The 1,045,448-nt window shown below is 42.5% G+C and overlaps 8 protein-coding genes across 16 annotated transcripts in view; 4 read left to right on the top strand and 4 right to left on the bottom strand.

Annotated features, from left to right (window-relative positions):
• The first annotated feature begins 11,528 nt into the window (after positions 1–11,528).
• CEP55 (centrosomal protein 55) lies at positions 11,529–91,920 on the top strand. Of its 3 annotated transcripts, XM_033943867.1 has the most exons (10): positions 11,530–11,801; positions 24,342–24,535; positions 25,842–26,105; positions 49,638–49,700; positions 58,896–59,046; positions 63,144–63,460; positions 81,613–81,684; positions 84,846–84,971; positions 89,376–89,483; positions 89,579–89,720. In XM_033943867.1, the coding sequence occupies exons 2-9, from the start codon at positions 24,353–24,355 to the stop codon at positions 89,466–89,468; spliced, it is 1,269 nt and encodes a 422-aa protein (XP_033799758.1). In that variant the 5' UTR covers positions 11,530–11,801; positions 24,342–24,352; the 3' UTR covers positions 89,469–89,483; positions 89,579–89,720. The 3 variants fall into 3 exon arrangements, with proteins under 3 accessions (XP_033799757.1, XP_033799758.1, XP_033799756.1); XM_033943865.1 differs by lacking the exon at positions 89,376–89,483 and having other exon boundaries at positions 11,533–11,801; positions 89,579–91,920; XM_033943866.1 differs by lacking the exons at positions 49,638–49,700; positions 89,376–89,483 and having other exon boundaries at positions 11,529–11,801; positions 89,579–91,920.
• A 6,087-nt stretch (positions 91,921–98,007) lies between these two features.
• LOC117360103 (cone cGMP-specific 3',5'-cyclic phosphodiesterase subunit alpha'-like) lies at positions 98,008–219,984 on the top strand. The gene is given in 24 exon segments (XM_033943772.1): positions 98,008–99,238; positions 108,978–109,106; positions 154,744–154,896; positions 154,997–155,086; positions 158,715–158,855; positions 164,156–164,230; positions 164,320–164,384; positions 164,489–164,555; positions 166,303–166,350; positions 166,539–166,688; positions 173,133–173,281; positions 173,484–173,550; positions 177,339–177,401; positions 177,404–177,487; positions 182,489–182,596; positions 182,705–182,814; positions 190,047–190,134; positions 192,511–192,611; positions 201,586–201,690; positions 201,772–201,835; positions 203,555–203,629; positions 206,006–206,089; positions 210,758–210,911; positions 218,570–219,984. Coding segments are annotated over 24 exon segments (2,781 nt in total). The 5' UTR covers positions 98,008–98,695; the 3' UTR covers positions 218,638–219,984.
• RBP4 (retinol binding protein 4) lies at positions 124,858–141,222 on the bottom strand. The gene is made up of 5 exons (XM_033943771.1): positions 140,408–141,222; positions 140,161–140,297; positions 139,524–139,630; positions 139,046–139,258; positions 124,858–129,459 (listed from the first exon to the last, which is right to left on the bottom strand). Exons 1-5 carry the CDS (start codon positions 140,522–140,524, stop codon positions 129,434–129,436), a joined length of 600 nt encoding a protein of 199 aa, XP_033799662.1. The 5' UTR covers positions 140,525–141,222; the 3' UTR covers positions 124,858–129,433.
• Positions 219,985–229,167: 9,183 nt separating the features above from the next.
• LOC117360004 (protein FRA10AC1) lies at positions 229,168–303,415 on the bottom strand. Of its 4 annotated transcripts, none has more exons than XM_033943534.1 (14): positions 303,331–303,415; positions 298,165–298,244; positions 293,479–293,574; positions 293,354–293,399; positions 289,440–289,516; positions 275,395–275,478; positions 274,714–274,798; positions 266,228–266,273; positions 253,931–254,044; positions 245,181–245,223; positions 243,440–243,558; positions 238,360–238,407; positions 232,100–232,184; positions 229,168–229,639 (listed from the first exon to the last, which is right to left on the bottom strand). In XM_033943534.1, exons 1-14 carry the CDS (start codon positions 303,340–303,342, stop codon positions 229,597–229,599), a joined length of 978 nt encoding a protein of 325 aa, XP_033799425.1. In that variant the 5' UTR covers positions 303,343–303,415; the 3' UTR covers positions 229,168–229,596. The 4 variants fall into 4 exon arrangements, with proteins under 4 accessions (XP_033799425.1, XP_033799423.1, XP_033799424.1 ...); XM_033943532.1 differs by lacking the exon at positions 303,331–303,415 and adding an exon at positions 303,170–303,289; XM_033943533.1 differs by lacking the exon at positions 303,331–303,415 and adding an exon at positions 303,170–303,289 and having other exon boundaries at positions 243,461–243,558.
• Positions 303,416–328,004: 24,589 nt separating this feature from the next.
• Positions 328,005–382,875, top strand: LGI1 (leucine rich glioma inactivated 1). The gene is made up of 8 exons (XM_033943530.1): positions 328,005–328,467; positions 328,807–328,878; positions 342,271–342,342; positions 342,436–342,507; positions 364,812–364,883; positions 373,858–374,027; positions 380,484–380,648; positions 380,737–382,875. The coding sequence occupies exons 1-8, from the start codon at positions 328,277–328,279 to the stop codon at positions 381,552–381,554; spliced, it is 1,632 nt and encodes a 543-aa protein (XP_033799421.1). The 5' UTR covers positions 328,005–328,276; the 3' UTR covers positions 381,555–382,875.
• Positions 382,876–422,178: 39,303 nt separating this feature from the next.
• SLC35G1 (solute carrier family 35 member G1) lies at positions 422,179–439,238 on the bottom strand. The gene is made up of 3 exons (XM_033940298.1): positions 438,858–439,238; positions 427,374–427,554; positions 422,179–423,076 (listed from the first exon to the last, which is right to left on the bottom strand). The coding sequence occupies exons 1-3, from the start codon at positions 438,985–438,987 to the stop codon at positions 422,317–422,319; spliced, it is 1,071 nt and encodes a 356-aa protein (XP_033796189.1). The 5' UTR covers positions 438,988–439,238; the 3' UTR covers positions 422,179–422,316.
• A 78,296-nt stretch (positions 439,239–517,534) lies between these two features.
• Positions 517,535–1,013,962, top strand: PLCE1 (phospholipase C epsilon 1). Of its 3 annotated transcripts, none has more exons than XM_033942327.1 (34): positions 517,535–517,702; positions 585,114–586,634; positions 719,027–719,315; positions 799,228–799,544; positions 859,489–859,634; positions 860,332–860,590; positions 866,881–867,089; positions 904,368–904,409; positions 906,327–907,008; positions 910,188–910,370; positions 919,628–919,745; positions 924,220–924,382; positions 930,808–930,930; positions 931,028–931,164; positions 934,072–934,310; positions 935,674–935,735; positions 936,731–936,896; positions 946,330–946,437; positions 951,735–951,851; positions 951,941–952,099; positions 954,744–954,873; positions 967,603–967,724; positions 968,785–968,902; positions 972,371–972,502; positions 975,534–975,824; positions 979,629–979,792; positions 982,101–982,362; positions 985,269–985,387; positions 990,629–990,757; positions 1,000,264–1,000,473; positions 1,002,712–1,002,867; positions 1,004,878–1,005,096; positions 1,007,414–1,007,626; positions 1,011,460–1,013,962. In XM_033942327.1, the coding sequence occupies exons 2-33, from the start codon at positions 585,468–585,470 to the stop codon at positions 1,007,591–1,007,593; spliced, it is 6,918 nt and encodes a 2,305-aa protein (XP_033798218.1). In that variant the 5' UTR covers positions 517,535–517,702; positions 585,114–585,467; the 3' UTR covers positions 1,007,594–1,007,626; positions 1,011,460–1,013,962. The 3 variants fall into 3 exon arrangements, with proteins under 3 accessions (XP_033798218.1, XP_033798217.1, XP_033798219.1); XM_033942326.1 differs by lacking the exon at positions 517,535–517,702 and adding an exon at positions 517,711–518,299; XM_033942328.1 differs by lacking the exons at positions 517,535–517,702; positions 904,368–904,409 and adding an exon at positions 517,711–518,299.
• An 11,942-nt stretch (positions 1,013,963–1,025,904) lies between these two features.
• NOC3L (NOC3 like DNA replication regulator) overlaps positions 1,025,905–1,045,448 on the bottom strand; it is a 103,555-nt gene continuing 84,011 nt past the window's right edge. For both annotated transcript variants that reach the window (XM_033943480.1, XM_033943479.1), the window contains exons 19-21: positions 1,042,738–1,042,835; positions 1,041,557–1,041,641; positions 1,025,905–1,026,339 (exon numbers count right to left, since the gene is read on the bottom strand). In XM_033943480.1, the coding sequence (XP_033799371.1) occupies positions 1,026,178–1,026,339; positions 1,041,557–1,041,641; positions 1,042,738–1,042,835 (345 nt within the window). In that variant the 3' untranslated portion in view covers positions 1,025,905–1,026,177. The remainder of the gene's footprint in view (positions 1,026,340–1,041,556; positions 1,041,642–1,042,737; positions 1,042,836–1,045,448) is intronic.

Below are 1,045,448 nucleotides of genomic sequence, written 5' to 3'. Positions count from 1 at the left end.
TCACATCTTTGATTTTTTGGCTGCTGTCACACATTGGGCAGAAAGTTTCAGTGTATTGTCTACAGCAGGGCTGCCCAAGTCCAGTCCTCGAGATATACTGGCAGGCCAGGTTTTCAGGATATCCACAATGAATATGCATGAGAGAGATTTGCCTGCACTGCCTTCATGGTATGCAAATCTCTCTCATGCATGTTCATTGTGAATATCCTGAAAACCTGGTCTGCTAGTAGATCTCGAGGACTGGACTTGGGCAGCCCTGGTCTACAGTGATATCCAGATCTTTTTATTGGATGCTGACCCCCTTAGGTGGACCCTAGCATCTGGTAACTATGATTTGGGTGGGGTTCTGGCCCAAGGCACCAAACACCAGAACCTGTGATATTGGCCCATAGGTTAAGCTGGGCCAGATGCAGAAGCTGGAAAGAAGTTGACTTTGAATTTCTCCAAGCTCCATTGCAGTGAAGCCAATGCCCCTCCCTCCTCCCTGAGGCTGTTTTAGGCCTCCCCCTCCAGGGCAGCTGATTCTGGTAGGTACACAGGCCTTGGAACTACCCCCCCACCACACCCGTCCTAGACTGGTTAAGTTTAAAAAAATTATTGAAAATGCAATGGTTTGTTACAGCATTTTTGTGAAATGTCCAAGGTTTTCAGTGGCACAGTGGGTTATTTTAAGAGTGGTTTTAAGATTTTGCTTTGTGATGTTTATTCCTAGGATTTTATGTTCATACTCCATAAACTGCCTAGTTGTAGATGGTATATACATATTTTAAATAAAATAAATAAATACATAAGACAGGCTAGTTGGGCATCCAATCCCAGTGTTCCTTGTAGGGAGGACTAGGAGGATGCTGAAACATTTAAACTGTTTCAGCATCTATCACATTATTTTTGGGCCTGCTGCTGCCTGGACCTGAGGGTGCATTTTGTCAGATTTTCAGCGAGTCAGGTAAGGGTCCTGATCTGAGCCTTAGAGGGAGGTGGGGGTGGGGTAGAATAATTGTGTGAAAATTGCTGTGGCAGGCAGGTGAGCCTAATATCAGTAGGAGCCGGAGCATCCTGCCTATGTGGGAACAGGAAGTGCTGCATAGTGAAGGCTTCCAGGGCAGGTCGATGGCAGCAGGATCATGTTGCTAACACTGCTGGCTGCCTGGAGTTTTCAAATTGCAGCACCGGAGTTACTGGGAGCAGGGGCTGTTACATTACATTACATTAGTGACTTCTATTCCGCCTGTACTTTGCAGTTCTAGGCGGATTACAAAAGAGCTAACTGGACATTTCCAGGATAGTTACAATTTTTTGTTACAAGTGAGATAAGAAAGCTGGATATTTCCAGGAGAGATTGCGAATTAGATAACAAATAAGATAAGTGGACATTTCTAGGCAATATTACAAATAGGATAGCAATTGGGAAAGCTGGACATTTCCAGGAGCTTTACATTTTAGGGGACTGTAATCTTGGTTGATATTTAGCAGAGGAAAAGATTACCAGAGAAGTGGAGGCTTTGAGAGGGGATTTTACCAGGGAGGAGAGGAATGAGGGTGGGAGTTAAGGTGTCTGGACAAATTTATTGAATAGCAGGGTTTTGATCTCTCTTTGAAATGTTTTGAGGTCGTTCATTGTTGTCAGCAGGTTGGAAATGGAGTGGTCAAGTTTTGCTGCTTGCGTCGCAAGTAGGTTGTCAAACATCTTCTTGCACTGTGTACCTTTGAGTGGAGGATAGGTAAATGGGGTCAGAGTTCTTCTTTGTCTTGTAGTGAGGGTCTGATTTAGGCGGTTGTTAAGGTAGGGGGGGGGGCAGAGCCATTTAATGGTTTGAATAATAGGCAGTAAAGTTTGAATTGAATTCGTGCCTGTATTGGTAACCAATGTGAGTCTAGGTAAGCAGTGGTGATGTGGTCATATTTTCTCAATGAGTAGATCAATCTGAGAGCGGTGTTTTGTATAGTCTGCAGTTATTTTAGCATGTTGGGTGGGCATGGCAGATAGAGGGAATTGCAATAGTCCAGTAGACCTAAGACTAGGGATTGGACAATGAGCCTATATTGCTCTATGTCGAAGAATTTTCTTATTTTATGTAGAGTTCTCATGGTTAAAAAAGCTTTCTATGTTGTCTTATTGATTTGGGCCTGCATTGTGCAGCATCTGTCTATCATTACTCCTAGAAGTTTGAGTTCAGGTTGTATTGGGTATTTGGTGGCCTTAATTTCTAATTATGTGATGGTGGGGGTTTTGGCCTTTTCGAGCAGAAGGAATTTTGTTTTGTCTGTGTTTAGTTTCAGTTTGTGGGCTACCATCCATTTTTCTACTACATCTAGTGTTTTTTCCAGTTTTATTGTTGAGGTGGGATCTGGTGAGTCAAAGGGGAGGAATATGAAGATGTCGTCTGCGTAGCTGAAAGATGTTACATTTAAGTTGTCTAATGTGGTTCCGAGGGAGGAGATAAAGAGGTTGAAGAGCGTAGGTGATACTGGAGATCCTTGTGGAACTCCGCAGGGGTTGGACCATGGGTCTGATTTGTGATCGTTGGACTTTACTCTATAGGTTCTTGATTTTGGGAATCCTTGGAACCAGTTGTATACCCTGCCTGAGATCCCTATGGCTTCAAGTATCTGTAGTAGTATGGAGTGGTCGACCAGGTCAAATGCTGCAGAGAGATCTAGTTGAATTATCAGCATCTTTTTGCCTTTGCTAAGATGCTGTCGAGCTGTGTCTAGTAGGGTTACTAGTAGTGTCTCTGTGCTGTGGTTGGTTTAGAATCCTGATTGAGGGGTGAAGTAGGTTGTGGTCTTCCAGGTAGCTAGTGAGGAATTGTGCGACTAGACCTTCTATTATTTTAACGTATATTGGTTTTGAAGCGATGGGTCTGTAGTTGGAGGGGATGTCTATTGGGCCTTTGTGATCTTTCACAATTGGGGTGATTATGATCTCTCCTAGGTCCTGTGGGAATTGTCCTTCCGTTAGTGTGGTTTGTATCCATTGCATGAGGCTAGCTCTGAATTTGGTGGAGGTGTTTACTATCAGATATGTGGGGCAATTGTTTAGGTCGCATGATGCTTGGCTGTATTTTTTATAGAGTCAATTCATGTCAGACCAGTGTACTACTGGGAAGTTGGTCCAGCTTCTGTCAGTGGCGATGGCTTCTCCTATTGTGGGGTTTGTAGTTATTTCTTCGAGGTGGGTGTGTGTGTTGTTGAAGGTGGTTCTGATCTTGGTGTAAGGGAGAAAAGATGCTGGATCCACAGTGGTGGTGGGGGATTGATTGGCTGAGGCTTGTGGGAAGGGAAGGGAAGATAGTGATGGTGCTGGCCACGTGGGGTGGGGTGGGCTGGAGGGAAGGGAGGAGAGAGAGGATGTTGCCCACTTTGGGGGTGGGGGCTGGAGGGAAGGGAAGAGAGGCCCTCCTATGTGCTGGCCACATAGGAGGAAGGGGGCTGGAAGGGGAGAGGATGCTGGCCACATGGGGTAGACCAGTAGAGGAATGGAGAAAAGAGAGAGGGTGTTGGCCATATGGGGCAGGGGGTGGTAGGTTGGAGGGGAGAGAGAAGAGAGAGGGTGCTAGCCACATGGGGTGGAGGGAAGAGAGATACTGGATTGGGAGCTGGGAGAAAGGATGCTGGACCTGCAGTGAGGAGGAAAAAGGAGGGAAAGGAAGGTACAGATGGAAGATGGGTGGGTTGTGAGCACAAAGAAAGAAAATGTCAAATGGGCAGGAGACCCTGGCGAGTGAGTTCACAGAAGCCAAGCAGAAACCAGAGCCTGGGACTAAACATGATTTGAATAATAAAATAACCAGACAACAAAAGGTAGAAAAATTTTTATTTTCTATTTTGTGATTACAATGTCAGATTTGACATGTATCTTGTCAGAGCTGGTGTTAAGACAGTGAGCGTGAGCTAGGACCTAACAGAGGAAGGAAAAGCTTTTTGGTTTATTTTGTTTATACCACTGGTGTGGGGTTGGAGAGGGCAAAAGGGGGTGGGGGTGGGTGAAGAGGCTGCAAAATGAACCTGCCAGGATGGGAAAAGCACGCAGATGATGAAGGGTAGCTGGGGGCAGAGGACATGAAATAATTTTTTCTAGCTTATTTTAAAGCTATGTCACAGAAAGCAAATTGAATCATATCAAATAAAAAAAATCGATTCAATTGGCAAAATAGAATTGAATCAATTTTTTTTTTCTGAATCGGACAGCTCTATTCCAGACCAACTAGTATCCTTGGGACAATGACTCATTCTGGATATCTATAGTGAGTTCACATGAAAGATCTGCAAGCAATGCCTTTATCAAATGCAAACCTCTCATATTCTGAAAATCAGAACGCCAAAGTATATCTGAAGGTACCTTTTAGGATAAGGCTCTCCGTCAGTAGTGCAGAGACTTGAGCCAGAGACTGAAGAGATGTAAAAAGGCTTTTATTAAACAAGCATATATGCTGGACTTCTGGGCAGAACTGGCTGCATAAACAGAAGACCCTGAGGATCTCGGACACAAAAGTTATATAGGGTCCTAACCAGTCCAAACCGGTATAACCAGCTCTGACCAAAAGAGAGAAAAACAAAACCATAAATCCATCCTATAATCTATACATCAAGGCTAACTAACAGGCTAACATCCTGTTGCCTCCTTGCCGTGCCTGGCACTTAAGACAGATACATAGAACAGGCCTGTATGTATACGTGATTTCTCAGAGCAATAAAATGGAGTCACAGGTTGTTCTTTGTACTAATTATGACCCACTGATCTAAAATGGAATTTTCTTCATCTACACCGTGACCCAGCTATGTCAGCTAGCTAGGGATCCTTCATTCCCAACTTTTCTTCTGTAGGCTAGCTGACTAGCTGGGTTATGGGAGGTCAGGGCCATCTGTATCAGAAGTGGGGACTGGGTGATAGGAGGAAAGGGCCAGGACTAGGGCGGTGGTACTTTTGTCAATCGTAGTCCTAATAGTACGGTTAAGGGTTTTCAATAAACATGGTAACAGGCAAGGAAGAACACAAAATATGACAGAGAATACCAGGAAAATTATGGTGAGGGCTTTAAAGAGTCCCGGTTTGGAGGCCCAATCAGTCAGTGAGTTGAGTCCAAACATATCAGCAGAAAAACCCTTCCAAGTCTGGACAGGAACGTGAGCTAATCTGGTAATCTTGTCTATGACCTCTTCAACCACAAATCCTTCATCATCCAGTTGTAGACAGCAGTTGGAAAAATTGAATTTTCCACATACCCCTCCTTCAGCGGCCAATAGATAGTCTAAGGCCAGTCGGTTCTGATAGATGGCGGTACGCATCATAGTGTTCGCTTTGGCCAGGGCTCCCAGGGCCCTAGCTGTTTCATTGGTGATAACTTCTAAAACCGCCTGCAGTCGTATGAGGTGGTTAAGCATGTAGATTGGAGTCCGGTACCCAAACATACCATCATCAGCCCATGTAGCAGGACCGTAGACAGCAATGATGCGCTCCGGGGGCCAAGTGTCTTCCCATTTACCAATTTCCAGGCTTCTTTCAGAACGGGCCCGTTGATCGAATACTGGGACAGCCAGATGTTCTCCTTCGGATAACGGGAGGAGGAAGAAGGCTGGTTTGATAGTGCCCAGAACACAAGTGCCAGTCCAATTTGAGGGTAGAGTGGGGTATGCCGTTTTCCCACAGATCCAGTAGTATCCTTCTGGTGCAGCCCAAGGGGCAGAAGCAGGCAGGTTGAGGTAGACATTTAATGTGGTAGCATTGCCAGTAGTATTCCATCGTCTGGGTATTTTTAACTTAGGATCTCCGGTCCAATAAGTCCAACCGGGCTGAGAGGTGCTGTTTTAGTCCATAAGGATTGGCACTGCAGGTGTCCAACACGAGTGGTAAAGGATGGTCCGAGACGCTGTATGCAGTGTTTTGCCAGAATGGAGTTTTTCAGGGGCCAGCTGGGTGCCCCCGCAGACATAACAGTTTGTCAGATTTAAGGTGGCTCCTATGGCTTCAGCGAACTGTATGAAAAGGTTGCGGGTGGTGGCAGAGGGCACAAAGTCTTGTTGGTCAAGTTTCATATGTTCATAAAAGTCTGGAAACACAATGCTGTGTTGTTCAGGGATTCGGTGTCTCTCAACGAGTTTGATGTGCAAGACAGTACCAGGGTCCGTGCCTTTACCATATATCTGTAGGCCCACAAGATAGCGAGCTTTCCGGAGGCTATCATCGAGGTTCCATTTAAACGGCTGTAGGATAGTGAAGTTAAGTGGATTACAGTTCTGGAGGCCACAGTCAGAGGTAGTCACCACTTTGGATAATATGGCTCGGGTGGTGGGCAGTCGGGTCATACCCCAAGTAGCCCAGGATACACATTTCCAGTAGTTACAGTAGTAGTGTTCGGAAGACCCTTCACAGTGGGACGGCTTCTGTCCCGCCAGGCACATGTATTTATCATTGTGCATATATTCCCTCCTCCATGCTAGGGCACCACAACGTCCAAGGAAGGTGGGGTTCTGGTCCATGGCATGGCAAGCATCAAAGAGGACTGAGGCCGGGACATGGGGATTAGTGACCAGGGTTTGTTGAATCAGGGGGCCCTGATCCCAGACTGACCTGACCTCTATCCAAGTATCCCTATTAGTTGCTCTGGGGTCGAAACAGATCTGTGAATCTCCATTATTACATATAGAATATTCAACCTTGTTATATATACATACAGGGGTCACTAGTTGATCCTTACACTCATAATTAGTTTGAAATCTAATAACATTTTCCGTTTTGCCCCCATTGTCCACTAGTGCCACACAAGGGGCACACCCAGGCGTGGGAGGGGTAGGGGACATGGACAATGTTGGCAAGACGTAAATCACAAGCAGTATATATACAACAGAGTTCATATTAAATATCTTGTCAGATCTCTGGATCAGACGTGCGTGATTACTCTTCCAGAGTGTGGGGCAGCCGCGTGATTTTCAGTTGAAGGTCAGTAGGCCCTTTTTCACAAATATACTCAGCAGCGGGCTTCACACGGCTGTAGTGAATCCAAGACTCATGGCGGGACAATTTGACAGCTGTGGGGGAAGCAAGTAAGACAGTGAAAGGCCCTGTCCAAAGGGGTTTCAGCGGTTCTTTCTTCCATACTTTCAGCCACACTTGATCCCCAGGTTTGTAGAGGTGGACAGGGGTTGTAATTGGCAGCGGGGCTCTAGAAATGACCCAGTTCTGTAATTTCATAATGGTCTTTCCTAGCTGCTTTATCTCTGCGTCTGTGATAGCGTTCCCTATCTGTTCAAGAGACTCAGGGTCTGGGCTGACTATCGGCGGGGGTCGGCCATACATGAGCTCAAATGGGGACAACCGATTGCGTTTACCTGGGGTACAGTGGATGCGAAATAGAACAGAAGGAATCAGTTTGGGCCATGGCAGGCGGCTTTCCTCTGCCGCTTTTCCGAGGAGGGTTTTAATAGTTCTGTTAATGCGTTCAACTTGGCCAGAGCTCTGGGGGTGATAGGCCGCATGTAATTTCCAGGTGATTTGCAGAGCCCGAGAGACAGCTTGTGTGACTTGTGATATGTAGGCGGGGCCATTATCGCTGCCAATCACTAGGGGCAGGCCATAGCGAGGGATGATGTCATGGAGTAAAGCCTTTACTATTTCCCTACTTTTCTCTGTGCGCACTGGGTAGGCCTCTGGCCACCCAGTGTGGGAATCAATGAAAACCAGGAGGCAACGGAACCCATGGGAGGGGGGCAAGTAGGCAAAATCAGTAGAGAGGACTTGCATGGGGTGTGAACCGATAGGCTGGTGACCAGGAACGGGGGATCTGACAGAAGAGGGGTGTGTCGGAGGCAAATGACACAGCGGAGCAGAACATGGGAGATGAGTTGAGAGAGATTCGGGATATAGAAATTCTGTCGGAGAAGAGTGCGGAGAGCTGGGTTACCGGCATGAGAAAAATCGTGTGCACGTTGGACAACAGTGAGGGCCAGGAGTTGTGGAACATACAGGAGGGGGGTGGATGTGTGGGAGGAGGGTATAGTAATCCATCCGGATGGGAGGGTGCAATGGCCAGGTTGCTGCGTGGCCCACTTGCGCTCGGGGTCAGTGTACTGGGGGGAAAGGGAATGAAGGAAAGGTTGAGGGGAGGAAAGGGATAACAGAAGAGGGGGTGTGGGCGGACCTTGGAGGGCCGCCTGGCGAGCCAAGCGGTCAGCCAAGGCATTACCGCGGCTGATGAAATCATGGAGGCGACGGTGGGCCCGGCAGTGCATGATAGAAACTTTGGAGGGTAGCAAGATAGCATCCAAAAGGTCCAGGATGAGTTGGTGGTGTTGGATAGGGGATCCAGAGGAGGTGAGGAAGGAACGCTGGCGCCAGAGGGCAGCGTGGGCGTGAACAGCTAGAAAGGCAATTTAGATAGGAAAAAAACAAAAATGCAAAAAGGGAGAGAAAAATCTCCAAAAATGGCCAATGGTATGGTTGGTTTCCCTGGGGTACCCCACAAACCAAACAGATAGACAACACAAAGATTACAGGGCATAAACAAACATAGAAAACAGAAAAGGCATGAAACTTTTCTTCCAGCTGGCAAGGATTCAGAACTGAACTTAGATCTGCAGAGAAATGCACAGTTATACAAAAACAAACGTCCATCATAGCACGAATCATAATTGGGTGCACACAGTGGCAAAGTAAAGTGCGATATAACACATGGCATAATAATCACATAATCATAAAAGGCATCTAAATGGTTACTGGAACGTCCGAAAGAGAAAACGTAAGAATGTTATCACTCTGGCTTGGTGCCCTGCCAATTACATTCATAAGGCAGACAGGGACGCAACTGCTAGGGTGTGCTTCAATCCTGAAAGATAAGCAAAACTTACTAGGTAAAGTAAGATACAGTGTACAATGTTAAATATAGAGGTATTCTGAAGTATGGCAATGTCAATTCAAAGGGAAAAAAAAGAAACATGTTAAATGTTAAGTGCAAGGTCATTTCAAGGTTACTGAAAGCAGAACATTGTCCTCCTTCTCTGGGTAGAAAAAGGCTCATTGTAACAGGTCCAGAACAGCTCTGTATGTATGACTGCGAAGACAAAGAAGAGACATTTTAACGTGACACCACCCCTGAGGTCACTTAGCCATGTTCCCTGCAGGCAGACCTGGAACCCTTGTCTGCCACCTGGGTCCCGCTACACTCTGAGGAGTGGGCACTGCTGCAGACTAGATGTAGCTACTTTACTCTGCACTGTCCTTACATAATAACTACCCCCTTCCTCTGGAGTTTGAGCTACCAAGTTTATTTGAAAGGTATTTCTGTTTCCAATTGTATTTAGAATCTGATTGATAATAACACTTTATACAAACATGCATGGGAAGAAAGAATTCATAAAGAACACCAGGATAAAGACACAATACGGGAAAGCAAGGGAGACTGTTAGCACAAAAGAAGTAATCTCAATCCATCCGTTATCAATAAAACTCATTCATAAAGGGAAAAAAAAAAAAAAGTTGACCACATTACACCGCTATTGATTAAGTCCCACTGGCTACCTATTAGCCACCGAATTACTTTTAAGATATTATTCTTGGTTTTTAAAGTTCTAGCTTTCAATGAGCCTCAATTCATGTCTAGAATGATCATTCCTTATTATGCCCCTCGTTCTCTACGATCATCATCACAAGACTTATTAACTGTCCCTTCCTTAAAAATTGTGGGTACAAGAAGAAATGACATGTTTTCTGTTACAGCGCCACAAACGTGGAATGCACTGCTACTGTACATCAGAAAAGAAAAAGATCTTATCTCTTTTATAAAACTCTTAAAAACTTTGTTATTTAACTTTGTACTTGTGTCTTAAAATTGTTTGTCCTCTAAAATATTGGTTTTTTTTTTTTGGTTTTTTTTGTTCAGCGCTTAGAATGTTTGTATAGGCGATTCATCAAATAATAATAAAACTTGAAACTTGAACTTGAATTATCAAGCCCATGTTTAGCAAATATTTCAATTTTCAGAAAAATATGGATACTTAACCTCTATCATTGTTAGTCTTGTACTTTAAATCCCCCAACACTGGGATACAAAGGCAGGGATGTGCCCAACACAAACCCCACATGTCTGACAAACGGTTGCTTTTTTTTTTTTTTCTTTCTTTTTTTATTACCAGCAGACACACTTTGACAACTGCGAGAACACGTAAACTATCTGGCTCAACTTTCTTGAAATTACTCACTGTCTGTAACAAATCCACTGCACGCAACATATATCTAAAATCACAGTCTTTATTCTCGTTCATCAGTGCGAACTCACATTCTTAATTCTGTCTTGATCCACATGCATTTTACCCTGTTAAGCAACTTACACTATCCTGTCTGCAACTTTCGGCAAAACAATCATGCTGGCTTGCTTTACCAACTTTTCCCAGGTTTCCAACCTAAATGCTATTTCCATCTCCCCGGGTAATTTCTCAACATCACCAATTTCTTGTTCTCTGTGTCTTGTCAGGTGTCCCCAGAGCTTTTGTTTTATTAATTTGACAAGTATGACAAAAAGTTGATTAAATTCCAAATACTAAGCCTTTGACAACAATAAAAATAAGGATGAAGAAAACAATAAAAAATCTTAGGGTCGCTATAATCGCCAGAAAAGGCAGTTGTAAAATATTTAAGCATGATCTGAAGGGGGTCGGTGGTGCTCTGACCCATATTATACAATCTATATATGCACCCAACAAAAGTTCCAATTTCCAGAAACCAGAATCCTCTCTGTGCTTCACAACGGATTAAGAAGTTACTAGACAGAAGAGGTAGAGACAGGATAGAGAAGGAATCAACTTCTCACTTACCAAGACAGGTCCGGTACCGGCACAACAAAACCAGGAGCCAGAAATCTCCACCGATTCGTTCCTTCTCGAGGTGCAATCCGTTGTCTTCGACGAGAAACCGTTCCTGGTCAACCACCAGGTTAATGCCGGCTATTACGGGTCTCGTAGGAGGCAAGGTTTGAAATCCTCCGAGGGAGACGATCGTGCCAAACAGGCTCAAGTAAATAATTTTTTCTAGCTTATTTTAAAGCTATGTCACAGAAAGCAAATTGAATCATATCAAATAAAAAAAATCGATTCAATTGGCAAAATAGAATTGAATCAATTTTTTTTTTCTGAATCGGACAGCTCTATTCCAGACCAACTAGTATCCTTGGGACAATGACTCATTCTGGATATCTATAGTGAGTTCACATGAAAGATCTGCAAGCAATGCCTTTATCAAATGCAAACCTCTCATATTCTGAAAATCAGAACGCCAAAGTATATCCTGGGGACTGGGTTGAGAATTACGTTTAAATTATTGAATAGTATTTGTCTCAGCTCCTGTTTTTACATATTTTATTGTGGATTTGTATTTTATATTTACATTTATTTGAGATGTCTGATTTTATTTAATATATAGTTTATATATGCAGCTCACATCCCCAAATTGGTGCGGAGGGGGGGGGGGGCATAAAAACAAACGTTGGCCCAGGGAGGGTGCCATAACTTCTTGAGTGGGGCCCGACTTATTCAAAGTGATATACAGCAATCGAACGCTAAAGTAGCACAACACCAGCTCCAGTTCCCTGTCCAGCAGGAAACATCAACCAGCGGATAAGGCGCAACAGAACCTGAGCAAAAATCACGTCCCTCCCTAGTAGTCTTTGACTGACGCACTTCTTCCGTCTACGATCTGACGTCAGAGAAAAACGGAAATGACGTATCTTTGCTGCCGATTTCAAACTACAGGAAGCCGAAGAGAGTTTTCAAATGAAAACGCCGTGCTGGGCGCGAAGTAGCCGTGGAGTTTGGTGAGTAGCGCCGGTACTAGCCTACTATTCCGAGTCTGCAGATTTCAGGGGCGCACGGATCTCTGCTTAGTTCCTCGCTTGTTTCACATGGCAGCACGTGTACTGTTTCTCGACATCAGCGTTTAGCTGGGACAGGGCTGCGTGTATTTAAACACACACATACTTACTGGTAAAATGCGGTAATGGCTAGTGTGCCAGCCGTCCGACTCCACGCCCTCCCATCTCCTTATGCTAGTGATTATAGTTCCCACAATGCTCATTCTTGCCATATGTTGCAAATATTTTTTGGACCTTTAAGTAATTTCTTAATGTTTGTTTTACAGAAAGCAAAAAAAAAAAAAAAAAAAGGTTCTTTAGTAAACAGGTTGGTTCTGCATTTTTGTGACAGTTGGGGATCGATTTTGCTTAGATTGCAGCTGCTGTATGCCTGTCCTCTCCCAGATATATTGCTCTAGGTGACAGCCTAGTTCAGGGGTGTCAAAGTCCCTCCTCGAGGGCTGCAATCCAGTCGGGTTTTCAGGATTTCCCCAATGAATATGCATGAGATCGATTAGCATACAATGAAAGCAGTGCATGCAAACAGATCTCATGCATATTTATTGGGGAAATCCTGAAAACCCGACTGGATTGTGGCCCCGGAGGAGGGACTTTGACACCCATGGCATAGTTTGTCTAATTGTTAAGTTGGTTCTTTGTTTCTTATTTGAGTATGTCTTGTTTATTGTTTCAGGTTTTTTTTACTGCTTGAAATTCTAGTTACTTTATTTCTTTAATAACTTAGATTTTTTTTTTTCAATCCTGTGGACAAATTTAATGATTTAATTAGATTCCCCTTTAGGCAAGCTCCAAAATGGCCTTTTTTCATTAACAAGATAGTTCACAAACTTCACTCCTTTCTGTTTTCCAGTGGTGTGTTCAGAACTTCTCCCTTCTGTAGCTGGGCGCTTAACGAAGTCAGCCTTAAGTACTTTATACTCATGTCTTTGCTTTCAAAACACAAAGATTATTAGTCTTATTTTCATAGGCAATCAGGATATGTTGGCAACAAAAATTGATGAAATCTATGGTTTGAATGTATTTCTCCAAGCTATAAAATTGGTTTTGGGTGTAAAAAGGCTGAATATGCAGCACTGTAATGCTGGCATTGTTTTGTTGATGCTCTTAGTGGAAAGAAGGGTAGCTTTACCCACTTCCAAGTGGCTTCATCTGGAAGTAAGCTTAGTCTTTGCAGGAGTCTGAACCAAATCCATTAGTAGAGCTTTGTTGTTTATTCAGGACAAACCCTTACTTGCCTATTTTCTTCAGCAATGTTTGAGCAAGTTCTGTGCAGTGGACGAACAGCTTAATGCAGGGGTAACCACACTTTTTTGGCTTTCGACCTACTTTTAAAATGACCAAGTCAAAATGATCTACCAACAATAAAATTTTAGAAAACACAAAGTTCACTGTATGCAGGGAAAATGTTAATTATAATTTGTATTCGGTTTTTTTTCAAAGAGGTAAAGGCAGATGACTTTAAAATATGCAATCACCTGAGTAACAACTATAAAAAAATAGACAAAATATACCCCCTACCCTTTTACTAAACCATGATAGCCAGGGAGCTGCACTGAATGCCACTTGCTGCTCCTGATGCTCAAACCACTATTGCGGTTTAGTAAAAGGGGGCCATAGTGCAAAATATAGACAGCAGATATAAATTCTCAAAATGGACACATTTTGATCACTAAATTGAAAATAAAATAATTTTTTCTACCTTTGTTGTCTGGTGATTTCACGAGTCTCTGGTTGCACTTTTTCTGACTGTGCATCCAGTATTTCTTCCCTTCTTTCTGCCTCCTCTTCTCTAGACCTCATTCAATTCCCCAACCAACATCTCTCTCTGTTACTCCATGAATCCAACTTTTTCTTCCTCTCTCCCTGCCTGCTCCCGCCACCCAACACACTCCATTCCCTCCCTCAACTTTTTCTTCCTCTCTTCTGCTCCCTCCCCTTTCTTTCTTTTTCTCTCTCTCTCCCTGCCCCCTTTACTTTTTTCTTTCTGTCTTTTTCTCTCTCCCTGCCCCCCAAGCCACCTCCACCATTGCCAAATGCCCCCAGCAAACACTTCTTCCTGTCTACTCTTACTCTTATTTCCTAAATTATGTATTTTTCTCAGTTCCCTTCCCCCATTATAGCGCATGCTCCCTCTCTGAATTCCTGTCACCCTCACAGCCTATTTCTTCTCCACTGCCAAAGTTCTACTCCAATTTTCTATCTCTATCAGTCTGTCACTCTTCCTTTTAGAGCTTTCAGACACTTCTGGCTCTTCATAGCAACATTCTGTGTCCCAGCTATTAACCCTTTCAATTCACTTCATCCCTTCATAGTCCCCTCTATTCCTTCTCATGACTTCACTCCCAACCTGTGCTTCACTCCCAACCGTGCGCCGGGCCCACACGCCTTCCCCTCCCCCCAATGTTAATTCTTACGTCGGAAAGGAAGTTCCGGACCAGCCAGGCAGCGATTGGCTGTCCCGGAACTTCCTCTCCGACGTCAGAATTGACGTGGGGGTGGGATGGGGTGGAAATGCTTGTGGGTCTGGCACTTGTGCAGTAGCTGCACTTGCCTGGCTTTTGCGGCATCGAGGAAAAGGGAGAAGGCAAAGGGCAACGCGAGTCTATCGCATTGCTCTTGTGATTTACTGGTCGATTGCGATCGATCTTTTGGGTACTCCTGGCTTAATGGTTATAACACTGGACTGAGAATCAGGGAAGCCATGATTCAGATTCTACTGATGCCCTTGTTAATTTGGGCAATCTACTTAATCTTGCACTGAATTTGGATCGGTGGCATGGAATGCTGCTACTATTTGGGTTTTTGCCAGGTACTTGTGACTTGGATTGGCCTCTGTGAAGATGGGATACTGGCAGTGGCTTACCGCGGGGGGGAGGGGGGGAGGTCTGCCCCGGGTGCAGCCATAGGGGGGGTGCACAGCTGGCCCGGTCCCTATTGTGCTCCCTCCCTCCCTTGCTGCCGAGTCCCTCCCTGCCCCTTACCTACGTGGTGCTTTCACACACACACATGTCCTGGCGGAACCATTAACCATGCTCTTCAATCTCTCCCTAAGTACAGGGAGAGTCCCCCTGGACTGGAAAACAGCTAACGTCGTTCCTCTGCACAAAAAGGGTTGCAGAGCGGAGGCTGCAAATTACAGACCAGTGAGTCTCACATCAATAGTGTGTAAACTCATGGAAACATTACTTAAATGTAAATTAGACACGATTTTGGATGAGGGGAATCTAAGGGATCCTAGTCAACATGGATTCACTAGGGGTAGGTCATGCCAATCCAATCTTATCGGCTTCTTTGATTGGGTAACAGGAAAGCTGGACTCGGGAGAGTCTCTGGACATAGTGTACTTAGATTTCAGTAAAGCTTTCGACAGCGTCCCACACCGTAGACTATTAAACAAGATGAAATCTATGGGGTTAGGTGAGACACTAATTGCATGGGTCAAAGATTGGCTGAGTGGAAGACGTCAGAGGGTGGTGGTCAACGGCACCCTCTCTGAGACATCGGAGGTGACCAGCGGAGTGCCACAAGGCTCGGTCCTGGGTCCACTCCTTTTTAACATATTCATAAGAGACTTGACCCAAGGGCTTCAGGGTAAAGTAACTCTATTCGCTGATGACGCCAAACTATGTAATATAGTAAGTGAAAGCAATCTGCAGGATAGTATGACGCAGGATCTGCTTATGTTGGAAAACTGGTCCTCGACATGGCAGCTGGGCTTCAACGCTAAGAAATGTAAGGTTATGCATCTCGGTAGCAGAAATCCATGCAAACCTTACACCTTAAATGGAGAAACACTAGCTAGGACTTCAGAAGAAAGAGACTTGGGAGTAATCATCAGTGCAGACATGAAGGCCGCCAAACAAGTAGAGAAGGCCTCATTCAAAGCAAGGCAACTTATGGGATGTATCAATAGAAGCTTCGTTAGCCGCAAATCTGAAGTCATAATGCCACTGTACAGAACCATGGTGAGACCTCATCTGGAGTACTGTGTGCAATTCTGGAGGCCACATTACCGTAAAGACGTGCTTAGAGTTGAGTCGGTTCAGCGGATGGCCACTAGGATGATCTCGGGGCTCAAGGGTCTCTCGTACGAAGAAAGACTAAACAAATTGCAGCTCTACACTCTAGAGGAGCGCAGGGAGAGGGGGGACATGATTGAGACATTTAAATACATCACGGGACGTGTCGAGGTGGAAGAAGACATCTTCTTTCTCAGGGGACCCTCGGTCACAAGGGGGCATCCATTCAAACTCAGAGGAGGGAAATTCGATAGTGACATAAGGAAGTATTTCTTCACAGAAAGGGTTGTAGATCACTGGAACAAGCTTCCAGAGCAGGTGATCAAGGCCACCAGCGTTATTGACTTTAAGAATAAATGGGATGCCCTAGTAGGATCCTTACGAGGGTCGAGTTAAGGAACTAGGTCATTAGTACTCAGACTTAATGGGGTGGGTCAGTAGAGTGGGCAGACTTGATGGGCTATAGCCCTTTTCTGCCGTCATCTTTCTATGTTTCTATGTTTCTATACACACCCAACCAGAAGTTGCATCAGAGACGACCTTTACGGCAGCCATATGCAACTACAACGCTATGGCTGCTGAAGAAGCGCCGGCCACAGGGCAGGGAGGTTTGTCGGACCGGGCCTGTTGTGGGGGGGGGGGGGGGATGAAAGCGCCACGAAGGTAAGAAGCAGGGAGGGAGAAAGGGAGGAAAGGTGGGGTGGAGAGGAAAAGACGCTGAAGGGAAATGGGGAAGACAGAGTGGGGAGAAGGACGCTGAAAGCACATGGGGAAGACAGAGTGGGGAGAAGGACGCTGAAAGCACATGGGGAAGACAGAGTGGGGAGAAGGACGCTGAAAGCACATGGGGAAGACAGAGTGGGGAGAAGGACGCTGAAAGCACATGGGGAAGCCAGAGTGGGGAGAAGGACGCTGAAAGCACATGGGGAAGACAGAGTGGGGAGAAGGACACTGAAAGCACATGGGGAAGACAGAGTGGGGAGAAGGACGCTGAAAGCACATGGGGAAGACAGAGTGGGGAGAAGGACGCTGAAAGGACATGGGGAAGACAGAGGGGGAGAAGGACGCTGATAGGACATGGGGAAGACAGAGGGGGGAAAAGGACGCTGAAAGGAAATGGGGAAGAGAGAGTGGGGAGAAGACGCTGAAGGGAAATGGGGATGACAGAGTGGGGAGAAGACGCTGAAGAGAAATGGGGAACAGAGAGGGGGAGAAGATGCTAGAAGGGAAGAAGACAGAGATGCCAGACTATGGGGGGGAGAGGAGGGAAGAAGATGGGTGCCAGACCAATTTGGAAGGGGGGGGGGAGAAAGGGAGAGGCACAGTAACAGCAAATGGAAGACACAGAGAGAAGAGAGTCAGTGGATGGAAGGAATTGAATGAGAAGATGAGGAAAGCAGAAACCAGAGACAACAAAAGATAGAAAAAAATCATTTTATTTCTATTTTGTTATTAGAATATATCAGATTTAAAATATATATCCTGCTAGAGACATAACTGGGGACTGCAAAGCCCAGGCAGTGCTTCTTTAGCTTCTAGCTGGCTTGGTGCTTTTTCGGACCAGGGAGCAGTTGCCCTAGTTGCACTCCCCTAACACTATTCCTGTCATGTGTGACTGCAGTATTCTGTTAGCATGATATTTCTGTGTAGCATTCTATAATAATTTGACTTGTTCAGTTTTCTTGATAGTAGAGGGGATACATGTGAAGGGGAGGGGAGACAGGGGTTTTGTTGGTCTTTGCTCTGTATATTTATATTTATAAAATGACAATTGTACAGTATTGTTTCTTTTTATACTTTAATAAAATATGTTCAATATAAAATCATAACTGACACTTGTGCAGATGGGATCAGATGGTTTGCGGACACTGAGCTTGCGGAGACGGGGCGGAAATGTGTTTTTTTTAAATTTCAGTCTTATTAGTTTGCCGGTCCACAAAATAATTATTTTATTTCTGCCGGTCCACGGGTGTAAAAAGGTTGAAAAATACTGCTCTAGGGCAGAGTCGGCAGCTGTGCTGAGGTGCAGGAAGGTCCCCCGATGACTCGTCTGCCGGCTTTGCTCCAGAAGAATTAAGTTATGTCGGAGAGCATGGACCCGGCAGACGCAGTCATCGCGGGTCCTTGCCGCAACTCCCTGCGTCTGCCGGGTCAACCCCCTCCGACGTAACTTACTTCTTCCGGAGCAAAGCCTGGAGTCATTGCAGGACCTTCCAGCATGTGGCTGCCGACTATGCTCCAGAGCTAGTACAGCCACAGCTCCAGAGCTCCAGAGCTACAGTCATCGCGACAAAGGGCAGGACTGCTGGAATGAAAGAGTGGTGCAGGGAGAGAAAGGGGGCAGGGTGGTATGGAAGGGTGGTGCTAATGGAATTGATGTACAGGGAAAGGGGAGAGAGACATAAGGGGAAAGGATACTGGATGGAATTGGATCGTAGGGAAAGAAAGGGGGCAGATGCTGATTGAAGAGGGGTGGATGGAGAGAGAAAGGGCAGACATTGGATGGTAGTGTGGCGGGTAGAGGGGGAGCCTATGCTGGATGGAAGTTCAGATGGGAGAGATAAGGGAGCAAATGCAGGAAGGAAATGGGAGGAGAGAAAGAGGGGAGCAGACGATGGAAGTGGACAGAGAGAGGAGAAGGTACTAGATGGAAGGGGTAGAGAAAGAGGGCACATGATGGAAGGAGGGAATAAATAAAAGGAGGGCTCATGATGGGGAAAAAGGATTGAGTTAGGAAAATACTGGAGGGTGTGAGGGAAAGAGGTGGCGAGCTGTAGGTAGACAGTAAAAAAGGAAATTGATGAAAGGGTAGTAAGAACTTAATCTAGATGGATGCAGAAAATGAGGGAAGAAAGGGATTGCAGAAGAGAGGTATGGGAGAGGGAAGGAGAGGAAAGAGATGCCAGACCAATGGGGGTGAAAAGAGAGATGGAAAGGGGAGGCATACAGTTTCTGGAAGGGGCATAGAAGGAGAGAAGATGCCATATAGGGGCAGAGAGATGGCAGCCAGTGGATGGAAGGAAGAGAGTAACAAGAAAATGAGGAAAGCAGAAACCAGAGAAGACAAAGGTAGAACAAAAAATTTCTATTTATTTATTGCTTTAGGAGACATGTGTCACTGTTTGTGGTGTTGCATTGTATGCAGAGTCCAGCTTCTTGCTGGTTTAATTTAACCTTTGTCTATGTATTTCTATTTTATCCCCCCTTTTACAAAACTGTGGAGCGTTTTTTAGTTCTAGCCGTGGTGGTAGCAGCTCTGATGCTCAGAATTCTATGTGTCAGAGCTGTTACCACCGTGGCTAAAATCACACTACAGTTTTGTAAAAGGGGGAAGGGGTTAGTTTGTGATGACATTCCATACTAGGCGAAGGTGTTTTCTGTATTCTGTGTGTTCAAAAGACATGGTTTTCTGTTAGGATTGACGGTGTAGGATTGATCTGTACTAGTCTGGCTTGTTTAGTTTTACAATGGGTGTATTGCTGTTGTACTTCTCACTACAGTATGTAAGATGCTGCCTTTTCCTAGGTACTCATGTGTGGCTTGTTACTAAAAATCATGTTTTTCGTACAGATGGGGGGTGCCAAAAAATGATGGGCCCCGGGCGTCACATTTGCTAGGTACGCCACTGGAAACTGGACTAGATTTTTGGAGAAAACAAATTGATTCACTGAAGTGATTCAGAGAATCGAATCGGGCAGTACTACTGCTCACCTCCAAATGATCCCCTCACTTAGCTTCTGGACTGTACCTTCAGTTCTGCTGACTGTACAGGCAAAAGGAGAAGAAGAGCAGTGATGCTTTGAACCATGTCCTTCCTTTCTCTTATTTACCAGGATCTGACTAGCTATTTAATGAGGGAGTTTTTGCTGGTCTTAAAATAGTTAATTCCATCTGAGTGTTACAGATGTTGAAGATTTGCAGCTACCTCTTGGGATCTGCCCCAAAGCTAAGGTGACCATATGTCCCGTTTTGAACGGGACAGTCCCGTTTTCGGATCCCCTGCCCCATTGTCCCCACACACAGCTTCGGGACGCCCAAAATGTCCCGTTTTCAGAGACAGCGTCCGGAAGCTGTGCGCAGGGACAACGGGACAGGCGATCGCTTCCTGTCCCTCCCCTGCCACACCAAAAAAAAAAAAAAGCCTCTCTCCAGGCCCGATTTAGGTCCACCGCCGCTGCTCCTCTGCTGCCACTACTCGAACCCAGAAGCCTTCTTCCCGACGTCAATTCTGACATCGGAGAGGACGTTCTGGGCCAGCCAATCGCTGCCTGGCTGGCCTGGAATGTCCTCTCCGACGTCAGAATTGACGTCGGAAAGGCTTCCGGGTTCAAGTAGTTTGCAGCAGAGGAGCAGCGGCGGTGGACCTAAATCGGGCCTGGAGGGAGGCTTTTGTTTTCCGCGGTAGGGGGGAGGGGAGGAAGTAGTCAGGCAGGCTGGCTGGCTGGCTCTGGGTGAGGGAGGTAGGTAGGCAGGTTTTTGGGGGGAGGTAGGCAGGCAGGCTGGCTGGCTCCGGTGGAGGGAGGGAGGTAGGCAGGCTTTGGGGGAGGTAGGCAGGCAGGCTGACTAGCTCTGGGGGAGGGAGGTAGGTAGGCAGGCTTTGGGGGAGGTAGGCAGGCAAGCAGGCTTTGGGGGAGGTAGGCAGGCAAGCAGGCTCTGGGGGAGGCAGGTAGGCTGGCTGGCTCTGGGGGAGGTAGGCAGGCAGACTGGCTGACTTTGGGGGAGACAGGCAGGCTGGCTGGCTCTGGGGGAGGCAGGAAGGCTGGCTCAGGGGGGGTAGGTCGGCAGGCTTTTTGGGAGGGGGGTGGGATAAAGGTTGGAAGTAGTGAGGGGACATAGGAAGGAGGGATGAAGGAAGGAGAGAAAATGGCAGAGAAGGGGGGGTTGTAAGTAGAAAAAAGACTAGAGAGATAAAGGCCTGGACCAAAGGGGAAAGACAGGAGGCAGAAGCAGGACTTTGGGAAGTGCAGACAGAGGGGGAGAGCCCCTGAGGAAGAGCAGAGAGAGACAAGATCATAATAGAGGAGGGAGAGAGAGAAAGGGAGACCTGGAACAAAGGTACAAAGGAGAACTGACATTGGATCTGGGGGCACTAAGGACATAGGAAGGAGGCACTGGGGGCACTAAGGACATAGGAAGGAAGGAGAGAGGGAATAGAAAGGGACAATTGTTGGGCCTGAGTGCAGAAAGAAATGAAAGATAGGATGCACAGTCGGAGGGAAACGCAACCAGAGATTCATGAAATCACCAGACAGCAAAGGTAGGAAAAATGATTTTATTTTCAATTTAGTGATAAAAATGTGTCAGTTTTGATAATTTATATCTGCTGTCTATATTTTGCACTATATTTGTATATTTTTCTATAGTTACTAAGGTGACATCGTTGAAAACCCCCAAATATAAATAATTAACATTTTTTCTGCGTATAGGGTGCTTTGTGGTTTTTAAAAAATTTTATGGTTACCATTATGAAATAAGATATTATGTGTACATGAAAAATGAATGGAAGAAATTGGGGGCGGGGCTAGGGTGGGATTGGGGTGAGGCTAGGGCGGGATTGGGGGCGGGACTGAATATTAATAGATGTCCCGTTTTGATTAAAAAAATAAATGGTCACGTTACCCAAAGCTCTCTTGTTGACTAATGGTGTGTTAAGCAAAATACTATTCTGGCAATCCCCTGTGGACCATCCCATTCTGCTGTCATATAAATAAAATGTTTGCTCCCTACATATTCTCCTGCCCCCCAAGTTTTATCCCATCCACCTCTCCTACAAGTCAGCCTCTACTATATTTTTTTCACACCAGAGATGTCTTCGGCGCTATCCCCTCTAAGCTAGCTTACCTCCACCAGTTTGCTAATCCTCCTCACCTTTTCTGGAGGTTTGCTGCAGATACAGCATCTGGAATAGCTGTTCTGATTTCTTGTGGCACTATGCATTGCCTAAACGTCTACATTATTATTCTCACAGTTAAGTGACAATGGTGTAGTTTAGACACTGCATTGTTCAAACTTGCAAAGTTCCAGAAGAAAACAGAGCAGCCTTCACAGAGGAAGCCTCAGTTATAAACCTCTAGACAAGATGAGAGGGTGGACTGGGAGAAGAAAGGAGCCATACTTGGGATGGTTGGGAGCCTCCATTGGCTGATAAGCATTAACATTTTAAAGAGCACTCCTCCATATCCTTCCTCAAGATTTTATTAGATTGCTTTTCATGGTTTCCATATATCGACCATGTGGTAGATTTTGATATTATCCTCATAAAGACATATCTTTCCTGCTAGCTTTTCTGCAATATTGCTTACAAAAATGTTGAAAAACTGGGTCATGAATCAATTTCTGCAGCCTACCACTGGTAATACCCTTTTCTTCAGAATGAGCTCCACTTACTACTACACTTTATTTGAGCCAAATTTTCAAAATGTGCATCCATAGGCACTGAAGAAGGAGTAGGATCTTCTCTCATACAGAAGATCAGGGTGAATGACCCTTCCCCTCACTTTGTCCAAATCTTCATTAGGTGTCTGCAGAAGTAGCACTTCGAGGAAATATATCTTGGGACCTGGGATCTATTGTACAAGTACCCAGGAACTTTACACAATGCCACACGAGCTTCCTGGTACCTGGGAAATAGTTTGCCTGTGACTTAATCCTGCCCTTTTTGCAACCTGGTATGCGTTTACAGACCCTGTGTGCCTGCCTTTGCACCTAAATGCATGACTAGGTCTCAAGGTTTAGGATGGGCCTCCTCCAATATGCTCTCAAACCAAACCTTTGCCCCAGTATGTCAGGTGCTGCAAAAAGATGAGTGGAATCTGGCAAGTATTTGGCTTGGTGGTGCTGCTCTAGGTACCAGCCTAGTAATCTATGCTTAAATCTAAGCCAGAGAAGCCTCCAGGTCAGGAGAGGAATAGATTTTCTATGTAAGGAATTTAAACTTCCAGCCTTGGTTTAGAAAGGGTTAGAATTCAGAAATAGGGGCATCCAGGTTGCCTTTTCATGGCTTCTCAGGAATTAGTGGCAGTACCTGTCCACCATCTTCTGAAAGATGTGTGGAAAGAGTTGTATCTCTGCCTATCCTTCAGAGACTCATATTTCCTCCCTTTGACAAGTGCTTTAATACAATCCTCATTTTAGTTTATGTTTGTGCTGTTGCACATTAGGAGGTGCTGATTAAATTTGCTATTCCTGTTTACTTGGAGCACTGAACATACCAACTGTTTCTCCTATTCTCTCATTCAAACCCCCAAATCTCTCTGCAATCTCTCCATCCCATTTGCTTCCCTCTTATTGCCCTGGGGTTTAGGATTACAGTATACCAGTTCCTCATATTTATGCCAGATCTAAACTGATTGTGTGCTAATAAGGCTAATGAAACTTATATAACATGTTCTCAATCTCGGCCAATAGGTAACTTAGATCTTGGCCAAAGAGTCTGAGAATGCATTGAGTTATAGTTTAATGATGGGTCTGAAGTAGAATTCCAGGGGAGAGTGTGGCGCAGTGGTTAAAGCTACAGCCTCAGCACCCTGAGGTTGTGGGTTCAAACCCATGCTGCTCCTTGTGACCCTGGGCAAATCACTTACCCTCTTTTTTTACAAAACCATAGTTTGGTTTTTAGCGCCGGTTGTGGCAGTAGTAGCTCTTATGCTCAAAGGAATTCTGTGAACGTTGGAGCTGTTACCACTGTGACCGTGCTAAAATCCAACACTACGGTTTTGTAAAGGGCGATTAACCCCCACCCCCAATCCAATAGCCCCAGGTACATTAGATAGATTGTGAGCCCGCCAAGACAGACAGGGAAAAATGCTTGAGTACCTGAATAAATTAATGTAAACTATTCTGAGCTACCCTGGGAGAACAGTATAAAAAACTGAATAAATAAATAGACAACACAGGAAGTAACAAATACATTTTAATCTCTTTTGCATGTTGCCCTCTGTTTCACTCCTATTAAGGCTTAGTACAAGAATGTGCACAGAGTGGTGACGATCTGCAGGGATTAGGGACAGCAAGGAAATAGCAACTGGTTTCTAGTAAGCATTGTAGCTTTCAAATTGTAGAAAAAAGTAATTTAAAAATGTTGCTTTCAAAAGCTGTGGAACACTTCAAATGCTGCTTTGCGGTGTTAAGAAACTGGTAATCTTAAATACAAATTAGTCTTCTCTGTCCCTGAGCATACTGCCAGCTGTTTGCTATAGCATTGTTAATATACAAATAAATCTTATTTTTCACTGGTGAGAGATATGAGAACATATGTGCAAAGTGGAAGGCAAGTTATGCTTAAATTTGTAAAAAGTAATCATAAGTGACATTAAGAAGTTTCCTCTCTTCTTTCATCTCACCTTGTACGCAAGAGGAAACATTAAAATATTTAGCTATTCCTTTTCATAACAGATTGATTTGGGAAATTGTCATTTCCTGCTTTACATAATGTTACCTAATGCATTTGTGTTTATACTCCTAGACACTCAAAAAATGACATCAAAAGCTGCCAAGGATATAATTTGCAATCAACTGAGAATAAAAACTGGAGCCTCCAAATCAGATACGGACTTAGGAAAACTTCGAAAAGAAAATGCAGCTCTGAAAAAGACTATGGACGAAGTTACCAAAGGAAAAGGCAAAATCACAGATTCTGAAAGAAACAGGTTTTTGGAGGTATGATATGTTTGAAGGCTTTAAAAGTTTTGCCAGTTCATTTCAGGCTTTATTTAGGGTGTCTTCTAACTATGGTACGAGTGTTATCACCATTGGTGCCCAACAGTCAATTATAGAAATGAATTTTATATTTGGACTTAAATCTGAAACTATGAAAATTTAAAAATTAAAGATCTTGACCAGTCTTGTGACTTGATGCACAGTCATGCAGAGAGACATGGGTTTAATCTATGGTGTATGTTTTCCACATCTCAGGCTGGCTGAGGGTGCTGTGGAGGCAATGTTCACATCATCTTTATGCATGGGCCATCCCTGATGACGGTTTGTGGTCAGTGATTGTAAGGTTTCAGTAGGAATCCTGATTGTATGGACTGGCCAAGGGTTTTACTGCAGTGACTAAATTGGGAAGGCTGGGAAACTGTCTTCCAGGTAGACTCATGGTACCTGATGCCATCCCTGTTTCTAATTAACCTGGTAACATGTAGCTTTCATCTAGCTGCCCCCTAATCCTGGAATAAATTACCTGAGTTTGTCCACCAAGTCCCTTCCCTTGTTTAAAAGCAGACTGAAAACCCATCTTTTTGATATAGCCTTCAATCCATAACCCTACTGTCCACCAACGAAGCCAGCAGATTAACCATTCCCCTTAACTGTATCAAGTTTATTAAAAGATTTTTTAAACCGCTTAATCAGGTTTCTAAGTGGTGTACAATATAAAATTTACATAAAAACATTAAAACTGGGGATACTGGATAAAATCTAAGTGACATAATAAAGCACTGATAAGACGTATAGACCTACTTCAAACAAAAGGGAAAAGGGGAAGAACTACAATCATTTGTCTTAGCTGTTTAGATTGTAAGCTCTTTTGAGCAGGGACTGTCTTTGTGACTCTGTAGTAGTAGTAATGGTAGCACAAAAGGAGCAAGTGGAAATTGTCAGGACATTAATTTAAAAAAAAAAAAAAATTCCTGGAGTTCTATATGGTGGTTGCGTTTATTACCCACAGAATGAAAAAAGAAATTCATCAGTAGCCTGGACATTTGACTTCTAGTGGGGTTTCCTAAATCCTAGTAACGGGAACACCAGAAATCAGGTAATTCAGCAGTAGTTGGGTATGACTGGAACCTTTCCCACAATTTCTCCATTTTGGTTTTCACTACTAAGAAATAGAAAGTCCAAGTGGATATTATCAAATGCATCTCCTAGTTTCTACCTTGGTTTTCAGCCTGACTGATTTATGTTTCTAGACTAAGTTGTATTAATACTGTACTTCTGCACTTTCTCCTATCCCCACCCCATGTAGAAAATCCTGGAACTGGAAACATTGAATGAAAAGAATAGCCAGCAGCTTGCAGAGAAGAACAAGGAAATCCAGAGGCTGAAATCCCAGCCAAATGTAGAAACACTGCACTGCCAGCTGGAGGAGAAAACACAAGAGGCTGAGAAGAGAGAGCAACTGTACAAGTCTTTGTCCAAAGAGACAGAAAGCTTGAAGAAACAATTATTTGAAATTACTGCCAAATGTAAAGAGTTTGAAAATAGAGACTCTGCATGTCAGACATCACAGGTAATTGTGTATAGGAAATAATGATTTAAATTATTTGTCATTAACCTTTCTAGAGCTACCGTGTTTCCCTGAAAATAAGACAGTGTCTTGTATTCATTTGGGGCCCCAAAAAGGCACTAGGTCTTATTTTCAAGTAGGGCTTATTTTTTCATGTACATGATCATCTCTCCCTTCCTCTCCTTCACCCCAATTCTCCTCTTTCCTTTCCCCCACATGTGCAACATCTATCTTCCCCTCTCACCCATCCCCTTGTGCCTTCCCTCTGTAGCATCTTTCTATCCCTCCATCCCCCTGTGCAGCAGAACCCTTGCCCAGCTTCCATCCTTCCCTCCCATCCCTCGGGCAGCAGAACCCTTGAACAACCGCCCCCGCCGCACAGCTGAACCCCCGCTGACCCTCCATCCTTCCCTCCCAGCCGATCCCCGCCGACTGACCATAAATACCTTCCAGCAGAGGAGCGTTGGGCCAGCAGCACTCACAGGCTGCTTCGCGGCCTTCTCGCTGGGGCCTTCTGTGTACACGGCACACATTAGTAACGCTGCACACAGAAGGCCCCAGCGAGAAGGCCGCTGGCCCTACGCTCCTCTGCCGGAAGGTATTTATGGTTGCGGTCGGCAGGGATTGGTTGGGAGGGAAGGATGGAGGGTCAGCAGGGGTTTGGCGATTCGGCTGTGCGGGGGCGGATCGGGAGGAAGCGTGGCTGACTAGGGCTTATTTTCAGGGTTAGGGCTTATATTAAGACCTATCCTGAAAATCATGCTAGGGCTTATTTTCGGGGTAGGTCTTATTTACAGGGAAACATGGTATTGTGTGAAGAGCTACTTAGAAATTAGAATGAATGACCACTAGGCAATTTCTCATCTTGACCAGTATGCTGGGCTTGGAAGGTGGAGAAGTTTGCTGTCTGCATGTAATTAGCATGACAGCAGCTTACATTGGAGGCTTATGTGCTGTGCTGTTCATTGTAGCTTCTTAAACTACTTGGATTTTTTTGTAACTTTCATGTTTTTATATTTAAGACAGCCAAGGACCCTATAAGACTCCTGAGGAAGGCATTTCTTTTTGCTGAAACACGGCCCATGGTGGGTCAATTTTATTTTATACTTCCTTAAAAGCAGCAGATGAATCCAGAGACTAGTGGGATAGCACCCATCTACCAGCAGGTAGTGGTGGTTGCAGCCTTTCTGCGCAGAGAGGGGATTCGGGTTCATCCTTACTTGGATGACTGGTTAATTCGGGCATCCTCCAGGCAAGAAAGTTTACAGGTGACTAAGTGATTTCTCTTCTTCAATCCTTAGGATGGGTCATCAATTTTCCGAAAAGTTCTCTCATGTCCCTCGTTGGAACATCTGGGAGGGTGATTCAACAGGGCCTTGGTGAAGGTGTTTCTGCCTAGGGACAGGGGCAACCCGTACCTGTAACCCGTACTGTGGTCCGACCGGGACTCTACAGCACCCCCAGTGGTTACAAGAAATAATAGCACTCGCGTGTGACCCGGACTGGAGTCACCCTGCAGGCCTGAACTGACACCAATAAATACACAAAATCAAAATTTTCCCAAGTAGGTTGGAATGAAAAATGCTTCGTTTTTATTCCTGGTAAAGCATAAAAGTCAGGTATTGTATGCCAAAACAAAGCAGGTAAGTAGCAAACAAAACTTCCATAAGTTCAAATTCAAAAGGAAAATGCAACAAACAGTTCCAAAGAATAAAGTTCCAACTGCTTTCTTCTTATTACTTTTTCTCAGCTTATCCTTCCCTGAGGTTAGGCTCACCTCAGAGCTCAATGTGGCCTGCTCCCAAACAGGTTGCACAGTTCATCAGCAAAATAGAGTTCAAGGCCACTGGGTTCCCTGTACACAGTGCTCAAAATAAAGCCTCTGGCAGCCATTCATTATACTGCCAGGCAAAGGAGAGTGCCTCAGGTTTGCTTTAATTTTATAGCTATTACATAGCCTACAAAAATTCCCTCCCAGGTAACAGCAAACCTCTCCCTACTGAAAGACACTTACAGCTTTGGAATAAACAAAAACACTGAGCTTAAAGCAACTAGCTCCAAAATCAAAACAGTTCAAAAGCAAACAGTCTCTTCAAACCAACAGAGCTCAAAAACACACTCACAGTGTCAGGATTAGTGCTTGCAGTTGGTGCAAAAACCAACCTCCATGGCTTCTTCACAAGGGCTCATTTCTTCTGGCAGGTTGTCCAATTCCATCGGGAGTTCATGCTCTGATACTGCTTCATCCAGAATGTCTCCAGCCTCCTGCACCTCCATAGGTGAGGCTGGTTCGCTCCTGTTTGGCCCAGGGAGGTTCTCAGGGAGAAAAGGTTGGAACCTTCTCCCTAGCCTGCCTGTCTGTTTGCTCCCTGCTGCTGGTTTATGTATCCTAGGGGCATGCCCTACCCTAGCTGACTCAGCAGGCAACAAGTTAGCTCTTGGGCTCCTCTTGTGGTGACCTGAATACTGCTGGTTTAGTAAGTTCTTGGGGATTTCAGGCTCCCCCTGGTGGTCAGCCTGAAAATCATCCAGATCCACACTGGGACAGCCTTTACACCCTCCCTACTGGGTTTTACTAGGTGTCTTAGCAGGAGCTTTAGCTGGAACCAGGGCAGGCACGATACCTGTCTGGTTACAGGTCTCAGGTTCGTCTTCTTCTCCGGGTCCTGAGGCTGAAAGTGTGGAACTATGTTCAAGTTCTCGGCTCGATGGTGGCAGCACTGGAGATGGTGCCTTGGACTCACTTTCACATGAGGCCTCTGTAGCAGTCTCTTCTGTCCCTGTGGACCCTGGTGTCTCAGGATTACAATCGTCATCTGAGGTGGACTCCACAGGCCTCTCTTAGCGTTGATTGGTGGCTAAGCGATTTCAGTCTGTTCAGGGGTATGCCATTGGCATCCCTGGAATGGATAGTGGTCACCACAGATGCTAGCCTGTCAGGCTGGGGAACGGAGACTTCAGTCCTCGGCACAGGGCATCCTCCTGGAATTGTGAGTGATCCAGCTTGCTCTTTTGGCATTTTGGACACTGATCCAGAGCAGGCCAACCTGGATTCTTTCCGACAGTGTCACGGCGGTGGCGTATATCAACAGGCAGGGGAGCACAAGAAGTCCTCAGTTGGCATGGGAAGCGAAGATTCTTCTTCTTTGGGTGGAGATTCATCTCCCACTTCTGTCGACGGCTCACTTTGCGGGAAAGTCAAACGTTCAAGCAGACTTCCTCAGCAGAAACCTGCTCAATCCCAGGGAATGGGAGCTGTCCCAGGAGGCGTTTGAGCGCATTGTTCAGAGATGAGAGTTCTCGGAGATGGATCTCATGGCCTCGGCTCTCAATGCCAAACTTCCTCAGTTCTTCAGCAGACAGAGGGAACAGATTTCAGAGAAGGTGGAAGCCCTGGCTCTTGTATGGCCTCCGCAATAGCTTCTATATGGTTTTTCCTCCCTGGCCGATGATAGAACAGGAATTGCATCGCTTGCTTCTAGGGGAGAGTAATCCTGTTAGCTCTGGATTGTCCACGCCGTCCTTGGTATGCGGATCTGATGGGGCTATTGATGGGCGATCAGTTATGGTTTCCGGTGATGCTGGACTTGCTCACCCAGGGTCTGATACGGATGGAAGATCCCTCCCCCGTTGATCTTATGGCCTGGCTATTGAAAGGTCGCAGCTGAGGCGTAAGGGTATTCCAAACAGGTTATATCTACTCTTCTCCAGGCGAAGAAGAGGTCTACGTCCACAGCTTATGCTAGAGTGTAGAGAGTTTTTGATTCCTGGTGTGGTGAACCAGGGTATTTCTCCCTTTCAGGCTTCTTTGTCTCATATTCTTTCTTTTTTGCAGGAGGGCGTAGTCAAAGGGTTGGCATATAAATCCCTTAAGGTTCAAGTGGCGGCCATTGCTTGTTACAGGGGCGAATCTGTCTCGCTCTTCCCTTGCATCTCAGCCGGATGTGGTTCGTTTCCTGAAGGGAGTACAACGCATGCACATGCCTTTAAAGAAGCCCTGTCCAGATTTGAGTTTCAAGTTAGTCCTTGGAGGTTTGTAGAGGACTCCATTTGAACCTTTTGACTGGCACAACGCTGAAGGATGCGATGTTAAAAATGGTGTTTCTAGTGGCCATGGCTTTGGCCCGTCGAGTTTCCAAATTGTAGGCGTTGTCTTGCAGAGAACTATTTTTGCGCTTCATGGAATATGGGGTCTCAGTTCAGATGGTGCCTTCCTTTCTTCTAACGTATTGGCATTTCATATTAACTAAACTCTCTTCCGGGAGGAAGAGTGTGGTTCGCGTTTCTATTCTTTGCGTTTACTTGATGTGCGTAGGATGCTTCTGCAGTATCTTCAGGTTATGAATGATTTTCGTCGTTCGGATCACCTCTTTGTCATGTTCGCCGGACATATCAAGGTGGCATCCAAGGCTTCAATTGCTCGCTGGGTCAGAGAGGCTATTGCTTCTGCCTACTTCGTGGCAGGGAAGCAGTTGCCGGTGGATCTACATGCTCATTCGACCCGGGCGGTGGCTACTTCATGGGCTGAGTCCAGGGGATTTTCCTTGGAGTAGATTTATAGGGCTGCGACATGGTCATCCTTGAACACATTTTCCAAACATTACAGGTTGGATGTGGTGATGTGGGCGGAAGCTTATTTTGGCACTACGGTCATTGCAGAGACAGTGTTCGCCTCCCATCCAATGTAAGAATTTTCTTTGCTACATCCCACTAATCTCTGGATTCATCTGCTACTGTTGCTAAGGAAGGAAAAATTATGTTCGTACCTGCTAATTTTCTTTCCTTTAGACTGGGGTGTCTCAAAATTTTTAGCTCTGGCACACTAAACGGAGCAAATGTTTTTCGTGGCACAAATTATAAAATTGCAAAGCCAGCAAAAAATTACATTTGAAAGTTATTTATTTAAAGTTCTTTAAGCTATGTATGGGTAACTGTAACAATGGTGAGACTAAAGTAGATAGAATAGAATTGCAAATCAATGCGATGGATGTGCTTGTTTTTTTAGTGCAAATGAACTAAAAACGCGGCTTGATAGTCTACAATCAAACACGCATTTTGTCATCCATCACCTGCAGTCATTCTCTCTTTTTTTTTTTTTTTCAATTTTCAGAGCTGAAAATCCAAGTTCGTAAAGATATGAAGATCCAAAGGGTAACAAAGCCTTGATTGCTTTATTGCTCAAGTTAGGATAACTACTGCTTAAAACATACAATTAAAACTAAAATTACTTTGTTAGTTTTCAAGGACCAATCATATCAGACTGATGCTTGTCTGGGTGGTTGTATCCTTACGTACACAGACGCACATAACATTGACAGATTCTTGTGTTCGCAAGATACATGTCATCTTTCCTAATGTACACTTATGAAGAGAATTTTTTTAAATAAAGTAAAATTCTGGAATCTCTTGTGGCACACCCAGAATCTCTTTGAGGCACACCACTATGCCTTGGCACACAATTGGAGAGATACTGCTTTAGACAGAGCAGATTAATCCAGAGCCCCACCCTTTCTGGATATCTGCTGTTGGTTGCCTCTGTGGGGGCTCAGGTTTCTTGTTATGGTTGGTAGTTGTATTAGGTGTTTTGTCCATTTGGATGTTGTTTATGGGGAAAGAAGTTTTTTCTTACTGGTCGTGATTCCTGGTTCTGGATGTTTGGGCAAGGAGCGATACTAATTGTACAGGAGCAGTTCCATTCAAGAGGAGCACCTGAAAATCCGTTCTCTATCTCCACCTGCTGGTAAATGTGTGCTATCCCACTAGTCTCTGGATTCATCTGCTGCGTCTAAAGCAGGGGTGTCAAACTCAATTACATTAAGAGGCCGAAATCCAAAACACAGGCTAAGTCGTGGGCCAGACCCCGCCCAATGTATGCCCCAGACCCCCTCCCCATAATAATACTAATTATAACACCATTTTTTCCATTCACTTTTCATATATACAGACACAATATAATCTTATTAACACATAATGGTAATGGTTATCCGCAAAATTAAACTACACAAAACACACTATGCTTCTCAACATTCATTCCTACCAGAACACAGATAACTCCTAAGCAAAAACTAAAAGTACTAATATATTAAAAAACAAAACAAAACCCATCCCAAGATTCTGCATGCAGTACAACCCCCAGAGAAAAAGAAACAAATGTATTTCTTCCTGAGCAGTGCAAAAGATAGACAGTAGATTAAAATGCTCAAAATTGACACAATTCAAACAATAACTTGAAAATAAAATCATTCCCCCTACCTTTGTTGTCTCCCTCCCTCCATGCTGTGCCTCCCTCTGGCGGATGTCTAACCTTCTGGTCAGCTCCAATCTAGCCGTTTTATGCGGCCTGCGGTCCGATGCCACCAGTGTTACCTTGTGGCCGGCTCCCTCCTCCTCACAGCCGTAGTGTGCACAGAGCCCCATGCAGTGGCTCCTTGTGCGTCCTGAACTGGAAGCCTTCTCTCTGACATTGCAACATCAGAGGGAATGCTTCTGGATGAGTTGTGGGACGCACGATGAGCCGCTGGCCTTGAGTTTGACACCTGTGGTCTAAAGGAAAGAAAATTAGCAGGTAAGAACATAATTTTCCCATTATTTGGTTTTTATCTTGCGAGTCCTTTGTGGATTGTTTTTAAGTTATTTGGATGCTTATTAAGCTACAGACTGTTTATTAAGCTACATCTATTCTGCAATCTTTTTGTTGTTTTGCCGAATGTAATTAGCAACATAGATACCTCTTACCAATGACCTCCTTTGGCGAGGGTAATTAGCATACATAAGCCCATGTATCACATAGATAACATCTTAGTTACCTTAGCAATTGCTGATTTTAAGTCTTGGTAAGAAGATTCTCCATATCCACTTTTTACTAGAACAAAAATTGAGTGCTTATAGTCAGCAGAATGGCTTAACAGTGGACATAATTTAATAAAAAAGTTGCTTTTCAGGATGAGGAAAACAAAAACATTTACAACTGCTAGAACAGGAATCTTGCCAACAACCACAGGAATATACTTTATTTGTTTTCCTTGTGCTACAGCAGTGTTCTTCAACCGCCGGTCCGTGGACCGATGCTGGTCCACAGAAATTTCCTGCCGGTCCACAGGGCCGGCATATGCATCGGGCCCCAGACAGTGCTCTTCTGCCGCTGGTCCATGGTGTGATCGATGAAGCGTTGTCTTCGGGCCGGCTTCCTCTTCCTCAGTGCTGCAGTGCACAAAGCCGTGGGCAGAGGCTCCTACACGCGTCCTGCACCTGAACTGGAAGCATTCTCTCTGACGTCGCAACATCAGTGGGAAGGCTTCCAGATGAGGCGTGAGGAGCCACTACTCAAGGCTTTGTGCAATGCAGCACTGAGGAAGAGGGAGCCGGCTTGAAGATAACACCGGGCGGGAGGGAGCAGGCCAGAAGGCAAGGCACAGCATGGAAGGAGGGAGACAACAACGGTAGGGGGAATGCTTTTATTTTTTAATTTAGTGATTGATTTACATCTGCTGTCTGTTCAGGAAGAAATGCATTTGTTTCTTTTCCTATGGGGTTGTACTGCTTTAGTTTCTTTTCCTCTGGGGATGTACTGCTTGCAGAGTCTTGCACCTTACGCTTTGTTTATACATATTAGTACTTTTAGTTTTTGGTCCCCTATATACATGGGGTTATCTATGTTCTGGTAGGAATGAATATTGAGAAGCATACAGTGTGCTTTGTGTAGTTTAATTTTGTGGTTAACCATTATGTGATGTTAATACGATTATATTGTGTGTGTGTGTGTATATATATGAAAAATGAATGGAAAAAATGGTATTACAATTAGTATTATTATGGGGTGTGGTCTGGGGGTGGAGATTGACGGGGTCTGTCCCACGACTTAGCCCAGTGTTCTTCAACTGCTGGTACGCGGACCAGTGCCGGTCCATAGTTTGCTACAGCATACCTTTTTTTTCCCCATGTAAGCACATTCTTCCCATGAATTCATAAGTTGGTGGTGGTTCAATCTAGAGTTTGCCAACATACTTATAAAAAGCTATTTTGTGTGTAACTGGAACTGGTGATTAAGTAGAGCTTATCTCCAGACCAGAGAAGCTAAACATTTGCCAAACCTTGCAAACTCCTTGGGCTATCATTAGTTGCACTTCATACTTTTGATCACAAGGTGGCTCTCTGGGCACAGTTGTGTGATAGCCCAGTATATACAACATGGAGACTGAGAATGGAATGTCAGTTTTATTTCCATTTTAATTAAGAAATTACACAATATTCATTTTGTGAATAAGTACTTTATTATCTCCACCCCATAAAACTGTCATCAAATGACTTAATTTTTGCATGTACCATACCAGGCATGAACTTCACTTGTAAAACAGGGCATTCTGGGTATGTCAGTTTGGTCAAATTTACTATCTGTGCTAGTCTTTTAGTATTTGCATTATATCAAAAAGAGCTTTATACAGGAAGTTCTTTTTAATTTGGTTGGTGGAACCCAGTATAATTGGACCATTTCTGTATCTTTCTGCCACCATTGTCTTGGTCACTGATACAGATTTTGGTATTTTAAGATCATTTGTCTCTTTCAAAAATTAGTTATTTGACTGTCACTTTTATTCATTGTCTCTCAAACTGTGTGCCACGGCACAGTGGTGTGCCCCGAAGAGATTCCGGGTGTGCCATGAGAGATTCCAGAATTTTATCTTATTTAAAAAAATTCCTTTCATAAGTATACCCTAGAATAGATAACATGTTTTTCGTGTACACAAGTCTGTCAATGCTATGAGCATCTATGTGTATAAGGATACAACTGCCCAGTCAAGCATCACTCTGTGACATGATTGGTCCTTGAAAACTAACTGCAAGTAATTTTAGTTTTTATTTTATTATTTTATGCAGTAGTTATCCTAACTTAAGTAACAAAGCAATCAAGGCTTTGTTACTGTTTGGATCTTCTTATCTTTGTGAACTTGGATTTTCAGCTTTGACAGAAATCAAAAAACAAAGAGAACAACTGCAGATGGTGGATGATGAGATGCGTGTTTGCTGGTCGACTATTGAGCTGCATTTTGAATTAATTTGCACTCAAAAACAAGCAGGGACAGTTTTTTTCTTTGTGACTGTACAAAGCTGCGTACGTTTGGTAACGCTCTAGAAATAAGTAGTAGTAGTAAAAAATGATATGATGAAGTCCTGGTGATTTGCCTCTCCCAATCATTATACAATGGTGACGCAGTAGCTGGATTCAGGGCCTCATGTTATAGGTTTCCAGAGGAAGCCCTGTGAGGCCCCTACTCAAAATGACTAACCATGACAGGGAGGAGATAAGAAATGGATATAAAGTAGAAGAAATGGGTTGTTGTTTTTTGGGGGGGAGGAGGGATATCAAGATTACGTGTATATATGTCTTAGTTTTATTGACTTTGTTTCTTTCTTACCCTCAGCCATTTCGCCATACTTTGCCTTCTCTGTAAGCCAGTTATGGCCCTGCCTGTTTCCTGATCCCCCTTTTTTGTTTTCAAGGATAGTGCAGGGAAACTGTTTTTGTACTTACTCCTTTTCTGCTACAGTGCACATAATCCTCTTCCAAATATTTTTTACTTTAGGTTTTTTAAAGTACATACTGTACCTCTTGTGAAACCACAGATTGTTAGTTTTAAATCTGGAGTGAGTGAGGCACCATGAGAATGTTTGTTTTAGCCAGTGCCGGAACTGGTGACATTTAGCAGAGTCAATTAGAATATGTAATTTATTGAAAATCATTGCCTTAATCTGGGATATCCTTGATAGACACATTAGTGCAATGACTGAAGCATAAGCTCCTTCCCCTTCATTTCTGACACTATTGCTTATTTGCCTTGCATTCTATTTTTGGTTTCAGAAGAGCAATAATTCTTAAATTGCTGTTTTAACATTTATGGTCCCTCTTTCTCGTCCCTTTCTGTACTCTTTTATAGACGTTCTAGGGTAGTGATTTTCCTACTTATTCCCTTCATTAGCTAAATGGGCCCCTGTTGTCAACTGGATTGCACTCATTATCCTAGTTTTGAGACCTATATCTTATCCCTGATTCCCCAAAGTCTTATTTGTCTCTCTTTTTTTTTTTCTTGGCTGGATTGTAAGCTTTGTAGAACAGGATCCAAGTTTGCCAGCTGTCTACAAATACTCTTGGCAGAATTGATGTCTTGGTTTTAAGTCCTTGAATGCAATAAGGAAATTGCTTGTATAGCACTGCCATGTGTCCACAGTGCTTTAAAGCTACTTGTGAAACAGTCCTTGCTGCTTGAAGCACAAATTTTAATAAGATAGATAGATTGCAAGGTGTGAACTTGGTGATATCCTATTAGGTGAAGGAAAGGAGTGTGTTTTTCATTATGAATAAATTTGTACTTTTAAAAGTGTCCTCAGAAAGAAAGTCAAGTGATGTATTTAATTTCAAATGTTTAATTATTTTTACAGTTGTTGTAAGATGGAAAAATGAATAAAGAATTAAAAAAAAAAAGTGTCCTCAGAAGTGCATTGTACTGATTAGCCACAAGTTTTCAGCAGGGCTGTAGAGTCAGTTGAGGAGTCGGAGACAATTTTGGGTACTGGAGTCGGAGTCGTGGGTACCAGAAACTGAACAGTTGGAGTCTGAGTCGAAGGATTTATCTACCAACTCTATAGTCCTGCCAGGGCTGTGGGGTCTGAGACAATTTTGGGTAGTTGGAGTCGTGGCTACCAGGAGTCGTGGAATCTGAGACAATTTTGGGTACCTGTAGTTGGTGACGTGGCTACCAGGAGTCGCTGAATCGGAGCCGAAGGATTTATCTACCAACTCCATAGCCCTGGTTTTCAGTGATGGCAGATAGAGCTAAATAGATGAATCCTAATATGTCAAAAGCACTCATTTTCTCTAGGAAACGAAAGATTACTCCACTGCAGTATATGTGGCAGATTAACTAGTTCCAATCAAAATCTTGGGAGTTTCTTTAGATGAAGTATATTTTCAACTGCATCTTTTAAGATATGGTCAAGAAATGCTTCTTTATCCTAAAGATAATTATCCCAAGACAAGCAGGCAGCATATTTTCAACATGTGGGTGATGTCATCCACGGAGCCCTGTCACGGACAGCTTTTCAAGCAAACTTGATTGAAGATCTTAAAGTTTGCTAGTGCTGCACCACACATGCGCGTGTGCCTTCCCGCTCAGCTAGGGGGCGCGTCTCCTCAGCGTGGCCCTCAGTTCTTAGTTTTCTGTGGAGCCAGAAAGCCCTGTCTCTCTTCTCTGTGTTTGAATCTAAGTGCCTTCCTGCACCGCGGCTTCTTTTGTTGTTTTTCTTCGATCGGAGTCGCTGTGCAACGCGTCTACGAACTTTTGTTCTTTTTCCTTCAAACGATTTTGACTGGGGGACCCCGGTCTTCGTCTGGCCGCTTGGCTTCGTGCGGCCGCGGCTATATCTTCTCCCTATGTCCTGGCCTGTTACCGGGTTTAAAAAGTGCACCCAGTGCGGTTGGGTGATTTCAATTACCGACCCGCACTGTTGATGTATCCTGTGCCTGGGTTCCGACCACCCTACCGACTTTTGCCCACGTTGTGCCACTCTTCAGCCTCGGGTTCTTCGGCGACAGTGGGCCAAGATCACTGAGCTCTTCGGCGCCATGGATCAACCAGCTGACAAGGCCTCGACCTCAGTCTTGACCTCGGCCTTGAAAGCCTCAGCCCCGAGCAACCTCAAACCTCTCCCTCAACCTCAAAGGTCCCGACTGCTCCGACTATTAAGGCCTCGGCCTTGGATAAGTCTCCTCTTCTTCAGGTTCAGTTCTGCTACTGAAGAAGCCTTCCACAGAGTCTCTGGCATCCCAGGCAGTGAGTGCAGTCCTGTCAGCCTCAATGAGACCTCCTCCAAAGCGTGCCTCCATGTTATAGGAATACTCTACCTTGAGGGCACCCTCGTTGGAGCGCACTGCTGCACCAGTCCGACCAGATCCAATGGTCTCGGTGCCGATGTTTGAGGACATGCTTAAGGCTATTCTGACCATGCAGATCTCCTCTGTCCTGATCCAACTTGCCCTGGCCTTGACACTGCTCCCTGTCCACCAGCCTGAGCATCGTGACGAGGTTTCCCGAGGCAAGCACTGATGGTCCCGCCAGTTGTCCTCGAGTGACTCTTCCCCTAATCCCTTGAGACAAGCGTTTTCAGCCGCCCGGCTTCGATCAAAGCACCATTCCAAGCGTGCCTCGTCGTTGCAGCAGCTGCCAGTGAAACAGCAGAAGGACTCCTCTCCTCGGCAGGGTAGGTCTCCGGTGCCTCGAGGCCTCGGCACGCTGGGAGTCTGTCGGTCAGCCTCGACGGTCTTCCATGCCTCCTCGGTCTCCGAGTCAAGATCGTGAACTCCCTCCTCACAGCTGTGTCGGGGGATCTCTTCCCCACCGGGCTCTCCGAGGCTTGCTTCCCGAGATTTCGTTCCTCAGACCCCGAGGTCCTTGCATTCCAGGCAGGTTAAGCGCAAGTATTCTTCGATGCCTCCATTGTCTCTTAGTAGAGCTTCGGCGTCTATGCTTTTGGACATTGACGTCCCGGCGCAGTACTCGAGGGAAGCTTCTCCCTCCTTTTCGGCTGCCCTGGGGTCCGGATCCTCAACGCCTCCGGAGGGGCGCTACTCGGCCAAGACGTCCTCCTTCACCAGGTTCGTGGTGGACATGGGTAAGGCTCTTCAGCTGGACTTCCAGTCTGAATCCAAGTATACCCAGGAGTATTTGGAGATGGAACTTCCTTATCCGCCGAGGGAATCTCTGCGTCTCCCATTGAACCCAGTCTTACAGCAGACTTTCTTCCATAATTTGGAAACACCTTATGCTATTCCCGCCATACCATCCAAGATGGAGTCCCGCTATCGGATGATCCCGTGCAAGGGGTTTGAAAAGGCTCAACTCTCCCACCAGTCCTTGGTTGTGGAGTCTTCTTTGAAGAAATCTAACCTCTCCAGAGTCTACGCTGCTGTGCCCCCGGACAGAGAGGAGCATACTATGGACAAGTTCAGCCGGCGCCTATATCGGAACTCGATGATGGCGAACCGGGTCCTGAATTACAATTTCAAATTCACTTTCTATCTCAAGCACAGCGTCAAATTCATGCCGTCTTTCCAGGCTGATTTGCCTCCCCCTCCGCTTGGAGTTCCGCCAGCTTCAGGATAATCTGTTGCAGATTCGCCTGTATATGCTCCAGGCCACATATGATGCCTTCGAACTGTCCTCGAGGGTCATGGCCTTTGCGGTCGCTATGTGTCGCCTGGCCTGGCTGCGAATAGTGGATATGGACCCGAACCTGCAGGACCGTTTGGCGAATCTCCCCTGCTTGGGCAATGAGCTCTTCGATGACTCCATCGAGGCAGCTACCAAGCGCCTCTCGGAACATGAGCGCTCCTTCGCCTCCCTGGTGAGACCGAAGCCGAATGCTCCTCCTCCTAAATCATACAAATTGCCACCCCGGCGCTATCCGCAGAAGTCTACACCAGCGTTTTCACGCCTGCTGCCCCGGCATCAGCAGCAGCAGAGGGCCCCCCAAAAACCTCAGGCCCCTGCGATGGCTAAACCAGCGCCGTCTTTTTGACTCTCCTGGTTTGAGCACGCCGCTCCCGTTCGTCCACGAGCCTTCTCCTCTACCCATCGGAGGTCGTCTCGGCCTGTTCTGTCACCAGTGGGAACTGATTACATCGGACCTTTGGATTCTCTCCATCATCCGAGAAGGTTACTCCCTTCAGTTCCTGAGGGTTCCTCCAGACCTGTCTCCAAGAGTCTTTCCAACAGGTCGCAACTTCCCCTTCTTCAAGAGGCTTAAGCCCTCCTTTGCCTCCTGGCGGTGGAAGAGGTCCGTTTGTGTCAACAGGGCACCAGGTTCTACTCTCGGTACTTTCTAGTCCCCAAAAAGACCGGGGACCTACGCCCTATCCTGGATCTCAGAGCGTTGAACAAATTTCTGGTCAAGGAGAAGTTCCGCATGCTCTCTCTTCCTACATTGTATCCCCTGATGGACGAAGGGGATTGGTTATGTTCGCTGGATCTCAAAGAGGCCTACACTCACATTCCAATTCATCCAGCCTTTCGCAGATTTCTAAGATTTCAGGTGGGGAATCTCCATCTACAGTATCGAGTTCTCCCATTTGGACTTGCATCCTCCCCGAGGGTCTTCACAAAGTGCCTCGTGTTGGTGGCAGCGGCCCTGCAGACGCAGGGTCTTCAAGTGTTCCTGTACCTTGACGACTGGCTCATCAAAGCGCCGTCCAGGCCGGAGGTTATTGCAGTGACCCAACGGACTATTATATTCCTTCAGTGTCTGGGTTTCGAGGTCAACTTCCCCAAGTCCCAGTTGTGTTCCTCTCAGTCTCTGCAGTTCATCAGAGCAGTGCTGGACACAGTTCGCCTCCGCCTCGACAGGATGCCCTCGTTCACCTATGCCAGAAGATCTCCCTTCTGTCGACGGTTTTGGCCAAGCATATGATGATCCTGCTGGGTCACATGGCCTCCATCGTTCATGTGACTCCTTTCGCCAGACTTCACCTCCGAGTTCCTCAGTGGACCCTGGCATCCCAGTGGAGACAGGACCGGGATCCCGCTTCTCAACACATTGCGGTGACTCCTTTGTTGAAACAATCTCTCCGCTGGTGGATGCTTTCTTCCAATCTTTCCAGAGGTTTTCTCTTTCACATGCCTCCCGCGCAAAAGGTCCTTACAACGGACTCATCCGCGTACGCCTGGATGGCTCACCTCGACAGTCTACGTACTCAAGGTCTCTGGTCCAGCGCCAATTGTCGCTGTCGCATCAATCTGCTGGAGCTTCGGGCCATTTTCAATGCTCTGAAGGCCTTTCGTCATTTGCTTCAAGATCGCGTAGTTCTGGTTCGGACAGACAACCAGGTGGTGATGTATTATGTTAACAAACAGGGGGGTACAGGATCCCTGTCCCTTTGCCAAGAAACTCTACAGATTTGGGATTGGGCGATACATCGCAACATCTTCCTCCGAGCGGTCTACATCCAGGGCCAGCAGAACTGCCTGGCAGACAAATTGAGCCTCCTTCTCCAGCCACACGAATGGATGCTTCATTCCTCCACTCTGCATCGGGTGTTTGCTCGATGTGGGGACTCCGCAGATAGATCTGTTCGCCTCCCCCCTCAACCACAAGTTGCCTCGTTTCTGCTCCAGGATTTACTCCCCGGACCGTCTCGAGGCGGTTACTTTCCTTCTCCTCAAGGCAGATGCTATTCCTCTATGCGTTCCCTCCATTCCCTCTGATTCTGAAGACTCTAGTCCAGCTCAAGTCTGTCCGCGCCACCATGATTTTGATAGCTCCTCGGTGGCCCAGACAACCGTGGTTCTCTCTTCTGCTTCGACTCAGTGTCAGGGAGCCTCTGCTTCTGCCTGTGTTTCCTTCTCTGCTGTCTTAGAGTCAAGGTTCCCTGCTGCATCCCAATCTGCAGTCTCTACACTTAACAGCTTGGTTCCTCTCGACGTGATTCCCTCCTTCCGTTTCTCTCAGTCTGTTCAGGATGTTCTCGAGGCCTCTTGAAAGAGTTCCACTCACCAGTGCTACACCCAGAAATGGACTAGATTTGCTGCATGGTATGCTATGCATCACATGGAGCCACTATCTACCTTTTTTCTTCAGTACTGGATTATCTGCTGCACTTACATTACATTACATTACGGATTTCTATTCCGCCTATACCTTGCAGTTCAAGGCGGATTACAAAAGATTTGTCTGGACATTTTCCAGTGAAGATACAATTTTTATTTTTTTTTAAACAGAGGGGAGATAGCTGGATAGAATCCTAGGGGAACTTACAGGATGGATATTAAACTGACAGTGCAGAACTGTGTGATAAAGACAAATGGAATACAGTTAGAGTGGGTAAGATTACAATCTATTTTAGGGGTTTGTTTACTTGGAAGGTGTTTAGGTGGGTAATTTGGGGGAGAATTATCTGGAGGTAGGTGAATCTTCTGGAGGTAAGTGAAGAGGGGTTAAGATATTTGGATGAATTTTTTGAAAAGCAGGGTTTTGATTTCTTTTCGGAATGTTTTGAAGTTGTCTGATATTGTCAGCAGATTGGAGATGGAATGGTTGAGTTTTGCTGCTTGTGTTGCCAGAAGGTTGTCAAACATTTTCTTGCGTTGTGTGCCTTTGACTGGGGTTTGAGGTTCTTCTGTGTCTTGAGGTGGAGATCTGGTTTAAGTGGTTGTTTAGATAGGAGGGGGAAGAGCCGTGTAACGCTTTGAATACTAGGCAGTGGAATTTGAATTGAATTTGTGCTTGTATGGGTAGCCAGTGAGAGTCTAAGAAGGCAGTTGTTAAGTGATCATATTTTCTAAGTGAGTAGATCAGTCTGAGGGCGGTGTTTTGTATGGTCTGAAGTTGTTTTATCATAGTGGCTGGACAAGGAAGATATAGGGAGTTGCAATAATCCAGCAGACCTAAGACTAGGGATTGGACGATTAGTCTGAATTGTGCTTGGTTGAAGAATTTTCTGATTTTACGTAGATTTCTCATGGTTAGAAAAGCTTTCTGGGTCGTCTTGTTGATTTGGGACTGCATTGTGCAGCATCTGTCTATCGTAACTCCTAGGAGTTTTAGTTCGGGTTGTATTGGGTATTTGGTATTTTTGATTTTCAGTTCAGTGATGGTACGAGTTTTGGCCTTTTCGAGCAAAAGGAATTTTGTTTTTTTCTGAGTTTAGTTTTAGTTTGTGATCCATCATCCATTTTTCTACTGTATCTAAGGTTGTTTCCAGCTTTGTTGTGGTGGTGGTCTCTGATGGGTCGAAGGGGAGGAGTATGGTGATGTCGTCTGCATAGCTGAAGGATGTGACATCTAGGTTATCTAAGGTGGCTCCTAGGGAGGAGATAAAGAGGTTGAAGAGCGTAGGTGAGAGAGGTGATCCTTGTGGAACTCCGCAGGGATTTGCCCATGGCTCTGATTTGATATCATTGTCTCGGTCTGGTCTCAAATAGACATCTATTTGAGTCCACCTCATTGCAATTGCTGTTTTTCATCAGCCGCTTGATGGGAAACCGCTCTCACTCCATCCGGTGGTTTCCTGGTTTATGAAAGGTCTTTTTAATGTCCATCCTCCACTCAAGCCTCCCTGGTGGTTTGGGATCTGAATGTGGTTTTGGCTCAGTTGATGAAACCTTCCTTTGAGCCCATCGATAAAGTCTCTTTTGAAGTATCTCACTTGGAAAGTGGTGTTCCTGATTGCCCTCACGTCTGCTCGCAGAGTCAGTGAGCTGTAAGCTCTGGTTGCAGACCTGCCTTTTACTGTTTTTCATCATGACAAGTCCTTCGTACTCATGACAAGTCCTTCGTACTCATCCTAAGTTCTTGCCTAAAGTGGTTTGGATTTCCACCTCAACCAATCCATTGTTCTTCCTGTGTTTTTTCCTAAGCCTTATTCTCATCCTGGAGAAGTGGTGCTACACACTCTTGACTGTAAGAGGGCGTTGGCTTTCTACCTGCAACGCACTCAAGCTCATTGGACATCTCCTCAACTCTTCATAATGTTTGATCTGAATCGGTTGGAGTGTCGTGTATCCAAGCGCACCTTGTCCAACTGGTTAGCTGCTTGTATTTCCTTCTGCTACGCTCAGGCTGGTCTCCCGCTGCAGGGTCGGGTCACGGGGCATAAAGTCAGAGCGATGGCGGCATCTGTCGCTTTCCTCAGGTCCACGCCTATTGAGGAGATCTGCAAGGCTGCCACTTGGTCCTCGATTCATACCTTCACCTCTCACTACTGTCTGGGCACTTTTTCCAGACGCGACGGCCAGTTTGGCCAGTCAGTTTTGCGTAATTTGTTCTCCTGAATTGCCAACTCTCTCTCCGTCCCATTCTGGTTAGCTTGGAGGTCACCCATATGTTGAGAATATGCTGCCTGCTTGTGCTGGGATAAAGCACAGTTACTTACCGTAACAGGTGTAATCCAGGGGACTGCAGGCAGATATTCTCGCAACCCACCCACCTCCCCTAGTTGGCTTCTTTGCTAGCTATCTGAACTGAGGCCACGCTGAGGAGACGTGCCCCCTAGCTGAGCGGGGAAGGTGCATGTGCGGTGCAGCACTAGCAAACTTTAAGATCTTCAATCAAGTTTGCTTGAAAAGCTGTCCGCGACGGGGCTCCATGGATGATGTCACCCACATGTTGAGAATATCTGCCTGCTGTCTCTGGATAACACCTGTTACGGTAAGTAACTGTGCTTTCATTCAGTTCAGGCTCTTGTCAGTAATAAATCAATCACCGCCCTTTTTATACAGTTTGGTATTGAGTCGTTTAGACTACTTTAATAACTTTATTCTAAGGATTGTGATCTACTGATATTGGGCACATTCAAATCATCAAAATTTAGCAATTAAACTTTTTAATGTTTTATTGAAAGAATTCAAACAGACACATACCTACTGATCAAAAACAATTCTTCGCATTATAACACGGGGAACCGTAAAATTGCAGCATAACTTGTCGTAACAGTTTGAGCCCAGCACCCTTCTTCTCCCTTTATCCTTCCTGCCAGCAAGCTTTCTATGAGGCTAACTGAAATATGAATATAAATATGATATATTGTACTTAAAGTATTCATGAAGGAAAATCAAGTGTGTGTTTATAAGATTATATGTATTTTTCAGATACACTTGTTGTAATATGAAAAAATGATTAAAGAAATTAAAAAAAAAAGAAATTATTTCTTAAATTCTTAATATTTCTTAATTCCAAGAGAATGTATAGAAAGTAAGCTGCTAGAAGTTAGACACTGCAGCCTAGGATTCTCTAAAAGTCACGTTTAAAAACTGACGGGCTGATGTCACAGCTGTTATAGTAGCGATTTTAAAAGTGATCTTGGTAGCCCCAAACTTGCTTTGGTATGCGGATCTTGGCATGTTCTCCCCCATTTTACTAAAGTCTGCAAGTTTGAAATCCAGGACTTGGAGTTTTGTGTGGCTTCCCTCCACTTTAGCTGTTATATCAAACCAACCTGTTTGATCTCTACTTCTCAGGTGAGCACCCACTCAGACATTTGAGACACTTTCCCCATTTGTGAGCACCAGATCCAGTATTGCTTTTTCTCTCATGGTTCTGTAGTTCTGTCCAAAACAAACCAAAAGAACACTGTGGTATGGCGATGATCCTGAGATGGACTTTAATGAAAGAATCAAAGTTCCAAGTGAACAATAAAAATCCAAGTTCCAAATATACAGTAAAATAATTAACATAAAAAATAAATAATCTACATGAGAAGTAAAAATCCACTTACAAATCATAAGAACCTAGTCCACTAATGGTGCTAGACTCAACACGGTCCGCGTTTCGACAAGATGTCTTCTTCAGGGGTCCATAATAGTCCTCTAATGATGAATACATGGAAAAAACTGGAATGTGGAGAGATGACCGCTGCTGGAATCATTTGTCTCAGCATACACATGCCTATACCAGCTCTGCTCTCAAAATGGCTGCTGTGACTGAAATGTTGCTTCTACCCTGACTATACTGCTAAACCATCAGGGATTGTAAGGTAGCCCTTGTGGGGTGGGGGGAAGGTTACTTGTACTTTTTTTTTTTTTTGGAACTGCAATTCATGCAATGCAGTTATGATCCTCCATAATAGTTTATATAATGGAAACATGACGACAGATAAAGACGTCGACTAGCCCGCCTACTTCGAAGGGCTTTAAACTAGGTAAGTTGGGGGAGGGTATCCGTTCATTCTCTGGAGCAGTAAGTAACTATCCTGAGGAGGTGAGTCGCCACTCTGAGTCTGAGGTAAGTGCACACACTGTAAACAATACATCAGGGGTCACACTAACTCAGGCGGGAAACTCTGTACAGGGACTTAGCAAACATAAGGTATGGAGAGCTATGTACGTCAATGCACACAGTTTGGGCAATAAAATTCTAGATTTAGAGACGGAAATAATGAACGCCGACCTAGACGTGGTGGCGATATCCGAAACTTGGTTCACGGACTCACACGGGTGGGATATGGTTATACCGGGTTACAACTTACTCCGTCGAGACAGGGAGGGCAAGTTAGGAGGAGGGGTAGCTCTATACACTAGAGAAGACATCAAAACTACCATAATCACAGATGTCAAGTATACCGGGGAATCCCTCTGGGTGAACCTGGCTAGAGGAAATGAAAAATGCCTGTATCTTGGTGTGATTTACAGACCTCCGAGACAACAGGTAGACAAGGATATGGAATTAATCGAAGACATTGAAAACATCACCTTGCGTGGGGACACAGTACTGTTAGGGGATTTTAATATGCCCGATACAGATTGGAATGCACTTACCGCACAAACTAGCGGCAGTAGAAGGTTGTTAACCTCCATAAAGGGTGCACAGCTCAAACAATTGGTATTGGAGCCCACTAGGGACCAGTCGTTACTAGACCTGGTACTCACCAACGGAGACAGCGTATCAGAAGTTTCGGTAGGTGATACGCTGGCCTCCAGCGACCATAACATGGTTTGGTTCAACCTTCGGAAGGGTTTCTCCAGATCGACCACAACAACAAAGGTCCTAAATTTTCGTGGCACTGACTTCAAATGCATGGGAGACTTCGTCCATCGGGCACTGCAAGACCATGCCGAAACCAATAATGTAGAGGCTATGTGGGCAAACCTGAAATCTACCCTACATGAAGCAATAAATCGCTATATAAAAACAACAAACAAACGACGGAGGAATAACAGACCCCAGTGGTTCACTACAGAAATCTCGGACCTCGTTAAGAAAAAGAAAAAAGCATTTGTTTCCTACAAACATTCAGGAAGAGGAGCAGTAAAAGAAGACTATCTGGCCAAGTCCAAAGCTGTCAAAACGGCAGTCAGAGAGGCCAAGCTTCAGATAGAAGAGAATCTAGCAAAGGACATTAAGAAAAGGGATAAATCCTTCTTCAGGTACATCAGTGATAGGAAAAGAAACACAAATGGGATAGTACGCCTTAGGAAAGCAGACGGGACTTATGCAGAATCAGATTCCGATAAAGTCGAACTACTAAACGAATACTTCTGCTCAGTCTTTACCTGCGAGGCGCCAGGGTCCGGTCCACAGTTGCAAGCAAGGCATAGCTCAGATGACCCGTTCTGGAATTTCGAGTTTACACCCAGCAGCGTCTACTGCGAGCTATCAAGACTCAAAGTGAACAAAGCCATGGGACCGGACAATCTACACCCCAGGGTGCTTAGAGAGCTGTGTGATGTCCTGGCAGAGCCATTGTCTGTGCTCTTCAATCTTTCCTTGAAGGCGGGAAAAGTCCCCTTGGACTGGAAAACAGCCAATGTAATCCCACTCCACAAAAAGGGCTGCAGGACAGAGGCTGAGAATTACAGACCGGTGAGTCTCACATCCATAGTGAGTAAAACTCATGGAAACACTAATTAAGCATAAATTAGATACAATCCTAGACGAGAAGAATCTACGGGATCCCCGCCAACATGGATTTACCAGAGGCAGGTCCTGCCAATCCAATCTGATTAGTTTCTTTGACTGGATAACAAGAAAACTGGATGTGGGTGAGTCCCTGGACGTCGTTTACTTGGACTTTAGTAAAGCTTTTGATAGCGTTCCGCACCGCAGACTATTGAACAAGATGAAATCAATGGGACTGGGAGAGACGTTAACTACATGGGTCGGTGATTGGCTAAACAGTAGACTTCAGAGAGTGGTGGTAAATGGTGCCCCTTCAAAAACGTGGAGGTGATCAGTGGAGTGCCTCAGGGCTCGGTCTTGGTCCCGATCCTCTTCAACATATTTGTGGGAGATCTGACTCAGGGGCTTCAGGGTAAAATCACATTATTCGCCGATGACGCCAAACTATGCAACATAGTAAGTGAGAACACTTTACCAGACAGTATGACGCAGGACCTACTTCTATTGGAACATTGGTCCTCGACTTGGCAGCTAAACTTCAATGCTAGAAAATGTAAGGTCATGCACCTCGGCAGCAGGAATCCATGCAAAACTTACACACTAAATGGTGAAACCTTAGTTAGGACCAAGGCGGAACGTGATTTGGGGGTGATCATTAGCGAAGACATGAGACTGCCAATCAAGTGGAGAAGGCTTCATCAAAGGCAAGACAAATGATGGGTTGCATCCGAAGAAGTTTTATCAGCCGGAAGCCCGAAGTTATAATGCCATTGTACAGATCCATGGTGAGGCCTCATCTGGAGTATTGTGTACAATTCTGGAGGCCACATTACCAAAAGGATGTGCTGAGAGTTGAGTCAGTTCAAAGAATGGCCACCAAAATGGTCTCAGGACTCAAAAGACCTCCCGTATGAAGAAAGGCTGAATAAATTGTAGCTATATTCACTTGAAGAACGTAGAGAGAGAGGAGACATGATAGAGACGTTTAAATATATCACCGGCCGTATTGAGGTGGAAGATGATATCTTCTTTTTTAAAGGCCCCTCTGCCACAAGAGGCCATCCGCTGAAAATCAGGGGTGGGAAATTTCATGGCGACACCAGGAAGTTCTTCTTCACCGAAAGGGTGGTCGATCGTTGGAATGAACTTCCACCTCAGGTGATTCAGGCCAGCAGCGTGAAGGATTTTAAAAGGAAATGGGATACACATGTGGGATCTCTAGGGGGGTAAATTCAAGGGGGTAGGGTTGTTGGAGTGGGCAGACTTGATGGGCTGTGGCCTTTTTCTGCCGTCATCTTCTATGTTTCTATGTTTCTAAATGGCCCATCCAGTCTGCCCATCCACAGTAACCATTACTGCTCCAAATAAATGCTTTTGATGATAAAAATTTTAGATGGTAATTTATCTGTAAATTTGGGATAAGCTTCTTAGGAATTAGCTTCTTTGAGTTATGATGTCAGCTGTCATTCCAGACATGGGACAAATTCAGCCACTGTAAAAGCACTGTGGCTTTTAGTTTTGAGTTGCTTGGTGACAGAAATTTCACCTATTTCCACAATTAATCTCCTCCACATCCACCTGTACCTGCTGGAGTCGATACTATTTAGTTGCTTGCAGTCTTCTGTTTCCTCCCATCCCCAACAGCCTCCTGTGGGTTTTCACATGGTATTCACTATTCAACCAATGAGTGTTCCAAGTCTGTCTAGTGTTCCTGCTGTCTCTCAGGGCATTCAAAGCATCATTCTGGCACTCAAGTGCCTCTCTTCATATTTTCCAAGCTTCTTTCTGGTGCTTCAGTTGCTCTACTCAGTGCATTCAAGCCTTTTTTTTTCATGTATAATTATCTCTCCCTTCCTCTCCTCCACCCCAATTCTTCCTCTTTCCTTTCTCTCCCCCCCCTCCATGTGCAGCATCTTTCCTCCCCTCTCACCCATCCCCTTGTGCCTCCATCGCTTGTGCAGCAGAACCCTTACACAGCTTCAATCCCTCCCTTCTTCCCATCCCCCCCGTGCAGCATCTTTCTATCTCCCTTTGCGCCGCCGAACCCCCGCTGACACTTCCATCTCTCCCTCCCATTAGAACGCCACCAACCGCGAGACCGATATACCTGGCAAACCGCAGAAAACAGCTAACCAATATATTTTCATTTATTTGCAGGGAACTTCTCCAAGTACAGAATCATCTAAGGATCTGAATGCACTTGGAGAGCAACTGAAAGATGTGAGTAAGTGAATTCATTTTTGAAAGATTTAATTTTCTTTTTCAACAGCTCTCAGGGGTTGCTATGGGTGTATCTTTTGCTCCTTTGATTGCAAACCTTTTTATGGCTCGTTTTGAAGAACGTTGGATTTATTTGAGTACCAGATATACTCAACGTCCATCTTTGATGCAGGTTTATTGATATTTTTTTTTATTGTGGGATGACATTTAAGATACGGTAAGACAGTTTGTGCAATATTTAAATGACTATAAATTATGCAGTAACACAATCTATATTACTCCACAAGGGTTTCAATCAATACTGTAACTCAAATGGTAGCACAGATTTCACCACCATTAGAATACCCTTATGCACTAGAAACTTATCACCAGTTTCAAGGATCCTCAGCGGCACCACTTGGAGCTCAATACCATTTCATTGCTCCAAGCTTTACGTGTCTACTCGTCATCGGGTCCAATTATATTATTTGATATTCAGTCATATTCTTAACTCTTGCATTTTTAGAATTTTTCATTTTAGTTTAAACTTAAATAGTATTTAAAAGCTGTTACTTAGCTTTTTCATGTGGTCTCTGGCAAAGAGATTGTCATACCGACATGTTTCGCTGTGAAAGCTTTATCAAGGATAACCCCCAAATAATAAACTGCCAGCACATAAGTCCACTAAGTGCTGGCGGTTTATTATTTGGGGGTTATCCTTGATAAAGCTTTCACAACGAAACATGTCGGTATGACAATCCCTTTGCCAGAGACCACATGAAAAAGCTAAGTAACAGCTTTTAAATACTATTTAAGTTTAAACTAAAATGAAAAATTCTAAAAATGCAAGAGTTAAGAATATGACTGAATATCAAATAATATAATTGGACCCGATGATGAGTAGACACGTAAAGCTTGGAGCAATGAAATGGTATTGAGCTCCAAGTGGTGCCGCTGAGGATCCTTGAAACTGGTGATAAGTTTCTAGTGCATAAGGGTATTCTAATGGTGGTGAAATCTGTGCTACCATTTGAGTTACAATATTTAAATGACTGTCATCTTACTATTCAATTTGAAATGACTTGTTGATGGGAGATCCTTTTTGAATATTAAAATTGCATGGAAAACTGGACAGTTTTGTTACTCCAGTATACAGTACAGTATACTAAAAAGACTGACTGGAATTCTTTGCTTCACTATTCCAGTTTGCATCCTACTGCTTTAAAGAATAGCCTTCCAGTGTCACAATTTTTTTGTTATCAACGAATTTGTGAATCTACAGAAGAATTTTTGGATCAGGCTAAGATCCTCACAAAGAGAATTGAAGAACATGGTTATCTTGTTGCTGTACTTAAATTATCAAGTGAAGAAACCAAATAAATGATTCAGTGTGTTATGAAATTTTCTCCACTATCATATCAACTAGGTAATAGTATCAAACATTATTGGAAGCTGGTGCAACCTCATCAATGTTTTCAGAACTTTTTGATTGCATTTTATCTTTTTCAAGGAATGGGAACGTGAAAATGTTTTTATGTTCATCTGATATATGGACAGTTAGAGAAACTACTAGTCCAGGGCATCACTGTTGTGGACAATGTGACATAATGTTGGAAGGGAATAAGGTGAAAAATCCCTTTGAAGCATAGTTTCTACTAGGTGGTACTTCTACTAATGTTGTCCATTTATTGTATTGTCCTTGAAAGCTTTGCTATATTGGCCATACTTCTAGACAATTGAAAACAAGATTATTTGACCATCATTATAATAGTAAGAATCGATGAGAAATGGATCCCCTTACCCATCATTGCTCGGAGAAAAATTTCTTTTTTTGTAGTTTAAATGTGCTGTTTTGGAACATATAGCTTTAACACAGCGGCGAGGTAACATTAAGGGCTCTTTTTACACAGGTGCACACTATAGTCGCACTACCCGAAAAACTACCACCTGCTCAAAACTAGCGCGCGCTCTAAAACCGTTAGTGTGTTATTTTAAAAGGAGCCCTAAAAGACAACTTTATCAAAGGGATCAGTAGTGGATCTAAATTCTAAATACTTTGTGGCTGGGGGGGAGGGATGTTAGAGTATCATGTGTTGTGTTTTTTTTTTTTTTTTTTTAAATTTATGTCACTCCAGAAATGATTTCAGCACCAGTAGGACGTGACGGGGGGCCATTTATTCCAGCTTTTTAGCCTGAACATTTATGCACGTTGGTTGTTTTTGCAATTATCCCCTGAAGCAGCTGGCTATGGACAGCAAAAGGGGGAAACTTGTTTGGTTAGTTCTAGTAGTGGCCTGACTTTTTGGACAGGCATGTGGGATCTCTTAGGGGGAAGAATAGAGCAGGTGATGTGAATGGGCCATATGGCCTTTTATCGGCTCTCATCTTCTATGTTTGCATTGGAGATCTTCTGCCTCTCTTGTGTTCCATGAAAGGCACACCTCCATTAGGTGGGCAAGGACATTTTTGCTTGGTTAGTCATTGATTTTCTTAATTTGATATTTGCAAGCCAGTCTGGGCTGAGATTATGGAACACTGACACTTGTTTAAAAGCAAACTTGAACCACTTTTCTGTAATTGCTGTTTGTAAGCTTTCTGAAACAAATTATTTTCTTTTTTTTAAATGATAAAATTGCAAGAGTAATCAAGAAATCAAAACATTTTAAAGGCAAAGAAAATTAAGTGGTCATAAAATAGCCCTCATTATGGAGCAAATCTCCCCCCACCCCCCAGCGCGCAGCTATACTAATTCTAGCAACCAGCAGCAGAGAATTCAGGTTTATTTAACCAAGAACATAGAAATAGATAAATGAAGGCAGTTAAAAACCAATCTAGTCTGCCTATCCATGCCATCTACTATCCCTTCCTCTCCCTTAGAGATCCAATGTACGTGTCCCAAGCTTTCTTGAATTCAAATAGTTTTTGTTTCCACCAGGGGGCTATTCCACGAATTCACCACCATTTCTGTGAAAAAGGTGAGGTTACTTTTTAGTCTATTCCCTTTCACCCTCATTCCAGAGTTTCCTTTTAACTGAAAGAGATTCCTTTCATGCATTTATGCCACATATGTATTTATACATCTCTATCGTATCACCTATCTATCTCTTGCCTTTCTTCCAAAGTATACATATTGAGATCTTTGTCTGTGCCCATACACTTTATGACAAAGCATTACTGTTTTAGTAGCAGTCCTCTGGACCAACTCCATCTTGTTTCTTTTTCAAGGTATGGTCTCGGTTAGGGCACTGGTCTTTGACCTGGGGGCCGCCGCGTGAGTGGACTGCTGAGCGCAATGGACCACTGGTCTGACCCAGCAGCGGCAATTGTTATGTTCTTATGTCCAGAATTGTACATGGTATTCTAAATGCGGTCTCACCAGAGTCATATGCAGGAGCATCATTACCTCCTTTTGTCCTACTGGCCATTGCTCTCCCTATCTACCCAAGCATCCTTCTAGCTTTCATTGTCACTTTTTCCACCTGTTGGCCACCTTAAGATAATCACATACAGTATAATCACCCCCCTAAGTCTCACTTTTCTCTCAAGTACAGAAGTACTTGCTTATTATCATACCCAAGTCATGCTCTTCTCTTGTTCACAGAAGTTCTTCACCTCCTAAATTGTACTATATCCTTGGGTTTTTGCAACCTAAATGCATGACCCTGTATTTCTTAGCATTAAATCTTTGCCAAATTCTGGACCATTCTTCAAGCTCTGCTTTCTCATGGTATCATCTGCAAAGAGGCAAACCTTATCAGACATCCCTTCAGCAATATCACTTAACAAAAATCTTTAAAAGAATGAAGCCAAGAACTGAACCATGCAGCACACCACTGGTTACATCCCTTTCCTCAGAGTGATCCCTATTTATCAGTATCCTCTGTTGCTTTCCACTCAACCCTTTTAGGCTTGAGCTGGTAATAAAGGATTTGGTATTGGGACCATTTTGTTTCTAATGTATGATTTTGCTGCTCTTGATGGGAGGGAGGGATTCCAAGGTCTTGTCACTATTCTTTTGGTATTATCTTCTAATTCAACAGAAAGATTGCTGTGCACATGGCAGTGTTCATATTTTAAATTTGTAAGCCATCATTTTGTTCCTGGTATATGTGGTATTTAAATATGCATTCAAATAAGAACCAAACTAACCACTTTTTTGCACTCATGATGTAGATGATGAGATCATTTACTTACACAATTGGCTAAAACACAAGGCAAAATATCCAAACTGGATGTAATAGAGAAATACTTTAAGGATCTCAATCGCTCACAGCTAAAAGCCTGATATGTTTTTCAAGCTAATAACCATAGGGTGAGCTATCATCGGTCCTGTAAATTCTCCTATTTTCTCAATTTTTTTTATCAAAACACTCTTTTTTTCTTTTTTATTATTTTAAATATTTTAGATGTGTGATTGCTTCATAAAAATACTTTGCAAATCTTTTTTTTGATTCATATACTGGCCCTCATTTAATAAACAATACTCTCCCGTTCAAAAATATAGATTATGGAGTACTTAGCTTCATGACTTCATGACTTAGCTTGTCATGAAGCTAAGTACTTCGTAATCTATATTTTTGAACGGGAGAGTATTGTTTATTAAATGAGGGCCAGTATATGAATCAAAAAAAAAGATTTGCAAAGTATTTTTATGAAGCAATCACACATCTAAAATATTTAAAATAATAAGAAAAAAAGAGTGTTTTGATAAAAAAATTGAGAAAATAGGAGAACTTACAGGACCGATGATAGCTCACCCTATGGTTATTAGCTTGAAAAACATATCAGGCTTTTAGCTGTGAGCGCTTGAGATCCTTAAAGTATTTCTCCATTACATCCAGTTTGGATATTTTGCCTTGTGTTTTAGCCAATTGTGTAAGTATTTAGTGTGTTTCACAAGATTTTTTGAGGATTATTAGGATGATGAGATCATGCCAACTGTACTTCCTCCCGTGCATTAGAAAGTTATAAAATGACCTTTGATTCAAATGAAGAGCTGAAATGGCTGCAGCATTCTTTATTCGTCAAGAGTTGTTGCTGTTTCTTATGTGAATGATGTAGGAATTTCCTTGGCATGACTTAATAAAGCATGATCCAACACTAACCCCCTCTTTTACTAAGGTACGCTAGCCAATTTAGCACGCACTTAACGCTAATGCATCCATAGAATATAATGGACACGCTAAATCGGCTAGCGCACCTTAGTAAAAGGACCCCGAAGCTCTTCATATTTATCATCTTAGCTTGGCAATATTCAAGGTATATTTCATTCTGTATACATGGAAATGCATACACAAGCAGTGATCGTATCTCAGCTTGGAATGTATTTTAGTAGCAATCCATAACTGTACAAGAATGGCATGTTAATGCCATAGACCAGCGAATGCTTAAAAGTGACACGAAAGTCCATTTTGTAAGTATTCTCTGTGCTTCAAATATTTACAAGTACATCTGTTTTTGAAAGTGGCTTTGTTAATTTTTTTGCAAGATCAGAAGTTAGAGGCATTAGCAGATGGTAGATGTTCCATATTTTTATGAGACTTCCTTGATATTTAACTTAACCACAATAAATTTAAATCTCAAAGGTTCACACCTCTATTTGTGCATTCCTTCAGCTTTCTGGTTGCCATGATTCCAGAATTGTGTTCTTCTCCTTTGTACTAAAGAGCCACAAGCATGATGTTTGTACTTTTTAAAAAAGTAATAATAAACTTTTATTGATTATGACAGGAGTCGCCATACAACATATCACCAGGAATTGGAGAAATTATAGTAGACTTAACTATACTTTCTGGTGGAACTCATTGTGCCACATTTACAAAATGGAAAGAATAATTGCCATACAAAAAGGAAATTATAATAATTTTAAAAAGATCTGGGGGCCATTAACAACTTATTGCAATGAATAGACGCCATTTTCCATTAAAAGTACATTTATAATATTGGGGAGGAGTGGGGGTGGTATAAAGTTCTATTTAAGGTTTAATCATTAGATAAGAATGTAACATTTCTATGAAATGTATGATTATAATATTTGTGGGAAGGGTGGGTGGGAGGGAGGGAATAAATTTATGTATTTAAGATAATAGAAAGAAATTCAAGTGATGTGTATAAATTTATTATGATGTAATATTGTGCACTTGTTATAAGATGAAAAATGAATAAAGATTTTAGAAAAAAAAATTATTATGCATTTCAAAATAACTTCACAAGACAATCTCTTGTTACAAGAAACCCAGAGACCAACAATATTATACGGGAAATTATAATCAAAAAGACAATAATTTTTACTCTTCCTTAGACCTCAATTAGTAGGGAGTGGACAAAAGTAATAATGAGTTTAAGGTCAAATCTTAAGGAAAAGGCATAATGTGACCCCTTTTGTATTTTCTAATCTCAAAATTAATATTGTATAACTTTCTTCAAATCAAGGAAGTCCTTCACTTGTTCTGGGGAATAAAAAACATATTTAGATCCCGCATAGCGAACCAGGCACTTACATGGATAAGCTAACAAAAAAGTCACTCCTATTTTAATAGTCTCTTGTCTTAAAGATAGAAACATTTTTCTCCTTTCCTGTAACATTTACAGTCTTTGCAACATCTTGGTAAACCAAAATTTTTGACCTTCAAAAGGAAGATGAGAACTTCTAAAGTAAAGTCTTGAAACCATATTCATGTCTTGTTCAAAAACAAACGATACAAGCAACGTTGCTCTCTCAGGAATTTTGTTCCAAAATCTCGGATATATTGTCAAGATCAATTTATATTTCCTCTATTTTCCTTTTCCCCAACTCCTTGAGGGCCTTATTTTGTAGGTAAATAATTTTATTTATCGGAGAATAGAGTCCAAAGGAATCTTTAAGTTTTCCATTAGAGGTCAATAGGCCTTAGCCTTGGAGTTTTGGGGAAATTCAGCAAATGGAGATTTAACCATCTATTGTAATTTTCCGTTCAAGTTTCTTTATCTACTTTATTTGCAATTATTGTTACCTCCTACACCGATTTAGAGACTGTAGATTCCAGTCGCTGAAGGGCTTGCCATATGTTGATCAAAGATATCTCTGTGGTAGTAGTAGAAACCTTTATTTCCTTGCCCTTGTTCCTCAGTGTTACTGGTGCTGACACAGTACCCACGCTGGGAGGCTCTTCTGCATTACTTCCGGGTGTGGATGTTGTCTCCACCAGTGGCCCTGATAGTCGCTGGACATGGAGGGCTCTTGGGATCCAGAGGAGATAAAGAAATCTCATGCAGCTGGGTTGCTTCAGGAACATTTAGCTGTTTCCTTTCAGACCTCTACTACTTCAGTGGCTATTCACAGTTGGTCCTGTACTCCTCTCCACTTTCTCTGTTTAGGCTAAGATGACCCCAGGGTCCTTCTCTTAATGCTTAGCTGATTATGCTGAGCAGCAGTTCTTTGCTGCTCCCCAGCAGCTCTGAACCAGGGCTCAGACAGCACTAGCCAGGGTAAGACCCTGAACCAGGGCTCTTGGCTAGCACTAGCAAAGGATCCCAATCAAAAATCCAAAATTTTCCATAGAACAGGATAGCCTATTCTCCATTACATCACCTTAGGAACAGAGACTTAAGAAACCTCCCCATTAACAGAGGAAGCCTATTAGTAATTTGATTTCTTCTAGCTTGGAGAATCAAATGATGGCTTCTGGTACTTTTGGGTAAATCTTTCATATGTCGCACATATTTATTCGTGATTTTATAAGGTGATAATGTGCTTAAATACATCATGGCATTTATATGTACTGCCTACAAAAGGGAGAGACTGGGTTGGGATTGGAAAGTATGTCCAGAGGATTGCTACTAAAACAGTAATGCTTTGTCATAAAGTGTATGGGCACAGACAAAGATCTCAATATGTATACTTTGGAAGAAAGGCAAGAGATAGATAGGTGATACGATAGAGATGTATAAATACATATGTGGCATAAATGTTATATATGCCTGCATTTAAGGAATATGTATCTTACCAAATGTACACAACCACATTTATACCTGCTATATAGTGGCTAGAATGGAGAGATGTTTGGTAGTGCTTATCTGTCACATAAAGATGGACTTCATAAGAAACGGTGTAATGGGCCTACTTTATGGAATAATCTGCCTTTTCAAAATTTAAAAGTGGACTGAAGATGCATTAATTTACAAAGTCTTGAATGCATTGTTGGAGGAGGTGGCAGGTCTGGTACTAGCAGCAGTATACCTTACCTTTTAATGCTTACTGTTAAAAAATATAATCTTTTCTTTCTTGTACTTTTTGCTTATTTTTAGTTATTACTTAAAATTGTAAACTGTTCTGATGTTCTTACTGATAAGTGGCATATGACATTTTTAAACTTGAGGGAGGGTGGTTATATATTTTATTAAATGTTTAGATCAGTAGAAAAGAATACTTATATTTATATGATATATTTGATTGTATTATTTAAGGGATGGATGGGAGGGAAGGGAGTAACTTTAAAGATTTATATAAAAAAAAATACATATTCATTTTTAATCTTTCAACAAGTGTACAAATTAATATCATACATATTTTTGAAAACATCACTTGTAAATCTATCAAGAAAAACAACAATTGTATATATATAAACCCATAACCCACCCTCCCTTCCCTTTATTATTAATAGTAAACACAATAAATAAGCACCCTTCCCCCTCTCTATTATTCATGGTGTATATTTCAATCAAATAACTGGTGTTTAATCATTGCAAAAAGATGTCAGTGGCCCCCATATTTTAGAAAAGGTCTTATAGTTTCCATTTTATATAGCTATTGATCTTTCCATTTTGAACATATGACATAATGAGTTCCACTAAAAGGTGAAATTAAGTTTACTACAATCCTTCCAGGAGTATCTTTATGTATTGAATGTTATAATAGAAAGAAATTCAAGCGATGTATTCAATTTCAAATGTTTTATTATTTATACACTTGATGTAAGATGAAAAAGTGAATAAAGAATTAAAAAGAAAATAGCTTAGCTAAGAATAGTTAAATACCTAAGATAAATGGTTATGTTTTTTTAGGTGTGAATGTGTGCAAACACGGGTCATTTTAAAATAATTTAGAAAAATATTTCCTTGTGTCAGAAGGGAGCTGCAATTGTGTCTGCAACAGTGTGCAGCCCTCACCTACATTAGTCCATTCTTCTCTTAATTGGCATCTGGTGGTAAAAATAATGCATTTCTTCTCTTATGAAGGCTCTGGAGAAAAACCAGCAGTGGCTAGTCTATGATCAGCAGCGTGAAGTCTTTGTCAAGGGGCTGATGGCGAGAATCTTTGAATTTGAGCAGGAGTCACGAAATACTAAGCAAACCCACCAAGAGCAATTGAAGAAGGCCAACTCGGGAGGTATTTTAGTTGAAAGGAATTTACATAAAACTAAAACAGAATATGAAAATTGTCATTGAAATTTAGATACTATTCATTTATGAACTTTGTTTTATGAGGGGCTGCTGAAAAGTTCTCAGCCCAACCAACAAAGTTAGGGCAGTCTCCATCAAGGGCTATACACTTAGGGCTCCTTTTACAAAGCTGCGCTAGCGGTTTAACGCGCGTAATAGTGCATGCTAAACTGCCGGCCGCGCTAGCCGCTACTGCCTCCTCTTGAGGAGGCGGTAGTTTTTCGGCCAGCGCAGGGGTTAGCGTGTGATTAAAAGGTCATGCACGCTAAAGCTGCTAGTGCGGCTTTGTAAAAGGAGCCTTTTGTCCAGCGATTTTTCCACTTTTTTCACTCCGTATTTTTCTGATGGAACGAAAAAAGTGGAAATTCACTGGACTAAGTGTGTAGCCCTCAGTGGAGACTGCACCTGCTTTGTTGGTTGGGCTGAGGATGTTTCTCTTGTATATGAACCTATGCAAGAAGATTCGTGATCAAAATCATATCTAGTCCAGATTTTTGAAGGGAGCTACATCTGTGCAACGGCCATTCCCGTCTTGGAACCTTAATATTATGCTGCATGCGCTCTACAAGGCCCCATACAAGCCCTTGCAAGAGGCACCAGTGATAGATCTTACTGTTAAGATGATTTATCTGATAGCTATTGCCTCTAATAAGAGGCACATCTTTCTTAAGCTAAGTACTTTTTTGGATATGGAATGTTCTGAAAGATTGTTTTACAAAAAGGTTATGAAAATTTAGGTGAATCACGGGCAGAGTGGCTTGTGTGAAACTAGTCACCTCTGAAGCTTCTGAAGATCAAACTTTGAAGACTGTAGCTGTGCTGTTTATAGGTGTGTTTTGAGCATATGTAAAAATTTTCTATAGCGATTGACAGTACATTTCTGATTTTGTACTTAAACCTTAATGTGTAGACCCATTCTCCCACATACTATAGAGGTAGCTAACATCTTTAAATATGAGTCCTTTTCATCATCTAATTCCACTTATGCTGACAGACTGTAGGAGAATAAAATTCTAGATGGTATCTTTTATGCAAGGGGGAAATGCTTTTTTGTAGACATAAGCTTCATAGAGGCTTATTTGTTTCTATGGAGTCTCTATTCAAGCAAGCTGCTCATTTTTACCAACCACAGATGGATGTTGCCATACTGAGCAAATAACTCTGGACTGGGTGTTTCAAGATAAATTCTCATCAGTCTTGAGTGTAGTCCCAGTCTCTTTGCAACATGTCCTGAATGATAATGAGATCTAACTACTTGGCTTACAAAGAAATCCCTGACAAAATCACAAGTATTGATATATTATGCTCTTTATCCATAGTCATGGGTTCTGTTTTGCTGTATTTTGTACCATTGGCTTAAGGCATATTGAAATTTTAAAATCAAACAGCTATTATGAAGGAAAAATGAGTGTTCATATTTCTTCCAGCTACCTGGTCAACTGACGCTATGTACATGTGTGTTTATGTCAACTTCGCAAAATGATTGGAGATGCTGAATTAGCACAAGTTACTCATTCCTGGATACACTGAGAATTGACTCCTTACTGGGTGTGCTAAAACACCTATTGCACCCACCCTATATACAGTATATGTATGTATGGTCTCCTTATCTTATGACATCATTTATTCCCTGTGGATGAATTCCTTTGGACCTCAAACTAGCTCACACTATATCTTATACAGCAACAGTAGGAACATCTCTGCTGTCATAACTGAGTCCTTTATCTGCCTATGTTTGTTTATTAAGAATTTGATATACAGCTCCTGCATTTTACTGACCTAAGCGGTTTACAGTGTAACAATTGAATACAGAAAGGAACTCCATAGAACATATTCAAATAGGAAACTTCCTTGAACATATTCAGATAGGAAAGGAAGATAGAGATAAGTACAAGATATACATCTTAAGTATTCATTACAGGTGAAAACAAAAATTACTTTAAAAATAAAGTAAATTTAAGAGAGATTTAAAAATAGATAAAATAAAAGTGAAATAAGGTCCAATTGGATTCAATTCAGTGTAAGGCAACAGCAGGACGCGATGGCTGAGTCAATCCATCATAGGCCAAAGAAGATCTCAGGATCCTCATCGCAGGAGGGAGCCAACAGCTGAAGATTGTAAGTAGCAAAGCAATCAAAGGCAGTGGACAACCAGAGCAAACATCAGCTCCATCGAAGGCGAGGCAGAAGAGGCAGGATGGTCCCAACAGCTGAAGGTATGCCGAGGAGGGCTGGAGGACCAAACAGCTTATAGGAGGTCCCCCCGATGTCCGGCCACAAAGGCCCCAGCAACTGGCTTCTGATGACGGGGGCAGGCACACTCCAAATGGCACCACCGAGACTTTTCTGCCAGCAGAGCCCCACCCGGTCAAAACAGGAGCAGCGGATCTCCAAAGTTAAAGTCCAACAAGAAAGAAGAATATCCTGGAGGCAGGAGCAGGTCAGCGATCCGCTGTAACTCCTGTCCCCAGCCCATCATCCACAGTCAACGGCCAATCGTCCTCCCTAATCACCGCAGCAACTTAGGAAGGCTGCGCCCCCACAGCACGCAAGACGTCCTCACAGGACAACCCCTACAATCTGAAGTTTTGCTTTCATCTCGGCGGGCAAACCTCCATCTCCTTATCACCTCGGCAAACTCCTCACTCTACTTCAAAGGTGAGAAGAATGTTTACTGCCATCAAGGTCGTTAAGGCCGTTAGCCCGATATGAAGAGAATTAGATGAATAAAATTGCATTACATTAGTGATTTTTATTCCTCCATTACCTTGCGGTTCAAGGCGGATTACAGAAGAGGATTTCTGGACATGTCCAGAGGTGTTACAGAGTAGAGCGGGTTGCTTCAGAGGATTGAAATGTTTCATACGATGTGTGTTAATCTTCATGGATTTCTTGAATAGCAGGGTTTTTATTTCTTTTCTGAAAGTTTTGTAGACTGGGGTCGCGATTAGTAGATTGGAGAGTTGGTGGTCTAGTTTTGCTGCCTGTGTGGCTAGAAGGCCATCATACAGTTTTTTTCCCATTTGATGTCTCTGATTGGAGGGTATGTGAATGGTGTCTGAGTTCTCCTGTGTCTGGTTGAGGTAGTTTGGATTAGGCGGTTGTTCAAGTAGGCTGGGCTGTCACCATTTATGGATTTAAATAATATTAAATAAATGAACATGAACTGAAGGGCCAAAAATTCAAATCAGATCAAAAACGAAGGACAAATTAAAAGATGATGAAAAATAAAGTAAAGATGTAGGGGGAACTTAGAAAAAAATCAAATCAAATAGAAACAAGGAAGGGAGATGGCACACCAGGTGACTTAACTGGCCGCCATCTTGGTAGAAGAATACCTTTACTATTGCTGAATGTTCCAATTGTGTGGTCCTGAATCTTCTTGCTCTGCTTTGGAATATCCTAACAGAACTGTTGCACCTCTGTCTTTTTGGGATTTGTTTCTATCTGTCTGTACAGCAAGGATGTGTATCATTGTATATGCATACCCTGCTGTACTCACTTTCCTACATGTTCCACTACTCTTGTCTTGCTTAATAAGAGAAGAAGAGAGAAGCAGTGTAAGAGTGTGGTGATGTCTTTAGTTGTGTGTCACAAACCAGGACATGAAGGTGGGATTGTACCACTGCTGGAGTCTTATACCTAGAAATATGAGGTTTATTGGCTTTTGTAGCTGCTATGGGATATCCCTGCACGAAAGCTGTGAAGAGCAGGATTAGTGGCCATGCATACACCCAGACGAGCATTCGGAGGGATAGTGAGGATTATCAGGGAATCTCTTGCTGCCTGAGGGATGGCAACCTAGAGTTTGTTGTTTTTTTTGAAGTGTGGGGTTAGGTCATAGCAAAGGAGTGGTACTGTAACATTGACTGTTTCATTAGGTATTTTAGGAGTACCTCCATCCTTTCTGGATTTCAGGTTTATCCATACTCAAGATATGTGCTTGCTGGATGCTGAGATAAGCTATTAGCAAAGATTTTGTGAAGTATATTTGCTGAGCTATGAATGTCTGTTTTCTGTTTCACCTTTTCTCTCTCATAACAGGTCGATCGGAAGAAGAGAAACAAAAATACTATGATAAGCTTTTAATGATTGCAAAACAAGATTTGGAAGCAGAAAGAAAAAATGCAGCCCAGCTGGATTCTGAGCTCACAGAATGGATAAAGAGGTATGAGGAGAAGAAAAAGGAAGTAATGGATCTAAACATTCAATTACAATCACACAGGGATAGCAGCAAGCAGCACAGAGAAGAAGAGAGGAAACATCTAATAGATAAAGTGCAAAAGCTGAAGATGGAGCTTGAAATATCAAGGGAGCAACTGCAAGAAGAAAAGAAGCGAGCTTCAGATCTTTCTTGTCAGGTAGATCTTGGATTTGTTACCCAAAAATTTTTGTACAAGTGTATTTAAGGAACTATGGAAGCACAGATTCAAATCCTGCTTCTGTCACTACTTGTGATGATGGGCAAGTCACTTTGGAGCTCATTTTCAAAAGAGAAAAACTTCCCAAAAGGGGCAGATGGACATTTTCTCCTCAAGCCCTCCCAATTCAGTATTTTTGAAACCTATCGTCACTCTAGATCAGGCGTAGGCAATTCCGGTCCTCGAGAGCCACAGGCAGGTCAGGTTTTCAGGATATCCACGATAAATATGATGAGATAGGTTTGCATCTCAAGGAGGCAGTGCATGCAAATCCATCTCATGCAGTGTGCCAAGGGCGTGTTAAAGAGGTGTGGTGTGGGTGGGACTAGGACTGGCTTATGATCTAGATCAGGGGTGCCCAACGCGTCGATCGCTCAGGCGACCCCAGTCGATCGCACAGCAGGTTCCCTTCTTCCCTTCTCTTTTTTTCCCCTCCTGACTGGCCCGCCTCTTAAAGAACGCTGGCCAATCAGAGTGCTGGAAGGGCGGGGTGAAGGTCAGTGGGGGACGGAGCTCAGTGCATCACAAGAAATAGAAGCGCCTGTAATGATTGAGGTAAGAGCGAGGCCTAATGCTGCCCGATATACAATTTAAAAACCCCCAAAATCGGCCTCCCAATCAGTGGCGTACCGAGGTGGGGCGGTCCGCCCCCGCCCCGGGTGCACGGCTTGGAGGGATGCACAGCCGTCCGGGTCCTCCTGCCCTTCCTTTCCATCGGTCTGCGCACGGGGCTCGCACCCGCCGCCCAAATGGTGCTGTTGGTTATCGCGAGACTCGCGGGAGTTGACGGCACCATTCGAGTGTCGGCGCGGGACCAGGCAGGCGCAAGCCCCGAGCGCGGACCGGGGGAAAAGAAAGGCAGGATGACCCGGACCTGGCCGGCTGTGCACCCCTCCAAGCCGTGCACCCGGGCGGATCGGACCCTTTCTAAATCCATTGTACTTGTCTTTTATTCAGTTCCACTAATGAGCATTGTGACAGGCAGTTCTTATGGGGCAGTTCTTGGAAGTATTTCTTTGTTTTTCTGTGCCTAAGTATTCTATTAATTTAACTTCCTTATTCCTGTGGGGATCTCCAAAGGGGACGAATGGGAGACGGCCGGTGGCAGGTGGTACTTTAGCAATTCTTACAGGTTGCCATAGGCCTCAGGAGCTGTCTTCCCTCTGCCGTGGTCCTGCCCCTCCTCTAAGTCAGAGACAGGCTTGGGGCAGAGGGAAGACAGCTCCTGAGGCCTATGGCAACCTGCAAGGATCGCTAAAGTACCAGCGATCCTCTCTGCAGACTGCTCCCTGCTGGAATTAGATAAATGGATGTGGGGAGGGTAGGCCTTGGGGGGGGGGGGGGGAGTGCAGTCCTTCAAGGGGTAGTGCAGGCCTTCAGGGGGGAGTCAACCTTTGAGGGGGAATGTGCAGACCTTCAAGGGGGGTCAGGCCTTTGGGGGAGGGAGGCTGTATAATAAAAAAATATTTGAACATAAATACAAAGTACACTTGGTGTGTATATATATATATATATATATATATATATATATAAAAATATAAAAATAAATAAATATATATATGTTTAGCATTTTTATTGTTGGTAGATCATTTTGACTTGGTCATTTTAAAAGTAGCTCACAAGCCCAAAAAGTGTGGGCACCCCTGATCTAGATGGTTTTTCTGCCATAATCAAACATTTAAAAATATGTCCAGGGCACAATTTGGAAATCCAAAAAGGTGGCCAAACTGATCAGATGAAACCCCCACTCCCCCTGTGATCACTGACTCGCCACCCACCCCCCAATAGATGTGCATGAAAAAGTACATACCTGCTTGTATGACAGCTTCACATGTTATATGACCAGTCCTAGTAGAGCAGCAAGCAGATTCCCGGAGTAGCCTAGTGGTCAGTGCAGTGAACTGCAGAGGAGCTAGGTCTATATCCCACTTATGGTGGGAAGTGTGAGCCCTCAAAAATCACCCGTATCCTACTGTGTATCTATATATAGATGATACCTGCAGGCATAAAGGCTATTGGAGTGATGTACAATTGGGTCCAGTGGGTTTTGGGGGACTCACCATACATTATTATCAGGGGGGTTATGTGTATCTGCTCTGCTGGGATGTCTGTGCAGCCAATCTACTAAAAATGCTGGCTCTTCATACATACCAATGTGTTGCTTTGTGCATTTTTCTTTTAGATGTGTATGTGGGGGAGGGGGGTTCCCCAAAAATGGTCAAAAAAGATACATGGTCATTTTTGAAAAAATAATAATAGATGTTTTGCTGTTTGAAAATGGTCGTTACTTGATTTTTGGATGCATTTCCAAAAACATCTAAACTCTGATTTAAACATATCAAAAATGGCCCTACACATCACTCATTGCTCCAGGTGACTACTTAGTTTGTTAAGCTCTTTAGGAAAGGGACATACTGGTTCCCTGATTGGAAAAATCTTAATAATTATCATAGCCTGGAATTCTTATGTTTTCAGATAGATTCTATGGGTCACCAGGCCGCAATGTGGTATAAATTAATATCTGGATTTGTAAATAAAAAACCAAAACATGGTCTTAGAGACATTTGGAGCATTGAGATTAAGCATCAGATTACTGCATCTCAATGGCCACGACTGTGGTCTTGGAGGTTAAGATGTACAGTCTCAGCATCTATGAGACAAACATGGTTTTTTCTTTTACATAGAGCTTTTTGGACCCTTGTTCGTTTACAAAAACTTGATAGCTCTAAGTCTAATAGATGCTGGCACTGTCATTTTGAGGCGGGGACATTAGATCATCTTTTATTTTATTGTCCATTCATATTATTATTTTGGAAATCAATTTGGCCTCAAATAAATAGGATGTTTGAGAATCCAGTAGCCTTGACATATGATACGATTTTATTTGGCACAGCAATGAGAGCAAAGAGTCAAATTTCTTCAAATAACAACAAACTTTTAATTATATTAACTGGAGTAGCAGTTCAACAAATAACACACAATTGGAAAAACTATGATAGATTAAATTATAACTTTTGGTGGAATTCAGTATGCCATATATATAAAATGGAGCGTACAATTGCAACACAAAAAGGGTATATAGATAAGTTTAAGAAGATTTGGGGACCATTAACAGACTTTTGCAATGAATGATATAATTTTCCCATAATAAGATATGTGATAAGGGGGGTGGTGGGTGGGTTTATTTTATTCATCATAAAATATAAATAATTTAACATTATATTTTGTTTTATTGTATGCATTTCCCAAAGTAAGGGGAGGGAGGGGGGTTATAATTGAGTAATAGTTGACATACTTATTACTTATTAAGTATTATATGCTGTTTAAAAATTATAGTAAAAGAGTATATAATGAAATGTTATATTTACAGTAAGGTATGAAAGAATGTCAAGTGTATACTTAATGAATTTGTATGAATTTAGATTGTACACTTGTTGTTATATGAAAAATTAATAAAAAACTTAAAACAGGAAAGGGACATACTGTACCTGAACACTTATCACCTCTGTAATCCAGTAGTGCTATATATATTTACTGGTTTAGCACATACTAAAAACTTCATAGCAAACAAATTTTCCTTTTGAGTGATGTATTCCTAAATATGCATAGCATTCTGCATTTGCTCTTTTTCTAATCCCTGTCCTATGATATATGTGGAACACCTCTGCCTGAGAAGTGATGCAGCCTGGATCTTGTCAGTATTTTTCTACCTCTATCACTGTTTTATAGGTCATGATTTTTATAGCCTATTTATTATATTTCCTTTCAGCCATCGTTGCTCTTTGGTTTTCCTGTAAAGAAAAATTATTCTGTTTTCTTTCATTTTTTTGCATATTTATTTATTTATTTATTTATTTAGATTTATATCCGTTCTCCCAGTAGCTCAGAACAGTCTACAAGTAAACATACACAGTAGAAGTAATTAGACAAATAAGATGTACAATAGGTTTAGATGCTTGGACATACAAGATTGTGCAGTATTTATCAGAGTACAAACAATTTTTCAGAGTACAGACAATTTATCAGAGTACAGACTAAGAGAGGACTATACTGAAATTTAGGGAGAAGTTAAATAGGGGAGAGAAGAGAGAGGTGGGGTTTAAGGGGGGGTATAGACTGAGGGAGATCTTTAGTTGAAGAGGAGGGTCTTTACCATTTTACGGAATGTCAATAAAGAGTTCTGTTGCCTGAGTTGGGGGGGGGAGTTTATTCCAGAGATGTGGGATGAAGTGGCTGTAGGATCGTTTGCAGGCAGTTTCTGAGAGGAGGGACCTTCCAGGGGGAATGCATAGGCGTATTTCCGATTTTGAGCGGAGGGTGCGAGTGGGGGTGTAGATGGGAAGCTTGGATTTTATGTAGGAGGGGGTGGTGGCATAAACTCTCTTGTGGGCTACTGCTAGGGCCTTGAAAGCACAGCGCTGGCTAATTGGGAGCCAGTGTTCAGCGCGGAGTGCTGGGGAGACGGGATCATGGTAGTTGAGGTTGTGTAGGAGGCGGATAGCTGCATTTTGGACACGTTGGAGGTGTTTGAGATTATTTTTGGTTAGTCCATTAAATAGGGAGTTACAGTAATCCATTCTGGAGAGGACATATGCGTAGAGGAGTTGGGCGAGGTCAGGTGTGGAGATGTAGGGTTTGATCCTTTTCAGTTGGCGGAGGTAGTAGAAGGAGGTGGAGATTACTTGGGATATGTGGGCAGATAGGGATAGGTGTCCATCTAAGGTTACTCCTAGGCTGCGTACCTGATCTGTTGCCATTAGTAGAGCGGAGTCCCATGCTAGGGTAGGACGTGTGAATTTGGTGCTTTTTTTCCTGATCCATAAGAGTTCTGTTTTAGAGGCGTTTAGTTGAAGTTTGTTGTTTGACATCCAAGTTTTCATATCAGAGAAGCAATGTTGGAGGTTAGTAATTTGGGACGATCGGTTCTCGCCTAGTGGGAGGAGCAGCTGGATGTCATCTGCATAAGAGTGGATTTTAATGCTATATTTCTGCGCTATATCAATGACAGGCCTGATGTAGAGGTTGAATAGGAGGGGGGATAGAAGGGCGCCTTGAGGAACACCATATTTGATAGGCTTGGGGCGAGATTTGTGTGTTCCTAGTAGGACAGTCTGGGTCCTTTGATGGAGGAAGGAGGTGATCCATTGGAGGGCTGTGTCCTTGATTCTGAGGTCATAGAGTCTGGATGTGAGGAGGTGGTGGTCGACTGTGTCAAAGGCAGCGCTGAGGTCAAGTAGGACTAGTAGGGCATCACTGCCTTTGTCGAGTATTGCCCAGCTGTCATCAATGATATCAAGGAGTACTGACTCTGTGCTGTGGCCTTTTCGGAAGCCGGACTGGACAGGGGATAGAGCAGCTTGTTCTTCAATGAAAGGGTGAAGTCGGTGGAGCACATAGTGGATATAAATGTGCTAAATATACCACATTGAGCAATCAAGCATCTCTTTCCATTCTATTGCACCAAATAGATTTTTCAAAACACTCCATTACTCCATCTCTGGATGATAATGATTTTAGGTTTTCCAGTTTATTACATAAATATTTGTACTAAATAAATCTTAGTGGTTACATATTCTCTGTTCATTTCTCCTACCTACTACAGTATTACAGAAAAGATTATTCTTATGATTGTGTTTAGTCAGGAAACTCTTCTTTATTCTGTGGTGTGTCTGAACATTTAATAACCTAAAATGAATAGGGCTGATGGACTTTTCACAATTAAGAACAAATGAATAGCTTACTGGGTCAGAGCAGTGGTCCATCTATCCCTGTATTGTGTCTTCTTGGTGGCTAATACAGGCCACAAGTACCTGGCAAAAACCCAAATAGTAGCAACATTCCATGCTACCGATCCAGGGCAAGTCAAAAAAGATATACAGGGGTAACTCTTTCAAATCAAGGTTACTGTTGAGTGACTAAAAAGATTAATAGAACAAAATAAAGTCACCGCACTCATCAATACACTCAGTAAACTTATTTTTTGTTTAGAACTCTGCTCAGAGACATGAAGGCTGATTACTCGGCCTCACCTACCAATCATTGCAGTGTTCAGAAAAATTTTTAATTTGAAGGCTTTCTGGCTAGCGCATTATTAATAGGAACCAGTGGCGTACCTAGGGTATGTGGCACCCGGGGCCCATCATTTTTTGACACCCCCCACTATGTAAAAAAATATTTTTTGTAATGACCATGAAACAGAATAAATGGTCAGAATAAAAACAGGCAGTGAAAATTTTCTTATATTCCAAACATAACATAACATAAATTATGTCTGAATTGTCATGACATCAGAAGTACATATGGAGTAGTTGCAGGTGATGCTTGGGACAGTTCTGATTGTGTTAGTTCGGTTTTATGTGTTTTTTGAATAGAAGGGTTTTTATTTATTTTTGAAGGTTTTGCAGTATGTGGTCGATGTCAATTGGTTGTAGGGTTGGGGGTCGAGTGTTGCAGCTCGAATGGCTAGGAGGTTGTCGAACAGTTTTTTTCTTTTGACGTTTTTGGTTGGAGGGTGTGTGAATGGTGCGTGAGTTCTCCTATGTCTGTTTGAAGTGGATTGAATTATTTAGCTGAAGAAATTAGTTACCCTCTCATCCCACACACATTAATTCTCTTCCATTTTTGTTTCCATTATAAAAAACACTGATAAGTTCCCAGAAAAAAAATGCATTAAAATAAGAAGTGAAAACAAAGGCCCCAACAGATGAGAACATAACATAAGAATAGCCTAACTGGGTCAGACCAATGGTCCATCATGCCCAGTAGCCCATTCTCATGGTAGCAATCCAGGACACTAATACCTGGTCAAAACCCAAAGAGTAGCAACATTCCATGCTACCGATCCAGGGCAAGCAGACACTTCCCCCATGTCTTAATAACAGATTATGGACTTTTCCTCCAGGAATTTGTCCAAATCTTTCTTAAAACCAGCTACACTATCTGCTTTTACCATAACTTCTGGCCACTTCATTTTTAAGTTTAGATCTTTCCTTTCAAACAGAGACCTTGCTAGATGTCAAATACAGCACAAGGTAACTTCACATGGACTTAGCTGTGCAGGAAATGTGAATCTCCTCATACACCCACCATATAGTGCAAAAATGTGCAAAGGTCTGTTTTTTTCTTTCGATCACTACATAGCCTAATGCCACACAAGCAGCGCTGTTACAAACATATTCTGTAGGTCAATGCTAAGGATAACAAAGTTTCCTTCCTTGGACCAGAAGGAGATAAACCACTGGAAGAGATCCCAAAACAACACCCAAAGACCCACTCAGTGTGTGAACCAGTTGAGTGGAGTGGATTAACTGGGGGGTGGAAATGGGCCCGGAGTTTGCTCAGCAGAATTTCCCAGACCACCTCTTCCTCTCAACACATTGACACGCTGCCACCATCACCACTAGGAACACCTCACTGGGTAGGCCAGCTATGCTATAAACTTTATAAAACACATTATTATATTTTCTTATAAAGCACATATTTTAACTGAACTCTCTGACATCCTCAGCCTTTCCATTCACAAAAATAGAAGGAAGAAAAGTTCCCATTTCCTGCTGTCTCATGTCCCCGGCCTATACAATATTTTTTTTCTGCAGACCCTTCAAAAGTCTGACCAAATCCTCGTTTCACTTGCATTATAAAGTACTGAGGATGCCATCTCTCCCCAATCCCAGGTCCTAAAGTCTAAGACAGTAGCGCAAACTAATGCTGCCAGATACAGGAAAAAAAATTTTGATTCGATTCAGCCCTATTGAATTGGTTTTTCAATTCGATTTTCCTGCCCAGTTGGGTGATTTTTTTCAAAACTCCTGGTGGGTTTTATAGCTTTTTCACCCCCTTTGGCTTCTCCTAACCACACTGGCGCTGTGGTGTAAATAAAATAAAGAAACAAAAAGGACTTTTCCTCTCTCTGTTAAATCCTAGCTCACGTTTGCAGTACAACACCAGCTCTGTCAGGATACACATTTCAAATCTGACATATTATAATCACAAAACAGAAAATAAAATTAATTTTTCTACCTTTTGTTGTCTGGTTATATTTCAAATCTTGTTGGTCCAAGGCTCTGGTTTTCTTCTGATAACTTGCTTGCCAGGGTCTCCTTCTTTCTGCATGCTAACCATCCATCTGCCAACTCTGTCCTCCCTTTCCATTTCCCTTCCCTTCCCAGGAAGTCTGGTATCTTTCCTTTTTTTCATCTCCCTCCACAGATCCACCTTTTCTTAAATACCCTTTCATCCGGCATCTCTCCCTCCTTCCCCACCATCCCAGAGTCCACCATCTCTCCTTTTCTTTTCCTAATTACCCTCCTATCCAGTATCTCTATCCCTCCTCCACACAATCCCTTGTGTCCAATTTCTCTCCCTTTCTGTTCCTTCCCTCCCTAAATCCCATGGTCCATCATCTCTCTCCCTCTCCTCTATTTTCAGACCCATTATTTCTTCCCCCCACCAAAGTTTGGCATATGCACGTCTCTTTGAACACCCCCTTCCCTCCGTGTACTTCTAAATCATGGTCCCCCCCAAAGGCCTGTCCCCCCTTAAAGGTCTGCCTGTCCCCCCTTGAAGGCCTGCACCCCCCTTGAAGGCCTGTCCCCCCCTTGAAGGCCTGCCTGCCTGTCCCCCCCTTGAAGGTCTGCACCCCCCGAAGGCCTGCACCCCCCCGAAGGCCTGTCCCCCACTTGAAGGCCTGTCCCACCCCCTTGTAGCTTCTCCGCCCCCTTGTAGGCCTGTCCCCCCTTGAAGGCCTGCCTGCCTTTCCCCCCCTTGAAGGCCTGTCCCCCCTTGAAGGCCTGCACCCCCTTGAAGGCCTGCACCCCCCTCAAAGGCCTGCACTCCCTTGAAGGTCTGCACCCCCCCCCCCGAAGGCCTGTCCCCCCCTTGAAGGCCTGCCTGCCTGCCTTTCCCCCCCTTGAAGGCCTGCACCCCCTTGAAGGCCTGCACCCCCTTGAAGGCCTGCACCCCCCAAAGGCCTGCACTCCCTTGAAGGTCTGCACCCCCCCCGAAGGCCTGTCCCCCCCCCTTGTAGGCCTGTCCCCCCTTTAAGGCCTGCCTGCCTGCCTTCCCCCCCCTTGAAGGCCTGTCTCCCCCTTGAAGGCCTGCACCCCCCCTTGAAGGCCTGCCCCACCCCCTTGTAGGCTTGTCCCCCCCTTGTAGGACTGCCTGCCTTTCCCCCCTTGAAGGCCTGTTCCCCTCCTTGAAGGCCTGCACCCCCCCCAAAGGCCTACACCCCCCCCCGAAGGCCTGCACCCCCCCTGAAGGCCTGCCTGCCCCCCTTGAAGGCCTGCACCCCTTGAAGGTCTGCACCCCCCCCGAAGGCCTGTCCCCCCTTGAAGGCCTGCCTGCCTGCCTGCCTATCACCCCCTCCCCCTTGAAAGCCTGCTTGCCTGTCCGCCCGCCCCACCCTGAAGGCCTGATGCCCCGACCCACCCCGAAGGACCGCTCGCCCCCCTGGCCTCCCCGCACCACCTATGAAGCAGCCGCAGCAGGATCGCGAAGTCAGCGTCAGCGATCCCTGCGCTGCTTCTTGCGCCACGGTCCCGCCCCTCCTCTGACGTCAGAGGAGGGGCGGGATCGCGGCGCAGGAAGCAGCGCAGGGATCGCTGACGCTGATTTCGCGATCCTGCTGCGGGCTGCTTCACAGGTGGTGCAGGAAGGTCAGTGGGGCGAGCGTTCCTTCGGGGGTGGCGGGGGACTGAACGGCAAGGCCGGGAACACCCCCTTAGGGCTGGCACCCGGGTCGCACCGCCCCCCCCCCGCCCCCCTCTTGGTACGCCACTGATAGGAACTTCAAATTAAAAATTTTTCTGAAAACTGCAATGATTGGTAGGTGAGGCCGAGTAATCAGCCTTCATGTCTCTGAGCAGAGTTCTAAACAAAAAATAAGTTTACTGAGTGTATTGATGAGTGCGGTGACTTTATTTTGTTCTACCAATCCAGGGCAAGCAGTGGCTTCCCCCAAGTCTGTCTCGGTAGCAGATTATGGACTTTTCCTCCAAACCTTTTTTTTAAACCAGCTATGTTAACCACTCTTACCACAGTGAATTGTTTGCAAGAGACTTTATGCTGTCAGTTCTTCATTATTTGGATTTGGTTCACAGTTTTTCATTGGTAGGTCAGAACATAACATACGAGGGCTGTTCAAAAAGTATCAGACCTTAATTTTTCTTGCGTAAACAAATAAAGCTAGGGAAGTATGGTTTGGTGCATGTATGTAGGCGACCCGAATGCACATGTTTGAATTTTTTCCCACCTACAGAAGCTGTCAGTCGCCGGCAGATCACCAATGAGCGAGGAAGTGTAAGTGAGCGCCGTCAGATTTTTGTTTTTTGACAAAATGACAGAAAAAGTTGAGCAACACTGCTGCATTAAATTTTGTGTAAAGCTTGGTGATTTCCCAAGTGGAAATGATCCGCAAGATTCAACAGGCCTTCGGGGATGAAGCAATGGGAACCACACAGATAAAGGAGTGGTACCAACCACTTCAGAGATGGCCGCACATCAGTGGAGAGTGAAGCATGTTCTGGTAGGCCCTCAACATCCAGAAATGAGATTGTCATTGACCAAGTGAGGACCCTGATGATGCAGGATCATCAAATCACAATCAGAGAACTTGCAGACGAGGCGAGTATCAGCATTGGATCCGTTCCATTTTGACTGAGGATTTGGGCTTCAGGAGAATTTCAGCAAAGTTCATGCCAAAGCTGCTAACAATTGAGCAGAAGCAACTCCGTTTAGAGATCGCACAGGGCATGCTGGAGACTGTGAACAGTGATCCCAACTTCCTCAGCATAGTGATCACTGAGATGTCCTGGGTTTATGGGTACGACCCAGAAACCAAGTTGATGTCATCACAATGAAAGCATTCAACATCCCCGAGGCCAAAAAAAGCAAGGCAGGTCCACAGCAATGTCAAAGTCATGCTGACCGTCTTCTTTGATTCCAGTGGCATAGTTCATCACGAGTACACACCACACGGCACAACCATCACCAAGGGGTACGACCAAGAGGATCTGTGTTGCCTTCGTAATGCTGTGAGACGCAAATAGCCGGACCTGTGAATAGCGAGAAATTGGCAGCTCCATCACAATAATGCACCTGCCCATTCTTCACATTTGATATGGGTTTCCTGGCCAAACACAGCACACCTGTGATTCTCCCAACGTGGCTCCGTGTGACTTCTGACTTTTTCCCATGCTGAAAATGCCCCTGAAAAGGACCAGATTTCAGTCAAGAGAAGACATCATGCAAAATGCGATGGACCTGTTGCGAGCAGTCTCAAAAGAGGCATTCCAGCGCTGCTTCCGACAGTGGCAGAACCGTTGGAGGAAGTGTGTGGCAGCCCAAGAGGACTACTTTGAAGGAGATTAGTATAAGATTGTTGTATCTGAATACAAGTATTTTTTATGAATAAAGGTCTGATACTTTTTGAACGGCCTTCGTATTTAGATACAGTAAGTGTATCCCTATCTCAGAAGATTTAGTCTGTACCTGAATTAAAGGAGCATTACGGTCAAAAAGGAGTGCCAACAAGAATTTGAACCTTACCTTTCCCAGTTCTTAGTGTGATTCTCTAAGCACAGGGTGGCTACTCCCCATTGATCATGGATCTTTTATAACTTGTTGAAGCCCAAAGACAAATTAATTTTCATCTTACTGGATCAGTCCAGACCAGCGGGTTCTTTTCTACCACCAGATGGAAGCAAAGAATGAGACTTTCCAGTGATGACGCAAGCATGAGAAGTGATGCAACCTGGATCTTGTCAGTATTTCTCTACCTCTAGCAGATAGTGTAGGTTGGACTGGTGCAGGTAGATTCTTTAACTTAAGCCTGACTCAGTATATGGCATGTGGCCCAGTGGTAGAGTCCTTTGACCTGGATTGTCTTAAGCTTGTTCTGTAGACCCATGTCATCCATGGAGAAGTTTTTGATCCTTTGTTGCCCTGAGCTTTAGCTTCCAGACCACCCTATGAGCAAAAGCCTATCATAGGTCTTCTGCCAGCAGGGATGTGCATGCCCCTAGTTGGGTCCTTCCTTCCTCCCCCCAAACCTCTTAGCAGAACCTCTGTGCTGTAGCCCCTCGGGCACAGAGTTTATGATCTGCCTCTTTCATCTTCCTGTGGAGGATTTAGACAGGCTCTTACAGATGCTCAAGGTAGATACCTTTGTCACAGCGGTGACCAAGAAGATAATACTCACAGTGAAGGGCAGGTTATTTCTCAAGGACCTCCATGATTAGAAAGTGAAGATGCTTCTCAAGCAGGCATTTGAGGCTTTACCTCTGTGTGAAGGTGAATTTGTGGTAAGATTTGGTCCTGTGCTCAGCAGCTGTTTGTTGACCCAGAGACATCCCATCTGGAATCAAGGGAAGCCTTTTTGGTGAATGTTCTGTATGATCTGATCCTTATTTGTTTATGATTGATAGCCTCAGTAATCATTGCTTGTTAGTGACTTTGCTTCTGGCACTGGACAGTGGGTTCAGCTTTCAAAGCTGACTTAGCCACTGAACAGGTGCTTGCTCACTTGCTGTTTGGCAAGGTTCTGAAGGAAGCCTGGCCCCATTGGCTGCTGGAAGACAAGTTGTGGAGTTCCTCTAAAGCTTCAGGGAGCATAATCACAAAATTGTATTTATATACCACTATACACCTGGTAGTTTGATGTGGTTGACAGTTATCTAAAGGCTGAACTTAACCAGCACCTACTACAAGTACTGTGATCTAAAGGCTGAGTAGAGTAGGCGAAATATACGGGTACATAGGTCAATGTTGTATCAAAACTTGTACAAATGGGTTTTCAAGTTATGTCTGAAGTGCATGTACAAAGAGGAGGCCAGTATAATGTGAAGCATCTCCCAGCTTAAATAGGTTGCCTGAAAGGATAACAGGTTTATCACATATGATTTTCACAATTTTCCTTGTAGGGAGGGAAAGGAAAAGATAAAAGTTGTTGTGCAAAGAGTGGGTGGGAGTAGCAAGTCCAAACACTTTCATCATATAGTTTGGCAGAAGGCCGTGGAGGGCCTTGTACATGAAGCAGCTGAATTTGAACTGCAGGTAGGCCTCGATGGGGAGCCAATAAAGCTGTTTATAATAGGGTGTAAGGTGTTTGGATTTCTTCAGTTCAAAGAGCAGGAGCTGTCCCAAAGACTGGGGCCACTAGGAAGCCTTCAGGTGGTGTCTTGGTACCATGTATGGTCAGAGAAGACAACCTTTTGAGCGGTAAAGTGGACTAGAGATGGTGGATTGTCTTCTGCTGGTGTCAAGGGATCTCAATGAGGATCAGCAGCTTCTCTCAGCCATGTGCAGGTGGAAGAGAAACTCAAGATTCAGTCTCTTCACCCAGAAGTAGGCACCGATTACTTTGATTAGTGGGCCTTAAAGATCAACCAGTGAGGCTATGTGGTATAATTTGTGGAACAGATTTCCAATGTCTTTAAAGTTTTTCCCCTACACCTCCCTCTCGAGTGTTTGGGCAGTCAAAGAGATAGTTTTGTTTTTTGCAGTTAGGTAGAGGGGTGGGCATGGAGCCTCTTCCAGCTTGGGAGCAGAACCAGAATGTTATTCCATTTACTTTGTGGTCCCAAAGAAATGAGGTGCCATCAAGCCCATTTTAGATCTGAAGAGTTGATGCCTCTCTCAGTATCCCACTTTTGCAAGAAGACACTGTGATCTCACTGCACAACAAAGTTTTTGCTTCCTGAACACTGCTGGGTGTTTCTTATAGAATTTTGGGTGCTGATCATGAATATTACATCAAAAATTACCCATCACGTACCATTTCAGAGAAATCTTCAATTTTGTCGTGATTTTTTCTTATATTTGGATGCAAACAATTTTTTCTCCCATAAGTGTCTTATCAACAACGGTTTGTGCCGCCTGGGTATGTCCATGCATAAAATCTAGCCAGGTTGGAAGCTGTTTTATGGAAGATGACATCCTGGGCATGTCTGGGCAGGTCTGAACGAGCTTGCGCTGTCTCACCATGCTATAATGGTGGCTTCCATACACCGATCCTGCTCATTTGGTTAATATAGATAGTCCGTGTGTGTATATAGTATCAGTATAGTAAAGTATAGTAGTATAGTAGCTGTAGCAATATAACAGTAAGTAAGCTTGATGCTATAGACGTTTTGGTGTCGGGCAATATGTCTCGTCGGTGTCGTAACAGCCGCGACACATTCTGCTATATCTGTGGGGAATATACACTTACGCCTCAGAGACGTTCGATGACTGCCCTTGTAAAGAAAGCCTATCATCTGTATTTTGGCTGCAAAATAGGTGATCAAGACAAGCAATGGGCGCCTCACATTTGCTGTGCGACATGTGCTGTTAGTCTGAGAGCCTGGCTCAGAGGTACTCGAAAGACGATGCCATTTGCTGTTCCGATGATATGGCGAGAACAGAAAGACCATGTGACGGACTGTTATTTCTGTTTGACTAATGTGTCTGGTTTCTCTGCCAAAAACAAGAAGTCAATTGAATATCCTAATCTGCCTTCAGCAATGAGACCCATGCCACATGATGACAGTCTTCCAGTTCCGAAACCACCAGAGGATTGGACCTTAGACGAACCAGATGAAGAAACTGCAGTGCAGGGTTCTAACAGTGACATTGACCCGGATTTTGAACCATCCTCATCAGGCGATCCACATCTGATAACACAGTCCGAATTGAACGATTTGGTCAGAGATTTGGGTCTGTCAAAAGCAAAAGCTGAGCTGCTAGGTTCGAGACTGCAGGAATGGTGTTTGCTATCACCAGGTACGAAAATTTCTGTGTTTCGAGACCGGCATCATGATATAACCAAATTTTTTGCACAAGTCGACACTCTCTGTTTCTGTTGTGACATTGAAGGATTGTTCTCGGTCTTTGGTTGTGATCACAACCCGGAAGAGTGGCGTCTTTTCATTGATTCGTCAATGTTAAGCCTGAAAGCTGTTCTGTTGCACAATGGCAACGTTTATCCTTCAGTACCTGTTGGCTATGCAGCACATATGAAAGAAACATATGAGAATATGGAAATGTTACTAAAGTATGTCCAGTATACCAGGTATAACTGGAATATCTGTGGAGACCTCAAAGTCGTTGCTCTGTTACTAGGACTGCAGCTTGGCTATACAAAGTACTGCTGTTTCATCTGCGAATGGGACAGCCGAGACAGAGAGTCGCACTATTCTAGAAAGAACTGGCCACTCCGTAAAAAGTTAGTTCCAGGACAGAAAAATGTAGCACATGAATCGCTTGTTGACCCGACAAAGATATTTTTGCCTCCTCTTCACATTAAACTGGGACTCATGAAGAATTTTGTGAAAGCAATGAACAAGGAAGGGGAAGGTTTTCGTTATTTAAGACAGATGTTCCCAAGAATAACTGATGCCAAGATCAAAGAGGGTATTTTTGTTGGCCCCCAGATCAGACATGTTATGAGTGACAAGCGATTTGAAGATCTGTTAGTTGGGCCGGAAAAAATTGGCTGGAAAGCCTTGAAAGACGTTGTTGACAATTTTCTGGGCAATTACAGAGCCCCAAACTACATTCAGCTGGTAGACAAACTTCTCAAAGCATACAAGAGAATGAAGTGCAATATGTCACTCAAGATTCATTTCCTCCATTCACACTTGGACTTCTTCCCCGCAAATCTCGGTGCTGTGAGTGACGAGCACGGTGAAAGGTTTCATCAAGACATAGCTACGATGGAGAAACGATACCAGGGCAATTGGAATCCGTCAATGCTTGCCGACTATTGTTGGATGCTACAACGTGATGCACCAGACACTGAATATAAAAGAAACTCGGGAGCAAAACACTTTTAATTCTGTTTCATTTAGTCGCTTGTGCGAAACGTAAACTTGACTATATATTTTATTGTCAGTAAACATAAAAATGTCTATTTCTCATAGTTCTTACGTGATGCAGTAAAACCAAAACCATATTTGAGCATACCAAGTTGGTACCTGTCATAATCACCAAAAACTTTTCAGGAATCAAGACTTAACCAAAAAATTGTTGTGCAGTGGATCTTCAGTACTTCTGTTAATTCCAGAGAGTTTGTTTGTTTATTGCTATCTTCTATACCGCTACTAATGACTGGGATGTCAGTTCAGAGCAGTTTGCATGAGCTTTTGTAAAATGTGTTACAATACTTGAGCTTCTGTGGAGGTGTTATAATGCAGAGAGTTCCTGACCTCTAGATCTTGTGGAGGCATGCTTTTTTATTCTAGTCAGGGGCACTCTTTGTTTTTGTATTGGGCAAGCATTTCTATTTAGGGCTTCCCATTCTGGTTGGCCATTGCACCATGCATAAGAAAACGACAGAAAGGACCCCCCTTGGTAGTGACATGTAATCCAGAATTGGAAAAACTAAGACAAATTATAAGACATCTACAACCACTACTCCAGGAAGAAGAAATACTAAAAAAAATATTTCCAGCTGACCTTCCATCAGCCACCTAATCTAAAACAGAAACTGGTGAGAAGAAAACTCCCTACATAAACAAAGAGAATGGCACACATCCTTGCTGTATGGTAAGATGCAAACTGTGTGAGCACAATCTCAAGGATCCCATGGTCACTCATATGGGAAAAATATTCAATATAAGGGGATCTTTCACATGCTCATTTTTCAATATGGAATATATCATTCAATACAAAAAGAACAAAGAAGGGTTCTACATTGGTCAGATGCTAAAGACTAGGGTTAGCTTACACAGATATCATATTAAAAATTACAGTGTGAACCAGAAGGTCACCTCTGTGAACAGCACTTTGGAAAAACTGACCATTGCCCCAGTGATTTTATGGTGAGAATACTAAAAAGAAATTTTAAGACAATCCAAGAACTTAAGACTTTTGAAATCAAAATGATAAAATATTTTGATAACCCCCAGACAGGATTCAACACAATTTCCTACTACAAAGAAATTCAAACAGCTTTGTCAACTCTTTGTCTGTAACTACCACTGAAATGCTTTCATGTTTTCCTTATATATACTGATTTTGCCAACATTTGCTTATTTCTGATCTGAGGAAGAAGGGGTTACCTTCAAAAGCTAATCAAAAACTACATTAAGTTAGTCCAATAAAAAAGGTATTATTTTTCCTTTGTCTTTGTTTTATTTCCACATATTATTTGAGGTTTAGAATCCAAATCTAACTCCTTTTTATTTAATTCATCAAGGTCTTTTATTAAATAGAAGCAGAGCAATACAAAGAATAAACAAAATACAGTGGAACCTTGGTTTATGAGCATAATTCGTTCCAGAAGCATGCTCGTAAACCAAAATACTCGGATATCAAAGCAAGTTTCCCCATGGAAACTCACTTTGATACGTTCCCCCCCCCCCCCCCCCGAGGCCAGAGGCACTGCTCCCCCCCCCCCCCCCACGCGAACCGGCACCCCCCTCCCGAACAACTTGAACTTACCAGCACGCAGCCCACAGGACGTGCCGGTGCCGCTTGAAGATCTTCCAGCTTCTGCCAGGCCTTGAGCATGCATCTGCACATGCTCAAGGCCTTCTAATTCTCCCTCTCGCCTTTAGCTATGGAGACCCATACGTGAGGATTCAGCTATCCTGCATGTCTTTAGAGAAAAGTTATCTATAGCAGGTATTCTTCAAACACCACAGGATAGGAATCCTCACAAACCAGCCTAAGGAGTTATAGTTATATTCTAATAGCTTGCAATGAACTGAGGAGTTGGGTGGTAACAGACATATATGCATAATGAGGCACTCTTGAAAAAGTGCTGGATAAAACTTCCTTCAAGGGCTTAATCAGATAATCATTCATATATGAGAATTTGAATTCTGTTGTCCTTGGAGAACACCTCTACAGATAAATAACTGTTTTGCTCCCCTCGCCCTCATCCCTCATCCTATTTTCCAGATTAGTCACTGAGTTGCCCTTTTTTTCCAGTGCCACCTCATACTAATTCAGAGAAAATCTAATTCTTTTCCTCCAAGTAGTGTCAGCTGTATGCTGCCTTTTACTTTGATACACTCACTGTTTTATGATATATTTGCAACACATTTACATTTTTGCCTGGAGGTAAAAAGACTTTGCTTCCATAGTAAATTCCCATTTAATTTCTGTTATAGGTTCAGATTCTTCAAAAATCCTTACTAAAACAGCAAGAAGAGCAAAAAAAGATTTCTGTGCTGGAGAAGCAGGTACTTTTTAAAGGAAATTTATTTTTATCATGCTTATTTTAAGCATGATAATTTTCTTGAAATGCCTACTTTGTCAATTTAGAATGTAGGGTATTGATCAGATTTTTAGATGACTGGCTTCCTTTCTAGTATCTGGATATGGTGCTGCAAACGAGAATGATCCTGTTGCCGGATGGTGAGGTGTACCTATACAGTCTGGCACAAACATTGTTCCCTTCACGGTATTTTCACTGTAAATGGATGCAGTAGGGAAATTCTTTCCTTGCAGCAAGTGGGCTTTAAGGAGAAACACACCTGATTGAAGAGGAAAAAGTGAATACTGGTCACGGATAGCAAATTTGACAAAATAAGGTGGCACATTAAAGACTAACCAATTTAATGAGGCCTGAGCTATAAAGGACCAGAATCCCTTTCATCAGATTCATGAAATGAAGTACCCATGTTCTGAACGTCACCTCATAAATCTGTCAAATGAACTTTGGTCCTCAGAAACTCAGGCCTCAATAAATTGCTTAGCCTACAATGGAAGGGCAACCTTTATACACAGAGGGCCACATGAATGTCCATACTACCCATAGTGGGCTGCAAAGGTACATAATGTTGGAACCGGAAATGCATAAAGCTCAATAGACCACCTGTAATGAGTAAAAATTTAACTAAAAGCGATAGACACAAACTGATGGTGAATTTTCTGAAATATATGCAAAATATAGTATTTAAAATTTCCAAAACTCTCATTAATGGTGCTTTCTGTGTATATTTACTGTGGCCTGAGAGGACCACACAAAATTCAGTGGCAGGTTGCAGAAATGCCAGGTTATCCCGTTCAAGGCTGGAGACTCTGTCCGGTCCTGATTTGGATCTTAAATTCCAAAGCAGTGTAGGATTTGTATTCCTTAATCCTGTCCCATGACATTGGTGCTGCAAAACCCATATGCAGCTGGATGGGGTTGTCAGAAATCCAGTAGTGTCCCACAGTCTCCAATCTGGAACTGGATAACTTGGCATCTCTGAAGTTACCAACTCCTTGTATATAAGGTACCACCTACCTCTGCCAATCTGGTCAAAGGGTAGATGAGGAATAAGAGTGCATAGTATTACAAGGAGCAGAAGGATTGACCGTAATCAAGGAACATTTCACAGGGCTTCTGTATTTGTAGTATGACTTTATTTCAATAATTTAAAAAAAAAAATCTGGTCTACATTTCAGGCTTCTGTCACAGCCCTATAGGGGCCACTTAAGCTCACCCAAGGCCACTTCCGAGCAAAACCACTCCCGGCCTTGGGCGAGCTTAAGTGTCCCGATGCATCTCCTTGCACCCGTGACAGAAGCATACAGTATAGGCAATCTGCCTCTTTTTTTTTTTTTTAAAACGTGTGTCCTTATTGGCTGGTTAGACAGCAGTAGGATACCTACCACTGCCTACAATTGGGATGCTGTTTATAGAATTTTCCCCAAAGTGTTTAATAAGGAACTTTATGAAACAGGTCCTTAACCATTTTGTACTCGGTCCTAATTTTAGACAATGAATCTCTGCCTTGTAATCATCTCCTAAGGCAAGAATTCTAGTAAATGGGGGCTACTCTAATACATTTAGCCTCTACAGAGTAGTGGTCTGCTTTTTTTACTTTTACAAATTGGAAACACAAAGATAAGTTGAATAAGTCTTGCACATCAGAACTTGTACAAAGTGTTTCAGCCTTCCACAAACTACAAGGCCTGACAATTAAATTCATGAAAAAATACTACATACCTCATTACTGAATATCACTATGGTCACCTTTCAAGTGTTCCCCTTGGGAAGCTATGCACCGACGTCAGTGCCTATTCTACCCTTCAAAGCCATTTTGGAACTCTTTTTCTGGAATGGCTATCAGAGCTGTCGTCGTATTTTGCTTGATGTCCTGAATGTCATCAAAATGTATTCCTTTCAATATTTCCCTTATCTTCGGGTAAAGAAAAAAGTCATTGGGGCCAGATCAGATGAGTAGTAAAGTAGTTGTTCCAATACAGTTATTTCTTTGCTGGCTAAAAACTCCCTCAGACAGTGCCATGTAAGCTGATGCACTGTCACGATGCAAGAACCTTGAGTTCTTGGCAAGAAGTTCAGGTTGTTTTCTTCTAACTTTTTCATGCAGCCTTTTCAGCACTTCCAAATAGCAAACTTGGTTAACTGTTTGTCCAGTTGGTACAAATTCATAATGAATAATCCCCCTGATGTCAAAAAAGGTTAGCAACATCGTTTTGACTCTTGATTTGGACTGACGGAACTGTTTTGGTCGTGAAGAATTGGCTGACTTCCATTGTGCACTTAGATGCTTTGTTTCAGGGTCGTATTGGCACACCCATGTTTCATCACCAATGATAACGGCCCAAAACATCATCTTGCCTCTCCAAAAAGTCTTGGCAAACTTCATCTCCCCTTTGCTTTTGTTCATTGGTGAACTCCTTCGGGACCATTTTTGTACACACCTTTCTCATGCCAAGATTTTCAGTCTATTGTTTCTCTTTTGATATTTACTTGGTCTGCTATGCTTCCCACAGTCAGCCAATGAATTTTTGCAATGTTTTCGTCAGTTCTGCTCGTTACTGGCCATCCTGACCACTCCATCAGTGACTAATTCTCTCCCCTCAGAAAAACATTTAATCCATTTGTTCACTGCCATTTTCTTCATGGCATTATCCCCATAAACATGGACTAATATGTCCTTGATTTCACTTCCACTCTTGCCAAGTTTAACAAGAAATTTAATGTATGTATATTTGCTCTAATTCAAGCTTTGATGTTCTCGCAACGGCACACAAAAACTTGCAACAACAATGAACGCCACTCAACAAGACACCGCCACATGTCGACACGAGCACAGCTGTGAGACACTGATATACCAAGGTTATGAAACCTTACCAAGTTGTTTGTACAGTGCTGCCAACGTAAGCGCACAGTGGCAAGTTCATGAACTTAATTGTCGGACCTTATATCTATGTGAATTTGAAATGTCATGTTTCTCTTAAATCCCATCCAACTCTACCAGTAGAGCTGATAAAATGCCACAAATTAAATTTTTGTGATAATTTTGCAATAGTGTTGGGTTTCTTTATGCCAGTAATGTGAGTGTTTTTTTGAAGATCTTGAGTTAAATTCTCTCTTTGGAATGATCAGATCAAGATGTGTGCTTCTGATTTTGAGAACGAGAAGCTTGATCGCCAAAATGTACAACATCAGTTATACAAAGTCTTAAAAGAGCTACGTAAAGCAAGGGAACAAATATCACGGCTGGAGTCGATGGTAAGTTCATTGAGATGCTTGGACTTTTTAAGGCTAGATGTAATTATTACCTAGTGAGATATCTGTGAACCTCTAGGTGTAGAGTGTAGCAAAACAAAGCAATATACTATAATTCTACATTTCTCACCAAATGTAAATCAGGATTTTTTTGTTGTCTTATTGTCCCTAGAAATATGGTTGACTGCAGTGTTAATCATATGACCTCACAAACAAGGCCACTTAAGTCATACTTGATTTTTGTTTCAAAAGTTTATTAGAAGATCAGTTTATATCATTCATAAACCTGAGGATATCAGAGTTCCCATACCTTTCTTAAATAATCTGATGATTTGCTCAATATACTAAAAAAAAAAAGACCAAATAATTTGAAAAACCATGATGCTTCCAAGAATACATGGGCTTAAGCTTTGCACTTTTGACTGCCCAATAAAACACATGCATACTAGGATCTCACATATGTATTTCTGACAATGGATGGTGTTTTTTTATACTGCTAGCCTTGGTAATAAACTGAATCTTCCTTAGCATCCAGCTGTTCCATCCTGTACAATTGGGTTGTATCCCTTTCCTACCAGTAGATGGAGGTAGAGAAATTAACTTTTCCTAGTAACATCACCAGTATAAGGTGCTCTGTAGAAAATTCCATGTTTTTTTTTTTACCTCTAGTAGATTTGTGTGGGCTGAAGCCGCAGCACTTGGAAAAGCCTAATGGCCTTGATCTCAGTTCATGGACCAGACCTAGTAGAGCATGGAGCTCAGCTCCACAGGCCCCAGTTGTCATCCACAGAGGCAGTGTGGCATTCATCTCAGTCCCCTCAGGACCCTTGCTGTAGGGAGACTGGAAAATAGTACACCATACTTTTTCTGGTACTTCTGGTGACTTTTGCTTGGCCCCCCAAGTCTGGTATACTGATCTTATTTGGCTCCTGGTAGGGTCTGTTCTTCTTTTCCCAGGGACTGTAGCATGTTCAGATAAAGTCCAGTAGAATTGGAAGTTCTCCGAGGACAGGCTGGACTTAGTTTCTCACATACGGGCAATGTCCCCGATGAAGCACTGATGTGAATGCTACCCAGTGTACTTGTCACTGGGTAGCTTTTAGTAGGCCCACACTGTATATAAGAAAGTGCCTTCCCACCCACTGGAGTTGTGCAGAACAGTGGGACTTTTTTTTTTTCCTCTGCAGAGTGAAGACGTGTCTTCACAGACCAATTATTTCAAAGGTTTGTTCTGATTTTTTTTTTCTTATTTCTGTGCCTTGTAGTTAGCTTGCTGCTTTTCCCTAACCCTTCTGTAGACTTTTCTCAACTTTTGATTTTATTTGTTTTTCCATGGCCCTCGACTGTTTTAGGCTTGGGCGCTCAGCAAGATGCTCTTTCATTTTCAGTATCAAGTGTTTGTTTTTATTTTTCTTCTCTGCACCTATTGAGGGATTTGATTTTGCTGAAGCTAACTACCCCTTAGAAACATGATGGCAGATAAAAGCCAAATGGCCCATCTAGTCTGCCCATCCGCAGTAACCATTATCTCTTTCTCTCTTTGAGAGATCCCACGTGCCTATCTCAGGCCCTCTTGATAGTAATATAGTAACATAACATAGTAGATGATGGCAGATAAAGACCTGTGTGGCTCATTCAGTCTGCCCAACATTAAACCAACAATCCAGTAATTATTCATTTTACTTGCTAAATTCCACTATAAGATGTTTTTCCCCTCTCCCCTGAAATAAGCAAGACCTGTACTCAGACTATATGAATATGATTTAAAAAAAAAAAAAAAATGCTTTCTTGCTCCTGATCCATATTACCGCACATAGTATACAGGCCATAGAAGTCCGCTTAGCTTTGGCCACAGTGCCCCACTGCTGGAGTCATCATCCAAGCTCACTCCAGCCTATCTCGATCTGTCTTGCTACATACCGTAGAAGTCCATCCAGCATCAGCTTCACTACTAGGGGTGCCATTTAAGCACCACTCCTGCTCATCATAATGAAGTCATAGCTCTAGTGCTGTAGAGATTTTTGTGTCGTTACTATCTTCATTTTTTATTCAGGGATCCTATGCGTCTGTCTCATGCATTTTTGATATCCACAACCCCCATGACAAATGTATAAAGTGCCTGGGGAGGGACCAAGGCTCTAACTTGTCCTCTTTGTGCCCAAATGCAGAAGAGTCATTGAAATCCAAAGAGAGGATACGTGAGGAGCTTTTTGCCCTCCATAGGTCAGATTTCTCCATATCAGCATTAAGAGCATTAAGGGCTCTGGAACTGCACTGGACAGTGGTGACGATCCGGTATCAAGCAGATCGCCTTCCTCAATGTCTAGCACTGGTAGAGTGCCTATGGATTGAGTTTACTAGGACCTGGTACCAAGGAAGCACTTGGACTCGGATGCATCCTCTTTACCGAAGGACCCTAATTCACTGAGAGAAGGCAAAGAAACATCGACATTGATCCTTCTCAACATACAGTGCCAGGATCTCTAGGGTATTGGGATTGTCTTGGCCAGAGAAGCATCGGCACCATGAGGATGACTCCACCCCTGTGGTAGGGATGCCAACCTGCCAGTCTTCCCAAGGCCAGGACCTCACTCTCTCTATTTGACACCAACACAGATGTCTTTAATGGTGGTGGCTATACCAGTGCTGTCTGCACCTTTACCTGTTCCAGCCCCTGAAAAACAGATACAGGCCCTGCTCCAGAATTTGTGGCATCTCTTGGGATCTTATGGTGCCGAGGTATTACGGGCACCTGGTCATCTCTGAACGCATTTAAGCCTGTTCTAGGGGCTTATGCTTTGCCTGTCAGGTGGTCATCAACTCTGGTGTCTCGATGGGTATGAAGCTGGTGCTGTCCAATGCAATTACCTCCAGCCCATCAGGAGAGGCTGCACCTCTGTGTCCCCATGTGGGACATGGCCCTGCCAGTAGATAAGGCAGATAAGAACGCAATAGACTCATGATTACTTTGCTGAGTCTGAGTCTGACTCTGTTCCTGGGTTTTTGAGGGGCTTCTTAGAGATGAGGTCCTTGGATCTATCTTCAGAGCCCTCCAGAGATATAAATCACTCTTCAGAGGATCTCTGCTTTGTTAGTTTTCTGTGAGAAGTGGCAGCCACCACCCCATTTAAGTTATTACCAGAGGACAATCCCACAGCTAAGTTGATGGGGCTTCTGGACTAGGGACACTGTGAAGGTTCCTGTTCACAATGTTCTTAAGACCCCTTTCTGTACAGGTCATTTCTAAGAAGGTGTGCCTTGACTTCCCTCTCATAGTGTGTTTCTATTTGGATACATCTCATTCATACAGGATGATGCAACAGGATGCTAAGGAAGCTGAAATGTAGTCATGCCTGTTAATTTTTTCTCTTTAGTCCCACTGCACCATTTTGTGACCCTCCCTTGGAATACTTTGGTTCAAGGAACTTCTTGAGTTCTTTGCTTCTCTCTCGTGGTGGTCTAAAAATACATACAAAAATGTTATTGTTTATGGAGTTTATGGCTGCATGGTTTACGGAGCATGGGTATGGTATTTGAGACCACCTGCTGCATTGGCAGAGGCAATACTGGAGTTTTCCACAGAATGCCAGCCCTTATACTGGTGATATCACTGAGAAAAGTCAGTTTTCTTTACCTCCATCTGCTGGTAGGAAAGGGGATACCACACAATCATTCAGAATGGTGCAGCAGGACTAAAAGAAAGGAAGTTAACAGGTATGACTACATTTTGTCTTAAACCACAGTACTGGAGTCTTCAATATATTCACTCACCTGTTTTGATCCATTGCTTTCTACTTAGTTTATTGATCTGTTTTCATTATTTTTGTTCCAATGCATTCTCTTTTATATTTTCTTTTACCTTTCACAAGGCCATATCTCCAAGCTGACAACCCATCTCTTTGGTCTCTTCTGTTCAGTTCATGCTGTCTCTGTTCTTAACCTAGATAAGCAGTGTGAAGATTGCTGATAAGGATCAGCACAATCTTCCTTTTGCTTATATATATTCATAGAGAGAGACAGAACCTTGTACTGATATCTGTTAAGCAAAGAAACAAAAACCAAAAGGATACTGATGATTTTCTGTGGTTGTCTGAGCTGCCCTAGCATTATGTTTTGCTGATGTTTTAAAACAAACTTTAACTGAACAAGAGATCAGGGCTGAATTTGGGCAACAGCTCATACATAGTATGTGGCTTAAATAGATCATTGCATTTCTGCCAACTTCCTCACAGCCCCAAATATCATGTACTAGATATTTCTACATGACAGTTTAGGTTAAAAGCTGTTATTCACCACATCATTCCCTGATATTTAAAAAATTATTTTATACAATGGTGTGTTCAAGTGTTTTTGTTTATACACTTGGGTATTAAATTAGCCTCCTCATCTATTCCTTTTCTTTCCAAGAATTCACCAAATGCAACAATAGAAACATTTGGATATCTTCTACAAATGACAAGGCAGATTCAGAAAAAGTATTTATTGTACATTTCGCATTAAAATGCTTCTCGTTCTGTAAGTGTGCTCTAGTACCCTTTTTCAATTTGATTGTAAACCATTCTTCAATACCTGTATCAGACAATGCAAGATATGCTGTTTCTTTTTTGCAGAAACATCCCCATTACATAGAACCATCAAAAAAACTTCAGGTTGATCTGGAAGAGAAGTTGACGTTGCATGATCAAGCTTCATCCCCCAAATGCACCAATCTGTTGGATGAGAGCTTCTTGGAGTGTCCCCGCTGCAAAGCACAGTATCGTACAAGCCAGCATAGAGAGTTATTGGCTCACCTTGATTACTGTACAGATTAAAACTTTGTAAAAACAGGGCCGAGTTAGCCAGGATACTCTAGTCTTCAGCTCTGTAGGCTAGTACATTTCCACCAACATACTTTTGACTCAATTCTTAACCTTTTTTTTAATATGTGACATCCATATTGTGCATGTTATAATTCTCATGCAGTTGTGCCATGAATATCACCTAATATTACCCCCTGTAGTTTAAGTATCACTAAAGCACCAACTGTCGCTGAGTTGCTCAAAATATGAAACTGCTTGACATTTGACTCTTGCTTTGTCTTATACTCAAGTTGGTTGGTTGTTGTCCTGATGTATTCTAAATCTTAAACATTTACAATAGTTGGAACTTGAAGCTTTTAAAAAAATATTTCAGTACCTTTCATAGCAACCAAAGCAAGGGTCAAAGGAACTCTTAGCATGGCATTGAAGAAACTGCAGAATTATGTGATGCTGTTGATGTGTCATAAATTAATTTCCAATAGGGTCTGAAAGTTCCATAAATGCTTTTAAAATGCTGCCATTCTCCAAAACCCTGCACTAACCACAGATACTGCTAGCATAGGAAGGTGGCCATCATAACCTTTGCTCAATGAGGCACACCACACAAAGGCACCAGCACTGCAGCCAAGTCAAAAAGTACAACATATGCACTTACATTCCCACACGTTTCTATAGATCTTGCTCTAAGCACAGCACTGGCATGTGTGTGAATGTAAATATACTCGCTCAGATTTTGAATCTGCTTTTGTTTTATTTTTTGAGATATATTTAGAAAGGGAAGCATCGTGAACTGTTCTTTTTAATGAGGAAGTTCCAAGTGCTTTCAAGATAACATTTCTGCATCCTGCTTACTTGAGTTTTGAAGGTGCATCCCTCTAGATTTGGGGCTTGTTTAAGATTTTCAGTTCTCCTGAGTCACACAGCAGTGTTTCTCATTTTCAACATAGCCATACAATGACTATGCAGGAGAGAATTTCCCTGCAAGCCTATTTTGTGCATCTTTGTTTTGGATAGCTTGAAAACTAGCCTACCTAGGAAGTACTCTTGGACAACTTGAGCAGCATTGACAGAGTACATGGAGGAAGGGGGAGAGCAAAAGAGACTAAAGGGACAAAAGCCTCATCACCTGGTACTGCTGTATTTATGTATCGCATACAGTATATCTGGGTGATACCTTTTTAAAGAGTTTTCATAAGTCAGCACAGTGACCTGTCAATCTACTTAGATTCAGAGTGGTGGATGTGGCCGGAGAGGAGATCCTGAAGATTTTGAACATGTTGCTCTTCAAAGTAAAATATCAGATTTTCATAAATATATATATATATTGCTTACAAGTAAATTATAACAAGTCCTCATCACTCTGTGCAATTTTTGGAAGCACCACTGTTATAAATCTAAGTAAATCAAGGGCTTATTTCATAATTCATACATAAACCATACCTGCAGCACAGAAAGATCTCAGGAGAGGCAGCATGTCCTTCAGCCCATATATTGAAGGGAGTGGGAAATAGGTTGTAGGGATCTGACTTGTAGCAGTGTTAAAACTGATTTATTAAGAGAGAACTTCCATTCCTTGTTTATTTCTTTGTTTTTGTTCCTGAAGATATTTGCCCATTTATAATCCCGCACCAACTTAACCGATGAGAGCTCTTCATTGTGAAACTACTGAATTGACCTGTTGCACTATAATTAGGTTATCAGAGATATAAAAGGGAAATTCCTGACTTAGGAGGAGATGAATTTTTAACTTGCCATACTTAATTTATTTGGTCTCACGGAGGTGCCAATATCCGAATGTTTCTGTGATTGTATGTATCTTAAAGTGTGCATTATTGCTGACTGGATCATTTGCAAGAAGCACCTTGATCCATTTTAAACATAGTGAGGGTTTTTTTTTTTTTTAAACACACTCCAGGTTTGTTTGCACTTCTGTGTTCCATAACTTTAGATGGTCTCAGACAGTGACTGGGGCCATCTTACCTTTAGATGTGTGTACAGGGCCTCCCCTTTTAAAATCTAGTTTTATTGATTTTATTATTTTTTTTGTAAACTGAAGAGTTTTTTTTATTTGTATATTGGAAATGTTTTGTTGCTGACTGAAAGTTCTCTGCTTTTGAACAGATGTACAATATTAATAAATTCTTTAAATTATATCTGTGGATTTTATAATTGCAGTAATTTAAGTTTTATAATTCTTGCTCATTCATTTATCTTACTGGTGACTTGCTAATGAAATGTTTCTTTTCCTATGGGCATTTTTAGTAAGAGGCTGCAAAAGCCCAGTGAGAATCCTGCTTCCTCTTGTGACGCTGTTGTCTACAAGCTTGGTGCTGGACGTTTGGGTTGATCTCACAGTTTTAAGTCTGGCAAGAGTTGAAATCACACAACCAACCCAAGCATCTCAAGCTGAACTTTATAGGGCCAGGTAAAAGCTCTTGGAGGGCTGGGTTTTTGGCCCATGGGACTTAGGTTGGACAAGCCTGATCTACATGAAGCAAGGTGCCATGATGCTGATTTTCATCAAAAACCTTTAAGAGGACTGTCCTTAGCTAAAACAAATCCCTGAAGTACAAAACGCTTTAAAAACTGTAATCATCATAAAAATGTTTCTAAAAATGTAATAAAAGGTGACAGAATTGACAAATCTAATGTTCTCTGGCGTATGTTAGGGCAAGGCTGTTTAAATAAACTATAAAGAGTTGAGTGCTATAGGCCTTTTTTTTTATCATGCATTTATCAATTAGAAAGTATATGATGTTCTTTGCTCTTTTCCTTGTGTGTTTCCTCAAAGTGCACCTTGAAGCATACGCCCATGTTCTGTTTCAGTGGGTGCAACTTATAAAACAGTCTGTTTGTCCAGTGGACTGATATTGCCTAAGTCTTAGCAAACAGTAGAAGAATTCTTTGGGCTGCTCAGTCTTTTGTGTTGCTGACAAGTGCGTAAGAATGTATTTACCAGCTTGACTGAATTTCTAAGCCACATAGACCAATTTAGCTAGAGAAAACACCCACCTGTATTTTGTTTCCTTTGGATCTTCACAGAAAAATTATTACGGGTTAGAGAAGTCAATATATTAATTTCTGTAAATGGTGAGTATTAGTTTGATGAATTCATAGTATACGCCAAGACAAGTACAATGCTTGCTTATGGAAGGGAATGGGGACATGTATACTGCTTTTTTGTGGCTTTAGCAATAGCATTTCAAAGCTGCCATTCAAAGTGATGGATAGTGGAGGATTTAAGTGACTTGCCACGGTCACAAGGAGCAGCACTGGGATTTGATCTCATAACTCCTGGGAGCAAAGGCAGCAGCTCTACTAGTGAGCCACACCTTGGGAGATTATACATTTAAATAGGTGAGGTATAGAGAGTTAAAGCAACTCAGCCAAGGTCCTGAGTGTCTTGACACGGGGCTTACATTTGGGTTCTTTTTCTACTAGTAACTGATGGGATAAGGGACAACTGTCTAAATGGAAAAGGTGAATAAAAATGGAGTGCCATACCACCCCTTTACAAAGTTGCTCTAGACTATTTAGCCCTGGCCACTGCAGTAGCAGCTTTGACGCTCATGGAATTCCTATGAGCATCTAAGCTGTTACTGCCACAGCCAGCATGGTTTTGTAATGGAGGGGGATAGTTATCTGTTCTGGGACAGGTGTCTCTTAAAAATCATATTTGTGAATGATCTGGAAATTGGATCAACCAGTGAGCTGATTACATTTGGAGATGACACAAACTATTCAAAGTTAAATTGCAGGCGGACCTTAAGACTGGCTATCTGAATGGCAGATGAATTTTAATGTAGGCATGTGCCAGGTGCTATTCACAGGGGAAAAGAATCCAAATTATAACTACATGATTCTAAGTTCAACATTAGCACTTACCCCCTCCTTCCCCTCCCCCACACACAAAAGATCTAGGTGTCATCATGTGCAATATGTTCAAAACTGTTTAGTGTGTTGCAGCAGTGGCAGTAACCACAAAAGCAAATAGAACCTTACGACTTAATAGAAAATAAAACAAAATAACCTAATGTTCCTGTATTGCTTTTTGGTGTGACTGCACCTTGCGTATTGTGTGCAATTCTGGTTGCTACATCTATATATTTAAAAAAAGGGTACAGAGAAGGGTAGCCAAAATGATTAAAGAGTGGAATTCTTCTCATATTAGGAAAGGCTAAGGAGGGTAGGGCTCGTTAGCTTGGAAAAGAAACAGCAGGGGGAGGGGGGCACAAATTATAGAGGTCTACAAAACCCCGAGTGGAATGGGTAATAATGAATTGGTTATTTACTGTTTCAAAAAGTAGCGAGACTAGGGGATACTCCGTGAAGTTACCTAGCAATGCCTGGAGGAAATGTCTCTACAACGTGTTAGGAGCCAGGGCAAGCCACTGCTTATCCCCATAGAAACATAGAAATAGACGGCAGATAAGGGCCAAGGCCCATCCAGTCTGCCCACCCTAATGTCCCTCCCCTACCATTGCCCTGTGAATAGATCCCTCCTCTTCCTTTGCCCTGTGAATAGATCCCACGTGACGATCCCATCTGGCCTTAAAATCAGGCACGCTGCTGGCCTCGATCACATGTAGTGGAAGACTATGATCAGTATGCATGGAATCTTGCTAGCTCTTGGGATTCTGCCAGGTACTTGTGACCTGCTTTGGCCACTACTGGAAGCAGGATACAGAGCTATAGGGATCTTTTGTCTTACTGAGCATGGCAAGTCTTGCTTTTTATACCCTAATTGCTAGTTACTAAACATGCTGGGGTTCTTATGTCCAAAAGGTGCCTATATTATAAAGACAGTAACCACCCCCCCCCCCCTTTACAAAGCTGTGTTAGGCTCTTTTTTTATCACCAGCCAGAGCAGTATTAGCTTCTACGCTTATAGAATTCCTTTGAATGTTGGAGCTAATACCGCCATAGCTGGCAATAGAAAAGTCTAATATGGCTTCGTAAAAGGGGGTAATAGACATGTACTTTTATGAAATAGTCTCAGAACTATCATGACTAATGCACCTGTTCACACTTTATTTGAAAAAGGAGTAAATATGTGTATTATAAACATTTATTTATTTACCTTATAGCCTAAGTACTCAAACAGGACGGTGTCCAAATTTGGGTGTTGGAAAAAATTGATGCAGAGTGCTATTTTCTAAAACTGGAACCTTGGCAATTTGGGTACAGGAATGGCAGTATTTTATAACACTGCCTGTAAATTTTTGGAATGCCCCTGGCAATGCTCCCTTTTGAGTTGCACTCTAAGGGATGTGGGCATTTGCGGTTATAGTAAGTACAGCACACAGGCAGATGCAAGTTTAGAATTAATTGCTGCCAATTAACTGCAATGATTGATTGCTAACATCCAACATAATGGCTTGTTAGCTACTTAGTTTGCATGTGCTTCTTTGATAGTGTGCAAATTTATGTGGAATCTGGAGGCATATGTGTCTGGGAAGGACTGCAGCCATTATTCAAAAATAGGTGCAATCTCCTGGTTTGCCTACTTTTCATGTGTATATACTGTATACCTATGCATAATTTTAAAAGAGCTTTCAAAAAAAAAAAAAGCCTGTCTTACACTTGGAACGTGCTTTATAAAACTACCCTTACAGCAGTCTGTTACATACCATTGTCATTGAAAGCCAGGAGATGGCTAGAAATATTGGTCATAATTAGCAGATAAAATAGGTCTATGCTTACTTTTGGCTTCAGAGGCTTATTTTTCTTACCTGAATTTAGGATTGGGAGATTTTAGTTTCTAGTCCTTGGCCTCTGATTACCTGTTTGATTGAATTTGTTGATTTCAGGCATTTGGTGTCATGGCTGTGGCTTTCTACCTTTAAGAGTTGTGAGTGAGGTAGAGTATAAAGGGTCACCTTTATATTTTAACTTTTGTTGTTCATAGGCTAGTGTTAAAGAGGGCTGGAGTGAGTCACCAGGTTAAGGTAGCTAGATATGGTTCTGCAACCAGCTCAGCATTAGCAGTTCTCATTTGGAACTAGAGTTATGGGTCTATATTTTTAGCATCTCAATTGATGGAAGAGGCTATACTTCTATTAACTTGGACTCCTGGTCCTGACATAGCAAAAATAAATTCAAATGATGTTCAAAGTATCTACTGTTCAGGTCTGTTATAGAGGTCTGCACGGGAACGGGGATCGTGGGAATCCCCCCTAACCCATGGGACTCCCACAGGGACCCCCCTCTAGCCAACGGGACTCCCACGGGGATGGAAGGCTTTGGAAGCAGGGTTCGTCCATATAATATAACGGACACGTCAGCCTTAGTAAAAGAGGGGGGTTTATAAGTTAATTACCTGAACAGAAAACAAAAAAAGGGTGTCTCACCAAAGAGATTCCACAAGGAAAACAGCAGCGCAAGCACAAAAGAAACTGCTTTTTATGGGGAAGGGTGAGGATGGAGGTAATTCCTTGCGGAGATGGATGGGGACAGAGGATCCTGGCGGGGATGGGTGGGATTTCTGTCCCTGTGCAACTCTCTAGTCTGTTATGCATTCTTTACTATTGACTTAGTAGGTCATAGTCCTGTCTTCCATATACAAAATCACAATATACTGCAATTGAGGAGCTTTGGATGATGATAAGAAAATCTGTTTGGAACTTGTTCTGGCCAAGTGATTAGAGGGGCAGGATGAGAAGCAGGTTGCCTAGATTCAGATTCACTACTGTTTTTGTGACTTCAGGTAACTCATTTAATCCTTCATTGCATCAGATACAAAATTAGATTGTAAGCCCTCCATGACAGGGACAGATTGTAAACCCTCCGGGACAGGGACATACCTACTTAGTGTAACTTTAACAGCAGAACTGTGTTTAATAGTGCTGCCCGATTCACGATTCGAATCGATTTACTCTACCAAAAAAATCGGCCTCCCGATTCATTGACTGACCCTCCCTCCCCCTCGCCCCTAAAGCAGGAACGGCAACGCTGCCTCTTGCTGGCCTGCCGCTCCTGCTTTAGAGGGCGAGTGAGGAGGGTCAGTCGGGAAGTGGCTTACCCGCTAGTGTCCGGCTTCCTGCAGCAATTTACCGAAATTCAGCAGCCTGTCCTGCAGAAGATCGCTGGCTCTAGCGATCTTTGTAAGCTGTCGTAGGTTGTCCGAGTTGTCTTCTCTCTGCTGCGGTCCCGCCCCTTCTCTAATGTCAGAGAAGGGGCGGGACCGCGGCAGAGAGAAGACAACTCGGACAACCTATGACAGTTTACAAAGATCGCTAGAGCCAACGATCTTCTGCAGGGCAGGCTGCTGAATTTTGATAAAAAACACGCAGGGGGAGGGGGGTGCAGGCCTTCCGGGAGGAGGGGGTGTAGTCCTTTGTGGGGATGTAGTCCTTTGGGGGGGGGATGCAGGCCTTTGGGGGGTACAGGTCTTCAGAAGGGACAGGCAGGCCTTCCAAGGGAGGGGGGTGGTACATGCCTTCCGGGGGGACAGGCTGATCTTCAAGGGTGGGGTGAAGGCCTTCAGGGGGGACATGCACACCTTCAGGGGAGGGGGCCCTGGTGTAGAAGTACACGAAAGGGGGGTGGTGGTCAAAGAGATGTGCATATGCAGGACCTTGGGGAGAAGAAATAATGGGTCTAAAACAGAGGAGAGGGAGAGAGATGGTGGACAATAGGATTTAGGGATGAAAGGGTGAGATTGTGGACCCTGGGGTGGTGGGGAAGGAGGGAGCGATGCTGGATGAAAGGGTAGTTGAGAGAAGGTGGATCTGTGGGTGGAGACAAAAAAAAGGAAAGATGCCAGACCTCTGAGAGAGGGAAGGGGAGGACAGAGATGGAAGATTGATGGTTAGCATGGAGAAAGAAGAAGATCCTGGCGAGCAAGTTATCAGAAGACAACCAGAGCCTGGGACCAACAAGATTTGAATAATGACCGGACAACAAAAGGTAGAAAAACTAATTTTATTTTCTGTTTTGTGATTACAATATGTCAGATTTGAAACGGGTATCCTGCCAGAGTTGGTGTTAGACTGGGTATGTGAGTTAGGATTTAACAGAGAGAGGAAAAGTCTTTTTTGTTTGTTTATTTTGTTTATACACCACAGCGCCAGTGTGGTTAGGAGAAGGCAAAGGGGGTGAAGAGGCTATAAAATAAAACCACCAGGATGTTTTACAAAAACACCCAATTGGGCAGAAAAATTGAATCGAATTGAAAATCGATTCAATAGGCTAAATCGAATTGAATTTTTTTTTCCTGAATCGAGCACTGGTGTTTAAAGCTATTCTCCTCAAGTCCAAACTGATGTGGGAAAAACTGAATTACCAAGTCGAGGTATATCCCGAAAAGATAACTGACAGGATCCTCTCGGCCCCTTGCCCTATCCAGAAAATTTTGATGCTCACTCATCCAGGTGTGCGTAATATCATATTTAATAAGCTTCCATCAATTTGCAAAGTAGCCTGAAAAAGTATAAAAAGTAGGCGATTTAAAATAGAGAAATCAAAAATGAATGTTCCGGACCTAGTTGCTGAGAACTCCTTTCTTATCAGAAATGTGAGTGGGGAAAGTATAGTTAAACTTTGTATTTACATACTTAAATGTTTCAAAGCAAACTGAAGCGCCCCATCCCTTCAGCAGATTGTTAAAACACACAGCCTCGATCTTTGTTTGAGATGGGTGGATATAGTCACTTCCTTGTTTAACAGAAGAGCGCTATAATCGAAAGGGGAAGATGAAACAAGGAAGACCCTCAGTCAGATTTCGCCAGGGCTGTTCCCTTACCAGATCTGAAGATTTCACGGGCTACTTTTTCCACCTATACTCTTTCTTTGCTCGATTCTTTCCCTAAAGACAGCCCCTGGTGAACCTTACGCGTTCAGTCTATGCGGGTAGCGTTTGCGCGCAGGCAGGGTTTCTTGCCTCCGGCGCGTTAGTGGCCATGGTCGCCTCGCGCGTCTAGAAACGAGATGGGCGCTGCTTTGGCTAACTCCTCTCAGGCCGCGGCTAGTGCGAACTGGACCCCCTTCGCCTATTTCTCGGACTTCAAAGGCGAGGGCGGCGTGCCTTTCACGGTGCTGGAGACGGCGACGCTGTCCGCGGTCTTCCTCTTCTCCCTGCTGGCCAACGCGTTGGCGCTCTTGCTCCTGAGCCGGAAGAAGCGCCTGCTGAACGCGCACTGCTTCGTGCTCAACCTCTTCTGCGCCGACCTGCTCTTCATCAGCATGATCCCCTTCATCCTCGCCACCCGCTGGACGCAGGCCTGGGTCCTGGGGGACTTCCTGTGCCACCTGCTCTTCTATGTCATGTGGCTGAGCGGCAGCGCCTCCATCATCTCGCTGGCCGCGGTCAGCCTGGAGCGGATGGTCTCCATCATGAAGCTGCACCAGGCTGCCAGCTGGAACGCCAAGGTGGTGCTGGGCGGGCTGGTGGCCATCTGGGGCTATTCGGCCCTCACGGCGTTGCCTCTGGCCTTGTTTTTCAAGGTGCTACCCCATTCAGTGAATGGGCAGGTGAGAGTGGATTTCATGTAGTTTGGTTTGGTTTTGGGGTGGGGGTGGATTTGGTGATAATATTCGATAGTTTTGGCTACTAGTTTTTGAACTTATTGGTTGTGTAGACCCTGTGCCCCACAGCCCCAGTAGAAACCAGGATCCCGTCTCCACATAAACGTGAAAAGCATCCTAACCAAGAAGACTGAAGAGCTCCATCCAAAATCTACACAGTACAATGGCAGAGGCTCAAACTGAGATAGCACTAGAGGGGAGCCAGGATCGGTTTTTATGCAATGAAGCCCTGTGGTAAAATAACCTGTCTTAACCACAGCCTTCCTTGATAACTCACTTCTTATCTTTTAAGCATATCTGACAAAAATAAATGAACTTCCCCCCCAAAATTTTTTTATTAAGTTTTCAAGACTAATACAAAGTGCAGGAAATTATACAAACATTAATAATCAAAAGAAGCACATATATTCAATCAATAACAATGCAGAAAAAAATACCCCCCCCCCTTCCTTCCAATACATTCAATCAAGGAATAAACAAAAGAGATATCCCCTCCCACCCTGTCTTGGATGTGCATGGAAATAAACAAAAATTAAAGACAACTATAATGAAGTAATAAAAGACGTCAACGGGCCCCAAACCAGTTTAAATAAATTGCTATGCCCCAACCTATCAGCATTCATTTTCTCATACCTATAGCTTGAGCATAAACTCACCCACCAAAAAGGCGATCGTAATTTTTCCCAATTGCAAGTTACCATTTTTATACCTTTTTATGCAATGAAGTCCTGTGGTAAAATAAGAATATCTGAGAAAAATAAATGATCTTTATTCTGATCATTACATGTAGTGTATTTTCCAGCCATTATCAACATTGACCGTGGGAATGACCATGTCTAACGCCCATTATAGTCCCCATTATATTTTGAGAGCATGTCTAACGCCTGCCAGTAAACGAGCTTTTCAGGCTTTAGAGGTACTAGAGTACATTTTTCAAACATGGTATTGCTTTTATTTCTCATTTTAAACCAAGAATGTATTTATATATTGAATAACCATGTGTAGCCCCTATTTTATGATCATTCTTTTGCATTACAGAGCAAAGTCATTATAGCCTGGAATTAGAAGAAAATATGGTTTTCTTTTTAAGGCAGGGTTTCCCAAACCTATCCTTGCATGAAGTAAATTTGCACATACTGGAGACTCAGAATATGCAGATTTGTCTCATGAATATTTATTGTGAATATCCTGAAAGCCCATATGGCGTGAGTCCCCTACGAGCCCTGTTTCAAACACTCATAACTGGGAACCAAACCCTTTCTTGCCACTATCCAGTCTGTCCTGGAGCTGAGCACATTTTTCCCCTCCACTGATTATTTTGGGCGTCTTTCATTAAAATTCAGGTCTAGGCTTCTAATCGGTCCATGTGTTGTGGACGAGCGAGTTGTTTTCCAGCAGTGAAGCATAAGAAATATAAAAAGAGCATAACAAGGCTATGAGGTCGACTGCTGAAACGTTCTCTGTTCAGCCAACAAAGTTGGGGCAGTCTCCTTCGAGGGCAAGCGATTTTCCGCTTTTTTCATTCCATATTTTTCAAACGGAACCAAAAAAAGTGGGAAATCACTGGACTAAGGGCTCCTTTTACAAAGGCACGCTAGGGCCTTAACGTGCTAAATTGCCATGTGCGCTAGCCGCTACCGCCTCCGTTTGAGCAGGCGTTAGATTTTCGGCTAGCGCGCGCTAATCCGGTGCGTGCGTTAAAAACGCTAGCACACCTTTGTAAAAGGAGCCCTAAGTGTATAACCCTCGATGGAGACTGCTCCAACTTTGTTGGGTGGGCTGAGAACTTTTCAGCAGCCCCTCACATTCTCACATCAGGCTGCCTTTTGGTGGAATCAGTTACCACAGGAAATTAGATTTTCAGCTTCTTAGAGGATATTTACAAAATTGTTAAAGACTTATCTATGCCAGAAATACTGTATGTAGTTAATGATATTTGCTAATGAAGAGTTCATGATATGGTATTCATTGTACTTTACAGGGTAATGTCCTGTTTCTTTGTTACGTGAGCCACGCTGAACTTTTGAGTCTAGCTTGGGTTATAAATAAATAACGAACGTAATGTTTTTTGTACATTTTAAAATAAATTAATCCAAAAGATTTGGGGGCCATTGATTGCATATTCTAATGATTAGACACCTTGGACACCTTTTTATTTCATAGGACTATATTTAATGTGGTGATGGGGAGGTATGTTATGTGATTTAATGGGTTTATTCCTGATGAATGGGATGGGTGGGGGAGGGGTCTTTTTATATGCATTTGACAATAATTGTTAGAATGTCAAGTGATTTGTACGAATTATCTGATTGAATTTTGTACACTTGTTGCAAGAGTTAAAACTGAATAAAGAATTTTTTTAAAAAAATTAATTAATTAATCCCATCAAAAGAGGCATTAACATACCATATTAAAGAACAAGCAAACATAGGCTTCCTTTTATCAAGTAATGTTAGGGTTTTTATTGTCAGCCGCTGACAATAGAATTCCTAAGAGCATCGGAGATTTTACCACAGCGGCCCACGATTTAAAAAAACCCCTAACGTGACTTGATATAAAGGGGCCATAATGTATTGCTAGCTGCTTTAACAACCTGCATTAATGCATACACATAAGCAATTGTTTTAATGCACCCATTGAAACAAAAGTGAATGCCTTTTCCCTTCTAAGTAGGCAATTTCAGTTTCAAATTTTCATTAAGAGCTTAGAAAGAAGATAATGGAACACATCTACTAACACATTTCACGGGATCCCAGAGTCACTCACAAGGGAAAAACATTCAGTGCAAGGAGATCCTTCATATGCATCTTCTTATGTGATGTATATCATTCAGTGCAAAAAGTGTAAAGAGGGAGCTGCATTGGAGAAACAAGCCAGATGCTAAAGACTAGGCTTAATCTGCACAAATATCACATGAAACATTGCAATGCAACCAGGATATCACCTCCGTTGGACAACACTTCAAAAGGACCTGACTTCATAAATGATTTTATAGTGAGAATGTTAAAAGACCTTTGAAATCGAAATAATCAGATATTTTGATACCCACCAGACAGGACTTAGCAAAGAGCTTGGTTTTCATTTGAATTACGAGCCATAAAATTATACTGCTTTGTCGCCTTCTTATCATCTGTCACTATCTCCCTGTCTCATCCACCCAGCTCTCCCTGTTTTCTCACCTTACCCATCCCCTCCCTCTTCCTGTGAAACTGTCATTGGAATGCTTTTATATTTGACTTATAAAGTATATTCCAATATTTGTCAATATTTGCTTATTTCTGATCTGAAGGGTTATCTTTTCAAAGCTAATCAAAAAATGCATTCTTGGTCCAATAAAAAAAGCTTATTTAATTTATATTTTGTTTTATTTCTATATGTTACCATTGGGAGCTGCAAACTCCCAGTGAAAACTTGAAACAGCAGTTGCCTGCTTCAGTGTAATATGAGGGTAGAAGAGGACAGAAGCAGTGCAGGGTTTGGGGGATTATGGAAGACCAGCAGCAGATATTAGAAACATAGAGACATGACGGCAGATAAAGGCCAAATGGCCCATCTAGTCTGCCCATCCACAGTAACCATTATCTCTTTCTCTCTCTGAGAGATCCCAGGTGCCTATCCCAGGCCCTCTTGAATTCAGACTGTCTTGAATTCAGGCCCTCTTGAATTCAGACAGTCTGTGTTTCCACCACCTCTTCTGGGAGACTGTTTCACGCATCTACCACACTTTCCGTAAAAATAGAAACATGACGGCAGATAATGGCATTATTATAACCCAGGAGGGAGATATGAAATCTAGTTGATAACATGCTAAATGCCAGTGAGGAGGTAGGATGTGATACTGATGGGGCCAAGAGCACCCCCATTGTTAGATTAAGTAGTAGACAGTATGAGGAAAATCTTAACCAATTAATACATCAGCTGAGTTGGAGAGATTTCTTTAAGAGGAGAGGACCAACAGCTACAACTCCAAGTGAAAATGTGAAAGATTAGTGATATGTTTCCATCTGCACAGAATGGAAAAGAAGGAAAAAAAATATAGTGTGTTGGGGGGAGGAAGGAGGAGACCAGCAGCAGATAAAGGGCTAGATTCACTAAGCCCACCAATCAACTTCCGACCACTTAGCGACCCCTTTACGACCTGATTTCCCTCTGACCTGATTCACTAACCTCTGTCCCGATCATCCTCTGATCCGCGCATGCAAATGAGGAGGAACGGCATTCAAAATGTAGTAAGGAAGCGATTCACTAAAATAAAAAAGCAACACTGACTGGGCTGGCCGATCCAAAAATAAGCGACTGCTGAGGACCAGTCGCTGAGGTCCTTTTCGACTACCCTGCCTTCTGCCGCCCTGCTCTCTGCCCTGCTTCTCTGCTCTCAGCCCTCCTGCCTGCCCCAATCTCCTGCTATACATACCCTTGCTCCCTCAAGGTACAGAGAGTGCTCTTTTCCCTGCTTTTGTTCTAATCTGTTGGAGATCAGAATCTAGACCAGGAAGTGCTTTAAGTCCACCCGGCTTGTGCTCCGCCAGGAAGACCTTTTTTCCCTTGCCCTCTTTTTTTTTTTTTTCATGTGAACGTCTCCGAGGTAAATTCGTGATTATTAGTAACAATCCAGAATATGATCCCTGGGCAAACGAGCGGCTGTGCTTTTTGGCTTGGTCTGCGCATGCGTTGGAATCGCTATAGAGCGATCCAAGCAGGCGGTTGGGGGCATGATTCCGATCGCCCTCATTTGCATGAGGGTGATTCGTGAATCAGCCCCCCCGGACACAGATCGGATCCGATCCCTCACGGATCGGATCTGATCCGTGCCCTTAGTGAATCTAGCCCAAAGCCATTGCCAACAGAGTGCAGGCTATCCTCTTTCCCACTGTGCTGTGATAAATGTTTGTCGTTGGTTTGGGCTGACACAGTATCTGATGAATTGTCATGTGAGAGATTTGCAGAATTGTCAGCTATCAGATGTTTTGTAGCTGAGGAACGGCTGAAAAATCTATTTAACATGCTGAGCATCGGTGAGGTCGTTCGACAGAGATTACGGAGACTTATTGCATATTTGGAGTAAGTTGTTCCTTTGCATCAGTTGGCTTTTAGTCCTTGTGGAATCTATTTCTGATCCCAGTAAGGTAAATGCCCCTGAAGCAGCCTTTGGCGAAACGCGTCGGGCACTGTTGCCAGGAGCACCTTGAATAAATCTGATATTATTTCCAGATTGTCTGCCGATTGTTTTGTTCCACATCACTTGCCTTGTTTCTTTCTCACACTTTTATCTTCTGGTCCACCCTCACATTAGCAGATGAGCCATCTTTTTGACAGTGACATGTTGCAGCATTTGCAGATCCAACACTCTGTGAACCTAAATTCAAGAGCGGTCACTGATCCTAGGCTGGGGATGCCATTTTGCACTGCAAGTAATAGTAGCGGGAAAAGTATACAAAAGAGCAAATCTGTTTCCCAACCTGACACCCTAACCTCTTACCCCAGTGAGAGGGCAGCCAAATGACACTGACACCCATGCAAGCAAATCACCACGGAGGAGAAGAGATGGTTTTCAGTCCCAGGGCAAGCAGCAAGTGGCACTGAAGGTGATGACAGAGCAGCAGACAAATGACTGACCTGTTGACCAATCTCTGTAGGTAGTTGAAAATATGAGGATCAATAATCAAAGTGATTTAATTACTGAGAAATGGCTTCTGGCCAGTTAAATCAGTTGTTCGGAGCTAACCGCAAAGTTTTGGCAGCACTTAACCAGTGAGTGCCATTCAGACTGGTTACTTTGGGGGTATTCCAGGGGCAGAGTTGGCACTTAATTTTAGAACTTAACTGACCAGATTAACTGCCTAAGTAGGACCACGTAAAAGTCAGTCTTATCTTTATGCGGAAACCCATAGCCAATTAAGGGCTCCTTTTACAAAGCCACAGTAGAGGTTTCTACCGCGGGATGGTGAGGTAAATGCTCTGACATTCATAGGAATTCACTGAGCATCGGAGAATTTACCTCACCGGCCCAAAGTAGAAACCTCTGCTTTGTAAAAACCAGCATAAATGCTAAATATCACACTTAACCTATTACGCAAACCTGGAAATTCAATGCTGAAGCCTGAACATTGCCCAGCATTGAATTTCCAGGCATAACGTTGGTAGCCATCAGGAAAATGCTGACCACCACTGGCTGAATATTGGGCCCATGGGGTTTAAGAAGGTCTACTACCCTCTTAAACAGAAACCCAGCATGTTTAATCAAAACAATCCTCTATAATAAAACCCTAAACGTGCATGCGCACTTACAATGGCGTGATCCCTGCCTCCGTGATTTGTGCCTCTGAGGCCATGTTCAAATTGCGGTGCGTGCAGCAGCTTGCGGCGGTTTGGACAGCGGTGGTGATAGGTGGCGGCGAGAGCAACTGCAGGAGGGTTCACCGCCAAAAGCAACGGCAGGAGAGTATCCTTCGGCCTGGACGAGGCGGACAGGGTGCGGGTGCTGCGAGACATCCAGCTGCTACTGCTGTACAGGGAAGTGGAAGGAGAGAGGGAAAGGGGGCTTCTTTGGGGGGAGGAGTGTGCTGGGGGGCAGGCAGCAATCTTGGTTTGCTCTGGGAGGGGAGACAGAAGAGGGGCCATGGAGAGACAGGCAGGCATGGCGCAACAGAGAGAGACAGGCAGGCAGGGGATCAGGGAGACAGACAGACAGCCAGCGGCCAAGGAGAGAGAGACAAAGAAAAAAAGACAGACAAAGAAAGAAAGACAGACTTCCCTGTATCCCAAGTCATCATGCATTATGGCAAATGCAGATCCATAGCTGATATTCAAATTTGCAGCCAATTGAGACACTGTTATCCGTCGGTCTTCTCTAATCAAGGCATCTGCCCTGTCAATGTGCTCTTGTGTGCGCGATGTTGATGGCCAATTTTTCATTTCATGGATCCATAAGCAGTCTGAGAAAGTTACATATTTGAACTCCTGTAATTTTTGTATTTTTTTTTTCCCATATAAAAGGATGGGGATTGGACTATTGTATTACAAATTATTTACTCTAACAGAATTCATTAAAACCTAAGTAATAATACTAAAAACTCGCTCCTGCCTGTGTTGGTTCAAGTTTTATTATTTTTTTTTTTGATAAGATGCAAATCAAGACTTCTAAGCTTTTTTACAATTTGTATTAAAAAGGGGGATACAATAAACAAATAAATAACCACTAAACAATATTTGACTAACGTAAAACAATAGAAAAGTAGGGAGAACTACAAATTAAAAGTAAAGAATATATAAAAGGTAAACCACAATAGGTAAGCTAGGGAATAAGGATTATTGAACAACTCTGGCTGTATCCAAGTCTGTTTAACAGTCATATACGTCTTGGAAGAGGTAACACTTTAGATTTCCCTTACATTTGTCTAAATTTTTTTCTGCCCTGATATAAAGTGGTAAGGAATTCCATATTGTAGGGGCCATAATTGCGAATGAGGTGGCCCAACGTGTGCTAATGATTTTCAAGGATGGTGTATGAAGAAGATGTTGAGAGGAGGATCTTAGGACTCTTGTAGGTGGAATAAGAAGTTTGTGGATAAAGGTTACCGTATTTTCACGCATATAACGCGCGCATTATACACGATTTTACGCGTGAGCGCGTTCTACAACTTTTTTTTTTACATAGTTCCCCCCCGACGTCCGATTCACCTCCCCCCCCCCCGCAGGACCGCTTGCACCCCCACCCCGAAGGACCGCTCTGATGTCAGAGAAAGGGCGGGACCGCCGGAAGAGGAAGCAGCACAGACGCAGGGCTCAGAGAAGGAGCGGGACTGCCGGCAGAGGAAGCAGCAGGACAACGGTAGGCAGCTTCTTCATGATGGGGGGAGTGGGGAGGCTGTGGGGGTGCGAGCGGTCCATCGGGGTGGGGGTGTGGGTGCAAGTGCGAGTGCGAGCGGTCCTTCGGGGTGGGGGTGCAAGTGCGAGTGCGAGCGGTCCTTCGGGGTGGGGGTGCGAGCGGTCCTGTGGGGGGGGGTGAATAGGACATTGGGGGGGCATCAGGCTTTCAGGGTGGGGACAGGACTTCAAGGGGGAGAGGAGAGTCGGGGCGGGCGAAAGGAGAGTCGGGGCGGCCAGAGGAGAGTCGGGGCGGGCGAAAGGAGAGTCGGGGCGAGCGAAAGGAGAGTCGGGCGGCGACGGGAGAGTCGGGGCGGCATGCGCGGTATACGGGTGTGCGCGGTATATAAAAATTTCTTTACATAAATTACAGTTTCCCGTGCGCTATACCCGTGTGCGCGTTTTACACGGTATATGAGTGAAAATACGGTAGTTCTTTAGTGTTTTGAGACTTGAAAGAGAGGCTATGATACGGTATAGAATTGGTAGCCAGCCTAGCTGTTGGAACCTCCTACGGCAGTTTCGTGATGCTGCCGTGGGAAGTCTCGGCAGCCATTGCAGTGGAGCAGTGGCACAGAGTAGGAATGAGAGGGGTTCATTCCTACCCCCCAAAGAGACTACTAGACTACCGGGGCTCCTAATGTAGGCTCAGGATGTCTCTATGAGTGGTTGGATGGGATGGAGGGGTGGCAGAGAGTGTGGGAGGTTTCACCTGAAACCTGGATTTTGGGCTGGTTTCAGTGCCAAATCTGAAGCCAATGCTGAAATTCGTTTGGCCTCTATGCCACTTACACATACCCTTACAAAACAGCACTTAGTTGGCTTGCTGCCCTCCTGCCATAGGAGTGGAGGGTTGGTCTAGTGGTAAGAGCTGAGGCTGTGACCTGCTCCTTGAGACTCTGGGCAAGTCACTTAACCCTCCACTGCCCCCAGGTACCACAGTTAGATTGTAAGTCTGCCGGGACAGATAGGAAATATATTTGATTACTGTTCGTATTGTAAACCACGTTGGGTCAACATCTTCATGAAAAATGCAATTAATAAATCCCAATAGATAAATAATTGTGATGCATACGTGCAGGTGCTTCCTTATGGAATTGTCCTGCACACCCTCATTGCCAATATTCAGCGAGACCTATCTGGGTAGAAGTGGCATCTACCTTGATAAGTCTAGCTGACCAGGTCATACCAGAATTTTCAGCAGCGTTTACCCAAATAATGGTGCTGAAAATCCAGGCAGACCACCTTGGCTTTGTCTGAGTAGAGCAGGGGTAATCTAGGGGGCAGAATTTGGAGGAGCCAGGAGTTCTCCGGTTAGCAAGAATATTAAATCAGCTAAGCAGGTAACTAGCCATATAAAAATGAGGATAGCAAAAATGCTGAATTTCTCTGGTAACTGGATAAGTGCCAGCAGCCATGATACTACTTGAATAATCAGCACCGGTGTCCAGATATGATCCAGCATGGAGAATCCAGATACAGGAAGCCCGCAGTGGTTGACATTTCAAAAAAATGTCCCCTTATTTACAAGCCTTCTGTGGACAGGGAAATACCTACTGTCTTGATGTAACCTGCCTTGAGCTACTCCTGAAAAGGTGTGAATTAAAAGTAAATTGTCTTCCTCGGAACTAAGCAATGTTATATAGCTTTTTTTTTTTTTTTTTTTTACATAGGCAGGCTTGAATTTCATAATAATGCATTTTCAATACTTCAGGAGTCTGATTGTCGTTCCTGTTTCAGATCAAATGGTTGAATAATTTACCCTGCTGGTTGGAACGGCATTAAATGATCTGATCTCCTCTTTTTGCTTTGTCAACAGGACGTTCAGATTTGCACATTAATTTGGCCCACTGCAACAGAAGAAATCATTTGGAATGCATCTTTTGTCCTTCTTGATTTTGTAATTCCGGGGTTAAGTATTGTGATCAGCTATTCCAAAATTTTACAGGTATGTTTTATTTTTAAATATGTAAGACTCAGAGTAGATGAATAATACTGTGATTTCTCTTAGAGGATAAAGGGCTAGATTCACAAAGCAAACCGATTGTGTACTGATAGGTTTGCGAGCCCTTTGCGATCCGATTTCCCTCCAACCCGATTCACTAACCTGTGTAGCAATCCCATCCCGATTCGTGCATGCAAATGAGGGGAATCGACATGCAAAGCAGGAAGGACATGATTTACTAGATATCCTTTTTTCCTGACGCAGCGACTGGCTGGCTGATCAAGAACATGCGACTGCTCTATCTTTGGTGAGGCTCCACTCGGAGTACTGCCTGTCCCGACTCTTCTCTCTCTGCCTCCCCCGACTCTCCTGCTCTCTGCCGTGACCTGCTCTCTGCCTGCCCCAACTCTCTCTTGTTTCCCCGTCTCTCCTGCTCTCTGCCGTGACCTGCTCTCTGCCTGCCCCAACTCTCTCTTGTTCCCCCGACTCTCCTGCTCCCTGCCGCCCTTCCTCGCAGTGCGAGCTCATGGTTTTAAAGCGGGGCTGCACTGCGGGGAAGGGTGGCAGAGAGCAGGAGAGACAAAAATTGCCCACTCCTGGCCTGGCCCGACCCGACCCGACACCCCCCCACCCCCGTACCTAAAAGTTGGGAGCAGGAGGGGTGCTCAATCCCTCCTGCTCCGTAGGCCTCCAGCGGTGGGAACAGGAGGAACTGCAAGCAGAACTTTAACAAGTGAGCTCAATTAAATGATCTTTTTAAGGACATAAGGACATAAGCAGTGCCTTTGCTGGGTCAGACCAGAGGTCCATCCCGCCCAGCAGTCCACTCGCGCGGTGGCCCATCAGGTCAAGGACCTACATAGTAATTCTCTATCAGTACCCCTCAATCCCCTTTTCCTTCAGGGATTCATCCAAACCCTTCTTGAAACCCTGTAGCGTACTCTGTTGTATCACACCCTCTGGAAGCACATTCCAGGTGTCCACCACCCTCTGGGTGAAGAAGAACTTCCTAGTATTGGTTCTGAATCTGTCCCCTCTTAACTTTTCTGAATGCCCCCTCGTTCTTGTATTTTTTGAAATTTTGAAAAATCTGTCCCTCTCCACTTTCTCCATGCCCTTCATGATCTTGTGAGTCTCTATCATGTCCCCTCTAAGCCTCCGCTTCTCCAAGGAAAAGAGGCCCAGTTTCTCCAATCTTTCGGCATATGTTAGGTTTTCCATACCCTATATCAGTCGCGTTGCTCTCCTCTGAACCCTCTCGAGTATCGCCATATCCTTAAGGTACGGCGACCAGAATTGGACGCAGTACTCCAGGTGCGGGCGCACCATTGCCCAATATAGCGGATGGATAACTTCTACCGTTCTAGTTATGATACCCTTCTTGATTATACCTAGCATTCTGTTCGCCTTTTTTGAGGCCGCTGCACACTGCGCCGACGGCTTCATTGATCTGTCTACCATTATTCTTAAGTCTTTCTCAAGGCTACTCTCACCCATTACCAGCCCCTCCCCCAAATCAGGTTTCTGTGTCCTACATACAAGACTTTGCATTTCTCTACATTAAACTTCATCTGCCATTTATTCGCCCACTCTCCCAGTTTGCTTTGTAAATCTTCACAGTCCTCTTTGCTCCTAACCCCACTAAAAAGTTTTGTTGTCGTCTGCGAATTTTATAACTTCGCACTTCAGCCCTGTTTCTATGTCTTTTATGAAAATATTGAACAGCAGTGGTCCGAGTACCGATCCCTGCGGGACACCACTCGTGACCCCTCTCTAATCTGAGTAGTGGCCCTTCACTCCTCCCTTTGCTTCCTACCCGCCAACCAGTTTTTGATCCATCTATGTACATCCCTTTCCACCCCATGGCTCTTTAGTTTCCTTAGCAGGCGTTCATGTGGTACTGGTGAAACAAACACATTAGCACTTCAACAATAGCACATGGAAAAAATGCAATGTCTTTCAATAAATCACTTTGAAAAAGTGTTTTATTAGACAATAATTGAATATCTTCTTGAAATTAACCCCCCTTTTTACTAAGCCACAGTAGAGGTTTCTACTGCAGCCCAGAACGCTAAATGCTCCAACATTCATTGGAATTCTATGAGTGTTGGAGTATTTAGCGCTCTGGGCTGCGGTAGGAACTAGAGAATGACAAGGGGACAAATTTTTCCCCGTCCCATCCCCGTGAGTTTTGTCGCTGTCCCTGCCCCATTCCTGCGAGCTCTGCCTTAACTGCACAAGTCTTGAACACTTATGATTTTAAAGTGTTTGATGCTTGTGCAGATGAGGACGGAGCTTGCAGGAATGGGGCAGGGACAGGAAAAGAACTCATAGGGACGGGAAAATGAGTTCCCGCAGGGATGGTGAAAAATTTTTCCTATGTCATTGTCTAGTAGGAACCTCTACTGTGGCTTAGTAAAAGAGGGCCTAAAGTTAATCAAACAGAAACAAATAAATATGACTAGCATTTGTTGACTTGCTTTGGGAGTACACAGTCCCTTCTTCAAGTGAGAACCGGAAAAAAAAAACCTGCCAGTAATAGTCTGAAGGAGAAATATGATATGTTTGAGTAATAATACTGAAGAAATCCCTATTTTATGACACTTTTAACCTAGAACTCTTCATTTTCTTATGCCGTCTCTCTCTTTCATTGCTTTCTGGGAGATATCTTGTGTGATATGTTTGCCAGTCTGGTCTCAAATGATTACTGTAACTTTTCCTGTCTTTTTATTTTTTTTTTTCAGTTCAAAAGTTTTATTGGGTTTTACAATAAAGCAAAAAAGCATACAACAAGATCAAAGGATGCATAATACAACTGTAGTTGATAGACACATTGTAACTCAAATACATTCAAAGATCAAAGAACAAGAAAAATATAAGGGAAAGGGAAAAAAGGGAAGAAATCGTACAGAGAAAGAAACATGGATCATCAATCATCTGTAATCACTAGAAAAAAATAGCGAAGAGCCATGAGAGTAACAATAATTCTGGTAGTCCAAACTGGATGTCAATAGAAAAGAACAGACAGCAAGTAGCAGTAGGAAAAGCAGCTGAAAAAGGGTAAGGTAGCAGTGACACAAATAGTTGATCGTAGTCCGAGGTTAATTAACCAGTAGTTTGATATGGCAATATAGAGTACTCCAACAGCGGGGACCACATTTTGTTAAATCGGTCAAGTGCATGAGAGCGTTCTGCAGCTACTCGTTCAAATTTAGCTATCAAACATAAGCACATAAGCATTGCCTCTGCCGAGTCAGACCATAGGTCCACATCATGCCCAACAGTCTGCTCCTGCGGCGGCCCCCCAGGTCAATGACCTGTAGTGATCTATTACTCAAGAGCATTTTGTCTTGTATAGTAACCCTCTAATTGTACCCCTGGATTCCCTTACCCTTCAGGAATTCGTCCAATCCCTTTTTGAAACCCAAAACCATACTCTGCTCAACCACCCCCTCTGGAAGCGCATTTCAGGTGTCCACCACCCTCTGGGTGAAGAAGAACTTCATAGCATTTGTTCGAACCTATCTCCCTATATCCCTTCCGCTTTAGCTAGATTTTTCCAATTAGATAGGATAATTTTGATAGCTATCAATAGCAACAAATGGAGTAAGTTATTGCATCATCAGAGAGCCCTAAATGGCCAAGTTCATCCCCGAGTATCAGTATGGAAATATCGAGCAGATGTCAAGCCAAACTGTCCTCCAATAGTTATGCAATAGCGGGCATTCTAGTAGCATATGACGTAGAGAACCAGTATCTTGACTACAGGACCAACATTTGAAGATTATGATTTTTACTTCCTTTGCTTTATTGGAATTATTATTTTAGTTTGATGTGTGTAAGCTGCTTAGAAGGGTATCCATTGCATAGTAAAATTAAATGTTTATTAAACTGTTTACAGCACAATGGTAATAAGTGTTTAGTTATAACATGTTCCTTTCCCCAAAGAACTTCCAAATTAAGTGGACACCTGAGGAACTATTCAAGGCTAATAGTAGATGTGGAAATTGAACTCTGTTTCCATGGTCCTTAGTCCATTCCTCTAACTCCTATACCATTTTCACTTGTCCTGAAGAGATGTTAAGGACAAGAAGGACCAAAATTTAAAATCCGCAAAGTTGCTGGATCTGTGACCACTAGGAGGTATAAGGTAGTGGTGGTTAGTGATTCCCTTCTGAGGGGTCCATCTACAGACCGGACGTGATGTTCCGGGAGGTATGCTGTCTGCCTGGTGCCAAAATCTAAGATGTTTCTGAGAGCTTACCGAAACTCATCAAGCCTAATGACTATTATCCAATGCTGCTCATCCATGTTGGTACTAATGTTGGCACTAACAATATCGGACTTCCTAGAAAACTTATCAAAGCTAGACCAGGCCAAATCGGGGTTCAGAAGACATAGAAACATGATGGTACGTAAGGAGCTTCCTTTCAAATGGGAGACTCAACTCATGTGCATTTACGCCACGTAAGTATTTAAATGTCTCTATCATATCTACCCTCTCCCACATTTCCTCTAAAGTATATTGAGATCTTTAAGTCTGTCCCCATACGCCTTATGTCAAAGACCACACAGCATTTTAGTAGCCTTCCTCTGGACCGACTTCATATTCTTTTTATATCTTTTTGATGGTGAAACCATGCTAGTAGCAGTACAGGACTCAGTGCTCAAACACCATGCAAAAGGAGAAGACGCATGGCAAGCGTTTCTAGACCTTTCAGCAGCCTTCGACCTAATCCAATACGCACTGCTAAAATCAAGATGCATAGAATTGGGCCTAAAAGGAAAAGTCATGGCATCCAAAAGACTAATGAGGATAGAATGGCGGGGGAACACAAGCAACTGGAAAGAAACAAACATAAGGGTACCACAGGGATCTGCTATTTCACCCATGCTGCTCAACATCTTCCTCCAACCGCTAGGGAAATCATCAGAAAACTGGGATGGGAATGCTACATCTACGCAAATGATGTCCAACTGATCATCCCGCTAAAGAAATAGGATGTGGATCAAGACAGATCTAGAGAAAATCTTCGGATGGTTCCAAACAAATGGATTAGTACCTAACAAGGATAAAATAGAACTACTTCTGATTAACAAATGTGGAGGAAATAGTCCAAGATACCAACTAACTCTGAATGGCAATACAATAAAATCATCCATGGAAGGTATAAGGAACCTAGAAGAATGGCTGAACCCAAACCTACAGTTATAAAAATTAATGTGCAAAAATCATGCTGGGCAAAATTATGCTGATAATATATTATAAGTATAATTTTGCACAGCATGATTTTTGCACATTAATTGGGGGTGGTGGAGGAAGGCCAGTGGTTGAAACTGTTGTCCATACTGGCTGTACGGCCATTGGGCTGGTATGTGAAAACGGACATATGGTCTGAGGCCTTTCCTCTTTGCCACCATTATCTAACCTTTTATGGAACATGCCTGATAATTGTATTTATTCAGTCTTACATTTTGAATAATATTTTTGTTTTGATTTTTGTAACTGTTGGTTGTGAATTTTTGAATTTTTTTTTTTGGGTTTGTTGTTGAACCCAAACCTAGACATGACGCTTCGTGAAAAATGCTTATGTCAAACTCTACTTCACCCATCAAGCAATGTCCAACGTAATAATAACCCTGGTATTCTCAATCCTTGACTACTGCAATTCAAACCCTCTGGGCGTTCCAAAGTACTTCATCAGGCAGATTCAAATGGTACAAAATGCAGCAGCAAGATTTCTGCTGGGAAAATCAAGGCAGACGCGTGTCACCCCACTACTGAAAGAGTTACACTGGCTCCCGATTTAAAGCAGGGTAAAATTCAAGATCTTGTTGCCGACACACAAAATCATTTATCTCGCGGAACCACAGTATCTAGCTGCCAGATGACATACACCAGCATACGTCCTGCACTCAAGCCAAGAATACCTGTTGGAAATACCCTCCTTCAGAGACATCAAATACAAAAGCGTTAGGACAAGAATGTTCTCAGTGATGGCTCCAAAGTGGTGGAACTCCCAAAGGAATTAAAACTAGAAAAGACACAGGAATGTTCAAGAAAGGGATTAAAAACATCCTCTTCACAGACTGCTTTAACTAATAATGCAACATAGAGGAGATAGCTGGCTAGTCCCCACTAGGAATATGATAGGGTGAAAACAGTAGAGATACCCAGAATTGCTGAGGATAAGATAAACAAAGTACAGATAACTAGGATTATCAGGATGTATGAAAATCTAAGATGAACGTAATACAAGTATTATGTGTGCAAATAAGTAGGATTTAGTATGAACATAGTACACGATACTAGTATTATATTGACACGATACTAGTATTATATTGACTATGTTGCAAATGTGTCTGTATTGAAAACCTTCTCAGAAAACGCTAGCTCAGTATTGTGACACCATTACAGAAGCTCATGTAAACTACTCTGAACTGAACAGAAGCTTTCAATAAACACCCCTCCAAACGTATCAAAACTTTGTGGCTGTGGGAGAGAAGATGAAGCAGTCAGGTGCAGGGCAGGATTAATTCGTCGAGGGCCCTTAGGCACACAAGTACACTGGGCCCCCTGCCCCGCCCCACCCCACCATGTGCCCAGGCGGAAACAGGAAGCTGCGTCAGAGGGAAGCTTTGGCAAGCAGCACCACTTGCAAAATTACAGTTCCCATTGCCTTTCTTACCCACGTTGCTTGCTTGTCTTACTTTCCGTCGATGGGGGGGCCCACGTTGCCGATCAATGCTGGAGGAGCCCATCGCTGTTTGGAAAAAAACAATGTTGATGCCCTCCTTCATCGAGCCCCCCCTGACCATTTCAGGCCCTAGGCACATGCCTACTGGGCCTATTGGTTAATCCTTCCCTGGTCAGGTGCGCAGGTGGTATTCTTGTCAAATCTCCCTGTCGAGGGTAAAAGCTAAGGCAGAAAAAGCTCGCTCCTGGAGTTGAAAGTATAGCTGCATGGATTGAGAGCGTTTCGGTTTCCTAGGTAATGGGATGATTTCCCAAGGGCTGCTGAACATTCAACCATTTCTACATTAGAATGAAGTTTGGAACGTTGATAGGGTGAGACCGAACCTCAGTATAAAATCTGCACTGCTAGTTGTCCAACATTTGCTCGGAATCCATAGAAATTCCTCCTCCTGCCCTCTAAAACACAACGCATAGGGCAAAGCTTTGGTTGCCTGACACTGAACTATAATAACCCAACAGAAGTAAACAACATTATGTAAAGCTAGTAACCGCTGCACAATGAGCTGCCCCATTCAGTCCTGCATGCCTCAGTTACAGAATCACCTGGATTAAACAGTACTTGAGCCTTGGAAACAACCTGGAGTTAAGGGGATAAAGGTAACAAGATGATTTAGAAATGCTGAAACATCAGTACTGGTTGGCCAAAAGTGATGTAAAGCAATGGAAAGACTAACATTAGCATAACAAATGCAATTCCTAGTTGAAGATGATTGGTTGATTACCTAGGATTAAAAATTAGCATATCTAGTAATAGAGAAGACAAAGTAAATTTATTTATTTAAAACATTTTAAATCTGCCTTTATCCAAGGCAGCTCACAGTATTACATACATATTTCAGGGTTTGCACAACAAAGCTCTCATACATTGGCAAAAATCATAAGATTATACCGTCTCAACCTATAAATTTTACCATTTCAACCTATAAATTACATCTCAACCACTCATTTATTACATTATTTCAATCAGAAAACTTAAATGCATTCTTGTTATTTACTGGGGATAGTTGTTGAGTGGTTCATAAAGTAATCATTTCTCTTGAACTGGCACTGGATCAGCTGGGAATTGGGTCTTTGAGCATCTATATTTGCTTTTGCACAGGATACAGGCAGTCCCTGAGTTACAAACGCCCAACTTAAGTGCGACTCATACTTAAGAACGTGGTTGCGGCTTCATTTGATTTCACTGAGCAGTATTTCCAGTGGCATAGACTCCTACACTTTTCCCATAGCAGATTCAGGAATGATGAATGGCCACATTAAGAACAGTGTGTGGTTGTGCATGCTGTACCTTAGAGGGAACACTGGCTAGGGACAGTTGGCCCTTTTGTTAGCCAGGAGCAGAGATAAGGAGCAAGAATCTTAAAATCTACAAGTTCTGAGTTACATACAAACCCAACATCACAAAATCTCTTAGCGGTCCCTTCACTGAAAATTATAGGTATTAGAAGACAGGATATGTTCTCAGTAATGGCCCCCCAGCTGTGGAACTCACTTCCCAAGTATATTAGAGAGGAAAAAGATCTTAACCATTTTAAAAAACTTCTTAAAAGTTATCTTTTCAAAGACGCATTTAATATCTAATTTTAGACGAAGATTTTTTGCTCAGTTTTTTTTCCCATCCTATTGTTTTTTCCTAGCTTTAATCTTTTTTCTTAAACCATGAACATGTAACTTTGCCCCTCTTTCCCACTTGTTTCATGTCTGTCTTTGATTTGTAAGTCTGAAGTTACCTAGTTTAACGTATATAATATTATTTTATGTAATTGTAAATCGCTTAGCAACCCGAATAAGCGATTCATCAAATACTAATAAAAACTTGAAACTTGACTTAAGAACAGCTTTAAAAACGTAACTCGTTCTTAACCCGGGGATTGCCTGTATATCAATGGATAGCATGTACACTGAGCAGGGCTATTCACTTACAAAATATTGCCATTGTGCCATGGTTCACTTCAAGAGAGGTCTGATGAACTTTTCCTGGTAATTAAAGTGCATATAGTTCCAGGAAGGGGAATGATGATGATACTGAAACACCACTAACCTTCCTTTTATAAAGAAGTCAAGGATTTGTGTGAACAAGACATGATGTCTGGTTTTCTTCTTTGGTACAAAAATTTGTTCCTGGTTATGACATCAGAGACAACTTTTTACTATATGGAACTAACTAAACACGAAATGGAATTAGCTGGTTTCCACAGGCATTAACCAATGTCACAATAGCTTTAAAAATACAGAGTGACATCACAATGTTCTCTGACCTCCCTAAGATTTCTACTGAAATGGCCTGTTTCCCTATGTGAAATAAAAAAAGGAAAGTAGGAATCAGTATTGTATTTAAAATGAGTTATAAATTTAGAGGCAGCTGGAAAACATATGTATATAAATTATCGACTTGCAAAAGCACTATACAGATAGTTCCTGTGAAAATTGCTCTAACCATTTTGCATTAACCGCTCTGAACTGTTTTGTGGTATTGCGGTATACAAAAATAAAGTTATTATTATTATTATCCATATAGTAGACAATTCTATAACTGGTCAACTTCATTTAGGTGCCCCTAGGCCACATGGGAGAAGCTTATTCAATGTTTAATATTTTTATTGAACATACCAACACAAATGCACATGAACCAATTACAACAAAGTGTTCAATTTTGTTTACATCACAAAGTCTCCCACTTATAATCCCTCCTCCCCCAATCGTATCATTACTATAGTGTATCGCAAGCTGTGTGCCGCGGCACACTAGTGTGCCTTTTGAGATTTTAAGTGTGCCGCGGCTCACTGGGCACGAAGAGAGGCTCCGGCGCCTGTGTCACCTGACTTCTCCTACCGTTGCGTTAGTCGCGTATCTGCCGGGACTCCTGCCTTCCTCGTCTCCGCACCCCCGGACCAGCAGCTCTGTGTGCTTACCTTCGGCACACAGCTGCTGCCAGCAGTAGTTGAGCCCCGGTTTCATCAGGCAGCCTCGGGGCCTTTGCTAGGCCGGCCCACCTCGCATCATCTCTGTATCTCAAGAAAGATATAGCGGCACTAGAAAAGGTTCAAAGAAGAGCGACCAAGATGATAAGGGGATGGAACTCCTCTCGTATGAGAAAAGACTAAAAAGGTTAGGGCTCTTCAGCCCTAACAGAAGGCAGAGGGGAGATATGATTGAAGTCTACAAAATCCTGAGTGGAGTAGAACGGGTACAAGTGGATCGATTTTTCACTCCGTCAAAAAATACAAAGACTAGGGGACACTCAATAAAGACTCAATAAAGACTCAAAGACTAGGGGACACTCAATAAAGTGATAGGGAAAAACCAATAGCAGGAAATATTTTTTCACTCAGAGAATAGTTAAGCTCTGGAACGCATTGCCAGAGGTTGTGGTAAGATCGGATAGCGTAGCTGGTTTTAAGAAAGGTTTGGACAATTTCCTGGAGGAAAAGTCCATAGTCTGTTATTGATAAAGACATGAAGGAAGCCACTGCTTACCCTAGATCAGTAGCATGCAATGTTGTTACTCCTTGCGTTTTGGCCAACAGTGCCAAGTAACAGGCATTTGGAGAAGCAGGTCTTCCATAAGAGCCATAGAAAACACATGTTGCTTCTGAGCAACAATGCCAAATAAAGGGTTACTTAACAAGCTCATAATTGGGAAAAAAAAAAGTTAATAGGGAGATAGGTGCCATTCCTCTTAGGTGCGATTCTACTAAAGATAGTTACTTATCACATGGCGCCTACGAGTGCCTAACACCAAAGTAGGCATGTTTAAGGGTGGAGAAATGCTTAGGAGCTGCTCGGCGCAATTCCCTAAAGGACTTAGGCGCCTAAAATGTAGGCCTTTAAAACCCTGGCCTATATTACAAATGCCTAAGTTTTAGTTAGGCGCAGCTAAGTTTGATTGACATGCAATGGGCACCTAACTTTAGCTACCTATCTTTTTTAGGTACCCATTACAGACTCCAGCCCAAAGAGTAAGAGCTAGGGGTCACTAGCTGCTGTACTGATTGTGGCGTAGAGTTGGATGAAATTGCGTGATTCAAAGGCAAATAGGACAAACATGATGATCTTATAAGCAGAGTAAGAGACTAGAGTAAAATAAGAGGTTAAGTACAAACACTTGGCATGTACATTCAGGCTGATGCTATTTTAAGGCATCCAACCTGAGAACTTCTGAACATAATAATAATAACAACAGCTTATATACCGCAGGACCGTGAAGTTCTATGCGGTTTACAAAGATTAAAAGATTGAACTTAAATAGATTGAACTTAACAGGGTGGAAGTTAGAGATTAACAGCTTAAGGGATCAGTTATTGAGGAGAAAGAGTTGTACGGGTCAACTGCCTAGATATTTCAGGAACAGATATGTTTTTAGGCGTTTCCTGAATTCCTCATAAGTAGTAGGCGTAAGCAATTGTTCTAGATCTTTACCCCATAATGCTGCCTGATGTGAGAAAAGGTGTTGGTGGTGTCTTTTGAGTTTACATCTAGAGAATGACACGGTGACAAAATTCATCACTGTTCCCGTCCCCGCGGATAACCGTGGGAAATAATCCCATGTCATTTTTTAGTGTCTATTTCAACCTCGGTCCTTCTACACCAGCATTCTTCAAAGCAAAGCTTGTGGGTCAGTGGTTGTGGCCATTCATACTCTGATTCTTATGTGAGCCAAGGATAATGAAGCCATTGTGACATCACTGATGTGATTGGCTCTTAGGCACTGGTGGAATGAGGCATTATGACATCACAATATCTGCTTTGGATACCAGAGACTGTCATTCTGTAGTGTCTATCTCAACTTCAATCCTTCTACACCAGCATTCTTCAAAGCAAAGCTTGCGGGGCAGTGGTTGTGGCCATTCATACTCTGATTCTTCCCTCTCTCCTTAAAGAATGACATGAAGATGATTTACCGCGGTTATCCGCGGGGACGGGGACGGTGATGAATTTTGTCACCGTGTCATTCTCTATTTACATCCTCTAACTGGAGGGGGAACGAAAATCGAATGTGAACTTCTCTTATGTCTGTTGGCTGAGAAGGAGAAAAGGTCAGATATGTATTTTGGGGCTAGTCCATATAGTACTTTAAAGCAGAAACAGACGAACTTAAACTTTACGCATGCCCCCATGTTTCTCTAGCACAGCATGTCACAAACCTTTTAAGCTGCTGGCACACTAATCTTGGGTCTGCGGCTGGAGGGCACCCAGAATTACACGGACGTCAGCACAATGACATCACACACATACGAGACATCATCACATCGATGTCCACGCTTGCGCAGATGTCTTCCAGCCTCCTGTTACTGGGGGGGGAGGGAGTGCCGCAGGAGAGGTGAGGAGAAGGAGCAAAGTTGCCGGTGAAAACGAGAGGCGCAGGTGCTGGCTGGCTGAATACAGGCTGTGCCTCTCGCCTCGAGAGGCACATCCTGTAAGCAATCTGTGGTGCTGGCACCTCTCCTTTTCGCCAACATCTCGGGGCACACCTGGAATCGTCCGAGGCACACTAGTGTGCCGTGGCACATAGTTTGCAATACACTGCGCTCTGGCATTTTACCCTCAGAATAATAGATGCCCGGAGAATATTATGGAATAGCAACTGCCCTGTTTGTCCAATGTACTCCTTGCTTGATACTCCTCCAGTATTACAATAGAAACTGCTTTGTTTTTATACAGATTACAAAGGCAACAAGAAAAAATTTAAGTGAGAGTGCAGCATATTCTGAGAATCATCAGCTTCGAGTCTCTCAACAAGATTTTAAACTGTTTCGAACTCTGCTTGCATTGATGATTTCCTTCTTTGTCATGTGGAGTCCGATCGCCATCACCGTGCTCCTGATCATGGTTCAGAACATTAAGAAGAATTTCGATATTCCATCCTCGTTCTTCTTTTGGATTGTGACGTTTACATTTTCTAATTCTGCCTTAAATCCAGTGTTGTATGATGCCCATCAGTTCAAGGATGAATGGAAGAACGTCCTTTTCTGCTTCTCATCGAAAAGGACAGACAGTACTGAAACGATTGAGAAGCGAAATTGCAACGAGCAACCAAATTCATCTGGCACGGGAAAATAGTTGTTTGGCTGGTTTTTGTTTTTTTTAAACACTTCACTTTTAGTGTTTTTCAACAAATGCAGTGTTGGAAAGAATTATGTAAAAAGGGATCAAAGTCTGTCTGTCTACCTGTTCATCTGACTGTAGTCACAATAATTTTCCAAAACAGGGACACACATTCACCAAATTTGCCATGCAGAGAATGCTAATATCTTGGATGAGCTTGAAACCAGAAATCAAAATTTTCAAATGAAAAATCTGCTTTGCTTTCTGTGTGAATCTGTTAGATGGTGTGAACTTGGAAAGTAATAATAATAATAATAATAATTTATTTCTTATATACCGCTATACCATGAAGTTCGAAGCGGTTTACAATAAAGATACATTTGACAGTACATGGGATAGAAACGGTTTACAATAAAGATACGTTTAGTCAGTACATGGGATGTAAGTGGGTTACAGTAAAGATATATTTTGTCAGTTACAATACAAGTGGTTTACTATAAGGTGCATTTTGTCAGTGTAAGGGATACAGGTGGGTTACCATAAAGATACATTTAGTCAGTACATGGGTTACAATAAAGATATGTTTTGTCAGTACATGGGGTGCAGGTGGGTTACAATAAAGATACATTATGTCAGTACATGAGATTCAAGGTGGAAAGTATAATTAGTTTTGGGCCTTGGAATTAGGGGGCGAGGTGGAAGGGTCATGGCGAGGAAGAGTTGGGCATGGGAATTTAGAATTTCTCAGCTACTTTCCAAAAGCACCACCATTCACAAGAACAGAGAGACACAAGGACACATAACTGATGCAACTGGTGAAGGATGGCAACAAAAGATGCTTTCAGAGTCACTTCCCACACACTTCCAAAAATACACACTCACTCCCCCACATACCTCAAATCCCCAAACATGCATCCCTATACAAACCTAATGCACCGAGCCACTCACATAACCCACACACCAAAACATCCCACTCTAAAGCTTCCATGCCCACACACACACACTCATAAACCCGTCACACATGTAAGCATCCCACTCTCTGCATATAGGTACACACCCACATCCTTTCACAAACACACTCTCCAAACCTCTTAACGGGCATCACCCACACCATGCAGCTGCTCACACATGCACACATCTACACCTTCCCCAGACAAACCCAACCCACACATACATACATCCCAGGCCATCTCCGCACCTTAACAACCCCCATACATATTCCTGCATCCTACACACACTCATTATTGAGATACACATATATCTCCATCATATTCACACAAACGCTTTTCGTTGTTCCCATACAGACACAAACACACACACACACATCTAATCTAATAAAATGCTAGGCCGCGCATGCGCACTTCCTATGTGTGCGCCGGTTTTCCGTGAGCTGTAGCGACACATAAGAAGTGCGCATGTGCGGCTTACGCTCTGTCCTGCTCCCTGTTGAAAGATGCAACGTCTCCCTTACACTAACTTTGCCATCGCCGCCTCTCCGCTCTCTCTCTTCCTCCCCCCCCCCCCCGAGGCGGATGGCCAGTGGCTTACGCGCATGCGCTGGCTTGGCGCACCAGAGGGCAAGATGAAGGGGGTGTGGAGCAGCGCTGGCGGGGGCAGTTTCCGGTAGGGAACACGTCCACGAGTCCCCCTTCCCGCACCAACTGCTGCTGCTCCTGTTTGAAGCGGCCTGCTGAGGTTTGCGGCCGGCTGTAGCGAACCTCGCAGGCCGCTCTCCACATGGAGCACGTTCCCTCTGACGCAATCGCGTCAGAGGGAACATGCTATCATATGGAGAGCGGCCTGCGAGGTTCACTACAGCCGTTCGTGAACCTAAGCAGGCCGCTTTGAACAGGAGCAGCAGCGGCGGCAGCAACCATGGGTGGATGGAGGGAGGGGAAGAACGGGAGGGGAAGCGAAAAAGAAGGGCTATGGAGCAGGCAGGAAAGAGGGCTGCTTTGGAGGGAGGGGTGTGCTGGGGCCAGACAGTAATCCGGGGGAGGAACAGATGGGGGGCCATGAAGCAGGCAGGCATTGAACAACAGGGGGGAAGGGGGCTGCTTTGGGGGGAGAGTTGTGCTGGGGGCAGATAACAATTGGGGGGAGGGAGGAACAGAAGGGGGGCCACGAAGCAGGCAGGCATTGCACAACAGGGGGAGAGGTGAAAGGGGGCTGCTTTGGCAAGCAGGGGGGGGGGGCCAGGGAGACAGACAGAAAGAAAGATGCACAGACAGGGGACCTGGGAGAGACACAGACACAAAGAATGACAGACAGACAGCGTCCAGGGAGAGAGACAAATAAAAAAAACAACAACACACCATACATACAGACATCTACTCTAGCACCTGTTAATGTAATGGGCTTAAAGACTAGTATATATATATATATATACACATATTCACACACAACTTTCCCTACCCTATGCATTCCCCACTAGAGAATGATACGGGGACAAATTTGTCTCAGTCCCTGCATGAACTCAATTTCCCCATCCTGTCCCTGTGAGTTTTGTCACTGTCACTGTCCCTGCCCCGTTCCTGTAAGCTCTGCCTTAATTCCACAAGCCTTGAACACTTATGATTTTAAAGTGTTTAAGGCTTGTGCAGATGAAAATGGAGCTTGCAGGGACAGGAAAAGAACTCACGGGGAATGGGATGGGAAAATGAGTTCCTACGGGGAAAAATTTGTCCCTGTGTTATTCTCTATTTCTCACCACTCCCACTTTACATGCACTCACGCCAGAGGTATTCACAAACACTATTCTTCCTAAAAGGATTTCTATCACAAACCACCTCGTACACTTTCTACAAATCTGTTAGAAAGCATTCTCAAAACCGTGTCTCTGCATGCTTTCCAATATGTTTTCTGGGAGACAATCTGGCTGTGCATTCTTTTGGGACAAATGTATGGTATAGTTCAGATCTTTAAAGTTTTATACTATTTTTCCCTGTAGAGGATTTTATAATAGCCTTCCAAGCCATGCAGCTTAGGTGATAATTATTTTTAATGCAGCACTACTAGACAAACCGAATATTTTAGATGAATAAAGGTATTAGTTTTAAAGAAAAGGAGACTGGGAGACTGTTAATGATTTTATCTATTTAATTCCCAAGTAGATTCTTTTTCTTCTTTTTTTTTCAATTATTTAATTATTGATTTTTAACTTAAATACCAAGAATAACAACTTGTACAGAAAGCAGTTTAGCCCGAACACTTTACATTACAACATATATATGTAGCTTTAACAGCAATTAAACAAGAAAATAATATTGGATAATTATGCTCAAGTCCTCTATATGGATCCAAGATATTCAAATAGCGAGAAACTAAGAAAATACAAGTGTAATAAAGACATGCTAAAGCAGTGGTCTCAAACTTACGGCCCGCCAGGTACTATTTTGAGGCCCTCGGTATGTTTATCATAATCACAAAGGTAAAATAAAAGTTTCTTGATCATATGTCTCTTTAGCTATAAATTACAATATTATTATTAAGACTTAGCCAAAAAGAAAGATTTATAAACTATAAAGAGTTTTACCTCATGCAAAATTGTCATTTCTTTAATAAGACATTAACTATTTTTTTTTCTGAGGCCCTCCAAGTGCCTACAAATCCAAAATGTGGCCCTGCAAAGGGTCTGAGTTTGAGACCACTGTGCTAAAGGCTATAGAGCTGAGAAGAGTGTGTCATGCTTAAATCCAAAGAGCTCAAGGTTTTTCTCCCTCCAGACGCCAAAAAGGTAGTCAATTGTTGGGGTTCAAAGAAAACATTTAATTGTACGGTAGCACACAATACACTTAAAAGGATTCCTTAAATTAGATTTGGCCCCCAAAGATATGACCCCAGGTTTCAGAAGAAGAAATTCACGCCGATGCTTTTGCTTCTCTCTTGAACCATCAGGAAACATCTGAATTTTAAATCCTAGAAATTCTTTCTGTCTATTTTTAAAGAAACGTCTCAGAATCCAGGCTTTATCTATTGACAGAGCTACAGTTAGTATTTATCTGACGTCCACAAGTAGATTCTGATGTGCAAAGGTTTTGAAAACACCTCATATTTGGTCATTCCTACCTCACTGAACCAAAGTAATTTGGGTGTTGAAACGCTCACCTTCAAGATCACCCACATGCAGTTTACTGACACCTGTGAGGTATTCAGAAAGATTAGCTATTTGTTAGGAAGATTTACAGACAAAACATTTTTGGTTCCTTTTTGTTTTGTTTTTAGAATTTACCTATTTTATTGTTTTTATTTCAGTTCATTTCAGACATATGTTTTAATATAATATTTTTACATACACTAGAACCTTTTAATGCATACTAATCCATGATAAACAGAGACGTTTCAAAGGAAAGAAAGCTGTAGAACTAGGGAACACGATATATACTGCAAGTGGAACAATCCAAGAGCACCATCATCTTTTCCTGGAGAGGATAGTGAAGACCAAACCAGTGATGGAATTCAATGTTATGGGGCAAGCACAGTGGGTCCCTGCATGGCAATAGGATGGACAATAACTATTAGATGCTTTGGCTCTAAACAGATGTGAAAGGATGCTCTGTACTTCTAAGAAGGCCTGGGGGGAAGGGCAGAATCACCTGCATGGAAGTTGGAGCAGCAGATTCCTCTCAGCAAAAGAATGGGGGGGTCACCTACAATGAGCAGCAGTTACTACCCTAACTATCTTACTAAACATCAGATGGGCTATTTTGATCTTTATGTGCTATCATCTCTTGTATCATTGTGTTATTTTAATTGCACCCATCAACATGTGACTGTGATTACATCACAAAGTTCCATTGCATTAATCAGGTGATGTGCATATACTTAATATGGGGCTTGCACAAAAGTGATACCTTCAACTTAAATTTTGAATGAAACTACCCTTACATAAGAATAGGCCAAAACTGAATGACCAGAACTGAACCTTGCCACATCATCTTGCAAAGAAAACTGAAAAGCCATCTGTTCGACGCTTAATCTCTTGCATCCTCTCCTCTTCTTCTCCCCGGGGAAGAGACCTAAAATTCCGGTTGGCCCAGGTGCCTTAGGCCCCTCCCCGGTGCATCCCATGATGCACTAGGAAGGGGAAGGTCTTCCATTTAGTGGAGACAGACCTGCCGGCCAGAGGGTATAAGCATTTCTCTAGCTGGCCAACTAAAAAAGGTACTTATGGGGGCTGGGTGGGGAGGAATGGGTGCTAGGGGATGTCTCAGGGAGTGGGGTTTTTCCATCAGGAGGGATGGGGCATCACTCTTACCAGGGGATGTCTAGGGGGGTGGGGTTCTGGCAGGAGAAACTGGGCATCCCTCCTGTCGGTGGATGTCTTGGAGGGTGGCTGCAGGAGAAATTAGGCACTCCTCCTGCTGTGGACATTTGGGGATTGGGGGGCTGCTTCAGGGGCTCTGGCAGGAGGGACTGGGCATCCCTCCTGCCAACAGTCTTTTCGGGAGGGACGGGTTCTCTGCCACGACTGCTAAATTGATCGCAGCAGGGAGATTCCCTTGCCGCAATCAGTTCAACGGCCACATCTATTTCAGGCACCTATCATGGCCCTAGGGAGACACCTAGGGCCGCCTAAGCTTGCCTAAGGCCACTTCTGGGTGAAACCACTCTTAAGCCTAGCCTTGGGCAAGCTTAGTTGGCCCTATGCGCCTCCCTAGGCTCGTGAAGATGCCTTCAATGTAGGCAGCCTGACTTGGGGGGTGTTTTTGTTGTTTTTTTTAAAGTGCCTCCTGATTGGCTGGTTACGCTTACTGCCACCTACAATCAGGACACCATTTATAGATTTTGCCCCTAAGTGCCTAAAAGGTACCCGAACTGACTAAATGATCACTGGAGAGATAAAGGCATGACCCCCCCACCCTCCCACACACACACACACAGGCTCTATGACAGCTGTAGATAAAATGACAATTCCTCTTAGAGCAGTAAGCAGGTTCCTTTAGTAGCTTGGTGGTTGGTTTAGTGGATTATAGAAGGAGCCCAGGCCCATATCCTACTCTAACTGGTACACTTACTGAACTCACACATAAGTGATACGTGCAGGCATATGGGCTATTGTAGTGATATACAGTTGGGTTATAATGTAATGTGTATCTGGAATCTTTAATGTGTAATTCACTGCAGTGCCCCTAGGGTGCCCCACTGCTCTGCTGGGATGTCTTAATGGCTGGTCTAGTAAGACTGCTGGCCTCTAAATATCCCTTTAGATTGTTTTGTGCATTTGTACTTTGGATGTTTCTTGTTTGAAAATGGACTTTAAAGAAAGATGTATTGAGCACAAAAATGTCTAAAATAGGACAAATTTTGAACTGAAAAGAGCTTTTTTTCTCGTTCACATATGTTTTTTTTTACAGAATGTCCAAAATCAAATTTGGATATTATATTGAAAATGCCCCTCTAGGCATTGCAAAAATGGGTACTAACCTGCAAACCTCTTTGCAAGTCAGTAAATAGGTCTTAAATTGTAGAAACCGATAAATGATGTACAGTAACTATATGCATAAAATTACAGACCATTCAGAATGTTGCTTCTAGGCCTATATTCTCAGCAACAAGATATGATAAGGTGATGCTTTTATATAGTATCTCAGATTACATTGACTTTCTTTCTTTCAGAGCAAGGGGTATTTTTAAATTATGTACATAGGTTTTCTTGATCTTCCATGGAGAAATCCGGGACTTTATGATGAATTTAGTAGAATTGCCTTCTTTTAAGAACTATAGCTTGATTTGCAATAATCTAAGGTTAAGATTTCCTAATCCTAGAGGTATTAAATATAAACAATACATGTTATATCTTTTCCATATTTGGTGGCAAAATGGTGGAACTCTCTTCCAGTACAATTAAGAGCGATCCCCTCTTATGAGAGTTTCCATAAAGGCCTGAAGACCTATTTGTTTGCAAGATATCTCATTCATATTAACAGATAAGCAGATCTTCTATATGTTTGTGCTTAATTTTAATGTAAAATTGTAATTCCCGATGATGGCTAGCTTCTTATTAACTTGGAAATCACATTAAACTCCTATTTAGGTATATTAGCAATTCATAAATATTTATGTTATCATCTGAAATTAATTAAATTATTATTCAATTATCACCTTAGCTTCTTGCTTCTCTGAAGACTTTTAAAGAGTAAGATGTAGAAGTCATCAGTGTGTGCATGATGAATATTTGTTGAAAAATATCCACAGAGTTGGGTGAGAAGATGCTAGAGGGAGGTTATGTGTTTTTTTTTACTAGACCATTAGATATCATATGAGGAAGGCAGGATACCAGTATACAGATAGGCATCTCAAAGACTGCCTAGTTTAAAATAAGGTAGCAATAATATTTTTAACACTGTAAAAATATGTACAATTATGGTCCAATTGGTTCCTTCTTCTCCTTTTTCTAATCCCGTTTCATTCAAAATTCATTGGCTTACTAATATAAATATACTCCAATGTTTCATGACACTAGCTTAAAGATTTATAACGTACTTCGTCAAGTAATACAAATTTTGGATACACCTTTATACTACTTCTAGTTGTTGCTTTCGTCACAGAAGCCTGAAATATACAAAATGTGTAAGAAATGTTATTACATTTGGAAAATATATATAAAACCACATCTTAAAAATCTCTCTAAAATAATTGCATTATTATTTTAACCACTCAAATAAAGGGTAGCTCACAAAATATCACTATAAGCCTGTATGCAGATTTAACTCTTATTACTTTCACAAAGCTTCCTAGTCATTAATCATGCAAAATATGTGTATTATTAAAAAGTGCTCAGACCACCAACCATGCAAAGCACTTTTTAATAATACACATATTTTGCATGATTAATGACTAGGAAGCTTTGTGAAAGTAATAAGAATTATTATTTAACACTATAGGCTCCTTTTGCTAAGGTGCGCTAGCGGTTTTAGCACACGCGCTAGACCTAACGCTTCCATAGAGCTTGCGTTAGTATTTTCCATTTAGCGCGGGGTTTGCACGCGCTAATCTTCCGCGCATGTTAAAAACGCTTGCACACTTTAGTAAAAGGAGCCCTATATCTTGCAGATCCTAGAGGTTCCAAATTCAAAACTTTTGAAAAAATAAAAGGCCGCTTTTACAAAGCCGTTCAGTGCATTTGCCGCAGGAGAATCATTACCGCGACTTGGTAAATGGGACCCCAAATTTCTTAAAAATCCAAAAGCTAGGGATCTAAGAATACTCAACCAGTTGTGCACTAACTTGGATGAATCTTTTCATAAAGGTAGTTAATAAATCCCAATCAATAAACACTGTAAATAAACTTAGTGGGGTAGTTGCTAACGTGTGTTAAGAAAAAAATGTTAAGTTTTGCTATTTAACATTTCTTAAATAGCAAAAGAGCTTAGTTATCAATGTGGGCTACCACTAAGACCTACCCCTCCCCCTTTTACAAAACTGCAAAAGTGGTTTTTAGCACAGGCCGGCACGCTGAATGCTCCTATGAGCGTCAGGAGCAGAGCAGAGCAGAGCATTCAGCGTGCCAGCCTGCGCTACAAACCACTTTTGTGGTTTTGTAAAAGGAGGGGCTAGTTTCTAATAACTGGGGTCAACAGTAGAATAACACATCGTCATGGTAGCCCTTGTTGATAACATTTCCCCCCAAATGTGAGTTCTTTGCCCTTAACCCATGTTTTGGCAGCAGAATATGATCAAATGGTGAGATGCATAACATGCAAAGCACCTCATTATTATGCAAATTGAGTAATATAGCTTGTGTTATTTTTCCAGAAAATACAGCTCGTAAAGTTAACACCTGCTTTTTGCTGGTGTTATTTTACCTCCCTGGGGGCACCAGACTAGTAACATGGAGCCTAAAGCTCCCTTAAAGCCATCTTAAAGTGGCAGTAGACTATTAAACATTTACCCACCCTCAGATCCCCTCAACAAATCTGCCCATCAAATACTGTTCATAGCTGAAATACTCCCCATGAGACACTCCTCAATTGGAGTACCCCCTGAACCCTAGTCTCCCCATCAGACATCCCTCTAATTGATCTTCTGAAATCCACACTCCTTCTGAATCAGAACCCTCATTTGCCACCCCTATTGCTCCCCCAGCACCTACCATTGTCTCCCTTGTATCTAGTGGTGGGGCAGTGGTCACTCCTGCCCCTTCAGTTCCCAGAATCAAAATGGCATCTCTTGATCCCCAGCAGTAATCTTGCTATACTACCACTGAGGGTCAAGCGGCCAAAGAGAGCCACAAGGATCAATAGATGCCATTTTGACTCTGGGAGAAGAAGGTCAGAAGCAAATGTGGATTGCACCTGCCCCTATCTCGAAACACCAGGAAGATATCTAGTAGGTGCTGGGAGGAACAATGAAAGGTGGGGGGACCTGATTGGAGGAGGAGTTTGATTAGGGTGTCTGATGGGGAACCCTGAAACAGAGTAGGAAGTATTCCAGTTTAGGGGGTTGCTTGATGGTGAATCTGAAACTGGGGCTTTAGAGAGGATTGGGGTGGGCAAGAACATTAATAGACCATCAACCCTTTTAAAACTAAGGGTCTACTTTCTTTACATTACAGTAGAAAGGAACATCCAAATTTCCAGCTGCAGCAATGCAAAAACAAAAGGTACTAGATATATGAGGGCTGTTCACAAAGTTCCAGGACAGCTTTTATTGAGCGCCAATGGGAAGTTCTTTTGAAATGCTCTAGGCGGCATTGAGTAGCTTGAAACCTCATAAGTAACTTCCTTGTTTCCGTTTGTTGATATCTGTTTTCGTCTCTGAGCTACAGCAGTTTTTGTGAAAGTGTGTTTTATGATCAGCTATTTTTCATCCTCTTCAATGAGCGTGAAGTTCTGTTTTAAATTGAATAAGACCGCTACAGAAACATATAAAATATTGAAAGCGGCTTATAGGAAACATGTCATGAGTCGTGGAAAGTGTTTTGAATGCATCAAAATTTGTGAATTTTGTGCAAAAATACAATAACAGTTCTTCCCTAGCCACCTTACTCTCCTGGCAGGGCCCGTGCTGACTTCTTGTTTCCTAAACTTAAATCAAAGCTGAAAGGAACGTGAAGACACCATTGAAGACATAAAGCAAAATCCAACACATCAACTTTTGGCGATTCTTGAAGATGTGTGTAATGATTGTTTCCAGAAGTGGAAATTATATTGGGAAAAGTGTATATGTAGGGACGGGGGGTACTTTGAAGGGGAATCAATGGAATAAGTTGTAAGATTGTTTAATAAATTTTTATAAAATCAGTCCTGGAACTTTTTGAACAGACCTCGTATTCATTACAAACCTGTAGTAAAGAAGTGTGAATATTCAAGGAGGGTAGTGGTCTCTGTGATAGATTTAGATTTACACGGAGGCTTGAAAATCATTTAGATCATCTAGTGACATCCTCAGTATATTTTGCTGTGGTAACATGTTGTGTTTCCGCAGCTTAGCAAATAACCTTTTTAGATATCAAGTAAAATCTGTGCACACTAGATAATTTTTAAAAATAAACTGTTCAGGGAGTTTCCCTTTTGATATAAGACATTGCAAAGTGTCTTTGTACACAAGACACATTTATTTTGCACTTGCAATTTGTGGAAGTGCCCAATCGGAGCTGAGAAAGTGGTAATGACATCTGAAAATGCAGATTATACCTGTACTCTGTACTTCCCCTTACTAAGCACCCCCCTACCCTACCACCCTTCTCCTTCCCCAAAGAAAGCCTGTTTGTAACCTAGCTAAATATGAGTAAGTGTCATGTTAGCCCTTTTGGACTTTGAAGCAGATAGAGAAGTATAGTTTTCAGCCAGGACATTTTACCCAAGTAGTACCTATTAACCAAGGTAAATGGCTTTGAAAATTGCCCTCTTATTGAATATGGAAATAACATCTCATGAATCAGATCCTAGGAGAAAAATATTTGTATATCTAGCCCTAAATGTCTGTAATTCTATCATTTTATAAAGAACAGAGAGTCTATAAAACAGTCATGTAAACCATTAAGCTCCTCATTCAAACAACTGAAGCCATCATGGGCAAATGGTTCTTCTTTCCTTTGTGGCTCACATTTGCCAGTACAGTCCATTCTGTTGTTTGTATGCTCAATTACTTAGCAATGGCAGAAAACCACAGAAGATGAGTTGGGCTAATTGGTCTTTATCCGCCATCATTTACTACGTTGCTTGGCTACTAAGTTACTCTATTATAATATGACTTCCTGTGAAAAAGAGAGGCAGATGTGCCCATCAAAGCTGAAATAATCAATCATACTGGTAAATTTAGCTGCTTTTTTTTTAAGTTGTCATATAGCAGCTCATCTTCAATTGGGAGTTCTGTACTAATCATAAATATTTACTAGGACCCATGCCTATGATGCTCTGTGTCTGGAAAATCTTGGCTCATCCTTAAGAATGAGGTCATTTCATGGTAGCTGAGCTTAACAGAGATCACTTGTGACCCAGCTGGAAACTTTTAAAGAAACAGGCTGAGACTGCCAGAGCAGTAGAAATAAAAATGCTCTATCGTCAAGCATTCCACTTAAATCTAGATTTATCATATAGACAACTATCCTTTACCATGTTGATAATTTACAATAATAAGATGTGCCTGACAGAAGTAGAATTTTGATGTATCCTGATGAACAACTAGATATGACATACTTAGATTATTAGCTTAATTATTAGCATATCATAATTATAATAAATAGTGTAATTAATGAAAAAAATATCAGATGAAATTGGAGTCACAGAAGAAATATCAAGAAATATTTATTTTCTGATAAAATGACTCTCAGAACTGTGGGACAGATACAGAGAAGGTGGGAATGAGGTAAGGTGTAGAGAATGACATGGGGACATTCCTGTCCCTGCCCCGTTCCCGCAGGCTCCATCTCCATTTCCACAAGCTCTGTCCCCATCCCTGCCCTGTCCCTGCCCTATCCCCAAGGACTCTGTCCTCATTTGCATAAGCCTTGAACACTTATGATTTTATATTTAAATGTTTTTATTAAAGTATTAAAAGGGGCAATATTTTGTAAACTGATATTTATAAATCACATATAGAGCCATTCATTTCGATCTGGTTTTGGTACAACCTTCCCAAAGATTCAGTTGCCTATGATTTTACATTATCTGGGAAGGTACTTGGATTGTGTAGTGGAGGAACAGGAAAATAAGTGCCTATTAAATGTTAGAAATGCTTCTTGATGCCTCCAATGGTGGATGGATCTGTTGTAGTAACAGTAAGATGCTTGAGCAGCTGGGCACATGATGGAAGGATGTTGCAGATGGTAGGAGTCTGATCCACAGACAAGATTCTTGTTGCCACGTTATAGGCAGACAAGACACAAATGATGTCATTTAACAGTAGTTCATTTAAATCCAAAAGCAGCTTCTGCAGTTTTTTAATCATTGAATTCATTATGCCATTTTTAAAAAAGGGTTCCATGAGAGATCTGGAGAAATTACAGACTAGTAAGCATGACTTCAGTGCCGGGCAAAATGGTGGAAACAATTATAAAAAATAAAATTGTGGAACACATAGACAAACATGATTTAATGAGACAGAGTCAGCATGAGTTCAGCCAAGGAAGATCTTGCCTTACCAATTTAAAATGCTTGACTTCTTTGAAGGTGTGAATAAACATGTGGATAAAGGTGAACCAGTTGATGTAGAGTGTCTAGATTTTCAGAAAGCTTTTGACAAAGTTCCTCATGAGAGGCTTCTTAAAAAATTAAAGAGTCATGGGAGAGGTGGCAAAGTTCAGTTGTGGATTAGGAATTGGTTATCAGATAGAAAACAGAGAGTAGGGTTAAATGGTCATTTTTCTCAATGGAGGAGAGTAAACAGTGGAGTGCTGCAGGGGTCTGTACTGGGACTTGTGTTATAAATGATCTGGAAACTGGAACGACAAGTGAGGTGATTAAATTTGCAAATGACACTAAACTGTTCAAAGTTGTTAAAACGCATGCAGATTGTGAAAAATTGTAGGCAGCCCATAGGAAATTGGAAGACTGGGCGTCCAAGTGGCAGATGAAATTTGACAAGGACAAATGCAAAGTAATGCACATTGGGAAGAATAACCCAAATCACAGTTACCAGATGCTAGGGTCCACCTTGGGGGTTAGCGCCCAAGAAAAGGATCTGGGTGTCATTGTAGACAATATGATGAAACCTTTTGCCCAATGTGCGGTGGCAGCCAAAAAAGCAAACAAGATACTAGGAATTATTAGATAAGGGATGGTTAACAAGACTAAGAATGTTATAATGCCTCTGTGTCGCGCAATGGTATGACCTCACCTTGAGTATTGCGTTCAGTTCTGGTCTCCTTATCTCAAGAAAGACATAATGGCACTAGAAAAGGTTCAAAGAAAAGCGACCAAAATGATAAAGGGATGGAACTCCTCTCATATGAAGAAAGACTAAAAAGGTTGGGACTCTTCAGCTTGGTAAAGAGACGGCTAAGGGGAGATATGATTGAAGTCTACAAAATCCTGAGTGGAGTAGAATGGGTACAAGTGGATCGATTTTTCACTCCATCAAAAATTATAAAGACTAGGGGACAAGCGATGAAGTTACAGGGAAATACTTTTAAAACTAATAAGAGGAAATATTTTTTCACTCAAGAGAATAGTTAAGCTCTGGAATGCATTGCCAAAAGTTGTGGTAAGAGCGGATAGCGTAGCTGGTTTTAAAAAAGGTTTGTAGAATTTCCTGGAGGAAAAGTCCATAGTCTGTTATTGAGACAGACATGGAGGAAGCCACTGCTTGCACTGGATCAGTAGCATGGAATGTTGCCACTCTTTTGGTTTTTGCCAGGTACTAGGGACCTAAACATGCATGTTTACCTAAACCCTAAATCCTAAACCCTGAACATGCATAAGAGAGATTTGCATATCATGGAGGTGGCAGGCATGCAAATCTGTCCCATGCAAATTCATTAGGGCTATCCTGAAAACCTGACTGGGTGGTAGTCCTCCAGGACAGGGTTGGGAACCACTGGTTTAAATTATTCTATCCCCATCAGAGAGAAACGCAGAAATGTACACACAAGATTTCCTGTGTATATTATACCTTATGAATTTTCCTTGGTACAATGGAAGTAGTTAGATGATTGCAATCTCTTAGATTCACTGCTAATGCTCATCGCATAGGAGTGAGGTTCATTCTTGTCATGATATTTGTAAAACTAACCCATTTGGAGACCAATGCACACACTCACTTTTCAAACACATATACCCATGCATTTTGACTGTAGACACACACACACTATGTACTATATACCAGGGGTCTCCAACCTTTTTCATCTTAAGGGCCACAAGATGATAACAAGAGAGCTCTGAGTTTAATGACAATGTTTTTGGTATTTGCAAGAAGGCAATAGCTTTTGCTTTCTTTCTTACTGAGATTGAAATACATCATATTTTTTTTTTGCTGTTATTGAGTGCAGATATTTCTCACTAGATGCATTTATTAAATATGTTTATATGTGGACCAACTAGGCCAGGGAGGTATCCATTGAGATTGGTTTAACAATAGATATATATGCCAATGTGGCAGTGCTTTTAGAGAAAAAAATGATGTTAATTTTCAGCAGTGATTACATTTTTCTCCTCCCCTACCTCCTCAGCTCCCAATGGATTCCACGCATTGACTATAGAATAGAGTATGACAAATTTTTCCACATCCCTGCAGGAACTCATTTTCCCGTCCCGTCCTCGCGAGTTCTTTTCCTGTCCCTACCCTATTCCTGCGAGCTCTATCCTCGTCTGTACAAGCCTCAAACACTTTAAAATCATAAGTGCTTCAGGCTTGTGCAGTTAAGGCAGAGCTTACAGGAATGGGGCAGGGACAGCGACAAAACTCACGGGGATAGGGAAATTGAGTTCCTGCGGGAATGGGGAAAAATTTGTCCCCCATGTCATTCTCTACTATGGAACATCCCCACTTATCAACTGCAGAAATGCTTTCTCTGGGTTCATCCAGCTTTCCCTCCAGTTCCCCGTCCACCTTATCCTTCCAAACCTTCTGCAAGTGCTGCTGCTCCACTGGCAAAAGCATGCTACTTCTTCCACAGCCTGGAGTCTCTTTCCATATCATCCTGCCCAGAAACATGAAGTTCTGTCACAGTAGGCAGGACACTATGAAGAGAGGCTAAGGGCAGTAGGAAAGGCAGCATGCGTTTGGCAGAGGCATAGCAGTACTTTCGGAAGGTTTGGAGGGCCGAGGTGGGTGGGGAAATGGAGGAGAAACTGGATGAAAAGAAGTAAGAGGGGAAGGATGCCAACCGTGGGAGAAAGGGTATTTGTGTTTGAGGTCCACAATGAAGGGCTACTGGGGCTGCATTTTGGAGATCGCTGTACTGCACTGTCTTGCTCTTCAGACACATACATATATACATACAAACTGGCATTTCAGCTACACAAAAACTCTCAAACGCACACACTCTCACTTTTCAGACACACTCTTGCTCTTCATTTCATATCATTGAAACAAAAAGTGTAGAATAATGTAAGTTTCATTCTCTTCAGCGGCCCCTTGTGCATACACACACTCTATCATTCTTCACACACACACACACATAAGAACATAAGAATTGCCATCCTGGGACAGACCAAAGGTCCACAAACCCAGTATGTTGTTTCCAACAAATGGCAATCCATGTCATAAGTACCTGATGAAATCCCAAAAGAGTTAAACAGATTTTATGCTGCTTATCCTAGAAATAAGCAGTTGGTTTTTCCTAAATATATACATCAAAATAATAGCTCATAGGCTGTTCTTTTAAGAAATTATTCAAACTTTTTTTTTAAAACTCTGCTAAGCTAACTGCTTTCACCACATTCTCTGGCAATGAATTCCATGCGCTCTCACATTTCAGGCACACACACACATTTGTGTTTTGCTGCTGCCTGCTGCTCATATGTTTATTTAGTGAAAGCCTTTCCCAACTTTGCCTATCATCATAGGCTATTGTAGTTGCTGCCAGATCTTTTCCCTTAACCTGCAGCAGCCCCCTTCTGTCTCTTGCCCATTCCTATCTCTTCTCTGCAACGCCCTATAGGACACTCGCTGGCTTTCAAAATCATTCCAGGTCCTCTTGATGATCTTAGACCCTCCTCATATACACAAGCTTCACTTTCACAACACAGGATCTTCCTCCTAGTTCACTCCCTTCCTTTCTATGACTAGAGATGCCTTCCAGTTCTCCCATCACCAGCATCTTCCCAGTAGCTGAATCCTACTCACAGTCTCTGCCACTGGTTATGCTGGGAGCATGTAGGACAGGCTCACTAAAGTAGGGGGAAGAACTGAAGAAAAAACAGAGATCTAATCTCTGAAGATTGCCCAGATACTTGGTAGTTATTTTTTTTTAAATTAGATAAAGTGAACCCTCCCCCCCATACAGTTATCAACCTTAGCTTCCTGGGTCCTGAGCACATCTGACAAGGCCCCCTAAACATTTGAGCCTTAGACATCTGCCTAGTTTGCCTTTGTCTTAATCTGACTTTCAGATATCAGATATAATTGAGAGAAAGAATATGTTTTAGCATGGGTAGCAAAGGACCTCACGGATCTTAACTGTACGTCCTTAAAAATCAAAGGTCCGTGCCACTTTTAGTCTCAGCATAGGTTATGATAGACCTCTATGACAATTTAACTGACGGATCCTAATGCTTTTCCCCCCTATGCTAAGATTAAAAGTAGCAAAACCTTTGCCCTGAGGTCTGTACCACTTTTAGTCTCAGCATAGGGAAGGGAAAGCATTAGGATCTGTCAGAGCTAAAGTGTCATAGAGGTCTGTCAGAGCCATAACCTATGCCAAGACTAAAAGTGACACCGACCTCCGATTTTCAAGGATGTGCATATAAGATCCGTGAGGTCCGCATTTTACCCCTTCCCAGCAGCAAGCTAAGTAGTTATTCTTCACAGCTAAGGAAAAAAGAAGCATTAGCAATCTTCTGTACACTTAAGCATGTATAACTGACTTCTGAAAGATGGCCGTAGAATTAAGCAGTGTAGGCAGGGGCAATTGAACAGACCGAATGGGCCAAATGGCCTTTAACTATTGGCATCTACTATATTGCTAATCAGTGTTCCTTTTTTCAAGTCTTGACACTGAATCCAAAAATGTTGTAGAGAAACTGAGAGCCCTTACCATTATGGACTACAAGTCTATATTTTCTTTCCAAGCACAGCTCTTCCTGTTTCTTCCTGACAATTTTTTGTGTTTCTGGAGTCAAACCACTTGGATCCCGGGAGAACACAAAAGAATAACCGTCTTTACACGTCCCATCAGCATTGAGTTTACGACAGCTGTAGTGAACTGCGTAAGTGTCGTAATCAGTATCTACCACCCAGTGATTATCCTCTGGAAAGCAAAAGGAAAATGCAATAAGCTGAACAGTTAAAAGCGGAAATTCACTTTTGGTGGAAATTTGTGCAATGGGATCATGTTTTGGCTAGATGAAAACTTCACCTAACTAATTTGAAAACACCTAAATTGTATTAAGACATCTTACTTGGGGCTTGATTCTTGGTTCTGGGGATCTGGGGGAAAATGCTTTATACGAAATCAGACCCTTTGTCTGAAAAGTCCTCGGTCTCTTAAAGTATCTATTAGAGATCTTTCTTACCTCCACTCTCAAAAAAGGATAAAACACCAAAATACTCCATCTTGAACTTAGCAGGGTCTTCAGTGTCTCGAAATCTGCCCACCATGTTAGCACAAAGCTCCCAATTGCTGTGTTAGAAAAAATATTGTCACAAAATCAACAAAACTCCCAGCGACTTTGTTTCCAATTAAGTCCCCTACAAGAAACTGAAGTATTAAACTAAGAAAGCAGTGGTGAAATTGATAGAAATATGACAGCAGATAAAGAACATATGGCCTATCTAGTCTGTCCATCCATATTATCTACTTACTATCCCTTCCTCTCCCTTAGAGATCCTCTGTGCTTGTCCCAAGCTTGGTTAAAATCAAATACAGTTCTCGTTTCCACCACCTCCACTGGGAGGCTGTTCCATACATCCACCATCCTTTCCATAAAGAATTTTTTTTTTTCTGATTACTCATGACTCTGTTCCTTTTGACCTTTGTCCTGTGCCCTTTAGTTCCAGAGCTTCCTATCAACTGAAAAAAGATTACCTCCATGCATTTTTATATGCCACAGAGGAATTTAAATATATATAATATATATATAATATCTTCCCACTCCTACCTTTCTTCTGATGGATGACACAGTACAGTAAATGCAAAGGCATATCACTAACTTGAAAATAATGACTCTCCCTTTCGCTGTTGCACCCATCGAGCCATCTGGTTTCACGTCAAACTGGGCAACAATATTATCCAAGAGGAAAATTCCCTCAGGGTCTTTCTTGGCCACCGCATACCATGTCCCCGCATACTGGAAAATATGACAGAAATCAGAGATTAATGCTGGTCAAAGAGTTGCATCAGTTACTGTACTAGAATAAAGCATCCCCCATGCCCTGTAAGCAGGTTTTAGACACTCACACGGTAGCGGTCAAAATTTTGCATGACTTTGAAGCTGCTCACGCGACAGTCTCTCTCTGCAAGGCAGCTGCCCAGGAAGCCTAGGGCAAGCAGCAGCCCCAAAGATTTTACATCCATCTTGCACGCCACAGAATCCAGTCCTCAGAGGATCTGCCAAAAGTAAATGAACAATGCCACAAAAAAAACCCTCTAATAAATAAAAAATGACCAATCAACAGAAACAGTACAGCATCTGAAAAAGAAGCCGAGGTAAGTGAGAAGATGTAAAAAGTTTCTGCTTTAGTCTGGCTTTTCTCTAAATTCTCCCTCTCCTCAGAGGTCAGCTAGCTAACAGAGAGGCAGTGTTTTAACTTTTTCAGACAGGTCTGCTAACAGATAAAAAGAGCCCCAGCAATTCCCCCGTCTCCGACTGCTTCCAAATACAAACAGCACTGCAGGGCAAGGTCTGAGAGCTTTATAAAGAGCCGTAAATGGTTATTCTTTCGTAACCCTCTGCAAGGTAAAAGACCTAAGTTTTAAGACTGGAATGTGAGTGGATCCAGCTGGCAGAAGCTCATTCTGGGAACCTTGAAATAACAGCAGATTCGCCCTTTAACCCAGACTCCCATCTGTCATAAAAGCCAGGCACAGCAGCCTAAAGGAACCACTGTTTCTGCAGAATGTGAAAAGCTGATGAAAACAGTGAGGCATATGTATCTGCACTGAGCCAAAATATATATTCAACACTGCTGGAAGGGCAGAGAGGGCTGGGAAGGTGACTGTCTGCACACAGTGTGGTCTGGATACAGACCACAGGCTGGCACATGCCTGGGTATAAAGAGTGATTTGAGGCCAGTTAATTCTAAAGAAGCATGGTGCTTTTAAGAAAACCATGCCAAGAACTTAGGCTGTAAGCAGGTCAGCAATGTAATCAGCATTTGAATATGTATAGAGATCCAGGGCTATGCTCTAACGAGTTCCCGATCAAGTAATACTTATTAACTCTAATACTTATTAACTCCAGTCCAGTAGTCCAAAGAGATGCAGTGTGGGAGCTACTCTGAAGAAGGCTTGTGAATGGATGTTAGAGTGATTTTCTTTGGAGAGTGTGTGGTAGGGATTGTCCTTGGAAGGACCTTAGTGACCTTGGAGGTACTTAGAGAGAGAGAGAGATCTTGTTCAAATACTCTGGGCCATTTACTTTAAGTGCCCTGAAGATCAGACATCTGGGCCATAGAGTTTTAAATTTAGCCCTCTATTGAATTAATAACCAGTGAACATTTTGCAAAAATGATGTGATTTGATCACATCACTTTCTGTCAGTTATGCTGTGGTATTCTGAATTAGTTGGAACTAGTGCAAAAATAAGCCTGAAACAATTAGCCAGTCGATAATCAGTTCACAGTCATATTGCCAGAGTGGTTGTTTAAAAGTCTTGCAATGCTGTGGGATCTGTGAAGTTTACTGTTCTGTTTTGAAAAGTCACTCGCATAACAGCAAGGTAAAATAGCCCATATTGAGCTCCCAATTGCTTAAGTTGAGAATGCATAGCCAGAAACTACTTCCTCACCCAAGCAGTATGCTCTGCAAGGTCCGGAATCATTGAGATCTTGGCCCCTTGACATTTGATATTCCTTTGCAGCTGTTAAGATCTCCAGGCCTTATTGGAATCTTAGAATCGGCAGCCCAGACTCTTGATTCACAGCCGTGCTTGGTATTCTTGAGCCCTTTTGATCTCTAGAAGAAATTTAAACTGCAGATTTAATAGGCAGGGAATAAATTCCTCTAGAAATCCTATAGCGTTAGAGCCTTCTGCTCTTTCCAGGAGGCCCAGAATCCGTACATTATTACGGCGGCTTCTGTTACTAGCCCCCTCCAGGTCTTTTTTTTTCATCTAAGCAATTGTTTTGCGGTCTGCTTGGAAGCCTTGTAATCTGTCCTCAATAGCAGAAACCCGCTGCTCAAGATGCTCAGTCCTCTTATTACATGTATCCATTTGCTGCAACAGACTTGCAACTTCTGCTTGTAACGCAGAGATTTTATACGTGCTTTCCTTTATCAATGTTTTAATGTCTTTCAGTTCAGACATTAGAGGTTCCAGGATATCTGAAATATCCCGTTCTTTTGACGCTTTCAGTGGCATCGGCAGGTCAGACTTAGGCCTCTTGGCACTGCCCACTGCAAAAGCAGCCTCCAACTTACTTTGCTTTCCAGATGCCATCCTAAAACTTATATATTATACTCACTATATATGCGTATAATGAATACTCCTACATCGCCCATGTTTTGTACACGTGTAACCTGCTAGTTAGGCAAAAAAGATGGAGAAGGGAGAAAGCCATTGATTCAAGCGTCCGTTCCTCTTCAGCGCCAAGCCACACCCCTGAACTGGAAGGATTTCACACTGTTGAATTTTCATTTTTGGTGGGAAACTGTGTGCCTGTTTTATAAATATGAAGCTAATTTAGCTGAAAAATCGGGGAATATGGCATCATTTAAGGATGTTTGAAGCCCTTTAGAGGATTTCGTTAAGCAATGTGTGTGATGGAATGATTGACCTGCCAGACATATGGGAGGAAGGTAGGGTGGGGGTTTGGGTTAGGGAGGGACGGAGGGAGTAATGGGTAGATAATAACATGTTTTTTGTTAAGAATTTTCTAATGTATGTTTACATATGTTTATAATATATTTGTGTGTTGCATTTTTCTGTAAGATGTTAAAACTTAATAAAGATAGAACTAAAAAAAAAAAAAAAAAAAGGAACTAGTGGAAATCCTTTGTAGTCACACCAGTGCAGAATGTATTACAGTAATATAGTCTTGATGGTATTGTGGTGAGAAGAACCACTGTCACTTCTTACCTTCTTGATGTACAGAGAGAGAAACAGCATAGTTGTTAGAGGCAGTTGAGGGTTGCTTAGATTTGGGGGATCTGCACAAGTGTTGAGTGTAGCTGTACTCCAAGGTTTCTGGCCTGTGATTTAAAGAGGAGTCGTAGCACCCAAAAGGGATTCGGAAGTTAGTAGCAGAAAGTGGGCTGAGCCAGAATTCTGGCGGAGAGGCTGGTTTGTTGCGGATTTTTAAAGAAGAGCTAATAGACCATGGAACATGTCATTTGGTTCACACCACAAGCTTTTCAACCAGTTCCAAGAATTGTTTTTTGGCAAATGCTTTTTACATAAAAGACTTTGTTTTTTGTACTTTCCAATCATTTTGTGGTGCCTCTAAGTCAATATTTATTCATTAGTTTCAACATCTGTAGAAGTGGTACAGCAACTCCTGTTAAACATTTTCTAGAAATTTATGTACCAAAATGAAAGCAGGGAATAAATAACATCGCCAATCACACAAAGAACTTGATTTTAAAAGCAGCATTCTCAACTAAGATACGGCCATGTTAAAGAAAACAACCATTTACATTATTTTTTCTGAAAACTGTTTTGTTTTTGAAACCAAACCAAATTTGGTATACATATGACTTACTATCTGGGAAAAAATACTGTGGGGTGGGAAGGGGGTGACGTAAAAATAATCGATAAAGACAGGTATTAGTGTCTAATCCATAGTTTTCGGGCTCGCTGAGGTGAATACTGACACTCCTGATGCATTCTTGCTGCTAAAAATGAAGATGTGCACGATTCCTTTTCCTGTCTAATAGAATATTGGGATAAATAAATATCCAGGCAATTCTGGGTGATCAGCTAGTATATATATATATATATATATATATATATATATATAGCGTTTAGGTACAATATTCGGTAAGTTATGTGCATAAGTGGGAGCCCTGTCCATGTTCAACCCCTGTGTATGCCACCTTGCAAATATATGCCAAGTAAGTTAAGCACATGTTTGTACATAGAATAGCCTTAGGTGGCATATATGTACATATATGCTAGGATTCTAAACCTTGAAATGTAAACCGAGGCACTAATATAACCAGTTAGAATGAAGAATATTCTAATACATCAGTCAGCACCTGCAAGATGTTATCTCACAGTTTTGCCAAACTTCATTCTGTATTGTTAATCAATTTTTACAGGTCCTCAGCGGGCCACCACGCGCTCAAACCATCTCATTGTGCGGGGCTTTATGCTCCCACTCGTCATCGGACTCAGTATAAGTCTTACTACATGTATTTTATAAATATTTTTAAGAGATTTTTTAAATATATGCTAAAAGTACTTAGCTTGTATACTCGACGCTATTCGGGAGGGTGGAATCACCATTCACCAACATGTTTCGCCCGTATAATTCAAAGGGCTTTATCAAGGCTCCCTCTCCCATTCAAACCACTATCTCCAACCATTGCGTCAGAAACGGTTTCTGACGCAATGGTTGGAGATAGTGGTTTGAATGGGAGAGGGAGCCTTGATAAAGCCCTTTGAATTATACGGGCGAAACATGTTGGTGAATGGTGATTCCACCCTCCCGAATAACGTCAAGTATACAAGCTAAGTACTTTTAGCATATATTTAAAAAATCTCTTAAAAATATTTATAAAATACATGTAGTAAGACTTATACTGGGTCCGATGACGAGTGGGAGCATAAAGCCCCGCACAATGAGATGGTTTGAGTGTGTGGTGGCCCGCTGAGGACCTGTAAAAATTGATTAACAATACAGAATGAAGTTTGGCAAAACTATGAGATAACATCTTGGAGGATTCTAAACCTTTACACATGTAATGCTCATGTAAATACACTACATTACTTTACATAAAATTGCTTTTATTCTGCAGATACCTATAAAGGTCACTGCAGATAACATTAGAAGAAATTTGGACATAACCTAAGAATTACCACATTTTACATTTTTGATACAATTTGACCATCTGAATTACTCTTAAGAGAAGCTTCCTACAAAGATAAGTCTTCAGACCCATCCTAATTGCAATAGGCTGAGAATTCCAAAATAAAAGAGAGGAAAACCATTGCATAAATACTCCAAAATTCTTCACATTAAGAAAATGAAGTCAGAACTGCTTTTAAAAAGAATACTCAAAAAATAAACAAAAAGTACGCTTATATGAATATCTATAACAACTTCAATAAATTATTTCTGACAGCAAAGTCTATATCATATTTTCATTTGTGGATAGGTTGCGCTCAGAGACATGGAGCAAAAAGGGGACAAAGTCCCCCAAAACACCTCCCCACCCAATCAATGCAGACCTTCCACTTTGCTGAAGTTTAACACTGTGCATTAGCATCAAAATGTATTACCCAGAGACCCAGTGTTGTAATATTACAACATCACATTTAAGGCTACAAAATAAACCCTCCCCCATTTTTTTTCTTTTTAAAACTTCATGTACATTACTAATAGAACCTATTGTTCAGTTCTGCAACACCATTGGATGGTTGAATGTGTAAATAGGTCTGTTTATCTGGCCATGAAGTCATACAACCCTGTTGCCTGCTTTGGAGTATATCATCTTGTTGTTTTGGACGGGATACATCAGGACTAAAGTAAGTAAAAAGCTTGAAATATTTTTTTATGTGATCATTAATATGTGTAGATCATGCAGATTTTATGACATCATTGAATATACTGATTTTAAGAGATTTAGAGCTGGTTATTTCTATGTTGTAATTTTACAACAGTGGGTCAAAGTGATAGCAAGGTTTTGTCTGCACTCCCCTGAGACCCAGTGTTGTAATATTACAACATCACATTTAAGGCTACAAAATAAACCCTCCCCCATTTTTTTTCTTTTTAAAACTTCATGTACATTACTAATAGAACCTATTGTTCAGTTCTGCAACACCATTGGATGGTTGAATGTGTAAATAGGTCTGTTTATCTGGCCATGAAGTCATACAACCCTGTTGCCTGCTTTGGAGTATATCATCTTGTTGTTTTGGACGGGATACATCAGGACTAAAGTAAGTAAAAAGCTTGAAATATTTTTTTATGTGATCATTAATATGTGTAGATCATGCAGATTTTATGACATCATTGAATATACTGATTTTAAGAGATTTAGAGCTGGTTATTTCTATGTTGTAATTTTACAACAGTGGGTCAAAGTGATAGCAAGGTTTTGTCTGCACTTTAAACTTGAGAAGGTGATAAATCTCCAGGAGGTGAGGAAGTGTTTGCATGTCTAATTGAACAATAGGTCTACTTGATAGAAGTTGTGGAATGTAAAGTATGAATCTTTGCAGTAGCATAATTAGTTAATTTGCTTTGTAGTTACTTAGCTTTTCTTTCAACTTTCAGAATGTCTGAAACCAAGAAAAACCAAACCATGTATAGTGTGCAGGATGTAATTGAGGCCATCCAGAATGGGGACAGTGACTTGGAAATGCCCTTTGACACAGATTCAAGTGACGAAGAGGAATATGGAGTTATCGGTGAAGTGGACAAGGAAAATAAATTACCCGATGACCACCTAACTTCTGATGTTCAAATCATCCCAACAGAGGCAGAACATCCTGATGCCAAGACTGGGCCCCGTGACAGATATCGATGGCTGAAAAAGAATTTCATCTCTCCCAGTACTGATTTTTCTGGTCAGGATGTCAGTAATGATGTCCATTCCCTCTGCACACCACTGGAGTACTTTCAGAAGTTTGTGACAGAAGATATGATCAACGCTCTGGCAGATAACACAAATCTGTACAGTTTTCAGAAGAAAGGATCATCTATAAACACAAACACAAAGGAAATAGAGCAGATGATTGGCATGTATCTGAAGATGGGTCTTGTCCAAATGCCTGGAGTCCGTATGTACTGGGAAGCAGACACAAGATACAGTCCTGTCGCTGATGTAATGTCACGAAACAGATTCCAGTCTCTGTTGACATCATTACATTTTGTGAACAATCTAACCGTGTCTGAGATGGAACAAAAAAGTGACAAACTCTGGAAACTCAGACCATGGCTTGATGCTTTCAGAGAGAAATGCCTAAAAGTGGTCCCTGAAGAACATAACTCTGTTGATGAAATGATGATCCCTTTCAGGGGGAAATTCAGCAGCATCAAACAGTACATGCGTGGCAAGCCAAACCCATGGGGGTTCAAGCTGTGGGTAAGGACTGGAATCTCTGGTATACTTTGTGATTTTGATGTGTACCAAGGCAGTGTGAATGGAATATGGGCAAGATCTGAACTTGGACTATCAGGGGATGTTGTGATGAAACTTGCTTCCACACTTCCACATAGTCACAACTACAAGATCTATGCAGACAACTTTTTCACCAGCATCCCATTGATAGTTAGGCTGCTGGATTGTGGAATTCATTACACAGGAACAGCCAGACAAGTGCGCCTTCCAAACTGTAATCTTGAGGATGAGAAAAGCTTGAAGAAAAAGGGAAGAGGAAGCTTTGATGTCAGAGTGGAGTCAAATCACAACATTTGTGCTGTGAAATGGTTTGACAACAGACAGGTTACACTTGTGTCTTCCTTTGCTGGCCCACAACCAGTGGAGAAGATTCAACGCTGGGACAAAACTGCCAAAAGATTTGTTGAAGTTGAGAGGCCTTATATCGTGGCTGCCTATAACAAATTCATGGGCGGAGTGGATTTGTTAGACTCATTTGCAGCAAAATACAAGTTTCCACTGAAGTCCTACCGCTGGTACCTTTACATCTTCTGGCACACCATTAACCTAGCTGTGATCAATGCTTGGCTCCTGTACAAAAGGGACTGCAAAGCTTTGGATATCCCAAAGAAACAGATGCTAAACAGGAGAATGTTTCAGGCCCAGTTGGCATCTTCTCTTATCCTGATCGGAACGGCTGGGTCAGTGTCAAAGCGAGGGCGACCATCTGCAAGCCCAGTTTCATCAAGAGGGGGCACCTTGACTTCCCAAAAGAGGCAGTTTACAGATGATGGAGGTTCTTCAGCTGCCATGACAGCCAAAAAGTCAAATGCACACCCTCCAAAGGAAGTTTGCAAGGACATGATTGGACATTTTCCCATCAAAGCCGATAGAGGACGGTGCCGACACTGTGCAAAAGGCTATACCAACACACTTTGCAGGAAGTGCAATGTTCGCCTGTGCTTTTCAGAGCAAAATAACTGTTTTTGGAACTACCATAACTGAATAAATGAACAAATAAAACATGCACATATAGGGCTCGATTCACAAAACCGTGCTATGAAGATAGCACAAGTGCTATTTCATAGCGTGGCCGTTTTTACCTGTATTTGCGCTAACATGAAATTTTTTGTGTAAAAACACGAAATTTCTTGATTACCGCTGATAGAAGTCAATGGGCGCTTCACAGGGAAAAATTTGCGTTTTTATATGATACTCATTTTTTGTATTAAATTGATAATAAAAATTACTTTTTTCTTTATTATACTATTGTTGTTGTGTATATACATAAACTTAGGTGGGTCTTTATAAGCTGTAAAGTACAAATAAACTTTTAATTATTCCTTACATGTGTTCAGAGAGAGAGTGACACTATTGAAATTCTGCTACCTTACAGGCCCAGCGTTGCAATTTTACAACATCCTCCCCAAAAGTTACTAAAATGTCAAAATAAAAAAAAAACACTGATTTAGGGATCACAAGCCTCCTATAACAACATGTGAACGTTCAAAAACATTTTTTTACGTTTTTTTCTATATTTGGGTCTCTGGGGGTTAAGCAGCACTTATCTTTTTAGGTGAAGTTCTTTGGCCTGTGTGAATTATTTGGGTCTGTTCTGGGGGCGCGAGAAGAATGACACAGTATCCAGCCTCTTAAATTTAATTTTTAGGAGTATTTTAAGAGGCTGTTTGTTCCATGTTTATGAGAAGAGACACCCACAAAGGGCCAAAAATTTAACCTCTAGGGGTTTTAAGGTCTTTTGGGTCATTGTTTGCAGGCTAACAGTGCAACATATCAACAGCCTCCCTCTAGATATTGGGGGAAAGTTTAAAACACAAAGAGAGCAATATTATCAGCTCAGTACTACAGCTACTGAAGTTGCTGCACCATTTTTAAAAATCAGCTCTGTGTCTTAATCTAATCAGAATGAAGATATTTACCAGAATGCACTGTTGTATATTAACTTAGTAAATATAAACTACTGTAGTTACTGTACTTAATAAAGTTTTGTTACTTTTACTTGTAAAGAAGTACAGGATAACATTTGCTAGTACTGCTACTATTAATCGCATATATAGTGCTGAAAGGCGTACGCAGCCAGTGGCATAGGTAGGGTGAGAGGATAGGTATGTTCATATTTCCTATATCTTTGCAAATGGCAGCCCACCCCCCTGAATTATCATTATCCAAAATATGCAGATTGTGCCATTCTACTGTAACCAGTTTATTTATTCACATTACGATGTCCTCCTTCTATTTGTAAACATGCTGGTCGCCAGCAAAATGTTAACGTTATAGAGAAAGATATCCCGCCTCCTCTGCACTATCACACAGTCGTACAATCAGGGCCTTAGAACAGATTGATCAGTCTAAATTTTGCCCTCAGGATTTATGAGCTCAGAGCATTCGGGGATTTAACATCATTTACATCCTTTTAATTAGCAGTCTGCAAAACCGGAGACAAAGCCAACACTGAACCAGTCCTGCTGTCAGATCTCAAGGTGCTGGAGAAGTTTGGAAGTGGCTGTGCAAATGTACAATGTGCGTGAAAGATTTAGGCCAGTATGTACCACTTACAATTTACTCATTAGCAGCAAATTAAGGGTTCCTGTGTCTATTGTTTTTCTTCTGAATTAATGCTATTTTGACAAAGAAGAAGAGAAAATGGGTGAAATTACAGAAGAAGATGTAGAGAAGTACTTGGAAAGCAACCCTCAATTTGCCAAGGATTATTTTGACAGAAAGCAGCGAGCGGAGGTGGTTGGAGCCCTTTTTAAAAACGAACTAGCTGACATAAAGGATGGAATTTCCGTCAGAGAGATGTCCAGGCTGGAAGAACTGGGTATCATTTTGGAACTGGCACAGGACATACAAGACCTTGAGCTGATGGAGAAGACCGTGCACAAAGTGCTGCGGAGGGTGGCTTTTCTCCTGCAAGCGCATTATTGTAGCATGTTCACCTACAGGGCTCGCAATGGCATCCCTGAGCTGGCCACCAGGCTCTTCAATGTCACTAAGAGCTCCAGCTTTGAGGAGAACCTGGTGGCCCCACAAAGCGAAATTGTATTTCCCCTTGATATTGGCATCGTGGGATGGGTTGCTCATACAAAAAAGACTTTAAATGTACCCGACGTGAGAAAGGTAAGCTGCTCCCTTGAAAGGCACTGGTGCCTGATGTTAAACATGAAATTAACACTATCCAAAAACCCTTTGAAAATGAATGCTGTTCTCTAATCTGGAAAGACCACAAACAATTATTGGTTTTATTTACAATAACTATTTGTTGAGGAGGAGGAAAAAGCCTCTGCCTCTGACCTGCCGCATATGCTTTGTGATACGGACAGTTAGAAACTTTGAAGATACCTGCCTGGCATTAAAAAAAAAAACAAACCTCTTCCCAAATTGCATTCATTTGTCAAATCTCTCATCAAGTTTCATTCAATTATCTCAAAATTCACTTAAAGTTCATTCATCTCAAATGTTAGGTACATGCTCAAAACCCCACCATTTCTCTCCTTCTTCAAACATGAGTATTAATGTGCATTGTTGCAGATGACATACAGTAGGTGCAATTATGCTGGTCACAAGTATTCTTATTTATGAGTACCCTATGGGCGGAATTCATCAAGGGGCACTGATTTAGGGCACGCTAATGATTAGTGTAGGCTAAATGTTAAGATGCCCATTATGTTCCTATGGGTGTCTTAACATTCAGCGGCTGCCAATTCGGTTAGTACCCCCTTGATGAATTCCCCCCTAATTCATCTGAACAATCATTTTAAATGGAAAGATGCAAATGAACTAAGATTGCAAAAGAAATAGCAGCTATTGTTTTTTTTTAAGCATATTCGACTTGTTGTCTTAATGCTTCCTTGGTCTGCTGCCTTTCTGACAAAGAGCATCTGACTTGTGGTTCCTTATCGTCAAAAGGAGGGCTTGGGGCTAATCTTTCTAAACTAATAAGGCTGCTTACATGCCAGAGGGTTAGGAGGATTAAGAAAGATATGGACGGCATGTGCTCAAGTTTCATTTAGAACTGATTTCTAGGAGGATTAGGAAGGAGCTGTTTACACACAAGAATGGCAGTGGCACATTTATAAATCACGTATAAGGAATAATTTTGGAAAGGTGCCCCTTATACAAAGAACTGCCCTGATGCTGACTTTCAGAAATTCTTGGAGGTGGTATGTTTGGCAAATATTTGGAGCATTTCTTACCATGGTTAATGTATGCATTTTGTAAAGGCCGTACACATTTGAGGTGCTAAAATTAAATGTCAGCAGGTATGCCTGTTGTATATCATGCAAAAATCCCCACAAACTTGCCTTATAGGTCTTGCTTGCTGAGGTGTTTGTTGAAGGAGAATTACATGCAGTCAGTGCTCCCTGTTATTCCCTATCCTATTTCTCCATCAGGGCCAGTGAGACAATGGAGGACTGAATGATTTGCTGAAGGTCACAAGAGGCAGTGTGGGACTTGAACCCATAGCCTCATGGTGCTGAGGCTGTAGTTCTAACCACTAAGCCACTCCTTCCCTCCTACCAGGGCAAGGGTAGAAACTTAGAAAGGGGTTTAAAGCTCACTGTTAGATTGTGCCTTCTTCAACTTTGGGTAGACTTGGAGGCCCCTGTGGCATGGAGATCTAGGCAGCTGTCCTGGATGCCACCCCCTCCCCCCATGCCATCCCTGCTCTCCATTTACCTTTGTCAGTCTTTATAATTCCTTAAACCCCTCTCTTTTCTTCTACCGGCTCCCGATATATCTTTGTCTGCTTAATTATCATCTTGACTAGAACTTGAGGGAAAGTTGCTCAGGAGTCATGGTTCAGTGAGGTTTCTTGGAAGGATACTATCAAAACAGGGAAGTTAGGGCATCCTGATAGAAAGCTTACAGCAAAGGCAAAAGTAAGTTGGGAGCCTTTAAGGGAAGAACAGAGTAAAGATTTTCCTATTATCTCTGTTAACTGCTGAGTATAATTTGAAATGTCTGTATACAAAAGCAGAAAGCCTAAATAGTAAAACAGAAGAGTTAGAGTTAGCACTGAATGAAGAGATAAATATAATAGGCGTCTTAGAGACCTGGGTGAAAGGATAACCAATGAGACATGGCATTACTAGAGTACAAATTACGAGGGCGAATCAAAAATTAAATGCAATTGTTAAATGATAACCAGAATAGAGCTAGCAAATTTCAACATATGTACTCATATATTGCCTGTTGGATAGTTCGTGCAGTGCTCGGCCTTTAGTTGTGTGGCAGCAACAAGGTCAGAAACATGGATGCTCCATTGCAAGACTGCACCATCAAAGTAGTGCGCTTTCTTTGGGCAGAGTTTGTGAAACCTGTGGAAATGCACCATCTGATATTGACCCAGTATGGACATAGCACCATGAATCAACGAAAGGTTTATGAGTGGGTTAAAAGGTTTAAAGCATGAAGATTAGGTGTAACTGATGAAGGTCATTCTGGTTGCACATCAACATCGCGCACACAAGAGCACATTGACAGGGCGAATGCCTAGATTAGAGAAGACCAACAGATAATGGTGTCTCAACTGGCTGCAAATTTGGATATCAGCTATAGATCTGCATTTGCCATAATGCATGATGACGTGGGATACAGGAAAGTCTGCGCATGATGGGTTCCCAAACAGTTTACTGGTCTCCACAAGTAAAAGCATGTGAAGTTCTTGAGATGGTATGAAGAAGATCCAAGTATTCTGGAGAGAACCATCACCGGTGCATCAATGTGACCCGGAGAGCAAAATACAAAGCCTAATGAAGTAAAGGCAGCGGTGCTTACCTGGCTTCAGGAGCAGCTGTAAATCTTCTCTGCAGGAATGCAGAAGATAGTTGAACAATACAACAAATGTGTCATCTTGCCGGGGGACTATGTGGAAAAGTGATACGTTCAATTGCTCACAGTTACTTCTATTTAGAAATAAGAAAAGAATGACAATTCTAGCACTGGAAAGACTAGAGAGGAAAGACAAAGGATGTATCATTCAACAGACAAACAGAGACAAATCTATAGCACACATTCATTTCATTTTGTTACTGTAAGACCGAAGGATCCATCTCATTGCTATGAATCTTCTGGGAAAGCTTGGAAAAAAGGATAGGTTTTCAGAAGTCTAGGGTACAAGAGTTCACAATGGATTTCACTAGAATGGGAATTCCATAGTGTCAGGACAAATGCAAAAAAAAGACTGAATGCCGGGTAGATACAAGTTTCACCACATGAACCAAAGGTAGAGTTAGTTGGTGAGCTGTTACTTGCTTCATATCATGTACGAAGGAGTGCTGAAAAGTTCTCAGCCCGACCAACCAACTTCCTAAATTCTGAGTGTTATTTTGCCACTGTAGCTGAAAAGAGTGCTGCCTTACTTCCTGAAGTGCCAAACTGCAGAAATGAAATTCTGTGTTTTGACATTGTTTCAGATCATTGATTTATTTATATTCTGCATATCCTACAATTCTATGCTGATTACAAATTATTCAGGTACTAGAGTTTTTTCCCCCCTATCTGTCCTTGCACTCTGTCTAATGTACATGGGGCACTGGGGGATTAAGTGACTTGCCCAGGATCACAAGGGTGCTGGGGCTGTAGTTCTAACCACTGCATCACACACTCCCACATCCCATATGATTGAACCATATCCATATCATTCTCTTCTTGGTTGGGCTGAGATCTTTTCAGCAACCCCTCCTACACTGCCTTGTACAGCAGGAATTTTAAAACAGCACTTATTTACTTTTCAGTACAATATTGAATTTGTGGTTTTTGAAGATTTTGTTGGCTTTTTTTAACCTGGTTTTTTTTTTTTAAATGATGATTTTGCAGTAATGTTTAGCAGCCAGAGGGGAGCGCACATGTTGCATGTGATCAGTTCCAGAAGCAACATCGGAAATTTTACAAGATCAAACTGTAAAGTATTTGTTAAATGAATTTCAATTTTCAGGAACCGCATCCCTTCAGTAATGGTATTAGCTTAGAATCGGTAACCGTTTTCTGGTACCAATTGTTAATAATGTTATAATGACCATATAGAAGTATGCTTTAGGTCAGGGGTAGGGAACTCTGGTCCTCGAGAGCCGTATTCCAGTCGGGTTTTCAGGATTTCCCCAATGAATATGCATTGAAAGCAGTGCATGCAAATAGATGTCATGTATATTCATTGGGGAAATCCTGAAAACCCGAATGGAATACGGCTCTCGAGGACTGGAGTTCCCTACCCCTGCTTTAGGTGAATCTCATCATGAAAAGGCAATTCTTAAATCCAAATAAATATATTTTCTTTGATTCAGCATAGTCATTTTTCTGAATTTGTGGACAAGCAGACTGGTTATGAAACCAAGAATATGCTAGCAACCCCGATTATGCAGGGCGACGAAGTGCTTGCTGTTGTAATGGCTGTGAATAAGTTTGATGCACCTGAATTCACTGAGGAGGATGAGGAGGTAATGCTATTCAAACATGGCAGCAATAACCTTCCTAAATAGATATTGTATTTAGGTCCAGTCCTGATTACCCTACTTGTCTGTCTTGTTGCATTTGTAGGTTTTTATCAGATACCTCAGTTTTATTTCCATGGTCCTAAAATACCATCAGATTACGTATCTTCACAACATTGAATCCAGAAAGAGCCAGGTAATACATTTAGATTATCAGTCCATCCTGCTGAGCTTTTAAAAAGATCCTCTGTTTTCGTGTTTAATTTGGTTTGTTAGTAGTTAAATCTAGTTTTTGTTCTGCAGTCTGGTGGTGGAAATCATCAGTACTTTTTCAGTGAAGGTAGTAGTACATTAAATAGATATGATGAACAAACCATTCTCATTTGGGGGGGGGCTAGACACCACAGAATTGATTGTGGGCCAATCTACAATCTCCCCAAGTGGACTCTGCTACTCTAAAGATCATGGCTTAATAAATTGGTCATTTAGCGCCACCTACCTCTATGAATTCTTTTAAGGGAAAAGCAATGACAAAGGTTGTGCCATATTGAACAACACCCTGATTCCTTCAAGTTTCTGACATAGTCCATCTTTGCGCTGTCCAGTATAAAATTCAAATGAAATGATATATGTGATGAATGGGGATGATTTTCTCCAGGTGAGGGATGTTAATTAGCTAACCTTGCTAATTATGTCAGATCTGTCAGCAGCATTTGACAGCTCGCTCTGCATTACACTGTGTCTTTCTGTTTCTGGAAAAGACCTAAAAGGCCATTTTAATCATCTGTGGTAAAACAGTTCCAGTGGGATTTACTAAACTGCCATACATGTTGGAAATTTCCTTGCAGTGTCACAGCCAAGAAAACCGTGCCCCCAGATGTGTCAATGAGTGTGATCTAGTTCAGTAAATTTAAAGGGGTTAAAGCTCTGTAAATAATCTCCTGAGCCCACCCCCACCCCCCTGGCATAATCTCCATCCCAAGCAATTTCCCAACACAGTACAAATTAAACCCTCCCTCTTAACAATCTCACTTTCGCTGCTGCCACTGTCACTACTTCTCCCTCTCTTAGCTAAAGGGAGGACTGCATGCTTTCAGGGGCAGGAGTGATGCCCAATTGCTCTTGCTGTACTGTCATGAAAGCCTAAAATGGTGCAGGCTGGTCCTCTCCTCACTTTTGCCCCATCACTCCTTTTCCTGAAAAACTGCAATCCTAAGTTTAGGTAGGCAAGAGGGAATGGTGCTAGGGTGACCAATGAGACATACAAGGAGGCAGGACATAGAAAAATAAAGACTGATTAAGACCATATGGCTTATCTAGTCTACCTAACCATACCATCTACAATCCCTTCCTCTGCCTTAGAGATCCAAAATACTTGTTCCAAGCTGTCCTGAATTCAGATACACTTTTATCTCCATCACCTCCAACAGGAGGCCGTTCCAAGCATTCACCACCCTTTTCATGAAAAGGTATTTTCTGAGGTTCCTTCTGAATCTATTCCCTTTCACCTTCATCCTATGCCATCTCATTCCAGAGTTTTCTTTCAATTGAAAAATACACACCTCATGCATATTTGTCACATAAGTATTTAAAAGTGTCTATCATATCTCCCCTCTCCCACCTTTCCTCCAAAGAATACATATTTAGATCTTTAAGTCTGTCCTCATACATCTTTTGATGTAGACCACCAACCATTTTAGTTACTTTCCTCTGGATTAACTCCATCCTATTTATATCTATTTGAAAGTGTGGTCTCCATAATTGTACACAATATTCTAAATGAGGCCTCACCAGAGTCTTAAAAAGTGGCATCAATACTTCCCTTTTCCTACTGGCCATTCCTCTCTCAAAATACCCAAGCATCCTTCTAGCTTTTGCTGTCACCTTTTCAAACCTGTTTGGCCTCCTTAAGATCATCATATACTATCACACCCAAGTTCTGCTTCTCTTTTGCGCACAAATGTTTTTCATCTCTTAAACTGTACTGTTACCTCAAGTTTTTGCATGACCTTGCATTTCTTAGCAATAAATCTTAGATGCCAAATTCCGGATTTTTCCTCAAGCTTCACTAGGTCCTTCCTCATATTATCCATACCATCACAAGTGTCTACTCTACTGAAAATTTTGGTATCATCTGCAAAGAGGTAAATCTTACCACACAGCTCCTCTGCCTTATCACTTACATAAATGTTAAAAAGAACAGACCCAAGAACCATACCTTGCAGTACACCACTTATAACATCCCTTTCCTTAGAGCAATATCCATTGACCACTACTCTCTGTCGCCTTCCACTCAATCAGTTCCTGATCCAGCCTATCACTTTGGAACCCATATCAAGGGCAGTCAGTTTACTAATTAGATGCCTGTGTGGAACAGTGTCAAAGGCTTTGCTAAAATCTAAATACACCATATCTAGTGCTTTTCCTCTATCCAATTTTCTGGTCACCCAGTGAAAGGAACAGATCAGATTTGTCTGACAAGACCTGCCTCTAGTTAATCCATGTTAGCTTGGCCTAGGAAATAATATGAAATTTGATGCCTAGTCAATCCTGCCTCGTGACTTCCAGGTCTCAAAAATGGCCACCAAGATCACTAGCAGTTATATTGCAGTATTACCTCTGATGGCCAGGCATTTGTTGGAGTGACAGAGGTTTCTTTCATGCAGTGTTTATTTCTGTGCTATGACAGTCTCTTGGATCATTGAAAATGTGTTGGTGGCTGTTAATGTTGGAAAACCTCATCACTCCCTGGTAGCAGGAGGATGGAAGGCCACAGAAATGTTGTGGACAGGTGATATTATAATAATAATAATTTATTTTGTATACCGCCATACCCAGCGAGTTCTAGGCTCCAGAAGTTATATGTTCCAGAAGTGTTCATTTATTCCAGTTTTTTATGTTAACCATAACTTTGATCTCACTCAAAGCATTGGTTGGCAGAGGTGAGGAGGGAAGTATAGGGCATCCCCAAACACCCCTGACTGTGAACACCTTAGCCCTTACACTGCCCTCCTTAGCATGTCCTGCACAATTATTATTTTTTTATTTCAAAAATTTTTATTTTAACAAATTTGCATACAAAGGAAAAGATATAACAGTTGGAATACATACACAACATATACAAAACTAAAGATAAGATAGTCATCTGCGGGATTTATAGCATGGAGACTAAAGAACTCAACGAAACAAGTCAAGAACCATCCCCCACCCCAATCCCACCCCACTGCACAATTATTAAACAGCTGCATCCCTCGATTTGCGAAGGTAATGTGAAGACATGGTTGCGACAACTTGAATAGAGACTTATATTTCATCTGGGCACTGTGGAACCTCATAGCTTGAATAACGCAATTGAATGGAAAGTTTTTTTTAAAAAATGATCTTATGGTATATGTGGGAGTGGGGAATGTTACTTTAAGAACTGCTATTTTTGGTCATGTAATTTGAGTGATTTCACTATTGGCATCTTTTTGAACATGGGGCCATTGTATGGATAGAGCTTCGTGAATTTGCTGTCCTTTTCCTGACTCAGCAATTTGCAAAACAAGGACCCCTGTTGAGAAGAGAAAAGAAGATATTGTGAATCTGATACTGATTTAATATTGGAAAAGCATAGTGTATGAAGTTTGAATATTATGACTCCATTGTGGATTACAGTCCTCTGTTGATGCATAGGGAATTGAACAGTATAAGAAGACAGCTTGATGACTGCATATACATAGATAAGTGGGACTGTATTTTTTTTTTTCGCAATTTTGTTATGAATAGGTTTTTATTTCATGCTCAGTGACATTTATACAGCCTTTTTTTTTTTTTTTACATAGATCCTTTTGTGGTCTGCCAGCAAAATATTTGAAGAACTTACAGATATTGAGCGACAGTTCCACAAAGCACTATATACTGTTCGAGTATATTTGAACTGTGAAAGATACTCTGTGGGTTTGCTGGACATGACAAAAGAAAAGGTTTCAACCATTGCAACTGATATTCTCATTAAGAAATGACTGTTTTGCATTCATAATAATATTCTTTCTCTCAAGTCCCAAGACATCTTTATTTTTATATTTGCCTTAGCAACAATTTACTATCATTTCTTTTGGGCCTCAGCGACACCTCTCACCGCTCAAGTGCTTTCATAGTGGTAAAGTTTCATGTGTCATATTGTCATTAGCCCATTAAATTAGGGATAATATTTTCCTCTTTATTTTAATCTTTATCTTGTTTCATAAATATACAAATATCCTTTTAGACTAAATCATGCACAATTTTTTTTACATATCTTATAAACTGTGTGACTGCACAATCTGGGAAGGCTGAATCCAACATGTTTCGCTGAAAAGTTTTTTCAAGGATTCTCCCCAGAGCCAGCCTTTGCCATCCGACCTCACCAATCTTATTCAGTCAAGATCTGAAAAAGATCCTGGGAGAAAGAATATTATTATTTGTCTAAGATTGGTCACAAGTACAATAAGCGAAAAAGTTTTTTTCTATCACGAGTAGAACATATATTTTGCATTCATGTTCTCCATTGCATTCATAAAAACTTAATTGATACCAATTGCTTTATATGCAGTCCAGTTAATACACTTTTGCTTATTATTTTATGAAGGGCAGTCTTCTCATATATCCTCCTCATACATCATCATAGGAATTCTATGAGCATCAGAGCTTTTACTGCCACGGAAGACGATAAAAACGCTAATGTGGCTTCATAAAAGGGGGGGGGGGTGTAACACTTACATAAGAATTAAACACATAAATGAATAGAATACAGACATGTGGAGGGGCATAATCAAAAGAAACTTCCAAGTCCACTTTTGGCGTAAGTAGGCAGCAGGGAATGTCCATTCTAAAAAAAAAGTCCAAAATGAATTTTTTTTTTTTGAGAATGGCCTAACCCTACGTTCAGCAGTTTAATCGCCCAGACCACCACTACTTATATCCTTACAACACATTCCCAACCCAAAAAATCAGCCAAGTCCCAAACGGCCAAAACAAGACCTTTTAGGTGAAGGAGGGGCCAGTCCTTCGCCTAAAAACAGGATTCTCTAACCAGTGTCTGTCATAAACAGTGCCAGTTACAGAATCCTGGAACTTGTCCCCCAGCAATGATTGCAGCAGGAGAGATGCCCAGTCCCTCCTTCCACGATCCCACGCAATCTCCCCCTAATTTGCTGTGATCCCCCTGAACTTTCCCCGGCAGGAAAGTGCCCAATCCCTCCTGCTGGACACCCCCGAACTCCCTTTTGGCCTGCCCATACACCCACCCCCTGGATACCCCTCTACATACCCCCAGACCCCCCAACCTCCCTGACCCACCCTGACACCTGTGCAATTACCAGCAGGAGGGTGCCCAATTCCTCCTGCTGGACACCCCCCTGAAACCCCTTTGGCCTGCCCATGCACCCACCCCCTAGATACCCTTCTACATACCCCCTAACCCCCCCAACCTCCCTGACCCACCCGGACATCCCCTCTAAGTCGGCCTGCCTTCCTCTGAATGGAGGGCCTGCCCCTTCTTGGTGCGTGTGGGATGCACCGGGGAGGGGCCTAGGGCCTGATTGTCCCATGTGCCTAATGCCCCGCCCATAGGAGAGGCCTTAGGCACCTGAGCCAACTGGAATTGGCCCAGTTGCCTAATGCCCCTCCTATGGGTGGGGCCTTAAGTCCATAAATCACCCAACATCCAACAGGCATCCAGGGACTCCACACCATTCAATCCAATGACCCATCTTAATGGTGGCCCATATTGATAACTTTCCCTCTAAGTGTAGATGCTTGCATGTAAAACAGCCAAGTGATGCTACTCTGTTTTTGAATGCATATCAATATTTCTTCTAACCTGCGTGGAAGTGCTCCAGCCACATTGCTGCCAGTGAGGGGTGATGCTTCAATATTGTTCAATTTCTAGGAAATGGCAGGTCTTCTGAAGTCCTGTAGAACTTTCTTGTCCCTTGTTACTGATGTGTGATTCTTACAAAACACTTGTTCCAGCTGCATGTTTAAGTAAATACATATGTATTTCCTGTAGAGCTATGCATATTTTACATTGTGTAAATTGTGTATGTTCTAACTTGGATTTCCCATTTCTGCCATAGATACCCTATGCCTAAGGTGACCATACGTTCCATTTTGAATGGGATAGTCCCTTTTTCAGATCCTCTGTCCCATTGGCCCCACTCACAGCTTCGGATCGCCAAAATGTCCCTTTGTCAGAGAGGGCATCCCGAAGCTGTGAGAGGGGACAACGGGACACTGGATCACAGCCTGGATTCGGCAGCAGCAGCATCATCGCTCGAGCCCCACTAACCCTCCTATCTCTCCCTTCCAAGCGAACCCTGTCGACCATCCGAGCGAGATGACCGAGCAGCAAACCTTCCTCCAGTAACGTCGGCAGCCGCAGCACGCTAAACAGGCTGCTTCGCGGCTTTCTCCTGCTGGTGAAGCGTCACTGATGACATCATCAGTGATACGGCAGAGGGACTCACCAGCAGGAAAAAGCCGCGAAGCAGCCTGTTTAGCATGCTGTGGCTGCCGACGCTACTGGAGGAAGGTTTGCTGCTCGGTCATCTCGCTCGGATGGTCGACAGGGTTCGCTTGGAAGGGAGAGATAGGAGGGTTAGTGGGGGTTCGGCTGGGAGGGGGGAGAAGTGGTCTGCCTCGGTGCTCCAAGACCTGGTGCCATTACCTTCTTCGGGCAGCAGCAGCATTTACAATTCGCTGCTGTTGCCAGCTTCAGGCCTTCCTCTCTGTTTTCATGAAGACAGGACTCGACAGAGAGGAAGGCCTGAAGCCAGCAACAGCAGTGAATTGTGAATGCTGCTGCTGCCCGATGAAGTTCAGGACACCAGGCCATGGGTGACAGAAGGAGGAAAGGGAGCAGAGGGGGAGAGAATTTGGGAGAGTGTTGCTGTACCCAACTGGAGGGAAAAGGAAGATGAGGGAAGGAATGAAAGGAGATGCCAGGGCTTGGAGGGAAGAAGAGACGCCAGGGCATGGAGGGAAAGAGGAAGGTATGCTAGACCAAGGGGAAAGGAAGGAGAAGATGTCAGAGCATGGAGAGGGAGGGAGAGATGAAAGAAAAGGAAAGGAGAGAGAATGCCAGGAATCAGGAAAGGGATGATGTCAGGATTGAGGGAAGAGGATAGAGTTAGTTACTGGAAGGGGTGAGGGAAAGAGGTGGCAAGCTATAGGTAGACACAGTGAAAGAGGGAAATTGAGGACTGAATAGTAAAAAAGAATTTAGGCAGAGGCAGAAAATAAATTGAGAAGGAAGACCAGGGAAGAACAGGAGGAAGGGTGCGGAAAGAGAGATGCCAGAGCCGGGGGAAAGGAGAGGAGACAGATACCAGACCTGGGAGGAGGAAAAGAGGAAGGAGACAGATACATTACATTACATTAGTGACTATTCCGCCTGTACCTTGCAGTTTTAGGTGGATTACATCAGAAGATAACTGGACATTTCTAGGAAAAATCGCTGCCTGGCTGGCCCGGAACTTCCTCTCTGACGTTAGAACTGATGTCGGGTTTTGAGAATTGGTCGGCCCCACGCTGGGGAAGATAAACAGGGAGAGCTAAGACTTCGGCGCTGGCCTGTTCCCCAATGGTGGTGGCTTGGGGGAGGGCAGGGAGAAAGAAAGAAAGAAAGGGGGGGGGAACAGGGAGACAGAAAGAAAGAAGGGAGACGGAACACAGACAGAAAGGGGCATGGAGAGAGAAAGACAGAAAGAAAGGGGCATGGAGAAAGAAAAAATAAAGAAAGGGGGCACGGAGAGAGAGAAAGGCAGACATATAGAAAGAGAGGGGGCATGGAGAGAGAGAGAAAGAAAGAAGGGGGCAGGGTGAAAGAAATAAAAAGTTGGGGGAGGGAAGGAGACAGATGCCAGACCAGGGGAAAGGAAGGAGGGAGGGAAAGGAAGGAAAGAAAGAGATGTCAGACCATGGAAATAGGGACGGAAGAAGAGAGAGATAGAAGGGAAGGTAAGACATGGAAACATAGATTTTGAAAAGAAAGCAGAAAAATTTAATATTAAGTTAATGCCAAAGATGGATGCAAGGCAGAAAGTGAAGACGGAGAGAAAAACAGTCAAAGGACAAGAAAGCCCTGGAAACATAGTTAAAAGCACAGAAAAATAAAGTCACCAGCCAACAAAGGTAGGGAAAATTATTTTATTTTCAATATAGTGATTGAAATGTGTCAGTTTTGAGAAAGGAAAGATATTAAACTTTAAATGTGAGGGCTACAGAAAAAATAGGGTATTTGGAGAGCCGTAGATAAAATAGTTAATGAGAATTTTGCATAAGTTAAAGGAAAGATTTAAAAACTATAAAGAGTTTTACCTCATGCAAAGTTGTCATTTCTTTAATAAGACATTAACTATTTTTTTCTGCGGCCCTCCATGTACCTACAAATCCAAAATGTGGCCCCACTAAGGGTTTGAGTTTGAGACCACTGGTGTATACTATATGTACTCGTATTGCAAAACTTTGCTCCTTTAGAACAGTCACTACACTCTTGCAGCATCAGAAAGAGAGAAGAACCATCGGCTCAGTTGTGATGTGTGTATACTGTATGTACTTTATTGCAAGACATTGCTTGTATATCAAGTTAAAATTTACTAAAATGTTTTGCTTGTCTTGCAAAACACTTGCAAGCCAAGTTACTTGCAATCCAAGGTTTTACTGTAAGTGCAAACTTTCAGTTTGAAAATGAAAGTCCTTGAGTAAAAGATGCCAGCAAACACAACTTTAGGAAGTTACAAAATTACCTTCTTATTGCTTAGAATAATGCCATTTTTCAGAAGCCTGAAATGCCAAGGAACTTATTTTATATCTATATTTCATATCTGGGTTTATATCTATATTTTATATATGGGTTTCTTAGCAGTTAGCGCTTGCTAAGCTTTAATAAAAGGGCCCCTCTGTGCTTTCATCATATTTACCCCCTCTTTTATGAAGCCTCGTTAAGATTTTTTATCGCCGGCCACGGCATTATTAGCTCCAATGCTCATAGAATTCCTATGAGTGTCAGAGTTAACACCATCATGGCCGGTGATAAAAAAGCTTAACATGGCTTTATAAAAGGGGGGAGAGGATGTTAAAGCCTGAATTGACTTTTAATTGAAAAAATATTGTTCAACTAATTTTACTATGAGTTGAAGACCTGTAGAAATGTTGAGCCAAAGCATAAAATCACAGCTGAAAGGTTTTCATACATGTATAATTGTAAAATATTTTGTCTTTGAACACATTTAACGATGTTTAGGAATTCTTTGATGAATGGCCTATCAAGTTGGGAGAAGTACAGCCCTACAAAGGTCCAAAAACATCAGATGGAAGAGTAAGAATAAACACATTCTCATTTCAACATATTAGGCGGGAGACAAAATTGGATAGAGGAATGACTATGTATTTTATTCTTTAATTCAGGAAGTCAACTTTTATAAAATTATTGATTACATTTTGCATGGCAAAGAAGAAATCAAAGTTATCCCGTAAGTCTCCTTATAGACGCTTTTAAAGAAATTCTACTTTAGTAAAAAATAAACATATTCTTTCAATTTCTCACATTTCTTTTTTAAATTTTTTAAATTTGAAGTTCACCACCTGCTGATCATTGGTCCTTGGTCAGTGGCTTGCCAACATATGTTGCTGAAAATGGATATGTAAGTTGAAAAGTGTTGTTTCTTTAGAATTCCTAACTTTGATGCATACAGATTACAGTCTAGGCCAGCATGACAGCTATTATAATTCAGGCCCACAGCTTTCCCTAGCTTGCGAGTCTCCCAGCAATTTCTCCCAGGTTCCAGTATCATTCTCGAACTTCAGTATAAGTCTAATTACATGCCTAGTGCTGAAAATTAGCGCTAAGCTGTAAATATTTTTTACCTCCCCTACATCCACCCTTGTTGCTACACATTTTTTTAAGCTCCTAGGAAGTTAGTGAAATTTTTGAGCATACATTTAGGCCCTCATCCCTGAATAATGTTCCTGGAAGTTGAGAGATAAGAACTGATGGATACAATGATGGTAATGTCATCTGCATAAGCTGAATATTTTCAAGCTAATTGAGGATAGTCTCTGAGCTAAAGAGGCAAGGTAAATTCCCCATTTGGAAAATGTCCACCAAAAGTAACAGTATGATCATATACGGTACATTAGTTTGAAACAAACAGAAATGGAGAAACACTCTAGAGCTGTTTTCTGTGCTCATATTTGTGTGAGGGTCTAACCTGAGCCAGAACATGGCTCAGGGCAAGGTCAAGCAAGACTGAACCCAGGGAGGATCAGGAACCAAAGGAGCAGAACTCAGGTGTGGAACGGGAATCACAGGTAGAGCGGGAACCAAATGTGGAGCAGGAATCAAGTGTAAGACAGGAATCGCAGGTAGAACAGGAGCCAAATATAAAGTATGTAGAGAAGAACTTGTGCTGAAGCAGCACAAGGAACTGGGATAGCAGTAAATGCAGGACAGGCCCACCAAAAACTGCTGAACCATCAAATGCATGTCTGGCTGGGCTTCCGTATGTACTGTCATTGATAAAGCAAATCTCTTGCTAGTCCCAATGGGATCCTTCAAGGGGTGGGTCTTCTCCTTCTGTTGCACATGATCATATTTCTTGGAATTCTAGCTGCAGCTAAACAGCCTCTGTGGCTCAGCTGCAAATTTCCACTGATTGACCTGCAAGGCTGCAGATTTAATTTCCAAGAAACCCTTACAATTTACATCTTTCTCACTCACATTTCTAGCCCTTCTCCCAGCATATTACCTTCTCCAAATCTTTTGCTTCAACATCTCTGTATGCTTTATAAGCTACTGTTAAGAACATAAGAATAGCTTTACTGGGTCAGACTAATGGTCCATCAAGCCCAGTAGCCCATTCTCATGGTGGCCAATCCAGGTCACTAGTACCCTGGCCAAAACCCAAGGACAGCAATATTCCATGCTACTGATCCAGGACAAGCAGTGACTTCCCTCATGTCTTTCTCAATAACAGACTATGAACTTTTCCTCCAGGAACTTGTCCAAACCTACAGATTGTGTCTTCTAGTACTCTCATCCTTTGCTCATTTGCATAACATATGGATTTGGTTGTAACTCCAGAGAGCTGGCCACAATCTATTAAAATAGTCCAATAAGAAGGCACCATATGCAATGTATTTGGTCACATTTATGGCTAGCAGACTAACATAACAATAAGTTTGTTGGATTTTATAATTTTGTGGCACATCACAGAACCAAACAGAACTAATATATAATATTTGGGGTTGGAACAAAGACACATGATTTTTTTTTTTTTTTGTGTGTGTGTGTGCGTGTGCACATGTTGCATTGAGGAGCACAGTTTCCTATAGTAGTGTGTCCCTCTTCCAGGTATTCTGCCATTGTATGATTGGCTTCTCTTATTTCAGATTTGCAATATGATGAATGCTCCGGCAGATGAGTATTTCTCATTTCAGGTATGTGACAAACTCACTTTTTACTCAATCAGGCAAGTGTACACATTAGCCTAAATTATGTTGTACACAGTCATGATGTAAATGTTTGATTATGATGGTTGGAGACCAGCTTCTGCATTTAACACTGACAGCCTGTAGAAATGTCTTTCCATTCATTCTTGTAGCATGTTCTGTTTCCTTGTTCACAGAAAGGACCTGTGGACGAGACGGGCTGGGTTATCAAAAACGTCCTGTGCTTACCCATTGTGAACAGAAAAGAAGAGATTGTGGGAGTAGCTACATTTTACAATAGGAAAGACGCAAAGCCTTTTGATGAGTATGATGAGCAGATCCTCGAAGTAAGCTCAAAGCCTTTTATTTTTATAGATGCAGTGGCGTACCAAGGGAGGGGGCGGGGGGGGGGGGGGAAATCCGCCCCGGGTGCACGGCTTGGGGGGGTGCACAGCCGGCCAGGTCTGGGTTCTCCTGCCCTTCCTATCCCCCGGCCCACACCGCTGCAATCTTACCTCCCCCCCCCGAAAAGAAGTCTTTCTGACGTCAATTCTGACATCGGACAGGATGTTCCGGGCCAGCCAGGCAGTGATTGGCTGGCCAGGAACATCCTCTCCGATGTCAGAATTGATGTCGGAAAGACTTCTTGTCGGCAGGGGGAGGTAAGATTGCAGGCGCGGACCGGGGGGGAAAGGAAGGGGAGAGGCACTTTTTTTTTTCTTTTTTCCGCGGCAGGGAGGGCAGAATGTAGGCAGGCAAGCTGGCTGGCTTTAGCGCAGCAGGGAGGGAGGGAGATAGGTAGGCAGACAGGCAGGCTGGCTTTGGGGGTGGACAAAATCTGGAAGGCAGTGGGGGAGACATAAGGAGGCACTAGGGACACTAATGACATGGGAAGAAGGCACTGGGGGCACCATGGACACAGGAAGGAGGCACTGGGGGCACTAAAGACACGGGAAGGAGGCACTGGGGGCACCAAGGATACAGGAAGGAGGCACTGGGGGCACTAAGGACATGGGAAGGAAGAAGGGAGGGAATAGAAAGGGACAATTGTTGGGCCTGAGTGCAGAAAGAAAGAAAGGATACACAGTCAATTAATAGATGTCCCCTTTTGATGAAAAAAATAAATGGTCATGTTACCTCTGACTTACTTTCTCTGCAGCAGAGTCAGCAGCCGCATGCTGGAAGGTCCCACGATGACTCGTCTGCCGGCTCTGCTCCGGAAGAAATAAGTTACGTCAGAGGGGGTGGACCCGGCAGACGCAGTCATTGCGAGACTTTGACATAACTCCCTGCGTCTGCCGGAGCAGAGCCAGCAGACGAGTCATCGCGGGACCTTCCAGCGGCTGCTGAGTCCACTCCAGAGCAAGCACGTTGGAGTGGGGTGGACTGGCAGCCAGCAGCTACAGTCATCGTGGGACCTTGCTGCATGAAGGGAGAGAAAGGAGCAGGATTACTGAATTGGAAGAATGGTGGAGGGAAAGAAAGGGGGCAGGGTGATATGGAAGGGTGGTGCTGATAGAACTGATGTACAGAGAAAGGGGAGAGACATAAGGGGGAAGGATATTGGAGGGAAAGAAAGGGTGCAGATGCTGATTGAAGAGAGATGGATGGCGAGAGAAAGGGCAGACATTGGATGGTAGTGGGGAGCCTATGCTGGATGGAAGTGCAGATGGGAGAGATAAGGGAGCAAATGCAAGAAAGAAATGGGAGGAGAGAAAGAGAGGAGCAGACGCTGGATGGAAGTGGACAGAGAGAGGAGAAGGTACTAGATGGAAGGGTACATGACGGAGAAAAAGGGTACATGACGGAAGGAGGGGATAAATAAAAGGAGGGCACATGATGGGGAGAAAAGGATTGAGTTAGGAAAACACTGGAGGGGTGAGGGAAAGAGGTGGCAAACTTTAGGTAGACAGTAAAAAAGGACATTGATGAAAGGGTAGTAAGAACGTAATCTAGACAGATGCAGAAAATAAAATGAAAAGGAAAATGAGGGAAAAAAGGGAAAGGGATTGCAGAGGAAAGGTGTGGAAGAGGGAAGGAGAGGAGAGAGATGCCAGACCAATGGGGGTGAAAGGAAAGATGGAAGGGGGAGGCATACAGTTTCTGGAAGTGGCATAGAAGGAGAGAAGATGCCATATAGGGGAAGAGAGACGGCAGACAGTGGATGGAAGGAAAAGAGTTACAAGAAGATGAGGAAAGCAGAAACCACAGAGGACAAAGGTAGAAAAAAATTTTCTATTTATTTATTGCTTTAGGAGACGTGTCACTGTTTCTGTGGTGCACTGTATGCAAAGTCCAGCTTCTTACTGGTTCAATCTAACCTTTGTCTATGTATTTCTATTTTATCCCCCCTTTTACAAAACTGTGAAGCGTCAGAGCTGTTACCACCATGGCAAAAATCCACACTACAGTTTTGTAAAAAAGGGAGGGGTTAGTTTGCGATTACATATTCCATACTAGGCGAAGGTGTTTTCTGTGTTCTGTGTGTTCAAAAGACATTGTTTTTTGTTAGGCTTGACTGCAGGATTAATCTGTACTAGTCTGGCTTGTTTAGTTTTACAATGGGTGTATTGATGTTGTACTGCTCACTGCAGTATGTAAGATGCTGCCTTTTCCTAGGTACTCATGTGTGACATGTGGCTTGTTACTAAAAATCATGTTTTTCGTACAGATGGGGGGGGGGGGTTTTGTCAAAAATTGATGGGCCACAGGTGTCACATATGCTAGGTACGCCACTGCATAGATGTTGCTTAATCCTGGGATATCATTGTTACCAACTAGCAATGATGCCGTTCATGGACTATTGTAATGCTTTGTTGTGTGGCTTACTTTTATCTTCATTGATGGCACTTCAAGTTGCACAAAATGCTGCTGTCCATCATGTCTCTTCTTTGCTTTTGAAATTGCACTGGTTACCTGTTGAGTGGCATGCTTAAAATGTTAGACTTATTTATTTATTTATTTATTTTATTTATTGCTTTTAAATTTTTCCAAGAAACCTCTTGTACAGAATATTGACAAAATCACAATTAGGCATTACCATTCTTAATCAATACTATTAATCTCATAATATGGATCCAAAAATTCCAGTGAGTGCTAATGAAATTAAATCATATTATTAACAAGAAAAGCAAAACATCTGACTGCGGTAGTAGGAGTATTCCTAATTACTTTACTATATTGCTGTTGTTTCGTTAACCCCTTCCATGCGTTTCATAGAGAGGAACCCTGTTAATTGAGAAGGGTCAAAGAATACATATGTATTGTATCTATATTTAACAATACATTTTCGGGGATATCATAATAAAAAAAGACCTCTCATCATTGTTACCCCTGGTTTAAGGAGCAAGAATTGTCGTCTACGGTTTTGGGTATCTTTAGTCACGTCCGGGAACATCTGTATCTTTAGTCCCCAAAATTCTTTATGTCTATTTTTGAAGAACATTTTTAATAACCAGTCTCTATCCGGCAATAAAGCCACTGTTAGTATTAACGTAGCAGGTTTTCCTATATCCTTCAATGATGTTTCCAGGATTGCAGTAGCGTCCATTTGTAAATCCTGTTTTGGAAGAGGAGGGTCTTCTTGTTCTTTCGCTGGTAAATAGAATACTTGTACAAAAGGAGGAAGCATTTCTTCCGAAATATTCAAATTTTCCATAAGGTATTTTTTCAACATTTCTTTTGCGGAAATCATTTGAGTTTTTGGAAAATTTAATAATCTGAGATTACTGGAGCGAGAATTATTTTCCAAATTTTCAATTTTCCTTCTCAAATTAGTATTATCCCTAATAAGGGTAGTCTGTAATTGCTTCACTCCTAACAAATCTTTTTCAATATTTTCCACCTTATTTTTCATTATAACAGTCTCCTGTTTAAAGTTTTTAAATTCTTCTTTTTATTCCAATACTATTTTTTCCAATTCCTTTATCTGTGGGAACAATGACTGCCCCAAACTAACGACTAAGTCCCATAAGGAATCCAAGGTAACATTGGTAAAACCTGAAAAAGTACCTGAATGTACCTGAAAAAGTACCTGAATGTATTGGGTGGATTATCTCAACCTCCAGATTCCTCTCTACTCCACCTTGTCTTTCCATCTGCTCCGAAGCTGTTCCTGCCGTAGGCTTGATGAACTCTGTAGCCTGGCTCAACGAAGCCTCCTGGGAGATCAAGTCTGCCTCCTTGGCTAGACTGTCTTCTCTAGGTGAGCTGGCTCCCTGCGGCTGTGGAGGCGGGGTCCTTGCGTCGGGGCTCAGAATCGCGTCTAGCCCAGGGAGGTTCACAACGGCTTCACTCATTGTCGGGACCTCCAGCGGGCGATTCCCCGACGTTACCGTCTCCTGCTGCAGGCGCCTCAGTATTTCATCTATTGTGAGCAGAGGAGAGGTTTCCAGGCGCCGTGAGGCTCCACCAGCGCTCTTCCCTCTCCTCTTCGGCATTCCAACGATATAGGTAAAAATTTTTTGAAAGAATTACTGAAAGCATCTCCCCACAGTCAGATCATCGCAGCCATCTTGGATCCTGTGCTTAGACTTATTTTTTAAAGTACTATATGGTAGGTCTAGTAATGTCTTTACACAATTACCACCCTACTAGATCTTTGTGGTTGCAGGATAAATGCTTGCTTGAAGTCCCTTCATCAGACAAACCAACCTGTAGTTCCCAACTTCTTCCTTATTTCTGCTTTTGTAGAGAGGAACCACATCAGTCCTTTTCTAGTTCTTCAGGACCTCTCTAGACTCTAAAAAAGCATTGAAAAGGTCAGAGAGTACAGCTGCTAGAATTTCACACAGTACTCTTGGATGTATCCCATCCATCTCCATTGCTTTGTCTACCTTTAGTTTAACAAGCACCTCACAAGCAATTATTTTAAAAATCATTCAGGGTCTAACCACACTTCCAATTCTATTTGTGTTTGTCTTCTGTGGTCCCGTTACCAGCCCTTCTTCTTTGAATAGATATATTTGATAAACAAATTCTGCTTTATCCTTTTCAGTTTCTACATAATGCTCCCATTCACCCTTGAGCCACACAATGCATTATGCACTTCTCCTATCAATGTAGTGAGCTGCTTCATAGGCAGTAAGAATTGTAAGCCAATAGTTGATATCCTGAATTGCAGGCAGCTGCCTAGTGGCTTGCTTCACTAACGTATCTAAAAAAAAAGTCTTATTCCCCATTTTATCATATTGGTTATTTTAATTCTAGTTGCATCTTTGCTTTCCTGACTACTTTTCCAGCTTCTCTTAGCTATTCCAGATTTTGTTTCCTGTGTTCTTTTTTCTGCAGCCTCATGCAGTTTATGAAGGATAATCTCTTTTTCCTTACCTTTTCAACTATTACTTTGAGAACCAAAGCAGCCACATTTTCCTCTTATTTTTATTTATTTTTATAACAGACGAGAATTTTTTGTCTTTAAAAGCTCCTCTTTCAGTTTTACCCACTGCTTTTTTTACTTCCCCCAACTGTTCCCATTCAGCTAAAAATTCCTTGAGATATTGCCTCCTCTTGATAATGTTAGTCAAGAAGCAGAAAGTGGTGGTCAAAATTGAATGGATACTATTTTAAGGTCAACAAATCTTTTTGTTAAGAAAGGTTGGAGGGATATCGCATGGCAGGTAAATAATTGCTGTGCCCCTCTGCCTGTCCCTTGGAATTCTTCTAGTTCTCTACAACCCCTCCCCACCCCCCCAAGATCCCACATGTTTATGCAACCAATCTACATATGTCCTTCCTTATTCAAACATTTTACCCATGCCACTTCTTCCCATCCCATGCCCTATCCCAACTCATTCCAGGTTATTTGCTTCATGGGTTCAGAACCGTGCCAAGCCTGGCTCTACGTTACACATGTTTTGTTCTAAGCTGCCTGCCTAGATATACAAGCATCAGTCACCTAAACATAATCATAATCACAGAGTTTATAGGCCACCTAATCCAAATATCTGGTTCAATGCAGTTAGCAATAATAAACAACCCATAAAATCCAAGTTTTGCATTCAATAGGATAAAAACTAAAACCTATTGAAAAATATTTCTGAAAAAAGAAAAGATTTCAAATATTTACAGAACAGAGCATAAATAGATGATTGTTTAACACAAGTTAGATTGTAAGCTCTTCTAAGAAGGGACCGTCTAAAACTGTCATAATGTACAGCGCTGCATATGACTTTCAGCACTATATAAGTGATAAGTAATAGTAGTAACACATATTGGAATTGTGTTCCAGCACTGAGCTGCTTGAAATGAAAAAGCAGCTGTCCAATGATCTCAAAGTCCCTCCTTGAGGGCCCCAATCCAGTCGGGTTTTCAGGATTTCCCCCAAAGAATATGCATGAGATCTATGTGCATAGCACTGCTTTCAATGCATATTCATTGTGGAAATCCTAAAAAACCCGACTGGATTGCGGCCCTCAAGGAGGGACTTTGAGATCCCTGCTTTAAATGGACTCCTTTACATGAAAGAAAGCTTAATATAAAGGCGGTCGTTAGACTGATAAAATTTCTGAAAAGATGAAATAGATATCAACTCTGTCAATTGCATAGGAAATTCTCTATTAATTATTTTAAATGCTGGCCAATAAAAGTGACTTGTATGGATATATTATCACACCTTATTATAAGTTAAAAATGAATAATAGATTAAAAAAAAAAAAAAAAAAAGTGACCGCCCAATGATATTTAATTGATTTTCTTTACGTTGTGGGATTTTCTGGTTCTTGGTATCATGTAAATATAAACTTTAGATACCCTGCCCTAATGATTTCTGCACATCTGATGCTTAATTCCAGACTCTCACCCAGATTCTGGGCTGGTCTATCTTGAATACGGACACCTATCACAGAATGGATAAACTGGAAAACAGGAAAGACATTGCTCAGGAAATTCTAACGTACCAAACAAAGGCCACTGACTCTGAAATTACAGACTATCTTTGTGAGTATATTACTCTAGAATTTATATTCAGTAAAGGGTTTCTAGCATTTTTTGTTATTTTAGTTTTTATTATTTTTTCAAAATTCATACATATCACAGGAACATACTTGGCCTAAGGGTTTCTAGCACCTTTTTTTGTGGCAAAGCTCCTTTATCAGTAGGTTCCATGTTCCACTTTATCTGTACTTTACTTTCCATGTTTCTAGAAAAACCGAGGAGAAGCTAAATAAAGAAATTGCAAGTGTGAGGAAAAAAGAGCTTGTTCAGATTTTGGTAAGTAATTTTGCTCCTGGTAAGTTGTGTTTTTTTTTATAGCTTTGGTTAAATTTCCAAGATCTACTGTAACTGGCAGTACTGCCCAGTACTGCCAGTACTGGTGCATACTTGCAAACAATATGGGGCTCATAATCGAAAGAGAAAAATGTCCAAAAAACGCGTCTAAGTCGGCACTTGATGAACATTTCCCAAATACGTCCAAGTGCCGATAATAAAAACGTATTTCTAAACGACCTAGGTCTTCATAGTGCTGCTGAACGATCAAAGCTAAATGGGGCATTTCGGAGGAATGTCGAGGGTGGGAGTTGGGCCAGCTTAGATCTTAGTCATACAGCATGTATAACCGAAAGTTATACAGACCCACGATCGACGGAATTTAAGACGGTTGTGACTTAGACCATGTAAAACATGGGTCTAAGCACAAAAACTCACCTAAAGTCACCAGATAAGCACTGAAACACATAACACCGACCCCCACACATTACCCCAGTGAGCACTGACCCCCCCCATCCCCATAAAAATATTAATCACACCTTTTAAAATTCAGTCTTCAGACCATCATCACCCTGGCCGCCTGGTCATCCAGCACAGAGGCAGCTTAAGTCATCTTGGGGGTGGGTTAGGGACCAATAGAGAGGAGGACCCATGCCCATAAGCCCCTGTAATCACTGCATTGATATTGAAACATGTGCATGCCCTATACTCCCCACAACCCTTTTTTACTGGCATATAAGTGGCTCCTGCAGCCATAAGGACTATTGGGGTGGTAAATAAGTGGTCTAGGGGATTCTGGAGGTGGTTTGGGGGCTCACCGTGACCTATAGGGAGCTGTAGTGAGGAGAAGCCATGGCACCCTTTTTGGGAAGTTCAAAGCATTTATTTAGGTGGCATGTCTGGATGTTCAGTCCTTCACTTTGAAGACCCCTCCCACGTCCAACAGGGCTTGTTCTAGGTGTTTTTGACTTGGACGAAAAGTTGGACGAAAATGTGATATAAAGATAGACGATTTAGCGGCTTGGACGTATTTTTTGAAAATGTGTCCATAGGCTGTTTTTTTACTTTGGATGACTTGAGGCTTAGACGCAAATGGACTTAGACGTCCCTTTCTATTATGTCCCTCTATGTGTCTGTATATGGCCTTTTGATTGAGGATGGGCTGGGGAGGGCTTCAATGGCTGGGAGGGTGTAGATGGGCTGGAGTGAGCTTTGACGGAGACTTCAGCGGTTTACCGGGTAGAGCTTTGGATTCGTGCCCAGAAATTAAAAAAATGTAAATTGAATCAGGTTGTGCAGACTGGATGGACCATTTGGGTCTTTATCTGCCGTCATCTACTATGTTACTATGTTATTGTACATGAGTACAAACAGAGGCTACATGATTAGAATGGCTGAATCTCTCAATGTGGATTTTCAGTAGCTCAAAACTATATCTATACTTTTAACTGCCATAACGAGAAGTACAATACTCCCCTGAAATTCGCAGGGGGTTCCATTCCATTCCATTTCAGGAACCCCCGCCAATTTTGAAAAACCGTGAATATGGTTTTTCATCTGTCAAAAGGCAGGAGAGGGCAGCTGGCGTGCAGAAAATAACTCATGGTATGCTCCCGACCGCCTCATCCTGTTACTAGTCAGGCTACACCAATCAGGAGCTTCTTTGTACAACGCCAGAAAGTGTGTCAAAGCAACTCCTGATTGGTGTAACCAATGACTTTAGTACAAAGAAGTGGGGGTCAGAAATATGCTGTGAATTACTGAGTCTGCGATTCGCGAACTGCGAACTCACAGGGGTTTACTGTATACCAAGAAAAGTGAAGGGAGAGTGATATAGCATGATCCAAAAAAGGTTGTGCTCCTATAATTCATTAGCAAAGTTAGGTGCCCTTAATGTTGGGTCCCTTTTCAAGATAATATATAGAATTAAACAGAAATAAAGCACAACATGAAGAATAAAGGTAATACCTTTTCTTTTTATTTGACTAATTGATTAGCGTTTGAAGGTAACCCCTTCTTCTTCAGATCAGAAAGGGACTGCATCCCATTTGCTGCATGGGAATCACTACCACGGCTTTGTAAAAGGGGCCCTGTTTTCTGTCAAACTTAGGTGCATAAGATATGCTTCTAAATTTAGGAACTGCCATTCAGTTTCCTAGATTCAGGAGCCTAATTTAAGTGCTTGGCTCGTAAATCATTACCCCATCTTAAATCCCTCCCCATTGCCACCCACATTCTGGGCCCAGTAAATTTTCAAAAAGCCTGTTTCAAAAGTAAAAGTCTACCTCTTTGTCCCCCATTTGTTACACAAAAGTTTCAAAAGTGTGTGCATGTACTTTATACAACTTAAATTGCATACGTGACAAATTCCTAATAACTCAGCCTTAATAGAGAAAGTTGTGCTATTTTTATTTCTTTCTTTCATTTTCTATCCCATTCTCTCCTACGAGCTCAGAACAGGTTACTGATTTTGAGCACAGTGGTTTCCTCCAGATTTTCCCATACTAATATAAACCTCCACTACAGTTAAGAAATTTTAGCTTGGGAAAATCAATAGTAAATTCATTGGGCTGAACGGTAGCACAGCATGTATGCAAAATGATGAATAACTAATTGTTTCTAATGTAAAAAAAACACACTAAAGCTAGCACACGTTTTTTTCAGAGCCGGAGTAAAGATGCAGTGTGGGAGCAAAAAGGGTGACATGAGGTGAAGTGCGGTACTGCACTTCAGATCACCACAGGTGGCTCAAATGGGTCCCTAGACTCATACCCTCCAATCCCCAGTCTCACAAATAAAGTCCCTGATGATCTAAATGATGGTTTTAGTTCCCCAGTCCCCAGACTCCCCTAGCTCTTTGAACCCCACCTCCACCCGCCCACATTCTAAAGGTCTGGGGCAGGAGAGAACGCCGATGCCGACGCGGGCAGCAACCTCATACCAGGGAAGGTAAAAAAAAGGTATGGAGGAAGGCAAGGGGTGCGCAGCAAAGGGGGGGGGAAGCAGAGAGGAGGAGGGGTTCCGCATTCTTAGCAAAACGCACCCACGGTGGACTGCCTCCTCCCCTCCCTCCCCCTGAGCATAGGTGTGTCAGAGATGTTCTGAAAATATGATAGGGTTTGTGGGTGCCAGTACAGTATTCCCCTGCGAATTTGCAGTCTGAGGTTTGTGGACTCAATCAATTTGCGGTCTGCTCTGACCGCTCCTGTAGTAAAGTCAGGCTACACCAATCAGGAACTGCGTGTCAAAACAGTTCCTGATTGGTGTAGCCCAACTTTACTACAGGAAGAAGCGGTCGGAGCGGACCATGAGTGATTTTCTTCATCTGCTGGCACTCCCAGCTGCCCTCTCCTGCCTCCCCTGCCTTTTGACAGGCGAAAAACAGCATTCATGGTTTTTTGAAATTTGCGGGGGTTCCTGGAACGAAACCCCTGTGAATTTCGGGGGAATAATATATTTACACCAGTTCCAGCAGACTTAAATCTGATGCCCATAGTTGGGTATGAGATCCGTGCTTAAGCACTATTTGCACAGACAGAATAACTCTTAGCAACAATTTTTTTGGCATCTAATTTGGAGGGTCATTTATAGAATCTGGCCCATAAATGGATCCTAATTTCTTTTAGGGTTTCTTTTCCCTCTCTTTGTGTCTATTTTAAGCAAGTGTGGCAGTAGCAGAGGGTATTATTACAAATGAGTTACCTGCTTTAATAGTAGACCTAGGTTAAAGAAAATAATTGAAAAAGCTAAGGAAGATTGCTTGTCTTTTATTTATTATTATTTTTTAACAGAACGAGGAGTTACCTGATCCAAAAACATTTGATCTCTATGAATATCATTTCAACGATTTTCCTCCTTTACTGAGCATGAGTTGATTGAGTGTGGAATAAGATTATTCTTTGAAATCAATGCTGTTCAGAAGTTTAAAGTGCCGGCAGAAGTAAGATTTATTTTATTTGTAGATTGACAAAATGCATTGATTTTAGAATCATTTATGTTACTCTGCCATCTTAGCATGGCAGCAGTGATGTTGGTATATTTTCATTAGCAAAACCAAAAAGCACACAAAAACGGAAGGATTTTTCCCTTGCCACTCATTTACAAAATGTATTAAAAGCAATTTAGGTGGACAGGAGGAGGCTCTTTGCCCACCTAAAGTTGCTCAATGGGCTGGCCACTGATATTCAATGACATTTAATATTGGCACTAACTGGCCAAGTCAAAACCTGGGCAAGACAGAGATGGAGAGGATGCTTGAAGTTATGTGGGTGCCAGTGCCCGCATAACTAACCAAGCATGTAGGGACTTACCTGGGTGCCAGTCGATATTCAGCCAGGACTTGTAATAAAAGGTGTCTCTAATGTTCCCATCTCCTGACTCAAATTCCCCTAACAGAAATAGCTGCCCTAACCTCTCTCCATCCCAAAGAGGCAACAGCCCCCATCCTTCTTGGACACTCCCCAAAGAGCAATACATACCTTCCTACCTGGGCTCCCTTCCAGGAGACATAGGTGTCCTCCTAAAGCCCCCTCCCCCCCAATCCAATGAACCCCCAATACCTTAAACATTTCCTGGTGATCCAGTGGGGTATTTGGGGCAGGATTCAATAATAGTATCGCAAGACTGCTGCTAGAGGCTACTGCCAGCACAGATATGAGCAACTGAGGTTCATTCCTGTCCCAGTGATCCTGCTGGAACACCAGGGAAGTTATGGTAGACCCAGGTAGACCTACAGGGGTTTGGGAGGCTTTAGAAGGTCACATTTTGCGTCTGGGAGGGGGGGTTAAAGGAGGGGGCTTTTTAAGGGAGTATTAAGGGAGTAATAATCAGCCTATTGCTCTTTTGGAATTGAAGATGGGGATTGGAATCAGGAGAGTGGGGAAAGTGAGACACACATGTAGGTTCTGACTGAATACTGACCGGCATCTGTAAAGTCCCAGCAGCTAGGAGCAGTCCTGTAAGATATGGGATATTTGATGCTAATGCCTGAATCATGGCTTGTCACTGAATATCTAAGTCTAATTTAGTTAGCCATTAAAAGTGCTGACTTTTTGCCATCTGAAGTATTGACTGTTTCCTTTTTGCACACATAGAATATGATCTCACAAAGTATACAACAAAACATAACCTGCTGTATTTCATGAAAGTGTGAACAAGGGACTCAGGAGAGGTTCATCTGATCTGCAAGATATAGAAAAGGAGCAGATCACTAATGGACAATCTCAAACCGGACTTTTTTTTTAATTAACAGAACATCAAATCAAGTTCTTGATTTAAACTTCCGGGTGTCACAGTGTCAAACTGGGAAAACAAATCTTTGTTCTATCCTCTCTAAAATGTTGTCGACATCCCCATCTCTCCACGGAATGATTGCATTTATGTACGGTAGTACAAAAAATCTATACTTGTGGTTGAACTGAATTGAATGTTCCACCAAAAGCTTATCCAATACGTTTCTCTTAATAGCACTATGGAGTTCTGTCAGTCTTGTGTTTAATGTACACCTGGTTTGTCCATAATCAATCAAACCACATGGGCAAATGCCTCCATATATGACCTTTTTGGTGTCTTAACACAAATTGTTTAAATGTCACTGGATGAGTAAGAGTTTTTGTCACATTATTTTTTCATTATTTATTATTATTATTAGGATTTATTTACCATCATTCACTCAAGGCAATATACTCTTCTATCACAGTTTCAAGAATAAGTCAAATATAAGCAATAGACAATTACAGCAGTAAATATATTCAGTACAAGTATTGCGTCGGGGAGCAGCGCAGAGCATTCAGCATTCCGGCATGCGCTAAAAAACTGCTATTGCGGCTTTGTAAAAAGGGAGGAATATGCGATAAAACATTTTAACAGACAGCATAGGGTTGTAAGCAAAGATAGAATATATAGATAGAGTAATAGAAGTATTTTTTTTAATTTAAAATATTTATCTGCCTAAAACTTAGGCAGCTTACAATAAAACATTCGTAATCAGTTGAACAAAGAAACATTAAACACACACCATATCATTTTCATCAACCATAAGTTAGAAAATAAGGGGACTAATTTACGGAAAGGTTGCACATGAGGTCAACGCGGTGTTTGAAAATTATCTTGGGCAGGAGTGAAATAAACACCACAAGCAGAGCATCTGCCACATGGAGAGTGCAGGCGCTTGGCCACTGTTGGAAATAGGATAATGGCCCGGAATGGACCATTGGTCTGACCCAGTAGGGCTACTCTTATGTTCTTAAGTAGGGTTTACCAGATTTTCGAAAACAAAAAATCCAGACTCATGGCCCCGCCCCCAGGACCGCCCTATTCCAATCGGCCTGGCCACGTTATGCTCCCCAGCCCTGCCTCCTCGACCTGTTTGCGTGTTAGGATGGCATCTGCGCATGCACTGGCTTGATGTGATGATGTCACACCCACTGCATTGCATCCGCGCATGCGCAGATGCCGTCCCAACGTTGCTCATTGCTAGAAGCCTTTCAAAACAACCCGGACAAAGTGCTGGGTTTATGAAAAGCTGTCCGGATGCCCAGACATGTCCTTGAAAAGGAGGACATATACAGGGAAATCCAAACATCTGGTAACCCTATTCTTAAGTCCTATTTCCTGGGTGTACTCTTGTATCACAGTTTCAACCTTATCAGTACTCACTGACTCTCCTTTGTTGATGGCTGACAAATTAACCTTTGGCAAAGGTCAGAAAGTGGAGGAAGGGACAGATCTGCCTAACAGAGTTTCAGCTGGCAATTTTTTATAATCGTTATTGGTTCCAGCAAAATGAATAATCCAGCAAATTCATCGCATCAGTCTACATGGCCTTCTGCCCTTCCCAGAGTAACTCTACTTTGCTGGACCTCTCACCGTCCACCGTATTTGCTGCCAGAAACAGATTCAATAAACAAGGATTTGGTTCATTCTGTTCCCTCGGTCTTTTAGTTCATGCAAAGGTAGCCAAACTACAAATGCCTTCATTCATCACATTTTACTGTTCACTCCAAAGCAAATGCATATCCTTACTGTGTTATAAAGGCAATATGTGCACTTTTGTGCCTTTCTAAAATTGCCTACTGACAAGCTCTTTCATATAAGTTGTGCCTGCTCACAGCTAGGAGAAACTTTGTGCATTTATGTAACTCTAGAAATGTAACTCTAGAAATCTAGAAACTTGTGTAAAATCTGGACCCATAGATCTGCCCCCAGACACACTCCGTTACACCACATCACGCCCCAGCCTCAACCCCAGCCCCGCCCCTTCAGCCTGTTCTCGTCGGTCTGGAGGGCATTCGCGCATGCGCCCCCCCTCCTGACGCGATCTGAAGAGGAAGCTTTTCAAAACCAGGACTTAGTGCAGGGCTTTGAAAGCCGTCTAAAAAGCCCAGTCTAAAAAGAGGACATGTCCAGATAAATCCGGACGTCTAGTAACCCTAAGAAATCATCTCTGGGAATACCTATGTATAGAATGCATAAAGAAAGTCCTAGGTTTTGAGCGCCTACTTAAGGAGTCCTTTTACTAAGCTGCTGTGTAAAGTGTCTTTAGCTTGCCCTTACGCAGGTTTTTCTTACATGTTAAAGTCATTTTTACTGCAGCAGTTAAATAGCCAATTTCCTGTTTATGCATTAATGGCTATATGCTAATATCGCCATCAATAGGTGGCCATTACTTGATGTCTTCTTATATCGCACTTTCTTGTACTTAATGCCACCTGTCATATAGATGATAAGGGGTCATGTGACAATCCTGCACTAATCAGTTAGCATGTGATAATGTAGTTGTGTAGCTGGTTAGTGCTGAAATGTCCACACTCCACCCCTAGTCATGGTCTCTCCATGCAAAATAAAAAAATATTTATTAGTGCATGGGAAGCACACACAGATTAGGAATTTGCCACGGGATGCCTGAGCGGTAAACCATTTTAAGCTGCAGTAAGCACATGCTAGCACTTACCTGAGGTTAGTAAAAGGACCCCTTAAGGGGGAATTCATCAAGAGGTGTTAGAGCTTTAAGTTGTGGTAATTGGTTCTAGCTAGGGGCACCATTTTGAGGTCAGTGCTGAGGTATCCAGGAGGTATTGGACTCCTCATGGATGCCCCCTGGCCCACCACTGACCTGAGAAATAGGGGGGTTGGGTCAGAGGGAGGAACTCAAGCCGCAGAGCAGGAGCATCAGGCTATGGATGTAGACTGATACTCTTGGGCCCCAGGAATAATGTTGCTTGTAAGCAGTGTTATTTCTATAAGATGGGATTCAGCAACCTGCAGTACTAGAATACCTTAGGTTAATAAGAACATAAGAATTGCCACTGTTGTGTCAGACCAGTGGTCCATCGTGCCCAGCAGTCCGCTCACACGGCGGCCCTCTGGTCAAAGACCAGTGCCTTAACTGAGACTAGCCTTACCTGCGTACATTCCGGGTCAGCAGGAACTTGTCTAACTTTGTCTTGAATCCCTGGAGGGTGTTTTCCCCTATGACAGACTCCGGAAGAGCGTTCCAGTTTTCTACTGCTCTCTGGGAGAAGAACTTCCTTATGTTCATACGGAACATATCCTCTTTCAACTTTAGAGAGTGCCCTCTCGTTCTCCCTTGCTGAATCCCATGGGGCAGCAAGGTGCAGTAAAGGGTGAATCTTTACTGCACCTTGATGGCACACCCCCCCCCCCCATCCCTTAGTGTTTTGTACTCTTGGGCAACTTATAACTGCCCATTTGAATGTATGAAATGCTGCTCTATACTCTCAAGTTGCTTATAAAATTACCCCTTAACGCCTGGGTTAGATCCTGACATCTTTAGAGTCCATGAAGGAGGAAAGAAAGATCCAACAGTGTTTAATAATAGATTTCCTAAAATACTATTACAAGGATAAAACATAAACTGCATCCACCCCCAGAGCTCCTAGGAATGTATTAGCGAATGTCATAGATCTTCCATTTACAACAGGTACTTACGAGATGGATGTATACCGTCAGGAAAGGATACCGGGATATCACCTACCACAACTGGCGGCATGGATTCAATGTGGGACAGACGATGTTTACATTACTTATGGTATGCCTTAATACCCTAAGAACCCTATCTCGGGACCACCTTTTTGGATAAATAATATTCCTTGATGGACTTAGGGCTTGCAACATTGAGCATCTCTTTATTGTCCAGACAGGTAAACTGAAAAAATATTACACAGACCTAGAAGCCTTTGCCATGGTGGCTGCAGCTTTCTGTCATGATATTGATCACAGAGGCACCAATAATTTGTACCAGATGAAGTAAGTAGAACATATACTCTTTTCATTTATTCTCTCTTTCACACACACACACACACACTGAACTGAAAAAAAACACACCAAAATGTTTTTTTTTGTCTTATCTTCCACATAACTTGGCCGATTCTCATGAAATTTAGGGCTTTAACGCGCAGAATAGCACGCGCTAAATTGCCGCCCGCGCTAGACCTTAACACCAGCATTGAGCTGGCGTTAGTTCTAGCCACGTAGCGCGAGTTTAGCGCACGCTAAAAATGCTAAAGCAGCTTAGTAAAAGGAGCCCTTAGTGTGTGATGTTCTGAATGAAGTTCATTTATAATGTAAATATTTCTCACTGCTCCACAATACTACCTTGTGAAAGTGAATTGTTACTATGGGTCTGGGATACATGCAGAAACACTACCTTGTGGTGTGTATTTTTTTCAGTTCACAGTATGTGTACTGTGTATATATACACACACACACACATATATATATATCTTCTCCCTAAAAGGTTTTCTTGTTTGATGTTCCTGTGCATTTAAAATGTTCCAGTAAATGCAACCAAACTTGACAGGGAAGTTACAAAGATTGGCTACTTTCCAACATGAAAAGTCCACTCTTCTGGATGTATATTGGGCAGGACTAAGATGCTCCTAGAACATAGACGAACCAGGAGAAAATCTCCACAGTCCAAACAGAAACAAACAAACCACAGTGGAGATATGCAGTAATATTGGTGTGTAATTTATTCAGCAATTATGAAAATCTGTGCGATGGCTCGACATGCACGTGTTTCAGCCAGTGTGGCCTGCCTCAGGAGCCTTATTAAAAGTGTTCAGATACTTGCGTGGTGTAGCCTACAATGAATGACACTTTCAATTGGCGACTGCTGTAAAAATAGGACATAAGAAAATATCGTTTTGCTAGAACATAGTGAAGCAAGTATCACCTCACATTTCACTCAAAAAGAAGGAAAAAAGCCTCAGAAAAGGCCCTCCCACCGCCACAAAAGTGGATAACAAGGTGGAAGGAGATGTACATAGATGGATCAGAAACTGGTTGGAAGATAGAAAGCAAAGGGTAGGAGTGAAAGGCCACTACTCTGACTGGAGGAGGGTCACGAGTGGTGTACCGCAGGGCTCGGTGCTCGGGCCACTGCTATTTAATATATTCATAAATGATCTAGAAACAGGGACAAAGTGTGAGATAATAAAATTTGCAGACGACACCAAACTTTTTAGTGGTGCTCGGACTATAGAAGACTGCGAAGAATTGCAAAGGGACTTGAACGAGCTAGGGGAATGGGCGACGAGGTGGCAGATGAAGTTCAACGTTGAGAAATGTAAAGTATTACATATGGGAAGCAGAAACTTGAGGTACAACTATACGATGGGAGGGATATTATTGAAGGAGAGTATACAGGAAAGGGACTTGGGGGTAATGGTGGACACAACAATGAAGCCGATGGCACAGTGTGCAGCGGCCGCTAAGAAAGCGAATAGAATGCTTGGTATAATCAAGAAGGGTATTGCGACCAGAACGAAAGAAGTTATTCTGCCGTTGTATCGGGCGATGGTGCACCCGCATCTGGAGTACTGCGTCCAATTTTGGTCACCATACCTTAAGAAGGATATGGCGTTACTCGAGAGGGTCCAGAGGAGAGCGACACGTCTGATAAAAGGTATGGAAAACCTTTCATACGCTGAGAGATTGGAGAAATTGGGTCTCTTTTCTCTGGAGAAGAGGAGACTTAGAGGGGATTTGATAGAAACTTACAAGATCATAAAGGGCATAGAGAAAGTAGAGAGAGACAGATTCTTCAAACTTTCAAAAAATAAAAGAACAAGAGGGCACTCGGAAAAGATAGAAGGGGACAGATTCAAAACGAATGCTAGGAAGTTCTTCTTTACCCAACGTGTGGTGGACACCTGGAATGCGCTTCCAGAGGACGTGATTAGGGCAGAGTACAGTAATGGGGTTTAAGAAAGGATTAGACAATTACCTACTGGAAAAGGGGATAGAGGGGTATAGATAGAGGATTACTGCACAGGTACTGGACCTGTTGGGCCGCCGCGAGAGCGGACTGCTGGGCACGATGGACCTCTGGTCTGACCCAGCAGAGGCACTGCTTATGTTCTTATGTTATGTTAGACGGTAACCTCACAGGCAAAACCTTCAAAAATGAGTTAATACGAGCAAAAGAACTTATGCTTCACATGTATGTAATTATAGATAGAGGAATAAAGCCACTTATCTTCAACTGATCGGCACACCATCTAACCACCTTGTTATCCACTTTTGTGGCGGTGGGAGGGCCTTTTCTGAGGCTTTTTTCCTTCTTTTTGAGTGAAATGTGAGGTGATACTTGCTTCACTATGTTCTAGCAAAACGATATTTTCTTATGTCCTATTTTTACAGCAGTCGCCAATTGAAAGTGTTGGTCTATATACATTGGTTTTTCAATACATCTGTGTTTTCAAAGCCTACAATGAATGAGACACCTCATCCAAGTGTTATGAATGCTAACTAATGAAGATACCGTACAGATCTCTACACACATTGTAGGCAATACCATGCAAGTATCTGAACACTTTTAATAAGGCTCCTGAGGCAGGCCACATTGGCTGAAACACGTGCATGTCGAGCCATCGCACAGATTTTCATAATTGCTGAATAAATTACACACCAACATTACCGCCTATCTCCACTGTGGTTTGTTTGTTTCTATTTGGACTGTGGAGATTTTTCTCCTGGTTTGTCTATGTTCTAGGGCACAGGTGTCAAACTCAAGGCCCGATGGGCAAATCCGGCCCACCTGGTCGTTTTATGCGACCCGCGGTCCAATGCCCCCAGTGTTACTTTGTGACCGGCTCCCTTGTCCTCACAGCCGTAGCGTGCAGCGGCTCCTTGCGCGTCCCGCACCTCATCCAGAAGCTTTTGACGTCAGAGAGAAGACTTCCGGTTCAGGTGCAGGACAACACGAGGAGCCGTTGCACACGTCTCCGTGCACACTACAGCTGTGAGGAGGAGGGAGCTGGCCACAAGATGACACTGGGAGGCATCGGACCACGGGTTGCATAAAACGGCCAGGTTAGAGCCAGCCAGAAGGTTAGACACCCGCTGAAGGGAGGCACAGCATGGAGGGAGGAAGACAACAAAGGTAGGAGGAATGATTTTATTTTCAAGTTAGTGTTTGAATTGTGTCAATTTTGAGCATTTTAATCTGCTGTCTATCTTTTGCACTGCACAGGAAGAAATACATTCGTTTCTTTTTCTCTGGGGGGTTGTACTGCATGCAGAATCTTGATTCTTAGGGTTGTTTTTAAAAAAATATATTAGTACTTTTAGTTTTTGGTCCCGTATTTGCATAGGGGTTATCTGTGTTCTTGTAGGAATGAATGTTGAGAAGCATACAGTGTGTTTTGTGTAGTTTAAATTTGTGGTTAACCATTATGTGTTGTCAATACACTTCCCCCTCCCCATTCGCGGTTTCGCAATCGTGATTTCACATATTCGCGATTTTTTGGTGAGGGGGAAAAAAGAAAACCCCCCCCCACAGTTTAGCCTTCCCCCCGGCGTCCCGGCCTTACCTGGTAGTCTAGCGGGCTTTCGGGGCAGGAGCGATCTTCCTATATTCCTGCCCCATGTAGATCTCCAATAGGAAATGGCTGTGGGGAATTCCCGTCGTAGTCTCGAGAGACTACGGGAACTCACGGCAGCTATTTCCTATTGGTGATCTGCACGGGGCAGGAGTGTAGGAAAATCGCTCCTGCCCCGAAAGCCTGCTTGACCACCAGGTAAGGCCGGGATGCCGGGGGGAAGGCAGGAGGGAGGCGGGGGTGGGTCACAGCCAGCCCAGAAGATATTCGCGGTATTTCACCATTCTCGGTCCGGCTTTGTCCCTATCCCTCGCGAATCCGGAGGGAGAAGTGTAAGATTATATTGTGTGTGTGTATATATGAAAAATGAATGGAAAAAATGGTGTTATAATTAGTATTATTATGGGAGTGGGGGCTGGGGCGGAGACTGGGCGAGGTCTGACCCACGACTTAGCTTGTGTTTTGGATTTTGGCCTCTTAATGTGATTGAGTTTGATACACCTATTCTAGGAGCACCTTAGTTCTGCCCAATATACACCCAGAATATGTCACCTTGCCATTTACAAGCATTTGGAATTCTGGCAACCATTGCCAGTGATCTGTTTAGTTGCATAGATTTCTTGCAGGTTGAGTTGGTAACCCACTGCAGCACAATTGACTGTAATGGTACAGAACCTAGATTATTTCACCAGCTCCTAGTATGAATATAGGATAATGTAATTTTTCTGTCATTAATCATCTGAGTCATAAAAGCGGATTTATTTTCAAGAGGGTTTTTCCTATGCTGTGCACACAGCCCATCTTTTAGGCATTTGGCGCAGTGGTTAAAGCTACAGCCTCAGCACCCTGGGGTTGTGGGTTCAAACCCACACTGCTTCTTGTGACCCTGGGCCAGTGGCGTACCTAGCATATGTGACACCAGGGGCCCATCATTTTTTGACACCCCCTATCTATTACATTACATTACATTACATTAGTGATTTCTATTCCGCCTTTACCTTGCGGTTCAAGGCGGATTACATCTATATGAAAAATATGATTTTTAGTAACAATCCACATATCGCACAACAAGAGTGTACCTAGGAAAAGGCAGCATCTTAAACACTGCAGTGAGCACTAGAACACCAACACATACATTGTAAAACTAAACAAGCCAGATCCCACACAGTCAATTGATCCTGCAGTCAAAGCCAACTGAAAACTATGTTCTTTTCATACACACAGAACAGAGATATACCCTCGCCCAATATGGAATAATCACAAACTAAAAATAGAAATATGTAGACAAAAATTAAACTGAACCGCCAAGAAACCAGACTCTGCATACAATGCAATACCACAACACCACAAAAACAGTAACACATGTCCTCTAATACTGTGCAAAATATAAAGACAGTAGATGTAAATTTGAAAAAACTGATACATAACAATCACCACTTTACAAATTAACAAATAAAAATAAAACAAATAATGAGAAATAAGAAAATATCATTTTATTGGACTAATCCCCGTAAGCTTGGTCCCCATCCCTGCAAACCACCTGATTCCATCCACACAAGCCTTGAATTGTTTTATATTGAACTTATTATATTAAAGTATAAAAAGAAACAATATTCTGTACAATTGTCAATTTATAAATCAGCATCTTCTCCCCACTCTCTCTTCCCCATTTCCCTTCAGTGTCCTCAGCCCACTCTCTCTCCACTTTCCTTCAGCACACGCACATAAAAACAAGCAAGTAATTTTATATCATTTTCATTCTATTCATTCATAGAAATTAAAGTCTAAATAATGCCAGTCGCATAACAAACATGATTTTACAAAAATAATTCCCTGCATAGTCAAGCCTGCAAGAATTACTAGATGTCTTTCAGCAGCTTCCCTCCTTCCCTCCCCTTATCTTTGTGGCCAAGTCAAAATGATCTACCAACAATAAAATTTTAAAAACACAAAGTACACTGTACGCAGAGAAAATGTTAATTATAATTTATATTCCGCAGGTTTTCAAAGAGGTCAAGGCAGATGACTTTATGCAATGTCACCTCAGTAACAACTATACAAAAATAGACAAATATACCCTCTCCCTTTTTACTAAACCGTGATAGTGGTTTTTAGCGCAGGGAGCTGCGCTGAATGCCCCAGACTGCTCTCGATGCTCATAGGCTCCCTGCACCAAAAACCGCTATTGTGGTTTAATAAAAGGGGGCCATAGTGCAAAATGTAGACGGCATATATAAATTCTCAAAACGGACACATTTTGATCACTAAATTGAAAATAAAATCATTTTTCCTACCTTTGTTTGGTAATTTCATCAGTCTCTAGTTGCACTTTATTCTTCTGAATGTGCATCCAATATTTCTTCCCTTCTTTCAGCCTCCTGTATGCTTCCTCCTGTATGTTTCCTCTCCTCCAGACCTCATTCCCTCCCCCAACTTTTTCTTTGTTTCATCCTGCCCCCTTCTTTCTTTCTCTCTCCATGCCCTCTTTCTTTCTGTATGTCTGTCTTTCTCTCTCCGTGCCCCATTTCTTTCTTTCTTTCACCCTGCCCCCTTCTTTCTCTCTCCATGCCCCCTTTCTTTCTCTATGTCTGTCTTTCTCTCTCTCCATTCCCCATTTCTTTCTTTCACCCTGCCTCCTTCTTTCTTTCTCCATGCCCCCTTTTTTTCTGTATGTCTGTCTTTCTCTCTCTCTCCGTGCCCCATTTCTTTCTTTCTTTCACCCTGCCCCCTTCTTTCTTTCTCTCTCCATGCCCCCTTTCTTTCTCTGTCTGGCTTTCTCTCTCTCTGTGCCCCATTTTTTTTTTTTCTTTCTTTGTTTCACCCTGCCCCGTTTCTTTCTTTCTTTCTTTTTCCCTGCCCTCCCCAATGCCACCGCCATTGGGAAACATGCTGCTGCCACCGCCGCCGCAGGGGAAAGGCTGCCACTGCCGCCATTGGGAACAGGCCGGCACCGAGTTCTCCCTCCCTGCTTTTCTTCACCATGGGGCCGACCAACTCTCGCTGCCCGACATCAATTCTAACGTCGGAGAGGACGTTCCGGGCCAGCCAGGCAGTGATTGGCTGGCCCAGAACATCCTCTCCGATGTCAGAATTGACATCGGGCGGCGAGAGTTGGTCGGCCCCGCAAGGAAGAAAAGCAAGGAAGGAAAACTCGGCGCCGGCTTGTTCCCGATGGCGGCAGTGGCAGCGGCAGCCTATTCCCTGGCGGCAGCCTATTCCTCAGTGGGTGGCCAGTTGTGCACCCCCTTGGGGCGTGCACCAGGGGCAGATCGCCCCTCCCCCCTAGGTACGCCACTACCCTGGGCAAGTCACTTAATCCCCCCATTGCCCCAGGTACATTAGATAGATTGTGAGCCCGTTGGGACAGACAGGGAAAATTGCTTGAGTACCTGAATAAATGCATATAACCATTCTGAGCTCCCCTGGGAGAATGGTATAGAAAATTGAATATATAAATAAATTGCAGTTTTGTAAATGGAATGTTTTGCCCCAGAATGTTAGTGAACTCGCAGATCAGATTAACTGTGTACTTAGGCATGTATAGCTGAAAATTATCAGGAATGATTTTTAAAATCTAATGTCTAACATGCGTTTATAATCTCAATAAATGTAACATATGGAGGTCAAGTTTCTTAGCTATTTCTCCATCAATAGGTCACAGTCGGCACTAGCAAAACTTCATGGATCTTCCATTCTAGAAAGGCATCACTTAGAGTACAGTAAAACTCTGCTGCGAGATGAGGTCTGTCACTGTTGTATTTTTTTTTTATATATATTTCTGCAGTTTTACAAATAACTTGTTTTGACAAGAGTCAAAAACAACACTTAAAAATAAAGGAAAATCCTTACAATTAGTAATGATTCTGAAAGTATTATAACATACATTTGTATTTATATATCACATAAACCTTTCAGTACTATGCGGTTTACATAAGAAGCAAAACTGACCAAAGACAATGAGCTACAACATGACTTGGTAAGAAGATTATCAGAGGAAGTACAAAGGTGGTTGGCAGTAAATATTTACAAAGAGGTAGAGATGACTATTGCTTTTTTCCCCTACTTGTCTTATTTACTATCGACAACTTGTATTTCTTTCCCCATTTCTTCCTTTTGTTTAATATGTTTTGTCAGATTAGTCTTATTCATTTGTTTTGTTTCCCCCAGAAATTTGTAATTTTACTGTTTTGTACATCGCATAGAATTTTGAATAAGTGATTAATCAAATTTATAATAAACTTGAACTTGAAACTTGTAGTGAATGTATCCAATTCACAATTCCAAAGAAACATTCATCAGAGAACATATACAAACAGAGCTATGGGATATACCTACAGCAAATTACTCATCTCCTAGGATGGAGATGGAAAACTAGGGGCTCCTTTTACTAAGCTGCGATAACGGTTTTAGCGCATACAGAACTGCTGTGCACGTTAGACGCTAACGCCAGCATTGAGCTGGCATTAGTTCTAGCTGCATAGCGCGAGTTTAGCGCGTGCAAAAATTCTGTGTGCGCTATAAAATAGACGAAGAATTGCTTCTTTATCTTGTCTTTCTTCAAGATAAAGAAGCAATTCTTTGTCTATTTTATAGGACTGATAATGTGGAATTTCATGGATTCCAAATTTTAATTTTTCCTGATGTATCGAAGTGGATACAAGGCAAACCGTAAGAAATTCCTGGCATACCATCAATCTGTTTTGAGTTTAGGAGCAACTTTTCAGTTATGTTTTCCTTGTAAATGTTGCATATATTTTTTATGAACCCAATCAATTGCAATTTTTCCTTGAGGGTAAAGCAACTACAAGAATTCCAGAGACTTTCATGGAAATTTCCAATCAGGCCATTAATTGACTCCAACTGCACTCTGTAATTTGATCTAATTTGGAATTATTTTCTGAAATCCAACTTCCCTTGGAAGTGATTGATTCTCTCTCCTTATAATGTGGACTTTAGTTATAGTTATCAGTGTGGAATTATTCTATTATTTGTTTCTTCTTTAAATTGTTATATTTCCTTTCAAGTATTGTTTATTCAACTTATAAAAGAACATAAATTTTTTAAAAAAATTCTGCCTGCGCTAAAAACACTATTGCAGCTTAGTAAAAGGAGCCCTAGGTCCGTTACAAGCAACGACACGAGGGAGAAGATGGTAGTTCAGCCAGCTTAGCATTGAGAAACACTGATAATTGCTGAGTCAAAGAAGATATCATTGAACACCTTGAGATTTAGGGCTCCTTTTATCAAGCCGCGCTAGCGGGGTTAGCGCGTGTGACTTTTAATCACACGCTAACCCCCGCGCTGGCCAAAAAACTACCACCTGCTCAAGGCAGGCGTTAGCGGCTAGCGCGGCCAGCTATTACGCTCGTTAAACCACTAGCGCGGCTTGATAAAAAGAGCCCTTAAGCAAACATTTGCAAGGAACACACAAAGAATAGCCATTCCTGGTCTGAGCACAAGAAATTGGTTCCATCTCTTCTATGTGGATTTAAATACATTTGAATAGATCTGGACTCAGCTACCCATAAAAAGGGACTCTTTCACTCTAAAAAATATCATTAGCCACATATATATATGATGAGAGGACAGCACACAGACAGTTTGATTGTTATTCACCTTGATCTCTAGTGATTTTGGAGGAAATACATCCCTATCTGGATCCAGAGGCCCCCCCACCCCCCCTGTTATTAAATAGTAAACATCATAAAATACGTAGACAAAAACAAAATCCACAATCCCATATTAAACACCTTGAAAATTTCAGATTAACCACCATGGGCTCCTTTTACAAAGGTGCGTTATGGCCTTAATGCACGGAATAGCGTGCGCTAAAATGCCAAGTGCGCTAGCCGTTAACGCCTCCTCTTGAGCAAGCGGTAGTTTTTCAGATAGCGCTCACTAATCCGGTGCATGCACTAAAAATGCTAACACACCTTTGTAAAAGGAGCCCCATGTGCCTCAAATAAAAATGCCTTAAATTTCTTTCAAAATATAAGACACGAATACCACATATTAATTGACTACTTGCACCGTATTTTTTCTTGACAGATTAAATATGATATTTGACAAATAAGACAGTCCCTTAACTGTCCTAATTTGTAAGTTTTATGTCTTGCAGAGCTTAAACATTTTCCAGAATTTAAACAAACGCCAATATGAAAATGTTCTACATTTATTTGAAGTTGCAATTATAGCAACTGACTTGGCTTTGTATTTCAAGTAAGTAAACATTGTTTAACATCCTAATTCCAAAACTGCAGTACATAGTTTAACCTTCAGAATCTTAGCTGGTCTACGTAAAACTCTTAAAAGAGAAAAAAATTACCTTGGTTATACAGAAAAATCCTTTCAGTGGAATTAATTAAAAGGAATGAGAAAGAAACTATCTGCTTCCTGTCTCTTTTCCAAGCTGAACAGCCCTAACCTTTTTAGTCATTCCTCATACGAGAGGAGTTCCATCTCCTTTATCATCATGATCACTCTTCTTTGAACCTTTTCTAATTCCGCTATATCTTTTTTGAGATAAGGTGACCAGAACTGGACGTAATACTCAAGGTGAGGTCACACCATGGAGAATACAGAGGCATAACATTCTTAGTCATGTTAAACATCCCTTTTTAAATAATTCCTAGCATCTTGTTTGCATTTTTGTTGCTGCCGCACATTGGACAAAAGATTTCAGCATATTATATCCAATGACAGCCAGATCTTTTTCTTAAGTGCTGATACCCAAGGTGGACCCTAGCATCTGGTAACTAAGGTCTGGTGCTACATTCTTGTGGCTCTCCATGCCAGTCCTCTGCTCAGAAATCATCACCATCAACCTCCTTCCACTTACCCCCTCTTCTCTTGTATAAGCCATTAAGGGAGACTTACTGATAGAAGCATAGAGTATGACGGCAGAAAAGGGCCGTCGGCCCACTCGAAGAACCCTCCCTCAACAAGAACCCTCCCTCTAAGAATTTCCCAGAGCGAACCCACTCCAAGAACCCTTCCTCAATAAGAATCCTCTTTTTAAGCATTTCCCCAGAGCGAACCTACATGTTTATCCCATCATCCCTTGAAGTCAAGTGCATTACTGGCCTCAACTACCTGACGTGGAAGACCATTCCATCGATCAACCACTCTTTTGGTGAAGAAGTATTTCCTGATGTCACCATGAAATCTCCCACCCTTGAGTTTGAGCGGATGCCCTCTGGTTGCCGTGGGACCCATAAGGAAGAAAATATTTTCCTCCACCTTAATAAGGCCCGTAAGATATTTGAATGTCTCTACCATGTCACCCCTTTCTCTGCGTTCTTCGAGAGAATATAACTGCAGCCTGCTTAGACGTTCTTCATATGGGAGATCCTTAAGTCCTGAGACTATCTTACGCTGAACCGACTCCATTCTCTTCACATCCTTTTGATAATGTGGCCTCCAAAACTAAACACAGTACTTCAGATGAGGTCTCACCATCGACCTGTACAACGACATTATGACTTCAGGCTTATGGCTGATAAAACTTATCCAGATGCAACCTAGCATTTGTCTAGCCTTGGCTGAAGCTTTCTCCACCTGATTGGCAGTTTTCACATCTTCATTAATGATTACACCCAGGTCTCGTTCTGCGATGGTTCTTGTTAAGTTTTCACCATTCAGGGTGTATGTTCTGCAGGGGTTATTGCTACCAAGGTGCATCACCTTACACTTTTTGGCATTAAAACTCAGTTGCCAAGTATTAGACCATTGTTCCAGTAAAAGTAGGTCCTGCCTCATAGTGTCTGGCACGGTTGCGCTGTTGGGCTTGGTTGCGCAGCCCACAATGTTGCATAGTTTAGCGTCATCCGCAAATAACGCAATTTTACCTTGAAGTCCCTGAGGTAGATCTCTTACAAAGATATTAAATAGTATCGGACCCAAAACCGAGCCCTGTGGCACTCCATTGGTCATTTCCAATATTTCCGAGGGAGAACCATTTACTACCACCCTCTGAAGTCTGCCACTAAGCCAGTCTTTAACCCATGCAGTCAATGTATCTCCCAGACCCATTGTATTCATCTTGTTTAATAACCTACAGTGTGGGACACTATCAAAAGCCTTACTGAAGTCTAAATACATGATATCCAGGGATTGTCCCCCATCCAGTTGTTTCGTTACCCAGTCAAAGAAGCTTATCAGATTGGTTTGACAAGACCTTCCCTTTGTAAATCCATGCTGGTGGGGATCCCTCAGTCTCTCGTTGTTCAGAAACATATCCAATCTGTTTTTAATCAATGTTTCCATAAGTTTACACACTATTGATGTGTCTGTAATTTTCAGCCTCCAACCTGCTTCCCTTTTTGTGAAGCGGAATGACGTTAGCAGTTTTCCAGTCCAAGGGGACTTTTCCCTTGCTTAGGGAAAGATTGAAAAGCGCGGCTAACGGTTTTGCTAGGATATCTCTTAATTCCTGAAGTACTCTGGGGTGTAGATTATCTGGCCCCATGGCTTTGTTTACTTTTAGCTTTGATAGTTCATGATAGACGTTGCTCTCGGTGAATTCAAAATCTTGGAATGGGTCCTCCGAGCACCCTCTTGTCTGTAGCTGCAGTTTGAATCCCGGCGCCTCACAGGTAAAGACCGAGCAGAAGTAGCTGTTAAGTAGTTTGGCTTTGAGTCTACAAAGTTACTTTCAGGTTTCCTTAGGCGCACAATCCCGTCTGTGTTCTTTCTTCTGTTGCTAACATATTTGAAAAAGGATTTATCCCCTTTTTTAACCTGCATAGCTATATTTTCTTCCATCCGGAGTTTGGCATCCCTGACTGCTGTTTTAACAGTTCTGGATTTTACCAGATAGGTTTCTTTAGCTTCCGGTCGTTGTGATTGTTTGTAGGATAAAAATGCTTTTTTCTTTTGCTTTACTAGTTCAGAGATCTCCGTGGAGAACCATTGGGGGTCTATTATTTCTCCTTCGTTTACTCACGGTTTTTATGTAGAGTTTGGTTGCTTTTTGCAGGGTGGATTTCAGGGTTGACCATAGTACCTCCACACTGTCCGTCATGCCCTGATTTTGCAATGCCTCATAGACAAAATCTCCCATGCTCTGGAAGTTAGTTCGCTTAAAATTTAGAACCTTTGTCGATGTATTTGACCTAGTAACTCCCTTCCTGAGGTGAAAGCACACCATGTTGTGGTCACTGGAGGCCAAAGCATCTCCTATTGAAACTTCTGTGACACTGTCTCCATTAGTGAGTATTAGGTCCAGAATCACCTGATCCCTGGTGGGTTCTAATGCCATCTGTTTGAGGCTTGCTCCCCGCATGGAGGCCAATAGCCTCTTACTGCCGCTGGTCTTAGCGGAAAGTTTGTTCCAGTTTACATCAGGCATATTGAAGACCCCCAACAGCACTGTGTCTCCACGCAGAGTGATGGTTTCGATGTCTGCAATTTATTCTTTGTCTATGTTGTCCGGTTGCTTTGGGGGTCTGTAAACAACACCAAGATATAGGCATTTGTCGTTGCCTCTGGCAAGATTTACCCAGAGGGATTCTTCCGTATACTTGACATCCGTGATCCTAGTAACTTTGATATCCTCTCTAATGTATGGACGGAACAAGTTATATCCTGGTATAGCCATATCCCATCCATGGGACTCTGAGAACCAGGTTTCTGTTATCACCACCACATCTAGGTCGGCATTTCTCATTTCTGTTTCCAGCTCTATAATTTTATTGCCCAAACTACGTGCATTAACATACATGGCCGTCCAATCTTTATGCTTGTCCAGAGATTTTCCCGTTCGAGTTAGTTTGTCCCCCTTAGTATTGTTTTTGACGCAAATACTTACCTCAGTATTGTATTTGACGCAATTATTTACCTCAGTATTGTATTTGGAGTAAGTACTTACCACAGACTCAAAGATGGAGTTATTTACCCTATTAGGATGAGAGTGGGTCCCCTACCCCAGCTCACCTAGTTTAAAGTCTTCCGGAGTAGGTGAGCCAGACGTCGTCCAAAGACGTTCTTCCCTCTTCTGGTCAGGTGTAGCCCGTCTGATCCCTGTAGTCTATTTGCACCATCCGCTTAGCCACTTGTTAGTCCTCTGAATACATTCTTCCCTAGCTCTCCCCTTGTCTCTCACTGGAAGGATGGAGGAGAAGACCACCTGTGCTTTAATCTGCTTTAGCTTCTTACCCAGGGCACTGAAGTCTTCAGGTATCTTCTCTGGGGAGTTCCTGGCAGTGTCGTTTGTCCCAACGTGGATAAGAAGCATCGGGTAGTAGTCTTGGGGATTGATTAGTCTTCCTAAACAGGTGGTCACATCCCGGATCCTGGCTCCTGGCAGACAGCAAACTTCTCTTGATTGTGGATCTGGTCTACAAACTGGTCTCTTGGTACCCCGCAGCAGGAAGTCCCCAATGACAACCACTCTGAGCTTCTTCGGGGGGTGCTGATCTGTATTTTCTGGAGCTGGGGGTCTGTGCTGCTATTAGAGCTGGGGTATTCCGCTGGGCCTCAAAATCACACTCCTGGAAATCCTCCTGAGTTCTGCTGGCAGGTATTTCCTGTAGCATCTGAAATCTGTTCCTCAAGGTGATCTGTGGGGTCGATGTAAGGCTGCTGTGCTTGCTTGAAGAAGAAGGGGACTGCCTTCTGTGTTTGCTTGCAGAGGTGACTAGCTGCCAGGTGTCAACCCCTAACCACTAACTATGAACACTCTATTCAATTTACGGAACATTTCTACTTCTGTGCAAATAGCTGGGCACTTCCTAGCCTTGCAACACACAAACTGTTGCCAACATTATTAATATTATCAAATGTATACTACCATACTCTTTAATCCATTGCATGAGATGTATACCGCTATACTCTTTAATCCAATGTACGTAAAGTTTCCCTTTATTGTATTGAGATATACACTGCTATATTCTTTAATTCATTGTACGTAAAGTTTCTCTTTATTGTATTTACATTTTCTTTCATTGTATTCACAGATTCTTTATTGTAAACCGCCTAGAAGTCACAAGATAGCTGGCGGTATATAAAAATAAAGTTATTATTATTATTATTCTCTTCTTGTACCCCAACTGTTACTTCCAATGTTGTATGTCTGGTCGGTTTGGACATCTCGAAGATTTTCCTGTCTTCATGCTCTTGCTCAGAGACTTGGGACACTTAGGACAGCTCTTGGAGGACTTCATCGATGAACGCCTCATCTTCCCGGATACTTCTCAGGCGCATCACTTCTTCAATCAAACTCATCAGCTCCTGTAGGATATCTCCATCAGGTTTTTGCCATTTTGTGGTATAACTGCCAGGCAACTGCCTGAGCATCATTCAACTTTCTTCCCCTGTATGGGGAGATATGACTGAAGTCTACAAAATCCTGAGTGGAGTAGAACAGGTACAAGTGGATTGATTTTTCACTCCGTCAAAAATTACAAAGACTAGGGGGAGACATGATGAAGTTACAAGAAAATACTTTTAAAACCAATAGGAGTAAATTTTTTTTCACTCAGAGAATAGTTAAGCTTTGGAATGAATTGCCAGAGATTGTAGTATGAGCGCTTAATGTAACTGGTTTTAAGAAAGGTTTGGCCAATTTCCTGGAGGAAAAGTCCATAGTCTGTTATTGCCCTGGATTGGTAGCATGGAATGTTGCTACTATTTGGGGTTTTTGTCAGGTACTAGTAACTTGGATTGGCCACTGTGAAGATGGGCTACTAGGTTAGATGGACCATTTGTCTGACACAGTAAGGCTATTCTTAGGACCACAAGAGTTCAAAAGGTAACGTTTATTAATAAGGGACCACTCTTACTGCAGGAAAAACCTGACGTGGCCATGTTTTGCCAGAGCAGGCTGCATCAGGCGTCATAATCTGTTAGAAATTTGTCTCAATTGAATAAAAACTCATGTTGTTTCTAAAAGTCAATGCCTCAAACAGTCACGCAATCAATATTGATAGTGACAGCAAGAATCTTTCCCTGAGTAAAATTTTGATTGTATAACTAATGCATCAGCTTTTAGAACCACCAAGAAATTCACTGGCATAAACATTTCTCATATTCAATGTGGATATCCTGAAACCCTGGCTGGCAAGATGTTCCCCAAGAACTAGAAACATGATGGCAGATAAAGGCCAAATGACCCATCCGCAGTAACTCTTATTTCTTTCTCTCTCCAAGAGATCCCTCGTGACTATCTCAGGCCCTTTTGAATTCAGATACAGTCTCTGTCTCCACCACCTCTTCTGGGAGACTGTTCCATACATCTATCACCCTTTCTGTAATAAAGTATTTCCTTAGATTACTCTGGAGCCTATCACCTCTTAACTTCATCCTATGCCCTCTCATTGCAGAGTTTCCTTTCAAATGAAAGAGACTTGACTCATGCACCTTTACATTACATAAGTATTTAAACATCTCTATCATATCTCCCCTCTCCATCTTTCCTCCAAAGTATACAGATTGAGATCTTTAAGTCTGTCCCCATACGCCTTATGATGAAGACCACATACCATTCTAGTAGCCTTCCTCTGGACCGACTCCGTCCTTTTTATATCTTTTTCAAGGTGTGGCCTCCAGAATTGTACACAATATTCTAAATGAAGTCTCACCAAAGTCTTATACAGAGGCATCAATACCTCCTTTTTCCTACTGCCCATACCTCTCCCTATGCAACCTAGCATCTTTCTAGCTTTCTCGCCATCACCTTTTCAGCCTGTTTGGCCACCTTAAGATCATCACATACAATCACACCCAAGTCTCGCCCTTCTGTCATGCACATAAGTTCTTCACTCCCCTAAACTATAACCGTTCTGTTGTATTTTTGTAGTCCAAATGCATGACCTTGCATTCTTAGCATTAAATTTTTAGCTGCCAAATTTCAGACCATTCTTCAAGCTTCACCAGGTTTTTCTTTGTTATTACACGTCATCCGGCGTGTCTACTCAACCCTTCAGCAATATAGTTTATAAAAATGTTAAAAAGAACAGGTCCAAGACAGAACCTTGAGGCACATCCCTTTCCTCAGAGCAATCTCCATTGATCATTACCCTTTGTCGCCTTCCACTCAACCAGTTCTTGACCCAGCCCGTCACTTTGGGACCCATCCCAAGGGCACTCAGTTTATTTATTAAACATCCTGTGTGGAACACTGTCAAAGGCTTTGCTAAAATCTAAATACACCACATCTAGCACATTCCCTTTACCCAATTCTCTGATCACCCAGTCAAAGAAATTGATCAGATTAGTCTGACAAGACCTACCTCTAGTGAATCCATGTTGCCTCCGGTCCTGTAATCTACAGGATTCCAGAAACTTGACCATTCTCTTTTTTTTAAGTGTTTCCCATTAATTTGCTTATCACAGAAGTCAGACATACCGGCCTGTAATTCCCTACTTCTGCCTTACTTCCACTTTTGTGGAGAGGGACCACATCCGCCTTCTCCAGTCCTCCGATACCACTCCCAAATCTAGAGACTCGTTGAAAAGGTCAGTCAGTGGAGCTACCAGAACTTCCCTAAGTTCCTTCAGCTCCCTCAGATGTACACCATCTGGCCCCATCGCTTTATCTACCTTTTATTTTAGCTAGCTCTTCAAGAATCCCAGGCTTAAAATCAGTTTTGCTCTGAGGTATTTACAAAACTGAAACACAAATTTATAACATAAGAATGTGTGCCACAGGATCGGTGCTGGGGCCGTTACTCTTCAACATATTTATCAATGACCTGGAAAAGGAGGCAAAGTGCGAGGTTATAAAATTTGCAGATGATACCAAACTGTGCGGCAGAGTTAGGTCCAGGGAGGGAGTGTGAGGACCTGCAAAGGGACCTGGACAAACTGGAAGACTGGGCAAACAAATGGCAATGCGCTTTAACGTGGAAAAATGCAAGGTCATGCATATAGGGAAAAAGAACCCGTTGTTCAACTACAATTGGGGGGGGGCATTGTTGGAGACAGCAGTCTTGAGAGAGACTTGGGTGTGCTGGTGGATGCATCACTGAAGCCATCTGCACAGTGCGCAGCAGCCTCGAAAAAAGCCAACAGGATGCTGGGCATCATAAAGAGGGGCATAACAACCAGGACGCGGGAAGTCATCATGCCATTGTATCGAGCGATTGGTGCGTCCCACATCTGGAATACTGCGTTCATATATTGGTCGCCGTACCTCAAAAAGGGACATGGCGGTACATTGAGAGAGTCCAAAGGAGAGCAACGAAACTGGTAAGAGGGCTGGAACACTGCCCATACGCCGAGAGGTTGGATTAGGCTGGGGCTCTTCTCTCTGGAAAAAAGGAGGCTCAGGGGAGACATGATAGAGACCTTCAAGATCATGAGGGGCATAGAGAAGGTGGAAAGGGACAGATTCTTCAGATTGAAGGGGTCAACAGGCACGAGGGGGCATTCGGAAGAAACTGAAGGGAGATAGGTTCAGAACAAATGCAAGGAAGTTTTTTTTTCACACAAAGGGTTGTGGACACTTGGAATGCGCTACCGGAGGAAGTGATCAGGCAGAGTACGGTACAAGGATTCAAACAGGGATTGGGACGGATTCCTGAGGGATAGGGGGATCGTGGGAAACTGAGAGAGGTGCTGGGATGTAACACAGGTATAGAAAGCTAACCAGATAATAAGTATAGAAATCCAACCAGGTCGTGCATGTGCAAGATCGGAGGGTTAGGACTTCGATGGGATGATAGGACTCAATGGGAAACCAAGGTGGCAAGGGGGCCCCTTCTGGTGACTCAGACAGGCCGTGACCTGTTCGGGCCGCCGCGGGAGCGGACTGCTGGGCGGGATGGACCTATGGTCTGACCCGGCGGAGGCACTGCTTATGTTCTTATGTTCTTAATGTATATAGAAAATTAAAAATGGAATAGATGCTGCATTATGAATTTGGGGTTTCTTTAATAGAATAAGTAAAAAGTCCTTTTTGAGTAAGGACCAATGTGTTTGTGTTGGTTATCAATGCAACATTCAATTTTCCTTTCACAAACTGAAAAAATGGAATTGTCCGAGTGTTAATGCTCAGAACATTTAGCTGAGAGCAGTTTCTTTGAATCTGTTCACAATATCACTGCAACCCAAAACTGGCAGTGCCATTTAGCTGGTGCCACTGGCCTCCAATTAATTTCTGTAAAAGATACCCGATTGTGGAAGTTCTAAAGTCTTTTAAAATAATCTCCTTCGCTCAATCTGCATAAAAATAGTTGAGTATGTCTTTTAACAGGAAAAGAACTATGTTTCAAAAAATTGTTGATGCAACAGAGCAGATGACTGAAGAAGATGCAGTAGAGTATATAACCTCTGACCCCACCAAAAAAGAAATTATCATGTAAGTAGTGTGGAATACTTTTCCTAGATTGCCACTTAAGTCCTTTGAATGACCCATGATGAGATGTTTTCTTTTCTAAAGGGCGATGATGATGACAGGATGTGACTTATCTGCTATAACTAAACCATGGGAGCTACAAAGTAAAGTAAGTGTGAAGTATTTTTTCAGAGAAACTGTATTTCAGACATTCAAGGAAGTATATGTTCCATCTCCAGCCTTGTAATTGATTTCTTTCTCAGTCGAATGCTAGTAATTTCTTGCATCTTTCTGAAATGGCAGTAATGGATTTCATATCAATTTATAGCTGTCTGTTCTAACTCACAGGTTGTGACATGATTTTTTTTTTTGTCAAGATGTGCATCAGACTCTTGAGGTCTGATAGTGATAAGGAAGAACAGAATAAAGAAATACTGCTTGCTATTCTTGGGCCAGTTGTAAGACTAGAAGCTGTTGTACTGACCTAATAAATGTACTGATTTATAATGTCTCCACATTTTATTTCTCTTTTCTGAAAAGTTAAGAAAATGAGAACATGCACATTGCCACACTAGGAAAGTCTGATATTCTATTTCTAGGAGTGGCTAATTCAGGCTACAAGAATCTGGCAGGATCCCAAAAAGTTGCAAGATTCCAGGTTGCTTATCCAAAGATAAGCAGTGGCTTGTCCCACAGTCCACCTTTATAATTGCATATGAACTTTTCCTCCAAGATTGTTAATAACTAGAGAGATGTAAATGTCTTCATAATTGGTTGGTTGAAAACTTCAACGAATCTAGAAAATTTTCAGTGGCTGTGTCAAATCGCTTGTCCTACTTGTTTTAGTTAGAACTGCCTTGTGACAGGTTGTGGTATATAAATCCTAGACACAAATAAACAGTTGTGATGGAAAGTCTGATCAAACTAGAGCTCAATGTTACTTTCAACCCTAATGAATGGGTCAGGTAGCAACTAGAAACCAGGGACACCTATGAGGACCTCATTGCACCAACTGACCTAGAAGTGGGAGCAGTGGATCTGGTGTGGGAGGGAGAGCCCTTGGGCTTTCCCCAGCTAAGCAGGTCATTGCAAAGTAACTCTTCAGCCCTGTTATATAGGGGTCCTGCTGATGATAACAGGTTGTAGTTTTGAATTCAGCTGGATACAGAATTCTCCAGGCATTTGCATCTGCTTTTCTTGTTCCTGTTTCACTTTGAGCAAGGACCCCCCTGAGGATGGCTATAGTTAGCCGAAACATAGACCATGTTCAGTCCACCATCAACTGTTGTGTCAGTCGCTCTGTAAAGTGGATATTTTATCAAATTGTTTTTCCTTTATTGCATCCTAATAAACATTAAGTCAAGAACATTGGACACAGTTTTTGCCCCATTGATAGAGATCATGCCAAGATGTTTATGGCTAGGCACCAAGAGGTGCTGTGTACTGGCACTTCCTTTTTGATACAATTTTCTTGTACATGTATGTGGTTAAATTTGTCTTCTTTGAAACATTACAGCTTAGAGCTTTTTATGGACTCGCATAAATTTAGAATCTAGATGATGAGGTGGATTAGATTAAGATCTGTTTGAGAAGCTTATTGATCTGCTGTAAATACAGTAGCTGTAGAGCTAACTCTTTTGTATTTAGTTTTCATTATATATTTATTTGTTACTGACTCCCAGATAATGATTCTTGGCCCTCCTTGTATTTTGATGTATTTCCTTTCCACTGATATATAACATTGCTCTTATCTTTTTTTTCTTTTCTTAACTTTTTTTCTTCATTTTCTGTCAATTTGTTCACTTGGTTATAAATTTGATAAATTAAAAAAAAAAAAATAAAATCTCTATTTGGGTGTTAATTAGCACATTTGTTTTTCATTTTGAAGGTTGCCCTTATGGTTGCAAATGAATTTTGGGAGCAAGGTGATTTGGAGCGAACAGTATTAGAGCAACAACCAATTGTAAGGAAGACGGAACAATCTGAAATTCATAAATTCATGCTGTTAGAAGCCAAAAATCATTATAAAATGTATATCTTAAAAAATATGGCTGACAAAAATTTTCATAAAGCTGATAAAGTCTGAGGGCTCCTTTTACTAAGCCGCGTCAGGGCGTTAATGTGAGCTAAATTGCCATGTGCACTAGACGCTATCGCCAGCATTGAGCTTGCGTTAGTTCTAGCTGCGTAGCGTGGGTTTAGCACACGCTAAAATGTTGCGTGCATTAAAAACGCTAACGCAGCTTAGTAAAAGGAGCCCTGAAAGATGGTTAAGTGGAACTACAGTATGTCAATTATGTCAAATCAAATTTATTTTGATAAAATAATCTTTGATTAACACTTATTGAAGAACTGTGGATATATCATAATGATTTCCTCAGCTATGAAGATTTTTATGATAACCAAGGTAATCAAGAGGTGATTATTCATACAGAATCTGCTTTTGGAAGGGACATTAGTACATGAAAAGAATACAATATTATAATACTTTATTACATATCTTTTGAAAGAAACTCACCCAAGATAATGTATAGCCTATACATGATAATAACATAGTGAAACAGCAATTACACTTTTCCCTCCCCATTTGTGGTTTCGGCAATCGCGATTTCACATATTTGTGATTTTTTGGGGAGGGGGAAAAAAAGAAAAAACCCCACAGTTTAGCCTTCTCCGGCCTTACCTGGTGGTCTAGCGGGCTTTCGGGGCAGGAGCGATCTTCCTACACTCCTGCCCCATGTAGATCGCCAATAGGAAATGGCTGTGGGGAGTTCCTGTCGTAGTCTCGAGAGACTACGGGAACTCACGGCAGCTATTTCCTATTGGCGATCTGCACGGGGCAGGAGAGCAGGAAGATCGCTCCTGCCCCGAAAGCTCGCTAGACCACCAGGTAAGGCCGGGATGCTGGGGGGAAGGCAGGAGGAGGCGGGGGTGGGTCAAAGCCGGACCAGAAGATATTCACGGTATTTCACCATTCGCTGTCCGGCTCTGCCCCTATCCCCTGCGAATCCGGAGGGAGAAGTGTAAGTTAAGAAAATATTTAAATAATAAGGAGTAGACCTTACTACTACTATTATTCTATAGCGCTACCAGACATACACAGTGCTGTACAGAGTCACAAAGAAGACAGTCCCCGCTCAAAAGAGCTTTCTGTTACAGCTCCTCAAATGAATTTGCTCCCGAATCAATATAAGAGAAGAAAAATTGCTTAGTAAATTTAAAAGTCTTCTGAAAAGCTGGCTTTTTAAGGACGCTTTTAACTGAATCATTTAAATTCTATTATCTTAGGATACTTTACAATCTAGTAGTGCTGGTAAGCAAAAATTAAGTGGGTAACCTTCCCCAACCTCTTGTTTTATTACCTATCCCTTTTTATTTGTTTACGAATTGTATTTAATCCTTCACTATTTTTTTTCACTCCTTTTTTTCACATGTATTGTTTTGTTAAAATAGTTCCAATTGTCTTGGTTTGTTTGTTTTTTTAACCTAATTTTTAGCTAAATGTAAATCGCATTGGATTTGGATTTTGCGATGAAATCAAATATTTTAATAAACTTGAAACTTACAATCTAAATAGGCAAGACAGACAAACAAGATACAGTTAAGGGGTTGGGTTGGTGAGCAGTGGGGAGTAGGGTTATAGAAACAATAGTAAAGATACATCGATCCAAAATACAGTGACAAAATGAAAATTGGCATATACCCTGTGGATGTGTAGTGCCTGGGGAAAAGTATGAGGGGGTGCTGGAAAGTTCTCAGCCCAACCAACCAACTTCCTAAATTCTGAGCATTATTTTGCCACTGTATCTAAAACTAGTGTTATCTTTTCTCAAGTGCCAATTTGCAGAAACGAAATTCTGTGTTTCAGATCATTGAATGAACCATGTCCACATCATTCTCATGGCTGGGCTGAGAACTTTTCAGCATCCTCTCATATGAGGCAGAGTTAGTAAACCTAAATATAGCAGCCCATAACACAGGGACAGATATATTTCTTCCAGTTTTATTCTGGTAACCCAGTAGGGCAGCTAGTCTGGCTGATAAGGATATATCTGAGTCAAGCTGATCAGAGGTATAGTTGATTGAAAAGTCTAGTGGAAGGACCAGGTTTTCACCTTCTTCTGGGAAAGAAGCAGAGAAGTCCAGAGGATAGAGGCTGACACTTTCGTAATTGCATTGTTTGTTTTTCCAGCTTATAGAAAAAATATATATATATGATGGCAGGTAAATGCTTCATACCCCAATCTAATTAATTTGCTTCCTTTTGCAATGTCATTGACTCAATTGATTTCTACTTTAAAATGTTTTATTTTCAAATATTTTTTAATATTTTATTTAGCCCATGATGGACAGGAATAAATCAGATGAGCTTCCTAAACTGCAAGTTGGCTTCATTGATTTTGTGTGTACTTTTGTCTATAAGGTAAACATATTTCACTTGTAATTCTTTTTTTTTTATGTTAGAACACAGTAATAGTATCGAGGTGATGGACTTTGGATATGGTGGAAATGACAACAAGCATTTTAGAAAGAAAGTTTTACAGAATACGTTTGTCATTTATCACTTGAACAAATGTGTTTATTAGTGCACCAACTCACGGAAAGTCAATGATTCGTAGAACAGATTTCTGAACCAAATGTTCACTGAGTTGGAACGTCTGCCATTGCAGCTTGTTCGTATTCCTTCCCTGTGCACCAATCTTTCTCTTACTAAACCTACTGTATATACTGGTTTAAATGTAATAGAGCTCAATATGCACGTTGCTTGATTATATTACATCTTCAGTAGCTGTTTTAGGAGTTTTAGTGAAATCAGAAAACCTTGTTTTTGAAGCATGCAGGGATATTTTACCCAAACTGGATTTCCTAAGGCAGAGATTAAGCTCTTCTGTACAAGATTCCAAATTCACTTTATTCCACATAAAGGAAAAAAATTATGAGTGTGATAATATAATGTTGTCTTGCCGATAAGACCATAATTTGTCAATATACTCAATTTCTACCAGTCACCATAAAGGGTGTTGGAGCCTTGATTAATAATACACAGGATCAACAGAGATATTGGTGACCCAAATTAAGTCCTTGTTCATGACTGTCTGGCATCTGAAGTATCAGGGTTCCTCTAGCACAGTGCAACTCAACTATCTCCCGAAGGCACATTGACCTAATTTATAGTTGAGATAAATTTGTATACAATGATTCTGCAAAATGTGCAAATTTATTTCATGCGTATTTGTGTGTGGTAATCCTTAAACCCAGATGGCTAGGTGTGCCCTCCCAAGAGTAGAGATGAGAAGCATTGCCCTAGCACAGGAGTGATGTGAGAATTCTGTAGCATTCCCCTATGCACAGGAGGACAATTCTATCAGGGGGGCACCTATTTCTGGACACCAAGAATGCCTATTTTTAGAGCCTAGTCTATTAGGAAAAATTAGGCATCTACAGTGGTACCTCGGTTTGCGAGTGCACCAGTTTGCGAGTGTTTTGCAAGACGAGCAAAACATTTGCAAAATCGGCGCCTCGGACACCGAGCGTGCCTCGATTTATGAGCGCCCCCCCCCCCCTCCGTGATCCGGCACCCTCTCCCCCGCAATCCGGCACCCTCTGCTCACATCGCACCCCCTCCCCGCCGCGATCCGGCATCAAAAAGGCACCCACCCACCCACACAATCACATTTCTTACCCCACAGATCTTCGGGCACCGGCAATGGCACCAACGCACAAGACATGCCGGTGCCCAAAGATCTGCCTCCTTTGCGCTGGGCCTTGAGCATCTGCGCATGCTTAAGGCCTTCGTGTTCCCGTTCTCTCCTTCATGAGCGGGGGGAGCAATGCCGTTTCTTGGGGGGGGGGGGTAGAGCAGCGCCGCTGGCCTCGGGGGATGGGGTGGGTGGGAACGAATCAAGCGAGTTTCCCTTAGTTCCTATAGGGAAACTCGCTTTGATATACGAGTATTTTGGTTTACGAGCATGCTTCTGGAACAAATTATGCTCGTAAACCAAGGTACCACTGTACTTTTCTTTGTAGAATATTAATGGGACCAATCAAATACATTACACTTAGGTTTATATACCACTAACACCATAAAGTTCAAAGAGGTTTACAATAAAAGAACCCCCCCAAGACATTCACATATACACATACATAATTAATATAGCTCTAGTTAAATATGTAAATGTTAACACTTGGCAATCTTATGAATAACCAAACATTTTCTAAAAATGTACATATACTGTACATAGTTAAAATAATTAATTAAAATCTGAATGTTAACATGAGACAGTTTTTAAATAATACAGTCTTTAAGTTCTTCTTAAAGAGTGAATATTTTTGTAAGTTCAAATAGTTTTATTAAGTTTTTCAAGAAGTAAACAATATTTATATACATGATGAAAACATAAGGCAAACTCTTTACCAAATTCAAATCTTAAACAATTATAAACTCTACAGAATACATCAATCAGATTATTAGGACATGCTGAGAAATTTGTTCATATTACCTCGCTGTATATACACTTTCATTGGTTACCTATCCAATATAGGATAAAATTTATAATTCTTTCTATAGCATTGCGTGAACAAAACCCATTCCATATACACCATCGAAATTGTTTAGATCCTTAATACCATAGAATGGCTCTACTCCATCTGTCAAGAGATCATCAATAAAAAGCCTTCTTTTGGATAGAACCAACATTGTGGAATAGCCCATTTTTAAAAACAGGCTTTTAGGGGCTGATTCTATAAAGGGCGCCTAACTTAATTGGCAAAATACCCTTAACAGCCTTAATAATTAGTTTAAAAATGTAATTGGCCTATCGCAATGCACTTAGTGGCGCCTAATGCCTAAGTGGGCATTCCTATGGGTGGAGCGTGAGTTAGGCGCCGCTAAGTGTGATTCTCCAAAAGCTTAAGACATCTGAAATGTAGGCCTTTAAAATCCTTGCCTACATTTCAGGTGCCTAAGTTTTTACATAGGTGCTGCTAGCCGCAATTCTGTAAATGGCACCTAAGCGTGATTAACATGTGGCTAGTGCCTTTTTTTTAGGCACCAGCTGATTTAGGTCCCGTTTATAGAATCAGCCCCTTAATATCCACCTAGGAGGGAGAAGACTGCACTAGTGTTCCTGGAAATACCAAAGTTAGGGCTCCTTTTAGAAAGCTGCACTACTAATTAGCGGCACGCTGAATGGAAATGGAATGGACTTCTTCGCATTCAGCGCTCTGCTAATCATAGCATAGCTTTCTAAAAGAAGCCCTTAATATAATTAATTTGTTTTGTGTGGCTATACAGTATATATCTTGTATGATTGAATTAGGTTGATTCTTTCATATATTTATTAATTTGAAAGTGTAAAACCACTTTAGTCTCACAAGATAAAGCATTATAAGAAATTTGTTAATACACTTCTCCCTCCGTATTCGCTGTGATAGGGGATTAAGAGAACCGCAAATACAGAAAAACTGCAAATAACTTTTTCATATGTTATTATTCACTGGTTTCTATTAAAAACCATCGTGAATATGGTGAAACCGCGAATAACATGGTGGGAGACCTGTTCCTGAAGGAGAGGCAAAACACAGTGAAGAAAGTGCTGGGAATTGGCGATTTTCGCTGTAAATGCTTGGAATCAGCAATTTCTCTATGCAAGCTGATATAATTTGGGGGGAGGAGCCAGAAAGCTAAAAACCGTGAATAATCGAAACCGTGAATGCTGAAACCGCGAATACGGAGGGAGAAGTGTAAATATAAACATAATCCATCTCCGCTAAAGGCAGGAATTATTAATAGTCCTTTCTGTGACGATCGCAGGGGCCTAGACAGAGAACAGGAAGCAAATGCCAATGAACGCAGACTCAAGTACAAATGTTGTACAGTCGACTCCACCTAAGTGCACATTGGTTAAGCGCAAGCTTCAGTTATCCGCAGCCTACCACCACGGCCCCGTTTTTTTACATTAAAGTCAATGGACGTAAACTCTGGATATTTGCAATTCAGATAAGCATACAATCCGCTTATGCACACTGATGTCATAGGTCCAACCTCTATTCTTTCACATTACGTTCACTACGGTTACATGCAATCATGTTCTGACTGGGAAATGGATAGGCTTCACACAGCAGCTTAAGTGCTGGGACAGCTGGGAAATGAGTGCTCTGCTTCCACTCAAGCTGTAGGGCATAGCTTTCTGTACTTTAGGCTCCAACAGCCCATGCACCATATTTAAACTGAGCAGGCTTAACTACAGCCTCCTCTTCCCCCACTCCTATTAAGCGCGCACCATCCGTTTAAAGCGCACATGGAGACCCAGTCTGAAGGACATGCACTTAAGTGGAGTCGACTGTATTCCCAACCATTTTGTAAACAGGAAGTTTAGGCTTCAGGGTCCAGGTTCTCCCCCCTCCCCCTCCCCTTACCCCCCCCCCCCCAACGGTCTTTATTCATACAGGAAGCATATCTCACCTCTTAAACACAACTTAGATGTTCCCTTCTTCTTCTATGCTTGACACGCAGGTCTCTCTGACTCTCGCAAGAGGCACTGTGGCTGTTCTCATTGACACAGTGCTACTGGATCAGGTGGCCTCATGTATTCGAGTAGTGACACCAGGGGCTCTGGTTGTTGTTCCTTCCATGAAAGAGCCCCTATGCAACAAATGAATCTCAGACAGATGAGGCTTTAAAAAAGCTTTTTCATTACAAAATGCCTCCCCCAAAATGAATAGATAATGCAGGATCATCACCTTACCCCAGTTCTCTTAATCATTGCATCTGGCTCCACAGTTTTTGAAGGGAAAGGTGGGGGCAGAGGGAGGGATTGGGACTTGTACACAGTATTGCCGCTAGTAGTTATACAACTACACTCAAAGCAGTTTACATATGGGTACTTCAAACATTTTTCTCTATCTATCCAGGTGGGCAGAAGAGGATTAAGTGACTTGCCCAGGGTCACAGGGAGCAGCATGGGGTTTGAGGCTGTGGCTCTAACCACTATGCCACACTCTCCTGAGGTTTTGTGTATTTTTCCCCTATCAATTTTTATACTTAAGTCTGAGAGTAAAACAATTAACGCAGTTTCTCTTTTTTTTGTAGGAATTCTCAAGGTTTCATAAGGAAATTACACCTATGTTTGATGGTCTTCAAAACAACAGAGTTCAGTGGAAAACACAAGCTGACGAGTATGATGAAAAGATGCGGGTTATTGAGGAAGAAAAGAAAAAGCACCAGGAAGCTGAAGCAAAAAGAGGTTAAGAGTAGATAAAATTAGATGTTTGTAAATTTGTTTTTCTGATTTATATACAAAAGGACTAATTGGTATAGTGATCAATCGATGTAGTGTGCTGGGTATGTCTAGTACCACTATAGAAATGAGCAGTGTTTATACTAATCAGGCCCCATTCATGTGATTCCACTGTCATAGGGCTGCAGAACTGTCCATTTACAACAGAACTACCGCAGGACACCAGGGTTCCAGGGAGGTGGCAGTTTTCCTGCAGTGTTCTCCAAGTCTTTCCGCTTTCCTCCAGTTGATTTCCCACCTCCTATGTGCTTAGAACAGCATTAGGAGAGTGGAAGCATGTTGGACCATGTCAACCTCCTTTGGCATCCACTGCTGATTGAACCACAACGCTCACGGCAATAGTCAAACCCCACCACTCTTCGTCTCTTCTTACTGGTGAATCAGTGTGGGATGAAGGCGTGCAGGGGGAGAATTATATGACACAGGGGTTGGGGAGTGGGTTGAGAATGTAGGCACCGAAGATATGTGAAAGATGGGCTAATGTACTGGGACTGTATGAAATAGGTGAAAGAGTGGCTGATGGGTGGACATTGTTTAAAATAGAGGATGGAGACTCTGTGAAAGAGTGAATGGTTTGTGCATGAAAAAGGAACTGGGAAGGTAGATGTATGTATGAGCACCTAGGATGGGGACAGGAATGGAGAGAAAAAAGGTTGGAGAAAGGGAGGGGAAAAGGATAGGGCTGAGGAGAGAGGGAGGGGAGCTGGGCTGGATCCAGGGAAGAGACATTTCCTTTTCTTCTCTCTGGATGTGCTCGCCCCTGCAACATCCCAGAAGATCTTTTCCCATTCATACCACTCCCAAGAGTCTAGAACAGGGGTCTCCAAAGTCCCTCCTTGAGGGCCGAATCTAGTCGGGTTTTCAGGATTTCCCCAATGAATATGCATTGAAAGCAGTGCATGCACATAGATCTCATGCATATTCATTGGGGAAATCTTGAAAACCCGACTAGATTCGGCCCTCAAGGAGGGACTTTGGAGACCCCTGGTCTAGAATCTTGTTCTTTCACAACCTATTTGCTGCCCATCCTCAAACTTTCCTCTTCTTTCTCCACCCATCCTAAGGTTGCCATCTAACTCCATGCCATAAGGAATCAGCTAATCTAGCTCTTGGTTTACCTATTGCATGTATGGACCTGTAGCTTTGATTGTTCAACTGAGTTTCCCAAGAAAACCTAAACTACATGTCTTTGCGAGCAAAAGGGAAAAACCAGGCCTGGATTAGCCTATTACTTATGACACTGAGTCAGATGACAAGCGTACTCCATTCCTACTCTTTCCTTCTTGACCTCCATTCTCATCCTCAATCTTCATTCTTCCTGCCTTCAGACCGAAGATCCTTTCTCTCCTCCCTAATCATCTCAAATTCCCCATCCATAAAACACCAAAAAGAACAAAATAAAACATTCAAACACTAAGCAAACTTGTAATACTATTTTGTTTTAATATGTACAATTATTCAAATTTATGCAAATCTGCCACAAAAGAGCTGAAAATTTCCAGACATTTTGCTTCAGAATTAACCCTTAAGCTATCACAAGGAATTATTACCATTAGTAGTAATGCAGCTTATGCAGAGCAAGTTGAAGGCTGAGCCCTCCCCATGTGACTTTGAAGAGAGACAATAGAACCAGTAAATCGTGTCCATAGCTCATAGTACATTTAGAAATCATGCCCTGGTTTTCTGGTCTATTGGTGAAACAGTTTGTTTTGGTCCTAAAGCAGGTGAATTTTCTTGCCAAAACATGGTGTTGTGTAAGATGTTTTGTATGTGAGAATTAATAAACTGTGATCCTGGTCATCTGTGGTATCCTCCTGTCTTTGGAAGTCAAGTTTCAAGTTTCAAGTTTATTGTATTTTGATTAAACGCTTAATCCAAATTCTAAGCAATTTACAAATTACTAAAATTACAAATTTGAGGGAAAAATACATTAAAAGACAGACAATACATTAAAAAACAAGATACGTGAGGAAAAATATGGGGAAAAGTTACAATATGTTTAAAGAGTAAGGAACAAATAAGGGAAGCACAAAAGGGGAAAGGGAAAGAATTAAAGCTTCGATGAAGCTTATGAGTAAATAATATACTGTGATAAAAAATTAGATGGTTAATTAGCAAAAACATCGTTAAAGAGAAAACTCTTCAGTTTACCTTTGAATTTTTCTATATTGGATTCTTCCCTTAAATAGATAGGGAGAGAATTCCAAAGTTGGGGAGCTGATACAGAGAAAATTACCTGCCGACGGGTGCTTATGATTTTTAGAGATGGGATTGATAATAAATGTTGTTCTGTGGATCTTAATGTTCGGTTGGTGGAGTATGGAATCAAATATTTATAGATAAATGCAGGAGTTTTGAAGAAAAGAGTCTTAAATGTAAGCAAACAAATTTTATAAATTACCCGATGTGTAACTGGTAGCCAATGAGCATCCCTAAGTAGTGGTGTAACATGGTCGAACTTCTTTGCTTTAGAAATTAATTTAATAGATGTATTCTGTATAATCTGAAGTCGTTTGATTTCCTTTTGAGCAATACCATTATACAGAGCGTTACAATAGTCTATCTTAGATATAACAAGAGAGTGAATGAGGATTTTAAGAGACTTAGCGCAGAGAAATTGGGAAATAGAACGAATTTGTCTGAGCCTAAAAAAAGAGAATTTAACGATACTGCTGATATGATCATGAAATGTAAGCTTATGATCAAATATGATTCCTAAGATTTTTATGTTTTTAACTTCTTGCAGTGAGTGACCTTTGATAGACATTGGAAAGTTAAGATTGAAGTTGTCTTTCCAGGGGAAGAGTAATATGTTTGATTTGTTAATATTCAATGCTAAGCAATTGTTATTTAGCCATTGAGATATTTTTTCAAGTTTCGTGTTAATTGTTAAGAAATCCGCAGGATTAGTGGGATCAATAGGATGTAATAATTGAATGTCATCGGCGTAGGCGAAAACATTAAAGCCGATGGATTGACATAGAGTAAGGAGTGGAGCAAGAAAAATGTTAAAAAGAAGTGGAGACAAAATAGAACCTTGCGGAACACCGAATGTAGAAGAAAAATTATTAGAGGTTTCATTATTGAATAACACATGTGATGTACGATCGGATAGATAGGATTGGAACCAAGAAAGTACCTGGTCTGTGACTCCAATAGACTGAAGCCTGTTTAGTAAGAGCTCATGATCGATCGTATCAAAAGCAGCTGAAAGATCTAATGAAATTAATAGAACTGATTGGTGGTGATCTAAGAAGTATTGTATGGAAGTGGTCATTCCTATCAATGAGTGTTCTGTAGAGTGGTGTTGCCTAAAACCTGTCTGGTTTGGATGTAAGACGTTAGTATTTTCAATGAAGTCTGATAATTGATTAAAAACTACTTTCTCAGTTATTTTAGACAGAAATGAAATATTGGATATTGGTCTGTAATTTGACATGTCATTAATACTAACTTTTTGATCTTTAATGATAGGACGGATAGTTGAATTTTTCCAGAGTGTTGGCATGTAGCTTTGTTTTAAACTTTCACTGACAAGTGTGAGAATTGCTGGACCGAATATTTTAAAATAGCGCTTAAGAAGAAATGGTGGTATAGAGTCAGCTAAGGAGCCTTTTATGTTAATAGACTTAATGAGGATTTCAATCTCTGTCAGATTAGGTATTTTAAAGTATGAACATTTTGAAGAAAGTGAACTGGGTTCAATTTGTTCTTTAACAGATTTAAATAATTGATTTGTGGTGAAAGTTGATCTAATTTTATTAATTTTATTGATAAAATATGTTGAGAGATCTTGGGCAGTAAGATTAGATTCCTTTTCATGATTTTTCGACTTGTTAGAGTATGTGATTGAGTTTAAAATACGATATAGTACTGAAGAATTAGTAGCTTTCAGAATTTGGGCCGAGTAATATTTAGTTTTAGCAAGAGTAATTTTTGATTTGTAAAATTTAGAATGTTCTTTAAACAATTCGGTATTAACTGGTGATTTGTTTTTCCTCCATTTGCGTTCAAGTGATCTCAATTGTTTTTTAATAAGAGAAAGTTCTGGAGTAAACCAGGGATTGGTTGATTTCCTTGCTGTGATATTTTTAATTTGTAATGGGGCTAAAGAGTCTAATAATAAAAGAGTATTGGTAGTCCAAAGTTTTAGAGAATCATCTAGTGAGATGTTATTAAGCTCAAAGAAGTTTGATGGAAGATTTGCTGTAATAGATTCGAAATTGAGATTGTTAAAATCTCTAAATTTAACTGTCTTTGTGAAATTTTGAGAATTAATAGGTGTTGTTTTATAAGATAGAGAGATCAAGAAGTGATCTGACCAAGTTGAAGAGGTTGGGATGAAGGCCATATCAATAATATGACCTGCCTGATGTGTTGGTTCGGAGAATAAAGGTTGAATATCTAATTGTTTGGTAAAGGAAAGAATATTTTTAGTGGAAAAATTGTCCGGATTATCAAAATGGATATTAAAATCTCCCAATATGATTGGGTTCAGAGAAGAGGAACCAAAGTCGAAAAGGAGTGATTGAAGTTGGGTTAAATTCTCACTGGTGATAGGAGGAGGTAAATAAAGAAGAAGAGCATCTAATTTAGGTTTAGACTGAGAAGAAAATTGTAAGAATTCAATAGGGGAGTTAGGGGGGGAATAATCAATGTCTATTAGTAGTGAATTACGAGATATAACAGCTAGTCCACCACCGCGTTTTAGGCGACGGTGATTAAAGAAATATGAAAAACCAGGTGGACAAATGTAGGATAGATAGGCTTCCTCCCCGTCAGTCCATTGTTCATCCCCACTTTTGGTTTTTCCTGGTCTCTGCTTGGGGTTTCTGTTGCTTATTCAGTTTTCTCATGCTTATTCATATCCTAGGTGCCCCACAGCCAGTCAGATTTTCAGGATCTCCAAATAAATATCCATGCTATAAATCTATATAAGCTTGTTTCCTAGAGGAAGGGAAGGGGCTTCTTGGAGAACTGAACAGATCAGAAAAAGATTAGATGTTATTGCTGCATCAAGATTCTTCAAAAGGGATTAGCATGAGTAGTATGGCTCAATGGCATTATAAGACGGGCCACTGAAAAGTTCTCAGCCCAACCAAGAAAAGAATGAAGCCAAGTTATTCCACACTTTTCTTCACACTTTTTGTTTCATTTCATATCATTGAGAAAAGAAAAGGAAAACTTACAGCAGGAATGCTGCTTCTTCATGACTATGCGCCAATGCACATGTCACAACAATCACAAGCTGCCATCCGAGAATGTGGGTTTCAACAGCTGAACCATCGATGTAGTGTCCTCTTCTGGCTCCCTTGGATTATTTCTTGTTCTAAATTTTGAAGAAATCACTCCGCGGGCAAGCGGTTTTCAAGTGATGAAGATGTCAAGGAAGCTGTGATGTCCTGGTTTTAAGGTCAAACAGAAGAACTCTTTTCAAAGGGGTTAAAGTCGAGAAGCGCCCAAGCAAGTGGTACCCCTCCCCCACCCATCCTTTCCCCGCTCCCTTGCCTCTTCCCTTTCCCCAGACCTCTTTACGTTCCCGGCACAAGAAGCAATCCTAACCCGCTGCTCGCACCAGCGTTGGCTCTTCCTTGGACATCACTTCTTAGGCAAGGGTCCAGGAAGTGACACCAGAGGAAGAACCGATGCTGGTGCGAGCAGCGGGTTGGAGTTGCTGTTTGTGGCACAAATGTTAAAAGAGGTACGGGGGAAGGGGTGTGCACACACTTTGGTAGTTGGGGGGGCGAGGGAACAGAGAGGAAGATGGGTGCCGGCGTCCCTACCAAGGTGGCGCTCGGGACAGACAGTCCTCCCTCCACCCTCCTTACTACACCACTGCAGCCACTGATGCCAAACAGCTGTCCAGCTTCTTACAGCTCTAAGTGAGTTTGAACCACGTGGTGCCTGATCTTAACAAAATTTGAATGCATCTGAAAACTTGGCTATTCTCAAAAATGAAAATCTCGCTATCATCTTTATAATCACTAATTCTTATTATGTTTTTCCTTCCTTATCTTAAAGTTCCTGTAAACCAGGGATCTCAAAGTCCCTCCTTGAGGGCTGCAATCCGCAATCCAGGATTTCCCCAATGAATATGCATTGAAAGCAGTGCATGCACATAGATCTCATGCATATTCATTGGGGAAATCCTAAAAACCCGACTGGATTGTGGCCCTCAAGGAGGGACTTTGAGACCCCTGCTGTAAACCATCTTTATGGAGAGGATGAGATATATAAACTTAAAGTTTAGTTTAGTTTAGCTGATCACCATGGGAATTCAGCACTTCATGGCTCAAATTCACTGAGTGGTGTGCAGGACCAGCTGAAGGAAAAGTTCTTTGGTGCCGGCAACTGCAAACAGGACAGAAACTCGGGACAGGAAAATCATGGTCACCATGGCAACTTGGTACTCAAGATATGTCAAGATCTAGGTTGTACTATCTTTAACTTAGCAAGAAATTCTTTAAAATAGTGATGTGTTGGATGGGGCAACTGGGTATTCCTTTAAAATTAATTGGATGGTCTTATAGGCAAGTGGGCTAACCCATTTTTCACTCCTGAGGTGGCTGGCCCAGTTGTCCATGTGACCAGTGATAACCTGTTCAAGCACTTGCAAAGGTCTGCAAAATTCTTTGGCTTTTTGCTTAGTCCACTTACTCATAGGTAGATATTGATATCTCAATGCACTAGATCAGGGGTCTCAAAGTCCCTCCTTGAGGGCCGCAATCCAGTCGGGTTTTTAGGATTTCCCCAATGAATATGCATGAGATCTATGTGCATGCACTGCTTTCAATGCATATTCATTGGGGAAATCCTGAAAACCCGACTGGATTGCGGCCCTCAAGGAGGGACTTTGAGATCCCTGCACTAGATCCAAAAAGCCAAAATGGGCAAAATTGAGGCTTTGCCCACTTGGCCATAAAATCATACAATTTTGACATCACCCAATGAAGTAGACAAGCAAGAAACTACTAGTACATCACTGCCATACAATGTGGTCATGCTAATCCGGTCATAAAAGTTCAATTGCTTTCCATCTGACTTAAGAAAACCATGGTACACATATCTTCTGAGCCACTACAGTGGAACGTTCAATACAGAAATATTTAAACTACTACAGTTTTAAGACTTTAAAAATAAAAAAATGGTGTTACTTACATCCAAATACTGGTGATGCCAAGAGACAGATTATGTGACATGTTTTAATGCAGATGAAAAGGGTCGCAAATAACTTAGTAAATTTTTAGTCTAATTTTGGTATGCTGCATTATATTGATTTAAGAATTTTTTTCATAATTCATGTCTTTCATGAAGATAAGACAGCTGGAAAAATAAACTTCTGAAATTTTACATTATGATTGTTTCAATGTATGGTTATCCTTCAAGAAATGCAAGTGCCAACTGTTGCACCTCATTAGGAATGCTTTGGGTTCCTCAACATCTTGCCAAACTAATAACATGGTACTATAAAGCTAGTCTAATTTTCTAGTAGGCAAAAACAGTTTTTCAGATCACAAAAATAACCTTCACAAATCCACTGGCAGTTTTGAAAATACATAACTTAGAACATTTGAATGCTACTAACCTTTCTGTTCTGTTTTCAGGTCAACTTGCATCAAGCGGAGGAGGAGATGATAACCAAAGAACATCTAAAACATGCATAATTTTGTAGATAATAAAATATATTGGGAGTAAGTCATTGAGACTTTCCACCTGAAAGAAATACTAGAAGGAACTTCAGCTCAAAACAGAAGAGCAATTGATCAAAATAATCCTCAAAATGTCTGCCATCTAGTAAATACCAATAAAATGAAATATACGCAGAAGCAGTTAGCATTACCACTAAGATAAACCTTAATAAAAACATGAGAGGAAGCCATTGTGTAAAATAAATGTATTTCTAAGATTTGTCACTAAGGTTATACATTTTTCAATAATGTTAGAGTTGAATAGAACAAAACACTCGCATAAGTCACTCATCTATAATTGTGTCCTGCACATTTCTATAGGCCCAAATTGATGGGAGCCCAAGGCTTATACAGTGCCTCAAAGAAACACATCCACCTTCACATACCCCATGTCATTGAAGAAGAAATTAAAATCTCTCAAAATGAGAGCACACTTCATATTCACTGTGGAAGTTGTAAATAAATCAGTCAAATCCAAGGCAGTCTATCCCTGAAGTGCCTGGGTTTGATAAATTTATAGTAATGCCCACTAGCCCTAAACTCAACCCCATCCCCTCATAGCTTTGATCCATATAGCTGCCTAAGTGCATATCTAGTCAAGTTAGCTCAGATAATGATTACGACACCACTCCAACACTTACCTATTCTAGTTTGGTGCAAGTATTTTTATAACCCTTGATTAACACTAAGGGGGAATTCATCAAGGGGTGCTGATTTAGCGCACACTAAGGGTTCCTTTTACAAAGGTGCGTTAGGGTCTTAATGCGCGGAATAGCGTGCGCTAAAATGCCATGCGCGATAGCTGCCACCGCCTCCTCTTGAGCAGGCAGTTTTTCGGCTTGCGTGCGCTAATCCGGTAGATGCGCTAAAAACGCTAGCGCACCTTTATAAAAGGAGCCCTAAACGCTAAGATGCCGATTATAGCGTTTAGCGGTTAGCTACCCTTGATAAATCCCCCCACTTAAACTGTCAGAATTTGAGTGCCATGTTTTGATTACACAGGAAAACCAGAAAGCCTGCAGTCCAAATATAAATATAAAAAATCAATAAAAAATTGTAAAAGCTATTTTCATATCAAATCATTCAACCAAATGTAAGAACATAACAACATAAGACTTGTCATACTGGAACAGACCGAAGATCCATTAAGCCCAGTATCCTGTTTCCAACAGTGGCCAACCCGGATCCCAAGTCCCTAGCAAGATGCCAAATAGTAGGGGGATGGGAGGGTATATCTTTTGTATTGGTATTATTCCTGATGATAATGATGCATGGGGGAGGGAATTTTTATCTTTTGTATAGATACTGATTGATTATAAGTGCTTGGTTAATTATCATTATCTATATATATAAAATCGGAGGTATGTATGTGTGTGTGTATGTGCTGCGATCACGCAAAAACGGCTTGACCGATTTGAACAAAACTTGGTATGCAGATCCCTCACTACCTGGGGTGATATGTTCTGGGGGTCTCGCGGCCCACAACTCTATGTTGCTTGCTCAAGGGTGGGTTCACCCAAGAATTTATATGTTCTTGCTCCAGGAGGTGAAACTAAAATTGTTGTTTATAATCACGTTTTGCGTTAGTTGTATTGTATTCATTTTGTCAAATATTTCACATTATAATTTGATTATTGTACTTTTTATTAAGCTGTAAAAAAATAATTTCATTCACCACTATAAAGTATCTTTATTTGAATCCATTTACAGTGTTATTGCTATAATTAAATACCCGTGCAACGCCGGGGCATCAGCTAGTTTGTATATAAATTGTATTGCACTTTTTGTTGACATTAATAACTAAAAGTTAAAAAAGAAAAGATTTTCTGCTGCTTAACCTAGGAATAAGCAGTGGATTTCCCCAAGGCATCTCAATAATGGCCCATGAATGGCTCTTTAAGGAAATTATCCAAACCTTTTTTAAACCCTGCTAAGCTGATTTCACCACATCCTCTGCAATGAATTCCAGAGTTTAAATACACATTGTTTGAAAAAATATTTTCTCCAGTTTGTTTCAAATCTACTAATCTGCTAAACTGGAACGTACGCAGGTGAGGCTGGACTCATTTAGAGCACTGGTCTTTGACGTGGGGGGCCGCCACGTGCGCGGACTGCTGGGCACGATGGACCACTAGTCTGACCCAGCAGTGTCAATTCTTATGTTCTTACTACTTAGTAGGGTCATTGCATGCCCCCTAGTCCTAGTATTTTTGGAAAGAGTGAATGAGTGATTCACATCTACCCTTTCTACTCCACTCAGTATTTTATAGACCTCTATCATATCACCACTAATCCATCTCTTCTCCAAGCTGAACAGCCCTATCTACTTTAGCCTTTCCTCATAGGGAAGTCTTACCCTACCTTTTATCATTTTTGTTGCCCTTCTCTTTACCTTTTCTCATTCCACTCCATCTTTTTATCCCTGAGCCATCCCTTCGCCAAGTTGAATAGCCCTAGCCTCTTTAGCTTTTCCTCAAAGGAAAGTCATCCCATCCCTTTTATCATTTTTGTCGCCCTTCTCTGTACCTTTTCTGAGATACGGCGACCAGAATTGCATACAATGTTCGAGCTGCCGCTGTACAACAGAGTGATACAAGGGTATTATAACACTTTCATCTTTATTTTCCATTTCTTTCCTGATAATTCCTAACATTTTATTTGCTTTCTTAGCTGATGCCGCAATTGAGCTGAGGGTTTCAACATATCATTAACAATGACACCTAGAACCTTTTCCTGGGCAGTGACTCCTAATGTGGAACCCTGCATCTATAGTTCAGGTTCCTCTTTCCCACATGTATCACTTTGCACTTGCTTACATTAAACGTCATCTGCCATTCTGATGCCCAGTCTCCCAAGATCCTCTTGTGATTTTTCACTATCCTCTTGTGATTTAACAACTTTGTATCATCAGCAAATTTAAATAGCTCATTAGTTATTCCCATCTCTAGATCTTGATAAATATGTTAAAAAGCAGCGGTTGCAGCACTGACCCCTGGAGAACCCCACTATTTACCCCTCTTCACTGAGAATATTGACTATTTAAAGCTACTCTCTGTTTTCTGTCTTTCAACCAGTTCTTAATCCGTAATAGGACATTACCTCCTATTCCATGACTTTCTAATTTCCTCAGAAGTCTTTCATGAAGTACTTTGTCAAATGCCTTTTTAAAATCCAAACACACAATTTCAGCCAGCTCACCTTTATCCACATGTTCATTCACCCCTTCAAAGAAATTGCAGTAGATTGTTAAGGCAAGATTTCCCTCGACTAAATCCATGTTGGCTTTCCCTCATTAACCCATGCTTATATATATGTTCTGTCATTTTGTTCTTTATAATAGTCTCTACCATTTTGCCCAGCACCGATGTCAGACTCACTGGTCTATAATTTCTGAGATCACCCTGGAATCCTTCTTAAAAATCAGCATCATGTTGGTCACCCTCCAGCACTATGGTAGATTTTAAAGAAAAATTATAAATTATTAATAATAGCTCTGCAAGTTCATTTTTCAATTCTATCAGCACTCTGGGATATATACTCTCCGGTCCAGGTGATTTGCTACTGTTCAATTTGTCAAACTGACCCATTATATCTTCCAGTGTTACATAGATTTGTTTGCATTTATCTGGTTCATCAAAATTGAATACAATTTCTGGCACCTCCCCCACATCATCCTCTGTGAAGACCAAAGCAAAGAATTCATTTAATCTCTCCACTATAACCTTGTCTTCCCTGACAGCTCCTTTTATCCCTTGGTTGTCTAGCAATCCAATTGATTCTCTTCCCGGCTTGTTGCTTTTAATATACCTCAAAAAGTTTTTACTGTATGTTTTTTTGCTTCCAGTGCAATCTTCTTTTCAAAGTTTCTCGTTGTCTTCCTTATTAGCGCCTTGCATTTGTCTTGCCATTAATTGAGCTGTTTACAATTATTTTCAGTCACATCCTTCTTCCACTTTCTGAAGGATTCTCCTTTAGCTCCTCACCTCACTTGTTAACCTTGCCAACTGCTGTTTGGACTTCCTTCCTCCTTTTTAAATACATGGAGTATATCTAGTCTGGGCTTCCAGGATGGTATTGTTTTTTAAATACAACTTTATCTAACAAATGTCAATGCCAAAGGTCAATGTCTCAGTCTCCACCTGCTGGCAGAGGAGCATAAACCCATACATTCTGTGACTTACAATAGAAGGAATAACAGAATGTATATGCTACATTATAGAAGTTTAAGGAGGACAGAGTTATGAATGGTGTAATGGGGGAGGATTAAGGTTCCATGACTGTATTGGTATAATGCTTGAATTGAGTATAGGATTTTGTCACATTAGGGACTCCTTTTACTAAGCTGTGTTAGGGCTTTAACACGCGGAATAGCGCGCGCTACATTGCTGCGTGCACTAGACCTTAACGCCAGCATTGAGCTGGCATTAATTCTAGTCACGTAGTGTGTGGTAATTTTCTGCGTGTGCTAAAAACATTAATGCACCTTAGTAAAAGGAGCCCTAGGTATTTCAAGTTAGTTGTCTATAGTGTGTATGCTTACAAAGAAGAGAGTTGTTATTTTTTTTCAGAATCTGTTATAGAATGTTTTCATGCTGTTAGTTGGGAGGTTGTTCCGGATCTTAGTGCCAAGATAAGTGAAGAGTGAGTGGACAGTTTTTTCAGAAGAGTAGTAGCAGTTGTTTGGGATAAAGGCAAGAATGCGTTGCAAAAATTAGATTAAGTGCGATATTATTTTAAATAAATAAATAAAAGGTATATATTTCCATGTGGAAAACAGTGTTACACAAAGAAAAACTTTTATAAAATTTCTCCCTTTGAGTACAGACTGTTTTCCCAGTTGATGTAAAACAGGTCATCGATGGTGCAGTCTACCTGACTTGGTATATGGTCCACTTGAGATTTTTAGCAAAACACATTTTTACCTAATTAGCCATCACATTGGTTTTGAAGTATTGCAAAGCTATTTGATAAGATATGAAGTCACATTTTTAGAAAAGATTCATAAAGTTTAATGCATATACTCGTACATCATTCTGTAACAGGCTAAAATATGTATATGGCCTATACATACAGATTTCTGATCATTTGGCCCATCGCTGAATAAAATCTAAGGGCTCCTTTTATGAAGGTGCGCTAAGGGTTTTACCTCATGCACTGGATTAGCACGCGCTAGCCAAATATCTAACGCCTACTCAAAAGGAGACGGTAGCAGCTAGCGCACGCGGCATTTTAGAACACGCTATTCCATGCGTTAAGGCCCTAGTGCGCCTTTGTAAAAGGAGCCCTAAATGCCCCTGCTATAATAATGATGCTCAATCCGTATTGTCAAATAAAAAAAACTGATAGAAAACATGGATGTTTTAGAATAGAATAATTTTATTTAAAACCATGTTTCAGTTTTTGAGCATTTTTTCCATAACCCCTCAACTGTGTTGGAGGGTGAGAAGGGCTCATCATATATAATTCAAAATTATACTCTGAGGCTGGATCAGAAACCACAGATACACTTAAGTACAGGAAAAAAATTACAGTAGTTTATAAAATAACTGCATTTCAAATGAGTCACTTAAAAATCCTCACATACACTAAAACAAATCAACATGCTTTAAGTGTATATAAAGATTTTCTCTCAGAGACATTCAACACAATGTTTACTAATTAAACAGCAATTCATAATTGGCACAGATAACTGTTCCTTATCTGAAAAAATCTGCTGTCAACATTAGAAGCAGAAGAGTGCCTTTGCTGTTTTTCTCCTCAATATCCTGATTCAAGCTAGAGGTCTGCACGGGAATGGGGATCGCGGGAATCCCGCGGGGTTTCCGTGGAAATCCCCCCCTAACCCACGGGGACCCCCCTCTGGCCCACGGGACTCCCACGGGGACCCCCCTCTAGCCAACGGGACTCCCACGGGGATGGAAGGCTTTGGAAGCAGAGTTTATCCATATAATATAATGGACACGTCAGCCTTAGTAAAAGAGGGGGTTTATAAGTTAATTACCAGAACAGAAAACAAAAAAAGGGTTCCACCAAAGAGATTCAACAAGGAAAACAGCAAAAGAAACTGTGGAATTGATGATCCTGTCAGAAGTAATTGCTGCTTTTTATGGGGACGGGCGGGGATGGAGGTAATTCCTTGCGGGGATGGGTGGGGACAGAGAGGATCCTGATGGGGACGGTGAGGATCCTGGCGGGGACGGGCGGGGAGGTGGGATTTCTGTCCCCGTGCAACTCTTTAATTCAAGCGTCATACTAACTGTATTTTCCAAACGTTCCTATAAAATTAAAGGTGCATTTTTACTGAGTGTACTGTTCCCAAGGTACAAACTACTGGTGTACAACTGGGGATGCTCAGGAGATTGCTGCTATCAGCGCTGCTCATCTATATTTGGAGATGAAAAAAATCTGGGTGTTCTACCATCTTCAGCCTTGCCGCCCCCCCCATTAGCTTTCAGGCGCTTGAACTGAGTTTCTCACCGCCTAAAGATATTATGCTTTTAAATAAATGGGTAAATGAGCTATCTGAAAATTGTTCACTTTTCCTGCAGGGAAACAGTATGCACGCATGGTAATGAGTTTCTGTGGCTTTCAGGATCCATATTGTTTTGTCCTCCAAAAGATGCTCTCCTAGATGATTGCCTAGTCTTGCTACAGGCTGGGCAAGCTTTGCTCCTTCCCTCACGGGGAAGAAAATTAAAGCGGGGCTCAGAAAAACCTAGAAATTTTTTTCTGTGCGCAAAACCTTCCCTCACAGCTGCTACCTCACAAGTCCCTTCAGTTTAATGCCGAGTTTAGGAGTCCATTCCTGGGAAGGTGGGCGAGCATACGTCCAAATTGCCCTGCTGTCCATGGAAAACATCTGCTACAGGTAAGCAACTTTGTTTTCGCTGTTGACAAGCAGGATGAATCAGCCACACAAGTATGGAATCACATAGTTGAAGTTGGCATATTTTCATTTAGCTTTTGGATTTTCACAGCAACCCTGAGAAAATTGATTATTAGAAAAGATCTTGTAGAATTGCTTGTTCAAATACAGTTTCTTTGAGACATAATATAGACAACATATTGCTTCAATGGAAAGTGAACACACACTACATAATTATGAAAGGAAGTGGCCTAGTAGTTAAAAGGCCTAAACCAGTGGTTCCCAACCCTGTCCTAGAGGACCACCAGGCCAATCGGGTTTTCAGGCTAGCCCTAATGAATATGCATGGAGCAGATTTGCATGCCTGACACTTCCTTTACATGCAAATCTCTCTCGTGCATATTTATTAGGGCTGGCTTGAAAACCCAATTGGCCTGGTGGTCCTCCAGGACAGGGTTGGGAACCACTGCCCTAAGTGACTTGCTCAGGGGCACAAAGAACAGCACTGGGATTTGATCTCACAATCTGTGGGTGCAGAGGCAGCAGCTCTCTACCAGTGAGCCACATCTTCCCAGATAATATAAGCCCAGAGGCAACTGAATCTTCGGGAAGGTTGTACTAAACCAGGGGTCTCACAGTCCCTCCTTGAGGGCCGCAATCCAGTCGGGTTTTCAGGATTTCCCCAATGAATACGTATGAGATCTATGTGCATGCACTGCTTTCAATGCATATTCATTGGGGAAATCCTGAAAACCTGACTGGATTGCGGCCCTCAAGGAGGGACTTTGAGATCCCTGCTAATGGGTGTTCATAGATGCCTGGCCATTGTGCTGTGAAGTGGAAGCGTAGCCTAGTGGTTACAGCACAGAGCGCGATATTCAGGCGATCCTGGTTCAAATCATATTGCTGCTCCTTGAGATCTAAGCAAGCTATCTTTCATACCTTCATAAAGTGTCCTAGTTTTTGTTCCCTTGCATACACCATCTGGAACCTTCCTCTATACCAGTGATTCCCAACCCTGTCCTGGAGGAACACCAGGCCAATCGGGTTTTCAGGCTAGCCCTAATGAATATGCATGAGAGAGATTTGCATATGATGGAAGTGATAGGCATGCAAATTTGCTTCATGCATATTCATTAGGGCTAGCCTGAAAACCCAATTGGCCTGGTGTTCCTCCAGGACAGGGTTGGGAACCACTGCTCTATACCACGGTTGTCCAATGTCAGTCCTCGAGGGCCACAATCCAGTCGGGTTTTCAGGATGTCCCTAATGAATTTGCATGAGATCTTTTTGCATGCAATGCTTCCATTGTATTGCAAAAAGATCTCATGCATACTCGTTTGAGAAATCTTAACAACCCAACCTGCCGAGGTTGGACACCCCTGCTCTATACTGTGGAGACCCCTCTAGCGACACTTCTCTAGGGAAGAATGCTTTTTCATTATATATTTTGTACAACCTCTACCATGCTCTCCAGTATCCCAGGTAGCTCCCCTTGTGGCCTGAGGTTTTAAAAAGCCTTTTTAGTCATTGCCTCATGAGTTTTATTTTTTTTATTGGGATATATTAGCTGTCTTTATGAAGAGATTCAAGGAAAGAGCAAGTTGTCTTCTGGAGAGAAGTTATGCTGCCGACTTGTCAAAGCCATGTTTTGCATTGTTCCTGTATGCATGACTTTATCATGCACAATGTATCCAAATCAGCACACACATGTGTTTGGGTGTGGAAACTAGGCACAGCTCTGCAGTTAGGCCCTGATATTTAGACATGCATTCTATAAAAGGATGCTCAACATTAGGTGCATGCCCACCTCCCTGAATGCCCTTTCTTGAATCTGGCCCATTGTGGCCAGATGCTCTTGCTACTGAAGAGAAACTTCTGGACATCCTTGTGTAGACAGCATTCTCCTTTTTTTTAACAATTTATTCAAATGAACAATTCAAGCACACAGAGACTGATACAAAGGTTTACAATAACAGTGACCCAAATCCCAAAAAATACAAAACTGGCAAAACAACTTGAATCCAGGTGTAGGTTCTTACAACCCAGACTTGGCTTACAGAATTACCACACAGCTTGCCCACCCATTCCCAGCATTCTCCTTTTTAAGTAACTTGAAGAACTTGACCTAGTAAATTTCCTGAGGGGATGGAGAATTGCCCAACTGCACCTTTGCAAGAAATGACTTTTGGTATATTCACAAAGAAAGTCTTTACAAATTCTCAAAAAAAGCATTTTCTTATGTTTTCATCAAGGAGAACTGATCTGGAGAGAAAATTCCTGTCATCTGTCTCTGGGATGAGAACTAGTGACCTCAGTACTGAGCAAGATACCTCATTTCCTGGCTTTGCTGATACTTCTGCACTGAGCACATTTCCTTTCCTTAAGCAACAATAATGCTCTTTCCAGCAAGATGCATTTTCCTCAGAGAATTACTGCTGCAGGGTTTTGCCAGTGCCAAGATTTTCTGAGTTACAGGCTGCTGAGAATTCTGTTGTACTTTGGCTGCCTTTTTTGTGCCAAAGATGCTTATATCAAAACTTAGGGCTCCTTTTACTAAGGTGCGCTAGCGTGATTAGCGCGCGCTAAACGAAAAATACTAACACAAGTATCTATGGAGGCGTTAGCGTGTGCGGTATTGTAGCGTGCGCTAAAACCGCTAGCGTACCTTGGTAAAAGGAGCCCTTAGTCATTTCAGGCTCATCCTTTGAAGGTTGCTTCCTGCAATTTGCCTCATTCGCAGTGTCCTTAAGGAGGTACCACTTCCTCCAGCCAAGTGATTTTTTTTCTCTCTTGGAAATGGAAATGCTCGGGAATCTTTTTTCGTTTGGTGTAGGATGGGCTGGGGTGGGCATCAATGGGAACTCCACTAATATGGAACATGAGGATGTTACTGGCCAGACTTTATGGTAAGATATCCTGCAAACAATGGGATGGTTGGATAGGCTGGAGTGAGCTTGGGCAGCAACTTCAGCATTTGGAACCTAGGACAATACCAGAGCAGTCTACGTCCCAGAAATATCAAAGAAGAGACGAGTTAATCTAATCATGTATTTTTTAAAATGGGTATAACTTATGAGCAGACTGGATGGACCGGTCAGCTCTTTAGCTGTTGTCATTTACTATGTTCATCTTTTTTGTCCTCTTTGGGTCAACATCCTTGTGCAGCTGGGGAAGTTAGAGACATCATTGTTCAGCTCTGGGCAGCAGTAGCATTTTTAGTAGGTGTCAGTGACAGATACCTTCTACCCACAGAAGCACCTCTTGAATACTGCTGGCATAGTGAACCAGTACTCTTTGGAAGAAAAAATAGTTTGAGGGGGAGGAGGAATGGTTGGTGCAGGAGATTGATAAAAGATAAACAGAAGAGAGTGGGAGAAAAATAAAACAATAATTTCTATTCAATTTAGCAGCAATTAGAAAAAATATAAGAGAAAGCGCCACTCATGCCTCAGCAATGGCATGGATGAGGTAGCAATGGCATGGATGAGGTAGCAAAAGCAGGCAAGAACTCCCATGCATTCTCAGCAAAACCTTCTATGTTTTTCAGAGCTGAGAGAATTATCTGTGTGGCTGATTCCTCTTGCTTGACAACGGAGAACTTTCCATCTGCCTAAACCAGCAGGGCAAATTATTTATAACAATACTACTGACAAAAACCCCAGTTCCTATGCCAAGAAAATGTGCTCTTAATGTTAAATTAAAGACACATATTTTTTTAAACTGAGCTGTGCACACAAAACTGAAGAACTAAATTCAAACAACAAACATTAGTTCTCAAGAAAAGCAAATTTCAGAAGAGACTGTGCATATATTGAAGAAATCAATATCTTACCACTTTACCCACTAGTGAGGACATATGCCCCTTACACACCAGGACACATTAATACACAGGAAGGCATCAAGTCAGTATTTGTGAGCCATCTTTCATAAATAGATTAAAAACGCTACCTTTTACCAAACAATGAGAATGTATAAACACAACAAAACACAAATTATAGCAGGTAGTAACAGCTTAAATTTGAAGACAGTTCGCATACATTTCTAGGGCAAATATAAAAGATTTCTTGTGGAACCTTCAAAGAAACATATCTTGAAAATATTCATCAAATTCTTCTTCCCTGTAATAATAATAAAAAAAAAGAACATTGTACTTACAAGTACTGTCTTAGGGAAAATTAATAATTAAGTCTTCCCTAAAGGACAATACTTATACATTAAAACCATGCATGCTTTTAAAATGTGAGCACATAACGTACAGTATACACAAGGCTCAAATGGATATGCTGAACACAAGAATAGAGTTTGATTTCAAAACTTAGGTCTCAGGTTTCATGGCAGGTGGGTAGAGTTGTCCAGAAAAACCTAAACTTGGAAAAACTGAGCGAATTGAAATGTTTCCCATTTGATTGTGTCTGATTAGAAAATAATCTTTAATTCTTTTATAGCCCATCCAGGGGTTCCTCAAAGCCATTGATTACAAAAAGCTCTGGTTTTCTTTAAATTTGCTATTGTTTTTGCTTAATAGAGTACATTTCTTGGTTATTATAACTATAACTTTTCACTCAGCAATGATACATTGATAAAAAGACATTTTATGCAAAAAATCTAGCAGTATTTTATTAAATGAACCTTCAATATCTGCACTTTATTGTGTAAAATAACAGAAATGTAACATTCTTTGCTAATAACTAAACATGTGCACTTTGGTGTAGTCATCTACCAAAGATGGCATTCCAAACACTCAAGCATTCAATGTCTTCTTGAGATAGTCAGGATAATGCCTGCAATGCTGTTCAACTCCTTCCAACAAGGCCTCATTAAACGATCGTCGCTTTGACTAGTTTAGTGACCAATTGTATTTGCCAATCCGTTTCACAAAACAGCTCACTGCATGTTTTTCCATGCGATCGCTCATGCTCTGATCTGGCCATGCAAATAGGTCATTAATATTAAAATGCCATGCAAACTAGCCAACCAATCGATGCTCTAAAATTGTTTCGCCATTCACAGAAAATAGCGATCACTTCAACTGACCTGAAAAAAACCCAACCAAACAAAAAAAACCCGACAGGTCTACCTATTTTTTTTTTAATGGCACAGATGTGTCTTTGTGTTACAGACGCACAACATTTGCCCCATTAAACCATGGACCGAGCCCCCCCCCTGCCCGACAACAACCACAAGTGCTCAATACTCTCAGACTATGATGGCCACCCTCACGACAGCAACACACTCAGAAAGATGGGAGGGATGCCCACTCCCTCCAGCCTCAGCAACCCAATTGTGCACCCGGGCCACCTGGACCCTCCCCACCCTACATGAAGATCCTCCCCTCCCACCACCCCACTAACAAGACCCCAAAAGACAGCCTGGTGAGCTGGTGGGGGAGGGGGGTCAGCTCAGAACCCCTGCAGCTCAAGCACCCCCACTCCTTCCTCCATACCTCCTTGTAGAAGTCAGCAAGAGGAATGCACACTCCCTCTTGCCAGCAGGCCCACCTCTTTAAAATGGTGGGCCTTCCCCTTCCCAGTGCATCCCAGGATGCACTAGGGAGGGGCCTAAGGCCCTGACTGGCTTGGATACCTAAAGCCCCTCCGATGGGAGAGGCCTTAGGTACCCAGGCCAATCGGAGTCTTTGGGCCCTAGGTCAATCAGGGTATTGGGGCCCTCCCGGTGCATCCTGGGATGCACCAGGAAGGGGAAGGCCTGCCAATGTGAAGAGGCAAGCCTGCTGGCAAGATGGAGTGGGCATCCCTCTTGCCAGCTTCTACAACGAGGTACGGGGGATGGATGGGGGTTGCTTGAGCTGGGGGGATTCTGAGATGACCCCACAAGGCTGTCTTTTGTGGTCTTATTGGTGGGGTGGTGGGAGGATGGTGTCAGGGGGAGTGTGGAGGAGTGCCGCGGGGGAGGGTTGGGGGAAGTGTGGAGGAGTGCCATGGGGGAGTGTTAGGGGGAGTTTCAGGTGGCCTGGATGCACAACTGGATTGTTGAGGCAGGAGGGAGTGGGAATATATAGCCACACAGCAGAAGATCCACAGTCAAGCTTTGTTATATCTGTAGCTGGATAGTTTGTTTGCCTTTTTTGGTAAGACCAGCAAACTACCAGATCAAAATAAATATTTAAAAAAACTAGGCTGATGGCACAATGTGGGCATTAAGATATGTTATCTCACTATTGACTCCTGCTATTTTAGTACAGGTCCCACTTTATGCAATGAGACCTACAGTAGCTACTAATAAATGGAGTTAAACGTAAAATAACGTGATAGCCCACATTGATAATTTCCCCTCTTTGTCTTAACAGGCACAAATCAATAAATACAAACACAGAAGCAGATACAAACTCAGGAAATGACTCAATTACAGTATTTTTAACACACATTAAGGACTTAAGAACATAAGAAGTGCCTCCGCTGGGTCAGACCAGGGGTCCATCGCGCCCAGCAATCCGCTCCCGTGGTAGCTCATCAGGTCCATGACCTGTAAGTGATCCTTTATCTAAAACCTTTCAATCCCCATTTTCCTTCTATCTATACCCTTTCATAATCCTTGAATGATAACTGGTGATAACTCACCGAGTTTTCTCATCTTTTTCTTGTAGGGGGCCTTTCCAGTAGTCAGCATCTGAAGGACCTTCTGTATCCTCAGAGTCTTCTGTATCTGTCCAAATGAAATTTAAAAGCACACTGATGATTTTTCAAAGCAACCTGGTCATATGAATGGTACAGAATACTCCTTTGAAAGTTTTTTTCAGCCTTCTGCATTTCTTATTCCAAAATAATCAGCTTTATTCCTCTCTCATACTTCCTTCAAAATTACTTCCCACTCTTGAAAAATATGCAGAACTCTGATACTTCTTCCCCTATTCCCCCAAGGAACTAAACCCACATAAAGTTTGGTGGAGCTAGGTCTAATCATTTCAAAGTTATGAAAGTGGTGAACACACGCAGACATCCCGAACAATCTGATAAACACCAAGGCTAGAAACAAAATGTTCTACCAGAGAAATAATAATTGAGGGCAGCAAGCTGAAAAACATAGCAGGTCTTTATTTCTTCAGCAGAGGTTATGATTTTAAGTCTGTCATTCCACAGGGCTGAGAAATGAGCATTTCTTCATACTTAAACAAACAGTAAAAAGCTTAAAAATAATTGTTGAATGTTAGTCACCTCTGTATCAACTTAGGGCCAGATTCTCTAATATCGCTGGTAAAATCCAACAGGCCACTGTAGCGGCCATAAATCTAACAATTCAAAAAAAGGCGAGCCATTCTCAAGGAACCATGTATGCAAATGAGGTTTGTGGAAGTTCGCCAAATTTACACGAGTTCAGTTGCTGGTGATAGTGATCGACACCTGCGCAGAATAGTCCACAGAAAGAGGCATAGGTGGATAGGAGGGGCACAGAACTACTAGCAGATGCTACATTCTTATGTCTATCATAGGCGTGCCTGTGCTATTGAATGGAAGGGAGGGTAGGCACAATCATCGGCTTTCAACAAGTGTGTATACGACACGTCTTTAATACACATGTTTGAGACGTGCTTGAGACAGGTGCTAATCTAATCTAATCTAATCTAAACCTTAAGTTTATATACCGCATCATCTCCATGAGAATGGAGCTCGACACGGTTTACAAGAACTTAAAATAGTGGGTAGAGAAGAAGAAAAAGGATTACATGAACTTATGTGTAGAAGGGGGGAGAGAAAGGGGGGAAGGATAGAGCTACAATTTGCTGAAAAGCCAGGTTTTCAGTTGTTTGCGGAATAACTGAAGGGAGCTCAGGTTCCGCAGCGGGGTGGTGAGGTCGTTCCAAAGACCTGTGATTTTGAAGAGAAGGGATTTTCCCAGTTTGCCTGAATAGTGGATGCCGCGTGGAGAGGGGAAGGCTAGTTTAAGCCTTTGGGCAGTTCTGGAGGAGTCGGGACTGGAGGAGTTGAAAGACAGTGGGATAAGAGATTTTTTTTCCCATGACTATATTGCTATAATTTAAGTGAAGAGTGTGGTTTTAAATTTTTTTTATTATGAGCTACAGCCAGAAACATGCGCCCGAGACACACTTTTCACAGTACTGGCACCTCCGGACCAGCTGATAATTTTTGGTCGCCAAAAGCCAGTGCTTCATTTAGAGAATCATCCAACGATGATGGAGAATCACCAGGAGTGCTCGTTTAAATATTAAGGAGCTCATTTTACTACCATTTTAATAGTTAATGACTTCGTTGGACTATCCTTGCATGGCAGAGTCAGAGGCTGCTAGGAAGCTCAGAAAAGACCACAGTGAGCCATTCTGATAAATGGGTGGTAAAAAACCAAGAGGCTAAACCGACTGGAACCAGTTTAGCGATCATAGTAAAAGGCACGGTAAGCTTTGAGAATGTGGCCCTTACTGTTTTTTTCAAGTATCACTTAGAGCTATTTGATAAGCTTTTATTTTTCTGCTTCCCATGTGAATAATGATCAGTCTGATATGTTGCAAGGATTGAGGCCATGCACTTTGCTTCAAATTTGTTGGAAATGTTGCTGAATAATCTCCAGAAAACACTGATATGCAAGGAGGTCCATCAGAGAACTGTAGTTCATTCTCAGGAGTTTTGACATGCAAGAGGCCAAAGTTTGATGTTAATGCCGCTTTGCAATTGGCTTTTCCAGGTTAAGGACAATGTGACTTTGATCAAAACTATGGGTGATATGGATGCTGGATAACTTTGTTCCTTAAATAAATGATGTAATAATTTAAAAACTGTTAAGTAATTACTCTGTCTAATATTTAATTTTGTTTAAAGCTCAGAAACCATCCAATGCAACATATATACAAGAATGAGGGGAAAAACATTTTCACATCACTGTATATGATATTTAAGACCAATGATTATGAAAGTATTGGCACACAATTTAACATATATCTACAATCTTATGCTTTACTGGTGTATAGCAAAGCGGTTTACTAGAGGTTATAGTCTGGAATCCATTTTTTTCTGTTGTGTGAAAATAGGTGAACTAAAGGAGGTATTCTTAACATACAATCTTAGGTTTCTACAAGCAAGTCTACAGTGAAAGATGGTATAGTTTACTTAGAGGCCTAGCCACTAAAGGATAGTTTGCATGCTAATCCCGTTTAGCTTGCACACAGAATAGTATGCTTAGAGAATGACACGAGGACACATTTTTCCCCATTTCCGTGGGAACTCATTTTCCCGTTCTGTCCCCATGAGCCTTGTCGTTGCCCCTGCCCCATTCCTGCAAGCTCCGTCCTCATCTGCACAAGCCTCAAACACTTTAAAATCATAACTGTTAAAGGCTTGTGGGGTTAAGGCAGAGCTTACTGAAATGGGGCAGGGACAGTGGCAAAACTCATGGGGACGGAACAGAGAAATTTAGTTCCTGCGGGGACGGGGACAATATTGTCCCTGTGTCATTCTCTTACTGGGATGTACACGCTCAACAGCCATCAGTTGGGCAGAAGATTTATAACAGGTTTCAACAAGGATAAATCCTCACACCCAAAGCTGGACAAGGAAATCTGCTCTAAGCACTAGGGTGCTTAGTGCTAAGCGACCTTCATAGAATTAGCACTTTACACGGATGTTAATGGCATCTAACTATGGATATACATACTAAATCTTACAGTCTAACAGGTAAGAGCTTAAATAAAGGTACATTGTGGGAGTACTTTATGCAACTGTATTGTGTGAGGAATCAAGAGCTGACTGAAGCCTAAAAGTTAACCCAGCCTCAGACCAAGTGTGAGATTTTAGCATGCACTTGATGTCTTAAAATCCACCATGCCACCAGCTTTTCACTTTGGGCTGGTTATCATATGGATTTCATCCTTTTTAACCTCTTATCAGATATGCACACTCATCACCACTCCTACAATACAGAAATAAATGGCTGCATGGTCCAATACCCCTCCCAGACACAAGTGAAATGAATTCAGACAAGCAGGTGGACCGGCCAGCTGCTATGACCATTCATATTTATTGATAAATACAAGTACTTCCAAATAGCTAATGCTCAACAATCATAACATGATGTACTCTTGAATAAATACCTGCCATATACATCTGCATTATCATAAGAATCAAAATCATTTTCCTGTGTATCAATTTATGCTCATAAAAATGCAGTATGAAAAGTGCCTACTCTTCAATGGACCAATACACCGGCTTTTATTGATAGGCTCCTGATCCCATATAGTTCATCGAGAGTTCTTAGATCATCCTCTCAGTCTACCCTTAACGTTCCCTCCTTGAAAATTATCAGAACACGCCGTGCCTCAATTTTTTCAGTAACAGCACCAACGATTTGGAATTCTCTCCCTTTGTTCATGAGACTTGAACAAGATTTGCAGAAATTCAAGAGTAGTTTAAAGTGTCTTCTTTTCAAAGAAGCCTTCAATTGAATTTACTAAGTATATCACGAGACAACATCTTATGATTTTTCTCATTCATGAAACCAGTTCACCAGTATTTCTCTCTTTCGATCTCTCATAACCACTTTCTACTTTCTCTTACCCTCCCAATGTACTTCCCTTTTATGTACTTTTCTTGAAAAATTATATTTCTGCCCTCCATTCCTATTGTTTCTCAAGTTTAATTACCCCTGTTGGTCTAGTTATAAATATTATGTATCAGTGATTTCTTTAAAATCACATTTTTATTTTTGTAAAACGCTTTGTAATTTGAAAAGCGTTTCATCAAATAATTTGAATAAACTTGAAACTTAACCCTGCTAAAAGTAAGCATGGGATTCCGCAAAATGCACATTTCTACCACTAGGAAGAGGCATCCCTGGGGGGTGTTTAGGTCAAGGAAGGTAAATAATGTCCATAAATTGTCTTTTCAGGTATATGTGTATTATTTGCCACGGAAAAACACTCACAGAAAAAGCAGGTGCAAATGTTAATGTAGCAATGGTAATTTTCAAACAAAAATTGTGCATTTATTTTTAATTTTAAATTCAGTGCATAGATTCCTGATAAAATGTACCCACGGACTTTAAAGCAATAGGGGCAGTTTAAAAATTGCCCTGCTAATGAACATTCTTTTACTTCAAAGACTTTGGCTTCTTTCCAAGAAAAGCGCCACTTATTATTTTTGCTAGTAATTCCATGCCTCCATGTGTTTGTTTTATTTTTATTACAATGACTAAGGGCTCCTTTTATCAAGTCGCGTTAAACCACCGTCCGCGCTAGCCGCTACCGCCTCCTCTTGAGCAGGCGGTAGTTTTTAGCCAGCGCGGGGGTTAGCGCGTGATGAAAAGTCGCGCACGTTAATCCCGCTAGCGCGGCTTGATAAAAGGAGCTCTAAATATAACACCAATTGCACCATCGGTGCTTCTAAGTAGTTTACAAAATTTAAGAGGCAAAGAAGAGGAAAGGCAGCAAAGTTCAAAATTATAGAAGAAAAGAAAGGAGAGAGAGGACTGGATAAAAAAAAAGAACAGAAGAAATAATGAGTGAACAGAGAGGGGTAGAACAGAGGCTAGATAGGGGGTAGTTATTGGTTAACCGTATTACATTAAAAAAAATCCAGGATTTCGTTTTTATCTTGAATTTAACAATTACGTTAGAGATTTCCAAAGATATGGGCCAAGGTATAAAAAGCTATAGTTATAAGAAAGTTCAAGGTGCAATCCTGAAGATTTTTTTTGGGGGGGAGGGGAGAAAAGAAGTGCTTGTTTGAAGAACATAAATTATGGGACGTTATATAGGGGAATGAGTAGATTGGCCAGATAAGCACTGGAGCCAAATCCTTGCAAACAAGCTTAAAGATTCTGTATTTAAGCTGTATTCCAATTGTTAACTAATGTTCTGAAATACAGAGTGAAGTAACAAGATCAAAGCGTCTGGCACAGTGGAGCAGTCTTATTGCAGAGGATTGTACGAGTTCAAGATGTCTCAATGATGACATTTCATATTTTAAACATTATTTTTCCAAATAGTAATAAGCATGCACCACAAAAGCAAAAACAGATTAACGTGATCAAGCGGCTGAGAATAGCACTTTAATTTACATATAAGGAAATAACATAAAACATCAAGTCATACTTTTTCTACTGCACTAATAGGAAGTTCAGCATTTTGCCTCTTTAACTAACGCCCCTCCCCCCTGTTTTACTTTTAACACTTTCGGGCTTGATTTTATATGTTGGAAGTACAAAAAAGCACTTCCCAGATCAGCACACAAATGTTGATGCAGATATTTACCCTTATTCCAAGGAAGGTGTAAAAGTGTGCAAACATGCACATTTTGTAACATATGTGTGTGCATTGCAACTTCATTGTCACTCTATTCAAACTGCTCCTGGGAACACCAACAGACAGGTTGCTTAAAAGCAGGCACATGTTTTCCTTATGAGCGGTTCTGCAATTTCATAAAAAGCCCTTGTCTGCATGTAAAACAGGTTTTATATGTGGAAAAATCATTATAAAATGGTCTCCATGGAAATTAACTATGTTCTGTATTTTCAAACCTTCTGAAAGACACTGAAATGTTGCTCTTTTTGCCTTCGTCAGGATTGTGGTCTAGCTAGGATTAGGCTCAGACCTTTTATTGAGGCAGCAACCTGACTAACCTGAAGATAGGTTTTTCTTTCAGGTTGTAACCAGGTTCTTTTTAAAGCTATGGTTCTTTCTCCATTAACACTGAAGGGGATCATAATGACCCCTATGGAAAGTACAGTAGAACAAATAACTTTTTTGTTCAGGTATCTTTTTTTTTTTTTCTTGACCATTCATCAAGCATATAAATTTACCAACACTTATGAAGATAAGCAAAACTAAAAGTAAAGAGATATACAGTATATAGAAAGCAATAACTATGGAACTCACCTTTATCGGATTCATCCATTTTCTCTGCTATATCTGACGACATGCCATCTGCAAAGAAAGAGCTTGTGAAACACAGTACATATAAATTATAATGCATCACAGCAACACCAACAGAACGATATGGACAAGTTTCAAGTTTATTAAGGCTTGATAGACCGCTTTTCATTTCCAAAGTGGTTTACAACATTACATATCTTTAAAAATGAAATGCAACAAAATTGTAGACATTATAAACATAAATACATAGGTATATACATCTCATGAACAAGAGGGAAAAGGGATGTTTACATTGCTAAAAGGAAAAGGTGGTAGAAACATAGAAATAGACGGCAGATAAGGGCCACGGCTCATCTAGTCTGCCCAATTGCCCTCCCCTACCTTTCTCTGTGAATAGATCCCACGTGTCTATCCCATTTGGCCTTAAAATCAGGCACGCTGCTGGCCTCAATAACCTGAAGTGGAAGACTATTCCAGCGATCAACCATCCTTTCAGTGAAAAAGAATTTCCTGGTGTCCCCGTGCAGTTTCCCGCCCCTGATTTTCCACGGATGCCCCCTTGTTGCCGCGGGACCCTTGAAAAAGAAGATATCTTCTTCCACCTCGATGCGGCCCGTGAGATACTTGAATGTCTCGATCATGTCACCCCTCTCTCTGCGTTCCTCGAGTGAGTACAGCTGCAACTTATCCAGCCGTTCCTCGTATGGGAGATCCTTGAGTCCCGAGACCATCCAGGTGGCCATTCTCTGGACCGACTCCAGTCTCAGCACATCCTTACGGTAATGCGGCCTCCAGAATTGCACACAGTATTCCAGGTGGGGGTCTCACCATGGATCTATACAATGGCATAATGACTTCAGGCTTACGGCTGACGAAACTCCTGCGTATGCAACCTATGATTTGCCTTGCCTTGGATGAAGCTTGCTTCACTTGATTGGCAGTCTTCATGTTCTCACTGACGATCACCCCTAAGTCTCGTTCTGCTTCAGTTCTTATTAGGATCTCGCCATTAAGGGTGTAAGTCTTGCATGGATTTTGGCTGCCCAGGTGCATGACTTTGCATTTTTTGGCATTGAAGCTGAGTTGCCAGGATCTAGACCAGCGCTCCAGTAGGAGTAGGTCGTGCATCATGTTGTCGGACATTGAATTTATGTCTGTTGTGCTTTTGCCCACTACATTGCTTAGTTTGGCGTCATCGGCGAATAATGTTATTTTACCTCGCAGCCCCTCTGCCAAGTCTCTTATAAAGATGTTGAATAGGATCGGGCCCATGACCGAGCCCCGCGGCACTCCACTGATTACCTCCATCATTTCGGAGGGGTGCCGTTCACAAAAGGACAAGCTGCAATGTATAGGATAAGTTCAAGGTCTAGGTCTCGTATGCTTCTTTAAAGAGAAAGGTTTTGAGCATTGATTTAAATTTGGAAAGGTTGGATTTGTGCCTAAGAACAAATGGCTGTGCATTCCACAACGTTTAAAATACTTTTTCTAACTTTTAAGGTACTTTCTAATCATTCGCCTGCTTTCATAGAGACTTTTAATTCCACATACAACATCAAGACCACTTTGATCCACCTAACAATCTCTTCTTGCAATACCCTCTATTAGGCAATTATTTCTTGACTCCACTTGTAAAACAATTTTGACAGTGGTAGCCCCAACGTTGTGGAATGCACTGTCATTTGTTCTTAGGCACAACAGAACAGAAGTAGCTCTGTACCAAAAGCCCAAGGAGCTCAGACTTATGGACCTGCCTGTGTACATCCAGAGGAAAGATATGACAGAGATAGTCACATACTTTAGCAATATAAATAACACACAATACAGTTCTAGAACAAAAGACTGACATTAGTGTGAACTTAAGACTTCTAGGCGGTTCACAATGAAGAAAAGCTGTACAGACAGCTAATTACAGAGTATAGGTTGATTAGAGAACATTGAACATCTAGTGATAGTACAAGGTGAGTTACAGGGTCAGTGAATTACAAGGTTCACAATAAGTAACATTATACAATCGGCGGAATTCAGAGCATAAGTAGGTAAAAGAAAATTGCGCGGTCAATGAATTACAAGGTGCAAGACTGAATAGATGAAAAAGATAACATAGGATGTTGATGAGAAATAATTTTGGTGTTTAGTAAGTGCCGCTGAATAACCTACTTTATGTAGATGTGGAGATTATACATATAAGAAATAATAATCAGCCACAAAACAGATGATATATTTCACTAAACTACCCAAAAAGCAGGTGAAATTCAGGCAGCATGGTTAACCTTATATCTGTTGTATATGTGTAGCTATGCCCATTCACACCTACAGTGAGCCATGAATCAATTTTCTCTGTTCGAGCTTAGGGTGATGACGCTAAGGGGTCCTTTTATCAAGCTGCGGTAGGGGTTTAACCCGTGTAATACCATGCGTTAAACCGCCTGCCGTGCTAGCCGCTAACGCCTGCATTGAGCAGGCGTTAGTTTTTTAGCCGGCTGCGGGGGTTAGCACGTGATGAAATGTCCGACGTGCTAATCCCGCTAGCGCGGCTTGATAAAAAGACCCCTAAGTTTTTTTTATTAGTTCCAGTTCAGAACTTTCACAGTACATCAGTGGTCTCAAACTCAAACCCTTTGCAGGGCCACATTTTGGATTTGTAGGTATTTGGAGGGCCTCAGAAACAATAGTTAATGTCTTATTAAAGAAATGACAATTTTCCATGAGGTAAAACTCTTTATACTTTATAAATCTTTCCTTTTGGCTAAGTCTTAATAATAATATTGAAATTTATAGCTAAAGAGACAGATAATCAAGAAACTGTTTTATTTTACTTTTGTGATTATGATAAACATCGAGGGCCTCAAAATAGTACCGCGAGTTTGAGACCACTGCATACAGCGTCCCTCATTCTTTTTCTTAGGGATTGGCCTGTCTGCATACACAGCAGAGGGACACTAATGGCAGAAGTGGCATATATTACACTGGAAGCAGAGCAGGTGAATCAGCCCCAGAGGCTGCAGCTGATGTAGGGTGCCACACATCACTAACTAAACCAGTGTTCAGAACAGTGGATGCTAAATAGGAGACTATATTGGAGAAAGAGACAAAAGAAGTGGAATATTATAAATGCAAATTAAAGTCAGGACTAGTTTGAGAATCCATGGAAAGTAAAATTTAGGCATGGGGTCAATGTTCGCATAGTGTGGCTGTTGATGACTATCCATTTGAGGTTAGGAGGCTATCAGTACACCAGAAGGTCTGAAAGAGGAAGGCATCACTGTCTAGAATGATACCTTTTAATGATTTGAGCTTGGCAGTGACATCAACTTATCATGGACACAGCCCATTCTGGACAATGGATGCCACCCTCTCACAGACTTTGGGTGGCAACCTAAAGTATCCTCCTAGCTAATCTGATTTTCAGAATAACTATAGTGAAGGTGTCAGGTCAAAAGCGTGCCGGTACAAAGGTGCGCGCAGACAATTGAGCGCAGCACAGAGGTGCGCGCTGCAGAAAATGACTGTTTTTAGGGCTCCGACGGGGGTGTGTGTGGGGGAACCCCCCCACTTTACTTAATAGAGATCGCGCCGCATTGTGGGGGCGTTGTGGGGTTGTAACCCCCCACATTTCACTGAAAACTTCACTTTTTCCCTGTTTTTAGGGAAAAAGTTAAGTTTACAGTAAAATGTGGAGGGTTACAACCCCGCAAACCCCCCCATAACGCCGGCGCGATCTCTATTAAGTAAACTGGGGGGGCTCCCCAACAAAACCCCCCGTCGGAGCCCCTAAAAACTGTAATTTTCTTTGGCGCGCGCCTCCATCTTGCGCTCAATTGTCAGCGCGCGCCTTTGTCTTTCGCGGGGTTGTCTATGAACCATAATGAATATGCATGAGAAAAATATGATTGCATTGCCTTCACTGCATGCAAATCTATCTTATGCCTCTATTCGTTGTTGTTATCCTGAAAACCTGACTGGCCCGAGAAGCATTGTTTTAACCATTTCCCAATTCATCATAAGTCATTGCCACCTGTGAGTTTTAAGAAATAATATGTGCAATGTATTGATTGATAAAATATTCTGTATGTTTTGTATGGAAACCACTTAGGTTTAAGCGGTCTAGAAATTTTAAAAACAAATAAATAAAATAATCAATCACCTCAGCACCGATGTTCCTTCTAAGTTGTGCAGGAGTCCTCCATCTATATTTCTGACAGTGGGGCATGCTGTTTCTGTATCACATTTTCAATGGCAAGGGACACAAGCTCTGCAGTACTCTAGAAAACCAGCCTATTTTTAGTGACTAGCAGGAACATAGTAACATAGTAAATGATGGCAGATAAAGACCTGAACGGTCCATCCAGTCTGTTCAAGTTGCCATCTAAGCTCACTACAGCCTATCCAAACATCCCGTTGTTTGCAGGATATCTACTGTAAAGTCTGGCCAGTAACATCCTCGTGTTCCAAGTTAGTGGAGTTCCCATTGATGCCCTCCCCAGCTCATCCTATACAGAATCACCATATATGGGACATAAACCGTACAAGTCTATCCAATACCGGCCTTAGTTCTTTAATTCATACCATTTGTTTTCTAATTAGAGAGGTGGAGGACTTCTGCACAGCTTAGAGCAGTGGTTCTCAACTCAGTCCTCAGCAATATTTCCTCCAAGCTTTAGAGGAACATTGCTCAGGGCGCACACATATATAGGGTTACCAGATGTCTAGATTTCACTGGACATGTCTTCCTTTTGAGGACATGTCCGGGGGTCCTGACGGCTTTTCAAAACCCAGCGTGACGTCATTGCGTCATGTCCACAGATGCCGTCTAGGGGTGGGGCTGGGGGGCAGAACAGGGCGGGAAAGAGATGGAACTGGGCACCAACTTCCTCACTAAACAAAATTGTGACAAGAGATATGTTGAACTTTACAGTCTGTTTCAATGACAAAATTTCTGTCTTCTTCACAGTTGGAGAAACATGAATTTTGCCACTACCAGAGTCTGTCATACAATTATTTGCCAATAATCTGTGATACAATTATTTGCCAATCTATGTTTTTCAGTCTTCCCTTAAAGATCAAAACAGTGTCCCATTACCTTGACCCTTCCTTTTCTTACTATGTTCTGAATGTGATAATCTGGACTTCTTTTGTGATGGCTCTTCATGCTTTTTATCACTTTTTGGTCTTTTCTTATTTGGTTTGACTTCTCTCTTCCTGTTGTAAGAAAAGAAAAATTTTTGAACTAACTGCGGGCTGCAGAAATGTTCAGCCACAGTTTCTATTAAGCAGCTATATTACCATGCTCTACAGTATATGCCTTTATCTAAGCCCAGTAAATTTACATTTTGTACGTATCATATCTGCATTACGAGCATTTGCTCACATATTCAGTGAGCAATTTTATAAAAGCACATTTCAGTGCGTATAGCATTGTTTTACCCATGGAAATGCTTATGCATAACTACCACTCTTAACTCCCATATAAATATTATACTACATAAAGACCCCCCTAGAATTTCTTTCACAACAGTTTCAGATGAATTTTAGCCTTTAAAGGTCCAATCTTGCTGTTTTAAATTTTTCTCTAACTCAAGGCTTCTTCTGTCTATAGGCCTAATTACTGTTCCTTCTTGTCTGAATTCTCTGCAGGTCTTCAAATAAAATGTAAGGCTTCAACCTTGAAGATCTTTCAAAATACCAACAGTTCAGCATGAGCACTCAACATAACTCACTAAAGCAAGTTTCAGAGTTAAGTCATCATCCCACTGAGCTACACATAAGTATCATACAATAGGTCTTGAGTTGTCAAGAAGACAGCCTGAAACATCAGCAAGTTATCTGTGTTATGTGGTTATGGTTGTGAGGCTTCTCAAACGTTAATACCTCTCTGGTAAGAGAAGGGCTTCTCTCTGCTCTAGATCTATCATCCACCGGTATCAGTTGGATTGAAGAAGCCACATCAAAAAGCTTTTTCAACATAATGTCCACTTGTTCTGGAACGGGTTCTATTGCTCTAATGTCTAAGAGATGCTGAAGGGTAGTGCAGACCTTGGACTCCTCCAGCCAACCTTCCAGAGAGTCGATAAACAAATCCGGAGGCAGGCAAATAAAGTCTATCTTTAGCCCCTCCCGAATGATGTCCAGCACCCATTGACCCGAGTGCTAAAAATCAGGAGCCAGCAGATAAAGCTTAAGTCATAGCTTTAGAGCCGGAAACAGCTTTCTGGGGTATTATTCTGCTGCCCCTCAATATCTCTCCTCTCTTCTCTCTCCGTTCCTCAGATAAGCTGCCCTTAGCTGTATCCTTCTCTTCTACTGCCAATTCCAGACTTTGTTCCTTTCATCTGGCTGCCCCCTATGCCTGGAATAAATTACTCGTTTGTTCGCCATGCCCCTTTGATATAGCCTTCAATCCATAACCCTACTCCCCACTGCCCTCCAACCCAACCAGCAGATTAACTGTTCCCCTTAACTGTATCCATGACATCCTGTTTGTCTGTCTTGTCTGTTTAGATTGTAAGCTCTTTCGAGCAGGGACTGTCTTCTTTGTGACTCTGTACAGCACTGGGTACGTCTGGTAGTGCCACAGAAATAATTAATAGTAGTAGTAGTACTATTAAAGAATGTCAACAATAAATGCCATTAACACTATCACTGAGATTCCAAAAGGTTCTATTCTAAAACTAATAAAGATATAATCCAATGCTAAAACAGAAATCAATTAAATGAAATTTTCCAAGTATTCTCCTATTAGTTTGCTTCCTTGAAACAAATTTCAAATCCTGGAATTCATACAGTAGAATACTTTATGCTATAATGTCATAAGGCTGCATTACCTGTGATGAAAATTTAACTTATAGGAACACTCTGGACACAGCCCTGAAATTAACAAAAAAAACCAACAATCTCAATTAGAGAGACTTTTAAAATTTTCATTACTCCTTATACAGCATCAATAGCATACTCAACTCTATGTATAACATCATTGTAAGCTGTACCTCGACGATCCTACCTTCGAATTTGAGCAGAAGTGGGACCGACACACACAATTTGCTCAAAATCATATGCGTGATAAATTGAAGAACTGAAGCAGAATACCCATTATAGTTTTTAGCCCATCCGAACACGTAACATTACGAACTCTGAGATAATTTTTCCAATGTTTATTTTGTTTGATTCAATTCCCTCTTTAACATATAGCACAATCCCCCCACCTCCAATTTGATCTATTCTATCATTGCGATAAATTAGTAGTGCCATAAAATGCAGAAAGCAAAAGAAATTGAGCACTAAAAGAAAGAAGAAAAGAAACAGAGTGAAGGTGAGAATTTCCCCACCCTTTGTGCAACTGCTGGCCCCAAAGGCACACATGAGAAAGCTGCAAACATGGTAAAATTTTCTGAAGAAAGGCCTAACTTACCTCATAAGATAAATCAGTACTTCAAGTAACCGGCAAACAGTATGTCACACACATAAGGCAGAATGAAAAGCCCTTTAGCCTGTTCAACACCTTAAACTGAGGTTCAGAGGAGTGAGGAGGAGGGACTTGGCACTACCGAGTGTCACTAGGGCTTCAGACAAGCCTTCATAGCAAAGAAAAAAGATCTCCGCAGAATATGCAAAAGAAACCAAACAGCAGAAGTGGGCAAAAAATTGTATTTCAGCTTATTTTATGTTTGTCTTTTTATTTATTTTTTTAATCAATATTTATGTGTTATTATTTTATTTAATAGCACCCCTTGATTACTGCAACCTGCTTCTTACAGGTCTTCCACTAAACTATCTTTCTCCCTTTCAGTCTGCTCAAAATTCTGCTGCACGACTTATATTCCGCCGGTATCACTATGGATGTTTCTGCTTTAAGGTACTTTTCGGCCCAGCCCCCAAATATATAACTGACCTTTTCAACCAATCAACTTACGAGAAGCTCAAACTTGAATTTTATTTCTCCACCAGTTAAAGGATGTAAATTTAAAAGACACCATCAACATCTCTTCTCTTATCAGACAGCATTATGGGGTAAAGACCTGAAACAATTACTCATGGGGAATTTAGGAAACACCTAAAAACATATTTGTTCCTAAAGTACTTAGGCAGCTACACTGAATAATCTCTCCCCACAATTACTGACCACTAAATCTTAACTCTGTTAGTACTACTCAATCTGTAACTTTTTTAATCATTGTAAGCCGCATAGAACGTCACGGTCCTGTGGTATATAAACTGTTCCATAGCAAAGCAGCAGATGAATCCAGACTAGTGGGTATAGCTCACATCGACCAGCAGGTGGAGATAGAGAACTGATTAACAGTTGGCCTTAAAGCCTGGTGTTCCGTCTGTTGATTCAGTTTTGCTCTATCTCCCAGCAGGGACTGAGCTAGCCCTCTAGCTCTTGGATTCTGGATGCTGACGGAGATATTGGTGTTCGGTGGACTTCCTCTGTTGAGACTCTGTCTCTTCAGTAGGATAGGGGTGCCTGGCTGAGTGGTGCCGGCTTTAGGAGTTACACCTGGGCCCCCCCAGGTCCCTACTCCACCCTCCCCTCCGGGTGATTGAGGGTTTGTTTGTCCTGCAGGAGTCTTCTTTCTTTCTTCATTCCAGTAAAAAAAAAAAAAAATAAAAAAAAAAAAAAGAATCGACTTCTTGTTTCTGGCTGAGCTTGGCAATCTGTGCTTTGCTTGCAGTACACTTACCAGCTGTGTCCTGGCGTCTGGGGTCGCGGGAGCAGAGGGGTGAGTGTATTCCCTGCCTCGGGGCTTGGGTGTCGCGTTCCCGACTGTAGGGGCGGTTAGGGGCGGAGTCGGGAGTCGGCGGCGTTTGCCGCGTGTAAGAAAAAAAAAAAAAAAAGACGCGGCATGGCAACGGAGGCCGGTCAGCGGTGTTCGCGCTGTGGAGCGCGTAGAACACCGTCGGGCCTTTGCTCGGCCGAGTGTGAGCTTGCACTGGCTGAAGGTGCCTTGTTGCAGGCCTGTGAGATAGCGATTACCCGGGTCACAGAGGCACGGGACATGTCCCCGGCACGCAAGGGTGAGTCAGAGCTGCGAAGCTCTTCCTTAGCAGAGGGGAGTTCAGCGGCAGTGGGGGAGGCGGGAGCAATTGCGGAAGTCGCGGCCCCGCTCCCCGGCCCGGAGCAGGGTGGTTCAGCGGCCCTTCAGTGGGGTTCATTTTCGCCGGAATTTGTGATGCTGCTGCACCGGGCGTTTTTGTTACAGGGTGCGCAGCCCGCCCCGCCGGTACCGGTGGTCGATGTGTCCCTTCCGGTGCCCTCGATGTCGGCGGTGGTGCCTGGGGAGACAGGCAAACCGGCTGAGGGCACGGTGGGGTCGCCAGCGGGGGCGCTGGGTGTAAAGAAGCGCAGGCTGGCGACCGTGGAAGCTGAGGATATTCTGGCGAGATCCCCTTTTTCTCTTCCAGAATCGTTGGAGGAGGGGGAGGTCGGGGATTGGGATGCAGGGGATCCCCCGGGTCAGGAAGTCGATCACGTCAGATCAGTGGGTGTTGGACATTGTTCAAGAAGGGTACAAGTTAGAGTTCGCCTCTCCCGTCGTAGATTCTTTCTTGGTGTCCCCGTGCAATGGGGCGGCCAAGGGAGACGCGGTCCGGTTGACTCTGCAGGGGCTGCTCGAGCTAGGGGCAGTGGTACCGGTGCCCCCGGAAGAGGTAGGCACCGGTATATATTCCCTTTACTTCATTGTGCCAAAGAAGGGGGGGTCCTTCAGGCCGGTGCTGGATCTCAAAAGAGTCAACAGATTTCTCAGTGTTCGCCATTTCCGGATGGAGACGGTGCGCTCGGTTATTGCGGCTGTACGACCGGGAGAGTTCCTCACATCCCTAGATCTCAAGGAGGCATACCTCCATATTCCGATCTGGCCTCCGCATCAGCGGTATCTGCGGTTTGCGATTCTGGGCCAGCATTATCAGTTTCGGGCAATGCCCTTTGGCTTGGCAACGGCCCCCCGCACCTTTTCCAAGGTCATGGTGGTGGTAGCCGCCTTCCTCCGCAAGGAAGGGATTCGGGTACACCCTTACCTAGACGACTGGTTAATCCGCGCCTCGTCCAGACAGGAGAGTGTGGCGGTTACTCAGCGAGTGATTTCTCTCCTACAGTCGTTGGGGTGGATTGTCAACTTTCCCAAAAGTTTTCTGTCCCCATCGCAGTCGTTGGTGCATCTGGGGGTGCGGTTCGACACGGCTCTGGGGAAGGTGTTTCTACCCCGAGACCGGGGGGAGAAATTACAGGCTCAAATTCGCCTACTTCTCGGTACGGCCAGACCACGAGCTTGGGATTATGTACAGGTGCTGGGTTCCATGGTGGCGACTCTGGAGGTGGTCCCCTGGGCGCGGAGCCACATGAGGCCCTTGCAACAGTCTCTGCTCTCTCGTTGGTCCCCAGCTTCTCTGAACTACAATGTGCGTCTCCCATGGAGTCGTCGAGCAGCTCACAGCATGCAGTGGTGGCTCCACGAGTTGCATCTGTGGAAGGGCATGCCGTTGGCCACGCCGGACTGGATAGTGGTCACCACGGATGCCAGTCTGCAGGGTTGGGGGGCCCAGTGCCTGCAGGCGTCAGTGCAGGGGAGGTGGTCCGTCCAGGAGGCCCAGTGGCCCATCAATTTGTTGGAATTAAAGGCGGTCAGGCTGGCGCTGCTGGCTTTTCAGTCACTGATTCAGGACAAGCCAACCAGAGTCTTTTCGGACAGTGTCACAGCGGTCGCCTATGTCAATCGGCAGGGGGGCACCCGGAGTCCGCAGTTAGCAGAAGAGGCAAGAAATTTGTTTCGATGGGCGGAGAGGCATGTGCCGCTTCTGTCGGCGGCTTACATTGCAGGTCACGAAAACGTGCAAGCGGATTTTCTCAGCAGAAATCTTCTGGATCCGGGAGAGTGGGAGTTGTCTCCTCGAGCGTTCAGCCGGCTAGTCCGTCGGTGGGGCTTGCCGGAGATGGATCTCATGGCCTCGTCCCGCAATGCGAAGTTGCCTCGGTTCTTCAGCAGACGCAAGACAGAGGGTTCGGAGGGGGTGGACGCGTTAGCTCTCCCATGGCCTCCGAATTCCCTTCTGTATGTGTTCCCGCCGTGGCCCATGATAGGGCGAGTGTTGCAGCGCATCTCTCGCTTTCGCGGCAGAGTCATCCTGGTGGCTCCGGATTGGCCGCGTCGGCCGTGGTACGCAGATCTGATTCAGCTGTCGGTAGGCGAGCGGGTGGCGTTCCAGGTAACGCCTGACTTACTGACTCAGGGGCCCATATGGATAGAAGATCCGGCCCGCTTTGGTCTTACGGCCTGGCTATTGAGCGGTCAAGGCTAAAAAAGAAGGGCTATTCAGAGAGGGTGATCGCCACTCTGCTTAAAGCCAAGAAACTTTCGACGTCAGCCTCCTATGCGAGAGTCTGGAAGATTTTTGAGGCATGGTGCGGTCGCCAGGGAGTGGCGCCCTTCAAGGCTTCTCTGCCGGCTATTCTTGCTTTCCTGCAGGAGGGCGTGGAGAAAGGGTTAGCCTACAACTCTTTAAAGGTTCAGGTGGCGGCCATTGCCTGTTACAGGGGCCGGGTGGATCGCTCGGCTCTAGCGTCGCAGCCGGACGTGGTCCGTTTCCTCAAGGGGGTGAACCATATCCGCCCGCCGGTAAAGCGTATTTGTCCAACGTGGGATCTGAAACTCGTCCTTGGGAAGTTGCAGGGGGCACCTTTTGAGCCCCTGTCAGCGGCCACGTTGAAAGATGTCACACTGAAAAGTTTTTTTGGTGGCGATGGCTTCAGCAAGGCGAGTATCGGAGCTGCAGGCGCTTTCTTGCAGAGAACCCTTTTTGCGTTTTTCGGAGACGGGGGTGTCGGTGCGTACGGTGCCGTCCTTCCTGCCGAAGGTTATTTCTTCCTTTCATGTGAACCAGAGTTTGTTCCTGCCTTCCTTTTGGAGGGAGGATTGGGGGAAACGTTTTGTGTCTTTACGGCTGCTAGATGTCCGCCGTATGCTTCTCCATTATTTGGAAGTGACGAATGATTTTCGTCGGTCGGACCATCTCTTTGTCGCTTTCGCGGGTAAAAACAAAGGGGTGGCGGCGTCTAAAGCGTCCATTGCGCGTTGGGTCAAGGACACTATTGCTTCGGCGTATGTGTTGTCAGGGAAGAAGGTACCGGAGCACCTTCATGCTCATTCCACTCGGGCTTTGGCGGCCTCTTGGGCGGAGTCCGGGGGGATGTCTTTAGAGAAAATTTGCCGAGCGGCCACTTGGTCGTCGACAAATACTTTTTCACAGCATTATCGTTTAGATGTGGCGGCCCATGCAGAGGCGAGTTTTGGCGCGGCAGTGCTGACAGAGGCGGCATTGGCGTCCCACCCAGTTTGAGTTTGCTTTGCTACATCCCACTAGTCTGGATTCATCTGCTGCTTTGCTATGGAAGGTAAAATTATGGTCTTACCTGTTAATTTTCTTTCCTTTAGAAGCAGCAGATGAATCCAGAGCCCCTCCCCAAAGGCACTGGTTGTGTGTAGGGTGTTTAGTTGATTGGGTTGGTTGGGGCTATGGTTGGTAAGTGTATTATTTCATTACTGAAAAAAAAAAAAAAAAAAAGGTACAAGAGAGAGACAGATGATCATATTAAGAAGAGAAAGGCACATTTTCTACTGGAATGGAGTTTGTTGCGGCTCATTCTCCTTTCGGGGTGCTTGGGCAGAGTGCATAACTGAATCAACAGACGGAACACCAGGCTTTAAGGCCAACTGTTAATCAGTTCTCTATCTCCACCTGCTGGTCGATGTGAGCTATACCCACTAGTCTGGATTCATCTGCTGCTTCTAAAGGAAAGAAAATTAACAGGTAAGACCATAATTTTACCTTATCATTATGCTTACAATACCCCTTTTCCTCAAGTCGCTTCATTGGCTCCCTATCCATTTCCTCAAACTCCTCTTATTGACTTACAAGTGCATTCACTCAGCAGCTCTTCAGTATCTCTCCTCTCTTATCTCTCTGCATACTCCTCCCCAGGAACTCTGTTCATCAGGTAAGTGTCTCTCATCTGTACCCTTCTCCTCTACTGCCAACTCCAGACTCCCAGATTCTCGAACTGGCGCCAATTTTTTTAGGCGCCCAAACTCAGTTAAAAACACCGTTCAAATGGTGTTTTTAACTGAGTTTTAAGGTATCTACTGGTACCTAAAAATTTGATGCCAGAATCACGCCTACATCTTATTACTTTATTTGTGCATCATCTTATATTACATTACATTAGTGATTTCTATTCCGCCTTTACCTTGAGGTGCAAGGCAAATTACATGTATGTCATGTCAGGACATTAGAAGTACATACGGTCATTAGAAGTACAGAGGTACATTAGAAGTCTAGGTATAGGGACTTTGGATCATCTGTTGTGTTTTTGTCCATTTATATTAATATATTGGAAGTCAATTTGGGGACAAATAAATTTAGTACTAGATTCAAATGCTCCAATGTCATATGAGGCTATAATTTGTGGAACAATTTTACATGTGAAACCCACTCTAGATAAATATAAGAGTCGTGTATTTATGATCCTAACAGGTATAGTCATTCAATTGATTACAAGTAATTGGAAAAACCATGATAGAATTAATTATACATTTTGGTGGGTGAATGTGTACTACATACAGATACGATCGAATTAACGCAGAATGTAGAGGTTTTAGTGAGGTATTTAATAAAATTTGGAGCCCATTGACTAAATTTGTAAAAACATAATAATGTATTTTCATCATATCTCTTCTTTTCTTTGGTTTATTTATTTTTACACATCCAAGGGGGTTGGAGGGAGAGGAACAAATATTGATAGTGATATTTGGGTAACTTTATTCTTTATTTGTATTGTATATTAGAATATATTATGATATTATTATACGCAGGAAAATGAAATTATTGAATAATATTTATATTACCTGTATAGATAATAGTGTAATATGTGGAATATCTTTTGTTCTTTCATTTGTATGACACTGTTTTTGATTAAAAACCAATAAAGAATTTAAAAAATAAAGAAAGAAGTACATCAGGACATTAGATGCACATAAGGAGTGTATATTTTTTAAGTTGCTAAGGATTAGAGAGTGTAGCAGGTGATCTTTGTGACAGTTCTGACTGTGTTAGATCGGTTTTATGCGGTTTTTGAATAGAAGGGTTTTTATTTCTTTTTTGAAGGTTTTGTAGTCTGTGGTCAATAGATTGTAGATTTGGTGGTCTACTGTTGCAGCTCGAGTGGCTAGGAGGTATTCGTATAGTTTATTTCGTTTGACGTTTTTGGTTGGAGGGTGTGTGAATGGTGTGTGAGTTCTCCCGTGTCTGGTTGAGGTGGATTAAATTAGTCGATTGTTCCAATAGACTGGACTGTCTCCATTTATGGCTATAAATAGTAGGCAGTAGAATTTGAAGAGTACTCTCGCTTGTATTGGGAGCCAGTGTGAGTCGTGGTATACTTCTGTGATGTGGTCGAATTTCTTCAGCGATATGTTGACTTCGTTAGTTATAATTCCCATGAGTCTCCTACTGAACTAGTTTGTTCTTATGGCTTCATATAATTGTTCTTGTTTACTCATTGTAAATGGGTGCTTGTTGCTCCTGGTTGCATCTCAGTTTCTGATTGCACCTTATTTTCAGTATTATGTACTTATCTCTATAATTGTTAATCTCTTAATATAGAGATTTGAAACAGAAACAGAATCATGCCTACAGAGGCACTTTAGGCCACTGAATGCTGGCTAATGCCGGAAGTGGCATTAGGCCACCTAAAGCACCTCCCTAGGCATGATTCACTGGGACCCAAAGTCAGAAATAGCCTACCTCTATACTTCTGTACGTCAGGTCTCCTCCTATCACAGCTTCAGGAGAATGTTAAAGATTTATCTTTTCTCCTTATAATGACTGATTGCTATCCAATATGCTATTTAGAATCTATTTGTTAATATAATAACGGATCCCAAATCTTATTGTAAGCCGCAATGCTGAAAATTGCAGGATATAAGAAATTATATGGTATGGTATATAAACAGAATGAAGTCGGTCCAGAGGGCGATTACTAAAATGGTCAATGATCTTCATCATAAAGTGTATAGGGACAGACTTAAAGGATCTCTAAGGGAGTGAAAGAGAGCAGATGGCATGCATCAGCAGAAACTAGATAGGCCATATGGTCTTTATCTGTCTTCATTTTTCTCTGTTTCTCTGTAATATATTTTTGCTGATCTCATATGTTAGCGATAAACTTGACCAAAATGAATGAAACTAAACTAGGTACTTCCATCCTCATTCTTGCTTCCTCCTCTTCACCCCCCAAAAAAGGAAAACATTTGATTTCCTTAAGTTCACTCATATAAATCTTGGATCACAGTATAGAGGACTTGAGATTGTTTGATTAGAATTTTTCAATATTATATAAATGATTTCTTGTTATTTTGTGTCTGATCTGACAATCTTTCTGTACAAAATGTTTTGATTTTGTTAAACATTTTAAAATGATAAATAAAGAATTAAAAAAAAAAAAAAGGAAAACATTACATTAGTGTATTTACTGATGATGACTACCAATTTTCTAAAGAGTGTTAACTTTACAAAAACTTACTCAGTTTAACAAGAGCATTCCTTTTCTCACCATGTTCAGTATAACCAAAATTCACCTCCCAGCTTTTCAGTCCTTCCTTCTCATCACAATGCTTGCTCCCACAGAAAAACTGACCTACACAAAATTAAAGAAAGCAGTAAATTTCATAGTTAACAATGTTGCAATCCGCTGACTGTATGAGATTATGTGCTGGCTTCTTGTATATGTTGGGATCTCTCTTTAAAAACTAACTCCATACCTCCCTCACTCAACCCAAAACTCATGATACTATGGGAAAGTGCAGGGAGCTAATCAGCGGCCTACATTCAAGGATGATGATTGTCAAAACTCTGCGTGTGTAAAAAGTCTTTCCTCCATGTTAAGGTTTTTTGTTATCCACACCTGTATAAATGCCTTTGCTCTATTTTCTCCATTAACGACTGTGTACTAATTTAGCAAGAAAATCACAAGAACTACCGTATTTTCACGCATATAACGCGTGCGTTATACGCGTTTTTACCTACCGCGCATACCCCTCGCGCGTTATATGCGTGAGCGCGGTATACAAAAGTTTTAAAACATAGTTCCCACCCCGCCCGACGCCCGATTCACCCCCCCCAGCAGGACCGCTCGCACCCCCACCCCGAACGACCGCTCGCACGCGCTCCCACCCGCACCCGCATCCACGATCGGAGCAAGAGGGAGCCCAAGCCCTCTTGCACGGCCGACTCCCCGACGTCCGATACATCCCCCCCCCCCCCGGCAGGACCACTCGCACCCCACCCCGAAGGACCGCCGACTTCCCGACAATATCGGGCCAGAAGGGAGCCCAAACCCTCCTGGCCACGGCGACCCCCTAACCCCACCCCGCACTACATTACGGGCAGGAGGGATCCCAGGCCCTCCTGCCCTCGACGCAAACCCCCCTCGCCCCCAACGACCGCCCCCCCCAAGAACCTCCGACCGCTCCCCCAGCCGACCCGCGACCCCCCTGGCGACCCCCACGACCCCCACGACCCCCCCACCCCCCTTCCCCGTACCTTTGGTAGTTGGCCGGACAGACGGGAGCCAAACCCGCCTGTCCGGCAGGCAGCCAACGAAGGAATGAGGCCGGATTGGCCCATCCATCCTAAAGCTCCGCCTACTGGTGGGGCCTAAGGCGCGTGGGCCAATCAGAATAGGCCCTGGAGCCTTAGGTCCCACCTGGGGGCGCGGCCTGAGGCACATGGGCCCAACCCGACCATGTGCCTCAGGCCGCGCCCCCAGGTGGGACCTAAGGCTCCAGGGCCTATTCTGATTGGCCCACGCGCCTTAGGCCCCACCAGTAGGCGGAGCTTTAGGATGGATGGGCCAATCCGGACTCATTCCTTCGTTGGCTGCCTGCCGGACAGGCGGGTTTGGCTCCCGTCTGTCCGGCCAACTACCAAAGGTACGGGGAAGGGGGGTGGGGGGGTCGTGGGGGTCGCCAGGGGGGTCGCGGGTCGGCTGGGGGAGCGGTCGGAGGTTCTTGGGGGGGGCGGTCGTTGGGGGCGAGGGGGGTTTGCGTCGAGGGCAGGAGGGCCTGGGATCCCTCCTGCCCGTAATGTAGTGCGGGGTGGGGTTAGGGGGTCGCCGTGGCCAGGAGGGTTTGGGCTCCCTTCTGGCCCAACTACCAAAGGTACGGGGAAGGGGGGTGGGGGGGTCGTGGGGGTCGCCAGGGGGGTCGCGGGTCGGCTGGGGGGGTGGTCGGAGGTTCTTGGGGGGGGCGGTCGTTGGGGGGAGGGGGGTTTGCGTCGAGGGCAGGAGGGCCTGGGATCCCTCCTGCCTGTAATGTAGTGCGGGGTGGGGTTAGGGGGTCGCCGTGGCCAGGAGGATTTGGGCTCCCTCCTGGCCCGATATTGTTGGGGAGTCGGCGGTCCTTCGGGGGGAGGGATGTATCGGACGTCGGGGGGGGGGCATCAGGCTTTCAGGATGGGGACAGACCTTCAAGGGGGGACAGTGCACGGAAGTCAGGGGGGGGTGAACGGAGAGTCGGAAAGTCAGGGCGGGCGAAAGGAGCGTCGGGCAGCATGCGCGGTATACCCGTGAGCGCGGTATACCAAAGTTTTTGTACATATCATCGTGATTTCTGCGCGCTATACCCGTGTGCGCGTTTTATACGGGTGCGCGTTATTTGCGTGAAAATACGGTATACTATATATAAATAACAAAATCTAAGAAAATATTTAAACAGTAAGGACCCCTATGATAATACAGCTGCAACATCACAAAAAAAAGTGGAGAAAAAAGAGACCTCAGAATAAGTATACCCACTTATTTTAGCACAACAAAGTCATGCAAAAGTAGGGCTAAGCACAGTCACTGGCCTCTCAAAAAACTCCACAAAATACAACTGTTCATAACAACAATCAAAGGCGCAGTATGATTTTCTTAAACGCAGGAGTACTTCAGGACTAAAGTAAGCCACAATAAGTGAAGTTGGTTCAGATAACAGGAGAAAAAAGCAGTCGTTCACAAATAAACTGTCATCAGTCAGATTCGACAGAGGCCCTGTTTCACACAAAGCTATCTCGATGCTCCTCCATTTTCTTCAGAACAGCCAACTCACAAAATTATAAACAAATTTTCTTTTCATTTTATAATTTTGTGAGTTGGCTGTGCTGAGGAAAATGAATGGGATTTTTGCCAGTAACTTGAGGTTGTGTGTAACCTGGTCTGTGCTATCTGATACAATAATAGTTACTCCATACTAATTGTAAGATAAAGTCCCTGCTAAGCAGTTAGGCTCAGATTCTATAAACGGCACCTGGAGTTAGCAAATCTAGGCACCTATTCAATTTGGCTTAATCATCACCATTAATTGAAAAGTGCCATTAAAAAAAAATAATTAGCTGGTAGGCCCCTAACTCAGTAGGCATCTACTCTGAGATAGATGCCTAGCAGAAAATAGATGTGGTTAAGGACCGAGTTTGGGCGTGGTTCATGTGGGTGTGGTTCATAGGCAGTGGAACGCTTTTTGTTTGGGAGGGCCCAAATACTCCACCCTAGACCACACCCAAGCCCTGCCCCAGACCCCACCCCATAATAATAGTACTAATTGTAATGCCCTTCCATTCATTTTTCATACACACACAATATAATCTTATTATCAACTAGTCTTTTAGCCTGTTACATTAACGGGTGCTAGAATAGATGTGCAGACTTAGGCATTTCTTTCTCTTTCATTTTTTTTCTTTCTGTCTCTCTCCCCCTGTCTGTCTTCCCTTTTCCCTTCCTTTTCCCTCCCCCTGTCCAACAACACCCCTTCCCTGCTCCCCCTGTCCAGCAGTAGCCTTTCTCCCTTCCTTTTACATCCCCCCTGTCCAGCAGCAGCACCCCTTCCCTGCTCCCCGTCCAGCAGTAGCCCTTTTCCCTTCCTTTTCCCTTCCCCCTGTCCAGCAGCACCCCTACCCTGCTCCCTGTCCAGCAGTAGCCCTTCTCCCTTCCTTTTACCTCCCCCCTGTCCAGCAGCACCACTTTCCTGCTCCCCCTGTCCAGCAGTAGCCCTTCTCTCTTCCTTTTACTTCCATCCTGTCCAGCAGCACTCCTTCCCTGCTCCCCCTGTCCAGCTGTAGACCTTCTCCCTTACCTGCTCACTGTCCAGCATCCGCTAGGCCGGGCAGCCTTGGGGCTTTTGCTAGGCCGGCCTGGCTTGCATTATCAAAGTGGGCCAGCCTAGCAAATGCCCCGTGGCTGCTGCTGCTGCTGGTCTGGGGGTGAGAAGAAGAGGCGTCAGAAGTCAGCCAGCGTCGGAGATCAGGGCATGAACGTTACTGGGGAAACCACCGCACGTGTTGGAAACTGCCGGAGGCTCCTACTACGCATGTAGTAGCACGGAGCCATGGATCACTGATCACGGCCGCATGGAGATTGAAGTGCGCATGCATGCTAAGGCTTTTCTTATAGCAGATACATAATGGTAACCACATAATTAAACTACACAAAGCATGCTTAGTTTAATTAACTATCATTTATATTTTGCTTTTTCTCAGAGAGGTCAAGACAGATGCAAAATCACCTCAGTAACTGCTACAGAAAACTCCCCTTCAGTGCCAAAGTACATCAAGGAATAATACAAAACCCTGCAAAGAGCATAAGAATAGCAATACTGGGTCAGGCCAATGGGTCATCTAGCACAGCATCCTATTTCTTTTTTTTGTAATTATTTAATTTTAATAAACAACATACATTGCACTAACTGTAAAGTCCTACGAGTTCTTCAATGCCCACTCTCAACACAAATCACTGCAAAAATACAGTAGGTGGTAGGACAGTGATCACTAATTTTTAAGTTAGGGCTATTTTGAGTCCAAAAAAGCTGAAGGAGAGCTGAAAAACATCTTCCTACTTGGAGCCATGATACCAACCAAAGTCTCACATGCAGAAAAAACCTTTTCAAATGCAAACCTACAAACTAAAACTACTATTGTTCACAAACAAAACCTTAACATGCCAGACTCTGCACACAGTACACCACAAACGAAATAGAAAGAAATGCATTTCTTCCTGATCAGTTCAAAATATAAAAACAGGTGTAAATTTTCAAAATTGACATATTCTGTTTCCAAGGCCTCCTGTTTTCCTCTCCTTCTTCACCGTTTACACTACATCCATCTTTGACTCTGATTTTCATATTCCGTTTTCTGCCTCCATCTCAAATCTATTTACCTCTCCATGTCTTCCCCTCTCCTTCATCCATATGCCTCTGTCCCTCCATCCATTTACACCATTTTGCACCATCTCTTCCCTCCTCTTCCACTTCCCTCCATCCATGTGCACCACCTCCTTTCCCTCCCTTCTTGCTTTCTCCTCCATCCATGTGCAACCATCTCTTTCCGCTCCCCTCCATGCATGTTCCTCTTTTCAGCCCCTCCCATTCAGCATCTCTCCTTTCTTCCTCCCTCCCGCCCCACCCCCGCATTCCACCAAATGACCTCCCCACCTAGTTACAAGCCCCCCTTCACCTCAAAAAGTACAAGGAGATCGCTGGCACAGGAGCAATTTTCTGGTGCCGCCCACAGGCCTCTGCACAGTTCCTTTGTCACAGTCCATCCAAATGGAAACAGGAAGTTGCTTCACAGTGGGAATGGACTGTGGCAGAAGAACTGTGCAGAGAAGGACCCTGGCAGCGCTGGAGAATCGGTGCTGTGCCAGTGTTCTCCTTGCAGTTTTTGAGGTGAGCGGAGAATTGGAATGCGGCAGGGAGCTGTGAGCCGCACAAGAGGTCCTATTGCCAATTTTTTGACTTAAGTGTCATTTCCCCCTTTTAGCTCATAACAACAAATAATAAAAAAATTACACTAAATATTTCAGAAGTAGTCTTAAACAATGGTCAGAAGGAGGTGATTTCTGAAGAGGGTTTTCACAAAAACTTCCTACAAGCACAGTATTACTAAATATTTTATACAACTTTGTATGACTATAATTACAACTTCTTCTGTGAAGAACCCAGTTTACTAAGGGCTACCTTTACAAAGATGCGCTACCGATTAGTGACGCTCTCAATGCGAAGAAGCCCATGGGGAACAGAATGAGCTTCTTTGCATTCAGCTCAGCGTTAATCAATAGCACAGCTTTGTCAAAGGAGCCCTAAGGAGTTTCTCCTACATTATCTAAAAAGAAAAATAAAATTTTCCCAAATGAAATCCAAAGTTCAGATTGCAAATATGTTCAATACGATAATAAATATGCAAAGTTAGCACAAAGATATCCGACTGCAATAAAAGATACACAGTACCATTAAACTGGTATGTAGAAAATAGATTAACATTCTACAACATTTATGGATACTTTAAAACAGTGTATCACAAACTGTGTGCTGCGGCACACCAGTGTGCCTCCTGAGATTTCAGGTGTGCCGCAACACACTGGCGAGGAGGAGAGTCATTCATGCCGGCTGACTGCCTACAGGACGTGACTCTCCTCCTCTCCCCGCACCTCCCGGATCCCGCCACTGAAGCGAATTGTGGTCATATGGGCCTCCACGCATATATGGACGTCGACATGATGACATCACACATGCACACGACATCATCGTGTCGACATCCGCGTACATCCAGGTGCCTTCCAGCCGGGGCACTGGATTTAGTGTGCCGCCAGTCGGAAAGTTTGCGAGACACTGCTTTAAAAAATGAAAATTCTAATTTGAAAAATCTATCCACTTTGATTTTAACTATTCACGCCCCCTAGTGGTTAATAAGGTACAAGAATTTCTTTTTAGTACACTTCTCCCTCCGTTTATGTGATTTCAGCATTCGCGGTTTTGATTATTTGCGGTTTTTAGTTTGCTGGCTCTTCCCCCCCCCCCCATTACATCAGTTTGCATAGAGAAATCGCTGATTCCAAGCGTTTACAGAGAAAATCGCTGATTCCCACGTTGTTTTGCCTCTCCTTCAGGAACAGGCCAGGTCTCCCGCCATGTTATTCACGGTTTCACCATATTCACAATGTTTTTTAATAGAAAACAGCGAACATATGAAAAAGTTATTCACTGTTTTTCTGTATTCGCGGGTCTGTTAATCCCCTATCACAGCAAATACGAAGGGAGAAGTGTAAGCTGCAGATTAGAAAATGCAGTAATATTACTTAAATAGAAGTCCTTAATTTTAAATATAAAAGAGCCATTGGAGCCACACATAACACACAGATGAAAAAAAAACCAGCCCTAAATACTTAATGGCCCTTTTGCTTGAATATGTCCTGAAACTATGCACATTAAAGGGGGATGTCATGAAAGTGGGCTACCTTTAACAGCTGCTATTTTACTGGTACTACCAGTTGTTAGTAACTAGGTCTCATTACATAAAACTGGACCTGTGCTGAAAATAGCAAGAGTCAGTAGTAAAATAACATCTTAAACAGTGGTCTCAAACTCACAGCCCGGGGGCCACATGCGGCCCGCCAGGTACTATTTAGAGGCCCTCAGTATGTTTATCATAATCACAAAAGTAAAATAAAACAGTTTCTTGATCATATGTCTCTTTAGCTATAAATTACAATATTATTATTAAGACTTAGCCAAAAGGAAAGATTTATAAACTATAAAGAGTTTTACCTCATGCAAAATTGTCATTTCTTTAATAAGACATTAACTATTTTTTTCTGAGGCCCTCCAAGTACCTGCAAAGGGTTTGAGTTTGAGACCACTGATCTTAAGGGTAGCCCACATTGACAACTACATCCCTAAGTGCCCCTCCCCATCTCCACCACATGTCATATGATTTGCACATGCCATATGTTGCACAACATTGTCATGTCTGTCCCATGGATACTAAGCCTCCGGTGTTATCACTACACGGCTTGCTCCCTTCAGCTTCTGAGACATAGTAATTTTGCCATTCAAGACTGAACATACCCAAGTGCTGCAAAACAGAAGTGTTTTGGGAGCCATTGCCAGCAAAACAGCACAGTGAGAAAGAACATTAATAACAGAACAATAAAGTATGGTGAGGTTTGTTCCATGTCAGGAATTTTTTAGGTCTGGTATATGTCAATGCATACCCAGTGGCGTGAGAAGTGAGAGGTTTCCAAAGCACCGCTATTGACATCCAGTGTGTAGGATCCAAGAGAGCAAACGAAACAATATAAACACTCTTATATTCAGTTTCAATTAAAGTATGTGAAAAAAGAACTTTTGGTTTTGGGAATGCTTGTTTAAGGAACTCTTTCACTAAAGGGCGTTATGTTTTGGATTTAATGCGCAGCAAGCCCAAAACTAATGAGGCACGCAAGAAGGGTCACTGCCTGCATGCTCATATTCAGCCAAGCGCTGAATTTATTTCATAGCTAGACTTCCTCCCCCCCTCCCTTTCAAAGTTACCGCTCACTAGAGAATGACACGGTGGCGGTTTACCCGTGGCTACTGCGTTTAGCTGCGGGTAACCCGCCAAAAACGGGGAATGAAAATTAGCAGCCTCTGCGGGGACGGGGACAAGGCCATCACCGCCCCGTGGAGCGGTGAATGGTCTTGTCACCGCAGTGAGGCATAAAGGATCGTGCGGTCCCCGCACCCCCATCCGCCCACCCGCACGCCGGCTCGATCGTTTAACCAGCTTCCTCTCTCCACCTCACCTTAGTTTGCCGGCTTTCTTTTTCGGCGACCGGAACGCTTTCAAAAGAGCCGCGCACGCACGGCTGCTCAGTATTCAATCTTCTGCTCTGACCCAACCGGAAAGAGGAAGTTGCAGCAGAGCAGAAGATTGAACTTTGAGCTGCCGCGCGTGCGCGGCTCTTTGAAAGCGTGCCGGTCGCCGAAAAAGAAAACCGGCAAACTAAGGAGAGCTGGAGAGCAGTAGCGTACAAAGGGGGGGCGGGAGGGGCGAAAAAGGTAATGGCGCCAGGCCTTGGAGCACCGAGGCAGACCGCTTCTCCCCCCTCCCAGCCGAACCCCCGCTGACCCTCCTATCTCCCCCCCCCAAGTGAACCTTTCCGACCCTCCCAGCGAAAGCAGCAAACCTCCCTCCAGTAGCGTCGACTTTCTCCTCCCTCTGCTGCATCACTGATGACGTCATCAGTGACGCGGCAGAGGGAGGAGAAAGCCGCGAAGGAGGTTTGCTGCTCTCGCTGAGAGGGTCGGAAAGGTTCACGGGGGAGGGGGAGATAGGAGGGTCAGCGGGGATTCGGCTGGGAGGGAGGAGAAGCGGTCTGCCTCGGTGCTCCATTACCTTCTTCGGGCAGCAGCAGCGTTTACAATTTGCTGCTGTTGCCGGCTTCAGGCCTTGTTCTCTGCCGGGTCCTGCCTACTTCCTGTTTTCATGAAGACAGGACCCGACAGAGAGGAAGGCCTGAAGCGGGCAACATCAGTGAATTGTGAATGCTGCTGCTGCCCGATGAAGTTCAAGACATCAGGACATCGAGGAAGGAGCAGGGTGAAATCGGCTGCTGGCTTGGGGATGAGGGTAGGGAAAGAATCGTGGAAGTGGAGAAATTGGCACGATGGCTTTGTGGGGGCTAGGGGGAGAGAGAAAGAAAGGCAGAAATAAAGAGGGGTCAGGGGGAGAGAGAAAGAAAGGCAGAAAGAAAGAAAGAGGGGGACCAAGGGGAGAGAGAAAGAAAGGCAGAAATAAAGAGGGGGTCAAGAGGGAGAGAAAGAAAGAGGGGAGCCAGGGGGAGAGAGAAAGAAAGGGGGGGGCAGGAGAAGAAAGAAGAAGGATCAGAAGAAGGACCAGAGACTCATGAAATCACCAGACAAAAAGGTAGGAAAAATGATTTTATTTTCAACTTAGTGATCAAAATGTGTCCGTTTTGAGAATTTATATCTGCTGTCTATATTTTGCACTATGGCCCCCTTTTACTAAAACGCAATAGCGGTTTTTAGCGCAGGGAGCCTAAGAGCGTCGAGAGCAGCGTGGGGCATTCAGCGCAGCTCCCTGCGCTAAAAACCGCTATCGCAGTTTAGTAAAAAGGGAGGGGGAATATTTGTCTATTTTTGTATAGTTGTTACTGAGGTGACATTGCATAAAGTCATCTGCCTTGACCTCTTTGAAAACCCGCGGAATATAAATGATAATTAACATTTTCTCTGCGTACAGCGTGCTTTGTGTTTTTAAAATTTTATTGTTGGTAGATCATTTTGACTTGGCCACAAAGGTAAGGGGGAGGGAGGGAGGGGAGCTGCTGAAAGACATCTAGTAATCCTTGCAGGCTTGACTGTGCAGGGAATTATTTTTGTAAAATCATGTTTTGTTATGTGACTGGCATTATCTAGACTTTAATTTCTATGAATGAATAGAATGAAAATGATTTAAAATTACTTGCTTGCGGGGACCGCGTGTTCCGGCTCACACAAGGAAGGAGGGGGTGAAAGGGAAAAAGTTTCTCTTCCTTGGAAATAGATTCTGAAGTGACCTCATCAAAGAAGACCAGCACTAAATGTACAAGAAATCCCTTAAACAATGTCAAAAGAGCCCAAAATAGAAAACTGCTACTGCCTTGAGACTCCATTATTGAAGGAATCAACTTGAAATCACAGAAGAGACAGGAAAAGGTTAAATGCCTCATGGAATCCTCAGGTACAAAACACAAACCAAATTGTGAATGAAATCAGAGCAGACAGTAAGAATTATAAAATTGATGTCATTATCCATCTGGAAAAAAAGGCGTACTAGAAATAATGCCTCAGCAATACAATTTTCAGAATTTCTATTTGCTCATGGTAAGGGAGAAGAGAGACTGCTAGTGATGGTGGGGGGACTGATAGAAGATATGAAAGAAGGGTGGTAGAAAGGAACAGATGGTAAAGGAGGGAGGGAAGGGTGGTGGTGGAAAGGAATAGAACAGACATTGAAAGAGGGTAGAGAGGAACAGACCCTGAAAAGAAATGTGGAAGGCAGAGTGGGGAGAAGACGCTGGAAGGGAAGAAGACAGATGCCAGACTATGGGGGAGCGGAGGGAAGAAAATGGGTGCTAGACGGGGACGGTGACGGGGCGGTGAATGGGATGGCAGTGGCGGTGACGGGGCGGTGAAAGGGATGGCGGTGACGGTGACGGGGCGGTGAAAGGAACGGCGGTGACGGGGCGGTGCAAAGGATGGTGGGCCGGGGACAGTGCAGTGACGGGGACAGATTTTTTCCCCGTGTCATTCTCTACCGCTCACCATACTGAATCCACTTTTCCCCCATTAACGGTACTTTGTATTCCGTATTCTCCAACTCTTCAATGTCTTCTTCACTATTTGTATTCTGTTATTCGCTGGCTTTCCAACCATATCAATGTAATATGTAAAAATTATATTGTAATCTAAATATATAATTCTTCTTGCCAATATGCACCATTGTAATCTCTGATCGCTCTGTGACCTCTTCTCTATCTGTATGTTGTAATTCGCTGAATGCACAGCTATTCTTCTCTGTGAACCGCCTAGAAGTCGTAAGATTAAGATGGTATAGAAAAATAAAGTTATTATTATTATTATTTAAATTGCTGGTAGAGTGCCGGACCAATGCAGTGACCACAGATGCACTTAGCCCCTCCTATTTAGGGGGTGGTAAGGGCCAGTTGTCAATCAATGGCTAGGTGTCCTTTATAGAATTCTGCCTAGCAGCACCTGGGCTTGCTTAGGCGTCAGTTTATAACATAACATAACATAGTTAGTAAAGATGAGAGAGTAAATGAAGAAATGCAATCATATCGATGTTTGAAAAATATAAACAATACAGTACTACATTACAATTTGTTTGAATGAATGTGATATAAAAATACTTGATCACTCTCTTTTGCATTTCTGGGACACAGACCGAAAGTACCATTTTAGATTCCTCAAAGAGGCACTGTTATAACACTACCCCCATACTGTTCAAAAGGTAAGCTACAGTCTCTGTGTTAAAGGTTTTAAAATATTGTTTAAATAAGTAACTGATTGGCCTGAATATAAAATGGGTTTCCTTTTTTTTTTTTTAAGTTAGTTTTTCAAATTTCTCTCATCTTAAATTAAAAACTTAACAAGAAAAAAGGTAGTGGTATCCTACTGCAGTTCGCAAAGGAAAGGAAGGAGCGATGCCCAGCAGGGAGTGCGTAAAAGAATACAATAGCATCCCACTTAGAGAAAAGAGGCAGTGATACCCCCTCCAGACTTGCAGTGTTTCACCAGAGATAACAAGGACAAAGAAAGAGTGCAATCCTACAGGGCCCAGCAAGAGAAAGGATGCAGTGCCACCCTGTCCCATTCTGCCAAGACAGTAAAGGAAGAGGCTTAATGGGAAGGAGGCAGTGGAATCTCAATAGGGAAAAGTTGGCAGCAGTATTCAAGTTTCAAGTTTATTCAAGTTTATTAGGTTTTTTTATATACCGCCTATCAAGGTTGTCTAAGCGGTTTTACAATCAGGTACTCAAGTATTTTTCCCTCTCTGTCCCGGTGGGCTCACAATCTATCTAACGTACCTGGGGCTATGGAGGACTGAGTGACTTGCCCAGAGTCACAAGGAGCAGCACGGGGTTTGAACCCAAAACCCCAGGGTGCTGAGGCTGTAGCTCCAACCACTGCGCCACACACTCCTCCTAGACTCCTACTAGACATAAATTAAGTTAGGGCCAACAAGCTACCTTTAACAGCACTTGAAACAGGCAATAAAGGCAGACATCGCCTTGGGTGAATTTCTTCTAAAAGGCAATAAATAAATCATAATACGTTGATAAAACAGATATATCTAAGGAACTCCTTGCAAAATGTTCATCATATTGCATGGAATGTACTTGAAGCTTTCTATTTAGCTTATAATGCTTTACACATAACTATCTGGAAATAAAATAGCACAAGTAAAAATAAATAGCTTTAACAAAACATTGCTTTTCAGTAAATGTCACCTTTTCCTGAAATAACTTCTTGCTCTGTTCGCCATCGAAATCCAAACTGTTGTAAGGAAAAACAAACATTAAATCAGAACTCCCAGCATAACACGTAAGTCCTGACCACACATAAAAAGGATGTTTTCTTAAGCTTCCATGGCTGGTGTCATGACTGTTGCAGATGTCCAGGTGTCAACACATCTGGGTAGGATCAAAGTTTCAGACATCTTGCTGTGACTTTCTTTAGGGTGTGCATATCTGGCAGGAGGGTGTCAGGTCAAAAGCGCGCTGGGACAAAGGCGCGAGCAGACAACTTAGCGCAGTGCGGAGGCGCGCGCCGAAGAAAATTACTGTTTTTAGGGCTCTGACGGGGGGGAGTGTGGGGTGGAACCCCCACTTTACTTAATACAGATCGTGCCGCGTTGGGGGGGGTTAGGGGGTTGTAACCCCCCACATTTTACTGAAAACTTCACTTTTTCCCTGTTTTTAGGGAAAAAGTTAAGTTTACAGTAAAATGTGGGGGGTTACAACCCCCCCAAACCCCCCACAACACTGGCACGATTTGTATTAAGTAAACTGGGGGTGCTCCCCAACAAAAACCCCCGTCGGAGCCCCTAAAAACAGTAATTTTCTTCGGCACACGCCTCCATCTTGCGCTCAGTTGTCGGCGCGCGCCTTTGTCTTCCGCGTTGTTGTCTATAAACCCGGCAGGAGGCAAGAGGGAGTGGGCATCCCACCTGCCATTTTTTTTTTTCAGGAGGTTAGAGGATGGTTTGGGGGCTCAGTTGGCAGGAGGAAATGGGCATCCTCCTGCCAACTTTCTCTCATGGGGGGAGGGGGATTCCCGGTGCCGCGTTTTTCGTGGGTCATTAGGGAGGGCCGTCATTGGCGATGGAGGACTTTTTTTTTATTTTAGGGACAGATATTTTGCGTAACACATGCTACGCTAAATATCTGTGCCATTTTTAAAAAAATGTAAAAACCAGGCAGACCTGTCGATAGTTAAAACCCGGGGTTTTTTTTTTTTTTTTGCATAACCAAGTGATGTTAGTGCATCAATCGCTTGGCTACTTTGCATGGGGTTTAAGCTAATTTGCATGTCCGGATCTGAAAATGGGTGACTGAAGGGAAAAACACGTGGTGAGCCATTTTGTGCATTGGGTCGGTAAAAGCGATCATCACTAAAGCTGTGAAAACAGGTTTAGCGACGATCGCTGACTTTAGAGCAACTGGCCCCCAGACAACTTGCAACAATCGACACACAAAGGGAGTACAGTACACATGTATGGCATTGACAGATCTCACTGCTAGCCTTACAATAGCTAGATTAAAAAGTATTTACAAGGCAGTAAATAAGAGGTGGGGGGGGAACAAACCTGTGACTTGCACAATTCTGCTTCATGTTTTGGGGGGATTTCTGGTCACTAATTTTGAGTTCAGAGCACCTTATTTTCAGAATTTAACACTCCTAGCAGATCCAGATGACTCATTCCATGTTTTTTCCAGTGCTGAATTTGAATTACTTGGTTAATACAGAACATTCTTATAGACTTTCTGTTGCTGGTCTTTTAAGCTTCATGTTCCATTTGAAAAGCCTGGCGGCAGTCTTTTCAGTTAGCACAGTCAAATCAATTGCACATAATGAAAACATTATCCAGGCAATGTAGTTGCTAAGATATTTTTGCAGAAAAGCAGGTTTTAACAATTTGTTCATTTTCAGCTCATTACAGTCCCAGGGGGCAAACGCGCCTCAGGCTTTGCTCCACAAAAAAACAGTACAGGACTGGGTTCTACAAGTAGCCTCTAGTCTAGTGCAGTCAGTGCCGTGACTAGATTCCATAGGACATAAGAACTGCCGCTGCTGGGTCAGACCAGTGGTCCATCGTGCCCAGCAGTCCGCTCACACGGCGGCCCTCTGGTCAAAGACCAGCACCCTAACTAGCAGGAACTTCTCTAACTTTGTCTTGAATCCCTTGAGGGTGTTTTCCCCTATGACAGACTCCGGAAGACCATTCCAGTTTTCCACCACTCTCTGGGTGAAGAAGAACTTCCTTTTGTTTGTACGGAATCTATCCCCTTTCAATTTTAGAGAGTGCTCTCTCATTCTCCCTACCTTGGAGAGAGTGAACAACCTGTCCTTTTCTACTAAGTCTATTCCCTTCAGTACCTTGAATGTTTCGATCATATCTCCTCTCAATCTTCTCTATTCGAGGGAGAAAAGGTCCAGTTTCTCTAATCTTTCAACTCCTCCAGCCCCTTAACCATCTTGGTCGTCCTTCTCTGGACCCTTTTGAGCAGTACCATGAGAAGGTGTTAAGAAGGGTAGACTTCCTTTAGTTGCAAATTAAGGATCACGGAAAAAGTTGTTTTAATTTACCTAGAAGCCCCAAAAAGTAGATGGAAGCTGCTAGGCACAATCAGCTTTTCCAAGGTATTTATTTTACTCTAAAGTAAAATAAATAAATACCGGTACAAAATCTTGGATTTGGATTCAGTTTGGATTTTAGTTGCCATCTTTTTAGGGATATGGTAGGGACTATTTTTAAACTGTTAATGATTTATTACCTTTCAATTTATCTTGTTTTTACAGATACATACTACAATATTAATTCCAACAAAAGGTATAATCAGCATTTGCACTTTAAACTTTTTTCTTACTAATTTATATTTGATTATAAATCAAGACAGCTGGAACTACAATAAACACTCTGGAAACAAACATAAAGCTTCTTTGACGCAACCAGAAGGTAAGGGGGAAGGAGGGAGGGAGGGAGATAGATTTGGCTGTAGGGAGGGAGGGGGCAGCACGCAATCAGTGACCACACACCTTCCCTCCCTTAACTGCGGGAACAAGGCCATTCACCACTCCACGGGGCAGTGGATGGTCTTGTCCCTTTGCCCGCAGTGAGCACTCCCTCCCTCCACTGTTTCGGCGGGTTACCCATGGGTAACTGCCACTGTGTCATTCTCTAATTACACCAGCCATAGACCTGATGTAAGTGCAGTCGTATAAATGAAGCAAGAGCATGTTACTTACAATTTTCTGTGAGTTTTCTAATGGTTTTCTAAGTGGCAGACACACCTATGTTCTCCCCATACTCTGCCAAATGAATAGCCACCTTATGTTTATACACTATGGGGCTCATAATCGAAATGGAAATACGTCTAAAAACCGGCCTAAATCGGCACTTAAACGATCAGTGAGACAAATAGTCCAAGTGTTGATAATCAAACCGGGTTTTAGACATATCTAAAAATGACTTAGGCCTTCACAGTGCTGCAGTAAGCCCAGAGCTAAAAGGAGGAGTGTTTTAGGAGGAGTGGTGAGGGCGGGATTTGGGCAGGACATGGGCCGTCCTTGACTTAGTCATACTGCATGTATAACCAAAAGTTTAACAACACTGCCTAGACAGAACTTGGATGTTGTGACTTAGGCCATCTAAAACCAGGTCTAAGTCACAAGAAGGTATCCAAAGTGACCAGATAACCACTGCAGGGACAAAGTACAGACCCTACACACTCCCCCAGTGATCACTGACACCCCCCTGCCACAAAATTTGTAATAAAAACGTCACATATCTGCCTCCAGAACATCAGAACCTGGCAGTCTGGCATAGGAAAGCCTAATAGAGCTTTACAGAGGTCTTAAGTGGTCTGGGGGGGGTGGCTAGTGAACCATGGAGAGGAGGACCCAGGCCCATAAGTCACTCTAACCACTACATGCATGGTCAAACATGTGCACCCCCAAAACCCTTACGTACTGCCATATAAGTAGCACCTGCAGCCATAAGGGCTATTGGGGTGGGTCTGGGGAGTGTTTTGGGATACCTTGGTTATGACCTATAAGGTTATTGTGGTGAGATATGTATGTGGCACCTTTTTTGTCAAGTTCAAAGCAGTGCCTTGTAAGGTATCCCACCACTCTGGTGCAATGTTTGGGTGTCCAGTCCATCACTTTGCTGACTCCTCCCACGTCCAAAAGGTCTTTTTCTAGGCGTTTTTGACTTGGATGAATTTTTGGATGAAAATGGGGTATATAGATAGACGACTTAGCGGTTTGGAAGATCTGACGGCTGGACGTACAGTTGTATGATTTTCGAAAAAAAAAAATTAAAAATTTTGGATATATTTTTCGAAAATTGACTTTTTCCATGTTCGGCTTTGGGCAACAAGCGACTTAGGTCCAAAACAGACTTAAATGTATCTTTTAATTATGCCCCTCCACACCATTAAGGTATGCTGTTACAGAATAGCATTTAGTCACTTTGCTAGCACTTTTACGCACAAGTGTATACTTACTCATGAAAGTGCTAGTATTCTGTAAATTTACATATACAAGGGCCATATAGAAACATGACGACATATTCCAAGATGGCCACGGTTTGACTTGTCTGAGCTGCACGCTCAGAAGCCCGCTCGGGATATTTGCTTTTTACTTACTTATTCTCTTCTTTAAGCATGATGCCTAAGCGGAGAGGGAAGAGCTCTGCTGGGGCCTCACGTAGCCCTTCCTTGGCTGGCTATGACGATATAGAGGGGCTTTTGTGGCGTCTGTAGGTCATCTCTTCAACTTCATTGGAGACGCTCCCGCTGTAGACGCCCCGGGAAAGTGGAACGGCAGCGGTCTCCTTGGGACCCGATACCACCATGAGTCCCAATGTCAGGGCTCCACCCCCCATGCCCTCAGAGCGCCAGCTCCCCGCGGATGGAGCAGCGCCAAGGAACACAGACGCTGCGAGTCCGTGAGGCTGTGGAAATCTTTAACGGAGGAGCTGTGCCGGATATGTCTCTTGTCGAGGGAAGTCCGAATTTGGATTCTGAAGTAACGTGCTATCGTGGAGACGGTTCTTCTCAGGAGGATGTACAGCGTGGGACAGAAAAAAAAAAAAAAAAAAGCACTCTTTGGGAACATTTGCTTTTCCTCAAGTCCAGAAACCCCAAGAGGTAACTTTAGATTTCATTTGGGACCTTGTAGCAAATCTGCCTGCATTAATTAATCCTCAATTTCAACTTATGGATAATCAATTAAAGGCTCAAGCAAATGATATTAAAAATTTACAATCTTGAATCTAAAAATCTAATGCTTGAATCTAAAAATTCAGTGGATAAAGTGAATCAGGAATTGACTTCGGCTAAAAAGATTCAAGAAACCTTGATAAAAGATAATTTGAATCTTGGAAGGAAATTGGAATCCTTGGAAAATCTGTCACGCTCCAATAACATTAGATTAATTAACTTCCCTAGAAGTGCTGTTTATTCTCCTAGGGAATTGTTAAAAATATTTATGATGGAGGTTTTGGAGATTACCTCCTTTATCCCAGGTTTATTACCTACCAGCAAAACTTCAAGATCAGCAGCAAGGAATTGCTCCTGAATTAAATGAATTGCTTGAACTTTCTGACAGTGAAACTGTTACACCTGCTACATTGTTACTCACAGTAGCAATGGCACCAGATAAAAAATTGGCTTATGAAGTGTTTCTTTAAGTGTAAGCAGAAGTCCTTTTTAGGTTTAAAAGTACAAATGTATCCGGATTTGACCAGTGACACCCAAAAACGTAGGAAAGAATTTTGGTTCTGGCCTTAGGGGCAACTTTTTACCTACCCTTGTAAATGTGTAGTGCAGGGGTGTCCAACCTTTTGGCTTCCCTGGGCCGCATTGGCCAAAAATAATGTTTCTGGGGGCCACACAAATGCGCAAACGCTGCAGCAAGACAGAGGAGGGAGCCGTCAAGACGGTAAGCACCCGGGGGCAGCAGAGGAAAACACTGCATCGCCCTTGACCGGGGCCGCACAAAATACTTCACGGGGCCGCAGGTTGGCCACCCCTGATGCAGTGTGATATCTTTCACAAAAGTATGTATTTTTTGAGCCTGCTCAGTTGACATCTTTCCTATCGCTGTCACGACTGGAGAAGGAAAACAAGATCTAAAGATAATTTAAAGCCCAATATAGAGAAATTAATGAGGTGATTATTTCAACTTGATTTCAGCCAAGTCAACCATTTGAGTTCTTCATTAAATATTTCTTGATTCCATTAAGTTTAATCTTTGAAACTGCTAATTGAGGACTAATTGGGACTAATTGAGGACTAATTGGGGGAGTGTGTGGTGCAGTGGTTGGATCTACAGCCTCAGCACCCTGGGGTTGTGGGTTCAAATCCCGCGCTGCTCCTTGTGACCCTGGGCAAGTCACTTAATCCTCCATAGCCCCAGGTACGTTAGATAGATTGTGAGCCCACCGGGACAGAGAGGGAAAAATGCTTAAGTACCTGATTGTAAAAACCGCTTAGATAACCTTGATAGGCGGTATATAAAATCCTAATAAACTTGAAACTTGAAACATTAAGCACTTATATGTTGTTTTATGTATTATTTTGCTTTAAAAATTACTCTCCGTTTAAAGCTTTCTGTACAAATTTATGCTTGATTGTTTTATTATGAAAATGATAAATAAATTAAAAAAAAAAAAAAAAGAAACATGATGGCAGATAAAAGGCCAAATGGCCCATCTAGTCTGCCCATCTGCAGTAACCATATGTAGATTCAGACACCCGGTTACAGAATTGCTCTTTAGGTGTCACAGTAAATAGCAACAATTAAGATATTTATACTAAATAGCTTTTACAGTAGAATTTACGATAAAGAAAATGAAATATACATCTGAAAGATTAAGAGCAAGCCTAGTAAGGATAGGGATGTTTCAGCACCTGCAGCATAGAAAAATCGACATATTGAAATACAGTGGTACCTTGGATTACGAGCATAATCCGTTCCGGGAGCATGCTCATAATCCAAAAAGCTCATTTATCAAAACAAAGTTCCCCATAGAAAATAGTGGGAAAAGCAATGATTCGTTCTAGAACCCGGGGTCTATTCTTGTTGGGTGCCGGGTGCTGCAGCGCTGTCTCCTCCGTCTGCCTCCTCAGTCGGTCATCTGAAGAAGAACCCCACAATGCCGCTTTTGGGGGGGGGATGCCAGCCGCCAGAGAACCCCACAGTGCCGCTTCGGGGGGGGATGCCAGCCGCCGGAGAACTCTGCAGTGCCGCTTCAGAGGGATGCCTCCTCCATCCGCCGGCCAGCCCTCCACGTCGGATGCCCCCCACATGCTGGAGAGCCCCCACCCGAGCCCACGCAGCTGAGCGCCGCCATGCACGACAAGCACAATGCCGATGATTGACGCTGTGTGCATCACACGCAACACGCAGGCGGAACAGCACTCGGCCGCACAGGACCAGACAGAGGTCCTCCAACCTGCGGAAGGCACCCGATGTAGAAGGCTGGCCGGAAGACGGAAGAGGAATCCCCCGAAGCGGCGCTTCCTGGACTGTAAGTGCTCGTCGATCGGGGCAGTGCTCGGTTTGCGAGTCAAAACTTTGCCGAGTGTTTTGCTCGTCTTGCAAAACACTCGCAAACCGGGTTACTCGCAAACCGAGGTACCACTGTATATTAGTTAGGGAACTGTCCTGTCTCGCATCTATTCTCTTTCAGTCACAGGCACGCACAGAACCAGCACAGCTAAACCACACACGCGTGATTACAGACTAGCCAACAAGGATAGATGTGTGGCAGCAAGAATGGAAGTGGAGCACAGAGGCATAGTGGGGAAAGCATATACACACTGACTGGTATGTCAGTGTGTGTGCTATCTCTGTGTGTTTCTGGTGAGCGGAAGGACAATTAGAAAGGAGCAATTCCCTAACCAGTATGTATTAATGTTTCTATGCTGCAGGTGCAAGAACGCCCTCTCTCATAGAACTGTAATGGGCCATTTCTGAGGAACTTATTCTCTAGAACCCACAGTATGAGTCTGCCAATTTTTGAATTTGATGTCTTTCCCCCTCCCCAAGGTTTTCTCCCATTTTGTTAAATTCACCCAGGATAGACATTTAAGATTCCTTATACATAATTTCTTTCAAGCATTTTGTTGGGTTATGTTGCATAACTTACATTAGGATTTTACCAGAACAATGCTTCCATCTAACTACAAAATTACTTGTCAGCAAATGGGTGGCTAAGAGCAAATGACAAATGAAACATTTAGATGTCTTTTTACTTAAGATCAAAAAAGAAAAAAGTTCCAGCTATGCTCATAAAAGTCAATAATATACTAATATTGTACTGCATGAAACAGCATCTCCCAAATCTTTTCAATGGAGGCCCTGGTGTTAACACCCAGGTGGTGGCTCAGTTTATGACAAGCCACTGGAGAGACCGTATCTTGCAGGCAAACATCTTTGTGAAACCCAGTCATTTAACTGGAGTTCCAATTTTAGCTTTACCAATTTATTTTTAAAAAGCCAGCAAATGTTTTCAATTGACTTTCCTTGTCAGCCTCCTACTGGCTGGAGACGTTCATTGATGTCCTAACTAGTTAGTTCTACAGTTTAACATGTCAAGCCTTGTTAGAAGTGCCACAGGGTAAACACATCGTTTTACACAGGGGACTGATTCAAGAGCATGCTACTTCATGAGCCACCATCCATACAATTTAGGACAACAAACCTGATTTTTCTTGAACCTGCTCAGATCTGCTACACAGTATTCTTTGAATAATTTATCATAGTATTTCTTGGCAAGTTTCTGCTCCCTGTAGGGGGAGAAAAAAAAAAAAGTTAAGAATTTGGATTCATTTAAGGCACCAATTTGACATTTTGCAGTAGTCATGAACTTATTCAAATTTCATCTTAAATTTTCACCCTTAACACAATTCAGTACATTCTCTCATTTCTACAGACAGATGTAAAACAATTTCAAATGAAATGATACATTTAATTCTCATAATAACAAATTAAGGAAAATATATAAAACCTCTATAGAAACTGATCATTTGAGAGGACTTGTTGCTTAACCAATGTAAAGAACATTTAAATCAAGATATGAATAGAAACAGATCTCTGGTCTCCCTGGCTCCGATTTAAAAGTGTACCAGATTTTAAATGAAAAAAAAAACCCTTTATGGGTCATTCCTTCATTATTCTTTTAAAAGTTAACACAAAATGGTGTATAAAATACACAACCTAAATATTTTTAAACAAACAAGTAAAATTCCTCACATTTGTGTCCGCAGAACAAGTAATGTTCTGGACCATTTGGCTTTAATTGGATGGGCGTGGCCAAAACACAACACAAATAATGCAAAGTGCTATATAATATGTATATGATCCTAACTGTTGCACAACTTACCAAGTCATGTCCACTTCATCTTCCTCCTGCCAGAGAAACCTATGATTTTCTCTTATAACATCCAGGTCATTCCTATCATTTGCCCTGCAAAAAGGAAAAGGGCCAACCAAAGCAAATCATGAGACATTTTATACTCTATTTCCACAAATGTTTGGGGTAATTTTGGTTTTTTTGCATTTAAATATTTATTAGGTTTCTTTGAAAAAGAAAATACATTAAGGGCCTCTTTTACAAAGCCATGAGATGTGCTTCAGTGCATTTTACCAAGGCAGAGATACTGCAGCTTTGTAAAAGGGGCCCTAAGATATCTGAAAACAATACGCCTTAACATAAGAAACACCCTTCTCACCAATGATACAACTGAAACATATACATAAACGTCAATTAACAGAAATATAAAGGTTGTCTGCTCCCCCAACAGCCATCCCAACTTCAGTCAACTATTCAGCTCCTACCATATCACATCCCTTATAGGGCATCAGTGTGAAGAATTGTTCAACTCTTGTTCAGAATTACTGAGATATTATGTTAAGAGACCCCAACATCTCTTATATTTATTTGTCTGACCAGACCTAATTGCAGTATCTGAGCTCCTTGTGTCAGGTGTCCATAGATGGAAGATTAGCAGATTGCTGCAGTGAAGCGATTAGTTAGAACTTCTAGAACTAAAATATTTTATTGAGAAAGTCCACTATCAAGCATAGCCCTGGAGTTAGCAGTAGTGGAGCGGAGCACCAGTAATTATAGAAAGATCATTAAAGGTCAGACCCCTAGGCATGACCACTACTTATGCAAACATGATCCTTGCTCACCACGACCTCTCCAACAGCTGTCTAATGCTGAAGATGTGGAGGGGCATAATCAAAAAAAACGTCAAAGTCCCCTTTTGGCCTAAGGCCTTAAATGTTGAAAGTAGAAGCAGGGAAAATGTCCATTATAAAAAAAAACGTCCAAAAGGAGGTTTTTTTATAATAGCCTGCCTCTACGTTCAGCTGTTTAAACTCCAAGACCACCACGTCTAAACTTATACCCTATAATCAACCTAAAACAAGCCTAAGCCCCAAACGTCCAAAACAAGGGCTTTTAGGCGAAGAAGGAGCCAGTTCTTTGCCTAAAAGCTGGATTCTATAACCGGTGTCTGTCAAAAACAACACCGGTTACAAAATCCACCCCCCACCCCTACAACGATCGGGTCAGGAGAGAGCCCAAGCCCTTCTGGCCCCGCCGACAATGATCGGGGCAAGAGGGAGCCCAAGCCCTCTTGCCCCGCAGCACCCCGAACCTTTCCAACTCGATCGGGGCAAGAGGGAGCCCAAGCCCTCTTGCCCCAGCGGCACCACAATTACGTTCGGGGCAGGAGGGAGCCCAAGCCCTCCTGCTCCGCAATCCCCTATTCCCCCCCTAAGTCCGATAGGTCCAGGAGGGAGCCCAAGCCCTCCTGGCCCTGCGCTTTCCAACCCCCCTCCCCCCCCACGATCTGGCCAGGAGGGAGCCCAAGTTCTCCTGGCCACGTGACCCCCACCCCCTACAAGATCGGGCAGGAGGGAGCCCAACCCCTCCTGCCCAGGTGGATCCCCTACCCCCCACCCCCACTAAAATACAGGCAGGAGGGATCCCAGGCACTCCTGCCCTCAAAATCGACCCCCCCCACGACCACCCCCGCGAACTCCCGATCAGCCCCCCCCCCCCGCTGACCCGCGACCCCCCCGGCCGACCCCACAACCCCGCCACCCCAATCCCACCCCCCATACCTTGAAAACATTGGCTGGACAGACGGGTGCCAAGCCCGCCCGTCCGGCAGGCCAGCTGGCTCCGGAATGGGGCCGGATTGGTCCAGGTGGCTCAAACCCCACCCACAGGTGGGGCCTGAGGCGCCTGGGCCAACCAGAATAGGCCTGGGAGCCTTAGGCTCCTCCTGTGGGCATGGCCTTTAGCACATGGGCCCAACCCGGGGGGGTGCAGGCCTTCAAGGGGGGAACAGGCCAGGGATGGTGGCACAGGCCTTTAAGGGGGGAACAAGCCTTCAAAGGGGAGACAGGCCAGGGATACTGGCATAGACCTTCAGGGGGGACAGGCCTTCAGGGGTGGGGTGCAGGCCTTCAGGGAAAGGGAGAGATGATGGACCCTGGGGTGGTGGGGAAGGAGGGAGAGATGCTGGATGAAAGGGTAGTTAAGAAAAGGTGGATCTGTGGATGTAGACAAAAAAAAGAAAGATGCCAGACCTCTGGGGGAGGGAAGAGAAATGGAAGGGGAGGACAGAGATGGCAGATGGATGGTTAGCAAGAAGAAAGAAGGAGACCCTGGCAAGCAAGTTATCAGAAGACAACCAGAGCCTGGGACCGACAAGCTTTGAATAATGACCAGACAACAAAAGGTAGAAAAACTAATTTTATTTTCTGTTTTGTAATTACAATATGTCAGATTTGAAACGTGTATCCTGCCAGAGCTGGTGTTAGACCGCAAACGTGAGTTAGGATTTAACAGAGAGAGGAAAAGTCTTTTTTGTTTGTTTATTTTGTTTACACCACAGCGCCAATGTGGTTAGGAGAAGGCAAAGGGGTTGAAGAGGCTATAAAATAAACCCACCAGGATGTTTGAAATAAACACCCAATTGGGCAAGAAAATCGAATCGAATCGAAAAACCAATTCAATAGGCTGAATCGAATCAAAATTTTTTTTCCTGAAACGGGCAGCACTATAAGACACCCATAGAATATAATGGGCACCTTAACACTTAGCGCATGCTAATCGTTAGCGCATGCTAAATTGGTTACCGTGCACTAAATCAGTTAGCGCACCTTAGTACAAGGACCCCTAAGTTAGGTTGCTTTTGTTTTAGGCACTTCACGGTTTGCTGCATGGTTATTTATTAGATCACTTTAACAATTCTCTTCGCTCTTCGTGAAATCTGTCATTCTTTGCCTTTCCCCCAGCCAGTAAATGCATGTTTATGAAATTTCAGGGTAGATTGCTTTCTTTCCAAGCTGCAAGCTGGGAATCAGAAATTCATGCTTTTTTAAATTTAATTTTATTAAATTCTATATCTTATCTCCAGTTTAGAACACTGCTTAAAACCTACTTCTTCACGAAAATTTTAGATGTATAGCATTTAATGCAATTTACGAAAGTAGGATGTAATATGATCTCATCTTTTTAAATTGAAAATCAGATGAACTGCTGTGTTTTGCATGGTAAGAAAGCAATCTACCCTGAAATTTCTTAAACATGCATCCTCTGACCGGAGAAAATACAAAGAATGCCAGATTTCACGAAAAGCAAAGAGAAAAGTGATCCAGTAAATAACCAGGCAGCAAACCATGAGGTGCCTTATAACAAAAGCAACTTAACTTAAACATAATATGTGCCTCCACAGGTAACCAAATATTCATTTATGATTGTTGAATTATTAATTGTATGTTATACTTGCAATTCGCTGTATATCAGCGGTCTCAAACATGCGGCCTGCAGGCCACACGCGATCTTGCACACTGAGCAGGAAGAGAGGCGCCGGCGTCAGCTAACTTGAAGCTTCCTGCTGCCGTCGCGTATGCCGGGACTCCTGCCTTCGCATATCTGCTGGGACTCATTACCTCCTTTCTCTTAGCCTCAGAAAGTGTTGGACTCATGGAGAGGGCAAGATGGATGGGGAGGATAGAAAGGAGGAAAGGAGAAATGTTACACTGCGGAAGGGGGAGAGTGCAGAGAGTGAAAAGTTGGACTCACGGAGGGAGAGCGAGATGTTGTTTGGTTGAGGGAAGGAGGACCAGAGGAGAAGCATGCAGGAGGAAGAGAAATAAATGTTGGACTGGTGGAAAGGAGGGAGAAATGTTGGACTGAAAGGGGGGCCAGAAAGGAGGAAGGGAGATGGACTGCAGGGGGCAGAAAGGAAGAAGGGAAAGAGAAATGTTACACTGGGGGGAAGGAGAGAAATGTCAGACCATGGAAATAGGGAGGGAAGGAGAGAGAGAGAGAGAGAGAGAGAGTTAGGAGGGGAAGGCAAGACATGGAAAAGTAGATTTTGAGAAGAAAGCAGAAAAATGGAATGTTAAGTTAATGCCAAAGATGGATGCAAGGTTGATCCAAACAGACCGGGAATTTTGAATTACAGTCCACTCGAGGGGGCAATACATTCAAAATAGAACAAAACACAAAAGACCCCCTCTCATCAATACTGGGCAAGTTTCTCAAATAATATCATCATGTAACATTTGAAGGCTTTTAAATATTTAAATGTGCTCATAAGCTCTTCAGCAAGGTGCCACAACAGCGGTACAATGTCGCTGGAAAGGTGCTTGAATTTTAATCATAACACATTGCATGGAGCAAGGAATCTTGCTTCTACTGGAGTGGCAAATGTTATGGCTCTACAAAAGCTGTTTAACAGTAGACCACTTATCTGAAAAGGTCAGTTCATGACTCCAACACAGTCTGTGTTTCGCTAAACTACATCAGGAAGCTGGAAGGATAAGCTTTTTATATTGATTTTATTTGCAGTGTGCGTGCCTAAGTCCTTTGATCTACACACTTGATGTCTTTTTTTCCAACATCAAGTGTGTAGATCAAAGGACTCAGGCATTGAGGTAAAACTCTTTATAGTTTATAAATCTTTCCTTTAACAGTTAAAGGAAAGATTTATAAACTACGAGTATAAAGAGTTTTACCTTATGCAAAATTGACATTTCTTTAATAAGACATTAACTATTTTTTCTGCGGCCCTCCAAGTACCTACAAATCCAAAATGTAGCCCTGCAAAGGGTTTGAGTTTTAGACCACTGCTGTATATGAACAGTTTCTCTTATTGTTTGTTACCCACATTGAACTACAAGGTATTGCAGGATAGAAATAAAATTTTATGATATGTTTATGTTAACTTTACTTTTAGTAATTTGCCAATTATTATTGTTTATACTCTAATACAAGTAAGTACTTGTAAATGATATGATATAACTTATAAAGAATTAAAAAATAAATCCTCTTCGGTGTCAGAGACAGACAGTGAAATTTTGGATGTTCTGCAAACAATGCTTGAAGTTTTACTGCCCAATTTTGAGGCGCCCCAGACTCACTCGCATTGCTATGCTTTCAAAAGGGCACCGATTGTCCCCATACTGAAATATCAAATTGTGCATCAGATTACTGGAAGCTTACTTTATCACATGAGCAGAGTCTTAACTCAAGGCTGCCATCCCCAGATCTGATGTCATTTCCTCCAAATTATGTCTGTTTTATAATTGAGTCTCAGTTAACCAGTTCACTCACACAACAGGCAAAAAAAAAAAAAAAATTGCCGATATAAAAAAAAATCCCCCAAAGAACCAGCGGTAGCGTCCTGAGCTCCACATCCTCCCTCCCTCCCTCAAGCACCTACGAAACCCCCTCCCTCTTGCCTCGAGGCAACAGCGCAGCAGCGGTCTAAGCCCTCCTCCCTCCCTCAAGCCCCAAAGTGGCAGAAGCAGGCTGCAGTCCTGAGTCACAAACCCCCTCGCTCTTCCTTACTAGAGAGTTGGGCGGGGACAGAAATCCCATCTGTCCCCACCCATCCCCGCCAAAGTCTCACCCGTCCCCACCCGTCCCCGTGAGGAATCCCACCCGTCCCCATGAGGAATCCCTCCGTCCCCACCCGTCCCCGCGAGGAATCCCCTCCGTCCCCGCCCGTCCCTATAAACTTCAGAAATAGTTATTTCATTTAATTATGCTACTGAATTAAAGGCTCTGGTAGAAACCCATTTACAAATAAGCAAAAAGACTTTATTAATTTGGAAATATTAATTGGGAAGAATACATACTTTGTAAATGGGTTTCTACCAGAGCCTCTAATGTTTATAAATTTTTATCGACACAACTAATATACTACTTTATCTACTATACTACAGCTGCTGTAAGAAGGTAATTTAGATTCGCGGCTACAGGGCAGGGAGGTTTGTCGGACCGGGGCTGTTGTCGGTCAGGGAAGCGCCACAAACGTAAGGGGACCTGGCCGGCTGTGTTGCACCTGGGGCGGACCGCCCCCCTCTCTTGCTACGCCACTCGAGCCACGAGGCTACTCTTCTTCTCCTTTCCTGCCCTGCCTGCAGCACAGATCCGAACAGAAGTCTTTCCGCGTCAGCGCTGACGTCGGAGGGAGGGAGGGAGGGCTTTGTTTAAGCCCTCCCTCCCCTCCGACGTTAGCGCTGACGTGGGAAGACTTCCGTTCGACTCTGTGCTGCAAGCAGAGCAGGTAGGGAGAAGAACTGCGCGACTGAGTACATCCAGTCCCGCAGGAACCCCGCGACACTCGGAGGCGTCCCCACGGGTTCCCCGCGACCCTAGGGGAAGTCCCCACGGGATTTCCGCGACCCTAGGGGGCGTCCCCACGGGATCCCCGTGACCCGAAGGGGGAACCTGCGGGATGCCCGCGGGTCCCGCGGGATTCCCGTCGTCCCCGTTCCCGTGCAGCTCTCTATTCCTTACCCGAAGCACAGCGGCTCGCAGCCATCCTGGCTGGGCTTTTTACATAACAACATAACATAACTTTATTCTTCTATACCGCCACAATCAGACGATTTCTGGGCAGTTTACACTGAAGAGAGCTGCAAAGTACAAAATACAAATAGCAAGAGTACAACAATTTCCTAAGAGTAGTCAGAGTAGAAAGCACAGTTACTTACCGTAACAGGTGTTATCCAGGGACAGCAGGCAGATATCCTTAACGCATGGGTGACGTCACCGACGGAGCCCCGGTACGGACATTTTTCACTAGAAAGTTCTAGTTGGCCGCACCGCGCATGCGCGAGTGCCTTCCCGCCCGACGGAGGAGTGCGTGGTCCCCAGTTAAGATAAGCCAGCTAAGAAGCCAACCCGGGGAGGAGGGTGGGTCGTAAGAATATCTGCCTGCTGTCCCTGGATAACACCTGTTACGGTAAGTAACTGTGCTTTATCCCAGGACAAGCAGGCAGCATATTCTTAACGCATGGGTGACCTCCAAGCTAACAGAGAGGGAGGAGGGATGGTTGGCCATTAGGAAAATAAATTGTGTAACACAGATTGGCCGAAGTGCCCATCCCGTCTGGAGAAGGTATCCAGACAGTAGTGAGTAGTGAATGTGTGAACTGAGGACCAAGTGGCCGCCTTGCAGATTTCCTCGATGGGCGTGGAACGGAGGAAAGCCACAGAAGCAGCCATAGCTCTGACCCTGTGGGCCGTGACAGCACCTTCCAATGAGAGACCGGCCCGAGCATAACAGAATGCAATGCAGGCAGCAAGCCAGTTGGAAAGCGTCCGTTTGGAGACAGGACGACCTAGACGGTTAGGGTCGAAGGACAAAAGGAGCTGAGGAGATGAGCGGTGAGCCCTGGTACGGTCAAGGTAGTAAGCAAGTCCAGCGTGTGCAATGCCTGTTCCCCAGGATGAGAATGGGGCTTAGGGAAAAAGACAGACAACACAATGGACTGGTTGAGATGAAAGTCCGAGACCACCTTGGGAAGGAATTTAGGATGGGTACGCAGAACCACCTTGTCATGGTGAAAAACAGTGAAAGGTGGGTCGGCAACCAGTGCATGCAGCTCACTAACCCTCCTGGCAGAGATGATGGCAATGAGGAAAAGCACCTTCCTTGTAAGAAATTTGAGTGAAGTTGTGGCAAGAGGCTCAAACGGAGGTTTCATGAGTGCTGATAAAACCACATTCAGGTCCCAGACGACTGGAGGAGGCTTCAGAGGTGGTTTGACATTGAAGAGGCCTCTCATGAACCGGGAAACCAGGGGATGAGCCGTAAGAGGTTTTCCGAGGATAGGCTCATGGAACGCAGTGATGGCACTGAGGTGGACTCTGATTGAGGTCGACTTGAGGCCAGCATCGGAGAGAGAGAGCAAATAGTCCAGTACGGTTTCCACCGCCAATGAGGTGGGATCGTGATGATGAAGCAGACACCAAGAGGAGAACCGGGTCCACTTCTGATGGTAACATTGGAGGGTGGCCGGTTTCCTGGAGGCATCCAGAATACGACGGACAGGCTGAGATAGATTCTCTGGAGAGGTCAGCCCGAGAGAAACCAAGCTGTCAGGTGGAGCGAGGACAGATTGGGATGTAGTAGAGACTGATGCTGCTGTGTAAGTAGAGCAGGAAATACAGGAAGAGGAATGGGCTCCCTGGAGCTGAGCTGGAGCAGGAGGGAGAACCAGTGTTGGCGAGGCCACCGAGGGGCGATGAGAATCATGGTGGCTTTGTCCCTGCGGAGTTTGAATAACGTCCGCAACATCAGAGGCAGTGGAGGAAAGGCATAGAGGAACCGATCCGTCCAGTCGAGCAGGAATGCATCCGGGGCCAGACGATGAGGAGAGAAGAGTCTGGAACAGAACTGGGGTAGCTGATGGTTGTGAGGAGCTGCAAAGAGGTCCACCTGAGGAGTGCCCCAGCGAGCAAAGATGGAGCGGAGTGTGGGAGGATCCAGGGTCCACTCGTGAGGTTGAAGGATGCGGCTGAGATTGTCGGCCAGGGAGTTCTGTTCGCCCTGTATATAGACAGCCTTGAGGAAGAGACTGCGGGCCGTGGCCCAGGTCCAGATGCGGATGGCCTCCTGACAGAGGAGGGGAGATCCGGTGCCGCCTTGCTTGTTTATGTAGTACATGGCGACTTGGTTGTCTGTGCACAGGAGAAGAACCTGAGGGTAGAGAAGGTGCTGGAAGGCCTTGAGGGCATAGAACATGGCCCTGAGTTCCAGGAAATTGATGTGATGTTGACGCTCCTGAGGGGTCCAGAGTCCCTGAGTGCGAAGTTCTCCCAGGTGAACTCCCCATGCATAGGGGGAGGCATCTGTGGTTATGATCATGGAGTGAGGGGGTAGATGAAAGAGTAGACCCCTGGAAAGATTGGATGAGTTCAACCACCATTGAAGAGAGTGCTGAAGAGACGATGTCACAGAGATGGGATGAGAAAGAGGATCGGTGGTCTGTGACCATTGGTTGGCTAGAGTCCATTGAGGTGTCCTGAGGTGGAGTCGCGCCAGAGGAAGCACATGGACCGTCGAGGCCATGTGGCCCAGGAGGACCATCATCTGCCGAGCTGGAATGGAGTGATGAAGGAGCACCTGGCGGCAGAGGTGGAGCAGGGTCCGTTGGCGGTCGGAGGGGAGAAACGCCCTCATGAGAGTGGTGTCGAGAACGGCTCCAATGAACTGAAGTCGCTGTGTGGGAAGCAGATGCGACTTGGGGTAGTTGATCTTGAACCCCAGGAGATGGAGGAAGGAGATGGTGTACTGAGTGGCTTGTAGCACAAGTGGAGATGTAGGTGCTTTTACCAACCAATCGTCCAAGTAGGGGAACACCTGGAGGTTGTGAGACCTGAGAAAGGCCGCCACCACAATAAGGCACTTGGTGAACACCCTGGGCGATGATGCGAGGCCAAAGGGTAGCACCTTGTACTGATAGTGGCGGTGCTGTATCTGAAATCGGAGGTAGCGACGTGAATTCAGATGGATTGGAATATGAGTGTAGGCCTCTTTGAGGTCCAGGGAACATAGCCAGTCGTGTTGAGAGAGAAGAGGATAAAGCGTGGCCAGGGAGAGCATTCTGAACTTTTCCTTGACCAGACACTTGTTGAGGTCCCGGAGATCGAGGATGGGACGAAGGTCTCCTGTCTTCTTGGGAACCAGGAAGTAGCGGGAGTAGAATCCCTGACCCCTTTGGTCTGTGGGAACCTTTTCGATGGCATTGAGGAGAAGGAGGGATTGGACCTCCCTTAGGAGGAGAAGGGACTGGGAGGAGTGGGACGCAGACTCTATAGGAGGGTTGTCTGGTGGAAGAGTCTGGAAGTTGAGAGAGTAGCCGTGGCGGATGATGTTGAGGACCCACAGTTCTGATGTGATGACCTCCCAACGGTTGAGGAAGAGTTGGAGACGTCCTCCGATTGGCTGAGGAAGAGGTAATGATGGTGGAAGACTGGCTATGCCCTGGAGAAAGGAGTCAAAAGGGCTGAGATGGTTTTGACGGAGGAAGAGGCTTGGCAGGTTGGTGAGATTGAGAGCGAGCCTGAGTGTGTTGTTGTTGATGAGGTCTGCGAGGCTGCTGTTGGGGCAGGTTGAGAGGCCTGGCCGAGAACCTGCGCTGGTAAGAGGACTGTGGTCTATAAGGACGAGCAGGTGGAGCCTTCTTTTTAGGTTTTACCAGAGTGTCCCATCTGGTCTCATGTGCTGAGAGCTTCTGGGTGGTTGAATCCAGGGACTCCCCAAAAAGTTCGTCCCCAAGACAGGGTGCGTTAGCTAGGCGGTCTTGGTGGTTGATGTCAAGATCAGATACCCTCAACCAGGCCAGACGTCGCATGGCAACAGCTATGGCAGACGCTCGGGAGGTCAGCTCAAATGAATCATAAATAGAGCGCACCATGAATTTCCGCAGTTGAAGGAGGCTGGAAATTTGTTGTTGAAAGAGTGGAACTTTGCGTTCAGGGATGTATTTTTGTAGGGCGGATAGTTGTTGTACGAGATACTTCATATAAAATGAGAAGTGAAATGTGTAATTATTCGCCCTGTTGGCTAGCATGGCATTTTGATAAAGGCGTTTGCCAAACTTATCCATCGTTTTGCCTTCTCTGCCAGGAGGGGTGGAGGCATAAACATTGGAGCCCTGAGTTTTCTTTAATGTAGACTCAACTAGGAGAGACTCATGGGGCAATTGAGGTTTGTCAAAACCCAGAATTGGGATCACCCTGTATAGGCTGTCAAGCTTACGAGGAGCTCTGGGGACAGTGAGTGGATTTTCCCAATTTTTATAAAAAGTTTCCCGCAGTATGTCATGGACGGGTAACTTGAGGAACTCTTTGGGAGGTTGTTCAAAGTCTAAGGCATCCAGAAAGGCCTGGGACTTTTTGGAGTCGGACTCTAAAGGAATAGAAAGAGCTGCCGACATCTCCCTGAGGAATTTGGTGAAAGAGGATTGCTCAGGCTTGGAAGTGGTATCGGTCACTGAGGGTTCCTCGTCTGTGGATGATGCGTCCTCCTCGGTACCGGGTGGGGATTCTTCCCATAAGTCCGGGTCCCTGATATCAGTGTGCGCACGCCGAGATGTCGGGGTGGAAGGCTCGGTGTGGCGGGTCTTAGAAAGAGACTTGCCAGAGCGCATGGAGACGGTACCGGGAGAGGAAGACCGGTGCTGATCCCGGTCCCGGGAAGAGCGGTGCCATTCTGGGTCCCGGGGAGACCGGTGCCCTTCCTGGTCCCGAGGAGGATCGACCTCAGAGCGGGTTTGTACCACAGGATGAGAGCGGGGTGGTTCAGCCGAGAGGACTGGCATGGAAGTGTTGAGTGGCACCGAAGGGGTGGACACCGGTGGGATGGTGCGAGGCTCGGGCCGGTCTGGTACCGAAAGAAGTGGTGCCAAGAGGGTCAGTAACAGGTGCTGGAGTTGTTGCTGCAGCTATTCCTGCAATTTGTCATGGAGTATGGCCGCGACGCGGTCATCCAGGGGTGGCACCGGGACCGCTTTTTTCTTTTTCGGTTCCATAGGTGCTGCTCCACGCCCCGGCGATGAGGAGGCCGATGACGAGGCACTCACCGAGATCGGGGCGGAGCGTTTGCGGGGTTGGCTTGAGGCCGGGAGGACCGGCGTCGCCACTGTGGCAGGCGGGCGCTCAAGGGAGGTGGAAGGCTTCTTAGCCGGCTTACCTGGTGCCAGCGACCCCGAGGAAGGATCGGGCATCGTCGAAGTGGTCGGTGCCGTCTTTTGCGGTACCGTCGACGTCGCTGCAGGTTCCATAGCAGATCCGGTACCGAAAAGGATGTTCTGCTGGATCTGCCGATTTTTTAAGGTGCGTTTCTTAAGAGTGGCACAGCGGGTGCAGGTGTCAGCCCGATGCTCTGGACCCAAACACTCTAGGCACCAATTGTGTGGGTCAGTGAGGGAGATCGGGCGTGCACACCGCTGGCACTTCTTAAAGCCTGGTTGAGGGGGCATGAAGGGAAACACGGCCTCCGCAAAATCAAAACCGGAGGCCTGTATGGTGACAACAGGCCCCGCTGGGGCCGGTTTCAAAAAATAGAGAAAATCGAGAGATTTTTTTTTTTTTTTTTTTTTCGAATCGAATAAAAAAGAGAACCCGAAGTGGGGAAAAGAGAAAAAAGCGCGAGTGGGAAGGCAAAAAGGATGTTTTCAACGGCCGTTGAAACCACATGCGTCTTCTTCGCTCCGCGGAAACGAAGAAACTGGGGACCACGCACTCCTCCGTCGGGCGGGAAGGCACTCGCGCATGCGCGGTGCGGCCAACTAGAACTTTCTAGTGAAAAATGTCCGTAACGGGGCTCCGTCGGTGACGTCACCCATGCGTTAAGAATATGCTGCCTGCTTGTCCTGGGATAATTATTGTTATTAATATAACTTCTAATTTAGGAAATGAATTTATCAAACAGTACAGTCTTAATTTCTTTCCGAAATGCGCCATAAGACAGCCTGGCTCCACTGATGTAATTACCTAACCAGGACTGCTGCTTGCTTGTTTGAAACAAAAAAGTCCTATCCAGAAAAGACTTGTATCTACAACCAGTAATTTTTGGATAGGCAAATAAATTACAATTTCTGGTTATCCTCGTAGGGCTGTATAGCACGAAATGAGACAAAAGATAGGTAGGGGCCAATCTCCAAATCAGCTTAAACATATACAAGAGAACTTAAATATTACTTGTGCCTCCACCAACCAGTACAACAGTCTATAGTAGGGACTAATTATCCATACTCTTGACACCTCCCACTTACATTACTGAAACTTGCTCCTCACAGGTCTCCCACTAAATTATCTCTGTCCCCTTCAATTCATTCAAATTTCTGCTGCATAACTTATCTTTCACCATTGTCGCTAAACTCACACAAAACCTCTCTAAGTCACTTCATTGGCTCCCTACCTTTTCCATATTCAATTCAAACTCTCTGCAAGCGCATTTATTCTGCAGCTCCTCAGTATCTTCCTCTTTTCTCTCTCCCTACACCCCTCTGCAGGAACTCCATCCATCAAGTAAGGCGAACTTTAGTCATACCTATTAATTTCCTTCCCTTAGTTGGGCTGTACCATTCTGGTCAAGTGGTTGTTATTCTTTCCTGTCAACAGATGGAGTTATAGAAACTGATTTTTTTCCAGTGATATCACTGGTATAACCTGCTGATGCTCAGTGGAAAACTCCACTATTTCTCTGCCTCTAGCAGATGGAAGGTTGTTCAGGCTGGTGCTCCTGGTCCCTGACTTAGCTCGCAGCAGTTCAGGCTTCTGCCTTACAGCTTGTTGAACCAAACAACTGGCTCCCAGGTTTCCAGATCCTTGGAGACCTGGTCAAGGCAGAGCCTGACTCCACTACTCCAAGTCATCACCTGCAGGGCAGGGTGCAGATCCCTATTTTCCCTCTCACTGCTTCTTCACCCTAAGTAGAGCTGCCAGCTCCTGGTGTCCCTCCTATAATGGTCCTGGGGACAGCATAAAGACATCCCATGAATTCACACTGCTCCTTCCGTGGTCCCTCAGATTAGGATAGGTGCATGGACTGGAAAGACAGAAACAACTGAGGACTGCATTAAGAAGAAGGATGGGAAGAAGTATGGAATAGAGCAGCAATAGTGGGGAGGGGGGTATAGATGGGTACCACACAAAGTGGCAGCTTTTAGACAAACAGCAGGCAGTGGTGGAGTCAAGTGTCAACATTAACGAGGGACACAAAAAGGGTGAGCATCATTATTAGGAGATATTGCATGGAAGTATGGGGTTTAGTAGTGGGACTGGGCAAGAGAGTGGGTGGACAACAGAATAATATTGGGAGGAGTATAGTTTTAAGATGTATGTCGGTTGAATGCCTTACAATTTATGAGGTTTTCTTGTAACCTGCTTAGATTTTATAGATAATGTGGGATAGAAATTTAAAAAAAAAAAATAGTTGGCAGCAATAAAACTCAGGATTTGTCCAGCTCTGGGAATAATTAAGATCTTCCTGTAAAAAGCACTCTGCTACAGTGACACTGCCAAAAGGTTTTAGGCAGATGAACAATAAGTTTTCTTTATTTAAATTAAAAGGAGATGCACTCATTCTTTGTACTTACACTGAACGCTTGAAATCTTCCTTCTTGCCACCATAGTATAAAATGTAATCATTCACAAACTTCTTATGTCTAGCATACTGGAAAAAAACAGGTTAAGGAATTTTAAGATGTCATTCTTTATCCAATAATTGATTTTCATTTGACTTCCACAGTCGAATAGAAATCCCAGCTATGATACATGTCACTTTCAAAAGAACATGCACTATTTCCCTGGAATGCTTTCTCCCCCTCAAATCCATTGGATCATTTCTTTGTGGAGCTTTATTTCTTTGACACGTCCAGTCCAAAATGGCCCATTTTTCAACTTGATGTGTCTTTCCCCTGGTTTTTCCCCATGCCGAATTTGGTCCTGTTCCGTTAAGTTTTCAGACAGTTTTCCTGTGACAGGCAGGTATTTTCAACCTCTTATGTACAATTTATTTCCAACAATCCATTGGGTTGGAAAGAATAATAAAAATTATCACCCATACGCTTTGCTTTAGACAAAGAGTTCTGAACCCACACAATCAGTCAGTCAAGTTTTCAGGATCCACCATAGGCAAATCTCTCACGCATACCCATTATGGATAGCTCGGAAACCTGGCTGGCTACATTCCAAGGACCAAGTCGAGAACCTCTGCTTTAGTTCTAACAGATATTTAGCTTGCAGTACGCTAACTCCCAAATTCTATAAATAGTGCTCACAGTTAGGTGTGCAATTGGGCACACAGTTATAGACTAAGTCCAGCTACGAACATAACACAATTACTTACCATAACAGGTATTATCTGGGGCGACGTCATCCACAGAGCTTGGTATGGACAGTGCTAAAGTATACTGCCACTTTAAGCTTTAGAAAGCTTTGAGATTGCCTGCATCGTGCATGTGCGAATACCTTCCCGCCTGACACCAGCTCGCAAGGTCATCAGTTCTATGCCCAAGTGAAGAAGCCAATTAAGGAAGGTGAGCAGGATGTGAGAATATCTTCCTGCTACCTCCGGATAATACCTATTACGGTAAGTAATTGTGCTTTATTCTTGGACAAGCAGGCAGCATATTCTTACAGATGGGACTCCCAAGCTTAACTAAAGAGGATGAAGGGAGAGTTGGCCTCCAAAGAAAACAAATGGTTAGCGCCATGCAAAAAAATTCAGATATATTGTCCGATACGAGTTGGCAGAGAGCAAGGGAAAGAAATGAAGAGAGGACTAATATGCGGTATACAACCGTCCTCAGCAAGAGTGAAAGGGAAGAAACCAACAAAGCAACGTATAAGGAGGCTCTGAATTAAAGATGAAATGCCTCTTCTAGCTGACTCATAGTGGCAGGGGAATCTGAGCAGAGGAGAGGGATATGCTGGAAAGATGTAGGAAGAAACAGTAGAATGGATATTGGCAAGAGGCATGTTTAAGGGTGACCAGATCAAAAGACTAGTCTCCATTCTTGTCCTAAGTCATCACAAATGGGAAACAAAAGGGAATCTGCAAAAGCAAAATGGAAGCGTGGTTCCCATTAGATAGAGTAATAGCTTTCCTTATTCAAAAAACTCAGACATCAGGCCTTACATTAAAGATTCCCTTTACTACTTTTGTATTTTGCCTCCCATTTCTTTTATTTTAAGCAATGTAACCTCCCCATCTGCCCATATGTATCAAGTTATGTCTGTGAACTGTGAATTTGTTCCCTCTATTTTAAATTTTTTTATACTTTGCATAAATTGGAAACCGCTTTGTTTATAAAAGCGGTATATCAAGCCCTAAATAAACTTGAAATAAACATGAAACTAATGTTTTAGGCAAAACGGGAAAGAAAAGATAGTGAGGAGAGAAAACTCCATGACTATTGATGGGAGAATGTAGAGAAGTTGGCTGACTGAGGGTGAGGCCATATGTCAGCAGTAGTACCCCTGAGGCTGGTTGAGAGCTTTGTTATGTCTTGTAAAGAGAAGAGAACCAGTGCTCAAGGATTACTGAGCAGAAGTAGCACTTCTCAAAATATCTGCTGGAAAATGGGAGACTAGCAAAAGCAGAAACAGTGAGAGATTAGAAATTACTGATGAAAAGTGAACAGAGGATGGAAGTCCTGGAATGCTCCCATTAAAGAAATAAGTGAAGAAAGCTCAGAGAGAGAAATATGGTGAATGTATGCTAATCATCCAGCCTCAGGTTCTACTGAGATATTGAGTTGGAGAACTGGGTTCACAATCCTGAGGACTAAGCAAGAGAAATTGGACTATGTCCTAGTTAAGCAAATATGGTAGGAAAGGCGCCAAGAAGAGAGTAACCATGGACCTGGGTGCGATTGGTGGAGGATTATATAAAGAAGAAACTGTACACCGAAGGAAGCTAATTTTGGAATGACCAAATGGCTTCTAGAAGTAGGTATGAAAGAAGAAATGGAAAAGGGGTCAGACAGTAAAGTCAAAGTCCTTGTGGATGAAAAGAAAATATTAAATGTACTTACTAGGAGTACCAAATATCAGAGCCAAGTTTTCTCAAGTGAAGATGATATGAAACTGAAAATCAGAGGCTCAGGATAACTAGAATGGAAACAGGCATATTGTCCTGTGAGTTAGAGTTGTTTCTTAGGACTTTGTTTAGAAGCAAGAAATAAAGTTAGGGCCACCAGCTGAAGAATGATGGTAGCTAAGTAGCAAAAGAATGTGAGAAACAATTGTGCAACCAGAGGTTGAAAATTGTGGTTAATAAAGAGACAATTTAGGTTATTTGAATTGGAGGAAACATGACAGAATGAGGAATATCACAAAAGTAGAAGATAAAAAGATTGGTCGTGGAACAGAAAGTCCACTAGGCAAGTAGGAAAAGAAGAGGAAACTTGGTAAGAAAAGCATTTTGTGTGTCTTGTAGAAATACAGGTAGAATAAGCAAGGGGATTGTGCATACTGCTTGAGGTATGTGATTGGATGATTCAGTGGTGCGCTAGCATTTTTAGCATGCGCTAGCTGAAAAACTACCGCCTGCTTACAAGGAGGCGGTAGCGGCTAGCATGTGCGCTATTCCACACGTTAAGGCCCTAACGCACCTTTGTAAAAGGAGCCCTATGTAGTGTGGTAAGAAAACATAGTACTACATAATATGGAATCCAAGAGTAGTCGCTGGAACTTTGAGTAAGGAGAGTATAGTATTTATTATGCATATGGTAGGTCCTAATGTATGAAGGAGGTTGTACAGATATCATATGTCTTTCTGTCAAGGAAAAAAGAGCCATTTGTAGCTGCTCACAGATCTGCTGAGGGAGATCCCACCACCCCACTCAGGGAGCCCTTAATTTAAATTTATGCAGCTGCCTATACAGCAATTGCTTGAAAGTATTCTGCTTTGTAATTTTCAGTGTTTCATTCTGAGGTTCTATGAAAGTCTAATATTTAAACAGATAATTTGTTTTGCTTAGTCACAGGAAATTGTATCAAACGTATAATTCATTAAATAACTGTGATCAAAAACCACATGAACCACAATGCTTAGAAGTAAACATGCTCTGCAGTGAAAATGTAATAAATTACAGCAAAAGAAAACTGTGCATATTCATGTAGAAGCATATAAATGACCACAGGATTATAAAAAAGAAAGGCTGGGTACTAAGAATACATATTTTCCTTTAAATCATGTTGGCAAACAAATCATGTACACAGAACATATTTAAGGTTCTGAATCACTATTTACATTCATGGAAACTTTTAATTAAAAACAATCGTAAAAAGCATTCTGGGTCGTTGCAGGGCTTCCATTACCCAGGCCTGAATTCCACACAGGGCAGCAAGCAGCATAAGAGAGGAAGCTACAGCTAACCAAGGTCAATCAGATCTACAAAGTAGGCAATAAGAAACAGGAACATAAAACATTTTAACTGGAAACAATATTCTGAAGCTAGGATCACTAAACAGTAATCTTATGCGAAACCTGTGTAAAGGATACGGCATCCATAGATATCAAATGAAATCTCATATTCCTTGCTTCTTCCCTGTTAACAGCAATATTGAATTAGTTTCCACTCAACGGTTCCTTATAAATTAAACAAATATCTCCAATCTATACCGTACCGATCCCATTCAGCAGCTGCAACTTGTTTATGTGCCACTTTTCCATATTTTTCCTTCTGGAATGGCTTTTTAAGCAACACTTCATCATCTTTTTTTCTGCAAAAAACAGAGAGAACAGCATATGGTTACTTGAAGCACGACTTCTAATCCCAGCAATGGGGAATACATTGCCATCTTTGCTAATAATGAGCCATGTGCTATTTACTTAAAATGAAATGCATATAAAAGAAAAGCAGGTGATTTTTATCAGTACAGAGATCTATCAACTAACCTCGTTTTGTTTGTTTGTTTTAATGTCTATCTTCTGGAATCTGTAGGTTTGTATTTTCTACCAACACAAGAACATTGCACTACTCAACAATGGGTTCAGTTATGGTTTTAAGAAATAAAAAGGTGCATGAAATCCTTGATTTTACTATCAAGTTTAAGTAGAGTTATCTACCTATAAAATATCGTAGTATACTTATAAAACTATCATAATGTGTAATATTAAATAAGTGGGGAAAGTGTGCAGAGCATAGCTTGTGGAATTATTTCCAATTCTTCTAAAAACATAAGAGCATAAAAGTTGCCATAGACTGAAGGTCCATGAAACCCAGTATTCTGTTTCCAACGGTGGCCAATTCAGGCCACAAGTACAGTCGACTCCACCTAAGTACACGTTAGTTAAGTGCACGCTTCAGTTATCCACACCTGACCAGCACAGTCCCGTTTTTTTTTTTTTACATTAAAATCAATAGATGTAAACTCAGGATAATTGCAATTCTGATAAGCACACAATCCATTTATGCGCACAGATGTTCTAGGTCCAACCTCTATTCTCTCCCGTTACGTTCACTCTGGTTAAATGCAATCACGTTCTGACATGGATGAGCCACGTGTTTCGGAACTGCAGACTAGGCCTGGCCAGGTGTTCGAACTTTCAGAACTGCACCATGGCGTCGCATGGACAAAAATCATTGTCTTTGGCTAAACATGTCCACCATGCTGGACAAAAATCATTGTCTTTAACTGAATGTGTCGATGTGTTAAAGAGACTTGACCAAAGGGAGAGTCAGGTATCTAATACAGCGTTCTTCCTAGCCAGATTTCTTGGATTTACAAAAAAAAAAAAAAAAAAAGCAAGTGATATTGAAAAACTGGCAAAACAACAGCAATCCTACCAGAATATGGAAAAGAATTGGGAAGGCTGGAGACGTTGCACAGACATTGTTGTGATGGTTTGCTGAAGCTAGAAATTGACAACTGCCAATCAGTGGACCTCTGCTGATGGAGAAAGCAGCACAGTTATCTGAAGAACTGGGCTTAGAAGACTTCAAAGCAACAAATTGATGGTTAGAGAGGTGGAAAGTTCGTAATGGCATAAAATTTAAGAAGCAGCATGGAGAAAAACAAGATGCAGATGAGTTTGATGCAAAAAGATGGGTCATGAAAGTGTTGGCATCAGTCACTGGTGGATATGAACCATGTCACGTTTTCAATGCCGATGAGACAGCCTCTACTGGCCTTCAAACACAGCAAAGCTGTTGGCTTCAAGATGCCAAAGGAACGATTGACATTGCTGCTCAGTTGCAATATGGATGGTAGTGAAAAGCTTGAGCCACTGGTGATTGGGAAGAATCAAAATCCTCGGTGCTTCAAAAACATTAAATGCCTACCTGTTGAATATTAAAGCAACAAAAACACATGGATGACAGCGACATTGTGGATTGAATGGTTACAGAAGCTTAACAATCTGATGAGAAAACATAGGAGGCAGATTGTCATGCTGTTTGATAACTGTGCAGCACACAGCAATGACATAAGACTAACCAACATCAAACTTATGTTTCTGCCACCAAACATGATCTCTTTGATCCAGCTGATGGACCAAGGGATAATCGCAAACTTCAAACGTCATTACAGGTCACTCGTCCTACGATACGTGATGGCAGTGATTGATGCAAGCATGGAATCCAGCCCCCAAGCTGCTGAGCTGGCGAGAAAAATGACAGTGCTCAACTCTCTTCATATGGTACGGGAGGCATGGAGTCGAGTCTCATCATCAATGAATTCAAATTGCTATCGATGGGCGAGCGTCATTCATGCATCTGATGAGACAACTGAAGCAGACACTTCATCCACTGAACTCCCAGTTGGACCCTCGTCACAAGAGTTTGAGCTGTAAGTCGCTGTTGATAACGATCTGGCCACATCATCTGACAGCACTAATTCCTTCTCAGACGCAATGAAGTCCCTACACACGCTGCATCAGTAGTCAGTAGTTAAGAAAAGACAGAAGGAAACAGAAACCGGAACTTGAAATCAATATGATTTGAAAAATAAAATGACCAGACAACAAAAGGTAGAAAAAAACTTTTACTTTCTATTTTGTGATTAGAATATATCAGATTTGAAATGTGTATCCTGCCAGAGTTGGTATTAGATATAGATGGGGACCACAAAGCCCACTAACAGGCTGTGCCTTCTTCAGCTTCCAGGGGGCAGTTGCCCTAGTTGCATTACCCTAACACTATTCCTACCATGTGTGACTGTGGTATTTTGTTAGTATGATTTTTGTATGTAGCATTCTGTAGTAATTATCTTCTTCAGTTTTCGTGATAGTGGAGGGGATATTTGTGAGAGGGAAGGGAGACAGGGGTTTTGCTGATTCTTGTTCTGTATTATATGTGATTTATAAAATAACATATAATACAGAACAAGAATCAGCAAAACCCTTGTCTCCCTTCCCTCTCACAAATATCCCCTCCACTATCACGAAAACTGAAGAAACCAAATTACTACAGAATGCTACATACAAAAAATCATACTAACAGAATACCACAGTCACACATGGTAGGAATAGTGTTAGGGTAATGCAACTAGGGCAACTGCCCCCTGGAAGCTGAAGAAGGCACAGCCTGTTAGTGGGCTTTGTGGTCCCCATCTATATCAATTGTACAAAATATTATTTTTATCCTCTATAATAAAACCCTAAGCACGCATGCGCACTTAGGATGGCGTGTTCCCTGACAGTGTGATGTGACCATCCGTGCCGAATTCCATTTTCTAACATGGAGGCAGGGAACACGCCGGCGACTCCCCCCCCTCCCTCACCCAGATAACAAACCGCTGCCACCGCTGCCGCTCCTCTTCAAAGCAGCCTGCTGAGGATCGTTGGCCAGCTTTAGCGAACTTCGCAGGCTGCTCTCCACCTCGGTAGCACGTTCCCTCTGACGCGATCCCGTGCGTCAGAGGGAACGTGCTACCGAGTTGGAGAGTGGCCTGTGAGGTTCGCTACAGCTGGCCAGCGATCCTCAGCAGGCTGCTTTGAAGAGGAGCAGCAGCGGCGGTTCGTGCCGGTGGGCCAGAATAGGGAGCAATACAGGCAGGCGAGAGGGAAAGGGGGTTGCTTTGGGGGGAGGGGTGTGCTGGGGGGCCAGAAAGCAATCATGCTTTGTTCTGGGAGGGGGAAACAGAAGGGGGACACAAAGCAGGCAGGCATAGCATAAGAGGGGGCAAGGGGCGAGAGGGAAAGGGGGCTGCTTTGGAGAGAGGGGTGTGCTGGGGGGCCAGAATGCAATCATGCTTTGCTCTGGGAGGGGAGGAACAGAAAGGAGCCACGGAGCAGGCAGGCATGGCACAAAAGGGGGCAGGGGGAGAGGGAAAGGGGGCTGCTTTGAGGGGAGGGGTGTGCTGGGGGGCAGACAGCAATCATGCTTTGCTCTGGGAAAGGAAAGGAAGACAGACAGACAGCGGCCAAGGAGAGAGAGAAAAAGAAAGAAAGACACGCACACACATCAATTCTAGCACCCGTTAATGTAACGGGCTTAAAGACTAGTACTTTAATAAAATAAGTTCAATATAAAATCAAAACTATTTGAGGCTTCTGTGGATGGGATCAGATGGTTTGCAGGGACTGAACTTGCGGGGGTGGACAGAGATGGGACTGAATTTGCCAGGACAGGGACAAATTTTTCCACCGCGTCATTCTCTAGTCCTGACAGAACAGCGCCTGCAGTTCTGGCACCCTCCTAGCCAACAACAAAATCGCCACCAGTAAAACTGTTTCAGGGTGAAATCTTTAATCAAAACTGACCTCAGAGGCTCAAAGAGAGCTCCCAAAAGGACATTCAGAACTAGATCCAAATTCCGAGAGGGTCTGACAGTAAGCTGCAAGTGAGTGATCCCCTTCAAAAACCATACAACATCTCCAGGAGTGGGCTAGAGGAAGCCCTTGAATCTTACCCCAGAATCAGGAAAAGGCCTCCAACTGCACATTAGAAGATCTCAGCACAAGTCCCAGATTGAAAAACTCTGCTGTAGAAACCTACTTTTGGAATTTGCACCTTCCAAGAAGAAAGGGCATGCTGTCTGCACCAGTTCTCAAAATAACTTCCAAACCTGAATAAAAACCAGGGAAGTAGATGGCCTTGAGTAAAGAAGAAATTACCACATGCGCTAAGTTAAAAGGCCCCTAAATTCATTAAAAGAAAGATTCAAATAACTGAAACACAAAGCCTTGATAATAAAATGTACAAACTTTTCACTTTCACCATCAGATAGCAAATATGAACAACATGGATCATTAGGCCTAAATGACAAGAAAAGATGATATTATATAACAGTTAACTCATTTGTTGCATCATTACTTTATAAATTTATATTCAAGTGCTCCAGGACATATTGATAAAGAGATAAAATTACCTTTTTTTCTTGAAGTTAGATTTCTCTCCATCACCTTCGTCATCACTGAAGTCAGAATCATAACCACCAAGGTCCCTTACCTGTAAGAAATTATAAAATGAGTCAGCTAGCGTCTCTGAGGCACAAAGGTACAGAAGAGGAAAAAGCTGTGAAATTAGGCAACTTTGGACTATCCAAAATGAAGTTTATTACAGAATTATTCTATACTAGTCTTTAAGCCCGTTACATTAACAGGTGCTAGAGTAGATGTCTGTCTGTCTGGTGTTTTTTTTTCTCTTTGTCTCTCTCTCCTTTCACGCTGCCTGCCTGCCTGTCTGTCATTTTTTCTGTCCGTGTCTCTCCCTATGTCCTTAGTGCCCTCAGTGCCTCCTTCCCATGTCCTTAGTACCCCTTCCTACGTCCTTAGTGCCCCCAGTACCTCCTTCCTGTGTCCATAATGCCCCAGTGCCTCCTTCCCATGTCCTTAGTGCCCCCAGTGCCTCCTTCCTATGTCCCCATCATTATCTTCCAGACTTTGTTCCACTCCCACCCCCGATGCCAGCCTGCCTGGCTCCCATCCCCCTGAGCAGCATATTTCCATTTAACCCCCCCCCACCCCCGATGCCAGCCTGCCTGCCTCCCATCCCCCTGAGCAGCATGTTTCCATTTAATCCCCCCCCCACCCCCAATGCCAGCCTGCCTGCCTCCCATCCCCCTGAGCAGCATGTTTCCATTAAACCCCCCACCCCTCCGATGCCAGCCTGCCTGCCTCCCATCCCCCTGAGCAGCCGACCCTCCCACCGCTAGACAGCCGACAAACCTCACAGCTCCAGCAGCGTCCCAGGCACAGTAAACACGCTGCTTCGCGGTCTTCTACTGGCCTAGTTTCCTCTGCTGCGTCCCTGAAGACATCATCAGAGACACGTCAGAGGAAATTAGGCCAGTAGAAGACCACAAAGCAGTGTGTTTACTGTGCCTGGGACGCTGCTGGAGCTACGAGGTTTGTCAGCCGTCTAGTGGTGGGAGGGTCGGCTGGGAGGGTCAATGGGGGTTTCTGGTGTGCCGGGTAGGGTCGGCGGGGGAGGGGGGGGGGGTTGCGGCATGTTAGTGGTATGCCGGGTAGGGTCGGCGGCGGGGGGGGAGTCGCAGCGTGTTACCTGCCGCCGGGCCTTAGACACGCGCATGCGTACTCTTACCTGCCACAGCCTGACAGATCAGGGATCAGGGAACACGTGGTAAGAGTGCGTCATTAGCTTAGCATTTTATTATATAGGATAATCTGAGAAAACGATGTGGATATAGGGCTGTGGAGTTGGTGCACCAAACCTTTGACCCCCCAACTCCTCTATTTTTCCACTGTCTAATGCTGACATTAAGTTTTTTATTTAGTTTTTTGTTCTGGATTTGAAGTACTGGTAAATATAATAAGTTTTTATTTTGAAGCTGGAGTCAGAGTCAATACATTTTTACCAACTCACTCCGACTCCAACACCCACAGCCTTGAGTGGATAATATCTAACTCTTTATCTAAGAGCAAACCTGTTACTGCCGCCCTTTTCCACTAGAGGTAGGTAGATCTTATCAGACAAATCTGATCAATTTCTTTGACTGGGTGACCAGAGAATTGGATAGAGGATGGGCACTAGATGTGGCGTATTTAGATTTTAGCAAAGCCTTTGACAGTGTTCCACCCAGACATCTAATAAACTGAGTGCCCTTGGGATGGGTCCCAAAGTGATGGTCTGGGTCACGAACTGGTTGAGTGGAAGGCGACAGAGGGTAGTGATCAGTGGAGATTGCTCTGAGGAAAAGTATGTTACCAGTGGTGTGCCTCAAGGTTCTGTTCTTGGGCCTGTTCTTTTTAACATTTTTATAAACGATATTGCTGAAAGGTTGTCGGGTAAGATTTGCTTCATTGCGGATAATACCAAAATCTGTAATAGAGTAGACACTCCGGATGGTATGAATAACATGAATAAAGACCTGGCAAAGCTTGAAGAATGGTCTGAAATTTGGCAGTTAAAATTTAATGCTAAGAAATGCAAGGTCATGGATTTGGGCTGCAAAACCCCAAGGAAACGATACAGTTTAGGGGGTGAAGAACCTATGTGCACAACGGAAGAGTGAGACTTGGGTGTGATTTATGTGATGATCTGAAGGTTGAAAAGGTGACGATGAAAGCTAGAAGGATGCTAGGTCACATAGGGAGAGGTATAGCCACTAGGAAAAAGAAGGTATTGATGCCCTGTATAAGACTTTGGTGAGACCTCATTTAGAATATTGTGTACAATTCTGGATGCCGCACCTTCAAAAAGATATAAAAAGGATTAAGTCGGTCCAGAGGAAGGCTACTAAAATGGTGTGTGGTCTTCATCATGAGACATATGGGGACAAACTTTAAGATCTCAATCTGTATACTTTGGAGGAAAGAAGGGAGATATGATAGAGACGTTTAAATACCTACGTAATGTAAATGTGCACGAGTCGAGTCTCTTTCATTTAAAAGGAAACTCTGCAATGAGAGGGCATAGGATGAAGTTAAGGGGTGATAGGCTCCATAGTAATCTAAGGAAATACTTTTTTACAGTTTCTCGGAAGAGGTGGTGGACACAAAGACTCAGAGAGAAAATGAGATAATGGTTACTGTAGATGGGCCATTTGACCTTTATCTGCCATCATATTGCTATGTAACTACAGAACAATCGCATTAATTCCACGACAGCAAAATATTACTGAAAATAATATAACAAAGGCTCCAATCATATGTTGAGCAAGAACTACCTGAAGTTCAGGCTGGTTTTTGAAAAGATCAAGGAACAAGAGACATTATTGCCAATGTTAGATGGATATTGGTGAAGAGCAAAGAAAACCAAAAACCCCTATACCTTTGCTTCATCAACTACAGCAAAGCTTTTGACTGTGTGGATCACAATAAACTATAGAGAACTCTAGTACAAATGGGAATACCCAAACACATAACTCAGCTGAGAGAGAGCCTATATGAAAATTAAGAAGCTGCAGTGAGAACTGAATACAGCTGGTTTCCAATAAACACTGACTGGTTTCCAATAAAACGTGGTGTCAAGCAAGGATGCATCTTGTCACCTTACCTATTCAACCTGTTCAGTGAAACCATCTTCAGAAAAGCAAATTTGGAAGAAGAGTGTCAGTTCTGCGCTATGCAGATGATAAAATGTTCATCACTAGCAGCAAAGAAGACATGCTGCATCTACTGAAAAAGTCAAAGCCGAAAGTTATAACATGGGATTAGAATGTAAACAAGACAAAGATCATGAACATGAAAAATGATGAAGATTTTGAGCTTGAAGGGGATAGAACAGAAGGATTTCAATCTCCTGGCCTCTTTTGTAAACAAAGAAGCAACTAGCAGGGAGGAAATACTCCTCAGACTAGCACTTGGTTTCTCTACAATGAAGGCTCTCAACAAAGTATTCAAAGGCATGGAGGTAACATTCCAAACAAATATCAGACTTGTCATCGCACTCATTTTCTCAATGGTCAGTTACAGATGTGAAAGCTGGATACTAAGGAAACAAACAGCTTTGGTGCTGGAGAAGGATTTTATGTGTGCCGTGGACTGCCAAGAACTAACAAATCGATTTTGGAAGAGATCAAACCAACTATATCATTCAAAACCCAAATGATGAACGACTGTCTTATTTTGGTAACTCCATCAGAAGAGAGAGATCACTGGAGGAAAACATCATGCTTGGGAAGATCGAAAGAACCAAGCGAATAGTGCTATCTGCAGTCAGACGGCTGGACATGTTGAAAAAAACCATTGGGATGATGCTGGAGGACCTTTCCAGACTAGCACAAAACCAATTTCTTTTTAGATCCGCAATTCATCAAGTCGTACCACTCGAGCACGAGTCAATGGCACCGAACAACAACAATTTTATTTTTTTTAAATTTCCTTGTAACTTCATCGAGTGTCCCCTAGTCTTTGTAATTTTTGATGGGAGTAAAAAAAAAAAAAAAAAAAATCGATCCACTTGTACCCATTCTACACCACTCAGGATTTTGTAGACTTCAATCATATCTCCCCTCAGCCGTCTCTTTTCCAAGCTGAAGAGCCTAACCTCTTTAGTCTTTCCTCATATGAGAGGAGTTCCATCCCCTTCATCATCTTGGTCGCTTTTCTTTGAACCTTTCTTAGTTTTGCTATATTTTTCTTGAGATAAGGCATCCAGAACTGAACGCATTAGTCCAGGTGAGGTCGCACCATGGAGCGATACAGAGGCATTATAACATTCTTAGTCTTATTAACCATCCCTTTTCTAATTCCTAGAAACTTGTTTGCTTTTTTGACCACCACCACACATTGAGCAGGCTTCAGCGTATTGTCTACAATGACACACAGATCTTTTTCTTGGGCGCTAACCCCCAAGGTGGATTCTTGCATCTGGTAACTATGATTTGGGCTATTCTTCCCAATGTGCATCACTGCATGTGTCCACATTAAATGTCAGCTGCCATTTGGATGCCCAGTCTTCCAATTTCCTAAGGTCTGCCTGCAATTTTTCACAGTCTGCATGTGTTCTAACAACTCTGAAGAGTTCAGAGTCACCTGCAAATTTAATCACCTCACTTGTCATTCCAATTTCCAGATCATTTATAAATAAGTTAAATAACACCAGTCCCAGTATGGATCCCTACTGCAATATTTACTACTCTCCTCCACTGAGAAAAACGGCCATTTAACCCTATCCTCCGTTTTCTGTGCGATATACAACTCCTAGTCCACAACTAAACATTGCCTCCTATCTCATGACTCTTTAATTTACTCTGGAGCCTTTCATGAAGAACTTTGTCAAAAGCTTTCTGGAAATCTAGATACACTACATCAACAGGCTCACCTTTAACCACGTTTATTCACACCTTCAAAGAAGTCAAGCAAATTGGTGAGACAATCCCCCACGTGAAATGTTTGCTTATTCTATACTGATTGAATTTTATAATGCATGCAACTTTTATAAATTTGGGGCTGATCTCTGACATGCACCTGCAATTCCCATAGTGCACAAATGGGATAGTCCAGAAATGCCAAACACCCCTCTTCGCACCCACTCCTCCTCTCCCCAGGGTCTGTCTTCTGCAGCATGATCCCCTTTGTCCGCGGACTGCCACCTCCTCCCTCAATCTGAGACTCCTTACCAAACCTACCTTCAAACTCATGCCCGATGTCACCCACCAATTTCCTTCGCCAGGGTCCCGCCCCCTCCAACGCAACTTCTCTCCCTCAGCCGCGCTCCGCCCCGTCAGAAATCGGAAGTTGCGTTGGAGAAGGAGAGGGGGAGGGGACAACGATGGCGAGACGTAGGAGAAGGAAGGAAGTTACGTCAGTGGAGGGCGGAAAGCTTGAACGTGGGAAATGCTGTATCGGGGAGGGGGGATTTGAAAGTTTGAGACGTACCGAACAGGGCTTTCATTGCGTATTGATGCCTCGGGTTGGTTTTCGACCATTAGTTCGTATTACATTGGATATACAGCTCAAATGGCCTAAAAGGCTTCAAGGCAGTGTATTTAAAAAAGCGAATAAGTAAACGCTACACTAAAATCGCAACAACTTAAGTGGCTGTGTTGTGGTTGTCTGGGAGCAACCTGGAGGAAGGATGCAGGACGCAGGGCCTGTCCTTATCTGTAAGGAGGGAGCTCTCGTCCTGAGCCGCAGTTGGTCTTGCGTGTGTCCAATAACTCCTGCATTGCATTCAAGTTTATGCATGATGCATAGGTGTACGTATAGATTTGCATACCTGAACTGTATGTCTCCACATTTGCTGCCTTGATGTATGTAAATTCAAAACTTTTCTATGCCCTGTTACTGTTGTAGTTTTGAAAAAGTGTTTTCCCTTTTAAACATTTTGAATATAATTATTAAGAGATTTTCTGTGTGTGAGGCACCTGTGGACATGGTTTTTTATGAAACTGTGTGGATGTACATGAATGTGTAAATATACATGCCAACAGGAGTGTGAATACATTTAACAATTTTGCCTGTAGATATTCTAGAGGTTTGCATTTGGTGGAGCTGTTGTATAGGTGTGTATCTTATTTTATAAAATAGGTACTGTATGCTCCTGCATGAAAGCTCATACCCATACTTGCACTTTCCTTGAATCAAGTGTAACTTTATGTGAGAACATTTGTGTACTGCTGAGGAGCCTCTTGAATAAGGCAGCTAAATGTGTAACTTGTCTTTCTAGTGCAATGTGTCTAGTATTCCCAAATGCTAGGGTTATGCATGCATCTGAACCCTCAAGTTGCTTAAAAAGTGATATTGCTCCTCTTTTAACTCCTCCTCCTTCCCAGTAAGCTTGCTTCTGCCCCCTCAGTTTTTCTTCTGTAAGTTGTTCAGATGTATTTATGATCTGCTCTATGGCTTTATTATTTGAGCGTTTTTCTTGTTGATTTAAGTTTGAGGCTTGGTGGCCAGTGGTTTCCTCATGTTAGGACCTCTGCCTGGGAGAAGACACGGACTTATGCGGCAGAAGTCTGCTGTTAGCAGGAATAGTCCTCAGGGACACCAATTTAGCTAGCCTGCTATAATAGTTTTGGAGATCAGGAGCCTTCTCCTGCATAGCTGCTTGCATCCCTGATTTTATAAGGAGCTTGAGCACAGGCTGTTTGGCTCCTTCCTGGCTTGGCCAGGATTAATAGCGGGCTGACTGCATGGTCGTCCTCCTGTCGCAAAAAGAGAATTCCCGGGGTTGAGGCTCATTCCGACATCGGTCTGACTAGCAGCTCGAAGACTAAGTTCATAGAGTGAACCTGTGAGACAGGGTTCTCCATTTTTTCCAGCTGAGCTGGAGCAAGCAGGCACCACATTGCACAGTGAGTAAGACTATAGCCTATGGGGAAAATCAGGAGATGGAGGTCTGAAAGTGATTTTTGACGACTTCTGGAGCCAGAGCTAGGGTAACCCTCCTCCAAAACCTTTTAGCACCGACTCACTGGTGGAATTCATCTTGGATTTTAAACTATGGTGGAATGAAGAAAACAAATGGGACACAGTACTACAGGGATACAAACTATATAGAAGGGATCGAGAAGGGCAGAAAGGTGGAGGTATTGCCCTATATGTTAAGGAAGAAATAGATTCTGTTGGAATGATTACAACAGACAGGAAAGAGAAGCTGGAGTCCCTCTGGATCAAAATTCCTGGTCAAAATGGCGCAGATACAAAAATTGGCCTTTACTATCGTCCCCCAGGACAGGCGGTAGACACTGACTCAGAAATGATGGAGGAAATCAAACAAGTATGCAAGACAGGCAATGTAGTTATATTGGGAGACTTCAATCTCCCAGGAATAGACTGGAAACTAGGAGCCTCCAATTGCGGCAAGGAGGCCAAGTTCCTGGAGGTGCTAGGGGATTGCTTCCTGGAGCAAATGGTAAAAGAGCCGACAAGAGGCGACGCCATCTTGGACTTAGTCTTAAATGGTCTCAAGGGACCGATAACAGAAGTAGAAGTCAGGGCTCCATTGGGAACGAGTGATCACAATGTAATCAACTTTAAACTGGACATCGGGAAAAGGAAACATGCCAAAACCTTAACCACCACCTTAAACTTTAAAAAGGGTAAATACGATTGCATGAGAGCCATGGTAACAAAACGACTCGAGAAGATGGTGGACAAACTTGAAACAGTAGATCAGGCATGGTGCCTATTGAAAAATACTATTGCAGAAGCACAAGATCTCTACATTCCGAGGATTTCTAAAGATCGGAGAACTAAAGGCAAAGGAGAACCGGCATGGCTTACCATACAGGTGAAGGAAGCCATAAAAGAAAAGAAGGACTCTTTCAAAATATGGAAATGCACGAAGACAACCGAAGCCTGGAACAAACATAAAGATGAGCAGAAGAAATGTCACAAAGCGGTGAGGGATGCAAAACAGGACTATGAGGAAAAAATAGCCCGGGAGGCCAAAAACTTCAAGCCCTTTTTTAGATACGTGAAGGGGAAAAAACCTGCAAAAGAGGCAGTGGGACCCCTGGACGACAAGGGAATAAAAGGGTACATCAAGGAAGATAAACAAATCGCAGACACACTAAATTCCTTCTTTGCCTCCGTCTTTACGAAGGAGGACACCTCAACAATACCTGAAGCGGAGAAACTGTTTACAGGAGAAATAGAGGACAGCCTCACCACAGTTGAAGTGAACTTGGATCAGATATACTACCAGATCGACAAACTTAAAAGTGACAAATCCCCTGGACCGGATGAAATTCACCCGAGAGTCTTGAAGGAATTGAAGGTTGAAATCGGAGAGTTATTGCAAAAACTTGCAAACCTGTCAATCAGAACTGGACAGATACCAGACGACTGGAAGAAAGCAAACGTCACACCAATTTTCAAAAAAGGATCGAGAGGAGAACCGGGCAACTATAGACCTGTGAGTCTTACGTCTGTCCCCGGCAAGATGATTGAATCACTGATCAAGGATAGCATAGTTCAGCACTTGGACACACACGACTTGATGAAACCCAGTCAACATGGATTCAGGAAAGGGAAATCGTGTTTGACGAATTTACTCCAATTCTTTGAGACCGTGAACGAGCAAATTGATAGTGGAAAGCCGGTGGACATAATATACTTGGATTTCCAGAAAGCGTTCGACAAAGTTCCACACGAAAGACTTCTCAGGAAACTACAAAGCCATGGCATAGAGGGAGATATACAAAGATGGATAGGCAAATGGCTGGAAAACCGAAAGCAGAGAGTGGGCATAAATGGGAAGTTCTCTGACTGGGAGAAAGTGACTAGTGGTGTACCCCAGGGCTCGGTACTTGGGCCGATCCTTTTTAATATTTATATCAATGACTTGGAAAACGGAACATCCAGTGAGATCATCAAGTTTGCAGACGACACAAAACTCTGCCGGGCAATCAGATCGCAGGAGGATAGTGAGGAACTCCAGAGCGATTTGTGTCGGTTAGAAAAATGGGCGGAGAAATGGCAAATGAGGTTCAACGTGGAGAAATGCAAGGTAATGCATTTAGGCAGTAAGAATAAGGAATACGAGTACAAAATGACAGGTGCAACTCTGGGAAAAAGTGAACAAGAAAGAGACCTGGGTGTACTGATAGATAGGACCCTGAAGCCGTCGGCACAATGCGCGGCAGCGGCAAAGAAGGCAAATAGAATGTTGGGCATGATAAAGAAAGGAATCTCGAGTAGATCGGAGAAAGTAATAATGCCGCTTTATAGGGCAATGGTCAGACCTCACTTGGAATACTGCGTCCAACATTGGTCTCCCTACCTAAAGAAGGATATAAAACTGCTGGAGAGGGTGCAGAGACGAGCAACTAAACTAGTGAAGGGTATGGAGAAACTGGTATATGAGGATCGACTTAAAACACTGGGATTGTTCTCCCTTGAGAAAAGGAGACTGCGGGGGGATATGATCGAGACTTTCAAAATACTGAAAGGAATCGACAAAATAGAGCAGAGAAGATTATTTACATTGTCCAATTTGACATGGACAAGAGGACATGAAATGAAGCTAAGGGGGGACAAGTTCAGGACTAATGTCAGGAAGTTCTGCTTCACACAGAGAGTGGTGGACATCTGGAATACTCTCCCAGGGGAGATTATTGCGGAATCGACAGTCCCAGGCTTCAAAAGCAAACTAGATGCATATCTCCTTGAGAAAGGCATATAAAGATATGGTGGCTATAAAATAAACCAGGTGTATACCTGGCGGGGCCTCCGCGTGTGCGGATCGCCGGACTTGATGGACCGAAGGTCTGATCCGGAGATGGCGCTTCTTATGTTCTTATGTTCTAAAGCCTCCATCTGCCTCAAAAACCCCTTGATTTTGCTTAAAATCGATAAGGATGGACTCCTCAGGCCTTTCTACTCCTGTATCGTGCCAGGTTTCTGGCTGGATAGTCAGCCGAGGAGTGTCGTGTGATGCAGGGGAGGGGGGGAGCCTTGGGCTTAGCCTCCTCTGAGTCCTCCAGGACTGGGGATCCGCAAGAGGCTCAATCCCAGGGGAAGAGGCCCTTGTCAGAGCCTTCAGAAGGAGATTTATTAAAGCACAGACATGTGAATGCCGCGGAGCCCAGGAAGACCTTCATGGAGTCCCTGCCATTGAGACCCCCTTTGGAAGGCTTTACCCCAGATTTTGTGAGCTTAATGTAGAATGCTTATTTAAACTGCTGTTGTCCTCCAGCATCTGCTGAAGGTGCATCAATTGTGGTGGCAGCAGAAATTGATTCTTACCCATGCCATGTACAGACAAGGACCCAAAGCTGGACCTGGGGTAGAGTCTGACATGGACTGCGAGGATGGAAGGTTCAATTCCTATGCCCTTATTGTCCCAGGATGCAATTTCCCTAGCAGAGTCTGGTTCTCTGCATGAGACTAGCGGACAAGAATCAATGATGGCCCTGGACCAGGTGAAAGACCCAACGGTGTGGTGAGTGTTAAAGATATCAGCGCTTCCAGTCATAATAGTTAATTCGCTGTGTGAATTGAAGTTGGAATTTCTGCCAGCCTCCGCGTTATAGTGCTCAATTATGAGTGGCTCATTGACTCCGACCATGTTCTTTCCCTCACATCTTGACACCATGAAGCTAGTCGCTGACCACTGGGAGTCTCCAGAGGAGTCCCTGTGAGTGGCCAATACTATGGCCAAGCTTTACCCCATGATTCCAAATTTTCAACAGCTGTTCAGCCGAAGGTGGATTCACTGGTAGCACAGGTCACCAAGCAGACTTCTTTGCCCAATGAAGGTGGTATGATGCTGAAGAATGCTCAGGACGCAAGATAGACGTGATTCTCAACAGGCAATTTGAAGGAATTAAAGTGGCAGCCAGGGCTGTGGAGTCGATAGATAAATGTTCCGACTCCTCAGTTTTTTGTACTTCAGACTCCGACTCCAGGTACCCGAAATTTCCTCCGACTCATCGACTCCGACTCTGACTCCGACTCCACAGCACTGGTTAATGTTCAGATCGTTAAAATGGAATGTCAAGTTGAGAGAAATGAGCATTTTTGACACCACCTTCTTTTTGCTTTTAATCAAGGTTCTAAGGCCGCAGAAGCTGCTCGCAACATTTGTGCTGTGTATATAGTGGGTGCTATAGCTGAAAGAATCGCTCGTGATTGGTATGCCAAGTTCAAAAATGGAGTCGGTAGATAAATGTTCCGACTCTGACTCCTCAGTTTTTTGTACTTCTGACTCCGACTCCAGGTACCCGAAATTTCCTCGACTCCGACTTAGACTCTACAGCCCTGGTGGCAGCTGTGGCTTCCTTTGTAGCATGTGCTTGCCACACTCGGCTAGCTCAGGTCCCCGCCTCAGAGGAAGATGACCCTCAGTTGATCCTTTCTGGGGTGAATTATGTAGCAGATGGTCTGTATGACATCATAAGAGTCATGAGCAAGGTGTCAGCATATTTTATCTCCATCCAACGGATGCTCTGGATGTTGTTTCAACTAATTCTTCTACACAGACTGTAATGCATTTATTTATCTGAGAAGTGTTACCATAAATCTCCCAATTTACATTGGACTTTGGGGGGGAGGGGAATGAAAGATCTACCATGTTTCCCTGAAAATAAGCCCTAGCATGATTTTCGGGGTAGGTCTTAATATAAGCATTGTCACCTCCGTGTCTACCTTCTCCAAAATCTCAAACATTCAAGGCTTGTTCAGTGGATTCTACCTGTTGTTGTTGGTATGGAATCTTACTAGGAAGGTAATACACCTGGGAAAATGGCAGAAGATTTTCCTCTGCAACTTCCAAGATTTCTATTAAATATCTCCTGAGCTTATGCCTAGATGTAACCATTATTACTCTTGGAAAGTTTATCAGTCTCAGATTATTACGCGCTTGATTCTCTAATGACTCTACTTTTGTTCTAAGATTCATGTTATCTTTAATTAGAATTTCCTGCATTTGTTTAACTGATTTCATATCCTGTTCAGTTTTTTGTGCTGAAGTTTTAGAGACAGTCATATCCACTTTATTTTTTCCATCTCTTCTGTATGCTGAACCAATTTTTTTTTTTTTCAATTTTCTGGAAATTGGGACTAATTGCCTTTCCAAAATTTGCTACCAGATCCCATAGGGATTCTAGAGTCACCTCAGCAGGCCTGTCCCAAAAGGAAACTTGTATTTGAGTGCATAGACGCTCACCTTCATTAAGATTTCCTTAGCTTTGTCCCCTCTGGGTCAAACCATATCCCTAGAGTCCCTAGAGTAATTGCCCTAGAGTCCTCTTCAGAGATTCCTTGAACCGAGATCTCCAACTCCGAACTCCTCGATGTTATGCTGCCTGCCTCTGGAGAGAGGATTACCACTCACTTTGGGGTTTCCTCACCCCTGGGAGAACTGGTAGTCTGGGGGGGTGGAGGTGGTGCTCTAACCTCCGGACTAAGAGTGGTCTCAGGCCCTAGAGGAATCTCTCCAGTCTCGCCGATATCCTCAGTGGGCTCGTTACCAGCATTGTCGCTGCTACTCCCTGCATCTGCCTGAGCAACTCCTCAATATTGCAAAATGTTGGCACTCCAGAGTGCCGCGAGCAGTGCTCCAGCCTCTCCTTTTTGGCATCCCGTCAAAGACACGATAATTTGCTGGCAGTACCAAGTCGCCAGCTAAAAAAGTAAGTAACAGGAGAGCGTGATTCAGATGCGTGTCACCAGCTCATGTAAACAGCGGTCATCTTGGATCCCCTGTTTCCGGGGAGACACCTTTTAAGGTAGACTGGGGGATGCTGAAAGGGAAGAAGAGAATGGGAAGCACTGGGCCTCCTGCTTCAGTTCACCCTTGAGGATGGGCGTGCAGCAAATGAAAAAAAAATGGTGAGTTTGAAGGGTCTGCTGACTAGTGCTGCCTGATTCAGGGGAAAAATTTTGATTCGATTCAGCTTTTCTAGCCCAATCGGGCATTTATTTATTTTTTTTTTCAAACGTCCTGGCAGGTTTATTTTGTAGTTCCCCCCATCCCCCCCACACACACACCTTTGCCCTCTCCAACCCCATGCCAGCGCTGTGGTGTAAACAAAATAAACAAAAATACTATTCCTCTCTCTGTTAGGTCCTACTCCTAGCTCACGCTCGCTATCTAACACAAGCTCTGGCAAGACACACATTTCAAATCTGACATATTGTAATGCCAAAATAGAAAATAAATTTATTTTCTATCATCCACTGCCATAGCACATGTGTACTGATCCTGTAGTATGTGTGTTATTGATCCTTAACAAATACATTTGTTTCTTTCCCATTGTCTTATCATCTCTCGCTCTCTTTCTGTTCCCCCCCTGCCTTCTGCCCTGGGTCAGACCTCTCTATTCCCCTCCATGCATTTCTCCTCCCCCTCCATTATCATACGCAACATTTTTCTCTCTCCCCATGCACTATCTTTCCCTGCCCTCCACCCTTGTCCAACGTTTCTCCCTCTTCTCCAAGCATGTCTTCCTCTCCTCCACCATATTCAGGATTTCACCCTCACCTCTTTCTGCTTCTTCTCTTCCTTCCTCTCCTCTACCCCAACAATTTTTACTCTTTCTCCCAATGTGCAGCATCTTTCCTCCCCTCCCACCCATTTCCCTGTGCAATAGCTTTCTATCCCCCCATCCCCCTGTGCAACAGCACCCTACCGACCCTCTCACCATGAGATCTGACATACCTCCGAGGCCTCCTAAAGCAGCAGCAGTGGCAGCACTCAACGCTGCGGTGGGAGGGAGGGGGGAGTGTTGGTCGCTGAATCGGTGAGTCCGATTTTCTCGGACAGTGAATCGATTCATCAAAGTGAATTGGTGAATCATGCAAATTGGGCAGCACTACTGCTGACAGCTGGCCTAGCCTTTCAAAAAATGGGCAGTTGGCAACCCTACCCCTCTCCTGACTTTGGATCTGTTGATGCTTTCCCCAGGGCTCCTCTTTAACTTCAGGCAAACAAATTGGACTGAGTTTACCTTGTTCAGCTTTCTCCTGTATAGGGAGATAAGCTACTTAAAAAAAAGTAGAACAGACACAGTGCACCTGGAGGAACAAGCAGGGGTTAGTGGGAATTCAATCAATCATGAATAAACTTGCACCGATACAAACTAAAGTCATTTCTGCTCGTAAAATTCATAACCCATGGTTCACCACTGAACTTTCACTCATCAAAAAACAGCTAAGATCACTTGAGCGTAAGTGGAGGAAAGATAAAACTCAATCTAACCTACAAACATTCAATGAACAATCTAAATTTTATAAAGCAAAAATAAACTAAAATGAAATTCTATTCCGATAAAATATTGAAAGCTAAAAATCCATCAGTTCTTTATGCTATTTTAAATAAAATAACAACTTCAAATAATAAACAACAATCAGAACCAACTGGCACCATCCCTACTGCTCAAGAACTTGCTGATCACTTCGTCGAAAAAATCAATAAAATTAGGAAAACTTTTACAATTAATCAACATATCATAAAGGATCCTGAGCAAATTAACCCAGAATCACTAATTTCTAAATGTTCAAGGTTTAAAATACCAAGTCAAAAAGAAATTGAATCCACTCTTAAAACTCTTAATATCAAAGGCTCTAAAGCTGATCTAATTCCACCGTTCATTCTTAAGCATTATTTTGACATTTTTGGACCTTTTATTCATACACTAGTTACGGAAAGCTTAAGTCAACATACTGTACCCATGGTCTGGAAAAAATCATTCATTTGTCCTATTACCAAAGATAAAAACATTGGCGCTGAAGATCCATCTAACTATAGACCTATAGCAAACATTCCATTTCTGGCAAAACTGACAGAAAAAGTAGTTTTCAATCAAATTTCAGAGTTCGTAGAAAAAACCAACGTGTTACACCCTAACCAAACTGGTTTTAGACAGCACCATAGCACTGAACACTCATTGATTGGCATGACAACTTCTATCCAATATTTCTTAGATCATCATCAATCGATGCTGTTAATTTCTATTGACCTTTCAGCAGCATTCGATACGATTGATCATCAACTTCTTCTTGGCAGACTTCAATCTATCGGTATTACAGATCAAGTTCTCTCTTGGTTTACATCATATCTCACTGATCGTACTTCTATTGTTCTTTTCAACGAATCAACTTCTAAATCCTCACAGACCACACATGGGGTCCCCCAAGGATCTATTCTTTCCCCCTTACTATTCAATATCTTTTTTGCTCCTCTAATGACTTTATGCCAATCTGTAGGTTTCCAAGTTTTTGCCTATGCTGATGATATCCAGCTATTACATCCATTAAACATTAATGATACCTCTGAAATCTTAGCGATTAATGGAAAACTTGACCAAATTTATCACTGGCTGGATACAAACAGATTGGCGCTTAACATTAAAAAAACTAATGTTATGCTTTTTCCATGGAAAGATAGTTTTCCTCTTGTTACTCCAATTTCTATAAAAAACGTCCCCCTGCAATTAGTTAATAATCTAAAAATTTTAGGGGTGATTTTTGATAATAAACTGAATTTTCATGATCATATCAGTAATTTTATTAAAACTACCTTTTACAGATTACGTAAAATTCGATCTATTTCCAAATTTCTATGTTCAAAATCACTTAATATTCTTATTCACTCTTTGGTGTTCTCTAAAATCGACTATTGCAATTCTCTCTTCAAAGGAATTGCGTTGAACGAAATAAAGCGCCTTCAAATCATTCAAAATGCCTCAATTAAGTTTATAACCAAATCCGGAAAGTTTGACCACGTAACACCACTTCTTAAAAATGCACACTGGCTTCCAGTTATCGAATTACGTATAAGCTTTGTATACTGACTTTCAAAACTCTTTGTAATAAGACTCCAGCATTTCTATTTAAATTATTAATTCCATACTCCTCAAATAGAGTTTTGAGATCTAATGAACAGAACTTATTGACTATTCCTTCATTGAAAGTTATTACCATGGAAGTTATTACCATGGAAGACGGCAATTTATTTTTTCGGTTTCTGCACCACAGACTTGGAATGCCCTTCCAATGTTTTTAAGGGAAGAACAGGAATTTGGAAAATTTAAAAGTAATTTAAAAACATTTCTTTTCAAGGATGCCTTTGAAAACTAATTTTAATATCCTATAACCCTAATACATTTTATCTTATTATATTTTATTGTTATTTTGTTTACCTTCTGTATTTTTCCCTTAATGTTTCTTCTTTACTTTATTGATTTGTATTTCACTCCCCCTTACCCAATGTTATGAGTATGTTAAAAATTTAATTTCAATCCCGTGTTGTTTTTTAAATTTTGTCTTTTATTGTATTGTTACCCATCAAATGTAATTTTTAAACTGTTCATCGCTTAGAAGTATGATTAAGCGATTAATCAAAAAAACTTTTAAACTTGAAACTTCTGGAGTCCTGGGCTTACAATTGATCCATGCAGACAAGCAAGTCACAGTGCTCCAATCATGTGACTAGGCATACCCGCTAGGCAGCACTGAGTGACCTGTGGGAGTTGGTAGCTCAGTGTAGCCGTCAGTTTCCTGTGGCCCCCTCCTGTGATGAACTACTGTATTTCCAGCATTGGTAAAGGTCCAGCTAGAGGGGGGAGCACCTGCATGTCTCTCGACACTACTTCAGCGACAGTGGAGCTGCAATCCTTTGAGTGCAAGCAGTGTTTCTCATACTGCAGCTCCATAGGGGCCTCCCAGTAGCACACAGGCTCTCTCCCTCCCCCCATAGCACACAGACGTCTGGCTTTTACCCCCTAGCACACAGGCAGATGGCTCTTCACCCTCCTCCCCCCCCCAGCAGGTATCTGGCTTTCTCCTCACCCCCCCCCCCTCAACAACACACAGGCACCTGGCTTGCTCTCTTCCCCCCCTCTATAGGAGTGCACAGGTGTCTGGCTCTCCCTTTCTCCTTGCCCCTCATGGCATCAGGTGTCTGGCTCTCTCTCCGCACCCCCTATAGCACAAATGCATCTGGTTCTCCATCCCCCCCTTTGCACACTAGTGTCTAGCTCTCCCTTCTTCCCTCCCCTACCCACACAGGCATCCAGATATCACTCTCTCACCCCCCCCCCCCCCATGGCATAAAGATAAACCCAGCTTTCACTCCCTCACCCTTCTTGTGCTAGACAAACATCCAACTCTATCTGACCCCTACCCTATTCCCCTGTGGCACAGACAGCCAATGCTCTCTCCATCTTCTTCCCTTCTCCCCCACAGCCCTGGCACAGTGAGGATCACAAGCAGAAAGAAATGAGAGCCACTGTGCATCAGGCTGCATCATTCTCTGCCACTTCAGTGCTAAATGCAACATTTGAACAATGCAGTTCAAATGTTATATTCAGCACTAGGCAACTGACGAGGAGGTTGTTGCCTGACATAGCTGCTCTCCTTTGCTTGCAATCTGCTGTAAGGTGAGAAGAGAGCCTACTGCATGATGATGCTAACTTTCTGCAGCTCCAACTGAGCTGCCCACTGGCCTGTGTTGCATCAGGTCCAATTTCTTTTTTGTTGCTATGGTGACCTGGCACCTGGGTTTTGTTGAGCCCTGGTCTATGACAATATAATTTTCATAAAATGAGAGTCATATGTAAGCTTCTAAGGCGTGTATATCTTACTGTTAGATTAGTAAGTTGGGTTGTTGTTTTTTTTTGCTGAAAATTACCTTTCTTCCAGTCTTCCTGTGGTGCTTGCAGGCGTTTTGGTACTTTGCAGGTGCAGAGTATGTGCAGTACAGAGGTGATGAAAATGAAATCTCTACCTACTGTTCACCCAGTCTGCCTTGTCCCTGGCATATACAATTCCTCTCTACTGAATGAAGAATAACTGGTATCTTAGAGATCTGGTGGTAAGAAGAATAAACAAAAGAACACCATGATATCAGACGACAAATTATATTAGGGTGGATGAGTAGCACCATTTGGTAAAGATAGAATAGAGTTAAAACACATAAAAGGCCTGCAGGAAATGTAGAATCTTTACAGTTCACAGTAGATTTATTTCATAAACTACACATCATAACAGTTTACGAAGCTATAAAGAGTGAAAAGTTGAGGAAGGGAATATAAGAGAAGGGAAGGCCTAGATTACGAATAATCAAATAAAAAACTATATCAAATAGAAGAAAGGGAAAGGGAGGGTTAAAATCAAAACTTTAATGTCTAAAACACAATGGAGGAGGTACCAGAAAGAAGACACAGATTATGTGATGACATTGCTACCTAAGGGTTTGCAGACATACTGTACAGTCTGCTTAAATCTGGAAGGTCTTCATAAACATGTTTTTAATAATGGATTTAAATTTTAAGAGACAATTTGGGACTAAGTTCAAGAGTTAATTTATTCCAAAAAATGGAGCAACTTTAAAAAAGCATGGTATGCAAGCTAGATGAGATTTAATTTGCAGGTGAGAAGGGATGATAAGATTCTGTTGTGAAGAATGTAAAATACATGTGGGAAAGTAAGGTATAAAGGTACACCCCCATGAGAGATTTGAAAAGGGTGCACAAGAATTTTGTACATTATTTGAAAAGAAATAGCCAATGTTCAGTAATTAGTAGAGGAGGAATGTTTTTTGCCACCATAAAAAGTTTTACTGCAGTATTTTATGTTAACTGTAAGTGACACATGTGGTAGATGTATATGGCATTGTAGTAATCCAAATGAAAGACAATTAGAGAATGCGTAGATGAAGAAATGATGCATAAAAAAAGAAATGATGCATAAAAAAAGGAACGTTCAAGTTGAAAGTGGTTCATCACAAAAAATGATGTTTTCACAACAGAAAAACATGTTTAGAGAAACTCAAGTGGGACTCGAGGATCACTCCCAAAATCTTAATGGAAAGCTTAAGTGGAATTTGAATATCATTTATCATGGGAGAGGAGCCAGTTGGGGGGAAATAGAGCAATATTTTTAGATTAATTCAACTTTAGTTTACTACAGGCCAACCAATCAGAACTCTCCCCCTTTTACAAAACCACGCTAGCGTTTTTAGCACTGGTTGTGGTAGTAACAGCTCTGACACTCATAAAATTCCTATGAGCGTTGGGCGTTGTTAACACCGTGGCAGGTGCTAAAAACCGTGCTACGGTTTTGTAAAAGGCGGTAAATTTGTTTGAGATTGTCTCAATTATGTCAGTGAAATGATCAGGAAAAAGAAGCTGGACATCAGCATAAATAATGAAAGTCACTTCCAAAGTTTGTAAAAGGAGTGCAACAGGGAACACCACATGTAAGGTCATAAAGTTTAGAAAAAAGAGGCAGAGCAACAACTTGAAAATATCTTTGAAGATAATCCTGAAATCCAGTGGGATCCCACTAATGCTCACGTGTTCTAGGCACTTTAAAGGAAAAGCATGATCCACTAAATCTAAAGCAGTGCTAAGGTCAAGAGAAACCAGTAATACTTCTTTTCTATCATGCATGCTGTGCACAAGCTTGTCGCAAGTGCACATGCTCGGAGGCCCTTCAGACGTGACCCCGAACTCAGGGCCTTTCCAAACCCGGACAAACTTGATGGGTTTTGAAAATCCATCTGGGCACCCTGGTAGTCCTCTAAAGAGAGGACATGTCCTGATTTTCCTGGATGTCTGGTAACCTTACTCAGAACTTTCTACTGAGCTCTGGGGGAGCAATTCTGCTCTGGTGCTGTCAGATGACATCACCCATGTATACCTGATTGTTGACCGAAAACAAATTTTCTGGTACTGCCCTACGTTGACATTGATTTTTTTTACAGGGCCCGTTCTCAATTCCTTCTGTCTGTAGAGAGCAACAAATAAATCATGCTTGAGTTCCATTATTTACAAAGCACCACACAGCAAAGAAAGTAGCAGTCATATGGTGACACCAATAAAAGATCAAAGGTTATAACAGTAGGAGGTGTAGCCAGATAGCAGGGGAAAGAACTACTGGTGCTACAATTAAATCTTCAGGCAGCTGTCAGTTGCAATGAGGTTAGTATGCTGCTGTCAGCCTGTCCTAGAAGCTGCCTCTCTGCAGGTTCCACCTATGTGGGAACAGGAAGTCGCTGCAGAGAGGCAGCTTCTAGAGCAGGCTTTCCTCATTCCAGGACAGTTTGAATTGTGTATCAATGGGAAGTTCTTTTGAGATGTGCTAAATGGTGTTGAGTGATTTGAAACCTCACGAGTAACCTCCTTTTATCTGTTTTTAACCTCCTGATATCTGTTTTTAACTCTGAGCTACAGCAGTTTTTGTGAAAGTGTGTTTTCATGATCAGCTATTTTTCATCAAGTGCGACGTCAATGAGCAGCGCTAAGGCATAAAGTTCTGTTTTAAATTGGGTAAGACCGCTACAGAAACTATGAAATGTTAAAAGTGGCTTATGGGGAATATGTCATGAGTTGTGGAAGGTATTTTGAATGGTATTCACACTTCTAAAGTGGTCACGAACTGGAAGACCATCAACGTCAACTGATGATGATCATGTTGATCAAGTGAGGGTTCTTGTGCATGCTAATCGGCGATTTAACTGTTAGAGAATTGGCAGAGGAATACATCTCCATTGGTTCATGCCACAACATTCAGAGAAGTTGGGGATGTCTTGCATTGCAGCAAAGTTTGTTCCACGGTTGATGACTGATGATCAGATCAACCACCGTGAATTTTGACCCAAAATTGTGATAACAGTTCTTCCCCAACTTCCTCACTCCTCTGACTTGGCCCCTGCTGACTTCTTGTTTCCTAAACTTAAATCCATGCTGAAAGGAAAGCAATTCGACACCAATGAAGACATAAAGCAAAATTTGACACAGCAACTTTTGTTGATTCCTGAAGATTTATTTATTTAAAAATTTATATAGAAACATAGAAGATGACGGCAGATAAGGGCCATAGCCCATCAGGTCTGTCCACTCTACTGATCCACTCCCAAGTCTACTATCCTAGGGATCGCATATTCACCATGCAGTTTACAAAATTACATACAAAACAACTTAAGCTCCATCACCAAACGATTGGAGAACAGGTTTAAACAAAATTAACAAACAGTTGTATTTTCAACATTTTCTTGAAATTCATCCTCCCAGCACAATATTGCAAAATTCCAGGCAGCGCATTCCAAAGCTTAGCACTTGCCACAGACAGCATTGTTGTCCCAATCCTAACATGAGAAATTGACATCCTACCCTCTAAACTCAATTTCATGCTATTTTCTGATCTCAAACATCTTCTAGGCTGGTAAATTTTTATTTTTTTAAACCCTGTTAGAACCATTGGAGAAGCGAAATACAAATCTGGTGTTTGACTGAAAGAATCTTAAAATGGGTAACCAATGCAATTGTTTAACATTGGAGTTGTGTGTCATTCTTAAAACCTCAGTAATCAATCTTGCAACAGAGTTAATTAACATCTGCAGTGCCCTCATCTTCACTTTAGCAACTCCCAGATATAGAGAATTACAATAATCCGCCCTACTCAGGATTAATGTGTGCACCACACTACAGATGTCAAATGCTGGCAACAGCGGTTTTAATCTATATAGCAATTGCAATTGCATAAACCATCCGAATTGTTTTCAATATTATTTGTTTTTCCATAGTAAAACAACTATCCAAACATACTCCCAGTACAGTCATCTCTCTCTTTTTTTTTTTTTTTTACCAACAATCTCTCCCCATCACAACAACACTTTCTATCTCAGTTATCTCTTTGGATTTTCACAATCATCACTTCCGTTTTGTTGACATTTAATTTCAAATCATGTTCGTCCATCTATCTCACAACCATTTCCATATATCATTGCAAACATTGCTCAGCGTTAAGGGCATCACATACTGGAAAAACAAACAAAATATCATTGTTATATATTCAAAGAAGACGTATAAATATTAAACAAAATTGCAGAAAGAGCCGAACCCTGAGGTACTCCCCTTTTAACTTAAACAATTCTGGAAACAGTTTGCCCAGTCCTAACTCGCAAAGGTCATTCTTTTAAATAAGATGTAAACCACTGAAAAACATCTCCCGTTCATCCTAAATGTTTCAATTTCAACAGCAAAGTATCCAGATTTACTGTGTCAAATGCACCCGATACGTTGAGCAATGATGTAAGATATTTCGTCCATTTATCAATCCCTTCCCTTAGAACCTCAATCACTGAAAGCAATAACAATGTCACACTATGTGCATGGTGAAACCCAAATTGAAACAAATCAAGGCAACTATTTTGTTTAAGGACTGTTTCCAGAAGTGGAAGTGACGGGAAAAGTATATACATAGGGGAGTACTTTGAGGGGACCAAATGGAATAAGTTATAAGATTGTTTAATAAATTTTTATAAAATCAGTCCTGGAAGTTTTTGAATAGACCTTGTACACCAGAGAAGCTTCTACAGTACACTTATTTTGATTTTTGAGCTTTCAGTATACTATGAGAAATTGATCGTATTAGGGGATTTTAACATACAGGAGAGGTTCTTGAAGATAGGAAGTGAGGTAAAATGAACAACTCAAACAGTGTGCAATCCTCACTCAGCAGGATAAACCATTCAAAACAGAACAGACCAACTTGTGACGTTCTTCAATTTTCTTTATTCAAAAGCTTTTCTTTTTTCTTATCATTCTTGCTCAAATGCCCTTTGGCATTTGAGCATTGGAGCAAGAATGATAAGAAAAAAGAAAAGCTTTTGAATAAAGAAAATTGAAGAACGTCACAAGTTGGTCTGTTCTGTTTTGAATGGTTTATCCTGCTGAGTGAGGATTGCACACTGTTTGGGATTTTAACATACCTATTGATCAGAAAGTGAGAGGAATTTATAAGGTTTTTATTGAATCAATGGAAGACATTAGGGGGGGGGTTCAAAAAATTGTTGAAAAAACACATATTCAAGGTAACATGTTAGATTTAATTTTTTTATCTGATTCTTTCCATAAGATGTGGAAAGAGATTATACCAGTTGTATGATCTGATCATCATCTTATTCATTGTAATTTCCAAGTGGACCAAGCTTTAAAAATTGAAAAGGAAAATATTTTTAAAACGTTGGTTTGAAAAAAAGAGATGATCAAGTGACTGAGATAGAAAATAAAGTTTCTACATTAATACCAGTCTATCAGGAATTAGAAATAGAATAGAAAGTAAATGCTAGGTTTGAATATTAGGATTACATGGTGGAAACAGAATTGCTTGAAGAATATTGGATGGATAATTAGCAAGAAATAAATAATTCCATCAGGGACTTTTTGAAGTAAGATGCCAGCTACGCCAATTACAAGGACAAAATCATTTTGTATAATACATCAGGATTTGATATATGATCATTCATGGAATGACCAATAAGAATATTCAGATGATTTTCATGGACATAATTAGAGAGTGATATTGAAAATTCAAGTGAAAATGTCAAGAATTATTAGCAACTGGGTTGTATATTTGAGTGTGTGGGTGGTGGTTTTTTTGGGCTCATGTCAATGTAAAGGCACTAGATTGATGTGTTTTAATGAATCTGATTTTGCTTGGTTTTATTATGTTTGTAGGAATCCAATTCAATATATATTTTTAAAAAGGGGAATAAATTGAGTGTATAGCTTCTTTAGATAATAGAGCGGGTCTCAACAAAGTACAAACATAGTTACAGTAACATACATGACAACCATCATAAAACATCAATGAAGCACCTACGGTAATAGGCATGTATTAGAATGCTCAAATATTATGCTAGATATTATGCTAATGCTGTTCTTACAATGAAATATCTTATGGGACAGGCACATGGGATCCCTTAAGGAGAAGAGGTGATAGTGGATGTTGCGGATGGACAGACTGCTCCATTTGGCCTTTATCTGCTATCATGTTTCTATGTAGCTGAGGAGCCAAATGCAGCTGAAATATATAGAGAAGAAAAGATGAGTAGTACAGAGTGGATAGCTAAACTGAAGGCAAACTATATTGTACAGGTGAGGACTCTCCCATGGGGACTACCACTTCTCCCATGCACCACGCCCTACTGGTCAAGGCAGAGGTGTTTGGGTTCTCTCTCCTTCCAGATTTCAACCTCTTCTCCCACCCCAATCACACCACCCTTCCTCATTTGAAGTCCACTCCGGCTATTCATTCATCTACCTCTCCAGATAGCAGTCATTTATCATCCTCCAAGTCCCCTTCCTCTTGTCACATTGAGTTTTACTTCTGGCTTTCTGTTTTCCTTGATCCATCTTCTCCCTCCCTCCTTCCTGGGGATTTTAACATTCATGCTGACGATCCCTCTGACACTTATGCCTCTAAGTTTCTTGCCTTAAACTCCTCATTTGTCCACTACCCTACTTACCAACATGGCCACTGCCTCGATCTTTTCTTCTCTAACTGCTCCCTAACTTCTCTACCTCACTGTTCCCCATATCTGCTCATCATCTGATAAGCTTCACTATTACTCATCCTCCTCAGTCCTGCCCAGTCATCACCAACAGGTTTTGAAATCTTCAAGCCCTCGATTCTTCCATGCTCACCATGACTGTCACCTCCACGATATTATCCAAGTCTGTCAATGAGACTGTCTTGTTGTACAACTCTATTCTCTCATCTTCACTAGACACCCTTGCTCCCCACTCTGTCAGGCATACCAAACCTCAGCTTTGGCTCACTCCCAGTATTTACTACTTACATTCCTGTACCTGCTCTGTCTATCTCCTTTAGCTTAAATCTCTCACACATGCTAACTTCCTTCACTTTAAATTCATGCTGACCTCCTTTAATTCTGCTCTCATGCTGGCCAAGCAAGATTACTACATCCAGTTAACTAACTCCTTTTCTTCCAACCCCTGCCATCTCTTTGCCGCACTGAACTCCCTCCTCAAAGTATCCCCTCCTCCGACCCCTCCTTTACTTCCTCCCTAGATGATGGCTAAATACATCGATGACAAGGTTCACAGGATCATCTTTGAATTTGTGACAAAGTCACATCCTTTTCCCCTTTCCTCCAGCCATTCTCCTGACCTTCCAGTTCCCATCATCCCTTCTTTCTTCATCCAAACAACTCAGGAGGAACCTGCACATCCTCCCCTTGCTCGGTCCCACCCTCTCAACCCTCCTTCAATTCCCGCCAACTTTTCTTCCTTCTCTGAAATCATGGAGGAAGAAACCACACAACCTCTGTCCACCGCCAAGCCTACTACATGCCCCTCTAACCCTATTCCCACCCCTCTACTTGACCCCATCTTACATAGTGTTATCCCTGCTATCTGTTATATCCTCAACCTATCCATTTCCACTGCAACTGTTCCTGATGCCTTCAAACAGAAGGAGGTTAAGCTGCTTCTCAAAAAACCCTCACTGGACCCTACCTGCCCCTTCAACTATAGCCCCATCTCCCTTCTTGCATTCCTATCCAAACTACTCAAGCCTGCTGTCCACCGTTGCTGCCTTAGCTTTCTTTCTTGACACTCTTGATCCTCTACAATTTTGCTTTTGCCCCATACACGCCACAGAGACTGCCCTTACCAAAGTCTGCAGTGACTTGTCCTGGCCAGCTCTATGTGCCTTTACTCAATATGTATCCTTCTTGACCTGTCTGCTGCTTTTGATACTGTTAATTACTACTTGATAACTATCTTTGCTTGGATTCCACAAATTTGTCCTCCTGGTTTGCCTTCTACCTCTCCCATCACACCTTTACTGTATGTGCTGGTGGATCCTCCTCTGCTGCAATCCCGCTAGTGGTTGGCACACCCCAGGGCTCTGTCTTAGGCCCTCTTCTCTTTCTACATCTTTTCATTTGGTGCCCTGATCTCCTCCCATGGCTTCCAGTATCACCTATATGCTGATAACCTATCTACACCTGAGATTTCATCTAAGATCCAAGAAAAAGTCTCAGCCTGTTTGGCTGACATTGCTGCCTGGATAGCCTGCTGCCACCTGAAACTAAACATGTCCAATACTGAACTGCTCTTCTTTCCTCCTAAACTCCTCTCCCACCATTCTCTGTCTCTATAAATAATACTGTTGTTGTTCCTCTCTCCTCTACTTGTAACCTTGAAGTCCGAACTCCGACTTCTCATTTTCTACACACATCCAACAGACTTCTAAAACCTGTCACTTATATCTCTACAACATTGCCAAAATTAACCCCTTCCTCTCTGAGCACACTCCCTAGACCCTTGTCCACACCCTCATAACCTCATGTTTAGACTACTGTACTGCAATTTACTTCTAACAGGTCTTCCACTGAACTGCCTCTCTCCCCTGCAACATGTACAAAACTCTGCTGTACGACTCTGCCAACCTCGTTACACTCACTTTACTCCTTTCCTTAAATCACTTCACTGGCCCCCTATATGCCTCTGTATACAGTTCAAACTCCTATTACTAACCTACAAGTGTGTTCATTGTGCAGGCCCTCAGCATCTCTTGTCTCTCCTTATACACCTCCCCAAGAGCTCTGTTCCTCAAATGTTGCTTTTATCTGTACCCTTCTCCTCCACTTCGAATTCCAGACTTAATTCCTTTCATCTCACTGCACTATATGCCTGGAATAAACTACCCGAGTACATCCACCACATCCCTTTTCTTTCCTTAATCAAAAGAAGGCAGAAAGCCTTCGACTCATAACCCTACTCTCCACTACCCTTTGTTCACTATCCTAGCCAGCAATTTAACCCATCCCCTCTAACTGTAACCCCTATCCTGTTTGTCTCGATTGTTTAGATCAATGTTCTTCAACCTTTTGACACCTATGGACCGGTGGAAATAAAATAATTATTTTGTGGACCTGTAGTTGAAGAACACTAGGGTAAGTCATAGGGCAGACCTCGCCACCATAATATTACTAATTGTAACACCATTTTTTCCATTCATATTTCATCTATCTCTACACACAAAATAATCTTATTAACAACACATTATGGTTAACCACAAAATTAAACTACACAAAGCACACTGTATGCTTCTCAACATTCATTCCTACCAGAACACAAATAACTTCTATGCAAATATGGGACTAAAAACTAAAAGTACTAATATATACAAACAAACCCTAAGATGCAAGACTCTGCAAGCAGTACAACCCCAGAGAAAAAGAAACAAATGCATTTCTTCTTGAACAGTGCAAAATACAGACAGCAGATGTAAATTCTCAAAATTGACACAATTCAATCACTAAATTTAAAAGTAAAATCATTCACCCTACCTTTGTTGTCTCTCTCCCTCCATTCTGTGCTTTACCTTCTGGCCTGCTCCCACCTGGCCATTTTATGCTGTTCCCGGTGTTATCTTCGGGTCGGCTCCCTCTTCCTCACTGACGCAGTGCACAAAGCCATGCGCATCCCACGCCTCATCTGGAAGCCTTCCATCTGACGTGACGTCAGAGAGAAGGCTTCCGGTTCAGGTGCAGGATGCGCGTAGGAGCACTGCAGCACTGAGGAAGAGGAAGCCGGCCCGAAGATTACGCCACATCGATCGCAGCGCGGACCGGCGACTGACGAACACTGTCACAGGCCCAATGCATGTGCCGGCCCTGCGGACCAGCATCAGTCCGCAGACCAGTGGTTGAAGAACACTGGTTTAGATTGTAAGCTCATTCAAGCAGGGACTGTCTGCTTTGTGACTCTTTACAGCACAGTGTACATCTGGTAGCACTCCAGAAATAATTAATAGTATTAGTGAATAGGATATGAGGAATCGGTCTTAGTTACAGGGAGTACACCAAGCTAATCCAGGTGGGGGTGAGTAGATAGTCATTTTATTTCTCTGCTTGAGCCACTTGAGTTTTCCCCATCTTACAGGATCTTGCTGGTCTTTTAGCTTAGCTTTACATTTACATTAATTACCACTGATATTTCAGTGGTTTATTCAATTATGGGGCTCATTTTTAAAACCGAAAAACATCCCACAAATAGCACAGAGCAGATAATGGACATTTTCTTCACAAGAATGTCCACATCACTATTTTCAAAACTCATTTTTAAGATGTTTTTCTCCATAGTTTGTCAATCTCAAAGGGGCTTGTTGGGGCCATATTTTGGGTGGGACTAGGGTGGGCTTATGGTTTGGATGTTTTTCTGCAGTAATGGAATATTGTAAAAATGTTTAGGGCAAAAAATAGGACTTTTTTTTTAGGTTAGAGTTTTTTCAATAATGACTAAATGCCAAAAAAGGACCCAAACTGACCAGATGATCATTAATCCCCCAGTGGTCATTGAGCTTCCCCTTCTCCAAGAGATGAACATGACGGTAAATAACAGGATCTATGACAACTACAGATATATAATGGCCATAAGAATATAAGCAATGCCTCTGCTGGGTCAGACCTGAGGTCCATCGTGCCCAGCAGTCCGCTCACGCGGTGGCCCAACAGGTCCAGGACCTGTGCAGTAATTCTCTCTCTATCCCCTTTCCAGCAGGAAATTGTCCAATCCTTTCTTGAACCCCAGTACCGTACTCTGCCCTATTATGTCCTCTGGAAGCGCATTCCAGGTGTCCACCACACGTTGGGTAAAGAAGAACTTCCTAGCATTCGTTTTGAATCTGTCCCCTTTCAACTTTTCTGAATGCCCTCTTGTTCTTTTATTATTCAAAAGTTTGAAGAATCTGTCCCTCTCTATGCCCTTCATGATCTTATAAGTCTATCATATCCCTTCTAAGTCTCCTCTTCTCCAGGGAAAAGAGACCCAATTTCTTCAATCTCTCAGCGTATGAAAGGTTTTCCATCCCTTTTATCAGACGCGTCGCTCTCCTCTGAACCCTCTCGTGTAACGCCTCTTAGAACAGCAAGCAGGTCTCTGAAGTATCACAATCTAACTAGTACACTTGTGGTAGAAAGTGTGAGGACCCCAAACCACAAAATATCTACTGAACCCATATGTAGGTGACAGCTGTAGGCATAATAGCTATTGTAGTGGTGGTGTTGGGTAGAACAAATTTTTTGCTATTCCTGAAAGGGTTCACCTGCTGGTCTCCAGACAGCCCAATGGCTTGTTTTTGTGTGTGTTTTCCCTTGGTCATTTTTTGTTTGAAAATGACATTTAAAGAAAGATGCACTGAAAATGAAAACATCTAAAACAGAATAATTTTCAAACCAAAAAGATATACATTTTCTGGTTCAAAAATGACCATTTTGGCACTGGAATTTTTGACGTTTTTGCAAAATTTAGACATCATATTGAGAAAATGCCCCTCCACATCTATTATCGTTATTTATACACAATTGAGGAGACATCTATACAAGACATCGTATTCAGATAACTGAAGCTTCATAATTGTGATTTTGGAATCTTAGGGCTCCTTTTACAAAGGTGCTTTAAGGCGTGGAATAGCGCACGCTAAAATGCGTGCGCTAGCTGCTACCACCTCCTTTTAAGCAGGTGGTAATTTTTCAGCTAGCGCGCAGTAATCTTATGTGTGCGCTAAAAACGCTAAAGCACCTTAGTAAAAGGAGCCCTTAGTATATATTGCTCAACAGATAGATATATTTTATGAGTGTTTGTGCTTTCTTATATTATTGTCAATAAGTATTGCTACTGTCTTTAAGAGTTTAATGATCGATGGAAATAAATGAAAATAAGAAATAATGGTCTGAAGGCTTTTGCAGGAATTCTTGTGATGGTTTCAATTGACTGGATTTTTTTTTTTTTTTAGTGAATTCTGCTTGCTTTTCCTCTCTTGTAATATATAAAGCAGGTTCCCAGGAGATTTTAGGTTAAAGGAATCCAATAAAATGTGACAAATACCATTCTGTCTTCTATTCTCCCTCCTGTCACTCACAGACTGGCAAAGCATACGGGTGAACTATTTTTGGTTCTCTAGGAAAGCAGCAAGCTGTGTATTCTCTCAATTAATCCACTTTGCAGTCTAGTGCTGTCTGCCTGGTGTTTACATGGTGATGCAAGACTTCTTTTACCCCATCGTTTTTATTTCTACAAACCAGTTACGTTCTCCCCCACCTTACAACCTCTCAATGATCCCTTAGCTTAGCTGCACTCTGCATGAGTGAGTAGCAGTACACAGATTAGCAGCAGGTTTCCATTATCTAACCAGAGATTGAGGAGGAAAAAAAAGAGAGCGAGAGAGAGCGAAAAGAAGAGAAAGAGGTGACAAGGGATTGACAGCGCTGCCCTGACCTCCAAAGAAAAAATGTATTAGCTGGATAAAGAAACTCCGTTCATGATTTGGGATATTCTTCTGACTGGAAGCAAAAGGACCTAAAGGATGGGGAATATCAGCCGACTGTCTAGAAGATTTGCTTATTTCCTTTGCCTTTCATCTATGCTTCTACTGACTGAAGGGAAGAAGCCAGCTAAGTCAAAATGCCCTGCCTACTGTACTTGTACCAAAGATACTGCTTTATGTGAAAACGCCAGAGATATTCCTCACAGCTTTCTACCTGAAGTTATTTCTCTGTAAGGGTTGTAAGCATTTGCTTCATCTAATTTATGATATAGGGAAAACAGCTCCTGTGTTAGGTGTTTTCAGTGTGGCTGTACCGATGCTTTCCAGAGCAGATTTCTCTGGCTGCTAAGTCAATTTGATTTAATGCTCTTTTTAATGTTTTATTCCTCTGTTTCACAGTAGCTTATTCCAGGTATGTTGTGGCACGTTTTCCCAAACTTGCATAGTACATTTACATTTTATTTCAATTCTAGGCATTTGTTGCAAAGGAATGACAGTGTAATATATAAAATAATATAACTGAATTAATGTGCCCGTTACAAGACTATTTTCTCTGTTTTTCTTTTCAGATCCTTTGTGAGATCTGGTTTTACTGAAATCCCAGAAGGGAGTTTTTTACATGTTCCATCTCTGCAGCTCCTGTAAGACAATTTATCCTGCAATGACTTCAAAGCCTTAATATTTACAGCATGCTTTGGGATATAATAGATAATAAATGGAGATTTGGGATGCATAATAGAAAACATGTCGGTGTTTTATTGGTGAGGTACCATTGAATGGAAGATGAAATCATGGATTAGCTGATTTGTTTCAGTGATTAGTCACACATTTTTTAATTTGTTTGCTGGGAATGATTATTTGCTGAGGCTGGTAGAGGTAAATGCTACAGCTTTTCCCCTGTGATGGAGGATGTGTTGCTCAAAAGTGGGATGTGCAAAAACAGTAAAGGCTGTTACTGGAGGTGCCTGAGCATTGCAGCAACCATTGCTATAATGCTGCAGTAAAGCCGTCTGGATGTAGTATCTTTATTATTCTGCACTGATCTGCGATGGATTTTTTTATTTGACAAGTGTCTGTAGAATGCTGTTATGAATTCTCAGAAAATACTCGTATAAACAGTTCAGCTGACTTAATATTTTAAGGAATGAACCACTCTAGTTCAGTTGCTGACCAGAGAGATAATATTTGTAGTCATATATGAAGCTCTGCAAGTTCTGTAGGACTACAGTTTTCAAGTACAGCTAGAAGATGTTTTCCGCCAGTTGGGCAGAAGAGAGAAATGATTGCAGATGAAAAGACTTCACTTTGTGCTACTTTGTTTGGGATATATGATTAGAATTGCAAGTTCCAATTTTCCTAAGGACTAACAGTATTTAAAAAGCATTTAAAATAAAGGGGTTGATAGTGTGTGATTTAACTGGGTAGGAGTGCCTAAGTCTGAGGCAAAATCTTCAGCACTGCATAGCTGAAGAGTGCCACTGAATAGCTGCACAAACCACCGCGGTACTATCCAAATAATGCCGGGGATCCAGGGTCAGAGCAAAGGCACAGCTTGAAGTTATCCGGATATCGCTGGTATTCAGCGTCAGTGCCTGGATACTATCTGACAATACGGACCACATAGGTGGCAGTCTTAACCTGTCCAGATAGCTAAATATCATCATCTAGATAATGGAGTGGGGAAGTAGTCTAGTGGTTGGGGCAGCAGCCTGAGCACCCTGAAGTTGCAAGTTCAAGCCCTGTTCTCCTCCCTGTGACCCTGGGCAAGCCACTTAACACTCCACTGCCCCAGGTACATTCATCAGATTGTAAGACCACCAGGAAAGATAGGGAGAAATACTTGAGTACCTGAATTTTTATTTATCTACCACTTATAGTCTAAGTGGTTTACATTCAGGTACTTAAGCATTTTTCCCTATCTGTCCCGGTGGGCTCACACTCTACCTAATGTACCTGGGGCAATGGGGGGATTAAGTGACGTGCCCAGGGTCACAAGGAACAGAATGGGATTTAAATCCACAACCTCAGGGTGCTGAGGCTTTAGCTCTAACCACTGTGCCGTACACTCTCACTTAGGCTATAAGCAGTGTATACATACTGAAATAAAAATAACTTGTGGCAGCCACTGAAGACTTGGATATTCATCTGAAGAAGAGAGGTGTGGCCTGACACTGAATATCCAGTCAAAGTCATCCAGCAGAGGCCAACATTTACAAAAACAAATGATGCAGGCATGGCAAATCCACTATGAGAGGCACTTATAATACACTGGAACCCTATAGGCATTGAATCAAAGATTAGGTGTATATATTCAGTTTCTGGTTTTGGTTTGGAAATTGTAATGAACTGAAAATATACTCTATGGCCATCCGTATCAAAGATAATATTTGGTTCTTTTATTTATGTCCATAACTCATCCCCTTTTTTCCCACACAACATACATCACCTGATAGCAGTTATGAATGACAGCTTTCCTGAATCTTGCCACAAGGCCCATGTGGTATAGTATATTAAACAGAACAGTCATATGAATATATATAAGGCTATATAATCCTTTGGACAGAGTTCTGTTACAAAGTTATATGTCATCAGATTGTAGTATCAGTAACTGAATGAAGTCCCATTTGCGGTGGAATGAAGGCATTGCCAAGTAGAACCTGGAGGTTATTTTAGAATGCTTGTGTGGCAGATTTATGGATGTGGATGGCCCTGTTCATGTAGGTAGTGATTACACTGTGCAACAGAGGTTTGGGGGCATGAATTGAAGTGGGTGTTCTATAGTGATTTGGGGGGGTCGCTGAATTCAAAATTGACCTTAATTTTTCAGTATAACCCTCTGATTTTTGGCAAAAGAGCATTATAATGCAAAAATTAACATTTTCGCTATATTTTCTAACACTTGGAGTAAATGTTATAACAATCTGTGACGTATTAAAACAGTTTGCCTCAAATTAGATTTCCCCCCCCTGCCCCCCTCCCGATTAATCTTGGAGAAATGATATCAGGGCAGATGGAATTCATCGATGCTGGCTGACTATTGTTGGACATTAATTAGAGATGCTCCTAATCTCGTTTATAAATGTACTTCAACAGCAAAATGATTCTAGGAAATAATATTTATAGGAACTCTTAAATTGGCACAATGCATTACATTATGACTTCACATGCTAAAAATATTTGTGATTTGCTCAAAAACTATATGTGACAGGAGAAAACTAAGGCTATTTTCATACACAGGAGGTCATATTCTATAAAGTAAACCTCCATTTTCTTCTTGCTCCAGAAAAAGTTAGTTTATTGTGCAGTGTTATAGATCAACCACTACTTAGATATGTGTACCCACCGCATGCACAGTTTTGAAGGGGGTATGTTTCTGGAAGTGCTTTGTATGTGTCGGAAAAATATACATGTATTTCCTATTTTGTAATGGCAATACATGTATTCTTAGGGAGAAGAGGAGATAGTGGATGCTGCGGATGGACAGACGCTCAAAAACAATGCTTTCAATTGAAACCACACAGGGGCAGACACACTAAACTATAAATCCTCAAAATAAAATAAAGTATATTGTGGTAATGTGAATGAAAATGAAATCGTGCATGGTCCTCAGTATTCACAACTCAGCGGCACCTGCTGAGTATTAGAGTTGTCAACTGATTAGCCCAAAAGGGTCTACTGAGCATGATGCATCCTTGGACCTAATGTGCTAATTAAAGTTCAAAAAATGCAAAAAAATCAATACAACATTATCACAATAGTGGAATGATCCCTGTGAGGTGAATTGCAAAATCAATATATTCATTTGTCAGAAGGGAAGTCCCCCTAATCCAACGCCCAATTCAGGGTAGTTCATAAGAAATAGGTACTTATCTCCGGTGGTGTTTTAAGTCCCAAATAGATGGTAAATTGAAAAGTCCATGCTAAATCAAAGCTCTACAGAGCTCTGTTACGGAGGAAAACCTCCTCCTTCAGGAGCAGCGCACTGGATACATAGGGTTGATGCCGGAGGAAGACTGGACTTTAAATGACTGAATGGTAATGGAGCTTCACTTTAATTAGCACATTAGGTCCAAGGATGTATCATGCTCAGAAGACCTTTTTGGGCTAATCAGCTGACAACTCTAATACTCGGCAGGTGCCAAGCATCACCTGCAACTACTTCATATGTACTTCTCATGCAGTGGCGTACCAAGGGGGGGGGCGGGAGGGGCGGTCTGCCCTGGGTGCCAGCCCTGAGGGGGTGCTACCGGCCTTGCCGTTCAGTCCCCCCCACCCCCGAAGGACCGCTCGCCCCACTGACCTTCCTGCACCACCTGTGAAGCAGCCCGCAGCAGGATCGCGACGTCAGCGATACCTGAGCTGCTTGGGCGCTGCTTCCTGCGCCGCGTTCCTGCCCCTCCTCTGACGTCAGAGGAGGGGCGGGACTGTGGTGCAGAAAGCAGCGCCTAAGCAGCGCAGGGATCACTGACGTCGCGATCCTGCTGCGGCTGCTTCATAGGTAGTGCAGGAAGGTCAGTGGGGCGAGCGGTCCTTGAGGGGGGGAGACTGAACGCCAAGGCCGGGAGCATAGGTAGTGCTGCTTCATAGGTGGGCGGGGAGGCCAGGGGGCGAGCGGTCCTTCGGGGTGGGGCAGGCAGGCAGGCAGGCTTTCAAGGGGGAGGGGGGTGACAGGCAGGTAGGCAGGCCTTCAAGGGGGGAGGCAGGCAGGCCTTCAAGGGGGGAGGCAGGCCTTCGGGGGGTGTGCAGACCTTCAAGGGGGAGGGACAGGCCTTCAAGGGGGGCAGGCAGGCCTTCAAGGGGGGGACAGGTCTACAAGGGGGTGGGACAGGCCTACAAGGGGGTGGGACAGGCCTTCAAGGGGGGGACAGGCCTTCGTGGGGGGGTGCAGGCCTTTAGGGGGGGTGCAGGCCTTCAGGGGGGAGCAGGACTTCTGGGGGGGTACAGATCTTCAAGGGGGTGCAGGCCTTCAAGGGGGGGACAGGCCTTCAAGGGGGGGACAGGCCTTCAAGGGGGGACAGGCCTACAAGAGGGTGGGACAGGCCTTCAGGGGGGGTGCAGGCCTTCGGGGGGGTGCTGGACTTCTGGGGGGGTACAGACCTTCAAGGGGGTGCAGGCCTTCAAGGGGGGGGGACAGGCCTTCAAGGGGGGGACAGGCAGGCAGGCCTTCAAGGGAGGACAGGCCTACAAGAGGGTGGGACAGGCCTTCAAGGGGGGTGCAGGCCTTCGGGGGGGGGTGCAGACCTTCAAGGGGGTGCAGGCCTTCAAGGGGGGGACAGGCTTTTCGGGGGGTGCAGGCCTTTGGGGGGTGCAGGCCTTCAAGGGGGGGACAGGCAGGCAGGCCTACAAGGGGGGGACAGGCCTACAAGGGGGAGACAGGCCTACAAGGTGGTGGAGCAGGCCTTCAAGGGGGGGACAGGCCTTCGGTGGGTGCAGGTCTTCGGGGGGGTGCAGATCTTCAAGGGGGGACAGGCCTTCAAGGGGGGGACAGGCAGGCAGGCCTTCAAGGGGGGGGGACAAGCCTACAAGGGGGGGACAGGCCTTCAAGGGGGGACAGGCCTACAAGGGGGTGGGACAGGCCTTCAAGGGGGGTGCAGGCCTTCAAGGGGGGACAGGCAGACCTTTAAGGGGGGGGACAAGCCTTGGGGGGGACCCTGGTTTAGAAGTACATGGAGGGAAGGGGGTGTTCAAAGAGACGTGCATATGCCAAACTTTGGGGGGGGGAGGAAGAAATAATGGGTCTGAAAATAGAGGAGAGGGAGAGAGATGATGGACCATGGGATTTAGGGAGGGAAGGAACAGAAAGGGAGAGAAATTGGACACAAGGGATGGTGTGGAGGAGGGATAGAGATACTGGATAGGAGGTTAATTGGGAAAAGGGAGAGATGGTGGACTCTGGGGTGGTGGGGAAGGAGGGAGAGATGCCTGATGAAAGGGTAGTTAAGAAAAGGTGGATCTGTGGAGGGAGATGAAAAAAAGGAAAGATACCAGACTTCTTGGGGAGGGAAGGGAAATGGAAAGGGAGGACAGAGTTGGCAGATGGATGGTTAGCATGAAGAAAGAAGGAGACCCTGGCAAGCAAGTTATCAGAAGAAAACCAGAGCCTTGGACCAACAAGATTTGAAATATAACCAGACAACAAAAGGTAGAAAAATTAATTTTATTTTCTGTTTTGTGATTATAATATGTCAGATTTGAAATGTGTATCCTGCCAGAGCTGGTGTTGGACTGCAAACGTTAGCTAGGATTTAACAGAGAGAGGAAAAGTCCTTTTTGTTTCTTTATTTTATTTACACCACAGCGCCAGTGTGGTTAGGAGAAGCCAAAGGGGGTGAAAAAGCTATAAAACCCACCAGGAGTTTTGAAAAAAATCACCCAACTGGGCAGGAAAATCGAATTGAAAAACCAATTCAATAGGCTGAATCGAATCGAATTTTTTTTCCTGAATCTGGCAGCATTAGTTTGCGCTACTGTCTTAGACTTTAGGACCTGGGATTGGGGAGAGATGGCATCCTCAGTACTTTATAATGCAAGTGAAACGAGGATTTGGTCAGACTTTTGAAGGGTCTGCAGAAAAAAAATATTGTATAGGCCGGGGACATGAGACAGCAGGAAATGGGAACTTTTCTTCCTTCTATTTTTGTGAATGGAAAGGCTGAGGATGTCAGAGAGTTCAGTTAAAATATGTGCTTTATAAAAAAAATATAATAATGTGTTTTATAAAGTTTATAGCATAGCTGGCCTACCCAGTGAGGTGTTCCTAGTGGTGGTGGTGGCAGCGTGTCAATGTGTTGAGAGGAAGAGGTGGTCTGGGAAATTCTGCTGAGCAAACTCTGGGCCCATTTCCACCCCCCAGTTAGTCCACTAAACTCAACTGGTTCACACACTGAGTGGGTCTTTGGGTGTTGTTTTGGGATCTCTTCCAGTGGTTTATCAGTATCTCCTTCTGGTCCAAGGAAGGAAACTTGACCTACAGAATATGTTTGTAACAGCGCTGCTTGTGTGGCATTAGGCTATGTAGTGATCGAAAGAAAAAAACAGACCTTTGCACATTTTTGCACTATATGGTGGGTGTATGAAGAGATTCACATTTCCTGCACAGCTAAGTCCATGTGAAGTTACCTTGTGCTGTATTTGACATCTAGCAAGGTCTCTGTTTGAAAGGAAAGATCTAAGCTTAAAAATGAAGTGGCCAGAAGTTATGGTAAAAGCAGATAGTGTAGCTGGTTTTAAGAAAGATTTGGACAAATTCCTGGAGGAAAAGTCCATAATCTGTTATTAAGACATGGGGGAAGTGTCTGCTTGCCCTGGATCGGTAGCATGGAATGTTGCTACTCTTTGGGTTTTGACCAGGTATTAGTGTCCTGGATTGGCTACCATGAGAATGGGCTACTGGGCATGATGGACCATTGGTCTGACCCAGTTAGGCTATTCTTATGTTATGTTCTCATCTGTAGGGGCCTTTGTTTTCACTTCTTATTTTAATGTATTTTTTTTCTGGGAACTTATCAGTGTTTTTTATAATGGAAACAAAAATGGAAGAGAATTAATGTGTGTGGGATGAGGGGGTAACTAATTTCTTCAGCTAAATAATTCAATCCACTTCAAACAGACATAGGAGAACTCACGCACCATTCACACACCCTCCAACCAAAAACGTCAAAAGAAAAAAACTGTTCGACAACCTCCTAGCCATTCGAGCTGCAACACTCGACCCCCAACTCTACAACCAATTGACATCGACCACATACTGCAAAACCTTCAAAAAGAAATAAAAACCCTTCTATTCAAAAAACACATAAAACCAAACTAACACAATCAGAACTGTCCCAAGCATCACCTGCAACTACTCCATATGTACTTCTGATATCATGACAATTCAGACATAATTTATGTTATGTTATGTTTGGAATAATGGTTACATATATGAGGTTCAATAAAAGAATATTTTCACTCCCTGTTTCTATTCTGACCATTTATTCCGTTTCATGGTCATTACAAAAAATATTTTTTTACATGGGGGGGTGTCAAAAAATGATGGGCCCCGGGTGCCACATACCCTAGGTACGCCACTGTTCTCATGTCATGACAATTCAGACATAATTTATGTTATGTTATGTTTGGAATAATGGTTACATATATGAGGTTCAATAAAAGAATATTTTCACTCCCTGTTTCTATTCTGACCATTTATACCGTTTCATGGTTATTACAAAAAATATTTTTTACATGGGGGTGGGTGGGGGGTATCAAAAAATGATGGGCCCCGGGTGCCACATACCCTAAGTACGCCACTGTCAGCAGTCACTTCTTTTTGGATCGTCAAATCCAATCGGTGTTTCTTCTGCTTAGTGAATCGATCGCTTCCTACTTTTGCATGCCATTTCCCCTCATTTGCATGGGTGGATCAGATCGGAAATTGATCAGGAACTATTTAGTGAATCAGGTCGGGGAACTATCACAAAACCAGTAAAACTAGTTTTGCGATCGTTACAGGATTGGTAAGTTTAGTGAATTTAGCCCTTAGTCTATTTGAATATAACCCACCTTGAACTTTACTGAAAAATGAGTGAGTTAAATCCAAATAAAAAAATATCAACATGTATATTACCTGGCACCCAAAACAGCTACATTTGCTAAACAGATCTATCCTCTAGTACTTGGGTAAAGTACTGGAGTGCAGTCCAGCCTCTATGAGATGCGCTGGCCACCTAGGCAGAAAAAGATGGTGGCCAACGTGATGCCAATTTTTAAAAAGAGTTCCAGAGATAATCTGGGAAATGATAGACTGGTGAGTCTGACATCGGTACCAGGCAAAATGGTAGAGACTATTATAAAGAACAAAATGACAGAACATATACATAACCATGGATTAATGAGAGAAAGACAACATGGATTTAGTGAAGGGAAATCTTGCCTCAGCAATCTACTGCATTTCTTTGAAGGGGTAAATGAGCATGTAGATAAAGGTGAACCGATTGATATTGTGTATTTGGATTTTCAAAAGGCATTTATCAAAGTACCTCATGAAAGACTTCTGAGGAATTTAGAAACTCATGGGATAGGAGGTAATGTCCTATTATGGATTAAGAACTGGTTGAAAGATAGAAAACATAGAATAGGTCTAAATGGTCAATATTCTCAATGGAAAAGGATAAATAGTGGGATTCCCCAGGGGTCTGGGCTGGGCCCGCTGCTTTTTAACATATTTATCAATGATCTAGAGATGGGAATAACGAGTGAGAACTAAATTTGCTGATGACACAAAGTTGTTCAAAGTTGTTAAATCACAAGAGGATTGTGAAAAATTGCAAGAGGACCTTGTAAGACTGGGAGACTGTCAAAATAGCAGATTACATTTAATGTGAGCAAGTGCAAAGTGATGCACGTGGGAAAGAAGAACCCAAACTATAGCTATGTGATGCAGGGTTCCACATTAGGAGTCATTGTCCAGGAAAAGGATCTAGGTGTCATCATTGAGGATACGTTTAAACCCTCGGTTCAATGTGCTTCGGTAGCTATAAAAGCAAATAGAATGTTAGGAATTATCATGAAAGGAATGGAAAACAAAGATGAAAGTGTTATAATGCCCTTTTATCGCTCTATGGTATGGCTGTACCTCAAATACCGTTTGCAATTCTGGTTGCCGTATCTCAAAAAAGATGGAGTGGAATTAGAAAAGGTAAAGAGAATGGCAACAAAAATGATAAAAGGTATGGGGCGACTTCCCTATGAGGAAAGGCAAAAGTAGATAGGGCTCTTCAGCTTGGAGAAAAGATGGATTAGGGGTGATATGATAGAGGTCTATAAAATACTGAGTGGAGTGGAAAGGGTAGATATGAATCACTTGTTTACTCTTTCCAAAAATACTAGGACTAGGGAGCAAGCGATGAAGCTATTAAGTAGCAGATTTAAAACAAACCGGAGAAAATATTTCTTCACACAATGTGTAGTTAAACTCTAGAATTTGTTGCCAGAGAATGTGTGAAATCAGTTAGCAGGGTTTTAAAAAAGGTTTGGATAATTTTCTAAAACAGAAGTCCATAAGCTATTATTGAGATAGCTTGGGGAAATCTGTTTTACTATTTGGGATCTAACTAGGTACTTGGGACCTGGGTTGGCCTCATTTGGAAAGAGGATGCCTGGCTTGATGGTTCTTCGGTCTGTCTCAGTTTGGCAATTCATATATTCTTAAATCTAGGCATTCACAATTTACAAGTTTTTAACAAAAGGCTCTCTGAATGTAATGTAATGTAATGTAATTTATTTCTTATATACCGCTACATCCGTTAGGTTCTAAGCGGTTTACAGAAAATATACATTAAGATTAGAAATAAGAAAGGTACTTGAAAAATTCCCTTACTGTCCCGAAGGCTCACAATCTAACTAAAGTACCTGGAGGGTAATAGAGAAGTGAAAATTAGAGTTAGAGGAAAAATAAAAATAAAATAAACATTTTAATAAGACAGCATTGATCTAAATACTTTGGAAGGTAGACGAGAGGAGAGAAAGGAATAGAAGCAGAAGGGGGAGCCGTTGAACAGTAGAATTCTGGAGAAATTTAAATGATAGAAATAGAACAAAATAAAGACAAAAGGCAAAACAATAGATAAGATTAAAGATAAATCATAAGCTGGAAAGAAAAATAAAATAAAACTTTGTCTTCAATCCACGGTTTCAGCGTCACATTCCTGGCAGGTTCGGGTCTGTGGGTTCTTGGTGGTTGCGGATGGACCCGCTGCTGCTTAGGTGTAAAAGCAGTTGTTTTCCCAATGCTGCTGATATTTAAAAGCAGGCAGATTGATCTCTCCAACAAATTGTATGGTGAAGAGCATATACGTCTGGCTGGATTGGGACAAAAGCTCTCGATAAAATACCCATAAGACCATGGGAAATACACATGAAGCTGGTAGCATGTATAGTGGGAATGAGATTAAACACATTTTTTTTAAAGAGTGCATGACTAGGGGCTCTGAATGTTTTAAGTAAAAGCACTTACATATATAGGCAGCTGATTTTGCGACCTACGCATAAATGCTGTCATTTACACACATAAGTTCCATACTGCTACCTTTGTTGTTTTGATTTTACTACTTGGCTTCCTACTTGCTTTTTGATTGAAAAGGCAGAATGCAATTTAATGTACAAAACTGGATGTCCAAGGGGAGCCAATTACGGAGCCAAGTTACACATTTCTAATTATTTCTGTTTCTAGGTGGTTTTAAACACTAGAGACATGAGCACAATTCCCTCCTCAATCAGTTCTCCAAAATCTAGTTCCAGACAAGCACTTTTTAACACTTATGTGCATCTGGGATCAAGTCAATGGGGAAATGAGAAAAAATTCTGAGGTATAACTGTCTTTCTGTTATAAAATAGGAAATATCCATTTGAGCTGGAACAGGCTCCTTTCAAAACTGTGCATGGTGTGATTATATATGTGTACATACAGTAGCGGCTTTTCTCAAATGGCTGCTACTTGTATGTGCAGGGCTGGCCTTAGCAATTGTGGGGCCCCCGACTTAAGAATTCAAATGAACCACCACTTCAACCACAGAATGGCATCTGCCTCTCTCTGTGAACTTCTTTCCCCGCCCCATGTTTCAGCATCTCCCCATTCTGACACCCCCTCCCCACGTTGTACCTTAAAAAGTGTCTCTCCCTGAGTCCATGGCTCATGGTTGGCAGCAGCGATTAACCCGCACTGCCAGGGCTGGTCCTAAAACCTTCCTTCTGCAGCATCTTGCCCTCACGGAAACAGGAACTCACTTCAGAAGGGGCAGGACGCCACAGAGTGAAGGTTCCAGGACCAGACACTGGCAGTGCAAGTGAATCACTGCTGTTGCCAGTGAGCCATAGACTCAGGGAGGAATACCATTTAAGGCACAGCTTGTGTATGGTAGGTGTCAGAGAGAGGGGGAGATTATAGAATGTTGGGGGGCAGAAGTTCCAAGAGAGAGTCAGATGCTAGACCACAGGTGGGATGGGTTGAGAGAGGGGTGTGAGATGCCCAACACGAGGACAGGGAAGAGAGAAATAGAGGTGCTGATTCTGCTAAGCACGAGGCCCCTAGGAGCGTGGTGTCCTATGCATCGCCCTTATCGTGCCTACTTAAGGCCAGACCTGTGTGTTTACAAATGTAAATCAGCTTTTTGCATATCTAAATGGCATCTAACCTTTCTAAAATGGCTTTCTTAGCTTCCTCTTTTGCTGTCGGCAGATCTCACACTTCAGCCTTTTCAAGCTCCTTCTCCAGTTCATGTAGGGTGAAACAGATGCACATTGTAGAGTGTGTAGCATTTCAAAAACAATTTGCAAAAGTCAAGCATGGTCCAAAGCAGCATTATGGGGTAAACCTTTTCCTACCCTTTCTCATTTTTAACTTCTTGTAAACCGTGCCGAGCTCTACTTCCGTGGAGATGATGCGGTATATAAACTTAAGGTTTAGTTTAGTTTAGTAACACCTGCTTATGCATACTACTTATGGGGAATTTAGGAAACACCTAAAAACATATCTGTTCTTGAAGTATTTAGGTAACTGACCTATACAATCTTAGGGCTCCATTTATGAAGCCGGCTTTATCCCACGCAACTTTTTAGCTAGCTCAAGAGGAGGCAGTAGCGTCTGGCAAATTAGCGCACGCTCAAACTCAGGGGCGGAAAATTTCATGGCGACACCAGAAAGTATTTCTTCACAGAGAGAGTGGTTGATCATTGGAACAAGCTTCCAGTGCAGGTGATCGAGGCAGACAGCGTGCCAGACTTTAAGAATAAATGGGATACCCATATGGGATCCCTACGAGGGTCAAGATAAGGAAATTGGGTCATTAGGGCATAGACAGGGGGTGGGTAAGCAGAGTGGGCAGACTTGATGGGCTGTAGCCCTTTTCTGCAGTCATCTTCTATGTTTCTATGTTTCTATTACACGTGTTAAACCGCTAACGCGGCTTTGTAAAAGGAGTCCATAGTCCACAACAACAATAATAATAATAACAGTTTATATACCGCAGGACCGTGAAGTTCTATGCAGTTTATAATGATTAAAAAAATGCTACAAATTGAGTGGAGTTAACAAAGTTAAAAGCTAGTGATTAATATCTCTAGGGATCAGTTATTGTGGAATAAGATTGTGCAGGTTAGTTGCCTAAGTACTTCAGGAAGAGACATGTTTTTAGGCGTTTCCTAAATTCCCCATAAGTAGTAGGCGTAAGCAATTGTTCCAGATCTTTACCCCATAATACTGCCTGACGTGAGAAAAGATGTTGATGATGTCTTTTAAATTTACATCCTCTAACCGGTGGAAAAACAAACTTCAAGTGTCAGCTTCTCTTATGTCTTTTGGCTGAGAAAGAGAAAAGGTCAGTTATATATTTAGGGGCTAAACCGAATAGTACCTTAAAACAAAAACAACCAAACTTAAACTTCACACGTGCCTCCATCGGCAGCCAATGCAGATGTCGGTAGGAAGGTGTTACATGATTGAACTTTTTCAACCCGAAAATCAGTTTGACCGCTGCATTTTGCACCAGTTGTAATAGCCGCATGTTCTTCTGGGAAATTGCCAAGAAGGTGATATTACAGTAGTCAAGTTGACTCAGTATGAGGGATTGTACCAGAATCCTGAATGATGACACATCAAAATGATAACTGATCTCCAGAACTGTTAATAACTAACCCTTAACTTTGTTAATTCTACTCAATCTGTAACATCTTTTAATCATTGTAAACCGCATCGAACTTCACGGTCCTGCGGTATATAAACTGTTATTATTATTATTCAATGACATTATGTTCTAAGGAAGGCATATATGCTCTTAATAACAGACCCAATTGTCAGAGTCATTTTGAAGGTACAAGAATGGCGTTAAATGTCTTAGCAAAAATATAGCTATTATTATTTATAAATTTTGGCAACAAAAACATCACTTACTGCTGTCCATGCACTTAGTCTTGTTAGATTGTAGATGAAATAAATTTAATAATTTTCATTTCAGCATAACAAATTCTTATATCTTGTCCTGTATTTACATATTCAGATTGTTCACATCAAGCTCTTTTGATGTCATTGGTGATGCTGTATTTACTGGGCTTCCTCACCTAGAATATCTGTAAGTTAGTAAATTATATCTGATATAACAATAAAGCAGAATGGTTTTTCAAACCTTAGTATGGGTAAAAAGAAATGTTATTATTTTTAACAGGTTTATAGAGAACAACAAAATCAAATCTATTTCAAGAAATGCTTTTCGAGGATTGAAGTCATTGACTCATCTGTGAGTATATTAATTATATATTATCTCTTTTTTTCACATCATGGTATTATTCCATTAACCATTCTTTATTGTTTTGGTTACCTTTTGTACAAACTTCTTGAAGGAGGGTTATGATGACCATTGTATGCATGGGTGTAACTCATTGATCAATCAAAAAGGAGCTTTGAAAAAATTTCCTAAAACATGACCTCCTTTGTATAGTATACATTCTCAGCTAGTTTTAATTATTTATTGGAATGTATTTAAACTGTCTTTTCATGAAGAAATTCACCCATAGTGGTTTACAATACACTGAATAGTAATTGGGTAGAGAATGACATGGTGATAAAATCAGCACCATTCCCGTCCCCACAGATAACCGCGGGAAACCATCTGGTGTCATTCTTTAGTGTCTATCTCAACCTCAGTCCTTCTACACCAGCATTCTTCAATGCAAGGCTTGAGGGTTAGTGGCTGTGCCCATTCATACTCCTGATTCTTATGTGAGCCAAGTATAGGATAATGAAGCCATTGTGGCATCACTGATGTGATTGGCTCTTAGGAATTGGTGAAATGAGGCATTATGACATCACAATATCTGCTCTGGATACCAGAGACTGTCATTCTTTAGTGTCTATCTCAACCTCAGTTTTTCTACACCAGCATTCTTCAATGCAAGGCTTTGAGGGTCAGTAGTTGATTCTTCCCTCTCTCCTTAAAGAATGGCATGGGGATGGTTTTGTGCGTTTATCCATGAAGAAGGGAATGGTGATAAATTCTGTCACCGTGTCATTCTCTATAATCAGGTACTCTTAAGCCTTAAGTATTTTCTCTATCTGTCCTGGGAGGCTCACAATCTAACTGTGGTACCTGGGGCAACGGAGAGTTAAATGACTTACCCAGAATCACTGGGGGCAGGCTAGGATTGAACTCATGATTAGAGCTTTAGCCCACATCCCTGAACATTTTAATTCACTCCCTTGTTAATTCATGCATAGATTACTGCGACGCCCTCCTCAAAGGCATAACAAAAAAGGAAATAAGACTCCAAATAGTACAAAACATGGCAGTAAAAATTATATTTAATGCAAAAAAATATGACCACGTTACCCCTCTTTTACACAAAGCTCATTGGTTACCAATAGAACTTAGGATTATCTATAAAATTCTCCTACTAACTTTTAAAACCAGAGAAAATAACCAGCCAGAATTCATTAATAACCTACTTATCCCCTATAATCAAACAAGGACTTTAAGATCTACAGCTCACAACCTTCTTACCATCCCCTCATTGAAACATATAAGCACAACGAGGACTACAATTTTCTCTGTTAGCGCCCCATGTCTCTGGAACAGTATTCCAAATTACTTACATGAAAAATCAGCTCTTGCCAACTTTAAGGTGAAGTTAAAGACATTTCTATTTCTTTTTTTCCTTAAATTTACAAGTTCAATTATGGGGTGGGAGGGAGGGTATTTTTATTGTTACATGTTGTATAAGTATTGATTATATGATAGATAAGGGTGGGGAGGGGGGAGATAAGAGAATATTATATGTATCATTGTTGATTATTAAGTGATATATTTATGGTTATTTGTATGGATATGTTATCACACTTATTATAAGTTTAAAAATGAATAAAGATTTTTAAAAAAAGGTGAAGTTAAAGACATTTCTCTTTCTCGATGCTTTTGTAATTTAAAATGTCCTTTTAAGGGTGACTTAGATCCAAGAAAGGTTTTTACCTTCAGCTCTCCCCCCCTTCCTTTGTTATTCTTCCCCTTGCTTGTTCCCTTTCTCTCTATCAATTGTAGTTCTAACTCTTCCTTCCCTTTTGTTCCCGTTTGTAAACGTCTTTAAAAATTGTCATCACCCCTGGTCTGTTTTTGTTTAAAATGTATTTTATTTAGCACATTGTTTTAGCGTTTTTGTACACTGCCTAGAAGGCTTGATTGGGCGGTATAAGAAATTTTAAATAAACTTGAGAGTGCTGAAGCAGCCACTGTAACCACTAGGCCACTCCTTCCCTGTAGGTAAAGCAAGACAAGACAGAAAAGCAGAAAACAAGAGGAAATAAAGTTCAGCAGGCCATTTTCTGGTTCTCAGTAATCAAAAGCTGTAGGTAATGCTACATTCCAAAAGAAAAAAAGAGACGGGGAAATAGTTATTTGTGTGCGACCCTAATAATTTTTTTCATATGGTATCTGATTCACCAGATTTTCAGGACATGTGCAAGGGGTCACTGAAAAGTTCTCAGCCCAGCCAACAAAGTCAGGGCTGCCCTCATCAAGGGCTATATACTTTGATTTTCCTCTTTTTTTTTTTTTTTTTTTTGTTCCGTCAGAAAAATATGGAATGAAAAACGTGGAAAATTGCTGGACTAAGTGTATAGCCCTCAATGGAGACTGCCCCAACTTTGTTGGTTGGGCTGAGAACTTTTCAGCAGCCCCTCATAAGGGGGGATGTGAAGACTCTTAACAGGGTATTTTTTTTTCAGATCCGGGTATATATACAAACTGTGGACACATACATGTGCATCCCAAAAAAATGGACTCCTTTAGTATTCCATGAAGTGGAACTGTTTTGGAAACAGCTCTTCTGAAAATTCTTCTTTTTATTGTATCCTGATTAACTTCACACGTTTCCCTATGCACCTCACAGCTTAACAAATTACAATTAGAAATAGTTCAACATAAGACAAGTCAAGATTTATCCTATTTGTTGCAAAAGTTAATCATCTTCTGAGTAAAAAGCAGACTGGATGTGCCATATCTTTTTTTTCTTCCATCATTGTCTCTGTGTGTTTTATCCTGCCTTCTTCACCACAAAACACTGTTGTAGTACTTCATGAAATGTAGTGGGATAAGAGCAGGAAAATGATGCTGACCATGTCTTTTATCTGGTTCATGAGGGCCACAGGGGAAGAAATTAATAGAGAGTACTGGCAGGAGATGATAAACAAGCAGTTTCAGAAGGTAATTAAGAAACCAGCAGCCAATATATCCTCCTCCTCCATCTCTTCCCCCCCCCCCCACACATACATAAGCACACAATATTTTTATTCTGGCTGCCCTTTTCGCCTTCCTTTATTTTCCAAGCTAATCCTAGCCTGTTCCAACCCTGCACATTGCTGCAGACTTGTTCGAAAGCAAAGGTGCTAGGAGTCATCATCTAATGTTTTACCTAATTGGGGTCAATATTCAAAAGGGTTTAACTGGGCAGGCGAGGCTTCTGCCGAGGTAAATTCCACTAAGCAAGCCAGTACCTGATATTCAGCGGCACTTAACTAGTTAGTGCCACTGAATTTGTCTGCTAACCAGCTAGGTTAAGGGTGGGCCAGGGACGGAGTTAAGGCAGACCTTCAGCTTTGCTGGTTAGCAGTGATTTCCAGTTCGCGAACCATAGGTTTACCAGATTTCCTCTTTAAAAAAAAAAAAAAGAGGACACCTGGCTCTGCTCTGCTCCACTCCAGCTCCACATGAACCTCGTGTCCCCTAATCGTGGGGCTGCAACTGGAGGGCCTCTGCGCATGTGCAGACATCGGTGAGATGATGTCACATACATGCATGTGACGTTTATCATGTTGACGTCTGCGCATGTGCAGAGGCCTTCCAGGTGCTGTTCTGACTCTGAGTTCAGGGCCTTCCAAAATCTGGACAAACTGCTGGGTTTGGAAGAAGACATATCCAGGTTTTTCCAGAGATCTGGTAACCCTAGCAAACCAGCTAAGTAACCACATAAAGTTAGGACAGCAAAACAGCTATCTTAACTGTATGCAGTGAGTTAACCTGGTCTGAATATTGGCCAGTACACAGTTAACATTTGGGTCGGCAGATGTACCCAGATATTTGATGTTGGGAGTCGGGCATTCTGTAGCTTTGAATATCCAGAGTTAGTTCAGGCCACAGCTGGAAGCAACGTACTAGATCAGGGGTCTCAAAGTCCCTCCTTGAGGGCCGCAATCCAGTCGGGTTTTCAGGATTTCCCCAATGAATATGCATGAGATCTATGTGCATGCACTGCTTTCAATGCATATTCATTGGGGAAATCCTGAAAACCCGACTGGATTGCAGCCCTCAAGGAGGGACTTTGAGATCCCTGTACTAGATGATTGCTTACCACTGCATGCTGAATGTTGACCCCCCCCCCATCAATTTCCAGATCATGCTCACTTAAAAATCACAGTGATGTTGCTCTGGCTAGTAAGGGGCATGAGCCATGACTCACTCTTATCCTTGAATTAGCCAGTAGAGGCTGCTCTTAGACAATGCCTGAATGATTATATCCTGGAGGCTACAAGCACTTTCTCTATTGTACTAATCTAATCTAATCTTTTGCATTTCTTATCCATCTAATTCCTAAGGGTTTGAAGCAGAGCAGAGTAAAATAATTAATACAATCAATTGGAAGTATACAAAAAAGGCTAGTTAAACAATCTTTGGAAACAAATGAGGGCGATCGGAATAACATCCCCAACCGACCGCACAGATCAATCTCCAGTGATCCCGATGCATGCGCAGACCCTCCGTGCCCAGCAGAGCTGAAAAGAAAACTTTTTTTGTTTGTTTTTTACTTTTTCACAAGCCCGTGGTGTTAACCCACTTTAAAACTGCGGGTTACCACCCCTTCCAGCTTGCTTCATATGTTCTGGTCTTGTGACCGCCTCCAAACATTTTGGTCTTTTGTAGCCATGTATCTGCAATCTACTCCGCGCAAGCAGATCCCTTTGAGTGCGGATGTTTTGCTTTTCTCACAGGTGGTTCATTTGGGATTATCTAGAGGGGGTAACATGCTATTGCAAAAGGCCTCCTTATTGGCCCGGAAATGTATCCTGTTGTTGTGGCGTCAGGCTAAAGCGCCCACCCTTACTTTGTGGAGAAATGAAATGTTCACTTTGTTAAAATTTGAATATCTGGATGTTTGGAGGGGGGGTCCAGGGCTATGGAGGAAATTCAGGAGAATATGGGCTCCTGTTTGGGAGGGATTGTTCCATAGGGCTAGAAGTTCCCTATTGAACTTTTGACACTGGAGTGCGGGGGGTGGATTCAGGGGGGAGGGGTCCTTTAGTGCAGGGTTTGGTTTCTGCAGGTCTTCGCGAAGGAACAGCGTGGAAGGCCTGACTGTTTCTGCTATGTTCTCCTTGTTTGCTGTTGTTGTGTTGTATGTATTTCTCAAAACTTAATCAAAATTTGTTTTTTAAAAACCAAAAACTGAGGGTTAAAACCACGGGCTTGTACTGCGGGGAAGGGCAGTCGGGGCAGAGGGCAGGAGTTATCAGGGTGGTAGAGAAAGAAGAATTGAGGCAAAGAGCAGAAGTTAGGGCAGTAGAGAGTGGAGAATCAGGGCAGAGAGCAGAAGTTATCAGGGTGGTAGAGAGAGGAGAATTGGGGCAGAGAATAGAAGTTAGGGCAGCAGAGAGTGGAGAATAGGGACAAAAAGCAAAAGTTATCAGGGCAGCAGAGGGTGGAGAATCAGGTCAGAGAGCAGCAGTTATCAGGGCAGCAGAGAGCGGAGAATTGGAGTAGAAAGCAGGATTTTATTGAGTAGGGCGGCAGAGAGCAGGAGAGGGCAGTCGGAAAGGACATGAACAACTGCAGTCGCTTCTTTGTTGATCGGCCAGCCCAGTCGGTGTTCCAGATTTTGTTTAGTGAATTGCTGCCTGCCTACTTTGCATGCCGTTTCCCCTCATATGCATGCACGGATTGGATAGGAGGATGATTGGCCACGAGGTTAGTGAATTGGGCTGGAGGGAAATCAGGTCACTAAGTGGTCGGGACTTGATCAGTGGCCTTAGTGAATCTAGCCCAAAGTAATGTTAAACAGATGTTTCTTTAAATGCTTACAAAACTGTAGACTGTTGTTTTTATATTTAGAGGCAAAGCTGTTCCAGATAGAAGAGGCTTGATAGGTAAAGGACCTCCCTAAATTCCACTTGGAACATAAATCCTTAACTACCAGAAAATGTAACAGTCTGCTATCTTGAGAACAAGCTGTGTTGATAGTTTACATTACATTACATAGAGACATTTATACTCTCTTGTCAGCCTCCAGAATTCAGTATGACTCACGTCAAAGAAACCAGGCATTCCCAGAAATTTACAAAACACTGCTATTAACCTATATTAGGGCCAGATTCACAAAACTCCCCGATCCGATCCAGGACCGGGGGGGGGGGGGGGGCGGGGGGCTGATTCCAGACGCGTCCACTTGCAAATGAGGATGATCGGAATCACGCCCCCAATCGACTGCACAGATCTCTCTCCAGTGATTCTGACGCATGTGCAGACCATCTGTAGATGGTCTGTGCATGCGCGGGCTCTCCGTGTCCGGAGCTAGAAACAAAACTTTTTACTTTTACCTTTATGAGCCTTTTTATTTATCTTTGCAAGCCTGTGGTTTTAACCCGCTTTAAACCCACGGGTTAAAATCACGGGCTTGCACTGTGGGGAAGGGCAGGAGAGTCAGGGCAGAGATCACACAGAGGGTGGTGGATACATGGAACGCGCTACCAGAGGATGTGATAAACAGGAGTACGCTACAGGGGTTCAAAGAAGCTTTGGATAGGTACTTGGAAGACAAAGGGATTGAGGGGTACAGATAAGAGTTAAGGTAGATTATAGGGATGGGATTAGAGGTAAGTTACAAAATTAATCAGGGACCACTGTTCAGGCACTAGGCCTGATGGGCCGCCGCGGGAGCGGACCGCTGAGCAAGATGGACCTCTGGTCTGACTCAGCGGGGGCAACTTCTTATGTTCTTATGTTCTTCTTATCACAGAAGCAGGAGAAGCAGGGCAGCTAGAGCAGGAGAATCGCAGCAGAGAGCAGGGTTTTTACACAAGTGACTCGTCCTCAGCAGTAGCTTGTTTTTGGATCGGTCAGCCGAGTCGGTGTGCCTGCATTTGTTTAGTGAATCGTATCCTTCCTACTTTGCATGCCGTTTCCCCTCATTTGCATGCGCGGATCAGATCTGATCGGAGGATGATCGGCCATGAAGTTAGTGAATCGTGTCAGAGGACAATCAGGTCGCAAAGTGGTTGGGAACGATCGGTGTCCTTAATGAATCTAGCACTTAGAAATAACTAATTTCCTAAGTAAAAAAGTTTTCAGAACATTACAAAATATTCCTTAATTAGTTGGATATCTTATGTCTCCTGGTAATGAATTCCACCATCTGGCTGCTTGATAAGGGAATAAAAATGAGAATATTTTCTTATAAATAACCTTACTGGGATTGGGATAATGTAGAGATACTCTCTTGATTCGGGGTTTGAGTTTTTAACAGATAGATTGATCAAATTTGGCATATAACCCAGCACATGCTCTTGCAAAATTAGAAATATTAAGGAACATAATTTAGGTCTTCTTTTACTAAGCTGTGGTAGAGGTTTCTACTGTGGCCAGGGGTGCTAAATGCTCCGATTCTGCTCCGACACTCATAGAATTTTACCATCGCCTATCTTCTGGTGCCACTTCCAGAATCAGGGCCTTAGTCTTTTCTCTGTTAAGCTTTAATTTGAATGTTTAAGCAATGACCCTGTTTTTTTTCTAAAAAGAGCAAAAATCTAAGTACTTTAAGTTTGGAGAAATTATTGAATCAAAGTATTATAGCATATAAGCACTTTTTATAAGGCACTTTGAAGCACCAGTGCACTTTATAGAAAATTATAGTAGAGCTGTTTACCAGTTTTGAGTGTTGAAATGAATTGCAGTTTTCTACTGATAAAATCCCTTACCATGAAAGAGTAATGAATTAAAGAGGATTTTTAGAATTTTCTAAATGAATTAATTAAGATTAGGTATTAACTTATGAAATAAATATCAATTTAATAAATAATTATATTTAGTCTTAGTAGGGAGGGAGGTTCAAGCTAATGATGTGATTAGGAGTAAGAGAAAAAAAAGTCTTCTTTCTCTTGTAAGAAATTCCAGAATGGGAAAATTTACTCCAGGGGTGTCCAACCTTTTGGCTTCCCTGGGCCGCATTGGCTGAAAAAAATGTTTCTGGGGCCGCACAAACATGTAAATGCTGCAGCAAGACAGAGGAGGGAGCGGGCAAGATGGTAAACACCCGGCGGCAGCAGAGGAAAACACTGCATCGCCCTCGACCGGGGCCGCACAAAATACTTCACAGGGCCGCAGGTTGGACACCCCTGAGGCTTGTTCCTGTTTATCTAAATAACAATAAAGTTAAAAATTCTCTGCAGTTCTTTTTTGACTTCAGCCTATGGTTTTTTGATATTTTTATTTAATTAATAGATAATCATTTAGTCTTTTTTAGTTCCATGTTCTAAAACAGCACGTCCCCATTTTATTTCTGGAGTGATATTTTGAATATTATTGTTAAATGGAAGATACATTGTAATATCATCACATTGCAATATCATCAGCATGGGTGAAAGCCCAGTCTATCTAATTTTAGCTATAAAGGTGTCATCAGTACATTAAACAATATTGGAGAGACTGGTGAGCCCTGAGCCCATATACTGCATTCCACATCGATGGCGTTGCCTGCCACATCTTCACTTGATAAGATCTTGTAGTCAAAAATCCTTTAAACCATGTACCACACCAAAATAAAACAGTAGGTTCACTAGAATAATTGCACTTGACATATCAAACTGCATTGACAAGACTTCCTACACTAATCTCTTTTCTAACTCCAGCAAATTAATGACGTACCTAGGAGCTAGGCCATGTTGTGCTTCAAAAATCAAACGGACAGTTTTGAAGATGATGCGAGCTAATGAAGAGTTAGCAGTGGTTAGATTCTTTCATATATTTTATAACTGTATACCATTCCGGCAGCTGTATTTTATAAATACCAAAAAGTCCAACAGGACAGAGAACCCACGGGTATAAAACAGTACAAAAGGAAGTGGGAACGGACAATGAGCACTCCACTGAAGAACACTGATGTAAAACCAAGTTGTTTATTTCATAAAAGGACACAAGCAGAAGCTGCTTGTGTCCTTTTATGAAATAAACAAGTTGGTTCTTCAGTGGAGTGCTCATTGTCCGTTCCACTTCCTTTTGTACAGCTGTATTTCATAAACATTGAATGTTTTCAGTAACTTGTAAGTTAATCTGGAATAGAGTGAATTTCAGTAGTCCAGCTGAGAAATAATCTGTGAATGGATAAATAAGGCAAAGTGATCTCATAAGCAAGAGTGAATTAAACAATGTAATTTGAGCTTAAAAAATACTTTCCTAAATAAATTGTTAATCTGAGTTTCATATGAAAGCGAAGAGTCTAATAATACTCTCCAAACTCTAGGCAGAGTTGCCAGAGGCTAATGGGACTACAGGTGGAATTCTCAAAGTAGAATTATTGAACCACAAAGTTTTAATTAAGCTTCAACAAATAAGCAGAGGCCCAATTTATGCTGTACTAGAACTAATATCAAAATATCTGCATTGACGTAAAGAAGTATGCTACTGTTCAACACAGCAGAACCCAATGAACTCATAAATATACTATAGAGCAGGGGTCCTCAAATTCATGCAATGGGAGCAGCGAATGCAAATAGATATCATACATATTCTTTGTGGAAATCCTGAAAACCAGGCTGTGTTGTGGCCTTTGAGGACTGGGTATGAGAACCCTTGCTGTAGAGTACTGCCAAATTTCAGACCATTCCTCAAGCTTCACTAGGTCCCTCCTCATGTTATCCACACCATCGGAGGTGTCTACTTTATTGCATATTTTGGTATCATCTGTAAAGAGGCAAATTTTACCAGACAGCACTTCAGCAATATTGCTTACAAAAATGTTAAATAGAACAGATTCAAGAACCAAACCTTGAGGCATACCACTGGTAACATTCCTTTCCTCAGAGAGATCTCCATTGACCATTACCCTCTGTCACCTTCCACTAAACCAGTTCCTGATGCAGTCTGTCACTTTAGGGCCCATCCCAAGGGCACTCCGTTTATTTATTAGACACCCGTGTGGAACACTGTCAAAGGCTTTGCTTAATCTACACCACATCTAGCCCACTCCCTCTATCTAATTCTCTGGTCACCCAGTCAAAGAAATTGATTGACAAAACTGCCTCTAGTGAATATTTGTTGCCTGTAATCCACTTGATTTTTGCCAGTTGTGCCAGGTCACATGCTGTGCTTCAACCCCCAATACACTGCTACTCTAGATTGGCACTTAGTTCAGCTCGTAGTAGAGCCAGCCCCAGAGAGAAGAAAATCCTTTTGCTCTTTGAAAGATGGCATGTGTACGTGGCTCAACATAAAGCTGTTGAGGTAAAATTTTTGTAGTTAACATAACTCCCTGAAATACTTTCTTCTCCATATGATCCAGCAATTTGGAAATTTTTCCAGGTTGCATATTAGAAAATTCCCTTCAACTTTTTTTCTTTTTTCATTGTTGATTCAACTACTATAGAAGAATGAAACGGCTGAACTTTATGGAAGTTTGATGTATTCTATAGTTTAAGGGCCACTTACAGAGCTGTTGCTTATATAACAAATCAGGAATGGGAATGGCCACTATGGTGTATCCATGAACTTAAGAGTTATAAAATATCTGGCCCACATTCCGTCTCCTGTTGTGGAAGGAAAAGCAATCTCTCTGGACATGAGCTAGACAAATCTTGGGTAGGAAATGTGGGATGTGTTATGAAGAGGAGGAGATAGTGGATGCTGCAGATGAGCAGACTAGATGGGCCATTTGGCCTTTATCTGCCATCATGTTTCTATGTTTAAATGAGAAGGCTTAGCTTGCATTTTATTCAGACATACACTCCTCTCAACATTTTGTGTTCAACAGCAGGAGGTAATTGCATGCAGAATAACTGACAATCTACATATTTTAATGTCCTTAAAAGAAAATTTATTTGGTACAATCTTGTGAGAAACTTCTGAAATTACATAGTTTAACATAAATCTACCCTTCTGTAGTGTAAATTATGTGGGCTTCAAATGTCATGCTATTGTAATGATTCATATGGGAGCCCAACTGTTATTACTTCTTTAGCTCACTTAGACTTTTTTCCTTGCCAGCAGCCTCTCCATTTCAGAATTCTCATGAATTTGTCTGTGTTAGTGCCAATACTCACTCCTCTAGTGGTGACACTCTGCAATTAAGACACAAGAAAATATCTTCAATTTAGATTTTTCCTAGGCTAAAGTTTTCCAACTTCGCCCTGGAGGCACTCCTAACTAATCCAGTTTTCTAGGCAGCCACAATAAGCATGCATAAGATGTATTCATAAGATGTAAACATGCATAAGAAGCATTTCAATCTTCCCCAGATCCTAGAACCTTCTAACCAAATTATCAAGCTTGTAATGACCCCGATACAATGTCTAGATCTCCCCCGAAGCAACCTGCTCTGCGTTGTAACTCTCCTGGAAATGTTCAGATAACCTCTTATGTAATCCGCCTTGAAACCGCAAAGTAATGGCGGAATAAAAGTCACTAATGTAATGTATTCCTGTATTCACTGATGACCCAATGATTTTTGAGTTTTGTTGAGTTTTGTGTCAATACTATCCTCTTTCTATTTAGGAATCTTTTGTGTCTATCCCACACATTTTTGAACTCCAGCACTGCTTTTGCCTCTACTACCTCTACAGGGAGGGCATTCCAGCATCTATCACCCTATCCATGAAGAAGTATTTCCTGATGTTACTCCTAAGTCTACCACCCTGCAACCTCATATTATGTCTCTAGTTTTGCCACTTTTCCATCTCTGAAACAGATTTGTTTTAGATTAATACCCTTCAAGTATTTAAACATCTGTTTCATATCTCCTCTATCCCTTCTTTCTCTCAGGGTATACATATTCAGGAATTCAAGCCTCTTCTCATATGTATCTCGGTGCAATCCTTATATTTTCATCGCCTTTCTCTGGATCACTTCAAGTCTTCTTACATCCTTAGCAAGGTATGGCCTCCAGAACTGAACACAATATTCTAAGTGGGGCCTCACCAATAACTTGTACAAGGGCATCAATATTCCTCTTTTCTGCTAGTGATTCCTCTAACTATGCAGCCCAGCATCCTTCTGGTTACAGCCACTATTTTGTCACATTGTTTTGCAGCCTTGAGATCCTCAGGCATTACCATAGAAACATGATGGCAGATAAAGGCCAACTGGCCCAACCAGGCTGTTCATCAGATATCGTCTATATTACCTCAGATAGAGCAATGGACTATCAATTTCAGGCTGAAACTTAACACAGAAAAGACTAAAAAATTTTAGCCAGCCCTAATGATAAAATAAAAGAAACATCGCTTTATCTTAATGGGCATGGCTATCCAATAACCAACTGACTTGGATCAATCATACAAATTTAGTGGTACAAAAATGTTTTTATATACAGTCAAATCTCGGTTTATGAGTAACCCGGTTTGTGAGTGTTTTGCAAGACGAGCAAAACACTCAGCAAACTTTTGACTCGTAAACCGAGCATTGACTCGATTTGCGAGCCCCCACCCAACCCGACCCGACCGCAGGAACCAACAGTATTGCTCCCCCCGAGGCCACCGGTGCTGCTATCGCCTCTTCCCCCCCCCCTCCCCGACTGGCCCTGTCCTTACTCCTGCACCGCCGGTGATAGAAGATGTAATGTAATGTAATGTAATTTATTTCTTATATACCGCTACATCCGTTAGGTTCTAAGCGGTTTAAAGATGCCTGCCGCCGGTCTGCTGCTGAGGCTTGAGCATCTGCGCATGCTCAAGGCCTTCTGGATCTCATCCTCACCGAGATTCGAGATCTCATGAGAATCTCGGAGAGGGTGAGATCTAGAAGGCCTGAGTATGCGCAGATGCTCAAGGCTCAGCAACAGACCAGCAGCAGGCACTTTCTATCACCGGCGGTGCAGGGGTAAGGACAGGGCCAGTCAGGGAGGGGGGGTAGAGGCGATAGCAGCACCGGTGGCCTCGGGTGGAGCATGGGAGTCGGGGTGCGTCCGGCAGGAGTGAGCCAGCACCTGAGAATCCCAGCAGAAGGGGTAGTGGCATCCAGGGGGAGGCAACGTCCGGGAGCGGCAGAGCCAACAGTGTCCAGTCGGGCTCTGTGGCGGCGGCAGCGTTTGCTTAGCCAGCACCACCCGCAGTGAGAGGCAGCGAACAGCAGCAGAGGAGGAGAATTGGAGGAGCCGCGTGGATGGGTATGTGGCAGAGGCAGCGGTGAAGGTGTCCCTAATGGTAATTAAGTTTTTGGGGATGTGGAACGAATTGTTCAAGTTTACACTAACTCTTATGGGAAAAGTTGCTTTGATATACGAGTGTTTTGGTTTAAGAGCATGCTTCTGGAAAGAATTATGCTCGTAAACCAAAGTACCACTGTATTATGGAAATTACAGGCCATTAAAAAATACTTTGATCTAGCGTCTTTTGGGCTATTGGTACAATCATTGATCTTACCCATTCTGGATTATTGTAACATCATTTATTTGGGATCCTCCCAAAAAAATTTAAGAAGATTGAGAATAATTCAGAACACCGCAGTTCGACTGATTTTTGGTCTGAAGAATGACCACATTAGCCCATATTATCGTTTATTGCATTGGTTAGCGCTAGAAGCAAGAGTGCTATTTAAATTTTCTTGCATTTGTTTTAAGTTGATATCAGGAGAGTCTCCAATTTACCGATCTCCTCATTTCGAGTTATATAGATCATCAAGGAATACAAGAAGTTCTCACTTATTTGCCTATCCTAAGCCAAATGGTGTCAGATATAAGACCTTCTTTGATAGGACCTTAGCATTTCAGGCAGGTAAACTACAATTCTGGCTTGGTGAATGTATTCATCAAGCCATGTCTTACTGTTCTTTTCGAAAATTAATCAAGTCTTCTCTGTTTGACAAATGTATTACTTAGTTGGGTATTTTTAAGATTGTAATCATATTTTTAACTTTTTGTAAGATTTTATTTTCATAGTATGAATGTATTTCGCTGATTGTTCAGTTTCTTATGGTGTAAACTGCCTAGAACTCTTGGTAATAGCGGTATAAAAGAATAAATGTATTATTATTATTAATCATTATCTTTTCCTCTCTCTAAGAGATCCCACATGCCTATCCCACAATTTCTTGAATTCAGACACGGTCTCTGTCTCTACCACCTCTTCCATGAGACTGTTCCATGCATCTACCACACTTACTGTCAAAATGTATTTCCTTAGATTACTCTGGAGCCTATCACCTCTTAACTTCATCCTATGCCCTCTCATTCCAGAGCTTCCTTTCAAATGAAAAAGACTCGATTCATGCACATTTCCTCCATGTAGGTATTTAAACGTCTTTATCATATCTCCCCTCTCCCGCATTTCCTCCAAAGTATACAGATTGAGATCTTTAAGTCTGTCTCCCATACGCCTTATGACGAAGACCACATACCATTTTAGTAGCCTTCCTCTAGACCGACTCCATCCTTTTTATATCTTATAGAAGTTGCGGCCTCCAGAATTGCACACAATATTCTAAATGAGGTCTCACCAGAGTCTTATACAGGCGCATCAGTACTTCCTTTTTCCTACTGGCCATACCTCTCCCTATACACCTTAGCATCCTTTTAGCTTTTGCCGTCACCTTTTCAACCTGTTTGACACTCAAGTTATGCTCTTCTATCATGTACATAAGTTCTTCACCCCTAAACTGTACCGTTCCCTTGAGTTTTTGCAACCCAAATGCCAAGGTCCCTTTCTCTGTGCATATCAGCTTCTCACTTCCAAGCATATATAACTCCTTTGGATTTTTACTCCCCAAGTGCATCACTCTGCACTTCTTCACATTAAATTTTAACTGCCAGACATTAGCCCAATCTTCTAACATTCACTAGTTAGCACATGTAAAGTTTTTCTTATATTTTAGAACAGAATCTGCCAATATCAAGCCTGTTCTAAAATACATTGAGTAATGAATGTTTATGCATTGGTGATGTGTAGCAGGAGCTTCTGTTTTGTAACCATAAGTGTCTGACATATCTATAGGGTCAACATGGCTATGTAAATATGTATGTGCTAGAACATGCCTGTGTATGTTTTGAAGTAGCAGCACATACATATATGTGCTGGCCAAAGTAGTTCCTTGTTGAAATATATCTGACCTGATGTTGAGCCAGTGGTGATCAGTGTTTTCCTGATTAACCCAAAGAGCCATGTTAAATCTACCTGTTCAAATTGGCCGACTGAATTAAGGCAAAATTTTCAGCTGCTTAGGTTTAACTGAAAATTAGTTTAAAAATAGTTTTCTTTTTTTTCTGCAGGTTTTGGAAAACTGACTCTGAACTATTAGATATATCATTCTGAGGGGTCAATTTACTGAGGCTATGTGGGGAAAATTATCTTACTAAATCAGGTCATAAATAATAATGTGCAATTTTTGATTAATGTTTACCCTGTCAACAAGGAGGACAAAATCAGAATCACATGATGACCCAGTGGTGAGTGAACTCACCTCAATGGAGCTCCTCTTCTGTTCCCAATTAATCTTGTAATACTCTCTCTAACTCAGCAAACTGGCAGCTTAAGCTGGTTTTAGAGCTGTTTGTCTCAGTGAATGTAAACAAAGAAGATTCTCTCTTGAGCATGTCACATAAGTTAAAGAAAACTGCAGTGGAGAAGTCAGAGAGCTACTGACAAAATGGCATCTCAGCCAGAGCAGCCTGAACTTATCATGTCTGAAGAGTTGATCCATCATGTTACCCAATGTGTGGTGGCAGTACTCAATGATATGTCACAGCCTCATACAATATTACATTAGTGATATGAAATGTTAGTGAATCAGGTAGTGCATCTGATGGAGGCAGAACATTAGGTGATGGCACAGGAAATAACTATAGAGGGCTTCGGAGAACGAGTTGTGCAGTTACGCAAGCAAAATGAAGGGATCCTGGAACACTGTGAGGGCCAGGAAAATAAGATTTGCTGAAACAATATTTGAATTATTGGACTACCGGAAGTGGTCTTGTACAAAGAGCTGAACTGAGTATGTGAGTGGGAACTCTTGATAGCCTGGATTTGGATGGTGCAACTTGTAAACTTCAAATCAAGCAAGAACACAAGATTGGCACCAAGTTGGGGGCTGCAATGGAACTGGCTATTGCTTATATTCTCAGTTATACAGATAAGGTCGCTCTATGAGAATATACAAGAAAGCTGGAACTCTTGAATTCAGAGGTGGAAAACTTCTCTTTGAAGACTTCTTGGACAAAGTGATGGTGGAGAGCATTCACTCTTTATTGCTCCCGGCTCTTTAATCCAGGCATCCGCTTTGTGCTGCAATATCCAGCCAAAGTGAAGATTTATCATCATGGGAGCATTCAAATGCACATGCAGCCTGATGAGTTGGAGAGGTTCCTGCACTCCTTAGAGAGTGCTTGCATTGACAACTGCCTGGCAATTATATGATAATTTTTTTGTGTACCAGGTCATCAGAGGAGGCAAATAAACTTCTGATATACAGGAGTTCAAGGCAATCCACAAGGAATGGTGATCATTCATCATTGTCTACAGTTCATCAGTGAGCTAATTTCACAGTTATGTTTAATGATTTTACATTGCAAGAGTATACGGGTCATTGAAAGCACCATGCATCAAAACAAAGTGTGTGGAGTAGTTTCCCTTTTGGGATCTGCCAGGCTACATGTGCATACTATGACAGGTTCAGATTACAACATGTGTATGTGGTGGTGAATGACAGTGCAGTACTGTGTATAATGTACTGAGTGCTTTGATGTTTTTCCAGGCTGGGTTGGCAGCTCCAGTGTTGCTAAGGAGCCAGTATATCTGCATGCCATTGTTTTCTTTTCCATCCACCAAGGGTTGTAAATTTAAAAGATTTCAACAGCGTCTGCTGTCCTTCCAAGCGGCATTATGGGCTAAGGGCTTGAATTACCTAATTATGTTGGCTGATTCTTATCAACAATTTCAACGTGCTTTAAAAACGTATATGTTCATAGAATTTTTTGGAAATTTGGTATGCTTTGTTATTCTTATCCATCTTTTGTATTTACAATCTTTTGTGAACCGCATAGAACTCAGCGTTAATTTTGGCATAGAAGTGAGTTTTTATGTTATGTTATGTTATTTTGGCATTATTAGCTGTGGAAATTGGAATGACAGCATGTAATATGAGGACTTTAGATATGGAGAGTTATCCTATATTTTGTCTGGTGCAAAATGCCTGGGAGGTCTGGGGTTTCGCAGAAGGGAACCTGAAAGCTATCTGTATACTGTGTTTATAGTGAAGACTACTAGGATCACACATTGCTATGTTGGGAGAGTTATAAATTGGGAGGTTGGGTCTGAGGGGAGGGAGCAGCCGGGACTTTTATGATGATCTTGGAATGAAGAGGTGGGTGGCAGCAGATGGGACTGGGGATAGTAAGGGGGGGATTGTGGGTTGCTGATTGCAGAGGATGAGAATGGGGAGGTGAGGAATGTATGAGCTTGTCCTTGTTAAGGAAGTGGGTAGTGGTGGTGTGAACTGGTGCTCAGTTTTTCAGAATGTGAAGGGGAGACTGCATATTCTTTTTGAACAATAGATATGCAACGCTGCAGGATACAAGGACACAATTATGGTGGAAGAAAGGCTGGTGCAAGGGCTGGGGTGCTGCAAAAAGGATAGCATTGGTTGTCTATAAAACATTGATGAACCTTAATGGTAGACATTTAATGGTGGTGGGGGAATTTTATGGGAAACGACTGATCAAAAGTAATATTTATGTACCCGATGCTTTTAATCATGGATATTTTGTAAGCTTGTGGCTTTGGTGGAACAATATAAAGATTTTCAATGGATTCTGGATGATGATTTTAACAGTACAGCGGACCAGTTGTCTTAGTATGTCACCAAGAAAGATGCATGAACTTTCTTGCAGCTCATTTGCATTTATGATGAGTATTGTACCCCCTTGGAGTTAGATTATACTTTTTATTTTAATGTCTATTGGATATATACTCTTCTAGATTATCTCCCCTTTTATGAAGCCGCATTGGCATTTTTTATCGCTGGCTGAGGCGGTAAAACTTCTGATGCTCATAGGAATTCTATGAGCATTGGAGCTTTTACTGCCAATAAAAAAACACTAACACAGCTTCATAAAAGGGAGGGGGATATATTTGGTATGAGGGAACCTATTAACAGATCTTGATTTGTTGCCATACAGCCCCATCCTGTTTCAGACCACTCTGCAGTAAAAAATAGTTTAAAGATTATTTCCTTTTCTGAAGTCACGGAAGAGGAAACTGCTCACCTTCTCTCCTCCTCCTAACCCACCACCTGTTCCTCTTATCCGATTCCTACTGGCCTACTCGGATCCATCGCTCCCACTGTAATCGCTCCCATCTGTCACATCCTCAACCTTTTGCTCTCCACTGCTACAGTTCCTGATGTATTCAAACATGCTGTAGTTATGCCCCTCCTTAAAAAGCCCTCGCTAGATCCTACATCCCCCTCCAACTACCGACCTATCTCCCTTCCTATCCAAACAACTTGAATGTGCTGTTCACCACTGTTGCCTGAACTTCCTTTCTTCTCAAGATATTCTTGACCCGCTTCAATCGGGCTTTTGCCCTCTCCACTCTAACGAAAACTGTCCTTGCTAAAGTCTCTAACGACCTGTTCCTGGCCAAATCCAATGGACTCTACTCTATCCTCATTCTTCTTGATTTGTCTGCTGCTTTCGACACTGTTGATCACCACCTCCTTCTCGACACATTGTCCTCGCTGGGATTCCAGGGTTTTGCTTTCTCCTGGTTTTCTTCCTATTTCTCTCGTCGTACCTTCAACATATGTTACGGTGGATCCTCCTCTGCTGCCACCCTGCTGTCTATTGGCATACCCCAAGGCTCTGTCCTGGGCCCTCTCCTCTTTTCCCTATATACCTGCTCTCTTGGTACACTGATCTCCTCTCATGTTGATTGACTCCCAGATCTGCTTTTCCACGCCAGATATCTCGGCAGGAGTTCAGGCCCGAATTTCAGCCTGCCTCTCCAACGTTGCAGCTTGGATGTCTCACCGCCATCTCAAACTGAATATGGCTAAAACTGAACTTCTTATCGTTCCGCCTAAACCCGCCTCCCCCCTCTCACCATTCTTTATTTCTGTAGATAACACTATCCTCCTCCCTGTCTTTTCAGCTTGCAACCTTGTAGTGATCTTTGACTCCTCTCTCTCCTTCTCTGCTCAGATCCAACAAACTGCCAAATCCTGTTGCTTCCTCCTCTATAATATTGCCAAAATATGTCCTCTTCTCTCTGAAAACACTACCAAAACCCTTGTCCATGCTCTCATCACCTCGCGCTTAGACTACTGCAATGTACTTATCTTGGGCCTCACGCACACCCATCTCTCGCCTCTTCAATCCATTCAAAATTCTACTGCACGACTCATATCCATGAGAGCCGCTATTCTCACATTACCCCCTCCTCAAGTCACTCCATTGGCTCCCCGTCCATTTCCGAATACAGTTTAAATTCCTCTTGCTGACTTACAAGTGCGTTCACTCTGAAGCCCCCCGATATCTCTCCTCACTTATCTCCCCCAGTGATATCCGCTCATCAGGCAAGACTCTCTTTATCTGTACCCTCCTCTTCCACTGCCAACTCCAGACTCCATCCCTTCTTTCTTGTGGCACCTTATGCCTGGAACAGGCTGCCTAAATTAATACGTCATGTTCCATCCCTGGCAGTGTTCAAATTCAAGCTAAAGACCCACTTTTTTGAAACTGCTTTCAACTCTTAACTCCCACTCACTGCTGTCAGATACCTCTACCCAACTGTATCATTTCCTCTATCATAATCTCCCAACCCTGTAATGTCCTGTCTAAATTAGATTGTAAGCTCTTCTGAGCAGGGACTGTCTATTGTATGTTAAAATGTACAGCGCTGCGTATGCCTTTTCAGCGCTATAGAAATAATAAATAGTAGTAGTAGAAGGGCAGCAGGATTGGATCTGGAGGCCAAATCCTGTTTTATGCCGGAATGTAGATTTCCAAAACTTTATCAAGAAGGCATGGTTGGTAATTATGACAAATAACGGGAAGGGGAGGAGAAAAAAGAGGACCCACACACAAGTAAGTGTGATTATTTATTTATTCAATTTTCTATACCGTTTTCCCAAGGGAGCTCAGAACTGTTTACATTAATTTATTCAGGTACTCAAGCATTTTTCCCTATCTGTCCCGGCAGGCTCACAATCTATCTAATGTACCTGGGGCAATGGGGGGGGGGGGAATTAAGTGACTTGTCCAGGGTCACAAGGAGCAGCATAGGTTTGAACCCCCAACCTCAGGGTGCTGAGGCTGTAGCTTTAACCACTTTGCCACTGTGCCACACACTCCAAAGTAGTCCCTTGTGGAAAAATTATAGCTGGCTCAATATTCAGTCAGTAACAATCAGTATTTTGCTGACTGTTTCTGGTGTTAAACCCAGAAATCCAATGCTAGGCCATGTCTGGACACCGGCATTAAATTTCTAGATGTGCAGAGCCGGCTAATGCACATCTGGTTAAGTGCAACATTCAGCCCTTGCTATGGTTTACCCTCTAAGCTGAGTGGGAGTTCTCCACCTGTATTGCTGCCACTAGGGGGGAGGGGGGCTTCAATATAGTGCTTTTGATTGCTAGAGACAAGTAGACTCCCTGGAGTCCTGCAGACCCTGCCTGTCCCTATTGAAAATGTGTTAGTGAAACAGCACCACCCACTGGCAGGACTATTGGAAAAGGACTCCACTCAGCTTAGAGGGAACAGCGGATAGGACTGATTTTTGTGTGTTCCTTTTTATGTAAGAGCTGAATATCGGCAAGTTACTAGCCAAGTGCTGACTCTGCCCCCTAGAATGCCCCCAAATAACCAGTTTTCAGTTCAGCACTAACCAGTGGCATAGCGAGAGTAAGAGGCACCCGAGGCAGTGGCGCCCTTCCTCTTCTCTGCCCCCCACCTCTACATGGTCCTTCCCCGGCCCCCTCCTGCCGCACGTGCACCACTTCCCTTTCCCCATACCTCTGTAACGTTCCTGGTGCAAGCAGCAATCTCCATTGATCACTACCCTCTATTACCTTCCACTCAACCAGTTCCTGACCTAGCCCATCACTATGGGACCCATCCCAAGGGCACTCAGTTTATTTATTAAACGTCTGTGTGGAACACTGTCAAAGGCTTTGCTAAAATCTAAATATATCATATCTAGCGCACATCCTCTATCCAATTCTCTGGTCACCCAGTCAAAGAAATTGATCGGATTTGTCTGACAAGACCTACCTCTGGTGAATCCATGTTGCCTCTGGTCCAATAATCGACAGGATTCCAGAAACTTGACCATTCTCTGTTTTAAAAGCTTTTCCATTAATTTGCTTACCACAGAAGTCACTTACTGGCCTGTAATTCCCTACTTCTTCCTTACACCTAATTCTCTGTTGTTGTATTGTACTGCATGCATCTTAGGGTTGTGTACAGAAGACTCTCAATTAACCAGCACCCATAGGGATTGATGAAGTTTCTGGTTGCTTGAGAGTTACTTTTACAAATAGGCCTAATACTATACCCCATACTATGCCATTCCATAAGCTGTTCCATACAAACTACTGAACATGTGGTAGGCAAAGCGTGTGCGTGCTAAGGGGTGGCATGCCAAGTTTACACTTAAATTTCTGCCAGAAATTGATTTTATTTTCATTTTTATTTTATTACAGTATTTCATAGATTTTTTTTCTCTTTGCTTGAGAATTCTGGTTAATGGAATTCCAGTTAATAGAGAGTGTACTGTATTAGTACTTTTAGTTTGTGGTCCTGTATTTACATAGGGTTTATCTGTGTTCTTCATGTGTGATCAAGGCCAGGTGTTCTGGTAGGAATGAATGTCGAGAAGCATTATTGGTGTCATGACCCAAAGTAGGAACATATTTGTTGGTTCTCCTTCACCCATTTGGACCCAAAATGGCCCGCGCTTAAAAATTAGTGATGACCACTTAGTGCATGCTCAGTTGTGGCGCATGCTAGACCTTAACGCCAGCATTGAGCTGGCATTGGTTCTAGCTGTGTAGCGCAGGTTTAGCGCACGCTAAAATCCTGCGTGTGCTAAAAATGCTATCGCAGCTTAGTAAAAGGAGCCCTTTATGCCTCGAGCCTGGAATTTTGCAACTCTTTTTTTCTCGAGTATGGAATTTTGCAACTCTGTCTCTAGCCTGGAATTTTGCAGGCTCTGCAATTATTGCAAAAAGAAAGGTGCTCCTAAGAGATATGCATGCAATTGCAATACCTTCTGTTTTCAAAAGAAACTATTGTGTTCTTATAAAACTGAGCAGTATTTCTTTTGCAGAGATTTATGATCATTCTAATGCAAATCATTCTTTTTTTTTAGGAGCTTGGCACACAACAATCTTCAAACACTCCCCAAAGATATTTTCAAAGGCTTGGATTCTTTAACAAACGTGTAAGAAATCAATGTACAAAACAACGTTACCAAAATTAGCTGCCACAAAGGCATAATGTAATTGGTTTTTCTTGATTTTAGGTTTTGTTTTACCTTGGATAGGAAGAGAATGGAGGTTCGGGGGGGGGGGGGGGTCTTAAATGTTTCTTCCTGATTTGTTGTCTGGTCTTGGCACTTTTCTTCTGCCCCTTTAAGCTTCCAGGTCAATCAGAACTGGCCTCTGTTAAGCAAAGGTATCTCAAACCTCCATTTACAAATATCCATAGTTTATGCCATTATTTTGTACTCCACAGGCACCAACTTAACCAGCCATCACAGCAATAGTCTTCAGCTGGGGACTACACACTTCGACTTTCTCTAGAATCTAGCAAGTCTGGCCAGTAGGTGAAGCATTGCAAAATGACTGGGACTCTTTCCCCTCCAGGGGCTTACATAAGGTTGCCTCTACAATAAACCCAGCCCAGGCAGCAGAAGACTTTGCCTGTGCATCAAACACAGGTTTTCCACATAACACTGTTCAATACTGCCACAGAGCCAGTCCTCCCAAATTTATTTAACTTTTTTGATGCCTTATCAACAATACATAGAGGGGCATTTTAGATAGGAACTCTAAGTCTGAGTTTGAACGTTTTGCGAAAGACGTCCAGAAATCCAGTAGAAAAAATCTCCATTCTCAAAACAGCAAGATGTCTATCGTTCTATTTTTTTTTTTAATGACCTATGTAGACATTTTGGTCCTTAGTACCTCATCTTTTTTGGTCATTCTCAAATATAAAGATGTCCATGTGAAAAATGCACAAAAACAATCTTTTTGGACGTTCAAATAGCCAGCATTCTTAGCAAACTGTTCACAGACAGCAGAACATTCCTGAGCATTGCAGAGGGGCACTCTAAGGATTACTGCAGAGAATATCATATTAAAAGTCCCAGGTACAGATGTCCCTATAACTTGTTTATATTGTATGGTGAGCCCTCCAAAACCCACCCAAAACTTACTGTACCCACCTATACACCACAATAGTCCTTTCGCCTGCAGATGTCACCTTAATGTAGGTATAGTAGGTTTTGGAGGGCTCATCATATAATATAAGAAAGTTACACAAACATCTGATGTTGAAGGGGGTGATCATCTGGCATCCAGTGATCATTGCATGGTATGGTTTAATATTAAATGGGTATAGAGAGGGTTCATTCAAAAATAAAGGTTCTAGACTTTTTTTTAAAACTGTTTGGATTGGGGATTACGTCAAGGAATTGTCTGGATGGAAACGTCTGGAAGGAGTAGAAATGCAGTGGTCAAAACCGAAAGGAGTTATTGTAAGGGTGACAAACCATTTTGTGAGGCAAGTAAGTAAAAATAAGGAAAAGAAAGCCGCTTTGGTTCTCAAAAGTAGTAGCTGAGAAGATTAGGAATAAGTGATTAGCTTTCATAAACTACAAAAGATTGCAGAAAAAGGAAGACAGGTAAAAATATCTGGAAAAGTTAAGAGAGGCTGGTCAAGTAGTCAGGAAAGCAAAGACACAAATTGAAGAAAAAATAGTTGACACGGTAAAATGGGCAGACAAGACATTTTTTAGATATATCAGTAATAGGAAGAAGTGAAAATGTGGCATTGTGAGACTCAAAAGTGAAGGGGAGAAATATGAAGAAGCTGATAAAGAAAAGGCTGGATTGTGTTCACAGTTGAATAGAGATGGAGTAGTGGTAGACCCTGATTGATTTTCAGAGGGTTGAGTTAGTGAGGAGCTAGCTAAATTAAAGGTAGACAAATTGATGGGGCCGGATGGTATACATCAGAGGGTGTAGAAGGGACTTAGGGAAGTTCTGGTGGCTCTGCTGACTGACCTTTTTAGTGCTTCTCTAGAGTTGGGAGTGATATCGGAGGATTGGAGAAGGGCAGATTTGGTCCCTCTACACAAAAGTGGAAGTAAGGAAGAAGTAGGGAATTACAGGCCAGTAAGTCTGACTTCTTGGTAAGCATAGAAACACTTTTAAAACAGAGAATGATAAAGTTTCTGGAATCCGGTGGATTACAGGACCGGTGGCAAAATGTATTCACCAGAGGTAGGTCTTGTCAGACAAATCTGATCAATTTCTTTGATTGGGTGACCAGAGAATTGGATAAAGGGAGTGCACTAGATGTGGTATATTTAGATTTTAGCAAAGCCTTTGACAGTGTTCCACACAGATATCTAATAAATAAACCGAGTGCTCTCGGAATGGGCCCCAAAGGGCTAGGTCAGGAACTGATTGTGTGGAAGATGACAGTGGGTAGTGATCAATGGAGATTCCTCTGAGAAAAGGGATGTTACCAGTAATGTGCCTCAATGTTCTGTTCTTGGGCCTGTTTTTTTAATACATCTTTATAAATGATATTGCTGAAGGGCTAATAGGTAAGATTTGCCTCTTTGCGGATGATACCAAAATCTCCAGTACAGTAGACACCTCAGATGGTGTGAATAACATGAAGAAAGATCTAGCGAAGCTTGAAGAATGGTCTGAAATTTGGCAGCTAAAATTTAATGCTAAGAAATTCAAGGTCATGCATTTGGGCTGCAAAAACCCAAAGGAACGGTACAGTTTAGGGGATGAAGAACTTATGTGCATGACAGAAGAGCAAGACTTGGGGGTGATTGTATGTAATAATCTTAAAGTGACCAAACAGGTTGAAAAGGTGACGGCAAAAGCTAGAAGAATGCTAGAAAGAGGTATGGCCAGTAGGAAAAAACATGGGATAGGCATGTGGGATCTCTTAGAGGAAGAGATAATAGTTACTACAGATGGGCAGAGTGGATGGGCCATTTGGTCTTTATCTGCCTCATGTTTCTATGTTTCTATCTGTACCTGGAATTTTTAATGTGAAATTCACTTCAGTAACTCTTAGTGCCCCTCTGCTCTCTGGACTCAGAATGATACCTGTGTGACCATCTGAAGCTGTAGGAGGGGTGCTGAAAAGTTCTCAGCCCAACCAAGAAGAGAATGACATGGATATGGTTCAATCAATGATCTGAAACAATGTCAAAACATAGAATTTTGTTTCTGCAAATTGGCACTTAATGAAATAAGATAACACTCTGAAGCTACAGTGGGAAAATAACGCTCAGAATTTAGGAAGTCGGTTGCTTGAGCTGAGAACTTTTCTGCACCCCCTTGTAATACAGAATAGAATGTACTGAGGGGGAGGGGGATTCGCATCTTTGGATAGAGGGAGGCGGTTGTTGACCACTGGGGGAGTAAGGGGAAGTCATGCCTTAATCCCTCCAGTGGGCATTTGGTCAGTTTGGGCACCTTTTTAAAACAGATCTAGCTCCAAACTTCTTGTTATAGATTTTAATGCCTGCCAAGCAATCCAAGTCCTAAGCCTGCCTAAAACATGCCCCCTTAAGATTTGGATGTATAGGATGCAAAATGACCAGAAAGTCTGTTTTGACAAACAAGTCATCCAAGAACTGGTTTATGCTGTCTTTTGGACGTCTTATCTTTCTTGAAAATGAGTCCCATAAGAGATAATGAATGATACTTCTATAAAAGAAATCTAGCCTGAGATTAATAGAACCCTTAACCAGGACTCACATAGAAGCAAAATGAGGAGAGATATTCCTAAGCCCCAGTGGTGTTATAAGAATGAGTGGTTCCCGTCCCCCCCCCCCCCCCGCTGCCATTGTGTGTACCCCCTTCCCTTTCCCCAAACCTTTTAAACTTCTCCGGTGTGAGCAGTATGCTCACATTTGTGTCGGCGCGCCCTTTGACTACTTCCTAGGTGTGGGTCCCGGAAGTGAAATCGGAGAGAGCGCTGATGCCGATGTGGGCAGCAACCTCGCACTGGGGATGTAAAATAGATATGGGGAAGGTAAGGAGAGGATCGGGAGCGAAGAGGAGGAGACTGTGCCTGGGGCGGACCGGACCCCCCCCACCACCCCCCTTTCTTGTATATTATTTTATGTTCCGCCGAAAAGCTGGCCAAAAGCTAGAGAGGACTTCTGCAAATTTGTCCTACATAACTCAATCACTTCATCATATAATCTAATTGCAGGAGACATAAACTTACATCTAGATGAAATAGACAATCCAGAAGCGAAAGACTTTAAAAACTTTCTTTCTTTACTCAATTACAATCTCCCTTCACCCACTCAAACACATGAAAAAGGCCATCATTTAGATGTGGTAGCAATGTCCATTAGGAGATCATAAACCCTCCCATCTCTCTTTTGGACGGTACTTGGTGTCATGATATCTGGTCTGACAATTTCACTTATTTCAATATATTCTGGACTCGGCTAAATTCTAAGACACACCCACGGACAAAAAGAGAACACCTCACAAGGGGCCATATCAACCCAGAGGAATATTGGTCACAATATGATTTACAAGCGAAGATAGAAGAAGGAGTTGATTTCTATGGTCACTGGATGAAAACTAGCACATCCATTTTAGATAAAATTGCCCCTAACCGAATTAGTAAAAGCTGCTTAAACAAATACAACAAATAGTTTGACATCGAACTCCTAACAATGAAACAATCAGTAAGACGATTAGAAAGAATCTGGAAAAAAACGGGGAAAACTGTCAGACAGAAACAACTGGAGATCCAACATAAAACTCTACAAACAACAGATAAAAGAAAAACGTAAAACTTTTTACTCATCCAAAATTAACTCATCTAATACTAATTCAAAAGGAGCCAATACAAAAGAACTGTTCAACATAGTTACAAATTTATTTGACACCACACGCTACACACGCTACACTCAACCAATGCATAATACCAAGCTACCCTCAGCAAATGATCTAGCACATTTCGACTCAAAAATCAAAAACCTAAGAAATAACTACTTGACAATTGTTGCATATGAACATCAATCAATTGATATACAAAGAAATGAAATACCAGCGGGCATGATCTGGAGTTCCTTCCACAATTTAGAATGGAATAACTACATCAAGTTATATAACAAATACTCTAAATCACATTGTGTCCTGGACTCATGTCCCCCAGGAATTATGAAAGCAGCCCCATTAGACTTTAAACTATCTCTATTGAATTATCTAACCAATAACCTAAAAAATGGAAAATTTCTCACTAATAATGGTCATATTATAATAACCCCAATCCCCAAAAATCATAAAGAATCATCAACATCAGTAACCAACTATAGACCAGTAGCATCTATTCCATTTATGGTAAAAATCATGGAAGGATTGGTACACACCCATCTAATGGAATATCTCAACCAATTCTCTCTTCTGCATGAAACTCAATCTGGTTTTAGGCCTCTGTTTAGCACTGAGACAGTAATTGCGGCTATCCTGGACAATTTGCGTTACCTGTTTAGTAAGGGCCTCAATGCCCTAATCATGTAATTTGACATGAGCTCTGCCTTTGACTTGGTGGACCATGGAAAACTGTTACAATGCCTAGACGCAATTGGAATCAGAGGAAAGTACTGAACTGGTTTCGAGGTTTCCTTATATCACGCACCTACCAAGTCCGTTTTAATCACAATCTCTCTGACACACGGAGCAATCTATCTGGCATGCCACAGGGATCACCACTATCCCCTTTGCTCTTCAATGTTTACATGTCCTCATTGGGTGCGCAATTGTCCCAGCTGGGGATAAAACTATTTAGCTACACTGACGACTTCACGATAATTATCCCATTCACTAACTCTGTCTCAGAAGTCACCCCCAAAGCAACAGAAGTACTAAATCGGATGGAGCAATGGATGACTGAATTCAGACTAAAACTAAACTCAGAGAAAACAAAATTTTTCATAGCATCACCACACCCACTTGACATTAAAGCATCAATGTGCATCAATAACCTTAGTTATTCCATTCAACCCACTATGAAGGTATTGGGAGTAACACTGGACCAGAGCCTGACCATGAAAGACAAAGGTAGACTCCTTGATTAGAAAAATCTTTCTCACCCTCTGGAAGCTTCAGTCCATCAGAGCTTACTTCGATGCCTCATCATTTCGAATACTGATACAATCCCTTATACTAAGTCAACTCGATTATTGTAACATCGCCTACTTGGCACTCTCCCAGAAGAATATGCGGTGATTGCAACTGGTACAAAATGCAGCGATTAGACTACTTTGTGGACTGAAGAAGTTTGATCACGTAACATCTTCTTATCGACTTCTACACTAGCTGCCGATGGAGGCACGTGTAAAATTCAAGTTTGATTGTTTTTGCTTCAAGGTACTTTATGGCTTAGCCCCTAAATATATAACAAACCTTTTCTCTTTCACAACCAACAAACATAGGCGAAGCTCACACCCGAACTTTGTTTCTCCACCGGTTAGAGGTTGTAAATTTAAAAGTCATCACCAACATCTTTTCTCACATCAAGCAGCACAATGGGGTAAAGATCTAGAACAATTACTTGTGCCTACTACTTATAGGGAATTCAGGAAATGCCTAAAAACACATCTGTTCCTGAAATACTTAGGAAACCAACCTATACAATCTTAGTCCTCAACAAACGAACTCTAGAACTGTTAATCACTAAGTCTGTACTTTGTTTATTCCATTCAATCTGTAACATCTTTAATCATTGTAAACCGCATAGAACTTTACAGTCCTGCGGTATATAAATTGTTATTATTATTATTATTATTACTATACCACTGCTAAGCCCATAGCCAAATTAAGGAGTGTTTCACTTAGCTCTGGGAGAGAAAAGACAAAAAAGCTTAAGTGGAAATGTAGAGAGTTAACTAGGCTCCCATGATGCATTTTTGGATTTAGTCCCCTTGGCACAGATTTAATGCACATTATGCAGATTGCAAGAAGGAACAGCAAAATGAAATGACCTTGTAGATAGGCAAGAAAAAGAAAACTTTGAAACTTTCTGACATATCTAGCCATACCACACAATGGGCCATGAAAAGGATATGAAATGTTTCTCATCAGAGTCAGCACATTTCTTCCATTGTAAACTGTCAATTACACTCCACAAATACTTTCTGACTAACAATAAGCTTTTAAGATAGTGCACGGACAATATTTTTTATGTACATAATGAAAATTAAGTATAATTCCCTTTTATATAGGAGCCTAAAATAAAAACTCACACTAAATATATTTTAGTATGGGTTGTAAAAACTTATAATAATATTTATAAAAGTCTTTGGGGACAAACTTATAAGCAACTTGAACTTATACAACAACATTATGCACCATCAGTTAGGAACTTATAAATTTACCTGGATACTCTGATGCCTATTTTATGCAAAAAAAAATATGGTAATTTTATAAAGCATTTTCCAGGGCAAGATTAAGGCATAGGCAAACTAGGGGCTCTTTTTACAAAGGTGTGTTAGGGCCTTAACGCGGGGAATAGCATGTGCTAAATTGCTGCGTGCACTAGTTGCTACCGCCTCCTTTTACGCAGGCGGCAATTTTTTGGCTAGCATGCGCTATAGCATGTGCTAATCTTATGCGTGCACTAAAAACACTAGCGCACCTTAGTTAAAGGAGTCCTAGATGTATGTCAAGGGTTTAAATATTCATGGGGACCTTGTCAGATCTCCTGAGCAGCCAGGAATGCGAGGGTTGCTAAATGTCCTGATTGTTGCTGTGATGGCATCAGTATTGTGAAGAAGAGCAAGGAACTCTGGAGCCTCATACTCAAGCATGTAGAAAGTAAGGATGGGAAGAAAGATGCTTTTTGGACCATTTGGGGGCGGTGGAAGGAAAAAAAGATAGTAGATGCTTGATAAAAGAAAGGAGACAAAGGGAGAGATGATAAATGAGGAGGCGAGACAGAGGCGGAGATGGTAGACCATGTTGGTGGGGGGTAGGGAGAGAGCAGAAGATGTCAGACAATTGGTGGGGGGGATGCTGGACAAGAAGTGAATAGAGAGATAGAGGGTAGATTGGGAAGGGAGGAAAATAAGATATAGGGATTTATAAGATAAAGGAAATGGGAAATAGGATGAGTAGGAAGACAGAAGGGAGATGCTGGACATAGAGGGAAGTAAGAATACAAAGGGAAAGTGCTAGGCATTAGAGAAGGATAGGAACACAGAGAGTGAATTCTGGATATGGGGGGAATAGAAATAGCTGCAAGGCAGAAAAATCCAGTAAAGATAATGAAAAAAGAACTTGGAAATCAAAGAGAGAGAGGAAACATAAATAAGAAGAGGCTAGAGAAATGAAAACTGGAAACAAAACATAAAAGAAACCTCAAGAAAGAAAAATACAATAGAATACAACATGCTTTTATATCCCACAATTACCCAGTAGAGTTCAATGCAGTTACGAATAAAGAAACTGGTCTGGACATTGCTCCAAGAATGTTAGATAAGTAAAAACTTTTGACAGAGCTTTAGCAAAAAAGATTAACAGTTTTATATCTGACATTTTTGAAGCTAAGATATTGACAAAGTAATGGAAGTTGATCTAAATAATCTCCATTTCTATGAGTAAGATTAATTAAAATAGACAAATATTCAGGTGATCCATATAATATTAAATAAACCATTGTACATAGTTTGAAAACCAGTGGAAGTATTCAGTGTTAATATCCAGGGGCAATGTGATGCCTCTCCCCAAACAGTAGAGGTCTGCACCCATAGAACGATGGCACATGGGCATGCCCCTCCCTATCACCCTGCCTTAGTTCTGGCCCTATCTGGAAGTACAAAGGAGCAGAAGAAAACTGCTTGGTCACAAACAAAGAAAGAAAAGAGCATGTAATGGAGTCCTGATGAGACATCACCCAGCAAGACCAAACCCTTTTCTACATAGCCGCGCAGTAACAGCCCCAAATCCCATAGAGATTTAAAGGGCTTCGGGGCTGTTGCCACAAGGCAACCGCTAGCGTGGCTTTGTAGAAGAGGGGGTAAGTCTGTGGGTAGTATTTGAAAATAATTTCAAATATGTACAGTCAAGATTTTAGTAATTGCTTTGTGCATTTTTTTATATGTTTGCATGGAAGATGAAATTTTGTATTTTTAGAGACCTGAGAGGGAACTTATTTCATTGTGACTGTAAACTGAAATGGTTAGTGGAATGGCTGGATAGCACAAATGCAACTGTTGAACAGATCTACTGTGAAAGCCCTTCTGAATATAAGGGACGTAAAATCAACAGCCTCTCACGAAAGGATTTTGACTGCATTACAACAGGTAATTTGCTATTAATACTTGCAGCTCAACATAATCAAGTGAAAATGTGCTTAATCTGAAATAGTAGGAATATATTTGAAATGACACGATGCAAACAGGAATTGTACATTTTTATCATAATTGTGTTTAGGTCTCTTTTTCATATGAAAATGGTATTCTGCTTGCATATTGGGTAATATATACACAGCAAAATATTTCACAAAATGTTTCCCATGCTTTTCCAGCACTGGCTGTGAGACTGACTGTTTTTCTTGCCTTTCTCTTTAGTACACTCTAGGTCAAGGCAGACTCTGCTTTTTGACATCTATTGACATATCACATCTGACAAAGTATATTTGACCTCTGAAACAGGCAATTATCTGCCGAAACATAGCCCTATGTTGGGTCTTTTTATTTATTAATGCTTTGCCAATAAAAGAGTACAGTCAAACTGGTTTACAAGCATAATTCATTCCAGAAGCCTGCTTGTAATCCAAAGCACTCATACATCAAAGTGAATTTCCCCATAAGAAATAATGGAAACTCAGATGATTTGTTCCACAACCCCAGAACTTTAATACTAAATACTATACGTACTTGTATTGCAAGACCTCGCTTATTTAGAACAGTCACTACACTCTTGCAGCATCAGGGAGAGAAGAACCATCGGCTCAGGTGTGATGATGTGACACGTGAATACTGTATGTACTCGTATTGCAAGACTTTGCTTGTTTAGAACAGTCACTATACTCTTGCAGTGTCAGAGAGAGAAGAACCATCAGCTCAGTTGTGTTTATACTGTATGTACTTGTATTGCAAGACAATGCTTGTATATCAAGTTAAAATTTAATAAAATGTTTTGCTTGTCTTGCAAAACACTTGCAAACCAAGTTACTTGCAATCCAAGGTTTTACTACATTTGTATGCAGGAAAGTTCTTGGCCCACCCCTAGTCCTGTGTGTTCTTTGGCATATATTTCTCTAACAAACCACAGGAAAGTTTCCTGCATGTGTCCTGCACATACTACACAGGGTGCACAGTTAAACTTTCACCATCTTACTTGCCAAGGCTGATAGATGAGGTGGCTGTGCATTAACCCACCTTAATACAGCTACTCACAGCAGCACTCCCAATTCCATCCCAGATGTTGCAAACCCATCTGACAAACCCTCACCCCGCCGTTCTAGCTGTCTGATCCCCCTCAGACAAAACCATACCTGCTGCCAAATAATCCATGCCCCTATCCTATAAATCCTGCACCTTGCTCTACTTTCTATAACCCTGAGCCTCCCTGGGACCTACCCAGGGGTCAGCAGCTGAAGAGTAATGGGTCAGCACTGAAATCAAATAGGGTTCCAAATACCCCTAGCGGTAGTCTAAACCAGAGGTTCCCAACATGTGGTACATGTACCCCAAGGGATAAGTGACACATAAGCAAGGGATTGTTAATGGTGGGAAAGCCTGCCAATATAAATGCCTGTTTTTTGCTGCTGTAGCTTTGTGTTCTTCTCACTGATAATTTATCAACAGAAGTTTTGCTTTAAATGCTAACTGGTCATTCTCAGAATTACTAACCAGTTAAGTGCTGTCAAAAATGACTGGTTAGCGCAAAATAGGCAATTTAATCGGCCAGGAAGCATTTCTGGCCAGTTAAAACACTTTGAATATCGAACCTTTTATCTTCTATTTCATGGTTAGAATATGTCAGTTTTTGGAATGTATGTCTGCCTGAGCTGATTGAAGCTCAGGGGTACTCGATTATTATTATTTTTAACTTAGTAGGTACTTGGCTTGAAGAAATTGGGAAGCACTGGTCTAAACATTCTCTACAAAGATGTGGAAATTTGCAATATAGAAAATTATATTTGAGACTTCTTGTGTGAAAACTTTCAAAATGTATAAGTCTGTTTTTGTCAGTAAGGTACATAGTTAACGTGTTTTAACGGCAGCTCATGTTGATATTTTACCACTGTGGAGAATTGATGTTCCTGAGATGGACTTTATTAATATTAAAACTTGGCAAACCACATAAAATCCTCTAGGACCCATTTCGGGTTGAGGGTCCAAAGCTTTTCAGCGGACTGCATCCTAGAGGTTTTTATGTGGTTTGCCAAGTTTTAATATTAATAAAGTCCATCTCAGGAACATCATTTCTCTACATTGCTTTTTGCTTCTTCTTGGATTTGTCTGTGGAGATCATTGGGTCAATTCTCTTGTTTTCAATATTTTACCACTAACTTCTGCTATTATAGTACAGGTTAGCTAGTCACTATCTAGGGTTAACAGAAAAATAGCACATCTTAATGGCAACCCAAATTAATAATTTTCCACCTAAGTTTGGTATAAATAGTTTGATTTAACACAATCTGTTATATTGTGATTAAAATATCTAAAGATAAGAGTACTGAAAATCATGCGGGTCAATATTCAAAGTGATTTAAACATCCAGGAGAGGCTCCTGACTGTTTAAATCACTTGTGAGCAGTTTGCAAACCAGAAATTGCAATCTATTCGCATATCCAAGCATTACCGGCTGTAAATACAAAACCTTCCTGGATAGAACTTTTATGTACCAAGCAAACAAACAACAACATTGGCTGGACAACTACATAAATGGAGCTAGACTGACCTACGTCGCCTTTAGAAAAACCATAAAAACTGCCTTATTCGACAAATATATCACCTAAACTTCAACTACACCAATCACTATTTCCTTTTCTTTTTCCTAATATGTCCCCCCTGAAAAAATTCTAAACAAACTGTACTATGTATTTCGCCACTTTATCTAAAAGGATCCCTCTGAATTTCTAAACAAACTGTATATTGTAATTGCTGCTTTTCCATGATTCTGTATACTGTAATTTCATTAATTCTGCATATTGTAATTCGCTGATTGTCCAGCTCTCTTCAGTTTTAAACCGCCTAGAAGTTGCACGATTGTGGCGGTATAGAAGAATAAAATTATTATTATTATTATTATACAGTAGCAGTTAACTGATTAGTGTCACAACATCTGCACTAACTGTTATAGCTCATAGCTGGCTATTATATAGACGGTCTGGGGGTGGAGTCAGCATATATGCAGTTAAGTGCCGCTATTCAGCACTTAACTTCCTAAATTAAGCAGCCAAATTGGATCGCATAAAACTCAATCCTGTCTTTGTCCAGTTTCATTTAGGCAGTTAAGAGGGAATTCATCGACGAGTGTTACCACATTAGTGTACAATAACTGTGTTAGTGAGCGCTAACAATTAGAGTGCACTAAATACTAAAGCTGCTCTTAGGAATATAATAGGTGTCTTTAGCATTTAGCGCATGCTAACATGATTAGCGCCCAATGATGAATTCTCCCCTATGTGCTGAATATTGTGCATGACCGCGTAAGATAGCTAGCTGGCTCTGGAAACTTGAATATTCAATGCTGGTATCCAGACAAGGCCCAGCATCGAATATCAGGAAATAAAACCAGTGGTGACTGAAAAAAAAAAAAAAAACCCTCACTGGTATTTAAAATTTTTAAATGTGAATCTTTAGAATTTAACCATCTTTAAAATTCATTCATTCTAAGCTACCATTCCATAATATCAAAAAGTCATGAACTGAAAAGATATCAAAAAGTTATGAACTGGATATAAATAAAGCTATTATTATTATATATCTACCAGAATCTGAGCTCTTTCTGATATAGATGAACAGTTAGAAATGCAGTAACTCTTCAAAATTGACAAGATAGAGATTTGCAATGCCAGCTGCCAGTTGTAACACACATTGTTAAAATCTGCTGGAAAAATTGTTCTTGGAACCATTTATGTCGCAGCAATAGAAGCAAGCTCAACAAAATCAGTTGGTACGCTCAGATTTGAAGATCTTCCATGCGAAGGATCTTTGATGATAGAGAGAGCCTCTGTTTGGAATGCATTACCATACAGCGTTTCCATGTCAAAATCACTAAAATTAGAGTGGAAATATCTCTATCATATTCATCAAGTAAATTGATGGTATGACCGGAGTCTGTAATATAAGATTCTATTTCTAATAAGAAAGGTCTGATGAAAACATCTACAAAAAAAAATATCAAAGGTTCCAAGACTGACCCTGTTTCGATACTACAGAATTAGGTACTCATGGATTTTGGGAAGGACATATATGGTAGGAAAACACAGACTGATCAGATCAGTTGTCAAAACTGTTGAAATTTGGACAGATGTATCAATTTCCTTATTCAGATCATTTGTAAGATCCTTTTAAAGAAGCAAATAAATTTCTCAGGGGTCCTTTTATTTAGCTGTGGTAAGCACCAATATGGTTAGTGAAGCTTAAAACAGCTTACTGTAGGACACGCTCAGGTGTCCTGAGGTAATTTTTGTTCCACTCACATAAACCATGCACTGAGGGGTGGGAGCAGCACGGAGCATTCAGTGCAGCTCCCTGCACTAATAACCACTATCGCAGTTTAGTAATATTTTTAATGGCTGTGCCCTAATAGCAAAATTAGCACATGGACATTCATTTTTTTAAAATGGAAAATCAGCCTTTTTCCAGCTGCTGTGAAAATGGCCTTAGCACTTCCTAACATGGGCCTTTCCCATGCACTAAGCCCACGTTTTACTGCAGCTTAGTAAAATAACTCCTGTTATGTAATTGTCTCATAATTTCTTTTATGTACCATATTGCTATAATAGTCTACCTCTTATAATGGCCCATCCCCATTCTTCAGGACTGAAAAACCCAGTAAATTTAGTCTAAAATCTAAATCTAGATTCCTCTGATAATTCACCCATTCTCCCCTGGAGTTTGTGGCAACATAACATAGCACAAACATTTATTTATATACCGCTATATACCTGGTAGATCAATGCGGTTAACAGAATTATCTGAGGGTGAACAAACCAGCACATAGTACAAGAACAGTGATCTAAAGGCTGAGCAGAGTCAGAGAAGTATATGGATACCTAGATCAGTGTTCTATCAAGAACGTGGTGTACAAATGGGTTTTTAGATAATGTCTGAAATGCATGTACGAGGAGGAGGACAATAACATAATGGGAAGCCACTCCCAGCTCAGATGGGCTGCCTAGGATAACAGTTTTACACACGCTTTCCATGACCTTCCTCGCAAGGACGGGAAGAAAAAAGTGGCGTTATTGCGCGGAGAGCAGGTGGGGATACCAAATTCAAACGCCTCCATTGTGTAGCTTGGTAGAAGGCTGTGGAGGGCCTTGAACATGAAGCAGCCAAATTTGAAGAGAGAGAGCAAGCCTCAAAGTTATTTATAATAGGGCGTAACCTGGTCTGATTTCTTCAGGCCGAAGATGAGACATACAGCTGAGTGCTGAATCATGTAGAGTCTGTTGTAATGCTTTTGAGAGCATGAGAGATATGCAGTGTTATAGTAATCCAGGAATGCTAAGGATGGTAACTAGCATTGTTCCCCTTCTTTCCCCAAAGTTGACTGGATCTCTCTTCTTACTTGAGCATGCACTCAAGGCCCCACACCGGCCCAGCCATAACCTTAAGAAGCGGTAAGAGAGATCTGATCATTGGGGGAGAGGAGGAGGGTGGATGAGAGCAATGCCAGTTACTGCTGGGAGCAGGGTGGAGGAGGAAAATTGTTTCTACTAATAAATAGTCCAGGCATTTATTAGAAACAATATTGTAATTTTCTCTTTTTTAAGATGATTGTTTTAGCTGTGGGTTTGATGACTATGTGTTTCCTTCCTGATAAAAATCTGATGGTTTTGTTTTCATGCTTTAATAAATTGAAATAGGTTTTAGATCAATTTCTCTCTAAAATCTGTGTTTTTGAAAAAACACATTATATTAAAAGTTTGTATGAATGGGTCAACTGAGCCTGGAAGGACCTATTTTGAATTATATTTACTAATGAAGGATCACGTCTAGCTGTACTTTTTTATATAGGAAAAAAATTGAATAATATGTTACTTTCCACTAATTTAAAAAGGTCAAAACATGTTTGAAAAAGCATTATAAGATTTAGGGGAGTAGTTACAATATGGGTTATTTTAACACTAGTTTGTGATATATTAGCACAGCTCCCATTTATGCAATGAGACCTAATGAGGAAGTTATCAATATTGGCTGCTGTTCAGACATATTATATTACTGTTAATCTTGGTAATTAGAAACTAGGTCTTATTGCATAAAATGAGTGTTGTAGGTTAGTGGTAAAATAACGTCTTAATGGTAGCGCACATTAATAACTATGCTCAGATTTTGTCTTTCAAACTAGGATAAATTACCATCGTAATCAAGGGACTTGTGTATACCCTGATTTTGTCAGATAATATTTGTCTAGTCATAGACTGTGAGCAGTGTAACCCAGCTAAGTAATTTTCAGGGTCACTTCATGCTCATATATGGGATGCTGCATAATTGCTTGTAATAAATAAAATATCATGACGCATTTTGCAAAATAACAATATTTGCATTTGTCAACTCTTGTTTGTTCTTTTGTAGAGTTTGCAGTGTTTCAGTCCTTGCCGTATCAGTCTTTGTCAGTGGATACATTTTCATACAAGAATGACGAGTATGTGGTTCTTGCTCAGCCTTACATTGGAAAGTGCATCTTTCTTGAATGGGACCACGTAGAAATGCATTTCAGAATCTATGACAACATAACAGGTATGAATTATGGACAGCATTTGATACTTTGCTCTTTTCTTCTTCATGGGAAAGCCCTATCCTTCTATTCTTTTGCAATTTTTTGCAGGCTCTTCCACTGTTGTCTGCAAGCCTATTGTTATCGAGAAGCAGCTTTATGTTATTGTTGCTCAGCTGTTTGGAGGTTCTCATATTTACAAGAGAGACAGTTTGGCAAATAAGTTTATAAAAATTCAGGATATTGAAGTTCTCAAAATCCGAAAGCCCAATGACATTGAAACATTCAGGATCGATGGAGAGTGGTACTTTGTTGTTGCCGACAGTTCCAAAGCTGGTTTTACCACAGTTTATAAGTGGAATGGAAATGGATTCTACTCCCATCAGTCCCTTCATCCTTGGTACAGAGATACTGATGTGGAGTACTTTGAAATAGTAAACAAGCCTCACCTTATCCTGTCAAGTAGCTCCCAACGTCCTGTAATATATCAGTGGAACAAAGCTGCAAATGAATTTGTTAAGCGCATGGATATTCCAGAGATGGAGGATGTATATGCAGTGAAACATTTCATGGTCAAAGATGATGTCTACGTTTGCTTAACAAGATTTATTGGTGATTCCAGGGTTATGAAATGGGAAGGGTCAGCTTTTATGGATGTCCAGAGGATGCCATCACGAGGATCTATGGTATTCCAGCCAGTTGAAATCAATAATCATAAATATGCAGTTCTTGGAAGTGATTACTCCTTCACCCAAGTGTACAACTGGGATGTTGATAAAGGAAAATTTGTGAAATTCCAAGAGCTAAACATCCAGGCCCCAAGATCTTTCATACATGTTTCTATAGAGAAGCGTGATTTTCTCTTCGCCTCAAGTTTTAAAGGAACTACTCAGATTTATAAACACGTCATAATTGACTTAAGTGCATGAGCTATAACACACTAAGCTTACCACAGAAGACATGCTACAGTAGAAAAGACATAATGAAGTAAATGCATGACAAATCTCCTTCTAATTGTACTTCCAGATGAATGCCTCCAAAAGTTGGGAACAAAGCATAAGTAGCATCTTCATTTTTAATTGTCAAGTCTAGTGGTTATAGAGGCTTGACTGAAACAAACACCACTGTTAATTGGTCTTTGCATCTGCAATCTATAAATATTACATCTCATAATATGAAGAATATAAAAATCTACTTTTCCATTTGTCTATTCAGATGTTTGAGAAAAACTGCCAAATAAAATGTTTACATTTTCTGTGATAATTTAATTGTATAGTTCTGGTGACATGTACCTTGTTTGTGTACAATAATTGGTGAATTGGAGATTTAGGGGGAAGTTATCAAACTGCATTATGGCTTTAAGTCATGTTATTTGCCTCTAAATGCAACTTGAAGGGCCCTAACACAGCTTGACAAAACTTACTAAGTGTTAGTACAAAATGCAAATATGCACATGCATGTTTTGCATCTAATTAGTATGTAAATAAAATAATGTGATTTGTGGTGATATACTGTAAGTCATATTAGGGCCAAAAAAAAACCCATGGTGCAATAACCCCATCTTTTAGCTGGGGTTATTTTGCTGCCCAGGAAAACTGGGCCACAAAGCTGCAGTCCAATGCTCCCAAGCAAAGAGATCCACCTGGCTTGCCACACATCCCCTGGCTCCAGACCCTCCCCATAGGCTCCAATTCTGTCCACTTCCCAGCCCCAAAAAGTCCAAGCCCCTCCCCATTCCTCCACCCTAGAATACCATTTAAGGCACCATTATACAAACAGTACCAGACTGGACAGAAACGACTGGGCATCGCTGCAGTCTTCCATGAGGACCATCAATATTTAAGATGGTAGAGCCTTTGGGACCTTTGGGAGGTGAGGTAGGGGGCTTGGACATTTTGGGGACAGGATGGCAGGATTTGAACCTGGGGGTGCTCTGGAGCCAGAGGAGAGGTAAGTAAGGCTTTTTAGGGAGTGGGTGGTAAACTAGGGGAGCCTACTTTGCTGGCTTGGGGAGCATTGGGCCATGGCTTTGTGGCTCAATGTACCTGAGCCATTGAAATAACTCTGCTTGGGAGGTGACTGACAAGCAGCATTATTCTTTTACCACAGGATTCAGCAAACTGGGACTGAGAAACTGCAAGTTGCTGAATCCATGGTATATCAAAGTGTGGAAAACTTTGATAACTTCCCTTCTTAGTATTAATGGTACTAATGATGCAAAGAAAATCACTTGGCAAGAACTTTAGTAATTTAATTAATAAAAAATACAAGATAAAATAAAAAATATTATTTATGTACTTAAAATCTTTATATATTGTACCCTCTTCTTTGGCAAACCCATTCAAGATGATGGACATGAAAACAAAGAGAAAAACAATCTTTACAACTCTAATTTAGAGGTTCACAACCCAGTCCTTAGGACACACCTATATAGTCAGTCAGATTTTCAAGATACCCTTAATGAATATGCATGGGATTAATTTGAATACAATGAAGGCAATGCATGCAGATTATCTCATGCATATTCTTTGTGGATATCTTGAAAACCAGATTGGCTTAGTGTGTCCCAAGAACTGGGTTAAGAACCCCTGATTTAATTGCTTCTATTTTAGCTTTTGTTTTTTCTGCCTGGTTTTTTATTATTATTGTTTATATGTACAGCAAAAATACCAGTGGAGGTGACCAAAGAACCTGTGTGCAGACAGAGATATCTTGAAAAAGGCCCATTATTAACAACTGCTCACATAACATACATGGGAAAGCACGTTATCCCAGGACAAGCAGGCAGCATATTCTCTACATGTGGGTGACGTCATACTGCCTACATCAGGAGTCAAAATTGTAATCCAAATGTGCATATATCAAATGTAAAGAGTTATGCATACATCACAGTTTGCAGTAGAGAACTACGCAGAGGTTGAGACATTTTTGGTGGGATTACTGATGGTTGATAACTATACCCCTAAATGAAGGAAGATACTCCTGAGGGTTGATAACTGTACCCCTAAATAGAAACAGAGAAAAAGAGGAGACCCCTGAGGGACCACCCAATTTAACAATTTCTCCCTGGACCAGTTATTAGCGTATCACACTTTAATTCTTCTGTTTTACATAAATGATCTAATCCACTGGTTTACAAGACCAACTCTACCAAACTGTTACATTTCTCCAACAAAATAACATATTAAAGGCTACACTAAGATCAACAGAAATTAGGAAAAATTTTTTTATCTCTCCTGTAGTAAATTTCATCTAATAATGCAGCCAATAAAGGTTCTGTACCAAACCCCCTCCTAAATCCAGATCATTACCATCCAGAAAAGAGCTAATCGGAGTCACCACTTGCTTCTCCAAAAATGTTGAGGCGCATTTTCAACAGGACATCTTAAGTCTGAGTTTGGACATTTTAAGAAAAATGTCCAGAAATCCAGTAGAGAAAATGCTTATTTTCAAAACTGCATGATGTCGGGGGGGGGGGTTGTTTTTTTTTTTTTTTAAATGACTTATGTAGACATTTTGGTCCTTAGTATGTTTACCTTTTTTGGCCATTCTCAAATATAAAGACGTCCACATGAAAATGCACAAAAGCAAGCTTTTCAGACATTCAAGCAGCCAGCATTCTTAGCAAACTGTTCATAGGCAGCTGAGCACAGTAGAGTGGACTCTAAATGGTACTATAGTGAATGTCACATAAAAAGTCCAAGGTACACATGTCACTATAATCAGCTTATATTATATGGTGAGCCCTGCAAAATCCAGCCAAAACTTACTGTACCATAACAATAGCCCTTATGCCTGCAGGTGTCATCTTTATGTAGGTACAGTAGGTTTTTGGAGGGCTCACCATACAATATAAGCAAGTTATAGTGACATCTGACCTGGGACTTTTAATGTGACATTCACTGCAGTAGCCCTTAGAGTGCCCCTCTGCTCTGCTGTAGAGATGTATAAGAACCATAGAGCATGTTGATGACAACTGGGTGAGTAAGAAGGGGGGGAGGGTCATGCCTTAATCCCTCCAGTGATCATCTGGTCAATTTGGGTACCTTTTTAATCCTTATTTGTTTTTAAAACAGGTCTAGCCCCAAATGTCTAAATGGTGCCCCAGATGTTTTGTTAAGTTTAATTAACCCTGCAGAACATCCAAGTCTTAATCCCACCCTAAGCCTACCCAAAACACGCCTCTAACACACCCCCTTAAAATTTAGACACACTGGAGAGAAAGTGATCAGAAAGACGTCTAGAAAGTCTGTTCTGAGAATTCTCACTTGGTTTATGCTGCCTTTTGGACATCTATCTTTTTTGAAAATGAGCCCCTTAACCAATGTCAGTAAGTTAGAAACAGGTCTAAAATTTTCACATAAGCCTGAATTCAAACCTTGTTGTTTCAAAATCAGTTTAAACATCACTTCCTTTAAAGAGCTTGGAGCACAACCTTGAGAAAAAGATGCATTCATGAAATTTCTAGACAGTTCAACATCATTTCAGAACAATCTTTGAATAAAACTACTGGGATAGGTCTAGTCACACTATTCACACACCCACCTACCAAAAATGTCAAACGAAGAACAATGTACGACAACCTACTAGCCACCAGAGCAGCAAAACTGGACAGACAATTCACAAATCTACTATCCTCAACCACAGACTACAAAACCTTCAAAAAAGAAACAAAAACCCTACTCTTCAAAAAGTACATTAAACTTCACCCAAAACACCATCTACATAGCAAATCAAAAATATTCAAAGCACTCATTAGACATTTACTAGTATCTTGACAATTCTCTTGTAATCCACAGAATGTATTTCGTAACAGCATGACAATTCTTATGTAATCCGCCTTGAACCGTAAGGTAACGGCAGAATAGAAATCACTAATGTAATGTAATGTAATTTAGGAAGTCTTAAGTGCACCTAGTAATTCATTGACTCTATTTTTATTAATCATAGAAAACAAATCCAACTTAACTTTCCAGACATAGGATTCCTGAGTTAAGCTACTACTAGCCACTGGGAGAGCCAATTTAAAAATTATAATTTTCTGTTAGAGAACATGATAAAAGCCCTAAAGATCCTGTATCTTACGACCCTTTCTTCCTTTTCTGAAGTTACGGAAGAAGATACTGCTCACCTTCTCTCCTCCTCCAATTCTACCTCCTGTTCCTCTGATCCAATTCCTACCTGCCTACTCGCGTCCATCGCTCCCGCTGTAATCCCTCCCATCTGTCACATCCTCAACCTTTCGCTCTCCACTGCAGTTCCTGATGTCTTCAAACATGCTGTAGTGACACCCCTCCTTAAAAAGCCCTCGCTAGACCCTACATCCCCCCTCCAACTACCGCCCTATTTCCCTCCTCCCCTTCCTATCCAAATTACTTGAACATGCTGTTCACTGCCACTGCCTGGACTTCCTTTCATCTCATAATATTCTTGACCCGCTTCAATCGGGCTTTCGCCCTCTCCACTCTACAGAAACTGCCCTAGCTAAAGTCTCTACGCTAACACGTGCATGCTAGTCTATGGACGAGTTAGCGTGCATTAAAACGCATAGCACACCTTAGTAAAACAGGGGGTTAGTTGTTTCTTACTCATTGGGCAGTGTCATACCTTCCTTTTCAATCAAAGCCCAAATGTTGTGCCATACCACAGAAACATATGGAGTAATTGTATGAGTACGCTGAAATGAAAAATTAACTGTTGGCAGAAAACAGGAGAAAGCATATAGCAATGGGCAGCATGACAGCAACAACTGCTGCACTGAAAATTAGTATTTGAGAAAAAAAAAAAAGAAACAAGCTCTGCATTTTCCGAAAGTCACAAAAATAAAACATTTCTTGTAGAAGTTCTAGAAATAATACAGAGAAAAGTCTTGTATTGTATTGTATATAAAACAGTATAGATGATTTATAAGTTATTTATTACTTTCCTATTCCGCTCTATCAGTCTGTTTCTAGGCAGATTACAAAATAAATGTACAAAGTCTAAAAATAATAAAACACAACATAAGACAATTTAAAACATTTCAGCTTTATTGCACTTGCATTATTTCTACCTACATCTGCTTAGATTCAGCTTCTCTATTACTACCCTTCAGCATTAAGCATTAAACACATACTCCAATAGGGAGGAGACTATTACGAGCGGGGGCTGAAAGGTTCCCTAAATTCTCAGCATTATTTTGCCACTTTAGTGTTATTTTATTTTGCAATTTGAGGAATCATAATGTTATGTTTTTGACATTGTTTTAGATCATTGATTGAACCATGTCAACGAAAAGTGTGGAATTCTGAGCTGTTATGAAGTTCCTATTCCTGCAGAAGAAAACTCCAAAAGGAAATCCATGAATGTATGATGCAAACATTGAGGACTCCTTTTACAAAGGTGCGCTAGGGCCTTAACGCACGGTATAGCGTGCGCTAAATTGCCACGTGCGCTAGCCACTACCGCCTCCTTTTGAGCAGGCGGTAGATTTTTGGCTAGCGCACATTAATCCGGTGCGTGCGTTACAAATGCTAACGCTCCTTTATAAAAGGAGCCCTGGGTGACTAATGCCCATCATATTTCACAGTGAAGTGGTATGCAAACTTTCAACGTGAAGGTTTCAACACCAAAAATGCAGCAAGGTCTAAGAGGCCTCAAAAGGTGTCAACTCCTAAAATTGTTGACCATGTCCATTTCCTGATTTTGGCAGATTTGGCAAATATTGACTAAAACAATTCTTGATATGCTACAGATATCCAGGGAACGTGTTGGGTATATAATCCACGAGCAGCTGGATATGCAGAAGCTGTTGGTCAAATGGTTACCCAAATGTTTGAATGCTGATGAGAAACAAGATTGAGTAGACACTTCTAAGCTGTTTTTGCAGTATTTTCAGCAAGCTGGTGCCAACTTTTTAGAACAACTAGTTACTGTTGATGAAACATGGCTACCAATATGATCCTGAGACACAACAGTCCATGCAATGGCGGCACTCAGTTAATGTAGAATACTACTGTAACCTGCTGTGCCAATTAAAGGAGGCATTGAAAGAAAAAATGAGAGCAGAGTTGCGGAAAGACAATGGATGTTTTGATGCAGTTGGGGTTTCAGTGCATAGACCATCCACCCTACTCACCAGATCTTGCTCCATCTCACTATTTTCTGTTTCCCAAACTTAAAAAACCTTTTGAAAGGGTGACAGCTTTCGAGTGCTTTGGAGGTGATTGCAGCAGCGTAGCAGTATTTCAGTGACCGGACATCAGAGTATATTTTGGGAAGGGTTACAGAAACTTCAGCTACAATGTGGCTAGTGTATTGAACTTAAGAGGTGAATATGTGGAATAGCTTGTAAGTTTCATGGCTCCACGTCCCTTCTTGGGCTGAAAACCTTTCAATACACTCTCATAATGAACTAATAAAGACTTTCTTGCATTTGGTGACAAATGTTTTAGGCTTGCTTAGTTCTCTAAAGATCTCCCATTAATAACAGTGTATCATAACAAAGAAAAAAAAAAAACCACACCTGAAAATAGATGGAAAATAAAGTTTTAGCCAATGGCTCCCATCTCTGGCCTAGAAACCTATCTAATTGATCAGGATTTCAGATTATTCCTACTACAATTAAAACCAGCAGTATATATACTTTTTATTTGTCAATATCTCTCCTCCTGTAAAGCAAACTGTAGCCTCAATGGTACTAATGGTAGAAGAAGAGGTGGTGCCAATGGATTTGTGAGTACAGCTAATGGCAATGTCAAGCTCTGCTAATCAAACAACAGAAGGCATAGCTGACTGTGAGTAGTTCACTGATCTGCATAGCAGGGAGAATGGAGGTCCTACTAGCCATACAAAACACAATGGAATTGACAACTAGCAGTGTGGAGGGCAGCGAACCATGATCCTGCTATATTCAGCAGAGGCACCTATGTGATGGTGCTGGTAGAAAGCATAATATAAAAGAAGCACCTCATAGATGGGCTTGGGATGTCAATGCGGGCCTAGAGGACAAGAAAAACAGGGGAGGGATTGAGGAATGGGGAAAATAAAGGCTTCACAAAGGAGACGGATGTGGATAGTGAAAGATTGGACTATAAACATTCCATTCACTCACACAACTTAACCCCCCCTCCCTTTTTATGGACCCAATGCATTCACACATTCATTCATGCACACTCCACCCAAGAATGCAGAGCCTGTGAGCTCAACCACACACTCTTCCTTTGACTCGCTCCCTCACTGGGGGCTTTTGCTAGAGGTCACAGCATTTTTAAGAGTAGCCAGGCAAGAGAAAATGGGCATCGTTCCTATCTGATTCGACCTAGACCACTAGGGACCATCAAAAAGAGGCCTGGGGGCCTACAAGGGTGGTCAAGCTGAGGCTTCATGGTATTTTCTTTGGGAGGGGGAGGAAGGGAGAATCAAAAGGGGGGCCCTGAGAAGCAAATGTACTGTGACTGAAGGTTAACTGGGCCCTGGCTGATATTCAGACTGGAGTCTGGTTAACCTTACCAAATAAAGTTAGAACAGAGGAGATATTCAGCAGTACTGTATAGTTAAGTGCCACTGAATATCCCCAGATAGCCCTGGATAAGTGATTTAAATAGCAAAATTCAAAACAAAAATGGAATTAAACTAAAATAGACTGTAACTTATTTAGAAAAATATAAATGTCTCTCAGTCACAAATAAACAAATAGGTCAACTGTGGAAAGGAGGCAGGACCTCAGACCATATCATTGTGTCTCATAGCAGCCGGTGGCCATTCAGCCAATACAGATTGTGGTTTTTAATCATCGGTCCTCCTCCATCACCTCCAATGCATGTGCAACATTCAGCAGTATATTAAATATTGTGCAAAAATAGCAATTCATCTATGATTTGATTGTTTAAACATTGAAAATTACATATATATATAGTTGCAGATATCTATCACAGCTGATATGTTGAAAAAAGGCCTCCAGCTGGGTAATAAATATTTGACTCAAGCTTTGGACAAAGAACGTAATTATAAATTTGTGTTGAGGGCATTTTATGCCTCTAATAGGGCTTATAAAGCAAAATTGCGTATGGGAGATCATTGCACTAAGTGTTTACAGGCACACGCCACACTGGGACACATGTTTTGGCTTTGCCCTCGTGTATCACAGTTTTGGACCCAGCTGATAACTTATGTGGCCCAACTTTGGAACTGTACATGGCGTTTGCATCCCAGTTTTCTTTTCACATTGCAAGTTCGCCTCCATCCTCTTAGACCGGGATGTGCGGCCTTTATTCGGAGAACTATTGTGATGGGAAGAACAAGTATTCTACATTGTTGGCTTTCACCTCATCCTCCCACCATTGCACGCTGGAGGTCCCTGATGATTCAACAAGTATTGATGGATGGAGAGATGTTGGAGACTTAGACACCAAGAAGGGACATTTGTTTGCATACTGTTGGAACCCTTTTTGTATGACCTTGTACCCCTATATCCGGAAACAGACTGGACTTGGTGTACTCCTAGATGCCTGACCAGGCGGATGAGAAGTCTTTACTTTACATTATGTTTTCTTGCATTTTTTTTTCTTCTGCATTGTTGCTTTTTGTATCCTCAGGCTAAGCGGGAGAGACTCTCTATCCCTGTTTTTGTTGCTGACGTTGTTGCTGCTGCTCCCTGGGTGAGTGGGGGGAGGTGGTAGGGTTGGTTGCCATTCAGTTGTAACAGTTGATTGTATTTGTGAAAGCACCTGCTGTTCTGGTATGCTATCGTATTTGACTTATTTTCCAATAAAAAAATTTAAACATATATCTACTATAATAAAATGCTAAGCGCGCATGCTCACTCTTACCGGCGTGTTCCCTGATCCCTGATCTGTAGGTCTGTGGCTGGCAGGAGTGTGCATTCACGCTTAGCTTTGCCAGTGGCCGCCAGACAAATTGGAAACCGCTGGCCTCCCTGCTCTCCACCTCGAGCTGACCTCCATCCAAGAAAAACGGCACTACCAGCCAAAGTTTATTTTTAAATTAAAAGCCGCTGCAGCAGCTCCTCTCATGAGCTGCGTGACGCCGGCGGCAATCGTGAGAGGAACTACCATGGCACCTTTAAACTTAAAAATAAACTTTGGCTGGTTGGTTTGTGAAATACATTCGCCTTATCTTTGAATTATCCGTGCCTTGGGTTTCTTCCCCTTCCCCCGTTGCCGAGTCTCCCTGTCACTCATAATTTAGGGTCTGTGTTCCTAGCCTACAAAACTGGCAATTTGTGGAAGACGCCTGGTAATGACTCGATAAAGCAACAACCTATAATGCACGTTTAAAAAAAACAAAACGACTTAGTTGTTTTGCAAAGTTTATTTTTTATTTCAGAGCCACCGCCGTGGCTCCTCTTTCAATCCCTGCCTGCAGCGGAAGCCTTCTCCGACGCAGGTGCGGCTTGAGAGAGGAGCCACAGCGGCGGCTTTGAACTAAAAAATAAACTTTGTTCTTCAGCAAAAAAATTCCATGAGAGGTGCAAGTGCAGAGCTCGCTTCACCCCGACGTACGTCCTCACCAGCTGAGGACGGTGCCTTTGCTGCTGCGCTTTCTGGTATGCATCCAAGCCGTGGCTCCTCCCCGCTATCTCCACCCCTCTACGTCATGGCTGCAGAAGAGAATGGAGTGTGGGGCTTGGTGGAAGTGTTTGTGTCTGGGTTGCAGGATAGTAAAGCTGCGGAACTGGCAACAGGTCCATGTGCATGCGTTTCTTCACTCTCCCGGCCAAGACCCTGTAGATTAATGGTGGGCCTGATTATAGGGGAAGACTTTTGCACTTAAGTTGCGGAGGGAAATGCTGCTGCACATGGAGAGGGAAGGAATGCTGCTGCGGCTGCTGCACAGGGAAGTGGGGTGGGGGGAGGGAAATGCTGCTGCACCTGCTGCACAGGGACCTGGGGGAGGGAAATGCTGCTGCACATGGAAATGGAGGGGGAGGTGATGCTGCTGTGGCTGCTGCACAGGGAAGTGGGGGGGGGAGAGAAATGCTGCTGCAAGGGGGCAGGGAGAGAGACAGATAGAAAGAAAGAAAGACAGACAGCGGGAGGGAGGGAGACAGAAAGAAAAGAAGAAAGATATAGGGGCAGGGAGAGAGAGAGACAGAAAGAAAGAAAGAAAGATAGACATATATATATATATATATATATATATATATATAATTTTCAATGTTTAAACAATCAAATCATAGATTAATTGCTATTTTTGCACAATATTTAATATACTGCTCAATGTTGCACATGCATTGGAGGTGGTGGAGGAGGACCGATGATAAAAAAAACAGCCACCGGCTGCTATGAGACACAATGATATGGTCTGAGGTCCTGCCTCCTTTTCACAGATGACCTATTTGTTTATTTGTGACTGAGAGACATTTATATTTTTCTAAATAAGTTATAGTCTATTTTAGTTTAATTCCATTTTTGCTTTGAATTATGCTATTTTGTGTAGTGGAATTTTGAATTATTGTTGAAGTGATTTAAATAGTAACGAGCCTCTCCTGGCTATTTAAATCACTTTGAATATCAGGCCCATGGTTGATATAGTCCATTTGAATCTTCAGAAGACATTTCACAAGTTTCTCATGAGATACTCCTCGGGAAATTAAAAAGTCATGGGATAGGAGGCAATGTTCTATTATGGATTGCAAAATGGTTTGAAGGCAGGAAAGTTTTCCAAATAGAAAAGGTTCAATAATGGAGTGTCCCACAGGTCTGTCTGTACTGGGGCCTGTCCTATTTAAATGATCTTTAGAAAAGGAACAAGTAAGGTATAAATTTAGCAGATTATACAAAATTATTCAAATTGTTAAAAAAAAAAAAATTATGAGGAAGTACAGAAAAATTCTGTGAAGTTTTATTAAATAGTGCTAAACAGCACTGGTTTTGTGCATAGTAACTGTTAGTAGATGTTATCTCAGTGACAAGACAGAATCCACTAATTCATGTGCTAACTGCATAGCCTGTAATGAGGCAGGGAATGGGCATGGACTGCATATTTCTGTTAGCACACAGTCATTGTACACTGTTACTGTTGCAGACAGCAGGAAGTGGTAAGTACATCTGGGCTATCAATATATTTACACCACGGTAAAGAAGGGTTGTTGGGTTTTTTTCTGTACAATAGCTACATTGGGAACACTCTCAACAGTTAGCATAGAGGTTTTGCACTTATCATGTGGTAATTTGAGAACTCCACTAACTTGGCACATGAGGATGTTACTGGCTAGACTTTATGGTAGATATCCTGCAGACAGGATGGTTGGATATGCTTGGACAGCAGGTAGACCCAGAAATATCAAAGAAGAGACAAGTTAATTTAATCATGTATTTTTAATGGGTATAACTAATGGGCACCTCCATGTGTCCTTTTGTTTTAGAAATGTTGAGTAAAGTGGTAAAGTTTCTGTAAAATGTTTCATACTTGCTAGATTCAGGAAGTATGTTGATACCTCTTTATCTTACCGCCTGGAACCTTGATTTGATCTTTAAGTAGTAAATGCAGTCAAATGTGGTCATACTGGGCCTGAGTTATCTGCATTAGCTAATTTACTCCCTCTTTTACTAATGCATAGCACAGGTTTTTGCGCCGGCAGTGGCGGTAACTGCTCCAACACTCATAGGAATTCTATGAGCCCCGGAGCAGTTACTGCCAGCGCTAAAACGCACACTATGAATTAGTAAAAGAGGGGGTTAGATTATCAGAGGCACAATGTACCAATTGATTTATCCAACTGGAGGTTTTTGGTTTTTAAAAAAATATATTATAGTCAATTACATTACTTACATTAAATGAACTACCCTCATTCACATTTTCCTATTTATGTTAAAAATTGGAAAAGAGCAGGGCAGAATCTATATTTAAACAAAAATGGCCAGTATACCTATGGATTTATTAAAGCGTGTTTCACCACTGTTCAGCACCATTGTCTGGACAGCTCTTCTGAAAGACAGATAACCACTCCGGAATAAGCAGTGGCTTTCAGACTTTTGGAAATGCACTGAAAAATTATAGAATGCTTACCAATCTGAAATATATAGATGGCAGGTGCTGAAAGTGGTCCTTCCATTTGACCTGTGTAGATGGAAACCTGGCTGTACAAGGTGACTCGCTGCAGTATTGACTTCTAAAAAGCAAAACTTTGTGATCTCAAACTCTTGTCTTACAAAATATTATGTGTTCTTTCTGAAAGGTATTACAACCTACAGTACTCTGATTCTAGAAGTGCACAGAACTGATGGCTGCAAATGGATGAGGTTTAAAACGACACAACTTCAGCATAATGTTCCTGCTGGGGTTAATATTCAACTGGCATGGCCTTCTGATTAAATTAAGCACTTTTTAGTTTCCTTTTTCCTCTTGGCATCATTGTACCTTTCCACATGTACATTCCTTTTGGGCATGGGGAAAATTCTGTAAATGGCGCTGAACACTAGGCGCTACTTCTGTGCTGAATTTTCGGTGTGAAAAAGCGTTCTAATAGATGCAAGGCACCAAAATGGGGCAAAAACAGCAGATCCACATTTATAGAATAGTGTGTAAGTATTTCTGTGTGGATCTACAAAAGGGATCAAGGCCATGAGAGGGGCATGGATAAGCCAGAGATATTCCCTTAAATTGCATGCAGTGTCATTGAATTCAGTGAACCTGTGCCCAACTTGTGCACTAGGATTTATCAGGTTTCAGTTGGTGTAACTCCTCACACACAAAGCAGAGCGTGGATCCTAGTGCTACACACTTTCTATAAAGAGCGTCAATCCCAGAATGCCTGTTTAGCACCAGTTTTTTTCAGTTTTGAGCCATCTTTATAGAATTTTTCCTGTAGTTTATAAAGTATGTAAATACGTTCAAATTCAAACACCATGCAATGCCTCTCATCACAGGACAGATAAACTTACCCATACAGAAGGCACATGAGCACAAGATTAAACACATATCTCAGGAAATTTCATAAAAGATCATTTCTGCACTGTTTTACCCATGGAACTACCTTTTCAAATTACTCTTTTAGACTGTAAGCTATTTTAGGAATAACTAGTGGGATAATTAAGGCCCCCCCCCCTTTTACGAAGCCACATTAAGCTTTTTTATCGCCAGCCATGGTGGAAATAGCTCCGATGCTCATAGGAATTCTATGAGCTTTGGAGCTTTTACTGCTGTGGCCGGTGATAAAAAAGCCTAATGCAGCTTTGTAAAAAGGGGGTGGGGGGAGGGGTGTAAATTTGCTGATGACACATAGCTGTTAAATTGCAATAGGATTGTGAAAAATTGCAAGAGGACCTTGTGAATCTGGGAGACTGGGCATCAAGACTGCACATGGTGACCAAGTACAAAGTGATGCATATAGGAAAGAGGAATCTGAACTATAGATACATGATACAGGTTTCCACATTAGGAGTCACTACCAGAAAAAGGATCTAGGTGTTATTTTTGAGGATACATTGAATTCTTTAGTTCAATGTGCGGCGGTGGATAAGAAAGCAAATAGAATGTTAGGAATTATCTGGAAAACAAAGATAAAAATGTTATAATGCCCTTGTATTGCTCGATGGTATGGCCACACCTCGAATACTATGTGCAATTCTGGTCACTGTATCTCAAAAAATATGTAGCAGAATTAGAAAAGGTGCAGAGAAGGGTAATGAAAATAATAAAAGGGATGGGACAACTTCCCTATGAGGAAAGCCTACAGTTCTACGGCTCTTCAGAAGCGATGGCTCAGGGGTGATATGATAGAAGTCTACAAAATGGAATGGAAAGGGTAGATGTGAATCGCTTGTTCACTCTTTCCAAAAATACTAGAACTAGGGGGCATGAGATGAAGTTACTAAGTAGTAGATTTAAAACAAGCCAAAGAAAATAGTTATTCACACAATGTGTAATTAAACTCTGGAATTCATTGCTGGAGAATGTAGTGAGATCAGGTAGCTTAGTGGGGTTTAAAAAAGGTTTGGATAATTTCCAGATAGAGAAGTGCATAGGCCATTATTGAAATGGCTTGGGGAAATCCACTGCTTATTCCTAGGATAAGCAGCATAAAACCAGTACTTGAGATCTAACTAGGTACATGGAACCTGGGTTGACCACTGTTGGAAACAGGATACCGGGCTTGACGGACCTTCAGTCTGTCCCAGTATGTCAATTCTTATGTTCTTACTTGGGCTCAATTATTGTAATATAAGTTTCTACTGCCTAATTCTGTAATTTCTGGACAAGTTGGTCTGGTTTCTACTTTTGTTATCTGTCCTTGAACTAATTAGATAAAGGCAGAATAGAAGAATCTGTATAACATAACATCCTAGGATTACCACTTTCACCCAAAATATATTGCCAGTTTTTCCCATTACATATGAACACTGATAGTTCAAGGGGCAACATGAAATTCCATTGTTTTGGGTGGAGAAAAGGCGTGGAGGGCCATTTTTGAAAAGGATGTCCAAGTCCGACTTGAACATTTCCTACAAAACATCCAATTTTGGAGGTGAAGAAGCATCCACTGGATGTTCACAAAAATTTTTTTTTTTAATTATCTACTTGAACAACCTTAGGACACCTAACTTTATTCCCCATTTTCGACCACTGAAACATCCAAGTTGAAAATGTCCAAATGTAGACCACATAGACATGTCAATAGAGCAGTGGGACACCTTAGAGGGCACCATAACCGCCTTATAACTGCCCCAAGACCTACTATACCCAGCTGTCTACCACCCCAATAGCCTTTATGGTAGCAGGATTTTGGTAGGTTCTGTTGGGTTCATACTTTCCAACATAAATGTAGCAGTTAGAATACCTTAATTATCTGACATTTGACAAGGAAATATGGAACAGATATTTTAAGAAGCACCTAAGTTAGGCATCACTAGGTGCCTACCTTAAGTACCTAAATGAGCTTTAACAAGCTCATAATTAGGAAAAAAAATGAATTGGCCAATAGGCTTAGAAGTAATCTAAGCTGTATTTGATTGTCAGAATTGAAGAGGTGAAAAACCTGGTGGGAGAAGCTCTGAGGGCCATGTTTGAAAAGGATATCCAAATCTGATTTGAGCAGTACCTGCAAGATGTCCAAATTCAGAGGCTCAGAAACATCCATTTTCAAAAGGCGAACCGCTAAACGTCCAAAAATTTATTTTTTTGAAAATCGCATACTTGGACATCTTGGCTCTGTGTCTTATTATCATTTCCAAAAGCAATTGAAGACACGTTTGTTTATCAACTAATCAAATCTTTCTAACCTGTATTATTTTAATTTAAAAAATTTTTGGTAACCACAATAACCGGTTATTTGGTATAGAAAGAATTTATTATGTTACGTTATGTTATGTTATCCAACCTTAGGATACCTAACTTTATACCCCATTTTCGACCACAGAAACCTCTAGGTCCAAAACATCCAAACCCAAACTATTTGGACATGGGAGGGGCCAGCATTGTAATGGACTGGCCACACAGTCATCCCAACTGAGCAGTTTGACGCCTTAGGGGGGGGGCATTGCTGTGAACTTTACATAAAGGGTGCCAGGTATACAACTCACAATAACCCCTTTATAATTTATGGCGAACCCCCCAAAACTCTCTCCCAAACCTACTATATCCACCTGTCTACCACCTTAATAGCATTTATGGCTACAGGTAGCATCTCTATGGCAGTAGAGTAGGGGTAGGTGAGTTTTGATGGGCTCACACTTTCCACTATAATGTAATGGTTAGAGTAGCTATGGGTCTGGGTCCTACTCTCTATGGTTCACTAGTCCATCAACCAGGCTACTTAAGACACCTGTATGCTGTTCTACTAGGCTGCTGTTCTAAAGCCAGGTATGTACTGTTTCATTCAGATCTTTGTGGGATGAGAGGGGGTTAGTTACCAATAGGGGAGTGGGGGAGAGGGTCATTACTTAATCCCTCCAGTGGTCATCTGGTAAGTTTGGGTACCTTTGTGGCACTTAGATGCTTCTAAAACAGGTCTAACCCAAAGCATCTAAATTCTGTCTACTGCCGCAAGATGTCCAAGTTTAACCTACCCAAATCCCACCTATAACACACCCATATCATGCCTCCTAAAATGCCGTCTAGACCTCTGGATGTACAGTGGGCAAAATGCCTCACTAGATGTCCAGAAAGTTAGTTTTGAAAATCGGCACTTGGATGTCCAAGTGCTGATCTATGATTTATTCATTTTCTAATTTTTACATTGTTCTCCCAGGGGAGTTTGGAACGTTTTACATGAATTTATTCAGGTACTCAAGCATTTTTCCTGTCTGTCCTGGCAGGCTCACAATCTGTCTAATGTACCTGGGGCAATGGGGGATTAAGTAATTTGCCCAGGGTCACAAGGAGCTGTGTGGGCTTGAACCCACAACCCCAGGGTGCTGAGGCTGTAGCTTTAACCATTGTGCCACACTCTCCCCCTTTATTTGTTGATTATAAGCCCCTTTGTGTCCACAGTATTAATACTTTTGCCATTTTGACCTTACATATACTGTAGGCTAAGTCCATCAAAAGCAGTTCCAGCACCTGAAGAAACATAAAAACATTTCAGGCCGATAGTTTTCTTCTTTGGGCTTCCAGTTCACTAATAACTAGTCTATATTGGGGCTGCAGTGCCATAAGTATTCAGTTGAGATTATCTGGGCATTTGGTACATTTCTAAGCCTCTCCTCACTTCCATCTGGTCAAACTATCACAGCAACAGTTCTTGGCCTTGGTCAACAGACCTACTTCTATATTCTACTAAGGTTGGGGCTGCTCTAAATGCAACATTTACTGAGGAAGTCTCAACCAGTGCACAATGGTAACACTTAGAGGCTGGACTTGATGGAATCAAATCCAGGCAATACATTTATTGACAACAAAATAAGCACAAGTAATTAACATGTCCATAAACACAATTTCATATGAGTACAAAAATGTAATCAGTTATGGGGCCTGTTTCCAGGTCCGTGGTTCCAGGTTCTGTGATGCTGCACTACTTGAGATTCTGCTGCACTACTGAGATACTTGAGATACTTACGCCTTTGTTCATAAATGGTGATTTACAGGCTAGGCTGTAATATGTCAGTACAAAACATTTTCATATGTTTGCAACAGATGGCTGTAAGCAACACTATCACAGCAGGGGAGTAGGATGACTAACTGATTAAGTTGGTGATACACCAGAAAATTTGTGACTCAAAAATAAAAAAAGAAAATAATATCTTCCTGGAAAATTATATCTGACATGCTTTAGCTCAAAATCTCAACATGCATCTACTTAACTTTTAAGCAATATATATGTAACACCCCTTCAGGGTGGCTCTGGGAACTGATCTGGCTGGAGTCCCCCAAAGGCAGTCTCTGTTAGCTCCTCACTCGCTTAGCGCTTGGTGCCTCCACCTGGGGAAAAGAAGTATTAGCGGGTAGGTTCACCTTCTTCTCCCCTACTCCAGGAATAACAAAAAAAACCTTCTGTGAACAAGATTGGCTAATAAATTAAACTGAGAGGACAAGGCCATAGCGGAAAGACTGATTGAATTCTTTGCTTCGGTATTTACAAAAGAAGATGTAAGAGATCTACCTGAACTGGAAATGGTTTTCAAGAGTGATGATGCGGAGGAACTGAAAGAAATATCGGTGAATCTGGAAGATGTACTAAGCCAAATCGACAAGTTAAAAAGTGATAAATCGCCAGGGTATTAAAAGAACTCAAAAATGAAATTACTGACCTGCTGTTAGTGATCTGTAACCTGTCGCTAAAATAGTCTGTAGTACCTGAAGATTGGAGGGTGGCCAATGTTACGACGATTTTTAGAAAGGGCTCCAGGGGACATCAGGGAAATTACAAACCGGTAAGCCTCACTTCGGTGCTGGGCAAAATGGTAGAAATGATTATAAAAAATAAAATTGTGGAACACGTAGACAAACATAATTTAATGAAACAGAGTCAGCATGGGTTCAGCCGAGATAGATCTTGCCTCACAAATTTGCTTTACTTCTTTGAAGGTGTGAATAAACATGTGGATAAAGGTGAGCTGGTTGATATAGTGTATCAGGTTTTTAGAAAGCTATTGATAAAGTTCCTCACAAGAGGCTCCTGAGAAAATTAAAGTGTCATGGAATAGGTGGCAAAGTTCAGTTGTGGATTAGGAATTGGTTATTGGATAGAAAACAGAGGGTAGGGTTAAATGGTCATTTTTCTAAATAGAGGAGAGTAAACAGTGGAGTGCTGCAGGGGTCTGTACTGGGACCGGTGCTATTTAACTTATTTATAAATGATCTGAAAAATGGAACGATGAGTGAGGTGATTAAATTTAAAGATGACACTAAATTGTTCAAAGTTGTTAAAACGCATGCGGATTGTGAAAAATTGCAGGCAGACCTTAGGAAATTGGAAAATTGGGTGTCCAAATGGCAGATGAAATTTAATGTGGACAAATGTAAAGTGATGCACATTGGGAAGAATAACCTGAATCACAGTTACCAGATACTAGGGTCCACCTTGGGGGTTAGCGCCCAAGAAAAGGATCTGGGTGTCATCGTAGACAATACGATGAAATCTACCGCCCAATATGCAGCGGTGGCCAAAAAAGCCAGTGCTAGGAATTATTAAAAAAGGGATGGTTAACAAGACTAAGAATGTTATAATGTCCCTGTATCGCTCCATGGTGCGACCTCATCTGGAGTATTGTATTCAATTCTGATCTCCTTATCTCAAGAAAAATATAGTGGCGCTAGAAAAGGTTCAAAGAAGAGTGACCAAGATGGTAAAGGGGATGGAACTCCTCTCGTATGAGGAAAGACTAAAATGGTTAGGGACCTTCAGCTTGGAAAAGAGACAGCTGAGGAGAGATATGATTGAAGTATACAAAATCCTGAGTGGAGTAGAACGGGTACAAGTGGATCGATTTTTCATTCCTTCAAAAATTACGATGAAGTAACAGGGAAATACTTTTAAACCAATTGGAGGAAATCTTTATCACGCAGAGAATAGTTAAGCTCTGGAACATGTTGCCAGAGAATGTGGTAAGAATATATAGCGTAGCTGGTTTTAAGAAAGGTTTGGACAAGTTCCTGGAGGACAAGTTCTATTATTGAGAAAGGCACAGGGGAAGTCACTGCTTGCCCTGTATTGGTAACATGGAATATTGCTACACCTTGGGTTTTGGCCAGGTACTAGTGACCTGGATTGGCCATTGAGCTTGATGGATCATTGGTCTGACCCAGTAAGGCTATTCGTATGTTCTTAACTATGTACATAGGCCTAATCATAAACAAATTGGCAGGAATAGCTTTTCAACAATCTCAATACTTCCATGTTTAAACTAGCACTAGAACAGATAATTCAGCAGCGTTTGCATACTATTTAGATAGACAAACACTTTGGAACAGACAATGAAGGAGGGTGGGGAAGAACAGACGCTGAAGGAAAATGGGGAAGACAGAGTGGGGAGAAGACGCTGAAGGGAAATGGGGAACAAAGAGTGGGGAGAAGACACTGGAAAGGAAGAAGACAGAGATGCCAGACAATGGGGGGAGTGGAGGGAAGAAGATGGGTGCCAGACCAATTGGGGGGGGGGGGGCGGTGAAGGGAGAGGCACAGTAACAGAGCAAATGGAAGACGCAGAGAGAAGATAGACAGTGGATGGAAGGAATTGAATGAGAAGATGAGGAAAGTAGAAACCAGACAACAAAGGTAGAAAATAAAATTTCTATTTATTTTCTTCTTTTTTTTTTTTTTTTTTGCTTTAGGATAAAGTAGTATATTAGTTGTGTTGATAAAAATTTATAAACAAAGCCCTGCCAGCTGAACATCTCTTTCTCTAGTTCAGCAGCCAGAACTTTGATTTATAAGGAAGGAATAAGCTAAATATTGTAGTACTGAGGCTTGTATGGATGCTGCAGGGACAGTAGTCATGGGGACATGGACAAGACGGAGACACAGACAGTGGTCTTAGGGCGGGGACAGTGGTCACGGGGATGGGGCAGTGACAGGGATGGTGGTCGCGGGGATGGGGCAGTGAAGGGGACAAATTTTTTCCCTGTGTCATTCTCTATTACTCTGCACACTCAGCCATATAACTTTCATAAACTGGATACATTCCTCCTGCAGTCAGATAATTGGCAGACAGAAACCCCTTTTCAGTTTTTTAACACAAACAGATAACTGCTGGTTTCAAATCCTTTGTTCACAAACACCTCTTTATAAGCTCTGTCAGAAACCCACTCCATGGGGGGTTTCATATACATTACAACCAGTGTTAAATTTAAATGCTTTCAGTATTAAAATAAATCAGAAACTACACAGCCATGGCTCCCCCTCCAATCCACAATTCCCCTCATTCATCAAAAAATATGTACATGACATTTGATGTACTGCCATGTGCAAAGAAACATCATAGTTTACATAATTCAGATAAAAGAGAAACAGCAACAGTGGACATGAAAGAGAATATAATAGTCAAATAACTGGAAACATATGGGAGTTTTCTGAGTAGAACAGTAAATATCCCATCAAGACATAACAATTGATTGGACACAACAGAAAGAGGAAGGAGGGGAAAGAACAGAAAACATGGCTGAAAAGCCATTTAGGTAGGGAAAGTCCATGTGAATATTCTGAGTGCAGTCTTAAATTTTCTAGCTGAAGACTGTAGGTACATATCAGAAGGAAGAGAATTCCAAAAAGAAGGTCCTTGGCAGCTAAAGGCTATGGAACGAGATGAGTCCAGTCTTATTTTGGCAGATGAAGGAATGACAAAAGTTTATTGAAAGTTTCAACAAATGCACACAAAAAAATCAAAGCAAAACCATGTGTAGCAAAATAGTCATCCCCCCCACCACCCAAACAGTATCCCTACAACAAACCCTCTAAACCAGTGATTCTTAACCTTTTTTGAGTCACAGACCCCTTTATGAATCTCATGAAAGCTATGGACACCTTTCCCCAGAAATATTCACATGAACACAACTTTGTATGCAATGAATATAATGTGGTGGACACCTGAAATGCGCTTCCAGAGGACGTAATAGGTCAGAGTACGGTATTGGGGTTTAAGAAAGGATTGGCCAATTTCCTGCTGGAAAGGGGGATAGAAGGATCACTGCACAGGTCCTGGTCCTAGACCTGTTGGGCCGCCGCGTGAGCGGGCTGCTGGGCACAATGGACCTCAGTTCTGACCCAGCAGAGGCATTGTTTATGTTCTTATGTACTTTATTTATCGAGATTTGATTCTCTCATATATAAATGACATACACAAAGTATTATTAAACTTTAAACAATCAAAAAAAAACCACTCCTTTTTTTATGCAAAAAAACAACAACAATGGCAACATTATAATTATGAAATACAATCCTCTTGTGCAAATTAAAACAGATAGTTGTCTACTACATTTTCTATTACTATTACTACTATTACATCTATTCTCTCGCGATCTGTGAGAAAAAACAACAGTACCAGGCTGTATAGAGGAGAACTTTACAGCAGCCACATGCAACTTCAAGGCTCGCCCGCCACAAAGGTAAGAATGATCCCTGATCATGTAAGTTCTCTGTTCTGTTATTCAGCTGAAACAAGGGCCAGCAATGGCGATATCTCTACAGGTCACTAGCCTTTGCTTAACTTGTGAAACTCTCCCTGGCTCCTGAACTGCAGTCCCTGGCAGGGATCAAGATTCAGCTGCTCATAGAAAGAAAATTTAGAAATCGCCTGCCACAAAAGGTAAGGCAGGGAGAAAGGGAGGAAAGGTGGGATGGAGAGGAACAGACACTGAAGGGAACTGGGGAAGAGAGAGTGGGGAGAAGATGCTGAAGGGAACTGGGGAAGGGAGAGAGGGAGGGAAGGTGGGGTGGAGAGGAACAGACACTGAAGGGAAATGGGGAAGAGAGAGTGAAGAGAAGACAATGAAGGGACATGGGGAAGAGAGAGATCCCAGACTATGGGGGGAGCGGAGAGAAGAAGATGGGTGCCAGACCAACTGGGGAGGAGGAATGGAGAGATGGAAGGAGAGGCTCAGTAACAGAGCATATGGAAGAGGCAGAAATAAGACAGACAGTGGATGGAAGGAAATGAATGAGGAGAAGATGAGGAAAGCAGAAACCAAACAACAAAGGTAGAAAATAAATTTCTATTTATTTTCTTTTTTTTGCTTTAGGATAAAGTAGTATATTAGCTGGGTTGATAAACATTTATAAACAAAGCTTTGCCAGCTGAACATCTCTTTCTCTAGTTCAGCAGCCAGAACTTTGATTTATAAAATGACAATTGTGCAGAATATTGTTTCTTTTTATACTTTAATAAAATAAGTTCAGTTTAAAACTATTCGAGGCTTGGGTAGATGGGATCAGATGGTTTGCGAGGATGGGACGGGGACTGAGCTCGCGGTGACGGGGATGAGCTTGTGGGGATAGAGCAGAGACGGGGACAAAGTTTTTCTCTGTGTCATTCTCTACTCTGGACCACAACAAAGAACCAGGAGTGTTCAATTTACCAACAGCTGTTAGATGTTCCATTAAAAAATAATGTACATACTTAAGTTTCTGATGCCATCTTGTGATAGAAAGAGGTGAAGCACCTTTCCATGATCTAGCAATAACAGACTGCGCTGCAGAATGGCAGCATCTTAAGATAATTTTAAACTTTTTGTTCACCAACAGAGAGTCTGGTTTATAATTAAGCAGGCATAGCTCTTGTGTAACATCCAAATTCAGGCCAGCAATAATAGTGGACTAATTTTAATACATTTTTTACTAATTCAGAGACCAAAACCCCCTTCCTCAGGTCAGGACAGGGATACTGTAAGCAGTATACTTTACTGACCTGAAGAAAGAGGTTTTGACCTCTGAAAGCTTTGAAATGTATTAGTCCAATAAAATGGTGGGCACTACATTTTCTTCCTGCCATGTCCCATGCCTCCTACCCAAATGCAAAATAGAAATACCTAAATTGGTGGGTTTCCCAAAGCCCTGCCAGCTGAAAATAACCTCTTCCTCTAGTTCAGCGGCCAGCTTGGAGGTTATTGTTTCCAGACTGGAGGAGGTGGTTTTCAACCGGCAGGGTTTTGGGATCCCCACCAGCCACAGCAAAGGAAATGGCTAATTTTTAGTGGACCTAGGCCTGGGATCCCTGTGTGTTCAGTACATAAAGAAGGGCATATCTGTTTTTATTTCTCCAGTGTTGTAATACTTGCTGAGTTTAATTTCTTGGGGTTCCCAGTTCAATTCCTATTTCTATTTGTGATCCTTTGGTAAACGTTTGCCTGTATTTTGTGTGTAAATAAGTAATTTAAAGTTGTTTTACGTGTGGTAGTAATGGGAGGTAGGGATATCAAGGGGAGAGTACAGAGAAGAGAAGGGATCAGGGGCCTCCTCCTTAATTTCTGTCCTGGGCCCCAGCATGTCTAAAACCGGTCCTGCATATAGTATCTTGTACAGGGCCCTGCTGAACTTTTTTTCCATTGCTGTGTTGTTTGGATCTGAATGACAGAAATGTTTTTTTGCAGTTCGAAAGCTGTTACAAACACAGAGTAAATGTGGACTGGAGTAGAGCGCTTCTTTGTTATAAATAGAGATTTATACTTTGGTGTCCCCTTCAATAGCCGTATTTATCAGTGCTCAGCTTGGACAATAACCCTCATATTCTACAAAGGTAAATCAAAAAGTAAAGGCAAAATATATTTAATGACTTTAAGAGAAGTAACTGTGAACAATTGAACATATCACTTTTCCACATACAACAAATGCATCGTCTTGGGGATTATCATTCAACCTAGCTTCTGCATTCGTGCAGAGAAGAAGTTTATCGGCTGCTCCCAAAACTAGGGGAGCACTTCTTCCTTTACTTCATCATGCTTTGTCTTTTGTTCTCCAGGTCACAGAGATGCACCCATGACTCGTCACCGATGACAATTCTTCATACCATCTCAGGAACTGGGTTGCAACCTCCAAACACTATTGTTTGTGCAGATTAGTAAGCTGTTTGGGAAACCATTGTGCGCAGACTTTCCTGTATTCCAAGTCATCAAGTATTATGGCAAATGCAGATCCATAGCCGATATCCAAATCTGCAGCCAATTGAAACAGCGTTATCTGTTAGTCTTCTTAATCAAGGTATCTGCCCTGTCAATGTGCTCTTTTGTGCATAGTGCTATGTCCATACTGAGTTAAATATCCGATGGTGAATTTCCACAGGTTTCACTATTTTCTGAAGATGGAGCAGTGGGCTACTACATTCAAGCTGAAACTTAACATTGGTAAAATAAATCTGCTGCTAATTTGGACTCGTTATGTCCAAAAGTTTGAAGAGCTTTTAATTTTGGGAAGGACTTTTATGTTAAGTGCTTGTTTTTATTGTGTTTTTCCTGAATGTTTTGTATTTGGGTTTTGGTTTTTTGTACACCATTATGGACTGTTTGGGATAATATGCAGTGTATAAATAAACATTTGTATTTGTATGAAGCATTTGTTTGATAAATTAGAGGGGTTTCCAGCGGCAATGTTAGGGCTATTTTATTGACCATTCCAAGTACGTTGGGCTACTTTTTGCCATGAGTTTTACTGGAAAATTTTTGAAGAGAAACTATCTCAAATGCTTGTCACAGTTATAGTAAGTTACTCCAATAAAATGACCCTTACACTGGTCAACAAGCATTTTGCTACTGGAGTTCTGTCACCTGCACCTTAAAAAGGGCTACATGCTTACTCTAAATCTGAAAACAGAATTCATCTATCACATCCAGTTTTTAAGTTATGTATCAGTTTGTGTTTATATCATTTTTGTCAATAATGCTACCTAAAGCGTTGGTATTTTACTGTTTCTGTAACACAATATTGCATCATCAATCACATATACCAGTAATTTGAAAGTTAATACTAAAAAGTGATTGTGCTGCTTTTTCTACCTATGAAGTTTTATATTTTGGTTTTATCTAAGATATTATAATTATGAACAAAGTTGTGTTAACCATCCTGATAACTTCTGTTATGTAGGCAGACAATTTACTGCACGATCAGCATCTAAGAAGTATGTTTGATTTCGAGAAAAGTGAAGCCAAAATCAAAGGTGTTTTTGTTGGACCCAAAATCCATGAACTGATCCTTGATGATGCATTCAAACAGAAACTGAACCCAGTTGAATCAGCAACTTGGGAAGCATTTGTGCTGGTTGTTCAGAATTTTCTTGGTAATCACAGATCAGAGAAATATGCTGAGCTTGTGGAGAACATGCTGACAGCATATCTGCTAATGGGTGCCAGAATGCCACTTAAAATGCACTTTTACATTCTCACCTCAACTTCTTCCTACCCCAATCTTGGTGATATCAGTGATGAGCATGGGGAAAGATTTAATCAAGATATCAAGGTGATAGAAAGCAGATATCAGGGAAAGTTCAATCCCAGTATGATGGGAGACTATTGTTGGTTCTTGCAAAGAAAGACAAATGTACAGTACAAGCATAAAAGCAAGTCTCAAACATTTCTGAACATGCTGACATCATTTTTGTGTGAGTTAAGAGAGGCGTAAATAAATGCTGTCACATGTCTCATTGTCTTCATGTTTGTTTTCAGAGTAAACATGTTAGCACAAGTTTGGTGGGACACAGTTCATACAATATTGTGCCGATATGGCAAACTGTCTACAAAAAAAAATCAGTACCGTGTATCTCAGAAACCTGATGTGCTAGCTGAATTTCAATAACAGATCTGAAATCAGCATTAATAAATTAACTAATAACTCTTCTTAAGTTCTCAGTAGCATAGAAAAACTTTTTTTTGTTGTTGACCAATGTTATCAGTAATAAATTCTTATGTACCAGTGTCAAGGTTGTAAATGCTGGCAGTTCAAATAAGTCTAAACAGAACAAATGGGAGGAGTTGCTCGGCTATTCTGAATGGGAGAAGCTACTGCTTTCCTGGACCTTACCTACAAGGCAATGTACAGATTTATGCTAACTAGAGGGAATTTGTAAAATCTTGCAAATCTAACCTGTAAACTTCCATATGTGTCAAATTAGGATAAAACTTGTACAAATTGTAACCGGCAAACTATATATTATGTATATTAATATCAGACCACTAATATGTGCAAAGTTAGGCTAAAAACTTGTATTGTAATCTTGTGCTGAAATTATGTATGTTTAACCTGTAACCCGTTCTGAGCTCTTTGGGGACAACGGGATAGAAAACGAATTAAATAAATAAATGCATCAGTACTGGTGTAAAAGTATTTGGCAACTGTTCTAATTGCAATAAATTATAACACATTGTACCACATATCATGCAATTATACCAACATTCTTCAGTTTAAGGATTTCAGATAGGTGCAGTAAAACTTCATTAACATACTTTATGAAGTACTGCTAAAATCATTCAACCTTAATTTTTTAAATTAGTGTATGTATATATATATATAAATATATATATATATATATATATATATATATATATATATATATATATATATATATATATATATATATATATATACACACACTAGTCTCAGTGGCGTACCAAGGGGGGGGGGCGGTCTGCCCAGGTGGAGCCGGAAGTTGCATCAGAGACGACCTTTACGGCAGCCATATGCAACTACAATGCTCTGGCTGCTGTAAGAAGGCAGTTTAGACATCACTGGCCACAGGGCAGGGAGGTTTGTCAGACCGGACCTGTTTGGGGAGGGGGGGTGAAAGCACCACGAAGGTAAGGGGCAGGGAGGGAGAGAGGAAAGGTGGGGTGGAGAGGACGCTGAAGGGAAATAGGTAAAACAGAGGGGGGAGAGGGACGCTGAAAGCACATGGGGAAGACAGGGGGAGAAGGACGCTGAAAGCACATGGGGAAGACAGAGGGGGGAGAAGGACGCTGAAAGGACATGGGGAAGACAGAAGGGGAGAAGGACGCTGAAAAAAAATGGGGAAGAGAGAGTAGGGAAAAGACGCTGAAGGGAAATGGGGATGAGAGTGGGGAGAAGACACTGAAGAGAAATTGGGAACAGAGAGTGCGGAGAAGATGCTGGAAGGGAAGAAGACAGAGATGACAGACTATGGGGGTGGAGGGGGGGGGAAAGGAGGGAAGAAGATAGGTGCCAGACCAATTTAGAAGAGGAGAGAAAGGGAGAGGCACAGTAACAGAGCAAATGGATGATGCAAAGAGAAGAGAGACAGTGGATGGAAGGAATTGAATGAGAAGATGAGGAAAGCAGAAACCAGACAACAAAGGTAGAAAAAAAATTCTATTTCTTTTGCTTCAGGATAAAGTAGTATATTAGTTGTGTTGATAAAAATTTATAAATAAAGCCCTGCCAGCTGAACATCTCTTTCTCCAGTTCAGCAGCCAGAACTTTGATTTATAAGGAAGGAATAAGCTAAATATTGCAGTACTGAGGCTTGTATGGATGCTGCAGGGACGGTGATGGGGTGGTGAAGGGAATTGCGGTGATGGAGCGGTGAAGGGGATGATGCAGTAACAGGGACAGATTTTTTTCCCCGTGTCATTCTCTAGTGCTCATGTCAAAAGCTTCCCTCTGACTCAGCTTCCTGTTTCCGCTTTTGACTGAGCACCGCGTTGCCAATCTGAAGTTCTGTTGATGCCGGTGGTAGAAGGAGGCCTATTGCCGATCTTAAGTGTCATCGCGGGGGAGGGGGTGGGGAGGGCATTGCCGATCTTGGTGACAAAATCGGAAAGGTGCGGAAGGGAGAAAGATGGGTCTGTGATGGATGGAAAGGTTGAGTGAAGGGAGCAGATGATGGAAGTGGGGATAAGGGGCAGATGATGGAAGTGGAGAGAAGAGGGAGAGAAAAGGGGCAGATGATGAAAGTGGGGAGAGAGAAGAGGGCAGATGATGGAAGTGGGGGGAAAGAGAGAGGAGAGGGCAGATGATGGAAGTGGGGAGAAGGGGAAGATGATGGATGTGGGGGGAAAGAGAGAGAAGAGGGCAGATGATGGAAGTGGGGAGAAGGGAGAGCAAATGCTGAATGGAAGTGGAGAAAGAGAACACATACTGGATGGAAGGAGGGATAAAGAAAAAGGACATATGCTGGATGGGGTAAGAAGATAGAGTTAGTGAGATAGTGGAGGGGTGAAGGAAAGGGGTGGCATGCTGTAGGTAGACATAGTGAAAAGAGGGAAACTGAGGACTGCATAGTAAGAAAGAATTTAATTTAGACAGAGGCAAAAAATAAAGAAGGAAGACTAGAGAAGGGAAGAGAGAGAGGAGAGAAAGAGATGCCAGAGAACGGGGAAGGAGACAGAGATATCAGGTCTGAGCGGAGGAAATGAGAAGAGAGAGATCCTAAAAACAACAGGGGTGAGGGAAAGAGAGATGAAAGGAGAAAGATACCAGACCATGAGGAAACAAAGGGAAGATGATGGATGCCAGACCAAAGGGGGGGTTACAGGAGAGATGGCAGGGGGAGACAGACAATTTCTGGAAGGGGCAGACAGTGGATGGAATGGGCAGATGCTGGATTGAAGAGACAGGGCAGACGCTGTAAGGAAAAGAGTGAAAAGAAGATAAAAGCAGAAACCAGAGACAAAAAAAGGTAGAAAAAATCATTTTATTTCTATTTTGTCATTAGAATATATCAGATTTGAAATATATATCCTGCTAGAGACATAACTGGGGACTGCAAAGCCCAAGCAATGCTTCTTTAGCTTCTAGCTGGCTTAGGGCTCTCTCGGACCAGGGGGCAGTTGCCCTAGTTGCACTCCCCTAACATTATTCCTGTCATGTGTGACTGCAGTATTCTGTTAGCATGATATTTCTGTGTAGCATTCTATAATAATTTGGCTTGTTCAGTTTTCTTGATAGTAGAGGGGATATATGTGAAGGGGAGGGGAGACAGGGGTTTTGTTGGTCCTTGCTCTGTATATTTATATTTATAAAATGACAATTGTACAGAATATTGTTTCTTTTTATACTTTAATAAAATATGTTCAATATAAAATTATAACTGACACTTGTGCAGATGGGATCAGATGGTTTGCGGGGACTGAGCTTGCGGAGACGGGGCGGAAATGTGTTTTTTAAATTTCAGTCTTAGTAGTTTGCTGGCCCACAAAATAATTATTTTCTTTCTGCCGGTCCACGGGTGTAAAAAGGTTGAAAAACACTGCTCTAGAGCAGTGATTCCCAACCCTGTCCTGGAGGAACACCAGGCCAATCGGGTTTTCAGGCTAGCCCTAATGAATATGCATGAGAGAGATTTGCATATGATGGAAGTGATAGGCATGCAAATTTGCTTCATGCATATTCATTAGGGCTAGCCTGAAAACCCAATTGGCCTGGTGTTCCTCCAGGACAGGGTTGGGAACCACTGCTCTTGAGCAGAGTCGGCAGCTGTGCTGAGGTGAAGGAAGGTCCCCCGATGACTCATCTGCCAGCTTTGCTCCGGAAGAAGTAAGTTATGTCGGAGTGGGTGGACCTGGCAGATGCAGTCATCGTGGGTCCTTGCCGCAATTCCCTGCGTATGCTGGGTCAACCCCCTCCGACGTAACTTACTTCTTCCGGAGCAAAGCCTGGAGTCATCGCAGGACCTTCCAGCACGTGGCTGCCGACTCTGCTCCAGAGCTAGTACGTCGGAGTGGGGTGGCCGGTAGCCGGCAGCTATAGTCATCGCGAGAAAGGAGCAGGACTGCTGGAACGAAAGAGTGGTGCAGGGAGAGAAAGGGGGCATGGTGGTATGGAAGGGTGGTGCTGATGGAATTGATGTACAGGGAAAGGGGAGAGAGACATAAGGGGGAAGGATACTGGATGGAATTGGATCGGAGGGAAAGAAAGGGGGCAGATGCTGATTGAAGAGGGGTGGATGGAGAGAGAAAGGGCAGACATTGGATGGTAGTGTGGTGGTTAGAGGGGGAGCCTATGCTGGATGGAAGTGCAGATGGGAGAGAAAGGGAGCAAATGCAGGAAGGAAATGGGAGGAGAGAAAGAGGGGAGCAGACGATGGAAGTGGACAGAGAAGGTACTAGATGGAAGGGGTAGAGAAAGAGGGCACATGATGGATGGAGGGGATAAATAAAAGGAGGGCACATGATGGGGGGGAAAGGATTGAGTTAGGGAAATACTGGAGGGGGTGAGGGAAAGAGGGGGGTGAGCTGTAGGTAGACAGTAAAAAAGGAAATTGATGAGAGGGTAGTAATCTAGATGGATGCAGAAAATAAATTTAAAAGGAAAATGAGGGAAGAAAGGGATTGCAGAAGAGAGGTGTGGGAGAGGGAAGGAGAAGAGAGAGATGCCAGACAATTAAGAGTGAAAGGAGAGATGGAAGGGGGATGCATACAGTTTCTGGAAGGGGCATAGAAGGAGAGAAGATGCCATATAGGGGCAGAGAGATGGCAGACAGTGGATGGAAGGAAAAGAGTAACAAGAAAATGAGGAAAGCAGAAACCAGAGAAGATAAATGTAGAACAAAAATTTTCTATTTATTTATTGCTTTAGGAGACATGTGTCACTGTTTCTGTGGTGTTGCATTGTATGCAGAGTCCAGCTTCTTGCTGGTTCAATTTAACCTTTGTCTAGTACTCATGTGTGACGTGTGGCTTGTTACTAAAAATCATATTTTTCGTACAGATGGGGGGGTGTCAAAAAAATGATGGGCCCCAGGTGTCACATATGCTAGGTACGCCACTGCCTTTGACTATGTATCTCTATTTTATCCCCCCTTTTACAAAACTGTGGAGCGTTTTTTAGCGCCAGTTGTAGTGGTAGCAGCTCTGATGCTCAGAATTCCATGAGCGTCAGAGCTGTTACCACCGTGGCTAATATCCATGATACAGTTTTGTAAAAGGGGGAGGGGTTAGTTTGTGATGACATTCCATACTAGGCGAAGGTGTTTTCTGTGTTCTGTGTGTTTGAAAGACATGGTTTTCTGTTATTATTGACGGTGTAGGATTGATCTGTACTAGTCTGGCTTGTTAAGTTTTACAATGGCTGTATTGCTGTTGTACTGCTCACTGCAGTATGTAAGATGCTGCCTTTTCCTAGGTACTCATGTGTGACGTGTGGGTTGTTACAAAAAATTAAGTTTTTCGTACAGATGGGGGGGTGCCAAAAAATGATGGGCCCCGGGTGTCACATATGCTAGGTGCCGGAGAAACCCAGATACTATGAAAACTCAATGTGTAATAGGATAAACACTTTCAAAAGGAGTATGGTAAAGTCCACTAAAGTAAATCAAACAAACACAGTACACCGGTGTACTGATCAGCAGGATAAGTGGATTTTATTCCTCTATCTTTTTTGTTCATTGGCATTATACAGCACAGCATAAGACATGAACATAAATTGAAGGTTTTTTGCCAGTGAGGTGACCGCTCAACTGCCTCTTTAAGCCGTTTTGGTGAGGTGGGAAGGCCTTTTCTGAGGCTTTTTCCTTCATGTTGGAGTGATCTGGTCTATGCTGTGTTTGTTCGATTTACTTTAGTGGACTTTACCATACTCCTTTTGAAAGTGTTTATCCTATTACATATGCTAGGTGCGCCACTGACTAGTCTTTAAGCCCGTTACATTAACGGGTGCTAGAATATATGTCTGTCTGTCTGTCTGTCTTTCTTTCTTTCTGTCTCTCTCCCTCCTGCTGTCTTTCTTTCTGTCTGTCTCTCTCCCTGACCCTCTTTGTCTATCTGTCTTTCTGTCTCTCTCCCTGCCCCTGTGTCTTTCTTCCTTTCTGTCTCCCTCCCTACTGCTGTCTGTCTTTCTATCTGTTTCTCTCCCTGCCCCCTATGCAGCAGCATTTCTTTCCCTCCCCACTTCCCTGTGCATAGCAGCATTCCCTCCCCCTCCATTTCCCTGCGCAGCATTTCCCTCCACCCCCACTTCCCTGTGCAGCAACATTCCCTTCCCCTCTATTTTCCTGTGCAGCAGCATTTCCCTCTCCCCCCCCCAATTCTCTGTGCAGCAACAGCAGCAGCAGTATTTCCCTCCTCTTCCATTTCTCTGTGCAGCAGCAGCAGTGGTATTTCCCTTCCCCTCCACGTCCCTGTGCAGCAGCAGCAGCAGCATTTCCCCCTACTCCCCTCTTTCCCTTCCCGCGTTCTGGCCTGCTCCCTTAGTCCCTTGCAACCCCACCCCCCTTCCCTTCCCGCGGTCTAGCCTGCAGGATTAGTTTGAGCCTTGATACATACCACAGCTTGTTCAACTTGTCCTAGTCGGAGTTTATTTTTAAGTTTAAAGGTGCTGCTGCGGCTTCTCTCACGATTGCCGCCTGTGTCGGAAGCCTTCTCCAACACAGGTGCGGCTCGGGAGAGGAGCCGCCGCAACGGTTTTTAACTTAAAATAAACTTCGGCCGGTAGGGCCTTATTTCCTGGATGGAGGACTGCGCGAGGTGGAGAGCAGGGAGGCCATCGCTTTTCAATTTGTCTGGCGGCCACTGGCCAGGGACCTACAGATCACGGAGGTAAGAGTGTGCATGCGCACTTAGTGTTTTATTATAGTAGATATATATATTTTTTTCTTTGTGGTTTAACTTATGTATTTAAAAATCACTTACAACCATACAACAGGGATGGGGGACAAAGGGTAGTTTTTAACTGTACTTGCCACAGAATTTAGATCTGGCTATGCTTTCAAAAACAAATTACTATAATTTGTATAACCACTGTCGCCCCACCTCTGTCAACATTAGCTTGCCAGAGATGATTAATGTGTTGTAGTTATAGCTAGTATAAACCAACTTCAGTTTAAAAGGAAAACTCTTGCTAAATTACTCAAAATAGTAGCCTTGCACTTGACCTTTTTTCTTCCTTGGATAATATCATTTCTATACCAACGTGCTTTTTATTTGCCATGCCCTGAAACCCCCACACACAGAGACCAATGCTGAGGACTAGATTGATAGTCTGGTCTAAGCCTGAATGACAAGATGACAGAATTTGTCACAGTCACCACAGATAAAAAAAAACCAAAACCAAAACGAGAACATAGACTGCCTATTACTCACAGAAACCTGGCTAACATCAGACGAAGACCCCAGGATTACTGAAATCTGCCCAATAGACTACAAAACAGCAGTGGTCTGCAGAGAAAACAAGAGGAGGAGGTCTAGCCATTATAATCAGAAAATCACTTAACAAACACACTAGATATAATATCCACTCCTTACATGGACCTTCTAGCATGTCAGCTCTCATGCTCCACGCTAAAAGAATCCATCACATGCATGCTATGCTATATAACACCAGGAAACTAGAACTCTGCAAAATCGGAATTCGAAGATTTCATATACCAAAATTCACTAATAACCTCATACAACCTAATCCTAGGAGATGTAAACCTACATCTCAAAGATCACTCCTCCAAACAAGTAGAAAACCTACTATCCTTTCTCGAAGCCTTAACATACAAGATCCTAGATCCACAATCCACCCATGAAAAAGGTCACCAAATTGACATCGCAGCCTTCATGATGCAACAGCCCCTTCTCCCAGATATTCAAACATCAAATGGAAAGTGGTCTCGATCACTATGGTCAGACCACTACACATACTCCTTCAATATCAATTTGGCCAAAAGCAAATCCAAACCAAAATCCCAAAAACTAACCTACAACTCACGTAAACATATCGACCCCTCCAAATTCTGGTCATAAACAGATGAATTAATCCAAGAATATAACCCCAAAGACTTCATTTCACAATGGAACAGCTTAAGTAAAGCCACCTTAAATGAGCTAGCCCCAATACAAACAAAAACCAGAATCAACAGACGATCTGACAAATGGTTCGACAACGAACTACTCCTGCTCAAAAGACAATGCACACGACTCGAAAGAAAATGGAGGAAAATCAACCAAGAACTCACAAAAATCGAATGGAAAATACTCATCCTACAATACAAGCTACAATTAAAAGAAAAACATACTACACCAACCTAATAGGCAGAGAAACCCAAGACACTAAAAAACTATTCCAAATACTGAAAGAACTCACAGACACCAAACCTTACCTGGCAATAATAACACCCCTCCCCCCTCAGCCACCACACTAGCAGAACACTTAAAAAATAAAATCACAAATGCCAGGACCAACCTCGCTGGAAACCCAACTCTCCTAGAAGAGACCACTATAATCCCCTCAAACAATACACTGGTCAGACTTCAACAAACTATACAAAAAATAGTCACGCAGCCTGTGACCTAAACCACTGTCCTCCATATCTACTAAAAAATGCCAGTATCAAATTTCGCTCTCTCCTCCTACAATGGACGCAAACAATGCTCACAGGGCCTTTTCCCACAAGACCTCAGCGAAATCATCGTCATCCCTATCCTAAAAGACCCTAAAGGAGCAACGGATCAACATTCCAACTACAGACTCATAGCATCAATACCACTTTATATCAAAATAATGGAAGGCCTAGTAGCCAAATTCCTCACTGACTATATAGAAGACCACAACATACTCCACTATACACAATCTGGCTTCAGAACCAATTATAGCACTGAAACACTACTAGGATCCCTCCTGGATACAGCTAGACAACGCCTCAGTACAGGAAAAAAAAATATTCCTCATACAACTAGATCTAGCCGCAGCTTTTGACCTGGTTGACCATAACATTCTTCTACAAATTCTGGATGCAATTGGTATCACAGACAAAATGCACACATGGTTCCAAGGATTCTTAAAGACCAGATCCTACAGAGTAAAATCAAGCAACGAAAAGTCAGAACCCTGGTCCAACCCCTGTGGCATACCTCAGGGATCCCCTTTATCCCCCACTCTCTTCAACCTCTACATCGCGTCCCTCGGCATCTATCTAGATAAATCAAACATAACCTCCTATAGCTATGCAGACGATATCACCATTCTTCTCCCTTTTGATCAACCAAAAACTTTCATGACAGACACTATACATAAAACATTAGAAACAATAACAACTTGGATGAAAGACCACAAACTGAAACTAAACTCAGACAAAACAAAATTCATTCTCCTAGAAAATGATAAGACACCACCATTACAAACCTAGTAATCAACTCAACCACATTCCCCATGCAAACCACTCTAAAACTACTGGGAATGACGATTGACAGGTGCTGTACCATGCAACCACAAATCAATAAAATAATACAGAAATCCTTCGCAATCATGAGAAACCTAAGACAAGTGCGAAAATCTTTGACAAAACACAATTCCGGATCCTAGTCCAGGCCCTAATGCTGGGTCTCCTAGACTATTGTAACATTCTGTATCTCCCCTGCCCCACAACCATGATTAAACAATTGCAAACAGTCCAAAACACAGTCCTGAGACTCATCTACTCTCTGAGGAAACATGACCACATCACCGAAGCGTACCTCCACTCACACTGGCTAACAATTCAAGCAAGAATACAATTCAAGTTCTACTGTCTTCTATTTAAAACCATGAACGGCAACAGCCCAATATACCTAAACAACTGTCTAATCCGAACCACCTCAACCAGACAAAGGAGAACTCACGCTCCATTCACATACCCCCAGTCAGATAAGTCAAACGGAAAAAACTGTATAATGGCCTACTGGCCACACAAGCAGCGAGATTAGACCACCAACTCTCTACTTTGCTGATAACGACCCCTGACTACAGAACATTTAGAAAATAAATAAAAACTATACTATTTTTGAAAACCCTGATTTCCAACAATCAAAACCAACCTAATGCCTCTCAACTCTCTAAAACAACCTAACAAAACAAGAACCACCTCATCTCTATCTAACTATTCTCTATGAACCAATCTAACTATTCTATAATTCCTCTGGAAATGGCCAGATACATCCTTTAAGTAATCCGCCTTGAACCGCAAGGTAACGGCGAAATAGAAATCACTAATGTAATGTAATAACCACGAGAAACCATCCCCATGTCATTCTAAGGAGAGAGGTAAGAATCAGAGTATGAATAGGCACAACCACTGACCTTCAAGCCTTGCATTGAAGAATGATGGTGTAGAAGGACTGAGGTTGAAATAGACACTACAAAATGACAGTCTCTAGTATCCAGAGCAGATATTGTGATGTCATAATACCTCATTCCACCAACTCCTAAGAGCCAACCTCATCACTTCATTATCCTATACTTGGCTCATATAAGAATCAGAGTTTGAATAGGCACAGCCACTGACTCTCAAGCCTTGCATTGAAGAAAGCTGGTGTACAAGGACTGAGGTTGAGATAGACACTAAAGAATGCCAGTCTCTGGTATCCAGAGCAGATATTGTGATATCATAATGCCTCATTCCACCAATTCCTAAGGGCCAACCTCATCAGTGATGTCACAATGGCTTCATTATCCTATACTTGGCTCACATAAGAATCAGAGTTTGAATAGGCACAGCCACTGAGTCTCAAGCCTTGCATTGAAGAATGCTGGTGTAGAAGGACTGAGGTTGAAATAGACACTAAAAATTGCCAGTGTCTGGTATCCAAAGCAGATATTGTGATGTCATAATGCTTAATTCCACCAATTCCAAAGAACCAACCTCATCAGTGATGTCCTAAGAGCAAACCTCATCACTTCATTATCCTATACTTGGCTTACATAAGAATCAGGAGTATGAATAGGCACAGCCAATGAGTCTCAAGCCTTGCATTGAAGAATGCTAGTGTAGAAGGACTGAGGTTGAAATAGACACTAAAAAAATGCCAGTCTCTGGTATCCAAAGCAGATATTGGCATGTCATAATGCCTCATTCCACCAATTCCTAAGAGCCAACCTCATCACTTCATTATCCTATACTTGGCTCAAATAAGAATCAGGAGTATGAATGGGCACAGCCACTGACTCTCAAGCCTTGCATTGAAGAATGCCAGTGTAGAAGGACTGAGGTCGAGATAGACACTAAAAAATGACATGGGATGGTTTCCTGTGATTATAAGTGGGGACGGGATAGTGCCAAATTCTGTAGCCATGTCATAGTGCCACTGTTGTGGTAATCTATAGACTTTGAATACATCATCTCTGTGACATGCCAAACCCTGTTATGAGTGAAGTCTAAAACCTATGTTCCCTTTTCCACAGTACATGATGCTTTGGATGACATATAGGGACCACTCACTTGCATATTTATCATTACAGAAACTTTATAAGAATTTTCTTCCTTGAAGTCACACGTTAAGTGAGGACTAGTGGCCCACACTGAAGGACAGCAAATTTTCACTTGTGTGGGACAGTGAAAATGGCAGAGCTGATACAACAGTATTAGGCACTCTAGGTGAACCTTTAGCCTTGCGTTCCCTCAGTTAACTCTTAGACCTGTAGGTTCTCTCCTCCACCTTGAGATTTTGATAATTAAATTCAATAATTACGATCACCTCAAATTTTAAATGCAATGGTATACACAGATGGTTCTTTAACTTTGTGTGATTTTCAGGGTCATCATTTTGCCTTGACTACAGCTACTTTTTGCCACCCCTCGGAAGATTCTACTTTATGGGGTCACCGAGCCTGCTACTGATTAAACCAGCTCTACAAAAATGCAGTATTACCCCTGATCAAGAATATACATATTCTTAGATCACTGCTGTTCTGGCCCCATCGGACTCGGCGGAGGGGGGAGGGGTTGGGGATCGCGGGGCAACAGGGCTTGGGCTCCCTCTTGCCCCGATGCTGTCGGGGGTTCGGGGTGCCACCAGGGCAAGAGGGCTTGGGCTCCCTTCTGCCCGGATTGTTGTAGGGGGGGGAGGGGATTCTATAACCGGTATTGTTTTTGACAGACACCGGTTACAGATTCCAGCTTTCATGCGAAGGACCGGCTCCTCCTTCGCCTAAAAGCCCTTGTTTTGGGCTTTTGGGACTTAGGCTTTTTTTTAGGTTGATTATATGGTGTAAGTTTATACGTAGTGGTGGTCTTGGCGTTTAAACAGCTGAACGTAGAGGCAGGCCATTATCCAAAAAAAAAAACTCCTTTTGGACGTTTTTTTTTATAATGGACAATTTCCCTGCTTCTACTTTCAACATTTAAGACCTTAGGCCAAAAGGGGACTTAAGACGTTTTTTTTATTATGCCTCTCCTAGTGTTTAAGCTCGTTACATTAATGGGTGCTAGAGTAGATGTCTGTCTGTCTGTCTGTCTGTCTGTGGGTTTTTTTCTTTGTCTTTCTCTTCTTGGATGCTGTCTGTCATTCTTTCTGTCTGTGTCTCTCCCTGGCCCCCTGTTTGTCTTTCTTTCGGTCTGTCATTCTTTCTTTTTTCTCTCCTTGGCCGCTGTTCATCTGTTTTGGGTTTGTTTTTTTCTTTCTCTTCTCTCTCTCTCCTTGGATGCTGGCTGTCTATCTGGCCCCCTCTGTCTGTCTGTCATTCTTTCTTTTTCTCTCTCTCTCCTTGGCTACTGTCTATCTATATTTCTTTCTGTCTGTCAGTCTTTCTTTCTCTCTCTCTCTCCTTGGCCACTGTCTGTCAGGTTTTTTTTCTTTCTCCTTGGACGCTGTCTGTCTGTATGTCTTATTTTATTTGCCTCTCTCTCCTTGGCTGCTGTCTGTCTGCTTTCCTTTCTGTCTCTCTCTCTGGCCCCCTGCCTACCTATATTTTTCTGTTGTGCTATCCCTGTCTCTCCGTGGCCCCCTTCTGTCTTGCTCCCCCTGAGCAAAGCTGTATGCCCCCAGCACACCCCTCACCCCAAAGCAGCCCCCTTTCCCTCTCCCCAACTCTCTCCATGGCCCCCTTCTGTCTTCTCCCCCAAAGCAAAGCTGTCTGCCCCAGCACACCCCTCCCCCCAAAGCAGCCCCCTTTCCCTCTCCCTGTCTCTCCGTGGTCCCCTTGTCGTTCCTCCTAGAGCAAAGCTGTCTGCCCCCAGCACACTCCTTCCCCCAAAGCAGCCCCCTTTCCCTCTCCCCTTCCACTTCCTCCCTGTCTCTCCGTGGCCCCCTTCTATCTTCCTTCCCCCAGAGCAAAGCTGTCTGCCCCCTAGCACACAGCACCAGCACGACACCCTCCAGCCGTTCCTCTCAGCTACTGGAGTGAAACGACACCCTCCAGCTGTTCCTGTCAGCTCTCAGTGAAATTGCCACCACTGCTCAAATTCCTGCATGCGCTGCCAGCTAGCACATGCTCTTCAAGCCTCAAGTCACCGCGCACCGTAAGCAGAATACGGCCATGGAGGGACACAGCACTTGTCAGGTAGCACAGCCTCCTAAGTGTGCATGCGCGCTTAGAGGATTATTATAGTTGATGTAATTGGATATGAACACTATGGGGCTCATAATCAAAACTTTGAAATGTCCAAAAACCAGTCTCTAAGTCGGCACTTATACGTCCTAATAGCAGGAATGTCCAAGAGCCGATAATCAAAACCAACTTTCTGGACATGCAGCAGCACTTCTAAGCTGCTGTGTGTCCAGAGATCAAAGGGGTGTGTTATGGGTGGGCTTTAACCTGGACATACTGCAACCATTATCAAAGCTTTCCTAGAGGGAACTTAAGATGCCAGCAGTTAGACCTATTTGAGTTGCATCTAAGTTCCATAAAGGTGCCCATAAGACCACTGGAGGATTTAAGGCATGATCCTCCAGTGGTCACGACTCCCTCCCACCACACAAAGAGCGGAAACCCCCCCAAAACCCAGAGGCTTCCCATCAGCTGATCGCAGTAGAGGATTCCCCATCAGTGAGCCGTTTCGGGGATTCTCAGCGGCTCAGCTGATGGGGATTTCCCCTGCCAGGATCAGCTGAGCCGCAAAGCCCTACACTCCTCCCCCTGACCTCCCTGAACACCCCCCCAAAAAAATATGGCAGGAGAGAAGCACACTCCCTCCTGTCTACAGGGCTGCATGCTGCAAATGATGGGGCAGCCCCTCCTACTGCATCCTAAGATGCATTGGAATAGGGAAGCCCCATCATTTATAGCACACAGCACTGAAGGCAGGAGGGTGTGTGCTTCCCTCCTGCTATTTTCTCATCCAAAGTTATGGTGGGTTCTGGTGATATAGGAAGGGGAGGAGATGTCAGGGGAAGGTCCGGAATGTCAGGGGATGTCAGGGAGAGGGGTGTAGAGCTCCGCAGCTCAGCTGATACTGGCAGGGGGAATTCCCATCAGCTGAGTCACCAGGAATCCCTGAAACCGGCTCAGCTGATGGGGGATTCCTCTGCCACTATCAGAAAAGTTAGTTGGTGGGTCCGTCTACAAAACTTGCTTTTGTACATTTTTCATGTGGAAGTTTTTATTTTTGAAAATGGGCAAAAAAGGTAGACGCCCTAAGGACCAAAACTTATACCTAGCTAATTTAGGCACACTTTCGATTATGCTCCGCCACATATTTTGCTAGAATTAAAATTACTAAAGATTAAATGCATAAAAAAAGAACATTTTAAAGCTCTAGCTGGCTAATGGAATGAAGCTGAACTGCATGGCTGGACCCACTGGCCCCATGTGACAGTAGTAGACAGGAGCTTCTACACGTGTTCTTGAAAATCTCACCCTGGCAACTGAAAAGGATGTCCCTACTCACTAGTAGGCAGCCAGCGGATTTCAAAGAATAAACACCGATTTCTCAAAAACAGGGAAAATTATTTTAAAGTGAGTATGTGTTGGGATGCGGAAACAGCAAATAACCCAAGCTAATGGGAATAGGCATACTGCAGTGATCCAACCTCTCAGTTGGCTTGCACAAAGAACATGAAAGAAAGTTCAGTTTTTGAGGACATTTATTATTCAACAAATAAATAAGAAAATTTTCACAATATTTCTTTAAAAAACAGCTTAGTGTGCAAACTAAACATTTTAAAAAGTATTCAAGCTCTTAGTGACTTAGAAACACCTTGTTTCTATATTTCATTATGGTTTGCTTTACTTGAACTGGCATACCACTTGCGAATGGCTGTGCCAGCTGTACTGACTACAACACAGAGAGCCCCACCCACTGTCCACCAAGTTGGTGAATGACCAAGGAAAAGAAATTGAAATATAAATGCAAAAAATACATCCATAGTTCTCATTATAGCCACAGGCGCAGCCTTTTCTATCTGCAAAGCTTTGGTCAGAAAAATCTGACCTCCTAAACCAAACATTGCTATAAACATTAGGAACCATCTCTGTATTCCACAGGATGGTAATCTCCATTCCCTGATCACAAAGAGGGCTATGGTGCACTCAATGAGCCCAATAATGGCATAATACCAAATAGACAACAAGTAGTGCACTGACTTTCCCATCTTTCTCAGTACAACCAGGGTTGATGCTGCACCCACAGCACTTGCCACTGCTGCTATTGTTCCTTTCAGGTGGTTTGTATAGTTTCCTTCAATGCCTTCTAAGTGTGATCCAAAGAGAAATGGAGGTCTTGCAATAAGTACTACTCCTGTAATAGTACAAGCCATAAACACAAGGTCCCAGGTGGAGCATATCTCCTTAAGAAATATACAGGCAAAGATGGTCGTAAAGACTGGACTACTGAAGGATATCACAGTAGCGTCTGCAAGAGGCATCACTTGAACAGCATAGTAGAGCAGAATCATTGCACTAGAGCCCAAAAATCCCCTGAGTAAAAGGAAAATCCGCTGCCCTTTTGGTCCCAAAAATCCAGTTCTGAAAATACAGAGAGGAAGGATTTGTCAAGTCTCAGAAAAAACAAAACATGAAGTTACAGAACCTACCAAAAAGAGTCTTTTTATTACAGCCTAGTCATGAAAAGAAATGTTGGCTAGACTAGTTAATAATCATCAAGGTTTTAGATGCTTTAGACATACATTACAAAGATGAAGTAATTCTTGCACATATGAAGATATGAAGATGATTAAAATCGATAAAAATTGAATTGAATAAAATACATCAACATGGTTTCAAGTCAACAACTAACTGCTTGATGTTTGTATGTGTTTTACTAAAGGCATGCCAATACTGAATTATCCTAGAATTCTGTAAAGGAATCTTGGCACTGAAATGTCATTATAGAATAGGGTCTCAATGCAGCTTAAAAGAATAGCACCCATTTATAGTATTGCCCCCTTAGAGCACTAAAGCAATTTCTGTGCATCTGACCTTAAAGTTAACAGTCTTCCACTTACTACATACAAACCTGTGTACAGTACTATGTAGAAATTTCACTATTTTTTACTATTGGGTAAAAAAGAAAATGGAAAATCCAGCACACATACAAACCTTTCTTTTATAAATAGTTTATCTACATTCAAATAGTTAATAAGCTGCTTTCCAAGGTTTCAATTTACACTGCAGCTCATTAGCTATTAATCTGAATAAAATTTCACACACAAAATTTAATGTATAGTTTTCTACCTCTGTATGAAGATAAAAATCCTTCCATAGCAGGATCTCAAAATGATTTTCCACTTCAGAGTGAATAATTTTCATTTATCTCTGCTCTTAGCCTGTGCTTTAATTAGATGATGGAATGGATGATAGGCTAAATGTTCATCAATAATGGTGGTTGTTCCAACCCTGTGTTGTGGAGGGAACTATAAAAGACCAAGTAACTGGAGGGCTTGGAGAGATTTTGCAAGATCCAACAGTCTGGATGAGTGAACTGCTGGGGCTCTGGAGCTACTGAAAAGCAACAAAAAGCTGTTCTCTTCATTCCTGTCTAAGCTCTGAATAAGAAGGGGGATTTTTCCAGGCCTTTTGGTCTACACAGTAGGAGAGAAGAGACATTAGTGACTGGTGAAAATTAGTGACTGGTGAAAAGTGAAATCTAGTATCCTAGATGGTACCCAGTACAGGTTTGTCTGAGTAGTGCAAGCCATATAGAATTGTGGTGTACCTATGGAACGTTCTGAGCCTTACAGGGTAAATCCTATCACTTATCTTGAACATTCCCAACTAGGATGGAGTTGCTCGATAATTTTGGTGTAATTTTAATTATTGGGACTTAGAAAATTCTGAGTCTCAGTTCCAGGATTTGTTAGCATATAGAATGAAAGCTTCAGACCATAGGCGTTAGAATGGGAGGGGGGCGAGGACGGGACACAGGGGCCGTGGCCTCCCCCAAAATTGCCTGGCATTAGGGGGGAGCAAAAAGGGTAGCTGCCCTATCTCCTGCCGTAGCCTGCAAGCGACTTCGCCCATGCTCCAGGGCTCTAACGTTATGCTTGCCGACTTCCTGACCCTTCTCCGATGAAACCGGTAGTTACGTCATGAGGGGGGAAGGGAGGAGAAGCGAAGCTGGCAAACACAGTTAGAGCCCCGGAGCATGGGTGAAGTTGCATGCTGGCTAGGGTGGCATCGACGGGAGATAGGGCAGGGAGGGAGGTGTTCATCTCACTGCTCCTGCTTGTTTCGGGCTAGGGCGGCAGATAGAACAGGGAGGAAGGCGTTCAACTCGCTGCTCATGCTTGCTTCGGACTTTCCTTGCTACTAGGTCCTGCCTTCGCGGAAACAGAAAGTAGGTGGGACCTGGCAGAGAGGAAGGCCCGAAGCAAGCAGGAGCAGCGAGTTGTGAATGATATGCTGCGATAGGGAAGGAGGAAGGAGGAATGGAAGAGGGAACAAAAATGCTGCTGCTGCACCCAATTGGGGAGAAAGAGGGAAAAGGAAGAGAAATGCTGCAATTGCACCCAATTGGGGAGGGAGAAGGAAGACCAGGGAAGGGGGGTGGGGGAGAGAAATGCTGCTGCTGCTGCACCCAATTGGGAAGAGAGAGGGAAATAGGGAGAAGGAAGAACAGGGAAGAGAAATGCTGCTGCTGTGCCCAATTGGGGAGAGAGAGGAAAAGAAGACGACAAGGGAAGAGAGAGGAGAGGAACGAGAGATGCCATGTCCGGAAAGAGGGAAGAGAAATGCTGCTGCTGCATCCAAATGTGGAGAGAGAGAGAGGGAGAAGACCAGGGAAGGGTGAGGAAAGGAATGAGCGATGCCAAGTCCTTGGGAGGGAGGGAAAGGAGATACCAGACAATGGAGGGGGAGGGGGATGCCAGGGCATGGGGGGAGAGAAGGAAACAGATGCCAGACCAAGGGAAAGGAAGGAAGGAAGGAGGGAGAGAAAGGAAGGAGAGGAGATGCAGATAATGGAGGGGGAGATGGAAGAAGAGGAGAGAGATGTCAGAGCATGGGGGAGAGAATGAGACAAATGCCAGACCAGAGGGAAAGGAAGGAGAGAAGGTGCCAGAGAATGGAGAGATAGGAAAGGAGAGAGATGCCACGGCATGGGGGAGGGAAGGAGATAGAGATGCCAGACCATGGGGTGGAGTGGGAGGGAAGGAAAGGAGAAGAGAGAGATGCCAGAGCATAGGGGACAGGGTGGAGACAGAAAAATGGAGAGGGGGTGAAGGTGAAATGAATCATGTACAAAGGAGAGAAGGGGCAAAGGATATACAGTTTATTGAAGGGACATAGAAAGAGGGAAGATGCCGTATGGAAGAGAAAGAGGGCAGACACTGGATGGAGAGGGCGGACAGTGGATGGAAGGGGCAGAGAGAGGGTGGACAGTAGATGGGGTAGAGAGAAAGAGAAGGCAGAGGCTAGGTGGACAGGGCAAAGAATGAGGGCAGATGTTGCATAGAAGGGAGAGAGGACAAACACTGCATAGAAAGAAGAGCAAAGTGAAGATGATTAAAGCAGAAACGACAAAAGGTAGAAAGAAATTTTTTGTTGCTTTATGTTGAATCAAGTAGTATTGTAACTGTATTGATAAAAATTTATAAATAGGAAATGGAAATAAGGCAATTTTTGGGGAGACTAAATCCCTTTCCTCAGGTCAGTACAGGATACCATAACAGCACTATACTGTACTGTCCTGAAGAAAGATTTGGCCTCTGAAAGCTAATTGAAAAATGGATTAGTACAATAAAATGGTATTTTCTTATTTCTCATTATTTGTTTTATTTCTATTTGTTAATTTGTAAAGTAGTGATTGTTTTGTATCAGTTTTTTTCAAATTTACTACTACTATTTACATCTACTGTCTTGTAGTATTAGGGGACATGTGTCACTGTTTCTGTGGTGTTGCATCTTAAGAGTTTCATTTTTATATATTAGTAATTTTAGTTTGTGGTCCCATATTTGCTTAGGGGTTATCTGTGTTCTAGTAGGAATGAATGTTTAGAAGCATACATTGTGCTTTGTGTAGTTTAATTTTGTGGTTAACTATTATGTATTGTTAATAAGATTATATTGTATGTATATATGAAAAATGAATGGAAAAAATTGTTTTACAATTAGTACTATTATAGGGGTGGGGCCTAGGGGCGGAGATTGGGCAGTGTCAGGGCAGAGCTTTCAGGTCTCCCAAACAAAAAAGCGTTCCGCTGCCCATGCTTTAGACAAATGCATAATGGACAGTGGGTTACCCAGGAGTCTGGGTTACCCACTCAAGGACCAGAGAGAAAAGAAAGCTGACACACTGAGGATCCAGGAGGTAGCCTGACAGACAAGAAAACTGTTATTTTAAAAGGGAAATTTCAGTGGGACTTTTGCGTTTATAGACCATTTTTTTTAATTCAGTAAACAACTACGAACAAAATTTTTGGAGTGAAGGACACAGTTGTTTTAGTATGTCAGTCAGTGAGGGCCTTGTGGTAAATTGCTTGCCCCGTCCACAAGGATCCCTCTTTAAATTAGACACTCCCATGGAAAGGAAAACATTGACCCATGGGAGCAGGGTTACATTCGAAAAATGTGCACTACAGTGCAATTAGTGTTATCACACATAACACACACTATTTGGAATGTTAGTAAGCAAAGTGCCATTTACGGAGTCTTCCACTCAGTTGCACTTCAGATTTAATATCCTTCAACTAAACAACCTGTTGATGTTTAACATGGACAGAGAGCTCCCACTGCACATTGTATCTCATTTCCAGGGTCTGGATATTTGTTACAACCTCTACTTCCCTGTTTAGAAAGCTGAATTTTTATTGTGCAAATTACTTACTTGTAGTATATTAATCCAGGTAGAACAAATAGTATTTGGAAGATACATCGGATTGCACTGATTTCCACTGAATGAATGTCTTCGATTTTTTTTACTAATAACGAGCCCACTGAGAAAGAGAGGGCAGAGAGTAGGGTGTAAAACAGCCCAAGACTTGGGCAGTTGCATTTCTTCACTGTTTCTGAAATAAAAATTGCATTTCAGTTGTGGGAAATATATTGTTTCAAGTATTACCTTTGTTTTGTACCCTCATTATCTGCTTTGTGCTAATGAGCAATTATTTTTCACCCAGTTATTTCCTGATGCTTAGCTGGACCTGGCTTCTGCTAAGGCTGCAATTTGAACAGACTTTCTTTCACAGCCACCTAAAGATTCCCCACACACTCTCTCCCCATTTCATCTAACCCCACCACTGCAGCTGTCTCTGGCCTGTAGTCACAGAAGCCAATCAGGGCCTTAGACTCCTCTCCCTTGTATCCTGGGATACAGAGGGAAGAGCCTAAGGCCCTGATTGGCTCAGACACCTAAGGCCTCTCCCCTTGTGAGGCATCTGAACCAATGTGCATCACATGATGCTCTGGGGAGGGGAAGGCCCACATTTTGGAAAGACAGGCCTCAGAGCAGGAGGGACTGAGCATCCCTCCTGCTCCCAACTTCCTAGAAAGGTACAGGGGAAGAGTTTGGGGGTGGGGGTTTCGGGGGACCTCCGGTAGCAGGAGGGAGTGGGAATTCAACCTGCCTTTTTTTTTTTTTTTTTTTTGGGGGGGGGGAGGATTAAGGATGTTTAGGGGGTGCTTAGCATGGGCGTGGGTCTTCAGTGGCAGGAGGGAGTGGGCATCCCTCCTGCCAATTTTTACTAGCTCGGGGTGGGGGGATTCCTGGTGGCACATTTGTCGGGGTTCATTGGGGAGGGCCATCATCTGCAGGGGGAGGAGGATTTTTTCATTTTTTTTTAATGGGACAGATATTTTGCATGTGTAACACAGAAAATATCTTTGCCATTAAAAAATAAAATAAAATTTTTTTTTTTTTTAAACCCCAAAAACCCAGGAAGGCCTGTCAGTAACACAGTTACCAACAGGACCTGTGTTTTTTTCGGATTGCTAAAACACTTGCTTTTTTTTTGTGCATAGCCAAGCGATGTTACTGTATCAATCACTTAGCTAGTTTTCATGGGATTTTAGTTCATTTGCATGGCCAGATCGGAAAATGGGTGATCTAGGGGAAAAACACACAGTGAGCCATTTTGTGCATCGGGTCGGCAAATGCGACCCGATCATTGCTAAAGCTGTCAAAACAGGTTTAGTGACGATCACTGGCTTTAGTGCATCTGGACCTTGTTCCTGTATAGAGAGGGTGGTTGTCAACGATTTGTGGAGCACTGTTTCGTTTCATATTTTCTACAATTGTATAGCTTGTTATTGGACTAATATCTTGATAACTGTGCCAAGTGAAGGGAATGTTTTTTGGGGGAGGGATGGGGTGAAATGGCTTGTTTGGTATGCTTAGGGGGAAATTCTGTAAATGGCGTCTAAAAAGATAGATAGCTATCTCGTCAATCATACTTTTGCACTTATTACAGAATCCCCCCTAACTCAGTGGTCTCAAACATGCGGCCCGGGGGCCACATGCGGCCCGCCAGGTCCTATTTTGAGGCCCTCAGTATGTTTATCATAATCACAAAAGTAAAATAAAACAGTTTCTTGATCATATGTCTCTTTAGCTATAAATTACAATATTATTATTAAGACTTAACCAAAAGGAAAGATTTATAAACTATAAAGAGTTTTACCTCAAGCAAAATTGTCATTTCTTTAATAAGACATGAACTATTTTTTTCTGAGGCCCTCCAAATATCTACAAATCCAAAATGTGGCCCTGCAAAGGGTTTGAGTTTGAGACCACTGCCCTAACTTAAACTCAGGTACCTGTAATGTAGGCCAGGGTTTTAAACGCCTACATTATAGGCGCTTAAGTCCTTTAGAGAATCGCACCTAAGGACGCCTATGTCCTTCTCTACCCCTAAACACATTTTACTTTGGAGTTAAATGCTGCTAGGCATGATGTAATATATTTTGTAGTCATGCCTAAGAAGATAAGCGCCTATCATCCAATTAGGGTTTTTTTTCTAATTATCAGCTTATTAAAGTTCAAAACTGAAGCCAATTTACTAATTAAGTAAAGGCTTATTTATTTGGGCTCCTCTTATAGAACTTCCCCCTTACTGTTCTTTTAATGCTAATTTGTTTGTGTTTGCGATCTTTAATAAAAAAAAAGATTTCAACTTTAAAACAATTGACTGTTCCTTGAACTGGGTTCCTTTCAATGTTCTAATTTATTCTGGGACAGCTGAATCCTCATCCAGCTGCCCACCTCCAGTGCACAGAGCCAGGACCTCCTCTGTAGTCATAGTTGCTATATGATTTCCTGTCTTATTAATACTATCGTCTCTTATCCATTCCTTTCTAATTTCTTCTTCTCCTTTCTTCCACAACTTAATTCATAATTTCTTCAGATTGCTTCTATCTCTCTCTCTTCTTCTCTTTTCTTAATTTTCAATCTGATCATGTAATGCTAACTCTCAGCTTGCCAACTTGCCTGTATACTTCCTTAAACCTCTGAAGTCATTGGACTAACCCCTCTGTGCCTCTCAGACTTCATTACGGAAAGTCTCACTAACAGCCCATTCTGTCTTTCTCTTGTTGGTCACCATCCTCTGAACCATTCAGGCACAGAGAAAAATGAATCTATTTACAAAGTTCTCTGTTCTGCATAGGTCACTAACATTAAGGGTTCCTTTTACAAAGGCACGCTAGCGGTTTTAGCGTGCGCTAGCCGCTACTGCCTCCTTTTAAGCAGGCGGTAATATTTTGGCTAGCATGTGCTATAGCGCGCACTAATCTTGTGCATGCACTAAAAACGCTAGCGTACCTTAGTAAAAGGAGCCCTAAAAGTTACAGGGAAATACTTTTAAAACCAATTGGAGGAAATTTTTTTTCACTCAGAGAATAATTAAGCTCTGGAACACGTTGCCAGAGGATGTGGTAAGAGTGGATAGCGTAGCTGGTTTTAAGAAAGGTTTGGACAAGTTTCTGGAGGAAAGGTCCATAGTCTGTTATTGAGAAAGACACGGGGGAAGCCACTGCTTGCCCTGTATCAGTAGCATGGAATATTGCTACACCTTGGGTTTTGGCCAGGTACTAGTGACCTGGATTGGCCACCAAGAGAACGTGCTACTGAGCTTGATGGACCATTGGTCTGACCCAGTAAGGCTATTCATATGTTCTAAGGGATAGATATTCAGCAGGATTTCTCCAGGTAGGAAAAACATCTGTCTGAATAAGTCCCACTCACTAAGTCCTATACCCAGATTTTCAGCATCATTAAGCACCTCAATACTACCCAGGTAGTACCAGGGTGGTCCAAGCATAAAGCTTGTGTAGAACCAGAAGTTACTCATTTAGCAGAGATATTCAGTCCACTAACAAGAAAACTATCTAGAGAATATTAGGACAGGACACCATATAGCTGTCCTCATTTTATTCAAGTACTGGTCTGAATATTGCCGGTATCTATATGGCTGATATTTGAATACTGGCTATAAATATTTGGATTCAAAAAGTACTGACTGCAATGCGTTGAATGTCAAAGGGCAATTTTCTTATTCAGCCCCACCCTTCCTCCTACCCCTCTCTTATGGTCTGATTTCTCAAGCTTTTTTCCCCATAAATAGAATGGAAGAAAAGCTGTAGCAAATCAGAATTTTGAGAGTAATTTTATAAAGCATTTTCCACACTCAACAAATGGCTATTCTAAAGTTGGATGGTAGTATAAAGTACACACATGCATACTGACCAGAATGTGTGTGCATTTTGCAGTCTGTGTATAGGAATACCCTGGGGACATAGTTCGACGAAAGCTGGGATAAAGTTGCAATTCGTGTGCATATTTTATTAAATTCATGTGCTTTTAAAGCTTGTTCTGAAAGTTTGTTTTAGAAAGGCACACGTGTATCTATTCTGTCTTTATAAAATAGGTGCTTTTCTAGACATTTCACATCAGTGCCCTGTTACAAAATTATCCTTAAATTTTTATAGGTTTTTTTCCTGAAGTTTAAATTTCTTTCATGAAGCTATTGATGATATTTACACTGTCCATCCTACTACTCTTCCTACCCTAATAGGTCTCTCTATTAGACCCAGCTTCTCACTCTCAACAAAAGTTTCTCTCAGGGATCCTTTTACAAAGGTGTGTTAGGGCCTTAACGCACGGAATAGCGCGCACGCTTAACGGCAGCATTGAGCTGGCGTTAGTTCTAGAAGCGTAGCGCGGGTTTAGCGTGTGCTAAAATTCTGCGTGCGCTAAAAATGCTAGCACACCTTAGTAAAAGGAGCCCTTAGTGCCTTAGATCAGTGTTTCTCAAACGGAGTGCCCCAAAGAGATTCTGGGTGTGCCACGAGATTCCAGAATTTTACTTTATTTTAAAAAATTCCCTTCATAAGTATACACTAGACTAGATAACATGTACATAATGTACACAAGAGTCTTTCAATATTATGAACATCTGTGTGCGTAAGGATACAAACGCTCAGACAAGTAATCATTCTTTGATGTGATTGGTCCTTCAAAACTAACAGCAAGTAGTTTTATTTTTTATTCAGGAGTTATCCTAACTTGAGCAACAAAGCAATCAAAGTTTTGTTACCATTTGGATCTTCTTATCTTTGCGAACTTGACTTTTCAGCTCTGACAGAAATTAAATCGAAAAGAGAACGACTGCAGATAGTGAATGATGAAATGTGTATTTGCTTGTCAACTATCGAGCCGCGTTTTGAGTTCATTTGCATTCAAAAACAAGCACATCCATCACATTGTTAGCAATTTTATTCTATCTACTGTAGTTTCACCATTGTTACAATTATCCATATATAGCTTAAGGAACTTTAAATAACTTTTAAATTTAATTTTTGTTAGTTTTGCAATTTTATAATTTCAATTATAATGTGCTGTGAAAAACATTTGCAGGAGCTAAAAAAGTTTGAGAGACACTGAGTTAGTATAAGATGAATAAAATTGGATATGACTGTGAAAAAGAATCTTCTAAAACATTGATCCCTACTACCATTCTTCACTCCAATTAATAAATATAAACAGACAAAAAAATGATGGCAGATAAAGACTATAGGCCAGATGCACCAAAGTCAGTGATTGTCTAATGATCTGCAACGATCGCATTTACTGACCTGATGCAGAAAATGATTCACTTCATGGTTTTCTTCACGATCGCTCATTCTCCAATCCGACCATGCAAATAAGCTCATTAATATTGAAGTGCCATGTAAACATGGCTTCTTGATGCACCAAAAAAAGTGATTACTTTAAGCAATCTGAAAAAAGCGACTGGTCAAGACAAAGTTGCTAACCTGTCCCACCAATACAAAAATATTTATAACATGCCTAACTTTTTTTTTTACAGGCACAGATGCTGTGTGTGTGTTACACACGCACAATATCTGCCCCATTAAAAAAAAAAAAAAAAAGCCCCTCTGCTGATGCTGGCCCTCCCCCCTCACATGGCAGCAAAAACAGGAGAGATGCCCACTCCCTCCGGCCATGCCGACCCGCCGCCCCGGCATGAAAAAAAATTTGGCAACAGGGATGCCCACTCCCTCCAGCCAATAACGGACCCCCCATGCCAGGCACCACCACCCCTTCCTCCCAAAAAAAGGTAGGAGGGATGCCCACTCCCTCCTGCAACCGGATGCTCCCCCAAACTCCCCCCCAGTACCTATTGCAGAAGTTGGGGTCAGGAGGGAAGTTCCAAGGTCCACTGATCCACTATTTCTTGTTATCGCATGCTAAATTATATGAGTGCCAGAAATGAAATGCAGATCCTTAGCTGTTACAATACTGCTGCCATCTAATCCTGTTCCTACCACATGCATGGGCTATGACAGCAGCAGATAAGAATTATGAGATCTATCTAGTCTGCCAATGTCGTTTGTGGTATAATACCATTGACCTCAACTGATCTCTGGCTTTCATTTCTTTAGCACTAGGGACCCAGCAGTTTTCTCCAGCTCTTTAGTACTTTGGGCTCAAATGGAAGCAGGGCTGGGATCTTGCTCCAGAATGCTTCATTCACATCTACTCAGGGTTTTATTCCCCACCTTACTCCAACTATACCTAGGGCTAGATGCACAAAACAGTTGCTAAGACCGTGCTGTGAGCCAATTTTTTGTCTGAAACGGCGACCGATGTTCCAACAAGTTTACATGCAAATGATTTGCGCAAAGGTTCACCATAATCCCGTCTGATCAGTTGCTGTAAGAGCAACTTTGACGCATGCGCAGAACCCAGTTTGGGGAAGCCCGAACAGATGAGCAGCAGGGGAAGCTCTAAAGCAGCCTCCTCCCACTCAGATGTTTGTGGCTTTTTTCTTTTAATGGCACAGATGCTGTGCGTGTCTTCACAGGCATATTTGACCCACAAAAAAAAAAAAAGCGACTCCCCCATGACCCCCTGCTGCTGTGAAAAGCCTCTATGCCAGCCAACCTGCCCCCTCCCCTGCACTTTAAAAAAATCAGGGGGGATGCCCACTACCTCCTGACACTGTGACCCACCTCCCCCGTCAAACTAGCACCCCCACTAGCACCTCTCCCGAACCAACCCCTCCACCACTGTAAGGATGTCCACTCCCTCCTGCCACCGGATACTCCTCACATCCCCCATAACTTCCCCATACCTCAAATCTGGATGACAGCAGGAGGGATGCTCAGTCCCTCCTGCTTGCAGGCCCGCACTCCAAAATGGTGGGCTTTCCCCTTCCTGGTGCATCTTGGGATGCATGGGGAGGGGCCTAAGGCCTGGATTGGCTCAGATGCCAAAGGCCTCTCCCCTTTGGCATCTGAGCCAATCCAAGACTTAGGCCCCTCCCCGTGGCATCCTGGCGAGTGGGTGGGTGGTCATGGTAGCAGGAGGGAGTGGGCATCCCTCATGCTGATTTTTAATGAAGTTCGAGGAGGGTGGTTTCGCAGCTGCAAGAGGGAGTGGGTATCCCTCCTGCCTCTATTTTTGGTTCCGAGGGAAGGGGTGTCAGTGGAGGCTATCATCTGAAGGAAGGGGGTGGCACAGCATTTTTTTATGGGCACATCTGTGCCCATTGAAAAAAAACAACAGGCAGACCTGTCGGTTAGCACCTGTCAGTTTTTTTAGGTCGGTAGTACCGATCTGATCCTGGTATGCAATGTTAGGCCATCGATCAAATGGCTGGTTTTAATATTAATGATCTCATTTGCATGCCAGAATCAGAGAATGTATGACCGCTCAGAAAACCACACGTGAGCTGTTTTGTGCATCAGGTCAGCAAATTCGATCGGTTGCTATACCAGTCAAACTGGTTTAGAGACGATCGTTAGACAATCAGAGACTTTAGGGCATCTAGTCCCTAGTCTGGGGACATGAACCAGAGCTTCTTCCACAGCCCCGATACCTTGGGCTCTGAATCCACAAGGTGGAATCCTTAAGCGGCAATTATGACTCTCTCCTCACCCAGAGCTTCTGAATGCTGCCTCCTTTGCATTCCCAGCCCTAGCCAACCTGGGAAGTGGAAGATTTTGGCCAGCCCACCCACACTTCTTAAGATGGTCTGCCAAAGCTGCTCATAAACACCATTTTTTTCTTGTACTAACTCCCCCAGTTGTGTCTTATTAAACTGTTGTTTATAGCACTGTTTGGTTAGTCACTCTCCAAGTCAAGGGCAAGTCTGAGATTTGTCTTCTTTCCCTTTCTCAGCCACATGACTCACTCATAAACTGTCCTCTCATTTGCCAAAATTCCCATATCCTTTTCAATTTACCTTTCAAACCAAATTCTACTTATTTAAACTATATCAGATTATTTTGAATGCCTGTCTTCTTCCACTAAACTCTTCATGCAAGCCCTGGTAAGTGCTACCTTTCTTTGTTTTCCCCAATTCACAGTGACAACTTCTTTGATTGATCAGTACCAAGACTTTAGCTGCATTTTTCCACCACTTATATAACTGCACCGTTTCCCCCCTAAAACTCTGCATCCAATTCAAAAGACTTGTACGGTCTGTGTCTGTGTATGGCCGTTTGGTGGAGGATGGGCAGGGGAGGGCTTCAATGGCTGGGAGGGTGTAGATGGGCTGGAGTAAGTCTTAACAGAGATTTCGGCAGTTGGAACCCAAGCATAGTACCGGGTAAAGCTTTGGATTCTCGCCCAGAAATAGCTAAGAAGAAAAAAAAAAAAAAAATTTTAATTGAATCAGGTTGGGCAGACTGGATGGACCATTCGGGTCTTTATCTGCCGTCATCTACTATGTTACTATGTTACTACTCCCTGTTCTTGGTACAGGTACACTGATTCTCACAACCCCAGGGTTGCTTTCTTCTTCATACTTCAACTAACAGGCTTCAATATTTTTCTCTAGATGATACTTCATACATGTGAATGGCATAGTTCTCCCCAAAACAAGAAATCATCCATCTTAGGTAGGGTAGGGACTGAGGACAGAAAAGTGCCTGAGGGAGAGGAACAAGGAAGACCTAAAGCATGGACAAGTGAAGAGGAGAACCAAGGAGTGGGAGAAAGAAAGAGAGAAACTGATAAGGGAATTGGGACTTGTGTACTGCCTTTTTGTAGTTTTAATAAGAAGGAAGTTGGGACTCGGGAGGGAAAAAGTCAGCATTTCAGACCTGCCCTGATATATATATATCCACAATGGACAAAAACTTGATTATAAATGTATCACAGAACTTTGGGGGTCCCTGAAAACCAAAACTATTGCCTTGTCCCCTTAGTTTTTTCTTTCTTTACTGATGGATACCAAAACTGTTGTAAATACCTGAGTTCTTTGAACAGCTCCTACCTGACAAAGTACGGTAATCTACACTGCGTTTCTTTCTCTTAATATATACAGGTGAGACCAGTTCAGATTTAATCCAGATCAGATTGTTCATCCTGCAATTATTTTAAAAACTGGTATGACTGTTTATTCATCACTGTAAAAGTTAAATAAAGGCACATTATGTGCTAGTTTCAATTTTCACACCTAGAAATACATGGTATTACTTGTGACTCTACTGTGCTTTCTAATCTGTTCATAATAAATCATTTGAAAGGATTTCTTTCAATCATACAGACCTCTTTCCCCTACAAAACAGGAAAATAACAACTATATTTTCACAGGGCAATTAAGAATGCCTTATTGTTTTGGCTGGAGCAATGCCACCTGCTGTGACGCACCCAGGTGAACAATAACTGCTAGGGCATAGAGCTGGTACTGGTAGTTACTAGCACCACTTCCTAATCACTATTTTTGCCAAGTCATCCTGAGAAGGGAGACAAGGATAAATAAATTAAGTATGGGAGGCAGCAAAGTACTAAAAATCTGGGTTATGACTGTGAAACCATTTTTTGTAACTAATACTAAGTACTGCATCTTCTTTGTGGAGGGTCACTGCTTCCCCGGGTAGATAAGAACATAAGAGTTGCCTCACTGGGACAGACCAAAGATTCATCAAGCCCAGTATCCTGTTTCCAACAGTGGCCAACCCAGGTCACAAGTACCTGGCGCAAGATCCCAAACAGTAAAGCATATTATGTACTCCTTATACTAGGAATAAGCAGTGGATTTACCAAAGTCCATCTTAATAATAGTTTATGGACCTTAAGAAGTTATCTAGACCTTTTTTTTAATCCTGCTAAGCTGACTGATTCCACCATATTCTCCAGCGATGAATTCCAAACTTTAATTACATGTTGATGCCTAAACTTGACCTGACTTCAGGTAACGCAGCTAAGGTTGATACTCACAGCAACCATACTCCAACAGGCTAGCCGCTAGCCTAACCATTGAGTAATACTTTTTCCACACATAGCATCCCTCTTCAGCAGTGTATCACAAACTGTGTGCCGCAAGACACCGGCGAGGAGAGGCGCTGGTGACTGTTAACTGCTTACAGGATATGCTTCTCATGGGCGAGAGGCACATCCTGTAGGATATCAGCCAGCACCCCCGACCAGTGTAGTAATTGCAGGCTCATTGCCCTGTCTGAAGAGCCTCCACGAATGCGCGTGACATCATTGCATCAACATTTCTGGATTCCTTCCAGCCCTGGCCCTGAGTTTAGTGTTCCACGGCTTTAAAAAGTTTGCAGGATATTACCCTATTGACTTACACAAATAAAGCTCCTCAATGAGTCTCTACACACTACCCCACCTAAACTGGTCCACAGCACAATTTGGAGGAGTACCACCAACTTGGCTGTCATGGCATCTACAAAAGATTCATCATGTTTGGAACAAGGCCTTCAGCATCAGCACATACACAAGGCCTGCTAGGTGCCCCCTCTAAAGTTTTGCTTCGGAGGGGGTGGCAAAACTTGAGTATTAACATCTTGGTAGGGCAGGTAGGAAAGATGAAAAATGCTGAACCCAGGTTGGGAGAGGGGGTTGATAAGGTCAGATATCCTGGATACCATGGGGCAGGGAGGTAGGGGAAGAGCAATGCTGCCCACTATAAGGTGATGTGAAAGAAGGGAAGAAGAGACTGCAGGACAAGAAAGAATGAGTGTGGTAACAAGGGAGAAGAGAGATTTTTTAGCAACATGGAAAGAGGGGGGAGGGGAAGCTGGATTATGGAGGACTAGGAAGGGGGAAGGTCAGATGCTAGGGGGGAGAAGAGGACTTTAATGATGGGTGGGTGGTGTACAGCTAAGTTTGCCTAGGGCAGTGGTCTCAAACTCAAACCCTTTGCAAAGTCACATTTAGGATTTGTAGGTACTTGGAGGGACTCAGAAAAAAATAGTTAATATCTTATTAAAGAAATGACAATTTTGCATGAAGTAAAACTCTTTATAGTTTATAAATCTTTTCTTTTGGCTAAGTCTTGATAATAATATTGTCATTTATAGATAGAGACATATGATCAAGAAACTGTTTTATTTTACTTTTGTGATTATGATAAACATATCGAGGGCCTCAAAATAGTACCTGGCGGGCCACGAGTTTGAAATCACTGCACTGGCCTAGGGTGTCAAATACACGGGCAAATCCCCCCCCCCCCCCTTAGCCCAGCAGCACCTACACGGCAGATTTTTCCCAAGTGGATCTAGATTTTCAGTACAGGCTGAGCCTGGCCTGGTTTTTCCCGCTCTCTGCACGAACTTGTCTCATCTTTCTTAGGGAAATCGCAAGAGACACCAGAACAACCATTCCCTTGCAGGCAGAGGAGGGAGAAAAACAGCACAACGTGTCCTGAAATGCCAGATGCAGTTGGCAAGCGTAGCAAGCCCAGCCGGCAGCCAGGGCAGAGACTCTCGCCAGTTCAAATACGGAAATCCAAATTCCAACCGGTTTTTCTCATCCCTCGGCGCCGGCAGTCTCCAGCCAACAAGGAGAGGCGGGAACGAAACAGCCCCTGCGGGCGGCGATAGCGCGCGAGCCCTTAGAACTCACTTGCTCTCTCCCCGGCGTTTACGGCGAAGCAGCAGCCGTTCCTCGCCCGGTCTTCCGTTAAGGTCCCCGCTCCCGCCGGCTCCTCCTCGCTCTCTGCCACGGTCACCACCGCCGCCGCGTGCGAGCCCATGGGGGCTGCGGTCGCCGTTCCGAGGTTGGCTGCGGTCAGTCTCGTGTCCCCGGCGGACCGAGAAGGGGATGGAGGAGGGACTCCGGCCCGGGATGGGTAGTTCGGCGCCTCCCACCGCCCATCGCGTGCCCTTCTGTAGCCGCCAGCGGTAGCAACAACGTTATCACTAAGGCGCAGCCGGGCACCAAGGACACGAGGGCGGCAGCGTCCCAGGCCCCGCCCCCTTCCCGGCTCTGTACCACGCCCCCCCCTCTCCGCCCTAAGACTGCCCGGCACGCGCACCCCTGCCTCGAGGGCAGAGACCTCTGAGTCAGCAGCCCTTGAGCGAGGGGGAGGGGGGATTGCCTCGGTTAGCTCACCCAGCTGCCAGCCCCAAGCCATCAGCGATCCCCATCACTGTAGTTTCTCTCATGGTTTGTATTTTTTTTTTTTTGGGGGGGGGGGTGTGAAGAAAGCCATGGCAGTACAGGGGGGGGGAGGCCAATCCAGCATTAGCACGTGCGATATTTGAGGAAAGTTTAATAAACCACTCATGATAAAAATAAAAACCCCACCATAGTAGTGGTGTTATCTGCTCCAAGGCTGGGGCAACATGTGTCTCTGTTTTAAAGCAGATATCAATAACATTTTCTTTAACCGGGATCACATTTGTAGCTGACTCTTGCTCCAACTTCAGAGCTCCAGTCAGAGCAATGTTCAGGCTGTTTCCCCCAAGAACAATAGAATCAACAAACTCGAGAAATTCAGGTACATCAACCATACAACCCTCCGCTTAGTGGTGTTATTCCTGTATATCTGTGACAGGGTGACAACTGGCAGAGGGCCTAGTGGAGAATGTGTGAGTGATCAGGAGACTGAGTGACTGGGAGAGTCCTCAGGGAGTGGAGTAGCTAGAGGGCCCGGTCCTTAGTGGTATTATTCCTGTATATCTGTGACAGGGTGACAACTGGCAGAGGGCCTAGTGGAGAATGTGTGAGTGATCAGGAGACTGAGTGACTGGGAGAGTCCTCAGGGAGTGGAGTAGCTGGAGGGCCCGGTAGATCTTGGAGGGACCAGAGAATACTCAAGCTTGATGACTGGCGGAGTGACCTGCAAAGAGTGTCCAGAAACAGTGAGAACCCAAAAGGCTGAGGATCATAGGACAAGCAGTGGCCCAAGAGTGACCCAGTGGATGGACAGAAGAAAGCTGCTAGAAGAGTTTGAGGGCCTAGGCTGATGGGGACTGGTGAGTGACCAGCGGAGGACCCGGAAGAGACCAGTAATGGTACCAGGAGCTGTCAGAAGACCCAGTAGGAAGCAGCCTGTAGACATCGAAAGCATTGGCCAAAGGTACTGGCGAGTGACCAGCAGAAGGACCGTCGAGGCCGGTGGTGACCAGTGGAGAGACCGGTAAATGATACCAGCAGCTGCTTGAAGACCTGGAGGGCCTATGTGGGTCAGGGAGATGACCAGGAAAGGCCTGGTCAAACATATTAACAGAGTGTGAATGAAGTGTGTTTTGTTGTATTTGTTTCAACAATGTCTGGTGTTTTAATGGAACCTGAGGAAGAAAGACAAAGAAGTGCCTGGGGACTGTTGTGTGACTGGTGTTGATCACTCGGCCCGATCACAGTATCCAAAAAATCTCATTGCTTCCATATATGATTATTTTTGTTTCAGCCAATTCTCCAAAAAGTAGATTTTTTTTATTTATTTGACAGAACACATGAAGGTTTTATTCAGCCAAACAATTGAAAAAATAATCTCCACTTAAAACTAATCACCAGTCTAAAAAGCCTCCCTTCTTTTATGTAAACATGTCCACAGCTAAAAATAATATGAGCCAATATTCAAATGCTGCTGGCACCAGTTTTTTAAAACACCAACCACATTACGAAACTCTATTCCAGATAGTCAGTGTTGTCATCCTGATATACATACAGACCTGTAAGAGCTGCCACTAGAAACAGCAACAACATTCGGCCCTTATCGATAGAGCAATGCACGTAGGGTAGCCTATGTGCCAGATCCTAACTTAAATAGCATAACTAATGGCTCAATATTGTTATGTGTAAAGTCAGAATGCCCACTCTCCATTCTTGCTCCTCCCAGCACCATCTGAATAATGCCAAAACAGTCTGCAAAAATCTTCCAAAGTGCCATCCAAATAGTGCCACTATAATTTAGTAGATAGCACACTCCATAGGGAGAGAAATTCTATAAAAGCACACCTCGATTTAGGTGCCCAATTGGAGCCTATTTTTAAAGGACAGTAGGTGCCCATTTTGTTTATAGAATAGTAGCATAACCAGGTTTATACACATACATGTGGTTCAGTGCCAGCTATAGAACTAGTGTAAATGTTTTGCTCCTAAATAACAGAGATATCTACACTACTTATTGTTTCCTATAAGTTACAAATGTAAGTAGGAGTCCTGACCCTGTGTATGCCCACCTGTAAAATATACATTCTGGAAGTTTGGCATTTATTTGGATATCTGCCTGCATTCTAGTCATTTACATGCATATTGGCTTCTAATCCAGGCCCTTTTTTTTAAATTAGCATAAACAATATTTAAAATTTTCAATAGATCCCTAGAGTGTTTAGGGAGAAATTCATCAAGGAAAGCTAACTGATTTAGTGTGTGCTAATTAATTTTAATTAGCATATTCAATATTTAAAAATTTGAACAGATCTTCCCTAGAGTATTCATCAAGGGGCGCTAACCGATTTAACATGCACCGATTAATGTGCTAAATGCTAAGGTGCCTTTATATTCCTAAGGGCGTCAGCATTTAGCGTATGCTAATGTGGTTAGCATGCACTAATGCAGATAGCGCCCCTTGATGAATTCCCCGCTTAATGTCTTTATTCCTTTTTCCGAATATTTCCCCCCCCCCCCTCTTATATGGTTTTTTATCGCTGACCGCAGTGGTAAAAGCTCCAACACTCATAGAATTCCTATGAGCATTGAAGCTTTTACCGCTGAGGCTGACAATAAAAAACCCTAACACAGCAACATAAAAGGGGAAGATTATATGGATTCCTTACACCTCCCTTTCATGGTTGTTACATTATCCCGCTGCTCAATGTGTTTGTTATAAGAGTACCGTATACTGACACATTCTTATGTGTTATCAAGCTGTTTAATTTTGGAACTCATTACCTGAAGAATTGAGATCTTTTCAACTCTTGTCTTCTGTTTTGTAAAGGTTTAAAAAAGTATTTATTAGGAAAGTATTTAATGCATCATTAATACATTTTTTGTTTTGTTTTTATGATCTACTTTGAACTAGAGAATGACACGGTGGTTGTTACCCGCGGCTAGCCGCAGGCAACCCGCCGAAATGGTGGGGAAAAATAAGTGGTTGCAGTGGGTATGGGAACAAGGCCATTCACCTGGCAGCTGAAGTTCTCTTTCTCTAGTTCAGCAGCCAGAACTTTGATTTATAAAATGACAATTGTACAGAATACTGTTTCTTTTTATACTTTAATAAAATAAGTTCAGTATAAAACTATTCGAGGCTTGTGTGGATGGGATCAGATGGTTTGCAGGCACGGGGACAGGGCGGACATGGGGACAGGGCGGACATGGGGACAGGGCGGACATGGGACGGGCGGAGATGGGGATGAGGACAGGGCAGAGATGGGGACAAAATTTGAACCATTGTTGGGAGTTTGCAGAATATAAGTACTTCATAACATATAATATAGCATAACGTTCTTCATAAAATTACCACAATTCCATAAACCTGGCACTTAACGTGTGTTTTGTGGCACTGTTTAGAATGCTAGTAAATGTCACACTTAACATGTACGTACACTTGGCTGCTACCTCAGTGCTGTTCTGAAAATAACCACTTCGCTTGCATAGTATGTATTTGCAAAGGGATGGAGAATGGGTGGGGCTCCCACCTACACATGTAACTTAATACTGTAAGCAGTGGTGTAGCAAGGGAGGCTGCTCGCGCTAGCCTCGGCTTCCTTCTGCCATCACGATGCCCTGGTCAGTTGTTTTCGGACGTACTACTCTTTGCACTTTGTCGGCTCAGCCTCACGCATTTACAAAGGAGTTGATTTAATCTGTGGATCCCATATCACAGTGACCCCCGATGCAGGCGCTTATGTTCACCAAAACAGTACTATGTTGGGTCCATGTTACTGTACGTCCCAGACTGAAATAAGCAAGACTTTCCTTCATCCTACTGGCTCTTGTGGAGTGCTCGTCCATTCCCACTGTCTTTGCTGAACCTTGTGGGACACCACAGTCGCTGTTCCATGCCATAGTGTGTCCCCCAAATCTTGACTTGGTAACTGCAAGATTTCAGGATGCCCTTGAACCAGTTCAGTACATTTCCTGATAGTCCGTAGGCATCTAGGCAGGATAGCAGCAGGTCATGATCCACAAGGTTGAAAGTGCTGCTGAGGTCCAGTTGGAGGATGAGTGCGTTTAAACATAAGAACATAAGAATAGCCTTACTGGGTCAGACCAATGGTCCATCATGCCCAGTAGCCCGTTCTCACGGTGGTCAATCCAGGTCAGTAGTACCTGGCCAAAACCCAAAGAGTAGCAACCTTCCATGCTACTGATCCAGGGCAAGCAGAGGCTTCCCCCATGTCTTAATAAAAGACTATGGACTTTTCCTCCAGGAATTTGTCCAAATCTTTCTTAAAACCAGCTACACTATCTGCTTTTACCATAACTTCTGGCCACTTCATTTTTAAGTTTAGATCTTTCCTTCCAAACAGAGACCTTGCTAGATGTCAAATACAGCACAAGGTAATGGATCAGGATTTTTGTAACCCATCCCATTCCTCCACACCATGTGAGGTGGAGCAATGTGAAAGTCAGCATGATGGCTTTGAACAGTGGTGGTTGGTTCTTAAGTGATATTGTGGGAAAGGCTGGGCTTCAGTGGTGCTGGAAGCGGGTTCTAGAGTTGCAGGAAAGTCTGTTTAATCTCAGGTCCTATTGGTCCTGCTTGGGCCGCTCAAAGGGAGCGGGGATTCCTGCTGAAGATCTGTTGTTCGGTGTGGCGTAGAAGGACGATGGAGCAGGTTTTCCTTCCCCCACACCATGCAGGAATGAAGAAGCCATTATTCCTGGCCCTGCAAAAGGGCCGTCTGAGGAGGAACAGTCGGGGGGCACTGCAGGGTATACTGGATCTTATATGTTCATTCTTGTTTTAAAAGACCTTATGGTTTTTCCCACATAAATCTTATTACATGGGCATTGAATTATATATACTGTATATATATATATATCACATTTATGTAGTGTTACAGCTACTGAAATGCTTTAAATGATAAAGCTTGCCATCTGCTGGATTTTTTTGAAACATTGCAATGTAAAGTGATCTCATAGATTTGACATACCCCTCATTTAAATGGGCCATCTAGTCTGCCCGTCTGCAGTAACCTATTAACTCTGGTTTCACCTTTTTACTATTATCTGGTAAACATGCGGGGGCTTAAAATTTATTTCAAATTATGTCCTCGTGTATATGTTGTCCTCAATCTTGTGTCCATAAACAGCGGATGGGTCTACTATTTTCCAGTGTTGTTGAATTAAATGATTAACCGCCGGACTACCTTTGGAATATCTCATTACAAATGTCTGTATGTCCTCAGCTTGAACCTGATGTACTGAGATAATAGATGTTCTGGATGATTAAATTTAGCTCGATGAAGCAGCTAATTATGAAACGGTTGAGCTGTCGTTGGATTTAAGCTAACTAAGTGTTACTATTTTTTGCATAAAATGGAGTTGCACAATAACATTAGTGATACCAATATTTAAAAATATAAAATTGCAGAAGATAAAACCTTTTGGAATCAAAGTTTGCCACAAATGTATGAACTGTTGTTCCCTCACTAATAATGCATGAGAGATATCCCTACCAAAAGGTAGCCTAATCTGCATTAGCACTGTATAATGAATCTCTTCCACCAGACAGCCTTTCTCCTTCCAATGCGCAGTTAAAGGAACATGCAAATTTTCTGTATCTTGGCTACTCAAATCTTCATTCCAAAGGGGATAAAATTTGGGGGAACTATTAAAACATCAGGGTATAGAGAGGTATCCCCAAGCACAGGGTAGCCACCAACCATATGGTCATTGAATTTACTAAAAATATTGTAGTCTTGTAAAATGCACAGTTATACCATATTCAAAAGGAAAAAAGTATGGGTTACGAACTAATACATACTCTAATTCGAATTCAGTTGTACATTGCATACTATGCCCATGTGGTTTACTGTATGTCAGACAAACTAGGAAAGCAATTGAAATTAGAATAGCTGAACATTTGAGTAGCCCATGTACAGAAAAGTTGCAAGCTCCTTTAACAGCGCATTAGAAACAGAAAGGCCGTCTGGTGGGAGAGATCTGTTATACAGTGCTAATGCAGATTCTTTAGCAACTCTCCAGAACGGTATAGCTGAAATAGTAATCTTACAGATGGGTATATATCTTATCATGACCAGCAGGTGGAGACTGAAACAAAACTTTGGAACTGTACTGTTGAAATTTGTTTAGGGCTTCTTGTCCCCTTTTTTGTGCCGGATTGAGCTTGGGTGGACCCTGTTTGGGGGGTCCATCCGACCTCGAGGGGTGTCAAACCCGGCGGGTCGCGTGCTGGGTCTCTCCACCCCCCCAACATTTTTTTTAGAGGTGCCTCAGCAGTAAGCCTTGCACCAAATTCAAGTAAGGCATACTGCTTTGAGAGCCAGTGGAGTCTGCCTAACATCTTAGAGTTCTTGTAGGATGGCCTGGACAGGGGCCTGGCTTGGTCTTCTCTCCGGGTTCAGCTTGCGGCCTTATTAGCCTTTCGTGGGTTGTTGCAAGGTCAGTGTCTGCCATTCCTGATGTCGTTCACTTCTTAAATTGCTCAAGCCTCCTGTGTGTCCGTCTGCTCCATCTTGGGATCTTAATCTGGTCTTGTCCATGCTAGTGCGCCCGCCTTTTGAGCCCTTGGGTTCCTGCTTGTTGAAGAGCCTTAAGTTTAAGTTGGTCTTCTTGGTGGCTATTACTTCTGCTAGGCGTGTTTCTGAGCTGCAGGCTTTCTCTTGTAGGTCTCCATTCCAGGTCGTGTTGCGGCCTGTTTCTTCCTTTCTGCCAAAGGTAGTTTTGCCTTTCAGTTGCAATAACAACTGCTCATCATTACCCACAAACATTTCTTCTGTTTTTTATAAATTTAACACCAACATGTTGTTACCCATCCACTCCCTAATCCTATCCATACAGACTATCAATTTAATCTGTATCTGATCAATTCCTTTTTCAACTGGGATAAAGAAGCAGAAGTCATAAATTCGATAATGGACATCTAATTTCTTCAAACAAAAACACAAAGTGGTGCACAGGTTTTCAGATGTCCAGGAGATATTAGTGTTTATTAATTTCTCAATTCAAATAGTCATATAAAAACAAGTCAAATCAGCCTCAGGATTTATATAGGTGCACACTGATACAGTGTGTACGTATATAAATCCTGAGGCTGCTTCGACTTATTTTTATATGACTATTTGAATTGAGAAATTAGTAGACATATCTTCTGGACATCCGGAAACCTGTGCTCCACTTTTGTCGACTTTGTTGGTGAAACACTGGTTCTTCTGTTGCTTTGCCTGTATTTAATTTCTTCAATACATGTCCCAATGAAGCAGTAAACAGTAGAGCTGACAGTGCCAATCCTTGTGGCACTCCTCTTTTCAATGACAGAATGGAAGATATTGTACCTCCACCTTTTATTACAAGCATCCGTTCAGTCAAATGACCTGAACCATTGCAATATTATACCTCCAACTCCTCCTTTCTGCAATTTCTTTAACAAGATCAAAGAACTTACTATGTTGAAAGCAGCTGAAATGTCCAAGGAGACTACACAGTATGTTTTTCCAGAATCTATACATCAAACTTGACTGTTATAACATTATATGAACAGATCAGAACCTTGGTTTCCCATATCCCTCCTTCTCCTGCCTTTTAATCAAGAGCTCTTGCCTGCTTTGGAACGAACTGAAGAAAGGCAGCAGACTCCTGGGAGGAGGAGGAGGTTTCAAAAGTTGTGATTGACATCTTTCTGCAATATGCTCATGAGAATAGACAGAGTACCCTAAGAGTCAGCATACCATTCCTATCTATTGGAAAAAATATTATCAAGGTAAGAACCTAATCTATTTTTCTTAATTAGGTGGGGTTACAGTGGACTTGAAAATAGACTTTTGTGATTTATGACCTAATAGTATGTAATTAATTACCACGATTAAAACACGACTGTATCAGATGGCCTCTACATGATGGCTCTAAAGGTTCTGGGTAAGATGAAATCAGAACCATAGCAAGCTATGTGCAGGCAGTGTGACCGCACAGGGAAAGTGGTCCAAAATCATATCCTGTCCATTGTCTTCCCTGCTTGGCTGTGAGCGTGATATTTTGCAAAGGTAATGGGAAGGGATGTATACTGATGTTTTCTATTGATTGCATTATTGAGTGGGTATGTATGGAGCTGGTAGGATTGTATTGTTAAATATAACTTATATTGGACAAATCACTGAGGCATGTAATTGTGTTAAGAATATAGATAATACTTATTTTTATTTGGGGGTTTTTTGTGTTTATTTACCAGTATGTGAAATTGGGGGATTTTCAGCATTTCATCTAAAACACTATGAGTCACTGCCTGGTACACACATGTTAAACCTGAAAAAAACAGAAGACAAAAACTATGACTCAGCTTGGCTACAGGCCAGCCTTTCTGCTCCTATACTTTCATGTCTCTGTGTGGAGCCCTGACATACACAAGGTAGAAAATAAATCAAGCTGGAGATCACAGTGATTTTGAGGTTATACAATAGCAGTAAATGACAGCAGATCAAGACCTGCATGGTCCATCCAGCCTGCCAGAGCTGCACCTGCCACTCTTTGCAGGTTACACTACATGACTAAATACTGACATCACAGCCAGAGCAGTCAGCAATTTGTCATCATGCCTATCACCTATAAAGACTAGTTATATATGATGCCACAATGCTAATAGTGATTTTAGTATTATGGCCTCAACACAGTCACTTTTGTTATCAATATATGATCAAACTAACTATCCAACTTTAGTGCTAATTAACAACATATTACTCTCTAATTTCAACATCAAGATGTCTTTCCTGCCCCCACAGAGATATACAGCATCACGCTTGATCTTGACTTGCTGTAGATGTCTGCCCAGCCCTGGCCTTACTTCAACTATCCAGTTACTGAGTTGCCATTGAAGCCCACTATCTTTGCCTGAACTATCTTTGCCATTTTTGAGATACAGACCATGCAGGTCTCCCTGGCAAACGGCCTGTCTTCCCAACTATTAGAGTTACCACCTGAGCACCATTCTTACCCATCATAACACATCAACAGCCATGAGGTCATTTAAGTTTAATTTTTATTTCATCCTCTTTCTATATAGGGAGTAGTAGTTGAAATGTCAGGGAAAACACTAAGGTAGCAACTCTATAAATGGGTGCCTCCTAAAGGTGCACAGATGCCACATGGGGAGCACTTATTCTATAAAAGCATCTGGGAAACTCTCCATCAACTTCACTACCACCCTTCAAACTTCCCAGCACCCTACAAACTTCCCTATTCTCAAAAACTTGCTTCACCTCAAAAATTATTACCCTTTAAACTGCCCCAACTCTAAAAACTACCCCACAAAATTATCCTAGACCTGCAACTGCTGTACTGTCCTATAGACTTCCCCAATCAAAAATCTTCATTTTTAACTGTTCCAGATCCTGCTAACTGGGCTTCTCCCCATAGTTAGCCCCCTGCAATTGCCCCACTCCTAAAACTATGCCCCACAAATACAACATTTGCAGTGCACACACAGGGATACACATACAAAGATGCACACATAGAGATATACATACACACTGCCGTTCCCTCTAACTGAGCGCAAATCCTCCACCTATAATCCTGTGAATGGGTAATTCTGTTTCACTATCACATTTTCAATAGCAAGGCACAGGCAAGCTCTATAGCAGTGGTTCCCAACCCTGTCCTGGAGGACTACCAACCAGTCAGGTTTTTGACATAGCCCTAATAAATATGCATGGAGCAGATTTGCATGCCTGTCACCTCCATTATATGCAAATCTGTCTCATGCATATGTATTAGGGCTATCCCAAAAACCCAACTGGTTGGTAGTCCTCCAGGACAGGGTTGAGAGCCACTGTTCTATAGGACTCCAAGGAACCTGCCTGTCTAGAGATTGAAAACACAATATTAAAGCAGCACCCCCCACCTGCAGCAGTGCAGTTGGAGGACTTCTGTCTAGCTTAGAACAAACAGTGATATACATACAGAGAGGATGGAAAGAATAACATGGGAAATGTTCTGTATGCTTTCCCAACTTTTTGGATATTGTAGATCAATGCTTTTCAACCCAGTCCTTGAGGAACACCTCACTTCATCAGATATGCAGATATTCACAGTGAATATGTATGAGACAGATTTGCATGTACTATCTCCTTGGTATGTAAATCTATAAGTTAACTCATGCATATTCATTGAGGATAACCTGAAAATCTGATGGGACCAGGTGTGCTTCAAGGACTAGGTTGAGGAAATATTTAGATAGTGGTTTGAAAATTCAGTGTTTGATATAGTAGGCCATTCTCTTTTGTCTTGGTTTCAAACACTTGGAAGACATCAATGTGTTAATTGTGATGCAAATATTTCTCAACAAATACCTTTATTATCTAGGATTCTAAGGGTGCCACTTTTACTTTTTAACAGCTTTATGACTGTTATAAAGTTTACAGTTCATTATAGGCAGCAGGTGACTCAGCTATTTGTAGAGGCTAAAGTGGGTGGGGCTAGGGTCAGGCAAGAGGGTGGGGTATGGGACAAAGGGGAATGGAATGGAGCAAGTTAAAATTATTGAAGTGGGGGGGAGCAACACCTATGTCAGCAGTAAAAGGACAGAGGGGCACTTTTGAATAACTGCAAGGAAGGAAAGAGTTCTTCACTGTTTGGATCTGGTGCAGCTGCCTCCCCTCTACGTCTGTTACCGAATGTACACTGAATGCATTCTTGGAATTATGTACCAAAATATCAAAACAACACAACATATTAAATAGAAAAATATTTGCAGTATTCTGGAAATATATGCACATACTTTAACACTTGGCTCCCAGACCAACCTAGCTCCTTAGTCTTGTTGACCCTGTGAACAGTGATATTCAGCAGCATTGTAACAGAAATCTTGTGATTAACCTATCAGGTTTTTTCAGATCTATGCTCCCTCTAAGGATAAGTTCTAAAAACAGATTTGCAAGTATTTTGTGAGCAACCATATAAAATCTTGTGAGTGATGCTCCTAGAATGTATGAGCAATTGCTCATGCGCGCTACATAACTTTAGATCTGCTGGTTTTCAGCTTATTGTTGAGTTACCAAACATGTTTGGAATATGTTTTATCTGTATTACCTGTATCTAATGCTTAGAGCAGCAGTCTAAGAACCAGGAAAGTCAGAGTTCAAATCTCATTGCCACTCCTTGAGGTCTTGGACAAATCACTTAACCTTCCATGACTTCAGGTATAATCAGGCTGTAAGCCCTCCAAAGACACCAAATAATCTACTGTCCTAAGTGTAACTCACTTTGACCTACAACTGAAAGAGGCATGAGCTAAATCCAAACTCCAGTACGCAGTATACTGTGAAGTAATGCAAAACCCTGCAAAATTACTCAGGACCTATAAAGCAATTCTACTGCAGCATAACAGTACTAACTTCCGGGTGTCATATAATAAGAGCCTTCCTAGGAAAATGGAGCACCATAAACATTGCAGTGGGCATTAGAACATCAATACACTTATTGGAAAACCAAACAAGCCAGGTTAGTACAGACTGATCCTAAACATACATTCAGTACTAACAGAATACTCAACTTTTTTCACACACAAATATAGGTAGGCTCTCAAGTATAGAATAAGTAACCACAAACTAAAAATAGAAATATGTAGACATAAATTAACCTGAACCCCCAAGAGAAACACTAGAGAAAAAGAAAAAGTGATGCACCTCTGTACCTCTGTACTGTGCAAATATAAAGAGAACAGATGTAAATTTCAAAAGCTGACATTCTAATTGATACATTATAAATTAACAAATAAAAATGGAAAATAAGGTGATATATTTTTACTGGAATAACATTACATTTTAGAACTAGTTTTCAGAGGCCAAACCCATCTCCTTGTTTTGATCAACAGCAACTAGTCAAAAAATATATTTAGCCCACCCTCTGAAAGGACACCACCTTATGATGAAGGAGCTTGTGTGTTTTGATGACTCAGAGGGCTATGCTGTAGGGCCACCAATATCAGACAGGCTTCTGAGAAGAAACCAGACAAAGAGTGTCCTACTAGGGCAAGATGGTTGACTGAGCAGATGTGTGGCAGGGAACTCTGTAGTGATTTGCTGGGTTGAAGTCTGCAGGAATAATATGGTAAAATGCAGAAAGAAAATATGCTCCTGTCCACCTGTGGCAGCACTATCTTTAAGCTTGGTTCAGCAGACCTTGGAAAAACTTAATCGCACTGGTAAGCAAGGAAGGAACCAGAGATCCTTTCTGGCAGCATTGAAAATCTTGCTAAGCCCTGGCACATGTCGGACTCCCCACAGACCTGGAAGTGAGGGTGGGCTATAGTGATGGACAACTGCAGTGGATACCAAAGAGTTGCCACGGGGTTTCTCAAAGGTGGTTCCACTCAGCCTGGTGTCTTGCTTCCTGTAGGATGAAATTTCCCTTCAATACTCTGCCCTCTCACTTGCCAAACAAGAATACTATACCCATTTAACTAACTCTCTTAGCTTTAACCCTTGCCGTCTCTTTGGCACACTCAACACTCTACTTAAAGTGTCCCACCTCCAATCCCCCCTTCACTTTCCCCTGAATGATGGAAAAGTTTTCCCATGACAAGATTCACCTTGAGTTCTCAACCAGGTCAACTCCCCCAACTCCCCCTTCCATTTGTCCACTCTGCTAACCTCCCTTCAACCCCTGCACCTTTTTTCTCTTTTTCTGAAATCACTGAAGAGGAAACTGCATATCTTTTCTCCTCCTCCAAACCCACTACCTGCTACTCTGATCCAATTCCTACCAACCTACTCAGTGCTATCTCTCCCCACTGTAACCCTCTTGTCACATCCTCAACTTATCACTCTGCACTGCAACTGTTCCTGATGTCTTCAAACATGCCGTAGTCACACCTCTTCTCAAAAAACCCTCACTAGACCCTACACTCCCCTCCAATTACCACCCCACTGACCTACAAGTGCATTCACTTTGCATCCCCCCCCAATATCTCTCCTCACTTCTATCCCCCTATGCCCCCCGTGAACTGTATCAGGTAAGTCCCTCTTATCCATACTCTTCTCCTTCACTGCCAATTCCAGACTCCGTCCCTTCTATATCTTGTTATGCCGTATGCCTGGAACAGACAGCCTAAGGGGATATCTGATGGAAACCATGGTCTTAAACAAATTTCAGTGCTGATGAACAGCTCTCTACTGGTATTATGTTCCTAGAAAAACACTGACAATAGCTGATGAATGAGCACCATGTGGTTTTAAGGACACAAAGGACAGGGTAACTGTTCTTGCATGTACCAATGCTGCAGGCAGACATTTATTGGTAATGATTGGAAAAAAAAACAACATCCCCGATGTTTCAAGGGTGTACGTCATCTACCTGTGGTCTATTATGGTAACAGGAAAGCACTGTTAACTAGAGAAACATGTAGTGATTGGTTCCATTGGTGCTAGAAGCAAGAGCTCATTGTACAGAAGCTGGACTGAAAGAGAACTGTGAAGTTTTACTAGTTCTACCATACCATTTCATACCATACACATTCTTCTATATCACAGGTTTTGATAAGGATTAAATGCGGTTTACAAAAGATTTCTAATCAGTGGTCATGAGCAAGGAGCTGCAGGATTGAAGAAACAGAAATGTCTTTACATTTTTAGTCGTCAGTTTAGAGATGTTCCTACAGGTCGATTATAGGTCAAAAAGAAGAGGTGAGTTCTATACAACTTGCTCTGTACATCACCTTAGGAACTTCTTGTGAAAAATAATGTTTCCGACATTTACCTCTCACCCAATGTGACATCCTTATTACAGGAATTTTATGTTCCATGAAAACCAAGTATAAAGACTGTTTTATGAATTGCATGCTTGATGCAATTAACAGAGGCATAATAATGCAAAACTTTCTCAAGGCGTTAAGTCTTAAGGATGCTATTTATGCATTTGCCAATGCCTGAAAAGATTTAATTAGATCAGCAATAACAAATATTTGGGAGAGTGTGGCGCAGTAGTTAAAACTACAGCCTCAGCACCATGAGGTTGTGGGTTCAAACCCATGCTACTACTTGTGACCCTGGGCAAGTCACTTAATCCCCCCATTGCTCCAGGTAGATTTTGAGCCCACTGAAACAGACAGGGAAAAATGCTTGAGTTCCTGAATAAATTCATGTAAATTATTTTGAGCTCCCTTGGGAGAATGGTATAGAAAATTGAATAAATAAATAAATAGCAATATTCAATGAAGATGAACCTTTAGAGGAAGACTTTGAAGGTTTCCAAGTCAGTGATGAAATGATAAAAGTTTGTCACCTCAAAATGTTAATAAGTTAGAGACAGCTAATATTAATGAAGTGCTTAATATTGACAAAGATGCACCTGTTGTGCATTCCTTCCGTGATGTCGAGATTGCTGAAATTGTGTTAAAGAAAAGCTTGAGGATAGTAGTGATGATGAAAACCTTGTAAACATTGGAGAAAAAAATCCCTATAGATAATATGGTGAAAATGTATGACAAGTTAATTTCTGGCATTGAACAACAGTGAGCATGAGATTATGGCAGTCTACTCGAACAAAGAGACTACTGAAACAGAAACCTTTGTTAATTAGACAGGTGACACTGGAAGAAGTATTTAAAAAGACTGCCACTGTTTCTGCACCATTATCCGATAGCCGAATACGGAGAGAAGATGATGCATCTCAGATGTTTTTAGCTAAGAAAGGCTATGTGTGACTAAAGACTATGTTTGGAACAAGTTTATGTTTGAAGTGTTTAATATTTGTGACTCTTTCCCCAGTAATGCACACTCTTTTGGCCCCTTTTACAAAGCCATGGTAGTGTAAAAAAGCCCCTCTGTGAACAGTGCAACTCTTTCTTCAGTCATGCACACTCTTTCAATAAACAACATGAAAAATAAAAGACTATAAAAACTGTTGGGATATGCATTTCTACATTTTATTTTATTATATATCTGTCACACATGAAAATTTGAGGCAAGGGCATGTCAGCCAGTGTAAGCATATGACCGACTGAAGGCTCTTTGGTGAACAAGTTGTGTTTGAAGTGTTTAATGTTTGTGACTCTTTCCCCAGTAATGCACAATCTTTTGGCCCCTTTTACAAAGCCATGGTAGCCCTTTGTGAATAGTGCAACTATTTTCATAAATAACATGGAAAATAAAAGACTATGGCCTAAATTCTATAAATAGAGCCTTAACTTAGGTGCCCTACCAGCATCTAAGTTAAGTGAAAAACACCATTTAAAAAATTATTTTCAAGGTGCCTAATGGCACCTAAAAAAATTGCACCGGAATCACGCCTACATAGATGCTTTACGGCGTCTAATGCCACTATAGGTGTGGTTAACACCGGAAGTGGCATTAGGCACTATTCACATCAAAGGTAGGTGCCAGAAATGTAAGCCTTGAAAACCCTGGCTGACATCTCCGGCGCCTATCTTTGCCAGAGATGCGATTCTCAAAATGGCACTGTGTAGAGAATCTGGGCCTATGAAAATTGTTGTGATGTGCACACCTATATTTCATTTTATATCTCTCCTACATGAAAATTATTGGGATGTGCCTTCTTTTATTTTATATCATTCCTACATGAAAATTTGAGGCAGGGACATCAGTCAGTGCAGCATATGAACGACTGAAGGTTCTTTGGTGAACAAGTTTCTGTTTGAAATGCTTGAAGTGTTTAAGGTTTGCTTTATTTTGAAAAAAAAAAAAAAAAAAAATTGGTGGCAATTTTATGGTCTTATGGTCTGTCATTTTCAGACTTAACATTACCATTCTAAAAACTGAAATATGCCTGGTTCCAAGGATTTTGAATAAACGATCTTGTACTTTGAAAGATTTTGTCAGTTACTGGCAGTGGTGTACCAAACGGGAGGGGGGAGCAGGGGGGGCGGTCCGCCCTGGATGCATGCTCCAAGGGGGTGCACAGTCGGCTGGATCCGGAACCTCCCGCGCTGCTCCAAACGGCACCTTAGCGCGGCTGCCATACTTATAACAGAGCAGAGTTGGCAGCCGCACTGAAGTGAACGAAGGTCCCGCGATGACTGCGCCATCTACCGTCTCTGTTCCAGAAAAGGTAAGTGACGTCGGGGGGTGGACCGGCAGCCGCAGTCATCGCGGGATCATGCCACAACTCCCTGCATTTGCCGGCCCTGCCCCGTCCCGCGTCACTTACCTCTTCCATCCGGAGAAGAAGCAGTCATCGCGGGACCTTGCTGATTTGAGATGGAGAAAGAAAGGAGCATAGTACGGTGGTGAAGGGAGAGAAAGGAAGTCAGGGTGTTATGGAAGGGTGTGGAGGGTGAGAAAGGGGGGTCAGGGTGGTATGGAATCATGGTGAAGGGTGAGAAATGGGGTCAGGGTGGTATGGAAACATGGTGAAGGGTGAGAAAGGGGGTCAGGGTGGTATGGAAGGGTGTGGAGGTGAGAAAGGGGGGTAAGGGTGGTATGGAATCATGGGGAAGAGTGAGAAAGGGGGTCAGGGTGGTATGGAAGGGTGTGGAGGGTGAGTAAGGGAGTCAAGGTGGTATGGACTTATGGTGAAGGGTGACAAAGGGGGTCAGGGTGGTAAGGAAGCGTGGTGGAGGAAGAGAAAGGGGCAGATGCTGATGGAATTTTGGGGAAAGAGACATAAGGGGGAAGGATACTGCATGGAATTGGGTTGGAGGGAGAGAAAAGGGGCAGATGCTGATGGAAGTGGGGGGAAGGGAGAGGAGAGAGTGAAATGCCAGACCATGTGGGTGTGGGAGAGGAAAGGGAAGAAGAGGAGAGGAGAGATGTCAGACCATTGGAGGAGGGAAGGGAAGAAGATGGATGCCAGACTAATGGAGGTGAAGGGAGAAATGGAAGGGTGGGAAAGAATTCAACCAGCAATCGAATCAGTGTCTATACCAAGAAAAGAGTGGTAAAAGGAAGTAAACATAAGATTTACACAGAAATAAAGTAATAACGGCCGTAAATATTGCTCCACTATGTATGCTACCCTGGCTTCTTTTCTCACCAGTCCTTATACTATGCTGGCTACTTTAGCACCAGTCCTTATTCTATGCTGGCTTCGTTAGCACCAGTCCTTATTCTATGCTGGCTTCGTTAGCACCAGTCCTTATTCTATGCTGCGTTACCCACTAGTTCATGATTCTACTAACTGCAGTTTGAAGGACCAATAGGACAATTGAGGATGGGAACCCGGGCCCGGGCAAGGCAATGTAGAAAACCGCTCCAGGGTCCAGGACCATCCAAATTTGACACCAATGGTTCCTATGAAAAAAACAAAAAAACAACAACACAGGATTAGTAATGAAGAAGAAAGCAGTGTGTAAGGCAGACCATATTCTATTGCTGGTTTTTTGAGATGAAGAAAGAAACCGCATAGGAAGAGGAAGCAATATTTACGGCCGTTATTACTTTATTTCTGTGTAAATCTTATGTTTACTTCCTTTTACCACTCTTTTCTTGGTATAGACACTGATTCGATTGCTGGTTGAATTCTTTCCTTTATTTCTTGTGGTCTTGGGCCACGCCTGACGTTTCCTCTGCTATATCAAACTATCGCTGTTATGGTGTGACTGTTGAACCAGCCTTGACTGGTGGTTATGCTGTTTCTGTGGTCTCAGGCCGCACCTGAGCTATTGCTACAAAGGTACCTGCTCTTCTGTGATAACATTGCATCATTTTGTAAGTATTCTTTCTTTCTTATGTTGTTAGTAAAGGCCTTCTTAGTTTTATTTTAGACTCATTAGTTTGTTAATCGTACAATTTGTAGTTGGATGTCTTGTTTATTTCTCCCATGTTGCCTGCTCCTGCAGTCTCCCACCCAGCCTCAGTTCCTATGCTACATGATTGCATTGATACCATTGTACTGGATCCACCCCCTTATTCTCATGCTTCTCCACTTTTGCTGCTAGCGTCTCAGTCCTCCCGTTTGTACCATTCTCTGCCACTGTCAACTGCCCCTTTGCTCTTCCCAGCGCATACTCCTAACCCTAGTCCTATCTTTCTACCTTCCATTGCACACCAGGTGCACTGGCAGGCAGATCGCACTCTTACATCACATACTAGTTGTTTCTCTCCTGTCATGTGGGCCACTATCTCTTAGGCATTAGATGATATCTGTGAAACTATTCAACAGCAATGCACCCCGTCCCCTACCTTCCCCCACTTTACCGGAAACTGTGGTTAAGCAGTGTTCCTGGCTCGGGAACCCACATCTTGAACAGGCATGCCCGCTATGTCTGATTTCTCCCGCTACTCTTGCTGACATTAGGAATCCCCCTGTCTTATACTTCTCTGGCTGCCAGTGCTAGCCATGATTATTTGTCTTGTGCCCCTAGCCCTAGCCTTTCTTTCTCTTGCCTGTTCCCTTTTGATTCCATCTGCCGTTGGTTTTTCACCAATCTTCTGTTAAGCCGTTGCTTAGACAATCCTGTTCCTCCTTCTGCCCCCATATTTCCTACCATCGTTGAGCCGAAAGTATACACTTCTTCTCTGCATTGTGCTTTGTGTTTCCTAGCCCCTAATGATGTCACAATACTGCTTGCTTATGACGTTGCTTTCACTGACATACCATCTTACCTTGCCCAGCTTTCTTTATGTAAGCTTGATATTTTGTCTTCCTGGATTTTATTAGTGTAAGTGGTATTATCATGTGTGGCCACTATTTTGTATGGGTTTTGGCTTATTAGTTCTGTTTTATGGGTTCATTTCTTCGCTACTGACAAGAGGGGTCTTCTGGCCTTGGTACAGCTTGTCATGCTGCCTGATGGCTTCCTTTGTTCTTCCGTTTATGCTGTTTGCTTTATATTTTAGCTGTCGCTTGGGTACTGGCCTGTGTAATATATGGCTCTTTATGGGAAAGCGAAAGCATTGCTCTCGTGGTTTTTGTTTCCTGTTCTTTTGTGGTCACGAACCAGAGAAAAAAAAAAAAACTGGGGGGGGGGTGAGGGGGATGAGATTGAATGAGACTGAAAGAGGAAGTATATATTTTAACTGCGCTTCAATGTTACCATAAGCTTTCATTAAACAATTATTTATTTCATATAAGTTTGCTGGATTATAAAGGATTGTTTTTGAGAAAGAGAAGAACAAAATTACAGAAAAGATTTGAGATCACTATTGTTTTTGTATATAAAGACAAACAGTATTGGAAAGAAGGGATAAGAGACAAATACCGGTCCGGAAGTCAATAGAAAGTGTTATGTTAGATTGGCAATGAAGGGAATATATAAGCAGATTATTGAAGTTCATAGAAAGATAGTGTACGTAGATAGGAAGGATTCGTGACAAGTGATTATGTCTGTTTTCCAGCACATGAGTTATTATTTGTTGTATTATGTCATATGTCAATTTCAATGTTTTTGGAAATACGAGTGGATTTCCATTTATGAGCGCTCACTATAATTACCAATATAAAGAAAGAAAACTTATTTTTTCACTACTCACCACAACGATTTCAAACCTTATTTTTTGTTTGTGATCAAAGTTTAAGAAATGAGTTATGCTTCCTCTTCTTTTTTTTCCATTATACAAACATATATAGCTGGTTAATGTGTCTCTGTGTTTAGGGACGCTGGGAAATGTAGTGCTCTATTTCTTTAACTTGAAATTATCAGTTGCTATTTTCTTTTTGTTTTTTCATTATTCATATCTCTATAATAACTGGAACCTATTCCATGGGGTTCTCATGATCCACTTTTATCCCAAATAGTAATATTAATTAATGTTGTGCTAACATACCGAAGTGAGAATAACTTCTGCTTTTTATTTCCTATGTCCCAAGCTAAGTTTTTGAGTGTTTTCAACAGGAAGATATACCCTATATTGTTAACCCATTAAAGGTTGTTCACTTCTTGTTAGAAAAATTATTTGTCTAGCTTTAAGCAATGTGTATTGTTCTGTTTGGTTTTTTTCCCTTAATGAAATATATTATGAGCTAAACAACTATGACTTTGCTAGATTCCCCTTTACATTTTATTTTATTTGTTAGTTTTATTATTTTCACTTTAATATGATTTAATATAGCCTATGTGTTATTATGTTTGAATTTGTAGCAGTACCATTCTTTTTATTTAGGTCAGATTCCTTGCTATGTTTTGATATTTTTACATCATATGCTATAATTCCTTTAGGTTGTCAGATATACTTCAGATATACTTATTTGATTTGAAGCACATAAATTTTAATTTCTGTTTTTTTAGTGATACTACTTAGGCATAGCTGGAAACAAAAAATAAGCAATATACATATGTATTTCATGTATTTATTTCTTGTTGATTGTGATTCGCTTCAGTAAGACAACTACTATATCAAATGACGCTGTTTGTTACTTGAGAATCTTTTGAATGAAATGTTTCTGATATTACAGTTGCAATTCTGCTATTAGTGACTTATTTGCAAACCTATGGACTAATGCTAGTTACTAAAGATATTTGAGATATCTTTGCTGAGGATTTTCCACCCGTATGAGATCCAGATGATGGATGAGTCCCACTGGAAGGACCTTGTTACCAGAGGAGGAATATGATGAGTGCCTAGAAACCCTAAAGACTTACCAGCAAAGACTTATTGACTGTTGCTACTAATGACCAGATGATCTTTATGGCTTTGAATTTCTACAGCTTCATTTTTGCCTCCCCACAAACATGGACTTGTTGATTTGCATTTTAACCCTTTTTATGGACTTATGCAGTATTAGTATATATATTTTTTACAACAGGCTAATTACTAGATTCATGTGTTCTGCTCAATTGTGACTTTTATGCATTTTCATCCTGTTTTGACTCCCGTAATTGCGCCTTAATTATTTCCCATTTCAATTAGATTCTCTCCATCTCCTTTCTTGCTGCTAGAGCTGAGGTGAAGATGCAAGGATGACTTGAACCCATTCACTTCTTCTAATCCTAAGAAGTGCACTACAGACTATGATAACGAGAATTGATGTGGTTACCTGGATTTCCAATTTGGCCTATGAGCATAACCTGATAATGTTTGGACCCAGCCGAGTATGCACTGATCCCAGCTGTTTTGGAAGGGCATGGATATAATCTAACTTGTTAATTTATCCTTTTATCCCTTTTTGATATAGTATACTCATAACAGGATGAAGCCATAAAAGCAAAGTATCTTTAAATGTTTAATCACATATATTTTCCACCTATGGCATATGTTTTGCGAGATTTCTTTATTGTAATAATTATTTGATTTCTCATGATTTCTGAGTCATACTGTAACGATTGTCCTTGTAGTTTAACTTGGGTTGGGTTAGTCATTTGTCCTTTTGATTTCTATCATACACAATTTCAAGTACTTGACCTTCTGCCTATGCTTCACAATCACTGACATAGTCTACCTGCTGACCGGATGTCAAAGCCGCCTAGGGCTTTGAAGAGGGGATGAGAGGAAGGAGAAAATCACGGAAAACTCTGGCATAAAAGAGAATACTTATAAAGTCCTTGTATGATACAGGTGAAGAAATTAAGTTCTTTGGATACTCTAAAGGTGAAGAAACCGGACCTCAAAGAAGGAAAATCCCCTTTTTCTCCCTCCTGCACTAATAAATCAGTATATTAACAATTTAAAAGACATTTCTTACTACATTTGCCAGCTGGCATATACTGATTGGGAAATATCCTGCTTAGCCAACTGCTGGGCTAAGCAAAACTTATAAGAAGGAACAAGTAAGCAAAACTTAACTCTGTTGCATGGCAATGCAATCGGGCTTCACACCTGGCAGGATATTATGAAAAGATGGACACATCACATGGTCAAAAAATAGAATTCTTGAGAATATCATTTAGTAAGACGTGTCTTATGATGGTGAGGCGGGGGGGGGGTTAGGCTTGGAATTGCTTATATGGTAAATGAAAGGGACATATGCGGGAAAAGGATAGGTTTTCTGGTAAACAGGACATGCATATGGTATGACACAGATATTATGAACCAATTAATGAATTAACAAATGTAATGACGTGTAAGAAATAACCAATAAAGATTTATCATGTGATTTAGACCAACGTGGTGCTGGCCACCAAGAAATGTATAAAAACAGGCATGTAAGAGGAAGTAGGTAGAACAGACATCAGAGGATCTTCAGGCCTGAAGATCACATTCTGTTACTCTATATGCTGAATGATTTATTCTTGTAAGCTGTTACTGATTTGTTAATAAATATACTTATTGATTGATGCTAGTATATAGAGTGTGAGGTCTCTATCTCGGGGTAGGCCTAGACAGCTGGCCGACCTCAAGGGGGATGCATAAAGTTTCTAGAATGGGAATAGAAAGAGAGAAGATACCATATAGAAGGGGCAGAGAGAGGGTAGACAGTGGATGAAAGGAAGAGAGTGACAAAAAGATGAGGAAAGCAGAAACCAGAGAAGACAAGGTAGAAAAAAATTCTATTTATTTATTTATTTATTTATTTATTTATTTTTTGCTTTAGGTGAGATGCATCGCTGTTTCTGTGGTGTTGCATTGTATGCAGAGTCCAGCTTCTTGGTGCTTCAGTTTAATTTTTGTCTAGGTATTTTTATTTTATCTCCCCATTTACAAAACTGTAGAGCATTTTTTAGCGTTGGCATCTGAGCTGTGGCTAAAAACCACACTATAGTTTTGTAAAAGGGGGCGGGGTTAGTTTGTGATTAAATACTAGGCGAAGGTGTTTCCTGTGTTCTGTGTGTTCAAAAAGACATGGTTTTCTGTTAGGATTGACTATATAGGATTGATCTGTACTAGTCTGGCTTGTTTAGTTTTACAGTGGGTTTACTGATGTACGGCTCACTGCAGTATGTAAGATTCTGCCTTTTCCTAGGTTTCATATGTGACATGTGGATTGTTACTAAAAATCATGTTTTTCATACAGATTGGGGGGGTGTCAAAAAATGATGGGCCCTGGGTGTCATATATACTAGGTATGCCACTGGTTACTGGTGACCTGGATTGGCCATTATTTGGAAATAGAATATTGACCTTGATAGGTCTTTGTTTTGAGTCAGTGTGGCAGTAGTCTCCAACTTGCAGCCCCAAAGTCCTCCAATGTGACCTTCAAACAGTTGTCTGAAATACTCTTCAAATCCTGTAAATGCGTCAATTTCAATCTTGCCCACTTGATATATTAACTGCGAACAATCTCGTGTGGGTTACTCAGGTGTCTCATTTACAGAATTTGCTACTGTTGAGAATCCAAAATTTATTTTTATTTATTTATTTATTTAGATTTATATCCCGTTCTCCCAGTAGCTCAGAACAGTCTACAAGTAAACATACACAGTAGAAGTAATTAAACAAATAAGATGTACAATAGGTTTAGATGCTTGGACATACAAGATTGTGCAGTATTTATCAGAGTACAAACAATTTTTCAGAGTACAGACAATTTATCAGAGTACAGACTAAGAGAGGACTATACTGAAATTTAGGGAGAAGTTAAATAGGGAAGAGAAGAGAGAGGTGGGGTTTTTAAAATAAATAAAGTGAGTTTTTAAAATATATCCTTGAAGTGTTGTAAAATCAATATTAGTATTAATTTTTTATGTTTAATACCCAGTCTGAACAAGCAGGTTAAGACAATTTAGAATTTTATTTTTTTTTTAAATTCTTTATTGATTTTTAATAAAAAAACAGTGTCATACAAATGAAAGAACAGTAGATATTACACATATTACACTATTAACTATACGGTAACATAAATATCATTCAATAATTTCATTTTCTTGCATATAATAATATCATAGTAGTATGAGTAAGCTTGAAATCTTTTAGTGGTCCTCAGAGCTATCTTGTAGTCATACTGCAGCCTTATATATGAAAAAGGTTGCAGACCACTGCGGGATGGCAATGCTTTGAGAGATAATAAAAGTTTGTAGTGTCAATAGATGGCAGCACCAGAAGTATACAAACAAGAATGTTGATGTATTCGAGAGGCCTTTTCTTTCTTCGTTCCTGGAAGATGGAAGGGGAAGGAAAGAGCTGATGAGTTTGGACAAGTTCCTAGAGGAAAAGTCCATAGTCTGTTATTGAGAAAGACATGGGGGAAGCTACTGCTTGCCCTGTACTGGTAGCATGGAATATTGCTACACCTTGGGTTTTGGCCAGGTACTAGTGACCTGGATTGGCCACCATGAGATCAGGCTACTGGGCTTGATGACCCAGTAAGGCTATTCTTATGTTCTTATGAGTATTTCTTCTTGTTGCTCCTCTTACCAATTCTCCCGCCCTAACCATTTTGCCCCGTCTGTGTTGTAAACAGCTTGAAGAGACCAAAGAATATTTATGAAGCTGCTTATTACTTCAGCCATGTAAAAGAGGAGAAAGAGAGCTAGAGCTCAATTCATTGCACTCTCACAAAAGTTTCTTTGTCTCACAAGGAGGGAATGAAACACTAGGAAAGGGAGTTTGTGGACTCTTATTTCCATTTAGTACGGCACATCTTCTACCTTATTTCGGACAGTAGATGGTGCTACAGTATCGAGTCCAGAGCTTTTCAATAGCTTCAGTCAGTGTAGCTCTCAAATATGTCAGAAGGGTACATTTTAGATTCACAAACTTTTAACTACACATTTACAGAATTTGCCATTCTTGTTTTTAGAGGAGATCCCCAAAATATAGGTAAAAAAAACACATGATTGTTGCTTTAAAATAATGTTTAGTTAAATTCCCCTATGAATTACTAACATTCTTTTTGTTTTCTGGCCAAAACCACACCGAGCAGAAGATTTCAACATATTGTCCACAATGAAACCTAAATTGTTCTTTTTTCAATGGTGGTAACTCCTAATGTTGAACCTATTAGCACGCAGATATAATTTGGGTTATTCTTTCCCATTTAGGGCTCCTTTTCCTAAACTGCGTTAGGGCATTTACGCGCAGAATAGAGCACGCTGAATTGCTGCGCGCTAGACCTTAATGTCAGCATTGGGCTGGTGTTAGTTCTAGCGGTGTAGCACACGGTAATATCCTGTGTGCGCTAAAAACGCTAGCACACCTTAGTAAAAGAAACCCTAAATTTCAACTGCCATTTGGATGCCCAGTCTTCCAGTGTCCCAAGTTTATCCTGCAACTTCATGAAGTTTGCGTGTGATCTTTTTTATTATTATTATTTTATTTCTTTATTGAAACATTTTGCAGTTTTACAACCAAGGAAACAGAACTTGCACTGTTGCACAATATGAGGCTAATAATCGAAAGAGAAAAATGTCCAAAAACCGGCCTAAGTCGGCACTTGGACGAACATATTTTTAAAAAGTCCAAGCGCCGATAATCAAACCGGGTTTTGGACATATTTCTAAATGAGTTAGGCCCTCATAGTGCCGCTCAATGCCCAAAGCTAAACGGGGCATTTTGGGAGGCGTGTCGAGGGCGGGAGTTGGGTGGGACGTGGGCCGGCTTAGACTTAGTCATACAGCATGTATAACCAAAAGTGATATAGCCCACGATCGACGGAACTTGGACGTTGTGACTTAGACCATTTGAAACATGGTCTAAGTCACAAAAACCCACCTAAACTCACCAGATATGCACTGAAAATACATAAAACAGACCCCCACACACTACCCCAGTGGTCACCGACCCCCCCCCCACATAAAAATGTTAATCACAACTTTAAAATTCAGCCTCCAGACCATCATCACCTGGCCGCCTGGCATAGGAAAGTCTAGTCGTCCAGCACAGAGGCAGCTTAAATCATCTTGGGGGTGGGTTAGGGACCCATAGAGAGGAGGACCCATGCCCATAAGCCCCTGTAATCATTGCATTGATACTTAAACATGTGCACTGCCCTATACATCCCCAAAGCCCTTTTTTACTGGCATATAAGTGGCTCCTGCAGCCATAAGGGCTATTGGGGTGGTCTAGGGGATTCTGGAGGTGGTTTGGGGGGCTCACCGTCACCTCTAAGGGAGCTGTAGTAAGGAGAAGCCATGGCACCCTGTTTGTGAAGTTCACAGCAGTGCCCTGTAAGGTACCCCACTATTTAGGTGCCCTGTCTGGGTGTTCTTTCCATCACTTTGCAGGCCCCTCCCACGTCCAACAGGGCTTGTTCTAGACCACAGTTCTTCAACCGCCGGTCCGCGGACCGGTATCGGTCCGCAGGAAATTTTTGCCGGTCCGCACAGGACCGGCAAGATTGACTCATTTGAACTTCCTGCCGGTCCGCGCAGGACCGGCAAGATCAGCATCGGAAGCGTGCGCTGGGCCGGAGAGATCTTGGGGAGCCTCCGACAGTGGCTTTCTCCCCTCTCTGCAGCTCTCCTTTACTTCCCAGCACAGCGATTCACGAAGGCAGCCTCGGGGCTTTTGCTGAGTCGCGGCTGCCTCTGATGATGCAACTTCCTCTTTCCTCAGAGGCGGCGCGACCCAACAAAGGACCCGAGGCTGCCTTCATGAATCGCTGCGCTGGGAAGTAAGAAGAGCTGCTGGGAGGGGAGAAAACCACTATCAGTCTGGGAAGCTGCTGGGCAGGGGAAAAAAGGGACAGCTGCTACTGGAAAGGGAGAAGGAGAGATGCTTCTGGGAGGGGAGGAGGGAAAGGAATCTGGGAAGCTGCTGGGCAAGGAAAAAAAGGGACAGCTGCTACTGGATAGGGAGAAGAAGGAGAGATGCTTCTAGGAGGGGAGGAGGGAAAGGAATCTGGGAAGCTGCTGGGCTAGGAAAAAAAGGGACAGCTGCTACTGGAGAGGGAGAAGGAGACGGAGAGATGCTTCTGGGAGGGGAGGAGAGAAAGGAATCTGGGAAGCTGCTGGGCAAGATAAAAAAAAGGGACAGCTGCTACTGGAGAGGGAGAAGAAGGAGAGATGCTTCTGGGAGGGGAGGAGGGAAAGGAATCTGGGAAGCTGCTGGGCAAGGAAAAAAAAGGGACAGCTGCTACTGGAGAGGGAGACAGAGAGATGCTGCTGGGAGGGGAGGAAGGGAAGAGAGTTACTGCTGGACAGGAGGAGGAGGGAAGGGAGAATGAAAAAAGGAAGGAAACAGCTGGCAGAGAGATTAGAGGAGGGGAAGGGGAGACACAGGCATGAGAAAGTAGAGAGATTGATGATAGGAAGGGGTCAGCAGAAAAATAAGCAGAGGGACAACGATGATAGATCTGGTGTAGGAGAGATAAAAATGAAGAGAGCAGTGAAGCTGGAATGAATCATGTAAATAGGAGAGAGGGGCACAAGCTGGATGGAAAGGGGAGAGGGACATAGAAAGAAGACAGATACCATATGGAAGGGGGAGAGGACAGATAGTGGATGGAAGGGGCAGATGCTGGATTGAAGAGACAGAGAGGGCATACGCTGGAAGGAAGAGAGTGAAAAAAATATTGAAAACAGAAACCAGAGACAAAAGGTAGAAAAAAATAATTTTATTTCTATTTTGTGATTAGAATATATCAGATTTGAAATATATATCCTGCTAGAGCTGGTGTTAGACATAACTGGGGACTGCAAAACCCAGGCAGTGCTTCTTTAGCTTTCAGCTGGCTTAGGGCGCTCTCTGACCAGGGGGCAGTTGCCCTAGTTGCACTCCCCTAAAACTATTCCTGTCATGTGTTACTTCAGTATTCTGTTAGCATGATATTTCTGTGTAGCATTCTGTAATAATTTGGCTTGTTCAGTTTTCTTGATAGTAGAGGGGATATATGTGAAGGGGAGGGGAGACAGGGGTTTTGTTGATCCTTGCTCTGAATTATTTGTATTTATAAAATGACAATTCTACAGAATATTGTTTCTTTTTATACTTTAATAAAATACATTCAATATAAAATCATAACTGAGGCTTGTGTGGATGGGATCAGATGATTTGTGGGGACCGAGCTCGCGGAGATGGGGCGGAAACGGGATTTTTAAATTTTAGTCCTAGTAGTTTGCCGGTCCACAAAATAATTATTTTTTTTCTGCCGGTCCACGGGTGTAAAAAGGTTGAAGAACACTGTTCTAGACGTTTTGGACTTGGACGGACAGTTGGACAAAAATGTGCTTTAAAAATCGACGTTTTAGCGGCTTGGATGATCAGATCTTCAGGACGTATAATTGGACGATTTTCGAAAGTCAAAAGATGTTGGACATCTCTTTCGAAAATGGGACTTAGGCTCTTTTTGACTTTGGACGACTTGCGAAATGGACGTAAACGGACTTAGACGTCCCTTTCAATTATGCCCCTCTATGTTTTTATTTAAATTATTATATTCAACAATTTAAATATAGAAACATATGAAAAAATTTCATAATAACCCAAATAATCTAGATCTCCATAAAGTGGAAATGGTAATGATAAATATGTTAAAAAGAACTAGTGCCAGTACACTTCCTTGCAGCACTCCATTATTCATCTTCCTCCATTTAGAGAGCAGACCATTTAACCCTTCTCTCTCTCTCGCTCACTCTCTTCTTTTAACCAGTTTCCAATCCACAACAGAACATTGCAACATATTCTATGGATCTTTCATTTTCTGAGTCTCATGAAAGACTGGATTATAACGTCTGGTGGAATACACTGTTTGTATGATAAATATGAGAAAATTTTGGCTATTCGTTGTGGTAATTTGGGTAAATTTAGGAAATTATGGGAATCTGTTAGTAGGTATGGTAATTGTGGTATGTTTGTAATACACTTCTCCCTCCATATTTGTGGTTTCTGTACTCGCAATTTTGATTATTTGAGGTTTTAGATCCGCGAGGTCCGTCAGATCCGTGAGGTCCGCGTTTTACCCCTCCCCGTTGGAGAGCTCTCTTCCCTTTTGGGCTTTGATACATCTTTGTCACCTCCTGTGCCCCCATGTCCAGCAGGAGACACGTGATCCTGAAGGAGTCCTACGGAGTCTCCCAGCGACGGCACAGCATCAGAAACGCTGGGGAGTCCAGCTGAGAGAGATCCCAAGGAGGCTTCCCTTAAGGACATCTGGCTGCTTCTTCAAAGGTTGGAAGCTACAACAATGAAATTTACACAAGAGGTAGCACAAATTTCCTCTAAATTAGATGCCTTAACCAAGACAGTAGATTTGTTGAAAGGTGATTTCACAGTTCAAACCAGGTAAATCAAGGAGAATCTAAATATTTCTTCAAACAATATTCCCCCAATTAACAAGATATATTATCTACCAAATAAAAAGGTTTCCTCTAATGAATTAGAAAAGAAGCAAAAAATGGTCATACAGATTGACTTAGAAAATCTAACTGCTTTATTAGAACAGACTTTAACAGCTGAGACTGAAAGAGCTACTCTTATGGTTTCTTTTGGTTTTGAGTATGATGTTAACATGATTCTAAAGTTATACTTTACAAATTCTCAAAAACCATTTGGGGGCATAAAATTTGGATGTATCCTGATACTTCTAAGACAACTCAGGAGTGTAGGAAAGAATTTCTTTCTTTGCGGCAGGATACCATTAAATTGGGTGCCACTTTTCTTTTAGTATATCCTTGTAAATGCCTAGATAAGTATCTGGGAATCAAATATGTTTTTTTTTCCCCTGGATCATTTGAAAGAATTTCCGGACGTCATAAAGATCATAAAGGATTTCTTTTATCAATAGTCACTCTGACCAAGGCATCCCCATCTGGAAGGATAGGGGATATCTATGTCCTGCCATCACCCTCCTAGTCTTTCTACTCTTAGAACCTCCCCAGGCAGGAATGCAATTCCCCCATTCATTTCCCTTTTCCCAGGGGCTGCTCTGCAAATGGTCGAGCAGACCCCTGATTCTTATGTCCCTGGGATGGGATATACACCCCATCACAGTTATTATTGCTGAATTCTTCTACAACGCTAAAAAATATGATCATGTTACCCCCCTGTTGATCAAATCCCATTGGCTTCCGGTAAGCCATCGCATCTCTTTTAAATTACTGCTTCTAGTTTTTAAAGCCATAAATTTTAACGAACCTCAATTTATCAACAGATGGCTAATCCCATACAACACTACACGGTCACTCCGTTCAACTTCTTATAATCTTCTCTCCATTCCATCTATAAAAGTTATAGGAATCAGTCGACACGACATGTTTTCAGTCATGGCCCCCCATTCATGGAATCACCTACCTCAACTCATTAGAGAATTAAAAGATTTAACTTTATTTTAAAAAAACTCTAAAAACATTTCTTTTTAAAGATGCATACGATTCCTAGTATGTCAACTATCGATTTTTATTTAAGTAACTATAATTACCCTCCTTTTTTGTTCTTCCCTTTTATGTTTTTTCTCTCTTTCCTATCTAAACATTGTAACTTTTCCCCTACTTATCCTCACAATTCTTGTACGTTTTAACCCATAACAAAAATTTATGATACATGTATGTATTTTGTATGTTAAATTTTAACCCATAGCAAATGTTAGTTTATATGTTAACACCGATTTTTTTATTTGTATATTTTACGATGTTGTGCATCGCCTAGCAATTTAAATAGGCGATTCATTAAGAACAAATAAACTTGAAACTTGAAACTTAATCTGGCACGTTTATTATCAAATTCTTTACCTGGTTAGAACCAGTAGAGGTCTCTACACCCTTCCCTTACTACAGAAAACAAAAACGGTGAACAGTACAGCACAACCATTCCCCCCTTCCCCCCTCTCCCCAGACTTAACATTTACCAGAACACAATACAACAATCAGGAATATATCAAATGTCCTTCTTAGTGGATCTGTATCCTACACAGGATCCATGCCTGGAAAGGAAAATGAGTTAATACACATAGCCATCAAAAACCTCAGATGATTCCTCTGGATTAAATGCAGCAAAATCTATCATTTCAAATGTAATTTACAGGCCTAGGGTACTATAGCCAGCCAATGGCAATAGAAAAATTCAGAAGGGCATTCACTTGAAATGGTATCAATATTCATAGAACAATTCATGTTTCCATGAATGTCAGAATGGGATCAGAGCTTTTTCCAAAGTATGAGAAATACGATGCCTTCCTGCATGGCAGGAAGAAGATATAGCATTCTCTAAAACACAGGCCTCAAGGTCATTGTTCTCAATTCCTAGCCAGAAAAATACACCAAAGTGTATTTCAAAATGATTCCATTTCTTGCAAGACTAGAAATTATACTCCTGTCAGTGACCTTGGCCAGAACAGGTCACTGAAAGGGGACCATGTGAAGAAAAGTATAAAAAGTGCAGACCTGGTAAGGCTACACTAGCCTTACTACAGAGGGCAAGTTAAAAACATATTCAACTTTGCTAGTCTCCCAGAATCCTGTGTCCAAAGCCAGAATTCCAATAAGGTATACAAGAACATGAATGGACAAGTATGAGGGGCCGTTGAAACATTCTCAGAACAACCAACAAAGTTGGGGCAGTCTCCATCGAGGACTAGACACTGGTCCTGTGATTTTCTACTTTTTATGTTCTATATTTTTCCAATGAAATGAAAAAAGTGGAAAGTCACTGGACTTAGGGCTCCTTTTACTAAGCTGTGCTGGTGGTTTTAGCATGCGCTCAGCATGCGCTACAGTGCTCCGCGTGCTAGACGCTAATGCCTCCATTGAGCTGGCGTTAGTTTTTCCGCATAGCGCAGGGGTTAGCGCGTGCTAAAAATGGTACCGCAGCTTAGTAAAAGGAGCCCTTTAGTGTCTAACCCTCAATGGAAACTGCCTAGGTTTACTAGATGTCCAGGAAAACCCGGATATGTCCTCTTTTTAGAGGACTGTCCAGGTGCCAGGATGGCTTTACAAAACCCGGCAGTTTGTCCAGGTTTTGGAAAGCCCCAAGCTCTGGCTGCACCTCAGCTACTCTACAATTACAAACTAAGGTTCATTTAAGTTGGTGTCTCAAACTTTTTTAGCTCCGGCACACTAAACGGAGCAAATGTTTTTCGCGTCACATTATAACTGAAATTATAAAATTGCAAAACCAACAAAAAAATTAAATTTGAGAGTTATTTATTTAAAGTTCTTTAAGCTCTGTATGGGTAATTGTAACAATGGTGAAACCAAAGTAGATAGAATAGAATTTCTAATTAATGCGATGGATGTGCTTATTTTTGAGTGCAAATTAACTCAAAATGTGGCTTGATAGTTAACAAGCAAACACATATTTCATCATCCACCATCTGCAGTCTCTCTCTTTTTTTCAATTTAATTTCTGTCAAAACTGAAAATTTAAGTTTGCAAAGATATGATTCAAATGGTAATAAAGCCTTGATTGTTTTGTTGTCCAATTTAGGATAACAACTACATAAACAATAAAAATAAAATTACTGTTAGTTTTCAAGGACCAATCATTTCAAAGAATGATGTTTGTCTGGGCGGTTGTATCCTTATGCACACAGATGCTCGTAACATTGATGGACTCTTGCGTACGTGACATACATGTCATCTATTCCATTGTACAGTATACTTATGAAGGGAGTTTTTTTTTAAGTAAAATTCTGGAATCTCTTCAGGGCACACCACTGTGCCATGGCACACAGTTTGAGAGACACTGATTTAAGTTAATTAAAAAAAAAAAAAAAAATTGTACCATGCAGACTGTAGTTCTAAAGCTGTCAGCCTTGTATCCCTTGCTTGTTTCACTTTCAAGGGAGGGACAGAGACAGCAATCAGTGGATGGAATTCAAAAAGGGTGGGATAAAAATAGAGAATCTCTAATTAGAAAATGAAGGATATAAATTAAAAAACTAAGAGGCCGGTATTGGACAGACCTGCACGGTCTGTGCCCCATATATGGTGATTCAGTGTAGGATGGGCTGGGGTGGGCATAAATGTGAACTCCACTAATATGGAACATGAGGATGTTACTGGCCAGACTTTATGGTTGATAGCCTGCAAACAACGGGATGGTTGGATAGGCTGGAGTGAGCTTGGACAGCAACTTCAGCATTTGGAACCTAGGACAATACTAGATTTTACAGTTTACGGCCCAGAAATATCAAAGAAGAGACAAGTTAATCTAATCATGTATTTTTTTATTGGGTATAACTCATGGGCAGACTGGATGGACCGTTCAGATCTTTATCTGCCATCATTTACTATGTTACTACCATATATGTTACTATGATTAAGGAGGTGACTAGCCTTACTCCCTCCAGTAGACAGTTGCTCAGAGCACTTTTCTGTACTTGGACATTGCAAAGTACAGGTCTAAATATTCATCTTTTTGGACACAAACATCCCTCCCCCTTCTGAAATGAGAGTTAGACATCCATATTTTTGCCCCTCCCCAATCCCATTCAAAATACTCCCAGACTATACCTCATTCCAATATGGATATTTTAGACCAGTGATTCCCAACCCTGTCCTGGAGGAACACCAGGCCAATCGGGTTTTCAGGCTAGCCCTAATGAATATGCATGAGAGAGATATTTGCATATGATGGAAGTGATAGGCATGCAAATTTGCTTCATGCATATTCATTAGGGCTAGCCTGAAAACCCGATTGGCCTGGTGTTCCTCCAGGACAGGGTTGGGAACCACTGTTTTAGACATCTATATCCTGGCTTTATAAAATTGGAATTTGGATGTCTATGCAATATGAATGTCTAAATGCTAGTTTTCAGAAGTCTAAAATACAGATAGTCGGAATATCCAAAATAGTCAATCATCTCATCTTCACACTGGGATAACTTAATTTAAAAAGGTGGGGCAGAAGGAGCTTTCTTGAGCCAATGAGGTAGGTTCCCTTTCTAGTCTGCAGGCAAGATTTGCTCTGGGTGCAGACAGGGATCTGAGGCTTTTCCCTCCTTTGAAAGTGTTGGTTCACCTGAATGAAATAATATTACAATGAAGTTTGTGGTGTAAAAAAAAATTTGGATAAAGATAATTGAGGTTAATCCAAGGTGTATGCCTGCTCTGATTTGTGTCAGCCTGGCTACCTTTAGCTTTCTGCCTGACACTTGCACTGAGTTTTAATTCAGGGATTCCTTGTTTTACTTTTCCAGGGTTGCTTAAACCTGGCTGTTTTAGAGTCACCACCTCTGGTGCCTTCTTAGAAAAAGATAAATAGGAATTGTCAGCATCTGGTTTCCTTCCTATGACGTGCCTAGGCTTAGCAACCGGTTTAACAAAGCCAATATTTGGCACTTCTGTCTTTAAACCTAGGTTCACAGGGGCTTCCCTGTGACAGTGTGTAGAGGTACATCAAGAGTCCTGGAAAACCCAGCCAGGACCATTACAGGTCCCATTATTTGTGAACGTTAATGTGAGATAAGTGCAAAGCCTATGCAGTAAACTTTGAGGATAGGGCCATCATCTGCCCCAGAAGCTCCTGACCAAGACAGACATTTAATGTGCCTTACAAATGTATATAAACCAGAAATAAACAGACCCATAATGGAGACAAAAGCCTTGAAAAGTACGGCAGTCAAAAGTTAGGTTCAGGCGATTGAAGCTAATATAGAAAAGGATACAAAAAGACTGTAGACAACTTTAACCCCTGATGAAGCTAATAATAGCGAAACAGCTGGGCTCCCATTGAGTAGAAGTCAGGTATTGATATTCTATCAAACTACTGTCTAAATACTCAGTCAGCTAAAATTTGGTGAAATAATGCCTGGGGAGGGTTTGATGTGAACTTGTGATGATATTCATACCCCAGTAAAAACACCGGACGGTGGAGGGTGTTTGGGTGTTTGAAGTTCACTACCTATCCATAAGCGATATCAGATAATCTGGTTTCTTTATAAACCATAAGTAAACAGACCCATAATGTGGCTCATGCATAGACTTAAATACTGAGCACCCATCCTCCAGCAATGACACCCCCTCCATTTACACCCAATAGTTACCATCACTGAACCAGAGCCATATTAGCAACATTCAAACTTTCAGGGCTAGTTCTATCTGACCAAATGAATGTTCCACGTATATATTTATGTAGCAGAGTTAACACTGAATTATATTATAAATTTTAGGTTTATTTCAATTAATAATCATGTATTTACCAGGAAAGATAATATGTTTATGGGATGATCAAAATGTATAGGGTCAAATTAGACGCCTATACATTTACTCTCTTCTGTTCAAAAGCACAGCTGTTAACTCACTCCAAGAAAACTGAGACGTGCCAAAATACAAACCAAACTCTGTGTGACTCTACTGTTTGGTATTGAAATAAAATGGTCTAAGCCCAACGAAATACAATGTTCTTCAGTTCTTTGCTCAGAACTCTGCAGTAATTTCAAGCTAGAGTAAAGCTCATGAAGCTCAACAATCTGATCTGGCCATAAAACAGAAGCTTCAAAGTGCAGGAAACAATGAGAATCATTAGCCTTTCATTCCACACCCCTCCAGGACCATGCCCAGCTCCAATTAATTTATGAAAAACTCCATTTTATTCAGGATGGTCATTCACAGGCCAGACCGTTAGCTCAGTTCCAGTGTTGTTTCTGGAAATACGGACAGCCTAGTTTCCATTCCACAGTTTGACCAGGGTCGAGATGCTGCAGAGTCAGCTCTGAGTCCCAGTCTGTGTGTAAGCCCTGGAAGGGCCAATTGGCCTTTTCTTATCATCATCTACTCCTGAATGTTCCTACGGTGATACTTAATGGCTGGACTTAGGGCCACACTTGTCACTGCAATGATTGTTAAGTGAGGTGGGAGGGGCTATGAAATACAAAAAATGTGTACAAGCAACTAAACCACCACAACTTGGTTCAGGAACAGGCGAAACCACCAGACTAATAGAAAAGAGTAATTTTTAACCTCTAGTTAAAGGACTGCAGCAGAAATGTTAACATAATATTTGCTTATATATTATAAACAAACACTTTCACTGAAATGAAAAGATGTCACAAACAAAAAGAAAGCAGCACTGCTATAGTTCCAAAAGGGGAGTTACAGTTAACTGGAGGAAAAAGCCTCAGATAGGAGCCCTTCCACCACCACAATGGTGGTCCAAGGTGGTTGGACGTAACACCTCACTGGCAAAAAACCTCCAGACCGGCTCCCCTTTAGTGTACCGATCTACTAATCTAGATAAGTGGATTGTCATCCTCTATCTTTTGCACCGCCGCCCTGCTTTAAGTTCTTCACTACGGGGAGCCGGTCTGGAGGTTTTTTGCCAGTGAGGTGTTACGTCCAACCACCTTGGACCACCATTGTGGTGGTGGAAGGGCTCCTATCTGAGGCTTTTTCCTCCAGTTAACTGTAACTCCCCTTTTGGAACTATAGCAGTGCTGCTTTCTTTTTGTTTGTGACATCTTTTCATTTCAGTGAAAGTGTTTGTTTATAATAGTATTGAGTTTCACAATCCCGAGTTTTTTCTTGCAACATAATATTTGCTTCCAGTTTAATTGCAAATCAGTGTAGGAATTGGTTATTAAGGGTTAGATTTACTATGAGAGGGTGCTGAAAAGTTCTCAACTCAACCAACTAACTTCCTAAATTCTGACCCTTCTTTTGCCACTGTAGCTGAACGTGTTATCTTGTTTCGTTAAGTGCCAATTTGCAGATGGCGCGGTTAGTGAGTGAGCTGAAGGAAGTTATTAGAGCTAAAATAGAATCCTTCAGAAAGTGGAAGAAAAATCCACCTGAAAATAATAAGAAACAGCACACGGAATGGCAAATCAAGTGCAGGACGCTGATAAGGAAGGCATGTTTATGGGATGAAAAGAAGACTGTGCTGGAAGCAAAAACACATAGTAAAAACCTTTTTAGGTATATTAAAAGCAAGAAGCCAGGAAAAGAATCATTTGGAGTGCTAGACAACCGAGGGGTGAAAGGAGTGTTCAGGTAGGCAGAGAGATTAAATGAATTATTTGATTCGGATTTCACTGAGGAAGTTGTGGGGGAGATACCGGTGCCAGAAATGTTATTCAATGCTGATGAGCAAGAGAAACTGTAACTGATCTCTGTAGCACTGGAAGATATAATGGGTCAATTTGACAAATTGAACAGTAGGAAATTGCCTGGATCTGATGGTATACATCCTAGAGTACTGATAGAATTGAAAAATGAACTTGCAGAGCTAGTGGCATACCTAGCATATGTGACACCCGGGGCCCATCATTTTTTGACACCCCCCCCCCCCCATCTGTATGAAAAACATGATTTTTAGTAACAATCCACATGCCACACAAGAGTGTACCTAGGAAAAGGCAGCATCTTACGTACTGCAGTGAACAGTACAACATCAATACACCCACTGTAAAGCTAAACAAGCAAGACTAGTACAGATCAATCCTGTACAGTCAATCCTAACAGAAAACCATGTCTTTCGATCACACAGAACACAGAAAACACCTTCGCCTAGTATGGAATATATAATCACAAACTAACCCCTACCCCTTTTACAAAATTGTAGTGTGGTTTTTAGCTACAGTGATAACAACTCAGACGCTCATAGAATTCTGAGCATCAGAGCTGTTACCACCATGGCAAGCGTTAAAAAACGCTCTACAGTTTTGTAAAAGGGGGGATAAAATAGAAATACGTAGACAAAGGTTAAATTGAACCACCAAGAAACTGGACTCTACATACAATGTAACACCGCAGAAACAGCGATGCATCTCCCCTCAAGCAAAAAAAAAAAAGAAAATTTTTTTCTACCTTGTCTTCTCTGGTTTCTGCTTTCTTCATCTTCTTGTCACCCTCTTACATAGTAACATACATAGTAACATAGTAGATGACGGCAGATAAAGACCCGAATGGTCCATCCAGTCTGCCCAACCTGATTCAATTTAAAAAATTTTTTTTTTCTTCTTAGCTATTTCTGGGCAAGAATCCAAAGCTTTACCCGGTACTGTGCTTGGGTTCCAACTGCCGAAATCTCTGTTAAGACTTACTCCAGCCCATCTACACCCTCCCAGCCTTTGAAGTCCTCCCCTGCCCATCCTCCACCAAACGGCCATACACAGACACAGACCGTGCAAGTCTGCCCAGTAACTGGCCTAGTTCAATATTTAATATTATTTTCTGATTCTAAATCTTCTGTGTTCATCCCACGCTTCTTTGAACTCAGTCACAGTTTTACTCTCCACCACCTCTCTCGGGAGCGCATTCCAGGCATCCACTACCCTCTCCGTAAAGTAGAATTTCCTAACATTGCCCCTGAATCTACCACCCCTCAACCTCAAATTATGTCCTCTGGTTTTACCATTTTCCTTTCTCTGGAAAAGATTTCATCCACTGTCTACCCTCTCTCTGCCCCTTCTATATGGCATCTTCTCTCTTTCTATGCCTCTTCCAGAAACTGTATGCCTCCCCCTTCCATCTCTCCCTTCACCTCCACTAGTCTGTTGTCCATCTTCTTTCCTTCCCTCCTCCAATGGCCTGGCATCTCTCTCCTCTCCTCTTCTTCCCTTCCCTCTCCCACACCTCCATGGTCTGGCATTTCACTCTCTCCTATCCCTTCCCCCACTTCCATCAGCATCTGCCCCCTTTCTTTCCCTCCAACCCAATTCCATCCAGTATCCTTCCCCCTTATGTCTCTCTCCCCTTTCCCTGCATATGACTCTCTCCCCTTTCCCTGCACACCAATTCCATCAGCATCTACCCCCTTTCTCTCCCTTCACCACCCTTCCATATCACCCTACTCCCTTTTCTCCCTCCACTACCCTTCCATACCACCCTGACCCCGTTTCTCTTCCTCCACCACCACCCTTCTATGCTCCTTTCTCTCTCCCTCCAAACCAGCAAGGTCCAGCAGGTCTGCCAACTCTGCTCCGGAAGAAGTACGTGATGTCAGAGGGGGTGGACCAGTAGACGAAGGGAGTTGTGGCAAGGTCCTGCAATGACTGCGGCTGCCGATCCACCCCCTCCAACGTCACGTACTTCTTCTGGAGCAAAGCCAGCAGCCGCCGTCATCTTGGGACCTTCCTGCACTTCAGCGCAGCTGCCAACTCTGCTCCAGAATAAGTACGGCAGCTGCGCTGAGGTGCAGGTCACATTAAAGAGTAGGGCGAGAGTTTCCAGATCCGGCCAGCTGTGCAACCCCCCTAGGGCGTTCACCCGGGGCGGTCCGCCCCACCCTTGGTACCCCACTGTGCAGAGCTATTGTTAATGATTTGTAATTTATCTTTAAAATCCAGCATGGTATTGGAAGACTAGAGGGTGGCCAACATAAAACCAATTTTTTAAAAAGGTTTCAGAGGTGATTCGGGAAACTATAGACCAATGAGTTTGACTTCAGTGCCAGGCAAAATGGCAGAGCATATATGTAAGCATGGATTAATGAGACAGAGTCAACATGGATTTAGTCAAATGAAATCTATTCTTATCAATCTATTGCATTTCTTTGAAGGGGTGAATGGACATGTGGTTAAAGGTGAGCCGGTCAACATTTTATATCTGGATTTTCAAAAGGCATTTGACAAAGAACCTCATGAAAGACTTCTGAGGAAATTAGAAAGTCATGGGATAGGAGGTAATGTCCTTTTATGGATTAAGCACTGGTTGAAAGACAGAAAACAGAGTAAGTGTAAATGGTCAATATTCTCAATGGCAAAGGGTAAATAATGGGGTTCCCCAGGGGTCTGTGCTGAAACCGTTGCTTTTTAAAATATTTATCAATGATCTAGAGATGGGAATAACTAGTGAGAGAATTAAATTTGCTGATGACATGAAGTTGTTCAAAGTTGTTAAATCACAAGAAGATTGTGAAAAATTGCAAGAGGCCATGTGAGACTTGAAGACGGGGCGTCAAAATGGCAGATGATTATTAATGTGAGCAAGTGCAAAGTGATGCATGTGGGAAAGAGGAACCCGAAGTATAGCTATGGGATGCTGGGTTCTGTGTTAGGAGTCACTGCCCAGGAAAAGGATCTAGTTGTCATTGTTAAGGATACGTTGAAACCCTCAGCTCAAAATGCAGCAGCTGCTAAGCAAGCAAATAGAATGTTAGGAATTATCAAGAAAGGAATGGAAAACAAAGATGAAAATGTTATAATGCCTTGTATTGCTCTATGGTTTGGCTGCACCTCTAATACTGTGTGCAGTTCTGGTCATGATATAGCGGAATTAGATAAGATAAAGGAAAGGCTAAAGTGTTAAGGCTCAGGGAAGATATGATAGAGGTCTATCAAATACTGAGTGGAGCAGGTAGATGTGAGTTGCTTGTTTACTCTTTGCAAAAATACTAGGACTAGGGGGCATGTATTGAAGATTTAAAACAAACTGCAGAAAATATTTCTTTACTCAATGGGTGAGTAAATGCTGGAATTCATTGCCAGAGAATGTAGTAAAAGCAGAGAGCTTAGCAGGGTTTAAAATAGGTTAGGCTAATTTCCTACAAGAAAAGTCCATAAGCCATTATTAAGATGGCTTGGGGAAATCCACTGCTTATTCCTAGGATAAGCAGAATAAAGTCTTGGGATTTTCCTTGGGATCTTGCCAGGTACTTGTGACCTGGATTGGTACTGTTTGAAACAGGATACTGTACTTGATGGATCTTCGGTCTGTCCCAGTATAGCAACTCTTATGTTCTTATATTAATGTTATTCCTGAGCCTCAAATCATAACTTCTTGTTCTGGAACCTCCATTCTAATAAAAAAAAAGATGTTTGCTTCCTTCCCTAGCAGAGGCACGATGACCTATGAAATAGATTGGGAGCAACACAGTAGTGTTTGTTGAAATGTGACATGTTTTGGCAATAATAATTTTACAGTATTGTATAAATTCCTGTCTTATCACCAGATATATTTGAAATCCTGCAGACATTTTCATCTTGGCTACTTTTGCGTTATATTGGAGAAGCTAAGTACTTCCTGCATTTGATTTTGGTTTTCACTTGTGCCTGCTCGGCTGATTTTGGTTGCTCACTTTCCCCAGATGAGGGGTAGAGACAGCTTTTACAATTGTTATATTTATTAGTATTGATTTTCACCATTAGCATGTTGGTTTGTGCACTGGTTATATTATATTGAATTCACATAAGGTTAGCCCAGGGATGTTTCACAGTTAGTGCCCTTTATTGGGCTATACTTGTTGCAGCTGGAGATCAAGGGTTCATTCCCTTGCGCGAGCTGTGTGACTGAGGGCTTTCCTTTATCACAATTATTTATTCCTTTTAGTTCTGTTGTTCGAGCTGTCTCTCCCCTTCACCCTTTATACCTTTTGGGGGGATTGGCTTTAGACATTTTTCATAAAATATTTTAGAAAATGTCCGCTGTTTTCTTGTGAAATGTGTGGACACCTTTTGGCTCCTCTAATATTCTGCTTTTTTTTTTTTCTTCAAGGCCGGGGCTTATACATGATCCATCACGTCATTACACTGTCCCCAGAGAAGGAAAGAATACATGAATTGTTTGCAGGAAGAATTTGTCTTATTCCTTAAAACTATGCAATACATTTCAGCAGGGTTGACTGTTGATAAAATTATGTTGATACGCTGCACCAAGAGCTCTGCAGTTAAAATAAGCTTGAAGTCTGCAGGAGAATGTGAAATGGACTGTTAATGTTCTACCGTTCATATTTCATCCCCTTTGACTACCATTGTTTGCAAGTTTGTGTCGCTTTCAGTTTTCTTCCCTGATACCCCCTTAACTCTTCCTCCCTTTTGCTCTTTGGCAATCTTAATATCCAGCTAAGTGAAATACCAGTCTGACAAGGCACTGGTTTTGTGGGGAATGTGTGGTGCAGTGGTTAGAGCTATAGCCTCAGTACCCTGCAGTTGTGGGTTCAAATCCCATGCTGCTCCTTGTGACCAGGTACATTAGATTGTGAGCCCACTGGGAAAGATGCTTGAGTATGTGAATGTAAACCACGTGGGCTATACGTGGTATATACATACATACATAAAGCCACATCATTTGCCAAATGGAACAACTTTATAAAGTTGTTCAATCCTGCTAGTCAGGTTGGTTTCTCCCTAGTTTAGTCGAACTGCATGGACAAGTCTAATTCTAGGGTAAATTATAACTGGTAAACTGTATATTAGTATTAGACCCCTCTAATATGTGTCTAGTTAGGATGTAAACTTGTACTGAAATTATGTATGTTTAACCTGTAACCCATTCTGAGATCTGTGGGGACAACAGGATAGAAAATGAATTAAATAAACAAATACAATATTCATGCCTTGATGTCCTGAGGAAGTAATGCCAAGATATCCAGCAAACTAATTAACTTAGTTCCAAGGTATCTGCTTTTCCTCTACAGCAGGGGTGTCAAACTCCCTCCTCGAGGGCCGCAATCCAGTCGGGTTTTCAGGATTTCCCTCAATGAATATGCATGAGATCTATTTGCATGCTCTGCTTTCATTGTATGCTAATAGATCTCATGCATATTCATTGGGGAAATCCTGAAAACCCGACTGGATTGTGGCCCTCGAGGAGGTACTTTGACACTCCTGCTCTACAGATCCCACGGAAGTTCACACAACCTGCAATCGTACAGTATATTGTAGTCAGCAACACATATTAAGCTAACTGTACAACATGGAAACATATGGGGAAATATTCAGGGGCAATGGTCAGTATTTTAATTCAGTGGTTCCCAACCCTGTCCTGGAGGACCACCAGGCCAATCGGGTTTTCAGGCTAGCCCTAATGAATATGCATGAGAAAGAGTTGCATATAATGGAAGTGAGAGGCATGCAAATCTACTCCATGCATATTCATTAGGGCTAGCCTGAAAACCCAATTGGCCTGGTGGTCCTCTAGGACAGGGTTGGGAACCACTGTTTTAATTTGAATGGGGTATAGGCAGCGGCATAGTAAGGGGGCGGCCCGCCCTGGGCACCATTTTGGTGGGGGCGCCAGCACCCATTCTCCTCTCTGCCCCCCCCCCGCTCCTTCCTACTCTTCCCCTGCCACGCCATCACTTAACCCTGTCCCTCCCCCTCCCACCATCCCTCTAGCTCTTTGGTGGCACGAGCAGCTACTCCAACCTGCTGCTCATGCCAGCATTAGCTCTCCCTCTGACATCACTTCCGGGTCCTAGGAAGTGACGTCAGGGGGAAGAGCAGACGCCAACGCAGGCAGCAAGTTAGTGATGCTGCTCGTGCCGGGAAAGTTAAAGAGGTATGGGGGAAGGGAAAGGGGCACGCATGTGTGGCAGGGGGGGCATGGAAGGAGCAGAGTGATCGGAGAACCGGGTGGGGGAGGGGCACTACCGCCCCAGGTGCCTTTCACCCTCGCTATGCCACCGGGTAAAGTTAAAGGTCATGAATCAGATGTGTTGACTTTTTGTGGTACAATCAAAGCAGTTTACGTTTATTGTTGTGATAGACTCGCGTTGCCTTCGCATTCTACCTGCTTCCCGATGCGGTAAACAGAAGCGCCGGGCCGATCAGCTCCACCCCCCCGACATCAATTCTGACATCGGAGAGGAAGTTCCGGGCCAGCCAATCGCTGCTTGGCTGGCCCAGAACTTCCGCTCCGATGTCAGAATTGACGTCGGGTGGAAGGCTGGTCGGCGCTTCTGTTTACCATGTCGGGCCGCAGGAAGAGCTGACAACTCGGTGGTGGGTGGCTTGGGGACCTCTTCCCCAATGGCGGTGGCTTGGGGGTGGGCAGGGAGAAAGAAAGACAGGGGGCAGGCAGGGAGACAGAAAAAAGGGAAAAAGAAAGAAAGAAAGGAAGGACAGAAAGGGGGCATGGAGAGCGAAAGACAGACAGAAAGAAGGGGGCAGGGAGAAAGAAAGAAAGGGGAGGGGGCAGGGAGAGAGGAAGAAAAAGTTGGGAGAAGGAATGAGGTCTGGAGGAGAGGAAGCATACAGGAGGCTGAAAGAAGGGAAGAAATATTGGATGCACAATCAGAAGAAGACAGTGCAACCAGAGACTCATGAAATCACCAGACAACAAAGGTAGGAAAAATGATTTTATTTTCAATTTAGTGATCAAAATGTGTCCTTTTTGAGAATTTATATCTGCTATCTATATTTTGCACTATGGCACTATGGCTCCCTTTTACTAAACCGCAATAGCGGTTTTTAGCGCAGGGAGCCTATGAGCGTCGAGAGCAGCACGGGGCATTCAGCGCAGCTCCCTGCGTATAATGTGCTTTGTGTTTTTTAAAATTTTATCGTTGGTAGATCATTTTGACTTGGTTATTTTAAAAGTTGCTCGCTAGCCCAAAAAGTGTGAGCACCCCTGATCTAAGGGCTCTTTTTTACAAAGCCACAGTAGAGGTAAATGCTACTATGCTCACAGAAATTCTATGAGCATTTACCTTGCCAGCCCACAGTAGAAACCTCTGCCGCAGCTGTGTAAAAGCCAGTACAAGTTTTGTGATGGTTAAATAACTTGTCCAGGGTCACAAGGACCTGCCGTGAGAATCAAACCCAAATCCCCAGGGTCTCAGCCCCACTGCACTAACCATTAAGCTATTCCTCCTAGCCATGGCATTTAAACTACAATGTACCATAAGTTCAACACTGCAGTATGCAGTGGCAATGATTATGTGTGTATTATGGCACCTGCCACTGCTGCCTCTCTCCATCTAGCTTTTGGTCTAGCTTTTCTGGAGGCCTTACCTACATATACTGTATAGTTTTAGTGGATGAATGTCATCACTCTATGGCATTATATTTGGTTTCTGCCCTTGCTTTGCCCCTTCACTAAATGGATAGGTTCGGGCCCATTAGAGGAATTTTCAGACAGGGAGGTTATACTTTACAGCCGCCGGTAAAAGTATAACTTCCTTTGAAAATTGACCCAGTAGTAAATACCAGGTCCAATCTCTCGATTATATTATTAGAATCTGTTACCAGTAAACTGAACTCTCAGCATAATATGTAAGGGGGCAGTTATTAAAGTAGAAGCTGACCAAAACTGCTTTTTTCAGTTTTGACTGAAACCGAAACTGTCTGAAAGCTTTCGGCTGGGACCGAAATCATAGCTGCAATGCATCACCTGAAACTGAAATCTCAAGTTTAGTTGTGTAAATGTTAGCCAGTGAAAATCTCTGGGGATTGTCAGAACTTGCAATCTGCATCCCTTTGCTAAACCCACAGAATATATTAATTTAAATAATGAAAAACCATATTTTACCTCCAAGCAAAATAGTGTCCACATGCATGGACTGCAGCTAATGAAAGCTGAGGCTAAAAGCCATGGTGGTTTTAGAGTGTCTGTGTTAAAGTGCATTATGGCCATATTTTGTTAAAACAGGAATAACGAGTTATATTAATGTAATGCACATTAATATTAGCTACTGCAGGATACATAGCAATGAGATGCAACACATGGAAAACACCTTATTACTAAATAATCTGATAATGCATTATGTTTTCTTTCTTTTTTTTAATTGAAATTTTAATGAAATTTTACAAATACAAAAGTATAAGAATAAAACAAAACAATAAGCTGCAGATACCAAAATAAACATAATAATATGCAATATATATATATATATATGGCAAAATATATATGGCAAAGATGGCATCAGTCTCTATCAGCTTAACTTTATATCATCTGACGTCATGGGTTGCACTTGCCATGCTAACAGTTGTTAAATTTGTCAGCACGAAGCTGCACCCATGCCTGTCCATTCAATTTGTTCTGTTTTTTTTAAATTTGACTGACTGACGCCATCTTTGCCATTTTTGAGCATGGAGAAATAACACCGGAGGTAAGCTTGAGAAGAGGTGAAGAGTTTTCTTCACTACATGTTCTTATTTCTGCTGAGTTTCTTTGCTTTTCTTTAAGGAAATGGTCCATTGCCTTGACACAATTATAAAGTGAAATGCCAGCTAGCTAACGTCGGCTAGAAAGGACCGGCAAAAACATCACACAGGAGAGCACAAAACCTGTGCATAACATCGGAGTCCCGACCAAGCTAAGGGCTCCTTTTACGAAGCCGCGTTAGTGGTTTAACATGTGTAATAGTGCGCGCTAAACTGCCAGCCGCGGTAGACGCTAACGCCAGCATTGAGCTGGCGTTAGTTCTAGCTGCTTAGTGCGGGTTTAGTGCGCGCTAAAAAGCTGCAGGCTCTAAAACCACTAACGCGGCTTCGTAAAATAGTTTTATCCTTGGTTTATTTTTCACTGGTAATTTGTCTTGCGGATCATTTTGCAGCATTACACAGATATTTCTGTCTTTCAAACGTATTTGCTTTAAGACTGTTTTAGAACACTCCTTTTCATATCCTGTATAATAAAACCCTAAGCGCACATGCACACTTAGGGTTTCGTGTTCCCAGCCACTGTGATCTCTGGGTCTGTGCCGAATTCTATTTTAGAACATGGCGGCAGGGAGGGCGGCGGCAGGGCTCCTTTTACTAAGGTGCGTTAGGGCATTAATGCGCGAGATAGCATACGCTGAACTGCCGCACATGCTAGACCTTAATGCCAGCATTGAGCTGGCATTAGTTCTAGCCGCGTAGCGTGCGGTGTAGCACGCGGTAATATCCTGTGTGCGCAAAAAACGCTAGCGCACCTTAGTGAAAGGAGCCCTATATCGGGAACCATACCAAGAAACAGTTTAAAAAATAAGACACAAACACTTAAAATGAATCCTCACCTGAAGAGGCAACCAGCGAAGTTTCTCCAAAAGGGAAGAGGGGTGATCAAATTTTAACTTGCTAAAAATTATGCAGGCGGCAATGTTTTGAACCACTTGAGTATACCCACACTGATGCTGCAATAAACAGCATTACAGTAGTCAAGTTGAAATAAAATTGAACCGAAATTGCAAAATGATTCAGATGAAATAGACAATGCACAGATTTAAAATAATGTAAATTAAACATTTTTTTAAACCAAAATGTTAGGGCTCCTTTTACGAAGCCGCATTAGCGGTTTAACGTGCGTAATACTGCGCGCTAAACTGCCGGCCGCGCTAGCCGCTACCGCTTCCTCTTGATCAGGCGGTAGCTTTTTGGCTAGCGCGGAGGTTAGTGCGTGCGCTAAGCCGCTAACGCGTAAAAGGAGCCCGGAATGTCAGTAGAGAATTCAAAATTATCCTACCAACTCTAGAAGAATTATCCACTGAAAGAAGTTTACCAGAGCCTAGAAATACACTCTTTAGATAAGAAGGATCGGAAGGACCAAACCAGAATAACTTAAGTTTTGGATAGATTCTTATTAAGGACTGCATTGGTTTCAGCTACACATCTTGTATTTTACATGGTAACCTTAGTGACAATGTTTTAAAAACGGACACTCATACAATCTTTCGGTAAGAACTGAGCATTTTATTACAAAGTTGCACTTATCAGTGTTTTCCTCGGGGTATGCTCTATACTCTGACAGGACTGCAAACTTTCAAGGACACACAAAGAGCAACGGAGTGCAACAGAATAAATCAACGCTGAAGCTCATTTCTTCAATATAATGTTTGCAATTGTTCAGTAACTTTCTGTAATGGCAGTTGTAATTACCCACCCCTTGATAAATGGCTATAGATTCAGTCTAAGGACTTTGTTTCAGGGAAATATATCCTTCAATGAAGAGAATGGGCCTTATTCACTAAAGATTTTTTAATTTTTTTTACCACAGGCACATGGGGAAGCGTGCTTTTTTTGTGTTCACGGGCCTACAATGTTCTGATTTATAGGTGCCTCTGATGTCATTCCTGACTCAGGTGCCCTGCCTTCCAGTCTACTCAATAAAAACAATACTCTGGCATGTCTAAAGAAAAGTGTTTCAGTGAGTTATGTCTTCCCATGTATAAACTGCTGGTGCTACAGGTATAAAATCAAGGGATGCCCACTCATGTGGAATAAAAAGGAAATACAATCCAGCACTAAACATAAATCAGTCTGTGATTTCACAAGCTTAGTAAGATTTCAGTCTATTAGATTTCCTACTGCTTGAAAGTATGCATGGTTATTTTGTTAGGTCCATGGATATCTACCTCCTCTTTCACAAGAAATAACGGTTCACAGTCATTTGCACGTGGGACAAAGCCGTGCCGACATTTGAGCCCAGACAATTGGGCACAAGACTCCAGCGCGGTGCTGGAAAAGTTAATTTTAAAGAGCTCCAATGGGGTGTGTGTGAGGGGGGGGAACCACCCCAGTTTGCTTAATAGTGTTTGTGCTGCCGTTGGGGGGGGTTTGGGGTTGGAACCCCCATTATAGAGGAAACAACTTTTTCCTGATTTTTTAGGAATAAGTTAAGTTTTCTGTATAATGGGTGGGGGGGGGGGGTTGCACCCTCCCCCATCTCCCACCAATGGCAGTGCAAAAAGTATTAAGTAAAGTCTGCTGTCTATACCAAATTGTTTGGTACACACCTCCTACCTCTCGGGGACACACCGGCATGTCCCAACATACTGGCTGAGAACCACTGTCTTATGCACACAGTGACAGATATATCAAACTCTGGTACCTAAGAAAGGAGTGAGACAGTCCACATAATATCAAGGAGCAAAGAGTGCTGAATCTATTTTTTAAACAAAATTACAAATATTTAGTTTATACTGTCATTAAACTATAAGATGACTCTGTGTTTTCAACAAGGTGCAAGAGAATCTACTTTTTTAACTAGAAATATGCATCATCAGTGTTGGATACGGTCCCCAGAAAGAGTAGATCTGCAGTGCTTTCAAATGGAAACCCTTTCATGAATTTGACTTCTGCCCCACTTTCTCCTTGTCTCCTCTGTACCACTTATCTTCACATTATCATCTCTTCTTCCCAAATTGCAGTCTCTCTGGCAGTTGACCAGGATCTTTAGTCTTGGTAATCATCATCCTTCTGCCAATTACTCATGCAAACACCCCAAGGCCTAGTTTAGCACAGTTTGTTTTCATACTTGGAATTCAAAGCAAACACATTTTTTTGTAAAATGTTTTGTTGCAAATTCATAGCCCTATATGGTTTCTGGCTAGAGTGTAATGTTCAAAGGTGAGAAAATCTAACAAACAATGACATAGGATAGGTTTCTAGCACCTGGGAGCCAGTGGTAACATTTACACCAGTGTCTCTCAAACTCTGTGCCCCGAAGAGATTCCAGGTGTGCTTCGAGAGATTGCAGAATATTACTTTATTTAAAAAAAATTCTCTTCATAAGTATACACTAGAATAGATGACATGCATGTCATGCACACAAGAGTCTATCAATGTTATGAGTGATTGTGCATAAGGATACAACCGCCCAGACACGCATCATTTTGTGACGTGATTAGTTCTTGAAAACTAACAGCAAGTAATTTTAGTTTTATTTTTTATGCAGTAGTTATCCAAACTTGAGCAATAAAGCAATCAAGGCTTTGTTACCGTTTGGATCTTATTATCTTTGCAAACTTGGATTTTCAGCTTTGACAGAAATTAAATTGAGAAAAAAAAAATGACTGTAGATGGTGGTAGATGAAATGCATGTTTGCTTGTTGACTATCAAGCCGTGTTTTGAGTTAATTTGCACTCATAAACAAGCACATCCATTGCATTGATTAGCAATTCTATTCTATCCGTTTTAGTTTCACCATCGTTACAATTACCCATACCTAGCTTAAAGAACTTTAAATAAATAATTCTCAAATTTAATTTTCTGTTGGTTTTGCAATTTTATAATTTCAATTATAGTGTGCAGCAAAAATAATTTGCACCGTTTAGTGTGCCAGAGCTAAAAAAGTTTGAGAAGCACGTGGCATACCAAGTAGGGGGCAGGGGGAGCGGTCCATCCCGGGTGCAGCCATAGGGGGGATGCACAGCCGGCCCAGTCCCTATTGCGCTCACTCCCTCCTTACTGCCGCTCTCCTTACTGTCGCTGCCGAGTTGAGTCAGCTCCCTTTCTCCCTCCCTGCCCCTTACCTTTGTGGCGCTTTCACCCCCCTTACCTTCAAAGCGTTTTCACCACCACCCCCAACCGGCCCGGTCTGACAAACCTCCCTGCCCTGTGGCCGGCGATGTCTAAATTGCCTTTTTACAGCAGCTGGAGCGTTGAAGCTGCGAGTGGCTGCCGTAAAGGTCATCTCTGACGCAAACGGAAGTTGCATCAGAGACGACCTTTATGGCAGCCATATGCAACTACAACATTCCAGCTGCTGTAAGAAGGCAGTTTAGACATCGCCGGCCATAGGACAGGGAGGTTTGTCGGACCGGGCCTGTTGGGGGGGGGGGGGGAAAACATCACGAAGGTAAGGGGAGGTGAAAGCGCCACGAAGGTAAGGGGGGGGTGAAAGCACCACGAAGGTAAGGGGCAGGGAGGGAGAAAGGGAGGAAAGGTGGGGTGGAGAGGAAAAGACGCTGAAGGAAAATGGGTAAAACAGAGGGGGAGGGCGCTGAAAGCACATGGGGAAGACAGAGGGGGAGAAGGACGCTGAAAGCACATGGGGAAGACAGAGGGGGGAGAAGGATGCTGAAAGGACATGGGGAAGACAGAGGGGGAGAAGGACGCTGAAAGCACATGGGGAAGACAGAGGTGGGAGAAGGACGCTGAAAGGACATGGGGAAGACAGAGGGGGGAGAAGGACGATGAAAGGACATGGGGAAGATAGAGGGGGAGAAGGACGCTGAAAGCACATGGGGAAGACAGAGGGGGAGAAGGATGCTGAAAGGACATGGGGAAGACAGAGGGGGGGAGAAGGACACTGAAATTACATTGGGATGACAGAGTGGGGAGAAGACGCTGAAGAGAAATGGGGAACAGAGAGTGGGGAGAAGATGCTGGAAGGGAAGAAGACAGAGATACCAGATTATGGGGGGAGAGGAGAGAAAAAGATGGGTGCCAGACCAATTTGGAAGGGGGGAGAAAGGGAGAGGCACAGTAACAGAGCAAATGGAAGACGCAGAGAGAAGAGACACAGTGGATGGAAGGAATTGGATGAGAAGATGAGGAAAGCAGAAACCAGACAACAAAGGTAGAAAAAAAATTATATTTCTTTTTTTTGCTTCAGGATAAAGTAGTATATTAGTTGTGTTGATAAAAATTTATAAACAAAGCCCTGCCAGCTGAACATCTCTTTCTCCAGTTCAGCAGCCAGAACTTTGATTTATCGTCAAATATGTTTTATTGAGCAGGAAAAAAAAACAACAATCCAAAACAAGGTAAAGAACAACAAGACAGCTCAAAATATTTCAGAAACCAACAAACCCAGCCCACCAACCGTACCCAAAAACCCCTCCCACCCCCCACCCACTCTCACTGATGCATGATAATTCAAAAAAAACAAAAAACAAACAAACAAAAAAAAACCAGTTGATTAAAACAAAGGGGCTAACAGTTCAAAATACGGCTACGGGCTACTGGAGACAGCGTGTTCCAGAAAGGCTCCCAAATACGTTGGAAGGCTCGGCCAGGCAAAGAAGAGACATCTGGAACTCCTCTCCGTTCCCAGGAGAGCAACGTTATCATGTGACAACGCCAGAGGGAGTAATCAGGCGCCTCCGCTTCCATCCATTTGAGCAAGATACATTTAATGGCAACCACAGCAGTCCAACGCAAGAAGGCGGAGGCCCCAGGCCTACAAGGATGGAAGTGGAGGGAGGCTCCAAATAATACCAAGACAGAGCGTGGAACTGTAATGGTCCAAATGTCTTCAACAAAAAGAAAAACAGCATCCCAGAAGGTCTGGATGGCTGGGCAAGACCACAACATATGACCAAGGCCAGCATCAGGGGCACCACAGTGTCGGCAGTCCGCTGTCTGGCAAAGTCCCGCCAGAGAAGCTCTCCGAGGGGAGACACATAAGCGAAGAGTCAATTTGTAATGTTGCTCCCAAAAAACAGCATATTTACTATACAATGGTAACTTTTTGATAGCATTCACAATTACTTCATCAGAGAATTCCACATTCAAATCTCCCACTCAAGCATCCCGCAATTTGAGACAATCAAGCATAGGGGACTTGTCTTTAAGGTGTCTGTGGTGAAATTTCAAGGGGACAGGTTGTTGGGAGCCAAAGGTAAAAGCCTCCAACAACACTTCTCGACAAGAGGCCGAAAGCTGAGTATTAGGCAATGAGGATATGTAATGACGAATCTGGAGATAGGCATAGACATCTGCTCGAGGTAAAGTAAATTCCTCGCAGAGTATAGCAAATGATTTGATCAGCCCATCATCATCAACCAAATGAAACAAAAAACGAATCCCCTTTGCTTCCCAATGTACAAAGCTAACATTGTCTACCCCCGGAGGAAAGCAAGCATTATAGCGCAAAGGTAGAAATGGAGAGACCAAAGGATTAAGAGAGTGAAACCTGCAAACCCAGTGCCAGGTCTTACGAAGAGGGATATGCAGCAACGCACTGGGCGCAGAGTCCCATTTAGAAAGCAAAGGAGAGTGAAGAAACGCGCTAAAATGAGTAGAGGTAAAGCAGGAAAGTTCCAAGAAAGTGTTAGTAAACGTGGAGGTGCCGCTGAAGAGATCAGTAATATGGCGCATACCACTAGCAATAGATAAGAAACGAAGATTCAACAACCCCAAACCACCCTTATACCAAGGTAAGGCCGCCCTCTTATAGGGGAGACGAGCACGCTTACCCAACCAAAGGAATCTTTGTACCATACGAGCAAGACGCTTCTCGTCCCCGCGGAGATAGGTACAGGGGAAGGACCTGAAAGACATAAAGCCACTGCGGTACAACAAGCATATTATATAGACTCATCCGACCCAACAAAGAAAGGGGAAGCCCCCGCCACAACTGTAACCGAGTCCCAAAGCTCGAGAACAAAGAGCCAACATTTAAAGAGTAGAGGCGTGTGAGATCCAGAGGGATGCGAATGCCTAGATAGCGAAGCTCCGAGTCCGCCCAGCGTAAAGGGAAGGAACCCTGCCAAGAAGCGCGAACCACCGGATTAGAAGGCAGCGCCAAAGATTTATCAAGATTAAGGGAAAGGCCGGAGTGAAAACCAAATTCAGAGATAAGGTCCAACGCAAGAGGTAAAGATACCTCCGGAGTGGTCAGGATCAAGAACATATCGTCCGCAAAAGCCAGCGTCTTAAGAGACTCTCCCGCGACCTGAAGGCCACGCACCTCATCAAAGCCACGCAAAGTACAAAGCAAAGGTTCTAAGAACAGCAGAAAAAGTAGAGGAGAGAGGGGGCAGCCCTGTCTAGTTCCTCGATAAATAGGAAAGGAATCCATGCGAGTACCATTGATCAAAAGAGACGCTCTCGGATTGGAGTATAAAGAACGGAGTGCACTAAGCTAAAACCCCCCCAACCCCACGTGTTCAAGGGTAGGAAACAAGAATGACCAATTGACACTGTCGAAGGCCTTAGAGGCGTCCAGGCTAACAAACAGCGAATCAATGTCCAAGTCCTGGCAATGAACCAGCGCGAAGAGGACCTTGCGCACATTACGCAATGAGTGACGACCTCGAATGAATCCCACTTGGTCTTCATGAATCACAGAAGGAAGATGTGGCGCCAGCCGGTTGGCCAAAAGACAAGAGAACAATTTTAAATCAACATTAAGTAAGGAGATCGGGCGATAAGACCCTGGGTCATCAGCCGCCTTACCTGGTTTCAGTAACAAGGTAACCAAGGCCTCATTGGCATAACGTGGAAAGGAGCCCCTCGTTACCACCGCATTATAGTAGTCAAGTAAGGGCCCGCAGACGCGATGCGAGAGAATACGATAAAACTCGCCAGAGAACCCGTCTGGACCCGGAGCCCGACCTGATCCAAGAGATTTGATGGCAACCTGTAATTCCAACACCTGAAGCGGCTCATTGAGGCGAGTCGCTAAGTCCTCAGCCAAGCGGGGCATGCCCGACGAGTGTAAATAGTCAGAAATGAGGTCCCCCGAGATTTCATCCGGGGCGGCATAAAGGCGGGTAAAAAAATCAAGAAGCATGTCCGCCACCTGGGACGTGTGCAGAACTTTGATTTATAAGGAAGGAATAAGCTAAATATTGCAGTACTGAGGCTTGCATGGATGCTGCAGGGATGGTGACGGGGCGGTGAAGGGAATGACGGTGATGGAGCGGTGAAAGGAACGGTGCACTGACAGGGACAGATTTTTTCCCCGTGTCATTCTCTAGGGCTCACGTCAATAGCTTCCCTCTGGCTCAGCTTCCTGTTTCCGCTTTTGACTGAGCACCGCATTGCCAATCTGAAGTTCTGTTGATGCTGGTGGTAGAAGGAGGCCCGTTGCCGATCTTAAGTGTCATCGCGGGGGGGGGGGGCCTTGCCGATCTTGTTGCCAAAATCGGAAAGGTGAGGAAGGGAGAAAGATGGGCCTGTGGCGGATGGAGAGATTGAGAGAAGGGGGCAGATGATGGAAGTGGGGAGAAAGGGGAGAGAGAAGAGGGCAGATGATAGAAGTAGGGAGAAGGGGCAGATGATGGAAGTGGAGAGAAGGGGGAGGGAGAAGGGGCAGATGATGGAAGTGGGGAGAGAAAAGAGGGCAGATGATGGAAGTGGGGGGATAGAGAGAGAAGGGGCAGATGATGGAAGTGGAGAGAAGAGGGAGAGAGAAGAGGGAAGATGATGGAAGTGGGGAGAAGGGGAAGATGATGGAAGTGGGGGGATAGAGAGAGAAGGGGCAGATGATGGAAGTGGAGAGAAGGGGGAGAGAGAAGAGGGCAGATGATGATGATGATGGAAGTGGGGAGAAGGGAGAGCAAATGCTGAATGGAAGTGGAGAAAGAGAACACATACTGGATGGAAGGAGGGATAAAGAAAAAGGACATATGTTGGATGGGGGAAGAAGATAGTTAGTGAAATAGTGGAGGGGTGAAGGAAAGGGGTGGCATGCTGTGGGTAGACATAGTGAAAAGAGGGAAACTGAGGACTGCATAGTAAGAAAGAATTTAATTTAGACGGAGGCAGAAAATAAAGAAGGAAGACCAGAGAAGGAAAGGGAAGAGAGAGAGGAGAGAGAGAGATGCCAGAGAATGGGGAAGGAGACAGAGATATCAGATCTGAGCGGAGGAAATAAGAAGAGAGAGATGCTAAAAACCACAGGGAGGAGGGAAAGAGAGATGAAAGGAGAAAGATGCCAGACCATGAGGGAACAGAGGGAAGATGATGGATGCCAGACCGAAGGGGGGGGGGGTCTATAGGAGAGATGGCAGGGGGAGTCAGACAGTTTCTGGAAGGGGCAGACAGTGGATGGAATGGGCAGATGCTGGATTGAAGAGACAGGACAGACGCTGGAAGGAAAAGAGTGAAAAGTCGATAAAAGCAGAAACCAGAGACAACAAAAGGTAGAAAAAAAATAATTTTATTTCTATTTTGTCATTAGAATATATCAGATTTGAAATATATATCCTGCTAGAGACATAACTGGGGACTGCAAAGCCCAGGCAGTGCTTCTTTAGCTTCTAGGTAGCTTAGGGCTCTCTCAGACCAGGGGGCAGTTGCCCTAGTTGCACTCCCCTAACACTATTCCTGTCATGTGTGACTGCAGTATTCTGTTAGCATGATATTTCTGTGTAGCATTCTATAATAATTTGGCTTGTTCAGTTTTCTTGATAGTAGAGGGGATATATGTGAAGGGGAGGGGAGGCAGGGGTTTTATTGGTCCATGCTCTGTATATTTATATTTATAAAATGACAATTGTACAGAATATTGTTTCTTTTTATACTTTAATAAAATATGTTCAATATAAAATCATAACTGAGACTTGTGTGGATGGGATCAGATGGATTGCAGAGACTGAGCTTGTGGAGATGGTGCAGATATGTGTTTTTTAAATTTCAGTCTTAGTAGTTTGCCGTCCACAAAATAATTATTTTATTTCTGCCAGTCCACGGGTGTAAAAAGGTTGAAAAACACTCTAGAGCAGAGTCGGCAGCTGTGCTGAGGTGCAGGAAGGCCCCCAATGACTCATCTACCAGAAGAAGTAAGTTATGTCGGGGGGCAGGTCCTTGCCGCAACTCCCTGCGTCTGCCGGGTCAACCCCCTCCGACGTAACTTACTTCTTCCTGAGCAAAACCTGGAGTCATCGCGGGACCTTACAGCATGTAGCTTCCGACTCTGCTCCAGAGCTAGTACGTCAGAGTGGGGTGGACCGGCAACTGGCAGCTACAGTCATCGCGAGAAAGGAGCAGGACTGCTGGAATGAAAGAGTGATGCAGGGAGAGAAAGGGGGCAGGGTGGTATGGAAGGGTGGTACTGATGGAATTGATGTACAGGGAAAGGGGAGAGAGACATAAGGGGGAAGGATACTGGATGGAATTGGAATGGAGGGAAAGAAAGGGGCAGATGCTGATTGAAGAGGGGTGGATGGAGAGAGAAAGGGCAAACATTGGATGGTAGTGTGGCGGGTAGAGGGGGAGCCTATGCTGGATGGAAGTGCAGATGGGAGAGATAAGGGAGCAAATGCAGGAAGGAAATGGGAGGAGAGAAAGAGGGGAGCAGACGATGGAAGTGGACAGAGAGAGAAGAAGGTACTAGATGGAAGGGGTAGAGAAAGAGGGCACATGATGGAAGGAGGGAATAAATAAAAGAAGGGCACATGATGGGGGAAAAGAATTGAGTTAGGGAAATACTGGAGGGGGTGAGGGAAAGAGGTGGGGAGCTGTACGTAGACAGTAAAAAAGGAAATTGATGAGAGGGTAGTAAGAATGTAATCTAGATGGATGCAGAAAATAAATTGAAAAGGAAAATGAGGGAAGAAAGGGATTGCAGAAGAGAGGTGTGGGAGAGGGAAGGAGAGGAGAGAGATGCCAGGCCAATGGGGGTGAAAGGAGAGATGGAAGGGGGAGGCATCTAGTTTCTGGAAGGGGCATAGAAGGAGAGAAGATGCCATATAGGGGCAGAGAGATGGCAGACAGTGGATGGAAGGAAGAGAGTAACAAGAAGATGAGGAAAGCAGAAACCAGAGAAGACAAAGGTAGAACAAAAATTTTGTATTTATTTATTGCTTTAGGAGACATGTGTCACTGTTTCTGTGGTGTTGCATTGCATGCAGAGTCCAGCTTCTTGCTGGTTCAATTTAACCTTTGTCTATGTATTTCTATTTTATCCCCCCTTTTACAAGTTTCAAGTTTATTAGGTATCTTGATGAATCGCTTAATCAAGCTTCTAAGCGATGTACACATTAAAATTTACATTTGTTAGGTAACAGTACAATATATACGAATATTTAAAAGACTAAATTACATTGTTTAACATACTCTTAACATTAGGTAAGGAGGGGTGAAATACAATTCATTAAAGTAAAGAAGAGACATTCAGGGAAAATACACAAGGGTAGTAGTTAAAAAAAAAAAAAAATGTAATAAAATAAAATGGAGTAGTAACATAATAAAATCAGTTTGCAAAGGCATCTTTAAAAAGAAAAGTTTTTAAGTTACTTTTAAATTTTCCGAATTCCTTCTCCTCCCTTAAAAAAATAGGGAGGGCATTCCAAGTCTGTGGTGCAGTACATGAAAAAATAAATTGCCTTCTCGTATTTATACTTTTCAATGAAGGAATAGACAGTGGAGCATTTTTTAGCGCCAGCCATGGTGGTAGCAGCTCCGATGCTCAGAATTCCATGAGCTGTTACCACTGTGGCTAAAATCCACACTACAGTTTTGTAAAAGGGGGAGGGGTTAGTTTGTAATGACATTCCATACTAGGCGAAGGTGTTTTCTGTGTTCTGTGTGTTCAAAAGACATGGTTTTCTGTTAGGATTGATGGTGTAGGATTGATCTGTACTAGTCTGGCTTGTTTAGTTTTACAATGGGTGTATTGATGTTGTACTGCTCACTGCAGTATGTAAGATGCTGCCTTTTCCTAGGCACTCATGTGTGACGTGTGGCTTGTTGCTAAAAATCGTGTTTTTCGTACAGATGGGGGGGGGGGTGCCAAAAATTGATGGGCTCCGGGTGTCACATATGCTAGGTACACCCCTGGAGACACTGATTTACACATCTCTCCCACCTCCTGCAATACCTTGGGCTCTCTGCCCCTTCCCTAGCAGTCCAGTCCCAGCTAACAGAAGCACAGCATAGCTGGCAGAGCAGCAGGCCTAATATCTCTCTCTGCTCTTTCTGCCATTGGTGCTTATCCTGCCCTTGTGGTTCACAGCTCAGATCAGCTCTTTGCTCTACTTGATACTCTACAGATTTTGAATAAAAACTAGAACGAACTTCTGCAACAGTGTTTAGATAACACGAGGAGCAGTGAGAGCCAACAGAGAATCACATAAACATGACCTGAGGAGTCCATCAGTCATAACAGCAAGCTTTCTTGGATCCTATGCTGACTTGACACAACCATCTTTTGGCAAGATGCCTGAGTCAGGGATCTGAAATCTATATATAAAGGCACAATCATGAATGCATTTAGAAACACAGTATATTTAAAACTTATGACTATAAATAATTCCATATCTTGTACAGATTAAGAAATATATTAAGAAACACATTAAACCAATAAACAAGAGACTTGCCCATATTATATACATGTGTAAAATTAACACAAATCACTTTGCTTAACTTTCCTGACTTTCAATATGCTCCTTATAGAATAAATAGAGATTTAAGAACATAAGAACATAAGAAGTTGCCTCCACCGGGATCAGACCAGAGGTCCATCGCACCCAGCGGTCCGCACCCACGGCGGCCCATCAGGTCCATGACCTGTCAAGTGTTCCCTGCCCTAAAAAAACCTATCCTTACTTCTATCTGTATCCTTCAATCCCCTTTTCCTTCAAGAATTTATCCAAACCTTCTTTGAATCCCTGTAGTGTCTTCTGCCTCACCACAACCTCCGGGAGTGCGTTCCATGTGTCCACCACTCTCTGGGTGAAGAAGAACTTCCTGGCATTGGTTTTAAACCTATCCCCTTTCAGTTTCTCCGAGTGCCCCCTTGTACTTGTTGTTCCCCACAGTCTGAAGAATCTGTCCCTGTCTACCTTATCTATGCCTTTCAGGATCTTGAAAGTTTGTATCAGGTCTCCTCTAAGTCTCCTCTTTTACAGGGAGAACAGCCCCAGCTGTTCTAGCCTGTCGGCATATGAAAGGTTTTCCATACCTCTTACCATTTTCGTCGCTCTTCTCTGGACCCCCTCAAGCAATGCTATGTCCTTCTTGAGGTACGGCGACCAATACTGGACACAGTACTCCAGATGCGGGCGCACCATTGCACGGTACAGTGGCATGATGACTTCCTTTGTCCTGGTCGTGATACCCTTCTTGATGATACCCAGCATTCTGTTTGCTTTCTTTGAGGCTGTCGCGCATTGTGCTGATGCTTTCATTGTTGTATCCACCAGCACATCCAGGTCTCTTTCAAGGGTACTTACATCTAGCAATGTTTCCCCCATTGTATAGCTGAACATCGGGTTCTTTTTCCCAACATGCATGACCTTGCATTTCTCTATATTAAAACGCATCTGCCACTTTTTGGCCCACTCTTCCAGCTTCGTAAGGTCCCTTTGCAGGTTTTCACAGTCTTCCGTGGTTCTAACCAGATTTAGATGAGAAAGGTGTAAATGTATCAGTTAATTACACTGCCTAAGGCAGCAGTCTCAAACTCAAATCCTTTGTAGTTTGCAGGGCCACATTTTAGATTTGTAGGAACTTAGGGCTCCTTTTACTAAGCTGCGCTGGCGGTTTTAACACGCGCTTAGCGTGCGGTACAATGTCACGTGCGCTAGACACTAACACCTCCATTGAGCTGGCGTTAGTTTTTCTGCGTAGCACGGGGGTTAGTGCGCGCTAATCTGCAGTGCTGCTAAAAACGCTACCGCAGCTTAGTAAAAGAAGCCCTTAGAGGGCTGCAGAAAAAAAATAGTTAATGTCTTATTAAAGAAATGGCAACTTTGCATGAGGTAAGTACCTACAAATCCAAAATTGTGGATGATCTGAAATCTGAAATTATCAGAAGCAATTGAGGAAATATTTGTAAATCTTTCCTTAATTGCTTCTGATAAATTTCAGCTATACACAGCTGAAAGCAGTGCAATATGCAGAAAGTGAAAAACTATCAAAGTATCAACTGCAAGAGACAAGATTTTGGACCAACTATTTTGAGGCCCTCGGTATTATAAAGATTGATTCTTTAAAAAAAACTCTAGCATCGGTTCACTGGCTGCCTGTAGCCAAACATGTCTTCAAGGGCCTGATGCTAGCGTTCAAATCCTTGCACAACATAATAATAATAATAATTTATTTCTTATATACCGCTATACCGTGAAGTTCGAAGCAGTTTACAATAAAGATACATTTGACAGTACAGTACATGGGATAGAAACGGTTTACAATAAAGATACATTTAGTCAGTACATGGGATGCAGTGGTTTACATTAAAGATACATTTAGTCAGCACATGGGATGCAAGTGGGTTACAATACAAGTGGTTTACTATCAAGGTGCATTTTGTCAGTGTAAGGGATACAGGTGGGTTACCATAAAGATACGTTTTGTCAGTACATGGGGTGCAGGTGGGTTACCATAAAGATACATTATGTCAGTACATGAGATTCAAGGTGGAAAGTATAATTAGTTTCGGGCCTTGGAATTAGAGGGCGAGGTGGAAAGGTCATGGCGAGGAAGAGTTGGGTATAGGAATTTAGAATTTGTTAAATAGTTGAGTTTTCAGGGATTTTCTAAAGTCCGTGTATGTAGTGGCCTCAAGTACCGGGCTATGTGGCTATGTGCTTTTGCTTAACTATTTTTGTGTCACACATTCCAAGTGAAGAAGGATTACATATAGGCTGTTGTTTTATACCTTTTATGCAGCTTATTTTATACCTTAGCAACCATGGACCTCCGAGGAAGGAGTGTTTTCCGAAACACGGACCGTGTCAGGTCCTTTGATTTGTTATAAGGTGGTATTTTTAACTGCATAAATATTTGGTATAATAAACATTGCCTGCATCTCGTACATAGTTGCCTGCAGTTTGTTTTTTGTTTTTGCTACGGATAAACTTCTTACATACGTGCTGAATCGGTCCCTCCACTCCCAGGATGAAATACGCCTCAAACCCCTCCCCTGGTCATGCCCTTCAACTGCCAAATGACGACCCTACTCCCACTCCATACCGAGCCACTGGAATCAACTGCCCCCCCTCAGATCAGTTCCCTTGAAGATCTCTTCAACTTTAGAAAAACAATAAAAACATGCCTCTTCACCTAATCCCCCTGCTCTTGACCCAAGGATGCAAACTATATAGTGGAACCAGAACCAGTATGTCTCATAAAGAAAACTTGTATTGTAATATCTTGCACTGTAACTATGGCAAATCTAACCTGTAAACTGTCCATGTGTGTCAAATTAGGATAAAACTTGTACTGAAAACCCTGTGCTGTAAGCATATGGCAAACTGTAAGTGGTAAACTTTATATTATGTATATTAATATTAGACCCCCCTAGTAAGTGTCGAGTTAGGATAAAACTTGTATCATAATCTTGCACTGAAATTATGTATGTTTAACCTGTAACCCATTCTGAGCTCTTTGTGGACAGCAGGACAGAAAAGAAATTAAATAAATGAGTATTCCTAAGCCCAAAACAGATGCCTACATTAACCCCCCCCCCCCCCAAGATCCACCCCCCTAACCATGCCTACTTTCTGGCAGGCACCTACCAAGTTAGGTGCCTTCCATCCAATTAAGTGCAATTTACATCAATTACAAGGTGCTAGTTTTCAATTATCAGTACTAATTAAGCCTTTTAATTCATTCATTCATTAAATTATGCGCTTCTGCTTAACTTTGGGTGTCATTTATAGAATCAGGGCTTTAATGATTACTAAATCCATTAATAAAAGGACCCCTACATAATTTGCATTTATATACAAAAAGGATTTTTTAAGAAAACCCAATAAGGCAAACAGTTCCTAAAATAATGTTAATGAGTTACAAAAAGAATCCAATGGATTGTAAACCTTGGCCTCCTCAGAAAAGTATTGTCCATCTCATATTCAAATACTGTGTATTTCACATTTATTCACAGGCTGGATAGTTAGTTGTAAGAATTCTTCTTTCAATGTTGCCTTTAACTTCCTTAATGTTAGGAAGCCTCGCTCTCTTTTTATTTATTTTTCTATACCATTCTCTCAAGGGAGCTCAGAACAGTTTACATGAATTTATTCAGTTACTCAAGCATTTTCCTTGTCTGTCCTGGCAGGCTCACACTCTGTACCTGGGGCAATAAGGGATTAAGTGACTTGCCCAGGGTCACAAGGAGCAGTGTGAGATTTGAACCCACAACCTCAGGATGCTGAGGCTGTGGCTCAAACCATTGCAGCACACACTCCCCTGGGGCAGATTAAGTGGCTTGCCCAGGGTCACAAGGAGCTGCATGGGTTTGAACCCACAACCTCAGGGTGCAGAAGCTGTAGCTTTAACCACTGCACCACACGCTCCATGTTACAGATATAATGGCTTTTGAGAAGCAATTAGACCCAGAATTTTACATCTGCCTCTTTCTCTCTCTCATAATAAACAATTCCTCTGTGCTCCACTCACAAGAGACTGAGAGAGTTGATACAAAAGTGGTCTGTGTTCCCCAGTGCTCACTTTATTTTCTTCAGTACAAAAAAGAAACTGTATCCAAAACACCAGAAGAAATGGAAATATCCAACACCCAGATGCTACAAAAAATATTAATGAATAATAGAGGGACTGCCAGAGAAGTCTCGCAAGCCTCCATGCAACTATACACTGCTGTCGCCTTTACTGCGCTGCTCTTTCTCCAATCATAAGTACCCTCTAATATATACAGGAACGGGACAATTCTTTAAATTATCACAAGCTATAGGTGCCACTGTAGGGTGCGCCTAGTGCTCATTCTATAACGACTTCTGGACACACTGGCACTTTCCTAAGCCCAATAGAACTAGCAAAAGATTTCATTGCCAGAAAGGTGGGGGGACCTGGGGCGGGGGGGAGGGAGGGAGGTTTGTTTTCCTGTTGTTCTGTTTCAAACGTGAAAAATGTGACCTTTCACGAGAGGGCTATGTTTGAATGCCTACTCTCTGGCCTAGCAGTATTGTATACCTGATTATTGTATCTATGCTGTTCTTCTCTTTTGACTTGGTTGCTGATTGTTCCTCTTGTGAATGGTTCATTCAATAAAAATATTTTCAAAAAAAAAAGAAAATGCAATGGAATCATAAAGACCTAGATTCACTAAACTCACCGATCTGGGCGATCCGTGGGCGAGTCTTGCTGGGCGACCGATTCACTAGAGTCCTTATGCAAATGAAGAGATTGGATGCACGCCCCACATAGACCCCCACAGATTGCTGCAAAGCGATCCAGACGCGTGCACAGATCATCCTCTTTTCCTGTAGATGTGATCCGCGCATGCGCTTGCTCTCCGCACAACTTGATGGCAAAACGAAAAGGGGGGGGGGGATGGCTGCACTCACTGGCCCCACGAGTGGACTTCAGGAATCATTTCAATGGAACAGAACATACTTTGCCACGGGCTCGCAGAGAGGCAGGGCAGCAGAGAGCAGGGAGATTTCAGGGCGGCAGAAAGCAGGAGAGTCGGCAGGGACAATAAGCGACTGGTCCTTAGCAGTCACTACATTTTGGATCGGCAAGCCGAATCGGTGTTCTTTCTTCTGTTTAGTGAATCGCTGCCTTCCTACTTATGCATGCCATTTCCCCTCATTTGCATGTGCGGATCTGATCAGGTGTGGATCGGATCGGGCAGAAGGTTAGTGATTCGGGTCGGGGAACGCTCGCAAACTGGTCAGGACACGATCGGTGAGCTTAGTGTCTCTAGCCCAAAGTACATTACAATGATAGTGTGAAGGGGAGGGGAGGATGTTTAGGAGTGATGACAATGTGACAGAACAGCAGCACAACTATTTTGTGTTGATCGACGAAAAACAGACTCCAAGAGGTCTGCAGTAGATTCTTGTACTTAGCACACCTTAAGTGCAAAACATAAACTTAAGCTCTTCTTGTGGTGTTGAGCGTAGCAGTGCTACTGGCAGTTGCAACAGCTGTCTTGCTATTGTCCTTTGCTAGCTGTCTGTGCTGGCCTTCCTTTATGAGAAAGACATGGGGGAAGCCGCTGCTTGCCCTGGATCGGTAGCATGGAATGTTGCTACTCTTTAGGGTTCCAGAATCTTATGTTGCTCTTTAGGGTTCCAGAATCTTGCTATTCTTTAGGATTCTGAACGGAATATTGCTTGCTACTCCTTTGGTTTTGGCCAAGTACTAGTGACCTGGATTGGCCACCATGAGAACGGGCTACTGGGCTTGATGGACCATTGGTCTGACCCAATAAGGCTTTTCTTATGTTCTATCGCTACCCTTGTCCTACCCAGATCCCACACTAAGCAACTAGCACAGAATATTTACCATTCTGGCTGGTTTTATTGTTCAATAGCTGATAGCACAGATCTGGGACCTGCATAAAGAACACAGGGACCTTCTGCTCTTCCTGCTTCCCCACCTTCCTTCTCCCCCCCCCCCCCCCCCAGTGTGTGTTTGGTGTTGTCTAGGGTTACCATATGGCTCCAGAAAAAGGAGGACAGCTTGAGACATCGGGTTTTACTTCCATTGCAATTCTATCTGTCCTCCTTTCAGTAGAAGGATGTCTCAAGTCGTCCTCCCTTTTCTGGAGCCATATGGTAACCCTAAACTCATCATTTGGAAGCGGGGACTCTTAAAACATATGCTGTTTGCGTATCCTAATGTGCAACAGTTTTGGGGGTCCGTGTGGGGGAGAGTTGAAACTGTTTTAAATTTTTGGATTCCACTTACTTATAAGCTTATAGTTTTGTAGTCTGTGGCATTGTCCCATATTTTGCATGGGGCTCAAGCTAAACTGTTTGATCTATTAAGGGTTTAGCAATACAGCAAATTTTAACTAACTGGAAGAATAGTTCTGCCTTTTCTGAGTGTGCCTGATGGAATGCTTTATGTTTGGTATGGAAGTATGAGAAAGACGTTGCTGTTAAAAAATGAAGCCTTATTTTTCAAAGGGTTTCTTGGATTCTTGTTGTCAGTCTGCTGTATAAAGTGTGATGGGGACTTAGCTCCTGTTGGCGCCCTGTTGGGAGTAGAGTGTTTTTGTAGTTTGTTCTTGATAAATGCTAATAAAAACTTTGAACTCGAAAAGCATAGAGGAAGCCCCACTTCTGATCCTCTTCCTTCACTCCCAACCCCCCTCAGAAAAAACTCTCCCCCTTGTGATCCTTTCCCTCTCTTCCAATCCCATCTCCCACCCCTGTAGCCCCCCCACCCCCAGCCTATTTGGATATGACCTGGTGGTTTTGTAGGGTCCGAGGGGCAAGAATGATGCCCACTCATTCCTCCCCTGGCAGCTAACTCCTTAGAATGGCTGTCACAAACTCTAGCTTGGTGGGAATGGTAGTGATGAGCCTGGTCAGTACTTCTAACCTTTGGGGGAGGGAATCAGAAGGGGTACTTCTTCTATGCTTCTGGGGGTGGGGGATGGCAACATATTGGCCATGAACTGGAAGTTAACCAGGCACCAGCCGATATTCAGACCTGTGCACGGTTGACTTTGCATAAAGTTAGTGTAGCCTTTTTTTCTGTCCTAACTTGATGCGGTTGCTCAGCCAGTTAATAGAATGAAAATCTCGACCCAGACTAGGGTTACTTGTCCTCTTCATAAAATTCCTATGAGCATCGGAGCACTTACCATGCCTGCTCAAGCTAAAATCTTCTAGTGCATTTTGATAAAACAAAAGGAATTGACCCCGAAATATCCACAAAGAAGAAAACCCAGAGAAAACCAAAAAAACTCTGTGGTGCATTTGCAAGCAGTGTCTCACTTCCGGCTCACCACACAATTGTTTCCCACGTACTCACCTTTATAGGACCCCCAGGGACCCCTGAAGAAGACTTTTTGTCAAAACGCGGGCCGCGTTGAGTCCTGTATCCCTAGCGGACTAGGTCCTTTAAGGCTTTTATGAGGATGAATTTATTTTTATGTGGATGAATTTATTTTATGTGGATGATTTCAGTGTACCTTTGGAACTTTGACACTTTCAAATAAAGTCCATTTAGGAACATCGTCACTCCACAGAGTTTTTTTGGTTTTCTCTGCATTTTGATAAAAGTCAGCCTTAGGGTTTTTTTATGGTTCCCAAGCTGAAGTCCTATGAAAAAATAAAATCGCAACAATTTTTGTTTTTAATTTTTAAAAACATTTTCTATTGTTTGTATTTTTACCACTATAATTTTTAATGAAACATTTCTTCCACTTTTATCATTATTGCATCTGGATAGCTGTACAGTCTTCCCACTGGAGTGGCTGTAAGAGCTGGAAGATTTGCAATTATATGCTACTCCAGTGGAAAGACTTAGCAGGACCATTTAGATGCATAAAGCTTACCAAGGCATTGTGTTCCTGATAAGAAATTTCACAAATATTTGCAATCCGTCAGTTTTTGTCACTGACCAGGTTGCAAATCTGATACACTAAATCCTGGTACAGTATGTTCTGTTTCAAAGAGATTGGCTACAAAGGACGCAACATCACCGGACACTCTGCTTACTTCAATGCTGCTGGGACCAATAGACTTAAAGTGCTGGTTTTCCCTTGTCCCTGCCACTGTATGACCCTTGCTAAATTGTTCCTTCTGGAACAGTAAGGGATCATGCACAAATGGCCACATGCTAGTTTCAAATTTAGCATGTGGCAATTAATAGGGAAACAAAGTCACAAAATAAGAGTAGGGAAGCTGCTCAATAAGATGTTATGCAAAAATTAGAGATGAAAAAAAAATCAATATGAAAAGAAAAGGATCTCTACATATATATTCCCGTTTTTCAAATATCATGTACACAGTAATTTGCATACACTCAGAATTCTGTAATCTGACCACGAGCCGAAGTTCCTATAGCCAGGCCCACCGCCCAATCACTGTATATGGAATGGTGACAAACAATAAAGAATATCTATATGGTAATTATTTAAAAATTATTATTTGTATCATTCAAAAAATATGTGTAACTTAGCTTTTGGGGTGTGAACGGGTCCCTGACATGGGCCATATTTCGGGAATCTTTTTCAAGGAACCCAAAAGTAAATGCAAGTTAGTTGTTAGATTGCCAAGCAAGTAATGGAAAGGTGCGCTTACATATGCGACCTTGTCGTGTTGAAAAGACTTCCGTGCATACTTTGCTCTTTGCTGTAAGCGCACCACTCCACTACTTGCTTGGCAATCTAACAACTAACTTGCCTTTACTTTTGGGTTCCTTGAAAAAGTTTCCCAAAACATGGCCCATGTCAGGGACCCGTTCACACCCCAAAAGCTAAGTTACACATATTTTTTGAATGATACAAATAATAATTTTTAAATAATTACCATATAGATATTCTTTATTGTTTGTCACCATTCCATACACAGTGATTGGGCAGTGGGTCTGGCTGTAGGAGTTTCGGCTCGTGATCAGATTACACAATTCTGAGTGTATGCGAATTACTGTATTCATGATATTTGAAAAACGGGAATTAATAGGGAAAGCCAAATTTTAGAGCTATGCTAAAAAGTGGCCTTAGTGCATGGGTAGATAAAATCACAGGCCACTTTTTAGCGCAGCTTAATAAAAAGGCCCTTAGGAAATAATAAAGAAAATTTATTGTTACCCCATCAATAGGCAGCGATCTAAAGGCAAGTCAGGAGGAGGGGCATAAAAAAAAATCATCTAAGTCAGTGGTCTCAAACTCAAACCCTTTGCAGGGGCCACATTTTGGATTTGTAGGTACTTGGAGGGCCTCAGAAAAAAAATAGTTAATGTCTTATTAAATAAATGACAATTTTGCATGAGGTAAAACTCTTCATAGTTTATAAATTTTTCCTTTTGGCTAAGTCTTAATAATAATATTGTAATTTATAGCTAAAGAGACATATGATCAAGAAACTGTTTTTGTTTTTTTTATTTTGTGATTATGATAAACATACCGAGGGCCTAAAAATAGTAACTGATGGGCCGCAAGTTTGAGACCACTGGTCTAAGTCCAACTTGGACATTTCCAGCTGAACGTCCAAAGTTGGAGTTACGAAAATGGCCATTTTTGAAGGGCAAATTGCTGGAAGTCCAAATATAATTTAAAAAAAAAAAAATCATTTACTTAGATATCTTGGCCACCGGGACCTCTAGGCTGCCAGAAAGTCTAACTTTATACCGCATTTTTTGATCACAAAAACATCCAGGTTGAAAACATTCCAATCCTGACTACTGGGACGTGGGTGGGGCCAGCAATAGTAATGGAATGGCCACATAGATTTAATTTTTTTGTTTTATATCTTGCACGCAATGCTGTTTTGTGTTTGTTTTTAGCATATTTTGTATGTTACTCTGTTCCTCGCCTAGATTTGTGGATAGGCGGGTTATAAATAATTTTAAATAAATAAATAAAAAATAGACATCCCAACAGAGCAATGGGACACCAGGGGGCTCATAATCGAAAGAGAAAAACATCCAAAAACCAGCCTAAGTCGGCATTTGAACGAACATTTCTCAAAAACGTCCAAGTGCCGATAATAAAAACGGGTCTTGGACATATTTCTATACGACCTAGGCCTTCATAGTGCCGCTGAACGACCAAAGCTAAATGGGGCGTTTCGGGAGGCGTTTCGAGGGCTGGAATTTGGCAGGATGTGGGCCGGCTTAGACTTAGTCGTACAGCATGTATAACCGAAAGTTTTACAACAGAGCCTAGACGGAACAATGGCTCCACGTATCTGAAAACCATATAGGATATTGCGGTTTCCAGATACAGGGAGCCATTGCTATGCTGCTAAAAGAGTGACATTTGTGTATTACTTTTGGAGACACTAGACATCAATTTACTCAATTAATAGACTCCTGAAGCAGGCCCAATTGGGCCGAAACACGATCGTGTCGAGTCACGATAATTAATAAAAATGCATTGAGCACCAGAGTCTTGCTTCGCTGTTTGTTTTCTACTTTCCAAGTTTTGGGAAGTGATCATCTCCTGTTCTGTGTCATTAGCCCGCCCACCAGGCTACTTAAAACACCTGTGTGCAGCTCTGCTAGGCTTCCCCATACCAGATGTTGCTTTTTTTGAGACAGGTATGCACCTTTTTGTTCTCATTTTTCTGTGGTGGAAGGGGGTCAGTGAGCACTGTGAGAGTGTGGGGGTGTCTTACCTTAATGCATGCAGTAGTCATCTGGTCAGTTTGGGCACCTTTGTGGCACTTAGACCCTTTTAAAACAGGTCTAGTTCCAAATGCATAAGTTCCGTCCAGCATGTCTTGCAAAATGTTTTATTATCTCTGCAAGACGTCCATGTCTAACCCGCCCATGAGACTGCCCAAAGCCCGCCCATAACACACATCCACCATGCCCATCATGTGCTCTGGATATAAGAACATAAGAAACGCCTTCACCGGATCAGACCAAGGTCCATCTAGTCCGGCGATCCGCGCACGCGAAAGCCCATTTAGGTGCTCCTTTTTGGAGACCCGGTTTACCTGTATCCCTTAATATGATCTGCAAGAAGGTGTGCATCCAACATGCGTTTCAAACCCAGCACAGTATTTTCTGCCACCACCGCCTCCGGGAGAGCATTCCAAGCGCCCACCACTCTCTGTGTGAAACAGAACTTCCTGACATTTGTCCTGAACCTGCTGCCATTCAGTTTTAGGCCTCTTGTCTGCGTCACATCTGAAAATGTCAGTAATGCTGCTTCCTGGTCAATTTGATCAAATCCCTTTAATATTTTAAAAGTCTCTATTAGATCCCCACGCAGTCTTCTCTTTTCGAGGGTGAACAGTCCCAGTTTTCCGAGGCGTTCCATGTAGCTTAAATTCTCCATGCCTTTGACTAGTTTCGTGGCTCGCCTCTGTACCCTCTCCAACAGAATTTTATCCTTCTTAAGGTATGGAGACCAGTGTTGGACACAGTATTCTAAGTGTGGTCTGACCATTGTTCTGTAAAGTGGCATTATAACATCTTCCGACCTACTCGTGATCCCCTTCTTAATCATGCCTAATATCCTATTTGCTTTCTTCGCCGCCGCCGCGCATTGAGCCGATGGTTTTAGGGTTCTGTCTATCAGCACCCCCAAATCCCTTTCTTGTTCGCATTTGGCTAATGTCACCCCCGACATCTTGTATTCATGTTCTTTGTTTTTGTTTCCCAGATGCATCACCTTGCATTTGTCTATGTTAAAACTCATCTGCCACTTTATCGTCCACGTTTCCAGCTGATTTAGATCTTTCTGAAGATCCTCACAGTCCCTTTGAGAGCCAACCGCCCGACATAGTTTTGTATCATCCGCAAACTTGATTATATTACAAGTTGTTTCCTCTTCCAGGTCATTTATAAAAATATTAAACAAAATGGGACCAAGAACCGAGCCCTGGGGCACGCCGCTGGTCACCTTTTCCCATTCCAAGAATTTCCCATTTATGGTTACCCTCTGCGTTCTGTTCTCTAACCAATTTCCGATCCATCCGTGCACTTCTCCTCCTATTCCATGACTTAATAGTTTACTCATAAGCCTTGCGTGCAGAACCTTGTCAAACGCTTTTTGGAAGTCCAAGTAAATTATGTCCACTGGATCTCCACTATCTATTTGCTTGTTAACCTTCTCAAAAAATTGAAGTAGATTTGTCAAACATGACCTCCCTTTCCTGAAGCCGTGTTGACTATCTCTCATTAGGTTGTGCTTATCCAAGTGTTGTACAATGCGGTCCTTAATTAGTGTTTCGATTATCTTCCCAGGAACCGATGTGAGACTCACCAGTCTGTAGTTTCCTGGTTCACCTCTTGATCCTTTTTTGAAAATTGGGATGACATTTGCTATCCTCCAGTCGTCTGGTACTTGCCCGGTTCTAATTGACATGTTAGCTAAAGATTGTAGAGTTCCCCAGTTTCTATCTTAAGTTCCTTTAAAACTCTCGGGTGAATCCCGTCCGGTCCAGGGGATTTATCACTTTTTAGTTTGTCAATCTGAAAGTAAATCTGGTCCAGCTCCTCATTTATTGATGTTAGGCTCTCCTCTATGCCTCCGGTGAATACCCTCCCAGTGTCTGGCATTGTTGTAGTGTCCTCGTTTGTGAAGACAGAGGCAAAGAATGAATTTAACCTATCAGCAACCTGTTTGTCTTCTTTGATTGACCCTATCATTCCTTGGTCGTTGAGAGGGCCCACAGTTTCTCTTGCTGGTTTCTTCCTTTTTATATATCTAAAAAAGGGCTTAAAGTTTTTGTTTTCTTGCGCTATCTTTTCTTCATAGTCTTTTTTGGCTTGTATTACCGCTTTATGACACTTTTCTGGTCGATTTTGTGACAGTTCCAGGCCTCCGTCGTTTTTCCCGTTTCCATTTTTTAAATGAGTTCCTCTTCTCCCTTACTGCAACCTTCACCTCTTTGGATAACCAAGCTGGTTCTCCTTTGTTCTTTTTTCGCCTTCCTTTGGATATCTTCGGTATGTAAAGATTCTGAGCTTCAATGATGGTGTTTTTCAGTAGAGACCATGCTTGTTCAACTGAATGGATTTCTGCTTTGCCCTTCTTGAGCCATTTTTTAACCATGGTTCTCATGCTGTCGTAATTTCCTTTTTTGAAGTTAAAGGTTGTGGTTTTAGTCTTGATTGGTTTCCCCTTTCCGATGCCAATGGTAAAATTGATCATATTGTGATCACTTGTCCCCAGCGGGGCTGTAACTTCTACTTCTGCTGTCTTTCCAGTAATGCCATTTATAACCAAATCCAGGATTGCGTTTCCTCTTGTCAGTTCACCCACCATTTGTTCAAGGAAACAATCTCCTATCATCTCCAGGAATTTTGTCTCTCTGCCGCAGATTGACGTTCCCAGTTTCCAGTCTATCCCCGGAAAGTTGAAGTCCCCCATGATCGTTACATTTCCTGATTTACATCCACTGTGAATTTCCTCCATCATTTCTTTGTCTGTTTCTTCAGTCTGTCCTGGTGGTCGATAATAGAGGCCAATTTGTATATCTGCTTCTTTTTGTCCAGGAATCTTTATCCAGAGGGACTCTAGTTTACTATTTGCTTCCATCTCCCCCTCTCTAACAAACTCTATTTCCTCCTGGACGTACAGGGCAATGCCTCCCCCTTTTTGCCCAATCCTATCTCTTCTGTATAGTTTATATCCTTGCAATGCCGTGTCCCATACATTTTCTTCATTCCACCACGTTTCTGTTATTCCTATGATATCCAGTTGTTTATTCTTTGCTAGTTCTTCCAGTTCGCCCATTTTGTTTCTTAAGCTTCTAGCATTTGTATACATACATTTAAGATCTGTTCGTGCTAATTTCCTGGATTTAGTGGTTCTCCCACCACCTTTTGTATCCATTTGATCTTTTTCATTTTTATCGCTTCCCGTAGTTTCATCTTGTTCTTCCCCTATAGCTGTGTGTTTTTTTGAAGTTTCTTCTTTCGGATATCCTGGTGTCCGGGCCATCGACTGGTTGTCGACTGTCGGCTCTCCCCTGATCTTTAGTTTAAAGTATAGCGGATGGAACACCTGGCTGGATGTACAGAAAGATGGTTTTGATCGGCACTTGGACATCCTGATGATTAGGACATCCAAGTGCCGATTTAGGATGCTTTTTGGATGTCTATGTATTTTTGATTATGAGCCTGATAATCTCCAAAATAGGAAAAGAGAAGAAATTAATTACAGCATTTATCATAAATCTTATGGAGTAGATGCAATAACTACTGGTGGCTGCGAAGGAGTTACAAACCTCATTATCTACAAATGTATGTACTCATAAATGTGACAGATTAAAAAAGACATAGAGGGCCATAATAAAAAGAAACATCAAAAGTCCAATTTGGACATAGGGCTCTAGTCATTCAAAGTCAGCACTGGTAAAATGTCCATTCTCGAAAAGTAAAAATTGTCTATCTGTACGTCCAAGTGTTTCATCGTCTGTATACCACATTCTCGACCAAAAATTCATCCAAGTCCCAAATACCCAGAACAAGACCTTTTGGACATGGGAAAGGCCACCCAGACATGGCAACAGAGCAGTGGGGCACATTGCAGGCACTACTGTGAACTTCACAAAAAAAGGTGCCAGATAAACATCTCACCAGAACTCTCTTATCGGTTATGGTGAGCCCCCCAAAACCCACTATACCCACCCATCTACAACCCCAATAGCCATAATGGCTGCAGGTGGCACTTACAGTATATGGCAGTACAGTAGGGTTTTGGGGAGTTTTGGTGGGTACATATGTTCTACCATAAATGTAGAGGTTAGAGTGGCTTATGGGCCTGGGTCCTTCTCTCTATGGTTCACTAGCTCACCCCCCAGGCTATTTAAGAGACCTGTGTGCAGCTCTACTAGGCTTTCCTATACTAGATGCTGATGTTCTGGCGACAGGTATGTACGTTTTTATTCCGATCTTTGCGGGGGGTTCAGTGAACATTGGGGGAGTGTGTGGGAGTTTTTACTTTGTCTCTGTAGTGGTTATCTGGTCATTTTCGATAACTTTTGGGCACTTATACATAGTAACATAGTAACATAGTAGATGACGGCAGATAAAGACCCGGATGGTCCATCCAGTCTGCCCAACCTGATTCAATTTAAATTTTTTTTTTTTTCTTCTTAGCTATTTCTGGGCAAGAATCCAAAGCTTTACCCGGTACTGTGCTTGGGTTCCAACTGCCAAAATCTCTGTTAAGACTTACTCCAGCCCATCTACACCCTCCCAGCCATTGAAGCCCTCCCCTGCCCATCCTCCACCAAACGGCCATACACAGACACAGACCGTACAAGTCTGCCCAGTAACTGGCCTGGTTCAATCTTTAATATTATTTTCTGATTCTAAATCTTCTGTGTTCATCCCACGCTTCTTTGAACTCAGTCACAGTTTTACTCTCCACCACCTCTCTCGGGAGCGCATTCCAGGCATCCACCACCCTCTCCGTAAAGTAGAATTTCCTAACATTGCCCCTGAATCTACCACCCCTCAACCTCAAATTATGTCCTCTGGTTTTACCATTTTCCTTTCTCTGGAAAAGATTTTGTTCTACGTTAATACCCTTTAAGTATTTGAACGTCTGAATCATATCTCCCCTGTCTCTCCTTTCCTCTAGGGTATACATATTCAGGGCTTCCAGTCTCTCCTCATACGTCTTCTGGCGCAAGCCTCCTATCATTTTCGTCGCCCTCCTCTGGACCACCTCAAGTCTTCTTACGTCTTTCGCCAGATACAGTCTCCAAAACTGAACACAATACTCCAAGTGGGGCCTCACCAATGACCTGTACAGGGGCATCAACACCTTCTTCCTTCTACTGACTACGCCTCTCTTTATACAGCCCAGAATCCTTCTGGCAGCAGCCACTGCCTTGTCACACTGTTTTTTCGCCTTTAGATCTTCGGACACTATCACCCCAAGGTCCCTCTCCCCGTCCGTGCATATCAGCTTCTCTCCTCCCAGCATATACGGTTCCTTCCTATTATTAATCCCCAAATGCATTACTCTGCATTTCTTTGCATTGTCTTTACATTGTCTAACTCACAACGTATAAGTTTTGCCTAGGCAGTCTCGTCAAACATTCGATTATCCCTGCAGATCGACTATGTCTAGGTCGGAAGATTGAGAAATTGAACACTCGTTGGTCAGGAGATTGTTACAGTCCAAAGAGGGTCCTCTGAAGCAGCATTATGCAAAATGTGTCAGGACCCTGAACTATGAAGCTAAGTGCAGGGTTTTTTTTGTATTCTTTGAAAATAGTTGATTCATTCTATGTGGAACATATGTGCAATGATTGAGAGAAGAGACACCTAACCTTTGGGGGGAGGGAATCACCAAAGGGGGAGGGAGACACCTAACCTTTGGGGGGAGAGATTGGTAGTGATGGGCCTGGTCAGCCCTTCTAAGCTTAGGTGGCACCTTGAGGGTAGGTGTGACCCACACAACGGTCTCAATTATGAATCTCTGAGAACACAAGAACTAATGGCAGTGGAATATTAGCTATAAATTTACAGTTTATGTGGGCTGGTGATACATATTTTTGGTAACATTGGCACATGGCCATTAAAACAAATAGAATATTAACTATTTATGGCTGCAGTACAAATGGCCTTAGTGCAAGGGAAAAAACAGCATTCTCGGAATGGAACGCTAAGGTCCCTTAGTAAAAGGACCCCTAAGCTACTACAGGAAAACTTTATCCTTGAATCTAGGGGGTCCAAGTTGTGCCTAATTGTTTTGGAGGTTTTTCTTGTATTAAGTATCTCTTAGACTAGAAGTGACTAAGTTAGTTGCCAGTTTTATTAGCCACTGTAGAAACCTGATCTTCCTCATGTTCTATTCAAGTTAACTGAAGCTTTTTATGACAGGCCTGCACAAAAGCTTTACTGCTCCTTCCTTCTGACATGTTTTTATTTTTTTAAGAATTTTTATGAAATTATTTGGTTTTGCATGGAAAGATGCAGGGTTCTTTGAAACTGCTCATTGCCATTAAAAATTGTAAACTGTCCGGTGCCCCTCCTCCCTTCTTTTTTCATAGCCTCTAATTTACAAGTCTTTTTTTTTGTACAGATAAATGGTTGGCAGCAGTGCCGAGAGCAGAGGTTGTGCGCTCCACTTCTGAGCAACGTGCTGAATTGAGCCATTGTTTCGCTTCAGATAGCCCACATTTTTCTGGCTGGAGAACAGGGTGTAAAAAAAAAAAAAAAAAAAGGCACCTTGTGTGGAGCTACTGGCAGGGGCAGAGGAGGCTCTGAGTAGCAGTGAAATGAAAGCCCGGTTAGATCAGACATTCCAAAGCCATGAGGCAGAAGCAGTAAAGAGCTCAGCTCACACTGCAGGTTGAAGGAAGGACAGCAGTTAAGAGCTCAGTTGACATTGGTAAGCTGAAGGGGTGGCAGTCACAGTAAAGAGCTTAGATGACACTGCAGGTTGAAGGAGCATCAACAGTTAAGAACTCAGCTGAAAGTGCGGCGGCAGCAGTAAAGCACTCAGGCTGAAGGAGTGGCAGCAGTAAAGAGCTCAGCTGACACTGGCCACTGAAGAGGTGGCAGTATGGAGCTTAGGTGACATTGGTGGCAGCAGCAGCTGTAGTAACAGTAAAGAGCTCAGCTGTCCCTGGCCGCAGTAGCAGGAGCAAGAGGACTGGGGCTGAGGAAAAATGCCTTCTCCCTCCATCTAAAAGTTTCCCATCCCCTTTTTTCTGACAGAATTAAAAAAAAAAAAAAAATGTGACCACAGACTTCCCCATTAGAATTTAAAATTGTGTCCAATGGACATTCCTACCAAAATTCAAATTTGTGATACCAATGAACTTTCCCGCCAAAATTGAAATTCGTGACCAACAGTCCTCCCTGTTCTCAATCAGGGCAGTGGACCCACTATCAACAAGGGTCATTTCATAAATAATGCACACTTTTTTTTTTTTTTTAATTAATTTATTTTTTTCAAGTATTTCTTTACAATCCTTCAATATAGTCTCCCTGCTTTGCAATGACCGAGTCCCAATGTCTGGGAAGCTTCATTATTCCATCCAAGACACCGTTTTAATTCAGTTGCTGAATGGTTCGGGTACCGGTGGAAGAAAGCTCTTCCAGAGATGCAAAACGATGTTCACACATAGGTTGTTTCAACTTTGGAAAATGGTCAAAGTCTGGTGATCTCATGTCTGGACTGTAGGGAGCATGAGGTAACACCTCCCAGCCGTATTTGCGTAGTTTTTCAATGACGACATTCCCTATGTACAGGCGAACGTTGTCGTGAAGAATGATTGGCCCAGCCAAGAGCAACTGAGGTTGGATTTTGTGCATTTTTCTGCGCATTTTTTGCAAAAAATCACGATAATACACTGCTGTGACACTTCTTCCACATGGAACTTTGTCTGTGATGATGATGCCTTCATGATCATAAGCAAAAATCATCATTTTTAAAAACTTTTTATTGAGCTCGTCGAAATTTTTTGGCCGTGGGAAAGATGGAGCTCTCCACTCATTGAAAAACTATGCAAATATGGCTGGGAGGTATTACGTCATGCTCCCTACAGTCCAGACATGAGTCCACCAGACTTCAACCTTTTTCCAAAGTTGAAACAACCTATGCGTTGACATCGTTTTGCATCTTTGGAAGAGTTTTCTTCTGCCGGTACCCGAGTCATTGGGCAACTGAACAAAATGGTGTCTTGGCGGAATAATGAAGCTTCCCGGATGCTGGGACTCGGTTATTGCAAAGCAGGGAGACTATATTGAAGGATTGTAAAGAAATATTTGAAAAAACAAACAAATATGTAAATTAAAAAAAAAATAAAAAAAATAGTGTGCATTATTTATGAAATGACCCTCGTATAAAGACGAACTGCAGACCTCACAGCATACCCTGAAGAAAGCCACAGCATGATGGCTGAAATGTTGGTTCTACCTATCCAGACATAGCGAGATCCAGACAACAGGAACAATCAGTAAGGAGCTCAGTTGATAGTGGCAGATGAAGGAGTGGCAACAGCAACAGTAGGGAGCTCATCTAGCACTGGTGGGTGAATGGGTGACAGCAATGGTAAGGTGCTCAGCTGATACTGCAGGCTGAAGGGTTGGCAGCAGCAGTAGCTGTAAAGAGTCCAGCTGACACTGACAACTGAAGAGGTGACAGTAAAGAGCTTAGGTGACACTGGAGCAGCAGTAAGAGCAACAGTAAAGAGCTCAGTTGACACTGGTAGCTGAAGGGGCGGCAGCTGCAGTAGCAGTGAAGAGCTCATGGACACTGGTGGCTGAAGGGGTGGCAGCAGAGCTCAGCTGAAATTGGAAGTTACAGGGCAAGCAGTTCAGTTCACATTATTCTAGAACAGTGGCCTCTCAAACTCAAACCCTTTGCAGGTCCACATTTAGAATTTGTAGGTACTTGGAGGGCCTTAGAAAAAATAGTTGTCTTATTAAAGAAATGACAATTCTGCATTTGGTAAAACTCTTTATAGTTTATAAATATTTCCTTTTGGCTAAGTCTTAATAATAATATTGTCATTTATAGCTAAAGAGACATATGATCAAGAAACTGTTTTGTTTTATTTTTGTGATTATGATAAACATACCTCAAAATAGTACCTGGCAGGCCGCATGTGGCCCCTGGGCCACGAGTTTGAGACCACTGTTCTACAAGCAATGATGGCATAATTGGAAGAAATGTTTCACAAAAAATCATAGTGCTAAAAAGGCAAATAGAAATATTAAAAAAAAATAAAAAAATTGTGAATTAATTTTTTCATAGGACTTCGGCTGGCGGGAGCAGCAGCTTTCCAGAGTAGTTTAATTCGGAAACGCGAGCTGCTATGGCTTGGCACCAGAAAGATCAAGCCAAGGAACTGCTGGCGTCTGCATGCTTAAGTTAAGGCAGCAGCACAGACGACAAATCTGCTTCTCCCTGTGTGCATTTTTCATTTTGGCAATCGGCTATTACAGGGGGACTCACCTGACATAACAGGTTCATTTTACTGCTATGGATCTTTCAGGTGAAAACCTTTTATTTGAACTTCATCTGTTACACTGGCTAATCTCACTAGTCAAAAGGACAAGTGCCTGAGTTTGATTATGTTGCAGCAGAATCATGTGGGGCGTTGCCAGTTAAAGTTGGGGGGGGGGGCCTAGTGCAGGAAACCCTTTCCCTCCTGGCACAGGAGAAAAATCCTCGGGGACGTTTACTTTGCCAGGTGCGACTGGGCTGTTTTGGGAACTGCACGCTGGCTGCCCGCGGACATTTCCCTCCCCCTGGCCGGCTGAATGTGGATTGGTGAAGCGAAAGACAAGCCCGAGGCGGGGCCCGGAGGTGAGCGGCGTTGCCACTAGCCACGCATCAGCTTGAGCTATCCCCGCCCCCTTGCCCTCGAGCTCGGCTCCCGGGTTTTCTCTCGGGCGCGAGAGCAGGTCGCGTGCGGCCGGCCGACGACGGTGCCTTTGCTCGCGCTTTCTGCGCCCCCGAGAAGCTGTGGTTGAATTATACCTGCTGTAGTAAAGATGGGGTGGGAGGTCAGGATGGCTACGATTACGGGGTGTGTTTTTTTTTAACAGTTTAGTACCTTCCATAGAGTTTAAATTGGGCGTGTAATCCAATTAAATAAATGAACAGCGGATCCGCGTTCCTCCGTGCCAGCGCTTGCTTTGCTCTAAGCCCGTCCTCGAGGCTTGCTTTCGCTTAGCAACGGCTCCCGCTGCAAGCAGGAAGAAAGAAGCATTGTCCTTGGGGTCTTTGCAAACTTTCGTGCTTCCCCGCTAGTTTGCCTTCAGGCTCCGCTTTCCTACGCGTCCAAAATCCACGAAAAGGACCACATGCTTCCTCCTATACCGGGGAAGCTGCCGATTTTCTCAGCTCTAACTCTTCCCCCCCCCCCCTTTAACTGGATTGCAGCTTTCATCTAAGAATCTGGTAAGTGAATTACATAATGTCGGGGGGGGGGGGGGGGAGGGGGAGATCTTGATCGTTTCCCTAGATTTACCAAAGCTTTCCAAGCAAATTAGTTTTTATATAGCTGACTTGTTGAGTTAGCTTTTAAGTCAACATATTGGATAGACCAGTTTTTTTATCTAGGGAGCAAGCGGATCCTATTTTGTTTTATAGGCGAACACTTTAAGTCTGATGCACACCAAAATGGCTAAATCTAAACCATTCAAATTACACTTTTTTTACAAAGTTAAGTTGCACCATTTGGAATTCCTAATCTAAGAATTTCTTCTATGTTTTGCAAAACTTTCTTACTAAACAGGTCTCATAAACTGAGAAGTGCATCCATTAATTAGCTTTGACTCTTATCATTTTGTTTAACAATTTTATAACCTTCTTTTCCAGTAAAACTGCTAAATGTCGGTTACAGTGTAATGCACCAAGGAAAATCAAAACATAAATATCAAAGACACTGAGATAATATAAAACTGTTCACCAACAGTAAACATATATGGTAGTTGACTATACACTTATTCTGTACCAGGACTAGCTTGCTACATGCACTGGATCTGAATTTTATCTTGTTTACCTGTATAATCAACTTGCCTTGAGTTTAACCTCCCATCTGTTTATCCCAATGCACTCTGTACAAGGGGGATTCAATAATTTATCTACCTCGGTAGGAAAGAAAAGAATTTCTTCCAATGACTTTAACCCCTTTGAAAAGAATTCTGTTTGACCTTCAAATCAGGATGTTACGGCTTCCTTGACGTCTTCATCACTTGAAAAACGCTGTCGACAGAGAGATTTCTTCAAAACTCGGAACAGGAAATAATCTGAGGGAGCCAGGTCAGAACTGTAGGGTGGATGGTTCAGCTTCTGAAACCCACATTCTGAGATAGCAGCCTGTGATTGTGACATGTGCACCAGTACATTGTCGTGAAGAAGCAGCATTGAGTTTTGAGCATTGAGTTGCCTTGAGTTTTCCTTGTCTTTTATCCTTGATTGACTCTCTTAAAGTGATCATTATGTTGGCGTAACTTTCCTGGGTTATGGTTGTCTTGTGTGGCATGAACTGCGGAAGCAATGGTCCTTCATCATCCCAGAATGCACTGGGAAGGGGCCTAAGTCCTTGATTAGCCCAGATACCTAAGGCCCATCCCATGGGAGGGGGGGGCTTAAACACCTGGGCCAATCAGCACCTTAGGTCCCTCCCTGGTGCATCCTAGGATGCTCTGGGAAGAGGAAGGCCTGCCATTTTGAAGAGGCAGGCCTGCTGACTGGAGGGAGTAGGTATCCCTCCAGCTGACCATCGGCTGAAAAGTATGGGGGTGCTGGAGGGGGTGGGCATCCCTTCTGCTGGGGGAGGGGATCACTGGTTGAAGGAGAGAGTGGGCATTCCTCCTGCTGGGGGAATTGTCTGGGGGGGGAAATCACTGGTGGTGGGAGGGAGTGGGCATCCCTCCTGCCATCCTTCAATTTGGGGGTCTTTTTTATTTTGGGGGGTGGAGGAGGGGTCTGAGCTATCAAGCCTTACTGTCCCGTCAATGTCTGAGCCAATCAGAGCTCAGACACTGACCAGAAAGTAAGGCTACTGCATCTCAGACTCTACCGAAAAATTTTGCCCGCAGATGTAGGACAGAGAGATTAGGGAATTATCCGGCGATAATAGAGAATTGCCCTGAGTGCTTGTTTAAATATTAATGACCTCATTGTAATACATTTGCACAGCAGAGTCGGAGTCTGCCAGGAAGCTCGGAAAAGACCACAGTGAGCCCTTTTGGTAATTGACTGGTAGAATACTTGCATACTAAACCGGCTGTTACCAGTTTAGCGACCGTTAAAGGCACAGTAAGTTTTGAAGATCTTCCCCTATGTCCAGTATGGACTCAACCCGCGTGGGTTCCATTACCAACTGCTGGAACAGTTCTCCTTGTAGAGAATCCAGGATCTCCTACTTCTAGAAGACCCCGCAATAGGGATACCCCAATCAACATCCAGCATGTTAAAATCACCTATTAGTAATACTTCCCCTTTTTTAGATATAGTCTGAATTTCTATAATTAAATCTCCATCCACTTCTGTCTGTGAAGGAGGCCTGTATATCCCTCTTTCCAGATTGACCCACAGTGCCTCTTCCGTAACCTGCAGATCCTGCAATTCTGTGGTTTTAATATGATCTTTAACATATATCGCCATTCTGCCTCCTTTTATTTCTACACCGCCTTTCCTGAACAGATAACTGTTAAAAAAAATTGAATTGTACTTGGTTGTACACTGCCTTGGGTGAATCTCTTCATAAAGGTGGTTAATAAAGCCAAATAAATAAATATACACACACATGCAATAAAAACCAGAGGCGTAATATTGTAAATAAAATCCTAGTGGATATGAATTTTTTTTAAAAAAATTTTATATTGTGGCTTGATAACAGCTCTAAGTTTGATGAGACAATTTCACTATCTGAGAAAAAGTTATCCTCCTAAGAAATGAAGGGGCAGCAGGTGGTTCATGACGTACCACAAAATTATCCAAACAGTGACTAGCTACTGTCTGAATAACATTATCCATTTGGTGGACCACGCAGATACATCCTATTAACGTTTAGGACTGCACATTCAATAGGGGAAGGTGTGGCTCACTGGTAGAGCTGCTGCCTCTGCACCCAGAGGTCATGAGATTAAACCCCAGTGCTTCTAGTGACCCTGGGCAAGTCATTTAATCCTCCAGCGCCTGCCACCTTGAATTTCAGCTTTGAAATGCCAAAGTCACAAACAGTCAGTATAGAATTCCCTTTCCTATTTAATCAGATAAAGAAACTGAATATTAGGCAGCTGGCTGAATATTGTTTTATGGTATGTGGATGGGCACTGGAAAATTAAGGGGCCCTTTTACTAAGGCGCGCTAGTGCGTCTTAGCGCGTGTTAAAAATTAGAGTGTGCTAAATGCTAACGTGTCCATTATATTACATTACATTACATTTGTGATTTCTATTCCGCCTGTGCCTTGCGGTTCTAAGCGGAGAGGTTCTAAGCGTCCTATGGACGCATTGCCATGCGTTAGAATTTAGCATGTGCTAAGACGCACTAACGCGCCTTAGTAAAAGGACCTCTAAGTGACTTGCCAAGGGTCACAAGAAGCACTGGGATTTAATCTCATGACCTCTGGATGCAGAGGCAACAGCTCTACCAGTTTTATGTTTTAGTACATAAAATTATCCTATCCCTATATTAAGCATAAGAGTAAAATATGCTTAAACATCCACTTAATGATTTAAAACACTGTCAAATAGCCAGGTTTTATTTATATACCACTTAAAGCCTAAACATTTTCCCTATCTTTCCTGCTGGGGTCACAAACTGTCTAATGTGCCTGGGGCAATTAGGGGTTAAGTGACTTGCCTAGAGTCACAAGGAGCAGCATGGGATTTGAACCCACAACCTCAGCATGCTGTGGCTGTGGCTCTCTAATCACTGCACCACACACTCCAATAATCTTGATTTCTAATACTGTATATGCCATTACCATGTTCTTCCATGGCAGAATAATACCTCCCCCTCCCCACCACATAAACTTGGCTCTCTTTAATGCTTGACTCTTATTTCTCAACTGAAGATAAAAGGGTAACTTTCAAAGGTATTTCCACAAGCAGAGCAGTGCTTAAGATGCAAAAATAGCTGGTTTCAAAATTGGCTACTGATATTTTGTTACATTCTGTATATGGCATAAAATTTAATGCATGCTTTTTAAAATGTGACAATATCTAGGTACAGTATTTTTATTTGAAAAATTGTGTGGCACAAAGAGCTGGTGTAAATGTATAGGTTCTTTGCAGTAATTGTCATAAGAACATAAGATTTGCCACTGCTGGGTCAGATCAGTGGTCCATTGTGCCAAGCAGTCCGCTCACGTGGCGGCCCTTAGGGCAAAGAGCAGTGCCCTATTTGAGTCTACCCCTTACCTGTGTATGTTCTGTTCCAGCAGGAACTTATCCACCCTTTTCTTGAATCCCTGAAGAGTGCTTTCTCGTATAACAGCCTCTGGAAGAGCATTCCAGATTTCTACCACTCTCTGGGTGAATAAGAACTTCCTTACATTTGTACGGAATCCATTCCCTTTTAACTTTAGCGAGTGCCCTCTCGTTCTCTTCACCTTGGAGAGGGCAAACAATCTCTCTTTCTCTACTAAGTCAATTCCCTTCAATATCTTGAATGTTTTGATCATGTCCCCTCTCAGTCTCCTCTTTTCAAGGGACAAGAGGCCCAGTTTTTCTAGCCTCTCATTGTACGGCAACTCCTCCAGCCCCTTAACCATTTTAGTCGCTCTTCTCTGGACCCTTTCGAGCAGTACTATGTCCTTTTTCACGTACGGCGACCAGTGTTGGACGCAATATTCCAGGTGGGGGCGTACCATGGCCCGGTACAGCGGCATGATAACCTTCTTAGATTTGTTTGTGATCCCCTTCTTAATCATTCCTAGCATTCTGTTTGCCCTTTTCGCCGCTTCCGCACATTGCGCGTAGGTTTCATTGACTTTTCTACAAGTACTCCTAAGTCCCTTTCCTGGGGGCTCTTTCCGAGTACAGCACCGGGCATTCTGTATTCGTGCACATAATTTTTTTGTTACCGACATGCATCACTTATCCACTTTGAACCTCATTTGCCATTTCGTGGCCCATTCCTCGAGAATGTTTATGTCTTGATGTAGGTCTTCGCAGTCCTACTGTGTCCTCACTACTCTGAATAACTTTGTATTGTCTGCAAATTTAATCACCTCACTCGTCATGCCAATGTCTAGGTCCAAAAAGTCTGCACAGAGAAGAGTATACACATAACTTTATCACTGCATTTATACTGTAGATAAACACTTACTTCCACTATAGCTTACTAGCAGGCTGATGCCCCAAAACGCAACACCAGGGGTAGAGGTGATTAGTGTTGGCATAGCATCAGGGTTAAGCTGTACACAGTTTGGAGGGCTCTAGCGCCAGAAACCACCCACCCACCCAAAATTAATGCAAATAATATTTAAATCCATGGTCGCCTGTTATTCTCTCTCCTGCTCGGAGAACAGCAAAGGAAAGAATGCTGCCCTAATGCTGGAAACCTATCATCAGCTCTGAGCTGGTGGTAGGATGCTTGAACGGAGAGTTTTCAGCATTACTGTCACATTCAAACTTTTGCTTGGTGGGGGGAAGCTACCCCTGAATGTAGTGGTGTAGCTAGGGAGGCTGGCACCTGGGGCGGTGGTGCCCCCCAGCATCGCTACTCCATGTGCCCCACCCTGCTTTTCCCCACCCTGCCACGCGCTCTCGCCCCCAGCATACTTTTTGAAATGTTCATCGGCGCAAGCAGCATCTTCCACCTGCTTCTTGTGCCGGCCTCGTCTCCCTTCTGATGTCACTTCTGATCCCGTGATGAGGAAGTGATGTCAGAAGGGTGCCGAGGCTGGCATGAGGAGCAGATGGAAGATGCTGCTCATGCTGGCAAACATTTCAAGAAGTGCACAGGAGGGGGTGGAGAGGAAGATAAGAGCAGGCGCCTAGGTTGTTTCACACCCTCCCCCATTTCCTCTTACTACGCCACTGCATGGATGCCCAGCTTAGACTATGCATGGATTCTGATCCTGGAAAGTTTTGTTCCCTTTGTGTTTGTATTTATTTGGAAGTAGGGAGGAAGAGAATTTTAAAAGCACTGTACAATCTTACAGCACAGGCTCCCCCTCTCCTCAGTTTGACTGGGCATGGTACGTTCCCCTCTCTCCCTTAACTTCCCAATGCTCAAGAAGGGGATCACAAACAGATCTGAGAAGGTTATCATGCCGCTGTACTGGGCCATGGTTCACCCTCCACCTGGAATACTGCATCCAACACTGTCGCAGTACATGAAAAAGGACATAATACTATTCTACTCTACTCTACTCTACTCTAGAAAGGGTCCAGAGAAGAGCGACAAAAATGGTTAAGGGACTGGAGGAGAGGCTAGAGAAACCGGGCCTCTTGTCCCTTGAAAAGAGGAGATTTAGAGGGGACATGATCGAAATATTCAAGATATTGAAGGGAATTGACTTAGTAGAGAAAGAGAGATTGTTCACACTCTCCGAGGTGGAGAGAACGAGAGGGCACTCTCTAAAGTTAAAAGGGGATAGACTCCATTCAAACGTAAGGAAGTTCTTCTTCACCCAGAGAGTGGTAAAAATCTGGAACACTCTTCCAGCGGCTGTTATAGGGGAAAGCACCCTCCAGGGATTCAAGAAAGGGTTAGATAAGTTCCTCCTGAACCAGAATGTACGCAGGTAAGGCTATATTTAAATTGGGTACTGGTCTTTGACCTATGGGCCGCCGCTGGGCAAAGTGGACCGCTGGTCTGACTGAGCAGCGGCAATTCTTATGTTATGTTCTTAACAGTAGGTATATAATCTTGTATTAGTGTGTTGAGCATGGGGACAATTTTTTCTGCACTGTTCCCTGCAGCGCCAGAGTTCTGTGTATTGGCCCATAGGTGTGTGTTACACTATAGGAGCTAATGGCATGGTTTGTAATGAATACATACAACACTAGATCCCTCTTAGAAGAGTACAAGGAAATTAGGCACCCTAAGTGAACATGCAGCTTTGTGCAACCTGAAGTCCACCACAGCTAATTTTTGCAAGTTAATATCTTGCAGTAATATTAATAGTGTTCCACCTGAAATTTTGGTAATACAACTGATAATCATGATAAGCCCAACAACATTTCTCTCTTCTGTTTCTAAATTTCTTCTTTTCATCATATCTGGGTTTGACTCCATTTTTCACCATCCAGTCCCCCCCCCCCAACATTTCACCTTATCAGTTCTTTCCATTTCCCCTTCACTGGGTGGCTTCCCCATCGGTCTTCTGCTAGTCTAGTTTCCATTTCCCTCAATATCCACCCTTGTTTGACTCCCTGCACTCTTTCCCATCCTTTTCATGTTCTCTTCTCCTTTTTTGACTTTTTGTTATCCTTGTTTTCAGTTATCCCCCTCATCTCTCTGGATTCACTTTCTGCCTTCATCAGCTGTTTATATGCTCTCCCTTTTACTCAAGTGCTCCTCCCCTCTCATTACTTGTCTGTTCAGGTTAGTTTAACCCTTCCTTGTCCAAATCACCATATATCACCATATGTTTTCTCTCAGACAGACTCTCCATTTCTGTCAGCATTTATATATTTATTGGGATTTTATGAAGAGATTCACCCAAGATAGTGTATCCTCACAACTTCACAGTTACACCCTGCCAGCATTCAAGCCTTCCTCACTTCTCTCAACGTTCACCCCTCCCCCATACACACTGCCAAGGAATTTGTCATTTTGTTCTCACCCCCTTTCATCCTTCACCTCCTCCTCAAATCAGCCATTAAGCCCTGATTCTAGGGGTGCAGAGAGCTACACATTTGCTGCTTTGTCATTTTATTCTTTTCTTTCATCATTTAAAAACCAGCCAGTGTGATAGAAGAAAATGGCAAGAGTGAATTGGATTTGGTAGCATCTCTATCAGACAATGTTTGCCATGTCATTTTCTACTTTCCTATGTCTGAAAGTGTGGTGAAGGGGTTAGAGTTAAAGCCTTAGCATCTTGAGGTTTAGGGTTCAAACCCATGCTGTTCCTTGTGACCCTGGGCAAGTCACTTAATTTTTCCATTGCCCCAGGTACATTAGATAGATTGTGAACCTGCTGAGACAGACGGAAAAATGTTTGAGTACCTAAATAAATTCATGTAAACCATTTTGAGCTCCCTTGAGAGAACAGTATAGAAAATTGAATAAATAAATAGTATGAAAAGTTTCAGCCTCTGATAATCAGAGCTGGTATTGTGATGTCATAATGCCTCATTCCACCAATGCCTAAGAGCTGACCTCATCAGTGATGTCACAATGACTTGATTGTCCTATACATGGCTCACTTTTACTACATTTTGATTTCTAGAGTGGCTCAGTGGTTAAAGCTACAGCCTCAGCACCCTGGGGTTGTAGGCTCAAACTCACGCTGCTCTTTGTGATCCTGGGCAAGTCACTTAATCCCCCCATTGGCCCAGGTACATTAGACAGATTGTGAGTCTGCTGGGACAGATAGGGAAAATGCTTGAGTACCTGAATAAATTTATGTAAACTGTTCTGAGCTCCCCTGGGAGAATGGTATATAAAATTGAGTACATAAATACTTTTGCTCTGCTCTGTCCATCCTGGCATCACCCCTTTCCTTCCTTCCTCTTCTTGTAGCTGCTGAGAAGGGGAAAGGGAAAGCCTGAAATGGGGGAAAGGGTTGCTTTTCCATAGGTGTAGTTTGGGGGGAAGGGCTGAACGATGCTTCACCCTCAGATGTTGTGGGTACTAGTGTATATTTCGTCCCTCTCCTCCCACTGCCAATAAGACTCGCCCTTTGCCCCAAACTACACCTATGAGCTCTTTTCTCAATCTTGCCCTTCCTTCCTGTGCACAGCAATAACATTCCATAATTAAAAGAGAAAATTATAAATTGAAACTTAAATACATAGAACTGTAGAAAATTAATATGACCTGCCCCTCCCCTCCCAGCTACCCATTCTACTAAAATAATGCAACTATTTCCCACTTATCTTTTATCTTGGACAAGAAGTTTGGATGCTTAACCATTGAACCAGGTGAGGGTTTGGCCCAGGATGCCAGAGATATAGGGTGCCGAAATCCCATCAAGCCCAGTAGCCTGTTCTCACAGTGGCCAATCCAGGTCCCTAGTACCTGGCCAAAACCCAAGGAGTAGCAACATTCCATGCTACCAATGCAGGGCAAGCAGTGGCTTCCCCCTTATCTTTCTCAATAACAGACTATGGACTTTTCCTCCAGGAAGTTGTCCAAGAAGTACAGGATACATTTGTTACTTTTACTTTTACCTATGTAATAATTTCACCAATTTTTGCTACTTTTACTCAGTTGCATCTGATGCTTGTAGTGAAAAATGAAAGCAGAAGTGAGATGTAAATGAGAATTCCCCAGTAAACCAAATGAAGGAGCAAATCTGGAACCGGAGTTTGCTATTGCAAACTTCATCACACAAACAGCGGATCATCTCATCTTAAATGTTGTTGCTCAGTGAATGCTATGAGAACAATGCAGTTGCCTTTGATGAATTAGGTCACTTTGAAGTGGAGATGAAACTTAAGCTGGTTGCAGTTCTTGGTATTTCTCTACCACAGCAGATTGCTGGTTACCCGATGGAGTGAATGTCCGTTGGATTGATATATTCTTTAGAGAGAAAGTCTACCTGTCTGGCCTATACATTGAATGCTATTTTATCAGCTCTCAAAGATATTCAAACAGTTTTCCATCAGATGAAAATAGAACAACAGATAATGATTTCAATTTTGTGAAAGCTTTCTCTATAGTTGGACAGCATGACAATGATAACGAAGATGAAGATGCAAGTGATGAATTAGACCGCATTACTGATGATGATGACAACGATGGTGATATTCTTTGCTATAATGAGGTCAAGTGTTTCAGATTCCCTTGTTCAATAGCTGCAGACCCAGTCAGAAGATATCAATAATATTGCCACCTGGACTGATTTGAAATAACTTTTTATTCCTCTGAACAATCCACTTCCTGCTAATACAATTGAACTCCTTTTATAGCTGTGCTAGCTTAATTGTGACTCGCAAGCACACTCGCATGAGTGACCGTCATTTTCAAAATACAGGAAAACCTTGGTTTGCGAGCATAATTCGTTCCAGAAGCATGCTTGCAATCCAAAGCACTCATATATCAAAGCGAATTTCTCCATAGGAAACTCCATAGGAAACTCAAACGATTTGTTCCACAACCCAAAATCTTTAATACAAAACACTATGCGTACTTGTATTGCAAGACCTCGCTCATTTAGAACAGTCACTACACTCTCGCAGCGCCAGAGAGAGAAGAACCATCAGCTCAGTTATGATGTGTGTATATTGTATGTACTTGTATTGCAAAGACATTGCTTGTATATCAAGTTAAAATTTAATAAAATGTTTTGCTTGTTTTGCAAAACACTTGCAAACCAAGTTACTTGTAATCCAAGGTTTTACTGTATAGTTTTCCTAAAAACAAAGTGCACTGAATTGTAGAGCAATAAAGTTGTTTGGATAAAAATGCTAACAAGAATTGTATTCATCGTAGTTACATTGTGCTTTTACTTTTTATTCAAAACGTATTATACAGTAGAATCTTAGTTAACTGGTATTCAATAAACCGGGACTCTCAACCAACCGACAAAAAAAAAATTGTCTCCCATGCTTAACGTGCCCATTTATTTTTTTCATCAAAAGGGGACATCTATTAATTGTCAGTCTCGCCCCCAATCCCGTCCTAGCCCTGAGTCTGTATCCACCTTTGCTGCTGTTGTTTCTCTAGTGATTGCCAGAAACTTTATCTTTGCACTTTGAAAGTATTTCTGTTCTGCAGAATGGACGATTGCATGGTAGAAAGAAGTGGCACAACTGGAAAAATGCCTATTTTTGCTTGTTTCTCTTTTCCAAGGCTTTACTTTATTAAAAAAGCTTTTTTCTAATGAAATAGTACTGAAAGAATTCTGTACAGTATGCCAACTCTGCCTGATATGGGGTTTTGGCATTATAGCTAAGTATCAAAGCACTGATAAATGCAATTAGTTATTTTTCTTTATACAATTTACTAAATAAAAGGCTCTTGTCATTAAAAAAAAAACAAAACACAAAAAAAAACAGTCCGCCGCCGCTGCTTACCTCCCTGCTGCTGCTAATCGCGGCCCAGAAGCCTTCTTCCATAATGAAACTTGAAACTTGTCAATTCTGACGTCAGAGAGGACGTTCTGGGCCAGCCAATCGCTGCCTGGCTGGCCCGGAATGTCCTCTCCGATGCCAGAATTGACTTCGGGAAGAAGGCTTCTGGGCGATGATTACCAGGCAGCAGGGAGGTAAAAAGGAGAGCAGGGGAGGGGGTTTTAAATCAGGCGCTGGAGGGAGGCTTTTTTTGCACGGCAGGGAGGGACAGGAAGCGATTGCCTGTCCCGTTGTCCCCGCGCACAGCTTCGGGACGCTGTCCCTGAAAACGGGACATTTCAGCATCCCGAAGCTGTGTGTGGGGACAACGGGACAGGGGATCCCAAAACGGGACGGTCCCGTTCAAAACGGGACGTATGGTCACCTTACCCATACTCCTCAGATAACATCCAAAGTAGTACTGTTTGGAACTGTTATATACAGTCAAAATACCCTGTAGGGCTCACAGCAAAGTTCCAATCTGTATTGGTTTATGGGCTAAAGAGTAGGAAGCCCTGTAGCCAGTAGTACTGTTCATCGCATTCATGCTCTCTTTAGAACAAAGGGATAGGGGATGGGTAGGGGGCAAGAGGAAACTAAATGGATTCAGTGTTTGGAGAAAACTAAGGTTGGAGTCTTGGGTGGAATGAAAAAATATTAAAGACAATAGATTTATTCCTGGCTATTGTAGGTTGGTGCTTATAAGGTACCAATATGTACCAAACTGTTTGTTCCTTAAGCTTAATAAAGAAATATTGTAAATAAATTAAAACTTATTGTCAAACAATGAAAACAACGTTTTCTGTTGGAGAACATGTTGTACTCTTAGGCCATGATCACTCAAGGTCTGAATGTAGCATTAGATATTGCATTAAAGTAACACTTTAGGGCAGAGTTACTTAGTAGGTCCAGCATTTATGACTTGGGTAGGCTCTAAGTAGACACTGGTCCATGCCTTTGGAGCAGAGATTTTCGATCCAGTCCTCAGGGCACTCTCAGCTAGTTGGGATTTTCAAGAATATCCCCATTGAATTTAATGGGGATATCCTGAAAACCCCCAACAATCTGGATGTAGCCCGAGGGCTAGGTTGAAAATCTCTGCTCTGGCTGCTCTGGGGCCTCGTGTGGGTTCTGTGGGAATACAACGGGAGAAGTACAAGCCACCATTGGTAATGATTGAGTAGCCTAATGGTTAGAGCAATCTCTGCTAATATTCCTTGTGACCTTGGGCAAATCACTTACCCTCTCATTCTAAAATGGTGTGCAATTATAGAACGCCATCATCTACATGCATAAACTAATTGGCTTAATTGGCAATAATTATCAGTAATTGGCTTTACAAATGCTAATTGGCATTAATTAGTGGTTACATGCGTAACTGTTCTCTAGTGTGCAACTCCAAAGGGGACATGTTCAATGGAGGGGCATGGGTGGGTTACAGTCATACCCACCATGTAGGTACGCTTTTATAGAATATATGCATTTATGTACCTAAATGCCAGTAGCCGCAAAAATATTGATTTAGCAAGGCCATGGAGTCAAAGTTGGAAGCAGTTTTGGGTGGAGATGTGCATACAAAGAAGCTGCCTAAATGACTGATATTAAGAGGATGGGATGTGTGGGGTTTCTTTTATAGCTTGTTGGACATGTATATTTCAGGGAGGCAGGGGGTCATTGTTTCTGTCTAAAAGCTGAAAAGATAAAAATCGTGATGTATATGCCTGACTGTTTGTATTGTCAGGTACATAACCACTGTAGCTAGGTGAGTTGTGTTACCTGTTTTTTCCTTTGCTTATCAAGATGTACTGTTTGAATATATCCTGCTGATGTATCAAAGTATATTGCAAAAGTTTAAAAAAAAAAACCCTCAACTACATAGAATGTTTGTTTTTAAAGATTAGAACCTTCACTTTCAAATGAGCCCTGTCTACACCTATAGAAACATGCCAGCAGATAAAGGCCAAATGGCCCATCCAGTCTGCCCATCCGCAATATTCACTATTTCCTCCTTTCCCTAAGAGATCCCACGCGCCTGTCCCATGCTTTCTTGAATTCAGACACAGTCTTTATCTCCACCACTTCTACCGGGGGACTATTCTACACATCTACCACCCTTTCTGTAAAAAAGTATTTCCTTAGATTACTCCTGAGCCTATCACCTCTTAACCTCATTCTATGCCCTCTCACTCTAGAGTTTCCTTTCAATTGAAAGAGACTCATCTTTCTTATGTATGTCATATACATATTTAAATGTCTCTATCATGTCTTCCCTCTTTCACCTTTCCTCCAAACTATACATATTGAGATCTTTAAGTCTGTCCCTGAATGCCTTATGATGTAGACCATCAACCATTTTAGTTGCCTTCCTCTGGACCAACTCCATATTTGAAGGTACAGTCTCCAGAATTGTACACAATATTCTAAATGAAGTTTCACCAGAATCTTATACAGGGGCATCAATACCTCATTTTCCTACTGGCCATTCTTCATCCTATGCATCCAGGCATCCTTCTGGCTTTTGCTGTCAACTTTTCAACCTCTTTGACCACCTTAAGATCATTACATACTATCACACCCAAGTCTTGCTCCTCTTTCATTCACAAAAGTTTTTCACCCCTAAACTGTACTGTTCCCTCGAGTTTCTGCAGCCAAAATGCATGCCCTTGCATTTCTTAGCATTAAATCTTAGCTGCCGCATTTTAGACCATTCCTCAAGCTTCGCTAGGTCCTTTCTCATGTTATTCACACCATCAGGGGTGTCTACTGTATTGCAGATTTTGCTATCATCTGCAAGAAGGCAAATCTTATCTGACAGCCCTTCAGCAATGTTAAAATGATAAAAAGAACAGGCCCAAGAACCGAACCTTGAGGCACACCACTGATAACATCCCTTTTCCTCAGAGTGATCTCCATTGACCACTACCCTCTATCTCTTTCCACTCAATTAGTTCCTGCCCATTCTGAGGGCATGTGATGTCATTGCATCACATCTGTGAAGGCTCGGATCCCTTCCAGATGTGGCCCTGAGCTTCAGGAAGAAGAGGCGATGAGGTTGTGTGGGGGTGGTGCTGGGGTGGAACAGAGTGGGACTGGGGGTGGAATGGGACAGGGATGGGACAGAACAGAGTGGGGCCTTGTGTCTTCTTTTTTCCCATAAAAAATATGGTAACCCTAATTGTGACCCCATATCAGTATGGGCTACTGTTAAGAGATGAATGTTACTGTTAACCCCAGTTATTAGTTCTAGGTCTCACTGAATAAAATAAGACTTTTTTTTTTTTTCTTGAGTAACCAGTAGAAGAATCTCCCATTATATTGTGTCCCATTTTGGATGTGGTTATATTTATGAACTAGTTTGGTTGACTTCCAACGCAGGCAATTGTGCTTAAACCCAAGTCATATCGGGCCCATCACTCGAGGGCCCCTTGGTGCTTTTTCTTTGTTGCCGTGTGGTGTTTTTTGTTTTTTTTCTCTTCATTGTTTGGAAATAGCCTAAGCATACTTGTCCACTCGGGTTCCTGAATAATTTTCTGGTTTATTTTACATGGTTGCTTTGATTTAATTGCCTATGTAGGTTTTTGTTATTTTATAGATGTCATGCTAATACGATAGTCTGTTTAGATTGTCAGTTATGGTTTAATTCTAATCTGGTAAGATTGGCTACTTGATGGATTATACAGAGCAGAAGTAGTGATATATAAACAGATCAGCTCTTCTGACAGTTTAGGGTTCAACTTCTTTTTTCTATGACTGTATTCCCTGTCATTCCTGGGGGGGGGGGGTTGTTGGAAGCAGTAATGAGCATTCTGAAATAATATAGTAGCACCTCCTAGACCAGGGGTGGGCAACTCTGGTCCTCGAGGGCTATAATCCAGTCGGGTTTTCAGGATTTCCCCAATGAATATGCATGAGATCTATTTGCATTCACTGCTTTCAATGCATATTCATTGGGGAAATCCTGAAAACCCGACTGGATTCTGGCCCTCGAGGACCAGAGTTGCCCACCCCTGTCCTAGGCAGAACAAAGGATATAGACTGGTTTGTCAATATTACTGTATAAAATGCAATTTTCAAACTCCATTTCATTTATTTGTGTGAATTGGCTGTCTGAAAGCTGCACACCTGGTCTATGGGAAGAGTATGAATGCTTTTACCTGTATTGAGTGAAGATGTTACTGGGATCAGGGTTAGGGGTGAAACGCTTTGTGGTTTTGCATTTTGAAACCCATGTATACTTTATTTTAATGGAATTGTATCTTCAGGAAATGTTGGCACATATCCTTATGTTGGGTATTTGTTCTTAGGAAATTTCCAGAAGGAAAGCATGCTCATAGTTTCCCTTTGAAAACTGGAGTAAGATCTGCAATAAAGTATCCATAGACTTTTCAAGCAGCTGTGTTTTGAAAAGTGTTCCCTAAAACGTAGTTGTGTGATATGTGAACACTATATTTATTTTGTAGGACTACCATTGCTATTGAAGAATTAGAAAAAATACATTTTAGTTGACTAATAGGCACATTTTCAATTAATATTGTGTCTACCTGTCTGGTGAAATAGGAAATGGATTATATCTATTTCCTGATAACTGTCATTTGTTGAATTCTGGGATCTCTGCCAGTGATGAACTCAGTTCTGCCATAAACTTTTGTATTACATGAGTTTGCTGAAATAATTTACTTAGATATTAACATGTCATAATTTGTTTAACCACAAGAATTAATTACATAAAGCTTTGGGCCTGCTCCCTTGCCAAATTCCAATTAGCTGTGATGAGGTGGGGGCGGAGGAGAGGAAGCTGTCTGGCCCCATAGAGCTATAAGAATATCCTTACTGGGTCAGACCAAAGGTCCATCTAACTCAGTATCCCATCTTCACGGTGGCCAATCCAGATCCACAAGTACTGATCCAGGGCAAGCAGTGGCTTCCCCCATATTTGTCTCAATAGCAGCCTATGGATTTTTCCTCCAGGATTGGGGGAGGGCGGGGGTGGGGGTGGTTGGAGAGGACACAGCTGTTGCATGTGTGTTACATGAGTGCACAACACACGCACAACAGCTACCGGCATCTCCAGAGCGGCCAGAAAAATTTCAGCCTAAATGGAGGGGGGGAGGGGGGGCATTCCCAATCATGTATCATGTAGCTAAGCTGCCAATACTTTTTTGAGACTAAGGTAAGTAAACACCGATCTGGGTCAGGGGAGAGTATACACACTTTTGAGTCTGGGGTTGGCTCACATTATAATTCTGGGTCACATTGTAATTCTGGGTCTAAGAGGAGTACACATTGTAATTCTGGGTCTAAGAGGAGTACACATTGTAATTCTGGGTCTAGAGGGAGTACACATTGTAATTCTGGGTCTAAGAGGAGTACACATTGTAATTCTGGGTCTAAGAGGAGTACACATTGTAATTCTGGGTCTAAGAGGAGTACACATTGTAATTCTGGGTCTAAGAGGAGTACACATTGTAATTCTGGGTCTAAGAGGAGTACACATTGTAATTCTGGGTCTAAGAGGAGTACACATTGTAATTCTGGGTCTAGAGGGAGTACGCATTGTAATTCTGGGTCTAAGAGGAGTACACATTGTAATTCTGGGTCTAAGAGGAGTACACATTGTAATTCTGGGTCTAAGAGGAGTACACATTGTAATTCTGGGTCTAAGAGGAGTACACATTGTAATTCTGGGTCTAAGAGGAGTACACATTGTAATTCTGGGTCTAAGAGGAGTACACATTGTAATTCTGGGTCTAGAGGGAGTACACATTGTAATTCTGGGTCCAGCGAGAGAACACACATTGCAAATTGTACTAAAGGAGTTCAAGTAGCCCAAGCGGGAATACCCTCACAGGGTACACACATTTCCGAGTCTGGGATAGGAACACACTGTAGTTCTGGGTCTGGGGAGTCCGGGATAGGTGCACGTTGTAATTCTGGGTCTAGGGAAAGTACAAAACATGCGAATAATGCTAAAGGTGTCCAAGTAGCTCAAACGGGAACATCCCACTGAGACGTAACAAACATACAACATGGAGGGCTATGTACGTAAACGCCCACAGTCTGGGAAACAAGATCCTGGAATTAGAAACAGAAATGAGGAATGCCGACCTGGATGTGGTGGCGATATCTGAGACCTGGCTCACGGACTCCCATGGGTGAGACATGGTCATACCGGGTTACAACTTGCTTCGCCGGGACAGGGAGGGCAAAATGGGAGGAGGTGTAGCATTATATACTAAAGATGACATTAAGGTCACTAGAATCACAGATGTCCACTACACTGGGGAATCCCTTTGGGTAAATTTGGCCAGAGGGAAGGACAAATGCCTGTATCTTGGCGTAATATACAGACCCCCCAAGACAACAGGATGACCTAGATATGGAATTAATCGGAGATCTAGAGAATATCACCTTGCGTGGGGACACAGTATTGTTAGGTGACTTCAACATGCCTGATGTGGATTGGGACACGCTTTCCTCTGCTTCCGGCAGCAGCAGGAGGCTATTAAACTCTATGAAGGAAGCAAGACTCAGGCAACTGGTATTGGAACCAACAAGGGATCAGGCAATACTGGACCTGATACTTACCAATGGAGAAAGTGTCACAGAGGTCTCGGTGGGCGACACATTGGCCTCCAGTGACCACAACATGTTATGGTTCAATCTCAGGAAAGGTTTCACTAAATCTACCACACTGACCAAGGTCCTCAAATTCAAGGACACAAACTTCAAAGAAATGGGAGACTTCGTTCACCAGGTGCTACAAAGCCAAGCAGAAACCGATAACGTGGAAGAAATGTGGTCGACTTTGAAAGCCACCATACAAGAAGCAACAAACCGCTATGTTAAATCAGTAAGTAAACGGCGAAGGAACAATAAGCCACAGTGGTTCTCTGCGGAGATTTCGGACCTCATCAAGGAGAAGAAAAAAGCATTCATCTCTTACAAACAATCAGGGAAACAGGACTCTAGGGAAGTCTATCTGGCCAAGTCAAAAGCCGTCAAAACAGCAGTTAGAGAGGCCAAATTCCACATGGAGGAATCTCTAGCGAAGAACATCCAGAAAGGAGATAAATCCTTCTTCAGGTATATCAGTGACAGAAATAAGAACTCAGACGGGATAGTACGTCTTAGGAAACCAGACGGAGACTATGTAGAAGCGGACTCGGAAAAAGCCCAACTGTTAAATGAATACTTCTACTCAGTCTTCATCCACGAGGCGCCAGGACTCGGCCCTCAGCTACAGACAAGGGTTGACGCAGATGACCCGTTCGAGTTTACACCCAGCGGTGTCTACTGCGAGCTGTCAAAGCTTAAGGTTAACAAGGCAATGGGGCCTGACAACCTACACCCCAGGGTGCTCAGGGAGTTGTGTGATGTCTTGGCGGAACCGCTATCCGTGCTTTTCAATCTCTCCCTTAGTACGGGTAACGTCCCGTTGGACTGGAAGACGGCTAACGTCATTCCACTCCACAAGAAAGGCTCCAAGATGGAGACAGCAAACTACAGACCGGTGAGTCTCACATCAATAGTGTGCAAACTAATGGAAACTCTAATCAAACGCCAATTGGATACGATCCTGAATAAGGAGAATTTACGGGATCCCCGTCAACATGGATTTACTAAGGGGAGATCCTGCCAATCCAACCTGATCAGCTTCTTTGACTGGGTGACGAGGAAGCTGGATGTTGAGGAGTCCCTGGACATCGTATACCTGGACTTCAGTAAAGCATTCGATAGCGTACCACAGTGCAGGTTGCTGAGCAAGATGAGTTCTATAGGATTGGCGACACATTGACGAAATGGGTTGGGAACTGGCTTGGAGGTAGGCTTCAGAGGGTAGTGGTGAACAGCACCCCCTCTGAAATGACGGAGGTAATCAGTGGAGTGCCGCAGGGCTTATAGAAACATAGAAATAGACGGCAGATAAGGGCCATGGCCCATCAAGTCTGCCCACTCCAGTGATCCTCCCTATCTATCTTTGCGGATAGATCCCACATGTCTATCCCATCTGGCCTTAAAATCCGCCACACTGGTGGCCTCAATAACCTGAAGTGGAAGACTATTCCAGCGATCAACCACCCTTTCAGTCCTGGGCCCGAACCTATTCAAAATCTTTATAAGAGACTTGGCAGAAGGGCTGCGAGGTAAAATAACATTATTCGCCGATGACGCCAAACTAAGCAATGTAGTGGGCAAAAATACAACAGACATAAATTCAATGTCCGACAACAAGATGCACGACCTACTCCTACTGGAGCGCTGGTCTAGGTCCTGGCAACTCAGCTTCAATCCAAAAAATGCAAAGTCATGCACCTGGGCAGCCAAAATCCATGCAAGACTTACACCCTTAATGGCGAGATCCTAACAAGAACTGAAGCAGAACGAGACTTAGGGATGATCGTCAGTGAGAACATGAAGACTGCCAATCAAGTGGAGCAAGCTTCATCCAAGCCAAGGCAAATCATAGGTTGCATACGCAGGAGTTTCGTCAGCCGTAAGCCTGAAGTCATTATGCCATTGTATAGATCCATGGTGAGGCCCCACCTGGAATACTGTGTGCAATTCTGGAGGCCGCATTACCGTAAGGATGTGCTGAGACTGGAGTCGGTCCAGAGAATGGCCACCCGGATGGTCTCGGGACTCAAGGATCTCCCGTACGAGAAACGGCTGGATAAGTTGCAGCTGTACTCACTCGAGGAACGCAGAGAGAGGGGTGACATGATCGAGACATTCAAGTATCTCACGGGCCGCATCGAGGTGGAAGAAGATATATGCTCCTCTCCAAAGATAGCACTCCTCTCGCGGACCCCTCTACACCTCCCCTGCATCTACTCACACTCAAGCTTGCCGTGGGCCGATTTACGGCAGAGGAATATCTGATTGGGGATTCCCCCTGCTGGATCAACTGAACCAACAGGGAGGGCCTCAATTTCCTCCACAACCCATGACATTCCACTATTGATCTCCTGTGAATTATCCCCATAATGCCTGAAAATGCGTTTGTTTTACCCCTGGTATTTTATAAAGACACGTAGGCAAAACTAAGCACCCTGCTTTCCCTCTCAATTTAGGTGACCTGTTTTTAAATCACCTTCAGTGAAAGTACTTTTATAACCAGGCACCTAAATCCATCCATGCACTGGCCAGATTTGCTTAGTTCTGATCTGAGGAACAAGGGTTATTATCTTTGGAAGCTAATCAAACAATGCACCGAGGCCCTCTCTTATCAAACTGTGTAAGGGTTTTTTTTATCGTTGCGGTAAAAGCTCCGAGCGTCAGAGCTTTTACCGCCACAGCCTGCGATAAAAAAACCCCCCAAATTCTGCTTCATAAAAGGAGGGTTAAGTTAGTCCAGTAAAAAAGATATTAACTTTATTCGTCTTGTTTTGTTTTATTTTGTTTAATTCTATGTATTATTTAATATTAAAATATATCAGTAAAAAGGGAAATTTATGAATGAAACTAAAAAAAACAAAACAATGAGCTATCGTCCTGAAGTACAAGAAAAAATAGCATGAGTATTTCCAGATATTTGGCTATTAGTGCATTTTGGGAAATGTGTAGTATCTAACCTGGTTGTTGCTATATGACTCCTCTCCCCCTAAGGAGAGTTGAAAGCTTTACTGGGATTTATAGAGGACGCATCTGTTCTCTTCTGATTTAATTCCCTTTCACTTAATCAGTGAAAATTGATTAGGCCTGACAGTTTCCTCCCTACTGAGTCCAGGCTCCCTTTAGGAATGCGCTTTTTTTTTTTTACCATACCTTTGGTTTGTTTTAGGCACTCTTATCAAAACTTAAGGCAACATTGACAGCGCACATTAAAAAAGTTTGAGACAAACCAAAAAAATTCCCCTAAAATTGGGGTAAAAGTCTGAAAACAACCCCCCCAGATTTTTTATATGCAGCCTCCAACCCCCATAATCTGCTGGATTTTAGATATTCCTCAGCTATTTCCTCTGGGAGTGATTCCATTAATCTCTATGACCCTGAGGCCCGACTGACTGGCCTGCAGCTGCCTGGCTCCTCTTGCCTCACAGTTGAATGTTGAAGGATTATATCTGTCCTCCTCCAGGGCTTTTTGTAACCATTCCTGTTTCCAGCAAATGATTCCTATAACCCCATTCTATCCCTTCTGTTTAGTTTTGCCAGCTCCAGTTTGATATTCTTCCTTTGTGGTAACGCTCGTTTGTGGTCCCTCACCATCTGCATCTTTAGTTCATAATGCAATGAAGTAATTTTTTGTGAATGCTTTTATGATTCTCATTCACATAATCCTTCTTTCCCCCTTTGACTCTGAAACATTTCTAACGTAACACTTTATCTGCATGCCAATGGCCATTTAAAACAAGACATGTAAAACCAATGGAAGTGCGAATACAGTTCAAATTTGCATGCACCTGCTTCAAACAAATCTGGGGCAAGCATACTTTACTCTACACAACCCCACACGAACAACCAGAAACAAAAACAACTTCGTCTATCCTAAAATTACTGGCTGCAAATACAAATCCTTCCTTGACAGAACTTTCTAAGCTAACAGACAACAATCCTGGCTGGGAAACTACATAAATAAAATCAGACAGACCTACAACGCATTCCGAAAATCTATCAAAACCACTCTGACAAATTCATCACCTAAACAGACCGATCTGCGCTCACTACTCATTTTCCCCCTACAAACCCGAAGCAATCTCTCAGGCAATTTCCACCCCTCTCACTTTCCCTCCCCCTTTCAACCCCTCTTACATTCCCTCCCCTACAACCCTTTTTCTTCTGTAACATTCCCCTCATGCATTTGTAATTCGCTGAATGTCCAGCCTTCTTTCAATGTGAACGCTTAGAAGTCGTCTGACTATGGCGGTATAGAAAAATAAAGTAATAATTATTATTTCACAAAGAACTACTGGAACCCTACTGTCCTTGGTGCATGCATGTACTCATGTCTCTGTGGATCTGCTTGGACCACCTGATATGTCTTGAAAATGTGGTACAGAGAGGAATGAAAGGTCCAGATTCTATAAACGACGCCTAAAGTTAGGTGACTAGATTGGCCTGCCTAGCAGATCTAGGCACCTAATTTACCCCCCATATTTATTAAGCCACGCTGCTGAGCACCGTGAGTTAAATGCTGAGCCATCCATTCTAATCCAATGGGTGGATTGGCATTTAGCTCGTGCTGCTCAACAGCGCAGCTTGATAAAATAGAAGCTTAATTATTTAAAAGGCTTAATCAGTGCTGATAATTAAAAATTAGCACCTTGTAATTGACATAAATTGAACTTAATTGGATGGTAGGATGCCTTCCACTTTGAGGTAGGCCTCTAGTCTAAGATGCCTACCAGAAAGTAGGTGTGGTTAAGGGTGGATTGTGGGTGTGTTTATCATGTAGGCACCTGTTTTGGACTTAGGCACCGGTACGCAATTAACTTAGGTGAAAATTCTGGCATAAATAGGATGGGCCGAAGGTTAGATCACTTATCAAAGCCTAAGGGCTAGACTCACTAAGCAAACCGATCGTGTACTGATCGGTTTGTGACCCCTTTTAGGGAAATGGCATGAAAATCTAGCAAGGCAGCGATTCACCAACAGTTTTCAGGCACACCGACTGGGCTGGCCGATCAGAAACCAAGTGACTGGTGAGGACCAGTCGCTCACATCCTTGCTGACTCTCCTGCTCCATGCTGCCCTGAAATCCAAACTTATATGAAAGGAACAATATAGCTCTTGCGAAGCTGACAATTGAATTTGCTGTAAATGGAAAATGAAGGAGCTTTAAAAAAAAAAAAATCCTCTTCCTCGAGGATCCCCCTGCTCTTTACCGTCTCTGCTGCCTGAGTGTTAAACCAGCAGTGGCACAAAAATGATTTTCAAATCCTTTTTTTCCAATCTGGCCGCGGAAAACTTCGCCTCCTCTTGCCCTGACTCTCCTGCTCTCTGCCACCCTTCCCTGCAGTGCAAACCCTTGATTTTAAAGCAGGGCTACACTGCGGGGAAGGGCGGCAGAGAGCAGGAGAGTCAGGGCAAGAGGAGGCGAGGTCTTCCGTAGCCAGGCAGCTGCTCCAGATTCAAACGCAAACGAAGAATTGTAAAAGAGACACACTGGGGTTACTGACAATCTTTTATGGGTTAGACTGTTAGGGAAACCCCCCCCCCCCAAAATGGCCCTGGCTCGGACAGGCAGCTTGATAAAATACAAGTTAATTATTTAAAAGGCTTAATCAGTGCTGGCAGATGGGGGGCGTTCCTCCGATTGGCCCTATCTGCATATTTGCCTTTACTGAATTCGTTGGACCTGCCCGGATCGGGCCCGATCGGGCAGGTTAGTGAATCTGGCCCTAAATCCACGTTAGACACCATCTAGCATGATTCTAAAAAGTGCACCTATCTTTTATAGAATTGCACTTAAATTTCACATTGCTCAGTACCTAAGTTCTAGCTGCCATTTATAGAAACAGGCCGTAAATGCACAAGCTTTTGGACAGGAGGTGGGGGACCTCAAATATGACTGGTTTATGGAAGGAGTTTCAGTGTTTGGCCTTTCACTGATGGACTGCTGCTCTAAAAGAGACTGGGCAGTGGTACCCCTTACCCGTCCTTTTCTCTGCCCCCATCCCCATCCACTCCTTTCCCACCCTCTCCTAACGTGCAGATGCACCTCTTCCCCCATACCTCTTTAACATTCCTGGTGCGAGCAGCGGGTCCAGGAAGTGACATCAGAGGAAGAGCTGACACTGGTGCGAGCAGCAGGTTGGGATTGCTGCTCACACCGAGAACATTAAAGTACAGGGAAAGGGGCGTGAACGGTAGAGGGGCTGTTTTCTTTTGTATCCAGTTTTACTGTGTTTCCTTCTTCCCTGTTGCTGTTCAGAGGTACCTCTCTCTCTCTCTCTCTAATCCCTTGCACCTTACCCCCAGAGACCCAAATATAGAAAAAAACGTAAAAAAATGTTTTCGAACGTTCACATGTTGTTATAGGAGGCTTGTGATCCCTAAATCAGTGTTTTTTTTTTTTTTTTTTGACATTTTAGTAACTTTTGGGGAGGATGTTGTAAAATTGCAACGCTGGGCCTGTAAGGTAGCAGAATTTCAATAGTGTCACTCTCTCTCTGAACACATGTAAGGAATAATTAAAAGTTTATTTGTACTTTACAGCTTATAAAGACCCACCTAAGTTTATGTATATACACAACAACAATAGTATAATAAAGAAAAAAGTAATTTTTATTATCAATTTAATACAAAAAATGAGTATCATATAAAAACGCAAATTTTTCCCTGTGAAGCGCCCATTGACTTCTATCAGCGGTAATCAAGAAATTTCGTGTTTTTGCACAAAAAATTTCATGTTAGTGCAAATACGGGTAAAAACGGCCACGCTATGAAATAGCACTTGTGCTATCTTCATAGCACGGTTTTGTGAATCGAGCCCTATATGTGCATGTTTTATTTGTTCATTTATTCAGTTATGGTAGTTCCAAAAACAGTTATTTTGCTCTGAAAAGCACAGGCGAACATTGCACTTCCTGCAAAGTGTGTTGGTATAGCCTTTTGCACAGTGTCGGCACCGTCCTCTATCGGCTTTGATGGGAAAATGTCCAATCATGTCCTTGCAAACTTCCTTTGGAGGGTGTGCATTTGACTTTTTGGCTGTCATGGCAGCTGAAGAACCTCCATCATCTGTAAACTGCCTCTTTTGGGAAGTCAAGGTGCCCCCTCTTGATGAAACTGGGCTTGCAGATGGTCGCCCTCGCTTTGACACTGACCCAGCCGTTCCGATCAGGATAAGAGAAGATGCCAACTGGGCCTGAAACATTCTCCTGTTTAGCATCTGTTTCTTTGGGATATCCAAAGCTTTGCAGTCCCTTTTGTACAGGAGCCAAGCATTGATCACAGCTAGGTTAATGGTGTGCCAGAAGATGTAAAGGTACCAGCGGTAGGACTTCAGTGGAAACTTGTATTTTGCTGCAAATGAGTCTAACAAATCCACTCCGCCCATGAATTTGTTATAGGCAGCCACGATATAAGGCCTCTCAACTTCAACAAATCTTTTGGCAGTTTTGTCCCAGCGTTGAATCTTCTCCACTGGTTGTGGGCCAGCAAAGGAAGACACAAGTGTAACCTGTCTGTTGTCAAACCATTTCACAGCACAAATGTTGTGATTTGACTCCACTCTGACATCAAAGCTTCCTCTTCCCTTTTTCTTCAAGCTTTTCTCATCCTCAAGATTACAGTTTGGAAGGTGCACTTGTCTGGCTGTTCCTGTGTAATGAATTCCACAATCCAGCAGCCTAACTATCAATGGGATGCTGGTGAAAAAGTTGTCTGCATAGATCTTGTAGTTGTGACTATGTGGAAGTGTGGAAGCAAGTTTCATCACAACATCCCCTGATAGTCCAAGTTCAGATCTTGCCCGTATTCCATTCACACTGCCTTGGTACACATCAAAATCACAAAGTATACCAGAGATTCCAGTCCTTGCCCACAGCTTGAACCCCCATGGGTTTGGCTTGCCACGCATGTACTGTTTGATGCTGCTGAATTTCCCCCTGAAAGGGATCATCATTTCATCAACAGAGTTATGTTCTTCAGGGACCACTTTTAGGCATTTCTCTCTGAAAGCATCAAGCCATGGTCTGAGTTTCCAGAGTTTGTCACTTTTTTGTTCCATCTCAGACACGGTTAGATTGTTCACAAAATGTAATGATGTCAACAGAGACTGGAATCTGTTTCGTGACATTACATCAGCGACAGGACTGTATCTTGTGTCTGCTTCCCAGTACATACGGACTCCAGGCATTTGGACAAGACCCATCTTCAGATACATGCCAATCATCTGCTCTATTTCCTTTGTGTTTGTGTTTATAGATGATCCTTTCTTCTGAAAACTGTACTGATTTGTGTTATCTGCCAGAGTGTTGATCATATCTTCTGTCACAAACTTCTGAAAGTACTCCAGTGGTGTGCAGAGGGAATGGACATCATTACTCCAAAGCAGGCAACAGGGTTGTATGACTTCATGGCCAGATAAACAGACCTATTTACACATTCAACCATCCAATGGTGTTGCAGAACTGAACAATAGGTTCTATTAGTAATGTACATGAAGTTTTAAAAAGAAAAAAAATGGGGGAGGGTTTATTTTGTAGCCTTAAATGTGATGATGTAATATTACAACACTGGGTCTCAGGGGAGTGCAGACAAAACCTTGCTATCACTTTGACCCACTGTTGTAAAATTACAACATAGAAATAACCAGCTCTAAATCTCTTAAAATCAGTATATTCAATGATGTCATAAAATCTGCATGATCTACACATATTAATGATCACATAAAAAAATATTTCAAGCTTTTTACTTACTTTAGTCCTGATGTATCCCGTCCAAAACAACAAGATGATATACTCCAAAGCAGGCAACAGGGTTGTATGACTTCATGGCCAGATAAACAGACCTATTTACACATTCAACCATCCAATGGTGTTGCAGAACTGAACAATAGGTTCTATTAGTAATGTACATGAAGTTTTAAAAAGAAAAAAAATGGGGGAGGGTTTATTTTGTAGCCTTAAATGTGATGTTGTAATATTACAACACTGGGTCTCTGGGTGTTAAATGCATGCTGGTAATGTTCTTAAAAACAAAACAGAAAGGCATTAGATGGGGCCAGCAGTTCTAAGTGGGTGAAGACATGGCGTGACTTGGCAGAAGTTAAAGACACTTCTCTTTCTCGATGCTTTTGTAACTTAAACTGTCCTTTTAAGGGCGAATTAGATCCAAGAAAGGTTTATACCTTCAGCCCCCCTCCCTTTGTTATTCTTCCCCTTGCGTGTTCTCTTTCTCTCTATCAATTGTAGTTCCAACTCTTCTTCCCTTTTGTTCCCGTTTGTCTACGTCTTTAAAAATTGTCATCACCTCTGGTCTGTTTTTATTTAAAATATATTTTATTTAGCACATTGTTTTAGCGTTTTTGTATACCGCTAGAAGGCTTGATTGGGCGGTATAAGAAATTTTAAATAAACTTGAAACTTTGGTAAGCCTGATGAAGAACGTCATATGTGGATTCCCTGCCTAGCCAGCAGCATATACATGAAATTGCTCGAGGATAGTTAACCAATGCTTGCTGTCAGTAATGCGTGAAATGCTGGGAGCAGATAGTCCTTTAAGAGTGCTTCAGAAATGCTGCTCACAGTTTGCGTTGTTGAATATTTTGTTTTTTTTGCAATTTGCTGCAAATATTTGGGTTGAAGGCTGATAATAAAATGCAAACTGGGTAATAGATGATCATAAAGGAAACAGCAAACATTTAGCAGAAATTAAGTTGTGTAAATTGCCTTGACTAAAGGAGATTAGTGCTAATGAGAAACAGAAGTTTTTGTGTTTGCTTGCCTCTTCAAGAATAATGTAGAACTCTTTTTTGAATCACAATTGTTTTTTGTCAGACAGCTTCCTCCTGCTGATCTGACCTTCAGCCTGAGTTGTAACCTGGACCAATGTAGACTGCATAACCTTAGTCTTTATTTGCAGCTTCCAGTGACTTTTTTCCCCCCTCCATCTCATCTTCCTGTTTAATTCAGTCATTTGAGTGACAATCCTCTTTTGAATCTAGTAGACTTTTTGAATCTAGTAGACTTGTATTGTCATAGGGTAATGGTGATGGGACTTTTTCTGTGTGGTTTACACAATCAATGCAGTTTAAATATCTTAGGTACTTGTTTTGTACCCGGGGCAATGAAGTGTTAAGTGACTTGCCCAGAGTCACAAGTTGCTGCAGTGGGAATTGAACTCACAACTTCAGGGTATCGGGGCAGCTTCTCTAGGCCACTCCTCCAGCCACTAGGTGTTGCTGTGAGTTGTGCAATGGATGAGAGACTCTACCACAGGCTATTGTTACTGCCTCTGCAGCATTCCCTGAGGAGTATGAACTTGATCTGGGAATTGAACTCTGGTTTCCCTGCTGTGAGCTTAGCTAGGCAAGCTTTTCTTAGGAAATAAGGGAGATACATTTTTTATTGCAGCTTGCTTTGGGCGTATTCATTAAGATGTATATCTAAATGTAAACAAATAGCAGTGTGGTAAGATCACTGAAGTTTCTAGGATGTCTAATTTTTGTATCATTGGTTATACTGCTATAGGATGACTGTTATGGCCAAATGCATTGAACAATTTTCCCAAAGACACAAAAGTGGGACAGAATCCTTTAATATAACATGAATGTTGTCATGTTACTTTAAAATGACAGCATATCCTTGGAAATCACCATAGGAAATCAGTTGTATCTGAAGCCATGCTCATTAATGTCAGGGCTGAGTCTGGTAGAGCTCCAAATCCAGATGTGCATTCTCTGACACGGGGGAAGAGATTTTACACTTCAGGGTTCACGGTGTATTACCAACAAGCTCAAGGAGACACTTTAGAAATAATAGTCATGTTCCAAAGTAAACATTTTGACTTGTAAAAGTTTTTTCAAAGCAAATACATAGTTCAATGATAACAGTCTAATTCCCAGCTTACGGGTATAGAAATATACTTAAGGGCTTGATCTTTTCTCCCATAGGGTCCTGGGACAAAGAAGGAGGAAGGTGTGGCTCACTGGTATAGCTGCTGCCTCTGCACATAGAAGTTATGAGATCAAATCCCAGTGCTGCTCCTTGTGACCCTGGGCAAGTCACTTAACCCTCCAATGGCCATCACTTTGAAATGCGAAAGGCAGTACACAAGTCCCCATTCCCTTGCCTAGCTTTGGGTTCCTTGACTTCCCAGGGACCCTTTTAAAATCAACTGCTTGGATCGCTCCTCTTAATATCTTTTCTTCTGGACTCATTTAGAATCCTGCACTAGTTGGGCGGCTTTTTCATTTTTACTTTCCATTTGACTGAGTACCATATATACTCAAATATAAACTGACCCAAATATAAACTGAGGTGAACTTCCCCCCCCTCAAAAAAAGGAGGAAAAAAGGTTGACTCGACTATAAACACAGGGGGGTGTTTAATATTCAAGTGCAGGCTGCCTGGCTCTGCACCCTGTTCCCCCTCCCTCCCTGCTCTGCCAGGCTCTGCTTACAGCCCCACTCCTTTCCTGTGGCAGGAGCAACCTTGCAGAACCACTAGTTGATAGGTTTCTGTGAGTTCCCAGCCATACTGTGGTTGCAGAAGGACTTACATCTGGAAGAATAAAGAAAGAATAGAACAATCCTACCAAAGCAATGCCCTGTTCCTGGTTGTCCGAAGAACCTGTAAATAAAAAAACTCTGCCTTGGGGTCAGCAGAAGGGAATTAATACCAAACAGAGTTTTTCCTCAACAGCTATTTGTGCCCTAGTTTGATCTTATGCTCTGAAATGCAACCTGAAATACTAGATTAAAACACTTTTTTGTATGAAACTCTAGCAGAAACTCTAAAGCAGGGGTGTCGAACTCAATCACATAAGGGGCCGAAATCTAAAACATAGACTAAGCCACGGGCCAAATTTCTTATTAAGCTACTTAGGGCTCCTTTTATTAAGGTTCGCTAACCAATTTAGCGCGCGCTAAAGATTAGCACACATTAAATGCGCACCTTAATAAAAGGACCCCTTAGTCTTAGTAGAAGTATAGGGTTTCAACCTCTCCAACTCAACGCCAGCTCTGTGATGTAAACAAAATAAATAAAAAAGATTTTTCCTCTCTCTTTTAGGTCCAAGTTCATGCTTGCTGTGTAACACCAGCTCTGGCAGGATACACATTTCAACTCTGACATATTGTAATCACAAAATTATTTTTTCTACCTTATGTTGTCTGGTCATTATTCAAATCATGTTTGGTCCCAGGCTCTGGTTGTCTTCTGATAACTTGTTTCCCAGGGTCTCCTGCCTATGTGTCATTTTATTCTTTCTCCTTGCTAACCATCCATCTTCCATCTTTGTCCTCTCCTTCCGTTTCCCTTCCCTCCGCTGGAGGTCTGACATCTTTCCTTTTTTCATCTCCATCCCTGCAGCTGCAGCGATGGATCCCAGATCCCCAGCGATGGACCCACCATCCCCATATCCACCATTCATCTTTTTCTCAACTACCCTTTCATCCAGCTTCTCTCTCTTTCCCCACCACCCCAGGGTCCACCATCTCTCCCTTTCTCTTCCCAACTGCCCTCCTATCCAGTATCTCTATCCCCCTCCACACATCCCTTATGTCCGACTTCTCTCCCTTTCTGTTCCTTCCTTCTCTCCATCCCATTGTCCACCATCTCCCTCTCTCCTCTGTTTTTAGACCCATTATTTCTTCCCCTCCCCTCCACTCCACTCTCAGTCCAGCATATGCATGTCTCTTTGGACCCCTCCTTCCCTCCCTCCATGTACTTCTACACCAGGGCCTGCCGCCGCCTCTCCCCCCCCCCCCCCCCCCCCCCGTTCTTCTTTTTAGCATTCTCTGGCTTCCCGGTCTCACTTTCATAGCAGCCTGCAGAGGATCGCCGATTGGCTGTAGCGAACCTAATAGGCTGACGTCGGCCTCCGCAGCACCTTCTCTCTGCTGCGGTCCTGCCCCTACTCTAACCATGGCAGAGGGAACATGCTGCGGAGGTCGATGGCAGCCTGATAGGTTCGCTACAGCCGACCGGCGATCCTCTGCAGGCTGCTTTGAAGGTGATATTGGGAAGCCGGCAAAATGATGGTGGACAATGGGATGGAGGGAGGGAAGGAACAGAGGGCATTTACAAGTGGGCCAAATCTAATTACCCTACGGGCCAAATTTGGCCTGCAGGCCAGAGTTTGACATCCCTGCTCTAAAAGCTACACTATTGCCTAACTGATTTTGCTGAGCTAAAAAAGAGAACTATAATGAAATAACCTACTGAAATCCAAGTTTATCTTTCCCAAGTTTGAATGCCAGCAGGCAAGATATTCCAATGAATGTTTTTCTCTCCTTAGCAGAACAGATCCTCCCTCAGTACCTCTTCAGGTGTGGGGAAAGGGTGATCTGGTGAGAGGGTTTGGGGGTTAAGCGTTTCAGGTTTGTGGAGATTGTCCTTGTTACGATCAGCTGGGGAATTGTGGAGGGTAATTTGAGATAGTAATTTGAACCTAGGAATGGGTGAACTGAGGGGAGGGTGGGTGAGTTCTCAGGTTGCTGTGAAAACTATCTTTATGCTGAGCCTCTATAACCTCTCTCTTAGAACCAGGCTTACTGATGGATGGGTACTAGGCCATCGTTCCTCCCCTCAAGAATATCCTGTGGAGTCTGAGCTCTAAGAAAGTTCTCTGAGTTCAGTTCAGGCCAGAGCAGTGAACATTTTTAACAATAAAAAACAGAAATATGAAAAGAACTCAAGTTTAAACAGAAAAGTTAACATTCAAAAGAAACGCTCATAAATAAATTTTTAAAAAGTCCTTCACTGATTGCACGGTCACAGGGAATGACTTAAACCTAATTTTTTTTCCTCCGAAAGCCGGAGTGAAGAAGTGAGTTTTCAATTTAACTTTGAAAGTTTTGAAAGATTCTTCTCTGCAGAGGGTGATTGGCTGAGCATTCCAAAATAAAGGAAGTGAGAAAAGAAAGCTGACGGGCTTGTGCATGAGATGGTGGTGGGATCGATATTCTTTTCTCTTATAGTGAATGGACTGGATAGAATTTTATCAGGAGCCAATGGAGTTTCTTTAGCAAACGTGTAATATAATCAGATCTTTTAGTATTGTAGAAGTTTCCAGCGTAAAAGTGAGGCATTTTCTGCAACTTGAAGGAAGTGGTTTCTGGAGATTTCTAGCATTCTAGCTGTTTGATAAGAGAGACTTGAAACTGCACTGACTAATGCATCTCGGGAATTTTTATATATTGATGTTTTAAATAATCATGCTGTTAGGAAAAAGAAAATAAATATGTCATGCTAAACTAAACTAAACTAAAACTTGAATTTATAGACCATGTCATATTTATAAAAATAAAGCTTGACTCGGTTTACAGTAAGTAATATTAAAGAAGAAAGTAATGAAGAAGAAAATTTACAATATGGTGAATAACCAAGTTTTTAGATGTTTGCGGAAAATTTGAAGAGAACCTAGTTCTCTCAGCCACAAAGGGATATTGTTCCATAATTCAATTAATTTGAAGGAAAGAGACTTCCCCAGTTTACTAGTAGAAGTTTCAAGTTTATTAGGTTTTTATATACCGCCCATCAAGATTATCTAAGCAGTTTTACAATCAGGTACTCGAGCATTTTCCTTATCTGTCCTGGTGGGCTCACAATCTATCTAACTTACCTGGGGCTATGGAGGACTAAGGGCCAGATTCACCAACCTGCCCGATTGGGCCCTATCCTGGCAGGTCCGACAAATTCAGGAAACAAAAATATGCAGATGGGAGCGATCAGAGGAATGCCTCCATCTGCTGGCACTGATCGCAGATCTGCGATCCCTCGCATGTGTAGATCATCTGTGGATGGTCTGTGCATGCGTCTAGACCCGACGTTTTTTTTTTTTAAACTTTCACGCCAACTCTCCTGCTCTCCCCTTCTAAGCCCTGCTCTTGCCGCCTTCCCTTCGCCTTTCCTTTAAACCCATGGGCTTGCACTGCAGGGAAGGCGACAGAGCCAGGGGGAGCAGAGAGGACAATCAGGCAGGCGTTTGGGGCAGGCAAGCCCTGGGGTGCGGGCGTGCAAGAGCTAGAGAGAGAGACACGTCACTGAGCCTGCCTGCAGCTGCTCAACTTCCCCAGCAATCATCCCTTCCTGCACGGACCCCCCCTGAGACATCTTGGCCTCCTGCTCCACGGAGACGGGTTAAGAATCGGCTTCAACCCGGCCGCAGCTGCCTCTTTCTCTAGCTCTTTGGGCAGGCAGATCAGGGCAGGCAGATCGGGGCAGGCAGATCGGGGCTGCAGGAGGCGTTCGGGGCTGCAGGAGATCGGGCAGAGAGCAGGGCTTCAATAGAGCAGGAGAGTCAGATGTTTTCGACTCCTCCCCAGCAGTCGCTTCTTCAGTTGATCGGCCAGCCCAGTCGGATGTGACATTTTGTGTTGTGAATCGCGGCCCTGCCTACTTTGCATGCATTTCCCTGCATTTGCATGCACGGATTGGAAGCAGATCGCAGGAGAGGTAAGTGAATCAGGCTGGAGGGAAATTTGGTTGTAAAGGGGTCGCAAACCAATCAGTACATGATCGGTTTTCTTTGTGAATCTAGCCCTAAGTGACTTGCCCAGATATGCCTTTCAAAGAGGGAAAAGATAATTTAAGTTTTTGCATAGTTCTAACCAGTTCATATTTTTGGGAATTCTAGGACAGAGGAATTAAAAGAAGACAAATGCCAAATAAGATTCTGAAGGTTAGACTTGCACATTTAAAGTGTATTTTGGGGAATATTGAAAGCCAGTGTAGTTTAGTGAGAAGCAGCAAAACATTCTCGAATTTGCGTTTACCAAAGATCAGCCTAGCTGCATTATTTTGGATCAGCTGAAGTCTTTGCAAGCTTTTTTTGGTTAGGCTTAGAATTACAATAGTCTAGCCGTGAGAGAATCGATTGAACGAGAACAGAGAAATACTGTTGTTGGAAACAGGACCTGACTTTTATGCGCTTGTGAAGGCTAAAAAACCCATTTTTTTTTTTACTAAAGAATTAATATGCTCTCTAAATGAGAGAGATGAATCAATGATAACCCCTAAGACTCTAGAGGAGAACTCAATTTGTAAAGACGCCCTTGAAGGCAATGAAACAGAAGAGGGAAAATGATCCAGCTTAGTTTTGTTTTCAGTTAATGTCATTTGCACAGAAAGAGCCCAGGTTTGAAGTTTCTGTATGCAATGGATTATGTTTGTCGACAAGTTTAAGAGATTTGGGTCGACCTCGAGAAGAATGAAAATATCGTCGGCATAAATATATAGAGATTCAAGAGTAGATGTTTCAAAAAATTTCAGTGGTCATGAAAATATTAAAAAGAATAGGGGAGAGAGGTGATCCCTGAGGGACTCTACATGACGGTTTCTAGGGATAAGACTTTGTATCATTCATAGTAACAGTATAAAATCGAGATCGCAAGAATTTGGAAAACCAATTTAGGACCTTGAGGTCAAGGTCAATTTCAGAGCGTGATGAATTAGGATGAACGACATCGAAACCTGCGGAGAGATCAAATTGTAATAGGATGACAAATGTATTTTTCAGGTGTAATTGCTGGACCTTTGAGATTAGGGAAACCAGTAGGGTTTTTGTACTGAAATTAGGCCGTTAAACCGCTACCGTGCCTTCGTAAAAGGAGCCCTAATTTTCCAGCAGCATAGAGCAACACAAACTTTTTAATGTACTTATTTATGTATTTCTTGGGAGTTTTAACTACCTTTACGTGTTTATGTATTGACAGGAAGAGAGAATTTTATTATTTAATTAATTTTCTATCCTGTTTTTACGAAGAAATTAACCTCAAGGCATTAGGTGCCATTGAATCGTGTTCCAGTCCTAGCGACTTTATGAATTGTGGATCTAAAATGAAATTGTTTTTGTGCTAGTCTGGAAAGGTTCTCCAGTGTCATCCCCATCTGATTGCATGTCGCTTTCTTAGCCTGGTTCCTTCGATCTTCCCAAACATGATGTTCTTCTCCAGTAATCTCTCTGTTTTGATGGTGTGACTAAAATAAGACAGTTGTAACTTCATCATTTGGGCTTCGAGTGATATAGCTGGTTTGATCTCTTCCAGAATCGATTTGTTAGTGCTTCTGGCAGTCCATGGCATGCTTAAAATCCTTCTCCAGAACCAAAGCTCAAATGAGTCAATTTTCTTTCTGTCTTATTTCCGTAGTAATTCAAAAAATAGACTTGTAAAAATTAGAATATAAGACAATTCATTTAACTGTACTCTCAGACACCTGTTGTGGCTGATCATCAAAGATCTCAAAAGCCAATATTACAGGTGAAGGTATCAATCATTGAGTACTGATTTGAAAAGTGCTCAAAGTGCTTGAAAAAAATCAAAATAACTTATCTTAATATTGTTGCAGTGCTTTTAAAACCCTACGGGGACCCGTTTCACCAGTCGGCTTCTTCAGGGGTCAAATTTTGAGATATGAGCTCGGGTTAACGAGACAAAAAATGGCTATGGCTATCGCCATTTTTTGTCTCATTAACCCGAGCTCATATCTCAAAATTTGACCCCTGAAGAAGCCGACTGGTGAAACGGGTCCCCGTAGGGTTTTAAAAGCACTGCAACAATATTAAGATAAGTTATTTTGATTTTTTTCAAGCACTTTGAGCACTTTTCAAATCAGTACTCAATGATTGATACCTTCACCTGTAATATTGGCTTTTGAGATCTTTGATGATCAGCCACAACAGGTGTCTGAGAGTACAGTTAAATGAATTGTCTTATATTCTAATTTTTACAAGTCTATTTTTTGAATTAGATCGCGAGATACTTGAGGACTTGTTTCATTGTTTTTGTATTCAGTAGTAGTACTTATTTCCGTAGTATACAGCTTTCGCATTCATAATTGACCACTGAGAAAATGAGTGCATGGAGTGATCTTTGTTCGGAATGTTACGTCAAGAGTCTTCATTGAAGAGCGACCAAGTGCTTTTCTGCGGAGTATTTCCACCCTGCTAGTTGCTTCTTTTTTTACAAAAGAGCCTAGGAGATTGAAATCCTTTACAATTTCTATTCTATCATCTTCATTCTCCATGTTCATGATCTTCGCCTTGTTTATGTTCAGTTCTAATCCCATGTTATGACTTTTGGCTTTGACTTTTCTCAGTAGATACAGCATGTCTTCTTTGCTGCTAGTGATGAGCATTGTATCATCTTCATAGCGCAGGCTATTTATATTTTGGCCACCAACTTTGAAACCGACACTCTCTTCTTCCAAATTTGCTTTTCTGCAGATGGTTTCACCATACAGGTTGAACAGATAATGTGACAAGATGGCATCCTTGCCACGTTTTATTGAAAACCAATCAGTGTTGCCGCATTCAGTTCTCACTGCAGCTGATGCAAAACTTGACATAAAGAACTAGATTCTATATATGGTGCCTAAAAAACATTGGCACAAAACAAAATGCCAAGTACTATTCTATAAATGGCGTTTAAATTTAGGTACAGTTTATAGAATATGTGCACACCTGAGAACCACTCCTAACGTTAGGCGCATCCATTTGCAACAGCTGGAACATGGTGAACATCCTAGTACCTAAATTAAGCATGAATCCTCATTATTTTTTAACTATACACATAAATCCAAGGAATGCCCCCAATTTACCCATGAGCCTCCTGTTGCCACACCTCCTTTATTGACTTGCATGTAAAATTTAGGTGCAGATCCTTTACACACACAACTTTTCATTAAAACAAAAAAACACCAATAATTGCTCATTAAGATCCCAATTATTGACACTAATTGGATCGTTATTCAGTTAAATTGTGCACGAACACAAATTTGCATGCACAATTTTTAGCTCTTTTTATAGAATTTTTGGGGAAACTTACAAGTTTAACAGCCTAGCAATAGTAGTAAAATGACCAAATACCATATAATGAGGTAAATTAAAAATGGGTGTGTGAAAACTGAAGTTAAAGACTTAAACACACATGAAATTTGTCTCCCCACCAGCTAGAGGGTGCAAATATAAGAGACACCATCAACAACTGCTATCATATCAAGCAGCCATATGGGGTAAAGACCTAGAAAAACTAATTGCGCACACAAACAACTATGAAGAATTCAGGAAACACCTAAAAACGTACCTATTCTTGAAATACCTAGGTAACGAACCGGAACATCAACCCCCCTCGTAACATCACTACATACCTGAACTTGCAAACTGTTAACCCCAACCCCTCAATCACTAAATATGAATACTCTATGAACCTACGGAATATTTCTACTTCTGTGTAAACAACTTGGCACTTCCTGGCCTTGCAACACACAAACTAACGTTAACAATACTAATGTTATCAGATGTACATTGCTATACTCTTTTAGTCGTTGTACGAGATATACACTGCTATACTCTCTAATTCGCTGTATGTAAAACTTCTCTTGATTGTATTTACAGTTTCTTTTATTGTAAACCGCCTAGAAGTCGCAAGATTACTGGCGGTATATAAGAATAAAGTTATTATTATTATTAAAGGAAATAACATCTAAATAAAAGCTATGTTCACTCTAAACTGGAACAATTTGAGAACTTTAATAGGAGGCTAAATATACGGATACTAAATTTTCCAAAATCACCAGCTTTAAATCCTCTTGATTATTAAAAAAAATACTTAACGGAGATCCTCAAAATTCCTGAACAAGCTATTCCTCCTATTAACAAAATATACTACACTTCCCCCTCCCCATTCGCGGTTTCAGTAATCGCGATTTCACATATTCGCGATTTTTTGGGGAGGGGGAAAAAAGAAAAAAAAAAGCATAGTTAAGTCTTCCCCCCGGCATCCCGACCTTACCTGGTGGTCTAGCGGGCTTTCGGGGCAGGAGCGATCTTCCTACGCTCCTGCCCCGTGCAGATCGCCATTAGGAAATAGCTGTATGGAGTTCCCGTCATAGTCTCGAGAGACTCCGAGAACTCACAGCAGCCATTTCTTAATGGCGATCTGCACGGGGCAGGAGCGTAGGAAGATTGCTCCTGCCCTGAAAGCCTGCTAGACCACCAGGTAAGGCCGGGAAGGAGGGAGGGAGACGGGGGTGGGTCAGAGCCGGATATTCACGGTTTTTTGCCATTCGCGGTCTGGCTCTGCCCCTATCCTCCGCGAATCCGGAGGGAGAAGAGTATATTCCCAGTGCTACGACTAAGGCTGCTGAAGGAGGAACTTTGGTAGTGGAAAAAGATTTGACTGCAATGTTGAAGGAATCCCTCTCTGATGTTAAGGAAAGGGGGATGCTTTTAGTCTCCTTTGTATTTGAACAAGATTTAAACCTTATAATGAAACCTTATTTTCGGAATTCACACCAAGATTTTTCTGGACAAAGAATTTGGATTTATCCGGATGTATCTAAGATAACACAAGACCTCAGGAAAGAATTTATTTCTATGCGGGATGAAACAAAAAGTTAGGGGGCTTCCTATCTTTTGGCATATCCGTGTAAATGTTTGATTCGCTACCTGGGGATTACCATCACAATTGAGAGCTTGTCTAGACCTTAAAAAGATCTCTAGAGATTTGTAATGTACATGATCAGCTGGATTTAAAAGTATGTGGGGTTGCTATTTGTAGTCAGCTTTCCTAATAATTACGTTTCTTGTTTTCTTTCTCTCCATGGAATGAAATGGATCTTTCCCTCCCCTTTTTACCCCTCCCCCCCTTTTTCGTGGTCTAAGAAAGAAAATAATTGGAATGCCACTTTTACAATGTTGTTTCCTTTTGATGTTTTTACTTTCTGTTTTTCTGTAACAAGTGTATTACTTGTGATATATTATAAATTAATAAAAAGAAAGATAAAAAAAAGAAAGAAAAGATGGCATGTTGAATCCTAGTAATAGGACTAACATGATACAGTATCAGAAATATAAACATTTCTTGTAATTATGATTTTATTAATGTTTCCATAGTATAGTAGAAAATGCAAGACAACTTTTATGCAACAGGTCCAATAATCAGAACCAATAAGCTTTCCTTATTCAGAAATCCCTTGAATTCAAATGAAACACCATAAGTGGCACCCATTGGAGCATTCAAATAATTTAAATATGATGTTGACACTGTCTGTACAGCACAATGAAACATCTTAATAGTTGGCTGTGGTTAGTGCACAGATAGCGTGTGATACCTTACTGCCTACAAAATGGGTGACATTAAGGCCCAGATTCTGTATAGGGTGCCAATCGCGTATCGATCATGCAACGGCACCCTACAGAGAATCGTGCCTTGGTGAAAGATAAGCACCAGAAATGTAGGCCAGGGTTTGCCAGGCCTACATTTCCGGCACCTATCTATGCTGTGAATCACAGCGCCTATCACCACTTCTGATGTTAGCTACGCCCATAGCGGCGTTAAGCGCCTACGTAGGCACGATTCCAGGGCCTCTTATTTAGGCCCTGATAAGGCGCTTTATTTTTACCATTTTTTTGCTGTTTTAAATATTAACTCATGTTTCTCGATTAACTTAGGCGCTGGTAGGGTGCCTAAGTTTCAGTGCTGTTGCACAAAAAATAGGAAAGAAAACATTTTTACAGCTGGAGTAAAAATGACCTTAGCGCATGGGAAAGACCTGTGTAAGAGAGTGCTATGAGGGATATTTTGAAAGTGGCATTTGATTTTTCTTTGTTGCTTCAAAGGGTAATTTAATTAAGCAGTTGAAATTGTCATTCCAAAACAGCCCCTTGAGGCTGTGGGTTCAAATCCCTCATTGCTCCTTGTGATCCTGGTACACCCTCTTTGCCCCAGGTACACTAGCTAGAGTTTGAGCCCACCGGGACAGATAGGGAAATATGATAAAGTACCTGAATGTAAACCACATAGGATATAAGTGGTGTATAAATAAATAAATAAAAAATACAGGAAAATCAGCAATATAAAATGAACTAAGCAATCAGACTTAATTTTCAGTAATTAGGTTATGGCAATGGAAAAGGCATAATCAAATTAGCACATTCTATCTAATCTACTTAAATCTATACACCACCCCAAAAGCACTTTAAGTTAAAGAGCAAGGGAAAAAGAAAAACATAGGACAAATGGAAATTTCATCTGGGATTACTTAGCCTTAGAGGAATCACACATTGGTGGAATCTATCTGGCTAGTTGTTTCTGTTGCGTAGGTTATGGGTTCTTCTGAGAGAGAAACCATCTCCAGTTCTATGGATTAACTGCTGGAGTTTAATTGCAGGTCTTTGACTCCATTGGTTGGCAGGGGGTTGTAGAGGAGCTCATCTGTTTCCAGCTCTGATAATCTCTCACCCAATTGTCTTGTGAATGAAAGACATGCCACAAACTGAATGCTTGATTATGTCTGACAAATGTTTCCTAATACCGAAAGCTGAATGCTATTTACTGCCTAAGGAATTTAACTGTTTTAACAATCTAGTTAATAATCTGCATAATAATTCTCATTGTAAGAACATTTTAACTACCAGTAGTCTCAAAGGTGTAATAAGCAGAATTTTAGGAGCATTTTCAAAGCAGTAAGATGTCCAAAAATTGGCATAAATCGGCACTTGGATGTCCTAATCACCAGGACGTCCAAGTGCTGATTTTTGGAATTGCTTTTCTGAACATCTTGTGAGGCGTCCTAGCCACTGTGTACCTAAAACTAAATGGAGTGTGTTGGAGCTGTATTATGGGTGGGATTTTTGCGGGCTTAGACTTGGGACATCTTACAGTAATAATCGAACCTTTCCCAAGATGTCCTGGATGGAACTTAGACATTGTTAACTAGACCTCTTTTAAAATAAAGCTTAAGTGCCAAAAAGATACACAGACTGACCAGATGACCATTGGATGGATTAAGTTATGACCTCCTATGCTCCCCTAGTGGTCACTAACCCCCTTACACCCCACAAAGATCTGAATGAAACAGTACATAGCTGTCTCTAGAACAGCAGCATCTGGTATGGGAAAGCCTAGTAGAGCATTACACAGGTTTCTTAAGTAGCCTGGTGGATGGGCTAGTGAGCCATAGAGAGGAAGACCTAGGCCCATAAGCCACTCTAATCACTACATTTATGGTAGAAAGCGTGAGCCCATCAAAACTTCCTATACTGCTATAGAGGTGCCACCTGCAGCCATAAAGGCTAGTGGGGTGGTAGACAGGTAGGTATAGTAGGTTTTGGAGGAATTTTAGAGGGCTCATAAATTATAAGGAGTATATAGTGAGATGTAAGAAGATTTGAAGTGGTCCAGAGGAAGGTGACAAAAATGATATCAGGATTGCACAGAGAGACATATGAGAAGAGGCTCGAATAGCTGAATATGTATACTATAGACAAGGGGTGGGCAACTCCGGTCCTCAAGGGCCGGAATCCAGTCGGGTTTTCAGAATTTCCCCAATGAATATGCCTGAGATCTATTTGCATGCACTGCTTTCAATGCATATTCATTGGGGAAATCCTGAAAACCCAATTGGATTACGGCTCTCGAGGACAGGAGTTGCCCACACCTGCTCTAGACGGAAAGAAGGAATAGAGATATGATACAAATGTTTAAATACTTGAATGATATTAATCTATAAAAAAATCTTTTTCAGAAATGGAGGACATAAAATGAGGTTGCGGAGTGGTAGACTTAGGAGTAACATTAGGAAGTACTTTTTCACAGAGAGGGTGGTGGATGCCTGGAATGCCATCTATGTAGAGGTGATTGAGGCAAAAACAGTGACTGAGTTCAAAAATGCATGGGATAGATACAGAGGATCCTTAAATCGAAAGAGGATAATAGACACAAAACTCAACAGATCAACAACTATAACTTTGTTTACGATGCCCAGCAGTGGGGAAGTGAAGCTGATACTGAACAGATTTATACGGTCTGCATCCAGTATATGGCAAGACGAATCGGGACGGGTTGAAGTTAGCTTTGACTGCTACTCCGGCACTGAGGTGGTATAGCTGATGTCAGATGGACTTCTATGGTCTGTATCCATATGCAGCAAGATAGATCAGGAACAAGTATGCGTATCTTATACCACATTTATATTCTCTGAGTGTGACCTCACCAGGAGTATTGTGTTCATTTCTGGTTTCCTTATCTCAAGAAAGATATAGCGGTACTAATAAAGGTTCAAAGAAGAGCAACCAAGATGATAAAGGGGATGGAACTTCTATCTATCGTATGAAGAAAGACTAAAAAGGTTAGGGCTCTTCAGCTTGGAAAAGAGAATACCGAGGGGAGATATGATTGAAGTTTACAAAATCCTGAATGGAATAGAACGGGTACAAGTGGATCAATTTTTCACTCTGCCAAAAATTACAAAGACTAGGGAACACTCAAAGTTACAGGGAAATACTTTTAAAACAAATAGGAGGAAATATTTTTTCACTCGGAGAATAGTTAAGCTCTGGAACGCATTGCCAGAGATTGTGGTATGAGTGGATAGCGTAGCTGGAGGAAAAGTCCATTGATAAAAGACACAGGGGATGCCACTGCTTGCTCTGGATCGGTATCATGGAATATTGCTACTCCTTGGGTTTTGGCCAGGTACTAGTGACCTGGATTGGCCACCGTGAGAATGGGCTAATGAGCATGATGGATCATTGGTCTGACCCAGTAAGACTATTCTTATGTTCTTATCCTGCCTATCTTGGGGAGAGGGGAAGACATAGGGGAACATAGCAAATAAAATGAATAATTACTTGATTGTTGGTTCAAATGAATGTTACTGTTGGACAAACTGGGTGGACCAAGCAGGTCTTTATCTGCCATCATTTACTATGTTACTACACTTGTGGTAACACCCCACTTCAATCCTGCTGTATCTACATGTAGGTGACACCTGCAAGCATAAGGGCTATTGGGGTGGTGTATAGTTGGGTACAGTAGGGTTTAGGTGGTTTTTGGAGGGCGTGCCATGCACTATAAGGGAGTTATGGTTAGATGTGTACCTAAGTCTCTTTATACGACGTTCACTGCAGTGCCCTCTAAGGTTCTCCACTGCTTTGCCGGGAAATCTGTTTAGCCAGTCTGCTAAAAATGCTGGCATCTCTTATACCCCAATAGCTTGTTTGGTGAGTTTTTCTTTTGCCGTCGTTCCTCTGTGGATGAATTTATTTTATGTGGATGATTTCAGTGTACCTTTGGAACTTTGACACTTTCAAATAAAGTCCATTTAGGAACATCGTCATTCCACAGAGTTTTTTTGGTTTTCTCGAATTTTTCTTTTGGACATGATTTTTTTTCAAAACTGATTCAAATAGATAGATGCATTGAGGACAAGCACATCTGAGAAATGACCATTTTCAAAACAAAGACATCTTTCTGTTTCGACAATGTTCATGTTAGCGACTGGATTAGATTTGGATGCCACATCGAAAATGCCCCTCTTACTGTTCACCGTTCCTGTAGGTGAAGGTATGTGCTGATGATTCTTTAGGGCTACTTTTACTAAGGTGCGCTAGCGGTTTTAGCGCACGCACAAGATTAGCGCGCGGTATAGTGCGCACTAGCTGAAAAATTACCGCTTGCTTTAAAGGAGGCGGTAGCGGCTAGCGCGTGGGGCATTTTAGTGAGCGCTATTCCGCGCGTTAAGGCCCTAGCGCACCTTTGTAAAAGGAATCCTTAGTTTTTGTGACTGTCGGGGCCTATCTTGTTTTGACTGCAGATTTTTTTGCCCCCCCCCTCCCCCGAAGTTGCCGCTCAAGGTGACCACCTAGTCTTGTCTAGTGGTTAAACTGACTCAGCATGATACCTGAGCATTCAAAGACTGAAGCTATTTGACCAATAAGACCCATTCCTTATCTGTTTTAAACAACAATTATCAATTCACAGAGAGAAAGGAAATAAAGTTAAGAAAGCTGTTAAGAAGAAAAATAGAGAACTCTTTTTTTTATTTGTGTGCTCTTAGTGTGATCAGCCAGCACTCTCTCTTAATAAAAACATTTGGAGAATAGCAGGAAGTCTAGTGAGGGAGTGCAGGTCATCCTCTGAAACAGGGGAAGAATATTGGGATTGCAGGGTCTTCCGTGACTATGCAAGTGATCAGGAAGTTTACTCAGACACGGGACATGTTACACATGCTTCCAGCCCTTGGTACTAAGTCCCTTTTATTAAATAAGCTCTGAAAAATGAAGGAAAATAATAGCTCTGTTCACTGACAGATTTATGATATAACATGACTTTGAATACCGTAATTCCTTGAAGATCTATTTGTTTAACAAGCTGAAAATCAACAGCGAGCTGCAAAGTTAGTTTTCACAAAATTTCACATATAAGGGATGCTACAAGAACTTTTTGTATAAGTAAGGTTTTAACAGTTTCATGGAGAAACCCCTTCAGTGGCCAGGCTATTATGTTTTCTGTGACCTCCATTGATGATTTTGGCAAAGAGTTTTCTCTTTAAGTGCCTTGTTATTTGTGTCTTAATTTTAGAGGTAAAGACATGAGAGAAAGTTTTGCTACTTCAGCTTGGAAAAGAGATGGCTGAGGGGAGATATGATTGAAGTCTACAAAATCCTGAGTGGAGTAGAACGGGTACAAGTGGATCGATTTTTCACTCCATCAAAAATTACAAAGACTAGGGAACACTCGATGAAGTTACAGGGAAATATTTTTAAATCAATAGGATGAAATATTTTTTCACTCAGAAAATAGTTAAGCTCTGGAATGCATTGTCAAGGTTGTGGTAAGATCGGATAGCGTAGCTGCTTTTAAGAAAGTTTGGACAATTTCCTGGAGGAAATGTCCATAGTCTGTTATTGAGAAAGACATGGGGGAAGCCACTGCTTGCCGTGGATCAGTGGCATAGAATATTGCTACTCCTTGGGTTTTGGCCTGGATTGGGCCAAAATGGGCTACTGAGCTTGATGGACCTGGTCTGACCCAGTAAGGTTATTCGTATATTCTTATTTTATGGGTTATGTTTATTGATATACAGGAACAAATCTAGACTGGTTTTGATGTTTGGATTTTTATTGTGTCATCTTGTTATCATTGTTTATCTCTATCTTCTGTTCTGCATATTATTCTTTATTTATGTGAAATGCAAATATATCACTTTGGGTTTTGATCCTCTGAGAAGCTAAGAAGGTTTATCTCAGTCTGTGTACAAATGGAAAACCCCTAAGGTATTACCAGGGAGCATTCTTCTCTGTGATCTAAAACAGTGCGTTTGTGATAGGAACTCAATGAATGTTGGGAGCAGCGCGGGCCATTCAGTGTGGCTCCCCACGCTAAAAACTGCTATCGCAGTTTGATAGAAGAGGGTCTAAATGTTAGAACAGATTAAAATTACCCCCTTCTAAAATGATCTACTTAGACTCAGCAATGACTGTTTACCTTCCTGTAAGTTCCTTGAACATCAATGGCATATAATTATGAATAATAATAATACTATAACCAACATCCTCAGCTCTCAATCTTTGTTCTCTTCCCTTTAATTTCATTCTTATACTCCATAGCTACTTAGGTTTAGGAATATATTGCCTCATGAGTAAAGAATAAGGATTAATTTCGCTAGGGCTCGAACATATGTCAATGACACCTTAAGTCAGGGGTGTCCAATGTCGGTCCTCGAGGGCCGCAATCCAGTCGGGTTTTCAGGATTTCCCCAATGAATATGCATGAGATCTATTAGCATACAATGAAAGCAGTGCATGCAAATATATCTCATGAATATTCATTGGGGAAATCTTGAAAACCCGACTGGACTGCGGCCCTCGAGGACCGACATTGGACACCCCTGCCTTAAGTGGAGAGGGTGATGGACAAAAGAGTGAACGCTGTCAGATTGATATTCAAAGTGATTTAACTGGTTAGAAATGGTCTTTCAGACTATTCCAGAACTTGGTATGTCCATCAACCACAGGTAGAAATGGAGAATATAGAATTGTGCGGTGGTTGTGCTCTGCAGCTCCTCGATTAGTGTACAGGCTCGCTCCTGATCCAGTATGTCAACTGGCTCCTAGATGAGCAAAGGGATATTCCAGATAAAGTTTAGTGTGTACCTGGAAGTTTCTGGGCCATTTTCTACCCCCTTTCCTCCTCCCCGCTCTCCATCAGCTATCACCCTTCCTTTAGAAAAAAGGAGAATAGAGCAGATACCTCAAGCTTTTAAATACAGAACAAGTAAGTCTGATACAGTATAATATCGTTATAACGGCCTCGCTTATAACGGAACCTCACCTATAGCGGACGAGGTCCGCTGGTCCTGGTCGAGCACCATTATAAACCTACAGAAAATCATCGGATATAGCGGACTCGCATATAACGGACTTTCAGATATAATGGACAACTATTTTGGTTCCAAGAGCTACTTTTAGCTGTAATTTTCTTTGGATATAATGGACTTGCAGGCTCCGCCTACAAGACATGTGGCATGCCGGTGATAATAGTATCAAAATGCAGTCCAGAAGAAAATGACAGAGTATTTTTCTTTCCAGGACAGTGCAACATAATGCTTTAGAACAGTGGTTCCCAACCCTGTCCTGGAGGACCACTAGGCCAATCAGGTTTTCAGGCTAACCCTAATGAATATGCATTGAGCAGATTTGCATGCCTGTCACTTCAATTATATGCTAAACTCTCTCATGTATATTCATTAGAGCTAGCCTGAAAACCCAATTGGCCTGGTGGTCCTCCAGGAAAGGGTTGGGAACTACTGCTTTAGAACATCTTTTAGTGTTCTGGTTTTGCAATCATTTCATGCCATACCAATGTTTTGCTGAGTTTTGTTCTTGACGTTGCTGATATGGTCGTGCAGTGACTGTTATTCATTGATTGAACGTTGTTTCAAATTGACCTAAATAAAGTTAAAAAAAAAATCCTACTCTGGATATAACGGATTCTAGATATAACGGACCGTTTTCCCAGGTCCCTTGAAGTCCGTTATAACGAGATTATACTGTACTATAAGTGCCTCTGTGCAAGGACTAAGCTGTGGGACATGAAGTCAACTGTGGTAAGTCTGACTTTTCTATCCAATTCTTTAATTGCTTTGCAAGGAGGCTTTTTATATGCACTTCTTTTGCTGAAGTGAGGTGTTTTTTCCACAACTGCCTGATTTCCTCAGCAGGGGTTTCCAACTGCAGTATCTCTTGTGCCTTTCTGTTTAAGCATGGTAGCTGCTGCCAAAATGATTAAGCAGTGTTCCTGCAGCGGGGCTCTCCGTTACTCATCTGGCAAATGTAACATTTGTAAATCTTCTTCAGGACAAGTGAATATTGGTCCTGGGAAAGAGCATGTCATGCTTTTCTAATCTGATGGCATTGCTTACACAAAAGCTATCCCCACAATATCTATAGGAATAGACTTCTTCTTTGCAGGTCAACCAGAAGCTCCTTCGAGTCTCTCTTCTATGTGGTTTTTTTTTTTTCAGAATTTACCTTGGTGATGCATCAAACATACTGTATATACTCAAATATAAACTGGGATTTTGGGGCCAAAAATGGGCCCAAAAATGGAGGTCCTGGTTTATATTCGGGCCAGTGCCCCCCTCCCAGACTTATTGCAGGCCGCCGCCAGGCTCTGCACCCTGCCCCCCTCCCTACCCCTTCCGTTGTACCTCCTCTGCCGATCCCTGGTGGTCCAGAGGTGCAGCAGGCAGGAGCGAGCTTTCCGTGCTCCAGCCCCGCTGCTAACCCAGTCAGTGGCTGTCGCAAGTTCTGGTTTTTTCAGCCGCTGAGCGGAGCAGGAGTGCACTTTGGTGCTGCTGCTCAGCGCTGAGTGACTGCCTGACTGACTCTTGCCAGACTGCCTGGAGTAAGTGAGAGAGAAGGAACACCAAGGAATTCTGAATAATTTTGCATAAATGTAAAAATTTTTGCACTATAATTCACTGGGCTGTACAGTACAAGGTAGAAGCACTTCAAAGGAGAACTGCTAAAATAAAGTACTAGAGGGTAACATCTGTAGAATAGGGCAAGGAGTCGTCTTATAAACCTAAATGGAGAGAAGCTTAAAAGAGTTATGAGAAAGTAATTTGTTCACTGAGAGAATGGTACACAACTGGAGAGACTACTCTTAGAGGTTCTAGAGGCCAAAAGAGTGGTAGAATTCAAACAAGCATGAGAGAGACATCGAGGCAATTTTATAAATAAAGTGCTAGCATTTACATGCCAAGTGCACATACATGTAAATGCTGAAAATCTGAGCCCTGGCAAAGGTGCTTCATAACACCCTTTTAACGAGAAAAAAAAGAACATCATTAATAAAAAAAACAAGACAAAACTATTGACTTCTTTATTTCTGACCAAGTGGAAACTTTTAATTTATCTGAATGCGCATTTGTACTTTGGCCTTTTACTTTAACCTCTTAGGTGTCAAGAGATTTTATCTGTTTGCTTTTCAGACTGAATACATACTGATAAAATAATTAGTAATCCCAGATTTCATTCCCATAGCTGGAGCTGGCTGTTGCATATTTCCATGCCACAGTGGACTAGCTGCTGTTTTTGTAATCCATTTTCACTTGTTTCTGCCTAAAAAGGGTTAGGCATTCATAGCCTCCCCAGTGGTACCTGTGATCTTCTTTGTCAGATCACTGCAAAGATTTACCATTGCTTTCTGCAGTCCTTAATGCCCAGCCTTCCTTGGTCATCTATGACCTGGATACCTGCTTAGCTTATCAGATCTCATAAATTTGGTTTTTTGAGTGACTAGGCATTGTTTACTTACCTTACATCTCCTTTATCTGTGTGGTTGGTCCCTTTTGCGGTTATTCATTTCTGACTGGGCTTGGTATTTCTTATTCCCTTCCAACTGAGAGGCCAATGCAGAGAGCTAGCATGAGTTATGTGAGCACGTTTTGAGCCACATGATAAATGGATGGGTTCTGCGCAGGAGTCAGCTTGTACAGTAGACATTGATGTACAGCATATTTAAATAAGGCTATCGGATATTCTGCTCCAGTGTAGAGAAGTACAGAACAGATTTTAAGGCAAGAATTTTACCACCAAGTCTCGGGCAGTATGCAAGGATTAGCTTACCCTTCTGTATCAGGCCAGAAAAGCCAATAGCCCTACCACCACCCCCTTCCCAGCTTTCCCCCCCCAAAATAAATTTTGCATCCCATTTCTATCCCTGAGATGATCCCCTGACTCTCTAAGCTCTCCTCCAAAATTACTGCACTTTGATTTCCCCATCTCCAAAATATACAGCATCCATTCCTTCGACTCCCAAATAAATATCCCTAGGGTCTAGCGATCCAACCTCTTTGAACCACTGCAGGCAAGCATTTTGGAAATGAGCTGTGGATTACTGTGTATTTTAACTTGCACTCTCATTGCTTTATGCATTGCTGTGGTATAAATTAAAAAGTCATGGGTTAGGAGACGGTGTCTTTTTGTGAATTAGGAATTGGTTATTTGACAGGAAACAGAGGGTTAAATGGTCATATTTCTCAATGGTGGAGGGTCAATAGTGGTGTGCCACAGAGATCTATCTGTACTGGGAATGGTGCTATTTAACATATTTATAAATCATCTGGAAATCCAAAAGACAAATGAAGTGATTAAATTTGCAGATGACACAAATCTATTTATTTATTTAAAAAACTTATTATCCTCTTATCTCCTAAGTGGCTTATAAGTAAACATACACAGTAGAGGTCAGATTTTACCATACATTTTCCAATACATTACAAACATCAATTAGCTTTGTTTACATTGTTCAACAAAAAATGATAGTTATTCTCAAACATTTTATTGGATGTCAGAGGGACAGCTAAAAACTTAGATGAATAAATGAGCCTTAAGTAATTTTCAAAATAGCAGTACATTGTTACAAAAACATATTGCTCCGGATTCAAAGTTGTTAAAACTTATACAGACTGTGAAAAATTGCAGGAAGACCTTAGGTAAATTGGAAGACTGGGCATCCAAATGGCAGATGAAATTGAATGTGGACAAATACAAAATGATTCATATTGGGAAGAATAAACCAAATCATAGTTACCATGTCTCTGACAGGCATAAATGCGTGTGCCAAAATATGGCAATGTAATGTGTAAATGACACTATTCTATAATGGAAAACAAAAAAAGGAAGTGACTGTACTTAAACTTTAAGCAAAGGTGATTCAAAAACACTGCTCATGCACACATCTCAAAAGTGCTCAGAGAATAGGTAGTCAGACTGTGGAACAAGCCTGCATGATGGAGCGTCTGAAATGGTCACTTTCTAATCATAGCACATGAGAGGAGTAGTGTATACTTTTTTTTCATTTCTAAAGCAAATAGTGTGAAAACTCAAAAACGTGAGAAATCTTATAACTTATCTGACAAAATTGCTGAACGGGATTCAGAAACAGCCACGTTTCGCCTGGGCTGTTTCAAAGAACCCGTATAGCAGCGCTCAGATGTGGTTCTAAAACAAACAAAAACAAAAAGGTTACAATCTGTTGCACAAAACACCGATAAAAATGCTTAACTTATACAAAAAACCTGCCACACTCAGCTACAAGCGTCTTCTCCAATGTTGAAATGCCGAGAGGAAGGCACACTCAGACATTAAAATCCCCCCTCCCCCGATTGATTTGGGGTGACTATTCTATAATGTGCCTGTAACTGTGGGAGAAGCTCATGCCCTGCCCACATGAATGCCCATTGTATGCCATGCAAATTGTGCGCCAAGATTATAGAAATACCACACAACGCCCAGCTAGCACTTATGCACGTGACAGCTACAGATCTGCATAAGTGCTAATATTCTGTAATCTAAATGTAGAAATGATACGTAGATTTAGACTCTCGGGACCAAATTCTATATATGTTGCCTAAAAAAAAAGAATCGGTGCCAAAAAGGAAGGTGCTTAGTGTGAATCACTTCCAGAGTTAGGCACGGTTTATAGAATCGCCCGTAGCGCCCGTCTGCATGACTAACATTTAGGTGCAGCCATTTATGCCAATGAAAACAGACCTAAACGCCTGCGCCTAAGCTGTGCGCGGTTCTGGCATATTCTGTAACAGTATGCCTAACTGTTAGGAATAATCCACTCATGCTCCTCCCTTGGCATGCCCCCTTGCGCGATCCGCACACTAGAATTTTGCTTACCACTTTATAGAATACACTTTTGCGAAGCCGCGTTAGCAGTTTAATGTGCGTAATAGCATGCGCTAGTTTGCTGGCCTCGCTAGCCGCTATCGCCTCCTCTTGAGCAGGCGGTAGTTTTTCGGCTAGTGCAGGGGTTAGCATGCGCTAAAAAGGTATGTGCGATAAAGCCGCTGACGCGGTCTTCATAAAAGGAGCCCTTAGTTGTGCGCAGGTAAGGCTAGTCTCAGTTAGGGCGCTGGTCTTTGACCTAAGGGCCGTCGCATGAGCGGACTGCTGGGCACGATGGACCACTGGTCTGACCCAGTAGCGGCAATTCTTATGTTCTTAATTAGTGCCAATGATTACTTGTTAATTGTCAATTATCAGCGCTGATAGGCTTGCTAAACAATTAAGTTGCATCTGCAAATTGGCAATATGCACAGATTTGCGTGTGCAACTTTAGTCACACTATACAGTATAGAATCAGGTTCTCACATTATAGAATGAGGGGATAAAATGTGTAGGAGTATGTACAGTATATTAATAATACAGTCCAAAAGTTTCTAAAGCTTTGTGGCCAAACCATCTTCCGTATGCAATTTACATTTAAAGTATTTCAAACAAGTTGCAGCCACCTCTGGGATAAAAACCACGGCAGGTTTTCCAGTGTCCAGCTGGATCCTGGACAACAGATTCCAAAGATATGAACAAATAAAAGAGAACGAGAACTCAAACAAACTTCATTAGGATACAGCTGATGGGGGGTGGGAGGGGACACTATAAGGGCCTGGACTCAATTGACTTCCAATGAATCCAGGTGGATAGCGGAAATCTCCTAACGTTATGTATTTGTGTAGAAACATTTTCCAGGAGTCTAGATGGGGGAAGGGGGAGCAAGTAGCAAGGGAGGGAGGGAGACACGAGGCACATCTGCATCCTTAAATAAAAATCTGTGATTTTGTATTTTTATGATTGAGAGTATATTTTTATGAGGTATATTTTTCACTTGGAATACAAATAAATATATGAGGCGTCAATGCCTTGTGAAACCTTAAGACATCATGGCGGGATCTTTTTCTCTAAACTTTAGCAAGAAATGTTTATTGTAAGAGAGTATAGATCATTGGAGAGAAAACAGGAGAAGCTCAAAATCTCTAATTTAATATAGGTGGGGTGGAGGGGACTAAAAAACCTGAAGAATTTACCATAGAGGAAAAGAATATTTACCATTGCCGTCTAGACACATTGTAAGTGGAGATTTTATGATGTGCATGGCTTTGAGGAGGTCTGAAGAGCCTATATGACAAGTACTATGGGAAAGTTTACAGACTTCTGTCATGCTTTGATTGCTGCAGTGATTTCGAAATTTCAGTGTGAAGATATCTGTACTCACTTCACAAATGTCTTATCACAGCTTGTAAAATACTCTACCGGATAATTCTGCAACACTCATTAATCTGGGGGAAAGGAATCTGGCTTTTTTGACATTTTATTAACTCTGTCTCCTCTCTTTATCTCACTATGGTTTATGGTTTAATTTATTTGATTAACACATTATAAAATTAACAGTATACAAATTTAAATTCTGTGATAAAATATCAAGGGGGTAGACAGGATACAAAAGGAAGCCTAGGTTAAAATATATTCAGAAATGAAAGCAAACACTGCTATAAAACATTAGGAGTGGAGGAAACAACAACAAAAAAATACACATGAAAGATATATGAAACAGAAGAGTTCCAGGAGCCAGTATGTCCAAGAATGGGCAAATTACGTTGGACGAAGAGCTGCTCATGCTACTCTTGCAGGTAAATAGTTTGCCCCCCACCCCCGCCCCCAGTGTTTCCCTGTAGCCAGAACAAAGCTTGTGGCATACCGTGTGCTATTTGTCCAGCCATAACTGCTACTTAATTGTGATTTCCTGAGTTACTGCAGGTCTTCCCGACAAGTATACCACCAAATGCATCCACACTTTGCAAAAAATAAAAAATCAACAAACTATCCTGTATATTACTTAAGAAAATATCCATATCTTCAACCAATAGATGGGATCCACCAGGCTTGGTATTGATTCTACCAACGGGTCATGGGCCAAATATCCCACTTCTCTGTAAAATTTACTTCCCCCTTCCCCCTTTTACATAGCCGTAGCGTGGTTTTTAACTTTGGCAGCGGTGGGAACCGCTCTGATGCTCATAGAATTCCTATGAGCTGTGGCCGGTGCTAAAAACTGAGCTAGGGTTTTGTAAAAGGGGGAGGGGTAGTTTTATAATATTACCTGGAAACCCATCTATTCTATAGGGCTGTGGACAGGGCAAATTTTGTGGTTTGTTAGGGTATTCTCCCAATTTTCTTTTTTTTTTTTTTTTTTTTTTGCTAGTTTCACAGATTCACCTTGATAAAAAGTCCTAATGCAAATTAAAAATTTGTTAACATGCATTAATTTATTTTAAAGTATGCTAATACATGGGTTAAATCTATTTAGCACACACTAAATTATTTTAAGGAGCATTAATGAACTGAATAGACATTACTAGTTTGAACTGAGTGTAATGAAGTCCAATGCAATTAAAGTTAGTGTGCTAATAAGTTCATTGACTTTTTAATTGTATTCCTTCTCAATTTTTGTACTTTCCTATTGCGCATGGATATTTGGGCACAGGAAAACTCCACCTAAGCTTTCCTGCTTCCCTCCAAATCCAGCTGTTTATGATGCCACAGTCCACAGTCCAGAAGCTTCATGTCATCAACTGTGAAGTGACCAAAGACAATATGTTTTTCTGTTCAGAGATGCACTTAAGAGAAATCAGCTCAATTTGAATTTTGCCTACTGTCCCTGTTGTGTCGTAAGCTCTTTTCTTCAATTGGAATATTTCCAAAAGAGTGAAAGCAGAAGAATACATCAAGTAGTCATCAACAAGACTAAGGGCTCCTTTTACAAAGGTGCGCTAGCGTTTTTAGCACACGCACTGGATTAGCGCGTGCTATAGCACGCACTACCCGAAAAACTACTGCCTGCTCAAGAGGAGGCGGTAGTGGCTGGCGCATGCGGCATTTTAGCGCATGCTATTCTTTGCGTTAAGGCCCTAATGCACCTTTGTTAAAGGAACCCTAAGAGTAAATTGCGATGTTTGATGACATGTGTTTTTGTTCTGTTCTCATATTCTTTTAAAGTTAAGTTATTAAGTTATTAAGTTTATTAATATTTGATGTATTGCTTAATCGGTTTGCTAAGTGATGTACATAAAAAGAGAAGAAAGGTACAAAATACAAACCAAATGACTAACACTTGACGACAAGACGAACTTGAATTGGGAGGAAAGAAAGGGAAAGTTACAACTTTTACATTTAGAAGAAAGAACAAAGAAGGAAAGGCACAAAGGGGGACGGGAGAGTTAAAAATCTAAAATTATTAAACGAGTCTAAAAATTTAGATGTTAAAAGCATCTTTAAAAAGATGAGTTTTTAAAGATTTTTTGAAAGAGGTACATTATTCTTTAAAATAACAATGGTAAGTTTGTTGTATTTTGCTTTTAAAAGATCATAAAATATGGCTCTTTTTTTACATGGCATCCTATAGAAGTGATCCTCAAGGGTTTCATTACTACTTCACTTAGAGCATTTCAATTTCAGACAGTAGACGGTTTTCAGCTTAGATATATGATTTTTAAAAGTTTTGTGAATGTTAAGTACAAAGGTTTTGCCAAGTTTTCTCTTCCTTCCCTATTATTTTCACTATTCAGCTGTCTTTGTTGGCTGACCTTTGTGTCATATCCAGGGGTGACTCACTGCTGGATCTGGCTTTTTTCTCCGTTCTTACTACATTGCAATGTGGAACCTGTTTCAATAAACCTCTGATTAGATTCAAGTCCTTTAATCCAAGTAAACAGTGTGGGAGGCTTTACTCTGTAGCTTTATTCCCATCCCAGCAGCTTGGACTTCCAGCTCAGTCAAAACCAAGCACTATTGGATCGTAAGTTTTCACTCACCTAAGATAGTGAAATAGTGCAAGAAGATGGTATCCAGTCAGAAGAAATGCACAGGGACAGATATGACTATAGAAAAAAAGAAGGTGATGGATCTCCATTTAGGTCATTCGTGAGACTTCACCTGGAGTATTATGCCCAGTTCTGGAAATCTTAACTCCCGAAGAAATGATCTTGAGCTAAGAAAACAGAATAGGGTATGCACCAAAAACCTAAATAGGAGAAAAGTCCAGGGTACCCATGTCTTTGGGTCTCCACAGATTAGCACCTAGGGTTGGCTGCTAGCTTGAGCAGAGACACCGCTTCTGGGACAAGGAAAGGCCCTAGCCTAAAAATACAGTAGCTGCCTGCTGCTGGTTCCATGATGTGCAGCAGGCCTGGGCTGGTAGAGTCTGAAAGAGAACATCTGAAAGAGAACAGTCTGAAAGAGAACATCTATTACTTGTGGCAGGCTCAGGAAGGGAAGGCCCAGTCACTGCCTGTGGCAGACCTGAACCAGGAAAGAGCAGGTCAGCAGCAGGTTACAATTCCCCAGAAACCAATCAGTATTGGCAGGTCGGTGTTGGTCCAGTACAATCTAGAAAGTTTATGGGGACCTAGGAGCCCAGTGGGGGCAACAGTCTCATTAGCTAAGGTAGATGTTTCAATTCTTCCAAAGCTTGGATTTCAGGTTGAGGGGTGGTAGACTTAGGAGTAATGTTAGGAAATTCTTTTTCACGGATGCCTGGAATGCCATCCTGAGGGAGGTGGTGGAGAGGAAAATGGTGGCGGAATTCAAAAAAAGCATGGGATGAACATAGAGAAGGATCTCTAATTAGAATATGAATGGATAAACTATCATGGTCTAAATCCCACAAAGGAGAAAGGAGATGGTTTGGATAGGCTGGAGTAACCTCCAATGGCAACTCCAGTAGTTGGAGCCTAAGGACAGTACTGGGTGGACTTCTAAGGTTTATGGCCCAGAAGAAACAAAGAAATAAAAAAAGACAATTCAATCATGAAATTGTAATGCATGTAGTTACAGGACAGACTGTATGGACCGTTCAGATCTTTATCTGCCATCATTTACTATATTACTATGAGGCTTGATATTGTGACAAACCCAGCACCAGCTCTAGTTTGGTTCCTGGTAAGATCTGGTGCAGAAGAGCTGACCAGGTTGATTCTGGCGATCAACTTGAGGCTGACCTCTCTTGCCCCTATATTCAGAATAATAGTGGTATGGGACAGAGGCAGGCAGACTGTCAACAGCAGCCGTCAGGCTATAGGGCAGCTAGAGAAGCTACAAGGAATTTAGCTGCACCGAGTAAACCCAGGCAGAGAAAGGCTGCTTTGGAACCAAAGCCCATCCCCCGCTACAGGCTGAAGGGGATTGGCTCTGAGCTGCTTAAGAGCAGACTGATGCAAGCAGGAGGAGGAGGAACGAGTGACCAGGGTGAGTCACTCCCACAGGAGCCGTGGAGCCAGGCAGCAGAACCAGAAATAACAGATTGGCCTATGCAGGAGGTGGAAGAGTTCCTCCCCACCTCAGGCTTCCAGTTTCCTAATGGTGTGGAAAGCATGGAGGTACAAACCGCTGGTCCTGTGATAGAGAGCCAGGCAGAAGCCATGGACATTGAATGAGAAAGAGAGAGAGTAACTGTGAAACAGTTGGCGGTTTTTTTTCTCTCGTGCTTTCTTTCTGTGTGAGACAAAGCCTGAAGAATTTCTATGTGTTTTAGGCTATATTATTTTTGGTTTAAGTATAATACTTGCCTGAATGCTGCCACTGGATTTACTTAAAGTAAAGTTTGGGCTAGAGAGCCTGAGAGTGTAATGAATGAGTTTATTTTTGAATTGTGGAAATCCTGCTGTGGCTACCGTTCCTTGGAAGCTAATTAGCTAATCTCTCACAGCTGTTTTTGCCTGCCATGAGATAGCTGAAGAAACGCTGGGGGTTTTGTAAAGCTGTGCTGTGCAAGGCTGTGCTGAGGCTTACTGCCTGATAAGATATATGATATTGCCTGTAGCAAGGTTTTGTTCTAAACTTTGCCTGACTGCTGAAAGTATCTGTTTACTGCCTCTGACAAATATTGCCGAGGAGAAATGTAAAGCATGTTTGGGATATCTTTGAAAATGCAGGACTGTAACAAAGTACAAGATCCTTGACAAAACAAACCCATATAGGGATTGTTCTCATTTTTCTTTGATTTTATTTTTGGGTGAAATACTAAAGTGTCTGTGCTTTGTATTACACTGTTTGGACCGCTAAGGTCAGAATAAACATCTTGGTTTTCTTTGGAATATTTGGTCTGAGTGGTGGTGTTTTTGGGAATCCATACTTACCTTTTCTCTCCTAGGCCTAGGCAGTCGCCTAGTGCCAACCAAAAAGTCCTGAAGATACCCCTGGTTAAAGGGGACACGCCAGAATTCCAGTGTTTGTCACAGGATAGCTCTGCGCTGAGGAGTGTTGGTGACAGTATATGGAGGTTGGGTATTGAATTAGGTGTGGGAGCTTATAGTTCATTTACCCAAGACAGTAGAGAACCTAATACATAAACAATATTAACTGACTAGCATAAGGAATATCCCATCTGTGGTTCAGCTCCACAGTTAGATGCTGGGACATACCATTAGCAGCATGGACAGGAATAATTGCCATCATCTGTTAAGCGATCTACGTTCCAAAATTCACAGAGCGAGTAAGATAACTAGGCATGTTTTAACTAGGCACGTTTTATACAGTTGTATTGACAGCAGTTTCAATAAAGGGGTCAAAGTTCAGCTTTTTTTTTTTATAATGCCTTTCTCAGCTACAAACACAATTGTACTGGTTTCTTGGTATTGAGACTCCCTCTCTTTTTGTTTGGCAGTAATCAATTCTTGTTACAATTTAGAATTGCTGTTCTGCTTTTCTGCGCTAAATTGTTCATAGCTGTTTATGTGATTTTACAGAGCAGGAGTTCAAATTTAATTGCAGTGAATACACATGGACTCCTGAGAAAGGCATCAATTGCTGAAACACGACCCGTGTTGAATCCTTCTACACATCATTCAACTGCATCCATTGACTGATATGTGGCTCACTGGTAGAGCTGCTGCCTCTGCACCCTGAGGTTGTGAGATCAAATCGCAGTGTTGCTCCTTGTGACCCTGGGCAAGTCACTTAGGGGCAAATTCTATAAGAAGCGCCCAAAAGTTAGGTGCCGAATTAGGCATCATTCAGCACGATTCAAGTAAAATTGGGCACTGTTTAGTGAATCATGCTGAGCGGCACCTACTTTGGAGGCGTCCAATAAATTGGCCAGGTTAGGCGGCCATGCGATCGCTTAAGAGCTTAAGAGCAGCGATTCTGTAACAAGGTGCCTAACATGAAGCCACGCCCACGCCTAACATGCATAGTGACTATTTTTTTGAAGGCCGCCTAAATATTTAGAGGCGCCTTGTTACAGAATTGCTCTAGGTGCCTAAGTTTCAATTATCGCTGATTAAAAAGCTTAATTGAGCTTGTTATTCAATGTAGATAGGCGCTTGTCTAGTTGGGCGCCTCCAAAATAGGTGCCTAACATTAGGCGCCAGTTACAGAATTTGGGCCTAAATCCTCCGGTACCCACTGCTTTGAATGCCAAAGCCACAAAAAGGCAGTATGCAAGTCCTCATTCCCTATATATATGTTTATTGGAAGCTTCTATACCGCTACTAATAACTGGGGATTCAATTCAGAGCGGTTTGCATGAGGTATGTATACCTATTTTTTTATTTATTTATTTTAAAAATTTCTATACCGTTTATAACTAAACAGTTAACAGGCTATACATGCATAATCTTATAACAAAATTCATAGCTACAAAATACTAACACAGCTTTGCGTAGAAACAGAGCTTAAAAACATAGATAAAAGTTAATAGCATGTCATGGACACAGATTAATATCGTAACTGTGGATTATAAACAGTTCATCAGGTTTACCAAAAAAGGTATGTCTAAAAGAAAGCATCAACATAAGAAGTTGCCCCCGCTGAGTCAGACCAAAGGTCCATCCTGCTCAGCGGTCCGCTCCCGCGGCGGCCCATCAGGCCTAGTGCCTGAACAGTGGTCCCTGACTAATTTTATAACTTACCTCTAATCCCATCCCTATAATTTACCTCTACTCTTATCTGTACCCCTCAATCCCTTTGTCCTCCAAGTACCTATCCAAAGCTTCTTTGAAGCCCTGCAGCGTGCTCTTGTTTATCACATCCTCTGGCAGCGCGTTACATGTATCCACCACCCTCTGTGTGAAAAAGAACTTCCTGGCGTTTGTTCTAAACCTCTCCCCTTTCAATTTCTCTGAGTGCCCCCTTGTACTTATTGATCCACTTAATTTGAAAAATCTGTCCCTGTCTATTTTTTTATGCCTTTCATGATCTTGAAGGTTTCTATCATGTCTCCTCTAAGTCTCTGCTTTTCCAGGGAGAAAAGCCCTAGCTTTTTCAGTCTGTCAGTATATGAGAGGTCCTCCATGCCCTTTATTAGCTTAGTTGCTCTTCTCTGGACTTTCTCAAGTACCGCCATGTCCTTCTTGAGGTACGGCGACCAGTACTGAACACAGTACTCCAGGTGCGGGCGCACCATTGCACGATACAATGGCAGGATGACTTCCTTCGTCCTGGTTGTGATACCCTTCTTAATGATACCCAACATTTTGTTTGCTTTCCTTAAGGCTGTGGCGCACTGCGCCGACGCCTTTAATATTGTGTCTACCATCACTCCCAGGTCTCTTTTAAATAACTGTGTTTTAAGTATTTTTCTAAACATACCCCTCTCACAACAATTGCGTATCCATCCTACCAGAGAGTTCCAAATTTTAACTCCTGCACAGCAAAAAGTCTTTTTGCCAGTATCGACTAACCTTGGATTCACAGTTGTCTTCAGCAGAGCCAAATTCTCATCTATGTACATATAGTATTATTATAGTTTCTGTATGTCATATAGTCATCTTTCTTTGTATTATTCATGAGTTCACCCTTTCATATTCCAAGTGGGTAGCGGCCTGCTGTTTCCTCCATGTTGCTATTCCCCAAAATTGTTTCTTTATTTGCTAAAGTGTTCTGAGCTATTCCCCCTAATTGTTTATTTGCTGAAGTGTTCTGTTAAGAGTACAGTCAAACCTCGGTTTGCGAGTAATGAGCAAAACATTCCCGCAAATCGTGCCTCGCAAACCAAGCGTTGACTCGATTTGCGAGCCCCCCCCTGTGATCCGGCATCTCCCCGTGATCTGGCATCTCCCCCGCTCGCGTCGCCCCCTCCCCCGCGATCCGGCATCCCCCGCCAAAGTTCCCAAACACAATCCCTTACCCTGATTTGGCACCAGCACCAACGCTTCTGGCTGGTGCCCGAAGATCCACCCTCTTGCCTGGGCTGGGCCTTGAGCATCTGTGTGTGTGTGTGTGTGTGTGTGTGTGTGTGTATAGGGTTATAAAAGAAGAAGCTAAATGTTGCATACTGAATTTCCATTAAACTTGTGAGTTTAAGTTAATGTTGTAATTCCAGCAAAGTTCAGAAGCCAACGCATAACAGTACTATCTGTTCTTCCTGATTAAGCACAGAGCTGTTTTTCTAAGATTGTCTGCAGGTCTCTGTAGTAGTTTGGCAATGTTTTCTTAGTTTTTACATTGCCATTACATGGAATTAGGTTTTTGTTTTGTTTTTTTTGTAAATTAAGGATAGGATACACTCTCGGGAAACTGGAAATTGAGTGAACTGAACAACAACAACAAAAAGCTAAAATGAGGCATTGCTACAATGGCAGAAAGAAGTACGAATGCCATACCAGGATCCTCTTATTCCAAAATCCATTTTTCAGGAAATTATTCCAGTGATTCCTCTTTAGATGAGTGTTCATGTTCATAGATCTCTGCTTCCTGCAGCAGCTCTTGGGTAGTTTTTGTTGCAAGAGTTTAAAAAATTCTGCTGCAAAGCTTTTGAAATTCTGCGCCAATTATTTGGCACATTTGCATAATTGGGAATATTATGCATATTAACGCAGCACATTTTTGATATAATAAAAATAAACTAGCTTTCCATCTTTTGCTTGTGTCTAAATATTGTTATTGCTGTGGCAATATATAGAAATAAAACAAAACATAAAAAAGAAAATAAGATGATACCTTGTTTATTGGACTAACTAAATACATTTCTTGATTACTTTTGAAGGTAAACCTTCTTCAGATCAGAAATGAGTTCTCAGTGTGGGAAGGAGGTAGGTGAAGGAGCAGGGTTCAGTTAGGAAGAGACCTTGAGACAATTGGAGAATAGAGAGATAAGAAGAGGGGCAGGAGGGGCGATCTGAATGGAGAAGGTGGCTCTGAGATTGATTGATTGATTTTTTAATAGTTGTAGCTTGCAGTTTCTGAAGTCAACACAAGCTTCAACATCCTGGTTAGGAAAGGGGTAAATTCTATGATTGTGCTGAAGGGAAAGGGAGTTGTGATGTGTAGAGAGGAGGCATCTGGATAGGAAAGAAGGAGGGGCATCTATCTTGATTCTAGCCTTGCTTCCCCTTACCCCCTCTCTACCCTGACCCCCATTATGTTCCTTTCTTTCCTCGTTCCAGTTGCTCTCTGTCCAGTGAAGAATTTCTGTCAGATCAAATTACCACCCCAGCTTTTTGCATTCAGGGCCCAATGCAGAAAGCTATTGTGAGACTAACCATGTGGTTACTACCAGTTGTGTGCAAGTGGTACACGCTAAGCAACGTAGAAAGGGATTGATCGTGGATGTTAACTCACACAGAATATATGGCCGCATGTCATGCAAAGGAGGCCATTAACTGCAAAGAAGGAAACAGTGACTTTTTTGACACATGGTTACCTTGAGAATTATTTTGCTAGGTCCATCAGCATAGCCTGACCTGTTACCCCCCTGCCGCTATCGCTTTCTGCACCTTGACCTGACCATCCACCCCTGTAATTTAAAAAAAAAACATTCCTCGGTGCATAGTGACATCCCTGCCTCCCTCCCTTTGCACCAAACCCCAACCCGACATAATCCCCCTTCCTTTCCCTGCCTCAAAATGCTCCCATTCCCTGGTAGTCTAGCAGTTCCCACCCTGGCCTCCAAAATCATGCACTTGATATTGAAAATGAGAGACTTCTGTTGGTTACATTGCACTGAGTGGCTCTGGAGAGGATATTCAGAGTACAGGTATGCAGTAGTGTAGTAAGGGAGGGCGGAAGGATGCAGACCAACGGGCACCATCTTTATGGGGGGCGCTGGAGCTGGCACCTCTCCTCATTTCCACCCCCCCCCATGTACATCTTTAATTGTTCACTGGCGCAAGCACCATCTGCTACTTGCTGCTTGCACCAGCCTTGGCTCTCTTCTGACATCATTTCCGAGTTGCGGGACTAGGATGTGACATAAGGAAGCCAAGGCCAGTGTGAGCAGCAGGTGGAAGATGCTGCTCACACTGGCAAACATTTTGAAAGGTATGCGGGGGCAGGGGGTGCCCAAGCAGTGGAGAAGAATGTGCGTGTGGGGGGGGGGGGCACATGGCACAGTGATGCCGGGTGCCACTGCCCCAGGTGCCAACCTCTCTCATTACACCACTGCAGGTATGGTACTGAATATTGGTTAGGGTTACCAGATTTTCCATTTGGAAAATCTGGACCCCCTATTCCTGCCCCCAGGCCTGCCCAATTCTACCCATCCCCGCCCCGTTAGATTCTGCAGGACTGGGGTCCTGCCCTCCTAGCCCCCCCAGATCCTCCGCCCCCTCCACTGCCTGCTCTTGTCAGGCAAGAGCACATCCATATATGCAGCGTGTGATGTCATCGCATGGAATCCACGCATGCTCAGATGTACTCCTGCCTAACAGTGATTTGTTCCAAGCTTTTCAAAACCCAGACAAAATGTGGGTTTTGAAAAGCCGGGGAAATCCGTATGTCTGATAACCCTAATATTGGTCCTATCCACATAATTTCCAGGTACTTAATTTAATCATGTATTTTTAATGAGCATAACTAATGGGCAGACTTGATGGACCATTCAGGTCTTTATCTGCCATCACTTGCTATGTTACTTTGCATGTTACTGCTACTGAACCAGATTTTCAATGCCTGTTGGGTCTAAATTTAGTCAGCGGTGTTCAGCGCTGTTATCTCGGTGTTGATCTCCATATTTATAAGGAAATAATAATATGCAAGAGTTTAGAAAGTCTCATATAGGATGAAGTGAAAAAAAAAAAATCCCTTTTGTAAATTTTGAGAAGCGTCAGTGGCAAAAGGTCTGCAGCAGAGTTATGAATAATGATTCATTCTGTCATGCCGAGTTTGAATTGTCCCTGTGTAGAAATTGAATGAGTCGGGTGTAGTGACATCAGGATGCACACTAACCCTTCATAAGAGAGAGATAACAATGTTACTGACATTTTGAGGGCCATTTTCTCTATGGCGTCCAAATCTGAGTTTGCAGAAGATGCACAAAAATCCAGTACCAAACAAGCCCATTTTCAAAACTGCAAAACATCTATCTTGGGTTTTTTTTTTAATTGCAATTTTTCAGGTTTGTGTCTATCTTTTTGAACCATTTTTGTTAACCCCCCCAAAAAAAAAACCCACATCCAAAGGCAAAATGCACAAAACCAACCAGTGTAATGTAGAAAGGCCCAGCATTCTTAGACTGGCCACACAGACATGTAAGCAGAGCAGTAAGGCACTGGTACATATCTCACCCTAAGTTCCTTATAGTGTATGGTGAGCCAGCCCTCCAAAACCCACCCAAAACCTACTGGACCCAACTGTATACTGTACCAATAGCCCTTATGCCTACAGATTTCACCTGCATGTAAGTACAGCAGGATTTGGGTGGGTTGTACAAAGTTCACATATTCTATTATAAGAGTAGTACAGTAGTTAGATTGATTTATGGGCCTCTATGGTTGACTACATTGCCCACTAGGCTACTCCAGGAACCTGATTGCTGCTCTAACAGGCAGGTATGGAGGTATGAGGGGGGTCAGTGAACACTGGGGGAGCTTGGAAGGGGTCATGCCTGCATCCCTTCAGTTGGTCAATCTGGGCACCTTTTTAGCACTTATTTGTTATTAAAAAACAGGTCTAGCCTCAAACGTCCAAATTGTACCCTGGACATATTCTTAAAGGGTTAATTATGACAGAAAAATGTCCAGGTCATAAGTCATCACTAGTCTCGCCCACACCACTTGTCTATGATCAACATCAGTACACCCAGCATAGATATCTTGATAATAGAAAATAGGTTTTGGAAAATTACGAATCAAGGGTTTGGCAAGAAAAATGTTCATCAGTCCCTTTAGGACACTTTTTGGACGTCTTTCTTTTTAGAAAACGAGCCCCTTTGCCCAGTAATACATCACTTAAAGGACTCAAAGAAATTAATTGTCATATGATACTTGAATTAATATCAGCCAGAAGCTAAAGAAAGTGGCTTTTTTGTTCTGCTGGCTTGCAATAGTAACAGTCAAGTTGTCACATGTGAAACTGGCTATAGTAATTACATAAGTTTTAATGAAGAAGTTTGCTGTTTTACAGTAGTATGTTGACTGCTGGGTTTTTTTTTTCCAGAATAAAATGTGCAATATACGTATTTAATTACCTAAAGATGATCTTAGAGTTGTTAGGAAACGTGTCACAAAAATGGGTTGAATTAGCACCACTTTGAAACCTGTGAGCACCAACAGCAGTTGTCAAGGCTTCAACATTTGATACTATCCAAGTTGCATATCTTTCATGTACAACCAGTTGAACTTCAAAGCAATTTAAGTGGCCAGGAGAGTCTTCTGGTCACTTAAATCACCTATTTGGGGCTATTTGCTTATATTCAGTGACACTCCAGCAGCACTAACCAGTTAATATCACTGACTGATAAACTGAAAGCCAACTATTTTGTGGGTGGATTGGGTGTAGAGTTGGCACTTACAGTTTATGGTTAAGTGCCAATATTCAGCACTCTACCACCTAAAATACAGTTCAGTCTTTATTTGATGTTGCTTAGGCGGTGAAGTGCTGAATTTTGGCAGTTAATTGCATAACAGATAGCTGTCCATAAAAGCAGGTATTCAATGCCAGCGCCTAGTCACATTAAATATCCAGGGATTACTCTGGTGGCTGAATACCCATAAATTAATTATGTCAAAATATTTTCTTATAGCTGTATGATCTGAGTTAGGAACTTGAAAGAGAAATGTTTATATAACATAATATTCATGATTGATCATTGGTATCAGGGACGAGGTTCTGAATTGGTTCCGTGGCTTCCTTATGTCCCGCACTTATCAAGTACGTTTTAATTATGAACTTTCAGATACCTGGAGCAATCCATCCGGTGTGCCACAAGGGTCTCCGCTATCTCCATTGCTCTTCAACGTCTACATGTCCTCACTAGGCACGCAGCTAACCCAGTTAGGGATAAAACTATTTAGTTATGCAGATGATTTTACGATCATCATCCCATTCGTTAATTCTATCTCTGAAACTATTCCTAAAGCTTCAGAAGCCATAAACGTGATGGAGCACTGGATGACAACCTTTAGACTCAAACTTAATTCAGAAAAGACAACTTTCTTCGTTGCTTCGCCACATCCGCTTGACACCAAATCACCACTATGTATCAATAATCTTAATTACCCTATCCAACCTACCATAAAGATACTAGGTGTAACTTTGGATCAGTGCCTAACCATGAGAGACCAGGTGGACTCCTTGATCAGAAAGGGATTTTTGACTCTCTGGTAACTCAGATCCATTAAAGCTTATTTTGATACAGCGGCATTCAGAACCCTAGTCCAATCCCTCGTACTGAGTCTACTTGACTACTGCAACATCGCCTATTTAGCAATTTCCCAAAAGAACATGCAGCGTTTACAATTGATGCAAAATGCAGTGGTCAAACTGATTTTTGGGCTGAGGAAGTTTGACCACGTGACACCCTACTACCGGCAGCTGCATTGGCTGCCAATGGAGGCACGCGTAGAGTTTAAATTTGCCTGCTTCTGCTTCAAAGCACTACACGGACTTGCCCCTAAATATATAATTGACCTTTTCGTCTTCTCAGCCAACAGACACAAGAGAAGCTCACATTCCAATTTTGTTTCCCCCCCAGTGAGAGGTTGTAAACTGAAAAAACACCATGAACATCTTCTCTCGCACCAAGCAGCATCATGGGGTAAAGACCTAGAACAATTGCTTTCGCCCACTACTTATGAGGAATTTAGGAAACGTCTGAAAACACACCTGTTCCTAAAGTATCTAGACAACTGATCCTCTCTTCTCTCTCCCCTCTATAGCGATTAACTTGTTCTATTGATCACTCTCTCCTCAAAAATGGATTTCCTGTTCTATTAACCCTCTTTCTTCCTCCCCTCTTAAAGTCAATCAATTTGTACCTTTGCTTAATCTTTGTAAACCGCATAGAACTTCACGGTATTGCGGTATATAAGCTGTTATTATTATTATCATGTTTTTCATATTTCATTGTTATTTAATATATGTCTCACAATTGCAATTGTAGTGGTAACAAAACAATCAAAAAATCAATAACAATGCTACCAGCCAGGTGTGGGCTGACCTAGAGAAATCTACATTAACAGTTGCAGGTGGAGAAAAAGCCTCAAATAGCCACATAAATCAACAGCAATCCAAAATGACTTCAGGCTGCCACTTTGCTTGTCATCGGCATAAAAAACTCCACCAATATTAAGGGGTCCTTTTCTGAAGGTGCGTTAGGGCCTTAACGCGCGGAATACCACACGCTAGCTGCTACTGCCTCCTCTTGAGCAGGCGGTAGTTTTTCAGCTAGCGTGCGCTAAAAACGCTAGAACACTTCATAAAAGGAGCCCTAAATGTTCATCTCATACTGGGCAACCGCCCAGCGCTGTACACAAAATACAAAGGAAAGCTTTCCCTTAACTGAAGAAGAGTGGTGTAAGCCGTTCACTAGTGTTGTAGTTGTTGAAAATGCCCATGAGCCATACATTGCTCTTAGTATCCTAACACTCTCCTTACACCTACTTTTGACAAGAGCCTTGTTTCACCGTTAATCGGTTGCCTCAGAGATTCTGTAGTAATTGCCTTCAATCCATGATAGCACACTAAAGGCGAGGACTGCACCACTGAATTTAAAAGGAACAAAATGGAAGACATTCAATGTGAGGTAGAAAACCCACACGTCATGAAACAGAAGCAACCAATCATAGGGGTGGAATTAACAAATAGCTGAGCATATTACATTTGTGAGAAAACCCCCAAAATGAAATGTAATAAATGGAAAAACTCTCAAAGGAAAAATACTCAAAAAATGCTCAGAAGAAATGCTCAGAAAAAAGCGCACCATTCTACGCGCTGATTCAATCCTCTCTAGGTCAGCCCACCCCTGGCTGGTAGCATTGTTGATTTTTTTGAGTATTTAGTATATGTGCCATAAACAGTCTTGCACTGTATCATCACTTGCATAATATGTATTTCTGTTTTTTCCAGGACTCTTATGAATTACCAGATGGAGGACTGTGAAGCATTAGGAGGGAATGAATGTTCAAAAATGCTCTAAAAAATGTGATCAATGGAACACGTATGAAAGAAGAGTGAACGGCAAAAAGAAACATATCAAATGACTGTACTGTGCAAACACAGAACTTTAGAGAAATCTACCATGCCTGCCAGAGGTTCCACAGTAGGATAAATTGTATTAACATCTGTTTTGAGGCGAGGTCTCTCATTTTCTACATCTGATCTGGTTTGTTAATTCTGGAAAGTTCTGTGCCAATATTTGTAAAGAAAGAATGTCACAACTCTCTGTGACAAGCAGAACAATAATGAGAGGTGTATGTCAAGATGACCTCTGAAGAAATGACTGTATCAGTGCCTGCACCATGGGCACGAGGGAACATGATATCTCCTCCATCAACTAGAGTTGAAAATAGTGAGAATACTTTGGATACCAGTGTTATAAAAAGACATAGAGCAAATAAAGGCGAGTGGACTGCAGACACTGTACAGTACTTACACAGACTTAAGGAAGGCCATTTTCAATGTACACGACCCAACAGCATTTCATCAAGAAAAGTACAAGAAGGACCCCAAAACAACAGTAATACAGGCTTATGGAACAGGAAGGCCTACATCTCAAGTTCATTGGAGTATCTCAACATCAACTGTAATATCGAACAGGAAATTTGCAAGAGCAGCTCACTGCATAACCACTTCTGTAAATCATGTGATTCTTTAACTGGGGAAGACCTATGTCTGGAACCAAGAATTCCTGTCTGTCAGGAGGGAGCCATGTTTGCTGAAATTCAATTAAACATGAATGCATCTTCAGTAGAGATGAAGACATCAAGAATCCAGCCAACAGAGAATCGGAACAGCAAAAGCAATGACAACTTACATTTTAACTGTGCCAGTGAGAAGGCTGTAGCTAATACCTTGTGTACTGTACAGCCCAGTTTTATTTTAAGGAGCTCTTTGCATGCAGTTGGCTCTACAGACTGTGCTTGTAAGTTAGTGGAGCTGCCCAATAGTTCAGAAAATGAAAAACGACAGCACATGTTTAATGGCTGTGAGAACTGGAGGGATCGGAGTTTATGCTTGGAACGAGAGTCAGAAAGAGTTAAAATGATGTCATGTTCAAATCATATCACCGGTAAGATCTCTACAAAACTGTTTCCGGGCCATTTTGAAGAATATGATGAGGATTGTGAAGAGGAAATCGAGGGGGATCTTTGTAGAAGCAAAAAAGACCGCTCCACCTTATTAATAAGGCGCTTTTGCAAAAACTACAGAGAGATTAAGAAATCTGTCTATACTGGAACAAGGGCGATTGTAAGAGCTTTGCCTTCTGGGCATATTGGAGACGTAGCAATGGGTTTTCTTGCATGGAAGAGCAAAGGCAAAAGTGAACTGAAATACTGTCGGATTAAATCAGGACACTCAACAGTTGTGCAAGACTTAAGCATAAGACGAGATTTCAGTTCCTGCCTGGTAAAGGCCATCTGGCAGCAGGTATGTGTTGCATATTTTCTTTCATTTATTCTCCTATGGAAGTGTTTATTTTACTGATGTGCTGAGTGTATATGGGACTTTTACACAAACTCTATGGCTGTCGTGTGAATGCCTGGGCATGTTAATGCCCAGTTACACTTTTATAATGAAACCTAGGCACCTGAGTACCTTTATAGAATAGACTCCTACTGCATAAATTTGGGGCACCTACATGGAAGCACTTTGTTATAGAACTGCCGTGTTAATGTAAGGTCTAGTTCAAAGAGCGACCAAAATGATAAAGGAGATGGAATGCCGTTCATATGAGGAAAGGCTCAAGAGATTAGGGGGCTCATTTCCAAAGCACTTAGACATACAAAGTACCATAGAATCCTATGGACAGTGGCGTAGCGAGGGTGAGAGGCTCTTCAACACCCCCACCCCTATCCGCTCCTTCCCTGCCCCCTCTTGCTTTTCAAGCGCGCGCCCCTTCCCTCTTTAACGTTCACAGCGCGAGCAGTAACCCCAACCTGCTGCTCACGCCAGCATTGGCTCTTCCTCTGATGCCACTTCCTAGGCACGGGTCCAGGAAGTGATGTCGGAAGAAGAGCCGACGCTGGCGCACGCAGCAGGTTGGGGTTGCTGCTTGTGCCCCGAACATTAAAAAGGTAAGGGAGGAAGGGAAGCGGCACGCGCAGTAGCGGAGGGGGCAGGGAAGGAGGAGGGCCGAGAGGAGGATGGGAGCTAGTGCCCCCACCAGGAGGGTGTGGGGGTGGGCTGCCCCCCCTTACTACGTCACTGCTTATGGAACTTTATGCACAACACAACACAACACAAATCCTGTTCAATATATTCATCAACGACCTGGAGACGGGGACGACATGTGAGGTTATCAAATTTGCTGATGACACCAAGCTTTGCAGCAGGGTTAGAAACGCGGAAGACTGTGAGGTCCTGCAAAGAGACCTAACAAGACTGGAAGAGTGGGCAAAAAAATGGCAAATGAGTTTTAATATAGAGAAATGTAAGGTCATGCATGTAGGGAAGAAGAACCCGATGTTCAGCTACAAAATGGGGGGATCACTGCTAGGGGTAAGCAACCTTGAAAGAGACCTGGGGGTGATGGTGGACACAACATTGAAAGCATCAACTCAGTGCGCAACGGCCTCAAAGAAAGCGAACAGAATGTTGGGCATCATTAAAAAGGGTATCTCGACCAGGACGAAGGAAGTCATCATGCCGCTGTATCGTGCAATGGTGCGCCCACATCTGGAGTACTGTGTCCAATACTGGTCACCGTACCTCAAGAAGGACATGGCAGTACTCGAGGGGGTCCAGAGGAGAGTAACTAAATTGATAAAAGGTATGGAAAACTATTCGTATGCTGACAGGTTGAAGATGCTGGGGCTCTTCTCCCTGGAAAAGCGGAGACTTAGAGGAGACATGATAGAAACCTTCAAAATCCTGAGGGGCATAGAGAAAGTGGACAGGGACAGATTTTTCAGACTGTGGGGAACCACTAACACAAGGGGTCACTCGGAAAAATTGAGAGGGGACAGGTTTAGAACAAATGCTAGGAGGTTCTTTTTTACCCAGAGGGTGGTGGACACATGGAACGCGCTTCCGGAGGTTGTGATAGCCCAGAGCACATTGCAGGGTTTCAAGGAAGGTTTAGACAAGTTCCTAAAAGAAAAGGGGATTGAGGGTTACAGATAAAAAAAAAGAGGTAGGTTACAGAAACGGACAGGAACCACATTACAGGTCATGGACCTGACGGGCCGCCGCGAGAGCGGACCGCTGGGCGCGATGGACCAATGGTCTGACCCAGTGGTGGCAACTTCTTATGTTCTTATGTTCTTAACACTAAGACACCATGGTAAAATAAAAAAAATACCATGGTGGGAGTGATTTTTCTCGACTGGGTGATGCTCAGCATGAATAGCATGCAAATTGTAAGCATGCTATTTGTGTGGAGCAGCCCTGGTGAAAGGGGGAGGAACTGTGCCTGGCGCTTGCTCAGAAGAACAATTGCTAGGCACAGCTCCTCCTGCTGTCTGCAGCTGCCGTTCTCCTTCCATCTGCCCAGCTGATAGCATCTCCAGAGCCCCCAATCAGCAATCTGGCAGAGCGGCGGCTTCTGGCTCAATTGATTCATCGTCCAATATTAAACGCTCAAATAATAGCTATATGGGAGTTCAGATTCCACCATTTCTTTTGAAATTGGTAGCAGTGGTACTCTTCATTATTCCCCTCATATGGCATATATTTTTATAACTTTTATAGTTTTATATAATTTCTTCTTAAAGTCAGCGTTATTAAATTTTGAAATCAAAAGGACTTATCTTTTGTCATTATTGGTTCCCCTTCCCGACGCGTTTCGTCCATCTTTATCAAGGTCGGGGGAACAAATTTAAGGTGTAACTCTTCCCATTTCCAAACTGCCACTTTGATCGCCAGCGGCAGTTGGAAATGGGAAGAGTTACTCCTTTAATTTATTTATTTTCTGAAAGTTTTGTAGTCTGGGGTCGCGATTAGTAGATTGGAGAGTTGGTGGTCTAGTTTTGATGCCTGTGTGACTAGAAGGCCATCGTACAGTTTTTTTCCATTTGATGTCTATGATTGGAGGGTATGTGAATGGTGTCTGGGTTCTCCTGTGTCTGGTTGTGATAGTTTGGATTAGGGGGTTGTTCAAGTAGCTGGCTCCATTTATGGATTTAAATAGTAGACAGTATTCTTTCTTGAATTGGGAGCCAGTGTGAGTCAAGGTATGCTTCGGTGATGTGGTCGTATTTTAATGATTAGTAGTAGTAGTAGTTTAAATGTGAATTGATTGCTTATTCTTTCAAAAAGCGCTACAACTAGGGAACACTCAATGAAGTTGCACAGTAATGCTTTTGAAACAAATAAGAGGAAATATTTTTTTCATTCACCACATTCACTGATAATGAATTCCAGAGCGTTAACAGTGGTTTACATATCTAGGTTTAATAAAGGTTTGGACAAGTTCCTGGAGATAAAAGTCCATAGGTTGTTATTGAGATAGGCATGGAATGTTGCTACTATTTGGGATTTTGTCAGGTACTTGTGACCTGGATTGGCCACTGCTGGATACAGGTTGGTCTGCCACAGTCTGGCTATTCTTATATTCTTCTGCTTCATAAATTGGTCTTTCTAGCTTTTAAATATCTAACACATTTTAAAGTGTTTATTTCCTGTTGTGCCTTCATATCTATGTGACAATCTGGATTATTCCTTGGGATCTCATCAATCTTGCAATATTGTATAATGACATCATAGCATGACCTCCAGTCACTGTTTACTAAAGCAGATTTCAAGTACTCAAATATTAAATGAAAATCTTTTTACTATGCGGTTTTCAAACATTATTACTGTGTAACCTAACAGGCTGCAAACTATGCAGTTAGTCAGTGAGAGTGTGGAGAAAGAATGCATTATTCATAGTGGCTGTGGTTATGAGGTTGCAGTGGTATAATAGCTTCCTTATGCAATTTGTTATACTGCCAGAATTATTAGGTGGATATCTGTCTACTTTGTGCTGCTGTATGAAATTTCTTCAGCAGTATTTAATATCACTGGTTCCTCTAAATAATATTCAGTATTTGCATAGACCAGTGGTATCGCAAACTGTGTGCCATGGCACACTAGTATGCCTCCTGAGATTTCAGGTGTGCTGTGGCACACTGGGGAGGAGGAGAGGTGCCGGCTGACTGCCTACGGGACATGCCTCTCACCACGAGAGGCACGTCCTATAGGCAGTCAGCCAGCGCCTCTCCTTCTCTTCGGCCCTCTTCCCTGCTGGCACCCCCCACTGGCATCTCAGCCTATCTGGAGGGCCTTTGCACATGCGCGTGACATCGTCATGGCGATGTCTGCATACTTCTGGGTGCCTCGTGCTGCGGCCACTACCTTTAGTGTGCCGTGGCATGAGAAAGTCCTACCTTCTGTTCCCAGGGTGAGATTATTAATTAAACTTTGTGGCCTGTTTTCTGAAAACAAAAACAGCCAAATAAATTAGTCGTTGCTGGGAGTGGAGCTAAAACAACACTGGCTATGCAGCCTGTGCTTTGAGCACTGTTGTAAAACCGAATAGGACTGATGTTGATAGCCAAGTTAAATATACATTTGAATAAAATGGAAATTGTTACGTGAATAAAAGGAACCCTCCCTAAGATGGAAATGTCAGCCAAGCATCTTTCTGGGTTGGCCACTGTTGGAAACAGGATACTGTGCTTAATGGACCTTTGGTCTGTCCCAGTATGACAGTTCGTATAGACTCTTTTTATTTTAAAATGGGTTCATTTCAGATGACGTGGAAGAACATTTTTCATAGGACATCCGAGTCTAACTTTGGATGTTTCCCACAAGATGTTCAAAGTCTAAGGTAGAGAAACGGCCATTTTCAAAACCGGCAAAACCGCTTGACATCAAATTTTTTTAAAATCCCCTATTTAGAAATCTTGACCACGAGACCCGTGAGACCATCCCCCGCCGACCCCTCTATCCCCCCCACCCCCAATCCCCCCTTACCTTCAAATCGTTGGCTGGACGGATGGGTGCCAAGCCCGCCATCCCAGGAATGGGGCTGGATTGGTCCAGGTGGCTCAAATCCTGCCCACAGGTGGGGCCTGAGGCGCCTGGGCCAACTAGAATCAGCCCAATAGCCTTAGGCCCCTCCTGCCCCGATGGTTGTGGTGGGGAGTGGGTAGGTTGCCGGGCCGCTGAGCTGATCGCGCCAGCCCCCATTATCTCAGCGGCCCCTTTTTTGACAACCTGTCAAAACGTTTGGTTATACCTGCTGTACGCCTAGGTCTAGGTTGGCCCGCCCACCGCCCACCCTTTCCCCTCCTCTAAAAATGCCTCTTTTCGATCTATGCGTTTAGGCCACTTTATAGACATTTGTTTTTTTTTTATTAATAGCCCCATAGTCTACAGGCATCTTTCCGTTTGGACAATGATTATCTAATTTCTAGTTGCACTCTAGCCTCTGTAGAAACTTCAATTGTATAAGCATTTATACTATGGTGTCTAGAAAAAAAGGGCCTGCCAACATTTTTCCAAATAACCCCAAAACAACTTATTGCAGCAGAAACTTCTGCCTGAAACTTGAGATATTTTTGAGTACTTTATTTTTCAACAGGATGGAGCTCCAGCACATTGAGCTTGCAAAACAGTTGAGCTCTTAATGAAACCTCAGAATTCATTGTGCCAATTGCTCTGTGGCATCGAAGACTCCATGAATTGTTAAAGCTGAAGGAGAGGACACTTTGAACACAAAAATTAATTAAGAACCCTACTCTCCCATTATACTAATGTATTTTCATAGGTCATACTAAGGGGGAAAGTCATCAAGGGGCACTAAGCGTATCTTTAGCGTTTAGTGTATGCCAATCATTTGCATGTACAAATCATGTACAAATTTGATTAGCATGCACTAATGTGCTTAGAGCCCTTTGATAAATCCCCGTCCCTAAATGTTTAAACAATTGCAAATTTTTTTGGTTTTATTTTGTTCAAATATGTTTACTGAAAATTTTTTTGTCTTGTATAACAAAGAATAAATAGTAACAATAAAAATATGACTATAACACTTACACAATTCTGTATCATTCATCCACAAGTTGTTCTATCATCGATCAGCACATGCAGATCAGTCAAATTGTGAATAAGATAAAGCAATCATCAAGGTATCGCTGTGAAACATGTATATGCAAGCATTTGATATAGAGCATATGCTATCGATTGAGTTGGAATTATCAGAAAAAGATATACATGGATAATGAATCAATTGCAAAGCATTTTGAAACTATGTAAGAGGTCCCATTTTGGGGGACTCCTTGTTTACCCAACTGTAATCGGGACTGTATTGAGCATTTTTTGTTGTTCTTTGAGATGACTGATTTATGCTGGTAATATCTCCTCTGGTACTAGAAAGCTCCAGTTAAGCCCTAGTGCTATGAATGATCTAGAAACTTTCCTACAGTACCAATACACCAGAAATGTGAAACTTAGGTATTCAAAGTAAGGGTAGCTATAGACATGGGATAGTTTCTGGGTGAAAGCAACTGCTTAAATTAATGGATACCCTAAACCAGGGGTGCCCAATACGTTGATCGCGATCGACAGGTAGATCGCGAAGGCAAAGTAAGTCGATTGCGGAGCCCATCCCGGGCTCCTTAATAGACTCGTGTTGCCTTCACAATCTACCGGGTCGATGAGCCTTCCTCTCCCCGACGTCAATTCTGACGTCGGAGAGGAAGTTCCGGGCCAGCCAATCGCTGCCTGGCTGGCCCGGAACTTCTTCTCCGACAGCAGAATTGACATCGGGGAGAGGAATGCTGGTTGGCCCGACGCAGGGAAGCAGGGAGAGCTTGGAGCGGCTGTGGCTTTGGGGCTTGTTCTCCCATGGCGGCGGCAGTGGCTTGGGATAGGGCAGGGAGAAAGAAAGAAAGGGGGCAGGCAGGGAGACAGAAGGAAAGAAGGGAAACAGAGAAAAAGAAAGGGGGCATGAAGAAAAAAAAAAGAAAGGGAGACAGGGAGAAAGAAAGGGCAGGGAGAGAGAGGAAGAAAAAGCTGGGGAGGGAATGAGGTCTGGAGGAGAGGAAGCATACAGGCTGAAAGAAGGGAAGAAAGATTGGATGCACAGTCAGAAGAAGAAAGTGCAACCAGAGACTCATGAAATCACTAGACAACAAAGGTAGGAAAAATGATTTTATTTTCAATTTACAGTAGTGATCGAAATTTGTAGCACTCATTGATTGGCTGGCAGATCCACTGCTTGAGGCCCCCCCCATTACTTCCTTGTTCTTGAGGCAACACAAGGGGGAAGGGGCAGCTTGAATAGCAGATCTGTTTAGCTAAGATGCACTAGGGGGGGAAGGCCCATTTTGAAGCGGCGGGCAGATGGGTGGAGGGAATGTTAAAAGGGGGTGTGTAGACCAAGCAGAACACTTCCTTCTCAAATCAGGCATTTACTTCTTGAACCTCCTCTGCTCTGTTTGCTTAGGGCAGAGGTTATTCTCTCTGCAGCACAGCCCTATTGGCGTCTACAGAACTGTAAAGAATTTAGTATTGCTCTGTCACTGGAGTTTTGTTTTAATGTGTGCAGGGTGAAGCAATAAATCAGCTGGGGGTTCTGGTGCATAGTGCTGTTTGCTTGGCATTTATTTTCAGAAATATTTAGGGCCAAGTCATTAGTAAGGCAGTTTTAGCTGTGAGCACATATGTTTGTGGAAAGCCAACAGTGTGGGAGTCCTGGCAGGAGCAGCTCAGCACAGCACATTTTTTCCAGCTTTTAATCCATTGGGATGTCCTTACCCACAAACACGGAACCCTGTTTTATTAGAATATAATTTTTTTGGGGGGGAGTTCTTCTTTTAACTGGGGATTTGAATCTCTGAAGCCCCATTTCTAGTGACTGTATGTATAGGATTGTAGATGGTTACTCATCTATCTTTAGAAGGAAGCCTCAGTTTAAAAATAGTTTCATTCGGGGATCGCATTGCTAACGGTGGAGCTGTAACAGTAGTTGATGTGTGACTATAATACCATGAGGCAGATGGATTTTTTAAAATTCACATTACACTTTTCACATTCTTGAGTAGATGTTTGTAACATGACTTTTACAAGTTCATCTCGGATTCGTATCATTTTATAAGCAATTTTGTTTAAAGAACTCTCATCTCTGTGTTGTTTTGTTTTTTTTTTGTAAAATAGGATGCCACTTTTTATTTTAAAAATAGAACCATATAGAAACATGACGTCAGATAAAGGCCAAATGGCCCATCTAGTCTGCCCATCCACATTAATCATTATCTCTTTCTGTCTCTGAGAGATCCCAAGTGCCTATCCCAGGCTCTCTTGAATTCAGACACAGTCTCTGTCTCCACCACCTTTTCTGGGAGACTGCTGCATGCATTTACCACTCTTTTTATAAAAAAGTATTTCCTCAGATTACTCCGGAACCTGTCACCTCTTAATTTCATCCTATGCCCTCTCATTGCAGAGTTTCCTTGCAGTTACTTATGGATAGTCAGCCCAAGGTCTCCAGACCCCTGCTTGAAAGTTCTCTCATACTGCATTTACACCCCCTCCCCCTTTACAAAAATGTGATAGTGTTTTTTAGCGCAGGCCGGCGGCGCACTGCTGTCAACATTCATAGGAACTCTATGGCACAACTGTTGTGCCTTCTAGCAACTTCATAGTTCTTTTCCTGAGAGAAATGGACGGCGCTCGTCGGCTATGCTATCTGCTTCTTTAGGAACATGAGTATGCCGAGGAGAGGTTGGTAAAAACTAGTTCTTATATTGCATTTTTTACGACAACAATACTTTGCGGTAGGCGCATTTGGAGCCCGCCAATGACGTCCGCGATTAAACCCTGCCCCATTTCTAAGCAGTGAAGTCCTAAAGAGCTAGCGCATGCGTTATGTGCTTCAAAACCAACAAGGATACAGTGCACACGCTCGTCGATCGATGTTACAGCGAGACGTGTGCACGAATGGGGGGGTGTTTACGATTTGATAATTTGCCTGGACAAGCTTTACTGAATTGATCGGCCAGAATGACTTGGAAATGGATAGGACACGAATCGGAGCGATTTGTGGACTTTAGTGAATCTAGCCCTTAGTATGGGCCCTTACCACCTACAAAATAGGTGTCAGTAATAATAATAATAACTTTATTCTTCTATACCGCCATAATCGTGTGACTTCTAGGTGGTTCACATTGAAGAGAGTTGGACAATCAGCGAGTTACAATATGCAGATAGTCAGTGAATTACAGTAGGCAGAATCTTAAAATGCAGCGAATTACAATATACTGTTTATTAAGAATTTCAGACTTATACGCAGGAGTGGACATATTAGAAATAATAGAATTGGATTTAGTGTTTGGTGTAGTTACTGTTTAGTTAATAAATCTGTCAAATAAGGCAGTTTTTATGACTTTTCTAAAAGCGTCGTAGGTCATTCTAGCTCCATTAATGTAGTTGTCTAGCCAGTTTTGTTGTTTGTTTGCTTGGTATAGAAAAGTTCTATCCAGAAAGATTTTGTATTTACAGCCGGTAATGCTTGGATATGCAAATAGATTGCAGTTTCTGGTTGGTCTTATAAGGCTGTATAGTACGAAGTGAGGTAGCAGGTAGGTAGGAGCTAGTCCCCAAACCAGCTTGAAACATATGCAAGAGAACTTGAATATTATTCGTGCCTCCACTGGCAGCCAGTGCAGTAGTCTGTAGTAGGGGCTAACATGGCCGCTCATGCATATAAATTTTTTTAATGGCTACTCGCTAATGGGAAAAATTAGTTCATGGCCATTACGCTCTTTGGGGAAAACGGAATAGAAAACAAATTTAATTAATTAATTTACCTGTGTAAGGGGCACACTAAGGCCACTTTTGCCGTGGCTTTAGTAAAAGGATCCCAAAGGGCTCTGTTTACTAAGATATGCTAACTCATGCTAACAATTTAGCATGTGTTAAGTGCCATGGAACCCATTTTGTTCCTGTGGAACTGTTAGTATTTAGCACATGCCAAATCTTAGTAAAAGAAGCCCTAAGTAAATCTCTGAACCATTTTACCTGGCCACTCTTTACTCCCAGATGAGACCTAATGAAGAGGCAGAGTCCATTTTGCTGTGTAGGATCCAGAAGCAGCTGTACATCGTACACAGACCATTGTCAGATACAATGTGCTGATGTTTGAATGCCTCTGTGCAGCGCAGCTTATCCACTGTAACACTGCAGCTCCAGAAAAACACTGGGACAATTATTTAATTGTCCGCTTTTTGCAGAGCAGATCACAAAATCTCATACATAATATGCATAACAAACATCCATACAAATTCAGACAGCAAACAAATACGTCTTCTCTCCAACATAATGTCCATTATTCCACTATTGCATAAAGTGATTTTTCAACACCCATACTTCATTTTGCGAAATAAATACCATTTTAACAATCTTTTAAAAGTCTTCACCTCTCCTTGCTGCCACATATAAATCGGGAGCTTGTTCCATTCTACGGGGCGTACACATGAGAAAACACTCGCTCTAGTTGTTTGTAATCCTATTTCCTTCCTTGTTGGCATATATTTATTTATGCATTTATATATTTAATTCATTTTCTATCCCATGCTCCCCAATGAGCTCAGAATGGGTTATAGGTTAACATATATAATATACAGTTAACAGGTTACAGTACAAGTTTTTATCCTAACTCGACACATACTAGGGATCTAATAGCAATATATAGTACTAGTATACAGTTTACAGGTTGTAGTTTGCCATAGTTCTAGTGCAAGATTTGTCAATTCAGGTTTTTATCCTAATTCGACACATACTGAGGATCTAATATTAATGTACATAATATACAGTTTATAGGTTAAATTTGTCAGTGTTACAGTACAAGATTTTTCAATACATGTTTTTATCCTAATGCAACACATACAATGTCTCATAGAGTGTAATTTTTTTTAGCGCTTGCTGAGGAATACTCAGATAAATTAGTAGCAACAGTTTATACTGCATCCTGTATTCCATTTTAAGCCAATAAAGTTTGACATAACAATCTGAAAAATGATCATATTTCCCTACCCCAAAGAGGCTTCAAACAATAGAATTTTTGGTAACCTGTATGGCATGCGTAGTGGTAGCAGAAACTCCAAAAAAAAACCCCCAAGAAGTTACTGTAATCAAAGCTGGACAAAACTTCACAGAATGAAAAAGATGTAATTATTTAGGGCAGGAGGTCTCAACCCAGGCCTAGCCAACTGGTTTTGAGGATAGCCACAATGAATATGCATGAGATAAATTTGCATTCCCTCAGTGTAACAATGAGACCATTGTAGACCTTTTAACACTATAAATGTGCAACATTTTTTTTGATGCTTCATCTACCATAGTGGTTGTGTTAGTGCATTGTTACAACAAGGTTTTACACCATCAAACCTTTGATGTACTACTGCTGTGTCTTACTGCATCTGTTTACTGAAGACTTTGTACATCGATTAGAATGTGTTGAGACACCTGGCGCAGGCCATTGAGCCAAAACACAGCCTTTGTCGAATCGTATAGAGAGTTATTCAGTGAAGGTTTTCCAAGCACCGTTGATTATTCCTTCATCTCCACTGTTTTTTGATCATTTGTTTGAAACAACATGGGAAGTAAGTGACTTTTCTCATGCTGTTAATTGGTTATAACCCAAAACATCACGGAAATCTCAAAGTTTTGTTTTTGTGTCCTGTGTCTTTAATACTGTTAAAGAATTTTATCTCAAATGAGGAAAAAAAAAAAAAAAGGACCAACCCACCCCATTGGGAAGCTAAACAAAATACATTTTTTTGCTCACCTATGCCTAGCAAATAGCTTCCATCCGTAGGGCCCAGGTGTGTGGTTCAGTTTCATCCACCATTTCACCTGGTCTGCTGGCACAGATCCTTTACTGCTAAGTAGAGAATGACACGGTGACAAAATTCATCACTGTTCCTGTCCCCGCGGATAACCGCGGTAAACCATCTTCATGTCATTCTTTAAGGAGAGAGGGAAGAATCAGAGTATAATTGGGCACAACCACTGACCTGAAAGCTTTGCTTTGAAGAATGCTGGTGTAGAAGGACTGAGGTTGAAACAGACACTACAGAATGACAGTCTCTGGTATCCAAAGCAGATATTGTGATGTCATAATGCCTCATTCCACCAGTGCCTAAGAGCCAATCACATCAGTGATGTCACAATGGCTTCATTATCCTTGGCTCACATAAGAATCAGAGTATGAATGGCCACAACCACTGACCCGCAAGCTTTGCTTTGAAGAATGCTGGTGTAGAAGGACTGAGTTTGAAATACACAAGAAAATGACATGGGATTATTTCCCGCAGTTATCCGCTGTGATGAATTTTGTCACCATATCATTCTCTACTGCTAAGTCATTGGATCATAGTAACAGAGTAGCACAGTCAGTCCAGCCTGCTGTGAAGGTCACTAGTGACCAAACTGTTTAGAAGCTGGCTTGTGTTAAGTATGAAATGAGTTGGTGGTCTTTGTCCAGTGTAAGTACTACTACTACTACTACTACTTATTTCTACTGTATAGTGCTACTAGACGTACACTATGTTATATGTAAACATGTAAGAGAGAGTCCCTGCTCAACTGAGCTTACAATCTATTCCGGACACACAAATAAGGGATTAGGGAGTTACATTTATTATGGCAATAATTAAAATTACATGGGCATTCAACCAGTGAATAAAAGGCTGAGTTACAAGATGCCTTAAAAAGGTGATAAACATATCCTTGTCTTACAGAAAATGCTTAGCAGAATTTACACTTTAGGGAGACTATGCTGTTTCAGCAAGAAGGCCAAGAACTGGCAGGTCACAGGGAATGAATTATCCGCTCATCCTACAGAACAGGGCTGAAGCACGCTGGCAGAGCAGAGAGGGGAACCCCGGCTCTGTCAATGCATGTTCTGCACCTGCTTCGTGGATTAATAGAGGACTGTGGTTTCCACTGCTCTCAGCCCACTGTCTTTCACGATCACAGTACTTGAAAGCATTTGAAAGTGAAAACAAAGACTTTCATTACAATGGATCAAAAACTAGAGATACTTGGATGTGTACATGATGGCATGCGTGTGAAGGATAATTCTATAACTGGACACCCACATTTATGAATCTACGGAAGACAAGCACTTTCCATGAGTAAGTGTACACATGCACACGTCATTGGTAACAAAGTGACTAAGGGCTTCTTTTACTAAGCTGCGCTAGCAGTTTTGGTGCGTGCTAGATTCTAATGCCTCCATAGAGCTGGCATTAGTATTTTCCACGTAGCGTGGGGGGTTAGCGCGCGCTAATCTTCAGCGCGCACTAAAAACGCCACCACAGCTTTGTAAAAGGAGCCCAAAGTGTTTTTCTGTAAGGACGTGTGTAAGGGGCATATGGTGTAAATGCAGGGGGTTCTTCAAATGGGTGGATCCAGTGGTATATAGTAAGGGGGGGGGGAATGGGTGGGGCGAACTGCCCCGGGCGCTATCTTGGGTGGGGGCATCGGCACCTCTCCTCCTCTCTGCCCCACCACTCTTTCCCACTCCTCCCCCCACCATGCACATGCCTTCAGTTCCCCACCACGGTACCTCTAGCTTTTCGCCAGCAAGCAGCGGCTACAACCTGCTGCTTACGCTGGCCTCGGCACTCTGCTCTACCATTACTTCCGGGTAGAGAATGACACGGTGACAAAATTCATCACTGTTCCCGTCCCCGCGGATAACCGCGGTAAACCATCTTCATGTCATTCTTTAAGGAGAGAAGAAAGATCAGAGTATGAATGGCCACAACCACTGCCCCGCAAGCTTTGCTTTGAAGAATGCTGGTGTAGAAGGACTGAGGTTGAAACAGACACTACAGAATGACAATCTCTGGTATCCAGAGCAGATATTGTGATGTCATAATGCCTCATTTCACCAGTGCTTAAGAACCAATCACATCAGTGATGTCACAATGCCTTCATTATCCTTGGCTCCCATAAGAATCAGAGTATGAATGGCCACAACCACTGACCCACAAGCTTTGCTTTGAAGAATGCTGGTGTAGAAGGACTGAGTTTGAAATAGACACTAGAAAATGACATGGGATTATTTCCCGCGGTTATCCGCGGGGACGGGGACGGTGACGAATTTTGTCACCGTGTCATTCTCTACTTCTGGGTCCGACGACTAGGAAGGGACTTCAGAGGGAGAGCTGACAAGTTGGCTGTGGGCAGCAAGTTAGAGATGCTGCTCGCGCTGGGGAGCTAAACAGGTACGGGGGAAAGGAAGAGGAACAAGTGCAGCAGGGGGGCAGAGAAGAGGGCAAGGAGTGGCCGCCATCGCCCCAGGTGCCTGCCACACTCGCTATGCCACTGGGTGGAGCATGTGATGGCCTTGGCGGGGCTCCCACTTGCACTACGGGCTCCTTTTACTAAGCTGCGTTAGCATTTTTAGCGCACGCAGTATTTTAGCGCGTGCTAAACCCACGCTACGCAGCTAGAACTAACGCCAGCTCAATGCTGGCATTAGCTTCTAGCACGTGCTATTCCGCACGTTAATGCCCTAACGCGGCTTAGTAAAAGGAGCTCTATAATTTAGATATGCCTATAGCAATGCCAGGTCATGGCTAGTGTAACTTTGGGCACATCCTTACTCAATCACACTAAACTAAACTAAAGCTTAACTTTGTATACTGAGTCATCATTCTGAGAAGGCTCGACTCGGTTTACAGCAATTAAATAAACAGGGAATGATTTACAAGTGATAAATAAAAGATAATAGCAAAATTTCAAAAGAATTAATTTTCAAAATGTTTGGCAAACAGAGGAATTTTTATAAATTTACGGAAAAATTAAAATGAACGGGAACTCCTTAAAAAAAATGGGGAGATCATTCCAGAGTTGAGAGAGTTTAAAGACCAAAGATTGACTGAAGATCTTGATTCCTTTAATCCCTTTTTTAGAAGGAAGGGAAAGTTTAAATTGTTGGATACCTCTTGCAAAGGAGAATCAGTAAACATTCCAAAATAAAGGAATAAGAGGATTAAAGATACCATGTAGAATTTTAAAAGAAATACAAGCGCATTTAAATTGAATTCTAAAATAAACCGGAGCCAATGAAGACTCTGAAGCAAAGGGGTCACATGGTCAAATTTACATTTTCCAAAGATCAGCTAGTATTCTATAATGGAATATAGGTGCCCACGTGGTGCCTCTCACTGCACAGCATCGGGGTGCCTAAGAGAAAGCTGTCCCCATGATGTCATTGTACTGATTATGAGGAGTTGCGCAGAAACACAGGGCTCCTTTTATCAAGGTACGGTAGGCGGTTAACGCACGGAATACCGCGCTAGTCACTAATGCCTCCATTGATGAGGCGTTAGTTTTTAGGCTTGCCGCGGGGGTTAGCGCGTGATGAAATGTCCGATGCGCTAACCCCCATAGCGTGCCTTGATAAAAGGAGCCCACAGTCTCAGATATGTGAAGCTTGTTATTTTAGCATCTGTCCCAATGTCATACTTTAAAATAGAATGGAGCTGCTGCTTTTTGTGACAGCGATGCACTAAAGTGTATTGAAGTCTAATTTCACAGCACATAACTTGCTCTTATTTGTCTGGCTAAATAAAACCTGCATTGTTTATGGCAAGGTTTGAGAAAGCAACAAGGCAAGTGATCCACCAAAGAATCCAATGTGAAACAAAAAACAGTCGGCAGACAATCTGGAGATAATGCAAGATTTATTTAAGGTGCTCCCAGCAGCAGTGTCCAACGTGTTTTGCCAAACAAGATTGCTTCAGGGGCATTTAATGTTCAATAATTTTTTATTGAGTTTAAAAGATAAAATATACATAACAAAAATCTTACAAAGAATATCATCTCAACTCAGTTAATACATTGTAGATATATAAATTCAAAGAAATCAACAATCAATTATCATCACAATACCAACATGATAATGCTTCAGGGCCATTTAATTGTGACAAACAAAATATGTGTGCAGATTCAAGTCACTATCATTAAAAATACCATTGGAATTTAATAAAATCATCCGGATAAAAACATCTGAGAGTGTGGCGCAGTGGTTAAAGCTACAGCCTCAGCACCCTGAGGTTGTGGGTTCAATCCCACGCTGCTCCTTGTGACACTGGGCAAGTCACTTAATCCCCCCACTGCCCCAGGTACATTAGATAGATTGTGAGGCCGCCGGGACAGACAGGGAAAAATGCTTGAGTACCTGAATAAATGCATGTAAACCATTCTGAGCTCCCCTGGGAGAACGGTATAGAAAATTGAATAAATAAATAAATAAAATAAAATAAATAAAACAGACCATATAAAAACATATCAAAGTCTGTAAATGGATAGCTTACCTAGTTGGGATCAGAAACAGCTTACTTCAAATATGCAAATACTGTCCAAAAAAACAAACAAGGGCATGTTCAAACTAAACTAATAGTGTTCCAAAGTTCCAAGAATGTATATGAATATTTAAAAAAGGCCCACTATTAAATAAAAACCAAGAGCAAAGAAAGCATACTCACAGTCTCCTTAATCTCTGTCAAAGCACAAAATGTGCAAACAATCAGGTTTAAATAGTGAAATACTGATGTCATGAATAATAAGAACATAAGAAGTTGCCTCCGCTGAGGCAGACCAGAGGTCCATCTCGCCCAGCGGTCCTCTCCCGCGGCGGCCCATCAGACCCACTGCCTGAGCAGTGGTCCCAGACTATCACTATGACCTACCTCTACTCCTATCTGTACCCCTCAATTCCTTTATCCTCTAGGAACCTATCCAAACCTTCTTTGAAGCCTTGTAACGTGCTCCGGCCTATCAAAGCCTCCGGAAGCGCGTTCCATGTATCCACCACCCTCTGGTTGAAAAAGAACTTTCTGGCATTTGTTTTAAACCTGTCCCCTTTTAATTTCTCCGAGTGCCCCCTTGTACTTGTGGTTCCCCATAATCTGAAAAATCTGTCCCTGTCTACCTATACCCTTCAGGATCTTGAAGGTTTCTATCATGTCTCCTCTAAGTCTCCGCTTTTCCAGGGAGAACAGCCCCAGCTTTTTCAGTCTGTCAGTATATGAGAGGTTTTCCATACCCCTTATCAGTTTAGTTGCTCTTCTCTGGACTCCCTCAAGTACCGCCATGTCCTTCTTGAGGTACGGCGACCAGTACTGGACACAGTATTCCAGATGCGGGCGCACCATTGCACGATACAGTGGCAGGATGACTTCCTTTGTCCTGGTCGTGATACCCTTCTTAATGATACCCAACATTTTGTTTGCTTTTCTTGAGGCTGTGGCGTACTGTGCCGACGCCTTCAAAGTTGTGTCTACCATCACTCCCAGGTCTCTTTCAAGGTTACTTACCCCTAGCAGTGATCCCCCCATGAAATTGTGATGTCATGAATAATAATGATTACTGATGAGTTAAAACAATCAAAAAATTCTGTGGAACTTTTGTAGCTGGGGCAATGGGTGATGAAGAGACTTGTCCAGGGTCACAAGGAACAGCCCTGGGATTTGATCCCACAACTTCTGGATGCAGAGGCAGCAGCCGTAGTCGTCCTCATGCTTAAAACCACACTCCTAAAGCCCATTTGAATTTTCAAAATCAAATCACTAAAAATCATCCTTAGAGGTTTAAAAATCCATAACTACCTAAAAAGCTGTGAAAAATCAACTTAAAACTATAAAAAAAGACTTTAAAAAGGTTAAAATATGGTGGAACATATATATCTTGAAAGAATGCATTCCAGTAACGTCAGTACTTTACAGTGACTTCACTGGTGCCGTTCCAGTCACTGAAGGAATCTCAGGATCTAAAAATATCCTAAAAACCATTGAGGAACAACATATAAAAACTTCTCAAAACCAATAAGGACATCTCAAAACTTAAAAAATATGTGGAGTTTACAAGACCAAAGACTTAGGGCTCCTTTTACAAAGGTGTGCTAGCTGCTACCGCCTCCTTTTAAGCAGGCGGTAATTTTTCGACTAGCGTGCACTAATCTTGTGCGTGCGCTAAAAATGCTAGTGCACATTAGTAAAAGGAGCCCATAATCTTCTACTTCTTAAAAACAGGCAATAGGGTAGATTTTCCTTGAGGGAATGATTGTGACAGCTCCTAAAGTGTAAAAACGTATTGACATCAGTGGGTTTTCTATACAGGTCTCTGTGGAAAGATTCCTTCTCAAAAATAATTTTAATGTCCAAAAAGGGAATATACGCTCTATCAAAACAGATATGGAAATTTTAAATTAGTGAAAACCATTAAGACATGAATTAAAAAAGTTTAAAGTTCTGTCTGAGTACCTCTCCAAATCCAAAAGTTGTTGTCATAGGAATCGTGACAGAAGTGGATGTTGCCAACGGAGAATGGCAGGGTGAAAATTACTGGCAAATTGAAATGTAAATTGACAGTGACCTCATGGGTTATTCAGGTGGTAAACACAAGATCAGCATATAAAGAGGTGGCATAAGAGGTTTCCTATTGCAACCACCCTGGTTTCCAAGTATGTAACTAAAAAGGGAATGTCCCACATCTGCTTTGATTTCCTTAGGAGTATGGATGGAAAACTAAGGCAGAAAGATGTTCACACTCTGATGCAGGTATGTTATGTGTTAAAATAGCATTTCTTACAATTCTGTATCTAAGAGAGTGATCGCAAGATGTTAGGACCATAAGAGAGATGCTGTAAGTAGTTCGTGTGGGTGTTGGCATTAAGAAGCTGTTGGCCGCTTTTGCTTAGCATGGCTGGGAGTAGTATCCAGGGCAGGCATTTCATGAGTAGAAATGGGGCATGGTCAGCCCTGACTGCTAGCGCCTAGGACATTGTCAAGGCTGCCAGTATTGTGGTTGCTCTTAATGCCACCTCAAGAAGTGCCACCTCAAAAGAGAATGGATATTCTAACTCTCATTGAGGGAATATTCCCCCTCTCCAATCAAGCACCCCTCCACGTTAAGAATCCTAGACTAAACATCCTCTCAAGAACACCCAATCAAACACCTCCTTCAGTACCTCATTTGCGACAAGCACTTCTCCTGTTAAAAGTTCCAATCCAAGCACCCTGCTACAGTTCTCTCCAATTAAGAACCTCCTTAAAATTCCAACAGCCCCCTCAAAGGCCGCAAATCTGCCTTCGTTTCCATCCCCAGCTTTTCTGGTGAGGTTTCCCTGGTAGTCTAATGGACGGTGAAGGAGCTATCCCCTCCACTCCTGCCTTTTGGCCTCCCAGGTTCAAAATTGCAGCTATGACCCCTAGCTGCACAGTAGGCCCACAGTGCTGCGGCTGCTGCTATAGGTCAATCCGCCATGACGGCTTACCTGAGGGATGGGTGGAAATGGCATTGTATCAAGAGGATATTTGAAGGAGATGCTTGGATCATGGAGGGTCTTAACTGGAGGAGGGGATGCTTGCTCAAAGTGTTGATATTGCTTTGGGAGTGTCAGGAGATCCATTCTTTTTTGGGCCATGGCTGCCAGGGATATTGAGAGGTGGCTTATATCGGTAAATTTTTGACTGTGGGGGGGAGGGGTGGATCTTGACTCATGGAGGTGGGATTGAGGTCATGCCATCTGAAACATTTAACATAGGCCCTCACACTAACTGTGCAGTAACGTGACTGGGCCATGCTGACCACATGGCCAGCATTTCCCACCCAGGCTTCACACTTTTAATTCACCTTAAGTTTTACTGCTAAGCTAAGTACAAACCATTAATGCTCTTTAGTGAATGGGTTCCATTATGCTTTTATTTTTCAGAAGCACTTCACTTAGATGTAACTCTGAAGTTGATAGGTGGATTAGATAAGTATTAGCTTACACACACAACTATAGATTGACTTGTAACACTAGAGAACAGCATTATTATTAGATGATACCTGAGTTATAGAGAACTAGTGTACTAGAAACCTAATCGAGGTCAGGATATCTGAAAAACAAAATAACAAGAACAGTGGATATTAGAAATATGCACAAGTGAAAATGTTTTGGTTCATTTTTGGAATTCTTTTTCAGATTTTTTTTTTTAATTTTTTGCTTAGAAGAATAACCAATAGGACATCATGATAACAAGGTACAAATTGTATTGCAGTGGATGAAACTGGAGGAGAGGGCACTATATTGTAACACTGAATGTAAACTGTAACCCGTTCTGCGCTCTTTGGGGAGGATGGGATATAAATTTAAATAAATAAATGTTAGAGAGAACTGAGTCATACAGAATAAAAATTCAGCAGGAAACTGTTTATGGACAGAAAGTCCATATGTGAAGTGAAAGAAATTGCTGGTGGGGGGATCTATACTGCCATCTGCTGACCAGAATGAACAGCAGCTGATGACATGTAAACAGAAATTAGGGAAGATAACAGCTTTTGGAAACATTATTAGGGTTACCAGATGTCTGGATTTCCCCGGACATGTCCTCCTTTTGAGGACATGTTTGGGGGTCTGGACGACTGAGGGCAGAGCTGGGTGCAAGTGGGCGGGCCTGGGGGCGGATCTAGGGGGGTCCGCATTTTACTGATGTAAAATCTGGTAACCCTAAACATTATAATAATGGATAATTTCAATTACTAAACAATCAAATAGTAAAGATAACAGCAGAACGGAAAACCGTGTTCCAAAAACCTTTCTGTTAGTATTATTGCTCTAAGACTGAGAGACCAAAACTCTCCAAAACCTCTAAAGTCCACCATTAAGTCTTTGGAGGGAAATGACCTCAGAGGCCAATTCCAAGTAAACTAGAAGCCAGGCTTCTAGTTATTATTGCACCATCAACGGTCATATATCATCTCCAAAGATAAAGACTTCAAAACGTATTTATTTATTTTATTACCTTATTCTCCGCTTATGACTAAGTGGCTCAAAAGATAAAACATACCCAGTTTTAAAAACAATGCAACAAAAAATACCCCCTCCCGTTTTACCCAAGCCACGGTAGAGGTTTCTACTGTGGCCCAGAGCGCTAAATGCTCCGACGTTGCTCTGACGCTCATAGAATTCCTGTGAGCATTGGAGCATTTAGCGCTCTGGGCCACAGTAGAAACCTAAAAGGGGGCCAAAAACACTACACATGGGGAGGACAGAGAGTGCTGCACAAATAACCTCGCACTACCTCATTAAATCATTTAAGAAAGCTTTTCCAAACAGATATGTTTTTAATTTCTTTTTAAACTGATGGAGGGAATGACAGTAATGTAAATGCTCCACTGCAGCTCCTTGTGATTCTGGCAAGTCATTTAATATTTCATTGCTCCAGGTACAAAATAAGTACCTGTCTAAAATACGTAAACCACACAGAAAAAAAGTAGTATATAAGCCCCATCCCATTATGCGAGATTTCACATCAAGGGACTGATTTCCAATTAGTCAGGAATCATATACTTTAAATTTTTTAACCCTTTCTTGATTCTCATAGCTTAATTCTGTAATAAAATAAAGCAAAATATTCATTTTGTCTTCCTGTGTTAGCACCCAGCTTTAGGAGGTTCCCTGAACAAGATATAACTTCACACATGACAATTCTTATACTATGATTGTCAATGAAACTAAACCCAAAACTTATCAGTATTGATATCAAGTGAAGGATTATTATTTTCAGATGTTCCCTCTTGGAGCTGCAATATTTTGTTCATGAGCTGCATCTCTAAATCCATTCTAAGTAGCCCAAAATATGGATAGTTAATACTAGAGTGTTTCAACCTTATCTCCTTAAATGGCCCCTCAAGCCCTCCAAAGCACATCACACCCATAGCCTTAGGATCAAAAGTGCCCTCTAATCTTTCTTCCTCCCTGATCAAGAATGGACTCTACAGCCTCCCCCTCCCCCCCCCCCCCCCGCTCCAGTCTTCTCCTTCCTCTCCTCTTCCCAGGTCTCCTCCCTCTTCTGCAGTCTTCCACCTATAGAATGGGCTCCCAGTAGAAATTGTGGAGAAGAATTCAAAAAAATCATATAACAAGCAGAGAGGGTGTTTAAGCGAGAATAAGAAATGTAGAGCTTAACAGTTGATTTAGATCATAGTCTCAAACATTTTTAGCTCTGGCACACTAAACAGAGCAAATGTTTTTCGTGGCACATTGTAATTGAAATTATAAAATTGCAAAACCAACAAAAACTTAAATTTGAGACTTATTTATTTAAAGTTCTTTAAACTATGTATGGGTAATTCTAACAACAGTGAATAGAATAGAATGGCTAATCTATTCAATGGATGTGCTTGTTTTTGAGTGCAGGTTAACTCAAAATGCAGCTTGATAGTCGACAAGCAAACACACATTTCATCATCCACCATCTGCAATTGTTCTCTTTTTTTAAATGTAATTTCTGTCAGAGCTGAAAATCCAAGTTTTCAAAGATAAGAAGATCCAAACAGTAACAAAGCCTTGATTGCTTTGTTGCTCAAGTTAGGATAACTACTGCATAAAAAAATAAAACTAAAATTACTTGCTTTTAGTTTTCACTGACCAGTCACATCAAAGAATGATGCTTGTTTGGGAGGTTGTATTCTTACGCACATAGACGCTGATAACATTGATTGACTCCTGCGTACGTGTTGTATGTGTCATCTATTCTAGTGTATACTTATGAAAGGATGTTTTTTTGACATACTGAGGACCTCATTGCGTAAAATGGACCAGTGGTAAAGCAGTACATGTTGACAGCACTACCACATGCTAATCTGGTAATACTCAGGAATAACCTAAGTTCTGTTCGTGAAATTTTGTCAGGATTTTTGAGAGCTCAGACACTATTTATATTTATATTGTTATATCATGGAAATACCTGCTGTATCTCTGACATATTTCCGGTTATACCCAACCTCTCTCGGCTCACTAATGTAATTGAAATTTGTTACCAATGTACTTGACAATATTTTCTGTAACATCGCTGTATATGTACAATCTATTCCTCTGTAAACCGCTCTGAACTGCTTGTGGTATTGCGGTATACAAAATAAAGTTGTTATTCTTATTTCCACAGGGAAAAGAAGGGACGGCTTTCAGTCTAATTTCAGAAAGACTAGGGCCCAGCAAGACATTTCCCTGTGGAAACCATGACTTCATAGAAAAGAATTCAGCTGGACCATATGTTTTATGAGGCTAGACTAAATGACCTAGTGAGGGATGCATGACTAACGGAATGGTTGCTCGTAAAGCATCGTCCTATCAGAGTGTGTACAAATTAAAGTACATTTACTTCATTTGAAAAAGCTATGGGAACACTGCTTTGTGCAGAAGATTTCTGCCATATTTTCCTGTTTATGGAATTTAACCTAGTTTTAAGAAATATAAACGTTGATGAGGTTGATTCTGCTCCTTCTATCAGTTGGGGGAGGGGAAGGGAAGGGGTGAGGACCAGAAGTTGAATATGGAGGGAAAGAGAGAGACAGCAGCAGTTGCCGGGTTTGATGTATTGTGATTTTTTTGATATATAACTCTTCCAAAAGCTGATTGAGAGGAGTGGGGGGATGGGGGGGAGGGAAGAACTAGGAGGAAATAATATTAGAAGTAGTTAGAATCATTCCCCCATCAGCAATTAAATTGCCATGTTTTTAACCCACTATGGAAGTACACATAATATAACTCCCTCTGCAGCTCACATGGTAGTGTTCCATAGAATGAGTACAACTGATAAAAAATGTTCTGTTTTTTATATCGAAAATCGCAAAAAACCCGAAAAATACTCGTTTTTTGTGATCTGTTTTTTATATCAACATTCCTAAATATCTTGCAAGATGATATCGGTTTAAATAAGTCTTGACTTGATTACAGTTCTTGATTAGATTTATACCAGAAAATTTTATCCTGTAAATAAGAAGATTCTAACGCCAGTAGGAGGAAAACTCGTTTGTGTTGTGATTTCTTCCATATCAAATGACCTGAGGCCTTTTGTATAACTTACAGCTCTTTCATTATCCAAGCAGGAAGGCCTAGTAGACCAACTAATCAATCAGCATAACAAAGCCAGCTCAACATCTTCAATGCATCTTAATCCAAATAGAGCTGTAGTGCCTCATCACACATCATTTAATAAAAGGGTTTTTTAAATTTTTACTACAACTAAAATATCATCTTCTAAACTTGGTGCCTCTACCCCAAACCCCCCAAATCTTCCACTTCAGTCCATGACTGGGTTACCAGAGAATTGGAAAGAGGCAGAGCACTAGATGTAGTTTACTTAGATTTTAGCAAAGCCATTGACAGTGTTCCACACAGGCGTAAAGAATTATAAAACACTTCCAGATAAATTTGACTAACCTCAACATGCTAATGTAATTTCAAAAGTCTGCTGTAATATCGCTGTCTGTATACAGTCTCTTCCTTTGTAAACCGCTTTGAACTGTTTGTGGTATTGCGGTATATAAAAAAAAAAGCTATTATTATTATTAATAAATAAACTGAGTCCTCTCGGTATGGGCCCCAAAGTGACGGATTAGGTGAGGCACTGGTTGAGTGGAAGGCAACAGAGGGTAGTTGTCAATGGAGATTGTTCTGAGGAAACAGATGTTGGCGGTGGTGTGCCTCAAGGTTCGGTTCTTGGGCCTGCTCTTTTTAACATTTTTGTCAGCAATATTGCTAAAGGCCTGATTGGTAAAATGTGTCTCTTTGCAGATAATACCAAAATCTACAATAGAGTAGACACCATTGGTGGTGTGGAAAAAATGAGGCAGGACCCAGTAAAGCTTGAGGAATGGTCTGAAATTTGGCAGCTAAGATTTAATGCTAAGAAATGCAAAGTCATGCATTTAAACTGCAAAATCCTGAGGGAAAGGTACACTTTAGGGGGTGAAGAACTTTTCAGCATGAAAGAGGAGCAGGGGTTGGGTGTGCTAGTATGTGTTGATCTTAAAGTGGCCAAAAAGGTTGAAATGGTGATGGTAAAAGCTAGAAGTACATATGGAGAGGAATGGCCAGTAGGAAAAAGGAGGTCTTGATGCCCCTGTGTAAGACTCTGGTGAGACCTTATTTAGAATATTGTGTATAATTTATTTATTTATTCAATTTTCTATACCATTCTCCCAAGGGAACTCAGAACGGTTTACATTAATTTATTCAGGTACTCAAGCATTTTTCCCTGTCTGTCCTGGTGGGCTCACAATCTATTTAATGTACCTGGGGCAATGTGGGGATTTAGTGACTTGCCCAGGGTCACAAGGAGCAGTGTGGGTTTAAACCCACAACCCCAGGGTACTGAAGCTGTAGCTTTAACCCCTGCGCTACACACTCCCCATCTGGAACCCATACCTTAAAAAAATATAAACAGGATGGAGTTGGTCCAGAGGAAGGCTACTAAAATGGTTGGTAGTCTACGTCATAAGGCATATGGGGACCAGCGACATTGTAAGGGTGGGGGTGGACCGCCCCGGTCATCATCTCGATAGGGGCATTTGCACCTCTCTGCACCCTCTTGCCATGGTTGCGCCCTCCTTTCCCTGTCCCGGTACCTCTTTAAAATCTACACAGGCGTAAGCAATTACTCTAGCCTGTTGCTCTTGCAGGCCTAGCTCCCTCTGAAATCACATCTGGGTTGCAGGGCCAGGAAGTGACATCAGAGGGAAAACCAGTGCGAGCAGCAGGCAGAGAAGCTGCTTGCACTGGCAAAGATTTAGAGGTATGGGGATGGGAAAGAATGGTGTGAGTGTGGCATGGGATGCAGAAGGAGTGGGGGCACAGAGGAGAGTACTGAGGGGGCACCACTGCCCCAGGCACCTCCCACCCTCACTATGCCACTGATGGGGACAGACTCAATATGTATACTTTGGAGGAAAGGTGGAAGAGGGGTGATTTGATAGAGATGTTTAAATACCTATGTAGCATAAATACGCATGAGGCAAGTCTGTTTCAAATGAAAGGAGACTCCAGAGGAGAGAAGAATGCCCCTCGCTGCTCCGGATGCTAATAGGCTCCCTGCACTAAAAACCACTATTGCGGTTTAGTAAAAGAGGGCCATAGTGCAAAATATAGACAGCAGATATAAATTCTCAAAATGGACACACTTTGATCGCTAAATTGAAAATAAAATAATTTTTCCTACCATTTTGTCTGGTGATTTCATGAGTCTCTGGTTGCATTTCTTTCTTTTGATTGTAAATCCAATATTTTTTTCTTTCTGCCCCCCCCCTTTTTCTTTCTGTCTCTCTTTCTTTCTCTCTCCCCTGCCCCCTTTTTATCTCTGTCTTTCTTTCTCCCCCGCCTTTCTTTCTCTCTCCCCGCCCCCTCTTTATTTCTGTCTTTCTTTCTCTCTCCCACTGCCTGCTTGTCTTTCTTTCTCTCTCCCCTTGCCCTCCCTCCAAGCCATTATCTCTGTCTTTCTTTCTCCCCCTGCCTTTCTTTCTCTCTCCCCGCCCCCTCTTTATTTCTGTCTTTCTTTCTCTCTCCCACTGCCTGCTTGTCTTTCTTTCTCTCTCCCCTTGCCCTCCCCCCAAGCCATTGTGCCGATTTCTCCCCCGATTCTTTCTCTCTCCCTGCCCCCCCAAGCCACCACAACGATTTCTTCATGCTTCTCCGGGCCAGGCCTGGCGCGTACAAGTGCCGGACCCACAAGCCTTCACCTCCGACATCAATTCTGACGTCGGAGAAGAAGTTCCTGATAAGCCAGGCAGCGATTGGCTGGCCCAGAATTTCCTCACCAATGTCAGAATTGATGTTGGAAGTGAAGGCTTGTGGGTCCGGTGCTTGTATGCGCCTGGCCTGGCTTGGGGAGGCAGGAAGAACAAGATCGCGTTGTCTTTGCGATCTACTGGTCTATTGCGATTGACCATTTGGGCACCCCTGAGATAGTGGATGCTGTGGATGGGCAGACTGGATGGGCCATTTGGCCTTTATTCTTCCATCTTGTTTCTATGTTTCATTCTTCACAAGAAATACTATAGATACGGCAGGGAACCTATACACAAAAGTTCAGCTTTATCTACATGCCCAAATGATATCACCTATGACATAGAAACATAGAAACATAGAAGATGACGGCAGAAAAGGGCTACAGCCCATCAAGTCTGCCCACTCTGCTTACCCACCCCCTGTCTATGCCCTAATGACCCAATTTACTTATCTTGACCCTCGTAGGGATCCCACATGGGTATCCCATTTATTCTTAAAGTCTGGCACGCTGTCTGCCTCGATCACCTGCACTGGAAGCTTGTTCCAATGATCAACCACTCTCTCTGTGAAGAAATACTTTCTGGTGTCGCCATGAAATTTTCCGCCCCTGAGTTTGAGCGGGTGCCCTCTTGTGGCCGAGGGTCCCTTGAGAAAGAAAATATCATCTTCCACTTCGACACGTCCCGTGAGGTACTTAAATGTTTCGATCATGTCTCCCCTCTCCCTACGTTCCTCAAGAGTGTAGAGCTGCAATTTGTTCAGTCTCTCTTCGTACGAGAGAACCTTGAGCCCCGAGATCATCCTGGTGGCCGTCCGTTGAACCGATTCAATTCTGTGCACATCTTTACTGTAATGTGGCCTCCAGAATTGCACACAGTACTCCAGATGAGGTCTCACCATGGCCCTGTACAACGGCATTATGACTTCAGGCTTTCGGCTGACGAAACTTCTATTGATACAACCCAATATCTGCCTTGCCTTAGATGAAGCCTTCTCCACTTGATTGGCAGTTTTCATGTCTGCACTGATGATTACTCCTAAATCTCGTTCTGCTGAAGTCCTAGTTAAAGTTTCTCCGTTCAAGAAGTACGTCCTGCATGGATTTCCGCTTCCGAGGTGCATGCCAAGAACCATGGTGGAACAACTCATGGAGTGTTTCCCACACATCCTTCATTCTCAAAACAGGTCATCTTGGGGGTCAGATTGGGGATCTCTCACCACTGTCATAGATATGGGTAAAGAGGGATGAGTGAGTATATGAGGTGACCAACGAAAGTTGAGAATGATTGGGAGGAGAGAGATGGAGAACTGAGTAAATAGGATGATTGATGTCAGTGTGTAGTGGAGGGTCTGAAATGGGGATGAATAAGTAAGGAGTGAAAGATGGAGAAAAGGAGAGACTAGGAAAGGGTGAGCGAGGGAAGAGTTGTCTGTGTTTGTAGAAATAGAATAGTGATGATTGGGTCACTTTGAAGTGGAGATAAAGCTGAAGTTAGTTGCAATTCTTGGAGAACAGACACATGTCTCTATTACAATAGACTGCTGATCAATCTATGGAAAATTCTACAATGGAGTGACTGTCCATTGTATTTTGTCAGAGACTTTAGAGAGGAATCCTCCTTGTCTAGACTTAAGGGTTCCCAAACATTCTTGCATCGGTTCGTGAAGATATTCAGAGTTTGCCGTCAGACAAAAATTTCTTAGAACAACTTTGTGAAAGAATTCTCCATAATTAGACAGCATGCCAATGATAATGAAGATGAGGAGGAAGATGAGTGATTAATTAGCACTACTTCTAATACAAATGATGACAGTGATGATGATAAAAGCATTCTTTGCCATATGGAAATCAAATTTTTCAGGCAGAGATTCCTCCGATCAATTTTTGCAGACGTGGAGGGGCATTTTCAAAACATACTTCTAAGTCTGATTTGGACGTATTGCGCTAGATGTCCAGTCAGCAATAAGAAACTGCCTATTTTCAAAAGTCAAACCATCATATGTCTAGAATATATATTTTTGTAATCCTCTAGCTGGACGTCCAGGCCATTGGGATGCCCAGACTGCCAGGACATCTATCGTTATACCACATTTTTAACAAAAATTTTGTCCAAGACCCAAATGGCCAGAATGCGACCATTTGGATGTGGGAAGGGCTAGTCCTGTAATGGACTGGCCACCCTGACATGGCAAGAGAGTAGTGCTATGAATTTCACATAAAGGGTGCCAGATAAACATCTCACCTGAACTCCCGTATAGATTATGTTGAGTCCCGCAAAATCCACTATACCCACTTGTCTACAACCCCCAATAGCTCTTATGGCTGCATGTGGCACCTATATGGCAGTAAAGTAGGATTATGGAGGGCTTACATTTTTCACCATGAATGTAGTGATTACAGTGGCTTATGGGACTTAGCCCACCACTGGGCTACTTAAGACACTTGTGTCTTAAGCCTCTACTAGGCTTTCTTATACCAGGTGCTGATGTTCTGGACACAGGTATGCACATTTGTATTCTGATCTTTGTTGGTGTGAGGGGGGTCCATGAGCACTGGGGGAGTGTGGGGGTGTCTTACCTTGATGCATGCAGTGATCATCTGTTCAGTTTGGGCGCCTTTGTAGCTTAGACCCTTCTAAAACCGGTCTAGTTCCAAATATATAAGTTCCGTCCAGAATGTCTTGCAAAATGCTTGATTATCGCTGCAAGATGTCCATATCTAACCCACCCTTGAGACTGCCCAAAGCCCGCCCAGAACACGCCTCCACCACGCTCATGCTCTGAATTTACAGAGGCTGGAACACCTTGCTAGATGTACAGAAACACTGTTTTGATCATTGGCACTTGAACATCCTGGCAATTAGGACGTCCAAGTGCCGATTTAGGCAGGGTTTTGGACGTCTGTCTGGATGTTTTGATTACGCCCCCTTCCACGTCAGTAATATTAAAGACTGACCTGATTTGGAGGAACTTTTTTTTTTTTTCCACTCAGATTGAAAATCCACTTCCTGCAGTTGTTGAACATCTTTATAGCTGTGCTGAATTAATGACTCACAAGGCACTCAAATGTGTCGGTAATTTTCAGAATTTAATTTTACTGAAAGCAGAGTGGATTGAATTGTAGGCCAATAAAGTTATTGGATAAAAACATTAACAGTAGTTACATTCATTGCAGCTGCAGTACTTTTATAATTTACTCAAAAAGTATTATATTAGGCAATAACTTTTTTACTATATAACGTGTCCTTCACTGAACTTTTATGTAAGTATTAAAATTTACATGCATTTTTATTTTTACGTAAGTACTTTGACCAAAACTGCCGAAGGCATTCTCAAATTACAGAATTAGATTGAGTATTGATTTTTCCTTTCCTGTGAAGTGAACAGAAGCCATTCCTAGTCACCTTTAATAAATATTATTTGTTTTCACCAGAACCTGCTGGCTATGTGTGATGTGTATTGTGCCTTCTGATCTTTCCCTGTTTTCCACTCCTCCCTCCCCCCTTCCCCCACACACATTAATGTAATGTAATGTAATTTATTTCTTATATACCGCTACATCCGTTAGGTTCTAAGCGGTTTACAGAAAATATACATTAAGATTAGAAATAAGAAAGGTACTTGAAAAATTCCCTTACTGTCCCGAAGGCTCACAATCTAACTAAAGTACCTGGAGGGTAATAGAGAAGTGAAAAGTAGAGTTAGAGGAAAAATAAAAATAAAATAAACATTTTAATAAGACAGCATTGATCTAAATACTTTGGAAGGTAGAAGAGAGGAGAGAAAGGAATAGAAGCAGAAGGGGGAGCCGTTGAACAGTAGAATTCTGGAGAAATTTAAATGATAGAAATAGAACAAAACAAAGACAAAAGGCAAAACAATAGATAAGATTAAAGATAAATCATAAGCTGGAAAGAAAAATAAAATAAAACTTTGTCTTCAATCCACGGTTTCAGCATCAGTGATGAAGTGGAGCAAGTAAGTTTAGGAGGAGCGATTGACGTTTCCAGAAAGGGCTTCTTCAGGGAAGAGACTTGGCCGACAGTCCCAGGATGCCTATGTCTCCTCCCCTGCGATGTTCTCCCATCCATGCATTTCCTCCCAGACACACTGCCCGTGCCCCAATTATCTGTCCCTCAAGACTATTATTGGATGTTTGTCATGTTTCTGTCATCTTTTGCTCATATTTGACCTGAAGAAGGTTCTGTCTTTGAAAGCTTGTCAAAAATATATTAAGTTAGTACGATAAAAAAAGATGTCATTTTAGGGCTCCTTTTACAAAGATGTGCTAGCGGATTTAGCATGTGCTACAGTGCTATGCACGTTAGATGCAAACACCTCCATAGAGCTGGCGTTAGTATTTTCCATGTGACGCAGGGTTAGCGCGCGCGGCTTTGTCGCGTGCTAAAAATGCCAGCGCACCTTCGTAAAAGGAGCCCTTAGTTTCCATATTTTGTGCCCCCCCCCCCATTTATTGCATTCAAATATAGTATAGCATTACTACAGGAATATGAAAACTATGCCTTGGAATGCATCCATGAGGTTCCAGAGAACACCAGGGGGTCGGGTCTGTAAACTCCTGTTGTAAAGTGTTATAATGGCAACTATTTGCTCCTCTTCAAGAGACATTATGAGTTAAAGAACTTTGGGTGTCAAAAATATGTCACCATGTCTTGAACTCTTCATTTGGTGTAATTTTGGAAAATATATCTTGTAGCAAATTATCCATTTCTTTAATGGAGAAAGGAATGGAGTGGGACTTAAGTAGCTTTAAGTGACTCACAGACCACCCTGAAAGAGTTAGCCCTGCTCTTTTCATTTCAAAAATATTATCTGCACAGTTAGCTCTCTCCTACAAGTTATATTTCTTGAAACTAGTCAAAGTGAGGTTTTCAAAAACTGACAACCGTTCTAAGGTTTGGGGTTAAAAAATTTTTTTTTTAAATGCACCTCTTCCCAGAAATGGAATATCATTCTAGAACAGCACAGTGGTTTGTGGGGGGAGGGTCCAGCAGGCTGAACGGCAGGGGAACTGGATGGATGCTGGACCCATAAGTGGACGTAGAGGAGAGAAAGTGACCCGGACCAGAAAGAAGAGTGGGAAGGGAGGAACAGATACTGGACCTTCAAGTGGGGGTGGGGGGATGATAGGTAGAGGAAGAGAGTAAGATGGAAATAATAATAATAGTTTATATAGTTATATTATATAGTTTATTAAATAATAATATAGTTTATATATAGTTTAGGACCATGAAGTTCTATGCAGTTTACAATGATTAAAAAATGGTACAAAATGAGTGAACATAACAGAGTTAAAAGCTAGTGATTAGCAGTTCTAGGGATCAGTTATTGTGGAGAAAGAGTTGTGCAGGTCAGCTGCCTAGATATTTCAGGAACAGATATGTTTTTAGGCGATTCCTAAATTCCCCATAAGTAGTAGGCGTAAGATTTGGTTTATTTTTATTGTTGGTCTGCTCCAATTCTCGTTTCACCACCACTTCTGGTTCCCTTTTCTTTTCTTATATTTGTGATTTGTTTCTTCCGTCTGTCATGTATCCCTATGTTGATATTAATTGCTTTTCATTTGACACGTGTCACTTCATTTCTAGTTTTTCATTCAGTGATATTCTAGTCATTAAAAATCTTTGCATCCTTTTGCACTATATCATTATATATTTCAATCACACTCAGAGACACCCGATATTATTTGTACATTTTAACTTTTTCTCTTTAATATGTTCTTGTATGACATTATCACCTTTGTCACATTAATATGTTCTTGTATGACATTATCACCTTTGTCACATTACCATTTGCTTGCTTCACCTTTTTATGTTCACACATTATCCTAAGTATTTATGCTTAAATTCATTAGGACCCCTGAGGAAGGCGTGTCATCCGAAACATGGACCATGTCGGGTCCCTTGGTTGGCTATAAGGTTGTATATGTTACTGCATTTACTAATAAACAACGCCTGCATCTTGTACATTGTCTGCAGTCTGTTTGTTCTTAACACAGATTTTTCCAGAGTGTTTTACAGATGCAATATTAGTATAAGACCTGATATGGTACTTTTACATAGCCAGGGCTTTTCCCTGAGCATATCTGTCAAATCTGAGTCTTTTTGTATTTAAAAAAAACCAAAAACCTTCCTTTTGTGATCTGTTTTACTTTTTAATTTTTTTTCCTTGTGATTGACTTGCTCTGTTTAATTTTTTATTCCTCCTTGTAAACTGACTTGATGTTAATGAAAGGCAGTATATCAAATTGTACTAAATAAATGAATATTTTATGATGCTGAATAATGTAATGTCGGTTTGCTATTGTGAGCTCAGTGTTAACATAATTACTATCTTCATATATATGTAGCCTGGATCATGAAATATTTACAGGTATAATTAGAAACTGTTGTGCTGGTCATTATTGTAGAAATAGGATCAGTGGTTGTACACCTGAGGTTCTCCTCTTGCAATTTTATAGAGGTTCACTTTTCAAAGAGAAGTACAATTGTGGAGCCAATTTATCGTGCTACAGTCCATTTGTATCTTGCTACAGTCCATCTTGACTCTTATTGTTAAACACTATTGTGTGAAATTAGCTTCAAACTGACAACTCATTCCTTATGACACTGTCAAATACCTATCCTAAACCTTCCCTCCATACCTTCTCCTCCTTTGCGCCATGAGATGCTTATAGAACACTGTTCTCAAACTCGCGGCCCGGGGGGCCACATGCAGCCCGCCAGGTACTATTTTGAGGCCCTCGGTATGTTTATCATAATCACAAAAGTAAAATAAAACAGTTTCTTGATCATATGTCTCTTATGAAGAAGTTTGACCACGTGACACCCTACTACCGGCAGCTGCATTGGCTGCCAATGGCGGCACGCGTAAAGTTTAAATTTGCCTGCTTCTGCTTCAAAGCACTACACGGACTTGCCCCTAAATACATAACTGACCTTTTCTTCTTCTCAGCCAACAGACACAAGAGAAGCTCACATTCCAATTTCGTTTCCCCCCCAGTTCGAGGTTGTAAACTGAAAAAACACCATGAACACCTTCTCTCACACCAAGCAGCATCATGGGGTAAAGACCTAGAACAATTGCTTTCACCCACTACTTATGGGGAATTTAGGAAACGTCTAAAAACACACTTGTTCCTAAAGCATCTAGACAACTGATCCACTCATCCCTCTTCCCTCAATAGCGATTAACTTGTCCTTTTGATCTCTCGCTCCTCAACAATGAATTTCCTGTCCTATTAATTCTCTTTCTTCCTTCCCTCTTAAAGTCAATTCAATTTGTTACCTTTGCTTAATCTTCTGTAAACTGCATAGAACTTCACGGTATTGCGGTATATAAGCTGTTATTATTATTATTATTATTATTATGTTATTATTAAGACTTAGCCAAAAGGAAAGATTTATAAACTATAAAGAGTTTTTACCTCATGCAAAATTGTCATTTCTTTAATAAGACATTAACTATTTTTTCTGAGGCCCTCCAAGTATCTACAAATTCAAAATGTGGAGTTTGAGACCACTGTTATAGAATGACATATATATAGACAGGTGTGGACCACTGATCTTCTGATTTCTTTCCTTCCTTTATAAACAAATTATCACATCTAATTTGTGTTCGTTAGACACATATCGGTAAATGCTAAACAGGATGGCATTTTTTTGAATAGTTAAAGGGAATTTTTTTTTTTTTTTTTGTGGTGTCTCTGATTTGATATTCCATTTGTCTGAGGAAATTAAATTTAACAGTAGACCTGCAACATTCTGCATATTTAATGGTAGGATCATCACCAGTACTGTAAATACATAGATATGAAAGCCCTTTCCTCATCAAACAGCTCTTAAAGATTTTGAAATATAGAGAAGGTATGAAAGTGAGATGCATACCTGGGCCTTTTTATGTGAAATTCACTGTAGCCCCCCCCCCCCCCAAGGTGTCCCACTGCTGTGCTAAGAAAACATTGCCAAACTACTACAGAGATCTCAAGACAATCTTAGAAAAACAGGATAGTTTGTTGATTTTTTTTTTTTTTTTTTCAAAGTGTGGATGCATTTGGTGGTATACTCGGCAGGAAGACCTGCAGTAACTCAGGAAATCACAATTAAGTAGAAGTTATGGCTGGACAAATAGCACACGGTATGCCACAAGCTTTGTTCTGGCTACAGGGAAACACTGGGGGCGGGGGACTATTTACCTGCAAGAGTAACATGAACAGCTCTTCGTCCAATGTAATCTGCCCATTCTTGGACATACTGGCCCCTGGAACTCTTCTGTTTCATATATCTTTCATGTGTATTTTTTTGTTGTTGTTTCCTCCACTCCTAATGTTTTATAGCAGTGTTTGCTTTCATTTCTGAATATATTTTAACCTAGGCTTCCTTTTGTATCCTGTCTACCCCCTTCATATTTTATCACAGAATTTAAATTTGTATACTGTTAATTTTATAATGTGTTAATCAAATAAATTAAACCATAAGCCATAGTGAGATAAAGAGAGGAGACAGAGTTAATAAAATGTCAAAAAAGCCAGATTCCTTTCCCCCAGATTAATGAGTGTTGCAGAATTATCCGGTAGAGTATTTTACAAGCTGTGATAAGACATTTGTGAAGTGAGCACAGATATCTTCACACTGAAATTTCGAAATCACTGCAGCAATCAAAGCATGACAGAAGTCTGTAAACTTCCCCATAGTACTTGTCATCCAGGCTCTTCAGACCCCCACAGGGCCATGCACATCATAAAATCTCCACTTACAATGTGTCTAGAGGTAAAAATTATTTTCTTCTTTGGTAAATTCTTCAGGTTCTTTAGTTCCCTCCACCCCACCTATATTAAATTAGAGATTTTGAGCTTCTCCTGTTTTCTCTCCAATGATCTATACTCTCTTACAATAAACATTTCTTGCTAAAGTTTAGAGAAAAAGATCCCGCCATGATGTCTTAAGGTTTCACAAGGCATTGACGCCTCATATATTTATTTGTATTCCAAGTGAAAAATATACCTCATAAAAATATACTCTCAGTCATAAAAATACAAAATCACATATTTTTATTTAAGGATGCAGATGTGCCTCGTGTCTCCCTCCCTCCCTTGCTACTTGCTCCCCCCTCCCCCATCTAGACTCCTGGAAAATGTTTCTACACAAATACATAACGTTAGGAGATTTCCGCTATCCACCTGGATTCACTGGAAGTCAATTGAGTCCAGGCCCTTATAGTGTCCCCTCCCACCCCCCATCAGCTGTATCCTAATGAAGTTTGTTTGAGTTCTCGTTCTCTTTTATTTGTTCATATCTTTGGAATCTGTTGTCCAGGATCCAGCTGAACACTGGAAAAGCTGCCGTGGTTTTCATCCCAGAGGTGGCTGCAACTTGTTTGAAATACTTTAAATGTAAATTGCTTAGGGAAGATGGTTTAGCCACAGAGCTTTAGAAACTTTTGGACTGTATTCCTTATAACTATATAATATCTTAACCAATATTCAGGAGAACTTTGTATTCCAGATAAATCTACTCATCTCATTCTGAATCTTCTTCGAGTCCACCCATGGGACTTTAGTGTTTCACTGTACATCCAACCTTGTCTTTTGATTCTCATATAAATGTATTGATAAAATGGTTATTTTGGAAACTTTGTCAGTTATGTTGCATAAGAAAGTACTGTACTTTTCATTTGAACCTTTTAGCGTGTCACTAGGCACTTATTCAGCCTTCACTGGGCTAATATTGTGATTTTAGGTTGAGCTGATAAACTGTAGAGTCCATAATCACTTTCTCAGTTTACCAGGGGAAGGTGCGGCTCACTGGTAGAGCTGCTGCTTGTGTACCCAGAGGTTGTGAGATCAAATCCCAGTGCTGCTCCTTGTGACCTTGGGCAAGTCACTCAACCCCCCAGTGCCCCCCACCACTTTGAATGTCAGCTTTGAAATGCCAAAGCAACAGAAAGGCAATATACAAGTTCCCATCCCCTATTGCTAGATATTCAATCTGAAACTGATTATGTGCTTTTGGCAAAAGTTAAATACTTTTCTGTTTCCTAAATGTTTAGAATCCTAGGCTTATTTTATTTATTAGCGACCTCCCTGAAATGACTGGTCTCTTATTTTTTTATTGTAATTTGCTTTGAGCTAGTTTTTTCTGGTATATTGCAAACTTTAAGCTGTGTGTTGTATTGTATTAATTCTATTGGAGTAACCATTGATTTAAGAGGCATAATATTTTGATAGGTAGCCTTGGTATTTTGGTATTTAAATAAAAAAAAACCAACAAATGCAAAAATAAGTACAGAAATGAATAAAGGACTTGCTTAATTGGAAAGCAATAAACAGTGTTTGGCAGGCTTTAGGGGTTTAATGGATGGCATAGGAAAAATAAATATCTGTGGCCCTCCATGAGGTAGCTAGCAGGTGTTTCCCAGAACAGCAGCAGGTTAGGGAAGGAAAATGTGATTAAGAATGCGCATAGCGAAAGGTTTGTCACAGCTGGATTGGAATCACAATGGTGCACAACATGAGCTTAAATCATGTCCCAGTACAGAACTGAAAGCCTTTATCGTAAAATGTTTTTATATGTTATTTTTTCCACTATTGACCGTATTCATCAAGCATCTGCACTGTTCAGATAGATGAATTAGGTAAGGAGCTGCTGGATAAAGATCTTTGTTTTTTTACGGATAAAGAGTGCTAGCGAAGGCTTTGGACTGACCTGTGTCATTTATCAACTGCTCTCTAATACCCACGAGTATAGCATATTCCTCGGGTCTTATCTTTAAATGCCACTGATGGCCTGAAAGCGGACTTTCAAGACTCAGGCCCTGATTCTCCAAAAGTGCGTCCCGATTTTAGGCAGCTGTAGGTGTCCCACAGCTGTCTAATCAGCCAATCGGGATGCACGTTTTTTTAAAAAAAATGCTCCCCAGGCCTATATTGAAGGCGAGGCCCGCAAGACACCTAGGCCCTGATTCTGTATAGGACGCCCGGGAGAGACATCCTATTCAGAATCGGCTTAAACTAAACCCTGATTCTGTAAACCGGCGTCCATGTTACAGACGCGGGTTACAGAATCGGGTTAGATTAGACACGGCCCGCTACACTTATCGCGGCAAGGGATCTCTCTGCCGCTATAAGTATAGCGGGCCGTGGCCCCCTGACCGATCGCTGGCAGGAGGGTGCCCAATCCCTCCTGCCCGAAGATGCACCCCCCCGGCGCTAACAACCCCCAAACCTCCACTCCACCAAACCTGTTCTTCCGGCGAGATGGGTCTTGCACGTCCAGCCGGCAGGCAAGCCTCGTCAAAATGAGGCAGGTCCGCCCCTTCCTGGCCCATCCCGCCGAAGCCTAAGGCCTGATTGGCCCAGGCTCTAGAAGCCTAGACCAATCAGGCCTTAGGCATAGCGGGTCCGCCCATCCCCACTTAATCTAAGCCTGGGCCAATCAGGCCTTAGGCTTCGGCGGGATGGGCCGGGAAGGGGCGGTCCCGTCTCATTTCGACGAGGCTTGCCTGCTGGCTGGACGTGCAAGACCCATCTCGCCGGAAGAACAGGTTTGGTAGAGTGGAGGTTTGGGGGTTGTTAGCAGGGGGGGGGGTGCGTCTTCGAGCAGGAGGGATTGGGCACCCTCCTGCCAGCGATCGATATTGTCGGGGGGGAGGGGGGAGATCGGTAGTGTCGGGGGGGGGGCGGTCGGTAGTGTCGGGGGGGGGCGGTCGGTAGTGTCGGGAGGGTGTGTCTTCGGGCAGGAGGGATTGGGCACCCTCCTGCCAGCGATCGGACAGGCCGCGGCCCGCTATACTTATAGCGGCAGAGAGATCCCTTGCCGCGATAAGTATAGCGGCCGCGTCTACTTACAATGTAGACCAGCATTTTGCTGGCCTACATTTTAAGCTTCTCCTCTACTAGGGAGACGCGTAGGGCCGCCTAGGTTCAGCCTAAGGCCCGCCTAAGGCCCTTAGACGAACTTAGGCATCTTGCGGGTCTCCCTAGGCTCCCGGAGGCGCCTTCAGGCCTGCCTGGGGAGCATTTTTTTTTTTTTAAAACGTGCATCCCGATTGGCTGATTAGACAGCTGTAGGACGCCTACAGCTGCCTAAAATCGGGACGCACTTTTGGAGAATCAGGGCAATGTTATTTTAGTGTGTGCTGGCATATAGGACTAAACTAAACCTTAGGTTTGTATACTGCGCCATCTCCGCAAGCGTAGAGCTCGGCACAGTTTACAGAGTTAGGATAGAAAGGAACTCCAATGAAGGGTTATAGAAAAGGAACTAAGAGGGTAGAGAGGGGCCAGGGTATCAGAGAGTGGGAGGTGTTAGATTTTTGAAAGAGCCAAGTTTTCAGGTGTTTGCGGAAAAGTTGGAGGGAGCTTGAATTTCTGAGCGGGGATGTGAGATTGTTCCAGAGTTCTGTGGTTGTAAAGGGGAGGGATGTTCCTAGTTTTCCTGCGCGGGATATACCTTTTGTAGAAGGGAATGATAGTTTCAATTTTTGGGAGGATCTGGTGGAATTAGGATTTGAGGAATTCCAAAAGAGTGGAATAACGGGAGGAAGGATGCCGTGTAGGATCTTGAAGGCTAAGCAGGTACATTTAAAGAGGACCCTGGAGGGTACTGGAAGCCAGTGAAGCTTGGACAGGAGTGGAGAGACATGGTCGAACTTGCCTTTTGCGAAAATAAGCTTAGCCGCGGCATTCTTAATTAGCTGAAGTCTATGGAGGTTTTTCTTAGTTAGGCTTATATAGATGGAGTTGCAATAATCCTGTCTAGAGTGGATGGTGGATTGAACAAGGACGGTGAAGTGAGATTGATGAAAGCAGGATCTCACTTTCTTCAGCATATGAAGGCTAAAGAAGCATTTTTTTACCAAAGAGTTGAGGTGGTCATTGAAGGAAAGACACGCACCCTTTTTATACACATTTTTAAGAAAAATAATTTTCATGAATTTTCAGAAGTTACTGTACTAATTTTACAGTTATTTATGTCTAGAAAAAGTGTAACTAGGGAACACTGTAGTTAGGTACCTTTTAATCTTCATATTCAAAACCAAGAAACAGTATGATGCAGACCTTGCAGTGTCCGAGAGAGAGCCGAAACAACGTGATGGTATATTAATATAAACCAGAAGTTTTAGACTGACTGAAATTTCAACTCATAATTTTGTTTACCGGCGCATAGGACGCACCCCATATTTTAAGCGTATATTGAGGGAAAAGAAGTGTGTCCTATACGCCGGCAAATACGATAACTTTGTGTGCCATGTGCCTCATACTTTTGTATTTTTTTTTCTCTTTCCTGAATATTTATGTATATATTTTTTTATTTTATGAATTTATTTACATTTATGTACTAAATTTTTTAAACCCACCCTTTGTGGTATACAAAATGAGCATAAACTCCATCACAATAGTAAGAGGACAGCACTTAGGGCTCCTTTTACAAAGCCGCGCTAGCGGTTTAACGCATGTAATAGCGTGCGCTAAACCACCGGCCGCGCTAGCCACTACCGCCTCCTCTTGAGAAGGCAGTAGTTTTTCGGCCAGTGCAGGGGTTAGCACGTGATTAAAAGTTGCGGGCGCTAAAGCTTCGTGGCTTTGTAAAAGGAGCCCTTAGTATATCCTAGCTCACCCTCTTAGTGTCAAAAGTGCATTTAAACAAATGAGTCCTCAAAGCCCACTCAGCTCCTTTTCGTTCCTCATTGCAACAGGAAATAAATTCCACCACCTGAACAGAAAAAGATTTTTCTCCATGGACAAGCAGTATAAGTCAGCCCACTTTTGATGATGTCATCTACGTTCCCAATTCGAAATTGCTCTCCCACTTGGAAGTTATGACTTGCCATTCCCCTGTGAACACAGTGGTCCCCTTGACTCTGGGGCATAAGACTAGTACCTCTACTATTATTTTTATAGCGCTACCAGGTGTACATAGTGCTGTACAGAGTCAGGAAGGAGACAGTCCCTGCTTGAAGGAAGCCATGGATACAGTTAGGGAGAATGGTTAATCTGCTGACTAGGGCAGTGGGGAGTAGGGTTATGGATTGAAGGCTACATCAAAGAGGTGGGTTTTCAGTCTGCTTTTAAACAAGGGAAGGGCTGTGGTGAACAAACTCTGGTAGTTTATTCCAGGCATAGGGGGCAGCTAAATGAAGTCTGGAACTAGCAGTGGAAGAGAAGGGTACAGCTAAGAACAGCTTATCTGAGGAACGGAGTTCGCTGGGAGGTATATAATAACTCAGTCAACCTGACTATCAAATAGTCTACATTGGCACAAGGCTATTCAGCATTTTGATAACCAACATAAGAACCTTGTACTGAATGTAGAATTTAATAGGCAACCAATGAAGTTTATTCAAAACCGGTGACCCATGATCTGAATTCCTGAATTTTCTCCACACCCGTTTCTGTGCGGGTCCAGCCTCTGTCTCCCTCTTCTCTGCCACTCCAGCAAACCTGCGGGCTGGTTGCAGCGGAGGCTGTGCCGAAGGCTGCTCTCTGTCCAGCAGGGCCTTTTCTCTGCAGTGATCGGCCCACAGGTTTGCTGGAGCAGCAGGCAAGAGGGAGACAGAGGTCAGACCCATGCATGAAGGGGTGCAGAAAGACCCCAGACCTGGATATAGGGAGAGGAAGGGAGCTCGACCGTTGCCAGACTGCGCAGGTGGGGAAGGGGGGAAAAAAGGGAGAGACACTGGAGGAGGTGGGCAGCAGAAATGCAGAGACAGTGAAAAAGAGACATGGGCAAAAGGGAGAGGGAAGAGATAGTGAGAGGTGCTGGATGGGGGAGGGGAAACTGGGGGATAGTGAAAGATAGAACTGGACCAAAAGGGAGGGGCAAAGGAGGGGCAGATGCTGGACTGGAGGGGGGGGGGGAGAGACAGAGTGAGAGATTGGGTTGGGGGACCAAGGGAGGGGAGGAGAAGAGGGATGCCAGACCACTGGAGGGAAGAGAGAAAGAGAGAAATAGGGAAGGTGTGTTCTGTGCGCGTGATTAAAAGTGTGGGCTCTGCAGGCTGAAGGAAAGGGAGGAAAGAAGCTGAACTTGGGGAGAGACATGGACACAAAAATATTGTGGGCCTAGAGGGAGCCTAGGGGCAGAGACAGAGGGAAGATGCTGGACAGGACAGATAGAGGCACACAAGAAATATGGATAGTGGGCATAAAGAAGAATTGCCAAAAGGACAAGAGACCCTGGTGAGAGATAAAAAAAAAAAAATTAAACAGAAGTGAGACACTAGGACCAAAGCAAAGCTCAGACAACGAAGATAGAGAAAAAGTATTTTTCTGAATGTATTATTTGTAATATTTCAGCTCTAAGAAATGGCAATCTCACCCACCCCTCCATCCCCACTACCTAGGGGGCCATTCCATCCTACTCCTAGCTACGCCACTGCTGGAGGCCTAAGATAGTTGCTGTGATGTAAAATCTACCTCTGCCTCATTCCATCTTTGATTTGTTGAAGGATTATTCATTGTCTGAACAGAAAAGGTCAAATCATCTTAAAGTATATAAAAAAAAGAGATTAGGACATTGCTGCAAAACTATTTATATCAATGTGTTGGTAAGTAATTCATAAATTTTACAAGTTGATCACGTTGAATGTAAAATGATCTCTTAGGATGTGGTTATCGTGGTCTTTGGCATTTAGGTGAAGACCTGGGTCCCAAGTATTAAACGTCCCAATTTGTTTCTCTAGGAAAAGATATTTTAGTCACCTATTGCATGGATAAACTTAGGGCTCCTTTTATAAAACTACCGCCTGCTCAAGAGGAGGTGGTAGCGACTAGCACGCGCAGCATTTTACCGCGCGTTAAGGCCCTAACACACTTTTGTAAAAGGAGCCCTTGGAGTTAATCTGTCAAGTCAGCTGTATAGGGCTAAATAAATATTCAGTCTCCTAAAACTACCCAGATACTATAGTGCCTGATATTAAAAAGTAATTACCAAAGTAATGCATTACTTTGGTAGCTGTTGCGTAACAATTCAGGGCTGTGGAGTCCGACTCAAAACGTTTGAGTCCGACTTTGACTCCTATTTTTCTACTGTCTGACTGATTCAGCTCTGACTGGTATTAGGCTTTACATTTTTTCTGGATCTAAAATACTAGAGTGGTGGAGTGGCCTAGTACGTAGAGCTGCTGCCTCAGCACCCTGAGGTTGTGAGTTTGATCCCGGTGCCGCTCCTTATGACCCTGGGCAAGTCACTCAACCCTCTTGTTGCCCCAGGTACCGTAGATTAGATTGTGAGCCTCTGAGATGGAGAAAAACGCTTAGAATACCTACCACTACTTCTTATCATTTCTATAGCGCTATTAGACAAATGCAGCCCTGTACATCAAAGCATAGAAGAGACAGTCCCTGTTCAAAAGAGCTTACAATCTAGTCAAGACAGACAAACTGAACAAGAAGGTGCACCAACACACTGTGCTCAGGTGGGGAAATGATAACACAGATATTGGTGCTTAGCAGGAGGGCTGGAATTTGGAATTGAAAGCATCTTCAAAGAAGGGGGCTTTGAGTCTGGATTTAAATACTGCCAGAGTCAAGCAGTTTGTTCCAGGTATACAGTGCAGTAAAGTGGAAGGGATAGAATCTAGAGTTGGCCATAGAGGAGAAGGGTACAGATAAGAGAGACTTTCCTGATGAGCAGAGTGCCGGGGTGGGGGGGGAGGGGGAGGAGGAGTGTGGGAAGTTATGAGAGAGGAGAGATACTGAGGAGCTGCAGAGCGAATATACTTGTAGGTCAGTAAGAGGAGTTTGAACTGTATGCGGAAATAGATAGCCTCTCCTGCTGAATATCGACGGTTAGTAGGCTTAGCAGTATTTATCTGGCCGGGAGCTATTCTCCGCTGGCTAAGCACTGCTGGATATCGAGCAGAAGGTACCCGAATGCTCAGAGTTTAAAACTCGGGTTGGTTCTCACTGCACACGTGTACATTTAAGTCAAGTAAAATGGAGATGTACAGTCAGATACATTACTTTGGTACATATGGAGTAAAATATGCATCTAACTTGTGCTTCAAGAAAGCCCACTAGAATGTCTCTTTCTCGGTAGACAAGTTTGCTCATTTTACTGCTGCGGCCTGATAGTTTTTAAATAAAATGCTTGTCCACCTCAAAAAGAGGTTTTTAAACTTTGTGCATGTGAGTACCTTGTGTTTGAAAATCACTATTTTTGTGGATTTTCATGTACACGTGTAGCTTTGCAGTTAGGTCTCTTACCGAAAATGCAACCCTTTATGTCTCATTTAATAAGTGACAAATATGTTTTCGAAAGTCTGTTCACTACAATGTCTTTCTCTACTAGTTATTATTATTACTGTATTATTTAAAGGCATTTCAACCTAATATGATATTAAGGAGTGTGACACCCAGCACAAATTAGCCTGCATTGGGACCCTCCCTTTTTCTCTACTGTACTTGTGTGTTTCTCTATAGCTTTTCCCCCCTAGTCACCCATCTATCCTCTCTCTATTCCCCTCCCCCAAGGTTGTCAGCTTTATCTTATACACTTCCCCCTCCCCATTCGCGGTTCCTGCACTCGCGGTTTCATATAATCGTGATTTTTTCTGGGGAGGGGAAAATAAAAAAAACAGTCTTAATGTTAAAACAATCCATCTTTTTTTCCTCCCTGCCACCTTCCCGGCCTTACCTAGCGGTCTAGAGGGCTTTCGGGGCAGGAGCGATCTTCCTACGCTCCTGCCCCGTGCAGGTCGCCTTGAGGAAATGGCTGCTGGGAGTTCCCGTAGTCTCTCGAGACTACGTCGGGAACTCCCTACAGCCATTTCCTGATGGCGATCTGCACGGGGCAGGAGCGTAGGAAGATCGCTCCTGCCACGAAAGCCCTCTAGACCACCAGGTAAGGCCGGGAAGGCGGCAGGGAGGTGGGGGGTGGGTGAAAGCCGGATAATCGCAGTTTTTCAGCATTCGCAGTCCGGCTCTGCCCGTATCCCCCGCAAATGACGAGGGAGAAGTGTATGGTCAAGACTTGAGGAAGCAGTTTTTGGCCTTTGTAAGCTCATCAAAAAAATATGTTACTGCTAAATTAAAAACCAAAAAGGAACTGTAGGGTCGATGCACCTTGATACAGGTGCTCTATTCAGTTGAACAAAATGTCATGTATAACAGCGATAACAATTCAAATCTACATATGTTGTAGACAGTTCAGGTTCGCATTCGCATTTTCGGACGTTAATCCAATGAAATGATGTTGCCTAATTTTCCTTTTGTTGTTGTTTGTTTTTATTGGTCTTTGAAGTGAAATGTTGCTACTATGTTAGTTTCTGTCAGGTACTTGTGATCTGTATTGGCCACTGTGGAAACAGCAAACTGGGCTCGATGGACCATCGGTTTGTGTTCTTAATTCGCGACCTTAGAATTATAGGGTTCTAAGTGACAATTTTCAGTATTTTTAACTCCGATGACTTCCGGGTTCTATCTGACATTATCTTTATATTATAATCATGTAGTATTTGGAGAAACTCTGTTCTGGTGTTAAATTAATAAATAAATCCGCACATGCCAGCATGGCTTCTGCAAGGGCAGGTCATGCCTCACGAACTTATTATACTTCTTTGAGAGGGTAACCAGCCAGGTGGATAAAGGGGAATCCATAGATATCATTTACCTTGACTTCCAAAAAGCCTTCGACAAGGTGCCACACGAAAGACTACTAAGGAAGCTATGGAACCATGGGGTGCAAGGGGAGGTCCACCGATGGATCAAAAACTGACTGGCGGACAGAAAACAGAGGGTTGGAGTAAAGGGACATTACTCAGACTGGCAATGGGTCACGAGCAGAGTTCCACAGGTGTCGGTGCTGGGACCGCTCCTATTCAATATATTCATTAACGACCTGGAAGCAGGAACAAAATGCGAGGTTATTAAATTTGCGGATGACACCAAACTATATCGCAAGGTCAATAACATGGAGGACTGCGAAGATCTCCAAAAAGATCTGACAGCACTGGAAAAATGGGCCAAAAAGTATCAAATGAGTTTCAACATAGGGAAATGCAAGGTCATGCATATAGGGAAAAAAAACCCGATGTTCACTTACAAAATGGGGGGATCAGCGCTAGGGGTGAGCGACCTTGAAAGAGACCTGGGAGTGATGGTAGACACAACATTGAAGGCGTCGGCGCAGTGTGCCATGGCCTCAAGGAAAGCAAACAGAATCTTGGGTATCATTAAGAAGGGTATCACGACCAGGACAAAGGAAGTCATCCTGCCACTGTATCGTGCTATGGTGCGCCCGCACCTGGAGTACTGTGTTCAGTTCTGGTCGCCGTACCTCAAGAAGGACATGGAGGTACTTGAGAGGGTCCAGAGAAGAGCAACTAAGCTAATAAAGGGCATGGAGGACCTCTCATATACTGACAGACTGAAAAAGCTAGGGCTTTTCTCCCTGGAAAAGCGGAGACTTAGAGGAGACATGATAGAAACCTTCAAGATCATGAAGGGCATAGAAAAAATAAACAGGGACAGATTTTTCAAATTAAGGGGATCAATAAGTACAAGGGGGCACTCAGAGAAATTGAAAGGGGAGAGGTTTAGAACAAACGCCAGGAAGTTCTTTTTCACACAGAGGGTGGTGGATACATGGAACGTGCTACCAGAGGATGTGATAAACAGGAGCACGCTACAGGGGTTCAAAGAAGCTTTGGATAGGTATTTGGAAGACAAAGGGATTGAGGGGTACAGATAAGAGTAAAGGTAGATTATAGGGATGGGATTAGAGATAGGTTACAAAATTAATCAAGGACCACTGTTCAGGCACTAGGCCTGATGGGCCGCCGCGGGAGCGGACCGCTGAGCAAGATGGACCTCTGGTCTGACTCAGCGGGGGCAACTTCTTATGTTCTTATGTCATTGAACACTAAATTGCCCCACAAATCTCCACTTCAAATTCCTGAGAATGACTTTTGGTACAGTTAGAACCATGTAATTCTAAGGTCGCGTTATGTTGACTCAGTGTGCTAGTGCCATCTGGTGGAAATTATAGATACTACAACTGATACTGTAGTCATTAAAAGAATAAGGGCCCCTTTTTACAAAGCTGAGGTAGTGATTTCCCTATGTCAAATGCACCAAAGCCTATTTAATTTCTATGGGCTTCGGTGCATTTTCCGCAGTAAAAGGGGTCCTAAATGAGATTTAGGGATCTGAACAGGGCAAAAGGTTTAAGGCTTTTTTTCTTGGTTTTTGGATTTTTTTTGGGGGGGGAGAGTTGGCTTTGCACATATATTATTTTTTTTATTTTAATGTGGTAAAGGAGCATTTAAAAGCATCTTCAATACTTCCCTCTTGGTTCTGACTTAGTAGTTTTTCCACCAATGGAAGGCTGCAGCCATCCGCTGTTTATATAAAATCCTTACAGATGAAGGCAAGTTAAAATCTTTTCAGGAATCGCAAGCTGACGTCTCTCTGCCAGAGACTGACAGATTTGCTTATTTTCAGCTAAAGCATTACGTGCACAGTCTGGCTTGGGAGCATTTGTGCTGGATATTAGGCTCCCAGAATAGAGTTCTTCAGATAGTGACTATTCACGGTTGGCATCTTTATAGTCAGTGGAATTATCAGTGGATTTCACTGCAACACTCCTGAAGGACTGAATGCTTTGAGTACAACGCCAGGTGAGCAATGTACTTTTATGGGAGCTGCAGTGCAAGTGATGCACCTGTATATTTCCTCACATAGAGCATACAGGGCTGCAGCATTAAGCAATATGTTTTGGTTCTGTCCCAGAATACAAAGTTTCTCTGAGCAATTGCTTCAGAGTTTGTCCACTCAATGATCAAGGTGTATTCTCCTGGACTCTAAATTGTTGTTTGATGTTTATCCGATTCCTTCATTTCTCCCAAAGTGGATGAAATAATTTTTTCGCTGCTTAGTGTTAATGTTAAAGAAAACTATTCTAACGCTGTGGTTAGAGCCTGTAGCCCCCACTTTGGCAATGCAGAGAACACAAATGATTGTCTTGCTGTCCTTGGAGAGACTGAACATTTCTGATATTACCTTCTTGAAAGGGGAAAAATTCTGATGCATTTGGAAACATTTTGGGTGACGTTATAACCTATACCCTAAAGCGGAAAACTTAATTAATATCCCCATAGTATGAGTATATTTTGGTTTGGTTAATGCTCACTAACACAGTGTTGGGATAGGAAAGTTCGGGAGAGGGGAATTTCAAACATGCTAGAAAATGTAGTCTTATTTCCTATGGACTATTCACTTATGCGTAGCAGTGGCTTGTCCTTCTATATGATACGGTTCATTTGGAGTTTGTAGGCTGCTGCATTGTGTCTAATAAAGATGATTTAAAGATAAAAGCATCTTCACAAGAAAATAGCAGCATTTACTTTACAGATGCCATACACATGTACCCTTGGTATTTCCAGAAAGCTGCTATTTCCAGATGCAAAGATTTCAAGAGGTGCAGTTTGGGTGTGACTCATCTGGGCTGAAAAAGCATGCTTTTATTTTCTGTATAAGGACCTGTAGCATCAGGTTGAGAATGGCGGTGGCAACCTCTAGAAGGAGTCTCATAGTACCACTGTTAGGGTCTCGTGCTGCCATATAAAGGCCTTTCACTCTTATATGGCAACACAACACTTACATTCTTGCCCTGGAAACTCTACACTAGGGACTTTATAAGGTAGGTTGGGGAGAAGGGGGAGTTACAGGAGGCAGTAGGTATTGGAGGGAAAGAGGTGGCTCGTTGGAGGAGGGTGTATTGGGGGAAGACCTTCATTAGTGAGGAGCTTGTGTTCGAGGGAGGGGGATCTTTGAAGGGAAAGGAGATGTTTCTTTTAATGCCCAGCCCCTTTAAGATGAGGCTTGAGAGGACTGGGCTGTGGGTCAGTGGCTTTTGTTTGCATTTGCAGGATTGGCATCTCATTATTATGTATCCTGCAATACCTTATTTTAACGCATTTTATGGTAACATATTGTATGCTATTGTTATGCATGCTTAGGGGCAAATAATGTGCATTATTGCTGGAAAACATTTTTAACAGCAATTCCTGAACTGCTTATAGAAATCTGTTTACCAAAGCATAGTAGGAAAATTAGCGCATGGTAATAGTTACAGCATAGTAACTGCTTGCTCTGGCAGGGGACAGGAAAGAGGTGGAGCACAGAGGTTATGAGCATGGACAGCACTTGCAGTTAGCGCACTGTTTCTGCCTGCTGTCACCGCTGCAGATAGCAGACCTGCCAAGTCTCCTGCAGTAATCACAATGAGGTAACAATAAATGTTATATCTTCTTCAAAAATTGGTACTAAGACCTCCCTGATTCTGTATCATGGAAAATCTTTTAATCTTCTTTTGTAACATCTCTTCACAATATATTTTCTTACCAAACATCCCAGATTTCAAAAAATGTTTAAATATAAAGGAGATGAAAGATAATGGAGAGAAGCATCAGAGCTTAAACTGGATCAGGATCATGGGGCCTCCTATAGCACACAGCTATTTAAGTACCCACTTCACCAGTCTCAAATTTGTTGACTCAACTGCTACTCCCCCCCCCCTCCAATCAATCTCTTCTTCACACAACTTGAATAAATATATTAACTTTCACATTAATAAGCTTTTAAATCACAGTAAACAATGTGTGAGACCTAGGACTCCAGTGCTGGTCAAATTTGACTGGGCATCCCGCCTGCTGACGATGTACGGGAGTGGGGGGTGGGGGATAGAGGAGTTCCTGCAGGATGAACTGGGCATCTGTCCTGCCAGTAGTCTTTGGGAGGGACAGGTTGCTGCTAAACTTATCGCGACAGGGAGATCCCTTGCGTGATAAGCTCAGCATCAACCCGATTTTTTTAACCAGCGCATGTGACATGGACACCGGTTAGAGAATTGGGTTATTAAGTGGGTTTTAGGCATCTGTCTGTGAGGACAGATGTGATTCTCTATAGGGCGCCTTTTCCGATTCTCAAAAGCCGCTTAGGCGGCTTCTGAGACTGGGCGTCCTATACAGAATCCATCCCTCAGTGCCCACATTCTTATGCCAACTCAAAGTACATCATAAATATTCAGATAGATTGCCATAAAACATGTTTAAAGCCATGTTGTCTGCTTGAATCCCTGGACTAATATAAAATAAATACAGTGGGAAGGAACCCTGGGGTTGAGAATTATCAGTATTTTGATGGATGCTATATATAAAATGGTGAAGTATTGTTGACGTATCTGTTGTTTAAAAATTGATACAGGAGATGTATTTGAGTTATTATTTAAACTTTTCATGGCTAATTCAAGGCTTAATATGGGTTTATTGTTGGTAAGTTATTTATGGCTTCTTGTATAAAGCCACGCTAGCGGGTGCCGCTTGGCAAACACTTTGATGTCCATTAATTTCCTATGGACTTTGGAGCGATTACTGTAGCAGCTGCCAGTAGCGTGGCTTTGTAAAAGAGGGGGTTAATGAATAAAGATACAACAAAAAGAAAAATACTTAAAATTAGGTAATATGCCTTTACAGTACAGTACAGTACAGAATCCAATCAGTAATACATATATCATCAGTTCTCTGACCAACCCAGTTTGACTTACAGTGCTCATTCCCTTATTTCACTATCTAAAACTGATTATATCACATCGCCAGAGATCAAGGAAGAATAGGCAATTCTTCACTTTCTTCCTAAATGACAAATAGGCCATCTCCCGAGTTGGGATCTCCCCTATCCTCTTGAGTCGGGGCTCAACCTTCTTCTTCCAATTACCCTCTATGGGAGACTAGCCTGATTTGGCAGGCTAACCTGGCTTGCTAGGAGTAATTAGCACATAAACACCTATCATAGAAACAACAACAAAAAACCCCACTTTGCTTTATTGTTTGCCTCACACCAACCAAAGAATACAGCCGTGGCTTACCTCAGTCTGTTTTCTCAAAGCCTGCCTCTTCCTATGTCTAAGGAAAACTTGAGAGTTCCCCTTTCTCCTTGGAGGACCTCTCTAGAATGAACTCAGCCTGGGTCAGAAGCATCCCTCTCTGTCTGCGTCCCACCCCTTTGACTCAGCAACTGTTCCACCTCCGCTGAAGTAACTCTCTAAACTGCTGAACCCAGTGCATCCTGGGATCTGTAGTTTTTTTTCCTTTTTGATTAGCACACCCTGCTGCCCAGGCGTATAATATTCGTATGGGCGAGGGAAAAATCCCTTAATCTGCGACACTCTCTCAATGTCACAAAAAGGGGATACTATAAAAAAAGTAACAAACTGAGGAGAAACATGATAACCTTAAACCAACCCCCCCCCCAATATAATGAGCTTTTACAAAAGTTCTTTGCAAGCAAATTTAGAAAAGCTGTTTAAGTGCTTTTATGTGCTCATAGAACAGAATGTTCACGGGGAAGCCATGAGGTACACAGGACCAAACCTCTTCCAACTCATCAAGTCATGTAGTCCTCTGCAGGGCTAATATGAACCCATTTCTTATTGTTGTGGTAGTCCTCAAAGAGAGTGTTAGGGGTGGGAGACAGCACGCCAATTATTTGGGACAAAAGAGCTCATGAAGTAATTTGGCATCATGATGGCAGCTGGCATCGACAGGATAGAAGAGTGCTTTCCCTTCAATGATCACCTGTGGAAGAAGAGGAGAGCTGATGTAGGGAGCTGGGTGGTGGAGGGGGAGGGGCTTTGTTGCTGGGACCGATACAAGGGAGGGGTCTGTTTGTGATGCAGGGAATTGGGAGATTGGGGTAATTGATACAAGAGGTGCAAATAGTCACGCAGGGAGGATAGGAATGGGTGCTTTTACTGATGCGGGGTGTTGGGAAGATGTAGCTGATGCAGGGGTTTGTGAGAAGGAAGGGCTGACGCTGTTAATAGGCTTTGGAGAAGGAGCTGCTGAGGCTGTTGCTGGGGCTGGAAGAAGAGGCAGGGCTAATATAGGGGCTGGGTTAGGAGGACCTGGGGGAGGGGGATTGGCTGATGCTGTTACTTGGGCTGGGAGAATGGGGGCTGATGCTAGTGATGAGAGGATGGGGGCGAGTGGGGATAGGAGAGGGGATGTCTGTTGCTGGCACTGGGAGAAAGGGTAGAGGTAATGCTGAGGCTGGGGTTGTGGCCGGGAGAAGGGGGATTAGCACTGATGAATTGTGTTTTCGGTATGGAATCTACCTAAAAATGTATTTTAAAAGTTTTTATGCATTGTGAAAATGCTGCAAAAGCTCTACTTTTTGACCCTGGGAAAGCACCTAATTGCCTCAAAAACAGACCCCTAAAATTCCAAATTATAATCACTTAGAATCAAACCCCTAAATATATTATATCATTTCACTTACGGTAAATTAACCTTAAGCAAGCGTGCAGGCTTCAGTGCTTTTCATAAAGAATGATGCATTCTGGATTTCTTCCTTTTTATATTTTGCATTTTTGGTTTTCAAGTTTATTTAGTATTTTGATTACCTCGCATAGGCCAAATCCAATGCGATTTACACAAGTACCAAAATTATGTAAAACATTAAAAACTAACAGACATAATATTCATTACCAATACAATAGTATATGTAAGGAAGGAAAGGGTTAAAAACAATAAACATAAATACAATTCTAAAAAAAACTAAAAGTAAAAATAAAACCAGGGGAGGGTTAGACACAAAAGGTTTGGGAACAAATACCCACTTTATTCTATTGGATCGTCTACCTGAACCTATTATAGACTGACCAATCTATTGGAAAGCGTCTTTGAATAGCCAGGGGTAGCTTACGTTTGAACTGCAGACGTAACGTAGCTCACAGCTGCACAAGAGGTGAAAGCAGCACCACACGAAACTCAGCCATGGGATTAAGATTTGGCATCCAACTTCATTTCCCTGCAGACTCAGACAGTTGCTGGGGAGAGCGCCACTGAACACAGTTGAACGGGTAGGGTGGGATTGTGAACATGCACCGTGCTAATGTGACATTTAATTTCAGGCTGCCTCATGGTGGTAGGGATACTGAAGGTGTGGATAACGAGCAGACAAGGTACGGCTAATGTGAGAGAGCAGATGAATGTTTTTTTTTTCTTCTGTGTGATTTACTGAGTGTCCTCATCTTCCGGAAAGCAGAGCTCACTGATGTACCATAATGTATTCCTCTGAGAGGGCAGGCAGTGGGAAGTATGATAGTTTCTCACCAGAACAGCCAGCAAAATGGAAAAAAGCTGCTTTTCTTTCTCGAGCAGAAGCCCTGGACTTCTGCTCATTTTTGAAAATGTGCCTTTTGACAGAGAATTAAAATATTTCAAGCTGCTCACAAAGAAAAGTGAAGAAATGCCTCCCACCCCTGTTCTTTCAGCTGGTTTTGCCTTCTGAGAAATGGTGGGTTTTGCATAGTCCAGTAATTATAGAAGTGGGAGATTATTTCCAGGTCCTTAATCAGCATATTATCTCATCTAGAACTGCAAATATTGACACACTTCTGTGGATTCTCTTCCGCTGTTTTGCTTTGCTGATGTTTTTCAGATAACCAGTGTTTTTACTGATAAGAGCTCAAATGTAATACTTTTACAGTACTCTACATAGAGCTAAAAATCAGTCTTAGATAAAACTTGTTGTCCGATGATAATTGTAAGATGAATACTAGATAAATGTGAGCTGATTTGTGCTAACTTAGCAATTAGGTCCAAAACCAGAGACTCAATATTCAGCTTGTCAGTAGAGAATGACACAGGGACCGTTTACCGCGGTAAACTGTGGCCACTGCAATAAATCTGCAGGAATGGAAACGTTTGCAACTGGTTTACCACGGAATGGGGGACAAGACCTTTCACTGCCCCGTGGGAACGGGGACAAGACCTTTTACCGCCCCGTGGGAGCAGTGAAAAGTCTTGTTCCTGTGGTAAAAAAAAATTGCACCCGCGTCAGACTCGGCATCTCCTCCCCAGCTCCCCTTGCGCCTATTTTACCTTCAGGATCCAGCCACACCACGATGAAGACAGAAGGAACCCAAAACCAAAGCATGAGACCAATGTGGTTTGAAGAATAAAATTACTAGACAACAAAAGATAGAAAAAAAATTAATGTATTTTATATTTTGTGATTATAATATTTCAGATTTGAAATATGTATCCTGCTAGAGCTGGTATTAGACATAACTGGGGACCGCAAAGCTCAAGCTGTGCTTCTTTGGCTTCCAGCTGGCTTAAGGCTCTCTCTGACCAGTGGGCAGTTGACCTAGTTGCTCTCCCCTAACACTGTTCCTGCTATGTGTGACTGAAGTATTCTGTTAGCTTGATTTTTCTTTGTAGCATTCTGTAGTAATTTGGTTTGTTCAGTTTTCACAATAGTGGAGGGGGATATTTGTGAAAGGGAGGAGAGACAGGGGTTTTGCTGATCATTGCTCTGTTTTATTTGTGTTTATAAAATGAAAATTATACAGAATATTGTCTCTTTTTATACTTTAATAACATAAGTTTAGTATAAAATCATAACTATTCGAGGCTTGTGCGGATGGGATCTGACAGTTTGCAGGGCGGGTACGGGGACTGAGCTCACGGGGACGGCACAGTAATGATGATAAATTTTTTCCCCATGTCATTCTCTACTTGTCAGCAGGTTTTAAGCCCCTTGGCAGCCAAGGGCTGAATTAAACCTAGATAGTCAAAGTAGGGCCATGTCCGTGCGTCACCATTGAATATCCAGCATGGCCACCTGGAAGTGAACCAGGCACTGGCTGATATATTCCAACCAGTGTCCAGTTAACTTGCCCTAGAGTTTGGACAGCCTTCTTGCTTTCCTAACTTTGTGCTTTCTTAATCGTTAAGAGATGACTGAATAGCATTGCTAACTGGTTAAGTCAGTGTATCGCAAACTGTGTGCCATGGCACACCAGTGTGCCTCCTGAGATTTCAGGTGTGCCGCAACACACTGGTGAGGAGAAGAGTCATCCACGCCGGCTGACTGACTATAGGACGTGCCTCTCGGGGCAAGAGGCATGTCCTGTAGGAAGTCAGCCGGTGCACATGACTCTCATCCTAGCCAGCGTCTCTCCTTCTCTCCTTGCACCTCCGTGATCCCTCCACTGAAGCATCCGTCCATCAACATCTGCGCACTTCCAGGTGCCTTCCAGCCGGGGCACTGGATTTAGTGTGCCGCCAGACGGAAAGTTTGCAAGACGCTGGGTTAAGTGTCTGCTCTGTTCAAGTTGCACTCACTGACCATTCTGGCATTAACCAGACAGTCACACAAGAAAAATAATCTAATAACAAAAAATCCAATCTCAAAAAATATATCAAATGTTATTAGCCTAGTGGTGAAGATACCCACTGAATCACATTTACTAATAGTGGAGAAAAAGCCTCAACTGCATTAAAAAATGCTTTCAATATCAGATGGCAACCCAGCGGGTTATAAGCCAGTCAAATTCTGTCTCAAAGGCAAAAAACTCCACCAAGTACAAAATGCTGTTTTCAAAAATGGGTTAACCCACACCACTGTGTACAAGAACAACAGAAGAACAGCAAAAAGAACAGGAAAAATGCTTAACTTATTTTAACTAGCTGGTATCCTTGCTCACAGACCGTTGCAATCGGGCCCACAGCTGTTCATGTTTAAATCACGTCTCAACTAATCCACAAGAAAAGCAGCAATTATTCCAACAAGGCTCTTGTTTTGCCACCTAGTGGCTACATCAGGGAAATAGCCAATGTTCTCTCTACCTCCAGCTCCGTACACTGAAGGCGCCACGCTGACGCCTGGATTTACAACCAAGGTCCTCCTGACATCACTTCCAGTTAGATCAATTTCCACTCAAAAAAGAGGAAAAATGTGCTTCAGTGGGTATCTTCACCACTAGGCTAATAACATTGATATATTTTTTTGAGATTAACCAAGTCGATGAAGCCGTCCACGCAATGTGCATTGTTGTCAAAAAGGGCAAACAGAATAATTAAGAAGGGGATCACGAGCAGATCGGAGAAGGTTATCGTGCCATGATGCGCCCTCACCTGGAGTACTGCATCCAGCACTGGTCGCCATACATGAAGAAGGACACGGTAGTACTCGAAAGGGTCCAGAGAAGAGCGACTAAAATGGTTAAGGGGCTGGAGGATTTGCTGTACAGTGAGAGATTGGAGAAACTGGGCCTCTTCTCCCTTGAAAAGAGAGGGGACATGATCGAAACATTCAAAATACTGAAGGGAATAGACTTAGCAGATAAAGACAGATTGTTCACCCTCTCCAAGGTAGGGAGAACGAGAGGGCACTCTCTAAAGTTCAAAGGGGATAGATTCCGTACAAATGTAAGGAAGTTATTCTTCACCCAGAGAGTGGTAGGAAACTAGAACGCTCTTCTGGAGTCTGTTATAGGGGAAAACACCTTCCAGAGATTCAAGACAAAGTTGGACAAGTTCTTACTAAACTGGAACGTACGCAGGTGAGGCTGGACTCATTTACAGCACTGGTTTTTGACCTGGGAGCCGCTGCGTGAGCGGACTGCTGGGCACAATAGACCACTGGTCTGACCCAGCAGCGGCAATTCGTATGTTCTTATGACAGTGCCACGGTGGTCAGAGCCAATATGGAGCAGCATTGCCGATTAAGGGCTAGATTCACTAAGCTTACCGATTGGTTTGCGACCCCCGACCCGATTTACTAACCTTCCTCCCAATCCGTGCATGCAAATGAGGGGAAGCGACATGCAAAGTAGGAAGAGCCTCGTATCACTACACTTGTTCAGGAACACCGACTGGGCTGACCGATCAAAAAAGAAGTGACTGCTGGGGACAAGTTTCACATCCTTTCCGACTGTCCTGCACATTCATGGCTCATTTGCTTCCTGATGTTGCTGGTAGAAGTTTTCTTTTTCTAAACCTGCTTTGCGCTGCTGTTTTGCTCTGGTAACCATTCTTTCCTGCTCTCTGCCGCCCTTCCCTGCAGTGCGAGCCCATGATTTTAACCCGTGGGTTTAAAGCGGAGCTGCACTATGGTGTGCTTTGTTCTGTTCCTGAACACGCCTCGGTGCAGCCCCGCTTTAAACCTGTGGGTTAAAACCACGGGCTCGCAAAAAGCAAAAGTCAAAAAGCAAAAGCCACGGATCACTCTTCAGTGATCCGTGTGGTCAGTTTGGGGTGTGCTTCCGATCTGCATAATTTGCGTGAGGACGCGCTGTGAATCGGGTGCCCGGCCACGGGTCGGATCAGATTGCCCTCGGATCGGATCCGTGAGGTTAGTGAATCTAGGCCTAAGGGTTGCAATATATCATTGCCTGGCCTGTCTTTCCTGCCTGCTTAAACTACCGTTATAGTTTTTGAGACCTCTGAAAGTGTTAGGGAATCATCTTAAATGGTGGAACAACAAGGCAACATGCTGATCAAAAAGGTGTTTTGGAAATGGCGACAGCTGTGAAGGGTCCAATACTATTTCCATCAAAACCAATTTCAAATGTTGATTCAAGTCTATATATTGATACAACTTTACTACTGTAATTGCTTTTATTTGGATTGCTCTAAAAGTCTTTCTTAAATTGCAAACCAAAACACTGCTGCCAGATTAGGTCATGCAGGAAGGTCGGAGAAAGTACAGTAGCTCCTTTGTTTTGTAAATTACACTGGTTACCGATTATCGGCAGGATAGCTTTTCAGCTGAATTATTTTAAAAATCAAGCAACTTATGGTCAGGCTCTGTAACTTCTGAACCAATTATTGACTTTTTTGTCCTTATTTGAGATATTCATGATAGGGAAGCTTATCACTTCATTTACCGGATGTTAAAAAAAGATGAAACACAAAGATTTTTTTCCCCAAATGACGGAATATCAAACTGCATTAATTTGGAATGCACTGCTACTGGAAATTTAGGTTGCATGATAATTTTGAGATCTTTTGTAAGAAATTGAAAGCTTATCTCTTTAAGAAATATTGACTAGTGCCTTTTTGTAAATCTGATTCTGCACAAGATCATATTTTGGTAGTTTGTGGAAGTAGTCGGTGAAAAAATTAAATAATAGAAATGGTATTAAATTTGTTTATCATTTGGATTAAGCTGACACCATTTCATTGGTAGCTCAAGAAATGTTATATCCCACAATAGTCTGCCATCATGTGTGCATCCCATCTTCTTTGGTATCTGGCATCCATTGTTTTTATGTCTTGGTGAAATCTTTCACCTTGCTCTTCTCTTAAGTCATCAAGGTTCTCTGGAAAGCGATCCAAGTGATTGTGCAGATAATGGACTTTAACTCTCATGTTATAGCCAAGCCTGTTGAAATGAAAGAGCATATCCTCTACTAATTGTGGGTAGTTGTCTACCTTCTTGTTGCCAAGAAAGTTTTTCACAACACGAAGAAATGAAGACCAGGCACATGATTCGATTTCATTCAATGATGTTATGAAATGTGTGTCATTTATAAGTTGTCTAATCTATGGATCATCAAAAATTCCTGCCTTCAGTTTTTCCTTGGTAAGTCCAGGTAACATATGCGCTGTGTATTCAATGCACGAACCGTCTTTATTCAAAGCCTTTAAAAAATTGTTTCATCAGACTTAGCTTTATATGTAGTGGTGGCAGTATGATTCTATCTCATGCTACCAAAGGTTCATTGATTATATTTTGTCCTCCGGCTCCAACCACCCTATGTTCCAGAGGCCAATTTTTTTTTTGTCCATTGTTCATGTTTGGCTCTAATATCCCAAAGGCATAAAAAGCAAGGATACCTTATCTAAGAAACTAGAGCTGATGCGATCTATCCAATGCAATTTTCCGAATCAGCGCCCCAAATAACCCCAGGAACAGGTCAAAAAAAACCAAGGCACCAAGATTTTTTTTTTTGTTGGCCTATATAATCTTTCAAGGTCAGTTACATTCAGGTGTGTTAAGTATTTATCTGGCCAAAGAGAAATTACAATTGAAGGAGCTCTTTTTCTAAGCTGCACTAGCAAAATGGGCTCAACACACCCTAATGCAGGACTTTGCAATGCATTAAGTCCATTTCTAGTGCAACCTGTAAAATAGGCATTGTACCATTTGGGAATATCTGGCCATGTGCTAATGTTAGAGAATTTAGCGTACAGCCATTAAAAAACAATTAACATGGCATACTTACCGCCTCCTATTTAGGGCGCACTCAGGTCTCCTGCATTGTCTGTGTTATTCAAGGCCAGATTCTATATTAGGTGCTGCTAGGCACCTTAATCGAGGACACCTAACAATGCCTAACTCTGGAATCCGTGCTCAACTTTTTTTTATCACTTGGCGTGGTAATTGACTGCACCGGTTTTCAGCCGATCAAAAAAAAAAAAAAAAAAAGAAACATTTAAAATAGCCAAATAAGAGAGTGTGGTGCCAAACTCTTAGGATGCCTAGCGACGCCTAAGTGGAGGTACCCATTCGACGTCTAACGATGCCTACCTGAAATGTGGCATGGTTAGGGGCAGAAAATAGGCGCGGTTGACTAAGGCATCGCTAGGCGTCTGAGTTAGGTGCTGCTAGGTGGGATTCTGTAAGCGGCGCCTAGCGGGTGATTGACAACTGCGCCGAGTGGCACCTATAATGTAAGAACATAAGAACATAAGAAGTTGCCTCCGCTGAGGCAGACCAGAGGTCCATCTCGCCCAGCGGTCCGCTCCCGCGGCGGCCCATCAGGCCCATTGCCTGAGCAATGGTCCCAGACTATCCCTATAACCTACCGCTACTCTTATCTGTACCCTTCAATTCCTTTATCCTCTAGGAACCTATCCAAACCTTCTTTGAAGCCTTGTAACGTGCTCCGGCCTATCACAGCCTCCGGGAGCGCGTTCCATGTGTCCACCACCCTCTGGGTGAAAAAGAACTTTCTGGCATTTGTTTTAAACCTGTCTCCTTTTAATTTTTCCGAGTGCCCCCTTGTACTTGTGGTTCCCCGTAATCTGAAAAATCTGTCCCTGTCTACTTTTTCTATACCCTTCAGGATCTTGAAGGTTTCTATCATGTCTCCTCTAAGTCTCCGCTTTTCCAGGGAGAACAGCCCCAGCTTTTTCAGTCTGTCAGTACGCTTAGGTGCCGTTTATAGAATCTGGCCCTTAATTTTCGCTAACGTCATGTGCAGGCTGAATAGCACTTCCACACCCATTCTCCTGACATAGCGGTATATAAGAAATAAATTACATTACATTACATGCAGCTGGCAAAACTAGTGCAGAAAGTGTTAAATACCTGTTGCGAAAAGGATCCCTAAGTTTGCACCTGAGGAAACACTGAGTTAAGTGACTTGTCCAAGTTCACAAGTAGAGTCACTGTGATTTGAACTAGGCTTTCCTGGTTTTCAGCTCAGTGCTCTAGCTATTATGCCACTTTATTCCTCTATCCCCAGAGGACTCGCAATCTAAATATGGACCTGATGCAGTGGAAGGTGAAGCAGTTTGCCTAAGCTGACAGGGAGCATCAGTGGGATTTGAACTCCGGATTCCCTGGGTCTTAGCTTGCTGCTCTGGCTGCTAGGTTACCCCTTTGCTCTGAACAGGCTTGTATAAAAAAAACAAGGATTTGCTGCTCCTTTTGTCTGTTTCCTTGTACTGGCCAGAAACTGGGTTTCAGGTGCGTATTCTTGCAGTTCAAATAGCATTTATTGATTGAGGCTTGGAAAAAAATGAGTGCTTTGTTTTAGAATGTTCATGGCAAACGTCACAAAAAAAGTACTATGAGTTGGAATCTCTTTAGGAATTTGAACTATGAAGGCTGCTTTTGGACATGATCTGGATTAGGACAGTTCACTTTCTTACTAGGTTCTAGTAGAGAGTGTGGTCCTAGAGGGAGCTGCATGCTTTGTATTTCTCTTGTCTGTCTGGTTAGAACGTCTGGTCCCCAGAGCAGAGGATTTCTCCTATGTAGATGCATGTAGCTAGAGAATGACACGGTGACAGAATTCATCACTGTTCCCATCCCCGCGGATAACTGTGGGAAACCATCTTTAAGGAGAGAGTATGACTGGGCACAACCACTGACCCTCAAGCCTTGCATTGAAGAATGCTAGTGTAGAAGGACTGAGGTTGAGATAGACACTAAAGAATGACAGTCTCTGGTATCCAGAGCAGATATTGTGATGTCATAATGCCTTATTCCACCAATGCCTAAGAGCCAGCATCATCAGTGATGTCACAATGGCTTCATTATCCTATACTTGGCTCACATAAGAATCAGAGTATGAATGGTCACAACCACTGACCCTCAAGCCTTGCATTAAAGAATGCTGGTGTAGAAGGACTGAGGTTGAGATAGACACTAAAGAATGACAGTCTCTGGTATCCAGAGCAGATACTGTGATGTCATAATGCTTTATTACACCAATAAGAACCAACCTCATAAGTGATGTCACAATGGCTTGATTATCCTATACTTGGCTCACATAAGAATCAGAGTATGAATGGTCACAACCACTGAGCTTCAAGCCTTGCATTGAAGAATGCTGGTGTAGAAGGACTGAGGTTGAGTGAGATAGATAGACACTAAAGAATGACATGGGATGGTTTCCTGCGATTATCTGCGTGGACGGGAACAATGATGAATTCTGTTACTGTGTCATTCTCTACATGTAGCACTATGTACACCTTGTGCACCAAGGGATCCTTTTACAACAGTGCATTAAACAGCATGTAAATCAGAGTGCAGTAGATGTTAGCCCAAGGCTGCTGTAAGTGATAAAGCTGGCATGACACTGTGTGCTAATTGTAAAATCTGTTAGGGGGTGGGAATTGGGCGGGGAATAAGTATAGACTGGACATTGCAGTTATCGGGCAGTCACATGGGGGGAAATTCAATAAATAATAGCAATAATAATTTATTTTTATATACTGCCCTACCACATAGTTCTAGGCGGTTCACATACAGTACTAAAAGTATACAAACAGTGAGTAAAAATACAAAGTCTAAGAACAACTAAGATTATACAATAATTAAATAAAATACATTCTCAAAAATAGATAGATATTCCTTAAAAAAAAGTTTGACTGTAAAATCAATGTGCTAAGCTAATATTTTACAAAAGGTACTCTGTACTAGTAGCATAGCCAGACCAATTATGTTGGGTGGGCCTTCTCACCCAAACTACCCCCCGCCACACCATAACGTATCTCAGCTTCGGTGTGAGGGCGGTGGCAAATATCCGCTGCCTGCGTCATCCCCACAGGCTTCCCTCTACCATGTCCCACCAGAGAGACATCAAGAAGTGAAATCAGTAAGGGTGGGATTTGGCAGAGGGAAGCCTGCAGGCTGGCACAGGCAGCGGATGCTTGGTGTTACTACCTATGCTTGAAAATGTGATAAGGTACACCAGGAAGGGTGAGGTTAAAAGAGAGGGGGGATGGGGGGAGTTGCTGGGCTGTGGGCAAGTGAGTGGGGCAAATTCTGGCTCTATATGTTGGAGAAAGGGGAGAAAAGCAGCCATTGCTAACCTGTCTTGGGTGGTCTGTGCCCACCAAGGCCCACCCATAACTATGCCACTTCACAATGTTGCAGGAATGGCTCCTAGCTGCTTAAATAGCATTTTAGTGCCTAACCGTGGATATTTAGTGGGAGATAACAGGCTAGTTGCCAGTTGGCTATATCATGGTTAGGTGTGGATATTCAGTGCCAAACCTGCTATGTTTATTGGTACAAATAGGTCTGCTAGTTAAGCAGCCTATTTTTAACTGCTAAGCACTTAACCAGTTAGTGCTGAATAAGACTCTGGTGAGACCTCATTTAGAATATTGTGTACAATTTTGGAGACCACATCTTCAAAAAGATATAAAAAGATGAAGGCTATTAAAATGGTGCGTGGTCTTCATCATAAGGCGTATGGGGACAGATTTAAGGATCTCAATATGTATACTTTGGAGGAAAGGTGGGAGAGGGGAGATATGATATAAATGTTTAAATACCTATGTGGTGTAAATGAGCATGAGCCGAGTCTCTTTCATTTGAAAGGAAGCTCTAGAATGAGAGGGTATAGGATGAAGTTAAGAGATGATAGGCTCAGGAGTAATCTAAGGAAAAACTCTTTTTTTTCTTGTAGAAAGAGTGGTAGATGCGTGGAACAGTCTCCTGGAAGAGGTGGTGGAGATGGAGACGGAGACTGTGTCTGAATCATGAGAGCGTGGGCTAGGCACATGGGATGTCTTAGAGAGAGGAAGAGATGATGGTTACCGCGGATGTGCCAACTGGATGGGTCATTTGGCCTTTATCTGCCATCATGTTTCTATGTGAGATCTTCTCCAAAAATGCAAATGAACTTGCTTCATTTGGCCTGCTGGGAAGAGCCTATACCCAGCAGGTTTTAACATAGGGCTTCTCCATGCAGCTTTCTATCAGAGGGGAACTCTGCCCCATCACATTCCTTCTCCCCAGCTCAAGCATCAGTGGTTGAGTGTTGAGGTCAAGGTCCTTTGGGGGCTACTTTTCTTGATAGGTAGTGTGCATTGCTACAATTCTTCCCAGCGTGGTATATCTGGAGCATTAAATATCATTGCATCAGTCGAGGGATGGAGCTTTTCATAATAATAATAATAATAATAACAGTTTATATACCGCAGGATCGTCAAGTTCTATGCGCTTTACAATGATTATTAAAAAAAAATGATGTTACAAATTGAATAGAATTGACATAGTTAATATCTATTGTTTAGCAGTTCTAGAGATCTGGTATTGAGAGAGAGATTGTGCGAATCAGTTTCCTATGTACTTTAGGAACAGATATGTTTTCAGTTGTCTCCTAAATTCCCTACATGTATTGGCAAGCGTAAGTAGTTGTTCAGATCGTTGCCCCATAATGCTGCTTGATAAGAGAGAAGGTATTGGTGATGAATTTTGAATTTACATCTTCTAACCGGGGGGGGGGGGGAAACAAAATTAATGTTTGAGCTTCTTTTATGTCTATTGGTTTAAAAGGAGAATAAGTCGGTTATGTATTTGGAGGCTAGACCGAATAGAACCTTGAAGCAAAAGCAGCTGAACTTAAACCTCACACGCGCCTCCATTGGCAACCAATGCAGGAGTCGGTAGGAGGGATTTATGTGATCGAACTTCTTCAACCCAAAGATCAGCCTGACTGCTGCATTCTGCACCAGTTGCAATCGCTGCATATTCTTCTGGGAAATCGCCAGATAGGCGATGTTGCTGTAATCCGGTTGGCTCAGTATGAGGGATTGTACCAGGATTGTAAATGATGGTGCGTCAAAATATGCTCTAATGGACCGAAGCTTCCAGAGAGTAAAAAAAAAAACTTTTTTGACCAAAGAGTCTACTTGGTCTTTCATGGTTAGGCCCTGGTCCAGCGTTACGCCCAGAACCTTCAGAGTGGGTTTCATCTGCTGCGGCCAGCGCAAAGGCACATGTGTATGAATTCTTTTTTTGTTATGTAATATTGTAATGACTCAATCGCCCATTTAACTGCAAGGCATTCATTTTCAATAGTTGAGTAGTGGTGTTCGTTTGTTGAAAATTTCCAGCTTGAGTAAAAGACAGGATGTTCATCTTTGCTGACTCCCTGACTTAGTACGGCCCCAAGTCCTGTCCCTGATGCATCTGTTTGCAGGATTAAATTCTGTTTAAAGTTCACATTTTTCAAAACTGGTCCTCGGCATAAGATCTCTTTGAGCTGGTTAAAGGCCCATTGAGTGGTTTTATTCCACTCAAGTTTATTTGGGCAAATCTTCCATAATAAGTTATTTAATCATACGGTCTCATCAGCAAAGTTTTGTATAAATTTACAAAAGTAGCCTATCATTCCTAGAAAGTGTCTTAAGTGTGCTTTGTTGATGGAATGAGGTATGGCTTGGACTGCCTCTACTTTGGAGGGAACGGACTTAACCCAACCATTCCCATGCGAAATCCAAGGTACTGGACTTCATTCTGCCCTAATGCACACTTGTTCAGGGTGGTGAGTCCCATTCATTGTAGAGTATTGCAGATGGCGGTAAGGCGTTGTATGTGTTAGTCGCAGGATTGAAATTTGAAACTGCGATTTAATCAAACTTTTAATTAAACTTGAAACTTGATTCAGAAAAGTAGATAACATCCTCCAGGTAGGCTTTTCATAGGTTGAATGAGGCCCGAAGATGATGTTCATAACTCTTTGAAATGTTGTGGGAGTTCTATGTAACCCGAAGGGGAGGACGGTGAACTGGTATAGACCTTGGTGCATTATGTATGCTGTCTTTTCTTTTGAGGACTTATCCAATGGGATTTGCTGGTATCCCTTTGTCAGGTCCAATGTCGACAAGAATTGGGCTCCCCCTAGTTCTTCGATTAAATCTGAAGCATGGAGTATGGTATGCATCGATCTACGATATGGCATTCACAGCTCAAAAGTCCATGCAGAAATGTGTGGTTCCATTCGGCTTTGGGACCAGGACCACTGGACTCATCCATTCCCTGTTAGATTCTTCAGTGACCTTTAATTTGAGCAAATCAGTGACTTTCTTTTTGTCTTTGGTAGCCTGTATGTTGGTTGTTTTTTTTCACTAGAAATAAGGCATTTTATTTGTAGCACTAGGCGGGGCCTTAGATGTCTGGATCAATCAGAGGCCCCTCCAAGTGCATCCCAGGGAGCACCAGGAAGGCCCACCATTTTGATGGGGTGAGCATGCTGGCAGGAGGGAGTGGGCATCCCTTCTGCCAATTTTCCATCAAAAGTGCAAGGGTGGTGTGGGGATGTCAGACTCGGCAGGAGGGGTCTCTCTTTGAAGGGGTACTGGAGGGATCGGTAGGTGGGAGGGAGGAAGAGAGAGAGAAATCAGGGATCTCCCTGCTGGTTCATCTAATCGCAGTAAGGGAATCCCTAATCAGCTGAACCAGCAGGACTCCCTGAAGCTGAGGTTTTGGGGAGTCCTGCTGGCTCAGCTGATTGAGGATTCCTCTACCGCGATCTACTGATGGCAAGTTGTGGACTATTGTCAGGAACCCCCGGCAAAGATAGTTGCCAGATATGTAGGCCAGGGTTTTCCGGGCCTACATTTCTGGTGCATATCTGTGCATAGATCGTGCCTACATAGTGCTTTAGGCCACCTAGCGCCACTTCTGGTGTTGGCAACACCAGTCTAAAGTGCCTACATAGATGTAATTCTGGCGCCTTCTATTTTGGCGCCATTAGGCACTTCAGCCTCACTGATTTTTGCCATTTCTAATCATGTTGTTCAATTAACTTAGGCATCGGTAGGCACCTAAGTTTAGAATTTCTCTGTTTGTGTAATCAAAATTGATCATTCCACTGCAACTTTGGGTCAAAGTGAGACAAATTTGAATATTTTAAAAATGTATTTATTTAGTAGACTTTGGAATACCAGCTTTCATTAATGTTAAAGTGGTTTACAAAGAGATTAAAAAAACAATTGAAGATAGAATAGATCAACCCCCCTCCCCAAATTTTAAAAGCAAAATCACACATACACACACACATATATAAAAATACCAAAACATAATGACAGCTACCATTAATTAATTCTGAAGTATTTTGTATAGGTAAGATGTCTCATTGTTGGCTTTGGGGTAAATAATTGGTAGCAATAATAATTAAAAAGAAAAAAAAAACCCCTTATTGTCAGAAGCTAAAACTTCCAAACTAAAGATCTCTCATGGATGCCTGTTTTTATATCCGTCTCTGGAGAATAAAACTAGTTCATTTCAAGTGGTTCTGGTCAAATGCCAGATGGTTTAAATTAAAAAAAGAAAGAAAAGAAAAAAAACGTCTTAACTTACATTTAGCTCCTGTGGGAAAAGTATATGTTAGAGGCCTCACTTAACACACAGATTTCAGGAATATGCAACTTAACACAGTTTTACTGTAACTGCTTGTCAAACGAGACATCTAATTAAACAACAGCTTTCCTACTAGGATAAAAAATATTGGTAGATAAGACTGATGAATTCCTACGCTGTCATCTTCCATTTATTTTAGTTATGATAACTTCATGAGACTTTAAACTAACACTTGCATTTTTTTTCAGACAGCCGAAAATGATCGCATTCATAGCCCTGGTTACCATAGCCATGTTTTTGTTTCTTTACCCCTGAAATTCAGTCCTAGGCCTTATTCAGACCTTTGAATCTACATGATGTTTAGGCCAACAAAAATGGTTGCAAGCGAGCGTGCTTTTTAATATGCCATTAATATATCTGTGGCTAACTTTCCAGAGCTGCGCCCTTTTTAGCAAGTTTATGTAGAATGAGCCAAGGGTGGTGCTGCCCAAAGTTGCGAGCAGATTGCAAGATATTATAGCAGTGGTGTAATGTGGTGGTAATATTGCAGCATGGCCTAGAATTGTTTGTGTATTCGGGAAACATCACTCACATACCCTCTTTCTTCATGGACCTGACGGGGGAGCATTTGCTGTCATAGACATAATCACAGCTGGTTTTATTTTTGTTGCATCCTAGTGGACTAAACTGACAGCCAGGCCGGTCTGTTCTGCTTAAATTAAATCCTGCTAGGGGCATGTGGCTGTGCGTTCAACATCCTCAGGAAGTCTGCATTGTATCTGTCTGGGGTCGTGATGTGGATAACTAAGTTAAGTGCAAGTTGTTTGTTGTTACCTATGAGGTGAATTGCACTAACTGGATAAGTTTGAAAATTCAAAGATTGGACAAGTACATAATTTACATTAACTAAAAACTCGTATGTTTGGGTACATGTGGACATCTTAAAAAAATTACAACAAGAGAAAAAGACTGACCAAGTTCTGTGGGGATTTGGTTAGTATGTTTCCTGATGTTTCAAGAGCTACTCCTACTCAGTTTAGAAGAAAAGAATTTTTGAAATTGAGAACTAGAGTATTGGCACTTGAGGCATCATTATATTTGAAGTTCCCTTGCAAATGTTTGGTTAAGACACAAGACACTGAATTTGTCTTTTGGGATCCCATTCAATTGCAACAATTTTGGGTAGCTCGTGAACAGAAGTGAGATCTCTTTTTCTTTTTTTCATTTTTTGATGAGAAATTAGGTTAGGAATGTCCAAAATGTCCTAAATTAGTTGGGAATGACTTGGGTTCATTAGAATTCAACCCATTTCTTTGTTTTCCTTTAAAATTTTGTTGGTTAAATAAGCAATATGCTCTCCCTTTTTGTGGGCTTGTAAAGGATTGTTTATTTTGTACTGTTTGTTGTATTGAAATTTATATGGAAACCTTTTTTTCTTTGATATCTGTATGATATTGTAAATGTATTAAACTCAAATTAAAAAAAAAACAACCCAAAAAACCAAGAGAAAACGTGCGAATACAGAATTAAAATATAAAGTTGTAGACCGATGACGACTGAAGGCCAGCAACAAGCAATGAATATATGCTACTTGTCTGAAATGTGCCACCACTGATTGTCCTTCATAGTAAAATGTAAGATTGGTTTGATACACACATATTGTGCATTATTTAAGTGTGAAAGTAGACAGTTGCTGGAAAGATGTAACATTTGGTAAGGCAGGAAGGCCCAGATTCTATAAATGTCTCTGTTGGCAGCCGTCTATCATGTGTCAATCACGTGACAGCGACATTTATAGAATCACGCTTTCAGTAAAGGTAGGTACCGGAAATGTTTTCAAGGCCTACATTTTTGGTGCTTAACTTTGATGTGAATCATCCCTAAAAAGGTATTCTACGGCGTCTAATACCACTTCTGGTGTTAGCCATGCCTGTGGTGGCATTAGACATCGTAAAGCATCTCTGTAGGCGTGATTCCTCTGCCATTTTTGATAGACACCTTGAAATTTGTTTTAAAAGTTCTATTAAACAACGTTTTGCACTTAGGCGCCTTTGGAGCCTAAGTTAAGGCGCCATTTATAGAATATGGGCCGAAGTGAAAAATATAGGTGGAAGGAAAACAGCAAATGGAGAAGAGGCCCTGGAAACAGAATTAAGAGGATAGGCAGAGGAAAGCAAAGCTAGAGCCTGGGACCAAGCACCAAAGGTAGAAAAAAAATTATGTTCACTTCAGTGATTGGAATATGTCAATTTAGAGAAATTACATCTTCATATTTAAAGCTTCAATTTTGCACTATACAGGGGAAAAAGCATCTTTTTTCTCTTCCATCACTATTGTCACTGGTATAAAGTATTTTCTGGAATGACTGTAGAGTGGAGATGAAATAGGGATGAAACTTGGAGGCAGAAGAGGGAGAGGTATGTGCTTAATCTCCCCCTCAAAAAATTGTTCCCCCTTGGGCTTTCTTGGTTATCACTAGCAAAACCGGTATCATTGTGTATGCACGGATCTAAGCTGTTTGGGGTAAATAATTGGTTATGCCTGGGGAGAGCTATCAAATCCATTTTGCTGGACACTGGGTAGATATGCTAAGACCTCACTTCCTGTTATCAATCAGAAAACAGGAAGAACAGTATAAGTACTGGTTTTATTGGCATGTATTATCACTGTTAATGTGCATTATTTACTATGGGTCCCATTTTATGCAGTAAGACCTATGCACTAATAATTCTCATTAATGCATGTTAGTATGTGGTAATGCAATGATGCCTTTTTAGTAAATCTAAAATGGTATAGTGTTATAATGCACAAAGGATTTCTAAGGGAGAGGAAAAGATAGTAGATGGTATTGATGAGCAGTCTGGATTGGCCTACTGTCTTTATATGCTTGCTGGTCATTTTTCTAGATTTTTGTATGTTGAACAGGGCAAAGAAATTACAGAAACATCTGAACAGTGAATACTTTTTTGCTTTCTGTGTTCTGGGTAAGAAAAATCATAAATCTTTAACACACTCACACTCTGGCAGAAGAGAGGGCAGGATGGAGCGCAAGGTTAAATAAAACTCCTCCAGGCTTTGAATGGAGGGAATAATTGCCTCACAGTTGAAGGAAATCGTGTTTAAGGGGATAACAAAACCCTGACTTTACACTGTATCTCTATATTTATGAAGTGAAAATGCTTTCTGTAACCCACTATATCAGTACTCTCTGTTAGGAGTCTAATCTGATTCTAACTTACATTGTATGTTAATTACTGTATAACGATAATGCTGTTGTAACCTGCCTCGAACTCTGCTTCAGAGGATTTTCAGGATATAAAATCACATATAACATAACATAAAATATTATACATCATTCACAATCAGAATTCTGAAGTGGATTTAGTATGGAGACAATTATGGCTATGCTGGTATCAGAAATTAGAGGTGAAATCAGTTAGGATAGGCCTATTGTGCTATTGCAGTTTGATATGTCCAGTGCATTTGATTTGCTAGACCGTGACATATTGATGATTATGCTGTGTACCTATGGAATAATAGGCACAATATTGAGCTGGTTTAAAAGCTTTCTCACCAGATGAATTTATCAATTGAAAATGATGGAGGAATTATCTTTGGGATAAGTTCCTAAATGTGAAGTGTCATAGAGCTCCTTTTTGTCTCCAACTTTGTTTAACCATACTTATGTCCGCTCTGGAAAAATAAGTTGGAGACAATGGAGATGCACCCTTTCATTTATTCTGATGATATAACCACCTATATCTCAATTAATGGACAGTTTATAGATATTTTACCTAAAATAAAAAATCAACAAAATCTGAGGACTCTCCTTGCCATGTTTTCATGACCTGAACCAGTAATTTTCCCGATTTATTACCGTATCTTTGGAATCAGTATTTGTGATATACTAAGGATCATTGTGTCCATTCGTACAGTGGAAAATTTAAGGCTGCCTGCTTCGCTAAATACTGTTCACGTGTTCAAGAAGATGGGGAATGAATATGCACTTCTTTCACTTAATAAGAGCTTTTTCTATAAGAACATAAGTAATGCCTTTGCTGGATCAGACCAGAGGTCCATCATGCCCAGCAGTCCACTCACGCGGCAGCCCATCAGGTCCAGGACCTGTATAGTAGCCCTCTATTTATACCCTTCTATCCCCTTTTCCTTCAGGAAATCATCCAATCCCTTCTTGAACCCCAAAACCGTACTCTGTTCTATCACGCCCTATGGAAGCGCATTCCAGGTGTCCACCACCCTTTGAGTGAAAAAGAACTTCCTAGCATTGATTTTGAATCTGTCCCCTTTTAATTTTTCCAAATGCCCTCTCGATCTTGTAGTCATCAAAAGTTTGAAGAATCTGTCCCTCTCCACTTTCTCTATGCCCCTCATGATCTTGTAAGTCTCTATCATATCCCCTCTAAGTCTCCGCTTCTCCAGGGAAAAGAGCCCCAGTTTCTCCAATCTTTCAGCGTATGAAAGATTTTCCAAACCCTTTATCAAGTGTGTCGCTCTCTTCTGAACCCTCTCGAGTATAACCATATCCTTCTTTAGGTACGGCGGCCAATATTGGATGCAGTACTCCAGATGTGGGGGCACCATCACCCGATACAATGGTAGGATAACTTCTTTCATTCTGGTTGTAATACCCTTCTTGATTATACCTAGCATTCTATTCACTTTCTTAGCAGCCGCTGCACACTGTGCCGACGGCTTCATTGTCTTGTCCACTATTACCCCCAAGTCCATTTCTTGGATACTGTCACTCAATGACAGCCCTCCCATCGTGTAGCTGTACCTCGGGTTTCTGTTTCCTATGTGCAAGACTACATTTCTCTACATTAAACTTCATCTGCCATCTCGTTGCCTACTCCCCTAGTTTGTTCAGGTCCCTTTGTAAATCTTCACAGTCTTCTATAGTCTTAGCCCTATTAAATAGTTTGGTGTCGTCTGCGAATTTTATTACTTCGCACTTCATCCCTGTTTCTAGATCATTTATAAATACATTGAATAGCAGCGGTCCAAGCACCGACCCCTGCGGAACACCACTCGTGACCCTCCTCCAGTCCGAGTAGTGGCCCTTCACTCCTACCCTCTGCTTCCTACCCGCCAACCAATTCCTGATCCTTCTGTGTACGTCTCCTTCCACCCCATGGTTCTTCATGATAATACCTTGATGGATCCGACGATTACGGGAACTAACAAAAGAAATAATGTCCCTCCCTCAAGACTATCTCTGCGGCTTCCCAAAACAATATTGTGTTAACCACATGTTGATTGTTAAACTGACAATAGGACTCCCATTTGAAGGGCTGTGGCTCAGTGATTGAGCTTTTGCCTCTGCACCCAGAGGTTGTGAGATCAAATCTCGGTGTTGCTCCTAGTGACCATGGGCAAGCCACTTAGGCCTAAATGACGCCTATTTCGGATGCCTAAAGTTAGACACCTATTTCGGAAGTGCCTACCTAGATAGACACCTATCTAAATTGAATAGCAAGCTCAGTTAGGCTTTTTAATCAGCAATGATTGAAACATAGGCTCCTATAAAGAAAGCGCGATTCTGTAACAAGGCGCCTCTAAAAATTTAGGAGGCCTTCAAAAAAATAGACGCTATGCATGTTAGGCGTAGGCGTGGCTATGTGTTAGGCGCCTTCTTACAGAATCGCTGCTCTTAAGTGTGCTTAAGCACTCGCATGGGCACCTAACTTTTAATTGTGCCTTGAGTTGACCTATTTATTGGGCGCCTCCAAACTAGGTGCCCAAATAGGTGCTGCTCAGTGCGATTCACTAAACAGCACCCAATTTTACTTGAATCGCGCTGAACAGTGCCTAAGTAGGCACCTAACTTTTGGGCGCTTCTTATAGAATTTGCCCTTTAATCATCCAGTGCCCTTTGCTTTGAATGTCAGCTTTGAAATGCTAAATCAACAAATCCCCATCATTTCCCATTTATCTGTTAAATATTTCTGAGTCATCATTTCATTACAAATAGGAGGGAAATCTCCATGATATGGATGTGGAATGTGATGGACGAGTCTGAAGGTCTATCTACACCATAGAGTGATCAGAGATTTATTTCCATAGGGCTGATAGTTGCTTGGGCAATCTGGGCAAATAGGGAGGAGGAAAGGAAAATGTAATTCAGTCTAGAAAATGAACCCATGTGCACAAGATAAGTGTGTATAATCCCGCACAGTGAGATGTAGCAAGCGCCACAAGTCTACTAAATACGAAGATTGACAAAATGAGTGTAAGTGGTGCAGGGGTTAGAGCTCACCCGAGGCTGTGGGTTCAAATCCCTCGCTGCTCCTTGTGGCCCTGGTCACGTCACTTAATCCCTTCATTGCCCCAGGTACACTAGATAAAATTTGAGCCCACCGGGACGGATAGGGAAATATGATAAAGTATCTGAATGTAAACCACTTAGGATATAAGTGGTATATAAATAATTAAAGAAAGAAAAAAGTTTCAAGTTTATTTAAAATTTGGTTAGACCGTGTATCAAACTTTCTAGGTGATATGCAATTTTTTTTTTTTTTTAAAAAAGAGGGATAAACAAACAATTTGTTAGATGGACATAGACATAAACAAGGACAGTGCGATGACATACTCACAAAATGAAAGAAAACGGGGGGAAAACTACAATAATTACAGAAAAGCACATAAAAGGTAATAACATCAGGAGAAGCAAGGTCTGTTAGAAGACTTCAAATAGCATTAATGTTAGCCATTTGTAGTGATTCAAGTATCAAAGGCCTTTTTAAATTAAAAAAAAACACCTTTTAGTTTTCCCTTGAATCTTTCTAAGATATTTTCCTCTCTCAACTGCAGAGGTAGGTAATTCCAGGTTTGGGAGGCCATGACAGAGAAAATGGTGGACCGCCAAGTGTTAATAATTCTCAGAGATGAGATGGATAGTAGATTATGATCGTCAGATCTCAATGATCTTGAGGAAGCATAGGGAATGAGGACTATCTAAGAATAAGGGGGCTTTGGACAATTGGACTTTGAATGTTAATAGGGCTATTTTGTAGGTAACTCTATGAGCGGCGGGCAGCCAGTGCGCATTCTTTAGGAGGGGGGTAATGTGGGGATGGGATGGGTTCCTAAATGTGAAGTGTCACAGAGCCCCTCTTTGTCTCCAACTTTGTTTGACATACTTATGTCCTCTCTGGGAAATAAATTGGTGACAATGGGGATTTTAATTGTGGTATTTTGAATTATTTGAAGCTGTCTCGTTTCTTTAACTGTGATACCCTTGTATAGTGAGTTGCAATAGTTGAGTTTTGAAATTACTAGGGAGTGTATCAGAATGTTTAGGGGGGGATGGCTCGAGAAAATTTGCCAATGATCTTATCATGCGTAATCTGTGAAGACTACTTTTGACAATATTGGTGATCTGTTCATGATAGCTTAATTTTTGGTCAATGATGACGCCTAGAATTTTGATAGAACTTCTTGTAGAGGGATGTCGTCAATGTCTATCGTAGAAGAGAGTTTAAGTCCGTCTTTCCAATGGAAAAGCATGGTCTTAGTGTTAGGGACATTTAGGGCCTGTTTATAAAGTTGCGCTAGCAGCTGCCGTGCGGCAACAGCCCTGAAGCCCTTTAAATCTCTATGGGCTTCGGGGCCTTTACTGCACTGCAGCCACTAGCATGGCTTTGTAAAATAGGCCATTAGAGATAGCATATTGTTCCTCAACCATTGACTTATTTTAGCTGATTTCTGATTGAATTTGGTAATCTCTTCGATGTTGTTTGGATTTGTGGGTAAAGAAGCTGGATATTGTCCGTATAGGCAAAAACCAAGAAGCCTACTGATTGGCTTAGTGTCAGTAATGGAGCCAGAAAAATATTGAACAAAAGAGGAGATAATATGGATCCTTGTGGAATGCCGTAGTTGTTTGTGTAAGTGTTTGAGGATGAGTCATTGAAGAGGACCTTAGAAGATCGTTCAGAAAAATAGGAATGAAACCATTGTAAAACTTGGTCACTGAATCTTATAGAGATGAGTCTATTTTGAAGTAGGTGATGATCTATAGTGTGAAAAGCAGCAGATAAGTCAAGTAAGATGAGAAGAACTGATTGGTGATAGTCTAAATCAGTGGTTCCCAACCCTGTCCAGATAGCATTACTGATAGTATGGTATGAATAAATGTTAGTGATGTATATGAAAAATTAGGCCAAAAAAAACCTGAACTTAGTGTGATCGTTTATCTTAATTTTTTAAATATTTTTTTAAAGCTTTTTTTTAGTGAAACTTAAAATTTAAAAATCAACATTACAAAATTTAACCTATTGAAAATGTATCCCTCTCGAAGTTAGAAAAGCAGTTGACAGCTGAACAGTGGCGTACCTAGGGTATGTGGCACCCGGGGCCCATCATTTTTTGACACCCCCCCCCCCCCCTCATGGAAAAATTTTTTTTTTTTTTTTTTGCAATAACCATGAAATGGAATAAATGGTCAGAATAGAAACAGGCAGTGAAAATTTTCTTTTATTGAACCTCATTTATGTAACCATTATTCCAAACATAACATAACATAAATTATGTCGGAATTGTCATGACATCAGAAGTACATATGGAGTAGTTGCAGGTGATGCTTGGGACAGTTCTGATTATGTTAGTTTGGTTTTATGTGTTTTTTGAATAGAAGGGTTTTTATTTCTTTTTTTAAGGTTTTGTAGTTTGTGGTCGAGGTCAATAGGTTGTAGAGTTGGGGGTCAAGTGTTGCAGCTCGAATGGCTAGGAGGTTGTCGAACAGTTTTTTTTCTTTTGACGTTTTTGGTTGGAGGGTGTGTGAATGGTGCGTGAGTTCTCCTATGTCTGTTTGAAGTGGATTGAATTATTTAGCTGAAGAAATTAGTTACCCCCCCATTCCACACACATTAATTCTCTTCCATTTTTGTTCCCATTATAAAAAAACACTGATAAGTTCCCAGGAAAAAAATACATTAAAATAAGAAGTGAAAACAAAGGCCCCTACAGATGAGAACATAACATAAGAATAGCCTAACTGGGTCACACCAATGGTCCATCATGCCCAGTAGCCCATTCTCATGGTAGCCAATAGTGCTGCCCGATTCAGAGAAAAATATTTCATTCGATTCGATTCACCCTGTTGAATCGATTTTTCGATTAGATTCACTGTTAATGACACCGCTTTTTAAGTTTAAACAAAGTATAACAATAAATTTCACAACAACAATAAATTTCACAAAGTACTTAAAAAAAAAAATCACATTTTTCCATTAAAGCAGTTCTGGAGACATTTGCTTGAACAGTCTTTTTTCCCAGTCCATAAGCAAGCAATATGAAAAAGATTTCCTTAATTATCTACTCAAACATTTTTGCTATTTACTTTCATTGTACCTAGACTATTATTCAGTAGAAAAAATTTAGTTTGTTCAATCAAGCAGAACATTCACTCATAGAAGTCCAATGTCCACACAGGATTTGATTGAACAAACCATATTTTTTCTACTGAATAATAGTTTAGGTATACTGAATAGCAAAAATGTTAAAGCCACACAGAAAAGCAGTAAAAGTCAATAGGTTCTCCAAGTGGGAACAACCTGATGTCTCAGCACTTGAGGAAAAGACCACGTAATAATGTTTATAAGATAAATCATATAAATGATTATACTGAAGCAGGGTGTCCTCAGCGTGAGAGGTAAGCGAGAGGAGAGAATTCTCCAGTGCTTTACACAATAAGGCTCCTCTGCCTGCAGTGCACACCATCATAGGACACCTCAGGTGTGCTCAAATTAATCAATGTGATAAATTAAACAGTGATAAACAATTGGTCAATCACAAGAGTGCAAGATCAAACAGGTTGTTCCCACTCAGAGAACCTATTGACTTTACTGCTTTTCTGTGTGAGTAGATAATTAAGCAAATTTCTGATAGCCTACAGAACTGATTCTCACCTTCCATCCCCAGCCCCCAAGACTTACCAGACCCCCCCTGCCGATGCATTTACTTACTGCCTGAACTGGATATTAAATCGTGGGGAAGAGAGGAGAAATGCGGGGAAAGAGCCAGCCAAAACTAGTATTTGTTGCTGCTGAGTGCACCAATCCAGGGCAAGCAGACGCTTCCCCCATGTCTTAATAACAGACAATGGACTTTTCCTCCAGGAATTTGTCCAAACCTTTCTTAAAACCAGCTACGCTATCTACTTTTAACATAACTTCTGGCCACTTCATTTTTAAGCTTAGATCTTTCCTTCCAAACAGAGACCTTGCTAGATGTCAAATACAGCACAAGGTAACTTCACATGGACTTAACTGTGCAGGAAATGAATCTCCTCATACACCCACCATATAGTGCAAAAATGTGCAAAGGTCTGTTTTTTTTCTTTCGATCACTACATAGCCTAATGCCACACAAGCAGCGCTGTTACAAACATATTCTGAAGGTCAATGCTAAGGTTGACAAAGTTTCCTTCCTTGGACCAGAAGGAGATACTGACAAACCACTGGAAGAGATTCTAAAACAACTACCCAGAAATAACACCCAAAGACCCACTCAGTATGTGAACCAGTTGAGTGGAGTGGACTAACTGGGGGTGGAAATGGGCCCAGAGTTTGCTCAGCAGAATTTCCCAGACTACCTCTTCCTCTCAACACACTGACATGCTACCACCACCACCAACACTAGGAACACCTCACCGAGTATGCCAGCAATGCTTATAAACTTTATAAAACACATTATTATATTTTCTTATAAAGCATATATTTTAACTGAACTCAGCCTTGCCATTCACAAAAATAGAAAAGTTCCCATTTCAAGCTGTCTCATGTACACTTTTCAAATCTAACATATTGTAATCACAAAACAGAAAATAAAATTATTTTTTCTACCTTTTGTTCTCTGATCAATATTCAAATCTTGTTGGTCCCAGGCTCTTGTTGTCTTGCTTGCCAGGGTCTCCTTTCTCCGTGCTAACCATCCGTCTGCCATCTCTGTTCTCCCCTTCCGTTTCCCTTCCCTCTCCCGGAGATCTGGCATCTTTCCTTTTTTTTGTCTCCATCCACAGATTCACCTTTTCTCAACTCCCCACCACCCCAGGATCCACCATCTCTCCCTTTCTGTTCCCAACTATCCTCCTATCCAGTATCTCTATCCCCCCTCCACATCATCCCCTGTTTCCAAGTTCTCTCCCTTTCTGTTCCTTCCCTCCCTAAATCCCATTATGCACCATCTCTCTCCCACTCCTCTGTTTTTAGACCCATTATTTCTAACCCCCAAAGTCTGGCATATGCACGTATCTTTGAACCCCCCCTTCCCTCTCTCCCTCTGTGTACTTTTACACCAGGACCCCCCTCCCCCGAAGGTCTGTCCCCCCCTCAGAAGGGCTACACCCCACCCCTGAAGACCTGCACCCCCCGAAGGACTTTACCTCCCACCCGAAGGTCTGTCCCCCTCTGAACGCCTAAACCCCACCCCTGAAGGCCTGCACCCCCCCCGAAGGATTGTACCCCCCACCCGAAGGTCTGTCCCCCCCTGAAGGCCTGCACCCATCCCGAAGGCCTGCACCCACCCCGAAGGCCTGCACCCACCCCGAAGGCCTGCACCCACCCCGAAGGCCTGCACCCCCGAAGGCCTGTCCCCCCCCCCCTTGAAGGCCTGACCCCCCCTTGAAGGCCTGCCTGCTTGTCCCCCCTTGAAGGCCTATCCCCCCTTAAAGGTCTGCCTGTCCCACCCCCTTGTAGGCCTGTCCCCCCTTAAAGGTCTGCCTGTCCCACCCCCTTGTAGGCCTGTCCCCCCCTTGAAGGCCTGACCCCCCCTTGAAGGCCTGCCTGCTTGTCCCCCCTTGAAGGCCTGTCCCCCCCTTGAAGGTTGGCCCCCCCCCAAAGGCCTGCACCCCCTTGAAGGCCTGTCCCACCCCCTTGTAGGCCTGTCCCCCCCTTGAAGGCCTGCCTGCTTGTCCCCCCTGGAAGGCCTGTCCCCCCCCTTGAAGGCCTGCACCCCCCCTTGAAGGTTGGCACCCCCCCAAAGGCCTGCACCCCCTTGAAGGTCTGTCCCACCCCCTTGTAGGCCTGTCCCCCCCTTGAAGGCCTGCCTGCCTGTCCCCCCCTTGAAGGCCTGCACCCCCTTGAAGGTCTGCACCCCCCCGAAGGCCTGCACCCCCCCGAAGGCCTGTCCCCCCACTTGAAGGCCTGCCTGCCTGTCCCCCCCTTGAAGGCCTGCACCCCCTTGAAGGTCGGCACCCCCCCTGAAGGCATGCACCCCCCCTGAAGGCCTGTCCCCCCTTGAAGGCCTGTCCCCCCCCCTTGTAGGCCTGCACCCCCTTGTAGGCCTGTCCCCCCCCCCTTGTAGGCCTGTCCCCCCCTTGAAGGCCTGCCTGCCTGTCCCCCCCTTGAAGGCCTGCACCCCCTTGAAGGTCTGCACCCCCCCCGAAGACCTGCACCCCCCCTTGAAGGCCTGCCTGCCTGCCTGTCACCCCCCCTCCCCCTTGAAAGTCTGCCTGCCCGCCCGCCCGCCCCACCCTGAAGGCCTGATGCCCCGACCCACCCCGAAGGACCATTCGCCCCCCTGGCCTCCCCGCACTACCTATGAAGCAGCCGCAGCAGGATCGCGACGTCAGCTATCTTTGCGCTGCTTAGGAGCTGCTTCCTGCGCCGGGCTACCTTAAGCTACTGCCCCCCCCACGCCCGAAGGACCGCTAGCCCCACTGACCTTCCAGCACACCTATGAAGCAGCCCGCAGCAGGATCGCGACGTCAGCAATCCCTCAGCTGCTTGGGCGCTGCTTCCTGCGCCGCGGTCCCGTCCCTCCTCTGACGTCAGAGGAGGGGGCGGGACCGCGACGCAGGAAGCAGCGCCCAAGCAGCTGAGGGATTGCTGACGTCGCGATCCTGCTGCGGGCTGCTTCATAGGTGTGCTGGAAGGTCAGTGGGGCGAGCGGTCCTTCGGGCGTGGGGGGGGACTGAGCGGCAAGGCCGGGAACACCCCCTCAGGGCTGGTACCCGGGGCGGCCCGCCCCCCCCGCCCCCCCCCTAGGTACGCCACTGCAGCTGAATTACTTATCTCAAATAGTTTTCATTAAGGCTTGAATGTCGCGTAAGTCAGTTAGTATACTGCCTACATAATGTCTGTGTCTGCCGACGCAGCCAGCATTTCATGAACTATGTTCTGAGTCCACTGCTTCAGGGCCAAGAATCAAAAGGCATTAAGGCATCTATAATGAGATAAAGTAATTAATATCATACCAAATTGCAGGTTAAGCATAAGATAAAATAGTACTCACTACATTCTTTTCGACTGCCGAACTTTTTTCAGACCTTGGTAAGATGGCGCCAGCGTTTAATTTATACACTTCCATCAACGGATTTTGTCACGTGTTGACGTGAAGTCACATTACCCTTCCAAATAGAGGAGAGGTAAATAAGGTTTAAAAGGTCAATATTAAACATCAGTATTGGGCATCAATTGTAAAAACAATCCCACACTAGAGTTATCATGAAAAATAATGGCATTTAATAAAAATGTTGCCACTCCAAATTTCTGTTAAGGCCATGGGGATTTAAAGCGTTGTTCATGCTGGGCTAAATAGCGTCTAAAGTCTCCACCTCTAGTGCTCTGATTAACTATTTCAATAACGATCCCCTTTAATGAGAAGAATCCATGATTTTTTTCAATACAATGTCTAGCTAGCATTGCCTTTGAGATCTACTGGTCAATCGCAATCAACCTTTTGGGCACCCCTATTCTAAATCTTCCCCTGTTACCACCCATTGTTTAGGCTCCTGAATATAGGAGCTCTTTTGAGCATAAGTTTAGCACTCAGCCCTAGTAAAGCTCTAAGGAGACCAATTTAAGAGCTTAACTCTTGAAGATAGGAGCATAAACCCTTTGAATATTGTAACAATATCTCTATGCATCTTGGATACTTATGCAAATTCCTGTTCTCAAGGTCTCAGTTTATTAGACTGCATGTTAACCCCCCCCCTCCAAAAGACATGCTCTTCAGTGCTAAGATTTGTTAAATATATATTAGTTATCAAGATGATTTATACATAGATATCATCAGAAATCAAGCATAGATAGATGAATCCTAATATGCTTACAACATGAACAATGGCTTTATCTTCACGTTAGCTCTTTAGGGTGGAAACTACTCCTAGCTGAAAAAAATCAGAATATTGCTTATAACAGGCCTCAGCCTAGTCCTTGGGGTGCACCAAGTCCCATCGGGTTTTCTGGATATCCACAATGAATATGCACGAGAGAGATTGGTATATACTTCATCTTTGGTATGCCAATCTCTATCATACATATTCATTGTGGATATCCTGAAAACCCAAAGGGAATTGATGTGCCCCAAGGACTGAGTTGAAAGGAGCTATGGGTAAGAGTTACAGTTCAAATGTCAATTACTCTAGATATGGTATGGTATGGTATGGTAAATGTGATAATACCTGGGTTTAATTCCTGGGGGAACAGGCTGGACCACATTTCCCCCACTTCATTTAGGACTCCAGAGCTTCAGGGTTGTCCTGCTCTAGCTCCTCCCTTTCAGGGAGGGGAGAGAATCATTCTACTCCCTAAGTCACCCCTCCCTGCCTGCTTGCCTACCCTTCCTCTGGCGCTTCCTGTGGCTCTTCCTTTTTGTCTGCAAATTAAGCCCCTCTGAGGGTCGGCACCAGCATCTAGAACTTCTTCCTGGCAGCAGCAGCAACAGCAGCATTCACAATTTGCTGCTCTTGTCAACATCTGGCCTTCCTCTGCTGGGTTCTGCCTTTGCAGAAACAGGAAGTAGGCAGGACCCGGCAGAGAGGAAGGCCTGACACCGGCAAGAGCAGTGAATTGTGAATGTTGCACTTCTGACTGGAGGGTGACAGAGGGAGGAGAGGGGGAGAGAAATGCTGCACCCGATTGGGGAGAGAGAGTCAGTGAGTGAGAAGGAAGACCAGGGAAGGGATAGGAGATGAAAGAGAGTTGCCAGACCATGGGGAAGGAAAAGAGGGAGGAAAAGGAAGGAAGGAAAGGAGATGCCAGGCCATGGAGGGGGAGGAAGAAGTGCCAGGGCATGGGGGGAGGAAAGGGAAGAAGACAGAGATGCCAGACCAGGGGAAAAGGAAAGAAAGGTGATACCAGAGCATTGGGGGGGGGAGATGGAAGGGAAGGAAAGGAGAGAGATGCCAGGGCATGGGGGAGGGAGGGAAGGAAAAGGAAGGAGACTTGTGATGCTAGACCATTGGGAAGGGAGGGAGGGAAAGGAGATGTCAGAGCATGGAGAGAGAGGGAGAAATGGAAGGAGAAGAGTGGAGAGAGATCCTAGGGCATGGGATAAGGGAAGCAGATGCCAGATAATAGAGTGAGTTGGGATGGAAAGGAGAAGGAAGAGATGCCAGAGCATGGGGAAGGGACAGAGAAAGAGGGCGGGCACAGGATGGAATGGAAAGTGAAGAGAAGATGAGGAAAGCAGAAACTAGAGATGACAGAAGGTAGAAAAATGAATTTTTTTGTTGCTTTAGAATAAAGTAGTATTGTAGCTGTATTGATAAACATTTATAAACAGAAATTGGAAATAAGGTAATCTTTTTATTGGATTAATTTAAATATATACTTTTTTTTACTAACTTTAGGAGACCAAAATCTTCTTCCTCAGGCAGTGGTGTCCCAAGGGGGGAGATGACTGCCCCACCCCAGGTGCAGCTCCTAGGGAGTTCTCCTACAATCCTTTTTTATATGGGGAGGGGGGGGTGTTAAAAAAAAAATGATTGGCCCCAGGTTTCACATACCCAAAGTACACCCACTGCCATACTGTATAACTACTGTCTCTAATGCCACAGATCATTGCTAGAGGATGCATGGATAGGTAAATATGCAAGCATATCATTTGAGATTCTTCATTTAGAGATGGACAAAATAATGAAGTAGAGAGCATCACCTTATTAAAAATTCTTGATGTATGCTCAAATATAGGGGAACAGGTTTGGGATTGTACCATACAATCATGAATACAATAAGGTTGAGTGAGAAACCTGTAAAACTGATGGCTTCATAAGAATTGTTCAGAAAACTCTGAGTTGGTCTATTGTCTCTTTCTGTCATATGCATGTGCCTTTGACCTAATCAAAATCTGCTAGGAAGGTGTAAATGGATTTCAACACTTTCATTGGGACCAAATAGCTTCCCTACTGGTATTTGTTCACTACCTATAATGCTGCTTTGTTCCTGTGAAGGAGAGTGTATTTTTTATTTTTTGGTTTGAAACATTTTTATTAGCAATAAGGCAAACAGACAATACAAATGCACACACAAAGGGTGTAAACAATCGCAACAACAATGCAAAGAAGCTCAGAGTGCACATGAAGAGGCAAACCAAAGTCCCGCCTCCTTAATATGCAGAACAGAGACCAGAGAAATCCACTGATACAAGGAGCATGATACATGAAAAAGATGTGCAAAAACACCAACAATCTATTTGCTTCCCCAATTTTACAATACCCCCCCCCTAAGGCCCGCAACCCAACCCTTCCCCCCCTCAGCGACCGGGGACCCAAAAGAGAGAAGAAGAAGAAGAAGAAACCCATAGGCCTCACAAAGGGTCAACCACCGCAAGGACCAGGTCCCAGAGCAACTTGTACCTCCCACACTCCCCCCCTATACTATGCAACTCCCACTGGGCCAACTCCCGAAGGAACCTCTTCCACCCCACCAAGTCCGGGGGTGCCTCATGTATCCACATACGCAACACCCCTCATTTCGCCACAAGGAGGGCAACATACAGAAATTGCCAATGATCCACAGACAGCCTTTGATCCAGAAGCTCTGCTTCATGGCCCAACACCAAAATGAAATAGGACCATGGAACAGGTACCCCCAAGATCATGGTCAGAAAGTCCAGGACCCCGTTCCAGTAGACCCCCTAGTACAGGACATTCAATGATCATATGCAGTAGAAACCCAGTCACACATTTGCATTTCACACGTTCAGCAGAGACCCAGAGGCCTGCCCGAACCCCCTGTATCTGAGTGAAATAAGTGCGATGTAACAATTTAAATTACAGCTCTTGCAACAGAGCAGTGCGGACTCCCCGGGTAATATTGGAGAAACAGGTTTTCAACACCCAAGGGGTGTTCTTCTCCCCCATCTCAAGCGTCCACTGAGAGGCCAGAGTGAGCAACTGAGAATCTGCTCGCTCCTCTCGTGCCATCCCATACCAAGAGGATAAAGAGTTTGGGGCATGAGGGAGATACATGAAAATCTGATCCACCTTCAAAAAATGATTGCACCCCAGATTTTATCGAAACTTGGCCTTATAATAGTGATGCAACTGGTGGTTAAGGTGAGGTTCTAGAAGGGAACTGTGTCATTATTCTTAAACCAAACCACCTTAGTTTTTTGTCTATTCAGTTTAAGGAAATTGTCCTTAGCCTAGTTGTCTATGATGTTGACGTTCTCTGATAGCATATCGGGTATGTTACTGATCGAGTTCAATACAGGGCATAGCAGAAAGTTGTCATCTGCATATAACAGGGTTATGACTCCTTTTGATAACATGTATTCACCCAGTTGTCTCATGTAGATGTTAAAGAGAAGAGGTGACAGTGGCTTTATATTATTGTTAATAATTGCTAGGCATATGCCACCCTTGAGCCAGTAATCCTTGAATTAGAAAACCTGCTTTCCAGGAGAGTTATTCTGCATCTTGGGACTCTGGGAATGTAGCCAACCCATTCCTAGCTGTGTCTTGTATTTCTGTTAATTGTAGTAGTTCCTGTTTCCAGGGTACTTCTGCTCCACCTCTGTGGTAGTTGTCAGGTCTGCAATTTTCTTGCCCAATTGGGCTGCTTTGGAAAGCTGGTTTTGGGAAATTTTGAGTAACTGCAGGTTGTGTTTTTTTGGGCTGCTTTTAGATTTTTGTGCTGTAATTTGGGCTGCATCATGGCATGGTATTCTCAAGTCGGCTCGACATTCAGCAAATCAGTACTTAGTGCATATCATGTGTTCAGTATTCCACCAATGATGGCCTTTGCCTGCCCTCTCTCCACAGCCACGTGGGAGGAGTCTGGCAGTGAGCGGACTGGGCAGTCAAGTACAGGGTGAGCACACACTCTCGCATCAGGAAGAAAACTGCAAACCCTGGCAGGTAATTGAAGTGATATAGAGAGCCCGAGTAGAAAGGATTCACTTTTTTTCATATGCAGTGAATACACCAAGGTTTTAAAAAAGTTGCTTCAGTTGATATCCTCAACACCGTTAAAAAGTCATAAGGGAGGAAAATATACATTGACTTGCTCTCTTTGGCTGTTCTTCAAGTATGTTCTTAAGAACATAAGAATAGCTATACTGGGTCAGACCAATGGTCCATCAAACCCAGTAGCCCATTCTCAGGGTAGCCAATCCAGGTCCCTAGTACCTGGCCAAAACCCAAGGAGTAGCAACATTCCGTGCTACCAATTCAGGGCAAGCAGTGGCTTCCCCCATGTCTTTCTCAATAACAGACTAGGGAATTTTCCATCAGAAAAATTGTCCAAACATTTCTTAAAACCAACTACACTATCTGCTCTTACCACAACCTCTGGCAATGCATTCCAAAGCTTAACTATTTTCTGAGTGAAAAAATATTTCCTCCTATTGGTTTTAAAAAGTATTTCCCTGTAACTTCATCGAGTGTCCCCCTAGCCTTTGTAATTTTTGACGGAATGAAAAATAGATCCACTTGTACCCATTCTACTCTACTCAGGATTTTGTAGACTTCAATCATATCTCCTCTCAGCTCTCTCTTTTCCAAGCTGAAGAGCCCTAACCTTTTTTTAGTCTTTCCTCATACGAGAGGAGTTCCATCCCCTTTATCATCTTGGTCGCTCTTCCATAAACCTTTTCTAGTTGCCGCTATAGCTTTTTTGATATAAAGAGACAAGAATTGAACACAGTACTCCAGATGAGGTCACACCCATGGAGCTATACATGGGAATTATAACATTTTAGTCTTGTTAACCATCTGTTTTTTTAATAATTCCTAGCATCCTGTTTGCATTTTTGGCCACCGCCACACATTGGGTGGAAGGTTTCATCGTATTATCTACAATGACACCCAGATCCTTTTCTTGGGCGCTAACCCCCAAGGTGGACCCTAGTATCTGGTAACTGTGATTTGGGTTATTCTTCCCAATCTGCATCATTTTGCATTTGTTCACATTAAATTTCATCTGCCACTTGGATGCCTAGTCTTCCAATTTCCTGAGGTCTGCCTGCAATTTTTCACAATCTGCATGTGTTTTGACGGCTTTGAACAGTTTAGTGCCATCTGCAAATTTAATTATCTCACTCATCATAGCACCAGTCCCAGTATTCCACTTTTTTCTTTCTGTTGTAAAAGTACAGAATGAAAAAAGTGGAAACTTGCTGGACTAAATGTATAGCCCTTGATGGAGATGTTAGTTGGGTTGGGAACTTTTCAGCACCCCCCTCCCCCTCATACATTGGGCTGGTTTTGGACTGGTTTTCCAAGGTAAATGGGCAAGATTATAAAAAAATATCTCCATCCAAAGGGCCTTAAAACCTAGGCAAAAAAAAAAATTAAAGGAAATTTTAGCTGAACCAGGAAGCCAATGTACGGTCGACTCCACCTAAGTGCATGTCGGTTAAGTACACGCTTCGGTTATCTGCACGGTCTGGGTTTTTTTTACATTTAAGTCAATGGACGTAAACTCTGGATATTTGCAATTTGGATAGGCACACAATCCGCTTATGCGCATTGATGTCATAGGCCCAACCTCCTATTCCTTTATGCTACATTCACTCCGGTTAAATGCAATCACGTTCTGACTGGGAATGTCTAGGCTTCACGTAGCAGCTTAAGCGCTGGGACAGCTGGGAAAGTGAGTGCTCCGCTTCCACTCAAGCTGTAGGACATAGCTTTCCCGTACTTTAGGCTCCAGCAGCCCACGCGCCATATTTAAACTGAGCCAGCTTAGCTATAGCCTCCCCCTACCCTTCCCCCTCCACTCCTTTTAAGCGCACACTCCGTTTAAGCGCATGCAGCGACCCGGTCCGAAGGGCGTGCACTTAAGAGGAGTTGACTGTAGTTCTTTCAACATAGGAGTAACATGATCAAATTTCTTGCCATTGAGTAACGAGCGTGAACTAACTGCAGTCTCTTAAGATTTGTTTTTGTCAAACCATGAAACAGCAAATTACAATAATCTAGTCTGCTAGTTACAAGTACATAAACAATTTTAACCAGGTTGAACCGAGTCGAGAAAGGTTTCAGGTCGCAAGTTAACCGTAATTGAAAATAGCATGAACTTATAACACTGCTAGTGTACTTAACAACTTCAAAGCATTGTTGCTGTGAAACCCTAGAGTAGTAATATCTTCCTTGAGTGGAATCAATTTACCCTGCATCATTGGCTGAGTAACAAGTGGTCTAGATTTCTGGGATAGCCACATAGCGACAGATTTGTCAACATACCATGTTGCTGTGTTTTTGTTCTTTACTGCTGTGTCTCACTTTCACTGTCACCTTTTCAACCTGTTTGGCCACCTTAAGATCATCATATTCAATCACACCCAAGTCCCACTCTTCCGTCGTGCACATAAGTTCTTCACTCCCCCCCCCCAAATTGTACCGTTCCTTCAGGTTTTTGCAGCCCAAATGCCTGACAATTTGTTACGGTAATCTACATTTCAAGGGGGGCACTGACCATAATCTGAATTAAACCGAACCCAAAAATTCAAAGCTGGTGGCCAGATACGGCCCTAGGATTGAATATTAGGGTTCGCTGCTGACTGCGGGAGGTAGCCATGTTTCTTTCTGCGGTCTGAACAACAGCCCCTAAGAGTTTGTGAGCCAAGCAGAGCTCAATTCTCAGAAATGTTTATTATCCTTGCCAGAATGCACTCTGATTTAGGGCTCCTTTTACAAAGCCACGTTAGCGGCTTTATCGCAGACACATTTTTAGCGCATGCTAACCCCCGCGCTAGCTGAAAAACTACCGCCTGCTCAAGAGGAGGCGGTAGTGGCTAGCGCGGCCAGCAAATTAGCGTGTGCTATTACGCACGTTAAACCTTTAACGCGGCTTTGTAAAAGGAGCCCTTAGTTGTGTCTCCCTATATAGACCCCTGATTCTGGAATAACTTACCACGTAATCTTAAGAAGACCAAATGTTATTTAGCTTTTAGAAAGGCATTGAAAACATTGCTGCATGTGGAATGTTTTGGTTGTTCATGGTATTGCCATTAGTTGGTCAGCAGTGCTGATGAAAATTGTATTATTTATTTCCTTACAATTTTATTTCTTGTTTATTTCTTGTCATTTTTTAATATAGTTATATGAAATTTTGTTTTATTATAAACCACATCAGTCCTTTGGTAGGAAATGATATATCAAGAAAATAAAGCAAATTAAGGGCTCCTTTTACGAAGCCATGTTAGTGGCTTTATCGCACGCAAATTTTTAGCGCGCGCTAACCCCCTGCGCTAGCCAAAAAACTACCTCCTGCTCAAGAGGAGGCGGAAGCGGCTGGCGCGGTAGGCAAATTATCGCGCACTATTACACGTGATAAACTGCTAATGCGGCTTCGTAAAAGGAGCCCTAAGTGTAGTCAGCAGGCCAAGGCCTCTGTCAGATGGTTAGTTTGTAGTGGGCTAGATGTGTATCTCTGATTTCTCCTCTTACTTCACTCAGAGCCTCTACTTAAATGGTTTAGATCAGTGGTCTCAAACTCGCAACTAGTGCAAAACAATGCAAAAAACCTATTTCATATGTGTTCTATATGCAAAACACTTTTGTTGTGAACAATCAAATAGCACTTAAAAAGGAGAAAAAGAGAGAAAGCAACACTTATCTTTGGTGGAGCCAGCCATCACCAATGGGGTTTTTTTTGTGTGGGGTTTTTTTTTTTTTTGCATATCAATAGATGGATATTGGTTTCTGGCATATTTTTTTTCACATGGGCTTAACATCAGAAGGGCAATACAATAAGCTTCTCTGAACAATGCTGCATTTTTCTGTAATTACTTCCTTAGAAATTCTTGCAGAGAATAAAAGCTGTCGAGTCTGGGCTTATGGCTATAAGTGTGAACTAAGATGAACAGATCAGTGAATTTGAAGAAACAGCCTGTATGCAAATTTTAATCTCAGATACTTGATACATGCTGTATTCAGAAGAATGTGAAGGTATGTATCAGAACATGCAACCTGTATGGCTTGTTTTTTCTCTTTCTTGGATGAGGTTTCCTATCCTAAGCCTTACAGTTTCACACTGGATGGTATGTTTACTGTCCTTTTTATAGATGGGGCAGAGTTAATGCATTTTGTAAAGTGTACTGCATAGAGTTAATCTTGCACTTGCCGTTTTGACCTGTGTTATGCTGTCTACACTGCGAGAAGCTGCTGAATGCTTATTAAATGGATTGGTATATTCCCTAGGGCCAGAACTGGAGAACCTGAGATAAAATATGACCAGGTGAAAGTTGACAGTCTACTAGCCACCAGAGCGGCAAAAATAGACCACCACCTCTCAAATCTGCTGACCACGATGCCCAACTACAAAACATTCAGGAAAGAACTGAAAACCATACTATTCAAGAAATTTGTCAAATGATCTAACCAAACCGTATCGACCATTCCCAGATCCCGACGCATACTATAGCTATCAACCTTGTAATCTCCCTGGGAATGCCCAGGCTAATTTCTTGTTGTAAACCGCCTACAACTGAAAGGTATTGACGGGATAGAAGACATCAATGTAATGTAATGTAATAAACTCTTTTAATTAAGTAAAGTGAGACAATAAGGAGAAGGCACAGAACAAATACAGCAGATAAGTGTAAAGTAGTGCTGCTCGATTCGAATCAGGTTCATTTTTATAAAAAAACTGGACTCACCGATTCAGCCCCGATTCAAGTTCATTCTTTTTTTCACCACCGGCAGCCGGACTCGTTCCCATCTAATGTAACTTCTGGTTTTGCGAAACTGGAAATTACATCAGAAGAAACGAAAGGACGTGGGAGCGTCAAGGGAGGAGCGAGCAGACCTCGTGCAGCGGACCTCAGAAGCAAAGGGTAACCGGCAGGAGAGCTGAGAATCGGCGGCAGCAGGGGAGCTGAGAATCGGTGGGGGGCAGAGAATTGGCTGGGGGGCTGAGGGCTAAGAATCGGCAGGGGGGCTGGCACTGTTCCCTCTAAGCTGAGCAGGAGTCCTCCACCCACAGTCTCACCAATAGAGGGTGTTGTTTTACTGTCACATTTTCAATTGTGAGGGACAGGCAAGTTCTGCAGGACTTCAGGGAACATACCTGTTCTTAGCGACTGAAAATATTCCACCCCCTAGTGGTAGCAATGCAGCTGGAGGACACCTGCTCAGCTTAGAGGGAACAGTGCTTTTGGTGAGTCTTGGGGGTTGGGGATGGAAGCTGAGAATCAGGCAGGGGGGCTGGGGAAGCTGCGAATCGAGCAGGGGGGCTGGGGAAGCTGAGAATCAGGCTGCCCAATTCACAATTTGAATCGATTTACCACGACAAAAATCGGCCTCCCGATTTGTTGACTGACCCTCCCCCCTAAACCAGGAGTGGCAGCGCTGCCTCTTGCTGGCCTGCCGCTCCTGCTTTAGAGGGCGAGTGGGGAGGGTCAGTCAGGAAGTAGCTTCCCCGGCTTCCCCGCATGTCAGAGAAGGGGCGGGACCACGGCATGTCAGAGAAGGGGCGGGACCGCGGCAGAGTGAAGACAACTCGGACAACATATGGCAGCTTGCAAAGATCGCTAGAGCCAGCGAACTTCTGCAGGGCAGGCTGCTGAAATTAGGTAAATTGAATACACAGGCCAGACGTTCAGGGGAGGGGGCCCTGGTGTAGGGAGGGAAGGGAGGGGTTCAAAGAGACATGCATATGCCGGACTTTGGGGGGAAGAAATAAGGAGTCTAAAAACAGAGGAGAGGGAGAGAGATGGTGGACAATGGGATTTAGGGATGAAAGTTAAAGAAAGGGAGAGATGCTGGATGAAAGGGTAGTTGAGAAAAGGTGGATCTGTAGATGGAGATGAAAAAAAGGAAAGATGCCAGACCTCCAGGGGAGGGAAGGGATACGGAAGGGGAGGACAGAGATGGCAGATGGATGGTTAGCATGGAGAAAGAAGAAAGAAGGAGACCCTGGCAAGCAAGCTATCAGAAGACAACCAGAGCCTGGGACCAACAAGATTTGGACAATGATCAGACAAAAAAAGGTAGAAAAAATAATTTTATTTTCTGTTTTGTGATTACAATATGTCAGATTTGAAATGTATCCTGCCAGAGCTTTTGTTAGACCACAAACGTGAGCTAGGATTTAACAGAGAGAGGAAGAGTATTTTTTGTTTGTTTATTTTGTTTACACCACAGCGCTAGTGTGGTTAGGAGAAGGCAAAGGGGGTGAAGAGGCTATAAAATAAACCCACCAGGATGTTTGAAAAAAACAAACAAACACTCACTTGGGCAGGAAAATCGAATCAAATCGAATCGAAAAATCGATTCAGTAGGCTGAATCGAATTGAATTTTTTTTTCCTGAATCGGGCAGCACTAGTGTAAAGTGTCAGTGTAGGTATGACCAGGAAGTCCTGTCCCAGCCTGCCCAATTGTGTGCCGAGTTCTCTGTGTACAAGCAGATCCCAGAAAAGAGATGAAAGAAAAAAAGTTAGATGGTGCGGCTTAGATCAAGGTTGCATTGGAAGAAGAGCACTCTGAATGACTGCAGGAAGGCCACTGTAAAGCCTGGCAATGGCAGCTGGAGGAGGAGCTTCTGTGAGATAACTACGAGTTCAAGCATCATCAGGGGCCACTGGTAGAGGGCAGAGGCGCTTCATGGTGCGGGTGAGGTACTTTAAAAAAAGATGAAAAGCACGCTCATTTGTGCAGGCATTTTGAATGATACTAACTTGTGTGTTTTTGTTTGATTATGTATGTTTTATTGTACTCGGATCAAATGCTATGGGGCTCATAATCGAAAGAGAAAAACGTCCAAAAACCAGCCTTAATCGGCACTTGGGACGAACATTTCCCAAATACGTCCAAGTGCCGATACTAAAAATGAGTTTTGGACATATTTCTAAATTACATTACATTAGGGATTTCTATTCCGCCATTACCTTGCGGTTCAAGGCGGCTTACAAAAGATTAATAAAACAGGGGTTACAATGGGAGAACTATTGATTGGCTGGAGAGGTAAGTAGTGAATCTTTTTACATTTCACGGGTTGTTAAGGGTAAGGCGGCTTGCAAAAGAATTGTAAGGGGGTAACAGTGGAAGCACTGTTGTTGTTACTAGTGAAGTAAAGAGTATATCACTTGTCAGTTTTAGAGTTATTAATAGTACTTGATGTTATGGCTGCTTCAGGAATTTCTTGAAAAGTATAGTTTTTATTTCTTTTCTGAATGTCTTGTAGTCTGGGGTGGTCGTCAGAAGGATGGAGATCTGGTTGTCCAGTCTTGTGGCTTGAGTGGCTAGGAGGCTGTCGTGTAGTTTTGATCGTTTTACTTCCCTAATCGGGGGAGGTATGAATGGGGAGTGCGTTTTTCTGTGTCTAGTAGTGGATGCTAGGATGCTAGGACCTAGGCCTTCATAGTGCCACCGAACGACCAAAGCTAAACGGGGCATTTTGGGAGGCGTGTCGAGGGCAGGAGTTGGGTGGGACATGGTCCGGTTCAGACTTAGTCGTACAGCATGTATAACCGAAAGTTATATAGCCGACGATCGACGGAACTTGGACGGTGCTGGGGCCGCTACTCTTCAACATATTTATCAATGACCTGGAAACGGAGGCAAAGTGTGAGGTTATAAAATTTGCAGACGATACCAAGCTCTGCGCCAGAGTTAGGACCAGGGAGGAGTGTGAGGAACTGCAAAGGGACCTCGATAAGCTGGAGGAATGGGCAAACAAATGGCAAATGCGCTTTAACGTAGATAAATGCAAGGTCATGCACATAGGGAAAAAGAACCCGTTGTTCGAGTATAAAATGGGGGGGAGATTGCTGGAAGACACCGGACTTGAGAGAGACTTGGGTGTGCTAGTGGATCCATCCATGAAACCATCCGCACAGTGTGCAGCAGCCTCGAAGAAAGCCAACAGGGTGCTGGGCATCATCAAGAGGGGCATATCAACCAGGACGCGGGAAGTCATCATGCCGCTGTATCGAGCGATGGTGCGCCCACATCTGGAATACTGCGTTCAATATTGGTCGCCGCACCTCAAGAAGGACATGGCAGTTCTTGAGAGAGTCCAAAGGAGGGCAACGAAACTGGTAAGAGGGCTGGAAAACTGCCCATATGCTGAGAGGCTGGATAAACTGGGGCTCTTCTCTCTGGAAAAGAGGAGGCTCAGGGGGGATATGATAGAGACCTTCAAAATACTTAGGGGCATAGAGAGGGTGGACAGGGACAGGTTCTTCAGACTAAAAGGGACGACAGGTACGAGGGGGCACTCAGAGAAACTGAAGGGAGATAGGTTCAAATCAAATGCAAGGAAGTTTTTCTTCACCCAAAGGGTCGTGGACAAATGGAATGCGCTCCCGGAGGAAGTGATCCGGCAGAGTACAGTACAGGGATTCAAACAGGGATTTGACAGATTCCTGAGGGAAAAGGGGATCGTGGGGTACTGAGGGAGGTGCTGGGGTGTTGCATAAGTATAGACAGCTCACCAGGTCGTGCAGGTGCAAGGCCAGAGGGTTAGGACATTGATGGGAAGATAGGACTTCGATGAGAAACCTAGGGGGCAAGGGGGCCCCTTCTGGTGATTAAGGCAGGTCATGACCTGTTGGGCCGCCGCGGGGGCGGATTGCTGGGCGGGATGGACCTCTGGTCTGACCCGGCAGAGGCACTGCTTATGTTCTTATGTTCTGATGTTGTGACTTAGACCATGTAAAACATGGTCTAAGTCACAAAAAACCACCTAAAGTCAGCAGAGAAGAACTGCAAACACATAAAACATACCCCCACACACTACCTGGGTGATCACCGATCCCCCCCCCATAAAAATATTAATCACACCTTTAAAATTTAGCCTCCAGACCATCATCACCTGGCCGCCTGGCATAGGAAAGCCTAGTCGTCCAGCACAGAGGCAGCTTAAGTCATCTTGGGGGTGGGTTAGGGACTCATGGAAAGGAGGAACCATGCCCATAAGCCCCTGGAATCACTGCATTGATACTTAAATATGTGCACTCCCCTATACACCCCCAAAACCCTTTTGTACTGGCATATAAGTGGCTCCTGCAGCCATAAGGACTATTGGGGTGGTAGATAAGGGGATACTGGAGGTGGTTTGGGGGGCTCACCATGACCTATAAGGGAGCTGTAGTGAGGAGAAGACATGGCACCCTGTAAGGTACCCCACTATTTAGGTGGCATGTCTTGGTGTTCAGTCCTTCACTTTGCAGACCCCTCCCACGTCCAACAGGGCTTGTTCTAGGCGTTTTTGACTTGGATGAAAAGTTGGACGAAAATGTGGTATAAAGATGGACAATTTAGCGACTTGGATGATCAGATCGGCAGGACGTATAGTTAGACGATTTTTGAAATGAAAAAAATTTGACGTATTTTTCGTAGATGTGTTCTAGGCTGTTTTTTACTTTGGATGACTTGTGACTTAGACGAAAATGGACTTAGACGTCTCTTTCGATTATGCCCCTCTATACCTCTAGTTATAACTTTGCACTGGTAGCAAAACTGCTCAATGGCTTAACACCTTATCAGCACTGGACTTAAATTCCAAAAAAATATAGCTAAACGGGGGGAAAACACCTCAGAAGTTACAGGGCAAACGTTGCTCTGGAGCTATGAAGGGGAGCTTAAATTGCTCTTTAACTCTCCTCCAGCATTCTATCATTGGCGAAGCAACCCCTTAGTTATACTGTAAAAGATAGTTGAGAAACAAAAGCAAGTAGCACTTATCTTTGTCTCAATGTGGCTTCAGCTTCCTCATTAAATCAATTTAAAGCTGACGATGGCCAACATTTCATGATCTGCCGATCATTTCTTCAGGGCTCTTAAGTGTTAGCAATGCTTAGAGTCTGCAGGGTAATTGTTTTAATGTACTCTGCATAGGTATATGTGGAATATAAATTTTCAGTATGAATAAATAAAGTATAATACCTACAGGAGCACACCATTGGTCTCCAAAGCTGGGAGGAAGGGGGGAGCAATGTTGAAACCCCCTACTCTATCTAGCATTTCCCTTTTCTCTCATCTATCATATTCCCCTTGTCCCCGATCCAGTATCTCTTCTTATTGTGCCACTGCCACCTGTTCTGCAACTTCAGTCTCCCTTCTAGGGTTGCCAACTTTTTGACAAAGAAAATTCTGACACCTGCCCCACTCTGTCACTTCCATGCCCCCCTCCTTTGTCCCACCTCAAGTCCCTAGCCATGCCTACTGTTGCATCTTTTCCCCGCCCCTCTACAGCTAACTGTCTGAACTAAGGATGCCATCTCAGAAGAAACTACTGCTACAAATAAATACGTTCTAGGATTATTTCACAAACTCAGAGCTCCAATAACCAAACTTTGCTTAAAACAAATACATTTTGAAAATGTGTCATAATAAAGCAGCATTAATGTCTAGGGCAGGGCAGAGGAATGGTCTAATGTTTAGAGCTACAAATTGAGACCTGCTCTCTTCTAAAGTTTAGAGCAGTGGTTCCCAACCCTGTCCTGGAGGAACACCAGGCCAATTGGGTTTTCAGGCTAGCCCTAATGAATATGCATGAAGCAAATTTGCATGCCTATCACTTCCATCATATGCAAATCTCTCTCATGCATATTCATTAGGGCTAGCCTGAAAACCTGATTGGCCTGGTGTTCCTCCAGGATAGGGTTGGGAATCACTGGTTTAGAGCAAGAGCCTGGGAACTGGAGGGCCCAAGTTCAAATCCTGCCACAGCCTCCTTTGGCCTTAGGCAAGCCACTTAGCCCTCCATTGCCTTGACATGGCCAGGGTTGGCACTGGCAACCTCATCCTGTATTAGGACCTGCAATTGAAACCATCAAACTTGCTGTGGCCCCAAAACCCTTTCACAGCTTGCTGCTTGTGGGCAGTAAGGACTTGAAAGACATAATGATCAGATCTTAAATAGTAACAGCCCTACCTATAAAAAGGCAGCACCCTAGAATACCAATGTACTTCTTACTGGGGGACCCCCCCCCCCAGAACAAGTCAGACTGCTTCAGCTCTATAAACAGAAACCAAACACCAGCAGAATATCTCATACACACTAAATGCAAGCAAAATACCACACCTTGATCACATGCTCAAAACACAGACAGACCCTCAGCAAATCTTAAACAAAGGATCAAACATCAGTAAGAAATATGAAGGCAAAAAGCTGAACTGGAAACCTCAAAAAGTTGATGCAGCATGTAAAGTAATATTCGCGAAACAGAAACTGAAATGTAAGATATCAGATATGCACATTTGCCAAAATTCAGAATAAATATTGTTTTCTACCTGTGTCGTCTGAACATTTTAATTTTCCATTTGCTTTGGTCCCAGTGTCTCTCTTCTGCTTTTCTCTTGTTAGAGTTTCCTTTCCATTTCACATTTCATCTCTCTCCATGTCTATTAGCCATCTTTGATCTGTGTCCCTTATGTGTCCTGTCAAGCATCTCCCCTCTATGTCCCTGTCTCTGTACTTCTCTAGAATTTACCATCTGCCCTCTCTGTGTTCCTATCCCTCCCTCTGGGTCCAGCATTGTCCATTTGTACCCTGTCCCTATGCTCCCTCCATGTCCAGCATACCCACCCGCCTGCGTACCTCATAAAATGTTTGCTGGCATGAGCAGCACGCTTCACCTGCTGCTTGCTCTGGCCTTGGCTCCCTTCTGACGTCATGTCCTGGGCCTGCGACCAGGAAGTGACATCAGAAGGGAGCCAAGGCCAGTGTGAGCAACAGATGGAAGCTGCTGCTTGTGCTGGTGAATGTTTCAAGAAGTACGCAGGAGAGGAGGAGAGGTGTCGGAGTTCAGGCAGTTCACCTCCACCCCTCCTTACTATGCCACTAATACCCATATTTAAGTTTTGTCAGTGCCTTCCTTAAAGATCAGCTAAATCACCTTAGCCATAGGAAGCAGTGAGTGAAACAGATTGTAGGAACTAAGAAATGTGTCCGTGTCACCCCTCTCAAGTCAGCACAATGCTTGCTAGTCTCACCTACAAAATCTTTCCGCTAGTCTTCAAGATCCACTAAGCAAGACTCCCACTCTTTCCTGATCGTTTACTGACCCTGTGCACACCAGCTTAAGCCTCCGATCCTTACAGCAATACCTTTTAGTTGCCCCCACTTCTAGACAAATTACCTATGATTCTACCCGACACTGTATTTTCTCAGTAACTGGCCCTACCTTATGAAATAAATTACCATTTTCCCTTTGTTTGGAATCCTCTGTAGACAAATTTAAAGCTGCCCTTAAAACCTTTTTATTCAAATTCTGTGTCCCTCCAGTTCCTCTAGATCAGTGTTTCTCAACTCGGTCCTGCAGGAACCCCCTTGCCAGTCAGGTTTTCAACATATCCACAATAAATATGCATGAAAGACCTAACATATAACATATATAACATATAGCATATAACAGAGTCGGTGTGTGCAAATCAAGTTTGTGCATATTCAATGTGGATATCCTGAAAACCTGACTGGCAAGGGGGTCCTGCAGGACCAAGTTGAGAAACACTGCTCTAGATGCTTAAGATGAGATATTTTCAATACTCGTAATTAGCCTCCAGAAGCATGGGAAAAGATATTTCCTGGCACCAGCCTGCAGACCACAGCGCCCCCTTTCCCTTTCTTTACCCCCCTCTTTCCTATCAATTATTATAGTTCTATTTCTGAATCTCTGTGCTTCCTACCTCCCTTTGTTTATTCTCCCTACTTATATTTCTCTCTGGATTTTGTAAACCACTCAGATGCGCCTCGATGAGCAATATATCAAATGTCTAATAAACTTGAAAATAAAAGAGAAAAAAAGAACATTAGTGCTTCATTTCTGTACTCAACCACTAGAGATCCTCTATTCCATGCTTTTTAGAATTCTGTTTCTTCCTCTGAGATCATGTTCCAGGCATCCAGCACCATGAAAATATCTTTCCTGATGTTCACAGGCCTACGTTATAATTTTTTGTTCGGTGAGAAAGGTTTGCTTTTCCTGTTCTATCTTGCTGTCTCCTCATTAGACTAGATGTAGCTATTATCCACATTGTAAACTGACAGCTCTCATTGATAAGAGGTGACCCAGAGGAAAAGAGCAGGATATAGCACCCGCAAGCTTGGGCAGCAGTCATGGTCTATTGTCTATAAAATCTGTCTTCCATTTGAGTTGGGTTTGGCCTTAGCTTCATGCCTACTCACTGAACAATTTCAGAAATGGAACAAAACCACTATGTAGCTGCAAAATAAATATTGGAGTGAAGAGAACTTTATAGAGGAATTTGAATTTAAATCGTGGCACGGGAAGGTAGATACGTGGGTAGTGGAGGGGCAATGGCATCCAGGCTCTGGCAAAGAGGATTAACCAAGACTAGGGTTAAATGCAAAGGCTACAGTAAGAAGATGATCTCCAAAAGGAAGAGACAGCCAACCAGCCTGATGGAACCTGATAACACCTGCTGGCAGGAGGCCACAGGTTAATCCAGGTAAAGCTTCCTGAGAACTGAGCCAGTAACAGACCAACAGCAGTGCCTCACACAAACATCATAGACTACTAGGTCTTGGGGCCTAGACTTTTCTTTTTTTGTAGCTCTCTCTATTTCTCATTCTCATGGTCAGTAGTAGGGTTACCAGAAGTCCAGAATAACCCGGACATGTCTTCTTTTAGAGGACTGTCCGGGTGACTGGATGGATTTCCAAAACCCAGCAGTTTTTCCGGGCTTTGGAAAGCCTTGAGCTCGGGGCTGTGTCTGCAGGGCCTCCAAGCATGCATAGATATGATGCGATGACATCACACACATGTGTGCAATGTCATCACGTCACATCCGTTCATGCTCAGAGGCATTGAAATCATTTGCTCAGGGTATGGCAATGGCCAAAAAAGCTAACAGAATACTAGGAATTATTAGGAAAGCAATAGAAAATATGACAATTATAATGCCTCTCTGTCGCTTCACAGTGCAACCTCACCTTGAGTACAGTATTGTGTACAATTCGGGTCAAAAAACAAAAGGAATTGACCCCGAAATATCCACAAAGAAGAAAATCCAGAGAAAACCAAAAAAACTCTGTGGAGTGACGATGTTCCTAAATGGACTTTATTTGAAAAGTGTCAAAGTTCCAAAGGTACACTGAAATCATCCACATAAAATAATTCCATCCACATAAAAATAAATCATCCACATAAGAGTCTTAAAGGACCTAGTCCGATAGGGATACAGGACCCAACACGGTCCTTTAAGTCTCTTATGTGGATGATTTATTTTTATGTGGTTGGAATTATTTTATGTGTACAATTCTGGTCACCATATCTTTAAAAAGATATAGTGGAATCAGAGAAGGGTCAAAGAAGAGCTACCAAAATGATTAAGGGAATGAAACTCCTCTTATATGATGAAAGGCTAAAGACGTTAGGGCTCTTGAGCTTGGAGAAAAAACAGCTTGTTGGGAGAGGGGAATATGATTGAGATCTACAAAATACTGAGTGGAATAGAACAGATAAATGTGAATCGATTGGTTACTCTTTCAAAATGTACAGACTAGGGACACTCCATGAAGTTACATGGCAATGCTTTTAAAACAAATAGAAGAAAATAATTTTTTCACTCAACAGTTAAGCTCTTGATCTCATTGTGGGAGGATGTGGTAACATCAGTTAGCATTAGAGCACGACACGGGGACAAATTTTTCTCTGTCCCTATGGGAACTCATTTTCCCATCCCGTCCCCATGAGTTCTTTTCCTGTCCCTACCCTATTCCTGCAAGCTCCGTCCTCATCTGCACAAGCCTCAAATACTTTAAAATCATATGTGTTCGAGGCCTGTGTGGTTAAGACAGGGCTTACAGGAATGGGACAAGGACAAGGGCGGTGACAAAACTCGCAGGGACGGGGAAAATTGAGTTCCTGTGGGAACAGAGAAAAATTTATCCCCATGTCATTCTCTAATTAGCATATCTGCATTTAAGAAAGGTTTTGACAAATTCCTAAAGGAAAAGTCCACAATCTGCTATTAAGATAGATATAGGGAAAGCTATTATTTATCCCTGGAATCAGTAGCATAGAATCTTGCCGCTCTTTGGGATTCTGCCAAGTACTTCTGGCCTGGATTGGCCACTCTTGGAAGAAGAATACTGGTCTGCCCCGGTATGGATATTCTTATGTTCTTTTGTAAATAAAACTGTCACTGAGCTTTGTATTTATGTTATACTACTGTCAGTATAATGTGTAATATTACTTGATAATGTTTGGTTAGATTATTATATTGTATGACAGTATTATATGCATAGATAGTGGAAACTCATTTTGACCTGACAGTTTCCATCTTCTCCTTTATACTTCTAGTACAGTTGGAACCATTGCTAGGATCTTTTGTGAGCAGCCTTCGAGCATAAATACAGGGAAATACTTTTAAAACGAATAGGAGGAATTTTTTTTTTTTTCACTCAGAGAATAATTAAGCTCCGGAACGCATTGCCAGAAGATGTGGTAAGAGCAGATAGCGTAGCTGGTTTTAAGAAAGGTTTGGACAATTTCTTGGAGGAAAAGTCCATAGTCGTTATTGAGAAAGACATGGGGGAAGCCACTGCTTGCCCTGTATTGCAGTTCCCCCTTTGGGATCCGGTGCAAATTTCCTGATATATTTTGGCAATTTATGAAGAATTCTTAATATTCAAATGCCCTGTGTTGGTAGAATGGAATATTGCTACACCTTGGGTTTTGGCCAGGTACTAGTGACCTGGATTGGCCACCATGAGAATGGGCTACTGCGCTTTGATGGACCATTGGTCTGACCCAGTAAGGCTATTCTTATGTTCTTATGTAGACAGTTAAATCTAAACTGTTGGATATTCACTGCCACAGCGAATGCTTGTTTGTGATTCACTTACTGTCCCTTAGATAGACTATTATGCGCTGAAATAAATTCATCCCTACCAAAGTCTCTATCAGGGTGATACAAGAAAAAGGAAGATATGGAACCATTAGGAAAGGCAGGTTCAGACTTAAGTTTGTGGTTTAACCACCTAGCCTAACTAGGACAGGTATAGAAAGGGCAAAGATTCCAACTTTTCTATAGAAATGTCCCTAAAGTTCAGTTAGTAAGGAATTAGAGTTCAATTATATGTTAATTCGTACTGAGAATGCAATTGACATTTTGTATGTGCTGGAAAGAGTGTCTCTAGTACATGAATCTGAAAAGGGGGCGTGGCCATGGGAGGAGCAAGGGCTGATTTTGAGCATTCTGAAAGTTAGGTGTGCTGTTATAGAAAATATGCCCCATCTGCACACAGCGTAGGCCCAACCAAAACAAGGATTGCAGAGATGCGGTCCATCCTTTGTAAAGCAACATTTTATTGAATCCATCTTGTATCCTGTACATCATCTCTACAGTCCTCCTTTTGGTTTTGCTGTTTGACTTTCACTGCAGACCTGTTGGATTCTTCGTTTTGTCTTCCACAACGCAGGCACAAGCATTTAGTCCTGATCTAAGTGGGTGTGCCTAAACATTGTTCCTATTTGTCATGTACGGCTGCAAAGTGTGATTCTGTATATAGCTGGAGCCTTTTGTAGAATCGCACAAAGTATCGTGCTGATCGGCACCGATTTCTTTCGCCACCATATCTAGAATTTAGCCCACACTACATAGATTCTGTGCTAATTCTCCCAGGAATATTGATTATTAGAAACTGAAACAGTAATATTCAACCAATTCTATCCTACGCCAAGGAACACACTGGCCTGAATAGGAGAGCGAGGAGGGGAGCTATTGGTTATTTTTCAATGTTTATTAGTACATATTTGTGTCCCTATTCCTTCATGTTTAAGCTCTAAGGTCATATTACTAGACACGAGCAGATGGAGTCTTGATGGGATTGGATTTACTAACCCACCTAGTACCAACATGATTTCTGAGGATTGTTTGTATGTTTATTTTATCATGTTTTTGTTTTAAAATTATGTATGTAAATTATGTAAACCATTTAGTTTTAAACGGGTATAGAAGTTTTTAAAATAAATAAAAGTTAACAATTAAGTAACAACAAAAGATAAACCCTTCATTGGATTACACAATAATTATTAAACAGTGTTCCATATAGACCAGCGGTCTCAAACTCGTGGCCCGCAGGCCGCATGCGTTCCCCCCCCCCCCCACCTCCAGGTACTGTTCTGCGTCCCACGGTCTGGACGCGATTATCGAGTGTCAGCTCCCTTGCTGAAGCCTTTTTTCCGTTCAAAGCCACAGGCGCGCATTGTGCGAGGAGCCACCACCCGCGGCTCCTTTAACAGTTAAAGGAAAGATTTATAAACTATAAAGAGTTTTGCCTCATTCAAAATTGTCATTTCTTTAATAAGACATTAACTATTTTTTTCTGCGGCCCTCCGAGTACCTACAAATCCAAAATGTGGCCCCGCAAAGGGTTTGAGTTGATCTAGACTAAGGGCTCCTTTTACAAAGGTGCGCTAGCATTTTTAGCGCACGCACCGGATTAGTGTGCGCTACCCGAAAAACTACCGCCTGCTCAAGAGGAGGCAATAGCGGCTAGCACACGCGCTAAAACCGCTAGCATACCTTTGTAAAAGGAGCCCCAAGACAAAACTTGCTGAAAAGCATTTTGAGAAATCCAAGTTTTCAAGCGCTTACGAAAACCAAAGTAGCTAGTCGGAAATTTGAGGATCGATCTCATGAACATTTTTATTTTATTTAGTTATTTGTTTCTAGTATTTATATACCACTTTTAACCTAAGTGATGTACTCGTACATTCAGATACTCAAAGCATTTTTCCCTATCTATCCTGGTGGGCTCACACTCTATCTAATGTACCTGGGGCAATGGGGGATTAGACTTGCCCAGGGTCACGAGGAGCATCATGGGACATAATTAAGTCATGGCTGAGGCCCTTTTGATTTTAACCTGCACGCAGATCAAATGCCTCTGCCCCAATAGATGTTTCTTTTCCTTTGTGATATCCATCTTTTGTATTTTATTTATTTATTTCGATTTCTATCCCGTTGTCCCCAAAGAGCCCAGAACGGGTTACAGGTTTAACATACATAGCATATAGTTAACAGGTTACAATTTACATTAGATTAGCCATAATTTCAGGACATGTTTCCGATACAAATTTTTTCTAACTAGACACAGGGTCTAATACTAATATACAGTTAACTGGTTATCATTTACCCTGGTTATTCTACAGTACAGGTTTTATCCTAATTGACAAACAGACAGTTTATAGGTTTAATTTGCCATAGTTATAATACCAGATTTTACCTTCTAAGCTTTCCTTAGGTGACATATAACAGGTTTTGGTACCAGTGGACATTTCTTTGTAGTCTATGAGGAGGTATGTTTTTATTGCTTTCCTAAAGTTGAGGAGTCCTTCAAGGGATCTGATCTGAAGGGGCAGTCGATTGATCTCTGTAATTGCTTATAAAGAAGAATATGATATTAATTTGGTGGTGGGGTCATAGTATGGCATCTCAGTTACAGAGTAAATATGATAACCTTTCATTGACTCCAGCATACTGATTATTAGATTTAACCTTAATTTGCCCAGAGACATTCACAAACAGACTTCTGTATTGTCCTTTCTTTATGGCATGGCCAAGTAAGTTGTACTTAGTATGAAATAGGTAGAAGTAGAGAACCAGCATTCTGACTAAGACAGCATTTCTCAACTGGTAACATTATGATCACTAACCATTTTGGGTACCTTAGAGGCCACATGTTTGACGACACATAATGAACCCCCAGTGAGAGGTTTAGTGTGGTATTTAACATGCCCTTACAACAACACACTGCATAAGCAGTTTATTTAAAGTCATTTTACACGCATTAAAAACCTAAATAAAAGATTTGTGATTTAGTGAAAAGGCCCCTAAAAGAATATGAAAAAACAGGATAATATATTAGAAACCACATAGTCAAAAAACCCTTGTGTCCACAGCAACAAATATAGGCTATGGGCATCTCTTTTCTATTCCTAATGAAGTCCTCTTGCAGGAATGTTCAGTTCTCTTTCTCTTTTATTTGCATACAGAATATGCAGTTCTTAATAGGGCAAAACAAAACAATAATTTAAGCTCATAGTTATATCGCTCAAGATACAAGAGTCCTTTGGATCTATTAACTTCAACCTTCTCCCCTTCTTCTTTTAGGGGATATTCTGCTCAGTGCTTGCACATATAACATAACATTAATTTTTATTTATATACCGCAAAAGCCTTTCGGTTCTATGCGGTTTACAAAAGAGATGGGCTGACCATTGTCAGTGAGCTACAATAGATAGAATATTGGCATCAATGAGTTAACAATAGCTTCACATCAGTATGCTGCTTTGAAGGGATTACAAGAATTTTGAGAACAGATGGGTTTTTAATAGCTTTCTAAAATGCATATATGATGTTGATATTCTAACCATTTGGCCCAGTTCAGGATCCCTGGAAGCGGCTTGGTATGATAAGAGTCGGTTAATGAATCTTTTCTGAGTACAGCCTTTCTCTGAAGGGTAGATAAAAAATGATCAGGAACGTGAGGAGTGGCTTGGCGATGAGAACAAGAATTGAGTAGTTAGGCACTAGGCCATGTAGGGCTTTGTAGACAAGGCATTCAAATTTGAAGACAACTCTTCCTTTGACAAGAAGCCAATGTAGCTTTTGGTAGAATGGAGTTATGTGGTCTTTGCTTGCACTAAGGCTTTGTTTTCACTAAGGCTCGACTCTTTAGAAATCCAATCCCAAGGTCCCATATACAATCTTGAACCCTTTCCAGTTGGGTTTCTTCTTCCCATCCTCCTAGGTCAGATACAGTTCTCCGTTCCTCTCATGGGAAGGCTTTCTTAGCACAAAAAGTCTAAAATAACCTCTTCAGAGTTACACAGTCTAAACACAACCTGGGCTTCCTTTTCTGTCAATTATTTAATTGCCAGAAGAAAGGGACGTAAGCCTGGGCTTAATCAGCTTCACCCACACCAGTAGCTTTGTATCAGCTACAGATCACCTCAGTGCTGCTTAACAGACTGAACTAACGATTCACAGCTCTTAGAAGCTTTTATAATGTAGTGTCCATTCCTTCATAAGTATCAACAATTTGTTGTAGAGCATGAAGTGAGCAGGGCCTTCTTCCCATAGAGAGTCTGGCCCAGAAATAGCTAAGAAAAAGGAAAATTTAAATTAAATCAGTAATTTAAAGAGAGGGTAAGGTTGGGCAGACTGGATGGACCATTTGGGCCTTATCTGCCTTCGTCTACTATGTTAGCATTTTTGACAGACGCCCTGGGTTAGAATTCTTTCTCCAACTTATTCCTTGGGGTCATTATATATGACTTGGTAAGCTTTGGAAAACACACCTCTTCTTGGTTTCTTCTACAAAACAGTCTTCAGCTAGGATGGCCCCCTTGCCTTCCCCTCCTGGCTGACTGCCCCCTACTAATGTTTCATCCTGGGTTTTCCTCCTTACCAGGGATTCTCTACCTATCCTGAGTTTCCTTAGCTGAGTTTACAGCATCAGAGGGGCTTTTCTGAGGCTTGAGGGAAGGAATCACTGATCTTGTTTTCCTCATAACAACATGCGGTCCAAATAAAATTTTTTATACAAGCTATTTTTGATTCTGATTCTTTGTTGGTGAATAGGAACTTATGAATCTGAAGGGTAAAGCTAAGATCCTGTTTCCATTACTGAAGAAATAGACATCTCAGCCACAGTGGGAAGTGTAGATAAATCCAATAGAAGAATTGTGTGATGAATTTGTGGATTATTTCCATGATAATACAGAAAGTAGTGGTAAGTGAATTGAAGAGGGAATTGGAAGTTTAGGGAGTATAGTGGAATGTTTCTGTCTGGGTTGACTTGACTGGAAAGGAAAGGGAATGAATAAATACATGTAAACCGTTCTGAGCTTCATGGGAGAATGGTATAGAAAATTGAATGAATGAATAATTATATAAAGGTTGGGGTAATTGATCTTGTAGAAATAGCTTACTTGTTGGAATGAGGATCTATTTGATCTAGGGCCTGGTCTGAGTTTGATTGGTCACTGGTGAAGCCCAGCCAAAGATTTTACAGGTTATTAATTCTCCTTTGTGATTTTGACCTTTATTGCTCTGGGGCAGCATGGACATGAGCGAAAACTTATTTGCTCAATAGAAAAACTAGTGAAGCAGTGAAAGCCCAACCACTATCATAGATTGGAAAGAGACAAAGGAAGAGATTTAGGAGTAGTAAGAGATGCCGTATTATCTGTACCCTGCATACTAGCTGTTAAATCCTACAGTCCGGGGCTCAAGCTTGGCAGGAAAGAGGTATGTGTGACTTCACTTGTACTCAGAAAAGGATCTTTTGCATATCTAAAAGCTACCACTGGTATTTGTGGTTGGTTTATTAAGTATTTTGTTTATAAAATGATTATTTTTCTAACATAAATGTTCTCAATAAAGCTTAGTACACTGAACCAACTCTTCATAATAAACCTTGTTCTAAACATCAAATTCTACCACAACATAGCTCTTTAATAACCTTCACTCAGATTTAAAAGGAATTGGGGGGGGAGGGGGGGGGATAGTTCAAGATGAACATGAAATCACAGTGAACATAACTGGACAGAATGTCTAAAAGGCTGATGTAATAAATGTCCATGCCATTAAAATCTCTCAGGACTGTTCAGGCAGAAAGTAAAAACTCCCTGTTGAGATTTTGAAATGCCCTGTTTTCCTCAAGTCACCCTGAAGTCCCCAAACAGCTATGTATGAATCAGAGCAAAATTTTGGAGTGCTCTCAACTTGAAGAATATCACCTTCAACTGTAAAAGTTACAAATGAATGACTCTTCTAAGCATTTTGGTGAAGTAAGCTACATGAATTGCAGCAAAATGGTTGCTAATTTGTTTTTATCTTTTTTTTTGGATGGTAATCTCGAGTCCCTGTGGAGATCTCCTCCCCTTAGCAGCCAATGCATTTTACCTGCCCTACTTTCCTAACCCCGTTCTGTTAGTCATTTAAGAGCAGGCTGGGGCTAACAGTCATGTACTGATAGGAGAGAAACTGAAAGGAACACTAGTAACATAGGAAAAGCCAATATTATTATACACTCACCTGCTCTCATTTTTCACCATCCCTAGTTCTGAGGACTTATCAAATCTTGTTCTAGAACACAGTGGACCTGGTATTCAAAGCTGCTTTTCCAAACAGCAGCACCCACTACCTTGGGATAATTAACGTAGGATAAATGGGGATCATCTATGGATTTTCAGATAATGTATCTGAAAATCACTAGAGATAGCACCGGCTTTATCTGAAGGCAATATCAGGATTCATCAGGAGGGCAATGATATTTAGCACTATAATGGGAAAAAAGCTGCCCTAGGTCAGCATTTCTCAACCTTTTCAAGCCAAGTTAGCCTAAGCCTAACAAATGCCAACTGCGTACCCCTACCCAAGCTCCACCCCCACCCACCAAAACTCCACCCTTTACTCCACCCCCCACAATAATAATACTAATTGTAATGCAATTTCTTCCATCCATTTTTCATATACACAGAATATAATCTTATTAATACATAATGGTAACCACAAAATTAAAAAACACAAAACACACTGTACGCACAGAAAATATTAATTATCATTTATATTCAAGTTTTTTTTTTCAAAGATGTCAAGGCAGGTGACTTTAAAATATGCAATGTCACCTCAGTAACAAATGTAGAAAAATAGACAAGTATAGTGCAAAATATAGACAGCAGACATAAATTCTCAAAACTGACACATTTTGATCACTAAATTGAAAATAAAATCATTTTTCCTACCTTTGTTGTCTGGTGATTTCATGAGTCTCTGGTTGCACTTCCTTCTGACTGTGCATCCAATATTTCTTTCTTTCTTCCTCCTCCTTCCATCCTCTTCTCTAGACCTCATTCTATTCCCCAACCAACATCTCTCTCTGTCCCTTCAGGAGTCCAACTTGTCTTCCTCTCTCATCCCCCAGATCATGTGCAGCATTTTTCACCACTGCCCACCAGCCTCATGCCCATTTCTCCTTCCATCACCCCTCTCCAATACCATGCCACGTTTCTCCCTCCATCACTATGCCCAACATTCTTCTCCCTTGCATCCCCTTCAATCTATCCCTCTGTTCCCTCTCTACCACCATATCCAACATTTTCCCCTCTCATCCTTCTATTCCCCATGCATCTCTACCTCACTCCTCTCTATGCCCAATTTTCCTCTTCCTTTCCCCATGTGCACCATCTCTTTCCCTCTCACTCAGGCACTCAGGACCAACAATTGTTCCTTTCTATTCCCTCACTCCCTCCTTCCTATGTCCCCAGTTAGTACCCCCTTCATCCTTCCCTGGTGTAAAATGGCCGCATTTACTGTTTTTCCTAATGCCCTCTCCCTTCCTTTAGTGTCCCGAGTTTATGCCCGCCTCTCCCTCACTGCCTTCCAGCTTTTGTCCCACATAAGAACATAAGAAGTGCCGCTTCTGGGTCAGACCAGTGGTCCATCATGCCCAGCAGTCCGCTCACATGGCGGCCCTTTTGATCAAAGACCAGCACCCTAACTGAGACTAGCCCTACCAGCGTACGTCCTTGTTCAGTAGGAACTTGTCTAACTTTGTCTTGAATCCCTGGAGGGTGTTAGCCTCTGGGAGAGCTTTCCAGTTTTCCACCACTCTCTGGGTGAAGAAGAACTTCCTTACGTTTGTAAGGAATCTATCCCTTTTCAACTTTAAAGAGTGCCCTTTCGTTCTCCCTACCTTGGATAGGGTGAACAACCTGTCCTTATCTACTAAGTCTATCCCCTTCAGTATCTTGAATGCTTCGATCATGTCCCCTCTCAATCTCCTCTGTTCGAGGGAAAAGAGGCCCAGTTTCTCTAATCTTTTGCTGTACGGCAGATCCTCCAACCCCTTAACCATCTTATACGCTCTTCTCTGGACCCTCTCGAGTAGTACCGTGTCCTTCTTCATGTACGCAGTACTCTAGGTGAGGGCGCACCATGGCCTGGTACAGCTGCATGATAACCTTCTCCGATCTGTTCGTGATCCCCTCCCTCTCTCCCCCAAAGCCGACCCATGACGAAGCCTGCCTTCCCCCAAGCCGACCTGCCGCCAATTCCTCCTCCCCTGATCCACCACCCACCAGCTTCATTCAATTATGCCCCGCTGCCGCAACTCTGGGAAAGGAAGAGCCAGTCGCATACAGTGATTGCATGCCGCAGGCCCAAAAGTCTTCCCCCACGATGTCAATTCTGACATCAGAGAGAAAGTCCAGGTCAGACAACCTGGAACCTTCTCTCCGACATCAGAATTAAAGTCGGGGGGGGGGGGGGGGAAGGCTTGTGGGCTGGCAGCATGCAATTGCTTCACACGCCTGGCTCTTTCTTGCCTGGAGTTGTGGCAGCGGCGGGGGATAATTGAATGGAGCTGGCGGTGGGTGGTGGCAGGGAGGAATCGGCAGTCAGCCCGCGTACCCCCAACAGGTGGCCCATGTACCCCCTAGGGTACGCGTACTGCAGGTTGAGAAAAAGTGCCCTAGGTTATCCAGATAAGAACATAATAATAGCCTTACTGGGTCAGACCAATGGTCCATCAGGCTCAGTAGCCCTTGCCAATCCAGGTCACTAGTATCTGGCCAAAACCCAAAGAATAGCAACATTCCATGCTACCAATCCAGGGCAAGCAGGGGCTTCCCCCATGTCTTTTTCAATAACTGACTATGGACTTTTCCTCCAGGAAATTGTCCAAACCTTTCTTAAAACCAGCTATGCTATCCACTCTTACCAAAACCTCATAGTACTTAGCTTGTAAGGTGCTGCTGAGAAATTTATGCTGATGATTTTTTGATTGTATTGGAAAGTGACAAACAGTCTTGTATTCATGCTCTGTTTGACTGTTTGTTACTTTCCAATACAATCAAAAAATCATCAGCATAAATTTCTCAGCAGCACCTTACAAGCTAAGTACTATGAGTTTCAATAGTAAACTTGCATAATGTAATTAGCGGGACTGCTCAGTGAGTTAGCTGATAGATTTTCATTACTAATAGGATTTGATGACTTAAAAACTAGAAAAAAGAGTGTTTCAATCAACATAAAGGCAAATAAGACCAGTGATAGTTCACATTGAGCAATCTGGGCAGTGGTTAAAACTACAGCCTCAGCACCCTGAGGTTGTGGGTTCAAACACATGTTGCTTCTTGTGACCCTGGTTAAGTCATTTAATCCCCCACTCTCCATTGCCCCAGGTACATTAGATAGATTGTGAGCCCACTGGGACAGATGGGGGAAAATTCTTGAGTACCTGAATAAATTCATATAAACCATTCTGGGCTCCCCTGGGAGAGCAGTACAGTGCCCCCCCGTGAATTTGCGGTCCCGGTCATTCGCGGTATTTTCCAACCGTGAATGACCGGGCAGGAGAGGGTAGCTGGAGAGGCAGTAGAGAGCAGTCAGAGCGCTGGCGAGCGAAGGAAATCACTCGCGGTATGCTCCGACCACCTCTTCCTGTACTAAAGTCGGGCCTCACCAATCAGCTGCTTTGACACGCAGCTCCTGATTGATGAGGCCTGACTTTAGTACAGGAAGAGGCGGTCGGAGCATACCGAGAGTGATTTCCTTCACTCGCCGGTACTCTGGCTGCCCTCTCCTGTCTCCCTTGCTAAAAAACGTATTCGCGGTTTTTCAACATTCGTGGGGGGTTCCTGCAACGGAACCCCGCGAATATCGGGGGAGTACTGTATAGAAAATTGAATAAATAAATATGTATATCCACCTGTCAGACTGCACCACTCCTTTTTAGTTAACAGAAGATTTCCAAGCACTGAAAAACAATGATTTTGGCATCAAACAGTGACCCTGTAAAAGGGGCCCCTAATTTGTTTATTTGTGGTAACCTGTCACATTTATTTATGTATTGTTGTTTTGTGCAGGCCCCTGACGCAGGCAATTAACACTGAAACACAGCCCGTGTGTGGTCAGTCCGTATTTTGAAATTTTTCTGTCCCATATTGCATGGCCCTTGGTGCTTCTTTTCTCTACTTTTGTAAAATTACCCTCTTGAAATTTGAAATAATGGTGTATTTCCCCTTCCTCTATGTACAAACTCATCCATGTTTTGTCTTGGAAGATTTGGTAAGAAGAGACATGTTAAAGTATGTGCCAATATGCAACCAGACACTGGGTAGGTGAACTGGGTCTGTTTATGACTGGTGGTCTTTGTGAATGGTTTTTCTATAGTGTAGTTTTGTGTCTATGGAGATGCCTGATAAAGATGTATGTAAGAGTGGGATGAGGGGGGAATGAAATTGTAGGTGAGGGAGATTGCATATGTGAGGGTGTTATGTAAGCATGTGCTATGTGGAAATAGTCTGTGCAAGATTGTATTTTTGGGGTGTTAAGGGGGTATGTTGTGGGGTGTGGATTTATATTTCTGGCTGTTTCTGGTCTTCCTTCCCCTTCATACTTCTCCAATGTATACCCCCTTCCCCCAAAAAATGTTCTTTTGCTTTTTGTATGAGTTCTTTTATTCATCCCATATTTGTCAGTGGCAAGCCACATCTTCTTGTGCTGTATTAGACAGCAGTACTCTTCCAACGGCACATGCAAAAAAAAAAATCCCTTTAGGTACAAATGGATGGATAGACAGATAGATGGATTGACCATTTCACTAACTTTTGACAAAGTGTATCTAAAAATATTTGACAATACTTTTTTTTATTGGACTACTACAGTACATTTCTTGGCATAACTTTTGATAATATCTATGCCAGTTCAATAAAACCTGAAATGGATAACGATGTGGGACTTATGTGTTTACCAAGTTGGAGATCTAAAATAAAGCATAAAGGATTCATGTTTCATTATGTGCTAACAGTTAAAATAATACATTTCAAAAGGGAGCAATACAAAGTTGGCAAGCTATTCCAAGCACAATGTTTCAAGATTTCTATCACTGAATGCATCTTGAAAAAAAATTAAAAAGAATAGTGAACTTTTGAACTGCCTACCTGTGCACTAAAGATGTACACCCTCCCCTCCCCCCAAAAAAAAGATTGGTTAATCTTCATTTTAAACAAAGTTTTGTGATTTTCATGGTTCTTATAAGTAGCACCGAGATTTTAGCACCCCCAAAAAAATCAGGATGGAGTGCTGTTCCATAATCAGTGCTCTGGGTTGAGGACTGTTTCTAGAATAGCACTTGGAGCCAATTTCCATGCCAAAAATTGGGCACTGGTATTTATGCCAGCTGAAATCCTGAAACCCCTGAAACAGTCTTAACATCAGTTACCTCCCTTCTTCCCACCTACTCCCTATTTCACAGATTCTACCTATCCTAATCCTTACCTCCTCTAGAAATCTCCAATGATCTTCAATTGTAACCCTTTGTTTATAACTCTTTTGTAATCCGCCTTGAACCGCAAGGTAATGGCGGAATAGAAATCTCTAATGGAATGGAATGGAATGTCACCTGACACACAACTTGTTGGATCACCCAGCCACTCCCCCTTTTGAGTTGCACACTAGGAGATTTAGGTGCTTGAGGTTATAGAATAGGGCACAGGCAGATGTGCTTACAAAGTTTAATTATTACCAATTAACTACAATAATTGATTAACATCAATTGATTCAAGTTAATGGCTTAGATCAGGCCTGCACAACTCATAAAATGACCCGGGGCCGAAACGAAGTCAGAAAATGTAGCGAGGGCCGCAGGTAGTGGCCATGACTCGAGGCATCCGGAAGTGCGCGGACGTTGCCGTGATGACATCACGCGCATGTGTGACATCGTCGCATTGACATCTACGCATGTGCAGAGGCCTTCCAGATGGGCCCGGAGATGCCAGTAGGGGGTGTCAGCAGGGAAGAGGGCAGGAGAGGAGAGGCACTTGGCGGTAGCTGATTGCCTACAGCAGTGTTTCTCAACTATTTCAAGCTAAGTGCCCCCCCAACCACAGACCCCAAGCTCCACTCTAAACCCATCCAAGCTCTGCCCCAGATCCTGCCCCCTCTACTAATTGTAATGCAATTTTATCCTTTCCTTTTTCATATACACATAATATACACAGCAGATATAAATTCTCAAAACTGACACATTTTGATCATTAAATAAAAAATAAAATAATTTTTCCTACCTTTGTTGTTTGGTGATTTAATTAGTTTCTGGTTGAATTTCCTTCTGACTGTGCATCCAACATTTCTTTCACAATCCAGCCCCATCCACTTTGGGTCCAGGTCTCTATCTCTTTTCCCTCTGCTTACTCTCCCCAGATCCAGTCTCAGTTCTCCTTTGTACCTACCACCACCTTTGTTCCAGGTCTTCCTCTCTCTCCCTCCTCTGTTATGATCTTGCATCTCTCTGTCCAGTCTCAGTTCTCCTTTATACCTACCACCACCTTTGTTCTAGGACTTCCTCTCTCTCCCTCCTCTGTCTCTTCTGTTTGCACCTCCCATAGTCCAGCATCTGCCTCCTGTCTTTCCCCTTTGGTCCAGACCTCTCTCTCTCTCTCTGTCTTTCTTCTGCCTACAAACCCCCACCTCCACCCCCAGCATTTGCTCTCCTTTCTTCCAGGTCTTTCTCTGCTTCTGTCTCTCTCCTTCCTCCCTAATCCAGAATCTTTCCACCTCTCTGCAGTCTTTCTCTCTCTTCCCTATATACACCCCTAAGTCCAACATCTGCCCCCCTCTCTTCTGCCTCCCCTTTGTTTCAGGTTTCTCCCTCTCTCTCTCTCTCTCTCTCTCTCTCTCTCTCTTCCTTCTGCTAACATTTTGAGTCCTCCCACCTTTGATCCAGGTCTTTCTGTCTCTCTCACTCTCTTTGTCTTCCCCCTCCTCAGGGCCTGGCATCTCTCTCTCCTCGGTTCAGGTTGTTTCACCTCTCTACCCCCTCTAGTCCAGCATCTGCCCTGTCTACCCCCTCCCTTTAGGTTCAAGTCTGCTTTTCCGCCCCCTCCTCAAGGTCCTTTTCTGTCCCCACCCCCAATGTCCAGATTCAGCATCTCTGGCAATCCCCATCCACCTGGGGCCCTCACAACAGGCGGGGGCCTTACCTCCGCTGCTTCCCGTACCCAGCAAGGTTGTCTTCCGCACTGTGACCGCTGCTGCTTATCGAGGACCAGCAAGCTAATTACGGTAGCCTGCAGAGCGAACCTAACAGGCTGCCATCAGTCTCTGCAGCACGTTCCCTCTGCCGCAGTCCCACCCCTCCTCTGACGTTAGGAGTGAGACCACGGCAGAGGGAACGTGCTGTGGAGACTGATGGCAGCCTGTCAGGTTCGCTCTGCAGGCTACCGTATTTAGCTTGTTTGTCCTTGATAAGCGGCGGCGGCACTTTTAAAGGTGAGACTTGGGGGGGGGGGGGGGAGAGCAGGAGAGCGGAATGAGAGCCATATTGGGTGTGGGCCGCAGTAAAAGCCTTTTTGGGCTGCATGCGGCCTGCGAGCCATATGTTGTGCAGGACTGGCTTACATAGTAACATAGTAAATGGCAATGAGGAAATGGCTGCTGTGAGCTCCCGTAGTCTCTCGAGACTATGATGGGAACTCCCTACAGCCATTTCCTCATGGCGATCTGCACGGGGCAGGAGCGTAGGAAGATCGCTCCTGCCCCGAAAGCCCGCTAGACCACCAGGTAAAGCCGGGAAGGTGGCAGGGAGGTAAAAAATATGTTTTTTTTTATTTTCCCCCTTCCCAGAAAAAAATCACGATTATGTGAAATCGCGAGTGCAGAAACAGCGAATGGGGAGGGGGAAGTGTAATATTCATGGGATAATTTAACTAGCTTTACTCCAGTGATTTCATTAGCAATTGTGCTCCTGTCTGTATAATATTTTTTTTAAAAAGTATCAACAAAGAACAGACACCATTTCATTTCTCAGCACAGTATTTACATTCCAAATCAAAATATTTCAGAAACCTAATTCTGCAATATACAAAGAATGTCCTGTTGCCTCCTTGAAGCAAAAGTCTCCTGCATTTGTTATGCTTCAGAAAGGGTGTGAACTAAATCCAAATCCCTTCCCAGGATACGGATCTGATTGACACAGGAACATTTTGTTTGCAGTGGGCACCAAGTTTCTGTTATAAAATAGTAGCGTAAATCAGCATCTTGGTGCTTACAATTAGGTGTGCCAACTTATGCCCTCTCAGTAGCAGATGTATTTGCAATTCTTAGGGCCAAATATTCTATATACTGCAACCAAAACTGTGCATGCAAATCTGTGTGCATTGCCAATTTGTACACAATTTTTTAACAAATAATTAGTGCTAATTGTCAGTTAACACCTAATTGATGCTAATTGGCACTAATTAGAAGTTACACACACAGCTTCCTTAGGATATTCTATAAAGATGCATGTGTTAATTTTACCCCCTCTTTTCCGAAGGTGAACTATGCTTTTTAGCGCGCGATAAATATCGCGCACTAAACACACACTAAATGCTAACGCGTGCATGTTATCCTATGGATGTGTTAGCGTACACGTTGATTTAGCGCACTAAACACTCGCTAAAATGCTTAGCGCACCTGAGTGTGTGAATCTCAAAAGGGGGCTTGGCCAAGGAGGAGTATGGGCAGATCATGGCATTCCTAAAAGTTAAGTGCACTATTATAGAATACATCCGATCCATGCAAAAAATAGGCACAGGTATTTAGACTCGGATGTCATTGGCCTAAATAGATATACCTAAATGTTAGTCATATGTACGGGCACTTAGAGTGATTCTATAAACTGCGCATAACTTTGGAGGCATTTTGTGCAACGTGTCATCCTTTTTGGCGCTGATTTTTAGGCATCATACGTAGAATATAGCCCTTAGCATGTAACTTAAGAGTATTCTGTAAGTTATGCATGTAAGTGGGAGCCCCACCCTTGCTACACCCATGTGTACACCCCTGCATTTACATATTAAACAAGTTGTGTGCCTCATTTATAGAATAGCTATTTTAGATTTGGTCCTTAGTAGCATGTAAGAACATAAGAACATAAGAATTGCCACTGCTGAGTCAGACCAGTGGTCCATCATGCCCAGCAGTCTGCTCACGCGGCGGCCCTCTGGTCTAAGTCCAGCACCCTAACTGAGACTAGCCCTACCAGTGCACGTTCTTGTTCAACAGAAACTTGTCTAACTTTGTCTTGAATCCTTGGAGGGTGTTTACCCCTATAACAGCCTCTGGAAGGGCGTTACAGCTTTCTACCACTCTCTGGGTGAAGAAGAACTTCCTTACGTTTGTACGGAATCTATCCCCTTTCAACTTTAGAGAGTGCCCTCTTGTTCTCCCTACCTTGGAGAGGGTGAACAACCTGTCCTTATCTACTAAGTCTATCCCCTTCAGTACCTTGAATGTTTCGATCATGTCCCTTCTCAATCTCCTCTGTTCGAGAGAGAAGAGGCCCAGTTTCTCTAATCTTTCGCTGTACGACAGTTCCTCCAGCCCCTTAACCATCTTAGTCGCTCTTCTCTGGACCTTTTTGAGTAGTACCGTGTCCTTCTTCAGGTACGGCGACCAGTGCTGGACGCAGTACTCCAGGTGAGGGCGTACCATGGCCCGGTACAGCGGCATGATAACCTTCTCTGATCTGTTCATGATCCCCTTCTTTATCATTCCTAGCATTCTGTTTGCCCTTTTTGCTGCCGCCGCACATTGTGTGGACGGCTTCATCGACTTGTCGATCAGAACTCCCAAGTCTCTTTCCTGGGAGGTCTCTCCAAGTACCGCCCCGGACATCCTGTATTCATGCATGAGATTTTTGTTACTGACATGCATCACTTTACACTTATCCACATTGAACCTCATCTGCCATGTCGATGCCCATTCCTCGAGCTTGATTATGTCACGTTGCAGATCTTCGCAATCCCCCTGCGTCTTTACTACTCTGAATAACTTCGTATCATCCGCAAATTTAATCACCTCGCTCGTCGTACCTATGTCCAGATCATTTATAAAGATGTTAAAGAGCACAGGTCCAAGCACCGAGCCCTGCGGCACCCCACTGGTGACGCTCTTCTAGTCCGAGTATTGTCCATTTACCCCCACTCTCTGTTTCCTATGCTCCAGCCAGTTTTAATCCACGTGAGTATTTCACCCTCAATTCCATGGCTTGCAATTTTCCGAAGTAGTCGTTCATGCGGAACCTTGTCGAACGCCTTCTGAAGATCCAGATATACAATGTCGACTGGATCGCCCTTGTCTATCTGTCTGTTTACTCCCTCAAAGAAGTGCAGCAAGTTCGTCAAACACGATCTGCCTTTGCTAAAACCGTGCTGACTGGTCCTCATCAGCCCGTTTCCGTCAAGGTGATCAATGATGCTGTCTTATCAGTGACTCTACCATCTTTCCCGGTACAGAGATCAGACTCACCGGTCTGTAGTTCCCCAAATCTCCCCTCGAACCTTTCATGAAGATAGGTGTAACATTCGCTACCTTCCAGTCTTCCGGAATCTTTCCCGATTTGATCTACAGATTGGCTATTAGTTGAAGCAGTTCAGCTATGGTCCCTTTCAGTTCCTTGATGATCCTCGGATGGATGCCATCCGGTCCCGGGGATTTATCGCTCTTAAGCCATAGTATGAGAGGTAACTGTGTAGGGTCCACTGGGAAACAGTGATCATAATGATCAACTTTGAGCTGATATCTGGAGTGATGTCGTTAAAGAAATCTACTATAGTAGCATTTAAATTTCAAAAGGGTGACTATGATAAATTGAGGAAAATGGTTAAAAAGAAGCTAAAAGAATCGGTGGTAAAGGTTAGGACTGTAAACCAGACATGGATGTTATTTAAAAAATTCCATTGTGGAAACCCAGACCAGATGTATTCCATGTACATCAGAAGCAGAAAACCTGTGAGGGATGGGATCTCTTTGGATGATCAAAGAGCAAAAAGGGCGTTCAGGGAGGATAAGGCCATACAGAGAGATTGATTGAATTATTTACTTCGGTCTTTACGGAAGAAGATGTAAGAGATCTAACTGAACCGCTAATGGTTTTCCAGGGTAATGATGCAGAGGAACCAAAATAAATTTTGGTGAAACTGGAAGATGTATCAAGTCAAATTGATAAGATCACCAGGACCGGATGGTAATATCCCAGGGTACTGAAAGAACTCAAACATGAAATTGCTGATCTGCTGTTAGTTCTGTTGCTAAAATTGTCTGTAGTACCTGAAGATTGGAGGGTGACCGATGTTATGCAGATTTTTAACAATGAGTTTAAGGGGAGATCCAGGAAATTATAGACCGGTATGCCTGATAACAGTGCTGGGGCAAATTAGTGGAAACAATTATAACAAATAAAATTGTGGAACACGTAAACAAACATGATGTAATGGGACAGAGTCAGCATGGGCTCAGACAAGGGAAGTCTTGCCTCACCAATTTGTTTGACTTCTTTAAAGGTGTGAATAAACATGTGGATAAAAGTGAGTCAGTTAATGTAGTGTATCTAGATTTTCAGAAAGCTTTTGACAAAGTTCCTCATGAGAGGCTACTGAGAAAATTAAAGAGTCATGGAATAGGAAGCAATGATCAGTTGTGGATTAGGAATTGGTTATCGGACAGAAAACAAAGGGTAGAATTAAAGCCATTTTCTCAATGGAGGAGGTTAAATAGTGAAGTGCTGCAGGGATTTGTACTAGGACTGGTGCTATTTAACTTATTGATAAATGATCTGGAAATCGGAACAGTGAGTGAGGTGATTAAATTTGCAGATGACACTAAACTCTTCAGAGTTGCTAAAATGCACGTAGACTGTGAAAGTTGCAGGTAGACCTTAGGAAACTGGAAGACTGGGTGTCCAAATGGCAGATGAAATTTAATGTGGACAAATGGAAAGTGATGCACATTGGGAAGAATAACCCAAATTATACCTAGATCCACCTTGGGGGTTAGCACCCAAGAAACATAGAAACATGATGGAAGATAAAAACTAAATGGCCCATCTAGTCTGCCCCAAAAGAAAAAGATCTAGGTGTCATTGTAGACAATGCACTGAAACCTTCCTAATGTGTGGCCTTGGCCAAAAAAAGCAAACAAAATGCTAGGAATTATTACAAAAGGAATGGTAAACAAGATTAAGAATGTTATAATGCCTGTGTATTGCTCCATGGTGTAACCCCACCTTGAGTATTGTGTTCATTTCTAGTCTTCTTATCTCAAAAAAGATATAGTAGAACTAGAAAAGGTTCAAAGTTGAGCGACCAAGATGATAAAGGAGATGGAACTCCTCTCGTATGAGGAAAGATTAAAGAAGTTAGGGCTCTTCAGTTTGTAAAAGGAGTGGCTGAGGGGGCAATATGATTGAAGTCTACAAAATCTGGAGTGGTGTAGAATGGGTTCAAGTGGATTGATTTTTTTATTCTATTAACAATTACAAAGACTATGGGGACACTCGATGAAGTTACAGGGAGATACTTTTAAAACCAATAGGAGGAAATATTTTTTCACTGAGAGAATAGTTAAACTCTGAAATGCATTGTCAGAGGTTGTGGTAAGAGCAATAAACTTAGCTGGTTTTAGAAAAAGGTTTGTACAAGTTCCTGGAGGAAAAGTCCATAGCCTGCTATTGAGGCAGACACGGGGGATGCCTAATGTGACCATTTATTTTTTTCATCAAAACGGGACATCTATTAATATTCAGTCCTGCCCCATTCTAGCCCTGCCCCCAATTTCTTCCATTCATTTTCTTGTACACACAATATCTTATTAATTCATAATGGTAAACATAAAATATAAAAAAAAACCACAATGCACACTGTACGTAGAGAAAATATTAATTATCATTTACGAGTTTCAGGGTTTTTTCAAAGATGTCAAGGCAGATTACTTTAAAATATGCAATGTCACCTCAGTAACTATAGAAAAATAGACAAATATAGTGCAAAATATAGACAGCAGATATAAATTCTCAAAACAGACACATTTTGATCACTAAATTGATAATAAAATCATTTTTCCTACCTTTGTTGTCTGGTGATTTCATGAGTCTCTGGTTGCACTTCCTTCTGACTGTGCATCCAATCTTTCTTTCTTTTGCATTCAACATTTCTTTCAGAATCCAGCCCCATCCCCTTTGGGTCCAGGTCTCTCTCTCTTTTCCCTCTGTTACCCTCCCCAGATTCAGTGTCAGTTCTCCTTTCTACCTTTGATCCAGGTCTCCCTCTCTCTCCCCCTCTGTTTGAACCTCCCATAGTCCTGCATCTGCCTCCTATGTTTCCACTTTCATCAAAGCCTTTTTTTCTATAGTCTTTCTAATGTGCTTACAACCCCCCTTTCTCTGCCTCTTTCTCTCCTTCTTTCCTTCCTCCCTCCCAGCAGATTTTAGCATATCTCTCTCCTCCTTTTTTCCCCTCGGATCTAGTATCTGTCTCCTTCCTATTTTCCTCCTCCCAGGTCTGGTATCTGTCTCCTCTCCTTCCCCCCTGCTCTGGCATCTCTCTCTCCGCTCCCTTCCTCCTGTTCTTCCCTGGTCTTCCTTCTCAATTTATTTTCTGCCTCTGTCTAAATTCTTTTTTACTATTCAATCCTCAATTTCCCTCTTTTACTGTGTCTACCTATAGCTTGCCACCTCTTTCCCTCACCCCCTTCCAGTAACTAACTCTATCCTCTTCCCTCAATCCTGCATGTGCCCTTTTTTCTTTCTCCTCTCCACTTCCTTCCAGTTTCTGCTCACTCTGTCCCTCACACTTCCATTCAGCGGCTGTCCCTCCTCTCCCCCACATTTCCATTCAGTGTCTATTTCCATCTACTGTTTACTCTCTATCTCGCCCCTTCCATTCACTGCCCTCTGTGCTCTTTCCATCCAGTGTCCGCCCTCTCTCTCTTTCTCTCTCTTCCATATGGCATCTTCCCTCTTTCTATGCTCTTTCCATAAACTATCTATCCCATGCCCGTTCTCTTCTTTGTACATGATTGATTTCAGCTCTGTCACTTCTCCATTTTTCTCTCTCTGTCACCACCCCCTCCCATATGCTCTGGCATCTCTCTCTTCTCCTTTCTTTCCTTCCCCCATGGTCTGGCATCATCCCTTCCCGGATTCCCGGCATCTCTCTCCTTTCCTTTTCTTCCATCTCTCCCTCCCCCTCCATGCTCTGACATCTCCTTCCTTTTCCCATGGTCTGACATACCTTCCTCCTTCCCTCCAAGCCCTGGCATTTCCTTTCATTCTCTCCCTCATCTTCCTTCAACACTCTCCCCAATTCTCTCCTCCTCTGCTCCCTTTCCTCCTTGTCACCCAAGGCCTGGTGTCCTGAACTTTATCGGGCAGCAACAGCATTCACAATTCACTGCTGTTGCCGGCTTCAGGCCTTCCTCTCTGTCGGGTCCTGTCTTCATGAAAACAGGAAGTAGGCAGGACCCAACAGAGACCAAGGCCTGAAGCCGGCAACAGCAGTGAATTATAAACGCTACCGAAGAAGGTAATGGAGCACCGAGGCAGACCACTTCTCCCCCCTCCCAGTCGAACCCCTGCTGACCCTATCTCTCCCTCCCGACCCTTTCAGCGAATTGACAACCTCCCTCCAGTAGCGTTGGCAGCTAAACAGGCTGCTAAAGGCAAGCTAAACAGGCTGCTTTGCGGCTTTCTCCTGCCCGCGAATCCCTCTGCCGTGTCACCGATGATGTCATCAGTGACGCTTCGCTGGCAGGAGAAAGCCGCAAAGCAGCCTGTTTAGCTTGCTGCGGCTGTCGACGCTACTGGAGGGAGGTTGTCAACTCACTGGGAGGGTCGGGAGGGGAGATAGGAGGGTCAGTGGGGTCTGAATCCAGGCTGCGATCCCCTGTCCCGTTGTTCCCACTCACAGCTTTGGGACGCCCTCTCTGAAAACGGGACATTTTGGCGTCCCGAAGCTGTGAGTGTGGACAACGGGACAGAGGATGTGAAAAAGGGACTGTCCCATTCAAAACGGGATGTATGGTCACCTTAGGGATGCCACTACTTGCTCTGGATCCTAGCATGGAATGTTGTTACTATTTGGGATTTTGCCAAGTATTTGTGACCTGGATTAACCACTGTGAAGATGGGCTACTGGGCTAGATGGACCACTGGTGTAACCCAGTAAAACTATTCTTATGTTCTTAACAGTGTTGAACACACTACTCCTGGCGGAATTTTGTACAATGCAGAATTTCCGCAGAATTGCACATTTGCACAGTATTCCCATTTCCCTTGCAGAATCTCGGCCATGTCAGCATCTTTGGATCACGGTATCGGCACTAATTCCCACACACTGCCTGCTGCTAACTTAGAAGTCTTTCCACGGCAGAGGGGAGGCTTCCAAGTTAACTACAGGCAACATGTAAGTGTCACTGCTGATACTGTGACCTGAAGAAGCAAGTCTTAGAGTACAGGGGAGGAAAGGAAGGAAAGTTGGTGGCGTAGGGGGAGGGGAGAAGTAAGAGGGAGAAAGTTGCTGGAACAGGGGGAGGGGAGAATTGAGAGGAAGGGAAGTTAGTGGCATGAGGGGAGGGCTGAGGAATGAAAGATGCTGGTCAGGGGAGACATACATGGTGAGGGGGAGAGGATGAAATTACACATAATGGAGGGGAGGAAGGGAGAGATGGTGCATAGAGAGATTTGACACAGGGCACGAGGAAGGAAGAGAGATAGGTGTTGGCCATGGGGGTGGATGAGAGGGAGGGAGAGATACGAAGGGGGTGAAGGAGGGAAATGTTGGATCCGGAAGCAGAATGGAGTGATGGATAGATGTCTGGAAATGGGAGTAAGGGAAGAGAGTGTGAGAAATGCTGTACCATGGGGGAGAGTGCAGCAGGGAAGAGATAGGAAGATGTTGGGCTATGAGGGTGGGGAGGGAAGGGAAGGAAGAGAGCAGATGTGGGCTATAAGGGTAGAGGAAGGAAGACGCTGAGAATGGTAGAACCCTGAGGGGGGAGGAGAGGGTGGCAAGAAAATGGATGAAAGGATAGATATAAGAGAGGGTAGAAATATGGTAATGGTGGTACATTAAAGATTAAAGGGAACAGAGGGCTGAGAAAGGAATGAGATGGGGAATGGGAGAGAAAATGGAAATTTGATAGGTAACTGAAAAGAGAAGAGTAAGAAAGAGCTAAAAAGGAATGATCAATATGTCTAAGGTAGGTGTAGTGAGGGAATAGACAGGAGAGAGTAGAAAAGACAAATGGAGAATTAGCAGATGACAGGAAAGCAGAAAAAAGAAACTAGAACCAAAATGATGATAAAATAAAACACCCAGATAACAAAGGTAGAAAGAAGAAAACCATTTTAAATGTTTTAAATGGAATATTGATGATAATTAGCAAAAATATTCTTTAAATTTTGACAAATAAACTTGCAGAATTTGCTAATTTTGTGCACAGAACTTTGGAATTTTTTGCTCGGAATTCCACCAGGAGTAACACACACATAGCACTTAATTTAGGGCAGTCACTGTGCCAGCCGAAAGTCCAACCAATGTTAATATTAGCATACACTTTCATCCTGTTAAGGCTGAACTACTAAATGGTGGAATATAAAAAACAAAAATAAATACATCACATCAAGGATACCTGAAAATGGTCAACAGGGCAATGGAATCCTCCATCATACTTTCTTAGAGTAGATTCACTAAACTTACTGATCCTGTAATGATGGTCGCAAAATTGGTTTTACTGGTTTTGTGATGGTTCGTGTTCCCCGACCCGGTTCACTAAACTGCTGTCCGATGAATCTCTTATCTGATCCGATTCACCCATGCAAATGAGTAAAACCTCATGCAAAATAGCCAAGCGATTGATTCACTAACAATTGCTTGGCTATTTTGCATCGGGTTTTACCATTGTAAAACCTGACTGCTGTAGACCTGTTACTGAAAATCAACTAATAAACAAACAGATCATTACTTAAGTTATCCAACCCACAACAACTATCATCAGAAAAAAGGGGGTGATGAAGGATAATTTTATACAAAAACTAGTTCAATAAGATTATTTTTTACACATCAGTGTCTAACTTCTTTTTGGTAAATAATCTATTGTTACTAAGAACCCATTTTTTATCATATAAAGAACAGCCATTTTGTGACAGCACATTTATCCCATTGTGTAAATTAATTAAATTAAGAGGCTGAAGTATCATAAAGGATGCATAGTTCTCAGCAAAGAGACCTCTTATAACTTAGATGTTATTTCAAGTCTTCATCCTGAATGCATATATTGTAATCATTTACTTCAGACCTCCTCCTACCTCAAAAAAATTTTATTTTAATTTAAAGGATTAATTTAATTAGAAAACTATCAGCTAACTAAAAGTACAAACCTATCTTTTATTTGAATTAAATTAACAAATATATGTTATTAACTCAATTTAATTGTAATATCCTAACTTAAAATCATTTTGTACTCATTTTAGTCAACTTATCAATATTATAGAAAATTTTAATTGTAGTATCTAACACTAAGGTCAATTCATTCAATTTGTCCAATATGTTTCTATATGTTAAAGAAGAACAGCAACACTTATCTTAGTGGCTTCCTTAGTGTTAGATACTATAATTAAAATTTTCTATAATATTGATAAGTTGAATAAAATGAGTACAAAATGATTTTAAGTTAGGATATTACAATTAAATTGAGTTAATAACATATTTGTTAATTTAATTCAAATAAAAGATAGGTTTGTACTTTTAGTTAATCCATTAAATTAAAATAAAAAATTTTTGAGGTAGGAAGAGGTCTGAAGTAAATGATTACAATATTTGCATTCAGGATGAAGACTTGAAAGCAATGGCCAATCAGGGACTTCCTTAGTCTACTGCACGCAAAATATCTGGCCCATTTAAAAAAAGAAAAAAAGCTGGCAGAAGTCCTGACAGCAGTGACAAGAGGATGCTTCTCCTGTCACTACTGTCAGGGCTCTGCCCCCAATCGCTCACTGAGCGATTGAGTTGGGGAGTTTGCATGCAAATGATTTGCACCTCCATGCAAATCATTTGCATGGAAAAAAGATAGTGAATCAATCGCTGTTTAAAAATCGGCCAGAGAATCAGCCAACAGCGATTGAGTTGCTATCTTTAGTGAATCTGGGCCTATGTTCTCAGCCTATGTTTGATGTTAAGCTGACAACATCAAAGCTTTTGGGACAAGGAAAATGGACCTCCTGCCAGCTAGATGACAGGATGGATGATCTTAATTACAATCAAATTGTGAACAGAAAATCTGCCCTACCACTGGGATGGCCATCAAAGCTTTTGTGTGAACTGATATATTTGTTTTGGTTCAACAATTCAAAACTCCCATTCATCCCACATTAAGATCAAGAGTGTTTCATTACAGCGATACAGATATGGAGAGCAAATTGGTGTCATTGTCATAACTTACACTTTTCACCTCAAGTGATTTCACTCTTCAAGAACATGGTACCATTTTCAAATTCCTTAATTATTACCTCAGTGAATTTCAAGTTGCTCATTTGTGAATGCCAAATTGATTAGGCCATAACTGGGCGACTTGTGAAGTGATGTAGGCAGGAAAGTCAGAAATCAAATCCATATGCAGCAGACCTCCTTGTCTTTGAACTGTCTGAAAGTACTGATTCAGAGCGCCATCCTGTTCTGTACTGTATGTCTCGCTGCGGGCAGCTGCTCATAATTGCCACTCATTGTAAGTCCACAAGCAAACAAAAATGACTTAGTTGCTAGCTTACCAGAGAGGAACAATATGTTTGGACATGGTTCCTACAGGAAGTCTATTTAAGCACTGTCACCAAAAGGAGAAATTATAATGCTTTCAGAATTACGTATTTAAAAGTTTGATGGCATATTATTAATAGGCTGTAGGCTTACCCTGTGAATAATTTTCTAGAAAAGTCGTCACATGATAAAAATATGACATTTTACTTTCAGTTTCTTATCAATAAATCTCGGACTGTAATAGAGTGTCGATGCTTACTGTGATAGAACTGGAGCAAAGGGCATGTACAGCAAAATTTAACTTTGACCTGAAGGTCTCTTTCTGTAGCAGATATTTTTGTAATCTAAGGGGAAAATGCAGCTGTCCTATTGCTAGTTATGCCAGAACTGCTAGTGCGTGCTCTGTGCCTTTGTGCAAGAATGGGGTAGGGCAGGGGTGTCCAATGTCGGTCCTCGAGGGCCGCAATCCAGTCGGGTTTTCAGGATTTCCCCAATGAATATGCATGAGATCTATTAGCATACAATGAAAGCAGTGCATGCAAATAGACCTCATGTATATTCATTGGGGAAATCCTGAAAATCCGACTGGACTGCGGCCCTCGAGGACCGACATTGGATACCCCTGGGGTAGGGGGAAGTGCTTAGGGCAATGGTTCCAAAACTTGTCCTGGGGGGGGGAACCTCCAGCAGGTCAAATTTTCAGGATATCCACAGTAAATAGTCATGAGAGAGATTTGCAGGGTGAAATAGAGTGGAGGGGTGGCCTAGTGGTTAGAGCTGCTGCCTCAACACCCTGAGGTTGCGAGTTTGATCCCAGCCTGTCCTTGTTATTTTGGGCAGGCCACTTAGCACTCCATTGCCCCAGGTACCACAGTTAAATTGTGAGCATACCAAGACAGATGGAAAAAATACCTACAAGTAGAGAATGACACAGTGATAGAATTCATCACTGTCCCCACAGAAAACCATCCTGTGTCATTCTTTAGTGTCTTTCTCAACCTCAGTCCTTCTACACCAGCATTCTTCAGTGCAAGGCTTGAGGGTCAGTGGCTGTGCCCATTCATACTCCTGATTCTTATGTGAGCCAAGACATGATCGAAACATTCAAGATAATGAAGGGAATAGACTTAGTAGATAAAGACAGGTTGTTCACCCTCTCCAAGGTAGAGAGAACGAGAGGGCACTCTCTAAAGTTAAAAGAGGATAGATTCCGTACAAACATAAGGAAGTTCTTCTTCACCCAGAGAGTGGTAGAAAACTGGAACGCTCTTCCGGAGGCTGTTATAGGGGAAAACACCCTCCAGGGATTCAAGACAAAGTTAGACAAGTTCCTGCTGAACCAGAATGTACTCGGGTAAAGCTGGACTCAGTTATGGCACTGGTCTTTGACCTAAGGGCCGCCGTGAGAGCGGACTGCTGGGCACGATGGACCACTGGTCTGACCCAGCAGTGGCAATTCTTATGCTCTTATAGGATAATGAAGCCATTGTGACATCACGGATGCGATTGGTTCTTAGGCATTGGTGGAATGAGGCATTATGACATCACAATATCTGCTCTGGATACAAGAGACTGTCATTCTTTAGTGTTTATCTCAACCTCAGTCCTTTTACACCAGCATTCTTCAATGCAAGGCTTGAGGGTTAGTGGCTGTGCCCATTCATACTCCTGATTCTTATGTGAGCCAAGTATAGGATAATGAAGTCATTGTGACATCATTGATGTGATTGGTTCTTAGGCATTGGTGGAATGAGGCATTAAGACATCACAATATCTGCTCTGGATACCAGAGACTGTCATTCTATAGTGTCTTTCTCAACCTCAGTCCTTCTACACCAGCATTCTTCAGTGCAAGGCTTGAGGGTCAGCGTCTGTGCCCAGTTGTATTCTGATTCTTCCCTCTCTCCTTAAAGAAGGACATGGAGATGGTTTCCTTGCCAGCACCCCCCACTGGCAGCTCAGGGCCTGTCTGAAGGTCCTTTGTGCATACACAGACGTCGACGTGATGATGTCACACATGCACATGACATCATTACGTCGACGTCTGCGCCCTTTCGGATGCCTCAAGCCTCAACCACTACGTTTAATGTGCCGTGGTTCAACAAAGTTTGCGGGACACTGCCTTAGAAAGTGCTTTTCAAAGCTGTTTCTGTGGTAGATTAGTGCTTTATCTGCAGAAATTAGCATGTTTATAATGATCTTCCCTTTTTGTGGGTAAATATACTGTATAATACCACTGCCTGAAACTTCAAAATCAGACATTCATTTGGGTGGGGTGAGGGGGAGAAAAACCGACTTATCAGCTGCAAATGCATGCAAGTAAGTTCCAGAGATAATTTTCAAAATGAAAGTGCGCACGTTTTCAGATATAACATCTATATAGAGGCATAGTAAGGGGGGGGGGGTTGGTCCGCCCCGGGTGACACTCCCCCACTCCTTCCCTGCCCCCCCCCCCACTACCGTGTGCACACGTGCACCCCTTCCATTGTACCTCTTTAATATTCGTGGTGCGAGTAGCAACCCCAACCTGCTGCTCGTGCCAGTGTTAGCTCTTCCTCTGATGTAACTTCCTGGACCCACACCTAGGAAGTGATATCAGAGGAAGAGCCAACGCTGGCGCGAGCAGCAGGTTGGGATTGCTCTTCGTGCTATGAACATTAAAGAGGTACGGGGAGAAGGGAAGGGACGTGCGTCAGGATGTGCGGGGAAGGAGCAGATTGGGGGGGGGGGGTAGGGGCGCCACTGTCCTTGGCATCTCTCACCTTCGCTACAGTACTGCATCTATAGACTTTGCGTCAGTGTGGTAAAATAGAAAAGCATCCCTTGTATTTTTACAGAAACAAAATAAGGTGTTTTAAGCTTGACTGGTGGTGTGTGTATAAACCATGCACTAGTGCTTGAAATTTACCATGCAGGAAATTAGGTACAGGCTTTTTATGGGCCTATTTGAGGTCTCCACTCAACTATATGACGACTGTCAACTTCGGAAACTTTTCTTTTTCCCTGGGTAGACTAGACTGGTATACACTGTTTTAATTTCTAAATGTGGATTTCCTTGAGCTATTTTCTCATAGTCCACCCCCCTCCCCCCTCCATTTGTTTTTACTTTCTCAGAGCATTGCTAGCACTCTTCATACTTCTGGCAGCTCACCTTCCAAATGCACTGGAATAATGCCTAGGTTTAATATTGTAGGGCTGAATGATGTACTCATCTAGGGCCAGATTCAGTAAATGGCATTCAGAACTAGGCGCCATTAAGATCTGTGCTAAGCTAGTATTCCGTAAAGAATGTTCTGTGCAGAGTGCCCTTTACAATACAATATAATACAATACAGTATCTTATATACCGCAATTCTCTGCAAGGAATCTATGCGGTTTACAATAAGAATTTAGATCAGGGGTGTCAAGAATTTAGATCAGGGGTGCACTGCTTTCATTGTATGCTAATAGATTCATGCATATTCATTGGGGAAATCCTGAAAACCCAACTGGATTGCGGCCCTTGAGGAGGGACTTTGACACCCCTGATTTAGATCAAGTTTGGAAGTTACATTATTAGAGTTGGGTGAAGGGGTGAAGATAAGTGGGAGGAAGGGATGGGAGGAATGGATAAAGATAAGAAAGAGGTTATAGGGAGAAGAGGTATGTCTTTAGTTTTTTTTCCCTGAAATCAAGGTATGTGGTGGGTTGTCTTAGTTGAATTGGTAGTTTGTTCCAGATATGGGGAGCTTGGTATTTGAAGGTAGACTCAAACATCTCCTTCCGCTGTATTTTTTTGAGGAGATGGGAGGGGTAGTTTGAACCATTGAGTTGTGCATTAGTTGAAAGAAGAATGTGGGACTTTTATGTCAGATGTTAGTCCCTCCGAGTTTTCCTCATGCAGGCCATCTTGAAATGGAGTCTATTGTTCATCTGTAGCCAGTGCAATTGGTCCAATAGTGGACTTGCCCTTTTGTGTCGATTCTTTTTGAGGATTAGTCTTGCGGCTGTGTTTTGTAGTAGTTGGAGTCTCTTTTGCTCTTTTTCTGTAATTCCCCCGTATAGTGAGTTGCAGTAGTCCAGGTGGGGTATTAGGACAGATTGTGCTACTGTCCTGAAGCTGGTCTCTGTTAGGACTGGTGTTAATGCCCTCAGATATCTCATCTTAAAGAAGAATTTTTTCACTAGAGAGGTGATATGAATGTTGTAGTTAGATTTGAGTCAAGTGTGACTCCCACTACTTTGGAGGAATTTGTTATCTTTAGCCTCTCACCTGTGGATAGCTCTAGTTCTGTGTTTGGTAATGAATTATAATCTTCGTACCATAATATTTTCATTTTAGATTTGTGTAGCTTGAGGAAGTTATTCATTGTCCATGTACTTAGGTCATCAATAGTAGTTATTAGGTACTCTACAGAATATTAGTTTAGCATACTTCTTGCGCCAGCCAAAAGCAGGTGTAAATATGTGTACCCAACTGATGGCAGTTAGGTGCACATATGGTGATATTCTATAACATTTTGTCTAATTTCTGTGAACACCCCTGACCCATCCATGCCCCTCCCATGGTCACATCACCTTTTGAGTTGTGAGCTTTGAAATTTAGGCACACGTGTTATAGAATAGGAGCAGATATGGGCTTGTTAACTCCAATAATTGGTTGTTAGTGCCTAATTGACTAATTAGTTACCTGTAGATCTGGGATCCATGTCCAAAATTTGGCACTCACATTTAGGTAACTTATACAGAATCTGATGACTAATGTTCAAATATGGAACCATGTCCCTATAGCAGGCTATGCCACATTGAGCCCAAGAGTATTGGAATTACCAAGGCCGTAGCGAGCTATTACATTACATTATATTAGTGATTTCTATTCTGCCATTACCTTGCGGTTCAAGGCGGATTACATCCAAACTAAAACAAAAATTACATTCAAAATTTGAAGGAATAGAATAAGCTATGTGTGGGCAGTGCGGCTGCACAGGGTGTAAGGGAGTTGGGAGCTCTATATTGTGTTTTGTCCATTGCCTTCCCTGCTTGGCTGCGATGCAGTGGGCAGGATAAGAGCTCTAGGGGGCGTGTTGCACAGGGCACATTTCTGTCTCAGGATAGTCCTGGGAATTACCATCCAAATACTTGGTCTAACATCTGTACACTGCTGTGCTCAATTAGCTGATATCAAGCATTAAGAGATCTGCTTTCTAACAGTGTAAACCAGGGATCTCAAAGTTCCTCCTTGAGGGCAGCAATCCAGTCGGGTTTTCAGGATTTCCCCAATGAATATGTATTGAAAGCAGTGCATGCTCATAGATCTCATGCATATTCATTGGGGAAATCCTGAAAAACCGATTGGATTGCGATGTAAACTGTAGTTTATAATAAAGTAGAAATACAACAAGGGGGAATTCATCAAAGGGTAGCTAGTCACATTAGTGCATGCTAACAGCACATGCTAAATGCTAAAGACACCCACTATATTCCTATGTGCATCTTTAGGCCCAGATTCACTAAAGAAAGCGATTCAATCGCTGTTGGCCGATTCCTGGCCGATTTTAAAATAGAGATTGATTCACTATCTTTTTTTGCATGTAAATGATTTGCATGGAGGTACAAATCGCTCAGTGAGCGATTGAGTTGGGGAGAGCCCTGAGAGTAGTGACAGGAGAAGCAGCCTCCTGTCACTACTGTCAGGGCTTCTGCCGGGGATGTTTTTTTCAATTTTTTTTAATGGCACAGATATTTTACATGTATAACACATGCAAAATATCTGGCCAATAAAAAAAATGAAAAAAAAAAAGGTCCCCCCAACAAAGCGCTCCTTCCCTTCCCCCTCCCCAAACCCCAAGAAATGGCAGGAGGGATGCCGACTCCTTTCTTCCCTTCCCTCCTCCTCAAAAAAGGACAAAATCCTAACGCGGACACCCTGGTCCTGGCCCCCTCCCTCTCCCTGTACCTCTAAACGTTGGGATAAGGAGGGGTACTCAATCTCTCCTGCTCCATAGGCCTCCCTCGACAAATTGGGACCTTAGGCCCTGCCTCAGTGCAACATGTGATGCACGGGGAGGAGCCTAAGGCCCTGATTGGCTCAGGCACCTCATCATACGATGCACCGGGATGGGGCCTAAGGCCCAGACACGTTGCTGGAGGCAAATGAGCAGGAGGGACTGAGCACCCTTCCTGCTCCCAACAGGTATAGGGAGGGGATATGGGGAGGGGAACGGGGAGGAAGCCATCCGGTGGTAGGAGGGAGTCAGCATCCCTCCTTCCATTTGTTTTTGTTTTTTTTTGGGGGGGGAGTCGGGAGTCGGCCCGATGGCAGGTCGGAGTGGGAATCCCTCCTGTCATAATTTTGAAGCAGCGACGGTGGCGGGCATCGGCAGGGGGGGCGGGTATTTTTTTGGGGGGGAGGAAGGGGGAGGGGCACTTTGTTGGGAGGGGGGACTTTTTTTATTTAGGCTGATATTTTGAGTGTGTAATACACACAAAATAGTGCCATTTAAAAAATTATTTTTAAACCAGGCAGACCTGTCGGTAACACAGTTACCAACAGGTCTGCAGCAGTCGGGTTTGACAATAGTAAAACCCGACGCAAAAATAGCCAAGCAATTGTTAGTGAATCAATCGCTTGGCTAATTTGCATGGGTGGATCGGATGGGATCGTAAACTAGGTGGTGGTCTGTTTAGTGAATTGGGACAGGTTTGGGGGAACGATCGCAAAACCAGTAAAAACTGATTTTGCGATTGTCGTTAGAGGATTGGTAAGTTTAGTGTTTAGTGTGTGTTGATTGTTAGCACACACTAACACGATTAACGCACACTGATGTGCCTAATGCCCTTTGATGAATTCTCCCCAAATTCAACTTGTTAATTGTTAAGGTTTTCCAAGAAAAAAAAAAATGGATGTCTGCTTTTGAAGTTTCAGGCAGTGGTACTTACTATACAGCATATTTACCCAGGATCCAAGGTCAAGGTGCACACCCCTAGATTATGACTAGGTCTCCCATATTTGGGCATGGATCATAGATCTATATGTAACTTAATTTGTCAATTAGATGCTAACAATCAGTTATTGGAGTTAATTGGCAATAATTAGGAGTGACGCTTGCATCTTCCCTATACCTACTCTATAACTTGCATGCCTACATAGCATGTGACTCTAAAGAGGCATGGCCGTGGGAGGAGCTATCATAGCGCAGATCATAATGGCACCTAATTTTGGGAAACCGCAAACAATAAGAGTTGCAACAGAAAAAGAATATTAACTCTATTTTACTGTTGAAAAAGATTAAAACCACAGAGAGAGCGAATAACAATCTATCTGCAATGTGGCAGGTGGAGAAAAAAGCCTCAGATAAAGTGACGTCCTAAACATAGATAATATAGTGCTGTCATGAAATCAGTCATTGGCATAAAAAAACCTCCAATCTGTATAACCAAACCTTGCAGCGTAGTTGAAACACTCACAGCTGGGTTAAAGGTGCACTAAAGGTCACTTATTTGGTACTGTCCTGTAAATCCAGCCATGTACTAAATCTGGTCCAGAATGTGGATTATAAAAACAAGTTGAAGACTGATATGTTTGAACCTGCATGCTTCGATCTGCTTCACTGTGTAATTGGTGTGCATGGATTAGCTTCTAAGCAAAGTATTAGGAAGGTGGCTTATTGCTGTGGTTCATGAATCCCTGAAAGCTCTTCAGAGTGAAAATGTGTCTGGTTCCATATGAAAATACAGATCTGTCCTGCCATAAGCCAGGAGTTGTCAAAGGAAGCCCCTCGCTATCATCTGCATACAGCACCGAGACATAATGCTCTCAAACCGATTGCACAACCCCGTTTTCAAAACAAGGAATTAACGCTTTTTGCTTTTATGTTTTGTTGCAGGTTTGCAAGGCGGTGAGAGAAAAAGAGAAGGCAGCAGACTCTTTTCCCTGTTTCCTCAGTCCTCTGGAAACAGTTCCAGTTTCCTCTCCATTCCCTAGCAGCCAGGATGTAAGCTCTCCTGCAAAGCGACGTGTTCAGGGCTTTGTGGCCGAATTCCGTGCCACCCCGCACAGGACTTCAGTTTCTAATTTCATCACTGGAGCTTTGCTAGAAGCAACCGCATTGCTGGGGTCAAGAAGCGCTTCCCTGAATCTCTTTGGCAGGTCAGCTGGAAGGGCAGTGCTTAAAGGTAATTATCGATAATTACACACACAAAATAAGTTATAGGGTACTGCACTGCATCTGATATGTAATGTTTATGTTTATTTAAGATTTGATATACCGCTTCTGCATTTTACTGACCTAAGCGGTTTGCAATATATCAAACTAAAATGAAATTAGGTACTTGAGAAAAAACTACCCTATCTGTCCCGAAGGCTCACAATCTAGCTAAAGTACCTGATTAAAATAAAAATATGTAATATATTTCCAAGATCAAAAATCAAAGAAATAGAAAATAGAAATAATGAAATGGAGCATGCCTTGCTGGTAAAGTTATACTGACTCTTCATGCCTTGTATTGTATACTTTTAAATCGCTGGCTGTGCCTCTGCTCCTTCAGAAGAGCTTAAGAGAAGTGTTACGCAATGCTCCAGGGAAACAGGCTTTTAGATCTGTAGCTCTGCTCCCTAATGCCAGAAAATTGAGCCTTGGGTAAAAGAACCAGTGACATGATCCTAGTTTTTTAGTTCATGTCCTCTAAACCCTGGGGCAAACTAGCAGGTAACATAGAAACATAGAAATAGACGGCAGATAAGGGCCACGGCCCATCTAGTCTGCCCACCCCAAAGACCCTCCCCTACCTTTCTTTGTGAATAGATCCCACGGGTCTATCCCATTTGGCCTTAAAATCAGGCACGCTGCTGGCCTCAATAACCTGAAGTGGAAGACTATTCCAGCGATCAACCACCCTTTCAGGTATTGTCCCTTTTCCCTATTAAAGGCCAAGCGCTACTGTTGATATTAAAAAAAATTAACACCGGAGCACTTACCAACACTTATTTTGTAGGCAATAAGGCCCAAATTCTGTAACCAGTGCCTAAAGTTAGGCACCCATCTAGATAGGCGCCTATCTAAATTGAATAAGCTTTTTAATCAGCACTGATTGAAACATAGGCGCCCCTCAAGAAAACTGTGATTCTGTAACAAGGCGCCTCTAAAAATTTAGGCGGCCTTCAAAAAAAATAGACGCTATGCATGTTAGGGCGTGGGCGTGGCTAAGTGTTAGGCACCTTCTTATAGAATCACTGCTCTTAAGCGTTCAGCTAGGCGCCTAACTTTTAAGTGTGCCTAGAGCTGGCCTATTTAATGGGCGCCTCCAAAATAGGTGCCCAAATAGGTGCCGCTCAGCGTGATTCATTAAACAGCACCCAATTTTACTTGAATCACGCTGAACAGTGCCTATATAGGCACCTAACTTTTGGGCGCTTTTTATAGAATTTGCCCTTAAGTGCCAGATTCTACAAATGGCGCTTAACTCGATAGGCACTTACAAAAATAGCACCTACTGCATGCCAATAAAAGTTAGACACCGTTTGTAGAAAAGCGCCTAGTGCAGACATGGGCAACTCCGGTCCTCGAGAGCCGGAATCCAATCGGGTTTTCAGGATTTCCCCATTGAATATGCATTGAAAGCAGTGCATGAAAAGAGATTTCATGCATATTCATTGGGGAAATCCTGAAAACCCGATTGGATTCTGGCCCTCGAGGACCGGAATTGTCCATGTCTGGCCTTGTGGCACTTAAATTGACAGGCGCTATTATATTAAGCCAGGGTTTTTCTAGGCTAAAATATCGGCACCTAACTCAATCCATGCCCAAATTCTGCCCCTAACCATACCAGCTTGCTGGTAAGCACTGGTAGGTACCTCTGTGTAGATAAGAACATAAGAATTGCCATACTGGGACAGACTGAAGGTCCATCGAGCCCAGTGTCCTGTTTCCAACAGTGTCCAACCCAGGTCCCAAGTACCTAGCTAGATCCCAAGTAGTAAAACAGATTTTATGCTGCTTAATCTAGGAATAAGCAGTGGATTTCCACAAGCCATCTCAATAATGGCCTATGGGCTTCTCTTTTAGGAAATTATCCAAACCTTTTTAAAATCCTGCGAAGCTAAATGATTTCACCACATTCTCCAGCAACAAATTCCAGAGTTTAATTACACTTTGTGTGGTGTGAAGAAATATTTTCTCCGATTTGTTTTAAATCTATTTCTTAGTAGCTTCATCGCATGCCCCCTATTCCTAGTATTTTTGGAAAGAGTGAACAAGCGATTCACATCAACCCTTTCCACTTCACCCAGTATTTTATAGACCTCTATTATATCACTCCTGAGCTGTCTCTTCTCCAAGCTGAAGAGCCCTAGCTGCTCTAGCCTTTCCTCCTAGGAAAGTTATCACTAAACTAAACTAAACCTTAAGTTTATATACCGCATCATCTCCATGGATGTGGAACTCGGCACAGTTTACAAGAACTTAAAATATAGGAAGAGAAGGAAAAAAAAAAGTTTACATGAACTTATATATAGAAGAGAAGAGTAAGGGGGGATTGAATGACATTTTAGTGAAAAGCCAGGTTTTCAGTTGCTTGAGGAATAATTGGAGGGAGCCCAGGTTCCGCAGCGGGATAGTAAGGTCGTTCCAAAGACCTGTGATTTTGAAGAGAAGGGATTTTCCCAGTTTGCCTGCATACATTCCTTTTATCATTTTTGTCGCCCTTCTCTGTACCTTTTCTAATTCCACTATATCTTTTTTGTGATACGGCAACCAGAATTACACATAGTATTTTAGGTGCTGCATTATCATAGAGCGATACAAGGCCATTATAACATTTTCATCATTGTTTTCCATTTCTTTCCTGAAGGGTGGATTGTGATTGTGTTTTGATGGGATGGGTTAAGGATGAGAGTGGCTCTGGTGTTGGTAATTTTGTTCTTGAAGTGTTCTGCTAAGAGGGTGGGTGATGGTGGGGGGGTGTTCGTGGTGGTTGTGTATGGTTTGGTGTCTGTTAATTCTTTCAGGATTTGGAATATTTTTTTGGAATCTTGGGTTTCCGTGAAGTGGTGCGCTGGGTCGTTTTTAGTGTAGAAACGTCCTCCGGCTGGATCGGGGGGGCGGAGCAGGGCTCCCACGCCGGCCCGATCTGGCTGGCTTTTATGAAGTGGTGCGCTGGGTCGTTTTTAGTGTAGAAACGTCCTCCGGCTGGATCGGGCCGGCGTGGGAGCCCTGCTCCGCCCCCCCGATCCAGCCGGAGGACGTTTCTACACTAAAAACGACCCAGCGCACCACTTCATAAAAGCCAGCCAGATCGGGCCGGCGTGGGAGCCCTGCTCCGCCCCCCCGAACCAACCGGAGGACATTTTACACTAAAAACGACCCAGCACACCACTTCATAGAAACCAGCCAGATCGGGCCGGCGTGGGAGCCCTGCTCCGCCCCCCAGCCGGGACTCAAAGGGAGAACCATTCCTTCCACCTAACACTCCGAACCAGACATCAAAAAATGAAGCTCTCCCTGCATACACACACACTAGCCTCCCTTCTGATAATCCTCCTCATTTCTAGTTGGAAAGCAGCAGCAAACAACTTACCCACCACAACCACATCCTCCAGTACAACCAACTTCCAACTTCCCAACAGAAGAATACTCACATCAAGAAACTCGAACCACCACACCAGCAATCAACACTCCATCACTGTTACCTGGAGAAGAAGATCAACACTTCCGAAAACAAAATCTCATCCATCTCCCACAACACTCATATACCCGGAAACAACTCACACTCCTCAGACTGACACGACCTCCCTTACATGTGCCTATGTCAACATCAGAGCACTAGGACCCAAAACAGAAAACATAAAAAACTGGATAAAAACAGAAAAACTTGACTGCCTATTCCTCACTGAAACCTGGCTAACCTCAGACACAGACCCTAGAATAAAAGAAGTATGCCCGCCAGGATACAAAATAACAGTAACCTGCAGAGAAAAAAAAAGAGGAGGAGGACTAGCTATAATAATCAAGAACTCCCTAACTCTAAACATAATTGAAAAAACATCCACACCGCAAATGGATTTCCTAGCATGTCACCTCACAAACCCAACACTAAAAAACTCACTTAACTGCTTGCTCTGCTACATAACACCAGGAAACTGGACCACAGTGAGACCTGAATTTGAAAACTTCATCTACCAAAACTCATTAACAGCAGAATACAACCTCATCCTAGGAGACCTAAACCTACACCTAGAAGACACAACCTCCACACCTGCAAATAACTGTCTATCCTTCCTCAATGCCTTATCCTTCCAGATCCTAAACCCACAAACCACCCATGAAAAAGGTCATCAACTGGACATTGCTGCATACATGACTCACCAACCATCCAACCCAGCAATCCAAACACCTAACGGAACATGGTCCCCATCCCTATGGTCAGACCACTACACATATAACTTCAACATCAACTGGACCAAGACCAAACACACACCTCAATCAAAAAAAACCACATATACCACACGCAAGCATATCGACCCAACCACGTTTTGGCCAAAAGTAGACGAAACCATACAAGACTGCGACCCAAAAAATTTCATCTCCCACTGGAAAAATGTGTCCACCAACATCCTCGATGATCTGGCCCCCCTACAAACCAAAACCAGAACCAGCAGGAAATCAGACCAATGGTTTGATAATGAATTACTCCAACTCAAAAGACAGTGTAGAAGATTAGAAAGAAAATGGAGAAAAAAGAACCAAGGTCAAACAAAAACCGATTGGAAAAAAATCAACAAACAATACAAAAACCTACTAAGGGATAAGAGAAAAAACTACTATACTAATCTCATAGGCACGGAAACCCAAGATTCCAAAAAAATATTCCAAATCCTGAAAGAATTAACAGACACCAAACCATACACAACCACCACGAACACCCCCCCACCATCACCCACCCTCTTAGCAGAACACTTCAAGAACAAAATTACCAACACCAGAGCCACTCTCATCCTTAACCCATCCCATCAAAACACAATCACAATCCACCCTTCAGGAAAAGAGGCAACTGCAGCAGACAGAATTTGGACTCAATTCCCCAACATACAATGGTCAGAACTCAACAAATTCTACAAAAAATACAGTCATGCCTCCTGTGACCTCAACCATTGCCCCTCATATCTCCTCACCACCGCTAGTGTAAAATTCCGCACCATAATGCTACAATGGATTCAATTCACGCTCACAGAAGGCACATTCCCTGCTGACCTCAGCGAAATCGTCATCACCCCAATCCAAAAAGACCCAAAAGCACCACAAAACCACCCATCTAACTTTAGACCTATAGCCTCAATTCCGCTATATGTCAAAATTATAGAAGGCATAGTAGCCAAACTCCTCACCAATTACATAGATGACCACAACCTACTCCACCCCATGCAATCAGGCTTCAGAACAAACTTCAGTACAGAAACACTACTAGGCTCCCTTATGGATACCGTCAGACAACACCTTAGTACAGGAAAAAAGATGCTTCTCATACAACTGGACTTAACTGCGGCATTCGACTTAGTGGATCACAACATCCTTCTACAGATCTTAGACGCAGTGGGTATTTCAGATAAAGTTTACTCCTGGTTTGAAGGATTCCTAAAACTCAGAACCTACAGTGTAAAATCAAACAAAGAAAAGTCAGAATCCTGGTCAAACCCCTGCGGCGTACCACAAGGATCTCCACTATCCCCTACCCTCTTCAATCTCTACACTGCTTCTCTAGGAACGCATCTGGACAATCTGGGCATAACCACCTATAGTTATGCTGACGACATCACCATCCTCATCCCATACAATCATTCCAAACCTACCATGACAGACAAACTTCACCAAACACTTGAAACAGTCACAACCTGGATGAAAAATCACAAACTTAAACTCAACCAAGACAAAACCAAATTCATCCTTCTCGAAAATGACAAGATCCAAACCACAACCAACTTAGAGATAAACGCAATCAAATATCCCATCCAAACCACCATAAAACTACTTGGCATGACCATAGACAGATGCTGCACTATGCAACCGCAAATAAATAAAACAATTCAGAAATCATTCGCAATCATGAGAAACCTGAGACAAGTCCGAAAATTCTTTGAAAGAACACAATTTCAACTTATAGTACAATCTCTAATACTGGGTATATTGGACTACTGCAACATCCTCTTCCTTCCTTGCCCTGCAACTATGATTAGACAACTCCAAACAATCCAAAATACAGCTTTGAGACTCATATACTCATTGAAAAAACATGACCACATTACGGATGCCTTCATCAACTCACATTGGCTTCCAATCCAAGAAAGAATCCAATTCAAATTCTACTGCATATTATTTAAAACCATACACGGAGACAGCCCATCATACTTGAACAATCGCCTCATCCAAGCACCCACTACCAGACACAGAAAAACGCACTCCCCATTCATACCCCCCCCAATCAAGGAAGTAAAAAGAACAAGACTACACGACGGCCTACTAGCCACTCAAGCCGCAAGACTGGACAACCAAATCTCCAACCTTCTGATGACCACCCCAGACTATAGGACATTCAGAAAGGAAATAAAGACCACACTTTTCAAGAAATTCCTGAAGCAGCAATAACATCACAACCTCTTAGTAACACCAAAACTGACGATCGATCTAACCATTACTCACTAATAATAACAAAAGAACCTCCACTTTGACCACCTATCAACTCTACTACAAACCACCTCACCCTCAACAACCCGCTAAATGTCTATAAGATCTACAACCTACCTCTCTAACTAATCATTGTAACTCTGTTTTTAAATTAACCTTTTGTAATCCGCCTTGAACCGCAAGGTAATGGCGGAATAGAAATCCCTAATGTAATGTAATGTAATGTAATAATTCCTAACATTCTATTTGCTTTCTTAGCTGCCGCTGCACATTGAGCTAAGGGTTTCAACGTATCCTCAACAATGACACCCCTAGATCTTTTTTCTGGGCAGTGACTCCTAACACAGAACCCAGCATCACGTAGCTATAGTTTGTGTTCCTCCTTCCCACGTGTACCACGTCATCTGCCACTTTGACTCCCAGTCTCGCAAGGTCCTCTTCCAATTTTTCACAATCCTCTTGCGATTTATCACCTTTGAACAACTTTGTGTCATCAGCAAATGTAATTATCTTACTAGTTATTCCCATCTCTAGGTCATTGGTAAATGTTAAACAGCAGCACTCCTAGCATAGTGGATCGATTTTTTTTTTTTATTTACTGCATCAAGATTTACCAAGACTATCTACACAGAGTAATACTTTTAAAACCAATAGGAGGAAATATTTTTCACTCAGAGAATAGTTAAGCTCTGGAACGCGTTGCTAGAGGATGTGGTAAGAGCAGTTTTTGTTAGCTGGTTTTAAAAAAAGATTTGGAAAATTCCTGGAGGAAAAGTCCATAGTCTGCTGTTGAGACAGACGGTTGCATGGAATGCTGTTGCTATTTGGGTTTTTGCCAGATACTTGTGACTTGGATTGGCTTCCATGAAGACGGTGTACGTGGGCTAGATGAGCCATTGGTCTGACCCAGTAAGGCTGTTCTTATGTTCCGATCACAGACCTCTGGGGAACCTCACTATTTACCCTTCTCCATTGAGAATATTGACCAGAGAAACCTACTCTGTTTTCTGTCTTTCAATCAGTTCGTAATCCATAACAGGACATTACCTCCCATCCCATGACATTCTAATTTCCTCAGAGGTCTTTCATGAGGTACTTTGTCAAATAGGTCTAGTGTGGCGCAGTGGTTAACCCTTTCAGGACCAAGGGACATATTTGTCCCATAACTTTAAAATCCTATAAATTTTGATTGGGATAGTCTACAGTTCTAAATTTGATATGTACGGATTCCATATGATACTGTCTTTATGTAAACAAACTGGTTCCGACATTCATTCATTAGCGTCGTTGCCAGATTGACGAGAAGATTCACTTGCCACACTGTCCATAAGCCAGAAGTTTGATTTTTTTTTTTTTAAATAATGATATTTCACAAAAAAAATCAATTTTTTGGCATCTGCAAGCCCTTTTTACCATAAAAATGTCGTCAAAACCACAAAAATTGGCCTACGATCCTTATGGTCCTGAAAGGGTTAAAAGCTACAGCCTCAGCACCCTGAGGTGATGGGTTCAAACCTACGCTGCTCCTTGTGACCCTGGGCAAGTCACTTAATCCCCCCCCTTTGCCCCAGGTACATTAGATAGATTGTGACAGACAGGGAAAAATGCTTGAGTACCTGAATAAATTCATGCAAACCGTTCTGAGCTCCCCTGGGAGAACGGTATAAAAATTGAATAAATAAATAAAATAATCGTCTTTGAATTCGTTTTTAATGGCACTTCAGTTATCAGCTCCAATTAAGCCAATTAAAAAATTTTAAGTTAGGCGCCCAGAGTGGCTAGGCTCCCAATCTACTGTAGGCGCCTAGCTTCAGGCGCCGTTTATAGACTCAGGACCTGAGGGCCCACATGCTAATCCTGTACTAATCAGTTAGTACAGAAATGCCCACTCTCTGTTCCGAAATATGCTCATCCGTCATTAGAATTTAAAATATTTTTTAGTGTGTAATGTGCGCATGCAGATCGGGCAGTTACCACAGGACATATGAGCACATCCTGCAGTAACCCTTTCAAGCTGTGGTAAGCATGCACGAATGCTTATTGCAGCTTAGTAAAAGGACCCCTTTATTCTGCCAAAGTTTAAGTGGCTTCTGTGAGGGGACCACGGCCGGATTCCTTTTTTTTATAAATTCTGGTTGAATAGTGAGGGCAAATTCAACAGAACTGCATTGCCTCGTGGACACAAGTTATTCTCATTGAACTGTACCCTGCTGTTAAGAAACTGTTGTCATTATTTGAAAGATAACATAGAAACATAGAAACATAGAAGGTGACGGCAGATAAGGGCCAAGGCCCATCAAGTCTGCCCACATCAATGACCCTCCCCTACCTCCCTTTGCGAAGAGATCCCACCTTTCGATCCCATTTAGCTTTAAAATCAGGCACACTGCTGGCCTCAATCACCTGCATCGGAAGACCATTCCATCGATCCACCACCCTCTCGGTGAAGAAGAATTTCCTGGTGTCGCCATGTAATGTCCCTCCCCTGATTTTCCATGGATGCCCTCGTGTTGACGTGGGTTCCTTGAAGAAGAAGATATCCTCCCCCACCTCGATACGGCGCGTGAGGTACTTGAATGTCTCGATCATGTCCCCCCTCTCCCTGCGTTCTTCAAGGGAGTAGAGCTGCAGTTTATTCAGCCGTTCCTCATACGGGAGATCCCTGAGCCCCGTGACCATCCGTGTGGCCATTCGCTGGACCGACTCAAGTCTCAGCACATCTTTGCGGTAATGTGGTCTCCAGAATTGTACACAGTTATGTTAGCAAGTATGACAATTTAGCTTGTCTTAAGTGAGGGAGTAAGAACAATGACTGCTAAGCAAAATCTGTTTATACTGAGCTCATTTTCTTGTTCAAGCAGTCAAAATAATTTCTTGGCATCCAGTAATCCACTTAAGTTGAGCCTGATCTTTTATTCCTTATAAGTATTTGCACAAACATCACGTTAAAAGCAAGGCTAGAGCCATCTCTGAAGAACCTTTTTCCTTTAAATCTGGTGTTATTCTGAACGTGGCATTAGCATGATAGGTAAGTATTGGTATTGCATTTCCTTTGAGTTATCTAGTAGGTCTATATTTGGTAGGATTTTTCAAAGGGAATTCTTTGTAGATATATTAAAGCACACTTTACAGTAGGGGTGCACAAGTTCAGTCCGCCAGGGCTGCAAACAGATAAATATAAGAACATAAGAATTGCCGCTGCTGGGTCAGACCAACGGTCCATCAAAGTCTGCTCACGCGGTGGCCCTCTAGTCAAAGACCAGCACCTTAACCGAGACTAGCCCTACCAGCACACATTCTTGTTCAGCAGGAACTTGTCTAACTTTGTCTTGAATTCCTGGAGGGTGTTTTCCCTATAACAGCCTCCGGAAGAGTGTTCCAGCTTTCTCCTACTCTCTGGGTAAAGAAGAACTTCCTTACGTTTGTACGGAATCTATTCCCTTTCAACTTTAGAGAGTGCCCTCTCGTTCTCCCTACCTTGGATATCCCTAATGAATATGCACGGTATAGATTTGCATGCGGTATTGGGGTTGCCCAGAAAAACTGTATGAATTGAAGGTTTTCCCATTAATTTGATTGTGTTTGATCAAAGCTACTGATTAAAAGGTCAGTCTTAAAATTTGCTATTATGTTTACTTAATGGAGCAAATTATACTGTCGCTATAATTTTTATGTTTTCATACTCAGAAATGATACATTGCTAAAAAGACATTTTATGGAGTATTTTATTAAATGATCCTTCAATATCTGCACTTTATTGTGGAAAATTTGACGTACTTCGTAATAGTTAAACACGTACACTTTGGTGTAGTCGTCTACTAATGGCGTTACAAACACTCAAGCATTCAACGTCTTCTTGAGATAGTCAGGATAAAACCTGCGATTCTGTTCAACTCCTTGCAAAAAGGCCCCACGCTGCACTGGGTCTGTGGTGATGCCAGTGGCATTATCAGTTTAACACCTTGCTTGGCTGTGTTGTTAACCACCTTCACTGTGATGACAAACTGTTCAGTAATATGGAAATTTGGATCTCCAGACCACCCGTCCACTGGCTTTGCTAACCATTCATAGGTAATACCTAGGGTTACCAGACGTCCGGATTTCCCCGGATATGTTCTCATTTTGAGGACATGTCCGGGGGTCCGGACGGCTGTTCAAAACCTGGCACTTTGTCCGGCTTTTGAAAAGCTTCCCAACAAAATTGCGTCGGAAAGGGGCATCCGCACATGTGCGGATGCCGTCTGGGAGCGGGTTGGGAGGGGGAACTGGGCAGTTCCAGGGGTATGGCCATGGGTACGGATTTTCCCGAAGGAAAATCTAGTAACCCTAGTAATACCAAGAGCATGAAAAGGAAAATGGGATTCAAGTCCAACCAAGTCTCCCAGTGACATACTTTGGTTTACCTGCTTGTCCCAATGAAACTGTTTTGACAGTAGCGTATTCAACAGTGTTGAAGCAACGTCCTGTTTGGCAATGTCAACGATGAAAGCACGTTTGCTGAAAAGTGCGAACAGTACAACTTCTGTCAGGTGCCATTGGTGATTAGATAACTTCTTCGACACGATGTCAGCGACTTCATGATCAACTGATTTGTAGTCATTCATGTCACTGAAAAATTGCAGATCAAGAATGGGTTCGTCTTGTTCTCTGCATGCCCTCATTCCCATTGGCACATAAAAGAGTGCCAGAAAATGGTTGAATTGTTCCAGTTTCCCACTCGTCTCCTTGTACGGCAGTTGACTGTAAAACATGAACATTTTTGTTCCGTATATGTTGCAGGCCATCCAGCATGCTCTTGGCTTCATGAAATGTATACTGGACAGCCCTAATGTATGCATGCAAATAAGACCTGTTTGCAGCCCTCAAAGACTGAACTTGTGTACCCTCGCTTTAGAGCATTAGTACTGCTCAAATCATGGCCTTGTTTTTAATCTGCTCAGTGTCTTCTTTTTCTTAGCCTTGGTTCCTAAGTTTCCATTCTTTGTTCTCTGAAGAATTGCATTTTATTTTTGGAGTGCGCCCCTTTTAACTGTGAGCCTGTATTTTGTTCCCTGAGATCGATAGGAGGTTGTTTGTACATTCTTCATTGGTTGTCTGTATGTATCAGTGGTGGTTCATCCCAGGATTACAGGAATCAGCACAGCGGTGTACAGAGTCATTGCAAATATTGTAAAGATGGTGGCGAAGCAGAGAGAAGCCTTTTCAGAAATAAAATAAGTCAGAACTAACAACACAATATCCTGTTGAGCTTGTAAGAAAAAAATATAAGAAAATAAATCCTGGCTTGCACCCTGAAAGGCTTTGAAACATATTTCATTGATTTTATGTTCAGAGAAAAAAAAATGTTATTGATTCATGTTAGAATGACAGATTAATTACAGAGTTAAATTCCATACACACACAGTATTTCCTTTTAAAAATGGAAAGAAACTCTCCAGTAATGTTTGCTGCTGATTAAATACAGTTTAGTAGATTAAACCTGGAGCGTTGGAGGATGGGAGATTTGCCTCCTTTGGAGAGACCGATCTGGGATATAAGATATGGGAGTAACCCTGAAAAACCACAGAACACTGAATTAGACTGATCAGAAGCCAAATTATGTGCAGTGGTTGAGTCTTTCAAACTGCTTTAGGTGATCATTTTATCAGTCTTATGTTGACATTTTACTCCCGATTGTGATGTCGTGTTAAGTGTTAATGCATTCGAATTGCCATGCAAAACAACTAACACAGGAATCATCATTTTAGGGTGGGGAATGGACTGGAACACCTTGCTGTTAATGTGTAGGGTGTTACTGTGTGGTAATAACACAGCAGCTATTCCAAAAATGCTGGGAATGTCCCCAACAGAGATTTTGTACCTTGCATGCTGTGACTTTAACTTATGTTAGTGCAAAACCATAGCACATCTTGGTAACTATACCACTGAATGTGTTTACTACTTAGATTGTTTTTGTGGTTTTGGCATACGGTGCATAGTACAAGCTATCATTCTGTTTAATTTATGAATGTTACTAAATTTGACCATTATATAGATATAATTTTCATAGGAAATTGTAGATTCTTAATCTGGATGGTAACTGATCTATTTAAGAAAGATTTTAAATATGGAATGACTAGAAGAGACAATGGTGTGGCAGCCGTGTTAGTCCACTTTTTAAGGGAATAAACAGAAATCAAACAAAATAAAATTTAAAACATTCCAGGAAATGTGTGAGATCTTTGATGTTAAATTGATGAAATATTTTGACACACACCAGACAGAACTTTAATAAAGATCTGGGTTTCTTATCCGCTATAATAAAACCCTTAGAGCATATGCACACTTCAGTCTTCGTGATCCCTGCGTCTGTGATCCGTGCTTCCGTGCCACATATGTGCAGTAGAAGGAGCCAGCGGTGGTTTCTCCATCGCCCTCCCTCCTTCTGCGCATGCAGAGGCACCTTAAGCATGGAGGCGGCAACTCTCCCCTCCTGCCCTCACTCCGTCTAACACAGCAGACTCAAACCCGCAGCCCTTGGGGTGCATGCGGCTCCCCAGGTACTATTCTGCAGCCTGCAGTCTGGCCAGCTCCCTTACTGAAGTTATTCTTCAGTCCCTTGCCGAAGTTATTTTTGAGTTAAAAGCCGCCGCCATGGCTCCTCTCACGAGCCTCACCTGCTTCGGAAGCCTCTCTAACATCACGTTAGAGAGAAGGCTTCTGACGCAGGCACGGATCGTGAGAGGAGCCGCAGCAGCGGATTTGAACTAAAAAATAACTTCAACAAGGGAGCTGTCTAGAAACGACGAAGAGAAATGCTGCTGCCTGATGCACAGGGAAGGGGGGGAGAGAGAAATACTACTGCTGATGCATAGGGAAGTGGAGAGGAAGGGAAATGCTGCTGCACAGGGAAGGGGAGGGAATGCTGCTGCTGCACAGGGAAGTGGGGGGAAGGGAAATGCTGCAGATACACAGGGAAGGGGGGAGAGAAATGCTGCTGCTGCACAAGGAAGTGGAGAGGAAGAGAAATGCTTATGCCCTGATGCACAGGGAAAGGGGGATTTTGCTGCAGCTGCACAGGGAAGGGGGAGAGAGAAATGGTGTAGATACACAGGGAAGGGGGGAGAGAAATGCTGCTGTTGCACAGGGAAGTAGAGAGGAAGGGAAATGCTGCTGCAGCTGCACAGGGAAGTGGAGAGGGAGAGAAATGCTGCACAGGGAAGTGGAGAGTGAGGGAATGCTGCTGCTGCACAGGGAAGTGGGGGGGGGTAGGGAAATGCTGCTGCTGCTGCACAGGGACATGGGGGCGAGAGGGAAAGGAGGCCAGGGAGCAAACTTGCTTTGCTTTGGGGAATGGGTGTGCTGGGGGCAGGGAGCAATCTTGGGAGTCATGAAGAGAGATAGAAAGAAAGGCAGGCAGGGGGCTACGAAGAGAGATAGAAAGACAGGCAGGCAACGTACAAGAACGAAAGACAGACACACAGAAAGACAGCGAGCAGGGAGAGAGGCAGAAGGAAAGAAAGACAGACAGACATGGGGCCAGGGAGAGAGACAGGTAGAAAGCAAGAAAGACAGACAGACAAGGGGCCAGAGAGAGAGAGAGACAGAAAGAAAGACAGACAGACAAAGGGGGCCAGGGAGAAAGACAGAAAGAAAGAAAGACAGACAGACAGCGGGAGGGAGAGAGATAGAAAGAAAGAAAGGAAGAAAGAGACAGGGGCAGTGAGAGAGAAAGAAAGAAAAACAGACAGACATATATTCTAGCACCCGTTAATGTAACGGGCTTAAATATTAGTTACATTATAAACAATAAAATTGTACAGCTTTGTCACCCTCTGATCACCAACCTATCCCTCCCTATTCCGTCCCCCACCCCTTTTATGTTTCACTTGTTTAGTAGTATAATTAGGGCCTGGTCTGGTGGGGTGGGAAATTTCAAATAGCCCTTTTTACTTTAACTTTATTGGAGGTTTTCTTTTGCTAGTATATCCCTAGCATATTTACCTAATCCTTAAATCGGGCTCCCAACCTTGTCCTGGGGGAGTTCTTTCTTTAAATGAAATTACTATGCTATCAAAACAATACAATCTTAAAGTCTTACACAATGAGATACCTTGGTATTTGCCTCAGGTGCTGAAAGTGTATCAATCATGCAGCCCTTTAAGGTCGAGGGGACATTAAGATTGGTTAGTGATGGGCTTATCAGTGTTCACTATGCAAAAATAAGAGCTTCGGTAATCTCTGTGGCAGGAGTGCTTTAGTGGAATAATTTGACAGGACCGCTTAGAGTGCTTTCTGACATTCAGAAATTTAAGAGAGTGTTGAAGACAACTTTATTTACAGAAGCTTTTTCTTGAAATTTTTATATTATGCATTTGCTTTTGAAGAATTTTAAGTGAATGTTATTTATTGTTGTAGTGTTATTGTGACTAGGTATGTATTATGTTTAAGCAGGGTACAAGTTTTTAAATAAATAAATTAAATTAAATAAATTTTTAATCAGTGTGAGGTAATAAGGTCTAAAGAGCAAGGACCTGTGAACTGGAACGAGCTCTGATGCTTAACCCAACCACGGTTTTACCGAATGAGAACCTTTCTCACTAATTAGGCCGCACACCATCATAGGATTTTACAAGTGTGCAATCAAAATCATAATATAGATGGAATAACAGTAACATAAATAGTATAAAATTACTTTCATAGGGAGAGTCTCCTAAGATATCAGCCACAAATGGAGAAGGCTGAACTTATTTTGAAAAATACAACGTGTTAAGGCTTCCATAAGGAGGCGCACCGTTGTTGTAGGTTCTACCCAGCTATGATATTGCCTTCCGATGGGAGTACAATTCCCAAGTATCTGTGGGTTGGCAACAGGATATTCTGTTAAAAGCTGTGTGGTTTGGAGTTGCTAGAATGGCGGTATGCTTAGATCTATGATTTCCAAATAGCTGTTTTTTCTCTAAAGAATGTGGATACATTTACTAATGTGGATGTTAATATTTCTTTATTAGACAAATGTGTATCTGTTGAATTCCAAGTTTCTTCTGTGCAGATCACTTCAGTGTCTGCAATTAAACTCTAATCGCACATCTCAAATTGGAAGTACTTGAGAATGGTAAAAAAAGCTAGAAGCTTGTGATTGTTGAATTTTCCAGGTACTGTATATACTCAAATATAAACTGAGATTTTTAGGCCAAAAAATATGGCCCATAAATGGGAGTCTCAGTTTATATTCGAGCTAACCCCATCCCGCACCCACTGCGAGCCTCCAGTACTGCCCTGGGGGTCCAGTGGTGCGAGGAGCCGGAGCTGCTGTCAATCCCTCCCTCCTGGCGACTTTGTGCAACTAGTCTGCCCCTCCCCTTCCCTCCCCTCCCCTTCTAGTACCCCTGCAGGTCTATCTTAGGTCCCCGGTGGTCCAGCGGTGAGGTGGGGAAAAAGCGATACCTTTATGCTCCTGAAAAAATGACTGCCACAAGATCCCGTGGCAAACTTTGTGAGACTCTTACGGGTTTCTCGTGGACTCTCAGGATACTCTCTTCCAGAGCTACTTCCTTGTTGACATTGCTCAAGAAAAAGACAAATTGATGATTCTGAAATTATACTTTTAAGAAGGAGGGCACTGCTTACTGTGGGGCTAAAGCTTTAGTGCCAGTATTTCCAGATGTGGACAGAGCTACCCAGCTTTGAAGGATGGCTATAGATGCCACATTTGAAACAAACTTCCTTGTAAATATATTATGAATTACCGTATATACTCGAATATTAACTGGGATTTTTGGGCTCAAAAATTGGCCCAAAAATGAGGGTCCCCGTTTATATTTGGTCCAACGCCCCCTCCCAGAATTTTTTATGCTGCTGATGTCGCTGCTGCTGCCAGGCTCTGCCCCCCTATCCTCATACCTCTGCTGATCCCTGGTGGAGGTGCAGTGGGTCATAGAAACATAGAAAATGATGGCAGAAAAGGGCCACGTCCCATCTAGTCTGCCCACACTAACGGCCCACCCCCTAACTACCCCACCCCCTAACTACCTCCATGAAGAGATCCCACATGCCAATCCCATTTTACGGGAGCCAGTAAGGAAGCCGCTCAGTGCCGAGCAGCAGCGCCAAATCGCGCTGCTGCTTGTGCTGCTCAGCCGTAGAAATTGGATCTGCACAGCTGGTTAGCAGCAGGGCAAGAGTTCAGAAAGCTTGCTCCTGCCCAATGCACCTCCACCAGGAATCGGCAGAGGACCCGCTGCACCTCTACCATGGATCGGCAGAGGTACGAGGATAGGGCAGGGAGGGGGGACATAGGGCAGAGCCTGAGAGGGAGGGTGTAGAGTCTGGCAAGGGAAGGAAGGAAGGGTGCTGGGTGCAGAGCCTGATGGGAGGGAGGGAAGGAAGGGTGATGGGTGCAGTGCTTGACAGGGGAATGAGGGAAGGGAGCTGGGTGTAGAGCCCAATTTATATTCACGTCAAACATTTTTCCTCCTTTTGGGGGGGAAGGGGGTCTCGACTTCTATTCGGATCAACTTATATTCGATTATATACGGTACCAAGACAATGAGTGAGTCATTTGGGATTCTCTACAATTCTGATCCGAAGACGATATTGCTTTCAAAAACGAATCAAAAATTGTATTGTTAGTCCAATAAAAAAGTTATCTTATTTTCTTTGTTTTGCTTATTTCTATTTATTAACAATTCAGTTAGATAAATTTAATTTAGAACTTACTGAAGGATCACATATAGTACTGTAATTTACGAGGATTTGTTGTTGTAAGCTACATCCCCCCCCCTTCTTTTAAGCAATGCTAAGTGCTTTGACGTTCATAGGAATTCTATGAGTGTCAGAGTATTTACTGTACTGGCTCGCGCAAAAGACTTCTAGCACAGCTTGATGAAATGGGCCCTTTAATTATAAAGTTTATGGGTTCCTACCTATGGTTTCCTCCTTGTATGAGGATGGTTGATTTGAATCACCAATCTCCATTTAATGTGGGTTCAATGGGTTTTTTTTTTTGTTTGCTGCTGTGAAGTGTGTTTGCCTTAATTTTCTTATCTTCGGAAATGTAAATTTCAAAATTGTAATTTAAAAAAGTTGCCGAGGTGAGGGGTAAGAGATAGAAAGGAAAATGTTTGAGCGATGTGGATGGAGTACATGAATGGTTTTCAGCATTGTTACTGAACAGACCCTCTGTTTGTGGAAATTGGAGTATTTGAGTATAGATAGAGCAAAGTTTGTTAGAATCTTATTTTTAAGGTTATGTTAATGAAAGTAACCACTTGTAGAGCTGCTATGAATTGAAAAGGGCAAAAAAAAAAAAAAAAGTCATTTCTATACAACTCTCTCCAGAGGTCATAAAGAATTTGGCTGAGTACAGCCTCTAATCCTGCAGTCTAGTTTGCAGCCCTCCAGGACAAGAATTGCACACCTGGGTGGGGAAGAACAGTTGAATCCCAGTTCTCCAGAGAATTCTGTGGCAGTGCACAAATCAAATTTGGCAACTGTGCCTTTTTAAACCTCACTGCAGAGGAGTATCTTATTTTCCTATGTATAGGCTGGGCCCAACCTGACCATGTGCCTCAGGCCACGCCCCCAGGTGGGACCTAAGGCTCCAGGGCCTATTCTGATTGGCCCACGCGCCTTAGGCCCCACCAGTAGGCGGAGCTTTAGGATGGATGGGCCAATCCGGCCTCATTCCTTCGTTGGCTGCCTGCCGGACAGGCGGGTTTGGCTCCCGTCTGTCCGGCCAACTACTAAAGGTACGGGGAAGGGGGGTGGGGGGGGTCGTGGGGGTCGCCAGGGGGATCGCGGGTCGGCTGGGGGGCGGTCGGAGGTTCTTGGGGGGGAGGGGGGTTTGCGTCGAGGGCAGGAGGGCCTGGGATCCCTCCTGCCCGTAATGTAGTGCGGGGTGGGGTTAGGGGGTCACCGTGGCCAGGAGGGTTTGGGCTCCCTTCTGGCCCAACTACCAAAGGTACGGGGAGGGGGGGTGGGGGGGTCGGGGGGGTCGCCAGGGGGATCGCGGGTCGGCTGGGGGGCGGTCGGAGGTTCTTGGGGGGGAGGGGGGTTTGCGTCGAGGGCAGGAGGGCCTGGGATCCCTCCTGCCCGTAATGTAGTGCGGGGTGGGGTTAGGGGGGTCGCCGTGGCCAGGAGGATTTGGGCTCCCTCCTGGCCCGATATTGTTGGGGAGTCGGCGGTCCTTCGGGGGGGGGGGGGGAGGGATGTATCGGACGTCGGGGGGGGCATCAGGCTTTCAGGATGGGGACAGACCTTCAAGGGGGGACAGTGCACGGAAGTCAGGGGGGGTGAACGGAGAGTCGGGACAGCGCACGGAAAGTCAGGGCGGGCGAAAGGAGCGTCGGGCAGCATGCGCGGTATACCCGTGAGCGCGGTATATCAAAGTTTTTGTGCAAATCATCGTGATTTCTGCGCGCTATATTCGTGTGCGCGTTTTATACGGGTGCGTGTTATTTGCGTGAAAATACGGTAATGTTAATGCTTAAAACTATTTTCATTAGCTGGAAAGATTTTTTTAAGTTAGAATATAATACTTGGTGGAATATGTTATGTCTATATAGTAAGTATGAGAAATTATATGCAATTAAATGTGGAAATTTAGAGAATGTTTATTGAATGGTAATGTTTATTGAAAATTAATGATTAATGTTTTATGCTTAGTTTAGATTTATTAGTTGTATGTTATGACACCCTATGACTTTTTTTCTGTTTTATAATTGTCTATTTGTATCCTTCAAAATTTTAAAATTTCAATAAATTATTTAATGAAAAGTTTTCATGTTTTGTTTTGAAAATAAGCAAATACAAAGTTACCCATGCAAAAAGCACACACTAGGCACAGTTTGTGCAAGCAAGAGAGATGGAGGGAGGCAGCCAAAAATTTTTTATGTAATTTTTTTTCCACCCTTGCCCTAAAAAGTCTCTGATCTTTCAACAGAGCTAAGGGTGGGTATGTTGTTGCAACTTGAACAGGCTTAGCTACATTGGAGGTGGGCAGTTTACCATTAGAACATTTTTATTTGGGTAAATGTAATTGAAAACTCTCTTATTTTTCTAAAACATGACAAATAGAGTAGGGGGAAGGGAGAAAGAATAAAGGAAGTTAGGGCTCATTTTACAAAGGTGCCCTAGCGTTTTTAGTGCACGCACAGGATTAGCGCGCATTAGCCGAAAAATACCGCCTGCTTAAAAGAAGGCGGTAGCAGCTAGCATGTGCGGCATTTTAGAACGCACTAAGCGCGCACTAAAGCCGCTAGCGCACCTTTGTAAAAAGAGCCCTTAGTGCCCTTTTCCCATTTCCCAGATTATTTTAAGAAGGTTCTTTCAGCTATCTACCATACATCTGGTATGAGAAAATTTAGCAAGTATATTTATTTTCTGCCTTCCCTTACTAGCCTGCTGTTTAGTATAGCAAATCTTGATAAAATAAATAAATATTATGTGTGTGATTTGTATATACAATTCTCTTCCAAAAGGGCCCAGCGTGGCTTAGCACAGAGCAACAGAGTGTAACATATTCTACAGATTTCACTTCGGTATGAATTACAGCTATTTTCATGGTTAATTGCAGAATAATTTGTAGGGAAAACAGTCATTCTATTTGCGTTCTGCCCCTCTGTATTTCTCTCTATTATTTACATACTGTTGTGTAGCTGCCATGGCTGTCTTTCAAACCAGGAGCTGTTAACTTGCTTTAGCGCTCTTGATTAACCTTTGCTGATAGTTTAATCTTGAAGGGATCATGAAAATTCACAAGGGTACCTCATATGCAAAGTTATTTGTTCATGTTCTTTCAAGTGTGTTAGCTATTCACAAGCACTAGAGGGTGCTATATGGAAAATATTGTGAATGCAGTTGGAACTTTTTATGTCAATAGTTTGTCAAAGTTCATCAAGATTTGTGGAGTTTCAGACAAAACAGCTTTGCTGTTAAATCACAAAATCCTACCTATGGGGGAAATTCATCAGGGGGCACTACCATGTTTGTGCGTGCTAAATGCTACAATCGCCCATAGAAATATAATGGGCATATTTAGCATTCACACCCTCCCCCCCTTTTACAAAAGTGTGGAAGAGGTTTTTAGTGCTGGCTGGTGTGCTGAATACTCTGCGCTGTTCCAATGCTCATAGGAACTCTGTGACCTTCAGAGCAACACAGAGCATTCAGTGTACTGGCCAGTGCTAAAAACTTTCTGTGCTTTTATTAAAAAAAAAAAAAAAGAGGGGGGAGGGGAGGGGGTTAGTGCATGGTAATTGTTAGTGTGCAATAACACAATTAGTGCATGCTAATGCGGTAGCACCCTTTGATAAATTCCCCCCTAAGTGCTTCTCTGTGTGAAAACAAGTTATTAAGTCACCTAATAAAGTAAAATTTAGTAGATATTGAGAACTACAAAGCAGGCCAGAATGTATAGCTAAGGACTTCTGGTGTGCTACTTTATTTGAGAATACAATAAAAGATGGTGAATGGGTATTTATAGCCCATCCAATCCCCAAACAAGGTTTGAAGTGGGTTCACATATCAATTGATTCATTAATCAGAAAAATTAAACAGTTATATACCAAAAGATCATAAAATAAAAAAGAAATGTACATATAAGGTTCATAATAAAAATTTTGAAAATAGTGTGTCAATATCTTGTGAAACTGAAAATAATTTGAACACATCCAAATATTCAATAGTAATGTATTCCAACTTTTGACCAGCTGATATTTAAAAGACTTTTCATACAGAGATGACTAATAACCCCATTAAGAACAAGATATTGCAAAGCAGAATAATTACAAGCACACCTATGAGTTCCTAACAATTGTACAGTAAATATTGGATCAACTGGGCCAATGCCATCCAAAATTTTAAAGCTAAACAGTATAAGTTAAAAACTATTTGTGCGCTAACAGGAAGCCAATGAAGATCAATAAATGATAGTCTGATGGATATTGCACCAATATTCTTTCCCTTTTCACAAGCAACGGTCCATTATCTTATTTCCTGAGATGAACTTAGGCTTCTTTATATTATGGCAATGGGTCTGATGTGGCACTAGACTCTTTATTGTGATGACTGTAATACTGCAGCCTTTCTGTGTTTTTCAGTTTAGAGGTTGCCTTATACTCAGGGCAAGTACAAGGATAGCTGGTATCTTAAGTCAGTGGTTCTCAAACCACTAGCTAGCTAGTCAGGATATTCCTAAATGAATAAACATGACTGAGATTTGCATATAATAGAGGTGACAGGCATGCAAAGCTTTGCCATGTATATTCATTAGGGATATCCTGAAAACCCAATTGGATGGTGGGCCACAGAACAGGTTTGAGATCCAGTGCCTTAAGTGAACCTTCAATCCCCCTCCTTCCTCCAAGAGCTCTGACTTAAACATTTATACCTTCACAAATTATGTCAATTGAAGGTCGGTACTAGCCCTATTTTATGCCATGATTGTTCAGTCTATTGTACTAGCTCAGATAGACTATTGTAACTCAAGTTTACTGTAGTATTAGTAAAGGAAACTTGAAACACAAATGGTACAAAATATGGCAGCTCATTTGATTTTCAACAAAAATACATTTTGAACATGTTACACCACTCTTGAGATCATTAAACTGGCTTTCTATTCTGCTGAGAGTGAAGTTTAAATGTGTTTGCCTAGTTTTCAAAATACTCTAAACCGGTTGTTCCCAACCCTGTCCTAGCTAGTCAGGTTTTGAGGATAACCCTAATGAATATGCATGGAGCAGATTTGCATGCCTGTCACCTCCATTATATGCAAATCTCTCTCATGCATATTCATTAGGGCTATCCCAAAAACCCAACTGGCTAGTGGTCCTCCAGGACAGGGTTGGGAACCACTGCTCTAAACAATTAGGTGACTTTTTTGTGCACTGACATTAGGCCTATCCTGACAGGCGCCATGGATCTTCTACTGCTTATAAGCTGACTTTTCCTTCGTTTAAAGGTGTTCAGTCAAGGAGTCAAGTTTCCCGTTACTTTTCTTTTTACTACTGTATGGAACGAACTACCTATCAGCTTGAGATCATGCACTACTTATCAAATTTTTTGAAAAAGATTAAAGACTTTCCTGTTTTCTGTTATTTCAGATTAGTTTTCCATACAGCATAATCATATAAACATTTATATAATATATCATACTTAAATCTTAATGTAAACTACATCAAGCCAAATTTCATAGGGATGATGCGGTATATAAAATGAAGGATTAAATTTGAATGTACATAATAATCAAATTGGGAATTCAGTAACAGCAACACAAATTCTCCACTACCAGACACATTGGAAATAACACATATCCACCCCCCCCCCCCCCCCCGAAAAAAAAAAAAAATCCAAACCTGTATAGCCATTTTTGTCATACCAAAACTTCAGAACTGACATACCAAAAACACTTTTAAGCCGGATCATACCAGATCATGGAATGCCAATGCGCCGCCTCCTTTGTAAAAGCAGAACTAGTCAGAATACTAAGTTCCACAAAATCAAAGGCCTAGATCACTAAGCTTACCGATCGTGTCCTGACCATTTTGCAACCAGTTTGCGACCCCGACCCGATTCACTAACCTTCTCCCTGATCCGATCCAATCTGCACATGCAAATGAGGGGACATAGCATGCAAAGTAGGAAGGCAGTGATTCATTAAAGAGAAGAAGGAACACCAACTGTTGCCAATCCAAAAAGAAGCGACTGGTGAGGACCAGTCGCTCACATCCTTGCCGACTGTCCTGCTCTCTGCCGCCCTGAAATCCCAGCCCTGCAGCCCTGAAACCATCAAAATAAAAAAACATCTCCCTTCTGCAAAAGGCTCTCTGCCGCCCTGCCTCTCTGCGAGCCTGTGTTTTTAACCTGTGGGTTTAAAGCGGGGCTATACGGCGTTTCCAGTCTGGCTGCAAAGCGTGTAATGTTCCCTTGCGCATGCGCGGATCGCGTCTCCAGGTAGAGAGGATGGTCTGCGCATGAGCTTGGATCGCTCTGCAGCTAACCATGGGATCACTTGTGGGCGTGTGTCTGATCAGAACTGGTTGCCCGGCAAGACTCAGACACGGATCGCCCGCGGATCGGATAGGAAAGGTGAGTTTAGTGAATCGAGCTCTAAGTTCTTATACTTCTGTCACACATATAGAATTCAGCCAAACCCTCACTAAACAGGGTTGTCAGCTGGCTCCAGTTTTTCATAATATCTTGTTGTTTACATAAGAACATAAGCCTTGCTATACTGAGACAGACCAAAGGTCCATTAAGCCCAGTATCCTGTTTCCAACAGTGGCCAATCCAGGCCACAAGTACCTGGCAATATACCAAAAGAGTAAAACAGATTTTATGCTGCTTATCTTAGAAAAAGCAGTGGATTTTCCCAAGTCCATCTTAATAATAGACTTTTCTTTTAAACCCTGATAAGTTAACTGGTTTTACCACATTCTCCAGCAATAAATTCCAGTGAAGAAATATTTTCTCTGACTTGTTCTAAATTTACTACTTAGTAGCTTCATTGCATGCACCCTAGCCCTTGTATTTTTGGAAAGAATAAACAAGCGATTCATATCTACCATTTCTATTCCACTCAGTATTTTATAGACTTCTATCCTATCTCTCCTCGGCTGTCTCTTCTCGAAGCTGAAGAGCTGTAGTCTCTTTAACTTTGCCTCATAGGGAAGTCAACCCATTTCCATCACCCATCATCCATTTTCATCACCCTTCTCTGTACCTTTTCTAATTCCACTATCTGGGGCATTTTTAAAACATTAAGACATTTTTTTTTTTTTAAATGGCTAAAATTGGCGCTTGGACATTTTTCTCACCAAAACGTCCAAGTGCTGATTTTCAAAGCTGACTTTCTGGACGTCTTGCTAGATTTTTTAGCAACTGTGTGTCCAAAGTTTGAGGGGGCATGTTGGAAGCATGTTATGGGCAGGTGTAGCACTTGGATATCTTGCAGCGATTATCAACTTTCCCAAGACGTCCAGGATAGATCTTCGACGTCCAGAGCTAGATCTGTTTTAAAAGCATCTAAGTACCAAAAATGTACCCATACTGACCAGATGACCAATGGAGGGTTTAAGTATAGACCCCCTCCGCCACACTCCCCCAGTGGTCCTTAAGAAAGGTAAAAATGGAAGCCCATGCGTACAGTACTTGACCTCTAATGGTAGTACCATCAGACTAACACTAGGGTCACCAGCTCCATTTTGAGCCAGTATCCAGTAGGGCTGGAGTGCCTGGATCTTTTCTGCACAACCTGCTAGAAACCAAGGTACAGGGGTGGGGGGCTTAGGGGTTCTTCAGTAGGGGGGGGTGAAGATTCTTTGCTGGGAGGAGAGGGGTCTGGGGTGTTTTCAGGGGAGTGAGGGCCGGGTCTTTGTTGGGTGAAAGGGGTTTCACATAATACTTTTTATTTCTCTGGCTCCTTTAAATTGGCCCATGTGAGAATAAGACCTCGTGTTAGCAGTCTGAGGTTCCCAAGAAAGAAAAGTAGTAGCTTTCCATGAGAAACACAACTTGTGAAGTTCAATTCGCGCTGTGCTACTCATAAGAACAGCCTTACTGGGTCAGACCAATGGTCCATCTAACCCAGTATCCCATCTAAATGGTAATTAATCCAGATCACAAGTACCTGGCAAAAAACTCAAATAGTAGCAACATTCCATGCTACCAATCCAGGTCAAGCAGTGGTTTCCTCCAGGTCTGTTTCAATAGCAGACTATGCACTTATCTTCCATGAACTTGTCCAACCCTTTTTTAAAACCAGCTACGTTAATTGCTCTTATCACATCCTCTGGCAATGCGTTCCAGAGCTTAACTTGATGTCTGTCCAGTGCCCCACTCTCGCTGATTGTTTGCAACAGGCTCCTGCTCTCTTTTTCCTGTATCCGCTTCTTGTACTATAATACCTTCCTGTACCTATCTTCACTGATTGTCCAGCTCCTCTTGTTGTGAACCTCCTCGAACTACTATGGCTTTGGCGGTATATAAGAATAAATTATTATTATTAACTATTCTCTTAGTATTTCCCTGTAACTTCAATGAGTGTCTCCTAGTCTTTGCAATTTTTTGATGGAGTCGATCTACTTGTGCCCATTCTACATCTCTCAGGATTTTGTAGACTTCAATCATATTTTCCCTCAGACCCCTCCTCCCCCACCAAAAGAATGGAGGAGACGGAGGCCCCTTTGCATGAGTGAGAGGGGGCACAATATAAAAGAGGAATGAGGAGAGAGATCAAAGCTTTTGGTTATCCTGACTCTCCCGCCAGAACCCTAGTACTGATGGAGGCTCCTGAAAGTACTGACTTCTTATCGAAGGAAAGCCTTAGAGGGTTTGCCAGAAGAGCAGACAAGAGAGAAAGAGGAGAGAAAGTGGAACCTGAAGAGTTTCACTAAGAGAGAATATAAGAGGCTTCACTTTTCCAAGGGGTCACCAGGAGAGGACAGAGCAAGGAGTGTGTGGAGACCCATCTCAAAAGGGAAATCATGAGTGAAAAAGACCCTGCTTCTTGCAGAGCCTGGGTGGAGTATTTCAGCTTGGCAGGAAAGATACAGTCGTCCAAGGCTGAGGAAAGAGGTTGGGGATCCTGGAGCAGCTCAGCACGTACATTAAGGAATTGTATGAAGAGATTGGGGAACATAATAGAAGTGTTTCTAAAGTGACTTGATTATAAACAGCTTGTAAAACCAGTTTCAATATTTGTACAAGAAGAAATTGTAAATTATTTATGCTTTGATGCAGCAATCAAGTTCAAGAAAAAGTTCTAGTTATTGAAAGCAATGGAAGTAAAACCCAGATGTCTAAATCTGTCCTCCTTTTTATGGAACCATATGGTAACCTTAATTGTGATCCTTCAGCCTACTGGAGTAAGTCCAGTCCCAGACTATGCCCAGCTCAGAGACTTGGACTGCTCCAAATAAATTCTTTTTGTATGCCATAGTCATGGGTGCCCGACCTGAAGAACTGGCCATTACCCATGGACTGTGTATGAGTAGGACCATGGTTATACATGCATTTGCTTGCTTTGCATCTCATTATGTTGCATGCATTGTGGCATAGTAATGCATTATAAGGGCCAATAATGCAAGATTTTGTCTTTTAACACATATTAAGTGGCAAAAACCCTACATTCTTTATCCAAGTTTTTACATTAAATTAGATTTGAATTTGATTTTTGAAATCTCAGTTTTGAGATCTAAAGGAAGAAAACTCCACAACAAGTGTACTAAGTAAACATGTATTATCTCTGTCCTGATCCTCAAAGGTAGGGTTACTATATTTAAAAAAAGAAAACCCTGGACACATGACCCCACCCAGTTCCACACTCCAGCCCCACCCCCAGAAAGCCTCCTCTCTTTGCTAAAACCTCCATCTGCATCTGGAAGGCCTGGAGCAGGGGTGTCAAAGTCCCTCCTCAAGGGCCGCAGTCCTGTCGGATTTTCAGGATTTCCCCCATTGAATATGCATGAGATCTATTTGCATGCACTGCTTTCATTGTATGCTAATAGATCTCATGCATATTCATTGGGGAAATCTTGAAAGCCCGACTGGATTGTGGCCCTCAAGGAGGGACTTTGACACCCCTGGCCTGGAGCATGCATGGATGCTCAGAGGCCCTCCAGATGTGGTCGGAGCTTGTAGGGGCTTTCCAAAACCCGGACAAATGCCAGGTTTTGGAAAGTCTGTACAGGAGCTCGGACAGTCTTCTAAAAAGAGAACATGTCCGGGTTTTTCCGGATATCTGGTAACCCTACCGAAAAGGTAGGAAGAGTGAAATGTTTACACCCCTTCCAGTTCCCTGGCAGAATTACCCATTTTTTCTTTCGGTCCTTATGGTTGACAAGAAGAATGATGTTTAATAGGAGCATCATTTTCCTCTACCATGTGGAGCCAGTCTCCTTGTGTAAGCCAAGAGGTCCCATAATTTCATGATGCATACTACAAGATTATCCCACCTGATACTGATGCTCTTATTAGATGCCATTCTTCCTGCTGGCATTAGAGGACTGAGAGAACTTGGGTGTTGCTGCTGGAGCATTGGGACGAAGGGAGATAAATTAAAAATATCAGTCCTTTTGCTGCTCCCAGCATTTCGATTCTCTAGGTTGCTGCCTAGTTTGCCTAATGAAAGCACCAATAACACTATTTGTGGTGTCTAGTTCTGTAATAAAATATGGAAGTTTCAAAAAGTAACAGGACCACTTTCTAATCATATTTTGGGGGGAATGTTAAATGGAAATGTATTTATAATAACATGATTATTGTAAATGCTGCTAATTGTGTGCTATGAATTTCTTTGAAGAAAGAATACAGTGAATGGGGGGGGGGGTCACCTGTGTTTCACGCTTTCATATTTTCTCAATAAGTTTTCCTTGCACAGACAAATGGCAGCAAAAGTGTTTGATTTATCCATTTATTAACTTAGGAACATATTTTATTCCTGAGCTTCCTGTGATTTTGCTCTGTAGGTCTAGAGGTAGTGGGATATAAAAAGCAGTGCATGGTCTGGAATGCAACCGAGAGCAGCCTGACTCCAACCCTCCAGGGAAACGTATACAAGAACGCTGTTCAAGCTCATAGTTTTTCAAGAACATTTGTTCAAGCCATCCACATGCAGACAAAAATACACTCCATGTAAATATTTTAAAGGATTGTCCCAAGCTCTGCTGCAGAAAATCCAAGAGTGGAAATGTTATACTGTTAAAAAGATGAACAACTGTACCATTCAATTTTACATTCGTTCACCCAAACTCAGAGGAAATTACATCCGGAAACAAAGTTGTCTGCTTACATTCTAAATTTATTAACATGTTAGCATGTGTTAATATAATTTAATGTACCAGTGATGTAGCAAGGAAAGATGGCGATTTGCCCCTGCCACCCCCTCCCAGTGCCAGTTTTAGACCTGCTGGGACCCAGGACAGAAATTAAGGAGGGTCCCCAATCACTTCTCCTCTTTGCACCCTGATCTCTCCATCTGTCATTTCTACCACACATAAAGCAACTTGAAATGACTTCTTCACACACAAAACACAGATAGACCTTTACCAAATACAGAAAACGAATCATAAATAGAAATGGGAACGCTAAGAAATTAAACTCAGCAAATATCACAACACAGGAGAAATAAAAACAGATATGCACTTCTTTTTGTGTGGAACACACAGGTGTCCCAGGTCCAGGTCCACCAAAAGTTAGCCACCTCCCTTGCTGTGGCTGGTAGGGTTCCCGAAGCCCTGCCAATTGAAGACTACTTCCTCCAGTGTGTCCCTGAGTTGCTGAGCTTAAAGAGTTCTGGCTGCCAGACTGGAAGAAGTCTTCAGCTGGCAGGGCTTTGGGATCCCCACCAGCTTAGATATTTTAAATGTTGCATTTGGGCAGGCAGCAGGGGGGGGAAGGGCAGGAAAAAGTTTAGTACCCAACCATTTTGGGCTCAGGGCCACTGTCCACCCTTACTAGAGCTGCCCAATTCAGGGTAAAAAAAAATTTTGAATCGATTTTTTGATTTGATTCACCTTCAATGACACAGCTTTTTAAGTTTAAAGTTGAATCAATTTTTTATTGTAAAATTAAACTGAAGCTCAACCCGGACAAAACAAAATTTCTATTGCTTGAAAAGGACAAAACCTCATCTATAAACCAAGTTAGAAATAAAAGCCACCAAATACCCCATACAGCCCATTCTTAAACTTCTCGGAGTTACACTAGACAGATGCTGCACCCTGCAGGTCCAAATCAATAAAACAACACAAAAAGCATTCTTTACCATGCGCAACCTACGAAAAATAAGAAAGTTTTTCGACAAAGATAAATACAGACTCATAGTCCAAGCCCTAGTCCTGAGTCTAGTGGACTACTGCAATATCCTCTACCTACCATGCCCCACATATTTAATAAAACAACTACAGACTGTACAGAACACAGCCCTCAGACTGATCTACTCACTTGGAAAATTTGATCACATCACCAATGCCTTCCTAGATTCACACTGGCTACCTATACAAGCCCGCATTCAATTCAAACTATACTGCCTACTATACAAAGCAGTAAACAGAACTGCACCCACCCACCTAAATAACCACCTAAATTGGAACTTCTCATCCAGGCAAAGGAGAACCCAGTCTCCATTCACCTTCCCCCCTTTCAAGGGAACTCAGCGCAAAAAGATGTATGACCACCTACTAGCAACACAGGCAGCAAAATTGGACCCCTACATCTCCAACCTGCTCATAGCAACAACTGACTACAAAACGTTCCGAAAAGAAATCAAAACCCTGGTATTCAAAAAATGTATCCAGCTAGCTTAACCCCCTTCTCCTCCCCTCTTGCAATCTCCTCCCTCCCACCCTCTACCTGTATTATCCCCCAAAGACACAACAATGCAACAGTTTCTACTCTTCAACATCCTCGTAATTTTCCAGCATCATCCGACACTTTTCCTGTTCTCTACCTATCTGGTACCCTCTTCTCAAAACTTTATTATGAACCAGCTCCTTAATTGTACAATGTAACCAGCTACTTAATTGTAACTTTTTCCTGGAAATGTCCAGTTCTCTTAATTGTAACTTTTGTTCCTAGAAATGTCCAGTTATCTTCTGATGTAATCCGCTTAGAACTGCAAGGTACAGGCGGAATAGAAGTCAGTAATGTAATACAGATTAATCCTGCACAGTCAATGCTAACAGAAAACCATGTCCTTTTCATACACACAGAACACAGATGGAATATGTAATCACAAACTAAAGATAGAAATACTGTATGTAGACAAAAGTTAAACTAAACAGCCAAGAAGCCAGACTCTGCATACAATGTAACACCACAGAAAGTGTAACACATGTCCCATAATACTGTGCAAAATATAAAGATAACAGATGTAAATTTGAAAAAACTGACAAATAACAATCCCCATTTCACCACTTTACAAATTAACAAATAAAAATAAAAATAGAAAATAATAAAATACCATTTTATTGGACTAATCCATTTTTAAATTAGCTTTCAGAGGCCAAATTCTCATTGTCCAGGTCAGAACAGTATACTGCTATTACGGTATCCTGTCCTAACCTGGTTAGTAAAAAAAATGTATTAAAATTAGTGTAAGAAAAAGATTACTTTATTTTCATTTTCTATTTAAAAACATTTATCAATACAGCTACAATGAAGCAGCAAAAAAAATATTTTTCTACCTTTTGTCATTTCTACTTTAATCATCCTCTTTACTTTCTTCTTTCCATCCAGTGTCTGTTCTCAATCTCTGCCTTTTCCATCCACTGTGCCCCCATCCCTCCCCCTGTGGCCCTACCTCTCCTTCTGTCCAGCTTTTCCCCCTCTGTTCCCTTTCTCTTCCTACACTCCTTATCCCAAGGCAAGCATCCCTCTCTCTTTTTCTCTCTCCATTTGTGGATTTAGCATCTTTCTCTCCTCATTTCTCTCTCTCTCTTTCTCTTCCCTCTGCTCTTCCAGCTTCCCTTGTCCCAGCATCTCTCGCTTTTTTCCTCCCTCCTTGACTTCAGCCTCTCCAACTCTTCCCCACTGCCTTATGTAATCACCCTCTTATCTCCAGGCCATCTCCTTCCCTGCTTACCCTGTGTCTTGTCACATTACAAGGAAATGGTCAGATGAGGACAGAATGATTGCGGGAAGGATCCTTGATAAAGTGCAACAAGCAAAACATGTCGGATCTGAGATTCCCTGATCATTAAACTTAAAGATTTAAAGAAAAGTAATATAATATACTGCTTTAAGATATATAAAAAACTGTGAAATCTTGAAGACGGTACTTTGATATACAAAAGAAGGTTTATAATGCATAGTCGGATCAGTGAAGATTGAACACGTTAAGTTAACTGCTGTGAAAGGTTTTTGAGTGGCAAGTGGTGTTACTGAGGTTCTGGGTCAAGTATGTATCAATAATATAAATAAAATCTAAGTTATTAGGTACTTGGGACTAGAGAGCTATATGGACTTTAGATTTTTGAACCCGAGTTTAATTGAGAGCGAAAGTTTACATCAGAATTGGTGCCCTGTAGTTAGGCATCTCCCCCCCCCCCCCAAGATTCAGCACCTTACATCCATGTTCCCCCCTGAGGTTTGATAACTCCCCCCTCTTCCCTTCCCTCTCCTCTCACTCCCTCACTTGCTCTCTTTCTTTGTCATCTCCCCCCCCCCCTTACACACACACACAGTCGGCAGTGCAGTCTTTACAACACACTGCTCTTGCTGGCGTTGGGCCTTCCTCTCTGCCGGGTCCCACCTACTTCTTGTTTCTGCAAAGGCAGACCCCGGCAGAGAGGAAGGTGCGACGCTGGCAAGAGCTTCTGCAGTGGAGAAGTTCCCAAACCATGACGATGCTGGGCCTGCACTGAATCCATGAGGCTGTTTCCCCCCCCCCCCCCCCCAGATTGAATTGATTCATCCAAAGTGAATCGATTTGAATTGGGAATTGGGCAGCTCTACCTCTCACCACACCCCCATCAGCTGTCTGATAAACCAATGAACAAAATGCAAAGATCTGTAATGCACATATCCTAAAGCTAACATATTCCAGGTAATAAATTTACTGTCAAATTTGTTTTTATTGATAGACAAACCATACATAACAAATGCATAGAAAGGAATCCAAATCAATACAAGCAACAATGCTACATGGTATGTACAACCTGTCCACCTTATATAACAGTGCAAACCCCATTACACACACACACACCCGGCTATAACAATATAAATTTACCCTGGGTTTTTAATTGCTAATGATGTAAGTTTGCTGTATCTGTTGATTTTTTTTTTTTTTTTTTTTAAGTATGTTGGGTATTTACTGTTATGTTAATTTATTTGGGGCTTCAATAATCTACACTAAGGTTTGCCAAAATTAGCATGTGATAACTGCAAACCCTTTGCATTGCTGTGAGGGGTGTCCCTAATATTTTGTCATGTATTTAATGCATCATCAGTAACATGGCAGACTGAATTCACGAGTGGACAAAGCCGAAGCAGCCTGTTTAGCTTGCTGCCTGCCTGACGCTGCTTAGGGAGGTAAGTAAGGCTTGCGGCGGGTTTCCGATGGGAGGATGGGGATTCGGCTGCGTGGTGGGTGCTGGGGGAGGAGGGTGCTCGCTCAAGGGTTCTGCTGCACAAGGAATGGGCGGGAGGGAAGGGAAGCTGGGTGAGGGTCCTGCTGCATGAGGGATGAAAGGGAGGGTAGGATAGAAGCTGGGAAAGGGTCCTGCTTTACAAGGGATGGGAGGGAGGGAAGGGAAGCTGGGCAAGGGTCCTGCTGCATGAGGGATGGGAGGGAGGGTAGGATAGAAGCTGCACATGTGGGGGAGAGAAAGGAAAGAGGAAGAATTGGGATGAAGGAGAGGAAGGAAGAGATGATCATGTACATACCCTGAAAATAAGACCTAGTGCCTTTTTTGGGCCTAAAATTAATATAAGACACTGTCTTATTTTCGGGGGAAAACGGTAGGTATGATTCTGTAAACAGCGCGTAACTAAAGATTGACAGTCGCTATGCACCCATTCCAGGTTTTTTTGTACTATAAGAAAAATAGCTTATGAAAAAAACTGGAAACTCGCTGGACTAAATGTATATCCCTCGATGGAGACTATGGGCTCCTTTTACGAAGGTGCGCTTGCATTTTTAGCACGCGCACTGGATTAGCACTCGCTAGCCGAAAAACTACCACCTGCTCAAGAGGAAGCGGTAGCGGCTAGTGCGCGCGGCATTTTAGAGTGCGCTATTCTGTGCGTTAAGGCCCTAACGCGCCTTCATAAAAGGAGCCCTATGTTGTTTAACTTGCTTTTTTTTAAAATCAAACTTTTCAAACCACCCTTGTAGATAAGAATACACTCATCTCTTTTATGTAGAGATGTTGATACTATTTTTTGTCTCTGAGGAGGCGACAACTTCTAACAATCACTATAGATTTGAAAACAATAATGTTATTCCACTGCACTTTTATCTGAAATTTTTAAAAGACAGGTTAAATTACTATTATTTTTATGACTTTTACAATTTAGACCCATCTGTATTAACCTTAGGAGGATTTAAAAAAAAAAAAAAAAAAATTGGGTTTGAACCTCAGATCTTCATTTCTACAAAGCTATTCAAAGTTGTAAAACAGTTGCACTGCTAACAAGCCCAATGATCGAGTTTCTGCAGTTGTAACTCTGTATGCAGCAGCTGTTCATGTAGCAGCCTGACTGGACCTTGGACTGGTAACATAGACTAGACATCAGTCCTCTTTACTTAGTCGAAGCTTTGACGGAGACTGTGTCTGGAGGACATACCAAACATGGGGGCGACGGCTTCTCAGGATTCGTGTCTGAATACCTATGCGCTGGAAATGAGTGCAGTGAGGTGAACACTTCTGGGAAATTGGGTATGAAAATGCAGTGCCAAGGCATGCAAATTGCTCTGTTCCGTCAGGATACTCTTATTTCCTGTTTCAAGAGCATGGCCAACTTTTGTTCCCACCCAGTTTAAAAAATAAAAGATGTATTCTGTGAGTTAGTCTTGAGCAGGTGAAAAACATGTCTGTATTTGTCTTTGATTTTCTTACTGTAAGACTGAAAAAAAATCAATGAACAAAAAAAAAACCCTATTTGTAGGTGCCTTGTAATCCGCATAGGCCTTTGTGATTTGCTGAATATAAATGTTTTAAAATAAACATCATGATAGGATTAATTTTAGTTTTTGGTGGGCAACTGTATGTGCAACATATAAATATGAAAAGATTATGGCAGAACGTTTAGGGTTTATCAAATCCTTTAATGGGGTTTGGGGTCCATTAACTAATTTTGTCACATTATAATTAAAGTGATTCTTTTTTCTTTATGTTAGATTCCTTTGCACATCCAGGGTGGGTTGGAGGGTGGGGGGTGGAATATTTATTTGGAAGAATAAATTTATTTTTTTTCATTTTTATAATATTGATAGTATAATATACATCATTACTGTTTATAATTAGGTTAAGAAGGGATTAAAAATTGTTTAATGTTATAATCCTGATGTTAATAATGTATTTTCATATAGTTTTTCTGATTTTTCAATTGTATACATTATAAAATTCAAAATATCAATAAAGAAAGTTAAAAATAAATAAATAATAAATAGTTTACAGATACTCTATACTAGAGAATGACATGGTGACAAAATTCATCACCGTTCCCGTCCCCGCGGATAACCGCGGGAAATAATCCCATGTCATTTTCTAGTGTCTATTTCAACCTCAGTCCTTCTACACCAGCATTCTTCAAAGCAAAGCTTGTGGGTCAGTGGTTGTGGCCATTCATACTCTGATTCTTCCCTCTCTCCTTAAAGAATGACATGAAGATAGTTTCCCGCGGTTATCCGCGGGGACGGGGACGGTGATGAATTTTATCACTGTGTCATTCTCTACTCTATACTCCGCACATCACTCGCTGCACATAGGCTCACCAATCTATGCCTGCAATTGACCTAATGTTAGAGGGTGTGCCTTCAGTTAGATGCACCGATACCGACCTTACACTAGCATTCTCTAACAGAATCTTCGCACTAATCCCCAAATTCTATTTTTTTTTAAAAAGTGCTAAAAACTGTGCATGCAAATTTGTCCGCACATCCAATTTAATTGAATATCAAGCCAATTATTGCTAATAATTAGAATCTTAATGAGCAATTATTGGTGCTAATTAGGTTTAATTAAAAAGTTATGCACATAAATTTAGGCACAGGTTCCATGCATAAGTTATACAGACAAGTAAAAAAAGGGGTCTTGGAAATTGGCAGATCAGGGGCGTCCCTTGGATTTACGCATGTATTTATAAAACAAGGGGGATCCATGCCTAATTTAGGTGTGATAATTTGTATCATGTTTCAGTTGGTGTAAATGAGCATGCCTAAAGTTAGGCACAGTTCCCAGGCGTAAGCTATTCTATAAACTGTGCCTAACTTTAAGCGTCGTTTATAGAAGTGATATAAATTAATATCTGAATTCTTGAATAAAAAACCAAAATCTAGTCTTAGAGACATTTGGAGCATTGAGATAAAGCAGTATATTTCTGCGTCTCGATGGCCACGAATTTGGACTTGGAGGATGAGATGTACAGCGTCAACATCTATGAGACAAACATGGTTTTTCTTGTTACATAGATCTTTTTGGACCCCGGTTAGGTTACAAAAGTTAGACAGTTCTAAATCTAATAGATGCTGGCACTGTCATCTATATACCCAGCAACTGAAGGCTAATATCTTAAGACTTGGAACTCAACCAATCTCTCTATAACCAATTCCAAGTGTATACTTCTTCCTTTTACTCATATATCACATCATTTCAGACCTTCATGTTATACTCTTTTATTTACTTTCTTTTGGACCTCAGAACCACCCTCCTCCATCCGTTACTTTCGTGTTTTAAAACGGGGAGCTTCACAGGTGTAATATCCTCACTGGCCCGTATTGATTGTTCAAATGCAAATTTAGCACTGTTTTAACACTTTTTTTTGTTTTTTCTACATTTCAGTTTGTACTTAGCTTTTTTGTTAGTGCAGCGGTAGGACCCGACATGTTTCGCATCCGCTTCGTCAGGGATCCTTGCAAGCCGCTAACATCCACCCCGCTCAAAGTTTAAATCGCAAAGATCATAACATGAAGGTCTGAAATGATGTGATATATGAGTAAAAGGAAGAAGTATACACTTGGAATTGGTTATAGGGGCACCGTCATCTAGACATTGGGACACTGGATCATCTGTTTTTCTATTGTCCTTTGATACTTAACTTTTGGAGGTCAATATGGGGTAAGATTAACAATATATTGGAATCATCAATTCCACTGACGTATGAGGCGGTCGTATGTGGAACATTGCTACATGTTAAGCCCCCTATGGATCGATATAAATGCCGTCTTTTTCTTATCATGTCCGGAATAGCCAAGCAGATGGTTACCCGAAACTAGAACAATTCTGATCGTCTAAATTTCCCTTTCTGGTGGGCAAATCTGTGCTCCAGCTATAGGTGTGAAAAAATGAATGCCAATAGTTTGGGGCACAGTCATTTATTTAAATTGGTTTGGGGCCCATTGACATCTTATATTACTTCACTATAGTAGATCTTTGATTATGAGTCAGTTTTTGTTTATTGTCGTACACATCCAGGGAAGGGTGAGGGGGGTGGGGCTATTTCTGTCCTAATTTTGACCTTTGAGTATTTACACTTGAGGTGGCTGAGAGGATATTATTAATTTGAATAGGGTAAGGTTATTGGGAAAATCTATGTTTCTGTATTTTATTGAATAATTATTGGGTGGGAGAAAATGGTTGGGTATGTATATTTGTAAGCTGAATGTGCTTTTATTGACTTATTATATATGTTATATATTTGTGTATTGCACTATTGAAGTTTTGAAAATCAATTAAAAAAAAAAAAAGAAGTGTTCAGCATTTTTTATTTTACCGCTGGTTTTTATAAGGTACCATAAATAGAATCTAGCCCAATGTATACAGCATTGGGACACCTGGTCTAAGGTGCCAAATTATAGAATCGGCCTTGTTTTTAGGAAGATGTGTTGGAATTTGGAATCTAAAAAATGTAAATGGTAACTTTGAGGTAGGCTCACATATTTATTAGTGTTATTAAACAGCAGCTCCTGCTATGCTAAGTGAGCATTGTTTTGCTTAAAACCTATTTTTGGAAACCACTACTGTTGAAGACCTGCTCCTTTGAAAATAATTTGGGGCCTTGAAAGTAAACGCAGCGGCGCCCTAACCTTGTCTGCTTCCTTAGCCACAGCAGGGATGGCTTTTCGCTTTGCTGAACAAAATTTCCAGTCAGGGTGAGCTGCTGCTTTAAGATGTTTATTAGCTGAACTGCTCGAAAGCTTAGCTGCACAAGGCTTGTAAGAGTGCATCCATGGGAACAGAGTAAGAGGTTGCAGCTTGACTGCAGTGTTTATGTTAGCTTGTCCATCACTAGCACACACAAAAATGAATCTCGTCATGTCAAGTCGTTTCTGAAGGGCCCTTGAGACGATGCACTGATGCAATCAAGAGGATTGGCAGCATCACCCCACAAGTGTACTACACCGTTAGTAACTATTCATAAAATAGAATTAGAAGTTATAGATTCTAATCATGGTATCTTTGAGCTATAGTAGATTACAAAGTGTTCTATGAAAATATTAAATCAGATTTAAACCATTAGTTTCTATGTATCCTGCTGGAGAGCATTTCCTGCATTTCTTGAAACATGTGCCATGGAGCCTCTGTTTTATTTTTTTTTTTTTTTATTTGTAGTATTTATATATCATTTATAACCTAAGTGATTTACATTCAGGTACATCCGCCTTGAACTGCAAGGTATTGGCGGAATAGAAATCACTAATGAAATGTAATGTACTTAAGTATCTTTCCCTATCTGTTCTGGTGGGCTCACCTAATGTACCTGGGGCAATGGGGGACTAAGTGACTTGTTTCATATGAGCAATCCAACCCAAAAGCTAATAAATCATATACCCCCCCCCCCCAGCGGCATACTGAATGCTCTGCGCTGCTCCTGACACTCATAGAGTTCCTATGAACGTTAGGAGCAGCACGCCGGCCTGTACTAAAAAACGCTCCCGCAGTTGAGTAAAAGGGAAGGGGATGAAAAATCTCCAAAATAGCTGTGAATATGAATGTGAAAACAGATGGAGCATGTATTTCTTAATTGTATTAGCTTAATGGAGGAAAAGCCTCAGAACTCCGTCAGGGAGGAAACCCTTCTCTAACTCGAGAGGGCAGTTAACTTCAAAGGCATTAAAACTTTCGATAAATTCAAACGTGCTTGATAAAACAAACCATATACAAGTAAAGCAAAATGATTCAAACTGAAACTTATCTTTTTGATATGTATGGCAGCAGCAGGAACTCGCCAACGATGGCCAGTATTTCGCTGGATGGCAGTGTCAAGGAATTTGAAGGACTGAGTTTCAAATGGGGATAGATTCAGAAGAAACATGAGGAAATGCTTCTTTGTAGAAAAGGTGATGAGTTTGTGAAATAGCCTCCCGATAGAAGTGATGGAGACAAAGACGTATCTGAATTCAGGCAAGCTTGGTACAAGTAGGTCTGTGATGAGATGTATGTCCCATCATGGAGAGTGAGAGCCCTGGAGTGGGGAAACCCCGGAGATCAATTGGCACACAGGTATCAGTGGGAGTTGGGAGTTAGTTCCCAGGCCCATCTGTTAAATTCTACTCATCCCAGGGCAAGCACTGGCTTCCCCCATGTCCTTTTCAATAGCAGACTATGGACTTTTCTTACAGGAATTTGTCCAAATCTTTTTTTTTTAACTCAGCTACATTAATTGCTGTTACCACAACCTCTGGCAATGCATTCCAGAACTTAACTATTCTCAGAGTGAAAAAGTATTTCCTCCTATTGGTTTTAAAAGTAGTTCCCTGTAATTTCACTAAGTGTTCCCTAGTCTTTCTAATTTTTGATGGAGTAAAAAAATCGATTTACGTGTACCCATTCTACACCATGGGAGGTGGTAGCTTTGTAGGGAGAGCTAAGTGGGAGGTGGCAGGGGGGAGGGATCCAGACCTTCAGGATAATCATTACTTCATGGCCTGAATACTGACTGTAAAACATGACTGATTGGAAAATGTAGGATAGAGAGATTAGCGTATTATTTGCATAGTCCTGTCCGATGGAGTAAGCTGGGATAAAGGAAGGGAACAAGCAGTACCTGCTAGGCCTTAAGGGGAAGGAAGGTGGGTGGTTCAAGTTGACTTTTCTATCCCAGAACCTGGAGGGGAAGCAGCAAAGATGCATCATAAAAGTCCTGAGCTCATCCTGATCGAGAAAGGAACTCCAGGCGAGGGCCTTGCACCAGGAAAGCCTAACCAGTTGGAACACAATCTTCCTGGGTGTTCAAGGAGAGGTGTATGGACCATTGATGGGCCTTTACTGGAGGAGTGTCACTGATTGTATATGGACCTTTGCCTGAGGAGTACTGCTGATCATGTACAGACTTTTTCATGAGGAGTACTGCTGATCATATATGGGCCCTTGTTGGAGGATTATTATCGAAGACTTGAGTGAGCGGTGGATTGTGATATTGGAGACTTATGTTATTGTGGCAGTGGTCAAAAGAGCAAACAAGATGCTAGGAATTATTAGAAAAGGGACGGTAAATAACACTAAGCATATTATTGCTCAAAAGCATATTATTGTTCAAAAGTGCGACCTCATTTTGAGTACTGCATTCAGTCCTAGACGCCGTATCACAAAATAGATATAACAGAATTAGAAAAGGTTAAAAAAAGAGTGACCAAGGTGATAAAGGGGATAGAACTCCTCTTGTATGAGGAAAGACTAAAGAGGTTTGGAAAAGAGACGTCTGATGCCTACAAAATCCTGAGTGGTGTAGAATGGGTACACGTTAATTGATTTTTCATTCCATCAAAAATTACAAAGACTAGGGAACACTCAATGAAGTTACAGGGAAATACTTTTAAAACCAATAGGAGGAAATATTTTTTCACTCAAAAGATAGTTAAGCTCTGGAATGTAGCTGAGTTTAAAAAAAAATTTGGACAAGTTCCTGTAGGAAAAGTCCATAGTCTGCTATTGAAAAGGACATGGGGGAAGCCAGTGCTTGCCCTGGGATGAGTAGAATGGAATGTTACTACTATTTGGGTTTTTGCCAGGTACTTGTGACCTGGATTGACCACTGTGGAAACAGGATACTGGGCTAGATGGACCATTGGTCTGACCCAGTATGGCTATTCTTATGTTCTTATCTTCGACTGGGTAGCAGATCATGGTGTTAGAGACTCGGCCTAAGCCTATGTGTAGGTGGTGTCACAACATCAGATCTCTAAGGGAGAGGAAGAGATGATAGATGGGGAGATTAGATAGGCCGTATGGTCTTCATCTGCCTTCATTTTCTTTTTTGAAATATACGGTATTTGCAGGTACTGTTGCCTCATGCATGTTCATAACAGATATGCCAAAATCCAAGTCTTTGTAAAGCTTCTGGCTAAGTTGGGAAATACTAGAAAGTCCCTGCTATGAGCTTATGACCTTTATTCTGGCAACAACTCTAAGGGTAAGGAGCCAAAAACATTCTGTCTGTAAAACTTGTCCTTGCATACAGTTGCTATAAATCCCTGTAACAATGAATTTCTGCAAAATTGTATATTGTTCAGACTAGTAAAAGTTCAGACTAAAGCAGTGGCCTCAAACTCAAACCCTTTGCAGGGCCACATTTTGGATTTGTAGGTACTTGAAGGGCCTCAAAAAAAAAAAGTTAATGTCTTAATAAAGAAATGACAATTTTGCATGAGGTAAAACTCTTTATAGTTTATAAATCTTTCCTTTTGGCTGAGTGCTCCTTTTACGAAGCCGCATTAGCGGCTTTATCGCATGCACATTTTTAGCGTGTGCTAACCCCCGCGCTACCCCCTGTTTAAGAGGAGGCGGTAGCGGCTAGCAAATTAGCGCGCGCTATTACATACGTTAAACCGCTAACGCGGCTTCGTAAAAGGAGCCCTAAGTCTTAATGATAATATTGTAATTTATAGCTAAAGAGACATATGATCAAGAAACTGTTTTATTTTACTTTTGTGATTATGATAAACATACCGAGGGCCTCAAAATAGTACCTGGCGGGCCGCATGTGGCCCCCGGGTCGCAAGTTTGAGACCACTGCTCTAAACGTATTTTTTAAAATATAAAACATCTGGAGAAAAGCAGAATAAAATTAAAACAGAATATTATTTCTCTCCCAATACCCTTTTGCTTTTGCATGTTTAATCCGCCATTCTTCGTTTCATTGTGTCTAAGGCAGGGGTGTCCAACCTTTTGGCTTCCCTGGGCTGCACTGGCCGAAAAAAATGTTTCTGGGGCCGCGCAAACGCTGCAGCAAGACAGAGGAGAGAGCCGGCAAGATGGTAAACACCCGGGGGCAGCAGAGGAAAACACTGCATCGCCCTCGACCGGGGCCGCACAAAATACTTCACGGGGCCGATGCGGCCCTTGGGCCACAGGTTGGACACCCCTGGTCTAAGGGGTCCTTTTATTATGTTGGGTGTGGACCTTGACAATGGCTACAGCATGTTAAAATAGGCTAGCGGTTTAATGCAGGTAGAGGCTGTTTGCAAGTCTGACAGGAGAAAGCATAGATGTGGCCAGCGGTGACAACTAGAATCCGGGTCGTTGCCCCCTCCACATCAAAGTCCATATCCCCAGAAGAGCAACCCTCCAAAATGTAGCTTTTCATACCCCAGCCCTCCTCCTACTTTCCAACCCACATCCAGAGTCTTATTCAGGAGGTTTGCAAGGTGATCTAGTGTTCAAGACAGGAGCCATCCCCCCTCCACACTTTTTCTGGAGCTGGTCTGGGTTCAGAATGGTGACAATGACCCCCTAGTTATTTTCTCATGGAACTACCTCCAGGGTTCATCTTTCTATATTATTTACTGTTTATTGAAAACTTCTATACTGCTGCTAATGACTTGGGGAGTCAATTTAGAGTGGTTTATATGAGCTTTGTAAAGGTGTTACAATACAGGACCTTCTGTAAAGGTATTACAATACAGAGTTTGCATTTCCTGGGATGGTTTCAGTACAGACATTATTAAACCATAATCAATACTTGTTCTTTTGTAAAGGTGTTACAATACAGAGTTAGCGTTTTCTGAGTTGGTTCTCAATACAGCCCTCTTAAACCATAATCAATCCTCTTTCTTATTCCCGCCTATAATATATCAATCTACCTGCAGGTATACAGAGTGCCCTCAAAAACACTCCTTGATTTTAAATGTGTTACAAAACCAAAACTTATTGGAATATGTTTATAAATAAGATAACAGCAAATACAAGTCCCAAAAAGCACGCTTAGCAAGATCTTACACAATCGCTTGCACTCTCACCCTTATAAGCTGCAGTTGGTGCAGAAGTTACAACCTTTAGACAATGCAATGTGACAAAATGACCAGGTGACATTACTGTTTGTGACTTTTTCCTTTGGGGGTACGTGAAAGACAGAGTATACGTACCTCCTTTACCTGCAACTATGGATGACCTGCAGGAGCTATAAACTGAAGCTATAAACGCGATCACGCCAGATATGCTTCGGAGAATCTGATCCGAGCTCGATTATCGCATCGATGCTTGCCGAGTAACAAGAGGGGCGCACATCGAGTGTATGTAATCAGCAGATACCATATGAAACTTTATGAGTTGATGAAACTTTAGCCTCAAAGGTGAAAGAATATTCCAATAAATTTTGGTTTTGTAACCATTTAAAATCAAGGAGTGTTTTGGTGGGCACCCTGTATATTGAACAGCAATACTGTATATATGGAACAGCAATACTATTTCCTAACATATTTAATGCAGTGTCTGCGCAGTAAGAGTCAGATTCTGTAAACAGCACCTAAATTGTCAGTCATCTACTAAAAAGGCACCGGCTGTGTGTTAACCATGCTTAGGCACTATTTAAAGAATTGCGGCTAATGGCGTCTATCAAAACTTAGGTGGTAGTAATGTAAACCAGGGTTTTACTGGTCTACGTTGCAGATGCCTAAGGTCATCTCTACCCTTGACCATGCCTCACTTAACCCTAGGCCCCGCTAGGTGCCTTGCTGTAGACACTAGTTCTGCCCGATTCATGATTCAAATTAATTCACCGATTCACTTTGGGTGAATCGATTCAAATCGATTCAAAACAAAAAAAAAAATCGGCCTCGCCCCCCTAAAGCAGGAGCAGCAGCGCTGCCTCTTGCTGGCCGGCCGCTGCCACTCCTGCTTTAGGGGATGAGGGGGGAGGGTCAGTTGGGAAGTGCTGGTTTCCAGCTTCCCCCCTAGCCTCCCGCACATCTAGGGCCGGATTAAAGGGTGGGCCCGATGCGCTGCTACGATGAGTGCAGGCGGCAGTGGTGTTTCTGTGTATATCTTCTGCCTCTATAGACAATGCTGCTGTTGGCCCTTGCCTGCTTGTGACCTACCCGCCGGCTCCATTTAATTCCACTCGCTGCTGCAACTCCAAAAGAGCCAGGCGCGTGCAGCGATTGCACGCCGCTGGCCCATAAGCCTTCTCTCCGTCAAAATTGATGTTGGGGGAAGGCTTATGGACTAGTGGGTGCAATTGCTGCACGCATCTGGCCCTTTTGGAGTTGCAGCAGCAGGAGGGGGGTGTGTTTTAAATAGAGTCGACTAGCGGCGGGCAGGGGATGAGTGGCGGGAGGCGGAATCGGTGGCAGGTCGGCTTGGGGGAAGGCAGGCAGGCTTCGGGGGGAGGAAGGGAGGATCCTGCAACACTTGCCATGAGACTGGACCCACAGCAGCATTTCTTCTGCTGCCATCAGACTGTTGCATGATTTAAAACAAAAAAAAAGAAGAGAGAGATCAAGTGTAGGCAGCCTGAGAGGAGAGCTGAGGGGAAGAAGGCAAGGAGTGAAGGAGTGAAAAGTATTGAACGAAGGATGGGAATGAGAAAGGAGACAGGAAGAGAAATATAGGGTTGGAAAGAGGATAAAGAGTATTTGGAGAGAAAGATGGAGTGAGCAGAGAAAAAGGTCTGGTGGGAGAAAGGGAAAGAAAGAGAACAGTGAAGAGGAGTAGAGAAGCAAGAAGGGGAAAAGAAGTAAGAAAATGGGTACATGCGGGCAGGCGGGGCAGGGCATGGTGGGGTAGCCTGGGCAGGGGGGTGCGGGCCTTCAAGGATGGTGGCATGGGCCTTCAGGGGGGGACAGTCAGGCCTTCAGGGGGGGCCCTGGTGTAGAAGTACATGGAGGGAGAGGGGGGTTCAAAGAGATGTGCATATTTGGGGGGAATAAATAAACAGAAGAGAGGGAGAGATATGGTGGACAATTGGATTTAGGGAGGGAAGGAACAGAAAGGGAGAGAAGTTGGACACAAGGGATGGTGTGGAGGGGGGATAGAGATACTGGATAGGAGGGTAGTTGGGAACAGAAAGGGAGTGGTGGGGAAGAGTGAGAGATGCTGGATGAAAGGGTATTTGAGAAAAGGTGGATCTGTAGATGGAGACAAAAAAAAGAAAAGATGCCAGACTTCCAGGAAGGGAAGGGAAACGGAAGGGGAGGACAAAGATGGAAGATGGATGGGTAGCACGGAGAAAGAAGAAAACGACAGATGGGCAGGAAACCCTGGCAATTGAGTTATCAGAAGACAACCAGAGCCTGGGACCAACATGATTTGAATAATGACCAGACAGCAAAAGGTAGAAAAAATCATTTTATTTTCTGTTTTGTGATTACAATATGTCAGATTTGAAACGTGTATCCTGCCAGAGCTGATTTTAGACTGCAAACATGAGCTAGGATTTAACAGAGAGAGGAAAAGTCTTTTTTGTTTGTTTATTTTGTTTACACCACAGTGCCAGTGTGGTTAGGAGAAGGCAAAGGGGGCGAAGAGGCTATAAAATAAACCCACCAGGATGTTTGAAAAAAACCACCCAATTGGGCAGGAAAATCGAATCAAAAAAAACAATTCAATGGACTGAATCGAATCGAAATTTTTTTTCCTGAATCAAGCAGCACTACTCTAGTATGCGTCTCTTGGCGCCTACTTTTTAAATGACTTTGTAATTGTGTTTTTTAATGGCGCAGTCAATTAACTGCACCTGTTAAACCAATTAAGTTAGGCGGCGGTAGGACGCCCACCGCCACCTAACCTATGGCACTGTTTACAGAATCAGGCCCTAAATGTCGGCTCTGTGCTGTAAACATGTAGTAGACGCTTGGCATGTTCCACTTACTGCGCCTTAATTTTTGCAGCAATGGAGTGATGTTTCCCTTAACCCTTTAATTGGCAGATGGTGAAACGGCCGCTTTACGTAACTTGATGTTGAACGAGAGCAACCATGCCAAGTAACAGGCTTTTGGAGATACAGGTCTCCCATAAGAGTCATAGAAGACCCACACTTCTGAGCAACAATGCCAAATAAAGAGTTAAGTTTGGAGTAATAAAGAAGACAGGAAAAAAGAGTGGTCTTTTCAGACGAAAATAGAGCATCTCGGTATACATAACGCATGCACAAAATGATAATGCTTACTAGTTTTACCCGGTCTATTTGTACAGTATAAATTGAATTTAGTCAGTCACTTTGGATGGATAATTGCCAGTGTTTAGATACGAACTTCCTCTCATTTGAGTCAAAGCATTCGAGACTCTTTATCGTCGCGGTGGGTAACCCGACCTGCCAGCTCATGAAGCCAAATGCATGTCTGCTCCACGGTTTACACAAAGCATGTCAGTTATGTATGGGGCATACTTTGGAGCTTTATTCTGGGCAGCAGCTGCTGCCTGACAGTTAGAGCAAGTGCAGCAGACTGTCACCGGAGTACCTGCTCCTGCTGCTTTTCAGAAAGAGAGCGAGCAACTCCGTGGATGTCACAGCAGCCCGAACAGGTGAGCTCTGTGTTTGCTGGGTTGCCTGTAATCTCTGGGAGCACCATTTCTGGAAACTGCCATTCAGTTTCCGAAGACATGGTTAGTGTTAAATGGCTGTGATCGCAGTGTGGGAAAGACATTTCAAGGTGGTGGTGTGTAACAAAGATTAGATGCGGTTCATAGAGTTGGGGGGGGGAGTGTAAAAAACGGGAAAAAGAATAGGCTAGCACAAAGAATGGCAGATAATCCTTTTTATCCCTGAAATGTAGTTTCTAGGGCAGGTCAGTGCTGAGATTTTTTCAGGAAGCGTTTAGAAACTGCTTGGCTGATTTATCCTTTTTGAATCGTTCCAGATAAAGGGCAAATGCGAGTTAAAATTGCATTTTATTTTTAGAGACGGGACGACCCTTAAAAGTGTCTTAGATTTTGCTACTGTTTGAATAGTGATACAAAAGATGAATTTGTTATCTAGCCTACTGCGGACAGGTATGAGCTTTTGAAATCTGGAAGGTCCTTCTTTAGAGATATAAGGAGTGAAATGCTACACTAGGGAAGACTTTCAAATTGGTCTTTATCATATAACTAGTGCTAATTACTTTCTGTTACTGCAGTCAAAATTTACCTCCGTGTCTTATAGCTCTTGCAGGCTGTTGAAGCAATTCAAGAGAGCATAATAGCTACTAAAATCTTATAAACAAATATAGTTATTAATCTGTTAATAAAGTATTCCATGGAAAATGTTTTATTCTCTAGTGATCTGTACTATTTTCTCGGTGGATATGTTGTTTTTGGTACATTGAAGGCATCACATTGTTAACATATAGAAATACAGTACAAGATTTTAAAATACATCTAGAATGAATGTGGCTTGATTTTCCTTGTCTTTTATACAGTACTAAATGAAATGTTCCTACCTGTAACATTTGGTAATTTACCACTTGACAAAATTGCAGAACTGTATTATTATTATTATTTTTTTAAAATATTTGGTTTATCTGTATTTTTTTTTCTGTAGACATTAATTCTTATAAAATTTATTAAAATATCAAGTCTCATGCAAAATGATACAGTTACAGAATTTTAACAATGCCCAAGGATGACCTATGTCTTAAACTGAAAATGCATGTAAGCTATCTAAGATCATTAAGCATGCCAGTTATGTATGGGGCAAAGTTGATGTTTTTGCTTGCTTAATATCAGTTTTTATGAATGAAAACTAGCAAAGCTTATTCCTAAGTCAGAATTATAATGTGGCATCAAGAAATATGTTTCTTATTTTTCAGCCTTCACTGGCAGTTTTTCCCTCAGACAGTTTCCTGTGGTTCATCCTCCTTAGGGATTACAATCTGTAGTAGCGTATCAAAGCAATGTATTGCATTTATATTTCAAATGATAATTTAAGAAGGTCAGGTTGTATGTCAGTGAGATCTGGACAAAATCCAGGTTAGGCCCAGCGAGTTTCAGGAAACAGAGAAAACTCATTACTTCCCTTGTGTGAACACAGAATTTCTTAAAGCGAACGCACCCAAAGGATCTCTAACTAGAAAGAGGATAGTATTGAAGCATAACTTGACGGATAAACAGCTATAACTTCATTTATAATGTGCAGGAGTGGTGCTTAAATGGCAGCTCTAGCAGTGGGGAAGCGAAACCAGTGGCAGATGGACTTCTACAGTGGTCTTGCATATGTGGTATGACAGATCAGGAGGGACTGGAATAGGTTTTGATGGCACCTCGGGAGCTGGGGCAGTAGGGCCAGTGCAGGGCAGATTTTTTTATGGACTCAGCCCTGAAAATGTCAAGTGTCATCTGGGTACAGTACCTTAGGGGGTACAGTACCCCCTAAGTACAGTACTGGGTACAGTATTTTAGGGGGAGGGGAAGACATCTTATAGCGGAACGTAAAGTAAAAGGGATGGGACTTGATATACTGCTTTTTCTGTGTGGTTTACACAATAAAAGCAGTTTACATGTGTTATACAGGTACTTATTTTGTAACTGGGGCAACAAAGTGTTAAGTGACTTGCCCAGAGTCACAAGGAGCTGTAGTAGGAATTGAATTCGTAACCTCAGGGTGCTGAGGCTACCTGCTTTAATCACGAGGCCACTCCTCTCCACTTAGCAAGTAAAAGGTAATAATATACTGGATTGATGGTTCAACGTAGCCTTGATAATAAATGTGACTGTTGGGCAGACTGAATGGACCATGCAGGTTCTTATATGCTATCATTTACTATGTTACTGTGCTCCGAAAGAACTTTGGTAGGAAACAGGAGGCCCTGGCAGAAGGAGAGCTGATGGGATATCTGTCCTTCTCTTCCGTCACAGTGTTATTAGGCCCCACTCCTCCAGCACCAGAAGGAGGACACTTCAGAAGAATTTGACTGATAAACGAGGCCAAGAAGAAGTTTAGGGAGGAGGGAGAGGGAAGACATTTACGGAAAATCCATTCACTCTTTCTCCAGTTTTAGGCTAATTGAACTAAAGCTCTGTGTTTTATTCTATAATACAATCCTATTAATTTCCCCTCATTTTTTTTTCATCTGGGATCATGCTCTGCTCCTTTGGACTTCCACTGTAATCAATGAAAACTGGTAATAGTGGAGCTACATTGCCATGAATCATTATTCATAGCTATATGAGAGTTTCGCCCAAGCTATACCTCCCCCCCCTTAACTAATCTAGCTTCACAGTGATGGTCCTTGGCCAGGGCGCAGCCTGATTCTGACCACTAAAGTGTTGTCACTGTGTAACAGCTGTGAATTCTTCAGTGTGCAAATAGAGAAGGTGCAGCACCGTATCAAGGACTGTGTAATGTGGGACAGAAAAATTGCTCCCAGCCCACCGTCTCTTCTCATTGGCAGTGAGACACGGGCAGCGTGGAGGAAAGGGCACTGGCACAATGGTGACCTGTCAAAAGTGCGCCGGACAGTGGCGTGCCGACATCCACGCCCTGACATCACAACGGTGACCCATCAAAAGAGCGCTGGACATTGGCGCACCGACATCCACGCCCTGACACCACAATGGTGACCCGTCAAAAGCGCACTGGACACTGGCGTGCCGACATTTGCATGCAGGCCAAATGCGTGCTGCCGCTCTCACTGCTCTGAGGCCTTCCCGTTTGCACTCTGAAGGGGGTGTGGTGTGTGTGTGTGGGGGGAACCCCCCCCACTATATTTACAACTCCTCGCACTCCTGTTTAGGGTATATGTGGGAAGCCCCCCTATACTTAAAAGTCGTGTTCCCTTCCAAAGCCCAGCTCTTCCATTCCCCACACACACACTACAGGCGTGCTTTCATTCGGGGGATGCCGACATGGTCTCAATTTCAAGATTGCTGAAACCCCCCCATACACACACACACACTACACTTACAATCTCACCCAAAATACCCTGCTCCCTTTATGCCCGCACTTATCGGTGCGTGCATTTGACGGAGTGGAATTGTCAGGGCACAATTGTCCTGTGCACTATTGACGGTGTACCGGGCACAACTGTAGCTCACTACAGTCCTGACAAGATGCTTCTGTTCTCTTGTTTTGAGAAATCTTGCCCTGGATCATGAGTGACATTGCCAGACTCAGATGATCCTTAGGATTTCATTCCACATGGCACCATTAAAGTCTGCTGTGGAATCAGCACTCCAGGCCTTAACTCTTTATTTTCTTGTAGCTCTACTGGCTGCAAACTTAAGGTGATTAGGAGACGTTGATGCTGTTTCTCTCATATGGAAACTCCTTTTTATATTTCTTATTTTTTGAGCTTTGCTTAAAAAAATGTTTAAGAAAAAAAGTGGAAGCTTCTGGCACCTATGTAAGTTAGGTCCTGTGAAGTCCCATTTTTGTATAGGCCTTTGTAGAGGACATCCAGGTCAATGAGGTAGATTCACAGAGGTAAGTACATTTACTCCTTGATCATTGGTGGGAAAACTCAGATCCAAATAAGCAAATAGCTAACACCTGTGCTTTTGCACACGTGTACGAGGGGGTGCTGAAAAGTTCTCAGCCCAACAAGAAGAGAATGATATGGATATGGTTTAATCGAAGATCTGAAACGATGTCAAAACATAGAGTTTTGTTTCTGCAAATTGGCACGTGACGAAATAAGTTAGCACTAAATACGCTGATGCTGCTCTGATGCTCATAGGAATTCTATAAATGTAAGAGCAGCATTGGAGCATTTAGCATCCCCGGGCCACGGTAGAAACCTTTACCATGGCTTAGTAAAAGAGGGCCTTAGGAAGTTGGTTGGTTGGGCTGAGAACTTTTCAGCACCCCCTCATAAATGTCCAAAGGGACGTTTTAAAAATACTGTATATGTATTCCCAGTGCAAAATTGGAAGTACAATTTTAGCTGTAAATGGGGGGATATATTTATGAGTCTAAACTAGGTTCCTAAATTTCAGAGCTCTGATCTATTTGTTCTGTCAAGCCCATAATGCCTTAATTTGCAAAAATGTTTGTTATCATAAACATAGTTCGATACGAAGGGATGCTGAAAAGTTCTCAGCCCAAGTTGCCAACTTCCTAAATTCTGAGCATTATGTCTATGAAGAGTGTTATTTCGTTAAGTGCCAATTTGCTTTGATATTGTTTCAGATCATTGATTGAACCGCATCCATTTCATTTGCTTCTTGATTGGACTGAGAGCTTTTCAGCACCCCCTTGTAAATCCCCATTAGAAAATCAGCTGTTTTCTTCCAAACTCCTTTGCTTCATCAAGCTCATCCTATATCATGTAGCCTTTCCAGAATGGTTCCTTCTTGAGGAACAAAGGAGTGTATAATCTTTTTAAAAGAATTTCTGGTGATTTAACATTTTTTTTTCTTGTGGTGATAAATGTACTTTAAAATAAAGTTATTTATTATTGAATTCTAATAATGTATTTTTACTTAGTTCTTCATGCGTTGCTTCTAATGATAAAGGGTAACGATCAAGAGTGGTATTGAGCTCATTTATAAGGTACATCATCCCCTCACTGCTGCCTTAACTACTTCCACCAACACTTTCCCACGGCAAAGGATCCTCTGAACTAGTCTCTTACACAGTTGTCACCCAGCTATAATTGGGTTCTCGTTTTACCTACTTTACAAGGCTGAAGACTCAGTTGACTTTACTGTTTTGGGATTTTGACCCTCTGACCCTCTGCCTGGTTTACACAGATGTTAAACACAGACTGCTGAGAGAGCTGAAATGTCACTTCCTTGCCCTGGTGCAAGTCTGAATGTACTTTCAGATGCCGCTATGGCTTAAGAAGCAGCAACTGGCTTATTGCAGAAGTTGAGATGCAGGCCTAGAAAGAGCAGTTTATGGCCTTCTTGATATATGCTTCAAGGTATTTCTTAGTTCTAGATTTGTACTTTGGTAAGAGACTAGTAATTCATACCATAGAATGAAATAACATTAGTTCTGTTCATCATTTCTGTAGCATTTGTAGATGTATGCAGTGCACTGCTTAAGAGACAATACCTGATCCATGGCCAGATAAGCATACATATAGTTATTATGAAGAAAGGTTTGAGAATGAAAAGCAGCTTCACAAAGGTGAGATTGTAGGCTAGATTTGAATATGTCTTTCAAGGAGGCGTGATGTGGCAGCTCAGCATATCTTTTCCAGGTAAAAAGTGTAGAGGCGGAAGTTGATGAAGGAAAAAGCTATTTTCCTGATAAATGAAGCTCACAAGGAAGAGTGCAAGGAGAGAAAAGATGAGTAATAAGTTGCTGAAAAATGAACACAAGTGAGGAAAGCATGTAGAGCATGGCTCATGGCATTCCTTCAAATCTCTCTACATGTGTGCATATATCTCTTGTGTGTGGGTATGCCAGTTTGTGTGTAGCTGCATGTGTGTGTGTGTTAAGTTTCTGTATGTCTTTTTTTTTTTAATCTTTATTCATTTTTAAAACTCACAATAAGTGTGACATAAAATACAATCATTTTATACTTTAACATCACTTAATATATCATCAAATTCTAACTCGCAACAAATGTGCCCCCTCCCTTATACCCAACAATTATTCATAAGCAAAAGAAATCATAAAATATTCCCACCCTGGACGTGTATGAACAAAAGGGAAAAAAATATTTATTCTATGCAGTAATTTCAATCTTTACAGTATCTTGTTAATGGCTCCCAAATAACCTGAATCTTTACAGTATCTTGTTAATGGCTCCCAAATAACCTGAAATTTTTTAAAATTTCCCTGCTGCATGGCAATTATCCTTTCCATTTTAAATATATGACACAAAGAGTTCCACCAAAAGCTATAATTCAGCCTATCCCAATTTTTCCAATTATTCGTAATCTGCTGTATGGCAACCCCTGTCATAATGAGTAGAAGCTTATTGTTATTAGAGGATATTTGGCTTTTAGCCCTCATTGACATACCAAATAATACGGTGTCATAGGATAATGCAACCTGATTATCTAACAAACTATTTATTTGACCCTCATATTGATTTCCAAAAAGCAAGTATCAATGGACAATAGAATAACAAATGATCTAATGTCCCAACTTCAAGATGACATATTAGAAGTTTCTGTATGTCTGTTGTGTGTGTTATCTGGAGAGGAGAAGAGAGTGGAGGACAATTTGAAAAGTTCAATTCCTTGGTCACTGTGTTACAGTGAATCACATGTATGGTGCAACTGTTGGAATAGTTCTCCCATAGAAATCATCAAGACATTTTGGAGGATTTCATTTCTCTTGTGCCCTCTACCACTTTCAGAAACTTTATAAGAATTTCTTCCAGTCCCTCCCCCCCCCCCACCCCACTGACTACAGCTGCCTTCTAGTGCTCTGTCCCCAGCGCCTCGCCATTGGCTGGATCTTTCCTACAGCCTCTGCTACTAGTTATGATAAATGCAGGCAGAGCAAGCTCATTCACACAGGTGGGAGGATTAGATATTGCGGACAGAGGTTTTAAACTCAGAAAATGTCCAGGCACATACTCATTAGCCAATCTTCTACCTTCTGGACATTAGTGCAAAGGTCTGATGAATATTGAACACCACCAGAAAGTTGGCAATCCTAATCTCCTTAGTCCAGAGCACAACTGAAAGGTCACCGCTACACATTTGGACTCAAAACATGTTCATAATTTGCCAATGTTTTAATCTGACTCTGCATATTAGTTTGGCAGTGCACCAAGCAACCAACAAGAAATCTGTATGATTCAGTCATTAGTCTTCACAGTACAAGTATCAATAGCAAAATAAAGTATAGATTATAATAAATTAATTTACCCCCCCCCCCATTTATCAAGCCGCATTAGGGTTTTTTTTTTTTAATATCACAGGCCATGCTGGTAAGAGCTCTGACGCTTTTTGAATTCCTATGTGCGTCTGAGCTTTTACTGCCGCAACCTGCAATTTAAAAAAAGCCCTATTGCAGCTTGATGAAAGGGAGGGTTAATTTGGCATATATTCTGGTTAACCAGAAAAATTACAATCTAAAATTTCAATCTAAATCGCAGGGGTGGGCAACGAGGGCAGCAATTCAGTCGGGTTTTTAGGATTTCCCCAATGAATATGCATGAGATCCATTTGCATACAATGGAGGCAGTGCATAGAAATAGATCTCATGCATAGTCATTGGGGAAATCCTGAAAGCCTGACTGGATTGCGGCCCTCGTTGCTCACCCCTGCGATTTAGATTGAAATTTTAGATTGTAATTTATCTGGTTAACCAGAATATATGCCAAATTAACCCTCCCTTTCATCAAGCTGCATTAGGGTTTTTTTTTTAATTGCAACCTCAGCTTTATATGTATATACAAGTACTGTATCTTTGTAACATAGTAACATAGTAGATGACGGCAGATAAAGACCCGAATGCCATCCAGTCTGCCCAACCTGATTCAATTTAAATTTTTTTTTTTTTTTTTTTCTTCTTAGCTATTTCTGGGCGAGAATCCAAAGCTTTACCCGGTACTATGCTTGGGTTCCAACTGCCGAAATCTCTGTTAAGACTTACTCCAGCCCATCTACACCCTCCCAGCCATTGAAGCCCTCCCCTGCCCATCCTCCTCCAAACGGCCATACACAGACCCAGACCGTACAAGTCTGCCCAGTAACTGGCCTAGTTCAATATTTAATATTATTTTCTGATTCTAAATCTTCTGTGTTCATCCCACGCTTCTTTGAACTCAGTCACAGTTTTACTCTCCACTACCTCTCTCGGGAGCGCATTCCAGGCATCCACCACCCTCTCCGTAAAGTAAAACTTCCTAACATTGCCCCTGAATCTACCACCCCTCAACCTCAAATTATGTCCTCTGGTTTTACCATTTTCCTTTCTCTGGAAAAGATTTTGTTCTACGTTAATACCCTTTAAGTATTTGAACGTCTGAATCATATCTCCCCTGTCTCTCCTTTCCTCTAGGGTATACATATTCAGGGCTTCCAGTCTCTCCTCATACGTCTTCTGGCGCAAGCCTCCTATCATTTTCGTCGCCCTCCTCTGGACCGCCTCAAGTCTTCTTACGTCTTTCGCCAGATACGGTCTCCAAAACTGAACACAATACTCCAAGTGGGGCCTCACCAATGACCTGTACAGGGGCATCAACACCTTCTTCCTTCTACTGACTACGCCTCTCTTTATACAGCCCAGAATCCTTCTGGCAGCAGCCACTGCCTTGTCACACTGTTTTTTCGCCTTTAGATCTTCGGACACTATCACCCCAAGGTCCCTCTCCCCGTCCGTGCATATCAGCTTCTCTCCTCCCAGCATATACGGTTCCTTCCTATTATTAATCCCCAAATGCATTACTCTGCATTTCTTTGCATTGAATTTTAGTTGCCAGGCATTAGACCATTCCTCTAACTTTTGCAGATCCTTTTTCATATTTTCCACTCCCTCTTCGGTGTCTACTCTGTTACAAATCTTGGTATCATCTGCAAAAAGGCACACTTTTCCTTCTAACCCTTCAGCAATGTCACTTACATACATATTGAACAGGATTGGCCCCAGTACCGAACCCTGAGGGACTCCACTAGTCACCTTTCTTTCCTTCGAGCGACTTCCATTAACCACCACCCTCTGGCGTCTGTCCGACAGCCAGTTTCTGACCCAGTTCACCACTTTGGGTCCTAACTTCAGCCCTTCAAGTTTGTTCAACAGCCTCCTATGAGGAACTGTATCAAAGGCTTTGCTGAAATCCAAGTAAATTACATCTATCATATGTCCTCGATCCAGCTCTCTGGTCACCCAATCAAAAAATTCAATCAGGTTCATTTGGCACGATTTACCTTTTGTAAAGCCATGTTGCCTCGGATCCTGTAACCCATTAGATTCAAGGAAATACACTATCCTTTCTTTCAGCAACACTTCCATTATTTTTCCAACAACTGAAGTGAGGCTCACCGGCCTGTAGTTTCCTGCTTCATCCCTGTGACCACTTTTATGAATAGGGACCACATCCGCTCTCCTCCAATCCCCAGGAATCACTCCCGTCTCCAGAGATTTGTTGAACAAGTCTTTAATAGGACTCGCCAGAACCTCTCTGAGCTCCCTTAGTATCCTGGGATGGATCCCGTCTGGTCCCATCGCTTTGTCCACCTTCAGTTTTTCAAGTTGCTCATAAACACCCTCCTCCATGAACGGCGCAGAATCTACTCCATTTTCTCGTGTAACTTTGCCAGACAATCTCGGTCCTTCTCCAGGATTTTCTTCTGTTAACACAGAAAAGAAGTATTTGTTTAGCACATTTGCTTTCTCCTCATCACTCTCCACATATTTGTTCCCAGCATCTTTTAGCCTAGCAATTCCATTTTTTATCTTCCTCCTTTCACTAATATATCTGAAAAAATTTTTATCTCCCTTTTTTACATTTTTAGCCATTTGTTCTTCCGCCTGTGCCTTCGCCAAACGTATCTCTCTCTTGGCTTCTTTCAGTTTCACCCTGTAGTCCTTTCTGCTCTCCTCTTCTTGGGTTTTTTTATATTTCATGAACGCCAACTCTTTCGCCTTTATTTTCTCAGCCACTAGGTTGGAGAACCATATCGGCTTCCTTTTTCTCTTGTTTTTATTGATTTTCTTCACATAAAGGTCCGTAGCCATTTTTATCGCTCCTTTCAGCTTAGACCACTGTCTTTCCACTTCTCTTATGTCCTCCCATCCTAACAGCTCTTTCTTCAGGTACTTTCCCATTGCATTAAAGTCCGTACGTTTGAAATCTAGGACTTTAAGTATCGTGCGGCCGCTCTCCACTTTAGCCGTTATATCAAACCAAACCGTTTGATGATCGCTACTACCCAGGTGAGCACCCACTCGAACATTAGAGATACTCTCTCCATTTGTGAGGACCAGATCCAATATCGCTTTTTCCCTTGTGGGTTCCGTCACCATTTGTCTGAGCAGAGCCTCTTGAAAGGCATCCACAATCTCCCTACTTCTTTTCGATTCCGCAGACGGAACATTCCAGTCCGCATCCGGCAGGTTGAAATCTCCCAACAGCAGAACCTCCTCTTTCCTTCCAAACTTTTGGATATCCACAATCAGATCCTTATCAATTTGCTGTGATTGAGTCGGAGGTCTGTAGACTACACCCACGTAGATAGAAGTTCCATCTTCTCTTTTCAGAGCAATCCATATCGCTTCTTCCTCTCCCCAGGTCCCTTGCATTTCGGTCGCTTGGATATTGATCTTTACATAGAGAGCTACTCCTCCACCTTTATGACCATCTCTGTCCTTCCTAAAAAGATTATATCCCGGTATGTTTGCATCCCATCCATGTGATTCACTGAACCATGTCTCTGTGATAGCAACAATATCTAGATCTGCCTCTAATATCAGGGCTTGCAGATCATGAACTTTGTTGCTTAGACTGCGAGCATTTGTGGTCATCGCTTTCCAGCTATTTTTCAGCGATAATCTCCTTTTTCGTATGGATTTTTGTGTCGTTTCACTTTGATTCAGAAATAATGAAACTCCTCAGTAATTGACTCACAGTCTCATAGTTTCTTACACAGTCTACTAGTGTATCAAGAATACTGACTAGAAACAGCTCTGTACCACCCCTGACCTAAAATCATCTATAATACACATTAAATAACCACCTTAATTTCTTCTAACATCAAAATACTGGTCGTGTCTATCAATAAATCTATAAATATTCAAACACCTATATCAATATTATATAGTGTATTCCAATTTCTCAAGTTTCTCAATTCATCAGAACCTCAGTGACACCACTTAAGGCTCAAGCATTTCATTGCCTTAAGCTTTATGTGCCCTTTTGTCATCGGTTCAACTGTAATATATAACTTTTTCCGTTTATCTTTATAAGTTAACCTATATTAAGTACCAGCACTTTAAATAACTTTGATAATGATTTTAAACACTTAGGGGTCCTTTTATCAAGCCACGCTAGTGGGGTTAGCACGTTGGATATTTCATCACGCGCTAACCCCCGCGGCCGGCTAAAAAACTAACGCCTGCTCAATGCAGGCGTTAGCGGCTAGTGCGGCAGGCTGTCTAACACATGGTATTACGTGCATTAAACCCCTACTGCAGCTTGATAAAAGGACCCCATAGCTTAGTGGTCAGATGAGTAGGGAATTATTACCAACATGTTTCGCCAAAAGCTTTATCTGGGCATCTTCCCTATTTCATACTAGCCATCTCGCTCGACCACATTTGTTCTAAAGTAAAAGTGGTTGAGCAAGATGGCTGGTATGGAATACTGTTGGAAAATTAGTAGAGCATATGTTGTAAGGCAGGGGTGTCCAACCTTTTGGCTTCCCTGGGCCACATTGGCTGAAAAAAATGTTTCTGGGGCCGCACAAATGCTGCAACAAGTCAGAGGAGGGAGCCGGCAAGACGGTAAACACCTGAGGGCAGCAGAGGAAAATACTGCATCGCCCTCGACCGGGGCTACACAAAATACTTCACTGGGCCGCAGGTTGGACACTCCTTGTAAAGTATTTGTCCAAAAGGAGCAGAAGGTTCTGCTTTAGAGATGTAAAACCCCCTAGAGATGCAATTACATTACAATTAAATATATGAGGTGTTATAATCATGGTCAGATATTTCAATAGATTTCCCCTTCAATTCACACCAACACGGAGATTAAACATTTAAATATTTGTTTTTATTTGTTGCAACAAAAAAAACAAAACAATAACAATTGAAGGTAAAAGAATAAAAACTAAATAGGCATGGTCAATAATTGTTATCAGATGTGGTTTAAACAAGGTACATGACATTTAAATATAAATGAATAGTAAAGCTAATTAACTATTCATGTGTGATCAAATTTACATTGATTATACCATTTTAGTTAGTGATAATATTCATACCACAAACATGTCTTGCCTTTCACGTTTCAAGTTTAATAAAAATTTATATACTGCCTATCAGTCTTCTAAGCGGTTTGTACATAATAAAAAAAATAGTAAAATAGGGAAACATACAGGACTTACTGGAACGATAGGATTAAGGTAAAGAATTACATTATAAAATAGGGAAGAGAGCCATATAGGGGAAATACAACTTTGTTCCAGGACATTCAGAACCACAAGTAAGTATTTGACTAGGTGACTCTTTTAAAACCAGAGAGTGTTTCTCAGTCCCAAAGTTTAGTACAAAAAGTGTATTTATGTGTGCACACAAAAATAAAGTATTGAAAAAGCCCTGTTTTCACCGGTATTGCCGCTATCTTGAATCGGGTACCATTGAGTTGTTATCCTGTCACCTGTCTGAAACCAGCAGCTCCTCTGAAGATCCAGATGTTTGCTACTATCCTATCTGTTAACAAATGAAAGGAAGTGAAACCCTAACCTCCTTAGATGAATGCAGGCTAAAGTCAGTGTCTTCTTAGGCTAAGGCCATGTATATCTAACTAAATGTGCAAAAGAACAGATAATTCTTTTATCCCTAAGCTGACCCTCCCATGAAAACCACAAAAAAATGTTTCTGATATGAAATCAGCTCACAGAATTTCAACACACACATTCACACAATATCTGAGCAACCTCTGTATATACAAGTACTGTATCTTTGATTCAGAAATAATGAAACTCCTCAGTAATTACCTCACAGTCTCATAGTTTCTCACACAGTCTACTAGTGTATCAAGAATACTGACTAGAAACAGCTCTGTACCACCGAACTTCTTATAATTCTAAGACAATTGGTCATTCTTAAGGTTTTAGACCTTCAGTTCTCAAAAGAACATTTAGCTTTCAAAAATAATTTCAGATTCCCCAAACTTTACACAACTGTATATACTGGTTAAAGTCTCAGCAGATAAATAATAAGACTGCAGGAATGTAGTCCAACACTGCAGCAGAAAAACTACTGAATACTAAATTAAATATAAAACATTTGCTTTAAACACCAATAATATTAGGAAATCTAAGTTAAAGCATTTGTCTTACACAGTGAAGAGATTAAAACTCTTTATTTTCCTGTACATAATATTTTTTTTCAGCAACAGGAGTGGCAAAAATCCAGTTTAAATTCTGAAACACATTTTGGGGCCCATAATCAAGAGACATAGATGTCCAAAAGGCATCCTAAATCAGCACTTGGGACGTCCTAATCGCCAGGATGTCCATGTACCAATAATCAAAACCGTCTTTCTGTAAGTCTAGTGAGATGTTCCAACCTCTGTATGTTCAGAGCACGAGATGGGCATGGTGGAGGAGTGTTATGGGTGAGTTTTGGGCAATCTCAAGGGCGGGTTAGACATGGACTTCTTGCTGCGATAAACAAACATTTTGAAAGACATCCTGGACAGAACCTATACATTTGGAATTAGACCTGTTTTAGAAGGGTCTAAGTGCCAGAAAGGTGCCCAAACCGACCAGATGACCACTACATTCATCAAGGTAAGACACCCCTACACTCCCCTAGTGCTCACAGACCCCCTTACACCCACAAAGATCAGAATATAAACATACATACCTGTTTCATCAGCACCAAGTATAGGAAGACCTAGCAGAGCTCCACACAAGTGTCTTAAGTAGCCTGGGCACATGCAAATGTAGGAAATCTTTGCTGCTGTCCGCCAATCGTATTTGCATGCGCGATTTTTGAAGAATATCTCGGGTTTTTAGATTCGGTATCAAAACGGCTGCAATAGCAGATCATCACTTTTTAACGCATTTTTTTTGAATATCCTGGTCTCAGTATCAATCCAAAGGTGAAGGTTTTTAGTTCAATCATTTTATTAATATTTTGTTACAGAATATAACAGACAATGACCACATAGTCATAATATGTCCCAGCAGATTGTATATACAAGCGGTCAGTGACATAACTTCAAATACAGAAAGTAAAGAAATAATAACATAACAAAACATAACCCAACTAACAAACTGATCAGCTGTGTGTACAGCTCATTAATGAACTCATGAGATTATGAGAATATAAGATCACTAAAAAGTATCATTGAGAGTTATAGTATGGCCTATAGAATTATAGAGACTATGAAGATGAGACAAGAAATCAGGCCATGAGTTCAGGGTTCTGGCTCACCAGGACAGCACGCGATAAACCAAATGCCATATCGCAGAGCAGTGGTGCCCACAGGTTTGTAAACTTACGAAGCGAATTATTGCGTTCAGCAGCAACCCTTTCATAACGAGCATACAAACAGTGTTCCACCATTCATTATATGAGACATTAGAGAAATCTTTCCAATTGGATAAAATGATACGAGTTGCAATTAGTAAAAGTAGTTGTATTAAGTGGGACATCTCTGGGATAGCTGAATCCCGCATGGAATGTAGGGTAGAAATCAGGTACGAATATGTGAGTGGTGATTCAAAATAAGGTTTTACAGAACAAATCTGACAAAGAGCAAAATAGGATAATTTCATAACAGTGGAAAGATGATTATCAGTCTTGAATCTGAGGATAATTATACAGTCTATTTAGTGGAGATCAAAAAGTGTCATTTAACTTTTGGGTTTGTATCAGTGTTGTACCAAGAGCACTGAGCCAGCACCCCTTAGGAGTGTATACAGTCAGAAACTGCAGGCGGTATAGGTCTGTATGCTGAAAACGCAATTGTGTCACTGAAAGTTCTTCAGCTTGGTTCAGGTATAATGTTGCCCCCAAAACTATTTGTTTATTTTAAAGATCAGGCTGGTAGATAACTATGTTGTCACTTTATAAGTAACACTTTTTGATGTGTTAATTTTCAGTCCCTGCCTTTGTTTTTGCTGGTAATAATGTCAGTTTTTGCTTTATGGTGTTGCATCTTTTAAAGTACTGGGAAACATGTGTCCTGTAAAATGAAACCCTGGCATGATTTTAGCCCTTGCTAAATATAACTGCTCTAGAGCAATATTTTTTGAAGTTAAACAAATAGTGGCATAATAGAATACTTATATAACATCAGAGAGTGACACTTGCCAGGAGCAGAAGCCGTGGAAATGATCAGATGGACTCTTCTCTCATTTTTCGGTCTCTTTCCAGGATTGCACTCATCCATGTTTTGCAAATGACCAGCCCTGCTGCTCTGTGAGCGAGTAATACAGAATAGCTAAAAACTTCCAGATATGTGAAAAATGTGCTTACTTTATTTTTGCATCTGACTTATGAGACAAAAAAGACACCAGAACTCTTCCCCACTTTATTTTTTTGCAAATAGTAACGACCAGAGGCATGTGTTCTTGAAAAGGATTATTCAAACTTCTGGTAGTTGTAAGGTAAATGTACTTCTTGGCAAAGAAACGGTTTCTTCCACTGGATCTCATCAGCTTAGCTAACATGGTGGTGTTGGCAGCTGTTCATTATACTGACTTTGCCAGAGACAGAGGACTGAAAGCCACTTAAGGGTCCCACTTCATTACTAGCAGAGACTAGAGAGGATGAAAACTAACTATGCATCATCCCTTCATCCTTGATAGGGTACGGAAGATGCCAAGCACACTCCTTTACTGAAAAAAACAAACAAACAAGAAAGAAGAAAAATTGTAGCTTCCATTAATAAAGCAACCAGCTAATGTTGGGGCATGCTCCATGATACTCCAGAATCTAGAGCAGGGGTGTCCAACCTTTTGGCTTCCCTGGGCCGCATTGGCTGAAAAAAATGTTTCTGGGGCCGCACAAATGCGCAAACGCTGCAGCAAGACAGAGAAGGGAGCCAGCAAGACAGTAAACACTCAGGGGCAGCAGAGGAAAACACTGCATCACCCTTGACCAGGGCCGCACAAAATACTTCACTGGGCCGCATGCGGCCCTCAGGCCACAGGTTGGACACCCCTGATCTAGAGCATTGTGTCACAAACTTTTTCTGCCACGGCACATTAAACTCAAAGCTGCGCCTACAGGGCCTCTGAGCATGCGCAGATGTCGACCGCTGATGACACACACATGTATGTGATATCATCACATGGTCTTCGTCATAAGTCGTATGGGGACAGACTTAAAGATCTCAGTATGCATACTTTGGAAGCAAGATATGATAGAGACGTTTAAATACCTACATGGCATAGATGCGCATGAGTCGAGTCTCTTTCATTTGAAAGGAAGCTCTGGAATAAGAGCGCATAGGATGAAGTTAAGAGGTGAAAGGCCTAGGCGTAATCTAAGGAAATACTTTTTTTACAGAAAGGGTGGTAGATGCGTGGAACAGTCTCCCGGAAGAGGTGGTAGAGACAGAGACTGTCTGAATTCGAGAAGGTGTGGGATAGGCGTGTGGGATCTCTTAAGGAGAGGAAGAGATAATGGTTACTGCGGATGGGTAGTCTCGATGAGCCATTTGGTCTTTATCTGCCATCTTGTTTCTTTGATGTCCGTTCATGCTCAGAGGACCTCCAGACATGGCCCTGACCTCGGGAGCCTTCCAAAACCCAGACAAATTGCCGGGTTTTGGAAATCCTGACATCACCAGGGGGCAGAGAAAAGGAGAGGTGACGGTCCTGGAATCTCACACCCGGAATCTCGCTGCAGCACACCATTGTGCCATGGCACATAGTTTGCGATTCACTGATCTAGAGTGAGGCAGCAAACACACATGCAATTTAGTGGTGGGACACTGTTAGAGACTTGCTCTGGAGGCTTCTAGATATTTGCCAGAGCAGTGGTTCCCAATCCTTTCCTGGAATAGACGCTGATATGAAGCTTACTATTTTTGTGTAGCAGTGTTAATTTTAAGTAGAGGCTCACTACATATCACCATTTGACAATAAAGTTGGACTCAGTGATTCATAATGCAAGCATCATTGCTGAAACACAGCCATAATGAGTCTTTCTACTGTCCTATCCTTTATATCATGAACATTTGTAGTGAAGTGGAAGTTTCTTGTCTTTTTCGTTGTCTCTAATAAACTCTTTAAGGATATACGGTTCTTTGCCAATTTTGTTTTGAACTACATCTCCTCACTGTTTTCCCTTGTTGTTCTGTTATTGAGTTTTCAGGATATCCATAAGGACCATACATGTTAGAAATTTGCATGCAATGGACAGTTCATATCATGTCACTCCTCCTTGAAGAGCGAGGCAGGAAGGAGAGAGTCGGGAGGCAGCTGAGAGTCGGGAGGCAGCTGAACAGGAGAAGAAACAGGCAGAGAGCAGCGGGGAAAAGAAAGAGAGAAGGCAGGAGAGAGTGAGGGACAGTGACGAGAGATAGCTCCACCCACTCCTCCGACGTCATCCAACCTCTGAACTGGAGCTCCCCCTTAAAAGGGGAGGGGCCAATGGCGCTCAACCCTTCAGCTCACGTCGAAGGTGAGTGTTAAAGGCGCTCACCTTAGCGAGAGCACCTTTGCAAAGGGCCTTAAGATGGGATGAGTCATTGCAAAGGAGAGCAGAGGGCAACCGCAGCAGACACAGAAGAAACGCAAGCAAGCTGGGAGAGCAGAGGGCAACCACAGAAGACACACAAGCAAGCCGGGAAGCAGAGGGCAACCGCAGCAGATGCGGAGAACAGCCACAACAGACTCGGAGGACAGCCACAGCAGATGCAGAGGGCACACAAGCAAGCAAGGAGAGCAGAGGGCAATCACAGCAGACGCAGAGGACAGCCGCAGCAGACGAAGAGGACAGCCACAGCAGACCGGCAAGTGGGAAGCAATGGAAGCAGCAGACAGAAGCAGGAAGTTTTCTGCACTGTCTACCATATGTATGACTACCTCCCCTCTGGGAGGCGGTCTTATCTATGCACTCGATGTGGGGAACTGGAGAGCCTGAAGAAACAAGTCAGACTCCTGGAGGGCAGAATACTGGAACTAGAAGCACTTTAAGCAGTGGAGGAGGAGGACAGGGATGCAGAGAACGTCATGACAGAGGAAACCATCGAGGAAGAAATCCAGGAGTTAGAGAAGTTCATCGAGGAGGCATACAGGGATGCAGTGGAAAATCACCAGCAACAGTGGAACTACCCAGATACACCTACAGAGAGTGAGGACCATCTGGAGGACAATCACAAGGAAGAAATGGGCGACACAGCAGTGAGATCTGGAAACAGCGGAGGGAACCCACAAGAATACGAGTCCAGTGCAAGCCAATGCCAGGATGAGGGAAGATGAAAGTGCACAGAGGACATGGACCTATGGCTGGAGAAATGGTCATACACCAGGGACACGGTCCTGCGGCTAGAGAGGCAAGAGAAGATAGAGAGGACAGCAATTGTCGTGGGGACTCCATCATCAGACAAGTCGACAGCCACATAGCGGGAAGAAGACAGGATCGTCTGGTGACCTGCCTACCGGGAGCCAAGGTAGAAGACATAGTGACCCACTTTGACATGATCATTGACAGTATGGAAGAGGAAGATATGGTGGTGGTAATCCATGTGGGGACAAACAACATGAGAAACAGGAACTACAACAGGGAAGTACTGAAGGACCAGTTCCGGATGCTAGGAAGGAAGCTGAAGACCAGAACGCAGAGGGTAGCATTCTCGGAGATCCTGCCAGTACCCAGGGCCGACGAGAAGAGGCAGACGGAGCTGCAAGCATTCAATGCGTGGATGCGGCACTCGTGTGTGGAAGAAGGATTCCACTTAGAAACATAGAAACAGACGGCAGATAAGGGCCACGACCCATCTAGACTGCCCACCTCAATGACCCACCCTCTACCTTTCTCTGTGAATAGATCCCACGTGTCTATCCCATTTGGCCTTAAAATCGGGCACGCTGCTGGCCTCAATAACCTCTAGTGGAAGACTATTCCAGCGATCAACCACCCTTTCAGTGAAAAAGAACTTTCTGGTGTCCTCGTGCAGTTTCCCGCCCCTGATTTTCCACGGATGCCCCCTTGTTGCTGCGGGACCGTTGAAAAAGAAGATATCTTCTTCCACCTCGATGCGACCCATGAGATACTTGAATGTCTCGATCATGTCACCCTTCTCTTTATGTTCCTCGAGTGAGTCCAGCTGCAATCTATCCAGCCGTTCCTCATACGGGAGTTCCTTGAGTCCCGAGACCATCCGGGTGGCCATTCTCTGGACTGACTCAAGTCTCAGCACATCCTTACGGTAATGCAGCCTCCAGAATTGCACACAGTACTCCAGGTGGGATCTCACCATGGATCTATACAATGGCATAATGACTTCAGGCTTACGGCTGACGAAACTCCTGCGTATGCAACCTATGATTTGCCTTAAGAACATAAGAACATAAGCAGTGCCTCTGCCGGGTCAGACCACAGGTCCATCCTGCCCAGCAGTCCGCTCCCGCGGCGGCCCAAACAGGTCAAGACCTGTCTGAATCATCAGAAGGGGCTCCCTTGCCACCTTGGTTTCCCATTTAAGTCCTGCCTTCCTATCGAAGTCCTAGCCCTCCGGTCTTGCACATGCACGACCTGGTTGGTTTGTACTCATTACCTGGGTAACTTCCTATACTTGTGTTACATCCCAGCTCCTCCCTCAGTATCCCACGATCCCTTTATCCCTCAGGAATCCATCCAATCCCTTTTTGAATCCTTGTACCGTACTCTGCCTTGGATAAAGCTTGCTCCACTTGATTGGCAGTCTTCATGTTCTCACTGACCATCACCCCCAAGTCTCGTTTTGCTTCAGTTCTTGTCAGGATCTCACCATTTAGAGTGTAAGTCTTGCATGGATTTTGGCTGCCCAGGTGCATGACTTTGCATTTTTTGGCATTGAAGCTGAGTTGCCAGGACCTAGATCAGTGTTCCAGTAGGAGTAGTTCGTGCGTCATGTTGTCGGACAATGAATTTATGTCTGTTGTGCTTTTGCCCATTACGTTGCTTAGTTTGGCGTCATCGGCGAATAGTGTTATTTTGCCTCGCAGCCCTTCAGTCAAGTCTCTTGTTCTGGGGGAAGAGCAAACTATTCAGGAAGGATGGACTCCACCTCAGTGGAGATAGAACAAGGCTACTTGCAAGCAACATCAAGAGAGAAATTGAGAAGGTTTTAAACTAGGAAGAAGGGGAAAGCCAACAGTGGACCGAGAGTTGATGATTCGGGAGCCGGTATACCCAGAGGATACCAAGCAGAAAGAAAGCGGGGAAGACTCACCGGATTATAGGCAAGACAGAAATCCTGACAGATTGAAAGGGACACAAGAGGGAAGGAAATGCAAGAAAGTAACAAACTGAAGTGTATGTACACGAATGCAAGGAGCCTAAAGAATAAGATAGGTGAATTAGAAGCTATGGCACAAAAAGATAACCTTGACATCATCGGCATCACGGAAACATGGTGGAATGAAGAAAACGTCTGGGATACTGTGCTACCGGGATACAAGCTATACTGTCGAGACAGAGTGGGTCAAAAAGGTGGGGGCATTGCCCTATACGTCAAAGAAGGAATTGAGTCTACAAGAGAGAACACAAAGAATAAGTTAGAGTCTCTATGGATCAAAATTCCAGGAACAAATGGAACAGAAACGGAGATCGGCATCTACTACTGACCCCCAGGGCAGTCTGAAGAAATTGATGGAGAAATGACGGACAAGATTAAACTGTAATTGAAGTCACCCATGATAACTGCAAGGGAGGCAATGCAGTTATCATGGGTGACTTCAATTACTCGGAGATAGGCTGGAACCTAGGCACCTCTGGCTGCAGTAGGGAGATTTCCTAATATTATTGGTGTTTAAAGCAAATGTTTTATATTTAATTTAGTATTCAGTAGTTTTTCTGCTGCAGTGTTGGACTACATTCCTGCAGTCTTATTATTTATCTGCTGAGACTTTAACCAGTATATCAAGTTCCTGGATGCTGTAGCGATTGCTTCCTAGAACAACTTGTCAAGGAAAATACGAGAGGAAACTCAATTCTAGACTTAATTCTAAATGGACTAAGGTGACCGGCGCAAGGTGTTGAAGTAGAGGGGACTCTGGGAACCAGTGATCACTATATGCTCACTATCTGCTTTGATCTGAACACAGGGGTGAAACATTGATCCAGAACGATGGCCATGGTGATGAACTTCCAAAAAGGGGATTACAAAGGGATGAGACTCATGGTGGGGATGAAAATTAAGAAGAGGATAAGCAATGTAAAGACGCTAGAGCAAGCATGGCCCCTTTTTAAGGACACAGTCATCGAGGCACAAAATCTATATATACTGTGTATCAACAAGGGCTCCAAGAGGAAAAAGAACAAGGAACCGGCGTGGCTCACTGTAGCGGTGAAGGAAGCGATCAGAGACAAGAAGATTTTGTTTAAGGAATGGAAAAGGTCAAAAACGGACAAAAACTGGAAAAAGCACAAATACCATCAAAGTAGGTGTGCCATAAGGCGGTAAGAGGGGCCAAAAGAGACTACTAGGAAAAAATTACCAAGGAGGCGAAAAACTTTCTTTCGATATATTAAGGGGAAACGACCCGCGAAGTAAGCGGTGGGGCCGTTGGAGGAAATGCCACTCTCGACCTAATCCTCAACGGGCTAGGGGGACCTGCAAAGGAAGTGGAAGTAGTAAGACCACTAGGAAACAGTGACCACAACATGATCCAGTACAAATTAGAAGTAGGAACATCAAAGGTGAAGAGAATCACAGCGACAACGCTCAACTTCAAGAAAGGGAACTACGATGCTATGAGAGTAATGGTGAGAAAGAAACTCAGAAACAGCTCAAGAAAAGCAGAGACCGTGGAAAAAGCTTGGTCCCTATTCAAGGACACAGTGCAAGAAGCACAAAATCTGTACATCCCCAGGTTTAGAAAAGGGTGCAAAAAAAATCGAACAAAAGACCTGGTATGGATAACCAATGAAGTCAAGAAGGCGATAGGAGACAAAAAAAAATCGTTCTGAAAATGGAAAAAGGACCAACTGGAAGGAACACAGGAAACACCAAAAAGAATACGAAGAGAAACAAGAAATTTCAAATCGTTCTTCAGATACATAGAGATGTACAAAGAAAAAGTAGGGATGGCTGAACGAGAGGAAGGAAATTAAGATTGTAATCACACTAGTTTCCCCAATTTTTAAAAAAGTTCCCAAGGATTTAATTTCTTGAAATTTCTGTATGGGAAAATATCCCAAAGAAAAATACTGCATTTGCAAAAATATGTGTAAAAAGCATTAGTTGGCACTCACTTTATTCTCAAAATTAGCTCTTGGGGGCAGAAGTTTCATGGTTGTTTTGTAGAATATTTTAATTGCAAGGTTTTCTTTCCTAGGGGATTTCATGCCTTTCCTACTTGTTTTGGGAAGTCTCCTGTTTTAAAACTGTGCAGACAAACAAGCTATTTGCACTTTTTACCACAATTATGCCCAATCTTTAAACCTGGCCCTTAAAACCTTGTCAAAATTGACTATGAAGAATCAAGGTTTGGTGAAGATACGATATTGTATACTTTTCTCTAGGATCTGAGGGGGGGGGGTTCAGCAGGAGAGAGAGAGGAGAAACTACCAATAATCACACAAGTTTTGATCTCTCAAGCCTCATTTCCTATCACCTCATCCTTTGTGAACTGAGCCCTCCTGTGTGGTCTCTAAAAGATCTTCATCAACATATGGTTGAAGAGGTGACATTGGGAAAAATTTCTTTAAAAACAAACCAGTGTTTGCATTCATATCTATTCACATGCTGCATACTAATTGACCTTAGGACAGAAAAGAATTTGGGCATTCTTTAAATATACAGTAATAAAGGGAGTCTCTGCATGCTTTTATTTCAAAAGTATTTTGTTTGCTAGCAGCTTCACGGCTTCATTTTGGGGACAGCTCGGGAATATCTCAGTGGCAGCGATGTTTATTTGATCTTGATGGAAGTAAAACAATGAAAAAAAACCACGTTATGTCACGGCAGATAGATGTTTTGCAGTCACTCATATCCGCTGTAGACTGTGCTGAATGGGGCAGCAGTTCAGTAAATTGCTCTTCTTAACAGACGTAATTTTATCTGCTTGCGATTCATGCAGTGATTCTGGCAAATCACCTTTGTGTAGCCTCTATAATTACTGGCAGAGTCATTCAGCAGCATTTCTGCTGGTTGCAAGGATTTGATTTACATCCTCAGAAGAGACCATTGTGTGCGCACACAGAAAGACAAAGTGACTCTTTAACTGGCATCATCATCACAGCTATTTACCCGTCACTAATGGCCGAAAAATACAGTGGACAGAGCCAGAAAGATCCAAGCCTAAGATAATAATAGCAGCCCCTTATTATAAAATGAGAACACAGGAGATGACTTTAGAAGGGATGACCCCCATTTAAAAATAATAAAGGGAGGAAGGAGAAAAAGGGATTTTAGATTTAGCTCACCTTCTCAGTTGTAGTTCAAGACAAGTTGCATTCAGGTACAGTAGGCATTTTCCTCTACCTGAAGGGCTTACAGTCTAAGTTGATTTACATATTCAAATCAGCATACACATAAGCACAGCAATTATATAAAAGACTCTTCTTATTCATGGAAGTGGCAGCATGCAACGGGTTTTAAGAGACATTGTTCTGGTATAGCTTTGGCTTTTTCTTCAAAGTATACACGTGTTTCATGTTGTACAATGGCGATACAAATATAGCCTGGAAAATTTCCACGTCTGGATTTACACCTGATTTGAGTCGTGCGGAAGCCTTGGCTGACTGCATTTGAAGAGCTTAGCTCCAAAACCTGTTAAGTCACTTTTTCCAAAAAAGGGTTCATACCAAACTTCGTAGGCAAATAAGAATAATGGTTAAATCCTGCTAAGTACACCACTGTAGAGCTTCAACATTTTTATGTGGTTCCAGAATCTATTAAGTATAGAATCTATTTCGTTTCAAAAGCAGGTCTTTTTAGTCTCTTCCTTTTCACCTCTCATCTATCTACCTGCTTTTCCCATCTCCTTTACTGTACGCCCATTGCCCACTCTGTCCCTCTCTTTCCCATTTCCTACCCTTCCAAACAGCAGCCATCGCATATGCATAGATATGTTATCGCCAAAGGTGTTATCTTCCTAGAATGTGTCTGATGAAGGCCATAGGGCCGAAACACATTTGTGTTGAGTCATGATTCTACAATTTAATAAATATCTTAACACCTAAGGTCATCTCCCCTTTTTTTGTACTGTACATTTTTTTTTTTTTTTTTTTTTTAATCACCATGGGTTATTTTGATTATTGTGCACATTTTGTTGAGCTAGATGATTGGTAGGTGACATTTGTGTTTCCTCTGTGGTAGTTTCATAACAAACTTCAAATTTTGTAAAGTCTGTGAAAGGTCTATATCAAAGACATTGTAGGAAAGAAAATCACAAAATCTTTGTTGGAAATGGCTAAAACGGAGCATTAATGAGGAAGCAACATGATATGTACTAAAAAAGTTTCATTTGGTTGATGACGATGCCATAGAACAGAGAGTATAGCATAGAAGAGAAGAGGGAGGGATTCAAAGTACAGTACAAACCACAAAGAAGCACAAAGGCCCGGATTCTATAAATGGTGCCGTGATCGGCAGCCACCCACAAAAGCGGCAACAATGGCGTGTCAAACACACAACGGCACCATTTATAGAATTGCGACCATGTCACAGATAGGTGCCAGACATGTAGGTAAGGGTTTTCAAGGCCTACATTTCCGGCGCCTATCTGTGACAGTAATTGTGATTACAGAGGCGCCTACCAATGCCTGAGGGCATTTCCAACGTTAACCAAGCCTATTTTACCCTTAAGCACTGGTAGGTGTGTCTGTAGTTGCGGTTCCATTGCCGTTTCTGGAGGCACCGTCTTTTTCTTAAATTATGTTTTAATTGCTTTTAAACAGCACGATCAATTATCATGTCAAAGGCAATTAAACCAATTAAGTTAGGCGGTGGTAGGGCAGCTACTGCCGTCTAACTTTCGGTGACTGTTGTAGAATCTGGTCCAAAGGGCCTTCAAGTTTCAGGTAATCCTACTTTAATGATGACCCTAACACGGACTGTGTTTTGGCATCTCTGCCTGCGTTGGGGGTCAGAAAGTCTTGTAGTTCAGAATAAAAGATCAAAATGCTGAAGTCACAATGAAAAATTTTGCCCAAACGGTAGAACAGAAGCGCGCCACGAAAGCCAAGCTACACGCATAGGTTCTGCTTTGCAACTAAAAAAAAAAAAAAAAAAAGCAGAACCTGCAAGTATAGCTTAGCTTTTAGTAGCACCAGAGCGCATTTCTTTTCCACCAGTTTGGGCAAAGTTTTTTCATTGTGACTTCAGGCCGGTAAGCACCCATGCTCAGTAAAAAAAACACCATTTAGATAACATTTTTAACTGAGTTTCAAGGTGCCTAACAAACATAGAAACATAGAGTATGACGGCAGAAAAGAGCCGGCGGCCCAAGTCTGCCAACTCAAGAACCCTCCCTCCTTTGAGAGTCTATCTTTTAAGTATAACTCTGTAGCAACCCCACTTGTTTGTCCCATCGTCTCTTGAAGTCGAGCACGCTACTGGCCTCGACCAACTGGTGTGGTAGACCATTCCATTGATCAATCACCCTCTTCTCGCCGTGGGACCCTTAAGAAAAAAGATTTCTTCCTCCATTTCAATGCGGCCCGTGATGTATTTGAATGTTTCTATCATGTCTCCCCTTTCTCTGCGCCCTTCAAGAGAATATAAGCGCAGTCTAGTCAGAGGTTCTTCATATGGGAGATCTTTAAGTCCTGAGATCATCCTAGTGGCCATTTTCTGGATCGACTCCATTCTCTTCACATCTTTTTGATAATGTGGCCTCCAGAACTGGATACAGTACTCCAGGTGTGGTCTCACCATGGATCTGTACAATGGCAGTATGACTTCAGGCTTTCGGCTGATAAAGCTCCTTCTGATACAATCCAGCATTTGTCTAGCCTTTGCTGAAGCTTTCTCCACCTGATTTGCAGCCTTCATGTCTTCTCAGATGAGTACTCCCAAGTCCCTTTCTGCAGTAGTTTTTGTTAAGTTTTCACCGTTCAAGGTGTATGATTTCCGCTTCCAAGATGCATTACTTTACATTTTTTGGCATTAAAGTTTAGTTGCCAAGTACTGGACCATTGTTCCAGTAAAAGTAGGTCCTGTTCCATATTGTTGGGCCTGGTTGCGCTGTCAGGTTCTGTCCCTTTTAGTATTTACGCGATTACTTACCTCAGAGTTACTTACCCTACTAATGTGAGAGTCGGTCCCCTCCCCCGGCTCACCTAGTTTAAAGCCTTCTGGAGCAGGTGAGCCAGGTGTCGTCCCAGGACGTTCTTTCCTCTTCTGGTTAGGTGTAGCCCATCTGGTCCCTGAAGTGCCTCTCCGTGGTCCAGGAAGCCGAAGTTCATCTCTTTGCACCATCCCCGTAGCTATTCGTTAGTCCTCTTGATCCATTATTCTCTAGCTCTTCCCTTGTCTCTTACTGGTAGCATGGAGGAGAAGACCACTTGTGCTTCCAGTTGCTTCAGCTTCTCACCTAGGGCTTTAAAGTCTTCCTGTATCTTCTCCGGTGAGTTCTTGGCGGTGTCGTTTGTCCCAACGTGGATGAGGAGCATCGGGTAGTAGTCTTGGGGCTTGATTATTTTTCCTACGCAGGTAGTCACATTCTGGATCCTGGCTCCTGGTAGACAGCAGACCTCTCTTGCTTATAGATCAGGTTTGCATACCAGTCCCTCGGTTCCTCACAGCATAGAGTCCCCAATGATAATTACTCTGCGCTTCTTGGGGAGGTGCTGATTCATAGCTTCTTGAGTTGGGGTCATCTGCTGGGTTTCCTGGATGTCTTCCTGAATATCCTCCTGAATTCTGCTGGCGGATCTTTCTTGTAGAAGCTGAAATTTGTTGCTCAGGGAGATCTGTGGAGTCGATTTGAGGTTGCTGTGCTTGCTTGAAGATACCCAAGAGGAGGACTGCTTTCTGTGTTTGCTTGCAGAGGTGACTAGTTGCCAGGTGTCATCGTCTCGAGTCTCTTCTTGTAGCCCAGTCGTTAGTTCCAATGCTGCATGTTAGGTTGGTTCGGGTGTCTTTAGGATGGACCTGTCTTCATGCACTTGCTTGGAGACCTGAGACAGTTCTAGGAGGACTTCATCGATGAAAGCCTCACCTTCTCAGATACTTCTTAGCCGCCGCACTTCTTCCCTCAGACTTGTCAGTTCCTGCAGGATGTCTCCGTTGATCTGTTGCTGGGTGTCCTCTTCTGTCTGCACAGAGACTGAAGTCTTCAGGTGGGGCTCAGTTTCGGTCTGTACAGAGATCTCTACCGCTGTCCATCGAGGGGTGGGGGGGGGTACTCTTCAGTCTGCACGGAGACTGTGGCCTTCTTCTGGATCTCATCTGCAGCTGAGGTGTTGATCTTGATTGTAGTCTTGGTGCTTCTTGTCTTCCCTGCCATTCCTGATCTTGTCTTTTTCACTTGGGTTTGTACTCTGGTTGTTGGTGTGTTGGTAGGCTTGTCTACCTCTCGGCTGTGTCCGTTGGGCCTATCTGGTGATGCTGGCTGTGTGTGTCTGCTGGGTGCTAGCTATGTGCTGGGAGTTATCTATCGCTAGCTGTGTGCTAGTTGGTCTTCCCTCTAGCTTGTTTAGTACAGTTGTGTTAACTTGTTCTTACCCTGCTGCCTCTTAGATGTCCTTGTGATGGCGACTTGGCCTTTCGCAAAGGCGCTCTCGCTAAGGCGAGCGCCTTTGCCGCTCGCCTTCACCGCGCGCCGTTGGCTCGCCTCCTTTTAAGGAGGAGCCCGTGCGCTGACTGTGCCTCTGACGTGGTGGGGGTGGGTGGAGCTCCTTCTCGCCGCTACCCCAAGCTGCCTGCCTTCTCCCCTTCTGGCTCTCCCTTTCTCTCCCCTTCGGTGGTGCCTTGTGCACGCGTCAGAATCACGCTTCCGTAGGTGCTTTAGGCCAGCGTTTCTCAACTTCTTCATGCCAAGTGCTACCTAAGCCTAACAAATACCAACCAAGTACCCCCAAGCTCCACCCTAGACCCTCCCAAGCTCCACCACAAACCCTCCCAAGCTCCACCCATGACCCCACCCCTATAATAATAGTACTAATTGTAACGCAATTTCTTCCATTTTTCATATACACACAATATAGTCTTATTAATACATAATGGTAACCACAAAATTAAAAAAAATACAAAGCACACTGTACGCACAGAAAATGTCAATTATCATTTATATTTGGGGTTTTTTTTTTTAAAGAGGTCAAGGCAGATAATTTTAAAATATGCAATCAGTAACAACTATAGAAAAATAGACAAATAAAGAGCAAAATATAGACAGCAGATATAAATTCTCAAAACTGACACATTTTGAGCACTAAATTGAAGATAAAATCATTTTTCCTACTTTTGTTGTCTGGTGATTTCATGAGTCTCTAGTTGCACTTCTTTTTGACTCCGGGTAGGACAGGACGAGACGGGCCTGGCGTGTGCAGTGACTGCATGTGGCTGGCCCACAAGACTCCCCTCCCCCCAAGTCAATTTTGAGGGAGAGATGGTTCTGGACCAGCCAGGCAGCAAATAGCCCTGCATGCGCCTGGCCCATCTCTGCCTGGAGTTGCAGGGGTGGGGGGACGGAGCATGTTGCGTGGCAGGATTGGCTTTGGGGGTGGGGGACTTATTTCCAAAACCCTCTAAGTTCAATGCAACTAATTAGGGACTTAGCAGGTTTTGGAAATAAATCCTTCACTAGTATTGGCCCAGACTGATTGAGCTACGCCCAAATTCTATTTTTCATTTCAGTGGTTATTGCAGCGGCTTAAGAACCAATCAAACTGTGTTTGATTCATTCTGCAGCTCCTTATGATTCCGGGCAAGTCACTTAACCCTCTATTGCCCCAGGTACAAAATAAGCACCAGTAGGGCTACCGTATTTGTGAAGACAAAAAAAGAGAACACATGACCCTGCCTATGGCTCTGCCCCGAACCCACCCTTCACTCATTTCCTTGGTCCCCCTTTAGCCCTTTTATTGCTTCTCTCTCCCTCCCTACTTCCAACCCTCTCCCCCGGGGGTGCTTCTCTCTCCTTTCAACACCCCTGCTACAAATGAATTAGTGCCAGCACAGTAAGAGTTACCACACTTGTGTGATAACAGCATATGCTTATTTGCATATTAACTGTTAACTGCACTTTAGTAAACAGGCCCCTAAATTTCATTATTTATTTCAGCAGATCAATTTGTCCCATGACAAGAGTTGGAGCAGGTGCTACGGGTGCTTGCTTCTTTCTTTTACTCTCTCCTTCCAACCCCCTTTCTCCCTTGCGGGTAGTTATCTTTCTCTCTCTCTCCTTTCACCTCCCCCCTCCTGTCCTACAGGTCTGTCTTTCTTTCTTTCCAACCCCCCTCCTCCCTCGTGGTTGCTTCTCTTTCTCTCTCTCCTCTTAATCCCCTCCTCTTCTGTAGGTGCTTCTCTCTCTCTCTCCCCTTCCAACCTCCCTTCTCCCCTGTGGGTGCTTCTCTCTTTTTCTTTCAACCCCCTCCTGTCCTGCGGGTGCTTCTTTCTTTCTTTCTTTCTCTTTCTCTTTCTTTCTCTCTCTTTCAACGCCTCTCCTCCCTCTCAGGTGCTTCTCTCTCTCTCTCTTTCTCTCCTTCCAACAACACCCCCCACAGGTGCTTTCTCTCAACCCCCCACCCCAAGTGCAATCTCTCTTTCTTTCTCTCCAGTCCTCTGGAGGCAAGTATGCCTTTCCCCTGTCACCAACTTACCTCCTTGGGCAATGTAATTTCAATCTTGGGCAGCCGGCAGCTTAAGTGACATGAGCCTGCTGTCTTCAACTTGTCCTAGAAGCCTTCTCTCTGCATCGACTTCCTGTTCCAGCATAGGCGGAACGCTGCAGAGAGAAGACTTCTGGTGCAGACCAAAAAAGGCAGCAGGCTGCTCGAAGATTGAAATTATAGTGCCCAAGGAGGTAAGTAAGAGAGGGAAGAGCCATACTCGACTCTGGGGTGAGGGCTAGAGGCTAGACTGGAGGGAAAGAGTCCAAAACCAGGACAAAGTCCCTCCAGTTTAGAAAACCATTCAGACACCCGGATAGTCCTCTAAAAAGAGGACATGTCTGGGTAAATCCAGACTTATGGTAACCCTACACCTGTATATGATATATAAGCCACTTTGATTGTAATCACATAAAGTCGGTATATCAAATCTCCTCCCCTTTCCCATTTATTTGGAAATTTTAGCTGCAGAGATCAGGAATCCTGAAACCCAGTCAGCTTCCCACAATTTCCACACTGACCATGGATGATATATACAGAAGTTGGTTCCATATATACTTGATGCTTATTCTTTGTTGAAATCCTGAGCATCCAGCTGGGTTGTGACCCTTGAGGGTTGGATTTGGAGACCCCTGCTCCAGCTCTTGTAATGAGACAAATTGATCTGCTGAAATAAATATGAAATTTAAGGGCCTGTTTACTAAAGTGCACAACAGGGTTTTTTTTTTTTAAAAAAACTTTATTTAGTTTTTAATGCCAACAAAAAGTGCATTACAATTTACATACAAATAATAATAATCAAATAAGCATTTATAAACAATCAGAATCTATACAAAAAATAAAATTCCCTCCCCCATCCGACATTACCATCAGGAACAATACCAAAACAAAAGATATACCCCCCTCCCGCTCCTCCCCCTCCTCCCCCCTGGATGTGTGGTTGCACAACAATGGAAAATAAAGATAAAGAGCAACTATAACAAATCTACAAAAGACGCCAATGGACTCCAAACCAATTTGAATATCTTATGTAACAGTTAATATGCAAATGAGCATGTGCTGCTATCACACAAGTGTGGTAACTCTTACTGTGTTGGTACTAATTCATTTGTTAGCTGCATGTCCTATATTTGAGGGGGGGGGCAAACTAGGCAGATAATAGGAGAATGGGCATCAACTACACTTTGTTGTTAGTGTTTGGTAATTGCTGAGCATCATTTGTGTTCTCTTCACAGGAGGGGACACTAAGGGCTCCTTTTATCAAGCTGCGCTAGCGGTTTAACGCGCGTAATAGCGCGCGCTGAACCGGCAGCCGCGCTAGCCGCTACCGCCTCCTCTTGAGCAGGTGGTAGTTTTAGGCCAGCGCGGGGGTTAACGTGTGATGAAAAGTCACGCGCGTTAACCCCGCCAGCGCAGCTTGATAAAAAGGAGCCCTAAATGCATCGGCACTAATTGCTAAAAATGTGGTTTTTTTAAAAAAAAAAACAAAACCCTGCAGAGGCCAAGTTGGGACCTCCTTCCTAGGGTTAATCGATGTCTGGATTTATCCGGACATGTCCTCTTTTTAGAGGACTGTCCAAGCGTCCAGACGGGTTTTCAAAACCCAGCAGTTTGTCCGGGTTTTGAAAACCATTGAGCTCGGGGCTGCGTCTGGAGGGCGTCTGTGTATACACAGACGCCCTCCAGATGCAGCCCTGAAGAGACGAAGTTTGTGTGGGGCCAGGGTTGGGGAGTGGAATGGGACGGGGTTGTCGGTAGGACTGGGGGAAGAATGAGGTGGGGGCCACGCGTCCTCTTTTTTTTTTTTTTTTTTTAGTAAAAATCTGGTAATCCTACTCCTCCCTCCCCAGCATTTACCATATAATTACTGCAAGTTAATTTTATTGTTAAAGTGCTGTTATGTGCAAAGCGTTACCACACCTTAGTAACTAGATTCCTCAGTTCTAAAATAGCACACCTCCCTTGAGACCATTCATAATGTTCAAAGTCATTTAATATCTTGGGTTTGTTTTTCATGTTTTCTTCTTGGTCTATAACAAAGCATGACTGACAGGCTTTCTCTCCGGCATCTTCATATAGAAATATTATACAGCCTTTCAAAGAGAAATGTTTCAGCATACTTGCAGTCAAGAGGAGGCCATATTGATCTGTGTGTTTCTTTTATGTAAAGAGTAATACAAAATATGTTGCTAGCAGAAGGATTTTTTAGGTTTAAAAGTATAAATGTATCCGGATTTGGCCAGGGATACCCAAAAACGTAGGAAAGAATTCTTGTTGTTAAAACCTGGGGTTATGGCCTTAGGAGCGACATTTTATTTACGTCATCCTTGTAAGTGTGCGGTGCATTATTCTTCTCAAAAGTATGTATTTTTTGAACCTGGTTAGTTAACAACTTTCCTATCACTGTCACGACTGGAGAAAGAAAAAGATAAGATCTAAAAAGCCCAATATTAGAGATTGTAATGAGGTGACTATTTCAACTTGATCTCAGCCAAGTCAGCCTTTGTATTCTTTATTAATTTTCCTTGATTCCGTTAAGTTAAATCTTGGATCCCATTAATTGGGGACTAGAGCTAAGTTTAAGCATTTATTCTTTCTTTATATAATTAATTTTCTAAGTATTATCTTATGCTTACAGCTTTCTGTACAAGTTTATACTTGATTGTCTTAATATGAAAATGATAAATAAATAAAAATATATATATATAAAAAAATAAAATATGTTACTGAAGGCCCCAACAGAGAACGAATTTGCTGAAGCTGGAAAATAATAAAGAAATTAAAAAAAAAAAAAGAGTTGCTAAATAGGTTGTTAAGCTATAAACTATGCATACAACCCATATGGTAAGCCTGACTCTGGGAGGCGTAGGCCCGCAGGACAGTTCGAAAGTGACATTCACGGAGCTCAGCACTATGTACCATGCCCGCAGTTCGAGTCAGGGTTTTTAACAAGAAATTGTCCCCCAAGTCCCTACCCAAGTCCCGCTGCCATGCCCCCAAAATAACAGGGAAAACCCTAGGCGGGCAAAGAGCCAGAATCCGGCCATGCAAAGCTGATATAGAGACCCTATTATCAGGATCCGCAGCCAAAAAAGTACAGAGCTGGGTCTCAAAATCCCCCTGCAAGGAAGACCCCTGAAGGGAAGCCACATAGTGACTTAGTTGACAATAAGCAAATGGAAGGCCAATCTCAGGGACCCCCCTCCCCACCAGCTCAGCATAAGGTAAGAGAGACCCATCATCCCGCAGAACATGCCGCATCTGTTCCACCCCCCGACGCCGGAGCAGAGACTTTGTTCACACTTGGACTCCATATTTGAACATTTTGCCTCCGGAGAGTCGTAGCCGGGTCTTGAATAGACTCCACCTCTGAAACTGTGCTTCTAGATGTCTCTGCTGTTCCCTGCTTGCGAGTTTTCTGTACATGTGGGGGGATGGGGAGGGGTGGGTGGGGGTAGGGTTTTCTTTGTTGGGGGGTGGGGGTATGGTGGGTCCGGGGAGGACATAAGAGTTCAGTCCTCCGCGGGTGTTTGATGAAATTGCATTCCATGGTTATTATTGCTGTTGTACTTACTGTTGCTTAATAAAATAGATTTAAACATAATAATCTATTTTCCAGGGGGGGAAAAACCCTGCCATTTTATAAATGAGTTTGACAGTGCTGTCTGCCCCGGGTGCCATGTTGGTGGGGGTGCCGGCACCCCTCCTCCTCTCTGCTCCCCTCATACTTCTAGTTCACTGCGGCAAGCAACAACTTCAGCGTGCTCCTCGTGACCTTGTTGTCTCTCCCACTGATGTCACTTCCGGGTGCCACGCATAGGAAGTGATGTCGGAAGGAAATCCGACGGAGGTCGCAGGGAGTATGTTGTTCTTGAGGCTTGTGGCGGCGAACAACCAGAAGTATGGGGAAGGGAAGGGGTGCACGCACGGCAGGGGGGGATCAGGGAAGGAGCGGGAGGACGGAGGCGAAGGCGGGTAGGGGCGGCTGTCGCCCTCGCTACGCCACTGGTTTCAGATTTGCTACACACAAAATAAATGGCTGTCACTTTTGCGTTTCGTTTTAGAGCGCCAGCTGTGCGGTGCCATGGCCGGTTCCAACACCTTACCTGCCAATCTCGCTGGAGTGAGCAAAGAGCTGGTGGCCTTGCAGCACCTGATCCAGTTCCCGGAGGAGATTGCCAGCATTCTCACAGAACAGGAGCAAGAACTCTATAGGAAGGTCTTGCCTTTTGACTACCTCTATTTCCTAACGAGGGATATGGGAAATGCCGATTCTCAGAGCCAGCTTCCAAGCATCAAGGCGTCTTTAGCTACTTCTCTTCTTACCTCTAAGAACGGTGAACGGAATACAGTTGAAGGCCTTGTGACCCGGTTCAATGAGGTAAGATGTATTGCTTTTAATAGGATTCATATCTTTCTTACCATTACCATTTCTATAAGACAGAAACCGAGAAATCCAGAAACAAATACACATTACAAGTGTACTAGAATCTCCTATTGATTAGGCTGAGGGTCTCTCCAGAGGAGGCAGGCTGGATAGACCATATGGTCTTTATGTCCCTTTATTTTTCTGTGTTTCTTAATGTTTCTCACCCTTCCCCTCTTCTCCTCCACACCTGTGGTCCACCTGTCCCCTCTCTGCCCCCTTCACCATATGATCCAGCAATTCCCTGCCCTGTCCTTTCCACTTCGTACTGCTACTTATCATTCCTATAGTGCTGCTAGATGTACGCAGCTCTGTACATTAAAACATTCAAGAGGCAGTCCCTTCTCAGTAGAGCTTACTATCTAATCAACAGACAAACAGGGCAAGTAGGGGGTTAGGGAGCTTTACAAGGACGTGGGTTAGGAGTTAACAAGCAACCTTGAAAAAGTGGGCTTTTAGCCTGGATTTGAATACTGCCAGGGATGGAGCTTGACATACTGACTCAGGCGGTCTGTTCCTTTGAGCCCAGCAATTCTCAGTCCTCACTTTCTCCCCCTCCCATCCCCCAAAACAAAGTGCAAATTCAATGTTCAACAGGGCAGCCTATTGGAAACAGCTGGCTAACAGGAGGCACAGCTACACAAATCTCAATGCCATGTTCCTTCCTGGGCAAACTGTGTACCAGAAGCAAAAGCCTGCTAAGTGCAGTTTGCTGCCATATGACCTAAGAAAGTGCAAGGCACCTAGCTTTGTATATAGCAAATGAGTATATAGAGCAAAAAGAAATTTAATGTAACATGTGCCTGATGTGGCCATGTTTCACCCGAAGACTATGTCACAGGCAAAACTAGAGAGGAAAAACAGCAAGCTTCTCTCTAGTGTAACAGCTTACCAAACAATCCAAAGTATTTAAACACAAGGAATACACTTCTCACTGGTTGAAGTATTGTAGGAGGATGACTGCTGCTGAATTTTTGTGCCTTTTCCTTAAGCCAGTGGTCTCAAACTCAAGCCCTTTGTGGGGCCACATTTTGGATTTGTAGGTACTTGGAGGGCCGCAGAAAAAATAGTTAATGTCTTATTAAAGAAATGACAATTTTGCATGAGGTAAAACTCTTTATAGCTTATAAAACTTTCCTTTAACAATTAAAAGGAAAGATATATAAACTATAAAGTTTTACCTTATGCAAAATTGTCATTTATTAATTATACATTAACTATTTTTTCTGCGGCCCTCCAAATACTCTGTTTTTTCTGCAGCCCTCACATTTAAAGTTTAATATCTTTTCTTTCTCAAAACTGACACATTTCAATCACTATATTGAAAATAAAATCATTTTCCCTACCTTTGTTGTCTAGTGACTTTATTTTTCTGTGCTTTCAACTATGTTTCCAGGGCCTTCTTGTCCTTTGACTGTTTTTCTCTCCGTCTTCATGTTCTGCCTTGCATCCATCTTTGGCATTAACTTAATGTTCAATTTTTCTGCTTTCAAAATCTACGTTTCCATGTCTTACCTTCCCTTCCTATCTCTCTCGTCTTCCGTCCTATTTCCATGGTCTGGCATCTCTTTCCTTCCTTTCCCTCCCTCCCTCCTTCCTTCCTTTCCCCTGGTCTGGCATATGTCTCCTTCCCTTTCCCCATGCCCTGGCATCTCTCCCTCCCTCTCCATGGTCTGATATCTCCTTTCCTTCCCTCCCTCCCATGAACTTGGCTTCTCTTGTTCCTCTCCTCCCCCTTCTCCTTCCTTCCCTCTCTTTCCCAATTGGGTGCAGCAGCAAGAGAAGCAGCATTTCCCTTCCCCCTTTCCTGTGCAGGAGAAGCATTTCTCTTCCCCTTTCCCTCCCTATCCCTTTCCCTGTACAGCAGCAGCATTTCCCTAGGGTCCCCCTTTCCTTTGCAGCAGAAGCATTTCTCTTTCCCCTCCCCTTCCGTTCCCTTCCTTGTTGAGCAGCAGCATGTCTGGCCGGCTCAGTTGATCTTTCCATTCAAAGCCGCGGGTGGCGGCTCCTCGTGAGATCCATGCCTGCATCTGAAGCCTCTCTGATGTTGTGACGTCAGAGAGGCTTCTGATGCAGGAGTGGATAGCACGAGGAGCCGCCAACCGGCGGCTTTGAACGGAATGATGGACTGAGCCAGCCAGACACGCTGCTGCTCCAAAAGGAAGGGAAGGGGGAAGAGAAATGCTGTCATGATCACGTCCAGACCGCGGGCCGCAAAATAGACCTGGAGAGCTGCATGCGGCGTGTTTGAGACTGCTGCCTTAAGCTGTTTACAGGTACTTCTAGCTGTGTGTTGAGCTGAAATAGATACTTTTTGCAACAACGATTGCCGAGAAGAGGGGGGGGGGGTCTACTCTTGCTCTGGCTAGATATGCCTTAAGAACATAAGAATTGCTGCTGCTGGGTCAGACCAGTGGTCCATTGTGCCCAGCAGTCCGCTCACACGGCGGCCCTCTGGTCAAAGACCTGTGCCCTAACTGAGACTAGCCCTACCAGCGTGCGCTCTTGTTCACCAGGAACTTGTCTAACTTTGTCTTGAATCCCTGGAGGGCGTTTTCCCCTGTAACAGACTCCGGAAGAGCGTTCCAGTTTTCTACCACTCTCTGGGTGAAGAAGAACTTCCTTATGTTTGTATGGAATCTATCCGGGAAGGGGTAAAACGCGGACCTCACGGACCTGACGGACCTCGTGGATCTAAACCCGTACGGCCTTAAAAATCTGAGGTCCGTGTTGGTTCGTGTCCCTGCCGCTTGTAGTTTCTGTCGCTGACAGACCTTGATTGAGATTTGAGCGCTGATGGATCCGTCTCAGCATAGAGAGGGAAAAATGTTAGGATCCGTCAGCGCTAAAAATCTCTTCGAGGTCTGTCAGAGCCAGAGACTAGTGCTGGAGTTTGGAGACTTCTTTTCCATATCGCACATCCAAAACCTATGTCCCCGCTCTCTTGGCTTCTGCTCTGCCGCTCCAGCACTAGTCTCTGGCTCTGACAGACCTCGAAGAGATTTTTAGCGCTGACGGATCCTAACACTTTTCCCTCCCTATGTTGAGACGGATCCGTCAGCGCTCAAATCTCAATCAAGGTCTGTCAGCGACAGAAACTACAAGCGGCACGGACACGGACCTCAGCTTTTTAAGGCCGTACGGGTTTAGATCCGTGAGGTCTGCGTTTTACCCCTTCCCAATCTATCCCCTTTTAACTTTAGAGAGTGCCCTCTCGTTCTCCCTACCTTGGAGAGGGTGAACAAACTGTTCTTATCTACTAAGTCTATTCCCTTCAGTACCTTGAATGTTTCAATCATGTCCCCTCTCAATCTCCTCTGTTCGAGGGAGAAGAGGCCGAGTTTCTCTAATCTTTCGCTGTACAGCTTCAAACAGTTATTCTGCTGTGAAGGACAGATCTTTGTCAGTCAGTTCACACACAATTATCCTTTTATTAATTTTCCACACAGAGCAATGGACTCCCTTATTTCAATCAGTGCAGCTCCATAATTAGAAAACTTCCTGTAATACTGTTTGATTAGATCCAAGCATTCATTCAGCTCTTCTTGCTGGCTTTTAAGGCAGACCGTATGCTACCTTGGCTCTTGGACAGTCTCACTTGTACTTTAAGTTTCCATAGATCTCTGAGTTCAAATGTCCAATGATCCCTGATCACAGCTGTCCAATAGGCACTGCTCTCTTATCAGATTTTTACTGTCCTGACTTTTCACTCTCAACACTGAGAATTGTCAAGCAGCTTAAACTCATTGGATCTGTAGCCTATAATATTACCAGGCTGAACTCTGACTCATTAAACAACTTTCTTTAATACAAACACAGTTCAATAGATCTTTAGGAATTTCTTCTCTCACAGAATTTACCCTCAACCTATGAAATAGGGCAAGCTGGGAATGTATTTTCACACACTTTGTGACATGATAATATGCTCCAGCTTCTCTCACTAAGCTGTATTTTGGCAAGAAAAATCCAAAAATCCAAAGGGAAAAAAATCAGAAAGGGGAACAGTACTCTCCTATAGCCATGTGTAGCTCTAAAATGGAGTCAGCTATGTCCTCACACAAGAGCAGCAACCAGGAAAGAGAGGTGCTGAGTCCAGGGAGGATACAGAAGTGCACTGTGGGAGCTTGTCTTAAAGAAACACTCTAACTGCTTACATATATCTATACACAAGTGAGCTGCATTCATGAAAGTGAAGGCAGAACAGGTTCTGTTTATAGAATCTGGTTTTCGTTGTCTAGAGCTGGGTTTTGCTGGAATCTGTCCACTGCGAATATCCGGTTACCACATATATGCTCCTTGTGGAGGTTCTTCTATAAAGTACGCACTACCATTTACATGTGTGGTTGCGTGTTTAGCATAATGGCATATACTTGTGTACGTGTGCACATACATGTGTATATTGTGAAAATTTCACCTATATGCTATTCCTTAAATATCTGAGTATGTTACATAAACATGAGCAGCAGAGTATGAGTGGCACTCACACATGTGTAACTTATAGAACACTATAAGTTACAACTGTATTCCTGGCCTTTAGGAAAAGGTACTTATACCAGTTCTATGTCTGGCGTAAGTGGTTATACCTAAATTGTATGTATGCATTTGCTATATTATTGTATGCTAGTGTTCTGTACAGGAAAGTAGGCAAATACCTAGGCACCTACGTCGATGTGCCTAACTTAAATGAAGCGCAACAAAGAAAACTGGGGAGACCCAATGATCCACAGTGAAAACAATCCACCGATGAAAACAAAAACTGTGGATACAGATGTTCTGGAGATAATTTATTAAACACTGACATATAAGACCATGAAAATTCAATTTAAAAAAGTACAATGATAAAAAATACTGTGATAAAAATCCAACCGGACCCTACACGGTCTGTGTTTCGGCGAACACGCCTTCCTCAGGGGTCCAATGGTTTGCAACCTCACATATAAAGAATTGGACTGAAAACAATCTATTGTCTTTAAACATGTGAGCAAAGAACACCGCAGACAAGCTTAACTTAAATGAGTAATAGGCTAAATCGGCGCCAACACTAATAATTGTTACTCAACACCTCTTAATTGGCAATAAGGAGCGCTAGTGCATCTTAGCGCATACTAAAAGCTAACGCGTCCATTATATCCTATGGACGTATTGGCATGTGTTAGCATTGAGCTTGCGCTAAGACTCAGTAGCGTGCCTTAGTAAAAGGACCCCTAAGTAGAGGTAATTGAAAGTTAGGTGCCTAACCTGGTAGGTGCGATTATACAAGAGTCAGGTTCCTAGTGCAAAGCGCATAGTTAAAAGTGGGCATGGTTAGCGGTTGGATCATGGGCATGTTTTTGAGTTAGGCGCCTGTTTTGAGTTAGGCGTCATTGGCACCTAACTTAGGTGCAGGCATTTAGACCCAGAAACCCTGGCATATAGATATATAGGGTGTGCCTAAATGTTAGGCTACTTAGCACCACCTAAGAACGCACTCCCGGAAGAGATTGTGGTGGAAACTACCATTCTAGGATTTAAGGGCAAGTTGGATGCACATCTTCTTGCAAGATACATTGAGGGATACGAGTGACTGAGCCTCCGCGAGTGTGGACCCACGGTCTGATCCGGTGCGGGCATTTCTTATGTTCTTAGGCAGCGCTAAGACTGGCTCTATAATAGGTACTTAACTTTTATAGAATCATACTTAGTGCCGCCCTAGTCAGTGTTGATTTTTTTAGGTGACTTATATAAAATTGGGACCCTACTACCCTTTACAGAATAAGGGGCAAATTCTATAAGAAGCGCCCAAAACTTAGGCACCGAACTAGGCATCGTTCAGCGCGATTCAAGTAAAATCGGGTGCTGTTTAGTGAATCACGCTGAGTGGCACCTATTTTGGAGGCGCCCAATAAATAGGCCAGCTCTAGGCACAACTAAAAGTTAAGCACGCTTAGGAGTAGCAATTCTGTAACAAGGCGCCCAACGCGAAGCCGCGCCCATGCCTAACATGCATAGTGCCTATTATTTTTGAAGGCCGCCTACATTTTTAGAGGCGCCTTGTTACAGAATCGCTCTTTCTTGATAGGTGCCTATGTTTCAGTTATTGCCGATTAAAAAGCCTAACTGAGCTTGTTATTCAAATTTAGAGAGGCGCCTCCAAAATAGGTGCCTAACATTAGCGCTGGTTACAGAATTTGGGCCTAAGTGCTACGATGGGTGCTTAAATTTGGGCGCCCTCCATGTACACAAGCACAAAATAACTGACTACAACCAAATTTCGCTGTAAATATTTGCAGTGTGTGGAATAGGTCACGTTACCCTTTCTCTCAGCTTTACATTCGAACAGAACTTTGAATTTATTGCCATCCCATCACTAGGAACGGGCTTTCTAAACTTCCTTGTTTGTAGCCTTGCAAGAAAATTCCTGCACAAAGAATCATGCTTTTGTTGGCTTGTATTGATGAGTGCTTGCTGATTTTCTGGCAATGCTAACAAAAATACTGAAGTGTATTTATACTGTGGGAGCCAGAATGTATTTCAGAATGACAGAATTCTGATACATAATAGGAGGAAAATATTTGGTGCTCTTTTCCTCCTTTGTTCTGAGCAATTACTTTATTTAAGCTAGCTTACATAATGCACCTTTGGTAATGATTTGTGGTAAATGTAACGAGAAGCTTTTTACACTTTTTTTTTCCCCTTGTCAACAAACATTATTTGAACTTGGAGGATAATGCAAAATATTTTGCATTGATGACATCTTTCCAACTGCTAGCTATGTCAAAAAACATTGGCCATCATATTTATGTCTATGCCATAAATCATTAAAAGGTTTGTGGATAGTAGAGTGCTGGACGACTGCATGGATGCAATACAAAAGTGTAGCAACTTTTGGCCCTAGTCACTAGTGGAAACCTTACTCAGCAGTGCTGATAGTGGTTACCCTCTGAATACTATTTGGTGACTGAATCTAGAATGAGTTTCAAGTTTATTAAGGCTTGATATACCGCTTTTCATGGCCAAAGCGGTTTACAACATTGCATATCTTTAAAAATTTTAAGCCTACAGAATTGTAGACATAAACGTAAATACATAGGCAGACAAGTTTTGTGAACAACTACAACACACAGAAGAGGACCAAGGGAAGGGTTACATTGCTGAAATAAAAAGGAGGTAAGGAAGGGAAAAACAAAAAGGCAAGGATAAGTTCAAGGTCTAGGTCTCGTATGCTTCTTTAAAGAGAGAGATTTCAAGCATTGATTTGAATTTGGAGAGGTTGGATTCACGCCTAAGAGCAAATGGAAGTGCATTACACAACGTTGGGGTTACCACTGTAAATATTGTTTTACAAGTGGTATCAAAAAATATAATTGCCTAATAGAGGGAACTGCAAGAAGAGAATGTGTTATATTGAATGGCTTAGTCAAGTTCCGATTGTGGCAACTGACCACACCAATAAGAAAAAATACATCCCAGTTTGCAACTGATTGGTGCCATTGTTGGCTGAATGAGCAGTGGGATCAATGTTGCAGAGGCGTGGAGACTCAGCTCCAGAAGTACTTTCCTAGCTGGCAGGGCAGGGGTGGGGAACCTTGACAGTCTCTGTTGTACCCTCTCTATAAATAAAAGACTTTGCTTTCCAGTGCTGCCAATCCGGTCCAATCTTCAAATGTATTTGAAACTTGGGATAGAATTGATTTCACGCCCATTTGAAGCAACACTACTTTCCCAGCTCTTGGAAAATGTTGTAAGAGGACTAGTGAACTGCCCTGCATTCTCCTACTTCAGGGACTCATTCTACATTTGGAAATAAAAAGCTGGGGATACTATTCTCATGCAATCTGCCTTCTTGGGATAAGTTTCATACATTTTTCCCCTGCGTAGGGTGTTTTTTTTATTACATTGATGCCAGTATAATTGAAGTTTGCAAAAATTACAAAGAATAGGGGGCACTTGATGAAATTTCAGGGAAATACTTTTAAAACCAATAGGAGAAAATATTTTTTCACTCAGAGAATAGTTAAGTTCTGGAATGCATTGCCAAAGAATGTGGTAACAGCGGTTAACTTAACTGGTTTAAAAAAAGGTTTGGACAAGTTCCTGGAGGAAAAGTCCATAGTCTGCTGCTGAGGCAGACTATGGACTTCCATCAGCAGACGAACTAGCACAACACTTTGACTCAAAAATTGTGAACCTAAGGAACAATTGCCCAACAAACAACACACATGCACATCAAATAGCCAACATACGTGAAAATGAAATACCAGTGGATATGTTTTGGAACTCCTTTCAGGATCTAGAATGGAATAACTTCATAAAACTTTATAACAAATATACTAAATCACACTGCATTCTAGATCCCTGCCCCCCCCCAATATTATGAAAACAGCCCCATTAGACTTTAAACTAACACTGTGGAGTTATATGACCAATAAGTTCAAAAGCGGAAAATTCCTAACGAACAACGGTCACATTATAATCACCCCAATTCCAAAAAATCGTAAACAATCCCTAACATCAGCAACCAACTATAGACCGGTAGCATCCATTCCATTCTTCGTAAAAATAATGGAAGGTTTAGTACATACCCAATTGATGGACTACCTTGATCAGTTCTCTCTACTACATGAAACTCAGTCTGGCTTCAGACCTCTGTTTAGCACTGAGACGGTGATTGCAGCGACCCTAGAATACTTACACAACTTATTCAGCAAGGGCCATAATGCCTTAATCATGCAATTTGATATGAGCTCGGCCTTCGACTTGGTGGATCACAACAAATTGCTACAATGCTTAGACGCAATCGGCATCGGAGGTGAGGTACTTGACTGGTTCCGAGGATTCCTTACGACCCGCACCTATCAAGTACGCTTCAACTGCAACCTCTCTAAAACATGGAGAAACCCATCAGGCGTTCCACAGGGATCCCCACTATCCCCACTACTCTTCAATGTCTATATATCATCACTAGGCATGCAGCTGGCCCAGCGGGGTGTAAAAGTATTCAGTTATGCGGATGATTTTACAATCATTATCCCGTTTAATACGTCTCCCTCGGAAACCACCCCCACAGCAACAGAAGCGTTAAACCTGATGGAACAATGGACCACAGAATTCAAACTGAAGCTCAATTCAGATAAAACTAAATTCTTTATAGCCTCGCCACACCCACATATCACGACAAAATCAATACGCATTAACAATCTTAACTACCCTATTCAACCAACAATAAAGATTCTGGGGGTAATACTGGACCAAGGTCTAACTATGAAAGACCATGTGGACTCCCTAGTCAGAAAAGGGTTTTTTACTCTCTGGAAACTTAGGTCCATTAGAGCATACTTCGACGCTTCAGCATTCAGAACTCTGGTACAATCCCTTATACTAAGTCACCTTGATTATTGCAACATTACCCATCTGGCAATCTCCCGGAAGCAAATGCAGAGACTACAACTGATACAAAATGCGGCAGTCAGGTTGATCTTTGGGCTGAAGAAAACCGATCACATAACCCCTTCCTACCGACTCCTGCACTGGCTGCCTATGGAGGCACGTACGAAGTTCAAGCTGGGATGTCTCTGCTTCAAGGTATTATCTGGTCTAGCCCCTAAATATATAACAGACCTCTTCTCATTCCCAACCAACAGACATGAGAGAAGAACACACCTGAAATTCGTTTCCCCACCGGCTAGAGGATGCAAATATAAGAGACACCATCAACAACTTCTATCGTATCAAGCAGCCTTATGGGGCAAAGACTTAGAAAAACTAATTACACACACAAACAACTATGGTGAATTTAGGAAACACCTAAAAACATACCTGTTCTTGAAATACCTAGGTAACGAATCAGGACAATAGCCCCCTTCATAATCCCACCCAAATCTCATCCTGTAAACTGTTATCCTCTAATCTCTAACTATGAATGTGCCAATCAATTTATGGAATTTGTCGAATTCATTGTAAACCGCATGGAACTTCACGGTCCTGCAGAATATAAACTGTTGTTATTATTACTATTGTTGTTACTTTCAGATGCTCACTGTTATACTCTGTAACTCGCTGTCTGTACAGTTTCTCTTCATTGTAAACCGCCTAGAAGTCGCAAGATTGTTGGCGGTATATAAAAATAAAGTTATTATTATTATTATTATTATAGGGGAAGCCACTGCTTGTCCTGTGATCAGTAGCATGGAATGTTGCTACTATTTAGGTTTTGCCAGGTATTTGTGACCTGGATTGGTCACTATAGAAACAGGACACTGGGTTATATGGACCATTGGTCTGACCCAGTAGGGCTATTCCTATGTCAGCTGTTTGACCTATTATTATGAGAAATCATATAACTGTTTGAAAATGCTTGCTATGAGATGGCTACACAGACGTGACACCTGAACATGGGGCCTAGTTGACTTTTTATGAGACTCACGATTCTTGACTGCTTGGCTGAAAGTTCTGGTGATCCCAAAATATAGCCACAATTTGCACTATTGATAGCTAGCAAGAAAAAAAAGAGCATGAAGAGGAACCCAAAAGTTGCCTCAGAAAGTTTGGGAGAAGATTAGGGATGGTGTCATGTCCCTTCATCACTCTTCTTAGCAGATGTGACCCTGAATGCTATCTAGGACTGAGCAAAGAGAGATGTTCACTTGGGTCCTTTCCTGATTCAGTGCTGTTTGGACTTGGAAAGGGGTCATGCTTGTTGGATGTCTTATATCAGTGTTTCTCAACTCGGTCCTGGAGTACCTCCTTGCCAGTCAGGTTTTCAGGATATCTACAATGAATATGCACAAACTTGATTTGCATACACTGCCTCCATTATAAGCAAATTTCTTTCATGCATATTCATTGTGGATATCCTGAAAACCTGACAGGCAAGAGTGGGGGGGGGGGGCGGTACTCTAGGATCGAGTTGAAAAACACTGATATAAGACATCCAACAGGGTTATGACCACAGGCGTGTTGCTAGATTTGTCTTGTGTCTTATTTCAATCCAGCATACTGTATAATCCTCAAAGAAAAGACTATAGTTTTGTAGACACCGAGCTGGCCTTGGTTTCTGAAGGGAAAGGCCAGGAAGTGGCTTCCTTGTCTGTGATTTTGGAGTCTCTGCAGTCCTCAAATCTTGTAGCTGAAGCAGGAGATTTCATAAGGATCAGTTAATATGGAAAAATAGAGAAGCCATCTGCTCATAAGTATTAGGAGTTACTGCTGAGCCTGTAAGTATGTCTGGTGGTAAATGCAAGGAGATTTATGTGACAGTTAATAAAGCAGACCACTGCTGAACCAGCAAATTTACCTATGTCTTTTAGGCAAATGATGGGCAGTAACAACAGCAGAAACCTAGTGTCCCCGGCTCGAGACACCCGAAAGTGCGCTAGTGTTAACGTGATGATGTCACGTGCATGTGTGATGTCAGCTTACTGATGTCAGCGCATGCGCAAAGGCCCTTCAAATGGGCCTTGCGCTGAGAGAAGGACCTGCACTGGAGAGCCAGCAGAGAGAGATGGGCTGCGTCGGAAAATTGCTTACAGGACATGTCTCTCTTCACGAGAGGCATGTCTTGTGGACAGTCAGCTGGCGCCCGCATCTCTCCTCTTCCCCAGTGTACCGTAGCACGCCTGAAATCTCATGAAGCACACTGGTGTGCCACGGCACACAGTTTGCGATACACTGCAATAGAAGAACCTATGCTCATGGGTTGGTTGTAGAATACACTTCGTGGTGATTTGGGATGAACTGACCCGTGAATACAGAAAAACCACAAATAAATTTCTCATATGTTATTAGCGGTTTTCTGTTGAAAACCCTTGGGAATATGATAAAACCACAAATAACATATGAGAAAGTTATTCGCTTCCCCCCCATCCCCCACCCCCACGCCTGCTCAGGTCTCTCCTTAACCATGGCTCTGTCTACAGAGCAGGGGAGAGAGAGAAGCCCACCGCTAACTCCCGTCACGTTACTCCAACCCCTCCCATCCCACCAAGCTGTCGCTCTTACCTCTGGGTCCACCCTGGCGCCCGGCCCATCTCCTCTCCTCAGAGTCGCAGACCCAAATTCTCATTCCAACGGTGCTCATGTGACGGTCTCGGCCAATGGCTGGGTGGCGCTTCAGTCCGGGCCCCCCACCGGTCTCCATGGCAACAGGAGCTTCAGGGGGCGGCCGCTGCCACCTGACATGCAAGGGTCCCGATGGAGATGAGTCGCAGTCTGAGCTGCCTCTCCCCCGCCACCTCGCCCCCAGGCGGTGCCTCCAAAACCAAGAAACCCCTCGAGCTGCCCCCCCCCCCCATCTTCATGTTAGTTGGTTGCACTTGGCCAGGTGGAAATGTGGCTTTAACCCATCCCTTTTCAATGACGGTTATGCAAGGTTATTCTCTGCCCTCTTTGCACCCCTTTACTTGATTTGGGAGTTGTAAGCCTCTGGAACCCATGCAACAGTGACCGAGTTTGCACTTATACATACAGAAAAAAAAAGGTGTTGGTAGCAGTTCTATAAATTGGCCATGGATGATGTAATTTTGTGGGGTGGAGCCAGCACGCTAAAATTCACAACTAACCGAATTTGCGAGTAGTGAAACTGAGAATCCAGAGGGAGAGCTGTAGACACCTACCACATGATCTTAGAGCACCTAAATGGTTGCACCCAGTGTTAGAAATATCTCCTTCATGTCTCAAATAGTACATGAGAGAAGACCATCACTGTGGCACGTATAATACCTGAGGTAAGCTAATGTGATCGAGAAATACCATTCTGTGATTTAGCCTTAATTTAAGACTACTACAAATTTGCTACTATTTGAGGGTTTCACAGAGAGGATTTAAGAAGATAACAGGGACATGTCTATATTATTTGTTTTAACCCCTCCCCCTTTTCACAAAACTATAGTGCGGTTTTTAGCGCCGTCCATGGCAATAACAGCTCCGATGCTCATAGAAATTCTGTGAGCATCGGAGCTGTTACCCCTCCGGCTGGGGAAAGGGGGGGGATGAGAAGGTGGGAAATATGAAAGCTGATTATTTTTTACTAATAATAGGGAATCTACATCCTCTAAAAGGGATAGTTAGCAACTCTAGTTTTGTGTTAATGGATTTGTTTTGAGAACAGTTTGTACTCCAAAGAAGGGCACAGGTGAAATTTCATTTACATCATGTCATAAGCCAGAATATTTTAGTAGAACAAAATTAAACACAACCTCTGTGAGGGTTAAGATGTTAATTCTGATTATAATTATTACTTGCAAATGATTATAGTATGTAGCTGAATAGGACCATATTTATTATGGTTTAAAAGAACAAAGAGCTGGTTTTTTTCAAGTTCTGCTTACTGAGACGGTTGAAAAATTATTTGGAAGCAGATGACTTTTGAACATTTTTTGCAGTTGGTTATTCTGCTATCTTTGGACTATTAAAATAGTACGGTTTATAGGCTTATTTACCTCTTCTCTAGTTAAAGACAGACTCTTAGACCTCAATAAGAGGAGAGAGTGTGGTGAAGTGGATAAGCCTACAGCCTCAGCACCCTGGGGTTGTGGGCTCAACCCCACACTGCTCCTTATGACCCTGGGCGAGTCACTTAATCCCCCATTACCCCACGCTTGAACAGACAGGGAAAAATGCTCAGGTACCTGAATAAATTCATGTAAACTGTTCTGAGCTCTCCTGGGAGAACAGTATAGAAAAGTGAATGAATAAATATGTATACTTTAGAAGAGAGAGGAGATATGATTGAGACTTTTAAATATCTCCGTGGCATAAATGCACAAGGAGCTGGTCTCTTTTAACTGAGAGGGTGCTCTGAAATGAGAGGCATAAAATGAAGTTGAAGGGGGATTAGATTAAAAAGTAATCTGAGGAAATTCACGGAAAGGGTAATGAATGCATGGAAAGACCTTCTGGTGAAGGTGGTGGAAGTGAGGACTGTATCTGAACTAAAGAAAGATGGGGCAGGCATATGGAATCTCTTAGGGCAGGGGTGTCCAATGTTGGTCCTCGAGGGCCGCAATCCAGTCGGGTTTTCAGGATTTCCCCAATGAATATGCATGAGATCTATTTGCATGCACTGCTTTCAATGCATATTCATTGGGGAAATCCTGAAAACCCGACTGGATTGCGGCCCTCGAGGACCGACATTGGACACCCCTGTCTTAGGGGGAGGAAGAGATAGCGAATGATAAGAATGGGCAGACTGGATAAGATATGCGATCTTTATCTGCCACCATTTTCTCTTTTTCTATTCAAAATGCAGCCGCTTGGTTTTTAACCGGGACGAGAATGAGGCAGCACATCTCCCCCAGTTAAGTCATGAGTTGTCTTTAAAGTTATATTTTTTTTTTTGCTTTTTACGGCATTTTGGAATTAGGATCGGCATCAAAGGTATATCAGCCTGCTAGTGTACTCTAGTCAAGCTTGTTTGCAAGTGCCTGCCTTGAGGTTAGCAAAGAATGTAAAGGTCCAGAATTTGGCAGCTAAGAAATGCAAAGTCATGCCAAAAACCCCAGGGAACAGCACAGTTTAGGGGTGAAAAACTTATGTGCATGAAAGAGGAGCGAGATTTAGGTGTGATAATATGGGATGACCTTAAGGTGGCCAAATAGGTTGAAAAGGTACGGCAAAAACTAGAAGGATGCTAGGGCGCATAGGGAGAGGAATGATCAGAAGGAGAAAGGAAGTAATGAAGCCACTATGTATGACTCTGTTGAGACCTGAAATGTTCTGTCTAAATTAGATTGTAAGCTCTTCTGAGCAAGGACTGTCTATTGTATGTTAAAATGTACAGCGCTGCGTACACCTTTCACCGCTATAGAAATAAAAAATAGTAGTAGTAGTAGACCTCATTTAGAATATTGTGTTACAGTTCTGGAGACCACACCATCAAAAAGATATAAACAGGATGGAGTCAGTCCAAAGGAAGGCCACTAAAATGGTCGGTGGTCTTCATCATAAAGCATATGGGGACAGACTTAAAGATCTCAATCTGTATACTTTGGAGGAAAGGCGAGCAATGGCGTAATAAGGGTGAGCGGCACCCGGGGCGTTAATGCCCCTCCCCCACCCTCTTCTCCGCGCCCCCCTTCCTTTTCCCCATACCTTTTGAAATTCTCCAGCGTGAGCAGCATGCCCACGTCAGTGTCAAACTCACCCTTTGATGTCACTTTCTAGGTGCGGGTCCCAGAAGTGACATCAGAGAGAGCGCTGATGCCGACACGGGCAGAAACCTTACGCTGGGGAAGTAAAAAAGGTACGGGACAAGGCGAGGGGTGCATGCACACGGCAAGGAGAGGAGCAGGGGGGTGGAGAGGAAGAGGGGTGCTGTGCCCAGGGCGGACCACACTCCCCTTACTATGCCACTGAATACCTACGTAGCATAAATGCCCATAAAGTGAGTCTCTTTCAATTGAAATGAAACTCTATAAATGAAGGGGCATAGGATGAAGGTGAAAGGGTTACATTGCCATTGAGACAAAGGGCTGGAGTCTGTAAAAGGTGCCTAAAATTGGCAGGTGCCTATAAAAAAGGCACTAGCTGTATGACAGTCACACTTAGGCACCATTTGCATAATTGAATCTATTAAGGTGTTTTGGGTAATTAAAGAAGGCACAGAACTTTAGGCCCAAAAAGTGCATCTGAATTCAAAATAGCTGGTGCAATTTATTTATTTATTAAATTTTCTATACCGTTTTTTTCAGGGAGCTCAGAACAGTTTACATGAATTTATTCAGGTACTTTGGTATTTTTCCCTGTCTGTCCCAGTGGGCTCACAATCTATCTAATGTACCTGGGGCAATGGGGGGATTAAGTGACTTGCCCAGGGTCACAAGGAGCAGTGTGGGTTTGAACCCACAACCTCAGGGTGCTGAGGCTGTAGCTTTAACCACTGCATCACACACTCTCCTCCTATGGGAGTGGCCTTAGGTGCCTGGACCAGTCAGAGTCTTAGGCCCCTCCCCGATGCATCCTAAGATGTACTGTGAAAGGGAAGGACCTATACTATAATGCCGTAGATCAAAGCTGGCTTGACTCTTTCTTTCTTCACATCTAAAGGTCCTCTGTGCTTAATCCCTTGCCTTTGTGAATTCTTTTCTTGCTTTTGCCTTTACCACAACCCCTGGCAGACTGTTGCATTTTACCACCAACCTTACCATATAGAGCAGGGGTATCAAAGTAAGGGGCCGAAATCTAAAACACAGGCTAAGTCACGGGCCAAATTTTTTATTAAAGTACTTAGTCTTAGTAGAAGTATAGATCCTCTTTACTTAAAAATACTTCTCCATACTCTTACTATGCTTATCATAGCTAAATATTGCCTTGCATTCCAGCGATCCACCTGGTTATTTTCACCTCATAGATGTTACCATACTTAATCCCAACTTTATTAATAATAATAATAATAATAATTTATTTTTATATACCGCCAAAGCCATTATAGTCATTCTTTATTTAACTCTATATTTTAACTCCAGCTTATCCTACCTACTGTTGATACTGCATTTGATGATACCTGACAAGATTGTGGCCTTTGCTCCCCACCCCTGGACCAGAATATAACAGATCTCTAACTGAAAGCAGTTTGGAACAGAAAGGACTAGGTCAGTCGAAGTTGTGTGTTTTCTACAAATTTAATCATCTCGCTCATCGTTCCAATTTTCAGATCACTTATAAATATGTTATAAAGCTCTGGTCCCTGTACAGATCCTTGCACTTCTCTAGTCTTATCTCTTCTCTCCCTTTGCCTTAGGCTTGGCTTGACAGATTCAGGAAGCCTGAGAAGCAGAACAGATAGCACAGGAAAAGTGCCACAACCTGGGTCCAGAGAGAAGATAAAACATCTAAGCATCTGAAGACTAGTATGGTTTAACATTTGTGTATAATAAATTTTGGTTACCCATTTCCAGGAAGATTAGCAACTAGTTAGGAATGTCTGGCAAACCCATCATGCTGCATTATGGGACGCTAAACTGTTGCGCTCCACATCTTCCTCTCCTGTCAGCTTCCTGACCAGTGAGGCTAAACTGTGCTACTTATAATTATTTGTGGTTGTGGGTTATAGGGTTTTCCAACTACTTTCTTGTAGTGTCCGGGTTTTATGGGGTGGAATTCACTACATTCCCAGCCTGTCTGATGTTCTGGCAGCCTCTCTATACATTCTAAGCCTCAGTCTGTTGCTCCAATAAATTCTGACAGTGCAGTGTCTTTCAGTGCGTTCCAAGACTCCTTTTAGTGTTGCCACTTATTTGTTTATATGTCTATTTGGTGATCAGTCTTTTTTTGTAGCCACTGATTGCTGCCTGCTTTCAATTTCGTGCTTGCGCCGCTGGGACTGGGGCAGCACGTTGACTGTAGCACAGTCACCGCAGGCCAGATTTGGCCTGTGGGTCTTGTGTTTGACACATGTGATATAGAGTGTACTATTATGCTCTTGTTTATTCCTCTTAAAGAATAAATTGCTACATGTGGAATTCCTGGAAGGAGCGCGTAAGCAGATGCATTTTCACAGGAAAGCAAAAATGCAGGTGGAGATAAGGCTTTGAGCTGCTTTATAATAATATCAGGTGTGTGAAAAGGCATACTTTGGGTGGGGGAAGAGGCGGTGGGAAACAGTGGCCGTGGTGTACAGGGGGAGGGGGGTTGAAGCGGCGGTAGGCCATGCTTCGGTGGACAGGAAACAGCAGCGGGGGCTGGTCCTGGAGGGGGCAGTTTGAATCAGTGTAGGCTTTGGCGCTGGAGGGAGGGAGGCAGACAGGCAGGCTGGCTTTAGCGTGGGAGGGAGGGAGGAAGGCTGGCTGGCTTCGGGGGAGGGGGTGGGACAAAGGCTGGAAAGCAGTGAGGGGGACAAAGGAAGGAGCACTGGGGACACTAAGGACATAGGAAGGAGGCACTGGGGGCACTAAGGACACAGGAAGGGGCACTAAGGACATAGGAAGGAGGCACTAAGGCCATAGGAACTGGCACTAAGGACATAGGAAGGAGGCACTGGGGGCACTAAGGACACGGGAAGGAGGCACTGGGGGCAGGAAGGAGGCACTGAAGGCATTAAGGACATGGGAAGGGGCACTAAGAACATGGGAAGGAGGCACTGAGGGCACTAAGGACATAGGAAGGGGCACTAAGAACATAGGAAGAAGGCACAGGCGGCACTAAGGACACAGGAAGGAAGGAGTGAGGGAATAGAAAGGCACAATTGTTGGGTCTGAATGCAGGCAGAAAGAAAGAAATGAAAGAAAGGATGCACAGTCGGAAGGACTCCAGAGACTCATGAAATCACCAGACAGCAAAGGTAGGAAAATTTATTTTCAATTTAATTTCAATTTCAATTTATTTTCAATTTATTTTCAATTAAATTTATTTTCAATTTAATGATTAAAATGTGTCAGTTTTGAGAATTTATATCTGCTGTATTTTTTGCAATATATTTGTCTATTTTTCTATAGTTGTTACTGAGGTGACATTGCATATTTTAAAGTCATCTGCCTTGACATCTTTGAAAACCTCCCAAATGCAAATGATAATTAACATTTTCACTGCGTATAGTGTGCTTTGTAATTTTTATTTTTTTATTTTATGGTTACCATTATGAATTAATAAGATATGTGTACATGAAAAATGAATGGAAGAAATTGGGGGTGGGATTGGGGGGCGGAGCTAGGGCAGGATTGGGGGCGGGACTGACAATTAATAGGTGTCCTGTTTTGATGAAAAAAATAAATGGTCACGTTAGTTTAGTAACACTATGGAAATGATAGGTAGTTGTAGTATTAGTGGCAGAATGCCCATGGGGGAGAGGAGGGAGAGATGTCAGGAGCCTTTAGCTGGTGAGGCTTGGAGAGCCCTGCCAGCCACATCAGAGATGCACTATTTTTGAGTGGGCCTGAGCCCACCTGTGGATGTGCCACTGTCGCAAAAATATACTGAGCAAAATTTATATTGTTCATTCGTAATAAGTATACCTTGTGAGAAACATTTATCGGAAACTTAATGAGCTATTCCACTTTGCTTATTTCTCCTAAATTAAGTTAGTCCAATAAAAAAGGTATTATTTGGTTTTGTTTTATTTCTACATATTACCTCCTAAATTAGAACAAATCAGCCTTCTGTATTATTCTCCAGAGCAATGTGCATCTCAGGAAGCAGTGCACATTGGGACTCCAATGAATATTAATATAATTATAGTAATTGTTCCAGCTGTCAGATTTTATATTTTTTCTCTGTACAATAAAAAAGCAAATTGCATCTCTTAGGTAATGGGAATTTTAGCTGCTCTCAAAACAAACTGTGCTTTATAAGGGTATCCCTGACCCCAGTGAACAGTATAGAAAATCCCCCTTTTTTTAAGCAGTGGAACCACTTAACAATTTTTCCTAATTTCTATGTCTCTAACCACTTAGTAAAAAAGAAAGAAAGAAATAGAAATAAGAAGGCAGATAAAAGCTAAATGGCCCATCCAGTCTGCCCGTCCACAGCATCCACTATCTCCTCCTCTCCCTAAGAGATCCCATGTGCCTGCTCCGTGCTTTCTTGAATTCAGACACAGTTTTTATCTCCACCACCTCTACTGGTAGACTATTCCACACATCTACCACCCTTTCTGTAAAAAAATAAGTATTTTTTATAGATTACTCCTAAGCCTATCACCTTTTAACTATTCCCCTTTCTTCTTAGTTTCATGTAATGTATCCTACCCACTTCCCTTATGTAGCATGTTTTGTCTGTACTGTTGTAGTCTGGTTTCTCCCATTTTTATATTTTTTTTAAAATCTCTGTATAATTGTAAACCACTTTGCATTTAAAAGCGATATATCAAGACCAAATAAACTTGAATCCTATGCCCTCTCATTCCAGATCTTCCTTTCAAATGAAAGAGTCTCACCTCAAGCACATTTATGTGGGTATTTAAACGTCCCTATCATATCTCCCCTCTCCCGCCTTTTCTCCAAAATATACAGAGTGATATCTTTAAGTCTGTTCCCATACACCTTTTGACGAAGACCACTGATCATTTTAGTAGCCTTCCTCTGAACCCACTCTATCCTGTTTATATATTTTTGAAGGTGCGGTTTCCAGAATTGTACACAATATTCCAAATGAGGTCTCATCAGATACAGGGGTATCAATACCTCCTTTTTCCTATTGGCCATACCTCTCCCTATTGGCCACACCTCTCCCTATGCACCCTAGATTTCGCCATCACCTTTTTGACCTGTTTGGCCACCTTAAGATCGTCACACACTCCCAAGTCTCACTCCTCTTTCGTACACAAAAGTTCTTTACCCCCTACACTGTACCGTTCCCTCGGGTTTTTGTACCCCAAATGCATGACCTTACATTTCTTAGCATTAAGTCTTAGCTGCCAAATTTCAGACCATTCTTCAAGGTTCACTAGGTCCTTCCTCATTTTATTCACACCATCAGGGTTGTCTACTCAATTGCAGATTTTGTTATCCGCAAACAGTCAAATCTTGCTTGACAGCCCTTCAGGTATTTTAGTCTGTCTTCCTCTTTCTGTGATGTTTTGTAGTTTATGAAAACTAATTTCTTTCCTTACCTTTTCAGTTACTACTTTTGAGAACGAAAGCGGCCTTCTTTTTTCTCGTACTTTGACTTACTTTCCTTACAAATTGGTTTGATGCTCTTACAATTGCTCCTTTTAGTTTTGCCCACTGTTTTCCTACTTCTTCCAGATGTTCCCATCCAGACTACAATTCCTTGATGTAATCCCCCATCTGAACAAAGTTAGTTGCTTTTATTTTATTTTAAAAAATTGTTTATTAATTTTATATAGCAAAATATAGCTGATACACAGTGTAAGAAAATGTACATAAATTAGCAATATGTTCAGAAAACACTAAGAAACTATACTTAAATAACTTAAGACCAACCCCCCCAAAACAAGCCCACCCTCCACCCCATCTCCTGTATGTGTGTAAAAGGATCTTGAACTGAAACCAAGTCCAAAAGGGTATATTTTGTGCGATTATGTTTAAAGAAAATTAACATATGTATCTAGCGGACCCCATGTTTCTTTAAATTTTTGAAACTCCCCAGATTTTTCTGACCTCTCTCTTTCAAACCTATAATACTGACATACAGTTTCCCACCAGAATGAAAAATTCAAACAATCCCAAAGTTTCCAATTTCTTGTTATCTGTATTGCAATTCCGGTCATAATTAGTAATAGTTTATCTGCTCTAAGCGGATTTTTAGACAAAGAAGTAATGAAGATAACCATACCGTAAGACAATGGTAAAGATGATCTAAAGACAATGGTAAAGATGATCTAAAGACAATGGTAAAGATGATCTAAAGAACCTGCTTCAATTTGACAGTGCCAACATCTGTTGGAGCGTGTACTATCTAATTTTTGTAATCTCACCGGAGTCCAAAATATTCTGCATAATAAAAAATAAAGTGCTTGTCTCATTGAAGCAGAAGCAGTACAGTAGACTCTTTTATTCGAAAGCCAGGGCCACATAGCAGGAGAGATAGTATGTTGTATTTCCAAACTCCAGATATCTCGTAGGCCCCCAGTAACTTTTTTAGGTAAATATCATTTATTAACTTATACCATGCACCACTTGGAAACAGAAAAATGGAAGGCTGTGATGACCTTTTAAAGCAGGGGTGTCCATCTCGCAGGCCGCATGCGGCCCCGTGAAGAATTCTGTGCAGCCCCGCTCACGATGTGGTGTTTTCCTCGTGTAAAATTCTGTGCGGCCTCGCTCACAATGCGGTGTTTTCCTCTGCTGGCTCCCTCCTCCGTCTTGCTGCAGCGTTTGCTTAAAGCTGCGAGCAGCGGATCCTATGTGCCTCTTGCGGCTGACCCAGAAGTGTTCCCTCTGATGTTGCGACATCAGAGGGAACACTTCCAGATAAGGCGCATGGAAGACGCTGCCCGCGGCTTTGAGTAAACGCTGCAGGCAGGGCTTTTGCTCCAAGATCCGCAAGTTCAGCGCCGCCTGCAACTTCAGCCAGATCCTGGTGAGCCCAGAGTGACTGAACATCAACGCGGCCACTGAGGAGAAGCTGATAACCCTGCCGGGGGTAAGCCGGGCCAGGGCAGCTGCAGGTGGCACGTGCGCCCATCGAGCCCTTCTCCGGCCTGCACAAGTGCCAACCCTTGCTGCGCGTGGCCACATGGAACCTACAGTGCTGCTCCATGGACAAGGCCATCAACCTCTGCATGCTCTGCATGACCCTGCTGGAGAACGGGTAAGGGATCAGCGGTATTAAGCAAATGCTTCACTTGGCCGGGGGGGGGGGGTAATTTGGGGATGAATGCTGCGCTGCTGATGGGTGTGTGAGGGGGGGGGGGGAGAAATGCTGCTTCTGCACAGGGAATGCTGCTGCTGCTGTACTCAATTGGGGAGAGAAAGGGAAGGAGGGAGAAGGAAAAGGGAGAGGAATGAGAGATGCCAAGTCCATGGGAGAGAGAGATGCCAGGGCATGGAAGGGGAGGGAAGGAGACAGATGCCAGGCCAGGGGAAAGGAATGAAGGAAGGAAAGGAATGAGAGAGGATGCCAGATAATGGAGGGGGAGGGGAAGGGGGAGTTGGAAGGAGAGGAGAGATGCCAGGGCATGGGGAGGGAAGGGAAGGGAAACTAAGGAGACAAATGCCAGACCAGAGGGAGAAGAGGTGCCAGAGAGGAGGTACCAGGGCATGAGGGGAGGGAAGGAAAGGAGAAGAAAGAGATGTCAGAGCATAGAGGAGGGATGGAGACAGAAAAATGGAGAGGGGGTGAAGCTGAAATGAATCACATACAAAGGAGAGAAGGGGCAAAGGATAGACAGTTTATGGAAGGAGCATATAAAGAGGGAAGATATCATATGGAACGGGGAGAGAGCAGACAGAAATGGAAGAGGCAGAGAGAGAGGGCAGACAGTGGATGGAAGGGGCTGATGCTACATGGAAGACAGAGAGAGGACAGATGCTGTCTAGAAAGAAGAGAGTGAGGATAAGATGATTAAAGCAAGGGGGATTTGTTCAGAGATGGGGGGGTTGGGTGGGAGGATATTAAAAGAAGTGCCAGATTGAGCGTGGGGGGAGAGCTTATGGGACCAGAAACAGAGGACAGAGAGAGATGGTAGGCAATGGTATGAAGGGAGAGAAGTTAGACCTGGGGTAGTGTGGAGGAAGAGGGAAAGAGATACTTGAAGGGAGAACTTTTGGGAAGGGAAAGAAATAAATGGTGGACCTGGAGAAGGAAGGGAGGCAGGCAGGCAGGGGGAGAGATGGGATGGGAGACAGTTGGGAAGAGAAAGGGAGAGAAGTAGGATCTGGGGATGGGAGGGAGGGAGAAATGTTAGGTCTGTGGATGGAAGGCAGAGAGATGCAGCATCTCTCTTTTTTCCTCCATTTCATTGTTTAGCATCAAGGGGGGAGGGAAGAAAAACAGAAAAGAGAGGGAGGAAATTGTTGGACCATGAAGATAGAGGAGGAGAGATGGAACCATGGGAGGGCAGGAGGGAAGAGAGCTGGGATAAGATGATGCTAGGGGATGGAAAGAAAGGGACGGTGTTATAGTCTGACCAGTGGAGAGAGGGAGGGGGATTCTGAAAGTGGTGAGCCATGTGGATGAGGTCAAAATGGAGATGACAAGATGAGTGAGAGAGCAGTGAGTAATGTGGTAGAAATGTGGTAATGGGGAGTAGATAGAAGGGAATAGGAGGCTGGGAAAGGAGTGAGATGGAAAATGGGAGAGCTAGAGACAGAGAAGATGGAGAATTGAGAGATAGCTGAACATTTAAAAAGAAGGGTGAGAAAGAAGGCAAGATTTGAGTAGACAGAGGCAGAAAAGAAAAAGTTAAGATAGCTGAAAGGGAAAAATCAATACGTTGGAGACAGGCATAAGAAGGAATACCATTTAGAATTGCCTGTTTTAATTGTAACCATTTAAAGTGCTGACTAGATTGTAAATCAAATGACTTTCAATTGGAGAAAAGACATCAATTTATCTTGATGACAAACATCTTCTAGGGTTCAAATCCCAGCTTTCAAGCATGTTTTCCATAGAATTTTTGTTTTCCCCACCATAATTTTAGAATTTAGCCATAAAGACTGGGATTTTGTTTTCATAATAGGAGTTGGGAGAAAATTATCCATTAATTTTAAAGTCTTCCAAGTTGCTTGAAAAATCAAATTACCTTTATATATTCTTGGGAGATTAATACTCAATAAGTGTTTAAGATGACTTTCAAGAATTAACCAATCTGGTAGTTCATCAAATAATTCTGGAAGAATCCAGTACATACCTTGATGCAATATATAGGCCTGATGGTATATACAAAAATTAGAAAAATGTACTCCAACCCCTGATTTAGATTTCTGTAAGGATGACATAGCAATTCTGGGATTTTTATCTAACCATAGGAAATCTTAAAGAATTTTATTTAACTTTTTATAAAAAGATAACTGAAAAAAAAACTGTTAACATACTCAACTGGTAACAAACTACAGGAGCAATCATCATCTTGATTGTTTGAATTCTCCCCCACCAAGAAAGATGCATTGGCTTCCATCGCTCACACATCTCTTTAACTTTTGTCAATAATCTTTTTTCATTGGAAATCATAGTTTCCTCCAGAGTTCTGTGAATAATTATTCCTAAATATTTTAATCCTTTTTTCTTTCCAGAGGAATGGGAATGGATCGAGTAGTCCCTTAACACAAGTCTAGAATCTTTACTTTTGAATGATCCCTGTCTACACCTGACTTAATATTAAACCACACCAGGCCACTAGAATCACAGCTAGGTAGCTGCTTTAGGCCACAGAACACCAAAATAGGAATGGCCAATGCCGGAAGTGGCGTTAGGCAGGTTAAAGCAGCTACCCAGCCATGAATCACGCTAAGATAGGCAGCTGAAATATAGGCCTGGAAAACTCTGGCCTACATTTCACCCGCCTATCTTTGCCGCTTGATTGCAGCAGCCGACCGTGACAGGAGTCTTCCCTCCCCCCCCCAATCAGCTGAGTGGCAGGGACTCCTCGAAGCTACGATTCTGTAACCGGCACCAAAGTTGGATTGCCTGTCAATCATTATAGAGTGCTGTTACAGAATCACAGCGTTGGGGAGTCCCTGCCACTCAGCTGATGGGAGAGGGCGGGAATTCCTCTGCCACGATCAGCTGAGCGGCAACAGCAGGGAACCCCCCCCAAACCCTGCTGCAAGTCGGCCAGCAGGAGGGATACCCACTACCTCCTGCCGTCACCCTCTGCAAAATCTCCGACACCAGGGGTGCCCACTCCCTCTTGCCGGCACCCCCCACTAACATTCCCAGCAGGAGGGATGCCCAATCCCTCTTGCTGCCACCCCTGAAACAATCCCTGGCAGGAGGGATTCCCACTCCCTCCTGTCAATACCCCTCACCATCACCGCTAACATCCCCGGCAGGAATGATGCCCACTCCCTTCTGCCAGCACCCCCTACCACTAATGTCACCGGCAGGAGGGATGCCTCCAAACATCCCACTCCCCCAGGGTATCCGAATACGCTGGGACAGTCAATGGAATATGGCAGGAATAAGGGAAATCATAGACAAAGCCAGTGTGAGTGAAACAAGTTGAATGAACATCCCCTAGCCAACTGACAAAACCTAGCCTTTAAGATAAGTTAAAATGTTGTTTTAAACCTTAAAATTTAAAGAATTAAGTAAAGATTATGATAAGATTTGAAATAGGGCTAATGAGGAGGTGGGTGTCTAAATCTTAATGCTATGAAAGTATTATGAGCATTAAGTGTCACCACTGAAGCCCATAAGAAGGTAGAAAACTGAGTGTTTGCATACTTTAAGAGTATGTGTGATTTATACCCTGTGAATGGAAAGCTGTCTATAATTTGATAAATTGTGGGGTAAAGAGTTTGAATTATTTTATAAAGGCAGCATAGATGTCTATTTGTTTTGGGCTCATACAGTGACCCCCAGTAACACAAATATTCTCTCAGAATCTTTTGCCTGCTCAGAAGGTGAAAATGGGCCCCAATCTGCCCAAAATGCTTCCCTGGGGATGCCTATGGGCTGCACATATTTAAGTGCATTCCATCTCAAGTTCATATTTGACTATATCATTTTAAGAGAGCACTTTCTACATGGAAAACATATTTTACACTTGGAAAAGCTATGTACAATTGCCTCCAGTATGCTGATGCCATTTGAACCAAGATAGTTTACTTAATCTCACATCTCAAGATCTTGCATCATATTTCACTGACAAAATCGACAAGATTAGATCCAAATTCACCGTTGACTCACCTACTAAATATGACCAAGCATCAATTGAGGCTAGCTCACTCTCTTCAAAATGTTCCTACTTCAAAATTCCAAATCTACTGGAAATAGAATCTGTCATAAAATCCATGAACATCAAAGGTTCCCAATTAGATTCAATTCCCCCTTTCATACTCAAACGCTTCTTTACAATTTTTGGCCCAGCAATTCATACTCTAATAAGTGAAAGTTTAAAACAAAGTATCGTTCCCGTCGTCTGGAAACATTCACTCATTCACCCTATTATTAAAAATTCCAAAATCAATGCTGAAGATCCATCAAATTACAGACCTATCGCTAATCTCCCTTTTTTATCTAAAATAACTGAGAAAGTCGTGTTCAATCAGATTTCAGACTTCATTGAAAAAACTAACATTCTTCACCCCAACCAAACAGGTTTTAGGCAACATCATTCCACAGAACATTCGTTAATAGGTATGACTACCACTATTCATTATTACTTAGACCATCATCAATCAGTCCTCCTAATCTCATTAGATCTTTCGGCAGCTTTTGACACAATCGATCATAATTTATTATTAAACAGACTTCAATCAATCGGTATCTCGGACCAAGTTCTATCTTGGTTCCAATCCTACTTTTCTGATCGTTCCTCTTCTGTTTCTTTTAATAACACTACCTCTGATACTTTTAATACAACCTACGGTGTTCCCCAAGGCTCCATATTATCTCCACTTCTATTTAATATACAGTGGTGCCTCACACAACGAACTTAATTGGTTCCAGGAGCAAGTTTGTTATGCGAAAAGTTCGTTATGTGAAACGCGTTTTCCCATAACAATACATGTTAAAAAAAATAATTCGTTCTGTAGCATAAAATATGCTAAGATGACATAAAAAAAGATAAATTTTTTGTTATTATTTTTTTTAGATACATCTAAAAACATAATTGTTTTTTAAAACAACACACATTTTTTAAATTTAAAGACAGAGAGGGCAGTTAAGCGCAGTGCCATCAGTTATCCTGCCCCTCTCAGTGAATTGCCTGGGAGGGAGGGAGAGAAGAAGGCAGATGATGGAAGTGGGAAGAACTTGTGCCGTCAGCATCAGGCACAAGCGGGAAAGCAGCAGTGGTGAGGGGCTAGAAGTTATCTTCCTTTCATTCATGTCCTTGCCACCCCCGTCCCTTGGTCGGTCCCACAATTTCACAATTTCCTGCATATCTCCTCCCTCCATTCTTGTAGCCCATAATCTCCTCTCCTGACATCTCCCTGTCCTTTTACTTCCACTATCTTCCTATCCCATCTCTATTCCCTTTTGTCCCTCTCCCCATGATCAATCATCTCACCACCTCTCTCTTCCCTCACCCTCAGGGTTCAAGATTGCTTCCACTCTTTTTCCTGTTGTTCTCTCTGCCTGTCACCCTATGATTTAGCATCCCTTCTGCCCTTGTCCAATATTTCCCCTTCTCTCCCTCCCTCTCATCCCCTGCTCCAACATACCGTATTTCGACTGCCCTTCCATCCCCAGGCCTGCCAACTTCCACTCATTTACTGCTTTCTCCCACCTCTGCCAAAGCCCGCCCCCCCCCCCCCCCCGCAGTGATCGGCAACACCAGGCACCCCCCCTCAATCGGCGAAACAGGGCCCCCCCTCGATCAGCGAAACAGGGCCCCCCCTCGATCGGCGAAACAGGGCCCCCCCTCGATCGAGGGGCCGGCGACTGCTTTCTCCCGCTGCTGTTGAAGTCTGTAAACAACTTTAACACAAGCCACAGGGCTCTAACAGTGCGTATGCTGCCAACTGCTTCCTTCCTCCTTCCTCTCCCCTCATGATGTAACTTCCCATTTGGTTGATGGAGGAGGAGGAGGAGGGTAGCCGGTAGCGTCACGCACACTGCGCGGAAGGATGCAGCTCGGGCGACTTCGTTGTGTGTAACGAAGTCCGTTGTACGAATCAAGACAAGAAGTTCGTTGTGCGCAGCGTTCGCTGTGCGAGGCGTTCGTTATGCGAGGCACCACTGTATTTCTAGCTCCTTTGTTGACCTTATGCCAATCAATAGGCTTCAATGTATTTGCATATGCCGATGACATTCAACTCTTACATCCCATTGATATCAATAATCCTTCTGACTCATCATCAATTAATATAAAATTAGAGAAAATTCATAGCTGGTTAAATGAAAATAGACTTGCATTAATAAATCCAACGTTTTACTCTTCCCTTGGAAGGAGAATTTCAATTTACAGCTCCCTATTTCCATTAAGGGTCAACCATTACAAGAGGTATACAACATAAAAATATTAGGTGTTTTATTTGATCAAAAACTTACTTTTCATGAACACATAAGTAGCGTTATCAAGTCTTCATTTTTCAGGCTCCGTCAAATCCGCTCTGTGTCACAATTTCTCAGTATTAAATCTCTTAACATTCTTATTCATTCTCTTGTCATTTCAAAAATTGACTATTGTAATGCGTTGCTTATAGGAACAGCACAAAAAGAAATTAAACGATTACAAATGATACAAAACACATCTATAAAACTTATTTGTAAAGCCAAAAAATTCGACCATGTAAACACCCCTTCTCAAAGAAGCTCATTGGCTACCAGTTTCCCATAGAATATTATACAAACTTGGTCTACTTACTTTCAAATCTCTTTTTTTTAAAACTCCAGCTTTCATTCACAAATTATTAATACCTTACACTACCAACAGAACATTAAGATCTGCAGAACAACATCTATTATCTATCCCATCTTTAAAAATAATAAATACGCGCCGTCAGTTTATGTTCTCCGTCGTTGCTCCCCAAACTTGGAATTCTTTCCCTAGTTACTTAAGAGAAGAAACTAATATAGAAAAATTCAAAAGTAAACTGAAAACTTTTCTTTTCAATGATGCATTTATAAATTAATTATAACTTGATTTTCAAAAAATCAGAAATCATTCTTTTCTCTTTTTTTCATTACCCTACCCTCCCTTTTGTACTTTCCCTATATGTCTCTCTAGACTTTTAATACAATGTAAATTCTCCCCCCAATTCCTTATGTTTCCAATTTTGTCGCATTTGTCTTATGTTGAGTTTGTTTTATTTATTGTAGTAATAATTTTAATAATGTAATTTTATCAAAATGTATATCGCTTTGAATCCAGATAAAGCGATTAATCAAATTTTTATTAAACTTGAAACTTGATAGTCCCAGTTCTGTCATGGTCCTATTTCAAATATATCTTCTGGGAGCAAAGAGTGGGCATATTCTGTACTAATTGGTTAGCACTCAGTCTTTGCTCCCAGAAGATAAATTTGAGATAGGACCATGACAGAACTGGTTCTATCAAATGGCTTTCGCACACTGGAGGCAATTTTACATAGTTTTTCCATGTGTAAAGCATGTTTTCCATGTAGAAAAGCTTACTATACAATATTTCTTTACAAAATTAGCATGAGATTATTCATACCAAAAATAGGAATTTTGGCCATTTTACCCCACAGTAACAATGGCCTTAGTACTCGGGAAAGACCCGTATAAGGGCGCGCTAAGTCCAGTTTTTAACACTGTTTGGTAAAAGGGCCCCTGGCTTTGAGGCAGTTAAATACAGGGTATTTTTTTTAGGAAATCACTTCAGGACCTTTTTACTAAGCTATGCTAAAATAATGACCTGCGCTATAAGTTTCACGCATGCTGAGGCCACTTTTAGCACAGCTGTTAAAATGGCTGCACTTCCTATTTCCCCCATTAATGGCTATATGTTTTCCACTAGTGAGCGATACCTGTTTTCTAGGCAGTCAGGGCTCCCTTGATAACCACGTGCTAATTAGCATGTGGCAATGCAGCTGCATTAAGCTATTAGCCCTGGGCAAGCCTACACTCTGCCATCAAACCCACCCCAGCACTAAAAAATAAAAAGTTTGGGTTTTTTTTAACCACAATATGCCTGAGCATGCCTCATGGTAGTGCTTATTGCAGCTTAGTAATATGACCCCTTCATTTCTGAGATCAGATTTTCTCTAAGTTCCAGAGATAAAATGTGTATCATAATTGTGCCTCATTTCTTGTACTTCCCCCTCCTTCGCGGGGGCAGATCCTCCCCTAGTTCTTCACATCTAGAACGGTACCTTGCAAAGCTGTCTGGCTCCAAATGTATTCAGAGTATATACTAACTAAATCTCAAGTGACATGCCTCTCTTTTAAAGGGATCAACTGTGTGCCTTGCAGCGAGCCTGAGCTTGCCCAGTGTAAGACTTTTACCCAGGGATAAGGTCAAGCACTGGCATTTTAAATCTTCAATCTTATAGTACTCACACAGAGATCAAGAAATAAAAATAGCCACAGGCCAGCTTCCGTGATGTTAATGCTTAGTATTTTACTTATCAGACTTAATTTTCCAAGTCAGGGTAGTATAAAATTTTGGCTGACTCAAAAACTCAGTCAATATTATCTCCTGGGCAAGGTGTTAACTGCTTCCATCCACTGATCAATTCATGAGGTAATATATAGAAATGAAAATGGGTTGATACTTTTTTTTTTGACTAATGTAATGCAATTTTTATTAGTTTGTGAAGGTAACCCATCTTCAAATCAGAGATAAGCAAATGTTGACAAATATCAGAAAATATAAGTAAAACATAAAAGCATTCCAATGGCAGTTTCACAGGAACAGGAAGGGGTGGATAAGGTGAGAAAAAAGGGAGATATGGATAAATAAGAGACAGAGGTCCAGATGTACTAAAGTCAGCAATCATCTAACTATCATTGCAAAACTGGTTTTGACTGGTTTAGCAACAATTGGATTTGCTGACCCAATGCACAAAACAGTTCACTGTGTAGTTTTCTGCACGATCGCTTATTCTCCGATCCGGCCATGCAAATAAGGTCATTAATATTGAAATGTTATGTAAACTAGTTGAGGGATTGATGCTCTAACATCGTTTCGCAATGCACAAAAAAAGTGATCACTTTTAGAGATCCAAAAAAAAGCAACTGGTCCAGTTGCTTACCTGTCCGACTAATAGTTCAGCCTTGAAATTAATATATGTATAACATTTACCATACTTTTTTTTAATGGGCATAGATGCTGTGCACAGAAGCACAGAAAGCTCACTCCTGCCCATACAACACTGGACCACCAGGGATTCGAGAAAAGAAGAAAAAAGGTACACAGGGGAGGGGGGTAAAAAAAATTGTTAGAATCGGCTGGGATGGGAGACCGGAGGATTCCCTCCTGTCCCGGCCCACTAGGTTATATGGCAGTCCGGCAGAGGCCTGCAACAAGTCCGGGAGGGAGTTGGGTGGTCACTGTGTGATGACCCGAATTTAGGACCAGATCCCCATTTTTAGGTCATTTTTTGGCCTAAAAATCTCATCCTATATTCTAGTATATATGTACTTTACCTATGATAAGTAAAGCGTATTGTTTGAGGTCAAGGAAATGGGAACATCTAAACACTGCTACATGGGCATTTCCTTGGCATCAAGCATCTGCTCCATAAGGCCTCACTGCAGATTGAATTCTCAAGTAAAGTTCTGGGTATCATTATAGATTCAACACTTTCATTCAACGACCATCTTAATTCTCTGGTAAAAAAAAAATTAAAAAAAATGTTTTTTTAGTCTCCATATGTTGAGGAAAGTGAGATCCTATTTCCATCATCAACACTTTGCTGTTCTTGTTCAATCAATCATCCTTTCGAGGCTGGATTATTATAATTCGGTCTATTTAAGCTTGACCAAGAAAAGCTTTCAAAGACTTCAACTGATCCAGAATTCTGCTGCTAGGCAAAGTAAATTTGATCACGTCTCTCCGCTCCTACAAAAACTTCATTGGCTTCCAATAATTTCCAGGGTTAATTTTAAATTTGCCTGCTTAATATTTAAGATCTTGCATGGTATCCTTCCTCTTTTAATTCCCCTGTCTTGGAATTCTGTAAGATCTGACATTACCAGATCTACTCAAAAATTTAAATTGTCTTTTCCTACGTTGAAACGTGTTACCTACATTGGCAAATTAGGGAAGTCTCTACTTTTCAAAATTACTGAGCTGTGGAATAATTTTCCTATTCAACTGCGTGATCTGGGCTCTTTCCAACCATTTTGAAAACATCTGAAAACTTGGCTATTTTCAAAGTTGTAAATTCTGCTACTCTCCATACTATTCCATCCATATTGTATCTGTTCTCCTTTCTAATTTCTTGTAAATAACGCCGAGCTCTACTGTTATGGAGAAGATGTGGTATATAAGCCTAAGGTTTAGTTTAGTTTAGCCACAGTCTTCCGTAAACGTCAGTTCTTCATCATTTTTATGTTCTTCTAGATCAGTGGTCTCAAACTCAAAACCTTTGCAGGGCCACATTTTGGATTTATTTGTAGGTACTTGGAGGGCCTCAGAAAAAAATATTTAATGTCTTATTAAAGAAATGACAATTTTGCATGAGGTAAAACTCTTTATAGTTTATAAATCTTTCCTTTTGGCTAACTCTTAATCATAATATTGTGATTTATAGCTAAAGAGACATATGATCAAGAAACTGTTTTATTTTACTTTTGTGATTATGATAAACGTACCAAGGGCCTCAAAATAGTACCTTGCAGGCCGCATGTGGCCCCCGGGCCGCGAGTTTGAGATCACTGCTCTTGATGTCTTGGGCTATATTTAGTAAGAAGACTTTTCCATAGGCACAGATTAAGAATGATAATTATTTGCAGTTGGGTCCCTGGAATTGCGTCCTTTGAAACACAGATCAGGAAAGGTGCCTAAATAGCTCTGGTCTATTCATGTCCGATGAATTAACCCCCCTCCTTTACAAAGCTGCGTCGGAGTTCTTACCGCCAGTGCTAAAACCGCTAGTTTGTCTTTGTAAAGGAGGAGGGGTAGATTGTGCTAGTGCTTAGAGAGGCAATTGCAAACACAAACAAAAGAAACTACCAGGTTAACCTCAGGTACAAACAGATACCTGTTGTACCGAAATGTATAGTGCTTCAGCTTCCAGGCTTGCAAGTGGTAAAATTTTAAAAAAAAGGAAATGAATCCTTAGGGCATATGCATTACTTTGAAAAATATAATGCTGTCCATCCCTAAAAGAGACAGAGTACTTTGTAATTAAAGGTTAAATTTAGGGACTTGGTGTCCCTTAACAGACACTTTGGGCTCCTTTTACTAAGGTGGGCTAACGTTTTTAGCACGCGCTGAAGATTAGCGCATGCAAACCATGCGCTAAATGAAAAATACTAACGCAAGCTCTACAATGCCGCACGCCCTAGATGCTAACGTCTCCATAGAGCTTGTGTTAGTATTTTTCGTTTAGCGCGTGGTTTGCATGCGCTAATCTTCAGCGCGTGCTAAAAACGTTAGCGCACCTTAGTAAAAGGAGCCCTGTATTTAGTTCCTGCATTAACAAAGGCTAAGCTTACTGTGACAAGAGTGTACTTTTATTTTTTTGTGTCCCCATTTTATGGAATTCTGAGCCTTTGGAAGTGTGCCGGGAAGCTAATCTTTTAAGACCTGGCCTTTTTTTTGACTAGACTTTTGGTTGATAGATGGGGAGAGTGTTTTCTGCTTTCTGGGTTTATATTTATTATTTCTTCATGTGTGGCAGGTCACAGACACTGCTGGCTGGTTGTAACTCCATTAAATTTGGGTCCTGTTCAAGGGCCTGGGAAACACAGAGACTGGCACAAAATGTTCCAAGTAAATAGTTTTTGGGTTTTTTTTGCAAACTGGATGAGGTTTTGTCTTTAAATTTAAAAGTTTTCCAAGTTTTGGGAGTCTACTTGATATCACTCCAAGAGCTCCGATCACAATTGGTTTTACCATTGTTTTTTCCCTTCAAAGTCGTTCTTTGTAATTTGTAAATGACAGTATTTTGTTATTGTTTTGCAGCTGCTTTTTCATCAGCTTTACTATCACTGAATACATACATTTTTCGTTTCTGTGACCATGCTCCAAGGGCCAGATTCTTTAAGGCTGCCTATGTTAGGCGTCGCTGGGTGCCCTAATTGTAGCCGCCTAGCGACACCACGGGATCTGCGCACAACTTTTCTTTTAAATTGGCTTAATTGGTGTGGCAGTTGACTGTACCAGTTTTCAGCCAATCAGTAAAAAATTATAAGAGTTCGGCGCTAAACTCTTAGGACACTTACGGCCTCTTTAACAAAGCTGCGCTAACAGCCCCGAAGCCCTTTAAATCTCTATGGGCTTCAGGGCCATTAGCGCAGCGCAGCCACTAGTGCACCTTTGTAAAAGAGGTCATTAGTGAAGCCTAAGTGGAGGCGCCCTCCAATGCCCACCTAAAAAGTAGGCCTGGTTGACTTACGCATCGCTAGGTGTCCAAGTTAGGGGTCTGTAAATTAGGCCCGGTAAAACCAGGTCTAATATACAGGCACCTACCTCTAGGATGCCTAGTGATGCATCGATTAGAAAACTCTTTAGATAAATTTAAAATCAAACTCAAAACCTTCCTTTTTAAAGACGCCTACACCCTGTAAACCCTGACTTCAAAGACAATTGTTCCTCTTTTGCAGAACTTCTTTGACAATCAAAGTTTTTCTTTTGAAGCGACCCCCCCTACCCAAATAGAATCAAAATCACAATTTTTCCTGATGTGTCAAAGTGGACACAAGTCAGGCGTAAAAAATTCCTAACTTATTGTCAGTCAGTACTAAATTTGGGAGTGACCTTTCAATTGCGTTTTCCCTGTAAATGTTGCATTACCTATCAAGCCAATAGATATATCTTCTATGAACCTGAACAGCTGCAATTTTTTGGGAAAGGTAAAGCAACTATAAGAATCCCAGTGACCTATTTTGTGGACTGTAATCATGGTATTGATATCGGTTATGTATTAATATTGGTTATTATCTTTATTAGATTATTTTGTTTCCTTTCAAGTGATGTATTTTCAACTTGTAAAAAAATATAAACACATAAAAAAAAAACCAAAGGACATATAGATACAATAATTCAGTTGACGAGACATGGATAAAAGGGAAATGGAAGGGGGTTCCAATTTTCTAAATAAAATAAGGAGATAATGGACAGAATGATATGGTAAAGGAGAAGACATAAATTAACAATTTTATCTAAATCTCAAACACATCCCTAAAGAGAGAGGTTTTAAGGTTAGATTTGAAATTATTAGAATTAGTCTCTTGTCTTAGAGTTATTGGGTGCAACTACAGAATAAATGTAATGTAATTTATTTCTTATATACCGCTACATCCGTTAGGTTCTAAGCGGTTTGAAGAAAATATACATTAAGATTATAAATGAGAAGTAAGAAGGTACTTAAAAAATTCCCTTACTGTCCCGAAGGCTCACAATCTAACTAAAGTACCTGGAAATTAATAAAGAAGAGAAAATAAAGATGGTTGAAAAAAGAAAAATTCTATGTGAATTTATAGGATGGAAATTAAACTGACAGTGAAGAACTGTATGAAAAATACATATGGAATGCAGTTAGAGAGGGTAGGTTACAATCTATTTATGGTATTTGTTTAATTGGAAGGTGTTAAGGTGGGTAATTTGGGGGAAGGTTATCTGAAGGTAGGTGAATCTTCTGGAGGTAAAAGAGGAGGGGTTAAGATATTTGGATAATTTTTTTGAAAAGCAGGGTTTTGATTTCTTTTCTGAATGTTTTGAAGTTGTCTGATATTGTCATAAGATTGGAGATGGAATGGTTGATTTTTGCTGCTTGTGTTGCTAGAAGGTTGTCAAACATTTTCTTGCGTTGTGTGCCTTTGAGTGGGGGGAAGGCGAAAGGTTCTCGTATGTCTACTGTTTTCCTCACCTTCCTCTGGACCACTTCAATGATCTGTTTCTCCTCTCCACTAGTCAGCTTCCTAATTATGGGTCAACTTGGAGGTCACAATTTCTAGCACTGACTTTCTTATGTTTCCCTATTCTACCAGTTCGTTTCAGCATTTTGTAATAATACAGGCAATGAAAGTCAAATCATGGAGGACCTTATCCATTTTAAATTGTTGTAGGTTAAACTTGGGAGCAGTTTGGATGATCCAAACATAGAAGCGTAGAAAATAATGGTAGAAAAACACCATATGGCCTACCAACAACCCCCTCTCTATAATCCCTTTTATCCCCCTCAGAGAGTTTCATACATTCTTGAGTTCTAGATGAAGAAGATTCTGGTGAGGGAAGAGGAGATGGAAGGGAACCTGTGGGTGGATAAGGAGGAGATGGGAAAGAATCTAAAGGGAGAGATGAAAATGGAGATTTAAATGAGGGAAAGGATTGGATTGAATTGCATTGAAGGGGTAGTTAAAGAAGAACCTAATAGTAGGAAACAAAACAAGGAGAGAGAAATGGGAATAAATAGATTGGGAGGAACCTGAGGGTATGGAAGATTCAGAGAAACCTAGAAGATGCAAGGGGAAAATTATGAATGAGAGAGGAAGGAGTAGAAAGGGAAGAACATGCACTATGCCATTTGTAACCCTCTATCTCTGCTTAATCAGACAATAGGACTACTGTACCATGCATGCAGTGGGCAAAACCACATGTGGATCAGCCTCTTTAGGCTGACCTGGGTGAGGTGGCTGCCCAAGCTGAGCCATCTGTAGATCTCACAACGCACTGTAACTGACAATTGAAAACCTAATTTAGATAAATTTGCTTTCAGAAGTATAGTTTCAAATTAGTGGCCTGACCTGAAACTATTATTTTACAGCAGAAATGGAATGTAAATAAATATTTCTGCCATTAATGCAGGATTTTTTTTTTTTTAAACACTTAGATGAATTTTGCAGGGTACTCTTAAAAGAAGATGTTTGTACAAGCATTAAACTGTTTCCAGTCCTTGTTTGGAATAGAGCTTTATCAGATTTAAAATGGTGAGTGTTCCCATTCCTCCCAAGTCGTATCAAGTGCTTCTTCTGTCTATAATCACAAAAGACAAATTTAAAAATGTCTAACATGATATCAAAACAACAGGAAAAAAAAAGGAGAAACTCAGCATGCTGCCGGTGAAAAGAATATGTCAAAAGTGAAAAAATGAATATTTGTGGCAAACAAATTTGCCCTTCGTTGTTTCTTAGTTCATATTGTTTATTTTAGAAGTACAGTATAACCTGGGGATGCCAGGATTTTGGTGTGAATAGGCTTGGCTTGCCATTCTCCCTACCTCTTGGACTCAGTTGGGCAGGAGAAGAGACATTTGTCTTAGTTCTCTCTTTTTGGTTTTTTTCTTCTCATTTTGTCAGAACTCCAGCAAGTGCTCCAAATACCATGTTCAGTATGTATGTCGTAAACAATAAAGCAGAACTTTACAAGATAGGTTTTTAAAATTGGATCAAAACAGCAATGGAAAGGAAACTCAGAGCACAGTACTGTAGTTTATCAAATACAATAGGTGGTCATAGGAAAATATACATTCTTTTGCTAAACAGGTTGTGCAGAGTTGGATTAGGTGATACTTGCTGCATGTCTCTGGGTTTTGCTGCATCTTATCAAGGTATGCTCTAAGGTCTGCAGTTTGTCTTTATGTAGTAGGTCCTCAAACCCGATTGGTTAGGGCTTGAGGTGAATGAGGCAGGAAAGGCCATTGGCCACCAATTTGAATGGTGTTGAAAAGCAAATTGCATCAGCAGGGCAGAATTAATTCATCGAGAGCCCCTAGGCACACAAGTACACTGGGCCCCTTGCCCCGCCCAATCCCACCATGTGCCCAGGTGGAAACAGGAAGCTGTGTCAGAGGGAAGCTTTGGGCAAGCAGTACTGCTTGCAAAATAACAGTTCCTGTTGCCTTTCTTACCCGCGTTGCTTGCTTGTCTTACTTTCCGCCGATGGAGTGGGGGGGGGGGGCGCATTGCTGATCGATGCTGAAGGGGCCCATCGCTGTTTGGAAAAAACAATGTTGATGCCCTCCTTCATTGGGCCCCCCTGATCATTTCGAGCCCTAGGCACGTGCCTACTGGGCCTATTGGTTAATCCTGCCCTGCGTGTTGGGAGGTGCATCCGTGCATGTCCCTCCCAACCGAGATGAGCAGGCTGAGGGGGCAGGGCTAGGGGTGTGGCATGGGTGTAACAGGGCAGGAATGGTTACAACTGGGTAGGCCTGGGGGCAGGTCTAAGAGGGTCCGGATTTTACATGCAAAATCTGGTAACCCTAGTCAGATGGTCACAAATTTGAATTTTGGTGGAAAAATCAGTTGGTCTCTTTTTCCCATAGAATGACAAAGTCTCTGATGAGTTTAAAGATGTTCTTCTCCCTGTGAAGCTGGGTTATATGTTCTCTCAGGGTTTCCGCAGCTGGCATCATGTGATAGTTCAACTTCTTGCTTGTGAAGCAATGCCAGCTCTTCCAGTACTTTTTTTCTTCCGCTGTCCTCCTCTGTAGAATCCAAGTGCAAAGACTGCTAGAAAAAGAGCAGCCTTGTTTTTTAGGTCACTGTAAACTCTCTTAACCCAGACTGATCTTTTCCATACCCCTCACTAAGGTAACTCCTTTTCTTCTCTTGGCATTATTGGGCTGGATTCATTAACCTGCCTGATCGGGTCCGATCCGGGCAGATCTGATGAATTCACGAAAGTAAAATATGCAGATGGGGGGCGATCGGAGGAACACCCCCATCTGCCTGCATGGATCGCGCATGTGCAGATCATCGGAGCAGTGATTTTTTTTTTACTTTGTACTTTTTTTTTTTTTTTTAGTAGTTTTGAGCCCTGTGAGCCCGTGGTTTTAACACGTGGGTTAAAACCATGGGCTTGCAAGGCAGGGAAGGGCAATGCAGGGCGGCAGGATTTCGTGGAGATTTTTAACTAGTAGATTCACGCTGACTCTCCTGCTTCTCCTGCTCTATCAAGCCCTTATTTCTCCTCCCTCGCCACAGACTGAACCAAATGCAGGCACCTCTACTGACCCCAACCTATGTGGCTCCCAGAAAGCTGGCCCCGCTCTTGCCAGCTGCCGCCCTCACCTTGCCACTGTAATGTGGAGCACGAGAGAAAAAAATTCCTCGCGCTTGCGGCTGATAAAAATAGAGCAAGGATCTAAACTAACCAGTTACCAAGGCTGATAAAAAGGTAAATGGAGCCCGTGGTTTTAACCCCGCTTAGAGCCCGCGGGTTAAAACCACGGGCTTGCACTGTGGGGAAGGGTGAGAGAGTCGAGGCAGGCAGGAAATCATGGCAATTCGGGGCAGGCATCAATTTGGGCAGGCAGGAAAAGAGCATCAGAAAGACGAGCAGCAGGAGATAAGAAGCAGGGCAGCATTCGAGGTGAGCAGGCAGGAGAGATTGCAGGGCAGAGAACAGGGCTTCCAGTCAGAAAGACGTTTTCAACTGGTCCCCAGCAGTCGCTTCTTCAGGTGATCAGCCAGCCCAGTCGGATTGGAAATTTGGTGTTGTGAATCGCTGTCCAATTTGCATGCGTTTCACCTCATTTGCATGCACGGATTCGAAGCGGATCGCAGGAGAGGTAAGTGAATCAGGCCGGATGGAAATTTGATAGTAAAGAGGTCGCAAACCGATTGGTACACGATCGGTTTGCTTTGTGAATCTAGCCCATTGTCAGGTAAACCCAGCATGCAGTGGTCATCTTCTCCAAACCATATTCCCTGGAGTCCAAACAGTCCTTTTAGCCCTGGTAGTTCTCAAAGATTGGCTTCAAGGACAAATACCCCATCCTTACAAGGTGTTTTACATTCCTGCTTCCACCAGTGGCCACTCCCTTTGGATGAAGCCATTAACTGAATGCATTTACTTGAAAGTGTAGAAGGTTAATAAATAAATAAAACCAATCAGAAAAAGGAAAGCAAGTTGATTTTTTTGACTAGCTTTGGAGGGCTAAAACCCCCTTTCTCAGATCAAGGCAAAATGATCTAAGCTGACAACACTAGAAAATATATGCAAATCATAAAAGCATGTGTCTGAATTCAAAAGGGCCTGGGATAGGCACATGGGATCTCTGAGAGAGAGAAAGAGATAATGGTTACTGCGGATGGGCAGACTAGATGGGCCATTTGGCCTTTTTCTGCCATCATGTTTCTATGATAGTCTGAAGGGAGAAGGGAAACAGAGGAGGAAGAGATGAATGGGTAATCTGAAGGCGACAAAGCATTAGTGTATCCCAGGGGGTATAAGGCCTTGGGAGGGGCCTTGGAAGCCTGGGCCAATCAGGCCTTGGGAGCCTGGGCCCCTTTGGGAGGGGCCTTGAGAGGGGCCTTGGGAGCCTGGGCCAATCAGGGCCTTAGGCCCCTCCCCAGTGCATCCCAGGATGCACCAGGAAGGGGAAGGCCTGCCATTATGAAGAGGTGGACCTGCCAGCTGAAGGATGTAGACATCTCTCTGGCCAACCTTACTATAAAAGGTATGGGGGATCAGGGGGGTTCAGGAGTATCAGCGGTTGGGGGGTGCAGGGGTATCAGTGGTTGGAGCAGGTCATGGGTTCAGAGGGTCCTGCAGACAAGTAGGAGTGGGCATCCCTTCTGCCTATCGTGGTTGGGGGGGATGCTTCAGGGTCTCCAGCAGGAGGGAGTGAACATCCTTGCTGCCAATGTCAGGGGGTCCCCTGCTCAGCTGATCGTGGTAGGGTTATTACCCCCCCATAACTTCCTCTGCCATAATTAGCTTAAGGTTGCTGCGGCCTTACTTTAGGATCCCACGGTGGCATAGATAGGCAGCTGATATGTAGGCCAGGTGTTTCCATGCCTTCATTTTGGATGCCTACCGTAGCTGAATTTAGGCTCAATTCTGTAACCGGCACTATTGTGTGATTGACACGATTGGCAGCCGCTTTTAAGGTGGCCACCGACATAGGCACCAGTTACAGAATTTGGTCCTAAGTTCTAACCTGCGCTTAACACAATGAAAGACGTCTACCTCAAAACATTTTAAAGCATTATGCAATAGCTTACGAGATAAATGTGGGCTGGCAGCCCATCCCACTCATATTCCATTATGGAAACCATTAAGCTTTTGGAAGCCCACTAAATCATTCACAGCTTGGTGCTTGTGTGCAGGGGAAACAACCAAACCATACTATACCAATGGAGGTTGGGTATAGGTGTCTCTTCTGCCTACTAGGTGTTTGTCTCTTCTCAGTGGGTGTTTCCATTTCTAGTTTTGGAGGAACTGTAGATTCCTCTACTTGATGTGTTGGAGGCTCTTCCATGGGAGCAGTTGCCCACAAAGGAGTAAAACTGAAGGACTCTTTTGGGTTTCCAGTCTACAAAGAAGCAGTAGGGAGCTCTGTTTTTTACCATGAAAAACTGAGGTGTTTTCCCAGGCCTAATTATTGAAAAAAGGAAGCCTGACAGTTGATCCTCAATAACTGTGAGAAATTGTATTCCATCACTGTAACAGGTATGCTCTTATTTTGTTACTGTTTTGCAGATGCTTTTTCATCAGTTTTATTATCACTGAGTACATACATTTTTCATTTCGGACACCATGATGTCAAGCAGTATTGTGCTGCAAGGGCCAGATTCTATAAGGATGCCTATGTTAGGCGCTGCTAGGTGCCCTCATTATGTCCACCTAGTGATGTGTAACTGTGGGATCTGTGCTCAACTTTTTTTTAAAATTGGCTTAATTGGCACGGTAATTGACTTCACCAGGTTTCAGCCAATCAATACAAATTTATTGATATTGGTATTCTATGTTAACTCATTTTTCTTGCTGACCATAATATTTGATCTGAAAATGGTTCAGAAAGTGCACAAAAAATAACCCCCCTCCCCCTTTTACTAAGCCATAGTAGAGGTTTCTACCACAGCCCAGAGCGCTAAATGCTCTGACACTGTTCCAAAATTCCTATGAGCATCGGAGCATTTAGCACCCAGGGTCGCAGTAGAAACCTCTACCGTGGCTTAGTAAAAGAGGGCCTAAGTTCTCCTTCACTGCAGGGAAATCATGTTTGCTGAATGAATTAAAAAAAAAATAAATAAAATCGAACAGTATCCTGAGGGAAATTGTGGAAAGCTATGTCTGTCAGAGCAGAAGTATGATTATTCAGATTTTTTTAATGGTAAAAAAAAATTATAGGGCTCCTTTTACGAAACCGCTTTAGCGGTTTAACGCGCGTAATAGCGCATGCTAATTTGCCGGCTGTGCTAGCCGCTACCTGCTCCTCTTGAACAGGCAGTAATTTTTCGGCTAGCGTGGGATATAGGGCGCGCTAAAAAGTGCGATAAAGCTGCTAACGCGGCTTCGTAAAAGGAACCCATAATGTTTTTAGAAAATTTTTAAAACACACTTCTTTGATAAGTTTGTTAAATAACTATGTAATTTTCTTCCTGTCCTTCATTTTTATTAATTTGATGTATTTCTCACTGATTGTACAGTTCTTTGCTGTTAACCGCCTGGAACTTCGTGGTTGGGCGGTATACAAGAATAAATTTATTATTATTATTATTATTTTTCTTCATATTAAGATCATGGCCCTTGGACTCAAATTTGGTCCAGAAAGTGTGAATGAAATATTCATAAAGAATTCAGTCATTTCGACTGGGTATGCTCATTATTCAAATTCTGGAAGCATTATTATCCTTATAGAGTATTCTTAATGAAATCAAACTAAGCTAATTTCCTTATCTTTTGAGATGGTTTTAAAGATTAGATTACAGAAGTCCCCAGACCTGTTTAATTGGAACTAAGCCATTTCTCCCTTCCTTTTTCTCTCTCTTTTTTTCTGACATATTAATGAGAAGATTCAGTACCATGCGTTCAGAAGTTGCATCCTTCTGAAAGGATTATTTGTATGGATTGAAATATTCTAGTTTGCCATTGCATGTGGATTAGTGGCAGACCAAATATCAGTTTCGATTACAGTACTCATTTGCCTTTTCATGCGGCCATATGCTGTATCTTCCATTTTGAGTGAAATGGTGTGGTGGCCGTGTAAGGGCTAGATTCAGTAAGCAAACCGATCGTGTACACATGCAAAATATATGCCCCATAAAAAAGAAAATACAGGTAGGCCTGTCAAAAAATGGCTGAGGGCCCCCCCCCGGGTGACCCATTCCCTCCTGCAACCACCCGACGCTGCCCTCCCCACCCCCGCGAATATGGCACGCGACTGGCCCACCCCTTTGTCTCCTCCTCTTCTGGATGACGTACCGCGAAAGTGGGCTTTAGGCCCCGCCCCAGTGCATCATGTGATGTATGGGGATGAGCCTAATGCCCTTATTGGCTCAGGCAACTCAGACTCCTCCTCTCTTGGGAGGGGCCTGTGACGCCTGAGTTAATCAGGGACTTCCTTAGGGCTGAGCAGGAGCAGGAGGACTTTGCGGTTCCTCCTACTCCAGAAGACTGAGCACCCCTCCTGCTCCCAACTTTTAGGTACAGAGGAGGTGTTGGGCTGGGTCAGTCTGGTCAGGAGGTGGCACTGGTCGGGAGGTGGCACGGTGGGCCTGTCGAGGAGGTTGCAGTCATTTGTGTGTCAGGAGGGAGTTGGCATCCCTCCTGCCTTTTGTGGGGCATCAACACGGGGGGGCATATTTTTAGGGGTTTGGTGAGGGAGGAGGCACTTCGGGAGGGGGGCTTTTTTATTTTTTAACCGAGCAGTTATTTTGCATGTGTAATACGCAAACTATCTGCCCGATTAAAATAAAAAAAGCCGGCAGAAGCCCTGACAGCAGTGACAGGAGGCTGCTTCTCCTGTCACTACTGTCAGGTTCTGCGCATGCTCCAGGATCGCTCTCTAGCGATCCTGGCCGTAGGTAGGGGGCATGTTAACGATCGTCCCCATTTGCATGCAGGCCTTTTGTGAATTCGTCGGTCCGCATGCAATTGGGAACGGATCGGACACGGAATCAGGGGTTAGTGAATCTAGCCCTTAGTCCACTCTTCATCGTTCATTGCGTTCATCTAATCAAAATTTGCTATCCATCCCCTCTTTAAGATACATTAATACTATGCGCACTAGCATCTTTTCCGTTACGGCCCCTACCATCTAGAATTCAGCACCAAATTATATAAGAGAAATTACATCCCTTGACAAATTTAAAACTAACTTGAAGGCTTTCCTTTTCAAAGATGCTTAGGATGTATAATAGCCCTTTTTAGGACGGCATTGGAAATCTGTCCCTTGCCATTTTTACAATCATTTTAGCCTATTTTACATTATTATAGGCTATTTATATTTTGTTCCCCTTCCTTGTGTTTGTTTGTTTTTTCCCTCTTCCCCTCTCTTTCTCCTTATATATATATTGTATTTCTGCTCATTTCCATCCTGTATCAGCAAGTCAATGTTTTTCAGTGCGTCTGATTGTTTGAAGCATTGTTTGCTATTTGTTTTTAATGTAAATTTTTATTATACCCTGTTTTTATATATTATGTAAAACCGCTTTGAATTCTGATAAGGCGGTATCAGATTTTAAATAAACCTGAAATAAAACAAAACCATAAAGGAAAAAATAATACCTTTGTGATTGAGGAAAAAGGTTTTTTTTTCCTTTGAAAGCCACAATACTTAAAAAATGAAAAGGATCTCAGTCTTTTTAAAAATAAATTAAAAACTTTCCTTTTTAAAGATGCTTTTAATCTTTAATAGAAATACTTTTTTACTGTAATTAAGTTATCCCTCCCTATGTCTTTTCCTTGAATGTTCCCTTTTTTTTCTTCTCGAAACATCTATTATGTAACTTTTTCCCTTTTATCATTATGTGTCTTTGTGTTGTCTGTGTATGAGCCTGTTTTTACTTAGTACTTGATATTATTAATATGTTTTTTTAAATGATTATGTTTGTCTTAAAATGTTTATGTGTTTGTCAGCTCATGAGTCTGTTTTGAACTCGTACATGATATTAGTAATTTGTTTTATAATACTTATGTATCTTATTGTAAATCGCTTAGTAAATTATGGATAAGCGATTCATCAAATGAATAAATAAACATAAACAGAAATAAACATAATTGTAAACTACATTAAAGTTAATCCAATAAAAAAGGAATTATTTTTTCCTTTATGGTTTTGTTTTATTTCTGCAGGTTACATTGTTGAAATTGGCCCCAAATCCTTTTTTTCTGCCTGGTTTTGTTATTGATCCAGTTTTGGTATGGCCAAAAAGTTATTATAATTGTTGGCCCTGTTTTCAGTTTAAGACAAAAAATGATCATATGTTTGTTAGTTTTTTTAATTCCAGTAATTTTATTGGTTTTATATATAATAGAGATACAGAAAAGTAAGATAAGCTTCCAAAAAACTACGGAAGAAATTGAAAGAGAAGGACACCAGCAAGTATATCACATTGTATAACAATGGAGAGTGGGCTACAAAAAATAATCAATAATACGATACAACAGGAATATAGGAATACATCAGTTATCAATAATAAGCGTGAATATAAAAGAGATAAATATGAAATGATGTTTGACAAGTGCGTACAATGTCAGAAATAAACATGTCTGATTATAGTCATACGAAATCAATCAGAGGGTTATCAAATCGGTAAATACAGCAACTAAATTAGTGCTCATAATAAACAACATTGAAGATCATTATAAATAAGACAAAAAAATCAGGTAAATGTACAGTCAAAGGTCCATACCACAAAAGTCTAGCATAATCGACCAAGTTTTAGTATAGGAAAGCGAAGCGTTACAACGATCGCCATATGGCGTTCGTATTTATTATGGAGACATACAGAATTCCACCATTGGTTGAAGTCAATTTTTGTAAAGTCTTTCCAATTTTGTAATATTATTTGAAAAGCAAGAAATAATAAAAGGGTTAGAAGGCGGTCATGATGCATAGAGAGAGGTGTGGAAAGAGCTAGGGATCCCTGAATTATGATATCAAAAGTTAAGGGGTCATTAAGAGCTAAAATTTTGGTAATCATCTGCCAGATAGATGTCCAGAAGATCTGCAAATGGGGGCATTCATATAGCATATGATGTAAGGATCCTTCAAAGGACTTGCAGGTCCAGCATAGATTGTCCGAGGATCTCATGGCTTTAGCTGTTTTGGTGGGAGTCCAGAAGGCTCGATGGTAAAGGAAGATTGCTGTTTATCTATGGGAGGCAGAATGTAGGGATTTAAAGAGTTTGGTCCACATAGTAGTCCAGATTACATCAGTGATAGGAGACTTCAACATCTGATTCCATTTGGTTTTGGAATTTGGGAGTACAGGAAAACATTTAGATTGAATAAGTTTATACCAATTGGAAGATTGACCCCTGGAGGCTGAAAACACAAAAATCTTGGCGTGTAAGTCAGAGTTAGTATGAAGAGAAGAAGGAGAAGAAAGTTTCACAGCAAGACAATGGTGTAATTGTACCCATCTAAAGTATTGAGAAGTGGGGATATTAAATTTTGCCATAATATCGGAGAAGGTAATCCAATTGTCATTTATAATAAAATGCGATAAATTCCAAATTCCCTGATGATGCCAGGTTTTCCAGACCACAACTGCATTATCAATCTTTAGTTTGGGATTGTGCCAAATCAGTGCTAGTATCGATTCACCCAATTTTTTCTCTGAAAAGGAGTCTATGCGATGAAGCGCCTGCCATGTGTTAAGCAGATCATATGTTTTTGATGCTATGTCCCATTTGTCTCCCTTCCCCCCCCAAACAGAGAGTTGCCCCTCCTCTCAGACCCTCCACCTCCAGCTGCAATCCCTTCAGGCCTATTTTACAATCCCTGGTATTCTAGAGTGTATTTGGAGCAGAGGCAATCCCCAGTTCCCCTGCCCATTCTGGCTCTGCTCTCAAAATGACTGTCATAACTGGGGCATCGCACCTGCCTTGAATAGTTTCAAGTTTATTTAATATTTCTTATACCACCCAATCAAGCCTTCTAGGCGGTGTACAAAAATGCCAAAACAATGTGCCAATTAAAATACAATTTAAACAAAAACAAACCAGGGGAAATGACATTTTTTTAAGACATTGACAAACGGGAACAAAAGGGAAGAAGGGTTAGAACTACAATTGATAGAAAGAAAGAAAACACTCAAGGGAAAGAATAACAAAGGAAGGGGGAACTGAAGGTAGAAACCTTTCTTGAATTTAAGTCGTCCTTAAAACTACCAGGGGATTGTAAAGAAACCTAGAAGAGGGGCTATTCTTTGTTGCTGTTTTTTTGTAATTGTGAGTGCAAGTAACAAGAGTTATGGTCATACACAAAAATTTATTTGGTTTATTATTATATGTTTTATATGATAATGGAATATATGGGAGGGAGGGATGGGAAAGGGGAAGGGATAAGAATTTATGAAATATATCAATGATTGTTTATAAGTTATGTATTTATTGTTAATATGAATAAATATATTTAATATATTTAACTTAATGTATTTTTGAAAATGAATAAAGAATTAATTTAAAAAAAAAATGTATTTGGTAAACAGAGTGCTCCAAATAAATGCTTTTCATACGAATTTTTTGCAGGAATTTTAAGCCTGCACATTTGGGATGGTATAGGGTTACCATGGCTCCAGAAAAAGGTGGACACATTTAGATTTCCTGGTTTTACTTCCATTGAAAGTTATTACATATTCACTATTGGCTCCTTTTACGAAGGTGCGCTACAGGTTTTACTGCATACACCGGATTAGCCCGCGCTAGAACGTGCTAGCCAAAAATATACCGCCTGCTGTTGAATTGTATAGGAAGGTATAATATATGCCATCTTTCAGAGTGTGACACAAAGTCAGTCAATGTAAAAGCACCATGGCCCTTAGTTTCATTTTTCATCAGCTGTGGTCCTTGTGTGTGGAGGCTATTTTGCTTGAAGGTCTTTCATTATTGCATGGCTTGGATACTGTGGGTATGTATAGCTGAGGGGTGAAGAAGGGGATTCAGCAATTTGGGTTTAACAAAGATAGTCTACAGTGCTGGTGCTTGGTTAGTGGTCACAGGTAAACTGCTCCCTCTGGAAACCTGCACCCTAAGTCTGGCCAGTAAGCATCACCAGTGTGCAATGGCTGAAATTGCCTGGAAGTCATCGCTCTGCAGTGTTCTCCCAAGAATTATTTTACAGCCGGGTGGCATGAAAAAGTAGCCGGGTGGGGAAAATTAAATGTGTACTATTTTACTAGTTAATTTTTATTAATTATTTTCCAATGCTCAATATGACTTCCTTTTTTAAGGTTTTGACACTTGTGCCAGAATATTTTTATTAAATTTAAGAAGTATCCAATTCTAGAAGTGAATAATTAGATATTTGCCCTCTTTCAAATGGTATAAAGCAGTGTTCTTCAACCTTTTGACACCTATGGACCGGCAGAAATAAAATAATAATTTTGTAGACCGGCACCAGTCCGCGGACCGGCAGTTGAAGAACACTGGGCTAAGTCGTGGGCCAGACCCTGCCTATCTCCAACCAATCTCTGCTCTAGACCCTGCCCCCATAATAGTACTAATTGTAACACCATTTTTTCCATTCATTTTTCATATATACACACATATAATATAATCGTATTAACAACACATAATGGTTAACCACAAAATTAAACTACACAAAGCACACTAAATGCTTCTCAATATTAATTCCTACCAGAACACAGATAAACCCCTATGCAAATAAGGGACCAAAAACTAAAAGTACTAATATATACAAACAAACCCTAAGATGCAAGACTCCGCAAGCAGTACAACTCCAGAGGAAAAGAAACAAATGCATTTCTCCCTGAACAGACAGCAGATGTAAATCAATCACTAAATTCAAAAATAGAATAATTCCCCCTACCACTGTCTCCCTCCCTCCCTGCTGTGCCTTGCTTTCTGGTCTGCTCCCCGGTGTTATCTTCGGGCCGGTTCCCTCTTCCTCAGTGCTGCAATGCACAGAGCTGTGGGCAGTGGCTCCTCAAGCGTCCCGCCCCTCATCTGGAAGCCTTCCCTCTGACGTTGCAATTTCATAGAGAAGGCTTCCAGTTCAGGCGCAGGACGCGCATAGGCACCTCTGCCCACGGCTTTGTGCACTGCAGCACTGAGGAAGAGGGAGCTGGCCCGAAGACAATGCCGCATCGATTGCACCGTGGACCAGTGGCTGAAGAGCACTGTCTGGGGCCTGATGCACGTGCCAGCCCTGAGGACCAGCAGGAAATTTCTACGGACCGGCGGATGAAGAAAATTGGAATAGAGGTTTAAAAAAGGGAAATACGTTAATGAAGTCATTAGGTTCAATCTAGCCATTTATTTAAAAGAACATAAGAATTACTTCTGCTGGGTCAGACCAGTGGTCCATCGTGCCCAGCAGTCTGCACGTGCGGCGGCCCTTAGGTCAAAGACCATAAGTGAATGTCATTGGATAGCCCAGTCATAACACCTGATCTAACAGAAAATCAGTGTCAGGACTGCAAGATTGCTATAATCCTCAGTCAAATTGAACAAGACTGGGCTATTCTGCCAAGAATGGGCAAAAACTACACCATCCCTCTGTGCAAAACTAGTAGACACCTATTATACTAGTACAGAACTCGGAATAATCTCCCACATTTTATTACACTGGCCCTTAAGGACTGATTGCTGGAAAAGGATGAAAAATAATGAGTATGGCACAAGTCTAGGGCAGGGAAGAACAATTAAAACATACAGGATTTTATACAGAACTTTTATTTTTGCATAAACTCCCCAGGAATATTCCTTGCACAGCTGTGACCTTAACACAAAATGTCATTGTGAGGTGGCATACTGTATCGACCCAAGAGAAATCAAGGCATTGTCCCATCCTTCTGCTGCTAACCTACTCAGACTCTCAAGTGTAGCCCAACCTGATTACACCGGTGAAGACAGAGCAAAAATAGTAAATGAAATAATAATTAAAAAACAACACATTTAAGACGACCATGGAAATAATATCCTAGCAGCTACAGAATTTGACTTGACTGACAGCCTGCACGTTTTTCTACTGTTCTTGAGGTGTTTTGTTTTTTCCTTTTTAGCTTAAACGAGATACTAACGTGTAAGAAATAAATAATTTGATTCATCAGACTGGTACACTGGATAATGTTTTAGCCCTGCCAAGTTTAAAAGCTTCTTACTTTCCCACAGGTTTCCATGCTTCTTTAGTTTTTCCAAAGATGCTGTAAAATACCGTCACATGAGCAAGGGCCCTCCTTCTTTCCTTTCCCTGGTCTGGCATCTTCTTCTCTCCTTCCCCCACCCCCCAGGTCGGCAGATTCGCTACAGTCTAAGGCGGGAGATAGGTCAGCGATGCAGGGAAGCTGGTTTGCTTCGGGCCTTCCTCGCTGCCGGGTCTTGCCTTCAGGGAAACAGAAAATAGGCAGCGAGGAAGGCCCGAAGAAAGCAAGCTTCCCTCCATCGCTGACCTATCTCTCGCCTTAGCCTGTAGCGAATCTATTTCTCGGACCTGCTTTACTTCTCTTAGGCACCTTCTCCCTCCTTTTCTGTGTGCCAGCAGCAATTACTGAAACACGCAGCTACTAGCTTCCGCCTCTCCTCTTTCTGAAGAACTAATGTCTAGCCTGTCTTGCAGGATAAGCAGCAGAAAGAGGTGCACTCGGTCATAATGAGCGAAACCAATTAGAATAATAAAGCGAAACCAATCAGAAAGAGGCGTACTCGGTCATAATGAGCGAAACCAATCAGAAAGAGGCGCACTGGTCATAATGAGCCTGCAGTCTCTGCCTCCAACTGCAACTGTAAAAACTAACCATTAGTAGGAAATTAAAAAAAAAAAGTAAAGCTGAAAACCCGCTTGCTGGGCTTTAAAAAAAAAAAAAAAAAAGTCAGGCTTAGACAAATTTGCAACCAAAATGACAGCCAGGCGCTCATCTAAATTAGCTGGGCGGAGCGCCCAGCTAAAAGGCCCTAGGGAGAACACTGCTCTGCAAGTCCTGCCTACATGGGAACAGAAAATCACTAAAGAGAGGCAGCTTCTGGGGCAGGCTGGTGGTTGGCTTACCTCATTGTTGCTGCTGGATGACCAAAGATTCATTTACAGTGGCCAGGCCCGGGGAAGAAGTAGGTGGAGGAACTGGGAGCTAGAGAGGTTGTGAGGGGAAACAGTGTCAGAGGAGGGGAGGGAAGAAACAACATGAAGGAAGGAAGAGAGGGAGGGCTGGAGAAACAGCATAGAGGGAGGGAGTGAGGGCGCTGGAAAAGCAGTTTGGAGGATGGGAGGGAGGGGGCTGGAGAAACAGCATGGAGGGAGAGGGAGGGAAAAACAGCATGGATGAAAGGAGAGAGGGGAGGGATAAACAGCATGGAGGGGGCTGGAGAAACACTATGGAGGTAGGGAGGAGGGGTGACTGGAGAAGCATTATGGAAAGAGAATGCTGGCGAAAAGAACATGGAGTAGGATAGTGCTGGAGAGGAGGGGAGAGAGTGAAACAGCAGGAGAGGAGGTTGGAAGGAGAGAGAGGGGCGCCTGCGGGGGGGGGGGGAGGGTTGGGGGTTGGCAAGAGAAAGAGAGCGAGAGAGACAGAGAGAAAGAAAGAAGCACCTACAGGAATGGGAGGTTGGAAGGAAAGAGAGAGAGAGAGAGAGAGATAAGCACCCATGAGGGAAGGAAGATAGAGAGAAGCACTGAAAGGGTACAAAAGATGGGGAAGGGGGCCAAGGAAATGGGTAGAGTATAGATGGGGCTTAGGTGGAGTATAGGTGGGGCCATGTGTCCTCTCCTTTGTCTTCACAAATGGTAACCCTTTCTAGTAGTAATCTTATGGTAGGTACTACCACTATGAGTGATGCCTCCTGAAACATGAACCCTAGCAGTAGCACCACTGGTTTTAAGGGTCATTACCTCAGTTAGTCAGGAAGCCATTTCTTAAGCACCTTTCATATTAATCTGACTTACAAACAAAATTACATTTGTTTTATGACATTAAACAAGGAGACTGTCTTGTATCTTCTGGTTTCTGTTATTAATGTCAACTGGCTGGATATCTGCATTCCTAGGTACTGCATTTTATTAATGCTTGCAAAATGAGTGATAAATTTTCATTAAAAAAAAACTAGAGTTAGGAAGCTAACAGAATACAGCTGTCAGCACTAGAATATAATGAGTAAAAGGGTTACCAGCTTTCCTCTTTGAAAAACAGAGGACACCTGGCCCTGCCCCACTCTGTCCCCAGCCCCGCTTTGCTCTGCCCCTCCACCACTCTGCTCTCAGCTCGCGCCCCCCCCTCTCTCATGAATCACATGTCTCTTTCCCCCGAGCTCAGGGCCATATCTGGATGTTCTCTGCGCATTTGCAGATATTGACTCGATGGCATCACTTGCATGTGCGCAAGGTGTGACATCATCGCGTTGAGGTCTGCGCAGGCGCAGAGGACATCCAGACATGGCCCCAAGCTTGGGGCCTTCCATAACTCAGACTAAGCGCCGAGTTTTGGAAATCCCGCCAGGCAGTCCTCTAAAAAGAGGACATGTTCGGGGTTTCCCGGATATCTGGTGACCCTAATGAGGAGGCCACTTATTTCTGTTTGTTTTCTTGGTCAATGTCTGCCCTGGCAATTGTCTTTTTTTAAATGACAAAAGCCCCAAAGCCCTTTGAATCCCTATGGACTTTGGGGCAGTTACTGCAGCAGCAGCCGCTGCCGCTAGCTTGGCTTTGTAAAAAAAAAAAAAAATGTGTATGGGGGGGAGAATAAACCCTGTTCTTCTGAACTGAATTTAAATAACAGGTTTCCCTCCCTCCCCCGTGTGAAATGCTTTTCTTTTTTGCTCTAGCCTTGCTCTGGAACGCATTGCTAGAGGTTGTGGTAAGAGCAGATAGTGTAACTGGTTTTACAAAGGATTTGGACAGTTTCCTGGAGGAAAAGTCCATAGTCTGTTATTAGAAACATAGAAACATAGAAGATGACGGCAGAAAAGGGCTACAGCCCATCAAGTCTGCCCACTCTGCTTACCCACCCCCTGTCTATGCCCTAATGACCCAATTTCCTTATCTTGACCCTCATAGGGATCCCACATGGGTATCCCATTTATTCTTAAAGTCTGGCATGCTGTCTGCCTCGATCACCTGCACTGGAAGCTTGTTCCAATGATCAACCACTCTCTCTGTGAAGAAATACTTTCTGGTGTCGCCATGAAATTTTCCGCCCCTGAGTTTGAGCGGGTGCCCTCTTGTGGCCGAGGGTCCCTTGAGAAAGCATGGAAAGTTGCTAGTTTTGGAGTTTTGGCTAGGTATTAGTTGGCCACAGTAAGAACAGGTTACTGGGCTTGATGGACCTTTAGTCTGACCCAGTAAGGCTATTGTTATGTACCCTTCAGAAGTGGATATGTGGTGTGAAACTTTAATGTAGCACAGCATCTGTGGCTCTGTGAGCTGCTGTTGCCACCATTGTAGGTAAGACGGTAGCAGCTATACAAACAGGTGATAAAAGACATTTTCACTGCCTTTGCTCACCAGAAGTACGCGGGATGTGTTCAACTGGATCGGCCAAACCAAAGAGGCATCCAGGCATTAGTGGTCTCAAACTCGCAGCCCGGGGACCACATGTGGCCCACCAGGTCCTATTTTGTGGCCCACGGTCTGTACTAGTGCTGCCAGCTCTTTGCAGTGTCCTCCGGCTTCCCCCTGGCCCCCCGCTCTTATCTTCAGATAATTACCGCAGCCTGCAGAGAAGATTGCCGGTGTTGTAGCGATCCTTGTAGGCTGCCATCGTCCTCAGCAGCACGTTCCCTCTGCCGTGATCCTGCCCATTGTCATTTCTTTAATAAGACATTAACTATTTTTTCTGCGTTCCTCCAAGTACCTACAAATACAAAATGTGGCCCTGCAAAGGGTTTGAGTTTGAGACCACTGTACTACATGGTCTGACCAGGCTTTCATTATTGAAGAGATAGTGGAAGCAGAGACATGTAAGACTGTACTATATAGTGCAAAAGCTGCCCTTGATTTACTAAAATGAGATCCTCCGTCATATACCGCAAACATGTAAAATAGAGATGATTAATGCTTTGATATCCCTATTTGTGTTCCCCAGTTACAGAAAAGATGTTCAGGATAACTGTCCCTGTATGATTCAGGACAGGGGTGGGCAGTCTGTGGCCCACCATTGAATTTCATACAGCCCATGAGACAGAAAACACAGAAAATGTCATTGAATCAGGCGCTGGCATCAGAACGGGGGTAGCCACAGGGGCCATGGCCCCCCCAAAATTGGTGGTTGGTCAGAACATAAGAACATAAGCAGTGCCTCTGCCGGGTCAGACCAGAGGTCCATCCCGCCCAGCAGTCCGCCCCCGCGGCGGCCCAACAGGTCATGACCTGCCTTAATCACCAGAAGGGGCCCCCTTGCCCCCTAGGTTTCTCATCGAAGTCCTATCTTCCCATCAATGTCCTAACCCTCCGGCCTTGCACCTGCACGACCTGGTGAGCTGTCTATACTTATGCAACACCCCAGCACCTCCCTCAGTACCCCACGATCCCCTTTTCCCTCAGGAATCTGTCCAATCCCTGTTTGAATCCCTGTACTGGTTCTCCTGCCTCCCCCACCCACCTTCTCCCCAGCCGCTCTCATTTTAAATCTTCAGGTAGAGGCAATGAGTTGAGCCTGCTGCCGTCGGCATGCCCTGGAAGTCTTCATTCGGCAGCATCCAATTGCTGCAGAATGAAGACTTCTGGGGCCGGCCGATGGCAGCAGGCTCACTCATTGTCACTGCCCGATTTAAAGTGAGAACGGCTGGGGAGGAGATATGTGGTGGAGGCAGGAACCAGAGAGAGAGGTCTAGGATGGAGCTTTTGCTCCCCCCCCCTTAAACAAAAAGCAACCCGCTGCCTATGAAACCAGAGTTATGGTTATTTTTAAATATTGTACTCTATTTCACAAATATTTTCAGAATAGCCACTCTAGCAATTTGTTTCCATCATTTTAATTAAATCTTTTACTTATTTATGTGTTACAGCTGGTCTGTGAGCCTCTGACATCACATAATGTTACGGCCTGCCAGGGAGAGTACTGACATTCATACAGCCCTCTGTGTATAAAGGTTGCCCACATCCTGATTTAGGATTTAGCAAAACTGTGTGTAAATTCAAAGTATGTTCTGAAAATTTTCAGTTCATGTTTTCAGGTTTTATAGTCGCTTCAGTAGTTCATAACTTTAATAGAACAACATCACTAAGGACAAGCCCCTTTCTTTATGTCACCATTTTTGGAGGAAGGTCAAATAAAGCGTAAACTTAGGAACTCATGTCTAAACTCTTTGGTCCTAAAAGAATGATGCCCAGTGTGTGTAAACAGAGCATGAGGGTTTTTTAACTTCATGACGATAACAATATTTAGACAAGAACAAAAATGAAACCTCAGGGAATTGCACTGTACAATGGAACCGTTGATTCAACTTAGTTTTCCATGTGAATTCTAGCTATTCCTTTGCCTTTTCTGGGAAAGAAAACCTTGAAGAATGATTTAATTGAACAAAAATAGATCTTCATATGGGATGAAACTATAATTATCCCAGGACAAGCAGGCAGCATATTTTCTACATGTGGGTGACGTCACCGACGGAGCCCCCTAGTGGACATTTTCGCAAGCAGACTTGCTTGAAGACCTTCAAGCTTGCGATTGGCCCACGCATGCGCGCGAGCCCCTCCTGCCCAGTCTAGGGCATATGCCTCCTCAGCCTCAGTTCAGTGTTTTCCGTGGAGCCAGAAGCACTGCTCCTTTGCTACGCGCGATCTCGTCCCTCTTGCACTGTGGCTTTCTTTTTTTTGTTTTCGTTTAAGTCACTATGCTCGCGTCTTTGTTATTTTCTTTCCTGTATTTTCAACCGAGCCTCCAGTCTTGATCTGGCTGCTTGACCTCACGGGGCCGCGGCCGCCTTTTTGCTTATATACCGGCCTCGCTCCGGGTTCAAAAACTGTACTAAGTGCAACCGGGTTATCTCCATCACCGATCCTCATCATTGATGTGTAGAGTGCCTGGGTGAGGAGCACCGCACTGAATCGCGTCCGCGTTGAACGACTTTGCAACCGCTTGCTCTTCGTCGGACAGTGGCCAAGATTCTTCAACTGTTTGGCCCTAAGGATTTGGCGGGACAGGCCTCGAGCCTCGAAGTCCCCCTCGACCTCGAAGTCCCCGGCCTCGGTTCCTCCTACTACTCCAGCCTTGGGTAAGTCTCCTCTTGCCTTCTCAGGTGTGCCAGCAAAGAAGCCTATCTCGGAGTCTCATGCGAGTGCCGCTTTGTCGGCCTCTTCGAAGCATCATTCTAAGCGTGCTTCCTCACTTATGGAATACTCTTCCTCGAGGTCGCCCCCAAAGGAGCGCACTGCTGCACCCCAGAACCAACCTCCCTTGGTCTCGGTGCCGATGTTCGAGGATATGCTTAAGGCAATCCTTACACGCTCGAGAAATGGGCTGTGACATGGCAAATGAGGTTTAAAGTGGATAAGCATAAGGTGATGCATGTCGGTAACAAAAATCTTATACACGAATACAGAATGTCCGATGTAGTACTCAGAGATCTCCCAGGAAAGAGACTTGGGAGTACTGGTAGACAAGTCAATGAAGTTGTCCGCGCAATGCGCGGCGGTGGCAAAAAGGGAGAACAGAATGCTAGGAATGATTAAGAAGGGGATCACAAACAGATCGGGGAAGGTTATCATGGCCCTGTACCGGGCCATTATATGCCCCCACCTGGAATACTGCGTCCAGCACTGGTCGCTGTACATGAAGGAGGACATAATACTACTCTAAAGAGTCCAGAGAAGAGTGACTAAAATGGTTAAGAGGCTGGAGGAGTTGCCGTATAGTGAGAGATTAGAGAAACTGGGCCTCTTCTCCCTTGAAAAGAGGAGAGAGGACTTGATCAAAACATTCAAGATAATGAAAGGAATAGACTTAGTAGATAAAGACAGGTTGTTTACCTTCTCCAAGGTAGAGCGAATGAGAGGGCACTCTCTAAAGATAAAAGGGGATAGATTCCGTACAAACGTAAGGAAGTTCTTCTTCACCCAGAGAGTGGTAGAACTCTGGAATGCTCTTCCGGAGACTGTTATAGGAGAAAACACCCTCCAGGGATTCAAGACAAAGGTAGACAAGTTCCTGCTGAACCAGAACATACGCAGGTAAGGCTAGACTCAGTTAGGGCGCTGCTCTTTGACCTAAGGGCTGCCGTAGGAGCGGACATCTGGGCACGATGGACCACTGGTTTGACCCAGCAGCGGCAATTCTTATGTTCTTAAATTAATGGCAAGTGGAAATACAACGATATGCCCCCCCCCAAAAAAAAACAACCCAGTTCTAAACTAAACACTAAGTACTGACCTTCTAATATTATTACTCAACACTGATTCCAAGTATACATATCAGTTTAAGCATCAGCATTTAATAGCTATGGTTACCCCTTCTTTTTTAAGATGAGCTCCCCCTCTGAACTGTGTGGCTCTCAGCAAGTTCGAGCCACATGTGCAGGGACTCCCATTCTGGTCTCATGATATTTGAGGAATGTGTGGCATAGTGGTTAGAGCACTTCAGTTCTGCGCTTTAGCGGCGATATGATGCTGGTGTTGAGTTCCTTGTGTAGGTTACAGCTGCACGAATAGTGATTAACTTTGATTCGGGCGAAACGGAGATCTTCCGTCAAGTTAAGTACTACGTCACTTCAATTTCAAATATTTAGCACTTGATAAAACTATAAAAAACTCAGACTAAGACCGAGATATAAACGATCAATGATAGTCTGCATAGAAGTTTGCCCTCAAGATTTGTTCTGAGGTCCGACTGCACACACTTGAGATTGGTTATCTCTGGAACGAATGTGTTTGAATTCACTCTCAAACAAAGTTTTTTCCTTATGGGTAGTTTTGTATTTGATATACGACATTTGAAAGGTGGTTTTGATAGTGGTTAGAGCTACAGCCTTGGCACCCTGAAGTTGTGGGTTCAAATCCCATGCTGCTCCTTGTGACCCTGGGAAAATCACTTAATCCAAAAACACCTATATACAGGAATGAGAAAGAAAATCAAAATCTACGTCCTATAACTTTCTCACTGCTATGCTCAAAAGTAAATTGAATTACACCACAATTTCATTGGAAGTTTCATACACTTCAAAACTTATTGAAGGCAGGGATATAATGACATTTAAACATCATATTAACTACTCCACCTATAGCTAAGTGGTTTTGATATATTTTGACACATTTTTAAAAAAATTCAAAGTGTCTTGCTGTGGGTAGGAGGGGGATTAAGAGCCGGTGAAGACCTTTTTCCCTTTCCAGTGCGGCAGCGACTAACAGTTACGCACGGGGATCTGAGGCTCTCCCCTTATCATTTATTATTTCAATAAGTTTTGAAATGTATGCAACTTCCAATGAAATTGTGGTGCAATTCAATTTACTTTTGAGCATAGCAGTGAGAAAGTTATAGGACGTAGAAAATCACTTAATCCCCCATTGCCCCAGGTACATTAGATAAGGGGTGTCCAACAAGCGGCCCAAGGGCCGCATGCGGCCCCGTGAAGTATTTTGAACGGCCCCGGTCGAGGGCGATGCAGTGTTTTCCTCTGCTGCCCCCGGGTGTTTACCATCTTGCCGGCTCCCTCCTCTGTCTTGCTGCAGCGTTTGTGCGGCCCCAGAAACATTTTTTTCAGCCAGTGCGGCCCAGGGAAGCCAAAAGGTTGGACACCCCTGCATTAGATAGAGTGTGAGCCTTCAGGACAGAGAGGGAAAATGCTTGCGTACCTGACTGTAAACCACTTGGACTATATAAGTGGTATGTAGACTTAGGCAAATTTTTTTGCTGTGGAGTTTGCTTATATGACCCAAGCTATGCATTTTAAATTGAGGTGGAATATGAGATGGGCCAGTTGTGGACCTTTATGCTATACAGAGAATAGCAAAATCCAACTGTTGAGGTTTGAATGCTGAAATAGCAGATTAACTTCAAATGGATAAGCTGTGCATGTGAGGGGCAAGCTGATAAATATGTATGTTTTTGTATATTTGCTACTTGTATACGTAAATGCAGTGAAAGTGCCAGTTATCTGTGCAAGTGCCTTAAGGTCTACACTTCTTCCTCCATATTCACGGTTTCAGCCATCGCAATTTCGATTATTCACAGTTTTTAGCTTGCTGGCTCCTCCCCCAAAAATTATGTCACCTTGCATAGAGAAATCGCTGATTCCGAGTGTTTACAGAGATAATCGCTGATTCCCAGCACTTTCTTCACTATGTTTTGCCTCTCCTTCAGGAACAGGCCAGGTCTCTCACCATGTTATTTGTGGTTTCACCATATTCACAATGGTTTTTAATAGAAAACAGCGAATAACATATGAAAAAGTTATTTGCAGTTTTTCTGTCTTCACGGGACTGTTAATCCCCCTATCACAGCGAATATGGAGGGACAAGTTGTAAGAGTGGGTGTAAGTGGTTGCTGTATATCATTATGATTTTGTACACTGCTGTGAAGGAGTGAGTGAGATAGTGACGAGCACTCCCTCACTGATATTGCGATTATGCTATCTTATAGCAGGGAGCCAGCTCACAGAGGCTAAGAGTAAGCTACCTTAGGGTAGGTGGGAGAATCCTGCTGAGTCAAGGGGGTGGGGCTCAAGCAGGGAGGAGTTTAAATGCCCTGGAGTTGAGTAGTTCAGAGAGACCCCAACGCAAGAAGTCACGACTAAGAGAGTGTGCCTTTCCAGATGTAGCAATTATTTAAAATTAGAATATGGCTTGTACCGCCAAACCGTGTGATTATAGATGCCATTGTACACTTGATAGATATAGATATGGTTTAATGTTGGTTGTGAACCTTTTTGTGTGTGCATTTGATTGCTTTGTGATATAGAAATAAAATAAATAAATAAATATGTGCATCTGTTTTTAAGGTGAGCTCCTGGGTGACGTGGTTGATCCTGACTGCAGGCTCTATGGAAGAAAAACGAGAAGTCTTCTCGCATTTGGTGCATGTGGCAAAGTGCTGCTGGAACATGGGCAACTATAATGCTGTGATGGAATTCCTTGCAGGTCTCAGGTACCTTTCAAGAAGCAGAGAATGACAATAAAAAATATGCTGGATATAATGAGAGAGACCAGTATATGCCACTTACTTTAGCCGTGGTGACTAGAAAGTTCTCTCAGCCCCTGGGATTTTTGTACTGTTGTTTTCCTGCTATCACCAATGAAACAGGATTTCCTTTTCTCAGTACTGCACAGCTCTCTGCGAGTTTCAGCTACGTGATGCAGAAACTTTCATTCTGATCTTGGGTATTTAAGTATCATGAGACCAGCACGGGAGACCCTGCACATGTGGCTCGAACTTGCTGAGAGCCACACAGTTCAGAGGGGAGAAAAGTCCTTTTCCAGCAGAATTGCAGACCATAAAATGAATATCACTATCAGGCAAGCTGGCCTAACGGGAAGCCTGGGGAATGGCTAGCTTGTGGCAGTGGCTATGAGAAGTCATTAGATAGATGATGTGGACTAGCTGGGAGAAATGTAGCTGGCTACACATGGGGATTGAATCAGAGCAGAGGCTGGTATTAACTGACTGTGGAGTCATCTGAACAAATTTGGGAAACCCTGGGGTTAGAAGTAATTAGCTATTTGATAAATGAAGTTAAACACAAGGAGCTACTGATCCATCCACATAAGTTTATGCTAGTATTTGAAATCTGCAAATCATTCTTTTGTTTTGAAAGTGGTTTCTGAAACCCTTCTTTGGAAAATAGGTCAAGGAAAGTTTTAAAAATGTGGCAGTTTATGGACCAGTCTGACATTGAAACCATGCGAAGCTTGAAAGATGCAATGGCACAGCATGAGTCCTCCTCTGAGTATAGGAAGGTGGTGAACCGGGCTCTCCATATCCCAGGCTGTAAAGTGGTTCCCTTCTGCGGTGTCTTTCTGAAGGAGCTCTGTGAAGTCCTCGATGGAGCAGCCAGTCTTCTCAGACTCTGTCCACGCTACAATTCTCAGGATGAAACTTTAGAGGTAAGTTATTTATTTATACTCCACCTAAAAACCTAGGTGGTTTCCAAGCAACATACACAATATGGCGGAATACAGAGATCTCCCCAAGCCTGGTACTTGGGAGCTTAGCTAAGTTTGAAATTTAGATTGATCAAAATTTGCAAATTATCCAAATTCTGGAACAAAATATGTGCAGATAGAACTCATCCTATTATATAAACGGAACAATAATTGTAGGTTTATGTGTATGTCCCTGAATTAGATATTGAAATGTCCCTATGGATTTTGATGAAATGGGGTTCGAGAAAGTAAGCTAGGTCTGGAGTTTAGCAGAACTGATTGTGGGGGGAGGGGGAGTCAAATGAGAGATTTTCCTAATGTACTGCTGTTGGGGAAAACAGAAAGGCAGTGTCTCTGTTACTACTACTCCCACCTCCCCCTGTAGCCCCATTGGTTAGACATTCCTAGGGAAGTTTAACCAGCCAATACAGTGCAGGGAAAAGCAGGACTAACAAAGACAGCACAGAAGAGCTGCACTGTATGTAAGGAGTTCTGAGGGTAAGAGAGGCTGAGGGAAAACATATGAGTAGCAAAGACACATTTATGGAAAAGCAGGACTCAAGGCTGCTAAGGCACTGTGTTTATAGGGTGACGGGACAAAAGCATGCGAGACTTTGGCGCGCCGACATTGCAGCGCAGACAATTCGGCGCAAGACCCCAGCATGCCACCTAAAAAGTTACTTTTAAAGAACTTCGACGGGGGGTGTGGGGGGAACCCCCCACTTTACTTCATACTCTTTGTGCTGCCTTTGGGGGGGTGTGGGGGGTGCAACTCCCCCCATTATAGAGAAAACTTAACTTTTTCCTAAAAAATTGGGAAAAAGTTAAGTTTACTCTATAATGGAGGGTTCCAACCCCCCCCCCCCCTACGGCAGCGCAAAGAGTATGAAGTAAACTGGGGGAGTTCCTCCCCACACTCCGCGTCGGAGCTCTTTAAAAGTAACTTTTTAGGCGGTGCGCTGGGGTCTTGCGCCGAATTGTCTGCGCTGCAATGTCGGCACGCCAAAGTCCCGTGCGCAAATGACTATGAACCGTTTATAGTTATTGTTCTTGGCTCTCCCTGCAGCCCATTGGTCAGATATTCCTAAGGAAGCTTAACCTGCCAATGGGCTCCAGGGAAAAGCAGGACTGAAGGTTGCTAAGGCAGTGTCTCTGTGGCTACTGTTCCCACCTCCATCTGCAGCTGTCTCGCCTTAGTCTTGTCCTATGATTTGCCACCTACCTGGAAAACGTAGACCGCGTAACTGCTGCACCTGAATCTGTCTGGTCACTCTCTGGTTCTTTCCTGGACTCTCCAGTCATTCTAATCTCTACCAGTCACCGTCAGTCATACAGTTCATTAGTGGTCACAGTGAATCAAATTGGAGCAGTCTGGTCCCTCCTGGATGCTCTGGTCACTCCAAGCTCTACTGGTCACTACCAGCTACACAGTTCAGTACTGGTCATGGCCAGTCAGGTTGGTCTTACTGAGAGTTAGGCAAGTCACCAGCATTCATCCCCTCTACCCAAGAGCTCCTAACAAGTTCTCTAGGAGTTTATTTTCCAACCCCTTTTACTCTCAGGGTGAGTAGCAAACTCCCAGGTATCTTTGAATTGTCTATATGCAGATGTTCCACAGATCAGTTATAGTCCAACAGTCTTTCACTTCTACAGTTCAGGAATATATAATGGATATACTGTATAATGGATAATCTATCCCTGCTACCTCCCATGTAACTTATCTAACCATCTACAACCACCCACACAGGAACCCTCTCTTTATCCTGAGAGAAACCAAAGTTCAATTAGGTCACCCTACACCCAGGTTGTCTTCCATAAATTCAGAGATTCTGGTGATGGGATGCCTTCTCTGTCACAGCAGCCCATTGGTCAGACATTCTTAAAGAAGGCTAGCAGCAGACAACACAGAAGAGCTGCAGTGTAGATAAGGGGTTGAGAGGGCAAGAGAGGCTGAGAGAAAACATATTATATAAGAATAGCCTTACTGGGACAGACCAATAGTTCATCTAGCCCAGTAGCCCATCTTCACGGTGACCAATCCAGGTCACTAGCACCTGACAAAAACCCAAATAGTAGCAACATTCCATGCTACCAACCAAGAGCAAGCAGTGGCTTCCCCCATGTCTGTCTCAATAACAGACTATGGACTTTTCCTCTTGGAAATTGTTCAAACTTTGCGTGAAACAGTCTCTCAGAAGAGGTGGTGGAAACAGAGACTGTGTCTGAATTCAAGAGGACGTGGGATAGGCACGTTGGATCTCTCAAAGAGAGAAAGAGATAATGGTTACTGCAGATGGGCAGAATAGATGAGCCATTTGGCCTTTATCTGCCGTCATGTTTCTATGATTCTATTAACCGCTCTTAACACTTTCCAGAGCTTAACTATTCTTTGTTTTAAAAGTATTTCCCTGTAACTTCATCGAGTGTCCCTTAGTCTTTGTAATTTTTGATGGAGTGAAAAATTGATCCACTTCTACCCGTCCTACACCACTCAGGGTTTTATAGACTTCAATCATATCTCATCTCAGTCTTCTGTTTTCCAAGCTGAAGAGCCCTAACCTTTTTTTAGTCCAAGCCAGTCAGGGTTTCAGTATATCCAGAATAAATATGCATGAGACAGAGCTGCATACATGGAGGAAGTGCATGCAAATATACTGGACATTGTGCATATTATTGTGGATATCATGAAAATGTGACTGTCTGGGTGTGTCATGAGAAACTAGACTGAGAACCCCTGCTATAAAGAAATAATTAATTTAAATAGACTAGTTCAGGTTCAAGTTGATTGAAATAATTCTGTATAGATAAATAGGGCTAAAATAGTGTACTGGAACGTTGCAGGAGAAAAAAACCAAAACCTTCTTAAAAGACTTTGAGGGTCTTTTACAAGGAGTGCTTGCCGATTAGCGCACGCTAAATGCTAACGCGTCCATACAATATAATGGGTGCGTTAGCCAATTTAGCGTGCGCTAAATTGGCTAGCATGCCTTAGTAAAAGACCCCCTTTATTTTCTTTGCATGTCAGGAGATTTGTGTTCATTCCCTCCTAACCTTACAGAGAGGTTTCACCTTCACCCATCAGCTCCTTAAAAAGACCAGGAGGAGATTAAGGGCTCCTTTTAACAAGCCGCGCTAGCGGTGTAATGCGCGTAATAGCATGGGTTAAACCGCCGGCCGTGCTAGCCGCTACCGCCTCCTCTTGAGCAGGCGGTAGTTTTTAGGCCAGCACGGGGGTTAGCACGTGATGAAAAGTTTTGTGCGTTAACCCCGCTAGCGCGGCTTGATAAAAGGAGCCCTAAATCTGTGGTCCCAAAATGAAAACATGATTTCCTCCTCTCAAGGCTGTGTACTGGTGTGGTAGTGTATATTCATACATACTGAGAGGAAAGCATTTCACCCCCTTTGGCTAAATTTAAGTAATGGTTTCAAAAGATGGTTAGTGAGTATATCCTGCCCTTGCCCAGGGCGGGTTACAAAATTACATACAAAATCAACAGTAAATGAACAATCAATACAAAACACTATAAATAACGCAAAAAACAATACAAACAATAAAATAAATAGACAACTAGCACCTTACTGTCATCATCTCTTCCTTATTATTTCCTTCTAGTTACGGGTAACTAGAGAGCAATAAGGTACAAACAAAATTCAACACAGCTAACGAAGTTTGTATATTAATCTGTGATATGATGTCGGAAGCGTTTGTGGAATGTTCTAAGACAAAAGATGTGCTGGCAACTGCTCTATAGTATAAATTTTCACATCTCCAGAAGCTATCAGCTTACAGCAGATTCCAAACTCATTTTTACAATCTGAAACTCTACACACCCCCTTGGACGGAGACATGATCTGTGGCCATGTGCCTGGATTCTTCAGTTAGGCATAATCGCAGCATTACTTACCTTTTTCCACCCTCCCCACTTCTCTCCTCTCAAACAGGTTCATGTGCAGTCTTGGGGCAGAGCTGCTGAGCAATGAATTCCAGAAGGGAAATTTTAGGCTAGTCCTGAATTTCTAACAGCCCTATCAGATTGCATTATGGGACCTACAATTGATTTCAGTGCGTAGAATAAGGGAACTACAAATACCACCCTGCTTTAGGATAGAAGTTCAAAGCTAGGACCAGCCCCCAAAAAACCCCTCTTGGAACTGAGTAACTTGGTAGCTCTACATGGAAAGATTTCCTTATAACCGTTTGGATTGGCTCAAAATGATTAAGGTGTGTTAAGAGATCGTATGACCCAGCAGTGAATAGTAAAGCAACCTTGGGTCTCTGAGCATTTAAAAATATATATTTAACATCTCTACTCATGACTAATTGAACTGCCGCACCATAGAACTGTTGTAAACTAATCTGTACTTTCACAATAGCGTTAGGCATGGTTATTTCACAAACTGGGGAGCTCTTCCAACTGACTGCTGCCTTCTGCCAATAGCACTTAGCCGTTGATCTATGTATATTACCAAAGAGAGATCATACTTGGTTACCCTCATTACCTCAAAACTACAAAATATTATCAGCAGGATCAATTTGTCTATTTAAAAATTTAATGGAATTTTAATTTTTTGCAAACTATAAAATGTATTATGAGTAATGATTTCATAGCTTACTTACAGAATATAAATAATGTTTTGTTCTCTGCATAAAATCATCAAGTCTTTCTCATGATTGTATGGCAATGCTTTTATTATGTTTTTAGTTAAGACTCCTTTCCTTTTTGTTTGGTTTTTCTCTTCTTATTAACCCTTCCCCCCCCCCCTTTTTTACAAAACCGTAGCACAGTTTTTAGCACCACCCTCAAAGGAATTCTATGAGCGTCTGAGTTGCTACTGCCGTGGCCGGCGTTAAAAACCGCACTATGGTTTTGTAAAGGGGGGGGTGAAATGATTAAAATTGGATGGTCTGGTGGTTCAATGCCACTACTGAGTACTGTCATAGGAAGGAATATGGGTTTGATTCCAAGAACTGTGGAGGCAGAGTTCACAGCCCCCCAAGAAGAGGAGGAAAGGCAGTGCTGGTGTCTGACATTTAGCTGATTATGTCTCTGAAATGACCAAATTAGATATGTTGTGGTGGAAGGGGAAAGAAATAAAATAGGAGGAAAATCCTTTGTAGTTAAAAGTTAGGCATGGATCCTGGTGCTAGGCCCAACTTGGAGCACATTTATAGAATAGCGCTAATTTTTTTTGTGCCATATATCGAATTTTGGCCTTGGAGTGTAATAGGAATATGGATATCAGACAATTTCCTGTGAGGGTCAAGAAACTTGACAGATAAGAAATAGGATTTAAGTATTAGGTTAGGGTTTCATTAATAAGAAAATTGTATATACTATGGACACCCAAAAAAAAGATTGCCAACATACACAATAAAACAACATGTGGATGAAAGTTCCAATAGTATTAGAATAATGGCAGTATATGAAGAAACTAATTTTCCTCCTCTGAATAAAAATATATTACATTCCTATTAATCGAAGGGCTTTAAATACAAAAGGCCCAGAAACTTATGGAAGAAGTATCTTCAGATAGTCTTAACATTTCAGAGATACTGGAAAGTTCTGTGGAAGTAGTAGTAGAAAGATCCACACTTTTGTAACTTTTGTTTTTCTTGAAGACAAGGAGACCCTGCTAAAACTATTTTTTCGCACTAATGGGTGTAGAGTCATAGAGGGGAAAATTAGTGGTTTGAAGAGGACACAAGCTAAAAGAAAACAGTTTTTGGACTTACAAAATCAAGTTTTGTCTTTAGGGGCAAAGTTTCAGTTGAGATATGTGTTATTTTGTTAGAAAATATGTCTTTTTGGAACCTCCTCAGTTCCAATTTTTCCTTGAGAGCATAGGAGTTACGAGAGCAACAGTAGCAGAACCAGTGTAATGTTTAATTATGACTGGCATTATCATTTTTTGCTTTTTCTTATATTTAACCATTCTTCCCTTTGTATGCTGGAATTGCTTTCCCTCCTTTTGTGACCTAGATAATAATAATGTTCTTTATTTTTAGTATATATATTGAGGATTGATAATATAATATGTAACATTGTTATTATTCCTTTGTAAAGTTATTTTTGTGAATTATATTGATAAATAATTAAAAAAAAAGAATAAATTAGAATTCACAAGTCCCATTGTTTGAAGTTTTGAGAGTGTCCATAACGCTAAGGCCATCAGACCGGGTAGACTGCATGCCCTTACACCAGAAGCTAGGCCATTACTGCCAACCGTTTTTAATCTGGCTTGCCTCTTAGTTTGTTTCAGATTACAATGGGCAAGACAACTTCTTGCAGCGTGTTGGAAAAGATGGTTTAAATAATGCGGACAAAGAGTCAACGGTGAACAATATCCTGCAGATCATCCGCAGCTGTAATCGAAGTATGGAGTCCGAAGAAACAGATGACGGCTTCAGTGAAGGGGGCAGCTCGAGAAAAAACTCTTTTAAGGACAGGAACAGATATCAGTAAGGCTTCCCATTTTTTTCTCTGTAAGATCTTGTTGGCTTTATGGGTGCTGCTTTCTCTCCCTGTAACATTTAATGCTGTTGAAGATATATTTAGGGCTCCTTTTACTAAGCTGCGTTAGGGCATTAAGGCGTGGAATAGCACATGCTACAATGCCCCGTGCGCTAGATGCTAACGCCAGCATTGAGCTGGCGTTTGTTCTAGCCACGTAGCGCATGCTAATCTGCTGCGTGCGCTGAAAACGCTAGCGCACCTTAGTAAAAGGAGCCCTTAGTGACCACAAGAATCTTCTCTAGTGCAGGAGTTCTCAGGTTTTTAAGATACCCACAATGAATGTTCATGACAGAGATTTGCATTCAGTGGAGGCGTATTCATTGTGGATCTCTTGAAAACCAAACTGGCTTGGTGTGTCCTGAGGATTGGGTTGTGAATTTCTACTCTAATGTATCTTTTCCAGTTCCTCTCAAGCTTTGTTTTGTATTCTGTTATTCCGACACACAGAGTTCAAGTTCAATATATTTAATATACCGCAAATATAAAACCAAGGTTAAAATCTAAGTGGTTTTTCTTAACCCATAGCTAAGAATTCCTTTCATTTGCTACGTCAGAGAATCCTATGAATTTGATTTATATCTCGATCAGTGATGATATACTGTAATTAAAGCTTTGAGACTCATCTAAGTCTGAGTTTGGATGTTTTGGGAAAGACATCCAAAAATCCAGTAGAGAAATCCCATAAAATATCTTTTTAAAAAAAAAAAAAAAATGACTTTAACCAGACATTTTGGTCCTTAGTGTATCTATCTTTTTTGGCCATTTTCAAATACGAAAATGTCCAAACAAGCAACAACCAAACCAACACAAACAAGCCATTGGGACGTACAAGCAGCCAGTATTCTTAGCAAACTGGCCACTCGGGCATCTAAGCAGAGCAGAGGGGCAGTCTAGGGGGTACTGCAGTGAGCGTCGCATTAAAAAATATGGCAGCTCTCGCAGAATATAAATGCAGCAGAATTTTGGACAAGTTGAAGAGGAGAGCGATGGTTGAGTAGAAGACTTGAGAGAAGCAATTTGCAGTAATCTAAGTGAGAAGTGATGAGAGTGGGGATAAGGGTTTTGGCAGTGTGCTTGGAAAGGAGAGGTCAAATTTTGGTAATATAGAGGAAGAAGTGTAGGCTTAGCAGTTTGTTAGATCTGAGCGGAGAAGGAGAGAGAGGAGTCAAGGATGACCCCAAGGTTGTGAGCAGATAAGACAGGAAGGATGAGAGTATTGTCCACAGAAATAGCGAACTGGGAGAGGGGGAAGTGAGTTTAGGTGGAAAGATAAGCTCGGCCTTAGTCATTTTCAGTTTTAGGTGGTGATGAGACATTCAGGCAGCAATGTCAGACAGGCAGGCTGAGACACAGGCCTTTCCACTTGCACCCATAACATGCAGAATATGGTAAGATACCTACATCCCTGCTTAATGTACACAACTACAGTTTTGCCAAGTCCATGGCTGGTATAACCATGAGAGCATAAACCACCGATTCCAAGTTATGCAGTATTAGAATTCTATGTTTTCTATGTATATTTATGAGTGTACTTGGGTATGATAGATTCTGTCCTATCTGAAATTGGAGTTCTTTTCTGATGCCTATTGTGTAGATTGTAAACCGCTTTGCTCTGCATATGTAATTAAAGGGGGTATAGAAAGTTCTCAAAAAATATATAATGAAATCTGTGCACTTAGATACCATTATAGAATGGGCTTTTACTGTGCAGCATCAAGGCACCTAAACAGCAATGCCCACTTATAGAATTTCCACCTAAATATGGGCTTCCAAGGAGGCATCCAGGTGACAGGCAGGTGTCTTGAGCCACCAGGGCATGTCAAATGGAGAAGAGGAGCAACAGAGGCTACTGAGGAGGAAAAGGGAAAATAATTTTTAAACATAGACCAATGCTGGGCGAAAAACCTATTTTACCGCACACTGTGATCTGAAGGAATGTAGCCAAACTCACAGAAAAGTCTACCTTTATGCTACGCAATTAGCATTCCTAAATTGTACTCCCTGCCAGCTTCTTGTCATATGGGGCTAGATCAGGGGTGGGCAACACTGGTCCTTGAGGGCCGGAATCCAGTTGGGTTTTCAGTATTTCCCCCAATGAATATGAATAGAAAGAAGTGCATGCAAATATATGTCATGGATATTCATTGGAGAAATCCTGAAAACCCGACTGGATACCGGCCCTCGAGGACCGGAGTTGCTCACTCCTGGGCTAGATTCTATAGCTAGTACTCAGATTGGTGCCGAAAAAAAATTGGCATTCAGGCCTGAAGTCTGTAATCGGCACTATTGTTGGCAGCCAACTTAAAAGCGACCTCCGCGTGTCGATCATGCGACGGCAATGGGTACAGAATCACGCCTTCGGCAAAGGTAGGCATGGGAAATGTAGGCCAGGGTTTTCCAGGCCTACATTTCTGGCACCTACCTTTGATTTGAATCATGCCTCCATAGGCACTTTAGGCCGCCTAACACCACTTCCGGCATTTTTCTCACATATCTGGAATTCGCTCCCATCACATATTAGAGCAGAACAAAATCTAGATAAATTTAAGGGCAGTTTAAAATGTTTTCTTTTCAAAGATGCCTATGAGTAATTTACCATGCTTGATATATTACTATTTTTATTTTACCCCTTCCCTTCTTTGATGTTTTTTCCTTTTTTGTTTTCTTTTTCTTAAAAAAAAAAGTAGTTCTCCCTCCTCTCCTCCTGTTTTTTATCCTACCCTATGTTAGTTGGTCTGTGGTAAATCATGTTTGTTTTTTTATATTAATTCCCCCTTTCTTTAATTGTCACGTATTATTTTAATGTACAATGCTTCGAATTTTATGTTTAGCGTTTAATCAAATTTTAATAAACTATGAAACTATTAGCCATGCCAACAGTGGCATTAAGCTGCCTATAGAGGCGCAATTCTGGTACTGATTTTTTAAGTGCCATTAGGCACCTTGAAACTCAGTTAAAAATGTTGTTTAAACCACATTTTTTTTACTAAGCTTGGGCGCTGGTTAGAGAATCCAGGCCTCAATGCTGTTCTTTAATGAGCATCCAAAGATGAGCACTCATAGAATGGTTTTGGTGATTTTTATTTAATATTTCGCCTTGCCTCTATGAATATCAAAACAGTTTACAATACATTGATACACTGAGGTGGGAAAGGCCCGCCATTTTGATCTGGCAGGCCATTTTGATCTGGTGGGCCTGCGAGCGGGACGGACTGAGCTTACCTCCCACTCCAACTTCTCTAAAAAGGTGGGGGGTTCGGGGGTGGGATTTCAGGGTTTTTCCGGTGGCAGGAGGTAGTGGGCCTCTCTCCTTCCTTTTTTTCAGGGGGGAAAGGGGGAGGGTAGGGGATGTTTGGGGGGGGGGGCGCCTGGTGCAAAAGTGGACCTTCAGTGATAGGAGGGATTGGGCATCCCTCCTGCTGTTTTTGCTGCTTGGGGGGGAAAGAGTCACCATGGCAGGAGGGAATGGGCATCGCTTCTGTCATTTTTTTTGTGTGGGAGAGGTGGGGTCGGCATGGCAGAAGGAAACGGGCTTTCCTCTTGCTGTTTTCAGGGGCCTTAGGTGCCTGTGCCAATCAGGGCTTTAGGCCCTTCCCTGTTTCATCCCACAATGCACCAGGAAGGGGAAGGTTGGCCATTCTGTGAAGGCGGGCCTGTCCACCGGAGGGAGGAAGCATCCCTCTGGCCAGCCAACTAAAAAAGGTATTGATGGTGTCTGGGTGGACTTGGGGGAGTTGGGGGGCATGCCTTTTGAGGGGGCGTCTGACAGGAGGGACTAAGCATCCCTCCTGCCAATGATCTTTGAGGGGGAGAGGGTTCCGGCAGGAGGAAGTGGGCATCTCTCCTGTTGATGATCTTTGCAGGGGGTGGAGGAGTTCCGGTATGAGGGAGTAGGCATCCCTACTGCTGGGTGGATGTCTCGGCAAGGTGACGGCATTTCTCCTGCCGCGGACATTTGAGAGTGGAGGTGGCTTTGGGGGTTCTGGCAGGAGGGGCTGGGCATCCCTTCTGCCAGTAGTCTTCGTGGGGGGGGGGTGGAAGGTTCCCTGCCATGGCCGTTAAACTGATTGCGGCAGGGAGATTCCCTTGCAGTGATCAGCTCAGCAACAACCCGACCTATACAGAATCTGGCTCTTATACCTGGTTTTACATTGTCTAAGTCAGTGTTCTTCAACCACCAGTCCATGGACCAGTGCCGGTCCACAGAAATTTTCTACCGGTCCACAGGCCCAAAACAGTGTTCTTCAACCGCCGGTCCACAGTGCGATCAATGCAGCGTTATCTTCGAGCCAGCTTCCTCTTAACTGATTCAGTGCATAAAGCCACAGGCAGTGGCTCCTACGGGCATCCTGCGCCTGAACCGGTAGCCTTCGCTCTGACGTTGCAACGTCAGAGGGAAGGCTTCCAGATGAGACACGGGACATGCAAGGTGCAATTAATACTATTATGGGGGCGGGGTCTGGGGTGGAGATTGGCTAGAGATGGGCGGGGTCTGGCCCACGACTTAGCCCTGTGTTCTTCAACCGCCGGTCCACGAACCGATGCCACTCCACAGAATAATTCTTTTATTTCTGCCGGTTCATAGATGTAAAAAGGTTGAAAAACACTGGTCTAAGTCACAACGTATAAGTTACGTCCAGGCAACGTCGTAAAACTTTAGATTATCCCTGCAGTATGACTAACTCTAGGTCGACCCACATCCTGCCCAAATCCCACCCTCACCACTCCTTCAAAAACGCCCCTTTCATCTCTGAGCGCACAGCGGCATTCAGAGGCCTAAAAAGTCTCTAGATATGCCTAAAAACCCGTTTTGATTATCGGCACTTGGACGATCTGGGCGGGTTTTTAGACCTTTTTTGTTTTGATTATGAGCCCCATTGTCTCTATGTTTCCAATTGCAAATAAAAAAGCAAAGATGTTCTTTGAAACAGATAAGATTTTTTGTTTGTAATATTATCAGACACGTGAACATAAGATTCCCTACCCTGCTGCAAACATTGTGTTGTTATGGCCACAGAACAAACAGTTTCTGCAGGTTTATTCCTGCTGTCATGTACAATTGTGATAGAGCAAAATGTTTGGAACTAGACACAAAGGGGGTCAGTGTATGCAGTTTGAGGTTAGAAAAGAGATCAGTATGAACAACTATTTGTGAAATCTCTCTCCAGTCTTATACTAAACACACACGTGAACACAGATGCACAAACACTGTATTTAAGCTGAATGCTAGTCATTGTGTGTTGTATGTTACATAACACTGGCACCCATCACTTTCTTCCCTATCAGAGGAGACAACTGTGGAGACAGAAGAGTCAGGCACAGCGTTTCCAGAGAGCTTTCACAGTATCTCCGCTGATAATTATCTGGTAGGTGTGCAGTGGGAAAGTGTTATAATACAGAGGATGACATTTTCAATTGTTAAAGTGTGCTGCCGTCGTTAGCTTAGTGTAACAGTGCTTGGCTGTCATCTTCTCAGGTGTTTCACTGTACAAGTAGAAGGTGCTCCAGGGCTTGGTTTTACAAGAGCAGACAGAGCACCTTTTAACCTGCCTACACTGGTCCAAAGTAAGCTGCCCTGGCATAAGCACATTTAACATGTCAGATCATTTTACCACTAAAAGTAAAATGCTGCCTCTTGGAATAACAGAAAGATATGCTCAGCTATATGAGGAGACCTTGGTAGGTGATAATGGTGGGTAGAGTTGAAGATCTCTCAAAATGGCTAGATGCTGGGTTTTCTGACTGATGGGTTTCGGCAGGACTGGTTGAGGGTTGAGTTGCTGGCTGTAGAGTATATCGATTATCCCCCGGACTCTATATATGGTGCTCAAATTTATGCATGCAGAAATTTAGGTGTGCGCCCAATTTTCCCCATACAATTTAACTTAATAATTAATCAGTGCCATAATTGGGCACTACTAATCAATCATTGGCACTAATTACAAAAATTAGAATTTACATGCACAGTTTGCTAGGTGCGTTCTATAAAGATGTGTGTGAAAATTCTAGTGCCTGGATCTGAAAAGGGGGGATTGGCCTTAGGAGAGGCATTGGCGGGTCATGGGTCTTCCAAGAATTTGCATGTACTGTTACAGAATACGTCTGATATGCACCTAATTTCGACACAGGTTTCAGTGGGTGTAAATCCTCACACCTAAAAGTTAGGCGCAAATCTCATGGAACCAGAGTCTATAAACGGCACTTAAAAAAGCAGCACCTGCCACATGTCAATCAGAGTTAAGCGCTGTTTGTAAAATTGCACCTAGCGGCGCTACATGAAAAATACTAACGCAAGCTCTATGGAGGTGTTGGCGTGTAGCGTGCGCTAAGTGCATGCTAAAACCGCTAGCTCACCTTAGTAAAAGGAGCCCAAAGTTTCCCACCAAAAGGAAAAATTTAGCCTGTCCCAATTCTTCCAGTTCCTGGTGATCATTTGCATGGCAACCCCTGTCATAATCATAAGAAGCTTTTATACCTGTCCAATGGATTTTTAGTTTTCAACAATGTCCCACATATGACCACATCGTAGGACAATGGAATCGATGTTTCCAGTATCATATTAATTTGTCCCCATATTGATTTCCAAAAATTGAATATCAGGGGACAATAAAACAACAAATGATCCAGTGTCCCTACTTCAAGATGACAGTGCCAGTATCTATTAGACTTTGAACTATCTAACTTTTGTAAATGAACAGGGGTCCAAAAAATTCTATGTAATAAAAAGAACCAGGTTTGTCTCTTAGATGCTGACATTGTACATCTCATCCTCCAAGTCCAAATCCGTGGCCATTGAGTAGCAGAAATTTGCTGCTTTATCTCAATGCTCCAAATGTCTTTTGGGCTTGTTTTAGGTTTTTTATTCAAATATTCAGATATTAATTGTTTTTTAATGATACTTTCAATTATCTTCACTAATTAACTCAATTAAAAAAAACCCAATTAAGTTAGGCACCTAAATTGGCAAGCTCCTTTTATAGAATCAGGGCCTGAGTGCCATTTATAGAATAGTACTTAGCACTCTTTTTTTTTTTTTTTTTTTCACCATTTATAGAATTTGATCCTAAATTGTATGTGGATTTATTATGATTTTAAGTATTTATTGTAAACTGTTTCAGACATTCTGAGAGGTATTTGAATTATTAATATGAGTGTGTCTCATCGTACAACTCTTCTCTCCTCTGCTCTGGATACCCTTGCTTACCCTGTTCCCCGCTCTGTCAGACATACCAAACCTTGGCTTACTCTCAGTATCCATTACTTACGTTCCTTTATCTGCTATGCTGAGCACCTTTGGCTCAAATCTCGCACCCATGTGCTGACTTTCTTCACTTTAAATTTATGCTGACCTCCTTTAATTCTGCGCTTACACAGGTCAAGCAAGACTACTACATCTAACTAACTAACTCCATTTCTTCCAACCCCCGTCATCTCTTTGCCATGCTGGACTCCCTCCTCAAAGCGCCCCCACCTCCAACCCCTCCTTCTCTTTCTCCCCAGACTATGGCTGATTATTTCCATAATAAGGTCTGCAAGATTGCCCTTGAATTCACTACAAAGTCACATCCTTCTCCCCTACCCACCATTCAGTCTCCTGAACTTCAAATTCATACCACCCCTTCATCTTTCACCCAAACAACTCAGGAAGCTCCTCTTGCCTGGTCCCACCCTCTTATCCTTCTGTCAACTGCCGCTGACTTTTCTTCCTTTTCTGAAATCACAGAGGAAGAAACTGCACAACTTCTGTTTTCAGCCAAGCCTACTATATGCCCCTCCAGACCCTATTCTCACCCCTCTACTTGACCCCATCTCACATACTGTTATCACTCCTATCTGCCATATTCTCAATCTATCCATTTCCACTGCAACTGTCCCTGCTGCCTTCAAACATGCAGTGATTAAGCCGCTTCTCAAAAAACCCTCGTAGGACCCCAACTGCCCGTCCAACTATTGCCCTGCCTCCCTTCTTCTGTTCTTATCGAAGCTATTCAAGCGTACTGTTCTCCATCACTGCCTGGACTTCCTTTCAACTCAGTAGATTCCTGATCCTCTACAATCTGGCTTTCTCCCCCAACAGTCCACAGAGACTGCCCTCATCAAAGTCTGCAGTGACTTGTTCATGGCCAGCTCTAAAGGCCTTTACTCGATCCTTCTTGACCTGTCTGCTGACTCCTTGATATGCTGTCCTTGCTTGGATTCCGTGAATCTGTCCTCTCCTGATTTGCCTCCTACCTCTGCTAATGCGCCTTTAGTGTATGTGTTGGAAGTCCTCTTCTGCTGCTACCCCGCTAGTGGTTTGCGTACCCCAGGGTTCTTTCTTAGGACCTTATCTCTTCTCTCTCTGCATCCCTTCCCTCGGTGCCCTGATATCCTCCCTTGGCTTCCAGTATCACCTATATGCTGATGACACCCAGATCTACCTCTCTACACCCGAAATTTCTCTTCCTGTTTGGCTGACATTGCTGCCTGGATGTTCTGCCGTCATCTGAAAGTAAACATGTCCAAGACTGAGCTGCTCCTCTTTCCTCTGTTGCTGCTCCTCCTCCTTTCTCCATCTCGGTAAATTACTGTCATCGTTCCAGTCTCCTCTGCTCACAACCTTGGAGTCATCTTCGATTCTGACCTCTCATTTTTTTATATACATCCAACAAACTGCTAACGCCTGTTGCTTCTATCTCTACAATATCACCAAAATAAGCCCCTTCCTTTCTGAGCACACTACCCAGGCCCTTGTCCACCCTCTCATAACCTCACACCTAGATTACTGCAATCTACTAACTGGTCTCTTGCAGTGCCGCCTCTCCCTCTTTCAATCTCTGCAAAACTCTGCTGCTTGACTCATTTTCTACCTACCTCACTACACTCATGCCATCCTTCTCCTTAAATCACTTCATTGGCTCCCTATCCGCCTTAGCATACAGTTCAAGCTCCTATTGCTGACCTACAGGTGTATTCATTCTGCTGCCCCTCAATATCTCTCCTCTCTTCTCTCTCCTTATACACCTCCCAGAGAACTATGTAGTAGTAATAGTAGTAATGTGTATATATACAGTAGATAAATAGATAGAAACATAGAAACATGATGGCAGATAAAGGCCAAATGGCCCATCCAGTCCACCCATCTGCAGTAACCATTATCTCTTCTTCCTCTGTCTAAGAGATCCCACATGCCTATCCCACGCTTTCTTGAATTCAGACACAATCTCTGTCGCCACCACCTCTTCCGGGAGACTGTTCCATGCATCTACTACCCTTTCTGTAAAAAAAAGTATTTCCTCAGATTACTCCTGAGCCTATCACCTCTTAACTTCATCCTATGCCCTCTCATTCCTGAGCTTCCTTTCAAATGAAAGAGACTCGACTCATGCGCATTTATGCCATGTATTTAAATGTCTCTATCATATCTCCCCTCGTCCTCCTTTCCTCTAAAATATACATATTGAGATTTTTAAGTCTGTCCCCATACACCTTAAACACCATTTTAGTAGCCTTCCTCTGGACTGACTCCATCCATGAAATTTGCTTTCATTGGTACATTAGATTCACGGGCATTTATGATTTCAATGATGATACGTAACTGGATTTATTTTACTTTACAGAGTTCTGGCATGGGACATCAGAATTAATTTAATTAAATTTAATGTGGTGTCTTGTATTCTGCTAAATCTCCCAAAGGATTCAAAGCGGCTTGCAAAACAATAAAATTAATTAATATAATTAGTTAATTAAAAATTAATTAATTGTCGGGTCTTTTCACAATTGATGAACACTAGCTGTGGACTGGTAACTGCAGAGGTTGTGACGTTCTTTTGTTGATAGTTAAGTTCGCAACCTGTGAAGTGGTTGTCTATCCAGAATGGGTTGTGAAGACCTTTTTATATGTCTTGCTGCTTTTCTTATGTTTTTACAATACTGTCCTCCTGATGCTAGTGAAACCGAATCCTTGGAGCTGGCTTAGCTGTTGATATCATTGTCTCTAAACTTGGACTATGTATCTGCTTGTGATCAGTGTCTTCAACTTAAGTGCAGATGATGTCAGTTCCCTTTCTACTTTTATATTATCTGTGGTGTTTTTCAATGAAATCATACAGTACACTGGGGCATGTTTTGTTTCTCTTATTTGATGTATTCTGGTGAAGGGGACAATAAATTGACATGAAACTTGTGTTTTTGGTGTCCTAGGTGAACTTTCAACATTATGGCCCCACTCAATTAACTTTCAGCTCCCCCCATCCCACCCCCTACCCAAGAGATTTTGATAATTAAACTCCACAATCATGAGCATCACACAATAATCCTATAAAAAGTCATAATTGGAAATATACCAAGAAATCAGTTATCTAGGTCAGAGGTAGGCAATTCCAGTCCTCGAGAGCCGGAGCCAGGTCAGGTTTTCAGGATATTAGCAATGAATATGTATGAGATGGATTTGCAAGCACTGCCTCCTTGAGATGCAAATCTATCTCATGCATATTTATTGTGGATATCCGGAAAACCTGACCTGGCTCCGGCTCTTGCGGACCGGAATTGCCTACCCCTGATCTAGGTAAATGGGCAATTTGAAAATTACCCAACTTTCCTGCAGTTAAAAGTGAACACTGATTGATCTTTTAGTTTGTGTCACTGTCAGAACCTTTTTCTTCTTCTGGTTTTACTACAGCTATGCTTTGCTGCTCATCAAAAGCTGCCACCCTAAGGGGTCCTTTTATCAAGCCACGCTAGCGGGGTTAGCGCGTCGGACATTTCATCACGCGCTAACCCCCGCGGCAAGCAAAAAAACTAACACCTGGTCAATGGAGGCATTAGTGACTAGCGGGGCAGGCGGCCTACCGCGCCTTGATAAAAGGACCCCTAAGTGCCTGCTTAATGATTAAACCAGTCCTGATTAGTGATTCAAAGTATGAGCCATGAGTGAGGGCTCAGGTCCTCTGTAGATTATAAGGATCATTTTTTTTTTTTTCAGAATTGGCAGCAAGCCTGCAAATTGAAAGTACTTTCTGACACTGTAACGATGGTCGAGCTTTGGTATTCTTCCCTCAGTTCCACTATAGATGCTGTTGTGTGCCTAAGTGATGGTTTTTTAGGAATTGTGCTCATGGTTGTGATATGTATTGTCATTATTTCAGTCCAAGAATGCCTTTGGCAAAAGAAGCTAGTGTCTAAAGGGATTTATTCTGATTTATTACAAAATTACTTGAAATTAGTATTACAAGACAAAAGAGTCTGTTTTAAGTAAACAGATTCAAGCTTTTCTTTGCCAGCCTAGAGAGCTCTTTACATTGGAAATCGGGTGGGGGGGAGGGGGGAAGGGAGAACAACAAATCAGATTGATACTGTACTAGAGAATGACACGGGGAAAAAAATCTGTCCCCGTAACTGCCCCGTCCCCAAACCACCGTCCCCTTCACCGCCCCGTCCCTGCCGTCCCCTTCACTGCCACGTCCCTGCCGTCCCCTTCACTGCCACATCCCCATCTCCGCTGTCCCCTTCACCGCCTCATTCCCGCCGTCCCCTTCACTGCCCTGTCCCTGTCCCCACAGCATCCATACAAGCCTCAGTACTGCAATATTTAGCTTATTCCGTCCTTATAAATCAAAGTTCTAGCTGCTGAACTAGAGAAAGAGATGTTCAGCTGGCAAGGCTTTATTTATAAATTTTTATCAACACAACTAATATACTACCAATACTACCAATACTATTTTGGAACTGAACTAAGTAAACACTGCATTGGGTCACATTACAATTCTGGGTCTAAGGGGAGTACACGTAGCAATTCTAGGTCTAGAGGGAGTACACACTGTAATTCTGGGACCAGCGAGAGTGCACACGCTGCAAATTGCACTAAAGGAGCTCAAGTAGCCCAAACGGGAATACCCCCACAGGGTACACACATTACCAAGTCTCTGATAGGAGCGCACTGCAGTTATGGGGAGTCCGGGATAGGTACACGCTGTAGCTCTGGGTCTAGGGAGTGTAAGAGACAAGCGAAAAATACTAATGGTGGTCTAGTTGATATAGAGGGATTGTCCCCACTGAGATACAACAAGCACACAACATGGAGGGCTATGTACGTCAACGCCCACAGTCTGGGAAACAAGATCCTAGATTTGGAGACAGAAATGAGGAATGCCGACCTGGATGTGGTGGCGATATCTGAGACCTGGCTCACAGACTCCCACGGGTGGGACATGGTCATACCAGGTTACAACTTGCTTCGTCGGGACAGGGAGGGCAAAATGGGAGGTGGGGTAGCATTATATACTAAAGATGACATTAAGGTCACCAGAATCACAGATGTACAGTACACTGGGGAATCCCTTTGGGTAAATTTGGCCAGAGGGAAGGACAAATGCCTATATCTTGGCGTGGTATACAGACCCCCAAAACATCAAGAAGACCTAGATTTGGAATTAATCGGAGATATAGAGAATATCACCTTGCGGGGGGACACAGTATTGGTAGGTGACTTCAACATGCCCGATGTGGATTGGGTCACGCTTTCCTCTGCTTCCGGCAGCAGCAGGAAGCTATTAAACTCTTTCAATGGAGCAGGACTCAGGCAACTGGTATTTGAGCCAACAAGGGATCAGGCAATTTTGGACCTGGTACTTACCAACGGAGAAAGTATCACAGAGGTCTCGGTGGGTGAAACTTTGGCCTCCAGTGACCACAATATGATATGGTTCAATCTCAGGAAAGGTTTCACGAAATCTACCACATTGACCAAGGTTCTCAAGTTCAAGGACACAAACTTCCAGGACATGGGAGACTTTGTTCACCAGGCGCTACAAACCCAAGAAGATACCGACAGCGTGGAAGAAATGTGGTCAACTTTGAAACCACCATACAGGAAGCAACAAACCGCTAAGTTAAATCAGTAAGCAAACGGAGTAGGAACAACAAGCCACAGTGGTTCTCTATGGAGATCTCAGACCTCATCAAAGAGAAGAAAAAAGCATTCATCTCTTACAAACAATCAGGGACACAGGACTCCAGAGTAGATTATCTGACCAAATCAAGAGCCGTCAAAGCGGCAGTTAGAGAGGCCAAATTCCGCATGGAGGAGTCTCTAGCAAAGAATATCCAGAAGGGAGATAAATCCTTCTTCAGGTATATTAGTGACAGGAAAAAGAACTCAGGTGGGATAGTACGACTCAGAAAACCAGACGGAGACCATGTGGAGACGGACTCGGAAAAGGCCCAACTGTTAAATGAATACTTCTGTTCAGTCTTCACCCGCGAGGTGCCGGGAATCGGCCCTCAACCACATACAAGGATTAAATCAGTAGACCCGTTTAGTAATTTCAAATTTACACCCAGCAGCGTCTACTGCGAGCTGTCAAAAATCAAGGTCAACAAGGCAATGGGGCCTGACAACCTACACCCTAGGGTACTCAGGGAGTTGGGAGATGTCTTGGCGGAACCACTATCCGCGCTCTTTAATCTCTCCCTTAGTACAGGTAACGTCCCGATGGACTGGAAGACGGCTAACGTCATTCCACTACACAAGAAAGGCTCCAGGGTGGAGATGGCAAACTACAGACCAGTGAGTCTCACTTCAATAGTGAGCAAACTAATGGAAACCCTAATCAAACACCAAATGGATAGGATCATGGACGAGGAGAATCTGCGGGATCCCCGCCAACATGGATTTACTAAGGGGAGATCGTGCCAATCCAACCTGATCGGCTTCTTTGACTGGGTGACGAGGAAGCTGGATGTTGGTGAGTCCCTGGACATCGTCTACCTGGATTTCAGCAAAGCATTTGATAGCGTGCCACACCGCAGGTTGCTGAACAAGATGAGTTCTTTAGGTTTGGGCGACACTTTAACCAAATGGGTTGGGAACTGGCTTGGAGGTAGGCTTCAGAGGGTGATGGTGAATGGCACTCCCTCCGAGATGTCGGAGGTGATAAGTGGAGTGCCACAGGGCTCCGTCCTGGGCCCGATCTTGTTCAACATCTATATAAGAGACCTGACAGAAGGGCTTTGAGGTAAAATAACATTGTTTGCCGATGATGCCAAACTGTGCAATGTAGTGAGCAAAAGCACAACAGACAAAAAAGTAATGACAGACGATATGGTGCATGACTTACTTCTGCTGGAGCACTGGTCTAGGTCCTGGCAACTCAGTTTCAATGCCAAAAAATGCAAAGTCATGCACCTGGGAAGCCAGAATCCATACAAGATCTACACCCTAAATGGCGAGATCCTGACAAGAACTGTAGCAGAAAGAGACTTGGGAGTGATTGTCAGGGAAGACATGAAGTCGGCAAACCAAGTGGAGCAAGCTTCATCCAAAGCAAGGCAAATCATAGGTTGCATACGCAGGAGTTTCATCAGCCGTAAACCTGAAGTCATTATGCCACTGTATAGATCCATGGTGAGACCGCACCTGGAGTACTGTGTGCAATTCTGGAGGCCGCATTACCGCAAGGATGTGCTTAGACTGGAGTCGGTCCAGAGGATGGCCACCAGGATGGTCTCGGGACTCAGGGAGCTCCCGTACGAGGAGCGGTTGGGGAATTTGCAGCTCTACTCACTCGAGGAGCGTCGAGAGAGGGGAGATATGATCGAGACATTCAAATATCTCACGGGCCGCATCAAGGTGGAAGAAGACATCTTCTTCTTCAAGGGTCCCGCGGCAACAAGGGGGCATTCGTGGAAAATCAGGGGCGGGAAACTGCACAGTGACACTAGGAAGTTCTTCTTCACTGAAAGGGTGGTTGATCGCTGGAATAGTCTTCCACTTCGGGTTATTGAGGCCACCAGTGTGGCGGATTTTAAGGCCAGATGGGATAGACATGTGGGATCTATCCGCAAAGATAGATAGCGAGGATCACTGGAGTGGGCAGACTTGATGGGCCGTGGCCCTTATCTGCCGTCTATTTCTATGTTTCTATGTTACTACTTTATCCTAAAGCAAAAAAAAAAGAAAATAAATAAATATAATTTTTTTTTTCTACCTTTGTTGTCTGGTTTCTGCTTTCCTCATCTTCTCATTCAATTTCTTCCATCCATTGTCTGTCTTCTCTCTGTGCCTTCCATTTGCTCTGTTACTGTGCCTCTCCCTTCACCCCCTCCCCCAAATTGGTCTGGCACCCATCTTCTTCCCTCCACTCCCCCATAGTCTGGCATCACTGTCTTCTTCCCTTCCAGCGTCTTCTTCCCATTCTTTCTTCCCCATTCCCTTCAGCGTCTTCTCCCCACTCTGTCATCCCCATTCCCTTCAGCGTCTTCTCCCCACTCATCCCCATTTCCCTTCAGCGTCTTCTCCCCACTCTGTCATCCCCATTTCCCTTCAGTGTCTTCTCCCCACTCTCTCTTCCCCATTTCCCAGCATCTTCTCCCCACTGTCTCTTCCCCATTTCTCAGCGTCTTCTCCCCTCTCTTTCTTCCCCAGTTCCCTTCAGGCTGCTTCAGCATCTTCTCCTCTCCATCCCCCCACCCCCAGCACCCTTTGCGTGGTACAGCAGCTCCCTTCCGCCGGCCAGCCGTGCATCTCCCTCCCTCTCTTCCCCTTACCTTCTCTTTGTGGTGATTTCGCAGCCGGAGCCTTGAAGTCACATCGCGTTGGAAACAGGAAGTTGTGTCAGAGGAGATTTTTCCAGCAGCCCTTCAAGGATCTGGCTGCAATACAAGGCATAACCTTATAGAAATCGCCAGTTTGCCACGAAGAGAAGGTAAGGGGAAGGGAGGGAGATGCACGGCTGGACGGCCGGCGGGAGAGAAGGGGGCTGCCGGACCGCATGCTCATTCACTGCGTGTGCTCACCCTTTTAACTGCAGAGACAAGACCATTCACCGCTCCATGGGGCAATGAATGGCCTTGTCCCCGTACTCGCGGTGATCTTTTTTTCTTTGTCACTGTTTCGGCGGGTTACCTGCGGCTAGCCACCGGTAACAACCACCGTGTCATTCTCTATGCTGTACAAAGGTCTTTGTGAGCAGTGGAACCACAGAGGGTACAAATATGAACGGACTTAAAAATTACCCCCTGCCTACCTTTTCCTCTTATTGGCAGCAGTGAAGTAGGTGAATCACACAGGACACAAATATACCTCAGTATGGTCCTGGTTCAGATGCATCTTGTCCTTCACCTGAAACTTTTGCTTTATATGTTTTGAATAAAGTAAGTAAATTGTGGACTTTATTTTGTTCCTGTGTTTACAGAGTTGGCTACCTGCTTGGGTCCCATGGACAGTATTTCAGATTATGGCAGATAATGAGGTCATGTGAACCTCAATGAAACTTAAAGCAAAGAGGTGTGGGTTAGATCCTTGCTTTATTGGGCAAGGCCTAAGGCCCATTGAAAGTAGTGCATGTAAATAGATCTCATGCATATTCATTGGGGAAATCCTGAAAACCCGACTGGAATACAGCTCTTGAGAGCCGGAGTTCCCTACCCCTGCCTTATTGCTTCACTGCCTAATGGGAGAGAGTTGGTAGAACTTGAGGTCAAAATTGTTCATGTTTCTTTAAATACAGGTTTTATTCCAGCCTAGTTGAAACAAGCCCTTTTGTAAACTATACTGAAAATAGTACTTGAATCCACAGATCTGGCAGTTGTCCTGTCTCTAATTTGGTAAAGTTAATTAAAATGAGTCCTTCAAATTAGAGGATAATGGCTTTCATAGTACTGAGACATTGTTTGTTATGGTCTTGGATACCTCACAGTGCCACCTGGACAGGAATAAGTCATTGCTAATAGTCATGTTTGATGTCTCAGCTGCCTTTAACACAGTCAATCATGTCATTCTACTTTGGTGCTTTCCAAGCCTAATGCATGCAGTTGACACTCTTTGTTGTTTTCAGTCCTTTCTTAGGGAGTACAGAAAATTATTGTTGGAAGACAAAATTCCTCAAAGAACCCAAGATTCCACAGGTTTTGGCCTTGACTGCTGTGCTATTCAGTATTTATCTTCAGCCACTGGCAGCCCTGTAACAGTCACAGAAACTGTAGTTTATTAAACCATCATTTAAATGGTATCCATTATTGGATGGCCAAGAAAAGACTTTTAATCCGAGTAAAACTACTTTGCAATTACCTAAGGAAGTGTAGTATATTAAAAAAACAAACAACTAAACAATGATGTAAGTCATTTGCCAACTCCCACAGATCTGGCGGTAAACATGGGGATAATGTCATAGTCTTTCTTAGCATAGTTCAAAATTGGAGGTTAAAATGGATACCCACCCATGGTTAAAGAATCAAGTCCATCAAAAACATTTAAAATTTTTTTTATAAATAATGGCTGGTGTATTGCCAAAAAATCAGCTGAGGCCTGCTGATTGTAGACCTGCTTCAAGAGCAGTTATCTTGCAATACTGAATATGTGGGTCTCTTTCAAGCCAAATGATGGTGCTTCAGAATGCTTAAATCTCTGGAGAATAACTTTTAATAGACCGCACCTGCCATGGAAAAATGACCCTGTAATATAAACTAGCTTGCACTGCCCATTCTAATAGAAGAAAACTATTATCAGTTCCCATGGTTAGGATTTTGAGCCTGGGTGCCACATGCAGATCCATCTTTTCTGTTGCTTGGGCTACAGTCTGGAATAGGGTTACCATATGGCTCCAGAAAAAGGAAAACGGACTGAGACATCCAGGTTTTACTTTCACTGAAAGCAATGGGAGTAAGGAGGATCGAAATAAAACCCGGATGTCTCAATCCGTCCTCCTTTTTCCAGAGCCAACTTCAGCTGATACAAAATACAGCAGCTAAGCTTATATTTGGGAAGTGAAAGTACGATCATGTTTCTCCTTTGTTGAGAAAGCTTCACTGGCTTCCAGTCCACTTCAGGATTCAATTTAAATGTGCATGTATTATATTTAAACTTATCTATGGAATATTTGATCCTATAGTTCCCTTATATTGGAACCTCTTCAGATCTTGCCATTTGAAGAATACACAGAGAAATAAACTATCTTTCCCTTCTTTTAAGGGTATTAAATCTTTTGCCTTCAAGCTGGTAGAGATGTGCAATGGACTTCCTGACTCCATTAGACTGATAGGCCAGCTACAACAATTTCGTAAAGCCCTGAAAACTCTGCTGTTTATACAAAACTTAAATGGCTTAACTATAGGATCAAAGAACTGACGAAAATCCAGCTTTTTTTTTTTTCTCTCTGTGCTCTCTTTCTTATGTACTCTAGTCTTAATTACATGTGAACCGAGTCGAGCTCCGTTGAGAGATGACCCGGTACATAAATTGAAGACTAGATTAGATTAGATATGGTAACCCTAGTCTGGAATGCACTGCTTTCCTTGTTGAGACAGGAGAGGGACTTTTAAAGTTTGATGGCAGCTTAAGGATCTTGGCCAAGCTTGATATGCTTTTTGTTGGACTTCTATGGGTTTTTATGTTACTGTGTTAAACATTAACTTATACTGAAATAGTTGTTTTGTTCTTATGTTTGTAAGGTTTGAGGGGCATAATAAAAAAAACAACAACATCTAAGTCCCCTTTTGGCCTAAGGCTCTAAACGCTGAAAGTAGCAGCAGGGAAAATGTCCATTCTCAAAAAAAAACGTCCAAAATGAGGGTTTTTGGGGGGAATGGCCTACCTCTATGTTCTAGCACAACCACCAAACTTCACAAGGGTACTCAGTCAGATAAGACTATCTCAAATGGTAGTAAAACTTAACTACCACTTCAATGCCCTTATGTATTAAATTCAGTTCTTCCAAGATCCTCAGCAGCACCACTTGGAGCTCAATACTTTTTCATTGCTCCAAGCTTTACGTGTCAATTCGTCATCAGCATTTTTTTCAATTTTCTTAACTTTTGTGAATTTGTATAAAACTTATTTGAAACTTAAATATTAGATTAGAAGCATATTACTTAGCTTAGCTTAATCATGTGGTCTCTGGCAAGGGATTATTGCACCAACATGTTTTGCTGTAGAGCTTTATCAAGGACTAGTGTTTAAGCCCGTTACATTAACGGGTGCTAGAATATATGGCTGGCTGTCTTTCTTTATTTATGTCTCTCTCCCTGCTCCTGTCTCTTTCTTCCTTTCTTTCTGTCTCTCTCCCTCCTGCAATTTTTCTCTCTCTCTCCCTGGCACCCTTTGTCTGTCTGTCTTTCTTTCTGTCTCTCTTTGGTCCCCTGTCTGTCTTTATTTCTGTCTGTCTCTCTCCCTAGCCTCCTTTGTCTGTCTGTATTTCTTTCTGTGTCTCCCCCCCCCCCCCACCCCACTTTCCTTTGCAGAAGCAGCAGTGATATTTTCCTTCCCCTCCAGATCCCTGTGAAGTAGTAGCAGCATTTCCCCCCACCCACCCCCCATTCCCTTCTCTCCCCCCCCACCACTTTCCTTTGCATAAGCAGCAGCGTTATTTCCCTTCCCCTCCAGGTCCCTGCTGAGTAGTAGAAGCATTTTCCCCCACCCCCCATTCCCTTCTCTTACCGTGAACTGCCCTGCTCCGTTCGGCCCCTCCCCCTTCCCTTCCCGCGTGCTGGCCTACTGCTGCTGAAGGTTTTTTTCGGCGACTCCTCCTGTTAAAATTCTAATCCTGTTAAAACTCCCCCCCCCCTTCCCGCAACCGCTCCTGTTCAAAGCGGCCTGCTGAGGTTTGCGGCCGGCTGTAACGAACCTCGCAGGCCGCTCTCCAACTCGGTAGCATTTCCCTCTGACGCGATCGCGTCAGAGGGAACGTGCTACCATGTGGAGAGCGGCCTGAGAGGTTCGCTACAGCCGGCCGCGAACCTCAGCAGGCCGCTTTGAGAGGATGGGGGGTGGGGGAGTCTTTGACGTGCAGGCCGCTGTGAACAGGAGCGGCGGCAGGACCATGAGGCGGGAGTGAGCTGTTCGGCTTCCCCTATCTGGGGAAACCGCCGTGCCGAGGAGAGCCGGGAGTGAGTTTTTCGACTTCCCCTATCTGGGGAAACCGCCGTGCCGAAACTGCCTTGCCGAACTCAGCTGCGCGTGGGGCCGTAGTAAGCGCGGGGCATGCTGCACTCTTGGCGGCCACGGCCATACGGATCATGGAAGCACGCCGATAAGAATGCGCATTAGCCGCCTACGGTTTTATTATATAGATAACCCCTTACTATAATACCGCCAGACTCCGTGACCACTGTATCAACAGTCACGGAGTCTGGCGGTATTATAGTAAGGGGTTATCCTTGATAAAGCTCTACAGCAAAACATGTTGGTGCAATAATCCCTTGCCAGAGACCACATGACTAAGCTAAGCTAAGTAATATGCTTCTAATCTAATATTTAAGTTTCAAATAAGTTTTATACAAATTCACAAAAGTTAAGAAAATTGAAAAAAATGCTGATGACGAATTGACACGTAAAGCTTGGAGCAATGAAAAAGTATTGAGCTCCAAGTGGTGCTGCTGAGGATCTTGGAAGAACTGAATTTAATACATAAGGGCATTGAAGTGGTAGTTAAGTTTTACTACCATTTGAGATAGTCTTATCTACCTCTATGTTCAGCAGTTTAAACGCCAAGACCACCACTACATCTAAACTTACAGCACATTATCAACCAAAAACTAGCCTAAGTCCCAAACGCCCAAAACAAGACCTTTTAGGCGAAGGAGGGGCCAGTTCTTCACCTAAAAGCTGGATTCTGTAACCGACATCTTTCAAAACAACATCGGTTACAGAATCCACCCTTCCCCCCTACCACGATCGCAATCACCCCTCCACCCCGAACTGCTGCGACCCGCGGCAGGAGAGATGCCCAATCTCTCCTACCGTGGTTTGTGGCAGTTCGGGGGAGGGGTGATCGTGATCGCAGCAGGGGAGATGAGCCATCTCCCCTGCCGTGATCGTTGAGGGGGGGGGCAAGTTGCCGTGGCAGTTGAGCTGATCGCAGCAGCTGGATCAGCTCAGCGGCCCCTTTTCGGAACTTATACCTGTTTTGACTTGGTTTAAGTCAAAATGTATAAGTTCCGACTGGGCAATCTGCTCAAGTTTTTGGTTATACTTGCTCATGACTAAGTCTAGGTTGGCCCACCTCCCGCCCTTTCCCCTCCTCTAAAAATGCCTCTTTTCGCTCTAGGCATTTAGAGGCAGGGGAAAGGCCTAAGCTGGTTTTAAACCAGCTTTGATTATCGGTACTTGGACGATCTGGCTTTTTAATCGTCCAAGTACCGATTTAGGCCCCTTTTTGGACGGATTTTGTTTTTTTTATTATGAACCGTTTTGTGTTTTGATATATGCATTTTGGGAGCAGTTGTCTAAGTGGTCATCTCCATTTATGTGCTCTGAGGCCACAGGATGGAAGCCTATTCAGTAACAACTTGAACCTCCAGGTTTGTTTTTTTTTAATAGAAGCAAGCTTAACCCAGTATTGGGCACCAAATACACTTGCTCCGGCCCTGTCGATAACTTTAGATTAATTAGATTTATAAGTGTCATGTCAGCGCTTAGGGCCTGGTTTTATCAATGATGCCTACTGCTAAGCACCTGCCTACCAAGTTAGGCGCCTAACTTAATTTTTTTGAATTGGTTCAGTTGGCACTGAAACAGCACCATTAAAAACCAGCACCTTTAACAAACAATTTTTTTTTTAATTTAATTTTCGGGTCGGCACCTAACTTGGAAGGCACCATGTCAATGCCTACAGTGAGGTCCCTGAAAAGTGGGCATGGTTTGGACGAGGAATGAGTTAAGTGCCAATATTTTAGGCCAAGAAAACCCTGGCCTAATATACCGGTCCTAAGTTGCAGACCCCTAGCAGCACCTAATTTGTTATAGGCACTACTAGGTATGATCCTATAAACGATACCTAACTTTGAATGACAAGTGGTAGGTGCCCTTTTCCTAGGCACTTACCGATTTAGGCACCGTTTATAGAATCAAGCTTTTAGTGCTCAGAACAAGGTATATCAAATCAGGGGCATAGTAAGAATGAGCGGCACCCAGGGTGGTGGCACCCCTCCCCGCTCCCTCCCCTCTCTTTCCCCTTCCCTTTTAAAGTTCTCCGGCATGAGCAGCGTGCTGCCCATGTTGGTGTCAGCTCCCTTTGACGTCACTTCCTAGATGCGTGGCCCAGAAGTGACGTCAGGGAGAGAGCCAAAAAGGTATAGGGGAAAGCAAGGAGCGGGCAAGCGAGGAGAGGAGGAGGGGTGCTGCGGTGGGGTGAGGTGGAACACCGTACCTGGGGCATATCGCACCCTCTGCACTGTATCAAATAAAGACACATCTCACAAGCACAAATCTATTCCCCCTTCACCAGAATATGTTAAATAAGAGATACAAAATGTGCTCCCATGTATGAATTCATTGAAAAATATATTGGGAAAACACCAGATACAATATACAAGTTGAAAGACAACTTACATCCTCTGCATGTAAGTTGAAGGCACTAATCGCAAGCAGATTTATAGTCCAAGTTTAGAGAAGACGATACCAGCAGCTAAGCCAGCTTAATGGATTTGGTTTCACTTGCATCAAGAGGACAGTATTCTAAAAATACAGAAAAAGTAGCAACCCGTTCTGGATGGACAATCACCTCACGCATTGCCAAGTGCACTTTCGACAAGAGAACACCACCATCACTTCTGCAGTTACCAATGCAAGGCTGGTGTTCATACAGATAACTAGAAGGGCAAATTTGATTAAGACCCAGCACATCTATATATCTATGCCAGGACTCTGTAATGCAACATATGGTTGTATATCATCAATGAAATCAAAGATAACATAAGAGTCATACTGGGACAGACCGAGGGTCCATCAAGCCCAATATCCTGTTTCTAACAGTGACCAACTCTGGTCACAAGTACCTGGCGAGATCCCAAGGAATAAAACAGAATGTATGCTGTTTATTCTAGGAATACACAGTGGATTTCCCAAAGTCCATCTTAATAATACCTTATGGACTTCTCTTTTAGGAAGTTAGCCAAACCTTTTTTAAACCTTGCTAAGCTAACTGCTTTCACCACATTCTCCAGCAACAAATTCCAGAGTTTAATTGCATGCTGAATGAAGAAATATTTTCTCCGGTTTGTTTTAAATTTACTACGTGTAGCTTCAACACATGCTCCCTATTCCTAGTATTTTGGGGGAAAAAGTAAAAAAAGCAAATCACATCTACCCATTCTACTCCACTAAGTATTTTATAGACCTCTATCATTTCTCCCCTGATCTGTCACTTCTCCAGGATGAAGAGCCCTAGCCACTTTAGCCTTTTCTCATAAGGAAGTCGTCCCATCCCTTTTATTATTTTTGTTGCCCATCTCTGTACCTTTTCTAATTCTGCTATATCTTTTTTTTAAGATGCGGTGACCAGAATTGCACACAGTATTCGAGGCGCAGTCATATCAAGAATGATACAAAGGCATTATAACATTTTCATCTTTGTTCTCCCCTCCTTTCCTGATAATTCCTAACATTCTATTTGCTTTCTGCACACTGAGCTAATGGTTTCAACATATCCTCAACAATGACACCTAGGGCTGAATTCTCAAAACTTACCATGCTCTTAATGATGGTCGCTAAACCAGTTCCAGCCAATTTAGCATGCCAGTATTTCACCAGCCAAATATTAGAACGGCTCACTGTGGTCTGTTCCATGCTTCCTAGCAGTCTCCAACTCTGCCATGCAAATGTAGTACAACGAGGTCATTAATATTAAAATGGTAGTAAAATAGGCTGGTTAATATTTAAATGAGCACTCCAGGCGATTCTCTTTCATTGCCAGGTGATTCTGTAACCTTGTTGTGCCTTATTTTCCGGTCTGTTCCTGAGTGCTGATTGGCTCAGGCACTGACAGAAAAGTAAAACTTGACAACTCAACCCCCCCCAGCCGGCAAATTAAAAAAAAAGACCCCCAATTCCTCACTCCCTCACTTTCACCAGTCCCCACCCAAGGCCTATTGATACCCCCAACGTTGCAGGCCCACCTCTTCAAAATGGCAGGCCTTCCTCTTCCTGGTGCATCCCAGGAGAGACCTATGGTTTGGTTGATTAGGGCAAGGAGAGCAGCCTTGATTGGAGGGAGGAGCTGTACCTAGCAATTACTCTTCCAGGTAAGCGCCAGCCACAATACCTCCCCCCCACCTTACCAGCGATTCTCTACACAAATAGCGTGCATATAATTCACATGCTATTATGCTGAGACTCGCCCATAAAAGTCAAATTGCTCCCACCACAGCCACTACATCAACTCACTGGATTTTACCAGCAAATTTTGAGAATCCAGCCCCTAGATCCTTTTACTGGGTAGTGACTCCTAACATGGAACCCTGCATCGAGTAGCTATAGTTCGGTTCCTCTTTCCCAAATGCGTCACTTTTCACTTGCTCACATTAAACCTCATCTTCCGTTTTGATACCCAGTCTTGCAAGGTTCTCTAGCAGTTTTTCACAATCCTCTTGCGATTTAACAACTTTGGGGGTCTTTTACTAAAGCGCGCTAGCTGATTTAGCACGTTCTAAATGCTAATACGTCCGTAGAATATAATGGACGCGTTAGCATTTAGCATGCGTTAAATCGGCTAGCGTGCCTTATTAAAAGACCCCCTTTGTGTCATCAGCAAATTTAATTCTCTCACTACTTATTCCCATCTCTAGATCATTGAGGCCCTGTCCCTTATTGCTAATAATCTAATGTATCAATGTAAGTAAATGTGATTACAGATTAGAAACCAAACTGACAAGGAAACAAAATATTATAATAGTCCAGATACTTGGTCAATTGAACTGTAACGATCACTTCCAAAATCTTTACAATGATAGGATATTTGCCATTGGGTAATAACTGGCAGGATTATTCTTTTTTTCCTGCAGGATTCTTTAATAAGTAAGTCAATACTTTAGTCCCAAGAAAACTGGGGGAAACTGCTTTGTGTCAAGGAAGAGACAATCTAAGAATATAACCATGACAAGAAGAAGAGACTGCAATAAATATGTTGAACATTACATTACATTACATTAGGGATTTCTATTCCGCCATTACCTTACAGTTCAAGGCGGATTACAAAAGAATTATCCAAGATGTATTACAACAAGAACTTATAAAAAAAAAAATTGGTCATTTTCAAAGAGAGTAAGAAATGGGTAAGGTTATTTGTTTGGGGTAGCTGGCTTTAGTGAGAGGTGGAGTTTGAGACTTGCGGTATTATTTCTTTTTTCAGAGTTTTCTTGAAGAGTATTGTCTTTATTTCTTTTCTAAAAGTCTTGTAGTCGAGGGATGCCGTCAGTAGATTGGCGATTTGGTTGTCTAGTTTGGCTGCTTGAGTAGCCAGGAGGCCATCATATAGTTTTTTTCCGTTTGACCTCCTTAATTGGGGGGTATGAGAATGGGATGTGAGTTTTCCTATGTCTGGTTGCGGTGTTGTGGATGAGGCGGTTATTCAGGTAGTTTGGACTGTCTCCGTATAAAGTCTTAAATAATAGGCAGTAGAATTTAAATTGTATTCTTGCTGGGATCGGAAGCCAGTGCGATTGGAGATATGCTTCTGTAATGTGATCATGTTTCTTTAATGAGTAGATGAGTCTTCAAACAACAGTGTTTTCTTGAAAATTTCTGCAATGCTATCAGAATTTATTTTAATAGGATTTGGTCAGATTTTAACCCTATCCAATCAGCCACATACTTGTCCCTTATCCTGTGTCTCTCCTAATATTATCTCTGTACCTTTTGAGTTAAGGACACCTGTTTTCTTATTTTAGCTGTCTTGTCCTGCAAATAATTGGCTGAAGTCTCAGCTGTTAAAGACCGGTCCATTTTAATCATTTAAATACATGCCACCTCTGACCTCTCATGTCTGAAGCAGTTTACAGTATTCACAGCTTACAATCAAAATAAAATCACACATTTACAAATAAAATAGACATACTTAAAAACTAGCAACCCAACCCTCAGCCCACCCTGCCTAAATCCATCAATCAGAAAACCTAGCATATTAGCCACTTTGAGAGATGTCCAACTGAACCCAGAGGCTTAGCTAGGGGGACACAAGGGGCACAGCAGCTCTCCCAAATGAATTTTGAATGAAATGGTGCCGATGTAGATTGACCCTTCAGCCTCACAGAAGCACTATTTTACAAAAGGTCTGCTTCCCTGATGTCAAAATTTGTCTCTACTTCTGACTCTACCCACTACTTTCACCTACCAAGCTCTCCTCAAATAGCCAAGCATATCTTTCTGTCATTTCAAGAGGTAGCATTTTACTTTCAGTGGTAGAATGATCTGAAACTTTAAATTTGCTTATGCCAAGGCAGCTTACCTTGGATCAGCGTGGACAGGTGGAAAGGTGCTCCATTTGCTCTTGTAGGCCAAGCCCTGGAACACCTTCTATAGGGAAACTCCTGAGAAGGCGACAGCCAAGCACTGACACAACTAATAACAGAAACACTCTTCAACATCTGAAGAGCTCATCTTTCATATCATAACACTTTCCTCCTATATATTTACCAGATAATTCTCAGCTGAAGTACTGGGACACTGTGAAAGCTCTTGGGAGCAATGTGTCCATCTCTTCTGTCTCCTCTGACAGGGAAGAAAGTGGTGGATGCCTATATTGTGTAACATAAAACACACTGGAGGATATTCAATAAAGAGTGCTGAAACTTAGGTACTGGTAGGTGCCCTACCAGCACCTAAGTTAATTGAGAAATGCCGTTTAAAATGGCGGAAAATGGTAAAATTAAAGCGCCTACCAGTCAGTGCCTAAATAAAAAAAAATGCCAGAATCACGCCTACATAGGTGCTTTACGGCGCTTAATGCCACTATGGATGTGGCTAATGCCTACGTAAGCGCAATTCACAACAAAGATAAGCGCTAGAAATTTAGGCCCAGGAAACCCTGGCCTACATTTATGGTGCCCATCTTTCACAGAGGCGCAATTCTTTATAGAGCACCATCACGTGATTAACATACGTTCAGCCACTTTTTAGGTGACCATCAATATCGGCGCCCTATAGAAAATCCAGGCCATAATGAATACTTTTGCAGACTTTCCTTGGAATAAGGGCAGGGAAACACTTTTTCAATAATCCCAAAAAGCAATTTATCAGGGACCTGGTATTCATTGAGTATGGCTGAAGCTCTTCAGAGATCTACGTAACAGGGATAGAGGAAATAGCCAGGGAAATATGGGTACCAATTGTAACCTGTGTGCACAGAAAGAAAATAGTGTACCATAATCCTAGAAATTATGAAGCATCAGTAGCATCATTAATTACTACAGTATTTTTAGCTCTTATCCAGTAAACCTCAATTTCCTGGTTTCCAAACATTCAAGTAGCTGGAGAGGAAGTTTTGCCTAAACATGTGAACATAGAAACTAAGAAATGTACCACATCTTTAACTGGTAAGCCAAATATATCAACAGACCTGAATATCAAGACTGTGCTAATGCTCATGAGGTCTAAGGAGTAGCTTAATGGTTGGTGCAGTGAGCTTTGATCCTGGCAAACTGGGTTCAATTCCCATTGCTGCTCCTTGTGACCTTGGGCAAGTTACTTAACCTTCCGTTGCCCAAGGTACAAAACTTAAATTGAGAGCCCAAGGTACAAAACTTAAATTGAGGGACATGTACCTGCACATAACGTGTACAGCGCTGTGTCAAGTCTAGTAGCACTGTAGAAATGATTAGTAGATGTTTTAGTATATGTCTTTCTGGCTTTTGAATGAACCAAGCCCATATGATTACAATTAGTAGACCCAAAGATATTGGAGAACTGATCTGTCTCATAGAAGTCCTATAGAGTCTCTCTACTGCTCAGTACAGAGTTTACATTGGTTTCCTTTTCGATTGAAAGTTCAGTTTAAATGTGCCTGCATATTTTTTAAAAATCTTACATAATATCTTTGATTCGTTGGTCCCTCTAGCTTTAAATTCTTTTGAGATCTTCAAGTTGCAGAATTATCCATGTACTTAAACTTTCTTTTCCCACTGTAAAAGGTGTCAGATCTATCAATAAAATTGTTCATTCCTTCCCCTATTTACTAACAGCAATTTGGAACGACCTACCTTCTCAAATAAAATCCTGTTTATCCCTTCAAGTTTTTCCCAAAAAAATTCTGAAAACTACTCTGTTTCAGCGTTTTACAGCAGATAAATTTCCATGAGATTAATTCTTTCTATTAACTATAATTATTGTTAACCGAGTCAAGCCTTGTTTCTCAGGGATGACTCTGTATGTAAGTCCAAGATTTAGTTTAGTTTAGTTTAATGGACAATTAGGCAACTAGGTTGAAGTGGCCTCCAGAAAAGAGCCAATACATCTGGAGATTGGCTGATGCCAGGTGTATCTTTGGCTATCCTCTGGAAGGTGCCAGAGACTAGTAACACAGAACTCTCATCACTTTCACCTTGTGGTTGTGATATTTATTCGAGGTTAACCCGTTAGCACAACTTTCATTAAGATGGGAGATGAGAGTTCTAATCAGCCTGAATTCTCCCAGCTTCTCTGAATGTACTCTGGGATGAAATAGTCTCTGGTGGATGTTCAGCCTTTCCTGCAATGTGTATTCAGGTAGATATATTGTTAGAGCTACAGATGTTTGCTTCAAGTTCATTTCCATATTTGTTAGACCCAGTGGCAAGAAAAACACCACCCTCTTAAATAACCTTTGTCATGGTCCTTCTGTTATTAATTGTGGGAAAAGAGCCTGGGATCATATCCCTTCCTCTGGCTAGTCCTCCTGGATCTATATTTATTTATTAGAATTTATTTGCTGCCTTTTTGAAGGTAATATAAAGAAATAAAACAAAACGCAAAGGAGATAAGATGATACTTTTTTTACTTGACTAACAATGCATTTTTTGATTAGCTTCTATGTCTTTGAAGAAATTCACCCAAGGCAGTGTACAACAATTATAAGTCAAATATAGGCAATAGACAATTACAGCAGTAAAAATATTCAAATAACAATTCAAGGTATGGCATAGTTGACACAATACACAATAAAACATTTTCATAGACAGCATAGGATGTAAGTTTCGAAGTTTATTCTAATCTTACTATCCCGCACCAAGGGTAAAACCTTCTGGACAGCTTACAATCTAAAATCTTAATAACTAAAATAGTATCATAAAATAACATACAACTTAAGATTAAGGTTAAAGGAAGAACTACAATTTTTAAACAATAGAAGGGGAGGTAAACACATTAGGTTAAAACTTCTTATGTCTGGCAGAAGATTCTCAAGTGCCAATTGAAACATATAGATAGATATGAGTGAGAAAATAAGGAGACTAATTTAAAGAAAGTTGCACATGAAATCAGAAAGGTGCTTGAATATTATCTCGGCTAAGAAAGAAGTGGATAAACAGGTCCTGCTACAGTATGTGAAGCCAGTGTTAGTCAGCCATACCATGGGGCACACTGGAGCATCCCACAGTCATTTTAGGATGTGCCTGTACTACCCGCATACTAAAAATTAAAATTTAGTTTTTGTTGCAGGGGCCAAGTATGTTGTGCGCTAATCAGTTAGCATAGCTACTTTGCCACACACGAACCAATTATTGTGTTTTTAACGCATGAGCCATGATTCTATAAAAGATGCCTGAAAGGTGTGCATAACTGATCTAGATTTTTTGATTGGCTTAATTGGTGCTGATAATTGAGAACCATCTTCCTATAATCCGTATAATTGTAAAGCGGAAAGCCTCACTATTACAAAAATCGACCCAAACAGTACAACAGTGCTGGGTGTATCATCAATATATTTTTTAATATACAATTCAATACAGAGAGTACTTCATGGGAGTTCAGATTTCCACCCTTATCACACAGATACAGGTGGGGGGATTCTTCATAATTCCTAGTACTTAATCTGTTATTAATTTTCTACTTCCTACTTCATTTTTATATTTAATTTATTCTTATTTTATTTTCGTTTCATTACTGTTTCATTAATAAATAATTAAATAGTGTAAATAGTATAACTTAGCTTTTGTTAGAAGTCCATTCCCCTTCCCGACGCGTTACGCCTAGCTTTTTCAAGGTCGGGGGAACTGAACATTGCTACTTAGCTTCTCCTGTTAAATCCCGTCGCCTGCGGTTCAAAACCTGGTGCCTACCACTTTGAGATAGGCATCTATATTGAAGCGCCTGCCAGCAAGTAGGTGTGATTGGGGCAGATTCTGGATGGATTTTGGTGTGATTTGACTTAGGCCTTGGTAGGCGCCTACCTTAGGCGCTGTCATGTAGACCAAGAAAACCATGGCCTAGCAGTATGCCTAAGGATTCAGGGCAGGTTGATTCACTCTTGACATTTCCCCACTGTCTAAAGTGGAATTGTTGTCTTGCTCCAGAACTAGATGTCCATGCAGGCAGTGGGGTAACACCAGTACTGGATCAGACAACTCTGAAAATATGGCAGTTCCAAATTTGAAACTTTTCACTAGTTTTGATTGTAAAGAAGGAAATGATAAGTCATATAGATAAGCAAGATATAATTACTGGGAGGCAAGGTACGAGACATACAACAAATATACAGACATGCAAAACTATCAAGCCTACTTTCTGAGATGTGTGCTCATCTCCACATGTAAATGGGCCATTTGGCCTTTATCTGCCGTCATGCTTCTATGTTTCTATAGAGACTGTGTCTGAATTCAAGAGGGCCTGGGATAGGCACATGGGATCTCTGAAAGAGAGAAAGAGATAATAGTTACTGCAGATGGGCAGACTAAATAGGCCATTTGGCCTTTATCTGCCTTCATGTTTCTGTTTCTATAGAGACTGTGTCTGAATTCCCTTTGTGGTTCCCTATGGATCCCCTGAGACTTATAGAAACGTATGCTAAACCCAAAGACACTGTGATCTCATATCAGTTCTTCCCTCTGGAAAATAGCTAAGTGCATGTGTATATGCACTCTCCCCCAAACCTCTTATTCAGATGTCTGAGACTTTGATGGAGACCTTACACTCTTGTAATTTTCCATTTCATCTGTGTGAAGTGATAACTTGGAGATTTCATAATTGCATTTGAAGCTGTAGGAAGAAATTGTATACTGCTAATGACTGGCATAGGAATGTAACACTAAAGGATCATTATTGGTGACAGTTATCCACCGTATCATGTTTTATTGCATAGAGTTGTTAGAAAGTGTATCCCAAGGTCTGTTTTCACCCATGTGTGTCTGCTTTTGAAGTATGTGGGGAACTGGCTTATGCAACTACTTGAAATAGATCATCTCCTTTGTACAGTCAGTTAGGGGTTTTTTTAAGTTAGGCATCAGGATCACGCACATTTATGGACTATGATCAAGAGTGATTTTAACTGGGATTGGGGTTCAAATGATCACAAAAATTTGGAAAAATCATGACAGGTTAAATTACACATTTTGGTGGACTAATGTATGTACTACATATAGATTTGAAAGAGTAAACGCAGAACGTTCAGGAAGTAGTGTTTTATTTAACAAAATTTGGAATCCATTGGCATTATTTGCGAATGCAAATTAATAGATAATATATTGCCTTCTGAGTTTTTTCATTACACATCTGGGTTGGGATGGGCGGGAGGGTTGGGTAGTGATAGATACTGATTAACATAGATATTGAATCTTCTTATTAAGATGTTTAATATTGTTAATATCAATAATTGATGGAAGGGGGCGGTTATAGTTATGATTCTATACTTTCTGCTTGTAATAGTGTTTTCTTATAATATTTTCATGTTGTCAATTTACTGTATTACACTATTGTAATTTAATAAAATAATAAAAATTATTAAAAAAAAAAAAAAAAAAAAGAGTGACAAAACAATAAAGCAAATGGTCCACTAGATCTAGGATTACAGATGTCCGGATTTACCCGGACATTGCCTCTTTTTAGAGGACATATCCGGGCATCGAGATGGCTTTTCAAAACCCTGCATTTTGTCCGGGATTTGAAAAGCTTCCAGCCCGGGACCGTGTCGGGAGGGCATCTGAGCATGCGCGGATTCAACGCAGTGATGTCATCGCGCATATGCACATGCATGTGATGTTATCGCGTCACACCTGCCCGTGCGCAGATGCCCTCCCTATGCGGCTCTGAGCATGAGAACAGATTGAGGGGCTGGGGGCGAAGCCGTGGAGGAATGGGGCATGATGGGTGGAACTGAGTGGGGCTAGGTGACACTGGCCGAGACTGGGAGTAGGTTCATGGATCTGGATTTTACAATAATCTGGAAACCCTAACTAGATCCAGTGCGGAACCAGCAAAGAAGCAGAGCTTGCAAAGAGCAGAAGTGTTTATTGAAATTTAAAATCTCCCAGGAATAAAAATAGTTGCCTGACACGGCCGCATTTTGCTAGTATCTGGCTGCGTCAAGGTGATCACCTATTGTAAACACACTAGGAAATGCTGCATTCGTTTTTGAACTGTTCTCACCAACTTTTTTTTTTATTTACTCTGGTGAAGTAGGTGCTTTCACACCAGTTAATACTATTGCCCCTGACACAGCCACATACTGGCAAAATGCGTCCATGTCAGGCAACTATTTTTATTCCTGGAAGTTTTTAAATTTCAGTAAAGACAACCATTTTTGCAAGGTCAGCTTCTTTGCGTGGATAGGGATCAGGAACCTAGTTCCATCAATTCAAGAAGTTTCTTTGTAACTTTGCAGCTATACAAAGTAATGTAAATAATTTTTCTTATAAAATGCACCCAAGGACTTCACTGAGTAATCACTGTACCTAAAGATGGTGCAGGTATTAATCAGTATCACAAAATTTGGGAGTTATTACTTATATTGCTGGATGTTGTAATCAAATTAAAGTCTAAAATCTCAGCTTTATTGATATATTTTCATTAAAATACTTTTTTTCTTTTATAATTTAATAAAGTGCTCAGTGAAATAGTTCATGCATAGATAACTTGCTACAGCGGTTAATCTTAGACCATCTTGATCTTCATTGTCTTTTGCCAACCTATAATTAAGTAACACACTTATTTATAGTCTCTCTTTCAGTTGGATTTCATCAATAACCGCTGGATAATTTATAAAAGTGAACTTGTGCAAAGTGCTGTAGTGCTGTAAACTTGACTCCTTAAAGTTTCAATTACCCCCCAACTCGAGTTTCGAGGCTGGTCTTCTTCAGGAGGGGTACTAGGAGCATAAAAGCAATACATAAAGAAAATTACTATCTAATTTAAAACTCAAGTTAACTACTCTATATATTTGTTTACTGGCTCTCAAATTCTTAAATTATTATATCTTCAATCTTACTCGAATTAAATCTTTCATACCTGTCAGTCGGCTCTCACGATTAGGGAGAACGAGCAATACCGGTGTCTCGCTCTGTTCATATCCGAACTTTAAATACATTATCCAGATACTCTAACCAGAAGAGCTCCCTCTAAACCGGAAACTTAAACTTTTACAAAGCTGTCCATTCTACTTCCGTATTAAGCCCTGTGGCTGTAGATGTTTTCCAATAAAATATAAAACGTTGTTCCTTATAATGCAATAATTTACTTATGTTACCCTGATAATTCTTTATGTGTATTAACACTGTATATCGCAATGAGTCTACTGTGTGTGATTCCTGTAACCAATGGGCAACCAGAGGGGCGGTTACCCGAGCACAACGGATATTACTAAGGTGCTCTGTGATACAGGTCTTAATCATCCTACTCGTCTGACCAATATATAATTTGTCATCACTCCTGATGACTCGCAATCTGTGCCTGAGGCCAGTTTAAATTGTTTTCCATTGGAATGAGGGACTATTATCTGATCCTGCTCCATTACATATTTGCAGTTATAACAGTGACCACATTTACGATGTGGTGGTAAGTGTCTATAATTGTTATTATACTTACGATGTTTAAGTTGTTCACCTAAATTGCTAGATCTTCTGAATGCAAACTTGGGGTTATCTTTTAACTTTGGGTGAACTTGTAACACTGACCAATGTTTTAATATTATGTTTTTAATCTGATTACTTCTTGAATTATAAGGCAAAACACAAGCTATACGTGATTCTTGATCATGTGCCCCTGGTAGGAGGAGCCAGGGTCGGTGACAACTCCTGGCTCGTTTCCACGCCTTTTTAACAATTTTTTTTTGGATAACCTCTATCACAAAATTTATGGAACATGATATTGGCTTGTTTAGTAAATTCATCCTCCTGGTATCAATCACCCATTGCTTACAGTCTGGGTGTGCATGGAAAGAAAACAAACTTGATTCATTTTCTGCTTATTTCATTTCATTTTAGAATGTTATTTTGATTCGTTTCATTCATTTTGTTTGTAGTATGCGCTATGGCCAAGATTCTATAAATGGCGCCTGAAGTTTGGTGTCTAACTTAAATTTTTTAATTGGTTTAATGGGCACCATTAATTGAAATTACCATTAAAAAACAATTTTAAAAATTAATTAGCTGGTAGGCACCTAACTTGGTAGATGCCCACCACTTTGAGGTAGGCATCTACTCTGAGGCACCTACCAGCAAGTAGATGTGGTCAGGAGCAGATTCAGGGTGGATTTTGAGCATGGTTTGACTTAGAAACTGGTAGATGCTTAACCAAGGCACACTTATTTAGGCCAAGAAAACCCTGGAGTGTACCTAAGGTTTCAGTGCCTACAAGTGCCTAAGACCACTTAGGCAACACTAGGTGTGATTCTATAAACAGTACCTAGTAGATGATTGACATTTACGCTCAATAGTGTCCAACAGTTAGGTGCTATTTATAGCATCAAGGCCTTTGTTTTACAGCAGTGCGTTGCAAACTGTGTGCCCCACGAGATTTCAGGTGTGCCGTGAGACGCCGGGGGGAGGAGGAGAGGTGACAGTGCTGGCTCATAGTGAGAGTCGCATCCTGTAGGCAGTCAGCCGCCGCCAGCACCTCTCCTCCTCTCTGGTGTTTCCTCCTCTCCGCTCCTCTTCTCTTTCAAGACCCCCCACTGGCGGTTCAGGGCCCCATCTGGAGGGCCTCCATGCATGCGCGGATGTCGACATGATGATGTCACACATGCGCATGACATCATCGCGGCGACATCCATGCCCTCAAGCCGTGGCTTCCAGTTTAGTGTGTCGTGGCTCATAAAGTTTGCAAGTCACTTTTTTACAGTAAGCAGCATGCTTCTGTGAACAGTGCGTGCTAAAAACTAGAATGACGTGAACACCACAAATTTCATAGGGGTCAATATTCAGTGGGTGTTAACTGGGCAAGAGCAGCTCCTGCTTGATTAACTCCTGTGGACTTGCTCCCAGGGATAGTGTTGCAACATATCACGTCTGTCCGCAGTGCCGCCATCTGGTTAGTGCCAGGCAGCTTGATGGTGAAGCCACATGTTAACCAGGCACTGTCGATATTTCTGTGCTAGTGTCAGGATAAGTCTCCAGGCAAGTAGCTATCTGGTGCCAGCACAGAATATCTGGGTCTAATTCAGCAAAGGCAGCCATCTTTAAAAAAAACAACAAACAAACAAACCCCTGCCTGCCTATTGTCCACATAGTTTTTTAGGACATAACAAATATTACTGATGTTTCATGGCATTTTAAAGTGGCAATGTGTCCTTACCAAATGTATATGATGATACTAGCACAACAGAGGAGTCGTGAGGAAAAGATGTTAATAATTAAGCCACTTGTATAGAGTTCAAAGTACGATTTATCTGTAGTAGCATTGTGAAGACTCGATACTGACAGTGTTTCGGAATCAATACCTTTGTCAAAAGTCTTGAAGGATAATTTCTCTATCGCATGAATACCGTATTTCCCCTTATATAAGCCACGGCTTATACATTGATTTTACAAACCTGTGTATTGGGTGCAGTTTGCTTAAATGGGGCAGCCTATCTAAAGACATGAAAACTCATTTGCTAAAACTATAATTCAGTACACAAAAAGGCCTTTTTAAATTATACCCCCTCCCCCCCGCACCTTTTTAAATCCCAAGTTTTTTTTGAAACATCCATGATATTCCCTATTTCTTCTATACTTCAAAACCCAAGGAGTAGCAACATTCCATGCTACCGTTCCAGGGCAAGCAGTGGCTTCCCCCATGTCTTTCCCAGTAACCATGTACTTCTACACCTAATGCACTATTTATTTGATAGAGAAATTATCCTTCAGGACTCTTGACAAAAGTATTGATTCCGAAACACTGTCAGTGTCAAGTCTTCGCAATGCTACTACAAATAAAGTGTACTTTGAACTGTGTACCAGTTGGCTGAATTATTGACATCTCATCCTCACGACTCCTCTGTTGTGCTGTACTTCTGTTGCTGTCAAGGCCTTTTTGGGCTTTCTCTCCAGTTTTTATGATCATACCAGGCAATTTAAAATATTCTCCACTCATCATCTGATGGCATGGGAAGCACATTGGAATCACTGAATGCACACAATATATACCACAGATCGGGCATGTTAATAATCCTGTTTTTCCTGCCATGCATGTTATGTAACGCACCTAATTACCCCTACCACCAGCTCTACCGCTAATGTTTTTCAGTGCATGTACATAGTTCATCACTTCTGCTTGATTTTTCCCTCACACTTTATAAAAAAGAGTACTGCAGTAAAGCTGGTTAAGATAGAATCAAAGGCTAAGTGGAATTGTCCAGATCAGAATGATGTGCACTAATGAAAGTGTCCTCCAATGCATCTGATAATATAGGAATCTTTATTCATCCGATGACATTAAAATACATCCAACGGCTCAATGACTCGACATGCACATGTTTCGGCCAACAGGCCTTCCTCAGTCTTGAGCGCCACCAATGTGAATATCTAGAATATGTTCCCACTCTGATAGGTCTTACCAGACTTCAAACAAAAAAGAAAGTCAACTAACTCAGGGACCGAGGTCCCTGAGAGAAAGAAAGAGGAACTCCTGAGTTAGTTGACTTTATTTTTTGTTCGAAGTCTGGTAAGACCTATCAGAGTGGGAACATATTCACATTGGTGGCGCTCAAGACTCCTGAGAAAGGCCTGTTGGCCGAAACATGTGCATGTTGAGTCATTGAGTCGTTGGATGTATTTTATGTCATTGGATGAATAAAGATTCCTATATTATCAGATGCATTGGAGGACACTTTCATTAGTGCACATCATTCTGATCTGGATAATTCCACTCAGCCTTTGGTCATTTGAGTTTGTGGTTTTGGTTTTTTCCCCTGTTTTTGCCTTCCTTAAGACAGAATCAAACCAATATCTTTATCTGTTCACCTCTGTATAGTAGCGATCTCAAATGTCCTTGAATGTGTTTTTCCTCTGCCACCCCATTGTTAACCCTTCTTGACCCAAGCACACCATGCTAACACTTCTTTTCCCTCTTTTTCATTCACAACGCTCTGCAGTGTGACACAGGTTAAGAATGCGCTTGAGTCAAACCGTGTCTTGTAAGTGGATTTTCTGCATTTCTTGAACTTAGCTGTGCTTTGCTCACAAATGTTATTGAATGTTAAATTTCATTTTGATGACAAACTGCTGTTTCCTCAATTTAACAGCTTTTGTAGATAATTTACTAAGAATTTGGCACTTGTAATAGGTGAGCTGCAGGGGGACTGATAACGTTGGTAACTTAAAGCTACCATCTCTGCTGTCCTGCACTGTTCACGCTCAGTTGCCATTTTGCTCAAAAACAGCCAATTTTGAAGTGCTGTATATTTTTAGGTAAAATAATTGCTGATTAAGATTGGGTTTTTCTAATTAGCAAATTCAAACAGAGCTACAGGAGTCAAACATCTTAAACGTTAAGGCACTCGAGCCTCTCCTGTAATATTGCCCTTATAACTGGGGCCAAATATTAGAAAAATAATCTAATAAAGAAAAATAGTTTCTATGGACCTCAGAGCTAAACACCTCCAACAGAATATAAGTTTAAACTGAGGGCTACAGAATACTCTATTATCAGTCCTAACAACATACATTGGCGAAAAAACCCTCAACAACTACAAAACTCCACCTTAAAAAGACTGAATGTAGAGGAAAAAGCCATTCTATCAAAAATATTTATCCAGAATGGAGAGCACAAACAATTGGTGAAGCCACCAAAACTGGTCTTCCAGCAAAATGGCCTTGTACATCAATCACTTCACAGCTTTTTAATCTGTAAAGTGAAAAGTAAACTTAAGAGTTTGCTTATTTCTTATTATGTCCCCATGAAACAGATGATCCATGCAAACAAATGTGCAAGAGCTCAACAAGGCCCCTTGTTTCACTCGAGCTGTTTCAGGAGTCCATAACTGTGATTCTTCAATTGCCTTAATGTTTAAAGTTTTTCTAATTAGCCCATATTTTGCACTATCAAACCAAGCATCATCTTCTTGGTATCTGTCTCATTTCTGCTCTATACATATCGTACCTGTCTCTCTGTATTCCATAGGTTATCCCTAATGAATATGCACATGATAGATTTGCATACCGTGAGGGTAATATGCGTGAGAATCTGTCTCATGCATATTCATTAAGGACGCCCAGAAAACCTAATTCATTTGTGACCTTTTAGATGATCAGTGAATGCCACTCTGAGGTTTAAAATGATGCTCTATATTTATTTGATTTTGTAACCCATCAAATCAAGCATTTTCCCTATTTGACCCAGCGGAAAAAAAATATGTTTTGCCTTTACTTGCAAGTTTAGTTATCGATGCGAAGAGCTCTGAACTGAGCAAATTAAATGGGCCGCATTAGCCTTTATCTGTCTTCATATTCTATCTTTGAGTCTCCGAGGAGGGGCACAGGTGACAGATTTTTGCTAGTGGCTCTGAACTTCCTTCTCATGGCAAGCCTCTATTCCAGTGGTTCCCAACCCTGTCCTGGAGGATAACCAGCCAGTCAGGTTTCCAGGATAGCCCTAATTAATATGCATGGGGCAGATTTGCATGCCTGTCATCTCCATTATATGCAAATCTCTCTTATGCATATTCATTAGGGCTGTCCCGAAAACCTGACTGGCTGGTGGTCCTCCAGGACAGGGTTGCGTCTAATCTACTATGAGCAGGAAGCAGATCATACCATAGATGGGAAAGGTGAAACACTAGCAATATATATTGTTATTAAACAGTCCTGTTTTGGGATTGCTTTTCTGCCTTTTCAACTTGCCCCTCTTCCCTCCCCCTCCTTCCCATTGAATCACTTAAAAGTGAAACAGGGAGACATGGGCAGTCATTTCCTTAATTGATCGCAATGACTGGGAGGAGTCTAATAATTGCAGACTGTATGTTAATCTATAATTTTGGTTGTGCTTCAATGTGTTTGCTTATGGATTGGAATCTGATCATAGAAGTTCATGTCGTATGTTTCTTTACACTTAGGTTTATAATGGGAGATCTATCAGACTCTGAAAATGATATAGGCGAGCCACCAAAAGAATGGGATCTGCATGGAGCTGAAGAGGAGCAAAAGGCATTTAGCCATGGCACAGAGCTAATCCCTTGGTATGTGTTATCGATCCGAACGGACGTCCATCAGTTTCTTCAACAAGGAGCGACTGTGATCCACTATGACCAGGACGCACACATCTCCTCGCGCTGTTTCCTGCAGCTTCAGCCCGATAACTGCACCTTGACCTGGACCAAACTCACTACCACCTGCCTGGCCAATGCCAAAATCAAACCGGGTGGCCCGGGAAGTAGTGCCGAGCTCAGCCACAGCAGATTTCAGTTTCTCGCCGGTGCTGGTGCCAGTGGGCTAGTGGGAGGCTTCTTGGATTTGTTTTCGGTGAAAGCTGTTTATATGGGACATCCTGGCGTTGATATGCACACTGTGTGTGTTCAGAATAAACTCTGCAATATGACTCTTGAAGAGAGTGGTGTAACTCTGCAATACGGGCTTCATACTACTGATAACAAGCTGTTGCACTTTGTGGCTCCAAAGTTTACAGCCAAAGTACTGTATGACGGAGTGTTGGAACTAACGAAAGCCGTAAGAAAAATGAGGAAGTTCCCTGACCAGAGACTGCAATGGCTGAGGAAACAATACGTGAGCCTGTATCAGGTAAAGGACCTTGTATGGTCAGACCATATCATAGACTATGGAGAAGAGACATGCAGAAATTGGTTGCATGTTGTCTAAATCTGTGCAAGTAACACAGGGCTCCTTTACTAAAGTGTATTAAATTTTGCAGTTACTATGGTAATTGCCAGACGCTACTGTACTCTCCATAGAATTACCATTGTCCCACCTAGTTGCACCCCCCCCAACACAAAATGCTTTTAACGCATAAAGTAGCACATGTGAATTGTAAAAATAATGCAAAAACAACTACTACGTTTGTATTATAGCAGTTAATGCATGCCAGTTCGCATGTTAAGGGCCAAACACATCTTAGTAAATGTGCCCCACAGTGAAGAAAAGAGTTCATAGTTCCCCTGGGAAAATCAGAGAGCCAGCTTGAAGTTTTAGGTGGAAGTAGGTGAGAAAAGCGGAGAGCTCTTGCAAGTCTGTTTGGAGGAGAATTTACATTGTCCAGGAATTTTATTTCCTGCTGCTTTTGGAAAACAGAGAATTCCAAAGCAGAACGCTGCAGGCAAAAACCCATACAGTAAGTGCTGTGGGCCTTTGACCCAAGCTTTAAGTTCTAGATCCATTTTGTGCAGAAGCTACGGCTTGCACAATATTTTCTGTAGATTTTTTTTCCCCCTTCCTGTTGCCACGAGAAATTCTTGGTTTTGTTTACCCTTTTTCATTTGTTCCTAAAACTTTAACCCATCCCTTAATCTCACAAATATACAGTGACTTCGGGAATTTGGAGAAAGACAGGTTCGCCAGTTCCAGAATCCTATCTTTGTAAGGAATAATAAAAATATCAATCACAGACTGTGGCAGAAGGGTGAAACCATGACCAAAGACCCTTCCTGACCAATGAAATTATTGTAAATATAAACAAATCTTCATCTACAGCAATTGATCTTTGTAACAAATGGAGGAGAAGCCTCAGAACATCCAGGGAAAACACTTGGTTCTGGCACTAATCAATCACAATCTAATGTATAAACAAAACTTGAAAACCCAATTTTTATATAGCGTTCTTCAAGAACTTATCTTTGAACGAAGAATTTCTACTACTAATAAAATTATTGCCCATGCTCAGCAAATCCGTATTTGGTAGGTGACACTACTGAAACTATCAGTTCACTGTTATAGGATGTAGAAGATTTGGAGGAATTCTGAGATCTGGTGGTTATTGCTGTGGTAGGTATTAGAGAATGATAGGGGGACAAATTTTTACCCGTCCCCACAGGAACACAATTTCCCCATTCCTATACGCTCAGCCTTAACTGTACAAGCCTTGAGCACTTATGACTTTAAAGTGTTTGATGTGTGTGCAGATGAGGACAGAGCTTGCAGGAATGGGGCAGGGACAGGAAAAGAACTCACTGGGACGGGGAAAATGAGTTCCCGTGTCATCTGAGAGGGTCTTCCTCAGTATTTGGGCCTTAGACATGGGTCTAGTTTGCCTATGCCTTAATCTTGCCCTGTTCCAGTGAATTATGCATGAGATGAATCTGCATATACCATGATTCCTGTACGTGCAAACGTACCTTGTGTGCCTTGAGCAGTGGTAGTAGGTGGTTATGATATCAAGTTTCAAGTTTATTAAAATTTGATTAATCGCTTAGCATAAAATTCTAAGCGATTTACAATTAAAATGAGGGGAATACATGTAATCATCTGAAACATGAATCGAGACAAAGACACTATCAGACATCCTGGAACATTAGGAAAAAGGGTGAACTACAATATTTTTAGGAAAGAAACAAGAAGAATAGGAAGAGAATGTAAAATATTTAATGATCAAAGCCAAAAACAGAGTAATACTGAGAATTTGGAGGTTAGTTGAAATTAAGACTCAAACGTGTCTTTGAAAAGAAAACTTTTAAGGGCTTCTTTGAACTTATCAAGACTTTTTTCCTCCCTTAAGTAAGCTGACAGTGAATTCCATGTGAGTGGGGCTGTTACCGAAAAAATAATATTACAACGCGTGTTAATAACTTTTAATAAGGGAACCGATAATAGATAATAGGAGGTGCGAACATTAATCAAACATTTCCTAGGAGTATAGGGTATAGAAAAGGTTGGGAACCATTGGCTTAGAGGGAACAGTAGCAGTTACATCTGGATTTACCCAGACATGTCCTCTTTTTAGAGGACTGTTCAGACGGCTTTTCAAAATCCGGCACTTTGTCCAGGTTTTGAACAGCTGTTGAGATTGGGGCCGAGTCTGTGCAGATGTACTCTAGACTCAGTCTCTCAAGTTTCAAGTTTATTAGGTTTTTATATACCGCCTATCAAGGTTATCTAAGCGGTTTTTACAATCAGGTACTCAAGCATTTTCCATATCTGTCCCGGTGGGCTCACAATCTATCTAACGTACCTGGGGCTATGTAGGATTAAGTGACTTGCCCAGGTCACAGGGAGCAGCGTGGGGTTTGAACCCACAACCCCAGAGTGCTGAGGCTGTAGCTCCAACCACTGCGCCACACAGTCCGAAGAGACGAGGTTTATGTGGGGTTGGGGTTGGGGGCCGGAACAGGGCCACACGTCCTCTTTTTCCAGATGCAAAATCTGGTAACCCTACAGTTACATGTGAACACTTATACCAGTTATAGAGTAGAGAATGACACAGGGACAAATTTTTCCCCATCCCCATGGGAAATTATTTTCTTGTCCCGTCCTGGAGAGTTCTTTTCCTGTCCCTGCCTCATTCCTGCAAGCTCTGTTCTCATCTGCACAAGTCTCAAACACTTTAAAATCATAAGTGTTCAAGGTTTGTGTGGTTAAGGCTGAGCTTTCAGGAACGAGACAGGGACAGTGACAAAACTTGCAGGGACAGGATGGAGAAATTTGTCCCTGTGTCATTCTCTAAATGCTCATATTTATATGCCGAAGCATTCTGTAAGTTATAAATGTAAGTGTGAGGCCCATCCAAGCTTTACCCAGTCTTCACCTATATGTATGCCTACCTGTAAGATACATACCATGTTAAGATATGCACATATTTATAGAATAGTGTTTAAAATTAGGGATATGTATGCATGTAAGCTCTGATATTCTAATCATTTACACACATATTCAGTGTTAGCACGCACTTTCTAGAATCATCCCCTAGGTCCTTGAATAAGGTGTTTGCCAGCGTTTTCCTATTCATGGGATGTTTTTCCCTTACACTGCAGGAAGACAGCAGGTTTGAAGGCCCAACACTGGCTCAAGCTGTGGAGCTGTTTGGTGGCAGGCGTTGGAGCACGAGAAACACAGGCATGGGGATCTTGACCAAGAGCACCGAGAAAGGCAACGTTCAGAGAAACAACACCTTGGGAATAAACACAGCCAAGAAAAAGAAAAAAGTACTCATGAGGGTAGAACACTTTGCGGTTTCTCTTTTGTCAGATCATTGTCATGGCTGCTTAGTACCTGTTACAATCAAGTGGATAGTCATTTCTAAAGGATTTGCTGAGCCTGGATTTCACACCAGCAGACTATACCTTTCTCAGGGCAGCAAAATTCTGGGTTGGCAAAGTAGCAAGAGACTATGATAGTATTTTTTTCTGACAGATATGGGCTACAGCACTCCATCATTTGCCCAGTTAGAGAATACAATCCCACATTGCATTGAGGAAAGCAGAGTTTAGCAGTTCCTGATACACTTCTGGGGCATGGGGAGGCTCTTAGTGGTATTAGCCTGCCAACTAAAGCTGCACATTTCACTATGCAGAATTCAGCTGGGTAGGCCACAGATTTACCATTTTATTTAGGAGCCCTGCAGACCTAAAAATGTAAATGAAGTCAGTCTGTTCAGGAAGACTCTTTTATAAGAGGTTCAGTTTCATGGTTACCCTATGCTGCACTTTAAAGTTGAGTTTCCATTCTGTAATACCACACGTTTTAACAACTCAAATGTATTTTTTGTCTTCTGCCTAATCACATTTTCAATGGCTCCCACTTTTGTCAGACTAGCTTTTGCGCATGGGAGGTTCTTTCTGTTTGACCTTCTACACATTGACACCCTTCACAAGCTCTCTATGGCTCTGCATGGTTTCAGCCTAAAGCTTGCTCAGGCCTTCAAGCCAGCAGATGAAGTTTTCCAGGCCACATGCAATCACTGACGCCAGAGAACACAGCAGCCAGTGCCAAGATATTTGTAAATATAAGTGGCCTTGAACTGTTCTCTTGATTTTTCTTTGCTGAGAATGCTGAGATAGAGCAGCTGTCTCACGGGTTTCCACTCACTCAGCTGCTCTGATTTGCCAGGGTCCTATTCATTGGTCCATTTCCTTGTTCTGCTTGCTTTAGTGCGCATCCTTTATTATCTCTGCTGCTGGAGCTCTTGGCATAAAATAGATCCAGTTTAGTATCTGGCTACTGATTCCACAGGTTGGAGTCTCTACCGAGTTTTATAAGATACTTGAATGTTACGTGATGTGTTTTATGTTGGATTTATCTGTTGTTCAGGTCAAAACAGTTTCCAGCTAAAAATAAAGGTATGAAAAGAATGCCAATTATTAGAAAAGAAGTCAATTATACAAGTACAGACAAAACAGAAAGTTCTTCAACAAATCCGCTGTGTGCAGGTGTTTGAAGAGGGTGAAGAATAGGCAAAGCGGTGGTGGATTGGCCCTTCATATGCATATTTTTATAATGCAGTGATACCTTGGAATCCAAACTTAATCCGTTCCAAAACCACGTTCGAGTTCCAAGACAATTTTTCCCATTGAAAATAATAGAAACTGGATTAATCCGTTCCTGGGTCTCACAAACTCAAATTTTAACAGTAAATACACTGGATTTTAAGGTAAAATATTAACAAATATTCCAAAGCAGCATTCAGATTCTGGGGCAGAAACACACACATACAATGTGCAGGGCATTGGGATTCCAAAGCAGAGTTCGGATTCTGGGGCAAAATTTGCTTGAATTTTTAGTTCGGATTCCAAGTTGTTCGAGTACTGGGGCGTTCGGATTCCAAGGTATCACTGTACATGCTTATGCACATAATTTTATCACATACATAGTTAGAGCACATCTAAATTTCTGTGTACTTTCCCTGGGATAATTGTATAAAGGTAGATAGATGTGTTTTTTAAAAATTAGGCACAATCCTTCCAGCTATAATAATAACAGTTTGTATACTGCAGGACCATGAAGTTCTATGCGGTTTACAATGATTAAAAGTTACAGACTGAGTAGTACTAACATTTAGCGGTCAGTTATTGTGGGGAGAGATTATTCAGTGTAGCTGCCTAAGTACTTTAGGAACAAATATGTTTTTAGGTGTTTCCTAAATTCCCCATAAGTATTCGCAAACATGAGTAATTGTTTCAGGTCTTTACCCCATAATGCTGTCTGATAAGAGAAGAGATTTTGATGGTGTCTTTTAAATTTACATCCTTTGCAATCTAAGCATCCAGTTATAAAACTGTCCTCTTGTACAACTTAATTTATTCTCTCAGAGTAAATTACAAATATGAGGACTGCCAGGAGTACTAAAGTGTGCTACCTATACCACTAATGTCATGTTATTTTGAGGTGTTCTTTACTGAAGAAAATCAAAGAATGCATTCATCTGTCTGTGAAAGAGACACAAACTCAATCATAGATAAAACACACAAATAAAATGCAGACACAAATCTTCACGACATGCAGACATACAAACACATGCACACCGATTTATCCAATTAAATATAGAAACATGACTGCAAACAGACAAAACATAGACACAAGCATACATAGGTGCACACACAGAGATAAAAATAGAAAAATGCAGAAACAAAACATTAGAATAATGTAAACACACACAAATATACCAATAAAACAGCGACAAACAGAGAAAAGAAGATGATTTGGAAATAATTCTGTGATGCTTGCTCAGCAAGTTTCCCCTTTTCAACACCCACCATCTCTTCTACACAGACTTTTAGTGTATCTCACTTTTTTGTTTTCAATTTTAGTGTGAAAAATAACACAGCTCAACACATCATTGTTCATCAGGATAAACGTATAAGGAGGGTCAACGACAGTTGTCTTTGTACCAATCATCCAGATAGTTTCTGTTATGTCTGTGGTTCATTCACAACGAAAGCACAACGTCAAAGGTCCAATGGGTGACCAGGATAAGTCTTGGGCTCTACATATCATCTGTACCAGTTGTTCCAATGGACTTCGTGACTGGCTCAATCGACGATAGGCAGCAATGTCATTTGCAATCCCAATGATGGAGGGAACCGCAAGACCATATTAAAGATTGCTACTTTTGCCTTGTGAATACAAGTGGATTCTTAGCTAAAACTAAGCACAAAATTATATATCCTACTCTGGATTCTGCTATTAGACCTGTTCCTCATGATGACTCACTGCCTGTCCCTGTACCTCCACAAGATGGACTTGCTTCTGTGGAACATGATGAGGAATGTGATGATGATGCAGCAGCTGATTGTAAAACCGCTTAGATAATCTTGTTAAGAGGTATATAAAATCCTAATAAAAACTTGAAAAAACCCCAAACCAAACCAATCCAGAATTAACTGATCTTGATTATGTAAATGATGAAGATTCAGAACCAAAGACCTTTACACAAGCTGAGCTCAATGAGCTTATTCGTGATCTAAATCTTTCAAAAGAAAAAGCAGAACTTCTTGCTTCAAGGCTTAAGCAAAAGCTGCTAATATAACTCATTACAGAAAAAGGAATCATAACTTAACAACATTCTTCACTATAAATGGCTCATTGTGCTTTTGTCATGACATCAACAGACTTCAACAATTTGTCACAAGTGCTTTGTTGAGATGAATGGCGTCTCTTCATTGATTCTTCACAGAGAAGCTTGAAAGTAGTGTTACTACACAACGGAAATTCTAAACCAAATATATCAATTGCTCATTCTGCTCATCTAAAGGAGTCTTATGAGAATATGAAGAATTTACTAGAAACAATCAGTGATAAAACACACCAGTGAACATCTGTAGTGATCTGAAGGTCATTGGCATGCTAATGGGAATGTAAGGAGGATTCATTAAATACTGCTGTTCCTATGCTTGTGGGATAACAGGTCTACAGCTGAACATTATGTCAAGTGTGTCTGACACCTGAGGGATAACAGGGACAAGCAGTGTGAAATTTATGCCATTGGTGGATCCTCATAAAATATATTTCTTCCACCTCTTCATATCTGATGAAGAACCTGGTAAAGGCCATGGGTAAAGGTTTTCAATATCTTGTTAAGAAATTTCAAAAAATCAGTACTGCAAAACTGAAGGAAGGAATATTTATAGGCCCACAGATCAAGTCCATTATGCAGGATGAAGATTTTAAGCATTCACTCTCAGCAGCTGAGCTTGAAGCTTGGGAGGCATTCAAGTGGTTAGTGGAAAACATTCTGGGCAATCATAAGTCTCCTTCATACAAGGAAGGAATTCAGAATCTCCTTGACTCATATCAGAAACTTGGCTGTCTTATGTCATTAAAAATACACTTTTTGCACTCACATCTTGACTTTTTCCCAGAAAATCTTGATATAGTGAGTGACGAGCAAGGAGAACGTTTGCACCAGGACATTCAGTTAATGGAGCGTCGCTTTCAAGGTTTCTGGAATGAGAGTATGATAGCCGACTACTGCTGGATGTTGTGCCGTGACAATCCAGACACAAAAAGAAATCATACTCTAAGCATTTTTGAAGAAATATGGGTTGCTAAGTTACACAGTCCAGTATAATTTATACTATGCTCTGTGCTTATTTAACTTTAGACTGAAGATACTGCAATATTTCTTTAAGTTGATGCTGCAGTTCTTAAAACCCTATTTGCAAAAACACTATAAACTAACATTAGTCATAACTTAAAAAGTTTATGTGACTGAAAAAAACTGATAACAGATGTGAAATCAGCATGAAAAATTGATTTAGAAAAATGTGCTGTGTTGTCAGTGATTCCGAAAAAGTTTTTTTTGTTGCCTTGTGTAATGAATGGCTGAACCATATATCTTTATTAAGGTTGCTATGTAGTGATGCCTAGTAACCAAATAATTTCCTATTGTTGTTATTTGTGTGGCCTCCTAGTAGGCAGTCTGCCTGTTACCTGCTCAACCAATCAAATTCAGAGCTGTGCCCTAAGGGCCTTTAAGGGGTGGGGCGAATCCCCTAAAGGCCCTGACTTCATGCCACTGATCCAGATTTATCTGAACATATCCTCTTTTTAGAGGGTGTCTGGATGGTTTTTCTAAAATCTGGCAGTTTCTCCGGGTTTTGAACTCTGAGCTCAGCCTAAATTTTTTTTTTACCTCTGCGAGAGCCCAGAAGAACAAAGGAGGCAGCGGGGGTCACCAAAGCATTCTAGTCTATTGCAGGCCCCCAGTTCTAACTCACCATCTCCTCTGACAGCCCTGCATACTGGAATTGCTGCTGTTCAAACTTATAGGGGGTGGTTTTGGCCAACCTGGAGAGCTGGAATGGGACTGCCTGGAACTGCTCCTGGAGGGTCATAAAGCACCGAGCACCGGAATGGGGCAGTGAGCGCAGCCAGAGCATAGTGGCGGCTTCCGCCGCTGCCACTCTAGTGCATTTACAACACAGCAGCCGTCAATATGAGCTCATGGTCTTTGGTGTGTGGAGACGGAGGGAAAAAGGCAAGCAGGGAATGGAGGAGACATTTGTCGCACATGTCCTCCACTTATTCAGGCACACTTCCTTCTACAACCACTGCCCCCTATGTGATGACATCCATAATGGCGTAGCTCAAAGGTACCGGCTAAGAAGTGGGCATTTTCTTGACTCTCCAACAGGAAGCGAGGAGAAGGAGGAGGGAGAAAGGGACAGAAGAGGTACTTGGCGGGGAGCAGGGTCTGAGAGGGGCAGGAACGCCTTTGAAGAAGTATCTTGTTACTGTGGTGTGTGGCATGGCTTTTGCTTGTCAGTGATATGGATGGGCATAGTGGTAATAACATGTTTCCTAAGCCAATTCAGGTTCGGATAACTTTATTAGCATAACAACTGCATATGTACTGCCAAAGTAATAGTGAATAAAATAAAAAGTGTGATTTTCTCCACAATGTACAAAGTGGAATAGACTAGATATAATAAATACAATCCAAACAAAAAAAAACATAAAAACAAAAAATGTACATAATACTAAATCAAAATAAATAGCAAACACCAAATAAAAGGCAAAAGAATAGCCATAATAAAGTCTATTTTTCAAACAGCCATGTCTATTTGTGTGAGGGGTGGGAGGAGGCAGGGCCATATGTTCTCTTTTTTATTTTCTGAATATGGTAGCCCTAGTTATAAAAAAATGTACTTATGCACATACTTTTAGCTGTGCACATTTATAACTGCTCCCAAGTAGGGCTATTCAGCCACATTTTAATCATTTCAGTTGCTTTTGTGGTACTATTTTATAATAACATAAGAACTTATTTTATAAAATAGACATAAGAACTTAAGAATTGCCATACAGGGACAGACCAAAGGTCCATCAAGCCCAGGATCCTGTTTTCAACAGTGGCCAACCCAGGTCCCAAGTATCTGGCAGAAACCCAAATAGAACCAACATTTCAGAGCTGAGATTGTGATGTCATAATGCCTCATTCCACCATTGCCTAAGAGCCAACCTCATTAGTGATGTCACAATGGCTTGATTATCCCTATGCAAGAACACAAGAGTTGCCATACTGGGACAGACCAAAGGTCCATCAAGTTTAGTATCCTGTTTCCAACAGTGGCCAACCCAGGTCCCAAGTACCTAGTTAGATCCCAGGCAGTAGCAGTAGTAGCAGTTTTCAGATGATTTTGAGCTAGGACAGGTATGGCTCTGCTACCTCTGTAGAGTTGTGGCTCTATCCCACTGAACTGAGTTTCAGTAGTGGCTGCTACCTTGAGCAAAGTTCTGAACTTAAACCTTTTGAGCTACTATTTTTTGAAGGTAGAACACACAGTGAGGCCATGAAGTATCTCCCTTGAATTTATAAAAATGATTGTACTTCAAAACTAAATAAACTAGTTAATCTAAGAAACTGCTGATTGTGCCATCTTGAATTTCTTCCCTGAGAATGTTAAGGCTGAGGGGTGGTTTAATGACTAGATAATTTGGGGAGAGAGGTGTTTTTATTTCTAGAGCTTGCGTTCCATGGACTTCCTTGCAGTAGCATAACCAGACCTCAAATTTTGGCTCAGAGGATGGACTGGGTGAGCATGACCCACGCATTTCCTCTCTGCCCCCTTTCCCCCAAGCAGTAAATATGAATACCTTGGCTGCTGGGAATGCCTGGGCCCTGCCAGCTGGAGTCCTCTCTAGCGACCCCCCTGCAGTGTCATGCCTATGGAAGTCAGCAGCATGTTTCCAACCACTGACATTGGTACTGCCCGCCCCCCCCCCCTGCGGCGCACAGAAGGCCCCAGTGAGAAGGCCGCAAAGCAGCCTGTGAGTGCTGCTGGCCCGACACTCCTCTGCCAGAAGGTATTTATGGTCATGGTCGGCGAGGATCAGTTGGGAGGGAAGGATGGAGGGTCAGCGGCAGTTCGGCTGTACAGTGGGTGCGGCTGGGGTGGCAGCGGGTGCTCAAGGGTTCTGCTGCACAAGGGATGGGAGGGAGGGAAGGATGGAAGCTGGGCAAGGGTTCTGCTGCACAGGGGGATGGGAGGGATGGAGAGATAAATGCTGCAGAGAGAAGGCACAAGGGGATGGGGAGGAAAGATGTTGCACATGTGGGGGAAAGGAAAGAGGAAGAATTGGAGTGAATGAGAGAAAGGAAGAGATGATCATGCACATGAAAAAAATGAGCCCTACCTGAAAATAAGACCTACATTTCTCCCTCCGTATTAGCGGTTTCTGCACTCACGGTTTCGCTTATTTGCGATTTTTTTGCATGCTGACTCCGCCTCTAAAAATTACATCATGAGTAAAGTTCCTTTTCTTTTATTGTACCAATAAATAAAAGTTTAGCGCTTACCAACATTCACTCTGAAAATTGCTGCTTCCCAGTGTGCACAGAGAAAAACGCTGCGTCCCAGCATCCATAGAGAGAAACACTGCTTCCCAGCATGCATGGAGAAAATTGCTATTACCCTGAAAATCGTTGGGAATCGCTGCTTGCCTGCTATCAGCCCGAAAATCACTGGGATATTGCCTCTCCTTCAGGAACAGGTCCAAAAACCACGAATAACAATTGAAAAGTTATTCGCGGTTTCAATAGTAAAAACGCTGGCTGTTACAAAAAAACACGAATAACATATAAAAAGTTTTTCGTGGTTTTCCATATTCGCAGCTATGTTCCATCCGCATCCACCGCGAATACAGAGGGAGAAGTATAGTGCCTTTTTTAGGCCCCAAATGAATATAAGATACTGCCTTATTTTCGGGGAAACACGGTACACATAGGTAATAGTCAATTGAAAGCTTCATCCTCAGTGTCTGTTTGTCTGCCATATTTTTGAGATAGTTCTGTTAAAATAGGTTCGTTGTACTCCAATTTGACTCCTAAGTGGGATCTCTCACACCTCAGGTTGGCTGGTAGTGAAAATGCTGCAGGGCCAGTATTTACAGCCCCTCGGGGGAAGGAGTTATAGCCATTGCTTAAAAGGTAAAAATCAGTGGCTAGATTTAAGGCCTCTGAATTTAGGGTTCTGGAAGGAGCCTTAGTATGTGACCCCTGGCCTAAGACCATTGCTGCAATTACAAGTCTAAATATACTGGAGGGAAGATTAAGATATAAAAGAGGGGTTAGGAATGTAAGCTTGTGGTGTTATATTCCCACTTTCCCTCTGATTGGGAGTAAGAGAAGCAGTACAAATGGGGTTGCATGACTGTGATAGAGGTGGGCAGTGTGCTCCGGAGAAGGGTTGCACAGACAGACAGACCACACACTGAGCATTCAAGAAAAAAAACTCTTTAATTAAACAATAGTGCAGAGCCTGTTTCTTCACAAGCTCCTATAAGTTTGTGTTCTTCAATGAAAACAAGTAAGCTTTTCCCCAGTCTTTTCCCAAACACAAGTCCCATTCTCATTAGGGTTTGACCACGTGCCCCAAACAGTCTTTATTATAGGTGCAGGAAACAGTAGGCAGCATTTGGTCCCAGGTCTTAGCAGGCACTAGAACAAAGGCAGGTTTTTAAATGCAGTAGAGTCTTACCTCTTACAATCTCTGTCAGTGCGAAGCCCTTCCAACCAGCTTCTCCAGCTCCTAGGTTCCCTCTAGCACACTTCTCCTCGGCCTTTTAAGTTCCCCTCAGTCACTTCCTGGTTTCCTACTTTTCTCCCTCCCCCCTTCCTGAGGAAAACTCTTTCTCACTGCTGCTGTGGTTGTGAGACAGTTTAACCAGGAGGGGGTGTGCCAGGTTTTCCTGAGGTTTATTCTGAGTCTGAACAGCAATGTCAAGCCGGGGAAGTGGCAGGGTTTCATACACTATGTCACAATGACCTTTGCAGATTCCAGATTGAATAAAATGCAGTTGGTCTCTGCGGTCCTTGAACGTAGTAAGCTTCAGGCCTTGAATCCTGTGGGGGTTAATAAAAGAAAATTCCCGTTCTATTTGTAGCGCTTTCTTACATATTTTAATTCTTTATGAAAAAGCAGACAAACATTTCTCACAGTTATATGTCTTACACTATTTTGATTTGTATTTCCAGGGTGAAAGTGGAGATGCTGCTGATGATGAGATGGCAGTTCGTAAAACAAAAAGTTGTAAAGAACCCCGAAGCAGAAGTGGTTCTGATCCACCAGACATTGATGAACAGGAAGATTCAGGTAGAAATGCAGTGGCGTACCAAGGGGGGGGGGGGTGCACAGCCGACCAGGTCCGGAAAATTCTACTGGGCCGATCAGCCTGCCTCTCCCCGACGTCAATTCTGCTGTCGGAGAGGAAGTTTGGGCCAGCCAATCGCTGCCTAGCTGGACGAAACTTCCTCTCTGACGGCAGAATTGACGTCGGGGAGAGGAATACTAGTTGGCCTGACGCAGGGAAGGAGAGCTTGGGGCGGCAGCGGCTTTGGGGCATGTTACCCAATAGCGGTGACTTAGGGGGCTGTTCCCCGATGGCAGTGGCAATGGCTTGGGGGAGGGCAGGGAGAAAGAAAGAAAGGGGGCAGGCACGGAGACAGAAGGAAAGAAGGGAAACAGAAAAAGAAAGGGGGCATGAAGAGAGAAAAAAAGAAAGGGAGACAGGGAGAAAGAAAGGGCAGGGAGAGAGGAACAAAAAGTAGGGGGAGGGGATGAGGTCTGGAGGAGAGGAAACATACTGGCTGAAAGAAGGAAAGAAAGATTTGATGCACAGTCAGAAGAAAGTGCAACCAGAGACTCATGAAATCAACAGACAACAAGGTAGAAAAAATGATTTTATTTAAAATTTAGTGATCAAAATGTGTCTGAATTTATATCTGCTGTCTATATTTTGCACTATGGCCCCCCTTTTACTAAACCACAATAGCGGGTTTTAGCGCAGGGAGCCTATGATTGTCGAGAGCAGCCCTGGGCATTCAGCGCAGCTCCCTGCACTAAAAACTGCTATTGTGCTTTAGTAAAAAGGGAGGGGGGTATTTGTCTATTTTTGTATGCTTGACCTCTTTGAAAAATCCCCAGAATAGGAATGATAATTAACATTTTCTCAGCGTACAGTGTGCTTTGTGTTTTTTTTTTTTTATTTTATTGTTGATAGATCATTTTGACTTGGTCATTTTAAAAGTAGCTCGCAAGCCCAAAAAGTGTGGGCACCCCTGAGCTAGAGCGTTGAAGCTGCGTGTTTTTGCCATAAAGGTCATCTCTGATGCAACCGGAAGTTGCATCAGAGACGACCTTTACGGCAGACATATGCAACTACAATGCTCCGGCTGCTGTGAGAAGGCAGTTTAGACATCACCGGCCACAGGGCAGGGAGGTTTGTCAGACCGGGCCTTTTGTATGGGCCGGTGGGGGGAAGCGCCACGATGGTTAGGGGCAGGGAGGGAGAAAGGGAGAAAAGGTGGGGTGGAAAGGAAAACAGGGTAAAACAGAGGGGGGAGAAGGACGCTGAAAGCACATGGGGAAGACAGAGGGGGGAGAAGGACGCTGAAAGCACATGGGGAAGACAGAGTGGGAAGAATATGCTGAATGGAAATGGGGAACAGAGAGTGGGGAGAAGATGCTGAAGGGAATTGAGGAACAGAGAGTGGGGAGAAGATGCTGCAGGAAAATGGGGAAGAGAGAGTGGGGAGATGACGCTGAAGGGAAATGGGGAAGAGAGAGTTGGGAGAAGACGCTGGCAGGAAAGAAGACAGAGATGCCAGACTATGGGAGAAGCGGAGGGAAGAAGATGGGTGCCAGACCGATTTGGAAGGAGGGAGAAAGGGAGAGGCACAGTAACAGAGCAAATGGAAGATGCAGAGAGAAGAGAGACAGTGGATGGAAGGAAGAGAGTAACAAGAAGATGAGGAAAGCAGAAACCAGAGAAGACAAAAGTAGAACAAAAATTTTCTATTTATTTATTGCTTTAGGAGACATGTGTCACTGTTTCTGTGGTGTTGCATTGTATGCAGAGTCCAGCTTCTTGCTGGTTCAATTTAACCTTTGTCTATGCATTTCTATTTTATCCCCCCTTTTGCAAAACTGTGGAGCATTTTATAGCGCCAGCCGTGGTGGTAGCAGCTCTGATGCTCAGAATTCTATGAGCGTCAGAGCTGTTACCACCGTGGCTAAAATCCACACTACAGTTTTGTAAAAGGGGGAGGGGTTAGTTTGTGATGACATATTCCATACCAGACGAAGGTGTTTTCTGTGTTCTGTGTGTTCGAAAGACATGGTTTTTTGTTAGGATTGACGATGTAGGATTGATCTGTACTAGTCTGGCTTGTTTAGTTTTACAATGGGTGTATTGATGTTGTACTGCTCACTGCAGTATGTAAGATACTGCCTTTTCCTAGGTACTCATGTGTGACATGTGGCTTGTTACTAAAAATCATGTTTTTTGTACGGAGGGGGGGTGCCAAAAAATGATGGGCCCCGGGTGTCACATATGCTAGGTACGCCACTGTAGAAATGCTTTTCTTTCTGCTTAGGTGCTCATTTTCAAAGCAGGTGGATGTCTTAAAATAACTTTAAAAAAAAGAAAAACATCCAGATTCTTCTGGAGAGTCAGAATTTGGATATTTCACACTGCAGTTCATCCAAATAACAAGGGGATGTGTTTTGGGTGGAACTAGGTAGGGCCGAAAAGTAGGACATACAACAAGAATTTCTAAACCGGAGGAAACGTCCTTGTCTAAAAAGAAGGACATTTTCTTCTAGATCTGTTTCAGTCACATTCAATAAAAAAAAAAGTTACTCTAATAATTAAATAAAACAACCCAAATTGAAGATCAGCAGGAGAGATGCCCACTCTCTCCTCCTGCGTCACACAATCACCCGACGCTGCAGCGGAAGAGATGCCCACTCCCTCCTGCTGAAATGCAACCCCCTCCCCCTCTCGTCTCTGAAGATGCCCTTCCCCCCTTACCTTACGATGGCTGGCTAGAGAGATGCCTACTCCCTCCAGCCAGCAGGCCCGCCTCTTTAAAATGGCAGACTTCTCCCTCCCAGGTGCCGGGGGAGCCCATAGGTTTGGGGGAGTGGGGAGGGGTCTGGAAAGGGGTATCACCAGTTGGGTTGGGAACTTCTGAGGGGGGCTGCATGAGAGAGTAAGAATCCCTCCTGCTGGGGTAACTATTCGGGGTGGGGGGGGTCAGCAGTTCCTGCAGGAGGGAATAGGCAACCCTCTTGCCGGGGGACTTCTTGGGGAGGCATCTGTGGTTCCTGCAGGAGGGAGTGGGCATCTCTCCTTCCATAAGACTTCAGGGGGGGAGAGTACCCTGCCACAGTCACTCAGCTGATCGCAGCAGGGAGATTCCCTTGCCGCGATAAGTTCAGCAGCCTCGTCTATTTGAAATGTACATTTTAGGTGTCTACTTAAGTTCGCCCAAGGCCACTTCCAGGCAAAACCACACCCAGCCTTGGACGAGCTTAAGTGTCCTGACCCATCTCCCTCAACTACAACAAATGCTTACCCCCTGCCTCATGGTTCTTTTTTTTTTAACGTGCATCCCAATCGGTCGCTAGACAGCAGTAGGATGCCTACCGCTGCCTAATTCAGGATGCCCATTTTTAGTATCTGCCCCAAAGTGAATAGACTGAGGTATAACATTAGGTAATATTTATCATAGAAAGAATAGTGAAAGCATGGGAGAAAAACATAAAGGCTATTATTTCAGAAACATATCCACATGTATATTGCATATTCATGTATAGGTTTTTGGGTTGTTTTTTTTTTAAAAAAGCGTTTGTTTCAGCCAAGGCTTTACATGAGGTTTAAGAAATCATTCCTTCTGCATACTTGATTTCCACCTCCAAACTGGTGACACCTCTTCCACATTTTACGTGCCGCCGCCGCCTTGATGTGGAATTGCCGAGTCAGTGTCGTTCATTTTTTCCAATGTGTATCTTTGTCAAATGTCTCCTCCACTTCATGTGTCAACACATACGCACACATTCCTGCTGGTGTTTTAGAAAAGACTCCATCCAAGCAGTGGAGTAGCAAGAGTGGGAGGCGCCTGGGCCGGTGGCACCCCCACCTCTTCTCTGCCCCCCTCATTCCTGTCCCACCTCCCCTGCTGCGCACATGCCCACCTTCCCTTCCCCTATATCAGTTTAACTGCTAATATAAGCAACATCTCCAACCTGGTGTCTGCACTGACCTCGGCTCCTCCTCTGATGTTATTTCCTAGTCCTGCGACTAGGAGTGACTTCAGAGGGAGAGCTGAAGCTAGCACAGGCAGCAAGTTGGAGATGCTGCTCGTGCCAGTGAAGAATTAGAGGCACAGGGGGAAGGGAAAGCACACATGTGTGGTGAGGTAGGGGTGGGGAAAGACTGGGGTGGGGGGGAGAAAGGAGAAGAGGTGCCAGAGCCCCCACTAAGATGGCTTATGGGGAGGTTGCCCCCCCCCCCAACTACGCTACTGCATCTAAGCGGATCCTTTTCTGAAATACCATCAGAACTGAGCATGTCTACATTCACTATGAAATGGGACTCTGCAGATCCTTTTTTTGTGATAAAATGAAGGTAAAACTAAAAATTCAGAGTGTTTTATGATATAACATACTGCAACAGAAAAGGAAATTAGGACTACTAGACAGGCTGTAGACTTCATATCTGCCATCATGTCCTGTGTTTCACATAAATAATTGTGATGATAGATGCATTTATTTAATTTTGCAGATCAGAACACTGTGAGCAGTTTCCCCACATTTTACACTTTACCATCTAGAAGAACCCACTCACTCACTACATATGGCTCTCCAAGTATGATATCTGGGGCATCTTCGCCAGTCCGACCAGCCTCATCACCAGTTCTGCCTGCATCCAACAAGAACCAATCCAAGTAGGATCAGAGCATAGCTTCCATGTTTAATGTGTATATGTGTGTATTTCTGTTGTCATTTCCTAGATTCTTGGGTGAGAATTCAGAATTAGGATTTGCTATTAATATTTTGGAGAGCACTGGTAACAAATAGCTATCTGAGTCTCATAGCATAAGCACTCATATACAGCCCCTCATGCTACCATAGAATATCACAGCAAATCAGAGCCAGAGCTGTATTTAACATTCATAACCAATAAAAGTATTGTATAAACCCAAATATATAACCAAACTCAAAATATCTTGAGCCTTCACAACTTAATGTTTAGTCATTAGACTAACTGGTGTTGACCCAGCCACAATCAGTTAGCTTAGCGGGGTTTAAAAAAAGGTTTGGATGATTTCCTAAAACAGAAGTCCATAGGCCATTATTGAGATGCTTGGGAAAATCCACTGTTTATTCCTAGGATAAGCAGCATTGAATCTGTTTTACAACTTGGGAGCTAGCTAGGTACTTGGGACATGGGTTAGCCACTGTTGGAAACAAGATACTGGGCTTGATGGAACTTCGGTCTGTCCCAGTATGGCAATTCTTATGTACTTATACATGTCGGTATACCCTCCACAAACCATCCTACACAACCCACACATCTCCAATGGTATTGCTGACAAGCCATTGGCGATAGGACCCACAGTGTACTCCCTCTTAATCAACTGCCCTAAGATTGTGCATGAAGGTATATGTGCAATTACAAAATCTTCCAGGTCTTACAAACCCCATCCTAAAAACCGATCCCATCAGCATAAACCATGAGTAGAATGGGCAAGACAGCTGCAAAATTTCACTCCTGAATGTTTGTGAATGTACAGTATCTGTGGTTTATTATAATTGTTTTATTGTAACTGGCCAAAGATTTTAGATTGAGCAGGATATAAATTTGTCTCAGACGCCTAAGGCCCCTCCAATTGGGACCCACCTTGAGGCCTCTCCCCAAGTCCTGCCCATCAAAAATGACGGGCTTTCCCTTCAGCGGTACACCATGTAATGCATGGGGAGGGGCCTTAGGTGTCTGAGCCAATCATGACCGTAGGCTCCTCCCCATGCATCACATGGTGCACCAGAGAGGGGAAGGCCCAAAATTTTTGATGGGCAGGACTTGGAGCTGAAGGGACCGTGCTTCCCTCCAGATCCCATTGTTTAACAGAGGTACGAGGGCTGGTTTGGGGAGTTGGGGGGGTCGGGGGAGCATCCAGTGGCAGGAGAGAGTGGGCATTCCAACTGCCTTTTTAGGGGGGGAGGAAGGAGAGAGGGTAGGGGATGGCTGGGGGGGTGTCAGTGGTATGGGGGATCCAGGACCAGGTGGGGTCATAGCACGGGGTATTTGGCCAGGAAGGAGGGAGTAGGCATCCCTCCTGCCATTTTCACTGCCATGGTGGGGTTGTTGGGGAGAGCTATCAGCATAGGGGGGCTTTTTTCTTTTTTATGGGACAGATTGTGCATGTTTAACAAATGCACAATATCTGTGGTATTAAAAAAAAAAAAAGAAGCCCTAACAGTAATGACAAGAGGCTTCTTCCACTGTCACTGCTGTTAGGGTTCTGTGTATGTGTCGGGTTTGCATGCAATTAATTAGCACCTCTGTGCGAATCATTTGCATGCAAACTTGGTAGTGCATCAATCGCTCATCCAGAATTGTCCAACAGTGATCCATTTGGTATCTGTAGTGCATCCAGGCCTTAATAAAGTCTTTTTCATGCATATGTGGCCACATATACTCATAAAAAGGGTTTTGGGTGTGTTTTTTAAAATAAAATACCGACTAGCTTAAATGTATATATCTTGTCAAGAAGATTTGTACTTTGCCAATAGGCATAGCTGGGACATAGGATGGAGCATAGATAACGTGACCATTTATTTTTTCCTCAAAAGGGGACATCTACTAATTTTCAGTCCTGCCCCCAATCCCACCCTAGCCCCACCCCTAATTTCTTCCATTCATTTTCAGGTACACACAATATCTTATTAATTCACAATAAAAAATTTTTAAAACCATAAAATTTAAAAAAAAACACAAAGCACACTTTAAGCAGAGAAAATATTAATTATCATTTATATTTGTTTTATTTTTCAAAGAGGTCAAGGCAGATGACTTTAAAATATGCAATGTCACCTTAGTAACAACTATAGAAAAATAGACAAATATAGTGCAAAATATAGACAGCAGATATAGATTCTCAAAACTGCCCCTCCCCCTCACCGCCTTCCAGCATTTGTCCCCCTTGTTGAACTGCTCCTTTGTCCCCAGCAGCATTCCCCGCATCACTATGTCCAATATTCCCTCCACCCTGCATCCCCTCTGTTCCCGCTCCACCATCATATGAAAACTCATCTCAGCCTTCTCCCCATCTCTGCCTTCCAGCATTTTGTCCCCAGCAGCACTTCCCACATTGCTATGTCCAATCCCCCACCTTGCATCCTCTCTCTTCTAACTTGTGGAACTGTCCAATCCCCCACCTTACATCCCCTTTCTTCTTACTTGTGGAACAGCTCCTCTTAGTCTTTCCAACTCTTTGAACTGCTCCTTGCTCCAGCACTCCTGGATGGCAGATGATGGCATAGCACTCCTGGACGGCCCAGCCCAAGCAGCTACGAAACGCTGCACGTGGCTGACCCACAAGCCTCTCTCCAACTTGAACTCTGACGTCAGAGATTCTGGGCCAGCCACTTACAAAGGAGAGTGCGGCTTCAAGGGGCGCAGCTGCGTGGCGACCAAGAGCCATTGCAGGAACAGGAAGAGATCAGGGCAGGATCATGAATTGTGGCAGTGGCGGTGGCAGCAGATAAGAAAGCTGTGTCCCCAGCTCGTCCATGGTTTTGAACGGGACCGTCCTGTTATTTGATCACCCTCACTGCTGAAAATCGGACATTTCAGTGCCCCGAAACGGTGCATGGGGATAACGGGACAGGATGGTCCCATTCAAAACAGGACATATGGTCACCTTAAGCATGGATGGAGTTCTTAAGTAGAGCCCGACTGAAACCGGGAACTTTGGTTTCTGCCAAATTCAAATTGGCCAAATCGAAATCCAAAATTAACCACTTGTTTTCAACAGAAATTGAAGCTGCAAATGAAACTGCCCTTGGACCTGAACCTGGACCTAGACCCAGTGGTAGCTCCCTCGTCCCAAGCCCCCCCTACCCATGACAGCCCCTTCCTGGACCTACCTTTTATTGGTGGGTAATGGGTAAAGGATTGTCCCAATTTGCTCCTGCGCAGGCTCAGCCTAGAAAATGTCTTTCAGGATTTCCAATAGCAGCCATCTTGATAATGGAAAATCCCAGAAGCCATTTTCTGGCCTGGCCCTGTGCAGGAGAAGTTGACATGACAGATAATGCAAAGTTGTTAATGCCACCTCAAAAAGTGTAGCTAATTGTATCACACATTAATTGCTGTATAGTAGCACCATTTCCGTGTGTTTATTTTTAAACTTGTCTTTATTGAGCAAACCAGACCAAGGACAAATCACAGAAGAATTCACCATATCATATAAATGAATCCCATTGAATTAAGGGAATCAAGTGCTGAACTATGGTCAGAGTTTGAGAATGTTACCTTAAGACAATTGACATCTGTGGTAAAGCAATTAAATAGGGTTGCATGTTCTTCGGACCCGTGTTCGGCTGGAGTGCTTTTGGCAGTGTGGGAAGGGGTTGCCCCGTTTCTTTTGAATGTGGGAAACAGGTCACTTCAGGAAGGTTTAGTTCCATGTTCCTTAAAGAAAGCAGTGGTAAAGCCATTGTTAAAATTAATGTTGATGGGTTGATGTTACAACATTATCACCCTATTTCATATTTGTCATTTCTTGCAAAAATACTTGAAAAAGTGGTACTCATTTAACTTCAAGAGTTCTTGGATAGATCGGGGGCTTTAGATAGTGGTCAGTTTGGGATTTTCGCTAATCACTCTACAGAACTGTTGTTGACATCTACTCTTGATACATTCTTGATGGCCTTTTTAGATATTTCTGCCGCATTCATACATCAGATTTTGCTTGAGAGACTGCAGAATTTGGGAATTGGTCCAAAAATGCAAGATGGTCTTTTTGACCAGCAACAAAATCATTCTAACAAGTTTCCACTTAACCTTGGAGAGCTTGACTTCCCTTCCCTTATTGATTCCTCGTTCCCCAACAGTGGCAACCCATATGACCACTCTGTATACAGTTTAAGGCTCTGTTCCATAGTGGTCTTAGCTTTGAGCATTCCCTGTATTAACTGCATGATAAAATGCAGGGAAAATGACCCTGTAGTTAATTCAGAAGTTCTGTTGTTAATGCACATTAAGAAAAATGTGCATTTTTATGAAAAATGAGTACAAACTAACAGACATTAGCACGCACTATATGCTGCATGCCCTATTTTATACCTATGGACCTGTGGCACTTACAACCTGATTCTTTAAACGTTGCCTAGGTTAGGTACTGTTGGATGCCCAATCACAAGATGACTAGTGATGCCTAACCTAAATCTGGACGTTTTATTTAATTGGTTAATTGACGTAGTAGTTGGCCACACCATTAATAACTGCTTTTTAAAAAAAATTATTTTAATTGATAATTAGATTTACACGCAGATATCCGCATAACACCTAGCGACACCTAAGTCCAAGTGCCCTCCGATGCCTAATGACACCTACTAGAAAAGTAGGCGTGGTTACGGATGGAGAACAGGTGTGATAAACCTAGGTATTGCTTGACATCCAAGATAGACCTGGTAAATTAGGCCAGGAAAAATCTGGCCTAATATACCGGCACCTACCTCTATGACACCTAGCAATACTTAAGGTTGCTTAGCCGCCACCAGGTGTGATTCTATAAATGGTGTCGCATGGTTGATTGATAGCTGTGCCAACCAGGGCCTACAGGTTAGGCACTGTTTATAGAATTGTACCTTCAGTGCATACTAATGTCCATTAGTGCCCACTAAATTTTAGCAGAAGGGACCCTAATTTTGGCAAGTACCATGCAGTAACGACAAAACCCTACTGCGGCTTAGTAAATTCCTGTATGGAATGTTTCATATCTATCAAACTACTACTCCTTATAGCAGAAGTTTTCAGCCCAGTCCTCAGGACTTACCAAGCCATTCAGGTTTTCAAGATGCCAGCAATGAATATGCATGAGATGGATTTGCATACAATGAAGGCAGTGCATGCAAATACATCTCATGCATATTCATAGTGGATATCTTGAAAACCAGATTGGCTTGTTGTGTCCAAGGACTGGGTTGAGAATCCCTGCCTTATAATTAAGTTTTTGATAGAAATACCTAGAAGTAGCTAGCTGATGTATAAGGAAACATTTGGATGCATGTTATAGAACAGGTTTGTTTTATTAAGTGTGTGGTCCCTTTTTGCTCTGTGATACTTGAGATATCTGTAGCCATTAGAATGCTGCAGTTTTGCAAATTTTAACTTAAATACTTCCCTGATAGAATGATGTTGTGAAAACACAAAGAAAATCTCAGTCTTGTGGTCAAAGAAAATGGACATGATTCTCTTTAGATTATCATTTCTTCTTTGCAAGTACAAAAGGGCAAAGTTCTGCTTAGCTTAAAGTTGAATTGTTGAGTTAAATGAATGATCAGACTAATTCACAAAATAATGCAGGTACTTCTTGTTAGGTTATATCAGTGTCTCTCAAACTGTGCACCACAGTACAATGGTGTGCCCCAAAGGTATTCCAAGTGTGCCATGAGAGAATTCAGAATATTACTTTATTTTTTAAAATTCCCTTCATAAGTATCCACTAGAAAGATGGCATGCACATTGCATACGTAAGAGTCTGTCAATGTTATGAGTGACTGTGTGCATTAGGATACAACCACCCAGACAAGCATCGTTCTTTGTCGTGATTGGTCCTTGAAAACTAATGACAAGTAATTTTAGTTTTATTTTTTATGCAGTAGTTAGCTTAACTTGAGCAGCATTGTTACCGTTTGGATCTTCTTATCTTTGCAAACATGGATTTTCAGCTCTGACAGAAATTAAATTAAAAAAAAAAAAAAAAAAAAGACTGTAGATGGTTGATGATGAAATGCATGTTTGCTTGTCGACTATTGAGCTGCATTTTGAGTTAATTTGATTAGCAATTCTATTCTATCTATTCTAGTTTCACCATCGTTACAATTACCTATGCATAGCTTAAAGAAATTTAAATAAATAACTCTCAAATTTAATTTTCTGTTGGTTTTGCAATTTTATCATTTCAATTATACTGTGCTGCAATAAAACATTTGCTTCGTTTAGTGTGCCAGAGCTAAAAAAGTTTGAGAGACACTGGGTTATACGTATATTCCTTGAACACAAGGTATACTGAAATTCAGACAGCATTTTTTTATATATGCAATAATTTAAATGATCACAAATGCTTTTCTTTTGTCATAGTACATGGAGCAGCTCCAGCTGGCACGGTCGAGTTAAAGGAGGAATGAAGGGGTTTCAGGCCTTCATGATTTCTGACAGCAGCATGACTTTTATTGAATTTGTTGAACTTTTTAAGTCTTTCAGGTAAAATGCAACAGAAAGTGTATAAAGTTCAATTTCCAGATCTTGGATGTTTTGAGTCTGTAGAACCCACAGCATGATTATCCTTTCTGTATCTCAGCGTGCGGAGTCGCAAGGACCTCAAGGAGCTGTTTGATGTTTATGCCGTGGCTTGCAACCGTTCAGGCTCGGAATCTGTTCCCCTCTATACCAATCTGATGATTGATGAGAACACCACTGGACTGCAGCCAGATTTGGGTATCTGAAATTTATTTAAGCCTGCAAATAGTATGGAACAGTTCAATGAGTTGCACTATTAAAAAAAAAAATTGGGGTTAATATTCAGCCAGCGTCGCTCAGTGTTTTGCTGACCACCACCAGCATTATGTCTGGAAATTTAATGCCAGGCCATGCCCAGGCTCTGGCATTGAATTTCAAGGTTTTTGGAACTAGCTACACCATAGCCAGTTAAGTGTAATAGTCAGCACTTAGGCCTTCACGATCAAAAGTCTGCCGTACAAGAAAGACTAGTTGTAGGCAGGCTTATTTGCAAGGCAGGTTAGCTTCCGATGCTCACAAGGGTTCTTGGGGGGCTTTTACCAATCATGGTAGCAGCCACTGAGAACCCCATGCAAATGCATTACATGGAGCTCATTAGTATTAAAATGAGCACTCCTTATGATGCACAGAAGGGAACGCCCACCTGTTGGTGGGTTTATGTGTCTGTTATGTATGTCCCACACATATGGCCAGCGGGACATACACTCACATAACAGCTGTGTTCAAATCACTCTAAAACTTGCTCAGAATCAAACCCACAACCTCAGGCTGCTGAGGTAAGAGATCTAGCCATTAAGGCACTCCTCCCCACTACTTAGGGAAGAGGGCTTGTCTGGGGTTTTCTGGACATATGGTAGCCTTAGGGAGGGGGGAATAGTATAAAAGGAAGAAGTAGAGTAAGATCAGGGCTTTTGGTTATCCTGATTCTCCCACCAGAGCCCTAGTATTGAGGAAGACTCCTGAAAGTGCTGACAGTTTTGGGAGGGAGAGTCCGTGTGGGTTTGCCAGAGGAGCAGACAGCAAAGTGTTTCAGCTTGGCAGGAAGACAGCATGATCCCAGGCTGAGGAACGTGGATGGGACCTGGAGTAGCTCACTGAGAGAGTAAACTGGAATTTTGCCCTTCCAAGGGTGTCATCAGGAGAGGACAGATCAAGGATTGTGTGAAGACCCATCTCAAGGGGGTAATTGTGAGAGTGAGAAAACCTCTAAGGAGTGTTTCAGATTGGCAGGAAAGATAGAGTGGTTCTGTGTTGAGTGAAGAGGGTGAGATCCAGAGCAGCTCACGATATGTGCAAAAGGCTTGGAATGAAGAGATTGGGGAACATAATAAAAGTGTTCTTGAATTGACTTTATCACAGAAAGCTTGAAATCAGAGAAACCTACAATTAAATTTCAAGTAAAGTTCCAGTTATCAATTGCACCTTGGTCTTGGCTGGCTCTTTGATAAGAGATAAAGTGTGGACTGAGTGTGGTGATTGAGACCCCGGGGAAAGTATCTTCAGGCCTACTAACTTCTATCTGGCCTAAGCCCAGCTCAGGAACAATAAACTTTTTATTTTTGTGAATCCTAGTTGCGGGTCCCTGACCCAAAGAGCTAGCCTGTGCCTGAGACTGCATGTGAGTGAGACCAGGATTACACCAGTATTTGTGTAACTACTTTCATATATGCTATAAATACTATCATGCTTAAACGTGAAACATTTTTTTAAATTTGTTCCAACAGAGGAGTGGTCCCATTTATTTATTTGGGTGAAACATTGCTTAACTGACTTTTATAAATTTTAAATAAAAAATAAGGGGAAAAATTCCACAATAAATATATTCCTATACACTCCAACAGTGCAAATGTAATGGCCCCAACAGTCTTGTTATCACTTTTATACAATAAACTTGCTCTCAATATTGTATAATAATTGGTTTTTATTTTTTTCGGAGGAAAAAAACCTCGATGAAAGGGACAGACCACAGTACTGAACTTCAGCAGTGTTACTGACCCATATCCAGTTACAATCACAGGTCAATCATAGGGAAATCTTAGCCCGATGTTAAGCACGTCGAAAAAATCTGTGACTGCGCTAGACAGAATTATATTCACAGCTGTTCACTTCCCCTGAAGAAGCTGCTGGTGAAACGGAGAAACTCCGTAGGGATATCAGATAAGTGTTGGCTTCATTTGTGCAGTTTACAATATACAGTATTAAAAAATAACCGGAGGGGTTTTTTGACATTTGATTGAAACTGGATATGGGCCACCACTGAAGTTCAATACTACGGTTTATCCCTTTCACTAAGGTCTTTTTCCTCCGAAAAAACAAACCAACCCACATCTATTACACAATATTGATAGCAAGTTTATTATATAACAGTGATAACAAGACTGTTGGGGTCGTTACTTTTATAAACTTTGCCACCCATATGGAAGCACTTCTAAGGAAAACATGTGGACGTATTTATATTCAAGAATGGCCACAAAAGAGAGATGTACTAAGGACCAAAATGTCTACATAGGTCATTTTCAAAAAAAAGAAACCAGATAGATGTCTTGCTGTTTTGAGAATGGGCATTTCCTCTACAGGATTTCTGGATGTTTTTTTCTTAAGACGTCCAAACTCAGACTTAGACGTCCTATCAAAAATGCCCCTCCACATGCACAAATCACACACAAAACTAAGACACATCTGCTACTTCCTCCAAAGCAGTGTTAGCAAACTCCTTCTTCATTGGCATGGCGTTGCAGTACAGTGCCATACAAGCAGTGACTTGAGTGAACCGTATCCATTCTGATGTTCTAAGAGCCCTGATGCAGCCCTATTTAGGCAAAATATGTCAGGCGCAGTTTCTAAATTGAATAAACTTTGTTCAAGTTACCGTTTGTTCTCCAGATTCTGGGTGGGGCTCTCGTTTGTTTTTGCTGCTGGTGTTATGGCATCTGCCTCTTTTGTGATTATCATGAGGTATCTCTTGTCAGTGAAGTTGACGGTATTTTGTCAGCTTATTTCATGTTATTTTGCATCGTTCGAGATTCTGTGGCATGCTACAAAGTAAACATTTTAAAAACCTGGAAGAATAATCCAGCTGCTCTCTTCCACATTTTTTAATGTTAGATTTATTGACGAGGAATGTGTCTGATTTGGGATTATTCATTCGAAGTAGACAGCAGCTGTCGGACAACCAACGGCAGATATCTGATGCAATTGCTGCCGCAAGCATAGTAACCAACGGCACCGGCGTAGAAAGCACGTCACTTGGTGTATTTGGAATGGGTATCCAGCAAGTCAATGACTTCTTAGTGAATTGCCAAGGAGAACACTACACCTATGATGAAATCCTCAGCATTATACAGGTTTGTCATTCTCCTCACGGTACATCTTGCATTCCCCAAGACCACTATCTTTCTTACTTGTAACTCCCTGTAGGAATATTGCATCTACATGGCATTTGAATTTGTAAAAAAAAAAAGAACAAAATTTCAACAAACATGCTACAGATGATGCTTTTTCTACTGTTATTTCTAAGATAAGCAGCATAAAATCTGTTTTATTCTTTTGGGATCTTGCCAGGTGCTTCTGACCTGGCTTGGCCACTGTTGGAAGCAGGATACGGAGCTTGATGGACCTTCGGTCTGATTGTCCCAGTATGACAATGCTTATCTTTTTATGTACTGGACCAGTAGATTCCAACTCTTTTTCATGTAAAGGGTCGTAGTGTGAATATGAGAAAGCTCTGAGAGTCACCGAAAGACTTCAAGCTTACACATACCATTACGTGTAGTAAACCACTTTGACCTGCTTGTTCAGACTGGATACTAAACATTAAAAATTAGTACTAATATTGATTCTCGTGCAATTTTTCAGAATAGCACTTAGTTGCTTTGCTGCCACTTATATACTAAGGAGTAAAATCTATATATTTCGCCTAAAAAATTGGTGCTGAAAATGTCAGTACTTAGCATGATTCTATAAACTTGCCTCCAGAATTAGGCATGGTTTATAGAATCATGTGTAGCGCCTGTCTGTGTGACTAACATTCCCCCTCCCCCTTTTACAAAACCCCAAAAGCGGTTTTTAGCACACTGAATACTATGCGCTGTTCAGATGCTCATAGGAACTCTATGTGCATTGGAGAAGTGCCTAGAATTCAGAGCGCCAGCTGGCTAAAAACCACTTTTGTGGTTTTGTAAAAGGGTGGGGGTGGTTACCAATGAAAACCAGACCTAAAAACCTGCACCTAAGTTGTGTGTGGATCGGACCTAACTTTTAGGAATGCCCATTACCTGCCCATGCTCCTCTCGTGGCCATGCCCCCTTTTGATATCTACACACTAGAATATACATAGAAACATAGCTGCAGATAAAGGCCAAATGGCCCATCTAGTCTGCCCATCCACAACGGATGTCAAATCACTTCACAATTGCACTTCTGCTCTGTCCAAACCATGACCCCCAGGAATCCTTATCTCATAAAAGCGTGCGCACACTGTCCATGTGAGTATGTTACAATGCGCACATGCAATCGCACAATGTACAAAAGCTCTATTCTATGCGGAAAACATGCACAGCATGCTTTATAACATTTCCCCTAAAGGAGAAAGATGTGAGACTTCAAAAACTGATAATGAAAAGACTGCCTTAAATTAAGGATCCAGTTATTGTGACTACTGTATATTTTGTTTCAATAGAATATTTGTATCCTGACTTCTCATTACAGAAATTTGAACCTACTGTGTCTATGCGTCAGCAAGGAATAATGTCCTTTGAAGGATTTGCCAGGTAATTAACTATTTGTTCATGGTCTAGTAGTTTTCTTTTTCTCCTATGGGCTTCCAGTTCCTTCAGAACCAGAATACTGTATATTGTGTTTCCTTGCCATTAGACTGCCTTCATAACAACCTGGAAGAAAACAGAGATGCAGATCATAAATAATTAAGTCTTTTGAATAATCTGCGTCTCTTTTTTCTTCCAACTTTAGATATTGCAAGTCAATTGCCTTGCTCAGTGGTGTAGAGAGGGTAAGAGGTGCCCAGAACAATAGTGCCCCTTCTCTGCCCCCCTCCCCTCCACATGCTCCTTCCCCACCTCTTCCTGCAGTGCTCTTCCTCTGATAATACTTCCTAGGTCCAGGAAGTGATGTCAGAGGAAGAGTTGCACTGATGCAACAGCAGCTTAGGGGTTGCTGCTCGCACCAGGAACATTACAGAGGTACGGGGAATGGAAGGCGGCACGTGCGTACGACAGTGTGGGGGCGGGGAAAGAGAGGAGAATGAGTGACTGTGCGCTCACTATGACAGCATCCAGGATGGACCACCCCCCTTACTACACCACGAGCCTTTCTATTTCCTTTTCATAACAACCTGGGCAATCTTTTCTCTTGCTTATATCCCCTACAACTCAATCTGTCCATCACGGTGACAGTCCTTGGCCCAGGGCCTTAGCAATGGCTCTTTCCAGCAGTGTGGATCTTAAGTCTAGTTGTTGTGCACTGACTGAAACTCCTCCCCCCAGAACCCAGCAAGATCTGGCCATTAAGCATGGTCATTGTGATTGACTTCCCACCTTCTCCCCTCTCCTCCCTCCAGGAGCTATGAAGTCTACCTTCGTAGCATCCTACTCCATACCATCCCAAGATGCTGAAGACCTGTCCCAGAAATCAAAGCCAGGTCCTCCACATGGGCCACTAAACTGGCCCCAGCTGTGTTTGTTTCATTTTTAAAAATTTTCTTCTTCCCAGAATAGTGTTTTTAATACAGATTTTTCTTTATCTTTAGGTATTTAATGGATAAAGACAATTTTGCCTCAAAAAATGATGAGTCACAGGAGAATTTGGAAGAATTACAACTCCCGCTTTCACATTATTACATCGAATCCTCACACAACACATACCTCACAGGTCACCAGCTAAAAGGAGAATCCTCTGTCGAACTGTACAGCCAGGTACAGAGCATTGCACATTTGGATATTACCGGGAAATGATTAATTAAAGATATTTGCACAACTAAAATTGGCTTGACTACTCAGTGTACGAAATTTAAATGCTCTAAAACCATTCTTTACAAGATCTAGAAAATCTTAATATGTGGGAAAGCACTAGTATGGGCACCCATTTATATATATATATATATATAATTTTTTTTTTTTTCATTAATGTATTTGAGCTTTGTTCTAGGACAGAAAATGGGTCTTTTTAGAGACTCATAATATTTGACACTAGCTAGTCTGACCTACCCTACTAAAATTAGACTTTCCCACAGGAAAGACAGATCTAGACAGCTTAGTTCAATTAAATGTAAAAAGAAAAAAAACACCATTGAGATATGCTGTAGAGAGAATATTAGTCTTACTTATGACTAGCTGATACATAATTCTAGGTGTACTTTAAGGTTTATTACACCTTTTATTTTAGTGGCTATTAATGTAAAACGTGTGACTACTTTTTTAGAGGTTTTTGCCTTTTGCATTTAGTGAATGAAAGCATGACAGGATTGGATTTTTTGTTCAAAGAAAAATGAAAGAATCATGTTGACTGAACAGGAAATAACCTGTTTTCCTGCCTAGCAATGCTGATTATAGCATTTGTTTTTCAGAATTACAGTAGAACAGTACTAAAACAGCAAATCTTAATAAAGTCCAACCAATTGTCCTCTGTTATAATTGTACAGAATATGCCAGTGCATTTTTCAGCCTCTATTACCATCACGCAGAATATGCCAGAGTATTTATCAGCTCCTATTACCATCACACAGAATATGCCAATGCATTTTTCAGCCTCTGTTAACTTCACATAAAATGTGCCAGCACATCAGCGTCTGTTAATATTTCTCAAAAAATGCCAAAGCATTTATCAGTCTCTGTTAACGTCATCCAGAATATGCCAGTATGTTTTTCAGCCTCTGTTAACGTCAGTGCATTTATCAACCTCTCTTTGGCCCCCTTTTATCAAACTGCAGTAGAGCTTTTTACCACAGGTTGGTAAGGTAAATACTCCAACGTTCATAGAAATTGAATGAGCTTCAGAGCATTATCTTGCCAGCCCACAGTAAAAACTCTCTTCCACAGTTTGATAAAGGGGGCCCTTCATCACTCAGAATATGCCCACATGTTTTACCAACCTCGTTAAATATCACACAAAATTTAGAATAAGTACTCCCAGGATATAATTGACACAGTTATCCTTGGTTAATGGTAAAGGAGGACTGGCTTTACCTGATTTGTGCAGATACATTATAGTATGCATAATGAGACACATAATTCTGGTTGCTGTATCTCAAAAAGATATCACGGGATTAGAAAAGGTTCAAAGAGTGACCAAAATGATAAAGGAGAAAGAACGCCTCTCTTATTAGGAAAGGCTTAAAGAGGTTAGGACTCTTCAGCTTGGAAAATAGATGGCTTAGGGGGCAGGGGTGGGGCAGATATGATAGAGGTCTATAAAATTCTGAGTGATATAGAATGGATAAAAGTGAATCAATATTTCACACAAGTTTCAAAAATTCCAAAGACTAGGGGACTCTCACTGAAGTTACATGAAAATACTTTTAAAACAAATAGGAGGAAACATTTTTTCACTCAATGAATAGTTACGCTCTGGAACTCATTTCCAGAGGATGTGGCAACAGTGGTTAGCGTATCTGGGTTTAAAAAAGGATTGGACAAGTCTCTGGAAGAAAAGTCCATAGACTGCTATTGAGACAGACATAAGGGAAACCACTGCTTGCCCCCAGACTGGCTGATCAGAGATAATCTAGGTTGCCTCTTCCTAGCAAAAACCTGGCTCACTTCTGACTCAGACCCTAGCATTACTGAATTCTGCCCAAACGGATACAAACTAAAACTAGTATGTAGAGAAAAGAGAAGAGGAGGAGGTCTAGCAATCATTGCAAAAAACAACTTCAACATTAAAGTCCTAGCCATGCACTCCACCCCCCACCTAGACCTTCTAGCCTGCCAACTTTCTGACAACACTCTCACAGGAACTCTGAACTGCCTTCTCTGCTTTGTCACACCAGGAAAATGGAACACCTCTAAACAAGAACTCGAAGAATTTATCCTCCAGCATTCCCTCTCCTCCACACATAACCTGATCCTAGGAGACATCAATCTCCACTTAGAAGACCACACCTCCAAACAAGTAGCGGACATTCTTTCATACCTCAACACCCTATCTTACCAGATACTCAATCCCGAACCCACGCATGAAAAGGGCCATCAACTTGATATAGCCGCTTACACTTCCCCCAACCTTAACACACAAAACATCCACATCACCAATGGCTCATGGCATCCCACCTTATGGTCTGACCATTACAAGTACACCTTCACAATTAACTGGGTGCAGAATAACAACAAACCCACGCCACACACAACAAGCTTCAAGTCCAGAAAGAAAATCGAACCTACCACATTCTGGGACACAGTAGACCCAGAAATAGACCTAAACAATCCCAAAGGATTCATAAACACCTGGCGCTCCACAAGTGAATCCGCTTTAAACAAACTAGCACCACTAAAAACAAAAAATAAAATATGCAGACCATCAGACAAATGGTTTGACGCCGAACTCCTACACCTAAAAAGACAATGCAGACAATTAGAAAGGACATGGAAAAAACAGAAACAAGACCACACCAAAACAGAATGGAGACACCAAATTAAACAATACAAAATCAAACTGAAGGAAAAAAGAACAGACTACTACTCCAAACTCATTGGCACCGATAAACCAGACACAAAAAAACTTTTCAACCTTGTCAGAAATCTCACTGATACCAAACCCCACCTCGCCACCCTAAGAAATCAAACTCCAACAGCCTCCCAACTAGCGGACCATTTCAAACACAAAATCATCACAATCAGATCCACATTCAACAACTCTCAAAACATCTTAGAAGAGATACTAACAAAACCCACAAAAGACGAAGCCACCTCAGCAGATAGGATCTGGACCGACTTCCCAACGACACAATGGTCAGACCTAGACCGGCTGTACAAAAAATACAGCAAATCTTCATGTGATTTGAACAATTGTCCTCCTTATCTACTATCTACAGCGTCCACTAAATTCACAGCTGGTCTCACGCTATGGCTGCAAACCACCCTAAGGGAAGGTCAGTTCCCTCCGGAACTTGGCGAAATCATAATTACTCCCATACTAAAAGACCCCAAAGGCCCAATAGACAGCCCAACAAATTATAGACCAATCGCTTCTATACCTCTATACGTCAAACTCATAGAGGGTCTAGTAGCACAATATCTCACCAATTACCTAGAAGACCACCACATCCTACACCCTACTCAATCCGGATTCAGAACAAATCACAGTACTGAAACACTTCTGGTTTCCCTACTAGACATAGCCCGTCAGCACCTCAGCAAAGGAAATAAGTTACTAATCATCCAACTCGATCTTTCAGCAGCATTCGACTTAGTTGACCATTCCATACTACTCCAGATACTAGATGCCATAGGAATATCAGGTAATGTTCTCAACTGGTTCCAAGGATTCCTCAAAACAAGATCATACACAGTCAAGTCAAATGATCTTCTATCCGACTCATGGTCAAACCCCTGCGGAGTTCCACAAGGATCCCCTCTATCGCCCATACTTTTCAACCTCTTCATAGCATCCCTAGGCACGGCCCTAGATGCCCTAAACATTACATCCTTCAGCTACGCGGATGATATAACCATCCTCCTCCCCTTCGACATCCAAGACCCCACCTCCAATGGACGCCTGAAAACAACATTGGAAACTGTAGAAAAATGGATGACGAACCACAAGTTAAAACTGAATGTGGAGAAAACCAAATTCCTACTACTAGAGAAGGAACAAAATCCATCCCTAACAGAACTAGATGTAAACACAATCAAATATCCAATACAGAATACTCTCAAAATTCTGGGAACACACCTAGACAGAGGCTGCACAATGCAAACACAAATACACAAAACCATAAAAAAAGCATTCTTCACCATGCGAAACCTAAGAAAAATAAGAAAATTCTTTTCCAAAGAACACTTCAAGATCATTGTACAATCCCTCATACTCAGCTCCTTAGATTACTGCAACAGCCTCTACCTACCTTGCCCAAATACTATGATAAAACAACTACAGACCGTTCAGAACACAGCTATCAGACTCATCTACTCGCTCAGCAAATTCGACCACGTCACACCTGCCTATGTAGACTCTCACTGGCTTTCGATAAAAGCAAGAACTCAATTCAAACTCTACTGCTTACTTTTCAAAGTAACCCATGGTATGGCCCCCAATTACCTGAACAACCGTCTTTGCCGCTATTGACTACCCAGATCAAGAAGAACTCAGAATCTTTTTACCTTCCCCCCTCATAATGGTACCCGGCGTAAGAAACTTTACGACAGCCTTCTAGCAACTCAGGCAGCGAAAATTGACCCTACCATCACCAAACTGATGATCAAAACAACAGACATCAAAGTGTTTCGGAAAGAAATCAAAACATTTCTTTTCAAAAAACACGTCCTTACTTAATATTCCCCTCCCCAATCGCACATGCACTCTCCCCAGCAAATAACACAATAGTCATCCCCTTGAACCTCATTTACCAAAAATATCCAAACTCCTAAATAAGCATCTCCCTTAGGTATCCATTTAACCTTCTCCTAAATAAGCATCTCCCTTAGGTATCCACAACTGATTCCTTCAAAGTTAGGTATTTTTCTTCAGTTGCCTATATTGTTTTCCCCACTGAACCTTGTAACTACTTGAACCCTGTCAAGTTATTCTATTGATAAATCCAGATATCTTATACTTGTATTTCTATACCACAACATGTAATTTACTTAAATCGTTGTAATGTAATTCTCTCGGTAATGTCCTGATCTCTTTTAATTGTAATCCGCTTAGAACCGCAAGGCACAGGCGGAATAGAAATCACAAATGTATTGTAATGTAATGTAACATAAGAACATAAGACCAATGGTCCATTTAGCCCAGTATCCTGTTTTCATAGTAGCCAATCCAAGTCGCAAGTACCTGACAAAAACCCAAATAGTAGCAACATTCCATGCTGATCCCAGAACAAGCAGTGGCTTCCCTCATGTCTGTCTCAATAGCAGACTATGAACATTTCCTCCAGAAACTCATCCAAACCTTTTTTTAAAACCAGCTACATTAGCTACTGTTACCACATCCTCTGGCAATGCGTTCCAAATCTTAGCTATTGTCTGAGTGAAAAAATATTTCCTCCTATTGGTTTTAAAAGTATTTCCTATAACTTCATCGAGTATTCCCTAGTCTTTATTATTTTTGATGGAGTAAAAAAATTGATTCACTTTTACCCATTCTACAGATATAATTGGAGAAAATGATCGATATAAATCTTTTGACTGGTTACATGTGGATTTATGCTTGGATGACATGGAGTGGTATAACTCTTGGGCCATTATTCAGGAGACTGTCACACTTATGAATTTGATTAACATTTTGTTAAAAGTTAATATTAAATCACACATATTAAATATTTTGGGGACCATGTGATTCATTTCCTAAATAGGGCATTGCATAAGCAATTGGTAGCTGAAGCAGACTTTCTGCTTTTTGACCAAGCTATCACTCAGCCTAGGTTGCCTACAAGGGAAAAAAAAGATTGAAAACTTACATTTTGGCTCCCAGTGCAACACAGTGGAGAAATGCATTATATCAATTGTTAAAATTTGAAGAGATTGTTGCTAAGGATATTGTTGCAAGGGTGTGGAGATTCTTTGGGAAGTTCTTCTGCATCAGGTATGCTGTTTCTTCCTGGATGTTTAAAATACTACAGGGACAGGGAAGAGGGTAGGAGTAGGGAGGAAAAGATGTTGAGGTTAGTGCTGCCTGATTTGAATAAATTCACCTCGGTGAATCGATTTGAATCGATTCGCTTTCTAAAAAAATTGGACTCACCGATTCCTTGAGTTCTGACTCCTGACATAGCCCATGGACAGCCTAAATTAGCAGCAGTAGTGGTGGTGACCGGCTTTGCAGAGGCCGCACAGTGAATAGGCTTCTCATGGCCTATGTGGTAAACAGGCTGCTCCTGGCCTGCCCCGTTGGGGGTCTTCCCTCTGTCGCATCACTAATGACATCACTGATGATGTGGCAGAGGGAAGCCCTGGCTGGCAGGCCACGAGAAGTCTGTTCACCGCGCTGCCTCTGCCAAGCCGGTCACTGCCACCTCTGCTGATACTTTAGGAGGCCCAAAGGAGGATGGTTGGTCGGTCAGTCAATGCTGCACAAGGGAATAGGAGGGATGGGAAGCTGTTGCACAGGGGAATAGGAGGGAGGGATGAAAAGCTGCTGCACAAGGGGATAGGAAGGAGGAAAGCTGCTTCACATGGGGGAGAGAGGAGAGGAATAATTTGTGAAGATGGGATGGAGGAGAGGAAGGGAGAGATGCAGCAGAGGTAGAAAGGGGTGAGATGGAGATATCCTGCATATGGTGGAGGGGAGGGAGACCTGCATGGAGAAGAGAGAGGGAGAAATATTGGACATAAGATAGAGGGCAAGGAGAGATGGTGCATGGGGAGAAAGAAATGGTACACAAGGCAGAGAGAGAGAGAGATAGTAGACAGTGGGAAAGAAATAGAAATGTTGGATATGGCAAAAGGAAGGAGTGGCTGAGTGATTAGAACTACAGCCTCAGCACTCTGAGGTTGTGGTTTAAATCCTGCTCTGCTCCTTGTGACCCTGGGCAAATCACCCAATCCTCCATTGCCCTAGGTTTATTAGATAAATTGTGAGCTGACCGGGACAGATAGGAAAAAATGCTTGAGTATCTTATTATAAACCACTTAGATAACCTGATAGGCAGTATATAAATACATACATACATAAATACAGCGATGGAAGTTGTATGGTGAGCACAGAGAAAGAAGAAAATGTCAAATGGACAGGAGACCCTGGTGAGCGAGTTAACAGAAGACAAATAGAAACCAGAGCCTTAGACCAACATGATTTGAATAATAAAATGATCAGATGACAAAAGGTAGAAAAAATAATTGTATTTTTTGTGATTACAATATGTCAGATTTGAAATGTGTATCCTGCCAGGGCTGGTGTTAGACAGCGAGTGTGAGCTAGGACCTAACAGAGAGAAGAACAGTCATTTTTGTTTATTCTACACTGCTGGCATGGGACTGGAGAGGGCTAAGGGGACTAGGGTGGGTGAAGAGGCTACAAAATAAACCCGCCAGGAAGTTTGGAAAAAAAAACCCTGCCCTTTAAGTGAATCGGATTGAATTGAAAAAATCAATTCAATAGGCCAAATCGAATCAAAAGAACTTTCCCTGAATCGGGCAGCACTAGTTGAGGTATAAAAATTTGTGGTCTAAGGACTATGGGCAGAGTAAGAAAAGAATATTGGGTACAGAGAAGGACCAACCTGTGGTGGAGTACAAGAATAAGTATTAGGGATTGGAACAAAGGATATTATTGAAGGGATACGGGTGAAAATGTTAAAGTACTGCCTGATTACAAGAACTTATGTCATTGAATTAACTGAATTAACTTGTGATACATTTTATAGTGTTCAGCTTGTGTGCATTTGTTCTTGTGATGAAAATAAAGATGAGTTAAAAAAAAAAAATATGCCAGCACATATATCAGCCTCAGTTAATATCACACAAAATACGCCATTAAAAGTCAATATAAAAATAATTTTAAGAAATATTAATTGAAGTTGCATAAGGAATCAGCACAGCATCCACAGACACCTACACTGGGGCGCCTACTTGCGCCTACCCAAAAAGTAGGCATGGTATGATTAGGCACCAGTAGACATCTGTGTTAGGTGCCAATAAATTAGGCCAGGAAAACCCTGTCCTAATAAACTGGCACCTAACATTATGACGCCTATTGGCACCCAAGTCGAGTAAGGCACTGGTGGGCATGATTCTGTAAATGGCACCTAGCGGTTGAGTCAATCCAGCTATCAAAAATGGCTAAACCACAAAGATTTTATACTTGCTATTATGTCCAGTTATTATCAATACTCAAAATTGCTTTGAAGGGGGAAAAGACTTCAAGAGCTCAAAGAAACAAGATTTGGATTTTTCCTGTTTTGTTTCACCTTTTAGAGCTATCATTAGTCATTTTTTAAAAAACCTTTTTATTTTAATTAATTTACTCTTGAAATTTGAAAGTTGTGTAGCAGTGTAATCAATAAAATTCACAAAGTCTAAGGACTCCTTTTATCAAGCCACGCTAGTGAGGTTAACGCGCATGATATTTCATCACGCGTTAACCCCCGCACTGGCCTAAAAACTACCGCCTGCTCAAGGGAGGCGGTAGCGGTATTACGCACGTTAAACCGCTAGCGCAGCTTGATAAAAGGAGCCCTAAATGTGCTCAAGTTGCTTAAAATCACTGTATCTATGCATTTGAAAATGCACTTAACTTACTCAAGGCAGTTCATACTCTGTTCTACAGAGCTTCTGTTTCACTAATTGGCTTCTTTAGCAGCTCAATGTCCAAAACAAACTCATAAGAGTTTTTGCAACAAGCTGTTTTTCTGAGGGAAAGAACAAAAAAATGAAACTCCTGGAAAAACAGCAGGCACTCACATAGCTTCCAGGTTCCAGCCTAACGTTTACTGATCCCCCCCTTCTCTCCCACCTGTGGAATATCCCAATCATCCCCCAGGATCCCCTTCCCATCCTCTGGACCATTCTGAAACTCCTCCATGACCCTTCTCTCCTTCCCACTCTCCTGGAGCATACCCCTCTCCCCCCCCCCCCACCTTCCAGTTTATCCCAAATCTGTCCCCTTTACAGGATCTCCTGCCCATCATCTCTCCCTCCCTCCTTCCCACTCCATTCCTGGAACATTGAAGAATTCCTCTCCACTTCCCCCCTCCCCCAAGATTGGCATGGGCCTACCTTCTTAATTTCTGGTAGTTAGGGAGAAACAAGCAGGAGCCATTCCATTTACTCCTGTCTGGCATAGCTACCTCTTCAAAATGGCCACACAGCCTCACAGTATTTTGGTAATACTTGATAAATTACCACAGATATTCACCAGTGCCTAAACATGACTCAGCATTAAATATTTGGCGCTAATTCCGATAGGCATTTTAAAGAAAATGCTAACCATTGCAGGCTGAATATTGGCTGACTGGTTTTAACCTTATTTTATTTTCCTTCCAACCTCTGCACCTTAGAAGATTCTATACCTATAACAAAATGGCTAAAAGATATGCTACTATTACGTATATTAGCCTGTTTATAATATCAAATGGCACCATCATTTGTATTTGGTATAATTCAACATGCCAGACTAGACTTCAGTGCCCATTATAGTCCTTATCATTGTCACCTGCATTTTATGGAAAATATTTACTTATGTCTTTTACAGGTTCTCCTGCAAGGCTGTAGGAGTGTGGAATTAGACTGTTGGGATGGTGATGATGGTATCCCAATCATTTATCATGGACATACACTTACAACCAAGATCCCCTTTAAGGTATGGCTATACTTCCTGTACTAATAGTAATGAATCAAGATCTGCATGCAAAGAAAGTCTAAATAATTTTCTATCCAGTGATTGCTTTTCTGTGGCCTAAAACTAGAAGCTAATTAATATACATTGTAAGTTCTTCTTTTCCTGTGTGCTGTATCTCTCGGCCTGGTTTCCCTTTGGTCCAACCTGCACTCTAAAATAAATGCTTTCCTCTGCTTTATTTCAGGACTGATTACAGACTTACCTCTCCAACTTCCATCTCTCTTGCTGCCTAACTCTAGCCCCTCTTTCGCTGCCTCTAGCTGGCTGGTTTTAGCCCCTCCCAAGCAAGCACTTAGGTGACTTCACTAGCCTTGCTACCTATTTAATCTAAGCCCTCTCTTGGCAGTGCAAATAAGAAACACGTGCTCCTTAGCATGCTCCTTCATGCGCCTCCTGAGGGCACCTCTCTATTCTCACTACCTCACTTCTTGTACATTTCTACTTCCTTTCTCTATTCCTCTCCTTATGGTTCGAATTCACTTTCGGCTTCTCATACTCATTCTCCTCAATCTTACTCCCTCTCCTCCCCATACCATAAGTCCTCACTATCTTTTTCCTTTTCCTATCCCCTCACCAGCCATCTTGTCATCTACTTTATTCTTTGCTCTCAAACTCAAAAAATTATCTCCCTTCCATTCATCCATCTTCTTTCTCTGAGCACCACCCGTCTTCATCATTGCCATCATTATTCCCTTTGCTTCACGCATTCTTCTAATCCTTCTGCTCACTGCCAGGGATGTAAATCGCAACCCTGGCCCTCCACACCATCTGCTTCCCCACATGTGTAACTACCCTAATCTTATACCTATTGCTCTCCTTCAGTCCTCCTCCTTGTAGAATGCTCACTCTGCCTCCAACAAACTGCCCTACAATGACCTCTATATCTCCCAATTCCTTTCAAGATCATTCACGGAATCCTGCCTCCTCTTATCCCACTGTCTTTCAACTCCTCCAGTCCCGACTCCTCCAGAACTGCCCAAAGGCTTAAACTAGCCTTCCCCTCTCCACGCGGCATCTACTATTCAGGCAAACTGGGAAAATCCCTTCTCTTCAAAATCACAGGTCTTTGGAACGACCTCACCACCCCGCTGCGGAACCTGAGCTCCCTTCAGTTATTCCGCAAACAACTGAAAACCAGGCTTTTCAGCAAATTGTAGCTCTATCCTTCCCCCCTTTCTCTCCCCCCTTCTACACATAAGTTCATGTAATCCTTTTTCTTCTTCTCTACCCACTATTTTAAGTTCTTGTAAACCGTGTCGAGCTCCATTCTCATGGAGATGATGCGGTATATAAACTTAAGGTTTAGATTAGATTAGATTAGTTCTAAATGAGACTTGTTCTGAGGACTCCACTGCAGCTGCTGCCCTCTCCCATGGTGACGACCACTTCTCTCATACACCACACCCTACTGGTCGAGGCGGAGGTGATGGGCTTCTTCGCTCCCCTTCTTGCAGATTCCAACCTCTTCTCCCACTTCAGTCACACAGCTTTTCCTCATTTGAAGTCCACTCCGTCCACCTATTCACTCCTCTACCTCTCCAGATAGTGGTCGTTTATCATCCCGTCCCCAATAAGTCCCATTCCTCCTTTCTCACCAAATTTGACTCCTGGCTTTCCAACTTCATTGATTCATCTTCTCCCTCCCTCCTTCTTGGGAATTTTAACATTCATGCTGATGATCCCTTTGACACTTATGCTTCTAGATTTCTTGCCTTAACCTCCTCATTTGACCTCCAGCTGTGCTCCACTACCCCCACTCACCGGTATGGCCACTGCCTTGATCTTGTCTTCTACAACTGCTCTCTCTCTAATTTCTCTACCTCATTGCTCCCCATCGCTGATCATCATTGACAACCTTAACAATTACTCCCCTCCACTTCAGCCACACCTAGTCATCATCAACAAGTTTTGAAATCTTCAAGCCTTTGATCCTTGCACGTTCTCAACCACTGTTTCACTTCTCCTTACCTCCACTATGTTATTCAACTCTGTCCACGAGGCAGCCATATTGTACAACTCTGTTCTCTGGACGCTCTTTCTCCCCCTGTTCCCCGCTCTTTCAGGCATACCAGACCTTGATCACACCCCCTTTTGCGATTCATGCAGTAGAACTGATGTGCACCACTTTATAGAATATACCTACCAATTGTGTGCATAACTTCTAATTAGCTCCAATTAGTATGAATTATGAAGTGTTAATTGCCAATTAGCAGTGCTGATTGACTTTTTATCAATTAAGTTGCATGCACAAATTAGCTGTGTGCACTGATTTGTGCATACAACTTATGGCAGTATATACAGAATCTGGGGGTAAGGGAATATTTTCACTGGCATTATCCATTTCTGGCTGGTTAAATAAGCATGTAACTTATAGCTGTGTGTATAAGTGGGAATCCTGCCCACATTCTGCCTATGTGTACACCTGCTTATAAAATACATGCTATGGAAGATTTCGATGCTTATCTGGCGTTTAATCCATCAAAGCCCTGCGACCAGGAAGTGATTTCAGAGGGGAGCAAGCCGGCACGAGCAGCAAGCCGGGGAAGTTGCTCGCGCTGGCGAAGCTTTAAAGAGGTATGGGAAGGAAGGGAGGCCGCAAATGTGGCATGAGGGGGGGGGGGTGCTGAGAAGTACTGGCACCCCCACCAAGATGGCCCTCTTTATTTGCCTGTTTAATACCCAGGATGTTTTAGTCATTCCTATAATAAATGAAACCTCCTAATCTCTTATTTGGCCTGTTTATCTTTCTTGACTAGATTGTAAGTGGACTTGTGCATGGATTGTCTCTTATATGTTCATGTGCAGTGCTCTGCATGTCTGTTAATGCTACAGAAATAATAACTACTAATAATCCCAGTTCTTATATGAAAAAACTCATAGTATGGTGTACAGACTCCTGCATGACACAAAAGAGAATCTAGAAGATGGTACAGCACATCTCTTTCTCCACCTTCTCTTTTCCAACATAAAGAGTGCAATGGTATAACTATGTACCTATTTTTAGATTTATTCAATTTTCTATACTGTTCTCCCCAGGGAGTTCAGGACATGTTTACATGAATTTATTCAGGTACTCAATCATTTTTTTCCCAGTCTGTCTCGGTGGACTCACAATCTATCTAATGTACCTGGGGCAATGGGGGGATTAATTGACTTGCCCAGGGTCACAAGGAGCAGTATGGGTTTGAACCCACAACCCCAGGGTGCTGAGGCTGTAGCTTTAACTGCTACGCTACACTCTCCCCCAAATAGGCCAAGAAGGTGCCTATTTGAAGTCTGTACTAGAGAATGACACGGGGACAAATTTTTCCCCGTCCCCGCAAGTTTTGTCACTGCCCCTGCCCCATTCCTGTAAGCTCTTCCTTAATCGCAAAAGCCTCGAACACTTATTATTTTGAAGTGTTTGAGGCGTGTAAAGATGAGGATGGAGCTTGCAGGAATGGGACAGGGACAGGAAAAGAACTCGCGGGGATGGGAAAATGAGTTCCTGCAGGGGCAGAGAAAAATTTGTCCCTGTGTCATTCCCTAGTCTGTACTATAAAGTGTGTGCCTACATACTTTTCTTTATAAACCGGTAGTATAGAAGGGTGAATATATGCCTATATTTTAGACCAGTGTATCACAAACTGTGTGCTAAGGCGAGATTTCGGGTTTTCCGGGGGATGCCGGCAAGGAGGAGAGGCACCAGGGTCAGCTAACTGCTTACAAGATGTGCCTCTCGCGGCGAGAGGCACGTTCTGTAGGCAGTTAGCCAGCACGTCTCCTCCTCGCCAGTGCCTCTCCTCCTCTGTACGCCTCACCTCTTGCAGCACCCTCCCACTGGCAGCCCAGGGTCCCATCTGGAGGGTCTTTGCACATGCATGGACATCGATGTAATGACATCATCGCATTGACATGCCCATATTTGGGAATGCCCACCAGCCGCAGCACAGGGTTTATCCATAGAGCTGGTGGAAGTGCTTGCACCTAGATTGCCTAGAAGCATGCCTAAGAAATATTCTGTAATATATGCCCTATCTATTTCTTTCCGTTCCACCCATGTATACACCCACCTCCAAGCTACATGACAGGTAATAAAATAGGATAATCCAAACAGAAAAAGGAAAAATTCAGTTTGTTCAAAAAAACAAAATCTCAAACGTGCAAAAAACAAACGTATAAAATATGGCTAACTTCTTTACAAGATCTCATACATCCAAGGCATTACTCATAGTAACATAGTAAATGATGGCAGATAAAGACCTAAACAATCTATCCAGTCTGCCCATACGTTATACTCATTAAAAAATACATGATTAGATTAATTTGTCTCTTCTTTGATATTTCTGGGCCGTAGACTATAAAGTCTGGTATTGTCCTAGATTCCAAATGCTGAAGTTGCCGTCCAAGCTCACTCCAGCCTATCCAACCATCCCGTTGTTTGCAGGACATCTATCGTAAAGTCTGGCCAGTAACATCCTCCTATTCCGTATTAGTGGAGTTCACATTGATGCCCACTCCAGCTCATCCTACACCGAATCACCATATATGGAACACAGACTATGCAGGTCTGTCCAATACCAGTCTTAGTTCTTTACTCTACATCCTTCATTTTCTAATTAGAGATCCTCTGTTTTTATCCCATTTGAATTCCATCACCATTTTCCTCTCCACCACTTCCCTTGGGAGGGCATTCTAGGCATCTACCACCTCTCCGTGAAGAAGAATTTCTTAACATTGCTCCTAAGTCTTCCTCCCTGTAACCTCAAATATTTTTTCGTGCCCTTACTGGGGTGCTGTATTCATCATTGGTCTTTAAGGCATATGCATAATTAATAATAATTTTTTTAATGGCAGACTGAAAGATAAACAACTGTGTGTGATAGAATATAAAAAAAGAGCACTTAACTTCTGTCCGACGGTTACCCAACCATTTCACTATGCAGTTTCTTTAGGGGCTATTCAACTACTCCACACAGCAGCCTTCATTTTAACTTGCTTATTGCACATTTGCGGACAATTCTTGTTGCGCCCTAAAATCCAGCGCCTTGGGTGTATGAGATCTTGTGAAGAAGTTACTCATATTCTGTACAAGTTTGTTTTTTGCCAGTTTAAGGTAATAAATTATCACATTGTCAGAATATTGACATATATGCATATGTGTTGGTATTCTGATCATTTACATGTGTTCTTGGTCCCTAAACATATGTGCACTGTTATAGCACTGCCTTAAATAGTGATTGAAATTTATGTGAGAACATACTATTTCTTTATTATAGGACGTAGTTGAAGCTATTGATCGCAGTGCCTTTGTGAACTCTGATCTGCCCATCATAATATCTATAGAGAACCACTGCTCACTGCAACAGCAACGCAAAATGGCTGACATTTTCAAGGTGAGTCCTGGATTAACAGTGTCATTTGTTATTCAAGGCAGCCTTTTTTACCTAATGTTTTTATCTTATCACCTGCTTTACATTTGCAGAATGTCTTTGGAGATAAACTGATAACTAAGTTTTTATTCGAGAGTGACTTCTCCGATGATCCAATGCTTCCTTCCCCTTGGCAACTTAGAGGAAAAATACTGCTCAAAAACAAAAAGCTTAAAGCACATCAGACTCCAGTGGATATCCTCAAACAAAAGGTACCTTCTTTTTCAAGCATAGAATTCAACTTTAATGGTGAAAACCAAAATGCCTTTAAAGGTTTAGGGGTCTTTTTACTAAAGCTTAGCATGTGCTAATGGACATTAGCATTTACTGAGTTCATGATTCTATAAATGACGTCTAAACTTAGGCCCCTAGATCGGAGCATCTACCCGATCTAGGCACCTAACTTAAATTTTTTAATTGGCTTAACTGGTGCTGATAATTGAAACTGTCGTTAAAAACCAATTAAAATAATTAATTAGCTAGCAAGCTCCTAACAGTAGTAAAAGGGGGTAAGAGTGTGGCGCAGTGGTCAAAGCTACAGCCTCAGCACCCTGAGGTTGTGGGTTCAAACCCACACTGCTCCTTGTGACCCTGGCTAAGTTACTTAATCCCCCCATTGCCCCAGGTACATTAGATAGATTGTGAGCCCACCAGGACAGATAATAAATTCATGTAACCCATTCTGAGCTCCCGTAGAAGAGCGGTATAGAAAATTGAATACAGCAATAATAATTTTTCTAGAAGATTGAAATCATACCACAGCAAATATTATATTGCCATTTCCTTTCTAGAAATAATTTCTGATCATGAGAAACCTGTTAACATAAGAATTGCCGCTGCTGGGTCAGACCAGTAGTCCATTGTGCCCAGCAGTCTGCTCATGCGGCGGCCCTCTGGTCAAAGACCAGCGCCGTAACTGAGACTGGCCCTATCTGCGTACGTTCTGGTTCAGCAGGAACTTGTCTAACTTTGTCTTGAATCCCTGGAGGGTGTTTTCTCCTATAACAAACTCCGGAAGAGCGTTCCAGGGTTTTTTACCACTCTCTGGGTGAAGAAGAACTTCCTTATGTTTGTACGGAATCTCTCTCCTTTCAATTTTAGAGAGTGCCCTCTCGTTCTCCCTACCTTGGAGAGGGTGAACAACCTGCTCTTATCTACTAAGTCTATTCCCTTCAGTACCTTGAATGTTTTGATCATGTCCCCTCTCAATCTCCTCTGTTCGAGGGAGAAGAGGCCCAAGGGTAACACTGATATATTCGATATTATCTGTTTCTAGTTTACAGCATAGAGAAAGCATGCACAGTGCAAACGTTTAATCAATCAAATGTACATCTAACACTAACGGATGTCATTTTTAAGGTGTATTACAGCTTTAATGCACGTTATTTGCCCATTAAAATATGTTAAAGGGCAATCATGTGTATTTTATTACTGTAACACACTGCAAGCTGTTATTTTAAAAAATACTGCCAGCAAAATGCTAGCAGTATTTTTCAATACCAGGAGTATCAGGACACTGTTTCTTAAAGGTGCCACCCCCTTCCCTCCTGGGAGCTTCATCACTTGAAGTACTAACATGAGACTATGACTAGATGTCACCAGTGCCATTTTTATCCTACCTTGGAAAGAGCAGGAATGACTGGAAATTGCTCCTGTTCTGATCCCAAGAAACTCCCTAGGATTTTCCAGGTAGCCCAGGGGGCTTACGGTGGGGTAGGTGGTCTGAAATGGTAAGCCATGCAGAGTGGGGGTGGGCAACAGTACTTCAGGTCAGCATCTTTAATAAGCAGCCATGGAGCATTCTTGTAGGAGTGATTAACCTATGGTACTGAGCTACTGTATGTGGTAAATTAAGGTACAGTAATAGCCTACTTTCACGGCATTTTAAGTACTTCCTAAGTGCATGATCCAAACTTAAAAACAGCCTGGCATATTTTTTACATCTAATAAATACTATTGTTATTGGGCACAAGTGGTCTCTACTTAAACTTATTAAGGCAATTTTTAGAAATGGGGCCAATTTTAATTTTCTGTGACAGATTTTTTTGGTTTCTTATTCTTAAACACTCTTGGAATATCTCTATAATTGTTCATTCACATTGAATGTGGGGAGAGTATGTTGCTCAGTCAGTGAAATAAAGACCAACTTTAATGCATTTTGGAATTGTGGCCTCCTTTTATCAAGCCACGTTAGGGTTTTTTTTTTATCACCGGCCGCTACGATAAAAGCTCAGACACTCATAGGATTTTTATGAGCGTTGGAGCTTTTACCGCAGCAGCCGGCGATAAAAAAAAACCCTAACGCGGCTTGATAAAAGGGGGCATATATTTTTTAGACAGCAGAATGTGAAAAAATGTACAGGGGTGAAGTATCATGAGGGTGATTTGAAACATTTGATAATTGTCAAGGGCTATACACTTAGTCCAGCGAGAGTCCAGTTTTTTCCTAAGCTATTTTTCCTTTGATACGAAAAAAAACTGGAAACTCAATTGGCTAAGTGCATAATTAACTTACTTTTTTACCAAACTTTTCAAACCACCCTCGTAGATACCAGTTTCATGTGGTACTGTGGTATTTTCCTCTGAAAAACTTCAATTTTATTGACCCAGTAAGACTTTTCTAGCCCACACAATGCCTTTACATAAGTATTATACACTTAACCCCATTTACAAAACCGTACCACAGTTTTTAGTGCTGTCCATGGCAGTAACAGCTCCGACGCTCATAGAATTCTTGTGAGCATCGGAGCTGTTACTGCCATGGTTGGCCCTAAAAATCACACTATGGTTTTGTAAAAGGAGGGAGTGTTAAATTTATCTCAAAATATTATTTTTTAATATTTTGTTTCACTGTAGGCTCACCAGTTGGCCAATATGCAAGCACAGGCCACTAATGGTGGCAATACCACTAACATCACCAATAATAACGAGGAGGAGGAAGATGAAGAGGACGAATATGATTATGATTACGAATCTCTTTCAGATGGTAAAGAATTATCTTTATGACAATTATGGCACTATGAGTTCAAAATATGAAAAACAGATTTGGCTTCCAGTTTTGGTTTTAAAAATGTTATTTATAAAGAATGACATACAAAATTTACTTTACACTTATAAAATCTCCAAATGTGTGTAATGTTGAGTTACTTCTGTGTGAGTTTGTGTGTGAATCAAATTTTACATGCATTCATTTATGAAATGAACCAAAAATATCCCAAAACATAACAGCCATACTGGATCAGACCAATGGTCTATCTTAGCCCAGTATCCTGTTTCCACAGTGTCTAATCCAGGTCACTAATACCTGGCAGAAACCCAAATAGAACAGAAGAGAACAAGTCATTTCTATACCGCATAACTGATAAGTTTGATGCGGTTTACAAAATTTAACAAATAATACAATCTAAAGAAAATTGATTAATTTCTACCTCTAACCCTCTGTTGTAGCTCCTTCCTATTTCTCCTACTGTAAACCGCGTCGAGCTCTACGAACGTGGAGATGATGCGGTATACAAACCTAAGGATTAGATTAGATTAATTTGCGAACAAATGTGTATTCAGTTGCTGTCGAAAATGATTGTAAGGCATGGAACTCAATAACAAAGGCCCTTGTCCCAGAAAGCTGCCTGATAAGAAAGCAAAGATTGGTGGTATTTTGTGTAACGACAGCCTTTGACAGATGGAAAAGTAAAAAGGCTGTGTGAACTGCGTGAATTCTTGGATTGAGTAAAGGAAAATTGTAGGAACATTCCAAGCTACTGAGCTAGGACAAGCAGTGGCTTCCCCAACATCTGTTTCAATAGCACCCCCTACCTCCGAAAAAGATCGGAAAATAAACTGACATTTTTTTTTCCATGAACATCCCTAACCCAGAGCAATATCAGGCATGAGTCTGTCTGTCTTGTGGTAACATGTGCCTCTCTTCAGCTTGAACTGCTCTGTCAGATGTATTATTCTGCCGAATCTCGGTTTGCTAAATAACATCATGAAAACAGTCATTTGCCATCTACTGTCTGAGACTGGCAGGGATGACAAACTCTCACATATCCCTAGATTTCTGGTATCACATTTGTTTGTTGTGTGTATGTGTGTGAGGGGGGAGGGAAGGGAAGAATTGATTTTGGCTGTTTTTTTCTTTTTGACTCTTTTATTTATACATAATTTCATTCTTCTGAGGGTTCTCCGTTCAGTTGTCTAGGAAGACCCACTGGAGCTCCCATGCTGTACCTGAGGTTAACCCTGCCTGTCTAATGAGCACACGTAATAAATCATTTTTTTAAATCAAGCCCCAATTCTTTGGAGCGCTCTGCCTTCTTTTTTGCAGTAGAGCGTCTTTTAACTTGTTTTCAAAACCAGCTTAAAGCGCATGTATTTTGGCAGGCCTTTCCAGGTTCACCCTTGGAACTGGTTGGGGTTTTTTGGGTGGGGAGGGTTAAATAATACTTTGCATTTTTGTGTTTTGAGGTGGACTATCGGTGGGGACTTTCCCATCTAGTTGTAGTGTTCTTTTCCAATATGTGGTTTTATTTAAAATTGTAAGTTTGTGGTACATCAAATTAAATAAATCTGTAAATCTGTGCCAGGCTTCATGTTTGATTTACATGAGTAATATAATACCAATGGAATGTGGCATCCAGCAGTGTTGCAATAAAGCGAAGCAGTTCTTTGTGCCACTGTTTATCTCATACACTATTTTTCAGTGGTAAGCAAATGTACTGTTTCGTGGGGTGTCAGCAAGACCTTTGAAGACAAACTTCAAAGATTCTTAAGATCTTCATTCATCCCCTATGACTTAATGATTTGTCATTTAGATTAATTATTATATATGTATGATAATCACTTAGCTTTTTCTTTTTATTTCTTTTTAACTTCTTTTTTTCATTTTTTTCTTTGTTCTATTAAATATATTGCATTGCTTTCCCTAGCGGTCAGCATATATCGCTCCCCTGCCGACGCGTTTCGCCTATCTTTGTCAAGGCATGGGGTCTAGATCATTAAATGCTCCTGTCTGTAGTGTTCAGCGGCTACTAAAGAACACTACAGACAGGAGCATTTAATGATCTAGACCCCATGCCTTGACAAAGATAGGCGAAACGCGTCGGCAGGGGAGCGATATATGCTGACCGCTAGGGAAAGCAATGCAATATATTTAATAGAACAAAGAAAAAAATGAAAAAAAGAAGTTAAAAAGAAATAAAAAGAAAAAGCTAAGTGATTATCATACATATATAATAATTAATCTAAATGACAAATCATTAAGTCATAGGGGATGAATGAAGATCTTAAGAATCTTTGAAGTTTGTCTTCAAAGGTCTTGCTGACACCCCACGAAACAGTACATTTGCTTACCACTGAAAAATAGTGTATGTAAATTGATTTGTCTTGAGTTCACTATTAGATTTGTTAGAACTGTTTATCTCAGGCACCCTGGGGCTGAATCCCCTTTTATGTTTGTTTTATTAAAACTTGTTATACGACAGGTCCAAGCGGTTTACAAATATATAATGATCCTAGTGCTATAGGTGCAGCATTTATACAAACTCCATTCATCAGACATGATCCTTTTCAGAAAAAGTCATCTCCTTATAAATTCTTGTGAAAACCTGGCACTTTTAAGTTTATGCAGCTCTGGTTATTTTGCAGTTTAACAGACTATTACAAGAGAATTGGATTTGTTTTCCAATCTAGGTGTTGAGTAGTAATTAACGCTGCAGTAAAAGTCAGACTTCTTACGACAGCTTAGTTTAACATGGGAGTCACTAACCTGCAGTTTCTGTTTACACTACTCCCTCCGTATTCACGGGTTTATTACTCGCGACTTCGTTTTTTTGCCTCCCAAACAAAATTAAATTTTAAAGGCTGCCTCTGATCCATCCCTGCCGCCCTGTTGCGTCCCGGACCTCTTCAGACCTTACCTGGTGGTCTAGTGGTGATGCGGTTGCAGGAGCGATTTTCCCACAAAAGTGGGACAGTGAGACCACAGGAACCCACGGCAACCATTTTTGTTGACGGCTCTGCACAGGGCAGGTAAGGTCTGGGGAGGTCCAGGACACAGGAGGGAGTAAGGAGGGAGGCGGGGCTGGGTCAGAGTCAGCCCTAAAAGTTATTTGCGATTTTCCATATTCGCGGGCCAGCTCTGCCTCTAACCCCCAGGGAATATGGAGGGAGAAGTGTATTTATTTATTGAATTTATTAACTGCCTTTTTATGAAGAGATTCACTCAAAGCAGTTTGCAATGCATTGAATAGTAATCAGGTACTCTTTTTTTTTTTTTAAATCTTTATTGACATTTCAAACTTTATAATGTATACAATTGAAGAATTAGAAAAACTGTATGAAAATACATTGTTCTCATCACAATTATTACATTAAACAATTTTTATCCCCTTCTTATCCTAGTTATAAACAATAATATTATATACTATACTATCAATATAATAAAAAAATAATAATTTTACTCTTCCAAATAAATATTCCACCCCCCACCCTCCCTGGATGTGTAAAGGAATCTAACGGAAAAAAAAAAGAATCATAATTTTAATTATAGCGTAATAAAATTAGTCAATGGCCCCCCCATACCTCATTAAAGGACTTGCTAGTACCTAAACGTTCTGCCATCATCTTTTCATATTTATATGTTGTACATACAGTTGCCCACCAAAAATTGAAATTAATCCTATCATGATTTTTCCAATTATATGTAATCATTTGAACCCCTATTCCTGTCAAAATCATGAAAAGGTGACTTTTATTTTTATCTAAAGTGGGTTTAACATGGAGAATCGTTCCATATATCTATCACCTCATATGTCAAGGGGATAGATGCTTCAAGAATAAGATTAATTTGTCCCCAAATTGACTTCCAAAAACTACGTATCAATGGACAAAAATATATCAGATGATCCAAAGTCATAAGAACATAAGAACATAAGCAATGCCTCTGCTGGGTCAGACCAGAGGTCCATCGTGCCCAGCAGTCCGCACACGCGGTGGCCCAACAGGTCCAGGACCTGTGCAGTAATCCTCTATCTATACCCTTCTATCCCCTTTTCCAGCAGGAAAATGTCCAATCCTTTCTTAAACCCCTGTACTGTACTCTGCCCTATTACGCCCTCTGGAAGTGCATTCCAGGTGTCCACCACTCGTTGGGTAAAGAAGAACTTCCTAGCATTCGTTTTAAATCTGTCCCCTTTCAACTTTTCCAAGTGTCCTCTTGTTCTTTTATTTTTCGAAAGTTTGAAGAATCTGTCCTTCTCTACTCTCTCTATGCCCTTCATGATCTTATAAGTCTCTATCATATCCCCAACATCTATTAGATTTAGAATTATCTATTTTATTTAACCGAACTGTGGTCCAGAAAATCCTATGCAACAAAAATAACCATGTTTGTCTCATAGATGCTGACATTGTACATTTCAACTTCCAAGTCCAAATTCGTGGCCAATGAGATACAGAAATATACTGTTTTATCTCGATACTCCAAATGTCTCTAAGACTATTTTTTGGCTTCTTATTTAAAAATCCAGAAATCAATTTGTACCACTGGGCAACCTGATGTCCTACTAAATCTGTTTGGTAGCAAAGGATCTGTAAGCTGAAATAAGTTTTAAAATTTTTCCATTAAGGGAACCCACTCTGAATAGCCTGCTTCAACTGCAACCATCTATATTGTTGAGACTTTGAAATGCCAAATGAATGCTGCAGTTGTGCTCAAGCAGTTTGCCATTAGATATAACGTCATTCAATGTCCTAATATTTGCCTGCATCCAATTCTTCCAAGCAATCCCAGCTCCGCCTACTTGAATTTTACTTGAGTCCATAAGGACTGTAAAGTAGAATTCATTATTGAAACCTCTGTTAATTTATCAATAAATTTAATTGTTTTCCACGTATCTAATAAAATTATGTTGTCCTTAGCATATCTAGGTAATCTGATACTTAGTACATGAGATAGTTGCATTGGGGACATAATTTTCCATTCAAGATATAGCCAATCCGGTTGATGTTCCATAAGCTCAGGGAGGATCCAATACGTACCTTGACGCATTATATAGGCTTGATGATACCTATAAAAATTGGGAAAATTTACCCCACCCTCCATAATTGGTTTTTGTAACGATACTAAAGCAATTCTTGTTTTTTTCCCAAGCCAAACAAATTTTGACAGTATACTATTTAATTTTTTGTAAAAGGACCCTTGAAAATAAACTGGCAACATACCCATTTGGTAACAAACCACAGGCAAAATCATCATTTTTACTGTTTGAATTCTCCCCCACCAAGACAAATGTAAAGGATTCCATTGCTCACACAATTCCGTAACCTTCAACAATAAGGATTTTTCATTTACCTTCATTGTTTCTTCCAATGTACTTTTTATCCAAATACCTAAATATTTTATTCCATCTTCCTTCAAACTAAATTGAAATGAATCAAATAATCCTTTTACACAATGTACATTTAGTGAAAGAACTTCTGATTTATTCCAATTTATTTTATAACCAGAGAATTTTCCAAATCTGTCTATCAAATCCAGTAAATGTGGAATGGTTGATTCAGGATTTCTCAAATGAATCAAAATATCATCTGCATATGCAGATATTTTATATTCCCGACCTGCATAAGGAATACACCTTATCTCCTCTGCTTGTTGAATAGCTAAAAGTAAAGGTTCCAGAAAAATATCAAATAACAAAGGAGACAATGGACAACCCTGTCTAACTCCCTTTTTTAAACAAAACCTTTCTGAAAAAGTATTATTTATATATAATCTAGCAGAAGGGGAACTATACAAGGATTGAATCATTTGTATAAATCTGGAACTAACACCAAACCAATCCATTGCCTGATACATGAAGATCCATTCTACTCGATCAAATGCCTTCTCTGCATCCAAGGATACAGAGAAGGCTGGCTCCTTCATTTCTTTTGTTAAGTTTAACATATGAAAAGCTAATCTGGTATTATTTGAAGAATGTCTTTGAGCAACGAATCCTGTTTGGTGCATGCCAATAATATAAGGGAGAGCCTTGTTCAGACGTAAAGCCAATACCTTAACTAACAATTTCCCATCCATATTAATCAAAGAGATAGGCCTAAAGTTTGAAACCAACATAGGATCTTTGTTTGGCTTTGGCAAATCTATTGTTAAAGATTCTGCCATAGTACCCGTAATACAACCTTTATTTAGTTGAGACTGATATAAATTGAATAGATGAGGTAACAAGGTAATTTGAAAGGATTTAAAAAACTCTACCGTATATCCATCACCTCCTGGAATGGATCCAACTCTAAGGGACTTCAAAGCCTTCTGAATCTCTTTTTGTGAAATAGGTGCTTCGAGACTTGCTTTCATATGATCAGGAATTTTAGGCCCCTCAATCAACTGTAAAAACTCTAAACCATCTAATCAGGTACCCTTAAGTATTTTCCCTCTCAAGTTAGTGACTCCTATGGTACATGAATTGCATAGATTTCATTCAACCATGGTACCCAGGAACATCAGGCCAGTAATCCACAGGCCACTTATTAAAGGGGCCAGACATTAAAGGCTTCTTCTCCCTCTTCACCCCTGAACACATTCTCCTTCCTGAAGACCCCCGCATCACAAATCTACCCCCCTCTAAAGAACCCCCTTCCCCCCTAAGGTAACTTACACTCCTATAGGCCGCCTCCGCTCCCTGACCTACCTGTTGAAATCCCTGGAGCCCCTAGGCACCAGGGATTTCTACAGGTAGACCCAGGGGAGGAGGAGAATGAATTGTAACAGGGGATCTTGGGGTAGGTTTATGATGGGGGGGATCCTCAGAAGTGGGGGTATGACCGGGGTGGTCTTTATGAGGGGGATATGCTTGGGGGAGATTCAGGAAGAAGGGGAAGAAGAAGCTTTTAAGGCCTGATTCCTTTTCAGGTGCAGCCAGGGAACATCCTGGGTTTTAATTTCTTGTGCTTGATACTATAAAACTAAAGGAAAACATAGAATTATGTTGTATGAGAGTTGGTATCTGAATGATTACTGCTGCAGTTAACAGTATCCTTAACACAGGTGAAATGCCCAACTCATTCATTTATTTCGGTCTGGTGGAGAGATGCTGGGGTTTAAAAACTAATTTTCAAGAACGGAATATTTTCCTTAATGTAAAGGGAACAGATTTGCCATTTCTTAGTTTTATTTTATATTTTACTAACTGCTGTAATTCATAACAAACAAACCTAACTGGGACTTACAGAATTCTAGAAAAATGTCCCTTTTTATCTTTGAAGGAATGCTATTTTTTACACATCATAATCAACTATAAGTCAAGAAATTTAGGATGGAAATAAAGCCCTAAAATCTCCAGGGTTGACTTATACATGTGACCCACCGCCAATCCTGTGTCCCTCAAACACCCTACAGGAGCAATTCTCTCTCCCCTCCCTCTACTATGCAGTCAATGCCCTCTTCCTCTACCGTACTAGATTCGGCCACAAGTAGCCAGCGATCCTCCGAGGCTGCTTGCGGCCTGTCCTGGAGCCATCTCTGTGGTCTTCGGAAGATCACAGGCTGGGAAAAGGGGACAGTGTCTGGAAAGCAGTATGGGAAACAAGGCTCTGGATCTAGAGGCTGTGATGGAAGAGACTGAGTTGGATATAGTGGCAATCACAGAAACTTGGTTCATAGAGAACCATGACTGGAATATACCAGGCTATAATCTATTCAGGAAAGACAGGTTAGGAAGAAAAGGAGGGAGTAACCCATCCTGAGCTCTTTGGGGACAATGGGATAGAAAATGAATTACATAAATAAATAAAGATCATAATAAAGCCACACAATTTCAGGATCTGCAGGGTAAGGAAGAGGCACTGTGGGACAACCTGGAAAGAGGGAGCAGAAAATATATTGGTGTGATATACAGACCTCCTTCACAGACAGAAATAGACAGAGATTTATTAGTAGACATTCAGAATATAGCTGTAAAAGGGGAAGTATAACTAATAGGTGATTTTAACATGCCAGATGTTGATTGGGGTATCCCTATTGCAAGGTCTTTTAGAAGTACAGTGGAACCTTGATTTACGAGCATAATTCGTTCCAGAAGTATGCTCGTAAACCAAATTGCTCGTATATCAAAGCGAGTTTTCCCATGCTCCCTCCCCCCCGCTCACAAACACACCCCCACCCAAACAGAAGGCTTTCCTCATCAGGCACCAGCACGCAGCCCACAGGACATGCTGGTGAACGAAGATCCTTCCTGTTGCCTGGGCCTTGAGCATGCACAGATGCTTAAGGCCCAGGCAACAGGAAGGATCTTTGTTCACTGGCATGTCCTGTGGGCTGCTTGCCGGTGCCAGATGGGGTAAGGATTCAGTTTGGGCGGGCGGGGGCTGCTAGTTCGCATGGGAGGATGTTTGCAAGGGGGGTGGGGGAGCGATGCTCGTAAATCGAGTCAACGCTCGATTTGCGAGTCACGATATGTGAGAATGTTTTGCTCGTCTTGAAAAACACTCGCAAACCGAGTTTGACTGTAGGGAGATCCTGGATTCTCTTCAAGGAGAACTGTTCCAGCAGTTGGTAATGGAACCCACGCAGGATGGGGCAATACTGGACTGGGATTCGGAAGCACTAAACTCACCAATTGTCTAACAGTCGTCGCTAAACCATTTTGAACTGGTTTACCGTTGATCTAATTTGCCGACTGATGTACACAAGGGCTCACTGCTTGCTTTTCCTTGTGTTTGTATATTCTCTGACTTTTCCATGCAAATGACCTCATTAGTATTAAAATGAGGTCATTAATATTAAAACAAGCACTCCGATCGTTGGCCTAACATCTTTAAGGCATGCACTAAATCGAGCGACAGCTACTAAGGACCTGAAAAAATGACGGGGGTTCTCAGGTAAAATTTAACTTTTTGCAGATGATACCAAAATCTGTAATAGAATAGACACCCCTGATAGTGTAAATAACATGAGGAACAACATAGCGAAGCTTGAAGAATGGTTTGAAATTTGACAGTTAAGATTTAATGCTAAGAAATGCAAAGTCATGCATTTGGTCTGCAAAAACCCATGGGAAAATACAGTTTAGGGGGTGAAGAACTTTTGTGCACGAAAGAAGAGCAGGACTTGGGTGTGATAATACAATGTGTTAATCTCAAGGTAGCCAAACAGGTTGAAAAGACAACTGCGAAAGCCAGAAGGATGCTAGGGTGCATAGGGAGAGGTATGGCAGTAAGAAAAAGGAGGTATTGATACCCCCTGTATAAGACTCTTTTGAGACCTCATTTAGAATATTGTATATAATTATGGAGACCTCACATTCAGAAAGATATAAACAGGATAGAGTCATTCCAGAGGAAGGCTACTAAAATGGCTGGTAGTCTTTGTTATAAGGCGTATGGGGACAGACTGAAAGATCTGAATATGTATACTTTGGAGGAAAGGTGGGAGAGGAGAGATATGATTGATATTTAAATACCTACGTGGCATAAATGCACATGAGGTAAATCTCATTGGAAAGGAAGCTCCTGAATGAGAGGGCACAGGATGAAGTTAAGAGGTGACAGACTCAGGAGTAATCTAAAAAAAAAAATACTTTTTTACAGTAAGGGTGGGAGATGCGTGGAATAGTCTCTCAGTAGAGGTGGTGAAGTCAATGACTGTCTGAATTCACGAAAGTGTAAGACAGACATGCGGGATGTCTTAGCGCGAGGAGGAGATAATGGATGCTGTGGATGGGCAGACTGGTTGGGTCATTTGACCTTTACCTGTCATCATGTTTCTGTGCTTCTATAGACAGTGGGCATTGACTGCATGGAGGGAGTGGAGAGCTGCCGTGAATTGTTGGATGAAGAGAAGGGAGAGAGAGGATTGCTGGCTGCTGAGGGGTGTTGGAGGGAGAGACCAGTGCTGGTCCAGTTGAGGGCTGGAGGGGAGGGCCGACCTACGCATGGGTCAAGGGATTTTAGGCCATTTTTAGATCTAAAATTTCCCCTCAACCTATGCATGAAGTCGACTTATAGTCAAGTATATACAATATCTACCTTTGACACATCATAAAAATCACTCTGGCTGTATCTATTTTCTCACCTCCTTTATGACTCTTCTTTCTGTATAGCTGATGTCCTTAATGCTTCTCCTGCTCCTAACAGCCAAGAAGGTAAAATCCCTTTGCTCAAGCAATTTAACTGCATGCATTTCTACGCTGTCTCTCCTTGCAAATAAATATGGGTTGCCAAAATGCATAAAACATAGTAGCGTGCAAAGTTGTTGGAGTTTTTTTGCAATTGAGATGTAGCATGGCAGTCTCACTCTGTGCTCTGATGCTACCATGCACCATGTCTCTCTCCTGCTGCTGCCTGGTCTGGGTGAATCATTTCAGCTCTGTGATGTGATTGGCTAAGGCAGCAGTCCCATCATCCCTGAAGTCTGCATGTTGCTGATTATGTGTGAGGATATATTGATTTAAGCAATGGCATTTTACAGTTCACCGAGCACAGTTTTGAAGTAGAATATTTCTTCTGCTGCTGAAGTGATCACATTAGTGTTGTGTGAAGAAATGTTATGCTGTAATTAGTGAGGGTAATTATACAAGAGGGGATTTACGGTAGAGAGGAAAGATACATAGGCAGTGTATGCACTTTTATAAATTGTCCAAGAAACTGGGTGCCAGCCTTAACCCTTAACTCTTGCTCTGACCTGCAGAAAAATTTTCTGTTCTTTTTCACAAGACTCTACAACATTAGTACCTTTTGTGTCTTTATATAATAGGCTCCCAGAATGATTCCTGCTACTGCACAAATGCTCTTACACCTATCCATTAGCAGGAGCAACTAAGTAATAATAATAATAATTTTATTTTTGTACGCTGCCATACCGGGAGGGTTCTAGGCGGCTCACAACAAAGGCAATGCATACAGTGCATAAAAAAAACAACGGATAAAATAGTAAAACCAAGCAAATTAATACATAAGGTTAAAAAAAGGAAGAACAAGTTAAAATAACAGCATACATGAAGATACCAGCCTATCGAATAATTGTGTCTAACAATTTTCTGAAATCTAAATAAGAAGAAGCCTCTAACATTATTTTTTCCTAGCCATGAATTTAATTTAGCGGCCTGAAGTGAGACAGTTCTCTCAAGAAACTTTTTGTAATGACAAGATTTTATGGAAGGATATGAGAACAGATGCACTCTAGATGCACTCTATGTGTACTCTTATTAGGGATCAATAAATGTATGCCCATTTATTGATTCATTTTCTATTCCGTTCTCTCCAATGACCTCAGAACAGGTTACTGGTTAACATACATAATATACAGTCAAAACAGGTTACAATTTGTCATGCTTACAGTACAATGTGTTTATCCCAGTGTGACATATTCAGAGGGTCTAGTTCCAATATACATTTCTTTTTTTAAAAAACACATAGGCAGTAGGCAAGGGGGCAGTTCGATAACTGAGAGCCTCTTCCGAGACTAATAAGGTCATCTTGGCACCCAGATTCCATTATAGAATAGTAGCATAATTACATGTGAAAGTTTTGGTGTTCTGTAAATTTACTTACACAAGAAGCACATAAATGTAGATGCTCAGTTATAGAATTGCCCTTCACGTGTGCATTTTATGAACTACATTCCTATCTTGCTGCTATGCCCCTTCGTTGCCCACTTGCCACCCCAAGAAATGCCTGTGTGGAATGCATAAAAAGATGCATTCTCTTGATGGCTCCCATGTATTCATCCACACAATTTTATAATAGCTATTTCTAGCATGTAAAACATGAGCTAGACACAGAAAATGCTTTCTAAAATTACCTCTATTTTTTCCTGTTACCTATTTTCATGTATGTGCAATCCTGAGCAGTTTTATTTGTGCCTTCTTGAGCATGTAAAATGCCATGCTTGCTTATGAAATTGCCTTCGAGGTGATATATTAAGGCTTTAAGACACATATATTGTGCATGCCAGTGCATATGCTTAAAATACCTCTTATAAAATTACCCCTTCTTAAAAGTTTGCAAATGTACTTTTGCGTGACATGAGTGTTGGTGTGTTCCAGAGAAGATTTTGGGTGAAGGGCTGACTGAGTGGCAATTTACGCACATCGTTTATCAAATATACAAGCAGATAAAAATAAAGCATAATGGGCCTCAAGAACTGGTATAAAGGAGCAGAATTTATCAAAACCCAACACGGGCTGTGTTTCAGCAATTTGCATCGGGAGTCTAAAATAAAAACATCCAAATCTTTTCAATGTTATGGTAGACCCCTGATGCAGGCAATTTGCCAAAACATGGCCTGTGTCAGATCTGTTAATAAATTCTGCTCCGTTTTTACCAGTTCTTGAGGCCCATCATGCTTTTTTTGTCTTGTGGTTCATGTACCATGCTTCTCTGAAGGATATGTGCTGGTAATTATAAAGACACAGAGGTGCCTGATGTCTTTATAAACTAGGTCCTGGCCTTGGCCTCTGGTAAATTACTCTCCCTGTGTATCTGTGAATACTCTGACTTTTAAAGAGGAACTTGCCTGAAGCATTATTATACTTGTATAAACCTTATTCTCTTGCTGAATGCCATTGGCAGTGAAAACGCTTTTTGCCAGTATATATTCAACAAGATGCTGTGTGATTGTCTAAGCATGTATTTTCTTTGCTAGTATTCATTTATTGAGATTAATTACTGTTGAGTTCTCATCAATATAGTAGAACTGAAAACTAACTCGTGTTTGCAGACAATATTCTTGATGATCGGCCTGAGAATAAATCAGCCATTGATAAGCTGCAATTTGAATACAGTGAAGAAATGCCCAAGAGAATTAAGAAAAGTGACAGCACTGCTAACAACAAAGGAAAGGTACCGTTTGCTTCTTATGATCTTATTTGAATTTAGCTCACACCTTTTTCAAGGTGAGTTACCACTAGGCTACTCTTCCACTCTTAATGTGTTAATTAACCTTTCCTTCAATATTTAAGGCTCCTTTTACTAAGGTGCGCTAGTGGTTTTAGCATGCGCTTAGCGCATGCTATATTGCTGCGCACGCTACACGCTAACACCTCCATAGAGCTTGCGTTTGTATTTTTCGGGTAGCACGGGGTTAGCGCGCTAAAAAGGCCTAGCGCACCTTAGTAAAAGGAACCCTTAATGTTCATCAGTGATACTTTTGTTCATTCCAGTCAGCTGTAGATGTAGAATAGATGAACCAGATTTTTACACTTTTGTTGTCAATACAGTTCAATAACAGTACAAAATACTGCAGTAAAAATTATATTTAATGCAAAAAAAAAACACGACCATGTTACCCCTCTTTTACATAAAGCTCATTAGTTATCAATAGAACATAGGATCATCTATAAAATTCTCCTACTAACTTTTAAAACCAGAGAAAATAACCAGCCAGAATTCATGAATAACCTAATTACCCCCTATAATCAAACAAGGACTTTTAAGATCTACAGCCCACAATCTTCTTACCATCCCCTCATTGAAACATATAAGCACAACGAGGACTACAATTTTCTCTCCAAATTACTTATGTGAAAAATCAGCTCTTGACAACTTTAAGGTGAAGTTAAAGACATTTCTATTTCTCGATGCTTTTGTAATTTAAGCTGTCCTTTTAAGGGTGACTTAGATCCAAGAAAGGTTTTTACCTTCAGCCCCCCCCCTCCCTCCCTTTGCTATTCTTCCCCTTGCTTGTTCTCTTTCTCTCTATCAATTGTAGTTCTAACCCTTCCTTCCCTTTTGTTCCCATTTGTCAACATCTTTAAAAATTGTTATTACTCCTGGTTTGTTTTTGTTTAAAATGTATTTTATTTAGCACATTGTTTTAGCGTTTTTGTACACCGCCTAGAAGGCTTAATTGGGCGGTATAAGAAATTTTAAATAAACTTGAAATATTTGAATTATTACATAGGTTTATGACATGGAACTGGATGAAGAGTTTTATCTTCCACAGAATAAGAAGGAAAGTAGGCAAATAGCCCCTGAGCTTTCAGATCTTGTCATCTATTGCCAAGCAGTGAAATTTCCTGGTAAGGATACAACCAAGCTTATCATGGTTATAAGTTAGCCTTTTTCTCTAGAATGTTGTGTTGATTTTGCTCTGTACCACTGATAGCTTCTGCCTAGAAGCATAGCATTCTTTTCTAAAATTGTATAAGGTACATTCACATTGTTCTTACCATTTCTTGCATGGCTTCTTGCACATAGGGAAACGTTTTTTTAAAAATCTTGTTAAATTTCAGATAAATGAACTATTGTGTGCTTGTGATGGGTTAATGCTTTCAGTGTGTTATAGTGATATTAATTTCCTGTTCAGTAATATAAGTGTTCCATTCATTTCTGCTCAACCTTGAATTAAAGTATTTTTTGTTATCTAGTTATTATTCATCTGCCCACCATGGTACTAAAGGCACAACACATTTTGAATAGGACCTGTAAGATGGAAATGGGTGATCCAGGTTGGGATGGTCACAATTACCCAAATATTTCGCAAAAGGCTCTGCTGAACATGGAGCCTTTTGTAAAATACATGTAAGGATGCCAGCAAATACACCTACAGCAGGAGAAGTGTTTTCACAAAAAACACATCCAATAAAGTGATATCGCTTGGAGCTTTAAATTGTTTAATTATAACTAGGTGGGTTACAAAAATGCATGAATAGTTAAAAAAAATTACAAAACAATAAAAACATTACAAATAGATAATAACCTTGTCCAAATTCCACCATTGTTATATAGAAACTGTCATTATCAGTCTCACAGTGGAAATGCAAGGAAAACCAGATATGCTTTCAGCTGTTTTTGAAATTGTGAATAATCTGTAACAATTGAAAGATGTAGATAGCAGGATGGTAGATGGTAGGGCGCAAACCCCTCGGCACCCCACCACTCCCAGAGTAGCACTGAAAGCAAGTGAGAAAAGGTGAGTCTTCAATTGCATTCAAAATTTCAAACGAACAAAAGGCATTGAGTTCCATAGTGTAGAATAAGGCCATGAGTTAATAAGCAAAGGAAGACACAACTGACCATCTTAGGCTGATCTAAGTGCCCGAGATGAGTCATAAGAGATGACCATTGATGCTAAAAAGTCTGGGTTACTTGAGTGGAGGACTTTATGACAACATTAAGTACTGAAATTTGATTCTGTGTTGAACAGGAAAAAATAATTTTCTGTTAGCATGATCATATTTCGGCGCATTAGACCATTGGTTCCCAACCCTGTCCTAGAGGACCACAAGCCAATCAGGTTTTCAGGATAGCCCTAATGAATTTTTTTTATGTGTTCATTTTTATAGCCCATCCTCCCCAGGAGCCCAGAATGGGTTACAATAAAATAAAATTAGATACTTAAAACTTCCCTTTCTGTCCCGAAGGCTCACAATCTGGCTAAAGTACCTGAGTAACAAGTATTAAATGGTAAAGATATAACAAAATTCAATAATAAAAAAATATTAATTATAAATAATAAAAATTATAGTAAAAAGAATAAAATTAAAGTAAAACAAAAAAACTCTAAGTCCCAAAACAGATCAAGCAAGGCAGATGAGGTGAAGTCCAGCCAACAACATCAAGATCTCCAACTACTGAATATGCATGGAGCAGATTTGCATGCCTGTCGTCTCCATTATATGCAAATCTCACTCATGCATATTCATTAGGGTTATCTCAAAAACCCGACTGGCTGGTGGTCCTCCAGGACAGGGTTAGGAACCACTTCTTTAGACAGTATTTATACAGCAGTCTATTGGACTATTTGAAGGTTTTTGAATAAATATAGAGACAGACCAGCATATACAACGTTACAATAGTCTAATCTGGATGTGATCAGAATATAGCAAAGAAGTAGTATAGAAAAGAACTAGTAGAATTTATTACAGCAGTAATTTGTTTCTGAATTGATAATCCAAACTAAGACCAAGAAATTTAAATGAGTCCATTAGGATGATCAGCTGATTTGATAATTATGAGGCAAGTGAGGACCAACTGGGCAAACGGTGAACCAATTACAGTGGTTTTTGCATGATTGTCAACACTTACATGTGTAAGTACCACTTTTTACAAAAGTTTAAGTACAAGAAGAACCAGTTTAATAGTTGAGTGACTTACAAGTATGATAATATGCACGAAACATGCTATACAACTCATAAGGATAAAATAACTTCAATGTACAAATTATTCTCTCTAGGTTTTTAGGGCTTAATTTGTTCCGGATGCCCCTTTACAGAGTCATTATTGGAATGTGGTTCTGCCAGGCAAAGAACTGAAAGTAGGGTTACCAGATTTTCTGGAACTAAAATTCGGACCCATGGCCCCGCCCCCATGCCTGCCCATTTCCCCCGTCCCCACTTGGTTCCACCAGAGTCATGCCCCGTTCCGCCCCCAGTCCTGTCCCCATCCATCTGAGCATGCACTGGTGTGACACAATGACATCACACGCATTGCATCCACGCATGCACAGATGCCGTCCCGACGTCACTCTTAGCTGGAAGCTTTTCAAAACCCAGACAAAGTGCTGGGTTTTGAAAAGCCATCTGGACGCCTGGACATGTCCTCTAAAACATGTAACCCTAACTGAAAGCAATAGAGAAAATAAGATATGACTTTCTCCTTTTGAGGGTGTGCAGCATCCTGCTTTGAAATTGGCACGCCTTTGGGTTGCATATACATAACACATTTTTTTAGAAATGGAATTTTAATACAATAGTTTAACTAATGCCACCATAATAGTGTAATTTATGTGCAGATGACATTTGCATACACTGGCGATATTCATTACGGATAGCCTGAAAACATGTCCCGTTGGCAGCCTTTGGATTAGGATTGGAAAGACCAAGGGGCATCCAATCTTGGCCCTTGCCAGGTCGAGTTTTCAAGATTTCCCAAATGAATATGCATGATATCTATTTGCATACAATGGAAGCAGTGCATGCAAATTCATTGGTGAAATCCTGAAAACCCGACTGGATTTTGGCCCTCGAGGACTGACGTTGGACAACCCTGGTGGCTTTAGTTAAAATAGTGCTGTGAAGACCAAGGTTTTAACTGATAGTAATACTTTATTCAGTGTGCAATCATTTCTAAATAAGCAAGTCCAAAAATAACAAGACTTTGCCAAGAGTTTTCTGTTGCAATAAATCACAGCTGGACAGTTTCTTAGAATGCTTCCTATTTCTAAACAACCCAAGACCTAGCACACCCTCTGTGCCTATGATGTCCATTTGCAGCTTCCAGCATCCGAATGCATGAATAGAACTTGTTAGGAGCCTTCCACTTTACTTAGGCTTTATTGTAGATATTTAGAAATAAGCTTTTCTTTTGAGTTAAGCCTTAAGGAATAGAGTTCCAGTGTAAGCATTTGTTCCAATAGTTGGCTGTTTCTTGTACTATGTCTAGCATGACAGTCTGTTTCAGTGCCTGAAAATGAAATGGAAAAAAACTATGGAAAGTGTCATGCCCTTTCGATCTTCAGTTCATTTGTGTCAATTTTATGGGAACAGGCCTTTCAACTCTAAACCCATGTGGATCCAGCAGAGGGAAGGAAAGAAAATGCAGGAAATCCATTTTTGGCAACAATCCTGGCAGAATGAGCCCTGGAGAGCCCACAGTACTCACCAAAGCATCTGGAAAAGGTAGCGTCAGAATTATTAGACATTGCTTAGTAGCCTTCAAAAGCAGAAACAGTGGTTCTCAACCTGAGCCCCAGCTTATCAGGTTTTCAGGGAACCTACAATAAATTTGCATAAGAGGGATTTGCACGCACTGAATGCAAATGTCTCTCATGCATATTCATTGTTGATATGCTGGTAATAGACTGTCCAAGGAATGAGAACTGCTGTACACCTAGTAAACAAACAGGAGAAACTGCCTTCACACCAGTGAAAAGCACAAAACAACAACAAAGGTGACCAATTGATTCTCAGTCTCTTTTATTACCGTATATACTTGACTATAAACCGGGATTTTGGGGCCGAAAAAATTGGCCCAAAAATGGGGGTCCCGGTTTATATTCGAGCCAACAATACACCTCCTTCCAGAATGATTGTAGGCTGCTGCTGCCAGGCTCTGCCCCCTGCCCCCCTCCCTGCCCTAGCCTCATTCCTCATCTTGCCGATCACCCTTACTGACTCCTATGAATTCTTGCAAGAATTCGCAGGAGCCAGTAAGGATGCCTCTCAGTACCAAGCAGCAGCGTCAAATCGTGCTCCTGCTCTTGTCACTCAGTGGCCGAAGGAACTCGCTGCAGCCGGTTAGCAGCAGGTCAGAAATTTGGAAAGTTTGCTCCTGACTACTGCACTTTCACCGGGGATTGGCAAGATGAAGTATGAAGCTAGGGCAGGGAGGGTGCAGGGGGAAGAGCCTGGGAGGGAGGGAGGGGGCAGAGACTGATGGAGGAAGAATGAAGGGTGCTTGGTGCAGAGCCTGATAGGGGAGGGAGAGAGTGAAGGAAGGGTGCTGGGTGCAGAGTCTTACAGGGGAGGGGAGAGAGGGAAGGAAGGAAGGGGGCTGGTGCAATGCCTGACAGGAGAGAGAGGAAAGGGTGCTGGGTGCAGTGCCTGGCAGGAAGGGAGCTGGGTGAAGTGCATGACGAGGGGAAGGGGGCTGGGTGGAGAGCTTGGCTAGGAGGGGGCTGGGTGCAGAGCCTGACAGGGCAAGGCACTTGAATATTAAGCCGCCCGACTTATATTCGAGTCAACCATTTTTTTAAATTATTATTATTTTTTTTTTTTTTAAATCCTTTTTGGGGGGAAAGGGGGGGTCTCGACTTATATTCGGATCGACTTATATTTGAGTATATGTGGTATAATTGCCACGATAGGATCATGTTTCGGCCCAAAGGGGCCTGCCTCAGGAGTCTTGTAGTTAAATCATGATAGATAAGATGTATAAATTCCCTTTTCAGTCATCATGAGAAACATTACTCCTTGGAAAACCAGCGTATACTGCTAACCTCTACTTGGAGAACCAGCGTATGCTGCTACCCACACCGAAATGAGGCACGCCCCCCCTTTGGGCCGAAACACAATCGTGTCGAGTCAATTATAATTAAAAGAGACTGAGCTCCAATTGGTCACCTTTGTTGTTGTTTTGTGCTGTACAACTAGTAAACACAGGCAGGTTAATTTTACAACAGGTCACCTAACTCATGTGTCAAATACATGTATAAGTTTCAATGATTTTCAAAGGGAATATATCTGCATACATTCCGTGGGATAATTTTGTAAGAGAAAGTGTGCACGCCTATTTTCAAACCTGCTTTTATTGTTCACAGTTTTCTGTTGTGTACAATATATTATAAAAACTTTTTTTCAAACCCCACCCTGGGATTGCCTTTGCTTACTTTCAGATACATTAATGTATCCACAGGCTGCATGGCCATACATTTAAGTGTATATTGGGAAGGCAGTTTCATAGAAAGGTTTCTGCCTATAAAAAAATACTATCATCCTTTTTTAAAATCACCCTTAGAATGTACAAACAAATTAATTAGCTATTGCAGACGCCATCATTTAGTAAAAGCAAATTTGTCTTTGAAAGAGTAGGACAGTACTAGCCTACAAATACAATGACCCATAATTCTGTATAAATTGGAATGGACCAAATTTCTATATAAGTTTTGAGATTCTACAGTTTTGCAAGTCTTGGTGGCCAGAACATAACTCTCTGAAAGTATCTGTATAAAAATGACTAATGGAGAGAGCTCTTTTCTCAGATTATTTCTTGGCCCTTACTGTCACATTCAAAGGAAGGAGCTATGTGGCCTCAAGAACTCATGAACATCATCTTTTTAGGAGATTTTTTTTGAATGAAAGATGTCACAGCCTGGCACCCCGTATGAACAATAGCGGTCAACAAAATGAGATAAGTTCCTGGCTTTATAGTAGCTTCATTAATGGTTGATAAACTGATAAGGTTGAGCACTACAGGAGCTTCTCAAACAATGTGAGATTCAGAAGCGATATTGAATTATCTACTTTAAATTCTTTAAACATATCATAGAGACATCAGGGTTTTTGGGCTAACTAGCTAGGTTTTGTAATAAACACAGTTTAAAAGAAAAAAACAAAAACTTTTGTACTTTTTTTTTTTTATTCTTTATTGATTTTTAATCAAAAACAGTGTCATACAAATGAAAGAACAAAAGATATTCCACATATTACACTATTATTTATACAGGTAACATAAATATCATTCAATAATTTCATTTTCCTGCATATAATAATATCAGAATATATCCTAATATACAATACAAATAAAAAATAAAGTTACCCAAATATCACTATTAATTATAGATTTTTAGATTGGCCCACAGGGTGTTCAAAGTGATGTGAGTGGGTAACGTCTGCTGGGCACGTTTGTGCTATTGGCTGTATTGAACCCTGGTGAACTTGAGATAAATCCCTTATCTCACTTAAATGTACACTTAAATGTACACTTAAATGTACCTACTGATTTAACGCCCTGTATGGAATATTCCATTGTGATTTCTTGCAATAAGTCTAGTTAGCCCATAACCTTGTAGGTGCCTAAAGAAGAAGAAAGCAGGTCTCAACTTGTAGCTCTAAGATTTTTTAACCCCTCTCATTTTGAGTAAGGCTCTTACAATTTGTATTACAGCCTGCAAGAATCCAGGTATCATTTTGGCATCCTTTATCTTCTCAGGTGTAGCTGAAGCACGACAGAGCTGGGAAGAACCTTGTTCACCTCCTTTCAACACCTCTCCTTCCCTGAGTGCCATCATTAGAACACCTCGCTGCTATCACATCTCATCCCTGAATGAGAATGCTGCCAAGCGCTTATGCAGACGGTATTCTCAAAAGCTGATTCAGCACACTGGCTGTCAGCTATTGAGGACATACCCAGCTGCCACACGCATTGATTCATCCAACCCCAATCCCCTGATATTCTGGCTCCATGGCATACAGCTCGTGGCTCTGAACTATCAAACAGATGGTAAGAAAACAGCACACCAGTACTGTAAAATATTTGGGGTTTTACTTCAGTTGGGGAATCCATCAGTTATGCAGGAAGGATATTGTTTTCTTGACGTGAATGAACAGAAAAGGTGGATGTAGATCAGGGCTGCCCAAGTCTGGTCCTTGAGATCTACTGGCAGGCCAGGTTTTCAGGATATCCACAATGAATATGCATGAGATATATTTGCATACCAAGAAGGCAGTGCAGGCAAATCTCTCTCATGCACATTCATTGTGGATATCCTGAAAACCTGGCCTGCCAGTAGATCTCGAGGACCAGACTTGGTCAGCCCTGATGTAGATGTATGATGAATTAGGGCAGTGGTTCCCAAACCTGTCCTGGGGGACCCCCAGCAAGTCAGGTTTTCAAGATATCCCTAATGAATATGCGTGAGAGAGATTTGCATACCTGTCACTTCCATTATATGCAAATCTCTCTCACGCATATTCATTAGGGAAATCTTGAAAACCTGACTGGTTGGACAGGTTTGGGAACCACTGAATTAGGGGGTTGGCTTCTAAGCATTGTAGAGTTTAAAATGATCATGTATGAAAGGAAAAAAAATCATTGGCTCCCCATTCAAACCAGAAAAGGACTTTATGAAGCATATTTGGTGCTGGTTCATAAATTATCAGTGTGCCATAGCTTGATATAGTTTCACGTTTAATAATATTTTGATAAAATTGCAATTTCAAAAATTCAAAGTAATGGATAAACATGGCTTATTCAATATGAAAGGGATGGTGGGAGAACTACAATTGTGATAGGAAAGAAAACAAAGGCAATATTATGTGTGGAAGCTGAATGCATATATGGACAAGTTATGCATAGATTCAACAGTGATATCGTCTTAATTGGTTCAATACGTCATCAAAGACTCCTGCCCAATATTCCAAATCCCTCTTATCTATTATGAGTGAGGTCGTATCAATATTACCTAATAGAGGTGAGACCCTTCCAGCCACCACTACAATATGCAGATTGCCCTAGAACAGTGGTAGGCAAATTAGTCAAAAGAGCCAACATCAGCAGTACAACGATTAAAATTTTTTTTGAGAGCCATACCCCGTGCCCGCTTGCGCTATGACGGCTACGTCAACCCAATTGTCGCCCGCAAGTAGTCGAAATCGATTCGTGGCAGAGCCTAGAAAATGTCACGGGGGAAAAAATTTGTCTCCGTGGAAGAGGAAGTTCCGGGCCAGCCAGGCAGCGATTGGCTGGCCCAGAACATCCTCTCCAACGTCAGAATTGACGTCGGGTGGCGAGAGTTGGTCAGCTCCGCGGGGAAGGGAAGCAGGGAGAGCTCAGAACTCGGCACAGACCCCGATGGCGGCGTTGGCAGCCTATTCCCCGATGGCGGCGGTGGCAGCCTGTCCCCCAATGGCAGTGGCTTGGGGGAGGGCAGTGAGAAGGGAAGGGAAGCAGGTTGGGCACCTCTGCTCTAGACGATCTGCAAGCTGCACTCAAGTGGCTAAAGAGTCGCATGCGGCTCATGAGCCGTAGTTTGCCAACCACTGCCCTAGACCTCAAAATAGTTGTCATCAGAAGTCTAGCCCTTAGAACAATCTAAGTCAGGTATCTCAAAGTCCCTCCTTGAGGGCCGCAATCCAGTGAGGTTTTCAGGATTTCCCCAATGAATATGCATTGAAAGGAGTGCATGCACATAGATCTCATGCATATTCATTGGGGAAATCCTGAAAACCTGACAGGATTGCGGCCCTCAAGGAGGGACTTTGAGACCCCTGATCTAAGTCCATACTCAGTGTTTGAGACCTCACAGCAAAACTGGTCCTCCCTCAGGAAGCTTGAAGGTTAATAACTACAGACAAATGGGTTCTGTATATTTTAGCTAAACTATACAAAGTTTTACAGGAGTTTAATGCTTTTTTAATTCCCCCGTGCAGCTTTCTGACTCATCAGTATTACCACAGGATTCACATATTATAAATTAAAACAAAAACAAAATAAACAACAAAATATACTTCAAGTGATGAAAGTAGTGCTCAGTTCCACACCTTTAGTGTTTCAAATACATGAAGCAAGCAGAGAGTGTCATAGGGACCATCATAGCACTCACTGAGTCCCTTAGACCGCCATTGTTTGTATACTTTTTTCAATATATTAAAAAAGATGAACTTATCTGAATTATCAGGTGGTTAATACTTTCTTGATTTATTGTGTAATGCTAAATCCCAACCTTCTATAATCCAGACTGCCCCCTCGACTCAAGTTTTGCTTGTTCATTGCTTCGTCAAGAGGGGACACCACAATAACACACTTAGGAGTAACATCAAGAAATATTTTTTCACAGAGAGGGTGATTGGAATATGGTACTGTGGGACATGATGGAGATGAAAATGGTAATAGAATTCAAAAACGCATGGGATAAACACAAAGGATTCCTAAATGGAAAGAGAATGGTTTCAAAACAAATATAGCGATGGTTAGATGCAGTGGCATTACCAGCCACCCAATTTTAGGCAGGCTTGAACCCAAAGTGAATGGGCATCTCTCTCTCTCTCTCTCTCCCTCCCTGCCCACAGCTTGTACAGCAGCCTCTCTTTCCCTCCCTTCCTACCCCTCCCCCTTGTGCAGCTTCTCTCTTTCCCACCCTTTCCAAACACCCCCCTCCCCCAGTCCTTGCAGCATTTCTATTTCTCTTCAGTTTGCCAGTAGCACTTTCTACACATTGCCAGCAGCTGTTCCGGAAGCCTTCTTTCTGAAGCAAATATATCAGAGGAAAGGCTTCCAGGTCAGCTGCCGGCAGCATATATGAACTGCTGCTGGCAGCCTGTGGTTGCTGGCTGGGCAAATCAGGCCCGTCCCATGGTTTGATGGCAACTCCAGTAATTGGAGGCATTTTTATGTTCTGTGCCCTGATTACGGCTAAACAAATCTAGATGGGCTGGAGTGAGTTTCAATGGCAACTCCAGTAGTTGGGGAATAAGACCATGCCAGGCAGACTTTTACAGCCTTTACCCTGAAAATGGCAAGGATGGATCAAGATTTGCATATGTTATATCACCTCATATCATATGCTATGAGTTTATTTTGGGCATATTGGATGGATCAGGCATTAACTTTGTTAATATGTTATGTAAATTGTTTTGAATATCAACCCCTGTATTTTTGCAGGCAAGTACTTATGTTAGCACTATATTGTACATGTTATCCGGTCTTTATTGGACGTTCATCCCTGACTTTTTAACACTATTAAGTTATGGAGCTGTGTTACAATATCTATAAGCACTGAATACAAGGTCCCCAGGGACTCCACCTGGCCATATCTGTATGTAAAACATGTTGGTTGGATGAGGGAGAAACTGTTAGGGAAGTTTGTTCACAGTTTGCAGGAACTAGTGCATTGTTTCTTGAAGTATTGTGCCACGAGAAACATTTTCTGCATTTAAAGTGTGATTACGGCAGGCTTATGTTTAATTTGATTTGGTTGTGTAGTGAGGATGGCCTTTCTGTATTAGTAGGTTTTTTAGTTGTTTTAATGCTTTATTCTGTTTATGTTGCTTTGAATTTTGAAAGCGAAGTCTTCTAGTTTAGTTTGATTTCTATTTCTTTATTTTTGTTTGTTTTCTTATTTGAACAATTTTTCTTCTTGATATTTCTATGTGGATGGGGTTTTTTGGTGTTAGGTGCAAGTTATGTTCATCAAGTTGCTGTTTAAGGTATGTTCATTTAATAATACTTGAAATTAAAGTGACGAAAACATTGCTTTTGGTGTGCAAGAATAGTTTCTTGATACTGTGATGTTTCTTTTATCTGTAGATCTTCCAATGCATTTAAATGCCGCAATGTTTGAAGCGAATGGTGGCTGTGGCTATGTTTTGAAACCTCCCGTCCTGTGGGACAAGAATTGTCCAATGCACCATTTATTTTCTCCACTGGAGCGAGAGATGGAAAATATGGAACCAGCCATATATTCTTTAACAGTAAGCATTTTTTTTTAAAAATTCAGAGATAGGACATCATCAAGACTTTGTATGTTTTGAAGTTTTAGAGCCTAGTGTGTTTTGGGGGACTGATCTTGAAATGCCTTTCTAATGGCTATAAAAATGTTACGCCAGAGATTTCTTGACTTATATTATTCACTGTGGGGCTCATAATTGAAACAAAAATACGTCTAAAAACCCACCCAAGTCAGCACTTGGATGATCTAAAAGACAGGTCGTCCAAGTGCCGACAATCAAAATGGCTTTTTAGACGTATCCAGGGACGTTTTAGGCCTCTGAATTCTGCTGTGCACCCAGAGCTGAAAGGGGCGTTTTTGGAGGAGTGGTGAGGGTGAGATTTGGGTGGGCTGTGGGCTGACCTAGACTTAGTCGTACTGCAGGGATAATCAAAAGTTTTCGAGACTGCCTGGATGGAACTAAAACCAGGTCTAAGTGCCCAGAAGGTATCCAAAGTGACCAGATAACCACTGCAGACACAAAGTACAGACCCACACACACTCCCCCAGTGATCACTGACCCCCTCACACTGCCATAAAAAAACATAATAAAAACGTACATACCTTCCTCTAGAACATCAGCACCTGGCATAGGAAAGCCTAGTAGAGCTGCCCAGAGATGGCTTAAGTAGGCTGAGGGGTAGGCTAGTGAACTATAGAGAGGAGGACCCAGGCCCATAAGCCACTCTAACCACTGCATTTATGGTAAAAAAAAATATGAGCCCACCAAAAAAAAACCCCAAACCCTACTGTACTGTCATATAGGTGCTACCTGCAGCTATAAGGGCTATTGGGGTTGTAGACAGGTTAGTATAGTGGGTTTGGGGGCTCACCATGACCTATAAGGGAGTTGTGGTGCGATGTTTATGTGGCACCCTTTTTGTGAAGTTTACAGCAGTGCCCTGTAAGGTGCCCCACTGCTCTATTGCCATGTTTGGGTGGCCAGTCCATCACATTGCTGGCCCCTCCCACATCCAAAAGGTTTTGTTCTGGGTGTTTGGGACTTGGACAAATATTTGTACGAGAATGTGGTAGAAAGATAGACGGAGCGGCGGTTGAACGATCAATGTCTGGATGTACAGATAGATGATTTTTGGAAAAATAATATATATATATATATATATATATATATATATAGACGTACTTTTTGAGAATGTACATTTTGCCACTGCCGACTTTGGGCAACTAGTGCCCTACATCCAAATTGGACTTAGACGTTTCTTTTGATTATGCCCCTCCACACTTATAAAATTACTATATTTAAAACACATACGGACTATAGAACAAACATTTACAATTCTGTACTTAGTTTAAGGCCACAAGGGGCTTAAGCGTCATTTGACTGTATGTTTTTTCTTGCTCATACTCTGCAGTGGTTTGGAAACCTGCACTTCTACTTAAAGGAACTAATAGTTAATAGCTTATGACAGTCAATTGCTGTTTTAAACCCATAAATCTAAAATTTTTCTAGGTTTTGGAGGGGCCTGAGCTCAAAATGTGACCCCCACATACCTGAGCTGGCAACATGTTTAAGCCCAGTTAGCGGAAACCCTCCTCCAGTCAAAGCCTAGCACTTTTCATGGGCTGCATCATGCAAGGCCCCCACCCCTGCACATACTCGGTTTTCTCAAAACTAAGCATGTTGGGGGGAGGCCTCCCTTTCTAGGGTTGCCATATTTGAAGACGGAGAAACCTGGATGCAAGACCCTGCCCTGTTCCATGTCCAGCCCCGCCCCATTCTGCCTCCAGCCCCATCCTGTCCCACCTCTAACCCCGCCCCCAAAAGCCATATATCTTTTTTTCCCGACCTCCAGGCCGCGTTTGGAGGGCCTCCAGGATGCATGGATGCATGTGACATCATCTGCAGATGTTTGTTGAAGATCCTCCAGATGCAGCTGGAGCTCGGGGCTTTCCAGAACCTGGACAAACTACCAGGTTTTGGAAAGTCCGTCCGGGAACCCGAACCGTTCTCTAAAAAGAGGATATTTCCGGGTTTTTCCAGACGTCTGGTAACCCTGTCCCTTACACATGCTCAGTTTCAGAAAAAGTATGTGCAGTGGAGGGATAGCATGGTGGTGGCCCAGGAAAAGCAGCTGGCTTCGGTTGAAGGAGGGCTTCCTCTGCTGGGGCTTAGGATCCCCCCACCAGTGAAAGCAAAATACAGCACCTCAATTTTGGGTGGCCTAAATGCAGGGGGACCTTGTTTGCCCTGAGCCCAGCTTTATCTCTCAAATTGAATTTTCAGTTTTATCAGGCTGTATTTGGTTACAGTGTTTGTGTTTGTGTTTTAGATCATCTCAGGGCAGAATGTTTGCCCAGGGAATAGCGTGGGGAGCCCCTGCATTGAACTTGATCTCCTCGGTATGCCTCTGGACAGCTGCCACTTTCGCACTAAACCCGTTCATCGCAATACCTTGAATCCCATGTGGAATGAACAGTTCCTCTTCCGGGTTTACTTTGAGGATCTGGCCTTTCTTCGCTTTGCTGTGGTGGAAAATAACAGTTCAGCAGTGACTGCACAGAGAATCATTCCCCTGAAGGTTCTCAAGAGAGGTAAAAAATACAGATAATCTAGCAGAAATTAAGGGGGTCAACATTCAGCCAGTGGCAACTAGCATTTTTTCATTTTGTTTTGGGTTTTTTGCTGCTGCTGCTGCTGTTGCTGGCATTATTCCCAGATATTCAATGTTGGACCATGTTCTTGAATACCAGCACTAAATATCCAGGTTCATGCATAGAAACATAAGCAGTGCCTCCACTGGGTCAGGCCTGAGGTCCATCGTGCCCAGCAGTCCGCACACGCGGCGGCCCAACAGATCCGGGACCTGTGCAGTAATTCTCTATCTATGCCCCTCTATCCCCTTTGCCAGCAGATAATTGTCCTTTCTTGAACCCCAGTACCGTACGCTGCCCTATTACGCCCTCTGGAAGCGCATTCCAGGTGTCCATCACACGTTGGGTAAAGAAGAACTTCCTAGCATTCGTTTTGAATCTGTCCCCTTTCAACTTTTCCGAATGCCCTCTTGTTGGCCCATCCAATCTGCCCATCCACAGTATCCACGATCTCCTCCCCTCTCTAAGAGATCCCATGTGCATGTCCCACACTTTCTTGAATTCAGTCTTTGTCTCCATCACCTCTACCGGGAGACTATTCCATGCATCTGCCACCCTTTCTGTAAAAAAGTATTTCCTTAGATTACGCCTGAGCCTATCATCTCCAACTCTGGAGTTTCCTTTCAAATGAAAGAGATTCGCCTCATGTGTATTTATGCCACGTAAGTATTTACAAACATCAATCGGCTATAAATTTCAATAAAGTTTATCTACTAAGGCTTAAAAGCATATACAGTCACACAACAACAGGCCTTAGGATAGTTCACTCTCATACCTCAGTGGTGCAACCAGTATGCATATTAGACTTTCTTTACATACAGCATATCGGCACCAGAATCGTCATTGGTCATTAGTCTGACTTAATACTTATAGTTTAAATATAGATACTTTAGAATAATTTAGAGTAGAATAAATACTTTAAGAGTTAGAACAAGAACTTAAGAATTGCCGCTGCTGGGTCAGACCAGTAGTCTACTCACGTGGCGGACCCAAGGTCAAGACCAGTGCTCCAAATGAGTCCAGTCTTACCAGTTTAGCATGAACTTGTCCAACTTTGTCTTGAAACCCTGGAGGGTGTTTTCCCCTATAACAGACTCCGGAAGAGCGTTCCAGTTTTCTACCACTTTCTGGGTGAAGAAGAATTTCCTTACGTTTGTAAGGAATCTATCCTTTTTTACCTTTAGAGAATGTCCTCTCGTTCTCCCTAGCTTGGAGAGAGTGAACAGTCTGTCTTTCTCTACTAAGTCTATTCCCTTCAGTATTTTGAATATTTTGATCATGTCCCCTCGCAGTCTCCTCTTTTCAAGGGAGAAGAGGCCCAGTTTCTCTAATCTCTCGCTGTACGGCAACTCCTCCAGCCCCTTAACCATTTTAGTCGCCCTTCTCTGGACCCTTTCGAGTAGTACCGTATCCTTCTTCATGTACGGCGACCAGTGCTGGATGCAGTACTCCAGGTGAGGGCGCACCATGGCCCGGTACAGCGGCATGATAACTTTCTCGGATCTGTTCATGATCCCCTTCTTGATCATTCCTAGCATTCTGTTTGCCCTTTTCTCTGCCGTAGCACATTGTGCAGATGGCTTCATGGACTTATCAATCAGAACTCCCAAGTCCCTTTCCTGGGAGGTCTCTCCAAGTACCGCGCCGGACATCCTGTATTCATGCATGAGATTTTTGTTCCCGACATGCATCACTTTGCACTTATCCACATTGAACCTCATTTGCCATGTCGATGCCCATTTCTCGAGCTTGATTATGTCCTGTTGCAGATCTTCACAATCCTCCTGTGTCTTCACTAAACATAGAAACATAGAAGTAGACGGCAGATAAGGGCCACGGCCCATCAAGTCTGCCCACTCTGTATAACTTTGTATCGTCCGCAAATTTAATCACCTTGCTCGTCATACCAATGTCCAGATCGTTTATAAAGTTGTTGAAGAGCACAGGTCCAAGCACTGAGCCCTGCGGCACCCCACTAGTGACGCTTTTCCAGTCTGAGAATTGTCCATTTACCCCCCACTCTCTGTTTCCTATGCTCCAGCCAGTTTTTAATCCACGTGAGTATTTCACTCTCAATTCCATGGCATGCAATTTTCTGAAGTAGTCGTTCATGTGGAACTTTGTCGATGTGGAAGGGGGTCACTCCGACATAGAATTATGTTTCGCCTATATGAAGCTTTAGCAAGGAAAATCTCCTTATGTACAAATAAATAAATTTCATATTAGAAACAGTCTTATGCTTATCCTCGACATATCTTAAGTCTATCAAACAAATACCTTTAACTTAGCAGATACATGTTCTCCGCGTCAGACAACTTACACCCAAAGAACATGGCCGTGGCTTTTTCTAATATATACGTGTATATACCGCCCCTCGGTACCTTTTTTAAGTGGCGGTGGTCCAGCACGGTCTCCTGCTGGACAGCTGCCTTTCTCCTTGCAGAGCGATGCACAACGCAAGAGCGCGACCTATGCACTTCATGCCTGGTCCCGCGCCGCTCTGTTTTGGCTGCAGTCAGTTCTCGCGATGTACCCCATGCATTGTCTCTTCTGCAATAGCTGTGGCATAGTTAGGAGGGCAGGGGTGCTAAGGGGCATGTCTTAGAAATGTGATTCCAGTTTGATACACAGAAAAGAGGAATTGCTGAACTATCTACTACAAAGAACTGCAAAATAGGTTAAAAAAAAATTAACAAACAGCAAAAAGCTCATCTATTCTGCGCATTGTCCTTCCTTTTGAGTCTGCTCAGAAATCAGGTCCTAAATATGCTAGTGGAAACTAGTAGTACATTCTAGCTTGCTTTTAGATAAATATTTAATTTTTGTCCTTAATTATATTTTTTTAGGATACAGGCACCTGCAGCTTCGAAACTTGCACAATGAATCCCTCGACATCTCCAGCTTATTTATAAACAGCCGAAGAATGGAGGAAAACCCTAATGGCAGTGTTCTGCCCGCCTCTCTGGTAATTGCAGACTAATATTTGTGAAATGGATATGTATTCAGATCCTTACCAGGAAACTGGATTTTTATGCTGTAAGAAAGCAGAAACAAATATTAATTTCCTACCCATTTTTATAAGCATCAACACTTAAGATGTCACATATAATATTGCATCCATGTTAAATGACTATAGAATGGAGAGCTGACAGACAGTGGCGTAGGGTGAGCGGTGCCCGGGGTAATGGCACCCCTCCCCTGTCCTCTTCCCCCCCTCCCCCACCACACGCACACCCCTTCCCCGTATCTTTTCCTTTTGGCATCAGCAGCCACTGCTTGTATTGGCTTCGGTGTTCTCTCTGACATCACTTCCTAGGCAAGGGTGCCGGAAGTGATGTCAGAGAGAGCACCGAAGCCGATGTAGGCAGCAAGTCAATGGCTGCTCGTGCTGAAGTTAAAAAGGGAAAGGGAAGGGGGCACACGCATGGCAGGGGGAGGAGTGGGAGGAGAAGAGGAGGGATGCTGGTGTCCCAAGCCCCACTCCCCTTCCTAATCCTACCCAGGATAGAAGGTGTTGCCTAGGCTCCTCATAAAAAAGATGAATAGGGCAGGTTGGAGGAAATCCTTTCCTACTAGCTTCGGTTGTCCTGTACTTAACTTTGGCATGCCTCTAGTGACAGGGGTTGTTTCCTTAGAAACCTGGTCAGAGTTATGGATTCAGGATTTACCCTGTCACAATATATAGATATAAATGCATTTTGTTAGCATAGCAGCATGATCTCATTCTTTGGGTTTTCAGCTTTTTCCAGCTGGAAAAAGCCCACGAAAATGTATTCCTCTGAGAGACTTGGGGAAAGCCACTTCTTACCCTTTGAAATAAGCTATTAGAAATTTTCAAGGTTCTCTTTATTTGATATACCACAATATCCTAAAAATATCAAAGCAGTTTACAATTAAAGCGTTCCTTTTACAAAGACATGGTAGAGGTTTCTACCATGGGTTGGCAAGGTAAATGCTCCATCATTCATAACAATTCTATGCGCATCGGAGTATTTACCTGTCCCCCCTAGCTTCATTACATGTCCTCTAGTCCGTGTCAAATTGGACAATGTAAATAATCTTCTCTGCTCTATTTTGTCGAGACCTTCAAAATACTGAAAGGAATCGACAAAATAGAGCAGAGAAGATTATTTACATTGTCCAATTTGACACGGACTAGAGGACATGTAATGAAGCTAAGGGGGGACAGGTTCAGGACTAATGTCAGGAAGTTCTGCTTCACTCAGAGAGTGGTTGACACCTGGAATGCCCTCCCAGAGGAGATTATGACGGAATCGACCGTCCTAGGCTTCAAGAGCAAACTAGATGCATATCTCCTTAAGAGAGGCATATAAGGATATGGTGGACTATAAATTAAGCCAGGTGTACACCTGGCAGGGCCTCCGCGTGTGCGGATCGCCGGACTTGATGGACCGAAGGTCTGATCCGGAGAAGGCAGTTCTTATGTTCTTATGAGTGTGGTGCAGTGGTTAAAGCTACAGCCTCAGCACACTGGGGTTGTGGGTTCAAACCCACGCTGCTCCTTATGACCCTGGCCAAGTCACTTAATCCACCCATTAGATAGATTGTGAGCCTGCTGGTACAGACAGTGAAAGTTCTTGGGTACCTGAATAAACTCATGTCTGAGCTCTCCTGGGAGAATGGTATAGAAAATGGAATAAATAAATAAATAACAGTGCAGCTTTGTAAAAGCCAGCGAAAGTGTGTTAGAAGTAAAATGCTAAGAGAGTCGGGTAATAACAAAAGGAAGCATAGGTAGCAATCATAAACATAATATTTCTAAAACTTTTGATCTATTTTGAGGAATTGCTGAGTATTTCTCATCTGGAGTGGCTACTGAGGCAGGTATACCGGGCTTGATTGGCCTTGCTCTGATTCTGCCTGCCCTTCCTATGAGCTGGAATTTGCTGCTATGAGCCTTCATTTACAATTTTCCTTACTTGGTATTAGAGAATGACACGGTGGTGGTTTACCCGCGGCCACCGCATTTAGCCGCGGGTCACCGCCGAAAACGGGGAAGAAAACTAGCCGTTGCTGCGGCGACGGGGACAAGGCCATTCACCGCCCGCGGGGCGGTGAATGGGTCTTGTCCCCACAGTGAGGCATGAACGATCGCGTGGTCCCCGCAGCTCACACCCGCCTGCCCAATCGATTCTAGTGTTTAGCCAGCTCTCTCCCTTCTCCTCACCTTAGTTTGTAGATTTTCTTTTTCGGCGACCCGCACGCTATCAAAGAGCCGCTGCTGCTCAGTTTCGATCTTCTGCTCTGACGCAACCGGAAACAGGAAGTTGCAGCAGAGCAGAAGATTGAACACTGAGCAGCCGCGCGTGTGCGGCTCTTTGGGAAAGCGTGCAGGTCGCTGAAAAAGAAAGCCTGCAAATTAAGGTGAGGAGAAGGGAGAGAGCTGGCTAAACACTAGGATCGATTGGGCAGGCGGGTGGGGGCTGCGAGGACCGTGCGATCACCCGTGTTCCCGGCTCAGACTGTAAGGAGGGAGTGAAAGGGAACAGGATTCTGGGCCAAGGTGATGAAAACGGAAAGAAAAACCCACAGCAGGAAAGAAAGGGGGGGGGGGGGGAAGAAAGAGGGAAAAAAGCTAGATGGGGTTGAAAAGAAGAGACACACTGGTATGGAAGAGGAAGATAGGGGAAATCTGGACACAGGAAGGTAACAGAAAGAGGGGAAATTATGTGCATGGGGCATAGGGACAGAGACAAAAAGGGGACATGCCATGGGGATGGTATATGGACACAGGGGGGGGGGGCAATGGCAGATACATAGGGGAGATATTAGAAAAGTATATAAAATCGTACCCGTTTGAGGCTTTTATGTATGCAGCGGTGACGGTGACGGGGCGGTGAATGGGGTTGCAGTGGCGGTGACGGGGCGGTGAAGGGAATGGCGGTGACGGGGCGGTGCAGAGGATGGTGAGACGGGGACGGGGCGGTGACGGGGACCAATTTTTTCACCGTGTCATTCTCTACTTGGTATCCCTTCCTACCTCATGTAGACCAGACATGCATTGGTGGGCCTTGAATTCATCAGCAATGGGAGATTTTGTCAAAGTAACCAAGCCCAGGATGTTTGCTGGAGAGGTTTTGGCCAGAAGGGCATGTTTACACGTATTTGGTGGCTGTGGCCATTACTCCAACCATTCTGGACACAAATAGTGCACTCCTTGGGGGAAGTGTTGGGTATAGATGCTTGGGTATAAATGCTTGAGTACCTGATTGTATAAACCACTTAGATAACCTTGATAGGCGGAATATAAAATCCTAATAAAATTTAACTTTATAGATTACTCTAAAACACAGGAATGCTGTCTGTTGTATAATAAGCCCCCTAGGGTTACAATTCAGGCTCATAAATTTGCTATGATGGCGATCTTTTCAGCTGTTAAACTGACACTGGCCCAATCATGGAAGCAAACAGAGATTCCTGCAATACAGAAGGTGCTGTGCAAATTAGATTATATATGTCTCATGTCAGAATTGACTGCATGCAAATATGGTAGAGTGTTACCCTTTCAAAAAGTTTGGGCTACTTATCTTTTTTTTTTTATTATTATTATTATTATTTATTTATTAAAACTTTAATATAACAAACAAGCAAAATACACTTGCAAAAGAATTAGGGAATTGAAACCTAAAATTACAATGACTATAAAAGTACAGATATATATATATGGAAATAAAATAAAATTATTTAGTCCACAATTTGGATCCAAGAACAAGGAAATAAAACAAATACATAAGTAAATATAAATCTCAATTAGACAGATTAGAAGGCATGATGTCTCTCCCCAACAGCCGATTCGTTATACTGTGGACATAGCCTTTAAACCAATAGTTACCCCTCCCCCTTCTCTAGCTACAATAAATTCTAGCAAATGCTTAGGTTCATAAAATAAGAAATTCTTCCCTTGCAAAGAGACGTAGCATTTAACAAGAAATTTTAAAAGAAATGATGCCCCTAAAGCAACCACTCTGGGCTGATATAATAGGAAATCCTTCCTTTTGTTCTGGTGTTCCTTTGGAAATATCGGGAAAAATTCTTACTACTGAGCCAAGGAAAGAGTCCTTCATGTGCCTGAAGTAAGAGCGAAAAACTAAGTCTCTATCAGACTCCAAGGCGAATGTCACTATAAGGGTAATTCTCTCTGTTATTACCTCTAGGGAACTTTCCAGAAAGTTTGTCAGGTCCAATTTACTCTCTTGTATCTCAGGTTCTCCAGTTGGAGTAGAAGCTATTTGTTTCTGAGTACCCCTAGATATACGGGGCTACTTATCTTGAGTGGAGAAATGAGGTGCATTGATTTGTATCTGAGAGTTGATGATCATTACATTATTTCAAGCTCCAGCTATGAAACATTATAAAATAAAACATTAAAAAAAAAAAAAGTGGCCAAGCTCAGCACTGCCATTGAGTCACTAAACCAGGCAAACTCGCAGTCTGGTGCAGGGATGGGCAAACTCAGTTTTCGAGGGCCACAACCCAGTTAGGTTTTCAGGATTTCTCCAATGAATATGCATGAGATCTGTGTTATGCAAGAGATCTCGTGTATGTATTGGGGGAAATTCTACAAACCCAGCTGGGTTGTGGCTCTCAAGGACCGATGTTGCCCAGCCCTGTACCAGACTGTCCCCATTACTAATCTGTCTCTCTAACAACTAGATAATATGCTCTTTTTCCAAAATATAGTCTTTATTAAATTAATGCTTTGGGGGGGGTGGCTTGCGCTATCCTCAGTGTGGGCCTTTCCTGTATGCTTGATGTACTAAAGTCACTTTTAGCACTGCTGGTAAATGGATGAATTTCCTATTTCTTCAATAATGGCCACACAATAATTTTTCTATTAGCACATGGCTAATAGAACATGGCGTTTATTAGCCATGTGAGCACTTACCGACACCTATTTTGTAGGTGACGAGCTCACGCACTAATTCTGCCAGTTTTTGCCAGTAATGCTTGACTCACTTTGTCTGTAAAATTGTTTTATTTCTTTGTTAAACACAGGGTTTTTTTCTATAAAAGAAAGATAATGTCATACTTGCAAGTAGCATTTAAAGGAGGAATCAATGCAACTAGTATTATATTCATGAATATTGGAAGTATCCTATACACCTGACCATAAATAGCAAAACATACAGCTTATTCAAAAAGACAAAACTAGGATGTTAACAATTGTTCTGTTCACATTAAATAGTTATTCAGCACAGAGGAAAGAAAGCTGACTTCTCTATATAAAGTCACGGTGCATGGAGCTCCTGGCCCTGAACCTTTTACCGTCTATATCGTTGGTGGAGAGACTAATGCAAAGCAGCTCCTTCATCAGGTGAGTTCACACACCCACATTGTAAAGAAGTAATACTTAGTTATGACATGGCTTTTATATAATTGCACAAAAATACCAAAAATGGAATACACCTTGTTTAAGAGTGAAATCAAACAATATTCAATCCACAGAGATAGCCAATCTCAAGCGTCTGCAGTCAGACCCCAGAGCAAATCATGAGGAAAAACTCAACGCAGACTATCATTGATCGTGTTTTATCTCAATAACTTGGCTGTTACCAAGTGCTATGTATTTATAGTTGGAATGAAGTAATTACAAGGCGTATTCAATTTTTGGTATTTTTGTGCTATATACACAGTATTTGAAAGGTGTTTTTTATATAATTGCCAAATATGTGGCAGCAGCCAAAAAAGTAAACATGATGCTAGGAATTATTAAAAAAGGGATGGTTAACAAGACTAAGAATGGAATAATGCTTTGTATCATTCATAAGAACATAAGAATAGCTTTACTGGGTCAGACTAATGGTCCATCAAGCCCAGTAGCCCGTTCTCATGGTGGCCAATCCAGGTCACTAGTACTTGGCCAAAACTCAAAGAGTAGCAACATTCCATGCTACTGATACAGGTTGACCTCGTCTTGAGTATTGCATTCAATTCTGGTCGCCTTATCTCAAGAAAGATATAGTGGAACTAGAAAAGGTTCAAAGAAGAATGACCAAGATGATAAAGGCGATGGAACTCCTCTCATATGAGGAAAGACTAAAGAGGTTAGGGCTCTTTCCACTTGGAAAAGAGACGGCTGAGGGGAGATATGATTGAAGTCTACAAAATCCTGAGTGGTATAGAGCAAGTACAAATGAATCTATTTTTTTTACTCCAAAAATTACAAAGACTAGGGGATATTCAGTAAAGTTACAGAAAAATACTTTTAAAATCAATAGGAAGAAATATTTTTTCACTCATAGAATACTTAAGCTCTGGAACTCATTGCCAGAGGTTGTGGCAAGAGCGGTTAATGTAGCTAGTCTTATCCCAGGACAAGCAGGCAGCATATTCTTAACGCATGGGTGACGTCACCGACGGAGCCCCGGTACGGACACTTTTTACTAGAAAGTTCTAGTTGGCCGCACCGCGCATGCGCGAGTGCCTTCCCGCCCGACGGAGGAGTGCGTGGTCCCCAGTTTCTTCATTTCCGCGGAGCGAAGAAGTCGCATGTGTTTCAACGGCTGTTGAAATCATTTAGTTTGCCTTCCCGCTCGTGTATTTTTTCGATTTTCTTCTTTTTTTCCCTTTGGATTCCTTTAATTTTCTTTTCAAAAAAACAAACAAACCACAAACTCGTCGAGTTTTCTTTATTTTTTCGAGCCGGCCCCGGCGGGGCCTGTTGTCACCATCCAGGCCTCCGGCTTTGATTTTGCGGAGGCCGTGTTTCCCTTCATGCCCCCTCAACCGGGCTTCAAGAAGTGCCAGCGGTGTGCACGCCCGATCTCTCTCACCGACCCGCACAATTGGTGCCTGCAGTGCTTGGGTCCAGAGCATCGGGCTGACACCTGCACCCGCTGTGCTACGCTTAAAAAGCACACTCTGAAAAATAGGCAGATCCAACAAAATATTTTGTTCGGTACCGGATCTGCCATGGAATCTGCTGCGACGTCGACGACATCGACACCACCGGACCCTTCCTCGGGGTCGTTGGCCCAGGTAAGCCGGCTAAGAAGCCTTCCACTTCCCTCGAGCGCCCTCCTGCCACGGTTGCCACACCGGCCCTCCCGGCACCGCACCGACCCCGTAAACGCTCCGCTCCGATCTCGGTGAGTGCCTCATCATCGGCCTCCTCATCACCAGAGCGTAGAGCGGCACCTTTGGTACCGAAGAAGAAAAAAGCGGTACCGGTGCCTCCCCTGGATGACCGCATCGCGGCCATACTCCAAACACAGTTACAGGAGCAGCTGCAGCAACAACTCCAACAACTGTTGCCAGCATTGCTGGCGCCGCACCTTCCGGTACAGGACCGGTCCGAGCCTCGCACTGTCCCATCGGTGTCGACCCCCTCGGTACCGATTAATACCTCCATGCCGGTGCTCTTGGCTGAAACACCTACAGCGCATACCCGTGCTGCTGCCGACCATGCCCGGTCCCGGGAACGACATCGGTCTTCCTCACCCGGTACTGCCTCGGTGCGCTCAGGCAAATCTCTCTCAAAGACCCGCCATGCCGAGCCCTCTACCCCAATGTCGAAACGTGCACACCCCGACGTTAGAGACCCAGACTTGTGGGAAGATTCCCCGCACGGTACCGAAGAGGACGCTTCGTCCACCGATGAAGAACCCTCCATGACCGACACCGTCTCCAAACCAGAGCAATCATCTTTCTCTAAATTCCTTAAGGAGATGTCAGCAGCTCTTTCCATCCCCTTAGAGTCCGACTCTAAAAAGTCGCAGGCTTTTCTTGATGCCCTAGACTTTGAGCAACCTCCCAAGGAATTTCTAAAGTTGCCCGTCCACGACATCTTATGGGAAACTTTCTATAAAAACTGGGAGACTCCCCTCACTGTTCCCGGGGCCCCTCGCAAATTGGATAGCTTGTACCGGGTTATTCCAATCCCAGGGTTTGACAAACCTCAATTGCCTCACGAATCCCTCCTGGTGGAATCTACTTTGAAAAAATCTCAGGGTTCCAGTGTATATGCCTCCACCCCTCCTGGCAGAGAGGGAAAAACTATGGATAAATTTGGTAAGCGCCTTTTCCAAAATGCCATGCTAGCCAATAGAGCCAACAACTACACCTTCCACTTCTCCTTCTATATGAAGCACCTGGTGCAACAGCTCTCCTCCTTACAGAAATATCTTCCTGAACGTAAGGTCCCTCTTTTCCAGCAACAAATTTCCAGCCTCCTCCAACTCAGGAAATTCATGGTTCGCTCTATCTACGACTCGTTTGAGCTGACCTCTCGCACATCTGCCATGGCAGTGGCTATGCGCCGTTTGGCATGGCTGAGAGTCTCTGACCTAGACATTAACCACCAGGACCGCCTGGCTAACGCACCTTGTCTGGGTGATGAACTCTTCGGAGAGTCCCTGGACTCTATCACTTACCCCCACCGTTGGTGCATTGAGTGCCTCGGGGCCGAACATCTTTGGACTCCTGCCCGCGTTGTGCTACTCTTCAACCGCGGGCGCTTCGGAGGAGGAGGGCCAGGATCCTTGAACTGTTTGGCATGGATCCAGCGGTGGGACCGACCTCGGCCTCGACCTTGACCTCAGCCCCAACCTCGGCCTCGGCCCCGGTGGGGGCTTCGGCCTCGAAGGCCTTGATTTCGTTGAAGTCGCCCTCGTCTGTCAAGTCCTCGTCTGCCTCGACGAAACCTGTGGCTCCGGGTAAGTCTCCTCTTCCTCCCTCATGTTCCTTGGCGAAGAAGCCTACCCCAGGGTCTCAGGGGAGTGCGACGGCCCATGCCCTGTCCAGACCTCCTCCAAAGCGTGCCTCCACTCAACAGGAATACTCTTCATCGAGGTCGCCCTCGATGGAGCGCACTGCAGCACCTCCTCAACCTGCTCCGATGGTCTCGGTGCCGATGTTCGAGGACATGCTGAAGGCCATCCTGCAGACGCAGACCTCCTCGGCCCTAAGCCAACTTGCCCCGGCTTCGACCACGACCCAGGCATGCCAGACTGAGCGCCCACTCGACGCCCCTCGCGGGCGGTCTCAATGGCTTTCCTCTAGTAGGTCGTCCCCTGCTACTTCGAGGCCCAGGTCCCCGCCCCATGTGCCTCGATCGAAGCATACCTCGAAGTCAGGTCCTTCTTTGAGGCTTCCGCCCTCGAAGAAATCGAGGGACTCGCCTCCTCGGGGCAGATCTCCTGCCCCGTGTTCGTCGAGGCGCTTCAGGGAGCCTGTGCGGTCTCAACATTCTTCTCGCTCCCGTCGGCGGTCCTCCCCGTAAGTCTCCCCGGGTTGGGATAGTTCGGGGTCGAGGACCCCTCCCTCGAGGCCCTCGGGAAAGTTGGTTTCCCCTCCGATTCCTTATACTCCTGGCTCTTCCCCCAGTGGGGGATGCCATGGGGGCTTCTCTGCCTCTCTGGGCCCTCGGAGCCGAACATTTTCTCTGTCCTTCTCCCGGGACTTGGACATGCCTGCTCTTTATTCCAGGGAAGTGTCCCTGTCCTTTTCGGCGGCTCGACATTCCGGATCCTCCTCGCCTCACGAGACCCCTTCTTCGTCTCTGACCTCCTCTTTTGCTACATTTGTCTCGGACATGGGTAGGGCTCTTCAGCTGGATCTCCAGTCTGAATCCTGGTACACCAAGGAATACCTGGATGAGTTGGAGCAGCCTCATCCCCCTAAGGAGTCCTTGTGGCTTCCTCTGAATCAGGTGCTCAAACAGACCTTCCTCTGTAATCTGGAAGCACCTTATGCCATCCCGGCCAACCCTTCCAAGATGGAGTCTCGATACTGTACGGTACCATGTAAGGGTTTCGAGAAGTCGCAGTTCTCCCACCAGTCCCTGCTGGTCGAGTCCTCGCTCAAGAAGTCCAACCCATCCAGGGTCTATGCTGCCGTCCCCCCGGGCAGAGAGGGCTGGGCGATGGACAAGTTCGGTCGCTGCCTTTATCAAAACTCGATGATGGCGAACCGCGTCCTTAACTACAATTTTATGTTTACTTCTTACCTCAAGCACTGCCTGAAGGTCCTGCAGTCTTTCCTTCCTGACGTCCCCTCCCACCGTCAGCAGGCATTCAGTGGCCTTTTGGAGATGTTGTCCAGTATCTGTCTCTACATGCTAAAGGCCGCGTACAACGCCTACGAGCTGTCGTCTCGGGTCACGGCCTTTGCGGTGGCGATGCGTCACTTGGCTTGCCTGCATCTGGTGGACATGGACACCAATTTGCAGGATCACTTGGCGAATCTCCCCTGTGTGGGGAACAAGCTCTTCGATGACTCGATCGAAGCAGCTATGAAACGTCTCTCGGAACATGAGAGATCCTTCGCCTCTCTGGTGCATCCTAAGGCGAAAGCCCCTCCTACTCAGCAGTATAAGCTTCCTCCTCGGCGCTATCTGCAGAAGTCCACTCCTCCTCTATCTCATCCACCACCTCGGCGCCCTCAGCAGCAGCGTCCGGCCAAGTCTCAGCTGCCTGTGGCGGTGAAACCGACGCCGTCTTTTTGACAATTACGGGCCGGACACTTTGGTGTTCTGTGCCCAGGAGCCTTCCCCCCTTCGGGGGTTGGCTTCATCTTTTTTACCATCAGTGGGAGGTGCTGATGGCCGACGCTTGGGTCCTCTCCATAATTCGAGAGGGGTACTCTCTTTGCTTTCAGCATGCGCCTCCGGCCCATCTCCTGCTTCAGGAGACCCAGGCTCTTCTCCACCTTCGGGCGGTCGAGGAGGTTCCAAAGCATCAGCGGGACTTGGGGTTTTACTCCCGTTTTTTTCTGGTCCCCAAGAAAACCGGGGACTTGCGTCCCATTCTCGACCTTCAGGCTCTCAACAAATGCCTGGTCAAGGAGAAGTTTTGCATGCTCACTCTTTCGACCTTGTATCCCCTCAAAGACGAGGGGGATTGGCTTTGCTCCCTGGATCTGAAAAAGGCCTATACGCACATCCCAATTCATTCGGCCTCTCGTCAATTCTTGAGATTTCAAGTGGGGAGTCTCTATCTGCAGTACCGTGTTCTCCCCTTCGGCCTTGCGTCTTCCCCGAGGGTGTTCACAAAGTGTCTGGTGATGGTTGCCGCGGCCCTGCGGATGCAGGGTCTCCAGGTTTTCCTGTACCTGGACGACTCGTTCAGAGGTTATCTTAGCAACCCGACAGAATATTCTATTTCTGCAAAGACTGGGCTTCGAGATAAACTTTCCAAAGTCCCAGTCATGTTCGTCCCAATCTCTCCAGTTCATCAGAGTGGTGTTGGATACGCTGCATCTACGTTCATTCCTGCCTCGTCCTCGTCAGGATTCCATCATCCGCCTTTGTCGACAGGTCTCCCTCCTTTTGACCATCTCAGCTAAAGGCATGATGATACTGCTGGGGCACATGGCCTCCACCGTGCATGTGACGCCTTTTGCCAGACTTCACCTTCGCGTTCCGCAGTGGACCCTGGCCTCGCAGTGGCATCAGGATCGTGATCCAGTCTCCGCCATGATCGCGGTGACTCCTTCCTTAAAGCTGTCTCTCCGCTGGTGGATGCGCTGTTCCAATCTTTCCAGAGGTTTTGTTTCATGCTCCTCCAGCGCAGAAGGTCTTGACGACCGACTCGTCTGCCTACACGTGGGGAGCTCACCTCGACGGCCTCCGAAAGCAAGGGTCTTGGTCCCGCGGGGAGCGGCGCTGCCACATCAACCTATTGGAGCTTTGAGCCATTTTCAACGCATTCAAAGCCTTTCTTCATCTGCTTCGTGGCCACATGGTCCTCATCCGGACGGACAACCAGGTCAACAAACCATGTCAACAAACAGGGGGGTAAAGCGTCCCTGCCTCTTTGCCAGGAAGCTCTCAAGATTTGGGAATGGGCGATCCATCACAACATCTTTCTCAGAGCGGTCTACATTCAGGGCGAGCAGAACTGCCTGGCCGATGGCCTCAGTCGCCTGCTGCAACCTCATGAATGGTCTCTCAGTTCACGGATTCTGCATCAAGTGTTCGATCGGTGGAGGACCCCACAGGTAGATCTGTTTGCTTCCCCCCTAAACCACAAGCTGCCTCGATACTGCTTCAGGATCTATTCCTCACACCGTCTCGAGGCAGATGCGTTCCTACTGGACTGGGCGGGCCTATTTCTCTATATGTTCCTGCCCTTTCCTCTGATTTTGAAGAGTCTAGTCACGACCATGATTCTCATAGGTCCTCAGTGGCCCAGGCAGCCCAAGTTTTCCCTGCTTCTTCAACTCAGTGCCAGGGAACCTCTCCTTCTTCCAGTTTTTCCATCTCTGCTTTCTCAGAGTCGGGTTCTCTTCTGCATCCCAACCTGCAGTCCCTGCATTTGATGCCTTGGTTTCTCAACACCTGACTGCCTCTGTCCAGTTCTCTCAATCTGTTCAGGATGTTCTCGAGACGTCTAGGAAGCGGTCCACTCGACAGTGTTATTCTCAGAAGTGGACCAGGTTTTCCTCTTGGTGTTCGTTGCTGAGCCTGGAGCCACGGTCTGCCTCCTTGCCTTCTGTGCTTGATTATCTGTTGCACTTGTCCCGGACTGGTCTCAAATCCACTTCTATTCGAGTCCACCTGAGTGCCATTGCGGCTTTTCATCGGCCGCTTGAGGAGAAACCGCTTTCGGTTCATCCGGTGGTTTCCCGGTTTATGAAGGGCCTTTTCAATGTTCATCCTCCCCTCAAACCTCCTCCCGTGGTTTGGGATCTCAATGTTGTCCTTGCTCAGTTGATGAAGCCTCCTTTTGAACCTATCGCTCAGGCTCATCTCAAGTATCTCACTTGGAAAGTGGTCTTTCTTGTTGCGCTCACGTCTGCCCGCAGGGTCAGTGAGCTGCAGGCTTTGGTTACGGATCCGCCTTTCACCGTCTTTCATCATGATAAGGTGGTTCTCTGCACCCATCTTAAGTTCTTGCCTAAGGTGGTTTCGGATTTTCAACTCAACTAATCCATTGTTCTTCCTGTGTTTTTTCCTAAGCCCCATTCTCATCCTGGAGAGATGGCTCTTCACACTCTTGACTGTAAGAGGGCGTTGGCTTTTTATCTGCAACACACTCAGACTCATCGGACTGCTCCTCAACTCTTCATATCTTTTGATCCGAATCGGTTGGGGCGTCCCGTATCCAAGGGCACCTTGTCCAACTGGTTGGCTGCTTGTATTTCTTTCTGCTACGCTCAGGCTGGTCTCACGCTGCAGGGTCGGGTCACGGGGCATAAAATCAGAGCAATGGTGGCGTCTATTGCTTTCCTCAGGTCCACGCCTATTGAGGAGATCAGCTAGGCTGCCACATGGTCCTCGGTGCATACCTTCACCTCGCACTACTGTCTGGATACTTTCTCCAGGCGAGACGGCCAGTTTGGCCAATCTGTGTTACGGAATCTGTTCTCCTAACTTGCCAACTTTCCCTCCTCCCTTTTTGGTTAGCTTGGAGATCACCCACGTATGGAGAATATGCTGCCTGCTTTTCCTGGGATAAAGCACAGTTACTTACCGTAACAGGTGTTATCCAGGGACAACAGGCAGATATTCTCACAACCCACCCACTTCCCCTTCTTTGCTTGCTATCTGAACTGAGGCCACGAGGAGAAGACACACCCCCTAGCTCGAGCGGGAAGGCACCCGCGCATTCGCGATACTCTCGCAAGCTTGAAGATCTTCAAGCAAGTTTTCTTGCGAGAGTGTCCGATCGGGGCTTCGTAGATGACGTCACCCGCATGTGGAGAATATGCTGCCTGCTGTCCCTGGATAACACCTGTTACGGTAAGTAACTGTGCTTATTGGTACCATAATCAGTATGTGTCACATAAGGATAACTGTAACTTTCTGTGTATCAAATCAGGTTTAACTTGTACTGGAAACCTTGCATCATAAGGACAACTCTAGCAAATTGTAACCAGTAAACTGTATATTATCATTAGCCCCTAGCATGTTTCAACTTAGGATAAAAACTTGTACATAAATTATTTATGTTAAACCTTTAACCCGTTCTGGGCTCTTTGGGGACAACGGGCTGGAAATTGAAATAAATAAATAGACAGGTTATAAGTGGAAAACAAATAATATAAATAAAATATGCCTTTGTTTGAAATTGTACCTGCCACTCCTTGCAGGTTACCCCCCCTCTTTGCCCAGGGCAACACAATATGGATAGTGGCATCAGCATGGCATCTACACATGCTAAAAGCCTGCGGCCTACTATCTCCTCCAAAGGAGGAAGTTCAAAAGGGATGGAATGTGGCAGGCCTTGAGCTTGTGTGAACTGTTAATGTGCAAGACCAGGCAGCAGCAGTAGGTGGAAGGAGATGGAATGTAGGGAAGGGGAGAGATGGAACGATGCTAGGAACATGAAGGAGGAAGGACGTAGGGAAAATAAGAGCATTTGTTGGGTAGATACTGGGGGAGGTAGGGCCTTGAACCACCCTGAGAGAGACGGCGAGCTGGCACAGGGTTGAAAATTCACCTAGGGCAGGGGGAGGCATTTCCGGTCCTCAAGAGCCACAGGCAGGATATCCACAATGAATTATGTATATTACTTGGATTTGCATACATTGCCTCCTGGAGATGCAAATCTATCTCGTGCATATTTATTGTGGATATCCTGAACACCCGACCTGCCTGTGGCTCTCGAGGACCGGCATTGCCTATTCCTGACCTAGGGCACCAGATACACTTGGAGCAGCCCTTCACTTCAGTACTTGCTAACTTCTTAATGCACATTATTAGTAACTCACTGCATAAAATAGGATCCAAAGGAAATAAGGTGAATTAACAGCATTCATACGAGGTAGCGCACAATAATAACTCTTGCTGTAAATTTTTTTTAAGGTACCCATCCATATTGTATACTAGAGCTCCCCTGTAATACCTTGTTCTCTAATTTTGTTTATTATTTCATTTAGATTTTGGCAACAGGAAAAGCAAAAGAAGCAAATGCAGTGGACGGTTTTCTAATAGAAGAAAGATGTTTTCTACCAAAAGAAAAGAACGAGTGCAGAAAGCCGCCACTGCAGAGACTGATTGGAGCAGAGGAGCAGATGGGGCCGATCCTGAACAGCTGGTTCCCAGAGGAAGGCTACGTGGGAAGGATTATTTTGAAAACGCGAGAGGAAGTAGGTTTATTTGAGGTGAAGCTTTTCAATTAAAAATATTGGGGTACAGCCTTTATATAGTAAGCTGAATTGGACCCAAAATATTCAGTAGTAGTCCATCTCCAGGCACCTGCAGTGAACATCCTGGTACTGAGCAGCCACCTGAGTATTTGGTGCTGGGCACCCGGATAACTATCCAGCCATAAATAGGTCAGCTATTGTAGGGAGTTTGTGGTGCAGTGATTAGAGCTACAGCCTCAGCACCCTGGGGTTGTGGTTTCACATCCCGCACTGCTCCTTGTGACCCTGGGCAAGTCACTTAATCCTCCCAGTGCCCCAGGTACATTAGATAGATAGAGTGTGAGTCCACCAGGACAGATAGGGAACAATGCTTGAGAACCTGAATAATTTTTAATCCGCATAGATATGCGGAATATAAATAATTAAATAAATAAACTATTTGTATAGTCTTACGTGGTCAGATAGTTACCCGGGCACTGATACTTGATATGAGCAATGCCACGATAACTTCTAGGTCCATCCCAACTGGGTTGTCGCCTCTCTTCGCAGCCTATTTTATAAAAGACCCATTGAATGCAGAACTTTTTGTAAAATAGATTTAGAGCTGTGGAAAATGCCAATTTATTTCCCTAAATGTGGTGCAAGCAGAGTAACCATTTTATAAAAATATACGTTTACCAAAAGGGCAGCATCATTCAGCACCTTGTATGCTTATGTGCCGACTTTCACTACTATCATGTGTGGCTATTAGAACTTACGGGTTCAAGAGCTGTGTCTCAGAAATTACGCATAAAAAGAGTGGCCCAGTGAAGAGCAATGTCTAATATTTCATTACCAGAGGGCTAGGCATAATTGCTCCCTCAATCACTCTGTGCAAGGCCTGGCTGAAACAACCATTTCATTGTCACTTCTGCATGCCTCAGAGGTAGTGCAAGAACCAAGAATGGAATTTTTAGAAATACATGTGTATTCCCATGTAAGATTAGCAACATGCATATAAATTTTAGGTGGCCCCAAAACATACCCCTTTGACCTGTCAATTAACAGAGGTAAATGGCAACATGTGATTGCAATAAGTAGGCAAAGATGTATAAACTCCTTTGCCAGTTGCAAGTTTTGTGCTAAGGTAGAGGCCAGTTGAGGAGTAATAGGACCTCAGAAATGCATTGGTAGATTAATTCTTCTTTTTCATTCATTTGTCCAGAAAACTCTTATTTATACACATTATCAACATTTCTCAAATATATAAGCAGCCACAAAAATTCTACTTAGCTTTATTCTTTACCAGGATGACCAGGTTACCCATTCCAGAAGGGAGACTTTTTGGCCAGTCCTGAATTTCTGCCAGCCTCATCCTGGTGCATTATGGGACCTGCAGTACTGATTTCAATAGATAGAATCATGGGCTACAAATACCACACTGCTTTGGGATGTAATTTTAAAACCAGGACTGGCCAAAAAAATCTCCCTTCTGGAATGGGTAACTTGGTAACCCCATTCTTTACTCTTCTGTCAGCACTCGATGGAGGCCTTTGTTTAGCTTAAAAAGCTGCATCAGAGTCAGTCATATTCGCTGCTTGTTTAATTTCTGAGGTCCTTGTAATTATTAGATCATTGTGAGACAGCAGTGAGATGCTGCATTGAAGATATTTCTTGGTGGCATCTATATTACAGTTGGCTTAGTAATTTACATGTTTATGCCATCTGCATTTGACAATGCCATTATATACTGTACAGTGGTACCTTGGTTTACGAGCATAATTTGTTCCAGAAGCATGCTCATAATCCAATGTACTCGTATATCAAAGCACATGTACCCATAGGCCACAATGTAAACTGAAGCAATTCGTTCCACAATTTACTATGGTGGCCTAGGGGTGGGTACCTGCCTGTTGGTGCTGCAGCCCTTGCAGCTTGGTGGTTTCCTTTCCCCAGGGTCCCCGTGCGGCTCTCCTCCCTCTTCGGCCGATGCCTCAGCCGTCCACCAGCGTCCGATTCAAGCCGGCCGCCATCCTCCAGACGCATGCGCTGCACCTCTGAACTCCCCCGTCAAGCCTGCGCCGCTCCAACAGCACGGGCACCACGTACAAGCACGCAGGACGTCACGACCGTCTTGCAAAACGCTCCCAAACCGAGGTTCCACTGAACTTGTAATTGGTGCCCAATTTGTTTAAAATGTCCCTTCTGATTGTCTCACATTTTGAAAATAACATCTCTGATATCATTGTTCTTTTCCAGAATTTGAGCAGCAAGAACCTTCCAGAGGAAAAGGATGTCGCCCAGAGCTCTGAAGATGACAATTTCTTTGTTCAGGTGCACGACGTTTCCCCAGAGCAGCCTCACACGGTGATTAGGACGGCTCGCATTAGCACTGCTCAAGATGTCATTCAGCAGGTGAAATTAATGTTACCCAACTTTATATTTAATTTTGTATGCAGAACTCAATGTTATGTTCTAAGGGTCCCAGTTTTGCAGATCAGAATTGAGGACGTGCTCAGTGCCATTGTTATTTTGGAAAAGGCGTGCCCGTTTTTGCCAACATGTGCAGCCAGAGCAGCTGTTTTACAAATATACTTCTCCCTTTGTATTTGCTGTGATAGGGGATTAACAGACCCGCAAATACAGAAAAAAACGCAAATAACTTTTTCATGTGTTATTCGCTATTTTCTATTAAAAACCATCGTGAATATGGTGAAACCGCAAATAACATGGTGGAAGACCTGGTCTGTTCCTGTTGGAGAGGCAAAACACGGTGAAGAAAGTGCTGGGAGTCAGCGATTTTCTCTGTAAACGCTTGGAATCAGCAATTTCTCTATGCAAGCTGATGTAATGGGGGGGGGGGAGGAGCCAGCAAGCTAAAAACTGCGAATAATCGAAACCGCATTTGCTGAAACAGTGAATACGGAGGGAGAAGTGTATAGTTATTGAAAAAATGAGTGGCACAGACCTGGCATATCTACATGGATGTGACACCAGTTCCATGTGTAGCTGCCCCAGTTTACAAACCTACACGCGTAAGTGCCGCTAATTAAGTAGTGAGTCACATTAAGGTTACCGGATGCCTGGATATACCTGAATATGTCCTCTTTTTAGAGAACTGTCCGGATGTCCAGACGGTTTCTTGGACTGGGGGGAGCTTGTCTAGGTTTTGGATTCACTCTCTCCAGTCCAGCCCCCAGCCTGGAGTTGCTTTTGGCTTTTGTGAGTCTCCCCTGTCCCAAGTACCTTCTCCGGTGCTGCAATTTCAAAACTTTGGGCCGCTGGCAGCATTAGCGACGCGATCCTTCTGCTGTTGGCCTGTCCCGGAAGCCTTCCCTCTGCAGCATCCCGCCTACACGGGAACAGGATGTGCTGCAGAGGGAAGACTTCCGGGGCAGGCTGACGGCAGAAGGATCACGTCGCTAATGCTGCCAGCGGCCTGAAGTTTTGAAATTGCAGTGCAGGAGGAGGTACTGGGACAGGGAAGATTCACAAAAGCCATAACCGACTGGGGGGGAGCCCGGGTGGGGGGGAGCTGGAGAGAGGCTGCACTGAGGGTTATAGGGCAGTTTACAGGCAAGACTAGAGGTTGGGACAGGGAACTGTGGGTGGGACCAGGGCGGGGTCAGGCATCCTCTTTTTTTATTTAGGGAATATGGTAACCCTAGGCCCCATTTTTAACTTGGTTTCATTTTAAAGATGGAAATAAGCTACTTGGTAATAAGGAGAATGACCCTGATTCTATGAATAGTGCCATTTAGTGCATTTGTCAATCGTCCATTAGCATCTTTTATAGAATCGCGCCCAGCACCTAATATACTGGTGCCTAACACAGACTCCTAGTGACGCCTAAGTCATTGCACACCCATTCTCCGCTCATAACCACACCCACTTTGCAGGTAGGCGCCTCACCGAATTCAACGTGGAATTTAAATGAATCATTTCTCAATTGTTTTCTAGTGGTGTTTTCATTTGCCATGCCAATTAAGTCAATTTAAAAAATTAGAGTTCCGGGTGGAACTCAGCTAGGCATCGGCGATCATAATTCCTCATGTAAAGATCTGGCTGAAACACACACTTTTGAAAAATCTGTTCATGCTGTTGAGAAGGTGCAGAATGTGCTGTGAAACTTTTCCCATTATACGGGTATTTTGTTTCTAAAATGGGAGATGCATGTGTAGAGTTTAGTCCTACCCAAGCCGTGCCTCAACCACCGCTCTGAAATCAGCACGCACTGTGGATCTCCATGGGTAATAGTGGCTTTCTGAAATCGTTATTTACACATGTATGCTGTGCATATGTTTCAGAAATAATGGTCTAAACCTTCCACCTGTGCAGTAGAAAATAAGAGGTTTGTATTTTTTTTGCACTGATTATGAGAGCCCAATCAGTGCATAAATTAATTTTTGTTTGCTTGTAATCCAGGCTCTCAGCAAAGCCAAGTATTCCTACAGCATCCTAAGCAATCCCAACCCAACTGACTACATCTTGTTAGAGGAAGTGAGCAAAGACCCTCCAAACAAGAAAGCTTCAACATCTAAAACATCACAACGAATTCTCTCAGATCACGAGTGTGTGTTTCAGGCTCAGAGCAAGTGGAAGGGAGCAGGGAAATTCATCCTTAAGTTAAAGGAGCAGGTTCAGGTAATTCACTAGACTTTCTTGTTAACACTTTTAACTATCATGTGGATCACCGGGGGCATGCAATGATGCTACTAAGTAGTAGATTTAAAAACAAATCAGAGAAAATAGTTATTCACACAACATGTAATTAAACTCTGGAATTCATTGCCAGAGAATGTGGTGAAATCAGCTTTGCGGGGTTTAAAAAAAGGTTTGACCAGTATTCATATGGCTTGGGGAGATCCATTGCTTATTCTTAGGACGAGCAGCATGGAATCTGTTTTATTATTTGGCATCGAGCTAGGTACTTAGGACCTGGGTTGGCCACTGTTGGAAACAGGATACTGGGTTTGATGGACCCCAGTAGGGCGATTCTTAAATAGTTTCAGCCATCCGGCTGCTCAGATCAGTTTACTGCTTTACAATTCCAAACCCCCTCCTCCAGTTTCCAAAGGGAGGTCTGCTTGGTTCACAATTAATTCTGAGATCACACTGTGATTGTACTGATACATCCTATTGAAGCACATCAAATACACAGCCACCTGTTCTAACTTTTCATCCTTCCAGATCACGTTGATGGGTTCAGCACAGCTTTGCGAAAGTTTGTTTGGAATTTGTGTTCTTCCAACTTCTCACACTGAGAAAAGGGATTGACTTCAAGGCACGATAAAAGTGGTACAATTTTAGAGGGTAACTTTAAAAACCACTTATGTGCAGCCTTGTAATGAAATTGGCTAGAGTGTACATGGGTAAAATGTGTGTGTGATGCCGGGTTGCGCGCACTGTCACCAATGACAAGTAGAAGCATTCACAGAGATGGGGTTTGGACTTATTCACTTAGGGCTAGATGCACCAAAGTCAGCGATCATCACTAAACCTGTTTTCACAGCTTTAAGCGACAGTTGCTTTTATCAACCCGATGCACAAAACAGCTCACCGCATATTTTTCCCCTCCAATCACCCATTTTCCGATCCAGCCATGCAAATTAGCTAAAACCCCATGCAAAGTAGCCAAGCGATTGATGCACTAATATCATTTGGCTATGCAAAACAGAAAAAAACAACAGGTCTGCCTTTTTTAAAATCTTTTTTTGTTCAATGGCACAGATATTTTGTGTGTGTTACACACGCAAAATATCTGTCCCATGAAGAAAAAGACCCCACCGCAAATGATAGCCCTCCCCAATGACCCCTGATGAACACGGCACTGGGAATCCCTCCCTCCCCATGAGAGAAAATTGGCAGGAAGGATGCCCACTTCCTCCTGCTATGCCATCCCCACCACCCCCCATGAGAGAAAATTGGCAGGAGGGAAGCCTACTCCCTCCTGCCAATGGAGACTCCGCCCAAACCATCCCCTACCCTTCCAAAAAAAAAAAAAAAAAAAGCAGAAAACACCCAAACTCTTCCCATTAACAAAGTAGATGCCATGATGTGAACTTATCTGCTGGCTGCTATGGTATAAGAGGTGATTGAGGCATCTAGTGGCCAGTTATGGCTCGTATATTGACATGTACCTGAATACCAGCAGCTTGCGTATAGAATTGCTGTGCGCCTTGCATTCCGCTTGGGTTGTTATGCTTATGTTAACCCTCTCCTCAAGTCGCTTCATTGGCTCCCTCTCCGCGTCTGCATCCAGTTCAAACTCCTCTTACTGACCTACAAGTATACTCGCTCTGTGGCTCAATATCGCTCCTCTCTTGTCTCTCCTAATACCCTGCCCGGGAACTCCGTTCTTCGAGTAAATCTTTCTTGTCTGTACCCTTCTCCTTTACTGCCAATTCTAGACTCCACCCCTTCTGCATTGCTACATCTGGAGCAACCTGCCTGAATCAGTACGCCGGGCTCCATCTCTGGTGGCATTCAAATCCAGGTTCAAAGCCCACATTTTTTTGAAGCTGCGTTTAGGTCCTAACACTTCCAACGTGTAATACGCTATATCTGTTTCTCATTCCTTCATTAGCCCCTACCTTCTCTATCTCCTCATCCTTTGTATGTCCCTTCATGGGCACCTTATCTTGATCCACCCTGTGTCCCGTGTGCCTTTGAAAATTTAGATTGTAAGCTCTTTCGAGCAGGGACCATTTCTTGTGTGTTTAATGTGCAGCGCTGTGTGCATCTGATAGCACTATAGGAATAATAAATAGTAGGAGGAGGAGAATGGTAAACCTAGAGCAGAGGCAATCTGTAAGGATATTTAGAGGCGATATCCAGAGAGTGATGCTGAAGATCCAGTCAGCAGCACTTTCACAGATAAAAGATGTTCTCTGATTAAGTGCTTTTGAATACTGACCTGTTAATATACTGAAAACTGATGTTGTGCTCATTTGATTGCCAGGCATCACGTGATGATAAACGGAAAGGCATTTCATTTGCCAACGAATTTAAGAAATTAACCAAGTCGAGTAAGCAGAGTCGAGGAGTCACGCTGCCGCCTCAGGCAACGGCACCAGATGCTCCCCAGAATAAGGATGAAAGGCCTACGTGCAGTTTGTCCTTCAACGGTATCACTGAATAACTCATGTGACAACTTGCAGAATATTCTCTTCAGGTATGGTATCGATGCAACGTGGGACCCGTGCTTGATGATCACGGAACAACTGGTGTTGTGCATTGCTCTGAAGGCAGCTGGCGCTGAAAGTTATAGTCAAAACAGAATTCTGTGAAGCTAGTGAACAGATTTCATAATGGCTTATGTACTTTACAATTAATCTATAGCTACTAATAGGGATACATTTTCTAGTACTCTGATGAATTAACAATAATCTTTATTAAATCACAGCTTTTTCTTAACTTACAAACTTGTACGTTAAAACCTAACTTTCAGCGACATTGTATTGATTCAGCTTCCAATAACGCTGGAAAAGTTCATACGGCTAAATAACCAGCCACATTTTTCTTCATGCGCCTACCAGCAAATGGCGGGCAAATATACAGTTCTATAGCAGCGTCCATGGAATACTTGTACAACTTAAGCAATTCGTGTAAACAGTGACTTGTGCAAAAGTGATATTAAAGTGCCAGGCATTGAAGTTAATATGCACAAGGCACTTTAATATCACTTTTGCACAAGTCACTGTTGTTTACACGAATTGCTTAAGTTGTACAAGTATTCCATGGACGCTGCTATAGAACTGTATATTTGCCCGCCATTTGCTGGTAGGAGCATGAAGAAAAATGTGGCTGGTTATTTAGCCGTATGAACTTTTCCAGCGTTATTGGAAGCTGAATCAATACAATGTCGCTGAAAGTGTGTTATTAGGTTTTAACGTACAAGTTTGTAAGGTAAGAAAAAGCTGTGCTTTACAATTAATCTCCATTACAGAGAGAACAGTAACAGCCTTCTGTCCACAGTAGTAATGCATGGGTTAAATGCCACGTGAAGCCCAATTTTGCATATGCCCTCTAATTCTATAAACTTGTGTTCCCAAATTTATGCCTAGCGCCCAAATTTTCATGCACAAGGTATAGAATAAGGTCAGTCGGGTAAACTACTGAATTTAATAAATGGCTGTTAATTGGAGGTAACAGCCAATCAGTGACTAAAATTGGTATTAATGAGCACCCAATTGCTATTGGTCGGTATTCTAATTTGTATACACCAATTCTATCATGCCCAGTTTCTAGGGAGTGTGGATATGGGAGGAGCCTGGGCACTTACACCAGCCTTTGACATGTGCTACAGACTCAGTAATCTATAACGATAGTTCTGCGCAGAACTGCTGCTGTAGAGTTTGTGCTTAGCGTGCATAATTAAGGCATTCGCACATCCACTCCTCTCTCAAATCCAACAAAATTGATCCAGCCACCATTATTTGGCAAAAAACCGGTCACAGCTTTATTGAATACAAGATCCCATCCTTTCTGCAATTCAAATTTCATAAATAATTTACATAAGAATAGCCTTACTGAGTCAGACCAATAGTCCATCAAGCCCACTAGCCTGTTCTCATGGTGGCCAATCCAGGTCATTAGTACCTGGCCAAAACCCAAGGTGCAGCAATATTCCATGCTACCAATAGAGGGCAAGCAGTGGCTTCCCCCATGTCTTTCTCAATAACAGACTATGGACTTTTCCTCCAGGAACTTGTCCAAACCTTTTTTAAAACCAGCTACACTATCTGCTCTTACCACATCCTCTGGCAACATTTAACTGGACACGTAACCCCCCCCCCCCCATCCCGCAAATGATGAGATTTTTTTAGGTAGGCTGGAGTGAACTTTGATGGCAGCTTCGGTAGTTGGAACTTATGGACAGTACCGGGCAGGCTTTATGGTCTGTGACCCAGAAATGTCAAAGACAAAAGGCAATTTAATCTAATCATGACTTTATAATGCATATAACTATTGGGCAGACTGAATGGGACTGTTCAGGTCTTTATCTGCTGTGATTTACTATGTTACTATGTCCTAATTATGGTGGTCCTCCACCCCACCCACATTATTGCAGGATGGCACTTGCATCATCTTAAATTGTAATGCTCTTTCTTGAATCTATGTACCCCTACAGTTTCTAGGTAGGAAAAGAGGTGGTCAACTCAGGATGTTTTTAGTGTATTTTATAAAAAGCTTGTTAAAAATAGAGCCTTTTAAAAAATACATCAAGCTGTGAGAAAAATGCATGTATTTAGTGACACATAACAGTGGGAAAATTATTTTATGATTGTTATCATTCGTGGTGCTGCATAAATATGTAAACATCAACACTTATATACGAAGTGCATTACACAAGCGGCAGAATTTACTACCGTGCACACCCAAGGGGAGACAAGCTCCAAATCTCAAATTTATGGAATTTTTGAAGTGGCTGCAAGTGTCAAAAAGGCACTTGTTGCTTCCTCAAATCGCTCTTCCAAACTCCCAGTCCAAACAAGTAGTTAGCTGATACTTACATGTGTACAGGAGGAGATGCAATTGCTAACAGGAATATATTTCCATAGCAAAATAAGAAATACATGGATTCTTATCAGGTTCATTCAAAGTACGCCCCCTCTGAAACTGTGCATGTCATGGGTATACAGTGCCATCAAGAGCTTTTCAAAAACTGATGCTTATACTTTAAAATAGTCATTTGCAAAATGCAAATAGGGAAGAACTCATGTGAAATGACTTTGAACATATGCAGTGCAAACTCTGATGAGAGAAGTGGTATAGAATCTCTGTTTTAAGTGAAGTTACTCAGCTACTTAGCAAATGTGCTTGAAAATTCACAGAAATTATGTATTTAATAATCTCTGCTTTGAAATGGTTAGGTTTTTCAGTGGCAGAAACATTTAAAATGGTAAAAGTGTTTGCACAGTTGTCAGCGCCTGATTTTAAAGTCTTTATTATCCCAGAATATTTTGGATGAGTCAGATTATGGAAAGTTGTATGTATTCTAAGAAATTGTCGGTATAACTTGGAGCTATGTGATACAAGAAAAGGGATCAGGTGAGAGTGGATATTTTCAACTGCTTGTGAAAAAAATTTACAACATGTGCCTTGATCTGGAAATAAATGATTTTCAAATTGGAATGACGAGTGAGGTGATTAAATTAGCAGATGACACTAAACTGTTCCAAAGTTGTTAAAATGCATGTGGGCTGTGAAAAATGGCAGGAAGACCTTAGGAAATTGGAAGACTGGACATCCAAAAGGCATATGAAATTTAAGTGGACAAATCAAAGTGATGCACATTGAGAATAACCCAAATCATAGATACCAGATGCTGGGGTCAACCTTAGGAGTCAGCACCCAAGAGAAAGATCTAGGAGTCATCGTAGACAATACGCTGAAACCTTCCACCTAATGTGCAGCGGAGGCCAAAAAAGCAAACAAGATGCTAGGAATTATTATAAAAGGTATACTAAATAAGACTAAGAATGTTATAATGCCTCTGTATTGCTCCAAGGTGTGACCTCACCTTGAGTACTATATTCAATTCTTGTTGGTGTATCGCAAAAAAAAGATATATAGTGGATTAGAAAAGGTTCAAAGAAGAGTGACCAAGATGATAAAGGGGATGGGAAAAAAAGACTAAAGACTAAATAATAGGGCTCTGCAGCTTGGAAAAGAGACTGCTGAGGGGAGATACAAGTATGATTGAAGTCTACAAAATTCTGAATGGTATAGAAGTGAATCGATTTTTTTACTCCATCAAAAATTACAGTCTAGGGGACACTCGGTGGCTGGAGCTGCAGCGGGCTTTGGTGTCCCCTTAGAAGCGGCCCGCCGAGATAATCGCCTTTGGAAAAGGGGGGCCTTAGTGTTTTGCAAATGCCCGTGTTTACCACCAACCGTGCTTATAAATATCAGTACCTTAGGGCTCGGTTTGTTTTAAATTATGGTTTGCCCCCATCAGTCATCTTCCAGTCTAATAGCAGCATGTTTCTTATCCCATTACAGATAACGCTGGAAACCCAAACACACCCAAGCGCAGAGGATGAGAAACCTCAAATGACAGTAGAAGATGGCGTGGAGGCGGTTACAGCCTTCAGCTTGCTCTGTTCATCCATTTTTAAACTGGAATGTGCACAGATGACTCCAGAATTGGGGCACAGACCCGAATGACATGTGCCAAAGACCCCCCCGAGGAGCTGATGTGCAGGGCACAAGCTTGGGCTCTGTGAAGAGGGCTCCACTTCCCCTGCTGGGATGATGCACTTCTAAAGTGGAGCTGCTTCCTCAATTAAGATTAAGATGGACCAGAAAGCTGATCAGACACTGGGAAGTGAAACAGACATCTAAATCTTTCCAAATGGAAAATCGGAATTGCTGGCGAACAGTATGGTACATGATTTAAAACAAGCTGGCTTTTCTGGTCACAAAGCATTCAAAACAGAATAACCAACTACTGGGTACTGTAAAACAAAAATCATTAAGTGAAATTATATATGTAGCTGAGATTTTCCTGTATCTACACAAAAACCTAACATCAGTATATGGCAGTTTAAGATTAATTCATGTAAAAGGTGCCTGTTTAAACACTGTATTCTGCGCAGTATTTCTTTGTGGTTTCCTTACATCCACAAAATGGAATAAATAGCGCAGTGAATAAGTGTGGTTGATAGAGACTTCCCTTTGTGATAAGGAATTACTAAATATCTTCTCCAAAGAAAAACCAAGTCTCTCCCAATGCTACACTTTCCATGTGCAAAGTGGAACACATTATTTATTGTATTATTCTAAGTTGTGTGCTGAGACTGTGTAATAATGTATTTATCATACTGTACTTTGAAAAACAATGCATTCGTAAAGATAGTTTAAGTAGGTCAGTAACCAAACATAATGATTGAAACATCCAGTATCCTTAAAACAGTAAAAACATATTCCCAGCATTAGGTAGATGAATATAATTTTTAAACAGAAAGAATAGAATTTGAAAAATGTTTTATATATAGTGTTTTAACCTTGTAATGTTCTTCTCTGTATCTCTAGTTTAATAATAGATTTTGCAAAACAGAGGCATTAATCTTATTATACTTATATGTCACTAATTAAATGTCAGCCGTTGTATTAGTCGTTATAGGTACGTAAATTCTGTATCTATATGTTTTTAGCATCTAAAGCAGTGTATCTCAAACTATGTGCCAAGGCACACTAGTGTGGCTCCTGAGATTTCAGGTGTGCCATGGTACACTGGGCAGGAGGAGAGGTGCCGGTGCCAGCTGACTGCCTACAGGACGTGCCTCTCATGGCGATTGGCACGTCCTGTAGACAATCAGTGGGCGCCAGCTCCTATCCTTCTCTTTGGCCCTCTTCCCTTCTGGTACCCCCCCCTGGCACCTCAGGGCCCGCCTGGAAGGCCTTCACACACACGCAGACATTGACATGATGATGTCACTCATGCATGCACGTGATGTCATCATGGCAATATCCGCGCACTTCCAGGTGCCTCGAGCCACGGCCTTTAGTGTGCCGTGGCTTGAGAAAGTTTGCGGGATACTGATCTAGAGCAATTCCAGGTACGGCTGTATCTTTAACAAAGTTTGGTCTTTGGGTTTTTTTTTTCTGCTTTAAGCAAAGTGGAGTTTCTCTATAGCCAGGGTCCTCAAATCCAGTTCCTCCACCCACAGCCCTGCCTGGATTTCAGGATTTCCACAATGAATAGGTACAAGATCTATTTGCATGCAATGGAAACAATGAATGCAAATAGGTCCCATGCATATTCATTGGAGAAATCCTGAAAACCAGGCTGGGTTGGAGACACCAAGGACTGTTCTATAGCATGGTTCTTTTAGTGAAAATATATTTGCTTCCCATCACTGTCCTAGGGCTCAGCTTCATCATCTGCCTCTGCACTTCAGATGGCTCAGGGCTTCAGAAAATATACTCATCAGAGCTCTTGCATCTTTCCAGTTTGAATTTAGCAAATGTTGGCTCTGTTTAGAGCACATTCTTCCTTATTTTATCATAACTAGATTTCTACCTAGGACAGCAAAGCAGACAGCAGTACTGGGACAGTTATTTATTTACCCCATCTCTTTTTTTTTACAAAACCGCGCAAGAGGTTTTTAGGGCCGGCTGGCATGCTGAATGCTCTGTGCTGATCTGACACTCAAAGAAGCGGCGCAGCGCAGAACATTCAGCGTGCCAGCCGACCCTAAAAACCTCTTGCGCGGTTTTGTAGAAAGGGGGGTTTAGTTATTTCTTCAGGTTTGTTTTTAAAGATTTTATTATTTGTTAAATATTGCACCTTAAAACAAAATGAGAAATTATGTATACGTACTTGACATTTATTGCTGAAACAATTTGTAAAGAAACACTTTTCTTTCCTAGCAGATAGACAGAAGTAGAGAATGACACGGTGACAAAATTCATCACCGTTCCCGTCCCCGCGGATAACCGCGGGAAACCATCTTCATGTCATTCTTTAAGGAGAGAGGGAAGAATCAGAGTATAATTGGGCACAACCACTGACCCGCAAGCTTTGCTTTGAAGAATGCTGGTGTAGAAGGATTGAAGTTGAGATAGACACTACAGAATGACAGTCTCTGGTATCCAAAGCAGATATTGTGATGTCATAATGCTTCATTCCACCAGTGCCTAAGAGCCAATCACATCAGTGATGTCACAATGGCTTCATTATCCTTGGCTCACATAAGAATCAGAGTATGGATGGCCATAACCACTGACCCTCAAGCTTTGCTTTGAAGAATGCTGGTGTAGAAGGATTGAGATCGAAATAGACACTAGAAAATGACATGGGATTATTTCCCGCGGTTATCCACGGGGACGGGAACGGTGATTAATTTTGTCACCGTGTCATTCTCTAGACAGAAGACCACCTACTGCTTTTCTTTGTGCTATGCTTGTAATTATGCCTTTTATGTAGCAGCACTGTTTTTGATGTGTTTGTGTGTGTATTTTTGTTAAAGATTTGTACTGATGTTTCGTGAGAGTTAATTGTAACTTTACACTAATTACTGTTTCAATTGTAATTACATGATTGTAAGTATTTCAACCGGGATTTTAAATCTATGGGTACAACTCACTGCAGCATCCCATGCCATGAAGAATTTAAACCAGCAGGCAGGGCTTTGTGGAAGTGACCTCTTGCTGGTTGGAGCTGAGGGTCACCTCTAAGGCTGGTACATAATTCCATGGGGTCTATGGCCAAATTTACGATCCTCCCCTCTCAACATTAATTCACAACACACAGATTGTAAAAGGTTTCCTTCCAATTAGTGAGCTTTCTAGTAGCAAAAGAATTGGGCACAGAAAACGAATAACAGGGCAAAAATGAATCACCGGAGAGCATGTTGATGTAAGAGTTTTAAAAAAGTTCCTTTAATGGGCATTCCAGGATTTAACAAATAGGTACCGTATAAGAATACAGTGGTACCTTGGATTACGAGCATAATCCATTCCAGGAGCATGCTCGTAATCCAAAATGCTCGTTTATCAAAGTGAGTTTCCCCATAGGAAATAATGGAAACTCGCTTTGATAGGTTCCCACCCTCCCTCCCCCCCCCCCCGAGGCCAGCAGCGCTGCTCCCCCCCCCCCCCCACGAGAATCGGCATTGCTCCCCCCGAAGGCCCGGCCCCGCCCCGCGAACTGGCACCTTCCCCCCCGCGATCCGGCCCCCCCGCAGCCATCGGGCACCCCCCGCCGCGACCTGAGGTCCCCCCAACCCACTCGAACCCTCTTCTTACTTTGATGTAGCCTCCGCACCAGCATGTCCTGTGCTGTGCCGGTGCCCGAAAATCTGCCTCCGGTGCTGGGCCTTGAGCATGTGCTTTCGATGCATGACTTTCGATGTGAACTCTCAGGCCTTGAGCATGCGCACCTGCTCAAGGCCCAGCACCAGAGGCAGATCTTCGGGCACCGGCACAGCACAGCACAGGACATGCTGCTGCCGGTGTGGAGGCTACATCAAAGTAAGAAGAGGGTTCGGGTGGGTTGGGGGGACCTCAGGTCGCGGCGGGGGGATGCCCGATGGCGGCGGGGGGGGGGTGCCAGATTGCGGGGGGGGAGGGTGCCAGTTCGCAGGGAGGACGCTCGCAAATCGAGGCGCGCTCTCTTTACGAGGCACCAAGTTTGCAAATGTTTTGCTCGTCTTGAAAAACACTCGAAAACCGGTGCACTCGTAAACCAAGGTACCACTGTATTGAAAGTAAAAGGGAAATTGTCCATGTGAGTAAAGTCAATCGGTTGCAGTATTGCTTATACCACTTCATTAAAGAAACTTGAAAAGGTCTATTTGGTGTAATGTTGCTTTCCAACTCTAGCAGCTTTTATCTATTTAGAAACAGTAAAATATACTGTGTTTACACCAGTGACTCAAAGTCTCTATTAGATGGATGGTTGAGCCTCTGCTAGCATTTTGTTTTTTTTAAATAAATCTTTATTAATTTTCAAAGCTAATACAAAGTGCCATGAATTATATATACATTAATTAATAACAAAATAAGCAGTTAAATTCCATTAATAACAGTGCAGAAAATAAATATCCCTCCCCTCTCATTCAACAATTTAATCAAGAAATGAACCCAAAAAATATCCTCCCCACCCACGCACCCCGTCCTGCATATGTATAAAAATAAACTAAATTTTAAACAAAGACAAGTATGTTGAATTAACAAAGGATGTCAACGGGCCCCAAACCAGTTTAAATAATTTGCTATTCCCTATTATATCTGCATTCATCTTTTCGTATTTGTAACCTAAACATAAACTGGCCCACCAAAATGGAAAGTTGAGGCGGTTGCAATTTTTCCAATTATGGGTTATCATTTGCATAGCAATCCCTGTCATAATCAAGAAAAGCCTGCCTTTGTAGCGATCCATGGGAGGCTTGATATGCAGCAATGTTCCGCCTATAATTGCCTCATACATCAAAGAGATTGTTGATTCCAGTAAAAGGTTAATCTGACTGTATGAGGTTAATCTGAGGCATATTGACTTCCAGAAGCTGAGTATCAAAGGACAATAGAACAACAGGTGATCCAGTGTTCCTATGTCTAGATGACAGTGCCAGCATCTATTAGATTTAGAACTGTCTAACTTATGTAACCTAACAGGTGTCCAAAAAGATCTATGTAACAGAAAAAACCATGTTTGTCTCAAAGATGCTGTACATCTCATCCTCCAAGTCCAAATTCGTGGCCATCGAGACGCAGAAGTATATTGCTTTATCTTGATGCTCCAAATGTCCCTTAGACTATTTTCTGTTTTTTTATTCAAGAATTCAGAAATTAATTTATACCACCGGGCGGCCTGATGCCCTAACAAATCTGTTTGGAAGTACAGGACATGCAAGCTATAATGATTTTGGAGATTCTGCCAATCAGGGAATCTACTCTGAATGGCCTACTTCAACTGCAACCACCTATAATTTTGAGACTTTGCAATACCGAATGATTGTTGCACTCGTGAAAAATCTAGCAGTTTCTCATTAGATATAACATCATCTAATGTACGAATGCCTGCCTGTATCCAATGCTTCCAGAAGATCCCAGACCCTCCTATTTGAACCTTGGAGTTTACCCATAAGGATTGATAAGTGGATTTCTCTACTGGAACATCTGTTAATTTATTAATAAATTTCAAAGTTTTCCAAGTATCAAATAAAATACTATTGTCCTTAACATATCTAGGTAATTTGATACTCAGCACATTAAACAATCGTAATGGGGACATAATTTGCCTCTCCAAGTACAGCCAATCCGGAAGATTTTCCATAAACTGGGGGAGGATCCAATACATACCTTGGCGCATTATATAGGCTTGATGGTACCTATAAAAGTTTGGGAAATTTACCCCACCCTCCACAATTGGTTTTTGTAAAGATACTAAAGCAATTCGAGCTGCTTTACCCAGCCAAATAAATTTGGTAAGTATACTATTTATTTTTTTTATAAAAAGACCCCTGAAAAAACATTGGCAACATACCCATTTGGTAGCAAACCACAGGCAAAATCATTATCTTAATCGTCTGTACTCTCCCCCATCAAAACAGATATAAAGGGTTCCATTGCTCACACATTTCTGTGACCTTCAGCAATAAATATCTTTCATTAACTTTCATGGTTTCTTCCATTTTATGAATCCAGATACCTAAATATTTTATACCCTCTTCTTTCCAAAGAAAGGGAAATGGATCAAACAATCCTTTTGGACAATGTACATTAAGTGGAAGAACTTCTGATTTACTCCAATTTATCTTATATCCTGAAAATTTCCCGAATCCATCAATCAGATCTAGTAAATGTGGAATGATAGTTTCAGGATTCCTCAAATGAAGCAAAATATCATCTGCATACACAGAGACTTTATATTCCCGACCTGCATAAGAAATACCCTGAATCTCCTTTGCTGCTGAATAGCCAATAATAAAGGTTCCAATACGATATCAAAAAGCAAAGGAGATAACGGACAACCTTGTCTAACTCCCCTCTCCAGACAAAAATGTTACAAAAAATTATTATTAATATATAATCTGGCAGAGGGGGAGCTGTACAAGGTTAGAATCATTTGATGAATCCGGATCCAATATCAAACCAATCCATTGCTTGATACGTGAAGGTCCATTCCAAAGCCTCTGCTAGCTTGTAGTTGGGTGGCAACAGGATTACTATGCTCTTATGCCAATAACCTTTGCAGTTTATTCTCCTTTGGATGTATTCCCTGAAGCTGGATTCTCTGTAGATTAGAGATATCAGCAGCCACCGATTGCATATCGATCATCATACCTCCGTAAAAGATAGGTGCTGGAAATGTAGGCCAGAGTTTTCTGGGCCTTCATTGCCAGCCTTTGTCATGAATTGCACCAGCTGAATGCCACTTCCAGCGTTAGCCACATCCATATGGCATTCAGCAGCCTAAAGTGTCTAGATAGGCCAGACACTAGCGTGTATTATTTAGGTGCATTAATGGTGTCATGTTGGGGGGGGGGGGGTTTGCCATTTTAAACGGCATTTGTTACTTAACTCTGATGCTAGTAGGCGCCTAGAATTTCCCCCCGAGTGTTGTAAGTTTGCCTTGTGATTCCGGGATGGGTAAATTATCAATCCCCTTATGCTTCTAGGAAGTTGGTGCTCATTGATTCCACCTCTTGCACCCTTCAATCCCTTCCCTGATTGGGATTTACAGTTGTCAGCAGCTTCAAACTTTATTCTCTAGTCTAAGGCTTATAGTTCAGTCTTCTCCTGACCCGACTGTATGCCTTAGGGCACACTGTGGCTCAAAGGGACAGCTGTAGATTAGTTTGATGCAGGGGCATCAAACACATGATGCTGCTCCTTAAGGTTTTATTTATTTATTTGCTTCGATTTCTATCCCATCCTCCCAGGAGCTCAGAATGGGGTATAAAAGGACACTCGCAATACAGTATATTACAATACATTACAAAGACATTTTTGAGATCATTATAAGCACATGGATGGATGCAGAAGGAAAACCACAGTGCATTAAAGGAAGTCACAGTGTTCATAGAAAGAAGGGAATAAGGAGGAGTCTGTTGGTGGCTGTTCAGTTGAAGAGGAAGGTCTTCATCCAGAGGATAGCTAATTAACAGGCTGCAGCCCCTCGTGAAGTTACTTCTTACGTGAAACAGGATGCTAAGGGCTCCTTTTACGAAGCTGCGTTAACGGTTTTATCGCACGCACCTTTTTAGCGCGTGCTATTTTGCGCGTTAAACCACTAACGCGGCTTCGTAAAAGGAGCACTAAGGCTCTAATGGGCCTCTGGGTGAGTTTTGTTTATGGGTGGGTGATATACTGCACTATCTTAAAAAAAAAAAATGTACACCACCCTGAACTTTTTCTATCAGGTACGCAAGTATTTTCCCTATATGTGCCAGCAGGTTCACAATCTAACTAAGCTATCCAGGACAATGGAGGATTAAGCAGTGTGCCCAGGGTCTTCTGTACTGAGTTTGTTCTCCTTCCCTCCAAAAGCTTCTCACTAAATCCTATTGGATCAGACTGTTTAAATGGATCCCGTTTTGTTACACAATTGAAACCCTTTTTCCTGAGCAAGGGCCAGATTGTTTTGATTTTTTTTGTTTTATTCCTACATTTGCAATGGCAGCACATTTTGGGATCTACAAAACAATACTGTAGCCCTTCTCTGTTTCTCACCAAATGGAAAGTGCCTGAGTGAATGCAAAAGACTGGGGCAAGCTTCTTAAAAGCAACATAATCTTCTGGATTAAAAAGGTATGCCCTCTCAAGGTTACATTCATCCAGCAGGGGGGGGAAAAAGACATATCTAGAAACACATTTAAAAAACAAAGTCAGTTTCCAGGATTGGAAGGTAGTCTTTTTTTGTAACAAATCCATGAAAGAAGGGAGAAGTTACAGAAGCCAGTCTTGAGGCAATAAGCATAAGAAGAGGGCAGGGTAGGATGGGATGGTGGTGATAGAACTATGGTGGGAGCTTGGGGGTAGGAGGGGAGGTTTGTTTTGGATGCCGTAGCTGTGTATACCTGTTTTCATGTGATTAATAGTGGTAATGGTGGGGTTTTCATTGGTTTATATGTTGGAAAAACCAATTAAAAAAAAAAAGTTATACCCTTCAAACAATGCTATGAAATATATTAATTTTACAAACTTAACTGCATGTTTTTCCATATTACTGCCAAGATAGATGATCTCTAGAATAGTTTTGAAGTAAACAAAAGGCACACCCCAAAATTAGGAAAAATAAAAGCTTACCGTATTTTTCACTCCATAAGACGCACCGGACCATAAGACGCACCCTAGATTTAGAGTAGGAAAACCAGAAAGAAAACATTCTGAACCAAATTGTGTAATAATATATACTAGGCTCTGCACTCTGTCTCCCCTTCCCTGCCAGGCTGTTCATTTCATTTTTCATATTCACACAGCAGATATAAATTATCAAAACTGACACTTTTAGATCACTAAATTGAAAATAAAATATTTTTTCCTACTTTTATTGTCTGGTGATTTCATGAGTTTCCTTCCTTCCTTTCTTTACACAGGCCCAAGAATTGTCCTTTGCTGTTCCCTCCCTCCCATGTCCCAAGTTTGTGCCCCCTCCCATTCACTGCCTTCCAGCTTTTGTTCTTTGACCTACCTCCCTCCCATGTCCCGAGTTTGTGCCTCCTTGCCCTCACTGCCTTCCAGCCTTTGTCTTCCCTGCTGCGCCAGAAACTGCCTTCCTGCACCCTGTTCGCTGAAATCTGCCTACCCTCCACCAATTCCTCCTCTGGCCCAGGTCCACCGCCGCTGTGCCGCAACTCAAAGAAGGGAAGGGAAGGGCCAGTGTGCAGCAATTGCACATCACCAGCCCACAAGCCTTCGCTCGACATCAGTTCTGACGTCAGGAGAAGGCTTGTGGGCCAGCGACGTGCAATCGCTGCACACTGGCCCTTCCCTTACCTTCTTTGAGTTGCGGCGCAGCGGCGGGCAGCAGTCAGCCCGTGTACCCCCAACAAGTGGGTCATTTTAAAAAGGTTACCATCGCTTCATAAGATGCACTGAAATTTCCACCCAATTTTGGGTGGAATAAAAGTATGTCTTATGAAGCGAAAAATACAGTATCTTCAAAGCTATAGCAGACTAATTAATACTTTAGTATGCTCACTATTTCCTATTTGATACAGATAGCTCCTAACACCCCACTTCACCACCCATGAGAGAAGCGGGCTTCTGGTTATAACAACATATAAGAATCAAGAATGCAAAGGGTTTGAAAGGTTACTACCCCTTGGCCAAGTCTAGGTCACACACTGTTGCATCATACAAAAGTTGGTTCTAATTTAATAATAATAATTTATTGTTTATATACCGCCAAAGCCAAAGTAGTTCGAGGCGGTTTACAATAAAGAACTGGACATTCAGAAAAAACAATGAAGTCTTTGATAACATGAATATTTGTACAAAGTAAGGTTACATTGTAGGGGCGGGTTTACAATAAGAAGTAGGTCGAGGCAGTTTACAATAAGAAGGGCTGGTCATACAGCGTGAGATAAGAAGTGAAGTCTTTAGGAATTCTTGGTCACAAATCGGTTGAACAGGTTGGTTTTAACTACCGTATTTTCACGTAGATAACGCGCACCCGTATATACGCGGAGAACTGTAATTTATGTAAATAAATTTTTATATACCGTGCACACCTGTATACCGAGCATGCCGCCCCGACTCTCCCGTCGCTGCCTGACTCTCCTCTGGCCAGCCCACTCTCCTTTAGCCCGCCCCGACTCTCCTCTCCCCCTTGAAGTCCTGTCCCCACCCTGAAAGCCTGATGCAACCCCCCCCGATGTCCGATTCACCCCCCCCCCCCCGCAGGACCGCTCGCACCCGCACCCCGAAGGACCGCTCGCGCTGGAACACGCACCTGCAGCCGCACCCCCACCCCGAAGGACCGCTCGCACCCCCACAGCCTCCCCACCCCCTCATCATGTAGAAGTTTCCTACCGTCGTCCTGCTGCTTCCTCTGCCGGCGGTCCTGCCCCTTCTCTTAGCCCTGCGTCTACGCTGCGTCTATGCTGCTTCCTCTTCCGGCGGTCCTGCCCTTTCTCTGACATCAGAGAAAAGGCGGGACCGCTGGCAGAGGAAGCAGGGTAGACCGCAGCGTAGACGCAGGGCTAAGAGAAGGGGCAGGACCGCCGGCAGAGGAAGCAGCAGGACGACGGTAGGAAACTTCTTCATGATGGGGGGGTGGGGAGGCTGTGGGGGTGCGAGCGGTCCTTCGGGGTGTGGGTGCGAGCGGTCCTGCGGGGGGGTGAATCGGACGTCGGGGGGGAACTATGTAAAAAAAAAGGATAACGCGCTCACGCATATAACGCGCATGGTTATACACGGTTTGTAAAATCGTGTATAACGCGTGCGTTATATGCGTGAAAATACGGTAGTTTTCTGAAGCTGAGGTAGGATGAGGAGTGCTTGATGATGTTGCTTAGCCAATCGTTCTGTTGACTTGCTTGGAAGGCAACCGTTCTGTCAAGGAATCTTTTGTATCGGCAGGTTTTTATTGTAGGGTGGCTAAACATACGTATTCTACGTGTAGGCCCGGTGGAGCAATCTAGTTTAAAGTGGGAGACCAGGTATAGAGGGGCCAAACCGATAATGGATTTGAAACAAAGGCAGGCAAATTTGAACAAAACTCTTGCCTCCAGGGGCAGCCAGTGGAGTTTTTGATAGTAGAGGGTTATGTGATCCCATTTCTTTATGCTGAAAATCAATCGCACAGCTGAGTTTTGTATGATTCGGAGTCTTTGAATGGTTTTCTTGAGAGACCCCAGATAAATGATATTGCAATAGTCAAGTTGGTTTAAAATGAAGAATTGTACCAGTAAGCGGAATGATGTTTTATCGAAGTACTTTCTGATGGTTCTTAGTTAATTGCTACTGGTTATATTATACACTTGATAACTCTCTGTATCTTCGCTGTATATGTACAGTCTCTTCTCCTGTAAACTGTTCTGAACTGTTTTGTGGTATTTCGGTATACAAAAATAAAGTTATTATTAATAATCTGCATTATGCACACACAGAGCAATTCCATAACCTAGATGTCTGTTCCAACGCTCAAGCTCCATGGCACACTGATACTGGGTTATGTTTGTATTCTGCAATAGAACCTAGATGCCTATATTCCATTATAGAAAAGGTAGCTACCTCACAGCTTCAGGAGATACCCAGCTTTAGAACTGCCCCCATCATTTGTAAATAGGTTTTACTGAAAATAATGGGGCATGTGTTTGTTCATTCAGTAGGGATAAGGAAATACATAGGACTGGGCATGAGTGCAACCAGTCTTCAAAACCTATGAGCAAATGCTAAATAACTAAATGCAAGGGAACCTTGAATGAAAGACCATTCGCATTAGAGGGAGCTATGGCTAATGTCTGAATAAGCTAATTCAACTTTTATGCATTAGATTCTATGAACGATACACAAATTCAAAGAAATGGTACGCTAAGTTCCTCTTCTCTTTTTTCCAGTCTTTATAGTGCAATGTTTTCTTTTTATACTTTTTTTATACTTGCCCCTTAAACAGTCTAACCTTGCTTTTTTTTTGCTACATCTGCTTGTCATTTACTAAAGTCTTTGTTTGGAAACCCAACCTACCATGCAACATAAATTTAGAAACAGCCTGACATCTTCAGAAGGTTAATAGTACTTAAACTTATTTTATAACTGAAAAAAACAAGTGACATAGCAAGTCAAATAATCAGCATGCACTTTTTGTTGAATGCCTGTCCATTTCCCCCATAAATGCTTCAAAGCTATTGCAAAATAGAAATAGATGGTGTGCAGAGTTAATGAATAGGTTTCATGCTTGAAGGCTAGTGTCCTAGTACAGTGTTTCTCAGCTTGGTACTGGAGTACTCACACCCCCCCCCTCGCCTATGTTACTGTAATATCGCCTATTTAGCAATTTCCCAAAAGAATATGCGACGATTACAATTAATGCAAAATGCAGTGGTCAAACTGAAGAATTTTGATCATGTGACACCTTTCTACCGACAATTGCATTGGCTACCGATGGAGGCACGCATAAAGTTTAAGTTCGCCTGTTTCTGCTTTAAAGTACTATACGGTCTAGCCCCTAAATACATAACTGACCTTTTCTCCTTCTCAGCCATCAGACATAAGAGAAGCTCACATTTGAACTTCATTTCCCCCCCCCCCTCCCCAGTTAGAGGATGTAAACTCAAAAGACACCATCAACACCTTTTCTCACATCAGGTAGCATTATGGGGTAAAGATCTAGAACAATTGCTTACGCCTACTACTTATGGGGAATTCAGGAAACGCCTAAAAACATCTGTTCCTGAAGTATCTAGGCAGCTGAACCATACAACTCTTTCTCCTCAATAACTGATCCCTTGAGCTGTTAATCACTAGTTTCCACCTTGTTAAGTTCAATCAATTTGTACCATCTTTTAATCTTTGTAAACCGCATAGAACTTCACGGTCCTGCGGTATCTAAACTGTTATTATTATTAACTGCAAGCTAAAGTGACCACTACAAAATTTGGATTTTCAGTTCAGGTTCTTCGCAAGGAGCCAGTGGCTCAAAGGGAGCTTTCATTACCTGGGCTACAGTGTTGATGATGGGAGGATTCCAAAGAAGCAAGCCATACAAGTGAACAACTAGAGGCTGTACAAAGACGTGCTTAGCTTGTGTGTATCTCACCCAATCCTCAGGATATACCTAGTCAGGTTTTCAGGATATGAACAATGAATATGCATGAAGTAAATCTGCATACAATGGAGGTAGTACATGCAAATGTACCTCATGCATATTCATTATGAATATCCTGACTGGCTAGGTGTGTCCTGAGGACTAGGTCAAGAATCCCTACTGTACAGTGATGAGCACCAAAAGGTATTCAAGAAATTTTTGTGCAAGACAAGAATTGGGATCTAGTCAGGCCATTACACTAAAAATCCAAATCTCTTCAACAAGGCAGGATGACTTCTAAGATGCTATAAGGCAGGTATAAGGCAACCAACACTGAAGAGGATGCAGAAGCTAAGGCCACATCATCTCCTGTTATCTAAGGAATATAGGCAGTCTGATCCTGGAAAGCTGGTGCAACCCCCTCTGATATTGGGAAGGTTGAGCAGACTTCTGTCCATAGGCATGACAAGGGTACTGTGGCTCTCAGTACCTCAGTGTTAAACACCACACTCCAATGGGGGCTCTCTGCTAATGTTTTTGGGTCTCAACATCCATTTCAAGTAGTCTCTGTTGATGCTCAACATCAAGGATGATTGATAAGACTAATGATGTTGAAGCATCCCCAGTATCTGATACAACTCCTATATTCTTCATGTTAGACAGTGATGGACTGGACTTGCAAGTGGCAAAGGTTTTTTTCATGTGGCTCTTTCACAGATCCAAATTTCTCTTTGTCACTTATAGACACTAACAGCATTAGAGGGTTAGTGATTAGTGCAAGCACGTAGCATGGGTATCCACATCAGATATGTTGTTGCCGGAAGCACTTTTTTTTTTTTTAAGATGCCAAGGGCTTTTTAATAGGACATAGCAACAAAAGCCTTTGCAAAATCAAACAATTCAAAATGAAAGAGGTCCACCCAAGATGGCAAGCACTATCCATTCCCTCTACAAAAAAAAGAGATGGGGGGCAGCAAATGTGAAAATACAAGGAAACTTGAAAAAACCTACTAGGTTGTCAAACAGAGAGAGAGTGAGAGAACATTTTATTGGTTCTGTAGAAAGATAACAACTATGGAATTCCTGTGTGAGAATGAAGTGACATATCACAAGCATTCCCAGTGATGCCTTAAAGACTTCCAGAATGTTTTTTTCTAAGCTGACGAGGCTTGCCCATCAGGTGGCGTAACCTAATTATTATGACTTGGTATCTTGATTATCCTTGAAGAAAACTGTTAATTCTTCAGACTTTTAGACACAAAAGAAATTCTGAAGGTTTTATTGAAAATACATATTTTTCAGTACAGTTGATGTACATAAATACAAAAAGTATTAAGAAATCTGTGGTTTGTTACAATTCTCTGTACACTTTATAAATAGTAGTAGTATATTTTTGTAATCCAGTACTCACTGGGCATTTCCATAAATAAGAGGCAATGGGCCATTATTTCCAGGATACACTGATTTCTTGGGTAGAAAGTTCATCTGTAATCCAACAACAGGAAAATAAAAATTCTTTCTTACAAAGTCTGATCCACTGGTTTGTCAGTGTTCATCCCAGAGACTGCTATTAGGTATTTAGCAAAATCCAAGTGTCCCGAACCAGCAGCTTCATTGAGATTTAACTGGATCATTTTATTTAAGTCTTCATCCAGAAGTGAATCCCTCTTTAAAAGCACAACCTGAAAAATATTTATAAATACAAAGAAAGCTTTTAAGGCACTGAATTTTTAGAAGAGCTCCCATCAGATTCATAAGAATGAGAATGTTGTTTGTAATCGTAGTACAGAACAAGACAATGAAAAAGCAAACTTAGCAGAGATTTCACATAAGATTATGAAGCAAAAAATCCTGCTGCTTCAATACTCATTATGGCTGTATAAAAAAAAACCTAAAACAGTCAATTAGATTCAAACAAGCTACCTCCTGTTTTCACTACATTTTCTTTGTGCAAATTAAGTGAGGGGAGTAGCTGCTATTGTACAATAAAAGTTGGGCTTTTAACATCTTAATTTACCCACAGGAGTTGGCAGCTCAGTACCAAAAGTTACTGACTCCTGTGGTACATAAGAACACAACTTGCAAGAAGAAAATATAAACTTGTAATAAAATATGTAAGCCACTTTCTTCAAAACTCCTAAGCTGCAACCCAATACTCCCGGGAGACACCTTAAGTGGGCCTTAGCAAAACTATGGTTTCCCCCTCCCACCAAAGCTCCCCCTCTTCGGACAAACCCACACCCCATAAGAGCTTCCATTCCCAAAGAGCTTACTCTCTCCTGAGAAAATTGACCCCTAACAGTAGTACCACAAGACAACAACTAGAAATTGCAGCTGCCATTTTGAGCCTGGCACCAACAAGAGGCAAGAACGGCAGGGGATCACTCCTGCCCTAAATTTACTAGACATTAGGGCATCATTAAGGCAGGCACAAAAATAAACCTGCTCCTAATTTCCCAATTAACACACAGGACCATAAAGCACAGTTACTTACCGTAACAGGTGTTATCCAGGGACAGCAGGCAGATATTCTTAACGCATGGGTGACGTCACCGACGGAGCCCCGGTATGGACATTTTTAACTAGAAAGTTCTAGTTGGCCGCACCGCGCATGCGCGAGTGCCTTCCCGCCCGACGGAGGAGTGCGTGGTCCCCAGTTAAGATAAGCCAGCTAAGAAGCCAACCCGGGGAGGTGGGTGGGACGTAAGAATATCTGCCTGCTGTCCCTGGTTAACACCTGTTACGGTAAGTAACTGTGCTTTATCCCAGGACAAGCAGGCAGCATATTCTTAACGCATGGGTGACCTCCAAGCTAACAGAGAGGGAGGAGGGATGGTTGGCCATTAGGAAAATAAATTTTGTAACACAGATTGGCCGAAGTGTCCATCCCGTCTGGAGAAGGTATCCAGACAGTAGTGAATAGTGAACGTGTGAACTGAGGACCAAGTGGCAGCCTTGCAGATTTCCTCGATGGGCGTGGAACGGAGGAAAGCCACAGAAGCAGCCATAGCTCTGACCCTGTGAGCCGTGACAGCACCTTCCAGTGAGAGACCGGCCCGAGCATAACAGAACGCAATGCAGGCAGCAAGCCAGTTGGAAAGCGTCCGTTTAGAGACAGGGCGACCTAGACGGTTAGGGTCGAAGGACAAAAAGAGCTGAGGGGACGAGCGGTGAGCCCTTGTACGGTCAAGGTAGTATGCAAGGGCACGTTTACAGTCCAGTGTGTGCAAACCCTGTTCCCCAGGATGAGAATGGGGCTTAGGGAAAAAGACAGGATTGGTTGAGGTGGAACTCCGAGACCACCTTGGGAAGGAATTTAGGATGGGTACGCAGAACCACCTTGTCATGGTGAAAAACAGTGAAAGGTGGGTCGGCAACCAGTGCATGCAGCTCACTAACCCTCCTGGCAGAGGTGATGGCAATGAGGAAAAGCACCTTCCATGTCAGAAATTTGAGTGGAGTAGTGGCAAGAGGCTCAAACGGAGGTTTCATGAGGGTAGATAAAACCACATTCAGGTCCCAGACGACTGGAGGAGGCTTCAGAGGTGGTTTGACATTGAAGAGGCCTCTCATGAACCGGGAAACCAGGGGATGAGCCGTAAGCGGTTTTCCGAGGATAGGCTCATGAAACGCAGTGATGGCACTGAGGTGGACTCTGATTGAGGTGGACTTGAGGCCAGCATCGGATAGAGAGAGCAAATAGTCCAGTACAGTTTCCACCGCCAATGAGGTGGGATCGTGGTGATGCAGTAGACACCAAGAGGAGAACCTGGTCCACTTCTGATGGTTACATTGGAGGGTGGCCGGTTTCCTGGAGGCATCCAAAATGCGGCGGACAGGCTGAGACAGATTCTCTGGAGAAGTCAGCCCGAGAGAAACCAAGCTGTCAGGTGGAGCGAGGACAGATTGGGATGTAGTAGAGATTGATGCTGCTGCGTAAGTAGAGTAGGAAACACAGGAAGAGGAATGGGCTCCCTGGAGCTGAGCTGGAGCAGGAGGGAGAACCAGTGTTGGCGAGGCCACCGAGGAGCGATGAGAATCATGGTGGCTCTGTCCCTGCGGAGTTTGAATAACGTCCGCAACATCAGAGGCAGTGGAGGAAAGGCATAGAGGAACCGATCCGTCCAGTCGAGCAGGAATGCATCTGGGGCCAGACGATGAGGAGAGAAGAGTCTGGAACAGAACTGGGGCAGCTGATGGTTGTGAGGAGCTGCAAAGAGGTCCACCTGAGGAGTGCCCCAGCGAGCAAAGATGGAGCGGAGCGTGGGAGGATCCAGGGTCCACTCGTGAGGTTGAAGGATGCGGCTGAGACTGTCGGCCAGGGAGTTCTGTTCGCTCTGGATATAGACAGCCTTGAGGAAGAGACTGTGGGCCGTGGCCCAGGTCCAGATGCGGATGGCCTTCTGACAGAGGAGGGGAGATCCGGTGCCGCCTTGCTTATTTATGTAGTACATGGCGACTTGGTTGTCTGTGCACAGGAGAAGAACCTGAGGGTAGAGAAGGTGCTGGAAGGCCTTGAGAGCATAGAACATGGCCCTGAGTTCCAGGAAATTGATGTGATGTTGACGCTCCTGATGGGTCCAGAGTCCCTGGGTGCGAAGATCTCCCAGGTGAGCGCCCCATGCATAGGGGGAGGCATCTGTGGTTATGATCATGGAATGAGGGGGTAGATGAAAGAGTAGACCCCTGGAAAGATTGGAGGAGTTCAACCACCATTGAAGAGATTGCTGAAGAGACGATGTCACAGAGATGGGATGAGAAAGAGGATCCGTGGTCTGTGACCATTGGTTGGCCAGAGTCCATTGGGGTGTCCTGAGGTGGAGTCGCGCCAGAGGAAGCACATGGACCGTCGAGGCCATGTGGCCCAGGAGGACCATCATTTGCCGAGCTGGAATGGAGCGACGAAGGAGCACCTGACGGCAGAGGTGGAGCAGGGTCCGATGGCGGTCTGAGGGGAGAAACGCCCTCATCAGAGTGGTGTCGAAGACGGCTCCAATAAACTGAAGTCGCTGTGTGGGAAGCAGATGCGACTTGGGGTAGTTGATCTCGAACCCCAGGAGGTGGAGGAAGGAGATGGTGTGCTGAGTGGCTTGTAGCACAAGAGGAGACGTAGGTGCTTTCACTAACCAATCGTCCAAGTAGGGGAACACCTGGAGGTTGTGGTACCTGAGAAAGGCCGCCACCACAATGAGGCACTTGGTGAAGACCCTGGACGATGATGCGAGGCCAAAGGGTAGCACTTTGTACTGATAGTGACGGTGCTGTACCTAAAATCGAAGGTAGCGACGTGAAGTCAGATGGATTGGAATGTGAGTGTAGGCCTCTTTGAGGTCTAGGGAACATAGCCAGTCGTGTTGAGAGAGAAGAGGGTAAAGCGTGGCAAGGGAGAGCATTCTGAACTTTTCCTTGACCAGACACTTGTTGAGTTCCCGGAGATCGAGGATGGGACGGAGGTCTCCTGTCTTCTTGGGAACCAGGAAGTAGCGGGAGTAGAATCCCTGACCCCTTTGGTCTAAGGGTACCTCTTCGATGGCATTGAGAAGAAGGAGGGATTGGACCTCCCTCAGGAGGAGGAGGGATTGGGAGGAGTGAGAAGCAGACTCTATGGGAGGATTGTCTGGTGGAAGAGTCTGGAAGTTGAGAGAGTAGCCGTGGCGAATGATGTTGAGGACCCACAGGTCTGATGTGATGACCTCCCAACGGCTGAGGAAGAGTTGAAGGCGTCCTCCGATCGGCTGAGGAAGAGGCAATGATGGTGGGAGACTGGCTATGCCCTGGAGAAAAGAGTCAAAAGGGCTGAGATGGTTTTGACGGAGGGAGAGGCTTGGCAGGTTGGTGGGACTGTGAGCGAGCCTGAGTTTGATGCTGTTGACGAGGTCGGCGAGGCTGTTGTTGAGACGGGTTGAGAGGTCTGGCCGAGAACCTGCATTGGTAGGAAGACTGCTGTCTGTAGGGGCGAGCAGGTGGAGTCTTCTTCTTAGGTTTTATCAGAGTATCCCACCTGGTCTCGTGTGCCGAGAGTTTCTGGGTGGTTGAGTCCAGGGACTCCCCGAAGTGTTCATCACCAAGACAAGATGCGTTAGCCAGGCGGTCTTGGTGATTAATGTTGAGGTCAGGAACTCTCAGCCAGGCCAGGCGCCTCATGGCAATAGCCATTGCAGATGCTCGAGAGGTCAACTCAAATGAGTCATAAATGGAGCGCACCATGAATTTCCGGAGTTGGAGTAGAATGGAAATTTTTGTTGAAAAACAGGAACTTTACGTTCAGGAATGTATTTTTGTAAGGAGGAGAGTTGTTGCACCAGATGCTTCATGTAGAAGGAGAAGTGGAAGGTGTAATTATTAGCCCTGTTGGCAAGCATTGAATTTTGATAAAGGCGCTTGCCAAATTTATCCATCGTTTTGCCCTCTCTGCCAGGAGGGGTGGAGGCATAAACACTGGAGCCCTGGGTTTTCTTTAAGGTGGACTCCACTAGAAGAGATTCATGGGGTAGTTGAGGTTTGTCGAACCCCGGGATATGAATGACCCTGTACAAACTATCCAGTTTTTGAGGGGCTCCCGGTACCGTGAGAGGGTTTTCCCAATTTTTGTAAAAAGTTTCCCTTAAGATGTCGTGGACGGGTAACTTCAAAAATTCTTTGGGGGGTTGTTCGAAGTCTAAGGCGTCGAGGAAAGACTGGGACTTCTTAGAGTCGGATTCCAATGGGATAGAAAGAGCCGCCGACATCTCCCGTAGAAATTTGGTGAATGAGGACTGTTCAGGTTTGGAACCGGTATCGACCATCGAGGGTTCCTCGTCCGCTGATGAAGCCTCATCATTGGTACTGGGTGGGGATTCTTCCCATAAGTCCGGGTCCCTGACGTCGGTGTGTGCAGGACGGGACGGTGGTGTGGATGGCTCAGTGTGGCGAGTCTTAGAGAGAGATTTGCCAGAGCACATCGAGGTGGTACCGGGGGAGGAAGACCGGTGCCGGTCCTGGTCTCGGGGGGACCGGTGTCGTTCTTGATGTCGGGGAGGGTCGGCATCAGAGCGTGGTTGCACGGGAGGATTGAATGGTTCAGCCGCGAGCACCGGCATGGACATGTTCAACGGTACCGATGGGGTCGACACCGGTGGTATGGTGCGAGGCTCGGGCCGGTCCGGTACCGGAAGGAGTGGGGCCAACATTGCTGGCAACAGGTGTTGGAGTTGCTGCTGTAGTTGCTCCTGCAATTGGCTTTGGAGTATGGCCGCAATGCGGTCGTCCAGAGGAGGCACCGGTACCGCTTTTTTCTTTTTCGGTACCATAGGTGCCGCTCCATGCCCCGGCGATGAGGAGGCCGATGACGAGGCACTCACCGAAATCGGGGCGGAGCGTTTGCGGGGTCGGTGTGATGCCGGGAGGACCGGCGTCGCCGCTGTGGCAGGAGGGCGCTCAAGGGAAGTGGAAGGCTTCTTAGCTGGCTTACCTGGTGCTAGCGACCCCGAGGAAGGATCAGGCGTCGTCGAAGTAGTCGGTGTCGACTTTTGCGGTGCCGTCGACGGCGCGGCAGATTCCATGGCAGATCCGGTACCGAAAAGGATATTCTGCTGGATCTGCCTATTTTTTAATGTGCGTTTTTTAAGAGTAGCACAGCGGGTGCAAGTGTCAGCCCAATGCTCTGGACCCAAACACTGTAGACACCAATTGTGTGGGTCAGTGAGAGAGATCGGGCGTGCACACCGCTGGCACTTCTTAAAGCCTAGCTGAGGGGGCATGAAGGGAAACACGGCCTCCGCAAAATCAAAACCGGAGGCCTGTATGGTGGCAACAGGCCCCGCCGGGGCCAGCCTGAAAAATAAAGAAAAAAGAAAAAGTAAAGTTTTTTTTTGAACGGAAAAGAAACCCGAAGGGAAAAAGAACAAAAAAGCAGAAAATTTCGCGAGCGGGAAGGCAAAAATTAGATTTTTCAACAGCCGTTGAAAACACATGCGTCTTCTTCGCTCCGCGGAAACGAAGAAACTGGGGACCACGCACTCCTCCGTCGGGCGGGAAGGCACTCGCGCATGTGCGGTGCGGCCAACTAGAACTTTCTAGTTAAAAGTGTCCGTACCGGGGCTCCGTCGGTGATGTCATTCATGCGTTAAGAATATGCTGCCTGCTTGTCCTGGGATAAACACTGTATCATCCAGCTTAGCAATCACATATTTTATTTGAGGTGAAAAATCAGTTTCTGTGGGAGGACTTTTTCACATAGTAATTAAGTCTCCACCAGGGTATATCCTACAGAATACATGCACCCTAAAGCGCACTGTGGGTATTACCCAAAAACATCATCTATGTTCACCTTTGAAAATTAATTTTAGGTGCACTGGTTCACCTGTAGAAGTCTACAAAGACAGGAGAGATAAGTCAGCTCTTGCAGCATGCACATGAAGAGCAAGTCTACGGGAACTCACGGCAACCATTTTTGTTTGCGGCTCTGCACAGGGCAGGAGCGTACAAAGATTATTCCTGCTCTGCTTCACCGCTAGACAATCAGGCTTTTAAAAATAAGTTGTAGAGGGGTCTAGGAGGCGGGAGGGAGCCGGGGGATGGGTCAGAGTCAGCCCTATAATTATTCGTGGGCTTGCTTTGCCCCTAACCTCCACATATATTGAGGGGGGAAGTGTATTCTTATGGTATACAAAGCCGCACAGCAATAGCCCCGAAGCCCTTTAAATCTCTATGGGTTTTGGGGCCATTAGCGCAGCGCAGCCGCTAGCACAGTTTTGTAAAAGAGGCTGTTAGTCTTTTTACTACTGTTATGCTGTTAACAAAACTGTAAGTTTTATGTTGAATTATATCTGCTGTATACCACCTTGGATGAATCTCTTCATAAAGGTAGTTAATATATGCCAATAAATAAATAAATTCTCTCCTTGAAAGAGATTACTACACTTTACTTAAGCAGTATACACTCCTGGGAAAGCATAGGAGTCAATAAAGTTTGGCTTGAGCACAGCAATGTGCCTTTCAGATTAATTATAAAACATATATTTTTTTAAATGCACCCCTTCTTTCCTGCCCCATATTTCACATATCTAATCCATTTTGAAGCAGGAAATGAGTTGGAAGAAACAAACCTAGACATCGTATCCTCTCTAAAACAAAGGTGCACTAATAGAAAAATGAAGTGTGATAGGGAACAAAGCATATTGGCAAAAATAAAGAGAATATACTGGCCATTTCTTGAAATGTTTAGTAAGGTCTCTTGTAGTAAGTAGTACACTGCAATTTGATATTGTTGAAGCTCTGGCACTAATACACTAGTTCAGTGGTTCCCAACCATGCCCTGGAGGACCACTAGGCCAGTTGGGTTTTCAGGATAGCCCTAATGAATACGCATGAGAGAGATCTGCATATAATGGAGGTGCCAGGCATGCAAACCTACTCCATGCATATTCATTAGGGCTACCCTGAAAACCCGACTGGCCTGATGGTCCTCCAGGACAGGGTTGGGAACCACTGCACTAGTTCTCCTACCTTAAACTACGGCTACTCAATTCTGGTCCTCGAAGTCCACATGTAGGCCAGGTTTTCAGGATATCCACAATGAATATGCATGAGAGAGATTTGCATACACTGCCTCCTTGGTACATAAATCTCTCATATGCATATTCATTGTGGATATCCTGAAAATCTGACCTGCCTGTAGATATCCTGAAAACCTGACCTGCCTATGGACCTCAAGAAACGGAACTGAGTAGCCCTGCCGTAAGCAACAAGAGAAAGACATATGAAAAATAACTGAACATCTCAATCGGTGCCATGACTAATCACTTCTGCTTTATCTGCAATAACCAAGTTGTGTTTAACGAACAATTAGGATACCAAGATTCTATTTAGCAAAACTGGTTCCTTTCCTTCATATTAACCCAGATGTCATTATTTTAAATGATACAGAAAAACAGTCTGCAAGTCATAACCTTAGTGTGCACCTGGCAGTACTACTAGCATAAAAAATATCCTGAAGAGCAGCCTTCAATCTCCAACACTGCAAATTTGTGTTTCCTGATTAAGTAGCACCCTTCCTTGCTAATCTGTGAGCCAGTATTGGTTCCAATTCTCTCAGCTACTGAAATCTATCCAGCAAGAATTTTCTATCAGGACCTCAGGAAGATAAAAATATTTTCTTGATGTTCTTGATGTACCTATAGATTCTGAGGATACACTTTTAAATATATTTGGTCTTTTATGTTTAAATTTGTTTTATTATTTCCAATAAACAACAAACATGAAATACAAGTCATAACATAGTGCAAAACCTTGATAAATGATCCCCCCTCCCATTCCCCCCCCCCAGGGAACAGCCACTGTTAAACTCGCCTGAATAGGTTCACTCCAATAATCTAGCTTTCGCTGCGGGAGACAGAGTTAAACAAAAGGGTCTCCAGCATCGAAGATACTGGACCCCTCTCTTAGAATGTATGTCTAGAATATCTTGTCTTTCATAACCAGCCCAATAAATCATCTGAGTCCGCCATTGTGATACAGAAGGCGTGTGCGGGGACAACCAGCATTGTAAAATAGTCTTTATGCCCACCAGAATAGCTCTTTGTGCAAATGCATTCACCCCTGGTGTAACCGGGTCCAAGGAGAATTTCAATGTAAAGAGAAAAGTCGACGTCCGTGTCCAGGAGCAATTCCATAGAGACTGTATTGTACGTCCTATACGCCGCCAGTAGGCTTGAATACCGGGGCATAACAGAAACATGTGTCCAAGAGTTGCTCTGGCAGCCGCACATCTGGGGCACCTTGCTGAAGCACTGATGTGGGCTTGATGCGCTCTTATGGGTGCCATATAGGCACGAACCAAGAATTTATAATAACGTTCCTTCTCTACTACTGCTACCAGGATACGTGATCTCAATGTAAAGCCCCTCTTTATCATGGACTCTGTAATTGTGGTTTGTAGGTCCAAAGACCAGGATTCGGCCAAGGCTCTGTAGTCCAGGTCTCCAGCCAGCCCCTGCAAATAGCGATGATAAGCACTGAGTGGGGTGGGGTCTTGAGCTGTTAAGCAGAGGGCCTCAGATAACGTGTCTTGAACTATGTCCAACAAAGCCTGTCTAGGTAAGGAATTTACATAGTGAGACAATTGCCCATAACACAGCCAGTCACTAGCAGAAAGGACTTTAGTATCTAATAGTTTCTGAAATGAATAGAGGGTCCCATCCGCATTTAAAATTTGAGACAAATAAAACACTCCCCCTCGAGCCCACCTAGTAGGAGCCTTAAGACCTATTCCAGGAGCATAGTCAACGTTGCCATGTATTGGTAAATAAGGTGTCACTTCTGGGCTGATGTGCAGTTGTTTGCACAGTTTCTTCCAGGTTTTCCTCAACGGGCCCAGTAAAATATCCCCATAGTGTTGTGTGCGCGGAGGCAGTGTGGAAGCATGTAGCATGTAGCTGCAATGGTAGGGGGTAAATGCCAGGCACTCGACCACGGCCTCCGAAAAATGGGAGGTCCCACATAGCCAATCATTTATATGTCGAAGCTGACATGCCATATTCATTCTGCCTAAATGTAAGAGTCCTAAGCCTCCCTGTGATACGGGTAAAAATAGTGTACGGAAGGGTATACGCGAACGTCTGCCACCCCACAAATACCCATTCAACGACTGGTGGAGAACTCTAAGGTGACGGTGTTGTAACAGCAAGGGTAAGGTCTGTAATAAATACAGCCATTGGGGGATAATCATCATATTGTACAGGGCTATTCGCCCTAATAAAGATAGTGGGTAAGAGCGCCAGGCTCGGAGTTTCTGTCCCGTCAGATGGAGACGGGGGAGAACATTGAGTTTGTATAATTGAGTTAGATCTTGTGGGATCCAAATCCCCAAATAACGTAAAGATTTCGTGGCCCATTCCAATTGAAAGGGCCCCTGCCAGGAGGTTCGGACATCATCCTGCAAAGGCATGACTAAGGATTTTTGTTTATTTAATATTAGGCCAGAGAATAAATGGAACTCATCCAACAGCTCGAGGGCTCTAGTCAAGGATTGCTGGGGGCAAGCCAGGGTCAACAAAATATCGTCAGCAAATGCTAATACCCGTAATTGGGATGTTCCCTCCATTAATCCTACTAAAACATCATCTTTTTGTATTGTTCTGAGGAGGGGTTCCAGGTATAGTATGAATAGTAATGGTGACAATGGGCAACCCTGGCGTGTCCCCCTGCCTACCCCAAAGGGTGGTGTATGAATTCCGTTTACCAATATGGATGCTGTGGGGGACGTATATAATGCTCGTAGTGCGGCTAGAAAATGCCCGCCTATACCTACATATTCAAGAACCGAAAACAAGTAAGGCCACAGGACCTGATCGAATGCTTTGGCCGCATCCAGGCTCACCAAAATGCCCCCAACGTGCGATTCTTGCGCCCTAGCCATAGCCAAAAGAGTGCGTCTCACGTTGAGGACAGAGTGGCGCCCCTGAACAAAGCCCACCTGCGCTGAAGATATAATGTGTGATAAAAGCGGAGTCAGACGATTTGCCAACAAACGGGATAGGATTTTTATGTCCACGTTTAGTAGGGATATAGGTCTATAGGAGTCAACCTCCTCCCTAGGTTTGTTCGGTTTAGGAATCAGTGTAATAGTGGCTAAATTAGCGTAGGCCGGAAAAGCTCCGGTCTCTGTCACTTCCTCATAATATGACATCAGTGACTCACAGAGCTGCGGTGACATCATCTTATAAAATTCTGCCGAAAACCCATCAGGGCCCGGGGCAGTGCAGGAACGCAAGGTCTTAATGGCTTTTTGTATCTCTTGACCTTGCAGAGGTCTGTTCAGAATTTCCCGCTGGTGCTCAGTGAAAGTAGGCAAGCCAGCATCAGTTAGATAATCAAGGACATCAGGGCCTGAGTATGGTTTGGGATTCGCGTAGAATGTCGAGAAGTGCTGATAGAAAGCGTCCGCAATGTCTTTTGGTGCAGTGTGGTAGGTGGTGGGACCATGTTTGATTTTTGAAATATATCTGGAGTCCTGCCAGTTCTTGGTTATTGATGCTAGCATCCGGCCTGGTTTGTTCCCGAACCTATGATATTTGTATTTGCGGTAAATTATAGAGCGTTTGGTGCGGTCATGTATTAATGTATTAAGAGCTACTTGCGCTACATGAAGCTCTTCCCTCAAAGCAGTGGTTGGTGTACTTATAAAGTTCACCTTCAATGCTGTGCATTTTCTTTCCAAGCTTATAATACTAGCCGCTATGCGTTTATTCCTTGCCACAACGTAGGCAATGATTTCCCCCCTGAGAACAGATTTCGCGGTTTCCCAGAAAAGACCCGGTTCTGTTCGATGTTGTGCGTTATTTATTAAGAAATCCTCCCAACGTGTTCTGAGATGGGCCCCAAAGTCTGGGTCCTCTTGTAGATAGGATGGAAATCTCCACCGACAGGCTCCCTGAGGAGGCCGTCCCCAAGCCAGGTCTACCCAAACAGGACAGTGGTCCGATACCTCCATAGGGCCTATAATAGAATCTGTGACTCGACCAAACCAGGATTCCGGAACCAGCATGTAGTCTATACGTGAGAACGATCCGTGTGCCCGAGATTGGTGTGTGTAATCTCGCTCTGTTGGGTGTAGTAGTCTCCATGGATCTACCAAACCCAATGATTGACAGAGAAAGGGGATACCTTTGTTTAAGTTTGGCACCGTCAACGTTTGGGGACCGGAACGATCCAAAGAAGTATCTAGCACTTGATTAAGGTCTCCAGCTATTATCAGCGGCAGGGTGGTGTCTTGCAAGCCCAGGGATACCAATTTATCAAAAAATACTTGTGAGTACGTGTTCGGCCCATATACAATCAGCAGCCTGAAATCTGTGCCCTGCATAGATATCTTTAAGAGTAAATATCTGCCCTCAAGATCTTCAGCAAGTGACGTCACTGAGCAGTGTAGTCCCTTGCGTATGAGCAAACATATCCCGGCTCTTTTCCCAGATGAGGAGGCTGAATATACTGATCCCACCCATCTTCTTTGTAGTTTACGGTGTTCTTCCCGGGTCAATTTAGTCTCCTGGAGGCACGCTAAGTCAGCCCTATGGTGTTTTATTTGTCTCAAGAGCTTCGTACGTTTAATTGGCGATGTGATCCCAGACACATTCCAAGATAGGATGCGGAGAGAGTGGTCACCCAGGGTCGAAACACCAACAGCTTGAACCATTCAGCCGCAAGTGATCAACACCCAGGTGCCCAGCCTCACCCGGGTGAGCCAGTATGTCCCCGCAGTAACTAATAATCAGGCAAATGTGAATAAGTAACATCCCCAATAACCAAGCAGTAGGCTGTTCCCCACACTCCAACGCCCTCCCCCCCTCGCCCCCAGAAATCCCAAAAACCATATCCCCGAAGGAATATGTGGTAGGTCCGAGAATGGCGCCTCACAAGACCCCACCCCCACCCCTGTAAACAATAATTCAACAGTGCCCCCATCATTTCAGACTAATAACATTTCAGTAACATTCAACTTTACGATAGCAGGTTCTGTCTTCCAGTGTGAATCTCGCCGCCTCTCCGTCTGTGCTTATGTCGGCCCGGATGTTGGAGCAATGGCCTTGTTTATATAGTCAGCGGCTGCCAAAGCCTCGGTGAACACGTGCCATGAGCCTTCATGGTGTATCTTTAGGACCGCTGGGTAGATGAACTGAAAGCGATACTTGTTTTCTTCCAGCTTTGAACACAGTGGGTAGAAGGCTTTCCTGCGTTCAGTGAGAGCTGCAGAGTAATCCTGGCTTATTCGGATTGCAGAACCTCTAAACTTCACAGTGTCACGCTTAGCTCGGTACTGTCGCAGGATCTCCAGTTTGTGTCTGTAGTTGAGGATTTTTGCGATCACCACCCGAGGCCTCGAGTCTTTGGTCGGCCATGGGCCAAGGCGGTGTGCCCGTTCTAGGCACAGTGGGCCCAGGGATTCAGTGTCTGGAAATTCCAGCTCCAGCCAGCCCTCCAGTTCAGCAGTTAGTTGGTGATCCGGTATTGTTTCAGGGACACCCATAAAACGCAGATTCCCTCTGCGTGAACGGTTCTCCAAATCATCTATTTTAGCTGCTTGCAGGTGAACCGTTTCTTGCAGGGCCGAGAGATCCAGTTCATGCGAGTTTAGGGTGTCTTCTGCTGCTGAGACTCGGTGCTCCAATTCCGACGTTCTGGCCGTCGTGTCAGACATTAGTTGTTCAAGTCTGGTCATTTGAGTTGTTAGCGCTTCCATTTGGGGGGCCAGGACTTGTGCCACCGCCGCCTTTAATTCCTGCAGTGCTCCTGCCGAAAATTCTGAAACCGCCGTTCTGGGTGCGGCCGCCATCTTGCCCGCCCCAGGGCTTGCACGTTCCCTGTCTTTGCGCGCCGGTTTCATGCGCGCCGCTTCTTGGGAACGTGTTAAATAACGTTCCATGCACTCCGGCGCCTGTTACCAAGCCGCGTGTGTCCGTGTGCGGTCCGAATGTCGGCGGCGAACGCGAGGGTAGAGACGGGGTCTTGGAGCCGAGCAGGAACACGTCCTCACTCGCTCATAGCGTCAGGTGACCCCCCCTATTTGGTCTTTTATATTTACGGCCTCTTTTACAAAGCCGCACAGCAATAGCCCCGAAGCCCTTTAAATCTCTATGGGTTTTGGGGCCATTAGCGCAGCGCAGCCGCTAGCACAGTTTTGTAAAAGAGGCTGTTAGTCTTTTTACTACTGTTATGCTGTTAACAAAACTGTAAGTTTTATGTTGAATTATATCTGCTGTATACCACCTTGGATGAATCTCTTCATAAAGGTAGTTAATATATGCCAATAAATAAATAAATTCTCTCCTTGAAAGAGATTACTACACTTTACTTAAGCAGTATACACTCCTGGGAAAGCATAGGAGTCAATAAAGTTTGGCTTGAGCACAGCAATGTGCCTTTCAGATTAATTATAAAACATATATTTTTTTAAATGCACCCCTTCTTTCCTGCCCCATATTTCACATATCTAATCCATTTTGAAGCAGGAAATGAGTTGGAAGAAACAAACATTACTCATTTTCTACCAACCTCATTACACTCATGTCACCCCTCTCCTTAAATTACTTCACTGGCTCCCTATCCACCATCGCATACAGTTTAAGATCTTATTGCTGACCTACAAGTGTGTTTATTCTGCTGCCCCTCAATATCTCGCCTCGCTTCTTTCTCCTTATACACCTCCCAGAGAACTCCATTCCTCAGATAAGCCACTCTTAGCTGTACCCTTCTCCTCCACTGCCTATTCCAGACTTCGTACCATTCATCTAGCTGCCCCCTATGCCTGGAATAAATGACCCGAGTTTGTCCGCAAAGCCCCTTCCTTTACCTTGTTTAAAAGCAGACTGAAAACCCACCTTTTTGACCGTTCCCCTTAACTGTATCCATGACATCCTGTCTTGTCTGTTTAGATTGTAAGCTCTTTCGAGCAGGGACTGTTTTCTTCTTTGTGACTCTCTGTACAGCGCTGCTTATATCCGGTAGCGCTATAGAAATAGTTAATAGTAGTAATGAGGCAGATCTACAAGAAGAATGCCTTTCTTCCTAAACATGCATCAGGCTAGGTAAACTTATTTGTATAAAAAATTCATTTTTCTTCTAGAAAGTTTGATGATGTTTAATAATAACCCTGGAATCTTTAAGGGGGTTTGTTATTTGTTTTTGGTTAATATTTTTGCACCTTATCTTTGAATCACTTGTTCCCCCAGATGGGGAATTCTTGTTCTTATTAACCCTTCCAGCTACGTTTGGATGGGATTTGAACCCAAATCTTCAACAATACAATCTAAGGCACAGTGACTCATAAGTTACTTAATTATTTCATTGCCTTGATGCCTGAGTTTCCATATAATTCATTCTGCCATAGCAACTGCTTAGCATACAAAAGTGCCTATACCCCACCTTTTTTCTGGGTACAGATGATGCAACAGGAGGATTGAAGTTCATTCCTTTCATGCTATATTCCTCAAAAAGCTCCACTGGAGATCTGAAATAAACAGTCAAATTTAGAACAGGATTCTTCCAAGAGACAGGCAAAAGACAACAAATCTCCTTCTTTGTTCTGTGGAAAAAGCTTTCTGTTATTTTTCTCTTTCAATATTTTTGTTTTAAATAATTAGTCCTGCTTAGAGGTTTACTTACTATGTTCAGCCTTCTGTTTCTTCACAGGGCATGTGCAATATTATTAAACAAGAAAGCTATACATTAAGGGCCTGATTCTTGAAATCATTGACAAATGTAACATCCAGAATCACATCTTTTTTTTTTTTTTTTTTAACATAGGCACCTTACACCTAGGCCAGCATTTTAAAGATCTGTGTTTAAGGCACTGGTCTCATCATGCCTACAGAGGTACATAGGGACGCCTATGGATGCCTATAGCCACTTCTGATGCAAACCACACCCACACCAGCCTTAGGCATCCATAGGTATACCTGCGCCTTTGTAGGTGTGAGTCAGGCACCTAACCATGGCGCCTGCGTTTTTATTTTTTAAACATGCATCCCGATTGGGCTGTCAGACAGCAGTAGGACGCCTACCACCACTTCGGGATGCCGTTTGGAGAATTTAGCCCTAAATCCTGGCGGCTTATGACTTAGGCACACCTATACATCATTACTACAATAAACCAATACTAGAGCTAAATTTTCAAATAAAATAAAACAAAAGGAAATTCTTTCTAGCAAGAAAAACTGATATATTGTTAAACAATATAACTTAGCAGCCAATATAACTCTACAGGTTCAGAGATGTTTTATAAAGTCAGGAACCTTCTACTGGATACGAGGTGTTGGCGAGTTGAAAAATACACACACACACACACACAATATTTAGTCTTTTCTCCTCTTGATTAGTTGTAAATGCTTTGCTGAACAACAATAAGCTATTACAGTAATATGTTCAATGTTTTCATTGTTATTACCATGGTTTCTTCCCATGAGACTAAATACAAAACATGTTCCAACCACAAAGGCAGCGGTGACATAAGGCTGCAGAGAGACTGCCAAATCCTTGTGGCCCTGCTGTGCACTTCCATGCAGCAGTTCCAGATTCTGACCCACAGAGTGGACACAATCCATTACCTCCGGCTTAGTTCAGGTCCGAGAGCCTTGGAGCCTTCTGCAGGAGCACCCGCACAGAGATGAGCAGCAAACCTCCTCACCACAGGATGATAATGTCTCTGATTGATGGAAGAGCAAAAACAAAAAACAAAAGACATCTTGCTCAGATTGGCTGAGTCAGTCATGTACCTGCCACCACTTCTTGTTTTGTGGCTTTTGTCTCCTTTTGCATACCAATGTAGAAAGCCCAGGGCAGAGGCTCATCAGCAAATACAAACAGTAATTTAACACATATCTCATGTGGCAAATATTTGTTTTAAAGTAATTACACAATTCATGGTTTGCATTAAGAAGATTCAGTTACAGTGACTGGAAAAAAGGTTGGCTCTTGATACTGGATTAGTTTATTCTAAAATACTGTAATTCCCTTTAGGGCAGGGGTGTCAAAGTCCCTCCTGGAGGGCCGCAATCCAGTTGGGTTTTCAGGATTTCCCCAATGAATATGCATGAGATCTAGGTGCATGCTCTGCTTTCAATGCATATTCATTGGGGAAATCCTGAAAACCCAACTGGATTGCGGCCCTCCAGGAGGGACTTTGACAGCCCTGCTCTAGGGTCACTAAGCAATAAGGTGCTCTACTCTTTAGCACAGCAGTTTATTCTTGATTTTTCTGGCTAATCTATTTCCCAATGGAGTAAGAAAACTAGCACAGGAAAATCTATGTAAAACCACGGCACTAAATGGTATCCAGCACAGCTTTTTACTCTTTCTAGCACTCAATATAAACCCAGCTCTAATACAGCTAATAGCAAAAGGATCATCTCACTTCACCTCAAATAATCAAAGATCCCTTTGGCCCAAGTAAGCCCTCCCTTCGCAGCCTACCAAAAATAATCCCTGGAAATCCAGGAGAATCCCACCCCCCAGATATGCCAACTCCCCTAGATCCAAAAATAACCTCCTCATAAAGCCCCCACACATTTAAAAGGAGAAACATTAAGGGAGGAATTCATCAAAGGCGCTAACTGATTTAGTGTGCACTAAGATGCTACAACACTCATTATATTCCTTTTTTTTTTTTTTTTAAATTCTTTATTCATTTTATAATTCACAACAAGTGTACAGTAAATATCAAGCAATTAGAATACAATATCACTTGAAAATCTACCATATCATACAACTAAAAGATATAACCCCCACCCTCTCCCACTTCCATATACAACAAAATATATACCACATGAATATAATATCTTATCATTCATATATATTATTAATAGAAATCCAAACCCACCCCCCCCATCCACATGTAAGAATTAAAATTGGGAAAAGTGTAAATTATTCATTAGAATATATATTCCTATATATATATTCCATTATATTCCTATATATTTAGCGTACGCTAAATCTGTTAACAGCCTTTGATGAATTCTCCCCTATACTATTGTCCTTTGATACTTAAATTTTGGAGATCCATCTGTGGTCACGTGAATAATTTATTGGAAAATCCTGTGGCACTGACGTACGATACAATTCTATTTGGTACGTTCATGAGAATTAAAAGCCAGATAGCATCCTGGAATAACAAGCTTCTTTTTATAATGACAGGGGTGGCCATACAACTTATATTGAGGAATTGGAAGAACTGGAATAGGTTAAATTACACCTTTTGGTGTGAATCTCTTTGTCATGTTTTTAAAATGGAACGTGTGATGGCCATACAACAGGAGCGATATAGGAAATTTTTGGATGTTTGATAACTATTGACTAAATTTTGTAAGCAATAATATCTGATATTTTCTATGGACCTTAAAACATATACATCCAGGATGGGAGGGAGGGGGAACGGATTTACATTGGAATTGGATTAAGAGAATTTATGTATGATTTCTTGAAGTTTTATTTTACTTGATTGCTAAGAAGGAGGGTGGGGGAAAATAATTGTATTTTATTCTCTGTAAGTTGTGCTTTTCTTATAATGTTATTCATAGCTGTTATTTGCTTGCACATTTGTACTTTGGAAATTCAATAAATGCTAAGCGCGCATGCACACTCTTACCTGCGTGATCCGTAGGTCCGTGGCCAGCATGTGCGCATACAATGGTCCCTCACACCCAAAGTTCATTTTAAAGCTGGGGTACGTGCCACCATGGATATTGCCTGCCTGCCTGCCTGCTTCCACCTAAGCCACTACCGCCATGGATCCCTCCTTCCTTCCAGCCCCCTTCCGTCAAAGCCAACCCAACCCTAGCCCCCACTCCTCTCAGCTGGATCCAACCTCTCCCCATTTCCCAATTCTCCCACCTACCAGCTCCCCACCGCTGTATTTTAAAAACTTCAGGCAGCCAGCGGTGCAATGAAACCAACTTCCTGACATTTGCCTGCCTGCCTGCCTACCTCAGAAGTGTTCTTGGGGTACTGGCAAACGGCAGGAGGCAGGCTTTGTTTCCTATTCCCCCATCTACAAGCTCACTGCCACTGTATTTTAAAATCTTCGGGCAGCTGGAGGCGCAAGGAAGCAAGCAAAAAAAACACTTCCGGGGCAGGCAGATGGTACGGTAAGGGCTAGCCGCACCTGCGTCGGAGAAGGCTTCCGACGCAGGCGGCGGTCATGAGAGGAGCCGCCGGGAGCCGGCCAGACTGCGGGAAGGGAAGGGGGGTAGGGGAAAATGCTGCTGCTGATGCACAGGGACATAGAAAGGGAGGGAAATACTGCTGCTGCTTCACAGAGAAG

Source organism: Geotrypetes seraphini, chromosome 4, assembly GCF_902459505.1.
Source record: "Geotrypetes seraphini chromosome 4, aGeoSer1.1, whole genome shotgun sequence".
Taxonomy (NCBI): Eukaryota; Metazoa; Chordata; class Amphibia; order Gymnophiona; family Dermophiidae; genus Geotrypetes; species Geotrypetes seraphini.
This window is presented reverse-complemented; position numbering and strand designations above follow the sequence as displayed.

What these genes read in the sequence shown, in the direction of transcription:
- CEP55 (XM_033943865.1), top strand. Translation starts at nt 24,353, where the DNA reads ATGACATCAAAAGCTGCCAAGGATATAATTTGCAATCAACTGAGAATA. An exon ending in CTGCATGTCAGACATCACAG is followed by an intron (nt 26,106 to 49,637) that starts GTAATTGTGTAT and finishes ATTTATTTGCAG; the next exon opens with GGAACTTCTCCAAGTACAGA. An exon ending in TTTCTGTGCTGGAGAAGCAG is followed by an intron (nt 81,685 to 84,845) that starts GTACTTTTTAAA and finishes TGGAATGATCAG; the next exon opens with ATCAAGATGTGTGCTTCTGA.
- RBP4 (XM_033943771.1), bottom strand. Translation starts at nt 140,524, where the DNA reads ATGGATGTAAAATCTTTGGGGCTGCTGCTTGCCCTAGGCTTCCTGGGC. An exon ending in AAAATTTTGACCGCTACCGT is followed by an intron (nt 140,298 to 140,407) that starts GTGAGTGTCTAA and finishes CATATTTTCCAG; the next exon opens with TATGCGGGGACATGGTATGC. An exon ending in GGGAGAGTCATTATTTTCAA is followed by an intron (nt 139,631 to 140,160) that starts GTTAGTGATATG and finishes TTTCTAACACAG; the next exon opens with CAATTGGGAGCTTTGTGCTA.
- LOC117360004 (XM_033943532.1), bottom strand. Translation starts at nt 303,268, where the DNA reads ATGCTGCAGAAGACAGACCCTGGGGAGAGGAGGAGTGGGTGCGAAGAG. An exon ending in GTGCACTATGGGAATTGCAG is followed by an intron (nt 298,245 to 303,169) that starts GTGCATGTCAGA and finishes AATTTCTTACAG; the next exon opens with GTAAGGGACCTTGGTGGTTA. An exon ending in TCTAACTTCAAGAAAAAAAG is followed by an intron (nt 293,575 to 298,164) that starts GTAATTTTATCT and finishes TGTTTTTTGCAG; the next exon opens with AAAAAAAGATGATGAAGTGT.
- LGI1 (XM_033943530.1), top strand. Translation starts at nt 328,277, where the DNA reads ATGGGGAATATCAGCCGACTGTCTAGAAGATTTGCTTATTTCCTTTGC. An exon ending in TTGGATTCTTTAACAAACGT is followed by an intron (nt 364,884 to 373,857) that starts GTAAGAAATCAA and finishes TTGTATTTTTAG; the next exon opens with AGACCTGAGAGGGAACTTAT. An exon ending in TTTTGACTGCATTACAACAG is followed by an intron (nt 374,028 to 380,483) that starts GTAATTTGCTAT and finishes GTTCTTTTGTAG; the next exon opens with AGTTTGCAGTGTTTCAGTCC.
- SLC35G1 (XM_033940298.1), bottom strand. Translation starts at nt 438,987, where the DNA reads ATGGGCTCGCACGCGGCGGCGGTGGTGACCGTGGCAGAGAGCGAGGAG. An exon ending in AAACGCCGGGGAGAGAGCAA is followed by an intron (nt 427,555 to 438,857) that starts GTGAGTTCTAAG and finishes TTTTTATTTCAG; the next exon opens with AAACAGTGAAGAAATGCAAC. An exon ending in CCTGGATTAATATACTACAA is followed by an intron (nt 423,077 to 427,373) that starts GTAAGTAATTTG and finishes CTGTATTTTCAG; the next exon opens with AACTGGATTTTTGGGACCAA.
- PLCE1 (XM_033942327.1), top strand. Translation starts at nt 585,468, where the DNA reads ATGACCTCTGAAGAAATGACTGTATCAGTGCCTGCACCATGGGCACGA. An exon ending in TGATGAACAGGAAGATTCAG is followed by an intron (nt 919,746 to 924,219) that starts GTAGAAATGCAG and finishes TTAATTTTGCAG; the next exon opens with ATCAGAACACTGTGAGCAGT. An exon ending in TGGACTGCAGCCAGATTTGG is followed by an intron (nt 931,165 to 934,071) that starts GTATCTGAAATT and finishes TTTTAATGTTAG; the next exon opens with ATTTATTGACGAGGAATGTG.